The 976,674-nt window shown below is 34.3% G+C and overlaps 64 protein-coding genes and 3 long non-coding RNA genes across 126 annotated transcripts; 40 read left to right on the top strand and 27 right to left on the bottom strand.

Annotated features, from left to right (window-relative positions):
* Positions 1-207: 207 nt before the first annotated feature.
* On the bottom strand, positions 208-14,527 carry stai (stathmin). Of its 2 annotated transcripts, none has more exons than XM_065345828.1 (7): positions 14,330-14,527; positions 13,919-13,974; positions 5,352-5,518; positions 2,943-3,134; positions 999-1,139; positions 755-895; positions 208-653 (listed from the first exon to the last, which is right to left on the bottom strand). In XM_065345828.1, exons 2-7 carry the CDS (start codon positions 13,932-13,934, stop codon positions 579-581), a joined length of 732 nt encoding a protein of 243 aa, XP_065201900.1. In that variant the 5' UTR covers positions 13,935-13,974; positions 14,330-14,527; the 3' UTR covers positions 208-578. The 2 variants fall into 2 exon arrangements, with proteins under 2 accessions (XP_065201900.1, XP_065201899.1); XM_065345827.1 differs by lacking the exons at positions 13,919-13,974; positions 14,330-14,527 and adding exons at positions 12,353-12,421; positions 12,552-12,739.
* A 2,231-nt stretch (positions 14,528-16,758) lies between these two features.
* On the top strand, positions 16,759-22,898 carry LOC135832530 (peptidyl-prolyl cis-trans isomerase G-like). 3 transcript variants are annotated; one of them, XM_065345829.1, is made up of 17 exons: positions 16,759-17,031; positions 17,830-17,890; positions 17,976-18,149; positions 18,230-18,378; positions 18,450-18,595; positions 18,678-19,047; positions 19,118-19,182; positions 19,258-19,899; positions 20,178-20,256; positions 20,757-20,891; positions 20,965-21,029; positions 21,114-21,232; positions 21,648-21,715; positions 21,787-21,965; positions 22,031-22,258; positions 22,333-22,468; positions 22,560-22,898. In XM_065345829.1, exons 2-17 carry the CDS (start codon positions 17,855-17,857, stop codon positions 22,624-22,626), a joined length of 2,658 nt encoding a protein of 885 aa, XP_065201901.1. In that variant the 5' UTR covers positions 16,759-17,031; positions 17,830-17,854; the 3' UTR covers positions 22,627-22,898. The 3 variants fall into 3 exon arrangements, with proteins under 3 accessions (XP_065201901.1, XP_065201903.1, XP_065201902.1); XM_065345831.1 differs by having other exon boundaries at positions 16,760-17,031; positions 22,043-22,258; XM_065345830.1 differs by lacking the exon at positions 16,759-17,031 and adding an exon at positions 17,038-17,596.
* A 1,773-nt stretch (positions 22,899-24,671) lies between these two features.
* Positions 24,672-27,583, bottom strand: Rab14 (RAS oncogene family member Rab14). 2 transcript variants are annotated; one of them, XM_065345836.1, is made up of 8 exons: positions 27,404-27,583; positions 26,841-26,947; positions 26,643-26,769; positions 26,454-26,571; positions 26,273-26,391; positions 26,117-26,185; positions 25,903-26,010; positions 24,672-25,766 (listed from the first exon to the last, which is right to left on the bottom strand). In XM_065345836.1, the coding sequence occupies exons 2-7, from the start codon at positions 26,944-26,946 to the stop codon at positions 25,908-25,910; spliced, it is 642 nt and encodes a 213-aa protein (XP_065201908.1). In that variant the 5' UTR covers position 26,947; positions 27,404-27,583; the 3' UTR covers positions 24,672-25,766; positions 25,903-25,907. The 2 variants fall into 2 exon arrangements, with proteins under 2 accessions (XP_065201908.1, XP_065201909.1); XM_065345837.1 differs by lacking the exon at positions 27,404-27,583 and adding an exon at positions 27,024-27,082.
* LOC135832531 (transferrin 2-like) lies at positions 27,104-33,589 on the top strand. Its single transcript, XM_065345833.1, has 15 exons — positions 27,104-27,385; positions 28,491-28,570; positions 28,684-28,829; positions 28,934-29,066; positions 29,141-29,283; positions 29,348-29,465; positions 29,574-29,753; positions 29,838-30,166; positions 30,255-30,419; positions 30,504-30,592; positions 30,675-30,841; positions 30,909-31,175; positions 31,251-31,394; positions 31,480-31,651; positions 31,731-33,589. Exons 2-15 carry the CDS (start codon positions 28,498-28,500, stop codon positions 31,891-31,893), a joined length of 2,289 nt encoding a protein of 762 aa, XP_065201905.1. The 5' UTR covers positions 27,104-27,385; positions 28,491-28,497; the 3' UTR covers positions 31,894-33,589.
* Positions 33,590-33,766: 177 nt separating this feature from the next.
* Positions 33,767-82,844, bottom strand: Mct1 (Monocarboxylate transporter 1). The gene is made up of 9 exons (XM_065345834.1): positions 82,526-82,844; positions 49,826-49,945; positions 39,578-39,721; positions 38,757-39,083; positions 38,202-38,466; positions 36,701-36,929; positions 35,324-35,489; positions 35,032-35,232; positions 33,767-34,941 (listed from the first exon to the last, which is right to left on the bottom strand). The coding sequence occupies exons 1-9, from the start codon at positions 82,674-82,676 to the stop codon at positions 34,784-34,786; spliced, it is 1,761 nt and encodes a 586-aa protein (XP_065201906.1). The 5' UTR covers positions 82,677-82,844; the 3' UTR covers positions 33,767-34,783.
* On the bottom strand, positions 52,136-54,175 carry LOC135832533 (uncharacterized). Its single transcript, XM_065345835.1, has 2 exons — positions 53,776-54,175; positions 52,136-53,584 (listed from the first exon to the last, which is right to left on the bottom strand). Exon 2 carries the CDS (start codon positions 53,573-53,575, stop codon positions 52,475-52,477), a length of 1,101 nt encoding a protein of 366 aa, XP_065201907.1. The 5' UTR covers positions 53,576-53,584; positions 53,776-54,175; the 3' UTR covers positions 52,136-52,474.
* A 26,031-nt stretch (positions 82,845-108,875) lies between the features above and the next one.
* Positions 108,876-189,881, top strand: LOC135832537 (mucin-5AC-like). 4 transcript variants are annotated; one of them, XM_065345840.1, is made up of 7 exons: positions 108,876-109,028; positions 164,814-164,943; positions 182,118-182,229; positions 183,971-184,125; positions 184,289-184,431; positions 187,966-188,260; positions 188,340-189,881. In XM_065345840.1, the coding sequence occupies exons 1-7, from the start codon at positions 108,948-108,950 to the stop codon at positions 189,377-189,379; spliced, it is 1,956 nt and encodes a 651-aa protein (XP_065201912.1). In that variant the 5' UTR covers positions 108,876-108,947; the 3' UTR covers positions 189,380-189,881. The 4 variants fall into 4 exon arrangements, with proteins under 4 accessions (XP_065201912.1, XP_065201913.1, XP_065201914.1 ...); XM_065345841.1 differs by having other exon boundaries at positions 188,346-189,881; XM_065345842.1 differs by having other exon boundaries at positions 187,990-188,260.
* Positions 189,882-204,133: 14,252 nt separating this feature from the next.
* LOC135832535 (uncharacterized) lies at positions 204,134-208,720 on the top strand. Of its 2 annotated transcripts, XM_065345839.1 has the most exons (5): positions 204,134-204,191; positions 204,337-204,428; positions 204,517-205,349; positions 205,422-205,703; positions 205,875-208,720. In XM_065345839.1, the coding sequence occupies exons 2-5, from the start codon at positions 204,358-204,360 to the stop codon at positions 208,160-208,162; spliced, it is 3,474 nt and encodes a 1,157-aa protein (XP_065201911.1). In that variant the 5' UTR covers positions 204,134-204,191; positions 204,337-204,357; the 3' UTR covers positions 208,163-208,720. The 2 variants fall into 2 exon arrangements, with proteins under 2 accessions (XP_065201911.1, XP_065201910.1); XM_065345838.1 differs by having other exon boundaries at positions 204,517-205,703.
* A 6,887-nt stretch (positions 208,721-215,607) lies between these two features.
* Kua (Plasmanylethanolamine desaturase 1-like Kua) lies at positions 215,608-228,168 on the top strand. Its single transcript, XM_065345852.1, has 4 exons — positions 215,608-215,976; positions 227,115-227,329; positions 227,396-227,614; positions 227,677-228,168. The coding sequence occupies exons 1-4, from the start codon at positions 215,838-215,840 to the stop codon at positions 228,064-228,066; spliced, it is 963 nt and encodes a 320-aa protein (XP_065201924.1). The 5' UTR covers positions 215,608-215,837; the 3' UTR covers positions 228,067-228,168.
* Positions 222,067-229,637, bottom strand: LOC135832538 (protein PFC0760c-like). 2 transcript variants are annotated; one of them, XM_065345846.1, is made up of 10 exons: positions 229,484-229,637; positions 228,887-229,083; positions 228,639-228,815; positions 228,460-228,561; positions 228,191-228,380; positions 226,256-226,443; positions 225,768-225,941; positions 225,490-225,672; positions 224,464-225,192; positions 222,067-224,124 (listed from the first exon to the last, which is right to left on the bottom strand). In XM_065345846.1, exons 2-10 carry the CDS (start codon positions 229,061-229,063, stop codon positions 223,984-223,986), a joined length of 2,061 nt encoding a protein of 686 aa, XP_065201918.1. In that variant the 5' UTR covers positions 229,064-229,083; positions 229,484-229,637; the 3' UTR covers positions 222,067-223,983. The 2 variants fall into 2 exon arrangements, with proteins under 2 accessions (XP_065201918.1, XP_065201917.1); XM_065345845.1 differs by having other exon boundaries at positions 229,175-229,628.
* A 369-nt stretch (positions 229,638-230,006) lies between these two features.
* Hs2st (Heparan sulfate 2-O-sulfotransferase) lies at positions 230,007-232,352 on the top strand. The gene is made up of 7 exons (XM_065345851.1): positions 230,007-230,427; positions 230,515-230,756; positions 230,828-230,913; positions 231,013-231,148; positions 231,220-231,317; positions 231,417-231,574; positions 231,646-232,352. The coding sequence occupies exons 1-7, from the start codon at positions 230,316-230,318 to the stop codon at positions 231,864-231,866; spliced, it is 1,053 nt and encodes a 350-aa protein (XP_065201923.1). The 5' UTR covers positions 230,007-230,315; the 3' UTR covers positions 231,867-232,352.
* Positions 232,353-233,050: 698 nt separating this feature from the next.
* Positions 233,051-235,029, top strand: LOC135832545 (sugar transporter SWEET1-like). Of its 2 annotated transcripts, none has more exons than XM_065345856.1 (7): positions 233,051-233,392; positions 233,497-233,611; positions 233,689-233,766; positions 233,857-233,980; positions 234,074-234,232; positions 234,333-234,452; positions 234,524-235,029. In XM_065345856.1, exons 2-7 carry the CDS (start codon positions 233,535-233,537, stop codon positions 234,629-234,631), a joined length of 666 nt encoding a protein of 221 aa, XP_065201928.1. In that variant the 5' UTR covers positions 233,051-233,392; positions 233,497-233,534; the 3' UTR covers positions 234,632-235,029. The 2 variants fall into 2 exon arrangements, with proteins under 2 accessions (XP_065201928.1, XP_065201929.1); XM_065345857.1 differs by having other exon boundaries at positions 233,051-233,274.
* A 386-nt stretch (positions 235,030-235,415) lies between these two features.
* Bap60 (Brahma-associated protein 60) lies at positions 235,416-238,162 on the bottom strand. 3 transcript variants are annotated; one of them, XM_065345849.1, is made up of 10 exons: positions 237,970-238,160; positions 237,666-237,742; positions 237,357-237,496; positions 237,111-237,285; positions 236,862-237,038; positions 236,661-236,789; positions 236,416-236,589; positions 236,194-236,339; positions 235,861-236,119; positions 235,416-235,796 (listed from the first exon to the last, which is right to left on the bottom strand). In XM_065345849.1, exons 2-10 carry the CDS (start codon positions 237,720-237,722, stop codon positions 235,641-235,643), a joined length of 1,413 nt encoding a protein of 470 aa, XP_065201921.1. In that variant the 5' UTR covers positions 237,723-237,742; positions 237,970-238,160; the 3' UTR covers positions 235,416-235,640. The 3 variants fall into 3 exon arrangements, with proteins under 3 accessions (XP_065201921.1, XP_065201920.1, XP_065201922.1); XM_065345848.1 differs by having other exon boundaries at positions 236,661-237,038; positions 237,970-238,162; XM_065345850.1 differs by lacking the exon at positions 237,666-237,742 and having other exon boundaries at positions 236,661-237,038; positions 237,970-238,162.
* Positions 238,163-238,446: 284 nt separating this feature from the next.
* On the top strand, positions 238,447-239,949 carry RpL8 (ribosomal protein L8). The gene is made up of 6 exons (XM_065345855.1): positions 238,447-238,602; positions 238,678-238,827; positions 239,011-239,152; positions 239,236-239,454; positions 239,545-239,747; positions 239,825-239,949. Exons 2-6 carry the CDS (start codon positions 238,690-238,692, stop codon positions 239,897-239,899), a joined length of 777 nt encoding a protein of 258 aa, XP_065201927.1. The 5' UTR covers positions 238,447-238,602; positions 238,678-238,689; the 3' UTR covers positions 239,900-239,949.
* A 1,163-nt stretch (positions 239,950-241,112) lies between these two features.
* Rpn8 (regulatory particle non-ATPase 8) lies at positions 241,113-242,725 on the top strand. Its single transcript, XM_065345854.1, has 6 exons — positions 241,113-241,437; positions 241,529-241,621; positions 241,696-241,874; positions 241,944-242,147; positions 242,262-242,393; positions 242,481-242,725. Exons 1-6 carry the CDS (start codon positions 241,263-241,265, stop codon positions 242,637-242,639), a joined length of 942 nt encoding a protein of 313 aa, XP_065201926.1. The 5' UTR covers positions 241,113-241,262; the 3' UTR covers positions 242,640-242,725.
* Positions 242,726-242,999: 274 nt separating this feature from the next.
* Positions 243,000-245,280, top strand: LOC135832539 (DNA primase large subunit-like). The gene is made up of 8 exons (XM_065345847.1): positions 243,000-243,291; positions 243,357-243,469; positions 243,545-243,772; positions 243,850-244,062; positions 244,140-244,277; positions 244,347-244,529; positions 244,609-244,804; positions 244,875-245,280. Exons 1-8 carry the CDS (start codon positions 243,141-243,143, stop codon positions 245,168-245,170), a joined length of 1,518 nt encoding a protein of 505 aa, XP_065201919.1. The 5' UTR covers positions 243,000-243,140; the 3' UTR covers positions 245,171-245,280.
* Positions 245,281-246,535: 1,255 nt separating this feature from the next.
* LOC135832546 (protein artichoke-like) lies at positions 246,536-260,861 on the top strand. Its single transcript, XM_065345858.1, has 14 exons — positions 246,536-246,796; positions 251,809-251,995; positions 252,074-252,430; positions 254,668-255,078; positions 255,180-255,582; positions 256,048-256,296; positions 256,863-256,986; positions 257,079-257,275; positions 257,674-257,810; positions 258,243-258,834; positions 258,922-259,075; positions 259,164-259,370; positions 259,439-260,287; positions 260,379-260,861. The coding sequence occupies exons 2-14, from the start codon at positions 251,832-251,834 to the stop codon at positions 260,783-260,785; spliced, it is 4,251 nt and encodes a 1,416-aa protein (XP_065201930.1). The 5' UTR covers positions 246,536-246,796; positions 251,809-251,831; the 3' UTR covers positions 260,786-260,861.
* Positions 260,862-260,974: 113 nt separating this feature from the next.
* LOC135832549 (uncharacterized) lies at positions 260,975-265,492 on the bottom strand. The gene is made up of 7 exons (XM_065345879.1): positions 265,086-265,492; positions 263,685-264,580; positions 263,299-263,599; positions 263,004-263,229; positions 262,324-262,927; positions 262,118-262,243; positions 260,975-261,775 (listed from the first exon to the last, which is right to left on the bottom strand). The coding sequence occupies exons 1-7, from the start codon at positions 265,139-265,141 to the stop codon at positions 261,549-261,551; spliced, it is 2,436 nt and encodes an 811-aa protein (XP_065201951.1). The 5' UTR covers positions 265,142-265,492; the 3' UTR covers positions 260,975-261,548.
* A 1,270-nt stretch (positions 265,493-266,762) lies between these two features.
* LOC135832555 (apoptosis-inducing factor 3-like) lies at positions 266,763-272,080 on the top strand. 6 transcript variants are annotated; one of them, XM_065345887.1, is made up of 11 exons: positions 267,775-268,015; positions 268,827-268,997; positions 269,386-269,440; positions 269,509-269,687; positions 269,949-270,125; positions 270,199-270,365; positions 270,443-270,567; positions 270,646-270,782; positions 270,852-271,180; positions 271,254-271,470; positions 271,579-272,080. In XM_065345887.1, exons 2-11 carry the CDS (start codon positions 268,907-268,909, stop codon positions 271,803-271,805), a joined length of 1,704 nt encoding a protein of 567 aa, XP_065201959.1. In that variant the 5' UTR covers positions 267,775-268,015; positions 268,827-268,906; the 3' UTR covers positions 271,806-272,080. The 6 variants fall into 6 exon arrangements, with proteins under 6 accessions (XP_065201958.1, XP_065201959.1, XP_065201963.1 ...); XM_065345888.1 differs by lacking the exon at positions 267,775-268,015 and adding an exon at positions 268,285-268,650; XM_065345886.1 differs by lacking the exons at positions 267,775-268,015; positions 268,827-268,997 and adding an exon at positions 266,763-266,999.
* Positions 271,295-274,425, bottom strand: LOC135832578 (uncharacterized). The gene is made up of 2 exons (XR_010556330.1): positions 274,286-274,425; positions 271,295-271,519 (listed from the first exon to the last, which is right to left on the bottom strand). It is a non-coding gene; the product is annotated as an uncharacterized LOC135832578 (long non-coding RNA).
* On the top strand, positions 272,496-275,267 carry Bdp1 (transcription factor TFIIIB component B'' homolog Bdp1). Its single transcript, XM_065345892.1, has 9 exons — positions 272,496-273,567; positions 273,651-273,752; positions 273,833-273,874; positions 273,943-273,987; positions 274,055-274,187; positions 274,306-274,435; positions 274,511-274,705; positions 274,787-274,936; positions 275,021-275,267. Exons 1-9 carry the CDS (start codon positions 272,693-272,695, stop codon positions 275,059-275,061), a joined length of 1,713 nt encoding a protein of 570 aa, XP_065201964.1. The 5' UTR covers positions 272,496-272,692; the 3' UTR covers positions 275,062-275,267.
* A 2,135-nt stretch (positions 275,268-277,402) lies between these two features.
* Positions 277,403-378,844, bottom strand: LOC135832547 (MAP7 domain-containing protein 2-like). Of its 17 annotated transcripts, none has more exons than XM_065345869.1 (19): positions 378,635-378,844; positions 298,561-298,650; positions 298,324-298,368; positions 296,375-296,484; positions 295,935-296,102; positions 295,528-295,655; positions 290,148-290,290; positions 287,873-288,010; positions 284,771-285,274; positions 281,469-281,642; positions 281,222-281,364; positions 280,866-281,112; positions 280,660-280,787; positions 280,436-280,570; positions 280,248-280,354; positions 279,797-279,926; positions 278,433-278,596; positions 278,190-278,341; positions 277,403-278,106 (listed from the first exon to the last, which is right to left on the bottom strand). In XM_065345869.1, exons 1-19 carry the CDS (start codon positions 378,669-378,671, stop codon positions 278,093-278,095), a joined length of 2,757 nt encoding a protein of 918 aa, XP_065201941.1. In that variant the 5' UTR covers positions 378,672-378,844; the 3' UTR covers positions 277,403-278,092. The 17 variants fall into 17 exon arrangements, with proteins under 17 accessions (XP_065201941.1, XP_065201939.1, XP_065201938.1 ...); XM_065345867.1 differs by lacking the exon at positions 378,635-378,844 and adding an exon at positions 378,414-378,595; XM_065345866.1 differs by lacking the exon at positions 378,635-378,844 and adding an exon at positions 367,306-367,388.
* On the bottom strand, positions 299,612-303,875 carry LOC135832566 (uncharacterized). Its single transcript, XM_065345902.1, has 2 exons — positions 302,198-303,875; positions 299,612-301,351 (listed from the first exon to the last, which is right to left on the bottom strand). Exon 2 carries the CDS (start codon positions 301,336-301,338, stop codon positions 300,166-300,168), a length of 1,173 nt encoding a protein of 390 aa, XP_065201974.1. The 5' UTR covers positions 301,339-301,351; positions 302,198-303,875; the 3' UTR covers positions 299,612-300,165.
* Positions 378,845-380,506: 1,662 nt separating the features above from the next.
* Positions 380,507-384,446, top strand: LOC135832565 (acetyl-CoA acetyltransferase, cytosolic-like). Its single transcript, XM_065345901.1, has 9 exons — positions 380,507-380,845; positions 380,931-381,349; positions 381,433-381,554; positions 382,020-382,132; positions 382,206-382,405; positions 382,486-382,715; positions 382,933-383,118; positions 383,924-384,086; positions 384,249-384,446. Exons 2-9 carry the CDS (start codon positions 381,304-381,306, stop codon positions 384,365-384,367), a joined length of 1,179 nt encoding a protein of 392 aa, XP_065201973.1. The 5' UTR covers positions 380,507-380,845; positions 380,931-381,303; the 3' UTR covers positions 384,368-384,446.
* Positions 384,447-384,493: 47 nt separating this feature from the next.
* Positions 384,494-385,866, bottom strand: Nt5a (5' nucleotidase A). Its single transcript, XM_065345899.1, has one exon. The coding sequence runs from the start codon at positions 385,864-385,866 to the stop codon at positions 384,601-384,603; it is 1,266 nt and encodes a 421-aa protein (XP_065201971.1). The 3' UTR covers positions 384,494-384,600.
* Positions 385,867-386,221: 355 nt separating this feature from the next.
* Positions 386,222-387,678, top strand: Lsm10. The gene is made up of 5 exons (XM_065345914.1): positions 386,222-386,361; positions 386,439-386,612; positions 386,819-387,172; positions 387,238-387,355; positions 387,423-387,678. The coding sequence occupies exons 3-5, from the start codon at positions 387,033-387,035 to the stop codon at positions 387,606-387,608; spliced, it is 444 nt and encodes a 147-aa protein (XP_065201986.1). The 5' UTR covers positions 386,222-386,361; positions 386,439-386,612; positions 386,819-387,032; the 3' UTR covers positions 387,609-387,678.
* Positions 387,679-387,722: 44 nt separating this feature from the next.
* On the bottom strand, positions 387,723-401,519 carry unc79 (UNC-79 domain-containing protein). The gene is given in 49 exon segments (XM_065345916.1): positions 387,723-387,965; positions 388,041-388,163; positions 388,245-388,385; positions 388,763-388,991; positions 389,063-389,235; positions 389,305-389,475; positions 389,551-389,667; positions 389,750-389,860; positions 389,929-390,168; positions 390,239-390,333; positions 390,412-390,566; positions 390,647-390,787; positions 390,863-390,979; positions 391,065-391,158; positions 391,239-391,323; positions 391,395-391,498; positions 391,575-391,742; positions 391,820-391,894; positions 391,965-392,098; positions 392,197-392,255; positions 392,335-392,433; positions 392,501-392,588; positions 392,657-392,804; positions 392,994-393,141; positions 393,237-393,468; positions 393,618-393,739; positions 395,226-395,515; positions 395,599-395,787; positions 395,860-396,061; positions 396,136-396,317; positions 396,415-396,572; positions 396,661-396,809; positions 396,880-397,119; positions 397,482-397,589; positions 397,678-397,899; positions 397,975-398,126; positions 398,198-398,342; positions 398,422-398,548; positions 398,625-398,801; positions 398,871-399,012; positions 399,082-399,338; positions 399,423-399,637; positions 399,721-399,953; positions 400,033-400,215; positions 400,301-400,405; positions 400,493-400,663; positions 400,744-400,905; positions 401,028-401,147; positions 401,256-401,519. Coding segments are annotated over 49 exon segments (7,503 nt in total). The 5' UTR covers positions 401,278-401,519; the 3' UTR covers positions 387,723-387,782.
* Positions 394,758-404,609, top strand: LOC135832574 (UPF0235 protein C15orf40 homolog). Of its 3 annotated transcripts, none has more exons than XM_065345912.1 (5): positions 394,758-394,998; positions 395,089-395,166; positions 404,079-404,180; positions 404,247-404,374; positions 404,451-404,609. In XM_065345912.1, the coding sequence occupies exons 1-5, from the start codon at positions 394,968-394,970 to the stop codon at positions 404,544-404,546; spliced, it is 435 nt and encodes a 144-aa protein (XP_065201984.1). In that variant the 5' UTR covers positions 394,758-394,967; the 3' UTR covers positions 404,547-404,609. The 3 variants fall into 3 exon arrangements, with proteins under 3 accessions (XP_065201984.1, XP_065201983.1, XP_065201985.1); XM_065345913.1 differs by lacking the exons at positions 394,758-394,998; positions 395,089-395,166 and adding exons at positions 403,560-403,873; positions 403,951-404,009; XM_065345911.1 differs by lacking the exon at positions 394,758-394,998 and having other exon boundaries at positions 394,999-395,166.
* On the top strand, positions 401,743-403,243 carry Alg2 (alpha-1,3/1,6-mannosyltransferase Alg2). The gene has a single exon (XM_065345900.1). The coding sequence runs from the start codon at positions 401,845-401,847 to the stop codon at positions 403,051-403,053; it is 1,209 nt and encodes a 402-aa protein (XP_065201972.1). The 5' UTR covers positions 401,743-401,844; the 3' UTR covers positions 403,054-403,243.
* Positions 404,610-404,679: 70 nt separating the features above from the next.
* On the bottom strand, positions 404,680-406,484 carry kri (krishah). The gene is made up of 6 exons (XM_065345904.1): positions 405,802-406,484; positions 405,678-405,720; positions 405,437-405,586; positions 405,209-405,353; positions 405,007-405,137; positions 404,680-404,934 (listed from the first exon to the last, which is right to left on the bottom strand). Exons 1-6 carry the CDS (start codon positions 405,945-405,947, stop codon positions 404,860-404,862), a joined length of 690 nt encoding a protein of 229 aa, XP_065201976.1. The 5' UTR covers positions 405,948-406,484; the 3' UTR covers positions 404,680-404,859.
* A 1,702-nt stretch (positions 406,485-408,186) lies between these two features.
* Positions 408,187-410,558, bottom strand: Sh3beta. Of its 3 annotated transcripts, none has more exons than XR_010556329.1 (6): positions 410,305-410,555; positions 409,975-410,157; positions 409,729-409,836; positions 409,600-409,649; positions 409,248-409,412; positions 408,187-409,026 (listed from the first exon to the last, which is right to left on the bottom strand). XR_010556329.1 is itself a non-coding variant. In XM_065345905.1 (6 exons), exons 1-6 carry the CDS (start codon positions 410,347-410,349, stop codon positions 408,949-408,951), a joined length of 579 nt encoding a protein of 192 aa, XP_065201977.1. In that variant the 5' UTR covers positions 410,350-410,558; the 3' UTR covers positions 408,187-408,948. The 3 variants fall into 3 exon arrangements, 2 of the variants coding, with proteins under 2 accessions (XP_065201977.1, XP_065201978.1); XM_065345905.1 differs by having other exon boundaries at positions 409,248-409,362; positions 410,305-410,558; XM_065345906.1 differs by lacking the exon at positions 409,248-409,412 and having other exon boundaries at positions 410,305-410,553.
* A 204-nt stretch (positions 410,559-410,762) lies between these two features.
* Positions 410,763-411,722, top strand: ND-B15 (NADH dehydrogenase (ubiquinone) B15 subunit). The gene is made up of 3 exons (XM_065345910.1): positions 410,763-411,230; positions 411,312-411,455; positions 411,536-411,722. Exons 1-3 carry the CDS (start codon positions 410,952-410,954, stop codon positions 411,605-411,607), a joined length of 495 nt encoding a protein of 164 aa, XP_065201982.1. The 5' UTR covers positions 410,763-410,951; the 3' UTR covers positions 411,608-411,722.
* Positions 411,723-412,379: 657 nt separating this feature from the next.
* ABCB7 (ATP binding cassette subfamily B member 7) lies at positions 412,380-417,931 on the top strand. The gene is made up of 13 exons (XM_065345880.1): positions 412,380-412,599; positions 414,722-415,009; positions 415,129-415,339; positions 415,456-415,622; positions 415,719-415,820; positions 415,889-416,065; positions 416,156-416,330; positions 416,412-416,569; positions 416,665-416,828; positions 416,919-417,048; positions 417,128-417,271; positions 417,357-417,488; positions 417,568-417,931. Exons 1-13 carry the CDS (start codon positions 412,570-412,572, stop codon positions 417,784-417,786), a joined length of 2,097 nt encoding a protein of 698 aa, XP_065201952.1. The 5' UTR covers positions 412,380-412,569; the 3' UTR covers positions 417,787-417,931.
* On the top strand, positions 412,606-414,446 carry LOC135832561 (SET domain-containing protein 4). The gene is made up of 2 exons (XM_065345896.1): positions 412,606-412,897; positions 413,060-414,446. Exon 2 carries the CDS (start codon positions 413,117-413,119, stop codon positions 414,434-414,436), a length of 1,320 nt encoding a protein of 439 aa, XP_065201968.1. The 5' UTR covers positions 412,606-412,897; positions 413,060-413,116; the 3' UTR covers positions 414,437-414,446.
* Positions 417,932-418,450: 519 nt separating the features above from the next.
* Positions 418,451-422,028, top strand: LOC135832554 (lebercilin). Its single transcript, XM_065345884.1, has 9 exons — positions 418,451-418,621; positions 418,766-418,869; positions 418,942-419,102; positions 419,203-419,352; positions 419,797-419,985; positions 420,082-420,219; positions 420,313-420,419; positions 420,547-420,604; positions 420,714-422,028. The coding sequence occupies exons 1-9, from the start codon at positions 418,512-418,514 to the stop codon at positions 421,521-421,523; spliced, it is 1,827 nt and encodes a 608-aa protein (XP_065201956.1). The 5' UTR covers positions 418,451-418,511; the 3' UTR covers positions 421,524-422,028.
* Pdss2 (Decaprenyl diphosphate synthase subunit 2) lies at positions 421,725-424,632 on the bottom strand. The gene is made up of 6 exons (XM_065345897.1): positions 423,547-424,632; positions 423,036-423,164; positions 422,759-422,960; positions 422,391-422,684; positions 422,149-422,313; positions 421,725-422,076 (listed from the first exon to the last, which is right to left on the bottom strand). Exons 1-6 carry the CDS (start codon positions 423,867-423,869, stop codon positions 421,921-421,923), a joined length of 1,269 nt encoding a protein of 422 aa, XP_065201969.1. The 5' UTR covers positions 423,870-424,632; the 3' UTR covers positions 421,725-421,920.
* A 2,629-nt stretch (positions 424,633-427,261) lies between these two features.
* FucT6 (alpha-(1,6)-fucosyltransferase) lies at positions 427,262-432,018 on the bottom strand. The gene is made up of 11 exons (XM_065345893.1): positions 431,482-432,018; positions 431,133-431,206; positions 430,888-431,053; positions 430,657-430,822; positions 430,364-430,550; positions 430,036-430,273; positions 429,771-429,947; positions 429,554-429,704; positions 429,219-429,479; positions 429,038-429,139; positions 427,262-428,671 (listed from the first exon to the last, which is right to left on the bottom strand). The coding sequence occupies exons 1-10, from the start codon at positions 431,700-431,702 to the stop codon at positions 429,068-429,070; spliced, it is 1,713 nt and encodes a 570-aa protein (XP_065201965.1). The 5' UTR covers positions 431,703-432,018; the 3' UTR covers positions 427,262-428,671; positions 429,038-429,067.
* Positions 432,019-432,348: 330 nt separating this feature from the next.
* On the top strand, positions 432,349-437,442 carry LOC135832548 (PAX3- and PAX7-binding protein 1). Its single transcript, XM_065345878.1, has 15 exons — positions 432,349-432,862; positions 432,938-433,137; positions 433,223-433,376; positions 433,528-433,642; positions 433,983-434,125; positions 434,419-434,492; positions 434,953-435,206; positions 435,275-435,464; positions 435,599-435,719; positions 435,790-435,969; positions 436,038-436,240; positions 436,311-436,464; positions 436,545-436,737; positions 436,808-437,137; positions 437,209-437,442. Exons 1-15 carry the CDS (start codon positions 432,673-432,675, stop codon positions 437,249-437,251), a joined length of 2,544 nt encoding a protein of 847 aa, XP_065201950.1. The 5' UTR covers positions 432,349-432,672; the 3' UTR covers positions 437,252-437,442.
* A 224-nt stretch (positions 437,443-437,666) lies between these two features.
* Naa20A (N-alpha-acetyltransferase 20 A) lies at positions 437,667-438,971 on the top strand. The gene is made up of 6 exons (XM_065345907.1): positions 437,667-437,865; positions 437,954-437,978; positions 438,056-438,146; positions 438,213-438,342; positions 438,419-438,555; positions 438,628-438,971. Exons 1-6 carry the CDS (start codon positions 437,813-437,815, stop codon positions 438,711-438,713), a joined length of 522 nt encoding a protein of 173 aa, XP_065201979.1. The 5' UTR covers positions 437,667-437,812; the 3' UTR covers positions 438,714-438,971.
* A 308-nt stretch (positions 438,972-439,279) lies between these two features.
* LOC135832551 (crooked neck-like protein 1) lies at positions 439,280-442,636 on the bottom strand. Its single transcript, XM_065345881.1, has 13 exons — positions 442,421-442,636; positions 442,155-442,244; positions 441,919-442,073; positions 441,645-441,847; positions 441,396-441,564; positions 441,193-441,325; positions 440,962-441,123; positions 440,760-440,888; positions 440,476-440,688; positions 440,261-440,407; positions 439,873-440,067; positions 439,548-439,799; positions 439,280-439,472 (listed from the first exon to the last, which is right to left on the bottom strand). The coding sequence occupies exons 1-13, from the start codon at positions 442,451-442,453 to the stop codon at positions 439,347-439,349; spliced, it is 2,007 nt and encodes a 668-aa protein (XP_065201953.1). The 5' UTR covers positions 442,454-442,636; the 3' UTR covers positions 439,280-439,346.
* A 152-nt stretch (positions 442,637-442,788) lies between these two features.
* On the top strand, positions 442,789-447,072 carry Eaf6 (chromatin modification-related protein EAF6/MEAF6). The gene is made up of 4 exons (XM_065345908.1): positions 442,789-443,149; positions 443,242-443,445; positions 443,537-443,570; positions 444,362-447,072. Exons 1-4 carry the CDS (start codon positions 443,072-443,074, stop codon positions 444,559-444,561), a joined length of 516 nt encoding a protein of 171 aa, XP_065201980.1. The 5' UTR covers positions 442,789-443,071; the 3' UTR covers positions 444,562-447,072.
* LOC135832567 (osteopetrosis-associated transmembrane protein 1) lies at positions 444,943-446,418 on the bottom strand. The gene is made up of 6 exons (XM_065345903.1): positions 446,284-446,418; positions 446,036-446,204; positions 445,820-445,937; positions 445,528-445,739; positions 445,285-445,453; positions 444,943-445,213 (listed from the first exon to the last, which is right to left on the bottom strand). Exons 1-6 carry the CDS (start codon positions 446,400-446,402, stop codon positions 445,155-445,157), a joined length of 846 nt encoding a protein of 281 aa, XP_065201975.1. The 5' UTR covers positions 446,403-446,418; the 3' UTR covers positions 444,943-445,154.
* pix (ATP-binding cassette sub-family E member 1 pix) lies at positions 446,941-450,867 on the top strand. Of its 2 annotated transcripts, XM_065345883.1 has the most exons (12): positions 446,941-447,071; positions 447,287-447,306; positions 447,395-447,607; positions 447,681-447,896; positions 447,972-448,179; positions 448,280-448,466; positions 448,537-448,658; positions 448,720-449,004; positions 449,080-449,195; positions 449,987-450,183; positions 450,256-450,490; positions 450,577-450,867. In XM_065345883.1, exons 3-12 carry the CDS (start codon positions 447,395-447,397, stop codon positions 450,622-450,624), a joined length of 1,827 nt encoding a protein of 608 aa, XP_065201955.1. In that variant the 5' UTR covers positions 446,941-447,071; positions 447,287-447,306; the 3' UTR covers positions 450,625-450,867. The 2 variants fall into 2 exon arrangements, with proteins under 2 accessions (XP_065201955.1, XP_065201954.1); XM_065345882.1 differs by lacking the exon at positions 446,941-447,071 and having other exon boundaries at positions 447,165-447,306.
* Positions 450,868-451,932: 1,065 nt separating this feature from the next.
* Positions 451,933-455,147, top strand: LOC135832559 (uncharacterized). 2 transcript variants are annotated; one of them, XM_065345894.1, is made up of 9 exons: positions 452,577-453,098; positions 453,166-453,263; positions 453,371-453,567; positions 453,647-453,784; positions 453,866-453,942; positions 454,017-454,111; positions 454,200-454,398; positions 454,531-454,708; positions 454,795-455,147. In XM_065345894.1, exons 1-9 carry the CDS (start codon positions 452,742-452,744, stop codon positions 454,899-454,901), a joined length of 1,446 nt encoding a protein of 481 aa, XP_065201966.1. In that variant the 5' UTR covers positions 452,577-452,741; the 3' UTR covers positions 454,902-455,147. The 2 variants fall into 2 exon arrangements, with proteins under 2 accessions (XP_065201967.1, XP_065201966.1); XM_065345895.1 differs by lacking the exons at positions 454,531-454,708; positions 454,795-455,147 and having other exon boundaries at positions 451,933-453,098; positions 454,017-454,053; positions 454,200-454,392.
* On the bottom strand, positions 454,745-456,443 carry EMC6 (ER membrane protein complex subunit 6). Its single transcript, XM_065345915.1, has 5 exons — positions 456,276-456,443; positions 455,996-456,156; positions 455,821-455,913; positions 455,716-455,735; positions 454,745-455,147 (listed from the first exon to the last, which is right to left on the bottom strand). The coding sequence occupies exons 1-5, from the start codon at positions 456,304-456,306 to the stop codon at positions 455,117-455,119; spliced, it is 336 nt and encodes a 111-aa protein (XP_065201987.1). The 5' UTR covers positions 456,307-456,443; the 3' UTR covers positions 454,745-455,116.
* Positions 456,444-456,694: 251 nt separating this feature from the next.
* On the top strand, positions 456,695-458,451 carry mgr (merry-go-round). Of its 2 annotated transcripts, XM_065345922.1 has the most exons (6): positions 456,695-456,848; positions 456,926-457,029; positions 457,242-457,369; positions 457,437-457,608; positions 457,711-457,823; positions 458,257-458,451. In XM_065345922.1, the coding sequence occupies exons 2-6, from the start codon at positions 456,973-456,975 to the stop codon at positions 458,342-458,344; spliced, it is 558 nt and encodes a 185-aa protein (XP_065201994.1). In that variant the 5' UTR covers positions 456,695-456,848; positions 456,926-456,972; the 3' UTR covers positions 458,345-458,451. The 2 variants fall into 2 exon arrangements, with proteins under 2 accessions (XP_065201994.1, XP_065201993.1); XM_065345921.1 differs by having other exon boundaries at positions 456,804-457,029.
* Positions 458,452-458,921: 470 nt separating this feature from the next.
* l(3)05822 (lethal (3) 05822) lies at positions 458,922-462,872 on the top strand. Its single transcript, XM_065345918.1, has 8 exons — positions 458,922-459,147; positions 459,610-459,727; positions 459,799-459,946; positions 460,023-460,189; positions 460,267-460,741; positions 460,844-460,927; positions 461,006-461,212; positions 462,147-462,872. The coding sequence occupies exons 1-8, from the start codon at positions 459,126-459,128 to the stop codon at positions 462,261-462,263; spliced, it is 1,338 nt and encodes a 445-aa protein (XP_065201990.1). The 5' UTR covers positions 458,922-459,125; the 3' UTR covers positions 462,264-462,872.
* A 40-nt stretch (positions 462,873-462,912) lies between these two features.
* Positions 462,913-466,015, bottom strand: LOC135832582 (cysteine-rich hydrophobic domain-containing protein 2). 3 transcript variants are annotated; one of them, XM_065345925.1, is made up of 5 exons: positions 465,881-466,015; positions 464,393-464,557; positions 463,945-464,155; positions 463,741-463,857; positions 462,913-463,666 (listed from the first exon to the last, which is right to left on the bottom strand). In XM_065345925.1, the coding sequence occupies exons 2-5, from the start codon at positions 464,509-464,511 to the stop codon at positions 463,616-463,618; spliced, it is 498 nt and encodes a 165-aa protein (XP_065201997.1). In that variant the 5' UTR covers positions 464,512-464,557; positions 465,881-466,015; the 3' UTR covers positions 462,913-463,615. The 3 variants fall into 3 exon arrangements, with proteins under 3 accessions (XP_065201997.1, XP_065201996.1, XP_065201995.1); XM_065345924.1 differs by lacking the exon at positions 465,881-466,015 and adding an exon at positions 464,660-464,899; XM_065345923.1 differs by lacking the exon at positions 465,881-466,015 and having other exon boundaries at positions 464,393-464,899.
* Positions 465,546-467,225, top strand: LOC135832583 (short coiled-coil protein B). Its single transcript, XM_065345928.1, has 4 exons — positions 465,546-465,904; positions 465,986-466,102; positions 466,182-466,268; positions 466,344-467,225. The coding sequence occupies exons 1-4, from the start codon at positions 465,835-465,837 to the stop codon at positions 466,484-466,486; spliced, it is 417 nt and encodes a 138-aa protein (XP_065202000.1). The 5' UTR covers positions 465,546-465,834; the 3' UTR covers positions 466,487-467,225.
* A 155-nt stretch (positions 467,226-467,380) lies between these two features.
* LOC135832580 (fibroblast growth factor 1-like) lies at positions 467,381-469,794 on the bottom strand. 2 transcript variants are annotated; one of them, XM_065345920.1, is made up of 4 exons: positions 469,646-469,794; positions 469,310-469,563; positions 469,097-469,200; positions 467,381-468,982 (listed from the first exon to the last, which is right to left on the bottom strand). In XM_065345920.1, the coding sequence occupies exons 1-4, from the start codon at positions 469,681-469,683 to the stop codon at positions 468,785-468,787; spliced, it is 594 nt and encodes a 197-aa protein (XP_065201992.1). In that variant the 5' UTR covers positions 469,684-469,794; the 3' UTR covers positions 467,381-468,784. The 2 variants fall into 2 exon arrangements, with proteins under 2 accessions (XP_065201992.1, XP_065201991.1); XM_065345919.1 differs by having other exon boundaries at positions 469,085-469,200.
* A 219-nt stretch (positions 469,795-470,013) lies between these two features.
* On the bottom strand, positions 470,014-595,923 carry smash (smallish). Of its 4 annotated transcripts, XM_065345930.1 has the most exons (19): positions 595,581-595,922; positions 531,048-531,134; positions 499,063-499,269; positions 482,018-482,260; positions 477,564-477,761; positions 477,331-477,473; positions 476,751-476,874; positions 474,971-476,419; positions 474,279-474,440; positions 472,939-473,091; positions 472,729-472,840; positions 472,450-472,652; positions 472,112-472,372; positions 471,713-472,026; positions 471,480-471,627; positions 471,065-471,378; positions 470,767-470,855; positions 470,508-470,672; positions 470,014-470,401 (listed from the first exon to the last, which is right to left on the bottom strand). In XM_065345930.1, the coding sequence occupies exons 4-19, from the start codon at positions 482,186-482,188 to the stop codon at positions 470,379-470,381; spliced, it is 4,029 nt and encodes a 1,342-aa protein (XP_065202002.1). In that variant the 5' UTR covers positions 482,189-482,260; positions 499,063-499,269; positions 531,048-531,134; positions 595,581-595,922; the 3' UTR covers positions 470,014-470,378. The 4 variants fall into 4 exon arrangements, with proteins under 4 accessions (XP_065202002.1, XP_065202004.1, XP_065202001.1 ...); XM_065345932.1 differs by lacking the exon at positions 499,063-499,269 and having other exon boundaries at positions 470,014-470,429; positions 595,581-595,923; XM_065345929.1 differs by lacking the exon at positions 499,063-499,269.
* Positions 595,924-601,842: 5,919 nt separating this feature from the next.
* On the bottom strand, positions 601,843-604,150 carry LOC135832586 (uncharacterized). Of its 3 annotated transcripts, none has more exons than XM_065345937.1 (6): positions 603,887-604,150; positions 603,547-603,798; positions 603,404-603,484; positions 603,238-603,270; positions 603,004-603,069; positions 601,843-602,431 (listed from the first exon to the last, which is right to left on the bottom strand). In XM_065345937.1, exons 1-6 carry the CDS (start codon positions 604,046-604,048, stop codon positions 602,015-602,017), a joined length of 1,011 nt encoding a protein of 336 aa, XP_065202009.1. In that variant the 5' UTR covers positions 604,049-604,150; the 3' UTR covers positions 601,843-602,014. The 3 variants fall into 3 exon arrangements, with proteins under 3 accessions (XP_065202009.1, XP_065202007.1, XP_065202010.1); XM_065345935.1 differs by having other exon boundaries at positions 603,238-603,276; XM_065345938.1 differs by lacking the exon at positions 603,238-603,270.
* A 197-nt stretch (positions 604,151-604,347) lies between these two features.
* On the top strand, positions 604,348-608,112 carry LOC135832585 (uncharacterized). Of its 2 annotated transcripts, none has more exons than XM_065345933.1 (6): positions 604,348-605,660; positions 605,732-605,920; positions 606,005-606,145; positions 606,224-606,543; positions 606,637-606,894; positions 606,979-608,112. In XM_065345933.1, exons 1-6 carry the CDS (start codon positions 605,396-605,398, stop codon positions 607,981-607,983), a joined length of 2,178 nt encoding a protein of 725 aa, XP_065202005.1. In that variant the 5' UTR covers positions 604,348-605,395; the 3' UTR covers positions 607,984-608,112. The 2 variants fall into 2 exon arrangements, with proteins under 2 accessions (XP_065202005.1, XP_065202006.1); XM_065345934.1 differs by having other exon boundaries at positions 605,741-605,920.
* A 5,316-nt stretch (positions 608,113-613,428) lies between these two features.
* cv-c (crossveinless c) lies at positions 613,429-794,020 on the bottom strand. 2 transcript variants are annotated; one of them, XM_065345939.1, is made up of 21 exons: positions 793,610-794,018; positions 777,954-778,048; positions 764,584-764,723; positions 719,364-720,023; positions 717,952-718,228; positions 714,832-715,229; positions 710,434-710,473; positions 648,555-648,626; positions 629,031-629,173; positions 623,535-623,655; positions 622,291-622,514; positions 621,968-622,177; positions 621,216-621,321; positions 620,296-620,356; positions 616,853-617,082; positions 616,450-616,761; positions 616,033-616,376; positions 615,801-615,952; positions 615,454-615,729; positions 615,191-615,370; positions 613,429-614,585 (listed from the first exon to the last, which is right to left on the bottom strand). In XM_065345939.1, the coding sequence occupies exons 3-21, from the start codon at positions 764,701-764,703 to the stop codon at positions 614,471-614,473; spliced, it is 4,041 nt and encodes a 1,346-aa protein (XP_065202011.1). In that variant the 5' UTR covers positions 764,704-764,723; positions 777,954-778,048; positions 793,610-794,018; the 3' UTR covers positions 613,429-614,470. The 2 variants fall into 2 exon arrangements, with proteins under 2 accessions (XP_065202011.1, XP_065202012.1); XM_065345940.1 differs by lacking the exon at positions 648,555-648,626 and having other exon boundaries at positions 793,610-794,020.
* Positions 733,689-735,136, top strand: LOC135832589 (gamma-glutamyl hydrolase-like). Its single transcript, XM_065345942.1, has 4 exons — positions 733,689-734,032; positions 734,122-734,233; positions 734,322-734,551; positions 734,668-735,136. The coding sequence occupies exons 1-4, from the start codon at positions 733,803-733,805 to the stop codon at positions 735,038-735,040; spliced, it is 945 nt and encodes a 314-aa protein (XP_065202014.1). The 5' UTR covers positions 733,689-733,802; the 3' UTR covers positions 735,041-735,136.
* On the top strand, positions 735,199-748,934 carry LOC135832588 (gamma-glutamyl hydrolase-like). Of its 4 annotated transcripts, XR_010556333.1 has the most exons (9): positions 735,199-735,356; positions 735,437-735,757; positions 735,851-735,962; positions 736,061-736,290; positions 736,393-737,338; positions 737,560-737,719; positions 738,090-738,201; positions 738,286-738,515; positions 748,489-748,934. XR_010556333.1 is itself a non-coding variant. In XM_065345941.1 (4 exons), exons 1-4 carry the CDS (start codon positions 737,490-737,492, stop codon positions 748,868-748,870), a joined length of 954 nt encoding a protein of 317 aa, XP_065202013.1. In that variant the 5' UTR covers positions 736,768-737,489; the 3' UTR covers positions 748,871-748,934. The 4 variants fall into 4 exon arrangements, 1 of the variants encoding a protein (XP_065202013.1); XR_010556331.1 differs by having other exon boundaries at positions 736,393-737,719; XR_010556332.1 differs by having other exon boundaries at positions 735,468-735,757; positions 736,393-737,719.
* Positions 794,021-797,129: 3,109 nt separating the features above from the next.
* On the top strand, positions 797,130-799,824 carry LOC135832592 (carboxylic ester hydrolase-like). Its single transcript, XM_065345947.1, has 10 exons — positions 797,130-797,530; positions 797,645-797,779; positions 797,848-797,995; positions 798,081-798,266; positions 798,355-798,560; positions 798,643-798,799; positions 798,897-799,057; positions 799,146-799,305; positions 799,388-799,508; positions 799,598-799,824. Exons 1-10 carry the CDS (start codon positions 797,396-797,398, stop codon positions 799,755-799,757), a joined length of 1,569 nt encoding a protein of 522 aa, XP_065202019.1. The 5' UTR covers positions 797,130-797,395; the 3' UTR covers positions 799,758-799,824.
* A 1,446-nt stretch (positions 799,825-801,270) lies between these two features.
* Positions 801,271-804,834, top strand: LOC135832591 (esterase FE4-like). Its single transcript, XM_065345946.1, has 11 exons — positions 801,271-801,651; positions 801,803-801,940; positions 802,007-802,154; positions 802,232-802,417; positions 802,964-803,169; positions 803,314-803,470; positions 803,609-803,769; positions 803,913-804,075; positions 804,190-804,310; positions 804,388-804,580; positions 804,659-804,834. Exons 1-10 carry the CDS (start codon positions 801,514-801,516, stop codon positions 804,545-804,547), a joined length of 1,578 nt encoding a protein of 525 aa, XP_065202018.1. The 5' UTR covers positions 801,271-801,513; the 3' UTR covers positions 804,548-804,580; positions 804,659-804,834.
* Cad96Cb (protocadherin Fat 4-like Cad96Ca) lies at positions 804,775-845,447 on the bottom strand. Of its 2 annotated transcripts, none has more exons than XM_065345945.1 (19): positions 844,985-845,447; positions 834,131-834,227; positions 810,004-810,084; positions 809,780-809,910; positions 809,625-809,690; positions 809,434-809,526; positions 808,536-808,643; positions 808,347-808,448; positions 807,964-808,089; positions 807,779-807,869; positions 807,565-807,674; positions 807,295-807,471; positions 807,058-807,195; positions 806,774-806,973; positions 806,164-806,278; positions 805,903-806,063; positions 805,648-805,817; positions 805,264-805,535; positions 804,775-805,157 (listed from the first exon to the last, which is right to left on the bottom strand). In XM_065345945.1, the coding sequence occupies exons 2-19, from the start codon at positions 834,195-834,197 to the stop codon at positions 805,068-805,070; spliced, it is 2,298 nt and encodes a 765-aa protein (XP_065202017.1). In that variant the 5' UTR covers positions 834,198-834,227; positions 844,985-845,447; the 3' UTR covers positions 804,775-805,067. The 2 variants fall into 2 exon arrangements, with proteins under 2 accessions (XP_065202017.1, XP_065202015.1); XM_065345943.1 differs by having other exon boundaries at positions 805,264-805,553; positions 844,985-845,446.
* A 1,484-nt stretch (positions 845,448-846,931) lies between these two features.
* LOC135832593 (C-type lectin domain family 2 member L-like) lies at positions 846,932-848,976 on the bottom strand. The gene is made up of 5 exons (XM_065345948.1): positions 848,541-848,976; positions 848,172-848,335; positions 847,914-848,049; positions 847,451-847,633; positions 846,932-847,345 (listed from the first exon to the last, which is right to left on the bottom strand). Exons 1-5 carry the CDS (start codon positions 848,608-848,610, stop codon positions 847,071-847,073), a joined length of 828 nt encoding a protein of 275 aa, XP_065202020.1. The 5' UTR covers positions 848,611-848,976; the 3' UTR covers positions 846,932-847,070.
* A 213-nt stretch (positions 848,977-849,189) lies between these two features.
* Positions 849,190-855,867, bottom strand: DNApol-alpha180 (DNA polymerase alpha catalytic subunit). The gene is made up of 24 exons (XM_065345949.1): positions 855,353-855,867; positions 855,100-855,284; positions 854,681-855,031; positions 854,278-854,616; positions 854,052-854,213; positions 853,790-853,981; positions 853,541-853,717; positions 853,267-853,474; positions 852,917-853,191; positions 852,735-852,851; positions 852,585-852,649; positions 852,391-852,509; positions 852,191-852,315; positions 851,895-852,113; positions 851,682-851,828; positions 851,498-851,606; positions 851,282-851,421; positions 850,904-851,106; positions 850,565-850,829; positions 850,215-850,489; positions 850,069-850,132; positions 849,833-849,964; positions 849,649-849,768; positions 849,190-849,565 (listed from the first exon to the last, which is right to left on the bottom strand). Exons 1-24 carry the CDS (start codon positions 855,549-855,551, stop codon positions 849,341-849,343), a joined length of 4,413 nt encoding a protein of 1,470 aa, XP_065202021.1. The 5' UTR covers positions 855,552-855,867; the 3' UTR covers positions 849,190-849,340.
* A 384-nt stretch (positions 855,868-856,251) lies between these two features.
* On the top strand, positions 856,252-859,132 carry Cortactin (cortactin). Its single transcript, XM_065345950.1, has 12 exons — positions 856,252-856,427; positions 856,581-856,738; positions 856,810-856,929; positions 857,015-857,135; positions 857,210-857,375; positions 857,452-857,573; positions 857,672-857,786; positions 857,864-858,048; positions 858,123-858,194; positions 858,275-858,662; positions 858,747-858,802; positions 858,881-859,132. Exons 2-12 carry the CDS (start codon positions 856,581-856,583, stop codon positions 858,959-858,961), a joined length of 1,584 nt encoding a protein of 527 aa, XP_065202022.1. The 5' UTR covers positions 856,252-856,427; the 3' UTR covers positions 858,962-859,132.
* A 1,029-nt stretch (positions 859,133-860,161) lies between these two features.
* Positions 860,162-918,496, top strand: kst (spectrin beta chain, non-erythrocytic 5 kst). 6 transcript variants are annotated; one of them, XM_065345953.1, is made up of 62 exons: positions 860,162-860,662; positions 882,581-882,750; positions 889,166-889,333; positions 898,751-898,867; positions 898,993-899,101; positions 899,250-899,414; positions 900,010-900,122; positions 900,200-900,387; positions 900,469-900,694; positions 900,789-900,920; positions 901,016-901,446; positions 901,530-901,707; positions 902,353-902,553; positions 902,626-902,838; positions 902,915-903,118; positions 903,214-903,439; positions 903,506-903,600; positions 903,674-903,823; positions 903,904-904,094; positions 904,169-904,886; positions 904,955-905,094; positions 905,165-905,435; positions 905,510-905,773; positions 906,436-906,566; positions 906,636-906,921; positions 906,985-907,203; positions 907,273-907,466; positions 907,545-907,647; positions 907,744-908,121; positions 908,195-908,368; positions 908,437-908,637; positions 908,728-908,905; positions 908,979-909,244; positions 909,313-909,475; positions 909,552-909,739; positions 909,822-910,015; positions 910,086-910,314; positions 910,386-910,670; positions 910,743-910,988; positions 911,077-911,625; positions 911,694-911,950; positions 912,121-912,307; positions 912,391-912,591; positions 912,671-912,901; positions 912,992-913,186; positions 913,396-913,575; positions 913,654-913,836; positions 913,910-914,100; positions 914,185-914,473; positions 914,560-914,742; positions 914,823-914,945; positions 915,022-915,110; positions 915,321-915,416; positions 915,857-915,936; positions 916,429-916,653; positions 916,738-916,876; positions 916,966-917,104; positions 917,182-917,431; positions 917,507-917,632; positions 917,711-917,800; positions 917,904-917,941; positions 918,022-918,496. In XM_065345953.1, the coding sequence occupies exons 1-62, from the start codon at positions 860,656-860,658 to the stop codon at positions 918,235-918,237; spliced, it is 12,369 nt and encodes a 4,122-aa protein (XP_065202025.1). In that variant the 5' UTR covers positions 860,162-860,655; the 3' UTR covers positions 918,238-918,496. The 6 variants fall into 6 exon arrangements, with proteins under 6 accessions (XP_065202025.1, XP_065202027.1, XP_065202028.1 ...); XM_065345955.1 differs by having other exon boundaries at positions 860,162-860,571; XM_065345956.1 differs by lacking the exon at positions 860,162-860,662 and adding an exon at positions 870,256-870,404.
* A 297-nt stretch (positions 918,497-918,793) lies between these two features.
* On the top strand, positions 918,794-920,465 carry LOC135832597 (uncharacterized). The gene is made up of 2 exons (XR_010556334.1): positions 918,794-920,017; positions 920,113-920,465. It is a non-coding gene; the product is annotated as an uncharacterized LOC135832597 (long non-coding RNA).
* Positions 920,466-921,027: 562 nt separating this feature from the next.
* LOC135842275 (uncharacterized) lies at positions 921,028-922,167 on the top strand. Its single transcript, XM_065359655.1, has 2 exons — positions 921,028-921,280; positions 921,652-922,167. Exons 1-2 carry the CDS (start codon positions 921,124-921,126, stop codon positions 922,092-922,094), a joined length of 600 nt encoding a protein of 199 aa, XP_065215727.1. The 5' UTR covers positions 921,028-921,123; the 3' UTR covers positions 922,095-922,167.
* Positions 922,168-924,476: 2,309 nt separating this feature from the next.
* On the top strand, positions 924,477-925,540 carry LOC135832598 (uncharacterized). The gene is made up of 2 exons (XR_010556335.1): positions 924,477-924,831; positions 925,014-925,540. It is a non-coding gene; the product is annotated as an uncharacterized LOC135832598 (long non-coding RNA).
* Positions 925,541-954,545: 29,005 nt separating this feature from the next.
* Positions 954,546-970,220, top strand: LOC135832599 (prisilkin-39-like). Its single transcript, XM_065345958.1, has 4 exons — positions 954,546-954,730; positions 955,823-955,895; positions 967,661-968,716; positions 969,925-970,220. The coding sequence occupies exons 1-4, from the start codon at positions 954,722-954,724 to the stop codon at positions 969,930-969,932; spliced, it is 1,146 nt and encodes a 381-aa protein (XP_065202030.1). The 5' UTR covers positions 954,546-954,721; the 3' UTR covers positions 969,933-970,220.
* Positions 970,221-976,674: the final 6,454 nt, after the last annotated feature.

The following is a 976,674-nucleotide window of genomic DNA, read 5'->3' on the forward strand; positions in this document are numbered from 1 at the left end:
CTATCTCGATTTCTCATTTCTACTTGTTCGAGTATTCTTAACCAACGGTATCGTAGCATTCAGAACTAACACGTGAGTCGTGATTATTCATCTTTGGCCACTTGGCCAGTAGGTAGGTATTTTAGAATTCTAGAAAAGAAACATCTAAAATCTGAAAATATTCACACACAGGGCCGCTTCATAAACAAACAAACAAAAACATAATGCTTCAACAGATAATTTACGAGACTTTATTACAATATGGCTTCAAATAAATTTTTTCAAGCGACATCAGTGCAAAAACACAGCGAAATCAAATTATTTTTCAAAAATTAAACGTTAGTAATATAATAAAATTTAAAAATACAGTTGTTTTATAAACTCGGCCTTTAAAAATAATTCATATTAAGTACTTACATCTAAAAAAAAATAAAAATTAAATAATCAAAAATTGACGGAAAAAAATCAATTTTCAAGTCATTCGAATCATGATTACACTTAAATGACTGTTAATAAAAAATACAAAATAAAGCAAACATTTATAATTATGAAATTTAATCGGCGGAAAGCGTGGTACGAATGATTTTATCATTCTAAATTCAATCGACGATACTTTTATCGTTTTCGCTCGGAGATTTGCATTTCTTCTGGCGAACCTGTTCCACTTTTTGATCCTGTGAAAAAACCAATAACACATTAATATCGCATATCACGAATTATTTATCCAAATAAAACAGAGAAAATTGAAATCTTATCATGAAGACATAAGACATACGTGTTCCTTCAATTTTAATTTCCTTTCGATAACGACTTTTTCGTGTCTTATGCCAGCAGCGGTGACTTTTTGTTCAACTTGATTCATCAATTCTTCTTTCTTCGTTTCGATAGATTTACGCAACATTTTACCGTGTTCATCCTAAAGGTGCATGAAGCAAGCAAAGAAAAAGCAAGTGCGAGCGTGTATTTTCAACTCGCTCCCATATGGGACATCGATACGTCGAGATCTAATAAATACTCACGTGCTTTTTAAGACGATCTAACATTATAGAAATGTTTTCTTGACGTTGATCAGCAGCTGCCTTCAATTTCTGAGACATTTGTTCCCTTGTTTTTTGTTCTTGATTTTCAAGCGATAAGCGAGCAGATTCTACAGCGTTCAGCTACACGATATGCAAAGGCGATAAATATTTAAATAATAAGCAAATTTGCGATAAATGAAACAAAAAAATAAGTACGTAAACAAGTAAGTAGGCAGATGTAAAATAAAGCTTTGCAAAAGTCAAGTTGAATGATCTCATAATTTGAAATAACACATATTTTCTATCGATAAATTGAAAGCAGCTCATATGACTAGGAGTCAAAGTGAAATAAAAGTATGTTTTGGATTTGAATGTAACTCAATACCCTACCTAATTACCTACATTCAATTTCGCAAAAATTTAGCCCACTCGAACCTTTTCAAATTATACCAAGCAGTGTATGAATATGTGTTATTTGTTCCATTAAGAATTCGGTTTTTAAAGATACCTACTTCAATAAGTAAATAGGTACGCAATTTTTCTCGCATTTTGTTTCCGTAAGAAGTGAAATTTATTGTTCGAACAATTTCGAAAAGGTTGAAACCACAATCAAGAATGTTCACAAGATCAGAAAACAAAATTTGAACTTCTTTCATCTCATTTTGAATTATCTATATCACCAAAAATTGCATACATAGTACCTACAACATAACTAAATACCTATACAGCAGATTTCTTTTGATTTCAAAAAACACGAAGTACTTTTTCACTGTTTGTTTCCTACTACATTTTATACGACAACAATTTTTCGAATTCATCTCTCCCCCGCACTTGCGGATTTTGGCACACCACTCGACCGAAATTACGAACTTTGAGCATACTAATCAGAGAACTTTGTACACTCGAAAACTGGCACAGAATACTAAGACAATAACGTTCCCATTGCTGCCTTCTGTTTTCTGAGGAGCATGCAGAAAATTTACGGTTCCGGTCAAGTGATGTGCTGAAATTCGTAAATGAGCCAGTATCTGCATTTCACATTTTCTATCAAAGAAAACAAAAAACTGTAAAAAAATCATAATAGAAAAACTGCTTTTTTAAAAAAATGAACATGATCGTGAATTACAAATTAATATTTTTTTACTACTTTTTATTGCAATTTCAATTAAATCCACTGTTTTTGCTATCTGTTAGATAGCTTGAATTGAATATTTATTTCTCTCTCTCTGTTGTCTACGAAATACGAGAAACTACCTAATTATGAGAAAAATGCAAGACTCAAAAAATTAACTTTTCCAATATTTGTTCATTTTTTATTAGCTCATAAAAATGATTTTCTCCCGAAATTTCAACTAAACGCCTAGCTAAGTAAGTAAGTACCTATCCAAAAAACCCGAAACAGAATAGAAAACTGAAGTGTTGAAAAATAATTAAGTAGATATATCTACTACTTAAATAGTTTTATAGCAATTACTTCATATAAGGTAAAACAGAACAAACGCAATTCATTTTTAAACGATAATTTTTTTCAATTTCATAAGTTAAAGTTTCATAATATGTACATTTTGGTTTTAGGAAGTGAATTTGATGATTTTTCTACCATATTTATGACAGATGGACAATTCTGTATTGTCTTCTTCAGAACTCATCCATTTCATGATCATGATCGCGGCCGTAAAAATGATTTCCAAGCTACGAGCTATACACGATAATCCCAAATGAAATTAAACCAATCTCAGTAAAAAAAAACACGATTTATATCGAAAATCCAATATTCAAGTTAAAACCCCTACTCTTCCTCCCTTCTGCACAATGACGCGAAATAAATCCAAGCTCCAAGAACATCATTGTGGCAACACTTGACATAAACAACGTGGCAAAATAAGCTAAAATCAACAATCACAATGGGGCAAAATTCCAACTTTTGTCTCCGTTTACACTTACATGATCTTTCAATTTGGATTTAATTTCATTCAAATACGCTTCGCGTTTTTCGTTATGAATCTCCAATTTCTTATCGAGTTTTTCTTTTTGTTGTTTCGTCCTTTCCAACTCTTCTTCGCCTTTCTTCTTCAACGATAATTCTAATTTTTCGAAACGTAAACTCAACGATGATCGCTTCGAGGCTTCGACGCTCTGTAACCACAAAATATTAGATTAATTACATACAATGGCGATGTGTGCATTAAATGAAAAGGCTACCCTAGCTACTACAACACATCTATACCTAAATACGATTAAATGAAAGACTTCGTTACGAGTTTCGGTCAATTATTAGCTCAGTTTACACTTGACATCCGCTGCTGCGATTGATCTCGGATACGTATAATTATAGGCTCACCGTAAAGCGCCAAAATCAACGAGATAATTCATATTGGCGGTACTTGAACATAGAGGAAGGCCTACAGAGAAGCTGTAATGGAAACATAGAGTACCGAATGATCACCGGAACTAATTCCTTTACCGCTACATACGAACGGTATTTTCACTTTCTTCCAAAATAAGTACAGCTGCACCGTTTAGGTATAATAATTTCCTTCATCATATGTTCAAATCGTCGCATCCAGATATTCATACATTAAAGATAACCATGTAACTCGTACGTGAAGTTTTCCTTTCGTGCGCTGCGATTTGCTAGCGTGAATTTTTCATAATACTTGTGTATATTATTGATTCCTATGGCATGACACTTTTCCAGACCTGACACCTTTATTACGAGTATTTTGCGTACAATTATGAAAAATTGATTCAATCGCAGGTGAAATTTGTCTCACTCTCAGCTGAGGTGAATCCAGTGGTCGATGGCCACTAGCTTCCTCGCCAAGTTTTTTCTATTCTTTCTTCTATTACTTATTTCACAAACTCTATCCGATAAAGATACCGACGACGTAACGTCGGTAATTCCTTTGTTTACTAGGAAGCCTCATTTAATACGACGGCCATCGAGTTCATAGTCCGTGAACTGCAGTAACCTACAAAAACACCGTGTACCTAAAGTACCTACTAGTGTTTTAGAACAAATCCCGAACAGTCATCTTCGTTTCGATAGGGCCATTGCAACAATCTGCGAAGGAAATCACGCTATTGCCGAAGCGAACTTCTCAGAAAGTAATTTTGATGCAGTTAGAATTGTGGGAAATTTCAGATTTGTACTACAAATGAATCAAAACAATCAACAAAAACTTCAAAGCAGATTTTCCTTGAGGGTTCTTGAGCAAATTTTCTCAACTTCTTTCTCCCTTACCTTCACATTTCTCAACATCGAAAAGTTCGAGTACCTATTCAAAAACTGAAACTGACCGATGATTTTATATTTGAAGTGTTTTATGAAAAATGAGAAAATAGGTAGATTATAACTTGATAAACAAATTTTATTTTCACGAAAATAAATTTTTTTATCCAGTTATAATCTACTTACCTATTTTCTCATTTTTCATAAAACACTTCAAATATTGAAATACTTGATATTTTTGATGATTTTTTTAAATGTTATCGTGATGATTTTATAATGAGACTGAAAAAATTAAACATTCTTTTTTCAGAAATTATTTTGGCGTTTTCTAAAAGTGTTGACATTCTATCAAAAAAGACAATAATCTTGATAAAACACGATTATAATCTCCGTCTCACAAATCGAATCAATCAACCTCAATTTTCTCTGTTTTTTTGTTTTTTTTTAAATACGTACGAACAAACCATACACACAGCACAAATAAATTCGATGCAATACTTTCTCACCACGACACAATAGGAAAACGCAGATAAAGAGAGAAGAGCAATAAGGCCCTTTATTTTATTCCAGTTCACCCGCAGCATTCGTACTTGAAATTCGAAAACCAAACATTATAACTCGTATAGATTCGACGTTCGATGCAAATTTCCTTAACGTCTACAACAGCGTACATTTTCAATTATCGTTTTTCTAGGAATGCAATGTTTACAAACAATCTTCAGCAGCAGTTCCCGATGGCTTTTCGTGGCAAAAAAACACCCGATATTTTAAACGCATCGTGTAGTACCGAAAAATCTCGACATTCGACGATTTTTATATGCACAGGCACTTGGGTGAAGTTCGTCGAACCGTAATAAAGCAAGCTGCTACGAAAAAAACTTACGTACGTCGACGTATTGGATTGCGAACGTAAGTTAGGCTAGGTAAAAAGCTACAGCTTCTTCACTATGAAATGAGTTGGCTTATTTATGATGCATATCGTATAGCTTCACCAGTAGAAAGGAGGGCAGGAGAAGGGAACGTTGCTGAACGTATGTACACGTTTATACGCTTCAAATGTGTAGTACGTAGACTTCCATTGCATATAAATGCTGTATAATAGGAAACTTGAAACACCTTACCAGACGTCTTTCTTCGGCGGCTTTTAATTTTTCAAAAATGTCGTCTTCGGATACATTTTTAATCGGCGACGATGGCCGTTTCTGAGGCGGATCTGTGGCGGCTTCAGCCAGGATAACGTCATACTTCAAACCTCCTTTCGCTTCTTCAGTGCATCGAATTTCCGTAGCTGTTTGAACATAATGAAAATTAGGTATAGGTTAAAATCGATAATTTCCGATGCATTACACACAAAAAAAGTTATACACCCGAGGGTAATTATCTTAATTATATTTACAAGTACCATATTTTATACCTAAAAAATTATCTATTCTGTAATGCAGTAGGTAGTTTACTAATAAATTTTAATCTTTAAATGGAGTGTTGAAGATCCTTTTTCCAGGTTGGAGAGGGAGAGGGAGGATCAAAAAATGGTAAAATACATTTTTTTTTAGTTTATGTCAAAAGTGTTTTTAAAGCGCAATGGTCTTCAAAATATGCCCTGGATGAATAATTCTCAAAGGTGTAGTCGTTTAATTATAATTACATATTTTGTTGAAATTTTAGGGTATTTTTTTGAAAAAATTCGGGTCCAAGGATAGATTTTTTCTCACTCATGTTGAAAGTAATTCTCAAAAGTACACCTGAAATAATGATCAAAAAAGAAAAAGTTGTGACTGCTTAATCACACATTTCGATACTTCTTATGCTCACATGAACCAAAATTTTGGCTCCTTAATGTGATAGTGATACGCAGTAGGTAAGCATAATCATAATGAGTATGACTAAAAATATCTTATTTTGAAAATAATTACTTACAAGTCATTCAATTTTTCATAAATAAATTTATTAATTTTTTGCATCATTGTTTCAATTTTTCATCTTAGATTCTTATAATTTTTTGTTTCCACAAGTTGACTTTTTTTTTTTTTTTTTGGAAGTCATCTTGTGGGTCTCCATTACGGTAGGTCATTTTCAAACTTTTTTCGAATTTTGATGGACCCTCGCATAAAGACATCTACCGAAATGACTTCAATGAGATGCAGGAAAAATTTCAAATGGTTTAGTCAACGTTTGACCTTCCTTTGCCAGAAGGAGCTCAAAAAGTTTTCAAAATTTGAAAAATTTTCAATTGTTTCAATTTTTTTTTTTTGATTTTTTTCTCCGTTCTGGTGATCTTTTGACATTTTTAGTATTTGCATATAATCACTTTTAAACCATTTGAAAAGTTCAAAGTTAATTTTTGCCAAACGCAGGAGTTCTCAAAATATTTGTTTTTTCTTTTAAAATAAGTATGATAATTTTGTAATCATCTCCTCAAGATGGTAAAATTAGAATTGAAAAAGTGATTAACATTTAAGGATTATTATTTTTTTTTCCAACACATATTATAGGTAAGTAAGTACCTACAAAATTTTTCAAATTTTCAAAACTGAGCTCGAGCGAGGGGGAGGGTTCACATGTTGACCAAATAATTTGAAATTTTTACTCTGTCTTTGATTTTCTACTAGGATCCATCAAAATTCAAAAAAAGTTGAAAAACCACCCACCATTGCCCCTATGCTCTGGTGAAAAAGTGAGAAAAATCGGTCAGTTTTTTTTTTCAAAATTGAAAGTAGGTTCTTTAAACATGGAATTCCAGAGTTTCTTAAGAAGGCATGATTCTGATTCTAATTTAATAAGCACGCATGCTTCATGAAACATAATCCACTTCTGTGTGAAATTTAACGTAGCTACGTACTTTTATAACATCATAGGTACCTACAATTCTACATCGACTGATTAAAATATGAATGAAAAAAAAATCCAACTGAAACCAGATACCAGCATGTCTGTCTTTGCATACGAATTATGAAGTACCAAGACCAACATAAGTAGACTTACCTACCTACGATACCTTTTACATTTTCAAACACCATCGATCATTTACCATTGATACGGTTTATGTCTTTTGCTCTCAACACCAACGCTCCTATTTTTTCTACCAGCATAAGACACTCGTAGTTACAAACTAAGGCAGAATAAGTCGCAGAGAAGAAAGCGAGGAAGAATTTATAAACAATACAATTGGAAATTAATTGCTGTGCGGGGGCTGCCAAGGCTTTCTTCGTGACATGTTTTCTTTTTGCTTTTTTTTTCAAGAGTACCTTTTTTCGCATCGTGTCATTCATCTACTTTAACATCAACGAGCTTATTGATCATGCCATTTTTATGTGCACGTTAGAATGTTTATTTTTTCAATGTTAAGTAAATGGAATAATATCTTAATAGATGATAATGAAGCATCAGATCGATGACAGAGTAAAAAACCATATTATATCGCAATCTCATCTCATAATCATGATCAGCGGCGGAACTGGCGGTGATTGGAGGGGGGAGGGGGTTGTAATTTTATACCTTTCAAAGAGTTGACATTTGTGTACAAAAATCATACAATCAAATGTCACCTTTCTGACAAATAATGAGAGGAGATTTCACTTCCTATCCTCCTTCCTTTCCTTCTATTCACAAAGGAAAGTATGTAACTCGAGATCAAGGAATTTATGACATTTTGAAAAACATGAATTTTTTAAATTTCGAAAATTTCAACACTAAAAATATTGGAAGTAAATTTTATCAATGTCAACTGAACGAAATACAAAATGTCTTCCATAAATTAGCACGCCCCTACCCTCAACAGTAAAAACGGCTCACTTCCCCTCGCCCAAACTTTTTTTGATGATGAGGAAGAGGGGAATAAAACATAAAATGTCCATTTGAAATAAAAATTTGTTTCACTTCAAAGGCGAAATTCACGAAAAAATATTTCAAATTCATTCCATATCATGAGGAAACATAACAACAAATTATATTTTCACGTAAAACGAATTTTCAAAACCTACTAATATAAAAGAACTAATAAAAAGGACTTTTCTGCGACTTCCATGGTTACAAGTTAATAAGGCAACCGATAGAATGGAATTTCTCAAAATTTAGTCCACAAGGTCTTTGCTTTGACAACGAAAGTCATCTCGCCTTCCCTTTTCACCTCGTTTCGAAAGGCTGCGAAATTGCAAATATCGAGATCAATACGTTATTAACAAAAACATCGAATTACAAACTCCCAACTTTTGGAGCAATAAATAAATTTCGAGTCACGAAACAAAAATCGACCGAACCTACGCTCTTCCATCTCTTTTGTTCCCTTTCACTAACTCATTTCATAGTCTTCTGGTATTGGCATTGGTATAAGAAAGGGAAAAAAATGCAAGCGAAATTTCGATTATTTCCTTAGCTAATTATAACATCGTTGATTTTCCAATACCTTCTTTTTCCCGCTGCTGGCGCTGCTTGGCATGCTCATGTTTTCTTTTCGTTTGCTTCGAAAACCGCCAAATAATACAATGTACCTTATAGCAGGCGCGTCTTCTCGATGAAAAATAATTAATGGTTTTCAATACGAAATGAGACTTTAATTAGAAAACTTCTGTTCCGTTCGTTATTTGTGTACTCGTATCCTACGTGTGTAGGCGACATGCTCGAGCTTTATTTCAAAATTCACAGAGCACAGAATAGGTACGTGTGGCCTGGCATCATCTCATCTATGCCTAGCATATAGGGTATATTCGTATATAATGAAACGAAAGAGGGTTTATCAAACAACTTGCTAATATGAAGCGTGATCCGCATTTCAATTTTTCAACACACAAATACAGTACCTAGGTAAACGTACATAGTATACAACCAACCACCGCAGATACTCTATCACATAACGCCATATCAGTCAACCAGAACTTTCCTGTACCGAATGCGCACAACGGGCAGCATAAAAGAGCAAAAACGAAAAATTTATTCTACTTGCGTTCGTAATCGTTCTCGTCGTAGCATGCTTTGGGTATCAGATACATAAGACAGGCTAGACAGTAGACAGAGACACCACTCACACAGAAATAGATACTAAAATACGATAAAGTATAACCATTACCAGATACCAGAGAGCTGAACAGCTGACTCCGAAATGTTTATCAAACAAATTAAACACGAATTCACCGGGTGCAGTTCACAGCTTCTTCATATGTCGAATCAAACCCGTATGCGTATAGCATAGTTACAGTTACCTACTACGATTTATGTATATCCATCCACTATACGTAGCATACTAGCCATATGTAATAGTTCATGTACATTTATGTGAAGTACCTAAATCTACTCGCATGAACAGATATTTTTATTCTTTCATATTTTGGTACCTAAACTACATGTTTCGTATTTTGCACATGTAAGATTTAGACACGAAAAACACCTTAATAAAGCAACACTCATTCAATTATTTGTTTCTCTCTTCTTCTCTTCCCCTCCTCTCTCAATTAAAAATATTTGGATTAGAAACGAGATTCTGGAATATACTTAAGTATTAAGTACATATTATGCAGGTATCGAAAAAAAAACAACGATACGTACTATTTTACTTTTAGCCTTTAGCCCAATTACCTCTTCCATCCGCCTCTGTTTCTCAGCAGAACTTCGAAACACTGAAGACAGCAGGGAATGAAACCTCATTACGTGATTCACTCAGACTGAAATTTTTTTCAAGCACGAAACCTACCAGTACCACCCATCGTTCAATATTTTGCCTTCGATTTGGCGAAAATTCGCTTTTTTTGCACGATGAGTCACCTGGACGCGGTAACTGGGAGGGTGAGGCGGAGGGTACGAACTACGAAGTACGAACACTAGTTGGCGACATTATCGCGATAAAAATCGCTATATTCGTATTCCTTCAATAAAAAGCGAAAAACTCTCGATATGAATTTTCCAAACACAACTTGGCTTAATTAAATGACCATATCGAGTTATGTTTCCATAGCAGCCATAATAATATTTGACGCTACTCACCCTAATTTTTTTTTGCACCGCTTCGCCGCGCCGTGCCGGTAAATATTTTTTTTTCATATAATACCTACTTATGTAGTTTCATGTTTTTTTTTCAAGTTGCAACAGTTTAGAAAACTTTTTAAAAAAAGTTTTTATGATAGCAGATATGTAGAAAGGTGTAGGTAAGGCACATATAGGTAATTGGGTACATAATACAAATTATATGAGCAAAAGTCACGATCTACTACAAATGCATTGGTCAGTGTTGTCTATAAGCTTACGGGGGAAAAAATGCGTACACAAGGAATGAAGTTTGAACTGAACAATAACTAAAATAATTAAATAGATATATATTTTTTTTTAAAGAAGCAAAAAACTATTTGACTTTTAATAATTACTCCAGAACTCCACCTCATGCAAAAAAATTTTGGTTTTCAATAAGTAAATACCTATAGTAAGTGAAAATCGATTTTTTCCTCTTCTGTAACCTGAATTTTAATCAAATAAGCACCAACTTCCTGTAGATAGGCAGAGGGGACAAGTTTTAAATTGGAATAGGCTTACTGCTGAGTAAAACAGCAATATTTAATTATCTACAGTAAAAAGATACGGCCATTGAATACGGTGTGATTTTGCAAATGAATACACGAATGCAAAAAAAAAAACTCAAAGGATATAAAATGCTTCGATTTCTTCAAGTAGCGATGTTCAATTTTAAGGGCGGGAGGGGACTTTCTCTACATAGACGCACATCGCATACGAGGTCAGATTTGTGAATTGTGAACGGGAGAAATTTCACATTAGACTTCGTAACATTTAAAAATATGAAAAAGTGAAAATTTTTCATACTAAGCTTTGATATACTAAAATAAATTTCTACGTAGGCAAATACAATTATTCTTCTTTCTTCCAAAAAATTTGTTCACGTATCAAGAAAAGTAAAACATGTGTGTGAAGCGAATAAAAAATTTCTCACTCTGCAACTCTGCAAAATCTCGGAAAACATGCTCAATTTTATACCAAAAATTTAAGAGATCAAAAATTGAAATTCTGCCAGTTTTCAACTCGGGGATTTTCTTTTCCATACCTTAGGCAAACCTTTCTCTCATCTTAAAATAAAAATGGATATCTAAAAAAATTCCAGATAAAAATACAGGACTTGCGTAAAATTCTTTCAAAATTTCTACCCGACCATATTTTCCTCCTCCACCTCATTCTCATCTCAAGATTTGGTAATATTTTTAAAATTTAACCTATTTTCTCCCCCGCCCCTTCGCAAACGCACTACAGTCCCACGAAAATGTTTTTCACATAATATGCAAACAAGTAGGTACTTCATTTTCGAACGTTTTCAATAGCTGATGAGCAGCTAGCAGTAATTAGTGGAAGAATAATTTTTTTCAAAAAAGAAAAAAAAACAACCTACATCACTTTTCCTTTCTTTCGTATAAATCATCTTCGCAAGTCACCGTTCAAGTTCATAGAAGAGCAAACTTCACATAATTTCAAAAATCCTCCATCCCTCCCCTCCCAAAAAAGGGCGGAACCCACATAAGCTACCAAAATTGGGATTTGTTTCGTAGCGTGTTCAAATTAATCAGGATTAAAAAGAAAATCAAGTCACAAAATAAAAGGCGAAACATCTTTACAAGCAAACTAACAACAGCCTCTTCAAACCTTGTCCATCGTGCATTGGAACTTTTTCATTTCACATCATTTAATTTAGAAATCGAATTCAATTAGGTACTCGTTCAAATGCATTGAAAAAAATCTTTTCGTATAAAGAAAACTGACATCCATCGTTATAGAAAGTAAAGTACCTCAAAGCTATTAAGAATTTTGATAAACCATTAAAATATACCTATTTAGATGCACAATACGAATGAAAAAAGTACACGGACATGAGTCATCAGACGGTGAAATAATTCATTCGCTAATAAAAGAGGAAATATACGCGTCAATTGGGCCAGAAAGGTACTTCGAGTCGTACACAAGTGCGTGGTTTGAAGTTGATGCAGAAAAAAAAAATCAGTGGGCAGACATTGAACCGGTACAGTGAACCTGATTATAAAATGAAAATCATTGCAATATGGTATCTGGTGGTGACTTTGAAACGAATTCGCGAATCTTTATTATTAAGGTCAATTTCTAAAACGTTAGTTTTACTTACCGAGAAGCATAACTTTTTTGGGAATTTTTTTAGGTTTACATTTTGGTTTTTTCAGCACGTGATAACTACCTAAAAATTATACAGAATTGTTTGAAAGATAATTTACCTACACATAGCAAAATTTCCAAGTAAAATTCTTAAAACAAGAAATTTTCAAAGAAATTCTTTTAAACAATTCGTATAATAAAAAGGGATGAACCTGAGGGCGAATAATACTGCGGTTTTTGGCACGAATGGCACAAACATCGCAATACCGATAGCTTCAATGATTCGATAAACATGCCGACGCGATGTGAAAATTAGATTAAACGTGAAAAAAAAACGTAACTGTCTAGACGAACAATGCGAAGAAAAATAAGTTTAGGTAATACAAATATGAACCTATTGAGTGAAAAGCCGCGACAAACTGGTACGTAACGAGGAATTTCTTTGAACGATACGGGTTCTGAATAGAACGAAGGGCTGAACGCAGGGTCGCCGATTCAGCGTCTTGGGCGTTGGGAGCCAAAACGTCGTCGACGAAAGGGTTCGGTAGCGATTTTTGGCGTCTGTCGGTCTGCCAAAGGGGTAACGAGTCCGTGATGAAAATCGATATTACTGTCTTCGTGTACATACATAAAACGTCGCGTCTGAAATCTAATGTGGACGTTGCGGTTTATACGACCAACGGCGCCAACGGAACAAAATCGCAGGGGCATAAGTTGGCTTCCACAAAAGCTGTTAATTATCCGCACGCGATACCTGCCTGAACTACTCGATCGAGTACAACAATACCTGTTTCAACCCATCACCGACTCTCAGCCGCACTTATAGGCATACGAGTAACATCAATCGTACTCAAATACAATACGATACGTAATTTTTCACGCCATCAAAGTACTTAACCAAGCAACCAAATCAGTTTTTTTTCGTGGCTTCATTTTTCATAAACATACATTACGTATGTACTATGTACAATCTACATCAAATAGGTAAAATATCTTCGAAATAATTCACGATAAATTGTCACGATATTAAAAATTACCCCGAGTTCAACGAACTAAGAATTTTATTTCCGTGTACTACGAGCAGATTTTCTGCGATTTTTTCCAATTTCACATAAACGCGTTAACATTGGTATAAATTGGTGGTTTGTATGCATCGCAACCCTACTTATAGGCACGATATTGTTGAAAAGTAGCCCACCGGTGAGTCAGCCGTCATTCAGCAAAAGGGTCCCTAATGTAACCCTTATTGCGTCTAATTTCATTTTACGACCTAATATACGCATTGTCCGGAATTTGAAAACTGTCTCACTTCTCCTTCAGCTGCTCTCCACCGAAAACTGAATCAATCGATAGGTATTCATCATGAAACGAAAACGTAAAACGTATTTCGAACATTTCAATCAATTTCCCAAGTTAAATCGTTCTAAATAAATAATACAATCATTTATCTACGTATGGGAATGGTCAAGCTGCATTCTGCTCAGTTCGACGAAAAAATTCACGCGTCAACGTGAAAAAAAATGACATGCTAATCGCTGCAAAGAAATCAAAAGGTTATATTAATGCATTTTCAGCTTACCTTCTTCGACACCCATGATCTGTTTTTTGATGTTATTCCAAAACCGAAACCGAGACCTGAAATTAAGAACTAAGGATAGTTTATTCCTTGAATAATAATATATTATCTGCATACATTACGTAAAATAATATATCGTAAAATTCGATCACTGGATACTTCATTTCATTTCATGCATTGTGCTGATGAATAAATCAAATGCATACCTATATAATTGCAAATGAATGATCCTTTGAAAAATTAAAAGATCATTTACCGGTTGGGTACTACCGCAATAATTCTCGCACTTTTTGTACTTCGTTATATCACGATAAGGGCATAAAATTTCAAACAAGTGAGGGATGCTGGATACAATATACTTAACATAACTACATAGCGATCGAAATGACATAATATAATTTAATTAAATCTTACCAGTAAAGTTATCGATAGATGCGAAGAACTGAGGAACGATTCCCTGTGATGAATTTAAAAGCTATCACTAATTAACACGATTAATTTTACCAACTTTTCATCACAGAGGAAGCCGCACTAAAACGAAGACGAAATAACATGAATAAAATGATGAACAAAGAGCCACCAACATCAACAGATGTTTTTCGAGCGCCAGATTCTGAAAAAAGTGGAATAAAAATCACGAAAACCTGTTGGTTGTTCAGATTTTCAATTTTAACCAATTGTAAAGAGTGACCAATTTAATCAAATTGATCAGCCAATGAGAAGAGGCTATATTAGTTCGAAAAACGGTTCGAATAAAAACAGCTGAAATCGAGGATTTTTTCATCTCTGCTGTTGAAAAGTTGAAATCGAAATTATTGATTGAAAATAGACGTGTTTTAATTAATTTTGAGCTTTATTCGTAGGTTTATTACAATACTTTTCAAATACAATTTACAAAAATGTATTTGTATCAGTAAAATAGGAGTTTTTCTGTTTTTCATTTTTGATTTTAATTTTATAAACTCAAAAAACGAATTTTTCGGCAGAAAATTATAGGAGGAATGAGGAGGTATGTTCGGAAATATTTCGGATACGCTCGGAATACGTTCGTTCGAGTTCGACTCCTTTTTATTTTATTAAAAAAATAATTATTGTGAATACAAAATTGTGATTTACGTCCTTCTTCTGTTGGGAATTTACTCAATTTTTACCAAAATATAAAAGCTCTAAAGCACGTTTGCCTCTAAAATAAAAATACCACATTACTAGAAAAAAAATTACGTGAGCGACATCGTTGAATGTTGGAGCTGCTCGCTACTCGCAAGCATGAAATGAAAAGGAAAAAGATAACCTCTTCAAACGGCATAAAATTTTCAATGTCCAGTTGAACTGTTGAAGGTTGAAGTTGAAGTAGAAAAAAAAAAATAGTCAGTGGAATTGGAATAATAGGATGGAAAATCGAAATAGGAAATTGATTTTCATTTTTTTTTTTTTTTTGGTAATGTGAATTCATTCACATCCTCAATATCACAAATATTACGAATTAACGATCATAATGATTATTCTGATTTTAAACTTTAGAAGTCGGTAGGTAGGTAGGTAGCTAGGTACCTTACATATGAAAGACGTTTTTCGAATACCAAGCTACATTTATCAATCAAATTCATATTTTCATAATATACTCGTGCAGTTCTCGTCTACATTTGCATCTGGGCAACAAACAAATTCATTCACCCATCTCAACTTTTTTTAAAAATAACATCGTACCGCACTCGAAGACTCGAGGCAGATGTTTCTGCAAATATCTCTGCTACCTACAAAATTTTTTTGGATTTTCCAAAGTTGGAAAGCAGGAAAAATTAGAAAATGTACGAAGAGAAAGAAATAAAAGTACATACTGCCAAATGCATTAATTTCGGACACCATGCCCTACAATCAAAAGGAAAAATGAACAATTTTCTACCTGAAAATGTATAAAAAATATATTCCAGGATTTCCAGGTTTCATTTTTTTCACTGATTACTTTTTATTAGTTCAAAAGTTGTGTCCGAAATTAGGATGAGGCTTAACAGTAGCTAAGTCGACAGAAAAGAGTGGGGAATGGTATTTTATTTTTCTTTATAAGTTGAATAACGCGAGAGTTAATAAATAAAGTATTCGTACCTGGCGATTTTATTCTAGGTGTACATACCTATATTATAAGATATTAGTAAGACAAAAAATGTGAATACTCGAGTCTCGAACAATTTTCTACTCGAAACAAAATGAGGAGGTTAGTAATCAAAGTGAGAATGTGAGACAAAGGCCACTACTTCCACAAAAATTGAGTAGGTATTGATTCTTATAGGATTTTTAACGCTCTTTTCAAGTTTTCATTGTCAAATTGCATCATGTACACTGTACAGCGGTCTATAGTTCATTTTGAGTCTATCATGAGCGCTCAAAACCCCTAATTTTTACGTTTCCTTTTCTGAAAATTCTGCAGAAGCGTCAATATCAATAGAAAAGAAATAGAAGTCTACAAAAAAGTCAAAGGGAAGTCAGTGTTCTCGAGTTCTCGAGCACATCCGAACATATCCGAACATACCACCTCATTCCTCCCATAATATTTGCTGTTGAGAAAAATTAAAAAATTGATACAGTGTTATCAAAATGAGGACATGAAATGATTTTTTCTCATAGAACACAGCATTTCACAATTTTGATTTTTAATCTTTTTTAGTCCATTATATTTCAATAATTTCATTTAATTAATTATTCGATTAAAATTTTAAAAAATAACCGAAACCAAAAAATTTAATCTATAAAATTAAATTTTCGAGGAATTTTCTCATTAAAAATTCAAAAAATCGACGAATTTTATGCTCGTCTACCTCACACGTTGGTAACATGATCTGTTCCAAACAAAATGGTATGTTAATCAAAAAAAGTACCATTCAAAAAAATGTGAGAAGGTAAATTGCTTTTTGTAAGAAATCAAAGATTAATGTAATTAATTGAAATCGTCGTACTCATTTTAATCGTTAATCGTAGTTCATATGTGCGTTAAAATGTCTGTGATTATTCATACGTTTTAGTCCACCGCGATGGCAAAGCTTTCGTAGATCAATGAATCCGCGTCGAATGTTGATCGTTCGGGTTGTATGATTTATTTAAAAAAGTGTTTAAATAACAAGGTATTTGTTACATTTATAAATTTATTAACGACTTTAAAATGACCATATTGAAATGAATGAAATTTTCATGATTAGTGCTTTAATTTTTTCGAGTCACTTTGTTTATGATACGCTGTGACTATACGTATACGGATTCCATCCATATCGCCGTGCTGCGTCTCGCTCGTACAAAGAGCGAAAGTTTTTTTCCAAGTGTTATAATAATTACAGTACAGCATTTGATCGTTTTTTTCATAAGACGAATTGACATGTTGAAGTGTAACTTGAGAGTGCGCATAGTTTTGACGTTTTTTCTTTTTTCTTTTCAAAAAATGAAATCGGGTTCGCATTTTAAATACTCTAGTTCGCCGCTTATTTAAACTGTGCTTAAAGAAAATGTACCATTATCCTGTCGACTCCTCGAAACATTCTCATTACCGTACGAACCATTTAAGGATAATATGTACGATAAAATCATTACTAAGTGTACTGCCAGTTAATTTCTCTTTATTGAATATTATTAAGTAATTAACTCGTCAATAAATTAGTGAAAATGTTTTTGCGACAATTCAAGATCAAGTTGAAGGTAAATTATGTGTAACTTAATGCATTATTTATTAAAATCATTTGCGCGAACAACGTGATACGTTTTCCATCGCTTTGGAAAATATCGCACTGCTGGTTACTTCATCTCAAATGTATTTGTAAGTCACGAGCACACGATGGTTTGACGACCGAAAATTATTAAATGTCGTATAACAATAATATTGTACGCTTTGCACGATAATGACTTTTGAGTAATTTTTATATATTTTAAAGGTGTTCTAGAGTGGCGTAAATCAGTATGAAAGAGTCGAAAATAAAACGAGAAAATTCCGGTGTAAGTTTATATTGTATCAATGTAATAATTCGTTTTTCGTGCTCAGATGAGATGTGGTAACCTTGAATGCGGTTCTTTTTCTTAGTCCAAGAAGAAAAAGCATGCTAAATCCGTGAATTTGGATTCTTGGGATCAATCGGATTTGGAATTCGCTGACGAAAAAGTACTGGAGAAACGTCTTCATCAGCTCAAATTACAGTTACGATTGGCTCAAGATGATTCTGCAGATTCTGGTCGCTCGAGCAAACACGCTAAAAATGTAATTTTATTTTTTAATTCTCGTTCATTCGCAATCACAGTTTTCGTAACGAATCAACACCGATATATTTTGTTACGTAGAAGAAAAAACCACCGTCTGATGATTCTGGATCCAGCGATTCTGACGATTCGTCGGATTCCGATAGTTCATTTTCAAGTGCCTCTAGTTCCTCGGTTAATAGATGCGATAATAGAAAGTCATCCTCTGGCTCAGATGATAATCGTAAAAAGTAAGTTGTTTCTTGCACGGTTTGAATAATCGTCTAATTAGACGAATAATTAATTTGTTTTTAAATTACAGACGAGCCCGTACCGCTTTAAATAATAAAACTCATGTCAAAGACTACAAGAGCCACAGATCGCCGATTAGAAACGAACGTGAAAATCACAGTAGTAAAAATGATAGGAAACTCTCCGTTCGTCGTAAGATCTCCCCGACACCTCCTAGTACGTAATGTTAACTTACTGTATTTCAGTTGAAAAAAAAAACCATTTGAGACGAAATCTTTAATCTTATTCATTTCAATAGGTAAACATAGCTCCCGAGTTCGCTCCAAACGATCTCCATCTTTAGATAAAAAAGAAGTGTACAGTCGAGGAGACACTAGTCGGTGGCACGATAAAGCCAAAGAAGCGGGTAGAGAACGTAGTAAATACGAAAAGGAGCGTTCGAAATCTAGAGGCAGAGGTCGCCTGGACAGAAGAAGTCCTAGCGTGTCGCGAGATCGAACATTAGCCAGGTCGAAAGACCGTAACGTTAGAAATGTTGTCAGAACTACTTCGGTTTCATCTCGTAGGAAAGAATCGCCGGAACCAAGATCCCGTGTTTACGATTCTGGTCGTCGTGCCGGTGCGTTATTTATGCATAAGAATTCACCAAGAGAAGATAGACTGGGAAGGTAAAAATAATCTGTATGAATTAAACTTTTAAATTCTAGAGTGTTTCTAATTAACAAATTATTCCATTAGTAACAGACACGATGATAAAAGGTTAGACGTAAAAGTGACCGCAAGAAGGAATGATATACGAGCAGGTCGGTTCGATATTAAGTAATTTCATTTTAGACTGGTTTCGTCGATGAAATATCTAATCCGGTATTTTTCTTCAGGAGACATACGCGATTCGAACCTGCGTATAACGAAAGATGTTCGAGGAGATCGCAAAGAGCCGCCGTCGATCAAGATGCGAGAACCATCTCGAGATCGCGAAGCACCTTTGAAACTTCGTCGCGAGTCGCCAATTCATCGAGCTGATCCTAGAGATCGTAATCGAGTCATCGAAGATCGATTGAAAGATCGGGATAAGAAAATACACGATCGACTGGAACCGGATCGTAATAATCGTAATATACGTAATGATAACAGAGATGTACCCGACGATAAATTTCGACGGAATGATCGATCGTCCGATACAGCTAGACCAAATAATCGATACGGCAATGAAAGTGTTTTCGATCGAATGCGAAATCGTTATAACGATAGAAGAAACGCCGAAAACCAGCGATTTGCTAGAACGGAACGTGATCGAGTTGGTAGTGATATGAGAAAGGATAGAATTAATGATAAGGATACCATTAAGAGTCGTATTGTCGAAAGTAACGGCAACGATAGACCATTTCGTGATAGACGTATTGCTCCAATTGTCCGGCCGAGATCACCGTATCGTGATCGGAAAGAACCATTGAGGGTAGATCGCCGATCTCCACTAAACTTTGAAAGAAAGTTTTCCAGTCCAACAGCTACCAGAAAAGGTACATATGTGTGATTGTGTACCTAAATACAAATATTAGAGGTGTTCGAGCGCTCTCCAACAAGTTACAGAAAACGTGAAGGTTTTTTTACAGTTTGCTGTAAAATTGCATTACAGCAGTCTGCAGTCCATTTTGGGTCTGTCATGAGCGCTCAAAAACCCTAATTTTTTTACGTTTTCTATAAATTCTGTAGCGTTTTGTAGAGCTCTCGAACACCCCTATTATGATGAATGATTCATTTTGGACCTGAATAATTTTCTTGAATTTTTGTTTTTTAGCGCGAGATGATAATCGATCTATTCACAATAAACGGAAAAGTTTAGAAAACGACGATCCGCAGTGGAACAAAAGGAAAAGGTAAGCTCAACCCGAAGCATACTTTTTACGGATACCATCGTACATTTGGCAACAGCGTTTTCTCGTGTTGAAAAGTCGTCCATTTTTCGAGTGGAATATTCTATTAGTAAAACTTCCATCGGTGAATGGTACTTTTTTCAATACGTATATTGCTTTTCAAAGCTATTGAAAGTATATCACTTGAAATCTAATTTGAGTAATGAGCGAAAAATAATGGGTTCTAAATTTTTAATCTACTGTAATTGTGCTGTCAATTTTTTCAAGTTTTTCGCCTTTTTTATTAATGAAAAAAATTCGAGTGCCTGCTCGAATGTTACATGATTAATTGATTAGTGTTATTCCCAAAAAATAGTTTACTTCACTACTTCAGGGTTTCCCAAAATGAAAATTTTGTCAAATTTTTCTTCCTCACATAATGCATTTTTTTTTTATATTATAAATTCAATTGATTAATTTTAAAACATATAAAAATAACGCTTTTCTTTTCGTTTTTTTACTAGCCTAAATAAAACCAGATCTCGCTCAAGAAGCAGCGAAAAAAGAAAAAGAAGGAGAAGCAGTCAAGAAGAATGGCGAATAATCGATATGACTAGTCCTGTGTTAGATGACGAGTTATCCGACGAAACTACCAACAAGTAGATAATCATTTAGAAATGAAATTTCTCAACGATCTTGATTATTAATTATTTGCATTGTTTTTTTTTCAAGTGTGGAAAACAATACGCAAAAACTGAAACGACCTACTATCAATAAAATTAGAAATAAGTTTAAAAGTGCGTTATTTATATTCCATTCTGACTTTGCTCGCAGGCCTTTTTTCCGTATGACATTCATCATTTTGGATATTTGTTTTATAGCCGAAGACAGCGACGATAATGACAGTAAAAATAAAACAATTCTTACCGACGAGCTTAGTGATATAAGTGATGAAGATTTCAACGATATTAATACCAATAATTCGATCAAAAATAGAAGAGTGAGTATTTGATCGTCCGACTCCTCTATTTCTATCCCTTCCCATGGAAGAGAATGTTGCTGATCATTCCATTCCATTTCATTCCTTACCAATTCATCGAAATCTTAATGATTATAGAACAGCCACTATTTGAAAAAAAATTCATGTTCAAACATTATTCGTCTAAAAGTGAATGCTTTTAAATCGGAGTACACGTGTACAATGAAAATATTTCTCGGTTGAAAACTATCAAAACTTCATCTCTCGATCCTCATAAATAGGATAAATTGTCTGGGTATTTATCCATCTTCAAGCTGAGAAAAATTGCTAAAAATAAAATCTCTAATCTATATTCATGTTTCGACGGATCGGTATGGACTGGCAAATAATTCGATAACTAAATAAGTAATTCTTTCTTTTTACTTGGGGTTTTCAGGATAATCTCACCAAGGCCGATAGACAATTTAGATTAGATAAAAATAATCGTAAATCGTTTCAACAAAAGTACGTATCTTAAATTCATTTTATCGTGTCATCTTGTTGATACTTGATCTAATTTCGAATTCATTTCACAGGGAAGAATTAGACTTGAATAAATCGCCAGTTGATCAAGACAATAAAAATTCGCCGACGAGGGTATCCGCTCCGAACGACGTTGACGATTTGATAGAAGAACGAGAAAAACTCAGTGATGACGAAACCAGGGTAGATATCGAGAAAACTAACGAGCATTTAGATTCGGAGGAAGATACAGGTAAGTTGGTATCGTCGCGAGGGCCTTCGACATTTACTTCAAATGGCACGAATTCCTGTTAAAAGACTTGTTTACAGTGTCACGCGTGAGCGACGCTATAGGTGTAGACTGGGCCGAACTTGTTGAAGAATCCAAACGAAAAACACCAGCTATCGAAGAGAGCTCTAAATTGATACGGAAGAAATGGAGTGGTGTGAATATGTTCTCGAAAATCGGGATTTCTGAGAAATACGCTGGTAAAGAATTGTTCGAAGAGATTCAGAACGAATTGAATGTTACGGATAATGACGATGGTATGTGATTGAACGGAGTCGAAAATACTACGAGGATTCAATTTACTAATCAGCTTGATTTTTCATTTGTCCAGATAAAAATATCGCTGATAAATTTCATCACAGTATTGCCGGTTTACACGTTTGCTTAAGAGATAAATCGATCAAAAGAAAAACGCTGTTCGAGCCTTATAAAACTGCGATCTCCGCTCGTAAAGATATTAATATGAGGTAAATGTGTGAACAAAGCGAAGAATGATTTTCCAAGTACGCTGATCAATTCATATTATTTCATTTGAAAACATATTTTTTTTTTTTGTAGGAGAAGACTATGCGGCCTACCTGTTAAGAATATCAACTCTCAGCAAATAATCAGCATTTGTAATTGAATAATTGTCTGAGAAAATTATTACCGGTATTTTTCATTAAATTGTCTGAGATAATAATCGAATAATTGTGCAAAATTTATAAGATATTTTTTCTTTCATTTTTGTTTACTTTGTTTGTTACGTTTATTTAAATGTTGGTATTTGTAAATTCGTGTAAAAAATTTTCTCCACTTTTTTTTCTCTTTTTGTACTTAATTGTTGGAACCGTATTATGTTGCAGTTGTGAACGTATGAAATTCAACCAATAATATGATTTTTTTACATGTGTTTAATTTTTTGTAATTATTCGTGTTGTTTGTGGGTACTGTATGTGTTTTGATTATTTGATACGATAATGGCTCTCAAGTTGGATTACCGCATCAAAAAAGTACCTAGTTGAAATATCGTTGATTTCGATGGTTTTATTCATAATACGGTTATTTATGTATATCTGAGCCATCGAGCATCGACAATTTGAGCCACGAGCCTATAAATTCTAAAAAAATTTAAAGTTGAAAAAATTGTCTTATTGTTAGCTTAGGTATCTGTCATAAATTTTCACTTTACGTACATTCCATGACCTCATTTCAGTGGTTTGAAAATTATGACTCCTTGTGAAATTACATCAATCAAAATTAAAAAATATGTAGGTAGGTCGTAAAAAGGTAAATAAAAGACATGATCAGTAGGTATTCCTTTGAGTCGGACAAAAAAAACGTTCTAAAAATTTGAAACTTCATTTCAAAGAACAACTAGATCTGCTAACCTTTTGATCTTTTCACAAGCGTATAAATTGATCAAAAATGTCTCAGCATTGGTTACTCAATTATTACTAGAGCTATTTCTTCGTTCAAATTCACGTTTCTAATATTTCAAAGCCATATTTTAGTTTCTTTTGAAAAACGGGTCGAATATGACCACGAGGCATCATTTTTACATCTTTTTGGTGTTGAATTTTGGAGCCTATTTTTTGCGAATACTTCAGGCACATGAAATGCATTGATTCTTCAAAGGAACTAGGAAGGGTGTCTATGGCTCGGACAGTCTAAACGTGGAATAAAAATTCGTAAACAGAATATCGAGTTCACAAAATTTTAGGATTTTCAAAATGTTGGTAGGAAATACCGAAGCAATAACAGTATCAGGTTGCTTTGAATAATTATCAATTTGTGTTTTTAGTGAGTGAAGTCATCACGATTGTTAAATGTCAACTCACAAGTTTTCCACTTTTCTAGTGAGCGTTCGAATAGGCGTAATTGTATTTTATCTACGTCAGCCTGCAATGTTGTTCTAAATACAATTTTAGCGAAATCTGATTCATCAAAAAATCCGTAGGCGCATGATTGCGGAGGTATACAACTGCGATATGATTACCAGCAAATCGCCCGGAAACATCATAAGATAAGACTAATACATTGATTGCCATGAACAAAATAAGGTCAATATATGTATGTAATTGTGTACAAGGTATTTTGCTTATTTAAAAAAATTGTTCAATAACCACATGAAATTGATCCTTTATAAGTCTTTTGAACATCAAGCGTTCAAATTATTCTATTCCTTTAATGTAAAGATAGGTAGGTAATTAGGTATGTAGTGCACCTAATCACGAGTCAATTGGTTTTCCTAGGATCAATTTGTTACCTCGTTTGAGAGGACATTTATATTCTAAGAATATCAGAAAACAGGTTTTCACATTGTAAATTACCAAACAAAATTGTAGTGTACGTATAAAATTTTCGAACAGCTCAGAGCGAGTAATTTTTCTCCAGGTTATTCTGAAGGAATATTCAAAGAAACTGTTTACAAAACCATTTCATTATTCAGAACTGGTTCTTGTAAAATAATTTCTGAACACATGAAACGATAGTTTAAAATCTCTACTTTCAGATGATGTAAAAACATTCGGTGAAAAAAGTTTCTATAGAGTCGAATTAATTCATAAGATACTAAAAAAAAAAGAAATTTATAAATCCGTTTACAATATTAGTCAATTGCCTACATCGACCTTACATTCTTCAACACAATTTTTCGCCATAGAACCAAAAATAAATTGTAGCGATGCATAAGTGTGTATGTATGTATTTATATTACATAATTATAAAACAATACTTCAATTAAAAAATAATAATAAAGAAAATTAACAGGACAAGTAAAACAAACTCTAAAGCTTACTAATTATACAAATTACATATTTCAACACGTTAAAATGATCTGCATGATAACGATTTTCTATATATAAATAAAATGGTACAATGACAGAGAACAAGGGATATTTCAAAGATAATGTTAGCAAAATTTAATAAGTATGTACATCTGAGAAAAAACATTTCGTGTAGGTTGAACATACAAAAGTAACATTTTTCGATGTTAAAATTAAAATTAATAAAAAAAAGAAACAAATTATACTTAAAACAGTAATATTACATAATGGAATCGATTCGAAAAAAGTAAATTCACGTTTAATTGCGTTTTTATAGACTAGGATATAAAAAGCGGGGTCTAATTCAAACCGCGTTGTAGCTCACTATAGTGCAATTGGCTAATCCAGGGGTGGTAACGTTTCGTATCAACGAATGAAACTTAAGCGATGCAAAAAAAATCGTTGGCAAGTCGAGAATTTCGCTGGGAAATAGAAAATAGAATTAAAAATATCGATAAAACAACCGCATTTAAATTTTTCGTAGAAAAAAAATAAGAGCTAAGAGTGAACACATTAGCACTTTTCCGCATTTCTAGACAAAAAAAAATTGGTAACTAGTTCGATAATATTGAAGAAGACGATAAATTTTAAGCACATCCTAGTTATCATTTTTGTACTTGATAAAAAGCTCAACAAAATTTATCTTAGTTTTAAACTATTCATTATGTTATTTCTCGATTTTATAACAGAAATAAAAATTTAAACATACAGGAATGAAGATAAAAACCATCTTCGAATTTGGAAAAACAACTACTATTGATGAAAAATGGTAATGAACGTCGATATAAAGAATACTCCTCTTTTCCTTTTTTTTTTTAAATAGCTATAAACGATAATTTTCCAAATTACGAATAAACGTGTGTATTTTTAAAAATTATAATTAGGTAGGTACGATAAATGTTTAAAGTAAGTTAAGCAATACCGCATCCTTCTCTGGTACACCGTCTCGACTCCTTACCTGTAAACAGCACGATTTTAGATAACTTTCTGAGAATTATGAATAATTCATACGAATCGGTAGAGTTGATTTTCTAAAGCTGACTAAGAATCTTTCTACCACAAAATATTTTCTTTAAAAAATCAACGGAACTCACGAGTTTTAACACGTGCATGATTTCTTCTGTGATTGATCCGTTAACGAAGTACGATCAGCTTGAGTTGCTTTACGTTGTACACCGGATTCTGTGGCGTTTAGATCCAATCTAGGAAAACGACATGGATTTTTAATAGTTTTCAGAAACAATATACGTACCTAATGTTAATGTAGATACAATAATATTGTTGAAAAGAAAAAAACAATGTACTAACTTTCCTTCTTGAATACATTCGTAAATTTTCTTAGCGGTTTCAACAAAAGCTTCTTCAACGTTATCGCCGCTATAAAAAAAAATGTACAATTAGTTGTAAGCAACTGATATCCAAATAAATCTCTCGTGACAAATTCAAAGAATAAACTGTACTCACGTTTTCGCACTAGCTTCTACGAACATTAAACCATTTTCTTCGGCAAATTTCTTAGCCTCGTCGTGAGGAACATCTCGCTGATCCTTTAAATCTGATTTATTTCCAATAAGAAATATCACCTGTAAAGTTGAAAATTTAAAAACCACACTTTCGAATACATCGAAACGGAGCTGACACTTACAGTACTAGGATTAGTTAAATTTCTCGTATCTGTTAACCAACTGCTTAAATGATTATACGTGCTTCTTCTAGTAGTATCATATACCATTAGGGCTCCCGCAGCACCTCTATAATAGGACCTACAAACACAATACACGTTCAACTAATATATTCAATTATGTATTCAAAGATCTGGTACCGAAAAGGTTACCTCGTTACAGCACGAAATCTTTCCTGTCCAGCGGTATCCCAGATTTGCAATTTAATCTTTTGTCCACAAACTTCAATAATACGTGTTCCAAATTCAACTCCAATGGTATGCGGGCAATCGGACATAACTAATCAGAAGCACAGATTAATACTTAATCTATAGTGAAACTTAATGATAAACGATGGATTCCTTGTTTACATTTTTTCTCCGTAAATTGATGAAGTAAACATGATTTTCCCACGCCCATATCTCCAATGATGATATACTTGAAGATGTAAGAATAACTGTACGGTGGAGCAGACATTCTGCGAACACAAAAACAAAAGCATTAACACAATAATAGTTAACGGTGATTCGCACTATTTGAAGTTTGAAACACACTTGTATTACACTCGATGAAAAATGCTTTATCTACAGGATCGATTTCGTCTGGACTGAATAAATTTAAAAGATTACTAATGATACTTTGATTTTATTAGTTGAAGGCAAATATATCCAATATTTGCAGTAGGAGGTTTTTTACGTATTATAAAATGGCTTATCAGTTCGGAAGCGATAACATAAGGAATGCAGAATAGTGAGGAGTGATCTCGCGAAAATAATTTCTATATATACAGCAACTTGTATTCAGAATGATTTCCAAAGAGTTAAGGTTTCGAAGCGTGATTCATACGTGTTTAATTTGATAATCAGTGGTGAAAAAAGCCAACGCAACTAGTAATTTAACAGAAGGAAACGTAAAAGTAATGTGAATATTTTACCTTGCAGTTGATTTTATAATTTAATTACTACCGAGTTGTATGGAAAATAGGTAAGCTAAACGATAAAGAGAATGAATTACGAACAAAAATTAAAATTAAAATTTTACATACAAGCAAAAAATTTTCACAAATTTTCTATACAAAATTTTATGATGTAGTCAGATGTCAGAGCAAAATAATCAAAACGAGATGCGTTGTTGCTGTTGTTGTTGTTGTTGGTGGTGTTGACAAACTTTGAATCTCGATTGGAAAATTCCCTGTATTCAATAATATTACGAGTTTTTCATTCAAAATTGAACGTTTTTCTTCGCTACATTCAATGTTACTGTGATTTTTTGAAATATTTTTAAATTTTTTGTGATTAGTTATTCGTTTTTTTCGAGATAAATCAATAGAGTGATCGAAAATAAAATTCCATTATTCAAAAATCTCAATGTAACGTTAATTATCAGTGATGTTGTAGTGGTAACACTGCTCATAACTTTGGGGAAAAATTGATGGGTGGGGATAGATAGATGGGAAAGCTCAGAGGTGTAACGATTATAATCGATGCTGCATCGATCATTTCGTCCCAAAATAATCGGACTAATCGGAGGATAATCGATTAATCGGCGATTATTCGGCCGAAAAAATTTGCTGTTCCATGATTGGTTGGAATTGAGTGACGTCAGTCATCGCCATAAATGTTTTCTGAACCATTATCTGAACAATTTTCATTTTCATTTTTTTACTCAAAAAGTAATTGTAATGAAAGGATTAAAGAGAAAATGGAAATATGAAACATCAAATAACAAATTAAAACCAAAAGGAAGACATAAAATCAAGATTTGGATTAATTTAAAAAAATTACCCAAAGGTCCGATTAATCGGCGATTAATCGATTACGGCCGATTATAAATAATCGGCGATTATTAATCGGAGATAATCGATTATAATCGTAATCGTTACACCTCTGGGAAAGCTCGAGTCAAGGGGCGCGCAATTTGTTTTTGTTATTTTTTGATTTCTTTGCGAACTTTTTTAAAGAAATTAATTTTATTATGGATTTGAAGACTGTTTAAGTTATTTTTTATGTTCAATTTTTTAGTACAAAAATGAAGGACTCAATCATAATTGCTGTTTGTATTTTATTTACTTATTGTCAGCGTTGCGCAATTGCAACTGCAAGTAAGTTTGTTCTCAGTTCTCAATCTTTCATGAATTTTTATCTACAGTATAAATAATTTACAATACATTAATGCACCATTGCACCATTAATTGATGCTTTCTCTAATTTGTAGATTTGAACATTAAACGAAATAATATAATTACTTGGTGTACCGTCAGCAATGAAGAATTCTATAAATGTGGAAATTTTTCGGAAGCAGTCCAAATCGACAGGAACTCATTTTCTCCGAAACTATGGCTCCAAGTTGAATGTTTACAGGTATGTATGCATCCAGGCTTTCGTTGATTAATTTCGCAGTACATTGAACTGAACCTGAATTCAGCTGGAATAGGCTGTTTATACATCTGTCATTATTCTTCCAGGCTGCTAATAAGGAAGACTGTATGTCCAAATTGAACGACGAATACGCGGATATAACCACTCTGGAGGCCGGTGATGTGTTTATTGGAGGAAGATATTTTAGTTTGTTACCAATCATGCAGGAATTATACGACAGTAAAATCGATTTTAAAATTTAATTGTATAATGTTGCGGAAATGAAATCATACATATGTCGATATCCTATTCAGATGGACGTTGGTATTATTATTCGGTTGCTGTGATAAAAAAGAACACATTGCCGGATGTTCGGAGCCTGTATGATCTTCGCAACAAGAAAGCATGCTTTGCCAGTGTTGGTAGTGTGGCTAGTTGGGTGATTCCTCTTGAAACAGTAAGGATTTGCAGCTTAAAAGTATTTGATCATGAATTGGATACTAAACTGTTGAATTTTTCAGCTCATGATTGAAGGAGGTCTCGAAGTGATGGATTGCAATAATCATGTTAAATCTGCTATAAAATATTTCGGACCCAGTTGTGCGGTTAATTCGTTGATCGACAAATACAATCCTATCGGTGAGTTTCATTTATTTCTGGGAAATAATTTCTTTATGTACCATTTTATCGAGATTATCAATAATTTGTTCATAAAATGCCATGTTAATAATATAAACTTTCTGTTAGGTGACAATTCTAATAAATTATGCGAATTATGTATTGGAAAAATTCCTGGAGGCCGATGCACATCAGCAGATCCTTACGCCGGTTACGAAGGAGCTTTTCGATGTCTAGTGGAAACGGGTGAAATAGCATTCCTGAAACATACCACTGTAAATGAAATGATTTCTCAAACATCCGATTTTGGTGGGTGTTAAAATAATAACTTTTTGCCTGAATTTATGGAACTCGTTGCTTCGATGGTTGGATTTAAATTGATTTTCATTTTAGTATCCGTTGGTCTTAACGATTTCGAACTTCTATGTAGAGATGGATCTCGACGCCCTGTCACCGAATACGAAAAATGTAATTGGGGCCGTGTTCCATCTGACGCTGTGGTTGTATCGTCTGTTAAATCGAACAACGTGACCAAGATCTATCAGGATTTTCTTCTAAATGCTGTGAAACTGTATTCATCGGCTAATGTCACTAATACATCTGTGAATTCGTTTTCACCATTTACTACCCCAGCTAGTCATTCGCAGTTTCGCAGTAACTCTTCCTTCAATTTTTTCGAATCTGCTCCGAAGTATGGTCATAAACATAATTTGTTCCTACAGGTTGGCATTTTTGAAATTGTACACATTGACCTAGTTGACGAGAAAGATGGAAAGATTTACATATTAACAGCATCAATTCTGGTTTTAGGATCGAACAAAAAACTTGGTATCTTTAGAAGAAAACAAGCAGACGTATACTGCATATTTAGGAGATACTCTGAATTCCACACTACATATAAGGCATTGTCCCATTGAGAAAATGACTCTATGTGTTACTTCCGATTCGGAATACGAAAAATGCATTAAAATGAAGGTATAATAATTGTACGAATTAATTTTACTATCAACTTATCAAGTGCTCTATTTTTGAAGACTAAAGTTGATCGTATACTTTCAGATAGCTTTGAAATCGCAACTTTTGAAACCAGAAATGTTTTGTTATAAAGCACGCAGCCACATTCATTGCATGCAAGCGATAAAGAATCGGTAGGGAATGTAAAAGAAAAGCATCACGAACGAGTTCAGTAATATTAAAATATCGAATAAAAATTCTTTCTATTTAAATCAGCGATGCAGATGTAGCAGTATTTGATGCTGGTGATGTGTATACTGCGGGTTCGTTATATGATCTAATTCCATTCATATCGGAGGTTTATAACTTGGGTGTTCCTGAGTACTACGTCGTAGCTGTGGCTAAAGAAGAAGATCCGTCCACAGAGATGACCTATTTGAAAGGTAATACTTTTTCCTACGTGTATTTGAAGCCTTTCGTTGGAATTGACCGGAATTTCTATTTGTATAGGAAAGTATACGTGTCATCCTGGTGTTCATACCGGAGGAGGGTGGATTATACCGATGGCTTATTTGATATCAAATGGTTGGATTCGTAAATATGGGTGTGATTCGGTACGTGCAGCTGTAGAATATTTCGGTAAAAGTTGTGCTCCGGGAGCCGCGAGTTCAGAATACGTTTCCGGTAAAGGTTATGATAATCTGTGTCATCTGTGTCATGGCACCAGTTATAAATATTGTCAACGTGATGCAAACGAAGATTATTACGGATTCACGGGTGTGTTTAAATTACATGAATTGAAAATTCACACAAAACGCATGTTTTTCTACAAAAATTAATTTTCTGTTGTAGGTGCGTTCAGATGTCTCGTTGAAGGTGGAGGTCATGTAGCTTTTCTGAAACATACCACAGTTTACGAAAATACTGACGGAAAACGTCGTGAATGGTGGGCTCGTAATACTCTCAGTGAAGATTTCCAACTCTTATGTTCCGATGGTAAACTTATATTTCGTCATTCTCAATATCTGATTACGAACTTTTTTTTTATTATTGAATCAATTTCTTTTTTTTTTCTTTTCAGGTACTCGGTCAGCGTTAAATAACTACCAAAAATGCAACATAGGTAAAGTAAAGGCAAATGCTATCGTTACTCGAGGCGGAGACCTGTATAACGAACGAGAATTGAATGCTTTCATCAACTTATTTGTGTACGCGCAACAATTTTTTGGCCGAAAGAACGACGAGGAATTCAGGTATAAATCGCGTTAAAATTTCTACAGAATATAATTATAATTCTTTCTGATATTAGGACGACAATTTCATTTTTTGTAGCATGTTCATGTCACCTTCGCCATACAGTGATCTCATTTTTCAAGACGCTACGCAGCAGCTTCGTGTCATCGAATCGACCTACAGGAGCTATGACAAGTATTTGGGTAGTGATTTTATGCGAGCAAAGCGTATTGTTGATTGTCGCGCTTCGGGGTCTGCGTAATTTATTTTTTTTTCCTGTCAAGAATTATTTTTTTCATTTTTCGGCACACTTTTTTTTTTAAATTCAGGGTATTGAATTTTTATTATGTGTTCTAAATTAATACTCTCGCCATTATGATGGCCAATTGTTTAGTCTTTTTGCTTTCAACTAACAATTCTTTTAACTTTTCCCGATGAATTATTTTCATATGGCAATGTACCTACTAATGTAGTTATTTTTAATCAAGAATTTTTGTGTTCTGGACTGAGCTTGACTACCTTATCAAGTGACTTTGATCCTTAGAAGAATACTTTATCTCTGATTGCTATTATATTTCGATAAATACCCATCTACCCACTTATTCTTCCGTCCTTCGAATCTTCCGTACGTCAATTCAAATCTGAATTCATGTGTTAATATTTTTGAGACATGAAGTATGTGTGTTCGTAGTCAGCATGAGCTCTCTTGTTGCTTTTGTTTTTTGCATTTTTACTTACCCTTTTCATCTTTCAATACATTAAACTACTCAGGGTTGTTGTGATCCGGATCATTACGTGATCCGGATCATGATCCGGATCACATTTGAGTGATCTGTATCCGTGATCCGGATCATTTTCTGCAGTAGGAATCGTGATCCGTGATCCGGATCATTATTCCACAAGGATTCGTGATCTATGATCCGATTCAAAATTTTCCGCAGATCATTTTTTCACGGATCCTTTTTTTTCACCAGTAATGCTGCATTGCTGCATGTTTTTGCTTTGAAAATTCGATTTTATTAAAAATTAATGGAGTTGAACTCAATTTGTTGGATATTGATGTAGGTAAAATCGACGTAATGTCATTGATTTTTCGCTAGGATGCCTAGTTTTTTATTTTTTGGCAAAAAACCGCAAGTAAAGCTTTTTGAAAATTATTTTTTGAAAAATTTGCACACTGTGTTTCATAAAAGTCAATCTGGAGGCGAAAGGAAGCGTCCTACGAAAAAATTACACATGACCAAAATTGTAGAGAATTAAATTTCCAATCGACATGATCTCATTAGTTTTTCTCTAGGATGCTTAGTTTTTGATTTATTGACAAAAAACTAAAATTTTTTGAAATGTAAAAATTTCATTTTTCAATTTCTGCAAATTTTCAAGCTGAGGCTGACTTTTTCCCACCCCTGTAGGTATAATGTGTTATTGCAAATTTTTTGAAAATAAAATGGAGACTATTTCGTTTTTTCACGTTTTTGTTCAATCTTCAATTAATAAAACCAATTTAGTACCTAGTACAATTTCCTTGAAATGATCCGAAAAACGATCCGTGAAATTTGATCCGAATCACTTTTTTCTGGAGTGATTCGTGATTCGTGATCCGGATCACAATTTCCCGGAAGATCTTTGATCCGTGATCCGGATCACAAATTTCTCGATGATTCGTGATCCGTGATTCGGATCAAATTTCCGTGATCCGCAACAACCCTGAAACTACTTATTCGTGGATTTTCTAGTGGTTAATTCTTTAGTGATGTTTTCGTGCCTTATTAACTGATCCAGTATCTCTTAATTATTGCGTTGTGTCATATGTATTTTTCTAGTCTTTCATACTTATTATTTTTATTGTTGAAAAATTCATATTTTATTCTTAACTTTCATTTTTTTGTATTAATTTTATACTACTTAAATGTGATTTTTTTTGTACCTGACAACAAAATACATTAACATACGAACTATTTGGGTGGATATTTATATAATAAAAATAATGAGCAGACTTGGGACGTTGTTGTCAAGATGTTGAACCTGTGGTATTGAATGTTATCTTTTTCCACAGGATTTTGATTTTTGGATTTTGTAGAGAAATCTTGCTTTACTCCTCGTCTTCACAAAAAAGAAGTGGAAAATAAACAAAGCACGAGAAAATAAGCATTTATTTTGATCATTAGAATTACAATGATTTTTTTTTCTTATTTCCGATTTGTGGGTTTTGTGCTGTTGCAGTCAATCATAATTAAATTCAATTTGTGGTAATAATCGAGTTACTTTACACGACTTCTTCACCGAAGAACTTTCATAAGGTAGACTGAATTTACAATTTTTCATTAGAATGGTATCGGAAATGCAATACATAGAACTTTAAAAACTAATCCTTAAAAATATTTTTAAAAATTCACAAAATTTACAAATTTATAGGCCTACATGAACCCAATAAACAAATCAAAATAAAAAAATAATTTAGGGTAAAAATGTATAGGAAAACATGTAACTTGAAAAAAATGATGAAAATCACTTTGAATTTTTACATTATCGTAATAGGTATTAGAATAAAATGAAAAAAAAATCGCTCTCAGTAAATATGAACATATTATTATACTTAGGTACAAGTAGTATAAACAATGGAGAAAAATTGTACTCTAGTCGTGAAAATAGTCAACGCTAGTAGGTAATAATATTTAAAAAAAGAGCAATTTTTCTAATAAGATAAACATACGATGTAAAAATTTACAAATAGGAAGCAAGATCTGTTTAAAATGTAGAAGATTGTCTTACGCTAATAAAATTCTTTTCTTTCAAAAATAACCCTTCCGTTAAGTCAATGAACACAAGAGTTATTAAGTACAAATAAAAAAATAAAGAAAAGAGAAGAAACGAGAAAAAAATTACACGAATAAGGTATAGCAAAATTTGAGCGATTTACCATTAACTCGAGGTAACTTAAAATTATACATTTTCACAGACATTACTTTTTTTTCGCTTATGATAAAATATATACAAATGGTACTGGTATAATTATTTTTACAACGTATAAAACAATAAATATAAATTCATTTTTCAGACTTGAAAATCACATATGTTTAAACCAGGCTTCGGTAAACTGTACCAGACTTTTAGGTAAATAAATTTCTCCGGCGGGGGTTTCACGGTAAATTTCAACAGCTTATCTTATTATCACAAGTTTTTTGTTTCCTTCTTGCCAAGCATCTTTCAATACTTGGAATAAAATACAGCATGATTCCACTGAAGGCAATAGTGACACCAGTGATGTAAAATGCTGGATCATACGAGTCGAAGTAATCACAAAACATACCTAAGTAATAAAAATAGATAAGTTGGCGAAAAGTTAGGTTTAATAGGAGGATACTTAATCAGATCTACTCGTATATGTAGGTGTAATTACCAGCAAAAGGAGGCCCGATAAACGAGGCTACTCCTTGGAAGAGCAGTAACATTCCAAAAGCGTTGGTTAAATTATCCAGACCAAATAAATCGACTGTTATCACAGATGTAAGCCCCACATAGGCTCCTGTGGTGAAACCGTATACCACAGCAAAGGTAATATATCCAAGTTTACCTGTACTGAATATGTTTAAAATACAAGCTGTTGAACAAAAAAAAAATTAGAAATTAATATTTTTTTACCTACTATGTGGTGTTTATCATTATAAAAAATCAAATGAATTTTTATTTACCGATGCCACAAGTTGTGAGACATGTATTGTATACAAGGAGACGATTCACAAACGCCTTATCGGAGAAATACCCCAAAACTATCCTTCCTATCGTGTTACCGATTCCTATAAAGATCAATAAGTAACTCGACCATTCTTCTTCGTAACCCTTTGTTTTGATATAAATCTGTAACCCAAAAAGAAATATTCCAATTAATAATATTTCATATTATAAAATAGGTATCAACTTTACGTAAAGCAATATTAGAAACATGAAAAAAAAAAAAAAAAAATGTCAAGACGTCAGAACTTCGCGCTCTATCTTGTAACAACTGTTTTATTGACATTTTCAATGTTTGACAGCTTTTTTAAAATTTTACTGAAAAACGTGCCAAAAATTATTTGGAAAAAATGAAAACAGAAATTCGAATTTTAAGAATGATTATTTGTTTTTGTTCGAAGCATTCAGGTTCTACAAACCTAACACTAAAAAAAATCAAAAATTTTCAAAACAACAATTATTAGGTACCTACCTACCTATAACGTTTAAAAAAGTTGAACATTGAAAGTTGAAACAACAATATTTCAAAATTCTATAGATAATAAGGTTCAAGTTTTCTACGTTCCAATTAATTTTTCAAAAACTCTTCATATCAAATTAATTTTTTAAAAATTCAAACAAGTGGATACCTATATTATTTACTCTTTTTTTGAGAGCATACCTACTACGTCGAATTCAGATTTACTTAGATGATTTAATTTTCTTTATCAGCTCAAAATTCTGCCCAATATACCACGCACGATTAATTTTCTTTATCCTTACAAATATTCCTACGCAGCGCATAATTTTGATGACATTTAATTCCACATAATTCATCAAAATACTCGGTTTAACTGTCACTGTTATTTAGCTTCGCTTCACCAATAAGCGAACGCGAAGCGACATTTAAAAGCTCTTAAAATTGTAATTCAAACATTGCAATATAGCTCGATTAAAACCTCGGTCGAATCTCGTGATAGACGATATAATATATCGGCATTAGGCAGCAGAAGTCAAATTCGATAATGTAATTTCAAGTACATACGTTCAAACGAGATTGAAAATGAAAAATACGTTGTTCGAGTAGGTACTGCATGCGTCATTTTTGTCACGATATCTCCTTCAAAAGTTTTAGAATAGAATTTCATCACTTTATTCGAGGACTAAATAGGTCTCGTGTACAAGAATTTATTGCATATAAAAATACCGCAATATTTTATACGGTTCTCGAACTCGTTATTATCATTTCTTTGTTCTATTTCTAAGTTGAGTGTAATTTTTGTACAGGTAAGTCACTGTTTTCCATTTTTACAACACCCAAAAAAAAAGATCAATAATTAATAAGTTATTTTACCTACCGGAATAAAAACGTAAGGGATGTTGTATCCGATGCTGGTTAAAAAATTCGATAAAGCGAATAAAACGAAGATTAAGTCTTTCAGTAAAGAAAAATCAGTCATTTCAGCGATGGTATCTTGACATTCGATCGAACAAGGCAAACACGTGTATTTCTTTTTCTCTACTGTCGTCTGGTGGCAGCCGCTGATTTGACGTTGCCTTTGAACGGGTGAAAGGTAACCATTAGATCTGTAAGCATAAAATATTTACGTTTAGGTAAATACATATAAGTAAAACGAATTCGAGCAAGTTTGATTCTAATTTCAAAAGAGTGAATAGTAAGTTGTGAAAAGAAAGCACGACTTTTGTTCATAAACCGAGGAAAATCTTGCAATGAAAAATTTAGCAACCTAATAGTAGATTAAATAGAATTAAGCCTGTAGATCTACGAGGTTTATAACGTATTTTATGAGTCAAAAACTTGTAAATAATTTTCTTAGGTTAGAAACAAGAATAAATGATAGGTATAAAAAAAATCGTAGGTAGGTACCTACCTATTCTTATTCCTATTTGTAACGTACATGTAAAATACATTTTGACGATTTTTACGATATTTTGAAGAAAAAAAATTACCTAATAAATGAGTAAATAAAAATTTAATACCTAATGTGAAGTCTAAGAATAAAGGAAATAAGATTCGACTGTAAAAATTAGTAAAATTAGTCCGCTTAGTGCGCTAAAAAATACCACCATACTGATAATTATAATTTTTCAATCTGTAGATTTAAGCTGAAGAACAAAGAAAGCTCAGCAAATGGTATTCGCGTTATCCGATGAATTTAATTTACAAGATTTTTCTAAATAGTAGCGATTATAAATTGTTAATGCGTTACTGGGGTGGTTTCCAGCGTCAATAAGAAAAAATGTAGAATAAAGAGAAAATTTTTTGTTTCTAAAAACTGTTGCTATAATCTCTTGCACTCAGTTCATTTACCAGAGAGGAGTCAAAAACGTTTGAAATGAACTCTTTTTGAATTTTCAACATGAAATGAACAGTTTGAGACACTAAACTGGTTTTCACATGAAATTTTTGAAGTGGCCGATACCAAGCAAACCCTGGGGTAATATCGACCACTTTCGAATACATAGATCATACATCGAAAAGGATAGACCCCGAGATCAAGTTTGAGTAGGTATGTCAATCTGCAGCTGTAGTTTGAAACCACCTTCATTTCAAGTTTCAACCCCCCCCCCCCCCAGCTCCCTCCTTTGTGGAGAAAAATGAAAAAAAACAACTCCAAAACCTGACCGATATTACTAAACTAGGTACTCGTATGATACAAAAAAAAATACCTAATAAGTATCTACTCACTTTAGTATCTACGTGCATTAAAAATTAAAACGGCTTATCGTAATAATTCGAAGTAAATGAAGGATGTAAAAAAATATTCAAAGTGGATTTTAATTTTTGTACGATCAAAATAGGTATTTTAATAGGTTTTGGCGAATGATCGAACTTACTTAGATATGTCTTTAATGCTTCTTATACTGCTGGTCAGGAACACGTCTTTTTTATACATAATTCCGCTATGATTACTCTTCAAAGATAAGCTGCTTTTGTTTAATTTTAAATCGTTAATAATTAAGGTAGGTTGGCTGACGAACTGCGAAGCCGAAGTTATTGTTTTTAGTTTATCTTTATCCATAGCTAATTCCGAAGATATATCGTGAATGCTGTAACGTCTTCCGCCATTCATAGCGCCATTCTTTAAACCTCCGTTGGGCACTGTAAAATTCATAATTCAATATTATTTCATATTAGGGAAGCTACGTACAGGGTGGCCAGAAATATCGGGTACCCCTAAAAAAGTTTTCTAACTAAATACTTCAGTGAATGATAATAATTATAACTCATGATTGGTTGTTGGACTGGAGAGATAACATTCCACCAATCATATGCATCTATTTCACGTTGCCAACCTATATTTTTAGTGAAAAACTTTCTTAGGGGTACCCGATATTTCTGGCCACCCTGTATAATAGGCAATAGGCATGAACCTTTTGTTTAAATCTTACCATCATCGACCAATGTAACCGTAGTTAAGGGTACATTCTCAGGACTATACAGAGTCTGATGATTATTAGGAGTTTCTTCAACTTGTGCATATGGTACAGGTCTCAATAACAGACCATAAAAAATACACGTCAGTACCATGAAACTAATCACAATCAAAGTACCATCTGTTCCGAAATGTTTTATGCAAACGCTGACCAAAGGAGCAAAAACAATGGTACCGAAGCCAGATCCACATACTCCAATTCCAGTGGCAATTGATCGATATTTTTCGAAATAACACGTAACACTGACAATAGCTGGCAAGTATATTAATCCGAATCCAATACCTGAAACGAGTAATTTTTTTTTACAATAAGGAAAATTTTGAAATTAAAATAGGTACGTAGATATATTTCAGTTCAGGCATAATTTATATCAAGTATCGATGTGTTTTTAATTCAATTATAGATGAGGTAGGTCATTTTTTGTCGATTAAAGCCACTCTCACACCATAATAAACAAACGAAAAAAAAAACGACCGGTTTACTAATTCTATTTGTGTGCTAAAACAAGTCGATGAAAATAATCAACTTCAACACGTTATTCAAATTTGTGTGTGACAAAAAAAATGTGTAGATACGAGAGGATGAATGTCAATTCGATGACAAATTACACGTCTCATCAAGATAGCGCGGGACTAGGTATACATTGATAGTTTTCAATCATTCATGTAGGTAGGTATTCGTTATTTCAAAATATATAATTTGACGAACACTAGAGAAAAACAAAATTTTCGTTGAAAAATTCACAAGAGATAGGTATACTACATATATTTGCTTACCTGTACCGAAACCGATCGTTATTATGAGTACGGTGACACTTTTAGCCCAATAACTAATAAATACACAAAATGCTGATATTATGCTGCCCGCTATAGTCACTGGTCTGCAGCCAAATTTATTCACGAATGCGCTAGCAATTGGACCTAAAATAAAACACAGGTTAAAGTACCTATTGCACCAAACAAGCCACAAAAATTAAAATTATCCAAGTAAACAAGCAATTTATAATGCATATTATAACATCCAGCATTGGCAGGTAAAATGACTTCATGTTACGAGATGTAAATTTAAGTCATTGATTCCATTTCCTAGATTCATAGTTGATACGATTGTACAGCTTCTACGATATTAATTTTTTTGGCACTTACGCACCAAGTGCTCAAATGAGAGGAAGGGCTGGGAAAACTGAATTTTATGAGAAGGTAATTTTAAAAATGAAGTTTAACTATCGAAAACCAACTTGAGAAAATCACCATTTGTTGGTCTCCGGATAGGTAGGTATATGTACTATGTACTCATCTAGGAGAAAGTGAGCGAGATGGAGACGAATACTGGGAATTTTTAACATACCTATTTCAGCAAATCAGACAAAGTATAAGAGAGATAGAACTTTTTTTAAAATTACACATTTGGATATTTTTGAGGTTTTTACGGTCAATGTTGCACTTAGTTATAACCACATGACGACGTATGGCCCATGGATAAAGATACGGGTTACCCAATATGGACAATAATGCACGAATCGAAATAAGTTTGAAAGTTCTGGACGTCATTAAATTTACTTAATACATACAAATAAAAAATTTTGCTCAGTTTTAAAAGGTTGAATTCTGACTGAAAGTTCAACTTCTGAGGGTAAATTCGAAATCAAGGCTATAATTTAAAATTCTGTTTTAAAAATAGGTATCAGTCAATGTCATTTACGTTTATCAAGTCAAAGTTTATTTTTGTAATGGATTTATTTGGTTGATGTGTAGGTGGACACAAAATATAAGTAAGTACCTCAGGTTAGATTATCTGTATTTTAAAACTTGTCAATTTAGAAGAGAGAAAAATCCTTTCGGTTCTCGTTTTCATATTTCGCTCGAATTTTTTTTAAAAAAAGACCTCTTAAAAGGCTTATAACATTTTACATACTTGTACTTCGTTAATATTAGGCAGCTTACATCTGAATTAAATTGAACGAAATATTGATGAAATAAGAACTTATGGTCAAGTATGCATTTAATAATGATTACTATACAATTCAATTTTATAAATTATAATTCAAATATTATTATGGTGATATTTTTAAAAGGCAACACCTGGCTTAACCTTCAACGTAAAATATCACAATTTCATAAGATTTTCAAATATTTCAATAAGTATTGAATTTTTGTAAAAATATTTTTTAAACATTTTTTTTCATCTCTCAGTCTTCCCAATAAGTATTTTGGTTTATTCAAAATCAAAAATTGTTTCATATTTTCACTTTAAAAAAAAAAAATAATTTTCTCAAAAGTACCAATGTTTTTTATTTATTTATTTTTTTTTCATTCAAAGAAAAATGTTACAAATTCTCCACTAAGATTGCAATTTATGATATTCAACATAGAAGACCAGGAGCAATTAAGTTGCTTTCCCGCCCCCTTTCACCTTGTTCACAACTGAAATTATTGTGAGAAAAACCATCGCTGAAATAAAATCAAAAATGTTTAAATTGTATAAAAGGGTAAAAGGAAAAAAGGGAAGGGATAAAGACCAACAATTTTTCTCAGTGGGGGATTAAAAATATTTGACCAAAGATAAAGCACACCGGCAAAAACGATGGACGGTGTACTTTTTAACGTCACGTGACGTGACCCATCTTTACAAAAGAAGAAAAATCACTTGCTGTCGATTTTGAATTTTGCTGGATACGTAGTTATTTTTGTTTAGTCATCAAGTTTACGATACGTATCTTAATACAATAAACGAGTTAATTATAACATGGGAACCCGCATAACTTTTGTTTATTTATTTTTTTTTTTACATTTTTTCATTAAAATACATACCTACCACATGAATTGAAACAATGTACCTTCGTACAACATGATTAATTTTTAAAATACATCTTCAAGTATTTCTTATTGTTTTCCCCCCTAAATTAGACGTTTTACGATAGTAAACAATTTCATGGAGAATGGAATACAAGTAATTTGCAAGGAAGGTAGGTATCTAGGGTACTTGAAAAAAAAACGTATAAAAGGTACCCATCTAGTAGGATGAGTTTCCATATAAAAAGAAAAAATTCCCCAAGAATATACCAGTCTCATCTGCATACCTCCGGGTATACCTATTTTAAATTTCATAGACGAGAAAAATAAATTCGCTGGACATCATGGCTACGTACGCTTAGCTTATATAGATAGCTAAGGTACACGAGTAAACAAAGTTTATTCAAGACAGCCTAAAACGTGAATATCAAACATCAATTTAAAATGAATGACAATCAATGTAATACCTACTTACAGCGAAATTTAAACATTCTGAAAAAAAATGTTTACTTTGCGATACATTTTCAACAAGTTTGAAAAATTTTCAAAGGTACTAAATTTAAATTTCTTATCAATTATCAATGCGGTACGTATGGTGTTTGCGTTCAACGTCTGCTGTCATGTACTTCATTAAATGGGACAAGATTAAGGAAAGTGTACCGAATAATCATTCATAACAATAATAACGATTTTTACTCGTAACGCAAAATTATTCGTTCGTCAGAGACAATAAAGTTTAATATTCGACTATACCTAGAAAAGTGAATTCGTTCTAGAATAACAATCACATGTGGTATTCAGTTTTGCAGATTTATCGTGATTTTATTATTTTTACGATCTTCAATTAAATCACCTCTCCGTGCTAGCTGACAACTAATAACCTTGTCGAGATCTCGATTACAGTAGTAATGACCGATGAATCAATCCGTTACGTAATATGAATAACTCGCACGTTATGTGCTAAAATACAGGAAGCGAAATCGCCGATCGATTAAAATAAAAAAAGACCTCACGCCGTTGCATGACTTTTTAATTCATTGTCGATAAGCAAACATAACATTCAGATTTTAATTTATATTGTTTATACTTAGTACTCCTATAAATCAACGTAAAAGGCAAGGTTAAATTTGATTAATGTCAAGTTTATTGTGAATTCGAAAAAGTATTACTACAGTAATTAAAAAGTAAACGCAGAAATTTTCTCAAATTAAATTACTATTTTAATAGAACTATAATTAGAGCGATAAATATGAGAAATTTCGAAGGTTCTTATAATTCGTCTATACCTACCTACGTTAAAAGAGTGGGTCAATAAATCATTTGCCCACAGAAGTACGTAATTATTTTATTCTCCTTTTAGTGAACAGATAGGTACCACAAAACAATGTCTCAAACGATTTAGGTTTTAAAATGATAGATACCAAATATTTCTATGTATCAAGTAGTTAGGTAGGTAATTAGCGTAATATAAAATTTGAATGTCTAAAAATTTAATAATCAAATCAGAATTGTATTGAGATATCATTATCTTAATCCTGATTAAATCAAATCGAACATCATTTTGTCTGAATACATAGGTAATGATGCTTGGCAAAAAAAGATTCACCTTATCCGTGACCTTTCCAATAAGAAAATGATAACTGTTAATAGGCTAAATGACATAATAGGCATATTAAAGATATTCTTATCTAAATTATCAGAAGTTGTTGATTTAAAAAAAAGTTGAATACTTGATTAATCGTTATGTTACTGTTGGTTAAAGCATTATTTTCCTAAAAAAAATTTATAGTTCACCGTAAGTAGGTAGGTACTTACTCAAAATAAATTCGCAGTTGAAATAAATTATACCTTCAAAGGTTTAAAAATGAATAAGATCTAGAAAAAATGCTTCAGTAAAAAAAAGAGAGAGAGAGAGAGAGAGAGAGAGAGAGAGAGGTTAGAGGTATATTGAAATTGTGCTTTACAAACATGATTAGATATACACCCACCCAACCTAAGCGCACAGCGCAAGGCTGGAGGGATAGGTTTACTATAAATTTAGTACATACGCCGATGCGCTATTGCGCGAGTGACATATGGCTCTCTTTATAAATAAGTTACATAGTAAATTACGCGAAATAAGCTAATATGTATAACAACATAGGCTACTTTTCAAGGGTAACAGACAACACATGAATAAAAAATAAAAAAATTATCAAATTGGACATAATCACAAAGTTATAGCGAGTGAGAATTTCTGAATAATAAACAATGCAAAATAAACTAATGGAAACATGATACATGTAACATCATACACTATGTTTTAAGGGGAATAGAGAACATATAATATAAATAAAGTATAATTCGGACATAAACATAGGCTTAGAACAATGTTATAGCCAACTAGGTGAAGAATTTTGAACAACATTCAATTAATGAGATTTTTACACGATAAACGGAATTCTAAATAATTAATAACCAAGAAACTGTTGAATAACAAACAATCAATCAACAGTAGGTATGAGGGAAATGTAAGCTGCAGACTGAGGGAAAAAAACCAGAACTTTGGAACAGCCTTGGTGCATAGATAACAAATTAGGTGACGAATTCCTACATAGTAAACAACCAGCCAAGTATAAAATACAAGTTGGAGTACCAACTAAATAGTTTCAAAAAGATTCTCCTTCAACCTTTTTCTAAAATTCTCCACCCTGCTTTTGAGGCGAATTTCAAGAGGAACATTGTTGTAGATTACTGGCAGTCTATATGGGGCCTGCATGCGTGTTCTCTCAACTGACCACCTAGGAACCTCAGCCACAAGGTCACGGGCCCTTAAACCAGGTCTTCGAATGTGACCAACATGAAATGATGGCTTTTTTTTGTGTACATAGGAAGCAGCAGCAAGTTGGTATGCTTCTTTTAGCGGCAAAATACCAAGCCTTGAAAACTGACCTTTGGTTGTATCTCTCCTTTGAAGACCCACAATATTCCGTACTGCCCATTTCTGCAAGACCACAAGAGGCTGAATATGACTGTCAGCAGCTCCACCCCAGGCAACCAGCCCATATTTTAGAACTGAATCATAAATTGCAAAATATATTTTTCTGAGATGGTATTCCTGAAAAAACCCAGACAAATAATACAGCAGGTAGTTGAGTCCACGTAATTTGGCCTGCAGGAATTCTGTGTGCCCCTTCCACGTTAATTTAGAATCAAAATTTACCCCCAGATACTTTACAACATGTGTCTGTGCAATTGGGCTACATTGACAACCTTTAGAACAATCTACCCTTTCATGTAAGAAGCACTTCCCTGAGATGTCTGGTATGTCTCTGAGTGCATATGCTATTACTTTTGTCTTTTTAATATTTGGTGTTAGCTTGTGAGCAATAAACCACCTTGTTAATATTTCCAGAGCTGCATTGATAACTTTTAGTAGGAGGTTCACTGCATTAGCGTGAAAAATTATAGAAATATCATCCGCAAATGCAAACAGTACACCATTAGCAGCACTCAGCCTAAAAAGGTCATTTACATAGATGAGAAATAGCAGAGGTCCCAAGACGCTACCCTGAGGTACACCCCATTTAACAGGTCTTCTTCTCCCCAGCACACCTCCCACCTTGACTAACTGTTCTCTACCAATCAGATACGACCTCAGCCAATCATGGATAGTCCCCCTAAACCCACAGTTATAGAGTTTTGTTAAAAGTATCTCAATATCCACTGTATCAAATGCCTTCGATAAATCAATGTATACTGCAGCAACTGATTTTCCAGCTTCCAGCTGGGTTGAAATCTCTAGAATCTGGTCATATAATGCATCATCTGTGGATTTATGTGGTAGAAACCCATATTGTTTATCCGCAAAAAAGTAAAATCTCTGCAAAAATTTCAGCATTCTCTCTTTCATAATTTTTTCGAATATCTTAGAGATCACTGGCAACAGTGAGATTGGCCTATAATTACACATACTTTTAGCATTTCCTGACTTGAAGACTGGTACAATTATAGATTTTTTGAAGCATTTAGGGTAGACACCTTTGTCCAGTGAGAGGTTAAATAAGTCTGTGAGAGGGGGGGCTAATCTTTCAGCATTTTCGCGAAACACACGAGCTGGAACTCCATCATGACCAGAGGTAGGTTTATTTGACAGTTCCATAATATGCCTAAAGGTTTCAGCTTCAGTAATTTCGAAATTTTGAAAACTACCAACAACTTTGGTTTCTGGAAATGAATCAGAGGGACTATTATTTTCGAATTTCTTTGCCAGGTTTTCCACTGTATTCCCAAAATACTCACCAAACATATCAGCAATAAATGCACTATCCTCACCAACAGCATAGTCTCTACCATCAATTTGAATTTTTTCAATATTTTGCTGTTTCTGGCCTTTCACTTTCCTAATATGACTCCAGTAACTCCTTGTGTCACTACCATAACTTTCCAAAAGTCTAGAGTGATACTCTCTACTTTCAAAACGACTCTGTTGGACTACCAGCCTAGAAACTTCTTTGTATTGAGCAAACACCCGAGGATCACTTTTTTTCTTTTTTACCAGATTATAGAGCCTTGCCTTTTCCTGTGATAGATATACTAGTGTGGGGGATGCCCATGGTTTACGGGCCTTCTTAGTCGAAGATGGATTTATGGTAGCTGTGCTCTCCAAGACTAATTTTTGTAATTTCTGCAGAAAGCTCTCCATCTGCATATCCACAGACCCCTCACCATTGACAGTATCCCAATTTTCATTCTTAATTTTTTCCCTCAGTCTGCCATATTGAATATATTTTAACCCTCCATCAGTAGAGACCTTTTTAATTAGTTGTATCTCTATCAAAACTGCCCTATGATCAGCCACATGTGGGTTCTCAACCTTACACCCAACTTCAACCAACACTGAACCTGCATTGAACCTCCCTTTTAAGAAGACATGATCAATACAAGAGTTTAGGTCACGAAAATACCTAGTGGGTTCATTCAATATACATTCATATCCAGAGGACTCTAATAAGTTGAGGTAACTTGCATTTTTCAAATTTCGTTCAAGAATATCAACATTCAGATCACCTGTTAGACAAACAATATCACCCAGTGTACCCAAGAGATCGCCCAACTCAGAGAGGAAAGTACCCTCTGATGCCTTGCAAAATTTATACATCCCTACAATGTCAACTTTAAATTTTGGTAAGTTTAAAACAAGACAGTTGAACGAATTGCTCGAAATTCCCAAAACGCCAACTTCAATAGAGCACTTCACATAGCATACAACACCACCAGCTGATACATTTTTCCTTTCTTCACAATATGCCTTGTATCCAACAATTTCATAATCACCCAATTCACGATTAGTAATCCATACCTCAGTTAGGATAATTATATCAAATTCTCTATCCCTAACATATTTTAAAATTTTTAGAAAATTTGCTCTTAGTGATCTAACATTTAAATTTAGCAACGTAAGGGAATTCTGTGACATACAACACACAAAATTAATATAAAATAAAGATAAAAAATAAAGTAAGTAGAGTTAAAGTATATGACACTAAATGAATAACAAGATAAGTACCACAGAGATTAATCCCTGTTGGTTTGCGTGGAGGCCTTCAACTCTCCAATGTGGCCCAGAGACATGATGTTTATTCTAGGAGATGACTTGTTTTGGACATATACACTACCATTAGCCACCCTGATATAGTCGAACCTGGATTTCAGCTGTTTCTTTGCCTCTCTGTATAGTGTTGCAGTAGCTGGAGCCAAGTGCTCATTGGCATAGATGTCCACTGACTGGGAGCCTCCAAAATGATCAGCCTTTGGTTTTACACGACGAAATTCTTGGATAATATTGCGTTTGAGCTCGCGATTCACAAACTTGACAATAAATGAGGGAGGTTTCCCATCAGCACCTCTCGTAGCTGGTAATCTATGACAATCAACGATGGCATTTCGATCAACATGCACCCCTGCAACTTCGGCCGCCTTTATTGCCACTTCATACGGATCCTCATCCTCGGAATAAGGGATGTTGGTGAAGACTACGTTGTCCTTTCTGGTATAATTTTGTAGAGCAACTACTTGAGTCGCATGGTACCAGGAATTTTGAGTCAATGAAGTAACTTCCTTTTGAAGAGTTTCACATTTAGGGCATCCGTTCGTTTCTAATTTGTGTACTCTTTCATCAATCTTTTTGATTTGCTGAGACTGTGCTGCAATTGAGTTGTTTATTTCTTCGAGCTGGTCTTTGACTGGCTTAAGATGTTCTTCGAATTTTTTGTCTATCATATTTTCCAGCATCTTCAGTAGCTCCGAGTTCCCATTACCCAGTTTACGGATTTTGCTTTGCTTTTCGGATGAACTTTCGTCCTCGGAGCTTATATCGCCATTATTACTGTTGCTATCGCCAGCAAGTGTTCTTTTATTGTCTTGGCCTTTGAGTGGGTGACCTCCGCAACTATGACATTTCCATACTACTTTATTATCAGGAGACTTTTTATACCAGGATGTTGCTGTCACTGTAGCACAACCATCCTCTTTACCGTGAAACGTTTTCGAGCAAGCACAACAAGTAATAATATAATTAGGAGCTGCATCAATTGGCTCGGAACATGTTCCGCAGGTAACTTTCATGATAGGTGATATCTTTACTGCCTATGGTAATAACAACGCAACCAATTTGACACGGAACACGAGCTGTCTTGATAAGCAGCAGCACGACAGTTGAGAGAAACGAAGATCAATAATCAACCTAACGCCATCAACTGGTTGCGGATTTCTTCGAAACTAGTCCGTTCTAACGATAATAACACGGCCTTCCTTGATAACGAATAGGGCCGAATGACTAGTCAAATTTTACGAAAAAATGCCCGAATTATGGCCAATTTAATTTAAAAAACGACATATTTCGAATCACCGAGTACATCATGAAAAGCAGAACCGGCAAAACAACACAAACATTCGAAGTTGTCAGAAAATATATCCACTTATATCACTCTTCGAAAAAGCACCCGTTATCAGTACACTATCCGCTACACTTTGCGAAATTATCGAATTGCTAATTATTTATGCACTAAAAAACGTTGAATAAACTACCGAATAGTGCATCGTCACTTAGTTTAGCTATATACAACAACTTGAGCTAAAAAATCACGTTGTATAGGAAATATACGCGAAATATTACGGAGCCTATGTTACTGCGATGAGAGAGAGAGAGAGAGGTACATAAACCAAAAACGAATAAGACCTGAGCAATATGAAACACTGAGAAAAGTTTTTTCAATCTTACGCTCAAGGAACATGGAATAAAAAATATCATCTAAGAAAATTTCACTTTACATTTACCATGTACCATACTCATTCGAATAATTTAAGAAAAACGCCAAATTTTGAAGAGCATTTGAAACATTTGTGTTAACCTATTCATATGTACTAATACATGAAGCTGTACTTTATTCACTTTCAAAAGAATAAATTAGCTAAGAAAATGATTCGTCGCAACATCAAACTTTATAATTTTTAAAATTAGAAAATAAGCACGTATAACTACACTGTCGACATGAATTTCATTCGAAAAACGTCCTTTATTATCGAACAATGAACTCATGTTCTCATTGTTCCATATATTTATCTTATTAAAACTAACTAACTGCGAGTAATTATTTCATGAAATTTAGATTGTGATTTAAGGATATTCTTTATAGTCGTAAAAAACTTTTTTCTATAGAACTTCAGTTTTGCGACCGAAACTGCCTACGTGCATTTGAAAAACATTCAGCTCAGACGCCAATTTCTCAAGGCTTTCTTTATTAACGCTTGTAAAACTTATAATCAAAAATTATTGAATGTTATTGTTTTTTCAAAATTGTAATTTTTTAATAATTTTTTTGGTATTTCAGCAACACTGGATAGGTAGGTGATCGTCGCTACCAATTTCGTAAATTGACCATCTTTTTGCCAAATTAGGTACGAAAAAAGAAGTCCGCTGAAGCGTGTAATTACCAGATGTTATGGGATAGATACCTATTAAAGAATTATATCGGGGAATGAGATGATATGAGGATAAATTTTCAAAAAGAGTGGGAAGTTGAGTACCTATACCTGCCCAAGTGCCTATATACTTAATCTATCTAATACAGCACATTCTGTGTATTGATTGTGTCTATACACAATCATGTCAGTACATAGTATCGACTATTGAGCTATAACTTGATGTTAAATAGGTACCTAATTACCTATACGTATACAAGTAGAAATTACCTGAGCATAATGTTGTACCGACTAATATCGAAATAATCAACGATGTTACTCCATTTCCAGCGTGATACTGATCTAAGAAACCTTTGAGAAATTCGCCAAATGAATATACAACCCCATCGGCTGAAAACATAAAAAAAATATATAATTAGAAAATACGAATCTTATAGTAGGTACACAGATTTATATTATTATATCTACGAATATTATTTCGTCATCATCGCGAGAAATACGCTAGCCTAATTTATAAAATGGAATTTTGATTCCATAAATTTTCAAAAGGAATTTAATCATAAGATAAAGGAACTTAAAACGACTATATCGTCGAATGAATCGTCTTTCGTTCTCAGAATACTATTATCCAAATTGGTATTCGCAATTTAGATAAAACTACAGATAGATATAACCAACACACAATAGATAGGTACTTGAGAGATAATTTGAATTTGAATTTCACCATTTACTTAGTTCATTTTTAATAACAATTTGTCTATTTACTGAGTACAGAATACAAATCGAACAATGCGCTGGGAAACGCTTACATTATAAAAAGTTTACACGTTTTTGTTCGCTGTGAAAACTTTTTCATGTGAAAAAGGTATCACCATTTAAAATTCAAGCATTACAAAGTTTTCTTAATTATATTTGAGATTTTTTTAAAAGTTTTCTCGCGTTTCATTCAATTTTCAAAAATAAGTTGAACGATGAAGCATGCATATTGTAAATTCTTTTACTTTTATTCCAGAAATCTTTATATGTACCTACTTACGAGTAGTTAGGTACACTTTCAACTATTCCTACTGTAAGCTATTAATTTTCAGCACTTTAACTAGTTACATCCCTTCACTGTCACAAGCAACGCAAGGAAACTTCATTCTTTAGCAAAAAATTCGCTAATTAAGAATTTTTTCAACACAGTACCTATAAACAAAGCGTTTCAAGAAAAAAAAATTATAAATTGAAAAAGGATGAAACAAAAGTACAAATAGCTTATTTAAGCAACAAATACTTCTGAGACATTTGATATAGGTATAGTAAACATTTACAAAATTACTTAATTACTCATTCGATAATACAATCCGTAAAGACAATGACCTGCAAAACTGCAATGTATGAAATATTTTCACAATGAAAATTACTGCGATGTATTGTCGATATTTCACTGAGAAAACTGACACATGAGATGACTAACAAGTCAGAGGCACACGTGCAAATAATGAATAGAAAGGTACCTAGAGGTTTGCCGGCATTGTATTGACAACTGACACGAGGCAAATATAACGTACGTATAGGTAGAGGTAGGTACTTCCCTTTTTCGCAAAGTTATACGAGCTAAGTAAATTTTTCCATTTTCCATCGTGTTGTATTTAATCGATGTGATTGCAAAAGAAGTTTGATTAAGTTCAGTATACTATGAGTTCCTTTTCCAATAAAAAAGTTTTGTACCTTATTGTTAGGTAGGTAATCACTTATTCTAGATCTCTTTATAGTATACAGGAAGATATCGAAATTGAATTTTTTTTCGTATCACCGTATATTATGATAGGTACTACCTATTAGTGCTGCTGGCATTAAATTGATTCGAAAGTAAGTACAAAAAATCTGAGCGAAGTACCTACACAATTTCAGCGCCTAAGCGACATCACAAATTGAATAAATATTTGAAATATTTACATATGTAGGAAAGTACTTTTCCGAAGCTCAAGTATTTTGATTATACATTTTCAAGATTAAGTTTCGCCCGTGCATACCTTCTTATAAGTACAGTACAATTAAGCTAATATTCACAACTATTTAGATTAGGTAAATTGAAAATAGTTTTTTCAACCCTTTCCCTTCTAAACTACAAACGTTGTTTAATAATTACATACAAATACGACTGTTATCAAAAAGTATGTTTCTCTTGTTAAACTATTCGATTACTTATCAAACGTTATATGTAGATTAAGCATGAAACACATTACCGATGTGACACGACAGATTTAACATGATCCAAATCATATATGAGAAAGTAGTGAGAGCGATAAGAACATTTTTGTGTGGTAGGTAGTAGAAACTATGTAGGTGGTAGGTAAGGTATTTTACCCTATGAACCAGGGCATCTCTCCCTGGTGAAAATTGAGGCGAACGTTGTCAATGTTGTCATATTCACTTTATTTTGAAATCAGGTATCGCTCAACCAATCAACTGATGCATACTTGTGTCGTAGTTAACTCCATAAATCATTTCAAGACTTCGTTGGTATAAAACGAGCGAATACGAATAAAAGCTCCTTCTACACTAAAACATAGATAGCAAATGATAAACACGAAACGATCACCAACATTTATATTTTATAATAATCAAGGGCTAATCAACTTTAAACGCATACAATATTTCAACATCAAAAAATAGTGACTTCGCTGAATTAAATTCACAATTTGCGAACAACTCGAAACATTTTTGGTACAAAAATGACAAAAAACTAACAAATTAGTATCTATCTACTATAATCGTTAATCGAATAGCAAAAAAAACATCACAAATTCAAAGAAGAAAAAAACAAACAAAAAACTGATAACTGTGGACTAGTTGCAAAATTACTTAATAACTAACATAGGTACTACATAAATAAACAATAACGAAAATTCAAAAATCAATTAATTTAGAGCATTACTTCTCCGCCTCACTTAAATTTTGGCCAGAGTCGCTTCTGAATTTGATACAATCGTTCGTATGAATAACAGATTCGTTGTCAAGACACATATCGATGTGTTTGATTAACGTTTCACAATCATTTATAGCAAAGATACTCAAAGTGGTCTGCCAATGCCTGGGTAATTTTTCCGTCAGCGATATACGAAAATGTCGGAAATTAACGTTCTGCATATCTCGAACAATATCACACCATTTCTTCACTTCTGCGTTGATCTCTTCGGGTGATAAATGTTTAAAAGAAGCCTTTTCAAATTCCATATAGACTCGCATTTGTTGTTTCTTGGACCACGTCAAGTCTAAAAACGGTTTTTTGAGCCCTTCGAAAGTTTCAATATTGGCAACGTGTTCTCTCCATATGGGATTATCGAGCTGAACTGCGTATATGAATAATAAGCGTTGTAACGCTGGCGTGCTTCTGGTGGTTTTGACGAAAGTTTCAAAATGTTTCAAGAAGCCGGTAGGATAATTCTTGTACGATTCGTCGAATTTCGGCGCCAGTTGCAAAATTGTCGGATCTATTTTATAATTATCGTCGCAAGATTCCATTCCACTGAGAGCCAATTTAATTTCATCCATACCACACTTGAGTATTCTCATCAATTTGTCCTGTTCGGTGTGGAATTTCGCGAAGTCTTCTTTTAGTTCTATTTTGAAATCTTCGAACATTTGTTTATTCGCGAGAAAGCGGTTATTAGCGGCTTCGATATTCAAACCAAGAGTCGTGAACATTCGTCGTTCGATTACACGATTACGGTCGACTAAATTAGTTACTTTTTCTGTAACACAATCTTCAAATTTTTTAAACGCATCGATGAGATTTTTCACGGATAACGTAGGATTTATTGTTGTTTCATCGACGACGTTGCTAAGAGTAGATTTACGATGCGGGCTTTTCGAAGATGAATGGTGATGCTGGACGCTTTGGCAGACTGGTTTCATATTTTGAGAAAAATTTGACACGTTTTGAAACCTCGGCAGCGGGCTCGTTGTTTGTATCAGCGGAGTTGTTATCAATAGAACTGGCCGATTAAAACCATAATTTTGAGAAGGCCACATGTTGCGCTCCTGTAATACAATGTAATTGAGATTACAATTACTAACAATTAGTGAATATTACTCTCATAAAAACATTATACATATGGATGATATGAATATCGTGTTATGGATGTTTTGATTTCATCCTAACGCAATGAGAAAGTAAGTAACTGAGTATCGAATCAGTACAATACCGAATGATATGATATAAGTATACTTACTAGTTATGGCGGAGATATGAAAATTGATTCCAGAAAAAACAACGTGTAGCAATAGATGAGCTTGAAAAGAAGTTGTTTAGCAAATACAAGCACTCAAATTAACTTGATGGCATTAAATATTATTAAACTTTCAACGCTGTCGTCAACATCACGATTTCACGAGATCATAAGACAAAAGAGTACCGAGTACGATTTGATTTTTACCAGGCCAACATTCGACAAAATCTGTCTCTCTTCTGAGTTCTGAACAACGCAAGTTTTGACAAAACGCACTAAATAGTTGAACCTATAGCTGAACAAAATTGAGACGAAAAATCTAGATAGTAGATTAGAAAAATAGATAATGCAAAGAATGCTGAATGCACCACTACCAGATTACCACTTCCACAACAACGCAGTGCACAATACAAAATAAATATGAAATATGACGACGTGACCTGGTGGAGGGGATATAAAAAGAGGGTATATGCGGGTGCGTTTGTTTGAGTCAAAAAATCTCTTCCCCTTTCCCTTCTACACTACATTTTTTTAATTTTTTATATTTTAATGACGAGAGAAAGAATTATGATTTAAGATTCTTTAATAACCTAGATTTAATAATAAATTTTCATTACATTACAATTACATTAGATTATGGGACAGCCTGGAAATTTTTTGTACTCAACTAAAATAGTACAATTTACAATACAATAACTCTAGACAAAAAAGTCAAAAATCCTCAATCTTCAGTTTTCCGCGCAAATTTAAACAATTTTACTTTCAATTAATTGATTTCATGAAGTCGCCAAAATCAAGCGTTATTTTTTGGACCACTACAAGCGCAGTTTTTGGGGAAAAGAAAGTACGATAGTCGATATACCTATTTTATTTAATTGTACATAATATGTAAGTAAGTATTAAAGCGCTATAGTAAGTATACTTAAGTAAGTAGTACCTGCTACCTACTATATACCTATATACAGGGTGCGCAGAAATATCGAATATCCCCCCTCCCTCCCAAGAAAAAAGTTTTTTGCCAAACGTTTCGGTTGATTACAGAGTGAATGATATGTACATAACACATGATCGGCTGTTGGCAGTGTTGGGATATTGAAATTCCACTTTTTCCCACAAGGAAATAAATTGAAAGCAAAGTTTCCCATTTTTTCCCATGCGGAATTTTCCCTTGTATCTCCCATATTTCCCCCTTTTTATATTGGTAATTTTGGTTACCATTGTTACAAATTGCACGAATTTGCTCTCAAATGATGGTGGCGCTTTCGAGGTTGATCGTGGTTTACCAGTTTATGCACTTTCTAAAGAAACAAAACTTTGTCATTTTTGGTCAAATTTGCAAAAATTCCCACATTTTTACCTTTTTAAATGGAATTTTTTAAAATCTCCCATTTTCCCCCTTTTTAAACGACATTTTTCAAAATCTCCCATTTTTTCCCTTTTTCCCACGCGTTTCCCACAGCCAATTTTTTGGCCAAAATCTCCCACGATTTGGGAAATTTCCCACGATATCCCATCACTGGCTGTTGGACTGAGGTGCTTCAAGCTCTTACAGGTGCTAACATTCCACCAATCATATGCATCTACTTATGTATTTTCACATTGCCAACTTACTTATATTTTTAGCTAAAAACTTTCTTTGGAGTACTCGATATTTTTGCGTACCCTGTCCTTCTACATTTGACGGGCTGATATGATGTTGACACAAATATGAAATATGAAAGATGACTCGACTTCCGTAAAAGATATTAAAGTTTTAACACTTTCAACAATTCATAAAATTCTCGCACATCCAGGCACGAGTACCTTTCAACATGAAAGAGTTGCAGTTGCATTTGATGCTTTCAAAGGAGGTATACATATACAACTTTAGGCATAAAAAATGAAACATCACGAAACAAAGAAGTAAAATTTTCAAGTTTTGTTTCCATTGCCTATGTACATATACATACCTATGCTTATAGAATTGTTGCAAAAACAAAGGAACACATACCTATTTGACTTGAATGATATGCTTACAACAAAAATGACTTCATTTTTTCGAGAATGCTTGCGCTGTTACTTGAATATCCAATTGTTTACTCAATGTAATGATTTTTTTTCATAACAAATAAAACTCAGAAGTAATTAACTCTGAAAAAAAAGAAGTTCTTGTACCTACGTAAGAGACAAATTTATTGAAACTACAAGTATTTTTTCAAAAAGTTTATTAGTGTTACAAAAGTTGGTAACACTTTTTTTTACAAATATTTTCAATTTTTCAACGATGATAATCGTTTTCATAAGGTAAATTGTTACGTCTCCAGAACTATCTCCACCACCAATACTACCATTTAGTCTTTTTAACTGGACATTTTTTAAAAATAGGTACATACCTACTTTCTATCGAGTAGATTTGGAAAATGAGTTAAATAAAATCTATACATAATATAAGTATCTAGGTAGAGGTACCAGGGTACCTATTTATGTAGAACTCAAGTTCAACAGAATTATGACAGGAAAGGGAGCCATTATCATTGTTGGTCTAAGGTGATTATTTAAATAGGAAGAATTTTTATCCTCGACATTACCATTAGTCAGTAATTACACATTTTATTCAAGCTAAATGACATACCAACTCGTATTCGTATCATTCTATATGCTCATAATAATAATAAAAAAAACGTTTATACAAACTGATTCTGTTTACTCATAGAGAGAACAGATCGCTGATGGTAATTATAATTCTAATAGATGTGTGTACATTATACATACTTGCACACAACTACATACGCACATGTTTTCAATATGCAATACACTAATCCCCACGTGTAATGAGTTAATATACCAAGGAACAAAAACAGAAGTTCTTTGCCATCTTCTCAAAGTCTTACAGATGAATAGCAAAATTCTATTTTCACTCATCATACGGCAACGTTCATATTCGTATACGTTAATCACAGCTTTGTTGACAAAACAATGCTGATTTAATACCTTCGTGAATGTAGGTAGGTATTTACTAATGCAGTACTCGTGAATCATAAATGCAAGAAAAAAATAAAAATATCACAACAGTTCGGTAGTAAGTGTACCTACCTACCTACTTAATATACGCAGTTCTTGTCATAAAATAGAACTGTACAAAGAGTGATAGTGATAGCACCACTCAAGGACACCAAACGCAAGTTATGTCTCCTGGGTATTCTGAACTTTTGAATCGTCAACTAAACACCCCTTTTTACTATAATAAAATTTTATTAGTATTTTCTCTTCTGAAATACCTAATTCCCTAACCCAACTACGAAGATACTCTAATCAAAAAGTTCACTACCTATATAGGTGTTACATATGTATTTATGTATGTACCTATCTACTATAGCAATTTTTTTCCCTCTTTGCTACTTTTTAGAGTTTCAAATTATCATCAAACCGTTCCCCTACCCCAATACAGTAGGTACAGGTTTGTGTAGAATTTTTTGGTTCTTATATTCGAATAGGTAGGTATAGCCGATATAGGTAGAGGTACCTATGTTCATATCGCAAGCGGTTGATGGCCGGGACACCCTGTATACCAGTAACTACATAGAACAAAAAATGAGATCGCATTTATAGTAAAAAACCATGCAACCATATGAGAATACCAATGAGATTGTCTAGAGTAGAGATCAGAGTTATGTATTTGGAAGCAAATGCTCGTTCTACATATCGCCCTTTTGCAGAGAGATATTAGATCGAGTTGCGAAACGCATTTCTAATGTGAAAAAAAATGTCAAGGTCAAAAGATTAATTTCTGAAAGCGGCGAAGGAAAGGATTACTTCCAATTTCATAATTCCTTTAAGCTGCAGAAAATATGGATAATGAAAATAAAGCAAGTAATCGCATATATGAGTGGAAATTTCCTCGCAGAGTAATGAAATTCTCTATCCGGCTCTTCCTCTCCTTGATGCTTCTTTTGAATTTATTTCGAGCTTTAATGAAATATTTAATAACATTTGAACACGTTCCTTTCTCGAAAATATTTCAATATTTTTTCGAGATTCTGAATAATAAGTTAAACCACATAATCTCAAGAGTCAGCAATAAATTTTGCGATCAACCGCAGACCGATTAGGTATATTTACATTATTGACCATAATAGCGTCAAACAACTCCAGTTAATCTTTTAAATTACCCAAAACAAAGAGAAATTTATTCACCATGAACAAATCCTTTTGATGAGGGTATTTGAAAAACTTTTCAACACCTATAGCTTCATTTTATAACAAGCACTAAGTTCTGTTTCCTTTTTTATTAACCCTACATGTACATTAGCGAAGCTGTTAAGAAAATTGATCTAGGAAAACGGATATGTAACTCAGGGTAGTCAACTAGCCGAAGTAAAAATTCTCTTTCAAGCTATTCAGCCAACCTTAATACAAATATGTACGTTAACTTTCAACACGCAAGTTACCGGCAAAATAATTTAGAAAAAGCTCGAGGATAACTTTAAGGAAAGATTTACGATCATAAATCGGTTTTCTACTCGTAAATTGTAGAAGAGGTTATGTGGGTCGTATAATTATGTAGGTTTAAAAATTTTCTCTGTTATCTCATGAGAAAAACCGCATAAGGTACCTCTACTTATTTGTTTACCTGGGTAAACCTCGTACCAACCTCGTTGAGGTATGATGTTCGAGCTTTTAAATCAAATATCAAGTTTTATAATGCATGTCGTAAAAAAGATTACCTAGGTATTTGCAGTTATACCTGATACGTTTAAAGTTAAAGTCTCATCGCCAACAAGATACACCAAGACACGTGTTTTACATTTGAAGTCAACGTGAGGCTTTTTTTCCTCGACTGAAAAAACACCATTAACTGACAACGAAGATACTCTGGTGTTTTGCGTTTACTCGCAAGAGCAAAATGACATGGAAGGGATTAGGGATTTTTTTTACGCTTTATTTATTCGAGATAAAGAACCGTATTTTTTCGAAAAAAATCGAAATACCAGCAAAGTTTGAGGAAACCAGTAAGAATATACGATGTACTAGATAGTTGTAAATGAGACAAGTTCCAGGCTTATAGTGAAGTTTCCGGAATGGAATTTTTTTGAATAAGTATAACTTATGCAAATATGCATACAGGGTGTCAGGCAAAACGGCTCTGAAACTTCGGTACGAGAAGCGAAAAAGTTTATATGAGGTCTGATATACGACCTGTTTTGAAATTCAAACAAGTTGTGGGTTAGTAACCTATTTGGAAAAAAATGTAGGTCTAATTTTAAATCGTGCTCGAAGCATTTTTTATACAATGAAAAAAAAATATCTACAAAATGGCTAAAACTCACTTTTTTTCAAAAATTATCCAATCTTCAGAAAATTACGCGAGAAAAATTTAAAATCGTCAATTTTGTCCTACTAACATAGTCCAACCATAAAAACTTGCCGAAAACAAACAAATCGAAAACGAACCCTATTTTCTTCTGCGCATAGCCTTTTGACAAAACTCAACAAGTAGATACTTTTAAAATATTGATGAAAAAATGGCTAATACTCTCGTAGTACTACGAATGAACCATATACAGACTGCATAGTTCATATTATACATCTTGGATCAATGCGACAAAGTAAGAGAATGTAGAAACGAAAAATATCAAGCAAACATAGTTTGGATTCCGATAAAGGAAAAAAAGTTACTCGTGACACAATTTTTAGTGATATCCCCATAGAGCACAAACTATGCTGAAAGTCAATACTAAAATTGTTAACGTTTAACAAAAATACTCGTACGAATTTTATCACGTACCATTATCTCGAGATAAAGTTTTTTACGCTGAATTCTCGACAATTTTTCACCGCACCATGCGATGGTTTTTCTAGCAATATGTACCTAGTTTACTTATTCGTAGACAGCAGCGTGCAATCCACACCCTTTTTTTTTATCTTCCTCTTCCTCGGTACATTTAAATAGCTCGTTTCATTTTAATGGCACTATACAATTTTTGGCAGGCTTTTATGTTTAATACTAAAGTAAAAATCGTAGTAATAAATAGCTTGGTTTTTTCCATACCAAAAGTATACATAAATATCTCGGAAGGTTCGTGTTTTTTGCCCCTTTATGTTTTTTTTTAGCCATACTTCACGCAATGTTAGCAAAAAAGTGTAAGTTGTGCGAGTTCTGGGATAGTTCTGGGTATGTGAGGTTAATTAGCACAAAAAAAGAAGCACAGGTTGTTGTTTTGCCCTTTTTTTTCCAATTCAAATACAACTGGACTTTGTCAATGAACTTGTTAAAAATGAATAACATTTGAAATATTGTGCCAATCTTAAAATAAGCTTAGCCCACTACGATAAGGTAAAACTTTTTATAATATTTTACAGTAGGTATACCTATAATAAGATATAGCGAGGTACTTTTCTCGAGCTTACATAAATACGGAAAATTGTGGCGAGGAAAAATTGTATTTACCGTATTGGAAAACACATTCAGGTGAAAAATACATTACCTCTGTCTTACGCTCTAGTTCCTTTTTTTTCATCTTACCGAAGATATTTAAATATAGTTGATATTTCGGTTATACCGACTAGGGTTACCTACTTAAGTATATCATTTTTAAATCTGAAAAAATCACACGAAAAACTTTTTTGATAAAAGAAGACGTATAACTAGTACCTATAAGACGTACCTAACCTACTCTCTAAAGCTGTTTTAACCCATCAAAACCATTGAGAACGATTTTTGCCTCCACTTTGCTCACTTTGCTTTGCTTCGAAAGGATAACAAAAATATAAAAAAAATTGTCTGCTTTTTCTGAAAATCAACTTTATTGAGCCGTTTACTCGTAAAAATCACCGAATCTCATTGATGTTTTCAAATTAGATATATGGATGAATCTTCAAGTTAAATTGTAGGATACCTACTTGAAGGTTTAATAAAAATTCATTAATTTTCCCCATTAATTATTTGAATAGGCCATCGCCACAATAATGCCATAGAATAAAATTAACCAGGAAAAAATCAATATTTTGTAATCAAGTGATAATTTTTTTAATGCATTATACGAGCATCATAATATCATTCAACATGAGTAGATACTCATGTACCAAAAATATTTTTTTGCAAAAAATTTAGCTTCGAGAACATAGAAAGTCAACTTCCATTTCAGGAGACTTAAAACAAATAAAACTACATGGTTTCAGGACATAAATATTAAAAAAGTCAACTCAAATTTTTTAAAAATAATTATAAATATTCAAAAAAATTTAAAGTAGCGAAATTTGACTGGAAAATAAATTAAATTTTCAAGTACCTAAGTAATAAAGAGAAGTAATAATGATTCATCAATTTGAGTCAAAAGTTGATGAGTCAGCAATAAATATTCAGTGTTTACTTTGTTCGTATAAGTACAATAATAAAAAAATAAAAAAACAGCATTTCCGTTAAAATCTTAGACATATCTAGTACTTACTTAGTTGAAAAAATCAATCAGTTGTTGATTTGAAATGAAACAATCGTTTAGTGACGAAAAATAATGTATGTAAACTTTTTTAAAAATTAAACAGTTGATGAATAGTTAGATGCCAGGAACAAGGAACCAAACTAACCAACTTTTGAAAAAAGAAAACTTTTCATTCGCTTCATTCGTTGAAATATTTCAGAAAAGCTAATGAAATTTTTTTAAAAAAATAACATTTATTTAATATGATAAATTTGGTATTACTATGACGACTTGTAAATAAAAATTATAAAAAGGCTGGTTTTGGATTGACTTTTCACCCAAAATTATCCACATAAAAAAAATGTAAAAAAATAAAAATACATGTGAGAGTACCTACTTGATTTATAAATATCGTCAAAAAATAAGAAGAAAAGACTTAATAGACTATAATCCATACACGAAAAAGTGCTCTAGAAGTTGATTTTGTATTTTTTTTTCGGGGACCAAAAAAATGCGCTGCCAAAATGAAGGTACTACCGGCCCCATTTGGAAAAACGCAATTTTGAAATTTTTTCCCCGCACAACGAGGGGGTGGACCCTCAAAATGGTGATTTTGGGGACATGGTCGGGACCGAAAAAACTTGACGGGGTTGTGTTGGGGGACTTCTCCCGATACCAAATATGTAATTTTTTTCCGTGAAACCCTGCACAACTGCATTCTATGGCACTTTGAATGCGATTTTTATGCATTTTTGGCCATTTTTGATGGTAAAATGGCTCTTGTGTCTACGATATGGCTGAGGACCGAACAATTTCTTAGACGTTTGTTAGACGGGGCTATTTGAAGCCCAACTGCGCAAATACGGCGAAAAAATACTTGCACAACGCGATTTTATGAGCACTAATAGGCTTGTTACCACTCCCCCGCCCCCCGAATTAAATAATGCATTGTGAATTCGATAATATCGATGCGACCCATCAAAATGGTATAAAATTTCGCGCCGAACACAAAAATCGCAATCATTTTAAATTCTGACCCCCCCGCGGTGGAGTTTTGCCCCCCAAACTGAATATAACGATGATATTGAACAAACTTTGCACGTTACACGTCGATACTGAGGATTTATGTGTACGCAATCAGAATGAATCTCATATTCGTTGCTTGGGAATATTTTTGCTTCAAAATTTTTCATTTAATCTCCACCCCCTCCCTTCCCCTTTAAAGACTCTTTTTGAACATGGATTTGAAAACTTGAACATGACCTATCAAAATGGTACAAAATTTCGCGCTGAGCTTGGAAATTGCAGTCATTTTTCACTTTGACCCCCTTGGTGGAGTTTTGCCCCCCTCCCTCCATAAAGTCAACTATGAAATTGAACACGTTGCACATTACGTGTCTGTATCTCGTATAAGGATTTATGTAACAATGTGACAATATAAAAAAATATTCAAGGAAAAAAATACAAAAAAAAGGTGAAAAAATGAAATGAAAAAAAAAAAAAAGAAAAACAGAAAAATATACAAAAAAATGGAACAACAATGAATGATTCAAAGAATGCAAATGAAAAAAAATAACAGAAAAATAAGAAAGGGAAAAAATACAAACAGATAAGAAAATTGGAACAGAAATGAAAGATGAAAAAATAATATAAATGAAAAGAAATCAGATGAAATAAGAAATGAAAAAAAACAATAAAAAAATTACAAACAAGAAAAATGGAATAACAATGAAAGATGCAAAAAATGTAAGTAAATGAAAAAAAAAATAAGATGAAATGGGTAAAAACAGAAAAATGAAGAAAACGAGAAAAAAATGAAACAACAATGGAAGATACAAAAAATACGAAATAAACAAGTTGAAATGAAAAAAAGCTGAAAAATAAGAACGAGAAAAAAATACAAAGAAATAAGATAATTGGAACAAAAATAAAATATGAAAAAAATATAAATGAAAGAAAACGCTTTCCCGAGCTCCATCGTTTCCAAACTTCATTCCAGTCATGAGAAAAATAGTCAATCGAATGTGAGGAGCGAGAGAAGGGGATTAAAAAGAAAATTGATTCCAATTTTCGAGCTCAGCGCGAAATTTTATGTCAGTTTGATCGGTCGCGTCCAAGTTTTCAAATCCATGTTCTGACTTTATGGAGGGAGGGGGCAAAACTCCACCAAGGGGGTCAAAGTGAAAAATGACTGCAATTTCCAAGCTCAGCGCGAAATTTTGTACCATTTTGATAGGTCATGTTCAAGTTTTCAAATCCATGTTCAAAAAGAGTCTTTAAAGGGGAAGGGAGGGGGTGGAGATTAAATGAAAAATTTTGAAGCAAAAATATTCCCAAGCAACGAATATGAGATTCATTCTGATTGCGTACACATAAATCCTCAGTATCGACGTGTAACGTGCAAAGTTTGTTCAATATCATCGTTATATTCAGTTTGGGGGGCAAAACTCCACCGCGGGGGGGTCAGAATTTAAAATGATTGCGATTTTTGTGTTCGGCGCGAAATTTTATACCATTTTGATGGGTCGCATCGATATTATCGAATTCACAATGCATTATTTAATTCGGGGGGCGGGGGAGTGGTAACAAGCCTATTAGTGCTCATAAAATCGCGTTGTGCAAGTATTTTTTCGCCGTATTTGCGCAGTTGGGCTTCAAATAGCCCCGTCTAACAAACGTCTAAGAAATTGTTCGGTCCTCAGCCATATCGTAGACACAAGAGCCATTTTACCATCAAAAATGGCCAAAAATGCATAAAAATCGCATTCAAAGTGCCATAGAATGCAGTTGTGCAGGGTTTCACGGAAAAAAATTACATATTTGGTATCGGGAGAAGTCCCCCAACACAACCCCGTCAAGTTTTTTCGGTCCCGACCATGTCCCCAAAATCACCATTTTGAGGGTCCACCCCCTCGTTGTGCGGGGAAAAAATTTCAAAATTGCGTTTTTCCAAATGGGGCAGGTAGTACCTTCATTTTGGCAGCGCATTTTTTTGGTCCCCGAAAAAAAAATACAAAATCAACTTCTAGAGCACTTTTTCGTGTATGGATTATAGTCTATAAGTACCTACATATTAAGCTGCTCGAATAAAAAGAGAAAAATTTGGTCTTTTTCTCGCTGCCACTTAGATGACAATTTAGTCGAACTCGCAAATTATTTTTTTTTTAGATAATTTCATTTTATAAACAAGAAATTCTTGAACAAAAAACGTAGGGATCTATTCTGAAAAAATTTCATAAAATAAAATATAAACCCATTAAGAGCGCTTCTCAGTGGAAAAATTTCACATTCGCGAACCACTTTACAAGTTTTTCTGTAGCGTTACCAAATTAGACTTTGAAAAGTATGCCTAGACCTAGCTAATATTAGTAATATTGAACGACTCGACGGATTCACCTTTTCCCCTAAGCAGCTTATGGCCCTTCGGCACCACACGGCGCGGCGTGGCGCATACAAGGCGCCAATTTATAATTAAGATATAAATTGAAATGAAATCTGCAACTGGATTCTGTGCGGTTATTTTTAAATCTACGTGCAACCGGTTTTATCGATAATAAATTATCGGAATATTCCTATATGGATTAATAGGTTGTATAGGTAGCATACGAGCATAATACGACGACCACTGTCGTTAAAATTATCGCCAAGCGTCCGAGAGTGTGAGCGAGTACTTAAATAATTGGTTCGGGTATAATTTTCAACACGATTAAGCCTAATCGATACGTGAGAATTGGACTTCTTCAACTTTCTGAATCAGCAGGAGGTACATTATGCGATTTTTTTTCACAAACGATTTTTTTGCCTCGTTTCTTCGCGCTTTTTTTTCCTTTTTATCTTTTTCCAGAAATAAATTGTCAAATCAAGGTAATCTTAGACTTATAGAGAAGTCGCGTGACAAGATAAATTATCTGAAACGTTTGCAACATTGAAGAAAAATCTCGAGCTTGGATCGTGTCGTAAAGTTATGTCACGAGTTTGGGAGCGAAGAAAAAAGATTAAAGATTTTTTCCTTGGCAGGTTGCGGAGTTGGACCTTGCCCTACCTTACCTTTAGTAGATGCCCACCCTCCATCATAAAGTTGAAAATGGCAGCCTTGCTACTCGTCATTATAGGATACAGGCTTACAGGCAAAACTTTTACATAACCTTTTTTACCACTGTATCTAACGACGACACCGAATCTTACAAGATGTGGTAATTTAATTTTCCATCTGACGGCTTCGTTAGTACAAAACTAATACGAGACAATGCTCTCCTTTCGTCCCTTCGTTCTACGAAGCTTTCTCTATTAAGGTCTCATAGAACGTTGAACAAATTAAAATTATCGTTCTAATCAGCCTTCTACAGTTTTATTTTCCTCTTTTCACGAGAGAATTTTCAAAGTTGAGTGGTAAGGGTAGGAGGCATGCAGGAGGAAAATAACGATATTTAATCATATTAATCGTGTATATCTATAGGTATGGTATTACTTTTACGTAGGTACCTTACCAGCATATACATACGTACCTACCATTTAAGGTGAAAATTTTCAATATTAACTACGAGATTAAGTAATTATCTCGATAATCACTTTCGCATACATGTGAATACATTCATAATTAAAATATATTATCAATTAACGATAATATTGCTCTTATGGAATACATTTCGTAATATTTTATCTCTCGTCGTCTCGTTATAAAAATATCGTAGTACTTTTTGATGCATATTTTACACCTATACTCGTATCATACTTGAGACCACTTCGCGAAACCATTTTTCCTCATTTATTCAGACGTGTACGTAATAATGACATCATAAACTTTTATCATTCGCTTATAATTCATTTATTTTTGTCAAAAAAAAAACAAAAAAAAACTTATATATAGGTACCTACCCCGGAGAACATTTAGTTAAATACAGCACGAAAACTAACACTGAAGACTGAAGTATCTATAACTTCGAACTCGTAGCAGCTGTATTACTTACAATCAAAGGTCATTAAGGAATTCACTCGTCTTTTTATCTTTTATCTAATTAAAGCAACCGCATATCATCGATAAGTAAACTTGTCATTTATTATACGATATACGATCTGTTTTTGAATATGTACCTACTAGGTATACATATACTTTGCTGCAAGCAGAAGATGCTGATTGATGAAATTATCTTAACTAAATGCTTTTGCTAACGATTGACCCAGGAATATGAAATGCTATGAATAACTAACTTTTTAGCCTAGGTAGGTTGAGTTAGGCAGCCTTTTATATCAGATGTCTCGTTCCAATTCACGCATCAAAGACAAAGTCTGCTCAGTGTTACCATATTACACGCTTAAATAACCGCTTTATACGTTTTGAATCGATTATAAATGTGTTTCGTTTTCGTGGTTGCGGGTAAAAAAAAGCTCGCACAGTTACGAACGAGTTCAAGTTCATTTTTTCAAAAGTAAATTATATCTTTTGTACGGCTGCACGATATTCCTCGCTGTGGCATTGTGCGAGAGGTTGATATTGTTCAATTTTATCCGGGCCTTGAAATTGCGTTTATATAAAGATATCTTCGGTGATGGTGGTGGTGGTGGTGAAAAATGGGGTAATTTATGGCGAAGATATTTATAATAGGTACGGCGATATATCGTGTGGAAATAGAATACCTACAGATAGATGTAAGGAGGAAATTTTTGAAATTTTATGAATTCTTCGTTGTTTAGGCAACTATGCGAGCATGCTGGGTTCTTAAATATGAGAAGTTCATCTTAGTAGAGAATTTTCAAATAAATCTATTTTGATACACAAATGATCACATTTTTCAAACGCTGAGAAATATAATTTCTTTAATTCTTACGTTTTAATTAAAATAGGTACTCAAATTTCAAAGCGCTTCCCGTGAGCAGAGATTGTTTGTCTTAGGAAAAAAGTTTTAAACATGTCTTATAAATTCTGTTTTCGAATACTTACTGATCTTGGCTGGTAAGATTAAACGAACAAAAAAAATTCACGTTTAACTTCTTCAATTTTTTTCATCATGGAACAGCTTCATTTTAAGCCATTTCAATTTTTTCGTTCAACGCTGGTTCGTTAAAAAAAAGAAAATAACGCGTTCGATTCAAAAATTTAATTTCTCATATCTCCATGCTATTTTATCAAAAAAAAAATTCTGTTATTTCTGTTAATGTCTGGGAACCTAGGTAGGTATACTTAAGCTAAAAAGTAAAAAGCTGTCCGAAATCATAGGTCTGTCAAATGTCGAAATAGGTTCTCTGTTCATGCGAAATTTGACAGAATGTTTGTTAGGTTAACAGAACACGTTGAATAAATTGCTCCATGTTGTACTGAAATATTCACTACCTACCTACCTAATTATTTGTCGAGGGTAATGATAGCGTCGCGCCCTTTATAATTTTGTATTCAAGTTACACAGGTTTCGAGAAGGATGAGAGTAAAAAATGTTTTCTTGGGATTAAGTTCAAAAATTTTCAAGTTTAGAAATAAGTTGGAAGGATGTCCGCGTCACTTTCCCATTACAGTTCTCATTATCTATTTATCTTGTTGACAAAAACCTTCAAATAACTATTCTTTCATGTAACACGTGTTCATCTCTCTCTCTCTCGCTCTCTTTCCGTCTCTTTTCAAACTAAATTAAAAATTAGACACGAAAATATTGTCTCCAAAGTCCCATCAAGCAATAAGCTCCACCGATATCACGCCAGACAAATTTTCAAGCATCGTAGTTGAGCCTTTTCAAACAACTCAGCTCGGCTTTATTCCTTGGTAAAAAATAAATGAAATTTTTCACTCAATAATAACTCGTGCAAATGAACAAAAACCTCGCATTCTTCCAACTTTTCACAACAATTTTGAAAATTTACAATCATTTCATTAAAAACAAATAAACAAAATTCTAAAAATAGCCGCTCTACCCTTCGACGAGTAATTCGCGACCATCGCAATATCAAACAAAATCTAACGAAGAAGACGTTCCAATGTGCGAAAAGTTTGCAATAAAAAAAAAATAAATAAGAAATAAAGATCAACCCACGAATTTGAAATTCATTCTTCGGCCAATTTTTCTCGCGTTTATAACCTTCAAAAATTTTAATTTTGAGAAATTCTACGTATTAAATAAACACGCCGATGGCGGGGTATTATACACTGTAAGAGTATAGTATAACGAAGCGTGCGGATTTCGCAGTTTTCTGAATTATTAATTTTTTACTTCATTCGTTTTAACGAATTCGGTCGATGGTGGTACCTACCTGGATACCTACTGTGACATATTGTTGAAAAATCATAATAATTCAAAGAATCCTTTCATTTTAGGTACCTTATTTATTCTTTTATGAATAACGGCAGTTGATTAAATGAGAATGAATTTTATACCCATAATTTTTCAGTAGGTAGGTAAAATATACATAACCGAAATACAATTTGTACCTAACAAATCGCGCTCATTTCTCTTACAACAAAGTTGGCTAATAACTAGGAGTAAAAATACCCAAATTTTCTTTCTAAAATACCGAGCATTTTTTATACCATAGTATTCCGTATACCAACAAATTATTCGAATAAAAATGAAATTTTTTACACGAAAAACTTGGTTAGAACTTTGTTAAATCTACGTTGATTTGTTATACGCCGCGAGCAACCGAACAATTCCAAATTTTCAACCAACAATGAATACAATTTGAATATATACGCAGAGTTTCCTTTTTACTCGGATATTTCGTATTTTCTTTTTAAAAAATAAATTGGTGTACATTTTTTCATCTCGTTCGACAATATTGGGAGGAATTTTTAGAAGCTCAAGAAATAGATAGGCGAGTACCTAGGTATAAAATGAGCGAGTTCCTATATTCGTTAATGTGATTCTTTTTTGATTTGTTCGAAATCAAGTTTCTAAATCATTTTCATAACAAGTTTTTCATTCTTAGAATAAGCACCGTGATAAGAAATTAATGGTGAAAATAATTAATATGATGTGGAAAGGAAATTAACGATAAATGGTACTTGTTTTTAAAATAGTTCACAGTATTGATTTAATTTTTAAATTTTAAATTTGAAATCAATGATTTAAGAATGTGTCATACTTTACGAACGATAAACGAGCAAATTATACGTAATTAGTTTTACTAGGAAATTACCAGTTTTTCCTTAGGATTAAACTTCGATATACGAAAATTGGCTAAATTTACAAATTTAGTTGACGATAAAACGACTCTGTTTTTTAAACAAAACTACGAGTAGATTCGTTTTTAAAATTTTTAATTTTTCAATTGATGATTTGGCACGCGTGATAATACTGACTCTTCCTCTTACATAGAAATAATGAGTAAAGTCCAGTTCTGGGTGTCCTAAAAAAACACAAAAATGTGTTTTTTCTTCTAAAAATTCAAATTAAACATTGGGCCATAGTCAAATTTTTCTATTAATACGTAAAAACGAAGCCAACGAAGGCAATACCAATCATTTTGAATCAGAATTACTCATTCTCCACTTCCGTGTAGAGAAAATCTTTGAACCGAAAAATGGTCAATTTTGAATGCCCTCTGTAATTTTCATTTGAAACTTTTTTCATCTCGTAATTTTTTTCTTTGAAAAATTTGAGCTCAAGACAACAACAAAATTTGAATTCCTACAAAAAAATATGATTTCAGAAAATTGGGGCTCCAATCTCGAAAATAAGCGAGTCCAGCGTTGGGGAAATCGCATATTTAGCAAGAGCTCGTAAGCCTATTTTTCCGTGTAGATAGTCGTTTTTTTGAAGGTTAAAATCTATAGTCTAAAAGTATGAGAAGTAGCTGATAACTTTTCAGATTTACCATATAGACGTACATACACAGGCTGTTCAATCGGATTAGTTCTCACAGGTGAGCTTTCATGACCTCATTTTATCAACCCCTCACTTCCTACCCTCTTGAATCTCACCACATGTACTTATTTTAACCCCGAATCTGAATAATTTAAGCCCATAGAACGGGGCTAATGGGAATTTCAGATCTTCGTATACTAGCTACCTAGCTATTTAGATATTCAAGTCAGATTTAATGATTAGAAACGCGGATAAAATCATCGAACAAGAGACACGACCCGGTGAGAAGGGGGGAACCACGTACCTAGTAATATTTTGGTCGAAATTACCTTATTTATTAGAGACGTTAGTTGACATTATACGAGGTTTCGAACGTGTTTGAAAATTTACACGATGATAATTTCATAATGTACGACGGAAGGGAAGGGAAAGCTCGCAAGGGTGCGATAGTGGAATTGAAAATTCACTCGGCAAACATCATCTAAACCATAGATAGAAACAGAAAGAGAGAGAAAGAGGCAACGAGATATCACAGATAGAGATACACCATAGTGCGGATATGCGGAGAAATATCGACCATTGTGAGAAAGCGGAGCAATAGACGAGAAGGTGCTCGGGGGGCAATAAATAAAATGACCTTTATGGGTTCGCGACGCCCTCGATTGGCGGATAAATTAAAATCGAATTGTTTAAGGAAACCAATTTGCCGGTTGTCAATGCCTATGGTATCGCAGCTGTACTCGTAGTTTCTATTCGTACATATGTGAACTTGGTGGAGTCGTTTTGACCAAGCTTATAGGTGTAAAAAAATTACGATTCGCGAGTAAATCGCATTATTATGTTAATTAACTACGAATACGCTAATCAATATACGATATGCTATTAACCTTGACCAAACTAATAAGAGTTTTTGGTTCGGAATTCATTTTACAAAATGCGAATTTATGTCTGTGTGTGACTTTTTCTACCACGTTTTTCTCGGAAAATCAACATCTCCACGTGGTTAATATACACGTACTTATAGGTATAGGTTTTCGAAGATCAGACTGAGCTACATTTTGTATAATTTATATTAACTCGAGTTGATGACTGGAGCGTTAGGGAAAAAAATCACGCTGAAAAAAAAAACTTGTCCTACATAAGTATCCGAGTATAATAATTATGGTGACATAATTTTCACATCCATGAATACATCACGTGATTATGAGATATTAAAAATTTATACATAGTGAGATACATACATCTAGCTAGATCCACCAGACATGTCACAGAAAGCTAATAATCGCTGCGAATATTTTTGACATGTTTTTTTCATCCATTTCCATTCTCCAATCTCATTCTCATTCAGTTCAATTTCAATTTCAAATTTTCAGATTAATGCTCGGACATTGTGAGATGAATTATAACTACCTATATCGATGAATTTTGCTCTTTATTTTTACCCGGATCGGCGAGTCGTCAATGTAAATAGCTTTTTACTGATAACATAGATGTATGTACTTACATTAAATATCACGTGAAACAGAATGCATAATGTACAGGAACTTAACTACATACGTTGGCATTTGTTGGACAGACATTTTTTTTGAATCGAGGTGACCCCATTTTAAAAGTATTTTTGATGCATGATATTTTTTTCTTAAAGACTTGCTTCGATGCAACGAATCGTGCCATTCTTCGATTATCGAAATTTAGTGTGGTTATACTTATAGGTAGAATTCGATTTTATCATGCTCGGCTTTGGTAATGGTTTCGATTAATTTGCCATTAACGCGATTTTGAATTTTCTCGGAATTACGAAACGTAGGTTCGTGCGAAAATTTAGATGGCATCATTTTTATTTTTGAAATTGTAACTCGAGTAGCCTGTCAGAATTGCTTTCTGCTGAGGGTAATTTTATCACGTATCAATCAGCGACAACGACAAGAGCGTGAGATTAAATGTGACGATTCTTTATACATATATTTTTTTTCAAGCGAGAGAGAAATAAATATCGAGGAAGAGGTTAAAATCACAAAAAACGGGATGAATAAAATACCTATCTTTCCATCATGCACATTCCCTTCAAACTGTGGAAATTTTTTTTAAATGAAGAAAATTTTTGCTTAGGATCATTTTATCTTATAACTTACAAGGGAGGCCGGGGCAAATATTTTTTGTCCTCTTTTTTCACAATAAGAAAATGAAAAACAAATTCTTCTCGCAAATTGTAATGGAAAAATTGCAATATGTAACTCTGTGTATCTACTCGGTCCGATGTTACTTTCTACGTACATAGATATGACAAGAATTCACCGAAAAATTTCAATACATCCATCTAAACAATAAAAGCACAACTATAGGCCGAAAATGAGAATAATTTCGCAGAGTATTTTTTCCATCAGCTAATTTTGCAGTTCGATTTTCTATTCTTCGGTCGAGACAAGGCTCGATTCGTTATTCTTGATAAACGAAAATTGAATTGAACGCGGCCTGCATTTATCACAACCGTATATAGGTAGTTAATTGAATTAAGCTAATGATCTAAACACCGTATTTTTCTTGCCACTATTTATTCGTTGAAAATGAAATAAAACCAGCCTATATCCACGATGCTATAGAAATATTTCCATTCTATTCGTACTTTCAACCACCATATAGCCTTCAGCCTATCTCGTACTAGGTATTTTATAGATATGCTATGCTTATAACAAAAATAAAGCTGAAAGTCGATTTTTTCAACCTTTTTAAATCTCAGATTTTCAAGTGAGAGGCTTACGTACCTACCTACGTATAATGCGATAGAGATCCTCATTTTTACATTATTCAATTTCTTACGCATAAATCGAATTAGTAGAAGGAACATTTTTTTCTCAAAAGTCTTTATTTCAAATATCCATTCCGTAACTCGAAAGGATTATCCATCGGGATTATAATATGGTCATAGCTCTAGTTCGAATAAAGGTTCGCTTTTTTTATGTATTCATTTTTTTTTTTTTTTTTTAGAACTCCTCAAGAGGAAAAGACGAGCAGAGATTTAGGTAGGTATTTTGATTTTTTTAAAAAGTTCGATTTGAAAGTAGGTACTAAGTACCTATACAGTAATTATTCGTATTCTGAGCCAAGTCTAGTTTGCCAGGTCTACTTCCTCATAATTTTTACATTGGGAGAAGTGGAGGGAGGAGGGACTTATTTTAAGAAGGACAAATGTGTACAAAAATTTTTCTATTGATTAATAAACACGAATGATAGGTATTTTATTGCTATACGAGTACGAGGAATGAAAAAAACCTTGATAAAAGGAGCAATGCCTCCTTTGCCTTTTCTACTTCAAACCCTCCTGGTTATTTTATTGATTCGTTTTGTTTCAGTCTTACCGTTCATCTGCCCAATTTATTGAGACGAATTAAGAACCACCCTGAGAGAATATTATAGGTTGTGTTGACATACCTACATGTAGGTATGTACGTACTTGAATGATGATATAATTTTCGATCTTGTTTCAATTTATGATTCATGTTCACTGTTCAGGAGATACTTTTATACACATACACACACGCAAAAAAGTAGGATTTTTTATTACAGTGAAATGAGATAAGTAAATGATGTTAAATTATACAGCATAAACATTCAATAATTTCCCACAGAATCCGAAATTTAGCATTTCAGTTTCTCTCTAAAAGGAAACATAATTCGCTTAGAAAATAAAGGACCTTTGTATATTACTCACCATCCAACGACGAGATAATTGATAGTATTATATTACGTAATATCAAAGTAGAAACAATACGATGATGAAAACAATCAAAACGTTATAGATGATATTTATTCGGAAATAATGACCCAAGTATATCATACCTAACATGGTAATCGAGATTCATAACAGGAAGATATGGACTTATCAAAGCCTGGTACAATTTATATTTTCACTTCAACGATTACAAGTGAATCAGATTCGTCGTAACGAATGCGCAAATTCTTTAAAAAGTATTCATGCCGTTAATCTTGCATGAAAAATAAAAGTAGGCACCTAATGGATGTCCTTCATCTTCAGCTCCCCTCTCCAAAATTCCTATTTTATTGTCAGCACATCACCCATTAAGACTCATAATGCTTCCATATATTGTATACGACAAATAAAATTCTGATACCCATGCCAGACCTCATTTTCAAATTTAAAGGATTTTCGGGATCAAAAATAGTATAAAAACAAAAATAAACTGAAAAATCCAAAACTCATTCGGTTTTTCTAATTACCTATAGCTACTATTATAGGTATGTATTTGATTTTTAAAAATTATCAACTTCAAAAGGATCACATCTTGCCAGGATATGATATCGAATTCGAGCACATGACGATTCCACGTGACAAATACAATCAACGGTGCATATCCTGATCTATATGTTTTGAATACATTGTCAGCCAATTGTTATACATTTTCGCATAATCGTACAGACAATAGGCTAAATTCGACTATGGACGGATTGGTAAAAAGGTTAATTCTATTCAGACCATGTCAACATATCATATCGACTCGATGTATAAAAATATTCACATTCGGCTCTATTACGAGTATAAGTCTAAGTATTCTCAACTGCAGCAACTCAGCAATAAGGAGCAAGGATTAGATATTTACACTCATATAGATAGGTAAGGTACACAATACACATAAATATATATCGTACAACTTGAAACAAATAAAAAAAAAAAGGGAACATAATTACGAAGGAAACTCGTAATATATAGCTACTTTAAAATAAATCAAAGTAAAGGAATTTAAATCGGGTCTAATTTAAACATTTCCCTTTTTCGAAGTAGGTTCTAAGTACCTATTAGATTTATACCTATCTACACACGAATCATCGTCAGAACCTAAAATCGATTTAAAAAGTAAAATATCGCCATGATCTGGTTTCTGTCACGATATGTCAATGAGCGAAGCAAAGGGGGAAGAGAGCAAAAATTATTTTACCACGAGACAAAGTAAATACTTTGTTTAAAGAGACACGTATTTACACAAGCAGATATAATAATACAATTTGCTCTAATCACTGTTTAAAGACCGGCAGATAAGCAGATAACGCCTCGCGATACCCAAAGTGATAATTTAAAACTGAAGACGATAACAGCCAATAAAATAGAAATTGTGATATCTACACGGTGCATAGTTTACGGTAGGCACTCGATAGGCAATATAAGTTTACAAGGAAAGCAGCGAATGAGCGAAACGCACTACAAAATCACGAACTTTAGATAAAATCTCAGTCGGTTGTTGTTGTTGGTTTTTTAAGTTGTAGAATAGTTGTAGATTTAGGGTAGCCTAAAATGTTTACTTATCTAGGTATACCTTTGGAAGCAGGTAATCGAGAGATACTGTGAAAAAGACAGTAGGGGTAGATGTTGACAGTTTTATTAGTAAACGTTTAGCGACTTGGTGTAGTCAACTCGAGTGGACAAATCTCCATTTTTTAACATCTCAACGACCAGTTCCAAGTATCCAACAAAAGACTAAAGGCTACGCATTACACGGGAAGTTAAGTTTTTACCATTCAACTTACTTTTAGTTTCGATATACTACATTTAAGTGATTTAGCATCTTCGTAAGTCGTAATTCGTATGCGAGACTTTTACAAGCGTATCGCTATCGCATATTAAGTACCCATTATTCTTTTCCAAAATCTCTTTCGAATTAGTAACGAGTCGCCAAGTCCAGCTGGTATATTTTTTCTTTTTGTTGGATTAGGATGTAAAAAATTGAAAGAATAAATTTTTTGTGGAATTGAAATACGTACTTAATTTATTCAAGGGTTGAGAAGATATGATAAACCTACTTGTTTGCTTTACGTTCTACGTATATCTATTTCAGTTTTTCGTTCGATTTTAGGAAAAGAGATGTGATTGTTTTCAATGATGACTTTCCTCGAAAGTTTTCAAGTCTTTTTTTTTTTTAGTTTTTGAAAATGTTTTACCGCGAGAGGTAGGTAGCTATTTTTTTCCACCAAACAAAGTAGGTACATACCTACCTAATATGAAATCAAATGAAACTTGCGCAGAAAATGAAAAAAAGTTGTTTTGAAGTTTTGAACAGAATTTTTACAGTTTTTTGATTTCTTTCAAGTTTTGCAAAACATAATTATAGCTTTGGCAAGCAATTGGCACCCTGCTGATATTTTCAGTTTAGGTGCTAAAAGAGGCTGTAAAAAAGCTTAAAATGAAAAAAATAGATATTAATTTTTCAATTTTTAACACTTTTATTTTTTTTGATTTTTTAGAAATCGAAGGATCTGTTATTAAGAGAAAAATAACAAAAAAGAAACTATTCTTTTCGTGAAAATACATCACTTTGGTGATTAAGTATAATCACGAATGAAAAACTTAAAAATAAAAACTACCACGATGAATGAGAAAATTCTTATGCTCGTAGTTCGGTAAATTGCTATCGTACACTGATAAAGGGACAAAATCCGTGAGGTAAAAAGTACTACACCTTCGTACTTGTGGATCAAAAATTTCAGATCCACAAGCACCAAACAGGCTCTAACAAATCGAAGATGCATTTCAACAGCAGTTTTTTTTATTTTATCAACATGCGAATTATTCATGAATTTGATTGTGCTTGAACAAATGCTTACAAAGAATCACTTTTTCAGAAAAAAAGAGCACAATATTTGTACTTTTTTTTGATTTTTTGAAATTTTTCACAAAATTATCAATTATTATTTTTTTGCGTCCAAAAATGTTTTATTGTTGAACTTGTTATTTTTGTGCTGTGCCATGTCATCGATGCCGCAGAAAAAGATATCACTTTTTATTTCCATTTTGGGTCGTGGATCCGTAATTGATTCTTTACATATCGTTTAAAATGAAAACTTGCATTTTTTTTTTGTTGCCTTCTCGAGAAGAAAAATAAAGTTGATTGAAAAATGTTTTCGTGCTCTCATTTTAATTCATTCAATTTCATTACGTTCTTGATTATTTCTTTACGACATGCTAATGCTATAATTATTCAGACCCAAAACTTTCAACTTCTGCTTTTTCTGTCACTTTTTTTTTAGTCAGCATAAAAAATTCCCAAGAAAAGCGAAAGAAGGAGAAAAACTGAAATTTAATTATAATAATTTCAGGAGAAAAAACCAAATAAAGCTCAAAAATGTTTGAGTATTTTTTCACTTTTCTGATGACTGGCGGGGGAGGGGGGTTCATTTAAAACCTGTCGTATGAAATAATAGGCTGGTTCTATCCAAAACGATGTATTCAGTATAATGTACAATATTCAACTGTTAAACTGTCTCAGTACATACTTATGGTCTAGCTGGCTATGTACTAAATTAATAAACGATATAGAATCGTCATGTTTGAGTGTCCTACTTTTCATTCTCTCACTCCTCAACCTATTCCTCGAATTCTGACTCATCCAACTAGCTCACTCTCTGTACACACCTATTACTCATACAACAAAACCCAAACATAATTTTAGCAAATTTAAAAAAAAAATGGAAACGTGCCTAAAATTACATACTTTTTGAAATTTTAAAGCCACATTGCCCATTCGGCTACCATTAAAACCCCCACACTTTTGAATTTCTGAAAAAATGCCTCAGCTTTCGAGGTTCAACAATCGAGAGCCTTGGAGATTCTTTGAAATTTTATTAAAATGTCCATTTCTATCCACAACCCTCAAAATGAAATGAAAAGACAAAATAAAATCGCGAAGAGCACCGCGGCCTAAACAAACCAAACCCTAAAAAAATACGACTACCTACGACTCGAAAAAATCACCTGGATGTTTCCTCTTGAAAATTAAACATTTTGTACATACATACGAACTTGGTAAACAAAAGTTTACAAGGAAGTTCCCATCCCAATTGTGGGAACTGACCTTTGTCAATATAAATATTGACTAATTCGTTGGATCTTCAATACGGGTCAAAAATGCCCAGTTTAAATTACCGTCGTGCAACGTAATATAAATAGCCCACCCATTTTTCTTCTTCGTAACGATAATGTTTTTAGTATTCGTGTGGAAGCTACATAGTATCCTTGAAAATAATGGCGTGATACTAGATCTATTAATTTTGGCGACATCGATAGATAAGTGCTTTAATCGCATTATTAAAAGAAAAAAAAAGTGTAAAAATTTTCTCATCATGGAGTTACATAAGATCGATTACGCAACGATCAAGTGCAAAAACGCAGCTTACTGGTAAGTATCTATATGTACTCGTAAAATTCACAATACAGTTTGAATTTTAAACCATTACAAAGAACTATCGCAGCAGGCATCATTCACTCTCGTATTTGGCACAGAAACAGAAAATGTTAAAAATAACACGAGCTAACGATTCTGTATACTTCATTCGAGTGGAATTTAAATTAAAAATCCATTGTTAAAGGGGTATCCGCAATTTTCATATCATACACCTCCACTCACCTCTTCGCGCCTCGCAAAACGTGACGCGCGGTCATTTACGCCACGAATTCGCAAATTTACCCCCTCCCCGCTTCCCCTTCACTACCCGAACCCATTCCACGAGCTTTATACAAACATATGTTGAACTTTCATCAAGTAAGTAAGTATATAGTGACAAATCTTCGTCATCGTCTTTCTCGTTCGAGTGTAGCGAAAAAATTTCCCATACAATACAAAGGTTTCCCAGAACACGTACGTACCTACCTAGTTATAAATCGAGTCGAAATACGATGCGAGATGTGACGAATTTTACTCCATTAAATTTCAATTTCAATTTCCTACTTCGAATATGCTCGAGAAAATTCCAATTGCGTGGTGTTTGTTGCCTTTTTCAAAAAGCTCTTCTTTGTGATCTATTCTACAATTCAGTTCACACATCACGATTCACGATGGAAAATTTCTCTCCTTCATAAAACGACAAAGAGGGTAATCTATCAACCATCGCGAATAGTAGGTATATACACAGAATATTTTTTATAGGTGTCTAATATTGCGAATTTGATCGAGGGAAATTTCCATCTAATTTTTAAACGCGTTTGAATTGGACTGCGAGTGAAGTTTCGGTTGTGGAAATTTTCAATCTAATACATATTTACAAACCTCCTTCTCTTAAGATGGTGCAAAATTTACAAAAAGGCGTATCTTAAGTGAGGTCACAATGAGGGAAAAAATGCTTATAAAACTGAAACTCTATACAAGTACAGTAGTTAAATTGTTGTTTATGGGAATTTGTATTACAGAGGGTAGCCTTTGGCGTTAATGTAACCTCAATATACAAGGAAACAATGCTGGTATCTACCTATTCTGTTTCCAATTGCATCTCAATTCACATTCAATTTAGCTCAAGGAGTTGAAATTTAATTTGGATTTCGTTTGCACTCAAACAGTTGCAATTGTTTATTTGTTTTAATTAAAGTGTATTTATTATCTCGCGAGAAGTGGCTAATATGGCAAATAAGTAATTTGCCTCTCTTCGTCTGGCTTCTCGCATATCGTACTTCTGAATACAAGCGAGTGAAACGTTCATGTTTGTATAATGTATAGGTAATAAAGTTTTCAGGCTATTGCGATTTCAAATTTTAACCCATAAAGACAACTCTCACACTAACTAATCAGAGCAAAAGCACCGAAGGGATTATTTTTTTTTCAATACGAATACGAAAATGAAATTGGGTACGATATAGTGAAAAAAGATTTTCTCTTTGAACCTGTCAAAAGACAAATTGAGTCTCGAGAGAAAATCAGTCTGTTAAATTTATCCGGAGTTATTTTAAGGTGATTTTTTTGCTCGAAAATTGCCAATGTCGTGCTTTAAAGTAGGTAGGTATATCTTGTAAATCGATTTCAAAATCGAATAATTTTTTTTTCATATTTTATAGATAGGTATCTAGATGTTGAAGTCGTAAGTCTCGAGCAGAAAATGCTATTAATACCTAATATTTTGATGGAGTATCCGATTCGACATTTTTTCATTTATTTCATTTTTTTTTTTTTTTTTTTTTTTGAATATTGCAGACGACGATGTGGATTATTTCCAAGACATAAAATTTTGAGATGATTTGAAAAAATTGAACAAAATTTTCCTGCGGAGGGAGCATTTTTCGATTTTAATTAAATCATTTGCGAACGTTTTTACACGACATATGAATCAACAAATCATAAACATTTTCGACAAAACGTTCGCTGATTCTCTCTATAGATGATTCTCTAATCGTGAGTCATTATTTTTTATTAGAACGAATCTTTCGCGAACGACAAGGTTAGAATCCAGGATAGTCAATTTAGATTTCAGAATATGGCAATTTTCTTCTTTTTTTGATGAAATGGAACGCCATTTTAATGAATAGTTCCCGAATGACTTTCATTTTCCGAATTAATGAATATGATCAATCATCACTATATGTAGTTCGAACGATGAATCTTTTGCGAACGACTACTCAAGAAGTCAAGATTTGTTCAAGAAAAATTGCTCAAAAACGCTCATTTGCTTTTTGTTGGATTTACGTATCAAGTTTATTTGAACTAATTTATAGTTCGCGAATGATTCGTCTCAGAAATGATTTTTTTAAAAATAAGAATGACAATAAACTCAAATATACCGAAATCAATCGTGATGAGAGTGAATTACATTTAGGTACGACCAATGACGAATGGTAAATCAATTTTTGAATGAATTACTCGAGAATGTGAACATATCATTCAGAATTGCGATCGTAATCATCCACTTATTCCAAGTAGGTATCCTTATTTTGTATGATTAATTTCCAAAAATATTTCATTCTCTTAATTTTCATTTTTCGTTAGGAATTAATAGGTAACTAATTGCATTCTCAAATAAATTGGAATCATTTTATAGTTTTGACGAATAAAGAAATAATTATTTATCAAGTGTTTCCTTTCATATTCAAACTAAGCAGTTGAGAATTATTCTATCAAATATTGTTTCAAGTTAGGTAACACTCGAAGTCGAAGCATAAAAAATTTTCCATAATTTATGAGCACTGGGTAGGTACTAGGTACTAGAGAGCAATTGAAAATTTTGAAATCGATTAAAGTCTTTCTTTACCCATTTGTCATTTTCACTATTGCATTTTTTTTAAAACGAAATTAATTCAGCTAATAAATGATACAACTTGTTGCAGAACTCGTTGTATTAAAATTAAATAAAACTCTACGAACCTAACCTAAACGATTAAACCATTAAAATGGCAATAATTTATGTTAATAAATTTATTTTAATTCGTTTGTACAACGCAACTGAAAAATCGCTCAAATTCAAATAGAAACGCTGCTGATAACGTGTGTACGAGTATTGTAGCGTTGTAAATTTTTCTAAACCGTTACAAAGCACGAAAAAAGCTGATACGAGACTCGAATACTAAAACGTGCCCACAAAGTCGAAAATATTAAAAATTTCCCTTTGTTTTAAATTCTCGAAAAATACTAGAATTTTTTACACCGGTGGAATCGCTTTACACTTACCTACCTTACGAGTCGTACAAACAAACGCTCGACGACCTTTTCCCCTCTGCGAGACTTTTTCGTAACAAAATTAAATTTTAATTTGCTATACAAATTCCAGAAAAAAAAACACTGTGTGTGAGTGGGTCATCATCTCATTTCTATGTACATTTAACCTCGAGAGCTGAGAATGATGAATCAATATTTGCAAATTCTCACGATGTAGCGAAATAGGATAAGTAAATTCGTTCCGTATGAATTTTTTACATCTACCTATTTGAGCTTATTCAAGGTTGACTAAATTTTGAAAACGTGTTGGAGATCTCGGGTTAACTTTTAATTAACGTACCAGCGTAGGCTTTTAAAAGTTTTCACTCTGAATTGCGCTGGCAAAAGGTATCGCAGCCGAGTGTACCTACTAAGTTGACTGGTGGTATATATTGATTCTGTAATATTAACGTATTTTTTTTCTCATTCAAATACTCGTACTTCGGGTCGTTAGGGATTATTTAATATTTTATCTTCGTTTTATCACGGCTTCGGTAGGTTGAAGTTATCACAATGTACTAAGTTTTTTTGTTCCATTAAAAAAAAAAAAACACGAGAAGATATACAGCCGATCAAAAAGCTTGAAAAAAAGATTCTCCTTGCAATGTTTCTACTGATTTTCTAAAAAAAAGAACAAAAAAAAAGAGGAACAAAAAAGGTAAACTAAAAAGCAACTTTACTCTTTGAGTGGCACAGACTTCGGCAAGAAGGTTCGTTTTTATGACACGATTAAATTTTTAACAAAAAAACGAGTGTTTTCGTAACTACTTCGATTTTATCTCAATTTCCTGAACAATTTATTGAAAAAAAAAGGCCAAAAGGTTCACTCGCGTTATATACTCGTATTAGAACATGAGTTTCAAGTTGATCGATCACCTATCGATATAATTTGTACCTAGGGTACATCGATCAATCGAAGCAGCAGATTAAACATGTGAAAACACGTTGGTTAGAAACCGGCATAGCACATGGATAGGCATATCGAACGTGATCAACGAAATTTTTCTCAATAAATAATCAGCGTATTTCTCGTGACGAAAAGCATTAAATTGTATAATATTTTCAGTAGTAATATTAAGCACGTTTGAAAAATTTTCCAGGTACTTACTAACGACATGGATCATGAAGGAAGCAAAAACAACCACCCATCCCCAGCCCCCATCAGGAGGTGGTGGTTGTTCGAACGAATCACTTTTTTGGGGGCTCGGAGCGGACTTATTTTCTGCATGATTTCTAGAATTTTTCTCCAATTCTACCATTTTGGATAGTATTCGCTAAATGTGTACACAGTGTATTAGTTACACGCATCCCACTATAACTATAGTGTAAAAAAAATTACAAAAAATACTAGGGATGGTAAAAAAAACGAATAGGGTACGACACTTGTCGAAACACTTTCTGCGAACAGAGAACACTGAAAACGTTAACTCTCGCAATATAAACATTCGTAGGAGCAGCTATCAGGTGTTCCCAGTGTTACCAAAGCGTGTACCCGCGGAGTTCCCTCGAATGTCAGGGTTGCCTAGCTGAGAATGGTTAATATTTTAGTTTGTATCGTCTAATCCAAAGGCCTATCGCAGAAGCTTCGTGCACGTGTTGAATCTTATAATTAATATAGAGAAAAATAATTGTAACCTATTTTTAGAAATTTTTCTACACAATTTTTTTTCCCCTGGCACTGAAGGTGTTTAATGACTCGATGAAAGGTACAATGACATTACCCACCGTGTCGTCGAACGCCGAACCTTAAAAAACGACTATTTTTTATGTTTCCCTCGTTGTTTTTCATTTTTAATTCATTGTCAAGCTATAGATGGAGGTATTACCTTACGTAACTTTCAACTTGGGGAAAAATTGCTCAACTGTAATCATCTTTTATTATTTCTCGGTGAAAGAAAAATTCGTCGCCGAAGAAAATTGAGTCTGATTATAAAACGAGAATTTTCAATGATCCTTACAATAATGTGTACTCGAATAATTTATGCTTTTATTGCCACCCAACGTGAAAGAACTTATGCGATGCATTCGTAGCCGATAACTAAATAATTTTGTAATAAAAATCAAGTACTCTTATCCATTATCACTCATGATGGGTACTGTGACTTTTATGACTCGACGTTCTCTCTACTTTAAAAATGTACCTCGTTTAAAAAAATTAATTGCCAGGAGTATCAAATGAAAAACATATCATGGCATTTTATACTTCCTGAAATTCCAGAAGGAAAAACTAATTTTTGATGAATAGGAGTAGGTACCTAATGTATGTACATATTGATGTTTGAAGCTACCTGAACCACATTGAAGTAAATGTCAGAGAGAGAGAGAGGAGGAATGAAAATACATTCATTAGTTTAAAAATATGATTCTATGCGGTAAATTTTCTAAAAACTAGTTATAAGGTTAATGGAACATAACGATTTCCATAAAAAAATGATATTATCACGCGTAAAGTTTTGGAATCCTTCGTTATTCCAAATTGATTCACTTTTTTGCAGACCTGTTTGTTTAGTCCTCGATTTTAAAATTTTAAACGATGATTTTTTTAAAATCTTGATTGATGGAAAAGCTAATTTTTTGCTTATCAAGACCATTTTTGTATTAAATTGGCTTGTAATTATTTTATTCATGCATTATGAGCAAATTGATGGGCTGCATAACGAAAAAATTTCAAGACATAAATTATTGTATCTTGAACGGAGTGAAGTTGTGAAGAGTACTGCTGACACACTGGCAAAGTCTTTCTGTTTGAAGCTTTTTAATATGTAAGTATACATTTAAAAATAACGTTACTTGAAGTGTGCTCTCAATTTTGAAAAATGTGATATGTTCATTTACCTTAAAAAACTGCCAAATTTTCACGTTTTAATCATTTGCTATTATTTTATCAAAATTCTTTTATTTGAAATTACTGTTGAAAGAATTTTGCATTTTAGCAGGAATTAGTCCAAAAAGAAAGTATGATTTAATTCAGCACATATGTAGTAAGTTGTTTTCGACTTTGAAAATTGAAAGGGAAGAGGGATTGGAGAAAATTTGTTTGGTGACATTTGAAAAATCGTGCGAGAAATGTTTGTTCCATGGTTCGAACACCTATTTTCCTTCCTAGATTTGAAAAATTTAGAGAAATGAAAAAAATGATCAAAAACATTTGGAATAGATAATTGCGATTAAGTATTAAGAGTAAAAATTTCCTCAAAAAAAAAAAATGAAAGCATGAAAAACATCTTCAAATAAATTTGAACTGAATAATATCTACCAAGTAGGTACCTACCAACAGATTGTTTTTAAAGCTCTATACCTACTTAATGTTATGAGCATTGTAGGATAAGCTTTGTTGACTCAAAATACGCATTATATGAGTTCACGTGATAACTGAAATACGTCACTCTCGACTTTTAAAGGCATTGGTCACAAAAATTTAAACATGTGATTTGGACAAGTCACAGGTGTTAACGTATCATATACTTACTCATAATCAATCATATTTTTTCATTCAGTGGTAACCTATTGCAAATTAGACACGTGTCACATGTTAAGTATACTCATATTACGAAACTTGAAACATGTTAGTTCACAAACTGTGAAATTTAATGAGTAATTAAGTGTGATTTTCATACTTACCTGCATCAATGTACACCTATTAATTAAAGATTTTTTAAATTAAAAAAAATAGGTGTATATATTTTGCTTGGTAAAAAAAATTATGGTCAAAGTTTTTGAGAATGTTAATTAGGTACCTATATGTAAGTATAGGTCTCTACGGATAGAAAAATTTACTCATAAAATTTTTTTAACATAACTGATTTTCTAGTAGGTACATAAAATGCACCCTTGTGGAAGTATGAGTGAAATCCCCCCTTTTGAGAAGTCTCACCCTCCTCCCGGGAGGATGCTAAACCACTAGAGCGCAGAAGTTTCAGTTTGTTGTTCAATGGACCATTAGGCACCAATATTCACGAGAAACCGATCATTTTTTTCTCGAGTTAGGTAGGTCAGGAATTTGATGCCGTTTTCGATCATGGTTCTAACGCTTTATCAAAAAACCACGCCCTATGAGCCAATTAAATACCATTTTCAATTTTTATATTCACTGAAGCACTCAAAACGATAAATTACGTAAAGACTCGAAAGAAAGAAGAAATTGAAACTTTTCTTATCTTATAAAACCTCTTATTTCGAAATGGCGAAATCAAGAGCATCAAAAAGAAAAAACAAAGATCAACGAAAGGTTAAAATCTACGGATTCTTTAAAATAATACCGAATATCTCGAACGAACGATTGGGTACAATAGGTATTTGTACTTACTATAATGATAAAACCTTACTTAATTAAAACTCCGCGAAGCGAAAACGCCGCCGCATCGCGTCGGGTAATTATAAAATTAAACTGAAAAAGTGCCTCGCAATGTATTTATACGAAAGCTACTCGTACTCGTAGATAACTGAACCAACATTATTCAAGAAACAAAGAACAACAGCTTCAATGTTGAGAAACTGTACAACTGCGTCAAGTCAAAGAAATCTCAGTAAACGAAACCAGCCAGCTAGAAAATCAGAATTTCAATTTAAACATATTTCTTTGAAAATTACCATTAAGCGAGTAAAAGTAAGCAAACAAACGCCAAGATGTCTACTTTACCTAATTAACTGTATATGGTGCAGAGTTGGCGCTTAGTTATATGTATACACATAGGGTAATTCAGCATAAATCTGGGTCCTTTAAGATAATATGTAGGCAACTCATAAGTCATATTACTCAATTTATAATGCTAAGTGATTGCACGTGTGGTTGGATGAAATTGCAGGGGCTGTTGAATCATCTTTTATTGGAATTTGGCGATGCAAGGTGATTTTGGCACGTGAACTCCATAGCACAAATTGCATAATGATTCGGTGTTTGTAGTTGTGAGATTTTCCAAGAAATAGATAGGTAAGTAATTGGTGTAAAGTACCTAGATAACTTAGTAATAACACATGTGGGCTGCACATCAGTTTCTTCGAGAAAATTTTGATTATTTCTCGATGATCTGAATTATTATTCAGCATAGATATTCCGAGTTAATCAATGATTTTCTGAAGAGAAGAAAAGATTAGTAAGAGAGATGGGAATTTCCAGGGAAAAAAATGAAAAAATATGTATTAATAAGAAGGTACATACCTATCTACAGAGAATGAACAATTTTTGATAAGTTTCGTAGAATATTATTGGTTATCAAAAATACGATTCATAACTATAATTTTCACATTTTGAAATGCCAGAATTTGAGTTCCCTTCAAAATGGAGTCTCCCCTCCCCTTCAGAAATTGGCAGGTCTGGCGAAATCCATTTCTCCCTCGTACGTTTTTGGTCGAAAAAATTAACATAGAAAGTTTTGATATGGTGAGATATGGCCCAACTACGTAAGTAGTTATTAGAAGCACAACTACGTAGGTAGTTATTCGAAGCATAACTAGGTAGCGTGAACGTAAGTGGTGGGAACGTGTTAACTCCGCAAAGGTCGTGACGTAGGCAACGCATCGAGCAACGCATCGATCGCGATGCGTATATAATGCATCGCGAACGCACCAAAATTACTTAGCATAGGTATCTCGAGCTCGCCGGTGCTTCGTCGTAACGCGCATTTCCTCAGATATGAAACTTAGTAGATGTGACAGGCAGGTAAGGTATCCCGTAAGGGTACCTATCCCCTATTTATCCAGGCATTGCCCACTACATATAGTGGTTAAAATGAAATTAAGTCGTGATTCGAATAAGTTAACTATCCGATCGCGATATTATTGGGTATGGAGTAGATCTTCCCGGGCATCACTCCTACTGCTAGTAGAATAGGTACCTCGTGTAATACATTGCTGTCGCCTGGCCTAGTATGAGTGAGCCACCTTGAAAGAGACAGTAGAAGCGGACATTATGTGGACCTTGGTGAGTAACCTCATCATTTATTTAATAAGGTAATTTTTCCCATACTTACGAGTATTGAGAAGTAATCTCTTTCTTCGTAAGTATGTAAAATTAGGGTTTATTATCATCCCTGCTTAATTCATCACCTTCGATTACAATAATACTTTAGCGTATTATAACTTAATTCATTAGCGCGAGACGCATAATATGGACCGGTGTCCATATTAATGATGTAAAATTATGTAAATTCTTTTATATCTTGATTCACCTGACATGATCGAATTATAATAATAAATCAATTAGACACGTTGTATCGTATTGGTGTTATTGTTATTACATCGGATCATAAATGCATATAGTATTTCTGCATGATTTCTGAGCTCTCCGACACCCATAGACTAGCCAGGTATAGGGAAATATTAACTACTTACGTAGTAATATTTAGCCTTCTCCCCTCAGTAATATTTCTAATAATATTCTCTTCCATAGTTATGTCAGAATTAACTATATCATTTTGGCGCCCACCTTCCGCGTAATTCTCCTGAAAATTGCAAAATTTTCAGTCCGACTTACTTAAAAACCCACCCTTAAAATTTTAAATTTTTTCAAAATTTTCAAAATTTTCAATTTTTTCAATTTTTCCGAAACTTGAATTCCAAAAAGCTCTCTTCAAGAGCACAATTCAAGTGAAAAAATTAATCTAATACCTTCAGTAAACTCGCTAAAATACTCGTAAAAAATCCATAAATTTAAAATAATTAATTTCAAAATTTTCAAATTTTTTCAAAATTTTTTTTTTTAACTAAATATGGTGACAAATTCAAATATTAGAACATAGCGAGCCGTACTCAAATGATAGTTCTGTAGGAGATAGATAAATTTCTACTTCTTTTTTGAAAAATTGCAAATAACCTTCTTTTGACTGAGATAGTTGCATTCATGATTTTTCGTAAAAACACCACGAAATGGCAAAGTATGCAATTCATCTGACTCAAAAGATATCTAAATTGCCTCTAAAATTAAAAATAATGACGAGTTAAAGTATACTAATTCGCGATTTTTTTTTTTACTAACATACTAATATTGCATGAAAATTTTCTTAACAACTTCTTCTAAAAAATTTCCGAGTATAACAAATTTCTTTTTACCAAAATCGTATGTCCCATTTACTGCAGAAAATAGACAAATTATTTAACTCGGAAATCACTCAAAAATCATAGTGTTTGCTTCTAAAAGGTCGCAAAGGTCAGAAAAGGGGCAAAAATTATGCAGTCTTTTTAACTAAAAAATTAATAAAATCCATCTAAAATCAACTTTTGAGCAAAATTCATGTAAAAATAGTCAAAATTAGATCCGAAGATAACTTTGAAAATGATTTAATCGAACTATTTCGTGTTAAAAATCTCACTAAATACATGTCTGAAAACTGTAAAAATGAACAAAAATAGTCTATTTTATGCTCTAAATCATAAAATAGTCTCAAAATGTATCTTTTTGTTAGGTTCTTTGTTCATAGCGCAAAGGCTGGCAAAGGTCTCAAAAGTCTCAGATGTTTCAATGTATTTCAAAATACATGATTCGAAACAATCCTAAATCCAATGTAAATCTCTAATATTCCTAACAAGATTTTTTTTGATTTTTGAAAATATGCAAAATCTTAAATACGATCTTCCAAGATAGGTGGCCTGTCTAAATTGACTATTCATGTAGTCTGGCGCCTGACGTGGATTGAACCTCTTTTGGAAAAAGTCATACATGCCACGTATCTTCGAATTTCAGATACTCTGCTATACTTTCAAAACAGAAAAAATACTCCTTTTCCATAAATTCGGAAATATGCAAAATTCTAAAATTCCTGCATATGTCCCAACGTATTTCCGAAAACCATTTTCTGAAAATAAAATTTACCAAAATTCAAAGATATGCAAGTGCTAAATTCATATGTCCCAGCACATCCGTGAAATTTCTAACAGAAAATTCAGATTCAATAAATATAAACCAATTTTTTGACAAAATTCTTAACTTTTTGAAAACTAAAAAATCCGTTTCTAAACCAAAATAAATCACATTTAATAAGCTAAAAATACTCAAAAATGTAATAATAGGAAACTTAAAATGTCTCAAACAGTTTTGATCTAAAATAAAAAACAATTCTAAGTCCGTTTTATGCAAATAAACTAAATAAAAATTACGTTTTCGGATACTAAAAATACGCCATTCCTTGTCTGCTAGAATATATCAGCTGGAATTTTGGTGTTCTATAGTCTCGTATACGATAGCTATACATGCCAAAAAGCCTTTGCAAAGGTACAGGATAGGGGTCAAAGAATGACTATAAAATCATAACTATTTAAATTTACTGAATTTTGGATAAAATTCCCTAATTAAAATTTCTAAAATAACCCTCATTTTTCCATAAAATTCTGAAATAATAATTTTGTTTCGAATAACTAGATCCGTATGCAGGATGTTTAGACCAATAGAAAAATTCAACCTCTTAATTCAGTCTTTTGGAAATATAAAATGAACTAATTTGTCCATTGTTCCTTTGAAGAAATTCAGGGGTTCAGGGGGCAAATGGTTTCAATGTATTGACCGACAATTTGCTAAGTGAATAAAATGGCATTGAAAGTTGAATCAATTCATCACCTACGAATTGCAAAATGACTAGACTATCACATATTTTAGGAGTTTTAATACTCGAAAATATGGAAATCCGGACTCTACCTGTGCTTATACAGACGACACATTTTTCTGTATTTTTCAGACTACGTAATGAGTTTGATTATTTTGAATAAGAAAAAGTGTCAATCTGGAGTGCAACAGAGCCCAGGTTATAGTAAAAATGCCGTAATATTCACTAAGTGAAAAATAGGTCAGCACAAGTATAATTATATTTTCCAAAAATCATGGTTTCTTCTACTCACTGAAACACATTCTAGGATGTGTCCAGTGAAGGGAAAACAAACCATATAAAACTTCCGATCAAATATTTCAAAATTCTCATTTTGAAAATCCCAAAAAGTATTTCATACACTACATAGGATCCTTATACACAATTCTATGTCTCACGAATTCGTTTCCTGTGTACTGGAAAAATGCCAGACAATATTTTGAGGTTTTAAGTGTCGTAAATGAAAAAATATGAAACTTATGCTCGGAGTATTTGCTGGTAAAATTACCCAGTGGACCAGAAAAGAATCTAAAAATCCCCAATAGATCTGAAAAAACCAAATTTCACCTTCTTTTCTAAATCTTTCTAAACCAAAATTTACCCCTATAAAGTTCTTTGTTACATAGATTTCTTCTCGAAAAAATAGTAAAACTCCAAACTATCAGATTATTTCATATACCAACACTCTCGTTTTCGTTTCGAAACACTTTCCTTAGTCACATTCCAAAGACCTTTTTGCCTTTGCAATGAACAAAGAGATGGTCCGTGAGAACCAAGTTATAAAAATCTTTGTCTTCCATGGGAAAATTATTCCAAGCATAAGAAATCAATAAATAATTCTGTCTATTTAAAAACATACACATTATGCACTAATAAGCTATACTGCTTAGGCGCATAATGTGTGTATTAAGTAGACAGAGTAAATTTATGTGATTTCGAAATAATAAAACTGTCACTCAAAGATTTCGTTCTGAATAATTGAAAAAATATTTTGACATTTTTATGATCTGTAGATTTCTATTAAAAATCAGTCTTTTTATACACGCGAGTATATGCTTTGTTTATGCTTATAAAAACGATTTAATCAAAAGCAACCAACCTCCAATTAACAAAAATGCACCTTTTTGGATGACACTAATGTCCAATAAAATATTCAGCTACCGTATTTTTCTCAAAATAAATAAACATAAACTAATCCGAAAATGAGAAACAATAAATGTCATCTAATATGTTCAATGTTTTTTAAACAAACCCATTTAAAAATCACACGTAAAAATACCTTTAATATGCTAATCATATTAAAGGCTCGCGCCAAAAGGTATTAGCCTTAAGTCCAGTAAAATGATTAGGGCCATAAAACTGTCAAACAATCATATAGGTAACGAAAAATTATCACCTATTATCTTGCCGCTTTTATACAGGTGATAAAAACGTCAAGATAAGATTTCGTTTACCTTTTTATCATGGTGATAAAACTGTCATGAGTATTCTAGAATACAAAGACATTTTTATCACCTCAATAGCTTCTTTTTTCCAAATTAAAATACTCGGAGATGCTAAGAAAGAATCAATTTATTATATGCAGATGTACATAATTAATATAAGAACATATAGAGTAATCTAGTCTAAAAACTAATACTACATAGATATCCTATATTTATTTACATTGTACCCAAGCCCATAAATATGTCATCTTTTTCACATCTTAGAGTGTGGGAAAGACTTTCAAAAATCATAATGCATTTTGGCCGGAACCTTAGACAAATAAAAGCTCCGCCACATTACACACAAAAATCATTCGTGTTACAAGTATCAACGTGTGCGGAGCTCTTCTTTCAAGTACTCGGCTACCTATTTGATTTCTTCCTTCACGCATCCAGTTACCTACTCAACTCATCTGTTCGAGAATCCAGCGAACTTCTGCTTACTTAAGGTAATATTGCACAAGTTTTTTTTTGGATTTCGAAAGCAATTCGTTACCCAAAACATTATTTTTCGCGATGGAACCGACTAAAAAACCTGAATCGGAACCCCCAACATCTATTTTTGAACCTAGGATCGAAATATTGACCCCAAAATCGCCTCAATATGATCCAAATTTAGGACCTGCAAAAGTTGTAGTGTTAGAGAATAAAACTGAGGCAGAAATAGATCACATGAAAAACACAGTTTTGGAAAAAGAAACTGAGGAAGAAATAGGAAAAATGTTTGATGAATCTGAACCCTTTTCGATATATGACTTGGATAAGAAAGAAATTGACAAGCCTTCTGATGAAAAACCGCATAAATTGGAAAAATTTGATGCTAATGACGAAAAAACTGATAAATTTGATGAAAATTTGGACAAATATGTCGAAGTGAAAGATCAATCTCAAAGTTTTCAAGAAATCTTGCACCCGGATATACCCATTGAAACTCTCGACGAGAGAATAAGTCGCTATTTGGACTCAAAAGCCAAAAATGAGACCCTATCTTTTGAGGAAAAATTAGCCAAATGCGCAGAAAAAGTGGAAAATTCGGAAAAACTTCCACCATTTGGAGAATCATTCAAAAATGTGGCAACCCAAACCTTTTTGACTTTCAATAATAATTTGGATTCACAAATTCCCTCAACTGAATCAGCTAGTGAAAATATTGAAATGCAGGAAATTCCCTTAACGAAAGAAAATAAAGCTGATTCAATCGATGAAAAAATGGAAATTCAAGAAACTAAACTTGACAAAAACAAAATTTTTGAAATTCCCGTGATTAAAGACGAAATTAAGATAAAAATTGAGTCACCGAAACCTATGGCTGGTCAATTAATCGATGAGGAAACAATCGAGAAAACAATTGCTCAAATTCAGGAATCACCTCAGGAATTAGAATCTCAAGCTACAACTGCTGCTTTGAATTTAATGACCACCGAAATTATGCAAGACTCTGACGACGATGAATCCACGCTTTCGGGAAACGAGTCACACTAGATGCTCCAGGGGCAGCTCCTAGTGAAGAATCAGCCCCAATTGAGGATATTTTTTCAAAATATGTTTGGATAGGCGATGGATTAGCGCATTATATGATGCGAGGCGAGAATGTCTTAGTGACACATTTACCCGAGCACCTCAGAGACCAGATCACTCTAGAGGAATTGCATAACAGGATATCTCAACTCGATATTCCTCAAAATTCAAAAATAATACTCTCGGCTTGCCAAATTGAATTTAATTATTCTCGAAAACCGTACAAAATCATTGAAGATCAATTAATTGACGTACTCGATCTACTTTTTCAAAAGAAAGCAGAAAGTATCATTTTGCTATTCCCACTGCTCAAACCTCGCATATCATCAGAGCCATTAGTCAAAATTTCTAGGTACATTGACTTTAAGGAAATGTTTACCCGCGCTACAGCTGATCCTAGAATTAAATTTGTACAGAGCCCATCTATGCAGTTTCTAGAAACTGAGCTTATTAGCCGTGGTGGAAAACAGTTTCTTAGACCAAAAATAGGACCCCATGGAGAAATTCTGCCCGTACGTCAGAGATTCCATTTCGTCCCAATTTTACGAAGATTTTTTCCATCAATTTCGCAATATAAGGAAACCGAAAAATTAATCGAAGCTGAACTCAAACGAATTGAAAAAGCTGCCTTGTTCAAGACTGATCATCAAGATAGGAATATAGAAGGAGATACGAAACGATTATTTGAACCAAAGACAGCACCCTATATTCACCCTGGGGACAAGGAACCAGAAATCGAGCTTGGAGATAAACCCCCACCACCCATGATGGTATCAACTTCAAACCCCGAGTCAATCACACCGGAAGTTGAACTCATCACGGCTCAAATTCCACCACTCATGTCACTGGCTTCAGAAACACCTTCTCCACCACAAATTTATCAAAACATCCAACTCGACCCATTAACCACAGCAGAACTAACCATGGATAACTCCCTCAGTTCATTAATGGCAGGGAATATTGAGGAACAAATTGAAGAACCCACTACATCAAGGAGTGCTCGCAAACGAAGAAGAAGGCGAGAAAAACGTTCAAAAACCCCAATACCCCCTGCTTCACCTCCTAAACCCTTCCGCCACTTACAAGATCCTGAAAATCTTAAGGAATCTACCATGGCACAGCTCTTACGTCCAGACACAATAGACCCAGCGTGCATAGTAGGAGTGGCAGTTGGCCCAAAGTATATATCCCTACAATTGGACACTGGGGCAATCCTCAGCATAATTTCTCAACCAGTAATCGATATCCTCACAACTTACGCACCCAAAGATCTTTCTTACATAGAATTGAAACAACAAATCTCCTTGACTTTGGCTGATAGCAAGACAATCGCGATAGCAAAGCATTGCATAGAAATACGATTGATGTTGGGAAATCGAGAAATAAATATCCCATTTTATATAATCGATTCCGCGGAAAAAGTATTTATTATGGGTAGACTCTCTATGGATTATTGGAAAATATCGCTCAATTTGCATGAAAGAAAATTAATTTGTAATTTTGATCCCGAACATCCCATGGAAATTTGCTTTATTTCCACAGAAGGGATGTTTAAGCCAACTCTATGTTCAGCTAAAACCAACTTACAGATCGAAAACTGGAATGAAACCATAGCAACAGTTGAGGAAGCCGAACTAAGTATTTTTGAAATGATACAAAGTAGGGAAACAGACCAAGACCTTTTCACTATAAAAAATTTTCAAGAAGGAATATGGGAATTAGATCTACCATCCTCATTTGAAAATATCGATATCGAGCCTAATTGTACGAAAAAATCGGCCAATAATAGCAAAATTTATGAGTTCAAAACTTTCCCCTATCGCTATAATTCATATACTAAAGTACCTAATTACTTACTAGATACTTTTATGAGAAATAAAATTAATAATTGCAAAATAGCGCACGAACAACGTGCGATACGTCGCAAGAATTATTTTTTCAGAAAACAATCGACCATGCAATATTCAGGGGCACGAGCTTCAGTTTTCGACACCCCTCCCACTACTCCTCCCGTTAGTACTACCCTAGGCACCCTAGAACAGTTACATCAACTCGCGGACGCATTAGAAATTTTGAAAATGGAGGCAGAGAGTGGACCGTACACAAAAGAAAAGAAAAACACCAGAAAAAGGCTCCACTCCAGCAACCAATAATACGACCCCAGGATGACAAGTAGTAGTTAATGAAACTTAGGTGTTGGGTATTAATTTTAGTTAATAATTATATCCTTTAGAATTATAATAATTATAGAATTCACGTATCGTTATACCCCCATCATTCCCTGTATAAAAAGATACAGTAAAAAGAAACCGTTCATACCTCGCTTTATTACGCGGTACAAACAAACACTTCCACGCTCACCTTGACACACTACACCGCGGTCGGTCGTTCACCTTTTTATACCTGTGTTGTTATAATAACCCATTCCTATACGATTATTTACCTGCATAGGTAAAAATATAGACCCTCTTCATACGGCTCTCGCATCTCCGTTAAGGTTAAAAAATACGTGGTTCTTTTCTGACTTAATTATTACTCAACAAGTGACAAAATTAGTCCCAAAAATTACAAGAAATGCGATAATAAAGTAACCATACCCTGCAATCATATGCTTCATTCTCCCTCATAAACTAATTCAAAATGCACCCAATAAGTTCTACGACTCATTGGTGGTAAATTTTTCTTTTACTGCATGAAATGTCTCTAAGGAATCCATTTCATTCAGTTCAATCCTACGTAAATTAAAATCCGCTTAGATTCAAATCGCCTCTCATGTGCATTACTATTTTACAAAAAATTACCATAGCATTTGTCCCAAATACCCTATTCGAAAACCACATGAGGGGATATATTGACCAACATTGTTATGAAAAAATCCTCCCCACCTTCATTAGATATCATGACAAAATTAATACAAATTATTCAAAGATCACAACCTAATTCAAGCTTAAATCATTACCATAATTCATTTCACGTAAAACAAAATTAATTATCCTGTTAAAAAATTTCAATTTTCTTCTTTCTTCTTTTTCACGCAAAATTTTCAAAATAGTTGACATTTCTTAGGAGTATTTGCTAAATAAGAAAGTGGTGGCGACTCACAAACTCGCGACCACCACTTTCCTTCAGCAAACACCCTCAAAGGCCCCATAGTAAAAATGGCAGAATAATCGTTGATATTAATCAGGAGTGTGCGTTGAATAAGAAATCAGTAGCGACTTCGTAAAACACGTGGCTACCGTTTTCTTACACAAACACCCCCGATCATTTCATAATAAAACTAATTTGCCTAAAATAATCTAAGAAAATAAATAAAAATACGACACCTTACGGTAGTGATTACAGAGCTTAATAATTAGGATTGCACAAAATTATGAGAATTTCATCTTCTTTTCTCGCCGCAATATTCAGGTCAGAAAACTTCATTTTTCTCAAATCATTCTTGTTCACGATGAAATTCAAATAGTATATTTATCCAAAACTACGAAGGACAGAGAGCACCCACTGACTCAGTGGATCATCTTTGTCCCTCGTTGCTTCAAACAAGCTATAGGTCATTTCGTTGTTCTTTCCCATAATTCCATTTTTATTAGTTCACAAAATTGGTAGGGGAGGAACAGCGGCAGTTTATCGACATAAAACTGGATCTTCTCCTTCTTTGCCACCTGTCGCGATAACCAATTTTCTAAAAATCCGTGATCCCGTTGGTACTTTGATTCCCCCGAAGATTTATTAAAGGGAAGAAAATGCGAGTTGCTTTCAAAACACGCAACTGCCATTTTCTTACCTCCAATACCCCCAACTAATACCTAGACGAAAGCATTTCATAACTTTTCTGATCATTGATTGCGCAAAATAGTGACAAACAGTAAAGAATGCTGTACACACGCAAACATAAGTGTACGTCATTCTTTACCGCTGGACGATATCCGCTGGAATGACCGCAAGTCAGAGAAATAGCACGATAAATCTTCGGAAGTTTCTGATTTTCGGCTAGACAAAATCCACATACCATACTTGGAAGATCCTGAAGGAATATTAGCTACGGATAAGGAGTACTGGATACTCTTTCATCATAGGTAGCCAATACTCCTTACTCATAACCACTACCCCATAATAAAATTAATTTATTAAATTAAAATTATGAGAAACAAGAAAATAAAGTAAGACCCATATTTGGCGAACGTGTGAGGAAATAACAGCTACGGATAATAAACGCTGGATACTTCAAAAATACATGTAGCCTTCGTTTGTTACCCGTCACCATTATCCCAAGCTGTATCACGTCGTGAAATTTGAAATCTTCATTTTCTTCGATTCGAATACATATTTTCCGTGTCCACATTTCTTCAAAAAATTCTTCTCGATCATAATCCAAATTAACAGCGTCTAAATAAATAAATTAATCAACTCTCACCCGATATTGAAGCATGAATCCGGTTGCTAAATTCTTCGGTCCCACGTCGCTCCTTTTGCGCACTCAAAACGATCATATATTTTTTCAAAAAATCTAAGAAGTACCAAAGAATTTTAGTACACAAAAAACTTACTTAAAAATCATTTGAATACTTCTTACCTGTATTAGAAGTAGCATTCAGGAACGATAAAATACACCGCTGCAGCTTTTTATTCTTTTTCACACGATGAATGAAATTGCAAATTAGGATCTAGATCCATCTTCATATCGTTCAAAATTTCGAAATCTAAAATCATTACAAATTAGGAACCATTCGAAATAGATAGGAATAGAATTCACACGTAAAATCCAAATTTATAGCTCACTTGTTTGTTATTCAAGAATTTCCCCCGAGGATGGTTACAAAACACATTCCTAGTCGTCAATTCCATTTCACTTTCCCAAAATTCTAGGATAATGGGAAGCTCCCGTAGCCTCAAATAAATCTTGAAAGTACGATTGATTTAGGTCATTCCTTTTCGCGAGTCGACTTTCAACATCGTACTTGAAATAAGTAAAGAGATTACAAAAATGATCAAAATTAAACAGGAACAATCGTACTATATCGGTAAAAAATTGCAACTCACCTTTCAGTCGTTAATACGGTTTAGAAATCACGAACACGTTCACACCTGTCATCTCGATCCAATCCCGAAAAATTCCAAATTCTAGGATGAGGAATGCCAAAAATCCTTCTCAGGCTTGATCACGATATAGATCGACTAATACATCCAATACCAGTTGAACCTTTTCTTATCGTCTCAATCATTTCTAAACACCCTGTAGAATTGAAAAAATCAATTAAAATGTTCATAATCCATGATAAAATAATACTCAAAATTTACTCACGAAAAAACCGGTTGATCCCACGTCGAAAATGTTGCAATCTATGTCGCCAATATCATCACTGAAAACTTGACCACTGTTTGATGGATGACCATAAATCTTCGACAAGCATTTTTCTTCCCCAAAAATCGAACACCTGCACATTCAAAAAATTACACATTGTTAACTAGGCAGTAATTTGGCGATCGTTAAAACATCGAACAAAGCAATAAAATATTATTGTACCAAAATTACGTCACCCCCGTTTGATCGTCTCCAGCCGAACGGATACGATTCTAGGAAATTCGCGATAAGGACCTATCTTTTGATATTTTATTTTTTTTTCTTTTTTATCAAGCGACTTCTTGTCTCGACTTTGTCGTGATTTTGTGGCCGACTTTGTCTAAACTCAGCTCAGTAGCAGTTGTACATTGGTATAAACTAATTCGTGTTAGAAAGCCTCGCTTATAATTTGCCATTTTTTCGCGTTAATTTTTCTTATTTTCAATTCGAGTTCATAACACCGGTACTAGAACCGACATTAGTCAAATTCGCAATATAGACTGCGGATTTTTTCGTTAACATATACATTCGCGATATAGAGTGCGGATCATTTTCTTTGTAATAAACATTCGCGACAAGTGCGGTTAACGTGATACGAAAAATTTGCCTGCAAGTACTCGACTACACCACACACAACCAGAATGCCGCCACTCGATCCTCTACCACCGAATTTCCTACCGAACGACCAGAACAACTTAGCACAAGATATGGAAGGCGACATTGGAGAAAACGGGATGATCATGGATGTGCACCAAGCCGCGGATTTGCTCCTTAACCTGGCGCACAATAACGTCCAGGTAATCCAACATCAAGAACCTTTACTTGAGGACCCGGAAATGGTAGCCGCCGGTTTGAATAACGACACTCCTCCACTCCTGACGTTTGCAGGCATCGCGGTACAGCGTCTTGCACGAGACGAGCACGTCTTACGCATAAGGTATTACCGTATCCATACCGTCAATGATGGCGTTTTATATGCCACCTGGCAGGAGCGCCAGCACATAATCTCGTTCCTAATCTCGCTGGGGATGCCTCCGGCTGCGGCAGCAAACGTAAGGCCGTACGAACCACCTGTCGAAGCAGAAAATCCGGCACAATAACAATGAAAGCTACCAGTTTCGAAAAGAATGAGAATCGAAAGTGTCGACGTAAAAAACTCATCACACGCATCATATGACTTCCTGTATTTTATCTCGTATTACGAACTTGACGCTGTATATCGATTCAACCATACATTCTGTGTTCATGTTATAGAACTAAGCCATGCCTTTTCTTATATTTTTTTTTTTTTTTTTGTTTCTTGCATTTTGTTTTAGTTTCGTAAATTTTTTTGTATGTAGCCATAGAGCATAAGAAATGAATAACTTTACTTACACATGACATTTTTTCTATTGTTGTTACGTTTGTGTATCTTTCCCTCGTGATACTTGAAAATATAGACGAGATTATCACTGATCTTAGTATTATTTCGTTAACACGTACAAAACTCAAGTATACTGTAACATCTCTGCGTAATATTATTAAAGTTCGTACACAATCATTCATTCGGCTACACGAAAATAAAAAAGTAACAACACTACAAACAGCAAAAATAATACTTTCGGCCATGATTAATGTAAAAAATTCGAATTCGGCATTTTTCCAACCAAAACTAATCAGCTGTTGATGCACAGATACTTGTTGCATGAGCAACTCGTTACGTTACGGTTACGGTTCATAGGACACACGCGCGTACGGATTGGCTATACTGCACAATCCTACCAAACCAAAAAACATAAACAAAATCTCATTTCAAAATTTTTCAAAACACATTCACTGATAACCGTTCTAAAAGAGTGTTCCTTTCGAATTTAGAAGACTTGAATATTGTACGATTTTATAATATTGAATGTAACTCTACGAAAATTACCAGCGTAATATAGCGACAAAAAGAGGTATGAACACTTCAGAGATTTCCCCATTACATAAAAATTACCATATTAATGATGTAAAATAGATACTCTAGAGTACATCACGTTTAAATTTCATTTTCCTTTCTTTTTCATTTTCCGACAAATACAGGTTTTTTCCGGCACTATGGCTGCAGAAAGATGTGACTACTGCCATTTGACAGTAGTACCGTTTAATGAAGAAAACACGACTTACATTTCGCAATGCCAGCACCTCTATCATCACCGCTGCCTAGCAGCTATGATGAGAGGGAGAACGGAAAGAAATAAGCGAAATCAAACAGTGACTCCCTGCGCACATCCCCGCTGCGTTAAGAAGTTGTCCATGAGCGATGTGGCCCAAGTAAGAAGAAGCCCTTCCTCATCCTCGAATCCTAAACTCGAAGACTACGAGACACGCAAGCGAGAAGACGAGATGGCGATTTTCAAACATCGCATGGCATTGTTAGCGGTTGAAAATAAAGAAATTAAGGCACGATATAAATTAGTGCTACAGCATCGAGGTGACGTGACTGAACCTTATCAAGAGCGAAACCCAGCGACACTATACAAACCCCGTTCCAACCTAACAAACGACTTCGTACCTGTAAATGGTAACTATTTTCCGGCACCGCGAAATCCGACGTACTTCCCGATACGCACGGCCTCTACGTTCCACGTTGAATATACGACAGATGGAAGACCATTTATGGTCCAATCAAGCATTTTTCCACCAGCTCCGATCATCACGGATATCGATAATCGTTCTAGAACGATATCGTTTAGGAACCAACATACCGGCAACCCTACGTTCGATCTACGAAATCATATAAACCATCGTCGCTCAGGTGCTATGACCACGAACAACTCAGCTACGTACAACCAACCAAACGTACACCGGTCATCAAGTGAACCGAGATTTCCCAAAAAAGGACCTTCAATCTTAAAACACACTCAAGCCGAAGAACGATCTCTACCGCTTGAACAGCTTAAGGGTACGAGCGCCAACAAAGCGAGTCACCACCGTAGATATTGGCTGAGATGGCATACCAGCTCCAATGAAATCCAGCCCTTTTACCCCCTTAATTCCTACCCCAAGTATTTCACCGCAGCGGGATACGAGCACGAGCCAAAAATTTACCGAAGCGTATACTTCACGTTTGATATATTAATGGTCGGAGACGGGCACGTTGAAGCGTTAGCCAGAATTTTGGAAATTAATCGACCGTTCGCCGGTATACTGGATCGCGACCTATACCGAAGGGACCTGTTGCTCGAGGACCTGATGGAATACTTAGATTCTTGGACAATCCTACCAAGACGTATAATGATAAGCATCGGTCACGCTAATATTTTACAGAGAACGCCGGAGGAGGAATTCAAGGAGACCCTACGATTATTAGGAAGCGTCTTGAACAAATTGAAGGTGCGAGAAGCAATCATCGTCCCTCTCATCCCCCACCCGTCGTTTGATCGAGCAACTTTCCACCGTATTCGTGCTGCTCTTGATCGTCATTGGATAGAAAATTTTAATGGTCTCGTGATCCGAATAGACGATCATTTCTCCGAGCTACACTCACGTCAAGCCCACTTCGATGAGATGGGACCTTACTACGATAATTCAGAATATACCCCAATATTTGGAACCCTAAAGAACCGTTTTATTCCCGAATTAAAAAAGAAGGTGAAAGATACGCCAATGGAAACCCAGGAGCAGACGATTCAAGCGATAGTAGAAGAATTCCGCAATTCACAATCCCAACCCCCATCGTCTAACGAAGAAAAAACCAACGAAACGAGTTCTACGTCTACGGTTTCGTCATCGCAAACATTGTCCGATAAAGATCAAGTATTGAATTCTAAATTTCAACATGGATCTGCAACCGAAGAAACTACTGAAACGCCGAATAATACTTCCCCAATTCCATCATCGTCAGAATCTGTCGAAAATAATCCAAAACCGAGTTCTACGTCTACGGTCACAACAGAGACGATTGAACAGATGATTACCGAACAAAGTCCTACATCGACGAACGATTCCGAACACTCCGAAGCGACAATCAATAATTCAAGCTCTAAGTCTACGACTTCATCGATCGAGGATATGGATACGACGGATAATTTCGAACTTAAAAATACAGAACGTAGTTCTACGTCTACGTCTGACAAAATTAAACGAAGAAACGCTGCAAAATTTTCAAATCAAAAAGCGCATCTACAGCTTACAGAGAAAAAACTGGCTGATAAGCGAAAATCTGAAGAAAAACAAGTTCAAGCGAAGATTGCAAAGTTAGCGATAACGTCACCATCGCACAAAGCCGAATTCCCAGCTCTACAGCCAGAAACACCTTCGACTTCACATACGAACCAACATTCACCCAGCGATACCACAAATCCCTTCCCATACTTCGAAGATATTGCATTTGTAAAATGCGAAAACGTCGATACAGAATCCAATAACGATCGATTTCTCGATGAAGCAGTAAAAGAGGAAGATAAAGAACGATACGCGCAATTTTATGCTGAAACAGCGGTAGAATATGGTTCAGAAAACGAAAAATCCGATGACGAACATCCTGAAGACGCTGGCTACCAGTGAAAAAATGATAACTTATGAAAATCGACGAAAACGAACCCTTCATTTTATGTTTCCCTTTCGTGCTTTCACAATATACTCCCTATGTCGTTTATGATGGAATTTAATACCCTATCCGTATTATTTTTTTTAAATTTCGTATCATCTTTAATTTATTTTCGAAAAAGACATTGTTTGATTATTCTCTCGTATCTAGAAACCATTAGGAATAATTTACTTTAAAATAACTAAGTTATTTTGTGCAAAAATTTAGTATTTTGTACCCCTGTCATTTTTTCTCAATTATTTAATTTTGTACTTATGACGATAATCGTGAATTTTGTAGGATAATTAGTGTTATAATTTATTTATTTATAGACGTTTAGTGATATATTGATTGTCCCCTTAAATATCAACGTATTTACCTTACAGATATCGGCTAATTTATTGATCTTTATTATTTTTTGAAATATTACGTTTTGTTTTGTACTTGTGTTTTTTGACTACAATTATACCATCGCTATACTGCAAGATAATCAAGTCTTTTCTTTTTAGATACAAATTACAGCCAAAACAAGAAATATGCCAGTCCAGAAAAACGGTAATGGTTTTAGTCTCTAGAGACTAAAAGACACTCATCGGAAAAACAAGTAATAAAGCTCCAATAATTACTAAAATCTCTCGATACTTCCTAACCAATCTACCCCAAAAAATCAATCTCTCTAGCGAATTTTATAGTTTGATCAAGTTTGATTTTACATTGAAATCTCAAAAGTTTACTTTTCTCTTCATACATTTAGCATCCAAAACAAACAAAATTAGATTTTTTTTTTGAATAATTTTCTCTTTCCAAAATTATATACCCCAAAAAAGACAAGTATGTAATATGTTAAAATATACAAAACTTACCTTATGTTTTCACTCCCATAGCGCCATGACATTTTGACCAATTGACTGCAATGCTACATGCGACTGAACTGACTCCAGTGAGACGTAGCACAATGATCCATCTACCTCCTCCGATGAAAATTGACACAATGAACCATGTATTTCCTCCAGCGTGAAACATAAAAGCAATAAAGCATTTGAATCAATTATATGCGGACGATCAACATATTCCTATCTATTTTAAAATATAAATACTAATATTAAACTATAAGCTGCAAAACTACTCTATATGAAAAACTGACGTGTCAATTGTACCTTATAAATATAAGATAGGCAACAATGTAAACCTAGCATAAATACTTCTCGCTTTCTTCATCTTTCTCTCATATAATGTCTCTTGACCCTTCTTTATTTTCACTTCTTTTCTCTTTTTCGAATGATTATTATTCTTTCTCTATCTTTCTTTCTCTCTTTCTCAATAATTGAACTATTTACCTCAATATTTTTTTTTTTGAGAACCTTTAACAACCTCTCTCCTTCAAATCAATCTAAATCTTACATATTATTTTTATCTCTATCTTTCTTTTCTTTTCCTCTCTCTATATTAATTCTACTCTAAAGTACCTACTTATTTATTTAGTTGTATTTAGTAATATTAATTATCTCAGTACGAAACTATCTAATTACCTTTCAATAATGGTGAGGAGGCACACTGGTCCAACTGTCCGTTGATTTCGTCCCCTTCGTGCAGGCCACTTTATGAATAGGTCAACAACCTTTGGTCAGTCTGCTGTTTATAAACCAAAATACAATTAGGAGAAAATAGTATAAAATACAGACAGCTACAATTTTGGCATCAAAGTAGGGATAATGAAAAATTTTCCATTCTCTTACCTTTTATGATATCGATGAGCACTGACCCTTGGTATCATTTTCTTTTTCGATTTTCACCATTTTCAACAATTTCTGGAATTCTTCGAATCTGAAACACACATAAAAGAAACATGAATTAATAAGGTTGCAGGAAGCTTCCTATAAAAAATTATACTAAAATTGAAACGCATAGTCTAACAATAAAAGATCCCGGATTTCTGAAAAACCAAAAAACCTGCAACAAAAAGAAAAAACATACAAAAAATTCATTACAATTTTCAAAAAATGACCTACACATCAGTTTCATATGTACTTACCGATGCACCTACCTGCTGTACTCATGTACTTAAAATAGGAGATACCGTGCTAAGTAAGCTCCTCTTTTGACTGACCCCATTTTGAAGTTGTAAAAAACAATACAAATAGTTAGATTCTGTCACAGTATTCTACACTTTAGGTGTCTTCAACAAAATTTTTTTTGAACTTTAAATTCTAAATACACCCCACAACAACACGTTAACACACCACCTCTACTACTCTCTCTAGTGGATATGTTTAGGGTCACTGACCTTTCCAATGTATCCCCTGGATCGATTGCTCGTTTGTGTTCTAAATTTTCGAATTTGCTCACTGACATCAAGTAATCGAGGGGTGCAGGAATCATATGGTGACCCTTGTTCCCACAATGCCTGCCCCCACCCATCTTTCGACCTCTCTTGTCAACTCAAAATAGTCTGCAATCGCAGCAAGTAACGGGGGGCAGGGGTGAGCTATAGCCTCATCAGTCTAGCTTCTGGATAGGAGGGGAAGAGGGGGGAAGTTGAGGCCTATCTCCCATAGCTTTTTTAAGTCATAACCGTGACTTTCCTCGATTGTTACTCAATTGAGTTAACCCCACGGGGGGCATATGATATGGTGAGATATGGCCCAACTACGTAAGTAGTTATTAGAAGCACAACTACGTAGGTAGTTATTCGAAGCATAACTAGGTAGCGTGAACGTAAGTGGTGGGAACGTGTTAACTCCGCAAAGGTCGTGACGTAGGCAACGCATCGAGCAACGCATCGATCGCGATGCGTATATAATGCATCGCGAACGCACCAAAATTACTTAGCATAGGTATCTCGAGCTCGCCGGTGCTTCGTCGTAACGCGCATTTCCTCAGATATGAAACTTAGTAGATGTGACAGGCAGGTAAGGTATCCCGTAAGGGTACCTATCCCCTATTTATCCAGGCATTGCCCACTACATATAGTGGTTAAAATGAAATTAAGTCGTGATTCGAATAAGTTAACTATCCGATCGCGATATTATTGGGTATGGAGTAGATCTTCCCGGGCATCACTCCTACTGCTAGTAGAATAGGTACCTCGTGTAATACATTGCTGTCGCCTGGCCTAGTATGAGTGAGCCACCTTGAAAGAGACAGTAGAAGCGGACATTATGTGGACCTTGGTGAGTAACCTCATCATTTATTTAATAAGGTAATTTTTCCCATACTTACGAGTATTGAGAAGTAATCTCTTTCTTCGTAAGTATGTAAAATTAGGGTTTATTATCATCCCTGCTTAATTCATCACCTTCGATTACAATAATACTTTAGCGTATTATAACTTAATTCATTAGCGCGAGACGCATAATATGGACCGGTGTCCATATTAATGATGTAAAATTATGTAAATTCTTTTATATCTTGATTCACCTGACATGATCGAATTATAATAATAAATCAATTAGACACGTTGTATCGTATTGGTGTTATTGTTATTACATCGGATCATAAATGCATATAGTATTTCTGCATGATTTCTGAGCTCTCCGACACCCATAGACTAGCCAGGTATAGGGAAATATTAACTACTTACGTAGTAATATTTAGCCTTCTCCCCTCAGTAATATTTCTAATAATATTCTCTTCCATAGTTATGTCAGAATTAACTATATCAGTTTTCCTCTTAAAAAAATTTGCTAATTTTATTCCTTTCAAAAAAAGGCAAAAGTTTTTTTCAATGATTCGTCGTCAAGTTCTTTATTGAGTAATTCATTTTTGAAGGTTTTTGATTTTTCTGACTAATTTGTTTGAATGAAGAAATAAAGAACTGATAATTTTACCAAAACATCTTACAAAGAGTATAGACAGTAAAGGGAAGACTTCGCACTCAAAGCGGGACTAAATCAAAACCAGTCGCGTTTCGGACGCCAGGTTTTGAAGAATTTGTAGAGGGCGCCGCGCATGTAACTTCGCGATTCTATAGCGATGCTCTTGAATCTACGTAGTTCGTACATTTCTCGCGCTGTGAATTATAGAGGGCGCTCGCGCATGCAACTTCGCGATTACGAAAACCTTGCGCACGGAAAATGTACATTTTTATAACGATAGTGCGAAGTCTTCCCTTTACTGTCTATAACAAAGAGTCATTCTATAATTATCAGAAAAATTGTTGGACTATAGACAAAAAAGATGGTTTGCGCATCCAAGTTAAACTTTTGTTTACATCACGTTGCTAACCTCCCAAATCAATCAAGTCTCTGGAAAACGCGTTTAGATTTTCAACTTTCCCTCCAGAATTCCGTAAAAAGCCCAAAATTGATGACCTGAACACTTGGATTGATTTTGATCAATTTCGGTGAAAATTTTCAAAAGCCTCTATTAAATTTTTGAATTTTATTCGATTTTAAAAAAATTTGAAGAAAAATATGAATTTCAACCTTTGGAAACAAGTTTTGGAAAAATGTGCCTTATGCCTTATTCGATCAAAAGAGTCTGGAGAATTGTTATTAAAGTACCTAGTTATGTGTTGAATTTCCTCGAGGCTCTTTACGTAAAATACTGTATTTTAAAAACTGATGATTCAAAAATAGAACGACTCTAAATTACTATCAATCGATTAGACGAAATCCTTACTCGTTTCCTTTGGTTCTGTTCTTCTTCAGAAATTTTCTGTATCTATATACTAAAACCAAACCTAATGTTTCCATTGATAAAATAATTCATAACACGCTGAAACTACACATCAAAAGCTTACTCTATAAGTGCACCGGAATCCTGCGGAAGGCAAAAATTAAGTCATTGTAGCCCATTCGATCGTAAAGAATACACAGAAGCTTATAAAAACGAAGCAAAACGATCTCTATCAGTTTGATTTACGCGCGAATGCAATGACTCGTCAAAAATCGAATCGTTTCAGCATCATATGATATGTTCCATTATAATCGACTCTACCTACCCGACTATATTTCAATTTTTCATCCGTTTCGACAATATAAATAACAAAACTTGGGCGCGAATAGGCAAACTGAACCGAGAGAAATCAGCAGGGCAGGGGGCGCGAACGAATAGAAAGTAAAAACGAGAAAACAAATCAATCTAACGTCAAATATATTCGGTTCAAATGAAAAAAAGCAAAGGTAACGAAAGAATTTTTCATCAAAATTCCATTCTGTAATAAGCCTGCTCGCAGATTCTGAACCGATATTTCGACAAAATAGAAATGAAAAAAATTCCTACTACACGAAAAACTTCCAACGACGACGTCGACGTCGACGACGTACGTTTCCAATAAAAATTAACGCCAAAGCCGCCTAAAGCGATGGCAATTTCCGAAAACAATTGGCTTTTCTACAAAGGCTGCTTGGTTAAATAGCTTTAAGGGTAAAATATACGCATATTTTAGCCTAGGTACCTACCACCTAACCTATACAGAGCAGAGCTATTTAAAGTATTAAAACAGTTGTACATTGTAAAATCTATTTGACGAGAATTCTATAGGTAGCTTCCGCTACTGTTCGTCGCCGTAAAGATACTAAATACGTAGGTAAGATTTTAGCGTACAAATTAGCAAAAGCGCAAAGTTTCAATACCGTCGAGAATACAAAATGCTTTTACTCGTGCTCCCCTTCCATCATCACCTTTGTACTTGTAGCTTGTAAAATGAAAATGGATTGAAAAACTCGGCCTGTTTGGGTAGGTACATACTTAGTGTAAAAGACCACCGGGTCGTGTTTTCACGCTATGAAAAAGTCATAAATTTTACACCGTGGTTTACCTTATAAGTTGTTTTTAAAAAGGAGCCAGCTTATGCAAAAAACATACACCAGTGAACTCTTTTCCAAGCTAGCGAAAGAGAAGTTCGAAAAGAGCTTTTTAGATGGCTCCAGGAGTTCCTTTCGATGGAAACGGAGCACCTCGTGCCAAGCCAGTGATGCCATCTATACGAACAAATATCGAATTCACCGCAGCATCTACGGCTTTCATCATGAGTTCAACTTATCCGTACTTTTTGTTTTCAATGCAGTTAAACTTTCGTTGTCGCTGAATTATCATCTTCGATTGCGAATTTTCCCACCATGAAGCTGCTTCTAATTGGCGCCTTTTTTGCGATATTTTCCAACGTTCATGGAAATTCTTCGTACGTCAGGAAATTACCGGTGAGTTTGAATTTTTTTTTTATTTTTCGACTGTTTTATTTTTTGTTTAATTATTTGATAAGGATCGGAATATTTTTAGTTTTGTTTTACGAGTTGAAGGTAATTTTTAAAATTTTAATTAGGAAAAAAAGTATCTAAAAATTCATACGAGAATATTTTATTTAACAATTTAGTAGTTACTTGGTCTTTTTCTATTTACTTTTTCGGCCTCGTGTATTTTTTCAACGAGCCATACTCGCGTTGTTTTGTATTTTAGATACCTTCCCCTTCTGCTTACTTCTCTTTGAAAAATATTTCCAGCTTCCCATTACGGAAATACATTTTTCTTTTCACGTGACAAATCCAGGAAAAAATAAGCAGTATCGTACTTTGTAGGCAATTACGTCTGCCTTATTTTTCACCTCTAAAATTCGTTTCTTTTTGTGTTTTTTCGATAAAATTTTCACATTACTTTACCCGCTCTTGATTAATTTTCCGATCGAAAAAAATATCGACAGTAGATAATCTCATATTATTTCACCATCTACGTCAGATATGCATTTCCAAAAGAGTTTAATTGTGTACCAACGATCACAATGAAGTAGTTAAATGTACCATGTTGTTGTTGTTGTTAGTTTATATTGACTTGGAATGGGCTTCACATCTACTTCATCACGTAATAATTTTTTTCTCTCTCTTCAGAAGAATACAAATACTTACACACACAGAAAAAAAGGCAAAAAAGTTCTTATCCAGTTAAACTCGTACAAAAGGATTTCACTTCCGACATGTACAGCACAGAAAAAAGAAACTACGATTATTTTTATACGAGAAAACAGTGTACTCGTCTAGGTTTTTTTTTCTTTATCAAGAACGGGACGTACGATGTGTATTTTCGTGAATCTGATAGAAGAACTGACTTCAAAGTTTTGACTTCATTTGGATTTTTTTCTTCGTATAACCCTTCGCGGAAATTTTATTTTTAAGAAAATGCTCACCTTTAAAGTCGACTACAGTTATTTTTTCTTAAGCGAAAGATCGCTCCCGAGATGAAAGTTTTTCAAATTAGAATTGATGTAGAAGGGAAAAAAGGCAAAAAGGATGCAAAAGACGTTACGTCCGGACTTTTTGATAGATTAATTCTAAAATTATTCGGAGTTCTTTGAAATTTACAAAGGAGTGAGTTGCTGTGTTTCAAAATAGGTAAATCTTGAAAATATATTTTTTTTTCTGAAAAAAGAGATGTAGGTAATTTTAAAAAAAATAAAACTCAATCAATACCTATAAAATCTAAGTGGTACGAACATTTTTTTTTTTTTTTTGAAAACCTTTAAAAATCGTTTTAAAATATTTATTGCAATTTTTTCAAAACAAACTGTAAGTACAGAAAACAATTGCAAGTTTAGGCAATGGAATTTAAATTGAAAATTTTTTCGAAATGACACTTTAAATGGTCAAAAATTGTAAGAAATTGAGAATACATAAAAAATAGGCGAAAAATTGTTTCAATTAATACCAATAGCCTACTTTTAACTTAGCTAAAAGATATGCGATTGAATGTCTGTGGTGACTTTGTTATAAAATTTAGCCCGCGCTTTTTCCTCTCTTCTTCCTCTCTTCTTCCCTGTTTTCCTTTTCTTATTTTTTCCCCTTCTTACCTACCTTTGTCGGTTCCGAGAAATAAACCTTTCAATATCATTTTTTCTTTCTTTTTTCATCATTTTTATCCATAAAAATATCACTGGATTGGAAAAAACTTTTAATAGGTATTAGATTCAATGATTTGGATTAATTCATACCTTACTTATCTACACGAGATATTTTCTTCAAAACAAAAGATCAAAGAATATCTACCCAATTGTAAAAGAGTTTGAGTACCTAAATGAAAAAATTGTCACTTTTATCAAACAAATTTTTTACAGGTCAATGATCTCTAAGCAACGTGGAAAATTATTTCTGAAATTTTTATTTATTTCGCGTCTACTGCTTTGTAATTTCAAATTTAATAATGTTTTTGAAAACAATAATTTCTACTGAACATTGCACCTTTCAGCTTTATTACAAATTTTTAATGAAGGTCATATAATTATTCTTTGTATGTATAAGGGAACCTGTCACTCGGAGATCCATTTTGCTCATTTTTCTCCAGATTGTGAGGGCCCATACGATAGCATAACAGCTTTTTAAAAAAATTGAGGGTGGTAAAAGGTAGTACTCTAGACAAAATTTCGATCAGGCAGCTTAGGCAGCTATAAATCTGGGAATCTTTCTTCAAACTCATTTTTAATCTAAAAACGTGTGTTGAGAGCCACTTTTGACCAAAATGAAGACGAGAATATTTTTCAACGAAATTTTTTCAGTTCAAAAATCTTGAAATGTGTGATTGGGCAGTTGTACAAGTCTGAGGGACTTTTTTTCAAGTCATATTTCAATACCAAAGTATTTTAAAGATAATTTTTGACTAGAGTGAGAGAAAGTGTAATTCGTTAGCTTTTTTTTCTACCCTAAAATCTCAAGACATAAACATTTCAGCAGGCAAAACAAAGGATCCATCCATAGGGTAGAGGTAACCTAACATTTGCCACGAGCACCATGCCATGATCAACCATGAAATTGCACGATTCGAGTTATTTCAAAAGACTCTTTAAATTATATTTTCTAATAGATTTTATTATTTGTTTTTCTTTTTTTTTTTTTACCTACAAACATATCAAAAAAAAATATAACATGGAAGAAAAGAAATTTCCAACTAAATTTTTCAAATCCAATTTGAATGGACCATTTTTAAAAAAAAAATTTCAACTCGATTTGCATTTCACCGAGTTTACCTAACGAAACAAATACCTCTCCTCTTCTCGCCGCTTTCTCTTTCCATAATAGTACCTCGGCTCGTATTAGGGGTAATGAATTTTTAAAAAATTTCCATTCGCAAACTTCATCTCTCGGTTTATTTTGTAAGGTTTACAAACAGCTGAAAAATTAACCGCAAATAAACGTTGGAAAATAAATTTTTAATGAACATCGCGAACCTGGCAATAAAAACAAAACACAAAATGAAACTTTTCAAGCGAATATTTCTTGCATTATGTGCGGCTCAACTGGTACCGAGTTACCCACCAAACACACTCGCTCGTATTCCAAGTAGGTAGGTACTTCATTTTTGCAAAATACTCAAATCTTTGAGAGCTTGTCCGCCCTTCTCTGGTTGGATGGTTTTCTGTTCTGTGTTCTACACGATCTCGTTTTCGAACACATACGAATAGTTAATATATAAACCAACGAGTTACTTGTGCGAGGAAAAAGCATACACGTATAGTATAAATTAGGGCAAAAAAGAGAGTTACTTTACAACGAAGGGATAGATAACTCTGGAATAGATATTTTCGCAATGACCGGAGAAAAAAAAACTACCACATATATTTGAATAAAGCGCGCGTGTTTATTTACCCATATAAAAAGCGAGAAAAAAAAGTAGGTACCTACATTCTATGTACTACTCGTATCTACAAATGTGTATATGTGTGTATAGGGTGGCGTTGAAAAAAAAAAGGCAGGCAGGCAAGCATTACTAAACGATATGGGCGCCGCGGTGGGTATTGTGGGTGCACAATGCATCACACAGATAAGTACCCAATTAGAATCCGCGTAGACCGATATCAAAATAGCATTATTATGTTTATCTCGTATTTTGAGGAAAAGCGAAGAGTAATACATTTTAACGAAGCGTCGCGGCGCCGACCAGACCGGACCGGGGTCGGGTTCTGGAATGTTTAGGTTTAGCTTTTTATTTGGTATCTCCATTTATTGGTTTATTGGTCCGAAGGGACAAATTTGCCAAGAGGTTTTAGGGTATGCGAAACATGTTAATACTAAACCGCGTATAATCGATTTAATTTCCAATTGCATAATGTGTCATAGCGAGAGGAGGATAGCGATAGCTGCGCAGGGGACGGGTTTTTTCTACCCAGCCCCAGCCCCAGCGCTCGCGAACGGTTTTTCCGCTCTTTCGCCGACATGACGTGAAATTGATGAACTCGATGTTTGATTAGAAGCCGCCAGTTGGCAATTTATTGCGTTCGATTTTTTTCATTAAGTGTCCGCCACACAGTATTGGCGTGTTCGAGGATTACCTGCGAGCTTTTTTGAAGGTTTAATTTCAATCGCGCTGAGAATAATTTATATACTTACTCGCAGTATAAGGTACCTACGCGAATCGGCCAAACTGAATCTTTCTAGAGTATCGTGTCAAGGACGCCACCACCGGCCACCGGGGCTGATTTTCTTACTACTATAACCCTCTTCGTCTGCTCCCTATATGTATCCATATTTTTATCTGTTCGCAGCAAAAACGCCAAAAAGGACCCTTAGCTCGAGACGGGGTGAATTTTTTAGCAACTTGGTTCGCTACATGTGCGAATCTTGCAAGTTTATACCAACTATATACGAGAATATAGACTGGAAACTTGTCGTGAAGAAGAAATTTTTTTTATTTATTTTTACGTAAAATGTAAGTCGTGGGCGGATACTAGACAATTTTCTAGCCATTTTTTCGTACATCGAGCCGACGACGATAAAATGGCTCGTAATTTACGGCTTCAGCTATTCTATACCCTCGCAGCGGAATTCTTATACAGGCTGGACGAAAAATTGCCCATTTCGGAGGTTCTTTTTAGCGAAATAACGAAAAAGATGAGTAAAGGCAACCTATTACAGTAATTTTATTACAATCTTGCCTCGGAAATGAAATACCGGCGCGAGTAGCCTATACCATTTTTTCAAAAATCAACCATTTTAAGGATAAAAGTTTCAATTACACGAGCTTTTATAGGTTTACGTGTACTTGTATCGCGACGTGAAATATTCTCGCCAATTTTTCTACCAACTATAAGTAATTTTATTACACTTTTTTTTTGAAAGTGATTTTCTTGAGAGATGGTCGATTTGTTTTGAAATAGGTTTGATATGGATGGCGTCAGTGAGGAGAGTAAGTACATTTTTTTTTTCAAAAGGAATTTGGTGCAGGATGAAGCTAAATGAGCAGGGGCAGGGATTTACTAGCTTTAAAAGTTATGATTTTCTCAAAAGAGTTGGAAAAAGGTACAGCTTTTTGAGTTTTTGACTTTGAAAAACAATTTCTAAATTTGGCAGCTACGGCGACATACCTGCCTACCTATCATCTATCTATAAGGACTTATTCAAAAATTTTAATTTTTCAAGTTCATCTTTGCCTCTTAGAGATTCAAGAATTATTACCTATTGAAACTTGGACGAATTTTAAATGAAAAAATTTCCCTTCGACTTCAGATCTTTAAAAATGTTTCTCAATGAAATGTTGGAGGGCACAATTTCGAAAGAATCTAAGCCATTAAAAAAAAGAAGAGGCAGAACGTTCTACCCAATAACACGTTTGTCTTCATTTGACAGAGCTGTAAGAAAAAAGGAGAAAGAAACGTCAGATACTATAACATCGGAATGAATTCAAATAAATCAAATGTAACCGATAAAAATGGAAATAAAATTTTCGACTTGATATCTACTTTCAATACAAATACAACAAAGTTTCTTTGAATTTTTTCATTTTTCATTTATTTCTGTGTATCATCTTGTTTGCTACGAGATGGTTTGTTTTCAATTCGTTCCTTTATCAAGAAACAAAAGGCGAGATTTCCGTTCTGCTTCCAACTTTTAGTTATCTACATTTTGGTTTTGTTTTTTCTATAAGGAGAGGGGAGGAGTAGTATCTATATCTACGCGTTGTAGTTCTATTTGCGTATTTTGTTAGACTTTTCTTTATAGGGGGAAGGGTGAGTTTTCCTGAAAGTTTCAATTTCCAGTTTCGTTGGGAGGTTTATTTATTACGCTATTATTTTTAACGCTTTTTATAGTTAATTTTGGTTTGTTTTTTCGTGTTTATAATTTTGTCGAAGTTTCCTGCTGCGAACATGTCATTTATTTTTTGATTCTTCCGAATTTTCCCCCATTTTTCAAAGAAATGTTACGGTGTTTTGAAGTGGGTAAGTATTTTGTACTACGCAAAAAGTAGCAATTTTTTAGAATTTTTATTTTTTTAAATAAAAATTTTAATGTTTTACACCTATTCGAGATTAAATTTATAAGCTTTGATAGGATAAGCGGTCTTGGTTTCACTCTGAAGCCTGGAAGCAAATTGATAAAATCGTGATTCAATACTTTGAAATGGAAATTAATAGACAAGGTTTTGTAATAATCAACTTTTGATTTTTTTATCGAAAGGGATTGGTGGAAAAGAAGGAGGAAAGTCTCTTTTGCAAAGAATGCTTTGAATCAAGAATATGTTTATTGCTTTCAATGATTCTATAATGAAATGCCACCGATAAGAATTCTACGAATATGGAGGCTCTTCAAATTTTCAGTAGACTGACTGAAATATGAGAAAGAGTAACTTTTGAAAGTTTGACATAGGTACCTAACAATTTTTTAATTTTCCCAACAATACCTACCTGTAACTTACCAAAATTTGACTGAAATTTATCAAAAAATTATCAAATTTATCACCAGCAGTTTACCACAAATTACCAAATTAAGCACTAAAAATTTATCAAGAATAAGCTATCAGTAATTTACCACGAAATTATCAGTAATACCAGAGTAATACATTGTAAATTACTGGTAAAATTTACCAAAAATCATAAGTGGTAATTTACGAAAAATTACTGCTAATTTACCAGAAATGACTAAATATTAACGGTAATTTACTACAAAAAAAACTGTAGGCTAAAAATCATATCCAAAAATGAATAAATGTAAATTGCCACAATTATGTAAAAGTTTCAAAAATGGTTTTCTGACATTTTGCCGGATTTTTAAAAACTTGGAAAAACCATGCCGAGTTCCTTAAATTATGTCATACTTACTACATTAACGATTGGAGTGACATTGCCAGTTATATAGACTTGGAGATATGTTCCAACCAATGAGAACATGTTTCTAAATCGAGCAACAAATGATAAAAACATAGGTACCTATTAAAATCCCATGCTAGATAAAATTTTTTAAGAGTTGAATTTCACTTTTTGATTTTTAATGAATTTTCAAATTATTCATTTGTTTTATTTCTCCACAAAAAAGTCAAAAGAGAAATTAAAAGGACTCGAATCTATTGTTGGATATTTCGAACCATTCTTTAAAATTGGAAATCATGCCAAAAATTTGATTGGAGAAGGTGTTACTTGTGAGAGCTTTCAATTGTCGATAGTGACTTTAAACTAAATAAATATAAAAATGAATAAATAAATTTGAGATGTTTGAAAATGGGATTCTTGAAAATCACTATACATGGTATTCACCAAAGAACTCACTAAAACCTATAGAATACCTCAGAATCGTTTAAAATTTTTTAAGAACTGGAAAATCCAAAAATTCATGAAGGTTTAAGGTTTTAGAACAGCTCAAAACTAATACCTATCGATTCGGGAAGTCAAAAATATAGAATAGATGCGTTTGTGAAAGTTGAACTTATACATAGGTATAAATGGATTAAAGATTAAAGGATAAAATTACCAGAATTGATTTTAATGTCTCCATTTATTCTTACCTAGGTACATTCAAAAAAATGTTCGGCTGTTGGGATTTTTGTGGGCGAAAACGTGGAAAAATTGTCTAAAATGATTATGGTGAATGTTAAAAATTGCTGGACTGATGAAATGGAATTGTCCAAAATCCAAACCTCAAATTCTGATCATGCCTTCATGAAATCATTTTACATACAAAAATCATTTTTCACAAATTTTTTGTATTTTTTTAAACAACTGAAAATTGGTGTACAATTTTAGGTAGGTCTATACCTGATACTAGAAGTACCATCTATCTATTCTCTATTATACGGTTTGATGATTTAGAACTAAGTATATAGTTACAAATTTTCAAAAAATCTGGACACAAAAAAAAATTTGATAACAATAATTTAAAAACATATACATAGACATGAGCAAATATTTTTGGTCCCTTCTTTCATATGTATCATACAACAGAATTACACCCCCCCCTTTTCTCTTGTCTCGTAAGAAATCCCATGTCGAACCAGTAAGCAAGAAAAATTTGTTAGATATACCTGCGAACAAAATATGTACTTACGGGTACAATATTCGTATACCTATATCTGTATCTACAATATCTATACCTAATACCGATAGCGCATACTACACACTATACACAGTACACCCAACTCCCAAGACGAAATTTTCGCCCTATCGTAAAGGTAGCAACGCTGAACCAGGATACTAGCAAGCAGAAGCAGGTAGTATAAGTTATGCTTTTATTTATGGAGCAGATATACAGTATAGAGAAAAGCATAGGAAGATTTTATTAAATCCGCAGCCAAATAAGCGTCGTATGAAAGGTGTTGGCGCATTGTACCTTACACTTGTGGCAAGGCAGGTAAAGGTAAAGAGAATACGAGCGAGTATTTTGAACAAAACGATTTCGTTTGGTAGTTGACAACGAGAAATGGCCAACTATAAATTTATATTAACCCCTAAAGTTCGACTTTGGTATTGGTCGTTTGGATGGAGAAAACGCTCGCTCGCTCGTGTATACGAGAACGGAACCGAACACTGTTAAGATGGATAAGGGGACAGGAAAGGGGTGGTAGTTTATGCCATAGCCTGTGCCTGTGCGCTTTCTCGCTGTATAAGATGTAGCTACTGATAATGCATGGTATACCCCCGACCAGCTTCTCGTCCTATGTATTATGACTTTTATAAAAAAATAATAAAAACATTTTACGCGTATATGGTACGACGAAGAGTCGAATTTATCATGAAATTTAACTCCCCTCCGCGACCTTTCACTATTCCTACTCCAAAATTGAAATCGCATATGCGAAACCGGAGCCGGAACGGCATCGGCAGCAGACAATTGTATTCGCATACAGAGGTTCTGGTATGGCAGCGGTCTGTTGCTGCTAGTAGGTAGAGGTACACAAAAGCTCATTTAATCGTTATTTGTGCTCATCGATTATATCCAAAATCGAGCTATATACCTTTTCTCAATAGCCGGCGCGTACGTTTTATTCCGGCACACGAATTTCTATTTTCCAAATAGGTATACCTATATATGTTTCTTTACGACCGCACCATCACACCTTTCTTTATATCCGCAAAATACATACCACGCGCGAGGTCGTGGGTATCAAAAATGAAATTGAAACTTTTATATATAGGTACGTGTCCACTGTCCACTGTATATTGTATATAAGAGAAAAACTACCCCCGGCGTAGTAGATTTTATTACTCTCAATTATACGACTGCTCACTTGAAAGAGAACTGCGAACATTGTATCTACCTGTCCACTTGGTCGAGCTGGCCGGATGGCGGATATTTCTCATATACCTAGGTGAACCTTCGTTTACTTTCTATAATGTATTTCGCCATTCGGTAGGTATACGAGTAAAAGCGAAATTATTATCTAATTTATTGCACTCGTGATAATATAAAAGGGAGAAAAAAATAAAAACCATATCAGCACTTAATTCTGTCAGATATTTCTTTACATAAAAATTTAAACTGCATAGCGAATTGTTTGCCTTACGAGTATTATCTCGTGTGCCAGCTTATCTCTCACATGGCGTCTCGTCTAGTCATCCATGCTCGAATGTTCGAGTTCGACTCGCTGAAAAAATAAAAAGTCGCCCTATTTTTACTACACGTAAGTATACTTACGTTATAGTCAGACCTACGTATAAATTTTTAAACGATTTTCGACGACCGACGAGTAAATTAACTCGGCTTAGTACTAATTCAACTCGCGTTACCCTTTGGCTATTTGGGTTTTCTGTCAGGTACCTGTACCTATTCGTAATACGATACACGCAGTGGTACCTCTGTCTATGGTAGTGAACGTTGAAAACGAATTTATTAAAAATACCTACGAATACGTATATCTACCTAAGCTAATCTTTTCTGTCGTTTACACCCAGAGGTGTTGTTTGGTTTTATCAAAATATTGCCCTCCTGATTACCTCGCCTACGATTTGCTCTAATTAAAAGCGCGCGAATCGTTTAATCATTCGTAACATATGTATCGGTAAAGTATTAGAAATCAGCGTAATATCAACACGTTTCAGGCTACCCGAGATTTACTGTATTTATTTTTAATGCATCTGCCTACGCCCGTCTTTTATCTGGTTCATTTGCAGGCTTCTGGCTTATGGTAATAGATAAATGTATTAACCGAAGGGCGCTTGCGGTGTACTTCTTCATCTCTTCGAATACGCGACTATTTGTTTTTGATAGTTTTAGCAGTTTTAGTGAACATAATCAAGGGTTTAGGGCGACGCAAAGTTATTACCACATTACGAGAAAAGTATGAAAAATGAAATACATTTTCCTTTAAGGGAAAAACTTTCAAGTTATGAATATGTTTGTACGTTTGGAGGAGTTATAAAAAAGATTATATCCACCTATTCGAGAAAAAAAATCAGGCAATCATCATTTTTGCATTTTCAAGTTTTTTTCTTCTAATTAATTGAATTAGGTAGGTATACGAGTCACTAATCAGGATTAAAGGTCCAATTTTAATAGCGGTGTGGAAAATAGATTTTTTGGAGCCCAAGTGCTGGAAGGCTTTCGAAATAGTACAATGGCTTTAGAATTAAAGATTCCTTCAGTTAAAATTAGACTTTTTGCGACAAAAAAGCAATAATTTCTGGAAAGGATCAAGAAAATGTGTTCTTCTGCTATTTTGGTTGAAAATGAGACTTTCGGCAATTTTTACAAACAAGAACTAGATATTTTAGTAATTCTGACAACAAACAGATTTTTTTGGTAATGTTAAGTTTGAAAAGTAGATAAGATTTTTTTTTCAATTTTCGTAAAAAGCAAGACTTCTGAGAGGGGGCCGCAGAGGGAGGGTGACCAAAAAAAATCGTGTCTTTTCTCAAATTTGACAAAAAAACCTGAACTTTTGTCCACTTTTGTGTATTTGAGGATATAGGGATCAGGGAAAGTGGATTCGGGAAACTGGTCATTCGGAAAAATGGCAATTTGTGGTTTTCCATTTGGGAAAGTGTTTTGAGGAAATGTCGAGGAACCCTAAAAAGTGCATAGGTATTTTCTTACTAATGCGGAGAGGGGCCCTCAAAACGCGCTGATGTTTAAAACATGACTCAGAAGTATGATCCATGTAGTGGTGCAGCTGCCCAATTGGAAGGTTCCAAAATATCAGGACATTTTTTTGAAAAAACGGGGCTCTAAAAAATACCAATATTCCCACTTATATCGAAATTTGCCTTTCAAGTGTGATTGTATAACTCAAATGTGATTAGATGCGTTTTTCCAGGATATCTGCTGCTAGTCATTTGATTTTTTCGTTAGGTAATTTAGAAATTTTTTGGACTGATTTGAGAATTTCAAATCCTCCTCAGACCGTTAATTTTTTGTTTGAACGGCTGAATTCTTTTAAGGAAGGGAAAGATCACTTATTACCTATAATTCCCCATGCTCTGGTAAAAAAAATGAATAAAATCGATGACATGAGAGACTGAGAGGTTCCCTTGTCAAATTAGTTTCGTTTGAAGGTGCACACTGCACAGTACATGTTTCACCTAATTGCCAACAATTTTAGAGTTGGGCATCTACATATTTTTTTTAATGTTGACAATAATTTTGAGATTTGTTGAAGAAGCAATGTATCTTTAATCATTAATGATTTTTTTTTTTTGAAATAACTATTCTACTTCTTGTGTCCAAAAAATTAATTTTAGTTTTTCTTGATAAAAGTGAATCCTTTGGCATAAAAATATCCATACTTTAACAACCCTACTTATATACATGCATCCATTTCACTCTTAATTTTTTTCCAAATATTTGTACTTTTCCCTGATTTTTTTCTAGTTGAATGGCATTTAGTTTATGATTAGGTATTATTTTTTTTTTTTTTTTTTGAGGAAATAGAGTTGAAAAAAATATTTTATGATTATTTCTTCGAATAAAAATACTTACCGATTCATACGATTTGAAGCCTTGAGAATCTTGAATATATGAATGTAAGTAATTAGCTTTCTACGTCGCTTTTGGCTCAAGACATTGGATTTCTTGGCCTAGCTCATTGCCTCTTATTCTTGAATTCTGAAATAAAATCGAAAAGTATTAAATATGTACATGTATTGACCTTTTTAAAATTTGTACGTTCTTGTTGTGGATTTATTTTTTGTAATGTAAAAAGACGATTTTCCCAATGAAACGAGAATATAATCAATACAGAACGAGATTTCTCTTCCAACAAATATTTAAATAATTTCTTGAAAATTTTACCTGCATAATTAAAATCTTCAGTTCTATCTTTTTTTTTGCTGCACCATATGACAACATGAAAAAAAAAACAATTCCATGAATTCTTTTCTCAGTAAAATGGTAATGAAGGAAATGGAAAAAAAAACAACAAAAAAGTGGTCTTGAATGCCTGCCTATAATTATTTATCATACATTATAAAATATTAATTATGCAGTGGGCAAGAGAGGAAACATAGCAAAGAACATCCCAATAATTCAATTTAACCAAAAATTTCAAATTAATTTCTAGAATTCAGTCGTTTGGTTTGTTTAATTTCATGAAAATAGGATAAAAATAACGATTGAAATTGAATTATAATTTTCGCCGATGTACCAACATTATTATTCGAATAATTATTCAAATTATATTTTATTTACTCGCTATAAGTTTTTTTCCTGAATTTATTTAGTAGATATATAAATTGAATTTGTATGCAAACTGTTAAAATGTAGGTAGGATAAATAATCTTCCATCTCTTATCATTGTTTCTTTCTTTCGAAGAAAATTTAAATCAAAATCCATAATGTAATGAAGTTGGAATTTTCCATCGTCAAAAATGAAAACTAATAAGTAGTATGTTCCAGGAACAAATTTCCAAGCAAACGCAAAAAAAAAGCCAAATGAGAAATAGCTTTTAGATCAAAATTAGGTATAAAAGCGATAAAATAAAACCAAAATAAAAATAAAATTGATTTGTGATGTTACATAATTGACAAATCGAGGTACCTATCGAATTTCATTGATAATTTTTCACGCGATAGGTGCAAATTTATGCAATTTTCGAGTACTTGAACCTATTGAGGGATTAGCAGATAACGTTATCACAAAAAAAAGATTTATTAACGAGGAAATACACAATTAAACGACGAGAGTTAAATAAAGAAATCAAGATAGTTCTCGATTATTTTTCGTTTTTCCTCTTCACTCGTATAAATATACGTACAAATACGAACACAGAACACACGTGCCATAGAAAGAACTACGTAGGTATCGGTATAGCTGAGATGTAGGTGGTAAAATCGTATCGATGGATTCCTTTTTGTATTCTCGAGCGTATTAATACGAGACACAAAAGACGTATTTGGAATTTAAATTTTATACGTGTTCGAGCTGGTATAATGAAAGATGTTGAAAAATTCATAAAATTCATTTTGCAGCGTGTATTTTTAATCATAGATACTTATTCGTTGATTTTGGCAACAAGGTATACAGATGAAGCTCCGAAGCTCGGTCACGCGGTTTACACGGTGGTAGATAGGTACAAATGTAGGAGCTAGCAGCTAGCAGCTAGATAGGTAAAACTATAAGGTATAATAATTCTTTGTTTAACACGTTGTGGTTAGCTATTTCAAAGCGTTAAATTTATTAAAGTTGGCAAGTTTTATGTACCGTGCGCAGATAGCGCCGGCTTACGGGTAAATCATATTAATGAATTAATTAATTAATTAATTTCAAGTGCGATATCGGCTTGGCTTCGGCGCTAAAAAGACCTGCTGTAAATTAATGGCGAACATTGGGTGAAGTTTGATCAATCGAAAACCAATCCCCGAATCCGCAATTTTCTGCTTCGTATGAATTATTTCTCGTTGACTTTAATAAGCTTGATCGTGTTAATGGAGCAGCGAGTTATTCGAGGAGAAATCTCGTTCATTTAGTTCTCTGCTTTGCAGCCGCATCATTTCTATGCAACATCTTTTATGTATTACGGCTTCGTGGTACGTAAGACAGGAGCGAGGCGTCGAAATTCTGCGTAAAATTTCTTGCCATTTTATCGGCTTCATTTGCTTTATGCAAACGGAATACAAGTAATATGGGTATTCGAAGCGTATACTCGTATTTGGCTGGTTACTTTGCTCGACATTATTATGTACTTACAAGTGGGTATTAAAGTCTCGTAGGGTGTACTACAAAGGCATCTACAGCTAACTCGAGTGAGTATAACGTGAACAATATTAATGAGTCGTGTACAGCTAGTCAGATACCTGTGTAATATGTATCTACATTATCGTGACAATCGAAAGCAATTATCGTTATTTAATTGACACTTAGTGTTTATTTAATACTTTTATCTGTTCAGATTAAAGACGAATTTAACGTACTCGTTATACTTACTTACGTAGCATATGATACTTATGGTTCACTATTCATTTCGCCCACTTTACCATACGCTTTTGAAAAACACTCGAGATGTACCCTACCTACGTACCTACCTGTTCGAGATATCGCATAGATTGTGTAACTTACTAGCGACATTTTCGTCGAATTATGCGTCGATTTGGACATTATCATTCAATGAAATTTCATTTTCGACATAAGGTTATCGAAATATCTTGATATTTCGTGGGTTTTCCTCTACTAAGTACCTAGGTATTAAATATAATATATGAAGATTTGACATCGTAGTCTAAATTTAGCTGGGAAATCTTATGAAACTCCTTCAACTCTAAAAATTACATAAGGTTACATAACTGCGCTATAATATTTGAGAATTGAAAAATATATAGAGAGAAGGAGCCTTTTCTTGTGAAATGTTGAAGATGGAACGACTATCATAAGTTCTACATTTAAAAAAAAAAAAAAAAAAAAAAAAAGGCTTCAAATCATGTTTGGGAAGGTGTCCCAATTGGCAGGAGAAATCTTGGCTAAGGATAGAGAAAAATTGAAAGAATCTTGGGAATGAACCATTGAACTTCCATTAAAAACTTTCAGACGCGACGCTGACATTCATTTTTCAGGTTTTTTTTCAATTTAAAAAAAAATCAAATCTGGCTTATTTCTCGTAAGAAAAAATCAAAATTTGATCAAAAAGGAGATGAAAAAACTGAAATTATGGTTCACCATATTTTCAGTTTTTCAATTTGACTGCACGCAACGTTGTAACAGAGAAATTTAATTTTTCAGAATTTAATTTGCATACTGTAGAAAAATAGAGATTTGAATTGGGCAAAAATAGATTTTGAAAAATTGTTCTTAAATAGATCGAATTTGAGAGAGGTACTACGCCAGTAGAGTATAAATTGCAAGTTTGCAGGAGCTGAATTTCATTAGGGTTTGGGGCTTTGAATTACATTTCTCAAAAATCAGAACATTCAATGAAACTTGCTGTAAACTTTGGGAAAGCTCGGTTTCAAAACTCCCACAAAACTGAATATGTAGTATAAAATTTTGATTGGTAATCATTCACTCTTACTTGTTAAATAACCTCCCATTTTTACATGAATTTCACTTTGAGATTAGAGGGGAGGGAAAGGGATATTATATCAGGAAGAATTCAACAATAGAATCAGAAAAAAGAAAACATCGATGCGTTTGCTGACACGTCGAAGAAACGAGAAAATGTGGAGTACTGGATTATTTCCTAATAACTAAGTATTTTAATAATTAATCACGTGTAACTGTTTGAAAAAAATCAAAAATTAAAAGAAAAATAATGTCAAAAAAATTTTTAAATCCAAATTTTATAATACACCTAGGTACTTATTTAATAAAGTGGGAAACAATGTACTTAGGTACCTAATATGCGCGATCATTACACAGCTCCTACGATTTCGAGGATAGGTAAACGTGCCTCAGTTAACATAAAACCCAGATGGATTGCCCATATTATTGGTGAAAGGAGATTACGGATATAATTTCTTGATTGAATCGTTGAGATTTTCTCATTGTTTACCTATAAATTCTTCGGCAGTTTTTTGAAAATACAGGGAAATGGAAACTTTCTACGAATTTTCCTGTAATAGGTACTCGTGTGATTTTTGACGATTTTTAAAATGATTTTGAGAATATTTTCGCAAGAGATTTCCAAATATTGGGTAGAAAGCTGAAATTTGGTACTTAAGCCTATTTTTAACTTCCCAAATGATTTTTTTTTGTTTTTTTTTGAAAGGGATAAAAATGAGCAAATTTTTTCAAATGGGAAAAGTTTTGATGATAATTTTTGGTCAAAAACTTACAAAGGAGGTGTTTCAACTGACATATAATTTTTGAACCGGACGAACCTAAATCGAAGTGCTGAAGTGCATTTTTCGATTTTATAGTGAATTTTTCAAAATCTTTGGTCCAAAAATGTGAAAAAATCAAAATCTTACCTAATTGTCAGAAATCTGAAAATTTTTCCAAATCGACTGGAAATGGCTTCAAACTGTTTCGAGAAGTTCTTAGGCCGTCCAGCAGATTTTTAAAAGTTGAAATTTCCACAACATTTTTTCCGAATGAAGTTAACTCCGATTTAAAAGAATGCATGAGTCGATTGGAGATTGTTTCAAGCTATTCTGAAGCCTCCAGAGGAAACTCCAGATTTTCAAAAAGTGCCAATAGGTACGTATACCTGGTGCGGGGTACTGAATCATTAATGGTCTTATTTATTTTAGGACTATTCCTTTTTCTCTCGTTGGCAAAACAAAAACTTGATCTCACAGGCTAAGCAACTCTCCTAGCATCAATATTAGGTTTCATTTAATTTCATTCGCATCATTTTAAAGCTTCATCAACGAGGAGGCGGGAAAAATCAATCATAAAAGTTTTAAAAGACTCGTAATTAAGACCTGCTTTCGTTCACGATGCAAAGGAAAACACCTCACATTATGAAAACTGTTTTCAAACTCATTGCCAAGTTTTCATCCTCATTTATAATGTAAAAAAATAAAATGTACACAAAAGTTGATAATTAAAAATTATCAACAACAAGTATAAACAAACTTGAAATTAGAAGTTAATTATATTCAACATTTCAACGTCTTCGCTTTCATTATTTGCTCGCTGTAAGTTTTTATAGACGCGAATATCGAGTCGGAAAAAGAAAAGAAAATTTTTGCGCTGAAAGCGAAAAATATTTTACGCTTTTTCTCAACATTATCAACATCATTCCACTCGGATAAATTATCCTGATCAGTTGTGAAAACATTGATTAGGTATTTCATAATACCTACAAACAATGGGGTACTTGATTAATAGAAAGTATATTATAGCTTCCTCGTGATAATAAAGAGTAGATTTTAGAATATGAATAACAATAAAGCAATGAGGAAAATTCAGGGCAAAGAGGGAGTTAAAAATCTCTCCAATTATTCGATATCCGGCTATATGTACCTAGTACCTACACCTACCTACCTACCTACTCACGCTCTTGATACAATTTCCCATGAAATTATACCCAAACCGTACGAGTTAGTCGAGCAGGATTGTATTAATTACATTTCGAAGTTTCTTTATTACTTCGTACCTACGTGAACGTGTTCTCTCTTTCGTCAGTTTTCATTCTCCAATATTAATACGAAAATTCGCCATTATTCAAATAACAAGAATAATTTAACATTCCGGATTACCGCGTAAATTATATTTTCAACTAAAGTGTAAAGAGAGGCAAGAACTGACGTAACCGCAAATTTAGGTTTCTAAGATACTACAAACTATTATTCGGTGCAAACTATTCTAATTTCACTCGAGCTACCGAAATTTGCTAAAAAAAAATCTGTTGATTTGGGGTAGCTGTCTTCCATTCTTATACGCCCAGATTAACATTTCTCAACAGTACAGATGAAAAGTATAGAACTGAAAAAACCTTGATAATCGAGTTACGTAGGTAAAGTGTCAGCAGACGAATTTAAAATGGCAAAAAGTAACTCAGCTCCGCGTCGAATGGAAGTAAAAAAGAAATTTTCGAGTAAATCCGTGATTTTCTGCAAAAAATTTCACACGTTATTTTCGAATTAAACGTTTAAAAACTGTACTTCGAAATTCTCACGTTTTCTGCTGCCGAAAGAATTCTTATAAATCTTTGAAATTCGACAAAACGCAACGAATAGCGAATAGCGAATTCAGACGATTTTTTGATACCTACGATAAAATAACGTTTAGTCGGCGTTTTTCTTCCTCTCTCCGCAATTACGTAAGAAAGTTTTCCTTTTTGCCTTTGGAACGGCGCGGCGACGCGACGAGCGACGGACTTTATTTCGCTCGCTGTGTCTTTACGGTCCATTAGCAAATTTTCGAGCTGCACTCGTCTTCCCTTAATCTTTTTATTAATCTATGTACGTGATAGAAATATTTATACGATTAGAGACCACCTCTTTTGGCTGGTGAGATTAAATTACTCGCATATAGCATGAGTTCTGCACCAGCTGCGTTTAAAATAAAGCTTTAATTTTCTATTCCGCCAACGTCAAATCCACCAAGCATTTCGTACTTTATAGGTGGAGAAAACCAAAAGCCAGAAATTTTGTTTTAATTTTGATGCGTTAAATGCGTAGGTAGGTAGCTGGTTATCGCATCGTGGCTTTCTCAACAACTTTAACCCGGAAAAATATCTTATTAAAAAGTATTCTAGGTAATGGTAATTACACTTTTATACGTAAAACGAACTGGCACCGGATGTTCTCGAGCTAAAAACCAAGGTACGTAGGCTAATATAAGGATTATCTTGGAAAGAAATTAAGTTTTTTCTCTCGACAAAATTAAAAAAAAAATTTGCTCAAAAATTAATACATGAAACCATGTTCTTATATTTTATGGTATAGAATTACAAATTTAGGCAAATTATCATTTAAATCTGTTTTGTTGGAGGTTTCAAGATTTGGGGAAATAACTGAAGCTTGACAAGTTTTTAATTTTTTGCTTCCTATTGACTTATCTTGAAATAAATAATTTTTGAATTCTGATAATTTTGAGAAAAATTTGTGGATTTTGACATTTTCTAGCTATTTTTGAAAATAATTTCATCCGTGAAAACTTTTTAATAGAGTTGGGTATGATTTATCTTTACGACAAAAAAGGATTGGTCATTTTTTCCAAGTTTTTAAAAGACATATATGAGAGGGGTTTTGCGATAAGGGCCCTTGTGGTGATATTTCGATTTTTTCAGGAGAGAGAAAACATCGAATTGCTTCTATTTTTTCGATTTTTTTTTTTGAATTTCGGGTGCAGTGTTGTCTTGCGCATAGGTTGGATGGGAAATTTTGACGAAATTCGTTCATCATCGCCTGATATCCCTGATTTAGAAAAGGGACCTTGTACGAAGTGTAGATGTCTACAAACCATCTACACCACCATCTACACAATTTTTTCGCTAAAATTGCAATGTTAGCGAAAAAATTGTGATTCTTTTGGTATATTCTCAGGCTAATAAATCCCCTCCATTAAAAATTTTCAAAATTTTCTCTTTTTTTAGTAAACATCGACATGTTACATCCACAGGCCGATGTAAATGTCGATGCTCTACAAATCAATCCACAAAACATCGACTACTTTTTGAAAAAAAAATTCCAGAATTAAATGAGTGAAAAATGACGATGATATGTGGATGTATTTGTTGATGTTGAATTTCACATCGACACCAACATCGACATACCGTCGACATGAAAACGTATTAGTTTAGTACTCGTAGATAAAGTATCGCGCTGTGTCAATATAAGGACAATTTATTTGTCTTGTAATTTGTACAGATCTTCTGTCTGTACCTCACGGAGGTTGGCCTCTGTGTGAATGCTTCTCTCCGCAGGAGCAGTGGCCAACTTCCAGATAATAATTTTTGGGAAAAATTTTCAATTTTGAAACTATAATTTTATATTATTATTATTACATTGCAAAAGGGCGTGCCAATGTCGATCCATTGTAGATGTTTTGTAGATGTTTTGTGGATGATCCACAAAATGATCTACAAGTACATCGACAAAACATCTACAATTACATCTACACTGAAGCATCTAATTGTGACGGATTTCGTTGTGTCTACATTTACATCGAAATCCGCATCGTCGTCATTACACGTGGTGAACAGCCGAATTTACACAACGTTACAGACTACCCCGCAAAAAAATACCGAGAAATTCGGATTCGCCATGAAATTTTACATAGGTAACAACAATAAAATAATTTTTCCATCGACTTTTTTTTTTTCAAATCAAAAACAAACAAAAACTTTGTTTTTCGATTTCCCAAAAATGTGAGTTTTTGAGTATTCATGTTCAAGTAATTTTTAAAACGAGAAGTTGATGAGATAGGCGAAATCTGATTGCACCATTCGATTTCTCGTGAAAAAATAAGTCGGAATCGCCATAAAAAAAAAACATCGAATCACCACAAGGACCCATATCGCGAAACGCCTCTCATATAATGTCAAGATTGTCAAGAAATTCATCTTAATTTTTTCAATTATTCTTCAATCAAAAATCAGATAAAATATTGCAAAATCAGGTATTATATACTTAGGTACTTCTTACCTACTAAATTTTGTCGTTTAAACATACGTGTCGTTTGAATTGTATTTTGTCGTCCAAACATGCAGTTCTGTCGTGAAAGGTTATGGTGATTTATGAAAAGAAATTGTCGTGCTAACCCATCAATTTACGTTCAATAACCCATCGTTCTAACAACCCAACGTGTCGCTCATATACCCCTTTTTTGTCGTTAGAGTGATTGTCGTTGAAACCTCCTTTTTTGCCGTGGGGTTATATATTTTCCATAAAAGTTGAACTGAAAAATATGGCTACTCCTATTCAAATTCTGATGACGTAGGTAACACTACATAACACAAATTTGCTTTCGTATATTATGTATTTGTACGTGTAAATGAACGTATAAGAAAATTTGAACCATAGGGAATAAAAAATACACACCTTTTATTGCCTGCATTTGATCTGTAGGCCCAAATGGCGAACTTTCAAAATAACTGGTAAAACGACAGCAAAAAACATATAGGTACCTACTACCTACTCGAAGAAATTACCTATTTTTTTCCCATCAACTTTCAATTCTACATACTACATATTTCGCATACAGATGAAAAAAGAAACCGTTAAAGTTTCAAACTTCACATACGCCTTTGAAATTGAATTTACACGGTGATATGTACAAGTCTGAACTCTGAAGACTGAACAAAACTGAGTTATTGATTTTTGTTCGATAATCTTGTATTTTGAGTTTATGCAAGTTGCGATTGCAAGTTTACGAAACACCGCGACGATGAAAATTATTTGACGCTGCGAGGAAAAGTTGCTTGCGTATTTTAAAAATTTGCGATCTTGTTTCGTCAACTTGCAATTCGTGTGTGGGAGTGACGACGAGTGACATGGCATTTGGCGTTACAGCGTTGGAGCTTGGTGCATTTTTATCATTTTCGTTGAAACGGTATCGAGTTTGATGCATAACCAAGTGGTACTTGATTAAGTAGGTAAAGAATTTGACGGGGTTTCGGATTCGCAAAACATTTCAAGTGGGTGCTTTATACGAGTAGTAATAGCTTACAAAGATACCTAATAGGTATATAGCGATTCCTTTTTCTTTTTTTTCTGCGATAATGTCGATGTCGAGGGAATAATTTAGGTAGGTACTTATTATGACATTATTAGTGATATTTAATATTCAAAATTATAATCTCAAACACATAGAGTGATTCAGTTAGAATGACGCCAGTTCACCAGGTTAGTTGATTAGCTCTACATATTGAGCTACATGATGTCCGAAGACATCCCTCCTAGTACATATCGAAGTTTAAGAAGCACCAAAAATATACGTTGGGGATAATTTTTTTTGGAATTTTTCAACTGATTTGTTCACAATCACAACTTCAAGGCCTTCAAAAGCAAGAAAATTTTCTATAAAAATTTCTCATGTAATTTCTATTCATTTTGTTATGATTTTGTATGTTTCAATTTCTATATATATAGACGGTAAATTTATACCTGATGCACCGGCTTCGATGGCTGTAAAGTGGATAAATTTTTCTATATCAAATCAAAATTTTCCAGGAGGAACGTTTATGTTTTCGGGGAGGGGGGATGATTTCATGTCGTTTTTCAAATTATTGTTTTGCATCCTGATTTTTTTCAGTTTTTCTTTGAGTGAAAAAATGTTGACATGCTTCACTTGAAACTGAAATATTGCGATGAAATCTTCAAAATTGGGATCTATGGGAGATTCCATACGATTCTTAAAAATTTGTTACTTACGATAGTTCGATAAAAAAAATATATATAATATATATTTTGATCAATTACGTTTTGTACGCGTCCTCACAGCCAGAACGAAGGTATTTCTGAATATGAGAATAGGTATCTATAGTGGATCGAAACCTAAAATTGTCCTCTTTAACGTCAAGTTTTCTTTCTCTTTCTGAGGCATGTTAGTCTGAGTCCTAACCAAAAAAGCATGAGGTGGTATTGTTGGCACAAAATTTGAAACAATTCTGGACTGAGTGTTACTCATGTGTCTTCTTTTTCTAATTTTTTGAATCAAGCCTGAGAGAAATTATTTTCATAAATCATTGTTGTTTGTCATATTTATTTCATTTCAAAATCATCAAAATGATAAAGAAAAAAAATTGAACCTGATCCATGATCCCGAACCAATTTTTAAAAATTCCGATTGTTGCGCTAGATTCTGAACTGTTACTAAATCTGAACCTTGATTTCAAACCCTGAATCCGAACCTCCACTCTTAATACCATGTGCGTTTTTTCTTTCCACTCACGCAAATCTACAAAAAAAAAAAAAAAAAAAAAAAAAAAAAACGTTGAACATTCAGTACTGTAGGAACTTTTTATAATGCAAAAGTAAGGACATTATAATCATGTTAAACACTGTCATTGGAAAATTTTAAATATAAGTAGGTATGGATTCGTTGAAACTATACACATTTTTCGATTCAGTGTTCTAAATCCAAGATAACAGAAAAAATTACAAAATAATCACACTCCGGGCTTTCTAAAACGATAAAGCTTTAAAGCTTTTGGAAAACACAATTTATTTTTTCGAAACGTTGCTGCTAGTCTTTTTCCATCTTTTTAATAAAAACAAAATACGGCAGAAATTGAAATTCCCAAAGAAAATCATTTTTACAATTTCATTTTTGTGTAGCTGAAAAGAGGAAAAAAGAATCAAAGAAAAAAAACGAGCTGCAAGCCCCGTAGCAGATTTCCCCCTTTAAATACGTCAATTTCTTCCATGTTTCAAAACACTGACAAAATAGTAACAAACTCGAAGCTGATTAATTTTTTTAATACGGAGCTGTAAAAGTATCGAGCAAAAAATCACGATAATGTTTGGACCAGGTGACACGTTACATGTATTATGCATATCGAAACGATGGAAAAATAGATGAAAAGTTAGTTTTACCGTAAACTTTATCGTATACAGGCAACTCTATTCGGCTTACTTAATAATTTCATTAGTCGCGAAACAACTTTGGAAAAACGTAAAACACTATACAAAGGGTACTTTGAAAATTTTCATTTTCTGCATGAGAAAATTTTCAACTGGTTAAAAAAAGAAGGAGAGAGAGAAGCTTCGAGTAATATTTAACGTTGATAAAAATAACAAAAATTTTCACCGGATATTATTACTCCCGACAGCTACTTTTTTTTTTATAGTTCCCTATTTGAAGCTTTTTCGTTACTTTTATAAAACGGACAAGTTGCGTCCTTTTGGTTCCTCTTTCCTTTCCTGGCTGTTTACTGACGTTGCTGTTTGATAAACGCCTACTAGAGGGTGTTTATATTTTTCACGCTTCTAAATTATTGGTCTACGAGTTAAATCGCTGGAGAATTTTTCACGCGGACTTGTACATTTTTTGGTCGTTTTTATTTTGAATAGGTACATTGACATAATGGATTAAATAAAACCACGAGAAGATGTAATTTTCGAATTCCCAAAGCTCGAGTTATCTCACAACTGTTTTGGGAGAATCAGAGATGAAAAATGAAGATGACTCGTTTGGATGTTAAAGAACTTGCCTACCTGATTTGCCGTAAATACGTTATACCTATACAACAAATTAATTACCCGTATGAGAAGTTAATAAAATTGCATATCTGAATACGCGAAAGGGGACCTCCGCTCAAAAGTATGCCCAGATTGAAACATGTTCCTTTTAAGGATAAGCTTGGCCTTTTTCTTTTTCAAGAGACTTTTTTTTGCACGAAGATTTTTAAAATTTCAAAAGTTTTTTTTTCGATAAAACTTTGACGCGTATTTTTACGACTCGTTCGTAGATTTTCCATCTTTATTATAATTGTATCTATCTTAAATCTCCATTTATCAAGATTCGCTGCGGTTTTGAAACCCACTTATATTTTCTGCCGAACTCATCAAACTTGACGAAATTGTTATCGAGAAAAGTCACCGGTAGTGAAATTAAATTGGGGGAAAGTTTTCATCTTTCGCTATTTCTTTTTGATTTTTTCCTTTATCATACTCAGTTGTGAAAAAATTCGCCTTATGATGCAAAAAAGGAGAGAAATTTTCGAATACACGAGCAAATAGGTAGGTACTTTTTGTATAAAGCGAATAGAAACAAATACCCATCTAGCAATGCGCAAAAGTTGAAAACAAATCGCAGTGTATGTACATTCACGAGTGTGTGACTTGGGGTTTATCTTTAGTAAGTAAAATTGGGAAGCCGTAAGGGACGTTATTTCGAGTAGGTACACGTTATCTACGTACAAAATGAAGAATACGTTGGGGTACGTTTTTTCTTCTACTCTCTTACCTCTCAACTCGTTCGTGCTTTTTTTGCCACCCCCCACGCCCCTCAATACGCATCTCGTAACCCATTTCTAGTTGCACATATCTTTGAACGCGCCGAGAAGTGACGCCACAATGTTGGCTGAAGCGCCGTTCGCAAGCATGGATTATTTGTACTAATAGCATTTACAGATTTTTTCTCGTCGGTTGTTTACATTGCGAAGTAACTTTGAAATAGTTAACTGATTGTCAAGTTTACCCTTCAGGTATTTTGGAATTTCATTTGCGACGTGAATTTTCTTTGTGAAAGTTTACTCCTACTTGAAGATGTCATGTATTTGTTTCTGCGGTGAAAGTTGACGCAATCGTTTTCCAACACAAAGTTGGTTTTATTTTGAGATACGTCAAGTGTAAGTATGTATAAGGTAGCGAATGTGTACGGTTTCTCGTGCAAAAATTCTCGCGTTTGCCAGTCGACTGACTCTGCCAAGCATAGGCAACATATGCGGAGCTTTGATCTGAGTATTTGCATATTTATAGTGGATAAGGTGAATGGAAAATTTTTCTTCGTTGATATTGTATTGCTTGGAATTCTTTGTAGTCAAACGTAATATGAATTGGTGTTCTTAATAGTCTTGGTCCAACATGTCAGTTGATTTTTTTTCGGGATTTTTCCCCAATTTTACCCTGATCCAAAAAACCGTATTCACTTGGGAATTCCTCACATTGATTTGCATTTTCTCAAAAAATAGTTCAAAAATCATCCTAAAAAAAAATTGTTTTTAAATTGATGAAAATTTCAAAAATTCGCCAAAAATCCAAAAATGAACTCACTAGCCTGATATTTTGACGTATATTTGGGATCTTAAATTCGAAATGTGAATAAAAAAGCAACACAAAATTTACCGAATACTAAGCTTCCTACGCCTAATTTACCTTTCCACTGAAAAAAAGAAGGATAATTGCCTATTCGATTACTGTACTGATTAATAGGAGCTTTTCCGTCGGTGTCGTAAAGTAACGTAAAGCTGCTTTTTAATTCGTCTGCGCGCTTAGAATTTGCAGACTATTCTGTCTTATCTGCGACGAAGAGAATAAAAAGGAAAAAGAGACGGAGAATAACGATTAACGAAAATAAGAAAATGTAGTCGAAGAGTTTTTCACGAATAAATATCAAAAACTCAATTAAAGTACATTTTCGAGCGGATTTTCGCTCGCAGCAGTGTATAGAATTCGTATAAGAATAAAGAGATGGCGGAGAGAAAACGCCGAAGGCTGCGCGCAGACTATGTCCAATCAAAATGAAATTTAATGGATTACTTAATAAATCACGCTGATGTAAACAGATTGCGTTTCGTGTTTTCCCAGGCGTTTTGAACGCGATAAATGTTTAATCGAAAATACTCCACACAAAAATGCCGCACAGATTCGATGAGCTTTGAAGTTTTAATGAGATTATTTTCATCGTGTAGCCGACATTCATAGTATTTTATTTGTCTCTGGTGAGAGCGAGCGACGCGTAGTCAGTTCTTACCTCTTGGTATATAAAAATTCGTTCATCGTTATAAGAGTTATTTTTATTAGCGATGTGGGGTGGGCTGCGTAGGTATTTTTATTAAATTTATGTATGCGTAAATATTTTCCTGTTCCTCTCGTTTAGCTTGCGTTTTTACATTGCTGTAATTAAAGGATGAATGCATTTCAAGTCCAACTTTTAACACTAGATTTTTATAGTTACTATAGATAATACATATACATATAATTCCTGAAAAAGGAGGGGACATATTTTGGAATGCAGTGGTATCAATTTTTTGGTCATTATTTCAGATTCCAAAAAATCGAGAAATGGGTTTTTTGAAAATGTTTCTTCATTTGGGACCCCATATCTCTCCTCAAGGGACACTTCTAGGGCTAACATTTTTTGAAGATGATTTTCAACTTAAAATAAAGGTTTCTACAATATATGTACAGTCTCTATATCACTTTAGTTAAAATCCTGTAACATTTTTTTTCTCGATCGATTCCAACATACATTTTTGGTGAAAATTAGTCCTCAACTAATGCCGAATCGAATTTCACCGTTTTGAAGCTTTCTAGAGCCTCCGAAGTGATTTTAGATTTTTCCAACATTTTTCAATTTCGCCAGAAGGTGCGGAAAATAATTTTTGGAGGTGAAAATTGACATCTTGAGTGTGTTTAAACTAGATTATTATGAAGAAAAAAATTCAAAAATTTGAAGAATCAAAAACAAACTTAAGGTGTCTGCTTTGTAATTGAATTAAATGTAAATAAACTCGTCAAACAGGTCGAGAATAAACCGCAACTCGATTTTTGCCTGTCCAAATTGACTTCTGCGTCTTCCGGAGAAATTCAAAAATTCTGGAGAAATTGAAAATCGTGTTGGGAAGCCCTCGAATGACTTGAGATGATGACATTTGGAGTGCATAAATTACCAAAAACGGTTGATTTTGATTCTCAAAAATTTGTCAAAAATCGAAAAATCAATTTAGACCCCTGAAATTTAAGAATCGCAGTCCTGTTCAAATCTTTACTGAGTTGCTTTCGATTAAATTTCTTCAACTTTTCAACTCTCAAAAGAAATTCTCGAGAAAAAATTAATGAATGGACCTTTTGATAATATTTTTGTCTCACTCGAAAAATTCAAACTCGATTTCCTGATTACAACGTCTACTTTTTCTTTTCTAAATATAACTCGCACTTCCTGTTTATTTTTTATTTTATTTTATTTTTTTCAAAAAACGAATATTTTCACCCAGGTATATGAATTTTCCTACAATTAGGTACCTCTACCTACCTATTTATGATTTGGAAACGTACTATACGCACAAAAAATGCCAACCTAACTGAAAGCACACCGATGCTAACGTCGAAGCAAGGTATCAAAAGTCGAGAAAACTTTTTACAACTACTCGTACATTAACTACATTAATGGAATTTGTAAATCAAAAACGGTCATTTTCTGCAGCTGACAAAATCATTTGACAAAATCCAACACATACACAAGCATCTCGAATTCGAGAGAAAGTATAACGTGCTCACCTAAAAAAGGTAGCTAAATAAGCGATTAATTTATAAATTCGTTGAACATTTTCATTGGCATGCTTGCGAACGAATAACGAAGATTAGAGCTAAACGACGAAATAAATATACTTAATTAAATCAGTGTCGAGTTTAATATGCAGAACAGCGAATCACTTTTCAGTGAAACTTTTATTAATCGTAGCGTCGCACAATGAAGTCGAGTTGGAAAAAAACGCAAAACGCTGTTCGTCGTTGCGAATTCACATTTCGCAACCTAAGGGCCCCGGTTAATTTTAAAAATATTTATAAAAGTTACCTTAGCGGAGCAACCTATTTAGCGTTGATTTTGCCCTGTCGCGTTACAGGGTTTGAATTTTAATCGGAATTCTTGGTAAATTGCGTCGAAAAACGTACTCTGGCATCGAGTAGGTACACTACGGCGCGCATAAGGCGACGATAAACTTTCCATTAGCCATTTTCTCTTCTGCTGTCGTCGTGTCTTTGTTCATTAACTAATTAAATTCTTTCATAGGTTTCAACTTGTACTAATTTTTGAATAACCCGCCTTCGTATACATAAAAAAAAGCAACGAGAAAATATTTCGTCAAAGTTTTTTTTCCCTCTTCTTTTCGCTTGAAAAGAACCAAAAACACGAAGTACCTATTGAAGAGGCAACACAAAAAAAAAAGAAATCCTTTTTGTGATCGTTTTAAAAACTCCAATGAAGCAAATCTTTTTCACTTGTAAACTTGTATAACATTAAAGAAGGAAACTACACCCTAGTTGATGTATTCTTAATCATATTATGAAACGATTTTATACCCGGGGTGAAATTTTAAACGTAACGAAAAACCATTCGGTAAATGGTTAGATGTCAAAAGCAGTCAGGTTGATTTTGCATCAGACTGGCTTTTTATATCTTTTCAAATAACTCTTTAATCATCCACAACTATCGCCAAGCTTGGTTAAACCTTTTCTCCCCTCGTGTTCGTTTCGCGGCTTGCGTGTCCGTGTTGCTTATTTCAATCGAGTTTTTGTTTTCATTTCCATTTTCCGTTTGCTTTCATCGTATTATTTTGGTATTTTAATGTAATTAATTTTCGTTTGAAATTGGCGCTACCTAACCAACTGAATGATCTTTATTTGTGATGGGCGATTTTTATCGCTATCGATGGAATATCAAAAACGAAGCAGTTATTGGTAATAGAAATGTTTTACTTTACCTCTTCATTTCCTTTGTGAAAATTTCGTAATTGAAGTGGGCGATTTGAACAATTATTTCAGGATTTTTAGGTCTAATTATAAAAACATTCGGGGGAAGGGGAAGTACAAAAATAAAATAAATGCAATATACTTTGAGTCCGAATATCAACTTGACTTTTCTATCTAATCCTCAGAAGCTCTATCATAAGCACCTCAATTTTTTTAAAAGATGAAGAGAAATGGTGGAGTTGTGCGAGGGACGTATCGCTTGATAGCTTTTTGTGGATGCCGAGTCCGAATATCTTAAATTCGCTTGGGAGAGAAGATCGACATTTTAACTTACATTCGTTTCTATTAGAACTTTTTCAATTTTGAAAATTTTGCAAAATTGTTAAAATTTTATATTTGAAAAAATTTTCAAACTTGGAAATTCTCTTTTTTCTCATTTTTTTTTTCTTTTCATCGTAGAAAGTAACTTCTAACTGTGTTTTTATTGTAAATTTCGGCAAAAATGTTTTCACATTAAGAATCGTTTAGGTACTTCAGTTTCACGTTGTTCTGAAACAGTGAACAAGTTTCATTACGTGAGAGAAAATAAGGTTCGATATCGGATACCTCTACTCCTTGAAACATCGCAGTAGTCAAACTTATTTACACTTGCGTGGTTGTTGTTACATTGGGCAAGAAAATTTTCCAATTTTCCGCTCAAAACTAACGATAAGTTGCTCTTAGAATAAAATCTGAACTTATGCAAAAATTACACTAAAATCAACATACCCCACTTCATTTGGCAAATAAGCAGATCCATTTTCGTATTCAATCATCCGCAATTTCAGCAACGAAAGATTTAAAACCGATCGTTATTGTAGATATACTATACCTACCTAAGTATAATATCATTACATCACTGTTGAAAAAAAAAGAAGAAAAACAACAAAACAACTCTACTAAAATTGCATTTTATGTAGATACTACAAAGCCCTCCAGCGTAAAGTTTCCGAGAAGAGAAAAAAAATGCTCGAATAGATACACTTACACAATAACGAGAGAAAATTTTCAGCTCGTTTACTGCATTAACAAGCCATTCGTATGTAAACATTTTATAAACACGGTGAATATTGGGAATTTGGAAAATATCTTGGGTGAATCAGTAGGTACCTATCTCTCGATATTGCGAACTGGTATAAAAACATGCCAAACGTGTAAAATAATGAGAAGTCAATAAAACCAACAAACGAGAGAAGTTACACATTGGTAACGATTTATGAACGAATGGTTCACATCAAAGAATTCATTTAGTAGCAGGGTGATTTGTACACTTTTGACTGATTCTGACAGCGCTGACTGAGATATACCTACCTTTGAACGAGTGAAATAGGTTGCGTAGGTAACAATTTCATAATTCATTTTTGTTCACTTTTATGTTTCGCTAGTTCATTAAGTAATTAGAAAAAAATCCCGACGACAAAGCGACTCACTCTACAAAGAAATATTTTGTTATAAAACAGAGCGGTTTATTTGCATCGCTGGGCATTATACCCTACCATCCATCATCTGCACCGAACTCCAGACAGAAAGAGAATAAATGTTAAATTCGTGTGTAAAATGTTGATGAATTTATAGCGCGATAATTTACTTATTCTCGTTAGGTAATGAATTAAATTGGTAATTTGATTGTTTACATAAAACGATTATTACATCCCTCGTGATACATAGACTAATTTAAAAATCTAATTAGGTACTTACGTGTAAGTTCGTTGTGGGCATTTTTGACGTACCTAATACCTACGTACGTCTAGGTAACTGGGTATAAGCCATCACACAGACTAACTAGTAGGTAGGTATATCGACTTTAAATTTAAAATCCCCTCCCCCAGTGTAATTTTACATGCCATAAATAAGTACCAACTTACTTATTGTTCCCTTGATCAAGAAAAATATTGCTAAATTTCTGAAATAGGTTTACATTTGGGGCATAATTTCGAAAAGTTGTCTAAAAAGTGAATTCCGTGATATCTCAACTTCATATAGGTACTTGGTATGTACTTATACCTACCTAACAAAGGTAACCCTTCCGATATATTTTTTTTTTTTTATTGAGATTAGATTCAATTCACCTGGGTATCCTTTCTCGTCTAATCGTCTTTATCGAATTGTATCAGGATTCAAGTCCGAAATAAATTCAAACCAGCTAAATTTTCATTTCTGTCGAGTCGCACTGAAACAAAGTTCAACCAATTTGCATATGAAGCATTCTTATGGATTTGATAGAATAAAAATTTGCAAGCTGTGTTTAAATGTACTTTACATACAGTAAAACGTACCTACTACCTACCTAAATAATATGAAAATATCGAGAAAAAAATCCAATTTATCCAAAATGGTATTATTTTAGGACAGCCTACGATTCTTTTGATGTACGCCCATAAATGTGGATAGTTATCAATCATTATGTGGTTCAGTATTTTTCAATTGGTCTTTGAGTAAGGTCCTATATTCAAAAAACCAAAAATGAGAAAAAAATAAAATTTACCCCAATTGGCCTAAAAAAGCTGAAATGAGAGGGTATACCTACTTTATTTTTGATTCGCCAAATCGATTGGAAACCGTTTCGAATCATTTTGAGTATGGAGCCTCCAGCAAATTTTTGAAATTTGAAATTTTCATAGACTTTCACTTAATGAAATTGGAAAATCAAAATTCACTCTGCACCTCAATTTCAACATGCTGAGTCGACTGGAGCTCGTTGTGAGTCGTTTTGGAGCCTCCCGTGACCTTTTTGGAAATGTCAGTTTTCAAAAAAAAAAAAACGCTTAAAAAATCTGTTCAAGTCAACTAAAGATTTTGTACGAGGTATTTTAATTAAATAACAATTTTTCAAATTTTAAAATGAAAGCTCTCTATTTTTGTACTTATTTATCGTGAAAAATTGAGCTTTCTCCTTGAAATTTTAATTTTGAACTGTTCACTCTGAATTCGAATCTCCCACCTATTTTCTTTCAAAATCGCATGAATAGATTTTCTGCAAGTTCAACCAGTCTTGTTTCGCATAAGATCGAATGGGAAAGTAAACGTCGAAAGAATTGCATAGGTAGAGGTAGAGGTACTCGGTTTGCAGTAAATAATACGCGTTGTATTTACGGCAAACTGAGTATGCAATTCTATTAACACCAATAAATTGTCTTCATGTTATTCGTGAAATATTTCGCAAGGAAATGACTTCGTGAGTACTGAGTACCTACATATTTGATTTTGTAATTTGAGCAATACCGCATCTTCATTCTGTATTTTTTGGTAACTTCTCTTTAGTTGGGAAAAAAAGAAGGAAATACTGTAATCCAAACCAAATTTAGTCATTTATGGAAAAATATGATTATTAGATGCTAGTTCGATGGTGGAAATGCTAAGGATGATTTACGATAGCAAGACAGTACAGGATTTATAGTAAAATATCCGAAACGGAAATTAAAATCTATCTCGTAATTCGGTATATTTAACTTCACCGACGATATTAAATCTGTCTGCTTTTTACCTACTTATTTTACGAGGTGTACATATGTATCATATTTGCTAAATTAAAAAAGGAAAAAAAAACTCGACATAACGCAGATTCATTTTTTCCAGTCCCCAGTCTCCAGTTTCGGTTCTCAAAATGGGAAAAAATTACTGCAGACAGATTTTCTTGAGAATGTGAAGTGTTTCGATAAAACTCAACACGGTATTTTCCTCGCTGAAAGTATGTTTCGGTTACGATTACCGAACTGTGACGGTTTTATTTTAAGAGTTTTCTTCCGAGTTTGGGGTGTAAATTATCCCGTCGAGTTGGTATATTCGGTTATGGGTTTAAAATGCGAAACTCGTAGAGTAAAGTACTTGAGTAATAATCGACGTTAATTTTTCGAAACGTGCTGTATATGGTTGAAATAATCGCACAAGTATAATAAAATTACACTCGGTTTCAGGTTACTATCTTACATTGGTACACACATAGGTAGACAGACACAATAATTGCGTATTTCTAATTAGAAACACATGGTTATTCTAAGGCAGGCATCTAGTCGAATGTTAATAATATTACCAAAAGCCAGTTTGTTTCTTAGAAGCAATTTTTACGCGCATTGTAGGTATCTAATCTACCTACCTACTGAATTTACATAGTAATTAACGAGTATTTTATTTTATAATTCTACCAATTACGAAAGATGGCAGAAAGAAGTGTACTCTTTGAAGTTTTATACTTATACATAGTTCATTATTATGTACAAAAGTATACCTTAACTGCAAGTAGGTAGGTAGGTATATTAGAATATATAGTACAACGAATCTAAAAAGCAAGAATTTAGAACACGATGATGACGAGCATATAGTCGAAAGAGTTTTTTTTTTTTTTTTTAGTGCATTCCGCGTCAAGAGATTAGAAATTCCTACGACAATATTATATATGGCGAGAGTGCAAATGTAACTACCATATAAAAAATAAAAAAAAGAAATGATACCGAAGTGAGAAAAAAATTTACCAAAGCAAATCTCAGCTCGAAAATCTACTGACGGATTAGTCAATATGTATTTGAAACAGCGAAGTAAAAAAAAAAAAGAAGGAAATTTTATTCCAAACACGTTTTCAAACAAGAACTCAATTTATTGGTTGAGCTCGCAGCAAAATATGTGATTTTGGAAAAACCATTCGTCGAAGACTCTCGACGTGTTGGTGTATACAGTGTACACGTACAACTCAATTTTGCCAACTAGCCCGCGTATCTTGATAGCAGTGTGTGTATTTTATCAATTTGGAAATTTTAAACATACCTATCAAAAGAGGACACGTTTTCGATATTTCAACGAACGAACGGCAGGGCTCGACAAAATTATGTATACAAGTTCAATCACAATTCACCAGAGAATTATGATTCTCGCCGCGAGCCTACAGCCAAATCCTTCGTCTTCACGGTGAAAATTCAATTTATAACCTCGACTGTAAAAATCCTACTACGAGTACAACCAAATAATCTCGAAACGTTCCGAAAAGATTGACTATTTTTCTATGCGTCAAATGTGTCTATACTTCTACTTGCTCGTACACGTGTATTTTGCGATTTAATTTTTAGCTCTGTCTTCCTTCCTGGAAGCTGGGTTTTCTCTAACCGAAAGATTTGTTTTGCTTGGCTATCTCGAAGAATCGCCACCGAATAGTCCATTACTTGACCCTTTTGATTATTTTTAGAGTCGAGAAATCAATCTAATTTCGTACTTTGGGTTGCTGTACTGTACAACTAAATAAAATATTCGACACCTGTCCCGAAACACCCATACATTTAATTAGGTATCTAGATAATAAATTTCTATAAAGCTCTTCCTTATTAATCAACTCTAAACTCAGTTTTTTCCTCTGTTTCAGGTGAGTTTTACATCACAGCAATGATATTCCCACGACGATATACGAAGTTGGAGCAGGTAAAAAAAAAACAACAAAGCAAAAAAAATACACGAAAAACACATTTTCACGTTGATATGAAATACTCCCGGAGTGTTTAAGATAAAGAGTTATGCCAACACGAGAGAATCTCGTGTAAGGGTAGCATGTTCCCCCATCACCGGTAATTTATTTATTTTCGAATGAATAAAAATTTCACGCAGCCTTTAGACGACCTCTGAGAGCAAAAGTTCATATTTCAAAGGGGTTGTCGGCCACCTCAGCGTCCTCATCGGCTATGTATATGTACTAAACGTGAAACGCATTTTGAAAAATTCATTCGGTTTTTGGTCGCTAGATAAGGCGCTTTGGTGACCAAAAAGGGGTATCGTAGACCGCGCACGTTTCAACTATACGTAATCATAATACTCTCTGTGGTCAGTCTACACTCCGTATACAAGTGAAAAAATACGATTTATAATAAATTTACAAACGCTCGATATGGTATCCGCGTGCAGAATGTGTCTACCCAGTACCTAACTAATTCCTTTACCAGGGTATTTTACCATCAACAACATTCCTTTGTCATTAAGTAATGTTAACGGCACACGGTCGTATTTTCTCGTTATAATATACACCGAAGCAAGAAAGCAGATTGTGAAATTAACAATTTACGAGTAAACAGCTTAAAGTGTAAACTTGCAGCATCCGAGTGTCTTCTTGCTTAAAGTCAAATTAATTAATAAACTCGAATTTCACGTTTAAAATATTAAAATCTCGTATTTTCTCCCCTGTTCGTTTAAATTTTCTCTAAATTTAGATACCTTACTTACTCCCCTATTTTACCTATAAACGAGGAACTATACGCGACGACGCTGCTGATTTATTCGTTTGAAATAATTAAATATTCGATATCTTGGTCGTGTCTTCGTCGTTTTTGTATATTTACCTAACCGGTAACCCGACGAGAAGCAATTCGCCGCAAAAAATAATAATTTGAAACCCCAACCAGGAAACGAAAATTTCACCAAGGTGTTGCTCATTCTATACGCTTAGCTAGGTAAGTTATTTCCCTATTCCTTGGCACGAATTTTCTCTCGTGTGCAACGACAAACGAAAGCATTTTCAGTTCTCTACATAGGTACCTACCCTCTATAGTAAAGGTGACTGAAGTGAAAAAAAAAACAAAATAGCAAGGCAAACACAAATTTTCATTTCTTTATATATTGTTTATTCGTTGTTTTCAATTTCGCGAATCGCTATATATGTATTTCGCGATAAACAAACGAGTAATATATTATTAAGATTAAAACGGCGAATGGCGTATGATTTTTATTTTGTGTGGCTCCTCACCTTCCCCCGCCCTTGGTTTTAATATACTTATATACACATGTGAAATGCTGTACACTAAAAATATGGAATATTCCAACCGAATTATAAATCCCTCGAGGAAATAAACATGCCGGTTTATTGAAAATTGCGCTCGGTTGTTCGTCGACATAAACACGTTTTACAATCCAGTATAGTTATACGTAATAACGATTATTTAAATTTTCTGAATTTTACTTATACTTATAGGTGATTTACTATCACGATGTTGACTATTCTGTATCGCGAATTGTCGCAGATAAAATTGTTATTAGCAGTTTTACGATTACAATGACAGTAGACTCTTTTTTATATTTTTAGAAATTGTTGTCGAATATTTTCTCAGCCAAAATTTAATGGTTCTTAAGTATTGGTGTTAACTCGAACGCATCCGATCGATCATTTAAGCAAAATAAAATTTCTAATCAAGTTGAAAGCCAGATTAGCTAGAAAAATTCTCAATTTTATTAACGAATGTTGTTTTATTACGCGAATAAGCAATACTTACCTACTTATTTTGCTGGGTATTAAATGAAACGTCTAATTTTAGTATACCTGGTGTCCCATTCAAAATATCTTATACAGCAACCAAAACTACGCGCGTGTAAATTGGTTAGGTGATATTCGAAATTGAAGGGGCGTAGTTATAGAAGGTTGAGAGTTGATTTTTCTAGTTTGTATAACTTTTCAATATATATGTTGAACATGATTCTGAAATGTTGCAGAACATTGAGAGTGATGTATGAAAAGCATATTTAAATTTTTGTCCGCCTCCAAAATTGAAGATGACCTATTTCGTATCGTATTCAAAACATTCTGTAAATACGGTTATACTCGTAAAATATATTCATAACTCTGGGCAACAATTTTGAACTTTTTGCACGATTTCACGCACTTATTATGGCGATGTTTCTGTTTTAACTGGAAACAAAACCAATAGCAAATTCGTAATCTACAGAAAACTCGACTTGTGACTGAAAAATATGATTCCCAAAGTTTCAGCTTTCTGGCTTTGCCAAACCTGATCCTAATTTTCCAGCTTTGTCAAACGTAACCGGATGTTGAAGTCAAATTTAACCTAAACTTTTGAGCTTCGCCAAACGTAACCAAACCTTGAAGTTTTTTCTCGTCCAACTAAACTTTGAACTTTTGATAAATTCATTTTTGAACTCATCTGTCAAACTTGAACTTTTTTTCGTGTCTCGTCGAACCTAGTCAAATTTCCAAGCTTTGCCAAACCTACGTAATTAGATTTTAAAACGTGGCACTCGCCAAATCTATAACTTGACTGTGGAGCTCTATCAAATATAACGCAATTTTGAAATTTTGACAAACCCATTCTAAATTTTTGAGCTTTGCCCAGCCAATCCATTCAAATTAAGAAGTTTTGGCAAATTTGATGTGAATTTTCAATTTTGTCAAAACTTAATCTAAATATCTTGTTTATTTTGCAAACGTAACCGCATTTCCGAACTGTTTCATACTTACCTTCTAAACATCTTGATTTTTCTTTCACCAACCCAAATTGTCAAGTATTCCCAAACCCTTCCTAAATTTCTTTGCCTTGATCAAATTTTCAGAAACCTAGGCAAATTTACAGGTTTCGCCAAACCTATCCACATTTTCAAGTTTCATCAGACCTGATCAAAATTCTTTGTTTTCAGTTTTAACAAACCTTTTCAAATCTTTCCAGTTTCTTAGTTAACCCTATGCGAAGAAATGTGATCTAATCGTCGAAATATTTTGCTCCTTCACTTTCCAAGTTTGGCAACTTCATTTACATCCACGTATGTACTTTGGGTCGCTGTGTCACTTATAAATTATTCCTCGTCTTGAGCAGAACATCAAGTATAGGTACCTACCTATTTCAGGAATAAATTTATTTATTGTACTTACTTCACTTGGAGACAGCATTATTCAACTTTGCACGCAAATATCTGCCTACACTATAAAAAAAATAGGGAAGCTTATAATCAATGCACACCTACATAATATTATTAAGGATGCTTACTGAAATATTTCATTTTTCAACTTTTTTTCCAAATATAAATTCAATCCCATCAAATCGTATCTTTACTATCGAAATTTTAATGCTACACACTACACAGATAAGTGTAACAAAATATGCACCCACGTCATTTTTTCTGAATCAAATAAATTTTTCCTGCCAAGTAAAGGTTCTATAAAAGAAAAACTCACAAGTAAATTCACGCTCGTTGGAGCTAAATTCGTTTGAAAACCTCAGCAACTGCATGGCTGATTGCTCAGCAGAACTGTGAGGATCTTCTAAATAGATTTTACCTACCTAATATAGCTTGGAACCAATTTTATGAATTTGAAATCGAGTGGAGAGGGAGTTAGTTTATGACAAAGGAATGTTGAATGGTATTCCCTAAACTTGGCTAAATTTTTGAAATTTTTACACGTGCTCTAACTACATAGGACACTTGGGAGCATTTGATCAGTTTGGTGTCGGTACTAAATGAATCCAAAATCGACGTATCAAAATCGGCTATCACATTTCAACGAAAAAATTTCCTATAAGATGTCGATCCTGATGTTACCTACGTCCAAATTATCCGGTATTATTGTGTTTTTTATCTCGTTTTTTTCTCTCTTACCCGGTTCGATTATCGAAACGATTTTTTACCCTATTTTTACAAAATGATTATAGTGTTTTTCCCCTTCAACATGAAGCTGTATAAGTGAAAGTAATTTTACGTATTTTTTCATCTTTGAGTAGCGACTTCAGTCACGAAAAGGGTTGGATTTTTTATACCCCATGTATCCGTTTTTTTTTTCCGATAGAGTCTATACGCACGAAATATAATTAAAATATCAATCACCGAAGCGGGATGGATTGACGAATATTGAGATTCGATTGCGATATACTACCAAGTATATAGGTAGGTACGAAGACGATACGATGGTTTATCTTATAATCTTATTTTCGACGTTATCTCGTCGTCTTGGTCGTCTCGATCGTTACACGAGTATTTGGTAAATCTCATTTCTCGTTAAGTTGCGAGTTTTTATTAACAACTCGCTCAGAGTTGCAATTTCGTTGGTGGAAAAACTCGAAGATAAAAATTCTTATGTATAAGGAAAAACGCGAAAACGTTTCGTTTCGAGGATAATACCTTCAGTGTAAAGAATTATCGAAAAAATCTAAAAGAAGAAAAAAAAAAGAAAGATTTTCGTTTCGGACCCCGAACCCGAAACGACTTGAAAGAGCAAATTTCCCAGGGTATTTGCAATTAGAGAAAGAAAACCGGCTCAGGTATAAAGAGAGACGGCTGATTTGTGGAAACCCGGAAAATTCATCGGTCTGTTGCTAAAATAAGCTTTTATTAAGCGTTCTTCGTTTCCTGCAAGATGCATTTGTAATAGTGATTTCCTTTGTAAGACTGTTGAAACCGGCCATGGTCTTTTGATTATCTTATAAGGTAGCCCTTGTTCGTTTTCTTCAATCTCCCTGTCCTGTCTATTTCTTGTTCCTTTTCATATAGACAACAAAGTCCTACGTCCTACCCTACTCGACGAATTTTCTACTTCGAACAAATTACTACGTGCGGCGTGATACGAATTAACTCACTCTCTCTCCCTCCCTCTCCCCTTCACCACTCCGTTCGCGTTCTGTCAAATAATAATACGGCCGAGAGTGACAAAAAAGGAAATTATATTTGTCGTTTTAATACGTAGCAACTCGCGTCATTTGTCATTTTCACGAGAAAAAGTTAACGTTGGAAAAATGTACGCGAAAGGGCGAGTTAATTTATCGTTTTTTAATCATATAGCGATGAAGTTGTAAGTGTGCTCGAAAGCTTAGAAGGATGTGTTTTTCGCCTTTGTCGGCCGTCGCGTCGCGTCGTTCTATTCTCGTATAAAAATGATTTTTTTGTTGTTGTTGTTGTAAAAAAAAGGACTTAAGCGTGACAACGACAAATTTTATGTTAATTAAAGCAAAACATTTTTGATTACATTCTCGTTTCATCTTTTAATTAACAGTTTTAAAACAAATACAACTCGCGCGAATTTCATTAGCTTTATTCGTTCAAGTTTTTCGGAATTCGGCCGTAGTTATTTTTTTATCGCGCGACGCGACGCGACGCTCGAATCTAACTTTTTAAATTACTCGGCTTCGTGATAAAATTTCTCGGCGAGCTTTCGAGCTTTTTGTTTGCTTTCGCGCGAATACTTGTAATTCTTTTTGTTTCGTTGGCTGGTTCGTTCAAAACAGCTCCGAGTATTTCGACCGTGAAATATCCGCACGTTTTGATTTCAGGGTACTCGACTGATTTTAATTGGTGTGAGCTTATCGAAAGTGGTCGCATTCCGTATAAGTTTATTTGACAGCGATTTTTTTCACCCTTCAGATTTCAACGTCGTATATTTATCTTTTAAACGTGTCAAGTTACTCGACGTTGGTGGAAATTGCAACCGAATGACTGATTTATTTCGTAGGTTTTTTAAAATCTCGCGTGTTATGCGATTAGAGTGTCTGAAAAGTTGTGACAAAAAAAAAACATTCGTTTGAAAACTATCGATCGAGTAAGGAATTAAAATCACATACATACTCAGTTATTTAAAAAAAATGTGTCGATTGTACGAAAGTCAAAAGTACGGCAATTCGTTCGGCGGAGAAGACAATAAAATAGCATCGTGAAAGTACACATAAGTAACTCAAGTTGCCTACGCATTTCTCTAAGGAGCCGAGATTTCAGTCGAATCATTCTGTATAGCTGTACGTTTTGTTTTCACGTTTTGTCTTTTTTTCTCTCTTGAAATATATACTACGGTTTCGATAAGCGCATCATTCGTATCTATTTTCTATTTCTCGTCGATGTTTATCTTTTTGTATCAATTTTCGTGTCATTTTGTCAGATGTTTACGAGGCATTATTTGGTCCAAAAGTATTTGACGTATACGTATTACCTGCATCAAGCGCCGTTTGCAACGAAATTTACCTATTGAACTTTCACAGCACGTGCGAATAGGTAAAAAGAATTGAAATTACCTTGAAAAATTTCTCTTCGCCGTCGTCCATCGAAACAACATGGTCGAAGCAGCGGGTTCAAGTCGCTGGTACTCATCACTTAGCGGGTATTTTCTTTGCCATAAATAAAAACGTCACGCACCATCACCGCTAGAATTTCTTTCTCGAGTACAATCTCGAAAAGTTTCGCCTTTATTTCTGCACACAACACCGTACAGCACCGGCAGCTTTAAGATGTTAATTTAATAAATTACCCGAGTACTTCAGCTCAAACGGAAACTTTACTGCGTTGTGTAGGTAAAAATTACACACAAATTGTGCAGCGAAAAGGGTTACTCAAAGTGTGGAATTGAACGAGTCTTTAAAAAAATGCTCTTTTCCCTTTAAATACGAATAAAAAATGTATGTACTGGAAAAAATTACAATAAAAGTGCACTATCATTTATCAATCCATCTTTTCTCCTTTCTATGACTTGAACGTCTTGAACTTGAAAAAAAATGTGTACCTAATTTTCCTGTTTTCAATTTTCTACGGAGACCTTTATTATTTCAACTATAACTTTTTGAAGCTTAGGTATATTCTGACAACTTTTTATATTGTGCTTGCTTCGAGCTGAAACATTATAAATCTTCAATTCTTAGTCTGGAAAATCTCCAAAAAATGGGCTGAACGCCATCATGAATTTTGGAAAGAGTATCACTACCAACAACTCAAATTGATTTTTCAATTTTTTGGCGAATTTTTGAAAATTAAAAAAATTTACCGTCCTTGAACAGAATTTCACAATTTTTGGGAGTGAAAATTTCAAAAATTTCTCAACAAAGAAGAACATTTTAATTTTTTTTTTTAATTAAAAAAAAAGCGCTTTGAGGTTTTTAGCTGTAATCATGCTCCAATGTTGATGAAGGGTATGATTTATCGTTACGACAGAATAGGTGAATCGCACGACAGAAAAGGTGATCTAAACGACAGGCTCGACAAATAGAAGAATTGCCCGACCAGGCGACCAAAGAATAAATTGAACGACAGAAAAAACAATTGAACGACAATTATATATTTGCACGACAGATAAAAAATGTCCACGACAAATAAAAAATTGAACGGCGGATAAATAAATTGAACGAAAATAGTGAAAAAAAAATCACGACAGAAATATCTGTTAACACGTCTATTTTTATTTTTATTTTAATCCATCAACACGCCTATTTTTACCAAAAAAGTTACGTCGAATAAAAAAATGAATAAAAAAAATAGAAATTTTCATAAAATGATAGGTGTGTAATTCTCAAAAAGTGGTAAATTTTGTGTAGGTACACAGCAAATTTCTCAACGGTCTTAGCATGATCTTTTTGTGGTCCATGCAGGCATCACATCCCTCACATTTTACATTTTGGTATTGATATTTTTAGTCCCTCTTTCATTGGTGTACATTCGATTTTATACCCCAAATGTCCTTCGACTTGTATGTCACACTCCATGTTTTTGAAAATGAGTGTCATAAAGTGTCATGAACTTCATTTCTTTTTGGAAAAATTGACACATTCTCATTATCATAGAACACAAAGGTATATTATTGTGCAAATTGCAATCTCAATAAGTCCATAGAAAGCTCACATTTCACATTTGAATATTGTCACTTTGCTAGCTTCCCAAACCAATATTTTATTTATCGCTTTTTCGTGTATTTTCTGATATGAAATTTGTCGTACATTGTTCTGTCGTTTAAAATTTTATTCTGTCGCTTAGACATGATTGTTTGGCGGGAGGAGTTGTCGTGATTCATAATTTAAAATAGTTGTGCTGACTATTTTGTCGTTGAAAACCTGTCGTTGTAAAGACCTAAGTTGTCGCTACCACAGCTTTTATTGTCGTTTGCTGTTGTCGCTCAAACACCCTTTTCTGTCGTGCGATTATATATTTCCCGTTGATAAATCCTTGAAAAAAGTCGAGGATAAGCCACAATTCGATTTTTAGCTGCCCAAATTGATTTCCGTACCATCTAAAAAAATTGTAAAGTTCTAGAGATCTCGGAAATCACGCCGAAGGCTCCAGAATCCCTAGAAATTTCCAAATTCGAATTATTGGGAGGTTGATTTTATATAAGATACAACTATTCGTGAAAATGACCAACATTTTACTTAGTACAAGCAAATAAAGTTTTGACTTTTTTGAATTTTTTTCTCATGAAAATGTTCTGCTACAAAAAACGCACTTGAGATGTCCGCCTGTAAATCCACTCAAATGCGAATAAATCCTTTAAACAGGTCAAGGATAGGGCATAACTCAATTTTTAGCAGTTCAAATTGATTTCAGCGCCTTCTAGTGACATTTTAAAATACTGGGAAAATCGGAAATACCTACGTAGCTTTGGAAGCTCCAAAATGGCCATTAGTTTCAAAATTAATTTACGTCACATTTTGTTTTTTTTTTGTTTTTTTTTTCAAAGCATACCTATTACCTACCTACTTAATTTGTCAAAAATAATCAATTTTAAATATTTCAAAAATTCGCCAAAATTCGAAAAATCAATTCGGGTAGTTGAATTTTCAGTACCCAATGGGAGTATAGAGTAAGCCCAAAATTTGTCAAATTCAAGTATTATATGTACTTAGTTGTTGTGATGAATTTTTTGATTTTTTTCAATAAATTTTTAAACCTTGAACTTTTATCTAATGATTGCAATTTTCGAAAGCACAAAAACTTTTCGTTAGCTCAAGTGTCTTGATGTTTTAACAAAATAATATAAACTTTATTTTATTTTTATTTTTTTATTTTTCAAAGTAAATTTTTAATCTTTTGAGTTTTGGTGTTGTGGGCATCTTAAATAAACATTTAATTTCCTTCAAATTTAATGCTAATGAGGCCCGAGGTTATCATTTACATCCCTTCAACTCCAATTGAACTGAAATTTTACTCACTGAAAAAAAGTTTGTCATCTATGCCTCGAAACAAAATTTTCATCTGCTAAATTGATTTTTCAATTTGCGGAGAATTTTTGAAAATGCTGTGAAAATCTGAAAATCTATAGCTCTAGACGTCATGTCAAATTATTAAAAACTTCTTTGAAAAATTATCACTTTTTGACTTCGAATTACAGAGAAGCAAACTTTTGGATATCAAATCTGACTATTGAGGACTTGAAAAAATTACTAAATTGCTAAAATTATCCTAAGTCTCGAGCAAAAACATATCCATCATTTTAAATTTTCCTTGGAAAGGAGACTTTACCTCCTATTTGTATGGTTATACTCGTAATGACTCTGACCAAAATTTCTACAGGTAAATAAGGCGTAATACTTACATATCTATGTAAGTAAGTAAGTATAGGTGCCTCGCTGTTTTTTTTTTGTAGAAATACAGCCCAAAAAACTACCTTGATGATTTATGATCTGAGTTTTGTAAAAACGACTTTAGCTCCTCCATTAGTCTTTCTGCCGGAATCTTGAATCAGTTGCTGAAAACATACAGTGCAAAAAATATTTTCAACGTTTATAGGTTGTTCAAATTCAGTTATATGTATGAAGCATGAGCAGCAACAAAGGTAGGTATCTATCTACATAAAACAAACAATGTCATACATCCACTTACACATAATGGGGCACGGTTCATGCGAAGAGACGAATTCGACAAAATACCTAAACGTTTTCTCATTATTACAGAAACCAATGTTAAATCATTACGTATTAAAATAATAATCCCTTATAATGTCGCGAAACACAATCTAGCCTGTTTATACGATAACTGTGTTACTGGTGTTTAGATAATAAATTCAATATACCGGCTGCGGCGAATCACATTTGTTGTGTAAGGTAATATTATACCTCGTAATACCTTTCGAATGCCATAAAATCAAACTGTTTTCCAATCATATGCAAACTACTTAATTGCTAAAATAAGCAGCGCGGGTTGTACCTAACCTAGCGAGGAAATCCGATCGTTTAAACGTCTTTATAAATGGTAATTTATCGCCTGAAAACTTGAAACTATATTCGTGAATCAAATTTACGAGTACCTACGTGTGTACGTCATTCTGGAAGGATACGTAGACTATCTCTCATGCTATAATTTTCATAAAAGCGCGTAAAAGGCAAGAAAAAAAGCTATACAAAAGAATCACTTAGGCGAAAAGGTACAAATATTTTTAAAAAATTATTGTCCGAGTGTACGGCGATAGCGATGGCAATGGCAATGGCGCAGCGTATCTAAACGTAACGCTTGAAAGTGCTAATTTGGCGCATTTTATACCATGTAGTATGTAGGTACCTTTGAATTGGATGTACGTATAGGTACATAGCCGGTAGATTTTCACTCTAAAATCAGTACCGCGAAACGGGTTCAGAATTGTTAATCCTTTTGTAATACTGCAGCATTTACGAGGATATAATTTTTATAATAGCATTATTGCGGATAGAGTATTTTTAAACGTGTAAAAAGTTCTCTACTGTATATACCCTATTATGGAACCTTTTAACGCCAGCGCCAACGTGTTCAAATATTTTCATTCTCACGTGTGCACGTATGTACCTACCTTACCTACCTACCAACCCATCTACCTGCCTATCTAACAACGTATTTTGAAAAATAATGTAAAACGTGTGTACGTCTACTTATACGAGAAAAAGCGAATATTGTTGAAAATTTTCGTTTTTCGTGTTTTCCAGTCGTGAAAATATTTCATACTTGTTTTTTTCCCTCGCCCATGGACGAAAAGAAAGAAATGCTCGGGTGCATGGCCGCGGATGATGTATGGGTTTTCTACCCTGTCCCATTGTTTCGTGTTTCCTATTTCCGGGCGGAGAGCTTTTTGTTAGAGGGATACGCTCTTTCAAAAATTTACGCCAACTTGAATAAGCTAATAAGTTAGTAAGATGTTAATGCAGGCAGTTAGGGTGACTTTCGATAATTTTGCGATCTTGCTGCGATATAAAAAAAAAAATCGAGTGAAATACCCCAAAATCTTAATTTTTTTCGATTTTATAAAATTGGCAACCATGGTCAAAAAATTGGCACCACTGCGTTCAAAAATATCTCCCCAGTTTCAGGAATGATAATAATTCTGGGATACATTTTTCATCAAAATTGAAGAAAATGAGGGATTTTTGAAAATTAAAGTTAACAACACTGGATAAATGTACCCATTTCGATATTTTGGCATAATAATGAATGCAAAATATTTGAGAAGAAACATTTTTTTTAATTTGAAAATTTTACTCGAAAATATAAGCGATTTGCAAATTTTTAACCGCTCAGTAGAACCTTAACAGTGGTGTTGGATTTTCATGGAAATGACCTAGGTCGACGTAGAATCTCGAACACTATCTCTTGGAACTGAGCCACTTTCCCCCCGAAAGAAATTAGGAGGAACTGAAGCAATGCCCCCTCTTTGGGAACCTATTTCTCCCCTCCAGGGACATCTTTGGAGCTAAAAAAATTTTCGAGTATTAAGGGTCTTCGCTGAATTTGGGAAATCTTCTGCCATTTTTTTCGCGGGTTACGTTATTATACAAAAGAAAAAAAAATCGAAAAACGAAACCTCTCAATTCAAGAAATAATAAACTTTGGTGTGTAAGTACAGAATGGAATTTTTTTAAATACAAAATCTTGAACTTGTGAAAAAGTAGATATGTACATACATGCACTTGTTGATCAATGTTGAATTCATAACAAGATTGCATCTTCAGTTGCTGAAATAGATTACAGCAACTCCTGAAGTAATTTTAATCCAGGCACAGGAAAAAAGTCCGTTTTTTTCTGGAGTCTTCAGATCAGTTCAAAAAAGGTTGCAATAAATGCAGGGTGGTGGAAGAAAGGTGAAGGCAGTCAACTTCAACGTGAACAATTAGGAAATTCCCTTTCTATGGAATTTAAAGCTTTCGAAAATTTACAATTTAATAAGAACCTCGATAATATCAAAAAGCGAAGGATTTTTTTGAAGTAGGTAACCAAAAAGCCTCATCCCTTCTTGCTTATCTCTTTATAATCACGATGAATCTCGGTATTTAGAAGGCTCGTGACAGGTAGCCTCCGATTGGAAGATTTCTCGTGAACAACCCTCTCAATGTTTTATTCACGACCCAAGACATCGGCGATTTTCAAGGAAAATGCTTCCCCAAAGGTGTCCTACGCTCTATCTACTAATCTATTACAGTGAAATCCCAAAAACAACGCCGCAAGTTAATCCCGACGAATAAAAAAAAACCCTCGGCATTCGTCTTTACAACTGATGGAATACAATGAAAATGAGTCTCGAATGACTTAGACCGTCTCATTTACGTGACAGGATGCGAGATTTAGATAAATAAGACCAGAAAATAAAAAAGGAAACAAAGAAAAAATGCAAATGAAAATAAATGTTTTTGCTCGAGCCATAGAATGTGTTAAAGTTGAAAAATTAAACTTTTCTAAATATTTTCGAAGCATAACTAAGTGAAAAAAATGGGTTAATCTGATGATTTATCTCATCGAGAAGAATAAACATAGAGAAGAAAAATTCCTCGGAGAAAACTTTGCACCGTTAAACGATATTCTCTTTGCATAGCATAAAAATTATCGTGCTTTTCTTTCGTAACAATAATAAACATTTATTTTCGTTTAAACGCGAAAGAAATTAAAACGCAATAATTTTTCTCCAAATAGTACATAGAAAAGTCTCGGTATCCTATCGTCTTGCTATTAATTAAACTCTACTACCTATAAATTTAATGCTCGAGATTTTATATTTTTAGATAAACAATAGGCAGAGGCACCTACAACGTTTTGATGTTATGCATAAAAATGAACACAAAGAGAAGAGACAGTCTCGAAATACCTACGAGTAAAAAAGTATTAATGAATTTCGTTGTCGTTGCAATTAACAAGTCTTTTTCACGATGAAAAAATTTTTATGAAGCTTTTTTCACCGCAATCATTTTTTTTTTTGAGTCATTATCTGTGAAAAATTACCATTGCGCGTACAAATTTGAGCGGGTACTTTAATCCGAGCCTCTTAAGATCGGTGTTTAGTTGAATTTTTCCTAATGGGGCGAATGCGAAAAGCAGAGGGGTGACGCGACGTAATGCTTAATACACGTTCATATTTTACCGTTGTAATAACTTTGTAAAAATTCTCGGCGTAAGTTAGGCAGCTTGAAAATGTATTCTTGGGGACGACGAACGGGTAGTGGGATGGTTTTATATGCCGCAAAATGTACGTAGAGCGTACTACACCGCCTAGTAAGTATTTATTCATTTCAAATAGGCAGTCGACCAAGGTAGCATTTGTCTCAGGAGCGAATCGTGCGAAGAAGATTCATGGGTATTTCATTTAAAAAAGGGTACTGTCACGATACTCTTCATTTATTACGTTCAAAAATGGGTTCAAAATGTTTACGAATAACAACACAGTTTATATACCTACCTACGTACACATGAGTAAGCAGAAGTATCGGTAAGGTAAGGTACCTATAGGTATCGTAAGATGTACGCTTTTATAAGTGTTGGAATTTTTCAAACTCAGCTTTTGCAGCTTTCTCTATGTATGTAGGTACTTATATTGTGAAAATTCGCTTAAATACTGCAGATCCGTTTTAATCATTCAACGCGTTGCTGTCTTTTCCTCTTTGAGACTATTTTTTCAGCATCGGTTTTCATTCCACTCTTCTTCTATATGTAATAGAGTCAATACCCTTTCGAGTGAGAAACTTTTCCAAACTAACGTATACGCGTCATCAGTTTACCTATCTAGTTCCCGGTTCACGCGTGTCAATCCCTTTACCAAACTCATCAACAATTAAATGTTTCCCAACAACTTGCAGCTACCTAATCGACTCGTTAAAGTAATTATATACTTTTCGAAACAATACACCTCAAAATGGAGTTATTATAGAGTTGAAAAATTTGCCGTATAACGTTGTTAAAGGTATCTCGATTTTCGTATAAAAATACACTTTATTATAGGAATTTACGATTGTTAAAACCGTCCTACGCAATGCACAGAGAGGTATAGGTAGATATCACTTGAAGATTTTTTTATGGAAGTCTTACGAGTATGAAAGACTTTGCACTGGTGTAGGTGAACGTTTGTTGGGAATGTATACTCATAAGTTGAAATAATATGCGGACCAAGTTTGATAAAAAAAAAAAAAAAATACCTATACAGTATATGGGTTTTATTTCCTTAAAGGTAAAGTTTTCAATATTTATTATCTTTGCTCGTATTCGCTTTAATGCTCTGCAGATAAAAGCACCGAATTCGTGTCGTTGAACCGAAGCCAAATTTACTGCAAATGTATAGCCTATTTTAAATTTTCAAAATCAGCTTGGTTCGTCAATTCTTCGAGAATTTAATGCCTTTTATATGCGCGGCGGGTTATCCGATGATCGCGAATTCTATTCGTAAATTCCAGCTCCCTTTTACAGGCGTAAATCTCTTCGAATTTATGGCTCGCATTTGTGCGGTAAATAGCTATGGGAAAAATTGGGTTAAAGATGGAGTAGAGAGAATGTTTTATGCAGTTTATCATATAATACCGAGTCACGTTATGTGAAGAAAAAAAAACAGTTGTAATTAATTATGTGCGTTGCAGGGGTGCTTTTACAGTACCTAATACCTATGTTGTACTTCTCGTCAAATTCATTTTTCGAAGGAGGATGAGATTGGGCAGAAACAGAGGGGGGTATTCCAATTCATTCCAAGCATATCTTTTCAAAAGATGTTTCCCAGTTATACGCAAACCGCAAAAGATACGTTAATCGATTTGCCTATCAAGTTTGCCGTAAATACAACAAGATCCTCAATGTGATCTACACTACATCAACTGCAGCCAAAAATAAAGTGGGGTGCTCCTAGTCATTCAACTTTTTTTTACGAGTTCTTTTCGATGGCTCGCCAGAAAAAAGACCAAAATTTTTAATCTGACTCCAAAAGAGTTGGCCGGGAGAGGGGGGAGTCAGGCCTTAAAATTTTTCCGAGTTTGTGACTTCTTGCAAAATTTTTGAACTTTGAAACTTGGGTAGTTAAAATTGAAAACCCATTTATCGAATTCAGCACTTTCATAAATTGTGAATTATCATTTATGTGGCTCTTTCTTGCTCAAATGTTAGGCCATCCTTTGATATTTTTGCGCCAGCTTGATCTCAAAAATTTTTCACGCTCAATGTCCAAATTTCTTTGCTTTTCACGAAGGTTTAAAGTATAACTACATTACATAGGCATAACTTTAATGCACATTGCACCTACCTATGTGAAAAGCTTGGAATAAAAATTAAAATGTAGGATTATCTAGGTAAGTATGATCGTGAAATTTAAATCGATAATTTTCGCGTTAAGCCCAAGCCGATGTTTGTAGTACGTACGAGTACATTCAATCTTTGTTACGCATACTACTCGTACTTTTTCACCCAACACACTCGTATATCTATTTATACGATGTATGAACATTTTGTACATGCATAAACATCAGCACAGTAGTCGGTGATGTAAATCAACACTTCCACTACATTACCTTCGATTCGCTTCGTTTTGGCATCAAATTTCACGTCCGTATCGTACAGGAAACTAAAATTGATGTAGTCGAAATCCCTCCTTTTCTTTGTCGTTTTCAACCTATCAAATATTTACGCGGAATATGCCTATCAAACCAGTTAATACCATATAATACCTACTGTATTGGTAAAAAATGAAAATCAACTTGCAAACAATTCCTAAGTAAAAGTAAAACACCTCTATTAAAATTATTCCAATAGCTTGGAAACTTTTTCTCAACAACTTGCGATTCGATTCTTGACTCAACTTTAAGTCTGAAGTCTTATTTCTCTTCTCCGTGTAAACTTGATTCGTCGTATTACCGCAAAGTGTAGGTATATAGTACTCCAAGGGGTAGGTATAGAATAAAACTTCAAGTAGCATTAAAAATCCGTCAATTGCTGCACACACGTTTGAAACATATACAACGAACGCGAAAAAAATACCTACCTACTCAAGTTAGCAGTAAAACACGCTGCGAAATTTTTTAACGTTTTCGAGCTTATAATTTATTATATTACGCGGAAAATACATCGAAACAATCGTTGAATGTTTCTACTTCCGCAATGCCGTTCTCGTTGACAACGTTTTCCCAGCTAATGCGAAAAAATGCCATACAATAGGAAAACATACATATACAATGTATATTGTATATACTAGGTATAGGTACTGCACAGTCTGTATGCATTTCATTGCAAAAATACCAGTAAAATGACCTTATTTTCTTTTCAGCTTTCTCTCATAGCGAAATAGTACGAACGTTGTCAAATCAAATCGTCCTCCGTTTTCGTTAAGGTTCACCAGGGCGATCACCACAACGTCTCCGACAATACGAGTTTTTTTCTCTTCTTCTTTTTTGTAAATTGAACTCGCAAAAGGATTTGAAAAATCGACTAAACGCGATGCTCCATTAGGGATGCGACTTAATTTTGACAAATATTCGAGACGATTTTACCAATTTAAAATATACTAGTACGTGCATTCGGATTCGTTCTTCGCTTACCCTCGTTTTTTTCCTGCCACTATAGAAAGTAAATATTTGAAAAATTTATTTCACCCCGTTTCCACGTTTATTTGTTTAGAATTATATTTGATAAATGGATTCGAAAAGATTAACCAAAGAAATTTTTGCTTTTCGGGAAACAAAATTTTTAATAAGTATTGAAAAATAATATCTATGCCTACTCGTACTTGTCAGGAATGTTTTTGTGTTGTTTTTTGTAGGATTTCCAATCTTCTTCTTTTTCTTTAAAAAGTAAATTCTAATAAAAAATTTTAGTGCGAAGTGTCCTCTGCTAGGAAAGTTTTAAATGTTTTTTGTTCAAAACTTGACAATGGAATTCTAATAATAGCAATGCCAGAAAGTCTTTTTTGAAAAATTGACACTGCAATTTAAATTTTACCAAAGATGGTTCACAAAAAAATCCACTAATTTATCGAATTTCAAATTTCAACTTGATTTTGGCCATTGATTGACTTTTTTTTCACGCTTGTAAAAGTCATTCTTGATACCTAGGTAGTCAAAATTCTGCTTCAATATGGCTCAAAATGCTGAATTTGGTCATTTTTTTTCAAAGGTTATAAAAGTCTGGCTAAATATCAATTCCTAATTTTATTCATCCAAATATTTCGATCAAATTCTTAACACTCATAGATTTTATCAAGTACATTGTCAACCCGGTAAACACATAGTACGCGATACGCCAGCGAATAGAAGACGATCATCGTATTGGCAATCGCCGGCGGGAATCGCGTTCGAATCGCCGGCGAAAATGTCCGCTTTTTCCGCAGCGAAATCTGAAGGCGATACGCCGGCGGGAATCGCAGCGATATCGCTGTTGAAATAGAACGCGATTCGAAGGCGATTCGTCGGCGGAAATCGCAGCGATATCAGAACGCGATTCCAAGGCGATTCCAAGGTGATAATCGCAATGATGTTTTGCTTTGGTTTTTTCCTAGTTTTTTCTCCCACATTAGAATCAGAACGTATTCTTCAATTAATTTTACGAGTAATTTACTTGTTTACATAATTAAAAATCAAGAAAACAAAATAAATAACGAGTAAATTAAGTGAAGAATGCTTTCTGATTCTGATGTAGGAAGACAAACTAGGAAATAACAAAAGAAAAAACGATGAAGTACCTATACTTGGGTAAATCACTTCACACAAGAATGCAACAACATCAATTGTAATTTATTAAAATAACCAAAAACACAAAAATTGAATTATGGAGATTTAGAATAACATATTCTAAGTCACCATACAAAATCCATTTGAAATCATCAAAAATTTATCAGAATTCATCACTAAAAAACAGTTCAAAATCACCATGAAAAATTCCAAGCTGAATAAAAAAAATTAAATTTGAATCAATACAGTGAAAAATTTATTTTAAAAATCACAAAAAAGCGTCAAAAATTGCTAAAAAAAAATTCATTAGAAATAATCACAAAAAATTCCAATCTGACTCATCGCCGAAAAATTTATTCTATGTACACACCACGAAAAAAAATTGTTCGTTATCACTCCAAAAAAATTAATCAAAATTCAACACCAGAAAACCAATTTGAAATAAACACGAACGAAAAGATAAAAAAAACACAACATTCTGCTCGTTATTGCATGCTTGCGTAAGAACATCTGAATGCTCACTCGATTGAACGCGAAACAAATGTGAAAATCGCATGAAAAATATTGTAAAAGAACTCTACTAAATTCGCCTTCTATTCGCCGACGAATAGACCGCGGAAATCGCGCTGAAAAAAATGAAAAAGATCGTTGCGAAATTCGTAGGCGTATCGCCGGCGGATTCAGCAGTGTTTTTTTCAAATTTTTTCAGCGCGATTGTCGCGTTCGATTCGCCGGCGGATAGAACGCGAGTATCGCGTTGAAAATATCACTGCTGAATCCGCCGGCGATACGCCTACGATTTTCGCAACGAGTTTTTTCATTTTTTTCACTGCGATTTCTGCCTTCTATTCGCCGGCGAATCGAACGCGATTTTCGCGACCGCGATTTCCGCCGGCGATTCGTGTTCGGCGTGTTTACCGGGAAGTTACCAGTAAGCAATTTACGCGCAGTCAGCAGTAAAGTACCTACCTAAATTACATAAAGTCTCCAGTAATTTACCAAAAATGTCCAACAATTTACCAAAAACTGTCAGTAATTTACCAAAAATTATCAGTAATTTACCAAAAATTACCTGTAATTTACCAAAAATTACCTGTAATTTACCAAAAATTACCTGTAATTTACCAAAAATTACCTGTAATTTACCAAAAATTACCTGTAATTTACCAAAAATTACCTGTAATTTACCAAAAATTACCTGTAATTTACCAAAAATTACCTGTAATTTACCAAAAATTACCTGTAATTTACCAAAAATTACCTGTAATTTACCAAAAATTACCTGTAATTTACCAAAAATTACTTGTAATTTCCAAAAATTACCCGTAATTTACCAAAAACTACCCGTAATTCACCAAAAATTACCAGTTATTTATTTACTATCAATTATCAGTAATTTACCAAAAATAATTATCTGTGATTTACCGAGAATTACTGCTCGTTTTCTAAGAATCGCCAATATGTACCTAGGCACCTAGAAATTAAACATAAGAAACTTCTAACTTAGTGTTGATGTATGTACAGGATGCCCAGAAATATCGAGTGCCCGTAAAAAAGTTGTCTACTAAATAGGTACTTTGGTTGGTCACAGTGAATGATAATAATGATAGCACATGATTGGTTGTTGGACTGGAGAGATAACATTCCACCAATCATAGGTATGTACATATCTATTTCACGTTGCCAACCTATATTTTTAATGAAAAACTTTTTTAGGGGTACTCGATATTTCTGGGTACCCTGTAGGTAGGTAGATAGGTACTAAGTACAGGGTGGACAGAAATATCGGGTACCCCTAAGAAAGTTTTTCATTGAAAATATAGGTTGGCAACGTGAAATAGATGCATATGATTGGTGAAATGTTATCTCTCCAGTCTAACAACCAATCATGTGCTACCATTATTATCATTCACTGTGACCAACCGAAGTATTTAGCAGAAAACTTTTTTAGGGGTACCCGATATTTCTGTCCACCCTGTAGATAGGCAGGTATGGTAAGGTAGTAGGTGTAGGTACCTTTAATTTACACCACGGGCTAAATACGAGTATTTTACAGCTTGAAAACGTGATTAAGATATTCGATGATAATTTCCAAACTTTTTCTTGTCTTCCGCATTGTGTGGTCAACTTGTCCACCTATATAAAAACCAACCTGGAGGAAATGAAACCGCAAAATTAGGCTATATTTCAACTGATTACCTACCTCAAGGTATACCTGCTTGGAATTTAATCAACTTCTGATACACCCACTTCACGTGTGTACGCATTATCTTAATTTTCTTGGAAAAGAAACTTCCATTGCTACCCAAAAGTAAAAAAGGAATAAGAGAGCTTTCAAGAAAATGCACTAGACACAATTAGGTAAACGCGGTAATGAAGTTGAGTAGGTAGCGAGACTTCAACACCTTATCACGGATAGATTGGCAAAGAAACGTGAAATTACTCGTTAGCACTTGAACGTCGGCGAATTCCGAAACACCAACACCGAACACGAACCCATACCGCCGCATAACATTAGCAACTCTCGAGGCCTTTATCCGAATTACAAACAGCGAGTTCATTAAGCCAAGTACTAATTACAATGACTGTAATATAGTATATTTCGCGTTTAAGCCGTGTTACGTCGAGATACATGGTATAAAGCGTTAAACGTAAACGCGCCGAGCCAAGTCGAGCCGTACACCTGTATCAGATTTTGTAAATGAATCGTTAAATTTTAATATTTAACGAAGCTACAGCGAACGTGCTAGCAGGATTAAGTGAAATTTGAAATGAAACGAGTAGACAGCAGGCGCAGATGAAATGGAATATAGAATTTCAACCAATCCTTTGGTGAACTTGAATTTGTGAGATTGAAATGTAAAATTTATATCTAATGGGTATACCTGTACCCACATTTGTAGGTACATAAAAAAATGAAAGTGAACTTTTGCAAAATGACCATTCTTTAATTTGCGAAGGTAGTTCTGAACCGATCTAAATTTTAGACTGATCAAATTTTCTATATTTGAACCAGCTTATTATGAAATTTTTGAAAATTCGTCTTTTGAATTAGTTTCGAGGCCTCCGAAGGTTAGTGTTATTGAGACATGTTTGCAAACATCATTTTAATACTGTGTTTTCAACCTACAGGCTAATTATTAGGTATCACATTTCAAACGTCTAGACTAATAAGCTAGGTAAGTGGAATTTCCACCAAAACTCGAGCAACCGATTGCATATACGAGTATGTCGAAACAAAATAATTATAAAATACGTTTAATTTAATCGACACACGTTCGCGTGCGTATTTTTACGCGACACGAGACGTCATAAAGTTAGAAACTTCGACGCGGGTATGTTTTTGACGTCTCATAGAATTAATTACGAAATTAATTTTGCATTTCAGTTCAACATCACTGGTAAATGGTATTTGCCGAATTCCAATTCGCCGGTGTTTTATTTACATTTCCGGGATCGTATTTCTTGGATTGAAGCGGATGCCGTATGCCAGTTCCATCATTCGGAGCTTGTCACCGGTGAGTAATCGCAACTATTTTATAAGTACAGTACAATCCTATAATAAAACATAAATCAGCGTCTTGATGTTTGCCAAGCTGCAGGCAGCTCATCGTGGTAGGAATAAAACAATTTTTCATTTTTCCATGTGCTCCTAAATTCTACATTTACGAAGTTTCATACGTATGTACACTTACGCGAGTATCCATTTCCAACGATGTACGAAAATTAGATGAGGAAATACAAAAATATGTATATTTAAAAAAAACTACTGTCAAGTGAAATTCTTCACCCCTTCGTTTCAGATTTTACAGTTAATCCCATAAAGCATCTCTTGAATTGAGCATTTTTTCATATTTAAGTAAAGAAAAAACATATCGGCGGGTTGTGCGCCAGGCGCCGAGTGAACCTGAACAGAAAAGCAAAGCATGGCGATAATGACGGAGTTGAAAATTCAGACACGTTTTTAATTCAATTTTGATCACTTTTTAAGTTTGGTCTCTTACTCCCAGATACCCAGTATGGAACTAAATATTATTTTTTCCACCGTTGCATGTTGATGATTTTGAAGTTTACATGCTAGGTAGTTTTTGATATAAACCTACTACGTATTTGGTACCTGTTTTCTAATTCTTCTGGCTCTGGCAGACTGGCACTTCATCATTTGAAATGAACGGTTTCTCGTCTCGTATGCTACAATTATTCCTCCACTATTTCTACATTCCTCTCCCTCTCTTCTAGAAAGTTTCTCCCAAACACATGGCGTAATTTTATATCCCTACGTTATAGCTCTTTACACACAAAAAAAATATGGTCATACGTGAAAACAAACGCGCATGTATGTACCATCGTTTAATTACACATAAAACACATCGTAAAAATAATACGTAACTCAATTTATGCGTTTCTATACGGCCACGGCTTTAATCCAGTCAGTAAAAAAATACTACTGCAGAAGGGGAAAAAATTCCTAAGTATGTAACGAAATCGCTCATAAATTACAGTAGCTCGTCGGGAACTTTTTTTTTGACATCTCGGCGGCGATAATTTTCGCACACGGCGTAAAATCTACAATTAAACGGTATAGCGAGAGGAAAACTAGCGAAAAAAATCTTTAATACGTTCATCACTTTATGGGTGATGATAACGTCGGGAGTAGAATGCTTTTTATATTAAAAATATAAAATAAAAGCTTCAACGTCGGCCACAGAAACCATAAAATTAAAACTTTTGTACGAAACTTTACTCGAAAATGCATTCCGCATTTGAAAAATATTATTCGAGTTTTGCGTAATTATAGAAGTTGGCGTAAAAGTTTAACGAGACATTAAATTTTCAAAGTTTCGTGGAATGTTTTAAGCAGTTTTAAATATTCGAACCGAATTGTTCACCTGGGTTTCATCTCTCGTCGGTGTCATCGTCACCGCCGCGCCGATGCAATTTTTCTAGTCCGAAATTAACCTTTGGGTAATTGATGCTTTTACATTAGATGGGTAGGTACTTGATATGTCAGCACAGCATCAAGGCGCATTAAAAGTACTTAAGTATTAGCAGGTACTACATTCGTTGTCGTTTGGGTATTCTTGGTGGACACCTACCTTGACCTTAGAACGATCGTAATTTGGTTAGGTACATTGGAATGATTGTCAAAGTTTGTCTTGTATAAGTCCTCATTCAATATTGGATAAAATAGGTAACTATAGGTATCTTTTTTTTCGAATGGAGGAGAGGACTGAAGAGGAGAGAAGATGATCGGACACTCTTTTGGGACAGTTTTTAAAGTAACTTTTTGCAAAAGTTTTTTATCATTTTTTTTACGCCTTCGATACGGTGATCTGAAAAGCTTATTGAAAACCTCAGCCAACATAGCCCAAACATTGTATAAATGTATGAAGAAACCCACGTGACCAGTTCTGTTAACGAGTACAATCGAGTTTCGAAGCTTGGTTTTGATGCAAATGAAGAAAATTGGAATTTTTTGAGGACCGCGATTATTTTTACAAACCCTCCAATTGGACAGCTACAACTCTTAGAATAAGAAATTCAGCTGTCCGTCTTACTTTTTCGATTTTAAAAGTCCAAAATTGACCCTTTTCGGAGTAAAATGCCTTTCGTGTTTTTCTTTTGTTTTTTTTTACATTTTATTTTTTGAAACTATAATGTCAACTCTCGGCTTTTTGATTGAGCGGCTGATTTTTTTGGTAGCTAACCAATCATGAAAATCATTGAGAGCTCCTTTTAAACCCCACTAACGACAACAACAAAAGCAAACATGGAACTTTTTCTCTCAAATTTCAATCTTGCAACTTTGATCGTTGCATGAATTACAAAGACGTTCGATGCAAAATGATGTTTAGGTGTATTTGTAGATACCTACATAATATCAAGTACCTACTTATTCAACTTACACCCATTCTTAAAGAATAAAACGTGTCACAGAAATACCTACTGCTCTTGCTCGAAAGCAATTCCGTATCGTTATCCGTATGAAAGGCATTAAAAATTTTAAACTTTCAATATTCAAATTAGTTGAAAACTTGGCATGTTTTAGGATGATACAAGAAAATAAGCGAAAGGGTGCTGTGTAACAGGAAAGAAAAAAGAGCGCGAGACGTTATGTACCTTCGTTCGTATTTTCTGCTTTATACTCTCTTTTTTGCATTTTTGCACCTTTACATAAGAACAAAGGTTCTGCGCTCATAAAAATGTAAAAAAATGCAAATTTACATTAATTCTCGCGAATTATTCTCGAATTAACTGGTACTTAAAAATTTTACCTTATATTTTAAATTTTAATTTGATCTTGTCTCCTTCGAAATATTCCTCGGATGCTTCGAGATGGTTGGTTATGTTGGAATAACGCGTTAATTGTACCAGGCATGCCGCAAAGTAAATTTAAGGCGAAATATGCGCAGGGAAAAAATTACGTAAATGTAACTTATATACGTCTTGTTTATTCTGAGTAATAAAATTTATTATTCCACTGTTTAGTACGTATGAATAAATCTTCATTTCTCCGGTATACGTATGTACATTATACCTGCTACGAGCCTTTATGATTTACGTAGGTATGTAGGTAACTCTCTCCGTAAAGTCTATAGGTTCTTACAGGGTGTTTCAAAACGATATTATCAACAATATGGGAACCTGCGGAGATTACGATTACTCCTTTGAGAGCCTCAATGCGAAGCATAGGTCTACCATTTGGGTTTCTTAATTTGTGGAACGAAAATCGACTCAAATTCAGATTTTATTGGGGTAGGTAAGGAATATTTGGGTAGCTCTCGAGGATTATAAAGCATTTATTATTAAAAACGCCAAAGTAGGATACGGGCGATCTTTTGATACTCTCAATTAAGTTGGCTAGTGCAACGAAATGAGTTTAAAAATTTTTTGTAATAGGTACATAATTTATATTAAGTAGGTACCTACACCGAATGTTTGTTATTAAAAAGTAAAATTAATTTTGTTTTTTCATTATTGTATTTGTACTCGTATTATGAAAGTAGGTATGGTACCGTTTTATAATTATTTTTTTGCGGTACTCCCATCTACGATGAGATAAAAATAATGTTGTTTTTTTTTTGTCGTAATACATGCACGCGAGTTTTCCTTATTCTGACATTAGAATTTGTTGACGTGTTTCGTGGGGTTCATTTTTTTAATCGAAACGTAGACTACTCCATTGTATTATAATTAATACAACTTTTTATCAAAATCATTACATAACACGGTGAAAATTTTTCAGAAATTCTATTCCCTTGAAAAATCTCAATCTTTGCAACAAAGTTTCTAGATGAAATAAAATCCAAACGAGTGTGTCTAATTAAAAACACAATGCCTGTGAAAATCAGCCGAGTTTCTTTTTGCCACGTACCTAAAGTGAAATGGTAAAATTTTAATTAAGTCTACAAGTAGGCTGGCTCGAATTAGAACATATATGCTCTTAATTGTATGCTAATTGCAAAACACTAAGCTGCAGCGTCTCTATTCTCTATACGAGTATAGGAATAACCCTCATAAAAAGGTATCTAGCGTTTTACATGGTTTCAAAAATCACGTTATACAGGGGCGTCTCGGTTAGGTTGAGGAAAAGATTCGGGATGTTGGGGTTCGGGTAGGAGAATATGGTCATATAATATACACATAATCGACCTTTTTTTTCCTTCCTCTTTGCAACTCACTCATCCTAACACTTTGGAAAATCCTTAACCCGTAATTCTGTTTTTAGTCGAAATTATAAGAGGGTGTGTCCTTCTATTATTCCAAACGTATATAGCAGTTTCGTGGCTCTTATTTGTACGGAAAAGCTGAACAATCATTAATTTGAAAGATGTGTTGTCGAGCGGAGTACATTGAAATGCTCGTAAAATACGACTTTGAACCGCGCGTCTTTACCAAATGTAATGTTAAATTTGCACAGAGCCGAGTGGATTTCCGTATTCTTCTCTTCGTACGTATTACGTCTACGTAATATACGTGCTGAAGATTTGAACAGTTTCCAATCGAATGACATAAGTTAATTCTATAATGAAACTAGTACCAGTCAATTTATTAGCGTAAAACGTTTCGAAATTTCCATTTTAACCGACGATAATTTATATGTTGCCGAGTGTTTTTGGTCTTTTACTGGTATACTTGCGTACGTGACGTGACGTGAGACGTGAGGTATGCTGCGGATACGAGCATACCTACCTTATATTAGTACGATTGTGTGTGGTCGTGGAATCAGTACACGTACTTACCTACTTGTACAGATACCTACTTAACATTTTCGTGGAGCTAAAGGCAAACATCATTCGTGTAACGCATAAACCAACTGGTGTGCGAAAACGTAATGGTAATGCGGGAAATGCTTTCGTATTTTACTGAGTAATTTTTTAAATTTTTTCTCCGTCTTTGGAATGAGCTAGAGCTAAAGTTTTATGCACAGGTACGTAAGTATTTGTGAATTGTAGTATATTTTGAGCTCTGTAAGCTAGACGAGCTTTCGAGTATAAATTAGCAAGTTTTTGCTGTTGGATCGTTGGTAATTTCTGGTAGATGTTCTGCAGGAATTATTGATAAGATTCGTCCTAATGTACTTGTACCTGTCTTCCAACACTGTAGAAGAGTTCTGCGCCAGAAGTGAATATTTTAATTTTTTTTTGAAATTTAAATGATATGGAAAATATAAATTTTGCGCCTAAACCTTAAAATGACGAGGTGAAGATTTCACACTTCCTCCCCTCCACAATCACTATCAAAATTATATCTAAATAATAAATATTGATATTGAAGTTGATTTTTGGATCACTGGCGAATTTTTGTAAATTTGGAAAATACGAAACGAACCACTGTAAATAATTATCTATGTACTTTACTATACTACTCGTATATTTTAACCCTCCAACTTGAAAACAGCCAATAATGAGCTTCGAGCTTCCTGTCCTCTAAAAGAATTCTAAATCACTCGAAGAGGACCAACAGTGGTCATTTGTCATTTTTGAGGACCAGGGTGACGAATAAACTCAAAGAGAGACATTCTAAATGAAGAAGCTGCCTTAATACGTCGTTTTTTGAAAATTCGACTTTGCATATTTGTTCAAGAATTTAGAGTGACCTACCGGTTGAGTCAAAAATTTAATTTTTACTGAAAGACCTGAAGTTTTGCAATAACGTCTCAAGATTGTCAAAATGGTCCCTAATAAGCCGAAGCACCACTCAAAGTTTTGTGATATGGTACAGAACTTGACTTATATGACCCTTCTCAAAGCTATTTGGAATCTCTTAAGGAAAATTGAAAATGTTATGCGGGCCAGTTATGGACTCTCCAGAACAGCCGAATGTGCATGGTTGTTTTATGTATTTTTTCAATTTTTAAAAATTCATCAAAGATCCAAAAATGACAATGTAAAATTTTCGTTCTGGGTGTTTTGAAACATATTTTTTTCAATCTAGCTTGGTTTCAAATCGAATGGCTTCCCACGAATCCATTACAATTTTAAAGAGAGATTTTTCATTTTAAAATTTTGAAAAATTCTTGAAAATTTTGTAGAAATTTTCTTCAAAAAATGTTCTTTTGGTGTTTTAGGTACGTAAGGTATATTGGTAAAAACAAAACACCAAAGATTTGAAATTTGTGTGAAACTTCAAAACTTAAAACGTTTTGGTCTTGGCTAAAAGTAATTTTTTCTTATTTTTGCTGCTAATTATAAGAATTATCCAAAATTAAGGAATAAACAAATAAAAATCATAAAACAATTAAATTTTTAGCCCTCTGCACCGGAACTGAATAATTAAATTACAGAACTTATGCTGATGGATGGAAAAAACATACTTTGGATTTTCAGTTTACATGAGGTAGAAAATGTCCCATAAAAACTTTGAAACGCTTATGTCGATTCGAGAAGCTTAGGGATCCAAAAATGCGTATTTATCGATGATTAAGACAGATTTTTCGTTTGCAATTTCATTCCATACACCTTCATATACCTAGGAGATGAAATGACTCGAGTCTCTGCTTTCCCTAATGGAAAGATGAGATTAAAATTCGACGATCTTTCAAGTTTTGGGGCAGGAAGCATGCCTTAAAAAGTTTTAGATCTTCAAAAATCAACATTTTTCTGGTTTAAAAAAATACTCAATTATGGTGTTTCCAGACTTGTATTCAACGAGTCATGTATACTCATTAAGCGATCATTTTGCGTTTCCATAGTTTGAGGTCTATTTTTGAAATGCTTTTTTTTCTGATTTTAATGATGAATTGAAAAGTATTTTTTTTTAAATTCAACTGTATTTTAAAATAATGGCATACATTAACATACAGCAATTCAATCTATGCAATTTTTGGACTGGGTCGATTTTGGAAAATTTAAACCACTGTAAGACTTTCAATATTTAGATTCTGCATGCTGAAATTTTAAAATAATTTTCTCAACGTTTTTATAAAAATGTCTTCAAATTCAAGGTTCTTCAATATTTATGTAAAATTTAACTGCAGTCATGATTTCAATTTTCCTGCTATATCTTCTCTGACTCTGTGCATTACCTAAAATCTTGAACAAAAGAACAAAAATGTCAGAACTTGAGTTTAAAATCTACTCTCTACTCCCTATAAAAATTCAGCATCTGTTTTCAGTAATGATGCTATCAGCCATCAAATATGTAATATGTACATAATTTTTTTTCCTCGAACCAATTTCCAATTTTTTGCTAGCAAAGTACCTACCTAATACGTCGTCAAAAGAAATAAGTGTGCTGATGCGAAGAAAAATTACAATACATGGGATGTACGTATTGTGTATAGGGACTATATGGACTATACGAAGGCATATACTAGGAATAAATGGAATTTTTATGACCGGTCGCGTACGTGTAGGCTCCATAAAAGCGATGGAAGGCGCCACAGTACTCAATGTTTTTACATCGTTTTACGATAATTAATGTTTGTCAGTATGACAGGCGCAGTGCTTCCGCGTAGTAGAGAGGAGCAAGGGCAAGAAAATCTGCGATGAAATTGCCGGTTGATATTAATTATGAAAAGTTCGCACCGTTTCGCGATAAAGAAAGCTCGCTTTGAAGGCAGCAGAAGCTAGCTAGAAGACGGTGGTAACGTTTTAATTCGGAAGTATGTCAGCAAATTAATGTAGGTTACATTGTGAAGACAGAGAGGCTGCGGGTAATTGAGGAACACCCTCTCGCTCATAATAGAAGTCGTTAAGTTTTCAGACCAACGGTGTACTGTATATTGTACACTATCGCTATAGAGAAATTGTTTTTCTTTTTTTTTTTTTTTTTTTGTTTTTTTCTTTTCCTCTTTAACAATACCGTGACGTTTTAACCTCTCGTCGAAAAGTTTTGAATCTTTTAACACAAAAGCTCTAGCATCTCTGCAACGATACTGGAGACTAAGTGTATCTTGAAACGCGATCTGTACTATGTACACGATGAAATTTTATTTCGAAATAATTAAATCGTATTTCTCATTTATAATGTTTATCCTGTTGGCCGCGCTATTCGTTGTTGTTATTGATCTTCGGCGATAAAATTAAACGCTTTAGCTCGTATTTTTCAAACAAAGTTTAACCACTGGAAAAATAATGTTTTTTCCCAAAGTAAATAAGGTTTAAAAACGAGTTCGCATGAAAGCAAAACTTCATCGGACTGTTTGCCCTCCACCTTCTCGTTTCCTTTTGCTCACGTATTAGATACCTGCTATAGGTAGGTAGGTATGTGCTTATACTGCAAAAAAACTAAAAGAGAAGAAAATACTCTTATAGGTACATACGAAATTGAGGCGATTCTGCATCGCCCCTTTTAATTTTCTTGACCATCCGGAGAAAAAACATTGATGGATGTTTGGCTAAGTGTAAGTACTATAAGCGTTGTGGAAAAGTTCACGTGCAAGATTTAAATGTGTTGCACGAGTTTCGCAGCAATAAAACGTACAACCAACGCCAGAATTGTGTACACGAGTTTCGAAAGAAATGTAAAAATTTTTTTTCATTCTTTGTTTCGTACTCTGGATGATATATTTTTTTTCTCTGAAACATCTCGCAGCTGGAGCTGGCAAGCTGTTTGAATAAACTTATCCGCCGGAGAAATAAAACCATTTAGAATGTCTTCCGAGGAGGTAGTTTTTTCGAGGGTGTTCTTTCATGTACTGACAAAGAGAGAAAGAAAAATACATTAAAAAATTTGTGCGTAATTTATAAAAGAGGTTAATTCTGAATAGGGAATTTGATTAGGTATATTGAAATACTCTTTCTTTACCGGCGAATTTTCAAAATGCTTCAAAGCTCTCCTGCGGGGTTACTTGCTTGAAAATGTAGAAACCAAGGTGGCCGACTAGGCAATTTTTACCATTTTTTTTTTCTTATTCCCTGATTAATATTGCTGGGTTCCATTCGGTTCATTATTTTGAATGTCCGAATATAATCACATTTTCGAAATCTTTTCCTGTCACGTTTTAGTTACAATCACATTTTTAGATCCAATTTCAGGAACCCTAATTTTTTTAAACCCGTGTTTAAGTGCCGAAGTGGCCTTCAAAACACGATGAGGGTGAGAAAATTACGAAGATGACGGATTTCCAGAAGTCCAATTGCACATTTTCAGATTTGGCACATTTATCAAGTTGAAAAGTTCAAATCCAAAAAAAAAAAAAAAACACCTTTTCACTCATTTTGAGAATGGCTCTCAAAAAGTGACGATAGAATATATGACATAGGAAGAAGGGTTTCAAAAAGTTGTAGCTGCCTTATCGCATTATTTGAGAGAAAATTTAGGTCAGAAAAATACACTTTTCTACTCTAAATACGATCAACCGAAAATTTGCATGATTGGACAGTGATTTTTCTATCATTTTGCATGTCGGTAATGGCCATCAAGCGATGCCGAATGACGCAAACCGGAGGTTCTCGCGATTGTTTTTATGGCAGGAGGGGTATTTGGAAAAATCCAAAATGAAAACCAATTAAAAATTTAAAATTTTTATAATGAAGGTTCTCATATTAAATTGAAAATTTGAACTTTTTTTCAGTTCGTTGATTGTTCTGCAATCAAATGATGATTTCTGTACAATGCTGAAATCAGTGTTACCACTCTTGATCATGCAAAAAATCGGGTTGAAAACTTGTAATTAAAAAAATATAAAACCATGAGCTAAAATTCAACAAAAATTCTCAGTAATAACCCTTTTTAGCAAGAACAAAATATTACAAAAGTGCGGTGATGTTATTGATAATTTTGAAAAAAAAAGAAATGATTTTATCATAATATTATCGTAAGTAATAAGTTTGAAATTGGATTTAAAAAATTATAATGCCGAGATATACTTATCAAGTAAATAGTTACTTAGACCTGCTTAGAACACTTCTAACCTATCAGTTACTCGTTAGCAATAATATAGGATTACGTGTTAAGCGTGTTTTTGAACTCGCTCAAGTACGACGATTCGACGAAGATCCTCGCGCATTAAATTCGTCGCCCAACCGGGTACATCTCGCGAACAAACGACAGATCCGCTATCGAGATAATTTTGCTGAAAAACCGTTCTCGCGGCTGCTTCCGGATCGTGACATTTTCGCGAAAACGAAACAACACTGCTGGCAAAAGAGGAAAGATACAGGCGCGAGGATAATCACAAAGCTGAAAACTTTCGGACATGAAAAGATAATTTATTATCTGCTGCGGTTAGACAAGCTTTACAGCGAGATCGCGATTCGATTCGATTTGAAACATTTTTACTCTATATACTATAGTTCACGGTAAGTATACGAGTCGATAAAAACAAAATGTTTTCTTATAATTCAATTTTTTCTCCATCGTCGACTTCTTACACGCTCCCTCTTTGTTATCTTTATACATACTTATTTGTAATTCGGTTGGAAATTATAATGAGACGGATCGAGGGCGGGTTGCCATGTTTCATTAAGATGGTATTTTTCAGTTACATTAAGAAACTTCACCGTAATACGAGATTTCTGGTGGAAAATTTCATTAGTTCGAAAGCCATTTTGAATCGTATAAGAGAAATCGCTTCTCGAACGAAAGGGTAAAATAGAAAATTGCGAACGAATCAACAAACGCGATACAGAACATATACACAGATATGAATCTCCTTTCGCAAATCGTTTATACGCGTCTCGATTGCGGTAAAATCGCTTATATATACTCGAGTTGGCTTCTTAAAACTATTACAGTTTTACTCTAGATGTATGTAGTATGTACTCGTATGTGTAAGTATAGGTATAAGGCGAAAACTAGGTGCCAAATTCACACAATGCGCCTTTTGCTAAGAGCATTGACATGAATAATAAATGTTTCAATAAGAAAAGATACATGCGTTGTGAACTAGGCCATCCGACCGAGCAATACAAACGTTTACCTCGAAATACTTACTATGTACCTACTTAACCATCCATCTATCTATTTACCTATCTAACATCCAATACATATTGTATTAACCAGAAGAAAATCCATTTCAAATGGATGTACGAGTACGTGTTCATATTTGAGTTTGCCTGATTTAATTTTTTTGAATCATAATATAGGCGGTCACAAATTCCCGAAATAATCTGAAAATTGAATCTCCATGTTTGTAGGGTTCTAACGAAACTGGATTTAAAAAATTCGAATTCAGCATAAGACTCTCAAAAGCTCAAAAGTGAACTTTCTGAGCCAAAGTTCGTCATTTAGAAATTTGAAAACAAAATTATAACAAAGGCTGTCTTTCAAATTTCTTTCAAGAAACTAATTTTCAAAATGGAATTCTAATGCCAAAAAGGATGACATGAATGCCTTCAATTTCGATCAAAATTGAAATCAATTTAAAAATGGAGTAGCTTGACGATTATTATTAGTTCGAAGGCACTGAGTTCAAAATATATTGGCTTATTTTCTTTCTAAACTACATTTCAGTACCCCCTCCCACTCTCTCCTTCGCTATTTTGAAAGCCAAATAATTGTGGTTTTCTAGACACATAATTTTTACAGGAATTTGATTTTTTTTTTCAACTCTAAAATTGAAAAAGTATTTGAAGCTCAACAATTTTTTGATAAAAATTTTATTTTTACAATTTTCGAGCTCCAAAAACTTTTTTCAAGAGTAAGTAAGTAAGGAAAATAATGATCATCACAAAATTTGTTTATTTTTTGACGTACGTAGTACCTATTCATTTTCCGCATTCATTTTTTTCATCGCAATTCTTTGAAATTAAAAATCATATTTTGTAGACTTTTCAATTTGCGAGTTTGGCAAAAAGTCATAATAGGTCTGTTCATTTTTCAGAGAACTACCGACCCCCACCCACGGTCAAAATTGGATTTTGGCTCTTAGATTTTGAAAACATATTTTGCCCCTTCAATTTTCAAAATAGGCAACTCGTTTATTTTGCGTTTTTAAATTTTTTTACTCATACCCGGTTACATCCAAATTTGAAGTTTGTACTACCACTTCCCGGACACCCTGTATAACAAACTGCGAGCTATTCACTTATTCACGAGTGAAAAATTCTACGTAGAATGTCTCGAATGCTGTGTTCAATTATCACCAATCAAGTTGGCATTTTGTTAGCGAGAAAAAAAAACGAGGATGCAGATCGAAACATTTCGAGCAGTAAGTGTACTATAAAGTCTTGTACGGAGTAGTACGAGTAGAAGTACATCAAGTTAACACCAATGGCTAAAGTTTTGGCGCACATCTTAGAAGTACTCGGCCACGACAATGACAAAAACGAAAACCCCAACTCAACGACAAAATTATAAACCCGGCGATAATTAATACAATTGGCACGACTTGACGGCATTCTAGTAGTACAACACGAGTACTGCAAGTTGTATTTTCAAAGCATAAAACCATCTGGTACTGGTTGCAGAGTGTGAGAGAGAGAGGAGAGCGAATACAACACTATACGGTATATTACACCATACAATGCAGTAATTGCTAAAAGCGAACTAAAATGAAATTTCCTTTATGCTTTGTTTACGCGTAAATTATACCATCGTATAAAAGTTTTCCAACATCGTGTAACCATTCACCTAAACACACAAATGGATAAGAGAACCCTATCGGGCATTAATTTCGCAAGCGTTTTCCATTCGCATGCTACTGTGCGAGTTGTATAGGATAGGAGCAAGAGAGTAGGAGTACTTAGCCTACTCCAACTCCATATTGTAATTGTTTAAATATTAAGATACGCGCGTTAAAGGCGAAATTTTTTACATCATTTGTTATACCTCCGAGGCAACTATAAATTTAAATTATTAAAAAACTTTCGATTTCTTGAAAAAAAAATGTCCAACCTTCCTCTTTCTCTTTTTCCCTCCCTAGTATGGTATAGTCACTTTTCCGGTAACATAACGCGTATATGATTAATGAGAATGCTTTTTTTCCTACTCCCAAAGTATGATTACAGAGAGTTTGAAAATTAAAAAGAAAGCAAAAAAAAAAAGGTTTTTACCAAGTTTTTTTCCTGCTCTTTTTCCACAGTAAAGTTTTTTGTTTTAGCAACGCGGTATAATACTTCACTTTTTTCCTTTGGCGTTTATTTTAAACATGTAAGACATTTACAACGCGTTGGTACTTTTTTCTTATTTTTTTTCACGACAGTCAAATTTTGTAACGAATTAACAAAAAATAGAACGTACTCGTACTCACTCGTTTGTATGTACGTGTACTTCAAGCTGATCTCTTCATCATTTTAAAAAACTCCTTCGGGTGTGATTTTTCCAGAAGAAAGGAATCAAATGAACCAATAGCATTACAAGATGGTGAAGTAAGCGAGGAAGTAAAAGACTGGTAGATAAGGCAACGATATCGTAATGCCAATCTAATTGAAAAAGTAGTTGGCGTATAAGGTTAATACTTTCGTTTGATGAGAAGCATTCGAGTTAAGATATTTTGTAAACATTGTCGACAACAGCGGTTGCAAGAGAGTCAATCGAATCGAAAATATCATTGTCGTCAACAACGTTGCTAGCGATAATCGCTAATATAAAGCTCTAATGATTATGTTAACATTTGGAAAATCTGCGCAGGCGGATAGATTGGTAGGTTTAGGTAGAGTACTATAAGTTGGTACATTTTTCCTTGTCAGACATTCTGAACGACCAAAATTTCCACCAAGAATGAAAAACAAAATTCTCTGTATCAATTTTCTTCTCGTCTCGTCTCGTCTCGTCTCGAGTCGTCGTATCGACTGTAGTAAAGAATGATAGGCCTAGTACCATATATATGTATGTACTTACGTACGAGTAGAGGTCTGCGCCGACGGAAAAACAGGGGCGGCGGCGTAATGGCTAAAATTGGTCGGCGGCGGCGGCGTGAATCGGCGCGCCGGCGTGGCCCACTACGCCGATGAAACAAGCCTCAAAGTATGCTGAAAAATGAAAACACTGAATTTTCTTCATTTATTGTTATGTGAGCACTAAAAAGTGAATTTTTTGAGGATAAGAAATCTTTTTCTAAAAACATTGATTTCTAATTTTTCTATAAAATACAGAAAAGTGACTAAAATCAATGAAAAAGACTAAAATTAACGAAAAAAGAGCCCAACGCCGACTCACGCCGCCGGAAAATCGTCGGCGGCGGCGGCCGGCGGCGCGCCATCATGAATTCTTTTCGGCGGCGGCGAGTCAGTCCCTCAGAAATTCATCGGCGGCGGCGGCGTGAGTCGGCGGCGCAGACCTCTACGTACGAGTATATGGAATTCAAATACCTACCTAACGAAATTCGTCTACCGAAATATTAATCAAATATGCGTAACATCATTTTTTAAACATTATTCCAGCTAAATTCTTTCGGCGAAATTCCTACGATGCTCGTTTCAGTAATAAATGTTCTCTTTTTTTTCTTTTCGCTCAGACGACGATGTTCATACAGTATATAGAATGGTTTTTACTGAGAGCGTCGTTTCATATCATTTTGAATGACGTTTCAAAGGTATAATTCGAAATTTAAAATGACATTCGTTTTTCAATTGCCTTATAACATTGACGGTACGAATACGTATCTACCCACCTAAATATTTTACTCATGTTGTAGTGGGTACTAGAGAAGAAATGTACCCACTACCTACCCACCTACTTTACTAATAAATTTCGCAACTTTCGAGTACCTAATAAGTAGATAATATTTTGTCCAAGAAAAACCAATTTCAAGATTTAAGCGTTTTTTGGGATTTATCCGACACCCTGCATCAAATAATGGTGCTCCAGGTTGTCTATTATTGATTAGTTTTTTTTTTTTTTTTTTTTTTTTCAAGAGAGAGAATGTTAAGTAGATAGGTATACCTACCTAAATTATAAAATTTGAACATACAAGAACAAGGATGTCTGGAGTACAAAGGTAAAAGGTTGCACTCAAGAAAGTTCTTTCTTGCTGTAAAGTCGATTTACATTTTTACGTTTTAGTGGGCATAAAAGATCGTCAACTTTTTACCGGGAACAGGGGTGGAGATTAACAATTGATCTGAAAATTTGAGATTTCTCTCCACATTTTCTTGAGGTTTCTGGTCAAAATTTCTTTACAGGCACAATGAAATTTAAAAAAAAAAGTTGAAAAGAAAGGAACTTGTTGAGAAAAAGAAGAAACTAATATTCATTATTCGAAATCAGAATTCGGATTCTGATTTGAATTTAAATTCTATGAGGTACCTATTTTGAAAAAAAAAAGACATTTTACTTAAATATACCTAATATGTACCTACTCGTACTAATCCATCGTTATACGTCCACAAGATCAAGCAGTTTCAAAATAATTATTAAGGAAGCAAGTAAACTATTTGAAGAAAAAAACGTAAAGAAGAAAATTTGGCACAAAAATAATATTGTTTCTACCTCTCCCCCTACCAAAATGCTGGAAAATGAACAAAGTGTTTAAGAAAAATTGAATTAAGGTTTTTACCAGGAAACCTTGAACATCCAAACGTAACTTACACCATCAGCCATCAATAAGTCAACGCTCAAGTGTGAAATTTCATTTTTGGAGATTCAAATGACGTATTTTCCATCAAAAAAACTTTATGGATTTTTGATCTCCTAAATCGGCTAATTGTGGTTTGAGTCATTCTGGAAATTCCTACCTACTGATTTTTAGATTTTCCATTTCTGGAAAATGAAATTCAGCATATTTTCATCACAGGAAAACGGAATATGTATTTGCTGATGCATTCTTTGAATAAATCTTGGTTGGATTTGAGGGGACGAAGATTAGACTTTTATAAACTGAACATTAACTTTCTACTTATCTCAATGTCATCAAATTTTTGATTTTCCCGTGAAAATTGGACTAAATAATTTCATAAAATTCAGAAAAAACTCAAAAGTGAAATTCAGCCTTTAAAATTTAATTAATTTATTGATTGTGTATTTTTGTATGAATTCTTTAGATTTTATCAAAAAAATGCTGCTGATTGGGATATCTGTTCTGTTGTGTGAAAAGAAGTAGGGGTAAAAATATGTTTTCCTTTGAGCAGATAATACTAATGACGACCCTAAGGAGGGCACCCAGGATTACGGGTACCATTGGCGCCACAAGCGTTACTATAGGACAGTCAGAACATGAGTACCATTAGCCCTCAAAAGCACTTCGTGTGGCTACCACGTGTCCTTCAAGTGTTGAAAATTAAACTCTTGTCAGAGACTTTGAAACGTCTGAACAAGATTTAATTTGTTTTACCTTCATTGAACATTCTATGGGGTTGAATTATTGAAAAATTGCCAAAAATTATTATCTACATATACATATACTCAAACTCAAGTATTTCAGGAGGTAAATACCTACTTGAATTTTTATTCTTACAGCGAAATATTATCCTCTTTTAAAACATTATACAACATCGTACATACTACATAGGTTCTTTCGCTGACTGGCAGCTGTAGCTTTGGCCTTAGGGAACTGTTTTTATCAGAAGTAAAATAGGTCTCTACTTTTCCTTCCATTTTCAGTTTAAAAAAATCCACGAATTTGTACTTAGGTAATTATCCAGTGTTTTTGAAAAATCTGCGTTTATTCGAATTACATTTAGGATAATTTAACAAAAATAAACGTAACGAATTGTGAAAAAATACACACTCGTTGGTCGAGACACGTAGTATCAGAACACACATTTCTCCGAGGCAATTTCGAAATTACGAGGGAAAAAATACACAAACACGGTCTAAACGTCGGTTTTCTATTTATTTTACATTTATTCGAGTGTTACCCTTGTATCATCTCGGTAAATAATACTTAAACGTATACTAGAGGTATAGAAGCTTTCATTCAATTATTTCGTATACTGTACGTCTACGAATGGGTAGGTAGGTACATATATACGATGCGCTAAATTGCTGCTTCTTCGTTCTCCAGCATATCACAGGCGGTATAGATATCTACGGGTTGTAGGTACCTACGTATAAAATGATTTGTATGCGTACTCGACAATGAATAACACTACTTGGAGAAAAAGTTCAATACTTTACATGTTGTACATACGAATGTCGCTGACGAAGCGTGCACCGACATCCGATGTAATTTTTTTCCCAACGTATTTATTTGCCAACTCGGTGCAAGATAAAGTACACTTCATAAAATTTCATTCGACGCGACTTGACAATTTGATAAATTTTTGTTTCAATATTTCTATAATTTCATTATTCTAAAGCTCGTATAATTTATTCATTAAATGGAAAATACATAGGTATGTTGTTTTTTGTTTTTTTTTTTCAGTCGATAAGCCAAATCAGTTTGAAGATGTGAAAGCGTATCTTAAACAACTCGGATACGATAAACCAGTATGGATTGGTTTGCAGAGACTGTACAACGAATCCATGGAATGGAGGTATGGTGAACATTTCTTCTCATAATAAGAATGGTAATTGTTGGTGATACCTTCCTCCCTTCTTCCCTCTCACTCATAAAAAAGTTCGATGAGATTAAGATAGCGAAAATAACCGATAAAGAAAAGAAAGATAGCTCTAGGAAAAGGGTGAGGGAAAAAAAGTAAAATAACGAAAGAAAGATAGGTACATATCTACATACTTGAACAAGAGTCAGAGGAAGAGAATCAAGAAAATAATTGAGCTGGTAAAATAAGACACCATGCCTAATTGCCTCCTATACTCGATGATGGCTACCTACTAAATGTTTTAAAAATGTAAGTTGTTTCAAAAGTAAAATATCATTTTGTGATTAGAAACGACAACGGGGAAAAAATGGACACGAATTCGAATTTACTAGACCGTAAATTTTTCATTTTTTCCTCACTCCATCGAGAAAACAAATTCTCGTTCCAATTTTTCAACCCATTTTACAGTCTGACGATTTCGTAATCTTAATGAAGATTTGGCATTTTTTTTCGCCAAACGAAAGAAAATTTTCTCATGTTGAAAAATTCAGTCTAGCTAGTTATGTTTCAACCTTGTTTCAACGCCATCCTCGAATCGTCAGTTTTTCTATAAATAAACTACCATACCTAATCAAAGTCTTGAAAAAAAAAAATGTTTCGTCAAAATTTGGAAAAAAAATTTAAAATTGAAAATATAACCTAAATAACATGTCAAACGGATATAAAAAGGGATAAAATGCTTGAAAGTTTTTCTTGAAAAAAAATTATTGACTTTACGAGAATTTTATTTTTAAATTTCTTGTTTTAAAATCCCGAAGGTTTATCGAGGAAATCCGCACGGCTATTCAGTATACCCTCCAAAATGCAAATGAAGACGAAAATATCGAGTCTCCTTATTTCGTATTTGCTTACGAAAGTTTCATAAATTTCTTATGCTCCAACTCGACAATTTTTGTGAGTTAATCAAAAAGTGAGAAAAATAATCGTAGTGCCTTTCTAAGTAAAAATGAATTTTATAAAATATGCAACTTTTTTGGAGAAGAGATTCTCTCAATTTTACAAGTTGTCTTCAAAAACTTTCAAATGGAAAATTTTCACGCTGAAAGATACTTGTTTGTATCTTCTATTTTTTTAAAAGACAATTTAATACTAAAAAATTTATGTTTTTATGACGAAAAAGCAAATTAAAATTGAAATTATTTTAAAAACACTTATGATTTTTTATTGAAATAATTATTTAAAAAAAAGAATCAAATTATTTTATTTTAATTTAAATTAATTTTGAAATTACATTACTAACTTAAATTTATAAACAAAAAATGAATAGTTTTATATGTAAGTACGTAGGTACCTGGGAGTTTGAAAGGATTTTTTTCACATATGTATCTAATGTACTTGCGTAGGTACCTACTCACAATTCAGGCCTTTTCATCTCTCTAAAAATATGATAATTTCAATTTCTAAAATTCTGAAAGCCAACTTTTTCAGACTTTTTGTGATCATTAATAGACGAAAGACGAAAGAACATCTCCTCCTCATCCCCGATCATGTTGCCAGCATAGGTACAGTCTCTTTCATTTACGTAGCGCATTAATTTAAATTTAAACGCTTTCAAAGAAACCGCACTCAATCGACAACATAGCATAGGAAAAGGCTGTTCTCAAAAAAAGAACCCATAAATGAAACACTCCGTGCAAGTGGCAAGTAATTTAGAATTTCCGCGTAATTTTTTCAGAGATGGAAGTATTCTTTCAACGGACGAATACTGGAAACAAGCTCCAGACACGAATCGTTCGGTGTGCGTTATGTCCTCCCCCGCCGATAATTACCGCTGGATTGCTAACCCGTGCAATGGACCTGGAACAGCTTCTTTCATCTGCGAAATGCCGAGTAAGAAGAGTAAATTTTTCCTCAATAAAACGTGGGCCCTCCCTGCACCGCCGCAATCACCCATTTCTTTAATAATACGACTTCAAAATACAGTAACTCTATAGAGCTTTTAGCGAGGGATATGTCTACGATACGAAATATTATCTCTATTATATAATTACAGTACCGAAATGGGTGAAAAAATCTGCCTGTTTGGAAGCCGTTAATCCGTCAATTATTGTGACGTTTCATCCGGAGAAAACCATGATAAAAGCTGGCACTGTTTGTCAAAATTCCGATGTCAAATATATCGAATGCCACGATCCAGTAAGTTAAATTCAATTATACTATACCTACTATACCTATATAAAGACGTATACCTACCTAGTACCTACCTATCTATACATAAACAATACCTACGCCTGTATCGACGAAGCTTCGAGGGGGAGAGAGAGAGTTGGACAAAAAAAATAACAAAAACAATAAATCTCTATTCGCTTTTGTATGTAGTATAACAAATGAATTCACTGGGAATGAAAGTTTTCGCGAAATTTCAATCATCGAGTATCTACTCCACCGTTGCGTCGCTTCTGGTCTTTTCGCCCTTTCTGTCCCTTCGAGTCCGGCCACTAATTAATTTAATTTAGACTTTTCGCGAGTCAATTCTACAGCAGAAAAATACACCAGCAGGAGACGTATAGGCCTAGTTGTAGAGATGCCTATTTTGATACAAAACTGTAGGTAGGTATAGTGTTCCATACACAGTTCGAGCTTAAGCCTATATTCTTCGTATAGCGATTGCGACAACAATCGGATTACATTTTTAAACTTTAAAGATGAGCTTTGCCCCGAACATAATACAATCATAAATAATTTATTTTCGCTTTCGTCTTAGCATTCTGCATAAAACTTTCATTTTATACATTAAACTTACCGTCTGTTTTTCTCTCTCGTATTAACAATGTAGTATTTCGCGAGCGTAGTATAGATATACCGCCCAGCAAAAACCTACTTCTCATCCTACCTTTCTCGTTGTCCATTCGGCAGGAAACTCTTCATCTCAATGGCAACCGAGAGGCAATACTCGAAAAAACTTTCACAAACTTGCGAATATTCTTAATCTTTAGGCAACGTCGGCAAATTACGAATTAAAAACGAGAAATTTCCTAAAAGATGGGAATCTTTTCGCTGGGCTTTTTTCTTATTCCATTTATCTGAACTTGTTCTCACTCTCGCTCTCATCTTGATGAATTTTCAAAGCGTGTTTTCTTTATCCCTGCTACGTACTAATTCAAAGGTTGAACAAGTTTTATCAAAAATAACGCGTCAAGGTTAAACTGAACTCTTTTAACTTTGCGAACGAATAAAACTTTCGTGCTTTTATACGCATTCTCGTCTTTTGAAGCGCGGCAAAAAAGTTAACTGAGCTTTTCCGGTGACAAATAGGTGAGATTTCTTAATGAACTTTTTTGTCGTACCTACCTATGGAAATAGGATTCGAGTATTTCTGAAAATTAACACGTGCAGGGTGCCCAAAAATATCGAGTACCTATCCCCAAATTAAAAGTTTTCCACAAAATGTTTCGGTTGGTCACAGTGAATGATAATAATGATAGCAGATGATTGGTCGTTGAATTGAGGTGATGACATTCCACTAATCATATGCATCTATTTCACCATGCCCAGCCTATATTTTTAACAAAAAACTTTCTTTGGGGTACTCGATATTTCTGCGCAGCAGTACTTCTCTGGACAGAATTAGGCTCTCAAGGATTGGAAAAGGTCGAAGATCTGTTATAATTCTTTCGATACAACAGATGGACCAAGTTATCTTCATACTGATGAAAAACGCTATGAGAGTAGGAATTTTTCGATGATTACAGCGCCTCTTGTAAGGCAAGTAGATATGCAACACTTCGAGCACGAAGTAATAGTATATTATGCAACTAGGGAGATAAAGTGCGTGATTACAAACGAGTGCTAAATACAACACGAGGCGTAGCCGAGTGTTGTATCTCACTCGTTTATGATCGCGTACTCTATCTTCCTAATTGAATAATATATTTTACATATAACATACATATGATACTTATCAGTACAACGTTGTTGTGAGGTGCAAAAATGACTGCCGCCTGCCGCAGATTGTGGGAATACCTACTAATACATACGTTTTGTTTTGAATTCAACTAAATTTTAATGAACATGTGAAGATAATTTTCAAAAGAGGTTTCATTTACCTAAACATTTATCGTGAATGTACATACGATTTATTTACTATCAAAACTCAACAATTCTAAAGTGAAATGTATTTTGTGACGGTATCGTTCACCATTGTTAATCGAATATTCATTTTAAGTAATTCACGCACGTCAAAATTCACTAGTTAAATCACAATTATTTACTACAATGGTCTGAAGTTCGATTCACCGAACACCGATTCAGTTTGCAACCTCAAACCTGTAACATGTGGCTGTACCTAGTTGTTAAGCTGAACGGCCGACGCGACGTACGTACGAAAGTAACGCGTTACCTACTCGCAGATAAATTATGTAGCCGAAATTATATAAGGAATACAAACGGAAGGGCGAGGCGGAAGGGGGAGGAGGATGGTTCTCCATTTTTGCTGATTTTTTTTTGGGGTGTTGGGGCAACGCGTTATTTCGTAGCAGTTTAATGTAAACATAGCAGTGTTGCCAAATCGCAAAATTTTAGATTATCTCCCTAGGGAGTATCCAAAATTTAGATTACCTCCCGGATAGAGATTCATTCCTCTTCTTATTTACTCGCTCAGAATGTTCCAGTTTTTGCATCGAATAACAACGTTGTAATGATACGTATTATATGTATGTTATATGTAAAATGCATTCGTCACATCATCAGTAGGTAACGTTTCTAATTTTGAAGTTGGAACACTTTTTTTGAAAAAAAATCTCTCATTTTTTAAATACAAATTCAAACCAAAAAAATTACCCTCAAAATGTATTTCATATTTATCTAATAGGTGAATCCTTTCATTTTGAAAAAAAAACAATCGATAGGTAAGTATGATAGACGAGAATTAGAAGACCACTCAAAAATACATAAATAAAAAATTTTCAGAGGCTGAATTTAAATTTTTTATTTTTTTGTTGAAAATTTAGAAGTGACTCCATTTCTCATGAGAAATCTGAATCAATTTATCAAATTGAGATCGGAAATGGTCACTACGAGTACCTATGTAACTTTTTTAGTCCATGTGCAGATTGTACGTATCTATTCTTCAGTCTGGTCCATCGAGTGTAGTATTATTTTCTTGCCAAATATTTTTGAAAAATTATAAAATTTACCAACGAAAGGGATAAAATTGACTGAAAGAAAATTTAAAAAAGGGAAATACAATAGGTGGGTATTTAGCCCGCCTGCCGAAGTTTCGTCATCTATTCGCTATTCATATTGATGATGGATAGGATACTTCTGACTAATTCCTCGCAAGTAAGTATGGTATTCGCGAATAAGATGTAGGCGTAGGTTAAGGAGAAAAAATTACAATAAAATTCTGGGTCATGATATCTTTTGGTGTAGTAAAAGAAATCGTAAAATGAAGCAAAGTTGAATAGGTGCAGTTGAAATTCAAAAAAGAAGACTAAAATAAGTTGAATTTGGTCATTCCCTGTGAGAATCACGTAATAGATAAATAGGTACCTACCTGCATAATAATTTTTTGTTGGGGGGGGTCCAGCTTTAAAAGCTGCCCCAGACAGATTACGAGTATATTTTTTAAAAAATGATCTCTTCTTCGACCAAAAATCTAAAACTTTGCATCATTTTACGGTTTCAATATTTTCAAAACTCGTATAAGTACCTTTTTAACTTCCGAACAAGTCGACAAATATGCGTTTTTTCCAGCAGGGAGTAAATGAGAAAGTAGAAGAGAACAAGAAGATGATGCGAGAACACCTAATTTGCTCTTCGCAGTCAAACGAAACGCCATTATCTCAAATTAACACCACTGCAACCAGCACCAGTAAGGTAACCAACATATTATCTACCACTACGAGTACCACTTCTCAAACGCCGATCGTTTTACCGGTGAAAGCCACCAACATTCCATTGACACCTTCGACAGCACCTACACCAATTACGAAGCTCACCTCTAAAGCTGAACTCAAATCTACCGGTAAGAAAACTCGCTTCCCCCTTTCCTAAAGTACCATCCACTCTATACCTATTTTGATTAAAACTTGATTTTCGTCTAGTTACAGAAATTCCGTTCAAAAGTTCACCTCCTCTGAACATCGGCTCGGAATCGTCGACTATTTCTCTACCTCAAGAAATGTCATTCGCCGAAGAACCAATTCGAGCTTCGAAACCGTTCGTCGAAAAAGAACCAACCGAATACCCCGAAGCAAAACCCAGTCTCGTTGCGAATACCACCGAAAGTTCCCATCATAAGAACGTTAACTCAATAAAACTCGGTCTCAATCTAATCCCTACTTCGCAACCAGTTAAAACCAAACCGGAAAAAAGCACCTCTTCGGCAACCGAATTGCCCAAAGAGAATTCCAGCATATTAAGCTACATCGTTCCCGGTACGACGGAAGTGTCTTCCAACGTTACACCTGTTGAGGAATCTCACGAAATCTACAATAACGACAAAGAACGTGAAATCTTTCAAGACTCTGTGTCGACACCGGTGAAAAAAGTAGTAAAATTAGAAGTCGTCGAAAACGTAGGTAATTCGTTGAAAAACATCGTTTCCAAATCTAGCGAAAGTGAAGAAGATCAAGGCGATCGAACGTACAATATCGAGGGTACTTTCGACTCGAATGATTTCACCAACGTCGACTCCATCAACGTGTATAAGAAAATCGACCTGAATCCGGCCGAAACAAACGTCAATCCGTCTTTCGAAAGTACGCAAAAACCAGCGGACGTAGAGTTCGAGAAATCCACTCCGGGATACCTTCCAAGTAGTAAAAAATTGCAGGACCCGAAATCGTTTTCGGTTTCTTTTACTTCGGCTTCGTCTCCCGAACCATCCTCAAATAAAGCCACCTCTAGCCCTAATGCCACTCCAAACACTACCGAAAATGCCAGCACAACGACGCCGATTCAAAACTTGATAATCCTCGAACCTAGAAATGAAACGATGTCAGAAGAAGAAGCCAAAAAGAGATCAGCCTTGCTGAGCGGATCCGAAGAAACCGACGAGAATTATCCGAATAGGAAACGTCGTATAATTAATTCAAAACGTCATTCCTTTTATCCTTATTTCTTGGGACGCATTTGGGGTTGAAATTTCACACCATTTTAGTGTTTCTCGCTTCGAATAGATGAATATTTACTTTTCCTTTGTTTCGTCGTTTTGTTTGTTATTGTTTTCCTTTTTCCTTTTTCTTTTTTCTTTTTTTTTTTTCTATCAAAATTATAAAATAGATGTGTGTGATAGTAGCGTATTTATTTTCGAATTTTATTATTTATTTAAATGTGTAATGGATCTCGCGGTTTTAATTTAATTTTTATTCGTTTACAAAAATATTGGCCACCTTTTTTTTTTCTTTTTTACACTGAGAATATATTTTTTTATGTTTTTTACATTCGACTCGAAAGAATCGAATACGAAAATGATTATGCTACGAGAGTAATTTTGCCAACAACGAATGAAAAAGAAATTCAATTTGCGGAGCAGAATCTCAACAAATACTTCTTTTTATTATTATTAATTTAAAATTCTAAGCGTGGCGTTTTATGTATTCCGGTACATTCCATCGAATCTAATAAAATTTATAAAGCTTTCCTTTCCTTTTATCGGAAATTTTGGCTGTGCTATCGTGCACTCGCATAATGGTGCAGTTGTTGCTCTGCATTCAAGTCCACTTCAAACTGATTACGTCGGTGAATTGGGATTACAAATTCATAGGGAATTGTCATTTTTTTTGGAATCGAATTTAATTATGCATGTGCAAAATCATATGTGCGATGCTCGAGTATCATGATTTTAAAATCTTTGTGGTTACAGGCTAATTTTTTTTAAAAAGTGAAAGTATCTTATGTATGAAGAGAGTTTTGAAATTGAAATTGAAACTACATATATGCATCTACAAATTGTGCAAGAATTTGCCAATTATAAATATGTACTTTGTATGAAGAAATTATAGTGTTAACAGTACCTACGTACCTATCTTTTGTTTTTTTTCCTCGTAAATATTGATAAATATGGATTTCTTTATACCTATACTGTTTCTGTTCATGACAAGAATTAGGTACCTATCCAATAAAATTGTTCACGTGTCTGTATTTTATAAAGATAATTTATATCGATCAAGTACCCATCTATCTGAGTTTTATCGAGACCTTGAACTCACTCGAACATCTTCCACTCGAAACGAAATAAAAATAAGGAAAAAAATACTTCGCGAAGACTTGCCATATAATCCGTGAAAGCAAACCTGACATCGATTATAAAATCTAATGCGATACAGAGTCCTTAAGATATCCTCAGTTTAAATGAATTTTTCTTAAGCAGAATTTATGTATATCATTCCTACCCATGCCTTATTATTTCATTTTTTCAAATTGGCTTTTGGCCAAGAAACCAGGGCAGATTACTTTCGAAAACTTCAAAAATGCTAACCCTTCGGTTCCCAAACTAAGCACTTGGGGGTAAAGCTTCGCGTTCCAAATTAGATCTGATAATTACTTACCATGGAAGAAAAATTACATCCTACCTATGATGGAAAATATTCGACAGGAAGGTATAATGAATAATGATTCTTTTTTTCGAAATAATGGAAAGAAAGAACTGCTTACCTATCAACTTCTGGAGTTGGTAAAATCATATAATTTTTGTTGGAAAATCGTGATTCAGAATATTTTTTGATTTTCTCTAGTACCTACAACTTCAACAATAATTTTCTTATTGTTTTATTCCTGCTCTCCAAATTCATATTCTCGATCTATTCCCCTTTTATTTCCCTATTCTACAATACACATCGACTCATTCAATCTGTACCTAGACTTACTTATTACTCCAAAGAATTTTGTTACTTTTAAGTTTAAGGCTCCAAGTCGTTATTTTTATTGTTACGAAATGAGGTTACAAAATTAAGAGAAATTTTACATCGAAGATTGTACTTTAATTAATTAAGTTAAGAATAATTTTTTTGTGATTTCAATACCTACGGTTTAGAATCGAAACAACAAAGAATTTAGTATTACACCTCAAAGGTATTCCCGCAGTACGGCATGAAAAAACACAAATTAAAATTACAAGGTACATTTGATTTAATTTCAAAAAAAAAAAAAATCATCACGATGTTGTACAGATTCTAAACCGTTAGTTTAAAAGTAATTTTAGAATAGTAAATTTTCGTTAAGTATAAATTTCGAATTAATTTAAATTTTATTTGATTTTTGCACAATTACTTTTACATTTGTATTAGACTCGAGTGTTTAAGGCTTTGAAAGAAAAAAACAAAACAAAATTATAAATAAAATAGTGCTACAAAAAAAGTCGCGTTTTATTTTTCTAAAAGAAAAACCTTCGAGTAGGTAGGTATTTTTTGATGGGGAGGGGGACTGGGGGAGTAAGAATTACTACAGTTGCGCGGACAGACAAGAAACAAGAATACCTACGATTTTATACGAAGCAAAAACTGAAAGTAGGTAAGTACATATAAGTATAAGCTATACAATATAGGTAGGTAGTAGGTACATGATATTCGTAGTCGTATAGTCTTAGGTAGACTAATGTCAAATTTCTCGCAACGCGCCAAATCCTGTTAATACGGTTAAGCCGATACGACTCTCGAGGGAGGCAGATAATAGGTCTTGGTTAAATTTGTATTTGCCCGCCTTTTACTGTACTATGGCATTTTTAAGATTCTGTGGTCTTTCGGTGTAAAATCGATTTAGTATTGGAAAATGAGAAAGACGGAGAAAAAGCTTAAAGAATCTGTAGTATCATAAAAACTTTTAAGTCCTTTTCGGCTTCGCAACAAACTTTTTTGTTTTAGTTTCTTGATTGTGTTTTATTTGGAAATTTTCCGCTCGTTAAGAGCAAAAAAGCTAAAGTAAATATTTATAATAGTATTTTATTCGATTATCGTCGTCGTACCTACTGTAAAATTGTATCCAGGAAATCAATAGTATTTAGAAGGATTAGGATTTTGATGAACAATGACGATTAAATTTTGTGAAATGATAAAAATACGAGATATCTACTTATTCATGTAGAGATGATGCGTAAGAAAAAGAAAAAATTGAATTGTGTAGAGGGTACTTGGGACTCCATGTTACCACTCTACAGTGGTAATTTGATGCCCAGGCAGGCGGCAACACTGCAACCGGTACAGCGCCATCTGGTGTACTGGTTCAGTGGAGACGACGGCCGAGATTGCCGTAGCGAGCCGCCTTGCAGTTTCCTTTTATCTTCTTATGAGTAGTAATGAGCTTTTAACGCTGGCTCATGCCATCTCTGTATAGGAAACGCCTCTTTAAACAGCAGAATCTTGCAAGTTATTGCACTGTATTAGTATTAGTCGTAGCAACGCTAGTGCATTTGTACATCAAATAAGAGACACGAATATATCCGTTTATCTGTATGTGAGTGTTGATTATTGATTTACGACCAGAGTTGGCGCGATTCCTGGATTGGTCAGAATCGGATTCCTGAATTACGATTCTCGTACATGGGAGAATCGCGATTCTCTAGTCTCGATTCTTTCACAAAGCGAATCCGGTTCTGAATCCGATTCTTTAGCAGTTCTCGATTCCCTCCGATTCCGATTCCCAAATGGGCAAATACTAATTTTTTTCAACTTCGGGACTTGACAAATGAATTTGAAATGAAATTAGTAATTTCCCCAACTAGGTATATGATCATTTTGCATGTTCTATTCTTTCATTTATTGCTGTAAGCACGGAATCGCAGGAAATCGCGAAGGCGCGATTCTCCATTAAAGAGGATCCGATTCTTTCATTACGCGATTCTTTCACTGCATAGAATCACTGATTCGCAATATTTTCACACAACAGCCAACCTTTAAAAAAATGTCATCAGTCCCGAACTACAAAATGCAAATGCATCAGTAAAATCCATTAAAAACAGTACATTTTACTGTTTTAACACCTGCAAGGAATCGCAGGGAATCGAGAAGGTGCGATTCTCTATAAAAGGGAATCGGATTCCTGCATTTCCCGATTCTTTTGACTTGGGGAACCGCGATTCGAATCCGATTCGAATCGTGAGAATCGGATTCTTTCTCGATTCTTTCACGCGATTCGAATCGCGCCAACTCTGTTTACGACGAGTTGTGGAGAGTAGTAGTTGGGTAGACTGAGATAGGTATTTATACCTTGTGGGTTCAGTGTTCTATACGAACTGGGTTGTTTTAGGGTTAAGGTACCAGGTGGCATAAGTAAGACTTTTCCCCTGAACCATAAGAACCCCCTGTTTTACCCTAACATTGGCGCCATAAACGTGGTGTTTCTTTCTGAGAAGTTCTGAGCAGGTTGAGAAGTGAAAGTTTGCATAACTGTGCAAAGTGGAACGAAGTTGCTCGGATACGGATCGGACAAACCCATGTGTAACCAGGTTAGTGGTGAATGTTTTATTATTTCGTTAAGTTATTCGTTTATTCGCGATCGTTCGTAATGCGCGAAGTGTTTTTTGTAGTGAAAAAGTGAAAATTTGCACTTTTGTGCAAGATTGTACTAACCTGGTCAAGTCCATTCCTGCTTGATTTGTATGCAGTTCTGTCCTGCAACAAAGAAAGTAGACGTTGTTTAGCCGGATTTTTCTTGCGTAAACGGAAGTTTACCTACCTAATTTGAGTATTATTTACCTGATTTTTGAGTAAAATGAGTTCCAACAGAGGTGGACGTGGCTCCTCTAATTCTTTGAGCAGATCGAATTCTGGAAATAATTTAGAATCATTAGAGGATTATCGTCGTAATATAGGCTCTAACGTTAATGGCAATCGTGTAGCTACTCCTAGTGCTTCCCAAATCCCTCAAAGACAACCGAGAGATGCGGCAGTAGCCTGTACTCAAAGAATTCATGAAACTTTTCCGAGAAGAAGAAATGAGAATAATGCAGGCTCGGAGGCACCTAGAAAGCAAGCGAGGCTTGAAGGTGAGAGTAGTGAGACGAGTAGAGACGAGGCAGAGGCGCAAGCAGAATTGAACATGCATCAAGCAATGTCCAATTTGGCAAATTCGAGCAGGAACGAACCTGCTCCAAATGTGCAAAATAATGCTGAGTCTGAACCTGTCGTGAGTAGACCTGAGCCTAACCCAATGCAAAGCCTGTTGGACAGTCTCGATGCTGATGTACAGCAAGTTTTAAACCAAGACAATGTCGATTCAGCTGCAGGTCAAAACCTGCAAGCTGAAGATTTACTGAATAGGACAATTAATCCGAGGCGATCGAGTTCTAGGGAGTCTATACGAACAGTGACTGTCTCAGACAACCCCGAATCGCGTCGTGAATCCAGTGGTAGTCAAGGTGCGGTGCAAAGGCCCGTTGCGAGGCGCATCAGCCCCCTACCACCCCCTCGAAGTGTAAGAGCGAGCAGCGAACCTGTCGCTAGAGTGACGATCGAAGATGTCACTATGAGCATTGAGGAAGAAGCGCAAGCGCAAATGGCGAGTAGATTTAGGGAGCTGAGCCTAAATAACGTAAGAGCTAGGCCCCAAGAGATGTTGTTTGGTGGTTTTTTACCATCCGAGAATAGACCTAGGGATCCGAGTGCACCTCCCCCCTACTCTGCTGTAGACCCCCTCGTAAATGTTCAGCCACCGGTAGGCACTAGAGACGAGTCGCGACGAGCTCAAAATAATTTTCAACAAGAAGTTGAAACAATGACTAGACCAGCAGTTACACGCGCATGTCCGAGCGTGAATGTAGCTATTCGAAGATTCGATTTTAGGCCGGTGAATTTAGGCGTTGAGCATCAGCTAATCCAAGTAGAAAATAGACGACCGGAGACCGCTACCGATGCGTACGTTAATGCGCAAATACCGAATTTGCGCGATAATTGCGAAATCTTAGACCACAGAGCCGAAGGTATTGAGACTGAATTATCGCGCACTCGCGTTGATTTGGAAACAATATACCGCGAAATTCAAAATAATATAACCGACAGAGACACAGCGAGTACCGCTCGAATGCGCCAAATGGCGCAGGCATGGGGTACCAATCACTCTAGGCTTATAAATCGTATCGGTGATGAAATCAATAATGAAGGTCTGAGAATGACGCAAACGATGGACGCGGTTGCGGTGCTGGCCGATGAGATTTGTGTTGAAAGACAAGCGAGACAGCGAGACGCTGGTCTAATTCGATTATTGACGCAAAGAGTCGTTGAGTTGGAAAATGAGCGTCAGGCTGAGGCGTCGCAAGGCGGGAGGCCACTCTCACAAGCTCAAACCGGCCCTAACATTCCTCAAAGTGACCCTGTACCACCCGATGGCCGAAGATTCGGGTTTGACAACCACTTTCAGTGGCAGGACATTCCTGCAAGATGGCAGCAGGGTCCCCAAATGAGACCGCAACAAGCTTCGCAGCAAGATGTGAGATTTGAGTTGAATAATGCGCAAACGAACAATGCGCAATCGAACAGTGCGCAATCGAGACCTGAGGGTCGAGGAGATTCGTTCGGAAGCTTGAGTAACAATGCGCAACCTCAGAGAAGCGAAGCTGAATTGATAAGATCCATGCAATGCAATGCCTTAGGGCTGAGAATTGCATACTAGCCGTTAAACGAGAATATCAATTACGGTGCGGGAAATTGTGCAGCAAAGTTAGGCACGCTGCAAGTTTTGAAAATTATTTACGATGAAAGTAATGAGTTTGAGCCGCATCTCTTCGTGCGCCAATTTGAGGAGGCAATGGAGAGTATGTATGCGAATGAGACGATGTATATTAGTATGTTTAGGCAACTAGTAACACACCCGAAAGCGGCTACCTGGAAAGCGAACACCGGTACCAAAAAATCATACAAAGCGTTGAGACAATCGTTCTTGCAAGCAATGTGGAGCCAGCAGCGTCAGGAAGATGCAATGAGTCACGTTAGAGCAGTAGTACTTCCTGCTACACGTTCTACTGATATGGCAACAGTTGCGCTGCGCTGGTTGCGAGTAGTCTCGAATGTGCAAACCACCGAATGGCAAATGATAAATGCCGTCTATCCGCGAATCAATCCAATATTGAGAACCAGAATAACGAATGAGGAGCGTAACGATATTGTTCTGTTTGCAAGACGTCTCATAGAAATGACTCAAAACGAGGAGTTCATTGAAGGAGTACCGAACTTGCAGCTCAGAGTTCAAGATAATGCTCAACCTCAAGTCAATCGTAGAAATCGTAAGAATGATAACTGGCAGAGAGGCGTTGGTAACAACAATGGCGCTAGAGCAAATTCAGTGGATACGAGACGCAACAATACTGGTGGTAATTATAGGTCAAACGACAACAATGGCCGTAGAGATGATAGAGCTAGATCAGATAACCGAGACGCTCGAAATACGCGTGACAATCGAGACTCACGTGACAACCGCGATACACGTGATAACCGCGACTCACGGGATAACCGTGACAACCGAACGCGCAATCGCGATGATACTCGCAACTCCCGAGATAGCCGCGATAACAGAGAAGATTCGCGAAGACGTACTAACGACTCCGGAGCCGCAGCTTCTGGCTCAAATTCGAAAAGAGATGAGAACAAAGGTGGCACTGGACGTGATCGTAGAACGAGAGACGGTGGTACCACCAACGAGGCTGATGCAGGTTATTCTGAGATGAATCCGGATGATCCACCTTACTCTGAGGATGAGGTGTCGGATGATGGTTATCAGACGTCGTCTTTAAACGACGACGTGACGCAGGCTTAAAAAAGAAAAAAGCCACAGCCCCCCCCCCCCCGAGCCCGATCTCCCCTACGAAGAGTTTGACTTAGTTGGCGACGCATTCGCGCAATTATTAATTGAAATCACGAAAGCTAGAGCTAAAAACAACGGTAGCGGAGACAATGCTAAGAAAGAAAGCAAGAGTAGCGTTGAAAAAATTTCTGAGAACTGTACGATGGCAACCGTGCGTGAACATGTCAAAAAAAGAGAATTTACTAAAAAAAAGAGTAATTTTGTCATTGGGCACGTATGAAATAAATAAAGGAAGTATTTGAGATAGCCATATGAGACGCATACTTCGAGAAGTAGTTTTCACTCTGAAGGAGAAAGGCATTGAAGATATTAAGTTGCTTTTTCCCATGATTTTTCCAGCTGGAAAAAACAATCGAGGAGTGACGGCGAAACGTTATTATGCTTGGAGGAGAATCTTTGAGGAAGTTTGTGACAATGAAACCGTCACATTGTGGTGGTCGCCGGCAGCAGTGTTCATTAGACTGAACAAGCTTGAAGATGGCAGGTTGAAGTTTCAACCTGACAAAGATGGCAAGATTATTCCGCGAGATAACAGACTTCAAAAGAAAGGGAGTAGATACATGCCTAACGAAACTGGCGAGAAAGACCTATTATTCGAGTTGAAAAAGTGCTACAATTACAAGTTTAAGCCAAAAAAGTCAGTTTTTAATTCAGAGAATTTATGTGTCGAAACAAGCACGAACTTGTCTGCGGAAGTTGTTACTGAGCCGGATGGTGATTACTTGGTAACCACTAGAGAGTCGGTTGAGAAAACAAAAGCAAAAATGCCAGAGAGTAGCCGGCCATTGGCGCAAATCATTGAAGACCTCACCAAGATGGAAGTTAAGCTGTCACCTGATTGGCAGAAGAAAGTGAAAATGGTGTGTAAAGCCTGGAAGAACAAAAAAGGCGAAGCCATCGAAGAAAGTTCTGGAGAAGAAGAATCAACGCAATCGGATGGGGCAAGAGTCAATCAAGAAGCAGTTACGGTCAATCAGGCGGATGCAGTTCAGAGCAGCCCGCTGGAAAATGACGTAATTGATGAGAAGCGTACGGATCCAAGTACTGTCGAGCCACTGGTGAGAAGCCAGATCGAGAACTTTGAAGAAGCGAAGTCTTGTGTGGTGCCATTGTGGTTTGCTGATTTAAAATTATATGTACAATTGGATTCCGGTGCTACACCTAACATAATGTCTGAGTCATGTGCAAATATGTTAATAAATAATTATAAAGATAAAATCGAGTTTATTCATTTGAAAAGAGTATTGCAATGCAGACTAGCGAACAATCAAACGGTGAGAACTTGGAAGAAAGCGATAGTAGTGCCTCTAAAGTTCGGTAAGCACAAAATTAAGGTGCCATTTTTTGTGATGCCTGGTGACAATAAGTTGTTACTGATTGGTTCCAAATCACTCGAGAAGCTCGAAATAACTACAAACATGAAAACAGGTACTGCTAAATGTAAGCCCCCAGGTACGAACAGAGCAGAAGAAGTAGCTTTTGTAAAGAGAAGTGAGTACAGGGAGGAGGATGTTTCTGCAAACCAAATTCAGATTGTAGACGAGTACGAACCTGAGTCCATTGAGATTGTATCTCGAGCAGACCTACATAGTTTTTTTAGAAGAGACGGTAGGCCTAAGGATGATGGTCCAGATATCTTTGAGAGAAATCTTAAGAGGTATTTGGGTGAGGCGGTACGAGAAGGAAGAATCACGAAAGCTGAGTCGGACGAGGCGCTGGAGGAGCTACTCCAATTTAAAGATATTTTTAGCCGTTTTCCTGGAAAATACACTGGGGCAATGGTCAAATTAAAGTTCGTTGACCCCAACAAAATTCCGAACTTCGTAGGCCCAAAGTATACACCTTCAAACAAGCAGTTAGACAAGATCAGGCGTGCCTTAGCTGATATGATCGAGCAGGAGGTAGCCGAGGCGTCTGACACAACTTACATTAACCCTTTGGTGCCTAACGAGAAGAAGGACGGTAGCGTTAGGCTATGTTTGAATCCAGTAGAGTTAAATCCTATGTTACAGATTAATTACAATGAGGCGGGCCTCTTAGATAGAATTATTACCTCAGAAGGAGACGCTCGTTTTTTCACAACGTTGGATTTTACTACAGCCTTTTGGCAGCTTGTGTTGCACCCAGAGTCGCGCAAATATTGTGGTTTCAAGGTCGATGGCCGAGTATATCAAATGATTAGGTTGCCATACGGTCTGAAAATATCGTCTGCGGAATTTGTAAAAGTTATTAATTTAATTATACCGGATATGGAGGGAGTGACAAAATACGTAGATGATTTGCTATTGAGGTCACTTACCTTCCGCGAGATGCTGAAGTTGATGATTTATATATTTGGCATCTTGCGTGATAACGGATTGAGACTGAATGCCAACAAATGTAAGTTCTTCGCAAGCTCCACTGACCACCTTGGCTTCAACATTTCAACTAGAAGTATAAAGAAACAGAGTAAAAAAATCGAAGGTTACATGGAGTATCTGAAAAAGAAGACAAACGTTAGAACTGGTAAAGTAAAGTTAGCCAATGTACGAGACGTGTTGGCTTTGATTGGCCTAACCAGTATCTATAGTCGCTTCATTCCTAATTACCAAGACATAGTGAGGCCTCTTTATGATTTAACTCGAAAAGGTGTACCATTTATATGGGGCACCGCTCAAGAAGAGGCGGTAGACAAATTAACTGAGGAGTTTACCAAAGAATTTGAGCTTATGTCACCGGTAGATGGAGAAGACATGTATTTGGACACAGTCTCCACTGAGCATTCGATCAATGGTGTTTTGTACCAAAACATCAAAGGAGAAGATAAAATTGTAATGTTTGTGAGTAGCGCGTTTAAACAACATCAACAAAATTACACGTTAATTGAGCGCGAAATGTATGCTTTGGTTCGAGTAATAAATAAGCTGCAGTTGTGGCTTCATGGGAGACGCATCCATGTGAGAGGAGACCTCCAGTCAGTCGTGCACAAGTTTACAACTCTGGCTAAGGTGCATAGAAAAGCGGCTGGCTGGATAACAGAGTTGAATTGTTACGATCTCACGTACAATTTGAAACACAAAGTACGTGGTCAATGGTATGGAATTCAGGCGCCTGAGTTGACAATTTACGATACAAATTGGTCCAACATGATACCGTTAAACGTATCATTTGTAGAGTTGGTCAAAGATGAGATCTTGGATCACTTGAGACGCTTGGACATCTTCCAGAGTCGTGATAGGATGTGTACAAAGATTGTGCGCAAACTGAACGCTCTTGAGCTTGATATGACTGCAAAGCAGTTAGAGTCTAAGAGAAGAATTCAGGCGAAGTATGCAGTGATCAAAGAGAAAGACAAAGAGTTGCTCTACAGAAAGTTCAAAGATGGCTCGAGAATTCCAGTAATGCCTGATGAGTTATTCAGGGATACCATTGTATACCTGCATGAGATGTATGGTCATATTGGAGCTCACAAATTGGAGGCAGTATTTAAGAGACTTTATTACTCGCCGAATATTGTAAAAACTACACGGATTATCACAAGTGAGTGTATTACTTGTCGAAAAACCAAAGGCTATAGCGAGAAGAAGCGCTTGCAATTTTCTCAAATTGAGGCGTTCAACATAGCGGATGTCATTTCGGCAGACCTATGTGGACCAATCGCGAATGAGCAAGGAGAACCAAAATACATGTTTGTAGCTAAGTGCGTTTTTACTGGGAAAGTTTGGATAATTCCATTGGAGTCGATTCCAGCTGAGACAGTTGTGCACGCTATGGAGTTAGTACTAGAAGATATCGAGAAGCTCGGTCATAAAGTTCGTAAAGTGATCACGGACAATGGCACTCAGTTTAGAAGCGAAAGCTGGAATGAGATGCTCAAAGCTAATGGCGTAAAAGTAGGCCATACGACGACGTACAATCCGCAGTCATCACTGGTTGAGCGCATGATGCGCATAATTGGTGATAGACTGCGAGCAAAATTGAACAATGAGCCGGAGAATGATGAGTATACTCACCATGGTTGGCACGTGCATGTCAAGAAAATTGAGTCGGAGATAAACAATACCCCTACTGAGTATGGCATAAAACCGAATGTGGTATGGGGCATCGAAGATGAGTTTTCTGCCAACATGCCAACCAAATTGGCTAAGTTAAATTCGAAGTACCTGCTCAAGAAGCTGCAGCAGGATATGTTAGAAAAAAATCCTAAATCTGTGAGTAGCGAGACGCTCATGGAGAAACCCATTGAGCTCTCAAACCTGATAAGAGACGAAGATGGTTATTATTGGGCTGCTGTCGATGGAGCTTGCTCTAATAATGGCTCCAGTGATGCCATCGCAGGTATAGGGGTGGCTTGGACTCCTAATGGAGAGTTCAACATTTCTGAGAGGATCGACCACCCTAGGTACCGAAATACCAACAATTTAGCTGAGGCGGTAGCTCTGAGTAAAGCCATGAAGGTGTTGCTTAAGTTAGGTGCGAGACGCGCGAAAATTTTTTCTGATTCGTGCTATTTAACAACCGCGATAAATTATAACGTTGAGAAGTGGAAAATCAACAGCTGGAAGAATGCGAGTCGAAAACCAGTTGTGCACCGCGAAATTTTTCAAGAAATTTTAGAATTGAAAGAAAAATTTGAGAAGTTTGAATTAAAGCACACCCCCGCGAGAAGCTTTGATCGTAATAACCATGCAGCTGATAAGCTTGCACGTAAGGCAGTGTATACCCAAGAATTAGTAGACCTACGAGTTGATGAAATGACTGAGCAGCAGGCGTTAATTTCGTACATTAGGGAGAGAAGGAAGCTACAGAGATCTAGAGACGAAGTAGCATTTTACAAACTTAAGGGTGACCCCATTTGTTACGAGGAGGGGGAACTAGTTATGCTCACAGAGCACCGGCAGAGCTCCTACGACAAAGGGGTCTCGAAAAAGCTGTTTCCCAAGCGTTTTGGACCATACATGGTCATGAAACACGTTGGCGATAACGCGTACCGAGTGAGAAGCATCGCTAATGAGTCTGATGAGCAAATTGTAAATGCCAGACAAATGACGATCTATCTGAGTTTAGAACAACAAGAGAAGCTCAAAAATGACCCTAAGTTACAGTCAAAAACCGATACTAGACCCCTAATTGAGAAAATAAGAGAGAAAGTAACGCCGAAAGAAATTGAGAAGTCAGAAATTGAGGAAGAGGTCGAAGAAGAGGTCACTGACCTTAAAATACATGATCAAATCGCGGAAAGAGCAGCCAGCCTACTGGCTAGAGAAATGCGTAAGAAAGAACTCGAAGAAGTTGAGAAAAATAAAAGTAAGAAACTACAGGAATTTCAGAGACTCAAAAAACACGCGAGACGCAAGTTGGATGATAAAGAGAATGAAAAAATCGAAAACTGTATAAAAAAAGCTGTAAATTTGAGTAAAAAAGCTGGAGAAATTATTGAAAATGCGAAAAAGAAAGATAAAGAGAGAAAACGTACAAAAATTTTAAAGCCAGGTGAGACGCCACCAGGATCAGCTGATCCTGACTACGTACCTCCAACGAGTATGAAAAGGCGAAAAAAGAAAACAGCCAATTTTATTGCGTTAGAGAAGTTGGAATCTCACCATAGAATAAATTTCGTCGAGTTGTACTTAAATTACGATGATATTGCGAGGTAGAGTCGTTGATTGAGTAGCTGGAGTTCCAGACATTGCTCTGCAGTGTCAAAATCTGTAAATTTTTTTTTTACCTGTAAATAATTTATTTTATTCAAAAAATTACTCGTGGAAATATTTTGATCGGTTTTATTATATGAGAATTGGGCTAACGAAAGCGAGAGTGTTTTTACCCGAGCAGCCTACGAGCTATAGGAAAAGAGTACTGTAAGCGAGTAGGCGGGGGGTGGTTAGACACGCAATACAACGAGAACGAAGCGAGAACGGCTCTCTGCACCGCGTGGTTACGAGCAGCAGACATTTATGTGTACTAGCGAGTAGGCGCTGGGTAGAGGTAAACCGAACGCAACGAGAACGAAAAGGAACAGCTCCCCTCGTACCATTGCAACGAAGCAAAGAGTCGTTTTGCGTGTAAGCGAGTAGGCGGGGAGTGGTTACGAGCCGAATACAACGAGCCGGTTGCATTGTAACAGGCAACCAACTGATAAGAAAAATATTTCGATCGAATGAAAAGGCAGATGGTTTGGCTATTGTGTTTTGCGTTGAGTTGTGAAATATGTCGAAATATGCTTGATTGTTGAAATGTGAATTTTTTTCGTGATTTTTTGGCAATTATTACGGTAAATTGCGATCGGTGGTGAATAAAAAGTAATTTTTCGTGTTCGTGATCGTATTTGAGGTTCGATTAAGGTAAGAAATTTTGAATTACGGTGATTTTTCGCGAAATGAGCAGCTTCGTGCATGTTTGGTGTTGGAAAATTTTGTAGCAGAAATATTCTTGCCGAATTCTGAGTAAGTTCAATTTAAAATAATATTAATACGCGATTTTCTATGTTCATAGCCGAGAAGTATTGTGTTTCGTACATCTGGAGTGCGTAGTTAGCCGAAAAACGTGGAAATTTCAAAAATCGAGAAGCTCTCGTCGCGTGTGCATGGTAGGTTGAAATAACGTAACCACGTGTGTAAATAATAAGCTCGGTGCTCGTGAATTGTAATGTAATGTATTTTTTGCGTAGCTAAAAGAACAAAACGAGCAGCAACGTGGTGAAAGCTGAGGTTGGAAATTCCTTTGAGTTGCTAGAAAGCTTTTCTCGACTAGTAATTGCGATTTTGATTGGACGAAGCTTTTATTGGAAAGGTAAGAGAAGTGATTGAGTAGCTTTTTAACAATAATACGTTACCATAAATGTGCATGTTGAGTAGCGAGGTGTAATACGAGAGAGATTGGTGTTAATTTCATTTGGTCACCTGTTTCAGCTGATTATTGGACGGAGTGTTATTTTTTGATCGTTTGATGAGAATTATTGACGCTGAAAAAAAAAGGTGAGTAGAACTTAGCATAAGCCAATGTGTTTCGTGGCACGTCGAGTAGCTTTTTGAGTAAATTACGCTACCTTTTGTGTACTCATGTTGAAAGTAAACTGCTCAGGTAGTAACTTGTCTCGATTGCCTGTTTCAGCTGAAGTATTCGACGTTGTAATTGAAGTTGATTCGTGTGACGAAGATTTTTTTTTTGACGCTGAAAAATAGGTGAGTTGAGTTGGAATATTACGAGCACGATACTTGGAATTATGAGTAGCGTAGTAGATGTATACATGTGCTAATTTTCGAGTAGCTAACTTGATGTATTTTTTGTGAGAAGAAAACTTACCTGTACTTGTTCAATTGTTCGCAGCTATATTTTTGACTTGAGAAGATGGCAACAAAGGACGATAAAACTGAGCAGCCTAATTGGGATGATAGCGACGAAAGTACCGATTCTGGAAGGTAAAAATCTTGAATAGCTGTAAAATGAAGTAAAATTACACGAGTAAGAATTGAGTAGTAAAAATCGAACATTTTGCGTTATGTTTAGCGGGTCGGAGTCGGAGGCCACTCACTATAGAATTTTCCGATGCCAGTTGTGTGGCAAGCCTATAGGTGAGGGACCTAAGAAGAAGAAGACCAGCACGACGGCGTATGCGGCTACCTGTGGCCACCAAGTTCATAAAAAATGTGTCGAGAAGAAGAATACGCCAGTGCCAGGTGATTGCGTCGTGGCTGGATGTCGGAAAAAAGGAAAGTTAGATCCAGAGACGTGGAGGAAGCTACGCGGAGGAACGACTGAGATCTCGAAATGGGACGCAGAAGAAAAAGATTCGTTGCGAGAGAAGTTGGTCAACGAGATACGGCAAAATACGTCGCTGATTGAAAGAAACGAAGAGCTGCTGCGTTCATTAAGCGAGTCACCGCGCGCGGAAGCCGAACAAATCAGAACCGAGCTAAATTGCGCGAAAACTGAGATCGAGCAGCTCAGGTTGGAACTTGCTGAAGTACAGCAGAGAGCCGCGACGTTAGAACAGAATGCCGCTCTGTTACTCGCGAATGAAGGTCCCAGGGTGTGGTCAGTCGAAGAACTCTCCGAGGAAGCTTTTGCAGCCGAAGTTGAAAGACGGGGTTTCGAGACGTCATTAGTTAGAATAAACCGAGAAGAACGCGACCGGCGCTACCGGCAATTTACGGAAAAAATCGAAGAAAATAACATGAACTTCGACGAGGCGCTGCAAGCGATAGACCGACAAAGAGTATTCACGCAGGTCGACAGTGCACGGATGATGGTTTTGATCGACATCGATAGAGAGGCGCTGGATAGAGAAGTGAGATTATCCGAAGTATTGGATGGTATCAGCGTTTTACCGTCGTTAGCAGGTACGAATTTGAGTAACGCTGAATCGCAAATAGTGAGTAGCCGGTATGTGACGCTGGGGATTTCTTTTTTAGGTATCGAGTATCCGACGATGCAAAGGATGATTGAACTCAACAGACGTCTCGAGCAGCTCGAGATAAGTTACGACGACGTGTTCGACGTGGTCAACGACGAAGCTGAGCGAGCGCATCTGGAAGCCAGAAAGTCGCTGAAAAAGAAAGAAACTACGAAACCGGCGGCGAAAGCGGTAGTCGAGAAGCCTCAAAAGACCGAAGAGAAACCATCGATGTCGAAAGAGAAGCGGTCTTCGGTCCCGAACACACCAGACGTAAACCTGGACGGAATCGAGACGGACGGTAAGAGTAACGACGGTGAAAGCCCTCAATTTGACGATGAGCGTGCGAAAAGAGAGTCACGTAAAAGAACGAGTACAGAGTCGTCTAAAGAGAGCTCTTCGCCAAAAAGCCCTAAGCTAGAGGATGTTATACCGGATTCGGTTATTTATGCTTCGCTAAAAATTTGTTTAGAAAGAGCAGCGCGAGGTGACCTTGAAGAAAGAATTCAGAGGATACTCGACTCGCGTAGCGAAACAGCAGCGGTAAAGACTGAGACGGCCCAGGATTCCGAAAACGTAGTCAAAAAATCGGTACTCGAGGCGCGGGTGAAAGATCAAGAGTGCACGCCAAATACGACGCAGCAACCACAGCCGCGGTACGCCACGCCGAATACACCTGCGTCCGATTCAGCGAGTCGATCACAGCGTAGTACAAGTGAGTCACGGAGGCGCGATACGAGCACGGGTGATTCCTCGTCCAAAAAGACAGATGTATCGAGTAGCTCGCGTGGATCAAGAGTAAGCGGCGTCGAGTCGATCGAAAAGAAGCGGTCGTCGTCGAGTAGCTCGTCCAGCGATTCGGACTCAGGTTCGTCCGAGTCAACACCGCCGAAGAAGTCTAAAAAATCGAAATTGTCAAGAAAGCGAGCAGCGACAAAACGCAAGTCAACATCGAAGAGTAAAGCGCCACCGAAGAAGAAAAAAGTTACGGCGACAAAAAAGAAACCGGCGACGAAACATAAACCGGCGACGACGAAACCGGCGGTCAAGCGTAAACTACCAGTAGCGAAAGACGAGAAGCCGGAAATGCCGCCTGAAGGAGTGAAAACTCGTAGCCAGACGCGAAGCGAGTCGAAATTGGTGGAGGAAGGTGAAGTTACCCAGTCGAGTCAAGAGACGCTCGAGCTTGCAGCAAATGCGAGTGAGTTTGAGGAGCAGCCTGAATCGAGACCACCACTACCGAACGTACCGGCACCTGAGCAGCCGCCGCCCCCGAGCCCAGAGCGAGTTCTCCAAGACCAGCAGCCTGGTCTAGCGCAGTTAACACCATGCGAACGGGCGCAGCGCGCCTTTCAAGAACGAGAGCGCGAGTTTAGACGAAACATGGAAATAGCGTTGCGACATCACGATCGAGAAGCCGCTAGAGTACGTGAAGGAAGAATGGATCTCGGACCGATAGAAGATTATTTCGAGCCGCTGGAAAATTGCCCGCCGCCACCAGCGCCAGTATGGCTGATGGCCGAGTTTCGGTACGAGCCGCGCGGCGAGAGATACGTTCGAGGTATGTTTTTCCCGGTCACGCGCGACACGATTCAACAGTCGATGCAGAGCCGAGGAATTTTGATCAACAATGATTTAACCGTACGAGACGACTTGTATTATCAGAGAGACGGCGGTGCTTGGATTTTGGGTCGCGTATACCGTGGAGGCGCTACGTATTACGTAATAAACTCGTTCGTCGTCATCGGAGACGCTCTCGCGCATGCGGTGGTAAGTGAGGTGATCTACCAAAACGTAGCGGCGAGAAGAGCTTGGAGCGTACATCCGCTTGCGGGCTCGCGAATCCCGACTACCACCATGTGCAGAAACTTACGGAGTTTGATCCAACGGGCACCGCAGCGAGTAGTCATGTCAGCAGGACAGTTTTGTATGGAGTCGCAAACGTTCGAAATCGTAACCGAGAGAATCCTCGAATTGTGGCGCGCGCTGCATCGGCGGGGCACGCGACACATCTTGATGGTGCCTCCGCTGACGTGGCCGCACTGTCCGGAAATACGTGTCCGGTTGCGGGATTTCCTACGGCAGGGACCGACGAGAGCGGAGTTCGATGGCAGATACGTATATATGGAGGCATTAGAAGAAACGATCGAGAGATGTCCTCCAGCGACGTTCCGGGGTGAGACGCCGTATCTAAACGAGCACCAAGCGTCGGAGGCCTTAGTGAGGATATTTGAATATGCAACGGTCGAGCGGAGATGGGGATACGGTCAGTTTCCGCGGGAGCAGGCTCCGCCGCGTCCGGTGGAGCAGCTCCAAGCAAACCAACTTCAACGAATCGAGGAGATGTTGAGGCAAGACCGTGCAGCCTTGGCAGAATACGAAAGAAGGAACGTACGCGAAAGGCTGGAGAGAGAGGTGCACGAACGAGAGCTTATCGAAAGAGTGCAGCGCCAGATGAGACATCTTCCTGGCATCGATCGTCAGTTACTGCCCGAGCGAGCCGCGCAGTTGGTCAACGAGGCGAATCGACAGATGCCTGAGCCGCCGAAGCAGCCGCAAGCTGGACCGAGTCGCCAGCAGCCGGCGCAAGAAGGAAGACAGTTACAGGTGGCTATACCACGAGCACCTGGATTGGCCGGATTTGGACGAGGTCGCAGCAGGCTGGCGGAGAGACGCGAGCGAATGCGGTTGGAGGCGCAGGAAGAAAGACAAAACCCTCAGAACGAACAGAACCAGAATGATGGCAGAGAAGCACGCTAAAATGCGGTGAAAATTTTTCGAAGAGTCGCCTCTGTCTATTTAGTTTTGTTTTCTCGATGTAAAATTTGTCTCACGCGTGATTCGTCGCAGTATTACGAGTAGTGAACGAAAGTAGTTCCAAAAATTGTAAATTTTTTTTCCTCTGATGTTGTATTTTTATTTTTCTCGATCGTGGTCTCAATTTTTTTTATTGTTGTTTATTTTCTGATGTAATTTGTTACGAGTAAGCTCCTCGAGGAAAAGAGAATTTTTCGAGTAGAGCAGTTTTGTTTGTATTTTTTTTATATACTATTGTTTTGTTGTTTTTTTTTGTTTTTACCATTTGCCAAATTAAAAGATGAAGTTTTGTTTATTGAATTTTGAGGCGTGCTAATAAGTAGAGTATGCCGAAATGTAAATAAGTGTGAATTTTTGTGTGGATTTGTGCAGGCAAATGAGTAGCAATGTTTTTGTGAATTGTTTTTTGGAATTAATTAAGATCATTGAGTAGCCAAATATACGAGGCGAAATTAGTTACTTTATGTGATAAAAAAAAAAAAAAATAAAAATAAAAGCTTACGTGTTGAGGTGAACTGTTTTTATTTCGCGAATATACCACTTGAGAACTTGAGTATTGAAGTACGAATCTTGAGTAGCTCAGAACAGCTGAGAGATACCTATGAAAAGAAAAACGAAATTACAAAGTACAAAGTTTTTCTCTAATTTGAGTAAAAAAGAGTAAAAAAGTCGTAGCAGTCTGCCGCTACGTAAGAGCCGCATTTTTGTGCCAGAAACATTGAGGGCTCTTGAACTACTCGCACCCTCGCTTCGCTCCTGTGCTTCGCCTGTATTTGGGGGGGACGTTGTCCCCCCCTACACCCCCCTTGGGCTTCGCCCAATTACCTCCTGCTGATGTCTTTTTCTCGTGTTCTGCGCTTCGCTTGAACTACTCGCACCTTCGCTTCGCTCATGTGCTTCACCTGTGTTTGGGGGGACTTCATCTCCCCTGCAGCCCCTTGGGCTTTGCCCAATTACGTCCTACAAACATCTTATTTTCATGTTCTGCGCTTCTCTTGAGCTACTCGCACCCTCGCTTCGCTCCTGTGCTTCGCCTACCTTTGGGGGGACATTGTCCCCCCTGCACCCCCATGGGCTTTGCCCAAATTACTCCTTTCGCAATTTCTTTCTTATGTCAGCGGGGGGACTCTGTCCCCCCTGCACCCCCCTTGGGCTTCGCCCAACTCCCTCCTTCCACGATTTCTTTCTTATGTTAGCGGGGGGACTCTGTCCCCCCTGCACCCCCCTTGGGCTTCGCCCAACTCCCTCCTTCCGCGATTTCTTTCTTATGTTAGCGGGGGGACTCTGTCACCCCTGCACCCCCCTTGGGCTTCGCCCAACTCCCTCCTTCCGCGATTTCTTTCTTATGTTAGCGGGGGGACTCTGCCCCCCTGCACCCCCCTTGGGCTTCGCCCAACTCCCTCCTTCCGCTGTTCCCTTCCTATATTCGCGGGGGGACTCCGTCCCCCCTGCACCCCCCTCGGGCTTCGCCCAACTCTCTTCTTCCTCCTTCAAAAAGTGTGGTGACAAACCTGTCTTGACCCTGAAACAGGTCAAATGGGGGTGGAAGGTTGAAACTGGCAAAAGGCACTTCGGGTACACCCTCCAACTGTACTGTGAAAATTTGAGCCCTCTAGGTCAATTTGGTGGGGCTATAGGCTTTCCTAAACGTCAAAAAAACATGTTTGACCCTAGAAAGAGGTCAAATAAGGTTGGAAGGTTGAAATCTGCAAAAGGCACTTCCGATACATCCCCCCAATGTACTGTGAAAATTTGGACCCTCTAGGTCAATTTGGAGGGACTGTAGGTTTGGCTAAATGTCGAAATTTTCAAAAAACACGTAAAATGGATGCAAAAATCCACTTTTTTGACCCTGGAGAGGGGTTAAATGGGGTTGGAAAGTTGAAACCTGCAAAAGGCACTTCGGGTACACCCTCCCAATATACTGTGAAAATTTGGACCCTCTAGGTCAATTTGGAGGGGCTGTAGGTCTGGCTAAACGACAAAAAACACGCAAAAATCCACTTTTTTGACCCTGGAGAGGGGTCAAATGGGGTTGGAAGGTTGAAACCTGCAAAAGGCACTTCGGGTACACCCTCCCAATGTACTGTGAAAATTTGGACCCTGTAGGTGAATTTGGAGGGGCTGTAGGCTTGGCTAAATGTCAAAATTTTCAAAAAACACGTAAAATCGATGAAAAAATCCACTTTTTTGACCCTGGAGAGGGGTCAAATGGGGTTGGAAGGTTGAAACCTGCAAAAGGCACTTCGGGTACACCCTCCCAATGTACTGTGGAAATTTGGACCCTCTAGGTCAATTTGGAGGGGCTGTAGGTCTGGCTAAACGTAAAAAAACACGCAAAAATCCACTTTTTTGGCCTTGGAGAGGGGTCAAATGAGGTTGGTAGGTTGAATCCTGCAAAAAGCATTCAAGGGGCATCCTCTTATTGTATGCTGAAAATTTGGACCCCCTAGCTCAATTTTAGGGGTGAGGGGGTCAAAAATAGGGGTAAAATGTGGTTTTTCCCAACCAAAATGGGGTGGGGATGACCTAGGAAGCTGAAATTTGGATATGTTGATCACAATGGAAGTACTGACCTATGGTATGATTTTGGACCTTTTTCGTTCATTTGGGGCCTTTTTATGCCCCTCCAAAAAAATGACCTTTCTGTAATTTTCAACTTTGACCCTTGAAACTTCGGGGGTCAATTCTAGGTCCTAAATGAACCCCATTTCCCAAGTTTGACCTTATTTGATCAATTAGAACAGGTTCCAGGTCATAAAATGTAAAAATTCAAGTTTCGGTGAAACTTATATCTATATAAATATATATCTATATATATATATAAAAACTGACACACCGGGAATCGTCTAGTTTGAGCTCAAAACGTCGAGAACTATCAAAATTTTTGACCCCCGACCTTTTTATCCAAAGTTGGGCCTACCGCAATAGCCATCATTTTTTACAAAAATTTGGCTAAAAATATTACGTCCCGTGATAGGTATCGATGAGCAGCTTCAAGTAATCGTATGAGTAACTGGAAGTAATCACGTGAGTAGCTGGAATTGAGACGTTTAAACTGGTCCAGACGTGTTGAGTGCCAGCACCTGTGAAAAGAATGAAGAGTTAGCATTCTGAGGTAAATTATGAGTAGAAATATGAGTAGTTACCTGAGTCTGGTTCCAGTGAGAGGAATTCCAGCGAGAATCTGAAACATAAAGAACAAAAGAGCAAGATTAGTGAGAAGCTCACCTGAGTAGTAACACAGGTTCCAGTTCAGATCAGTGAAGCGCTCCAGGGCTCCAGTCAAGATCCAGTCCAAGGATGATGGTAAAATTAAGATTAGCATAGTAATGTAATTAGATTATGATTTCATGTAAACATGTGTAGATATGTTAATCTTAAGTTCGCGTATTGTTACAAGATTCTGCACGAGTAGCCGGATAGGGTCTGATAGGGTCTTAGGACGAGTAGGCCACATCTGTACTACGAGGCGGGGCAGGGGGAGCCCAAGTACTCTACGAGACGCTGAGTAGGCCTCTTTAGGCTGCGTATCCAGACGGGCCCCCGAGCTATACCCAGCCGGGGCATTATGTAGAGGGTACTTGGGACTCCATGTTACCACTCTACAGTGGTAATTTGATGCCCAGGCAGGCGGCAACACTGCAACCGGTACAGCGCCATCTGGTGTACTGGTTCAGTGGAGACGACGGCCGAGATTGCCGTAGCGAGCCGCCTTGCAGTTTCCTTTTATCTTCTTATGAGTAGTAATGAGCTTTTAACGCTGGCTCATGCCATCTCTGTATAGGAAACGCCTCTTTAAACAGCAGAATCTTGCAAGTTATTGCACTGTATTAGTATTAGTCGTAGCAACGCTAGTGCATTTGTACATCAAATAAGAGACACGAATATATCCGTTTATCTGTATGTGAGTGTTGATTATTGATTTACGACGAGTTGTGGAGAGTAGTAGTTGGGTAGACTGAGATAGGTATTTATACCTTGTGGGTTCAGTGTTCTATACGAACTGGGTTGTTTTAGGGTTAAGGTACCAGGTGGCATAAGTAAGACTTTTCCCCTGAACCATAAGAACCCCCTGTTTTACCCTAACAATTGTTATAGACAAGCAATTTTATGACCCTTTAAAAAAGGAAGCAAAAGCAATAATTAGGTTAAGAACAGCTTATGTTTATCTCACTGAATTAAAGTGAGTGTGTCACCCCTCCCCTCCCCTCCCCATCACCCTAGAAAAATTGACGAAAGACTTTTTTGGAATTTTTTCAAAAATGTAATATTACCTGCCTTTGGAAAAGTAGGTAGGTGCATTCATTGAATGAACATTTAGGCCTAAATATTCAATCAATTTTTTTTTATAATGAATTGTGTTTTCTATTTTTAACAAGGGACAATCAGCAAATTTTTATATCCAACAAATCCAAATCGAAAGAGAATGCAAAAAAACCCCCATCAACCAAAATTTCAGGTGCTGAAGTTCATTTTTGAAAATTGAGAAAATTTTTAAACACTGAATTAGATCAAAAAAGACGAAAAAATTCGACATTTTACTGAAGCGTAAACTTTGAATTTGGTGATTATCCTATTTTATCCCACATCCAAGTTCCCTCACTTTAAATTGGTTATAAGAATAGTTTTAAGCCGTTTTTAAAAGTTTTGGAGCCCCCAGCGACATATTGGAAATTCATTTCTCAAAAAATTTTTCCAAAAAATTGTCTTGGTGCAATTTTAATTTTTTTCACCTTTTTGGCTGAAATTATGAATTGATTTTTAAAAATTTCCCAAAGTTCCAAAAATTAACTTTTCCGCTTGAAATTTTGGCTATACTAGGTAGGTACTTCATTGGAAATTTTCGAATGGTCTTTCCATAAAGCTTTGTCCAGTCCAAAAATTTCCTGCTACTTGGGATGTACCTACTACCTACCTACCTACCTACCTACCTACCTACCTTCTTCTTAAGGAGTAGAGTGTATCAAATAAAATGGAAGAACGCTTCTGTATTTAAATTTTTCAGCAAAACAAAAATAAGCATCGAATTAGAACACTAGAAAATTTTATGGCGTTTTTTTTTTCGAAAAATCATTAGATAAGGGTAAAACTTTAAAAAATGTTGAAAAAGTACCCAAGCATTTTTAAAAATTAAAAAGTTGATGAAAACTGTTTCGTACTTGATAAAATACAAATAGGTACAATTACCTACATATAAGTAGGTACAGACTATTTCAAGGTAGAAAATGGAACTTTCCACATAGAAGCTATGCAACACTCACTTAAATACGAGTACTATACGTCGGTATGTTTGCCTAATCTTTAGTTCACAGGGGCAAATTTTCTGTTCATTCTAAAAAATGTTATTTCTAGTTTTCACCCAATTTCTAATCTTGAATTGTTGAAATTATTTCCAGAATTTGGGTGGAGCATGATCACATTGTTGGGTGAACAAGGATTTCTGTAGCAAGTCAATTGGAAAACTTTCTACAAAAAAGCTCTCTTGTAAAATTTCTCTAAATGTCATAATTTTGGACTTCTAGAAAATTCGCTTTCGGAAAAAATGGCGCACCAGCATACCCCCTGTTATAGTGCCCTAATAAAAACTGGCTGTTCTATAACAGCTTCGAGTAATTTCAGCTAGTAATACCGCAACCCAAACTACATCGAAGTTGATTGATTTGTCGACGCTAGCAGAATTCTGAAGTATTCAAAGTTTATTAAATTTTATTATAGATAGGTAACGCTAAAGTAGAGCTAGAAAATAGCACATAAAAACGTCTTCTTTATAGTTCCAGCATAATTTCAAAATTAAAGGAGCTATGATCAGTTGAAATTTTCCAAGTGCTCTGGTGACTTCAATTTCGGAAATTAGCAATATTAGAATAGGAATTCCAAAGTCTAATAAATTTGGTTATGCGCATGTTTTTTTTTTGTAAAGTAGTAAAATTGAAGACGCAATAGCACTTTAAACATTTCCATTCATGATTGTTCTTAATTTTAAAGTAGCAAAAGACCCTTTTGGTTCTTTTATTTCTAAACTTTCATAAGATGACGTACCTAGGTAATCAAATCACACTTAACTTAACCCGTTTGCAATATCTATTCAAATTCACGCAAAAAATTCCACGACTTTGGCCCTTCAACTTGCACGATCGGAAAAGCCAATTCACATCACACTAGCGTAGTTTGGGTTGCTTGCTGCCTTACCAAGTGAATAATTCGACACCTGTTAAATTACAGAACATCCGGTAATTAGGACACCGAGAACTTTTTTTTGTATCTTATTTGTCTCGCATGATTATATGTACATAAAATATAAAGCTACCTACTTAATGTTGTAGGTAGCTTTTGAAATTGCCCTCATATTTCACATTTTCATCGTCATGAAGAGCAGCTATAGTTCGAGGTAAAGAAGTTTCACTGTACATGAAAATCTCGCCTTTTATGCTGACCCTAAAATCTGCCCTTCGAGGTTAAAATGTACCTCCTTGTTTCCTTGAGAATAAAATACACGTAAACCGTCAGGAAAAAGTTGGCAAACTTTTGAACAACTCGTAGTATTGCGTACCCTACCCAAACCCATCTACACTATAGGTAGTCTAGGTAGGTAAAGATGTTCTAAAACCCATATCCTTACCCTTACAGCTACTCGACGTACCCTTAAACTGAAACTTATGAAGGTAATCCACCGACACCGACACCGACAAACAAACGATCAATTATTAATGGCTCGACCAATAATCACATCATACCATCAACAAGTTACCTTTGGCGTAAAAACAACCCCTCTTGCCATTAAATAAAAAGACCAATCAAACAATCAAGGTGACGTTAACGATATCGTCATTAGCTTTTAAAACTTATCATCGGACGATCGAGTATTTTGTATTGGAAATTACTACCCATTGCTCCGACGATATAAGTCGAGACTAATACAAAATTCATAAGACCACGTCGGTCACTCCTCATTCGTTAGTTGGTTTTGAAAAGATTCGATCAAAAAGAATCACGTTCCTATTCATACGAACGAGTACCTAGCTAGGTATACTAATCCCTTCAGCACGATCCATCAACCCTTGAAATTTGCCTCGCTAGCGAAGTAGGAATAGGAATAAAAGCAACAAGTAGCAAAACTTCTTCAACCGTAACTTGGTTTTAAAAAAATTCCGAATTTCGGTATAATTTCAACTATGCGAGCAATTATAAACCAAATAATATACCCCAAGTAAACACAATAAACCCTGCTGTCCTCCTCCGGCGTACCCATTCGGACGATTTTTCATCGAATATTGTCGCATTTAGAATTTTTCTTCTTTATTGACTCGAAAACGCGATATTCAAACTAACGTCTGTGTTTCGGTCACGCAACTTATAACACGGATTAATTATACATGACGTATCACCATCGTAGAGGTTGGTTTTTTTTTTAAACGTCAGATCGTCGTCGTGTTCGCCGCAGTACTCTGCACATATATACACAAAATTGTAAAGTTAAACTTGGTTAAATAACGTTTGTTACGATGTGAAAAGTGCGCGTCGCGAACGCGTGTTCGACAGCTTCGTTCATCGGCTCGGCCCTGCTCCGACTCCGACTCCGGCTCCGGCTCCGACATCGCAGTTTGGAAAAGAAGTTATGAAAGTATACGACGATGAGAATGATTTCAATGAGAATATATTCACCGTCGAAAAATCAGACTACGAGTTAGATCCCGACTACGGTTGGGGTCCTTGTCACGAGGGTGCACGTGAACTCGCGCAACTTTATGATAAAAGTAAGACCATAACTCGGTAATTACGAATTGGTATCTGCACTTTTCATCAAGGTCGTTTTTGCTTTCAATACCTAAAGAAAGAAAAAAATTAAAAGTAGTCAAAATCATAATTTTAACAAAAAAAAAAAAAACAAAAAAATGCGTGATCTATTTAAAAAAAAAAAAAAAAATGTCACCAAGCATCACAGTTTATCTTTTTACAAACGCACGCTTCGCACTTTTTTCCATCACCTTCGGGAAAAAACGCTGCTTCGTGCAAACAACGATGAGTATTTCTCTCGCTAATTTTATCGATTTTTTTCGTAAATAAAAAAATAATAACGATAAAAAAAAACTAAAACACCGTTACGAATAAGAATAAATTTGAATCGTCCTGAATCGTCGTCCTACGTAGTCGTTGGAATAAAATATAGGTAGGTAATATAGTAAAATTATCGAGTATATTGACAGAGAGTCGGGTAAAAGCTCTTATTTTTTTTAAGAAGTCGCTAAAGAAAAAAATCTAGCCAATTTTGAATGTTTTTATCCCTCCAAGTGTCCGAACGTCTTTCAAAAATTATGCAAGTGCACGTTTCGCAGAATAAACGAGTTGATACCGTTAAAGAAAATAAAAAGAATAAAAGTGATCAATTCGGATGAATTTTTCCTCAATACTTCAACAAGTTTTCAATTAGGTACTTGTCTTTATTTACATATCTGCTGGTATAGCTGTACCTCATTAGTCATTAGATAATCGTTATTTATCGAAAAAAGTTGGATATACCTGCGTCCTGCATGCAATAATTTATTTTCATTAAACATGAATCTATTCTGCTTAATCAGAGAAACCTATAAAAATGATCGCATTCGGAGCAAAAACACCCACCCTTAATCATAGATTCATCGCATTGTTTTGATCCTTTCGAACATGCAAGTTTGTTTTCAAACAATTGTTACTTATAGGTACCTACGTCACATTACTCAATTTTTGGTAAAATTATTATAGCGGCATTTATTATTAGGTATGCAATTATTACTTCAAGCATCAAGTTTTTAAACAATACGAAATAGCCCTTGAGAAAAATTTTGAAATTTTTTCTGCGACCCCCCCCCCATCTCCTATCCCACAATGTTTCCATTTCAAGAGAAAACAATGCGTATTCACTCAACGCTTATCGGTCATATTTGCAAACTGAGCCAAGCGCGTGCAAAAACAATGCTTTCTACGACGTTCCCGAGGAATATTACTTCAATCATTCGCGGTCTGCACCACACATTGATGCATTGTTGTTTTTAATTTGGATGTTAGATGTTTATTCTCGTTTTTGTTCGGGGAAGGTACAAACAAGTTTCCTAAAATTTTTCCAATAAAAAAAATTGATGAGAATTTTTTACAAATTTTAAACTCAAGTTGGACTGTTTCATTAGAAAATTCTAGTGAGCAATATTGTGATTGTGCATACCTATAGTTCGTATCTTTGCCAATCATAACTTTCTGGACCTATAGACAGAATCTTTTAGCTCAAAATATGTATGCTATAGAAATATTTTAGGCGTTCCAAAAGTATAAGTATTAAATGAATTTCGATTTTCCTCAATTTTCAGCATATTTCAAAATTTTAATCAAAACTACTTCAATATCTTTTTAAGTACTTAAAGAAAGACAAATTTGAAAAATCTCAGAGAATTAAAACAAAAAAAAAATCAAATAATTTTCGCTCATTTTTGAAAGCTATTTTCATGTTTTGGGTTTTCACAAATTTGAATTTTTAATTGAGAATTTCAGAAAATAAGTTTATTAGCACGTTGCTGTAGTTAAAAAATGATTTTCAGAATTTTTTAACGTTACTTACGGTAAATATAAGTACCTAGTTATTTAAACGAAAAAAATGAATTGAGTGATGAACTGAGGAATAGAGAAAGGATGGGGTAGGAAAATCCGACACTGAGCCAGCTCGAGAGATTTTAATCCAGTTTTTAAATAGGATGAAAAATTAAAAGAAAAAAATAAATCGGGATGTTTCGGTGTAAAAAGTGGATGGGTATTTTTCAAATACTTCGACGATTTGAAACATAATTTTTTGAATAAAAATCCAATAAATTTACAGATTTCTCTTTTTTTTTTTTTTTTTTTAAAATGAAAACTTGTTTAATTTACATAATTTTCAACATAGGTAGGTATTTTGTTTAGAAACAGCAACTCTGAAGTTGACGAAGTCTCTATCAAGATACCTAACCTTATCTATCTAAGTATTTGGTATCTATTCAATATTTTAGAAGAATTTTCAAATACTTATTTATGAATTATGAAATATGTACTTACAGGGTACGAATAAGTAGGTGCCTATAATTAAATTGAATTATGTATTAAGGTGGCCTTCGTTTTCGAAATATGTTTTTTTCGAATTCTCTAAATAGGTGTATAATTTCGTATCCTAGCACCGCAGATCCTACTTATCCCTCAAAATAATTACCAATTCAAAAAAATTGAATACTTTTTTGAAACGTTAAAGAAAAATAGAGCACGTTTTTTTGGTAGGAATAGGTATAATACATATAAATTATACAAGATTTTTCGTTTTTTTTTGTGCGTTTCTTTTTTTTCAGCAAAAAACACAACAACATTATTTTCAATTGAGTCATTTTTTTAAGCATCAAAATACTGGCCATTGGTTGGTAGGTATAGCGGGGCTGATTCAAAAATTCATTTTTCCCTTAATAATCAGGTAAAAAATTTCAAAAAAATGCATTTTTCTTTTTTGAAAAAAAAAACATTGTAGGTAGAGGTACCTACCTATAATCCGATTCAATGAACTTTTTCCCCATCAATTTTCCATTCTTTTGACCCCCCACCCCCCCCCCCCAAAGAAGAAAAAAAACAACGTGAATTTCGATTATGAGGTTGTTTGGAAACTTTGAGGCACTTTGGACTAAAAATTGTAGAAAATCAAATTTATAATGATTTACATTTGATTAGTTTTTTTCTTGAGAACTTTATTTTCAGGATGTTTACAAAAAACAGAAAATTCTAAAATTTGTAACAGAAGATCCGAAACTTCTGAGGGTTTTTGATTACAACTAAAGTGGCTTAAAATCGAGCTTCACTAATTTTACCACAAAAACTCGAGCCTCGGGGTATTATTTAAGCTCAGCAACAGTAAGAAGTGTGTCAAATCTTGTTTCTTTTTTCTCGCCTCTTTAATAAAATTCAAATGCGTTCGTGACAAATAGCCCCGTCTCCGAGCATTTTTTTTTCGCTTTAAAAATTGAATAACTGTAGATAAAAAACTGAGAAATCACACGGATAAAATTAAAAACTTCAGCATCTGTGCCAAAAAGTGAAAAATTTTGGTTTAAAATTGAAAGTTCTGCAGCTGTTTCAGCATTGTTATTTACCTACCTAATTTTGAGAAATTTATTTTGTTTTCAGGCTCTGTAAATTTGATTATCTACCATAAGTGTATAGTATATTCCACAATTGCCACTAGCCCTAAATTTCATAAAAATTTCAGTTTTTATTTGAAAAAAAAAAAAATCATTGATACGTATAATAACTTCAAAGTTTCAAAAACCATTTATAGAACTCCAATTAGGCACATATCAATTCAAAAGAAAGAAACCACATAGTACATAGCATGCTGAGAATAATTAGGACAATTAAGTAATAAGTAACAGAATTTAAAAATACACCAAACGTTGTATGGATAAAAAAACTCTGCATCGAGGAACCTTGCCTATATAATGTAGCAGTCAATACCGCGAAAGAATGTTAGCGGATAAGAGGTAAAAGTTTAAGAACCATTTAAAATTACACGCTATTGTTGAAAAGTCAATACTTGCACCGAGTATGATACGAATGAATACCTAAGAAAGGTGTAATTTCAGGTGTTTATTTATACAATTATACGTAAACTTGTAGGTACCTATAAGGTGTAAGTATACGTGTTGATTTATGTGGCTGATAAGCTTTAATCGGAGAAATATTACGATGTAGGACGCAAGTAGGTAATGTAAGACATCGTCTACCTAGTCTACCTGAACATAAAATTTGACAAGTGTACACGTTCGTATACATGCATAACAAACAAAAAGTACCAACATTTTTTATCACCACGTGCGATAAATTCGAATAAACTGTATTTGGAGAGAAAAAATACAAAATAAAATCAAATAATACGGGTCGTTTTCAGCGTGCTTAAACTACTTATACCTAGATATATAAAACACACGACTCATATCCAGGAAGTGAACATCCTTTTCAAAAACGTAACATTTTTAAGATCCAGTTTTCGCCAGTTTATTACTTTCTAATATCCGAGTTCTTCAACGTCAATTTGTACCGAAAAGAATTATAGAAGATGCAGAGGGAGACGGAGAGAGAGGCGCCAATTGGTACTTGAGGGTTTTTTTTAAAAAAATCTACGAGTAATTTCACATACACACACAGTCCATATAGCACCATAGTCCACATGCAACAATACCTACCGCCTACCGGTACACTCGAGAGTCGAGATAACGATATTAAGCTCTTGGTTTTTTTTTCAACTTTGGAATGTTTTCGCTTTTTAAACTTTCTTCTCAAGCTCGAATTCATTTCGCCCTGACACGGGAATTGGTGCGATAAGCTCGAGTGGTAGTCTAATTTCAAAACGTGTATCAAATACAAAATGTATTCATGGCACGCAGAACGTGAAACCATAATAAAAGAATAATGGCTTAGAAATTACACGTAAAATATGAAAATATACGCCGACTAAAAGAAAATTATTTTTTTATAGCGCTTTTTTTATTATTATTATTTATTTATTCGAAATTTACGCTTTTCGTAGAATATTATCGATCGATTCTCGTTGAAAGCAACACGATTAAAAAAATATATCGTCATGATTTTCATCACTGTAATTTTCTCGTTTTGTTTAAATTTTTAAATTTAAAATACACGAATCAAATGTTGGTACTCGTCAGAAAACTAATCATTTTTTTCAATTGCAACTTGAATTTGACATATGTAATTGTTTTTTTGTGTCGAGATATTATTTCCAAGTATAACAATAACACTCTGTTTAAACTAATGTAATCGATGGGTGGGAAGAGAAGACAATAACGAAATGCATTCTGATTATCTATCTACACGTCCCTAATTAGGTACCTACTGAAGTAGTCACATTCATCGATTGGCGTTCACGTTTCAAGAAGAAAATAACTTGATAAAAAAAATTGGTATATATGTACCTATTATAAAAAAGTTTCAAAAATTATACTGCACTGAATAAAACGATGAAGGATAGTCCAAAAATTAATTTTCACATCCCATTCCAATTAGAAATTATAAAAGCTGCATAATTAATAATTTATTCTAAAGGCAAATACTTATTTTTTTCAAAATGAACCATTCAGTTTAAAAACTGATGTTTGAGGCAACCTGTATTGTATTATAAATCCTTGAAGTAGTCACTTTCGAAACAAAAACGTAATTTTTTCCTATTTTGTGTGTAGCAGCGCAATTCCCCCTTCCCCTCCGAATGATCCGAACTTCTACATCCCCTTGAAATAACAAAATTTATATTCCGGAATGGTGGTTTCTAAATTATACCAAAAGTTTGAATATTTTACCGCTGTAGATTGAATGATTCAAAAATCTTGGAACATTTACGTTTGATGATGATGAATTAGGTGAGTGCATTTGAGGGAATTTTTTTAAAACATTCGTGCGCAATTTCTCTATTTTTCAAAATTTTGTACAAATTAAATGCAGAAAAGGAAGGTGGTGAACATGGTTGATTTTGTTTCAAAATTTGATTATACTCTCACTCTCAAGTAAGTACAACATATTTTTTTGAGCCTAAAAATTAGTGGAACCAAACTCTATACAAAGCACCATTTTTTGTTTAAATTTTCAAAAATTTTAAATGTCAAAATTTCATTTTAAAATTCAAGTTAGTTGCTTCGACTTCAATAATTATCATGAAAATGGTTCACAGTGTGAAAGAAAACTTCACTTTTCGACTCATAAATTTACACCAGATACCATTGGGAAATTTCATTTTCGCTAATCACCTACAGCATAGGGGAAAAACATTCATCAAACATTGAAAAAAATAAATCACCTACTGAAAAACAATTCATCTTTATTATTTTATACTTTACATTCTTTACTGATAACGTAAAAATAATGCGAATAATACTACGTACTAAGACGTAAATCTTACACAAACGTAAACGAGAAATTTAAAAAAAAAATAAACTTCATAAAAAAAGGGGGGAGGAAAGTACACGTAAAATAAATATTAACGAATGTAAAAGAAAACAACATTCCACTGAGTTTGAGGATATTCTATCCGTTCTATTTGTCTCACACCAATAATTTGTACACTTCTTCTTGGTAAACAAAATGATACGAAGTGATGCTAATATTGCCAGTCTACCAACGTCAATTAACTCTTTTCATCAAACACATACTAACAACATAAACCCTAAATTTCAAATCAAATACCCATTTAACCTTTCGAGTAAGTAGTAGATATTTTCCGAAAGTAAAATGAAAGAAACATACATGAACGTTAGATACTTCAATAATATGAATTTATAAATGCTGATAATGTATAAATAAATCACAACATAGTACATATTTAGAAAAATCACTATCAATAATTTAAACATAACATAGAAAATTATTACCGCCTATAAAAAAATCACATTCAATGTTCACTTAACGAGAAAGAAAAAAAAAGACAAACAAATAGTAATCTTTTTCCCAACAACAGTTGAGAATACAAGAGAAGAGTAACCAGGTAAAATAACACGATACAAATATGTAATGTGGTGCGATTACTGTGGCAAGGGATACAGAAAGAAAGACTCGAGAAACAAAAAAGGTACAAAAAAAAAGGGAAATACAGTTCACAGAACTGTAAAATAAAGACCACCTATTTTTGTTCCAATAATTTAAAAAAAAAAAAATCTGAAAGATGACGAAGAAAAAGGTCATTTTTATATCACATAACCCTTAAGTTATTAACAAATTTGGGATGACTTCGTCGATCAATAAGGGTCACTGACCGCGTGTTTGATGAGTTGGATCTCGCAACCATAATAATTCGGCATTCGTGATTACGATCTGGTCGTATTCTATTACAAATATCTATATAAGAGGGGAGGAGATGACAAAAAAATTTGTCCAATGAAAAAAATACAACTTTGAACGATAAAAGGGGTCAGAGGTAGGTACTCGGTACATGCTTAACACAAATACATCTATACATATCCACGTACGTAGACCTTGGAGAAATCGATATGTTTAAAACATTAAAATCAACAATACGTCTGGGTAATCGTCTTACTCGTACGTCGGTAACGATACAGTTGGAAAACTATCCACCAAGTAAAAACAATATTAATAATGAACAATAATTCGACAAACCATGTAACATCTACTGATCGACGAGCCCATCAAAAATGATTTTCTATCGAGTAGAAAACGTTAGAGAATATTCGATTTAATTCGTATCTAGTCAAGGACGTTAATAAAATTTTGGTTCATCTCGACGATGATTCATGTGAAAATTATCTCAACTGTATCATGATTCATCGCCAATTAAGTTACACTCATCCAACGAAAAAACAATGAGAACGAAACAAGAACAGAGAGTAGAAAGGAACATACCGCAAAACGAACGAACAACTATTGTGATGCAGAAGAGTAAAATAGAAAAACAACACAGATCATAAATATTATAAATAATTAACACAGTAATGGTAAAAAATACTTACTAAAAATCATGGGAGAAAAATAAATTACACAAACTTAAACGTTAGTGAAAAAAATGAAGCGTTTCGAATCTGCAGAGAAAAAAACCCGCATCAAAGTGGCGTTACCCAGTCGTTCACCTAAAAAAAATACATGCGAGATTGACTCGCAAATATAAACCTTATATAACGATGAAAGAATTCCATATCACAGGTACTATAAAATATCCTTATACATAGAAGAAAATTTGTTAAAATCCACCAAAAATTGGACGACCAGTATCAGCTACCGTTCAAGTCGACAGAGCTACTGCGTGGTTCCAGTTTAGGTATCGAGGGTTGTTGCATCGTCAACGATTTCATAAGACCGATACAATAATCCAGTAAACTTTTCAAAAATTCCGTTTCGCTGATTTCCAAAGCCTATAAAAGTACATCAAAGGGTGAGAGAACAATCGGAATTGAGGCTTAAGCATACCTAGTTCAGAATTCCAAATAAAAAGGGGAAAAATTGGACATTTTCATTGTTTCAAGATTTTCACTTCATTAAAGAGAAAAGATGGAAGATCGAGTGAGACATCTGACTTTTTACAACGTCATTTTAGACGTGTTTTCAACTCTTTGTACTCGCAACAATTTTTCAAAAACTAAACTAAAATTGAAGTTGGGTCCTCTGATAACGCTTGAATTCTTCATAACCATCCAAAATTAAATAACTTCGAAAATACTATAATTGACATAATATTATATCATTTCCCTTACCTTCAGCACATGCTCGTAAAGCTTTTGGTATCGTTCCTGGACCAGATTCTTATCACTTTCGAGTGCTTTTTTTTGTTTACTCAGCTCAGCCATATATTCTCGTATATCTTGATCTAAATCGTCGTCTTCGTCATCATCATCATCCTCAACAACTTCCTTCGATTTATCACCACCATCCGCATCCTCTACTTCTTCTTCACTCCACTCGATCAAAGAAGAATCATCAATTCTAGAATTTTTTTCCGTGTGATTACTTTGGCTAGAGCGATCTAGATCCGGTTTGTTTTCACGATTATCACATTCGTCATCGGCGTCGGCGTCGTCATTGTCATCGTCATCGTCTATCGTGACGATCTCGTTGGGATTCGGTGCTTTTCCACTGTTTTGATAATGAGCGTTGTTGTTTTTTTGCATGGTATAATCGACGCTGGATTCGTAGTCGACAAAATCGTTCATTTTACTTTCGCCGCAACGACTACCGTCGACGCTGACGCTCGATTCGAAGTCGACAAAATCGTTTAATTTATTTTCACTGGTTCGACTACCGTCTACGCTAACACTCGATTCGAAATCCATTTGTTCGTTAGATTTTTGCGTATTATTCTTGGTCCAGTATTTGTTCAGCATAGCGAGCTCGTTTACAATATCCATATGGCAAAGTTGAAAATCTATATTACTATCCATACCGCTTCTGGTTAAACCGTTGTTGTGATGTCTAGACTTGATCACCTATAAAATATTGAAATCAATTTAAATTTTGAGTATTATGACAAGAGAAAGAAATGATGTATGTATTCTCAACGTTCGTTTTTTTTTCTATAATTCATGCGAATGCCAATAAAGGTGGCTATCGAAGGGGAATAGTAAAAAGTCGCCTTTCACTGTAATACTTTCATCGATTCTTTTTGTTCTTTCGGCCAATTAACATTTTACTCGCACAGTAGGTAGTACATATTACGAAAAAAAAAATCCATATTTGCGCAACATTACGTAATATACATTCGAAACAAAACATGCATCACTTACTCCAAAAACATGGTCGTACAATTCGTCGTATTTTTGTTCAAATTTCTGTTTTTTGAAATCTAATTCTTCGTAATCGTCTTCTAATTTTCTTTTAAGTAATTTAGTCTCTTCCGAACTATCGTTCATATTACTGTCGATATCGCTGAAATCGAATTCTTCGTTACGATGTCGCTCTGCTAAAGCCTACGCAACAGGTGGAAAAACAATCGTTAACATGGCAATCAGCCGTACGACGGCGAATGATGCACTCAGAACTTTTCTTCATGTATTTTACTTACATTCATCACATAAGCGTAAAATTGATTGTAACGATCTTCCATGACGGCTAGTTTCACTTTAAGAGCACTCTGAATACTGCACAATTTTTCTTTCTCGACTTTAATTTGTTGCAATTCAGTGGCTAGATTTTTTATATGGGCAACGCGACGTTTGCGACAGTTTTGTGCGTACAGCTGCAAAAAATAATAAGATGATTAAACATGTATCATTTACGAACTTTTATCTATTTCTATGCTCTAAAAAATCATTATTTTTCTACAATGTTGCGACAAAATGATTTTAAAAAATTAATCAAGATGAGAAAAACAAATGTTCATCTTTGTTACGTAAGTGATCACCCTATTAATCTGTCGTTCAAAATAATTCCTTATCATATAATCTCCTCGTAACTGTCATAATACGTATCTTCCTTATCTCAATCGATCAGCACATGGTTTTAGAAAAATAAATATATCTAAATTGAAAAACCAGCAGCCCAGCAACTTACTCTATTTTTAACTTGTCTTCTAACTTTCCTTATCACGGATAATTGAGCTTTCGACAGATTATAAGCAGTTAAGAATTTAGACACTTGAGAAAACGGAACGTTGATCGTGGCGTAGACGATTGATAATAAAATTGAATCTGATTTATCGTTTCTATCCTCCGAATCTCCGTCCATATCCCCTGTCACATCTGAAAATAAACACACGAAACACAAATTAATTTCACATAAATACTTGGCTATTGACAAGAATACTGAACGCACTAAAAACAACGTAAATCAAAATATGAACTTGAAAATTGATTTTTTTCAAAAATGAAAACATCCAAAATTATGCTCATCGGATACATCAAATTCAATCGTAAATTTATATATTTTGGTAATAAAAAAAAAAATAATTCAAAATTCATAATATTTTAGAAGTAAATTATTCGATGGAATTTGAGAAATTGGCACGCCGGCGTGATTTTTACTTTAAACGTAAGTAATTCTTTCCATATCATTAATACTTCAACAAATACGAATAAAGATAATCGTATAATTGATATTTTCTCCTTATTTTATGGTTTTTCAAGAGTGATAAGTACGAGCAGATAATTCAAAATAACATCAATTCATTTCTACAAACGAATGCAATCATAATTTTATGTAAAAATTCCTATCGTAGATAAATCACCTCACCGATAAAATTAAACATGAGAGAAAAAAGTTGAACGTAAAATCACTGAAATCACCAATTTTCTAATTAAATAACATATGAGTAATATTCGTCATTATATAATTACTCTATTTGAATAAAAATTTCAGCAAACACTTAATGAATGTGATTTCCTATTTTTTTTTTTTTTTTTTTTTTTTTCAGATAAGAGAATTTTCGATTGCATAAGCGTATTCTTGAGCTTTATACTTCTGTTCATCAATGGAATCTACGTAGTAAAATTTTTTATAAAATTTGGAACCTTGACGTATAGCGTTCTGTGTGGATTATGCGGTATCCTAACAGCTGATTTTCTATCCGGCGTTGTACATTGGGTAGCCGATACTTGGGGATCGACAGATTTACCAATAATTGGCAAAGTAAGATTCGAAAGAAAAAATATTCATTATTCTCAAGGTGATCAACTCAACTTTGAACTTTTACAGAATTTCTTACGACCATTTCGAGAACATCATATCGATCCGACTTCGATAACCAGACATGATTTCGTCGAAACAAATTCATACAATTTCTTGGTGCTGATTCCTGTCTCCGTCTATATGCTTTGGAACTTCGTAACTAAATCTCAGGAGGAAATACGATCCGAGTACAATTGGTCGCTGTACTTATATTTACTGGGAATATTCGTCGCATACACCAATCAAGTAAGTTATCCACAAATTCGAGAAAATTTTGTCAATTTGTGTAACTTTTTTTATTCTTTCAGATTCACAAATGGTCTCATACGTATTTCGATCTTCCAAAATATGTAGTATTTTTACAAAAATATCATATAGTATTACCCCAAAGACAACATCGGTATCACCACATTGCACCGCATGAAACCTACTATTGTATAACGACCGGCTGGCTGAATTATCCTTTGGAGTGCATTAATTTTTGGAGCACACTGGAACGACTGATAACAAACATTACCGGATATGTGCCACGATCTGACGATATGCGTTGGGCTCAAAAAGGCGTGCGGAAAAAATTCAAAGAAAAGCTAATAAACGCGGATACCCAAACAAAAGAAATGACCATTCTCAAAAATCGTGGAGATATGCTAGTTAATGGCAGGGTACCGATTAAAAAACAGCAAGAAGATCTAAACTAATCATGTTAAAATTCTAACCATAAATCATTGTTTGTTTCATTGTTCACACTTTGTAATTTTAAATCAAAAATTGTGTAAAGTAAAAATTCTGTGTAAATTGTATTAATTTGTGAATTTATCATACCATCTTCCATCGAATCATTGCTACCCATTTGGCCGCCCATTTGAAAGTTAACCATGGTAGGGTCGAAGTAATCCGTATTGAAACATGTTCGATAGGGAATGCCGGCCGGAGAAATATTCGATGACAATTTACCATTGACTTTGGAGTAATTCAACGGAGTAGCATCATCACTCATGCCATTTACATGATTCTACAAAATAAAAATAAAAAAAAAGTCATAAATCTATTTGTATTATAATACGTAATGAAATGTTGAAAAACGACGTCACCATTTCTGAATGCTCAACTGATTCATCATCGGAATCATACTCTTCTTCCTCGATATCATCTTCGTATTTAATTTCTACTCGACTTCTAACTGGATCATCATCCTACAAAATTCAACACAGCGCATTAGCTAAAAGGAAATTATAAAATTTGAAGATAACGAAAAATATATAATCTTTACCCTAGAAGAATCTCCGGAATCGTTACTATTTTCTTCCTTAACCATGACAGAAAACATAGGTAAACCTGGATTCTCTACTTCTTCATCATCGTCATCATCTTCCACAATTTCCGTAGCAAAGACTTCATCTCTCATACTTTCGGAACCTTCGTCGTTACTCATCGGCTCATCGTCTCTCTGGTAAAATATATTAGTAAATTAACATACAGTTATAGCTGATGAAACAGACACGAAAAAATCTATCTTACGCTATCATTCAATGTTAAGTCCGTAACGTAGTCACTATTTTTACAATTTTCTTTATCGAGTTCATCATTGGGTTCGATTTTTATCACATCACGTACAGATCCTGATTGCAGCATATTAGAAGAATTTTTTGCACCACATCGTTTTTTAAGATTTAATACGTCCATTCTTCCTTTCATTTCTCACAAAATTTGGATTGCTGAAATTCAAAATCACGAGTTGAACAAACATAAGTACACGCACCAAAGTATGAGTAATCACTAGCAGAGGAAATGAAAGAAAAAAATCACCGTGATTGAAAATCAATCCATCATAACGAAAAGTACGGGTATATGCAGATTAAAAATTTCAAATCGTAAATAAAACAACCATGTACGCAATTTTTAACAATAACAAACAATCAATTTCAATATACTTGCAAAAATTCAAAGACCGAATTTTAAAAAACACACACACAGCATTTCACAATCATTGAGTTTTACGATTACATCAGCACTAATTAAACGGTCGAAATTAGCGCGCTAAAATTCACATGGCGGTGTAAGACGACGAATTATTAGATAGAAATTTGAAAATTGAATTGAAAACATAGCGCTTACTCATATCGATGATATAATTAATTAAAACCGAGTATCCTGCATGATGCACGCTTTGTCCATCTACTCAGCACATCGCATTCGCATAAAACGTAAAAAATGATGAGAACTGAGAAGATTCAATCCTATCTATTGTTAACTATTGTTTCCCAAAATCAAAATGGAGTTTCGTAAATAAATCTAGGGGTCAACAAACTTTTTTTGTATAGGTCGGCACTTTTGAAACCTATTTTGGACTTGTGAACTTCAAAAATGCAGCCAGATCTTTCACACTCTGGGCAAATTTTTTTCAATTTTTTCGCTTAAATTCTGGGCTAAATAATTATTTAGAAATATTTTGAAAAATTTGTGACAATAAAATAATGATTTTCAACATTTTTATTCAAAAATTTCCGATTAAATCAAAAGATAAACCAGTTGAAAAAAAATGCTGATTAATCAGCATTTTTTTATGATGAAATTTACTCCGAGATGCTCCGAAGGTATTTTTTAGATTTTATTCGAAATTCGAAAAGTTCTCAAATTTTATCACTGATAAGAAAAATTGTCAAAACAAGAAAAAAACACTCCTCACACAAAATTTTGATCTTTCATCGACTAATTTTTAAAACATTTTTAATAATAATTCATTTTCAGACATTTGAAAAAAAGGAGAGTTCATGTTCACTGAAAGTGATGCGAATTTATGCTATGTTCGGTTCATCCGTTGTTTCGCTTGCTTTTTACGCCTATGAAGGTAGCAGAGTTACATGTTATTGATCGCTTCTGCCGATATTGAAAAATGGATATAGATGGTATTGCTTCACTATTAATGAAGAAGTATTGACCATCTGCAATGTTTAAAAGATGCGGTGTGATCAAAAAGCCATGGTTTCTAGTATGTTTCTTCTTCTGCGTTGTAGTTGTATTTATTTTGGAACTGCGAGTATCGAATTTCCCTAAAAATGGTGAGTTGAATTGAAGCCTAACTATCCGCCGATAATTACGACACTTAATGCCCATTATTTGATTAATAAATTTGTTTGAATCGGCAGACAATATTCTGGAGCAAATATACAAGAAAGACGTTTCGGGATATCATCTACCGAGCAAAGAATCTACATCATTAGGAACATGGGGCTCCAGAAAAGACTTGATCGTAATTTACAACAGAATTCCCAAAACCGGCTCGACTAGTTTTATCAACGTTGCCTATGATATATGCAAGAAGAATTCATTCAATGTAATCCATTTAAACATCACAAAAAATTCGCACATTTTGTCTCTTGCAGATCAAGTAAGTTCATTCTTGATCAAAATTTATAATCCTTTGTTTACTGTATGAATCATCTTGTTAATTAATTTTAGGCACGATTCATTCATAACGTTACCAATTGGAATGCTAAGAAACCGGCTCTTTACCATGGTCACGTTGGTTTTATTGACTTTCAAAAGTAAATTTGTAGAAGAGTTTCTGTCGATGATTATATCGAGTAAAAAATATGAAAAATTATTTCGATGTATTCTAATTCAACTTTTTCTAATGATTTCAGGTTTGGAGTGCAACCTCCAATTTACATAAATATTTTAAGAAAACCTTTGAGTCGTTTGATATCGTACTATTACTTTTTAAGATATGGTGATAATTATCGACCTCATTTAATTAGAAAAAAACACGGAAACAAAGTTGTGAGTTGTAATTGATGGATAATCTAATTGTTTAACTCAAGTACATATTATATTTGATTGTTTCATTTCAGACTTTCGACGAATGTGTTAAATTGAAAAACCCTGATTGCCATCCAGACAATATGTGGTTACAGGTGCCATTTTTGTGTGGACAAAATGCCTTTTGTTGGTGAGCAACATTAACTTTTTCCATTAGTGTGTTTCTATATGTCCTGCTCCTGCGCCTAATAATGAATACGTGCTTGGAAAATTATTTTTTATTTCACAGGATCCCGGGTAATGAATGGGCTTTACAAGAAGCTAAAAGGAACTTAGTGAGGGAATATCTTTTAGTAGGTGTTACAGAAGACATTCCTAACTTTATTTCAATTCTAGAATTCGCGTTGCCAGAATTTTTCAAGGGGGCTTCTGAACATTTTGCATCTAGTAAGTTTTTTACACACCAGGTTAAAGCAATTTTCGAAGTTGTATGTGCTCAATTTTTCTCTTTTTTACAGGTCTGAGAAAATACTTACGTAAAACTAATAAAAAAATCGAACCTTCCGAAGAAACCGTTAGAGAAATAAAGAAGTCAAAAATTTGGCAAATGGAAAATGATTTGTATGAATTTGCTTTGCAGCAATTCAAATTTGTAAAAAATCACATGAAGACTTCCGAAAATGGTACCGTAATGGATAAAGGAATTCAGTTCAAGTTTGAAAAAATATACCCGAAATGATATCTACCATAAAATTTTTAATTCGTCGGTAGCATCTCATTCTATCAAGTAGAAGTTACCAGTATTTACTTAAATCTTAAGATGAACTCAAGTATTTTCTACGTATATTCACTCTATTACGAAAACACACACTCAAGTATTATTATTTTTAGCTCAATTCAGTATCTTCAATTTTTGACATTGTGAGTGTTTTTCTCATTATTATAAATTTAGTGACATGAGTGTGATTGATAATTTCTAACATTCAACCCATATAATTTATTTGCTATTACTGGTACTGTGTTAGTGATTAGTAAGCGTATTGCAATCGTTATTTTTGTACTAGAATTTTTATTGCTGAATTTCCTATTGATTTAATTATTGTTTGTATCGATGTTCAATTTTATTACTTTGTAAAATGATATCGAACTGGGTCAAATGGCTTTATGAAATTTTCTATTCGTGTTGGTCATTCAATTGAATAAATCATAACTTTTTTTGTATAAATTCTTGTACATATATCGATAATTAGAATTTCGCTGGGTGAATTTTCATCTCTAGATCAAAAATAATCTTCTTATTTTTGGCGACTTGCCGCAGATTTCTGCGGCTAGGATAACAGATAATTCCATAACATGAAAGTCCATTCTAAAATTGGAAGAACTATGCAGCCAAACCTTTACGCACCATCAGTCTCAACTTTCTGATAGCGATGGGCACTTGCCATACTTGCCATACACCTGTCTTTTAGTCAAGACGTTTAGTCAATTTCCAAGAAGAGGCCACTTCACGAGAAGACATTTTCCCCTTCAAATTGAAATTTTCTTTAAAATTTGATAAAATAGTTTTGTACTACGTCGGAATATTAATTTGTGTTTTTGAATTGAAATTTAATCTAGCCTCGCCCCTGCCTCTTGCCACCTACATGTACAATCTCAAAAAGATAGGTGTTGGTCAGTCATAATCACTTCACTTCACGAAAAAAACATCAAAATCTGAGTCAGCATTTCATTCCGTTTTCAGAAATTGAAAGAATGATATGGTAGGTGTTTTATTCCTGTAAGATTTCACTTTCTCAAATAATTTCCAAATTGAAATTTCCATGACTCGAAAGTCGAAATCAGCAACAAGTGCAGTACTGCTCGTCCAGATGTAGGTTGGGTTGTTTGATGAGGGGGGTGAAGGAAACGGAGAATCGTTTTACTACTATCATAATTTTATTATCAGTTCAGTTGCTTTGCTGTTACTGCGTTCTAATTTCTTTTTTCTTTCAGCTCTTAAAAGGCTCTCGGTTGAAGAAAAATGTTTAATTAAATTTTCATTCCTTTCGTAATTACTTTAGGCACAACCTTGATACATCCATATGTGAATGATTTCAGTTACATCGTCAATCATCAATTCTTCGTCATAAAATGACGACTGCGTTCAAGTAAACAAAATTAGTGTTTCATGTTCCTTTAGTTACGTGTAAATTTATATTATTGAAGCGAAATAGCTACGTGTGAATAATTTTTATTGAAAATTGCAGATTAATTTATTATTTAAATGTAATTATTAATTTTCCATCCTATACGGTGGTCCTTTTTTTTGACAGCATTTTTTTACTTGTATGTATGATCTAATCGGAGTACCATTCATTCGTTTCATTTAGATATTTGGAGTGAACGGACGCTCACAGTGAAATGAAGTATGTCACTCATACGGTATCAATATTTTGTTTCGAAATCAGCATTTTGTGCCACTATGTGCCAGCTTTTTTCAGGATGGTAAGACTCATATCTGCTCTTGTAAATGAATCAGTATCAGCGCTACACTACTAATATTAACCATCACGGATTTACAGTTTGCTTTGCAGAAAGTACATCAAGCAAGGGAGCACCAAAAATGATTCTTCGTTTCCCTACGTCGTTGGACTGATATCGTAAGTATTTTATTATAAATTCACAAGCTCCTAATGTAAGTAACAGGTGCCGTTCGATATTAGTTGCTTGGATGTTTGTTTTTTTTCCAGATCATCAATGTGGATGTATTATGGTATTCTAACAAACAACGATACTTTGGTATACATAAACGTAATCGGATGCACTTTATTCATCTCCTACATCACTATATTTTACTTATATACACCATTCAAAGTATGAACCTTAATTGAATGTCTGTGGAACATCTCTATACTCACTTATTCATTTTTTAACTACAATGTTTTTTCTTGTTTCTTTTTGTATTAGCATATTATTCGACGGCAGCTTCTCTTCATTGTTCTCGTACTTACATTGATAGCAACATATTCGCAATACGAAGAAGATAGAAATTTATTAAAATCTCGCATCGGTTTTCTATGCTGTCTAGTCGGAGTAAGCTTTTGCGCAGCTCCTTTGAGTAACGTGGTAAGTTTCAATGGAATTTTATAGAATCGATTTGAATTTAATTTCTTCATGCAAGAATACAAATTATAATCACCTAAAAAATGCGTCTTATTCTTGACAGATTCACGTAATTAAAACAAAGGATGCTGAATCTTTGCCAGTTCCTATGATTACTATGACAGCCATAGTAACGTTTTTATGGTACCTCTATGGAGTTTGTCTAAATGATACATTTATAATGGTGAGAGACTTAGCCTAACCGATGAATCTTTGTTTTGTTGATTTATTAAATTCTTTATATTCCTTTTGCAGTATCCAAACTTGATAGGATTTTCCTTGAGTGCGTTCCAGTTGATGTTATATCTAGCGTTTTTGAAACGAGAAAAACCAGTTGTCTATTCAAAAATGACGGTTGCTTAATTTTATTTACACCTGGTGTTGGTTTGAATGATTTTCCTCTTTAAATTGTAGTTCTAAGGTTTAACTGCAATTTACTTTTTAAGATGTGAGAGTTGTTACACAAAATTATTTACATAGGTCACTAATTATTACCATTTTCCTTTCCTACGATGTCATTGAAGTATTTTTGCAAGAGTACTGGCTTACTAAACGGTAATTTTCTAAAATAAAAATGCCAGAATACTTTTGTTATAGTTGATCTCGCATTAAATGCATTTAAGTACCAATTATTTCAACTCTAAAAAATAATCATTCGCATTTCTTCCATGATCTATCAATTTGATGTTAATTCTTCATGTTCTTTCGTTCATTTGTTATTATTGATTTTGTGACATTGAAATAAATGTTTTTGATAATTTTTTCGACTACATATTCAATACATAATATTTTACTTATTATTTTTATTTACGATGTATTTGCGGGTACATTTAAATTTTTGATAAAATATTGAAAAGGCAAAAAAATGTGAACTTCTGTTTTCGAGTACATAAATATCTTAACAGACGCCTAGTTCATCATAATCGAAGTGCTTTGAATTTACTTCTGGAAAGAGCGCCGATCGAAAAATAAAAGATCGAACCATACAAGTAAGATTCTCCAACTTGAAAGAAAGTTCAATAACAATTCGTAAAAATAACGAGAGCGACTAACATGTCATCTTAAGACCTAATGTGCCGTGTGACGATGTACAATTATCATATTTCATCGACATCAGCCAATGAAAACATACAAAAATAATAACACCTTTAAAAGCATGATTTCTTTTTCTCAATTTACAAATTATCATAATGCAAAACTGAATCTCGAATTCTAAAATAATTATTTATGATACATGGTTCACATAGTGTTGTCGAAAGTAGATGATTCAAACAAGTCTCACGGAATATTTACAATCTAGCATAGTTCATCATTTTTTGAAATATTATTCCAACAATTAAACCAATCTTGAAACATAATTATAAAAAGTTTTTCAGGCATTTCGAATGTTGAGAGCTTGCTCCAATTCTGCTCGTTTCTGCTGCACTTTGGTATAGAAATACCGACAGACTGCTTCTTGGGACCAAGGCTGATAATAAAATTCGGCTCTCCTTTCTTCTTCTGGATTTCCAACGACATCGGTCATCGTCTAAAAAAATGAAATAATTATCGTATGTTCGTCTTTTTGATGACCTATCATTGCGTTTGATTACCTTTAAATCTCTGGTTTGAGAAATAATCCATTTATTAATGAATTGTTGGGGATCTTTGGCAAAGCTTAAGAAAAATTCACGATTTGTTTTCAACTGATTAATCGTCTCAACCGTTTCGTGTATTTTATTATCGAGGCTTTGAATTTCTTGCTGACTAGTCGTCGATAGTAAGAAATTATTCATTTGAGCTTTCAACGTATCGTCAACTTCTACATCTATATCATAACAAGCTGTTTGTTTTTGTTCAACTCCTTCAACACTATGAATAAAAATGTTTCAGTAAATATACATAGATCGTAATGGAAACATGTAAACGTGAAACAGTATTTGTACCTAATAACGTGGTTGATAACTATAGGATCGGGTGGATGTAACAGAGGGTTTAATCGTTGCGGTATTTCGGCGAATTTCATTCTAGAGCACTGGAATATTCGTTCCAAAAATTCATCGCAGTTGATGAACTCTCTTTCTTGTGAATCCTATGAAAAATGCATTCAAATTAGTTGAAAAGTTTACAATAACATCGCAAAAAAAAGTAAGTCAGAAATTACGTACTTGTAATTTATGAGTTTTAATATATTGCCATAAAGCGCTGATTATAACCGGTCTTGTTTGCGTATGTACTCCTAGCAACCTGGCTAGTCTAGGATCTAGCTTGAACTGAAGAGGCTGATAATCCAATAATAACAGAATCGTACATCTCACGTTTTTATCACCGGGTCTTTTAACCTGTACATCATACGTACTGTTTCAGCATGAATAATTCAGTTAGTAGTCTAAATATCTATAAATCAATTTACCTGAAATCCATCTGTTTCTTGCGTGGTAGCAGTTCTATGCCATTCAACAAGGTGATTATCAGGTCCATATAAATCTTTATCCAATTCGATGACGAGTGATTTGAAAAACGAAGAAAATTTACGTTTTACCTGTAACAAATTGCAGAATGAAATACGAATAATGTTTACTGAAAATGTACCAAACTTGAACAATCGACGTACCTTATTGGGATCGTTTTTAGTGTCTTCTAATAAACGACCTTCCACTCTCAATTCCCACGATGCAACACTGCCCTCTTCTTGACCACCTTCTTCACCGGGTTCCTTAGCGGGATAGAATGTATTGGAGATAAAAATGCGTAATTTACGTTTCTGTTTCATTGGTCGTTTCAAAGCCTCCTAAGTAAAATAAATTCAAATGGTGAATACATATTCGCAATACGTCATCTTACAACAGCGCAAACATCTCACCTGAATGTCTAATCTTTTCCTCATGATGGTCGAATCTAACTTTCTTTCAAAAGCTAACAAATCCATATATGCTTGAGATTCAGGTACTAAATCACGAACTTTCTGAGGCACTATTTTATCGGCTAACTTCTTCTTTTTCTTACTGATTCCGCTGCTTCCAGAATGCCCGAAATCACTACGAGGTTATTACTTCATGTTAGTTGATCAGTATACGGAACAAAATAGAAAATATCGTACAAAGCAAACCTTTTATTGGATGGAACGGAAGGAGGACCTCTGTTATCGACATTGGAACGTTTGTATGAGGGCTGGGGCCCCCGAGGAATCATATTAGGCCCCGGTCCGATTGTATTCTGAGGAGAATATCCTCCCGGTCTCTGCTGAACCTGAAAAATTGAATCACAGTAATGATTCTAATGTGTTCCTAACTGATGATAACAATGAGAAAGAAAGAGGCGTAAAAAATGGAAGGCTGCAAACTAATCTAATGAAAATTAAGTTGAATGTGGGAAAGAGAAGAAACACGGATTATTACATTCTTGCTGTTGAACTTACCGGATAATTTGGACCTCCATACTGTCTTAAAGGAGGTCTGGGGAATTGCTGAGCCATTAATAATCAAAACTACTTTTCTAAAACAACGTAAAACAAAACACAAAAATAAACACTAATGCTTATGCGTAATGTTCGCTGATTAATTTTCCTACAAAAGCTAGTAAGAATGCCAGTATATCTGCTTACTAGCAAGGTTAAATTAATATTTAAAAAAAGAAATAAAATTATAAAACTGATACATGCCCAATAGTAAAAAATATTAGTTAGTTCAAAAAAATTTTGATAGCATCGGTGCCCCACTAACCTGTAGTACTAGATTTGCGACCTATTCGATTGTTTAAGTTTTCTTACTTCAATTGTTCCCAACTCACTACTATATATTTTTTTAATGAATATTCTATGCTAATAAAGTTTATTTTAATTAATATACAAAACGAAATTCGCAATTCGATAAAAGGCAAAAGCCGACGATAAAAGCGATTTTTAGCCCTCCATGTTTTTGTTTTCATTTCATACTCAAATTTCAAAGGTCATGAAAAATAAAATTCAAGATAATTCTATCAAAGTCGAAGCGTTATACAGACGGAGGCATGAAATTTGAAAACTCAACTTGAACAAAATTCAAATTTTTAAAAAATACGAGCTTGTAGGGCAGTTTTCAAGCAAAAATTGGTTACATTTTTCAATTTTTCTGCATTTTGTTGCAAACATTTTCCAAAATTCGAAAAATGAATAGAAAAAAATGAAAGAGAAAATAGGCCGAAAAATGACGAGTTTGTTTGCTGGTTACAATACTGTCGTGGATCTTAATTCTTCGTTTTTTAATGCCGGCCCGGAAGCCTAAAAATATCTACGAAATTTTTGAGTTGATGGCGTGCCGTAAATCGTGGACGGTTCAGTTTAACTTTATTTAAATTACAATCTTTATCCTTCAAAGGTGAGTAATTAATTAATTTCAAGTGTAAATCTCTTCTTTAAATGTTAGTTCATTTGTGCGGTGTGTTTATTTCAGGATACAAAAAAAATGGGTCGTGTAATTCGTGCTCAGAGGAAAGGAGCTGGAAGTGTGTTCAAGTCACACACCAAACATCGTAAAGGTGCTCCAAGATTGAGAACTTTAGATTACGCCGAAAAACATGGTTATATCAAAGGAGTCGTCAAGGTAAATTAATTTCCATTTCTTACCATAGATATTTGAAGATTTACCAATGATGCTTAAGACATTTGAAACCTGATTATTGTATTGATGTCAAAATTTCACTGAGGTTCTCTACAGTGCATTTCAGTTGTAAAACGACATGTGTGATTTAGAAAAGTTACTGACGATGAGTTTTATGTGTTCTAGGATATTCTCCACGACCCAGGTAGAGGTGCACCTTTGGCTATTGTGCACTTCAAAGATCCCTACCGTTACAAGACTCGTAAAGAATTATTCATCGCTCCTGAGGGAATGTACACCGGCCAATTCTTATACTGCGGCAAAAAAGGTAATTTTCGCACCCTTTTCAAATATCGAATTGACCTATTGAATCATCTTATAATCTGAATGTGGGTACGTTTTGTTTTTCAGCTACCCTTCAAATCGGTAATGTTATGCCCGTTGGTACCATGCCCGAAGGTTCCATTATCTGTAATTTAGAAGAAAAAACAGGAGACCGAGGCCGTCTAGCCAGAGCTTCCGGTAACTATGCTACCGTCATCGCTCATAACCCAGATTCCAAACGTACCAGAGTTAAATTACCTTCCGGAGCTAAAAAAGTTATCCCTTCGAATAATCGTGCTATGGTTGGTAAGTATCCAGCTTCAACCCTAACCTATTCATTACTGTTGCTTTATTTTCAATATGGGTTCGTTCTAAAGAGTTGATTTTGTCTTACAGGTATCGTAGCTGGCGGTGGTCGTATTGACAAACCTATTTTAAAAGCTGGACGCGCTTATTATAAATACAAAGCTAAACGTAATAGCTGGCCTAAAGTTCGTGGTGTTGCTATGAACCCAGTCGAGCATCCTCACGGTGGTGGTAACCATCAACACATCGGTAAAGCTTCTACTGTCAAAAGAGGAACGCCAGCCGGTAGAAAGGTAATCATTCATTTTCTTATCAAAGAAATAAAGTTCACGTTTTCAAGAATCTCATTTACTAATTGTTGTTTCTCCAGGTCGGTCTTATTGCTGCTAGAAGAACTGGTAGAATACGTGGTGGTAAAACAGATACCAAAAAGGGCGACGATTAAGTTAATCGAATTTTTTATGTTTTTAAATAATAAAACAACTGGTTTACAGATATGTACTCTTATTTTTCCAGTGTCGTCGTTCGGTTTTACGTATCTCATCTATTTTCATTTCAGGAGTGAGAAATTACGTAGTTTTTATCATGTTCAGAATTCACGTTGTGTTTCTAACACGATGGTACTAGTTTTATGATCTGGACTGGCAACGATGAAAAACGCAATTCTGAACTGAATTCGGTCTGAAATACGTTCGCCAGGTTATTAATTGGTACAAGTCAATCAATTTATTCAGTTAATTCTCGCAACCTTCTATAGATTATTATAACATCTTCGACTCCGTGAAAGTGTTTCAAGTATTTTGAATCGTATAATATTCATCGAAAAAGAAAAATTGATTGTACTGTTACAAATTTGAGCTCGTGTGCATTTTGTCGTATATAGAAATATGTCTGAACGAGGAGAAGATATTATTAATTCCCGGTCGCCGAGGATGATATATTGAACAAAACCGTGAATTTATATACCATATTTTTGCTTTGAAATTTCATGCATTTTCAGCTTCGTCAAGCTTTTGCAGTCTATTTTCGAAAAATTCATAAACTACCTGTCAACGATGTTTCAGAGAAATGTCATACCGCTCTAGAAATTTTACAGAATGAATTGATTATTGTGAAATGTGAAGGATATTTCGTTGAAGAAATCATGAACAGAACATGTATTGTTATTAGTACTTTTTAAAAAAAATTCTTTCGTTTAATTTTTGAGATCGAAATTCGAAAATTCGAAATGCTTAACGCTGATGGTGATTTAAAAGATCTAATTGAAACTGAAATAACGAAAACGAAATCTTGAGATTCGAATTCGAAGGATCAAGTTGGAATGGGACGGAGTATGAGATGAGCCCGCGAGGTGACATCTGTTTGGTTTGATCTGTTGACATCATTTCGTTAAAAAATTTGCTTAAAGCTCTTTTCAAAGTGCATTTTTTACGGCAAAGTAAAATTAATTTTACTTTTCCCTTTTCCGCTGAAATACTAGTAATTTGTAATTTTTCTATTTTCTACTTTGAAATATTTTTTCATTTTTGTACCAATTTTCACCACATCATTAAAATCTTGCTCAAAATGGTTAAAAACAGACAACCGCTGCTGGTGAAAATCGAAAAAAAAGAAATCCAAAAACATCGACGGAACATTTTTTTTAAAAATCAAAATCCAAACAAGTGAAGTGACTAACCAAAATTTGATTCTGGTTTGATCCATTTTTTGCAATCAAATTTCAATCATCTCTTTTCAGTGCTATAAATAATAATTATAATCCCAATATTAATTCGAATTTACGTAGTTTTAAAACCTTTCGATCTAAAATGCCTGTTCAAGAAATCATCGCCACCAAGGTAATTGTGCATCCTTTGGTATTGCTCAGTGTAGTAGACCATTATAATCGTATGGGCAAAACCGGGAATCAGAAAAGAGTTGTTGGTGTTTTATTGGGTAGCTGGAAAGGCAAAGGTGTCTTAGATGTGTCGAACAGCTTTGCAGGTACGTTTCTTTATTGAATCACTTGTTCCGGCTCTGGTGACACGAATTGCTTTGTTTGATACATGATCTTATCATTTGATTTTGTGTTTAGTTCCCTTTGATGAAGACGATAAGGATAAATCGGTTTGGTTTTTGGATCACGACTACCTGGAAAATATGTATGGAATGTTCAAAAAAGTTAATGGTAAGTTTCCTATAGTAAGTAAGTGTTCATGTGATTTTGTGCATTTCCTGATATGTTGTAAATTTGCTTCTCAGCTCGAGAAAAGATTGTCGGCTGGTATCACACAGGACCGAAATTACAACAGAATGATATCGCTATCAATGAATTGATCAGACGTTATACTCCTAATTCGATATTAGTCATTATCGACGCCAAACCCAAAGATCTCGGCTTACCTACCGAAGCATATAGAGCTGTTGAAGAAATTCACGATGTATGTCTTTTCTCCATAGTTTTTATGCATGAATATCTGTTCCAAGGTACTAATTTAATAATATTCTAGGATGGTAGCCCGACAGGAAAAACTTTCGCTCATGTGCCTAGTGAAATCGGTGCAGAGGAAGCTGAAGAAGTTGGAGTCGAGCACTTACTTCGTGATATCAAAGATACTACAGTTGGTTCATTAAGTCAACGACTGACGCGTCAGCTTAATGGTTTGAAAGGGTTAGAAGAAAAAATAGTTGAGATTAAGAATTATCTAATTGAGGTAATGATTGTTTGTTGTGTATTGTGTACCCCATATACCTATGTGCTACACAATGTTCAATTATTGAAGTTCTCAAGTGACCCGACTCATCCTATCAAATCGCGTTGTTTTCAGGTTGAAGAAGATGCTATGCCAATGAATCATCAAATTTTCTATCAGCTTCAAGATATTTTCAATCTATTGCCAGATATTAGTAAACAAAATTTTGTCGAATCATTGCATGTTAAGACAAACGATCAGATGTTGGTGAGTGGTTCTTCATCATTTTTCTTCGACGAAGTTATAATTGAATATTACAGAATGTTGTTCATTTTTGTGAATTCTTATCCACAGGTTGTGTATGTAACATCTTTAATTAGAACGATCATAGCTCTGCACAATCTTATCAATAATAAATTAACGAATCGAGATGCTGAGAAGAAAGATATTAAAAAACCCGAAGAGAAAAAAGAAGAAGTTAAGGAAGAAAAAAAAGAAGTCAAAGTTAAATAAAAATATTTTATGTTGGATTTCTAAAATAATTTTTTTTTTCATATTGTATGTATTTTGTAATAATTTTCAATAAAAGTAATATTGTATATTGTTCGTATTTCCCATCTTTTGAATCGCTTGATGGTTTCATTTGTATTAAAGTCATTTCACATGTAATGTTACCTACACTATTATATTTCAAAAGTGATTTCAGTTTCACGAAATGTCAGAAATGCCTTGAAACGTCGGTACACCTCATCATCAAAAGTTGTAGCAAACTTGAAAAAATAGTGCCATTCGAATCGGTGTGATCGGTGCCGCCAGAGTGGTCATAATACAAAATGTTAAAAAAAACTCCCGCCAAATTGAAAAAAAAACTTGCTGATAAGATAAAAGAAAATTTTTAATTTTTCGGAAAGATGGAATTTAAAATTAGTATGTGTTCGAAGTAAATTAGTGAAATTAATTTTGAGTGTTCTTGTCTTTGATTTCATACCATTATTCCGATTTGATAGCGTAAACATGAATATTATAAAAACGAGGAAATCTTATATCACGGTAGAAAGTTCATTGAAAGAGCAATACCCCTGTCGTATGCAATTGTACAATGATCCTCCTATGGTGCAAATTAGTTTACAAGAATTCGAGCTGTACGCGATCGAAAGATTGAAAGGTAATCAGTGTTTCATGTTGTCTCGGTAAAGAATGCATCAATTCAAAATATTCATTTCCTTCCAGTGTTACGTGTATTGGAAATGATCAGCTTGAAAGGAGCTGCTAAGAATTCAAACGAATATAAATCAGAAGCGGAGAAAGAAATTAGAAAAACTTCGCTGAGATTCTATCATTTGGTTGGTACATGATTCAGTTCATCTGAGCGATTCCTATTGTAGTAATAAATTTAATTAGCTAATTTCTTTCTCTAGATTTTTACCAGCAAGTATACTAAAGAAGAAGATGAAATTAAAGATTACGAAGCTCGTAAAATAGATCATATTTCACATTACATTTTACGATTCGCATACTGCCATAGTGAAGAGCACAGGCGATGGTTTATAGCGCGAGAATACGAATTGTTCAAACTCAGGTGGTCACATCTACTTAGTGATGAAACGAACAAATTCATCGCCGTTAATCACCTGAATTATCAAATTGTATGTATTTTCATATTCCTGCTCTTGGGAATGTACTTAAATTCTAAGTAATTTATCACACCTGTTTCATTTTACAGCTGGACGAGATTACTTGTAAACAAAAGAGCGTGAATAGTGGAGGTTTAATTAAACCCGAGAATACTTATTACTGTGTCAAGTGGACCAATGTTTTGGATTTGGTTCGTGGTAGAAGAGTATATCTGGAACGTGGAATCGCTTACGTTACGTCCACCGATTTAATATCAGTCTTGGGATCTGTTTTTCGATCTAATCTATCTCACCATCTAGCGGTAACTGATTTTTACTTTTGCCTACTCCTGTGTCAAATGTTCAATCAATAATAATCAATTGAGACCTTATGTTACAGATCATGTCTCATAAAGTATCAGCAATCCAATCAGACGAAAGATTTAAACGTTTGAAAAATTTACATAATACTTACACCGGCAAGACGTACGTCAGAAATGATAACGATCGACAAGTATCTTTGGAAAATTTGGATTCCGTGAGTACAATTTTCCGAATTTTTCGTAGATGGTGGATATTTTTATCTTATTCGTTGATTCTTTTGCAGCTTTCCAAAACATCTTTTCCATTATGTATGAAACAACTTCATGCCGCGCTGAAAACTCATCATCATTTACGTCATTTCGGTCGACAACAATTTTCTCTGTTTCTCAAGGGCGTTGGATTATCTTTAGAAGATGCTTTAATTTTTTGGAGATCTGAATTTACCAAGAAAATGGATTCTGATCAGGTACGTATTACCATTTGTGAGTTGCATGGATTTCGTCAGTGCTTTCTAACATTTCTGTATTTATCATGTTTGAATTTAGTTTGATAAGAAATACGCCTATAATTTCCGTCACAATTATGGTAAAGAAGGTAAAAGAGCTAATTATACTCCATATAGCTGTGGTAAAATCATAGCTAGTAGTGCTGGCCCTGGTGAATATCATGGGTGCCCTTTCAAACACAACGATGTCGCAAGTTTGAAACAGACATTCGCTTCCCTTCATATCGGCACTGCTGGTAAGATCCTGGTATTTTATTCAATTATTTTTCAAATAACTAGTATTATATTGTATCATTTCATTTTCAGGATCCGAAGAGGTGCTACAATACGTAAACATGGGTCAATACCAGCTTGCCTGTGCGAAATTCTTCGAAGTCACGCATAACGCTCCCATTTTAACCGGTGTGAATCATCCGAATCAATATTTTGAAGAAAGTCAGAAATTATTAGCTTCAGGAATACCGAATACTCCTGGTCCTGCTCCAAAACGTAAATCAACTCAGCCAACTCCAACAACTGCGAAAAAATCCATGGAAGACTGTCTCGACGATTCGGCATTCGACAAGATTAATTTAGATCAATTGGATGGCATTACTGTTTGAAAAGGTAACTTTGTTAACACATATTTTATTTTTTTTACAAACGCTTTATAATTTTATTGTGTACATTTTTTAAATTGTAAATAAATATCCGGACTGTTTCTCAAACTCGATTCATTGTCTTACCTGTCGCGTTTGGACATCTTAATTATAATCTATCTAACAAAAATTCCTTGATCGTTGAACAATCAAACAAATAAAAACAACTGTTTCTAGAACCGTACACATAGTTGAATATTTCGCCTAGTTAATCTCATTAAATAATGAAGAAGAAAAAATGTAAGAACTAAAGACACAATGGCTTTCCACTGGTTTGCGTAGAATAATTATCAAAAAAACAACTGGTACCTATTCGAGGCGTATGTGACACATTTAGAAACGACGAATTTAATTACGTTAAAAAGATAGAATCGCGGAACAAAAAAAAAAGAAACTTCGTTTATAGTTTAAAAAATCTTTTCGCTGTGATTAATAATTCATAATCAACAATTTTTTTAAAAAGTCACCGCCGTAACATTGATTCAATTTGATAACTAGAGAAATTGTTGATGTCGCTAGATTTGTATTTTCCTCTAGTATTAATGTACTAATTAAGATTTCTTTGCGTAGTAACAAAACAGCTAGGAAATTTCCATAAAAAGGATGTGCCTTTCCTGGATATCTATACAGAGTCCTTTTTTTGTTACATCCGAGGTATGATTTTTCGATTTTTGCCCCAAGATTGTTTCTTTTTCAATGGTAAAAAATGGATCTTATTTCCAGAAGAGTTGTGATGGAAATTCATTCATTTCCAAGTCTTCAAACATTCGTGTTCCAAATAAGCTACTTACTGTAAATAATTTGAGATGTTTCAGACAACTGCCCGTACTTATGAAATCTAATTTTTCAATCATCATTAGAACAAAAAGCAGACACTCGAGTTTTTTGTGAATGCTAAGATGATCATAGACGAAATTCAAGTTCTATTTCAAGATTACTGATTAACCCTTTTATTATCTCCAGTTCTCCATTTACATTAAATACCCGAAGAGGGTATTCGAATTGTCAACTACTTAACCACGAAATTTTTCAAATTTTCACTCTTATTGAAACCCAGAACATGTTGATGATGGCTGCGAGCTACTTTCCTATAACTTGAATCCTGATTTTATTTCTTATGCAAAAAATTTTTTACCTCGGTGCATCAAAACCTGAAGGACGTTGCATGCGCATAATTTTGCACAGGTACTTAGGTAATATCTTTTCATAGGTACCTTTAGTTCTTACGTCCAGCGTTATACGTTCATCTTTAAAAACGACTCGCGGCACGGCGCGCGGCGTCAAACTCTGTAGTATGTGGCGCGTGCCGCATATGGTTCCGCTCCGATGAAGCAAACAATCGAGTCTCCCAGAATCTCCCTTTAATTTTATTCAAAATCTTTTTTACCGTAACTGTTTACTTTCAGTTTATGTCTGGCGGATTCCGCGAAATGTGAAATTGTGAACGCGTTCGTCGAGTTCGAAATATGATTTTTTTTCGAGCGCGAAGTGACCAAAACTGATATTCGCGAGTGTTTGTGGTGGATTATTATTCAGCTTGCAATTTATTGAGTATAGGAAACAGTAAAAGCTGTTCAGTCAGCCACTGAGGTAAGAGAAAATTTACGAATTGAGTAATTCCCTCAAACTAATTGGACGTCGCGTCGCGATGATGATGTTACTTTCCTATCTATTTTTACACTCGTATTGATATAATTTTTATAGAATTCAGGTGTTTTTTTCGTCGTCGATGAGTGTAGGTCATACATTACAGTAGAATCAGTGCGATCTAAAAGAACATCGGAACTGAAACATTTCATAATATTGCAATTAACTTTGTCAAACTTTTGTAAACTTAAAAAAAAAATCGTTGAAGAAAAATTAATTAGATCTTGAAATAGGTATTTTGTCTGACTTTTGAGAACTTGAGAAAAATCGCGATACTAGAAGTATCTTGACATGTCAAATTTTTTTTTAATTTCATAATTATATACCGATCATCTGCAGTGCTTACCTATCTTTCAAGCAAAAAGCATAAGCTGAAACTTCATTTCCATAAACTTTTGAAGTTCACATTCCTAATAACCTAATTTATGCGATTCACTGATTTTTTTCATAAGTTCTTAAAAGTCAAATGTGATCTAAAAATCCATTGACAATGCAACACGAAGTGTTGGAAATTTCAAAACTCTGGCATTAAGTAGGTAAAGGTATTGTATGTCAAGAATTCATGATTCGTGGTAGGTTTTTCCGAATTCTCGGACAAAAATATAATTTTAGACATAACCCTCCGCACAATAAACATAATTTGCCGATTTTCTACCCCCTCCCCCTTCCTACCACCCTCCTGTACAGCATTATTGGATCATACTTATAGGTAGTACCTAGATACTCAAAATTATAATTTCTGAGTAACCTTCAACTGTTGATGCGAAAATATTTGAGTCAGTTTTGTTTTCTCGGTTTTTTCAAATCTCTTATGAAATGATATGATGTAAATGAGCAGTGGGGTCGATAGCTTTCAGGACGATGAAGGCCGGATTTTCCACATGGACCCCAACGTTTGAGGTACTCTCCTCATTATTGATATTTTTAAATTGATATAATACTTGTCTCGAGAAATTATTTCGAATCAAAATCTTTCTAACGTCTTTTATGTTTATTAAAAATACCTATGTAAACTTCATAACAAAAATGGAACTCATTCATTCTAAGGATACCTACTATGCACAGAAATGTATTTTTTTGAAGGGCCTCTTACCTCGTCTGCATTAAAAACAAATAATTTTTTAGAAATAAATCAAATATGTACTTATTTGAAATGTCTTCAAAAAATTTAGGGTGACTACTGTGGGTTCCCGTAAAAATATTTTCCAGGTCCCAAAAACTTACCTATCACCCCTGATCTGTAACAAATAGCTCTCTTCATTTTGGTCCAATTTTTGAAGAATTCTAAAAAGTTGCATTTTATGACGATTGAAATCTGGCTGAATTGTAAATAACTTGAACCGGGTCAAAATGCTTAAACACGGATTTGGAGAATCCATAAAAATACATGTCAAACAAACTAACCAGGGAACCTCTCGAGGTATCCGCCTCCATTTTGAACGAGACCACGATTTTTGGAGAAAGCACGGTCTGAGATCACCTCCATAATCAAAATTTCGTATGCTCAAATTGATTTTACGATTTTTGATTAATTTTTGAAAAGGCAAAATTAACTGAAGAGTCCAGGGAAAGAACCAGGTAAGTCACTTTTTCAAACTTCTGAGTTACGGCGTTTTGAAGTATCAGAAGGCTCCAATTTTGTAGCGAATTTGAATTTCATCAAGGTAATGACTGGAAATACATCACACAACATCCCACAAACACAACTTGAGGCATTGTAGGAAAAAAATGAAGAGATGAGCCAGTCACGACTTGAAAAGTCACTGTTTTCGTGAAAAAATCAAGCAAAAAATCGAAAAATCAGTGTTTTGCAACAACTTGAATTCGATGAAAATCGATTATTATGATGACATAATGAAAAATTTTTGTATTCTAAATAGTTGACGATGTTGAAATTTTTTTCCTGTCGCTTCACATTTGGTCTCGGCTCATTTTTCTCTTCTCCTCTTTTTTTTAAAGGCCATTTTAACCACGAAAAATCGATTTTTTTCAAAATGTAAATGGACTACATTTTTCTACTCCTCAGTGTGAATTTAATTCAACCCTAAACTCATTTTTGAAAAAAAGTGACTTACCTGGTTCTTTCCGTGGACTCTTCAACTATTCTCGCCTTTCGGCGATTTGTGTTTTTTTTTAAATGTAGGAGGCCTACTTTTACTCTGTAAAAATTATGAAAATTGGGTGTTCTTGAAACTAATATCAACTCCTTCGAACCGAATTTCACCATTGTTGGTCATTTTTGAGCCTTCAACACGATTTTTGATTTCTCCGGAATTTTAAAATTTCCTTTGTGCTTTTTTTGACAAGAATATTTTGAAATTTGTGAAATTTCACCATTTCTAGACATTCTGAAGCCTATAGCGCGATTTCCGTTTTCTCCAGGAAAACGTGGAAATTAATTTGGGCCGCTGAAATTCGAGTTGTGGCTTATTTTCGACCTCATAAGAAGTCTCGCTTTTTCCCTAGAATTGCTAAAAAAAAAAGCCTTGTCTTTTTCCGAAATTGTCATGATCTCGCGTTCAGCCAAAAATATTTAAAAGATTTTGTCATCTGTCAACATCGCCATAAAGTTTCGTTTTTCTCTGAAAATGTTTGCAAAAAATTCCAAAAAGTTTGACTTTTTTCCCAAAATTGTCACAATATCTCGTTTTTTTGCAGGAAATTACCGAAAATTATCACGTTTTGGCGATAAGTTTTGTTTTTTTGTGATTTTTCTGCTTTAATATTTCTTGCTTAGGTTTTGTAAGCTTTAGTAAATTTTTCAAACTTTTTTGGTTCGCAAAAATTACTTTCTTGGAGAAAAATTTTAAATTACGAGTAATTTTTGAAATCATTTCTGTTATTTTCTTATTTTTGAATTCAGCGTGGATTCCATTCACACAAAAGCAGTACCTGTATCAAGTTTAAGTTGTACAATGTACATACCTCCAAAGTAGGGATATGCATGTCTCTGGAGTACGAAGAAAGGGCTAGAATTTCTGATGTAGTCCTAGCTACGAATGATTTGTTCATCAACTAGGCCTATACATTCGCAATTTTTATATAATTATCAAAACCTAACTATCTTTAGATTAAAAATATTGTTTAAAAAATTTCAACCCTCGAAAGCTCTTTCCAAGCAAAGGTATTTGTACTTGAAAAAGTCCCATTAGTTCTTGAAGATCTCATTTTCTCAAAATTCCAGCCTCGTTCTGCTTGATTAGGTAAAGGATTATGTAAACGTTACAGTAGAACCATGCTTTGAAAAAAAGTCGTACGAAAAATCAGTTGGTTAGATAACCAAAAAAATAGGTCATAAAAACCAGGACTAACCGAAGGAAAATACTTGGGACGACATAAAATTGGAAATTTTATGCCTGTCAAATGCAAACAGAAATTTTCCAACTGGAAATTAATTTCGCCCACAAAAGATTGTAGGTACCTCTACCTACCTATTTTTATAATTTTTTTTTCTTTTCAAAATTAAATTTTTGACAATTTTTAAAGTTTTGGGCAATACTTTCCATAAGAATTAAGTATTTCTCTGGAAAAATAGCATCTAGGTATAAAATTCTTCGATTGAAACTCGAGTTTTTCAACTTGGAATTAATTTTTCATAGGTAATGCCCTTTCTACCTACTCAATCTGGTCCCATTTATAAATTTTTCAAAATTGAAAATTCATCTTTGCTAACATGTAGCTGTAAGATGATGAAGGAAATTATGCTCTCCGCTTTCCTCCGCCACCTTACCAATGAAAAAGTGAATTTTCTGTGGAAAAAAAGGCGCTTAGAAGCTAAGCTCATTGTTTACTTTTCAGAATCAATTAAATACATATCTTATTGGAGTACTTAATTATAACCGTAAACGATAGATACCTACCAAGGAAATACTCATGTCAAACGTAGGCATTACACTTGTTATGCTTATGTGAACAGTTAATTCTTGGTGAACGTGCCAAAGTTATGAATGTTCAATTGACGTGACGGCAGAATGCATGCTCTATAATGAATTATGAAGTTATAAGATCAAACAGGGGAGAAAGGTATACAGCTTTCTCCATGTGCCTAGGTACTTTATACTTACTAACTAGAAGTACGTTATCAGTGGTATAATACCACGAATAAACACTCTACCAAGAATCTTCAGCATAGTTATGATTATCGAGTACCAATAGGCGGAAGTTCTCCTGGAGAAAGTGCTCGGCACTGTAAGAAAATGCAACCCCGACGAAAATCAACCCTCCAAAATTAGAAATTTGTCAATGGTCATTAAAAGTAGGTACCTCTCATCAACCTGTGGATCAAGTCACACCTGAATTATCGCCACTCGCGAGATCATCTCACTGCAGAAAATTACCATTTTCCTGTCTTGAAAAAAGATTAAATCATCAATACGAATTTCATCAGCTGACCCGACCAATCCAAAAATATCTTTAACGACTTGATAATGAAACATTTAAAAATGCTCGTTATAATATTCGTCAAACTCAAGGCTGCGACGATGGAAAAGAAATACCTGCGTGAAAAATAAAAACAAACGTTGAATTTAGGGAAAGTGATAATGTGATTTCTAGGCGTGATTCCGTCCCTGGTATCATCACCGAGTCGCGCCGTATACGAAGCTTGGCAGAAAAAAAAATCATTCTTATGGTTTAGAAATCTTTCGAACTTCCTTTCAATAATGATTTAACCAGAGCCTCCTCATCTTATGTAATTATAAAACGAAGAAGAAAACGCGAAAAACAATAAAATTATTCTCGGCTATCTTCTCCATCTACTTACTATGCAATTTCCGAACATGTTAAACCTTTCGATACCTATAATACACTCGTTTGCAACCTTGTAACATATTTCCATAATGCAGAAATTATATTACACTGCGACGATAACCATCGTCAGCTTTTAATACGAATAAGTATAATGATTTCGTTGTGAAAAATTATCCACCTAATCAGCGTTTTAATGTACATTGTAGGCGTTGACAAGGAGCATGGTGCAATGCGAAGCGTACTTCGGCTGTACGCCGTCTTAAAGACACTTTTCGCTGCACTACTTCTGTTTGTGCTGAAATTCGAGCTTATGCATACGGCATCACTATGCCCGCAAGATACCATCATACAACCTTGCAAATGTTCCGAGCGGTCGAATGAAGTGCAAATATGGTCCGTTCGCATTTTATTGGACTTTTTTCAAAAAAAAAATTGTTTCATCGCAGACCTTTAAAAATGTGTATTTTACAGGTGCAGCTATGGTGACTTGAATTCGATATCTAATGCTTTAAGATCCATAAGCCAATTCGTCTCCAAAGAAATAGACGAATTAATTTTGGAAAATAACTTGTTACCTTCGTTACCTGGTCAAATGTTCTCTTCTATTAAAGTACTTAGATTAATGCTGCGTGAAAACGGATTACAAAGAGTTTCCTCGAATTGGTTAGCCGGACTGGAGAATAGTTTGCAAGAAATCTACCTCGTTGAACCCGAGCTTAAGAGTTTTCCCGACGACAGTCTTATTACATTACCAAAATTAGAAGCGCTTACATTAAGCGCTAGTTCTATTACAAAAATGCCTGCCATATTTGGTTTATCTAGATTAAGGTAAATGTTCATTAATCGTATCGTATTTGTAAAGGCATCGATTCGTTTAAGCATTATGAATTTTTGTACTTTACTGTTTGGTTCCCTCAAACAAAAAACAAAAAAATGCGTTAAAATTCCTCAAACGTGCTGCAGCTCCTTCGATAAATAGTATAGGCAATTTAATTAACCTAAATATGTACTACACATAGGTGGAGTAGGGTGGAGTCTGTTGTGTACGAATGTTACTATCATTCATTCATATTCCTGGTACCTCTACCTACCTAGGTTCCATCGACAAATCAGCATGTTAGCAATAAATAAATAAGTGAATTTTGAAAATATGGTACGCATCTCAACAAACAGTGCCAATATAAATTTGAAGGGGTGGTGATTTTAAAGAGAGGAAAAATTGAAATGGTAGACTAAAAATTGTTCAATACCTACTTTGATTATCCTTTCAAATTTTCCTCGAAAAATGAAATAATCATATACTATCATGTTTACTGAGCTTCAGTTTTTCCAATATGAGAATATGATTTTTAAAAAAACCGAAAGAAAAGCTTTATTGATTTGAAATTTAAAAAAAAACACGAATAAAATCAGATAAAAGAAAACCAAAAAAGAGTCGTAAAAAATTACATAACGACACGTAGCCTGTTTAAAATTTTAAGGAAAAATCATTTTGAAAGATGAAAAAAAAAACAACAAGAATAAGATTAAAACTTGAAAAAAAAATTGATAAAACATAAAAAAATAGATAACTTTTTAGTACCTCTATGCAAACTTTTCCGTTTTTTCAATTTTTTTTTTTTAATTCTATAGTTAAAACATTATTTAGGTATTTTATTTAATTTATTAGCAAAATAATTATTTATTACATGAACCATCAATTTTTTCCCCGAATTTTCAAACGTAACTCTAATCTATAAAAAAGTTGTCATTAATATGTAGTGTTCTCAATCTCAAAATTACATGTAAACTTTTTTTTGGAAGAATTCAAAATTAAAAGTGCAGGGAAAGAACGTCGCAAGTGGTTTTTTGTAAATTTTACAAAACGTTTCAAAGATTGAAATGTTGTTCAACTTGAAAGTACATATGTACATATAATCATTATTTGGCTTGTGTTTTGTTTCAAATGTATTTCAAAAGTCTACTAGAGCAATTCTGAGTATGAAAACATTACTCAGAAGAGAAAGGAATGGCTCAAGAGCCTATTTAAGCAAACATGCGAGCAACATTTTGCTCCGAAAGTCACTTGTGACGTCTTTCTTTCCCTGTATTTGAGTTTAATGCAATTTTCAAGTCGTTATTCTCAGTGAAATATGGCAAATGTGCATTGTTTTCAAAATCTGAAAATCAAAATTCAATTTTGACTATGGGGGGGGGGGGTCGATAGTACATACTTTGAAAAATAAACAAAATTACCTATCATGACTTTTTGCATAACTTGCAAATTGAAGAGGCTACAAATGATTTTTAATTTCAAAAAATCGCGATGAAAAAAATACTTAAATACGGAAATGAAATACTACATATTACGTCAAAAAATAAACAAATTTTGTTATAATTTTTTTCTTACTCTATAATTTTGAAAGTTTTTGAAGCTCAAGAATTGTAAATTTAATGAAATTTTTAGCAAATTGAAAATTGTTGAGCTTCAAAACCTTTTTAAATTTTAGGGTAAGAAAAAAAATGATCATAACAAAATTTGTTTATTTTTTGACGTTGTACATATTTATTTCCGCATTTAGTTATCTACCTATTTTTTTCATCGTGATTTTTTGAAGATGGGTAAACTCGCTTGGTTCATTGTATTGTAGGTCTCCATCTCTCCATAAACGTATTTCTTTTCTTCTTTTGGGAGATATATGGACTGGTCTTACATGCAATTCATTTTTGTTCAATCTGCTCATAGAATCTAATTATGAAAATATTCAAAAATTTGAATTAGAAAAATATTTTAAGCATTCTCTAGAAAATGATGGAAACTTTTAAAAAAATTGTCGCACAATAATCCAGAAAAGCTATCAAAAAAGTCATGAAAAAATGATAAATTTTAACAAAACAAGCAAATACAAAGTACTCGTAGGTAAATAGTTTAACAGCTGACAGCAAAGTCCTATATTATTTTTCATTCATTCATTTCATATAATGGGTACAGATAATAAAAAAAGAACGATGCCTTTACATTTATCGAATACATTATTGCATTGTACAAATGTGTTTAAATTTTCTACATAGAAAATCCTTCCTAGGTACATACAAATAGAAGCTTCTTCTTTGACTGACGTATACCCGAATAATTTTCAAGGTTTACCGTTACTCGAACAATTGCATATAACATCATCGCCAAAGATTAAACGTCTAAATGAAGACTTCATACACGACTTGCCACGATTATCGATATTAAACTTCACGCAATGCGGATTATCATACATACATCCGAGAGCTTTTACTAGATTACCAGCTCTAACGGAACTTTCATTTACTGGGAATAAATTCACTGATGCTCGATTGGTAGGTATGGCCGTTCGAGATCTGCAAAATCTAGCCACATTGAGATTAGATAGAAACTCTATAAATCGTCTAGAAGAAGCTACTTTTGTAGATATTCCGTCCTTGAGGAATGTGTATTTGAATGATAACAAGATTGGTATAATCTTCAGGTAATGAATAATTATATACATCGAGTGACAATATAGTTACATTTTTATAGAATACCTATATGCTAATTTTTTAAACATACGCTCGCATATTAATTTTACAGAGCAGCGTTTCATAGATTGCCTCGCTTAAGATCGTTGGATTTGAGTAACAATGAAATCCATATGATTCATCCGGAGAGTTTCTTACCAGCTCGAGAAAACTCTGTAGAAGAACTTTGGCTCAATAATAATCAAATCGAGCACGCTTTTACCCTACGTTTGTTGTTGGATTCATTGCCTAATTTACGTCTTCTCGATATGAGCAACAATTACATGGAAGAATTGAGTTACGGTATAGTTCAAGGTCATTCTCAATTGGAAATGTTGATATTGGAAAACAACAGGATAAAGAGAATTGGTCGAGAATCATTTATTAATTTACCATCTCTGAGGGAATTAAAGTTGAGGAATAATTCCATTTCTTATCAGATCGGCACACCGTATTGGAATTTGCCAGCGCTGAAAGTGAGTTTCGTTCTTTGTTACCTACTTCCGAATAATATAATGCTAAATGCTAATAGGTAGTTAGGTACCTACCTTACCTGCAATATGTATATACAGGGTGCCCAGAAATATCGAGTACCCCTAAAAAAGTTTTCTACTAAAATACTTCAGTTGGTCACAGTGAATGATAATAATGATAGCATTGATAGCACATGATTGGTTGTTGAACTGGAGAGATAACATTCCACCAATCATATGCATATATTTCACGTTGCCAACCTATATTTTTAATGAAAAACTTTCTTAGGGGTACTCGATATTTCTGGGCACCCTGTAGTATAGTATACCTACTAAATATATAGGTGATATGGATATTGGATAAAGCAGTGATGAACTACCTACAAATGTTTTTTTCCAATATGACTTCGTGCCTGTATTTTTGTTTTAAATTAATTTCATTTTGTTTACATTCGTAATGTTTTACAGGGTTTAGATTTATCAATGAACAGTTTCGAGCACGTAGATCGTTTCCTGTTGAATGGTTTGCCCTCTTTGAGACGATTCGACATGAGTCAAAACTCATTAAAAGCTGTGGAACCTGCATCATTCGTCGGCAATCCATATTTAGAACATATAAACGTATCAAAAAACGATCTCGGTACCTTGAGTCCTTTGACATTTGGTCATCTACAAAGACTATTCGACTTAGATGTCAGCTATAACAATCTATCCCAAGTGAGTACATAATTTTACTCGATGCCTATTTTCTCTTCAATTATACATTTTACTCGGAGTGAAACGCGAATAAAAAAAGTCGTCTCAGTCACTCCTGACTGACACATCGATGCGTAGAACAGGACAAGTAGAGTGCTAAACGAGCCAACACTTGAGGGAAATACTTTTTTTCTTTCAGTGAGGAACCTACCAAGACTAACCTAACATAATTTCTGCTCTATTTATTACTGTCCAGTCTCATCGCGAACCGGTTGTACGTTTGATAAAATCGTACGGCACATGCACTCGTACGTATGGCACACGACATAGGTTGTTAGGTACTTTGTTCGAGTTGAGGATGTTTTTTAAATTCCTCTTCGGCTGAGAGTCTTTGTTTATACACAGATCGTTCTCAAATTCGAATGTCAATTGTATAAAAAGACAATATAATAGCGTGACGGAAAACATACTTAGTTAAAACACCTTATTTTCATTTTCGTCATTAGCGAACGAGTTGTACACTGTAGAAAGACGTTAACGTACATATTTAGGCCGATGGTTTTGATCAGATAAATTTTTATGCGTAGGTCGTATCTGGAATACCGAAAAATATCGAATACTTGTACGTAGCCGGAAATAACATCATGGTGATACCTACATCAGTAATGCACGAGTTTCAGTTATCAGCTTTGAAGCTTTTGGATTTATCCGGTATCGAGATTTTGAAATTCGTTACTGAAAATAAAGCTTTATGCAAATTACGAAAATTTGCTAATAACGATTAATAACTTCTCGATGTTTAGGTAACAAGATCCATAAAGTTCCCGCTACGAGTTTCAGTTCTTTGTGTACTTTGAGGACGTTGCTGTTGAATGACAATTCTTTACAAATCATCGATCAATCGACGTTTGAAAATTTACCTCAGCTCAGAGTGTTGAACTTGGCACATAATAAAATTCTCACTGTTAATAAGGACGCGTTCAAGAAACTTAAACATTTGGTGAGTTGATCGAGTGATTAGGTTTACCTATTTACTTAAAGAGCAAATTACCTGGAGCTATCTGGTTGAATGATGGTTACATTTTTGCAAAAGCAGAACTTCAGCGACCTAAATTGATTTTTTCGGTTGTTGGCAAATTTTCAAAAATCTAAAATTGCTGAGGTATTTTTTTTAAAATTAAAAATAGCCATAAGCGAAAATATATTATTTTGAAAACGAAGCATTTTGATGAAATGTTTCCAAACCCTCAAAAATTTGATCGATTTCGGTCCTTAATAAATAGGTACCTACTTCCTTTGTAGTTAGAATTTGTGAATAAATTGAATGCAGATTTCAGCTTCTCGATGCACACATTTTCTGTGGGTAGGTATTAATCATTTTTTTCCTTTTTTTTTTAGAGTGAATTAAATTTAAGAAAAAATCGTTTGGAAATTTTCGAGCCATCATTACTTTCTCAAAATTCAGAATTGAAGAAGTTCGATATTAGTGGAAATATTTTAACGGATGTTCCAGCCAATGCTTTCGCTGCTAACAAGTAAGTGTAAGACAGAGATTCAGATTATTTAGTTTTAATACGTTTAGCAGGTTAAAACAAACCATTTCTTCCTTTTTTTTTCTTTTTTTTTCAAGAAAATAACCAATTTTGATAAGGTGAGATGGGGAAAAAATTATACCAACTCTTGAATCAGAAATATTTTCAATTTTGTATAAGTAAATTACACAAGCTTGTCGCCCTCAACTGAGTGTTTATGCAATTCAACTTATTCAAATGTGAATGGATTTGCCTAATCCAAAAGTTTAAGGGTAATAGATAGTTTTCAAATAGATGATGTTTAAGTTGCTCACCTAATACCTAAATTGAAGGGGTAGTAGGCATTGCAACAAGCTGTTGAGAATTCATTTACATTAAATGCCTATCAGTGCCTAACTTATAGTAATTATTACCTATATGGTTTTTACGTTACAGAAAAATCGAAGAATTGAATATGTCAGAAAACTCACTGACAGAATTCCCATCAGCAATATCGGCAATTCCATCGCTACAAATGTTGGACTTGAGCCGCAATCAAATGAGAACGTTACCATCGAACGTTCTTCCATCGTTGCCATCCCTTCGAGAAATTCATCTATCGGGCAATAAATTACAATCTGTAAATCAAGGAGTTTTTAATAAACTTCAAAACCTGTCGATATTGGATTTAGAGAATAACGAAATTGAGCAAATCAGTCCACACGCTTTAAACAACTTACCTAGTTTAGTTATGGCGAAAATGTCGAAGAATCGAATATCTTCAATTGCCAGCTCAGCGTTTGCTGATTTGCCAGCATTACAAAGCGTTGATTTGCAACAGAATCAATTGATCGATGTAGCCAACGATGCTTTCACTGCTTGTCCGAATTTATTGATGTTAAATTTAAGTAATAATTTATTAACGAGTATGGATAAAGCTGGACTTAATGGCATTAAGACTTTAGAAGCTTTGGATTTAAGTAATAATAAGATATCGCATTTATCTGTCGATAATGTCAGAGATCTGAGTTTTCTCGTATTGTTAAAAGTGAGTTTTAAAACATTGATCAATCTTTTGATTGGTTTTCTTATTTCCATTTCATTTTAATTTGGTTTGTTCTGTTTTTCTATGCAGATGGATAATAATAGATTATGTAATATTGAGGGTACTCCGTTCGAGAAGATGTCTAGATTGCGAATGTTGAGCTTGAGGGATAACAAGATGACCACTCTTCCGGAATCTACGTTTAGTAAATTACGTTCTTCCATTTTGTATTTTGATATCGAAGGTATAAAATTATTGAATTCTGTTGATAAGTACCAAGGCATATTTTTACTACCTATATATCGAATATTTTATTTTTATTAAAACTATAGGAAACCCGGTAAAATGTTCGTGTAACATGTTGTGGCTGCACTCTTGGTTACAACAAGACGATCAGCATCATCCTGGTCCAAGATGCTCGGATGGTGTTTTATTACGAGAACACAGAATGTCGAGACATAACTGCGAAGATGTAACAGAATTTGTCCCAGGATGTGAGTCTAGTTCGCCAATTCGTCCAACTGAAGACACTGTGCACGGTAATTGTCTAAGCGAATATTCTACTCGTTTTAGTTTCCATCATTTCCATCTTTTTTCAACTTTCCAGTTCTAGTACCCACCATAACGGTTTCTCCTACAAACGCTTCGGCTTCAGCCGCCGCTCAAGTAGTACCTAGCACGAAACCCAACAGTTATTTGAAACCTTTACCCGAGGAAACGGACTACTTCGACCCTAAATTTATCGATTACCACGAAAATAATTCCAAAACGGTGCCTCAGAATAACTCGATCCCTCCGGCAGTGCTTTCTCATTTCATACCCGGAGATACTCCTACAATTTACGCCGGTGGAAGGAAAAAATCGAATGCAACTCAATCGCCGACCATGAACCCCAACCAAGAAACAGCGTTTACATTTTTCGGCATGCCTATACCATCGTTAAACCTGGACAATTTTTGGAACTCTGGTAAATCTATGGAGAAACAGAAAAAGGACGGTAGACGCGAACAATGGCCACTTTCTGAACCCGAAATACAAAAGGATGGTTTTGTTCCAATTCTGCCTGGTGAAGGAGGATTTGTACCTATGAATATTACTACGACGCCGAAAAACCATAGCTCTTTTAGTCATCATGTATCAGGACACGCCACCATTTCGAAAGTATCTTTACCTACGAGTACTCAACGAGGTGACTCTATTGAAGACGATTCGTTCGAAATTGAACCTCCTTCCAGGATACATCGGAACGTCACTCATAGAGATCCGTTACTGGAAACCATTCCTAAACCAGGATTTCTACCTGTATCTCCAACCAACGCTACACGTATAGAAAACCGAAGGTATTCTACGACAGAAATTCCGAGAACTACCTTCATAAGCGAACCTATATTTTCCGGGGAGATTCACGATGATTCGTTCAATGATCGGATTGGGGATGTGACAACGAAACCATCAGGTAATTCAATAAAATTAGGATTTAAATACCTACTAAAAACAAAGGACAACTAGCAATATTTGATTGAACTAATTAATTACATTAATTTCAGACTTGAATGACACAGTTCTTCGTGAAAAATCAGATAATTTTCGACCATCCCCGTTATCAGAATTTTTGGTGCCAGGAGGCCAACTATCGCCCGATTCACATCAACCGACTGGGAAGTCGACTGTGAGTAAAATACAACTAGTATCGGGTCCTTCACCTCAACACGAAGATGTCCACACATCACATTTACGATTAGCTAAGAGTTCTTTGCAATCAACTACGACGACTAGTACGGATATTAATGTGAATAAAAACCAATCGATGAGCTGGTATTACTCTAATTATAATCGATCCAATCTAGAACCTTACGTCGGTCGGTTACCTATCAAGTATTCGTCGTCACATCAAAATCATATAACGTTACCATTATTCTTAATCAACGGATTTTTATTATTTTTTATATTTTAATACTTATCGTTTGTAAATATTTTATATAATTTCACAATAAATTCAAAATGTTTATGTTTGTTTATTAAAAAGATAACATTTTTGTCGTTTCATTATCAATTTCATCAACTTGTTTTAAATGATTTTCTCGTATTAGGTACTCACGAATGGAACTTCGTAGTTTGTTCAATAAAAATTACAACGCTTCCGTAAGTAGTACAAGTATACTGTTTATTTTGACATGAAAAATACATATAAACTCATTCATATTTAATACAAATTTGAAAAAAAAAACTTCTACGACGTGAAAATCTTCGCAACGTTAATACTACATAGTATACAACAAAGGCGCAAACATACAAGAAGAAAAGACGTAATTTTCAGGTCAAAATGTTAAACAATGCACACAATAAATAATTGAACTCGTTGCAAAAATTTTGACTTAGCTGATAGGAATATTAACTTCTAATAAAAATGGCAAACTTAACAACAAACACTGTTACACCCTTAGAATAATTTCTACGTAGCGTTTTCACTTGAAAAAAAAGAGGAAAATGGAGGAAAAGAAAAAGAAAAAAGAATATACAATCCTTCAACCACATTAACATAACACAGTGTTCGAAGTTCTACATATTACCTTCAATTGAGAAAAAAAAGACGACTTTCTATGTTAAATAATAGGTAAATAAAAATACATACAAAAAAATGATATAAAAGCGTATTAACAATTATTAGAATTAAACCACGTTACATTAAAATGAGTCAATTAACGATAACGGATATGTTAGGACTGAGATTGACTGCAATTTTCCGGCGTTAGATTGCTAAACCTAGATTCTACGTTTTCAGCTAATGTGTTTCCGTCAAAATTATCCGAGTAACTGGCGTACGACGTTGGTTCGATATCTTCTAATAAAAGAGAAGGATCAATGAGCGGGCACTTTCGTACATCCATTTCTTCTATGACTCTTTCCAAGGCTTGAGTTTCACCCCAATGCGAATCGCTTTTATCTGAAAATCCCATTTGAAAATATTAATACAGAGAGCTTACACGAAAATATTCTATTCACATTGACGATATATCTAATTTTTCGACCCTGTAGGTTACTGCAACAATGTATTAATTACAGCATGTAGACAAAAAATTGATTTCTGAAATTCGATACCGCAGCAAATCAAATAACACCCCGCTTCGCTAGCATGTCTCAAGGACCCTTCGTCATTGAATTCAACAACAGACAAGTATTAATTCAACTCGTTAACGTTATCAAACATGAACATAACGAGTCAACCAACGATTACATAGATAACACGTATCAGCAACAACACTTCATCATACCACAGAAAACGTACCAGAAAATAATTCATTGAACGCTTCAGGAGGTAACTGTTTCAAAACAGCGTTTAAATCTTCACTATGTACTAATTCTGGACCATTTAATTCGCCTTCGTCGGTGATTTCGACTTCCTCTATCATTTCTGAAACATCATATAATACAGGTGAATGAGAAAAATCAACACTCGTTTGTTTATGGTACCATTGAAACAATTAAACTAACCTTCGACCTGAATGTAATTAGGTATTTCGTGGGTACCCATCAACATTTCAGTTGATAGGGTCGACTCGGAATTGATGATATCTTGAATTTGACTCTGTATAGTTGACGAATTAATATCGAACCCATTGACGAACTCATTTTGTAAGGTGTTCTCCAAGGTTTTAGCATCGACTAACTGATTGTCCGATAAATTGACCCAATCTCTCAACAAATTTTGATTTTCAGCAGGTACCGTTTGGTTAGGTTTAGGCTCCTCTTTACGTAATATCTCATTACTTGCGATTACACTCGGCTTCCGTTCTAATTCACCGTTCTTCGTGTACTTGACGTCCGGTTTTTCGAATTTCTTTTCAATTTTTTCCACCTTGTCGGGCACACAGGGAGTAACTCTGACAGTAGAATTAGTTTTACTGCCAGAAGCTACGGTGTGGTTTTTCTTTTTAATTGCATCCAATTTGGAAGACGTTACAACAGACGGTTTCGTTAAAGTGGCGTTTGCATTGGTAAAGTCGAAGTCTATTTTATAAATATCTGATGACGATGAGGTATTTTTGTTTCGTACGTCTTCATATAGGATATCTTCTCGCGAAAAATCAGGTAACGTCTGAAGCAAAAACCAACTCATTAATACAACATGTTTACTTTTCTAGTTAATTATGATAGAAAGCAGAAAATCTTACAAAATTTGACTTCGAATGCAGAGAGCAAACTGGATAATTGTATCTAATATTTAAAACAGGTTTATCGCACTGGACATCGTTCGATTCGCGTACACGACATTGCTCGAATAAGGTTTGCTTCTCGCAATACAGAATATGACGAACGCAAGTAGGCATACATGGTAAGCTGACGTTTTTACAGTTTTCTAAAGCACATTTCTTCTTCGCCAGGATTACAGGCTCGGCCCTAAGAAAACAATATACATTAATATTAATACAAATTTTCAATCGGTAGGAAATGGTAACAAAATCTTACATCGATGTTTGAAGTCGCTCTTGTTCTTCTAAACAACGTATCGCATCTAATGGACGAGTTCGCGCTGCATCTACGAGAGATTTCATGAACTTTTCCGTATATATGGGTGCATCGGATTTATTTTGTTTTATTTGACACCACTGACGACGTAGCTCGCTATATAACTGGTTTAATCGAAAGCTTCGTTTCATATCATCAAATTCGATTCCCGCCATGCTGTGGAACCAATTGTTTTGAAAAGTACTGTTGCATTCTTCCGAGGAATCACTGTCAGACTTTTCGAATATAGTTTCACCTATATCTGCATTAAAAATAAAACAGACATCAGATTCGCACATCAGTCGCTTCATACATTTATAAGTACTTGTAAACATTCGAATACTTACTTAAAGGAAAGAGATCATTTTGTAAATTTTCGTGTAATTCTATTGACGTTCGTATCCTTTGCAAAGCTTCATGACGAGTACCGCTATCCATTTGCCATTTACTTCGATTCTGTTTTCTCTTTTTAGCGCGCAGGAACAATTTATTTTCGTAAACATTATTGCTATTGAAATCAGCAATTTTTTTGTCGGGTTCTTTATCGATTTTATTTCTATCGATGAATCTACCATCAAGCTTTTCATCGAATTGATTATTCGGCATGATACTCTTAACAGGTACCAATTCTGGCGAATAAAGAGGTGATTCTTCATCTTTCTTCCTCAATTCAACCAATTTAGTTTTACTCGGAGTGATCGGGCTGTTGAATTTAGGAGTAAAATTATTTACATGGTTGGTTTTCAATTTCAGTTCACTTTCGGTAGTAAAAGGAGTGAAATTTTTGGTACATATGATTCCGCTAGTTGTAGCTTCGGAACTTCTCGAATGATTATTTTCAACATATTTCAAAGGATTTGCTAATCGTACCCGATTGCCGGAGTTGGAGTTCAAATCGTTACTGAAAGACGATAGAATACTACTGATCGACTCGACGGAATTAACATTGCTTGATTCATAGCTCTTGGTGAAATTGTTCGAATTATTACTACGGTATTTGTCTGATGGTGAATTGAATTCTTTTTGGTTTGGTAATACATTATTTACAGTGCTGAAGCCATTTACGATCACCGAATCTCGGCCTTTGCCGACGCAACTTTTCAGACGTGGTTTACGTTTGACAATGGTTTTACCAGACGATGTCACCATATCAAGTCCAGCATGCTTCTTTGGTTTTGGAGATGACTTTTTGGCTTTGATAGTATACTTATCATCGGTATTCGGTAATACGAACCCATTGTACCTATGCAACAAACGAATTAAATCATAAATCATTAATATCTGCTCAAAAACACACATACTCAGCGCAAAACAGCTAGTGCAACTTAAACCATCCAGTTTTGTACTTTCGAACGCAAACACCCATTATCAGTAATATCAATTTCTCGCATTTTCTCGGGGTGCGTCACATCATTTGAACCAAAACACACAGTTTACCAAACATTGTGCTCTTAACATTTCTTAGCATCTCTTATAGCTGATCTAAGAAACGAATTCATGTAATAATTATGTTCATTCATGTTAACGCCAAACATCATTATCAACATTGAAGTATAATAGATGATAACGCATTGTTAACCATCTATTCTGATGATTTCGGCAGGTGTTGACGAACCCCGAATTCGCAATGATGCGACGAAACATCGACATTCATTCCAACGAAAATACAAAATAGGATAGTTTAAGTGTTGTGCTGTTTATTCTACGCTTAGAATAATGAATTGAAAAGTGACATTTGAATCACTTACCGATGATTAGGCAGTTCACTTATATTAAATACGCGTTGTAAATCTTCATTCTGCATTCCTTATCAGCAGTCGACATCAATATCTTGCTTTTTAAAAGAACCATAAACTAGTCGAAATGAGCTGCTTTAATCAATGCAAAGCATTATTCGTACCATAAAACGGAAAAATAGTGTAAAATACATTCAACAACAACATTTCATAATCGGTCAACTGATAAGATTTCAACACCGAATAACTAAAATATTTTATACATTTAACCTTTACGAATGATTCTGTAATGTTTAATTGATAGTAATGCTTGAAATTACATTAAAAACAATACATTATACAAGGAATTAAACTTTCGTGCGTAAAATAATGCTTAGCTTAGCGACAAAAAAGAAGAATAGGCACTGTAGATATTGAAGTACCCAGCACACCAACCTTCGTTGCCAGGCATGTACAGGAGGAGAAGTGGTTTCGATTAGTTTCGATCCAGATCGTAGAGAACGCTGATTAAAATTCTTGAAAAAAAAAGTAAAAAACTAGCGCTCTGTGAGGTTTTTTTGTACTACCTACTACCTCCATCATTATCACCATCTTTCGAGTTCGACCTCTCTGCAATATTTTGATATTGAAACTTTTCGAGTTGAAGAAATTTACGTTTTAATTCAACTTCAAGTTAATAATTATTGAATATAAAATAATTACATTTTGAAAAGTGTCAACATGAGTTTACTAAGAAGTGGAATTAACAAATTGAGGATTGCTGGTCCTTTGATGCAATCGCAGAAGCGTAACTTCGCTTATGGTTTCAATCACGTAATTGCTGGACCGCCGCTAGTTCGAGTTCCTTTCGCTGTTCGTATATATATATCTTTCTTATAAAATATTCTCTTTTCCTAACCTAGAATATTGCTTTGTAGTTTGTACCTTTTATAATCAAAGATTTGTACTACATATAAAGATTTTTCTAAATCTGTATCATTTACAGGAAAAAATGTTCATGGGAACTTTATTCTGCGCTGGAATGTTGTCTTATCCGCTGTACGTTGTATATATGATGCCAATTTGGGATGAGATGGATGGAAATGCTCCTGGAGCATGATAAGTTCGCGTATTTTGTAAGATGTATGTTTAGTAGCTCTATTGTACCGCTGTTTTGTATAAATTGTTGTTCGCTTCGTATGTGAAAATTCAAAAGTAATAAATTTCATTATTCTATCATGTTGATACTCGAAATTCTCATTGTCGCCGATGTGTTTTTGGGACGTGAATTCCTATTTTGATTACTTCATCATTGATATTTTTTAGAGTACTTTTATTGTAAATATGTAGGTATACATATTGTGATCTTCCTTATTAGTTGTTATTGAGGTGATGGGTGACGAATAATGATATTGTGAAGTAGTCTTGAAAATTTTTCAATTGAGAATTTGAGATTTTGGCTCGATCATCCAGCGAAGTAGATTCTCGTTTCGAATTTGAAGAAAGTTCCTAAATATTTTAGTCTCAATTTGCTCATAATCGTCGAAATGTGTTCGCTTGTAAATACTAAATTTCTCTGCCAGACTGTATTCAACTATTCAACAGCATTCCTTACCGAAATAATTACCCTACATTTTTATCGAGTACATTGAGTATGAGATTAATTTTATATGATCATCAAGATGATAACTTTAAGGCCTACGTTTAGAACTTGTCTCGCAGTAATAATGCACCTCATCGCGAAATAATGTTATGGGGATACTGATTGAAATGTCTCCCTGAATTCTGTGTGGTTTTTTTTGAAAATGACTTCTAAAATTCTATTGATATCGCTCATTTTGAAGTCAACATTGGATGAAACATTGCCTGGTATTGATGGAGCACCATCATCAGTAAAACCGGAAGATTTATGCTGTCCATGTCCATGCCCATGTGATAAAAATTCAGGTAGGTCTAGGCATAATGACCTACAGTGCTTGCTATGACATAAATATTACTCAATAGAACATCTAACATTACTTATTTTATTCGTTTATGAATTTACGTTCATACCTACCTAGATTTGAACGGTTTTGCCATTGTTTCTGGTACAGGAAATTGAGATATTTAAAAATCAACCGTAATTTTCAGTAACTTGCAATTTTATTAATTACTTAGGCTATCTTAATATTCATGAACGTAATTTCTCGCTGAAAAATGTTGGTGAGTAGCCTAATACACAATTTTGAAATAAGCAATATCAGCATACGTACTCTTGTTTTTTCATCCTATTCCTATATTGTACTTATATTGTTTTTTTATGGATTCTTCTATCGTGATTTTGCCATAAAATGCGTAAGCCTAGGTATTAGGTCCTCTAATCAGGTTCATTTTGATGAGCTTGAGAGTTTAAAAAATTATTAGTACTTACCATAGTACTTAATTATAGAACATGGCTATAAGCGCAGTTTTATACTGCTACTCCTCCTCTTATAGGTAATGTGCCAGAGTTCATTTTCTGAAAATATCCTTACGCAGAATGTACAAAGAAAATTAGATCACTGGAAGTAGATAGGTATTCTAATGGCAGTAGTATCAAACTATCATTAAGTGGCAAAATTCCACTTCACATGCCTAACCGTGAGACGTTTAAAACTGCAACATATCAATACCACCTCTTGAACATATGCTCTTACTATATATATATTTTTTTTAAAAGTAATTGCGTATTTGGGTTGGTTTTAGAATTAGAATGGCAATGTTATCTTCGCCGTCCTTGCGTACATATAGTATGAGTAATATTACTGGGTTTTCCTTTCTCTAAAGAACTCGAGAATTATTTTATAGTGCAATGGTGGGAATGTGCATCAAACATCGGCTTTAAATTGTGCTTGCGTTAATTAAACATTGTTTCGGTTCTTCATTTTAATTAATTATAGTTATATTATAATCCGACAAAGAAATGGGCGGTAAGCCAAGCAAGAGTAAGCTAATAAATTTCTTTAATATACATATTATTTCTTTTAAATCTCCGGTGTTTTTTAGAAATAGCCTACTGATAGAGTGATAGGTACCAAATAAGCAAGTTGTACTGAAGATGAAAATTTTCTGAATTTAGAAATTACAGAATAATTTTTTTATTTAAAATTTTCGTTGTTCCTGTCATCAGTCGTGTCTCATAACTCTTATCATTAATTTCACTTTTTGTTATCTAACGTCTAGACTGCAAATGATAACGAAATATTGAAGTTTCATTTTCAACGAGTAATTATTCAATTAATTTTCAATTTGAATCTTTGAATACCAAATTCAAAATGCGCGCTAAAAGAGTTTGAAAACTAGGCAGACGAAAGACGAAACCACGGAGAGTCGGAAACCAGTTCACCAGTGGTTATTCTCAATTTCATAAAAAATTCTTTGTTATCAAATAATCAAAAATCAAAACAACGACATGAACAACCCAACGATATCGATTTTATAATTACAGACTTTCACTTTTCATGGTTGTGGTTGTGTTCTTGTCGAATAAGTTTAGAATAAGCTGAAACAATAAAGTTCTCATAAAAGTTTTCAATAATAAGTAAAAAAAATTTGTAAGTTACAAAAACATCCATGGATCGTGAGTATTCTCCATTCAGTAGATAACATTTCACTTGTACGTCTACCTTACATCAAAATTTTCATTTATTCGTAATAATTGTTCAATCAGTAAACGTGAATTTGACATATTTATAACTTGATAAGAATATTTTTAGAAGTGCAGAATGTAGTTTGTAATTTGTAATCGGTTTTTAGTGTAGATGGTTCATATTGAGGAAAACAAAATTATGTGTGAGCATTCATAGTACCTAGATATAATAATACGCGCAAACGTCATGTTGAAGTTATTTGCCTCTTGTAATTTACTCTCCACTCAGAGGATATTTCGAAATTTAGGAATCACAGCTGTTAGAACAGTGGCCAACGGTGCGTTTGTGTGTTTTATTCATCTATAAATTCATCATCGAACCATGGTCATTGAATTCGATTTCACTTTGATGTACATACATTGGAACCTGGATAATTCGAATTCGAAAATCCCATACAAACCGATGCTTGTTTCTTCTGAACTCGCCATAGTATAGGTAACCCTTCGCAAAATTTCCTTTTATTTCAAAAACAATAAAATTGAAGTATTGGTTTGAAAAGAGAACACACCTCTTCCAGCTGAACATTTTCTCAGAAAATTTCGATTATTCTTGTGCAAAAGCTTGACTTGAAACAAAATCTATATCTTCTCTATTTCAAGTTATCCAGGTTCTATCATGTGCTATGCTTGACAAATCCATTTAATGTTTTTTTTTTCGAATTACAGGGCAAGAAACAATAGAGGCTGTGGTGTGTAAAGACTCCGACGTGCCTGATAATGGGTAAAAATTCGAAATTCTGTACAGCATTTACACAAAGATTGAAAATACTAATTGTAATCTTTTTACAGCATGAAAGAATTTCCATTTGGCCCGGATGGCGATAAAATTTTATTAGTGAAACAACAAGGAAAATTGTACGGACTTGGTACAAAATGTTCCCATTATGGAGTTCCTCTCGTGAACGGAGCTTTAGGAAAAGGACGAATCCGATGTCCGGCTCATGGAGCGTGTTTCAACGTATCTACAGGTAGCACACCATGAATTCTTTCTGAATGTTTTCGTTTTGTCCAAATTGTGTCAATTAGTTGGTTACATTTATATTCATCGTGTATTTATAAATTGTAACAAAAATATCCCTTCAACTACTCGAACTCTAACGAGTGAAATATTGACCCAATTTTGATAGAATAGTCGTTTATTGATTAACCGTCTTATTAAGCATAATTATATTGGAATTATTAATGAATCGTTCTAGAATTTTTTCATTTATTAAAGTTATTTTAAACAGGTGATATTGAAGAAGCCCCTGGCCTGGATGGAATCCCTTGTTTTCAGGTTCAAACTTTGGCAAATGGTGATGTAGTCGTATGTGCTGCCAAATCAGCTTTAAAAACACCGAAAAAAGTAAAACCGATGGTGCGCAAGAGTTGTAATTTGAAACAAACTTACGTAGTTGTTGGAGCAGGTAAGGATAAGGAAAAAATCGTGTGAAAGATGTAAAATGGCGAGCCGAAAATAACAAAAAATATTATCCGTAGGTGCTGCTGGATCTTCGTGCGCTGAAGTGTTAAGACAAGAAGGCTTCAAAGGAAGAATCGTTGTCATCGGAGAAGAGAAACATTTACCTTATGATCGTGTAAAAAGCAATAAGGCAATGGATATGGATGTCAATAAGATTATTCTCAGAGAGAAAGAATTTTATGATGTGGGTTTTTTTTTGTTTTTTTGAATGAATTTAATTCCCCTATAAGTCTGAATATTCGTGCACGTCATATTTTTCAGTCGAACGATATCGAAATGATGAATGGCGAAAGAGTTACCAAGTTAGACACTAATAGTAAAATAGTTTCTACCGACTCCGGTAAAGAGTTTCCTTACGATAAAGTATTCATTGGTGTCGGAGTTAAGTAAGTCCTCGAATGGCGCATGCAGTAATAATATTCTCGTATGTTCATCTCGATTAATAATTTCAAATTATGTTTTAGACCTCGCCGACCAACGTTCATACCAAATCACGAATTGGAAAATATTTTCACAATTCGAAACATCGATGACGGTAACCTAGTCGATTCCAAATTGGGACCATTAGTCAAAGTTGTTATAATCGGATCATCTTTCATTGGTAAACTGAATCTATCAATTGACAATTTGAAGATTCGAACATAATTGTAAAATGAATATTTTTTTAAAGCCATGGAATCGGCAGCCTATTGCGCCCCCAAAGTAGCCAGAGTTACAGTAATCGGTAGGAGCTCCGTACCATTTTCGGACACTCTCGGAGAAGAAGTAGGCGATCGATTCAAGAGATACTTTGAATCAAGAGGAGTTTCCTATAGAAATAACTCAAATGTTGTCCGATTTGAAGGAGAAAATGACAAATTAACTCAAGTAGTCTTAAATACTGGCGAGGTGATACCTGCGGATATCTGCATCGTCGGTATCGGATCCGAATACGATACAGGTTTTCTGAAGGACACTGGTGTCACTTTAACTAAGAACGGCGCTATTGAAGTTAACGAAGTGAGTTTCATTTTTATAAGGAAAACTAACTTCGAAAAAATGTGCGAGTTTTTAAATCAATTTATTTTAACAGTATTTACAAACAAACCTCGATGGTGTTTTTGCTGGTGGTGACACGTGTAACGCCCCGGTTCATGGATCGAAAAATGTTAAAGCGAGCATTGGTCATTGGCAGTTGGCTCAACATCATGGCAGAATCGCTGCTCTGAATATGCTAGGAAAACAAGAACCGATAAGATCTGTACCATTCTTCTTTTCGGCTATGTTTTCTTTCAACTTGCGATACTCGGGTAATTCTGCTAAACGTTATATTTTTTCGTTTTGGGACTGCCTAATATGCTGCAAACACAAGACAAGCGGTTGCTTCAATTGTGATTTTAAAATGGATTGTTTTTCAGGTTATGGGCATGGTTTTACCGAAGCTATTACTGTTGGTGACCTAGAAAATTTCAAATTCGTAACGTATTATTTAAAAGACGACGAAGTGATCGCAGCCACGTCTATTGGAGCTGATCCTATTGTCGCTAAAGTTGCCGAGGTGCTTCATAGCGGCAAAAAAATCGTTAAAGAGGGAGTACATAAAAACCAATGGCTTTCAAAGTACGACTCGAAAGTTTTTTCGTAAACGTTGAAGTGGTGTGATTTATACGTAGATCGTATTCGAAACTATTTAACGTGAATTTCAACGCACGTACCTACAATCAATAATGAGCTTATAATGCTCGAATACTTGATAGCATTTTTTAAAAACTACTGTACTTAAGATACTGTTAATTTCACTCTTACCCCCATTTTTCATATTGTTTTCTATTATTAGTATTGAATTGTTCGAAGATTGTTGTTTTAATTTTTTCGTACTTAATTATAATATTATACTGATTAAAGCAAGTTTCACGCAAATGAGTGTTTTATTTATCGCTATAATGATGTAAAAGTTTGAAAATTGTAACATTGGAAGGTAATTGTATTTAAAGATGTTCGAAAAAAATCCAATTGGTTTCAATTAGCAAAATTCACTCCCAATTCTCAGCCATTGATCATCTCCAGTGTTATTCGGTATAGGTAAGGTATAACCTTGGAAATGGATTTTTGAATGAAAACTATGCGTTGGCATTATGATTTTTCTCAAATATTTAATTGAAACTCGATGCAAAAAATTACCCTCTCTTCAATTTTCATCATAAAAAATTAAAAAATGGGTTTTTATTTTGTATTTGCTTGGTTCCGCATCCCCTCGCGCACCGTGGCTCACGACGAAGACGCCGAAGATGAACAACGACACATTTTGGTAACCCCTTACCATGACGTCATTACAAAACTAGAATTTTTTGATGCTCGAAGCTACGGCGTGATAACAATTTGCACGATGTTGTTCCTTGTTTTGTTCGGTTTCCGGTGATATAAGTAATGCAAATTTTGTAATTGTGAGTACAGCTAACTGCCTTTTTCAGTAATGGATCTATAAGGAATGTTTTCAAACATATTATTTGGCGTAACTTGAACATTATCGTTATGAGTAGTACTGATTTAATCGAGCATGTTATTGAGTGGGATGATTCTAGTCAAAGTCAATGCCTGGACGAAATACCGCATATGGATGAAAACGTCGATATTGTCCACTCAGACGATAGTAATATCGTAATCGAAGTTATCTCACCTGATACTGCTCCCATTGAAAACTCCACTTCAAACACCGAAGGTTCTACACAGCCAGAAATCGAAGTAGTCACCTTCGACTCCGTACATGATGAAACTCCATCTGAACTTACTGAAGAATCTGAAGAAACACCTTCTGGATCATCTTCTCCAGAACAGCCAGACAAGGCCAAGAAATCGCGTGGTAAAAAACAATCAACTAAAGCTAAGTGTGTGAAGCCAAAACGTAAACCAACGAAGAAGAAAAACACTAAAACCAGCGACGATGATAAACCTAAACCGAAAGAATTACCTAGTGTTTATTCGAGAAATCAAATTGCTCGTCATGCTAAAAGAATTAATAAATTGAAAGAACTAGAACAAAACGATGAAAGTGATAGCGAGGCAAGTAACGAAGATGTAGACGAAACTTCAGATCGCGATATTGATATTAATCTACGTATATTCGAAGGATCTACCGAATCAGTTGACAATGTAGTGATCGGCGAAATTCAATGTAATATATTAGACGATAATTCTTCCACGAAAGAAGCAAATAATTCAAACAAGAATGCCTCGAATGTGTTTAAATTGTCTGTAAATACGAATTTCGTCGATGTCTGTGATACTAACGATTCTCTTGCAAGCACCGTCGCGGATATGCATGACGAAGAAGCTGATGTAGACGATCCTCTTGATTTCTCCGATAACGATTCCGATTTGGAAATTTTAGTTTCCAAACCAATTGTGAGGTATGATTTCATTTAGATAATTACTAGGGATCCCATTAGTGATTACTTGATTATTTTTATGCAATACAGCTGTTTGTTTTCAGAAAAAGGGCAACTCAACCAGTAAAAAAGGAGAAGCCCACCGAAAAAAAGCAAAAATTAACGATGTACGATTTAATTCACGATAAAATCTGTTTTTCTTCCGAGTGAGTTTTTTTTTTCGAAAAATTTGAATCTTGTTTTTGTAAGATATTGTGAAATTCTTATATCGTATTTTTTTCTTTAGCTCAAAAACAGATGAAAGTGAAACTGAACAAAAAGATCCCAAGTATGTATTCAATTTTTGAAATATTTTCGAATTTATAGGTTTTTATTATATCTCTTGACTATTTTCAGAACAAAGGAATCCAAAAAATCTAAAACCAACAATAAGAAATCGAAGTAAGATTTAAACTTTTTTATTGTTTCATTATAATTATTTGGTCATTAATTTTGGCTCAATTTTAAGGATGAAAAAAGAGGAACCTACAGAAGACTTGAAACCAACAACGGAGTCGAAAGAAGAAAAAAATCAAAATTTACCCGTTCCTAAATTGAAAGTAGGCGCAGATGGAGAAGTGATCATTGATATGGATAGTTTGGTAAACACTTTTTTACTGTCATCTTGTACTTTATATATTGTGTCTAGGCACATCGTATAAAAAACATAAATACGTATATTGCATCTACTTGTACTTACCGATGTTTTTTCTTATCAAGGTTATCGAACAAACTGGTGTATCTGAGGCCAGAAACGCACTAGCCAATTCTGAAGTTGTTGAAGAATGCGCCTTGAGTTATACTTCGTACAATAAAAGAAATAGTTTTCGCAAGCAGTGGAGCCCTCATGGTATTTAATGATATCTATATCAATTAATTAATAAAATTCGTCTTTTTCCTATCGAAAATATATTTCATTTTACAGAGACGTTGAAATTTTATAAAGTGTTGAGCACAGTCGGTACGGATTTCACATTAATGGCAACTTTATTCCCTGGCCGAACCAGAAAATGTATGAAACGTAAATTCAAAAAAGAAGAAAAAACCAGTCCCGAGTTAATTTTGAAAGCCTTATCATGCAAACAAAATTTCAATATAGATTTACTCGAGAAAGAATTACGTAAGTTGAGTTTATCTTAAGGTAATGATTATGTTTCGTTTATGCGATTCATACCCAACTACTTTGTAAATTATGTTTCAGAACTAAAAGACGAAAAAGTCAATCAGTTCAAAGAAAATTCAAGGAAACAAAAAATTGCACAAAAGAAAGCTATGAAAGATGCCAATAAAAAAGAAAAAGAGAAAGAAAAAGAAAAAATTACGAGTAAAGGAAGCAAAATCAAACGAAAAAGTAACTGCTCTAATAATGCCTAAATTATTAATACATATTTCCTTGAACAGAAAAGATTTAATGCGAAAATTAATCCTGTTTCAGGTTTTTTTGAAACCAGCATTTCACATTTCCAAGATAGGTGAAGATTTGTTGTAATGTTTGTTGCGTAAATTTTATCATTATTTTCATGTAGAATTGTATCACAGGTCTGAAATTATTATTTTGTATTTTGTACAAATTGGTTTTATCGAATCGACTTCATCTTCTCCCTTGTTGGATATTGAATGTCAAAATTAATCTTTGTAAGATTTTGTTGTTCATTTTAACCGATAAATATTAATTTATACTTTTTAGAATTTTTTTCTGTGCATTATAATAACCGTATTGAACTGTTGGTACTGTGGTTGTGAGCCGATACCACGGCAGATTTGGATACCTGTCAGTGTACCATAAAAAAAGCTGCCTATCTCAGAATTTGATTAAAACGTACATATTTTGGAAATTTTTTTAAATCCGAAATCGTATCAAAGACATTCTTGGGAGGCTCAAGAATATATTTTGATACCTTACATGGGCTTTGAACACATTTTCAGATCCTCCCCTCTCACTAAGAAAACCTGTTTGGTGTTAGCGTCGAAATAATATCAAATTCGTGCTTCGAAAAATTCAAACAAATATAATTCTGTGCTCTGCCCTGCATTGGAAATTAGGATCATTAGCAAATTTTTTCTACCTCGCCTCGAAATCGCTATCGGTTCAAAATATTTTGTATTTCTCCGTATGACATTTAGGTCCTCTTTCCCTCGCTCCTGCATTGTAATGTTCGATGTGTGAAAACGTTCTAAAAACACAATGAAACAAAGGAAGTTTCTCCTTTTGATTTTCATAAAATCTAAACGTAATATTATACGTTTTTTTGGAGCCAGTAAGCCTTGAAATCCATCTATTTGATACTAATTTGCAGGGGCGGATGGGCCATAAGAGGGAACCGGGAAAAATCCCGGTAAAAATTGGATTTCGGCGCCAATTTTTACGCTGATTTTGACTCGAATTCGGCGCCGCAGCAGCGCAGAAAAAGTAGCTCTTATAAAAGAAAACCATTATTTTTTACTTCTTGAAACGCAAATTTTCGAAAGCTTTTGCCCTCGCTTCGCTCGGGCTTGTTTTATTTTCTTTTTCAGAATCCAGATGAAAATTTCTAAAAAAAATTAGGTTTTAAAGCCAAAAAATAAACTCTTCATTCTCACATTAAAAAAACGTCGTTTTTATGCCTCTCCTCGAAATACAAATTTGCAAGAGCTTTCGCCCTCACTCGAGCTTGTTCTCTTTTTTTTTCAAAATTATTACCTTCCTAAAAAAATATCATTCTAATTCTAAAATTTAAAAAACTAAAAAACAAACTTCTTGCATTTGAAAAACCTCGTTTTTAGGCATCTCGAAATGAAAATTTTCAAAAGCTTTCGCCCTCGCTTTGCTCGGGCCAATGTGTTTTGTTTTTTTTTTTTGAAAATGTGACCCAAGATGATATCAGCTCCAAAGTTTGCACGTTCAGTAGTGAAAATAACTTTTTTTTACACCCTTTAAGTTTGGATTTTCCAAAATTTTCGCCCTGATTGTTCCACTCTGGCAAAATGTTAACCGTTTCATACCTATTTTATCTAACTTAATTGGCTCAATTTAGTGTAGTTGTAAGTATATTATTTTTTAGTCATAAAACTCTGAATTTTTCAAAATTTTGTTTATATTTTTACGAATACGTACTTAGGTTGACTTTAGTAATTCATCATCAAAATTCTAATTTGATTCAGTAAATAAATCTAATACTTACACTAATTTCAATTTCGTCAAATTGTTCAATTTTTTAAAAAAATCAGCAACTTTTTGCCTTTTTTCTCCCTCTAAAAGCTGACGGATTTGTAATTTTTGTACCCCCCTCAAAATGTCAACATTGGCGAAAATATTCAAGGTAAAAAAATTCAAAAAAAGTACACATGAATCACATGATCTTATTCCTTCGTCACCCCCCCCCCTTAAATCATCGCCCCAAAAATAGCTGGCGTCGCATCAGCACCGGCGCCAAATCCCGGTAACTTTAACGTGCCCCATCCGCCCCTGCTAATTTGCTCCTATATTTTGACCAATTTGATTTTCAATTCTGTCATCAACTCCTTGGAGATCTTGATGATACGACTGGTTCTGTAAATTGCATGTCTATAACCGATCGGCTACCAAAGGGTTTTCGATTACATTGAAAAGTTTCCTTTCACTTTTGCTTTATTTTAGATCATCATTTTTTTGAAATCCAAACAAAAAATGAAACAAGGAGCTAGGTTTTTCCACCACTACAGACATTGTAAAAGACAATCTCGATATCTCTAATATACTAATTTTTCATTCGAAGAACACGTTTTCTGTATCACAACAAATCATTCGAGTGGTACATTCGTAATTTATCTTACACATGTGCTGAAAACAAAAACGTCGTCTGTATAAAAAAATAAATATATTCATTCTAATATCCGTAGTTAAAACAAGTTTAATGATTATAGCATTTTAAGCGCGATCAATCATGTTAAAAATATTACAATAACAATAATGCAATTTTTATACACGTTCTTGCAGTATTTATTAGTACACATACCTACCAAAAAAATTTTCTATGAAAATATAAATAAATTAATTAAAAGTTTTAAAACACAATCATTCTACATAAAACCGCTTTTAAAGATTAAGTTATCAGTCAAAACTATAGAAACATTTCAAAGCGCGTACGCGATATGTGACTCTAGACGAAAGAAAAAAAAAGAGAAGAAAAAAATACTCGTAGAATCAACTGTAAAATGAATTATACATTTATATACTTACACAACATCAACTGCAAAACAGTATGTCAAATACACAAATAAAATAACGGTGTAAAAAGCGTTGATTTAAAAAAAAAATAATCGCCGATCAATGAAAAAAAATTTACGAACAAGCGTTGAATAATAAAAATAGTACACATAACTTTGGATTTCGGCGATGAGCAATATTGATTACGAGTGCATACCGGCGCCACGCCGAATTCATACGTTCGGATTTTTATTTTTTTCTCATTCTCGAGATACGCGCATCAAATTCGCGTACATTTGATTTTCATTCGATAACCGCACAAATATTTTTCTAAACGATAATTTACGATAGTAAATCTGTAATGAGAAATAACAAAGTATTAGAATACGAACGTTGTTTTTCAGGGTATTTGATTTTTAAAAGCATATGGAAATCTAACCCGAAATATCTTGTTTATTTGAATTATAATTATCTTTTCCCACTGGTATATCTATTATTTGAGAGGAAACCGTCGCTCCAGATATCATATTCGTATTTATGACGTCGAAATCTGACAAATCTAGTAAATTACTGGTTACGTTTGAGGGCGTTCTGCAAAGAAAATGAAAGCAAGAGTTGAAGTCATTCTACCGAATTACATCGACATAATCGATGAGATTCACTACAAAAGAAATATACGTACACAGAATGAACACCGTTTTGTTTTGAATTTAGATTATTCGAGGAACCGTTTTCGCCTCGTTCTGATATAAGGAATTGCTCATTCGAGTTATTATTAGTGTTATCAAAGATCTCCTTGTTATTAACACCATTCAAATTTTCTTCATTATTCTCACTATTGTTATCCTGTAAATTAATAAAAAATAAATAAATAAAAATAAACCAGGAAAAATAATCAGGTTTGATTCTATCGAATCACAAAAAAATCAAACAATCAATAATTACAACATTCATACTGAAGAAATTACCAAAAAAAAATCAAGAACAAATTTCTTTTAATAGATCAGGGATGGCTATCTTAATTTTTCCATTCCATATGCGTATGCCGGAAAGCACGAAAAATTGGCAACATTTTTTATGCTAGATTACTAAACCTATCTTTGCTAGTCTACGACTAGGTATCTGATACAAAAAATTGATATGTTTTTTTGTTCATTAAAATTATGTCAAAATTGTCATAGAATTACATTCATAGTCATTCTAGAAAATTTATGCCATGTTTTGATGTTGTCCTCAGAATTCATATTCGAGTACAGGGAAGTTTGGAACTTTCTAGTGAAATAATGTATTAAAACTGGTTCAAACACTCTTCAAACAATAAGTTAAGAAATAATAATTTTAGATTAATTTTCAACAAAATATACACCTAGGGCCTAGCTAGCGTTTTTATGATGGATTGAAAGCCAAACACATACTTGGTAATGAAAACGAATTAAAAGCATCGAAAATCGACCAAATCAATTAAATCAGTGACATTTCGACAAAAAAAATCACAATTTTTTCGATGTCTACCACACCAAAACTTTTATATTTCAGCCAAAAATTTGAATCAGGTACGAGTATTTCCGACCTTTTTTTTGAAAAAAATTGAAACAAAAGAACCTTTTGAATATTTTGATTACAATCGAGCAAAAATGTACTCAAAAACCTTTTGCATCCCTTCTTGATTTCTATACTTTTGACAATTTTTGAAAATTGAAAACTCGACGTTTCAAAAATACTTGAGATGCGAAAATGTTGAGTACCGTATACAACTCCTGAAAGTGGAATTGAGTAAGAAAACTGTTCATTTTCATTAATTTCGGTGTTGGATAGCATCAAAATTTGAATTGAATTAGAAAAAATAAATTGTGAATTTTCAAACACCGAGCTCAAGTTAACGATCAAACGATTTAGAATTGATGGAATTTACATTCTCGTATGATAACAGGCTCTTAGGATCCGACTTGGAGAATTTTATCGAGTCAAAAGTATACAATTACGCCTGTCTTTTGTTTAAATTGCTAAAATTTAAGAACATGATGGTTAGTTGAACTTCCAATTTACCTTAGTTGGTGTAGCTTTAGGAGTGCTTCTGTTGGCACGCGTTCTTGACATGATATCTTCAACGCGTTTCTTTCTAACTAGTCTGGCTTCTTCTTCTTTTTTTTGTCTTTCTTCTTTTTCTATTCTTTGTCTACGAGAAAAAAAATCGAATTACTACTTGGTTCATATTGAAATTAATCGTTTTTCTTTCAAACGTGAAAAAAAACTAAAATTAGTCCTTCAGTTATGAAAATACAAAGCGTAGTTAGAGAACAGTTAATTCCATATCCATACCCTAGAAATGTAACTCTACTTGTGTACAGTAATAATGGTGAAAAATGTGAAATTGATTAAAATTGTTCCATAAAGTTCTAAATTAGGTAAAAAAATACGAAGATTTTCTTTTTTGCGTTCATTTTTTCCATAATATTTTTAATGTCGTAACATCTTAGATATGAATAAATATTCGTACCTTTCTGCTTCTTCTTTAGCCTTTCGTTCCGCTTCTTCTTTTTCCAATTTCGATTTTAGTTCAGCTTCCTTGCGTTGACGTTCTTCTTCTTCGCGTTTCTTAGCTTCCTGTATTGGACACCGCAATAAAAGTCAAGATTAGAAAAAGTTTCAAATTTTAAAACACCTTTGAAATGATGTTATTTATACCTCTATAGCCTGACGTAATCTTTCTTCTTCGGATTTTTTAGCCTCTTCTAATAATCTCAGTTGTTCTTCTTCCATTCGTCTTTGTTCTTCTTCTTCTCTTCTAAGACGTTCCTCTTCGGCTAATCGTTCAGCTTCCTGTAACACAAACATCGAGTATTAGACGATCACAGGATTCAAATTGTAAAAAAAAAATACAGTAGACATAATTGAGCTTGGAAACGTACTAATCGTTGTTGCTCTAATTTAGCTTCTCTTTCAGCTTGCTCTCTGGCAAGTCTTCGACGTTCGGCTAACGCCGCTTTGGCTTCTTCTTCGGTAGTAATTCTTCTAATTTGAGACGATGTCATCGAACCTAATGATGAAAAAAAAACATCAGTACTGCGAGGGCATGAAACATAAGATGAAGAAATGTAAAATCGGCGATCATTACCGGTCATATCACATTCGGTTGAATCACAAACGCCTTCAGTATCGTCTGATTTCTGTTCGACGACTGTTTCACTGACCACGTGATGTCCGAGTTTATCGGACGAGCTAGTTACACTGATGGTTGTTTCGGTTTTAACGGTGGTCTGAATACGATCGCCGGATTCCGATTCCGAGAAAGAATTTTCCGTTGATAATTCTACTGTTGGTGAGTGTATCGGCGTTTCTTTTGGTGTAGTACTCGTAGAACTCTGTTCGAAATGCAAATATTTGTTTTATTAATATTTTTCAAGTTGTAAATAATATATTGGTGATATCAACGGGAGAGATACGATTCGTAATAGATATACTCGTACTAACCTTCGATGACTTGGGTTTATCTGATGAAATTTTACGACCAGCGGCAGCATCTCCTTTGGACGAATATTTTTTGGTAACGTGCACCTTAGGTACCGGGGGACGATTTTCACTCAGAGGTGATTTACCACCACCACCACTTCCACCTGCGAATACGAGTATAGATATTTCAACTCATTACTCGATCCATTACACGAGGGTAATTTTTCATCACCAATTTAAAAATACGAATAGGAGATGATTTACGCACTCTGTTTGACAGAATCAGCAATAGAGGTAACACCAGTAACTGCAATGCTATTCGGTCTTGCTTTACGTGACGGCGCAGTCATTGGACGAGGTCTAACTGGCCCTACACCACTGCTACCACTGTGCTGACTAAGTGCACTTTGAGGTCGTGGAGTCGTTTCTCCGGAACGAGAACCTATTCCAGAAAAAAAAGATAACAACAACAATTAGTTAAAGCATCCTGAAATTGTTCCTATCACCTTAGCCCTTTGAAGAGGATCATATCAAGCTGTATTACAGGTTAACTATACGTATGCCAACGATCCACTTACCAAACTACACCATACTATCGTTATATAAGGAGATACAAGGAGCTAATTCTCTACCAATGTAGGTAAAGGTATCAGACCCGCCACCTCAGCGCTACGCCAATACTCTTGTACCGAAGCAATAAGTACGCCAAATTACCGGATTCATTCCCTCGTGTTCCATTCTATTGGGAAATATTAATACTACCACAACCAGAGTGCTCGATAGTTTGCTGATTTTTCTTTTCCTATCTTTAAAATACAAGGTGCATATTGAAAATAAAATGTGCAACATGCGAAAGAGTGTTCTGGTGTATTTTTAGAGAATACTTGTACAGGTTTTAAAAAGATCGAATATAGAAATTGAATTGAATAGTTTTATCTATTCATAAGTAGAACTGAGGAAATGTAATCCACATTTATGGAGTTTAGCAACAAATTGTTGTGGAACGATTTCAAAATTATGTGGTCATACGATTTGAGTTTTTTTGGTCATTACATATTTCAATTTCACTTTTAAAAATTTACACAAAGTTTTTAAAATGTTTATTTTATCACCAAATTTTGCAACCATCTCATTAAAAAAATAAAGGGCTACTTGAATTATTTCGATTTATTTTTGTGTCTGAGTAACATCATTTTTGCAAAAAGAAGAAGTACCTATAATTTTTTACACGAATTCATCTTCATAATTCTCGGAATGATCCAAAAGTGGAACATTTTATTCAGTTTCCTGTCCCGACGACTCTTCTTTTTTTCAAAAAAATGAACGTGATGGGAAAAAATTTAAAGAAAAAATAATAATTCAAAATTACGCAATAATTAGATACGAATCAACGACCAACCGACCATAAATTCATCGAATTCTAGAGGCACGAAATAGTTACATACGAGTAAGAGTTAAATCAAGAGTGGCCCGATTCCTTAAAATGGGTAAGTACGCAACCAAAGTTGATCATATTATGTTGGTTGCATTTTAGCCAAACCGCAGGGGAACGCATGATGAAATACATACAAGTTACAGTTTTTCCAAAACTTACTTTTTCTAGAAAATTGTTCGTCACGACGAACATGTTGTAACTTTGGTTGCATACTCATCTGTTTGAAGAAACCACACCACTGAAGATTTACCCTGCTACATAAAAATAAATGAATGACATCTTTCTCAATTTCCAATTTCCGAAAAATGTATCAGACAAATTTTCAACTGATCGAAAACATCGGAAAAGAAACTGAACATAAACGAGTCAACGGAATAGTGAAATAAATTTTTTAATAATAATCATTCGAAAAAACCAAATTACATAAATTCATACAGAATATAAATTTCCAGCAAAATTTGATCACGGAATGGAAAAACGTGAAAAGCATCAAAAATCTATTTTTAAAGTCGGAAAGTTGAACTTTTTAGATAACGTAAACAAAGACTGTGAAATTCATGAACTCGTAAGATTAAAAAATGCAAGTTTTACTTCAACGTGAAACAAGCACTGAACGGTGAAATTTTTGTCGAAATGAGACTGCAACCGTATACCTAATTTTCTTGATAATAATAAGCGAGAACAATCATTAAGGTGACAAAATTACAAAGCGGTCTGGTGAGTGAAAGTAAAGCCCACAAAATTTAATATCACCGGGTAATTACAAATTTCGAGTGAAAATTTGCTTTTAGGGAAAATTTGCAATCAGGTAAAAATCTTCGAATAAAATAGAGCATTCCAATTTTTCCTCGAAATATCTCATAAAGAAATCCTCCCAGAAAACCATTTGTCATACTCCTCGTGTAGCATTTTATTCATCTTATTTTTTTTTGGGGGGGGGAGGGGGCAGGAGGTAATGGAACCCACAAATTCATTCCAAAAATCAATTTTTGAACTTTACTAAATAAAGGGCGAAAATGTGAAATTTTTCTTCACAAAACAGGCTCAATAAAAACTCGGTTTTCAAACATTTTCAAACTTCTACCCCTTCGATTTTCAAAATGCAACGTTAAAATATCATCACCCAATTTCCCACAAATTAGAAAGTGATGGTACCATCTTACAGAACCTTAAAAGACAAACAAAATAGGGTCTTTTTCAATTTCAGTTCAACACAAAATTGAAGGAGCTATAATCGATTGGAATCTTCGGGGTGCTCAAGCGTCTTCAATTTTCAACAAGGACGAAGTATGAATACCAACTTGTAATTCACATTTCATTCATCTTCAGAGGCTCTACAAAAAAAGTTTTGAAGGCCCTGAAGCACTTCAAATCAGCATAGCTACTTCAGTCTTAATCTTGGACTCAAATTGAAAAAGGTCTTCTTGTGTGTCTGTCGAAATTTTGCAATATTGAGATAATATATGAAATCTGAAAAAATCAACTTTGAATTTCCATTACTTCGCCCCTTGTAATTTCTAAGGTCGACAAACCAATTTACACTTGAATATCTCAGATTGATGTACATATTGCTAGGTGAATTATTCGCCACGTTTAACACACCAAGCATAAGTCATCACTTCGAATAGAAAAACACAGGTAAAGAATCATCTGAATCAACGATAACTTTTGATCATTAATCTCACTTTAGTAATAGTGATACCCGAGAATATGCAAATCTCTAGCTTAAATTACATTCCCTCACCAAACACTTTGTTACGTTATGAAATAGCAACCAGGACACCACTACATGATGATATGTACTACTTCCCCTCGAGTAATGAGCTTTTACACTACACACTAAAGTTGGACGACTAAGTATGTAAAATCTACAGGACAGGATGCACCATAGGAACCATAAATAACTGAAACTTATCGATATAAATGATTTTCCCTCACGAAAAAGAGACCTTCGCCAATCACCAAAATTAGTTCAACGTTCCGTAGGTAGGCATTCCTACCTACCTGCAGAACGAAGCGAAGAAAAAAAAAATAGAGAAAGATAAACAGAGAGAATATGTTAATCGAGAGAGTATGACCACAAGATACTCGGACAAGGCCATTAATCCATTAATGAAATAAGATTTTCATCTTACCTGGCGGACTAGTAGCTTGTCGTTTCGCTGAGGTGGGGGCGGAGGAGGAATTTCCTTCGCGGGCTAATTTGCGAAGACGTTCCGCACGCGTCATACGTGGCGGACCTAAATGCACCATACTTTTAGAAGTGGCACATCGTTTGAGTGATTGTGATTTTTCACCGGCATCGGCACCGCTGCCGCCGCTGCCACCGCCGCTACTGCGGCCGGCCAAATGCGTCATGCTTTTCGACATGTCGGTATTCGCCTCACTCAGGCCTTTTTGCTCCGTTAATATGGTTTTGGGCTTACGAGGCTGCGACAGCTGATCCAAGCGTGTCATCGAAAATGCCCTACCTGGTGAACGACGGGAAGAGCAAACGGAGCTATTTCTTGAAACGCACGAGGATTGCGTCGCGTCTCTTGAAGGAACTGTAGGCATTAAATCGGTTTTGCGTCTGGCTGCCGAACGTTGCGTCAAAAGCGTCGCTCCGACTTCCGATGCGTTGTTTTCTTTACCTTCACCTAAAGCCAAAGCTTTGAAAATCAAGCTGCTCGTAGCAATAGTTTTTTTCTTAAATATGTATTTCTCTTCATTCTCAATATTACTTTCGACTTTTTCTTTTTTCACTTTTTTTTTCTTTTTTTTCAAACTCGCAGATTAAAATTATAAAGTTTTTACATACATTCAAGGTAACGATAATAATAGGTAATATAATATAATCGTGAAAACGAATAAAAGCGTAAAAAACCATGATATGTATAGTGATATGAACGTGTGAATTGATGTATGTATCTCTCGTTACATTTCTACTCAAATAATCGCTACTTCCATACGAGGAATATTATCACTTTTTTTTTTGTAATCGGTACGGTAATACCTATCTTTACAGTATCATTTTTTAAAAAACAAAATCAACATTCGAATCGTTACTTTAAATGATTAATTGAAAAAAAATAATACTTTAGAGGCATAAAATATACAGCATTCGAGGCAAACAGATCGACAAGAGGAAGACATTACCATTTACAGCTTACAAGGTACATACATAAAATTAAACGCAGAATAGCAAAAGGCTTGTTTTTAAAAAATTTTAAAACATGCAATTTTTACATTATCCTGACCGAGACAATTTCGCAATAATCTGGTTTTCATTTTTTATAATAATAGGTAAAAATGAGAAAATTTAATGAAGAATTCAAGTATGTACTCAAATAAAATAGTAAACGAAAGAGATTTTATGTTAGGAAAAAGTGTACGCCAGAAGAGAAAATCCATCTCCCTTTAATTAGTTGGTTGACACATTTAATGAAAAATGTTTTTCGCGATCGCGAGGTTAAAAATGAAGTATTTTCTGTAAAAGCGTGAAACTTGTTGAAAGTAGGTACCGAGCACGTCTCAAAAATTACAGTGATAAGTGATCTCGTATCAAGCTTCTCTCCCTCCTGCCTCGAAAATATAATCATTTTTATCCATTTGAGCACTTTGCATTTTTCCCAACATCAAAGATTAGAGGCTGCTGTAAGGATCACATCAAAAATTGAAAAGAAATCTCGGACTCCCCTAACTCCTCCATCCCCACCCCAAAATGATACAAGCCGGAATCGTTCACTTCTAAAAAAAATTGGCAATATTTAGCCTCACTCTTCTCTTCCCACGAATCGTAACAGAGCGACGGGGAAGGGGATTCGTGATTTTCAATTAATGAGACTTGCAACTGGTTCCCCTCCCTGCCTTCTTAGTTTTTCTACGACTTTTAAAAATATATTTCTGAGCGACCTATGATATTATTAAAAAGTCAAGAAATTCGTAGGACAAAAACTGTGGGACTTTTTTGAAGGTCCTTCACCTCTCCGTGACCTTTCAACTGGTTTGTAGTTGGTACCAAATACTGTCTATAGAGCCAAAACAAATAATCGAAAAAAATTAAGTTGAATTTCAAGAACCAAATTGCATAATATGTTTTTGTCAAAGAGTCGGCGGAAAGAGGAGGGATCAAACGAGACCAAATGGCACTAGTTTTGAGACGTACTTAATATGCCCCAATGGTTGGATGGAACCGTCAATGGAGGATTTTTTTTAGGTAAATATGTTTCTGAGACGGATCGTTTTCATTAATTTTTCAGGTTGGATGAAAGTTGGTTAGTAATTCGTGTTCAAACTTTATGGAAATGTACAGAAAGACAGAAAGCCGAAATTGATACTGTATCCTCTTCACAGCAATTGTCAGCAAATAATATTCCATTTTTTGCCTCCCTTTTTTCGCAAAAGAATTTGAAAAAAATTCTCAAAAAATTGCTCCATTATTTCTCAACTTGAAGAAATATTGAAAAGCAACATTTTTATGCCTTTCCCGATAAAAATAAATCAAGAAGTAGGTCCTATTTACGCAAAGTTAATTTTCAAGCGATTTTTTAAAACTTTTCTGCCTTCAAAATTGAAAATAAAATCAACATTTCAAATGCTAAATTTTTTGCTTGAATTTTTTTTTTGTCAAAAAAATTATTGTGAGAAAAATTGAATTATTCGGTAATTTTCGAAGTTTCTGAATTATTGGATAAAGACGAAAAATTTACACCAATGTTCTTTTCGAATAAGAATATAATTTTTCGAAAAAATTCGGATACATTTTCTATTTTAAAAAGCTTTGGAGGACTTTTAAAAATTTCCAGAAAAAATTGAACATCGTTGAAGATGAAAATTAAGTAAACACATCTGATCTGAAGTAAGTTGTTTTCAATTTTTTTTTAAATTTTGAAATCGCAGAGGTCCCAATGGCAGTCAATTGGAATCGAGTAAACATGTCGAGGTCGAGGCTTCCAAATTAAAAAAAAAAAAATACTACCCAATCATTTCTGATAATTGGTGAAAAAAAACGATCCATATCACTAACAAATTGAATTTTTTTTAATTAAAAAAAAAAAAAGATGTAGATATAATCAAAATTTCATAAATTGACGACTTTTTCCAACCATGGGGAAAATTTCAAGTTTCACTTTCACCAAAACCTCTTACAATGTCATATCACTACACACAATAATGTTAGTGTTAGTTGCGGATAAAAAATGATTAAAAAAATGGGGGTTAGTTATAGAAGTCTCAATCTTGGCAAACCCACTCACCAAAGATTACAGGATAATTTGAGATACCGCAAATCGAGGAATTATTTACATTCGTTATCAAAGATGTAGTAGTGGAATTGAAAGGATAATTGTTGTCCCAACATAGGACTTCGTAAATCGAATCCAAAGGTTTTCGATCTGAAAAATGCATGTAGGTTCAAGCAATTATGCATAATTTTGCTCAAGAAAACATCCTCATGTCGTCTTAGTTGGTTTAATATGTATTATATATTCTCATTAAGTATTTGGCCATCTTGAAGCTCAAAATATACTAGGATTACGTTCTCGCTCATTGAAAATCCTACAAATAAGATCATCTTTCTTAGGATTAAGTCTTTTCTTGTAGCCTAACTAGTTACAAAACTTTGTAATCCGGTGTACTTGCACTCGCACAGCGCACACCCATAACGTAGAAAAAAAACACTCCAAGAAATAGGTAAACGCAACCAAACCCATATCTAGTATCCACAAAAATAATTGGGTACGTTTTTCAAACAGACAGGGGAAAAAACATACAATATTCCGATTACAATCCAAAAAAAAAGTCTCCTATATCCGCATTCTCATTAAAGTGTGATAAATGTCTCACACATGCCATACATACAACTTACAACATTAGCATTTTTTTGTTGAACCAGTCGCCACGTTGCATTGCGGCAACCACAACGCTGGTAAAAAATTGAATAGCCGGGAACGACATTTACGCCTACATTGTTTCAAAACGAGTATACTCGTACATTATACACATGTACGATCGATTAGCTAACCGTACCGTATATAACACTTTACGTGAAAATTCTTCAAATTCTTGCCCTGTTAATTAATATGCGAAACGAGATTTCCACATTTAACCCACACACAATGACAGCCGATTTTTTCGCCTCGTTCTCCATCTCCACTCAAATCTTTAGGTACACGAGGCCTTGAATAATCGCGAAGTCAAACAGCGAAATTCGAACAGGTGACTGTATCTCGTACATCTACGATGTGCTGTTAGGAGAAGAGATAATCCCAGAGTTTTTAAAGTTATTTGCTATTCGCTATCGCAAGAAATGCATTAGACGAGAAGAACAGGTTTACGTAAATGTAAATGTTGTTATCGCGTGCAAAGTACGAAGACGACAGAACTTAACGAATGCATGTAGCTTATTTCGCCATATGATACAAAAATGTATAAATTAATTGAAAAAAATTCGCTACGTATCTAAAAATAAAACACATACAGCGACATGGTAAACGCTAAATGAATACAGAGAAGATGAACCATTTTGATTAAAGCGTTCGCTCCGGTTTTTTTACTTTTTTAACATGAAAACACTGGTCACGAGCACAAGTTACATGAAAGTTCATAATGTAAGGCATGCTTCGATTTTCTAAGTTATTTTTTGGATTCAGAATTTTGAAACTACAATCCCCTCTCCTTCGAACGAAATTTTTCAAAGAGCCTCGGCTCAATTTTTGATCGAAGTATCAATTACACATTTTTCAGCTAATTAAGTACAATTTGGTACAAAAAACGATCATTTTAAAATTATTGACAGGGGACTATTTTTGAATAATCTGTAGGATTAGTCGATAATTACAATTCTTTGGAATTTTTGAACAGTCGCAAATGTTTCGTTATCAACAGAGCATGTTTTAATTTTCCGACGAAATTTAGGGTCATTAACCCATCACCACAACAAACATAAACTTCGCCAACACCGCCAACACCAATTCAAAATTAAAACAAAAAAATCTTAAAATAAACGAATATACGATAAAAAAAATACTCAAAATTATTTTTTAAAAAAAAACATGAAAACAATAAAAAGATACTTTAGCTACATTTCATCGACAGAAATCAAATCGATCAGATAGAGATGTTCGCAAAGCATTTTGCGACAATGTCGTCGATTTGACAAATTACGAATAAAAATTTTTTACTTTTTTTTCGTCAAAATAAGAGGGAAAAAAATCGCACAAAATCCTACATACACATACGACGACGCAAGCATTCAAAATAACAAGGAACTACATAGTACAAACAAGATGAGAAGATATCGACCACGGGTAATTTTTTTGCAAAAAGTTGCTCGGCACAGAAGTGGCACAATGCAAAAAGCAAAAAAAGTGCAAATTACCCTTAGGTCAGATATCAGGCGAATGAAAATGCAACATCAAAACACACATACGACGTAATCGTAATACAGAAAATTGAAAAGGGATGCTAATGACATGACAGATAATATCGAAAAAGTTATACAATAATCGCCATTTACGGGCTCGTACTCACCGTCGCCTTTTCTATCCAGTAATCCGCCGGCGGAAGTGGCTCTTTTCTTATTACCATTAGCTAATTCTCGTTCGGAAGATCGGCGCGTTAATGGCCCCGGACAAGCAACACTCATACTCATCACATTCGTAGTAGACGTTGCTCTGTGAACATGATACGAAAAATTAGCTATTTTATCGAGTGAAATATTATACTCGAAGACATACGTAATAAAACAGTAATTGGCAGAATATGACGATTTGATATAAATCGACCAGAAGTAGAAGTAACACCCCGGAAGGTGGGTAGTGGGTAGTGGATACATAGCCATACTCGTACATAATGTATAATACCTGGAGTAAGATTCTAGGTATACATTTTTCACGTAGATAGAAGACGTAATTTTGACAAATCTCTGTAAATATGGAAGGCCGTTTTACACGGATTGCTTTCACGTAATACGATAACGTAACCTTGAACTGGCCTGAGTACGAGTCGAATATTAGAGAAAAAGCTTAACGACGTTATGGCAAGCTGTCAAAATTTATCCGCCGGAAACCTATCTATACATAAATATTGTAATGTATACAACATTCGCTACTTATTTTGTATATTTGTTGAAACGTTTTATTTATTTTATTTCGCTAGTTAATCTAGCGTTAAAGTGTGAATAATTTGTGGCAATTTAATGGAACTTTTACTTTTCGAACTTGGCATCGTTACCGTAAGTATAAAGTATTTAATTTGTTTTCAATTTTTTAGTAGACATGCCGTTATTTGAAAATTACGCAGAAAGCTGGGAGTAATTTGGAAGGAATATTGAAAAAAAAATTAGCTGTCACATTCATTATTCGATCATTTATTTTAGTTAACTACGAAGATTTTTTCAACTCTGAATTTCTGTGGTTGCTAGACTTTGTTTAAGAACGATGAAGGGGGCGAGGGGAAAAGAGGAGAGGACGACGAATAAACAATTCCTGACTGTAGATGATGAAACACATTAGAGGACAAGTCACTAGTTTTTTTTAAAATAAATCGTTTTAATTTTTTACTTGCGGTAATTCAAAAAATGAAAAAAAAAAAACGAAAAGTACCTACATAAATTTAAGAATTTTTTAAAATAAAGAACTGCTTACAAATTTTTAAAGCATATTCAAAACTGAAACAAAAAATACTTCATTTCAGTTTTGATCACTGTCACTTTTGAATCAATTTTTCAAATCATTTCCTCATCAAAATTCAATTTTTTCACGATTTGAAGTTGGATCAAAATTTTGATCTTTAAATCCACTGGACTAGTAGAAAAAGATCGCACACATTTCCCCCTTTTTTTTCATTTCATTTTTTTAAAAGCAGAGCCTGAAAATAGAATAACTTGTTACGTAGGTAACAAAGCGATCGTCAATTCGAGATTCAAGTTTTTTTTTCTTATACTTTTTCTATACTGAATTCATTTTTCACTTTTTTTGAAAATAAACAACGCTTTTGGGGGAAAATGATGTTAGAATGATCTCAAAAAGACACGATAATTTTTTTTTTAGATTTTCGAGCCAATATTCAACACTTTTCTCCTTTGTTGCACAATTTTCAAGTTACGAAATTTTAAATTTAAAAAAAAATCTTCCTTGGTATGAAATTTCCATTTTTTTTTACAGTCTCAATAATACAGATATTTTTACCAACAAAAAAACACGCAGTTTCAGGTGGCCAACACCGTCACTTTTGGGAAGTTGAAAGTACAAAAAATTAAGCTAAGATAATTAACATGATATGAGCGAAAACAAGAATACTAAAATCACAATTTTTCTTTCAAAAATTGAAAATAAAATTAACTAGACAGCTAAGCATTGCTTAGCTGCAAAGTGTGCGTAGCTAGCTGATTTTTCTACAGCTATAACCGTTATTACATCTAGGTAGTGCATAAGTGAATCAACCATGTCACAGTACCTAATGAGAATTTTTGAAACTCTCACTGCTTCAAAATAATAATTGTTTTTCAGTGTTTTCATATTTTCCAAATTACAATAGGTATTTCAGAATAATTTATAAGCTTGTATTGCTTCTAAATTAAAAATTTTCTAGTTGTTTTTCATAGTTTGCATTGTTTTAAAATTTACAAAATTTCAAATCAATTTCCCGAATTCCCCATTGCTACAATTTCATAAAGTTTTCAATAAATTTTCAGAATTTTGCATTGCTGCTGAGTTAGGAAATTTGCAATCAATTTTTAGAATTCACATTGCCTCTAAATAGTCAAATTTTAAATAATTTTTCAGAATTCTTATTGTCTTTAAATTAAAAAATTTCAAATTCAATTTTCAAGTTCATATTGTCCACAAATTGTAAAACGTTTACTCAATTTTTGGAATTCACATTGCCTCCAATTTTTCAGAATTCTCATCTTCTTCATAAATATTACAATATTTATTTCATATAATTTTCAAGTTCACATTATCTGCAACTTACAGAACTTTTAATCAATTTTTGGAATTCTCAGCGTCTCTAAATACAAATTTTCATATTATTTTTTTTAGAATTTCTATTGTCTTCAAATTTATAAATTTTCAAACCAATTTTCAGAACTTGCTTTTTATTCTAAATTAAGAATTAAATCTTATAAAATATGTTAAGAATTTGCATTGCCTCTAAATTACACAAAAAAAATATGGGTACCTAATTTTTACAAAAAAATTTAACGAAATACTGGTATTTAGCACAATTAAGTACCAGATCCCATTCAATTTTTTACTGTAATCGTATAGTAAAAATTATCATTTTAATAAATTTTGCTATAGGTACCAATAGTAAAAATCATTTTGTTTTAATAATTTTTACTAAATCATGATAATAAAAATTACAAATGTTTCAATTGTACAAAAATTAGTTTAATTACTCATTTTGAAGTAATTTTTAAATTATAAGTAAAAAGTTACAAATTATTCATGTCAAGGTAATTCTTACTATACTTATGGCTATAGGTAGACAAAAAATTAATGAAATTAATTTTAGAATTTTTAGTTAGCAAATATATCATAATTCATAACTCAATTTCAGCATTATTTTAACCCCATTATCATGTACTTACTACATATGTAACTCCAAAGCATTTACCTATCCAATTTTCCTACGAAAAATCTGTCACCTACCTACTTACCTCACGGGGATTCGAACCTGGGTCCCTAAATTTCCTATTCCTACCTACATGCCCTAACCATTCGACTACGAGTTCACATGGTGGATTAGAGCATTAAAATAATATATTTGTTTGGTAAACGCCCCACCAAACCACTCCCACTTGGAATTTACAGCTAACAGACGGGGGGTGTAACAGGGTACAATGAAACACAGCTGGTGATGGAATAGACTGGGGGTATAGCAGGGTACAATGAGCGGCAGGTGTTCTACAAGTCCCCTTTTCCCTTTTTTAGGATTTAATGCATTAAAATAATGAACTAAAATTGCAATTACTCAGCAATTACCCACCCGAATTGAATGAAAATTAATCTATTCCCTCCGCCTTAATGATTCTCAAATGGTGTCCAATAGGTACAAAAAACGGTTGGATAGCTTAAGAGAACATTCAGTTCCAATAAAATTTCATTTCTCAAAGCGAAACCAATAGTGTGCTACGCACACTAAAAACTTGAACCTTTTTTGAAAATAAATAAATACATGAAAAATAAAAAATAAAATAAAATATTGTCTAGGCGGATTTAAATTTTCAACACGTTTTTCTAAGGTGATTTCATAACAATTTCTGGATGAATATTATCATATTTCAGAAAAATTGAAAATCAACTCTTTTTATTTTCCCCAAGACGATTTTGTAAAATAAAAAATTGTGCTGCTACATATTATGTGATTTTTTGTTATTCAAATTCGAGTTTATAGAAAAAAGCGAGCTTCTGATATCTGAAAATTCCTTTTCTCCGTCTAATTATATTTTATTTAGAAAAATTGCTCCACTGTACTAGGCACTTAGTGAAAGATGAATCAATTAAGAATCAAATTTGAATACAATTTCCAAAGTAAGTACATTTGTTTTAAATTTTGATAAAATATGCATCCCCCTCCACCTATCATGAAGAAGGAAGCCTAGAAATTGAAAGAAAAACAAAAAATGAACTCATAAGCATTAAATTGACTTTTCAAACTTGTAATTCTGAAATCAGGCAAAAAAGAGCATAAATAACTGGATTTTTACTCAAAAAACCGCAGGGAACCTAATTTTGGATAATTGATACATTTTTTCAGGGCATTGAACAGCACATATTATTAGCATCAATTTCTCAGAAACGGTTTTCGATCGAATTAACTTTACAAAGCAAGGTAATCACAGCGAAGAACTGGTACATAGTTCTTCTAAATCATAATGTTTTTATTCTGAAAGTGTAAAAGGGAGAAGCAAAACATGAAATTTCAGAAAAAATTTAGCCCGAATTTTTATTTAAAATAATTATAAAGTATACAGAGAAACATTTTTCAAATCAAAATTGTTTCCTCTTCAACGAATAACTCTTGTTTTCCAAATTAATTATATAAAGTCAAATAAAGATAAAATTCATGAAAAATTGAAATAAAACCAAAACATAGACGAAATACGAGTATTCAGCAATTTGGCAAACAATGCGTTTGACTGAGAGAGAGAGTCATATTTTCACTTGCAATTTTTTCTCTCAAATTTTTCAAAGTCACTGTTTTTATATTGCTATAGGTAAGTAGCTGATACCGATAGGTAACTCATTCGAGAAGAAAAAACCTCTGCAAAACTGGCCTGCTACTGTAGAAAATTTATCCTCCAACGTGTCTTATTCGATTAATAAATTAGCGATATTAGAACAGCTTTTCTTGTCACGAGCGTTCGTGGTTCGTATATGAACTTGACTCATATCCCCAAGTGCTCGACACTTGTTTTGAATTAGCTCGGAGATTATTATTCTATTGCTAACGAAGTACGTAGAATGTAGAATGGTTATAAAATACGTAGGACTAAATTGACCAGATAATAAACACGAAGTAGAATGCTTTACGCAGAGCTTTTAACGCGTATGCAATCATTTTTTAAACTTAGTATCAGTACCAAAATATAATACAGCACTTTTCCGCGGGTGTTTGAATTCTTTTCAAAAATGTTCCAATGAAAATCTTATAAAAAAGAGAAAAAAAATGAAAACCGTGTTTCATCGTTTAAAAATATATTGATACCTTTATCAAATTAACTTCAAACTATTTCAAGGATAACGAGAATCGATATACGACAAACGAGGACGTATTCGTACATACAAATAAGAGTATGTCGAACACTTACGTATATCCTTTGATATGTGGAGTATTTTTTATACCTACTTTTCTCATTAAGCTACTCTATAAAAAACCAAAATACATTATAGGAGAAACGTACCTGCGACTAGCCCAATAAGTACTACCACTATCGGTTGGTTCTAACATACGAGGGGTTGAACTACCAAATGCAAAAACTATCGAACTGCGTTCCATTTTCTTTTTACTTTCGATTCGAGCTTCTCTTTCCTGCAAAATAAATATAATAAAAATACTTGTATACGTACAGTCGTACACTAGGAACACATAAGACTAGGAAGAACGCTTAAATCACAAATTTGACAATCACACGATGTACTGACGTTCGGTGGTTTTCGTATAACGAGTACATACGTTACGTATCAAAAATATTATCTTCTCTAATTAAATGATTGCAAAATAAGAATCTAGGTATTTCCGAGAATAACGCATTCTATTCGAAAAACCCCTCTGGTAGCTAGAAATTTGATTGAAAAAAAAAAAACTCACCATATTTCGTCTAAGTATCGCTTCTCTTCTATCTTTTTCCGCTTCCATAATTAGCCTTTTTCTTTCTTCGACTTGATGTCTTCTATCATTTTCACGATTGCGGAGATCTTCTATACGTCGTCTTCGTTCTTCTTCTGTTCTCTCGCGAAACTTTTGAGCTGCTAAAGCCTGCAACGTAATTCTCAATTAAGATGCATCTCGTATAAATATTTCCATAAATACTAAGCGCGTTTATACGCATAAATACTCGCTAATCTCGCATATATCGCCGCTTAAGTAATTAAAAACGTTTCTAGTCTCGACCTTAGAACATATTTTCAATTTAGGCATCGTTTTATTATCCGTACAAGCTAATTGATTTTCGATTACGAGAACGAGCAGTCTGAATATCGGTTCGAGATAAAGAGTACCTATGGTAAAAAAATATTACGATGGCTTACTTGTTGTTTAAGTTCTTCTAATTTCCTTTGCCTTTCTTCATTTTGTTTTTCTTTAATTATTCTAAGTCTTTCGTCTCTGTCGATTTGTTGTTGCGACGCGCTGTCTTTTGCTGCAATCAAAAAATTTTTCCGTTAGAATGGAGCTGATTTTTTTGCCCTCGATCTAAGTACTTTTAAAGTGTGCGCATATTTCCACGAATTAAACATGCTTTTTGGAGGAAATTTTTTCGACAGCTGTTAAAATTTGTGTTTTTTTTTCATTAGACATGCTACATAGAAAGCTATGTGATTTTTATTTGTATTCGAAATTTTTTTACGGTAAGTTAAGCCATTCAATTATTACATAATCACGTAAATATTCAACTACATCGGTATAAACAGGCAGGATCAAAACTAAATACAGTATTGTTCAAAAATGAATCAACTAGCAATTTTTTTTATTCATTTTCTTAGGTTCCATTCACGATGAGCGTGGGCCGACGTAAAAACAACAAATAACAAAATGAATAAGAAGCACTACCTATGATAATATAATTTTCATGAAAATACGTAGGTAAATAAATCAATACGATGTTCATCGAAAATGAGAAAAAATAAATATGTATATGAAAATAAGAAAAAAAAATCAATTCAATTTTTTTTTTTTAAATTAGAACTTGACGAAATTTCCATTTCTGCAGATGCAGAATCTAAAATGAGAAAGTAATTTTTCGCATACTTCGTCAGTGAGTTTGTCTCATCATCTATGAGAGAGTGAATAATCATGTGGTTTTTTTTTGAAGGAGTGGGGAGGTAGGTTGAAAACCCAAATTTTTTTCTTGTAATGAACGATGAGAAAGAAGTAAGTTTGAGACAGTTGATTTGAATTATTTTCGTGTTTTTTGGCTAAATTCAATTTTAAGGAGGAAGTTCATAAGGATTTCAATTTTTGTCAAGAAATTTATACATATCTAGTTTAATTTTTATTTGGGAAAATAAGAAGTAGGTACCCGGTACAGATAGCTTAAAATGCTTTTCTTGATTTTATTAAGAGATTTGCAATAAAAAACTGCAAAATATGTAATAAAAAAATGTCTTGTACGTAAAATCAGAAAAATATACAAAAATGAAACAAGCCTCATACAAATTTTCGACTTCGGAAAAATGTCTCTAAAAATCTGAAATTTTTGAAAATCGACATTTTTCTATCTTATTTTATCTCACACTGAAAAAAAAACATTTTGAAAGAAACAGGTAAAAAATAGGTTTTATAAATTCATGTAATTTTTATTCTCAAAATTCTGAAACGAAATTGAGTTTTTGCTTCCTCGTTTGAGTAAACGTTTGAATTGAAACTTCTTTTTGAGCAATTTTTGCATTTTTGCAAACTAAAAATAAATTCAACAACGAAAGTAGCAAATTTCGTGATTCGTCATCGCGGAATTCGTTCTGCTAGGGTATTAACCGTTAAAAAACAATAACACTCGAAAAGTGTTAATTTAGATAACAAAACAACTACCTAACTGGACAAGTTAATCATTTTTTAAGAGTAGATAGGTATATACAAACAAGTAATTCAACTTGGCCATTAACAAACACATTACTTCTACTCGGTTTAAGAACCTTTCTCACCGAGCTGAAGTGATTACGTAGAAAAATATTCCGTGTATTCGTTTCAACAACGTCCCAAATTAAAAAATTTTGTATGATAAAATATCTACCTCGTTACTTACATTACGTTACTCATTTTAGAGCTACTAATTTGTAAAAAATGGTAATCCTTCGCAGTTTACACTTTTAAAAAATTTAAAAATCACAACGCTACCTTAATCAATGAACAGGTACAATCGCATACGAGTAGATAGGTTTACATACGTACGAATATTACAACGAAAAACAAACAATATGTTAATAGAACTATAAAATCACGTTAGTCGCATTCTACATACACAAACGTCAATTCAATTTACCTTCGTAATCTACATCACCACCTTGAGCGAACCAATAAAAATCCGCTGTAATATATATACACAAAATTAGCACTCTCCGTCGTGATTGATGGCATTTAACGCTGAAACTTTTTTAATTACTACTGTATCCCTTCAAAGATACCCTCACCCTAATTTCAATGTAATTTCGTTCAAAACAACTCGAATTAAAGTTTGTTTTTTGTTTTGAAAAAAAAAAAAAAAACGCACGAAACTTACTTCTAGGTGGTTGTGCTTTGGCATTTTGCGAACTAGAATTCTGAGTAGACGATAATTGCCCATTTACTTCGTGATTACTTCCGCCGCCAGCTGTAAAAACACGTAGTAAATTAATACATCTGGAATATTAACCAAAGTCCATACCTAGTGCTTTAATAATATGTATATGTGGGAGATAATCTTTTCACTAATTGATACCAAATTTCTGTTATCGAATCACAATTGTTCGTAAATCTATAGCGAAATAGTACAGGTACGCGTTTATATGCTAAGTGAGCCATAAGCATCACTGCGCATTTGTATGAAATGGTAATCGACTCGGTACAATATTTACTTTATCATTTGCACATTTGCCTGCTATGCAATCTACGCGTATAAATCATTAGCCAGAAATTCAACTTATTAGAGCTTAAAATTAACCGCGTTGCAACTGAAACCTGTAATTATCGTGCTGCTAAAAAGTAAGTCAACTGCGAATTCGATACCCAAATATGTTTCAGTAACGTTGATTCGAGTCCAATGGATGTTTAGACGAAAACTACTATTAATCATTACGTACTACCTAAACCTACCGAACTGTATAGCTCATCATAGAAGAGTAGGTAGGTAATGAATTTAACGTCGGTTTATGAGCTCGCAATCGCGTAAAATAGTTGAGAAAAAATCGACAAATTAATGAAGTGACGAGAAAAATGAACAAGACTTCAAATACTTGAAGAAATTGGTGTTTTACCAGTTTGCAAGAGTTATTTAATGAAAAACTTGTATACATCATCAAATTTGACGTATTTTTCGAAGAAATATCGATTTGAAGAATCGACGAAAACCTGCATACAAAAGGCTGCCGGGATTTTTGACGAATCAACTCGCCAATACTGGAGATGTTTAAACGCTTAATTTTTTTTTCAAAATCTTATCAAGTAGGTGCTATGAGAGAGAACGTCAACCTTTTCATATCTTTATCAATTTTTAATCCGAGTACCCAGTACATACAATAATATCAACTTTATTGTTAATGTGGATGAACCATCAATTAGAAAATACAAATGACTTGAAATGAAAGATCGTATATTTTCACCTAAATTATAGGTCTTGAAATATACAAAAAGGTATTAGCATAACACTAAAAATTAAATTAAAATGCAAGTATATGCGTCTAAAAATAACAAATTGATTTGTTTTCATAGCTAATCCAGCATACAGAACTACGATCAACATAGATTAAAATGAATTTTAAACAATCATACAATAAATACATTCACATAAAACACAAATTAAGCGATCACTACATTTCTCAATCCACACATGAAAACAAAACAGCAAAAAAAGTGCATACAATCATGAATACTGATCAATCAGCAATGAATTCACATAGTTCAAAATTTAAAACTCAATTTTAAAACCAGCAGATAAAAGCTCAACAAAAAAATAAATAAATAAAATTAAAATAATCACAAATTAAAATGTATAATCAATACATTAAAAATAAACGAAACAGTGCAATACAATGCAGTTCCAGTCAATGGAAATGATGAGAAAAATGAGTAGAAATTTCTTTCATAATCACATATTTGTACAAGAGTAAAAATTACACTGTCATTTTGATTAAAATTTAATCAAATACTTCACGCATTCATTTCGCTTAAATTCTTCGAGAAATTCGTCGATGGCATCGGATAGAATCCTATGCACCAGTCTATCATCACGCTCTTCAAAAGTATTCATATCGCGTTCCAGTACCATACAAATATCATAAATACAACGACCTGATTCGTACTGAAAAGCGTGTGATTTCATTTCATCAGATGAATCGTCCCATATATCCATCAGCAAACTTGTGGTCAAACGTACGTCTTCTATTTCCTTGTTGACTTTACGTCTGAGGAACTCCAATAATGTTGCAAAATCATCTTCGGTAATACAATCTTTGATAATAATCCACAACCGATAAATGTATTTCGTGTACGATCGATAATTCGTGCAAATTTCCAATATTTCGTGGAAATTTTTCATCAATACTTGACGTAGATCAGTTTTACTCAAATTTCGTAACCAAGATGTTAATACTTTGGGGCACGTGCAGTATTGAACGCTATGTAACTGTTCGTTCAAGGCGAGCTTACTCCAAAAATATCCTACAGCGACAAATTCGTGTTTGCAAAGCTCGCGTAATTTTGTCGCAGCCAAGTGCGGATGATGTTTTTCAAAATTATCTCTAGGAATATTCGTCAGGTAATGTTCTTTAATCGAATCCCAGTAAGATCCTAGACGAGAATCGCCAAATTCGGTCGTGGATCGGAATTCGGTATCGTGATTATCCCAAAAATGTTGAAGCTCTGCTTCCAAACAGTATTTACACATCAGAACGTATTTTTGACGAAGGCTTAGATTCGGATTAGTCAATAATTTTGCGGCTGTTTGTTGATAATCGATAAAACCATCCGAGTGCCATACGACACTAGGTAGGATATGTGTGAAATCTCTTTGGTAATGCGAATCGCAAATACATTGCTCGAAATGTAAAATCCAGGTATTCGTTTCCTTCCAGACTAATCTAATTTGTTGTTTGATAGGTGCGATGAAACTCTGTGGAATGTGCACTTTTTGCTCAACGAAGTCGCACGCCTCTTCGCAAATACTCTCCCGCGATAAAGCCGAATAATAAATTGTATCTGGAGCGTCCCTGTTTGCAGGTTTCACGGATTGGAGAAACAATCCTTGGGCCAATTTGAATGACGACATCTCTTGTAAAGATGGAAATAGCCAGTTTTTTTCCATTTCGAAACTGAATCTGAAATTCGAAAAAAACATTATCTAATTCAGTCGAGCTGGTTAGTAATTATAATACGAATTTAATATTTCACGAATTTAAATCGAGATACAACTCATAAAAACTTGAGAATTATCCAAATTAGTAGGCACCAATTCAAAATGAAACCAATAATAGTCGATGGTTTCTCTATCAACAATAGACGCGGTTTTTTATCACAACTTTCCGGCTGTTGAGCTAGAGTTGCTTTTTTGTCCAACAAAAATTATGTAACGATCAAAGCAAAAGCCAATCGTAACACAAATCCAATAGTTTGGAGAACAGTTTCAAACAGTGCGCGACAAAAAAAACTCATCGCAGCACACCTGATGAAGTAGGTGAGGTGACTAGTTTTATAGAAAACTGAAATGAAAGAAAAAATGCTAAAAATTTGAAACATGGTAAACGTACAATAATGAGAATAGGAAAACGTGAACTTCAACTATTCAATCAATTTCCCTTGGTTTGAAATATGAAAATATGAAGTACCTAATAAACAGAACAAACGATCAAATCTGCGTTTAAAAAAAAATACACTAAATGATTCGTATTCGTGATTCGAATCATTTTTTTTAGCTGCGATTCTAATACAGCTAATAATCATTAGATACGTTCATCTGCTATATCTTGTATCAATCACGAAGTCATACTAAACATATGTATTTGTATGTACCTATTTTTTCTTCATCGCATTACATCCACTAATCTAACTATCGCGCACGTTGTTATAGAATTGACTAAACTTTAAAATTCAACTACATAAGGATAAATAATGGAAAATTTAAAAAAGGCAAGAAAAAGAAAACATAATCAAATAAATAAACTTACCAGCTGACAGAAAAAAATTAAACGCGTCAAAAATTAACCAGCAATTCAGCAACAAACTTCAACGATAAACTGAATTGTAAACTAACAAGGTACTGTTTACTTTAGTAAGTTTAGGATGCTGCATTAAAACCAGTTCTAAGGCCACAATAAGAACAAAGAACCACATCTGAAAGTCCAAACTCCAAAGGAATAGAAGAACCTGTTGATTACTTCCTTATAACCACTAGCGCTCAATGAGTAAAATGGAGTCAACAGTGCTGTAAAATAACTGGATGATTTCAGTACTGGAATATCGTGGGAAATTCCCGATATGGTGGGAGATTTCTAGGTGAAAAATGGAAGCGTGAGAAAAGGAGGAAAATGGAAAATTCGGTCAAAAATGCAAAATACGGGGAAAATTTGGGAAATATGAAAATCCATTCAGAAAAAATTTTAATTTCATGTTTTCCTTACATTTTCATTTTTTTGATTCTTTGTTCGTTGTCCTCTAGCTAATGGTCTGTAATCCGTGTGTTGTGTTCTTGTCCTTGTCTTGACCATATTTTCCCAGGGATGGAAGAAACTTTTGACTTTAGATTTTAGTCTTGTTTGTTTAATAATTTTTTTTTAATATTTGAAAAGTTTCGTTTCATCGTTTCATTTTAAGAGGATTTATAAACATTTTTTCAAAAAACGTGGGAAAAAGAGGAAATTGAAAAGTGGGAAAAAATGGGAAATTACGAGTTCCAGAACGGGAAACTCCGTTTCTGCAATATCCCAACACTGGGTGATTTGAATGTTGAAATCCAATTATTCCATTAGATTCTTACAACACTATTGGACAACCAAATATTATTCATTATGAACGATTCCATGCTGTTATTACACTACACAGTTTCATGGATTTAGTCAGAAGTGCCAAAAAATTGAAAAATTAAAAAATTACACCAAGACAAGACTGTGATCAATTTCATTTTTCAATAATAACCTGAAACTATAGCTCACGAGCCTGAGCAGCTCTAGCGAGAAGATACCATATTTTATGAACTTTTACTGCCGAAAAAATAAACTGTTTTTTAATTACATAGCTTGGCTAGCTTTTAGCTTCCAAAAATTCGTAAAAATGGTCAACTTTCAAATTATGTCTCGCTTTACACTCCACGATCTTAACAGATCAAAGTGACTTATTTAAAAAATATCAGCAAGATGATTCGAGCAGATTTTGTATAGGATTCGATCGTCAGAAATATTCATCGCCGATCCGAACGATACTTTGCCAATGTAGTGTAGAGAGGGTACCCAATACCCGATCACCCAAAGCGTGCCTATTTTGGAGATTGCAAAGGCGGGTATAGGTACTTACAATTTTCAACCAAGTTTTTACTTTTTAGTGTAATCTAAAAAAGTTCTCCAACAAAAAAGCCCACCTCTGAAATAAAATTGCAGGATTTATAAGCGATTACATTTTTGGAAAATAGTAAATTTTTCCGCAAGTACCTATACGTCAAAATTTTTGAAAGTTGAAATTTGCTGACTTTGAAGAAACGAATAAAATTCTGAGCAAAATATTTCATTCTGCGGAAATTTTTTTTGATCGATGATAAATTAAAAACGCGCTCCTAACACATCCGTATCACATTTTACCAAAAAAAAAGTGCTAGCAATTTTACTCTGTAAGAATTAGACAGGAAAAAATGATCAATTTCTAATCATACTTTCATCTTGGCGCGATTCGTCGTAATAACGTCGAAGAGCACAGGTAATAGCACGACGTAAAGTTTCTCGACACAATTCCGAGAACATACTCCGTCATGGAAAATTGTAATCATTTTGAATGGAAGCGATTAGCTGCACAACGGACACTACGATAAGTTCACATTTCACTGCGGTGTGAAATTTTCATCGTCAAAAATTAACGATGAATTTCAGCCCGAATTCGAACGAGTATCAAAACAACGGTTACGTTTTGAATTCGCGAACAAACTCGAAGCTTGGCCAAAATCTTCACCGCAACTTTTTGTGCCGCGCGTGAAAAACCTTGGCTCATCGATCACGGCGCAGCAGCGCATTACATTTCAACCTTTGAATTTTTATTTTTCTTTCGCGTTATATTCTAATTAGAATGTTGGTTTTAATTGCACGTAATACAAACGTTCAAGTCAAGAGATCGTGTTAATTTTCAACTAGAGCAAATATTGCACGTACTTAAAAATAAAACCATATCGCTATAATACATATTATAGGTACCTACACCGTACACCTACGTAAACTACGAAACATCGAAGCAGGAGCCTGGAAACGAAATTCGCTTAAATCTACGACAAAATATTCGCCAAAAAAAGGTACCTACCTAATTATGTAAAAGAAAATCGTACGCGATTTAAATTTCGTTTTCTTTTCTATTTTGAGCAAAATTTTTGGTATCTGGCTTTCCAGTCGAATAAATTGGTTATTTATGTGATTGCGGCGCGTTAACAGCATAACGTTCTCGCTAGTATATGTAGTAGGATGCTTTCAGGCTTTCACCAGAAAATTTTACTTTTGCCCTTTACAAATCGCCTCTTCTTTCGTTCGGACTAATAAGAAAAAATTACGCTCTTTTCAGTTTTCTCCATTATAACATGAAAGGAGGAGGCCGCCGTCGACCATATCTTCAATGCTCAGCGGCAACGACCTGCTCGTAAAGTATTCCGCTAAAAAAAAAACCGCTCATCGTTTTTCCATCGTAGTATAACCTTCGGCTCATTAACGCTCGATTAATTAAAAACGCTAAATCGTCATCCATTCGTGCCAATTGTTCGACAAGCCGAAACATCGTTAATCGTATTTTAATCGAACAATAACGAAATAAATGGTTTCTTCCTTTTTTATCCGCCCCCTTGTTTTCCTACTCCCAACCCGAGAGTATTTTTCACCACCATTTATGGATATCTGTTTCTGTACGTAAGCTCGGTGGCAACTATACGGCTCTCCTCATATTTATACGAAATTCCAATTTATTCCTCCGGCTATGAGGTCAAAAACAGTTACATTGTAGCCACGAACCGCGTAAAAAATGCATTCTGCGAAACGTACACCTCACGAAAGCTAGAACGATCATAATTACCCACACTTTAACTAATTAGATCTGTCGCTACGGTTCAACTGCAGCATATAAGTTATTACAAAAAAAAACTAACAAATTGTACACAGCCACGCGTCAATTTTTTCTTACACGGACATCCGGACAATAGAATTTCCGCTTTTTTTACACCATGCCCAGTTCCGGACTAACTCGAGTTACACGAAATCATCTTTTACTGACGCGGTTGTTTGTACGGTATTTTTTAAGCCAAATTTTCAATTTCTTCACATCTAGTTATGAATCCTGTTACAATATCTTACTATTTCCCCGCTAAATTTATTTGAAAGAATTCACATTCCATAATGCACTACGAATGAAAGATAGAAGTTTTCTACTCGCTGCTCAGAAAAGTACCATTGTCGTTTAGTTGTTGACCAAGTGACAATGTATGTACTCTTAAGAAAGTATTTTCACATTTCAAAATTATCTCAACTTCTTGCTCTCGCGATTGCGCAAATCAGAATGTCAACGTCAACCCAAGATCCAGCAATTGCGCAGGTCGCAACGTCAGCTTCAATTCCTGATCCAGCGATTGCGCAAGTTGGAGCGTCAAGGTCAACCCCTCCACACTGCGCCAACAAATGCGCAAACGCAAGTCACAGTGTTGACTGACATGAAGTCTTGTTCCTGGAGTCTGGAGGTAGCGTCAAGGCCAACCCAAGATCCTGCAACTGCGCAAGTAACATTTATTTTTTGACATCAAATTATATTACTGGGGCTAGTATCAACATCAAATTATTTCATTACCTCAGTCTCCGAAGTCATTATTTTATATAATTATTGTGCGACTAGTCTTGTCCCAACTGAGCACATAAAAAAATAGGTACATACATTCTATTCCAATTTTCTAGTTCATTAAAAACTTGAAACAATTTCAAGAGTGATAACATTAGATAACATGAAAGAATATTAATTCGCCGAAAAAGGGACTATTTTTATTACAAAGAAGACAGAATTTGAAAATGTAATAAAATTCGAGTTGTATTTCCATTTCATTTTTCAAAAAATCTCTATTGCACGAATCCTATAAATTCGTCAAATTCGGGATGAACTTTTTTATTAAATGACTTTCCAACAGTACCTAACATACAAAAGATGAAATTTCATCACTGTAATTTTGGCAGCATCTAAACTTGACCTGATTTTCGTTTACGATACCAATATCAAATAATTCTAGTTTGGGTATTTTTTATGACAAACCACCCTAGCCATCGAATCCCATTTAAAACAAAAGCACTCGTCGTGTGCCAAAGTACCCGTTGCTGTTCTATACGCATATAACTATGGCATAGTACGACATAACCGCGAGCGTATAAAAAAACCTCGAATCGAGCTTTTGGTATTCTTGCAAATGACATGATAAACGACACTTAACAAACTATTAACACGACTCTTTTATTCTACAAAGTGGAAAAAATTTATCGAGAAAATTTTCCACCTATCGTCGCGTCGGTCGTTTTGTCGTAAACGTTTTTATTGCACTTTTCGTTTTCGTACACTACACAGATGCTTTAGAAATCTACCCAAAATTATCATTTCGTCGACACGGTTCTTATTTCGTTATTACAAAACTAAACGCGTAAAATGAGAAGTATAATTTGCATAAACAAATAACACGTTCGCGTAAAAGTGAAACCGCCTACAACTTATATTAAATTTTAATCATATCGTTTTAAACTTCTTTGCAAGTAAAGACCTTTTTGCGAATTTTGGCAGAGCGGGTAAATCTCAAAAACAAATAAGCCGAATTTAAATTCCTCCAGCAAAGTAGCATATTTCGATGTTTAATTACATATTTTTAATTGCAAAGATGCCCTTTTTGGGGCTGATTTTCTTTCATTACTCGACATTAAAACTGTGTTTGGCCAAAAATTCAAAACTGACATCAAACATGCAAATACAGTACATCATCATTTTTGCTGATTCGAATTTGCCTTCTTTCCAGAAAAATGTCATCAAAGGTCAGTGACAACCCCACATAGGTACCTACCTACCTACTTCTGAACTATTTGCCCTTAAATATGAAATATTGTATACTTGTCTTTTAACTTCAAATTTCGCCCCCTACTCACTTCAAAATATCCATAACTTTCGAAACCAAAGTTCAATCAGTAAATAAAACCTAAAATAATTTGTTCCGCTGCAGTTTTTAATCAAATTAGCAAAGATTTATCAGAAAATCCCATATTCCGAAATTTTTTTTGTTTGGTGAAAAAGCGATTAGAACATTAGAGAAAAAAATGCTACACCGCTATAAATTTGAATGAAAAAATGTTCAATGTGTTAATTTAGAAAATCCAGGCAGGAAAAATAATCTCATGAATTATAGCAACTAATAAAAAACACGATGTAAATTTCTTTCAATACGGATGCTGAAGAGAAATTTTTTCAATTTACAAGGGAATATGCTAACACTACTATACGTTGTTATCTTCACTATAACCATAACGTTGAATACATAAGCAGTGTAGTCCATTAACGTGATATAGCTAATAAATGAAAACTCAAAATTTTATTTTATTTGTTTCAGTTTCATGAGCTGAAATTTTGAAATACATACAAAACAGCTTCAACTCATTTCGAAAGAAAATTATCAGAACTTATAAAAAACGACCTCAGTAATCAAAATATCTATAAAAAAAAGTACGACTGATTGACTGCAGTATGAGGTGACGTCACTCGCCATACAATTTTCCATTATTCTTCTTCCTCTCACATTGACATACGCGCATCAGGGATTTTTCATGATTTATTAGAAGTTTGAGTTTGTGTCATATCCGGTTATATTCAAGTGCAATAAAAATTATTAAGTTGAAAAAAAATTATACGTTCAGAGTGTGTCCCACCAAATGACTAATATACATTTACACAACATCTTAAGCATGAGCATATAGTTACATGCGCGAGAAAGTACATCAACGATAATTCTCAATGAACCATATCCGTTTCAATTTCCCACATATTCTAGGAATTCAATGGACTACTTTTTTTTTTATTATTTATTTACTCGTTATACACGCCAAAAAAAAAAGTATTAGATCGATGAAGTATTAAAACGTAATTAATACTTCATTCTAACTCATGTTCTCGACGACGACGTGTAATAAAAATACCACATATTATTTGCTGCATGTGACCATCTTATCAGCAGTTTTTTTTTTTCATTATACATCGTAAAATAAACTACATAGGTATTATTGAAGTTTAATTTGTTTTAGTTGCTCGCAGAGAGGAGTTTTTGAATTTTGTTACCGTAATTACTTAAGCTTTGTGGAAAAAAATTCACGCTTATGGTGGTAATTTAACAGGCGAAGATATCGACTATGGTAGCTGGGTAAACTGCAGATGCGGCAAATATCAAACTTAGTGAAACTTCCTTTGTAATGGGATATGATGTTGGAAAATTATGCCATCGTCGCTATGCAACTTATAACGATATATCGTTAATGAAATTGACGACATACTTCATGTTATGTGTAGTCGGAGAATGATACATAAAAAGGAGTAATCAACCGGTATCTTATTCACAAGCATAATATCTTGTGTATAGTAAGCAGTAAATGAAGTAAGTACATTACATACCAATATCTCTATTCCCTATTCCACGTGCATCTGAAGTCTAAACCAACGAACATTTCGTAAAAATATTTAACCACCAAGTATTCAACATTTTTTCAATTTGCGACAAAATATCCAAAAATAGTTGATTACAGAAATTTGTTTCATTTCATGAAAGACGAGCTTGAAAGGAGGAATGGGCCATACTGAATACTAAAAATAAAAGAAAAACTTCTAGGAGCAGATAAGACTAAGGGGGGTGTGGGAGAATTTTCTCCTGGATCGAGGTATGCTGCATAGCCCTGAAGAACTGTCAAAATTTAGGTTCCCAGACTTCCAAGACCAGAAATGCAGTCCTAGGACTTTTTGAAAACTAGTAAAAATTACTCTCAAACAGGGAAAAGCAGCATTAAATACCACATTTTTTTTGTTGGAAATTTCAATATGTATGTAATAGGATTTTTAGAGTCTAAACCAGAACGTAAAATGTTTTATTGGATTGAAAATTGACAAAATCATGATTATCAGATAATTAAAAATTTCAAAATTTTGCAGTAGTTTTTCTTCAAACAGGTACGTTCTTAGAAAAATTATACCTATCTAATTTTTTCAGACAACTTTTTTTTTGTTTTCTGAAAAATCAACATTTACTTTTGTCAGAAAAAATGAAGAAAATCAAATCGTAGACCGCAAAGATGACATTTTGCTTCAAGACGTAAAATTACGTCGGAAATCGAACCAAAATATGACATAAAATGTTGTCGAAATTGGAAGTTTTTTGGTGGAAGTACGAGTACGTAAGAAACGTTTTTGCATTGAAACGAGTTATGTGCAAAGAACCTTCCTTGAATTTGAAAAAAAATATATCATTTTACCACTAAATCACATGTTGGAATATGAAGATGAGCACAGAGAAAAGTAGTAAACAAAAACACAAATCCACAGCAAGAAACAAGTTACCGGAATGACCGACTGATCTCGCCTCGCAGATGGATTTGTGTTTATGTTTACTATTTCTCTCTACGTTTATTTATCTTTTTATTCCGACATCTGATTCAGTTGTAAAATAATTCTTTTTTTTTTACAAAATGAAGAAAAATAATCCTCTGCACATCACCAGCTTTGAAGCAAAAACTTTTCATTTATTAGTTACCCTTATTATGTACAACGCTTTCAATTTCACCAAAAATTACTCAATATCCATGGCAAAATGCTCCACTGTTTTTTCAACAAATAAAGTGGCAAATTCGGCCATTTATTTTGGAATCAATTACTTATTCCTGAAGATAATTCGAAACTTTCTTCTTTTTCTCACTGTGTGAGGTGCTGAAAGTTTGTAGATTGGTAGATGCCTATTTAGATAGAATTCAAAAAAAAAAATAATTTGGAACTAGATTTTACTTTTCTTTTGAGCAATCAATCAAGTTCTCAACATATCGGAGGTTCATCATTCCCGTGTTATAAGGTTGAAAGCCTTACTTTGGAACTGAACCTTACAATATGAAAAGAAAACAAACAGTCTTATAAGTGATAATTTTAAAATTGATTTCAAGAAGTTCTTTTCGTTTTTGCTCGACAACATGGTGAAAAATATCTCACTCTCCCTATCCATCCCCCTTCCCCCGTCCATCCATCCATCCAACAGTTTACTGCCAAATTATTGCATGACGACGAAACATGGTGGAATTGGAAAATACGTCAAAACACAATCGAAGAACATGGCAACAAAAGTGCAACTTGTAAACCCCCATTTGATCAATCGTGTCCATTACGGGGTACTATGAGTCTACCTACGTATACGTACGTAATACGTATATAATGTCAGGTGTACACGCACACTTTTCCAATTGCAGCCGATCGAATTTTTTTCAAGGTGTGAGCTAGCCTCGAAAAAATTTCAATTAAATCCCACATCAATGACCAGCATCCAGTTCAACAAACAACAAAGCACTCGACTCGATAAGTAGGAAAAATGAACGTGAAACATTGTGCAAATTGAACTGCGCTCGTATCCAAATTTAGTCATGACTCGATTATCGTTCAACTAACTAAGTTTACCTTGTCCTACAGCAGAGCGTATAATAATACGAACGAATAAATCCGGATAATTTTCTTTAAATGCCACGAACATGAACATTTGATCGTGAATGAAGCCAAGTCGATGTAAAATAAGAAGGAAAAAAGACACTATCGTGCTAGTTTCTATCGTAAATCCACGATATTTTTATACGTAAACGTATAGTGCATGCGCGTAATGCGTATACCCTATCGTAGAGATACTTTAGAATACTCTAATTATCGTTATTAGCGTACGATTATTTACCAAAAAAATTATTATCCGATGGCATTCGTTGGCACTCTTTAAAGGTAACTTTACGTCTAGAATGTGTACTATAAGAAGTAGCGGCGTTGGCAAAAGTAGGCGAGTTTTCACGTGACAACGACGATATCAGAATACCTCTGAGGGTATTTAGCGTAGCAGGGGATAGACCCCTTTCTTCGTCTAAATCGTTAACAATACTGGATCCCATGTCAATAACACTTCACCTCACATACGGCACATAATCGCGAATTGATCGGGTCGATCTATCGAACGGCACAGCATCAGATATGAAATGATTTCGCGATCGCGAAGCGCGATATTGTACTACATGCACTTCACAGAGAGCTACATACTCGCATAGACATCAAAACATAAAACACGCCAATAACATTCTGTACGACGACCGACATCGACATCGCATCGCCTCGTCGAGGTGGGAATAATTAATAAGACAACCGGTTACAACACATACGCGAGTACGCGAATACGAGCCACGAGATATACGCGAATCGTTTAAAAAATAAAGTTATATCGTCGTACATACTACATACACATAGAGAGTCCTACGCACGGCCGCGGCCACCGCGAATCATCGCATCTCCGGCTTCCCTGCCCAATCGATTATACGTACGATAGTACGAGTGATATTCAGGTGTGCCTCGAACGACTTCGAGTTCGAGGTTAAGAAAATCATTCGTCGAATGTGCATTACATCACAAATCACTACCTAGTAAATGATGAATCATAATGTAACATCGTAACAATCATAACAACAAGTAACAGCCCACTATACAGCCAGACACTGAAATACACTTGTTTGCCGAACAATTTCGATACACCATTCGATTTTAAATTACCAATCACCAATAGCTCGTAAATTTTTTCCACTTTCGTCAACGATAATGACCACGATACGCGTATAAAAAAACTAACAAACAAACGTCGGTACAGGTAGGTAGGTAGGTAGGTAGGTATATATTTCAGGTAGCCGAAAAAAAAGAATTAACAAGTAAACGCGAGCTGACGAGTGCTTTTTGGTCACCTCCAAGTGGACATGTATAGAATAGCTGTTCGTCGACTCTATACTATAATCATTACTAATTCTGCGGCTACTCACGCAAACTGTCCGTTATTATTTTCGTAATGGGTTTACGTTATTTGTATACGATGTAAACGTACTTAAGTACTTACGTAAAAATCGTCATAAGACACTTATGGGTACCATAAATCGCATACACCAACGATCTCTATGGAAATACCAAGCCAACAACTCGAGTTCGTGCATTCGCCGAAAGACCGCGTGCTTATTCGTTTTCGCAGCTAATTTACTCGTATGTACTTTACTTACTAATCAACAACAGTAATCAACGTAGCCGAATGAACGACTCGATTACGATGGTCAGCGAGTGTTGGTAATTGGTTTCAAAATCTCATTTCAAGCGAAACTTAACTCGTTACCATAGAATTTTAAATGAAGAAAAATGAATTTTTTCTAAAAATACGTAGGCAAAATAGGGTGTTTACTTTTCAAAAGGAAATGATTTAGTATCTCAGACTTTTCCGGGATTTCCACGGACAATTTTTAAAAAATTTTCTAAACAACTAGAGAGAGTTGGACAACTTTTTCTAAGCCACGAGTAGAAAATGTTTCAAGAAATCCGCAAACCTTTTTGATGGGTGTTTTTATGAACCTATGATTCGAAGGGGAGAGTAGAGGAACATCTTTAATGGAAACTTATAGTTAAAATTGATGATTTTCAATTACGCGATTTTAAATTTGAAAAACTCAAAAACCAATTTTCAATTAAATAAAAAATCCAACTAAGCATGAGAAAAAATCAGGACGGCTACCTTTGCAAAATTGAATTTCTTGAATTTTTTTAATTTATTTTTTCAAATTTCTAGACCGTATCGTCGAAAAAATTACTACGTAGGGTAATCTAAGTTGGAAAGTCGAACTTTTATTCAAAATTTTCATTTTAAAAATTCTGACAAGGGAATCTTTTACGAGGTGTTGGTACGCTTCTGATTTGAACACGGTCGCAATTTATCAAAAAAGCATAGTCTGAGACCTTCATAGTCAAAATTTTAGTTGCCTAAATTAATTTTTCGAATTGTGGTGAATTTTTTATAGTCCAAAATTGAGCATTTTCACCGGTTTTTTCCTTGTTTTTTTTTCAAATAATTATAGGTATTCATTCGCAGCAAAAATTATACAAAAATTAATCCTGAAAAAAATAAATTTCTCGAACCGAATTTCAACGTTTCGAGCCATTCAGGAGCTTCCCTGACGCGATTTTCAATTTCTGCAGAATTTTTTATCTTCTCCAGAAGGCGCAGAAATCAATTTGAGCAGCTGAAAGTCAAGTTGTATGACTTGTTTGCTGTGTGTTTAACGAATTTTCCAGTCAAGCACTCCGCTAGTGCTTTTGACCAGCATATATTTTTACAAGGAAAAAAAATTTTAATGTAAAAAAACACTCTGAGTATCCGCCTAGAAATTACGTCAAATGCGGATAAACTCGTTAAACACTCTAAAAGTCAAGAGTGAGTCCAAACTCGGTTTTTAGCTCTCCGTAAATTCCATGCCTTATGGAGAAATGATTCGGTTGGGGGCGGGGGGGGGAGTCATAATACTTTCAGTTTTAGAACAACAAAACTCAATTTTTTTTTCAAATGCTCAAATCGCCGAAAATGGTCTATTTTGGATTTTCAAAAAAAAAAAAAATCAATTCGGGAACTGAAATTTTGATTATGAACATATCAGACCATGCTCTTCCCAAAATCGCGGCAGATATGTCTCATTTTCTACCACATTATACTTTTCGATACAAAATTTTAAAATTAATTCGATTTGAAATTCAGTCAACTTTCAAGCAATTTATGATAATTTTAAGGTTTTTATTCATAACTTCAATACATTTCGATAGGTAGTTGTTAAAAATAATTTCCCACTTTTTTTCCATAACTGAGCATTATTTTTGCGATATTTTGCTTCATCTGCACTATTTCATTCATCGATTTCGAACCACTTTCAACCATTTTTATGGAATTTCAGCAAATTTTCAAACAATTTTTGCACTTTGTTAAATTAATAATTTTTTATCAATTTATGATAACTTTCAGTACCATAATTCAACAATCATTTTTGTGATATTTTCTACATTTTTGACAAATTATCATTCAATTTTGAGAATATTTTATTAATTTTTTGTAACTGCGTTTAGCATGAAAAACGTTTTAGGTTTTGGATCAAAATTAGCATAGGTAGGTAGCTAGGTACATAATTCATAATCATGCCAAATTTTCAGGGCTAATAACTGATTTTTCTTTTTAAAATCTCATGCAAGTAGAGGTAGGTAATCAAATAATTCAAAAGATGACAAATCCGAGGTCTCTGTGATTTTTTGATCAATTTATCAAGGTTTTTCGAGATTTTTCCAGCAATTTCGTAAAATCAAAAAATTGAAAATGTTGCGAAGTTGACTGAAAACGTACGTACATACTCCATTAAAATTCATCAAGATTTCAGAAATTCTCTCCTGCCCATCTTCTAAACTCTAATATTTACTTCCTGACAACAAGAAAACCGTGATATTTCACCCTTGAACTCTATTTCTTGAAAGCACGCGCGTCTCCGCATTCATAATACCCATAGTACATACATATAATCACGTTTACAAACAAACGTTGGCAATCGATTTGAACCAAATTAGGGGGGTGCAACTTCACGCACCACCTCGGACAAAAGTAAGTTCAAAGGTGAACGTCCACATTCAATATGGATTTCATATATACAGGTACAATATAGGCGACGCGACGTGTACGACACATACACTGTTATTATCACAATCACTCGCAAAGCCTATACGCATAAAAAAAAAGAAAAAACCAATCCTCGCACGCTTCCATTTTAAATTTTATTCGCTGCTCATAGTCTCATACCATAATCGTACTGTATGAAAATTAGGGCATCGTAATACCTTTTCGAATTCTAGTCATACAGTACGTGTCGTGTGAGTGTGAGCCTAGGTACGAAGCTCTCTATACGCACAGAAACCGCAAATCCATAGTATAGCTGTACAGTCAAAGAATACTCTTCAATTGTGACATGGTGCAAATTGTAAAAAAAAAGACCACGACAATCATTTTTAAAGAGGCAAATACTCATACCACGAAGGTTCAAGTACTCATTCAAATCGAGCAAAAACCTTCCAGCCATCGGCAGAGGCGTCTGCTCGTATTTCAATCAGAGTACCTACGTAATTATAGGTACGCTTATCCAGAACACACTGGGCGATAATTTTTCGATTAATCTTTTAATTAAAAAAATTAAATGAGATATTGTCTCGATCATGAGGTCTAGAAGAACGTATTTCAGAACACCTCGACGTTCGTTTATCATTATTGCAATCATTCTAACAGAATGATACGTATGACTTCGTATGAAGGTTTCAAGTCATAATTCTAAATTTTAACGCTCCTCAGACTACAATTTTTAGGAAATCGAACAAAAAATTAGAGGTTATGCTCATGTTTATCGCCTCACCCTCCTTCTCCCCTCTCATCACCTAGAAAAAAATACATAAATGCTCAGATTTCAAATTCTGTATCTCTGTATCAATCCTGAAAATACAGGCAATTCAAAACGTTCAAAAGTCTCTTACAACGAAAATACAGTAAGCAAAACAATCACACCACAGAATATATCTCAAAAATCAAAATTCAGATTTTTCGCAGAACTTCGAGCGCAATGTTTCTCAAATTTTACCCCTTACCTTCTCAAAAAATGTAGTCTTACGATTTGGGAGTACATTTTCAAGTTCGACCACCCAAATTGATGGCCACTGTTACCGAGCCGATCTAGAGCTTCCAACAAAAATTATTTTGAGGCTCACTTTTCAACACGAGTGAGAAAAATATACTTCAAAGGCGAAGATCTTAATCTTCCTCCCCCATAAATAATAATAGCATGTAAGTATTCAGAAACATTATAGACAAACCTACTGAATGCAACTTTGTTTCATTTTGAAAAAATAGAAAAAGTTACTTTTGACAAATTTGGAGTGATGGGGTGTCGAGAATTTAAAATAATATGTAGTTCATAGAACCAAACTATAACACAGGAACTATAGTTCTGCTTATTCTCAATCGTTCGATGATTCCTATGCGATTCGGATACCTACTCTGTCTATTGCCCTGCTGTTCTCAATTTTATTTCAGCGAAAAAATACCACCGTACGCATACATCACGTTCATAAACGGAAAGGCTCCGTTAACTAGAAACGATTCTAATAAGGAAGAGGACACTCCTACATGTAAGATGATTAAGAAGTTCAACTTATCAATGAAATATATAGCATACATGTACATTGTTCATACTCGTATATAAGAAACCCATTTGGTCGTAGATTCTCGTTGAACTATTAATAATAAAAAAAATATATGTTACGAAGAAGTATTTTTTCTTTTAATTTTTTCGTCGCATTCATATTTTCGCATAATACACTTCAAAGAAACCAACACACCAAGTAGGTATAATATATGGTCATCTTGTTGACAATACACATCGTCAAACGTGCTTCACCTGTTCCTCAGCAGTACAATACGAATTTCTTTCTCATTTTGTTTACCCTCCTATCCCCCGCAACCATCACTGGCTGAACCTAATGCACTATGCGGTGAATACCAATTACTGGTATAAACAGTATTGTTGCACATATTTTTATGTACATAAAATAGGTCGACGGCGGCTCGAAGGACCAACGTGGCTCGCTGAATGAATTTACCACGTGCATACCTAGGTATTTTATACAGATTTTATTATTTCCTTCCCTTCGTCGGGTAAAACTACGGTTATACGGCGTACACAGACTGAATAATACCAAGGTATCAAAACAAATGCATCATTTCAGCAGAGCTCTTTTTCAAAACTTTCTAAAACTTTTCATTTTAGCAATTTCAGAAGATTTAAAACGACCGTCAAGAAATATAAGGAAATACGGTCGTAAAATGAATGAAAATACGTCGCGTATTATCCGATATTTATAACGGGTTGTCATACTCTGGTAATAACACATATGTACTTAGTTACCTGCCTAGCTACATGTCAAATTACATACAATTAGTCTCCTGCTATTTCACAGTGCTGAGCACCGAGCACCCGCTAGTTACCGGCGACAAAATCCGTTCACAGCGGTACTTTCTAATTAATAAAACCATGTTAATACGTAAATTACAATTATTTTTATTGACCAATGCCCATTTACTTATGCATACGTCCGAAATGAACACGAATGCTGAAGGTTTATCGAGTACACTTGATATATGTAATTATATAAATTGTTGCAGAAGTCGTTTATTTTCAATTCATTAATGTGACGAAATTTCCAAAATCGTGTATACCTATAATTTTGTTTTTAAAAACATATCTCGATCGATTTTCTCACGCTATCGAGTATTAAGTATTTTTCGTGACAAAAATTTCACCAAAATTTGGATCACTGAGAAAAATTCAGTGGCAAGTACTGTTCCATTTTATTACAGCACCACGTGCGAAACTTCCTGGTAGAACCAATTTTCATACGTACGATATAATTACCGTGTAATAGTACAAGGGCGAATAGCTCGTCTGAAAAATCTTGACCTAACCGACAGAACACCATCTTGACCCGATGGCTGCATTACCTTTCACCGTTGAAAGGGTAAAATCGAGAGTGTCATACGATACTTGATATCATTTGTAAAGCCCCAAGGTAAGCGTTCAAATAACGCCTTCGGTCATTAGCACGTCAACAGGCATACAGCCAAAACGGTAATTTTCAAGTGTTATGAAATAATCAGCAAATCACGACGGGTTGTTTTTACTTTCAATCGCGGAACTAATATTTTTTTCATTTGATCGTTCGCAAAAATATTATTTTAACCGGTTGGCAAAAATATACGAAATTCACAGCTCGATATACGACGAGTGCTACTTTTCAACTGGCATCGCAGCTCGAAGGGAAATATGTACATAAATATTCGATTGCAAATATGTATTTACAGAAATCTGATGACACGGCGAAATCGCTTTTTTTTATGTAGTTAAAAGATCCATCCTGTGATAAGAAATTTCATACTTTTTTCACCTCTTCCTCGTACGATGATTTCGAATTTGTTAAAATGGCGCAGTTTCTTCAATTTATCAATTTCTTACTGTTAATTTTTTCGCAAAAGAGCCCATGAACCATGAACTCCTATATACAGGAATCATCTCGAGAAAAAGCAAATTGAATTTTTTGAAAATCCCATTTTTCAATAGTTTCCCTCATCGTATCGATGAAATGAAACATCAAAATGATCTCGATCAGTTTCTCACTGCAGCATTCCTTGCTCGTCTCCATCAGTAAGTTCGTAATCTCTTCATAAATCATAACATGACTTACCTACTTATTCTCACAGATTCGTACATATTCTATGCAAAATTTCGTACTCACCTGAAACAGAAAACAAAATGACAAAAAATATGGGTTAGTCAATTTTAATGATTCGGTAAATTACAAATTAAGCTACAGTTGGATTGGATCATTAGCCATACTCTATCCTATCGAATAGACTCCGAACATGAGGATTTTCTCAGAACGCACATGAGCCAATGAATTTTTTCAAAATTTTTCGCTAGGTGTAGGTACCTTTCTGGGTGATCCTTTAAGATACAAGACATCTGACTGTAAGATCCGAATATTTCTTAAAAATTTAATTTTGGGAAAATTATTCAATTTTTTTATTATTGCATAATGTTTCGCTTTCAAACTTTACCACTGTTCAGATTGTTAATCGAATTTTACAACTCGTTCAACTTTCACTCAATTTTCACAACTTTCACCACTTACAACTTTTCTTCAAATTTCAAAACTCAATTTCGGCGAGGATGGAAGAGGCATTTGGGTTATCCGTTTTTATCTTCTTTTAAGGAAAATTTGAGGTGCATCTAGAACAAATTTTGTGGAGGTTATAGCGATAGAAAAAGATCGGAAGAACAATATTTTACGTTTCCGAACGAGCATTTCCCAACCAAGGTTCAAGATTTTGACATTTTCAAAGAAAATCGAGAAAGATCACGAATAAAGTTTGCAATTTTCCATAATTTTTTTGATGAGTTATCCAAAACTCATTCAATTTCAAATTTTTACCCATTAAACGAAGGGATATGCTCGAAATAAGATGTTAGGGAAAAATAGAATAGATTAGCTGAATAGCTTGAAAATTATTCAGCTGAACATAGTTTCGATCTTTTAACAAGACGTTTAGAAAAACACTGAAAATATCTAACATACCATCACGATTTTACCGTCGACATGGAATTTCCTGTACATCGCAGTAACATTTCAGTATTTCAAAAAAAAAAAAAAAGAAAGAAAAAAAAGACGAAGATATAACTCGTAAGCTATGAAATAATAAACAAATTTGGCCATTCAAAAGTACAGACTTGGGATCAGTTTCAACAGAAAAATAAAAAGATAAACTCGTTCTTTAGGAAGAGAGAAGGGCGTATTTTTTTCCATCTTCATTCAGATGCACACTGGAGAACAAAACGCCAACGCGAGTTTAAAATAACATCTCGAATTCGCGATTTTCTCGCTATAGCATTCGAATGATCAAATATTTCATGACCGTTTGAAGGACCCGCGTGTTCGGCTGAATTAACCCACAGAACCTCCAGGCTTTCCGCACCTAATCGTTAATTCTACAAAGACGGAAAACGTACGAGGGGTAATTTTCGTATAGCTCCGTTTAGTTATCCTTGGAAAACAGCGTCAATTACGCAGATCTGATTTGAAATCTTTTGTTTAGCCGCCATCAAACACGAGCTTGGTATTCGCACGCGTTAAACACCGATTTCATTATTAAAAATCGCACACCATGAAAAACCATAAAAATACAAATCACACTCATTAAAAAATTTTTATTCGCAACAATTGCTGCCGTCGATGTCGGTCGAGAGTTCTTTTCTTTTTCTTTTTCCTCCATAACGCTGCACATATTTCCAATTTTTTCCGCTTCTGTACTTTCAATGTAAATAATACTCGCACTCGATAAAGAAATCAGCAGCCTTATGCGTTTTTCCTTTCCTATATGATAATAATCGTAAATACATAGATACGAGTGCACTATGTTCGCCTATAAGTGTTACGTGTTGACATTCCATAAATACATACATGCAGCATGCACGGTGTATTTTTACAACTATACGAATAAATACTTAATTGGCTGGTTCTGTAAAGACCATCGCAAAGATCAATTTAATTAACCGTTCAACTTTTAACATTCTCGTCCTGGTTTGTGGTTGTTGTTCGTCTCGTCGCGACAATGCGAATTATTCAGATACACTTTTTCTACGCCATATCATATACACATCTTCTAAACTTGACTCTTTTCCCTTCGCGTCCACCCTTACCGATGGCCATCGCAACCTACGTGCATAAAAGTATACTTAGGGCACGTACTACATATCCGGAATTTTTCTACATATCTACTTGTATTTTTCACCATACCATACAGTATGTCCCAGAAGTGCTTAAACGCTGTACCAAAGGCTCTTTCAACGACAATGCAAAAATTCTTTGCCATTAAATGGACTTTCAGGGCATACTGTGTAATTCACTTCAGTCAAATTGCAGCATTTGAGACGTCACAATTGCATACATTTCCCTCTGCTATCTTTGATACGTACAATAATATTTCTCGCAAGATGCCGACCCATAGATCATCTTTGGATACGTGACGGTGAAAAAATACCAACTGACACAATTTTCCATCACGACTTGAACATTTTGTTCGCCGAATGAGCAGGTACGAGGCTACGAGCCAACGAGCCCCGAAAACAATCACCACCAAAATTACCGGATATTCACAACTACCGGCTTCTTAACAACGAGCTTAATTACCTCATATTCAATAAAACACCGAACACAGTTCGATATCAATATTGCGATCGTGATTTGCTATTTCATGTTTTACCTGAATAAACAAGTACGCTTCGCTGCGAAATCTAAACAAAAAAAAAAGAGAAAAAAACACAACGAAATAACGGCGCATTACGCTGCTATATCGAGGAGTTTATTAACCTATGTAAACAAATACCGAAATTTTATATCATACTCTCCGTATATGGGTAAAAATCTTCCCCATAGTTCCAATATATCCCAACAATAATCAGTTTCGTAAGACGTAATAGGTCTTGATAGCCACTCTTATCCTTTAATTTAGATTCTTTTATACGCCATCACGTATTTTATTTGAAAAATTCAACCAAACACGGTACATTGTGGCTACCATAACTAATCGAACGGTCCAAATATTTGGCCATATTATAGCGAATGAGAAAGAGCGCACCACTTGGATATCAACCTCCACCCTTCCATCGTTCTGAATCGTACTTATTGAAAAATCTTTACTTCGCCCAATCTTACGTGTGCTTCTTAAAGTAGTTAAAATGCCCAGGGATATCGTCGTGTCGTCGCATAACACGCGTGTTCGAGTTCATTTCGCAAATTTTTTACACCGAGAACCGATACCCGCCTTCGGGGTTATTGTACTTATGTGCACTGTGCAGCCATTCAGGCGTTGTAGTACCTCGGATTACCTTACCTATGTAGGGCCAACTCATTGCGAGAGATTTTTCTATACTGTAAATCTTGTCTACATCTATGGGTAAGACGACGAGATAATTAAAAATTCAAATGGTATATGTATTAGTCATTCCTCCTCGTCCTTCTCTTGCGTGTTACTATAGTTAGGATCCGGTAGCAAACCTAAAAATTAACACCTAAGGGCACGATTAGTCCCTCCTCTGACTGAACAAATGGTCGCAAGTCGAAATTTTCCTACTTCAAAAAGTTGTAACATCAAGAAAATCTAATCTCACATGAAACAATTCACCTGAGAAGGATGGTATCCCAATTGACAGTCAAATTTTTGGGCTGAAAAGAGAAAAAAAATTGAAAGAGCCTCCAAAAATACACCAACAAACCGAATATTACGTGCTGAATTCTATTTTAGATTTTTGGCGAATTTTGAAAAATTCAAAGGCTCCGACTATTTTTAATCGCAGGGCGTCCACTATCTACTTTTACAGAGAAACCATTTTCCCCAACTTTTCAGCGATTTCCGAACCATTTTTTCCAAATTTCCAAATCTCAGTCAACTGTATACTATCCACAAACTTTTGCTAGATATTTATGAATATAGGATCAGGAGAGAACGGCAGTAAGATAGTTCTTGTTTTGTAAGTTCGAATTTTGGCTGAAAACTTTTAGGCACATTCGGGGTTTCAGGAGCTTAAGATGAACTGGAGAGGTTGAATGTCTTAAAAATTTTGAATATTAGTACGATATTTCTGTCATTTTTGCACTGACTTTTTAAAATCTAAAACACAAAAATAAACGAAAAGAGCAGACTTTGTAAATGATTTTCTAACCTTTAACAGTTCATTTGAGGCGAGATCTATGCTTATCAACATGTTTGAACACAGCGAAAATTTGTTTGATCCAACAACTTTTTAAATTAAAAAATCTAAATGGATGATCTGAGCTAAGTGAACCACCTTGAGGTCAATTTTTTCAAAATCTTTGCGGCAATGAATGATGATTTTAGGTCCATCATTGTAATATTCTACCATCTTGCACAGGAGGTGTGACCTTAAACTACAATATTTTCATAATTTAACATCATATTGGGCATTTTTTGGTCAATTATGACGAAACGTGGTGTCACTTTTTTAAACTTGATATCTGCAATTTTTCATGAAAATAATTTAGTAAAAAAACGAAAGTAAGAAAAAAATCATATCACGAAAAATTGAGAAAAATGATTGCGAAAAGAGAACGCTGCATGGACAATTTGATCCCTACGGTTGCTTTATTTTCTCGATTCAGGATTCTGCTCAAATCATCGGAATTTGATTTTTTTGACTATATTTTAGTAATCTAATTTAAGGAAATTTTTATCCTCAATTACTCACTCACGTGTCAAAAAATTGTAATCTAATCACGATCAAAATATGGCCAGTCAAGGGTTTTAGTTCTAGGGAGGAAGAGAAGAAGGAGATCGAAAAATATCGATAAAACGAAAGAAGTCCTAGAATAATCTCTGTAGCGTTGAAATTGCCCAACATTTTTTTTTAAAAAAAACATCATTTTCATATTAATTTTCACAAACATTTGCTCGCCTAGAAAAATGAAACTTGTCAAAATCTCAAAACTGTACCAGTGTACCTATACTATTTTAACGATGGAATGAAAATACACTCTCTCAATTTTAATTTCCCAAAAAATCAGTTACACAAACAATTTTCAGCTCATCTGATGGTAAAAAAAATTGAAAACTAAGCAGTTTTGGTCTTTCGCTCCTGTGAACCTGCTATAATGGGTAAAAGAAGTATCCCAACTGGTGGGAAAATTTTTGAACCAGACAAATTAGAAAAGAAAAAACTCTCCTTATTTTTAAGCTTTATATTGCAAAGATCTTTTCAAAAAGTACAACTTTTCATCATCAAGCAAGAGCGCTCTTGCCTGAGAAAAGTTGTACTTTTTGAAAAGATCTTTGCAATATAAAGCTTAAAAATAAGGAGAGAGTTTTTTCTTTTCCAATTATTGGACTCCTTAGTTTTGGTTCATCCTTTACCTAACCAGACAGAGAAACATTGAAAGAGCACCCGAAAATAGACCATCAAAGTGAATTTCAGAAGCTGAACATTACTTAAAATTTTTGTCAAATTGAAAAAAAAATCAAAATTTGATCAAATCAAGCTAGAAAACGGAAAATTTTCTACTATAATACTCGTATTTTTGGCCTTCCAACTCGATTGAAGATGTTTTCTACTTGTTCTAAAGCTTTCTTTGGATTTTAGGATTCTCTAATTTTGGAAAATTTGAGATAAAAAGTGCGAAAATGAAATTTAGTATCAATATGATTCGATTCAGGCATGAATTTTCAAAGTCTGTCTTGAAACGGGTTAAAGATGTATTCAGAACTTGAGATGGAGCTCGAAAATTAAGAATACGCACACTTGAGACTTTCTCATTCTGTGAAGTTCAATTCCCTAATAGCGAAAATAAATAATTTTGGTGAAAATGCATAATATTCAGTATACAAATTTATGTTAAGGTATACAAAATAGCATACCTTACAAGTTACAAGTTAAGTATCTCTACCTATACATCGACAGCATCAAATTTATGGTGACTCATAACCGAACGCCCTCTTGTACAGGATTCGATAAGTCTAAATCATTTGCTCACAACTATCAAAGCAGGTAAGTCTAGGTACCTGCACCCGTCAGCCGATAATATTTTGCATCTAGAACCTCCTCTATAGAAAGTATCATCCAAGTAAAATGATGGTAGATACATGCGATGAAAATAATTCTCAGAAAAGTCATCGGCAGCATTCAGCCTCAGCAAACTGGATAATCGGTTTATATCACATTCGGAACTGGTTTCACGCACAAGTGCCAAAACTTAACAGGCAAAAATGTATCAGTCGATGGACGAATAATGTTGCAAAATTTTCGATTATGGTGAGTTCTGATTTGGCGTGATTTTTTGATCACAAGGGTATTATCGACGTATACACGAGTGAAAAAAATTAATTCGATCTTTGCCAAGTTATAAGGAAGCCATGTTCTTTTTATAACAATCTTCTTACGTAATAATGTAATTAACGTAGAACGCGCGTGACACTTCTACTTTACATATACGATACGTTTACAAGTGGTTGAAGAATGAAAGAAAAAATTGTATAAAACACATTTTTTTTATATACAGTAATAATATGCATTCGTGGTAAACGTGCTTGCACCTATGACTATGTATCGTTTAAAATTGATTTCATGCTAAAACAAACTTTTGTCCTCATAGAGTTCAAATTTCCTTAGTCGAATCATCTTTGGCCAGCGGCGGTGTGATGGCGACGGCGGCGGCGACGACGACGGTGAAACATGCGAGAAAAACTTGATCTATAAATCTCATCCTTTTTTTCACTCATCCACATCTCGGTAGTACTATAGGTACATATATACGAGAACGATGAATTACGATTTTACTCGAACAAATGGTCGAGCTATTTAACCAGGCGAAGTGCCCAACAAAATCGTGTTCGAGTTTTTATTCGCCAATCACGAACGCTCAAATGGAAATACTCGTTTATCAAATTAATTAGTGTTACGAGCCGAGGAAATTAACGCTACGAGATGAAATTTTTTTTCCTAAAGACGTGCCAAGTTAATGAAATTTTCTTCTATTCGACTAATCGCGAAAAAATTTCGAAGTGGAGAAATCACCAACACCTGACACGTGACCTAAAACATTAGCCAGCCATTTAACCAGTTCGCAAATATTGTAACGTCGTTATACGAGTACGAATAACGATCGTTCGGATGAAAATTCGCTCATCAAAATGGAGGTCTCTATTGTACCCAGGCAAAAAAAAATTGAATAATCGACGAACTCGTGTCAAAAATGATGCAAGTTTTACAGACAGCGTGAGCCTTGAAGGTTGTACAGATGGTTGTCAAAAGAGAAGAAAAATAATATGTACGAAAGGACCAGCTAATATGCTGGGATTATTTTTGACATGTTGACGAGCGCCTAGGGAGTTGGTCGGTGATAAGGTTACTAAAATATTTAATCGGGTACGAGTATCTGGAAATTATTTGTAATTATATCATCATCTAAAGGTGTCACGTGAGGTTATACTCGTATTAATCGTGACCGATTAAAAAATTGTAATTCTTCGTGAATGATACGAGATATAATATTTTGTTATTTCATAAATGACGTCTCTTCTAGACCTCGATCATTAATTCATTATGCACATATTATTCTAGGCTATTAAACTTTTGAAAAATCGAGAAATATTTCTATTGATTTGGACCCCTTCGGCCGTTCCACTTCGTACCGGCCAACTATACCACCAACCAAGAGAACCAAGAAAAGTGATAATTTCTCTTCTGCAACTTCCTCGTTTCCATATCGTACACGACGGATTATTAAGAAGCCACAAGGTCACCTGAATTTTGGCATTTTAAAAATTACACCGATATGGCACAGATCTATTCAACATGCTTCACTGATTTCAAATACAAATCTAAATCTTTGCATCAAACCACAAAACAATTTTCGGGTTTCTTTTCCGTCACACACCAGAAAATGTCCGGCTAATTATTACTAACGCATTTTCCGGTATACGCATTTCTACGATGTTATTCGATTTGGAGAATCGAAATCGATCACGTAATACGAAATTACAACTACGAGTACGTACGTATCAGGAATGAGGATTGCAGTTCATCATTTCGGACAAATTTAGTTTTCGTAAATACGAAGATCAGATCAAATTATTTCCGTTCAACGTTTTTAGATGGGTTTCTAAGGTAACACAGCGAAAATTTGACACATTGATTGTTTACTTGTTTTCACAGAGCTGCCTCAAATCACGAGTTCAGCACTCAGTTGAAAAGAACAATTATGTATAAAAAACAAATTACAAACATAAAATCGTAAAAAAAAAACGTGACCTACGCCAATGTAAAAGAATTTGTCATAAAGTTTATCTCTGATTTTGAGTGAATAGGCGGACTTTCTCTATTAATAATTTAATCGCGATGCTCCTATAACTTTCACAAAATCGGCTTCTTAAAACTGACCTTCAACTTTACCTTGCCCCCGTCTTCGGATATTTATTAGCGACCGAAGGCTTCATCTATTAATGGAACGTCAGCGATGTTCCAGAAGCAAGAAATTTCGGATATCAGATGATTATATCCATTACGAAGCTACATATATGAACGTTTCGCTCATTTATTTACGGTACCTCTACCTATTTCATCGACGAAAGACGAATAAAGTATGGATATAAATGTCAACGTTGGAGTGCATTTTTTTATTACGATGGAAGGTTTAATCTGAACTGCATATTTTCAACTACTGAAATATGTTTCGGTTTCGTTGCTATCGTTTGTAGGTATGCCTTTCATAAGTGAATACAGAGTATAGTAAGTATATTTATCAATGAAGTTGAAAATACCGAAGATGAAATCTTAATCTACAATCCCATTGAAAATACTGGTACAAAATTCGACAAAAAAAGTTCCTAACTTCCCCCTTCGACGACACAAAACACAAGTTCACATTATTGAAATTATTGATTCATAATTCGATTGAAACGAGTGATTCGAATTAATTTTTTCAAATTAAAAGTTGAAAATGATGTAAGTACTCGTATTTTCGTAACACCAAGTTTTTTTCTTAGTTTTCTGCATTTTTTTCTCAATTTTTAATCGAAGTTCAGAAGTTGAGTCTCTGTCTACTGTGCTGTTGCAAATCTCTCGAAAACTGAATTCCAGGTAAAAAACTATCTAACAGGACCCTGCTGGTGGGAAATTTCCCCAACAACTATTATGTCCCAATTCATTTTTTTCGAAATAATCTTTGTTCGCTTAAAAAAATTGTTTGTATCTTTCTCACTTTTTCACAATAAAAACCTATGTTCAGCAAAAAATAAGTTTCTTGGGCAAGCAACAAAGCATTTTACGAAAAAATAAAAAAATCGTAGCGTGTGAAATTTTCTACCAGAAAAATTCTATTAGTTTTTTCCACGGAACGTTAATTTTTGAGATAATATATTTGCGACAGAGCATGAAAGGCAAACTTCAGAACTTGAAGCAAAAATATTTCGAAAAAGAAGTCAACAGAATCACGTATTAGAATTCAATCCGTATTTTCAGCTCAGTTTGGGAAAAATGGACACACAACTTTGACCTCAAATTCATGGAAAACCCCGTTTCAGCGAATTTTCAAAAGCATTTTGTCAAAACTTAGATTTCCTAGCTAATCCTTTTTTTTCGTACGATTCAATTTGCAACAACTTGGAATTTCCCCCCTCTCTCTCTCTTGAATAGCAGTTGACGCTGCTTTCTGTCATCCTACGACCACTAAATTTCAAGTTTGCGAAATATACACTCTCTCGATAAATAACATCTACGAATCTCATGCAGTAGGTAACTTCCCCACTAATTATCATCGATGGAGGCGACGAATTAGCATATTTATAATTTTCATATTTACACTGGAAACAAGACATCAACAGTGAAAGTACGAAATATGCAAAAAATTGAACACGTCTTAGAACAACCTGACCTTTTAAATAAAACCCGCATAGAATTTTTTTTCGCTAATAAAAAATCTATCAAGATATCGCATACGAGCTTACAATCTTACACACGTAAAACTGACAAAACGAGACTTCGTGCAAAAATTGGACACTTGTACATAACACATTTCATTTTGAAACTAGGTTATACGAATTTTCCTCTACAATTGTCTAATGACGAAACCATTTGAGCCATTTCAACTCGTCTTTTTTTCTCTTTCGTGGACTTCGATCATCAACCGAGCACGCGGTAATTAACCTCGCATCTTAGGGCATCGATGTAAACAATACCTCTTCCAAATTACTTAAACTAGTATCGAGAGCTCTGGTCATCATCGTGGTCGTTTCTAAAACAGCAAAACAATACTACTGCATGAACGAACAATGTACCAATTATGTCCCACCATAAATACGCGTATAAATCTCGGGAACATCACAGTATCACTCAAATTCATTGGTTCTCATAATTTTCCAACAGGTTTCCACCTAGTGTAGCCCTATCAGGTACGTGTTAAAATACTCAAACTACTGATTACGTTCATCGACGCGAGCTTTAAATACCGCAGGGGTAAAGCAGAAGGGAAAAGATCCGCGTAATGTTCTCCGGTTATAGGATTAGGAAACACTCTTCACTCGCGCCCTGTAACGCGATAATAATCGCGCGTCAAAAAACCGATTCACATCAAAGCAGAAAATTTATTCAACTAAAATTAATACGTTGGTTCGGTTTCGGTCACACCTATAGTCGTCAAAATGAAACACGACGTAAAAAAAAAGTCGACTAAATTATTCTAATCTAACATCTGATTTGAATTGTAATGCTGATCGATTCCTCGTACACATACTATACATAACGATGCTCTATTGTAGGACCCAGAGAATCCATTATACAGGCTCATTTAAGGATCATGATTCACAGTCACACGTATTGCTGTAATGGTACATATAAGTACAAACGAATACGAACAAGCCAGGCCAGGGTATACTCGAATACAAAGGTCATTAATACCATTTAACTCCGTGAAGAATTTCTAAAGCTTTCTTATCATAATGTCACTTGAGTATAGAGTATAAAATAAAGTACTAGTACATCGGGACAATATCGTGTGTTATGAGACGTCACTCGCACGATAATATGTAGAAATACGTCACTTGACTTACACGACCGGAAATTCGAAAAGGAATAATCACTAATCAGAAAAAAAAAGTACCACGTAAGTAAGTATGTATAGGATAATAATTTTGCAAAATGACTGAAAAGTGAGCAGTAATTATTCGCTATAGTAGATACTCGTAGGTAAAAAAAACACCGTAGATATGATTCAAATAGGTATAAAGTTCACACCAAGCAGAGCAATGATTTTTTTTCAAACAAATTTTCCGATTAGACCAATGAGTAACTTACCTATTTGGCAACGATACCATACTTCATACTATGCATTCGTGGATTTATTGTGTACTTATCATTTGTACGTGCGCGTAATGCATTTTTTAGTTACTTTCGAAAGAAAATAGATCATGTAGATATTTGGTAACATTCCGAGTAACTTGGGACTACATGGAGATAATTCTTTTTTAAAGATGATGTGCAAAACGCAAAAAACGTTCCACGTGCCTTCTCAAGATGATAGGAATCAGGAACCTAAAGGAAAAAATTAATTCTTCATTGTCCACTTGATGCATTCAAAGAATTTACATTTTTAAACGAATTTTTCCCGGGCGAACTTCGGGGAACTGGAGAAGAGAGGAAGCAGATCGCTGTTACAATACCGCATAATCATTATGGTTCGAGTTGGAAAGATGTTTTCAAGTATAGCAACACTTTTTCAAAAAATGAATACTTTTTTCGGAAAAATACGCAATAATTGCACACATTTGAAAAAATGGAAAACATTTTGTTTATAAGCCGAAAAAAACGGAATTTTTCTTAGAAAAATCGACATTTGTTACAGGCAATTTTCTCGTATGTATTTGTCCCTTCAATAATTCTTCCACGATCCGTCTATCAAAGCCAAATTCAAGTACATGACTCAAGCCACTGCAAATAATTACAAATGACCTAACAGGAATTTTCCAATTTTTAAACACATGAAATTATTTTTGAACATGGCTGTAATTATTCAATCTAAATACATAGTTAATTGGTTAACATGCTATCTAACTATTAATACACAAAAGTTGGAGCGTTTGTCTCCCTTTTGCGCCGATTGTACAGTCGTTTTTGGTTTTTGCGAATTAATTTTGACATACTAAAACTTCAGTCGCTGTGCGAATGCCCTTCACTAATTTTGAAAATTTACATTTTTCGAAAAAATTGTATTTTAAAATTTGATAGAAATCACCAGGGGTTGAAACTGTTAAAAACCCCAAAACCAAAAATGAAGGAAAAACCAAATATAAATCTGTTTTGTGCAAAACTCAAAACCAAAAATAAAAAATATTTGATCAAAACTACTTGACCAAAAACCAAAAATAAAAATATTTGATCAAAACCACTTAACCAAAAACCAAATATAAAAAATTTGAAATTTAAATCATCAGAAATGTCAAAATATGTGTAATGTTTTGACATTTTATGCATTAATTGACTAGTAGAAATGAATACAATAATTAATAATACTAATACTACCTAGAATTAGGCGGCATAATGCAATAATTGGCAGGAAAAAAAACTTGAAAACTGAAACCAAAAACCCAATACCAAATAAAAGTAGCAAAAAACTGTAACCAAAAACCAAAAAACCAAATACAGGTAGCAAACAACTGAAACCAAAAACCAAAAAACCAATTATCAAAAGGTGAAAATTGAAACCAAACCAAAAACCAAAAATCAATTTTCAATCAGTTTCAACCCCTGGAAATCACAACTCCAGGGACTGGTAATGTCAACTCACAAGGATCACGAAAATAGATCCGGAGTACCTCTATCATTTTAAAACCTTGGAAACATCAAAACATCAACCTTGATTGATATTTGCCTAACGTCATATACGAAGGCATTTTAATTTTTTTCGTTTTTGAAAAGATGAGATTTTGTTGAATTTGAATGAGACTTCTATTAATAGGAGTAATTGAATTTAATTTTTCTAATTTTCGTCAATTTGTCATACATTAATCAAAACAATATACATCGTCATCATTTCTTGAAATAATGGTGATTGGAGATTGGAGAAAGATGTTGAAAAAAAAATGAACACATAAAGTAGTAAAGTACCGCAAATAGGTACATAAAATAAAATAAAATCGCAAAATTTCCGGCTTAGGTGTTATTTAACAAATTAAAATATACAGATTTTTCAACAGAAAAGAAAACAACTGATCTGAAACGTTATATAATGTGTAAAGACTGTAAAGACTAAAGAGGCAATGTTTCCAGATCCAGAAGCATCACTTCATAGATTTTGATAAGAATATCATTTTTTACACGACCTTTGACTTTGAACTCACTGTATGACTTTTGAAGTTTTGAACTATTTTTTGCGAATTTCACAACAACCGCTTCAGGTACATAACTTTTTTTGCTGGGCTTTACATGACCTGAAGATGACCTTTTTTTGGAGGAGGGCGATGTTTTAGAAAATGGGTAGAAAATATAAATAAATAGTGAGTAAATAAATTGATTGAATTTAATTTTGTTTGCACCCTTGGTTCAGCTTGCAGAAAATGAAAAATTCATCATTTTTTTTCGTGCATTTTTTTTATTTAGGTAATTGATTATTTGATTCAAAAAAATTTTTAAATGAAAAACCAACGAATTCATGAGAGAAACCCCTGATTAAAAAAATACCAATGGTTTCAAAATACTATAGAAATACCCTATGATATTTTCATTTGAAACCAACAAACCATTGTGTTTTTTTACTAGGGAATAGGAATAACTTCTCTGTAACTGGATAACTGGAAAGAATTGACGATTGACCCATTTAGGCTCAGGTTAAGGGTTCTGCTTCAGATTTTTTTTGGATAACAATTTTTTCTACAATTACGAAAATTTTTGGGCCAACTCAGATTATGGTTAAGGCTAAAATTCTGATCTGACTCACATCCTTGGTAAATGTGTAATTATCAACGGAAAGATAATTCATTTTTTTGTTATGACATGAAAAAGTTATGAAGTGCTGGAGATGGATTTTGAGAAAAACTCAAATCGATTTCTCAGTGCACATCGCGGTCCACCCAGGTCCATCTCACTGGCCACCTTTTTTTCCTAAGCAGTTTTCAGCACAAAGTTCTTTTTTTAAAAGAAGGATAGTATTTGCAGATCTTTAAAAAAATTATTTGTATCAATGGAAAGAAGATGAAATTCCCTTAATTATGGTACAAAAAAATTGAAAAAATTATGGTGTCCAGCTATAGGTAGATGGATGTTGAGTGAAAAAAACAAACTTCTGCAATTCTTCACTTGGAAATTTTTATCCATTATTCTCCTGCACCTGCATAATAGCCAAGTTCAAGAGTATTTTGTTTAAATTACTGAAATTAATTTCTAAAAAATAATGGAGAATTGATTGACACAAAATTCATTATTTTTTACAATGACGTCATGTCATGTCATTTTATGTAGAATTTGTTGCGGAATTCTCCGCAACTGGTCGACTTGTTTTGAAAAATTCTACTGTTTTTTACTGATTAGTCGAGTGATATATACGGAAGTGAATTCTATGAATTTAGCCCTGAATGATGTCTGCTAAAGCAATTCCAATTTTATTCAATCCAAACAGAATTCCACATCAAACCGAAATCGAACATGACACATTTAAATTTCAGAATAAAAGAATAATTGTCAAACGATAATAGACTACAAATTAATCAATAAAAAAAATTGCGATTTTATCAAGAATCCTGCGCTTATTTGAGGCACAATTTTTCAAAATCCGTTTTCACCGGTTCAAATCCATTTTTCAATAGATAGCTAAGAACTCTAAAGTCTGGTGGAGGCTACAAATGAGCTCAAAGTCACCATTAATTGGTTTGGGAGTTCAAAAATGAAATATAAATCAAATTGCAGTAATCTTTCTAAAACGTGATCAAATTCTGATTTTTTTAACTTGAAAGATGGCTCAAATTTGAATAGACAAAAATTAGTCCAAAATCTAGAAGTAAAATTCAGCATCAGAAAAACTGTACAGAAGAAAACCAAGACGAGCCCACTGCAAATGTCAATTTTTCAATTCGCTCTCCTCATTCTCCGGTCTTCTAGAAAATCGGAGCAGAGGGGACTAAGTTGTCTCTTAGCCTCCTTCTGAACGGTTCCGACGCAAATGCTAGAAGATGTATTTTTGAAAGCTCTTGCAATATTTTTCAGACCGGTTCGAGAATTATTTCGTCGGCTTGGGTACTTCTCTTGTAAGACTAGTTTTAGAATACAACCCCAGGACAAACTTCAACAATCAAGGGCACCTCAAAATTCATCTGGACAACACCGAAAGCTACGAATTCGTACTTAAACTCAACCTAGTGATTAAAGCATCGTGACAGCAGACAGCTGTTTTCGTTGTTCAGGATGCTCAAAGCATACATTCTGTAGTGCTAGTTTGATGATTTTACAGATATTTTTAGATTTCTCCAATAAAATTAGAAAAAGTGAGGTAGTTTCCAAAATTATCTGACTAAATATTGTTGTATGTACAAACATGTATTTTATTGTTTTGTTTTTGTTTTTTGTTTTTTTTTTTTAAATAAAAAAGGTAACATGTTGGAAGCCAATTCATCGATGAATTCGCAATCAATTAAAAAGCAATGCAAACGAATTAATTTTTAAAATGCCTAGATTTTCATTTCATCGATAAACAGAACAATATTTTTTCGGAATGTGCAAATGTTCCAAAGATAAAAATCTCCATCTAATTCTGGTATTTTTACGGCGTTGAATTCAAGTCATTAAAAAATCTCGATAAAAATTTTAAAACGCAGCGATATGTTATGCATTTTATTACTCGTATCACGTCATACGCTATACACACGGTGTTGTGTAGATCTAGATAAGACAAAGTACCCTGCGAACCACACCATATGCAGACAAGACAATATTCATTCATCGATCAAAAATCTATATCGAAATAACACTCAGAAAGATTCAAAATCAACCACGAAAATTAAATTAAAAACGTAAAATTATCAGACTGTAACAACCGCGCTTACTCGAATGCTCAAAACCAAGGACTAAATCGTTCCGTAAACGGCAATCGTTGGACGATTTTGAAAACTAATAATTACATCATTTACACGGTTTATGTACAGTGTACTCGGCGCATAATATACGTATTACTTACACACCGGCAATCAGGTACACAAAACTATAAATTCCTCGTAATAATAATATGTACACCGAGATGAATTCGTCATCTTGGAAGAAAATTTCCTGAAACTCGTAGGAGTAAGTCGTCGATTCAGTCAAGTTTAAAAAATGCAGGATGTTGCCAAGGCTGGCGTGAGCTTTCGTTTCATCTATAAGTATAACTATACGAGATAAGTTTACACACGGATGTACATATTACTTACACAGCCAAACATTTCCGCTCGGAGCAGACTGTAAAAGCTGTACTTTGAAATCCAATGCTGCCAAATCCTTTCTTAGCTGCACGCCATCCATGCCGAGAACCCGTTCTGGTAACAAGAACAGATGATCTATACCCTCCTCAGGTCCTGGACTATTTGTCGATGAACAAATGGTGGTTATGGTTCTTATCATCATTTTTCAACCACACCGACACATATGTAGCAAATTCGGATCACTAGTTCCGGCGGCAACGATCACGTTCGAAAACTCGAAATACATTTTAATCTAAAATTTGAAAACCCGCATCGCGATAATCGATCGCACTTTAATGAACCAACACCACACAGCACACGCACAATCGCACATAGATCACTCCAATAATATGACAAAAAATTATGGGAAAAAAACCACACAACCGGCGCGCTGCAGCGTCTTCTGATAATACAAACTCGCGATTCGGCAAAGCTGAAAAAATACTCGTACTTCGTGGCGCGATTTTACTAATAAAACCTATCACACAACTCCATCGCAATAATAATTGTAAATAACGGGCACGCTGAAAGAGAGACCGGCAACGCACAAGTTGTTGCAGCTATTAAAACGACCGAACCAGAGGCGTACCCTTGTACCCCCTTCTTTAACGACGACGACAACAACACCGACACCGACGTCCAAGTCCAAGCGATACGGCGATATAGGCTAAATACTTACTACTAAAACGCTAATACGTCTACCACACTATAGCACTCGTACCCGGCGTCTTTCTCCGACAAGTCAAAAAGAAATACCATTTATCGTCTGGCTCTGGCCTCCGGTCGCGGCTACTTTTTTCACTTCGCTTTTCGTAGCAGTCACCGCGAACCGCCGCCATTGCTCCTCCAAGTGCCCGAATTAGTCGTGTTTTTCCTACCGGGGGCCAAACTAACCGATCTCCGTCTGTCGAACCTACCTAATACCTATGTCTGCGGAGACTGCTATACTTTTATACGATTAATCAATCGTTCGACACCGACAAATGATTCATTTTGCCTCTGCTATTTCATCGCAAGCAACTCGCAATTTTAAAAATAAATACGTACACTCTCTCGATAAATCGATCGTTTGATTTCTTTGATGGCAACACAACGCACGTGATGGTGTACGTAATTAAAGAGATGGCAATTCAACTAATTCAAGCAATTGACCCCTTTTCCGTTTTGGGGGGTTATCCAGAAAGCGAAATCTTGGTCTGTTCTGTTGAGGGTGTTTCAGCACCGACAATGAGGAGTGCAGAGTGCAGATATCCGGAGATTTCATCGCCGGAAAATTCAAAGGGTATACTAAAGTATTCAAGTGCATAGATAGATTTTCTGGAAGTGAAAAGTTTACTCACAGGGGAACCTTTACAACCCTACAATACAACTCCACTTGAGGCGAACTTTGGCTCATTGAAAGAGTTCGAGCCTCTAGCGAAAGTTGAATTTTTCCCGGTAACTTCTAACCCCTCTAGAAGACGTTTGTAACATAGACAGCTGAAAAATCCTGTCATAAGTTCGAGTTCGAAATTCCGAATCGATTATGGTAGGTGAACCGCGAATCCGTGGAGAGGGATCAAAAGTGGTAGAATCGCGTAAAAATTGATTCGAATCACGAACACGAATCGTTGAAATTTTCGAATCACGAATCATCACCTAGAAGAGGTTTCCAGCAATTTATCGTAAAAATTGACGATTTTGGAATTTTTTTGAAATTTGAAATCATCAACTTGCAATTATTTGTTTGCCCTGATCAATTCAGAATGTTGAACTAGGGACAAGATTGAATTTTCAGCTTCCCAAGTTGATTACAACGATTTCTGGAGTGGTTAGAGGTTGCTGGAGAAAAGTCAACTTATGCTGAAGGCTCCAGATTGGCTCGAAAACGGTGGCAATCGATTGGGGAGCGAACAAGTATTCTTATTACAAGTTAAAGTAAACCCATAAACCGCATAAAAATTCCAACAAAACTTGGTGGAACATTCCAATACTTAACTGCATCGACACGATGCAATGCCAGAAAATAAACTCGTAATTATACACACGTATCGAGAATCGAGATTTCAATCTTTTTTACACTGAAGTATAGATCGGTCTATAAGAGATAGTATCGCCAATAACAGGTACCCTAGACCTATACCTACAAACTACAAACACAAACCAATACGCGCATCGGTAACTTTCAAATGCACACATGTTAAAAATCCAAAATGAGATTTTTACCTTAAATACTCGCATTATCGTACATAAATCCGCGTACCTACGCTAGAATTTTCTCACATGCCTGCAATTAATTAGTTAATTAGAAATAGCATTATTATTCGTGACGAAACGACACGAAAAATATATATTTTTTCGAGAAAAAAACCATCCTGTATTCCTTTACAGTATTTCAGCACTACAAAACACATGTACCTACTATACCTACTACGTACAGTATAGATGGAATCTCTTCACCCTCTCGATGCATTTACGAACAGAAAGCTGGAAAGTTGTTATTTGTCACGATTTGTACGTATATCTGATACCTATGTACTGAACTTGTAACCACGATATGCCCTTCTGTGTGCTGTATCGTCTCGAACCCATGCCCCATGCATACGAGTTATTTTTGATTTTATGGCGCTTAAAAAAGAAACAAGCGAAAGCGATGCGGAAATGCACTTTCGTGCAGTACCAAATCTAACTACATGGAATTTGTATAATTGTGCAACCGAATTGTAAAATACATAAGAGAAAATATTTGCTTCTTCGTCTGTCTTCTTTCTTTTGTCCTCGTTCCTGCCGTTTTAGTTGCATTCGGTTGGCATATTGCATCGTAAATGTTTCATTACTTGGTAAAGTGGTCTGTTTACGACCACTTCAGTCTCCTAACTTACTCGTGGTGTAAATGTAATTGTTTGTACATAAAGACGCAATGTACCAAGTAGCAGGAATTGTTTTGTAACATTTGGAAAAACAGAGGCTATCGAAGCGACAGTTTTGCTGAGAATATTTCCTCAACACGAGGTATATAAATGAATAAAACTCGATAACGAAATTGATAACAAGATCATGAAACACGAAGAAAGCCCACAGGAAAGCAACATGTGCAGTTCAAATTCCAAGTCTAGGCATCCAGAGAAATGATTTGAAAATTGTAGGTATAATATTAAATTATGTTTACAAAAACAATAGATTTTTGTTTACTTAATAGAGGGGGGGATTTCCACAATAATTACGTAAATTAAACAATTCAGTATAGGTACATATGTATCACTTTTAACTTTTGATTTCAAGAGACCAACATATCAACAGGTTCGATCAAATCGAATCAATGGCATGTTGAGGCATACGCATACGTATATTATGATGGAAAATCAAAGACCATCAAAAGAGAAATGGGTGAGCATGAGTACTGAGGATGGGTCGATGAAATGTGGATTACATTTACTAAATGATTCAAACCCCATAGATAGTACTTGATTCACATTATTCAGACATTTAGAGCAATCAAGGGTCTATTCATCATTGATTTCTACACAGTGGACATGACATTTTCAGCATTTGAATTTCAATCACGTTCATTTTCTTACAGATATAGAACTAGTGCTTCTGGAAACCATACAATACATGTACTATGCGGTGAATATGTGTAAACGATGTAGGTATTTCACCTTTTTTTCTCCTTTTTTTGCTTCTTACTAAACAAACTAATAAATACCTCCGAGTATATGACCAGATAAAACGTAAAGGGTATAGTTTAAACACTGAAGATGATCTGAGTACGTATTCGTTTTGTTTGTGAATTCGCTACCGACGATGGTATATAATCGTTTAATGTGTACGAAGAATTTTTTGTATCCACGATGAAAACCAGATGCAGTCAAAGGAGCCTCTCATAAACAAACATTTGTTGTTGTATTTTTTTTTTTCTAAATACTGAAATAGCAGATGAATGCACGTGTCAGACCAAACCAGCTACTGTATTTTGATGCAGTGAACTTGAAAATTATGAGGTTTTAATTGAAACATTATTCATCGCATCGTGTCAGTTTTAAATTAATATTAACGTGAGGTTTCCTCCAACGCGAATTCCAACATTTTTCCAAGATTTATTAACCGAAGTTTCCTTCGAAAGAAATCAAATATCGGGCATAATGGGCAGCTAAAATTTTAAGTCACGTCATCTTTCAAATTACAATCACAGCAATTTCGTCAAGTAAAGGATGAAATTTCTTAAATAATTCATGATGAAAAAAAGTCTCAAAGGCTTCAACATTTTATGTATCAAAAGTATTTTTTTAAACATTGCTTTTCATTGTGGACTTTGAAAAGCGAAATCCACGTTTTACAATAACTTCGAATTTTAAAATTTGAACGTCGGAGATTCAAAATGTTTTTGAGGCGGGGACATTTCCCGTCTCTTATTAAGATTGAGATGCCTCATATTTTTGGGGGAGATCAATTGAGCCGGAAAAAAATCCCGACCCAGTTTCTCAATAACACTCTCTCATTATTACAATTATCTCAAATTCAAGTCAAAATTTCAAAACGGTTCGACAATATTGAAGTTTTTATTCAATTTTTCTGGAATCAATCTTCTAGATTTCGGGAAGTGAAAAACATGTGACTTTTCTGAAATTCGTCCTTCCTCCTCCCCTCTAACTGATCAACTAAAAAATTTCATTTAGGTGGGACCAGAAATTCCGATATTTATTCGTGAGATATACACACAGGATCACTAAAATTATCCGATAAAAAATCTGTCGATTGGTCAAATAATTTCTCAAAAATCAACAATTCGCGAAAAAAACTACACGGAAATAATTTTCTTACAATTCTATGTTGGTATCTATTTTAGTACGCTGATTTCTTTATACCTATACCTCTTCAAATAATGATTTTCTGATAGCTTCACTTTCACTGGAAAATGTTCAATACAATTTCCATCCGTTCAATTCACCACACCGACAACTATCTGCATAGTTATACACTATACTTGGGCGGAGAGGGAGGGGAGGGAGAATATCAGCCAGATCCAACGAAAAAGAAACGATAAAACCATTCTGAATCTAGTTAAAGAGCAAATTTCATCGATAAATCTCAACTAGGTAAATAGTGAAAAAAACCATACACAGTGAAACCGACCTATATAACGTTGTTTTTTTTCTAAACAAAACACCTTCGAATTCTCTTCACGTGTGAGAAAAGTCGTCAAAAAAATACAATTTTCGTCATACTAATTACTTCTGGTAATTACGTAAGTACGTCTATTACACGCGAATTAACATCTCAAAAACGTCTCGCGCGTACTGGTAAATCATCAGTTTGTCATCCCCCCCTTCACTCGCTCCTTCATACACTTCATCCATAGACCTTCGGTTCACTTCATAGTTCACACACACGTATAGTACATATTTTTGAGATAAATCACGAAACATACGAACAATACCGATACTGGAAATGACCGGAATGGCAATAACGACGACATAGCGTAACATACATACAAGACGTAAATCGAACTTTTTACTCGCCATCCTAAACGTAAAAATCAATTACGACGCGAGTCCTGAAAATGGAATTGGTACGTCGAACGTTCATCGACTTGACACGCGTTTCATTCATTTTATTTCTTAATCTGGCCAATTTTACACACCGCCTCTGACCTAATAACCATCGTAATTACCATCGCGAAAAATGGGGAAAACTCCCGAATCGTAAAAATCTCGCATACGAGCTCTGAAAAGTCAACGCGGTACGGTGCGGAGGCGGTGGCATTCGCACGTCTCCAGCTCGACACCTCCACCGCATGCGACAAGCGTCGCCGTCGACTATAAATGCAATTATTAAAGAAAAAGCGTATCTTATGATACAAAATCAACCGTGGACAACTCAGCCATAACGGCTTCGTCATAGTAAAACAGATATACCCACAGGGTGTTCAATAAAGTCCGTTTCTAGTCGATGAAATAATTCGTCGAAAAAAAAAGGTAAATGAGTGAGAATATTTTAAACGTCGTGTAGCATAATGTCGTTATTGCAACAATATCTACCTCCATCGTTAATTAAAAATTTACTTACCTATTAACATCACAGTCGTCGTCGCATGCAAATAAAAAGACTCGCAGGCAAAAGTACGTAACGTAACTCATTCTATTCGCTTGTATTAGAGATGACGACGAGTGCAGTCGTACTCGTAAATTTTGCCAAGATCATACGTCACCTGCATCGTGCTTTAACCCGCCCCATTTGCTGGCGTTCTTCGAGTGACCTTGTAGAGTATGCAATTGTTATCGTGAATCATATTTTTTGCACATTGCACCAAAAGGGGTCATTTGCGAACCTTACTGATATGTATTATCCAGAAGTTCGTATATCGTACTAATAGTGTCCCTTATTTTTACCGGAGTGAATAAAACCAAAATTTTTCAATTTTATTCTAAAATAAATTTAAAATGGGGCAACCCAGTCGAAGCATGTTCACTTATGTCTCATCTGAGATGACTGACCAGGGGGAGGAAAAGCACCCAGTACATTTTGAGCTTTCTAGTTGTGAAAGAGATGGAGCAGAAACCTGCATACTTCATTTCTTTCTTTGCACCACCAGTTTTGCCCCAGTCAAAATAGGTACTTCAAAGTAGGTAAGATTTGCTCTTGCAAAATCTAAAACCATCGGAGAAGGCCTACTTTGACGACTCCAAAGCAAATGCCACCCTTTTCCATCTGAATAAAAATTAACTCGTGGAAACGTCATCGAATTATTATTATTTTTATTCTATTTTTTCGTTTTAAAAAATTCAATGCGAAATTTTTCAATGAATTTCAAAAGTGTAACATTTGTACGATTGATAAGTCGTTATTTGCCTATTATCCTTATTCCTTAACTTCCCGGAGCTTCGAGAAAATTGGGTAACGAGACATTTTGTCACGCCCTTTCAACGGCTCTGACTATAGTGTTGCAGAAGTTCTCAGCAAGACTACCGCATGTTTGGGATTTGCTGACCCCCCCCTCCTTTCCCATTTCTAAATCAATAGGGTAGTTTACATTGGCTTTGATTTTCACTCAGGACGATTCCGCGAGCCTAAGACTGGATACTGGTTCAAATGAAGTTCCTACCCTGATGTGACAGTAGAACAGCACGAGGAAGCAAACCATTAGTGAAGTTCTATGATTAACTTTTCCCTCAATCTCGTTGACACGAGTAGCGAACAGGTCGACGAAAATTGCCACGCGAGTAATCGACGACATTACGAGGTTCCGCGTTTACAGCATCGCGTAATATTCTCGACTATTGTAAATGGTCCTCCATCAACCGCCCAAAAGTCATGGAGAGAAAGCGTTCGTTTTTTACGGATACGGTTGCCAACGAGCATGCAATTCAACATTGGCGAGGAAAATTTCAACACGTTGTATCGAAATAAAGCTACAGCTAGGTGTACGTCAACGTAGTACGTAGTCGTACACTATTACAAGGCACAATGAGTCGAATACCAATCGCAATCTATTATGCGTTTCCGCGAAAATAACGAAAATCCTTTCCATCAGTAGCAGCCGAGTCGAGATTGTACGACCAGGATGCACGCATTTGGTACCTCAAGGCGGCTGCTGCTGGCGCGACCATCTTTCTCATCGACTGAGACGACAATAGGACAAAGACAGAAATTCCTATCGAGACATCGCCTTCGTCTTTACGATGAGAATAGTTCGATTACAGAGTGTTTTCATCAACTTGGCCCATACCATAGAGCTTATAAGCAAATATTCAACGTAGCATACGGACGTAAATAAATTCTTCAAAGAGTTTACATTGCATTACTGGTACATTACGTATGACTGTAGTTCACGGTCCCATCTCGTCTCGTCGTCGTTTACTCTAAATATGGCGTTGAAAAATAGACCATGGAATTTTCAGTCAATTGGTATATACGAAAGTGAAATACCTATCATTCCTATTTAGGGCAACAAATTTGTTCTATCGAATGAAAACAGATGTTTGGGTTTTCACGAATCAAAATACGAATCTTTAAACCAATGAACTGATAAAAATTGAAACCAAATATTTCTGGCTAACATTTTTTCATAATATATAAATTGTATGTACTGTATTTTAGTAAGTTCGAAACGAAAAATAATATCACCCTTTTTCAATTATCATGAAGTGAGCAAAGAAACACATTTGAACACATAAATAGGCCACGCAGATTTTTACGAAAGAAGTTTTATCAGATCATATGTAGGTCCTGCAGATTCAAATTATCTGAATCATAAATACTTAAGTAGAACAGGACATCATAATGAGGAGGGCAGGGGTGATAGATATGGGCTAGGTCATATGTAGAAAACAAATTGTCCCTAGCCTTGAAAAATGAGAGGCTTGAAGTGAAATCATTATGAATTATCAATCGTACAAGTGTTAAACTTTCAAAATTCATTTCAAATTTTCATTCAATATTTTTTTTACATACGATTGATTGAAAAAAAAGTACTTTCAAGGGTGAGACGGCAAAATTATTTTTTCTCGTATTCCCTTTTGGCTGTGAACGGCTCTGGAAAAAAATTATAATTTTTCTAACAAACTTATCAAATTTTTTCCGAGTTGAATACAGAAATTTTCGTGCGCAAATTGACTTCACTGGATGACCTTTTAACCACATTTTTATGTAGGTATTAACGTTTTTTGTGCAAAAAATCATGAAAATTCATCTCCAAATTGGACCACTTGTTTTATGTAAAAACTAAAATGCTATTTTGAGAAGTAGAAAACAATAAAAAAAATTTTCAAACGAGGTGAGAGGATTTGGGGGTTATAATGTGAACGAGATTTGTTGGTATTTATAAATAAATAAGGTATCTATACTCGTAATTTTTACAGCGAAAATACCTGCTAAATTTCAGCCTGGTCATTAAATGTACGAGTATATAGTAGAACACCAGTTCATCCAGTCTTTCTCTTAATTTACTACCTTGATGTAAGTATTACGATTTACGAGGAAGAAATGAGTAAATAAGGTTTGTTGTTTCCTTCTCGTAATATTTTTTTTGCTCTTAATAGCAATCTTTGGTTCGAAATTCTTAATTAGGATATGATTGCAAATTAGAAATGAAGTGAAAGCGATAATGCGCTATTCGTGGATTTTTTGTATTTTTTCCCCGCTAAATCACCATCAAGTCGATGCAAGTATAAAAACAATTAAAAAAACGTCAAAATATTACACTGTCGATGGTTTTAAACGAATTACTCAAGTGGAAAAGTTTTTCAAAAGTAATTTCTCTTTTTGCGAGTTCGCCGTATGGTATTTTTTTCTTTATTTCATTTTTTAATTTTATTTCAATGGAAGTTACTTTCCTAATACGAAGTATATCACTTCATCAAAGATACCTTTCATGAGCTTGCTGAGGAGCATAATAGTACTACATGATACTACTCTCGTGGATGTTATACGATGAGTTCCTTAAATGGAGTTTATTGCGGGCATTTTTGAAAAATAATATAGTCGTAAAGGCGTAAAATTGCGCAGTTGTGGATTGATTTATGTCTAGTGCTTTTTTTCTGTATCTTGCTTCGATCTGAAGTGCTAGAAATGCGTAGACTTTCGAAATGCAACTGTGAATCTTTGATTCGTCTAATAGCTTTTCACTGATGGTTCGACTTACGTAAGGGAATTCATCTGTGAGCCTGGTTTTACACGAAGTAAGTATACATACGAGTAATTAGATAAGACGATGATTCTTCTGAGCGTTTTGAGGCATTTTTTTCATACATTCCCAAGACAATTTCAGGTGTTTGTAATCTATCTAAATAAAGCAGTATTTGACTGAATTATTATTTTCAGAATTTCAAGGTAAGTATTCTAATAAAATTTTTTTAAATTAATAAAAACGGATAAAAAAATTTCAATTTCAAAAGAGGGCACTTCAATTCAATTTTTCCACGAAACAGTAATGAATAGGTAAATTTTTCATCATTTTGTCGTAATAAAACCTGAAAAAATCAAATGTAAATTTTCATCATGTAGTGCGAGAAAAAGTAAACTTTTATTTCCTCTAAGGGGGAAGAAAAGTAACTTCTTTTAGAATTTAGAGCAGTGCACCTACCTAACAGACCGCGTACCTATCCGCTACGGCATGTATAGGGACGTTGTTAGGTAGGGATTCGTTAGCTATGATTATGGCTAACGACGCGATGGCTCTACGTGTCAAAATTCAGTCTATGTACTTCGCTTACGAGTGCAAGTACATAGCTCATAGGGTTACCTATCCGCTAGCTACGGAATAGGGAATCCGACCTTGTACCTACACCTTTTGGGTAGGTATGGAGTGAGGGTGCTCCTGTCTCTCGGATGCTTTCGTGCCCGGTACCGAGGGGTATAGGACTGGTAGGGTAGCGCTGGGATAATCCCATTCATTGTTAACTATTTTTGTTTGCTTTTTGTTCCTTATTTTTTGCCTTTTTGTTCCTTTGTTTTAACCCATATATTGTCTCGTTTTATTCCTGAAATATATGGGATTTACCAGTGCTTAAAAAGTGCTTACGTTTTTTTATTTCACCGAAAAGCGAATGGCGAGGCGGTAATTCGCCAGACATTCGCGAAGCTACTAGATAGCTAGGTCTTCCCTTGGGATTGTCTTTAGTCAACCTAAGGGTTGTTTTAAATGCGTGTGAGAGATGGTATATTAGGTCTGTTTAGGACAAAAGATTTAATTTATTTTTTCTTGCACGTCATTTTTGGTGCCGAAACCCGGGAACGTCCTTTAGATATACTAGTGATCTAAAAGTGCGTTATATTTAACATCACACCTCGCCTAAAGAGCTACGGTTAGTTTTTTTTGCTTTTTCTTTCCTTTGTTTTGCCTAAGTCGAATGTTTCACTCATTCGCAAGCGTTCTCTATTTTTCGCGCTATATGTAACACATATTAGCAAATAGGATACTGATTCAGCTCACGCAGATCAAACGTACTGATCAGATAGACCAGATCAACCTTTTTTTTAAAGTGTGTTCTATATTACATAGCGAAAGGTAGTCACTGATAGTCATTGCGCCTATTATACGATTAGTAGCCCCAGTAATTAGACATACATAAGTGTTTGTGTTTGGGTATCCAGTTCTGTGAAGAACACCTCAAGTCACTGGTAGGTTCGCCTATACATACGAGTAGGTAGTAACAGATTCTAGATACAATTGTGTCTTTTGTGTTTCATATGGAGAAATCCTATCACCATGTAGTGCGATTTACGAACGCAAAGTTAAAACAAATTTTATCTTGAAGCCTATTATAGGTAATTTAGCTCAATTTACGAATTGATTTTCTGTACCTATTATAGGTATTTCTTCCTAGTGAAATATTTACTGAGCAAGTTATTATGCGAACGTGTCTATTTTCATGGGTATAGGTATGCATCGGCCAATGTGTAGCTGTCCTAAGGGATTATGACGTTGCTTTAAATGTGCAAATATCTGTAAAGTTCTTCATTTTGCGAATTTTCGTGTATAATTCATGTCAAAAATTATATACGTTGTAGGTTGAAAATAAGTAGTAAAAACCCTGTTATCTGATGCAGACTACCTATCATAGGTACTGTCGTGGGAAAATTTCTACAGAGATAAAATTTTGTGCACCAAAATCAATCAAGTAACTAGAATCTATTATTCTGTTACTAAAAATACTGACGTTCCTACCTAGACGTTAGCGTTGCGGTTTTTTTTTATCAACCGAATAAATTAAAAAGTGTCTGGCCTATTGTAATACTAAATGCTAGAAAAACCCAAGGGTTTTTTATCCACCACAATATTAACCAGCAACGAAAAGATAACGATAATTACATTCGAAAATTGGCAAATATCACATCCGTTATCTTACCAATTAAATAGGTAGAAAATTTCCTTGCAGTCGGACCTACGTGCCGAGCAGTGGGAGATAAGCCCTATCCATTGTTATAGATTCAACCCTTCCATTAATCGGTACTTGGTGTCGTCTGCAAGCCTTGTAAATTTAATCAAGAAGAAACATTATAATTTTTTACTTCATTGTGTTCAGTTCGCGTATCCTTTATGGTGCTTATGCCGTCGTTAAAGTCATACGTGATCGAATTATTCGTGGTTTTGTTCCTACTGTTATGCTGTTATAGTAAAGAATTATTTTTTCGAATCGTGTTAATTGTGCTTCGCGTTATTATTCGTGCCTTTGAATTTTCGTTTCGTTTTATTGAAGAAATTCAAAACGTGTTTCGTACTTAGTGTATGAGCAATTTACGAATCAGATCAACGGTTTCGAATAATTCCTGCATAGTAGCTAGTGATTTGAAATCACATTCCAACGCGAGTTCGCCATATCCTTCAAGACAAAATTCGTTATCGAGCTTTTGCTCCGAAGATAGCGTATTCATGTCTCAAACACCTACTAATAGTCCGGATGTGCAAGGGGGACAACCAGCTCCCCAAGGCGCTCCAAACCGTGCAATAACTCGCAATTTAGCGCAAATGAGGAATTTAAGAATTCCCGATGATCCAATTCTAACCAGTGATTTGCCAATTAATTTTGAGCAAATTCGGAAAGAATTAATTGAACGAGGTATAATGGACGGTTCACCGGAAGCCTCCACTTCTGGGACAAATGTTCAATTCTCAGACCCACCAACTCAGGTTACACCGAGGGTACTATTCCAACCTACAGATGTGTCAAAAGTACCCTTGATTCCTGAGGTTTTACCCGAAACAGTAATTGGTTCACCAGTTACAACCGTGGAAAATGTCGCCAGTTCGACGGTGCGTCAATCAACAGCTCCGTCGACTGAACGTCCTGAGATCTCACCTATTCCCAGTGCAACTCGACGTGACATGACGATGCCATTATTTAACGCTCGATCTCTATCATGGGATAATTCTGATTTACATTTTACATCATCATCAGCTGCTCGTCATCGTCGATACTCGAGTATATTTTTTCCCCCGCCTACCACCATAGCTGCTGTACCGACTACAACTTTGGTAACCACTGCTTCAAGTACAACTGGTGCTGCGACCGTAGCTCCAACTATTACGGTAAATAGTACCAATACAATTTTTTCAACGCAAGCTGGTGCTAGCGGAAATGGTGCGGCCAGTGCTTCTAATAATACTGTCAGTTTGGAAGCACGAGTACCTACTGCCGAAAATCATGACAATAACGATAATGTCAGCGAATTCGATTTTGATCCACTTAATTCTGATGAAACATTCGATACGGAAGATCCTCCAATCGATCTCCAACTTGCTCATGTGCAAATAGTCACTCAAGATAATTATAATAAATTGCTTGATTGGCTCGCTATCCATTATCGTATGCAAGATGATGGAGCCCGTAAACGAATTAAGAGACTCGAAAAATCGTTATCCAAAACACGCCGTGACGTTAATCAAATATACGTCGATAGTGTAAACGATATTAACACACATTTCGGTAAAGTCCAACAGTTCCTTAAGAAGAACATGGAACAAATGGATCATAAGTGGCGTGAGGTACTCGGCGCTGAATTAGACGAAACTGATCGCGTAATAAAGCTTGCTAATTCGAAAGCCGAGCAAACTTTTAAACTCAACAATACTGGTTTGCTATGCACGATGGGTATTGGTGATCAGCTGATGAGGTTAAAAACATGGTCTAATAATACACGTCAATTTATGCACGAAGATCGTGAGTTCATATTACGAGAACTTCAGACGATTAGAGATGGCTATACTCAATTAGCTGTAGCGTTGAATGAGACTCGTCAGCAGCAGGGTTCAACTAGTGCTGTCTCAACAACGATACCTTCGTCATCCTCTGGTGGAGCTGACCATAGTGGTGATGGAGATGGCGGTGCTGATGAAACACCTATTCGTACCAATCGCTCAGGTGGTGGTAAAAAGTTATCAAAGAAAGTAACTAAAACTCCTGAATCTACCGACGACGACGACGATGACGACGGAGAATCCTCTGATTCCGTTGAGGAAGGCGAAGGTAATGCTTTTAGACGTCGTCGTAAACTCAACCGAAAAATTAAGTTTGGTAAAGGTAAAAAAGACGTTAAAACCAAACACATCATTAGTAATGGTGTCATTTTCGATGATAGTCGTCGATACGAGGTGGTAGACTTCATTTTTGAATTCGAAGAGTTCATGGATGAATACGACGCTACCGAGAAAAAATGGATCCGTTTATTTCGAGCAGCCATTCAGACCACCGATGCAAAATTCTGGAGAGATAACACAAAACCAATTAAATCGTATAAAGAATTAAGAAAATCTTTCTATGAGCATTTTTGGAATGGCGAGCAACATACCGAGGCGCGTAAAACGTTTCTGCGACTACGAATTAATCACAGTTCATCCAAAAAGATCTGTGCTGAACTTCGTAAATGGCTTCATATCTTGGCTGAAACTGACGTTCCTGATCATATGTTGATTGAGACCGTATACGAACGCATTCCAAAAGATCTAAAAGTAAAGTTTAATAGCCGTGCACGTCGAGACTACCATTTATTTGATAAAAAGTTAGGTGAACTTACCAAGACCGAAGAATATAACGATTGCCCATACGAAATAACACCAAACACGAGTTCTCATTCTGAAACTCCGAAGAAAAATCATGGTTTTCGCAAATCTAGGAATAATTTCGATAATTCCAATAGTGGTGGCCAATCTAACTCCAACAATAGTTCAAAATCTTCGAACTCTGGGGCATCCGGGTACAAACCTCCCATTCATTCAACCGGTACTCCTGATCCAAATCCACCGCAGCTTGAGGACGTGTTGGCTAAAATTAACAACAAATCATCTAACAACGAAGAGCCTCCAAAAAACGAGGTAGCGAACTCCGAGTCCTCGAGCGAGGGGGAGTCGGAGGAGTAGGACCATTACCAACTCACTCAATTATTGCTACTGGAGCTCCACCGTTAAAAGACTACGAGGTAATTGGAGATTCGCTAGCATATTTTATTTCTTCATTGGTTGACGTTACTGCACGTCGCCGTAAACCATTTCGTCGAGAAAGTATTCATATTGACGACTTAATTACTGCAATTAAACAAGTTAAATTTACGAAACCACATGCAGTTCTATCATGCCTACAATCTGAATTAAATCGTGACAATAATAATACGAACTTCAATTGGATACGATCTAAACTCGATGAAATATTAATAATAATAACCAATAAAGGCTTTAAAGATATCATCGTGTTGTTTCCACTTGTAAAACCTGCAGTCTCCGGTGAAAAAGTTCCAAGTGCAAAATGGTATTCGTTTCGACGAATTTTTAGTGAAGTCTGCTCGCTACGGGGAGTAAGATTTTTACTTGAACCTGCGTTATTATTTATCGAAGCCACTGGTCATGCTCGTACTACTGATCAAATCGTGCCAGCATTAGATGCAGACCAAAATGTAAGCCCAATTGTGTCCAAATTCTATCTATCAAAAGAAGGTACGAATTATTATCCACACGTAAGTACTAAGCGAGAGATCGCTGGTATTGTAACACATTTTTCTGAATTACCCGATCGACGTACCACCCCTCGCGATAAAATTTCTGTCGGTAAGCTAATGTGTGAACCACCTATCAACGAACGCCCTGGTCAAGATTCGTATGAGAAGCTGAGAGTTCATCAAGTGAAAGCGTCGAAACAGGTTTATAATAAAGAACACGTTGATCCATTAGTTCAAAATCAATTAACGTATCCACCAGAAGAAATAATTACTTGTGTTGTTTCACTCGGTCTAGGTGAATCATTTTATCCAACCCAGTTAGATTCAGGTGCGGTACCAAATGTAATTTCTGAAGAAACAGCTAATCTCCTGCGGAAAAAACACGCAGATGAAATAGATTATATCAATTTGGACAATCCGGTCCATTGTACATTAGCTGATGATAAAGAAATACAAACCGCTGATTACGTAATCGTTCCAAAATTGAAATTTGGAAAACACGAACTGAAAATCCCATTTTACGTTTTACCCGGTTGTAATCAAACGTTTATTATTGGTACTCGAACTATGGATCTATTAAAAATCAAACCTGAAATTAGTGAGCGCGTGGCATATTGTCAACCTACGTCAGAACACTCTAAGGAGATGTTAAGGTATTTAAAACCACACGAATACGAAGACTCGCTAATAATTAATAAAATTAGACTCGATATCTCACTTGAGCCTGAAGTTGCAAAAATTCTCAATCGTGCAAATTTAGCTCGTAAATACCGACGACTACCCGAAGGTATTGAAGATGATGGTCCAACTGTTTTCATCCGACGATTACAGGAAGATCTCAAACTCGCCGTTGAAAAGAAGCAAATTACTCAAGCTGAGTGTGATTATGCATTTGCTGTACTTTCTCAATTCAAAGATATATTTAGTCGTTTCCCAGGCCGTTACGTTGGAGAAAAGGTGAAGTTTGAATTTAATATTCCTCTTGAGGAAATTGAATACCGTGGTGCAAAATACAATCCTGCAAAATCATTAATGGATCGTATTAGACAAAAATTATTAATCATGTTAGCACTTGGCATAATCGAACCTTCAAACTCACGTTATATAAATCCAATCGTTGCGAACTTGAAGAAAACCGGTGAACTTCGAATCTGCATTAATCCCGTAGATTTGAATCCCATCTTAGAAGTGAATTACAACGAAGCAGGTCTCTTAGACCGAATAATCACCGACGATCCTGACGCGAGATTTTTCAGTTCCTTGGACTTTGTTTCAGGGTTCTGGCAACTCGTGTTGGATGAAAGTTGTCGAAAGTATTGTGCTTTCCAAGTAGATGGTCGCGTTTATCACTTTACACGCTTACCGTACGGCTTGAAAATCTCGTCAGCCGAATTTGTTAATCTTGTAAATAAAGTCATCCCCGATGACGATGGAATTAGCAAATACGTGGATGATATTCTTCTTCGATCTAAAACATTCAAAGAAATGCTTGCATTAATTGAGAAAATATTCAAACTATTGAGAAAATATGGTTTGAAACTCAATGCACATAAAACTACGTTCTTTCGATACTCTACAAATCATCTTGGTTTTGTTCTAAAACATCGTGAAATATGCGGAGACTCGAAGAAATTAGACAAATTCCTGGCTTACAAGTTATCTCACATTCGTAATGGTAAATTTGAGCTTCGTAACGACAAAGAAATTCTTCAAGTTATTGGCTTAACTGTCTTGTACCGACGTTTTATCGAGAACTATCAGCAAATTTTAGCACCACTTTACGAACTGGTGAATAAAAAGGGTCCTGACTTCGTTTGGGGTCCTCGCCAAGATGAAGCCCTTGCATTACTGGAGCAAGAATATACCAAAGAATTTACCTTACAACCAGCTTTAAACGGTCTAGATTTGTATTTAGACACGTACACATCACACGATGCTAGCAACGGTGTACTTTACCAAATCGTTGATGGCAAAGAACAAATTGTTATGTTCGCAAGCCATTGTTTTAAAGAACATCAAAAAGAATACACCATTGTTGAAAAAGAAATGTATACGTTAACTAAGCTTTTACGAAAGCTCAAACTTTGGCTAATTGGACGAAAAATTCATGTTCGTCGCGATTTGGAAGCTATCGTTGAGAAATTTAGAATTCTATCTGAAATCAACCGTAAAGCTGCTTGGTGGATTGTTGAAATTAAAGGTTATGACCTTATTTTCGACATCAAAACGAAACACAAATCGTGGTTTGGTTTGCAAGCCCCTGAATTAACTATCAACCATCTGTATTTTGTACATTTCGTATCTGAACCGAGTGATTTTATTTCTCGCGTAAAAGATAGGTTAATTGAAAGTTTGAATCGTATTGAAGTTTATCAGAAACGTGATTCTCATTGTCGTTCGAAGATGAGAAAAATACTATCCCCTGATCATCTCCTGAACAAAACTGAACTCGAAGCCAAGAAAAATATTCTTAATAAGTATACTATTGAACATTTACAAGGTCGTAAAACACTGATGCACCGAAATAATGATGGTTCATTAGTACCTGTAATTCCTGATTCGCTGTTTAGGGATACTATGCTCTATATTCATGAAGTATTCGGTCACGTAGGTTCTAAAAAACTTGCTGTGATTTTCCATCGTATATATTATTCGCCGAACATTGAACATTACGCGAGATTCATCACTGGGGCATGTATTCAGTGTAAAGCTAACAAGTCCTACAGTGAGAAGAAACCATTAGAATTTGCAACAATAGAGTCGTATACGTTAGGAGACATTTTATCGGTAGACATACTTGGTCCAATCGCTAATGAGTCAGATGAGGCGAGATATCTGTTAGTGGCCAAAGATATGTTTTCCGGTAGAGTTTGGCTTCGTCCAATGGAAAATATTCTCCAAGAAACTGTATGCGAATCAATGGAATTCGTTCTGAAACAGATAAATGAACACAAAGTACCTGTTCGTCGTATTCTAACCGATAATGCTACACAATTTACCAACCAAATGTGGAAAGATTTATTAAAGAAATATAAAACGAACCTGAATCATTCCACGGCATATAATCCTCAATCGAATCCGGTCGAGCGTATGATGCGAACCATTGGTGAAAAACTCAGAGTACGTTTGAATCTCGATTCAAATGGAGCTTATACTCACCATGGTTGGCACAAACACGTTGATATCATCGAAAAACAAATTAACAGTTGTCCAAATGATGTCGATATCGTACCTTACGAGCTGTGGGGCATAAAAGCCCTTGACACTGATTTACCAGTTCCAAATACAGCAGTCATCGCGAAAGAAAGTTTAAGAGCTTTACGAGAAGCCATTAAAGAGAATGATACACCTTCAGTAACCTCAACGGAGTTATATAAAATTCGTCTTAATCTCCTTGAAGATGTGTACCATGGCACTGACAATTTCGCTTGGGCATGGATCGATGGCGCTTGCGCTAATAACGGTTCCGACGACGCTGTTGCTGGGATTGGCATATCTTGGCATCCCGAAGGCTCGAAAAATGTATCTGAAACAATAAAACACGATAAATATCGAACTACTAATAACCTCGCTGAAGTGATGGCACTAAAAATAGCCATGGAGGTTATGATCGATCATAAGGTTCCAAAGTTCAAGGTCTTTTCAGATTCACGGTACCTCACAGAGGCAATAAATTCATCGGTCCAGCGATGGAAGGAAAATAAATGGAAAAATGCATCGAGAAAAGAGGTAGTTCACAAAGATCTCTTTGAAGAAATCATCAGCTTGAAAGCTCAGTTTGATGAATTCGAACTTCAGCACACGTATGCACGTCAAACTGATGCTGGAAATTTTGCAGCTGATCGTTTAGCTCGAAAAGCTGTGTACACAGATGATTTCGAAAAGACGCGAATTGAAGATATGACTGATCATCAAGCTTTGATGAACTTGGTTCGTGAACGAAGATATCGCAAAGTTCAACTGGAAGAGCAAAAGTTTAACGAGAAACATGGAGATCCTAGAATCTTCGAAAAAGGTGAATTGATCTTGATCACTGATCACCGTTTATCATCATATGATCGTGGTACCTCGAAAAAGCTCTATCCAAAACGTTATGGACCGTACATTATTAAAGCTAAAGCAAAACCGAACTGCTACGAAGTCCAACACGTAGCTGACAAAAGAGATAAACGCTTAATAAATGTACGACAAATAATTACTTACTTGAATTTACATCAAATTGAACAGCTTCGACGGGATCCAAAGTTGAGGTCGAAATTTGATAAGCGAACTTTGAAACAACAGCTCAAAGAATTCGCTAAACACCGAGACGTACTCGAAGATTTCTTTGAAGAACTACCGGAATCTCATAACGATGAGATGATGAAAAATAACGATCTTCCATCTCAAATTGAATTACCGGAAGCTGTAAAAGAGTATCGTAAGATAAGAAAAAACACTCGTAGAAAGCTCACGAAGGAAACACAAACACAGTTTGAAAAATCACTTGAAAAGGCTATAGCTAATGATGCTGAGTTTGCTGAACTTAGAAAGAAATCCGAACACCAATATTATACTCGAAATAAGAAACGATACGTTAATTTAGTTAAAAATGGTCGAGAGATTCGTATTAAAAAATGCAAACGCACTAAAAATATCAATCAGCTCTTGTTGAACAACGTAGGGATCGAGTACAGTACACTTTTCGTAGATCTGTACAGATCCTATGGTTCTTGGCCAATCAGCGACGAGGATACTAAACCCCTTGCCGCTGACTCCGTCTAACTGGTTGCTTTTAGATTCGAAGCAGATGTTTTTAGCGATAACCGATACAATACGCATTACAAAGCGAATATTGAATTAGATGTAATTTTCATCACTTTATTCGAATATGTTTAATGGCTGTCTTTTGACTAAATGTGTTATCTAATTGTAAATGCGTATTAATGTGATTTTTCTACGTCTAAATATTTGTTTTCTATTAAGATTGACCGTAGTGACTGTTAGCAGGTATGCACGACTGGTTCAATAGTATAATTAGCAAAATACACGTGTTTTGAATAAAATTCAAGACAAAACACCATGTCACGTGTTGGCCATTTTCCCTTGTAGAGGAAAGAGTGTAATAGTTTTCGATTTCTAATACGTTATGTATTTTCAGAGTACCGAAGAGTGATCTTTACGGTGTAGATTTGGCGTAGTGTCTGTCGATACTGCATACGTTAGACGTACCAAGGTATGTATTTTATTCAGATAATAGTGCATTTCTCTATACTAGATTCCATTACGATGGATGTTGATATTTGTTTCTGTTAGGTGAAGTGTATTTGAACGCTATATACGAAGAGAAAATCTACGGCGAAAACTAATCCGTATCGTTATTGTTCGTGTGTCAGAGTTAATCTCGGAAGGTACATTTACTGTCTCAATATTAGATCTCATTACGATGGATAATTACATCAATTGTCTGTGTGTTAAATAGATTTAGCGTCATCAACGGACATATGATCGAACGAAGCTCTGTTATCGCTACGATTGATTTAGAATAGTTCTACGTTAAAGAGGTGAGCATTTTATACGTTAGGTACCATTACGATGGTGTATTGTGTATTAACGACAGCACGTTATTCTTGTTCGTAGAATTTGGCTTGTTTACGTAAGAATCTCGGTACGTTTTCCGGCAGAGTATATTTAGTTATCTACTAATCTCGTTTCTACATAACTCCCGATCGTGTCAATACTGGTGAGTACTTAGTCAGTACTAAATTGTGTGAACGATTTTTTCTTTCGTACTGACCATTTATTCAATAGATTCCAGTTACGACTGAAGAACGGAATTTACCATTCATTTACGACAAGTTTTGCGTTATTTTTCTCGATCCTCCGTGTTTATTACGACGAAAAGTAAGAATTTTTCAACATTAGACCTACATACGTGTATGGTATTGCTATCTTTCGTGTAGTTAACAAATCTTTTCGTCGTATAGATGGCTGAAAGACCGGCTTGTTGTGGCGGTTGCAAAGAGAGCTTGGGAGTCGTCGCTAACGATGTATGCTCGCATTATTTACATCAGCGTTGTTTTAATGAATACGCACACTGCCAGACTCCTAGTGGAGCTCCTGTATCTGCTCTCTGTCCCGTGGAAAACTGCAGAAAACCGATCGGTATTGCCTTACCACTGCCTGGCAACTGTCTTGATACCGTTCCGATCATCGGCGAAAATAATCTACTAAAACAACTGATGCAGGAGAAAGACGTCCGCATTACTACTCTCGAACACGAAACACGACGGCTAATTGAACTCTCGATTACGACGAAAGCGGAACATGAAACTGAGTTGGCGGCTCTTAATGAAGAAATAGACGATCTAAAACAACAATTAGCCAACTACAAACATCGTAGCGCAGCTCCAGCGAACCCAGGTCCGAAAAACGAGCCCAATGATGATGACGGTCGCGGCAGTGACGGTGGTTCCTCGCTACGTCCAAAAAATCCCGGACATTATTATCGATCTGGTGGAAATAATAGCCAAAACCAACGTAAGCGTCCCTATTACGATAATAATCGCAAAAATCAAGGCGGTTGTTCATCGTATTCGCAGCGTACTGCCGAGAATAGGACAAATTCGACAGAGGAGCCGTTTGCAGCGCCAAAAAGGTCATCGACATATGATCAGAATTCGGACGTCCGCCCACGATCGAAACTGGAGGAAACCGCAGCTTTTGAAGACTTTTTCAAACGAATGGCGTCGAATGGTCTCTCAATTCTGAATCATCTACCCTCGAGAGTGTCCCAGCATTACGGTTGTAAAGAGGTGGTCAAATACGTAACCGTCACCGAATACAAGAAGACCTCCAAATCAGCACCGCTTCGTATATTTTTCATCAACGGATACGCATTCTACGGTGACGGGGCGTCATTCTCGATTTTAAAGACGGCGCTGAACAATGAAGAAAGCTATTTGGCTTCTTTACATTCGTCTATGTTAACCGGTCCGAATCGTCAAGCAAATGACATCGCTGAATGTCTTAATTACATGGGAAAGACGATGTCACCATATGTAGTGTTATCGTGCGGTTTTTACGAGATGAAAAACATATCCGGTCAAGAGGAAAACTATAAAAGAATTCGAAACCTTTTAGCGGTACTCATCCAAAATGGAGTGAAAAAATTAATACTCATCCCAACCGTCTTGGGAGATGACGAGAACCATTTGCAACGCAGGCGAAAATTCAGGCAGTTCCTCCAGGGTGAAGCGCGAGAAATTAATACTCAGTACCCCGATGTCGTCGTAAAATATCTCAGCTGCCTAGAACCTATCTTCGACAGAAGCCCTTTCGGTACGGATGGCAATGGAAATCCGTTTATTGGATTTAAGACATCGCTTGAAGCAATTCTGCATATCATGCCGTTGTTGAACTCTCGGTATACTAATCGCGGAGGATAAATCGTAGATGTTCGTTCAGACGAGGTCGTAGAATTGTACAGTTTTTTTTTATTTTCTAAGTTTCGTTTCGAAAAATACTCGCGATTTCGTTATTGTCAGTAATTATATTTTTAGTTAAGTTTTATCGTACTCAAGATTATGACCTCGGTACTCATACCATTTAATCATTGATTCGTTTTTTTTATTTTTTTTTTGCATGACTATGGTATTCATAGTACAAGTTTTTTTGTTTTTGTACTCAATAGAGATAATTGTTATTTCTCGTGGTCTATTACCTAAAAATTTGTTAACGAACAAAGCGAGATATGTTGAAGATTTTTTTTACTTTTTTATTAAGTTCGAGTCATTTTTTTTTTGTAGCTACTTGTTAAGACAAGTTATAGTTAATTTTCGCGACGATCTTGTTTTTTTTTATTTACGTTATGTGGTCCATTACCCGTAAAAATAAACGAGTGTTCGTTCTTTGAATTAGTTACTATGTTTTTTTACCATTTACCTTACTCTGTTTTTGTTCTACTGGTACTCAGAGTTTGATCATTTGTGTTATTTGATATCATTTTTATTATTAATCAAAGGTCTTTTCCTTTCGTTTTCCTGCTTTTTTGGTTGACTTGGACTGTAGCTCGAATTAAGATTCGATAATTTGATTTTGCATCAATTTAAAAAGAAGTTTTTTGTGAGTTAATTTGTATTCTTAATCGTATTGCATTTTTCGTGTTTTTGTTTTTTGTTCTTACGCTTGATTTAAAATACATTGAATTAAGATGCATTTTCAATGTCAGAAAATAAATATATCTCGAAAGCGTTTCTTGTCGTCTTATTTTTAGGAAAAACCCATAGGCGTAACTACGAAGAACTATAGTTAACACTCAACGTTGATGGTGGTGGAAGAATTCAGAACGAAATACCCCCCACTACTAAAAGATAAATTCAACAACTAGCGTAGAAGACAGACATACCACATCACATTACTGATCTAGAATTACTTACGAGTAATTGTGCTGAACATTAGCCTGGTTAGACAACACAAGTGTTGAGTATTTTCATTGCGAATAAACCTAATATTCTCGATTATTTAATATGTCAGTAATGACCATAGATGAATACACGGCTGGACCGTTTGTTCACCTCAACGATTATTCAACTGTGCGCAATGAAAACGACGACCTAAAAGCAGAAATTCAGTATTTACAACGAAAACTGAAACACGTTCGTCGACACAATGCCAACTTGCAAAGATCCATCGCTACCAATGATCGAGTGATCATTAAACAACGAGATGAAAATCTAGAGCTTAAAGCCGAGCTCAATCAAATTAAAAAGGAAAAAGCGATAGTTTTTAAAGCCCTCCAAACCCAAATTTGTTATCACCACCACCATGGTCATTCTGATTCACGCTCTGAGCAAGACTCTCATTCGAATAATGATCAGAGTGGAATCGAGTCTGATAGAAGTGACATTGCTTCAGACAGAAGTAATAATGGCAGCGTCATAAATTGGTGGTAGGAATTTTTGTAAAAGTCTCGTGGTATATCTCTGTCTTTTAACAGCAACAGTAACTTTATTCTTCTAACGCTAGCGACACCAAGGTGTTTTAATATGGCTGAAAATTCTGTTCCATCTTTAAATAACATTATCGATGAAATGAGTACAGGTATTAACTACTCATCTGTAACGTTTTTAGACAGTAGGTCAAATTTCACTTCAATAAATCTTGAACGACCTCCTCGCTTAAATATGGGCATCTCGAACCTGTATTTTTTCAAAAAACCATCTTACGAGCACTCATTTCGAATTTTTAGGCCTAAGTTGTGTCAATACGAAGAAAAATTCAACCTAGAGAAAAATTTCGCATATCGTTCACAAAGACAGAGAGTCCTACGGGATTTATGCATTAAAATCTACGAATAATTCAAAACTTTTCTTCTCAGAAGATATTTTAATTTTTAACTTTATTTTTTTATTATATTACATATTATATACGTTCCAATTGAAATTACTAAAATTTTATTTTTACAATCTAATTATCAAAGTATTCGGTTTCGTCGCTGTAGTCATGGAACATTGGTAGTTCAACGGCAGGTATCTTAAAAAGGCTCGCCTCTCCTACTCTTGACGTAGCTCGAACGTCCTGAAACAGATAAACAAAACATTAACGGTCGGTGCATTTACGGTACATACATTTACGCTATGCAAGTACAAAGGGTGGGGTCGAGATAAGGCAAAAGCTGTAGGCATTTCTACGGAAAGCATCACTAATCACTACCATATATGGTAACGGCCCATCTTGATCATTCCTATCCCCACTTCTCTTCGAATATTGTACAGCTGACTTCAAACCTCCAACCAGTTGAGAAATCATTACGTGGTTTTTAGTTCAACAAGCAACACCTCTTGCTTACAACCCAGTCTCTCTTGTTAATGGTTAGTGTGCTTTACGAAGCACTATTGGTATTATTCTCATAGCATATCTTAGGAGATATTTGTTCGCATTTCTATTAGACAACATACGTGTTGTAACAGGTAAATAAATACGCCTTTTAGGTTTTACATTCCACTGTAAGCGAACATTTATTTCAACGCTCCTATTTCGAATTCATTTCTGCTGTTTACAGGATGGATTCAATTCGATTGAAGATAGCCACTTGTGTAAAATGCAATCAGTCTTTGGCTGGTAATTTCCAGGGAATTTATGCCAAAATTGGAATCGTAGCCGCAGTAAAATGCGGTCATACGTATCATCGTAGATGCTACGATGAACATATCGAGCTAGTTTCATTTAAGAATACCGCTCCTTGTGCATATCGATCGTGCATTCAAAGACTTAATCGGAGTTCATTCGTAGTTATAGATACCGCTATTGAGTCTCACCTAGTTTATACAGCAGCTGCTAGGAAAGAAATAGAGAATGTATTCCATCAGCTCAATCAAGAGCTCGCCGAAGTAAAATCTAAAAATGCAGAACTCGATCGTAAGGCTGAGGCGCAGCGCGAACATATCCATGATGTACATATCGCTCTACGTGACCTTCGGCTTAAATTTCCACGTTTGAACGGTGCCATCGACGAATTGCTGGCTATGATTGACGACTCCTCTTCTATAATCTCGATCGATGGTGAACAAGTTTGGAATACTCTACAGGCGTATGTTGATACCGCGAAAAGCGATAAAATCAACCAAATGATCCACGATCTTGAGCATCCGACAAACGATGGTGACATCATCGACATCGTAAACGAAGCAGCTATGCAGGAGGACGATGATTTTCCGGTGCCTGCTGAACCATACGCCAGTTTTCTACCGCCGTTTTCATCAACACCGAACCAGGCTGAAAAAATCGAGAACCAATTAGTTTTATGGAAACCAATCGATACCGAAAATAACGTAGGAACCCCCCTTCGAGACGAGCCGACTTACCGCAATGATTCTCCAATGAAATCCGATGTCAATGAACCTTTGGATCTCATGACGTCTCCTAACATCGAGTTTAATTCAGACTCAAATAATTCTGACGTTTGGAAACGCCATGTTGCGCAACAGAACTCGAGGCAACCCCGCATTACGATCAATAGCATTTCCAAAGTATCACGGTCAACTGCTAAGGTGACTCCGTTCAAACCTAAGTCATCCCCACCGGCGGGCGTAAAACAGGCTGGAAATTCTGATTCAAACCATCAACAAACTGTACCTTCTGGTGGAAAATCTCCTCGTGCAGGTCCTTCGGGTATACAGTTTCCATCGCGAGATGTAGCCAACGGTAGAATTGAAAAACCATATCGGTTGCGACCAATATCGCCTCCTATAAATCGCAGCGAACGTTGTAAGCAGCGATTAGAACAACTAGCTAACCGAAGGCTTCAAAATAGCGCAAATTTTAAAGTGCCATCGTCGAGAAATCCGCGCCGAGAGTACGCCACCCGACATGACGCACGAGTCATGTTCAATAATAATATCGTCGATTTGCCGGTTAATATTTCGAATTTCCAGTCAATAGTAAGGAATAGTGGCTTCAACCTTGTAGAGACCATTCCTCCTTACATCCATCGTCCTGAGCTGGTGATGCAGCGTTTTCATTATTACTTGGCAGAAGCCCGCGTTCAATTAAAGCGCCGCGCCGACGAATACCTTTACTATCTGCAGCAGTATTTACTGCTGGGTGATGGGGTCGTTTTTACCATGATATTGGACTGTATTGGAAACAAGCCAGATCGAAGAATGGCTTTATATGAGTCTTCGTTCAACGGCGAAATGATCAGTGCGGAGTTACTCGGAAAGAACATTGAAAATCATCTTATCACCGTACCTTCATTCATTCTCCTCTGCATAGGGGAGCATGAGATTCAAAACATTCCAGAGAATCTTATGTGGGTTGGAATTAAACAGTTGATTGAATTCTTGTTGCAACGCAACGCGCTAAGAATCGTGATAATTCCACCGATCTTGTATGGGGTGCACCCACTCAAGAGAAGATCTCTCCGAAAGTGGTTGCGAGAAGAGGCAACAAAGTTGGCCGCCCCCGGCGTGGTAATGTACCTGGAGTTCGTAGAAGATTCATTGGATCGTACTGGTCCAATGTACGATATCACCTCGGATATTCCGCGACTTTTAAATCAGATCATTTTAGAGATCATCACGAGAATCTTACCGATCGTTTCTCACGCTAAATAAAATATTCGATCATCATCTGCGTGTTTCTCGGCGTTTTTAACGATTTCAACTCGAAAAATTATTCACAAATTCGAAGAACCAACTCAAATTCGATTTATTATCACCTTCGATCTCGATTTCTTATCACCGACAAACGTTCCACGGCACCAATGTTGCCAACCGATTGACCAACGCGACGAAAAAACCGAAGACAGCAGGGCTGCCAATAATATACGAATTGATTTTTTTATTTTTTTTTTTTCTTTTCTTTCGTATACAAACCTAATTAAGATTAGATTGTGATCAATTTCGAGTATTTTCAATTGGAAATTTATTATTGTTTTACCCAAATACTTTAGTATTTTAGTTTTAATATCTTATATAAATACCCATAGGTATACTATGATTTTTGAAAACAATAAGTTGTATATAATTTTTCTATTTTTACTTCCATATACTCAATGTCTAGATAGACAATTTTTTATTATTTCGTAATTTGATTTGTCTTCCGGCCTCGGCCATTTTATCATTTTTCGTATTTTTTCTAACATTAAGATGTCTTTTATAAATATTAGCCATTCTAATATTCCTTAGAAGTATTAATTCTGTTTAATTCTAATTCGTGACATATCGTCTTGTCTTTACTAGTATTTTGTCTTTTCAAGTGTGTTTTTTATTTTCTTGAGTTTCATTGCTCTAAGATGACTAGTTACAAACATTTAATGTCTACTTAGAAGTATTATTTTATTTGGTTATTTACTGATAACGTTACGATACGTCTATATAAATACTTCGTAACATTTTTTCTTTTTTGAAAAGTCTAAGACTGACTAGTTTTTTAGTTTCTTCTGTTTAGTTATTGTTTTTTTTTTTTTACAAAATATTTTTGTTATTCTATACCTTTTGTTACCGGTGCCTTCTTTAAAAAATAAATCGGGGCATTCCTCATAGACCACCCATGGGTGTGTAGGTTTCAGGGTAATTTTTTTTCAAAATTTCACTTTTTCCGTATTTCGTGTCGAAGATTTATCTTATAAAGAATGCTTGCATTTTTTGTAAAATAAATCGGGGCAATGTAGTGCGAGAAAAAGTAAACTTTTATTTCCTCTAAGGGGGAAGAAAAGTAACTTCTTTTAGAATTTAGAGCAGTGCACCTACCTAACAGACCGCGTACCTATCCGCTACGGCATGTATAGGGACGTTGTTAGGTAGGGATTCGTTAGCTATGATTATGGCTAACGACGCGATGGCTCTACGTGTCAAAATTCAGTCTATGTACTTCGCTTACGAGTGCAAGTACATAGCTCATAGGGTTACCTATCCGCTAGCTACGGAATAGGGAATCCGACCTTGTACCTACACCTTTTGGGTAGGTATGGAGTGAGGGTGCTCCTGTCTCTCGGATGCTTTCGTGCCCGGTACCGAGGGGTATAGGACTGGTAGGGTAGCGCTGGGATAATCCCATTCATTGTTAACTATTTTTGTTTGCTTTTTGTTCCTTATTTTTTGCCTTTTTGTTCCTTTGTTTTAACCCATATATTGTCTCGTTTTATTCCTGAAATATATGGGATTTACCAGTGCTTAAAAAGTGCTTACGTTTTTTTATTTCACCGAAAAGCGAATGGCGAGGCGGTAATTCGCCAGACATTCGCGAAGCTACTAGATAGCTAGGTCTTCCCTTGGGATTGTCTTTAGTCAACCTAAGGGTTGTTTTAAATGCGTGTGAGAGATGGTATATTAGGTCTGTTTAGGACAAAAGATTTAATTTATTTTTTCTTGCACGTCAATCAAATAGTTAAAGGAAGGAGAAAAATTAAAATGAAATTTTAAAACAAATTTTAAATAAAGAATCGATCTTACGTGGATAAAGTTTCGTGTAACAGTTGAGTAAAATTCATAAATTCAATTTTTCATTAATTAAATAAGTTGACAATAGCAGAGGTTAACAACCCTGTTAAAATTGCTTAAAATTGTTTCGAGACACCTTGAAAAGAAATATATAAGAATTAATTTCAAAATTTATTAGGTTTACTTTTGAGATTGGAATAGCTGTAAAAATTCATTAGGTGTATCTACATTAAAATTCATCCAACCCAGTATGAATCAAAACAAATACATACTTAATTACATTCTTCGTTACGCCGGAAATAATTTTTTAATTTCGATACCTACTGTAATAGTGAATTTTACTTCAAATCAGCAACCATTTTCGTCGTAATTTTTCTCATCAACTTTTCCACCTAATATCTCCCTCTTTCTCTAGCTCTTTTTTAATTAAACTGCGAAATGAACTCGCACTAATTTAATTGGTACTTGTGCTACGAAACAGGTACTTTTTAACTACATATTGAAGTTATCATAAGGTATAAATTTCTGCCATAAACGAAGCAGCAAGCGACATCTGTAGCTAACACGAAACATCACTTTAATACACGGTTAATAATCCAGAGGGCATTAGTTGTTCTGTAGACAGAACGTCGAAAGAGACCAGTCTATGACAGAGTAGCAGACTGCAGACGTGGTTATGGTCGAGGAAAATTCCATCATGAAACGTATTAGACGCCGAAGTAATAATAACACGTGAAATTTTACGCTTTTTACGTAATTTACCATACGATATGACACTTCAGAACATACTATACGTGTTGATTAAACGAAAGATAATTTTACAAAACTACTGATACAAATCTGTTGCAAATGAAATAAAGATTCGAAGGCAAAATTGAAAAAATTCGATCCGTTTCCAAAAAACGAAATTCGTTACTTCAGTCGCTGCACAACGCACACTAAAATTAACAATGAGAAATTTCTACCATTTCTTCAGACAAAGAAATCAGAAATCACATAGTGGAATCTCCCTTTGTCTACTCCCAACTTCACGGACAAGGTCACCACACAAAAATCATCAAACCAAAGACCCTCATCATTTCCTCAATTCATCCACAACCGAATGCGAGTAATTCGACGTACACATAGGTAAAAATCGGCCTGAAAATACTACGTCGGTCGAGCAAACAATTCGAAATAAGTCGTCCGACTGTAATAATAATGATACGTCTCTGAGCCATAACTGAAACAACAATCGACCGAATTTTCATCCGTAATGTACTCGAGGACACGAGTACTACTCGTAGCTGATCAAAGATAATTTGGCCACAATAGAAGGTCTCTCACATACACAGAGTTAAGGTCCAGTATCTGATTTAATTTTAGATATCGGTCGAATTTTTTTCCGGTATTATGCAACCACCACGGTGAAAAAATAAAGAGGGGATAAACACGCAAAAAAACCTCTAAAAGTTTCGACTTTTTCGTTTATAGGCTATGCATCGCAGTATCGCATACCTTACGAGTACTACGTACAGTAAGATTTGTTTTTGTCATTAGTATCCATTTGTAATACACCTCCAATCAAGTAGAATTCTCTCAATACACTTACTAACTTATAACTTACAATGCAGTATACGCGATAATTAAAAAAGCTGAATGAAAATTTACATAAATCGTCATTCATCTGTCAACATATCATATGTTCATTTTTCTTCTTTTATAAATAAGCGTATCGAGTTCTCACACGGAGCTGACAGCTCTGAGCTCTCACAGTAGCTATATTTCTGCTCATCTCTACAGTATTAAATTTAAAATAAAGGCTTAGTCACGATATAAGACCTTACGTAATAGTCAATTTAGTCGCTGTATTGTGTTACCGTGACCCATAAAAATCCCATACTTCCTCAGCGTGCTTTTCGATACGTTTACGTACTACAAATACACACAGACACACAATACACCGAAATGGAAAATATATGAAAAATAATACCAAACAGATTATTTCTCCGTAATAACACGCATACGTAATTATTTACATTTGTTCTACTGTACCAACGCGACATGAGACATTGGAATTGAAACATTCTTTCATCGGTTATCAATTCCACTTTTACGACTATTTGCAGTCTAATTAAAAAGATAAGATAAAAACACCTTCGCCAGGAATCTCAACATTTCCGAAACCTCTTCAGATAAAACACCACACCGCGGTCTTTCCTCAAGGCAATGAAATGCATCATAGGATAAATATTCCATTAGTACATGCATACCTTTACCAAGCAACGTGAGTTAGCGAAACACCCCTCCACTCTTCCTCCACTCGCACCAAATTGAAAACAATTCGATTCTCCAGCGTTAAATAAGTTGCCTATCGGCGCCTTCAATAATGAATCACGAGGCAACACGACGGAATTCTCAAGACACTTTTCATAACTCGATTCATATTGGTAGCATTTTTACCAAAACCCTGTTCACCTCCCCTCACACCATTCACTTTTCGAAACTTTTAACCAATCATAGTACGTACATATTTTAGCACCTATTTAATTTGAAGCAGTCAAAGCATCCTCACATTTGTAACTTACCTACGAGTATGGCTGTTTTTGCCAATGTCAGACTCAAGTTTTTTCAAGTACAAGAGGTTTTATCAACTCTTCGCAATCAACCTTAGTTGTATATTACAGGCTTTTAAAATACTCCGTACTCCGATATCTACTCGCCAAATGAAAAGCATTTCCTTATTTATGTAGCTGTCAATTAACCAAACCAAAGAACTTTCCCTTAAAAAGTACAGTTTCGTGTTAAGGCAAAAATTGACACCTCAATAATCACCTACCTACCCACCCACCTACCAATTTTTTCCAGTCATCGAGATGAATAGAAGTGCTACAAGTAAAAGAATCGAAATATCAAGGTCGCATGTCCATCGTACCCAAATACGATGATTTAATTAAAAAATTAACTCGTAATAAATCATCATTTTAGACATTCTCCATTATTTAGAAAATGTATTAAATACGAAACGATGTGATAAAAAGGCAATAAAATTTCACCATCATTAGTGTACAACTTTTGTGAAAGTATAACTTACCAATTATAGAATAAATAGGCGCAATGTGCACGATAACAGTCACGGAGTAATGATTGCGATACATAACTTAAACAACAACATACCTGAAACAGAAAATATATTTTGGATTAAAAGTCGTGTAATAGGAAACTTCCAGCGCTGAATATACCTAAAATATCATTTTCGAAATGAGCTCTGAATTTGATTGCCTAATCACGATAATGGACAATTATTCCTGTAGGGATTAAAAGTACGAGTACAAATACGTGTATATTGGAACTTCTCTCAATATGCAAAAGGATCATCAGTAAAATAAATTATTCAGTTCTTGTTGTTTTCCACGAAGGATAAGGTTTCTCGTATTTCGATTCTCAGCTTCAACATCGGAGGTATCTTAACAGGAGGAAATTTTTTTGAATGAAATATTCGCAGACAAATTCTAAGCGTAGAATCTCATTTAATCAATTTTTGGCGGATTTTGAAACTTCAGCGGTTTACTTGATTTTATTGTACACAAAAAAATATAAAAATTTGACCTACTATACGAAGGAAATTCGGAAAAGCATTCAAAAATACGCCACCGAATCCTATTTTTTTTGGCGAATTTTTGAAAATCACAATTGCCCAATATTCCTCATTAAAAAAATGAAATTTGATGAAACTGAATTACTGGGTGTCTTGACAAATTTTCAAAACCCAGGTCCGAGATGCATGACCTTTTCTCCAAATAAAACGTATTTGACAACCCCCCCCCCCCCCCTCCTTTCATAAAAACTGTAATTTTTTGTTTTTGAATTTCAAAAAAAAAATGTGAACAGATTTTCAATAAAATTGTCTATAGGTACATTATTCAATTTATAAAAGAAGATGCGATATGTCGGGGGGGGGGGGGGAGATTGAATTTTCTCGCTTTTTACGCCAGATTTTTCCAAATAATCATTGAATGCGGTTCAAATAATTTTTTGGGAGGGAGGAGTTGGAAACAAAAAAAGCCGAATACAAAAATACCTACAAGAAATGCCGTTTCATCATATTTTTGAGGTTTTTTGAATTTTTTTTGGCGAATGCATGACTTTTCCAGTCTGTTATACACCCCGAGTTAGTAAGCTTAAATTTGGTTTAAACTTCATTTTCAACGTCCAAGTCCTCAAGTTATTGGTATAGTGATCTGATCAAGACAATTTAGATTTCTTACCTAATTCCAGAAAAATTGTCAAGAAAAAGAGCAAAATGAAATTAAGCATCGAATAATCTCAGATTAATGGTTTCTGCAATCTTAAAGATGTGTCCCAAATAGTATTAGTCACCAAATGCTCCAGCGGCGAGAGCTGAATTTGTTGTCTGAAGCTTTGGGATCACGATGGTGTATTCAGTTTTTTTGTGTATTTTCTGATCAAAAAATGAAAAGTTGTCGGTGGCACTGGATTCCGGAACAAGTTTTCGAAAACCATACCGACCGGTTCAAATCCAGAATTCCTCCGTGAATTTTTGAAAAAAGATCAACAAATAAGAACGAATGAGAAATTGATTGTTCACAAACATGAACGCTTCAACCAAAAGCTGGAATTTAATTTGTTCCAAATTTTCGATCTTCAAAATTTATTCGTCGTCGTTTCGAGCTATTCTGGAGCCTCCAGCGAATTTTTTATTCGTGATCAAGCATAAGACCGTACCTACATATTTTTTTTCTAATAAAATGTTTTAAAACTAAAAAATTCAAAAAACCGCTGGAAGCTTTAAAATTCCTAGAAACCATCATCAATGTACTCGAGAAGTCAAAAAAAGGTTAATCGAATTTCAGCATCTGAACTCAAACGAGTATTTTATGAAGTTTCGATTTTTTTTTGCAGAAAATACGTAGTTGGCCAAAATTTAAACATCAAGAATTCTCAAACATGACACAATCGAAAAATTGCATCCAATTCTTAAAATTTTGCCTTGTGAGTGACGCACTTTTGGTCACGTTATGGTATTCTGTAAATTTTTAAACTTTGTAACAACTGCTGGACCTTGTTTGAAAATGTCGACCACCTTTTTCGATCTTGTAGACACTCAAAAATCATAATTATTTGAAAAAATGCAATAATTTCCCGCTGCAGAGGGTTAAATCCAAATTCAAAGCGCTGTCATTCACTGGCATTTGACGGAACAGCCTATTAATTTTAGTAATTCGGTTTCTAAATTTGAATATTCCTCATCTATTGCACCTTTGGTTTCTTTCAAAGACCCTAGACAGTTTCTTGACCTCGATCGACACTCACTCTACGCGTCAAGTACATATAGGTACCTCTCTCGACGCACAATCTACCTATAAACATCATGTATAAGATCATTTATACAAACTGCTGCACAGTACAGGCCTACAGGGTCTATACGTAAAGGATTGCACACACGTACAGGAAACAAGGAACGTGTCGTGAGACCAAAAATAAAACGTAGCGTCGTAAGGGAAGTCGTATGTGCATCTACATTCGGTCTTTGGTCGTTTCTCAATACATATGTACTGTAGTGTACCTATAGTATGTATACGATAAAAATAGACAATTAAAGCGACTTCTGAGTCGATATATTTTTAATCTATGGCGACGACGTCGCGTTAAGAAAATCACTTTCAAAGCGTCGAATTCTCTCATGCTGGTGCTGGTGCTGGTGCACAAAAACATGCATCGCCATCTCCGGTCTACTATGCATTATTTACGGTAAATCATTTCTATACTATACGAAATGCGCGTATGTACTATGTAGGTGTAGGTGTATTGCGTGCGTGCGTACGTGTGTGGCCTTCGCGTAGGTGTGAGAATTATTCAATTACAAGTATTTAAGCCAAAAATGTCAACCACCTTTTCGCAAACTTACAAGTTTTCTTTGCCAAGCGCCACAAAATCGTTTTAATCTTAATAGCTGCGTATTTATTTGATAATTTTTCACTTTCTCTGTAGAGCACTCAAAATACGATGAATAATCGGCGTGGCTGGAACTGCAGACGAGCTACTTTTAGATGCTCGTCTAAGCAATATAATTAAATACCGGTGCTCGCCATTCTTTTTCTTTTTCTTTTGAAACGCGTGTATTATTTCAATCGTTTAAATACCATGTAAGTACATTATAATATGTATGTACTACTCCTTGTACAAATGCACACGCGTCACACGAACACATTCGCCTTATACGCGCTATTATTTACCCGTTATTTACATATAGGTATAGTACATCTACATACGTTTACAACTCGACAACACGTTTTATATTTCAAATTACTTCAAATTTATAACGCCTTGAACGAACACGAAGCGCAGAAAGAAAAAGCAAAATCACACTAATTACAAAATTCAAATTCCCAAACATGAAACAAAAACAAACGATGAACACAACGTGGCAGATACAACGATGAACACCTATTACAATACGTACAGTGCCTATATACTTATTAAAGCCAGACGACATCGTTTGTGCTTTATTTCTAGCGGACAGGAAACAATGCCATTTTAAAAAACCAATGAATAGAGGATAATTCCGGTCCACTATTTTATAAAGTACGAGTACAGTACAGCACAGAGAAGAGACAGACATAGCGAGCGTGTACCGCGTCAATTTAGACGCATCCACGTCCACGAGACCTAGCGCATCGCATACATACAATTTAATTGTACAAATACCTAACAAAATGCTATCGTATCAACACCTCGTCGAATAGTAGGATAAAACGCCTGCTACGTTTACTTTTGAACCGGATCAAGAATTAATAAATCCTCTGCAAATTTCCAAGTGAAAATTACCATGTAAAGTGTTCAGCTCGCATTATGATACCGCCCAAGTCCAACGAACAAGTAAATTTGGCAAACAAGGTGCTTCCCACATACTCGTAATGCACATTTCACCACAAAATTAACCTAACTAGTATACGATTCGCAATAATAATGGAATTAAATTGCAGCCGACCAATATACGTCATACTGTAGGTATTTCTTGGTGTAGCTGAAAGTTGAATAACACTGTATACTTATAAGTACATAGATGGTTTGTTTTAAATATTTAAAATAATATGTATAAGCGCGCCTCTGGAATATTCATTCGTGATGGCAGAGCTGGGTGCTGCTGTACAATTATATGCAATTTTCATTAATTTATTGTTCGGTTCGTAAACTTCTATACAATACAGAGTACAAATACACTGGACAGAGCGGGACAAAGAAAACTGGGATTTTTTTCGCATTGTTTAGCCATAATCGCCACACCAACGCTCGAACTATGAGACGAATATGTATGATTTTCGGGATTTTCGCGTTCAAGCCCCACCAGAATGGGGAAAAGATGGTATGATCCCCCTAGGTCCGGCTGCTTTTTTCTAAGGGCCGAGTGAGGGCGTTTGGAAAAACCAAAAACAAAAAAATAAAAACTCAAAAAATTGTACAATACGTTTGCGTTTGTTAGTACCTACTACCTAACAAAGATGCGACGTGATCGGGGTCTGGGCAAAAATACACGGAATTTAATATGCAATGAAGGTTGCAAGGAACGAATGACAGAAGCGCAAGATAAGCTGACGAGTTTTCATTTCATTTTTAGAATCAAGTTATCTTTAAACCCAGTTTTAGTACGTACACTTGAAAAAAAAAGGGATTCGAAAGGACGAGATTTGCACCTAAAAAAACCCAGTCAAGTGTACTGTCTAAACAATATAATACCCAATCTTCAAATAAAAATGCAAAAATTTCGCCAATGTTGTACCTACAACCTTTGCAGAATTTCAACAAAATTTTGAACACAAAGTTTCCCACTCACAAAAAATGCTTTCGATATTTCGAAGTGTTTTTTCAAGATTTTCTTCCCTATCTCCCATTCAGCATTTCTCAAAGAGTAGTTTCCAGTAGGTTTTTTGATTGTAACTGTAAAGTGTGAACTGGCCAAGTCAAGCCGAGCTTTTTTGCAGCTGGTCGACAAAAAAATACATTTGAAAAAAAAATAAATGATATTGTTACCTCAGGTAACAAAATAATTCAATATTATTCTCTATTTGAAAAAAAAACGACGTCGGAATCACCAAAAGTTGAGAACAATTTAAAAAATGAAAAAAAATCCTATTCGCATAAAAAATTCCACATTTCTGCACCAGGTTTTTTAAATAGTGACCCCCCCCCCTTCCCGGGTTTTCCAAGTTACGTTGGTCCATTTATCTCTGTTAGGATTGTTTTAAGTAGCCCTTCTTCAAGAAAAACTCTGAGCTTTGTGATGGCTAGCTCAACTCATCAAATTTTAAGGTTAATAACCGTGGTTTAGTATTATTGATCTTCCAGTTTTTCCAACAATTTTTCAAAAAAGGGGGCAAGTTCGAGTTTTTTATTATTACCAGTCCAAATCAAAAATTGAAAAAAAAAACTTCCTAAGAACGGGTTTTAATACAACTTCGTAAGATACTTATTTACATAAAAAAGCACTTTGAAGAAAGCCTATATTTTTGAAATTGAAAGGGTCATATACATATGAACGAATTTTCAAGACTCAGAATCGATCTTACACTACAGTGCAGGCAGAGGGAAATCTGTCCTCAGTTCAGTAGTCAGCGTAGCTCTAACTTTCTTTGCCAAATCATACTTACACAGAAAGGAAAATTTCACATAGTTTCAAACTTCTATTTTCGTACTACCTGGACTTACAGTGTTCTTTTAATGCCACGTTGTATCCTAGTTCAGTATCCATATACCTGTGAGATGAAAAAATGTTTTTTCAGCTGACTATTTTTCATCAAAGTAATTCCAGGTCACATATGTACGTAGTATTTTCTATTTCTACACCTTGAATGAAACGATGGAAAACGTACAGAGAAGATAATTCCAAAAATGATTCACTGCTATGAAGATTGTAGGGAGGAGGCAACGTTTGTAAAGATATTCATTCATTGACCTCTGACCTACGAATGTTTTTTGCACAACAAAAAACGTTCAAAAATAGGACAAGTCTAAATTATTGAACTTCGACAGTTTCCTCATTATCGATATTTTCAAAGTGACTTATTTTGAAAGCACACGCATCGCACATTAAAATTCACAACTATACCTACTCGTAGACAGTGAGGTCAGTCAGCACTCAACAATATAATATTCTCGATCATAAAGCAGATGGAAAATTTCACGGGAAAAAAGACGCTACGTATCGACGGAAAAAAAATGCGAATTATTTCGTAGAGACTAGTCAAACTAAACCATTCAACAGCCTTTTCAAAGTGAACCAACGCCAAGGATACAAAAGTCTGAGTTGTCCTTTTACATTCAATACAAATTGAAATTCACTGAAAAGAAACTTTCTCTCATCAGGTTTTCTTTTGTTTTCAACTTCGATAACTTTAGTATGTACTTCGAACTTATCCGACAAACGATTTAATAGAAAAATCTTTTTTACGTTATTTTTTCTTTTCCGAGACTTATTAATTTGCTTTCTTTCTTTTAAAATGAAGTTAACGACACGATCGTCCACTAAAATCGATTTAGGTACTCAATTAATTCTTTCTACATAAAACTCTGTTCAATTTAGTAAGTTCAAAATAATGTGGGCAAAGCTATCAAATTTTTCAAAAAATGAAAAACAAACGTTCGATGAAGGAAAAAGACGAAACTGAGCACAGAAATTATGAAAATATAGTGTTGAAAATGATCGAGTTACATACTACATATTTTTCTCTCTAATTAATTAGTTAATGGGAAAGGAAAACAGGTGGAGCGTTATAAAATGAAAATCTTAATTTTAAAAGATACAATTTGACTGAAAAGCAAAAAACTTCACGTAAACATGTATTTAATTCCAAAATTTTAAATAGTAGAGGTTTTATCGTTTTAGACAGACTTTTTAAACTTATTCTTCCTCTTTTTTCAGAAACGGTGAATAACTCCCTTCAACAAGTTCGCTATCTGTGGAAAGACATCTTCGCTCTCTCTTCATAGCCTTTGCAGAAACATTACTAATAACTACGTTATCGTATTATCGATTGGATTGATTCGAAGAATCTTTCGTTTTGCGGTATAATTATGTATTTTCTGGCGAATAAAATCGACCCATCGACCAATCCTCGAATAAATTTTCAATCGAAACACACGCCATAGTTTTTCTAACATTACGAAACGTAAAACATTTCGCAACTTATCAAAACGACTAGAACTCTGACGAAAATTTCGGCGAGAAAATAACGTAATCAGACCACCAAATGTCAGGTGCACCATTTAAGGTCATTAGTGTTCCGTAAACTCTTCAAAGGTCATGGAAAACAAACCAGCCTCTTTTTCAAGGTACAGCGAGTAATTTCCAATAGCGAATTTCCGACCGACTTCAAAAGCTTAATACCATTAAAACGCGGAGAGTAAAAAAATTACTCGGTAAAATCGCGTGTATAATATCAATAAAAAAAAAAGCATACCGAGAAATCTGACACGTGATGCGTAAACCATAATGAAAACCGGGCAAATGGCATTTATTTGCCATTCGTGTATTAAAATGAAAAAAATTTGGATGCACGAGGGTCAGGATAGGATAACGAATAGATAAACGAAATTTCGGAAAGATCAGACAATTTGGCACACGGCGGAATTTTTTTCTTCGTGATATAAGCAGGTTGATCCTTTCTGAGATAATTACGTTCACGTTCTCATTGATATGAAGTACTCTTCACAGCTCGGCGCTGATTATGAAGGTAGAGGTACTTCTATGTATAACAAATGAAACGTCCGTCGTCGGCTGTATGCTTCCATAATATTATAACAAGTAGTATCAAGTTCATTACCAATGTTTTTACTCGTGATAAAGCCGACTGGCGTGTTTTGGATATAGGATACTAATTTCAATTACCGCCACTTGTCTCTTTCCGCTTGAATTCTCGCGTTAATCGTAGGCTATTTCGAAAAATTGGCGTATTTTTCGTCTGTACGGGCCCACCACAGGACTAATACGCAATTCATTTGTCGCCTTCTTCTTCTTTTGGGCAATCGTAATCGTACGACGCGACGTACATTTACGTCTTGGGATTTGAATGGAAACTAAAATACCTACGAGATACGAGTGCACCTTACGCGAAAGTCACGATTTCGCAATTTCATTCATGAAACAACACCGGCTAAGGAAAAAATATTAAAATATCTAGTCGTCGGAAAGTACCTATACGGTAGCTAAAAGCGTAACAATAAAGCCTAAGAACATCCGGTGCTGTACGTTTTATTTCTGTCATGGCGTATGATTTTAGAATTAATCATACATTTATATACAACTTTATCGCTGCTAACCATTTCAACTAGATTTTTTTTCGCTTTTTATGGAACAACAACGTTGCGAGCTTTTTCTTCTCGTCTGTAGTCTCGTTCTAAAGAATAAATTCATTCACGAATCATAACGGTATAAAGTTTACCTAGAAACTGATACACGATTAGAACAGATAAAGTTCGTTCTTAACCATATGTTTCGTATGCAAAGGGGAAAAAAATCATTCGCGCTACGTAATAAATTCTACGTTGTGGGACTTCTTCAATCAGTCAATCGAAAATTATAGTATTCGGAATCTACAGGGTGACCACACAAAGATGACCATATTTCTTTTTGTAATGGCGTCGGTGGTAACACTGCTACAATGTCGAACGCGCGCGCTATTGAAAGTACAGGTTAGCCAAATTCGTTTTGACATGCTATCGTTCACCGTGGATTGCTTTATTGTTAAAGAATTATGCATTTTGCTTAGAAGTGTATTTTCGCGATATAAATAGGGGTGGACAAAAGCTCGAATCGCTCCTGGAGGCGAACGAAGCGTCCTAAAAAAAGTTACACCTGACTAAAATGGCAGAGAATTAAATTTCGAATCGTTTGAACATCATTAGTTTTTTCTAGGATGCTTCGTTTTTAATTTTTTTTTACAAAAAATCAAAAACTTTTTGAAATGAGCTTTTGAAAGCTTTTGAAAACTTTGCAAACTTTGTTTCATAAAAGTCAGTCTGGAGGCGGAACGAAGCACTCTACAGAAAAATGACGTCGAGGAAAATTGTAGAAAATTAAATTTCCAATCGACATAATGTCGTTAGTTTTTCGCTAGGACGCTTTGTTTCGCCTCCAGATCGATTTTTATGCAAATTTTTCAAAGTTCATTTAAGAAAATTTTAGTTTTTTGTCAAAAAAAATCAAGAACTAAGCATCCTAAAACAAACTAATGACATTCTAACGATTCGAAATTTAATTCTCTACAATCTTGGTCAGGTGTAATTTTTTGTAGGGTATGCTTCGTTTGCCTCCAGGAGCGATAAACTGATGCATTCGCGATTTTTCCGGATGCAAGCTGACTTTCATAAAACTTACACTTCTAAGCAAAATGCTTGTGCTTTGTCAATAAAGTGATCCATGGTAAATGACAACATATCAGAACGAATTTGGCTAACCTGTACTTTCAATAGCGCGCGCGTTCGACACTGTAGCAGTATTACTACCGATGCCATTACAAAAAGAAATATGGTCATCTTTGTGTGGTCACCCTGTAGATCAGTATTACAATCAAAGTTCTCTTCGTTGATCTATCCAATCGGTGTTTTTTTGTTAGTCCTCACCGCTGCTCTGCCAAAAATTCATAACTGACCTATGAACCACCCCGGTAGCGGTGACTCACAGAGACAATAACAAAAGCATACATCACCAAGAAAATAAAGACGAATCATCACAGATAGAGAGAACACTACTCAGTACTCAATTACGTGTACCTTCTTGTATGAGGGTATGGACGATTTCAACAAGGAATAGAATTGTACAAGCAGTATAGTAAATTTAAAACATTTCGAAAACGCGACTTTTTGTTTTGTTCGAGCTCTATGTAATATAATGAAGGTACACCACACCCGTTGATTCAACAACAACCACATACTACGTAGTAGTTACATTAATTGAAGCCAGCATGAATCAGCCATTACTACAATTAAATTATGCACCCAGTAGTCACGGAATATATAAAAAAAAATAGTACAACCAAATACGAAAATTGATACGATTTGCGCAAAATCTCTGGTATCTATCTAAAATCGTCGAATATTTATTTTGAATGAAGAAAACAGACAGTTCAAAATCATCACAGTATCTGGTCGGATCTCAGCCCTTTCTTTCACTAACATAAGGTTCAAGTACATAAACATGTGCTACTGGAGTACCACATGTTTGTACTGGAAACTCGTGTAGTTTTTTTTTTTTTTCTAATAAGTAATTAGTTTAAACGTGGACTACTTTATTTCCGTACGAGATCGTGTACCTCCACCTAATGAGTCACGTATCTCGGTTCGAAACGTCAATTGAATAATCTTGCCAATCATTGACCTAAAGACTGAATTACATAATTATTATTGGGAGCGACGGACGTAAACATGTATAGGCATAAGGTATCGATGTTGAAGTTTCTGCAATTAGAATTTACACGATTATTAAAAAATATTTTTAACCGTTCGACGCAATTATCGGCATTATCTTTAATGCCGAACGAACTGTTACCTGTGAATAAGTACCTTATATTAAAATCTGGTAGTTTATGGGGTGGAAACTTGAAAATACCAACCAGCTACGTAACTAGAAGAGCAATTACGAGAAAACTCGTATTTCTTTCGAAAATATACAATAAAAGAATACCTACAATATCAAATACTTGCTCAAGAAAAAAAAAAGGTTCTTTCGCGAACAAAAAGTAAATAAAATGAATTACGTAGGTATTTTGCAAGTTAAAGAAACACAGAAACGATTGGATTGCTTTCAGCGATAGGTGGGGCAAAATCAATATTGCGCGAGATGGATTTTGTTCGATAAATTTAAATTGGTTATATGTATGTAATTCGAATACAATCAATTTTATACGATCTTCAATGCGAATTTTTTAAACCAAAATTTCGGTGCAGTAATTACGTTTTTGATAGAAGCGCGTAGAAGTAGAAAATTATTGGAACTGAACCGCAGGAAGGATGTGATCTTGAATATTGATTATGGTATCTCTAATCGCTAAATATTAAAACGATTCGCTACAGCGTATGAACCTAATCACTCGAAACATTAGAAATACATAAGTATTATCTATAATTACTGTTGCTGCTATTAGAGATACGTAAGCTGTTACGGCGGATTAGAGTAAATGTACGCACCTGATAAATGATTGTTGGTAGTGTACTTATCGGCATCAGACATATTTTCACTAATAAAAATAATACACGCCGATCACATAACATTTAATTTATAAATTTAAATCATTTCGGAATGTTCAGGATTAAGGATTATCACCCAGATTCGAATAAATTCGTACGGAGAACTACACACAGCTGAAAAAAATTGCAACCAGTAAACCACAATAAAATTATCAATTTACCTGCCTCGCCTGAACAATAAATACCAAACATGACCATGCGCTTTATGATGTTGAAAAACCGTTGAAAGTGGTAGACGAACTCGCTAAAATTTCACGAATCACTCCGAATTTACGAGGTTTTATAGCCTAAATCAATTTATACGCGATAATATCGACGTTTTAAAATATACGAAAGTTGTTTTTTACCAATCGGCCATGGATTTGATTTGATTCGACAAAAAAAATAATAACAATTCCATGTTTTTAAAAAAAATTGTTATCAATCTCAAATTTTTTCGAGGTCGGTGGCCACTAGGTCGGATCAGGTAATTTTATTTTTTGAAAAAATATGTAGGAGCGCTAATTGAGATCTTGATATATTTCATTCCGCCTTCGGAGTAAATTTACGGTAAGGAACCGTATTTACCAATCGATCGTATTTTTGGAAATATTGATAAAAATTTGATAAGGAAAAAAGGGTTTCGATGAATTTTTATAGTTTTTGCGCAAGCGAAAAAACTATATTATTGTTTTCACTTTTTCTTCCGAGTTTTAACTTTTTTGGCTTAATGCTTTCTCATTTTCCATTCTTCCAACTTTTTTGGCTTTTTCAAGATTGAGCGACGCGACCAGTTCGTAGCGGAGTATTTGGTAGGTCGTCAACTCGTCAACTTGTCACACAGTTGAGTTACATGGTTGTAGGTGGGTATGCTGGACCGCCATTGTCTTCCTTCCCAGAACGAAAACAAACGAAACGCCGTAAGTACGCATACAATTTTTCGTGTAATAAACGCAATTTTTTCGAATGTTCGCGAGTTCGGGTGAACTTCTATGTGGTCTCAAATTAAAGACAATGAAATTCCCTATCGATTGATGTTAAATTTTTGTCATTTCGAGTAAAATTAACGATTTTATGAAGACTTCTATCTTACGGATTTTTGCATACTACGTACGTCATCTTTAAACTAAAAATTCTCGAAATTTTCAGTGAACACATGCATGTTTTAAAGTACCAAAATGTTCGGAATCTCATCCTCTTTAAAATGAGCTATTAGCGAAAGCTCTAGATGCAACCGTTTGAAAATTCTCGAAGTTTAAAGTTGCGAAAACAAGCTGCAAGCGGTAAGTATTGAACTTCTAACTAAAATTACTCAAAATTTCGAGTGGACACGTAGGTATTTTAATACATCAAAATGTTCGTAAATTTATCCTCTTTAAAATGTTTCTTTACCGAAAGCTCTACCTTTAACCGTTAAAAAGTTTTCGAAGATTAAAGTTGCGGAAAGTGGTCAAATTGTGTTATCTCTGTTATCAGTGAGTGATGTTTTGATCAGTAACCACTTTCCGCAACTTTAATCTTCGAAAACTTTTGAACGGTTAAAGGTAGAGCTTTCGGTAAAGAAACATTTTAAAGAGGATAAATTTACGAACATTAAAATTTTGATATATTAAAATACCTACGTGTCCACTCGAAATTTTGAGTAATTTTAGTTAGAAGTTCAATACTTACCGCTTGCAGCTTGTTTTCGCAACTTTAAACTTCGAGAATTTTCAAACGGTTGCATCTAGAGCTTTCGCTAATAGCTCATTTTAAAGAGGATGAGATTCCGAACATTTTGGTACTTTAAAACATGCATGTGTTCACTGAAAATTTCGAGAATTTTTAGTTTAAAGATGACGTACGTAGTATGCAAAAATCCGTAAGATAGAAGTCTTCATAAAATCGTTATTTTTACGCGAAATGATGAAATTTTAACATTAATTGATAGAGAATTTCATTATCTTTAATTTGAGACTACACAACAGATCACCCGAACTCGCGAACGATCGAAAAAATTGCATTTTTCACACGAAAAATTGTATGCGTTCTTACGGAGTTTCTATGCTAAGTAGGATAGTCTCGCAAGAAAATGGCTGACCAGCATACCCCCTCCAATTCAAATCAAACAGCCAAAAAATAAATCGCAAAAACTATCTTAGAGCAGCGGGTACGCTGGTCTCTTGTTAATTATTTAAACGAGTTAATATCATTTCGAATTGATTGAAAATTATTCTACAAGTATTCATCTTAACGATCAGCGTTCATTTCGAGACCGCAAGATTGAAGAAATATTGTAATTAACAAGGAAAAACATCAAGCAACGCCCGTAAACTTTAATCTTTCTTCTCAGCTGTGTTGTCAATTAATTTCTAACAGGTTTTTTGAAATAAATCTGTGATCAACTGATTACGGTAATGAGCTACTGTTCAAATAGTCGATGCAAATCTATATTTAAAGCTATGTATTTCAATTGATCCGGTGTGAATATTTTTTTAGCTACGATTCATCATCGCAATATCCACTGACAATACTGACACCATGTCACTTGTCAACGATGAATTCGCGATTGTCTCATCATTTCTCACGTATCAGCAGTTTACTTCTTACGTCGTCGGGGAGACGAAATCTGTAGAATGACCTCGCTATGCCGCGTTTCGTGTTGTCTTCAGTCGGTGATCAACTATCAGTTGGACGATTTCCTATGAGGAATTCGGATCCGACGGTCTAACTTTCTCTTTTCAAGCCGTCTACCACCACCGAATCTACATTCCGTTCGAAGTTTCGGCAGAAATATTTCTAGTGATGAAGAAGTTGTATGTATGTTAGAATTTTTTTCGTTCAATTTCTCCAATAGACAAAAATTTCAAAAATGAGTAACGATATAGTAATCGTGTCTGCTGCTAGAACGCCGATAGGTATGATGAAATTATTTTATAAATTTTATAATAGATATTATTCGAGATTTAATAGAAAATTTTTTCATTGATTTTCGTGATAGGTGATTTTAGAGGTGGTCTCTCAGAACTGAGAGCTCATGAATTGGGTGCTGTAGTAATAAAAGAAGTCCTAAACCGAGCCAATATCAAGTCTGAAGATGTTTCTGAAGTAATTTTAGGACAGGTAAAAAATATTGAATTTTATTTTCAAAATATGAAGAGTGATATTCCAAAACTCGCTTTGTCCATTTTAATCAAAGTTGGGTTTTCAGTGGTACCTGGTAGATGAAGTATTAACTCACATTCCTACATCATCAACCTACCAAAATGAGGTGTTAAACTCACCTAAATAGCCAATTCACTAAAAATTTAAAAAAAAATAATGTTCCAAAACGCGTTTTGTCCATTTTTATTGAAATTTTTTTCAGCAGTATTTAGTGGATGAAATGTATACCTACACTCCTACATCATAAATCCACCCAAATAAAGTGCTAAACTCGCCTAAAAAGCCAATTTACTCGTTTAAAGGGAAACTGTTTTTCCTCTCTCCTGAAAAGTTGTTAAAATGGACAAAGCGAGTTTTGGAATATCACTCTTCATATACACTAAAATTTAAAAAAATATTATTCGATGAATTCTATATTTTTAGGTGCTAACTGCGGGCCAGGGTCAAAATCCTGCTCGGCAAGCAGCCATCCAAGCCGGCCTTCCTGACTCAGTTCCAGCATACTGCATAAATTTACTATGTGGATCCGGATTACAGTGAGTTCAATTTTTATAAAATTGAAAAATTATATATTGATTTTCGAACTTACGAATGTGAATATGTTTGCAGGGCTGTGACCGATGGATATCTACACGTTTTAGGAGGAGTTTCTAAAATCGTCGTTTGTGGTGGTCAAGAAAGTATGAGTCAAGCTCAACATGCAGCTTATCTCAGGCCGGGAACGAAATTGGGAGAATTTCGGTTAGCAGATACTATGATTTGCGATGGTCTGACAGACGCGTTCCACAATTGCCATATGGGAGATACCGGTTATTATAGTTCTAATACAGTTTATTTTACAAATAATTACGAAAATTCTATTTTTTTGAATATTTTTTTTCTCTTTTAGCTGAACACATTGCCGAAAAGTACAACGTATCGCGAGACGAACAAGATGAATTTGCTCTAGAATCGCAGCGCAAAGCTGAAAGTGCCATAAAAAATGAAAAATTCAAAAAAGAAATTGTTCCCGTTGTGATCAAAAGAAGGAAAGAGCAAGTCGTTATAACCACCGATGAGTATCCTAAATTGGGTTGTACTATAAGTACATTGCAAAAATTGAGACCAGCTTTTAAACAAGTAATTCATCATTTTTGAATAACGTAGCTTAGAAAAATATTAATGCTCGCTTGAAAACATCAATCACGCTTTACATGTTGATTATGAATTGAAATAATGTTTTCTCACGTTCGAACCTACCGTACATACATACGTATGTAACCTTATGCATTAAATTTCATTTTCACTCGTGATTACGCATAGAAAAATCTAATTAGTGAATTTTCTTTCTGTTCAGAATGGCACCGTTACCGCCGGTAACGCCTCCGGTATAAATGACGGAGCTGCCGCTGTCGTCTTGATGAAAAAATCCGAAGCTGATCGTCGGAGTTTACCGTCTTTAGCTAGGATTGTAGCTGTTACCAGAGTTGGGGTGCCGCCGCTTCTTATGGGATTATCTCCAATTCAAGCCATTCAATCTTTGGTAAGTTTGAGATGACCAATTCAAAACTCACATCAGAATATTAAAAAGAAGAAAAAAATCGAAAATTGATGGAGTGCCAGCAGTGATTTTTTTGCCAATTGCTTATAGGAGCAGATGTTATATTGATTCGTTAAACTGATGATTCAGAGAAGATAACATTTTTGATTCATTTATGGTTAAACTTTAGCACTTCGGTTTTCTTATATGTATTCATGAAAAAATAACCAAGTCCATATTTCTTCAGACTGATTTCGTAGTTTGTTAACTGGTTTCGAATGTGAAAATGGAATGTCAAGGTGATTTGTAATGAGGTGTGAAGTGTCATCTTTCATCTCGTCGATAAAATTTTATAGCACTTGAGGTTTATCTTTTCAAGTTACAAAGTCTCATAAATTCTGAAATTATTGGAAAAAATTCGTATTTTATTTTGTACAACTGAAAACTGTTAATTGTTTTCGACTCGAATTTTATTAAGGGTAACTGTACAATTTTCATGATATTTGAATTTATTATCTTCCCTTGAAATCTTATCAATGATATATCGTGTATTATTCAACTGTGTAATACTTCAAAAATAAAAAGTGGCTTCTCACAATGAATTAAATTCACTTCAATTCATTCAAAAGAAAATATTATCATTTACATGATACTTGAGGGTTACAGTTCACACAAATTATCATATTCTTTGAAAAGCAACCTCGCACAATTAATTTTCGTTGACGACATATTCATTCCACCAATTGAACAATAAACTTAATTTTTTGATTAAAAATTTTTTTAATTATTTTTTTTTGTTTTGTTTTAGTTAACGGAAACAGGATGGAGTAAAAATGAAGTAGACGTTTACGAAATTAATGAAGCATTTGCTGCACAAGCAATCGTCGTTTTGAAAGAACTCGACCTTAATCCGGACAAAGTCAACATAAACGGCGGAGCTGTGGCACTCGGTCATCCGATAGGCGCCTCAGGTAATTTAAATTCAAGATAAAATCCATTTTTAAAATGTATTATGCAACACAGAAGATGCTAAGTTGAGTCACATCTTTGTTAAACTGTACACAATATATTATTCACTTTTTATTCCTCTACGCAATACTTCTTACGTGTTGAAAATTATAATTTTTTTTCAGGCGCACGTGTCTTGGTTACGCTTCTGAGTGCATTAGAACAAACAGGTGGTAAAAAAGGTATTGCTGCATTATGCATTGGAGGTGGACAAGGAATCGCTATGGCTATTGAAAAATTGTGATTAACTTTTTACAGTTTTGAACTGATTGTTTTTTTATTTGTTTGCTTGTAAGTTTAATTAAATTTTAACTATTTCAGTGCTTCTTTCGTTTTGTTTTGTTTTTTTTTCAACAAAGAAAACAACAAATTAATGGAAAAATAAACAAACGAATCTTTTTATTGGATAAAATATCACAAAAAATTAAACTTGGCAACTGGAAGTTTGATAAAAAAAGATAACTTGATTATAAATGATTAAAGAAAACATTCTGGAATAAATTCTTGGAAACCTTGAAGGTTACGCAAATTATCCTTTTCGTCACACGGTTGAAATTCAGGGTACTGTGTATCGAAAGGTTTATTGGAAAACCAAGTTAAATCGGGAACACAAATTTTCGCATGTTTACGTATTACAGTTCCCCAAATGGTGAACTTTTCATCTTGTTTACTGTAAAAAAACGATCCCCATCTTTTAGAAACGAATAATTCATCTTTATTATCACATTCGGCAGCTAATTCTTTGACCACAGCAACAGTATCGCAGTCTTTGAATAATGACGGAGTGTACACGTCTTGAATGAGGTTATCGCCAACGTACACGCATTTTGGATCGTTTTTCCCGGTGGTTTTGGCTAAAAGATCGAATAAGTCTGACCAATTTCCTTGACTGTAACTGCCCGGACATTTTAGATCCGAGATCGGTATTTCATTATCTTCACTATCAGACGCACAAAATGGACGTTTTTGAACGAAGAAGCCTGGTTTACGAGCGAAATAAATGATTATATCAAAATATTTCTCCCAGTCCTGCCCCAAGGCAGATTCAGCGACAAATGCACCGTATTGCGAGTTCGATCCGGTGATCAGAAATGTGACTTTACCGGCATTTTTCATTTGTTTGAGCCACTCGATTAATTTAGACGAACATTTTCTGATGTATTTATCAGGATTGTATTTGAGCGCCGGATAGTATTCGCCTTTATCCTCTGGGAAATGTTCTTTAAGGAACATATAAAATAATCCGCTAAGTATATCCGGCCACACGTTGTAACTTTCTCGAGAGTTTTCTTTTTTGTCCAAAGAGTCGATGACACGGCCGAACAATAACGGTACAGCCACGTCAAAATAATCAATACTTGACCTTATCTTCTCCGACAGTTCTCCATTCCACGTAGCCAGAAAATTTTTGCAATGGTGCGACGCTAAATTCCACTGCTTATTTTCTCCGTAAATTGATACGATTTCGGTATCTGTTAGAGGTTTGGTGCCGTGGCAAGCTGTAAGAATTGTTCCGTCATCGCCGAGATCTAAAATGTTACCTTTTTCCAGATCTAACGTCAGTCCTTTGCGGAGGAAATCTACATCCAATGGACGGATTATTTCGGGGTCGTAGTTTTTGACAGTAACCAAATAATTCGATAAAATATCGTACACCAATTGAATCAATTCCGGTTCTTTGTACTCGCAAACTGTATTGTCGAGATCGAATCCAATACAGTCGTAATCGTTGAAGTTGAACATTTTAAGTAGAAATAACTTCACTTACTCCAATTTAGAAAAAACGATAACTTAATTCGACGGAGTTTGTAAGTGTTGAAATATCTATCAATTAATATCACATTCGAAGCAAAATTATTCAAGTCAGAACACCAACACCATCAGCAATGAAATGAAACTAAACTTGACATTCCTGACAACAATACGAACTATCACAGCAATAAGCGAAAAAAAATTATTAGGTGCCAAATTTTACATAACATTAGAAATTGAGCAACGCGACGCGATAAAAATCTATCAACAACTGATAAGAATGTATGTGTATGGGTATTGGCTTGAGTAAGAAATGAAAGAATTCAAATTACGTAATTTCAATGCGACTTTATCTGCATTCTAGCAACGAAGAAAATTTAACGCAGTATAGTATAGCTATCGCGGTTTTAGCAGATAGCCTTTCAAAGTCAAGGAGGAATTCAAGTTGGACGACAGCTTGACTAGTTACTAAAGAGAGGTGAACAGGTAAGTAACGTATCGTTCAAGTTTCAAGTTTTATCACCACGTGCGTCGAGTTTTTTCACGGCACCGTCATTTTACAGATTCGATTGGTTCTACGAAGGAGAAGTTGCGCGAATTCTTGCTTGCTCAACACTCACTACTCAGTCGACAGCTGAAAATCATGTGGTTTGTGGTTACCGGTCACTTTTCGCTCTATAGTTCAATTTCAAGCCACTAGAATTGAGAATGAAATTGCTTCTCGGCTTCCCAGTAAAGTAAGGATGAACTTTCTAATGTGTTTTTGATGCTAAATTATGTATGTAAATTTTCCATTTTTAATGAGGCGAATCATGGCCATAGGCAAGCCAAACTTGTTTTCTATTCTACAGTTTTCCAGCTAAAAGCAATGAATTTTATTAGTTATAAAATTAGGGAGAACAACCATAGCTGTAACCATCTAATAGGAGATTGAATTTTTCAGATACATTTTTCATTCATCATCAACAAGCGACGAAGTGACGAAGGCGTAAGGTTGTTGCGAGTACCGACTTGTTTTGCGGTGATGGGTTTACCGTATGTTTGCCGGTTAATAAAATTGATAAGAAGACATTCCTTATCAGCAATTCCTTGATTAGCACTGATAAATCTCAACTTACTAGAATACTAGAAAACACATTAAATTGAAATTTTACGAAATGGAATACGGATCAAAACAAGAAAAATCGGTCGCTATAAACGGATTAGCGTGTCTTGTTCAAGCTCTTAGAAATATCCGCATCAGAATCGATTTACAAAACGAATCATCCGTTTCTGGAATCGCCAAAGAAATTGATGGGTAAGCCAATTTTTCTAACATCTGGTTTTCACGAATACGCTTTGAATTACTCGGTTATATTTCAGATATATGAATATTTTACTAGAAGAGGTCATTTACGAAGACTGCGAAGAAAACAGCTACAATTACGAAACCCTTTACGTAAAAGGAAGGAACATCCGGTATATTCACATCCCAAAACATGTAAGTTTCCCAATATCTTAGTAATTAGTGAATTTCCATATACTTACAACTTTTTTTTTCAAATTAGTTGTTGGTTAGGGAGACCATATTGAAATATCTCAGTAAAGTACAAGGTAAAGCAGGCCCTAGAAAAACAACAGCTGTAGAAAGGTTTAAACAAAGCAAATTGATGCAGAGACAGCGCGAAACAGTATTATTAGTGGAAAAAATTAAAAAGGAGAGACAGGAAGCCGCCACTTCGAAAGATGAGTAACTAAAACGTGGATTTACTTCTTGACTGTGATAAATAATATCGTGTATGTAATATACATAATTATTCAGTATTCAACTATTCCATAATTAATTTCTGAATCAAATCACTCGATCATTCCATAACATCATAATATATTTTAATAACTTCTAACATTCGAATATGTTAATTCAACAACTAGACTGCATAAAACTGGGTCGGTTGGGAAGCTTGTAGTTCTATAAGACCCATTCTAAATTGAACACGCTGTAACCACTTTAATAAAACTGAGCTTGACACGTGTGTATGTGCGATGGTAACACTCGAGGGAGGTGGATTATTTTGGCAATGTTGTAAACGCATCAGTAAATTTCCAGGGATCTGAAAATGATCAAAAATGAATATTTCTCGCAAGAAGATCCCTACGTATATAGTAATTCGTATTCAAAACTTTACCTGAGTATTATCTTCATTAAGAATAGGTCGCCAAATCGGTAGCAATTTATTTAACGACGGTGAACGACATTCCAATAGGGCTTCGATGACACTCACAAAATGCGAATTGACTTTTTCTGACATCTAAAAATTAAGTAATGAATAATTCGCTTCGTTGTATAAATCTGTAAGATGTTAATTGGTACTGAGAATGTTTGTACTAACGAATTTCGAGTGCGAAATCAATTTTAATATAGCCGGAGTCACTTTTCCCCAGAAATCAAATAGAATACTTTGAGTCAACGTATATGGCTCTGAGTTCGGTTTATGGCAAAATGAAACGTGTTCTAAATAGATAGTCCATAACTGTTTTGAAAAAATTAAATTAAAATTAAATTAAACACAGTTCAAGTGACATTTTTCTACGATTTTAGCGTACATTTTGCTAATAAAAAAAAGCATTATGCAGAAAACTAAAAAACTTATATGCTTTACCTGCTGTTCTTTATTGATACATTCGTAAAAAATTGCTTCAATTGATGAACAACAGATATCGAATTATTCGAAATAATATACGTAGTAAAGCACTACAGCGCTACATTTGAATAAACATGGCTTTTAAAAATGCGAATCCTTTAACAGTTTTAAAAGCTTTTATATGCTACACAGTACACACCTATTTTATTTTTTATGCAAAAAATTATAAATTGAGCTTTTTAAAAAATGAAAAGAAACTCGCTCACTTCACATAATACGAAACAATGAACCAACGCAGAATTATGAACCACACTAGTCTTGGCATGGTCCGGATATCCATTGAGCACAACTTGAACATGATCAGCGATATAACAAGAGACTTCTTGAGGAACTGACTGGCATAGTGATCCAGATGTGCAGTTATTAGTCAGAGTACCAATTAATAACCACGATAGTAATCGAATATGTCCCATACATTCGGCAAATTCTCTAATTCTGTAATTCGATTTCAATCTCAGTAGCCCATTTAGTTCTTTAAATAAATTTTTCATGTGCACTTGACTTACGTTTGTTGGGAAGCTGGTGTATTACACAGCCAAGGGAAATATCTAGCCAAAACCCTGTTATCTCTACTGGTTCCACGGGTCAGTTCTAAGGCTATATACTGCGAAATACCAGCTTTCAAAGTACCTCCTAGAGTATCTTCATTCAAACTGACCAAATTGCACTTGTAATTTGTCTGTTGAATGAAAAACGAGTCAAAACAGAGCTCATAATTCGCCTTAATTTACTTATGTGAAAAAATTACTTTTATTTTCGTCAAAGAATGGAAATCAAAGACAAAATCCAACGCATCGGTGAAATTTTGTCGCATCACTTCTGCTGCTCCTGTATTTAGGACCGGACCACATAAGTCGATCGTTTCGCCCATTAAAATCCCTTCTGCCGAGGTCGGCGCTGGAAGCATTCCTCCAATATCCTGAAATTTTATTTTGTTATTTAAAACACGTCGTCATTTGTCGTCGATCGAATCAAGAATTTGAAGAATACTTACTTGAAGTACGAAACTAATCAATGTTAAAATATTCGACTCCAATAAAACTGTTTTTGCCTTTAAAGCCTGCATAAGCTCAAATACGACAACTCGAGTCAACATTAGCTTATCGCGTTCCTGAATAAAATGTATACCAACATTATTTCTGTTTCCTGATGTCGTTATTATGAATGATCAACTTACATGTATTTGTACTTACTCTAGTGAACGCTCGATTACAATGAAAACATACTTCCAATAACATACGATAATTCAGTTTGAAATTTTCTATTCCGTAGCTCAATATTTTCGAAAATGGATCGAGTATACTCTAAAAAGAAAAATTATTTGATCGTCATTTTTTTGGTTTTTTGTTTTAAAAAGGAAATATTTTCTTACCTTGAACAGCACAATTCCAGGTATTCTCAAAACACACAAAATATTTTTGAAAAAGAATGAAAATCCTTCGAAATTGCTCATTATTAGTGACACCCGCCGGAAAAATATTTCCGCTTGAGTGATGAATGGTCCCCAGGCAACTGATATATTTTCCATGATTATGCATTCGATGTAACTCGCGACGTTATTTAAAATAATCGGAAGTCTGTCTAGAGGAAGAGTTTTCTTATTGTTCATGACCTGTCGAAAAAATTATTTTTTAATTTATTGATCCTCGAAATAGTATCATGTGCGGTAGAAAGAAGATTACTTCAAATAACATCATAAGTGGTGTAATTGGGCACAATTCTTTAAAATCAATTAAAGCTTGGACCACGTTTTTGAAAAAGTTTACTCCAGAACACTCTGTAATGAAATTAAGTCGTCAATTTTTTCAACATGATTTTTTGAAATATCCAATAAAAATAATCCAAATCAGATCACCTCGAACAGGAGTACGAAACATCTGAATAAAAACTCCATTAGGGATCAACTGTTGGAAAATAACTTTAAGAAATTGTCTGGCAACTCGACCAGAACTCCCGGGAAGATTAATACTGCTTTCAACCTGCCACGAATACATAGGAATCGCGCTCAATCTACACAAAACATCCGTTGTAATTATATGTAGTTCAAAAGCTCAGATGATTAAGTACTTTTTGAAAAAAATGGGTTTTACTTTGCAATGATTGAGAGTATTTGGTCTAATATAGGCGCAGCTAAGGCAGGTTCTCGATGCACAAATGTCCCAATTACTATTATACATAAGCCGATTTCGTCGTCATTGTACTCTTCTTTTATCATACCGCATTCGCTACATCTGAAAATACGAACAATTTAATGCAGGTAGGTAACTCGATTTTTAGCAATAAAAAAAGTCAGTCAAGTGATTAACCTTTCAGATGTACAATCTTCCCCAACTCTATACAAACTCTGCTTTAAACTAGCTGAGGCGTGACAAGCTTGCTCCAATCCTGGTTCGATTACACTTCCTCTTTGTAAAGATCCACTCCTGAAATTGAAAAGTTGTCAAGTTGATAGTGCATTTTGAAAAATATCAAAAACAATTAATCATTTAAAACTTGGCGACACGATACCAAAATCCATGATGCTGCATGTATTCCAATAATGCGTGAGGAGTGGTTGGAATGTTGGCGAATTTTTTCTTAGGGGGAATATCTTCGACTTTGACTGTAGGAGAAAAAGTATGAGTTTTATGCATTTTGTATTATATGTATTAGTACATAATTGAATTATACAAAAATTATTACGCATTATTTTCGTAAACACGTCATCCGAGGGAGATTCAAGAGCCACTTGTTTGATTAAATGCCTCGGGCTTATACTTCGACTTCTCTGTATTGAAGACAAAAAAAGTAAAAACCAAAATACAATTGATTTTTGGCACTAAATAAATTGAACTTTACCCCAGTTCCCTCCAGTTTGTCTAAGGTTGGAAATCTAGAAGTAGAAGTCGGATCAACATCGGAATCGGATTTTGCACGTTTATCTTCACCTTTTTTATCCTTGACTGTTGAAGATTTTTTATAAGTAAATCATAAATCGATCTTTATATGTAAGTACATACATATTTACAACTAGGTTACCTTGCAATGATAAAATAGGCATATTGACTAAATTTAATTCATCGCAAACTCTTGGAGAGGATTTTCCAACAGGTAGTAATCTTTCCGGTACTGGTAGTGACAATTCTTTGGAGTTCATTAGTTCAAGAGTACTAGCTGTCCATCTTCTGTAACCGCTGTATTCCTTTTCTGTGAGGTACATATTTTCAAATTTTGAAAATTGAAAATTATGACGATTTTTAAAACAAATTTATGTGTATAAGTACCTTCGGAATGGATGTCCATTTTAGAGAGGGGAGATTCGGGAGAACCGTATATACTTTTTGTGTCCCTCGGATCGCCTGAATTGAAAAAATATTTGTATCAACTTTGATCCGAAATGAGCGAAAGTTCAAATCATTTTTTCATTACCATTGCTTTGCCTATCGCTGTCAGAAGTTTTCGGCGATGTACAACTAGGAGGTGAGATTACTTCCTTTCTAGATTTTTCAACGTTGTATTCGCAATGCGCATTATAGGTAACTGCTCCTTCTTCTGAATCAGATCTATCAATAAAATTCATTTTCAATCGGTAAAAAATAAAGAAGACTTTTATATTATAGAACTATATATCGTCGAAAAGAATGCCTGAAAGGAAACTTACTTTTGCAAAGATTTTAGAACTGTCATTGAAATAGACTGAGACGTTGTTGGCTTCACATCCTATAATGAAAATGCAGGATTAAAAATTCTACCAATTAATCAATTACTACTATAGCAATTTTTTCTTTGTCTCACATACTTGATTATCTTCGCTGCCAAGATACCAAATTGGCTTCTTGAAATGACTATTTCTGAAGATATTATCCGACGTGGTAGCACCAGCTTCTTCAAAGGAACCCTAAAAACCATACTTACTGTTAATTCAATGTACAATTTTTTTTTACCAAAATCGCTGAAGCAATTACCTGCGTACTATCAGGAGCCGTACTATCGGACTTATAACGCTCAGTTACGTGTGGATAATTAATTCCTGTATCTTCGACTTCCAATGAACTACAAAATAGTGATATTGTCACATCGAGGAAATGAACATCTCCATAAAGAATATACTTAATAATTACCCTGTAAGTCCATTTTTCCCGCATACTGGCGTCTCTTCTTCCCAATGCGTTTCCATGCTGGTTGCAGATTTTTTGCCTCGAAAAGTATGCGTTAAATTTCCAGGAGACTGTGGAGGAGTTTCTCCGCCAATTGAGCGCTGACTTAGATCTGGAATGTAAGTAATCGATGAGTATAAACTTTTTCCAACTTGAAAATAAGTTGCACAAATGCACATCACAGGTTACACTTTACCTGGGTACCATTTGTTTCGCCGCGGCGAAACGTCCGCGGCGAAACGTCCGCGGCGAAACGTCCGCGGCGAAACGTCCGCGGCGAAACAAACAGTTCCCACTTTACCTCTGGAATGAGAAGGTTGTGAGGGCGCCGACATGATTACCGTTGGAGGAATCCTGTGACATACATGGTACTGGGCGTTCAGAGTATTTAAGACAATTTTAATGAGATTCATTACTTGATTACTCAGCGGCGCTTTTTTGTAATTATACTGAAAGATAGATAGGTAAGGTACCGAGCTTTTGAGATTTTCAATTGCTTTGTAAATGCCTAAATGGAATTTCAAACAAAGATTGAGTAACCTACTTTATACAAGAAGACAAAAACAGCCATGATCCAGCACCGCCTAATATGAGGTTCTAAATTCCATAACGAATACGTCGGCTGACTTTGCAAATCCAACATTGCACTGTGAGGTGAACTAGGACAGTATTGAAGGAGTAATAGAGTCGTTGGAACTATCATTTCTCCTATTTTGAAATTTTGATCCAACAACTGAGGAAGATTTGATAGAAATGCGTTGAATACGGCGGAGCTCCTATAAATTAAATGATACGGATTTATTTCAACGATAAATTCAAGATAAATTTAATCATTTCAATGTTTTTAAAAGTAGTTTTAAAAATTTCAGAATTATTCCGAAATTTTCAATAGGGCGGGTTTATTTTTTTTTTGAATTTTTCTTACCTCAAAACTTGAGGTGCGACATGAAAACTTCTTTCGCTGGAGTTATATCCTAACAGTAGATATAAATGTCTTAATACAATATTTTGAATTCGAGAGAGGTATTTTTCGTCACTAGGTGCAACCTGAAACAAATTTTTGAAAGAAGTGAAAAAAATCAAACAGTAATAGGTAGGTAATCGATAATGGAGGAGGGGCGTGTGGAAGGGCGAAACGAGAAATAACAGCTAATGAAACAAAATTATCACTATTTTGAGTGAAAATTAAGTACTGAATTAGAAATCATTTTTCGGAATATATGTACATGGTATATTCTAATTTATCGATCAGCAACTCAAATTTTGGAGCTTGCTTGGCCTCTGCACTATAAACGACTGAATCAATTTTTGGAGCTAGCAATAGGATGACCTCTAAATCACGAAAATTCAAATCAATTTTTGGAGTTTGCATGGCCATGGCCTCCAAATTGCAAGATTTCAATTTAAATTTTGGAGCTTTTGGAAGCCAGACAAGCAGACAGACGAGACAATACAGACGACCTTGGGAAGCCAGACAGGCACGCAGACAGCTTTCAGATACCAGACGTGTGGGTCAATGAACTTGAGGGACACTGGGACAGATAGTCTTGTCAGACAGATACGCAGAAAACCTTGAGAGGCCGCTCAGGGAGACGGACGAACTTGATCGGATCTGGTTTCTCAAGGTCATCGACTAACCCGTTTGGCCTCTCAAGGTCGTGTGTTTTGATTTTTGGAGCTTTCATGCATGGCCTTCACACCATGAAAAAGCAAATCAATTTTAGGAGTTTGGATTCCCTTCAAAACTCAAGTTACAGAATTCAAAATCGATTTTTGGGGTTTGCATGGCTCCAAGTTACGAAATTTTAATGTCTAGGTACATATTTTTAATATGTACATTCGAGTGTCTTCGTTCCCAGATTTGTCAAAATGATGAAAATAGGTAACTGGTAGTCGATACTCATTTTTATTTATATGCAGGTACATACAATCATATGTGTATTAATTTCAATGGCGTTCAACAAAACTTATCAATACATCTTGATAGGTTTCCTCTTCGTAAATTGAAATGCAATAAAAGTGATGAGATCTAGCTGATAACTAAGAATACTGTATATCATCATCACTTCTATCGATTTCTATAGCTGATCCCGTGCCAACTGTTGAAATGAAATTCTTCGCATGTAGTAGGTCTAGGTACCGTATATTCTTTTTTAACCGCAATTTTTAGAAATGTTTTTTACCTCAAATGGATCATTAAATTGATTGAAGAAAAAATTAAATTTACAAGATTATAAGTACGCAGTTCATAAAAAGTGTTTTGAAAAACACTCAGATGAATTTCAGATTATTTTACATATTTCTAGGTCAGTATTATCAAGTTATGTACGAGCCTAAAGTCATTGTATTGTATCGAAGATGCCTTTTAAAAAAAATCATTTCGTGTTATTTTGAAGGACTGAATTTTCTCTTAGAAACGACAGTGATTACCTGTAAGAAGTTTAACCCCCCGAAGCCTTCGAAAATACCCTCTGGTAAGTGAGAAATTATATTTAAACGTTTTGTTAAGAGCAAGTACTAATTTATTCGATACCTGATCCGATCTCGAAAGAAACTGCATAAATAAGAAAACCAGTAGGTGGGTCGTTTCACGGTCACTTTCTTCTAAAGCAATAATTCTATGCAAAGTTGCGTAGACGTTGCTTTCTTCATTATTCGCATATTGCTGATTATATGCCTCTGCAAAATCAAATACAGCGATAAAATCACATTTATATCCAAACTCCGCTGATATTTTTTAAAAATACCCACCTAACCCGAATCGGGAACTTTTTCTTTTTAAAACTGGAGCAGAAAACTGACGATTATAAACTTTATCTTTTTCTGCAATAAAAATAAATTTTCAAAGTTGCAAAAGTTACAATGTAAGTACCTACATACACTCTAGTAATTCAATTTTTCACTACCTAACTTGCTATCCTGTCTGGATAGCATGGATGCTGGTGCTGACATCGTTCTTTTATACGGCCATTTTGTGCCAAAACTTGCACTAAGCGTTTTGACCAAGCTTGAATCCGACGTTTGAGACAGTGCCTCTTGAGCTCTTTGTAATTTTTTCACAAATGATTCATTTGTTTGATCGCAGTCTTTTAAATCTGTTGAGTATGTCACGTTCTTTGTTAATTATAGACTTTTTCAAATAAAATTAGAAAATGAATGTTTCCAACCTTTAAAATGCGGAATATCTCCAGTTTTTTCCAAATGCAGCTGAGCTTCTATGAATAAGGTATCGAAACGATTCAAGAAAAATTCCCAACTAAGAATTTTTCGATCACTTAAGGAATTATGTAATTGATAAAGCGACTGTAGAACCATAGGTCTATCAACTATGACACAATCAAATTGTGTTTCTAGGCACAGACACAATGACTGGAAATAGAAAAATTATTCGAATCAATACCTTGTATAAAAAGTGTCCTTTTACATTAATTTCACTTACTTACCTTCATAGCGTAATCGTGTATAGTGCCCAAATAAATAGTGGCGCGTTGGGCGACTAATTCATTATAATCATCCATGCTCGATATTAAATAACAAAATGCATTCGTCAGCACTGCTTGAAGATGATAATTATTCCTCAACGGAGTAGTCTCCATAAATCTTGCCATGACTGTTACTCTTTCCACTGAATTAAAAACATACGCGAGTAATTTAGAAATTTCTTATTAATGAGAGATTCTTACGAAGTACGTATACGTATAGGTAGGTAGCTAGGAACCTACCCGCAACAAAACGAACTCGCCAATCTGAGCTGTGAAATTCTTCTTGTAAAATTTTCCAAAACACATCTGATCCTGAGGGCAATGTGACACAATGCAGCAAAATCGGCACGCATACTTCGCAAATATGTGAATTTTCGGCATTGCATAATTCCCACATACTGAAACAGTCGCGGATACATAATTAACCATGTTATCGATTTTGGCTCTTTTTCTCATTTTTTTAAAAGACAGTTGAATATGGATTACTTTTTAATGATTAAATTTTCCTGGCACCATATAATAAAACGCTCATTATCTTTCACAGATTTTGTTAAAATATCGCCGTGTAAAATGAATAAGTAAAGAGATCGTAAAACGAAGTACAATATATTGGGATTTTCAACCCTGGCAGATTCCTATACAAAAAGAAAAAATAATTTGAAACCTGTGTTTCACAATGAAAAATTAACATTTCAATTTTGGTACCTTCAGCAAAAAATGTAGATATTGCAGTTGAGGGGGTAAATCTTCCAGAGAAAAACGAAATTTTTCTACAGAATCAATTTCATGGTAGATACTCGGACGTGAAACTCTCGAAGAACCGCCTATTTCCGAATCTGGTAATGTAACAGCTCGAGCCATATTGGGAACTTTTTCAGTTAGCATGATAGGAGCTAAGTCAAGCTGTTCTACAACCGTTTCAACTGTCGCCGTCATTATTTGCAACTATTTGATGAAAAAAAAAACATAATTATCACAAGAAAAATCGAGTAGGTACCTACTTATTCTTTTCTAATAAGAAATTTTAAATCAGGCATATGTTTTTTTTTGTTTGGAAATACGTGCAAATAATAAACGAGAAGTATGAAATTTAAAAAAATCTTTCATAATATCAAGAATCTATCGCAATTTTTTCAAGCTATTGAAAGTCAAACACGATATTGTAAAAGTATATCAATGTTGTTTAAGATATTAATGAGAGTCGTGTAAATTTCGGACAGGCCTCGAATCCAAAAAAACATAGGCCTAATATCCATGTCAAAAATTCACATGAACGTATAAGCAAAATTTTAACACTGAAAACGTACAGTATTTATTTCCATAAATGGTGAATTGAGCGAATCTCCTTTTTGTTCTTTTTTATCGCTATCTGGTGGACTATTTTTCGATTCATCTGATGATTCTTCTAAAGGAGGCTAAAAATAACGAATAGACAACGTGCAAATTATACTCGTACTTATACATTCAAAAAATTCTCAAATTTGAAATGAACATTCAACTTACATCAGGAGGATGCGCCAGAGTCTCCGGACAAACGTACTCTACTAGACATAAAGCCAGCTGGTGCCAAACGATGCAACATTCGCACAATATGCAATCTTGTTGCGGTGTACATTCATGATTCATGAACCACGACGCTGAAGACGTTTTAAGCAACAATCTCGCAATATCTTGAGCCATCACAGAGTGTACTCCGATGAAACGTTCAATATTATGCAACTCCATCTGAAAGTTGGGATGATACGATAGAAAGATACTGAGGAGAGAGTATTTTGAAAAGTTCTCGAAAAGAATACGGACTTGTTTTAATACAACATCCAACATTAGCACGCAGCATTGTAATTTTAATTCGTTCTCGTTGTAAAAATCGCTACAAACGTTTCTCCTGGGTTTTTTTCCTTCATCATCAGAAAGACCCACTGCTATTTCTTCGTAAAAATCGACAACAGGTGCTGAAAATATATTTTTTTAATACAAAATTTTTAAAATCAGATTAATTTTTAAAAATTACAAAATCTCTCACATATGCTATTTCTTGGTTGAAAATTCACAGGGGCCAAAAATTCATTATATTCATGAGCGTCTGCTTCCGTTAGACTATTGATACCTTCTTCAAAAAAAGAAAATAACATGTGTATCGGTAATGTTATGTCGAGCAGAGTTAGAATCTGAAATATTGAATTTATTAAAACTTGAATTTATTTAAACTTGAATTCATTTGATAGTGGCATTTTTTTTCAAAATTACTTGTAACCAAGACAACGCTTGAGCTTGAACTTTATCAGATGTCTTTTTGAATCTCACTGATATAAAATGGTACATTTTTTTTGCATCAAGATTTGTGATTGTGCATTGGTTAATATCCAACATTTTACTGAAAAATAATATCCATATCCACTAAATGCTTATTCATAATTAGTTTGAAATGGTGAAAATTTTACGATACCTACCTAATGGCCATTTTCAATTCGCTCAATTCTTTTTCAGAAACATCGTGAACAATTGCTTCCAGCCAATGAGGCATTATTAAATCCCAAACTTCTTGAGTGATTAAATTATATTGCGTCAAACAATATATTTTATTGAGTCCATTTTTCAAATGAGCCGTTCGTGGTACCATCATTTCCCTGAAAATGAACATAAAATTGTCACGCTCGCGCTGGTTCAAATAAAAACTTGAAAATTTCAATACCTACCAATGTCCCCCAACTCTCGCATAATTCGGAGGATGCGGTAAGAGACACGAAACGTAGGTGGAGAAATGCATATTATGAATTTCCAACAATTTTTTACTAATCGTAAATTTTTTCAAATTTTCCAACGAATATTCTTCTTGATCTGCAATAAAAGACGTCAACATTATAATTCATAAAATATAAATAAACCAAACGAAAACAAATTACGTACTGTCAAATGTATACGCCGTAATTCGAAACCAATTGAACAAAATGGATAGTATTCGACCAACAACTTCTGGAGGGGACTCTTGAGTAGGCATACACAATCCTACCAAAAGTAAAGCACCGAATCTGCCCATTAATTGTCTTTCTTCTGGAAGTATAGAACTTGATTCACTGATGACATTGAACGCAGCAGCTTTCGCCTGAATATCCGTCATATCTCGGGGAATTTCTGGAGTAACTGGACGAGCTTCTTTTAAAAGACTGTAAAAGTACAAATGAGAATGTCAAATTTTCAGGTGTCAATGTATACCTACATACAAAAATGCTCAGTATTTCTACTCTTACCTCACAGCCGCATCTATCAAATATGTTCGCATGACTGGATCCATATCCCAAGCCTGGCACAGCTTTGTATGAAAAATATGGTCGTAACCCCGAAGATTATTATGTCGTGAATTATGACACGATTGGCAATATCTAATCGGACGATTTTGATTATAACTTGCGCATTCCATTGAGAAACAAATAGAGACGACGCTCTTTTCGACCCCTCTGCAATTCTGAACAAAAAACACCATTTAAGTAAGTAGGTATCAAAATCATACACTCAACCAACGTAAAATGGGCAATTCAAATTATTTACTTTATAATCGCAAGAATTGGAAGCTTGGTGAACAGGTAGTAGCACATCGTGAAAATCTTGATTCGGGTGCTCCCGATGAATTTCATTTGCGCATTCAACGCATAGATAAAGTGGAGGAGGGGTACCATTCGAATATTTAATGGTGAGTAAGATATTGTTGCAAATTTTTGATACATTATTAGTTCCACCGCTGGGGCAATTCTTACACTGGCATGCGTATGTGATCATTTCAGCTACGAATTAATTTATATTGGTGAAAAAGTGTCTTTTCTAATATATAAACTTGACGATAGGTATTGGTAGACAGTTTACTTATTTCTGCTGGAGCGGCTCTTCTTTCGAATAAAGCTGTATTAAAAGAGGGCCAATAATAAAATAGAAGTTTGCTGGCAGAAACTTTCGTATAGGAGGGTCCATAAGCGATTATATTCAAAATATCTTTCGCAACATTTGATTTTAAAGCCATCAGGGATTCCAATAAATGACAATGATGAGCTATTGAACAAAAAACAGTACATCAACAGTAAAACAGGAAAACTTTTTTGATATGATAGTTACTTGTTTTTTGAAAACTTTTTACCATTGACGTTGGAACTTTGACAAAGTTCTTCTGAATATTGTAAAACTGCCATTAAAATCGAAGGAACTGACAACGCGATACAGCTATCTTCACTACTTTTGGACGCTGCAATATGTAGTTACCGTAAACTTTAGGTCGACAAAAAAATCACAAAGAAACTGAAGGCTGGTTAAAGTAGGTTAAAGTACTTACGGACTGTAAATGGAAGAATATGATAAATTAAGTAGTTCATAATATCCTTATGCATTTCGACAGGGAATGCCGTGAGCGAAGACGCAGCTAAATAGGGCAGTAAACTCAAAAGGTCTCGTTCCAAGAATGGTATCAGGAATATTAATGTACAAAACACCGACTGAGCGAATTCTATCATTTTAAATTTGAAAAAGATTACGTCTTTGTACGTATGTATTTGTATCTTGTCTAAAAATTCACCAAGTGGTTACCTTGTAATCCAGTGTGAATTATAGCACCGTCATCGATCAGTAGAACAAGAGCGTTGTATAAACCTTTATAATCCATAGCCGGGAAGAGGGAAAGTCTTGAAGTATCTTTTTCTAGGTGCTTTGTCATCTCTAATACGTCGGTAGGCATATCCTTGAGAACAACTGTAATTCACATAAAAGTTAGGTACTTATCCATCTACATTATGGTTATGGATACCTATTCGTGATTTACTCATATTATCCTCCACGTAGCATATAAATTCAATATTCAAAAGAATAAATACCTTGGAGAGATTGTTTCAAAGAAGACAGAGTATTCACAATGTCATAGCCAGTCGGTAATGGGACAGTCCCATTTAGTAAACGAGAATGGTACTCTTGAAGAGTTTTTATTTTTGCAGCAACTGAAACATATGCCAATTCATGAAACATTTGAAAAATAGGAGTTAAACAACATGCAATTACACTCTTGAACACCCTTTTTTTTTACAGAAAAAAATAAGAAAACTTACATGTAGCTGCTGTGGTATACATTTTTGAATAATGTAAAAATCAATGTCGATCTGTCGTTTTCCTTCTCTCTATTGGCATAATTTTCCAGTCACGGAAAACTTTCCGTTCAATCACATTTTAGCTTTCACCTACCTCCTGAATGAAAAACTCAAGAATAAACTCACTACATTATGAAAAGATGTGTAATGTGTATTGTGTATCTAGTAATCAATTTCCGATTCGGTTCACAATATTTCGCATTTATTTTCGAATGAACTTTCGCGCTTGTTCAATATTTCCATCAGTTTTCTCACTTGAACTGCTCAAAATTAAAAAAATTTCGAATTCAACATTTTGGCTGCATTGAATTAACACATCATTGAATATGCGGCACCTACAGGTGAATTTAAACACTAATGAACTGACGGGACTTGTTTAATCAGTTTAATCCAGATCCAGGCTAGATATGCTAACCTTGGTTGGTCATTGATTGCTGATAAGAAAAATCAGAAAAATTAGACTCGGTAAAAGGTCTTGTGTTTTGTATATTTTGAATATCTCCTACGTTTTATTGTATAAAAAATAATTTATGCAATTGTGTAATGAGTGATGGTGTGTATTACCTTCATACATCCAGATTTAGGCATCGGCGGTGCGGAACGATTAATTGTTGATGCTGCTGTCGCATTGAAGAAGAATCGTCATGATGTTCATATCATCACAGCTCATCATGACTCGTCTCATTGCTTTCCAGAAACTACAAATGGATTTCTACCGGTAACTGTGGTCGGAGACTGGCTCCCTAGAAGTGTATTCGGTAGATTTTGTGCTTTATGCGCATATATCCGTATGTTATATGCAGCTCTATATTTGATATTCTTCAGCGATATAAAGACTGACATCGCAATCTGTGATCAAGTATCGGCATGTATTCCAGTGCTTCATTTCAAGATTAAAACTGTGATATTTTATTGCCATTTTCCGGATTTACTCCAAAGTAAACCTGGATCTTCGTTGAAAACGTTATATCGGGCTCCGTTGAATTGGATTGAAGAGGTCACTACTGGACTTTCTGATGTTATCTTGGTAAATAGTGAATTTACCAGATCAACGTTCAAAAACACGTTCAAGACCATCCAAACGATACCGAAAATTTTATACCCATCAGTCAACACAAAATTTCTCGATGAAATAGATAATAATTCCGTCGTTGATTTATCTGAATTAGGGATTATCAAATCTGAGTACTTTTTGTCGATTAATCGATATGAACGGAAGAAAAATCTGAATCTAGCGATAGAAGCATTCGCTCAGTTGAAACATAAGGTTTCTTCGGAGCAGTGGTCAAATTTTAAACTAGTCGTCACTGGAGGATATGACGTGTTGGTTCAAGAAAACATCGAGTACTTTGATGAACTGCGTAATTTGGCAGAAGAACTTGAAATTAGTCAAAAAGTTGTGTTTTTGAAATCTTCTTCAGATGCTGAGAAAATTATGCTGCTGAAAAACTGTAGAACTGTATTATATACTCCTTCCAACGAACATTTTGGGATTGTGCCTCTAGAAGCAATGTATTTTGGAAAACCCATCATCGCAGTTTGTAGTGGAGGTCCTCTAGAAACTGTGTTGAATAAAACTACTGGATTTTTATGCGCACCAAATGCTGAATCATTTGCAGACGCGATGCAGAAATATGTAATTGACGAAGAACTTGCTAATCAGATGGGACATGCTGCTAAAAAAAGATTTGAGGAAAATTTTTCTTTTGATAGTTTTTCGAATAAATTGAATGAAATAATTTTAGATCACATTTCTTGAAGCGAAACCAACTGAGTATGGTGAAATACCAACCTTTTCTTTTTCTCAATAAACGCGATCGCCGAGCTTAAAGGAAAACAACTGGATCGCTTAGAGGCTTGAGCAAATATTTTTAATTTCAATTTCTTTTATATTGAACCAATTCTTGTTTATTAAATTTTTTAAAATAATGAGTAATTTTTCAAATGTATTGTATTATTTATTTCATGTTTAATATTACAGTACAGTGTGCCATGTCTCTTGTCGATACTCCGAGTTTCAATTTTATGTTCCATTGAATTTCCGAGCGAAACGAAAAGAAAAATTGTTTTGAAATTTCTCAGTCAGTTTTAGCGAAATTCGAATTGATTTCTGCATCTTGCAAAGTTGCATGAAGTTTCAAAATTAATGAAATGAAATGACGCTTTCACTTCAATCGTCTTGAAGTGGATTCATCAGTACCGCTTATCATTGAAGATGTAATCTAATCGTCTATGAATCTATGATGAATTAATTATTTTGAAAATTGAGTTCAATACAATATTGCTGGGAATTGTTACTACCGGTACCGGTACACCAAAGCCATAAATAGAATTTCAATTTTCATGCAAAATGCAATGCTCAAATGGAGTTGAAAATTCCATTGTTATTTGCGTTCGATTTGATCTAAAATGTAAACAATAATAATCCCTTATCAGCGTCAGCGAGTATTTTTTTGATATTTTCGATTATTCACCGGAAAATGCAAAGCAAAATGTTTGAAAAAGTAAAAATATGACAAATAAGTAATACATTTGATGAATCGTATTGTTTTGAAGTACTCAATGCTGAGACGACTGAGGTATTTAATTTGCCATTATGGTAGCTAAGAATAGTAACACAGTGCGTTTTAAATCATGTACCTTATTCCTACTCTAGTACTTCATTAGTTATGCCTAAGAAGTCGTCAAGTAGTAAAAATATAAACGCGAAAACCGGTGAGTCTGAATTTTATGTGAATAATTGTGCCGCATTTTTATTCATACTTTCATGACTTTTGCTTACAGAACCAGAAACGAAACAGACTGGTTGCGTTTATAATGACAAGAAAGGCAATGTGATGATTCGGGTTATGGCAAAACCTGGCGCGAAAACTAATCAAATAACAGGTAAAATAATCCAGAGGTTTTATACTTTCAGTGTGTTTGCCATATTAACATTTGATTACCTCTCAGGACTCACGGAAGAAGGAGTAGGTGTGCAAATAAACGCACCGCCAGTTGATGGAGAAGCAAATTCTGAGTTGGTCAAGTTCATGTCAGGGATTTTGGATGTTCGTAAAAGCGCCGTCAGTTTGGATAAGGTACTTACTTAATCAATGAAATATTTCACATCGTACCTTGATAGTACCTTTTTCATATTATCATTTTTTTTGGTAGGGTGCAAAGTCACGACAGAAAACACTTCAAGTAACTTCCGGGGTGATTAGCGTCGATGAAGTAATGGAAAAATTGAAGAAAAGCTCCGATAAGTGATCTTATTTTGTTGAAATGTAAAAGGATTTTGTGCAATTAATAAAGTTGTGATATTGTGTCATATACGAATTCTTTTCAGTCATCAGTATAGTGGTGCTATGGAATATGTAATTTCACAGAGTAAAATAAACGATTTACATAATCTTTCTTTAATATATATAAAAGTATCACATATACAACACATATTTTATGCAAGTAAAAAAATACACAATTAAATGCACCACACAATATGAGCATATTAGAAAATAATCAGTAAGAAAATAAAATTCAATCAAATATCTCGTGTATAATTCTGCTAACTGAAATGACCAACCTAATCTGTACCGAAATACTTCTGTCCAAAATGATTGGGCGCGACAGCATGCAGTTCAGAAGTTAAAATAGTCAACTAAAATTCAAAACACCGAGAATTAATTTTCAAGAATCTAAAACTGAATTTACTCGAGATGGGTTTCCTTACTTTGGGATATACTGTTAAAAGACTCCGTACCGACGCTGGGGTGGAGAAAATATTCGACAAAATTATGTTATCTTCTTGAACGTTGTGTTCTTTCAAAACTGAGACCGCTGTCTTGGCTGTATTGCCAGTGCCTAGAAATATTTTCAGAAAGATACAGGAAATTGATATCGCCGAAGCCGGTGCAATGTTTTGATCTACGTACTCATAATGGGATACATGAGGAGGACTTTCCTTTCAGCTATATCAGGTGGGAATTTGGCATAAACCACCTTCGCTTCGTGCGTTTCAGCATCAGATTCTATCAATATTTTACCAATTCTAATCGATCTGCAACAATCCCGTAATCCCTAAACAAGTAAACAAATTCAAGATTTACATTAACAAGCTTCATTCATTTTCCATAGATAATTTCTGAAAATTTCAGCCTTACTTGTTCCATTACTTCTCCACTGCGAACAATACTGACACCGCAATTACCTCTCTGATATTTTAATCCGCTGTATATTTTACCAGTAGGAGTTGTGACAATTGATTCGGTAAATGGTAGTTGATTCAAGCTTTCTTCAATAACTAAACGGATCTGCAAACAGTGAAACGTAACAGAATTTTAAAGACCGTCATTATTGAATACATATACGAAGTTCAGTATGATCATCAGTGTATTATCTCACCAGTCTATCAGCATAAAATTTGAAATCACTTCTAGAGGTATTTCTGGAACATGAAAAAAACACAATGTTATATCTATCTATGTCAGCTCTACAGACGGACGGTAAATACATTCGAAACACTTACTTATCTCTCAAAATCGTCTGCAATTCTTTAACCTGATCATTCGTTGGCAATAACTTTAAATTAGGTCCATATTCATCAACATGTGTTTCGCACTTCTGCTTGATTAATTTGGGAGAACATCCGTTAATATTCGCCGTACTACCCATATGGTTGACTAGTGAAGTAATCAATCACACTAAAAAATTTCTTTTGATAAGTCACACTCTGAATATTAAAAATACCGAAAATCTAATCACGGCCACGCACGTTTGTCAAAGCGGTATTAAGAATTACAAAAGCACAATCGCAAGAACGAAATATTATTCAAAGATTACTTCTCATGAAAAGGTGTGTAACTTATTTTTACTTCAACACGAAACAGTGCTTTATGCCGTCACACACAACGTGATTAACTTAACTGAATGAGAGAGAAAGAGAAAAGAGAACGACGATGTGAGGTCATCGTGAATATTCTATACGCGCTTCCTTCTTCAACGTATCACGTAAATACGTTTGGAAAACAAAATAAAGCAAACTTTTCCAAAAAGCTTAGTGCGCAATTACACTTTTAGGTGTTGGCCGCTGGAAAAGTAAACGAAATTAAAATGCCACTACACTGTACGCATTTCAAATCAATATCTGTAGCGTCTCTGTAAACACGAAACGAGTAGTACAGAAAACAGAAAATATCGAAACATATACGTGGACCATGGAAAATTCAAAATTGTTTCATTTGTTGTATGATCACTTCGTCAACTTCGTGGCAGCTAACCCTGACTACGAGCTTTCAAAGTTTTAGAAAGGAAATTCTATAATGTAGGTATAGCATCAATTTCTACAAAAAATTGTTGACCAAAAACCAGAACAATTCTAGGCCCGAAATTGACAGGTATAGGTAGAGTCGGTAGAGGCAAGAGGTACAGAAGAAGAAAAACAAGTTTCAACATATTTTTTAATTTCAACTCCTGATTAGATTTAAGAGATAGGTAACAAGAGAAATTTGCTTCCGGGCTCGAGGCAGAAATATGTTGAGCGCACATTAGAAAAAATATACATCTAGAAAAAACATTTTCCAAGTGGCTCTGAAAAAAATGAAAATGAAAGGATGAATTATACCTAACAAAGAAAGATATTTTCCAAATGCTTTCAAAAAGCATTGTAGACTAATATTCACGAAAGTTTTCAAATTTTGCCTTTTGTCTTTGCCAGCTCTTTTCAGAGACGTTTATTTTCTCTCTTGTCCGGTCGGCAATATGTACTATCTAAATAAATTCCCTTCCCGTCCCAATACTTCAGGAACTTCATCCCCTCGTCGTCATCAATCGTCATCAATGTAGTGTGTATTTTTACATAATTTCCTGAGATAATTCACTGAAAGTGAAGTATGTGTAGTTGCTGTGGCACTTCTTTCTGAAAAACGATTTAAGTGTAGGCATGGTTTTACGTAATGATTATAGGGCTACAATATTCTTTACATATCGGAAAGTTTCCTTTACCTTCTTTCAGTCATCTTCCTTTTTTTTTTTTTTAGCGATTTAACCACGGAAAAGAAAAGAATCCATTTCAATTGTTTCGTTCAACAACGACTTCATCTAATGGTTAGGCTTAATTCAGATAACTGAAGTTATTTCAGGTTTAAAACCCTTTTCCTTTATTTTTATCCTTAATAATTGTTAATACCTAGGTATTATCTTTTTGTGATAAAGTTGTAAAAACTAAACCAAATAAATAAAAATTGATTGATTGAAAAAATTTGATTTTTGTACGCTTTCAGGGGCCGGAAAAAATTCGTTGATCGACGATGAAAAATTCCTTGATTTTAAAATATATGAAAGTTATTGTTATCAAACGTCACTCGCATATCATAAATACCAGTGTAAATGAAACAATGCATTATTTGAAGCAATATATTTCAATATACTCTCTAAATAAATACACAACTACAAAACAGAAGCAGTGCAACGTATAAAAATGAATTTAAAAAACTATGATCAATTAAAAAAGCATATTTAATGCGTACACTAAACGGTAAAAAATTGTAAATAAATAAGAATAAAGATGAAATGAAAGCATAAAGAAATTATTAGTAAATATAAAATGAAGCAAAGAGAGAGCAATATCTCTTAAATTTCATATAAGTATTATCACATTCAAGTTTACTAAACAATACATGGGTATAAGCACGTCTACGCATCAAAACAAGAAGAGTGAGTTTGCTTATTATAAAATAAATGCAATAACACGCTTATTTGGCAAAATTATTATTAAACGGAAATTCTTAAAGGTATGAAGCACACAAACGTGTAATAAAACACCGTATCAATGAAAAACCTACCTCAATGTATCTCATTTTGAAATGCATTGTGACAAGTACGTTATAATTTTAATAGGTCAGTTCTGTTCCCGTCACAAAAGTTATTTCTTTTGAACGAGTCATGAGTAATTTTGATTTCGATTTTAATGATGAATTATGATGACCAATGCATAAATATTCAGAATGGTTCAGTACCTTAATATGGCAACAAGTTAATGACCTAGAACTTTTTCTTGGTAAAACAATAAATTGGAACTTTGATAGTTTGTGAAATGTTTTCATCCCTGATCTCAATTACATACACACGAATAAAACATGTTCTTTACCATTTAAATTGCTTTGAAACATTATACTACAATACATTATTTTATTTTTTGTAATTATTTCAACACTTTTTAAAATATTATTAGCATTTAAAACGCAGAAGAAAAAACAACAATGAACTGAGTAAATAATTAACTATTTCATAACATGAAACTTTTTGTGCTATTTAAATTCGAATCTCCGTGCATTCCCTTTGCTTGTGAGAAACTATTCGATTCACGAACTGCAGCATTTAATGCCAAGAAATAATTTTAAAATAATTATACATAATTTTACAACCTGCAACTTGTATGAGAATCTTCAACATACAGTTGACAATGAAAACATAACACTGTGGAAGACAAAATTAGCGACATTAATTTAATTTGAAAATTATGATTCGAATTGGGTAGTTTTCAGGTAGTTTTGGTTTTCTTTTTGGTAAATGTTCTTGAAGCGAGCCAAGTTTCAAACTAACGTGATCATTATTTTTTAAGTACACAATAACGTAATCTTCATAAAAGTAAGTGAAACGGGGAATAATTCATTTTTCATTCTTCCGTAGAGATGTCTTCTTTAGGATCTTCTGTCTCATCTTTCATATCATTTTCATTCTTTATACTTTCATGCTAAGAACCAAAAAGTAAAGTATCAGTATTTGTTCTTGAACTTATCAGATAAGTCAAGACATATCACACTGAATATTAATAGGTAAATAACATTAATTTCAAACGGAATAGCAGATTAGCAGTTATTATTATCATTTTTTTAAAGAAGTTAATTGCACCCTGAAATAACACAAGTTAAACTTCAACACAATTTTTTTCTTAAAAAGTCTATTACGTTTCACCTCATCTAATATTTCATCAGATTCAACAAGAGGGGACTCCTCGATTTCATCAATGTTGTCTAACGACACTGCTTCTGCATTGCTATCATTCACAACATCTAAATTTTCTTCCGTACTATAATAAACAACGGTGGTAAGCAAAGCACAGAGTCGTAAAAGTTATTCCTGTAAGAAGCACTTAAATTTGATTTTCTATAACATGTTCGGGGGAAAGAAAACTCGGAATGGATCAAGGATTCGTGGGTAGGAATCGTGTCGCCTATTTACACCAGGTTGGGTTTAATCAAGTGCTTCATTTAGAATGAAAAACAATTATTGAATTAATACCGAAAAAACTACTCAATGCACTCACCTCTCGCGTATATCTTCTTTCACGTTGAATGATTCCGGTTTTTCAAATTCCTGAAAAAATTAATTGATATTATTTACATTTCACAACTTTTTCAGACAATCATCAAGTGATCTTAATTCTTAACGTTACCGAAGATCCGTTGACAACTCCATTTTCTCCGGTGTTCGAATTGTTTGAAGAATTTAAAAATTTCTCCAATTCGTCTAATTCGTTGGCCATATCAAATTCTTCATAATCCTGTTTTAAAATAGAACCGTTAACTTCACCAATACATGACGTACTCATAGTTGAGTTGGAATTGCGAAATATAATATGAGAAAAATATTAAATGGAATACGAAAAAATATTTGATGAACGTTAGCAGTACACACGTACCCCACAGTAGTGATCGTCATTGAAAATTTGAGGAGGTAATGGGTACTTTGAATCCCTTGTTTTGCTGTTTTCTTGCATGAATTCTTTCTCATGTTCTTTACCTGGTTCAGTGATATCAATCAAATTATACTTAATGTTTTTGCTATCTAATATCATGGTGACTCTTTGCTGACGTTTCTTCACCTAAAAACAGATTGATTGAAAGCAACAATTTACGACGTGGCTCAACTTTTGATGAGGATAAATCAGAAAAGATTGAACTTTGTTTTAAAAGTTAGAGATACAGAATTAGGACTTTTGATATACTTTACAATACAGATAAGAATTTACCTCCTTATTGCCGGAAATCCCCGAAATATATACTCGAACAACCATTTTAGATTTTTACAAATTGACAACCATTAATACACAAAATTACTAGGTTTAAAATGTTCAATCAAATTCCAATATATCTGAATTATTGTATTAATTAGCGAAGGCGATACTCATCAGAATCATTCATATCACATCACCAATTCACCATAGAGATTTTTGAGGACCTGAATTTTTTCTTCCACTCCACTTCTCTCCTCCCTCTTTCAGCTCAATTTTCTTCTGTTCCACTTCTTCCCTCTCGCAACAATTTCGATAACAAAAATTCGAAAATTGACTTTCAAAAAATGATTTTAACGTTAACTTTGTTTATTTGACAACACTGTAATTTGTAATGGCAACATTAAAAAACAAGGTTCACAAAGAAAATTACAAGGTTTCCATTGCCGAATTGGATTGGAATTTTAACCTATTTTGTTTTTTTATGTACTTTGGTAGATGAGGTGAAGGTGAACATCGACCATCGTTATCAACTTTTTCTGTTTTTCATTCAATTGGTCTTGATCTGAAATATAAAAATAATTCTATTTTTCGTATTTCATTATTACGGAGGAATCGTGTAGATTATACAGTGAAGTTGAATGTGATACTTTTGTTTATGAGAAATGCCGGAGAGAAATTCATTGTATGAACATGCCTGGAAAGTTTATGAGCAACCGAACAGTGGTGAACCCGTTGCCGAAGATGGATACGTACCTCGTAATAGATATGCGAAACCCAATTTGTATGGTATCATGCCAGACATTACTGACACCAATTACAAAGTTTTAAATGATCCAATCTTGATTAAAAAGAAGCAAGAATTGCGAGCTGCTCTGAAGGAAGAATATAAGAAAAATGCTTATAATCCGTATAGGCAAGCAGCTGCCGCTGGCGGAGTTCCGGTAATTATTAAAAGTTCATCGTAATACGGTTTCATGAGTAGTCTTTGCAAGAGACAGTAATATTGCTGTTTAATGTTGCAGTTTGATTCCAATGTGCATCGTTATATCACCATGTTGAGAACACAGACGAGTTTTTTCCGCCCTACAGTCAGAACTACATTTCTTGGCGGAATGATGTATTTCGGGTGCCCGATGTTGCTATATTACTGGATTAAAACTGCTAAGGTGATTTGGATGTCTGTTTGATTTCCTTACCTCTCAATGGATGTGTTTTATTAATCAATGATTGTACTATTTGTTTTTAGGAAAAGGATGAAAAAGTGTACCGTTCTGGAGCAGTTGCTTATGCGGATAGACCATACAAATTTATGATTTAATTGTCTTCGAATTGATGGATAGTCTGTTAAATTGTATGAAATTACTTATCGTTAGTGTCCTGTGCAAATGTTAACTCTACTTTAAAAATGTTTATAAAACTGTTTTGATTTCTGATGGGTTTTCTTCATGTTGCGCTTGTTTTTCATTATCTTTGAAATTCAAGTGCCAGAAATCTGAGAAATCCAGAATTCTTACCATTAGTAATCTCATGTGTTTGTGAATCATAATTTCATGATATTCCGTTCAAGATTCTAGGATGCCAGTAGTTAGTGAACGACTCAATATTCCCAATAAACTATATAGGTATTTTTTTGCTTGACATTGAAATTCGCAGTTTTCGTGGAAATTGAGTTGTCCAACCTACATTTTATGGCGTTTTTCCCGACAAGTGTGATCTTACGCATGATTACGGACCAGCTTGAAGTAGATGAAAAAAAACCTGTGTATCTGTATAAATACATACTTAATTATCTAAATTCTGAAATGCATTGGAAGACGAGAGCTTCTCATTGGCAATGCAAAAAAAACTAATCAATTACAATAATCATCAACCATGGACTGCAGAAGCAGAATATTTCAGAATGAATGAAAAGTACAATAAGTACAGGGTGACCACTGCTCGTACATTCTAAAGTTCTGTACATTCCAATTCCAAATTGCATTTTTCGATCTATATTTGGGAGTTGAGAATTGAACCAATAACCGAATCTTCAGCGAAACAACGAAAGTTTGCCCCTTCTCCTCAGCGATATGTCCTCCACCCTCTTCATCACTTTATCAATCACGCTTCTGTGTGTTATCATTCATCGAAACAGTAATCAAGTCAAGTAATGAGTGCGTTTTTGTGCTTTTTTAGTGCTTTTATTACTGTTGGAGTCGTGTGTTCGAGTATATTGCGAAAATAACTTTAGTAGATGTGACTTCTGAGATTTTAAATTCACTTGTTTTCAATATTTCATCGATGCAAAAGTTTAGGAGATACTTCAATGAGGTAAACTTGATGAAGTTATTTGATGTAACAAAATAGTTTTATCATTGTCTTTGGGATACTACTGAATGTTGATTTAGAATTTTGTGAGAACTTTTTTTCACCGTTTGGTATTTAATTTTCGAAAAAATCTTTCGCAAATTAATAAAAATAAAAAGGTCCCACAAACTTTCGCGATTTCGTCAGTTTTTGGTAATTGTGTTTCCGCTTCAATGTGTTACAAAAATTTCAGTGTTCAATTTCATTGTGATCAGTGTTTTACTTTCTTCAGTTATTCCCACGTAAACGCATAGTGTCAAAGGTAATATTATTTACTTGCTGCCGTTTATCACAGTTATCTACTGCATAACGAAATCTTTGTTGAATTACGTCCATTATAAAAATTGATCGCAGATGTACATTTTTTCTAGAATTGTACGTTAGTTGTTATGTTTAATTGTAATCAGCATTAATTTGTTTTCAGATTACGAATTATGTTACTTAGAGCAGATATGCGAATAATTGTAATCCCTCATTGACGATGGGAAGAGCATTAAGAATTAGAAAACGTAAAAACAAAAACAAAAAAAATGAGACCGCATCTTTCAGTCGAGATGTAGAATATCTAGAGCTAATTCAGTGGATGAAAGAACATGGTTGGAAGCCTTCTTGTAAATTGGTCTCATCTCACTTTACTAAAACCGGAAGAGGACTGATGGCTAAAGAAAGGATATTTGCTGGCACCGCAATCGCAAAAATTCCATATAAATTGTTGATCACCGTAAAAACTGTTTTGCAATCAGATATCAAGTGGATATTCACCAATAAGAATGCTTTCATCACTCAGCAAGTTCTGTCTGCATTCCTTGTGTGGGAACATCATCTTGGAGAATTATCTGTCTGGAAGAAATACATGAACTGCCTACCAAAAACGTTTTCGTGTCCTGTGTTTTGCAGTGATATTGATTGGCTCCCTAAAACAATTCGGGAGAAAGTTCTGGATATGAAAGATAAAGTTATGAAAACATTCAATTCCATTCTAAATTGTATAGGATTTCATAAATGTATCCATTGCGGTATCAATTTGAGCGATATTTTCATTTATGACGTATATTTATGGGCATGGTGCGTAGTGAGTACTCGCGCTGTGTACCTCAGTCCTAAAATTAATTCGCAAAATTCCATTCTTCTAACGGATGAAAATAATTTGGCATTAGCTCCATATGTTGATTTATTCAATCATAGCTATGATTCGGAAGTGAAAGCTTATGCTGTTGAATCTGAAGGTATATATCAAATAGAAACACTCATACCGTTTCTGAAAAACGAGCAGATTTTTATTAACTATGGGCCATTATCCAATGATAGACTATTTATCGATTATGGGTTCATAATTCCATCAAATATCCAAGATGATGTTGCATTTTCTTATGAAAATGTGCTCTCTGCCACCAATCAGCTGTTCCCTTCTAATAAACCTATTAATGAATTTCGTTTGAAATTTTTGAAACAAAGAAATTTATTCAGTAAGATTTGCTGTTACGCTGGTGGTATATCTTGGGATTGTCAAGCTCTAATTTATGTGTTCATATGTTCACCTGAAGTAAACATTGAAGAAATTAAACTAAATATTTTCTCTGATAGATTCAAATTATTGTGTTCAGCTAATATAGCTCGTGTAGCTGAATTATTACTTGCCACAAAATATGAAGACTATAAACACGAATTGAATGTTTTAAAACAACATCATTCAAATCCAGCAATTAGAGAAGATTGTTTTTCAGCAGCTTGTATGTTGTATGAAGAACACTTAAGTTTATTAAATAAATGTAAAACAAGTTTAAAAGATAATAAAGAATAAAGTTTTCGCATTTGCGTTGTTTATTTATATTTGTCTTGGATTAAGTACGTCAAGTCTTTACTTTTATAAAAGTATACGGTACTTATGGCGATATCAAAACATGTCTGTACCTACCAAATGTACCGAAGTGCTTGAGAATAGTTCAATTTCGTTATTAATATTTTTATCATGACATGAACTCAACCGAATAAATTTAATTGAAATATTAATGTAATGTAATGCAACTTATTCAACCTTTTTCAAAATTAAGTGGTTTTTTGTAATGATTTTATTTTTATTTTTCAGGCTCCCTTGATTATCTATACTCTTAGAAGTAAAGGAATATGTCGTAATCAAATTCTCGATGCAATACCTGTGGGATGTTTATATTGCTCCTTCCCGCTGAGATTCAAATCAACGTCCCCAATACAGTCTCGTAAAAACAATCCGTTGTTGAGCGTTCTTTCAAAAAGGAATTGTTTTCATCCTGGTGTATCATCAATTGGCCATAATGCTGCGTTCAAAGAAGATGGTTCTAAACAGATCACCAGTAAAGATATGCTCAAAGCAATGTTATCTTATATTTGGCCGAAAGTAAGTTTACACAAATCACATGTACTTGTACAATACGACTACAGTAGCCGTAAAATGTGTACCAATTTTATTTTTAAAAAGGTGCCTATGCAATTATTTTATGAAACGAATTTTTTCAGGATGATAAATCTATTAGAAATCGGGTGAGCGTAGCATTAGGATTACTTGTTGGAGCCAAAGTGTTGAATGTAGCCGTACCATTTTTATTAAAATTCGCAGTCGACGACCTGAATGCTTACCATGCAGCCAAGAACGGAGGCGAAGCATTGGTCAGTCTATCTTCAGCTCCAGACACGATTTTAGCGGTTGCCACTTCCCTATTGATTGGATGTATGTGAAATTATTAGTGTATATGAGTTTTAACCTATCTGCTGAATACTTATAGGCCATCAACTATAGGTAATGATTGACTGGGCAAATTTTAATTGAATGATTATTTTTTGTAGACGGTGTTGCTAGAGCTGGTGCTGCTGGTTTTAACGAATTGAGAAATGCCGTATTTGCAAAGGTTGCTCAACATTCTATACGACGAATAGCCAAAAACGTTTTTTTACATCTTCACAAACTAGATTTAAGTTTTCATCTCAGCAGACAAACCGGAGCGCTTTCAAAAGTTTGTACTTCTGCCGAATTGTTAACCATTCAAATAATTAAGATTGCTATTTATGGATACTCAAATGTGAAACACGTGTACCTATATTTTTTTCAGACAATTGACAGAGGAAGTCGAGGTATTAATTTTGTCTTAACAGCGATGGTATTCAATATTGTACCTACTATATTCGAACTTGCCTTAGTCAGCAGTATTCTGGTATGAATTCATGGCTTTGTTATGTTTGTTTTTTATTCAAGTTTTAATTTATTCTATTGATGATTTAGGGCTTAAAATGTGGAGGCTCATTTGCAATACTTTCTGTTAGCTGCGTTGGTGTTTACGCAATTTTTACTTTAGCAATTACACAATGGAGGACAAAATTCCGGGTTTTTATGAATCGTGCAGAAAACGAAGCAGGCAGTAAAGCAGTCGATTCTTTAATCAATTATGAAACTGTCAAGGTAAAGAATGATTTTTTTAAAACCATCAATGGATGTTTGTAGGTATTTATAATTCAACTACTACAACTTCAATGTGCATTAAATTTTTAGTATTTTAATAATGAACTATACGAAGCGGAGAGATACGATAAAGCTTTAAAAAAATATGAAGAAGCTTCGCTTAAAACGAGTACTAGTTTAGCATTGTTGAACTTTGGTCAAAATGCTATTTTCAGCAGTGCCATTAGTATTGCTATGATATTGGCAGCGCAGCAAATTGGCGCAGGTTGGGTGGAATTTTATTTAGTTCGTTCTTATGCGATAATTCTTAATCTTTATCGTAACATGACTCAATTTCTGGTTTTAGGTGCGTTAACTGTGGGAGATTTAGTGATGATCAACGGATTACTTTTTCAGTTATCGGTTCCCTTGGGATTTTTAGGGTCCGTTTATAGAGAAGTTCGGCAAGCTTTAATCGATATGCAGACTATGTTTACATTAATGACTAGGGATCCTATAATAAAAGTATGACTTCGCACTTACTACCTAATTAAAGATGTCAGTGATTTGATCCACTTATTCACTTCAGTGATTCCCTGTTTTCTTTTCATTTATTTCAGAGTCCGCCAACTGCTGAAAAAATACTTTTAAATAGTCAAAATGCAGAAATAGAATTTAAAAACGTTGGTTTCAGTTATGTTCCTGGAAAGAAAGTTTTTCAAGAGCTCTCTTTTACTGTACCAGCGGGCAAAAAAGTTGCCATAGTTGGAGGATCAGGAACGGGGTAGGCTACGATATACTATGAATTTTTTAAATATGTTACGTAAAATCTGTACTTATTCGATTTATGGTATTCTCAATTGTAAATTTTCAGTAAATCTTCAATTGTTCGATTGCTATATCGATTTTTTGAACCAGATTGCGGTGAGATTTTGATAGCCGGGAAAAATATCAAAGATTTGAATTTAGAAAATCTACGAAGCGCTATATCTGTAGTTCCGCAAGTATGGTTTAGGTTTTATTCAGAAGTAGATTTGAATTAGTATGCGCTTCAATTTTAAAACGCCATTACTTATCTTATAGGATTCTGTGCTGTTTCACGATACAATAATTTATAATTTACAATATGGAAACCTCAAGAAATCAGAAGAAGATGTATACAACGCTGCTAGATTAGCCAACTTACACGATTCAATTCTTCAATGGCCTGCTGGTTACCAAACGCAAGTGTGTGAAATGGCGTGCTTTGAAAATAGAATAGCAATGACCTACGTTCTTCAAAATGTTTAATTTTTGATTTGTAACACTTCAGGTTGGCGAAAGGGGCCTAAAATTATCAGGAGGTGAAAAACAACGAGTTGCTATAGCACGAGCTGTTCTGAAAGATTCGCCAATTTTAATATTTGATGAAGCCACCTCATCTTTAGATTCTCTTACAGAAATGGTCAGTATTACCTCTATTCTTACTCGGGTATTGAATTTTGATTTTTTTTTTTCTCGGCTAATATCGAGCATTTTCACAGAATATTTTAGATGCATTGAGACGAGCAACTCAAGGCAAGACTAGCATCTGTATTGCGCATCGTTTATCTACCGTCATGGATGCTGACGAGATTTTAGTTTTGAGTGGAGGTAGATTAGCAGAAAAAGGAACGCATAAAGAATTTCTGCAGAATCCTAAGAGTATTTATTATCAAATGTGGCGTATACAACACGACGTTCATTCGAATGGAGGGTCGTGAATCATACAATCAAAATTGACTTTATTTAGCTATGAGTTTATGCCTACCGATTTTTAAAGTTATTGTAAAAATTCTGTATCACCCTCACACTACTTATTTTGTTTTTTTTGTTTTCGATAAAAATTATAACCTACTCGTATGTTGAGCGAATGTTCTATTTTGTTTTGAACATTTAATTAAATTCGCTTTTCGTTACCACTATTCTTTAAGTTGAATTAAATGTTCATCATCTTCAAATTTTTTTGAAATTTTTTGTTTAAAAAATTAAGTATCTACATACCGGTATATTGCATTTTTTGTATGATATGGTAATTTATTCTTTCAAGCGTAACTCAACAATAATGACTACCAATGCAGTAATTCTTCTATGTGTACCAGTTGTTATGACTACCATTGAAGAATATTGATTGTTTAATTTTTTGAACGGCAGTACGATTTTGTTACACAGTTATTTGTTTACTGAGATACGTATAAGTATAATTTGAAAATACATACATATAAATACTTGAATAGAAGCATTACAAATGGTGATAATTTTTTAAAACTATAGGCGTCAATGGTATTTTCACTACCAAGAAGTGAAAACTAGTGATGAGTAATATCCTGTCACCTGTGACTTGAATTTTTTACATTGTGAACTTTACATGTGTGATATATTCGATTCGATTGAATTCAAAATTTACCGAGTAAATTCGACGAATATGTGATTATACACTTTTTTAATTATGGCTCATACGTTAGAGACAAAAATTTCGTCTCCAAGCACTATCATTAAAATCATAACTGATGTATCGTCGGGTTCAGAAAGAAATAGTCACGACGTCAACGACACTTCGTAAGTAAAAATTATTTAGAAAATATTGAAGGATGGGTGTGGGTAATTACATCTTTCTAGTACCTAGACCTACGTATTGATAATACGTACATGCTTACAGATAACTTTTTTCTAATATTTTAAACCGGTTAATTGTATATCTAGCAAAGAACTTGAAAAAGGTGATCGTGAACATAAAGAATCCAGTTCAACCCAAACCAGTTCTTCCTCCAGTCTATTACATAAAAAAAAATCACATTGTTATTATGGTAAAATTTTCACGTTTACATAATTATAAAATTTTATCCATCCAACTAAATATTTCACTATGCCTATTTCAGTTCCTAATAGGATTTATAAACCTCCAAATAATTACGCTTACGCATTGCTCAATCGACCAAAAAGAAATTCCAATACAACTACCCAAAAAATTATATCTGCCAAATTTCTTAGGGTAAAACAATTACAAAATGAAATTACCGAAGCTCAAAAAAAAATTTCAGTAAGTTTGTAATATAGTCAAAAAGAAATTCTTCTGTTGTGAAGGAATAATATACCTATACGTATGGGCCAATTATCTGATGCACATATTGACGTTTTAGGATTTACAAGAAGAAAATCGAACTCTAAGAAATATTCAAATAAGACAAGATTCAGCTCTGAGAAAATATCAATCCCAAGAATCGCATTTACCTCAATTAATGAAATCTCACGAAGAAGAACTACGTGTGCTCACTATAAAACATAAAAAAGTAAGTTATTGCTCCGGAGGAAAGATTTGAAAACGATCGTTCACACGATACATACACTGAAACATACCTACCTCACCTATTATTTACTGATGCATCGATCATGTAACTTTTTGATCTTCACGACCTTGGGCTCAATAATGACGTTAATCACGAAAATTACTGCAATCGGTAAAACTAAAAAAATTCATCTTCTATGCATTAAAATCGTCGAAGCCTCTTAAATAACACATTTGACGTTAGATGCCTACCTAGTACCTACCGTAGGAAGTAAATCTTGAAAATTCCAGCTTTACGTTTTTCTTTTCTTGATGACTGCAGGTGACGGGTTTTTTCGCACGAATATACAGGTATATTTTTTTCGGAATTGCAGGGATGTCATTATTTTTTTCACATTGATTTTTTCGTACCCTTGCAAAGTTACACAAAGTAATCATTTCTCATTAGTTACGAAGCGCTTATAATGAACTGGAATCACGCCACAATAAGCAGTGTACAGAGTTAATGAATATGAAAGATCGTCATAAACATTTGCTTCAAATTTCTCAAGACAAGCATTTACTTCAAAGAGAACAACTGGCGAAACAAATTGAGGAAATGAAAACTGTGATGAACGATTTGAAGAATAAAATTAAGGTAGGTAGATTATGCCAGTTACATCAATTGTAAAGTCAACATATTTTTCTTATGAATTATTTTCGTTTCTAATTCAACTTATTGTGGGGAGTTTAGCTGCAGTCGCGTCGACTCGACTTGGAAGCAAAAAATTTCAGATATCAACTTTCTCTTGAGGCTGGTAAACAGAAAACTTTGCGGGAACAATTAAAACAGACTCAAGATACAGTACAAAAGTTACAAGTAGAAATTAAAGTCAGTTGAAATTTTTGACACCTTATTTCCTACCTGATACATGATCTAGCCTAGTGTGGCTATAGGTTTCTTCATTTTTTTCTCCCCTCCTAGGATAAAGAAAGGTACATGGCCAATTGTAAAATTAATCAACAAATTTTAAATAAAATGAATCAATTACGACTGAAAATGCCTGCGAACAGTGGAAAAACAATCTCCAGGTACCTACCTATATTATATTTTTTACTTGGAAGGCTGAGCTAAACAGAGAAGGGCAGTGGTATAGAGGAATGTAAACTATATTTATTAAATAAACTTGAAACATGATACCTACTAATTCACTTACAGAATTTGCTCAACTTTTGGAGAAAATCGAAGTAACGGAGTTTCATCTAGCGATGATAAAGTACGTATTTTACCTACATCCGTGAGTGATTTCAACTAATGAAGTATAGGTAAAGTATATAAAATTTTCCCTATTTAAAAATTATCTATTTTTTTTTTTTCGTTCTCAGCACCTGAACGAGAATTTTTCAAGCGACAGTGCTCATAAAGAATCAACATTCAAGACATCTGATGATTCAGATGATGATTTAGTATCGAAACCAAATTTCATCGACAAATTAAATGACGAAAAAGAAAGAAAACCTTACAGTTTTGAAAGTGGCAGCTTACCTTCCATAAATCAGAGTAATTTTTATTCAGCAGACACTAAATCAAATTTATCAGAAACTGCTGTAAAAAGTCCGTTCAGTTCGTACTTCGATTTGGATTATTTACCTAAATCAAATCAAAATTTTAAGAACGTAGAAATTCCGATTAAAAATAATTCCGATGATAACAACAACGTTAAACTTCGCCTTTCATTTGACAACGGAACACCAAGTAGACTGGAGCAGAGAAGGAAACTAAGCAGTGCCGAAAATAACTTTCCGAATGAATTTCAAAAAGAAGATAATTTTGAGCTGTATGACGCTAGTACCGAAAAAAGCGATGAACTTAAAGATTTGGATGAAACGGTGTCCTGGTTGGAGTTTCATGAAAAATTTAATCATGAAAACGAATATGTTGAAACGAAAGTAGAGTTGCGAAAAAAAAGCGTCAATAAGGAAATCAAAGTAATTAACGATGATAATCTACCTTACGATAAAAAATCAGCTTTGTTATCGGCGCTTCGAGAAATTGATTTGGAAAATAATGACAAAATTTTGAATACACTGACATCACCTAGAAATGTAAGTAAATCCGAGGAAAAACCTGATCAAAAAATTACCAAAAATGATAAATTTAAGTCTAATTCAATGTCGTTAAAAAATTCTATTTAATTTTCTTTTTTTTTCTTTTTTTCTATTTTTGTAAGGATATTATTATTTCGTAATTTATACCCATTTCTAAATTTGCATTCATGTGATCAACATTTTTAAAACAAATAAATACCTACCTATAATAAAATGTGTAACCTATAGTATAAAACTTGTTATTTTCCATGAGAAAACGAATAGTTTGAAATTCTAATGGTAAATGAATGAAATTTAAATAAAAACATGTATTATTTGAAAACTTAGTAAAATTCGATAGCGTACAATTAACATATAAAAAGATATTGTGGTAACATACATCTTTATATTACAAAAATTACATTTGGAAGTCATTTTTGAAAAATTTAGAAGTTGTTCTTGGATAACTTTCAAACACGACAAGTTCGATCTTCGATCAAACGTATTAAATTTCTCCCATCGCTACGATAATATTAGACAAAGCGGTTCTCGCGTCGCTCTCTTGAAATACTTCTAATACTTCCATAGCTCGTTGAGAATGTTCTTTTTGTAATTGTTTGGTTAAAATTAAACCCGGACCGCGGGAAACTTGCTCGTGTATCTATAACAAATAACACGTATTAGAAATGGTATTGAATAAAATATACAATAGAAATCAAGTGTTTGCGTTTACTTTGCCATAATCGACATTCTGAACGGATTCGCGGCCTTTTTCAATTTCTTCATATAATGCTGGAACGTGTTCCAAATGTAACATCACAGGAGCTGACGTTAAATTGAAAATTTCCCCTGGCGAGTATCTTGAACCGGTAGTAAAAGGCTCCAAGTCTAAGCAAGCCTAAATTTAACCAAAAAACAAAAAATTTAATTGATGTTCGAAAAATAACTCACTCGCCAAGTTATTTAAATTTCTACCTGGGAAGCCAACGCGAGATGTTTTCCAAATTCATAAGCATGTTTTTGAAGTTCTGAATTTTGCCCCGCTAATATCAGAGTTCCTTTGCATGAGTTTCCTAATAAGCTCGCTGCAGATAAGATATTCCGATGGCGCCAATCTTTTATGGCTGAAGATTGAGATAAATGTAGTGGGGATAAAGGAGACGATAATGCTGGGAATCTAGATGGTAAGGGGTTATTTTGTAGATCTCTGGGGCCGATGAATTCACCTTCGGTGAGATCTCTTATAGCACCACTCATTATTTCAATTAACTGCGCAAAAAAAAAAGGTCCGTCATTAAATAAGCTCAGACGGAGAGGAAGAGATAAATATGAAAAAAAATTACATTTTGATTTCGTAAAGCTGCTAATTCAGCGCAACAATTTCCTAATAAATAATCTCCTCCAAGAAGAGCGATTTTGTTACCAAACATCATGTCACTGAGAATTACAGGTTCTGGATATAGACCCGGATAAATATTTACGAGGCCTTTGTGCACCAAATGGCTGGTCCTAATCATTTCGGTAACTTCCGCCAATGCTCTTTGGCTATAATAGGAAACACACACGATAACGGTTAGGTACAAGAAATTAACCAGTTTCAACGCATCATGAAAATCATACCTATGAAGAACGCCAGCAGATTTATCTTCTTCCATTTCGTCGACGTTTAAATGGCCTGCGGCTTTCGATATTAATAATACGATTAAGCCCCATGCTTGCATATTATTCCTACCGCTGTATAATAGGCTTCTGCAAAAGGTGAAATCATGTATCAGTTATACACTCGGATGTACGATACGCACGCAACATTAATAATAAAAAAAGTTGAGGTCAATATAATTTGCCTCTATATTAGTAATCACTGATAGATTGCAAGTCGAGTGCAGTCGCAAAAGCAGTTCCCAATTATAAAATATGGCATGTGCAAATTATATAATACAACTGGTTATACACATGCATGGACCGCTTTTTTTTCTCCAACGGAACTGGAATCGATTACGTTATGAATTTTTAAATCAGACTTCCGGATTACTCATCTCGGCATAATCGCAATCGGAAATTTTTTTACGCATAATATGTAGATAATAATATAAGTAGGTACGAATAACTTGATAGTTAGAGATAAACTTACTTGGCAGTTTTGAGCAAAGGATGATTAGAACCAACTAATTTTCTTAAGTGTAGAGCTACATTGGCAATTTCATCGCTTAACAACCACCTTAAGCTCAGAAAAGAAGTAGGATATCCGACAATTTTTTCAGCTTCTGAAACAGCTCTATTCCAGTCTGGTTTCTGAGTGCTGGATAATTTTTCACTAACATTATTCGTCCTGTAGTCACGTTTCACACACACCGATAATGCAAATTTACACTTTACATATTCATTTTTTGATAAGGATGCAGCACGGTTTAAGCGTTTACCGAGAATACAAGAACTTCGAAACGAATTCATCATTTAGGTAACAAAGTGAACGAATTAAAAGGTTTTTTTTTTATAAACGATAGATACACTCGATCACATTCTTTACAAAAACATTTAATAAATTAATTAAAATCACGTTTGTACGGCTAGAAACAGTAAAATAGAAAGTAAAATTATGAAGTAAGAAACCGTGAACGAAATTACTGTGACAGAAAATGAATTCTTCAATAACAACCGACTAAAACGAATAACATTCTTAATCTTACTACTTCTTTCCGTTTCCAGCTTCAATCGCTGGTACGTAAACGTTCACTACTCCACGACTTAAAAGTTGCCCCTTCTTACTAAGTAAGTGAAAGTAAAATACCAGTCGGCCGGCGAACGACAATTATTACTAAATACCTCGCATCAGTATCGTTGATCACAAATAAACCCATGAAAATACATAGAACGTCTTGCACTTGGCTACTCAACGAAATTCATTTACAATTTACGGCGAGTGTTCGAAGAATATGCAGTCAATGAATTTGAATTTTACGATTAGACATTTTCGTTACCATATTTATTTTCCGAATGCAACTGCGGAAGAGAGATGATGGTGACAGCTTGCGATTGGAGATTGTTGCATAAAAATATTGAAATTTCAAAGTTGTGAACTTGAAATTTGTAAATTTCAATAAAACATTGTCCTCTCCTTGCTTTTACTGAATATAAATGTTCAATTTAACACAATTTTTCCAACGATTTCGCTGCGTAACCTCAATTTTGAAAATCACTATCAAAAATGAAAAAAAAACAACTGACGGACGTTTGATAACGTTATCATTTTTCATGTTTTCATTTTGCATCCTTTTTTCGCAGTCTTTACGGCGACACTGATTGCGCCTTTCAAATTCTGATTTTTTTATTGGTCAGAATTTAAAATGCGGATGCTTGCGTTGCAAAAATGAATCATTTCAAAAGTTCATCCATTCATTCAATGATTTTCATTTTATTTTTACGAAAGAAATAAATGGATTAAATGAAATTTTATTAATTTTTAAAGGAATTTTAATGAAGCAGTTTTATGAATCGTGTCATGGTTATTCTTGTTTTGTTTTTAACAACGGCGGAAAGCATCCGTCGTCTCTCGTCCGTCGTTGATTTTTTTGCCATCGTAAATTTTCATCAAAGTGCCAAATGCATGGTTTAATGAGGATAATATTTCTCTTGATTTACTATTTACCAAATTGAGTTTCAGTTTTTTATTTTTTCTAAATTAGGTCAATGTTAATACGACAAGACGACACAGCGCTTTCCGCTTTGCAATCTTGAAAAGTATGATAAAAATTGGCTGTAATAAAATAACAACGATCTTCGTTTTCATTCATTTTCTTTCACAAATTTTCTACATCTGCGCACCAATTTTTTTTTTTTTTTGGCGTCGAGAAATTAGAGATAAGATAATTTATTTACCTTGATGTAAAAGTAAGGTACCTACCTATCTATAAAATCGGCATAAAACTCCAAATCGCCACCTCGTCTTGAGTATACCTCTACCTATACCTACACAAGAAAAGGAGCGAATGTATCTATGCATTTCTTCCCATCATTATCAGAATCGTTCTCATGTATGCATTATTAGCTGTAATATTGTAAATGAAACGAAAACCACTACTTACGGAAATTATGATTTTAAATGTACCTATAAATGCTAGCGACAGAATTGCGGTTATGATAAATGATGACGTAGTGTCATTTTATACCTTTTCATAGGCATTACAACTATAGATAAAATTTAAAAATTTATGTGGTCAATTCACTATTTCAAAGACAATACCTATAATATCTCTTAATTGAGAATTTGCGTCATCGCGTTGTCGGTACTTGAATCTGAAGAATCAGTACCTATTCGATGGCATCATAGATTAATGTCGTATGCTTTATGTGAGCAAAGCCGGTATTGGCAACGTACCAAAATTATCAAATCCCGAAAGGAATTTTATAAGTTTCGTTTCATGTCGTCGTAATTGTTAATTGAATGATACCTACCTACCTGCTTAAAACACTCAGTTAAAAAGACCGCATTTCTATGCATACCTACCTGCGAGAATTGGAAAAACAAACAAATTTGTGATATTTTTAGATTAGGTAGAAGATGCCTATCACATATTTTTTTTATAAGCATTTTAATCGCACGTAAGGGTATTTTAGTAGGGTACCTATCCAAAGCACCGAAGGTACCAAAAAATAATAAATTCAACAATCATGAAATAAGATGTATACAAGCGATCGTAATTTAAATCGTATTTGTGTACCTACGCATCAAAGAACATCAAAAATTTCATGTAGGTACATTAATACATAACACTGCAATTTTATATCTACCGGACCTTGTTGTTTATTCAAGGACCAACACGGCGATACATGACAATTGTTTCCTTGCATATCATAATGTATAAAAATGAAAATAATTAAGATGAATTTTCACGGCTGAAATAAATTTTGATGTTTTACACGATGTTTAGATTAACAACAGCCAAGAAACCACGTCAGGAATTACAGCGGTCATTCATTGTTGAAAAAATCACCGTGAACTTTTATCTTGTTCGAGTACAAATATATTAAATCTAACGCGTAACAAATTCCATCTCCATCGAACACAAAGGTATTGACCTATAAACATTCAACTTATAAGATGATTTCGTAATTTGAAAAAAAAAATAAACAACAACAACAACAGAAATTACAAAAATGTTCTACAAAAACAATCCAAACGTCTATTCTAACAATACCATACAGAAGAGACAGGTACCTAGATGGAATATTTTTAGCGGATGAATTCGATTTGTTTTAAATTTTCACCAAATTCGTAACAATGCTAAATATATTATTATGTATTACGTAACATAAATTATCAAATTTCTAGTAATATTTGTTGTAGTATTGGCTCGTACGCATTCTCGGCGTAGAAAACGAGTTAGAATGTAGATGTTGAGCAATTCTTGAAGGCCATTATTAATTATGCTGCACACACACTTGGATATAAGAAAGTGTAAGTAAATATACGTTATTTGAATTTTTTAGTTTCTCTTTCCCCACTGTAACCATAACTTCAAGCGAACCGGTTGCTATCCATAGAACAGGTGTTCTAAGAATCTCGTAGCTACGATGAAATTTTAGTGCTTTTTGGATGCGAAAAAAACCTCATGCGAGTACGACCGCATGTCACTATTTTGGTTAAATGGTTGCAACGTGTTTGTAAAGGCGATAGATTCTAACTTCGAAGCGACTTGTCACGACGGTCGCTACAAAAATCTGCTGGATGGTACATATACTAACCTTGAGATTTCTTTGTACAATGACGAGCAAAATTCGTCTACCGTCTGATTTACATCCTGAATGGAATTACTTTTGAAAAATCTGATAGTAAAATAAACACGGAATCGTATAAAACATTTATTCAGAAACATTAACAAAAATTGCAATAATAAAGACAAATGATTACGAACATATTTTGATAACATTCACGTAACTGAATTTTTAAGCAGTGGTCAGAATTGGTTGCTTGAAAAAACAACCCATCAAGAAGAATTTTACGTACAAAATTTATCACATTACTTTAACTGAACACAAAAAAAACCTGGTACTCGGGTGTAAATGTAACCGATTTAAAGTCAATATGCACGTTTCATATTCAAAATGTTCGTGTACTGCTATATTTTAAAAAAGAAATTTTCTCATTGTGAATGTTTCTTTTATTAGAAAACATAAAATCATATGTACCTCTACCTTTACCTATATACAATTTGAAAACAATTGATTTTGAATTCTAAAACATAAACACACAATATTTTATAGCATATAAACATACGAGTAGGTAACTAAACAGCACATTTAAGTAGATAATAGACAGCTAGTTTAACCAAAAACAAAAACTCAAAAATAAATAATTCTGTTATCGCCTCATAATTTGGTTCAATTGAGTATTTTTATGAAAATAAGTTAACAATTCTTTTTAATAAATTAAGTAGGTAGCCGAATAAATACAAATGTTGATATTATTTCAAATAATATGGCAAGCATATCTCCACTGAAAAAATTCATCAAGACGTTCATTCGCTCAGTGCTAAAAAATAACGAGCGAATGAAAAAATTCACTTGAGATCTGAGTTGCACAAAATAACTTGTCATAAACGAATCGAAGATGTACGATCAATTTTTTGTTCAAAAATCAGTATTAAAAAATCACAGCAAGAAAGTAATATGTTTTTGTGAACATATCGCAAGTATCATTTAAAGAATTAACAAATGCAAATATGTGATGAGCTTAGGTAGACCACACGTTTTGCTACTAACAAAAAAACTTTGAATTTCATTTAATTAATACCTATGAATTTCACTAAAAATTCAAAATTGTGTAATTTTTTACACCTCAAGAACTGAAAGTAGGTAGTCAAATTTGATCGATTTGAACTGTCATTATAGTACAACTTAACGTCTATTTTTTGCTCTTCTGTGAAAAAAATCCAACTTCGGCAAAATGTGTGGTTCACAAAAGCGTATCACATATTCTTTAAAACACACGCTCATTTAAGCGCAATATTGCACAAACATGAAAAGCTTTTTGAAAGCTTAGTTATTACTTGACACCATGAGATCGTTTCAGGATCGCATATAGTTGATATTTGAAATAGACGAGTAAGAATAATAAATGCAATGCATGACACGTAATGCACATCATGAAATCGGGCGCATCTTATGGTCTTGAAAATAATTATTCTCGTGTCGTACGAATAACACAGGAAGACTTATGAGTACATAGAGTGCATCCATTTTCGAACACGGTGCCAATCCTGAAAAATTAACGAACACGGTGAACAAAAAGCGGAAAATATTCCAACGTTTCTCTTTAGCGATGCGAAAAGATGAAATCAAATTGAACACACGAGTAAGGTCAATGACGTCATCGTGACTATTAAAATTTGTTTAATTTGATTCAACGATGTTATAATTGGATGGATACGTGGTTAACTATGGTTGATCTTGTAATAAGTGGATACGCTTTAGTGATCAAACACTGTCACAGTGCGTGAAAATAAAGTAATCATACATTTTATTTTATAGGGAATATTTAAAACGCTATCAAAAATTGATATTTCATCTCTTCGAACATTGCTGATCAAGGAATAAAAGTAGGTATGATAAAATTCATACATTACCATGACGTTAAATAAACTTGGTAACAAAAACTACAATTCGTTAGGCTCAATAGGAACCTGGGGATATGTAGGAAATGAAGCAGTCTCCACTTTGGGAATAACCTAAACAGAAATACGATTTTAATCGATTAATTTATTTTAAACTGAAATAATTTTCACGTCATTTTCTTATGAATATTACCTTAAACGTAGGATATAATCCAGTTTTGAATGTCCTTGTATTCGTTCCTTTTGAATAACCATCCCAATGGTTACCAGCTACCGTCAAAATATCACCAACTTTTAAGTCTATTTCTTCTGGACGAGTGGCCCGGTGAGGTATCACTACCACCTGACATCTGGCTTTTTGACCACCGTAATAATAAATATCATCCAGAGAACGATACCTTTGAGCTGCATCGAAATGTATATTATTCATTATTTCATAGGCTACTCGACACACCTAAAACAGATTTGTTAATTCAGAGTCTTTAAAATTAAACACGATTATTTTTCAACGTTGCAAATAAGACATACTTGTGACGAAAATGTGCAAACTAAATAATCAGTCAGGGATAGTAAATGGATGTCAGTGATGATACCACTCAATGAGTTTTCAGAATACCTATTGTTTACCGCAGCAGATTTTGATATTTTCGCGTCGCCGATGATTTCGTAATCAGTGTACCTTGTTGAAATTTAGAAAATTAATCATTTACTCTCAGCGAGTGATAAACGAAAAATGATGAACTACTTTAATTTAGCTTCTTCGAAAACTTTTGGGTCATCTGTAGCAATGTAGACTCTTTTCACAGAAACTGATTGGGTCATTTGCAAGGATCTGTAGTATTCTTCAACCTCAGTCATGTACTCGTCAAGAGCGTGAAAGGCAGCTTCAGTGCCTACTTTATCCGTTCTTCGAATGTGAACTCTAAAACACGTTAGGTATATATATACCATGTAAATACAATGGCATGTTTTGAAAGAAAATTGTTTTGTCTTCGAAGAACTATTCTTACCCAACAATAGGCTTTTTGAAACCCAATTTTTCTTCATATTCGCTCAACATTCGTTTGATATTTGATTGCGGCCGCAATAAATATTTCAAGAACTGACCAACCCACCATACAATGGGGTCTCCATGAATACGAATAATTCTAGCGGATAAATCTTCCGGAATGCTCAATGGTAAATACGGTGGTCTAGGAGATAATGAGTCGATAATTGGCAATGATACGACTTGCGTGTTTGGATGGCCTAATATTTAATAAGATATGATTAGAACAATACTAAGCAATCGTTCTTTAAACGATCGTCGTTTCGTCGATCATGAGAAAATTTTCGTACCAGGCCAGGCGGAATGAGTGACACCGTCAGCAGTTGTACAGGTGTTACTCACGGGAAGAAATACTTTTTCCCAACCGGGCGGAGAATATCGCCAGCCGCGTGATTTCACAATTAAAGTTCGTTCGGTACCATAAGCAACAATGAAACAGTAAACTAAGTGATGCAATTGACAGCCATAACCGCAGCCCTAAAAATAATTTTCGGTTGATAAGTATTTTTGACTACAACTTGAAGCTACTTTTTTTCAGGTTGCAGGGTAGGTGAATAAGATGAAGCATTGGGATATATCTCACCTTGTTTAGATCACAGACCAATTTTTTCGCTGTTTTACAGTCTTTAGGATTTTGTAAATAATGTAGTCTTCTTTGAACCAAGTTGCTTAGTTCTTCGTTTTCGTTCAGCCTCCACTCTTTATATCCATCTACTTCTTCCAAGTCGTTAATATCTTTGACAATCGACCTGTAGAATATTTTACATCACGCATTGGCCAAACATAGAGAAATGAACGTTGAAATATGATTTACCGTTTGAATTCGCCTATCATATTCATAAACGATGTTAATCGTTTCTTCGATGGAGATTTTTTCAATTCTTTGGTGAACTGTGAAGTCTGGAAATTGATGTAATACCATAATTCGTGGACATTATGATACAAGCGTCGTCTTAAAGTTTCATATTTTAAAAACGGTTCTGAAAAGATTCCATTTTCTTAAAATAAGCAATAATCATCATACGAGTATCTGCATCAATAATTATTAAAATAATCAACCTGATTGAATGTTGTGATTTTTTGAAATATGATTCAAACGTTTCAGAAATTTATCTCGATCGTTTTCTTGCAATCTGCAAAATATTCTCAATTTAATTCATTTCCTGTACTCAGGTGCGAATCCGTTGACGGTATACATAAAATACCGAAGAAACTGAAAGGTTCAAGTGTTAGGTGTTGTTGGCTAACCGCGACTTCTTTCAAATAGAACTACTCCATTGAAATTTCATAATATTGAAAAATATTCAGTCGACTGGCTGTTAAACTTTTCAGATTCTTCATGTGTTATGTTTTGTACGCTACTTTTATGATCTGAAACGTGGAAATTAATTATAAGATTTGTATTTACCCGTGACTGAACTCTGTCAGTAAGTTCATCATTTCCGACTCTCTCCTTTGCAACAAATTCAATTTCCTCATCGCTTCGGATATACGATCAGATGTATTGATATCCGGCTCATGTCGTAAAAAGCTTATAAATATTAAAGCAAAAATGAACCAAATAATTGATAAAAGGAATAAGTAACGGCACCATCCTATTTGTCGAAACACCTTCATCGTTTCTGTCATGGGAGTCAGGAACTTCACTGTAGCAGGAATCTCATATTTTATTTAAATGGATACTTGTTCGATATTTAAGTAGATTAAATTAAACGTAGACTAGAACTTAAATAGCTTTACATCCGAAAGAGAGAACTACTCCGATTTTTTTAGATCATACTTCACTTCATTTATGATGAATTAATGTAAGTGAAGAACCAAATTATAACTTAATCTCGAAAAGTAACTTATAAGCTATCACAAAGATAACTTGATTAATTGAGGCTTAGAGAGACACGTAAAGTTTAAAAGTTGCAGCTTTGTTGGAACCGCTAGAAAAAAAAATAAATACGGAAGTTCCCTGCTGCAGCTGATTAGTTTATCTCTGATATCTGCAAGGTTGCCACTTATCATTGAAGCACGAATTAATTCATCTGCAGAAAATGAGTTGGATTCATTTTACACTTTTTTTGAATAGCGCTTTTTAATTGATACCAAAATTTCAATACAGCAACTAACATAATTTTACAAACTAAATTATAATCACTTTAAACAGTTTAAACTAGCTAAAAAAGCTTTCAAAAAATGAATTTTAAAAAATCGTTGTTAGACTTTTCCAGTGTTACCAATAGTTAAAAAACTATTTTTATTTTTTTTGTTTTGGAGAGGAAAATGAAAACTAGTGGTAGCGGAAACGGGAAAAGTCGTGGAAAGCGAATCGAATTTTCAATTTTGTTGCTGTGAGGTATTTTTTTATCATAATTTACCTCAACTTTCTGTCAATCAGTGGTCAATTGGTCATGAACTATTTCAAATTACTATTTATGTATTTCTATTATTTTTGTGAATTATTCAACACTCGAGTCTGCGTGTTTCCTTCGCTATACGGCATTTCTCGAAATCGAATCATTTCTCATTTCTCTTCATAAGTTCATCAACTCTTGTGATTTATGTATCTTATATTGTGCTGAGTGTTGGTGTATGGTGTTCTTGACCTAATATGTCTCTTTTCAAAAAACCAAATCGAAATATTCGAAGAAGAGAAATCGAAGTACAGGATGACGAAGTTGATACCAAAGAAACTGAAATTATCAAATCCAAAACTAAAAGTGGTGGCAGTCAGAATGGGGACCCAGCTTCCAAGTCCATCAAACAAACGTTGCTCAGTTTTGGACAAGAATTTGATGAAGGTAAATTGGTATTCATTTTGTGAGTTGAAACAATAACATTCTTTTGTAACAAATCGTATTCTGTTTAATTTGTAGGAGATGACGGCGAAGTATTCAAGATAAAGCGTTCATATCAAAGTAAAAAAATTCGTAAACAAATTGATAGAGAAAAAGAAGAAAAACGTCGGAAAGACTCTCCAAAAACCGAAACATCTGAAGATGGCAAAGCAGGGAGAAAGAGAGACAAAATTATCACAACCGATGATCAAGTTACCATTAAAATTAAAAACCCAATCGTGAGTGAAGCAATTTCCAATAGTGAAAAGCAGATGTTGAGAAAGTTCCTCTGGTCTTTAATTTTATAATTTGTTTTAATTTTAGGCAGGACCGGTGGTGGTACAAGAGCGAATTCTGAGTGGATTAAGTGCAGAAATGGCAGACTATAAAAGTGATTCGGGCGATGAAGATGAGAAGGATTCCAATTTAACTCATCATAAATTTTCTCAGCCCGACCATGTTAAAATGCTGTTAAAAAGTGAGGCGTTGAAATTACTCTGTCCTTGCGTAGTGTATGCATAGAAAAATGCTGGTTATTTAGATTTAATAGTAAATCACGTTTCTAAGCTTTTATTTCGCTTTGAAATATTATCGTTAATCTTCATCTTCTAAAACATGTACTCTGTTAGGCGGTCGTATTCCTGATGCAGCTTTAATTCATGCCGCTCGAAAACGTAGACAACAAGCTAGAGAAATGGGAGGAGCGAATTATATTTCAATCGAAGATGAAAATGCAAAATTAGAGTAAGTCGTCGATATTTTGTTCTGTTTTTTTCCACAATGCTTCAGGAGACAAAAGTGATGCAAGTTCATTTCATTCAATCAAAGAGTTCTCTTTGTTTAAAAAAGATCAAGTATAGCATTTTGATTTCAACGATGACTGCATTGCTATTCGAGATGAACTTACGTTACACATTCATTCTGCTGAATTTTGTGTGTATAATTTGAAGATTTGTTAAGTTACAGAAAAATGGATGACACCCATAGTTTTACGGTTGTAGTTACAAAAAATAATGTTTTTCGAGGAGATTAATTTGATCTCCACATAATTTGGCCAATTTATTAATATTTCATGCGCTTCTAGGTCCGAAAGTAAATCACGTTTAGTGAGAGAGGATGATAACGACGGAAGCGACGAAGAAGAGAGAATTACCATGTCTGGAATAGTAAGTGTTGCTGCTGATAGGGAAAAACGTAAAGAAGGTTTAGATACATATATTGCTTCAGGTATTCTATTTGATATTTTTGGCTGGCTCCATTACATATCAATTTTATTAATTTTTTATTCATATATTTTACGTATTGTAGATAGTAACAATAACTTAATTATGTACCTACTACCTATAAAAAAAATTATGAGAACTTTCCGATAGAATATTAATTCATTATTTTTCAATAATATGCGCTTATTGAAAATGATGATAAGAAATAAAAAAACTAAATATTTATTTATTATTGATTTTTAAAGAATGTTTCCAGTTTTATAAATCGTGATTTTAGCACGTATTGTTATTTTTCAGATGGGGAGGATGAAACAGTTGAAGACGATGAATGGGAAAATCAGCAAATCCGTAAAGCTGTTACTGGTGCTCAGGTAAGTGACTTAATAAAAATTTCGCTCCGTTCTTTCACTAGAAAACATTACACCAATTACTTATATTTTAACTTTAACATGGATATGATTTTTGCGCCTAGGTCTTTCCAAACGTCGCGCTGACTTTTGAAAACGAAAAAAAAATCAGTTGATTTTCTGACATAATGTCAGACTTTTGATAACGACATTTTTTGTATATATTTTCAATAAGCTTTATACCTAGGTGATTGTTCTTAAAATATGTCAGACCGCGGAGGGGGGGGGGGGTGGGGAATAAATGACTACTAGAATTAGATATACCTATCAAACTTTCAAAAATGACTTCCTGACTGGTATTTTGTCATAGGTACTTTTTTTTTAATTTTTTGGAGTTGTAAGCATTGAGCCGACTCGAATAAAAAGCATATCCATGTTTTGAAATTTTCCTTGGAGTGGAAACTTTACACCCATTTTCTTGTAGTTGGCAGCAGCGCAGCAAGAATCGTATTATTATCAATATATGAATAATGCGGCGGCAGCAGTTGCTTCTACGATACCTGGTATGCCTATCTCATTAAACCCCCAGATAACCGGCGCTACTGGTATTCTGTCTCCTGAATCAGCAATGTCGAATGTTGGTGTCCCGCCAAATTCCACAGCGTTTGCATCATTTCTCACAGAAGGTTCTGCTGAATCAGCAGATCCTGAGATCATCGCCAAGAAATTACGAGAAAGGTAGGAAATATTTTTCGCTTATATTCGAGTCGAGTGTAAAAAGTAATATTTGAATTTATGTTTCGTAGACTTGAAAACCTCGAAGAGATGTACAAACGCCGAGAAAATGATATAGATAACATTAATCATGAAATAATTACATTACAGTCAGATTTTGAAAAACGTAAGATCAATGTCCCCGAACTAGCTGAACGGTTTCAGTTTTATCAAGATTTACGCGGGTACGTCACTGATCTGGTAGAGTGTCTTGATGAAAAGGTGGGTTTTATTAAGTCCATTGGTGTGCGCGTCTAGCGCCACAATAATTTATTTTACTGTCTTCGTACAGGACATTGAATGGCTTTTAAGCTGAATGTGAATCGTGAGTTACATACTCGAATGTTTATTTGTAGATTCCAGTTATCAACTCTTTGGAACAGAGGTTAATTACTATGTATCAGAAACAAACCAACGAATTGGTATCAAGACGACGACTCGATGTTAAAGATCAAATGGAAGATCTGACTCCGACGAGTGAGTAATACTCATCAATCTCTTGTTCTCTCTTTCAACATGGGTTTTAATATTCTCTTCTTGTATGTAGAAAATTTAATCGGCGTTAAAAAAGACGAAGAAAAAATAAGACGCACCGCTGAAAGAGAAGGTCGTAGAATACGTAGATTAAAAAGTAGGAATATCGGCACCATCGGATCTCACATCGAAGGAATGTCTAGCGACGATGAAATAACTGAAATGGCTGCCACTACCTATCGAAATCAGAAAGGTAAACTACAATTTGAGTCATTTTCGTCTTTTTTAAATATACGTTATTTATTTTAAATATGTTTTCAGAAATAATCGAATCTGATGCTCGCCGAGTTTTTGACGATGTTGTTGAAGAATTCGTATCCATCAATGACATCCTGAAAAGATTTTCAGGTTGGAGAAAATTAGACAAAACTGCATACGTTGAAGCATATGCGAATTTGTGTCTCCCTAAAGTCTTGGGACCAATAATTCGTATGAACATGTTGATGTGGAATCCATTGAATAAAGTATGATGATTATGCATTTTTAAAATTAATGTGCGGTTAATGGGTTTACTCGTGTTATTTTATTTTTTAGGAAGAGCAAGACAGCTTAGAAAATTTATATTGGATGAACAGTATTTTATTATATTCCGCTGAAAAAACTGATACAGAAGAGTCTCTTCGTAAAGATCCTGATCTACAGCTTTTGCCTAATTTAATCGATAAAATTGTGGTTTCTAAGTTAGAACGTAAGTAACCAATATATTTTTTGTTCCATTCATTAATTGGTTTTCATTGTACTACTTAGCTCCTTGTTTTATTTTTTCAGAAATAGTTAAAGCTCAGTGGGATCCATTATCTACCAAGGAAACTCAACAATTAGTTGCAGTTGTTCGCAGTATCATTGATTACCCATTTATCGCGCCTAAAAGCAAACTGTTCACGCAGTTAATGAACACAATTATAGATAAAATGAAACAAGCCGTAGAGAATGATGTTTTCATTCCTATGTTCCCTAAGCAGTGAGTAAAAAAGTTTACTTGAACTTCGCAAAAGATAATTTCTTGTTTCTCATACGCAAAATGTTTGCAGATTATTAGATAGTGGAAAATTGAATGTGTTTTTCCAAAAGCAATTCGCGAGTAGTGTCAAGTTATTTGGTAATCTATTAAAGTGGCATGAAATCATAAACGAAACGATTTTAATCGATATTGCCAACTGTTCTTTGCTGAATCGGTATTTGTTAATGGCCATTCGAACACTGCAGCCTTTAGAAGCAGCCGCTAAATGCCATACCGTAGCCAGTCTCTTTCCTAGAACGTGGCTTAAGGAGAAATCAGAAGCTGAATCTCAGCTAACGCAATTTTTTTCATTCGTAAAGTTACTTATTACTCAAATCGATGGCACTAATCCTCATGGAAGGTTGGTATCCTGAATAATTTTTACTTACGGGTGTATTGAAATGTATATTCATTTGGAATGACTTTTTACAGGGAGGCGATAGAAAAATTAGCAGAAATTATTCGATACGTGTGATGCAATATTGCCAAAGTACTCGTATGTTGAACATTATCAGGGTGAAGAAGTACATTGAAATGCAATTGAAATTGTTCGAAGAATTATTCGCAGAAATAATGCAATCATTGTAAACTACGAATTATAATTATCTAAAGAATGAAGGTGTTGAATGGTGTACAAAATTGATCAATAAATTTACATTCATTTTCTTTGAGTCTTCATCATTTCTTTATTTTCTTTAAGGAAATCCATGGTCCGCGGGGTGTATAATATGAAGTATCTCTACTTCGAAATTTGAAGTGTTCCAATTTAGGGAAATGATTTTTAAATGCGGTTTCTGGGAAAAGTAAAAATTTTTGAACGAAAATAAAACTTCGCAGATTTTTTTCTTTCCAAATAGATACCGCAACGCAGTCCGTTAGACAAAGTATCTCAAATGGATCATTGATAACAACAGATTAGAAATTCCTAAAAATCGTAATTTTTTAAATTTTTGCGTTTTTGCAATAATTCTAAATAAAACGTGACAAGGCTAGTGCTCGCTTTGAAATATAACAAATTCGCAAATAATTCACCGTCATGACCACTTTGCGGCCTTTCACTTGCGATGATTTACTGAAGTACAATAATGTGTAAGTGCAATGCCATTGTGTTCCTCAAAGCATAAGTAATGATTTTATGCGATAAATTTTCATTATATATTATTTTGTTTTTCAACAGTAATTTGGATCCTCTAACAGAAACTGTATCCTTTTTATTTAATAATGTTGTTTAAGTATCTAAGATCTTTACATTGCACGTACTTCCTTAATATGGTATTAGTACGGTATAAACTTCTATATGCAATATTTAGCCCGATGGCCGGAATACTTTCAAGTTGCTGAAGCCCCTAATGGAGAAATAATGGGATACAGTAAGTATAGTATGTAAGATGCTCACGCAGTTAGTAACAGAGAAGTAAGTATTTCATTTATTACAGTCATGGGAAAAGCCGAAGGCCATGGGACGAATTGGCACGGTCATGTTACTGCATTAACTGTTGCACCTTGCTACAGAAGATTGGGAGTTGCTGCTTTGCTCATGAATTGGCTGGAAGATGTATCCGAAAAGTGATTATCTTTGAAATGAATACGTTGCGATTTGGCTGATCAAGTATTCACATAAGTACATGTGTTTTAATTTCAGGAAACACGCATACTTCGTAGATTTATTTGTACGTGTTAGTAACAAAGTAGCGATTTCAATGTATCAAGCAATGGGCTATATTGTGTATCGAACCGTGTTGGAGTATTACTCGGGAAATCCTGATGAAGACGCTTATGGTAAGAGAATTCTCAAATTTTTCAATTTAATTACTGCAATATTAGTCTAACAAATTTGTCGTTTGTTTTTAGATATGAGAAAAGCTTTATCCAGAGATGTAGACAAAGAATCGGTGGTACCCTTAGATCACCCTGTACGACCCGAAGAAGTGGAATAACGATGGTGATTAATTTTGTGAAATTTTTGGGTGGATTACTTCATTCATGTTAAGAATATTGAATTGTTGACACATGACATCGTCTTAAAGTTATGTTTGTATAAATTTTCTGTGAAAAATGTCCAATGTATTACTTAGCTAACGCCGATGTATTGTATCTATTGCTTGTTTTTTGAAATGTTTTTAAATGTAAATTCTCATGTTTTAAATACGTAAATTCAGTTGTGAGGCTCAAGAGTAAATTTTCAAAACTAAAAATTCTGTGTGATTGTATAAGAACATTAATACTTAATTCATTTTGTGATAATTGAAATCGATGAGAAGCAAAGAAGCGTTTTGTATCTTGGTCTGATATGTACGAAAATTTACAATAACGATGAAATAGAGTGGTAAACAAGTTCCAAACCCTTGAACACCTTTGTCTTAGAATCAAAATAATCTAGAAATTATAAACGCTAGAAAAAAATAATGCCAAATTCCAACGTTCAATCTATTTTTATGAACATAGTTAACTATTTCATATAATTGATATAATGATACAAGTCAATAACGAATATACATACAAGTACAAAAAAAATGATTTATTTTACATATTATACAAAAGAGACAGAAGTTACTTTGAAAAAATTAATCTTAAAAATCAAAATCGTCGACTTGTTTCGCCCATGACTTGGACTGTGCCAATATTTTCATATTTTGTTTCGAGGTTTCATCTTCAGGGAAGACGAAAACAAGTTTTTCTTCCCAACCTTCTTCCTTCTGAAATTTGAATAGAATTAATATGTTGCACAAAATCATTCGAAAATGATTTAGATAAAAAGGAAAATATCTTACTCCGTCATCAGATACGAAATGCACACGTTTTTTGACCCTCTTCGGCATAATTTTATTTACTCTTTCGAGAGTTTCTTCGTCTCCGTGTTCCTTTTCGAATAATTTCCACGCCTGCAATAATTTCGCTCTTTCTTCTTTTTCGCCAACGTTTTTCAAAGAATTATTAGCTCTTTCAAATACTTTGCGAGCTAATTCTTTCGAATCACCTTCGCTGCTGTTAGTGATTTCAAATTGAATATAGCTCATCCACACCTAGAATAGAAGTTTTTTATAATTTAATGAATTTCGTAGAGAATAGATAAGTGATAGTTTCAACGAAAATTACCTTAAAATGAGCAGTCTTCTCAAGTAATCTTTCGTATAATCTTCTTGCATTTTCTAATTCATTTTGACTGATTTCAAAATCAATGAATGATTTCCATAGCAGATCGGGCATATCCAGTTGCGATTGTTTCACTGCTTCTTCATAAATTACTCTGGCGCGGTCAATTTCGTCCAAGTAGGTTTCAAGTTCGGCAAACTGAAATAAATAGAAATACCTAACAGTTAACAGAAATCTTCGAAATGCAATGGCAACTTGAAAGTACATATAGTAGCACGAATAGGACTATCTAATCACTAACTGAATTTCTAATCGTAATGAACGGATACTGTTTAAGCTTTCAATTTAGGAATACATATGAACGTTTATTTATCCATAACAAAATATTTACCTGAACCCAAGTGGAACAATTTTCTGGATTAAATTCCAAAAATTTCTCGTACAGCTTCCTGCATCTGTTTACTGCTTGTAATTGCAATTCTAATTCGATGTATCCTTTGAATAACTTATCTTTCGGGCACATTCCAATAGCTTTGCCCTAAAAATGAAAGCAAATTGAAATGTACTCGTTCACTTATAATAAAATTTAAATAACGCTATGCTTACCAATGCTTTTCTTGCAGCTGGTAACTTCTTTTGACGAATTTCGAAGGTTGCGTAGTAAAGCCACATTTTAGCGAAAGTGAATTTTTTGTGTGGAATTATTTCTAGACAAGCTAAATACACTTGTCGAGTTCTCTCTACATCTTTTGCAGTCAGTTCCTCAAAAATGGCGTAGTTGATCCATAAATAAATATACCTTCTCCAAAACTGTTTCTCCTGAAATACGGAAATCCGATTAGAAATAGTCCACTTGAACAGAAAATAATTCATATAACATGATTTCTTACCTTCACCGGAGGCACATTTGCTATTGCTCTTTCATAACTATCACGAATTACTTCAAAATTACTTTCACTTTCTACTATTTCCAGGTAGTCAAACCAAGCATCATAATTCATAGGATTTGCTTGAATTTCCTAAAACGTAAAGTCATTTTAGTACACGAAATTTATAGCATTATGTTTATATGTAGTTGGTTCTTCAATTTACTTGTTCATATTGGAATTTTCTTTTCCCACTAATGACGTTTTCGATTGTACGTTTATCGCCAAATTTCTTTTCATATATAGAATAAGCGTTGTACAAATTTTGAGCCTTTTCTTTAGGTATACGGTCTAACGCGTATTTATAAATAACACGAGCTCTTTCATACTAAACGAAAAAAAAAAAAACGAGTTTAAAATTGAATAATTTGAATAGTTAATCAAATCTTTTGCATACCTCTTTATGCCGTTCTTCAAATTTAGCAAACGCTATGTAAAATTCTTCGTCCATGTGATCTTCACCAAAAAACTGATACGCCCGATCGTAAACCTCTCTAGCTCCTCTGATAAAGCCATGATTTTCCTCAAACCTGAATAATGTGAAGGAAATAATGAACTTTCAAGTCAAATTTCGTTGTAATACTTGATGAATATACAGACCTTGCATATTTAATCCAGTTTTTAACCGCCGGATGAATGACAACAAAGGTATTATATATTTCTCGAGCTCTATCTATCTCCTTATATCGTAATTCAAAATTCACGTATGTCATCCAAGCTTGCTCATCAGGTCTCCACTGCATCCACCGGTCAAAAACTTGACGTGCTCCTAAAAATTCACGACATATTGTAATATACTAATGAAACATATACTTTTTTTTTAAAAGAAAAAGTTGCTTGTGTATTTACCAGCTATATTTCCGAGAATCTCTTCCATGTACGTATACTTGTACCATATTTGATTAGCTCTGGGTAAGATAGTTACAGCGCGATCGTATATATTTCTCGCATGGTTTACTTGACGATTGTTCATTTCCATTTCGGAATATTTGAACCATAAATTTATGTTTCGATGGTCTACATCTAAAGCTCGTTCGTAAATAGATCTTGCCCTGGAATAACAACATGTATTAGGTATTTATACACAGTCAGATATTCTTACAGCTATGTATGCTCAACATACCTTTGAATTTCTTTCTGACTTTCTTCCCATTTTGCGTATTTTAACCAGTTACTTATATTTCCTCTATTCTTTCTGATATTGTCTTCAAATGTTCGGCGCTTTCTTCTTTGATAATCAGCTAATTCTTCGGGGTCAGAGATTTTTTGTTTGGGTGGCTTGAAGAAAAAACATGTATTATATTTGTGATCAACTTATTAGAATGAAAAATTGTCAAAAAATTGAAATAATACACTCACCGGAGGAACAATTTCTAAATCACGTTCTTTCGCTTCACGGAGAAGTTGCTCAGCAGTGATTTGAATTTCTGCCGGTGCTTTATTTTTTACCTATAAAAGAGTAAAATACATGATTAGTGAAGTGTTAGAAAAGAATTCTAGAATCAGAATACAGTGAAAGACGATTCTAATCGTAGATTTGAAAAACGTATATAAAATTCTATCAATTTCAAGCGTAATATTCTCGTACTGATGAAATAAGTAACGCAACATTTTCAAATACTTACTTTAGCAACTTTGGGGATTTTTTTCTTCTCCATTTTCAAGATTTCACAGGAGCAGACGGTCAAAGTATGAAATTTCTAGTAGTCTCTATTTTAGCAGAAAAATATAACTCTTGAAATAATTATCTTAAGACGAAGAAACAAATTATTCTTGCCTTTTTTCGACAGTCGACACGGTCAACAAAAAAAATAATTTGAAAAAAATATTTTTTATCAAACGACATGATACAGATGGCTACAACAGTTTTGTTTACAAGGCCTGGTATATTTTTTGAAATTTTCCCTTGATTTTCCACACAAATTATGTAGCGCGCTCTAACCGTATTTTCTGCAATTTTGAATTTTCTGAAACTTTCCCATGACGGATGACGGGATGACGGCCATTTTCTATTTCTTGTTTTTCCTTCTTATCAAAAATAATAAAAATTCTTCAAATGATTGAATTTTTCAGATCAAAAAGTTTTTATTTTCTCTTCGTTTCGTTCTGAATTTGAACTTGGGCAACTTGAAAGTTGAAAAGTGAAACGTTCGTGGAAAGTTTTAAAAAATCTGATAGAGTTGTTTATTTCGCAAGTCCTGTGTAAAATCTCTCATTATTCTGAAAAGTGTGGTTGATGTTTTCGTTGAATTTGCATATCCGAAGTTTTTATAGAAATGTCCAGCAAAGGAAATAATTCTATAAATATAAGAAACGATCTCGCCGAACTTGTGAAAAGGAAAGCGGAAATTTCGGTAATAGACTACGAATCCTCCTACAACATTCTTACTGACTGAAATGATTAATGTTTTGTGACCAAAAAAATGTTACTTTGTATTTGTTTCAGGAAACATTAGCTAATTTAGAACGCCAAATTTATGCATTTGAAGGTAGTTATCTAGAAGACACACATTTGTACGGCAATATAATCAGAGGATGGGATAGGTACTTGACTAGTAATAAAAGTGCCAATGGAAAAACAGATAAGAGGAACCGTAAATTCAAAGAACAGGAAAGATTGTTCTCCAAATCATCTATCACATCGATGGCGGTAAGTTTTGTGATTTTGTTTCCATTGATGAAACAGTGTACGAGAATGATACCTATTACCTACTCAATTCAACTATTGTGTTTTGTTTCAGGCTGTCAGTGGTCTCGTAGAAATGCCTGACAAATGTTAGTAAATTTGACGTTTGATTTTTTTTTAATGGTTTTGTTACATTCGATTACTATGGCTGTTTTTTATCTTGCTCGTTACGCTGTCGGGTCGGGGGGAACATTTTGTACTCGCTTTCTTTTTTTACTTTGGCATAACATGTATACTTTTCTTTCTTTTCTATGCTTTAAAACTATTCAAAGTTCAAGTTTATGCGTAATTTAAGTATTTTTTAGTATATCGTTAGTTCTGTTCTTTTAGTTTTACTAAAATGGAAATATAGCAAAGATTTATTTTCATTCGTTCGTTAAATATTGTTATTTATACAATGCTTGCTTTTTTAAATTCTTCAATCATATCCGTTGCAAATAAGGTTGTTGAAAAGATTCGCTTTTTACAGGGTACCAAGTGGCCAATACCATTTACAACGTGTATTAATATGTGACGTAGTTCCTGTTTTAGTCTTGTTTTTGTTTCTGTATGCAATTGAATGAATTTTGCTACAATCGTATAATTTCCCCTACGCTTGACGAGTTTATGCTGAGTTTGCACATCACAAGAGTTGCCGGTTCTTTTCTTTTTTTATATCATTCGCATGGCAGGATCTCCATTGTGATACAAATGCCAACGTATTTCCAACAATATTACAGAAAAAACACCGTTCAACGCTTTTAGTTAATGCATGCTTGTTGATCTAAATTCGAAAACGATTAACACAATGGTGAAAAGTAGTTCTTCGAATTGATGCTTACGCTCGCAACTTAATTCTACCTGAATTGAAATTAATCGGTTGTTCGTGTGATTATTTCAGTGGATCAAAACAGTGAAAGTGAATCTCAAGGATATAGCGGGAGTGAGGATACGATATCCAAAGAAACGGGAAAAGTTAACAGTACGAAATTTAATTCAACATCTCTAAATACAGATTCTAGTAGCATAGCATCCCTAAAAACATCCTCTCAGAAAACCCAGCAAGCTAAGAAATCGTCTAAAAAATTTAGATACCGATAAGGCAGTCTATACCTTATTCATTCGAGTTTTTCAAATAAGATCTCATATTTATTGCTGCATCACTGACGTTTGAAATTGCGATTTCAAGATTTCAAACAAAAAATTACGTATTAATATTTTTGTAAGCTACAGAGTGATACTTGACTCGACGTAAGGAAATGTAATTACTCGTATAATGATTTTATCAGTATTAATACCGCTTTAAGTGAATCTTGTGACGTTTACGTATAACAAGATGAATTTCTATCAGATTAATAGACGTATTTATGGATGTACTTGAAGTGCATAACATGACTATTTAAAACAATAAATAAATAAAAGACTTACAGTAAAATAATATGACGGAAATGAGAACTGGAGTTTTAAACATTGAAGACTATAGAAATCAAGATAATTTATTAAAAAAGGAATATATAATTTTCGCTATAATGACTAGCAATATAAAATTATTTCAGTAGGTACACAAAAATATAAAATTCACAAATAAAAATTCTTTCCAACTATTTTGTGGTAAAATGCGAAGAAATTAGACAATTTCATCCCAGGAGATGTCAAACTCAATTCTGACAAAAAACATACTTAAGCGACAGAGATTATCGCGAATCTTCTGGACTACTGCTCAGTCTAGTGAACCTCCCATTCCACCGGTTTTCTGAAATTTAAAAGCAAAATTATGGAGGCGCACTCTTGCAAACAAAAAAAATTAAACCCAATTCTACTTACGAGTTGAAATTTCTGGAAAACTAAAAGTAGAAAACAGCCATATCAAAAAATAAAAAATTATTGGTAACATGCAAACAATCGCAGAAGATGCGAGAAATATAATATCTTGTTTTTCACGAATGGCGGAACAATTATATTTTTTACTCCATTCGTACCGCGTGTTGTTCATCTGAAATGAAAAAGTATCATGTGGGTAATCGTCCAATCGAATACTCAAAAACTGAAGAACAAAAAAAAACGAACCATGTCTATAACATCCATACAAAATTCTCGATGAGACCCATGCTCACTGTAGAAATCATTCAAGTGACAATAAATACTTTTACAATCATTGCACAGTGTGGATGAGTTATGTTCATTGGAATTGAAACAAGCCTCTGTTTCGTTGTGGATTTTAAAAATACCCATCGTGTTAGCATTTATTTTGGAAGAATTTCTATCCAATGTGAAACATTCTGAAAGATTGCGAAGGTAAAAATTCACTTATAGGTACTCAGTTTTAGAACATATTAATAAATTGAGTGTCTCTACCTACTTTGACAAGCTGCTTTTTTCCATTGTTCATTCACAAACTGAAAACTATTTTCAATTAAATCCAATCGGTCCACATTGAGTAATTCTTTTTGACAGGCTTCACCCGAGTCTTCTTGAAGCTACGGGAAGAAAATGAAAATGAAAATTATGCGACAAAGAAAATAAAGGTAGGAGAGTAAAAATTTAAACATCAAAATTATGCGATGAAGAAAATAACCTTCAGTATATCATTATGACTTTTCACGACATCATAAAATTCGTTGACACAATCTTGGCAGATCATTATGGGCCGAGCATGCCGAATAACACATCTTGTAAAATTTGCTGTAATAGTAGCGAAGTGCTCCAACAGCTGTATACAATTCTCTCCAATATTCAACCGGAGTCTGAAAATGATAACTCAAAATTATAGGGGGTAATTCTTTGTCATAAAAATAATGTAATGAACAAAATGTACTTAATTACAATGTATCATTCATAATTTGAGAATCTGTATTCTGGATATGGTTTGTGAATACTGCGCTCGTCAAATACCAATAAAAACATATCCGCAATTTGAAAACTCCAGAAAATAACGACATCATAAATAATAATATAACAGAAGCGAACAATTGAAATGTTGCATTACGTCTGATAGGTTTAGTTGGCGATTGTTTTTGCTGCGGATGATTCGTCAATTTAATATAATATAAATAGACATGTAGTGAAGTGATACACAATAGAGGAACAAAGTTCAAAATGTATCCCAAGTAATTGATACAATTTTAAGCACGAAAAGAGAAGTTGAAAGTGAAACACTTGGGTTAAAAAGAACTACGTAATTTCATTAGTTACATTTATCAGAAAATAGACACAGAATAATGAGTAATTAATGCGTTTTTTGCACTATTTCTGACTAAAAATCTGGAATTCGTTGATTTTTTTGACGACGAAATGACGAAAAAATCAACTAAAATTGATAAAAAAATTTTGAATTTTGATAATGAATGAGTCATAACTCATAGACCGTCATAGTTTTGTTTAATACCAGGTGTTTTGTAGTTAGTTAGAGGACAACTTTTTTTATATTAGTATTTTTTTGAAGTAGCACCAGAGAGCGCGCATAACAAAACAACACAACTCCGAGGAAATGGAATTTTGGAAACAACCTGGCAATAAAAAATTAGTGACATCTGTCATATCACAACGTGTTATGTTGTAAATGTTGTATTGTCCGAAGGCGAAGTGGAACCGTAATCCGGTACTTGCGTAAGGTGCACAAATGCATTATTTCGTACTAATTATTAAATATTTTAGGTGTGATATTGTTACTAATTTGTAGAAAACAAGTAACTTCTTCTTAGTTAAAATCATTTTTTACCCGTTTATATTTAAATGTACAATATACATTAAGTATTTTCTCGTTTTCGAGTTACTTTTTTTACTATCGTTGAATCTTTGTAAAACACTTTTATCTTTACATATTTAGGAAAAAATAAAACTTACAAGGTATGTATACGGTTTAATAAATGGAATTATCCCTTATGGAATGCTTGAAAACACATTTCAACTTTCTAATTTATACATTGTTGTGCAGATGCCGCGTAATCGAGCTGCAGAGGAAACTGATAAGTTAATTCGTATTGCCATCGTGAATTCTGATAAATGTAAACCCAAACGATGCCGACAAGAATGCAAAAAGTATTGTCCCGTTGTCAGGATGGGGAAATTATGTATTGAAGTGTCTCCAACTGTAAAAATAGCTGCGATTTCAGAAGAGTTATGTATCGGTTGTGGTATTTGTGTCAAGGTACGTCATCAGCTTTATACGAGTCGAACCCTTTTCCACTACATCCAGTTTTAATTTCTTATTGTGTTTGTAGAAATGCCCATTTGAAGCTATTACCATAATTAATCTACCTAGTAATTTAGAAAAGGATACTACTCATCGGTACTCGAAGAATTCTTTCAAATTACACAGATTACCTATTCCTAGACCAGGAGAAGTACTGGGACTTGTAGGTACCAACGGTATAGGTAAATCTACGGCGTTGAAAATTTTAGCTGGTAAACAGAAACCTAATCTAGGACGTTTTACTGTAAGTTATTCTTTACGCGTTGAATTGTCAGCAAAATATATTTGCCCAATTGCTTAAAATTGTGTAATGATTTAGAATCCTCCTGATTGGACCGAAATATTGAATCATTTTCGAGGATCCGAGTTACAAAATTATTTCACCAAAATATTAGAAGATGATTTGAAGGCTTTGATAAAACCGCAATACGTCGATCAAATTCCCAAAGCTGTAAAAGGCACTGTGAGACAATTATTAGAAAAGAAAAACGAAAAAGATAATGTTGCTGATATATGTCGAATGTTAGGTAAATATGAAATTTCATTTTCATGATGTCATTATCATTTTTTCATATCAAACTGTAATCATATTTTTTCTTTCTTTTTTTTTTATTATTTGTTTTATAGAGTTAGAAAAAATTCTAGACCGATCGATAGAAGATCTATCTGGAGGAGAATTACAGAGATTTGCGTGTGCTATGGTATGTATTCAAAATGGAGATATTTTCATGTTTGATGAACCCTCAAGTTATCTGGATGTTAAACAACGTCTGAAAGCGGCCGTTACTATTCGTTCTCTTATTCAAGCTGATAAGTAAGCGTATATTTTCTCATGGACTTTTCATCTCTAGGCAGTAGATGTGTAAGCTATGTTGTGTTTACAGATTCGTTATTGTTGTGGAACACGATCTTTCAGTATTAGATTATCTATCCGATTTCATATGCTGTTTATATGGTGTACCTGGCGCATACGGCGTCGTAACTATGCCGTTTTCCGTGCGAGAAGGTAAAGCAATTCATGAAAACTTCCTAGATTTCAGAATAGTGAAACTTACATTACTTTTCAGGAATTAATATATTTTTGGATGGATTCGTACCAACGGAAAATTTACGTTTTCGTGAAGAAAGTTTGGTTTTCAAAGTTGCTGAAAGTGCTACTGAAGAAGAAGTCAAACGAATGACTCATTACGAATATCCCTCTATGACAAAAACCTTGGCTGATTTCAAATTGACTGTTCGTAAGGGACAGTTCACAGATTCTGAAATTTTAGTTTTGTTGGGAGAGAATGGTACCGGAAAAACAACTTTCATCAAACTTTTAGCAGGAAATTTACAAGCCGATGATGGATCAGGTGAATATTGACCTCAGTAAAAATAATAAATTTTCAAGAAAAAAGAATGTTTTTGTCCATTTTCCTGTGTTGCAGGCGAATTACCGAGATTGAATATCAGTTATAAACCGCAAAAAATCAGTCCCAAATCTCAATGTCAAGTTAGGAATTTACTAGCTGAAAAGATAAGAGATGCTTATCTTCATCCTCAGGTAAATAACACTAGGCAACAATTTTTGACCTTTTTTTTGTGTTCGGGTTGAAAATGGGCTTAATCGATAGTTTAGACCCTAAAACAAAAAACAGAGTGGGGTTTTTCAATTTGAGTTGTTTTTGTAGTCAGGAGAGATGATCAAAGTTGCAAAAATGGCCGTTTTTGCCCTATTTCACGAGTTTCTGGAGACATCAGTATCATGTTTCAAAAAAAACCAAGGTCATATTCGGATTCTACGCACTTTTTTAAGTAAACAATTTCACCGGATTTTTCATTTTCGAAGTTTCAAGCGCATACGGAAGATTTTTGTTTGTAACATATTTTAAAACTCGGAGCGCGCGACGCTGGCGTTACTCCACCACGTAATCGTGGCTCGGAACCGTGTTCGCGCGGGCGAGGCTCTCGCTCCAAGTTTTAAAATATGTTACAAACAAAAATCTTCCGTATGCGCTTGAAACTTCGAAAATGAAAAATCCGGTGAAATTGTTTACTTAAAAAAGTGCGTAGAATCCGAATATGACCTTGGTTTTTTTTGAAACATATTACTGATGTCTCCAGAAACTCGTGAAATATGGCAAAAACGGCCATTTTTGCAACTTTGATCATCTCTCCTGACTACAAAAACAACTCAAATTGAAAAACCCCACTCTGTTTTTTGTTTTAGGGTCTAAACTATCGATTAAGCCCATTTTCAACCCGAACACAAATATGCCGTTGCCTAGTGTAATTGAATTTAAAGTGACGAAACTCTTTAATATTCCGATAATTAATTTCATTATTTCAACGCAGTTCAATACTGATGTGATAAAACCACTGAAAATTGATGAGATCATGGATCAAGAAATTCAGAACTTATCCGGTGGTGAGCTTCAACGAGTGGCGTTGACTTTATGCCTGGGGAAACCTGCGGATGTTTATCTCATTGATGAACCTTCCGCGTATTTAGATTCTGAACAACGTATCGTAGCTGCTAAAGTTATTAAACGGTATGATTTTTCTCGAACGGCAATCATTCGTCCATCGTGTTGTATGATTAATGTGGTCATTTCTGTTGTTAGATTCATTTTACATGCTAAGAAAACTGGATTTGTTGTCGAGCACGATTTTATCATGGCTACTTATCTAGCGGACAGAGTTATTGTTTTTGAAGGTGAACCTTCGGTGGAATCTGTGGCTAATACTCCCCAGACCTTACTAGCTGGTATGAACAGGTTTTTAGAACTCTTGGGAATTACTTTCAGAAGAGATCCGAATAATTTCAGACCAAGGATTAATAAGTCAAATTCCGTCAAGGTAAATTCTCTGGTTCTTTACGTTAGAAAATTGTTTACTCGTTCTCCATCCCAATACTCTGTTTTATTTTATTTTTCGATTCATAGGACGTCGATCAAAAAAGAGCCGGCCAATATTTCTTCTTGGAAGATTAAGTCGATAACTACACAGTGCGCTATTTTCGAACGAAACCCTGCATCGTTTTTATTTTAAACATTTTTCCTGCTGGACTCGGACAGTCTTGCATTCATTTCATCAAATATTCGTTAAATTAAACTGATAACGGTCTTCTTACCGATGGTGTCCATTAATGGCGCTAGTTGAAAAATTGCCACTAAATATGAAGCAATCGCCATGGTCAGCTGAAAGCAGTTGAAATAAATGTTATGAATGATGAAGTATAGAGGTTTTTTCTCCTTGGGTATATGCCATACTGTACCGATCCTAGTAGTTTTTGATCCACTATAAAGAATCCTGATGCGTTTACGTATACTGGACATGAACGAAGTTGTTGTATGAAACCGTACCACTGGAAAACAATTTTTATTCTAAATCTAAAAATATAAATTTGGGTAATACTCGAATAATCGAAGTACTCACTTGTGCTATGAATCTTTCAGGTGCTTGAGTGCTTTGTAGTTTTAACATCATTGGAACAATATTCATCTGTAAGTTATCACATTTTTGGTATGTAACTATCAATGGATGTAGTTGAGCTTTTAAAATTCGTGTATGTATGATAATATGTACAACTCACCGAATGATATAAACGTTGAGTGCTCAAAGTGACCAAAAAAATTACTGACAAGTAAAATGGCAATAAAAATATTACTACTGGTAATCCAGTACAAATCATGTAAAAGTATAGTAATATTAAATAAAATGACTGTGCAAAAATAATCACTAAGCGAGAACCAAAACACGAATTCATCGACTCCACTATATCTATCAAGTGAACATATAAGTGTTTTATATCGTTCATGTCTGTGATCATCTGAATGTGTTTGCTAGCGTTGTCAATTTTAGATTCGATGTTTAACCTCCACAGATCTTGCAATACTTGGAATCGTCTTTGGACGCTATACAACAGATACAAATATCCTGTTAGAAATAATGCCATCACACTTCTCTGTATTGCTCTAGAAATGGCTGTTATGGAGGAATAGGTAATATTCCCTCGCAAGTAGAGCACGCAGTAAAACATATTGAAGTAATCCATGATGAATAATAGAAATGCCAAGATAACCGTTTTATTCTTGAAACAGGGTTTCTGAGCAAATTCCGCTTTGGTGATTTTTTTGAAGGAGTCGTCAAACACGTCGAATAATTTGTACGTAATTATCAATCTGGAGTTGTTTCGTATAAACAACACTATCCATATTAATGTAAAAATAAAATCTACCGCTACCAATATCCATCCAAAATAATTATATTTTGATTTAAATCTACTGAAATATATCTCGTTTCCGAGGTACAAAAGTGCACAACGGAAGGTGTCAATTAAATGGTAACGATTCCGAGTGATCTGTCGCGCTTTATTTCGATATGAAAAAAATCCCAAAATTTGACAGGTATAAGTCCAAACTTTCAAATTTTTATAAATTATGGAATTTTTAGACATTTTAAAACTTGAGCGGATTCACAACCACTAGGCTACGCGTTGAAAACAATATTTTTTATTCCATGTTCTATGGGACCACTTTTAATATCCTAAATGGATGTTTTATTTTTTATTCAAGCTGGTGAATTTGATTAATGCGATTGATAATGTTGGGATTTTGATGACTACGTGATTGAATATCGATAGGTATCTAAACTATACCCTAGACCTACATAGTACGTACATATGTAGTGTAGGCCTGTTTGAGTAAGTACAATGAAAAATTAGGTATAAGAGAAGGGAACGTGAAGAAAAAGAATTTCACCAAAGGAGAGCTTCGTAATGAGAAGGTAGGTTGAGATACATGAGTCTTTCAAAGTTTCGAAACATCCTTCCCGGAAAATCCTGATTTCATTTTACCTAGATATAGTTTTCAAAAACGCAGGATAGTCCTCAACGAACTTCACTGGGCCGATCCTCAAGTTGTAGGTTTGTATGATTTGTTTCATTCATCAGAAATCAGAATGTTCATAAGTACCTAAACCTATACATTATGTGCTACATACGTACAACTTAATTTCGAAATTTGCCTTTTCTGGGCGATTTGCAGAAACAGAATCCTGTAAAAATTTTAATCATGATTTTCCCGAATTTTTCCAAGATGAGATGTAGATGACTGTGAAGGTAGATTCATGCAGCGAATCAGCGAATTGCATATTTTTATGGAAATTATCCCCATCCCCTCCTAGACTGTTACTTTCCAACGCAACCGCACCCGCACCGGCCTACCTACTGCCCTGTCGTGTTTTATTTTTCTCGCTATCATCTTATCACTACTTTGTGATCGTGAAGCTGTCAGAAACCGTTAAAAATTATAAAATTTTGCTACGAATATCAATAAATAAATTAATCTGCTTTCCTCATGAAATAACCCTTTATTTTGACGTGATGGAAAGTTTGGAAGAACTTCGTAGTGATCATCCGATCATGGAATCAACTAAATCGGAAGAAGAAACTGTTAATTTGGAGGTGATTGTATACAACTTTTTTCATTGAAATTTTTACTTCCGATTTTTATTAACGTTTCAATTTTCAGTATTTTGGGAGATACCTAACTAATGAATACGAGATTTTGGAAAGAACTCTTTCTTATTTGAATATCAATGACTTGATAAGTGCTTCACACGTTACAAGGTATGTTTTAGATGTTTTTCAGCAAGTTTCAACCTTAGAGATGTGAATTTATGTCAATTATTAAGTATTTCAAAAATGCTAATGAAAGTTTTTTGTGTTTCTTACAGTTCCTGGAAACAAGTTTGCGAACGTTTACTGGAGAAAAGAAAAAATTTACGATGGCACATTCGTTGTAAATGCGGCGCGTTTCGGGGCCATAACTTCAAGAATAAAATCAACTTCAAGTCATCGTTAGCTTTAGGATTTCAGTTAACCAACTCAAAAGATGAGATTTTGAACGATTTAATGGAGAATGAGTCTTATTGTAATTCATGCACACTTGCCGAGATAACCATTATTATCGTGACTTAATTACTATCTTCATTTGTAATTTTTTCCCCCAGTGTGTCGTAGTTCAATAGCTGATGATCTTGCCAAAGGATCGAATATTCCGGGTGTGCAAGACGCGAATATGTTCATTATTAAAAGTTGCAAATTGGAAGTTCCTTATTACACTGAGAAAAATGAACTTAAGTTTCTTGGTAGGTACTAGGTATAGAGAACGACTTGCAATTTTTTTCCCAACAAAATCTAATTTAATACTTACTTGGATATTTTTACAGATAATGCTGAGGCGTGTCTACTTTTTCCTGAGTTAGAAGGTTTTCAAGTTCATGTTGAAACTTATTCCCCCAGCGAAGTTAGTTTCTTCTATTAAAATTTGGATAGAATAAAAAAATTCATTTTGAAATTTCAAATGAAATATTTTTATAGGAATGTGATAAGCTGTTTTCGTATCCATCCATAAAAGGTATTTTAGTCCTCAGTAGTGACGGTGATCTTGACTCATTTGAAGAATCTTTCAATGAGTATATATCCAATTTATTTGAAACGTAATGTTCCAACCCTGAGAAATCTTTTATATTCATGTAAAATAAATTTTTGGCATTGTTTCAGCTTACTCAGCCGTTCAACAACCTCTGTTGCTATGGCGGGTGGCATTTTTGAAATGGTAACAAAGTTTTCTAAGAAAAGACGAATATGGAAACTGGAAGACAACCTTGTGAATGTGTTCTTCTGCGGTGAAAATATTACTTGCTATTCAAATATCCTGATTCAAAAAGATAAAAAATACGTGGAAAATTTCATGAAAAATGTAAGTCACTGATGATTACTTGCTGACTCAGACCATACAACTATATGCTCGCTAAGCTTGCTGAGCATTTGTCCAATAGGTAGTATGTACGTATAAAGATATTTTTTAAAAAAAATATGTATTACATTTTAGATGAAGACAGAGGTTGGCCCTTTCGATTCGAAAAAACAACGACGGATTGCGATTGTATCCAGATGTATTGCTAGACCCAATACCAAGTACGAAAAATCAATTTTCAAACAATACTTTCCTGACGTCCCATCATTTACGTTATTAGCAAATGGAGAATGCGGTTATCATTCATTTACAAGTAAAAGTTATTTTATAAAATATTGAACCTCGTAGGAAACGCAATAAAAAATGAAATTTATTTAACCATAACATTTTTTTTTCTAGCTACAACGCATGAAAATTCTATCAAGAGAAAGAAACATGGAAATGTATCAATTACATACAGCTATAGCGTTGTGTATTTTTTTGTAACCCTGAATTTATCGGGTTAGTTGTTATTCCGAAAGTCACTATAATTCCTACAAAAAAATCGTAAAAATATTTACAAAGTAGTTAAATGTACATAATGTGAAATAAATGTTTTCCAATTCATAAGATTTCTTCTTCTTATTGTGATTAGGGATTGTTCAACACAACTGGAATGCAAGCTTAACCACTTTTTTGATAATGTTTCTTTGTCTTGGGTAACTCCATCTTGGAAACCACCTCAGTAAACATGGACCATCCCAAATAAAAATCTAGACATTAATTAAGGAAATTATGAGAATATTCCAATGGTAGTATGGAGCTCACGGTTTTCAATTTATATTATAAGTGCTTGGAGAAGTTTTCAATTGCAGCTACTTCTTAATTGTGGCACTGACAGCTAAAATATACCAAAAAACAGATTATATCGTAGCAAAAGTAATTCTTTTTAGAAACTTGTATGCTCATTCAAGTCTTTAAAAACTTAGCGTATAGATAATATTAGATTATATTAGGATCTTGAAATTATTTTTTGCGAATTATTAATTTAAAATTCTTTCGTTTAAAAACCAAAATCAATTCAGAAACGAAATGAACAGAATTGAAAAACTTGCTCTTAATACATTAGGCCTCCACACTTCGTAATAAGTCGTTGTTGCCTATAAAGCAATCAGTTCTTCTAAGGACCTTTCATATCAATTTATGCACGATACTTGAGATCAAGTCAATTCAGAATGATGTTTCAGAAAAAGTCTTTTCAAAGCAACATTTAAAAGCGCATAAAATACCAAGAATAACGTATAAAATAAGAAATAATCGTGTAAAGATCATAAAGGATACGTCCAAAATAGCACGTACGTCTGTAAGAATGCTGTCAAGGAAAATATCTGGGTTGTTTACGCAGCAATAATAACATTATGCATAGTAATAAAAATGAAAGGATACAAATAAACCGCCAAAAAATCCATTAGTTAGTAAATGCATTCTATTTACAAAATATTTTTCCCAGCTTGGTCCAGCTTTCAACAATAACAAACACTGTTGGCAATAATAATGTTAGAACTGAAAAGTGAAAGGATTACATTGAATACGTGAGGTATAATAAAAGATAAAAAAATACCCATAATCCGAGGACTGCACAGAAATAAAAAGCGAATCCGTGTAAACCTGTGAGACCCATTATTCCTGCTGTACATCCCGAAAGTGCACACGCTGATGTTCGACAGTACTCAATCATGGCATTGTTATTCCTAAAGGCTACTTCACTGTAAGCAGTGATTTCTGAAATTCAGTTAAATTGTCAGGAATTACAACAAATGAAAAGAAATTTGGAATAAAAATTAAAGCTACTTCGATCTGGACATGGAAAAAATTCAATGAATAAGACAATGAAAGCTTACCGCCAGTTTTAGATACTTTGGTTTTTACCATTTTAGAACTATTTTTGTGTGTTGTTTTTCAAAATACAACCATAAACGAAAGAAATTCTGATTTATTTAAATTTGAAAAATTTATGCAGAGTACATACAAAATTTTTTTGACGATGAAACTTTTGAGAAGAATGAACTAGATAAAAAAAAGTGATAATAAAAACAATGTTACCGTTTCACAAGTGAAAAAGTCACTTGTTTGAGAAATTGAAGGTATTCTTCATTCGATTTTATTTTGAAAAATTGCCCAAAAAATTAAATAAGTTTACAATAATGCGCAATTAAAACAATAATGTTATCAATTTGGCGCAATTTTTGTACTGTTTTGGCGTTTTTTTAGAAAATAGAAGAAAAAACGAAGATATGAATATTTTAAAATTTCAATGAAGAAAATCAAAAGAGAATTTTACGGAATGTTCAGATAAGGTGGCAACTTTAAATTTACGACTTCAAAAAATTCTCAAATCCAAACTCAAAAAAATTGTGTCTGAAAATTGAAATCGAAAACTTTGAAGTTGAAGTTTTTGAAGGCAATAAGTAAAGGTAAAGTTGAATTGAAGTTATTGAAAGTGCGACTGAAAAAAAGTGACCGTAATGTTGTAATTGTTGTATCTTTCCAGATTACTCATAGTATAATTTATGATAAATTCATCAAATAGTTTTTACAATGGGAGATGAGGAAAAGAAATCTTCAGGTGCAGGAATACCGCAAGCCATCTTCGTGGTAAGATATTATCTTTTTGTGCTATGTTACATTTTTTGGAGCCTGTTTTATTTTCAGAAGCTAGTTTGTGTGAAGATCCGCGTGTAATGAGTATTTTCCATTGATCTCCGTTAGAAAAGAAAAACTGGGAAATTCTTCAAAGAAGCTCAACATACTTGAGATGATTTTTCAGATGTCTAGCTATTAAAATTGATTTTTTTTTCATTTTTCAGGAAGATGTTGACAGTTTTATGGCTCAGCCTGAAAATGGAGGTAATGCCGAAAAGGTTCTCCGGAAATTGGACGAGCAACACAATAAATATAAATTTATGGAACTTAATTTACTAGCAAAGAAGAAACGGTACGTATCGATTTTTTGAAATGAAATTAGTAATTCACATATTTTAATTGATTTTATCAATTTTCAGCTTAAAAAATCAAATGCCAGATTTAGAAAAATCTCTTGATATGATTCATCTTCTGAAAAAGCGTAAAGCTGAAGCGAGTGAAGAAAAAATCATGACTGAATTTCTTCTATCCGAACAGTTGTATTCAAAGGCTGTTATCAAACCGTCAGATACTGTGTATTTATGGCTCGGAGTAAGTTTATCGATTAGTTTTTATTTCGTTCTTATATCACTTCAAATTTTGATTGGAGTCAAGTCGTCATTGATCAGTTTATTTATTCACTTCTTATTTTAGGCAAACGTTATGTTGGAGTATAGTTTAGATGATGCTGCTGAATTACTTACTAAAAATATAGAAACTGCAAAAAAGCAAGAAGCCAGCGTAGAGCAAGATCTCGATTTTTTGAGGTAAATATGCAAGGGGTCTTATTCTTTCAAACTTGGAGGAAAAGAATTTCAACTACTCGCTATACAACACAGCATGTCATATAAATGTTTATCAAACGTAGACTTACTGATCGTTAGATGTAGTTCTATGCTCAATAACCTTTCTTAAACAGCTTCCGTAGCCTTGCCCTGCAACGTTTAAATAACGTCACCGAGAAAGTTTAATTAATAGAATTTGATCAGCGAGCTTCATCTCTTTCCGGGTTTTCTTCTGACCTAAAGCTTGGGCTGATACACTTATCACATTGATTCATTTATTGTGCGATTTATTTTTACAAATTGAATCACCTTTAAGTTGAATCTTTCCTCTGTACAAATTTTTCGAAGATGCTTATTTTATCGTGTTCTCAAAATAATGTATTCCTATTGAAAGATTCATTAAATTTGATTATAGGGATCAATTTACTACTACTGAAGTGAATATGGCTCGAGTATACAATTGGGATGTTAAACGAAGACAAGCAGAAAGTGGAAGCACCTAACAACAATTCAAATAATATTCACCCTTAACCCACAGGTTTTTTTACTTACACTTTAAGGAAATGTAACGCGATGCTGTTCTTTTGTAATTAATATATGTTTTCTTGTCGCTTATTGTACAATCATTGATCAATAACTACAAACTGAAACTGCAAAGGAAGTACAGATAATGATGTACATAGAATGAGGAGATGAGATTGATTATATTAATTTTATGACTATGGAGTACGATTTTAAAAATAAAATAAAATCGGGAATCTTGCCATGAGGTGGATCCAAACATGTATGGAGCATTGGAGCTTGAATGATGATTATAGGTTCAGTTCAGGCATCGGAAAGTTTTTTCAAAAAAATTTATTTCACCATCGTTTTGGTTGGTCTTTCTTGGTTCAATGGTCCTTTTGTGGCATCGTGGCTTTCGTTCGTCCATGTCCATACCATACCTACTTTATGAGCCGCAGTCAACCAATGAAAAGTTACATAAGTTTTTGAAGTAGGATAGGTTCATGAATGTGACGTCATTCACGTCATGGTGAAGTATGGGTGAAGTGAAGAACGAAGAGGCTTCCTCCTTCCAATCTCAATCGTCATTTCATTGAATTTATTTTGATTAGCAAAATGATTACGTTTTGTGCAGCAGAGACAATCATGTAAAAGTTCTTCTAATTTTCTAAATAATTACGTTTATTATGTGATAATATTGCTGTAGGAATACATTCGTATTTAGTCTGAAAGAAAGTGCAGTCATTTTTTGAAATTGTTCGAAAAATAATAAATCTGTAAATGACTTCCGATGTCTCTGAAGGTAATTTACTAATCAAGCTTAATCACTAATTACTTTCTATTTTTGTAAGTTGATGTTTTTACATAGTGGAACATCATGAAAAATATCGAGTCGCTTCGTTATTTTACCCATTTTTTGCTTTCGCTAGCAGAAGTTTGCTGCAATCTTTGTTTGTATGTAACTTGTCACTGATTATGATTACATACATACGTTGAAAAAATATAATGTATATGGCTTACCGATTCCTATACTTGAATAATTTCATTTTTCACCAATTGATTCAGTTTTTTGAGGAAACGAACGCATTGCCCTTGTTTCAAAGGACTTTTTTTGTAGATTTGAAACCTTATCAATTTCATCACATCCCAAATTCGAGAGCGGCGTATATGTTATACGTCACACTTATTTTAGTCTGACAAGGACGGATAGCGTTTCATAACTTGGCATTTCCAGCAGATAGTAATCTTTTTTTTTCTAATTTAGGTTTGAAAATACCCACCCGTCCGGCGCCTCCGCCTCCGAAGGTTGATGGTACGAACGGCCATCTCAAAAAAAGTACTACTTTTGCTTTGGCACCAAGTAAAGCTCAAAATGAGAGAAAGTGAGTATTTCAACTTGTTATCGAAATTACATTATCTACAGTATTTTGCTGATAAGTCGTATTTTTTTTAGAAGCGACAAATACATTTATCAGTCAGTACCACGTTCACGTTCTACATCAGATATATTTGGAGGAAGAAAAAAACCTCCTCCACCGCGACCACCTCCACCCAAAATTCCTCCTATGACAAATGTTGCTAATTCCCAACAGAAACCACAAGTAAATAACGTCATTACTAGCGTATCTAGTATTTGTTACTGATAACTCTCTATAATAACATTTTAATCGATTGTAGAGCATTAAAATAAAGCTTCCAGGGTTTAAATCCCGAAAAAAACATCATAGCTCGAAACCTCACGTTCACGTATCTAGCTGGCGAGCGACACCAAACAAATCGCATCCTTTGGTCGGATCATTGATCGATTTACAGTCACCTGCACAATCACCGGGTTTCAACAATGAGTTAGTTTTTCACTTATATTGTATGTATGTACTGAGATAAAAGATAAACTTTCATGACAAATGCTTCAATTTCACAGTTCAAGTAGCGACGATTCCAGCGTCGATAGTTTCGATAGCGATGATCCTTCTTCAAATGAAAATCAAAACGATTACAACAACGGGTGGAATAGTTCTCAAGTTGAGAGCGGATTCGAGGACGATTTTGATCGTTTAAGTACACCGAGTAGTTCTGATCCGTGGTCAGATAGCAGATCCGATCCGTTTTCACCACAGCGCAGATCTGCGCCATTACCAGCAAATCAATTTGATATTAGTAATGATGATCCTAAAACTAGAAAATTGGTAAATTTCTCCTCCTCTTCTAATTTCAAGCCGACGGTAATACGACCGGCGATTCCAATCAAAAGTAGAAAACCACCTCCATCCCCGAGCAACGATTTCGCTAGCGGATCTCCTCCAATGCCTTCCATCCCGCCACCTCCTCCTCCTCCTGAAGCGTTTGATTTATTAGCTAATGGTCCACCAATACCACCACGTCCAACGAAATCTTTCGTAAGTATGAGAATTAATACTTATTCGATAGAATATTGTTTGATGAGGTTATGTGTTAACGAAAATTTTTTAAATTATGCGTTGTAATAATGTCTTTAATAGAAAGCTCCGGACAAATCACAAATTCCCCATTGTATCGCGTTATTCGATTATACCGGTGACCACGTCGAAGATTTATCATTCAAAGTAATTTATTATTTACGATTGTTTTTTGATATTCATTAATGAATACCGAATCGTCATTAAACGCTTCCTATTTTACAGGAAAACGATAAGATAATATTAAAACGATTTGTCAACGAAGAATGGCTCGAAGGAGACATTGATGGAAAGAGTGGTATTTTTCCAGTATGTTTTGTCAAAGTAATCATTTCTCCGCCTAAAGAAGGCGAAATCAGTTACGGCGGCGATACCAAAATGATAACACTGTTCAATTATCATGCTCAGTCGTGGGATGATTTGGACTTGAAAGTGAGTTAACCTGATATTTCGTATCAGTAATTCAGTATTTTTCATTGATATTTGTCAGATCATCGTGATACAAATTTTTTGTTCGAAATCCATGTTTTATTTTTCGTTCCTTTATTTCATTGTGTTTCATTTGTTCATAAAAAATATCAAAGGTTGAGTAATTCAAATGTTTCTTCGGTCGTGTTGTTCGTACATTTCCAACAATCAATTATCGAATCAAAACTAATCGAATAGAATGGAAAATTTCCAACATTGTAAAATATTTGCAGAATAAAATATTCCTTATTCAATAGTAAATTTGCATTATATGTAAAAATGCTATTAATTCTGAAAATAACGTCAAAATATACCTTGTTTCTTTTTATAAGTGAACTTGACCTGAATAAAAAAGGATCGAGGTAGGCCTGGAAAATGGTTTTCGTAAATTCAACTGAAGTTGTGCTTTAAAGATAATTTACCAATGTTACCAACGGCAATATTAACATTTTCATTAAAAAATTTGAGACCTTGAATCGTTTTTCAAAATAACTAGTGTGTTTAACAAACATCAGAATTATTTCCCTTGGGTAAATTATTATATAATTCGATTTTTTCTCACTTTATCGATTAGGTAGCTATTATTTTTCTGGAAGGTAGAATTTTGAAGATGAATAATTTTTTGATGCTATTTGCCATTAAATACTCGAGTATGCGAGGTCATTTTTCTGAAAAGTCGAATTTGAAGATGAATTATTCTGATACTCTTTACCATTAAATACTGAAATATGCAAACATTACAGATTGTTCTCTCAAATAGGTATCTGTTTTGTATCTTGTTCACAATTTTACATGTACATATTTGAAGTTTCTAAATTTTCGTATAAAATAGGGTTCATGTTTTTTGAAACTGTTTATTCTCAGCTAACAAAGGTGTTTTTGTTCTTCGTTGCTGCAGGAAGGTGATTTAATACGAGTAATTGGAAAGGTCGATGAGAATTGGTTGTATGGCGAATGCAATGGTAAGCAGGGCCAGTTCCCAGTAACATATGCCGCTGAATATTTGTTGGATTAATGATGCAAAAGTGGAATTACCTTTACCAAAAGTAGACCTAATTTACCCTAGATTTAAGACCCTCAGTGTGTACTATTCATCGAAATTGTATTTTAGCTATTTTTTTTCACTCGTGTATACGAATCTTTTTTCAATTTTGATTTGTAATAATTTATACGTTGACCTTTGAAAGTGAACAACTATACGTTTTAACATATCATATCTACGGGTCGTATTCAGCAGTGTATTTCACCGTTGAAATCGCTGTGTTTTACTTTGATCCTGCAGATTTACTCAGAGTGAAAGTTTCCGCACCCACGGTGATAATTAAGTTTAATTTTTACACATTTAGCCATTTAAAGCGTGTATTCAATATGCGCGACAATGTGTGATGTATTTTTTAATCTTTCATTATACATTTTCTATATTTTTATCTTTTTTCTAAATATCGAACTATCTGCATAAAAGCCGCCGTAATCTCATTACGAGCAGCTTACGTTTACGTATTTTACAGGGTTTGATCAACTTGTGATATTGATTTATTTATTATCAAGTTCTACCTTTTAAATTTGTATTTTTATTCTTCATTCATGTACTATTTCTTTACAAAATAAATTATTTTTCACATCAGAGGTCTTGAGATTCGTAAATAAATTAATAAATAAACTCGTTAGAAATTTTGCTCACATTTAATTGTAATATTATCGCAGCAATGAGATAATTATTAAAAACTATACACACATACAAAGCTACAAAGTAGAATAATTAAGTACTTTCTATTTTTATATCACAATATGCTTTAACAGGAATAAAATTAACAAATTCAATGGACGTTGTACGATTTTTTTCTTCTGTTTCGCGATATCGTATTAACAGCATTTAAAAAGATCAGAGTAGGTTAGTTTCCAGGAGAAAAAACATTTAATAAGACTGCATACGACATAATTATCTCAAAAAAAAAAAAATTAACGAATACAAATTACATCCAAAATTAAAAATACGTTTCATCGAATCATATTGCAGCAATACGATTATTTACACGAGGTATTATAAGGCTCATCAATAGCCTTAATTTTATACATACAACACATGTTTCAAACATCAAGTACTATGTTATTTACACGTTAAAAAAAGAACAACAATTCAAAGTGAAGAAATTGATATGGAGACTACGTATACAGTGAAATTTTTCCTTCAAAAGCATCCAAAATAAACAAGAAGCACATAGTTACACATTTAAAGTCAGACTAAAAATATAAAAATGGCAAGTCACTTATCATAATTATTCGTAAATTTGAGCTGTATTTTAAATACATATTCCAGTACCATTTCATAACACTAGAATATAATCTAATAAATTTTTCACATTTCGACTAATCTGGTCGGTAAATGGGAATTTTCGGGATGAACTCGACTAATAAAACCTGAAAACGAATATTAGAGGTTATAGAACGTTTCAATTTAATGAGTTTGATTAATCATTTTATAAATTACTCACATATTCCATCATGGAAGACGAATCACAACGCTGTTTAGCCAATCTCCAGTGTAATCCTAGCTTATGATATAAATGACTATTTTCCCAGTCTAAAAGTTTATTCAGCGAATGCTGCGTCTGCAAAAATGAAATATCATAACAATTGAAGGTTATATCGTTTACGTGCGCTCAACTTGATACTTTTAAAAGTGTCATCGTATTTACCCTTTTGCTCAAACATACTACAGGCCATAAAGAACATCCAAGAGTACAACAACAGCACACACATCCGCAAAATAACCATTTAGCGTTAACTGGTAGGGTTTTCTTGAGTACTGAATTTATTCGTCCTATCGTTGCCGAATACTCCTCAGGAGCTACACGAGATACGAGACCATTGGGAAATTCAGTGTCAAATCGATTGCTCAATCCAAATCTGTTGACATGATTTATCGTAATCACTCGAGTAATATGTAAATTAACAATTCAGATATGAACGATTTGATTGGTTTATCAGTGGATAAAGTCAAGACGATTGACAAGTATTTATATCAGCCAGAGCCAACAGAAACGGACGAGTTTTGAGGAATAAGAATTGTAGAAAAATATGATAGCGTGAATCACGAATATAAATAAGTTCTACGTTTATGTATTTAACTACGCAGCAACTTACACTGTCATGTTTCCTGCTCCTCTGACAACTATAGGATCTGGTGTCATTATCATAAAAGACTCCTCTGGAGGCATTTCGTTTTCAAGCTCTTCTTCATAAATAGCATCGAAGTCCGCCATCGTATCGATGAATTTATCAACATTAGCATTAAAACGATACTTCAATCTTGAATGAGAATTAAATACGTTACTCTAATGATAGAACTCCGTGTTGATGAATAACAGAGAAATTGCACAAACACATTTTCCCAAAAAACACTTTACATACTGATTTTAAACACTTGAATGAACGTACAAGATTGCAAAACATGCAATCGCGAATTAGAAATCATTGATTGTAACAATTCATTAGTGCACTTTCCTATGTTCTTCAACTTGTTATAACTTTATCCTATCCTCAAAAACAAACAACAAAGAAAACGAAGAATAAAACGCAGTAGAAGAAGAGTGCAAGGGAGGATTAGCTGATTTCTAATCCATTTGACCAAGAGCAAGAAGAACAAGAATAAAAGATATCAAAACACAGAGAAGAACTTGCATTGTTTGATATCATTTTTTTGAGCTCATACTATAGACAGTAAAGGGAAGACTACGCACTCAAAGCGGGACTAATCAAAACCAGTCGCGTTTCGGACGCCAGGTTTTGAAGAATTTGTAGAGAGCGCCGCGCATGTAACTTCGCGATTCTATAGCGATGCTCTTGAATCTACGTAGTTCGTACATTTCTCGCGCTGTGAATTATAGAGAGCGCTCGCGCATGCAACTTCGCGATTACGAAAACCTTGCGCACGGAAAATGTACATTTTTATAACGCTAGTGCGAAGTCTTCCCTTTACTGTCTATAGCTCATACCAATGTGAACCAATTAGAGTAATGTTTCTTTACAGCGATACGGTTTTGAAAATATTTGCGTTTATTGACACTTTTATGGAATCAAAGTTGAAGAAAAATGTGAAAACAATTTAAATTTTTTAGAAAATATTCACAATGAGAGATAAAAGCAAAGCAAAATTTGGAATTCAAGAAAAAAAAACAAATAAATTCTTGATTCATTATCGTATTGAATTATATTCGTACAATTCATAGAGATCAATAGAGTTGAAAAAACTTTCAAGCTTCAACTTTCGCATTATTTTGTAAACAAAAGTTTATCAATTTTTTTTATCACTTTCGTCTAAAATGTTGACATTTTGTTCAGTTAGTTGACGTCAACTGGAAAATTTCGTAGTTATGTTTAAAAATGTTGATTTTCATAATTGAAAAGAAGTGAAAAGTGCAGTAATTATATAGAATTGTTCGCTGTCTCAGAAAATTCCATTCATGTGCACTTGTAAACAGTGGAAAAATACCCCTTCGAATTTGATTCTAGGCTAAGCACATCGGTGATTTTGTAAAAAGTTACTTTCTTATCTAGGTAATTAGTTTACTTCAGTAGCTAACAACATGGATACCTCTAAAACAATTACTCAAGAAGAAATGAACAGCATACCTCTCGTAGATGATGACCCACAACGTGAGTATTTCGTATCTCAATTTGCCAATTTCAGTTGATCGTCTCTGTATGTATAATGATATTGTTTTTTCTTTGAATTAGTTGTAGTGCAAGATGATAACGATATTTCTCAAAGCTCCGATATCTTGCAAAGAAATCACAGCATAGATTCCATACCGTCAACTTTCACTAACGAAAGTAGCAGTCCGAGTCGTAACAGTGAGATAATCTATCATAATTGATCCTGTTATGCATAATTTGAAACGCGGTATTAAAATTGTTGGTAATTTTCGTTTAGATTTCGATTCCGATATTAGCCCAGATGAACTCGAAGAAAAAGCACGTTTAATAACGCAAGTATTGGAATTACAAAACACATTAGACGGTAATTATTTAAGTTTCTACTTCAGAGGAAATCATTCGTTATGCTGTGTTTTATCACATGATTACTTGTTCACAGATTTATCACACAGGGTTGATAGTGTTAAAGATGAAACCCTGAAATTACGGTCAGAAAATCAAGTGCTTGGACAATACATTGAAAATTTAATGTCAGCGTCCAGTGTTTTCCAGTCTACTTCTCCTAAACCGAAGAAGAAATGAAGTTGATGAATTGCCATAGTTTACTTAAATGCTTGAATCGAGTTTTAATCTCGTTAGAATAAGCGTCGCCATATATTAGTACACTGTACATTGAAACTTCAACACCTCAGTATCACTATTTACTTCATAATCTATGTATTATGATTTCGCAACTTTCTTTTAAAATCCGTGTATTTTTTACTTCTTACGTGCCTTCACTTTGATGAAATGGAAGTTCAACCCGTAGGCTTCCTACAACGAGAAAGCAGTAATCAAAATCTACGTGTAGAATGATTCAAGTGAATTTCTAGTCTCTGTTATTTATATTGTTGCACAAAATGTTATGTTCCAATGCTTTCATAAACTCGCATTTTATAGAACTGATGATTATTTTGTAAATGTCTTCAACATTTATACGCCTCAGAGGTTACAATTACTATATTGTATAATCTAATGTAATGTAGCTTTTGTATTCACGTTTGTTTATTTTATTTATTTTTACGCCGAATTATTTATACTTACTTACTATCGATTAATTTGGTTCGAATGATGCGAAAGTAATTTCAAATTGTATCACATTATAGGTAATTTGATTGCAATTTTGATGTACTAGAAAGGTGCCTATTATTCGATTTATGTACGATGCGTGTTGGGCTACTTTTTGTGCAGGATGTTTTTATCATCTTGTAAAATTGTTGTAATATTGAAAATATAGATACCTATTTATTTTGTAAACTATTAAATTTTTTTCTCAACGTGATGAAGTTTTTTTTTTCAGTTAAGCGGATATTTCAATCTTTGCGCACAAAATAGATTTCTACCCGTGAAAATTAATGCAACTTGTGTAATTACTTATTATGTACTTACTCATAATAGCGTTCATTTTTAAACTTGTGTAAACACGTGCGAAGAATACACAATACAAAGAATAACTTTATTGAGAAATCATAAAACCGCAAACTTCAATGAACTTTCATTTAAATGCACATCAAAATGTAAAATCAGCGTATCTAATACCTATCTAAATCTATGTTATGCGTAACTCATTGAAAAACAGGGTAGAAAATTATGCATAAATTAAAAAAATAAACGTTTTCTTATTCCAAAGTGAAAGTTTTAATGGTTTTACCAAAAGGAACAAAAAAAGCTCATATCCTGTGTCTCACGATCAGAGTTTGCACTAGTGGATTGACACCGGACTTTGCGGGGATGTCAAATATTTCGGCGGAAAATACTGCTCGAGCTACATTAATGCGAAGTGATTTGCCAATGGTGAAAATTGAAGGGGCCAAGCTACAATTTTTATGTTGATTTTTCAAGTTACATATGTAACTTCCCGAATGTTGCAGATTAATTGAAAGTGATTTTTCCATCTTGCAGTAGACATACTTACTTACCTAGTTAAAACAGATTGCAAAAAATGTATTTTTAACTTTAGCCTGACTAGCCTGACTTCAGATTTTCAAAGCATTTTAACGTCTTTAATTTTGATAGAAATTCGCTATCAAATTTTATCACATGAAAACTTTCCAAATTCCTTCTACTAAATTTGAAAATTTTGAAAATTTGTAGAAAATAGTTTTGTAATTTGGAGAGGAAAATGATATCTACGTATACGTCTTGTGCGTCTCAGGTCTACGTAAATGTGAAAATTCAAAAATTATCAAATTTTCAAAACCGAGTTCCAATAATAAATTCTTAAAGCAATCAATTTAATTTGAATTCATGCAATTTTCCACGGAACTCCAGTAGTCTTCCAAAATGAAAATTTTATCTATTAGAGAATTTTGGTGTTACATAGAAACGATAATGAGGTAGGTATAAATTTTTATACTTCAGCCACAATTTCAAAAATTTAAAAATCAAAAACATCACGATGTTTGACCCGGTTTTATTGCAATTTTGTCGTAATGTGATCGTTTTTCCTTGCGAGATCTCGAAGATGTCAAAAAAATTACTTAAATGCTGTGTTTTGGGACGATAAATATTCCTTTGGGGGAATACTTTGAGCTTTTTTAGAGCATTGAAAGGTTAAATAGTGTTTCACTAGGTACCTACTGGACATAAGTAGGTAATTTGATTTTATTTCCCAATTCGAACTGTTGTTTTGATGATGCTTTGGGGTTTCATAACTTAAGTACAAGGTGCAGTGGTATTGGTGAAAAGTTTTAAAAATATAAAAATTGAGACTAAAGACTTTGCCAACTTGTGTGCTAAGCCTTTTTTGTTCCTCTGGAATACGAAAACCGACAAATTGAGTTTGGTAATGTTTACAGATACTTATAGGACTATATTATGTTATTACCTACCTACTGGAAATTAATTTTTAATCTCGTCTCGAAGCGGTAAAAATTGAATGGCTTTTTGGCCCCATTGCGTTAATGGTCCTCGTTTAATGATTCCATTTTTCTTGATACCCACATACCATCCGTTATGGGCATATTTTTGAGATAAATAAGTGTTATATTGGCCATATATACCTTCAACAAATACGGTTGCGTAATCACGAGGATTTTCCTACGAAAAAAACACTCGATTGTTATCATTGATTTACACATAAGTAGGTATATATTGAAGCAGTAGTTTAGTGAAAAACATTGAAGAAAAATAGGTATGTACAGGGGTAATTACTTCACCGTATAAATTGCCATTTTCATTCATAGCTAAGTACAAATTAGCTTGGACACCTCTAATTCGTACTTCACCGATACCAGCCGAACTGAACTCGAGCACGCCTATAAAGATCATAAAAATTTATTTTAAAAAATCTGACCACCTATGATCTTCTATCGGCCATAATTTTGCAATCAAAACAAAAACCCAACACAATATAGGCCTAGATACCTGCTTGATTATTAGCGTATTGATCTGTCGTAACGATACCATTAGGTAATATAACCAAGCTATATCCAGTTCGACAATGTAATCGCACCCTAGGACCGTAATGTTTGAACCCCTTGTAAACAGGTCCAGTTAACTTGAGAGCAGCAGGTGCCGCAGATGACGATGCCGCTTCATCAGGATGAACGCTTCTAGGAGACACGCTATGACTAACGGTTTCTGAATATTCTTCACGTGTTGTACGCACGTAAACCGTACTATTTACGTTAAGGTAGATTATTTAATAAGAAGTAGCGAATGTTAAATAAATAAAATGATCGTAATTTAAACCAATCTAACCTGCAATCCGACTGATCATCTTCTTCGCAACGTTCCATTTCACATAACTAAACCCTTTCACTACATTGTATCAACTCGGAAACATTTTTTTTTAAAATAACGTTTCCATATTTCATATCGTCATTCGTACACATTCTGTAGGCGTTTGGTATGGTCTAGACGTGGGCAAATAGCCAAACGTCTTATGGTGGTAATTACGCTTCCTACAGCAAAAAAAAATAAAAGAGCAGCCATCATCGGTAAACGTTTTCTCTTTTATCTAGAAATAGAGATGGTAGTGTTTTTTCTACAAATAGGCCAATATACATAACTTGCACGTTATTAGCTCGCAAGGCGTCAGATTAATTGATCATAAACATAAATCACTGTACGTTAGAACGAGAAACAATTTATTTCACAAAATTTTTTTAATGACATAATATAAAGGTGTAATAAGGCACACGCGATAATAAAATAATACATACGCTGTTTTCAATAATAAAAATAATACAACAACAGTTTTTTTCAAAAACAATCATATAGAATAAAATACAAAACAATATACATAGTTATATTTAATACTGCGAAAAATTCATTTTTCTTAATTCACTTCTTTTTTTATACAAATGTAGGTAGATTTATACAACTATCTAATTTGAGGAGAAAAAAACGATAAAATAATTTATTAACAAAACATTTTTAAAAAAAACATATACATTTATGCGACGATTTTTGCAGCTCACTGAGTAGGTATTTATACACAGCTAAACTTCAGTCCTGCAAACAAAACGGTATTTTCAAGTATCTGTAGGTAATGGGTATTTTTATTTCGTAATGTAGAAAATAAGGGTATTTTTTTATTAGAAAGAGCATAGCTTATTACCTTCGTCGTTTGAGTAACAACTATGGCAATGGAGTTTATCGTTCCTTACTCGAACATCGGTACCCATTAAACCATCTCCAAGTTGAACGCAGCAGACGCAACATTTAAAACAATCGATATGATAAAACAGCCTTAAACTTTCAATTATCATAGCAGCTCCTCTTCCTAATGATAAATACACATTCAATTCCATTTATTGTATCGACTTAAGTCTCATAAGCCAACAAAAATTAAATCTGTTGAATAAGAGAACACCTACCTAATTCATCGCCACAATGAGAACATTTCTTCTTCCCACTAACGCTCAGCATTTTTTCTTGCTGATTACTACTAACAAAATTATCACGTCTGCAAAAAACAGATTGTTCAAATTAAAATCTATAATGCGGAGTATAATAATTATGAGATGGGACGATCTGGTTCCAAAAAAAAAGCCCAAGATGAATTTCGGTACCTCGTTTAGGGCTCAATTGCAATATTTACCGAGAAATTTTTTTTTGGAACAAAACGCTGCTTTTATTTTTATTTGTCAGTTCTTGTACATATTGTATTCTTACCTTCTTGGTTTATTGCCATCAGCGATGGCAAAGCGATTTTGTACTCTTTGAGTGAGCGTCTGAATGACCGAGTCTGGTAATGGTTTGTTATTTTGAGGCTTATTGTAATTTTTATCGTGATATTGATCGACATTACGATACGGTAACATTTGCGGATGAGCATATAACGAACGATTTTGGTGAGAGCGATTGTCGCCATTCGAAATGGCATTTTGTTCAACGTAATCGCAATGGGTATTTACATAATTGCTGTGTACAGGGTTATCATTCCGGTGCCTTTGCTGGTATTCGGTAATTCTTCTATGCTCCGCTTCCTAGAAAGACAACAACAACAAAAAAGTTTGATAATTTGTCAAGTTTGTTAATCTCGTCATAACCGTATTAGTTCACCGAATAATTCGAGAGGAATATTCACCTGAATGAGCCAATGCTGGTAATTGTACGCTTCTTGTCTGGGTTTCTTTTTTGAGAGTACCCAAGAATCAGTAGCTACTATCTTGGAACGTGGCACAGCGCTTAAAGCTTGTAAAGTTTGTTTGGACATTTGTTGAGGACTCGACGCCCTGCAGAATTGACAAAAAAAGATAAGTTGGCATATTTGAATTTCGGTTTGAAAATTCAACTACGTTATGAAACGTGAAGACTCACTTGCTGACGACAGCAGGTTCTCTGAAATGGGCACTCGGTTTATTGGGCGGAATCGGCGGTGGAACTCTATGATAATGATTCGAGACCGTCAATTCTTGTTGAATATTCGGCATCGAGTTCCTGTAAGCGACGCGAGGTTTGGTATACTCGACGTTAACGGAAGGAGTTATTTCCGGTTGTTGAGTAATATCCTGTAGAGATCTTCTAGCCCATTGCTGTTGCAGCAAAGCTGAGTCGTTTGGTTCGATCACCTCGTGTTGTACTACGTTTTCTGTACCGTTGTATTGTACTTTTTCATTGTTCATTGGCGGTTCCTACGGGTAAAAAAAATCCGAAAATGATTTACATGGGCTCAGAAATCTACCATACACTGAAAACATTTTCATTTTAAGATAGTACCTCGTATTTTATGTAATTTTGTTGATTCGCGAGATTACGTTGATTGTTCAAAAGTTCTTGTTCACGACTCCAACAAGGTTCGGTTTTTTGACGTTCCAATTCTTGCAATCTTTGCACGAGCTTTTCCCCTAAATTATTATACTCGTTCTTCGATTCAGTCTCATAGTGTCTTTGTTCCTCCAGCTCGAGTATTTCGAGTATTTCACGCTCTTTTTTGATAATTTCGTCTTCTTCCGAAGTCGTACTCGTATTCGCATAAGTCTACGAAACAGAAACAATGTAATTATAAATATAATTTGGCATGGCTTTAGAGGAGGAGGGGGGGTTCCTTCACTTACTTCGCTATCTTGCCTATTATGCGTATTTTCAGGCATCCAAGAGTTTTCGTCAATTTGATTCTTATCCAGTTCAACTCCAGAATCGCGAGATTCGCCTTGAGTCGAATCGCTTTCGGAGCAGATACTTTGACGATACAGTAATTTCTCTAGTCTTCTTTCTTCTTGCAGAAATGTTGTCATATCTGGTGGTGGTTTAACTGATTCTGTAATTTAAAACGCGACATTAGACTCATTACCGCTTCATTTAGTTGCGTTATTGGATTAGGTGTGTATGCTTACCGGGTTCGAGGTAACTATCATCGTCAAACCCTTCGATGCCAAGAAAAGAAGATCGTTTTTGGCGCAACTCTTTCTTAATTCGTTTTGTCGAGTCCATTCTACGTAAACAGCTCTGAAAAAAAAAGGTCATACCATACATATAAAATATATCATGTTGATGGATTTGCAGAAATAGTTCCTTGATGTAGGTTCCAAATTCCAATAACCTACCTTATTTTCATTTACGTCCAATTCATCGTCGTTAATATCCAAAGGTGGAGGCGGTGGAGGTTTTTCTTTCGGCGGTTCGACTGCAGTGGATGACTCGAAAGCAAATAAAGCCGGTTCTTGCGTGACTGATTCGTTCGGAAACCCTCCGAGATACTGAAACATGATAACATAATTACTAGATAAGTATCATTTTTGCAAACTGGACGAAAAAATCAAAAGATGCTGTAGAACACTAAAGTCGAATTCAAAATTTGAAGAACCCATCAAAGAGTCAAAATTGATATCATTGATCACATCAGCCTGAACTCGTAAGTGTATGACTGCATGATTTTTTTTGTTCAAAACATGTGCTTATTAAATGAATGAATCTGAATTGTCTGATTTCAACCCCCCCCCTCTTCAAAATATGCACCTGATTTTTTAAAATCCTGAATAAACCTCAAGAATAGTTAGAAAAATATTCATATGTACAAACAATACAAACATCATTGATATTTTTCAAATTTCCTTTAAAATCTGATCCAATCAAGGTATAAAACTGATGTTTGAATTAGCGCATATGTGTACAGATATTTCAAAAGGGCCCATTTGGTCGGTGCCGAGAAGGGTGTAGATTTTATTTTTCAAAAATCAAAATAAACTTCCAACGTTCTCCGCTGGATCCCAACAGTGTTTTAGTGTGAAGCTGTCCATGAAAGCTTTACGTTCCCACGCCGTTTAGATCAATTGGAAAACGTTGGAAGATTGTACCGATTTTTGAATAATAAAATCTATACCCTTCTCGGCACCGACCGAATGAGCCCTTTTGAAATATCTGTACACATATCATTTTGCACCTTCCGAACCGATTGAATGTAGGTTTAAGCTACCTTGGAGCATCCAACGGATTTTGAAATAATTTATACGTAGTTTAGAATTTCTTCAAAATGGCCTAAGTGAAGTTTAAGGCACCTCTACAAACCAAATTAATTTTACTTGCAACCTTTAAAACAATTGGAGAACAATTCTCTAAAATTCATGAATATTTTTCTCCGACAATTAACTTTGAAAAAATAAAAAAAAAAAAAAAAAAAAAGTGTCCTGATTCAAGCAGGCAGAAATGGCTTTTTTGGAAAATTGTACCAAAATCAATTTATTTAGAAGCGGTCACGATTCTTCATCAAGGGCGCTTTTTTGAATGCAAATATTAAAATTTTTTATTAGTTTTTATTTTTTTCAAAATAAGCTTAAAAATCGCCGCCTCCTAAAATCTGCTGCCCTAAACCTACACTGCCTATACGTATAAATCCACCTCTGCTCCTCTCCGTACTAAGATCACCAGAAACAAATTTTCAACTCACTTGATTATTTTTCAAGTATAAATAATCGATACGTTGTTCGGCTGGATTTGCAGAAAAATCGGAAGCATATTCGCTGCTATCAGTTTCATAGCAATTTTGATTGCGCGTGGTATTGTTCACAAAATCATTGTTCGGTTCTTCCTCTTCTTTATAAGAATTGTTCTGTGGAAAAAATAACGCATTTGAAAATTGCAGCTTAAAGGAAATTGATACGGTTATTTATAAGTCATGCTTTCTTCCAAAAAAATTATTTTTCTCATTTTCTGGAAACCTTATAATGGTATCTGTTATTTAATGGGCGCAGAGGGGGGAAGGGATTTTCATCTCAATTTTAAAAATATTTCGCCAAGTTTGGGATATTTTGATTGGTAAAATCAAGGTAAATTATCACCAAAAAAATTTTTAAAAATCGAATACGCTCATTCGGTCAAATAGTTTTTTTCTCCAATTTTCGGATTTAATACTGAAAAAAAAATCATTAGCGCTATTAAATAATTGATAATTTCGTAAAATTGATTTTGGCTCCTAAAGTTGAGGATTAGGCAACCATGTATACAAACTCAAACATGATACATATGTTGCCTAATCAAGACGTCGAAGGAGTAATATAGGCAATAATGACACCCCTGAACAATAAAATTTAAATTAATCACAATCAGATTCAGACCACCTACTTAGTACTTAGTACTTACCACATTGTATTGATCATCACACTCAATCTGTTTGGTAACTTCGGACAAGGTCGAGTCAACGGCAGCTTGTTCGCAATGGGATTCACGTTTACTGAAAACCTCCTCTTGGACGGTTTCAAGTGCAGACGAATCACATTTAGCATCATCGTTATTCTCATCGACCAACGTTTTTTCATTAAGATCGCTATTATTTTGATTTTTATCGTCGTCGAAAACATCGACTTGAATTTGGTTAGACTCGACGAACGATTCTCGCTCGGGTTCTGTTCTTTCAACGGTTACCTCGACCAAATCGACTAAATCGTATTCTACGGCGGCTATCGATTGATCGTTGGCAGTTGAATCATTTTGGGTATTTTGATTTGCACCATTAATATTATCATTATTACTACCTTCCGAATTAGACGTATCGGTAGATTCCAATACGTTATCGTTTTGACTAACGAAATTAAAATCATTATGACTAGATTTATCAGCTTTGTTCTCCTCGATAGTAGGAGGTATCTGTTTGACGTCGACGTCCATCGACGTATCGGCGTGCAAATCGAAATCATCGGCTTGGCTGACAGAGCTCGATACATCGGCCGTATGGATACCGCTATCTTCACGATCCGTATCTCCACTGAGTACCGAAGCCGGGTAATTACTACAGCAATCGATACATTCCAAGCTTTGCACTCTTTCGAAGCAGAATCCATTAGGCGAATCGTGTCCTTGCAGGCTATCCAACGATCGATGATGGAAATGGTTCATTTGCACGTGTTCGTAATCCTCCGAACTGGACGATCGACCCGATGAATATTCTCGATTAGGTTGCAAAGTTTCGTCTTGCGGTTTGCTACGATCGAAATTCTGGTAAGATGTCGTCTCGTCTTTGGCCGCTTCTTTATTCGAAGGCGTTCGTTCGCTAGGCGGGCATTTTTCAACGGATGTCGAATTTTGGCGCATTTTTTCGTTTATATGGGACAGCCGGTCTTTAACCGAGATCTCGGTTAGCGGTACGTTTTTCGCCTTATTCGTCGTGTTCTCTTCGACTTGCTTCTCCAACGAGTGTAATCTTTCTTTGATACTACGTACCGGAGGAAGCTCGTCTTTCAGTTTATTTTTCGACGATTCTTCGGCGCTCATTTTCTCAAACATTTCTTTCCTTTGGAAAATATTCACTTTCGGTATACTGATCTGCTTTTTATTGTTTTCCGTTAAATCGGTAGTGCTGACGGAGCGATTCTTGATCTTTTCCAATTCCGATAGTTTTTCTTCGATTTTTGCCGCGGAGCCTCGTCTCGTATTATATTTACGAACTGGCACTTTACCGTTTGATATAGATTTCATACGATTTTCGTAACTTTGTATGGCGCTATCGTACGTATCCGTTTTGCTATTTATATCGTCGCCGTTTTGTTCGCATTTGTCTTGTTCACCATTTTGCGCACTTTCGAATTTAGCTTCCTGTAAAAAAAAAAGAACGAAATTAATCCGAGTTGAAAACGAAAAATACTATTAGGTCTACGAAGTCGCACGTTTGCTCGCGAAGTTTAGCGTTATTCTCGAGGGCGTTTTTACGAGATTGCGTAGGCGTGGTAGATTTTCAGAGTAAACTACACCATTATATTGGTCGTGAAACGCGAACGGTTCTTTTTTTAAATCGAAACAAACTCGATTTTACCAAAATTAAACTCTGCCATGAATTAAGATGGTTAACGCGTAGACCTATCTACGTATAGCTACTTCCTCCTTAATACGAATAGATACGTATTGGGTATTGGGTACTTCTACTTACGTTTTCTTCTGGTATCGTTGGTGATTTGATTGCGTTTTTGCTTGAACTTATGCCAAGATCGGAAAGGTCATCGGATTCGTCTTCCAGATACAATGGTAAACTTAGTTTTCGACCTTTTGAAGTCCTATTAAACATTAATCGAGATATTATTATCGAATGTTCCGTTATTGCCTACTTTCGTTGGTATTGGTTAATTAAACAGATTGAACTGATAATACGTAAATGAGAATGATCGGATGCAAATAAATGTGAAACAGAATTAGCTGACTTTTTCAAAATGGATGCTTTTTTGAGAAAGAAAGGGATAGAGCGAGATAGAAAAAATGGTAGGTACCTAATAGACATTTTGAAATTGTGCAGGTAGTGTCAATAAAACAGAAATTGAGTTGATAGGTGTTTTAGTCTTTACTATTTAAAATTTTGAAATTTTTTTGAGAAGAAAAATAAAATAAAAAAAATTAATAATTTAATTTTAAGGATGTTTACATTTTGTAGTTGAGCCAATACTGCTCTTCCTTCCCTCTCCAGAAAAACATTTGGTTCCTTTCGAGAGAAAAAAAAGCTCTGTAAGAATACCAACCTTTCTTCCATCATTTCGCTAAAGGTTTTTGTTCTTCTCTTGTTTCGATCGTGTTCTTCCAATTCTAATTTCTTCACTTCGACAACTCTCTCGATGATATGCTCTTGTTGTTTCCTTCGATTGCATTTCCAGCTATCAAGATTCTACGCAAATACAAAATAAAATTACAATCCGAATGTGTATATACCTTAGCCTGGACTCGATTGTGCTACAGCCAATTTAGCTCAACTTACCGATTGCCAATCTTCCATTTCATCTTTGACTTCCTTCTTTGGCTTCTTAACCTCGCTAACCTTCTGCAACTGTTGCTGAGCCGAACGATACAGATCGCATGGGCCAATTTTCACAAACTGCAAAGGATTGGCTGCCGGTTTCGGTACGGATGTTTTTATTGTTCTGGTGGGAATTATCTCGACGGGTTCGTGTCCATTCTGTAATATTAAACAAATAATCAATAATTATACGCGCTGTCTCGGTATAAATAAGACGTAGGTACAGGTTAGGTACTAGATATTGTAGGTACTTGAAAATCAAACAGAAGAGTAAGAAAATTAAAGGAAAAAACTCAGCAACAACGACGAACTCATTATAAAATATATATAAGAGCACGTTGCTCGCATCGAGACTCCTCTATATCCACGGCTAATATGACTACATTCAAAGCTAACTACCTATATAAAATCAACGATGAACGAACAACAGCTCTTTTAATAAAGTGAAATTAAACTTTTTTTCAACATAAAAATACCGCAGAAGCGGCCGCCGCACCGCATCGATATTATCAACGAGAGCGATTTCTATCGGTCGTTTTAACGCGAGCAGAGGTGCATTAACGGTGTAAGTAAACGTGCGTAAGTATAAGTACCTATACGTAAGGATACTCGTACCTATAGCTTTACGTAAATACGTATCCGAGAATCTGTTTTTATTATACACCAATGTAATACATATAGAGGTATTCATCGTACCAAACCGTATCAATGACGGTGAAAAGAAAAGTACCTATTAAATCTTAATTTGTTCGATCGTTTAGTTCAAATAAAAACATCGATGAGCGTTTCGCGTGATTATATTGTTCGGCCAAACTGCTCTCTCGGCTCTTACACCGTTCTTACATATAATCCAAGTAGGCAAACAGACAGACAGGTAGATACACAGACACACCGCAGCTTTAAATTTAAAAACTCGTTAAATCTTCTATCGTGGTAGCGTAATTACTCGATCACCGCCACCGCCACCCTTCTCAATTCTTCGAACCGTAATGTAATTCGAATTTATCGACTATAATTTGCAAAATTCGTTTGTTTATTTTTATTTTTCACGCCACCGCGTCGTAACGAGCGATATAATGGTGAGAAGTGGATTCGCATTCGTACTGCTGTATTGCGAGTGGACGATGCAGTAAAGCGAACGGGTGTTCGGTTCTTGCGGAGTTGAAGCGATGGAGTAGGCGTTTGAAGGACGCGATAATTGCTTTCCAAGAGATCTCGTAATTCGTTGATAAACAGTGGTTAATGTTTTGGACAAAGGAGCTGCAGTTTCATGATTTGATCTTATTGTTAGAGGGTGAGTGATAAGTGTGTTCATTAGGAATGAACCAATGATACTCGTAAATTACAACTTTTTCGGCAGCTCATCCGATTACAGTATTAAATTTAAATTTTGGTAAAAATTGACTGCGTTTGGCGAGTCAAAAAGAAATTTCAGAAGAACTCACAGGACGATTTCGACTTTCCACTCAAAAATACTCAATTCCTGCAGACCTCAATTATTATTGATTTTGTTCAGAAATCATAATTGGTAGGGAGGGGGAGGAAGGGTAAAACTTTAATTCCCTTTGGCATTTTGAATTTTGTTTTTTTTTTCGATTTCGAATTGCCCCCTTCAGAAATTTTTTATGTGGCTGAAAAGTAAAATTTATAAGTTATTCAGATTAAAATACCTAACGTTTGAGAGCCCAATTCCAACATACTCGTAGTTGCAGAAAATACTTAGTACTTTGGGGGACACAAAATTTTTCAAAACGTGGAGAAATGTCGAAAAATACACTTTTTTACACTCAAGTCGATAGTGGTCCTCAAAGTCAAAACAAATTGGTAGTGTAGTAGGTACATGGAATATGACCTGGAAGAAAGCTTTCGAGAGTGGGTATAGTAACTGCCCAATCGCACATTTTAAGATTTTTAGATACTTATTCTTGTACTTAATGAAAAAAAAAAAAAAAAAAAAAAAAATGGGCCCTCAAAAATACACGTTTTTTCACTCATGTCGTCGAAAGTTGTCCCAAAACGCGTAGGTGCCTATTAGATGGAATATGAGAAAGAGGATTCTTGGAGTTATGGCTTCCAAATTACAAATTTCGAGTCTTGGACATTTTTTGAAAAAATGAGCTCCTAAATGTATAAATTCCTAATTATCGTACGTAAACATTTTTGGCCTTCCAAATGTAAATGAAAATTAAATGTGACCAAAATTATCATGTTTTTCTGCGATGATGGATCATTGTCTACCATTTTTTTCAACAATTTATGCAGTTTTTGGATTAGGTACCTTGAAAAATTCAAATCCTCGTACGAGAATTTTTCTAGGAGTTGCCCATGACTTTTCATGATATAGTAGAAAAATTACCAAATAAGCGACTGAAGTGATCGAAAGCTTCTTGGTTAAGGTTGGCGGTCGGTAGTACTCGTACGTTGAAAAATGAACACAATTATCTATTATGACTTTTTGCCAAACTTGCAGCAAATTGAAGGGACTACAAATAATTTCCAATTTCAAAAAATCGCGATGAAAAAAATGAACGCGGAAATGAATACTACGTCAAAAAATAACAAACTTTATAATCGTCATTTTTTTACTTACTCTCTAAAATTCAAAAAGTTTTTGAAGCTCAACAATTTTCGATTTGCTAAAAAAATGTCAATGAAGGAGGAGTCCCGATAAGGCCACTTTTTGGGCCCCGCACAGTTATCGACTCGACCACTCTTGAAATGTTGTAATAAATGTCCCAAATACGAATCCGTGGTTAGCTAACTCAAAATGACCAGGTTTTTGGGCTCCAGGGGTTCCCAAAGTTGTAAATAAAAAAAGAATTTTAGGAATCACCGAGTATTATTTTCAAAAACTTTTTTAGCGAAAAATATCTGTTTGAACCCAATAAACGTTATGCGAGGTGATTAGCCCAATTTTGAAAGTTAAAGGAAAAATCATATGAAAAATTATTGAGCACTTGATGGTGTGTTTCAAATGTAAATTCTTCAATTTATTTGAAAAAATATGCTCTAACGCCTTTCTTAGGGGTGCCTAAAGTGGGGGGCTCCAAAAAAAGGGTTCAAAATTACGAATATACAGAGAGTTTTATTCAACTTTTTCATCTAGATTATTGAATATAAGTATACCTCAAAACGTTACGTTTGGGCAAATTGCAGGTTTTCATTTTTTCAGGGGTTAACAAAACATCGAAATTACGATAAATCGGGAAATTGGATTTTTGAGTACCAGCGCAAAATTTTATTGAGATCAAAAATTGGTAGGGGTGGAGGTCATTCAGATGACTAATGAACTGTAAGCAGCTTTTTAGCGGGGCTCAAAGGGGTAGGTCCGAAATGCTGGTTCCAAAATTTTCCAAAAATCAAAACCCCCCAATTTCTGCTCTCGAGGGTCGAGAATAGAAAAATCATCTCGCGTAACGTTTATCTGGTTCAAACAGATATCTTACGGTGAAAAAGTTTTTAAAAATAATACTCAATGGTTCCTAAAATTATTTTTTTATTTGCAACTTTGGGAACCCCTGGAGCCCAAAAAATGGTCATTTTGGGTTAACTAACCACAGATTCGTATTTGGGACATTTATTACAACATTTTAGGAGTGTTCGAGTCGATAACTGTGCGGGGCCCAAAAAATGGCCTTATCAGGACTCCTCCTTTACAATTTTTGAGCTTCAAAAACTTTTTAAATTTTACAGTAAGATCACCATTTTTTTGAAAATTTGAAAATCGTTTGTAGTTCCTTCAATTTACAAGATGGGCAAAAAGTCATAATAGGAATTTTGTTCATTTTTCAAAGTACTGCCGAGTGCCGACCCCCATGGTCAAAATTGGATTTTGGCTCTTAGATTTTGAAATCGTATTTTGCCCCTTCAATTTTCACAATAGGCAACTTGTTTATCTTACGTGTTTTTTACTCATATCCGGTTATATCCAAATCTGAAGTTTGTACCACCGCTCCCCGGACACCCTGTATAGGAGGAGAAAATTTTTTTTATCATCCCAGAATACCACCAGCCGAGTAGGTAAGTTTCAATATTATTTTTATTTCGATTCGAAATTTTCAAGCGTAGTACTTCGAAAACGGACAAAAACCGAATTTCGGTCTACCAAATCAATGCACATTTTTTTGGTAGGTAGGTTGAAAAATTGCTGAAGAAAATTACGCAAAATCTTGATTCCGTTTTGAGACGCTACTAAATAATAGAGCGCTAAAAAATATGCACTCAATTCATTTTCACGTTTAAAAAATTACCATTTTTACCAAAATGGATTATTTTTTTTAAATCAAAAAAATGGATTTGGACAGTTCTAATTTTGATGAAGAGGAGGACAATTTTCAAGTACCTAGTAAGTACATGCCATAAAACTATACAAATATTAAAGTCTAATACTCTCAAAATAAGTACAAAGTGCATACTTGTTTAAATCCATTTGATTCGTCAAACGATCCAGAACTTTCGGACCTATTCATTTCGCCGCTGAACGACGAATCACGACTCGAATCATCGACAGATTCCGGACAGTAATCAGATTTGTACTCTTTCTGCGACACCACGGTGCATGATGGCACTTTAACTTCTTCGGGCATCCTTCTTCCTTTTTTTGTTCAGCGATCACGAACTGGGTAAAAATGATTCGCACGATTTCATCGTGAATTTATCTGAAATCATAAAACAGGTAGCTCGGTTAAAATCTCCGCAAAGCGTGTATTGCGGTCGTTTACAATTAATATCCAAAGGTTAATGGAAACCTCTCGACTATCGCGAGTATGTACAGAGTACGGAGTATTCGTACAAGTGGAAAGACATTTTTGTGGCGAAGTCGTAAGTATATTGTATTCTTTAGTGTAGGGTGTATCACATAAGACATGCACGACGATACCTAATTATTTTTTAAATAGGTAAGGTTTCACATACTTGGACGCTCACACGTAGACAAGACATACACACTTAATCGAAAATGCAAACACAAATTCAAAAATTTTTCAACCCACTGCACGTGTAGGTAAAAGTATACCATAGGTACGTCTACGTATACTGCAGCTAAATCTCTTACACCAGCCATCGAATCGATGGGGTAAAAAAAAAACCACCGAAATAGACGTCCCTCGGATAGGTTACCCTATTATTTGACTAAATCATTTCAAAACATTATTAAAAAGAAGATGAACCGCAACCAACAACCTTGCGCAAGGTCGTCTCTTACTACATTGAACAATAGGTAACAATCGGTTCAAAAACCGTACACATTTGTTGAACCTCCTTTCCTCTCGCTCTAAGCAGAGGTTCAATATACGTGCGATTGAAAGAAAAATAATACATAAAATAGTACATACATTACAATACATATATACCAGTTATTCCAAATGTTCAACATTAAAATTACTTACATACAAATATGTTTTAAGCTTCTGCATTCTTTTAAATCATAAGTGTTACGTGAAACAGAAACCTGAACCTATCTTACGCATAATATCCACTAGTACAAATCGAAATTACCTATTAACGTTTAATTAAAATAATCTCCGTCTCCCAATCTGAACGCGCAGGTATAAAGATAAATCAGCCTCAATCTCGAAATACATACGCTTTATTGAATCGCGTTACCTTTCACAGTTCCTATATTTCTTTTAAATCGAACTCACGAAAAAAACCCACTCCATCAGCAGGGTTGAACGTGCGCGGTGGTAGTTTAGGGAACCGGTTGACCTTTAGGGACGGATACTGTGAACGACCTTGGTAATAGGTATTTTATCCAGAACGCTGCGTTAATAATTTACTCACTCCGCCTATTTTATATTTATTTATTTTTTTACTATAATTTTCACTATTAATTCCACATTATATTCTATCTTACTACGATTCTCGTACCAAGATGGTAACCCAGAACCTCGTTCGCGCTCTACCACAGAAAAAGAAAGATGTCTTTTTAATACGCTGTCGCGTCGTCTTTTTTTTACGACGTTGGCGGTGAATTTTTCTCCCAATATAAAATATATTGAAAATGACATTTACGATTGCTAATTACCATTTTTTCAAAATTTTAGTGAGAATACGATTCTTTTAAAGTGGAATAAAACATAAATTGGTTTTATTTTCGCGCTCAATTTTTAATGAAAGAGCCTATACGAGAGGTACAGTCTTCACAAATAGCATTGAACAGCAAATTTATCGATGATAAAATGTTGAAAAAATTCAAAATTCTAGTAAGGCTAGAGCCAAGGTGAGGTTAACTATAGAGAACTTGTGAATTTAAAAACTTCTAAAGCAAAGTTTTCAGCATGCTGCAGTTGATTTTTCGATTCTTTACGAATTTTTGACTATTTTGAACTTAAAATTTGAAAAGTTTTGTGATGGAAAAATGAGGGTTTAGCTGATATTTTGTACACCGTACCTCATAAGCCAAGTTTTTGATCATCTTTTCGATTTTTTGAAATTGACAATAATGACCGAGAAATTGGCATTATTAGGTACATTCCAAAATATTTATACCCACTTTCAGAAATGATATCTTTCGATATTTTAGCTAAATTAATACGAAATATTTGAGGAGAAACTATTTTCAAAACACGAATTTCACCAAAAATAAACAATTTGCAGAGATTTTCAACTTCATCGTGAAATTCTGATATTATGTCAGGACACATTCTATTTGAGACTTTCCAAATTTTGTCAATGCTTTCAAAAACATAAAAAGTTAATTTTCCGAGGGATTCTTAAAATTATGCCAGACTATTAGAAACTTCGAAAAAAATGATCGGAGTTTCTAGTCTTTTGTCTGACTTTCAAGAATTTGGAAAAAATCCAGATGAATTCTCAAAATTATGTCAAAATGTCAGTCTAAAAACTAGAAAAAAATTACAATTATCTACCCAAGTCTTGACACGAAGCAACAAACATATCCGTGATTTAAAATTTTCCCTGCAGAGGAGACTTCACCCCCATTTCCTGAGAGACTTTCAACTTAAAATGAAACTCTCCCCTGTATTTGGTCAAAATCCTTCAACGCTGAAAAATAATACGTTCGGAGCGCACGAGTACGATTTCTCACGGTACCAGTTCCTAGAAAAATTTTCAGTTTTCCGAACGAAAAATTGAAGGTAGCCAAGCATACGTATTGTACCTATTATGAGATGTTGAATATTCCAAAATTGTTCAAAAATTTCATATTGATGGAAAAAATCGAATAACCAGTCTCATCTTCGACCACATTTGAATTGCAAACATGGTCAGAGGCCCATTTTTTAAATAAGTGGGAAAACCGTGTATTTTGGGGGGAAGGGGATGCCCAAATTTGTTTTAAAAAAACGGAATAATCCTTTTTTCCCACCAGGGCCAAAAGAGTGCACATTTTGGAGATTTTATGGTAAATTTTTTTTTCAAACAAATATTGTTCCCCTTTCCGACTTGAAAAAAAAAAAACGTTCGAAAGCGACTCTAATCTTGATCATCAGGCTGCAGATTATTCAATATTTCTTTACTTAAATCGTCATTAAATCGATTTTCAACCTTGATATCCTCCAAGCAATTATTTTTCCGCATACATTTATTTTTCAGAAGCTAAATTTACGTTGAAATTTCTTTACCTATGGCGATAGTTGAATACCGAAATGAGGAATACACACCATATATCACTCAATATAAAGCTACACGGCCGGCTCTTTCGAACCAAGATTGTAGCTCGATTCAAATTGAAAAAATAATTTTGTCTATTTTATTCAAATGCAACCACATAGTTGATATATACTCGCGGAAAAAAGAATAAAAAAAACAGCACGAAGCGATTAGTGGCCGTGAAATTTCGTAATCGCGTAAATCGAGCGGTATTTCAGCACGGAATACGAGTAGGTATATATAACTGGACATCGTCTCGAAATAGGTTTCAGAAGGTTATCTCGTTATCAAAAATAGCGGCTCCTTAAATGACCACTCGTTAAGATCTTAGTCCAAAGATAGTAAAGCTACCTAGTAGGTGATTTTTTTCCCTTCCAAAACGTAGTAATAGGAGATATATGCGCGATACACCTAATCGGTATTATTCGAATTAATTTTCTGTATATCTACGCAATATCCAAATGTAAGTTTTTTAGTTTTAATAGAGGAGAGAAAAAAACGGCACATTTACGAGGAAGAATAAAAGGTATAAAAATAATAAAATACACTCAGCAGTAGGTGAATTTTAAACGTAGGTACGTTTGACTATAGATCGCCACCTATTGAAATCGAAACTTGAGACTGCGAGACAGCTCGATGATAATAGTCATTTTTTATGGTAAATGCGCCGCAAGCCCCCCGAGGAGTTCGAAATTTGGACTCAATTTACACCAGTAGATAAGTAATGGAGACCTGTTCGAATCCCGAATCGTAATTCTAAATCTCTCGGTATCGTATTTACTAGGTTTCTTTGCTACTGGAAGTCTTTCGTGAGGTGCAAGTGTAATCGATGAATTATTAGAAATTGAAATCAAAGTCGACGGATTCGATTTGACACAACCAGATTTGATAAAACGTGGTTAAATCAAAGCCTTGATCGAATCGAATCGATTCGGACCCAATCACATCCAATAAGAATAAGGGAGACTTGATTGGATCTGATCAAATCAGATCTGACCAGATCGGGATTCTGTTGAATGGTTCAGGGATCGAGGTGATGTATTACTTTATCTCATTTCCATTCAAATTAAGCCATCTTCTTCAACCACCGAAGGCTACCCGATATTATAATTTTTTAAACATTTTGCAACTTTAAAATAATGACGAACAGCAAAATATAAAATAAGTACATAAAAGCGAGATCATTAATCCTTTTTCTTCGCTTCAAAAATAAATCGAAACGCAGAAACATTTTAGCAACAAATATTATGCCAACGATGACCCGTGGCCATTACACGTGAATAATGCTACAACGTATCCATAAGCAATGACCTATGCTATAACAAGGTTGCAATATCGTTTAATATATATTATATATCTTATATGTAAATTTTTTTCCCTCAATTTTCGAAATTAGTACCACCTACACCATACACGCGCAACGATTCTCATTTAAACGATTACTACGTGCGCTAATTTGATGCTGGAAAATGAAAAGAAGAGACTTAAGCCTCGAAGGGAAAACTAGTACAAGCCGGAATTCCTTAACCCGAATAATTTATACGATTTAATCAAAAAAGTGATTCGGATAGAATAAGGTAAACATAGTAGACGATAGTCAGCCTGAGGTCTTTAATGATTTGGATCGTTGGCGGCCGGTGCGATGCGATCTAATGCGAATCACATCTCAAGTAGGTACTAGGTAATAGGTATATTCAATTGAACGTGCGGCCGTAATTATGTAATCGTGATTTTAGAAATAGATTGTATCTCGACGCTTTGTTTTTATACACAAACTCCTTACTTAAAGCTATAATGTAAAGGAAGATGGCTGATTACGAGACTTTTATTCCTCACACTACTCCTACGATATAATTGAATGAACTTTTCTTTCGTGGCCGAGATACTCGTTCGAAAGAGAATTTTCGAATTTGTGGGTGGATTTTGGTGATAATTTGAAAATACGCGCGTAATACGTGCAATCGTAATGTTTTCATATCTATACGAGTAGAAATGGTAAGTTAATTGTCAAAGAGACTTAGTTAGCAATATCGATAGGTAAAAAGTGAAAAAAAATCGTTAACTAAGAAATCTTAACGTGAGTGAAAATTACCCTTCTTCGTATACCTATGTTTCATAAGCTCATATCAGCTCGCGAATGTGCAGTTATAGCAGCACTATACCTATACGAGATACGACAAGAGTTCATGAGGTTGCTGTAGTACTACAACGAACTGGTACTTTTTTATGGCATCACGTTTGTAAAGTACATATAAATATACGAGAGCCAAGTTACAGATACGTACGTATATATCTATACGAGACGAGGCCATGAAAAATGTGAAAAATACACCACAAACGGCCACTAGTTTTTACGCAAAAGTATCTCACGTACTTCGTGAACTCCCTGGTGGAAATCTTAACCGATCTTCAGAGAAAATGGTACAACCTACGACGACTAATGCGTCGATACGTTCGATTTTCTTTTGTTGATACTTCAGCTGCGTGAAGTAGGTAGGCATCTTACTTCGTATAGTTAGCTACAAATGTACCTAGACCTACGTACCTACTCATATCAGTTAGATGGTCTAAAAATTGTTAGTCGGGAACAATGAAAAAAGGAGTTGAAATACCGTAGGAAAAATTTTGGGTCTTGGAATGCATTCAGAACTATTTTCCCTTCGAAATGAATACTACTACACAATCACTTATCATCAAAAAATATTTTGTTATAAAGTTTCATTCTGTGTTCATTTTTCAAAAATGGCCTCGTTTCGAAATACCTTGTACCTACATTTTTGCATCCATATCAACGCTGACTGTCGGTTATCCAGAAATCCAGTTCTTCGTATGTGGTATAGTGATTTCTTGGAAAATCGTAGTACCTAGTTTCGCAGTTGTAAACGGATATGTGATATACGTACAGGCATTTAGACAACTCAACGACCTGTTCCTAGGTTCTCGTGTTGTGCCCCTGATTGATCAGTGTACGTACAGGACCATCATGACCATGAACGATATGTGGGGTGTTCGAAATGTATTCGAAAAATGCCATTCGAAGAATGCGATCTTCTGTAGTTTGCGACCTCGTACGTTTTGCGATTTCAATTACTGCAGAATACCGATCGCTAAGACAAAGAGGGAAGGGGAAGATCAGATTCCACAAGACATAGGTTGATCAATCACAAATAAGTTAGGTACCTATGTTTTTCAACGTTCAGAATATTCGTAGTTTTCTCACAACAAGCCTGAAAATTTTGCACCATGAGGCTCATGAGTAGTTGAAAAATATGGAAAATTGAAAGAAAAATATTTGCTCAAAGTGTGTAGCAAAAATTTTATTTTATTTTCAACTCTAACATTATTTAATTTAAAGTCTTTCTTACAATTCTCAAAAATCAAACAAAAATTTAGATTTTGTGGTTTTTGGTGATTATCTCTCAATTTGCTGAAATTTTGTCTCAAGGTAATTTGAAAATTGTCTGAATCCGCTGGAATCAAAAATTTGAACATTTTTCATTACCTTGAGAGATTTGCACTAGGAAAGTTACAATTGGATGAAAAAATTGAAAAAGTACCTACACAAAATTACACCGCCTATGACCAAATTTCAAGAGTTGAATTTCATTCTTCAATTTCAAATTTTCAAAGACTATCTATCTACAATTCTACATATTTTCAATCAAAAATATATAAATTGAATTTGTACCTCACCCTACTTTGACCTCTGTTTTTAATAATTCTGGAGCTTCCCGTGGGTTTCCAGTTTTTTCAGAATTGAAAAACTTTCCTAAAAAAAAGTTTCACACTGACATTCAGCACAAACTCAGGATTTATCAACCTCGTGAGCTCTCAAATTTATTTAAGCGCATATTTTAAAAATCTTTCGAACAAACCCGCTCAATCCAAATTCTTTTTCGAAAACTGAATCATTCGTAAACAGTTTTTAGAAGCTAAAATTTCATTTGGGTCATTTTTTCAGAACTGGAAAATCTGAATCTCTGCTGGAGGTTCCAGAATGGCTCTGAACCATTGCAAATCGATTAAGGAATAGAAAAATGGGCAATGAACCAAGTATCAGTTTTCAACTTCAAATTGATCAAATTTTGATTTTTTTATTTCGTGGAGAGAAAATGAATCAAAATTGAAACTGCGAAATCCAAAAATCCGCACAAAACTTCAGAATACCTCGAAATCATCACCAATTGATTTTGGGAGGAGAAAAATAGGAAACAAACCAAATTTCTGCTTTTTACTTCAAATTAATCAGATTTTGAAATTTATTTTCGTGAAATTTTATGCAGAGAAAATGAGTCAAAATTGAACCATCGAACTCCAAAAATCCATTGTCAACTTCAAAAACGCTTAAAGTCATCACCAATAGATTTTGGGCGAAGGAAAATACGGAATAAAACAAATTTCAACTTTTAATTTCAATCAATCAAATTTTAATTTTTTCATGAAATTTGACATTAGAAAGAAAATGGTCAAAATTGAACCATCGAACTCCAAAAATACACTGTTAACTTCAAAAGGGCCTAAAATCATCGCCGATTGATTTCGAGAGGAGGAAAATTGGGAACAAAACCAACATTTTAGCTTGAACCTGCGAAATCTGAAAATCTACTGGGAACTTCGGAAGACCTTAAATCACCAATTGATTTTGTGAGATGGAAAATAGGAAATTAACCAAATTTCAGTGTTCAATTCAAGCAAGAACCCAGTGTATCTTTCAACAAATATTTGTAAAACATAACCCACTCGTGACTTTTTTGAAGCACATTTTAACAAGTTTTATTTCTATGTTAGGCTCTTTGAACAATTTTGAAGTTGTTTTCACAATTTTTATGACGTTATAAGCGATTTCTACGTTTGTAAAAATGCTTCTTTCACAATGACTTCCTGGCTTCAGATCCCAGCAAGTAAACGGAAGAACGTAGTAAAATTTTTTACAAGAAGGAGAATACGAATAAACTTTCGTTAAGGTCAAGTCCGAGTCAATGGTCATTTGACAGTAGGGCATACTTACTTGATTACGTAGGAGGTGCTACGTAAAGTACTACCATCTACTCAACACGTCTCGATCGTATTTCAGTAATTCGTAGTAATTATCAATTTTACAACCTATATTTCCCGTGTACGAGTTATGATTTCTTTTACCAAAACCTTAACCCCCCGATACCAGCATTAAAATACCATACCTCCTACACCACCATCCCATCTACAAAGGGTACCAGCTACCTAACTATTACCTACTTATCCTACTGCGTACCAGTGAAAGTAAAAATTTCTGCGGTAGGTACTTTCTACAATCGATCGCATTTTTCCAAACTGCACAGAAAATTTTTTTCATCTCGTAAAATGAAAAAAAGTAAAAAAAAAACTCGTTCAACATAGATGAAATTTTTTTCTCTTTCGTACGATTTGTTTGTAAATGTACATAAAAGAAAGTAATACTTAAAATCCAAACCATAATCTAACGCAGGCAAACCGGATTACCAAGTGTCATTTTCAAGGTTATAAACGTTTGTCGCTAGGAAGATTAGACTTCTTTTGTTTCATTTCAGACTACTTTATAGGTATATTATAAACGGACGCGTGCGTTTTGAGTAGTCTTCGGGAAACAGACTATGTAGATAGAGGTATAGAATACGGCTCGATATGGTAAAAAATGACGTTCGCATCTTACCTATACAGCACAAAGAATGAAATTATACCAACAACTTCAAACTTGGGAGAACGACCAGTAATATACGATAGTCGATGACCGGTAGCGAAATTCAAATATTTCGAAAGTATGTCGATGAAAATGGAAGGTTTGGAGAGAGAAAAAAGTACCTACGGTATCCCATTAAGAGATCGTACAAAACAACACCGAAAATTGAACCCATAAGTTGTACTGTGTTTACCCAAATACTTGAGATATTACGCTTTCGTTCTCGTCCAGTAAGAAATTTTCACTAATAAAAAAATTCTCCCATCTTCAATACAGACGACACGACTGCAGTTCACGCATATCTCGACCTTGCTGTAGGTATATTAGCTGCGTGTACATCTACATAGCTGTCGTCTTCGTCAATTACACCAACTTTTTTCATCTTTATAATTAGCATGGTTAAGAAGTCGAGAACGCTGCTTCGCGAGCATTCAATTCATACCCGCGTGTAATTACACGTGTGATTTATAATACCCTCCTTTTCTTCGCCTTATCCTCATCCCATATGTATCAAACAAATGTGCGCAAACCGAGTCACCCACATCATTGCCTTACTTCCAATCCTGTTTACTCTAACTATACTCGTACACAAACGAGACCGATACCGAAAAAAAAAAGAGGAAGAAAATCAACGCTTTTCTCGATCCCGTCTATAGCGATCACCATAATTATCCTATACTTGCCTTGCCATGTACTACAAATACTCCACCACCTTTCCCCCTGCACCCTTATACATTTATATTTATAATTTGTAACCGCATTTTTATACTCTTAAATGTATGCGCTATCGTATAAATAATCCGAGCCAGTATCGTATACAACAAATAGAATAGACGTTTATGTAGGTACACGTAATTTAAAGCATTGAAAATCTAGTTTACATTTAACCATGCTATCTGTACAGTGTACACTGTCCCCTTGACCACTTCATCTTCTCAGCTGTGCCGGACAACTTTATCAATCGAATTGGTGAGTCAGAATTGCCCATTATTATTTCTCTTCGTCTCTCCCGTTGACTCGACTCTTTGCTTTAACAAATGTACGAGTACATCTCGGATACGATATCTGTTTTGGTCCATCGAACATGGTCATTACAGTCGTGTTTGCGAACATCTTTTTTAAATGCGATCTAAATTGCAGTTGTTCAAGCAGAATGTATTAAGAATAATTTGGCAAGTTTCCGAACAAATCTTGAAACATTATATTGTTTTATTTTAACAATATATTTACACGTGAATTTTTTGTAAGCAGGCCTACTTCTTTTCCAGTAAATTACTTCCAAATAAATCAAGTTAAGTGGTTGGAAATCTTTCAAAAAAAAACAGAAACAATAACACGATATGATGAGGAAAAAGGCTCCAATGATAAAAGCAACGTCTCTATCTGCAGTAGTTTTTCATTAGGTAGATATTCAATCCAGAGAAAAAGTTTCCTTTCAAGAAACATTAATAATCACTGATCAGTATGTAGAAAGGACATTTTTTTGAGATCTGACCATTAACGTGAAAAAATGTCAGACAAAATTTGCAATCAAGGAGTCAGTCATCAGGTTAAAATTGCTCGAAAAAATTTTAAACAAAAACTTTTAAGAACTTTTGCGAGAAATTCAAATATTTCCACGAAAATGTTTTTACTTAAGAGTTAAAGTGAGAGATGATTTTTTTGATTTTTGAAAAATGTCACGCGACCTATCAAAATAGATTATTATTTTGCGAAAAATTCAAATATTTCGACGAAAATGATTTTGAGCTTTTTCAAAGAATTTTGAGCACAAAATTGCTCACGATAATCGAAGAGTTTTGAGCATTAAATTGGCTAATGATTTTTTAGTAGGTAATATTTTGCAAAAAATTTAAATATTTTCGGCGAATTTTTTTTTGCATTTTTGAAGAATTTTAAGCTTGACATTGGCCGTGATTTTCGTGGGTTTGAAAAAGCTGTCACACGACCCATATCAAGATGGGTTAAAATTTTTACAGAAAATCAAAAATCCCTATCAAATGTTTTTTTGAGCAGTTTTGAAGAAATCTGGGCTCGAAATCGCTCATAGTTTTTGGGATTTTGAAAAAGCAGTCAAACTATCGAAATAATTTATTATAGTTAAATTTTTTATGGAAAATCAAAAATTTTCATTAGAATTTTTTTTGAGCATTTTGAAGAATTTTCCCTCCGAAATTGCATGGTCATGATTTTAGAGATTTTTGAAAAAATTACCGTCCGAATTATCAAAATGGGGTTGAAATTTTCGCAGAAAATTAAAATTTGCCATCAAAATAGTAAGTATGTACTTGATTCAATTTTTCGATTTCTGGCGAATTTGTGAAAACTTATATTACTCGGGTACCTACGTTCCATTACAAGAATCAAATTGCATAAAATCGAGGAAAAATCGTAAAATTTAGCCAATACTCCACTCTTGACCTATAATAAATCGATTGGTGATGGTCTTGAGCCCTAGAATTTTAAATTGTCTAGTTTTATAAAAAAAAAAATATCAAAGGTCAAAATGAGATTCCACATCTCAACACAAGAAAGTCCAAAAATCAGCCGGAGCCTCTGAACACACTCGAAATCGTCATCAATTTATTCAAGAAGTCAAAAATGAGGTACATCAAATAACTACTCAATAATTCAATTTTACCAAAATTTTGATTTTTCCAGGAAAATTTTCGCCAAATCTAAATTTTAAAAAATTACCACAATTACAAAAATGAAATTCAGTACCTACTCGAAAATTGGCTTAGAGGTACTATGTATTTTTGTATTCACTTTCAAGTTTCAATTTTGTTTACAGTGAAAAATACGTCTTAAACATGGCTCATTAGCTTGTAGCTTGGTCTCAACCAACACCTTTGGCTTAATTGGCTCACAACGGAACCTTGTCAGTTTACTACCTGTAATTTAACTGAAATTTGAGTCTCGTGGTTTACGATTTTTATGAAAACCTCATACCAGCGAATACGTTGCTTCGGTCATTTTCAAAAATTCGCCAAAAATTGAAAAATCAACTTCGGTTTTTGAAAATTTGATTCCGAAATGTGGGTGACATGAGCTTTCAGTGAGCCAAAATCCAGCCAAATCAAAGATAACACTTTGCCAGCATTCTTGAAAAAAAAACAACAACTTTGAATTGCATTTTTAATATACGATAAATTTTTAAAAATTTGAATGCAATTTGAAAACATATTTTTTTCGTATAGGTAGACCATACTTCACACCCTGGACATCGGATCAATTTACGTAGGTAACTAGGTATCGACTAAATCACTCGATGACAATGTACGAGTACCTAGACCTACTCCATGACCTGGAAAAGAAAAGAGACGCAGAAAAACCTCTTCGGCGCGCAAGAGCAGTTATATTGGAAAACGTGTTGTCGTGCTTCGCAGAACTAGCTTCCTCTAGCTGACTGGCATAGGTATATTTTTCCTGAACGCGGCCAATAGTGCTACCGATAATTAAATCTTATATCGATAATAAATACTTATACCCGGTCGAGCACTGCGAACAAGTACTCGTACAATAATTATCTGGCCGTACAAATGAATTTCTTAAGGCATATTGAATAATGTCGGACAACTTCTTGGTATGTAATGTTATTAACCCAATAATCCTGCCACGGTATAAATCAAGCCCAAGACGGCCATTCCGTCTTATGCATATACGAGTACATCGTACCTCCAACTACCAATACCTTACCTATGCCTGGTACGAGTATAAGTAGTAGTATGCCTATGCTACAAACAACTCTGCTCTGTTGTCTATATACTTACATACTAGTAACTTGTATAGGTGTATTGTGTACGTACTACGTAGACGTACGAGTACATATAAATTCGATCCGTCGTCGTCTGGTTCGTACGGGTTACTGTATCATCTACTCGAGTCCATCTGTACTTCAGACTTTACTATGTAGTATGTAGTGTTCTACTTCTTCCAATGCTCCATCGTGTCAGTTGGACTCTTAGGTCTACCAGCTCTTTCGATTCGATGCTCAAATTCAAGTCAAAGTTTACAAAGAACATTATGAAAGAGCTAATTATGCCTACCTAATAAAATGCAGACTTCCTAAATTTGAAAAGTTTTTACTAGATACGAGTATTTCTCTATTTCAACTCGGGCAAAAATTCAGAACTGGAAAAAACAATGACAAACTTGACATTCTCTTTGGACCTCCTGATTGTATGACTGTACATATCCAAATTGGTAGTAATTTTTCACTGGATCATTTGATCACCCCAAAATGAGACTTTCGATTCGAATACGATGAAATCTAGTTTTCAAGTGTTTTTACAAAGACAAATTCTACACTTATAAATTGACTCGTAATTTGGATTTTAATTATACCTTACTAGTGAAAAAGCAGCGGGTAGTTCCGAAAGTTGAGAAATGCTCCGTCGTGTGCGCTTCTTCGCGGCGCGGCTTAATTTATTTGATCGCTTACGTTTCCAATACTATAACATATTCCAAATGAATTATTTCTTTTCACACACTGCACCGCACGTTCCAATCCGATCGCCATCACTGTTTATGTCTCTGTTTTTTCTATCTCTTATGGCGAGTAATATATTCGTTTAAACGAGATAATAACTCGGAAAAATTTTAATCTTTCACCTTTGCGGGTTAACCGACGGCTGTATTCACGAGATCATGACCGTTAAAGGTCACACAATTACCGTCAATTTATACGCGTAAATCATTCGTTAACTCTTTTCACTCCTACTTTGTTCATCGGGCAACTCCAACTCGTGTCGAGCAACGCTGCGCCAGTCAGCATCTTTTTCTAGTATGACATCTCCGAGTCAAACTGGCGATAATCACTGAACCAGTTGATGTAGGTAAAGTACAAGTACACGCGAATACGCTGCTTGCTCCGCTCATCGCCTTGTAAATAGGCTCGTTGACTCGATCTGCGTAATCTACGCGATAATTTCGCTCCTTAAATTTCACCATCGACTAAAACGCCACCGTGTGCCGATGAATCGACAAAATTCTACATTCGTATAACTAGTAACTACCTACCTACAGAAATCGCTTGTTTAAACCAGTGACAAAAACATGACCAAATCTACGCTAAGTCACTGCGAGGCCTACTACGTCACAAAATATAGCCGTTTTAAGAATAAACAAACCTAGTGCCAACGACCCTTTGCTCGCTAAATGCGAACACGACTTATTCTAAATAAAGATATCCATTACATACTCGGAATAGAAAAGTCACGGATTCTTCATCGTACATCGTATCCCATCATTCGTACACTCGGCACTCGGCACTCGTACCTCTACCAACTCGACAGTCGACAGAGCAAAATAATCGACATGTTTCACGTCACTTGTACTCGAATTGACACCGTTTATAATTACCCACCTCTACTCGTCCAAGTAACGAAATATTTGCCGTTTTTTTATATCATCACACGTTATCAAACTGATCGTAATTTATAAAAAAAAATTCCCTCCAAGACGAATATAACGAATAATTAAATCGAACAAAAGTTATATTGTTATGCAAAAATGAAGAAAAAGTACTCGTACAATGACAACATTACACCGCCATCCCACATCGCATCGGTACCACGTCCGTTCTATATTATTCCTTTCGTCATCGTATCGTATTCTTACGGTTATACGAAGAGGATATACAAAATATAGGTGCGAAATTATTATCTACAGGTTTTTTGAGTGCGGGGGGGGGAGTTCCGTAAATATGTGATAATCGAGCCGAACTCGGAATATTTTTCGGTTTGTTTAATAAATTTCATTTTTTGATCAATTTTATAATTAGGTAATTAGGTAGATATTTTGTTCGATATCTGTTGGCTGAAAAATGATGTTTTCAACACGTTGCGAGTTGCGATACAATAATTAGTAGCTTATGAGACAAACCATTCCGTTACTTTCGTGGCTCTTGAGACAATCAAAGGTAGATACACCGCGACCAATTTTATTCATTATAGTACTATGGGTTAGTACCATACAGTTTATTCAAAAAAAATCTTCACATCGAAATGTGACAATGTGACCCATTAATTAAATTTCAAGTTTTTCTGAGAAATTTTTTCCAGGACCTTCTGCGAAATATTTTTCACCTCCTGCTCACCACAATCTCTCTCAGAAATATTCCCAACAAAAAATTGAAACAGTATTGAAGTTCAGAAGATTTATCATTTCTGAAACGGGGGAAATATTTTGGAACACAATGCTGCCAATTTCTCGTTCATTACTGCCAATTGAAAAAAAAAACAAAAAAAAACAGAAAAAATTTAATAAGTTTTTGGCTACTTTTCTTGACTTTTTTTTTGGTTGAAATTGACACGAATTTGCCCAAAAATGAGCGTTTTGCGAATTTTTATACCGCTCAGTGGAACCCTGAAAATGGTTTTGGATTTTGCCAGCAATGTCCTGGTCAGCACAGAATTTCAAATTGGAACTGGGTAATTTTTCCAAACACAGGTTGAGTAAGGAATAAAGCGAAAAAACGACGATTTTTTTAAAAATATTCCCTCCGCGAGGACTTGTAATGTCCTCTCCAGGGGCATCTTCGGAGCTAAAATTTTCTATGAAAAACTTTCACCTCAGAATGAAGGTTTTCATTAAATGTGGTCAAAATCCTTCAACATTTTTTTTTTTTTTGCGATCCACTCTAATATCTCTTCACTTCATTAAACATAAAATAACAAAATCAGAACTTTGTAAAATGAAAGTAACATCCATTCATTCTGATGTTTTTTGCTATGAAAAGCAAACAAAACGTTCAAGAATTCTGCTTAATTAGAACTAAGGAAAGTTCGCGGTCGGCCAAGTAATCTTTATTCTATGTATAATGAAAATATCAAAAAGCAATTCAATTTTAACATTTTTTCCCTATTCAGAATTTTTTTTTATTTATTAATATGCAATAAATTTTCAATGTTGTGGCTTTTTTTCTCACAAGCAAGGGAACTACATACTTTTAGATCGAACGAAGAAAAATTAAAATAGTCTTCACAAGTACACCACTAAATCAAATTTCAAGAATTGAAAGTCATTATTTGATTTTTGGTGCATTTTTTTGAAAATTCAAAAAGTCTATTTTTATGATGACAAAAAAATAAAAATTTGATAAAATTGCGTTAGAATGCTGAAATTGGGTTCATGTCTGATTTTTGATTTTTCAAATCGGTTGATGATATTTTTAAGCCGTTCTGGAGCCACCAGCGGACTATTTGATCTTCCAGTTTTGCAAAAATTGCCATAAAAAAGGTCAAAATGAAAAATTCAATATTTTTCACAACTAGAAAGTCTAAAAATCCACTGAAGGGTTTAAAAAGTCAAAACCATCACCAGTCAATTTGAGCCTTTTTCATGAACGGAGCAGTTGAAAACAGTTAGCTCAGAACTTGAGTTGTTTGTAGTTCTGAGAGCTATATTTCTAAAATTCTAGAAGTTTTGAAAAAAAAACAACCCGAAGAGCTCATAAATGGAAACTTGTTCAGCAATGTCTGAGAATAAAATAATCAATTCTATCCTAATAGTGATGAGTTATCATAATAAACTCGCATATCAATTTTGAAAGTTTTTGTTGAATTTTGTTTTCAATTTTATGAAAAAATAACAACAAAACCGCATTAAACATCAGCTGCGCACGCGGAATCCGCATCACATTTGCACACATAAATTATTATGGAATACCTACGACAACTCTGCATAAGTAATTCATCTTCGTATACGGTATCTTACATAATAAAGGTCATATCGCCATGTCCAAACAATTACGCGATATGAAGAAAAACACAACACAGATACAAATATCATTCAATAGGAAGTATATGTCTCTTAACTGTAACTTCCAACATTCTTTACTCGACGATAAGAAAGAAAAAACTGCACACATTGTGCAACACTTCGTATAGGTATCTCTCACTTCTCGACTCTCGTGCTCTATTTTTACTCGACTTTTTGCTTCCAAGTTTACATCTCGTACTTCTTTTTTACAACTTAGAACGAACGTACCACGTAGGACGTACTTGTATGTACATATGGTAACACCTGTCGTTCAATCATAAAAACCCTTTTTTTCAATACACATCCTCCAAAGAAACCAACACCATCATCGACTCGAACATGATGAAAAAATACAATACATACGTTTGACCCGAAGCTAAAACTACGTACGTGTAATTTTCATCTCCTAAAAAAACACAACCGAGTTGTTTTTTTCCATCATTATATTTCGCCAGTTGGAAATTATTCGACGCTGCTGCCTCACTCGGTTGGAATTAAGTTCGCTCCAAATTCCACGCGCAACTTGCTAACAATCGTTTGCTCGTTTCCTCGCCTTATATAAATCCCAACGACATAATATTGTTTATAATGCCCTACCTGTAACATATAAAAAAACACACATTCGCGGTTAATTACACAATAATTATCATTACAATGAAGCGCAACAAAAAAAATACACCAGAATACAGATATACCTATAGGTACAGATTGCATCAGCAAACCATATAACGTAATACACATGGGTAGGACAAATTGACGTAGTGAACTATTTCCTCATACGGCAATACCGGACATGGACGATGGACATTGCGCTGAATTTCACCAAATTCACCTCAAAAAGGGTATATCTTATGGGTGTACCAAATGGCAACAGAAGGAAGCAAAATCATGCACATGCCATGTTTGGATCGAGGTGGAAAAAAAAAATAAATACCGTACGTAAATAAGGTATACGCGAGCTTTATATACGAAACAACGTCAAAATAATACGAACACGCGAATTTATGGGATGATCTTATGTCTCCGAAGCATTCAACTTTCCGCATACGGGCAAATAGCTTGGTATAAGGACTAATTTGTAGGTACAGGATTTACGAGCGTAACATATTCGAGCTACACGAGCATTATTGTACCTTGTAGCTTGTATTATGGGTAGTTGGGTACCTACGATTTACTTACTCGTACGCTCGTATACCGTACAGATATACATACGTAGAAGAGACGTACTTTACTTACGTACACGCCAAAGCCAAAACCGTAGGTCGATTTATGCACCGGTCGTTGTCATGTACCCACCTACTAATACGGCCGATAAATGCAGGTTACAAGGCTTTTTCACCTTCGAACTTGGATCTAACAAGTGCATAGCTGGAGCGAACGCTCTCATATATCAAAATGCTAACTAGCTCTCTCGACGGACGCAGCAAACCCCCAATAGTGCTTTCTTCGCCGGGCAATTACGGTCGTAAACAAGCCGTACAGCTTCTGCCAACTTTACACAGTTTTATTTCTTTCCCCCTTCGGTTTCTTGTGGTACTTCTACCTATCCTATTCATCCTATAGGCACACTCTGGACCGCGAATAATTTACCTATAGCCTATTTAACTCGGTCACTTCCGCTATAGGCTATATTCTCGATACTACGAGAATTAACGCAGAACACAGCTCGAGCCTCATGCTCGAGCTCATTGCCATCTCGATCGTAATTTATATGGCAATCTACGTAATCGGCCTTTAAGTTTACACCGTTGTACACGCAGCTGGGAACCTAAACCGAGGCGCGAGATTCTATAAAATCGTACTTTTATCTGCGCAAAACTGGTTCGAAAAACTTTAGATTTTATCGATTCATTTCAATTCCAATATTGCGCGCACATGGCATCGCATAGCTAGATAGGGAATGCCGAGGAACGCAGCATGTGAGCGTATAAAACACTAGGTTATCTAACTAACTCTAAGAAGAACTCCTATATCGCGTAATTTTTCATCATTAGTTACACTACATATGATACAAGAACAAGAGGGTGTCCTATTGAGAGACTCTACCATATGTTGGATTTGGGTAAAATTTAGGAACGAAAAACCTCGCGTGATTTGAGTTCCAATCACGAAAAAGCATAGCTAGGTAAGAGAAGAGGAAAGCTTTCAGCTAGAATTTCAAACGAACAAAGTAACTTGGACTAACACACAAACATTTTTGAACCGGACAAAGTTAGATGGAAGGAGCATGTATAAATATATCAGCAGCCAAAATTTTAGATGCTGAAGTGCATTTTCTAATTTTTGGTGAATGGTGTCGATGGTGAATTAAAAAAAATCAAAGAGCCAAAAATGAGTAAAAAATCAGAACTTCACCAAGTTGACTTAGAAGAAGCTGAAATTCGGAATATACTCTATTTATTCGACCTGCCAAATCGATTGGAAACGGTTTCAATCATTTTAAGCAGTTCTGAAGCCTTCAGAAGATTTTTGAAACTTACAATTTCTACAAAATTTCATCCAAATGAAATTGGAAAGCCAAAATTCACTTTGGGCCTTAATTTTAACAGGCTGCGTCAACCGGAGGAAATCATTTTAATGCCTCTGGAACTTTTTAGAACTGCTGAAAGAACGGTTTCAAACCGTTTTCAATCGATTTGGCGGGTTACGAATGGAGTATATTCCGAATTTCAGTTTTCTATGTAGGTCAATTGGGTGAAATTTGATTTTCAAAAATTCATCAAAAATCAAAAAATGAATCTAAGCACCTGAAATTAATAATAAATGTTATGCCTACATAATATGTATTGATCAGCATGGAAAGTTGTATTTGAGGTGATTTTTCCAATATTTTTGAGCACGAATGCGATGAAGATATACTTCTTATTCTTGAACTCATTCAGCTAATTTTTGGTGCATAAAAAACTGGCGACACTGATTTTCACCATATTTCCAAAAAGTACTTCTATGGGCCCTCGAATTAGAAAAGTTTCAAAATTTGGAATAATTTTAGTTTTTTAGTCATCCACGATCGAAATTTACATAAAAATCCTCGAAATTATAAGCTCCGATACCTTATACTTCCAACTGCACTCAGAGAACTGCAATTTATCCCATTCGTCATTTCTCATTAAAGTCTCAGTATTCGCATAGAAAATATTGAAAAAATCACCCAACTACAAAAAGCTCGGAAGTTTCAACGTGGAATGACCATTTAGCCTTTTGCAAAGAATTCACTTTCAACATTTTGAACGCTGTTGTTGAAGTCGAAAAAATTCGACAGAATTCAGGGTTATTGCCTTCAGGATCAGGCTTATAACATTTGAAAATTCTAGTCATTCAGTTTTCAAAAACACGTGCGTTTCAAAGGATGTACAATGGGGAATTAGGGAGGATGAGGGGTGAAAATCTCCAGTAAAAATTTGAAATGACTAAACTTGCAAATTCAGAAATACATAGGCACCCTCTCCGCATGAAGTTTTATAATTTCCCTACATCTCAAGTAGGTACATAATCATGAGAAACCCCTAATAGAAACACCCTGTATATGTATAAGGAAAAACACTACCGCACATTACCAGCAAAATCCTTCACGGCTCACGCTGCCAAAAGAGTTCAAAAACCCTCCGAAAAAAAATTCAACAAATAGCTTCTCGCATCTACGAATACAATACATAATAAGTGTAGGTAGTATTTTTTCTAGTTTTACAATGCTCTTCATTCGATATAATACGTAATTTTAATTAGCTATTTAAGCGGAGCACGATTACACGGATGAATTATCTACTCGCTGAGTTCTTATAATTAAATTACTCACGCAACCTTGAACATTTATTAACGCGTGTCCATTCATCAAATTGAACAAAAAAAAAGAACATAACCGAAGACAACGCCATCCACGCCGTAGATCAAGATCGAGGCAACTCTTCGAAGAGTCATACGTAGGCACCTATATGTACTACAAAAAGGTGCCAACGTAATCACCCACCAAAGTCAAAATACAATCTTTTTTGCTATTCAGTTACCTACGTCACTCTTGAGTTTTTAAAATCATTTTCAAGCGTTCTATAGGATCTCAACGCCGGATTATTTTGAGTATATAACTGAGTATTAATAAAAGAACATCTTCCTTAATATTCTATTTCCTTCTTTTGTCATATGTAAATGGAAAAACTTATTTCAAAAAATATTTTTCGCTCGCAATCAAAATACGAAGCAAATGAAAAATTGAGCGAGAAAACACTCCTCCCCCGCGCCCTCGACCATACTGCGTACTTACACGGTTAAAAACATTCTTCAACGTAGCCTTTTCGATACCGCGCTCAAAACAAGGAAAAAAGTACACACCGTGTACCTTACCTACCTATAACTATGTTTCTACGAATCAGCGAAAACCGGTTATTAATCACGTGGTATTAAGATCGCGACATGTACTTAAAAACTTTTCACCTACTTTTAAATGGCTTTGGATGGGGCGGGACGACGAGCGGTGGCGCTGCAGTGCATCGCCATCGACGACGATCTTGTTCGATACGTGTTCATTAAGTTGCATACCACAGCGCCGCAAATACGCATTCGATCATTACTCCTCGTAAGTTAACATAGTTTTGCAATGTAGGTACATTGTTTCCAGCATGTGCCGGTATGTTTACTATGATTTGTATGTACGTACTGCGTACGATACATACTCGCATGTGCATTGTGTACAGTACGAGTCCACGTACCTCCCTCTTTCCATCATGTTACCCCAAGTTCCATCTATGCAAAAGTTGGCACTCGGCAGTCGGCACGCAAGCTGATTGTCAACTGACAATGATTTCACTTTTATTGGCGATTTTTGATGATAAATCGACTTAATTGGTGACGGCAATATCTTGTAGGTAATATGTGAAATGCATATTTTATGCTACGTGTTTTCTAATTCGAATGGAAAAAATGGAAGTTATTCTTACACGTAGGGTACCTTGTTTTTCCAGCTTGTATACTCGTAAATGTTATGTTCTCTAATTTATAATTGACTGAAAAAATAAAAATAAAATAACCAGCAGAAAGTTTACCTTACACCGACATTGACATGCAAAATTCTGATTAGAGAGCGTAAGTCTACATAAATAGTTAGGGCAAGAGCATAAATGATACGTTATTTTAATAAGAACTTCGAAAAAATAGGTAAGTATGTACATACAACAATTTACAGAGAAAAAGTACAGTCTAGACACGTGGAAAATTGCACAGAAATTTTTTGCCCAAGTACAATTACCCATTACCTACATCGCAAAAAATTTGTTGCCTTTTGAAGAAGCTGAAAAAATTCAGTATAAAACGGTTAGGTATAGAATATAGATGGAGAAGGGGAAAAGTGGAATGTATCATTAATAATAAACTGATACGGCAAAATGGGAGCCCCATGCAAGCTGACGAATGCAAAACCGACATTTGAATGAAAATGACGAAGATTGAATATCTTTTCTGGTTTTGATTTAAAACATAAATTTGTGATTTAAAAAAAGTTGTAATCTCAAAAAAATCTTCCACATGATGGAAGATCAAGTCTTCGTCCAAAAACTTCATCCCCGAGTCTACTGAATTTTTTTAAATTCATCATCGACTTTGTATCGTGGATTTTCAAAGATGCTGAATAAATTTTTGTCATTATTTCGAGGTCGAAACGTGAAAGAGAGGAAGGAGGGGGAGGGAAAAATTCCAAATTAATTTATCAATCGTGTTGGGCTGTATTCCGTACTATGTATTTCCATTGGTGTTGAAATTTGGGATTTTCGAAGGTGCTGGATGAATTTTTGATAGTTTTTTGAGTCAAAATATTAATAAAGAAAAGAAAAGAAATGAGAGAAATTTACAATGCAGGGAGGAAACAGACTACCGAATCATAGATCCCATGAGCTCATCTCTGTCCCAAATCAAGCATCCCAAAGTAGGAGGCTCGTGGAAAGGAAAAAAATCAAATTTTTTAAATTAGAGATGTTATAACTTCCTCTGAATCAATCTCTGCCATCATCTTCAATCTGAACTAATCGAAAGTCAAAGGACCTGTAGGTACATACGAGTACCCAACTACCCATACCTATCCTTTCTTGTAATTCCCAAATACATATTTATTTAATACACACCAAAATAATGTACATAATATGCAAGAAAATCACCTGCTATTTGAAAAATTAAATTACCAATAATCAACTCGTCTCTCACACTTGAATTCCTGTTCCTGTACCTCGAGCCATTTAAAACGAAAATTACGTAAAATGAATTATCAACCTAACGTACTTCCAACCAAGTTTGTTTGTTTTTTTTTTTTTTACAAAATAATCGGTTTCCGAAACCAAGCGAAAGTAAACATCAAAACTCGACACGATTCCAAACCAAAATATTCGGTAGCTGTATTCAAAATCTGGCACCACCGCCCACTAATTCCCTCAATTTAGAAAGTTCAAACGAAACACATCTCAACGCAACGTGTCTTAATTCATATATTCTCGTCGAAACTAGGTAGCACTTCAAGTCATCACATTTTAATCTCACATTCACGTTATCCACGAGCTATAGAATCACTTACTCTACTAAATAACCCAATTAGTTTTATAAAGGAAAAATAAACCACTCCACTTTCTCGGTAAACTAATTATTAATCTTCCTAAACGACACTTTTTTTAAACGTAGCAGCACAAAACAGTGGTCAATGAATAACCCAATTTAGTAGATCGACAAATAGATTACTCAATTCGGTGAAACCATTTCAATATGTTTTTTTTTTTTTTTTTTTTTCATTCAACGTTTTCAAACATCTGAATCTTTTCTAATTAGTTAATAACCTCGATAAGCGTTTCTGAAATGAAAATTACTCGTTTTTTCCCTTCATCTCCTCCAGAAAGGTACTGGTACACGAATTATAGTATGTATACGAGTAATTGTTTAGAAATGCGAAGGAGAAACATTCGCTTTAAATCATTTTAACATATTCCGGCTTATTTGTTCGTTACGTTCCATTAATTTTTCCCCACAAAGGTTATGATTTCATAAACGCAAAGACACTTATATATGGTACCTACTGTGTTCTCATACGTCTGCTACACCTTCTAAAGCGGTCAATCAACTGTAGGTACGTCGATATATGGAGAAAAATTACGAAAAAAACCACATTATAAAGTCGATGTTACGTTACGAAAAAATAAAAAAAATAAATGTAAAAAAAGGCACCAACGTTTACAAGTTCTCGTAATGATTTGGATTTTGTAAACCAGTTATAGGTAATTAATTACGATAAACGTTTAATCGGTGGGTGTTACCCTGAGGAGGTTATCGCGGTGTAAATAGAAATACATATGCACGAAATTATAGCGAGCTTTATTTACCTGCGTTCTGTTATTTTAAATATAACAACCGCAAATTATCTACAATGAATTTCATCGTGTATCATTACCAATCACGCAGATGGTAAAATAGCCGATTTTAATTAATAACTAATTCACGGCAAGAACCGAGAACCACCGCGATCGGTGGATCGCCGATTGGTGGGTTAATGCCTTCGTCGCGTCGTCAGTTGGCTCCGATCTTTCGCAATAATTTCTTACACATTATTATATAGGGAAAAAAAAGATCCATTCGGTGTAATTATTTCCCAGATATGAGAAAAAGTTTTCATAAACGCATCAACAAGTTCACACAGAACCCTTTTAATAGCTATACTGTGAAGCTATCGCGATAGATACGTAACCTATTGGAAAAATGACCGACGCCAACGATAATTAACTCATAAAGTATTACACATTACAGGATACTTCGTAAAGGGTCGAAATTTGAATACTTTTTTCTTCTAAATTCAGCCCTCCTTCAAAAAATGACAAGTGCATACAAGGCTATATACATGACGTAAACGGTTTTTTTTTTTGAAGATGAAAGGACACAACATTGTAATGATTTGATGGATGGAGATGGAATCAAACAATGAATGGCGATTAGAGACCGTATTCATAGACCCTACATAAGAATCACTTAACTAAGTGGTGAATTTTGATTAAATTTTTCTCGTAAACGAATAAAAATTACATATTTTTTAAGTAATGAATCGATACTTTGGAGTCCGATCTCTCAATTTAATAGTAAAAAAATTTTCAAAAATTCAATCACACCTGGAAATTTTTTTTCAAAATTCACCACACGGCTCTTAATCATATCTTGTTAATCACTTGAAAATCCTTTCCAAAGTAGGTAAGTTTTGGAAAAACCGAAATGTGACTTACAAGTTTCTTCTTTCAGCACCAAGGACATAAATAATTTATGGGTATCAAAAAATCCAAAGAATAACAGAAAAATACACCTCTATCATTTTTAAATTTATGGCCAATTTTTCAGGCTGAAATCTGTTTTTATTCGTATACTTAAGTTTTGTTTATATCACATTTTTGACGATTCGAATCGATTGGTGGTGGTTTCGAGCCATTTTGGAACCTCTTTTAGGATCTTCAATTTGTAAGAAAATTTTCATAAAAAAGATTAAAATATTCGTCGCCTTCGTGGCCATTCCGGTAAATTTAGGAACAAATTTTTAAAATCTGTTTCATGGGTAATTCTCAGAAAAAGGTAAAAATCGTGTACATGGCAAATTTCTCAAAGGTTTTAGCATGAATTTTTTTTTTTTTTCTTGGTCCATTCAAGGATCATCCCCCACACATTTCACATATGGTATTGAAATTTTTAGCCCCTCCTTTCATTGGTGTACATTCGATTTTATACCCCAAATGTCCTTCGACTTGGCTGTCACACACCATGTTTTTGAAAATGAATGTTATAAAGTGTCATGAACTTCATTTTTTTGGGGAAAAATTGGCACGTTCTCATTATCATAGAACACGAAGGTCCATTATTGTGCAAATTGCAATTGGAATAAGTCCATAGGAAGCTGACATTTCACAATTGAAAACTGTCACACACTTTTTGCGCAAATTTTAGAGCAATTTTCAATTATTTTTGGTAGCTTCCCAATCCAATATTTTTTTCTGGTGAGTGGCTGCACTGGTTCACTGTCTTCATAAAAATGTTACCCCGCAATGTTATTCTCATAACCTACGCAATGGCTCGTTCTGATCGTACTTGTCTCTGAAAATATGATATTTCGCAAAATTGGTGTCCTTCGGCTTGCCTTTTTATTTACCCTGATGAACCCGCCAAAAACGATAATTGAGAAAGGGAAGTTATTCTACATGATAAGTACACATTTATTACGTGTTAAAAATCGAATAATGTCCAGTAGGTAAGGCTAGAAACGAAAAAACGTTGAGATTGTCCTTCGGCTTGTCCAGCGCCCATTTGTCCTTCGACTTGGCCAAATTTCAGACAGCTGTACTTTTACCGCGCTAGTCGACATATTACACGATAAAACAAGCAAAATTTGACATTTTCTCCCTCCCCACACCTCACCACTACCCCTACCATAAAAATAAGTCCAGATTCGAACTTTGCGGCCTGAAAAACATAAATTGACATATTACACGATAATATAAGCAAAATTTGACATTTTCCCCCTCTCCACGCCTCCCCCTCCACCTCTACATAAAAAATAACTCCAGATTCGAATTCTACGACCTCGAAAACATATCAATCGACATATTACACATCGATGATGGTCGAATCCTAATTATCGCTGTTTTAGGGGGGCCGGGGTCCACAGTGGGGGGGATTGAATTGAGGCCAACACTAGAACAGGGATCTGGGACACCTATACAAATGATTCCCACTTGAAATTTTCCAAAAAAATAATTTTTATTTTTCACAATTATGCACATCAAAATTGACCTTTTTTCTGAGAATTACCCTCAAATATGTACTTAGTTCAAGACCAAAAATTTTTCCAGCTGCGACTATTTTCGGAAGGAAAATTGAAAAGTCCTCATTTCTCATTTACAAACGCATCAACTAAAAATACTTTTTTTTGTCTCCAAAATAGATTTATGTTTTTTAAAATTGTTTTGTAGTCTCCAACTGATTTTTAATCCTTCAGTGCTCGACCAAAGAATTTTGGGATTTTTCAGTTTTGCACAAATTGCCATTAAAAAAAGGACAAAAATGGAATTCTGACCCTATAAACTCGAATTATTCGTTTCTGTGGCAAATGATTCTTTCAGCTAATATTATTAGTTTCCATTCTGATTTTTCAAACAAAAAATAAACCAAGTTTTAATTTCTAAAGTTCCACCAGAAATCGAAAAATGGAATTCAGTCCCTGAAATTTGACCTAGTGGTATATTAGTTTTTAGTGTGCGTAGCACACTATTGGCTTCGCTTTGAGAAATGAAATTTTATTGGAACTGAATGTTCTCTTAAGCTATCCAACCGTTATTTGTACCTATTGGACACCATTTGAGAATCATTAAGGCGGAGAGAATAGATTAATTTTCATTCAATTCGGATGGGTAATTGCTGAGTAATTGCAATTTTAGTTCATTATTTTAATGCATTAAATTCTAAAAAAGGGAAAAGGGGACTTGTAGAACACCTGCCGTTCATTATACCCTGCTATACCCCCACTCTATTCCATCACCAGCTGTGTTTCATTGTACCCTGTTACACCCCCAGTCTGTTAGCTGTAAATTCCAAGTGGGCGTGGTTTGGTGGGGCGTTTACCAAACAAATATATTATTTGTAGAGGGTATTCGAGGACCACAATTACTCGCCATAGCAGGGAACTTTATGCCCTCGGTCGGAGGCAGCACTGCTTAGCAGCGCGCTCTGGTCGGACTAGTTCCGCCAGAGCAGACAACGGCCGAAACGGACGGCTATATCCGCCTCGCAGTTTTCTGATGGTCGCTTTAGGCAGAAGTTATAAGTTCATTGTTGTTCTTGTACAAAGTTGTAATCGAGTATTGTGCAATAAACCTCTGAAAGGAATATTGTGTTGACTTGTTTACTTTTAGTTAGTGGTGAATCCTTGTCTAAGTGTATACTAGGTAAGTTGGACGTGAGCTTACTCCAACCCATTTGTGGGAGAGTAAGTCTAAGTCAGTGTTTACCACTACATATTTTAATGCCCTAACCCTTGTAGCAAAGTTGTGGCTGAGTGGGTTAGGGCATGTAGGTAGGAATAGGAAATTTAGGGACCCAGGTTCGAATCCCCGTGAGGTAAGTAGGTAGGTGACGGATTTTTCGTAGGAAAATTGGATAGGTAAATGCTTTGGAGTTACTATGTAGTACATGGTAATGGGGCAAAAATAATGCTGAAACTGAGTTATGAATTATGATATCATTTGCTAACTAAAAATTCATTTCATTAATTTTTTGTCTACCTATAACTATAAGTATAAAGTAAGAATTACTTGACATGAATAATTTTTAACTTTTTACTTATAATTTAAAAATTACTTCAAAATGAGAAATTAAACTAATTTTTGTACAATTGAAACATGTAATTTTTATTATCATGATTTAGTAAAAATTATTAAAACAAAATGATTTTTACTATTGGTACCTATAGCAAAATTTATTAAAATGATAAGTTTTACTATACGATTACAGTAAAAATTATTGAATGGGATCTGGTACTTAATTGTGAGTATTTAGTTAAATTTTTTTGTAAAAATTACCCATGTTTTTTTCGTGTAATAGGCAATGCAAATTCTTAACATAGGTATTTTATAAGATTTAATTCTTAATTTAGAATAAAAAGCAACTTCTGAAAATTGGTTTGAAAATTTATAAATTTGAAGACAATGGAAATTCTAAAAAAAATAATATGAAAATTTGTATTTAGAGATGCTGAGAATTCCAAAAATTGATTAAAAGTTCTGTAAGTTGCAGATAATGTGAACTTGAAAATTATATGAAATAAGTATTGTAATATTTATGAAGAAGATGAGAATTCTGAAAAATTGGAGGCAATGTGAATTCCAAAAATTGAGTAAACGTTTTACAATTTGTGGACAATATGAACTTGAAAATTGAATTTGAAATTTTTTAATTTAAAGACAATAAGAATTCTGAAAAATTATTCAAAATTTGACTATTTAGAGGCAATGTGAATTCTAAAAATTGATTGCAAATTTCCTAACTCAGCAGCAATGCAAAATTCTGAAAATTTATTGAAAACTTTATGAAATTGTAGCGATGGGGAATTCGGGAAATCGATTTGAAATTTTGTAAATTTTAAAACAATGCAAACTATGAAAAACAACTAGAAATTTCTTAATTTAGAAGCAATACAAGCTTATAAATTATTCTGAAATACCTATTGTAATTTGGAAAATATGAAAACACTGAAAAACAATTATTATTTTGAAGCAGTGAGAGTTTCAAAAATTCTCATCACTGTGACATGGTTGATTCACTTATGCACTACCTAGATGTAATAACGGTTATAGCTGTAGAAAAGGCAGCTAGCTACGCACACTTTGCAGCTAAGCTTTGCTTAGCTGTCTAGTTTTGATTTGTTTTTTGTTCGATCCAGAAAATTTTCTGCCTGTTGATAAAATATTTTTTTTTCTGAAAGCTAGTGTGATCAATTATCAACTTGAATGGCTTAAGTAGACCTTTTTTTTTCTTCTTCTTATTAATACCTAACAATCATTTTTGGCCAATTTTTCAAAAACCTGATGAGAACCAAAATAGGGTGAAAAAAGAGTAGAAACGTTCTTGTTTTGATCCTCCAGTAAACTAAAAATTTCTGTTCGCAGTTTTTTCTCTTTGTTTCTCAACAGAAATGTATTTAGCACTCTCTCAATTGCTCTTTATGTAGTTCTCATAAAATTTGATCGTTCTTTTGCTTTTTTTGATTTCCATTCTCATTCTGTTCTTCAAATCCATGATCATCGAGCATCAAATTTTGACACTGTGTTACTAAGAGGTTGCATTATGTGTCACATTTTTACATTGATGTCACATAAAGGCCCGCTAGCAATAAGTTTGAATACAGAGTTAATGAAGGACGAAATCACTCACTTATTCTCGTTCATAAAAGTAGATATGTAAGTATTTCAACTAGCATTATATCGGTAATTTGTACTCACCTGAAACAAACAGAAATAAAACAATGGATTAGTTTTTTCAATAAATTATTCCACAATTCAACTATTATTTATAGTTCATCTACTGTACTTATTCAAGTCAGAACTATAATCCTGACAACATGAAAAATAAAAAAAATGGGAGAAATTGACTAAAATTTTTCAACTAATAGGTAATACAATTTTCTCCACTTTTTCTATCTCATTTATGAGAGCCTCTAGATGTACTCTATATTTCTAGAGATTTGATTTAGTATCAGAATAGGAACAGCCCAAACATGCATCTTTCTGATAGAATGAGTTCATCAAACTCATTCATTCAATCGTTCATAGCCATCTCAGCAGCGTCAGAAAATCCGCCCGTCAGACCTTAAATTTCTACGATCGATAACAAAAATTCTGTATTATTGATTAAAAAAAAGGACCATACAATGTGTTTATATATCGAAAATTTCCATCATCTCCTCTTCTTCTGGGTCATCATTGCATAAATAAAGAGTACGATCATCGAGCACTTGATTATCGAGAAGTCCTCTCAATCCCATCATCCATTTTAGCTGTGATTTCTCTCAGGACACCTTGTACATTGGTAGTAAGCTATCTGGGTACTGGATAGTAGGTGCATACCTACCCATTTAATAGTTGCAGCTTAAACGATGCGATTTATTTCGACGCACATAGCGTGTATTACGATTATTATTAGTAGGTGTATTACACAGAACGTTACACCTTATTACGAGAGACCAAGACCAAGAAGCCTTAGGCGTGACGCCGCCGTCCTCGCAACCAAATAACGCTTCCGGCAATCACGAAAAAAAAAACACCAAACATGATCTTTTATTTACCCGATTCGCCATTTACTACCACGTACTCGGTCATCGAACAGTTATACAGGATTTAGCTTATAATGATCGATATCTTTATATGAAGCTGTACGAAGATTAGGCACCTCTCGCATCTCTGCTGAGTGCTGATAAATCGCGGTCGGCCGTGGCCGCCGTCATCGTCGATGCCAATTTCTTATATTTTTTTCCATTATTACTCGGTGTAAAAGATAATAGCTATATTTAGATATTTATTATGAATTTATAGTATCCACGATACACATTGATGCGTACCCAGTACCTACTTTTAGGTTAGGTACACTCATCGTCTCGTGTACACGAACAACATTTCGATTCTTAACCTAACCTGTTCCAAATAAGTGCGACTTTTATATAGGTACATACTTGTACCTACCTATCCTCTTCCGTACACAGACAATCTGTCAAATTCCTTTCTTTCTCTTCCTACTCGGAGTCGGATATAGCTGCGATATTGTATCGAGAATTTAATTGCTATATAATGGACATAGTTACAGCGAGAGGTGACGGGCTGTTGAAAATCATCTTTAAATTTTTCGATGTCACGATTAATACACTTTATCGGCCATTTTCAAATTATACTTACCTACTATTATACATCGTGATAGAACTATATAGGTACTAGGTAAGTATACGCAGCACTCTCCTCCAAACTATTCAATAAACCATCGTATATCGTCATTTATGGTTCGGCTATAGCTTATAATGCGGAAGTCAATCGCCAGCATACACATACGAACGAATTTATGGATTTATTATTATTTAACGCGCCTTTTTCTCTTTATTGACTGCCCTTAGATGTACCGTAAGTATTCCAAACGTTTACTCTTCGAGTGCTAATAGAATAATCGATGCTGCGATTATATCATTCTACACAGTAATATACTTACAGACCTACTGGGACAAATACGAGTATCACCACGCATACACAACCTCGTACTACTCTTTCGAATATCATTCGAGAGATTCGATTGTATTCATTTTTAATGAAGTATCTCTAAAGTTGCCACAGGCGGACCAAACGCGTTAAGTAATGCTTACGGTGGGATTCTGTTTTTCTTTCTTCTTTTTTTCTCCGCTTTTTATCTATCTTTCAATGGTCGCCTAATACAAGTATGTAAGGAATAGGTACCGTATAAGCTTTGGAGATATTAGACATTAGTGTTGAAGAAAGTGACGTATCTAATTAGAAAAATCCTACAAATAGCCGCCAGTATATGTACAGGATAGATATACTATAGGTACGAACAGCATACATATGATGGTATAGGACTAATGATGTCGAAAGTAATTCCATAAGCGACATTTCAAGGGCTACACATCTCGTAATATGTCCCGCGTGTGTAATGTCAAACCATTTACGTAAACGTATACAGATACGATAATCTTTTTGAAAAATTCGTAACTCTTCCTCTTCATCGTCGTCTTCCTAAAGATAAGAAAAGTTGTGATTTTAAAATCAGACAAAGATGAGCACATTATGTCCTCGCAATCAGAAATTCTTCTTTGACAGATTATTATCTGTTCGGCTATACCGAGTGAGGCGAGTTCAAATACCCAGACTTGGTCACAAACCACAGTAATATTTACTGTAGGGCCTACCTATCTAGGCATTTTAAACAATGCCGCATTATTATTATTTTTTTTTGAAGTACCTACTCATACATGCAAGAAGAGCATCGAGTACCTACTACTCTGATCAAAATTTAGGATCCTCGTGGGGAAGTATCAAAATGTTGTGATTACATTTCACTGTTTTCAAATTATTGAGGAAGGGGGTTCAAAAATCCCAACAAAAAAATGGTTTTGAAGGCATTTTTATCTTATGGTCCTCATGAGACCGATGCAATCAAGACAAAAACATTTTCTTGAATTTTTCTCGCTTTGATTTTAGGACCCCTATCCCCAAATTTGTCCTTGAAATCAAAATTGACCCTTTTTTCTGTAAAGTGCCTACTTGCGCTGAGAGCTTTCGATTAAAAGAAAAATCAGCTTTCAAACGGTAATAGAGGCAGAATGAAAATTCGAAAAATTTTCGTCTTCACTCATGTAATGTAATATCTTTTTTCCTCTTTTGGAGGGAGGGGGAAGGATCAAATTTTTTAAAAAAATGTCACATTTCTTTTCGCTTGAAAACAACTCGAGGTAACGTAAATCCCATGAAAAACATATTTTGGGAGGTCCTGCCATCCCTCGGAGTGCAACTGACTGAAAATTTGCCCATGAGCTCAAAAATCATCATTCGATACAATGTTGAACGAGAATCTGGTTCAAAGGTCAAATCACCATGCTCACAGTACCAGGGCCTTTCGAGATTTCTGGCATTCTCTTGAAAAAATTTGGGCTTAAAAATACAATTTTTGGTCATCTATGTCGAAAGAGGTTCTCAAAACTTGTTAGTGGTTAGAATATACGACCCACGTAGAAAAAATATTCTCAGAATTTTAGCTATCCAATCGTACATTTTTTAGATTGAATGACTTTATTTTTCCAACAATTTCGGCCCAAAAATTCACCTTTTCTCAATTTCTGTGTCATATTGTAACTATAGTTACAATATGACATAGAAATAAGATTTTCAGAGTCGTGCCCAATCATCTATTTTGGGATTTAGAGATATTTTGTGTTTTTAAAAAATAGACCTCGTAAACTACTGTCGTCTCCTCCTCTCCTCGTCATACTTGAATGCCAAAATTGGACCTTTGAATGTAATGACAATTCAAATGTGACCAGAAATATGATTTTCTGCAATTCTTAAGGAAAAATTCAAATTCTTGCAGGATCTTCAATTTTTTGTTTGAGCAGCAAAGATTTTTTGGGTCGCTGTCTTATACGTATGATCAGTGTTTTTTGGTTACAAAGTGAACAAAATGAGTAAATAATACGTCAGTCAGTTCTGTAGTAAGCAAATAATATTCGATGAATGAGCCTTGTTTTCGTTTATTATTCAAATGATATACTTCTCGTCAATAACGAAACATATTCATAAAAATCGACAACCACAACGAATGTTTTGTAACGATTTCTACACCGAAGTGGTGCAAATAATATCATATTACTTGTCAGTTGTTGTATGCAAATTAATACCTTAGCTATCACGTGTTGAAAACACTCATTCGGACGTGTTTCCGTTCTTCAATAACCGAATGAGTTTTTATTTATCGTATTCAGCAATTTTATTATTTTTAAAATGCTTCTTTATTCACAGACCTACGCAAATAAAATGTGTTCAGATACATAACATACCTACTATAAGTATGCAGTTTAATTAAAATCTCTTCGCCTCCCGAACACCATAAAGTGTCAGAAAAAAATTCAAGCTCAAGTAAGGAAAGATGGTATTTGATAAAAATGGTAGAATCTTATCGAATTAATCTACTACACACGCCATTTTAAAAAGAATTTTTATTTATACAAATAAATTAACTAAAACGTAGGCTGTAGAACCATAGGGTTCAGGGAAGGTGTTATTATGGACTATGGTGGTACCAGCAAAGATCCGGAAGCATTGGCTAAATACGTAGCTCGCGCTGCTGATCGACGAGTTTTCCTCCGCCTCGCCTACCCCTTCTAACCTACTGACGGATGGTGCGTTTGGTTTGCCTTTGCTTCAAGCTTCAACTCTAAACTGAAACTGCCGTTCCCGTTGGCAAAATTTAGATATTTTTACGATTACGTACGTATAGGTACGTAACTTGAGCTTGTCTTGAAAAGATGCAACAAACGATTGAACTTGACAGTCGATGTGATTGACTTTTACTTTAAGGTCATCGTCGTGTCCAGCATGGCCAAGCTTCAAGAGGACGTGGACGGTTCGCTCGAAGGTGAATTTTGAAAGGTTCGTCGTACCGTTTACGCGTCCGCGTCCCGTCGGTCGCCGCGCCGCGCCGCCGCCGTCGCGTTCGTATTAAAAATGCAAGAATTCGTGGCGAACGGAAGTCAAGAGATGCAGTGTGTTATTCGGTTATAAGGAGATATTAAGTGTAGGTATAGTTTCAGGCAGCGATAAAGTAGGAATTTTTTTCCTCGTTGCCGTAGAATACTCGTATGTCTAAAAAAACACCTCCAAAGAGTCTAACGAACTATACAACTTATGATGTTTTGTGTTTACGTTTACTTGGTTGACAAAATATCAGACTTGTTGACTGTTGAGCGTATAATTAGACCGTAAAATGGTCGTAACAGGATGTATTTTGATGTTGGTTGTTGCGCATTGTTCTTCTATTGTTTTTATACGAAGTATAACGTAAGTATTTTATTTTCTGCTGGCGATTTACGGAATTTTTCCACACACAGAGGAAGGGTTTTACAAAACGAGGAATTTCGTGGAATTCGTGTCAAGAGAGATGATCGATTTCATCGACGAGATGAATTAATCCACCAAATTTAGGCAAGAACTGAGAAGACGAAAATTAGATTTCGGTTATAATTATACGAACTCGTAGACGTATATGGCCGGTGAAGGTATCGCGGTCGGTCGCAGCTAAATATACCTACCATAGGGGGAATTTCTCTCGAATGTGCATTTTGGATGTACCTACTCGCGTAGGTCTAGGTAAAGGTATATAATTCACACGCACGCCGTCGATCATCGTTGAAGCAGAAAACTTGTTAAAAAAACACATGTGCACGCATGAAAGGCGACCAATCGTTCCTGGCTGGCGATTCTTATATACGCTAGTTACAGGCTTATAGATATACCTACGAGTAACTAACGTGTGTAAAGCATAAATTTGAACTTTGAACCAGCGTCGGCAAATTACGATGTATTGATCGTGTTTCCACGTATTACGACCATAATCAGAAGGTAAATTATGCTCATGACCCGTTTAAGGGAAAATTCTACACTCAACTTGAGTAATATTGGCTGGCTGTGAGATCTTGTCAACGCCCAACTTGTCGATATGTCTTGGGATTTTCACACTAGCACGGCTAGCTGAGACTTAAGCTGTTGTATCTGGGCGTTTGCCGAAGCAATTTGTTGGGGGAGGTGTGTTTTGAAATTTATAACTCATTTTTTTTGACATTGATGGGTATAACAAGGAAGATACATATTTAAATCGTCAAAAAAATCTCAGGTCGGGTAAAAATAAAAACAATCGAAACATTATCCGAAAAGTCGCCACTCAAATTTCAAATGCTGAATTTCGTTTCTGGATTTTTGGCAAATTTTTGAAAAGTCAGAGGCTCATTTATTCAATCAAATTCAAGTAAATAGCTGAAATCTGTATGGCGCTATTTTTGACCTCTGGAATCGATTGGTGGTGGTTTCGTACTGTTTTGGAACCATCGTCAGGAAATTTTCGAGATTTCCAGTTTTAAAACAATTAAAAATTTCCATAAAATGAGACAATAAGCAAAATAATTTCAAAGGAACAAATTTTGTAGGTACGAATATGTTTTTCTTTCAATTTTTTACCACACAAAAGAAATGAAAAAAAATCCAAACTCTAAAAGAAGAAAAAAAAAGACTTTTTGGCAATTCCTGCAAGAAAACAGTTCGGTTAAACATTCTGCTCCAAAAGTTTGAAATCCAAAAATTCTCTGGAGACTCCAGAACATCTCGCTCGAAACCACCACCAATCGATCTGATTAAATTTTGATTTTCTTGGAAAAAGAGCTGACTTGAATTCGAATTTTCAAAAATTCGGCAGAAATTGAAAAATGAAATCCAGTTTCTGAAATTTGGCTTAATGGTAAATTTTTGAACGCTCCTTTGATTTTTCTATTTTTGTTGCTCAAAAATTCTTCTGCTGGTCAGCATATAAACAGTTCTAATTTTCTGATTCTTTTTGAAGATTTTTCTCAATTTTCAAGCTGATGGGAAACTAAAACAAAGCCATGTCTGAGATAAAGTTGAATCCAGGCTAACAGAGACCAAATTAAAGCTGAATTTAGGTTAAGGCTCGGTTAGATCTGAGCTGAGGTTGAGGATTGGTCGAGTTGAGGCTCAACAAAGATGTTTTAACAATAACTAACAAATACTATAGCAATATTACATTGAATTTTTTAGTAAAAAAAAACTGTACCTTATACAAGGAAAGTGTAACGTCAAAGTGTTACAAATTTGCATCACCATTCGACTACTTATTCAAAAATGCAATACTAAAAGAATACAGACTGAATGTTGCAATCACCTTCTTACATCAAATTACCAAAATAAGTTCTTGAAAAATATGTACAAATAATATTACAAGTTTACCATTATTTTCGCGAGTCGATAAAATACGAAGAAGGATACCGTATAATCTGCAGCTGCTGCCGATCGATGTACATAAGAAAAATTCCTATTCTAAATTCGCCCTTGGCCCTTAAATTAAACTAGAATAACGCGTAAAAGAACTCGAAACTTGACTGCATAATGCACTCGAACCGCACCCAAGTCATGTTCTAAACGTAGTACAACCTACATGATGTTTACAACTTAATACGAGTATCTATAGATACATGTGATCGAGATCATACCCCCTTTCTGTCCGCCACGCCATAACCATTTGATTGGCACTTAATTTCGCGTAAATTCACTTAATACCGCACCTAATGGATATGCTTCATCGATACATCGCAGCAGACGATATTCGTATACGTGGACATGCAGGACGATGTAAATGTGAAGAGCCGAAGAAGCACCTTACAGTACATATTATACGCGTATGTACCTACTTAGTAGGCTAAAAACAAAATCATCGCGAGAAGAGAGAGAAGTGGGAAAAGACCACCTGATCTCCGAAGGACACCTTCGATTTATTACGTGTATACAAACCATGTTGAAAAACCGACACCGTATAAAACAATAAAAACCGACACACGATGACTGAACGAATTATGTACATAGTCGTGGTGTTGCATATGTATTTACAATAATACCATAATATACATCCGTTATTATAGTAATATTGCGCCCGGTAAACAGCCGCATAACAATCAAGGACGTGTTTTTAAAGATGCCTCTTCCTTTTAAAAATACCAACATAAACGCTCCTAAAATCGAAATCAACCTTTGAAGATGAGAAAACGGTAAACGACGCGAGTAGCGACGCGACGATTCGACGATAAACCAGCGTCCGCGAGCGCCTCGTACAATTGGAAAATTATTACGCTTCTGTGAGGCGAGTTGCCTCATCACAGTGGTAAGTTACCTTACCTTACGCACAATGTACCGTATAGGAAAGTTTAAACCTTGACTGATTTTTTTTGTTTGTAATCATTACCCTATATGGAAATGATAAATCGGCTAAAAATATTGCCCGAGTGCCATTTTATTACACATAAAGGCTCGTTGATTGAATTAGCATTGAGATAATTCGACGTGAAAATTAATAATAACCCGACCAATCGAGACGAAATGAAAATTAAAAATCTCATAGGTGATTTGCCTATAGCTCCATCGTCATCATGATCATCATTGGCATCGTCGAGAGGACTATAACGAATTCACTCTTGGAATAATTTTTTTCTCATCGTGTTCTCCAACGTCATCGTCACCTTAAGATGTTTTGTGAAGATTTATGGTGCCTATCTACGTCAATGTGTACAGTGTAAGTAGTAAAAAAAAAAAAAAACTAACATTAAAAAAGCATACGTATTTGTGAACAAAGGAATGCAGTGCGATTATATTTTCATAAGAAAACAACGCGATTAGCACTGATAGGGTATCTTGAAAATATGTACTGTAAGTAATGAACAACCTTGTCAAGTACATACACACTCGAATCTTCTCTTTTAAATAAATCAACGTTTAATACTGTACATGCGAATAGATACGAATTTACCTACGTATGTTTGCAAAAATCATGCACGAGGAGCACGGTCACAAAATTAAATTGGCTCCGATCAAAAAGTGAAAATAGGTACGAATAATTCGAAATACACAAAATTTCTTTTCTTTCCATCCCAACAACATATGTACCTTAAAGAATTGTCATCTTTGTACTCACTTCGAACTTATCAACTCAAAAATTTTTCAACTGCGAGTATTTTGAGTCAGGTACCATGAAAGTTGTGATTTGGGCACGATTGGGTGCCATTAAGATTGAAAAAAAGAAAAAAAACATAAAATAAACAAAAAGCCCACATTAAAAATTAAAGGGACAAATAAATTTGTACGAGTACAATATCTTGAGACAAAATTCGTTCTATTTTCAAAACTCTATTCACCGCCATTCTTCTTTTTTAACCACTTATCCATATGAAAAAATTTCAAAATTCTGGAAAGTTTTTTTGATGAATATTTTTTTGGAAATTATGGCCTATTCGGACCTTTATTTTCCTTTCATTCCATTTTTCATGTACGGGGAAGGGATGCTAAAAGTTCTGGAACAGAATTCGTTTGAATGAGGGTTGCCTTTTTAAAAGAAGTAGTTTTTCACTGCAAAACAGTAGAAAATCTACTGAGTTGGTCAGTAAAAAATCATTTTGACTGATCAAATCAGTAGATTTTCTACTGTCTTTGCAATAAAAAACTACTGCTTTTAAAAAGACAAAATGTCGTGACTGCTAAGCAGTGAAATTTGACTGCTTCAAATTTGGAGAGTAGTAAGGAGTAGGGTAAGGCAAACATTTTCAATCCATCAATTTTAAAAATTATTTTTGCTGGTTTGATTTTTTCACTTTTTTTTGCTCATTTTGTTGAAATTTTCACGATAAAATTAATATTAAAATCACCTGTAAACTGATTCATAATGCAGTTTAAATCTCTCGTTAAGTGAACAATTTTTGCGTTTTCATACCACCTGATTTGTTCCTTTAAAAGTTGAAGACTCACTGTATAAAAAGTAATGCAGGCAAAATATTTTTCTATTTTTAAAATTTTAAATATTCGACATTGAAAAGCACAAAAAATTTCCATAAATGGTGTAATATTTTCCCTCGAATGAGTCACTATTTTTTAGTGTTGATTTTGTATAATTTTAAGGCAATTGAATGTACGTTTAGGTAGGTAAATAGGCACGGGGAAAATTTTTATCAAATTATAGCTACGTTTATACAAATATGCTAAACACTCGAAATAATTATCTAACTAAAATGTAAACTACAATAGATTGCGGTTGCTCGTCAATTGGGGTAATATTTTCAAAGCCATTAAAGATAAGTAAGTAATCGAGATTAATTTTCTACTAAAATTTATTATACACTATGTTGCAGCTGAAAAAATTGATATTTTTACTTTTCAAAGGGCGATGATCGATAAGGTTTGGACATTTCCAGAATTTTTAGGCTTGACATTTTCAAAACTTTCATATGAGAGGGGTTTTGCGATAAGGGTCCTTGTGGTGATATTTCGATTTTTTCAGGAGAGAGAAAACATCGAATTGCTTCGATTTTTTCGATTTTTTTTTTTTATTATTTTTGGGTGCAGTGTTGTCTTGCGCATAGGTTGGATGGGAAATTTTGACGAAATTCGTTCATCATCGCCTGATATCCGTGATTTAGAAAAGGGACCTTGTGGTGAAAAGGCGAATTTACACAATGTTACAGACTACCCCGCAAAAAAATACCGAGAAATTCGGATTCGCCATGAAATTTTACATAGGTAACAACAATAAAATAATTTTTCCATCGACCTTTTAAAAAAAAAAAAAAAAATCAAAAACAAACAAAAACTTTGTTTTTCGATTTCCCAAAAATGTGAGTTTTTGAGTATTCATGTTCAAGTAATTTTTAAACGAGAAGTTGATGAGATAGGCGAAATCTGATTGCACCATTCGATTTCTCGTGAAAAAATAAGTCGGAATCGCCAATAAAAAAAAAACATCGAATCACCACAAGGACCCATATCGCGAAACGCCTCTCATATATTTTACTAAAAGTATTTAATCGAGTATGTGACAAACAATTTAGAAGAGCTATCGAGCATCAAAGATACGAGTACAACTTCAATATTCGGTTTTGGCGTATATTGAAACGCTCAGCTGATGGTTGTTCTAATAGGAAGACCGCCTCGAATGATTCCGAGTCCGAGTCAGATTCGATGCGCCTTCGATGTAATCGTACACTTCTGTATATTAAATGTTCGTGATGCATAATGCATGAGATCTCACAACTTTGCCCATCTACATTGGCGAAAATTTCGCCAATTAATAAGTCAGTAGGTCTTTGATCTGTCTACGTTCTCCATTAAATGAATGTATTAGGGCAAATATCCCACAGTTTAATCTGTCATTCTTTAATCAATTCGACAAATGCAACCAGTCTGTATCTCACTTACAATTAATTGGTCCGAACTCCGAAGCATGATGCGTCGAAAATTCGAAATTCAGATTCGTTATCGTGTAATCCAACCTATGTACGAGTAGATTAACTGGTCTAGTAGTACACGACTATACGACTATGTACCCGTATTACTAATGAAACGAATTAATCCCTGAATAAATATAAGCACATTGCATTTAACATTAAACATTTAAACAGAGTATTTTAGTACCTCTCTATCTCTATCTTGTATGTACCTACCTATGTTTGAAAATTTGTCTATTCAACCGGTTCACAGAGTCGCATCTCGGTATCAGATTTCGACTGCGAAATAATTTACGATCTTTTTACTTTTCATAATCACGTAAACGAAATTAAAACTTTTTTTTCAAACATTTAAACCGCGTCAACTAGTTTTACTTTTTATTATTTTAGTCGTAATTTTTTTTCTTATAGAATTTCGAATCAAATCTTCAAGATTTCTTCGGTTTGTACGTATATAACCTCTAAATGTCATCACAGTGCGTGAAAGGTAGGTAAATAAATGTAATTTGTTAAATTACCTATATAGGTTTGTGTAATGTAAGTAATGCTAAAAATAGGTGTACCTTCCATATGGAAGAAAAAATCGATTACATATTTCAAGTTATATCCTTTTTTTACATCATCACTTTGTGCATCGTAAATTATTAGGTACCTACACTTGTTAATTTATTCGGCTTCATAATCTAATATGGGAGTTACATCTCTTAAAATGAGAGGCAAAAAAATCACAGTTATGAAATTGAAGACATTCGTACTAAAAAAAAAAAAAGATGTAAGAACGAACCAAGGAGTGTTTACGACTTGATAATAAAAATCTATAAAAATTCATCTTCGTAAGTTGGGTTTACAGGTGTAAAATATTCAAAGGGGATAAGAGGGATACTGGATCTTCTGTAGTTTAGAGTTATATCTCGGTTGATTTTAACCTCTAGAATAATCGACTGATGAAAACTGAAATCAAAATCAAAATAGTTACAACATAACTAAAGGTCTAGTCTTTTATTTTCACTTGTTTACAAATTTAGAACTAAAATTCAAAGTATTTATGTACCCTATGTGGCTGGTTAATCGTACACTTTAGTTTCAATGGGAATTTATTAAATTGAAGAGAGAAGCAGATAACTGACTCAAGAGTACCTACCTACCTATTTTTATTTTCATATGATCACACACACTAGGAAATATAATGAAAAAATCCTATAGTTACATCATGAATTCATGTAAGGGAGCCTGTTGAATTATGAAATAGGAATTCTACAAAATAAAACTTATTACGTACAAAACGTAACACAGTTGAAATCGAAATTAAGCCTTTACGAACAAATCGATCTTGAAAAATTCCATCATGCAATGACACGAAAGGTTTTGTTCTTACAGCATGAATTATAGTAGATATTATCATGGCACAATTTCAAATGGAATTTTAACCCTTTCCACCTTTGAACACAAGTAATGAATGAAACTTACAACTTTTTTATTACCTATCTTGACTCTTGAAATATGTAATGAATGCCACTTTCCACAAGAGCAAAAAAAGTAATTTTTTGAAAAATTTAGGTCTTCAAAAATGCTGTTTTTTCCCCCACTTGTGTCAAAACGGAACATAACAACTAATCGTGATTTGTAATTTAAATGCGACTAAAATTGAGGGCTTCCTTGTTAACAGCTAGTCATTTGATTTTTTCATCAGGTTTCGCAATTTTGAACTAGGTATTTTGGAAAATTTAAAACCCTATACAATCTTTAAATTTTTCTGAGCGCTATTTTATGAATCCTCAATGTTCTGGTATGAAAAAAAATGAGAAAAATCGGTAACTCAGTAAATAACCGAGTAAATTACTTTGTTCTAAAAATATGCTAACTTTGAATTGTCATCGGTCAATTGGTTAGTTGGCTCACCATCCGAAGGGGTAATGATTATAGGGTTTGAATTGTTCGTCATCAACTTATCATCCATCGAAAAAATAATCCTAAAGCTCAAACTGAAGCTGAGCACGATTTGATTCGATTCGAACACGCTCGGAATGAGTTCGACTATTCGCCATCAGCTTTCCGCCAAACCGGAAATGATCGAGTTCGAAAAAAAAATATCGAGCAATGCTCTCGATTTCGCGCTTGCTATTCGAAGAATCTGGCTACGATGGCGGCGTGGCGGGCACATCGGCTTTTATTAAACAGCCGCTAATATTTTACTTTCTTACAGCAATCGTATAATATAGTTAATGTTATGGTACAAAAGACTCTATTTGATTTCCTTTATTGTTTATATTCGAATACATACAAGTCGAGTAAGTACACACATAACCACCATAATGAAGAAACGCTAAAGTACTTAGGTATAGCTATAGATATCTAGTTCTATGTAGATGAACTATCACTCACGCGGCTTGGCAATGAATGAAAAAAAAATTGATCGTGTGTACTGTGTACGCTATTTGATACCGTAATTTACTCGTAAATGTAACATGATTCGGTTAATTATTACATCGTAATTACTCGCAGTAATTTACCCGGTGCGCCTTCTGCGTGAAATTCAAATCCGCCCGACGAAATAAAATATTTATTAGCGTATTTTAAGGAAACGCCTTCCGGCGTGCTTTTTTTCCTCTACTCTTTTTCAGAGACTTACCTCGTATACCTCTTAACCTACTCGTATTTTACATCATTCGATAGAATAGGTAACTGAAACAATTACGCAATAAATTCTTCTGCTATCATGGCATAATTACTCGACGTAGGTACGATTTTTTTTCTACTTTTCACCGTTAGGTACCTATATTTTTGCGGCGTGAGATTTTTATTATCATTGTCAGCGGTATTGAATAAGTTCGATTGCTTTTTCAGAATCAAGGTGCCGGAAGTGCCCCGAAACCGAAACAGTCATATTGTAAGTATACGTAGAAATAAAAACTACCATTTTGTTGCTACTATTTTTGTAATTTTTTCGTGTCAAATTCTGGATTTGTTTGAGTATACCTTAACAATGTGAGATCATGATCATCACTTCAAACCAAGGCTGCTCTAAAATTTTCCATGTTTAGTTGTGTTTCCATAGCGCCTTCAATTTCAAAGGTGGACAATTTAACGAAATGACCATTTTTAGCTCGTTTTGAGAAGTTGCACAAAAATTTACTTCAATTTTTTGAAATTTTTGAGGAACCTAATTATATTTTTTTTAAAATCATTTTATTCTCAAAATATAATTATTATCTAATAGCTTACAGCTCAACAGCTCCTCAAGTTTTAGAGAGAAACAATTTTGTAAAACAATATTTTTATTCTTAAAAAAATTATGCCAAAATCCATGATTCATAGAATTTTTAAATTATGCGAATTTGAATACTTGTCCCTTCAATTTTCAGGTTAGGCACGTGCAGATTAACTCCTTCCCAGCACACTACCTAGGCAACGTTTTGTTTTGATGGGAAATTAGGTACCAGTCTCGACCGTTTCCTAGTCAGTCCAATTCGCCAAAAAAAAGAGGGTATTATATGACTACTAATTGGATACTATTTTTCTCCTGCGTCCCTATATCCTAACGTATGATCATCAACTTTGGTTCAACAGTCCTAATCAGTAGTTTGGAACCTCATCACAAGTCAAGACCTTGAAATCTCAAAAAATGATCACACGATTAGTTGTTGATCATGTAACAATAATTTTTCCTAAAATCTTAAAAAAGTGGATTTTGAAAAGATTACTCAATTACAAATCTTTGATTCTTGATTTTGATTTTTCATAAACAGTGGAAATTGTATGGACATAGCGGGTCTTTTTGAGACAATCGAGGCAAAGTATAGGTAATCAACCTTTGAACAGACGATTTTTTGCGTTCTATAGATCGATTCATAATAATTGATTTTAAAGTTTTTATTCGCGAATTCATTACTTATCGTGGTTCAATGTGAAAATACATAATGAGTATTGTTGGGATTACTAAGTATGCTGAATTGTTTTCAAAAATATCTAAGGAGGCATTGTAAGCAAAATTTCAGAGTGAATTCAGCTCTTTCAGAAGAATTGAAAAAACGATCAGTGACTCCGCTTAATGCAACGATTTGAAATTCGAATTGAATTTTCAATTATTCGTTCCATTCTTGTCCTTCAACTCATGGACATTTTTTTCTTACGTTTTGCGAAAAAATTGCTAAGATTTAAGCGAATGTACTCGCATAAAATTAATTATGTTATGAATTATGCATAGATGGGCAGGTACAGAAACTCCTCGACACGATCATCGGCGAGATCGCATCTTCCGAGCACTTTTTGGTACTCTCGCCTATGAGCAATTTTATGCCCTGATCCATAATGGAGAGGTTAGCTCAAGTGTTTTTAGAAAATGGAAATGATACTTGTACGGATCAGAAAATCATAATCATAAAGAATTGATAATTTTTATGATTTGTCAACTAGCTCAGTGCGCTCAAGTTTCACTTTATGGGCATATACAATTTGGGCACATTCTCACTCCTGGCATACAAACTGGGCACACTGCTAGAAATCGCCCTCTAATGACACCTACAAATTGGGCACACTAGAAAATAAACCGTGATGCAAGCATCACAAAACTTTCCGAACGTTGGGAAGCACTTGGCACAAAAACTTAGCCCTTTATGCACACTTATTCGTTGTATCATGAAAAAGGTTCACCTTTTTCTTAACATCTGGAGCGCGCCTTCGCGTTCACTGCGCTAAGGATAACAACTGGTTTTCTGTGACGTCACTGACGTACCATTGAATAGGGAACGCCATGAGTTTTCGCGTCAAAATGCTCGTAATTTTTTTCTGATTTTACATACGAAGCTGAAAAGCTTATTATGACATCCTTCAATGGGACCTATCATTAGGTGCAAGTTTTAACTTAGTATCTCAATTAGGGCGTCTGCAATCGTGTTCACAAACTTTTGTGCACATACATATGCACATACATACATACACACACACACACACACACACACACACACGGAACATCACGCTCAAAATAGTCTCAAAAGTCTTTTTGGACCTTAAAACGTGTAATTCCGTAAAAAAACTCGAAATCGAAAAACCGGTCGATTACAATACTTCCCTTACATCGCTGCGCGCTGATCGGAAAGTAAAAAGAACGAAAAGAGCACATACAAACTGGGCACACAGGAAAGAATGAACCTCGCATTTAAAACTTTTATTTAAAAACTTGAATTTTAAAAAATTTGTCACACCTAACCTGCGCATAAATACGCAAGTAGGTACCTATTTTAGGTACAGTACTCTAATACGGATAATAGGGATGGATGTAAGTTTAATTTTATGTACCTAACAAGGGAGGTGCCCCAGGTGACATTCACCGATTTCAAAGATTCTTGCACCATTAGATAGAGGACATCAAATTTAGCCTAACCACAATTAATTTTCAGGTGCTGAAGTTGATATTACGATTTTTGAGAGCGATTTTTCGATTTTTAACATCTCGTAAGTATAAATCCGAGTAGCAATTTTGAAAAATTGATCAAAAATAGCCGGCGCAGGTCGCATATCGAAAACTTCCACATTATTTGGGAATTTTAATACATATGATGACACTAACCCACAGTGAAATTTGTTGCTGCTGAAGTTGATATTTTGGCCGTGCAGGGCGATTTTTCGATTTTCACATTGCATATTTTGAAATAAAAATTGGTCAAAAAATATCAACTTCAGCAGCTGAAAATTTCACCACGGGCTAGTCTCATGATATGTATTAAAATGCCCAAATAATACGAGAGGATTTGGTATGCGACCTGGGCCGACGATTTCTGGGCAATTTTTCAAAATTGCCATGTGAAAATCGAAAAATCCCCTGGGATTACTGAAATATCTACTTCAGCAGCTGAAAATTTGGGGTTAGGCTATGTCCGATGTCCTCTATTCAATGGTGCAAAAATCGTTGAAATCGGTGAATGTCACCAGGGGCACCTTCCTTGTAAGTATTGTAAGTACATGAATTGGCAGAGTAGGTACTAGGTACCTACTTTGTTGATGAGTACCTACACCTACATATGTACAATTGTACATCTTGGATGAAATCTATTGAGAACATATGTGTGGATACATGTCCTATCTATTTTACCTATTTGATTATTTTCTAGTGTGTCGAAATAGTATGGCTTCTTTTCGATTTCGTTCATTTTTTCTAATGTGCCCAATTTGTATGTGTTCCTTTCGTTCTTTTTTTCTTATGTGCCCAGTTTGTATGTGTCATTACTGACCCCCTGGTGTGCTTGCTTATCTTGTGCCCAAATTGTATATGCCCCACTTTATAGTCTTCTCTTTTTCACCAGCTCAAAGGCATCCTTTAGGATATCACTACAGCATCAAACTTTTTTTGAATCATAGTATACTCTACATTGCTTCACACAGAACAGAACCACGTGAAACAGTTAATAAAAACGTTTTATGGTAATTGAAATAAACCTGTTCGACAATAGAGTCACAACGGCAGCGTTTTTTCACTCTGATGAACGTTACCGTTGTTTTTTTCTTTCGGCACAGAGAGAAAAAATATATAATACGATGTTACCATCGCAATCAATCGATTCAGCGGACCGAAAGAAATGTAATTTATTATCATTACACGATGTCGTCGTCAATACAGCTACCTACCATCGAAATCTGACGTGTTCAACTCGTATATACATGATAGGTAGTACTAACGTAAGACAAGGTCTGCAGTACATCAAGTAAGTACTGCATGTGTACATACTTATACCACACTGTAAGTGGAAATTCGTTAATTTATCCCGGTAATTTGTATATATTTATAATTCTGGTACCTGTACAAAACATCTTCCGTTATCTATATTACAACGCAACACATATACACTCAAATATACCGGCACGCTCGCTCACCTCATTTGGGCCAAGTGCAGTAGAACGTACGGTTTCTTTGTCGGTCGAGAATTTTTTTTTCGTAATTTTCATTCAGTCGTGTTTTATACTTGTACACTTACTTACACATACACCAGTTTATGCGTAAATATTGTAATATATATAGGCGCTGTATTGTAAGTAGACGTACCTAGACCTACACGTTATAATTATTCTAACGCGGTTATTTGGCCTAAGTCGATTTAAAAGGCTGGTGCACTGCACACCGCCCGTGCTAAATTATCCCACAACTATCGCGCCATTTACTTTACTCTAAATCCCACCATTTGGCGAATGGCGAATAATTCCTTCAGGACATTATCGTCGCACAAGTCCGACCCTATCAGCCATTACAATCCTAACCGGGCGCGAAACGCATGAAAAAAAAAGTTAATCTCGAGTTACACCTAGCGTAGAATTTGCCAAGCGCAGGAAAGCTAATCTACAAATTTAAAAAACTAATCTACGTTGAAGGTTTTTCGAGTCTCAGCAGCGACGTTTCCATTCATTTTCCATCTGGTCTGATTGGGAAAACAGGGTCAAGATCGGCAGGCAGAATTTTTTTTCAAGACGACAATAAAGGATACGGCGAGGTATAAAACTTTCGATAGTCTATCTCGTATGTCGTCTCTCATATGTGAACACGAAGAATTTCACTCCAAATCGATACACTCTCTTGGTTTTCCTATTTATATACTACACCATGTCTACAAACAAACGCGGCTTTTCTCAGAATACCGCATATTTCATGCTGTAACGCGACAATGCAACCCGAATAACAATGGCAATATTTATTTTGACGCCGAGTCAAGTCGCCGATTTAATACCATTGTCATGCGAATCATTAATATTAAAAAGACACGAAAGAGGGTCCTCGATTTATATTATAAATTTAGTTCATAATCGAAAGTACCCATCAGTGAATTTTTTTTTGCATCATCTCTCTTTCTCTGTACCTATTGATTCGTCGCCGATGCATTGTTTTAGGACCCGACCGCGACCATCTTCCGATACAAACGATTCCGCTGTTCTATTTCTAGCATGTAATTAACGAGCGAGGTGCCCCGGGAGAAAGCATCGCGATGATGCTTTAACGAGGTATGCCAACGAGAGAGCATCGGTCGTAAATATTTTCATATACTTTGATGAAACTTTGGTTAGTTACATTTAATCAAAGTAGGCAAAATTTGCTACAAATTAAGAGCAATTGAACGAACTAACTCCCTGAACAGGAAAAGAAATCAATTGATAAAAAAATGCGAAGGAGTGTGTACATGAATTTTTAAATTATTTTGATTTCTGTACAGTTTTTCTTTGGTTTCAGTTTACAATTGGAAAATTTCATTTTTCTTCCCTTCTTCCCTCTAACCCTAAATCATTTTTTAAATATGAGTAGATTACGTACCTATAATAGAATGATTCATATAAATGCGATCTTCGCTTCTTCGCTATGCAGTTGTTATATGTACAGCAACAATTCGATATTGCTCACCTGAAACAGAAAAAAAAATTGTTCGTTAGTTTACGTAAAGGCGACCTCGTTCAAGCACTAACAAATGTGTATAACTGAATATTAACTACAGCATGATCTGTCTGAAAAACTGAAAGTCGAACTTTCAATGATACATTTCAAAATAGAAAGCATCTATGCTGCACTCATATTGCTCACTGACTGCATAAAATTTTGACAATAATTAAAAATACAGAAAGTAAAATTTTGCTTGATTGAAGGGGGGAGGGAGGGGAGTAAATAAATATTGGCTCGAATTCTTGATAAATATTTTCTACATATATTACGCAGCGAAAAGTTTTTCCCAAACTCCACCAGAAAAACATTCAGAAAAATATCACGAGACTGAGCATTACTAATCAGTACTCCAAGCACGTACATTTGGGTAATTCTCAGAAAAAGGGTCGATTTTGATATGCATAATTTTGAAAAACGAAAATCATTTTTTTGGAAAATTTCAAGTGGGAATCATTTGTATATGTGTCCCAGATCCCTTTTCTAGTGTTGGCCTCAATTCAATCCCCCCCCCACTGTGGACCCCGGCCCCCCTAAAACGGCGATAATTAGAATTCGACCCTCATCGATGTGTAATATGTCGATTGACATGTTTTCAAGGTCGTAGAATTCGAATCTGGAGTTATTTTTTTTGTAGAGGTGGAGGGTGAGGCGTGGGGAGGGGGAAAATGTCAAATTTTGCTTATATTATCGTGTAATATGTCGATTTATGTTTTTCAGGCCGCAGAGTTCGAATCTGGACTTATTTTTTTGGTAGGGGTAGAGGTGAAGTGTGGGGAGGGAGAAAATGTAAAATTTTGCTTGTATTATCGTGTAATATGCCGACTAGCGCGATAAAAGTACAGCTGTCTGAAATTTGGCCAAGTCGAAGGACAAATGGGCGCTGGACAAGCCGAAGGACAATCTCAACGTTTTTTCGTTTCTAGCGTTACCTACTGGACATTATTCGATTTTTAACACGTAATGAATGTGTACTTATCATGTAGAATAACTTCCCTTTCTCAATTATCGTTTTTGGCGGGTTCATCAGGGTAAATAAAAAGGCAAGCCGAAGGACACCGATTTTGCGAAATATCATATTTTCAGAGACAAGTACGATCAGAACGAGCTATTGCGTAGGTTTTGAAAAAAACATTGCGGGGTAACATTTTTATGAGGACAGTGAACCAGTGCAGCCACTCGCCAGAAAAAAATGTTGGATTGGGAAGCTACCAAAAATAATTGAAAATTGCTCGAAAATTTGCGCAAAAAGTGTGTGACAGTTTTCAAATGTGAATTGTGAGCTTCCTATAGACTTATTGCAATTGCAATTTGCACAATAAGAGACCTTCATGTTCTATGATAATGAGAATGTGTCAATTTTTCCAAAAAAAAATGAAGTTCATGACACTTTATAACATTCATTTTCAAAAACATGATGTGTGACAGCCAAGTCGAAGGACATTTGGGGTATAAAATCAAATGTACACCAATGAAAGGAGGGTCTAAAAACCTCAATACCATGTGTGAAATGTGTGCGGGGTCATTCTTGAATGGACCAAAAAAAAAAAAAAAAAAAATCATGTTAAAACCGTTGAGAAATTTGCCATGTACACGAATTTTACCTTTTTCTGAGAATTACCCATTTACATATTTTGAGTTACCTATCAGGAATCAGAATTTTGAGACGAAATAAGAGGTGAAAAGGAGACGGATAAGGGTGACCCATATGGAAACGTTTGGTTTTCTATGCTTCCATTCCATGAAATCGCTGGATTTCAAGAGTGAAAAATTCCTATTTCGACATGGATTTATTCGTGTTTTTTTTTGTTGAGTTCATGATATTTTGACCAATTAATGTTTGTGAATAATCTGGTGATAGCAGAGACATTTGATACCCATAGTGAGTTGGGAGATGAGAAGACGACAGGGAGAAGGGATTTGAAATGTTTCGAAATTTGAAAGTCGATACTTTAATACTTCATTCATTTATAACCATTTTGTTGCTGCGTTGAAAACCAAAACAGTACTTGGAAGCAGATTTAGCGTTTCTAGACTTCCAGGGGCCCTGGCAACGCCAAAATTGCATTGCCACAACCCCCCCCCTAATTTTTTCTCAAAAAAGTAAGAAAAAAATCAATGAAAATTACTAACTTTTTTCGAATCTTGAATTAATGTACCTGATAGCGAAGCCTAGAATTGGCACCAGATGGTCAAATTGGTTGAAAACGTAAAATATTTCAACATTTTTCTAAAAAATAGTGAGGGGAGTAGTAAAGAAACATTCTCAAGCAAAATTTCAGAGGATGTACTTCACTTTTTTTTACATTATCAACATTTTTTCATCAAAATTTGATGCTGACCAGATTATTTTTTCAACTACCTACATGAAAGCGTAATAGTTAGAATTGAGTACTATTCATAACGTTTTAGTAGATTTTGCAAACAGTGAATCTACACAACTCACAAAAATCAAATTGAACAGATCCATTTGTATATTTAGAACATCTAGATAGGTAATGGATATAAAATTGTACGTTTGTACGATAAATTCTCAAATATCCGCCTCTGTATTCTGTACATCCACACGGGAAACGAAAATGTTAATGAAAATTCACTCTAATTCGCGATATAGTGAAAAACCATTTATAAAATTATAGGTACCAAAATCTTCACCACACGCCATCCCATTAACTTGCACGTTGTTGTATCAAATCGATAAATACAAGTATGTATCTACATCAAAACCCTATCATCATATCTACCGACGCATCATAGCCTCTCCTTTCGATGCATGAAAATTTTTCCAAATTTTCCAAGAACTAGTCCATAATACGTACAACATCTATGATCAACAATACAACCGAGAATCGATCATTCAGCATCCAGCATCCAACATCCAGCGTACACCTACGTCCAACACGTCTTTCACACAATTTATACGACGTCTTGGCCGAGTGTCAGACCTCAGTCCTGGCCGGTCGATCGTTATCTAGGCTGGCAATTTTTTTTCTCATTTGCCCGTTTCCATTTGTATTTACAAGTACCTAGTACTTACTATATCGATGCCATACAAACCACAACCACATTCACATAGGACGCGGGCACGCGTAAGTAGTACCGTCAACTCATCGTACATGTTTAGAATAACCTATAATATACCGAGAATCTATAACGGTAAAAAAAATAGTTGAAATTGATTTTCATTCTTTGACCAACCATCCACATACGATTGCGAATAAATAAACCATTTTATTAAGTTACAATTCGTGTTTCTTTTCTCTTCTCTTCCTTCATACAGCTACTTCATCGTCATCCATGTACAATACTGGTACACAGTAAGACTTACACTAGTACCACGTGTGTTTGAAAAAAAAAGAACCACGTTTTAATCGTGTATGCGATTGTTTATTTTCTTAATATCGATATTTTTCATCTATAAAGGTCATTTCGAAGGGCGAACTGCAACTTACTCGTATATGCAATACTTTCCACCTTCGATGCTCCCGATATATATATACTTTTTTGCAATGTACTTACAGCTGCATATGCGTAATATTTTTGCTACGTTTTTTTTCTTTTTCTTTTGCTTTTAATATTCATTTATACACATTTCCATTTCCTACAGAATGTACCTCTACGTATTAACAGCACGTAGCACAGAAGACATAGGGTATCATTTACAAGGGTTTTACATCTGCTTTCTCTGGCTCTCGAGTATACTTACTAATGTATTTCTAGTACACCCTGCTACGGTATTTAGCATCGTAATCCATCAACGGGAAGTTCAACGTCATCGTTAAAGTATACGAGTACTTTACCGTTCTGTGTAAGACTCTTTTCATTTTTTTTTTTATTCTTTTAAATATGTCGTAGCGTTAAAAACAAAATAACACGACAAGAAACTTCAAACCAGGAGAGAAACGTCGATATTGCATAGAAGCTGAAGTATGTACCATGTTTTTTTTCCATCGTGTAAACGGTATCAAGTTCACAGGTTACGAAAGTCTACGTGTTTATAACAAAGATATTATCGCGTCAATATCGATAAAATTTTTCTACACATTTTCCTAGCCAAGTTTTTCGCGAACGATAAATATTATTCGTTTGCGAACAAGCACACGTTGACTATAAAAAAAAAAAAAATGGTAAATTTTTAGGTCATTATTATACTTTCAAGACCAGAACGTTGGGCTACGAAATTATATCCAAGTATACGAGTACAACGGTATTATATGAGATGTATTTGTAAGGAATACAAGAAAGAAAAACATGTTTTCAAATCGTATTTAACCAACAAAAAAAACAACTAAAATAAAAGGCGTAAACGCCGTTTCAAATGTACAAGGTAGGTTTGTAAGAAACCATTACACAATCGATGTAATTTTCTCATTCCAGTGTCAATTTTAATTTCCTAATCGTTGCTGTTTTTCTCATCATCATAGTTAACATTGTTTCATGCTAGGTACCTTACATTATTCGGATATCCAGCTATATATTTTGGTTTACCGCATGGCGCATATTGAATTAATTCTAGTTGAGTACGAATACTTCTGCGGTTTTTTTCTTTTCATGCGAAGTTGTTGATGAGTCCTCCTCCTCCTGTACAGGTGTCTTATAAATTTTACCGAACTCGATGAAGAAAATGAAATGATTCCGAACGGTGTTGTATTTCTTACGATGGTGATACGTTTTTGAAACTTGTTTAGAAACTCGCATCAGCTTCCAGTTATTTTATTGAAAATGAAGCTTATGGATTAAAGAGTTTAAAATTTTCTCATCTTCTCATTTTTCAACATATTGAAATGTTATTTAATATTGATTTACATCAAAAAATTGAAACATTGGCTAATTTTAAAAAAATGAAGTCACAAGGAACAGCTCTACAACCCAAGTTAGAGAAACTCGAGTTTATTTTTGACTCTTCTGAAATTATTTGAAATTCCAGTGGAAAATTGAAAACATGCTGAACTCTCTCGAATGATCCAAAAGTGATTGTTTCCCTGTTGAAAAGATTACAAGGAAATGACTTTTAGCACTAGTTCATTTCATTTAAGGAAAAGAAATAAGTAACAAAGATTTTCAAAATTAGACATGGGTAATTAAAGCCACGCCATACCTAATAAAAGTTATTTTTGATTTCCAAATTCAAAAATTCGTCAAAAATCCAAAACTGAACTTCTGCACGTAAAGTTTTGGTTAAGGGGGGTTTCAGACAAGCTCTTCAGATCTACTCGTAGCGTGTGCAGGATTTTTTGAAGAACTTTTCTAATTTTTCAGAAATTGCCTTCAATTTTAAGAAATTTTTCCAAAAGCTGTAAACCCAATTACTCCTGAGGTGGAATCTGCTCCAAAACATCCTGCTATCTAAAAGTTACAACGACGTTGCTCTTGGCTCTTACATACTCCTTATATCTACACGCTGCACGGTTGCGCACGATCCAGACCAAAGAGACACATATTAAAAATTTTCCTCTCGACACAAAAGAGATGCTGTTGGACATTTCAGTAACGCACATTAGTCACAGATACGGTACACGGATAATTCGCTCCAATCATGGAACAAGGTCTTTCCACCTAACATACTCGTTGTCTCTTCTCTGATATATTTACGAATTTTCCAGATTGGTTTTTCTCTCCTTTCAAGTGCATAGACGTCGTGGTCGTCTCTCGTCTCTACTTCTCCTTTTCTCTGTATCGTCCATCCTCATACGAAACCATTCGGACAACGGTTATCCAACATCGTATGTACATCGTATAGTATACATAGGTATATTTCTCCAGTAGCTGGCAGCTAGGTTGATAGATAGGTACAGTGGTACACATTGAACAGATGTACATATAGATATCTATGGTGCTTTTCTGCGGCCAAGTATAGCGGTTACACCTTATATACTGCAGATCTTATGGTATAGATGGATACGCTGCTATGTCAATGACATCTCTACCTCTAGTTTAACGTTCATACGCGCAGATATCTGTAGAAAATTTTTTCCATTCGTCAATTATGGTCGCGTATCAAAAAGAACCGTATGATAAATCCATCTGCAAAAGAAGAACAGTTCTTGGTCTTTTTTTTTCGGCGGCCTTCCACGTACCACTACGAAAGATTTCACACACCGAAAAGAAAAAAAAACCTGGAGAACGGATAACGACTTTTTAACTCAAATGGACGTTTTTCGTGATTGTGATTGACATGGACACTATGCCCAAGCCGAATGCACTCGTATATGTGTAACTGGAAACCACGTACCACACAGATATTCGATTCTGTATTTTTTTTTTATTGTTTTTGCTTATTGACCGATTTATCTTCGGACAACTCGTTCGTGGTTCTGGTTCTGGAGTTCGTTATGGGCGCATATAGTACTTTGTACAATTCTAGAGGCACCTAGTTGTACCTAACCTACTGAAGATACTCGTACACACGTGTTGAGATTTTTTTCGCCATCCTATAAGAAGTAAGTAGTGAAAGAAATTAGAGGATTTTTACGCGTAGGTCTAGCACCTCAGCGTAGGTACATACATATGTACATGCGCAGATGTGATTTGAAAATATTACGCATTATGATTTTTCGGCAACGATGTGACATTGATGAATCGGCCATCGTTTAATAGATTTCCTTCCGTTGTCGTATACACCTTGTTACCATAGGTTAAATTCAACGCCCGGATGTCATCGTAGGACAATACAAACGTAATAACGTCAATCGATCGTAAATGAGCGATGCTTTCAAAAGCATTCGCAGCGTCGGTGGCACAGGCACAGGCACCATGGCCGAGCCTGTCGTACCATGTAACGTAGGTATTCGAATTTGAATAACGAATAGTCGTTATCAATTCGTAAATTATATCAACAAATTAACCCAACAACCTATTCCACCCATTCTTCGAGTAGATAATCGAGTAATGTAATCAAATTGCCCATTAGGTACCAAACGCGTTTGTTAAATGGGAGAAATTTCATTCTACAGTGTCTATAGGTAGGTATTCGTCGTTTGAGGATGAATTTTCGAGCGAGGTGTTCGCAGGTGTTGGATCAGAATTAATGAGATTCAAAAGCTATTCTCGTTCAGATTGATGAAATTTTGATGCTAAGGTAGGGAGCAAATCTACGCCTGAGTTTTCTGGTCATCTCCAGCTTTTCTGAAAATGATTTCAACCCCCCCCCCACCACGATGATTCCTCAAAGCACGAGAGAATTCCATGTTCAACCAAAAATGTCTCAAAAATCATTTACTCCACGCTCCAAAAACATAATCCTGTCTCAAGATTTACATTTTGAACCGATAAGAGAAGGTAAATCGTAAACTCAAGATAAGTATAGTTGAAAAGTGTTTTCATTTTACGAATTTTAAATCTTGTAAGTATTCAAAGAAATCTAGAATCTTCTAACTGGGAGAAAATCACTGGAGATGTGCTCTTATCTTCCAAAATAATTCCTTCTGAATTGATTTCTATAAGTTTAACATTGAACTAGGGCTCCGGCTCCCAGTAAAAGCAAAGTTGATTGCATCTAGGGCAATTGAAGCATTCTGCAGCTGAAGAAAAGTAAAGTCTGATGCTAGCTTCATAAAATTTGGAAAAATGTTGCAATCAATTGGGGCGGGGGGAGGAGTCGAATTTAAAACAAAACTTGTTCTGTCATTTTTAAAAATTTTCCAAAAATTAAAAAATCAACTTCCCCTTTTGCCAGGTCAAATTTGGTTATGAGACTTACAGGAGATAAGAGTAACAAGCTCTTTCAGTACGCTCTAGGTAAGCTGTCCGTTCACTTTTGGATGCCAATTTTGCAAAAGACAATCTTCAATGAAATGAGACCTAACACTACTTGAACAATCTGCAGAAATGCTAGACTTTTCACAAAAAAAAAAACACATCGATAATTTTTTACTTCCTAATTCCTAACTCGACTGTAAATACTCATACACCGAAGAAAAAAAACAGATTTCAATTCGATTCAACTCAGTTCATAAACCTCTTATCAAAGCTGAAAACACTACGCAGTACTTTACTTTTTTTGGCTAGAAACTTATCAAATCGTCGATAAAAAAATAAAAATATTATTGTTTCAATGGAGAAATTTACGCCAGTCGAGTTATCAGTTCAAATATCAAAACATTAACACTGAGACTGACTGATGCAGAAAAAATGCATTGTTGATGCACATTGTACAGCTAATCAAAACATCGAACATTACCGATAAATGAAAATATTTTCGAACACTTCGTTCGTATACAAGTACAACATGACGGAGTCGGAAGTTTTCGACACAAAGTTTATAACCATACCTACCAGTACTTCTACCTACCCGTTGCTCTCATGCTCTATGTAATAGTATCGTATCGTATCATATCCAGCGCAATGACTAGACACGCGAATAATTTCGTCGGTTTCAAAATAAAAAATTTTCAACACTATTCAAAATTACCCTAGGGACAAAACCGAATTACATAATTCGACTTTTTTTCACTTTTTCTTATCTACGCGAAAATAAAGTAATAAAATTCGTGATCGGTTCAAGGACCAAGTTGGGATTATTTTCACAATCCATCGATACTTCCTCATATATGTATATGTGGGTATTTTTTATGTTATGATTTATTATTCAGTAATATATCGATCACCACGACAATGATTTACGATATTAAGTACGAACATATGTGTATATGTATGAAAAGTACGAGAGTAATTCGAGTCATATAATCCGGATAATCTAGCAATAAAATAAAAAATTGAAGAAAAAAGCTGAGTAGGTATAAATTACCTCAGCGTAGAGAGCATTATTTCACAACTTATATAGGTATAAATACATATGTACCTTGTAGCCACTACTTTATTTCAGCGACCTCATCGTGAAAGGAAAAAAAAGCTAACAAGGGACCCTTCACCGAGCCCAAAGAGTATAGGTATATTTTACTCGATATTTCTCACACACTCGGGTACATTGTAGATTAATTAGGATACTGCGTATCTATATGCAGTGTTTTCATCGGAGTATTCTTATGTACTTGTTAGGTATACTCTTAGGTTCGCGTCTTTTTCTCTACACAAATTACAAGATCTTAGAACCCAATTAACCAGCATCTTTGCGTGTAATAGTTCGAAGAGTAGGTAAGTAATGGGTAGAAGGAGACGAGGAAAAATATCTAGAAAGGCGTCTACCTGTATACCTGCTAACACCGGTTCTCACTCTGGTATTATAATTTCAAAAACAATTTACGATAGCAATTCACAATCAATGAAAAATCGAACCCTTTTTTTGTTAGTTAGCCTATTGGTATCTACCTGTACAGCGTCATAAGTAATAAATTGTTATTGAATTTTAAAATTCTCACTTTATTACAATATGATAGTAAAATTATAATTCTAGTCGAGTGGTGTTTATAGTGATGCTCCTCCATGACTGTGTTATGTGTCTGCATCACCAATACACGTCGGTCATGTTTCAGAAGTGTGTATAAAATAGGGCAGCAGGTTACCTTTGGCCGCAATTATTACCTTAACACGCGGCCAATGTATTTAGGAATGCAGTTTGATGCAAGTTTGACTGACCTGTGATGAGTACACTTTACGTAGGTACACAGCGCAGACATCCTAGGTATATTGGGGTGAGATAAATATTATTTAAAACATCCTGGAATATTTTAATCTCATAAGTTTGAATGTTGAGGTCATTTAGAGAAGATTTCTCAAAACTGGAGACATCTTTCATCCTTAATGTTGAAATGATCATTTTGAACAATTTTTCGTCGACTATTTTAGAATTTTAAGATGGTGTCCTGCAGACAATGATTGTCAAAATTTAAAAAAAAAATACTCTCAAAACAATATGAATACATTAAACGAAAAGATGTCATTAGTTAATTTATCATAAAAATTCATCTATGAAAAAAGTCAGATTTTTTGTATTTTCAAGTCGAAGAATTATTTCCAGGAGATTTACTTTCAAACGGATTTTCAATTACTGGTTTCTCAATAATCTCATCCAAATTTTGGGGTTTCAAATTAATCATTAATAAATTTTCCAATTTTTTTTTTTTTTTTTTACTTGAGTCTCACAAACAGGAAAATAATTTTATACGAGGTTTGAAAATATATCTTTCCGGATGATTTTTCCTATTAAAAATTTCAGATACTCAGCATAAATTGTCTCTTAATTATTCATCATGATATGTAACATTTCGAAAAATTTTCAGGTCAGAAGAGGGTGTCCGATACAGGTATCGAAGCAATGATTTTCCCTGACTTTTCCCGATTTTCCATACCAATTTTTCCAATTTTCAGGGTTTTCCAAATAATAACATGTACTGTACAAAATAGGGGTGAAGGGGAAGAAGGTTGCATTTTTTCAAAGTTCATCAGCAATGAATTATATCAATTTGTGCACTTTGCCAGATGTTTATGAAGGACGAAATTAGAGTCGAGGAAGAAACGTTTCGGAAGGTCCTCTGATTTTGCTCAACATTTTTTCGTATGTTCCTCACATTCAGAAAGTAGGACAATCACGATCATCAGCCTTCCAACCCCTTCCGTCCCTACTTGTCTCTGGAATGGTATGTCCAACTTTGGAGTTCAATGCAACTTGCAGGAAATCTATTTGCTACGTTTGAAAGGAACATAATTGAGAGAAGTTTCAAAAGTACATAGGTACCTACTCGCCAAAAATTTCAAAGGTTCAAATTTGAGATTTTTTGAAAACTCAATTTGTAAAAGTTTGCCAAATTTTGAATCCATAATTTGATTGCAATTTAAAAATCCAGGAAAAGTGCATTTTTATAAGATTTAGAACTATAAGTATAAACTTCTCGTGATGAGATTTTCAAAACTACGTATCAGGGGGACGGAGCACCACGAATGTTGATCAAAATATTTTAAAAATGCCAAATGAGGCGTGACATATCGTTTTATACGTTTTCGAGTGCGCTAAATACGAATATCGCCTTGTTTTTTTGTTTTAGCCCCTCCAATGTCCCCATGACTCTCAAAATTTGCTAAAAATTGAGTAAATCGTATTACACGCATGATAAACAAAATGATCTGAAAGTTTTTGGAAAGAATTCGATGAAATTGCATGAAAATATGTACTTGTGTAGTAGGTAGGTACCATCAACACAAAAATATACGTATCTACCTGACTTATATTTAGGAAATTCCCTGATTTTTGAGTAAAAATCGCAAAATCCCCTGATATTTCGCTGACTTTTTCAGAAAATCGTTTATGATTATTGATTAATTTCATTAAAAACGTTCGTTTTCGTAATTTAATAATTTCCTCCTTTCAACCCGGTTGTAACCCGATTAAGCACTCCATGACCTCTCTGATTGACGCTTCAGGCCTCCGTCTCCCTCTCTATAATAGATGAACTTATCTAGAATATAATTAAGCATATAAAAATTAGAAAACACAAACCGTTCTTACGTTATTGATTGAAATAATTAACCGCACATAACACGTGTCCACGGTAATCAATACATTACTCAGTGTAAACATATTATGACGAAAAAAAAGAGGCAAGGCGAGCAGGGTAATGAAGTATCAAGCTAATTCAAATTGATTTTGTTCGTGTATAGTTCGAAATGAAGTGAAATCTCATCTTGATGATGCTACAATATACCGTTAAGCGTTATAGGTACATACATTGAATGAAATGAAATCGCCTATGAAGTAAATGAAACTGACCGGCTTTCAAAATAAATTCGACAAATTTCATAAAATTCTTCAGACTAACTTACATCAAAATATACCAATCTTATAATTTAGTAGGTACTCGCCAAATTCATTCTTTCGAGTATAGGTTAGGCAGATACAACTTACACAATTGTGATTTTTCTAACAAGGCGATATAGCCGGTAGCATTTCAATTTAAAAAGACGAGAGCTTGTTTAATGGACATCCATCGAACAAATGTAACGCTTTTTAATTTGCAACAATGTAGTACCAAGTACCTACGCCTGTATGCGAAGGTATATAACAGTCTAGCAGCTCTTTCGACAATAAAAAAAAAAATGAAAAAAAAACCTCTAGAGATACCATACGCACAGTGCAACCAACGGGTAAAAAGAATGTTAAACAGCATCGAACAACGAGTAGCAGATCGGTATATCGATATGGCGAGCAGCAATTTAAACAATCATTGTATGTCATTATCCAAGATGGCGTCATCTTCATCATTGTCGGCGACGTTTACTAACATATACGTGCATATCTTTAATCTTACAGCTTACAAAGGCTTCTAACTCCATCTCTTTCTACAATATGTAACAAGAGAGAATGTACGCAGAACGACAATTCACTTTATATATCGCGTGCCCCTTGTCCATCTCATTCTCTTCTCTTTTTTTTCCTTCACTATCGATCGACGCTCTTAACTCTTCTTTTCAAAGGTAATACACTCGACAATACGATACAATTACGTTTTCTTCTTCTTATATACTTGATCTTGTACCATGCTTCACAAATTCTTACATCATTGGATCACGTTCTGTACTTATTTTTTAGATCGAGTTCTGCACTATCAAGTTTGATTAACGGTAATTTTCTTTATGGACAAATTGGCTATAATGTCCCTTCGAGGTCTCGTCAACTCAGCATCACCATCACCAGAAATTTCTCATAATCTGCTAAGCACATCAAATAGGGCACTAAACTGATGATTACAAAATCTGGCCTCAAATTATTAAAATCTTCAACAGACACGTAGGTACAAATTGTTTCCAGTGAAACGCATCTCACACATATCGAAAGCAACAGGAACCAAAAAACAAAACTTGCGGCTTTATTTACTTTGGCTCTAAATGATCCAGCAATGCCAATATCACACAAAAAAAACACCAGCTTTACTCGAAAACGCACTTTTCACTGACTAGTGAGGAAGGTGAAAATTAATTACAATAAATGTAAACATCGAGCGTAACTGCCTCTAACACGTTATGGTCCAATGGCATAGAGGTCACTTTTAACGTATCCGTTGAACTTTTACTATTCCAAAAAGGAAGCTACACTTGTACGCTTCAAGAATCTCCACTATACTATACAGTACCTATACATAACGATATCCCCCTGTTGGTAATGTGACCGCGAAGAAATTTGCCATTAATAAAAAAACATCTCTTCTTGGCGATGTTACTGCGGTGTCATTTCACGGAATTCTCGCCATCGCACGTCGTTGTCATTTAAAATCGTGCTTTATAAATGTGAAAAAAACACGCCTCGTCTCTTCTTTCGAGAGTAAGTATTTAAGATTTTCGAATACTATATCAAGTAAGTAAATACATACGAGTAAGCATGTATATATGAATAATTGATACCTATACTTCTCTCGTCTCGCAGACGAATCAAATGAGCTTAATCAATTTTGATCATCTTTAATTACCTGCGTTATTAATTTTTTAATTAGGTAAATATAATAGTAGAAATGTGTTACATGCATAATTGCATACTTATACTGTGTCTGATTTCCTGTTACACAAGATGCAAATTTAGTAGGATCGAAGATGGAAAAAACCATTGGTTGGTATATTAATGATGCATTGAAGAATGGAAAAGTAAACTCGATGAATTTCTAAAGGGTTCGTTTAATAATCTTCGCAAATTTTGATGTGAAGGAACTCTTATTAACTTTTCACACTACCTCCAATTCCTCTTCATCTCCTAAGCTAAATGCTTGAAAAAAGTTCAGTCATTTTTTTTTTTTTTTTTTTGAAATTACTGATTCGAAATTCGGGAACCGGTTTCAAAAACGTGACTCGTTTAAACCATCCTGAAAATTGTAATACTTTTTGATTCGAGTGCGATCATCTCGCCATTGCAACCCATTAAACAGTTGATAGAAGTTTTCAGAACTTTTGCAACATACTGTAGGTGGTGTGGGTGCGTATCATTGGAAACTCTTATCTATACTACATATAGTAGTGGGTATTATTCTACTAGAATCTGGATAATGAACGAGTCTTGATTTACCAATGCCTTTTGTTCAGCGATCAAAACAACACTGCCACTGGATAATATACACTATACAGTACGATGATAAACAAGTCGGCTAATTTAAGTGGTCAAGTGCGAACATTACTCATAGATGTGAAAATAACACCGCCTTGTATGTTATGTGGGTATACTCGTACTCGAACACGTATAGAGACTCTTGTAGTCTTGTATGTATTACCGAGAGCGGCTCGAAGAAATACTACACAGTATAAAAAAGAGAGAAGAAGAATTTTCAACATATAAGTAAGTACTTACGCGAGTAGGTATCTTGCTATACTATACAGTACCTAAGTACTGGCGTAATTAACAGCGTGAAAAAATGTCTCTATATGGAACAATACCGGCGCACCGCAACGATTGTTCGAATTTATTGGTATAATAGGTACATATAATACTGGTAACAAAAGAAGTTCAAGCGTCGGTTAATTTTGCCAGCCTACTGGAAAAGTTGAAAGAGGTTTTTTTCTTTAAATTACGCGTGCAAGTGTATCGCGGAGACGGCCGGGCCGCTTTCAAACGAACACATATGGAATTCCTGTTAATTAATGCGACGTGACGGTACCGACCAAGATGCAACAAGTTGAATATTCTTCGCGTGAATTGTCGCTACCGTAGAGACGCATACCCCGCGCCCGCACTCCCAATGTCGAGGATGCTTTTTCGAATTTATTGCCAGAAGTTCGCGGTTTTTGACAACTCGCAGAGAAAAAGTGGATTTTACATCTTACCTCAATAATAAAATTCATCTTTGGAGTAGGTAATCAAATTAATCAGGTGAAAAATGTCACCTGCATTCGAGAATCAAATTTTGAGCTAGGTACTCGAGTCGATTTTTCAATTTTTGGCTAATTTTTGAAAGTCTATTAAATAATATTTGTTCCAAAAAAAAGTAAAGGAGGAGTTGCGATAGACCATTTTTCGGGCCCAGACAGTTATCTACCCGACCATCTCTTAGAATGTTGTAATAAATTTAGCAAATACGAATCCGCGGTTAGTTAATAACCCAAAATGACCATTTTTGGGCTTCAGGGATTCCCAAAGTTGTGAATAAAAAAATAATTTTAGGAACCACTGAGCTGGAGTTATTTTCAAAAACTTTTTTAGCGTGAAATATCTGTTTGAACCCGATAAACATTATGCAAGGTGATTTTCCTATTTTCGACAATCGCGAGCAGAAATTGGGGTGTTTTAATTTTTGGATAATTTTGGAACCACTATTTTTATTTGAACCAACCCTTTGAACTCCGCTAAAAAGCTTTTTACAGTTTATTAGTACCTGAAAGACCTCCGTTGTACCAAATTTTGAGCTCAATAAAAATTTTCGCTGGTACTCAGAAATCCAATTTTGCAATTTTTTGTAATTTCGATATTTTGGGAACCCCTGGAAAACTAGAAACCTGGGATTTGCGTCAAACATAACGTTGTTAGGTATATGTATATTAGATTATTTAGATGAAAAAGTTAAATCAAGCTACCTATATATTCGTAATTTAATTTTGAACCTTTTTTAAGAGCACCCCATTTTAGGCACCCCTAAAAAGGCGTTTGTGCATATTTTTTCAAATAAATTGAAGAATTTACATTTGAAACACACTAGCAAGTGCTCGATAATTTTTCATATGATTTTCCTGTAACTTTCAAAATCGAGCTATTTTGGGTCAAATTCTGAGATTTTTACTATGTTTTTTTTTTTTTTTGACATTTTTTTATACTGGGCGTGTATAATTTCCAGGATTTTTACGCCCAATTTCGAGAGGTTAGTCTAGATTTGGTTTGAAAGACTGATTTCTTTGATGTATTTAAGAATGTTTACCATCTGCTTGATGTTGTCAGGAATTGTAGGGTTGAGGTCTGAAATGTTTAAGGATTGACGTTTTGTTTTGAGGGAGGGACAGTAGAATAGAAGGTGTTGAGTGGAGATTATTTCTGAATTACAGAATTCACAGGTGGGTTTAGGAGCTTTGGTGTACAAATGGCTGTGTTGAAAACGTGATTTTAACGTATTTTCGAAGAGTTAAATCTCAGAATTTGACCCAAAATAGCTCAATTTTGAAAGTTACGAGGAAAATCATTCGAAAAATTATCGAGCACTTGCTAGTGTGTTTCAAATGTAAATTCTTCAATTTATTTGAAAAAATATGCATAAACGCCTTTTTTAAGGGGTGTCTAAAATGGGGGCTATAAAAAAAGGGTTCAAAATTACAAATTTACAGGGAGCTTAGTTCAACTTTTTCATCTAGATTATTGAATATATACCTCAAAACGTTACATTTGGCGCAAATCGCAGGTTTCTAGTTTTCTAGGGATTCCCAAAATATCGAAATTACGAAAAATTGGAAAATTGGGTTTTTGAGCCTCAGCGCAAATTTTATTGAGCTCAAAATTTGGTAGGATGGAAGTCTTTCAGATACTAATGAACTATAAAAAGCTTTTTAGCGGGGCTCGAAGGGGTAGGTTCAAAATGGTGGTTTCAAAATTTTCCGAAAATTAAAACACCCCCAATTTCTGCCCCCGGAGGTCGAAAGTGAAAAAATCTCCTCGCATAACGCTTATCGGATTCAAACAGATATTTTACGCCAATTTTTTTTTGAAATTTACTCCCAGTGGTTCCTAAAATTCTTCTTTCATTCACAACTTTGGGAACCCCTGCAGCTCCAAAAATGGTAATTTTGGGTTAACTAACCACGTATTCGTATTTGGGACATTTATTACAACATTTTAAGAGTGGTTGAGTCGATAATTAGTTGGTGCCAAAAAATGGCCTTATCGCAACTCATCCTTTTTCAAAATTTTGATATTTTGGGAACCCCTGGAAAGCTAGAAACCTGCGATTTGCGGTAAACGTCACGTTTTGAGATATATATTCGATTATCTACGAGTAGATGGAAAAGTTTGATTAAGCTCCCTGTATATTCGTAATTTTGAAACTTTTTTTCGGAGCCCCCCACTTTAGGTACCCCTAAAAATTGCGTTTATGCATATTTTTTCACATAAATTGAAGAATTTACATTTGGTACACACTAGCAAGTGCTCGATAATTTTTCATTTGATTTTTCCAGTAACTTTCATGATTGAACTTTTTTGGGTCAAATTCTGAGATTTACTTACTTCGTTGAAATCGTTGAAACGTGATTTTAACGTTTTTTCGAAGAGTAAAATCTCAGAATTTGGCCCAAAGAACCTCAATTATGACGCCGTCAATTTTTTACTCTGCCGCTGAAACTATCGGCGTGAACCAAATGGGAAAAAACACAAGAGTAGCGTATCTTACCTACATTCGCAGATCATTTGATTTTCTTGCGAGATTTACCACGTTGTAAATAGGGTAAAAGTTGAAAAGTAATTTTATTTATCTTTGATCGATGAACGTACTTATAAGTTATAACGTGTTACAAAGCCAAGGAATTTAATTAGGATTCGATTAAAAATATAAGAGGAGAAAGAGAAGCATCCACAGACGCTAGTTCGAATGAAGTACTAACAAAAATCATGTAATCTACGATTTCATTGAACATCCTAGTTTATAGATAAGTAATTACGAGTACGTTTCGGAGCAGATTAACGACATGGGCTGCATTCTCCAAGCAAACGTGGTACCTCTGCTTGGGCCTAACTTGAGCCTATTTCTCTTCGCACACTGTACAGTGAACAGTACACTATGCAGGGTACTTCATGTCATGTAACCGCGATATTTGCGCGCACGATTCGACGCAAACGATGGCCAAAGGTAATTATTTGGTCGAGTTATATAACGCAAACGGTGGTAATTTTCTATCGACCTCGAAGCCGATGTTTTCGTCAATTAGAAGAAAAAAAATTCAAGCTGTGATTGGTCGTGTGTACGAGTGTAATGAGACATAATCTAATATTATGTCCTTTCGATAATCAGACCGGGTTACTTTGGTTACATATTTTTCCTTTTTTTTCGTTCCTCATCAGAGGTACTAATACTTGGGTTCATATGTATAAATATAAATTTGACACGCACTAAATCGAATCATTCGCGTTAATGATGTACCTATAGTAATAGTACACATTCCTCGTCAATCTTTTGCCATACCAGTCAGGAAATCAACTTTTATAGACATTAACCTCGATAAAATAAAAAAAAAGTGTTTGATATGCGGTTTTTTGTACACGTTGAACGCGTGTACGCGTATTCGTTCGGATTAAAAAAAAAAGAAAAGAGAAAAAAAGATACACATATGCAAGATGAATATTATAGGAAGTGCCGGAGAGTACTAGTTCAACGTGGTCACGATTTATCGAAACTTTTAAGCTGGAGAAATAATAATAATAACGGGTCAGTTGTGTACAGATAGAGCGGTTTAGCCTTTCGCCTTATTTGTCCGACCAATGAATCATTTGCGAATTATTCCTCAAGTGTTTGTTCGCTTCGACTTGTATTTCGCGGCCGAACGATAGATTCAAACTTGAAAATATAGGTTGATCGAGTGTTTGTTCAGGTTGTGCACCCGGTTTGTTTAAGGATTCAAAAGTATGGGTACCTACAACATATGTATTGAGATTGTGAAGCACGATGACCATGTTGCGTTTAGCTTAAGTACGTAAATTAACTGTCACGAATAGAAACGTAAGAGGTTATCAAATGTTTAATATTGGACGGTGTGCGAGTATTTGTATTGGCGCCGAATTAGGTAAAGGAAAATTTGATTCATCGACCTTTTTTCAAGGCCGGTAGCGTGATTCTGGGAGGATTCATCGCGTGATAGGGTTCCACATAAATAATCACTAGCTTTCTGGAATAAAAATTGAAAATTTCACAGATACTTTTATTAAAAATCCCCACCCTCGCCTCATCTTACGTCATCGCTCGTAAAACACCACTGATCACAACAAACGAACAAAAAATCATTTTCCATGCTAAAACTTCAACTGCAAAGTGCAACTAGATAGTCTCAAATACAAAATAACACCACGTTTTTATAACCTTCGTTACATAACAAACATTCCTTATTTCAAAAACAAGAAATTTAAAACACTGAAAAATTTTTAATTCGATATGTGCATTATACGATAGCTATGCACGAGGTTTCGCCATTGCATTACATTCCAAGTCCGACTAACTACAAATACAACGTAATATCCTATAATTCGATACTTGAAATTCGTCCAATTTGAGTGAAAAAAATGTTAATTATGTAGAAAAAATCTCTTTTCACCCGAACCTTCGAGAATTTTAAACCACTTACGGTTTGAACTGGTACAATATTTGTATACTTAATATACTCGTACATACGATTTAGCACGACTGTTTTATCAATTTGGTTAACGAGAATTGTCAAAATTTGCCAAGGACTAGCAAATGTACGTAAGTGTATATGAGAATTATTTTACAATATTTGCACAATGATACGAATGGTAATTCGCCAACACCGTAGAATAAGATAACACACACGAGTATTTTTATTACTTACACGTACTTTCTTCAAAATAAACAACAAAAAGCCACCAACCTGTAACAGATAAAGAAAAATGCATACAATTAGTAATACGGTAAGTCGCGAATATTGACAAAGGTGGAAAAAAAAATTTTGCATACGTAAAAACTAGGTTAAAAACCTTATGCAACCAGTAGGAGGTATAGGTAACATCGTTCATTCCAATTTCAATCGTTAATTAACATTTCTGACCCGAACACAAAGCAAAATGCATACTGAATTAATGATCTTATATAATTCATTTCTCCCAACTCTTTCATACAGAAAAAGAAGAAAAAAACGCGTAAAATATTTTAACGCCGCGAGATTCACACGGATCGCGTAAAACTATTTCATTATGTAGGTAGGTAAAGGTAATACGTACTACGTAGACGTACATCGAGTTCGCTAGCCTTTTGGTATAAAAACCTACTAAAATATACGTTTTCTCTCGACAATACGGCAGAGGGGAAAAAATACTTGACCACGAATGCATCTCAGACATTGCACAGAAGCCTCCTGTGAACGTAATTTTCAAATTATACATTACCTCTATCAAAAATTCGTGTTTTGTTAAACGGAACTCGACGTGCCTATACCTAATAGTCGAAGGGTATTATTAATCGAAAGAAAAAAATGGCAACCTGCAGTTAAATCGCCGATCTCTTCGCTAAACGAATAAATTACCGGTAAACACAGCCGTACCGTAGTTTGTCTTTCTTGTGTAAAATTGGTACTTTCGATTTGAGTTTTGATCACAAAGGAAGCCCTTCATTTTTGATTGATTTTATTGCAATCTCAGAGAAATTGAAAATCTTTGATTTTTTTTAATTCATTTTCGTCAAAATCAGTTTTTTATCAATTTGGAAAAATGCACGCAATATACATGATGTACTTATTTCGAGTTGATATTAGTCTATCTATACTTAGGCATAAATTTTAGAAAATCCTGCAATTTGATTTTTATAGTAAACATTATTGAACATGGAAAAATAGGCAACTTGAGTCCAAATTCGAGTTGATGATGTAGCTTAGTTGGGCGCCTTCAATTACAGGCAACATACTCGTAATACTTCGAGAAAAAAAAATCGGCCAAAATTGACCACTCTAGACTGAAAAAAAAGGTGAAAAATCCGTTTTTTTGCATTTTTGAAGGTTTTTCACCTAGTTACGTATGTAAAAAATTCTGAAAAAATATCCATGTTGTACATCCAGGTGAAATACACAATATACATTGTTTTAATAATTTCACGTTTGAAAAAACTAAAAGCTAAAAATGCATGTTTTGTCCACAAGATATTCTTGAAAAAATTTCAAAAAATTTCCATGAATAGGTAACCCTTAATTGTAACATCCCTGTAAGTTTGAAAAAATTTGGTTGACATCTGTGCAACTTGTAAATTTTCAACTGGAATTGCAATTTCGCCCGTTTTGAAAGGGTTAAAATCACAAGGGTTTTGGGCCATAAGAAACAACTTCCACTGGTTAGTTTCGAAATCCGAAGACGAGGTTAAATCGCCTATTTCACTTGTCTGTGCGCTTTGGATCATTATGACTCATTAGGGAGCAGGAACTAAGGAACTAAATACCAGGTATGGAAATACGCCATCTTTGGATATAGATTTCGTAGTTTTGACGGTGATGTGATTTTTTCATTTCAGTCATATAAAGAAATGAAATCAAAAAAATGGTGGGAAAATGTTTATTTTGTGTATTAAAATGAATATGAAGTAAAAAAATAATGTAAATTGGCGGTATTATTAATAAATTGAGTCCTTAAAATTTTTTTTCTATATCCAAAGATGGCGTATTTCCATACCTGGTATTTAGTTCCTTACAGGAACTAGTTCAATGTGGGGGGGGGGGCGAGTGCAAATGAAAAGCAGCTGAAATTCTGGTACTTGTGTTGCTATATATAGCACCTTTTTCTTTCAAATTTTCCAACTGTGGCTCGAGTTTTCTTGCGATAAGTAAGTTTTCGCCAAAAAAAGTTTTCTGCGTCTCGCCCACTCCGCTCTTGACACAATCGAAACCAAATTCAACATTAATTTCGCCCTTGTCATTTCTCGGACCCTCCAAGAAATCGAGTTGTGAGAAAAATGGGCCATTTTGGCACCCTCCTCTAATAAAACATTCCAGTTCTGCTCATTTACAAATTGTGGCTGAGATAAAACTACTTTCAGTATTTTGTCATGAAAATGAATATCTATATCTTTGTACGGAAAAGATGGAGAGAAACAGGGGGGGATATAAAATTTGAAAAAGATTATCATTAACACTTACGTCTTATGTACGTACATACTACACAAGGAACCAGACCGTAACAAACAAACCCCTAACGGCTGTATCTGCACGACCTCTTGTACCTATACATACCTACAACTTTATTAACCTGCACACCAAACTCCAATTAAGTTGTCAATTCGGTAACTCTTTTGAAAGACCGACTACGTAAACTAAAAAGATCTCTGAACCCTTGGTAAGTTCCGACTTCATCGTTAAATCATCTCGATCACGCGATATTTACAAACAAAATCGATCCAGTCAAATGTTAATTATCCTTTTGCTTCGCGTTTCCAGATTCTAATAGAAAATTAAATTTCCAACCGAATCGTTTAATCACGAATTGCCCGATAAATTAGCAATTAAACGTCCATTTTTCGAGCCCACGCCGTTGTTGTGGCTGTTCGGTGTTTACGGCGACATTATGTAAGATGAACCGAAATCGCGCGATCTCGTAAAAATGTACTAAATTATAGTTATTTACCTTAGCCATCGTATCGTCTTCACCAAACTGGGAAATAAAAAAGGCTACGACGATGCGATAGTTAAAATTGCGCAATCGGAGGCTCTACGAGTCTTCGAGTACACATTTTGCTCCTTCATGTCACATGCATCCAAGTAACATTGGGTAGAAAGGTAGCTATAGGTACATGATCATGATGCTGCAAGAGCAAAAACTATATACAATCGTCACGACGACGGCGTTGTTTTCAATGCCAAACATAACGGCCAAAAATAACCGTACTTTCATTTTGTATACGTTTATATTTTCGTATTTCCGATACTTTACTCTTTGGTTGGAGAATAGAGCATAACTTATGTGAGTAGGTAGTTGTTCTTACGACTGTATACGAACAATCCCCCAACACGTCGCTCCAGCTCCGGCCGAACTTTAGACAGTTTATAGTTTCCATAACTAAGACATTAACGAATTACAGACGTTTCAAATGCACACGTAGATATCTTTAGTATCCCCCTATACACATAATGTAAAGTAAACTTGACTCCGATTATTGCTAACTGATTCGTTTCGTCTGTCTGCACATAAAAGTAAAAATTTTGCCAAGAGAAAAGATCACATAAATGAGTAGCGATCGATATATTTAGATAGGTAAGGTACCAAAGTAGATAGAGTAGAGATATCAAGTAGGTAGACGAGTAATAGTGAGTAGGCACATCTACGTAAACGTATTCTTTCTCTTTCGCATGCTAACAAAATAATACGACTATCGTTCAACAAACAGAAACAGAACCCATCGCGAACGTTCGAAAGAACCTTGAAAATAGCACACACGTTTATTCGTACTGTTTTACTTTGCATTTTACTCTATACAATTTATAGTATAGAAATAATATAGAGGTAGGTAAACGTACACGTTCGAGTACAATACCACACCCACGTTATGTAAGGTACCACAGTCAAAATATTCCACCAAGTTGTCATAATTACGAATCGTAGGTTGATTCAGATGACTACCAGCTCACTATGCTGAATAATATACATACAGGGTGTCCTTTGACACACTGTCGTGAGACGGTCCAAGGCAGAATTTATGGATCATCAAAGCATACATAGTCTACGTACTAAAATTCAAATAATAGACGCCTAATAATTTATACAGTCGTTCAGCTGCAATTTATGGCGTTATTTTACGTTCATTATTTGCAACAAATTTTACTACACACAATTTTATGCCATTTTTCGAACATGTCGAAGAGCTACGAGGTTTTAGAATGAAATTTACTCGTAATCTGCCTCATAAATTATGAAATACACATTACGTATAGTTGAAGTTAACAATGACACGAGAGTGCATGCACTATGATGAAACGAGCATTGGTCCTTTGTTTGGGCGATTCAATAAATGCCAAGATCAAATGAGCGTTTATCGTTTAAAAAAGAAAAAAAGGAAGATACTTTGTCTCGTAGGACTCTTCTACGTATTTTTAATAGTTGTCTGACGTATGATTATCTACAGCTACCAGACAACTTTTCGTCTCATAACTGTGAAGAACAGAGCCTTACCTTCATAGTGAAGAAAATGTTGAACTTACAGCGAATTTTGAAAAATGAAGAATCGTCAAATTTGAAAAAATATGCTGAAAACCTCAAAGTTTCTTCAAAGACTTTGAAATTAGGGCAACGAATCCCCGAACTGAAATACATTGAGTGGGTTAAGCAACATCAAAACAATCTACTCCATGGTTATCGATAAAATATGATACTGAAACATGTTCACATGTTCTGAGGGGCAGCATTGATTCGTAGAAGCACCTTGTATAACATCATTTATGGGCATTATTTTATTACCTTACATCACCAAAAAATGTATTTGCTCGATTAACGCGTCATTTCCTCTGTTTTTCCATATCAAAGTAAACTCGTTCAGCAGCGCTCACCCAATATGGAAACTAGTTAAACCAGACTTAGTCAAAATTCTACTAACGTGCAATTTAGGCGGGCGTCAGCGCCTTTTTTTCCTTCAAAAATTCACCATCGTGACGCCGCCACACCGATTCCGTTGCAAATAACTAGTTTCCACTTTTTTTTATTCAACTCTTCATAAACCGTCTAATATTTATTTAGTTGTTTTGATGCAAGTACATATTAACTACATACATAAAAAAAAATTAAAATAATTCTCATATCGTGTGAACATTTCTACCTCACGTTGATAAAATTCACTCATTAATTGGCCACTGGTTCGGTAACTGCGACTATCTCGATTCAGACGTTCGACGACTCCTCTCAAGTGACTCGATGATGCTTCATTTATCAAAGATTTACAGTAATATCTTTTCGTCGTCGAGTGCCAGGTTTTCTTCATGGGTAGTGTAATACTTTACTACGAGTAGTAGGTACTAGGTATACCTATGGTTGGGGTTCGGTAGAAGTACATACGCGATAATCATACTCCTATATTGTGTGATTGTAAGCGTACCTCTACCTATAGAACGGCGACGATGGCAGAAAATCTCATTCGAAATTAACCGGTTTATTAGAGACGTATGCTTTTGCGGTTGATTTGACGCATCTTATTAGTGGATTTCAAGTATACACGTACGAATGTAATCCTGTTCAAGTACGTTTACGTACGCACCAACTCACGTACTACCTTTCTTCTCTATCTCTTTCTCTCTGTCTCTCTATTACACCTAATAATAAGGTACAATGAACCGGGCACCGTATCAACATTGGATGAAGCCGTATCGAGTACTTTGGTAAATAATTTCAAATTCGTAAACCACGATTTTCGCATTGGTTCAATATAAGAAAAAACTTACAGCCTGTTTTTGAAAGAAAGAAATTTACAAATTTCCACTGAATCACAATTTTTACAATTTTGATTGCTGAATCTTTAATAAGAGATTGAGAGTAGTACAAACCATTTTCTGGTCCACAGTTGGCAAACAGGAATTTAGCACAGACAACTGAAGAATCAGTGAGACTTATCGTAGTACTCTAAATATAAATAGTTTATTGATCAATTGACGGAAACCTCTCGAGGATCCGCGCCTCCAATTTGAAAAGAGTTGCAATTTTTGGAAAGAGTGCGGTCCGAAATCCCCATTACCAAAATTTCAACTGGCTAAATTGATTTTTCAATTTTTGTCGAATTTTCAAAAATTAAAAACTAACTCAGAGAAAAAAAGCGAAGTAAAAAAATTATGAAAATTAGTCCTGAAATTAATGTCAACTCGTCCAAACTGAATTTCACCATTTCGGGTCATTCTAGAACCTCCAGTTCGATTTTCGATTAATCTGAAATTTTGAAATTTTTCCAGAATGCGTGGAAATTAATCTGAACATCTGAAAATCGAGTTGTAGCTTATTCTCGGCCAAGTGAGCACCTCAAGAGCGTTTTTGTGACCACGATTTTTACCTATTACTTGGTACGGAAATTGTTTTTTTTTTTAATCAAAATTTTGAAATTTATCCTGCCCAAACCAAATCTCCGAGTTCAAATTTCACCATTTCGAACTATTCTGGAACCTCCACAGCAATTTTCATTTTTTCCAGCAGGCGTGAAAATTAATTTGGTGGTCAAAAAAATACACTCAGGGAGTTCATCTGAAAATCGGCCTAAACTGGCCCAAACGTGGATAAACTCGTTGAGTACGTCGAGCATAAGCCACAGCTCAATTTTTAGCAGACCTAATCAATTTTAAGACTTCTGGAGAAATTTTGAAATTCTGAAAAAATCGAAAAACGCACTGGTGGTTTCAGAATGGCTCGGAACGGTGAAATTCGGATTCGAGAGGGTTGGTTATAGTCGTACGCTAGTCAAAAAAATGCACTCGAGGAGTCTGCCTGGAAATCGGCTCAAATGGATAACCCTTAAAACAGGCCGAGAATACGCTACAATTCAATTCTTAGCTGCTCAAATAGGTGGTAAGTATTTTAAAAACGTTTACGACGTTGACTCATTAGAAAGTTGGATGATATCTCGATATTTTCAAAAAATACGATTCATTCGTACTCCAACAATTTTTGTTTATCATACTCTTATTTGCTTCAAATTTTACATCGCTGACTCTAACATTAATACAAAAATAAGCTCGTGCAAAGATCAAATTAAACTCGCGATAAAATCTCTACAAAAAACCAAGTGTGCCATCTTCAAGAAACCCAGAAAATCCAGCATTTCTCACCAAACGCACGAAAAGTAATTAAATAATCGAGGAAGTTTGTTCTAGTATCTAGAAGACCTACTACCTACAGTACCTGTAGATACGTCTGACCGGACCAAGAAATTCCGATCATTGCCTAATTACATCGGTGGATCCTGATAAGAGTACGCGGATAACAATAAGAAAATTATAACGTTTCACAATCGTTATTATAACAATTCTATCTCATGGGGCAAACTAAACAAGAACACAATGCGTCTCGGATAAATAAAAGCTTTCATGACCGTAAGATATTATTCCGACGCGACGCAGTATTTATATTGAAGAAAAAAAAATCACGAATTATTAGTACTACGACTCTATACGGCTAATTCATCTTTAGAAAAAATAAATCTTGATACAATAAAAATGGCACAAACATTCGAACAGGTTGTTAGCTTGCCCATTGACATCGGTAAAAATATTACATAATCGTCGAATATAGTCTTCAAAAACGAATCAAATTATAACGATGAAGGCGCGGGCGGTCATGCAGAGGCGTCCATTAGTCAACTATCGTTCACATCCAAAAAAAATCATCCGAGCATGATCGGTTCATCGTTTGGCTGGGTTAAATGGTGTACCAGGCTCACGTATATCGATACATCTATAAAACTTGTCATATTTTCTAAAAATAAAATTAATGTAGCTCTATTAAAAAAGTGCGCAAAAGGCTATCAGTCAATTTGCTGCACCATCGCCTTATAATGCATTACATATACGTAGTTCGAAAGCTGATCAGTCGTTTTATGATCGCGCTATTTTTGGGTTACCTGCTTATACGTATGTATGTAGATGTACCTACTCGCAGTAGTAGGTAAGGTACCGTGTTCGCGGTGTTCCTTGAGCTTTTTATCAATTTTGCGTAATTTCACGCTTTGAGACTTTCACTTTTTTTGATTGTAAAATTGACGACGACGCGGCAAGCTAAAGGTGACATAGTATCGTATAAATGTATCCCGATACCTCATACAAAATAACCTCCTTTTTATTTGATTTGGTATCGAAGATAAAATAAATAAATTGACCATCTAGATATAAGGTAGTTAAATATACATTGAACTACGATTATATTAAAATGAAAATGATCCTTTTGCCTACATTCAATAGGTAACCGTAACGAAAAGTTGCTGTTCTTACAAGATAGGTACCGGTACGATTCAATGATTGATACAAAAATGGTGAGATCGATTAGATTCGACAATGTTTTGGATGGATCATTTTAAAATAAATTTGCAAGCAAAACGTAACCTGAAGGTCGAGGTGTGCTCATCTTATAGTTATACTCCTATCAACACAATTTTATGATTAATTTCTTCAATAACAAACTCGAAATAAATCATACCTACATTGAAATTTCAGAAAAATTCAAAATCTTCCATTTTTCTTTTACTCATTTTCATCGAGGGAAAGTAAAGTTTTCTTCAATTTGGAAAAATGTAACCTACCCGACACAATTCCTGTGAAATTGCAATATATCAAATATCCCGACTTGATATTATGGTCTAGTCTTGAATTTTGGTTAGGTGTGTCGCCCAGAAGGGGGTTCAAGCGTTCCCAAAATAGCGCAAAACATGATTAATTTGACAAATTTGGTTCAATTGAGCAAGTTATATGACAAATTGTGAGAAAACATTTTTTTCGTCACATTGACCAATTTGGGCTGTAAAATCTATTGCTGATACTATTCTATGTCTCTTCAACCATCATCGGCTAAAAAAAAAAAAGACTAAAAAACCAATCATCGTTCATTCTCCCGCACAAAAAATTACTAACCGATTCCCCCCGCCATCACTGGTCATCAACGCCTATTAACGCACGTCTACGTACTCGAGTCGCGATCTAAGAAGGAAAAAACGACCAATATTTGCGGTTTTCTAAACCTCGTTCTCCGGACGACACCTTTAATAATCGCGGAATGCGGTCCTGCAGTAAAAAAAAAAAAATAATGATAACCAACGCTGGGCGAACGTATGTAACTTCCGGTCGAGAAAATATAGAGAAGCTGATAAACGTTATATCACTGAATTTCAAAAGAGGTGAATTCCTGCAAGTAGGTCAATCGAACCGGTCATCGGATGTCAAGAGTTTATGAATCATCAACATTTACCACCAACCAGCTCTTGTATCGGAAGCAGAATTAAAGGCAGGGGCGAGGGACGATCTTTTTCGTCATTCATTAAACCATCATCTCTTACGCGTCAAAACAAACAATACGCGAAGCTTTTTAAAAAGTCATGCTGTATACTGTGAGATGTGTTGCCGCCATACCGAGTCTCTATAATACGTACAAATTCAATACAGCAATCTTACCAAATTGGCTACGATTAAATTTGGTAAAGAGATCCGCGCTCGACTAACTCCTCCAGTCCTCATTCACGAGCTGGACATAATAAGTGAAAATAGTAAACCGAAAGCTGAACAACAATAGAAAGAATCGTGTCCTTATATATATCGAGAGAGAGAGAGAGAAAAAAAAGTAGGTACATATACCAAGCCTGTGCCTCTGCCTGGGCTTGCCTATGCATACATCCTCGTGCATAGATACGCCATCCCATAAAAATTAATACGGGGATAAAATTACTATTGCGTTAATGGTGTCAGAGTATTTTTCCAATCATTGTACAGCTTAAGTGCGGAATCAAATCGATCGAAGAGGAATATATATACTCGATATTTCGTATAAAATGATTGTTAAGCCCCGAGAACATTTCATTAATTCTTAAGATGGACTAAATTGGGTTAAAATTGAATGCAGATCTATTATTTGCTCAAATAAAAACTGGATCTTGATTTTTCAAAATTTGGTCATGTTTCATGGACCTAGTAGATTTGGCACTTGACAGCAGAAAAAAACGTGTTTTTCCGAATCTCAAACTAAGTTCCAAGAAAAGAAAAAAATCATACGACCCTGAAGAACCATTAATGGAAAAACATAGACATCTATAGATACCTATGGCACATACAAAATACTCCATCAATAACCCATCTTCTCAACTCCACAAATCGAGAAAAATGATATTTTCAGACAAGATCAATACAACAGCGTAAACTGCATTGAGAAAAATATATCCGAATGATTGATTGATTTTTCAAACTTGGATGTACATTACATTCACACAAGGCATGCTTACGTTGCACCAACAAAGCCTCACTTGGACTTTTAAGGCAAAACCGATAATTCACTTCGTTAATCACTTTTTAGTTTACGAAGGTATTATCTGGAATCATTTGAAATTGAAACATTCCATCGGTCGAATTACACTTTACGAAATAGCGTTCGCCGTAATTAAGATACAACCATCAATCACAATGCACCTATGAATTTTAACATCGTCTCATTCGTCGTTCGTCGTTCAAATTCGCTGATTACAAAATATTGGCCTTTTTTAATTAACCATCTCGACAGACTCGATTCCCTAATCGAAGTAAATAATTTTTTTCTTTTCGCAATTGCGTAATTAAAATACTTGTACCGAAATTGCACACGATGGCCACGGCTCCTACCTCGATGCGTCTTACGCCTGTAATAAAACTACTCCATCGAGCCATTTTTCTAGGTCATTAGAAGCCAGCTGTCTATATGTACTGGATACATCGCGTCTAGAGAGCTACAGCCAGCGGTATATTACTTATTCGTATAAAAATAATGATTAAGAGAAGAAAAAAAGGTGAAGAAAACCAGAAGTAGCAGATTCTTTGAGCATATGAAATGTGCGAGCGCGAGATAATCTCATTAAAATACGTGGAAGGTATATATATTTTTTGAAATGGCTTCTTTTATACATTTTTGCCTCGCTCAGTGAACACATCAACAGTCTGGCCTTTCTTCGATCAACACATTTCACACCGAAAATTATACGGTTTCTTGACTTTCTATGCAGCGTTTTCGACATTGTACCTACGTACGTGTGGTTATCGTGGTACCTTGGTACCTTGGTATACACAGAGGTACTTATTTTTCCACTGCTTCATGTACCTATAGATATATGTTTTAAAATTACTTTTGTTTGACATTTGATCTCAAATTACAGAGGTCGGCTTTGTAGAAATTTTTTGGACCTTTTTGTATCAGTTTTTTTGGTCGATTGGATGTTATTGTAGGATGTATATAAACAAGGCTACTGAGCGGAAATGATTTTAGTGAGATGTTACGAGATGAAGTCACAGGGAGCCAGAATCAGCTCAAAACAGATGTCTTTTTGGTTCTTTTTCCATCTTCAAAGGTGAACTTGAAGAAACATTTTTTAATCGATATTTTCAGCTGAAAATTTCAATATTTGGTAGTTCACAATAGATTTTTTCAAACTAAAAATCACTGATTTTTTTACTCATTTTCGTCAAAGTATTTTTTCAATTCTGGAAAATGCACGTGAATTTTCAATTTTTTTTCAATATCGATTCACTGAACAAAATTTTAAATTTGAACTACATAGCACATGAAGATTTTGAAAATAAGTGGTTAAATCGGTCAGAAGGTCACAAAGGTGCTGAATTTCACTTTCACCTTACATGAAGCATTTTTACTAAAATTGGAGAATCCAAAACCACAACGGTTCGAAACTATCACCAATCGACTTGGAAGGTTCAAAATGGAATACAAACCAAATTTCAGCCTTTTATATCAATTTGATGAAATTTTAATTTTTTTTCACGAGGAATGAGTCAACAATTTGAATATTTAAAAATTGGTCAGAAAATCGAAAAATGAATTTCAGCCACCTATTGATATTTTTTCTGCTGGTGTATTTTGGGAATCTCTTTAGATTACCTTTTGTCTGGTTTGAAATATTTTTTATTCTTTCCCTTGTAGGTGAAATGTATAATAGCCTACTTTCATAATTGCACTTGAAAAAAGGAATTGATCGAAAATACCGTTTAAAAAAGAAAAATACACAAACACATTTTGCCAAGAAGAGGTTTGAAAAAATATCCAAAAACTTCCGTAAATAACCTTTGGCAATATCTAAGTATAACATACCTATTACCTACCTGCAAGTTCAAACCTACGATAAAAATTTTAAATTGAAATCGCAATTTCAATCCTTATGGAGGAGTAAGGGGTGGGATAGCCATCTAAACATTTTATTTAGGGGGTTTTATATACTCAAAGGAAAACCCTTCACTGATTAGTTTCAATGTTTCAAAATTTGAAGATGAGTCATTTCACCAATTTCACTTGGCTAGGTTTTTTTCTTTTCAAAATCAAAAAAAGTTTAACTTGTGTTTCAATTTCCAAAAAATTGTATAAAAACACAATAAAAAAAACTTTTTTTCTTTAATTGTTATTAATTTGTTATATTTTTTCCTTTACCATTGTTATGTAATTTCTTTCTGTATATGTTGGTGATTTTGTTGATTAGTTTAAAAATTTAAATCTGTGTATACTAATGTATGTAATTTACTGCAGACGCTAAAAGCCTAGATGTTGGGCGTCTTTAAATAAACATTTTTTTTCAGTTCAGTTCAATATTGAATTTTCAAGAAAGAATTAGGTAAGTTTACACTTCACATCTTACATTTTACACCTCGCTAATAATTTCCTTTCGAATTCTTCCAGATAATAAATCATAATTGCACAAATGAACCACATCAAACACTCCGTAACTCTAAATGATACCTCCCAATCGCAATTGCACTCATTCCGCTACACACTTAACAAGAAAAACCAGAAAAAAAAATCACCGCGAGTTATCGCGCAAAACAACCCACGATTCTTACACCATTTTGTGATACAGGAAGTCTGCGGCTCAGCTGGCACTCTGGCAGTGCATCTTGCAAACTCATAAATACATCTCACCATGGGCATATATCTCACAGAGACGTACGCTGCATACATACGAAGTATGAAATCACATCAACCAAAATCTCACGTCATAAGTTAGATCGAATCGTTACTACCTGCTGACATTAACAAGCTCCCCGTCGGTATTTTTACCAGGCAGCAGTCTATTATACGTCTAACAATGAGCACGTCTCGCAATCTAAGCCAAACATGTAAATACATGTATATACAATATATCAATTAAACCAGCCAATATTCGCTATTAACCTCACAACCTGAGCAACAAAAGTGAAATCTAATCGCTACTTTGTATACCAATAAGATCAACTTTGAATACTCATCTTATTATAGACAGCGACTTCATATTATACCTAATACAGATTATCGTAGAGTATGGTAATGCATCTTGAATCGACCAAGTTACACTCGATTACCCATCTGGGAAACTTGAAAAATCACAGAATGCAAAATACAATGATGGCTCAGCTGGCTATTGAGATTGACCTAAACATGAAATGAATATACCATACACATAACTATGTACAATCTCTTCGTACACATTATACGAGTAATACCTTTCCTAATACTTGGAAGTTGAATAGCGAGAGCAAAATTCATAAAAAATCATCACCCGAGTGAAATACATACATACGTATGTACGAGTATTTCCACTTGATAGGTAAAGAAGGAAAAAAATCCATCATAATTCGTACGTGTGAATGTGAACCCAAGAGTAGGTACATTCGTGCAATCGTGAAAGCCAATAAACCAGTCAACAATGCATCTCGAAAAGCTCTTAAATTACCAAGTAATTAACGTCGAATGCAAATCATACTCGTACGTCTGTTTGCATTGATCGGTAATAATCGATACAAAAAATCAAACCCCATCAACTCTCACTATGCAGGTTTCACACCATTACTACCCAATTAGAATACTAATTAACGACATCAGCATTGAAATCCGATCTAGCTGATTTTCGTCCAGAAAAAAATCATCTTCAAGGTTAACCTTTTTCCCCCAATTTCTCTGAAAAAAAAATCGAGACGTGGAATAACAACAAAAAATACATTTCGAATAGAAATCACGAAGGTCAAGTATATTTTTTTCCATCACTGGTGCTTTTCTTCTCTTTCTAAAACGATGACAAAACCGGTTACACTCATTTAACTTCGATTAATAATAGACTTAATGTTTCATGAGCCATAAAATTTCGGTCAAACGTCGTCGAATCCAACTGAAGATTGGCACCTTTATACTTTATAGTGACACATTCGTACTTCTTCGCTGGTCAACACAGTTGGCATGCTGCAGTTCCCAGATGTACCAGACCAGAGGGTCTTTTTTTCATATATTTTATTTATTTATTCGCCTATATATTTTATAGGTTTATGGATCCGTTAACGGTAATATTTAGAGCTTCGATTAATTGAAGTTACAACAACCACAATGAGACGATGTGTCGTTAGGTATACCGACCATATGTACTTACGTTAGACGTACGTATGCACTATGCAATGCATCTATAGGCGCAATTTTATAACAAGTACGTGGTCGTTAGCTATCGGTCGTCTTTATATGTATTTACAATCTAATAAACGTGTTTTGTTTTCTTCTTCTTGCAGCATTCGTACGAGTATATATCATTGAGATAAAGACCGATGAATCTCGTACATAGGTATACCTTACCTCACCTGGTATATTTCAAATGTAAATAATGCACTTAGATATGTCATTAACACACCTTCTATCATTGCCCCTATCTTGTATCTCCATCCATTGACTAGCGGGTAATTTTTTATACCCATGGTTGGGCATTTTACGCCTGTAGCGCCACATTTATTGTAGCTATTATTATTATTATGTTTACACTATGTATTCTCGTACACCGCAAACCCCCTCATTTTGCGGTTTAAGCTTTTGTCATGCGTTATATTCGTAAAAAAAAAAACTTTCGATTAAATTGCTCACTCGGTTCAAATCATGTCAAAGTGTACTACGATTTCGCTTTTTTCAAAACCCATTTTGTAAACGCCATGCAATGGCATACAGAGTCAACTCGAAGGTAACACCGAGCCTGAGGCTCGAGGAAAAATACCAAGACAAAAACCAAGTTCGCCAAAGTCAACTCTTATAAGATATCTATATTTAGCTACGTGCCCGTATACCTATATACATCTTGTACCATACTCTTGGATGATTTTTCATCTTTTTAAAATCAGCTCCTATATACTTACACACACGCGAGACGCGGTAACAATTTATGAGAAAATATTACCAGCACTTAGTGCCCCGCCCTGCCTCGAGTGTTCGTTACCCATTAAAGATTCAACTCGACACATATCAAAATATACGCTAGGTATGTATGTACCTACTCTAGAGTAGACCTACTCAAAGACTCGTCCACGCTATGCCACGCGTATTGTTTCAGACTACCGATAATAGAAGAAAAGCGACGAGAAAAAAAATGATTTGAATTTATAATTAAACGTGGCAGTAGGTCAGAGTGTGTACTTTAATGTATGCGTAATAATATAATAATAAAATTATACTTAAATAATTAAAATGAGAACGCGACATTTATTCTGCATATAAATGAAATTTCACGTCTCGGCTAAGTCGTCGACGTTGTCGTTCAGTTTTAAAATCAAAAATAATTCTCGAGTTTATTCGTCCTGTATAACGAGTACTCGTATTTCTTTTTATTTGCTACACGTACGAGTATAATATAATTTTAGACCTTCTAGCGAAATATGTAGAATAGAGAACATGGCATACCCACTAGGTACCTACCTACTTTCGTATAGGTACATATATTTTAATCGAATACGAAATAATTATATCACGGTGTATTTACCATACCGCGAGATACGAGTTATGCAAAATAAATCACAAATTCGTACATTCTAATCAGATTTCCTTCCCATTTTATCAAGACGACGACGTGTTTGAATTAATTCAATTTTTCCACGAAATTTTTCATCATTCGTCTCAGTTCTCACTACTCAATGTCTACCTACGTTAAGAAAAGTAGCAATAAAAAATTCCAAAAAAGGATTTTGGTCTCATTATGTACGACTATAAATGATAAGTTATGATGGCTCAAGTTCAAAAATGAACTCCTGCTTTAAAAAAATACGTAACATCTTTAAAGACTAAATTTAAATACCCGTAAACAATCTGGGGACAAATTGTATGTATAGTTAAATGCTGAACTGATCAAGGTTAATAGGACAATTAGCGTAAAGAATAATGTTCAACATAAGAATGAACACATGCACATACATCGTAATACTGTGAAAAATATTTGCATATTAATAATTACATATAACTACTTATAGGTACTGATGTAAGTTAAAGGGTTTGGATCTTACAAAAGGTGATCCAAAAATTCCAATGTACCGATACATAAAATTAAAAATGACCAAAAAACGGAACATTCTGGTTTCAATTTCTGAAAGTTGTACATTTTGCAATTTTTCGGTAATTTTTCCAGCAACAAAGTAAAAATTTTGGTAAAAAGCGAGACTTTTGGACAATTTTTTCAAAAAAATGATACTTTTCAGAATTTTCTGCAGAAAAAAAACTACAATTTTCAGCAATTTTTGCTAAAAATGCAACACTGACAATTTCAGCAATAAACAAGATTTTTTGAGAATAGTTAAAATTTTTAAGAAAGACTGATCAAGTGATCATTTTTGGCAATTTCGGGCAAAAAAAGCGACACTTTCGGATAAATCTGAAAAAAAACGAGAACGTTTTCTTTATCAATTTTTGTCAAAAAAACGATATTTTTTCCAACTTTTTGTTTTGGTAAAAAAAAAAAAATTTGAGAAATTCTTGGAAAAAGAAGTGAAACAAAGAATTATCAATCTTCTGTAAAAATCACAAAAATTGATAGAAAAATTGCTAAAAAATTATTTTGAAAAATTGAAAAACTATCAGTAAAATAAGTTTAAGAGAATAAAAATATTAATAAAAATCAAGTTGGGTGTTTACAAAAAGTAAGTACTTACAATCATTCTAATGTCATTCTTTTCCAGTTCCAGCCAATACTTCCAAAAACATGAAATTGGAAAAATACTTAAATTTTTCATGAAAATATCATTATTATTTTGTAGTCCAGTGATGAATTCTCATTTTCTCATTTTTTGTAGGTACGTGATGAAAAAATCTTTCATTAGGTAATTTTTTTCAGATTGTTTTTTTTCAAAATCTCAAGTTTTCTATCATTTTCAATTTTTTTGCAGTCTACATAATTATTTTTGAATAAGTTGGTAGTAGAATTTTTTCACTTTTTTTCAACATTTCATCAAAAACCACTAGGTATTTTTTCTAGTAAAATTGTTTTTTGCTGTCATTGTTAAAAAAATCATGCTGTTTACCTACTTGGTTTTCTTTTGTTCTTTTTTCCTTTATAAAAATAGGTGTGCACAGTATGGAAAAAATGTTGTTTTCCATCTCAATAAATGTGTACTTTTTACACGGGTTCTGGCAGGTTTAGAGTCCATGAGAGACTGCTAGGGTAGTAGCATTTGAAAAAGGATTTCGGATTTTATTTACAAAAGAGAAGACTTTTAAAGTTTTGAAAAATGGTGAATAGTGAATGGAATCCAAAAAGTGTTGAAGATTTATAAAAACATCTGATCCAAAATCAAAATTCTGAAAAATCTGCCAAAATCCGTATAAAAAGAACACACCTATTGTAACTTTACAAGTCTGTTAGATGCAATTTTCCTCAGCGGTTCCTTTTTTCATGAACATCAAAAATCTTCGTGTGTTACATCAGGCTAGGGATTTTCAAGCTACAATTTATTGATATGCTTACTTACTCTCTTCCGCCCTTCCCCTCCTCATTTTGATTTTTCCTATGAATAATTTTTTTTCAATAAAATGTATAAAAAATCGACAAAAATTTTAAGCACCGGCGGCCCGCAGGAAATTTAGCTCAAAAATTTGTGAATATTTTGAGTAATTATAATAAAAAATATTCAGGGTATCTAACGGATTTTTTGTTGAAAAAATCACTACTTTTTCACTACTTTTTTCACTACCTTTTTTCAACCAAATTTTCCGAAAGTCATCCACTCGACCCCCCCCTCCCTTCACACAAAAAAATAAAGTCAAATTTTTTCACATGAAAATTTTTTCAAAAATTGAAACTGGAAAGAAATTTGTAATTTCAATCAAAATTATTGAAAAAAACAATACAAATAAATGAGCTTATTACATTCGTTATAAGACAAGGTGTCAATACAAAATTTCAAAATAAAAAATCAGGACTTTAGCAGGACATTTTTCAAACACTGAAGATTTTATTAAAAAAAAGGAGCCGGGGGAGGGGGGGCAAAATTTAACATTAGAATTTTTCGCTTTTAGTTTTCCAATGTCTTCAACATCCCAAGATTTTTTTTCAAGCAGCGGATGTCAAAAATATAATTTTATCAATTTATCATTTCAATTTTTGATTTTTTTTTCACGTTGAAGGTTCTTGCTCATGTAATGAAATTGGGCGAATAAAAAACTTTTTTTTAACAAACCAAATTTTCAATTTCGAGAGAGACGCACATGTATGTAAAAAACGATGATTTTTAGTGTGATGAATTGGATAATTATGTATAAGAAGCTTATTACTTTGCTTCCATAATTTTGAAATTCAAATGATTTTTTTGTTGATTAAAATTGAAAAAAAAGCAAACGAGCCCGAGCAAAGCGAGGGCAGAAGCTTTCAAAAATTCATGTTTCAAGAGGTGAAAAAAAAATTTCTTCATGCAGGGAGGAGTTCATTTTTTTAATTCAAACTTTGAACATTTCTTGAATTTGAACAATAGTTTCCTATGGGGAAAAATAGTAAACAGCCCGAGCGCAGCGAGGGCAAAAGCTCTCAAAAATATGTAATTCAAGTTCTAAAAAAGTCGAACAATGAGCTCTTTTCTACGGAATAAAGATCGAGAAAAAGGAACGAATTTGAATTTTTTTCATTTTTTCACTACCTTTTTAACAAAATTCACTACTTTTTCACTACTTTCACTACCCAATTTAAAAATCACTACTTTTTCACTACTTTCACTACTTGCACTACCTGTTAGATACCCTGATATTTCCAAAATCGCTAGTGTAAAATATGAGAGCCATCCCTCATTTCCAATTTATTCATCCATTACACTTATCATCTACAGCTTTAAATCTTGACATATTTTCAAACATCACAACACCATACCTATAACTCCATACTAAAACTACCGTAGGGTCAAGCCACTAGGCCATTAATAGGTACTCAAAACGTATATCTGACCATTACTACATAAATACCTATTTCTCGTTGATAATTTCGTTCATCAACCTAACACATTATTGCAAATAATCACCTCGCATGGTATTCATTCCGAACCCATACCAGATATTATACATATGCGAAGTACCTTTCTCAAAGTATAGGAAGTATCCTCCCACTTGACCATATAAGTTGGTATTAATTTCGCACAAGACACGTACCATACAGGCATACACGTCCAACCTAAAATCTATCAACATCCAAAGTAGCTCGTTCATCAAAAAACACGCAAATTAACAAGACAGCGAGCAAAAAAAAAACTCAGAAAATCAATTACGAAAAAAACCACCTCGTGTGTCGAAACTCCCTGGACATCGTTGGAATGGTGGGCTATCTCGTACCTATACTATTTGGAGCACGACTAGGTGAAAACTCACGATTTTTTTCTACTGGCTGCCGGTTATATTAGATACAATTTGAGATAAGCGTGCTGTATCATCAAAACGAGTCCTTTACGAGTAAAAAAAAAAGAGAAAAAAAAACTCCATTTACCTATTTCTAATAAATATATTATAACGAAAAGGAACTGAAGCCATCGTCTTGAGTATTAAGCACGTACTCCTTATATGAATAAAAACAATGTACTATACAAGACAGTAGACAGTAGACACCCGGTAGAAAGGTCGTAGGTACATATAAAATATGCACCGTGATGTCTCGACTCGTACATTACACAATAACCATAACGACAAATTATATAATTACCCCGCCGGTGCAGTGCGCCGGTGGCAGTAGCGGTGGTGATCCGAATCCGTATACATATGTACTTGTATTTATGGCCGCGATGCTGACTACTCAGCGGGTGGAAATTCGCTCATGATCTAGCGAAATTACCAATCTACTTATTACGCGTGTGGCATAGCGCGACCATCCGTGCGCATTCACCAATCTTCGTCCAACTGCAACGACCATATAGCAACTACATCCATCGCATCGTAGGTAGACGTACCTAGTGGCAACTCTAATTAATTCTCAATTTGCGAAATTTCCTCCTTGTAACAGCCGCAGATCGGTTAATTAAAACGTAAAATTCGTGTCCGGCTGCTTCAAGTCGAGTGTGCAATTAAGGTGCTCCTTGACTGAGATTCGACGTTGCTCTATGTAAAGTAAAAGTCATCCGGAGTTTATTTACAATACACACGCGGTCGCTCAGCGACTACGAGTACATACAAATTACGAAGCATCATTGTCCAACAACAGATAGAGTAGGTAGACGAGCAGGGTGTACATCGTTCTTCTAATATACTAACCAGACCATAGGTTTTTTCCCTTCGATATCAATTAAGCGATGAGGTAGCTCAACGAAGTATGTATTTTTTGCTACCTACATTTTTTCGATTACATTATATGTACCTAGCTAGCTAGCTATATTTATGTATTTGTAATGAGAAAAAAAAGGAGACTCTTTTGTAACACAGGTTTCTCGTTAGTCGTTGTCGAATTCTTAAAACAATGAATAATCAAAATTTCCCATCCGTTGTGTCGTCGTTGTCGTCTTCGCAATAATCTTCTCATCCTTCATCGTGTTATAGCTCGTTCGTGCGACACGTGGTGCCAGTGCCATCGCCATCGCCATCATTATCATCATCAACATGATCGTCGTTGTCATCATCTACCTATCTTGTACATAATATCAATTTCTGCTGCGTGGCTGAAACGAATTTTCAATCCAGCTTCTCCGTTAGATAGGCACATTTTATTGCATAAAATTTTTCAATATTGTTGAAAATATCATCTGGAATCCGTTAGACCGAGGTCGAGATACGTTACTCGGGTAAGCATTATCATCTGCCATACTTTGTCGAGAGCTGCAAGAGCTTTTGCTCTCTACACTATGGATTCCATAGCTGTACTCGAGGCAGATACACGACACTACTTTCCTCTGGCACATTCCTCTCGACTTTCTTATTTTTCCACTCGACCGTACGAAGGAAGACGAGTACATTGTCGCGCAATCGTAATCGAAACTCAATACTTGGACCGTTATTGAAACAATATTACTTGTTGAGTAATTGTATATGGTACACTATGCATCTCGTATGTACTTAGTATAGGATGGCAAAAAGGGGAAGGTCATCTTCGACGCATGGTACCTACAATGTATTGTTGGCGATTGTATTTTGGCACGATCCTCTTCGCACAGAGCGCTAGGTCGACAATTAAAAACGCATTCCAAAAGATGCTCTTCTCTCGCTACAGTTTCAGGTAGGTATTATAATGTTAGTCAGTCGTATTACATTCGCTTATAATAAGACGTTAAACTGAGAATAATTTCAAAGATGGACCATTGTAAATGAACTCCGCGGCCGCTCGGCTGCTTTCACTTTCGTCAAATTATTTCGAAACTGCCGACATTTCCTATTCTTGGCTCGCGATTTGTATCGTTTTTTTATTTTGTTTTTTCAATTATTAAGCAAATAAGACCGGCTACAGCGAGCCGAACACGGACTGGTGAGTTTTTGCATTGAAATTCCATAAGCACTGTTTGGACGATCTGTGCACTATTTCCGAATCAGACGATTAATCGCGTAGGTATATTTTTCTGGTATAGGATCTTATAATATTTAATCGATAGACAAATCTTCATTATTACTTATATACCTTGTCTTATCTGAGGAAAATCTACATCCGACTTTTTCTATTAGCCGGTGTTGTTTTTCGTATACATTTCATAACGGTTTGATGCAGTTGGCTGTATAGATTTCACTGTAGATGAAGGTATATGTATAGTAATGGTAAATGTATGAAGTGTAGTGTACATGTACATAAGTACATATACTATGTGCCCAGTGTACGTCTACGTAGTAATTATACGCCAGCGTTGTTATCGTAGTTCGACAACTAATTAAAATTCAATAGGATTTTTTTGCATTTGTATTCGACTTCTTCGTATTCATATCCGCGATACGGTTCGCCACCGGTGCCAGAATTTTCACCATTTCACGACTTGAGACTCGGAACGTCGCGTCGCGTCACAAGAAATGAAATCGGTTCGATTAAATTTCTCGTTTAACCCTTTCATTGTCCAGCAGAAATGTACTGTATGATTGGAAATTACCATTACGCTTTGCAAGTTCGATGAAATGTCAAACTCACTTAGACCTACTTCAAATTTTCTAAATTGATGAAATTATACGTGGTTGAAAAAAGATTTTCAAAACAAACATTATTAGAAAACAATTTGTAGTAAACTTATCCATCCCCTTACAGAAATTTTTCACTATTTTTTAAAAATTTGTAATAAAATCTCCAGTTTTTTGAAAAATGATTATCCAAATTGTACATTGCAGAATTTTTAGATTGAAAGATACTTAATATGAGTTCTCAAATAAGAATTTCGGAAAATATCAGGGGAAAAAGTAAATATTTCACTACTGTACAAATTTTTCATCTTCAAGTTAAAGGATTCCTCCGGTTTTTTTTTCATTTTTCATTTTCAGAAAATATCACATAAGAACAAAAGAAACAAGAAGTTGAAGGTAGCTTACCTATTTAATTTTCTAAATAAGATCATTTTTCAATAAATAAAAATGGCCTCGTGCCTAATTTCAATTATTGAACCGCGATGAAACAAAAGTTCAAAATATTTTTGTCAGACCTTTCATTAGCACGAAAGGATTAAAACAAGTACATAAAATCGATAAAATGATAATCAGGTACCAGGTACCTAAGTACTACTGCAGTTTAAATCGAGTAGAAACGATATTAGTCAATTTGGTGGTATTAAACAAAAACGTGATCTTTGGACTAGAGGTGATTGTGTGGTAAAAATGCCCATTTTTCATGTGTAGCTTTCAGTTAATCATCTTGGTAATGAAAGTTTTCATAATTACATTTAAATTTGCAGATTTAAACAATAAAATACATACATCACATTTTTCATCGTCTTATGAGCACATATTTTCAAAAATTGATGCACTTGATTTTTTTTGAGAAAATAGTTTATTCTGGTGTAGTCCTATTTGTAACTGTCATTTAAAAAATAGAGAAATTTTTTAAACAGAAGTAAATTATATCTTTAGATTACCATTTTCAATAATTTTTCTGATTGTGAGGAATAAGTATTATTCCAAAGAATTCGGGGCAGTATGAAATGAAATTACTTAATCTGAAATTTTTCTGTTGAATGGAGAGGAAGAAGTAGAAAACATACTGAGCATACTGAGTCTCTGAATCAAAGATGTAGCTTCACTTACTTAGTATTTTTTCACTTGGTAGTCTCTTACTTGATCGTATTTTATGTATTTAAGAATTTGCTTGGACACTCACCTGCAACAAAAAATAAAATAACTATCGATTAGTCTATGCAACAGAAACTTCCACAGTAAAACATCAAAAAAATTTAACATAAATGAAAGAATAAATGAAATGAATACATAAGTAAATAGTAGGTAGTGAAACCATTTTTGAAAATTATACAAAAAATCAACAAATAAAAAATGTTTCTGAAAAATCGTCAAAAATTCTGCCGAAAATTTGAAGAAAAAAAATTAAAAAACAAAAAAGTGGCTTAGAAAAAAGATTCAAAGTTTGTTTGTAAGGAACATAGTTGGATATTTTAGCATCTGAAAACTTGGCCTTACCCCCAGTTGACCACATGCTAGCAAAAAGCTAGCGTTTTATTCGCGTTTTGATAAGTTGCTAGCAATTTACTCGCTTTTTGTGGCCAGCAATAATTGTCTCGCTAAAAGTAAGCGATTTTCTTGCAGTTTTTCACTAGCAAATTCAATTCTAGCAATTTTCGAGCTGTTTTCCAGCGACTCTCAGCTAGCTTTTACTTCACTTTAACTTGCTCGCCTTATGCTAGCGTATTACTGACGGATTCTTGCTCGCAATTCTATGCTAGGACAGTTTAAGCAATATTCTCGCATATCTCAGCTAGCTTTTACTTCACTTCATACATGCTCGCCTGATGCTAGCGTATCACTGATGGATACTTGCTTGCAATTCTATGCCAAGAAAGTTCAAGCAATATTCTCGCATATCTCAGCTAGCTTTTGCCTCACTCTATACCTGCTCGCTTAATGCCAGCGTATCACTGACTAATATGTACCTGCTCACAGTTTTATGATAGGAAACTTCAGGTAATATTCTTGCATCTCTGAGCTAGCATTTACTTAGCCATCTGGCTCTAGAAAAATGTAAGCATATCTCTAGTTTCTGCATCTGGTGATTTGGCGTTTTCTTTGTACATAGTCAAATGATAGGAACGTGCTACCAGATCTTACGCATTTCTCACCAATAAACCTTTTTCTGCGTTACTTATAATTGTAGCAAAATGCGAGCAAGTATCTTTTCCATCCCTCAGCATGCATACAAAAATCATTAAAAATATTCCTGCATATGACAATAGGAGTAATTGCACCACCCCCCCCCCGGATGATCTTCCGGGGCAACTTTTTTCTTAAAGGGGACAGCAAAATTTCATCAAATGGACATGGAAAGCTGTAATTTACTCTACACTCCAATTTTAACACCTTCTGAAGACGACTTCAGGTGGGTTCAAGTCATTTTAGAGCCTCCAGTAGGCTTTTGAAACTTGAAATTCCCACAACATTAATTTATCAATTGGAGTTGGCAAGCTGAAATTTACTTCGCAGGTTTCAAATGGTTTTGAAGCTTCCAGCTACTTTTAGGAAATTCCAATTTTCCAAAAAACGCCATACAACCTTCGAAAAGTCGCTGGAGGCTCCAAAACGACTTGAAATCCACAAGCAGTCGACTTCGTAGCGTATTAAAATTAGTTTGCAGAATAAATTTCGACTCTCCATCTCATTGTCAGTTTGATAAAATTTTGTGAAAATTTAAAGTTTCAAAAATCTGCTGGCGGCTTCAGGAATTTTCAAAGAGTCGCTGGAGGCTCCAAAACGACTTGAAATTCACCTGCAGTACTTCGTAGCGTATTGAAATTAGTTTTCAGAATAAATTTGAGCTTTACAACTTCAATTTGAGTTTCAAAAATCTGCTGGAGGCTCCAGAACTGCTCAAAATAAGTTGAAACCGTTTCCCATCGATTTGGCATGTCGAAAATAGGGTATATCCCAAATTTCAGGTTTCTTGGTCAATTTGGTAAAATTTTGATTTTTTCTCACATTTTGGCCAAAATTTGATTTTTGAAAATTCACCAAAAATCGAAAAAGGTACTTTACCACTTGAAATTTTGACAGGTGATGAATTTTTGCATGATCTTTCGATCTACGTTTGTAAGGTTTGAAAAATTTCGTGCACGTCCTATGTTGAAACGCAAAATCTGCGATTTCGGCTGACCTTTCAATCAAAATGGCCGCCATTTTGTAAGTAAGGCCAATTTTTTTCAGCAAGTTTGCTTTAAAATGTTCCTTAGGATGTCCCCTTTAAGGAAAAAGTTGTCCCGGAGAATCGGCAGGGGGTGCAATTACTCCCATTGCCGTGGACTAAAATGTTGTTCAAATGTTTTTGAAATTTTTCATTTTCATGGTTTGTTTGATACTTTATTTTCAAATTTTAAATTTTGACAATTTTTCTATTTAAAAAAAAAAAAACTTCATTTTTTATTTAATAAAGAGATTTTTCAACCTAAACGCTAGCATAATGCTAGCGAATTGCTAGCGTCGATCTCTCTCATGGTATAGTTTGCTACTCTTAGATAAAGTGTGTCATCAAGTTGAATATAAGCTCAAGGTGGTATCTTGTTGAAAAGTAAGAAGAGTGACATCACTCTTCTTATACTATCCCAAGATGCTAGCGTTATGCTAGCTCTGAGCTGGGACAGTCGCCTAATTTTTGGAATTTCCTGGAAAACTACCACCTGTTAAAGGTAAACACCCAGAATTTTTAAAAATTAACTAATAGTAATTACTTTACTGATCAAAGTTTTTCTACGCTAGCAAAATGCTAGCTTCTTGCTAGCATAATTTGCGCTAGCGTAAATGGTGCCGGAATATGAGACACTTTTTGCAAAAATTGCTAGCAAATCAGTCGCGATTTAGTCGCATGTACCTAGCAGAATGCAGAGCAAAGTGCCAACAAAATGCTAGCTTTTTGCTAGCTTTGTGCCGGCTACGTGCTAGCTATTTGTGCGCAATTCTGCTACTCTAATGCGACCTAATCGCAACTGATTTGCTAGCATTTTTTTAAAAAAGTGTCTCAAATTCCGGCACCATTTACGCTAGCACAAAATTTGCTAGCATTTGGTCAACTGGGCCCCTCCGCCCATCAGGCTCGATTTTAAAATGTTCGCAATTTCAAAATACGTCAATTTTTTAGAAAATTTTTCAAGCTCGTACATAAAACACTAATAAAATTGTACAAAATTGAAAATCGATTCGATGTTGAAGTAGAGAGGTTTTTTACAACCAGATTGACACCTTTGTATTTTTTCTCGACCACTCCATTCTACATCATTTTTCAACATCTAGGGCGTAGAAGAGCCTAAAAAGATCTTGAATTTATCGTCTACCCTCTTTTCAGCCCAATAGCAGGTGTCTTTCCTCTCAATTTTTTTTTTGCTTGACTAAAAATTTAGTACTGATTTTCAAAATTTTGTCAGTAAAATTGATAACATTTTAGCACCGATCGCCAAAATTCCAACTGGTATCAGGCAAAAAACAATTTCGAAAGCAGCATCTGAGTTTTTAAGCTAGTTTCCAAAGAATTCCATCCTAAAAATGATATCAAAAAAATTGAAATCCCCATAGTAAAAAAATGTTCTTGACACCTCCTCTTCTCTCTTCCTCATTGTCAGATCTAGTTCTGGAAACTGAGAAGTTCCCAGATCAATTCATTTCGACACCATCACCAGTTCATCACCAATTCGAAAATTACAAGAACTAATTAAAACGATTACCACGTACAGCATAACATCAGAAAAATTCTAACCCTGCAGGTTATCACTTTCAAAAATTCTCCATAGAACTCAATTTATTCAAATTTTTCCAACCATTGAAAGGTCTTCGAATCCCACCTCCTCCTCTCCCCCCGACACCTAACAACACGATATTCTGAACATCTGAACCAGTTTCAACGAAAGCCATTAATATTGGCCCATATTACTCGTAGTTACCATCTCGAGATTCAAACTGACGAAACCAACCCTCTTGTCTTTTAAAATTATTACGTTCGTCGAATGATCACATATAGCTGCGTCTATCTACCTAAAAAGCACGGAAACCTTGCACTTGAACGCTGGAAAGATATAGATCATTCGAACGAAGGGTAAAAAAAATCTAGAAATATTCTCCAATACGCGAGTATTATAGGTAGGTACGAGTACGAGTACGAGTACGAGTACTTCGGCCGCGGTCAATAATAACAACAACACACCGCTACGAAAACGTATAGCTACCGGGTTCAAACACCTGCTTTACTAGATCAACGGTACAGATAAAGAAGATGTGACCGGTTCGTGTATAAATATCTTTAATATGTACTTTCGTATTCGTACGTCTACAACACCACGAGTGCACCACAGATGGCACACAAATCCTATTACAAAAGGTGTAGGCAGGTATAGACGTATTTCGCACATACCACGACCAACTGATGTAAAAAGGTATGGTAGAGGTACCTCTTTAAGCACCCTAACCCCGAACCGATATCGTCGCTAGAAAAGAATACCACCAAATACCGAATACCGTTGAACTCGACACGTCAAAATATTTCACATCAACTCTTTGCTCTTTAGGTTTGGGAAATCGCTGATCGGCTTTCTAAATGGAAAAAAAAAAGGTGAAATAAAATCGAACCATCGGTTCGTCTTTGGGAATAAGGTATTTTTGACTTGAAAATTGAGCGTCGAACGTGGATTTCACGATGTTCGACATGCGAGTACGGTACACAGGCATAGTGGCAGGCTTATAATTGGGCACGCAATTCCATCATCCGTTCGTTGGCTGGTTCGGATATCATTTCCGTAGCTTGTCTAATCTCTCCGATCCGCTATCCGCGTAACGAATACAAACAACGAGCAGCGAAAATCATCACGACAGAAGCGTACCCACAGCTTCAGCATCAATCTGATACAAAAACAAACGAACACGACCCATACACCAATATTGCTACGTTTCCGGATATATCGCAGCTTCAGCGAGCAAAGCTCTCCTATATGCTCCATACTACGATAAATATCACAAAAAACAACAACAACAACAATACACTTTCATTTTCCATACGCTCGTGTTTATGTGCACCGTATGCTGCATGCCATGCCATAGCATACATCTCTCATATTGTCAACACGACTCGAACGATGGTCGAGACTGCAGATGTAAACGACAAAAACAAAAAATTACACATATTTCGTAAATATATCCTCCAGAGTCCGAAGATGCACATATCGGTATGAGGGAGGATGGCATAGCGATGGCTGGCGGTGTGTGTCGCCGCATCACGTCGAGATATTTCGGATATCTGAACTAATTACCGATTATACCGTTAAAGAACTCGTACCGTTATATGGCGAAAGAAATGATTAATTATTCGCCGCGCCAACAGACCGTCGTCTTGGCGTTGCTGGCGTTCCGAAAAATAATTAACTTGTCAGCGAAATCGACGCCCGCCCGATCGCACTCACACCAGAGTACCAGAGATCATGAGCAAGAAGACGACGATGGCAAAAAAAAAGTAACACCAACAATAAAATGCAATAGCGCAACGTTTATGCGAAAAAATTTAAATTAAAAATTCACCGTTGCGTCCTCCTGCTCTGAAAAATCAATTAACCGTCTTCCAACGGCCGAGATACCGATCTTTAAATCAAATCATTATGTCTTAAGAGCATATCTATACATGCATCTGTCAGAAGCCATCCATCCAGCGAATTAGTACATAACCGAGGCGATTGTTCTCGCACTCGCAGGCAAATTTTACGCCATATGTCGAGAAAATTATTCCATTTACCCACAGAGAGCTGATAGTGTACTCGTATTTGCAAAGCTATACCTAAACACAGTAACTATTGTTACGTAAAACTTTACAACAATGATATTATTCACATGCAGTTCTCTTCCAATAATTTCTATTTATATACCGAAGGCGTTTAGAAAACTTTTAACATGCGCCTTTTCTTCTATATCTTTATCCTCTCTGTAAGAATCTTCCTGTTTACTTCATCACGTATTCGTACCTAATACTTAGATTAGACCTACTAACTGATAACTTACGCTCCTATATACCTAACCTACCATAATCGTACTACCCGAATATAAAAATACACCAGAAAAATAGCCCCACAATAATTCTTTCATCTCGAAAGTCAATTCATTACTAAAATATACGGTCGCCTTTCGCGTTTTTTTGCCCAACCAAGTGATCCAGTTTAAAGAATGTGGCGTGGCGTAAGTATAAAATTATTCTAATAAAAAGCTCCAAGCGTTACCTCCAACGAACGTGTAACTATTGCGCCCATTTCAAAGAGCAGTCCAGTTCAAAATGTATAGGTACCTACTCATCGTAAATGCTTATCGAATAATCTAGCTTTCACTTTATTTTTGGGGTACGGATCAGAATCAAAAATCGGTTTTGAAATACTTTATCGGTTATCTTCTGGGCAACCAGTTCGGAAGCAGTTTAAAAAAGAAAATTTTCATTTTATTTTTGTTACCCGCGAGCAGTGTGGGCGAACAGTAGCCGCAGAAGTGAGACAGCATAGCTAAACTACATTATAAGAAAGGAACCTGTGTGGGTCACTCAGGCAGTGATTTTGTTCATTTTTTTTTTCACCAAAGCATAAGAACGTACCTATTTTAGCGTCTCAAATGAGAAATTGAGGATCCTGACATGTTTTCAATTTTTTCTAAACAGTCCAAAAATAGCTTAGGTATGTAAATTGATGAAAAAAGCAAACAGTCCGTTATTCATCCAGAAAGCTTTCATTTCTATTGTCACATTTTTGAATTACAATCCCCCACTTTTGCAGACAAAATTTTGATATAAATGAAAAAGTTAGTAGCAAGCACGTATTATTTAATAATATGGAACTAACGAGAAGACATCCAGAATTATTGTAGCTGTCCAATCACACTTTCAGAGATTTCAATACATTTTTTTGTGAAAAATATGGGCCCGCAAAAATACATTTTTTCACACTCATATCAAAAAAAGATGAAAATTCAAAGTTGACAAAAACAGGAAAAGCTGGAAAAATAAAAATCTTGTTTTGCTTCAAAATATCAATTTTGAAATAAAAACCGAAATTTTTTCATTTACGTATCATCATTTTATCATTGATATCGTCACCAACGTTCCAAGTTCTTAAACGCCAGAAATTTTACTTTTCAACTTTTTTTTAAGCGATTAGTCGACTATCCAATTCACGATTTCGCTAACGGATAGCAATTATAAATTTCAAATTCATCTCCCTTCATTTGTACCACAATGTTGATGACGGTTAATTCCTTCATCCTATTTTCGTTCGATTCGATTCCACAGCCTATGACAGTACACGCGTCGTACGTGAAATTCTGCGTGTTATTACGAGGGTTGAATTTGAAAATTTGATTTTTTATCGATTGAGCATTCTGTAGGCAAGCTACTTTGACGATATAATTCACGAAGTCTAGTTCGTGCTCGTAAAATGCCGAATGGGCTGTCTTGTTTTTTCGATAAAAATCTTTTTCAAATGCGGCTTTGTCCGACATCGTGTTTCTTATGATGTGTCCTCTTTTGGTGATATGTTTTTCTTCACGTACATCAAAATCCGCATTTAAGCAACCAGCTGCTTTCAACTTGTGTATTAATGTTGTTTCCGAATACATAATCTTGACCATTATTAATTTATTATTGTTTTTATTTCTTTTACCTTATTTATTGATTTATTTTATCGCGTTTAGATACCCTTTTAAGCGAGTTATTTATTGAAAAATAATATTTTTCCTATCTAGGGGTGAAAAGTACTACTTTTCCAACCTCGCGAGAATCGCTCGGATGTAAAAATAAGTACTTTCCACCCTCGTTCAGGAAAAATTACTTCACTAAACTCGGAGAAAAAGTGATTTTGAACTCGTGTGAGTTGTTCCCCTCACTTCGTTCGGGTCACAAACCTCACCCTCGTCAAAAATCACTTTTTCGGCCCTCGTTGTGTAATATACTATTGAACACAATTTTTCCCCCTTATATTTTGTAAACTAATGATTTTTATTTCTTGCAACTTGTTACCTTACTTCTTAAGCGAGTTCTTTATTGAAAAATATTTTTCAAGTCGGTTATTTTTTTTTACGAAGTTTTGACTGTCCAAGACGTTTAAACGTTCTTGGTTGATTGACTTGATGAACTACAGCGACTCCTATTTATAGTCATTCGATAAGACAACTGGCGCGCTCTAGGAAATTGTAGTCAAAAACGCCGAAACTAACGAAAGGTCCGGTTGTTATCAGCAATTTTGACAACAATTACATACCCCGGGACTACGTACCCGGGACCTTTCATCAGCCAATCAGAAACAAGGCGACGCTAGCGCTGCATATTATACATTTTTATTTCTGCAATTCTTGAAATGGTTTAATACTCTTTGTACACAATTTTCCCATGATTTTCCCCCTTACATGTATTTGTAAACAAATAATTTTTATTTCTTTCAACTTGTTACTTTATTTTATCGTGTCTAAATAATTATATTCTTCTTGAACGAGAAATTTATTGAAAAATATTGTTCAAATCAAAACGCACAAAAATTCTTTTGACAATTTTACGGCTGCATATTATATTTTCATTTCTGCGATTCTTGAAATGATTTAATATTCTTCATACACAATTTTTTTCAAATCAGTAATTTATTTTTTCGTGTTTAGATAAATTCCTTTCAAGTGAGTAATTTACTGAAAAATATTTTTCAAAACAAAACGCACAAAAATTCATTCTACTATTTTACGGCTGCACATTATATTTTCATTTCAGTGATTTGTAAAATGATTCAATACATATTTTTCACATACTATTTCCCCCCCTATTTTTTTGAATAAAATCATTGTGTCATTTCTACACCCCTATTTCATCCAAAGAACCGCCCCGTTGCTGAAATTGCCCTTTCTCTCTTTTGCCATAAACAGTGTCACCGTAAAGTGTTCCTACGATTCTGATGAAGACGAAAATCCACAAGAAATTTTATTTCAATGTTGTGGTCAAAAATTGCTGCAGTGAAGTCATAGCTTTGTACCTTCCAGATCACGCAATTTTTTAGAAACTTGAGGGATTTGGGTGAAATTGAAGAAATACCGATTGAATAAAATGGATTAGTATTTTGATGCAGCCCAATAATAGCCAAAAAATCTCAGAATCCAAAACAAATTGCAAAGTATAAAAAATATTTTTGGTTTATTTAGGTAGAAGAAGGTCTGCTTTATCATATCATATACACTCAAAAACGCACCCCATCTGCCCCATAAGTCACTTTTTTAGGCTCTAGTCCCCCACAAATTTAAAAGGAAAATAACCTTTATAAAAGTTGATCCACATCTGGCTGATTGGTCAAAATTATAAGGTCGGAACTCTCCGAAAAATGAACTCAAAATTTCAAAAAATTCGTTGTGTTTAGTCTCATTAGAACGGAAATTTAAAGAGCTTTTCAACGGTGTATTGGAAAACTGGTTTGCACTTACGTCGTCTCAAATCTCACTTTTTACGTAATGCATCCAGTTGCTGAAATAGTAGCACTGAAGATATCATTTTTCGAACAATTTTTTAAAAATCCTATTTTTCGTTAAAATTGCAAAAAAAATCATACTTTTTTATCAAAATTGCCAATGGGCTGCAGCTTTTTGTCAAAATTGTGAGAAAAATCAAATTTTTATCAACATTTTCTAAAAAAAACTTTTTTTGTCAAAATTGCAAAAAATTCTATTTTTGGTAAAAATTGTAAAAAAGACTCATGTTTGGTCAAAATTTCGGGGGATTGTCCCAAAACCCTGATGACCTTCGTTTAGCGCATTCGCATTCTAATTTTTAAAACGAAAGTGCTAAAACGTGCAATGTATTCGTGATATTGCACTTCTTCTAATTACTGGAAGTATTCCAAAACAGAAGGAATTTTTACTGAAATTTACCAACCTGTTTCCGCCACATCGATATATTACTGTCGAGAAAGCTTCTTGCAGTACGTTACCATACTAAATACACAAGTACTGATATATTATAAAGACAAGATGACAGATCGGATGCATATTCTCACGGATATCCAACCAAATATGATGCATTCAGAACATAAGAGCATATAAATTATATTGACTACGTTTACGCATAGAATCATACAAAAGTAATTTTTTGGCACAAAAATACGCGAAAAATTTCTCATTTATACAAGCACATATCATCTGTGAAATATGAAATAACGTTTTGTGTTACAAGGTACGAAAGAGTAGGTACTACAGTGTAACGTGTAAATCACGCGATGCAACGAATCCGTGAAAAATTACGACTTCCTCGGACGAATCAGCGAATACACAAGATGTCATATCTGACACAAACGAGAGAAGAGAAAAGAGAACGGTTTACAAAGAAACCCAAATACAAATTTCATTCATGCCGAGAAGAAGATCCATTAAATGACCGGATAAATGGTAAAAAAATAAGTTTTTACATTTCGTGTGGGATTGGCGGATAATTTTTTTGCTCGAGTTCTGGTTATGGTTAATGTGAAAAAATTTCGACAAGGTCGGTCAACAAGGCGGAATTTAGGTAAAGATGGGATAAAAAATTACCCTTTGTTCGTGAATTGAAAAATTACAGCTATTAGTACGCAGACAGAGCCAGTCCCATGTGGACGTGAGATGACAAGGAAGAGTAATTTTATAGCTTATTATTTGGTAAATCTATCATCGCTATCATTTCTGTCGTACATCTATTTAATTTCGATAGGTAATCGCGTAAAAATAATACCGCGAGATTATCTGCGAACTACGATTTATCATTTTTTTAACGTGATGCCAGATGTGTTCGAGAAACTTATTTATCCACCTTCTTGTATCGTATCGAGGACGTTTATAGCCTTAGAAATATACACGAACGACGGTAATTGATTTTTTTTCTCATTTCGATTTAATCTCGATTTATTATTGAATGAAAAAAAGAATCACATGTACTCGCAGATTGAAGACTTGCGATAGTAAATCCCTATAAAAATATGTGCATAAGTACGCCGCCGATAGCGTAGGCGATGGCTCACACAGCACACACCCGCCATTCAGCTCTCCTCCTGTACTAAATTTTGTTAATGAAATTTATTGGCGGCCGCGAATCTCTGTAGTAAATTTCGGTATTGTACTGGATTAAAAGAAGCGATCTTTCTCGCTGTTTCACCAGTTTGAGTATTTATTATATTATAGATATTATACTTAGGAGTCCAGGATGACCTTTAACGGATAACGAAATTTGTGTGAAACGACGTATTGTGATGCAAATTTACCTTCGTATAGTTTCACCGCATTGTGTTGTCAAACTAATCGTGAAAAAAGAGGAGGATTTTGCGAATATCGATAAATGGCCGGCCATCTGAACTTATGGCCGAAACATTCGTTCGGAATTATTTTCAAACCAATGTCCTCATTTGATATTTCTCCTCTTGTTCTGGCAGTTAGATTTTTTGTCGCTGTCGCTGATCTAGATACTATACTATGACAGTTCCACGTCGTCTGGAACTCATTCGGTTGTAATTTAATCCATTGTTTGCCATATTGGGTTCCGAGATGCAAAATGTTGTGATTCCTACTGGTCGGAGACAATTCGCCATTTTAAAGGATGTTTCCGAAAATTTTCAAGATGATCTTAAGTTGACCTTTAAAATCAGTATCCTCTTCGAGGTAAAATAATCCTGATCTCGAACATTAAAGGCAAAATGTCGCCATTGAAATTTTTTCTCCAGCTCGCATGTATGGAATAATACATAAATCTCATTCCAAGTACCACCATACGCGAGTTTTTATTTTTACGCGTTTATTACCACCGCCGACCGAACATCTTATTCCATGTTGGTGATAACTCGATTCGCAGCATTCTAGACGATTTCCATGAAATTCCAATTTTATCCGCGCAGAATTCCCACAATCACTTTTTCTACCTACCATACATACGAGTACATATAGTACATATAACATACCTCGACATATGTATTCGCTGGTAATGACGAATTCGTACATAAAGGCAAAACTAGGCAAGCTTTCCCTTTTCCATGCGTTATTTCGTATTTTAACTCTTGGTCTTGGTGTTTTCAAAACCAGTATCACATCACTAACATACTTTAGATTTGCGAGAATATGCATATTATACCTATGCCTGTACATTTACAGGCGTAAGTAAGCATTAAGCGTACAAACGCATTAATATACTTACATATGTGCTGTCGATGCTGTGAAAACCAGAAGAACCACGATTGCCAATGTTTATGTACATCATTTTAAACGCGAGGTACATTGACCTATCGACTTTTTTTTCACCATGAATTATAGACTTTTGCTTTTAGTCCGATGACAGGAGACGAGAAAAATGCTCAATTTCGCTACGTTCTTCGAGATAACTTGGACTTACGTAATACGATAAAGAAACATATAGTACGATAATCTCCACCTACATAATATTATTCATTGTTAGTATTTTTAACCATTTCCGTACGAATGTTTTTAAATTAAAACTTATTTCAATGCAATTTATTCGAATGACGGGGATTCAATTTAACGAGTTTCCTACGTAATTTATCAGTTGACGTTTTAGGCATCGAATGTATTCTGGTTTCTAAAGTAGGCAAGGCGTCTCTTGTCTCATTGAGCACTTACACACTCTATTCATTGATACATAGCTACCCTCATTCAGCTCAGGTATAAAAAAAAGCTTCAACAAAAATTCTAAATTTTGACGAAAATTGCCGAGGAAGTTTAATTTGGGTTTGGAGAATACCTAGAAAAATTTTGAACCCTTAAAATGAAAAAAAATCTTGATTTTTGCTACTTTTGGGTAGTACAACCCCTGATGTTTCTCGGTTATCCCCTCCCGCTAAAAATGTGCGATTTGAGTTTCTGAAACTTCCTGACTCATTTTAATCCATATTTCAATGCCTTTTTTTAGTCCACAATCCAACACTTGGAAGATTGAAGAATCGAGAACATTACAATTTCACATCAACTTCATAACACTTTTCCACCATTAAAAATTCCTTTTAAAAAGACTACCCAATGCTGAAAAAATGACTCTACTTTGAGGATCCCTGGTTCAGCTCCTTGAACGGATAGAGACCTCAACATTTTTCTGTGTAGTCTTCCAATCAAGGTAAACTTCTTCACCAATTTTCGTCAAAATCCAGAAAATAGTTTTTTTCTTCGATCCATCCTAATGAACAGATATTTTTTGCAAAGCCAGGGATCTGAAGCGCTTAAATTTATGGAGGTAGCAGAATGCACTAGAATTTTAGAGCCTCGAGCCCTCGAGGTTTAAAGCTATAGGACCGGGTATTAAAAGAATTTTGAAGAAAAACCTTGATAGAATTTGCCAGCCTCTTCTACAGGACCGATTTCAACGATTTAAAAAAAAATGCGTCTTCTGACGTGCAAGTACAAAGATTTATGTAATCAAGAAAAAAATCTGAAATTATTGAAATTAAGGGTCGAAAAAAAAGTTTTAAAATCGAAATCTCCTAAAACTACACTGAAGGCTCAATTTTGATTTCAAGAGCCCTAAATTTAAAGAAAAGAGACCTTAAAATATCCACATAGTTTTTTCGAGAATTTTTTTTCTCTTATTAAATTGCAGTTTAAACTTTAATCCGAAATTTGAATCGATTTGATACCATAGAGACCGAGATACGCCCCAAAAACAGAATTTTAAGGTATCAATCTAATGCTTTTTGGCACTTTTATTGTTTGCTGAAAAAAATTTCCAGAACGTTTTGAAAATTTGATGGGAAATGAGGGAAGGTAGGAAAGGGTCAATATAAGAAGATGTTTAAAAAAACGCAATGCAAAAAAACAAAGAAATCATCTTGAAAATATTTTTGAATTATTTTTTCTTAAATTAATGATCTTTTTTGTCTATGCGCTCCAATACATCAAAAACAAAGCTTCATAGAGAATTCGCACTTTCTTTACTGATGGAACATTTTATGCTGTACAATTTTGCTTTTTTTCATTTTTCTGGAGCAAACACCTTTTTTCCCAAAAAAATTGATTTTTTTGAGCAAAATGAGAGATCCTACGAAAAAAATGAAGAGAAACGAAACTCTAGGTATAGCATTAAATTTCCAATTAGTAGAATATTATTACTTGAAAAAAAAATTGGAGGATTATTTTGACCGAAAATAACCTTTCGACTCTAGGAAAAAATTGAAGAAAAAAAAAAACAAAACAAACAAAATTGTGGAACATGAAATTTCCTACCAAGTACATAGTAGAATGATGGTTTTTTTTAAGGAGACCTCACTTTTAAAATATTTTGATTGTAAACGTGTCACAAAAAATGGCATCGCGAGAGATCTGTTTCTCAAATGCATAATCATTTGAAAATTGAAAACATTGAAATTTCATCCACCAAGCTATCCTCAGATTCCAAATAATCGGACAGAATTTGGTATAACCGACTTTTGACAGTACACCATGTATACGAGTAAGTGCAGAATCGAATCCCGTCTGCTATCTGAGACCAGGTTATTGAACCGAACCGAACTCATCAAATGGACAATTCTACACACATCACACACATTGCATTAGATACAGGTATAGTTTTGGTAGAAGAGGCACGTAAGAAAGCGCGGGAGGTAATTAATAAACTAATGATATAATTCGCCATAACAAGGAATCCTGCTGAGTCTTGGTTCTCGTTCATTCGCTATTCTTGAGGCAACATTGGCGTAGTACTCTGACATAATCGTCCCATCACCACTACCTATATTTTTATTATTATTTTCTCTCCAAACGTAACTTACAGCGTTTGTATGTCTACTGTCATTAAAAATACACTTACACCATCGACAATTCATCTCTCTTTGTTTGATTTTCAAACGTTAATTAGGCTGTAAAATGTCGAATGCATAAGGGAAACGATAATTAAAATTTTTCCATTGCATTGTGCGCTGGGATTTGTGTATACGTTGCATTAGTACATTTATACTTAGGCTAATATAATCCGATCTTTAATTTCCACTCGTCTATAAAACCATCTTTTTTCTCTCATTTTTACGTAAACAAATCCGCATACAAAATAGAATTACCAAATGTACCTTCTCGTACTACAAAAGATACTCCATACGAAGGTATATGTACACACTTTCCAAGTTACGATTATCGTTCGATTTCAAAAGATGCGCCTCAGTTACCAAAGAGAAACCGTTCTCGAATTGATTTATCAAGAAACAAGGCCGAACTGGCAGTATTACCGAAAAATTCATTTGTATGCTAATTAAATTAGGCAAAATCAATTTTTTTTCTTTACTCTTAACGCCACACCGGCCACGCCATGCCACTGCCATTGATATTGCTACTACGTAATTTAATTCAAACTGTTCTTTGTAGGTATAGTAAAAAGAATTCAACCAATCTGATAACGTTCAGGTGAAAATAAAATGATTTAACGTGACTAGATAAAATCTCACGAGTAGTTTTGCTCTAGTTTTTTCCCCTTTGATTGGGATATTTTACCTTCAACTGTACGGTTGTTTTTTTCTTTTTTTATTGTCACCTAGAAGACATATTTGTCATTTTTTTTTCAAGGTAAAAAGAAGGGCGAGAGAAAAGAGAAAGAGAGAGGCCAAGCGTTAGTGATTGGGACAAATGTGATCTGAAGTAATCGATTTATATTAATCTCAGTAAAAATCAAATAAAAAGAGAAGTGTGGTTTTTATTATTGAATAATTTCCTCAAACCATATTTTATGGGTTACAAATTGTGTTCTAATGGTATCTTTTCTGGAAAAGATCGTCGTTAAAAAATTTCTGAAGCTGAAGGGCCATCTTTTCTGCCTTCATTCTATATCATGTCCTTGCTTAAAATTGAAATGAAAATATCCTTTCAGCATTCTAAAAAGCTTAACCAAGGTACACAAGGTCGAAAGAGGGCCAGGCATAAAAATTTTCAACATTGACTCCTCAAAATCTCAATGAATGAAGAAAAACGCCAATTCAGTAGTAATTCAAACAAAAAAAAAAAAAAAAATCATTCATATTATTCCTGGAGTATGTACTCTCAAGTGCCGAGGAAATGACAGAAGGATTAATTTTGTTCCTCTTTCGACTTACTCAATACCGCGGTTATGCTCTATTAATCCCCATCACAGTCGAAATACATACAAACAAACTTGATCAAAAATTATAGGAAATCCTCGTTCAAATAGACGATCAGCGTCTCGGATACCATATCATCGTTCATCATAAAAATCATTCTTACGCGAGATTTTAAATTCTCGACGAATATTTACACACAACAACGACAAGGTAACAGTAAAATATTTTCAATTAAACTTTTTCACGTCACAATACCGCCTTAGATTATTATAAAACCACGCTTAACGACCTCAACACTCCAGCTAATCGCGTAGGTACGCCTTTAGTGGAAATAACGGCGTCTGAAGCGACACATTCGCACAATAGAAATATATTTCCATAAAATAAATACGGCTTTTCAGTCGCAAAAAGACTCCTCGAGGTAAATAATTAACCAAAACGGAAGAAATATTATCCGAGCATTAGCCGTTCGCGGAATTACGAATATCATCACGATTTTTTTCCGTTAACTTACACGCGCAATCGTAAGATCGCAACACATTTTATCATCCGCGAGTATTCTTGAGGAGTTGAGAACGAAATACAACAAAACCTTTTCCAATGTTCATCTCGATGAACGCAACACATACAGATAGGTAGGTCTAGGTAAGTACAATAAAAAATAGAACCTAAAAATATATTCACGTACCTGAAAAAAATAATTTTACAAACAATACAACGAAGTCCTTGATCTGTAATTATACGCCGTAACGATATACCCGAATTTTATGTCTTTATAAAAAAAAGAGAGAAATAAAAACGTTCTATCGAAGGTAATTACTAATTACCTACTAGAGTATTTTTGATTCGCACTATTCTTATGATATTAGGTAATGTTGTTATACTCAAGTAAAAATAATACTTATATAAATAAAATAAAACTGATCAGAGCCAACAAGAGTAAAAACAGATCTTCTCTTCCCAATTATGTATTAAATTGCACATTTGAGAGAGTTTTCTGGATTGTTTGCTCATCTTGAAAAAACTCAAATCAGTCAACAAATCTGAAGAAGTTCTGAAAATTCGGCAAATTTTGAATTTAGATTAGCCATGTAAGCCATTAGGAATTCCGCAAATTAATTTTTTCAAAAACTACAATATGTGGGAGGATATGAATCGAAAAATTCTGAATTTATTTGGAAAAAAAGAACAAAAATAGGACTTTTTGATAAAAATCAGGACCTGAAAGATTAGGAGGACGGTTGGACAACCTGTATTAGTGATTTCAATATTCAAAATCGATTAAATTGACTTCAAAACATCAATGAAGCTCCGATTTCTTTAGAATTGATTTGTATTTCTATGAGAATCGATTATTATTTATTTCGGAATCTTAATTCGGTAAAAGGCCACTTCCAAAGGTTCCTAAAAAATTGTATAAAATTAAAAATTGATGGGAAAACTCATCAAAATTACGTAAAATTGTAAAAACCGCCACCCACATCAATTTTCACGTCTTGGACAAAAATTACCCAAGTATAAAAATCAGAGAAGAAATTTAAAATTTCGTTGGAGACTTGGGCATCTAATAAAACACATCTCCCTCCATTCCTTCTCCCCAACAATCGGACATATTTTTGGGACATTTTATCCACCAAAAAAAAAAAAACCATTAAATGGTCATAATCAAATTCGAAGTAATTATTTTATTTTATTATAATAAACATAGACCGAACTGGATAAAAGTCTTCATCAAAATAACATACGTTCGGAATCTTTCACGAACGAATAAAATACATAAAATCAGTCGGACGATTTGTTTACACCAAAAAAAAAAACTTACATTTCCACTCATTCAATTTCTAAGCCGAATGCAGCCCCGAGGATCTTGAAATTTCTTCCCGAAATGGTAAAGTAAAGTTAAACATAGAATGATGGTCATTTCAATTTCACTGCCGTAAAAAGTTGCTAGGTAAACCGGATTAATTGAGTCGGGTCATTGGTCATTCATCAGTCATTCACCACTACAAACACTGGTTTGCCATTCAATACGAGTTTAATCAGTAGGTAGTTGGTTTCATTTCAGACTATAAGTAGGTAATATTCGTACTACAGTACAACCGGACAAATTTATCAAGGACGTTTGCAAACAACAACTAGGTTTAATCATCAAACTTTTCAAATAGCCACCCACTTCATACAATGTCCTCATATAAGTCTTTATTATAGCCTACAATAGAATTTATGGTATACGTTTAACCTGCCATACAGTTCGATGTGTTAACAGTTCCAGTAGGTAGGTAGGTACCTTATAGCTATACATAAGTACATAGTGATATGTTCAAATGATAAACATTTTTTCGGATAGGTAAGGTACATAATGCACTGTATGCTTCTATATGCGATTGAATAGATATTACGTGTGTGAACGAAGGTATACAAGGTACACCATAACGAATACTTTTAATTTCTGGCTATCTAACGAGATGAAAAAATATCGAATTCTTCAACCCCCTCGCCAGATCGAATTTAATTCGATGGTTCGTTTTCGACTACAATATCATACTCTATACTTCTTTCATGAAAAGAAAAAAATCATAGCCTTTACAGTGTGCTGTAGCAATTATAACCGACGACGTATCTTGACATGTACAATCTTTTAATAGAAGTCTATGCGAGTTTATCTTGTTTTATTCACTATTCACCTCAATAACTTAGCAACGTGTAATGAAAATAAGCCCACAGTAAACATACGATAAGGATTCACGCTTAAATTCTGATACTAGATAGGGTAGGTAGGTACTAGGTAGAGATACAAGGTACACAGAGACAGACACAGGTAGGTAGATATATAATAGTACATGCGATATATAATTTGTAAAATTCTCCAAGTTTTCTTCCTTAGTGCACATTCTCTACAATCACAACATCTTAAGACAAGCTTTCAGGTTTTTTTTTTTTACAAACAAGACTGTTTTTCTTTTTGAAAAATGGTTAAACACGCTATACGTTTATTTAATTGTTAAGAAGTAACAACACAATATAAAGCTAGTTATCATTTTTCATAAACATTATCAGATCGCGTGTACTTGGGACTGAAATTTATAAAAACGAGTTTGTATGTATAATAGAAATATTCTCGAAAACTTATCTTCTGGTAGTTTTATCTCCTTATCCTTTAAAGATTTGAATAATAAACTGAAAAACTAATTTAGCAGACGTATGGTGACAAGTCACCGAAGGGATCTGAACAAAACGATGTAGGGATGTACAAATCGTATAATGAAACATATGGTTGAAGTCTGAAGAGAACTAACGTCGAGAGTAAACATAGAATCAACGTTTAAATAGATAGGTATGTTTAGAAACAAAGAAGATCCTTCCGTTTTCTGGTAATCTAAAATTACCAACGGGCGGAAAGAATTACACCCAAACTGTATAGTAGGTAACTGAAGAAAGATACAAAATTACAGCGTATCACACCAAAGAATATCCAAGGATTTTCGATGAACCAGAATCCTATCAACTCTTCTTTTAATACATATTTATAATTTGATGGACTGAACTAAAACGAAAAAGCTGTCTGATTAACTGGATTGTGCAATGTGCACCATAATGCGGTGAAAATGGATACATGAGAGTATAATATGGCAACAGTAAGAGCAATATAATTGATATGACGACGTTATTTTTCAATTAAAAAAATGACATAAGATACTAATTTTAGCGATGTTTAATTCAGTGCTCTCAGAACGGAAAAAAGGAGGAAGTGATGAGCGATTTGCATATTTTTTGCAGTAGGAAAAACGTATGATAATGGTGATTGCTGTAATGTTGTTATACAATCACGGGAGTGTTTAAGGTCTACTTTCAAATGACTGTTTTGATCCATTTTCTATAATTCCAGGAGACAGGAATTTTTAGCTCAATTTCCTCAAGGCAATAAGGATCATTTTACACACAAAGGAAATCGGTGCATAAGTACCTGCAGAGTTTCATCTCTTTCCATCCAGATAAAATGGACTTCCTTCATTTCATTCTTTTAGTTTTCAAACGTCGCTATGAGCCAGAATCATCCTATTCTTGAATTTCTTCAAAGCTCAAAAATGATAATTGAGACTTAAAATCAACAAAGTGATAAAATCTATACGTAAGGTGAAGGTGATTCATCAATAATTGCTCAAATTTGCGCAAAAATAATTTACGAATGTTCCACATCACGCCGGCAATTAACTCGATCCTTATATCTGGTGAAAAGAGGAGAGGAAAGGGCGCTGTGGAAGTGTGGACTGTGGGTATGTGGATGATGAATAAAGATGGCAGAAAGTTCATCACTGATAAGCTACTAAATACATTTTAATTTCTCCATAATGTGATATGATATAAATACATATAAACGAAAATTTATGATTTTTTGAAACTGTTTTTGGCACAAGAAGGGAAGCTAAAAATCGTTCATTTGTTATGAATGTTTGATAGGATTCTCCGACTCACAGCACGTTTTCAAAATATAAATTATCACAAATTTGCTATTTCTGGAGTGCAATTAAAGCACTGTACGTCAGCACTCACATCAATATCATCTCTCATTATACCGATACGTATCAAGTCAAACTGATATCATGACAATTTTCTGAAATTAAAACAGGAAATGAATCTTCGTTACATGACAAATCACCATTATTTCATTTAAAATTTGTAACGTGGCTTTCCCCTTTGAAATGATAGCTTTGGTCTGCTATCGAACATCGACATGAGATTTTTTGCAATCTATACAAAGCCAGTGAAGAACATTTTTCCTCTGCTTCACCAGGGAATCAATCACACAATCAGACATCATTCTTGATATGTTAATACAAAGGTCAGATAATTCTTTTTAAAATACCTAAGCATAAAACCAACATGTTTCTTTCAGTTTTCTTCCTGTTCTTTTTGTTTATAAAATGTATTTCGTCCCTTCAAGTTGAATTCCAAGGTGTATTCATCAACGTTCACCCTCGGTTGTGAACCATCAATTTTAAATATGTATGTATATTTTGTTTCCAAGGCAAGGCTTTTCTCATCTTCCTCCATAGGTACATTACATACTCCATTTTTCAGAAAGTTATCAAAGAGGGATCAAATTTCAATTTTACGAGCACCTTGCAAGAGTAAATGAGTAAATTTTGACGCATTTTTGATCAAATAGAGATTAATGAAATCGTAATTTGGATCTTGTCTTGTGAACACTTGAATAGGTAATCAAATGATCAATGGATGAGTCATGCTCAAAATATTTCAAATTAACGAATATAAACTGTCGAGGAGTAATGTATGCAAATGATGAAATTTTAGTTTTTCAAAAATCATAGCGTTCACAAAGATTCGTTCATTCCTTTCGCAATAAAAGAACGTTGATAGGTAGGTAAGGTAGTAATAAGGCATAAATACAGGGTGCGCAAAAATATCGAGTACCTGCCCCAAATAAAGTTTTTCTATTAAAAATAGTTGGCAACGTGAAATAGATGCATATGATTGGGTGATATGTTATCACCGTAGTTCAACAACCAATCAAGTGCTATAATTATTATCATTCACTGTGACCAGCCGAAACGTGTAGCAAAAAACTTTTTTGAGGGTACACGGTACACGATATTTATGCACACCCTGTATGTACTGATGAGATAGGTACCTAGTACCTGCATCGTAACATCTACCTATCTACATAAATATAGAAAATAATCATTACACGCCATTTTCTAAACAACGAAAAAAAAAATGAGAACAACTAGCAAGCAAGTTAATTACCTCATTTGAAGAATCCGGTGATCTGAATGCGCACAAAACACACACAAACCAAGTTTATATTTTCAGAACCAGAACGCACAATAGTAACAACACGTAAATCAATACTCGATAAAGAATTACCCGGTGAAAAGTTTGAAAAAAGCACTTCTAAAATTGAAAAACTTTACGATAAACTGTACTCGAAAAACGTTCACGAAAACGAAAATATAAACTAAGAATTCAAACGCTTCGCATAAAAACGTTAATATTACCGACACCAAACAAACGATACGAACGCACAGACAAGAATACCTCGATCTCTACACGAATACGATGCACAACAGACCGTAGCAGACATTCCAACACCACATCGCCCTTTCCACCTGCAATCGTATGTTGTTGCAGCGTGGTTTTGCCCCCACTTCTTTTATTTCAACGTACACGGCGTGTAGGGCTTTTAACAGTTGTGCAAATTGCATAATTTGTTCCTAATTTGAGTGAATTTTTATCTGATCACTGATGACAATTTTTTATCACGAATTGAATTGTGTAAACTGCAAATTGTGGAATTTTATGTGATGAGTTTTTATTAATACTTAGGTATTATGTATTTGATGTTCTGTTTATTTGAGGAAAAATGAGTCTCTGACTCAGTCCTTGTAAATTTCTGGGCTCAAAATTAATATTATGCACCACAATGGTTAGAAAATGCGATTGCTTTTCAGAGATGGTGTGAGGGCCTCCCCTTCGGCAGTTCGATATCATATTTTGTGAAATTCGAAAAAACTTTCAACATCAAAAATCATTTCCTTTGACTTCTAGTTCTAGAATATTATAAATTTTCCTTTTCGAAGGCTTTTTTATCTGAGTTGATCAAAACTCGTCCTTGCTATGTGCAAATTTTTAAACGTTTTGGAATATGAAGAAATCAAATTGAAAATTTTCAGAAAATAAATGAAATCAATTGAAACTGAAAACTTTTCATTCTAAAATTTTCGGGATTTTTGAATTATTTTGTCTCTCCCCCTACAACGAACAATTTCTTCCGCTTTGACCATGAGAAACCATTTTATTTTATTTTATTTTATTCTATTTTACAAATTTAGGGTCCTCTCAATAGCATTTGTCAATTATAGAGAGGACCATTAAAATAATAATATCAATCTAAAAGAGAGAAACAACAAGGAAAAGAGTACCTACTACCTAATACAAAAATGGAAAAAAATAAAAATATGAAAAAAAGTGAACAAATGGGGAAATCTGGCACTAAAAGTTTTCGTTTTCAATTTTCAATTTTTTTAGTTTAAGTTTGAATTTTAGTTTTTTCCTTTTTTCGGATTCAGTTTTAGTTTTGCTATATTTTTTGTTGTGTTGAAAAGAAAAGTAAAACTGTGTATAAGTAACATCATTTTTTGATTTTTATTCTTCTTCATCTTCTTTGTACTCATAATAAAGAAAAATTAAACAAAAAATCGTATTGCGTTACCGATGCCATGCCACTGCCAGTATTGTCAATTTGACATTTGATTGGGTGCCTATGTTGTATTTGCGCTTTGAAAGTTGAAGGAATGGAAAAGGGAAGTTCAAGTCTGAACTTGAAGAATAAACTAGCAAAAAAAAAAAAATGACTAAAAGAGAATGAAGACTGAAGAAGATTAATTAGTTTCGGTTTTCAGTTTTTGCAGTTTAGTTTCACCTTCAGTTTTTGGTATTTCACTTTCAGTTTCAGTTTTCTAACCCTTCTGTGTAGAGGGAGAGAGAGTGTAGGAAAAAGGACAAGTTCGTCGAAGGCTGATGAACTGCTCAAAATCATCACCAATCGATTTGAGAAGTTCAAAATAAAGTAGGTACCTACATATAAACCGAACTCGAGAATTTTACCAAAATTTTTATGTTTTTAGTTGTTTTTGTTTAGCATGGTTTAGCCTATAATAAATGGGCCACATTTTAATGCTCAAAAATTCTCCAAAATTATATAAGTTAAATGAAGTTTGGTATTTGAAATTTGGCTCAGTGCTACCTATTATTGGTTATTCTTTGGACTGATCATCGTTCGGTTCAGAATTTCTCCTGCCGATTGGGATACTCTTCATGATGGAGGTGGTGGAAATATAGCTATCTAGGCGTCGGGTAACTCCATTCGAACCCTTGCTCATGATCACTAGTATTTTACGTGGGTAATTCGAAAAATGGAGATAGGTACTTCAGTAGGTATTTTCATGACTTTTCACCTTGATGAGTATTCACATTCCAACGGTTTCTTAAACAAACAAAACAGAAAGAATAAGACGAGTGTGTTATTTAATTGATTCATTCATAATATTACGACATGACACTACCATAAGCTTCATGAAAGATGAACCTATTTACTATTTTAGAACGATACAATCAAGAAAGTTGGGTAATTTGTTTACTTTTCTGATGAGATTTCCTTTTACGTTGAGAAATTTATAAATATGCAAATCAACATTAACCTAAACCTCATTACGTTAAACTTTTAAGGAATTGTAATTTTTATTAAAATTGAAATTAGTCTCGTGTAAAAGTCTAGACAAATAATCACAAAAAAAAAATGAAGCATCGTTGTGTTAGAATTATTGCAGAATTGATTAAATAATAAATTTTTCATTTCGAGGGAACGTTCATCATGATGGACCACTATAAACAGTAAACTGAACGCGCAAAATATACAGAAACGTGACTACCAAACTGATAACATCGAGAGTTACCACGGATGAAATATTCGAATAAATAAAAAATTAATGTATTTAAGAAAATCGCTAGGTAGGCTTGTTGTATTATGTTCGCGAATGACAAATTGATAATTCATTGAAATAAATCGATGCACGAGTTCATGTGGGGGACGTGGGGAATATAAAGATAAATTGAAAATATCAACAGAACCGCCTCGACGCCTAAATTATACAATATAGGTAGAGGTACTTTCAAACTGCTCTAAAATATATTATACCTACAGTAGGTAGAAGTACACGAAATGTCGTCGTTAAATTGCTGCAAAAAAGACTCATTATCTAACGAAGTTGTGAAATACGAGGTCGATGAAATTTGTCACCGTTCCAAAATTCAAATTCTACGTGATTCATCGATGAACCAGTTTTGAAAAAAAATTTTCTCTCGATATACCTACCTATTCTAATTCCACGCTTCGCAACATATTGATTTCAGTTTTTCTTGGCGAATGTGAGTCATTAGTACAGGTAAACGACTAGATAGGCAGCTACTAACAGTACTAACATAAATTTATAATATATTCCATACGAATACGAATGCTCGCCAAAGAGACCAGGAGCTGAAGCCGGGAATTGAAGAAGAGAATTCAAAAAAGCTGATATCAATTCACGGACATCGAGTTCCTTCTATCTCATTAATATAATTAACGGGTGACAGTTGTTTCCGCGACTAACGTAGGAGAAAGTGTTTTTTGTAATACCATGACAGACAGATATCATCGAAATGTAAATAAACAGAATAACTATGTTCTTCACCTTACCTACGTGTAAATGTGACATTGAACTCGAAGATCATGATAGACTTGTAATGTTTTTATTGTCAAGCAGAGCTACACGAATGATAGGTAGGTAGTAGGTTAGGTACTCATCACATTCAAAAATCGTGGTTAATTTTTTCCTTCGCTCGTTTAAAAAAGGTAATTGGAAAGTGGCCTCATGACGATTGATGAAATTGTGTAACATTCCCCCTTCCCTCCACTTTTTCCATTTGGAATTTTGAAAGTAGGTATCTACTGGGCTTACGATAGCTGGAAATTGCTATAAATTTTCTGAGTGTCGAAAGAATACGGATATCTTTATCGGGTCTTATTTATGTGATGTAAATTTAGATATTGGTATAAAGTACATACGTATGTCCTTTTCATTCGTGGAGTGTTAAACTACACCATTTGAATATATACAGGCATGTTGTTTTAAAATATATAGGCCTACATCAAAAATTAATTTGCATTTTTGCTGTAAGTATAGGTAGGTAAATTAATTTTGTTAATTTTATTATTGTTTTCTTTAATATTCACTCGGCTATGTTATCAATGTTATCATTCATCTAACGAATATAATTTTATTTTCTCTTCATTTTGTTTTTATTTTTCCTCGATTTTATTTTACTCATCTATTTTATTCCTCTCCTCATTGTAATATTTAATAATTTTATTGAATTTAATTTAATTTATTCTCTTATTCTGTCATCTAATTATAATTTTTTTATTTAATTTTATGCAATCTTATTTTCTTGTTAATTTTATTTTATTTCAGAATGTTTTTAAAAATTCATTTTTTAAGGTTATTTCATTTTTATCAAATTTTAGTCTTTATATATTTTTTCGTCCAATTAAATACCATTTTCTCTTCAATTTTTATTTCCTCCATACCTATTTTAATCTGTTGTGTTGTATTTAATTTAATTTTTTCCTTAATATAATCAACATTTTTCCTTATTTTAGAACCTTCAATAATTTCTAGCAAGTTCACTGATTTTTCAGAAACTTTGGGAAAAGTTTTAAATCAATTGATACCCTTTCCAAAATATTCCGACAACTTTCTTAAAAAATTTTCAAATATTTCTACGCACATTTCTCGTGCTTATTTTCTTGGTGTTATAATTTCCTGGAAATTTTATTCACATTTTGCGTAATTTTTACAATATTTTTACACAAACTTTTTACAGTTCAACAAAACTGCAAAAATTGCACCAAAAAAACTCAATACTTACGCATGACGACTAAAAGAGAATTTGAATTTATTCTGGCAAGTCTTTGAAACAGATTGTGAGAGTTAATAAAAGCGTTTTAAAGAACGTATAGGCAACCTAATCTACACAATAAGTAGGTACCAAAAATTAAAATTACGTAGGTACATATACATAAGCTAGAGCCTGAAGAGTTTCAATCTTTCATATAATTTGAATAAAAAATAAATAATAAAAATGAGGAAGGTGGAAATATACAAATAACTTCATCTAAGTTCTAGTTTTTATTCAAACAAATAAAACAAAAAATACTATCAAATAACGAACAATGGGTATAGGTAACTATAGGTATAAAGCTCATCATCTTCTGATCTTTCCACTTCTTAAAACGAGGAATAAAAGCAGCCAGTGAAATCATATCTACGCACCTGTACCTATACCAATCAAATTTTAAAAGTGCAAAAATCTTGTATTTTGAAGAGTAAAAGTTCGAAATCTTCTAATGTGCGATCTTTATTTTGCAGATTTCACTTTTACTCAGCTTTGGCCAAATCTTATAGCTATACAGAATGCGTTAAACTTTCATTGAGCAATACCAATAAAATACCTACCTTTCTCACTTGTAGAGTCAACTTGATGAATTCTTATCGTAATATTGTACTGCAATAATTCGCATTTGCAAAGTACAGTAAGTATATAGGCACAACAATTAAAAACCGTTTCATGTGACGAACGCTGGTACAACTTTCTACTTCATTGATAGTGATGAAATTCAACGTAACGATTATAATAATATCGAGCATCATCGTTGTCGCCTTCTCGAACTAGCCTACATTTGCACTCGTATTTTTAATTTTCAAACATGATGATCGTCCATATAACATGCGTAAATTTATGAAAATTGGAAAGCGATTCTTCAAATTGAATAGTACTACACACGATGACTACCTATAAAGAATACCAATAGGTTTTTTACGTTTGTCAACGAAATAACGGTTAACCATTTACCCAGATTGAATTAAATCAGAACACTTGGAATGTTTACACCTCAGTAAGCACATACATAGTACACTATATTTAAACATGTGTTACCTATCACAAATTACCTATCGCAAAACCGCTTCATCACATATCATTGCACGATTCAACACATCGATAGCGGGCAAATATTGAAACAAGATATTCGCACTATTTATATTCAATGGTGTTATTATTATTGTATGTTCTCACTTTGCTTGTTGAAATTCACACTATTTTGCGTCAGTGTCATCTTGGACACTATTTACAACGGTGTAAATTGAAAGCATATCATGGTATGCTATTTCCTGCGACAATCTCTTAGGTTTCGACTTTCGGTCAGGTCGCATTCGAAGAAATTATTCGAACCGCAATGTTATAAGATAGGTAGGTGTAGGTATAAGTAAGCATTCAACATCGCGAAGTAATCAGATGAACTACTTTTGAAAATTTTCAACGAAGAATTAATGAACTGACAGTGAGAGAAAAATTTAGCTAGGTAGGTTCCTAATGGTTCATAATTTGTTTTGAAAACTGAAGACCGTAAGACGTGAAAAACAGTATTTATTTTATAAAGGATTAATAACATGATTCATAATGTCGCGTATTTCCTTTAATTACGTAAATTTTTTCAGAAAAATATTTGCTCTTTCGAGTTTGAGAATAAAACTTCCACTTTTAAAAAGAAAAATTCGCGATATACAAATTCGTAAACTAATTCACTCGAACGTGCCATGTTTAAAATCGTATTTTTCAATAAGTATATCCAATACTTTATTAACGTTCAAATCCTCGGTTAAATGATAATTTTTAAATTTGTTTACACGTCCACCCAACGCGATTGTTTTAATCGAAACTGACAATTGGTGATACGCCTCTGCCATGATTGTGGCTATTTGTTCGACGGTATACTTTTGGTTTAGTAACTTGGAATAAAATTCTTCGTTCTTCTGTATTTCTTTCACATTTCCAATGTGAAGCCAACGTTGGACACGGATTTCTTTCGCTTTGTCAACCGGATCCTTGAGAATATCAATTTTTTTCCAATTCAGTCTTACTCCGAGACCGTACTTGGTCTCCAGACGATCGAGTTCTGCACGCGCCGTACACTGATATCTCAAAAGCAAAGCGGTGTCCTGAAATCAAAAAAATCATTCAATATCTAACAAAATATACCCGTTCACGAATCAGTTTTTTCACGTTTCGCGCCCGATCTCTCGACCGGGCGGTTTTAGACAAATCGTCAAAGGGATTCGCGATTTGTTCACGAATTTTCAAGTTCGTTCTTGATGAAATACGAAACACCTCGAATTTGCACTCTACACACTATTCGTATTTCGTCGATATGCCGGTTCCAGACTATGCGCAGTTCGCGTTTCGTGGTTCGCATTTTGAGATTCGTGAAGGATTCGCGATAAAAATGATGAAATACGAAACACCTCGAATTTGCACTCTACACACTATTCATATTTCGTCGATATGTACAGTTTGACAAGAACGAACTTGAAAATTCGTGAACGAATCGCGAATCCCTTTGACGATTCGTCTAAAAACCGCCCGGTCGAGAGATCGGACGCGAAACGTGAAAAAACTGATTCGTGATGATTGCGAAAAATTACAAACTGAATTTGAAAAACGAATGGACATGAATGTCCGCTTGTAAACATAAAAGATAAAAATCATTCTGTAGGATAAGACGAATACTAACCAAGTGTGATTGTAGTTTACCGATATGAACCAGGGCAGCTGCATGGCTGCGTTCCCACGATGGAATCTGAAAATAAGAAGTTATTTTTTGAGTATCGACGAGTAGAGGTATATCAAGCAAGACAGGTGAAGCCGAAAGAGTTACGTAGAACTTCATGCAAAATTAGTAAGGTTACAAGAAAGAGATAGGTGCTGTACTTGTACATATCTCTTTCTTTTCTGTTGTTTTTCTCACCTTGACACGTGCGGAACATTCAAAATATTCGACCTGCACCTTCGACAAAACCGAACATTTAAATACATGCAACACGAAAATTTAACAGAATCGGAGAAAAAACGACATAGAAGGAACAAATTTGATTTGTAAAAACAAAATGTACGTAATATGTGCTTACGTTTACCTGTGTATTACACTCGACGCCGTTAATCACATCATCATGCATACCATTCTTGGCTGTATTAGGCTCGTTTTCAGTATTCGCCTATCAATAAAATTTATTATAGTAAAAATGAATAAACTTCAGTTAAATACATGAATATTTACCTCTGTATCAGTCGGTTTCGTGCAATATAATCTATAGGTGAAATAATTAACGCACTGCTTTGAATCCGCGCGAAAACGACGGGCTGTTGAGAAGGGACTAAACGAATTTAATGAATGAAACATCAACGATGAGGAGCCAGCATGCAAAATAGAATTACTATTTACGAGTATCTTCAAGAAATCTCCTACACCGGAAAACAAAGGAGCGTCTTTTTCAGTATATTTATTAGAACGCGTAAAACGCTCTTCATTCTGAAATGATATAATTGTTAAGACTGAAATAAGTAAATGAAAAAACATAATTTAAATAAAAACTGAAACAATAGAACGTATTACTGACTTGCAAAACTCCATATCTATAACCAGTATCAGGACGTGTAACTCGAAGTATTTCATAGCTTTTATCTAATAAGCGTACTTCGGTATTAATGATCCGACTGCTTAACGTAGTTCCGAAACCATTTTTGTACAGATTTACTCCATATAATTTAACTAAATTCATGGCAAACAATTAACGGATTAAAGAACCACACGATATTTATTACACACTAGTGAACTTCCAATTTCCATTGAACTTCTCTCTTGTTTTCAATGTTTTCATCGAAGACGTGACAGGGACAGCCAAATAAAAATCACATCACTTTGAACCTGGCTTAAAACTTGAACACTGAATGTAGTTAGCGCTCTCTTGTGGTTTGAAAATGTACTGAACTTGATGAATTAAAAATTGATCGTAAGCTGAACCAGGTTTCAATGGATACTCTGGGACTTCATTCGTTTGTTATCACATTATCACATCACCAAACAAACAGGAGTCCATCTTGACCGGAATCGGAGCACATTATTGATGACGTCATAGCTCAACTTCTCGATGTTTATTTTCATGTTTTCATTAAAAGTTTTCATTTATTTATGTGGAAAAGGTCTCTTTTTCTACTTTTTTAGTATAAATAACGAAATACCGAATTATATAAATTTTGATGAGGACTTTTCTGAAGTAAAATTGAATTTCTCATCGAATGGTGTGAACAATTTTTGTTTTCGTGTAGAAATAAAAGACTTTATGAAGGTATTTTCATTCACGGATTATGAGCACATGAGTGTTTCAAAATGTTCAGAATTTTATTCTGTTCGAAATGTTTTTTTTTTTACCCAAAGGCTCACTCAGCGTTTATTGTTCAAAATTCATTAAAGCTCCAAGTTGTGAAAACCAGAGATGCGGAGTAAAAATCGAACGTTGAGCTTTAATGAATTCATTGAATTCTGAAAGATAAACACTAAACAGTAGCAGCTTTGGATAAAAAACTATTTTGAACTGGATAAAAATAAAATTCTGAACATTTTTGATTTTGGTATTTTAAAACACTAGTGTTTTCATTGAAAATTTCGAGAAATTTCAATTCAATATATCTACTTACATAATAATTTATCCATGAATGAAAATACTATATTATAATATAAAGTCGTTGTTTCTGTAATTCTGCTGGAAAGCAAACCATTCGACGAAAAATGTCATTTTAATTAAGAAAAGTCATCATCGAAATTTACGCAAATTCACTTTATTCCTACCAATAATGATTAATAAAGTCGAAAAACTGAATTTCTCCCATACAATTACCTGTGAAAACTCGGAAAATGATAAATAAACATCGAGAAGTTGAGCTATGACGTCATCAATAAGGTGCTCCGATTCCGGTCAGGATGGACTCCTCAAACAAACGAACCCTCTTGTCAATTTTTCTTCGAATTTCTAAATAATAATAATATCATATGGAATTCCAAGAGTTCCGAGCGTCGACTTCGAGCTAATAATGAATGTTCTTCTGAATTCTAATTGTACCAATTCATAATGGATTTCGTTTGCAACGTTTGTAATACACCTTTTTCCAGGAAACATGACTTATTAAAGCATACTGAACGAAATAAATGTTCAACCAAGAAAAGGAACTGTGGAGATTTCGTTTGTGAGCATTGTGGTTCTAGGTTTGTAAGAAAATCTGACGTTACTCGGCACATTAAGAAAAATGTATGTTTTTCTAAAAAGCAATCCATCAAAGTCAGAAAAAGAAAAACCGATATAAACACCACAATTTTACAGTTTGAAAGCAATGCAGGTAAATAATATTCTTATCGATCATATCATGTATCTATAATAATCACATCAGTAAGAACTGTATCATTCTAGACTTTCTAGCGTGGAAAGATTGCGAGGAACAGAGAACGCTCTCGAAATATTCCCAATCGTGTGGAACATGGACAACAAAAACTGGTAAAAAATGTCGGTACCGTTGTCACCGTTCTGGATTTGTACGTACGCGTTTAAAAGAGCCTTTCCGAAAAAGAAGTTATAAATTAAAAGGATCTTGCAAAATCAGTAAGTTATGGCGTATTCAAGCATTATTATGTACTCTTCACTTTAAAATTGTTGTCGTTGATTTACATGATGAATCATTACCAGATGGCTCTTGTACCGCGTATATGCTATATGAAGAAAGTCTTGATGGAAAAGTCGTAGTGAAGTATAATCCAGTTCATAGCAATCATGATCTTGAAATAAAACATGTTCCTATCTCCAACATTGTTAAAGAAAACATCGCTGGTTTGTACTTGTTCGTGGAAACATCCTGAATTCAGTGTGTTGATAAAATACATAGTTAATAATCTTTTTTGTTTTTAGAGAAGATCAAATCAGGTGCTACATTAGATGAAGTATTGGCTGATATTCGAGACACGACAGAGGACACTGGTTTTACTAGAACGCAGCTTATCACAAAACACGAACTGCATAACATCATTAGAGAAAAAAAGATTGCGTATCGTAGCGAAAACCCTGAAAAATCTGTCGATGCAGAGAGTGTCGAATCAATAATTGAAGATTATCACGCAAAGTTTGGAAAAGAATCACCGTTTAAATATTATAAAGAACAAGGCGAAATAAAAGATCAGCTCGAAGAAGATGATTTCTTATTGGTCATTATGAATGCAGTGCAGATCGATGTGAGTTTCTGGTTTACGTACCTATATAATATGTAATTTCAATGGTTTGATGATCTGCTTGACGTTCGTGTTTATTTTGTACTTTTTTAATAGTTGATGAAACAATTCGGCCGTGATAAAATATGCGTAGCCAGCATTCAGGCATCGAACGACTACGATTTTCATTTAAACTCTGTTTTGGTGGTCAATGAACTAAATGTAGCTGTTCCTGTAGCCCATGCCATTTCCAATAAAGAGAGCTTTCAGATTATGAATAAATTTTTCGAAATTATCATGCAAGAGTGTGGTGTTATCTGCACTAATACGTTCATATCTGACGACTTTGCCTCTTATATAAACGCATGGATGATGGTAATTTTATTTTTGTGATATAACGTACTTTTTTGTACATATTGTTATGTATGATGCATATTTACGTATATTTTATATCAACAGGTGATGGAAGAACCTAAAAATATTTTATTAAGTCATTGGCACGTAGACAAAACCTGGAGGAAAAGTTTAAACCTCGTAAACGGTTCGAAAGATTTGAAAGATGAAGTTTACAGAGTGGTTCGAAGTCTGATGGATGAGAAAAACGAAGCTTTATTTCCAAATATAGTGACATCAGTAATCGATAACTTTTTTTCTGATCCAAATACAATCGAGTTTGGAAAATTTTTCGAAATGGAATACAGCAATCGCTACGAAATGTGGTCATTTGCCTTCCGCAAGGATATTGGAATGAACACGATGATGGAAATTGAAGCTATGCACAAAGAGCTGAAATTCATATACTGTCGTGCGTTGAAAAACAAAAGGCTAGATATGCTGGTCTCTAAATTACTCAGAATGAGTCGCAGTAAAGCTACACAACGAGTGAGTCAATTGCTCATGGAGTCAGACTCTCGTGCATTGAAAAAAATCAGAGACCAGCACCAAAACGGTCAAAGAATTATTCCAGAAGATGTTTCGATTACCGACTGCGGTATTGGACATGTAAGATCTCAAAGCAATCGGTCATCTTATTACGTAGTTAAAAGAATTGCAGACGAATGTGATTGCAGATTTCGTTGTATCGACTGTGGAGAAATTTGCGCTCATATGTACGAATGTACCTGTGATGATTATGTACGAGGATATTTTATTTGTAAACATATTCACGCGTTCGTTCTTAGGATACCAGTTGTAGAAGTACCATTAGAATTTATCGATGATGGAAAGGAAAACGATGCGGAAGCTGGAAACTTGATAGAAGTAATAGATATGCAATCCCTGCCCGAAATTCGTGTACCAAGTGTTAGAGAGTCTGTGAAGGAAGTACTCAGACAAATTTTAGAAAATATTGAACGTTGTAAACACATCGAAGAGGACGAAGATGACATAAAAGCGTTGAATACATTGAAGCAAATTAATAAAATGTATGAAATGAAATCGAAGCGGAATCGAATTTCTACGTGAAATAATTTTACTTATTTATTTTAGCGCCAATGTGTGATTTTTTGTGTTCTCAATTTTTTAAACGTTTCAATGTCTAATGGTAAAGAGTTTTTGTTCAATTATTTTTTAAATAAACTTTATAATTCGTTAGTTCTCTGCCATAAAAGTTAATTTCAACTCGTATTAAAGTTTAAAGCAATTCAAATTTTACGACAGGCCGAAAAACCCATAGTCTCTACCCTTGCAACAACGAATCGAGTTAGCGAGAGCCGAATTAAAAACAATTTTTGTGAACCTAGAAAACCCAGGACCGAAATAATTCAGGTTGCGAGTGATATTGGATTTTGGTTTCAATTTTAATTTCGGGTTTTATTAAATTTCAACTGGGTAATACGTATTGATGTAACTTCGAGTTTTAATTTGAATCGGGTATGAAGCCGTTTATTTAAATTACACGAGAAATGAAAAAAATGTCAGAAGTACGGGTATGCGACAACAATTTGAATGATTCTCATCGGACAAGGACATTCAACATCAGTAAACGTATCTAAAGAATTTTTTTTACAATGTGCAAGATTTGATTTCAAAATCCCTCCCATCGTGCAAAAGGCTCCACGAAATACGCGTTACGTGGTAGTAGAATGGATGAGATTCGTGGAGCTGAAAATGGTAGTGAAGTGGAAAATTTTAGCCAATCAGAGAGCAGGCCAAACCTCCACCAACTATTTTGTGTTGGCAATGAATTGGCGCTAAAATGCCACAGGTTGGCGGTAATGAGGCACTGGAATGGATTCGAAGTGATCATACTTTGGCATTATCATGGCGCGTTATTGGTAGTGTAATGACATGTTATTGGAAATGAAATGGGACAGTGACGACACTACACTAGCACACGAATCCCAGTTGGTTGGTAATGTAATGGCGCTCTAGCGATACCTCATTGGCACTGTGGCGCTCTCATGGCGCGTCCATGGCGCATCCGTGGTGCGTTCGTGGTGCGTTTGTGGCACTTCTGTGGCGCGTTCGTGGCACTTCCGTGGTGCGTTTGTGGCGCCTTTGTGGCACTTCTGTGACGCATCTGTGACGCTAATACGTCCGTGGTACTAAAATGGCACCAAAATGACATTTCAAAAACTTTTTTTTGAGCCAATTTAGTTAGTTAGAATTACTGCTTATTTTACGATTACGAATTACAATTTGGAATAGTAATCTGTCCCTTTTTTCATATTGTGTACGTAGGTACATAATGTACTATATTTACGAACTCGTATTTTTTCTCATCATACATTATTGCATGTCATTTTCCCTCAATTGCAACACATCGTTCTCTGCCTACCTCACACACACCATCACTGCATTTACCGCTGAACGAGAACCGGTCACCCATCCAAGTTCCAACCAACCTTGATGCTGCTTAACCTGAACGATCCGTGTAAAAGTAGTACCTGTAACATGCTATTAGAGCTATAGTGACTCGTAGTTGGTTTCAAACTGTATTAGTTATTCTGATGTGAGATCACAAATATGGGACAGTTCTGTGTAGAAGTTGGCTGGTCGTTTATTGGTATTGAAATGGCGGTATTAGAGGCCATGGCAGTGTGTTGGCACCAATGTGGCACATTGGTGGACATAGTTGGAAATGTTAGAATGTGCATATTCGCGTATTTGCATGCAAATTCCACCAATGGATGTTATTAAAATAGGACAAATCTCATATTTTTTTTTTTCAATGAAGGGGAAGGGTTCGATCTGGTTTGATATTATTGCAATCAATATTTTTCTGTACTTCGGTAAACAATTTTTTTTCAATTCAAAATTTCCATATGTTTAGACCTTAGATCTTTTATTCTTTTTCCTCAAATTTATCATCACTGAGTGAAAATTTTTAGAAATCAAAATTCAAAATTTCCAAAATACGGGGAGAATAAGTGAAAAATTCAAAAATTTTGATTCAAAATATTAATAGCAAGCCATTTTTCCAAAAATACTTTTGATATTTTTCAGGGAGTCCCCAAATTTATGTTCCATGGTTAAAAAGTAGATAGTAAGAAATGACAGAAGTATGTAGCTGACAATTTTTCAAAGGGTATTCCCGGATAAGATAGGTGAAATGCACCTGTCCTCGGATTTTTGAAATTTTGATGAAACATTGTTGGGTGCCTATAAAAAAAAAATGTTGGAGCCAAAAAAATTTCCTCCACCCCACCCCCCTTGTCCCCTAAGGCCAAAAAACGCTTTTTTGGGGGGAAAAAAATCATACTTCAACGAGTTTTGAATAAAAAATTTTGAATTCACCCAAAATGTGTACAGGAAACATGGGCCTATCCACATGAATTTTTTCGAAATTTTTCGGCCCCCGGGGAGGGAGATATTGACAAAAGAAAATTTGAAATCGCCGTATCTCCGAACCTAATTCTTGCACACAAAATTTTTTTTCTTTCAAAAATATATCTGCATGAGTACTATAATTGGTATTTTTTTCAAATTTTTTCTCCAGGTGAGTCATCTTCAAAAATTTAAAAAACACTCGAAAATGCATTTTTTGTGTCACGGAACCACCAAAAAAAGCGATATTTCCAGTGATATAATTCTGAAATTTTGCATGCGGACCTCCAAAAACAATATAAAACCAACCAACTTCTTGAAAACTTAATTTTGGGGCCATAGGCACCCCTCCCCCAATTTTGGAGCGAAAGAAGATCGACAATATGGGTATCGTTTTCATATGAATCGAACTTGATGAACACGAATATGAAGTTAGATTTGCAGTTGGACCCTCCTAAGGGTCACATTGGGGCAGGGGGTTGCCCAAAAATTCGGTTTTTCGTGAAAACTTGTTTCAAAACAAAATGTGGATTTTTACCAAATTCAGCAGAAATTGTCATTTTGAGTTGAAAGGTATCCTAAAAAGAAGATATGGGCCCTTAAGGATGGGGCCTTTTCGAAAAAATCGTATTTTTCCTCTTCAGCCCCTAGGTACCCAATTTGATTTGAAAAGAATAGCCCAGTCCCAAATGAAAGCATTTGAGATTCTGCGTTGATCTATGCTATTGCCGTCAAAATCCAAGACTACTTTTAGCGTTCTTTTGAGCGATTGAAAATTTGCAAACCATTTATTTTTGGCGTCAGTTGATCTTTTGAAAATTTTTTATTTGCAAATGTTTCGCATTAATTACGAAAATCTAACTTCATATTCGTGTTCATCAAGTTCGATTCATATGAAAACGATACCCATATTGTCGATCTTCTTTCGCTCCAAAATTGGGGGAGGGGTGCCTATGGCCCCAAAATTAAGTTTTCAAGAAGTTGGTTGGTTTTATATTGTTTTTGGAGGTCCGCATGCAAAATTTCAGAATTATATCACTGGAAATATCGCTTTTTTTGGTGGTTCCGTGACACAAAAAATGCATTTTCGAGTGTTTTTTAAATTTTTGAAGATGACTCACCTGGAGAAAAAATTTGAAAAAAATACCAATTATAGTACTCATGCAGATATATTTTTGAAAGAAAAAAAATTTTGTGTGCAAGAATTAGGTTCGGAGATACGGCGATTTCAAATTTTCTTTTGTCAATATCTCCCTCCCCGGGGGCCGAAAAATTTCGAAAAAATTCATGTGGATAGGCCCATGTTTCCTGTACACATTTTGGGTGAATTCAAAATTTTTTATTCAAAACTCGTTGAAGTATGATTTTTTTCCCCCCAAAAAAGCGTTTTTTGGCCTTAGGGGACAAGGGGGGTGGGGTGGAGGAAATTTTTTTGGCTCCAACATTTTTTTTTTATAGGCACCCAACAATGTTTCATCAAAATTTCAAAAATCCGAGGACAGAAGCATTTCACCTATCTTATCCGAGAATACCCTTTCAGGGGAGAGAGGTTCAATATTATTTTTATCAATTTTTGCACTTCCTAAAATTTCTCATCAGGTAGGTAGAAAACATTTAGAAATTTATATTTTCAAAAAAAATTAAGAAAGAATAAATAGGTACCTAATATAAAAATTTTCATTTATACTCATAATATGTAAAAACAAGCCATCACAAACATGTTATTCTACAAAAATCCGGGACCTCTGAAGAACTGCCTTTATGGCAATAATACTCTACCTACATACAAAACAATGAATTCCACTGCTGTGCCACTTTAGTACCAAACCATCGCCATTGGTGCTAATATCGTCATTTCACTGGTACCCTTACATCAACCCACCTCTGCCAGAATACAGCCATTACAGTGACAGAAATCTGCAAGGCTACCAATCCCACCATTGTGCCACATTAGTGCCAACATACTGCCACTGCTTTTATAGCGCCATTTCAATGCCAATATCCTACCACTACACCTCCGCCATGGTCATTATGACAGAATAGCGCCACATTGTCAACGCCACAATCTCGTCATGTCAGTGCCACATCCCTGCCACTTATTTTAATAGCTCCATTTCCTCGCCAATATTCTCCCAGCAAACCTTCGCCATAACACTTTCATCACAACGTCATAATTGCGCCAGATTATTACTGCCACAATCGTTCCATTTCACCGCCAATATATTGCCAGCAAACCTTTTCCACAACAGTGCCATCACAACGTCATAATTGAGCCAGATTATTACTGCCACAATCGTTCCATTTCACCGCCAATATATTGCCAGCAAACCTTTTCCACAACAGTGCCATCACAACGTCATAATTGCGCCAGATTGTTACTGCCACAATCGTTCCATTTCAGTGCCACATCACTGTCACTGCTTTTATAGCGCCATTTCACCGCCAATATACTACCAGCACACCTTTTCCACAACAGTGCCATCACAACAACAGAATAGCGCCAGATTGTCAACGCCACAATCTCGCCATGTCAGGGCCACATCACCACCACTGATTTTAATAGCTCCATTTCCTCGTCAATATTCTCCCAGCAAACCTTCGCCATAACACCTCCATCACAACGTCACAATTGCACCAGAATATTACTGCCACAATCGTTCCATTTCTGTGTCACATCACTACCACTGCTTTTATAGCTCCATTTCCTCGCCGATATCCTTCCAGCACCCCTTCACCAAAAGACTTCCAGTTCTGTGCCACGATTTTGCCAGCGGAAAAATTCCATTTCTGTACCAAACCTGCGCCAGGAATGCGCCATCAAAGTGGTGGTAGTGATTTGGCGATTACTGTGGCGCTGAAATGACAGTACAACTTGAAGAGTAAAGAAAGTAGGCGTGCCTTACTGTGCTCTGATTGGTTAAAATGTTGTTGGCGCGGATATGGTAGTTTTCGAGGTTCCACGTGGTACTTCCGTGGAGAGTTTTGCACAACGGGCTACTATATAGTGTGATTCTCATCGAATCTCTGATCATTTAAATTTTAAATCTTGCAACTGATCAGAAAATTCGTCGCCTCTTCTCTAGCTGCCATGTAAGTTCATTTCAACTCTTTGTAAAAAAAAAAAAATCATCCGAACCGCAATGTTATTAAAATCATTTTATTTAAAACATCAAATTGGTATACACATACATAGAATAAAAATTAAAAAAAGAAGAAGAAGAAGTGATGTAGGTACCTCGTACAAATGCTTAAAAACAAATACACATTTTTGTATAATATTTTATCTAACAAAACATATAATATAATACAGCGGTAACTGAAACACGCGTAAGTGATGTACACATTTTCTCATCAACTGTACAATAAATACACAATATTAAATAACAAGTAAAAAACCATTCAATTACAAAAAAGAAAAAAAAACAAATCATATTAAATAAACATTTAATTGAAAAAACATATACTCCGTGGAATATAAAACAGGAACGTTGAATGGAAATGTAATTCGTTAAAACTGATATGAAGATAAACCGCGTTTCTTTATCTTTGGTAAATTAATATATATTTTTTCAAATTGCGAATAAATTTCTCATATCGTATTATACGAATAAGATTCACCAATGCAAAAGATAGTATCGTAATATTAAGACTAGAATACATAATATATTTTCGTTGTTTTACACGCAATATATATTTGACTGTATTTCAAATACCTACTATAGAAATGCTAATGAACGAGAAATCAGAATTTTTCTTTAAAAAACCTGATCGCTTGTTTTGATTTTCAATTCGATAGATTTGTGACTAGTTTCTACATTTAAAAAGTGGGGAGGGGAAATTGCATAGCCTGGATGAAATATATCTACCTACAATGTCGGATTAAATGCAGAATTTTCAAACAAAAAAAATCATAGGGATAGGGGGAATTAAGTCTTTTACGTCAAATGATAAAAATGAAAGAAAATTCGGTACAGGTCGCATTTAAAATAATGGTAGCAATGAAATGGGTATTTATAATCATCGACAATATTTGAAAAGTACTTATAAGCACATTAAATCATTTCTATACATAATACAAATATCACAAATTAAATTAACATCAATTACATTGAATCGTTGAAAACGAGAGAAACAAAAATACAATCATCAATACAAAATAAAAATAGTCAACACGTTAAAAAAATTACACTTTACTTTCTGGTCCTTCGGTCATTCTTTGGAATGAATTACGTATTTTTAGTAAATATTGAGCGCACATATGACCGTAACATTTGTTGTACCATTCTGAGCTACGACCTCTGAAAATGACAACAGTTTCATACTATTAAAATACACGATACAAAGCTTGTTTTCAGTCAATTTTTTTCAGAAACTAGCGGGAAAGTGATGTAAAAAAATGCTTTACAACAGTATAAAATTTCTTCCAAGGAAATCGATCTTGAGAAACTTCTAAAATTTTCAATTTTAAAAAAAAAGATAGTAAATTTGTATTTTTTTTAATTCAAGTATTTTTTTTTTATATTTCACTTATTTCTTAATTTTATCCAAAAAATTGTAGGGAAACATTTGTTTTGAAATAACTACTTTCAATTTCTCCCTAGAAAAAATCCAGCGGTGCAAAAAAAAGTCATTCCGAATGGTCTTGTTGAGTAGAAATGTACAAAATATGACTTTTTTGACAAAAATTTGAAGTTTTCTATATTTTTTAACAACTTGCTGATTTATAAAAAATTATTAATAATAATTATTTTTAGAGAGAGTTATTCAATGAAACTAGATCTGGATTTTTCACTGAGAAAAAAAAAGAAAAAAACGATGAGTAACAAACCATCTCCTTTCCTGCCCTCTTTCACCGCAAAATGAAAACTTTCTTAAATTCACGAAGTTTAAGAGTTAAGCTCACTTTATGTCGACTCTGGATAAATGCAGAATACGAGATTTTCCTGACCCACATGGTTCTATGAGATATCTAGACGCAAGAACGATTCCTCGAACGCCACCGGGTATGAGTTCAGCATCGCTGTGCTCAACTGAAGTCTCAACAATCATACATCCGCCTTTGGATAAATCGGTTTTCCACGACCTGTGATAAATAAAATTCGAAATTAATTTTTCCTTTCTTATTTTATAACCTAATCGAAATATACGAGGTATTTTCAATCATACCTAACGACGCAAAAATCTTTCGGAGGCAGAGGATCGATAGTTTTGGTAACATACTGAAACAATTCCGCGCAAGGTTCCAGTTTCTGGACGATTTTCGACCTTAGTAAATTAATGTCCCAGACGTGCCTTTCACGTAAGACCCTGAATAGTAATTCCTTCGGTGGAGCTTCCACTTCGGTACAAACTCTCCACAATCTAAGCGGATGACCGTCTCGGACTTTTTTATACGCGATTTCAACATCTTCCCATGTCGTAGAAATAACCCAGCCACGATTTCTAAAAAAAAAGAATACTTTTTTTTTACATTTGAAAGATCAATTTTTTCATAGATTGGAAACTGTAATTACTTTTCTTTGATTTCTTTCGCTAAAGCATTCCTGCACATGTTCAGATATCCTCGCCAATCTTGCTGCAATTCTTCACCCAGTTCTTCCAACGATACTGGCACACTTTCGTCCATGTAACTAAAATGACACTGGCCCATGATTTCTTCGGTTACCTGAAACGAAAAAAGTGAAAAAAATAATTACTCGCGAATTCCAATACAAACGATATGTAGGTCTAAGGAAGTATAATTACCATAAACAAATCTTGGTGATTTTCAATCAGAAAATACAAGCATTCGTGGGCAGCGATATTTTGTCCTAGTTCTTTGACGTCAGGGAACGCGTTACTTTTTTGTAATCTTTTCGGAGACATAGACGAGGATCTTCGAATATGCGAATTATTCGACGTATGCGTCCAATAGAATAACGAAGGAGCCAAGCAAATGGCTAGATTACTGGCACTCATTTGATTCGCGTAACTGTGCTGAGAGACTAGATACAAGAAGTCGAGCAATATTAACAACGCTTCTCGATGTTCATCGGGTAAAAGTATCAGCGCACATTGAACCGCTTCTGTTCGTAGGTTTTCAGGAATATCTGAACAAAAAATAATAAATTAGAAACCAACGATACAATTTGAGAGGTAGAAGAAAGGAATCGTCCATCTTACATTGAAAAATAGCCACAAAAGTTTCCGAAAGCTTATTCGTCAGTAACGCGTCGGGTAACTCTCTAAAATACTGTTTCACCATGTCGGCTACATCGTGAGGCTGTTGATTATCAAAGTTCATCTTAGCTGATCTACTTTCAGCCATCATTTTCAACTTGTGTATTCTAGAACGTCCACCAGATTTGCGGAAGATGCCGACCTGTTCCAGGGCGTTCATTCGTAACCATTCTAAAGCCTCGATGATGAATTCGGGTAGTACGTTGCCGTTTTGTTGAACGTTTGCCAAAAGCGGTACACCAAAAACGGATTTATCTACGAGCAAATACCATCGTTGAAATTATTCATCGTAAGTAAACTACCACGTTACCTATTACAAACAAAAGCTGTAGGTATTTCCACATACCTTTATAATCTGGTGTTTTAGCTTTACGGATGAACTTGGGTAATTCCCAATTCCAACCGGTGGTACGATGACTTGGGCAGTATCTTTCCATAATAGCGGTGAGTTTAAGTAACGATAATTTCCTTAATACTAAAATCTGGCCGACTGTTAACGAATTAATCGATTGTCCGCGTAATGAACTCGGTCTGACCGAATTTCTTTGAAAGCTGTGCCATCTTGCCACCGTCGCTCTGCAAATTTCAATTATGTATTAAGGTTACATTTAAATTAACAAACAATTCAACGTCGCTCGTCGAGTATTAAATTTAATATATAAGTAATTGAAACGCGAACTCGGATCGTTTTCAAAAGAGTTATGAGTTATGATGAAGGTGTACGAATGAAGTCTTGTCTTTCACGTCATTTTTACTAGATTAAATTACTGTTTTAATTTTAAAAACAAAACTTCTCATCGTTTCTATTTCTTATTTCTTTGTCGCTGTATAATTTGAACGCAGGTAAGAAGGTATACGTAGGAACTAGGAAGGTACTGTATCTATACCTTTTCTGAGCTCATACAAAACTCTCGCAATTTGCGAGTTTATTCAACTAATTAAAATCATTTTTAAGACGGTTTGAGAATTATATCAAATATTTCGTGTATTTCTATTTATTCATCTTTGCTTTCAAACGAACGTTTTCGTTTTTTTTTTTTTTTTTTTTTTGTAGGATGAGAGAAAGGATGTGTCTTTTTGCACGAGTATTCGTTAAAGTAGCGAGGAGAAAAAGTGAATCAAACGTTGTCCCATTCTCGAATTTCATCCACCAGGTGCTTTCTTATTGTTTTTTTCAGATTTTTGTAGAAATACCAGCAAAAGCGTCTGTTCTTTGATATTCCAACAGAAAATCACTAGGTACTAAGTAGTGGGAGATATACGTTAAATATCATTCTGTCTTCTCATTAATTTATTTTTCAACATAGACAATTATTACAACTAAACTTTAAAAAAATATCAAATTTTCTCCCAACTCTTCGACTTTTTTAAACAAAATTGAAATATTATTTCGTCTAACTAAGACTCAACTTTTAATTTGCATTATTTTTAATTTAATTAAATTTTTCATAGTGTATTATCCTAATTTTTTAAAACTATAGGTAGGCAATAGTTTTTACTAAAACGTTGAAAATACACATTATTTTTTTTAAAAATGAGTTGATTTTTTTAGAATTTTTTTCAATGCTCAAAAACAAATTTCAATTTAATATTCTAGAAAAATATCTTTGAACACTTATCACGATTTTTTCAAATGTGACTTTTTCAAATTTCTATTGATCTGTGAATTAAAAAAAAATCAAAATATCAAAATTTTAGTAGCCTACGTCAAAAATCATTTTTCGGACTGTACACATAAATCAATCCCGAAGTCCAAAAGCAATTTTTGAACCAACCCCTTCATCTCCAAGAATGTCATTCAACTGGAAACAAATCATCTTGAAAATTTCAATTTCATCCCAAATCTCTCTCTCATTATTAACCTTAAAATTATTTGTAATGATTATGTATGTACCACTCATCTTCTTGCACAACAGTCGAGTAAAAAAAAAAAAAAAGAAAAACTAAGTACTTTTACTCCATAATGGATCACGTTTTAAGACATTATTGGTCCATTTTGATGCGAATGAAGAAGTTGAACGCGCTTTTTTTGCTGCTTTTAGGTGTAACTGCTTTAAAATGGTTATTCTTGCCCAAAAGACTGAAATTTTACTTATTTTGTGCTTTTTTCATTGCAAGCGATTATTTTTTAGTAATAACCAAGAATTTATCAAAATTTTTGCACATTTTTGAAAAAAAAAAATATTTCAAAAAAACAGGGACGGGAAAACTGAAAAATGAAAATCCCAGTTTTTATTTTTCAATTGTCTTATCAAAAAACTTTTTCAAAAATTTGTTCAGTTTCTCAAACACCCCAAATCAAATGTGCATGGGCAGGAGCTCCATGTAGGAAATTTAATTTTTTACCAAAAGGTCCTTTCAGGACTCGGTAGGTACTCAATTTTTTCCAAAAAAAAAAGGAGTAATTTCAGTAATCAAAGAAGCTCGAAAAGTAAGTAACTCAAAAAGTGACAAAACGTGAATAAAACATTTAAATGTAAAGAAGAATTACCAAAAAAAAACATGGTTTTTAATTTTAAAAAGCTGGAACGGTCTTGCAACTTTTTGATGAAAAAGCTAAGATTTAAAAAAAAATTGCAACAAAGTGAGAATTTTTACGATTTTTGGCAGAAAAACCCCATTGTTTGCTCATTTAATCGACTTTTTATCGCGTCATTTTTTGAACTATGTATTTCGAATTCCGTCCACCAGAAGATAGGCAAAAGACGTGATAACGAACTTTTTTGAATTTTTGGTGTAAATGAAATTTTCGAAAAATATACTTACATTTCATTTTTTTTATCATCCCAAATTCAACCCAGTAACGTCGACTTGGAAAATAGGAAGAAAGAAAATTTTTTTTGAACCGAACTAAAAAGTGAAAATTCTCTCCAGAACCAGATTGAAAAAGTATCATTCATAGCATTGATGTTGATGCAATGCATTCAAAACGCTAAGCAGATGTAGACAATGTTGCCACTGGTACACTTCGCAGGAAAACTTCTTGCTCTCTCGACAAATCACATGGCATTACGTAGCAATGTTTCATTCCACACTCGACATTATTCTTGATGCGCAGACTAATGAAACAACGAAAACGGAAATTTGGCTTGTCAATAAACAAACCTACATCTGTAATGTTTTCCTATTTGTGTAACATTCCCAAACGGAAAAATTCTGTCGCATACACCAACACACATGTTGTAGACATTTAGACAAACAGGCAGGTACTTCCATCCTACCTATTTGTATCTTCATTATAACAAGAAGTCTCATAAACCCCATACATACATGCTTCGTGATTCGTAAACACTTTCAAAATACCTACATCACAACACACCTCACCTCTATTAACAAACAAAATGAAATAATACATTGATCAAAATTATTCAAATCTTTCGCCAACCATTCGTGCTCATCTTTAAAAAAAAAAAAAATCATCTCTGAAATTTACAGATCTTCTCACAACAGTGAAAATTGTCTATCGAAATAACGCCGTATATCTGTTCACTCTCGTCTCTCATCATAATGAAGTTATCGACTCGAAGACATTATCAAAACTGTAATCTCAATACCGAGCTATCCAATTAATTACATCACATTGTACGATGTACGCAACATGGGTACTGCATTTTACATTCGACATACAGTATCTGAACATAACATTTCATTCAATTACCATATAAGACTTCATCGTACACAACTCTACATAACTCGATTCATCGGTTCAATGTCAATAACATATCAATACGAGCGAATAGCAGCAGCGGTGTCTGTGATTTAGCCGTGTTTCAATCGAGTTCTACTTACTTTTGTCTTAACGTCGTATCGCCGCCTTCAGTTATCGCAAATGCATCCGGACTTTCATTTTCTGTAACAAAATAATGACATTGGTAAGTCAATCAGTAAATAGGTTCGGTATAATACAATACAATATACAATACAACATATAATATAGGTACCTACACCTAGGTAGGTACACAAATATATCAGTCATCATACTCAATCAACACAGTGTACACACATAGACGATTGCGATACGTGCACATTAGAATAGAGCATACGTATGCGTTTTCTTTTACTATAGGTTATACGGTCGTGTACAATTAAATTGGCGTAATCGTCGCACGTACGTGTTCATTTTCATAATACATATAAAGAATGAATAAAAAAATTTTCACTTCGACCTTTCTATACGCGCTATCGAGACTAATTACGAGCTATAATATGTACGATACGTATGTACTCGTATTGTACATATGTATAAATTACACGAGTATTTATACGTAGGTATAAGTAGGCACTTGGCTCGGATATATCACACAGAGACAAAATACCACTCGTACGGAGTCATTTTATAGCCATTATTTCGAATACGTATAATATCTACTTCCATCATTTTACGAATATCGAATCGAACCTATACATCTACGTACAATATAAACGCGTATTAATAACCCTAGATATGCTTTTAATAACTTTGGCGCAGTGAAATTTAACGAAATAAAGTTCATCGCTTTCATTTGTCATTTCATTTTGACGTCATCCTATAAATGTACAGAGATACGTATCATTAGCGCTCTCTGTCTAGCGTCAATACGGATATTTTCCTTTAATCGCATATCCGCCAATTCAGTATAATATTTATATATTAACAAAAACGCGTTTGACCGTCACCGGATGTATAAATTTCAACTTTTACTCGGGTATTTTGAAAAAAAAGTGCTCACTTTTGCGGATTGGCGAGACCAAAGCGAATGTTTGACTATCTTGGCTACCACTACGTGAAGAGCATTGACTTTGTTTACTCGATACGTCCGATACATCTAGCAGCATCTGGAAAATAATGAAAATAATTTTATTTAACCAAGTTTAAAAACAATATAATATCGAGATGATGGAAAATTTTATTCATCTGCAACGTTCTAGAGACTTTACACAAGTAATTATCGCCCTCCTACTGTAATAGATTTATTTTGATCAAAAAGTAATACTATTCTGGTTTCATTTTAATAGATTAATATCAACTCAGCTCGAAAGGTGGCATCATTTTAAAAAATATCAGTCGAGCATGCGAGAGTACAGCTTCCCACGACTGCCTGGTGAAAACGTGACACTTCCGCTCGGGATCGGATCAACGTAACGTTATATGAAAATTTCAACTACATGCAGCGCCGATAAACTTTTGATATTTTATTTGAATTTATGAAAATCCTCAAGAAGCCTTCAAATCGAAAAATTATGATCCTACAATTAAATTAGGAACAGAATGTGGAGGATTCATCAGAAGTCTTCGGCTCAAATTTGAACGAAATTTTGATTTTCAGAAACAGTAGGTACATATACAACCTATACCTATCTAAACGTTTCTATTCTCAACTTCAATAGTCCTTATTGACTAATCAAGTTTTGAAAATTGAAAAATCGTTGCAATTCATTTTCTATGCGAGTAGATTTTATTTCAATATAATTTTCAACTTACTTTAGGAGAATTATTATTCCCATTATCATGAAAAGACTGTCTGACAGTAATTTCGGAATCAGAAAAAGCAGCAAAATCACTTTCCGGTTTCGACAAATACCTTCTGACCGGCTTATGGGTTTCATCGGGAGTAAACGGAGATTCGGGCGGAGTAACATCTACGCAGTTCAATTCTTTAATTTTAGCCTCCATTGATGACACATCGACAACCTGGAAAAAATACCAACGTAAGTCACACCGTGTGGATGAGAATTCCATTCGTTATTAATTGGTAGACAAATGAGCGTCATTTCTTAAAACTTTTTTCATTGTGCTTTGTTTACCTGAGGTCCGCTGATTATCACACCTTCGCGATTTTTCTGCTTACGTCGTTTCGATTTCAAACTTTCAACTCTTCTGAGAAAAGCTTTGGCTCCATCACGTAATCTTTCGCTACCGGAACGACGAAACCTTGACACTGTGATGTCGCCTTCAGGCTGTTGCATTGCGAATGGAGGAAGACTACTGTTTCTTAACACTACTGTAACGTTATCGTTGCTTTCATCGGCTGAAATTTCAATAAAATCCAACATAAATATCTTTTCGTATAAGTTTAAGTACGAGTACATAAGACCTGTTGCAATAATGGTTCATAATTATGTTGTTTTTAGGGATGGAGGGGGGGGGCTTGATAACCGAAAAACGTGTGCAAATTTTTCATTTCGAAATTTGATTTTTTCAAGGGGGAGGTGTGAGAAAGTTTAACCTCACAAAATTGAAAAATTCCCTCAAATAAAAATGTAGAAAATGCCATATGAATTATTAAAAAAAACTACATACTTATCATATTTTGCTCATATAAATTGATATTGACTCGAAAATACCTAATTTTTTCATCAACTTTTTAAGTAGATAAGTAAGCGAAAAAATCAAAAAAAATCATCCCCTATGATTCAAAAAAACGTTCATTTAAATAAAAAAATACATTATCAAGATGTGAAATTTTTTTGAAAAATATTCTGCAAATGAAGCTCTTTTGTCACGAAAATCCATCAAAAGTGGATCATAAAAATGCAAAAGTTCCAATGCAACAGGAAAAAAGTTTCGACCCGGGTTTAAAATTATAAATGTCTGTGCTTTTGAAAAAAAATTGGTAAACACATTTTTTTGTTGAAAATTTTCAATATGTATTTATATTTTTTTAAAAGTTTATTCTAAAAAAATTCGAAATTTCTTGGAAGAAAACTCTCAATTGATGAGTAAGTATTTCAAAATTGAAATTAAAATTATTCAATCTGTTTTCATAAGAAAATTTCAATTGAAGAAGAATCTTTTGAAAGCTTCAAGAATACCATAAGGTCGAATTTCCACCAAAAATAATGAAATTTTGGAATGAACTTTCGTACACTCTTCATCTGCATCATCAAAGGCCTTTTTAAATCAATTTTTGGTGTTTACCCCCCCCCCCCTCCTCCTCCCCATCGTCCCATTACCTCTAATCCATACATCATTAAATACTTAATCGAATAAATTAAGAATTACTTTTTTTTTTTAAAAAAGGCTTTTAACTATGTATTGTATTACGTACTTGTACTTGTCGGTAAGGTAATATGATGTACATCACAGATTCTAGACCAACGCCTCGATTCAGGTTGAAATAACCAGTTTTCACTGAGCGCGCATTCCGTATCGGAATCCGATTCGTCCTCCTGCGTTAATGAAAATGTTAATTAGACTCGCGTACACGATGACAAATTCATCTACAATTACTCTAGTCATCACTTTCGATAACTAATTACACGCTTGTTCGTTACAAATTACCGCGTGTTCGCTTAAAAATAACCTTCTTCGGGTACTTTCTGCATTAAATGCCATAGAAAGTGCTACGCATACCGCCGTCTTTAGTCGCCTATCGTCTGTCGCCCATCATATTATCTACATATATAGATGTTTCACTATACGCGTACCTCTTCTATATGTGCCTAGGTAATACCTTAAGTACATCCAAAACGAGAGTTCGAAAAAGGCAAAACCCAAAGCGAGAGCATTTCTTTTCAACTCGCGAGAGTTTCGAACCCTTCAATTATAGTTATTTCACATTTCAGAACGAACCCATTCATACAAAATGTTCAATACCATAAACAAAAACAAATACTACACAGACACACGTTAGTACTTAGACACTACCTATTCTATTCATTGTCTATGAGTGATTCGCGTCATTAGACATAGATTGGAGGTACGTAGACTCAAGTCTGATGCGGTGGAGGCGATGGCGTCTCCATAGGCATCACACTCTCGCCTCTTTCATGGCACTTCACCTCATATTTCGTATTTATAAACTAATAAAACCAACACTAGGAATTATTGTTCTTCGAGATGAATATGCTAACCTGGTAACCCAAATGCAGCCGCATCCGATATCATACTCTTCTCAGTTCAAGTTTCTTTGATTATTATTATCATACTGCATCGCACACGTTATCATCATCATCGCAGTAATCAAAAGAAAGAAAAAATACCTACAAATGCGAATCTAGGTACCCATAATACTTGATAACGTTCGTGCGCATCAAAAATAATACACCTTCATTGCACTTTTACATAGCCATACAGCTGTACCTACCTATATCCATTGAGCAGAGAAAGCCCATCTTTATACATAATTATGATCGTTAAGAAGCACACAAAACTACGTATTTATAACAATTCGCGAGCGTACGAGTATATTTTCAATACTCTGCCATATTAATCATTATTTCCCACGTTTTCGCACATCTTCCTTCCGCCTGAGCTGCGCCACTCTTTACCAAGTCTCTCTAGACGTGCCCAGGTCGTTTCATTTCCTCGACATTAAAACTCGCAGCAGTCGCAGCGATAAAAAAAAAGTACGTTACGTGAATCTTATATAAATTATATAAAACGAGTAATTAAAGGAGGCGTGTTACTCGTTTGTGCGTTTAAAAAAGTATACGTACGAATACACGAGCATCATTTTTGATCTGTACGCACGATTGTCGAAAATGATATCTTAACAAAGCTACGCATATCGTCCCATTTTTAACGGTTTTATGCATGATATAAGATCCTTGGGAGATTCTTCAGGTGTACATTGTAATGTATCTCAGTAACCTGTCTGCTATCCCTCTAAATGTCTACACAAGCAAGATGAAGATGATGACATCTGTATGTATATTTTTTGCCCTACCCCACACAACAATGTTTGTCCTGTTTTATCAAGTTACGTAACTAATTCTAATTTTATAATTATATGTTTCACGTTTCAAATAAGTAGGTATCTGTAGGTTCATTTAAAAGGCATAAAGGTCCTGTGATACATATTAAACTGCAAGTTTCAGATGTAGCCCGAGAAGTAATCCTAATCAAATTTACATGTAACTCAATCTCATAAAATTTCTAGATTTTTTGGTGAATTTTTTGATTGGAAAAATTTTCCTACTTACTTATTAAAGATTCGCAATCGCAAATTTAAAAAAAAATAGAAAACTTTGGAATGCAATATTTAAAATTTTTTAAAAAGGTAACTTCAGCAACCACAAAAATGACGAAACGTGAGCAAAAAAAAAATCACCAAAAAAACCGAACGTTACAAAATGAAATGTTTGGATTTTCAATTTTAATTTAAACTAAGTATTCTGCAAACGCTTTTATTAAATTGCGAGACTTTGACATCTTCGGCAAAAGAAAGCGGTTTTCGGCAATTTCTGTCAAAGAAACGTGACTTTTGTACAATTTTTGAAAAACAGTGAAACTTTTTGGAATTATCAACAATTTTGCAAAAAAGCAAGAATAGTTGAGAACTTCTGACAATTTTAGTCAATAGCAAGCCTTTTTAGCAATAATTATTGCCAAAAAAGTGATACATTTTGGCTATTTCTGGCAAAAAAGCGAGACTTTTGGGTAATTTTTTGAAAAAAAAAAAAGGTGAGACTAGCAATATTGTTAAAAATCAGGAATTTTCGTCAATAAGCAAGACTTTGACAATTTTAGCAAAAAGCAGGTCATTTGGCAATTATTGGCAAATAAATGATACTTTTTGACAATTTTTAGAAATAAGCGAAATTTTTAGTCAATTTTTGAAAAATGTAAGATGGAAATTTTTTGCAAAAAAATCAACAACAAATTTTTGCCAATTTTTGAAGAAGCGAGAATTTTTGTCAAAACGCAAGACTGGCAATTTCAGCAAAAAGTACGACTTTTTTGGGACATACTGGCAAAAAAAGGTACTCTTTGATAACTTCTGTCAAAACAGCGAAACTTTTGCGTAATTTTTAGAACAAAGTGAGACTCCAGGGTGTCTAACAAAATTTCAAAATGAAAACGTGGGACTTAAGTAGGACTTTTAGCAGGTCATTTTTCGAGCACTTGTGAAATTTTTTCAGGTGGGGAGGGGTGTCAAAATTTACATTCAAGTTTCCAGCCAAATTTTTGTAAAAAATTATGTCTTCAAACACGTTATGATTTTATTTAAACAAGTAGACGCCAAAAATATAACGTTTCACTTCAATTTTTAGTTTTATTTTCTCCTTATCAATTTTAAAAATTGATGAATTTCACATTATGTTCGCTTAAAATCCAATTTAACTCGAATTCTTCAATTTCGATTATCAATAATTATTTTATATTGAAAATGGAAAAAGAAAATCAAATGGGCGAGAGCAAAAGCTCTCGAGACGAAAATTAGTACTCCGGGAAGCATAAAAACGATAGAATTCAAATGATTTTTTTTTGGAAAATTCAAAATTAATTACTTAGTAAAAAATCCGCAATTTTTGTCAAGAAGTAAAACTTTTACAATTCATGCAAAAAGCAAGACTTTTTGGAAATTATCGGAAAAAAAATTTTTTTCGCAATTTTTGCAAGACTTCAAGGCTTTTGAGTAATTTTTGACAAAAATAAAAAAAAATTTTAAAGCAATTCAACTAAAAAGCAAAATTTTTGTAGACGAAAAAGCCAATTTTTTTTTCTAATTTCTGCATGAAATACCGGGGCTTCTTGGAATTTTTCGACAAAAAAGCGAGACTTTTGAATTACCTTTGAAAAAAAATTAGAACTTGGAATTTTTCGTGAAAAACTGAAGAATGTTAGGGCAATTTTGACAAAAATCGAGATTTTTTTCTATTTTTGGCAGAAAACGAGACTTTGACAATTTTAGCTGAAGGCAGGGTTTCATTTCTTCCAACAAACTTTTTTTCAGCAGTCATTTTCCCTTAAATTTCACAACTAGGCAACACGTTCATCAAACCTTTTTTCAAGCAATTTCCCATTTATTTACTAAACGTACACTGTACAGTTATTTCAACATAAATAGTTCCTTCCTACAACTACATTGTTCCTGTATTTTTACTCGATGATTCATTCGGAAACAAATTTAAATTCTATCCTCCGGTGAGATAATAAATAAAAACTAAACGTCGACATCGAGTTTAACACCAAAAAGGTGCGGTGAGGTAGTCGACGACATCGTTCGCGATTCCAGCGCAACGTTGTCTACGTACAGTACGCGCCTTCAGTTTATGACACCGAGAGCATATGGTTCACCATTCACGAAAACGAAATCGACGTATAATAGGTATTTATAAATTCACGCCGACGATGTCGTTAGTCTCGTTTTAAAAAAAGAATAAATCATCTTTAATTAAAAGTCATTTTTCAAAAAAACCAAACGCCACAATTCCATTTTTACCCAATTCGGATAACCGCGAGTTTATCACAGTCTTCCTCTAGGAAATACTGCTTCGAGTTTTGTGTTGATTTTTAAAACGGAGTGTTTGAATGAGCTTTTTATTGAAGTTCAAGTTTTCATCAACAATTCTTTTTCAGTCCTCAAAAGGTCGTGTCTTCTCAAGAGTCCAGATTCTCTATTTTAATGAACCAAAAATGTTGTAAAGAATTGACCAGACAACAGTGAACACTGAACAGTTGTTTTACGTAACTCAAATTGGTTTCCGAGAAGTACAATACAATTTACTAGTTTATTCTCATAAATCATCAATCCAGATAAGTTGAAAATATCAAGCAGGAACTTGGAAATCTGGATAGAAGCTTTTTTCAATTTCTCAATAATTTTTATATTCAGGCATATTGCACAAAAACATGTTCAACAGTACCTACAACGGTAAACTTGAATGCTTTAGAATATTTGTAAAAAGGTTAGGTACATTTTCTTTTTCGCGAGTTTCCTTGAAAAAAAAAAAGATGAAAATAGGTAATATATGATAAATCTAAATCCTTCGAATATCCTACTGTAATATCTGTACAAGTTCCCACAGTAGTGAGATATCAATCTTTTAAAAAAGGAAAAAAACTCGGACTAAAACTGGCGAGCAGACAGGTACATTTTTATTTGATAATTTCACGAAAGAGTAGGGAAAAAAATCAAGTAAATAAATACTCGAAAATAAACACGCAAACATCACAAAACTGCGATTTAAAACAGGGCAATAAAAGGGTCGTATCATTTCGAGCAATTACATACTATCCTCGCATCAAAAAAGTCTCATTTTTGATCCTTCACAAACACTCCTCTAAATATTTTAACTCGACAATTTCATCAAACGAGAAGAATAAAGGCGTAAAGAGGATGGGCGACGACGGTGACAGGCTGATACCTATGCTACAGATTTACATTTGGCTGCTAAATTTAAATACATTTTCGAGTATTTAAGGTTTTGACAAACACGTTTTTTCTCTTCTATAACTACGCATTTTCTCTTTCTCTGCTTAAAGAAAAGACTCTCTTTATTTTTCGGCGAAGCTATGTATTTTCATATTTAAGTAACTATGTATTAGGTATCTGGTAATAGGCATATCGGTAGAGCGCAGTATACAGGTAGGCATTTAGGCAGGTACACGTCTGTTCATTTTCTTATAAGTAAAGAAGCTTACGTTAGATACTTTTGAGATCCGATTATACGCATCGTACGATACAGTTTTGAATCTCAACGAACAGAAGATTTGTTTCGTTATTTTCTTTTCTTAAGAAATTATTACGTATCGTTCGGGTGTTTGAGAAAAGTTTTTCTTTTTTTAAATCGAACAGAAATTTGATAGAATAACTTACTTTATTAGTCGGCATAAATTCAACTTTCATGTTGGCGCACTTATTTAAAGCTTGTAGCCTCCGGAACAAAGATTGTAAAGCATCTGGTTCTAAGAATTGATGGTCTTTTTGAACAGAGTTCACGTCTATGGGAAACTGCATATCTGTAAGAATAAATAACACAATATTTGTTATTGAGATGTGAATTCAATAGACCGGCATATTGTACAATAAATGCAAAAATATTATTTCAATATAGCCTAAAACTTTTTACAGAAAATATCTTCATGATACTCAAGCCAAGTTGAGAAGAAAAAGAAAAGTAGGTACCTCAACTCGAATTAAAATTAAATGCAGTGTCTTTAATGCCAACACAGCAAAAAAATTCGTATCTCCGAACACCGATGAACAAAGCAATTATATACAGGAAATTCACTAAAAATTCTTAAAAGACTTGTAAACAATTTCACACACCGAAAATTTTGCAAATAAATTAATTTCAGAAATCAAAGTAAAATCAAGCATCCCAATTTTGCATTACAACGCGAAAGGAAATGCGCTATAGCGCAACGGTAAACAGAAAAGAGACAATAATCGAAAGGAGTGTCATTTGCTAAGAAGAGCAATGAAGATTTTTCACTCGACTTATCCAAATGTTCTTGACGCCAAAAAGGATATAGGACAAAGTTGGCTTCAAAGTTCAGATGCCTTCTGGGTACGAGTGATGTTCTTTATCTTGGTACATAACGTTTGAAGTGAACCAAATGTGCGATAAATTAAAAAACTTGATGTTGTTCGTTAAACGATTCAACTTTTCATTGTGTTTGGAAAACTCGTGTTCGCGTTGAGTTTCATAAGCTCGCATTTAAATACCTAAAGCGATGAAAACAAATCGAAATATAAAAAATGTTTTTGATTATTTGCGCTATGTACAAAAAAACTGAGATTTTTCGTGTGGAATAATTTCGAAACGCACATTTAACAAATAACAAGGGAAAATAAAGAGCATAGGTAATGAAAAATCCATCGAGTGAATACTCTCTAGACAGTGGGATTAATTTTTTGAACTATGGAAAAATTTTCAATACATTTTTATTTGATAGGTAGCCTATATAATGATTAGCTCTAATGAACGAAATGCCCAGACTAATTTTTTTTAGAAAGGAGTTACTTTTTTTGGGGGTAGTAGTTACAAAGGTACCATAGACCATAGTTTACAGAAAGTGCGCATGTGTGATGTGACACTCCAGATCAAATAAGAAGGAGCGAGGAAAGGAAGGATTGTGCACTGCGCCTGCGCAACGTCGAACTGCTGCTGAATGATGCGCACTTCGCTAATGCGACGCTGTTGGGGCACTTCATTTAGGAAGGAGCGGGGAAAGCGCCTGTGCAACGTTCAGTAGCTGTTGAATGATGCGCAATTGAGTTGCGCACTTCACTAACGCCACCACTTCTTCAAAATTGGAGAACTTTATGACTTTTCATGAATGAATAACTAAGGCGTTGTGGATACTTGGAGCATTATTTTGCACTCAACTTTCAGATTTTCTGATTGATACGAATTTAATACGAGTATGGGAATTGAAAGAGCAATGGGTACATGAATTTTTAAAAATCCAATTTTTTACCATGGTTTCTAATTACAACATTTCAAATCAAGCAAAAAAAGATTATCTTACAAAGTAACCTCTGAAACTTTTCAAAATTCTGGGGAAAATGATTAACAACAAACTTTCTGATCGAGGTAACCTACTGAAACTGAAACATATCACTTTGATTTTTCCTCAAAATATCCTCTACAAGTACACACTACACGTACACAGTTATTTCATTTTTAGATTCCTTTAAATTCCAGATTATCATAATATTGCACTCTATAAGGAGTTACTTATACGTTCATAATAAGAGCTTTTCCTCCCATACCTTCAAAAACACACCCCATTTCTCCCAACTTTTTATTTTTACGGCGCATAAAAAGGAAAGCAAGCAACACGTAGGTAATGTACACGAACACGCGAGGTAAACGAACCGAATTATTAAAAGTTGTAAGTTGTAAGTATACACATTTTTGATTTTACAAACACATTTTGCCTTGATATACATCTTTGCATTTTCACACCAACCATGCACCACAACAACAAACCTCAACCCAGCACCACATACCACGTAACCGCGTATCACGTACCATCGTTCTTCGTGTCCCCAAAGTAGGTACATATGATACATTTAATTGAATTTATAACTACCCCTTTAATAAGAACCTTACAAATAAAATTCATGGTAAAATCCTCCTTCATCGTTTTCGTTTCGCATCTTCGCGTTTGAGGTTTTTTCTCGAAACAATAAAGGATAAACGACGTTAACAGCAGTATCATCGGTGCAAAAACTCTTCTTTGGGAATTTTTTTCCACGTAGACGACTTAAACCCTCGTTTATAAAACTGTACGGGATTCAGCTACGTGATAAATTCCCTTCACTTTTACGCCAAACAATAACATTACGGTCGTTTACATCGTTACATTCGCAACGAGAGAACTTTTTCATTGTTGTAACGCATACATCTAAAGTAGATGCCCCGCTTGTATGTGAGGTAGCTGGGGCTGTCATATTGAGAAAAATCGTCGGTATTTTTTTCTTATAAAAGGGTACTCTTACACTTGCAAGAAAAGTACCTATACTTGGTTCAACAGCGACTGCAGATTTACTGAAAATTCTAATCCATGAGTAAAATATTACTTCGAATGTTTCATCGGTCGTTTTCAACTGCACACATTTTTGCCCTTTTTCAAAATTTAAAACATATCTGGACGAAAAAGTCTCTCTTCAGATGTCTTAGCTGAAATCGTGGAATTTCAAACAGAAACCACGGTATCTATTCGAAGAAAACATAGAACCATTCGAATTCTGTTTATACTTTTTAAATTAAATGAACCCAGGCAGCAAAAAACCGTATCTTATTCATTATTCCAATTAGAGCATTCTTAATAAAAACAATCAAACGTTAACAAGAAATCTCGTCATCTTTTACTAACAAACAACACACAAACTTTTCCCTCCTACCCTCCTACCCTCCTCCTTCATTCAACACGCAATCTAGATCACCTAGAAAAAGAAAAAGGGACACGGTGACGTACGTAGACGTACACCGGACACTTTACCGAAAAAGAAATGCAAAAAACGAAGAAACAGAACCTCTTCATCATCTTTGTTGTCCCCAAAACATCATATAACTTTCATCAGCGTCATTCATCTTTGACACGTCCCTGGCAAAACCTAGTATTTCATCGCTTTCGAGAGAAAAAAAAAAACAAAACAAAAAAACACACGAGTAACCATAAGAATGCATCAGTCAACAAAACACATTACATACATTCACTGGAGTAGGTAAGAGTATGTATAGGTTCGGGTACTGAGACTGCATTCGACATGAACCGATAATTCATTCAAGCGTGAAGAACAGTTATGCCTGAATTCTTGTTATCACGTCGAGTCGGACAAATCACGCCATATAAACTCTTGAAGCACGTCCTTGAATCTCTGACTGTATTCTACTCACACACAGAATACTTACACATAAACCATAGCTCCAACATACAAAAATCTACGAGCTTTCTTCAACTCTTATCCCACATTTATTAAGATAATCCAGCGATTAGAATACTTCAAGGTCGTACCTCTACCTACGAGAATAATAAAAAATCTATTCTTGTAACCGCGTGAAAAAAACACTTCGTAAAAAAATAGATGACTCGTTTATCAATCAGTATCCACCAATCCACCATCCATCTATAAGCTATCCCAGACAATGCGTCTCTTTTCCTACACACACGTGCTATGAAGACGAACAACCACGCGATCTTTCTTCAACATAAGGAGGAGAAAAAAACTAACCATCATTATTAAATCGTAGCTAGTTACCTTAATTACGTAAACCGGTCGATTTGTTTACATTTTAAACCGCGCTAATTATTCCTCTTTAGGTGCAATAACCTCTTTAAAAGATTATCAAAAGAAAGTAGGAGTATGATGGGTGATTATCTCTATCTTTCTCTCGCTCGTTTTCGTCTTAAGAGTTCATTTATGGATACAACGCATTGAAATGAAAATTGTGGGCCTACAAATATTAAAATCGTCGTCCACATCGTCCGTCCTACTTATAAAAAACTGCGTCCGTTTTTTTTTTTTACCCGATTCTTTCATTGTTGATGAGTACGTACTATGTAGGTATATGTAATATGCGTATACTTTAGAATCATATTAAGTACATACGATGCGGTTTTAATGGTGGTAATTTGCATTAAATTGTACGAGTTAACTCGATCATTAAACACTTAATAAGCATTATACTCGTAGGTCATTTGTATCCGCATAATACTACATCGATATATCACACACATTAAAGCTCGTACGATGAGTGGATGTCAATCCTCGAGATTTGCATAATATACTCGTGAATCACAACAAAAAAAGTTGAATAAGCAAGTATCCCATTTGTCAAATTAGAGGGGAAAATGACAATGGAAAACAGAAAATTTCCACAGAAAGGAAAAATTTTGGAATCACGAATATAATATGTTTCGGTGACTTTGAATTGGAAAAAAATTATCAGCTGTTCTAAGAAAAAATCAGGAACTTGACTTTAAATCAATTTTTTTAATTCTTTTGGTTTATTTTGAATGAAAAAATAAATGAAAAATGATGATGACTTTTCAAGTCCAAAACGTAATTTCTGCTCATTTTTCGACCCTCAATACATGGACAGATTGGTGATAGATCCTAAAACCTGTGACGCATTTTTGGATTCTCCGATCTACAAAACATGTTATACAGAGGCTCAAGTGAAATTCAGCGTTAGCAAATTCAGATTAATTGTTCTCGCGACCCTTTGATTAGATTTTGATACTACAATTTTTCAAAATCGGTTTTCGTCTGACCAAAACCTTTTTCTCCAGGGATTGATTTTTTTCAAATGATTATAATTCGAAAAAATTTGTTGAATGCTATTGCTCCAGAATGGCTTGAAGTTACAATCATTATTCCAGATGTCAAATATGGGATATAAACCAAATTCCAGCATTCCTAGACACAAAATTTCCAAAACTATGCTTTTGGATGCTCTTTTGATTTCGTCGAGTCAGGTCCAAAAGCATTTCTGCCCATCAGGATGGGCTACACTTGCCTCCTTGTATAAGAATATTCGCTCTCAATAACGGTCAAGTTATATTCATTTTAGGCTTTCAAATCAACGTCTAGCGAAATGTTAACCATTCCTATTCTATTTCAGTGGCAGATATCACTCAATTTTGAGACTTGTCATACCCTCACCAGTCACCACTCAGTTACTCACATTCATACTAAGTAATAAATGCACGCAACATGCTCAAGTCGTTTCATAACTGGTATTTTCTCACTGTAACGATCACGCCAAGGCCTAAGCAATTACCGACAACAACGACGATCCTTTATAGTCTTTGACACTGCGAAAGTTGAGGGACAAAACGCGAAGAGAAAAGCTTTCTTTTAAATATATCACGAGACGATGCGATGGCGGCCAAAGTAAACAAGGGCGATAATTTTGCAACGGCTTAAAAGCCCGCATAACGTTATGGAATGGACTTTGGTAAAGGATTTATACACACAATCTACGAGTAGGTATACCATAACATAACGATGAAAAAATAAATACGCGCGGCCGCAACAGTAATCGAAACGGAAACAAACCGCGTACGTGTGGTTTTAACGTGAAATCTATCACGAAAACGTAAAAATACACAAAACCACGCCGATATTACACCGTTCGTTTATAGAGCGTGATGAAAACCTAATAAACGCACGTTTCGTTTAGATATAGGTAGAGGTACCTAATATACAAAAACTCGCAGAGTTTATTTTACCTCCAAAACTGTGTAATATTTTCTAAACATGAATTCGTCGAAAACTCTATAAATTGTACCTACCTACCTATCTATACCTCTGATGCATAAACTACGCTTCACCCTAAAGAACTAATCAACTATCGAATTTGATAACTTACTATATTAGTAATCTTTGTAACAACCATGAAGACGTAATCTTTAACTAGAGCTATAAAATGCACAGATTGATTACATATCTAGCATAGGTACCTACAGCTCAAGTCTACATCCTGTCCATAACGATGACAAGTCATAATATTATTAGTAGGTATTAGGTATGCCTGCAAAATCACCACCAATTTATCAAATTGTAATTTCTACTGTAACTTGATATCCTATGTCAAGTCTAAATTGAGTCTTATCATTTTCCAACACCTAACACCTACATATACTTTCAAAATTCTCAAAATACATACGAGCAGATCAGATATCCTATATGATCCTTGAAATTGAAAAATTCAGATCTTTACCCATAAGCTTAATTTTCAATCATTTTCAAAAAAATTTATAAATACAAATGAAACAAAAACTCACAATTTACCAACACTTTAGATAAATCAATTCTGATTTAAGAAGCCATTAAGTCATAATAAATAATTCAATAAATCATTCTAAATGACGAATTTCCCCATTTTTCATAATAAAACTCATAAAAACATGAATTTATTGGCCATTCATCTCATTCTTGTTTGTAGAAATCTCAAAATCTCGTAAAAAGTCACTAAATTATACATACGAGTATAAGTATAGTAATCCATTTCATCGTTTCTCTCGCACATTAAAAAAACGTTTGCGCGAGTGCAGTGAAAACATGGCAAAATTTTATTTCTTCAGCGACCACTCAAGAATTTGAAAAAACATTACAAAATAAATAGAAAGAAACGTTTTGAGATCTATGAAAATTTATTGGAAATTAGAAAAGCCTCCACAAAATTGAAGATGAAAATCAAATTCACTTCCTACGCTGAGAACTGTGTGGTTGAAATAAGTAGAGAAATGCCACTTTGACTGCAATTTAAAGCATGTTTGAGATCAGAAATTTTCAAACCAACTCAAGGAAAAACTGACAGTTTTACACAAAATTTCCACAATCATTCCGATTGAAAATTCAAGAGCGAGCTATATAATTCAAAATCATCATGAAAATTATCATACTAGATAATTATGATTTTTAATGCTAATTTAAAATATACCAGTAATTTTCAAAATAGGGGGGGGGGGTCAAAATTTTTTTTAAAAATGGAGTAGAGGCTAGAGTAGAGCACTAAAAAAAATTCACGGGAATTTTGGACAAATTCAGCGGAGACATTCAAACCCAGGAAAATTTTTGGCTCAGGAGGTGTTTCCAAAGAGGAGACTTTTCGAAAAAATCACGAGTTTTTTGCTCTTTCTTTAACCAAACCCGTTTTGGAAAAAGTTGTCCACTTCCAAAATATATTTGTAGCAATTATGATTCTGCGTCGATCTAGGCTATTGCCATCTAATTGCAAGATCACTTTTAGGGTTCTATTGAGAGCAATTGAAAATTTGCAAATCGTTCATTTTTGGGTAAATTCGTATTTTGAAAAATATTTTATTCTAAAACATTAGGTATGTACCTACTTAATTTTATACCAAATCATCGAAAGAAATCATTTCTGAAACTGGAGGAATATTTTGGAATGCAGTGGTACCAATTTTTAATCATAACTGTAAATTTTTAAAAATTAAAAATTTTTCTTAAAATTTTTGACAATTTTTCTAAATTTTTTGAAATTGTCAACAGCTGTCAAAACAATACCATGTATAGGTGGGTAGATCTCTAGCCTCCCTCCCGCAGCTCTTTGAAAAAGAATTTTTGCATCAAAGTCAATTTTTTCTGAAAAATTTGCACTCGTCTTCCCCGTCATTATTTATTGGTGTTTCGCGTTGTGTTTCATGGAAACTACAAAAAAAATAAAAAAATTGTTTCGAAAACAATCGAAAAATCGAGGAAAATCATTATACTTCGGTACTTGAAGAATATTTTAGTGTATAGAAAATAGTTCAAAATTATGAAAAATCTTCAGTCTTAGGTATTTTATAAAATTATAATAATAATATGTACATAGTAAAATCCTACAATTTTTCGTTTCAAATGTTCAAATTGTGTAGGTACCTATATGAGAAGGAAGCTGAGCCTTTACGACCATCCCTAGACACAGAACAGCTGTTATTGCTGCTGATGAAAAACAAAAACTTAAGGTAAAATAACACCCAGACATAGGTTTAAAACTAGACCTACGCAATATATGTTCTGTTTTTTTCCTTATCTGCGGAAACAACGCGCAACTCAATCGACATAAGACTAATAGGTGTACTAATATAAGTAATATTTCCAGAAGCACTTAGAGAGCGACGAAGACGATAAAAAAACAGATCTTTTTCCCGATGAAAAACACCCCGAGTTATTTGACGTCAACATAACGCTTATATCATCGTGGCAGGCAGCTTGAAGCTCGAACACAAAACACCACACGAGACCAAGCCTCTAAATGCGTCGAAATACTTACATAAGAGTACCCATATACATCTACTTTCCCGCAAAAATAAAATAAAATAAAGGTAATAATATGAGTAAAGTATAACCTACACAATTACGACGATTATCGGCGCCGATCTCGATCACGTAAAAGCATACAGACACAGACGACGCGTTATCGCACCTACACATTAATAACCTACTCACTTCCGAGATGAAGTTCGCGATTAGGTCTAACTACACCTGTGTTACAATTTGTACGTAAAAACCACTTACAATTTCAATTCGAGTAAAAGTCATTCGTTAAAATGTTACCGCGCGATGGCAGAAAAAAAAGCACACAAATCTAAGTTAGATATACGAGTAAGCACGCGAACACCGAGTTTGCTACTATGCACAAATCACAATCATCACATGCACATCTCGAGACAAACGTTCTGCTTCATTGGATTCAAAAGACGACGACGACGACGACGACGATTCGTAGATTGGTAAATGCTTTTAGCGCGCTAGACAAAAATAAATTCACATAATATACTTTCTCTTCCGTCGTCATTTCTAAATTTAATATCAAAGACCAAAAACACAACGACTACATCGTAATTAAATTACACGCCGATGTTTTAATCCGTCCTCCTAAGCTCCGACCGTCCCATCTGCCTAGTTCAGCGGTCGCCAGTAGACGACATATTGAAAGTTTTCCATCGTCCTATAGTCCCCTCGACATGCCTCCGATGCACCGAAAGCTTTTTCACAGCCAGCATGTCGCCTCGCATAGATTGTTAATCGTGCCAAAAGACAGTTCCATCGTCATTATTTTTTTTTTCTATACCAACCAACATGCATATTAAACATATAACACTCGCCACTCACTCACTCACTCATTTGTACAATACGAATGACCGCAGTACATCTACATACGTAGTTTTACGTATTTGCAACCTCCCCCGCCTCCTTGCCCCTTGGTCTGGGTACCATTACACGAACTACCTATACATAATTCGAGAAACATACTCAGTCGAACTCAGACCTATACGTGCAATCAACAGGTTTTTTAATGGCTTCCGCTGATAATGAAATTTATCACCGCGTAATCATAAGCAGCCGAGCAATCAACCTGGTACCTCGAGTCATTGCGAACTTCTCGTCAAATCGAAAGTAAACCGATCAGATCCGCAAATTTCAACCTCTTAACCATGCTAACAAATCGAAAGCAATTTTTCATCGTTCTTTCGATAATGTATCGTATCTGCTCGTACATAGACATATGACTGCGCCAATATCTACGTATATGCTATAGCTAAAGAGCACGAGCATAACTATACGTATGATTGAACGAATACGGAAATGGTTCGAGTTCGATCTCTCACGTCTTCACGTATTATTGGAACGTTACCAAAGGACTAGAAATCTTAACATGAACAAGTAGATACGGGTATAGATACATAATTACTGCAAACCTATACGAGTAGTCCATATCTACGAGTTGAATATTTTACCTACGAATCCACTAATGTAACTTCCCAACTCTCATCAACAATTTACCTACATATGTGCTATAATAAAACCCCTGGTTCAGTTGAATTTCCCATACTCGTAGTTTCACCTTTGAAAGCAAAGAATTTCGCAGGCGTATGCTTTTGTTTGATCATCGGAATTTGCAACAAAATACACGAGCTGAAATTAATTTCTTCATTTTCAACTAAGAATTTGAATTTACTTCTTTTTCCATTAAAAAGTCAGAATTTCATCAACTTGATGCAGAAAGCTAAAATTTGGTTCATGCTCTTCGACTATTTTTGGCCTCCCAAATCGATTGGCGATAATTTCAAGTCATTCGGAAGCCTCAGGCAAATTTTTGAATATTTCAAAATTCAGAGCCTATCAACTCACATTATACTACATATAAATAAGCGGTCTTTATGACCTTTGTAAACGATTTTGGCACAAATTAAGAACTGTTCCTCAGCGATTTTAATTTTTGAAAGAAATAACGAACGCGTCAACGTAAAAAACTGAAATTTGGTTGCTATCCTATTTCTGCATTCCAAAATCGATTAATGGAGGTTTTAAATCATTCTGACACCAGGCCACCAGCAGATTTTTTGGGTTTTCCTGTTTTGGTAAAATTGCCAAATTAAGTTCAGTAGTCACTTATAAACTCAGATTTATCATTTTCATGACTTTGTCGATCAATTTAGGTACAAATTATCAAAATTCCTTCTTGCGAATTCACATTATTACGTTTCAATAATTTTTTTTTTTTGGAAACTGAAAAATTCCAAAAAAAAAAAAAAATGTCTCAGACTAAAACTAAAGCAAAAAATAAATAAATTTCTAAAAATGCATTCACACGACTCATTTCATCACCTTCTCGAACTAAAAATGAAGTCAAACCAGATTTTTACTTTGTTCCCAAAACTGAAATGTTCTGCTTTCAAAAATGGTAATTTTTGTGAGTTTGATGAAATATTCTGTATAGCTCTGCAAATTCACTCCAACAATGTAATTTTTGGTTTAAAAAAAATTTTGTTCGTCAGTTTTTTAGATTTCAACAAAAACTATCCTTGCAATAACCTATCAAACTGAATGCAATAAACACGTAAATAAAAAAACAACAACAAACTTTATCAAGATCCATTTTACGCGTACTTTTCACCTCGCGAGATATTCAATTTTTGGTTGACAATGGTTAATTTCGTTTCGTAAAATACAGAACTAATTTTAGTAATTTTTCGTTGTTTTTTACAGTTTTTCAAAAAATTCCAAAAAATAGTTTTCATCCTACTTCCAAAAACGATAGGTAAAAAATACCTGAAAAAAATCATCAAAATTTGGATCAATTTTCATACAAAGTTATATTCGTACTTATATGTACATAATTTGTTTCTCTAGAATTTTAGGATGAATTTCGAATCACACCCCATGTACGAACATGAAATCAATCTAAAAGCCGATGTTAATTTTCACAAAAAGCAATACACTTACCCACAATTGCAATTGAAAGTCGATCAGCTCTCGTTTATCTCGCTTCTCGAAAAAAATACTCGAATCTCCATTTTACTCGTACAACGATGAAAATTTAAAATTACAATTTTCAGTCTCCTGCAGTCTTTTGAATTTCATTCGAGAACTCGTCGGCGCCGAAACACGAGAAACGTAATCTTACATTACTTTGAAAGTAGGTACCTATACTTCGCGCGATGCAAAAAAAATTGTTACACTTTGCTAGGTACGCTTCTACATCCTCGACAATTTTTTTTTTCGACTTGAAAATAAAAGCACAACACGACGCTCGAGTGAATTTACCTAATGAAAGTGATCCGCGAATAAACTTTCGACGATGCCGAGTTGGAGTTCATCAAATAAAACCGACGTTTACGAATTATTCGATTTCAACGCGTCAAGATAGCTATGTTGGTATTTGCATCGACGGCCGAGTAAAAATAGCGATACTATTTCATAATCCGATCCTAATAATAGATCTATTTTTCTGGGTTATTAGTTTCATAAATTCTCAACTATAAGCGTATATAGTATACCCACGCAAATTACTTAGCGCCATGCATCGTTCTCGTTCCTCTAAAATTCCTCTTTTTTCGGCTATCATTTCAACAAGTGGACTTTTTTCATTCTTCCAAAAGACGTGACGTGTGTCCTTTTCAACTGATATTTATGTCACGGTTACACTTTTCTTCTTTTGGATAGGAGGTAGCAGCGTTATACTTAATCTTTGTGAACGTTTTGTTACCATTGCTTTTATTACCTACAAGTACGAGTACATACGAGTAGAATAGGTAAGTACCAACATTATCCAAGGTGAATTGATTAATTTGTTTTATAATGATATGGTCAAGGAGCTGATTGTGCTGATCAAACAGTATCAAGACTATAGAGCTATATTATACCAAAAACTGATGGTAACTAGAGAGTATAAGGTTATCTATGCAGTCTCTTCGAAGCTTGAAAACTCACGAAATCAGCATTTAAAAAATTAAGATTATCCGAAGTAGGTACACGAAAAAATTCGAAATTTTGTAAATAGGTACAAACTATTACCCGATTTTTTTTTTATACTTGTACTCTCTTATACAATTTCAGGCACCTGGGTTCCTTTAAATAAATTTATTATCATTCACTGTGACCAACCAAAGTATTTTAGTAGAAAACTTTCTTAGGGGTGCTCGATTTCAAAATTTTATGGAACTTGCATATTTGAGTGAAAAGTTATAATCAAACGAATCGAAAAATATGTATGGTAAAAATTTGAGCTTTCTTCAAATTAAAATTTTGAAATTTTGAACTCTTCGCGTTAGAGGAAGTTCAGAAAACGTCACAAATCTCCGAGAAGAAAATTCAAGGGAGAAAAATGTCAACCTTTTTGTAGTCCTCGAACATCGTGGAGCCACTTTAAAAAATACTGGTTATTTAAGACACATTACATTACATTACATTACATTAGGTACCTAGAAGTATACGAGTACATATAACAGCTTATGTATATACACTTGAAAGCACTTCTTACGATGGAATACGTACTCATACACGCGCATAATATTGTCTAGGTAAGTATTATCTTATTTATACATCTGTCTTCCCACCATTACATGCCACTGTTTATAAACTGTTAATGTCTAACGTGTTTTACAATTGTTCGATTACCTATTCGCTTTATTGTTGGAATGCATTCGAAGATATCATCAATAGTCGTGTTTTAAACGCTGCAACGTGTAGGTACCGTTTTTATATGTTTTATAATTGAATATCGAATAGAATCTGAGCACTAGTTGCATGTGATTTTTCCATGCAAAAGTAGTACCCATCTTTATCTCGTACTTTTGGTCTTATTGACTTGAGAACAAAGTCGATTTTGATTTCCGGTTTGGAAAGCGACGAAATCACAACAATCGACGGACTTTATGACATTTTTGAGTGTTGGATATTTCAGTTTAAAGTAAATGAAAGAGAATATATCCGCTTAATTTTCAGATACTACCACTCAGTGCCCCCTCTTCTTCTCCTACTTTGAAAAAAAACGCAAAAAATATCATAAAAAGTGATGTGACATGTCGATTTTTGGGAAAAGAAGCACGAAAATTTGAAAAAAATTTATTGCATGAAAACGCATTTCAATAACTAAGTACATATATTAAATTTTTTCTTTTTCCATGGCATACGAGTGTCTATTCTCAAATTTTGACAAATAAAATTCATCTCAAATTTCCTTATTTCAGAAATTCCAACACGAGAGGAATTCCTTAGACTCCAATTTATTGAAAATGAAGGTAATCAAATTTAGAAGTACTTACGTAAATCACGATATCGGCTCATGCAACATCAAAGAGGGGTTCTGCGCGAAACACGCTTAAACCGTGAGTTCTTCGTCGTGTCATTTTAAAGAAAGCAGAAGTGGAAGAGGGTGCGACGCGAACTCGTCACTTGATAGTTAAACGACACGTCGTCGATGCGACGCTTTGAATTTTTTCAACAATTAGGTTCGTAGCGACAGAATGAAAAAAAAAGGGAGACGAATCGATAGAGGAATTTTCGATACAATGTTGAAAATTCTTTTGCCGATGAGGTTTTTGAAAGAAGATTAATCGTATTTGAAGTAGTTGGATGGAATTAATTATTTATAAAATTTCCAGTTGACATTTTCGCTACGATTGGATTTTTGAGAAATACGAGTATTTCCGTTTAATTACGAGAATTTTTTCACTCTTTCGAGAATTCTATATTTAGAAAGTCTACGAAGTTTTTTTTCGAGGAATTTTTCACCAAAGAAGCAGACGATTGATTTAAAAGTTTCTGCAATGGTTTTTGCAAAGTTTTTTTTTGTACTTCGCTTCTTTTTTTCCTAATATGTAAATTAGCATTTCAGTAACAACGGACGAGAAGACGCATTAATATAAAAGATTTTTCAAAAGCTCGAGTTATTATTCCTCGAAAACTTGAAAATACATTTTTCTACGCAATTTTCAGTATCGAAGACGAAGAACGATTCTGTAACGAAAATTACGCTTGTTTCAGGATACTAATACTTACATAAGAATTATTGTGTATTATTAAAACTCGCAATAAGTATTTTCAAAACTCGAATATAAAATTTTAAAAATTCCATTCTATATAAAAAAAAGATGGTTTACGCTTTTGCAATAAATGTAATTTCACTTCGGATTCCATCGTTTTTAGCTTTGATAAAAAAGTAACTTTTCTGTAATGTTTATAGCGTCATTTTTATAACACATATACGTAACATTATTTATGAGAAAATCTAACGCAGGCAGAATCATGGAAAAGAGAAGGAAGAACCAAGATGGATTATCGAATAGCACATTTATTTCATACCGACAAAATATATTTTCAAAACAGTGGGCGAAAAGCTTCACTTCTTGTATAGTTCATTCACCTAAAAAGTTTCAAAGTCTTTATTGGCTCGCAGGTATTTTTACCAAACAACGAGAAAAAAATTCTCAATGATTATGATGATGATAGCTCAAAATATAACATCGAAATGTCCCTTATACAAGGGGATGTAGTCTTCACCACCTACGTAAAATACTACTTGAACGAGGAAAAATGATCAGTAGGGGGGGGGGGTAAAAATGAACCAACGCCAATATTCTTGTTAATAATTCCCGAGAGGATTCTCCGACAAAACACTGTTATCGATAATTGTCTACTCGATGTATGAAAAAAGGTACCAGATTACCATCTCACTTGGTGCACGATTTTACGAGTCAAATGAGATGTTTCGGGCTCACAAGTCGAGCTTCGAGGTAATATGTACCAGACCCAAACGAATGGTTTCAATACAACATCTGACGTGTAGGTGGATAAATATTTTGTCTAGGTACCTATATAATACGAATTGTACAGGATAAGATTAAGTTTCCCGAGGGTTACTGTTTTCATTTGTGACATTTTTTTCTTTACTCGTGTATCTAACTACCTCGTGATTGTTCTTTTTCATTGCTCGTAGAACGAACGGTACTTACCCAATTCAACAAAGCGACGGATAAAAATCTCGCGACTTTTCAATTCGATAAAAATTTCAGAGCTCAATTGACTCGTGTAGCTATATTTAAATGTTTCGTCATCGGGTCATTGGAAACAATTGAAAGATAAGTACACAGACACAGTGAAATTCCAAGCATCGAGAATTTAGAAGAGAATTACGAACTATTGACATTGATTCGCATATCGCGGTGCGATTTTCCTCCCTTCCACGTCAAATTTGAACTCGACAATTTTCATAGAATTTATGCTCCAAATTTTTCGCCGTGGTTAATTGTGATAAAAATACACTACCTAGAACTAATGTGGATTTTAATTTACAAATCGAGTTATCGAAATATGATTGATTTGTTTTTCAATTTTTCTGTTTATCGCGATAGCTTCAAACCCGAAAACACGTTCGTAGCTTACCTATTTGGATTTGATTTCAAAGAAACGAGCCAGGGGTGCTAATTCGATGGTGTTACTGTTTCACTTGTTATGATAATATGCATTTCCAAGAACTTTTTTGAAAACAAAACGTCTTTCTCAAGAAGTAAATCAGTTTGTACAGAGAGAGTAATTGCAAAACTTTTCGTCATACGTAGAAGTTGAAAGTATTTACTCACGAAGTTTGATAAAAATTAATTAGAAAAAGCAGAAGTGAAATAATTAGATGAAAGCTGCTTCCGAAGTTAATGAAAATGTAATTTGAAAGAAAACATCAAACCATTTCAACGAGTATTTTTTTTAAATTCTGTTTTTCAATTTTATTAAACGACTCAAATATTGATTTCGTAATCGCAATTTTCAAAAGGTGAAAAACAATCAATTGGGTGTTTCAAGCTCGTTTTAAGAAATACAAACTTATATATTTTTATTTTCGTATGCGGCGACTACCCTGAAAAAATGCCGAAAAAATACCGAACTTGCGAGCCTTCCTATAGCGTATTGAAAGGTTTCAAAAATCAGAAGAAAAAAAGCACGTGATAAATTCGAGTCATTCTTCGACACAACATAAAAAGTCTTCTAAAGCATTATAGGAGCTGAAGGAAGGTAAATTTCGTCCTTTTATTACACCTCACTCAATACAGAGTAACATCAAAAGGCAATAATTCATAACGACTTTCACTTTTGAACATCGAGGTATAAATTCTCCGTTTAATTACCGTAACATATACGTATGGTACGTATTTAAACGACCGTTTGAGCTAACTGTAGGACTCCTACAATGCGTTTGCGTACCTTACCAATGCCAACCTACAGCAGATAACCAAGCACACGTATAATTAATCCAGTAGCGGTATCAATATCTTATAGCTACAGCATCAGAGTTGGACCCATCGCATCGTCGTCATCGTCGTCGTCTTCGACGTCGAGCATTAATACATACAATATAACACATCTCAGTTACACGCAATAAAAAGTAATCAACCTTATCTAAGCGTTTCATTATTCTACGTAACAAGAAAGCAAAATGTATATAATATAAGATACCCAGCAACAACAACACCAGGGAAAAAAGAAAAGAGAAAGATAAAAGATCCATCAAGTTTTTCAACATTAGTAGGTAGTAACGACGATGAGAAAACTGACAGCAGCGGTGGATATGTTTTTTTATTTCGAATCTTCTCTCTTTTTTCATTAATGACACTCGTAATTTTAATAGTGTCCTCGTCGTACCACCACCTCGTACAGCGTACGTGCCATAAATCGTAGGCTTATGCGTATTATTTTGGTAGGATTAGGTAGTAAAACAGTACAACGGTATCGAAACAAAAAAAACAAATAAATCTTTATGTACCAGTTGCTTTTTTGGTTTAACGTAGAGGAAGATATATATACCTATAGTATTGAATACGTTAGTGAAACTTTCGATACTGGAAAACATCGTAATAAAGTTTCTCATAATTTGAAACATTTCAAATTTCACCAATTTTATGACAATTTAAAACAGCAGGAATTATCAAAAAGTAAGACTTGAATTTGAAAAAAGTAACATGGGTATTAGGAGGCTCTGGCGTTCCCAAATTAGCAGGAGTTGATCAAGAAGAAAGGGGCTCAAACCGAAAGAAATTTGGAAAAAATGTTATTACTTCTCCCCTCTTTTATCTTGAGGCAGAATCATGAGATATGATAATCTATTTCAAAAAAAAATGTCAAAATGTCAAAAAATTGAAAAAAAACCATTTAATTTTTTTAAGGCAAAAAAATCAAAAATCGGAAAAATCACCCTTGAAAAGTCAAAAAACTATTGGCTTTAAAAAGTTTAAAAAATAAAATATTAATTTGGTACAAGTTGTACAGGTCGTGGAAAAATTTTTCAAAAACCCACAAAATCTGAAAATCTGTTTGAAAAAATATTCGAAAAGTGAAAAACGTGATGTTTCATCAGGAATGAAATCAAAAACTGAAAAATATAATAAAAAAATAGGTCTTAAAAATGGAATTCAACATTTTATTGAAATATAAAAAAATTTAAAAATCTGGAAAATCACATTCAAAAAATTTTTGAAACACTAAAAGTTGTTTTAAAAAGTTTTAAAACAGAAAATTTGTTTTTAAAAAAAGCTTTTAAAAATAAGAAACTGTTTTCTAAAAAAAATTTGAAATTTAAGAAAGAAATTAAAATTTTATCAAATATTAAAAATAGAATCAAAAAAATTCAAAAATTAATGATTTGTAGAAAACAAAGTTTTAAAAATTGTGAATAAATATCTGTGACGAATTGAAAATTGGACTGGAAAAAAATTTTAAATTAAGTAATTGCTCTCAAAAAACATAAAAAACTTCCATAAGAAAATTTTAAAAATTTTAAAATTGCATTTAAGAAATTTCAATATTGTTTCAAATAGATTATGTGAAGCTAAAACTGAAAAACTATGTTAAAAAAATTACATTATTAAGAAATTGTGCAATTTTTTTTTTTTTTTTGAAAGTTGGAAAATTGCTCGTTAACATTTATGTAATCACAGAAACTTGTTTGTGAAATTTTAAAAATTGAAAAGAAAATTCCAAAGAAGTCGAATGAAAGTCACACACAGTAATGAAAGAGCTCAAAAATAGTTTGAAAAATTCAAAAACTGACTAAACGCCGGTAAAATTAACCGTTTTTTTTTGTTATACCTACTTTATCACAGTTTTATTGTTCATTTCCATTTACCTACTATGATAATACATATTTCATTTTTGAACTAAATAAATTGTACCCTAAGTCAGAACATCATTTTTCCAATTTTTTCTTAAGACTGAAAAAAGAAATAATGAACAAAAAAAAACTATACAAATCCTTGAAACATCTCTTCAGAGAAAAGATTCATTTTTTTCGATATTGATTAAATTCTAAAGCCATTTTCCATTTTGTTTGTCCAAGTTTTCAATTTTTAAGCTTGTTCATCAAAATTGCAAAAATTTCTCGATTTTCATTCGGGCATTCTTTCTTTCCAATTTTTCAATTTTCAATCCACCGCCTCCCACATCCTCCCCCAAAAATATATGATAATTCACCCCCTCAAATATAATTTTTCATTTTATTCAATTCCATTTTATGGTCAAGTAACTATTGTAATCGATCGATACCCTGCCTATTCGGATCCTAAAATAAGCTCGATGCTTCTAATAAACAAAAAACATGCATTTTACTATTTTTATACTGAGTGGAAGAAGGATCGTCTTTCAAAGGTGAACCTGAAATTTTATATTTCTATTCATTTGATAAAAACAACCCATAATTTAAAATGTAATGGTGAAAAATTAACATTCTGAAGATGAGAGCCACCCTGAGATCCGATCTGAACTCTTTCCCAAATACATTGGGAAAATTTCGAATTTTCTTTCTCCTTCTTTCGAGTGATATTGCTTTTCGGTGCAATCGCAATATTTTCCAAATTTTATCCAAACTCTCACGTTATTTAGCTAAGGGTATAACTCAAATACACGTAGCCTTTTTAAAGTATTGCACTTTAGGTAGGTACTCTAACCGCATACAAACTTGAGATATACCGAGTCATACCCGACATCTCAGTAAGTATTAATATTTTCCATGCATACGAGTAAGACACGTTTTACGTATACAAACGCTGAAACGATTTTAGGTGCGTTAAATATAAGAAAAAGATCATTCGGGATACTAACCTTCGTACATTTGTGCATATTGAGGGAAACCAGCTGCTCTAAGCCATTTACACGCTTCGGTTGCTTCTATTTCTGAAACAACAAATTATATAACATGGTTAGGTACAATCGACGCATTAACAAAGTCGTGTACTTATCTGCATACAGAGAGAAAAATCTACACAAAAATAACATTACACTCGTATGTTTAATACACGATAAATCGATACCACAATTTCCACTGTAAAGAAACCTGTTTAGTGTTTGTTTTTTAGGATGAAAAAAAAATTCTCTCCGGTTGACCACTGTACTGTCTTAAATGTATACAAGATTGAGAAAGGCCAATATAATTAATCCGTGTTCTAGTCTATTTACAAGTACTAATACATCTTCCAAATATCTCCTATACGAGACAGGAAACAAAGATAAAATGACTCGTTAGTAAAAAGGGTAAGTACAGGTAGAGGGTATGCTAACGGAAACCGTCGCTATCTTCGATATCAATTCGGTACAGCTTTGGTCCTCTTCTATATAGGCTATACGACTAGTTTAGATCGTACATCCCAATAAATATCCACAAGTTGGGCCAATGTCGGAGCAACACGAGCTATGTACCAAGCCACAGGCATCAAACATGCATCTTTTATCCCAAAACAAACGAATCGACTTCATTATAAAAATAAACGAGACCACCCGGCAGAAAAGAACTATTTTTGAATTTTTATTAATAACCGAGAAATTATCCACGAATCGGGTTAAACGCTGACCGAATTATCAGTTTTTTTCTCTCTAAACCATTCCATCGGTCGGTTCTTTTTTTAGATCGATAGGTACATATAGATGTATACAGTATGTCTCTTAGGTCGTACGTATACCACGTGGTCGTAGTGTTTGTATTTTTTTGACACAAGCTTTGGCCGAGGTGTTGAGAAAAATTCAACGTGTAAACTTACACCATATATCAACTTCAGCGTGTAAATATTTCAGCATCGATGACTGATACATGTAAATTTTCGTTTTTTAATAATTATTTAGGTCATATCAACATTAGAATACCCACAGTGCACATATGTGCCCTGTATACGTATACCTATCTATGATGAGCATTGAACACTAGATCTTTGAAACTTCATTTATAGCATTTTTTTTTTTTTTTTTTACACGAAAATAACTACCAGGTACTTAGTTAGTAGGTTATCCCGTAAAAACACGTACGCGATTATTTAACACCCAGCTGCGAGTATCATACCCAACCCATACGTTTACGTATCTAGCTCTTTACGCCAGCCAACCAAATGGTAAATATAAATTAAAAATTCAACGAATCCGCGTTCGAAGACTAACGAACGTTTCGTCGCACGTGTCGTAACATCGACCGTGTAGAATTTGTAAATAAAAAATTTCGAAAATCGTTTCCATCGTGTTTAAGAAAAAAAATTTACGAAAATTATCGATGAAGTAATATGTATTTACCAAGACTTACGATATCGATACAGCATTTCCAAAGGAGGATGTCATTAATGGAAAAAATTTCATAAGTTACTTCACTACGTACGAGTATTTTTGAAGAAAAAGTTATAGAAGTAGGCATCGAAAAGTTCGCAAAGGGTAGTTTTATACCTAATGCTAATTGAATCGTACCAGTAATGTTTTGGACATCATCAATGAATCGAAGCGGCAACGAAGAAAATAATTTTGAAAAATGAATATGAAGAAAAAGTTGACTGCATCATTCAAAAAACTACCAACTGAAATTTCATAAAAATAACGAAACGAAATATACTAAATTCTTATAACAAATTCTAATCAATTTTCGCCTCTTTGATAGGTAGGGTTCAAGAATTATGGAAAAATATTGAAATCTCCTTGTTAGCTCCGGCTCGAATAGGAATGGTAAAATTTAGATGGAGGGGGGGGGGAGGCTCGATGTCAGATTGGAAAAAAAGTTTCACAACGTGAAAATAATGATCATGTTCTTAAAAATTTCTGAAAAATGGAAAGATTTTCAGCAGCTGGAATTTTCAACTAAAAGTGGAAAGAGTTGTGAAAAGATTTCTAAATAATGGTAAAAATTTGAAAAATGTTCCGAATTTTGTTCAAATATACCAAAAAAATGTGTAAAACTCTCTAAAGAGCTTGAAAATTTCACCTTCATATCATTGTGAAGTGAATCGACTGCACACGAAAAATGACTCTCGAATAACCTTACAAAATTTCATTTCAATTTCCTCGATTACAAATTAGCTATTTTTAAAAACTTATCTCAAACATACTGCTTGAAATTTGCCAACGTAAAAAAAGACATGATTAGTTGGCTGTTTGGAGATAAATTCGAAAAACGTGTCACCGTATTAAGCTGTTGCCTCTTATGTTAGGGTGTAAAGATTTTGCCAAAATTGGGTACCACTATGACGTCGCAAAAAGCTGCCGAGAATAGAGAATTAAAAGTCGATACGTTAATTCAAATATTATGTATCACATGTTACAAGTACACGTATTTGTATAATAAAATACTCGCGAATACATAATTCGCTAGAGCTCGAAAGTTGAAAGTACCGCGCCATCCCCAGTCTCACGGCCATACCGCCAAAAAAACATTCTCGGTGTAATGGGTCTGCTCCTCTTTTGCTGTTCCATAGCGTAATGTGTGTTTCGCCGTGCTAACATTGCTTTTTATATTTAATGGCCCGTTATATTATTGTGTCGAGTATTAGTCAAAACGGTACTCGATGCTTGTATTTAATAGAAGCTGATAGCTTTCCGACGATAAATGTTTCGTGAGCGTGAAAAATTTTAATGCTTCGAATTTTTGAGGTTTTTCATCCTCTCATTTCTTTCCATAGGTGTGTGTAAAATGATCTCATTTTTGTGACGTGAATCACACACTCTACGTTGGAAAAATGGGCAATTCCTGGTACCTATAGACTTGATGTAGACCTACGCGAATAAATTCGTTGAGCGAAGTCAAAATGTCGCAAAAGTAAGGGAAAATTGCTTATGTTGATTCTCAGAAAAAAGAATTCCATCGTACGGCGATTTCTGCCAATTATTACTACGACTGTACCGTGCCAAATATTCGATTGTACGAGTAGTTCATCATTTAAAACATTATCATTTGTCATTCTAGTAATCTAGATTAGCAATTATAGTACGTTGCTTTGTAACTGAAATTTATTGTTTCTGATGTTTTTGCCCCGGCAAATTACACTTTTTAGCATAGTTAGTTATAGTTACTAGCAAAAAATTTCTTGGAATGTACGAAAAATTCTTTGTTCGTGACTGCCCAATGTCCATTCGCTCTTTAACCAATGGTAATCATTTTTGAGCCATTCTGGAACCTCCAGCATACTTTCAATTTTCTACAAGAATTTCAAATTAATCTGGAAACGCTAAAAAAGGTTCCAGATCAATTTGAAATCTTTCAAGAAAATTGAAAAAAACATGTTGGAGGCTCCAGAATAGACTAAAATGGTTGTTCTCAAAAGGTTCTTGTTTTTTTTTTTTTTTTTTTTGAAAAAATTGCATCATACTTATTTATTTATTTTTAAAAACAAAAAATTTTTTTTGTGACTTCTTCACATTTTCAGAGATTTTGCAACATATTTTACAAGATGACCAAAATTATAAAAAAGGGAGACATTTTCAAAAACTGGATTTTTTTTCTATTTTTATAAAATTTGAAATTTAAATCTTCGGTAGATAAATAGGACATCGCATTTGCAGTCAGAGGTCTACAACATCCCACTTTCTTTTGATTTTCGCCCTTGATTTTCTTTTTTCAATTCCTCCCCCTTCCCAATTTTAAAAATAATCCAAGACGACCAAGTCGGACCAACGCTATCAATCCCATCTCCTCACCTTGGCCCATTTTTGAAAACTAACAGGTGCAAAAAATGAATTCTCGATTGTAATTTTCAAGGAGTGACAAAAATTGTTTAATTATTCGACTTTCTTGATCTCCAGTTAGCTAGACATGATCAATGGTGTTTAACGTAACATTTAAAGGTATCTTCAACTGCAACAATTACAGTCTCAGACTCAACCTAAGCTAACCTAGCCTAACCCATCATCATAAAAACCGAATCCTCAAACGAGATAACGAAATCACTATAGACATTAAATGATTTATTTATTCTGCTTGATATATGTAATGCAGTCAGTGTTAAATACCTACAGGTCTGACTTCAAGGTTTATTTGGTTAGGTTATACCATTTGAATCTTCACGCTGCATTCTGCCTCTGCATTACATACCTCTTCGCACCCCCTTTCGTCAACGAACACCTAACACCCCTAAAAACTCGTCGTCTAAATTATTGACATTTCTTCCAGCCATTTGAAGTGTTATTAAGTTTAGAATCTTGGCATACTCTCAGTCGTCTCTCGTCTTTTAAAATGAAATACAATCTCTTAACGACCGTTTGTTGATGAAGAATGGCTGTAAAAAAATATTCAGTGATTCTTAACTCTTCTCCGAAGTCACCAAGTCGTCGTGTCACGTTGATTTTAAAAATACACGTACGTAGGCTAAGATAAGTTTACCTACAAGCAATCCATTCCATGAATGAACGAATATATATGCCAAATACGTTGCGTAAGTCGTTAATAGTGTACACGTTATTAACAAACGTACGTATAAATAAGTTCACAGTTCTTATAATTCGTGTCCCATTATTTACAAGTTTCATTAACATCACTTTCAACCGTGTATTGACTTTTTTTCTTATTTTCTTTAAATGACCAGAGCCAAGGTAGGTACGTGCGTCCGCAATAATAAAGCTCTCGTACGACCATAGCCAATACACACCTAGCACAAGGTTACTCCACCATTCAATCTCACAGTGAACCGCGATATCTCGAGAGTATAATTCTATTTTTCATCTCCGTTTCACTCTGAAAATAGCGCAAGAAGGGAAAAAACCGAGCACGAAACACTTTGAAAATCACTGCCACGCCACCGTTGGTATACGTATATTTATGCTTCAGAACGCTCCAAACGATGCTAGACTGCTTGACGATGATGACGGCGACGCACGTTTCACATTCCATCGATGTTTTTTCCCTTTTTTTTTCTGCTACACCAAACAAAACAGCTAATAAATACAGATGCAGCGAACGAGTAAGTCGATCAAATTCTATTTTAATCGTTGTTTTTCTTCGTATCCATATCCATAACGATTATAGGTAGCGAAGAAAACGTTAAAAATTCAATAGTCATTGTTTTATCGTACAGCATACTCTCAATCATCGAGTATTTACGTGCTTGCGCTTTACCTACGAGTACATATATCGCACGAGAGCGTTACAAATTGAATATTCATTTGTTTTTCTACCCTATACTTTATTATTTTTTCGTTTTCTCGTCTAAATGTAGTAATCATACTCAAGAAGTAATGCAGATGTCGAATTCGAAAAAGAGAAAAATATTGGAAAAAGAATTGAAATTACATTTAAAAATATCGACTGACAATGAGTAATAATTCACGAAGATGTGCAGGTAAGGTATTATACGTATTCGATGAAGGTTTATTTTTCCAACTTTTCTATAAACTTTCGACATTTAACGCTAAGAACTGTACAAAAATCATATAGTAAAGCGTTAACATTTTCTCGATTTTTTCCCCCACAGTTTACAGTTCTTTTTTCTACGTCGCATATTTATTTCTATTTGAAAACAAAAAAAAACTTCACCTAATAAATTACTTTTTCAAATAAACAACTACAAAGGAGCAAATAAGGCGACTTGTTGAAAAAAATTCAAATTTGTATAAGATTTGCAGAACATAGGTACCTATACATTTTACAACGTGAATGATATTTTTGCGAAACAAAAATATAAATGGATTACTAAAATCGACGCTGATATTGAAACAGTAAAAGAAAAAGATCAGGGAAAGTTTTTCGCGAGAACAAAAAAAACGACTAGAAAAGAGAGAGAAAGAAATTACTCTCTAGAGCTATGAAAATCAAGAAATTAAAAAGAAAAACTCTTTGAAGTGTGCGATAAAAAATAGACAAGGAGGGAGAAGAAGAAGAAAAGACCACTCGAAGGAATATCAAAGCATACAAGTAACCAGGGAAAAACGAAGAAAAGAATACAAAAATTCTTTCGAATTGAAAAACAATCTTAGCCCTATTAGAAAGATGACCGAGATAAGGAAAAAACCTTGAGAATCTAACACATTTCCAAAAACACACACAATAAAAATTCCCTATCAAACTTTTTTATAACAATGTTGGAAAAATAAAGGATAAGTCAATTTTTACTATTTTGAATTGGGAAGCTTAAGGGTAAAATTAAGTATTCATTTTCGTCGTAACATCGTCCGTCGCCTAATTAAATTTAAGTATCAGTGATTCATTCATTCACGAGCAAGTTATTTTCAATTCTCCAATAAATGGATTTGAAAAGGTCAATTTAGCCACATAATACCCACTCTTTCACTAGATTTGATTTCGGTAACTGTAAAGCCAGATTGTTACTTGTTTTTGAATAATTCTCGATTCTGAGCAAATCGTTCGCGAACGAATTGAGTCCAATTTTCGATGACACGATAAAAACTCCGAAGTTCAGTCATTTAGGTAATTCTGTTTTATAATTTAATTTAATTTTTCAGCGATTCGTTCGCGAATAAATCATTCATAATTTTTATTAATACATAGATTAAAAAATACTTAATTTTGTCTAGATCAGGAAGAGGTTCACAGGGTCCTAAAAATTTTGGGCAAAATTGAAAAATAATAATAGGTGGTATCGTTCGATATGTTTTTGGTAACGTCAAGTTCGAATATCAACTTACTCTCGAAATGAAACCTCGCCTCCCTCTATTATGACCCCTTTCCCCTCAATTACTACGAAAATTCCATTCAATTTTAAGATACATGCGCATCTTAATCTTTGTCCCTTCAAATTTTGAAATAGCCAACCAATTCGTCTTTGAATTTTTTGTAATCTAAAAAAATTAGAATGACCATCCGCTGACTAAGGCTCTGCTAATCTAAATAAGAACACGTTGGATAATTATCGCTGCGAATAATGGATACAACAATAATCCAAATGATTATGCTTTGTAGAGGCATGTTGATAAAATTTCTGAATTTATTTACTCTCATACGATTGGCCACAAACACTGAGAATGAAAACACATTTAAAGCTGTTTAAGTGTTTATGATACAATCTTTGCCAATTTCATGCAGTTCGACACCCTACATAGTGCATGGTTTAGTTTGTAATTCGTACGTACATGGGAAATTTCCATCATTCAAACTAAATTCGCTGAATCATCCGCCCCCATCCAAAAAATCAATTACGTAACATTTTGAACGATTTGAAACGAGATATTATTATAATGGGTATTCGTCTGCGTACCTATTATTAAAAACGACGAAGACGACGTAAAAAGGCGAATCGTCCGCTACCGCGCTCGTGTCTTTTAGAAAAATAATAAAGCTCACGTTAGTATTAGATTTTCGCGTTGATTTGGGAACATACAAGTTATACCAGAGCCCCCGAGCTGCAGGTATTTTCCACCTTGAAAATTTTCACATGATTGAATAAGAAAAGAATCTTTTGTAGGAGGGAAAGAAAACTTATTTCCTACACATTGACTCGTTTTGTATATAATTGAACATTGATCGTCCCGAGAGATGGAGATTGAGAAACGTGACGGGACAATACGGGGGAGGGAAAGGGGGAAATTTTTCCAAAACATATTCCATATAATGTGAAAATATCGACGTCGACGTCGACATCGTCGTCTGTCGTCTCATACTCGTATACTGGTTATTACGAATACATATAAGACGAACTGGAGCGAAAGCAGATACGATTTACTCAAAAGTTAATACCTGTATAATTGGCGAACGAACCAACGTCGTTTTTCCGCGTGTATTATTTTTATTCCACTTCCTGAAATACCTTTCGCACGCTGCACTGTTTTCGTATTGTTTTGGCGCGTTTATTTTTCTTCTTGCTTATGCTTTTGGAGACCATATGGAGCAGGGGCATAGGCGGGGGTTAAAAATTACTCGTGTTCGATGCGAGGCCCGATTTCGGCCGCGTGTCGCGATTCTAATTGCATGCAAAATTAGAAAGTTACATTTACGCAATAATTAATGTTTCGCTGCGAAAACAAAAGTAACTTAATTGAGAGTCTAGTACGGCATCGATGTCGTACACCGTATATCGCTTCGAGGGTATGTAATTTTGCATTCAGCCGAGTTTTGTTTTTTCTTCTCTTTTTTTTTGCCATAATCATCGGTAAAGAAAGAGACGCAGCGGTGTAATTTCATTAATGAAGTATCGTATATCTGCGATGTGTACTCGTACTTGTACCTACAGCTACCTACATAGTCATATACTCGTATAATGCTGAGTTATGAGTTGTAAAGTCGAGAATGCAATTTTTGTCCACCAAGGTGTGAAATGAATACGTAAAAATGGCACACGAGTATTGCAAATTCAAGATGGTTGCGCTGTATGGAAATGACATAGCGAAAAGATACTTATAACCTTTCATTAACCTTAAACAATATGCAAACATGATAGAGAAAATTTCCAGTTAGTATGTTCCTTCGGTAATGCACTGTGTGTACTAATGTAGTATATTTGTTTCTAGCGCTACATATACGTAGTATGTCTACGAACATGCTACAAAAAAAAAAAAAAAAAAAAAATGAACCATTGGTACGTACAAGCAACGTTTTAGTATTGTTTTGCGCTATTTAAATAATTATCGCGGGGTCGTCCTACCATTATGTAGAATCTTTATTACATCATTGTATGCTAATGAACCGAAACTGGCGTGTTTGGTTTTCTTGGGACATAAAACGGAAAAATGAACACGCTACATTTATAATATAATCGTATATTATATCTGTTGGTACAAACTTTCCTTTTTTTGAAATTTACTCGCAGCATCCGCCTCAAGTTTTGGGAATACCGAGTCAGCCGTTTGTCGCTATACGGGGTTGAACTTGACTGAATTTGAACTGACTTATTACAATACGTGCGTATCATTTGGTAACGAGTGCATTTAAATAATTTCCGGCCAGCTCGTGCCAGCCTATTCTTTTCCATTTCGACTACTTACCAGACGATATGGTGCTTAACGATGTACATGTACGTACATGAAAGAAACAAAAGAAAGAGGAAAGACAGTAAGGGTGTTCGTGTGTTTTTCTTTGATTCCGAAGAACATGAATTGGGATGGATGAATTTCAAGTTATTAGTGGATTGAATTTTATTTGTACAAAAAAAATGTAAGTCGCGACGAAAATTGTTTTTGAGTACTATCTCCTCCCCTATTGAGATGCAGATAAATGACTCACTGAGGAATACTACGAAATGTTCTCGACCACTGGAGATATGCAGAAAAATATTGCAAATCAAAAAAAATTGGAAAAACGTATGAGGATATTCAATCGAGATCAATAATACGACTAAACTGAACTATTCATATCGAATATGTAATCAAACGCGAATAATAAATAGAAAATACCTACTTGAAAATAAACAAAAAATTCAGAAAAAAAGATCAGATAAAAAAAGCTCAATTTTTTTAACAAAAAAATCAGTTTTTCTAATTAGGAAGAAGCGATGAAAATTTAAAGCTGACGAGTAATACAAAACTATGCATTAAAAGTCAAAATAAGAAAGATATCCAAAAACAAACTGGGTTCGTTTCATTAAGAATTTCGTGATTCTACGTCGAGAGAAATCAACAGAAAACTACACCAACACACAAAAATCACATCCCTGAATTTCTCGATTTTTGAAAAATTTGAGTAAGGTAGAGTGGGGGTAATTGCAAAGCACTTTTTGATTAGTGACACTTTGAGAGGGCGCTGTGAGAAGACTATTGCACGGATGAAGCTGAAATTTGTACCACTTATACTTCAGGGGGTTCTCTATCAATGGTAAAATTTTTGTACAATTTGGTCCACAAATCGCGGAGAAAATTGCAAATTGCAAATTTGAAAATCGACTTTTGCATTTACCTACCCCGTGTTAGGGTAAATGCAAAAGTGGGCAATATTTTTTTTTTATTATTTTTTTGCATTTTCAACACACTCACTGTATTCTACGTGTCATTTGCTAACTTTTGATGTATTCGTGGTCTTGATTCGGAAAATCGATAACTTTTCCACTTCCCAAAAAAATTTTTAGGGGAGTGCAAAAATCTTGAAAAATTATTTTTTTTAAAACTCGCTAAAACGAACAAAAAATCAACTATTGATCATTTTTGATGTTTTTTATGTAAAAAACTCGTCATAGAAATACATTTTTCGCCAAATATATTTGTAAAACATTAAAAATGAGCAATACTTTTAAAATTCAGTAAAACTGGTAATCATTTCTCTAACGTGTAACTCATAATGTGACCGTGGAAGTTTATTTGTTTTGTAATTTCGAACCATTTTCAAGTTATTTAGGGCAAAAAAATATTTGTGGTAAGTGCAAAAATGAAAAAAAAAAATCGTTTTTGCAATTACCCCGAGTCGATTTTTTCTGGGGTAATTGCAAAAACGCAATTTACGGCCGAAATAAAAAAAAATTTCAAATTGCGATATCTCACCTTAAACTTTGATCCTTCATGACCCTAAATCGTGAAAATTCCAGATAAATCGACAGTTTTTTCTGTTTCACATGCATTTTTTAAAAAAACACCTCTAACTTTACTTATGAGTGGTTTCAACATGCTTTGATAAAAGTGTTCGCTACGGAGCGACAAGTTGAACCCCGCGAGTTGTGACCAGGTGAATATGTCGGTAAAGGTTGTTGCTTCGATCCCCTCTAGTTGGCACAACCAGAAAATTGATATTTTTTTGCATGAGGTCACACTTTTGCAATTACCCCATTTTTGCAATTACCCCACTCCACCTTATTATATTTCTAATAGTCATTTTTGCTTCGGAAATGGAGAATTCCTCAAAACGTTAATGTGGATTATGGATTTTCCAATTTCAAAACTAAATTTCAAAACCACGATCAAAACGCAAATAGAAACAATAAAAGGTAAAATTGATAAACATTTGCTATAATACCTATTTCATCATTGAAATTTTTCGATTTTTCCTTTTTTAGTTGTTTTGTGGGACTCACAAAGAAAAAATTTGACGTCCAAAACACGGTATTTAATTTTTTTTCTCCTCACAAGCATGGTAGTCGAAGCTATCGGAAAAAAGGAATAAATATAGTAAATACTATGTTTACATTTATTTTTTTGGGGGGGGGGGGCAAAAATTGAGGAGAAAGGAATTGGGAAAAGTTTTCAGGTGATTAAATTTTTAAGGCGATCAACTGTCAACTTGGTCTTTCCCGCCCTTATGCCTACTTTAAATTTCACTTCGGAAATCAACGTGATCGTTTAAAAAAAATTGAAGGAATCTTTAATCATTTTCAAAATGAGTGAATGATCACTTGAATTCAATTTTTTTCTTTAAATGTACCTATCACATCCTAATTTTTCAGTCCAACTACTCATGTGAAATTTTTTTAAATCCATCCGCTGAATAATCTGGTTATTCCAAGAATTATTATCTGAGTGCATTGTGCCCTAACCGGGTGCTTCTTGAGTCTTTGATCATCTCTGGGAGACAGTGAATTAAACATTTCTTATATTTTATTAGCTTCAAAGAAAGAAACCCTCTGGCTGTCTGGCGAAACGAAAAAACAGGGGAACAGCTGAATCGCGCCACCAGTAACACGTGGGAAATCGTAACGTTTAGGAATGAACCAGCGGTCTTCCTTTGACTCGTTAAAGCTACAATTTGATAGACACCTTTTCTGCACTACGAAGACCGGGACGTATCTAATTCTGACTACGAATTTTCCCAACAAGTCGACAAAAGTCCACTTTCATCAGTTAATCCAACCCGTGGGGACGTCCATTTTCTGAATTACCTCATATGTGACTGATGCATTTCAATCGAAGATTGTATTAATCATTTTCGTTCTCAAACTTGGTTTTCTCATATTTTTCTAGAATTTTCAGTAGTTGACCCATAATCAACTGGAAATTATGAATTGTTTGAATATCTCAGATCTGGCATTATATGTAATTGGTAATGATCAATCTCCAAAAATTAAGGTGAATACGCAATAGGTTCGAATTACTTAATAATGGTTTCTCCCATAAATAATATGCAGTTAACTCACTTACTACGCATCATGTTCTCTTACTCTTACGACAAAAATTTGTACTCACCTGAAACAAAAAAACAGAATCGTTGATTAGCGAACTGAAAATTAATTCACAGCGCACGTATAATAGCTAATTTAATCATTTCGTATAGGCAAAGTACTAAGGAGTAATCTCAAAGTTACAAGATGAAATTTGAAAATTTGTTTTCCCGAAGTCAAACATCATTTTTCGACATTTTTATTTCAATTTTGAGTTTGCTTACTCATTAAAAAGTACCTAATTGAAAAATATGACATCGTCAAGTATTTCGAAGTTGCTAAAAAAAAAATACAGTGAAACAAAAATTAAAATAATCAATTTGTACTTTATCCCTCAGATTTCTCTTCAGATACTGAAGGGTTAAAAAACTGAATAAGTAGTGCTTTCGACACGGCTAAACTCTTCACTCGACATGATTTCTAAACTCATATAGGTTAGCTCTTTCGCAGCAGATAATTGTCGCAACATTCCTCAAATTAAAAAGCCTATGCAAAGCCTTTTTGTAGTAAGGGAAATATCGGTCACATCGCTATAATTCGAGCTTTCAAAAGTTTCAACCCGAGTTCATTTAATTAAAAATCTCGTCGGCGTATCGATACCTCGACAGCGACGACGAAAAATAGTAAACTAAGCGTATTCTTTTCAAGCATCATCATCATCATCATCATCATCATCGTGATTTCAAGCAAACCTAGTTCCACGTTCGTGTCAAGTTGAAAAAAACCCAAACCAAACCCCCTTTGAATATTACCACGTTCAACGCTCGATCGTCGTAAAATATGGCTGCGCTACGCCAAACGCGCGGACACGCGTGTAAACATATTTAAAACCATAGAAGACACGACCGAGCGCGCGATTAATTTATTTACCGCTAATTACAGCCTATTACTGAATCACGTTTTTCATCAAAACTTCTAATATACCGGAGCGACGACGTCGCTCACAGTACCCAGCCCCAGCCTTACAACGTTTAGGTATATCACACACGCGTTACAATATTTTCATTCGTAACACGGTTATCCATTCGACGGTGTAGTCTTCTTCTAAAAACGTGTATAAATCTGTCAAAACATTATATATTCGTTGTTTTGGCAAACCATATGGACGTCCGACTATTTTCCGGGAATTAAAAAATACCACTAATATCGTAACTCGTTTTAATAATATAATACATACGAGGAAGAAGATGAGAAAAAAGGTACCTAATATCCGAATCTCTAGAATACATGCAGACGCAGAGGTACATATCATGCATATCGTGGTACCTCTACCTCTTGTGCTGATCTATGGACTTCCTACGCGTTACTTTGGGTCATTCGGCGAATTCAAACGAGTTATTATTTATTTCCTAATTTCCAATAGGCATATATCCGAAAGTACTCGTATATTACGTACTAGTATTTCGCGCATTATTTTTATTTTTTTCGAATTTATTTCCGCCTAAATTTCACGATCGTGTTGCGCTGTCGAATACTTAAACCTAAGCATTTGACACGAACTCGATAAAGTTCCCATGAGGTTAGATGTTTCGTTATAACTTTGGGCGTTTTTAAGTCGCATTTGTACTGTATCTAGCTATGGAATTTTCAAAATCCATTACTACAATCAGAATTCAAAAATTTCAATTTGGAGACTATTTTTTGAAAAAAATTATTTTTTCTGAGCTGCAAACCCCATTGGATTTCATCGGGTTTCCAAAAATCAAAAATCTAAATGTAGAACAGACTTCAGCAATGATAAGGAATGGGAACCTGTCCGACCCGAAGGATCAAAATGGTCAATATTTCAAAGCTTCATCATAAGAGGTACAACAGATTTCCGCAATGATAAGAAATGTGAATTCTGTCTGCCCCGAAGGACCACATGGTCAACATTTCATCAAAGCTTCAAAAGGAGAAGAGACTTCATTGATGATGAGAAAATAAAATCCGTCCGGCTCGAAGGACCAAAAATTGTGAATATTTTAGAGCTTCAAGAGATGTAAAGAACACAATTAGAGATGATAAGAAATTGAAACCTGTCCAGACCGAAGGGCCAAAATTGGAAACATTTCAAAGTTTCAAGTGAACTGCAGTGCTATAATAACGTTTCATTGAACTGAATTTGATTAGCATTACTTAAACATTCAAGACTCTGAGAGGATAGTTAGCGATGCCGAGTTGAAATCATTGAATACCTACGAGTAATGTGAATAGGGCATTCGCTCAATTCATGTTTTTGCTTTATTTCAGTTTCACGATTGGAATACAAATTTAGTGATGACAGATCTAAACAAAATTTTAAGCCATTTTTTATGAGATGATTTTAATTTTAATTTTTCAAAACTTTTATAGGTACAGAAATTCGGTTTTTTGAAGCACATATTAATGGTTTGAAATAGCAAATTCATACAGTACCTACTACCTACCCAGCTCTTTTTCAATGTTTTAAAACCTAAGAAATTTCTCATTTATGTATTCCCCAAATTACTTTGAACAAGTCAACGAAAAGAGATTTCAATGACTCGTTTCATGCCTTTTTAAAAAAAAAATCAGTCCTCATTTTTTTTCTACTGATCTTCAAAAAAAAAATTAACAAGTCTGCTTCAAAATTCAAATTACATGTATTTGATGGAAGAAAAACCTTTCATAAAATGAATGACTCATTTATTCCAAAAACAAACAACACTCTGACTTTTAGCACCAAATTCATCTATAGCCAGACACCAACATTCATCGTGTTTCGTCGCCAAGATATTCAACATTAACAAAGCCGAACGAAAAATATATGTACGTATAAGAATCGCCACACCAGTTCAAACTGAAACCACAAATACCTACTCCTAAAGAGCGATGAGTCAACATCAATTTGAGAGAACTGCGACGCAGCCAAACCAGTACCAATAAGACCAAAGATTCAATCTACATATGATATGCGTTGTTTAAACATGAATTTACTCCTGAAGAAATGAGATAGCTAGAGGTACCTCGCCTACTTTAAAATTATGACAATCAGAGGTGACTAGAAATTTTCCACGATATAACCTTCAAAGTGCCTATACCTAAGTAAGAAAATAGGTATGAAAACGTCGGTTTATTTTTCATTTCAAAAAAAGTCACTAAAATGTATCCATTTGATTGATGTATGATGAATTGTCCATTAGACACCCTCAATGACTTATATATGCCTTTATATGTATCATGCAGATGCCTTTTGATGAATTTTTAATTAGCAATAATTTGCCATCCGGTAACCGGTTCTGTTTACGAATTTTGGGAAACACACCGCCACGAGCAAACAATTCTTTAATTTCTACCCACTTCCCACGACATGAAATAGGTAAACAGGAGACTACATCGATAACAATCAAACGATTTGCAACATCCCTCTACTCCTCCCATCCCAAAGCACAAAACAATCGATCCAAGCCACAATAACACATTAAAAAGACAAATATTGGATCGAGATTCATGTGACTGCTAAACCGACATTAAGTAAAGAAATCCGGAGACGAAGAACCACAACGTTTCACTTTTTTATATAATATCTAATAAAGCGAAATATTTCGCCTGTTATCAATACAGGAAAAAAATTCATGTATTCGTGAAAGTATACTTGAGCCTAGCACCGCAAAAAAAAACAAACAGACAAGAAAAAAAGGTGAAAGTTGACGAAAATTTTTATTTTTCTCGTTTAATCTGTATGATCTCGTAAGTTTTTTTTTTTTCATTTTGCAACCCACGTAATGCAGGTAGGTTAGGTACCTATTCGCAAATGAGCATTTGCATAGAAAAGACGCGGCTGTAGCAAAGCAAGTATTTTGAAGATTTTGATGATGTGACTCGACCAGTCCTATAACGTCACCTTTAGCACCACTACCGTCATCTCTATCACCATCGCCGCAGCTGTACGTACGTAGCCTATGAGAGTAATCTTGTTGACTAATACTATCCAAGGCTAACTTCGCCATTAAACGATATTTCACCCAACACTTCGACAAACGCGAACCCGATATAGGAAAATAAACAATAAGATGTGGATGTCGAATGAATATTACAATGAGCAGATTACGAAACGAACTTAGCACATGTGCGTAAGACAATACACAATTTATATTTGATACGATAACGTGATTTTCTGATGTTGAGCTTTCCTCCATGTGTCTGTTTTGTTTCTCCTTCCTATACCACACTTATATCTATAGCGTGCTCAAAAGACATTTATTTCGATAAATTTCGACCGTGACTTGTGAACTTGAAATTATTCCAGGCGTTTGTTTCATAACTCTTACGATACGAGAATGTTTCCTCGATTGTACGTAGACAGACATACCTATAGGAATAGTACATTTGTGTATAATATTATCAATACAGTAGGTGTGGGATGGAACTATAGGAGCGAGCGTGTGAATATTTAATTAAAAACTAACGTACCTACAGAACGTATACACATATCTTGTCAGCTTTTTCCGACGCAAGCTGTGAGTAATTTTTCATCACTACGTGAGATTCTGATAGACTTGGATTTTGCCTACGTCGACTCACTTTCTTTTTTCAAGACAGTCACCTCAGTCAAAAGTGTAGTAAAACGTAATTGCAGTCTATACGCCGAGTGAAAAAAGGCTCTACAGAAAAGGAATTGTGCGAGCCTTTTCGGTTGCAGAAAATTTGTGCAGGATTTCGATGTATCTGGGTCGCGAAAAAGGGCATAGATGATAATTTTTTCAAATTCCAGGTTATATGTACTTGCAATAGGAAGGAGGAGCCGAGAAGACTGGCCCATCAAAAATAGGTAAGGTGACAATTTCTAGCCATAGAACTGGAATTCTTAGCTTCAAAAATGGTATACTTTTTTTTGTGCAAATTTTCTCAATTTGAAATGGATTAAAATCTCATGCTGAAACCATAAATCACAATGGTTTTTAACTTTGGACCCAAAACATAGACTTTTGACACTAAATTGACTAAGACTATATTTTTCGTTAATTTTCGCAATCGCGAAAAAACATCACCTCTCAACGTATCGAATCAGTTAATTAAGTTTCAACTTCAATTAGTATTTACAGTGCGGGATGCTTAATAGCTTAATGACTTCTTATTAAAATCTATTCACAAAAATAAACAAAAAAACGCGTTAAGTATTACGACATGTATCTACCTACCTAATCTAAGTAATGGATTTTCTTACTTATGAAAAGTAATTATTCTAAACAGATAATTTTTTTTGTTTTGCTTTTACGCTGAAATCCCTATCATTTTTTAACATAATATAACGAAAAACATATCCGTGATTTAAAAGCTTTTTCCTTTAAGGAAAACTTGCTTCATTTTTATTAAATTTCGACAATGGAGATAAACTCCTGTAAACGTATATAAAGGCCTCGTAAATGTACGCAGACTCGTAAATACTCTCGTAAATGGAACGTGAAAACGTATAGTAAAATTTAATCAAACCATCATCGGTTGATAAATGCTACATTAAAACGTATCATTTTTAATCACATTTTTCTAATAGTCGAAATTTTTTCAGTTTCTTTACTTCAAATTCAAATTATTCAAGTTTATTTATGAGCCGGTTCCTCAACTTGTTCATTAAGTAGTTAAAGTTCCGTTGGTAACTCGAATCGCCAATCTACTGGTCCAGTTGAAGCTAAAATTTGGCACAAGTGGAGTTATCAAGGGAACCCCAATAAACACAGGGTTCTGAACTATCACTATCTTGATTTCAATCATCAAGTTTATAACCTTAACAAACGATTCGACGCGACCTTTCAGAGGCTAACTATAGTTTTTAAGTCGTTATTGAACTTTGATCTGTCAAGTCAATGATAAAATGCAAATTTTAACACGTTACACGACCTTTCAAAATATAAACAAACTGGATGAAAAATAGATCATTTTTTCCGTTTCAAACAACATGTGCTTACTTAAGTTTTCGAGTTATACGCTCGAAGTTCGGAAAACTGAATTTTCAAAATTTCAAATCGAAATCGCAAAAAATTTTAAATCAGCAGATGGGTTTTTAAGACACGAATAAAAACCTAATTTTCATCCTCTACAACCTTGTTTTTGTTCCAAAGCTCTAAATCGCAACCCAATCAAAAATTATAAAAGAAATAGGTACGGGGGGGGACACTGTTTTTACTTGTGACGTCAGCTGTAAATGCTTAACACAGTCGCTTCTATATGTAGGATACAGATACGAGTGAGAAGAACCGAAAAAATATTCAATTAACTGGTTCACGTTATAATAATATTTTCGTTTTTATCGATATTAGTTACTCGTGCTTATAAAAAGTCAGAAAAGAAACAAAATAACACGGTCACACAGCACAAATGCTATAAGAACGCGTTCGACATTTCTAATGAAGCAAATTATATCGATGACTCAATTACAACGATAGTTGACAAGTTCAAAGGACCATTGCTATTTTGAAAACTGTTCAATTAAATTTCATTTTAGAAAATTTCGAACCAATTAAAAGCGAATTACTTTTCGATACTTGTTAACTTAATTTCACCGCTAGTTATCGGTTTTCGTATTGTACGAGTACCTACTCGTAAGGTAAGCATAGCACTTGATTACTTACGTAAAACCTCTTACCGTAGATAAAAACAGCAACGAAAAACATGGGATCGTTACGAAAAGCCGAAAAAATACTCATTGTTTAACAGTTGGAAAATTTTGGGAAATTACAAACATAAATACAGATGGGCTAATACCTTCGGTGTACAGCACACGATTGGCCTTTACGATATCTATATAGCAGGCTATACGCAATATACGCAAAGAAAAAATACTTATCATTAACATTGAAATCGCTAACGAATAATCAATTCGAGAGCATGTACGAATAAATGTACGAGTAATACAGATGCTACGTGACTACACGAGCAAATACCATCCCGAGAGAATGTGAACAAGTTCAAGAGTATACTGTACCTATACTTGAAAAATCATTCGACATGATATTTTCGTACCAATACCTAATATGCATAAAGCTCTAAACCATCATCAAATTCCAACATTTACCATTCCCAGCAGAGTAAATACGAGGGTATTTGGAATCAAAGGAACATACGAGTAGCCCAACCAGTGTGATTATTTACTATTTTGGTCGTCGTCATCGTCATTGATAATCCATTTAAATTTTATATCCAGTGATTCGAATGGTCTTCCTTTCAGGTGCAGGATATTCTACTCTAATACAACCTCTCTCGTATTCACCTATATGTACCTAACTACCTATTTGCCAAAATGCAAACGTGAAAATAGCAACGCAAGAAAAACACACTCGTCGTATCCCTGCCGATTTGTGCAGCTCTTTTTAATCTGTCAGCCATTAGCTTCATCATGAAAGTTTCATTAGGAGCTAATTTAAAACCACACATAGAGTAAACCCTGCGCACACGTACTCTATTTACATTTATCGCGCGTTTTATACGAGAATACAACGATTAGGTACCTAGCAACCTAAATCCACAGTTTTCTCGAAGCAAAAACATTTTTCACCGAATGTCGAGGAGCACGTCATTACCCCAAAAAAAACACACCTTACCATCACAAGGGCGTTTTTTCTGTTTTTAGCCCCAAGACTAATTATATCACGTTGTGGAATAATCCAACGTAGAGCTAGGATAATTAGGCGTCGAAATTCAATTACTCAAAATACCTTTTTACACGTAGAAAGAGAAGCGACCATGTTTCATAGATGAAAAAAAAAAAAAAACATCCAAACCCATTCGACTGTCTTATAAACGGATACAACTCCGGCGTGTAATTTTCTTTTGTCGAGCGAGTTTTTCATGAAATTGTTAATTAAAAAAAAAAACAATTTCTACTTTCACTTTTTCGTAATCAACCCTAATAAAGAGTCTTTAAAAGACAAATAACAAGAGGCAGTTTTGATTCGGGTGTTAATTATACATACGTGTGCGCATGTTCTTTATACCTACCATGCAAAGAAAAAGAATAAAAACGAATAATAATCGACTCGCGCTGAGTCGACTATACATCATTTTGACGTGCCTGACTTCTTTTGTCATGTCTGATGTTTCAGTTCAAATGAGTCTTAATCTGTTTCTAGTGCCATGCCATGGTACTCGTACTTAGACTTTTATACTACTTCCGACGTTCAAGAGATTTCTCGTATGCCGCCACTGCCACCGTACGCAGCTCCGGTGCACGACCGCTATTCTGCACCAAGCTGCGGTAGCTTTGCCAGACACGTACAATGCGAAAATCAAAACGTATCCGGAGGCCATCAACCATTTAATGCGTAAATCAACATCAGTTGCGTCAGTTTAAAAAACAGACCGATGCGATTACCGAATGTATTACATATAGCCTATGTAACGTGTCGCACTTTAGCGCAAGCTGAAATGCTTTTTAAACGGCAAAACTGTTCGTTCCAAAGAAAGCAAAATACCAGAAATTGAAGCGAAATAAACTAGAAAAGCGTCTCATCAAATATAACGTATAATTTGGATTTCCTGGACCGTTGGTACGATCAAATATCCATTAGAAACAAAAAATTTAATATAGGAATAAAATTCTAAAAAAAAAACATGGCACTCAATTAAAATTTAAGAGACAGCGAAAATTGTTAATTTCCAACACGATGTACCAATTTTACTCCAGAACAGAAAAGCTACGAAGAAATTTACGCTATCCGGCCCGAAGGACCACATTTATAACCGTTAGTTCTGCACTATACTATATCGAACTAAAAGCACTATTAATCCATAAACTGAACCACTCATCATCAGCAAAGAGCGGAAATCAGACCAACGTTCACGCTATCCGGCTCGAAGGACCATATTCACTTCTCAATTATTTCACACATCACCTAAAAATGAGAATTTTGCAGACCCTTCTCCTTCATTCCTCGTAAATCAAGAAAACACCCCACAGCTTGATTTTTTCCCGAAGAAAATTTGGTTGAAAATACCAATACATATAGCCATCATTCATGAGTCAAATGAAAATTAACTAGTAGGCTACAGCAATATCAAGCATAATATAATAACCGTAGGTACTAAAACTCAGTTTGCAACACCACAGGGAAATCACAGCATACCTCACGAATACATTCTGACAGTCCTGAGTAAAGCTAAAAATCCAAAGAGGCAACGGAAACGTAAAAAAGTTCTTACACACGATGAAAAATTTATCAACATGTCAATTCGACTACGTACTCGTATGTACTCGTATACTTGTTGCGCGGAAGGAAACATTCTTATTATAAATGCAGTAAATGGGACGACGATGACGAACCTTTTTTTTCTTCTTATTTCTCTCAAATCTCAAAGCCAAGCTTCGAACACTTGCAAGTGTTTCTCGGGCCAAGTTTTTTTCTTTTTTAATTATTTGCGCCATGCACATGGCTCTCGGTTAAGATAAAATAAAAATTAATTTATGACGTCAAAAGCACCGCTCAGATACGTTCAATTCCTTCTCCAGCGTCTTCGTCTTGGGTTTCCTCGCTTCCCTGGTTCTACTATAATACATACACATATACACACAAACTTTACCCGCGATAATGCCATTTTAATAATAAACGCGAGCTCTACATGTATAAAGTCAATTAACATGTGTTTAACTTTTCACTATATACCACATAGCCGTCAGTATTATAAAAATCTCACGTGATACGATGCGTGTGAATCTGTGTATTTTTTTATTATCGTACATACGTAATACGTAGACGTACATTACGCGATGTCGAAAACATATGTACGAGTATGCGACTATGATTAAAGAGAAAAATCAACCCACACTTGAATTATAATTTCATTATTTTGTACAACTTTCGATGTTCTAGTTTTGATTGAACACATTGTATCGTACGTGTACATCTGTACCTATGTTTTTTTTCTATAATGTAGAGGTTTTACTATGTATAGGTGCTAGCAATAAAAAGAATGGATTTTAGAAAAAGTTTCCAAGTAAGCATGCTAAAGAAATCTGGATACCCACATCATATATTGAGAAAATATGAAAGCTCTACCCACGATTTGATTTTCTTTAGAAATAAGTATCTAACAAATTTCCTTTCATATTCAACAACTGTCTTGTATAGTGTGGAAAAACAACTCTTGCTTCTCAGATATCTACATATAATTTATTAGAAGTAAAGCTTTTAAAACACCAAGTGTGCATCATCAGGCTGATGATGAATACTTGGTGTTTAAAAAGCTTTGCTACTAATACATAGTTATATCTGACGTGAGAAGCAAGAGTTCTTCTTCCACATCAACTATACTTCTCGCTACAAGGTTCTTTATTCACCGTAACAGTCTTCGTTTCATTTTCAATGCAAAATTATTAATCTATTAGAAGCAGAAAAGTGTTGTTCGCAAAAAATTCTCTGATCCTGGCAGTAAGAAATTGTGCCGAAATTATTTGACCTCACCTCGAATTTTCCAAAATCACAAGGGAGGCAGTATTCCCAATTAGAAGAAAAACTGTTCCAACCAAATAAAAAAAAATGCAAAGTTTCGAAAAATTAAATCGAGTATTTGAAATTTTGCATGCGCTTTCAATTTTTTTCGGCCTCTTTCAAAAAAATGACAACTTATTGGAATCCCTTTATCCTGTAAGAGGAGCGCATGATCTAGACGAAAATAATGTACTCATTTTAAAAAACGACAATTTTTAGAGATGAGGCGAGAAAAATTGGAAAAAAAATCACTCATGATACAAATGACTTTCGACTCTTTATGGAAAAAAAACCACACCATCAAACCAGAAGCACATAATATCTATTGTCACACGACATGACACATCGTTTTAAGAATGATTTAAAACATAAGCGAAGGAAATGGAGTGATTGTTTATCACGTGTGATATCTGGCGGCGTTTTTTTTTCTCAACCGATGCATCAAGTAGGTATACTTCAAGCGTAACGCATTCGTTCACACGATGTACTATACGAACTTCATTTAAATTATTTTTATTCGCCGTTGATAAAAAAAAGCCAAAGAAAGGGTTACTCTAGCGTGTTATGGGGTGAATTTATGCGGTAAAATAAACAATGTCGATTTCGCGCCATTTAGCTAAGAAATAGGTTTTTGACATGGATATGTTTTTTGCGCGGGGTATCGTTCCAAAATTTTTGTCTCGCTGATTTTTGAAAACGTGAAAAAAATCAGTAGATTTTTATTTATTTATTTATTCATTTTTATTTATTTATTTACAATTTAGGTCTCTCCAACAGCGTAAGCCAATTACAGGAGAGACCGTTTATAGCTAAGAGATAAAACTAAAAAAAAAACTGGAAAACTATAACTTACAAAAACAAGAAAAAGAAAAAAAAAATACCATAAAAAAAACCAGTAAGAAACAAAAGAAACATTAGTACATTATCAATATATATGTAGTTCTTCTCATTGAAAAAAAAGTAAGATAAGCAAAAAAAGAAAATAAAAAGTACAAAATCAAATAGAAGAAAAACAAAAGAGTGAGGGCAAAAACCCAAACTTAAGGCTGATAAAGGGGGGGGGGGAATAGAAAAAAAAGAGAGAAAAAAAATCTGGGATATGAAATGGCTCATAAACAGCTCCCACTGCATCCACGCTCCTTTTCCCATGCCTTCTCCACCACACGCCTAAAAGCAGACCTACCCATACTATTTAAGTCACCCGTATAAAAACTGCTAACCCACGTGACGTTGACTCAGAACTTGGGGGAAAAAATTATGATTTTCCAAAATTATGTCAAACTTCATAATATTTATCTAGAGCTTTGACTTAGGTACATTTCATTGCAGAAATTTTTCCAATCTTGAATTCGACTTTCCACAAAATGCGGAATTGATTGAAATCTTAAACATTCCAGGTAATTATTAAAAGATGTGTGAAGCAGAAAACATATCCGTGATTTAAACCTTCCCTGGCAGAGGAGAGTTTACACCCATTTTTGTTTCGTTATCAAATGACATTTCTATACACCTTTTGCATGATACCCTCTCCCTTTTAACGTACTTTTATCTACCTACACCCACAGTCCACACTATACAGATAGTGTTATGACAAGGATACCGTCAAGGTGATGGAAGCACCGCAGGAGGAAGCATATTTTTTTCCAAATCTTACGTTAGGGACGATTCTGAGGTAGCCGTTAGGAGCGATATTAATCAATATTTTTGACAAGGGTGGTCGCCCAAGATGTATAAAATTTGTATAGGTATGTACTTGGTACTGCCTTCTGTCGGTTGTTTTCGAGTAGAATGTTTTCAAGAAGAATTATCGTTTTTCTGCTACCCCCTATTCATCTTGTACTCAAAAACGGATTTTAAAAGGTACCAATAAGTCTGTTGAAAGGTAAGTAGGTATATTTGAGGAAAATAGCGATAATTAAAAATGCCATGGTTACAAAAAGAATGTAGATATGTACCTTATGTGAAAATTTTGCTAAACTTGTGAACTACGTGTACATTACTTGAAAACCTCAGAATCAGGTGGAGTCAAAATAATGCAGATATTTCAAGTACTTAGGCCCTATGTTTGTCGTTGAAAATTTTTGTAACTTGAATTGTTGTACTGGAGTTTGAGCTCCAAAAATATGATTAGCTTCATCAAATTACAAAAAAATGAAAAAAGACCCTTCCACCTTAGTCTAAAAAACCCTTACACTTCAACTCTAGAACAGGATTGAGTAGGTACATGTGTAAAATTACTCACTTACGTTCAAATATTCTTTAAAAGTCTTAATGTGAAAATCTGATACTCACCTAAAACAGAAAAACAAATTGAAACATTCATTAGTAGAGCTCGGATTTTTATGATTTGTCATATTTTCATTCATCGCAGAAGATCGTGCATATCCTATGGATATTTGCGAATCATACAATTCTGAGTAAAATGAGCCCAACTTGTTGGTGCATATTTTGCATATTTTTGGTATAAATGCATATTTTAGACATTTTTAGCGCATATTCGTCATATTTTGGCCATTTTTTCCATTTTTCAGTCATATTTTGGACATTTTTGTTTTTTGGTAGCATTTTTCGCTAAAAATCGAAAAACTCTGGAAAAAAAATTGAAAAAAATGATTTTTAAATTTTTTTTACCACGTTGAGGCGATTTGTATGTTGACCTAAAATTGATTATTCAAAGTTAAATTGAAGACTTAAACCGATTTTTTTTTTAAATTTCTCAATTTTCTAGCCTTCTCTTCACCTTTAAAATGAAAAATCCTTTCTATAGATACCCATATTGATATTTCATAAAAGTGCATATTTTGATGAATAAGGGCATATTTTGTCATAATTTGATCAAAATAAATGCATATTTTATGCGCATAAAATGATTTTTTAAGCGCATAAAAATCCGAGCTCTATTCATTAGTATATTGATAATCATCACGTGCGTATGCACTTTCAACTAAACTTACAAAAAATAAATTATTTTTTCAGATAAAATGCTCAGCATTATAAGTATATCTTTCTACAATTACGCAGAGCGAAAAGAACATCCTCTGTTTAAAAAAGAGGTAAAATTACGAGTACACAGTCCGAACCAGAATGGTCTATAAAAATCGAAAACCGGAAGCAGACTTGTGGTTCAAAAAAATACCTACTCAGCATTACGAAGGAATAAACTGGACATTTTAGAAAACGGATACCTACTCAAGATTTCATTTTTGTGATGTTGAATTGAATGAGAAAAGAGGGCTTGTAAAATCTTTAGATGGTAATCATGCGACCAATCAAAATACTTTGAAATTTCGTAAGAAAAACGAAAACGCTAACGAATTTTATTTTTGAAGACTTCCTGAAAATTTGGAGTCAAAATTCGAATGATATTGAAAATTTTTCAAAAATCCATCTTCCAACCTATCAAAATAGGTAAAAATTTCGCGAAAAAGAAAAAAATACCAATGATTTTTGTCTTCGAGTCATTCCAACTCTTTGCAATGGTATCATTTGATTAGCATACGCGTTGAATAATCGCACCATTTTATTCCATAACGCGAAAACTTTACACCGAAGTTGGAAATTTTTTCATTCAGTTTCAACTTATTCGTTGATGGTATTCTTTATCGAACAAATGACCCAATTTTTTTCTTTGTAAGTATACGTATTATTCGTGTAAGTTGAGTTTTTTCTTCTCGAGGATTAGCGAATTTTTACGATAGCTCGAGTTGTACAGTCGACTTAGAATGTCAGCACAGTAGCGTGATATGTCTCGAGCAAATTATACAGCCCCGTAGCAAGTAAGTACGAGTAGAATAAGCGAACTGAAAAAGTTGAAATTTTGCGATCCGCGAAGCATTAATTTCCCAAAAGATTTTAACTATAACGGTTATAACATAACGAACGTAAACCTCATCTGTGCTAAAAAATTCGTGCAGCTTTTCTGCCCGCGATACATACGCTTTTGAAAACACTAAAATATAGCTCACGCAGATGAAAGCGAAACCGAAACAAACGTAAATATCGCCCAACTTTACACGCGTATACTTACGTATATTAAAATACGAATTCGCTAATAAAATTCGCCTTAATGAACAAAACAAGCCGAAATATCCAACTAAATGTACCTATAATAACGCTCGTACTCGTATATTCCATTGACTTAGACCTTAACTTGGTAAACTTTTTAGCTCGTACACATAAAAAACGACGCTTTTGGGATAATACCAACGTACCCGCCAAGTACGAGTTAAACTTTCGGCGAGTTCTTTTGCGAAAATCTCGCCAATCACGACCTCATTTGTCTTACTTCTGTCTTAAGCTAGGTACCTAAAAGTTGATTAATTGGAGTACTTATTTAAAAAATCACCGTAACCTTGAAAGTATTACCGCTGAATCTCGGGTGCGCACAGAGACTCAGGCGTGCAAGGTTATGAAAAAAAAAGTATACACTCACGAACGTCGATCGCAAATACTAAGCACAAAGTAAACTGCAGAGAGTACAGAGGTAAGTAGGTAAATGTGTGAAAAGAATCGAAGTCTTGGATCTCACGTCAGAGTTACCTTTTCAAAACGTCCAAGCGTCGGCTTTGTCTCTTCCACGTTGCACCTGGTAAAATGACGATGACTAATGAAAACAATGCTCACGATTTCGCCAATAACACCACATCTGCTCGTCAGCACGAGTCTGCTACTAGTTTTCCTACAGTCTATAGTAAATCGAAACTCTTTGGTTGTTTTTCACTTCTTTTTGCGAGATCAAACAGAGTGGAGACCACTCAAGCAGTTATGCCGACGACCTTACGACTTCTCTGTCACTTTGCAAAAGTGTTTTACGCAAGATCGTTATCGTTGTCGTCTTCGTAAGCGATGTAAAGCAACTCCGACTCGACGCGTGTTTTTTCGCTCGTTGGCGTAAAAACATCACAGTAATTTTGCCGATAGTCGTTAATTAATTGTAATTGATAAATGTACACACAGACGACGTGTAATTGACCTACGAAGCGCGAAATCATCTTTGCTTAATGGTGTTCCGTAACAACTACGGGTATACATATACGAATACGATTCAATAATCACGCATTCTTCCTATAATTAATACGCGCCTTCTGCGTTTCTGAGAATTGTTTTGGGGAACGCCCAAGTTGATAGATTTGCGCAAAAATACCCCACTGAATGGGAGACAAGGGTTATCAGTTCGCAATTGGAAACTCGATATTCGATGACGTTTGGTGTCTTGAAAATCATTTCGTTTATTAGAAACTGAAAGAATAGAAGTTGTTTTGGTCTGTGACAGCTCCATCACCTCACCTATCTCTGAGCTTTGACTCCTTTTGACTCTTGTTTGCAAAATGTAGGTATTTACACGAGTACTTACTCATAACAGGAACCACTCAAGGTGCCTGATCTGAAACGCGAACAACCAAAATTTCAACTCGCCAAATTGATTTTTCAATTTTTGTAGAATTTTTGAAAAAATTTTGAAAATCTGAAATGATTTATTTTTGGCGATTTTATGATAAATAAGGGTATTGAGGGTGGCTGAAAATCGAGTTGTGACCTCATCAAAAATTACCTACAGGTTAAAAAAAAACACTCGAGGTGTCTACCTCGAAATCCGCTCAAACGCGACGAGGACACTATTTTTAGCAGCTCAACTTTATTTTCGCGTCTTCTTGAGAAATTTAAAAAATCCGCAGAAATCTAAAATCGCACTGGAGGTTTTGAAATAAGCCGAAATTGTGAAATTGCGATCTTTGAGGTTTCATAAAAGATTGAACCATATGAGCAAATTTTGAAAATTTCCCCACAAAAAATAAATTTTTGATTTTAAACTCAAAATTTACACCTGGAAATCGACTCAAATGTGGATAAATGCATTGAAAAAGTAGAAGCCACGACTCGATAAAAAATAATATTTTTTTTAAAATACGCATCGCTAAAAAAAATGGTAAATTTTGGGAGAAGGGGCTTTGAATTTTACCATCTGATATCAATTTCGATTTTCAGAAGTTGCATGGCAAATATACAGTAGAACACCTCTTTAAAAAACTATCTGGACATTTTTTTTCTTGAAATATTCAAAAAACTAAATAGGCCAAACATTTGGAGATTTTAGACACTTTGTCGGAACATACAACTTTTTCAAATAGAAAACATAGAAACTACGCGTAAAAAATATTTTCACTATTTGTATCATTTCTCAAACGCATTTTACTGTTGTTACGCGATTATTTTGGCGAGATATTTGAAAAGAGAATATTTTTTCTTTTCAAATACATATAACAATCGAATGAAAGTTTCAGCGTTACAAAATAGTATATATGGAATATTTTCCATCAATAAAGAAAGAAAAAGTGAGTCAATTGTAACGAAATCGGACGCCGAAGACGAAGCAATCCGCGGCATTTTTATTTTTACATGAAATTCTTTTATCGAGGGGTTTCTTATGCATTTACAATTTACATTGACGTCATCAATGTAGCTATTTAATAGCAGCCTGTATCGTGAAAAATGTAATTGAATACACGATGATTATCCTCGTATAAAACTACATTATCTTCTGTACATTGACAAAGTTTTAAAACCAGCATTGTTCGCTCTTTGATAAAATTCAAAACGAATCCTGTCCAATGATAAGAATCATTTCGAAATCGAATATATATCGCAGCGAAATTATTGACTAATATTACTCGTAACAAGTTCGTCACTTGAGAGACGAACGAATTGATATGTTAGGTTTGGCGATCAAATCACGTTCTTGAGAGATTGTTTTATTGACGATGACGGTAAATTTATTGTGTAAAATCATAAGCGACAAGCCCTTCTGTGTATCTGTTCTGAACTCTGTAGATTCGAATTGGACAAGTTTATTACAATGTTTTCTAACAATACGATTTGTTAACGTTTTACAATAAATCAACGAATCGTTCGAATTCGTATGCATGTATGTATATTTTAATTAACGCATTGTTTTATTTATTTATTTATTTTTTCATCAGCAAAACATGACTAAATGTATGAATTATGAAATAATGAAGGTTAACGACCCAAACGACCCAGCTGATTTATACAAATTACCAAAACATCTCGATAAGAAAGTTTTTCTTACAATATTTCTAACACAAAAGAGTCCTATATAGGCAATAGGCATGGCAGGCAATAGGCATTATAGGAAACTACGCAAAATGAAAATACTTCGGCGAGCATATGAAGGATGTGGGTCGTTTTTGTTTTTGTAATTTATATTTGTACTAGGATAGCCGAAAAGTGACAACATACTCGTAGAAAGTTGTCATTCGATGGGTAAGGTCTAACTGTAAGTAAGTATGGTTGAAAACTTGTTATGAATTTGTATTTGTATTTTGTTACATTTTGTAGTCGTGTCATTCGTCAAAAAGTTTCAGTTTTAGAATATATCTCACCCGAGATTTCAGCTTTAAGGTATAGGATGCGGTTTCGTGCGACGAATTTCGTGGTTAAAAAATTTTCCAAGTGCTGCCGAGTTCGTGTTTTGTTGTATCGATTTGAGGTTTACTTTTGACAGCTGAGAAATTTTAAAATGATGTGCCCGGGGGGAAAACGACTTGAAATTTGCTCTTTTATTCCGCCACCGTTTCTTCGCGAGACATCTTTAATTAGCTTTTCTCAATGTTTAACTACACAGATATTCATGTCGCTAACTTTTTCTCTTGCTGATAAATAGGATGTGCTCATTTTTTTGTTTTCGTGTACGAATGAGTAGGTACATCGTAACATTTTTCATTATCTGCCAAAGCAAAGATTTGTCGGTCAAAAATTATCTCGATTATGTCTATGTTTAATCTTCAATTTTTCAACATTTCATCAAAATACCAGGAGAAATTTTTACTTTTTTCCATTCGAATTACGAAAAATGTCCCACTTACTCGCCAGAAAATTGCCTATTTACATATAAAATTAGAGAGGGAGGGTATTGCAAATCTACATTAGAGTGGATGGGGAAAACATACCTCGGATTTTGATAAAAATTGATACGAAAATTTACTTCGAGTGGCAGATTACCCAGAAAAATTTTGAGCTTCCTATAGCAATATAAGAAGCTGAGGCAAGTGTCATCAAAGCAAGGTCATTTTTGAAAAAAAAAAGTTTTCTCCAGTTTTGAATAGTTTTACTAATGCGGTACCTCAGTCAACTCCTCTCTCAAAACATTAATTGCGAGTTTTTGAGTCGCTCTAATGAGAGGTACTAAATCGCAAACATTACAATTCACAGATTTTATGGCATTTTAAAGCCATAAAACCGTATTTACTTCCTCTCAAATTTCAGTCGTAGGCAAGTTTGTTGAATCTGAGTATTCTCAACGTCGTAATACCAATCAAAACTAATCACTAATTACGCACATGCTATACTAGTACAGGTAACAAGGTCAATAGATCACAAAAAAAAATCCATGAAATCTATCGTAAAATTTTACAACTGTAATAGATAATCAATGTTAGCAAAGTCAAACAAATTATCCCATAAAATGACGAACGTTTTACCCTAAAGCCACAAACGCGACAAAACGTTTCCTCGATAAATTTTCATCACATCGAAACCAATAATAACTGAATAGGTAGGTAAATTTGATGAATGGAAAACTACCACGTCACTCGTAAGACGACAACTCAAAAATGAAAAAAAAATCATACACGCAGTCATTCGTACCAACAACAAATATTTCTTTAATACGAAACATTCCACTCTTGAAGATTAGAAAACCCCTATGATCGAAAATTTATCGCTTCCTATCATATTATTCCATCCCCCCTTATACCGCGAAAAATTCTCTTTCAACTTTCGAGTCGGTTGCGACGACGCGACGTAAGGAAACAAAGTTGAAATTTTTAATCCATTACACTACTAAACAAATATTTTTCACTTTTTCATTATTTTATTTCCTACACTCACACTCGCACGCATTCACTTCACATATCGAAAGTTATTTGCTTTTTGATAAAAACGAATAAAAACTTTACCCATAGACCTATTCAAGTTGCCAGAGAGCAGAGATAACGTGTATTTGATAACATAATTTTCAATTGCGGTTTATCCATTTAGAACGAGCGACAACCTTTTCTTCTTTTTTTCCCTTTTTGAATTCGGCCTGGCTTGAAGCGTGAACATTACTTTCCTTGGTAAGCGAGGGTAGTCGTCTAAAAAATCGTCGAGGAAGACGTAAACGTTACAATAATTGTTTCGTTATTACCCTATTAAACCTTTTCCTAGGACTAGTACAATCTTTCCATCGTAATTTATCACAAATGTAAAGTACCTTAGCCTTAAGGCTTTCTTAATTCATGTAGGTAAGTGAAGTGAACTAAAAGGTATAATGTCGTTCAACTTTGTATAGGTATCAGGTAGCTGAGTATCAGATAGAGAGATACATCGGGTAGGATAATTCACTTACCTACACCAACGTTGATCAGTACAGAAAGACAACTTCGTAGCAATAAAAAATACTCAACTCTGAGAAGAATTTAATTAGCTAAAACGAATTTAATCACCGAAGGTAAGTAATAAGTTTAGTAAGCGTGTATAACCAGAAACCTCTCACCTAAATACCTTTCTAAATACGTACACTTGTAATTTCATCGCACCCTGCACGAGGTTTTTTCACACCAAGCAATAATCCCTTGTGCATTTTGCAGAAAATGCAAACGAAGAGTTTCAAATTTCAAACAAGTCGCTCTCATTACACCATTTTTCTCATCATATCGTACGAATAAAACAGTCAAGATTTTCCTTCTCTAGGGCAATAAACTGCATAGTATACGAAAGAAGATTACACCAAGGAGACCTACTACAATCCACGTATGCATCTACTATCTACATACACAACATGTCGAGAATCAATACCATAAAAAGCCACTATACCGTTTGTATTCGACTACTCGCTTATACTTACTCGTATTACTGAGAGCATTACGAATTTTTGAAATTCTATTAACCAAACCAAGGTGGTAAGTTCATTTACCCAAGTTTTTAACGCGTTAACATTAACTACATATAAATGGATTATTGCTCCTCTAAACGATTCTCTAATAGAAGCCGGTTTCAAGTTCCTGGGTCAAGCTCTTATTGTTATTATGTTACGCAATGGTTTCTTTGCTTCTTTTTTTTCCGATTGTAATGAGAACTTTACCATTCGAATGATTGACATATGATAACGGGCGAGAGTTGTCCGTATAAATTCTCATTGTATTGTCATCGAGGTCAGCCTTATACCATTGCTGGATACGTATTACGTACCAGTATTTTCAATTTTTTTCCAAGTAAGTTTGTTAGTTTACTTCAACTATTGAGTACCTACCTACTTTTTTTTTTAATTTTTTACTCAAAAATTGTATTTAACTCGAAAACACAATCAATAAAATATACCTTGCTAAAAATGAAGTGACACTTTGTATTAATTTTCACCTCTTATAATATTAATGGGTAGTTTTTTTTGATCACTCTACAACCAATCACTTGGAAAAGTAAACGTGTCCAAAAGAAACAGACTTCGAGTTTCAAAAAAAAAAAATATGGCAGCTGTTTTTTAAACTAAAATTTGGCCAAAAAGAAAGATGAATATTGTATTGAAACGAGGGCAATTAACGTAAGACATTAAAAAGAGCAGATTTGCCTTCACCATATCTTCCACAGAAACATTAATAATACAAAATAAGCCCTAATTCTTCAACGTATTTCGTCATTTTTTCAAGCCTGATGAATCTTTTCACCCTGAAAATACAAATTAGCATGCATTTACATATTTTACGTTAATTTGCGAGACTTTTTTTCCTTTCTAAGAATTTTTACTAAAAAACTTCCAAATGGAGTCGAGAATTTGAAAATTTGCAAACTTGGGTCAAAATTCACAAACATTATTATACAAACCGTCTCATAAAATGCATTTCGGGTAGAATTTGTTTTTTAAAAATTCAAAACCGACGACTTTTTATTTCAAAAAAATAAAAATAATCGCACATTTTGAGAAAAAAGAACAAAATTCCGTTTCGATAAGGGGAAAAAAAGGAATTCCCATTTTTGGCGGGAAAATGAACGTTCGTAGAAAGTAACTTTTGCCAGTCAACCTTTCTCTCCGTCTCAATGAAAAGAAAAATGGACGAAAAAATCAGCAAAAATCACAAAATTGTATCATCAACCAATCTTAAATATAAATGGCGCCCCACCTCTCTTAATATACCCTATCCAGAGATAAAATGATGGAATTATTGGCATTTTGGCTACTGTGATTTTTGAGCCACACAGTGCTAGGTTTTTCGCAACAAATGCCTACATCTGGGAACATAAGTATTATATAAACTTGAAAAAAAAATTCAAAACTTGGAAAGAAAATTTCACGCTGGCGAAATCTTAAAAATTCATAACTCTGCTTCTAATGTCCTAATGGATATTTTCTCGTGATTTTACAGGATGATTCTTTCAAAAGTATACATCCTTTCTACAGACGAAAATTAATATTTTATCGAAATTCAGCTGCAAGGTAAGTTTTGGAAATTGGTATTGAACGTTTAAAACAATCGATGTAGATTTTGATGAAAAATTGACAAATTTCCAACATGTAAAAAATGGACCTTTGTCCTCCTGTTTCCTCTCTTCAAATATATACATTTTTCATTTCTTACATGCTTTTGGTAGAGCGGGGGAAGGGATGAAAAAATAATTTCAAGTAGAAAACGATTTGCGAATTGCTGAATTTTCTTTTTGCGATCCACACGTGAATCCCCCCTCCCCCTAAAAGTAAGTACAATCAAGTTGGGCTTTCAATTTTCACTCAAAATTTTTCACACAAAAAAATCTTTCAGAAGAACTAATCATGTATTCTACAGTGAGGAATCTGTTTGGCTGAGATGAGACACGACCTTTTGACAAAATTACGTACACACGTATACCGAAAGTGTGTTATTGCAGCCCAAAGGTCAAACCTTGCACATACATTTATAATGAAAAATAGATTAAATTTGCAAGTGTCGAAATACCTAGTACATGTATAGACGACACTAGAGTATTCGCATGACTTGATTTTCAATATTGGTAGGTAATTGCAATGTACTAAACTTACAGCTCAAAGGTACAAAACATCCATCGGCTTAATTTCATACAAGATAGAAACATCACCCAATCATGGGAGAGTTCAACTCAGTAACCAATTATTTACGTGTTATCGCGATCGTGCTCTAATAAGTTTTCATCTCGTTACAAAGTAGATAAAATCAATACATATACAATATACATACAGCCCAAAATGTACCTAAATTAATCAAGGGGATTAACTTTTCAAGAAATGCATTCGCATCCCTAACATGAAGAAAAACAACATTATCTAATCTCAAAACAAATCATCGAACATTTTTGGGAAAAGCAACAGGTACCATCTCAATTATAATAGTACTGTATGAACGCAACATACGTAATTATGAGCCATGAAATTGGGGCAGTGTAACAAAAATAATAACAAATATTGGTCGATTTTCAAGAAACGAAATGAATAATCGGTTACTGAAAAAAATTGAGTAAAATTTTGCAATAATAATACGGTACAGTACATACATTGAAAATTTTGCGATTTTTAGTCCAAAAAATTTGGTTCAACACGTGCTTTTATTTTTCAACCATCCAACAGTTATTCCATCTTAAACCAACTCAACAGTCAGAACCAAAAAAATTGTTAATTTTCATTTCAACAAACTAACGCCTGCTACATGGAGCAGGAGCACCGAAGCACGATGAGAAAATTACTTCCCATACTTTTATCGACATTCCAACCTCATTAAAGTTTTCCCATCAACGGGCGTCGGGCAAATGGCAACTGTCGAATGACCCCCGAAATATCTTATGTTAGTTATCGGCCAAGTACCGCTAATTGGTAAATAAATTTTTCAAATAAAATCGTACAACTTACATACAAGTAGGTAACAACCACAAACGATACTCACAGTATTCACGATGAAGACGTAATAATCCATCAAAATGGCATTACCTACACTCGCGATAGCAAAAAGTTTTCAATCCGAATTAGCACCAAAACCACATCGTATAATTACAAGCGGAAAACACACGTAACCGTAATTTTTGACAATTACAAACACGCGTTTTATCGAACAACAACAACAACACCTCAAAACATCGAACTCGAACAACCACATAAACGCTCCTAACTCCTAATCGATTATGCTGTTCTTGTTAGCAACCACATTTATGCGAGCATCTCCCGAGCACGCCAGTTGCTGGCACACGGTGGGGACTAGGGAATGGATCGTTGATCGTAGTGGGAGAGTCGTATGGTAAATTTAAACGATTCGCGACCAGCGTACATGCTGATGCACCGCACGTATTGTACGAGTAATATGAATCATTAATCCGCGATGACGTACTCATCAACAATACGGAAAGCGCCTCACTTTTCAAGTCCCCTAGCTTTGGTTATAATTAAATATTCGTACGTTGAAATTATTTAGCGAACCAGTTTCGAAGAAACGCCTCGGCATTTCATGGAATGATCAGGGTAAAACTAAATGTTCCTCGAGATATGTAATAAAACTAATACAGAAAGTGGCGCCAAAATCTGCTCACAAATGATTGATGCAGGAAAATCCCATTTCGTAGAATTACAATTTGCATTAAAATTTCATTCTTGTACTATTAGACAACGTGGCGAGTGAGAAGTGAGATCGAGAAATTCAAAGCATCCAAATTTCTTGGATGATGCGTAGTTTATTATTTTTATAAAATTACTGAAAATTTTCATTAAAAAGGATATACCTAAAGAAATACAGCTCATGAGAACCCAATTTGACGATAGGACTTTGAATTGATTCAAGAACTATCTTTTCAAAAATTCGTTTCTGCAAGTTTAAGAAATTTCAGAAAAAATGTTAAAAACATCAATTTTTGAACGCGTTTTTTCGGATATTTTGTTGTGCATGGCCCTCTCTGATCAACTACGACAATGATTGTCCACATTCCACATGGGAAAATTCTAGACAAAATTTGCTATTCAGTAGCACAAAGTACAAGTCTTCACCCATCATGGTTTCTGACTTTCACAAAATTGAAATTTACAACCAACATAAAAAAAAAAAATTTTCAGGCGAGCATAAGTTTGCTCCTTCAATTCAAAAGGTAAGCAAACATACATATTGTGATCAGCATGAGTTGCCTACTTATCCGGTGGAAGGAGGTAGGTCACCTACGAAACACTCTGTATAGGATCCTTAATCTGGTGAAATGAAATGTTCTCTCAATCTTCATTTCGTTCCTATGATATCTAATAAACAAATTGGAAGCTCTCGACAAGTAGGTATGTACTTGCTTCAAAACATACGTCAAAGGTATTTTAACCTTGGATCCAAAATTTGAAACGATTTACAAATTCTTTGGATTTTCGAATCCCCTCCCCCAAAAATCTGTAAAAAAAAAAGGGATATAATATGCTTTATCAATAATTCCTCAATGTTTCTATAATAGTTCGTCAAACGAACACTCGTCAGTTTTTTTAAATTATTGGAGAGAAGGAGACACTTTGAGGTTTGAGTAGTCCACGTACCTATTTCTCCCTTTACAAATCTCAAGTTCCTTATTTTCATGGACAGAAATTTTTGTTCGTCTCATTCAAGTCCACCAACATAATGAAATTTATCAGTAGAGTACCTCTGTAAACAAAAGCCAAGCATCTTTTATCCATTTTGAACCGAAAATCCTTTAAATCCGTCCATTATAAAGATCGTTGCGAGCTTGAAATTAATCCCCTCTCGTAAATAATACTTTAGTTTTAGTTTTATGAAGACGAAACGAGCATTTGAATAATTTCAAAATTGATTTGCAAAGTTTATCGCGATAAAATGCATAAAATTTTCGACACCTTATCTCGCTCTTATATCCCATTAACGCTAAAAGTGTAAACAAAGATGAGATAAAAATCACGATGAATACTTTTTATTTTACTTTGCACGTTTTTATGAAAGTTTCCAAAACGAGTTAAAAACGATGGTTTTATCAAGTTATTAAGTACAAAAACGTCAAAAAATATTTCCAAATATTTACCACCTTGTCTCGTCGTAAACTTATATGAATAGAAGACTATGTTCATTAGAACACGTGCCTTCGTAATGTGGTTGGGTACCTACGAGTATAACGCTATTTCTATAAAATGGTCTCCCGTATCGAAAGACCTACAAAGGTTAAAATTTGACGAGTATGTATCGTAGTTGCAGAAATTCTATTTTATTGAAAATTAATACTTATAAACTCGTTTTAATCGTAGGTACGTTTTTCAATTTCAACTTACATTCGATCAAAAGTCTTCATAAATGCTCGTAAATCCAAACTCGAGTTGAATCGCCAACTTCATTAGAAACTATAAGCTATAGATAGACTATTACGAGATAGGTACGCAAAATACAAAACGAAACCAGTTCTTTTTTTCCTTTTTTAAACAAGTTCGAGCCGCGTTACGAAAATATGAATATAATATCGAATCCTTAACGAGTTTAATTTAGAAATTAATTTCAACTGGCTGCTTTTGGACATTTTATATGCGCGGTGCATTCTGTGTATTAAAGCTAAAAGCAATCGGATGCCGCCAGGCTCAATCATTATCCAAGTTTTATGGCGTTTAAAAAAATAGTAAATAATTTTTTTCGATTATTATTTTAAACGCGACTTAATTTACGAACGTGTTATTTATAGACATTGAAGAATATCTAAGCTCATTTTGTTGAGCATAATTTTCCAATATTTTATTATTTATCGTAATTTGAGAATAAATTGAGTCAATTTCCACAAAAAATGCGAAAAATTTAATTTGAAATTTTCAGAGCAGAGCTGAGAGCTGGTTGTTTCAATAACCTTTGTTTTTAAAGTGAAAAAAAGCTCGCGCGTTCGAGCTGCACAGTGAAAAGCGAACACAAATTCAAATTTCATTATCTAAGATTCTCCAGGTCCTCTTCTAATCCTATTTTCTAGCTCACGGAATAAAATTGTTCATAAAATTTACTCGCACTACAGAAAAAAACATATCAACTCCTTGGCAGCATTAAAAATTCACTCATTTGAAAATTTTTGACTTCTACAAGCACTGTATACTTTTAAAACTTATACAAACTAATTGAATTTGCTCTGTGAAAGAAATTAACCAACCCATCCCTTTTTCTCTGCCAAAAAAAAAGCTCCATAAGTAACAACGCAGAATATCTATCTAATTGGAAAATCTCACCTCGGTCGACATTTCTGATTAATTTATTAGACCAGTTAAGCTAAAATAATTACGAAAGTATAAATTTCTATGACTAGCTCAATTTGCACGTCTGTATAAGGTTGCTTTTTAATTTCTCTTAATGGTCTTTTTTTTAACCACCTCGAGGTCGCTTTTTTAGTTAAAAGATACGACTCGGTTTTTATGATTTATACCTTATAATAATTTTTTTTCGAAAAAAGTGAGAGCGTTGAAACATTATAAAGTTTAATAACATGGCGTGTTTGGAAACACTAACCGAGTTTATACTTACAATGTGCCAAAAAAATTTGAAAAATTTAACCATCGTTGGCGGAAATACGAAGAAGAGAAGTATCTCTTTTTGTCGTAGTTTTTCTTTTACGTATTTTTCATTTACATATGCCCTCGAGTTATAATATGAAATGAGCAAGAAGGAAACTTTAGAATGAAAAATTGAAAAATGAAATTTTCCGTTTCAAGTTGAGGTGAAAATTTATGTACATTGGTGCATATAAATCATAAGGTAGCATTTAATTTATGTTTCGATGAAAAACAATATTATGTACCATGCTTATTACAATTTTATACATATAAAAAACAGCTTTGTAAACACCAAAATATTCCTTCTTATAGTGTACCTAGTAAATACTCAATTTACATGTTAAAAGTGGAAATAAAATACTGTTTCAAAGATCAGCGTATTCAACATTTATGGCTCTGGCTCCACTTTCTCGACTGTAATTTTACGTAAATTAAATACTTAATCAAATATCGACACTTAATCGGTAGACCTAAACAAATAATTTCCGAAAATGAAGAATGAATTTTAGAGCACTTCTGGGTGAATCATCAATACCTACATCCTACATCTATAATTATGGTTCTTCTTCTACAAATAGGTATACACTATACAGGGTATCCCATCAAATATCTGCGACGTTTTGGAGCCAGAATACCAACAATATAAAACTTAGTACAAAATATATCTATGTATAATTTGAAATTATTCTCGAAAAGACAGGTAGTTCACGGACTTCAGGAGACCAGTCAGAAGAGTCAATGACCTCAAGAGGCAAGACATACGACCTTGAGCGGCCACACCGACGAGTCAATGACCTTAGGAAAACAGACAGACGACCTTGGAAAGCTAAACAAACAGGTTAGCAACCCTGAGAGTCCACACAGACGGGTCAATGACCTTAAGAAGTCAGACAAGCAGGCAGGCAGAGGTTTTTGGGAAGTTAGACAGGTAGGTCACGAACTTTGAGAGTCCATACAGACCAATCAATGACCTCAAGTCAAGACAGAGGCTAGATACTCTTTCACATTCAGATCTAAAAATAAGGTGAGAAGCGCTACAGACCTCTGATAGGACACCCTGTATACCGAATAATAGATGATTCCAGGCACGAGGTTAATTTTCAGGTACTGAAGGAATAAACTCTGAATACTTGAAATAGTCCTAAAAATATTTACTTGTCAGTGCGTAACTGCGTATATCTCAAAAAGAACTTCCGCACAACTAAATTTTAAAAAAAAGTAAGCATTCATTATTTGAAATTATTTCTTTTTTTTTCAATGCAGAGTACACTGGATTTTCTTATTTTCCGCACAACACCGCGCATGTTACCGAGTTTTTTTTAACCCTAATAAAAAGTTAATCAAAAACCTAACATCGTCGTGGGTCCCTGATAAACAGGAGGAAAAATTAGGTAAATTTACGACTCTGTTATCAAATCTTCTCTCAACTGGAAATTCGTTATATTCGCATAATTCACGACTCAAGATTCGAGAATCTAAACCTTTTCATATTTAATTTCTGAAAAACCAGAGCGGAAAAAGTGAAAAAATTCACCAAACATACTGCCTACCTACTCTGCAAATATTTAATAACTTTTAGAAACAAAAATCTTACAACTGTCAAATTGAAAGAAGAGAAAAAAATCGTGAAAAAATAAGGTTCATTTCTACGCGTCTTTTCAAACCGAAGAAAAACTCGGTCGACAGCGCTGAAATATTTATAATTATTATGAAAAGCGTTAACGATACGATGTCGGAAAACTACGTAAGTATTTTTCAATCAATAAATCACGTTTTTATGTAGAATTTCTCTCAGATCTCCCTGTTCAATTGAAATATTAATTTTGAATCTTCCTCGACACATACGGATAGGAACATCGGATCGGGGTTGTGGAGGAGGGGTTGCAGCTTTCTTTGTAGCAAAACGAATTCCACCTCTTGTAAGAGTATAGCTCGCTATTTTAAACGCTAGGGGTACCTTAACTATCTATTTCAACATTTACATTTATACAGGAACGAGACTCGACGTATATTCTAAAATTTATATACCTGCTGTTTGAAGAATAATCTCACTACGTGTTCCCTTCCACTCGGATGAATTTCTGATAATGTCACCATTTTTGAAACGTTATGCATTCGTCGTCTCGTTTTTTCCTCATTCTCATTTCTTCCTAAAAAAAAAATGATCTACAAGTTCTTTTTCCCTATAACCACACTTTTAACTAAATTATGTGCCAGCTGTGTTCGTGCCCAGTTGTACACATATTCGAAGAATCGCCTCTGTGTTTAGGGAAATTACAACTCGTAGATAATAAATACTCGTAAATGCTCATACGTAGGTAAAAGTTTGTGATTTAAAAAAAAAAAATTAGTTTTGAGCTCGTTTACGCAGCGATAGGTAATGCGTAAGTATTTCGACTACGAGATGACTTTTATTGCCGACAAAAATAAACGACTCTCAGAATTTAATGTCGATTAAGCGAAGCTTTTTCCGCGGACCTTCGACCTTACCGCGTACACTTGGCCAAAATAAAAATACCAGCACGGTCCCATCCTAAACGATCGTAAAAATTTTTCCATTGTATCTTGTCTTATTTCTGGAAGCAAACGATGCGTTATAGTTTATTTCTACAAAGAACACTGGTAACTCACACGTTCGGGTCTAGACCTCGACCTTGTTTGCGTAAATTTAAGTTTAATTGGTTTTTAGGCGAAATAGTGGAAGATGGTCAAGTTATGTTTTTTCAACCGATGCTAAAATTAATGTTTTGTTTACTTTGAAGTTTTTCTGTACAAAGTCTATGGGAAGTACCGCAAAAATTGTAGACAAAATTGGTACAAAATTTATGAAATATGTACTGAAAAAACACCAAATATCTCAAAATTTGAGTGAGATTTCACATAAATCACTTTCAAAGATCACGATACTTTTGGAGTATTCCTGGAGAATATTAAAAAGTTGCAGGAGGCTCTAAAATGGTCCAAAAGTGGTGGTATTGAGTCTCAAGGTTGAAATTAAGTAATTTGAAAAAAGTGTATAATTTTCATCTCCCTCCTCTCCTCCCCTCTCCCCACCATTCGTTTCCAACCCATCACTCATTGAATTTATATGGGGATCAAAATATAAAATGAAAAATTCAGGGGTATCCTCGTACTGAAAACTTTGATACGTCAATGCTCAGTCAACTCATAACCATTCGACTTGAGGAATTTTGCTGATCAAGCAACTCTTCTATTGGTTCTATTCCAAGACTAACTCGAATGAACTCAATAAATTCATTGAAATGTAAAACATCAATGAATTATACAATACGTTTCTAAACCTAATTAGATCAGATTTTGGTATTTTTCAGGGCCCAAATTTAAATTTCCAAAATTTTACTAAAATTGAAAACACAAAATTGAACTTTCGCATGGTGGCGTATTTTTAAATTTTCTTTTAATTCACTTGCCAATTGATGAAATTTTTCTGAGCGAAAAAGCAAATAATACCTCACTGAAATACCTACTTGGTTTGGAATTGAATGGCTCGATAATCGATCATTGCTTTCGTGCTCGCATTTAATTACACCTAATACATCTTTTGTGTAGATACGAGAAATTCGGCTTCCACATTATCGATAAATTTAACGATAATCCATTACTCAACATTTGTTACAAGACAATTTAATACGATAGAGAGATGGGTAGCTGTACGTGCACCATGTACCTGTGTAGTTACCACAACTACACCTTTACAGTCGATGTTCCATTCTACCATTATATATACGAGTAGCTTCTTCGAGAGCTTTCAAACAAGAGGAAAAAAATCTTCATCTGCGATTGTATAGTGACATGTTTCGGTACACACGACGAATTCACGTCGTTGGTAGATTGTAATTAAATTAATGGCGATGTAATTCAGCCGATGGTGTTGTCACTCGAGCTCATACTATTAATTGCTAACACCCTCTCGATGGATCAAGCGAGCGAAATAACCACAGCAGAAAAAGGAGATGTAAATTAAACGGCGACGACGCTGTGCGGCAAATTTAGTGATTTACGAGCATGTAGACGAACGAGGTGTATTAAATGTAGATTACGAGGTTGAGTTCAAAATTAACATTTACTTTTAACGCTGAAAGGTATACGAAGGAAGTCGCCATAGGGTTTGCTTTTACTAAATAATTTTATTGTGAGGTTACGCAGTGTGAAAATAATATCGTAGCTTTTCATTAACCGAGAGAAAAAAATTAACTAAATAATTTTACAGTTTCGACGTCGTCGACCTAGCCTCGAGTAACACTTTCTTTGAAAGTTTTGCCAGCCAAAAAACCACTGCGTAGAGCTAACCTATCCGTACCTACCGTCGTCGCAACTTTGTAGGTAGTAGAGGTACCTACCTATACACAAGATGATAATTTTACGCAACTGTTGTCGTTTACTTACTCGAACCATATTTTTAAAGGGTATGAAATTTTACCCTAATATTCTCACCTACAGCTATATTTTCGCTTGGGAAAAGGTTAAGTACGTTATAAGAGTTAAGCTATGTACCATGCTCTTGCAAAGTTCGTTTCGTATCTTTGTTACTTTTTATGCAACACAGACAAATCAACATCAAAGTACATCTTTGAAAAGTTTCAATTCTATATTTATTTTTCAACTTACGTATTCAGAAATCGATTTGAAGAAACCGTTGACTATTTTTTTCTTTTGGAAACCAATGATCTCGACATGATACTTACATTCAATCTGTTAGTGAATAATTAATGTTTATGACTAATGTCGCAAAGGTGTCCAGGTGGTTGACACCAGCTACTTATATAGTAAATTCTTACTATAAATACGCACCTGACAAGAGGTAATTTATCGTTCGAGTTGGTATTTTTGGGAAAATGAACGTAAACTTGAATCTTCTTATAGTATAAAAGATGCTTGTGTATAAGTTACACGAAGAGCTTCTTCTCGAACAAAATATTACAGGTAATTTTAATTGCAGGCTCAACTCGATGATGATTGAGAGAGAAAGAAAGTATAGCGAGAATTATACTACGATAGTTAAGTACATTTTCACAATTTCAAACCTAAGGAGTTGAGCAGCATTAGCCTTTGAATTTATAATCGTCTTGAAATAACACTGCTTACGTTCTTGCTTTTACTAACCCTACTCAACGTATGGTTCCTTTTTGACGGAATTTTACCAACAGCTTGTTGCTCCACCCCGTCTGTGTTTTTTTTTTTTTGCCTTTACCCTTCATGCATTATCTTTCTAGGATAAGTTCAGTCAACTTTGGTAGCTCATTAGCGAGAAAAGTTTCTACATGCAGTATGTAGTGTACGTGCAGCACATTTCGAAAGTCCAAAAGAGGTCTCACGAAATTATCTGACCAGGAGTGGATCAAAAAGCTCATTTTATATAATGATGGAAAAACTTTCTGACCAGCGTACAGGATGCCCAAAAAACTCAAAACATAATTTTTTGAAAAATAAAAAAGGCTAATAATTGCCCAAGAAATGTCAAGCTTTCAGATGGAATTTCATAATCAATCTCTTACTACGTGTTCAACTAGTTCCGACAGAAAAAATGTATTTTGGAAAGCGGTTTTACGTGATGGTTTCAAACCGATTAAGTTTCATGGAATTCCCCATGTTTTCCAAACGATTATTAACAACTGGTCCAAGACTGAGAAATTTGATTTCAAAATTAAAACTTCGTTTGAACTTCTTCAATATCAAAAATTTTGTTCGTCGAATTGAAAAACAGGGGTCCAAAAAGCCTTGGAATTTGAATCACCTCGAAATTATCATTTCGTCAATCATTCAAAGGGGAACAAAACATTTGGGACTTCTGGCACACATTGTGTGAGACATTGAACCAAATCTCCTTCCGTTTAAGGGATCATTTCTGTTTCAAGATACAGTCATTTATTCATGAATTTTTCAAATTTACTCGCCCTTCCACCGAAATATGGTAAGTATTTATTAAATAAAAAAAGAACTTGTCACCCTGTTTTGATGACGAGCTTTCAAACTAGAAAACAGAGGAAACTGCACGATAAAATATTAAATTTCAATTGTACCGCAATATCCAATGCAATTGGTTTCGTTTCAAAGCATTCGGTGGTTGAACTTTACGTACATAAAAGTATACTTCAGTATTTACAAAAGGAATTTATGACGATCTATGTAGCATATGGCAATTTACATAAATTCCACGTTTTCCAGCGGGTGGAAAGAGAAATAGCATGAAAAATTATGAAGGTAGGTGTAGGTCCAGGTACCTACCTAAACGTCATTAATATTTCTTCAAGAAACCATATATTTTCACAGATCACAGTCAGCAAATTACCAACAGGTGGATTTTTGATTGTAATTAATTGGAAGGTGGGAGTTATTTGAAAAGGTGGCATAAAATTTCTTTTAAAGAGAAGAGTATGTATCATGCCTAGATAACCTATACATAGCAGCATTTTATTTAGCCTAATAAATTAATGTATGTATCGAATTAAATCGAACACAATTCAAATAAACAATTGACTCACTTATTACAATTTAAAATGTGACTCCACTTTTATAACAAAAAATTGGTACTCACCTGAAACAAAAAAACAAAATAAATTGTCGATTAGTGCTATTGAAAATTATCCTACGACTACGAGTAGGACTACTTTTAATTAAAGAAATCATCAAGGGTCATTTTCACAAGTCTTCGTAGAGGCGGGACAAAAAACATCACTTTTAGGTTTGAAATACATTATAAATCAATCCATTTGATCACGAAGCTTGAAAATTTCATTTTCATCATGGATCATTATTTTCATGAAAATTTACCACAAGTTCTCTTTCCTACTCAAACCATTAACCCATTTCCACTCCTCAAGCGCACAACAGTACGAAGATTTCATCAAATTAGCGAACAACCCGAACCAACATTTAACTAATAATTAAAGAACTTCACCTAACAAATAATGCGGTTAGGTACCTACGAGTACAAACCGAATTCTCGTAACACTAATGTTTCACGTAGGTAACTAATTAGATGATGAATTTAAGCATTTTGAAATATTAGTGGCTGCTTCCACCGCTGCGAGCTGCAAATGAAGAACGAACCATATCGAAATACACAAACAGCCTCAATTTTAACTCAATAAATCGTATAAAGCGTATGGACACATACGTAGCAAAATACGATACACACTTAACATTCTCAACGGTACCTTTTGCGGTGTGTATTATGCTCGCTTCGAAATGTAAACCTGGCCATTGCTGGTCTCTAAATTTGGCCAAAGAGTTCAAACATTACGTAATACGTATATTTACTCCCGGATTCAAATAACAATTTAAATCTCCCGAGTCGTTATAACTTATTATAACGTCGTTCGATTAACTCTCTCGAATATACTGGTAGCGTATATGTAGTTGAAAACCCGTAAAGTTTTTAGGTAAAGGAACCCTAAAAAGACCCCGATATAGGTATTAGGTACCTTACTTATTGGACGCGGTTCATTTGTAAAAACAGATAAAGAATGGTGGCGACCTTGCGAAGGCCATCTAACCCCGTAGAAACATTTACGTGGCAGACTTTTGACACCGGATGTCTTATAAAATGTCATCATTTATCTTTCGAATCGCATTCCAACGACAACAAAGGTCCTACATTCTTCTACCCTTAACTATCCCGCTGCTTAGATTACTTTTTTCTTTACCGTTTGGAACTGGTTTCAGCGAGTTCATATGTAATCTTACGCCATCGACATCGCCATCGCCATTTCAAAACCTACCATAGCCCATAGAATACAAACAACCCAATCCGAATCGCAAAAAACAACTCGCATTTTTTGTAACTTCAGTTTCGAAAATATTGCGCGAATATCCCACATGTTTTTTATACGTACTCGTACAAAAGAAAAAATCCAGCAAAATAGCCTTTTTTCGGCCAAATAAAAATAATTAGATTTCATAGTTTTCGGGCGAAAATCCCACACAAAAATTCTTTCTACGAATATAACACATTTTTACGAAGGTAAAAAAACTACGTAGGCTAGAAATATTCGCCAATTCGCACTTTCTCAACAACGTTTTATTCTTTCACAAAGGCTCGATGATGAGAGCCGAAATTACGAGACAAACTGTTCGCACACACGTCAGACTGTACCTGCTTTGAATAAACAATACTTTCTAAAATGGTCACAAAAAAAGCATTTTTTACCTGTCCCCTTTGCCGGTTAATTGAATTTTGTTGTAAAATCTCGAGCTGGAACTAATAGCAGTAGGCGCCAGTAGACTTTTTCTGCTCACGAAGGACGTAATGTTCATTCAGATAAGCCTAAATTTCAAACCTTTAGACTAAAAATAGCCGCAGACTGTTTCTTGTCTTTTTCATCGCAACCTGCTGTTTCGTCGGAGGCATCTTTTCATAACCGGACGAGAATTTGAATACGTTCATCTACACGCAGCACGCACCTTTTTTTTGTGTATTTCATCTTCCGTTCGTCGACTTTATTTTTATAATGTTTTGACGTCATTTTACAAAATAAATAGATTTAATTAAGTACGTGTAGGAAAAAAACCAGCGTGAACAGTCGAATACCAGGAAATGATTCGCCAATTTCACTGCGTTCTGTTCTCGAGAGTATAAAGGAAAATCACGCCAACTGTGGGGCTTAACTCGTCAAATAAATTATAAAAATTACACAACCGTTAAAAAATAAGTCAAATTTAACTCATCAAAGTCGATCTTTTCGATAAGAAGTTTTTCAATTAGCTGCCAATATCGTGTCAAAGTATATCTTCGTAATTACGCTTTATATTTCGAAAATTATTACGTTATGTTCGCCTCATTTCTTTGTACGAGTATTCAAATCGAGTAACTTCCTCGTTTGAACTCGTGTTCTTCAAAATTCAAAAGTTAAAATCACGTTGATTTGTTTATATTTATTTAAGTATAACACTATGCTATATTGCTATAAGTTCGTTGTTCGGCTCGTAGCCTTCGACAAAATCATTTAAACTGTCGAAATTACGTAATTTAGCATCACACATTGCGTTGTTTATTCTCACCCCCTTCTGCTCGCTGGTATTAAATAAAAGGGATGTTGCAAAATATTATAGTAACCTTGACCGTGTCTTATGTCTTAATCTTGACGTTGAAAAAAAAAAAGTCGTCTGACAGCATCTAATCGCTGCGTTAAAAACATTTCACGGATTAACGTACAGATTGGTCACCAAAAAAACACATTTCCCGAATGTTTTCTCGTCTTAAGTGGAGATTAGGTACTATCTTTTTATCCAACGCGACGAAAAGCTTTTTGCTTTTTACATCCTCGACCTTGGCAAAAATATCGAAATTCGCTCGAATGACAACGAGCGATTTTGAGATTCATGTATCTACGTGCAAAATCGCTTGTCAAATATGTCACGTGAAAAACGACGTGGCGCTGAATAAATCAGATTATGAGATTTCAACGGTCACGACACGACTTAAGCGCCACCAAAGTTCATCACTGTTTATAAACGTCGTAATATTGGCTAAAATAATTATTCAGATTATAGTACTTCTATTTTTAGTATAAGCAAGAACAATTTGAGCAAAATAAGTTTCACATTCGCATGGGTCATTTTTCAATTTTTTTTTTTTTTTTTTTTTGAGGTGGAGGAATTTGAAGAACTTACTGAAAAATAATGGCCGAATGACTGCCATAAGACGTAGGAAAAATTTCAACTTTATTGGTCATTGCCCAACCTCCCTTGTGAGAGCTCATATGTTCGAACATTTTTCTCACGTTTCGAAAAAAAATCAATTATTTTTGGCTAACGATGATCTTTTGATATCCATTATAGAGAAATTTAATACCTATTCACTTGAAAAAAAAATAATAATACATATTAAGTATTTCTTCAGTAAAAAAGATGAAAATCAATCCTGAAGCAAGCCCCCCTCCCACGCATCCAATCAATTTCCATTGCTTCGGCTCATTCTGAAGCTTCCAGCGCAATTTTCCAATTCTCCAGAAGGCGAGAAAATTAATTTAAGCAGCAAAAAATCGAGCTATGGTTCACTCTCAATCTGTCCAACGAGCTCTGACACGTTTGAGCCTATTTTCTGGCGGACATCCAGTACGTTTTTTTCAACCAGCATACGTATTCAGAAAAGCAAAAAATTTTAAAAATCAAAAGTTTTCTGCTCGCGTGGAAATTTTTAAAATTTGTAGTGGAAATTTTTAAAATTTGTACGAGTGGCTATATCAAGTCTATAAAATCAATCACAAGACCCTAATTCAACTATTTCGAGTAATACAGCCTCCGGTGCAATTTTCAATTTCCCCACATTTTTGAATTTCTCCAGAAGGAGGGGAAATTGAATCAGGAAGCTAAAAAATCGAGCTATGGTTCATTCTCGACCTGATCAACGAGTTCATCCACATTTGGGCTGATTTCCAGACAGACTCCTCAAATGTACTCTTTTCTCCAGCATGAAAAATTTTTGAAATCTGCACGACTGCTCGAATTTCGTCTAAAACCAATCTTCCGAATCCGAATCATTACATGCCATTTTGGAGACTTCAGCGCAATTTTTAGAAAATTTATTTTTGGCAGCTATTTTGGAAACTTATGAAACGAAGAAATCTCTATTTTTTTCTCAAAGACTCTCTTCATTTTTTCAGGGGCCCAGTTGAAAATGGGTAATGCATCATCAACACCACTCGCGGATTCGACCATTAAAACAGGAACGATGTTATGCTCATTAAAGTGATATCAAATTGACGTCTTATCCTGATTAATCGTGTACCTAAATTTGAATATATCATAATAATTTTGCAAGTCAAAAACGTGTTAATTCTACGAGAAAAAAACCGCGAACATTTACACAAATAAGTAAACTTCGACGTAGTTTTCTGGAAAACTCGAGTCAAATAATCATTTCCACAAAAGAAACCTTTTCGCCAAGTTTTACTCGGGCTCCTGTTTGAAAAACGTGAGAATTAATACTTTATCATCGTACGTACGTTAATTAATTTAAAACGAGCGTATTAAAATTTTGCATAACAAAGGCATAAAACTTATTATTCATTTTCGTATATATTATCTATTGTACAACGCATAAAATGAATAGAAAGATTTATCAAAATATTGCTAACGAGACGCCGCGCCTCACTTCTTCACCTGCCCTAACGTAACGCAAAACGTACGCATTTCATCAACTCGTAGTTCGATTTACCAGAAACACTACGCCTGTGGAATGCGTGCATATGCAACCTATACAACCTCGACATTTTATAACAAAACGTTTGCGTACCTACGAGTATATTCTGTTCCTTTTGATTTTTCGAAATTTCGCAACGAATTAGTCGAGGATCTCGAGGTCGTGAAATAATTCCATAATACTTACGTATTTAACCAAATCATTTAGCGACCGAGATGACAAGATATAGTTATAACATGCGGAGATGAGCGAACCAAATAAAGATAGCGAAGCGAGGATATATTGTTTAAATCTTGGTCGGCTATCACTTTTGTCATAGGAGAACAATTATATTAGTATATTTATTATGTCCAGTATACGCTTTAGCAGACTGCAACCTAATTAATAAATCTTATTCATTGGCATTGAAACCGGTTTATTGCAAATAACCGACTGGAAGAACATAGCGAATCGATATTACACAGGTTTCTTCTAGGTGCTTATTGTAATTTACCTTTGTGCCGGTATCAACGCGTAATAGTAGATAAATTTTCAGACGCGTGTAATTTGTATAATAATAATACATATAAAGTTACCGGTATCATTCTTCGAATTGCAACAACCACCGATAGCTAACACGTTGACATCAATTCTCGACGACATTTTTATTTCAGCTTCGGTATTGATGTTGAATTAAGCAACGTTTATAAATTACGATAGCGATATGATTAAAATTATATTCGATCTTCGTTATTTTAATATGTATTTCATACTGTCGTCATCTTGAAGACATCATTGTTGATGATGAGTAAGTATTACGCGTCTTATTATCATACAGGGTGTCGTGTCCCATAAAATATCTGCCGGCGGCATTTACGAGTATTTAAATCTGATCCCTCCGCGTGGCTTTTAAGTAGAATGAAGGGTAGATACTAAATACGGTTAGAGTCAAGAGGAAGAGGAACGCTCAAAAATTGTTCTGAGTTCCAGACACAATGTCACCAACTCTTTTTCAGAACTATCTTACCAACCTGCCTCCCATATAAGGAGGGAAATTTTTTTTTGAATCGTATAAAAAAAGTCGAAAAAATCATCACACTTTTCAAACGTTAAATTTTACTCTACGAGAATAATTTTTGACAAATTTTTTCCATTGGATTATTCGAGGATACGTCATTCCTAAAACTTTGTCAAATTCCTTGCACTTTTTTCCCCCTTAAAGAAAATTACCACGAAATGGCGCTGGTGCTGTTTTCATGAAAATTTCATTTAAAAAAATTTCATTCACACGTAAATTAGATAGGTAGTGCGGATAATGTGATGTAAATATTTAGCTGGCAAATGCAATTCCATGAATTGTTATTCAGCTTTAAACCAGCGAGCTTTTAAGATAAGCATAAGTAATTTCATAGTTTTTACTTGGAATCATTGATAATTTTTCATCGTAAAATTTACCAAGTTGTTCAACAACACTTTTAGTTAATTTTACAAATCAATGTGCAGTTGTGCATTACCGCAAGTAACTTGACTGCGATATTTGTCAAATTCGAATTTTTTACCTAAAACAGTGGTGCAATGAAGTTTCATGTGATACTTTCCTTTGCTTTGACTTTGATCTTTATGTTGGTGCAGGATTCAAGATCAAAACAATGTTTTCCTAACCTTGAATGTTTCAGAGATTCGCAATGCTGTGAAATTCAGAAATGTGAACAAGGTATATGTGTATACACTTCTTAATCAATCAAAAACAGCTCCTATCTTACCCTTAAAACAGTGAATTAATTTTTTAAAATGTCAAATTTTAATTTAAGTACCCCACACATGTAATCTTTGTAAGTTCAATTTTGCAGTTATTAATTTTTAATTAAAGACGTGGTTAATTTTTTGCATAAAAAAATGAAATAAAATGAACGAAGTTTGTTGGTTTTTTATTCTTGTGATGTGAGATACCCAAAATGAAAAAAACAGAGGACAAGGCAATTGGCACTACCCGTATGTATGTAATGTACACTACCTAATGATGATACACGTAGATAGGTATGTTGAAATTCATACGCGGAACGTTACTTTTCACATTTTTGACGAGTTTTTGAAAATTCAACAATTTATTTTCTAGAGAAAAAAAATCAAAATTTAATGAAATTAAGGTAGAAGCTGAATTGCTCGATGGTGGTAACGAATCGTTTTGGAGCCTCCAACAGATTTTAGGATTTTTCAATTTTAGGAAAATTGCCATAAGTGCTAAAATGAAATTTAGAAACCATAAGCTTGGATAACTTTCTCTCATGATATTTTCCGTTCCAACCCAAGCACAATTTTTCAAAATTCATTGCTATTTGCTGTAATCAAGTCCATAAAATATGCATTCTCCAGCTGTTACTATTTCTGAATTTTTTTCCCCCGTTAGGATTTGAATAATTATATCCCTAAAAAACAATTAGGTAATCCAAGTTTATAGGAATTAAAGTCTATTGTGACTTTTTTTTATGACAATATTTTCAAAATTAGAAAATCCAATGACCGTCATTTATACATAATGAACTCAAGGTAGGTACCAGGTAGCTCTAGCTACTTAGCTAGATATAATACGTATTCAGTTAAAATTTACAGTACCTACGACAAAAAAAATCACACAGTCATTTCTCATCGAGTTTATACCACCCACGAATACTCGACTCTCATCATTTCACCAATAAATCAAAATAACAATTCTTCCGTTTAATTTCCCTTTCTCGAATTTATGTTGGCGACCGACAACTCAATACCTACAAATTTCGAACAATGCATCGAATAAACCAGTTAGGTAGCTCGTAATGTGTAATTTTAAAATAGACAGTAGTTATTCACAAACGTATAAATGGCCATAAAATTCAAGACGAAGTAAAACCATATGTAATAAAAAAAATTTCACTGCACGCAAAATACAACGCAAACAAAGTATAAATTTTACATCGACGTTGTTGGTTCGTCACCCTAAAATCATACAGCAACATATTGCGATCATAATACAACGTAAAAGTATTCCTATATTTTCTCGAAAAACCAGCGTTGTTCTTTTTTTTCAAGAATATTAAATCTCATCATAATAAAGATTGAAGATGCTGAACAGCAGTCTACAAAAAACACCGACCAACAAAGATCATTTGTCTACGGTACATCTTACATGTTGAAAATATCGCAACAAATTCGTTAATTCGTTAATGACAACCTCGACAATTAAGTTGATTGAACTTGTTTATTTTATTTAAAACAGTAAACACGCCAAAAATATAATTAATCTTACTAAACGATTCGACTCGACCGACATGAAAAACTGCTCGTTAGAAACGAAAAAAATTCAACTTTTATAATACGAATAATCTCGCGCATTGCGTCTTGAAAAAATAGAAAAAGAGAAAGAAAGAAAAGAAAAAATATAATTTCACCATTTTTTAAAACTTTTTGTTAGATGCTAAAGCGCAATTAAAAACCAACCGAATACAGAGTGCATTTTCAAATTGAATACCTTACACTTTTATAATAATGCTTTGGGAAAAAATTTCAAACGTATTTGTGTACCTAATATCTTAATTGAATACAAACTTCAACCTTCTTAGAAAGAATTATTTAATTTTTCACATTCAAATTACAATTTCAAATGTTTTTATTTGCAAGAAAAATTTTCGACCTTTTCATATTGAAACCTGAACATAACATTAAAAAATGGCAATAAGATGATCATTTATTAAAATGTCAAGTATCAGTGTTCATTTTTCGATAATTAGTGTTTTTTTCGGAAAATTAATAGGTAAAGTAAAATCCTTATAAGTACCTAAGTACGTAGATAGTTAGTAGGAAATTTGAAAAAATATTCATAATAAATTTCCATTTATTCGAGAATGGGTAATTGGCAAAAATTAGGCATTTTTCAGGTGAAATGCATGGCCCCAATCAACATGAGTATAATTTTATTATACGAGTTACAATTCGACCCACGGCCATCTCATATAAGGAACGAGGAGGATGAATCTTATTGGGGCTCAACTTCGAGAAAATTCAACGCTGTTAATATGAATACTTCATCCAAACTGACTCATTCGAAAACGGGACTTCAATTCAAAAACTTTCTTTAGAATTTTCAAAAATTGAAAGTTCAACTTTCAAAGTTAGATTTCAAAGATCAAATGTCATTTTGACACTTAATAGTAGAGAAGGTACCTCATACGAGATCAGCTTCGGATGATTTCTAAATACTCGTTAAATGAGTGCACTTTAAATAATATTTCTCATTGCCTGACGAATATATCGGTCTAAAATGTACAAAAAATGATTCAAAGCGTACACTCTTTATTATGCAGCATGTAGCACAACGAAAGCTTTTTACTCCATTAATAATTTCATTCAACATATGAAAGCAATTACTTTTGCGTTGTACATAGTAAATGCACTAGAAATTAACTCTCTCGTGATTACACGATTGGAGCAAGGTACCTACACGCAGGATTTTTCAATTCAATTAAGTATGTACCAACAAAGAGTGTACATCATATGTGCATTCATTACGAGACTTTAACTACTTTCATGTGACTCTAATATAACTCGTGTCCATAAAAAAATTATTTATAGTTACTGAAATAGCTAAAAGAAAAAACTAAAAACGTAAACTACACTAGAAAAACATTTGAAAAATAAAAACACCGAAGCCCGCCAGAGTATACTCCATTAATCAAATCTGAATACGAGCAATATATTTTCCAAAAAAAAAGAGAGGAAAGGGAAAAAAGAGAAAATTTAAAAAAGCTACATCTCGGAGTATCAATAATACACTATACCAATAAAGTGCATTTTATTTTAGTATAACGAAAAATTTCTCAGTTTCTCGTCTCTATTTTACTGAAATTGATATATTTTTGTGAAAAATCCCTAACAAATGTTTTTATTTCGCGAGTATCGATCGGGTAAGAATATTTTACGTCAATTTATGCTTATTTCATTTTTCTCCGTGAACACAGCATACAGTACGTACGTACATACATACATTCTAAAATCAACTAAAGTGTGCATATAATATTTCTCGTATAGCAGGCGAGATATTAAGAAAGGAAGAGATGATATGGAGTGTTGTAAAAAATATTATACTTGTATTTCGACAGAACTTGGCTTACATCCAGTACAACAATGAGAAATGAGCTCCTTCAAAGTATCACGGAGAATAAATCTGGACGAGAACGTTGACAGGGCCAAAATATGGATCCACGTCATATTGACAATTAGCACTTAATTGTAACTCGATACGTTTCGAATTGATTTATTTATAAAACGTCATAATGACGATGACGGCGACCGACGCGTAGCGAGTACCAACTCTATCGAGGGGAGTAATTTTTTACAATACATTAAATTTAGAAATATTTCAAAGTGATCGAAACGCGTGTAGCGTATTTCAAAGAGACGAAATTATTCTCCACTACGAGTTCAAAGAGCCATAAGTTTGAAAATTTTTCAACTTTTTCACTTTGTCTCGTGACGTCATAGCATAGCATCGCGTCGATAACTTTTATACTTATATTTTTCGCCAGTTGAGAAATTAATATAAGTCTAGGAAGGCTCTCCATTTCGTCGGTGGAATAATTAACTTCATCAGATAAATCGACCCTTCTCTACGTACCACATCAGGCTTTAAAATATCATCGACTTGGTCGTCACGTTTTCAATACAGAATTACTTATCTTTGTCTTGGTAAAAATGTTTTCTCTTCAATCGTTTTCAGAGCTGGTTTGGGTGAGGGACCAGAGGAAACAGCTTCCTTCATAATTAGTAAAATTGATTTTCAAGTTTAAAGTATTCGAAAGCTATGAATTTTTTTAATTCAACTTGAAAGGAAACGAATATCGATAATATGTTCATAGAAACTTTTTCAGCGTGTGATTTCGATTCAAAAAATCTTCTGAAAGCAGTTTTTGAAGTTGAATTTTGAATTTTTCAACGTTCAAAATTCCAAAAAATGAGAAGGATGCTCACAGATGTGGTATTTTCTCCTGAACTCTTGAGGTAGATAGGTACCAGCCTTTCAAGACCAGAAATCTTGTAGTTTTTTCGTATTAATTAGGTACTTCAATATTTTAAAATTTTATACCTACATTTTAATCTTCCATTTTTCAATATTTTATGAAGAACGAGAAAAAAGAAGGGATATAAAAATAAAATTTTGATTTATTCAGCATTTTTTCTACTATTTATTTTCACATAATGAGTGGGTCCCAAAAACATCGGCTATCCCACTAATCATTTCTTTTAGAAATCGAAAGTCTCACAAAATGTCAAGAATTTGAAACTTTTGCAAGTTTTTAACAATCAGGCAAATATTGTAAAATCAGATAAAGGGATGCACTCTGAATATTAAAATTGATCAAATTTATTCTAGTTTTCAAAATTCAGCGAAACACAGATCTGCAGGGTCTTGAAAGTTTTGGACAGGCCCTTTAAAGCGCAAAAACACGTCTATGTCAATGAGCACTGAGCAGGTCTGTTAAACACCCAGAAAAGAAATTTTCCATCAATAGGTAGGTCAAACTGTATTCTCATTTCCAAAAATTAGATTATTTTCCACTCGGTTGGAACAACTAGTTTGGTGAAATTTCGTCTGATAGCATTACAGCATTCAAAGGTAAACTCCGCAACTCCATGATTCGGATTATGGTACATTTATATACCACACATATCACATTAATATAAAATACTCGTATTATACGCTATACGTCGAAATCGAGAATATGAAACCACATTTTCCGATTCTACGAGCATGATTATTATGGTTTTCCATTATTTCGACGAATATTCGTTCTTTGAAAACCACCGGCACCGTTTACAATGACCGCAAAACGATCAAACTTCAAATTGTTTGTTTTATTAATTCACCATCTGCGAGTACGACTATGTGAAAACATTACATAAAATGGGTACAAAAAAATAACTCCGTACTTGGTATGTATCATAGGATTGTGGATACATTTTATCGTCGAATAAATAAGCAATTTTTTCCCACATTTAAAGATTTAATTACCTACGCAGCAACGTTCAAGAAAATAGCGAAGTTAACTATAGGGGTACCTACCTACTCCCAGCCACCATCCAGGTCGTAATTTCAAATATCCGTCGATATAAACAGTGACGACGACGTTAATTTAAAACTTTATTATCTCTTTTGAAAAAAAAAGAAAACTTGCATTTGAAACAATGTTTCTAACTTTATAATAACGACAATTTCACCAAATGAAAAAAAAAACCATTAGGAAAAAAAATCACAATAAACTGACAATATTGAAAGAATTTATATACCATCGAATATGCTCTGACATCGAGGCGAAAAATTTTTTAATTAAACTTTCCCCTCGATGATCACCATATCGATATGCAAACACGTAGCAAAAAGACAGTCAACGTAACTTTGATTTGGAATTTTTCCATAGTATACGTATAATTTCACTTGCAAATTTTTAATAAAATTAAAATTACACGACAATCCCTCTGACGATGGAGTAAAAAAAAACACCCTTTTATTAACTAAATTACGATAAAAATGGCCGTTAATGTTCAGCCAACTGTTGCTGCCTCGTTGAATAAATTTTAACCATTCAAAAAAAAAAAAAGAAAATCTAACAATCGACGCTAATTAAAAAAAAATTTTCTCTCGAGCGTAAAATTTACCCCCAATCTTTTTCAGTCGGTCGTTGCAATATCATCGTCGTTGAATCGGCCTTAAAAATAACACTCGTTTCAAAAGCCGCACACATGCCAGTTTTCGAAAGGGTTCATCAGTTCATCACTCTTTATCCTATTATCGCGAACTAGTCAGAAGTTGGTTTATTCGATTTCGAATTCAACGACGATAATTCATTCGAATATAATTTCTCCAATCGTATTTAATTTTCGTCTAAATGAATGAAAACATCTTACCGGCGATTCGCCTTTCGCGCAATTTTCTCCAAAAGTATTCGGCTCTTCGAAGCGGCCATCGATACTCGATTTTGGCGCTAAAGCTTCGAAAAAATTTGTATTCTTTTTCGTGGGACATATTCGCACGTTGGTATAAGTATAGTTTAAGATGTTGGTGTATCGTTACATCGTCGATGAGATGGCAAAAAATTGACTTCTGTTCGGACGTCACATCTTACTCGGCATACATATCCAGAGTGAGAATTACATTGGGGAAAAAACATCCGATAAATGCATCATTTGGTCAGTTCGTTCAACTGGTTCAATTTGGTCCGCATTTTGTGACTGTGATAATATGAACATATCCACTTTCATTCGAAAATTAAACAACAATCACGTGTAGGTAGTGTGGGTCGATCGTAATATTCAAAATTTACTCAAACACACACGAATCGAGAGCGACTTTCAATTACGATTATTATTATTCATTTTGTAAACACGATGCATCTCAATTTTCGTCGGCAATATCTACTGCTTAGAAAACCGGTTCGTAAATAAATCGCATTACTTCACGATGCACTCGAATTTCACAATGAAATTTCATCTGTCATTCTCGACACCGGATTGAAAAAAAATTTCAACGATAAAAATTCAAAATTAATCAGCAAAATAAATCGCACCATAGACGTTACAATTTACACAAAAAATACGTATTTTTCATCAACATTTACGTACGTTTTTCTCTCACTTCAGACACGAAAGTGCGAGAATTGCGAATTTTCAAAACCCTCTACGCCTGGAGAAAACATTACGAATGCTGTTGATCAAAATGTTCAACTTTGAACAGCTACGTACTCTAGTAAGATACTCGCGTCTGCGCTTTTTGCGCGCTGGAATACTTAAACACGAACGAATATTCTCTATGAGCTGTATTCCTTCGACACACGACCAATATTTTCGAACTTTTACCCACCCCCAACGATACTGTATATTTGTGTACAACGCCTCGTGTAATTATTTATCGTTTTAAATAATTTACAAACCAACTTCATCGTGTACGATTATTCGTCGTACAACGATTTACCTAGCTATTCGCAAGAATACGAGAACATAGAAGAACGTATTTGTAAATTGCTGACATAAGTGAAAATAATCTTTCCCATAAAATATCACGTCGTCTCAGATAATACAAGTACTACGTTCTATCCTCGTCCCTCAACCCTCCTAGCACCAATCTCACGCACTATACAAAAACGTCTAATCTGTCAAAAATGTCATACTAATGTTTCCTCTCGTATATTTTTTTCTCTTCTAGATAGAATGGAACTTGAAAAATTCATCTCGAGAAAAGAAAATTTTTACCAGATTGCTATAATACCTACACGTTGAAAATATAAACACGCTAGAAAACTTTCATTGAATGAAAATATTAAAAATTTTTACCCTTTTTTTCACTTTCGCGTATTTTTAAGGAGAAAAAAATCGTCAACTCGTAACCTCGAAAATAGAACTGAATGAGAACGAAGTACATAGGTAAGCTACGAATGAAGAAAAGGAAGAGGAAAACAAGACGAGTATAAAAGATTTTGTGGTACATTTTTTTATGCAATAAAACAGCAGAAAACATGATGTACAGAAAAAAGACCATGAATTTGTGCATAAGTAAGAGTGGTAAATTTTTTCAGGCAAAATTTGAGTGTCCACCCTCAACTTTTTTTAGAACCTTCAAAGGAAATTACCCTGGAATTCTGGTAATGAAATCATCACGTCAAAAACATTTTTAATTTCATTCAAGTAATTTTTTTATTCAAAAAGGTTTTTTTGGTTTTCAAAAATTTTAGCCTTTAGCCAAGTTTTTTCCAAATCTTGAATTCCAAGACGAAATTTTTTAAAAATCTGAAGTTTCCGCAACATCTTTGCCAGTTTTATTTCAATTTAAATTCATTTCTTGAAAACTGTCAAATAATCGAAACTTTTAAAAAGAGGGATGAAATATGCTGTTTTTTGGGGCATTAAATTTTTCCTTTGAGAGTCCTAAAGAAATTGAATAGTAAGGAATTGAAACAATTTTCAGACAATTAAATTTCATCACCAATTTTCACCTGCTTGACTTCTTAAAAGCTTCGAAAATCCAAATAATCGTTTAGAAGGAATCCTTAATATTTAAGCCAGTGATAAACTCAAAGTCTCAAATTCAAATTTTTTCAGATATCAATATTCACTTTTTAAGCCTAATTTTCACATTAAAATCGAAAAAGTTTTTAAATCCACCTAATGAGCCATTCCTGCTTGTTGAATGATTAAAATCACTTCTCGAATTGCGGCAGGCCACATTTTATTTCAAATTTTATCTCCCTTTCTCTACCAGAGTTTCAGCATGCCAGATCACTCCTACCCAATTCAAAGCGAAGAAAACTCATTTTTGAGCCCCAATCACCCCAAAGTAATCAAGGTAGTCAAAATTTGGCACAATCAGTAATAAGGTGCCACAAAATGTGCCTTTTATAATTTTATATCCAGAGTTGAAAATGGCTCGAGCTCCCTTTCAGGGGCACGAGAGGAGCAATAATTTCAAACGAAATCAAATTGATCATCATCTAAGAGTAATATTGTGTTTCATTTATGACGAAAACTTGACCCGCACAAACATTTCCAACAATTGTAAGCTCCCCTCTCCCTCTTCTTTCGAAGGTTGAGAGAGTACGAACGACGTTGAGTCTCAAGAATTTTAGTTTTGATCCAAAATTCATCATAAAAAAACTCACACTTCTTTCATAAAGTGCATTTTTTTGGTTCATGTCTTCACCACTTGGCATAAAATCCAGTTCACTGACTTTCCAATTTTCCAGCGGTTCAAAATCTATAAAGTTGGAGAAATAAAAAAACTAAAAAGTAACCAATGCATTTTCGTTACATAGTTGACCGAAAAAAAGCTGACAACCTCACGTGCCCATTAAAATTTATACCCCCATAATTGGATTTTCTCATCTATCGAACCCGTATTCGCTAGATAAGTTGCCTAATCAAGGTCACAAGGCATTTCGACGAACCCTGCGACATACCTACCTACTCTCGACGTCTCGACACAGCACAGCACAGTCAGACGAGAATTCTCCCACGATACTTTTTGGCTCGTCGCAAATCATTCAACTTTCTCGCTTAATCATATTAGTAGTTCAATTTATACACGCGTTCGAAAAACAATCAAATTTCGAAAACTAAATAACAGCGAGCAACAGACTACATACGTCTACTTACCCTACCTACACATACACATACACGTGAGCTGCACACGTCTTGTACAGCGTCAAAAAAACAGAAAAAAGAAGAAAACCAACCACATAGTACCTACTCAAAAACGTTAACAATGAATCATTTGGAAACTAAAGACCTTGATAACAAAAGGTTAAAATTTTCTCGAATACGCATTGCCAAAGTCACGTCACAACAAATAACCAAATGTTTGATTTCCAAACGCCATCCATCGGTATTTGATTATCGACGAACACGAAAAAATACACATGTTACCAAACGTACAATGGCTTCAAACTCGAAAGAGTTTATCTTCCAAAATCGTGTACGCGGTTCGTTTCTCATCTACACTTATGTATAGTACATCAGATATACTCGTATAATGCTTTTCATCCTATAAATATTTGCACTAATGTGCATTATAAGCATTAAACTAGCGCAAACTTACCAACTAGTAGTTTTTCCGAATGGAATCGAGACTGTTTCATCTGCAAATAGAAAAGAAAAAAAACACAAAAACATTAATAAATCTTTCGCTCGACGATTCTCTTATTTTCTCGACAAAAGTCTATACGATTTCTTAAAAGTGCAAACTATCATTGATAAAAAAGTATGTACCCACTACTTATTTACGAGCGAGGGTATTAAATTAGAAAATTTCTCCGGAGCCTATACGTATAGTAGGTAGGTAGTGGGTTTAGGTACATAATATTTTCATATTTAAAAAAGAAAACTTACGAGTAATCTTCTTTCCCTGCTTTCCTCAATTAAAAGAATGGCTTCTTACACAACGTAATTCCAGTGGGTGCAAAATTCGATATAAGCTTTCATTAAGTTAATTATTTTCAAAATTACGTTAGCACGATTCTGAAAATCTCTATTAAAAAAATATCCAAGCAACCATACTATAACATTGTTTTTGAATAGGAAAGGAAAAAACCACCTTCTCGTTTATTTCGCATACTTAATCACCAAAAAAATATAGGTACATATATGTTTTTTTTTCTAGAAAAGCAATTTTTTAAATGGCATTTTTCCGTTGAAAATGTTTTAATGATTGAATGAGAATTACATTTATACAATATTTATAAGCACAAACATACATTTCAAAGGGCTTAGAATTTTTTTCCAGAAAAGAAAACGAATAATAAAAACAAAAGCGGCCGGTGTAAATTGAAAAATTTTCGACGGCGAATTTCATTTGTGGAACAATTTTTCTCTTTGAAGGGCATTTTATTACGAGTATTCTCGAGCATATAAAAAAATTGTTCTATGCATAGGAGTTTTGAAAAAAAAAAATGAAAGTATTATCTCTACCAGATGCCTCGAAATGGATTAAACGTCATTTCAACGATTTGATGAGAGCCAGGGGGAGAAGATCATACATTCAATGACATCGATAAAGAAAATATCTCACAGGAAGAAAGATTTGAGATCGAAAAAAAAAAATTGAAAGAGTATCGAAAAACACACGCAATTTAGTCACTCACAAATTTTTCAAAACTTTTAAGCATTCTAACGTGGTTAATGAAAAATTACGTAAAAAAGTCGATCAAATGTAAAAAGAGAACAGAAATTTTGTTCGGCCTCAAATGAAATACAAACCACCATAAATTGATTTAGAAGGTTGTAAATAGCACATACTACAGGCAGTCAGACACAGAATAGAAGAAGTTTAATTTTCACCAAATAAATCTTCTTTCGTGGTGTGGGAAACTTGTGCGTAGCGGCTATTTATTATCGCAAATGTACATATTTCGTTTCATTATAGGTGAGTGAGAATTTTTTTTTTCAATCCTCATCTTTGAAAATTAATCTAAAATTCAGAAAAAATAAATTTCTGAACAATTTTTCAGACGAAACTTTTTAAGAGGCATAAAAAATGTTCTATTACAAAATAGTTATCGCTAAAATTGGATGGCGGTAAGGGCTAATGAAGTTTCACACTTCTTCCAGCTCCTTCAATTTCAAAGATAAGTAATTTCACAAAACGACTATTTTTGATAGTCCAGAAAAATTACACTACAATACGTCTTCAAAGCCTACAAAATTTATATTTTTGCTGACCATGAGGTTTCTAAAAAATTCCAAGATTTTCGAAAACATATATTTGCTCATAACTGCTTCGATTTTAAAGAGAGACCATATTATGAGAGAACCTTTTTTGTTAATTGTTCTTCTCATAACCTTATGTCAGAAACAATTGTTAGAATTTCACAAGTTTCAATTCACATACCTATACTATTTTTCAACAAAGTAAAATTTTCAAGTCTTGTAAAATTTTTGAAAATTGATAGTTGAGGAGCCCTCCAAGGAACACCAACAAAGTTTTGAGCATAAAAAGTTCATTTTTGGCCCTCTCAGAAAAATTCAAAATTAGCGAAGAATATATCTCATCAAGTGAAGGCACAAGTTCAACTTATTTTTAAATACTGAAAACGGTTCGATAAATCATGTAGGTAAGCTGTTCTTTATAATTTTCAAACACCATGCAATTATACGTTTCCGATGGGAGAAATTTGCAAAAAATTAAAAAATGCAATCTCCTATCGACTCGATACTCGAAAAGCACCCATTTAATTTTCAAATTGCGTTCAACTCGAACAGGAATAATCTCTCGATAGTATAGAAAAATCTTGGCTATGCGATTCTCTCATTTTTTAAACAACCTCTCAAGTACCTACGTAAATCTGAAAAATTTTACGCCAATGTAACGACTTTTGCAAACTGTAAAAAAAACGTCGTAATATTCGAACATCTCGAGCACTCGGTCGCCTCTTTTTTTCCCTAATTAAATTTCACTAGGTACGGTGTACGGTCTACATATTCAAAAAACTCAACGACATCGTGTACCACCACCTACACCGAAACAATGAAAAAACAGCCTACAAAATTCGCCAAGTTTTTCGCATTACGTCGAGAAAAATCTTATCACTTGTTATTTTTTATAGGCCGAAAACTTTTACGATTTCGTATGACGGATTTTTTCAATACAACTCCCCGAGGACAACGCCTCTATCGGCTTCGGCTTCGACATCGACTAATTTTAAATTTCGATACGCGCAATGAGACAAAACAAAAATTCAACGTTATTATTTTCCCCGCGTCCCGGCGCGGCTTGCGCCTTCGGAGATTATTTTTAGCCCATTCGCGCCAATCAAATATCCATAGCCAATAAATTATTCTAAAAGATGTAAACAAATCACCAAAGAGGTGGCCAACGCCACACATACGCGGATATAGTCGCGAATCGTAGATAGATTGATTTTTATCGGTCACAAAGGTATCGGCGCGGCGGCGTCCAACGACGCTAATTATTATTTTTGTTTGTCGAACAATGAGCAATGGCCACAGCCTGAAGAAATGTACAGCTAAAACGCGAAATAATAGAATAATTCGGTTGCGCGCTATCGCACAATTACGCTTTCTTATTATACTACATACTACGATATAATCTCGCCGCTTCTCTCGCGCCGCCGAGGCTTTGTTTTCTTCGTAATTCAATTGTACTATTGAAACAATACGCTAAAAAAAAAACCGGCATCGTTTTTATGTCGCGTACACCGCATCGAAGTGTTTCTGATGTGTTTATATCGCCGCCTGCGCCTTACACTAAAGGTGCCTGCCTACGTTTGGACTAGGTGTTTTACGTTAGAGATACTCGTACTACGAAGAGAGGCAATTACTGCTAAATTTATGGCCGATAGATGAACCCACCACCGACCAAGACCACAGCGCATACAGCTTCCCAATGAATAACCAAACTCTACGATAAGTTTTACGTTTTTACGATAAATGGTACTACCTACTAGTCATTGAGAAATTTTTCCCGTACAAGTATTAGGTATTTTTATTTACGAGTAGGGTTGCTTATCGTAATTCAAACTAATTTACATACAAATTTTTTCTCCTCACATGGAGCAGCTCGACTTATTTACTTTAATCCTTTCATGCTCACAGAAGACTTGACGAAAAGAATTCGTTTTGATAAAAAATTGTGGGTAATTTAAATCTATTCGTAACCCTTTCAATGTTCCACTCAGACTTGATCTTTTGCTCACATTTTGATGCAATAAGTACCTATTCGAGAGGAAGGAGCGTTTTTCATTTTTTTTTTTTTTTTTTTTTTTTAATAAAATTCATGACTTAACTTAACAAAACGTGAAAAAACAAGTTTTTAGTCCAATGTTCATCTCCCCGGGGAGAGATTAAAGTTCAAATATTTTTTTTAATTTTTAGATGTTCCAAATTTTTTTGCCCATCTTTTTTGCTCAAGTTACTTGATCTTTTGATGTCTTCCTTAGTATGTACTTCCATGCCGATCATTACGTTAAAAAATCACCGGAACAAAAATTGAAAAAAATGTTTCCGAAGCGTTGTGAACTTTCGAAGGAAGAGTTGAGTATTGACCAAAATTTGACATTTTTCCCACGTCTTGTTGAGATTATTCGGTCATGATTTTTTTGGTCAAACTTCATCAATTAATTATTATATTAAAAAAAAAAAAAAAAAAAAAAAAATGAAAAACAACGCATTTTAATAGCTATATAGCTAATTCCCATCCAAATTTCAAAAAAATAGGTATATGTAATTTCAATTTAAGCGATAAAAAATCAATAACAAAAGGTCTCGGTATAGCTACCTCACCAAGCTCAACAATCCTCGGAAAAACAAATTTTCAACAGGGGTACGATTGCACGATGAAAAACGAGTTGTACGAATTAAATAACAGCAATGAAAAATCTATTCAAGTCAATTTCTCCAGAGAAATTGGTTCGAACATAGGTAGGTAGGTCTAGGTAATAGGTATCTCATTCGTACTATAAATGAAAGATTAATACATTACCTTTTTTTTAGCGCTGGGAACGGCAGACGAAGCGCTGCCGGCGTGTTTCAGTAGTAAAGGAGCTGATGAAGATTTGCCGCTTAATTCGTGCGCCAGTTCTGATGGCTCCATGTGGAGTTTCAACGACGTAGCCGAAGGTGACGGTAAGGTTTCTCGCGAGCTTTCAGGGCTCAGCGAAGAGGCAAACGGTAAACATGTCGGTCGTTCGGTTCGGAACACCGTTAAATCTGGATCACTGGACGATTCGACCGATATCGACGGATTTCTGAAACTGCTTCGCCGAACGTGCGATTCACCAGGAGATACGTTATTATTCGATAAATTGATTTTAGGATTGTTTTGTCGTTTACGTAACTTTTCCCAAACTTCTTTACGGCGGTATTTTTGTACTCCGGAAGCTGTTAAACAAAAAGCAATAGGTACATTCGTTAGATTGATACTGGTGTTATTTTGAGAAACCCTAATCCGCTATTCTACTCGTATCGTTTCGAGAATTTCCGAAATTTTTACCGAACTGGCTATTTTGCAAGAAAAATCATCGGCTATGCTAAGTTATTTGAAATTTCCATAAATTTTGCGTAAACTTTCCAACGAAGTTCGAAAATTTCAATCGAAGCCAGACATCTTAGCAAATAGAAAACCGCCTTTTTCAAGAAGAATTTCGTCCAAAATCAATTTTTTCCCTAAATCACCAAATTGCCAACGTCGACTGCAATCTGGTCTCGAATACAAGCTGAAAGAGTACACGAGATTAACTTTTCTATGTGAGTAGATTTATAAAAAAGAAAAACAGATAGCAGACGACGGAACACCGATGATTCTGTGCGGTTGGTTAATGGTTCATTAGGTTTACACGATTAACCTCCTCGCAAACAGACTTTTTACATACAGTTGATCATCGATTGTCTCCCAAAGCTGCCCTTTGACTATTTCAATTCACACGCAGACTACGATAACGCCGCTAAAAATACTCTATAGCATTAATTCGTGATTCCATAGAAAAATGAAATTATCATTAGTTGTGGAAATAAACCGGAAATTTTAATAACTATCCAGACTCGAGTACCTACACGGGCTACAACTTTCAAATTACGAATCACGTTTGAAAAATTTCTTCCCAACTTTGAAATAATTTCCAGATCCGTTCTTTTATCACGAATTATACACTTATCGTCTTTCGAATTATCAAAATTATAATCCCACGGATGTTGGAAATGAATACGCCAACGACCTACGAAATCCCACCACCGCTAATTAAGGCGTCAAAATTAATTTTTCCTCGTTTTCGCCACGTAATTTCAATTCACAACCTATCAGAAGAATATACTCGCACTTCGCAGTAACATTAGACACGTTGCGTTGCGTTGTAACCAACGCGTCTAATTACAAATACCTCGCAATCGCAAAGTTGATACTATTCGCCTTCGGAACGACAGAATGCTACACATACGACAGATATTCCGGTTAGGTATTTACTTTAGCGGCGGATCTTGAGAATGCGTGGGCTAATTTTCATATTCGCGATATTGGTATCTTTATCTTACTTGTACCTCTGCCTATCTCATATAGTCATATAGTACCTACCCTACACATATTTACAATTCATTGGATCTAGTTCAGATACAAAAATTCCAACACCCTTAGAACAAAGTCGCGTGCAAATGTGTGGGTCTGGCGAATTTTCCATTTGCTCGAGGTATTTCGAGTTTTTATGAAATTTTAAATTGAATTTCATCTCGTTCGAATATCGAATATCTACCGACATTTATTTCCCAATATTTCTCAATATACAGATTCGAAGAATGCTGGTTTCGTTCGAGTTAGATTGCGAAGACGCATTCTTCCACCTATATGTATTTTAAAACTTTCGGATTGATATTTACTTATTATAAATATACCTATCGCTGGTCAGTGAATTTTTGGCGGGCGAAAAAGAAGAAGAAAAACGAGTGGGTATGCTCAAAAATTTTCAATTTGTTCTTGATACTTTCATTGAAATTTTGAAAAGAGAAAAGGACAATTTTATGAACCAGGGTCAGCCATTGACCTTTCAATGCAACACAAGATGCCGGACGCTTAGTGAAAAAATTTCATTATAGAAGCTACTCCAGTCATTTTTCTTGATTTTTTTTTTTTACCAAGATGCTATTTTTACGAGTTATGAATTTATCATATAGGTACCGAAGAAGAAAAAAATGAACGTCGCAAAAATGTCGGCACGAAGTATTTTACAAAAAAAAAAAAAAGAAAGAAAAAAGACAAAAAAATTGATAAAGTATTTTTTCCATTCGATGTAAGTATGTAATCATCTACATAGTATGTTTCGAATTTGAGCCTGTTCTAAATGAAAATTGCTTTTATTCGGTATTGAGGACATCGCCAGAATTTCTCGATAGAGGGAGAGGTTCATTCGTAGGTATAAAAAACGCTAAAATTTTAAAAAATGATCCAAAAAAATAGACTTTTAACAAATCTATCGCAAAAAAATGAAATCAAAAGATTGTAAGAGGCAGCGCTTTTTTCGGTACTAAAATACCGAATCGATTGAGATTAATTTTGGCACATAGGAATTTCCAAATCCGTCAATTTTCATAGTGAAGGTATTTTCTGAGTGAATTCCGACAGCAAGATTATCAATCATATGAAATGAGAGTATCAATTTACATAATAAAAAAACCATCAAAAATCTAGATACTTACATCCAAATTTTCAAAAATTATTTAAAAATATGGAAATATTTTTCATTTGAAATTTCGCAACAGAACGTTCTAAATAAAATTCCCCCATGCAAACTTATCTGCACCTAGGAAGGTAGGTACGAGTAAGTCTAGGTATACTTATCATTCAAACCATAGATACAGCTCGAGTAATTAAAAACAACTATCATCGAGTCATTGTCCTTGTTCATATTGTACACGAGTAGTGGACATGTAAGTACGCTGACTGGACTACGATAAGGATGACGAATTGTAAAAACGATAGTACTTAGGTATAGGTACCGTTAAATGAATAGCTTAGGTATCTTTTCGGTATGATTATTCGGAAACCCCCATTTCGTACAATAACAACTTGACTTATCTATCCTACTGGCTACTTATCAATATCGTCAGTCGTACTCACGTTTATTATATCTACAATGGCGAGGCGGTGAAGCAGTTCCAATACCCGATTCGGGCTCATCCTTCACCGGAGTAGAATCACCCGAGCTATCGCCTAATCGACGAGAATCCTCTGTCGAAGATGTCGTCGACGAATGGTCATCCTCCGAGCAATCAGAAATCCACGTGAAACTGGACGATCTTGATTCAGCGGGCGAAGTTTGGGTTCCGGTTTCAGTTACTTGTTGTTTAGATCGACTTTCCAGCTGATTTATGCAGCATTCGTACGGGGAGTACGCCTACAACAGAAGTCCTTATTCAAATACATACACGACGCAAACGCATTTATTGAATCAAAGTTCACCATCGTAAGTTTCTCGTGAGATGAAAAAAACTAATAGATAATTTTTCACAACTTACAAGGTGTCCCATAAAACGACTATCATCTTTAGATTCACACGTGTCTAATCATCTACCTCTACACCTACTTATGACAGGCGACAGTTGTCAGAAAACACCACAAGAAGGCTGCACAGATTGCCTCCGGTGAAACCTGAAGGGGTGAACTTACTCATTTTTGTCAAAGTACTGAACATTTTTTCAATATGAAAAAAATGCACGCAGTCTCATCGCAGGTAAAAAAAATCGAAGATATCACTACTTTCTCTGAAATTGAATTATTAAGCATGCTTTGGAGTTGATATCAGTCTGGGTAGGAAAAATCGTGAAAAATCTGATTTATATGTACAATTTTGAAGGTGAAACACCCACATAAAAAATCCCCAAAAATATACATATGTTGTACACCTATAGATGAGATACACAAGAATACATTTTTTTGTAATGGTGTCTCAAAAGAAAGGAAATCATCAAAAATGCGTTCGAAAAAATTTCAAAAAAATTCCATGAATTACTTCTCAGTACCTTAGAGTCTAGCATTTTTGCAAGCTTGAAAAATCCAGTTGAAAACTACTAACGATGAAAATTTCAATCAGAAATGTCATTTTCACCCTTTTTGGAAGGGTTAAGAGGTGATCTGTCATTCATAAAATTTTGTCACGAGGGTTTGGACTAAAAGGATCAACTTTAATTTTTTTGAAAAGAGTCCCTAAAAAATGCATCTGGGCGATAAAAAATTACAAATTTTCTTTAATTCCGCAAATTAAAAATTTTTGCTCTTGAAAAAATTGTTGAATTTGATCAGAGGCAATTTGTTTCTTCCTCCTCCCCTTCTTTATAGGCCCATCAGGATCCAAGCAATAAAATTTTCACAAACATTTCAAGATACCATCGCCTTCTTCACTGTTTTTTTTTCTATTTTTCTTTAGGGTGAACATCTCGAACATGCAAACCCACATACCTATTGGTTGAAGGCTGATGTTTGATGGGACACCCTGTATGTTTAGATCTTTAGGTAAGGTAGGGTTCACTCACGTGATGATGACCATTGTGAAATGCATAATCAGATCCTCGAAGCTGCGGTAACCTGGCTTGCTCGGTAGGGTATATTTTAACATTGACTAAAACCGGATCGTGTTTATTATGAATGGAGGCAATTTGCGAACGTTGTTTGTTCTTGATCATACGCGAAATATACGGCGGCGTTCGCCTATTACCGTTACCGGAACTTTCGGACGAATGCTCGGACGTAGACGGCGAAACGGTGGGCGACGCACGATAATCGTCGTGGTGCTTGTTGATCGTATACTTCATCCTCATCAGTGTACAATCTTCGTCCGACGAATCGGCGGCTACTTCGTCGTAATCGTCATCGGCGCTTTCCGCATTATCCGAAGATATATCGTGGTCATCTTGAATTATAGTATTAAACTCGGCTAAAAGGCTTTTCGACCACGCATCCAAGTACTTCTCGTAATTCCTACTCTCGCGTCGAATCGGTAAAGAATACGATTTAAATAAATTCAAATCTTGCCCGAAATTATCGTTCTCCGGCGGATATTTTTTGCTATGATATTCATTTAGGACCGGAGGCGGCGGCAACGATGGCGTTGGTTCCTCTTTACTCTTCCATTTCACCGGTTCTTGGACTCGAGAATTGGCACCCCATTTATCAAACACTTCTCCGATCTCTTCCTGTAAAGTCAAAAAAAAAACTTTAATTAAAATCTCGACGTTACAATTAAGCAGCGAAATTGAGTAAAAAAACACACACACACACACACAAGCAATCCACTGCAACGAAAATGCATCTAATTAACCACCAAATAAACTTGGATACAATTCAACGGGGGAAAATATTCAAATTACTGGCAATCAACAAGCGCAACTCACAAACCTACATCATTGGCACAGTGTACATTAACTATAAGGCCTCAATTATTATACCTCTTTAGATACATTAACACGCGTATAAATACACCAGCGGCCACATTATTACCTCAACTGTTAAACTTTACATGTACCTTGGATTTTTATCCATTTACGGAATTTTTTTTTCTGAGGTAATTTTCATCTTAAATGGTAATTAGTAAATTTAATGTAGGTAAAGGTATAAGGTAAAAGCAACAACTCAGCTCATCTCAACTCTCAAAGAGTCGTAATGAAAACGAAACCAGTTTACTTTTTATTTTTTTTTCTACTTCTTATTACATACGACAGCCTTGTTTGAATCTTCATTACGCATTATAATTTTTCAAAGGACCCTATCAATCCTTCACTGCAGCCGAACACCCAATAGCTCCAAACCTACGGTGATATTTCATTCAATGTTTCAACATTGGTTCTACTTTGTGATGAATTACTAATATATTCTCAAAAACTAAAACCGGTTTCGAGATCTCGCTCGTGTATTGTATAATTTCGGTGATAATTCCACCGACACAGAGAGTACTCCGTACTCGGTTAGTTTATATACTTACTTACACTGTACGTATATTTTTGTACTGTGGTGTAGGTACCTAAACAATTAGCGTTAATTTCGCTAATGTATTGGAATTGAAGATGGGGTTTCTTTTTTCAGTCGGAACGTGCCGCGTATATTATACGAGCACCAATTGCAAACAAATTAAAGACGAGATCTTATTGAAAAACGATACCGCGAACCTCCCAATACTACATAAAATTTTACACTAAGCAAGTAATGGGTTATAAACTGTCCATTACGTAATGCTAAAATCGTCAAATAAATCTGCGCGATCATTATTCACGTAGTATAAAACGTGGAAATTTATTTGATAATCAATTAGAGATAGCGAAGAAAAGATACAAATGATGGATCGAGTAAAATTCCCCAATTCCGAACAAAACGATCGTAAAATGTTACCAGTGGTCGTTACTGATTAAATTTCTATTTTGTAATTCATCAAATTCAATATCATTATCATGAAGTTTGAAAATTTCAATTGTTAAAAATTTATCACAACAGTAGGTAAGTGATGAGATTACTTCATCAGAAGCTAGATGTGTAGTCAATTTTTCAACCCTCGAATCAATAGTTTTTCTATACAAAATTAAATAAGACGGGAGGATTGGAAGAGTCACACTTGAAGCTGATAGATTAAAACAGCTTGCATGCAAAAGTGAAAAGCTAGCCCAAAAATATTAGGAATGAATTTCAGTTTTAAAAAAACACTCACGCATTTAGCGTGAGAAGACCGACTTTTCTTTGATTAAAATTTTTTTAGGAACGAATTGATTCACTTTTTTTGAAACATTTTTACAGCAATTGATCTGTTTACAATCGAATCAAATCATTTACGAACAATTGGCAATTTAGTAAATAAATTGATTGATTTCTTGGTGAATCATTCGATTGATTTGTAGGTGAATCATTCGCGAACGAGTCAATCAATAGTTACTAAATTATTCGTGAACAAATTGATTCGTATAAGTGACTCGTTCGCGAACGAATCGATTTGTACAAGTGACTCGTTCACGAACGAATCGATTCGTGTAAGTGACTCGTTCGCGAACGAATCGATTCGTGTAAGTGACTCGTTCGCGAACGAATCAATTGGTACGAGTGACTCGTTCGCGAACGAATCGATTCATTTACTCAATTTTTGATGAATCATTCGCGAACGAATTGATTCGTATTAATGAATCATTCGCGAGCGAATCGATTCGTATAAGCGACTCATTCGCGAACAGATTGAACTTTTCATTTAAGTAGGTAATTATTTTTCGTGAATCATTCGCAAACGACTCGATTCATTTAATTAATTTTTGGTTAATTTTTCGCAAATATTATATCGAGTAATTATCGAGTCCAAAATTGATCTGCATAATAAGAAAATCGATAAATTCCAATATTTTCTGTCAAAAATCATCTTGCAAAAATTAAAAATCATTTGAAATAAGAAAATCGATAAATTTCAACATTTTCTGTCAAAAATACTGTTAATTAATTTTTGGTTAATTATTCGTGAATAATTCGAGTAATTATTGAGTATAAAATTGATCCGCGTACATTCGAAATAAGAAAATCGATAAATCCAACATTTTCTGTCAAAAATCGTTTAAAAAATTTTTCAAAAATTTGTGCTAGGGGTACGCTTTGAACCTTGTACCTCTCGTTTAGGAAGCTATTTCCTTCGCCACAGGGCTACCGATGTACTTTTCCAAAATGTATTTTTAAAAGGTATACATGTTGACTATTTGAAATTAGAAAATCGATAAATTTTAATTTTAATTTTCGTGAAATTGATCGATAAACGTATCGTTTAAACGTCCATCGTATCATTAAAAATATCCTCGAATTTTTGTCGAACTCGAATTTCAAAAATTCATCCGCGAATATTCGAATTTCGAAATAATTACAAAAATCAGAAAATCGATAAATTTTCATTTTCGTGAAATTGATCGATAAATGTATCGTTTAAACGTCCATCATATCACCAAAAATATCCTCGAATTTTTGTCGAACTCAAATTTCAAAAATTCATCCGCGAATATTCGAATTTTGAAATAATTACGAAAATCGATAAATTTCATGTGGTAAAATGGCATATGAAAAAAATTATTAAATTCAAAAATTAATTTCTCAAGAACGGCTTAACCGATTTTGATGAAATTTAAAATTTCACCCCTTTGATCCTTGCCTAACATTTTGTCATCATCATCATGTTTCAAAAGTTCCCAGCTTCAGAGTTCATCGAGCGACAAAATTTGCAGGGTGACTTTGCACAAAATTCATTAAAAATGAAATTTCTCAGGAACGGCTGAACCGATTTTGATCAAATTTAATATCATACAACTAGGTTACGAGCCCGATTTTTTGACATAACCATCATGTTCCAAAATTTCAAAGTTTTCGAGGTTATTGAACTTTAAACTTTTTTTTCAAAATTTTTCAAAATTCAATATCTAGAAAACGGCTGAACCAATTTTGATGAAACTTTGCATATAACTAGACCTTTACCGTCCCTACAAACCAAAATTATCACCACGATCCAAAAGTTTACAGCTTTTGAGTTATATCGAAAAAACCAAAAAAAAACTTATATATATATATAAACCTTATATAAGGAAACCTGAATTTTCGGGAATAGTCGTATCGTGATCCCAGACCCTCAAAACGTAAAGAAAAGTCACTCCCTGACCCAACTTCCACCATCGCAACAAATACAGTACTCCACTTTTCTTAAGAAAAGTCGGTAAAACACATTTTCATAATAAAAATCATAGTTCTGAATCAAAGGCCGTAAAAAATCATCGTTCTCTCAAAATCGCTACTGAACATCTGAACAAAAATGCTTAATGTAAGTATCTGATTTCAGTGACTTTTCAATTTATTGAATTTGGTACTGATTCAATTCAATTTTTAGAATTTGTTTGCAAAACTTAACGGTTTTTTTTGCTTAAAACTGCCGAAATTACTCTCAGTCATCGATGAGGGAGGAAGAGGAAATTGTGGCGTTGTCTTGAAAGGTGTAGATCAGAAGCAAGCATCAAAGCATTTCTTTCGTAAAACTGAAAGAACATTTATAAGACGACCAAATTCAAATGATTTAACTTCTTTTTTCAAGTTTTGAGGAGCTACTGAATTTCAACTTGGCACATTTTCCATGGAGGAGGGGAGGATTTGGACATCCAACTGCCTTAAAAAAAATGGCATTGCGTGATAATTTCAATAAGATAGTTAGAACTATATACTCGATATAAAAATTGAGGATAGTAATGCTCAAGGATAACTTGGAATTTCACTATTCAATTAATCAAAAATTATGCTGCATAAGTATAACAAAAAGATGAAGCTTTCCTTTTTAAAAAATAAACAAATTCGTACGAATAAAACCAACTCGAAAACAAAAGTTAACAAAATAAGACCACCTAGTTTAGCTTCTTCGAGGAAATACTCGCAGATTAAAATTCGTGGAATGGCCTGTAGCAACGACGAAAGTTTAATTGGGAAATAAATCAAAAAGGAATTTCAAAACTCCTAACAATCTTATGAAAACGCGAAAACAGGAAAAAAGAAAAAACAATACGACGCATAAGCATAACGATAATTTCCTTTCAACTCGGAAGTAGACGTATGTGTATAAGTAAGAGTACACAGGCATATAGAAGCGAAAATTGTTAAACATTTACTTTTTGTACATATTTGGACTAATTAAACCATTAGATTTGAGCTATATTATTCCCTAAACATCTATAACTGCGAACTTGTTAAGCGAAAAGGCCAAAGTTTAATGAAAGCAGCACGAATCGAACTAAATTCTTTAACAACAATATTGTTTCGATGGTGAACAATTTAAAATCAAGATTTATTTAATTTTAAATCAGTTCGGAATTAAATTTGTTTTTATACGTTTCATGAAAATGCTGCCATGCAGTATTAAGCATGGGCTACCTACCTGAAGAAAATTCATTCATGACATATATGAAGTTTTCAAACGACTCGTTATTTTTTTAATATGCCAAGATTTTGATCGTTTAATCGGTTCGAAATTTCTAAACGAAACCGGTTTTAAAAATGCAAAAAACATTTATACCTATACGGGTATGGGTTCTTACAGTAAATATTTTTTCGTTTCTTTCGAGTTTGATTTACAAATAAACGGAGCAGGAGTCCTTCAAAGGTGAAATATAAGCTATCCGATGTAATATACGTACCTATTATACGTATAGTTAATATGATCAATAGTAGTTTGCCATTTTCCCTCCGAAATTTTTACAATTTATAGCTCGTGCTGAGAGAGGTTTCATATCGCAAAACCGGTTCACAAACTAAAGTTTAAAAATGAATTTAGCGTTTTCTCGCCTTGTAAAAACGCATTCGGTATATCTATAAATTTCACAGCTTCCAAATTCAAACTTGAGCTCCGCAGCTCTATTTTAACATAGGCTGCTGTAAATGTACGTAAGTATACACTCGGGCTTATAAATTGTAATATAAATTTCATCCCCATTTACAGACCGTCTAGCACTTTCAATGAAGCATAATTTCATTACTTTTACCCTTTGCCAAAAACAAAAAGAGATACGTCTATCGTCAATTTAGGCTACTAACTCATCTTTGATCATATAAATTCCAATTTAACCCTAGCCGATTCTCATTATCTGCAACAAACGAATTGGGCATTCGAGAAAACTACGTATCTATCAAAATGAGTTAATTTATTCAGCCTTATCGAAAAAAATTCGATACAAATTTTTTTCTCGTCGCGTAATAAATTCTCCGAACTACGCACAACGCTTCGAGACTCTATCAATTCATTCATTATCTTATTAGTCTATATTCTATGAGCCAAAAAGTGATCAAAAAAAATTTTCGGTCTGGGGACTGAAAAGTTTTATATTTTATGGGTATTCACAACCACCCTCGTTCCAAAAATGCAATGTTCCCACCCCTAAGTCTGTGGGCTCCCCCCTGGGGGGGCTCCTGAAAGTCGCCTGTAAATACTTTTCGGGGACTATGGGAACATTATATTTTTGAAAAGGGCATATACCACTGATTGAAAAAATAAAATGTTCCCACCCCTCCGACCATGGGCTGAGGTACCACCCCCCTAGAGGGGGTGTGAAAATCCGTCTTGTGGTATGTATTTTCGTAATTTTTGAGTTGAATATGTATTGTTGTATTGTTATAGTTGAAAAACAATCAATACCCCTTCCTCCCCCACCCTTGAAAAGGGTCCACCCCCCTAAAAATTTGAAATGCGTATATTTCCTGATGTAATGCACTTATCTGAGGGCAATTTTTTTTGTCAGGTAGCAATTAATGCCTAGAATTTGAGAAGCATTTTTTCCACTCACCCTCACCTCGCACTCACGTCTCAGCTCTTTACTCAAATAATTGAGAACACACAACTTTACCTGTAATTCAGTTATTTTCACGCGGTTTTCACTGTTAACCTTCAAGTTGAACTTGGAATACAAAAAAAACCACTCACCTCATCCTTTGTACTCATGTTTCATCCTCTTCCCTCCATCACTTCAAAATTAGGTACCCATTTTACTCAAATAATTGGGAACACACAACTTTGGCTGTAATTCAGTTATTTTCACGTGGTTTTCACTGTTAACCTTCAAGTTGAACTTGGAATGCAAAAAAAAAACCACTCACCTCATCCTTTGTACTCCTGTTTAATCCTCTCCCCTCTATGTATCACTTCAAAATTAGGTACCCATTTTTGTTGATATTTTCAATGGTTTTAACTTTCTTCTATACTGAAATTTTTCATAGTAAGATACTTGTAGTTATGAAATAATGATCACTAATATCACTATACTTGGTCTACACTTCACAGTTTGACCCCAAAGCTTCCTCCTGCTTCCCTCCTTCCCTCTTCATAAAATTGATGTAAATTTTTTAAAAAACGAGTTTTGTTATTTCTCGCAACATTATTAGCAGTATGTCTATGTATGAAGCAAGTGAAATATATGAGAAGGTAGGAAGGTACCTAACTGCCTACATCTCAGCTATATTATAGTACTTCAATAATGTTGGAAATACGCTTTTACGAGGGTCGATTACCTACAAATTATTTGCCATATCTTCTGTAGGTATAGAAATATACGCGATTTTCAGTTATATATTTTGTAATGTTGACGGTGATGTTATTTTTTCATTTCAGTCTTAATAATGAAATGGAATCAAAAAAATGTTGCGAAAAATGCCTGTTTTGCTTATTACATAAAATAAGTATGAGGTAGAAAAATAAGGTAAATTGGTGGTATTATCAATAAAATTGAGTCCTATAAAATTTCTTCCTATAACCAAAAATGGTGTATTTCTATACCTTTTCTGTTATCATCGACTCTGCTTGGAGTATCAGTTTTTTAAAGAAATCTTTCAAACGTCTGCATTCTCAATAATCTTATCGCTTGCATTTTTTGATAGTAATGGGTCTACAAATCATTTCTAAAATGGTTTTATTCATGTAGAAGTGTTCTTGATGAAGTGTTCAAATTCGTTTAAGGTTCTTTGAGTGATTTGTCAATTTATGTTTTAAAGCAGCTTTCATATTCTACATATGTAATTTTTAGTTTTAAAAGGAAGACTTGCGTTGCATCGTACATATGACTAACAGCAAGGAACCGCTTATTAAAACTACTTCAACAACTTGGTATCAAATTAGTGCATATGCGACTAAATGGATAATATGAACTCTTCCATAGAAAAAAATGCAGCTAGGTACCTACTGATTGAATATTACTTTAAATCAAATTTCTAACTACATATCTACGTTTTTGCAATTTTTTTTTTTTTGAAAGAAACAGTCCAGTTTGGTCTGAGGGGTGCTAAGGGACAAAATTCCTCTCAGATGGCTTTTCTCAGAGCCCCCAAGTGACTACATTTTGGGAATAAAAATAGCGAATTTCTTGCTTGTATGTAAGAATTTGAATTGAAAATTGAGCCTTTTTGCAGACACCAGACAACATCACAAACTCACAAAGTAATCCATTTAAATTTTTTTTTCTTGTATGAATTTAAATACATATTGAAGAAAATTCAACTAATTCCTATACTCCCTTTTTCTGAATGAAACAAGAATGATTATTTTTATCCATTTGGATCAGAAAACTTCCTAAATCATGTTTTATATTAAGGGAGCAAAGAGTTAACTCCTTTTTTGGTTCAACTAGGTAATATTTTTTGTTATATCAAGTCTCCTTCCCTCCTTCGTGCGAAAAACGAGCTTTAGAGTGTTCTGTTTTTCAATTTTTTTCTTCTTTTTTGAAATTCTAGTAATTTCATGAAGCCTTGCTAACAATTATGGTAAGATGACATTACCAGGACGTAGGAATAATTTCAAATTTTTAGGTGAATGACTAAGCTCCCCTCCTACTTGCGAGAGCTCAAAAAATTGAAGAATTAGAAAATTTTGATGCCCACTGTAGCATATTATAATTCTACATCAATTGTTTAATTATATGTACCATCTTTGGAAGAAAATTGCAAAATTATCATGTTTTCAAGAAAGCATTTATTATTTTGAGAGCTCATAATTTTGACAAAAATGAACTTTGAATTTTTAAACGAGTATACAATGGTTTAAATAAAAAAATGTCAAGAGATCTACTTCACTATGTTTCATACATACTGCTAATAATGTTGCGAGAAATAACAAAACTCGTTTTTTAAAAAATTTACATCAATTTTATGAAGAGGGAAGGAGGGAAGCAGGAGGAAGCTTTGGGGTCAAACTGTGAAGTGTAGACCAAGTATAGTGATATTAGTGATCATTATTTCATAACTACAAGTATCTTACTATGAAAAATTTCAGTATAGAAGAAAGTTAAAACCATTGAAATTATCAACAAAAATGGGTACCTAATTTTGAAGTGATACATAGAGGGGAGAGGATTAAACAGGAGTACAAAGGATGAGGTGAGTGGTTTTTTTTTTGCATTCCAAGTTCAACTTGAAGGTTAACAGTGAAAACCACGTGAAAATAACTGAATTACAGCCAAAATTGTGTGTTCCCAATTATTTGAGTAAAATGGGTACCTAATTTTGAAGTGATGGAGGGAAGAGGATGAAACATGAGTACAAAGGATGAGGTGAGTGGTTTTTTTTGTATTCCAAGTTCAACTTGAAGGTTAACAGTGAAAACCGCGTGAAAATAACTGAATTACAGGTAAAGTTGTGTGTTCTCAATTATTTGAGTAAAGAGCTGAGACGTGAGTGCGAGGTGAGGGTGAGTGGAAAAAATGCTTCTCAAATTCTAGGCATTAATTGCTACCTGACAAAAAAAATTGCCCTCAGATAAGTGCATTACATCAGGAAATATACGCATTTCAAATTTTTAGGGGGGTGGACCCTTTTCAAGGGTGGGGGAGGAAGGGGTATTGATTGTTTTTCAACTATAACAATACAACAATACATATTCAACTCAAAAATTACGAAAATACATACCACAAGACGGATTTTCACACCCCCTCTAGGGGGGTGGTACCTCAGCCCATGGTCGGAGGGGTGGGAACATTTTATTTTTTCAATCAGTGGTATATGCCCTTTTCAAAAATATAATGTTCCCATAGTCCCCGAAAAGTATTTACAGGCGACTTTCAGGAGCCCCCCAAGGGGGGAGCCCACAGACTTAGGGGTGGGAACATTGCATTTTTGGAACGAGGGTGGTTGTGAATACCCATAAAATATAAAACTTTTCAGTCCCCAAGAGGTTTAAAAAAAAGTCGATTTCTAGAGCACTTTTTAGGGTATAGAATATAGACTATATATCGAATGAGCACCTCTAAAAAGAATTTATTTTTGCGATGTATCATGTCGTTTCGAATTCTGCTAGTCTTTCAATCTACTGCTCAAAGTGTTTAGTAGACACATTCTTTTTAGCTTATTCTACACCAATATGCGGAGTCATATCGTCTGAAGAGCGAAGATTGCAACGTATTTCCCTCTCGTGTGTTTAATTCGAGAAAACACATGACTCGACAATTTCATATCTATACACTTTCCATATTCTCTTCTTTGTTAGCGAATGTGAAAAAACAATTTGTACGAGTGTTCTATGAGTAATCTGAAAGGTTTCAGATTTCCATACAATAAAATATAAAAATGCACACCTAATGCATAAGATATCAGATTTGAAAATCGGGTATTATATTCGTGTAATTTGGTAGGTAGAGGTTCTCAGCTGCGATAGGTATATTAGAAGAGTCAGATCAAAAAATCAAGTTGCGATACTTGTATTTCAGTTCCTTCAAAAACTTGATCAACAATACGTCACACAACATACTCGTATGTGTACCTTTTTTACTTAACTGTTGAAAAGCAAACGATCCCTTCAACTTAGAAAACACATTTGCTGAAAAAGTGGGTTAATAGCGGATTTTTGCCTACTTTTGTACTGTTTTGTCTGTTTTTGGTGAAGATGAGCCTCGAAGGGGCGAACGATCTTAAAGTGAAGCGAGGAGAAACTACTATAATAAAGAAACCCATTTCGGATGCAAATCATCTAAATAAAGCGAGGGGCGTTGAAGATGAAAAAATCAGGCTTGAAAAGCATCGGAGGAAATTGTTTGAACGATAGGTATAACTTGTCTACGTAAATAAGAAAATTATACCGATTTAAACTACGCACGTGGAAATTGGAAAAGAAGTATTCGGAAGAAAAAAATGCAAAAAATTACCAACGATATCTTGGCTAAATCCGGCAAATCCACTATATTCGTCAAATCTCCTCTGAACAATAAACGAAATAAATTCGAAAATTACGTTCGGCACATGTGCCAAACTGAAACCCACCTCGAACACTGGTCTGGATTCGAGATTAAAAGGGCAAAGACGTATAGGGGACAATTTCATTTTCAATTTGAATTTCATAATAATACGTCCTTGGATGGAAATTTTCACATATAAATGTACAAATACAGTAGGTTTCTAAAAAGGAAAAATGCGTGGATTGTTAATACCTGACGTGCTATTGTTTTAGTAAATCCAGACGTCTGTGCAGAGCTTACGGTTACAATAATTTATTAGCTGAAATAATGTTGTTATCTACTTTAACCGCAGTCCACAGCGCGTATTTAAATTGAACTTTATTAAAAGCAATTCGCTTCCATCATAGATTAATACCGCAAATATGTCATTGTATTTTTGACGAAGGGAACCAATTGAGGAAAGGAGCACAAAAAGAACGCGAACCGCGTGTTACAAGAGATTTTAACCGTCGAATGAAAAAAAAAGAACCACTTGAAAATCAACCGTGTACTCAAAGCTCGCACATCTTTTATTTTAATCCTTAAGTGGGTACGTTTTAATTCGAACTGATGAGAAAAGCGATTCTTAAAAACAGCTCGTGCTTCAACCATGTACCTACATTTGCGTACTCTTTTGTAATTAATCAATGAAAAATCAACACTTGGCGAACGTCTAAGGCATTTGCATTGTTCACACACGCTCGACTCGCTAGATAATTTGTCATTAATTAGGATGAGGACGCGTGATGACATGACGATGAGTAACGAGGTCTCACCGGTTCCAAGTTATTAACCTTTTAATACAAGAATACCAGCCGGCATCCGATTCAACTCGCTAATAAACGATGAAAAATTATTTTTCGAATATGCCACGCTGAAGCTGTGGCTACAAACTCGCGCGCGTTTTAAAAACTGTTCATCTACTTCTTCCAACACCAAAATACGTAAGTATACAAGGTGTCCTATTGAAGGAATTCATTTTCTGATCGATCCGAACCGAAGTTCAAGTAACCAGAGAAAACGTTACCAGTTCCGAAACTTCTGAACCAGTTACGAAAAACTGGAGAAAATGACTACGTCGTTGGAGGCTCTAGACCAGTCCTGAAATATACTCCAGGAAGTTGGGATAAGTCAGAAATCGGTTTTTAATCATTTCCAGCAAAAAAGTAATTTTGAGAAATCGAGTGTTTACAGGAGGCAGGGAAAGGTAAAATAGCAATACAACCTTCCGAAGTCATTTTGATTTAATTTTTTCTTCAAAATTTCAACCAAAAAAAGAAGGTATAAAATCGACCCATCCACATAATTTATCTTGTTCTCATTCTCGCCATAACGGTCATCTAATGGGACACCCTGTATAGGTCGCACAGTCGCGTGTTACTCGCTCACAAAAATGCCGTTTTTCTTTCCAAAGCTCGTTCTGATTTTCACATTTCATCGCTTAAATTATTCCTCCTATAATAAGCACTTTTCTCATCCAAAATAAAGGCGGCATTGTCAATGTTAATGCATATAAGTCTCGCCAATCATCGACGTAATTATTAAATATTACGCACGTGGTGTTCTAACACGTCTTTGCTGTGCGGTTTTTACACCGTTAAGAGAAAAAAAAAAGGAAAACTAATAAGAAACAACAGGTTACAATATATACTTTTTGGAATGCCTAATTGTGGGTTGTCGTATTCAATTCCATATCGTACTAATGAAAACGATAAATTAATTTTTAAATGCAATTAAACGTTTGCCTAGAAGCTCTGATGAAAGGTACTGTCATCGCGATGTGCTCTCTCTTTTATCCGATGTGCGTACACTATAATATCAATCGAAAGAATTTTAATTGCCATAAGCGTATACCTTAAGCTTTTGCGATCCATTATATTGTATCAACGCTAAGATTAATTGTGGAACTCGGCAGTAATTCAAATCGAGGGGTATGGGAAGAGTCGTTTAAATCAAAATTCACGCTTAAGCGAACGATATACGTAAATTAAAATCGCATATCTCTTCTCTAAAAGCTTTGGTAGATAATGAAAATGGAGTCTATAAATGACGTTTTTAATTTTGCGAATGCTAACCTTGATTTTAATCGAAAATAATCTGCATTGATTTTAAAAAAATAAATCGGGCTGATCAGAGACTTCATGATCTAATGATCGCCAAACATTTCGATAGTTAATTAGTTTATTTTTTTGATTCTTTTATAATCAAACCATACAGCAATGCGGCGATTACGCAAACCACACAAGAAACAGGAACAGAGCATCCTTTTTTCCCAAAATTAATCATGAATAGCTCATGCTGGTGGATACCTAATTTTTCTTTTAAATCAACAACGAAAAACTACCAAGTATAAAGCACATTCAAACAGACTAAAAAATTTGAGGTTTTCACAAAATAAGACATGGATCCTCGAAGTAAAATCACATATTTTCGCAAATGTATTTTTAAACTACTTTTTAAAAAAATTTCCAGAATAGTATTTTTTATTAAATATCTATAGGTACGTAGGTAGGTAGAAGTACATACATACGTACGTCCTTACAGTAATTTTTTTTTGAAATTTTTTCCAATTTTTCTGCAAAAGTTTTGCCTAAGATTTCCCTTACTTTTGTGGTACTTAAATACATACTTCATCACTTTTCAACAAACCATCATTATTCCTCTCCATAAATCATTATTTTCGAATCTTTCAAACATGAATTCTCAATTCTTGTTTTACTTAGCTTATGAAATTTATGGAGAAAGAAATTATTTTTGGCACAACGAGGAAGGTAATAATCGCAAAAAAGTCACAATATCATCTCAAAAAGTTCATTTAAAGCGGGGGTTTCATTGTCCTTTTTTTTTCAAGTGATGCAAAATAATTGCTTTTTTAGTGTTCAACACAAACATTTGTTCTTTATCAAAAGTTTCAAATTATCTCAATAATACGAGTAGGTATATTATGCAGAGCCCATCAAAAAACCAATAATCACGAGTAGATAAACACGTAATATTCATAATAGGTCTACATATCTCATTTAAATTACAAGGGTAAAATAAAAACTTTAATTAAGTAACGATTAAAATCTAGAAAAAAAATTGAATGGAAATTTATTAACAGATAATTTTTGAAATGGACTCATTAATATCGTTAGAACACTTCACTTTGAAGCGTACTAATTAATTACATTTAACCATTTGCTCGCGTTTGAATGATTTGAAAACATATACCTACTTTGAGTTGATTCATAAAAAAAAAAAATCATGAAAGAAGTGATAACGACGCTTTTGTTTTGTTTTTCGGTTTATGTGAATTCTGTTGAATTGAACGATGAACCTATTATTGGGGTACTATCTCAAGAAATTCCCCCTCATTATTTACCTTTTTTCCCAGCCCATACAAGTTTCATCGCGACATCATATGTAAAAGCTACCGAAAGTGCTGGAGCCAGAGTAGTCCCAATTGTCACTGGTAAACCAGAATCTTATTACAGGTGAAAAATTTTGTTAATACGGAATTTGAAACTTACTTTCAAATTTTGTAGAGAAAACTATTTCAAACATTTTTTACGATTTTTTTCAGAAATCTTTTGAAATCAGTAAACGGTCTCGTACTACCGGGTGGAGGTGCAAAGCACGGCAGAGGTAACCCATACTACGAATCAGTAAGAACAGTATACAGATTAGCCAAAGAGGTACGGAATATCATTCATGAACTAGTGATACCTAAAATTTTTCAATTCACCAAAGGGAACGTAAATCAAATTTTATTTTTATGTATAGATCAATGACAATGGAACTGTGTTCCCAATACTCGGAGTTTGCTTAGGATTCGAATTTTTGGTAGTTGCTGCAAACAACGATTCCAATTTCCTCCGCCAATGTGACGTGTATTACGACAATTATCCGATCAATTTTACTCAAGATCCGTCAATGACCGCACTTTTCTCCCGACTAACCCCAGAACAACATCATACTCTGGCGACACATAATAGCACCATGAACTGGCACGTGTGAGTATGAGTACCCATCACCTGAATTTCCTATCCAAAAAAATACTCCATGTCGTTATAATTCTGCCCTCGACTGGCATACCTAATACATTGTTGTGATGTAAATTTCTTTGCAGATGGTGTGCATATGTGGAAGACTTCAAAAGCACCAGTTTACCAGACAACTGGATCGTAACATCCACTAGCACCAGCTCCAAAGGTATCGAATTTATTGCCAGTGTTGAACACAAACGATACCCATTCTATGGAGTTCAATTCCACCCCGAAAAACCAGCTTACGAATGGAAACCCGGTCAAAATATACCTCGTGGAGAAAAAATTGTAACTGCAAATAGATACTTTTATGATCACCTTGTGTATGTAGCTAAATCTAACTATCACACATTCGCCACTGCAAAAGAAGAAACCGATTCCTTGATTTATAACTACCCAGCTCGTTTCGATCCTGATATCAATGGCACTACGAATACTCAAATGTATCTATTCTAAGATTATATAATAATTAATTAATTAATAAGGTAACATGTAAATACCATTTATAACTAATCAATTTCATACGCTGTTCATTATATATTTTATATCAATGGTACTGATTAATTTTTTCGATCATGATCTAATCAAGATAGCTGCAAGATCAAAGAATTAGCTAGTAGGTACTAAGTACTCGTGAAGAGAAGAAACAAAAAACATTCAAAAGGAAAAAAACAATTTCTAAAGAAGTGAAGGTAAATTCTAGATTTGGACTAATTTTCAACATATTTACTCGGAATAATGTTGTTGTAAATTAGATGATCGTTTCTCTCAAGTAAGTAGGCACAGTTTAAGATCATAATTATAATCATCATTCATCACCCAGATAATCAATTGAAAAATACCTTATAACAGTGTGTTACGGTATTTTTGGGTACAATTATAGAAAACATCAAGTTTCGTAATTTCAATCTTCCCATCCAAAATCAGACACATAAACGCCATGAAAGCTTTGATTTTCATATTTTGGTTTTCCTTATTATCATCATATGCATCATGTTTTGAATTGAATTATGAACCAATCATCGGAATCCTTTCCATAGAAATCACCCCAAATCATTTACCAAGCTTTCCAGCATACAGTAGTTTAATTTCAGCATCAAATGTGAAAGCTATAGAAAGCTCAGGAGCTAGAGTTGTGCCGGTAGTTATCAATAAACCAAAATCTTATTACGAGTGAGTGAGTCACATACTCTTTTAAAACCAGCTAGAGGAAAACTAAAATTGATAATTGAAGGAGGTCCACAATTTTCACTATTAACATTTCAGGAATATTATGAAATCAGTAAATGGATTGTTACTGCCAGGAGGAGGAGCAAAAATTGGTAGAGGTAACCCATACTACGAATCAATCAGATTAGTATATGATTTAGCTAAAGAGGTAATTTTACATGAATTGCCAACTACATTTGTAAGGGGGCACCAAATTCAACACTATACCTACTAATAAGACAACTCACGTTGTTCTTGTTTCCTTAGATAAACGACAATGGAACTGTCTTCCCTATACTAGGAATTTGCTTGGGATTCGAGTTCATGATAACAGCAGCAAACAAAGATGTCAATTTTCAACGTAACTGTAGCATATTTTACGAAAACTATCCAATCAATTTTGCCAAAAATCCCTCTATGACAGCACTTTTTCCTCGCCTTACGTCAGATCAACGAAACACATTGGAGAATTATAACAGCACAATGAATTGGCACACGTAACATAGACTACACCTATTTACTTATGATGAACAAAAACCAATGGATATCTCGCTTCTCGGTTTACAATGTTTACATACAGATAATTTTAATTTTTGCAGATGGTGCGCTTACGTTGATGACTTCAAAAACTCATCGTTGAACGAAGATTGGGTAATCACATCTACTAGTACGAGCTCTAAAGGTATTGAATTCATAGCCAGCGTCGAACACAAGAAATATCCATTCTATGGAATACAATTTCATCCGGAAAAACCTGCCTACGAATGGAAGAGCCCAAATGTTCCGCGAGGCGAGAAAATTCTACTAGCTAATAGATATTTTTTCGATCAATTGGTTCATGTAGCAAAATTCAATAATCAAACTTTCGCCACTAAAAAAGAGGAGAGTGATGCATTAATTTATAACTACCCTGCTCGTTATGATCCACAACCAAGAAAGGTGGGAACATCGTATGTACAGTTGTATTTGTTTTGAAGAGGTTTAAGGGTACATGTACATCGTAGTTTTTATATGTCAGTAATTACATACTGTAATTTTTCAACATAATTTAATTACCTACTTACGTATTATTTTTTCAGTATTACTGAGCTTTCAAAGAAAAATCATTTTGGAAAATGAAACTTTTTAAAAACCTCAAATCTTTCATTTCTAACAAAATACATAAATGAATATAAGTTGGAAATTTTTTTCAAAAATAATTCAACAACATAAGTAAAACACATTAGTCAAAAGCACTCTTTGAGAATGTATTTATCGAGTCATGAAATCTTTTCGTAAATTCGACTGAAATATGACACAAAAAAATCATTTTGCAAATTTAATTCTTTAATTCTGATCACTTCACTATACTATAATTTCATTTCTAACAATGATTTTTTCGAGCAACTGATAATTACATAATGCGTTTTAATATCGTTTTTGTACTTTATTTAGATACGGTAGAGATACCAAACAATTGGAGGTTAATTAGGTAGCAATATGTGCCAGAAAATGGCCCACGAATTTATCACGAATTGATAAATGAATATATCTCTCATTACAAAGGTGAAAATAAATGTACTTGTAACTACATATGAAAAGAATCATACTGCCTATCTAACGTACTTTTAGTCAAAATCGAGTATATGATCATTACAGACGACTATTTATAAACACAGTGTTAAATTTGTATACTCAAAATCTTACATCTGACGCCATGAAAGTTTTAATTTTAATGTTTTTGTTTCGTTTTTTAACATACTCGTCGTCTTATGAACTGAATAAAGAGCCGATAATTGGAATTCTTTCCATTGAAATATCGCCTGATACTTCCCCAAGTTTTCCAGCTTACAGCAGTTTAATTCCTGCATCATACGTGAAAGCTGTAGAAAGCTCAGGAGCAAGAGTTGTACCAGTCGTCATCAATAAACCGAAATCCTACTATGAGTAAGTGAATAGATTCCACCTATTATTGTGATAATTTTCGTGTTTTTCTTCTATATTCATTTTAAAATTATTTTTATGACACTTGAATGAAGCTATAAAGAAAAGTAAAGCTTCACTAGAAAATAATAACATGAAACCAAAGCCTCGATTTTTTTCGACCTTTCAAACCTTCTCATTTTCTCATTCTAAAAATAACATCCTGTTACTCATTTCAAAACTTCCACAATTGAGCAAAAAATATTTAAAAACATGATTGTTAACAGCTAAAAATTGGAAAATTTTTAATCATACCTCATTCTATCAATACCTTTTACTGCTACAACAACAGAACACTCTCCTTATCAATTAACAATACGCGATGTGTTCCCAGGAATATCGTGAAATCAGTAAATGGATTGGTCTTGCCTGGAGGAGGGGCGAAAAATGGTAGAGGCAACCCATACTACGAATCAGTTCGAACAGTGTACAATTTGGCCAAAGAAGTAAATTTGCATACATTCGTCATATGTTGGTTCGGTATTTGGCAAAAATGTAAACTAATCAAATTATTCCTTTTTTCCCCACAGCTAAATGAAAACGGAACTGTCTTTCCTATACTGGGAGTCTGTTTAGGATACGAGTTCCTAATCACTGCAGCGAACGACGATGTCAATCTTCTACACAACTGTAGCATATTTTACGAAAATTACCCGATTAACTTCATCAAAAGTCCATCGTATGCAGCACTTTATTCCCGTCTGACTTCAGAACAACGAGATACCTTGGAAAATTATAACAGTACCATGAACTGGCACATGTAAGTATAACCACCAGAGACCCACAATAGAAAATTTGTTGAAAATGGACCACTTTTCATAAATCAATTCGAATTTTTCCGGATGGTAGAGAGGAGACATGGAGAAGAGGAGGGTAAATGCTGATCAAAAACTCTGAAATTTCGAATATTATATTCTTTTTAGTGTGCGTAGCACACTATTAGTTTCGATCTGAAAGTGGAAAAATTCTTTGGAACGAATGTTCTCTTAGATGGATGGGCGGATTTTTTTGAAATGTTCACACGTAGATGTGGTCTAACGTGAAGCATGGAACGCCGTAATTATAATTGCAATTACTCAATTAGCTTCTTGAGTAATTGCAATCAATTACGAAAATTTGTACCAAAAAAAGAATAAAAAGGGGAAAAGGGCCATATCAAAAGCGAAGCCGACAAAAGCAAAGCCGACGTCAGATAAATTTTGAAATTCATGTAACACCACAGGGGTTCTAAAATCTTTTCTATTGTTCAATTTTAGAATTTATTTTTCAAAATTGAATAATGGAAAAGATTTTATCAAAAGCGAAGCCGACATCTGTTTTAAAATGTAACACCGCAGGTGTCCTAAAATATTCTTATCTACAGTGTTATCTTTCCCATTGTTCAATTTTAAACATTTCTCTATTGTTCAATTTTGAGAAAGGCTTTTAGAACACCTGCAGGTGTTTCATTTACACACATTCAGTACCTAGAAGCAGGTGGTTACCCTTTCGGAACCGAAAGCAGGTGGTTACCCTTTCAGAACTGAAAGCAGGTGGTTACCCTTTTGGAATCAAAACCCACCAGTCATTTGTGATTTTGCTGTGCTCCCAAGAGGTTCTCTCAGTACCTAGTGCTTTTGGAGTCGCATATGCTTTCAACTCTGGAGCTTTTAGAATAGCATAGTGTACTTATTCGGAATCGCTTTGTGCTTTTTATTTCAAAATTACGTTGTGCTTTTTTGAAATTTGCGTTCTTTTTTTTCAAAATCGCGTTGTGTTTTTTTCTTCAAATTCGCGATGTGCTTTTTTTCAAATTTGCGTTGTGCTTTTTTTTCAAATTCAAGTGGTGCTTTTTTTTCTAAATCGCGTTGTGCTTTTTTTCAAATTCGTGTTGTGCTTTTTTTTCAAATTCGCGATGTGTTTTTTTTTCAAATTCACGTTGTGCTTTTTTTCAAATTCGCCTGTGCTTTTTTTTCAAATTCGCGTCGTGCTTTTTTTCAGAATCGTCTGTGCTTTTTTACAAATTTGTGTTGTTTTTTTTTCAAAATCGCGTTGTGCTTTTTTTTTCTAAATTGCGTTGCGCTTTTTTTTTCAAAATTGCGTTGTGCTTTTTTTTAAATCGCGTTGTGCTTCTTTTTCCAAATCGCGTTGTGGTTTTTTTCAAATTCATGTTGGGTTTTTTTTTCAAATTCGCGTTGTGCTTTTTTTCAAATTTGCGTTGTGTTTTTTTTTCTAAATCGCGTTGTGCTTTTTTTCAAAATTGCTTGTGCGTTTTTTTAAAATTTGCGTTGTGCTTTTTTTTAAATTTGCGTTGTGCTTTTTTTACTAAATCGTTTGTGCTTTTTTTTTCAAAATCGCGTTGTGCTTTTTTTTCTAAATCGTGATGTGCTTTTGTTTCAAATTCGCGTTGTGCTTTTTTTTCTAAATCGCGTTGTGCTTTTTTTCAAAATTGCTTGTGCTTTTTTTTCAAATTCGCGTTGTGCTTTTTTTTAAATTCGCGATGTGCTTTTTTTCAAAATCCTCTGTGCTTTTTTTCAAATTTGCGTTGTGCTTTTTTAACTAAATTGCTTGAGCATTTTTTCGAAAACGCGTTGTGCTTTTTTTTCTAAATCACAATGTTCTTTTTTTCAAAATCGCGTTGTGCTTTTTTTTCTAAATCGCGATGTGCCTTTATTTTCAAAATTGCGTTGTGCTTTTTTTTCAAAATCGCGTTGTGCTTTTTTTACAAAATTGCGTTGTGCTTTTTTGCTTTTTTTTTCGAAATCACATTGAGCTTTTTTTTAACTGAAATCGCGTTGTGCTTTTTTTTCTGTAATCGCGTTGTGCTTTTTTTTCAAAATCGCGTTGTGCTTCATTTTGCTTTTTTTACCAAAATCGCGTTGTGCTTTTTTCCCCAAAATCGCGTTGTGCTTTATTTTGCTTTTTTTTGAAATTGCATTGTGCTTTTTTTTTGAGATCACATCATTTTTTTTTCAAATTCGCGTTGTGCTTTTTTTTTTTACTGAAATCGCGTTGTGCTTTTTTTTCAAAATTGCATTGTGCTTTATTTTGTTTATTTTCGAAATCGCGTTGTGCTTTATTTTGTTTTTTTCAAAATCACGTTGTGCTTTTTTTGCTTTTTTTTTGTTTTTTTTCAAAATCACATTCAGCTTTTTTTTTTACTGAAATCGCGTTGTGCTTTTTTCCCCAAAATCGCGTTGTGCTTTATTTTGCTTTTTTTTGAAATCGCATTGTGCTTTTTTTTTGAGATCACATCATTTTTTTTTCGAATTCGTGTTGTGCTTTTTTTTTTACTGAAATCGCGTTGTGCTTTTTTTCAAAATTGCATTGTGCTTTATTTTGTTTATTTTCGAAATCGCGTTGTGCTTTATTTTGTTTTTTTCAAAATCACGTTGTGTTTTTTTTTGCTTTTTTTCAAAATCACATTGAGCTTTTTTTTACTGAAATCGCGTTGTGCTTTTTTTTGAAATCGCGTTGTGCTTCATTTTGCTTTTTTACCAAAATCGTGTTGTGCTTTTTCCCCCAAAATCGCGTTGTGCTTTATTTTGTTTTTTTTTGAAATCGCATTGTGCTTTTTTTTTGAAATCACGTTGTGCTTTTTTTTTTGAAATCACGTTGTGCTTTTTTTTTCAAAATCGCGTTGTGCTTTTTTTCCGAAATTGCGTAGTGCTTTTTTTTTACTGAAATCTCGTTGGGCTTTATTTTGCTTTTTTTTCAAAATTGTCTGTGCTTTTTTTCAAATTTGCGTTGTGCTTTTTTTACTAAATCGTTTGTGCTTTTTTTTCAAAATCGCGTTGTGCTTTTTTTTCTAAATCGTGATGTGCTTTTGTTTCAAATTCGCGTTGTGCTTTTTTTTCTAAATCGCGTTGTGCTTTTTTTCAAAATTGCTTGTGCTTTTTTTTCAAATTCGCGTTGTGCTTTTTTTTAAATTCGCGATGTGCTTTTTTTCAAAATCGTGTGTGCTTTTTTTCAAATTTGCGTTGTGCTTTTTTAACTAAATCGCTTGTGCATTTTTTCGAAAACGCGTTGTGCTTTTTTTTCTAAATCACAATGTTCTTTTTTTCAAAATCGCGTTGTGCTTTTTTTTCTAAATCGCGATGTGCCTTTATTTTCAAAATCGCGTTGTGTTTTTTTTACAAAATTGCGTTGTGCTTTTTTTGCTTTTTTTTTCGAAATCACATTGAGCTTTTTTTTAACTGAAATCGCGTTGTGCTTTTTTTTCTGTAATCGCGTTGTGCTTTTTTTTCAAAATCGCGTTGTGCTTCATTTTGCTTTTTTTACCGAAATCGCGTTGTGCTTTATTTTGCTTTTTTTTGAAATCGCATTGTGCTTTTTTTTTTACTGAAATCACATTGTGCTTTTTTTTCTGTAATCGCGTTGTGCTTTTTTTTTGAAATCGCGTTGTGCTTCATTTTGCTTTTTTACCAAAATCGTGTTGTGCTTTTTTCCCCAAAATCGCGTTGTGCTTTATTTTGCTTTTTTTTGAAATCGCGTTGTGCTTTTTTTTTCAAAATCGCGTTGTGCTTTTTTTGTTGAAATTGCGTAGTGCTTCTTTTTTTTACTGAAATCGCGTTGGGCTTTATTTTGCTTTTTTTTCAAAATCGCGTTGTGCTTTATTTTGCTTTTTTACCGAAATCGCGTTGTGCTTTTCCCCCCAAAATCACGTTGTGCTTTATTTTGCTTTTTTTTGAAATTGCGTTGTGCTTTTTTTCGAAATCACGTTGTGCTTTTTTTTTGAAATCGCGTTGTGCTTTTTTAACCAAAACTGCGTTGTGCTTTTTTTTTTAAACGAAATCGCGTTGTGCTTCATTTTGCTTTTTTTACCAAAATCGCGTTGTGCTTTTTTCCCCAAAATCGCGTTGTGCTTTATTTTGCTTTTTTTTGAAATTGCATTGTGCTTTTTTTTTGAGATCACATCATTTTTTTTTCAAATTCGCGTTGTGCTTTTTTTTTTTACTGAAATCGCGTTGTGCTTTTTTTTCAAAATTGCATTGTGCTTTATTTTGTTTATTTTCGAAATCGCGTTGTGCTTTATTTTGTTTTTTTCAAAATCACGTTGTGCTTTTTTTGCTTTTTTTTTGTTTTTTTTCAAAATCACATTCAGCTTTTTTTTTTACTGAAATCGCGTTGTGCTTTTTTCCCCAAAATCGCGTTGTGCTTTATTTTGCTTTTTTTTGAAATCGCATTGTGCTTTTTTTTTGAGATCACATCATTTTTTTTTCTAAATCGCGTTGTGCTTTTTTTCAAATTCGTGTTGTGCTTTTTTTTCAAATTCGCGATGTGTTTTTTTTTCAAATTCACGTTGTGCTTTTTTTCAAATTCGCCTGTGCTTTTTTTTCAAATTCGCGTCGTGCTTTTTTTCAGAATCGTCTGTGCTTTTTTACAAATTTGTGTTGTTTTTTTTTCAAAATCGCGTTGTGCTTTTTTTTTCTAAATTGCGTTGCGCTTTTTTTTTCAAAATTGCGTTGTGCTTTTTTTTAAATCGCGTTGTGCTTCTTTTTCCAAATCGCGTTGTGGTTTTTTTCAAATTCATGTTGGGTTTTTTTTTCAAATTCGCGTTGTGCTTTTTTTCAAATTTGCGTTGTGTTTTTTTTTCTAAATCGCGTTGTGCTTTTTTTCAAAATTGCTTGTGCGTTTTTTTAAAATTTGCGTTGTGCTTTTTTTTAAATTTGCGTTGTGCTTTTTTTACTAAATCGTTTGTGCTTTTTTTTTCAAAATCGCGTTGTGCTTTTTTTTCTAAATCGTGATGTGCTTTTGTTTCAAATTCGCGTTGTGCTTTTTTTTCTAAATCGCGTTGTGCTTTTTTTCAAAATTGCTTGTGCTTTTTTTTCAAATTCGCGTTGTGCTTTTTTTTAAATTCGCGATGTGCTTTTTTTCAAAATCCTCTGTGCTTTTTTTCAAATTTGCGTTGTGCTTTTTTAACTAAATTGCTTGAGCATTTTTTCGAAAACGCGTTGTGCTTTTTTTTCTAAATCACAATGTTCTTTTTTTCAAAATCGCGTTGTGCTTTTTTTTCTAAATCGCGATGTGCCTTTATTTTCAAAATTGCGTTGTGCTTTTTTTTCAAAATCGCGTTGTGCTTTTTTTACAAAATTGCGTTGTGCTTTTTTGCTTTTTTTTTCGAAATCACATTGAGCTTTTTTTTAACTGAAATCGCGTTGTGCTTTTTTTTCTGTAATCGCGTTGTGCTTTTTTTTCAAAATCGCGTTGTGCTTCATTTTGCTTTTTTTACCAAAATCGCGTTGTGCTTTTTTCCCCAAAATCGCGTTGTGCTTTATTTTGCTTTTTTTTGAAATTGCATTGTGCTTTTTTTTTGAGATCACATCATTTTTTTTTCAAATTCGCGTTGTGCTTTTTTTTTTTACTGAAATCGCGTTGTGCTTTTTTTTCAAAATTGCATTGTGCTTTATTTTGTTTATTTTCGAAATCGCGTTGTGCTTTATTTTGTTTTTTTCAAAATCACGTTGTGCTTTTTTTGCTTTTTTTTTGTTTTTTTTCAAAATCACATTCAGCTTTTTTTTTTACTGAAATCGCGTTGTGCTTTTTTCCCCAAAATCGCGTTGTGCTTTATTTTGCTTTTTTTTGAAATCGCATTGTGCTTTTTTTTTGAGATCACATCATTTTTTTTTCGAATTCGTGTTGTGCTTTTTTTTTTACTGAAATCGCGTTGTGCTTTTTTTCAAAATTGCATTGTGCTTTATTTTGTTTATTTTCGAAATCGCGTTGTGCTTTATTTTGTTTTTTTCAAAATCACGTTGTGTTTTTTTTTGCTTTTTTTCAAAATCACATTGAGCTTTTTTTTACTGAAATCGCGTTGTGCTTTTTTTTGAAATCGCGTTGTGCTTCATTTTGCTTTTTTACCAAAATCGTGTTGTGCTTTTTCCCCCAAAATCGCGTTGTGCTTTATTTTGTTTTTTTTTGAAATCGCATTGTGCTTTTTTTTTGAAATCACGTTGTGCTTTTTTTTTTGAAATCACGTTGTGCTTTTTTTTTCAAAATCGCGTTGTGCTTTTTTTCCGAAATTGCGTAGTGCTTTTTTTTTACTGAAATCTCGTTGGGCTTTATTTTGCTTTTTTTTCAAAATTGTCTGTGCTTTTTTTCAAATTTGCGTTGTGCTTTTTTTACTAAATCGTTTGTGCTTTTTTTTCAAAATCGCGTTGTGCTTTTTTTTCTAAATCGTGATGTGCTTTTGTTTCAAATTCGCGTTGTGCTTTTTTTTCTAAATCGCGTTGTGCTTTTTTTCAAAATTGCTTGTGCTTTTTTTTCAAATTCGCGTTGTGCTTTTTTTTAAATTCGCGATGTGCTTTTTTTCAAAATCGTGTGTGCTTTTTTTCAAATTTGCGTTGTGCTTTTTTAACTAAATCGCTTGTGCATTTTTTCGAAAACGCGTTGTGCTTTTTTTTCTAAATCACAATGTTCTTTTTTTCAAAATCGCGTTGTGCTTTTTTTTCTAAATCGCGATGTGCCTTTATTTTCAAAATCGCGTTGTGTTTTTTTTACAAAATTGCGTTGTGCTTTTTTTGCTTTTTTTTTCGAAATCACATTGAGCTTTTTTTTAACTGAAATCGCGTTGTGCTTTTTTTTCTGTAATCGCGTTGTGCTTTTTTTTCAAAATCGCGTTGTGCTTCATTTTGCTTTTTTTACCGAAATCGCGTTGTGCTTTATTTTGCTTTTTTTTGAAATCGCATTGTGCTTTTTTTTTTACTGAAATCACATTGTGCTTTTTTTTCTGTAATCGCGTTGTGCTTTTTTTTTGAAATCGCGTTGTGCTTCATTTTGCTTTTTTACCAAAATCGTGTTGTGCTTTTTTCCCCAAAATCGCGTTGTGCTTTATTTTGCTTTTTTTTGAAATCGCGTTGTGCTTTTTTTTTCAAAATCGCGTTGTGCTTTTTTTGTTGAAATTGCGTAGTGCTTCTTTTTTTTACTGAAATCGCGTTGGGCTTTATTTTGCTTTTTTTTCAAAATCGCGTTGTGCTTTATTTTGCTTTTTTACCGAAATCGCGTTGTGCTTTTCCCCCCAAAATCACGTTGTGCTTTATTTTGCTTTTTTTTGAAATTGCGTTGTGCTTTTTTTCGAAATCACGTTGTGCTTTTTTTTTGAAATCGCGTTGTGCTTTTTTAACCAAAACTGCGTTGTGCTTTTTTTTTTAAACGAAATCGCGTTGTGCTTCATTTTGCTTTTTTTACCAAAATCGCGTTGTGCTTTTTTCCCCAAAATCGCGTTGTGCTTTATTTTGCTTTTTTTTGAAATTGCATTGTGCTTTTTTTTTGAGATCACATCATTTTTTTTTCAAATTCGCGTTGTGCTTTTTTTTTTTACTGAAATCGCGTTGTGCTTTTTTTTCAAAATTGCATTGTGCTTTATTTTGTTTATTTTCGAAATCGCGTTGTGCTTTATTTTGTTTTTTTCAAAATCACGTTGTGCTTTTTTTGCTTTTTTTTTGTTTTTTTTCAAAATCACATTCAGCTTTTTTTTTTACTGAAATCGCGTTGTGCTTTTTTCCCCAAAATCGCGTTGTGCTTTATTTTGCTTTTTTTTGAAATCGCATTGTGCTTTTTTTTTGAGATCACATCATTTTTTTTTCGAATTCGTGTTGTGCTTTTTTTTTTACTGAAATCGCGTTGTGCTTTTTTTCAAAATTGCATTGTGCTTTATTTTGTTTATTTTCGAAATCGCGTTGTGCTTTATTTTGTTTTTTTCAAAATCACGTTGTGTTTTTTTTTGCTTTTTTTCAAAATCACATTGAGCTTTTTTTTACTGAAATCGCGTTGTGCTTTTTTTTGAAATCGCGTTGTGCTTCATTTTGCTTTTTTACCAAAATCGTGTTGTGCTTTTTCCCCCAAAATCGCGTTGTGCTTTATTTTGTTTTTTTTTGAAATCGCATTGTGCTTTTTTTTTGAAATCACGTTGTGCTTTTTTTTTTGAAATCACATTGTGCTTTTTTTTTCAAAATCGCGTTGTGCTTTTTTTCCGAAATTGCGTAGTGCTTTTTTTTTACTGAAATCTCGTTGGGCTTTATTTTGCTTTTTTTTCAAAATTGTCTGTGCTTTTTTTCAAATTTGCGTTGTGCTTTTTTTACTAAATCGTTTGTGCTTTTTTTTCAAAATCGCGTTGTGCTTTTTTTTCTAAATCGTGATGTGCTTTTGTTTCAAATTCGCGTTGTGCTTTTTTTTCTAAATCGCGTTGTGCTTTTTTTCAAAATTGCTTGTGCTTTTTTTTCAAATTCGCGTTGTGCTTTTTTTTAAATTCGCGATGTGCTTTTTTTCAAAATCGTGTGTGCTTTTTTTCAAATTTGCGTTGTGCTTTTTTAACTAAATCGCTTGTGCATTTTTTCGAAAACGCGTTGTGCTTTTTTTTCTAAATCACAATGTTCTTTTTTTCAAAATCGCGTTGTGCTTTTTTTTCTAAATCGCGATGTGCCTTTATTTTCAAAATCGCGTTGTGTTTTTTTTACAAAATTGCGTTGTGCTTTTTTTGCTTTTTTTTTCGAAATCACATTGAGCTTTTTTTTAACTGAAATCGCGTTGTGCTTTTTTTTCTGTAATCGCGTTGTGCTTTTTTTTCAAAATCGCGTTGTGCTTCATTTTGCTTTTTTTACCGAAATCGCGTTGTGCTTTATTTTGCTTTTTTTTGAAATCGCATTGTGCTTTTTTTTTTACTGAAATCACATTGTGCTTTTTTTTCTGTAATCGCGTTGTGCTTTTTTTTTGAAATCGCGTTGTGCTTCATTTTGCTTTTTTACCAAAATCGTGTTGTGCTTTTTTCCCCAAAATCGCGTTGTGCTTTATTTTGCTTTTTTTTGAAATCGCGTTGTGCTTTTTTTTTCAAAATCGCGTTGTGCTTTTTTTGTTGAAATTGCGTAGTGCTTCTTTTTTTTACTGAAATCGCGTTGGGCTTTATTTTGCTTTTTTTTCAAAATCGCGTTGTGCTTTATTTTGCTTTTTTACCGAAATCGCGTTGTGCTTTTCCCCCCAAAATCACGTTGTGCTTTATTTTGCTTTTTTTTGAAATTGCGTTGTGCTTTTTTTCGAAATCACGTTGTGCTTTTTTTTTGAAATCGCGTTGTGCTTTTTTAACCAAAACTGCGTTGTGCTTTTTTTTTTAAACGAAATCGCGTTGTGCTATATTTTGCTTTTTTTTGTAATCGCGTTGTGCTATTTTTTACCAAAATCACGTTGTGCTGTTTTTTGAAATCGCGTCGTGCTTTTTTTTTACTGAAATCGCGTTGTGCTTTTTTTCTGTAATCGCGTTGTGATTTTTTTCCAAAATCGTGTTGTGCTTATTTTTTCAAAATTACATTTTTATTTTCGAAATTGCTTTGTTTTTTTTTTTTGAAATTGTGCTGTGTGTTCTTTTTTAAAAAATCTTGTTGTGCTTCTTTTTTCAAAATCGTGTTGTGCTTTGTTTGGAAGTTGTGTTTTTTTAAAAATTGCATTGTGCTTTCAAAATCAAAATCGTGTTCTGCTTTTGAAATCCCAATTGCATTTTTTCAAAACCGAGTTGTGCTTGGTTTTTCAAATTCGCGTTGTGCTTTCAAAATCAAAATTGCGTTGTTCTTTTTGAAATCGGGTTTTACTTTTGTAACAAAATAAGCTACGCACACTGTTACAGCTGCGCTTAGCGCAGCTGTCTAGTTTTGAAATAATTTCAGAATAGTAGAAATTCAAAATTGACCAATTCTGGAATTTTTACCTGTATTTGTACATATGTACTTTTTCAACAAATCTTTCACCTAAAAATTTCATCATTGCAGATGGTGCGCTTACGTCGAAGACTTCAGAAACTCCGTGTTATTAAACAACGATTGGGTAATCACATCCACCAGCACGAGCACCAAAGGTGTAGAATTCATAGCCAGCGCGGAACACAAAAAATATCCATTTTATGGCATACAATTTCATCCGGAAAAAGTTGCTTTCGAATGGAAGAGTCCAAATCTACCTCGAGGCGAGAAAATTCTACTAGCGAATAGATATTTCTACGATCAGCTAGTTTTCGTAGCTAAGTCTAATAATCAGACATTTAGTAGTAAGAAAGAGGAGAGAGATGCCTTAATTTATAACTATCCTACTCGTTTTGATACTAACCTAAAAGGAGCAGGCGGGACATCCTACACACAATTGTATTTGTTTTAAGACGGAGGTATGTTGAATAGTAAGTTTGTTTCAAGTTCAATAATAAAATCGTTAAAAACTTTAACAGGTATTCTAACATGAGAAGCTTCTCAGAGCCTCAGAATGTCCCTTTGAAAAAAATCAAGTCTCGAGGGATCAGTGGGAGAAATAAGGGCGAGGGTGAAGTCTCATCTATACACCATCTATCGAACAATTACAATTACAAGCTCGCAGTTTAATGTTTACCATCGAGAAATATCCACCATTAGAGGAAACCAATGATCTGGAAAAACAATTATTATATTTCTCTCAATTACATCGTGGCAATATTCCCTCAACCTGTAAGCTTAAACTCTATCTCTTGTTACGAAGAAAAAGCTAACATAATTATACGAAAGCGTCGCGTCGCAATAAATCGTTTAATTAAATCCGATATAATAAATATTAAAGCAAACGTAAGCTGAGAGCTTCGTCTTCGTCAAATAATAAAAACCCCGATATCTTCATCGTCGGGTCGTCGAGCGAGGATTTACGACAAAACGCTTCCGGCGGCGGAGTACGCGTCTTGTTTATTTTTCGACGAACTGTGCCAAATAACAAAGTAACCGCTATTCTTTCATACGCAGTAAGTAAACTTTGCGCCACACGATAAAAGGTGTGACATGGAAAGTAATCGCGCGAGTATTCAATATAGGTATAGGAAAAAAAAGAGGAAAAGATGAATGGCGTAAGAATAGCCCGACACACGCAGTCAAAAGAAAGGTAGGAAAAAACCTCGACAGATTTACTTAATGAATGCGATCGCGTGCTTTACGATTTACGAATAATCCGGCCTCGCGCACCTTTGCTCATTGGGTACCAGTATTCACGTGTAAATTACCGTCACTCTTCTATATTTAACACTTTTCGCATCTCTCGTTCACGATTTCGCGATTTCTCAAGACTGCGTAGAGCAGAAACACTCAGAAAAAAATATGCGCGATTATCGATTGTTCGTCGCGACGGCCACAACGACGACCATTCGTGCCAACCAAGGTAAATTTTGTCATAAATGCGTTTCGCCTTTCATCTGCATAAGGTGTAAAGTGACAATACACAGGATGATTCGACATAGTACATATTAGAACCAGGATAGAACTGGCCTAAAGAAACAAACGAGGGTGGTACCTCCACCCATGAAAAGAAATCGGAGTCAAGTCAGAATTGAATAGACCACGATCAGAACGAAACTTAATGGCATGTAATGTAAAGTACCAACTCGATCCCTCTCCTTTCTCCTATCACCTCTCACTCTTGCAGCTAAGAAAAGTTCAAGCTAATATTTAAATCTAAATTCACTTCAAACAGTAGACGAAAATACGTACAGTATTAACAAACTTAAGCAAGTACATTCGTATCTAGACCTACTTAATTAGGTACCAAGATAGACAACATGATTATTTTTGTTTGAAAAATTTCGTGTAAATGTTGAATAGATTTTGCTTTTACGATTAGGAAGTAATTCGAAATGATGGAAAGAGGCATACTTTCATAAATCACGATTTAATAAATAACTCAATTCCAAATTCAGAATGAGAGACTAATCAGTAGTTTGAGATGAAGCGATAAGAAAGATTGTTATTGATTTTCCATTTTATAACTTTTTTCCATCGAAGTGTCAAGGTAATAAGCTAATAACAAACAGGAATCGCGCAATAATTATCTATAACGTATTATTCGAGTTGTATTATTGGCTTTTTATCGGAATGTTGGATTTTGAGTGTGAAATCGATGGAAAAATTGTGTCAATTTCTTTTATCAAATTGAAAATCTTAACATAGGAATTCGTCATTCATGATTTAAAATCGTTTCCTTGTAAGGGAAAACTTGCGATACTTCATTCTCGTCTTTGAATTATTGTCTTTTTTATTAGCCTTGATTTTAATAAAGTTTTCAGAAATTCCGGATCTTGGAATCTTTCATGATATTTGTAAGTAGGAGATACGTGCGTTGATCGTCCAAAATACGAAAGAAACATTCGACTGCGGGTATTATCTCACCTAATAAATAGCCTCGTTAATAAATTAGGATGTTTTTATTCGAGAAATCGTCTCGTTAACTTTGGTAATTGCTCAGCGGTGCGAAGTGTTGTGAATTAAACAGCCCAGCTTATCACAACTTCATCGAAAAAAAAAGTCCAGATTATGGTAGTTGCATCGTATATCTACTTACACATTACTACTCGTATATGCACTGTAGGCATCCTAAAACGGTTTAATTTGATTTTAAAACATAATAAATAAATAAAAACAGTCCGAGGTATATGCACTGTGTACAAGATTACGAAATAGTTGAAATTGAATACCCTGCAGCCCGCCGCGCCACCGTCACCGCCACTGCAAGTGCAGAGCATCGTGGCGTGCTGTAGAACGTTTCGGGCGGACGAGATTATTACGACACGCAATACGCATACACGTAGACGTACGGTCGAAAGCGTCCTGTTAATACGTCTGGTCCATGGTCAATGTCGACATTAGCTAGGTACTACTTAAGTGTGTTGTCCGAATCACACAAGATGAGCTTGAGCGCATTATTCACGCTAAACGATCAACATTAACGAGCGCAATTGTACATTTGACAGATACATGGTTTACGTACACCTCTACCTACCTTAGCTACTCGAATAGGTAGTAAGTATTCGACGATATGGGCGTAAACCTACCAATACATAAGATCATAATACAACTGAACACAGGTACATACTTCAAGTTTGAACCTTGGATCAAAAATGTGTATAGAAAATGAATCGAAAATCAAAATCGCATTGTACTCGTGTACTCGTATGATCAAGATTTTCACTCGTAACTCGGTGCCCCAAAAGGTGAAAATTGGAAATTTTATAGCATAAAAAGTTTCACAGAGGAAAGTGATGACGATTGTATCGTGATGAAGTCTCATTGATCATCGAACTGAGACTGAGTGAGAGCTGAGGAGAAGCGTTTGAAAAAGTAAAATTTACTCGCTAATGATGCTTTGTAAATAATGCGAATGTTCCTACGTTTATTTTATTCGTTTGTATACGAACAAGTATACGTGCAAATGAAATGATCCGCCTTCGCGATATCATTATGTAGATTCATGGTGTTTGAAAAATGACAATACACTAACCGATTCGTATTTGTTATTGTTGGAATAACCCATACTCTACCTTATATACCTACCTCAACATGAATGCAAAAAATAATGCTGTATTTATTCATACGTGGTATTTACAATCGGACGATTTATGTTCACTCAGCACAATCGTCTCTTGTCTGTCTCTATATGTGTACTTAATATTGTATTTGTTTAAATGTAGTGGTTACTTATATGTAGAATTTATGCCATATAGATAGGTTATACCCCAACGAATTTGTACACATACAATACATACAGGGTAATCCAGCAAGTTTTCTGCAAATACGTACTTAGACTGGATACACATTTGGAATTCAATTCACCTGTCCCTGTATACCTAGAAATTGGGGTATTTTAACTATTATAGCAAGTCAGGAATGTTTAGAAACTGAAATCGTAACTTTTGAGAGGGGTGATCGAGGGGTTGCACAAGTTGTAATATCTAAAAAACGCAAATCACTACGTTTTTTTGTGTTTTTTTTAATGATCCTACTTAGAAGACCCCTGGTTCAATCCCCTGAATGGCTAGGGGGCTCAAAATTTTTCTGGGTAGTCTCCCACTCAAAGTAAACATACTCACTAATTTTCGAACAAATCCAAGATAAATATTTTTTTTTGCTCCACCCTAATAAACACTTCTTCTTTTTCCTACTGCAAAAATGTAATAGGTACCAAAATCAATGCGTACCTATGTACCTACCACCTACTCAACGTTAAACAAACCGTTTCTCTCAAACAAAAAAAATCCCTTTAAAAATACATAAGTTCAATAAAAATCAAATTAAAAGAAATCGCTCCGGCTTATTACATTTACCCGAGGTATACATAAAGATTCTACGTCACAACCGAACCATTCGAATCTACTTATTAGTGCCCGTCTTGACTCCAGGGTCCAGTTTCGCAATAACAAACGCCCATTATAGAACCACCACTAACCCTACGAGTATATACGCTGCGCCATTCCAACCAAAGAGAGAATCCTCAAAGGCGGGATTTTTCCAATAAACTTGGAAGATGACACACAAATTCGAATGTATCATTTGGGACCATCTCGGACTTACTTAACCTTCACCTCGACTCGAGAGCTCAAGCTCGTCGATGTTATCAACGTTGAATTTGTTTTCTCGCGTTTAGTTTCCTGGAAATCTCTCGATACCATATGCACAACCACAATACCTACAGGTATTTTATGCATAAAAACTAGCGAGTGGACATATTTGCATTTTAATTGACACATTGGCACGCGCATTACCCAGATAAATTCCACTATAGAATTACCATAAATCTCGATTTTCGAAGCTGGGCAGGGTAATTTTTCTACCATTTTATAGAATTTAAGGAATTTTATTCAAACTGGTCATATTTATCCGTATGGGTTGTAAGTATATTGGAAATATTTGTTCATAATAATCACCTTCAAAACTATATCGTAAAGTATTCCATTTTTTTTCACCTAGTAGCCTATTAGAATGACGTCACACAGCTTATAACCATACAGTGGCAGAATGTTTACCATTATAGTGAACGAAAGATTGTTCTAACATGTTTACTAATTTACAGCATACGAAAAATATGCCACGAAAAACGCATACAGTAAGGTAGTTTAACATCGTGCAAGTGTATTAGCCAACATGAGCGGCCCTATAAGACCTTGATATTGCGAAAATTACTTATAAATATTTGATCGTGATTTTGGGATCGGTCGAACGCCATCCAAACGGCGAGAATTTTTTACAAACATCATCGTCGTAATTATTACGATTATTGGATGCAGGCAATTCGAATAAATATGGACTTTATTCACGTTGATTAAAGGTTATAGGTGTCATCCACTGGCCAAAAACCCCTAATTTCCGATCATTTCAAAACATTATCGCTTCCTTTACACCAATACGCACTGTTCATCAACTGATAATGATAAGCTGGTCTTCTTATACAATAATTTTATTAAGTACACGTGTCATCGTTGAATTTAAAACGTGAAAATGTTATCTTTTTTCAAAAATCCACTCGTTCCAAATCGATGGAAAATTTCGCCGTCATAATCACGTTATTATCGTTTGATTAAACATTAATAATAATCACAAAAGAGAGAAAATTAGCTTAACTCTTACCTATTATTTAGAACCATCCTTTAGCAGATGAAAAATCACACCAGACAACCGAAAATTGCCACTTTTTCGACACAATTGAGCTGGTATAAATGGACGATACAAGTGATAATTGCAAAATGCAACACATGCATCAAGAAGACTACACCTGTTTACAAACACCCCTGTATCCGCGCACTATCACCATTCTAATCAAATTGCGCACGTTTAACGGATTCGATACCAAGAAACACATCGATGGAGACGATTTTCGCGAATTTTCACACAACACGGTCGCTTGAAAAGCGTCAAAAGCGTCATAAACCAAAAAATTGTACCATCGGTTTCGATCGAGGCACGTTATTATTTTGTGTAGGTTCGCCGAAGACACGACACACGCCATCTACTATATCTGAAACATGGCAAGTGGGAGACTTAGTTCCAGCAGACTACGTACTTGCTAATGTAATATAGGAGGATAGTTGTCCATTTCCTTTTCTGTCACATAATGATATATCAGTGGTTCCAACCTTCAGTCGGCTACAGGACGAATGTAATTTTTAAATGATCGTAAACAAATAGTCCGGGCTATTGTATGGTGTGTTTCTTAACCGTGCACCGTTTAAATTATTAGCCATTTCAAGGTGGGATCGAATGAAAAAAAATTCCCAAATAAAAGACGCCTTTGCTGGGCCAATAAATTAACCAAGAATACTGTGCCTGATAAATTGGCCCGCACTATACGTAACATCCACCCAATACCTGAAGGCGAAGGGTATGCAATTTTTCGCCTCGATTTGCGTAATCTGAGATAAATACATCTATGTACCTAATACCTATATACAGGATGTCCCTTAGAACGTATTTCAAGAGGTGTTCTTTGGGGGTGATCGTTTTGCACATCTTTATCTTTTTGAGAGTTGGACGGAAAAAGGTTCGCAAACTTGAGTACTGCCAAACTAGGAAAATCGACGAACCCTTCTATCAACCCCCTTCCACGAAATTTGAGACAGGAGTTTTCATTGCTTTTTCACCATCATTCATTTTTCAAGGGTACATGAAATTATCACTCGTGATCCGTGATCCGAAAAATCGGATCATTTTCGGATCAATTTTCGGATCATTTTCAATTTTTATTTTTTAACCATTAGGGTCACTGAATATGAAAATTGAAAAAAAAGATACTTTTCTTCCACTTTGATACAAAAACAAATGATTTTTCACATTCTACGTTTTGATCTCGCTACTTTTGGCAAATCAAACTTCTCATTTTTGATCTTTCAATTATTAATTTAATTTAAATAACGTTAAAATCTTTTTTATTTGAAATTTTTTTAGATTTTTCTCCTTTTTTAATTACATGAAAAATTTTAAACCAACTAAAAGGGTGAAAAGTGAGGAAAAAATGAAAAAAGTAAAAAAAAAGATGATATTTTTGGTGATCCGTTGAATGATCCGAAAATGAGTGATCCGGATCACGGATCACTACGACTGGCTGTGATCCGGATCACGGATCAAGATCAAATTTTTGAAAATGATTCGGATCATGATCCGGATCATAAAAAAAGTGATCCGGATCATGCCGAACCCTGAATCTAGGATGAATTTTTTTTCAAAAATTAGAAAAGTACAAAAGCAAATTTGGCGAAAAAAAAGATCAACGACTAGCGACTGTGATTTTCCATCTATCCCATCATTATATTATCTCTATGGGTTGAATGTTGAATTCATTTTTCTTCATTTCAAAGATCCAGGAAGTTTTAGAAAAATGACACCATTAATTGTTTCAAATAGAAATTATTTTTATTTTTAAAATAGAGCCCCAACAATGGATCTGAAGTGAATAATAGACAAATAATTTTCTATAAAATATTTTCAAATACATTTCTTGACAAATTTTTCATACTTAATGATTAGGTACACATCAAAACAGCCAAAATTTTAAGGGCTAATAAGGTACAGTTTAGAAGAATTCTTGGAAATCAAATTTGGGTAATTTTACGTGATTAGAATTGTGATTTGGTAGGTATGCATCTTTTTTTGTATTTTCAACCTCTCCCCCTCCCATGATTAGAAAGTGTTTCGTAGCGTTTTGAGTAGTTCTGAAGCCTCCAGAAGAGTACATACCAAATTTAAACTCTCCTACCTCAATTTGGTAAAATTTTCATTTTTTTTGCATTTTTACTTTGATTTTCAAAAATTTTCCAAAAATCAAAAATGCATTTTAGCACTTGAAATTTTGACTGGTAATGTACATATTTTTCGATGCTCTTTCAACATGACTTCTTGTCTTCGCTCAAAAAAATGTCTGCCAGTTGGGATAGGTAAGTATACCTCCTTTATTAGAATATACTCTGGATGCCAGCTCCATTAATTTTTTTTGTTTTTTAAATAGTCGAATTATACCGAAATTCAATCCGAAATACAAGTAGACGTTTGATGGGACCAGGGCACCTTGTATATCTATAACACACGTCGTATGACAATGGATGATGTTGCCGTTATTTAATCATCTAAAATATAATCGAAACAATTAGAAGGTTTCTTGAATGAATTTCACCATACTGTAATTGACTCTCGTAAAACGATACATAATCGTTCAGCTGTCATATTTTTAACAGCATCTGGATAGCGCGAAAGATGGCTCTTTGGCCACACAAATTACTTCACCTACATGAACCAAATGGATACACGAGCACGAGACAAAAATTATCATCCAAATGCCCTCTACTGTTACAAGATACACATTGTATATTATAGGAAATAGTAGGCCGATGATTTTAATTGAAAATCCCGAAAGAGATACTTCGGTAGGATAATTATTTGCCAGAAAAGGGAAATGCGCATCGGTTGTTTGTATTCATTTACAGCAACTACGAGTATTTTACAACCTTTTGCGACTTTTACGGGCCGCAAGGAAGATGATGAGCTCGAATCAGTAGGTAATAAAAAATCCAACGATTGAATATTTTTTTCGCACTTCCTTCCTGCGAAGGTGTAAATGGAAGAAGAGATATAGAAAACTGAATTATACGAGTATGAAAGTGAAGAGTGAATTAAATTCCATTCATCCATTGAGTAAACATAAATAAATAAAAAACTCGATAATTTAATGAGTTTATCCTAAGTATATTAGGTAGATAAGTGCGTGCGTATCTGAGTACAAACCATTTTGTGGGATGTTACATACGAGTATATTATAAACTTGAGTAGCAGTGACAGAATGTACACATCCTATGAAGAGGGTGAAAGACAGAACTTTCTATAAAATAATCCAGGTAACTAAATTCATTGATGATGGGAAGGTGCGAGAGGGTGAGTAAACCTTTAAATTACATTTTCAATAAACGCGCGAATTTGTCGATAAAACAAACGCAAAAAAGCACCAAGAAAATTTTTACAATTTTATGAATTTGTTTGCTAAACCGACCCACTAACGTGAAAGAAAACCCGCACCACCTCCCTCATCTTCCTCGCTTGCTGGTGACTGCAGACTACTTCAAATCTAACCAATTCGCACGAATAACTTGAAATTGTTATTGCTCCTTCAATATACATAAACGCAACTATTCGTGTCATCAGATATTTTAAATTTCACGTAAGTAAACAGATTTCGATTTTTATTTTCGTAAAAATATTATAAATAATTCGATCTCGTTTTTTTCAACACTTACGTGGTATCGTTGAATGTTTTTTCTTCACATAGGTCATTTGATTCGAAAAGAATGAAATCCTGTAGAAAAATTGACGCCAATATATAGGCAATACGGTACATTTTTCAGCGTTTACACCACTAATATTTCAAATAACACCTCCCAATTTTAGCCATTTTTTGAAAACTGATCTCATACACGAGGAAAACTCCCCCACACACAATTTTCAATACGTTTGAGAATCACTGGAAAAACCAGCGAGGATAATCCCGATTCAGGGCTAGCTTCTACACGGTTGAAGAACTAGTATCAGTTGTATGCATTTGTATTGTATGTAGGTATAGGTTACATAGACACACATTCGCCGCCTGCTGTATAATAATAAGATTCAACTACAATGACCCTGGTGGACGGTACTGTCGCGTCGTCGTATGGGTCGAATTATATAGAGAAAAAATTATTGTTAACCCGTTACATGTCGGACAACCTTTGAATTAAAATATGAATGCGGTCGATTCGATATAAAGAATGAAAAATATGTTAACTTGTAACACGTTGTCGTATACCTCGTTGATCATTTCTTCAATGAAGGAGATAAGAAATCAAGAATAAAAGAAAAAAATCTCACAAAAAAATCAATCATACTCGCTGTCAAACCGGTTATCGATAATTAAACGTTCTCATTTTCGAGAATAATTAACAACGTGCTAAAAACTACACTCCATGAATTGGAACACCGAATGAATTTTCATTTTCCAGCGAACACTTTATCCTTTTTATTCTCCGCGAATATGATCCAGGCAGGGACATTTTCAACAACCAGGTCTCTCGAGTAGATGAACGGATACCGGCAGACTCGCACATCTTAATTACTTACGTGGAAAAAAAACTCCATGAGTAACGGTTAGTTATGACATGTAAATGGAAATTTTAAACGATACGGATACATTCGTAAAGAAAACTAACAACGATGGAGCAATAGGTATACTTTCTCCTATTAGTCATTTATTTATCATTTACACATAGGTAGGTACGTTATTGTAAAACAATTTGTTATTTTTTTCTATTGTCGACCTGCACTTTTCTAATATGTTCAACAAGTAAAAACACTTTTAAAAATCATGTAAACTTGGGTCACTTTCTTTGGTGGGCTCTTTTCACGGCGCGCAATGCTAATTTCAATGGTTTTTTTTTAAACTTGCCGAAAATTACCATATTTTGACCTCTCGTAACTAGTTAACCTCTTGTTTTTTTGCAGTTTCGCTGATTTAAAAATCAAAATTATTAATTATTGAGATTTCACCATTCACCTTCCAGCAAACTGTATCGGACAGGCGAGAAAACTTCATTTCACACCTTACTCGGCTGTCAACAAAAACTACACCCATATTACTCCTCCATTTATGAATTTTTTCCGCAATTTCAGAAAAGAAAAAAAATACTCGTACATCTTATTTGTATAGCTCGTGCGGAGCGTTACAATCACAACTCATTAATTCTCACAAACTTGAACCAGATCTAGACGAGTTGTTATTTTGACATTTGAATGTAATGTAAATCCTTGAAAATAAATTCTAACTCGATGCGGCACCACGTAGATAGATACCCGTATATCGTATCATTTAGTAACTTTTTCTCGGTATACGGCGACGACGACGACGCTTCTAAAGGATAAAATTAATTCCAACGATAATTTGTATAAATTAATTTCAATTCCTAGCGAAGAAAAGAACCACCCGCAACAACCCTGAACAAGCCACAATGTACTTAATAATGTTTTCGAAATTGTACATTATACGAGTGATTGCCATTGAACCAAACCATCATCGGGGATAATTAACCCTTCGACCCGTTTGATGCATAGAATTTAAAATTTGAGGAAAATTTCTTTCTCAAATCAGACAGTTTTATTTTGATAAAAAAAAATCATGGAAAAAGGGACTTCACCCTATCCAAAAGAATCACAAACTTGAATCGTACACGAAAAAATATCAAAATATATAACACTCAAACAACAAAGTACAAACACGTTTCGTACTCTCATAAATAAATCAACCTGTCGTCTACCATTACCAAAAACCGCTTTCCACGTTTTCATTCGAATCGTATTCGTACCGAGAAAATTGAAAAAAAAACTATACACACCCGAAACAGCGTTATTATATTATTCGCGCCTCTCATAAATCTTACGAGAAAGCGTGACAATGGCAATATCGAAATATGCTAATCATACATATCCATCGGGTAACTCTGACGTAATAAATGTCCTTAGCCTAATGATGAACTTGAGCGATGAAAAAACTAATGTTGAACACTATTTAATCTGCATTTTGCACGGCTATAATTCTGCCAAATTACTACCGAAAAGCCGCTATTAAATTATTCGGCAAAACCCCTAAAGGTACCTAGTGATAGAATCATCCGAGAAAACCGCATCACTCTCGTGTGTTTATAACGTGTAATTAATTAGACGATCAAACGTATTTTCTAAATGAAATATTGGTTTGGATAGCGAGGGCCAAGTGTTTGCTCTCGCTATCTTGACCATAAATTGATGAATTTTGCAATACAATATTATGTTGATATGCTTTTTATTTTTTCAAGAAATGTATGAAATAAGTAGGTACCTACTACAAAGCTCATGACGCAGAATGAAATTGAAAAAATTCTAATTCGCACCAACAATTTTCACAAAAAATACCTCAAAAGAACTAATGAAATACATAGAGATATTTATACATCGTAGTTATTTTCATTATAAATAATAAAAATGATCGAACACATAAAAAAAATTGAACGTTCTGATGCAAGAATAATCAAAAACCGTCTATAGGTACCTACTGTGCTACCCATTATCACAAAAAGTAAATAAAAAACAATACAAGAAAACTGGCCATCAAAAATTTCATTGGAAAAGTCCTAAAATTAAAAAAAGTAAGTAGGTAGGTACATTTTTTCATTTTTCTAAAAATGAATTTTTGAAAATCTTTGGTCCAAAAATTCGAAAAAAAATTCACCAAACTGGCTTGAAAATTGAAAAATTTACAATACTTACCCGTGCCGTTTGACGAAAAATTTGAAATTCAGTTCATGCCTTATTGTGAGGCATCGTAGCAAAATTTTTCTTAAAAAAAGTGACTTTAGTGACTTTCAGCAGTGAAAAAAGTAGGCCTAACCAAAAAAGTGACCAATTTTTTTTTTCATTCCAGCGATCAGGAGAGCAAAAAATCGAAAAACAAAAGTAAAAAACGTTCAATAAGAAATCGGTACTGTATTCAATTAAATGACGAACCGACATAATACATATCTGACTTAAAAACCTTATACGTACTTTCTTCTCCGAGCCCCACAAGAAAATCCATTTTTTTTTTTTCAAGTGAGAACGAGTAGTTCGTTTTTTTACTTTTAAAATTTTAGATTTTGAATGATGTTTTTTTGAAGGAAGTTGATTTTGAAAATGAAAACAGAACAGGCCTCAGCGAGGATGAAAGTTCTCAAAAATTTGCATTTCAAGAGGCATAAAAACGATATTTTTTTATAAGTTTATTCTTTGGCTTTGAAACTTGATTTTTTTAAAAATAAATTTCCATCCTGATTTTGAAAAAGAAAGCTTTCGAAATGTTTCGAAAAGTGAAAATTTGTGTTTTTTTATAAAATTCTGAAATTGTTTAATGAAGATAATTCGCATAAAATTCTTTGAAAATGAGTAAAAAAAAGATAATTTGGATGAAAAATGATGAAAAGTGACTTTTTTGGAAGAAAAGTAACCAATAGAGACCTTTTGATGAAAAAAGTAACCAAAAGTGACTTTTCGTGAAAAAAGTGACTAAGTCACTTTAAATTGACCCGCTACGATGTTTGCTTATTGTTGACATGCCAAGTTGACTGGTGATAGCTCTAAGCTGTTTTGTAGCCTCTACGAACTTTTTTGAAAATTCCAATTTTCGATGCACTAAAATCTGTCTGATTCAACTGGACATTTTTTGAGATTTTTTGAGAATCTGTACTTTCCAAAATATGGAGGAGGCTCAAGAAGGGCGTAAAACTCCCTCCAAATTGATTCAGCATGATGAAATTGGGGTATATCTACCTTTACCTATACAGTCATTTTAGCTTTCCAACTTCATTGGGTACTTCATAATTTACAAAAATTTATCGAAAGCTCCAGAACCACTCAGCCACTTTCAATCGACGGAAGGGATCGTTTTGAGAATGTACCTATCACACAAGAATGACTGAAATACTGATTTTCATAATTTTCTTCGCCACCAACATATTTTTCAAACAACATTAAGAAATCTAATCTTACATACATCTACACACATCGATGAGAAGAGCATCATCATCATGATTCATTTTTCGACACCAACGATGCAACACACCTAGACCTACATGTCATTTCAATATGAAAATAAACAAGCCACGTAATATAAATTTTATGAAAAAATTTCTCATTCGTACACAACACAATGCAGATACCACACCGCACTGCATAAAACACACGAGGAAAACAAGCAGCGCTGGAACATAAACAACGATACGCAGGTGTTCCCTTCGAAGAAAACAGAATAAGAAAACTTACGAGTACATAACCATTAAGAATAAAATTACAAGTTAATACTCTCCATGAGTGTACAAATCACCCGAAGAAGAACTCAATAGAATACCATGTTCCTACCATAAAAACTACTTTACATATTAGCCTACAGATACGAGTACGCACCATTCGAATAAAGGCAACAAAAATTGATCATTTCTGAATCAATAATAATAGTACCTAATCGAAGAAACTATTACACCACCAAGACTGAGGTACAATATTCCATCACGAACAATTGACACGCCCGCAATTATAAGTGTGTCAAAAAGATCTCCCTCGCGAGATGGCACACTCTGGCAACAGTAGACTAAGTAGTAAGTACAAGTAGTGAATACTTCTAATCATAATCAGTTTCACTGCATCTCACCCACACGATCCTTCCGAGTAATGCATATAATTGCATTCATTATGAAAAATCTTGCGCATATATAATTTTCAATATAGTCGATGTTTACATTCCCCAATGGGAATCTGTGACATGACGTTATCTCACGAAGTTCCATACCGAACATCCGTCTCTTGAATTTTTTTCTTTCCTTTATTTCAACGATCTCGTACATGCACATAGTTGCTGTAGTCAGTGGTAGATACCTACTATAGGTACCTCGGTAGGTAGGTAGGTATAACATGCATTGGAAAAACAAACGTACGTATAATTTAAATTTAAAGCCTTAGCCACGTCTTGTGTGCAAATTTCTTTATGTGTTAGTACCATAACGCCCTTTCCGCAGTAGAAAAGAAAACTTTTCCGTTCTCAGGAGCATGCGAATAAATACGTATAGTACACCGTTAGTATAGTGTAGTGAAGTTGTAGGTACTAGATAGGTATATGAAAAAGCTATTTCCCCAACTTTTGCTATGGCGAACTAAAATTTTCATCCAAATAAACTTCACCATATAATATGTAGTATATAAGTATACGAACACGAAGAAGTTTTCCCTAATGAAAACATGTTTGTTTCGCATTTTTAGTTCATCTGTTGCCTCGTCGCGTCGACTCGTCGTGTACCTGTACCATATCGAGTATTATATGTGTACTGTGGGTTTTAGCTATCCTATAGCTTTAGCTACCTACGTTTTCTATCAGTTGATAGCAATTTACAAGAATACGAGAACTACTCGAGCGAAAGGTCGAAATTTACAAGTTCAAGTTTCATCTAATGGGATATTTTTTCAAGCTATACATGTGTAATGTACTCGTACCATTAGGCGCATACATTCTATAGATAGATGTCTTCTTCTTCGCTGAATCTAGCCACTGATCCCGACAACACGATACGTTTAATTATTCGGTAGTCATTTTAATAATCGATGATCCGTGATCTGGTAGAAAAAGCTGCGTTCGGCGCGAGAATTAAAGTGAATCAAGAATTGACCAACATTTCGAGATTGATAACGTTCGTGATTCGAGTCATGACTTAGGATTTAATCTGTACTCAGCTCGTGACTTAAATATGAATCTAATGGTGAAAAGTATTCCAATTATATAGTTTTTCTTCGACACGAGTTGCATAATATTAGGGGCTACGATTTTTACGGTCATTACAGCTATACATAGAACATTTTAGCACGTAAGGCAAAATTACCCACTAGTTCAATCCCAAAAACTACCCTGGTCACAGACGAAATGAATTCGACCGGGTTATTGGTGAAAAGGAAAAGAGGTGAAAAAGTAAAAAATGCCAATTGATTTTCAATGTTGCTGTTTTTGAAAAGTGATCGAAGAAATTATTCATTCGTAGCTTCTTCAATTTTCAAATTGAGTAAAAATTCGTAGGTACCCTAATTCATTTTCAGAAGCTAATTCTGCCACCTGCAGACTGAAAAGTCATTGAGACACGACATCTTTTTCCATACATACGATTCTATAACCCAACTTTTGAAATTCTGCCTCGTTATCATTCAACCCTCTCAAACCAATACCACACACAGACACATCCGTCGACTTCGAAATACAAAATGGTACACCATACGAGAATAATAACCGCTCCTCTTGTATACGTACTATCAAAATTTCAAAAAGGAAGTCGCTATGGATGCGTTATTATACGTCACACGTCGTGCCAAATATCATTCATCTTGCACTAGTTTACATATTTTACTCCCCCGCTATTGAAAGAAATATCCTGATTTTTATCTCGTCGACTGGATATCAATAATCAACAAAATGCTCTCTCACATCAGTACGAGCTTATTCTATGTAAAACATACGAATAAATATGAAAACAAACTCACGTTGACTTTTTCGAGATATAATTCCAATTCTCGATAAGGATCCGATCCAGAAATAACACCGGCAGCCCTTTCGTCCGAACACGTGTTGATCATACCGAAACGTTCCTCCAGGGATGTCATCGTCCAATCAAAAGGTATAACTAAAACAAAACCAAAATGCACCTTATGTTAGTAACGTTCAAGTATTTTTCAACTAAAGGTTATATGCTATCTATAGTGTATACGTAATAGATGTATGTAGAGAATACGGCCAAGTTCCGTCTTTTTCTTTTGTAGTACATTGCGATCATCTCTCACATGTTTTTTTCCCGCCTCCTTTTCTGTTTCTTTTCTTCCTTATGAACCATATGATGCACAAGTAAGAATACATACATTTGTGTAACTGCTTGTAGTATGTATAAACATGAGGGTTAGTTCTTCACAGCTTACACAGTTAATTTTTATGTTCGTTTATACGATTCTCGATGCTGTAGCCGTTAAGCTTAAAATATATGCACACGTACCTAGACCAACTAACTACCTAGGAGTAGGATCTACATGAATCCTTCGAATACATGTTAACTATACCTCTAATTTCATTACCAATTGAGGGAGCGCACCAGTTAATCGGATAAAAAGGTCGAGGATTTGTAATGAATAAATTTATGAAGATTTCATTTAAAATTTTTATACCACATGAATAATACGAATTAATCTCCTCTTTAAAAAATACATAAGTAAGTACCTACTTGAAATATTATCAATTTTACATTTTTTGAAAAATCTCACGAGTATGAAAAGATATAAATTAGCAGTTTGAAAAAAAGAATGAAAGAAATGCACCAACGTTTATAAAAAATTGTCGTCAAAAAATATTGCATTTCTGATTTATTACGGCCTTGAGTAATCTTGATATCGCGTAACTGCAGCTATACCGCATATCAATTTACATACTAGAAAAAAATACTTCACGGGTAGTTGGCTATTAATAAAAATGAAATAAACGTGGAAAAATGGCGGTAAACAAATTAATCGAACACGGGCGGGATTTTCCATACAGTTAATTCATTTGCAGTTCAAAATTTCAAAATTTTCATAATTTTTCAATTCGAACACTGATAGGTAATTACTGGGGGAAAAAAATGCAATTTTGAAATATTGTCCAATGTCGACCATTTTCACCGAAATTTCAAATCGCGATAACTTGAGTAAAAAAGAAGCAATTTTAAAATGCACCTGACAAAATTTTAGTTTCGCCTTGAAGCATAATGTATGTACTACTTAGTAGGGTATGTTTCAAATTTGAAGTATTTTCGTCCAATTCGTTTCTTCAAATTGTTCATTTGAAATTTTTGCATTTTCATGCAACTATGTGGGCAATCGTGTATCCAGAATATCCCTCAAAAATTTCCATTTAATGTCATCTTTTGAAAATGTGAGTTTAAAAAAAATTCTCAGGCGATATAATTGAGACAAAAATATTGATTGGTTTCTTCAGTACTTGAAAAAAATCTGAAGAAATGCTGAACTTGGGTTTACCTCCAAAGTTCAAGGAAATGGTCCTACTTTTGTCTTGTTTTTCAAACTGTTCCGCTGGTAAAAAAACCTTGGATTTTATAAAAATACATGATGCATCAAGTCACAAAAAGCTTTTTTTTTTTGCAAAATTTAAATTTTTTGACAAGCACTCGAGGCACTTAAAACTTAAAATGAACAAATGTGATATAACATATAACATGCAGATTCTTACTAATTCTTTTCATAGATCCTAAAGTTGAAGGAATATTCTATTCATTAATCTGATTTTTTTCATAATAAAGGGAAAATAAATCCGTTTTGGGAGTCCAGGAGTACATTTACATCAATTCTTCGCATGCATTGCTATCGCATAGACAGTGCTACTCCAGCCATGCTCTTCTGCCACATTTAAAAATTTTGGAAAAATTATGGAAATGCGGTGCCATAATTTCTTATGTTTTTCTCCAAATTCAATCACACCCAGTACTCATAAAAAATGTCAAATTATAGGACTACTTTTTCGGGATCCTATTAAATTAATTTCGTTACCGGTATAAAACCAATCACATGAAAATCTACAAAGCATGATGAAAAAAAATCAATTTTCATGCTTTAGAATTCTCAACAAGAGGAAGGGGAGGAGAGGAAGTAAATATCATCTCCCTTCAAACGTCAACGGGAATCCTGCACTCAGCAAAATGTCACATCCGATTCACTTCCTGACCGCGCCATGGAAGAAGAAATTCGAGCACAAAATTTACACCTTTAAATTAATCGTAATCACGCATGGTTCGCAACGTCATCAAAATAACATACCAACTTAACGCAAAACGAGGCACTTGAATGAAATAAAAAAAAAAAAAAAAACATTAAATTATCTTGGTAGGTAGAGGTACTAGGTAGGTAATTTGCGCAAACGAAACCAGTACACTACACACAGTAAAGTTCAACCAACTCGTACACGATCTCGTTATTCGTTAATCTTATCATGTTTCCTGTCGTTTTGTAAAATTGCATTAATAAATTCCGCGCGTCTTGATACGCAGAGGACGCGACCGACGCTGCCCTGATCGCGAATTGCTCGTACTACATTACATCAACGCAACCAAGAGAGTTTGAAAATTGGGGCCAATTTTTTTTTTTTACAAATTTCGCAAATTGAAAACAAATAAAACAATGACTACTAAACGCGGTCATATTCGAGTATAAGAACAAAATACATTAATCGACGCATACCATTTGATTATTCGCCGCGTTAACTCGCACTAATAATTACACAATAAGAATACGAAAATAATGAGTTTTTAAATAGCTCTCGGACACTTCGCGGGACCGCCATATACGAAAAGCACAGCCACAAACGCTTATGCAGAGTGTTCCAAATGGAAAAACACAAAGGTCTCGTTTACTATAAACATTCATTATGGTTTATATAATTCATCGTTTGTTTGAACACAGGGCTCGTCCACCAATTGATCCGTTAATGATATATATTAAAAGTAGGACATTAATTTCATACAGTAAACCACTGTCGCATTCTATACCACCAATTCCCACGACAATATTATTACAATCATCGCCATCATCATCATCATCATCAAGTAATACATGGAATCTTCATAAACGACGACGAACACTTTACACACCATCGTCAGTCGTCACACAGAGCGTACCCGAACTATTAACATTATTATAAATTACAGCTTCTTACCAAATCGTAATCACAATTCGAGTTTTATTTCACTATTCTATTTCATCACGCGTGGTGGTATTTGTCGGCGTGACTCTTTCATTATCATCACTCTAAAAATTATCCGAATATCGAACTAAATCAATCACACGAAAAGTGTAACCCTGAATGAAAGATGTTTCCAAAAAAAGAAAAAAATCACACTTAAACGTGGGTGATGCGATTTTTAAAAATATTAACGTCTGTATAGTGTTTGGCGAGGTACAAATACAAAATATTTAGAAATGTACTCGTGTCGTGTCTAAATGCGCGCGCTTCTTGGTTACCTATTTACTAACTCTCTAAACGTCTACTATAATGCAAAAATTTACTACGAGAGAAAAAAATTACTAGTTTATTCAACGGCCAAGTTACACCGTAAAGCACATATCTTACGGTTAATTACAACCGCGACCTTGTTCAAGGTCAAGCGGATATATTTTCGACACTGGTAACACGACGGCGGCGGCGGCGTCAACTCTTCCTCGTAGAGCTTTTGTTTTTAAACCACACTCGACGAGAGCTGCGGATTAATTAATAAGCCGCAAACACAACATGTTGAATCATATGCAGATAGAAATCGTAGAGTGCCTGCTTATGTGTGGTGTTTCCAAAACGAAATTTTGCGTTACCCCTCCCCTCGCCCCTGTATTGGAAAATGCGCCATTATTTAAATGAATTTGTTGAGTAACCATCCTCCTGTCGTTTACGGTTTAAGACACCCTTCAGTTTGTAAGGTTGTATAAGGGTGATTGGAAAAAATCAGAAAATCGTTTACTCAGAGAGCTTCGAGTTGATAAAACTTCCTTCGAAATACGTGCAAGTACGATTTCAGTGGATTTTTCGAATACGAGCGTTTGAATCTAAAGTTCAATTTTTTTATCCTTATATAAAGATAGTTATTCTTTATATTTCAAAAAAGAAAAGCTATTTCACCTACAATTTATTTATCCATCTTCACTGATTGACTTACGTATACGTATATTTACGATATTTATTTTCCATTCCCCTCTGCCGTTCATAAACGAGCTGCGGAGAGTAACAATGTAGAATGTAGTACCATAAAATACGAACATGTATCCCTGTTATACTCGTATTATTGTTACGTATAAATTTAATAACGGTAAGGTTGGATTAGAAAATAGTTAGGTAGCAATTGTGTCAACATAGCTGGAGGATACAGTTTACACGCTTTAATAGCGCGCGATACAATTACACATTACCAATTTCACGTTGCATCTTACTTGCATTGTTTGTAAATTTACGCTGTTATAAGAGTAGAGAATTCTCGGTTGCAATCGGTGCGGTAATTTGGCGCGAAGCGGTGCTCTATCGAGTTGTACGATACACGAGTACATTTAATAAACCGAGTTGTTTATTCTGTACTCGTGAAGTTTGCTTTTACCTCTCGATGACGAGATAATTGTATCGGGACACGAGAAAAGTTTCCGAAGACTTGCGAGATCGATTTAAACGAGAAACGTAGTTGGAATTTCATTTTGAAAATATGACATTTTTAAAAAATTGAAGAAATCACCACAGGAAAATGATTGGATATGATCGGATCCGGGCATTCTATGGATCTAATTTGACCGAGAATTTAATGATTTCTGCCCTCTAGAAATAGTTCATCTTCGCTACGTCTCTGATTAGATCTCACCAGATCAGAGTTATAGTTCAGACCTGATCAGATTCAATCGTTTTCCTCCGAGCAAACTAAGACATCTTGAAAATCAAATATTTGACAGAAAAATAATTTTTAACATCAGAATAGGTATTTTGGAAAAAAAAAATCCTTATAAAATATCATTTACATAGGTATCAAGATTACCTATAATATTGTACACACACTGACTTGACTTCGGATTGATTTTTTTACGAGACTGAGAATTCAATTTGAATTGATCCAATCATTGTTTCAGTGATCAGTGATCCTTTTGTCCAAACTGAGGAATTCGAAAAAATGAAAGTGGCTCAAAGTGGACAGATCTATTATTTTATTAATTCATATTGACCTGATTAAAACAAAAACACCATTTTCAAGGTTAAAAAGTCGATTTTGAAGAAAAAATAAAAATTTCGATCATTTTTGAGCTCACAGCAGAATAAAAAATTCCAATTTTTTTTGATAGGTCAAAATAATTTAAAGAACATTTTTTTATTGAGTTCGATGAATCCTTATACGAGTACATTTTTTTTTGACAAAATTTGTCTAAGTCAAGAAGTGTTGATTTTTACAAAAGTTGACAAAAAGTGCCAATTGTCAAAAAACGTCAATAATTGGAAAAATAGTAAAGAAATGTACATTTTTGGCACAATTGTGAAGAAGAGTTTATTTTTGTAAATTGTCAAAAAAGGGCTAATTTTTACCAAAATTTCCGGACAGTCCTGTTCTTACCAAGATTAGGTTGTACTCAAAAAATTTTGTTTTCACCAAAATTGTAAGAAATTTCCGTTTTTTGTCAAAATAACGAGAAGTTGTATTAGGGCTAATGTTTTTTCGTCAAAATTCTCAGGAAATAATTTTTCTGATAAAATAAGCAAATGGTTGTAATTTTTGCCAAAATTGCTTAGAAATTTATTGTGCTTTTTTTTGCCAAAACGTCCAAAAAGCATTGATTTTTGCTTTGTCGGCTTAAAAAGTCTAGCTTATTTTATTTTGTTTCGAAGTTTGCCAAACAAGTCTTGTTTTTTTATAAAATCGCTTAAAAGCTTCTTTTTTCGCCAAACTTCATTTTCCTCCCAAATTCTCTCATTTTTTCAGTTTGTTGGCAATTTTTTGTTATTTTTGAAATGTCCTTCGGAGGCTCTTTAGAGGCGCTGCGTGCCCTCGCGTGACCCCACAAAAAAGGCCCTGAATATAAGTATCCCAACACTTGAATAATTTCAGCGTTTTCATAATCTCCTCGTTCCCCAACTCGAAATTTGAATTACTTAATCGAACACGAAGAAATTTACCTTACACTTTCTACGTACCCAGCATGCCCACGTATGTATTATTAACGTAGGTCCACTGTTCTTGTTCAATCAATCACATCACAGTCATGAAGAAAAACTTCTACGTTCAACAACTCATACTTACACTACGTACCTATATACATTTTTACCCGAAGCTTTGCTATAGTAAATATCAGCAGCGTCATATCAAACCCTGAAACGAAATAAATTTCTAATGAATTTAACTCACCAAACCCGTCATACCTTTCTACTTCAACAAAGATCTTTGACTCTTTGAAACCGAAACATTTTGAAATTCAACGTCGCTGCATCGAGCACAGATGATGGCAGAATAATGGCCAATTCTTTCACTTTGCGAATGCAAAAATGAAATCGGCGTAGTCGAGTGCAGATTATCTTAATTATAATTGTGTTTTCTCGCTTGATATGTTGTTAACCTTCCAGCATATATCATAAGTGTTCGGTTAACTCCGATACACCAGCTGTACTCGAATTTCCAATTGATCTACGAGTGTAACAATAATACAGGTAAAATGACTAAGCAATAGTGATCCAGAATATGGTACTCGATTCGCACTACACCTCAAGGTATCAACACTTTTCAGTGCAATAATATTTTTATTGATGTCATTATCCTATTTATTAGAAGGTGGGTCCGGATTGATATAAATTATGTACCTACGAACGTTTCCAGAACAAAAATTTATTTTAGATTGAATTTTCAAAAAATATATTCTTTTCGCATTTTGAACAATTCAACTAAAACAGGTAAGGAAGAAGAAACAAGAACGACGCTTTTCCAAGTTGTCTTATTTTATTTTTATCCATATAATTTATCGAAAATTATGGGCGTTTATTTTTCAGTCTAGTTTCGCAAGACACCCAAATATCTGAGAATAAATCATACCTTATTATCATTTGAAATATGGTGAAAACGTCTAAGTATAAGAACGACGACACAACGGGGTGCTGAAAAAGTATCGCACACTATGCACAAAATACTTCAACAACGAACACGACATCATTAAATGGTAAAATTATTTGTAAATTTGTTAGTGAAAATAAATTTCGCCGAAAAAGTAAATTTCAAGTTGAGATGACATTTACATTAGCATAACAAATAGATATAGGAATAGGTTTTTGTGTATATCTGTTGAGCCCTTTGAAAGATTCAACGTTTAATTTCCATTTTTGTACGTTTATCGTGACGGTTTTTATTTTCGTTTTGTTTTTCGTCGCTTTCATTTAAACAATACGTACATACCTACAAAGAAAATGTCGTATTTGAGATTTTTCTAAACGAGTGATTTTTGATTTAGAAGTCATTCGCCTTCGGGTACCTTACCTAGTACCGTCTCGGTCGTATATATTCGTTGGTTCGAGGTGTATTATTGGGTACGTGACGACGATGACGACGTTGAAAACCTGTAATTTTGGGTTTCACGCTTTACTTTTCACCACCATATGGTTGTTCTGGTATAATACGCGAGCATTTTTTCCCCGTCGGATCCCCTCGATTCAACAAAACTTTCCATTTCTTTTTCATTTTAATATTTATTTCATTCGTGTGTATATGTATGACTTCTAATAACGCCTTAAATGCCGTCAAACATGTCAATTTGTTGATTGTAAATGAGCTCGGATAATATAAGATGCCAGACAAGTTTCCATAGGTAACGGCACAATTCGCGGCCCGTTTTAACCATAAACGCGTAAACAATTCGAAAAACGTAACAACCTCAGAATGGCCGGGACAACCTACCGTTTTAGTCGCACAGATACATAGCGTAGAATCTCTTTCCATCATTCTCTGTGATGAGCCAAGCTCTCCATTCTTCTAGGTTATAAATTTTCACTTTTGAGCGAAAAATTTTTCAACGCAAAAAAGAATTGAAAAGTTCCCGCGTGAACATCGATTTACTCGTACCAACTAAAAATGTAATTTTTTGATTTTTCTAATCCAAAATGAACTTTTTTGTCCAATTTTTTCGTTTTGAAGGCGATTTTTTCCACTCGAAAATAATTGGATGAAAAAATATTTCAAAAATCGAAGAAGCATCGTAATTCGTAACAGAGAGGGAGGCTGTTTCCTGCTCGTTCGGTCCTTGAAGTATTTATTACTCGAGTTTAATTAATTTTATTAAGATTTTCATCAGATCTTGAACACATTATACTGCGAATACGAATTTATCATCGAATGGTTCTTCACGATGAAAGATCAAGATTCATATACGCGAATAAAATTATAATTAACAAATACTCGTTTAATGTCGTCAAGTTTGGTAATTTCGACATGCGTAGTTAATCATTGTTAATTATATTTACGTGATGAATCGTTAATTTTTCTCATTCTTTTTCTTTCTTTTTACTGCCGAATATTCGACCAACCGAGTACAATTATTATCGAGTACTTACCTACAAATCGCGGTACATTCGTTCGAATAAGACACGATTTCAAATAATTTTTATTTTATTACAACAATAAGATAGGTAGAAATAATCATAGGGGTATTTTTGATTTGTTCGCCGTGCGCAACAAGTATCTCGCGCCTTGTCTATGAGAACACGACTATTTTTGTTCACGCTTTTCCCATTGACAACGTGTAATTTTATCGTTTTTTTTTTGTTTTGTTTCGTTTTGTTATAAAGCCGATACGAGAACATTGCAAACAAACTATTTTGTGTGTACTCGAAATAAGTTGTAAGTAAAGTGTATCTCACCAGAGTCCTCATCGTACTTCATGCACAATTTTCACTTTCGTAATAATCGTTCTAACTGTTCTAAGGGTCCTAATCGAGGTATAAAGTACCTACCGCATGATAGGTATACTAGTAGAGGTACCTACTTTACATTTTGAAAAGATAGGTATCTAAAGTTATTAGATTATTTTTACAACGACAGATGTGGGATTTCCATATTATGCCCAGACAGACATTATACACGTGCTGTTTTCCCTTCTTTAATATATTTATAGGTTACCTACGTAAATGGCAACAAAGGTAGGTACATTGCATGCTCCTTTGAACATATCAAATTGAATTTGAAAAAATTGGATTGAAATGAGACAGGTATTTCAAATTACATAATAAGGCTTCAGTAGGTTGTTTACCAACTGATTGATATTTTTATAAAATCAAAAATGAGTAACTTACAATAGGGTGAATCACGAAAAAAAGTATAGAAAGATAGATCATTTTGAGTTAGAAGTTATTCAGAAACTATTTTAGCTCGGGAGGTGCTCCTGGAACTGAAATAGAGCTCTAAAAAAAAATCAAAAACTCATCAATTTTTTTCGTTTTTTTGAAATCGACAATAATGGTCAAAAAATTGGCACCACTACGTTCCAAAATTTTTACCCAGTTTCAGAAATGACACCTTTTAATGTTTTACATAATTAATGCAAAACGTTCAAAATACGAATTCACCCGAAAATGACGACTTTCTTGAAAAAGAAACAACAAAATATTCGGTTCCCAAGTTGGAAAAATTTGACGGTTTTTGAATGATATTGACACGGAGTGACCAAAATTGATCCATCCAGACCATACAAGATGTACTATGTACAAACGTGACTGCTTGAAATTTTTTTCGAGGAAAAAATGCTCGGTGATTTGCATCATTTGGCAGATTTTTAATTTCCCGGAACGAAATAAAAAAATAAAATAATAGGATACTCGATTTGAAATTGACTACCTACGTAGCACTTTACCTATTCAACTACATAAAGCAGTAATAATTTTATGAACTGGAACCAAACTGAAAAGAAATTTAATGTAAAAACGTAGTTATTCCATGGATGCAAATCACTGATTAAAAATTTTCAATCCATACTTTTTGAGTTTTTTTTTCATTTTTTAAAGAATATTTGGAGGATGGAAGGGGAACTGGGACATTTTCCCTCGACTACCATTTTCCAAACGTTTCATGAAATTGTTCTCAAAAATTCAATTTTTCAATGTGTACAGGACAGGGGTACATTTCTATTTTTTTCAGTTTCATACTCGAAACATTTTGTTAGACATTCGCTCTCATAACTTCTAAAGATCAAAATATACACACGAAGTTCGAATTAGGTATCACTTGAGTTCAATGAAACTACGTCGGAATGAAATTTTTCGCATGAGTGGTCGTTCAAAAGTATAATAAACTCAAACATATAATATATAGTAACTTCTTTTCAAAAATACCGCTAATGTTATCATTATCAATAATTTCAAATATGGTACCCACTAACAAAAAATTCCAATCACTTAATGTGTAACATTTAGGTATGCAATGATTATTCGCCAGCTCATTTGTAAAGCGTCACATTCATCCATGTTCAATCAAATGCCAACAGCCTTTTTGTGCGCAAATGAACTGGAGAACATCGAGACGGAAAATTCTTAATTGCGAAATTGAAAATCTTCATTAAATTAGGTAAAACTTCTCGTATAAAATTGTCAAATCATTCTTAAAAATTATTTGGACCAGAAAGAGGGTTTTCAGAAGTTGACAAAAAATACATTACTATTATTATATTTTTCCAAAAAAGTATTCATGGCTTTTGTGCCCAATATTTCTCGGTTCACTCGCACATCCTATATACCTATACCTGTCAAAATAAAAAGAGTAATTCTTGTGCTTAGAATTCCGTCAATTTCCCAATAATGAGTCATTATTACCATCAGATACGATTTTCCTCATATCACTCTAGGTATTACATAAACCTTGATATATTAAACCTTAATACCTCTCGCTTAACTTACACATGGACATACATATCTATGTACAACTGAACACAAAACGAGTGTAATTAGTCTTACTGAAATTACCATTATGCCCAAGGACTTGTTTGCTTTATTAGTAAACATTTAACCAATAAAGTAATTTATTATACGATTCGACTCTCATTACATGTACCTACTCTCGTTCCTCTTTTTTTCCCACCCAAACACCGCACAACATCCTTTTCCCAAAAATATCTACACATACCTCACGAATCGATCAATTTACTTGCTATAGCATATTAATGTGTACGTATACGTAATAAAATCACACAACTAGACTTGTTAATACACGTGAGCTAAAAATATTTTCATTACACCTCACTGCGCTTCATGAGTTCCATAATTTTTTTCTCTCTCTCATCGAATATAAAACTGCAATGCAACGTATGGCTCATTCATGATGGGGTAAAATAAAAAACTGCGTTGTAATACAATGGAAACGTATTTCACAATTAGTATTCGTGTATTATAGGTAAAGTTACGAGTAGGTAGCCTCTTATCCGCGTAAATAAGTTCAAAATAATGAAAAATTATGATCGAGATTGTGCGTTCAAAAACTTTACGTTAATACCTACATTATTTGAATAATGGAATAAAAATTAGAGAACATAGCAGATTAGATAAAATGTTTAGTAATTATGATAGAAACTTTTTTTTTAAAGAGATATTTTAAACTCAACTCATTTTGATAACACTTTGCGTATGTAGAATAATTAAACATCTTGGTTTAGAATTACCCAGTAGGTTTATCTAAGTATTCATAATGAAAGAAAAATTACTTATCTAATGAGCAGTTGAAATATCAACTTTTGTTTTCTGTACATGTTCTAGATGATTTTTGTACAACGCAAATTCTAAATTTATGGAGATTTATAGGTATAGTTGCACGATGATTTTTAACGCCATAAACGAAGATAATTACCAAAAAATTATGTCGTTTTCGATTCAATTTTAAACAGAGAAAAGAGAAAAGTTGAAGAATTATGGTTCAATATAAAACATTTTATCTAAAATTCATAAAAAGGAAATAAAAATAATAAAAAAATTAAAACTAAGAAATTCATGATTTTGTAAATATTCAATTTATCAACTATTTAAAGATGAAAGCTCGCCGAGCACTAGAATAAACCTACTCTTTTAGGTGCACAAAAACATTTTTGATTAGAAGGACAATTGGCGATAGATGTAAACAACAACTTTAGAATGTTAAATAGGGAATGCAAATGAGCCTGACTGCCTGTGAAGTTACCAAGAACTACTTGGGTTCAGCTCCCTTATCCCGATTCCCAATAATGTCCATTTTCACTACGTTCTTTTCACGTAGGTAATTTTGGAACTTCTTCTCCTCCCCTTTCCTCTTTCCTTCAGAATTTCCAAAAACCCCAACCACGACCCATTTCATTCATAAGCCATTCCAAAAAACGAGTTTCATTCATAATACACAGAAAATCATTTGCTTCGTTTTTCGACGTACTCATTTTTTACCAAACTTATTACAGGTCATTTATAATAAACTAATTTAAAACATGGTAGAGAAGAAATAGCGAAAAAAAAACATTCAACATCTACCTACATAAATCTCATAAACACATTTTACTACTGGGCGAAATTTCTCAAACAAAAGACACTTTATTTGTTGAAAAGAACTAAAGAGTAATCCTACGCGTTACCGTTATCATGACTGACTTTTATGCCCAAATTATTCCGGAAATCTCTTACTTGCTCGTATGTGAGATATCGTCTGCAGTCATATCGAGACCACTATCAATTGATTTTTTTCCCGTAATGAGTCATATACCTACTTATATCTACGCATCCCACTATCATCCATTTTGATGACCCTGTTTCGCACCAAATCCGTAATAACTTACAAATATTTTTTTATACAACGAAAAACTCGCGCACAGATTAAAATCTACCCTGTAAACGCATTACCAAGAAAAATATTGAAAAGAAAACAAACACGAGAAAAATTAATCTCTCGTGATTAAAAAATGGTGAAAATGGAAAAATCCTCATCGCACGTGAGACTACCATTTACGTGGAATTCCTTTTTTCGTTCATTAACTTTACCAAATTGAAAATTATTCGCAAATGGTGCCTCGTTAATAATGGTATTCATCCGCGAAAATTTGTTTTAATCATTTATTATCAATTTTGACAGGAAATATGTGGAATAAGTCACGTAGATTGTGCATTTTGCCGTAAGTATCTGTATAAAGATCGGGCAAGTACACTCAACGCCCTTCAACTACTACCAATCTGTAGGTATGTACAACGAATAGGGTGAAATTAAATACATTTTTAATCATCAGTAGGCTAATTAAAAACCCGATAAATAGGCAACTAGTTACATTCACGAAAAAATGTATCAAATTGCATATGGAAATCAGACGAAACACGTGACGAAAGTTACCTGTTCAGTTCGGTTTTCCTTTTTCCCTGATGTTCTCCAACCTGAGGACGATCGTTTCGCAACACTGCTTCATAGTGTTGGAAATTTTTTCGATACTGAAAAATAAAAATAACAAATGGCGTTAGATAAACGACATTATTATCAAAACACTAGAGAAAAAGAGAGGCCAAAATCACATTCGGAAATCGTATCTAGATAAAACAGACTAAGGTAAAGTGGGGTAATTCCGATGGCAAAATTCAAAATTTTAGCAATTTCTCATTTTTTGGATTTCCTGTACATTTTGGGGCAAAAATTATGTAACAACTTTATTCCTACATCCTTCAGCTACACATTGACTATATTGAAGAGTGATTTGTGTAAAGGCTTCATACATATAATTGAAAAAACATTTTGGAAGGTTGAGTTATCAGAATTACCCTAAAAATGGGGTAATTCCGATAACGAGTTTTATAAGGAAAGGAATTCTCCCAGGGTAATTCTGAGCCAGTAATGTTGAAATATACCATTTATTGAATATTTAGGTTTTTATTTCATGTAAATTGAATCATTAGAATAAAAATAAAAATTTTTTTACAAATAGGCATTTTTGAGGCATAATTTTTTAAAACTAGACCAACTAGAGAAAAATGCCCTGTTTTGAGGATTTTCTTTGATAATTTCGACCCCCTAAAACTATAATACATCAAAACAGAGAAAAAACATTGCAAGACAATTTTGCTGGGGCTATCGGAATTACCCCGCGGCATGAAAAATGATCTACATGTTTAATAATTCAATGCCACCAAACAAATAATTATAAAAGCAAATCAAAAGAGGTACTGACACTTTAACACGTATTCATCAAATATCAGCTTCTAAACAGAATTTTTCAACAAGTTTTGAACGGTAAAAACGAGTTTCAAACGTGCACTGTTTTTTGCAGCAAAGGATTTGGGCATTCAGATTTTGAACACTGCACAGACTTGACAAAACAGAGCAGATGAACCATCTGATCATTAATGGGTGTAGGTTAGCACTAAAACTACCTACTTTCTTCATCATTTGTGCCAAAATGTGTTTTGCAACAAAGCTAGGGCTTGCTATCGGAATTACCCCATATCGGAATTACCCCACTTTACCTTATATAAAATACAAATTATTTTACAACTTCACTTGAAACGCGACCGACTTGCGTAAATAAAAAACGCGGGAAAACAAATAAATTTTTTTAATCCAGTACCTATATTAGCGGATGAGTAAACTTTGGAAGTTTTTCAAGTAATAAAAAGAATTACTCAACGTATCAATAAGGAAGTACAAAGTGGTTCCTTTGCTTTGATCGTCTCTTTATTAAGATCAATGTTCACTTCGAGAGAGTGTGCATTTAAAAAATCATTTATTTGTACAAAATAAACCAATATTCGATTCGATATATTTATTTGGTGAGCGAATATCGAATGTAAATCGAGTCGATATAATTCCATATTTATTTTAAAATTTCATCAGATAAATTCTGTACGAAATCAAAATGACATCCCATGTGAAAAAATACCATTGGTTTTTCCAATGGTTCTAAACCATATAGTATTTTCGGACACATTACCAATCGTACTTTACCAATGGTACTTTACCAGTGGTACAAAACCATTCCTTTTAAAAACTGGAGTTTTATTCATTTCTATGTACCAAAATAGTCAAAAAGTGCTAAAATGCACTTTCCCATTAAAATAAAGCCCTAAAATTCCATTTTGAAAATTTTCCAAATTAAAAAAATTTGTGCCCTAGGTGGGGTTTGAACCCATATCTCCTGCATACTACCCACTTACCAATCGTTTTTGCCGTCATCTCTACCTACTCGGCCACCTCGTTCCATGATGAATAAGGGCAATTTTTGAATTTACATGCCTGTTAAAATTGAACTTAGAAATTTTTTTGTATAAAACTTTATCACGAATTTAAATTTATTTATTTACTCAGCACAAATTTAAGAATTTTGGAGAACGTAAAACAATCGCTACAGAATAATTTCATTCTAATAATACCATTTTGATAATTTTTTTGTAATTTTAAAAGAAATTTTTACATTATTTTAGGCTTTTTTTGAGAGAATTTTTCTCAAATTAGGTATTTTCTTCTCCAACTTTGATCATTTTGAAATGTTGTCGTGGTATTTTAAGCAATTGTTTGTAAAATTTTTCAATTATCAAATCATAAACTTGTGTTTTTTTAAAGGAGGGGGATGAGAAATAGAAATTGTGCATAATTTTACGAAAAATTGCAGCTCAAAATACCACGACAATATAGTTCAATGATCAAAACTTGTGAAAAAATACAAAATTTGTGAAAAATTCTCTCAAAAAATGCCTAAAATAATATGAATTAATACTCAAACAGGTATCGCTTTTCTTAAGCATAAGTTTATCCCATTTTCCCTGCATAAATGAAGAATTTCCAGAAAATTACTTGAAATTTTGCTTTTTTTACACTTGAAAATCTTGTTTTGCCCTCCTTTTTGAGAAAACTTCAGTTTTCCAAAATAAAACTAATGGTTTTCAAGAAACCATTGAGTTTATACCAATGGTTAATTAGAAACCTATGGTGAACCATTAGTTGAAGTTTTGAATGAATGGTTTTTACTTATGGTAAATTGATTAACCATTGGTGATTAACAAACCATTAGTTTTTACTGTATGGTGAATGTAGGAACCATTGGTAATTTAAAAACCATTGAGTAAATACTAATGGTCAGCTTATAAACTTATGGTAAACCATAAGTAGTACGAAAAAACCTATGGTATTTTTAAAAACCAATGGTTTTTTTTCACGTGGGATGCCAGATCCTACGATAGGTAGAATGTGGATACTTCATTTTTACCGACTTTGTTTTTTTTTGCGTATTTTATTCGTCGTACGCAGAGTGAAGCGAGCAATAAAGTCAAATCTTTTTGTATGCGACAACACGAGAAGAAAATTCCGTTTGTAAACATTGTATGCGTAAATGAACCACAAGTGCGTGAAATGTTGACACATTTTGCTAATTCATTAACAAAAATTTCTGGCGCGTAGAATATTTCACTTCTTTCGACCAGAATAATTTAATACGAGTATGAAAACAGTTCAAGGCGAGATCGTAAATTGCCTTTTAAGCGTCTAATGACTCAGGAATGAAATGATTCCACTACGCGTACGTTCTTTTTCCAAAAAAATGCGTTTGTTTAGCCTCGACTAAGACGCAAAAAATATCTCCTAGTGATGAAAAACTTGAAATCAACGAAGTGAAATATAAAATCGTTGGTTTTTGTGAGTCATACCTAAATACAGCCCAAGAAAAAAAAAACTGAAGTTTGAATACAACTTCATTGGATGAAATGAACGAAAAAAAGCAAAATTAATACGCAGAGGCTATACGTACTTATTAATGAAATGGGAAATAGTTCATTCAAGTTTCTACATCATTGCTTTCGGAGGCTATCGGAACATTAACTATTAAGTAGATACCTAATACTTATTGTACATAGATTCGAATAGTAGGTATAGGTATTAGTTTTATAAATTACGATACCTATGGTACTCACGAGAACCAAGTTCATTAAATTTTACCAATATATTCTTTTAATCGTAAAACTTTGTTCTGGGTTTGAGAAAAATTCAAAATTAGGTAAATAACCCCACGCCAGCAGCTCAGTAATGGAACTTGGAGGGTGAGTCACTGGGTTCTGCCCATCCACAGAATCAGAGAGCCAGAAATAAGCTTTGAATGGTTGTAGCAGCACAACAACTGGTGAAACACAACTTTATTCTACTGCACTCAATTTTTCCGATTTTGTAAAATTCTCAAAAATTTCAACTTTCAAGTCTCGATTCGAATAATCCTACATGTACTTTTTATCACCACCTTATTTCGTAACCTCTTCAACCCACCTTTGAATTCATACCGCTCACTAAGTTCAAGGTGGTAGGTAATTTTTGGTGTTGAATCCGTCTAGACAAAACATCAAAACAGAAGGGGGACATGGACACTCTGAAAAAAATTATTCTTGTAAAACGTTTCAAGAATTATTGAATCACGGCAGTCGACTCTCTCTGGAGAAATAACAATGCAAACCGCCCACACTCAAGTTCCACTCTGGTGTCGTAGTCGTTCAATTATTTCAATACATAAATTATTATCGAAATCGACTTAATAAAAAATACGTTGAACTGTCGTTAATTTATAAACGACTTCGACTTCCGATTTTTACACTATGCGTTTTGAACCCTCTCCAATTTGTTCAGCCGTGATTTACTATGACTGCAAAGATCAAACAGGACGGGACTGTTGCATGTGTTTTTAAAAAAAATTACCTACTCGCGCAATGATATAGTATAGTAATGTTCAAGTGACACTTTTCGTTTTTAGCATCGCTGAGGTAAAGCATACCTAGACCTACACATGTTACACGCACATGTTTTTGTATACTTATGAGTTTTTTTTTTATCGTATCGTACACCAGATTTACCTAGCTAGAGCAACGTACAAATACGTTTGTCGTTTACATTATTTCTTCCATTATAGGTACTACTTCGTGATTCAAAATTGAAATATAATTTTATTTTAGATACCTAATAAGTAATTACTATAGCGGTTGTTTGACAAATGTCATCCGTTTTTGTTTCATGTGTACATCTACGAGATCCACTCAAAAATCTACTTATCCAAATGACACGTGTATCCGTTTCATAAATGGCGAATAGTTCTGGGCAAAGTACGTACGTATAACGTTGTGGTACACAAATTAGATGTACAAACAAACGCGTTCTCTGAAAGTTACTCGTATGAGAAAATGCGTGTAATTTTTAATACTACAAAATGAGGTTTTTAGTTTTACTGCGTACTCTATGTACATATAAATACCCTTGAGGCTGGTAAAGGTACCCTTTCGAGAGGTTATACAATAATATAGGTACACGCGTTTTGCTTGCAAAAAGAGAAGAAACATCTTTAATCGTTTGTTTCAAACATTTTGTAAGTATTTCTAAATTCTCTCATTGTTGCAAATGTGAATAATCCGACATTTTAAGCAGACATGAAATCCATTTTCAAAACTTCGGAACCGTGATCTAAAGAAACTTTATAGGTACCTAATCGGTTTATAAATTAATATTCAAGTCATTCGAACAAAATTATTTAAAAAAATAGAACCGGTATAAAAAAATCAACAGACCATTAATCCAGATTCATGACGGCAGAATTTTTCACCACAAATGCTTCAAAAACTTATTTTCTCGCTCTCATTCTCAAAATAACAACAACAACAAAAACATCCTTCAAGTTTGGTGCTCTTTGAATTTTGAGACCGATGAATCAAGAACCACAAATCACATCTAAAATATGATACGAATCTCATCGAAAAATGATTTGATAGTCAAATCACGACACATTTTATATTCGAATCGTGATTCGAATCATCTACAATCCTCCTACAAGAATTAAAATATGGCTTTAAAAAAATACAATTTTTGGTGCTGTAAGTTTTTTTCTAAAAACTTTGAAGCGTTCAAAAATAATTCTTTGAACTTTTATATGCCCCTTGGTTTTTAAAAAAAGGTTCAAAACTCAATTATGACCCCACATACGGTTCCACTTGCTAGATGTGAAATTTCACTGCGTTTCTGGGAAAAGAAAAGAGGAACTGAAAAGTCCAAGTTCCATAAGCTAAATTTTAGACACTCGAAGTCCATTCTTAGAATGTTGATAAATTCCTCGAAATCAAAATGAGGCTAAATACGGAGACGAAAACTATTTTTGCAGGCTCTTTCAATTTAGCTTTATTTGGACTAGAAATTTTTGGCGGTTCGAATAGGTATACTTACCTCAAAATCATCTGAAATTTGAACGCGATTTCGATTTTCGTGGGTCAATTTTACTTCTACTTTTTTAAAAATTTGCACATAAATCAACTCTGATTCCTGAATTTGAGTTCGAGTGGAAGGGCTCTGAAGTGAGCTCTTCTCGTTCCTCCCTTTCTCTCACACATATGTGAGGGCGCATACGGAAAGGGTCCATTCGACCAAAAAAAAAAAAAAAAAAAAGTTCTCTGAAATTGCTGTAGGAACTCTGTAAAGGGTTCCTACGACAATTTCAGAGAACTTTTTTTTTTTTTTTTTTTTGGTCATAAGGACCCTTTCCGTATGCGCCCTCACATATAAATAATTGTAACATTCCAATTTCAAGTATCCTTCTTCACACGATGATAAAACTGAAGATAGATCCAAAAAATTTGCTCCACCACACCTGCACTCATCACACAAACACACGTATAGTAAATTGCATAATAAAATAATTCTCGACCGCAAACTTCTTGATTAAGGTTCAAATTTTTGAAAAAAGTTATACCTAGCCAGTGATCTTTAACGAAGTGAAAAAAATTGACTCCTTAACGAATCATTAAAATCCAAACCAATTAACTTCAACAGCAACTTTTAAGAATTAAAAATGCAGGATTTTCCCCTTATCAGAAATCCATTTCACGAATCAACGCTTAATTCAAATTTATAGAGATAAGACAGTGAGAAAATTACGTACCCCTATTCTTTCTCCGCGTTGATTCCTCAATTACCATTCGGCCATTTACCTACCACAGGGGACGACCCTAATATAAGACCAATTTAATACATAAAACGTATTTCGCTACCGAAGATTACTAAAATTGAACGCGATGCGGTGGTATGAATACATTAATAAAACTAATTAATCGATATTAATATTACATCGAGACGAGCTCGTATCGATAAATTAACCTTTATCAACACAGCTTTCTCCTAATAACTGTCATGAAAAAAATCACAAGTCGCGCCGACATGTATCGTACATCGAAATATCATTTGGTTTGGTTGAAAACCCCAAGTGGAAACTACGGCGAGTCGCGGCTCTTAGATGAAAAGAGACAATTCATTTCCATTTATTTAATCAAAACCGTATAACTTCGCGTCCTTTTATCCGACACCAGCACCAGAAGAGTCTGTATAACCTCCGCAATACACACACACGTGTTTACATTCTTTTAATGGAATTACCGCCCATAGAGTGTATTGAAAAAAATTACCATATCGAGAACAACTTCTTCAAAACGCGTCATTTTTTCCCTAAGAAATTTCACCGCCGTTGTCGACGAGCTATACGGTTTTAATGTAAATATTTGACGGTAATGAAGTGTTTATAAATGTATTAAATAACATTTCGTCGATTTTAATAAAACGTACGTCGCGTAAGTAAGTACACTATGGGTCTAAATCGAAATTTTTTCTACGTCTTTTCGGATTTAGGATAAAACAGTTAGGTAGAGGTACTCAATTCCTCAGCATCATCTGTGGCGCAGGATATTTGGCCGCTTCTAATGCCTACACACACAGCAAGAGAGCCGTTTTTAAAAGCCAACGGCGACACTTGAGTTAAATTTCTCTCTCGTTCTCAGTTTCGTATAATGATTGAAATTTAAACACAACCCTCTTATGTATACAATCGATATTGTACAACCTCTACCGTACGCCTAGATTATATAAAATCTCTAGGGTAAGTACTATTTAAACGCTCCATATAGACGTTATTGCACGTTGTGCAATTTAAAAGCCATTGTTAACTGTAACGTTCGATTCAAAAACTAAAATAATCAACGATTTCGAAATGCTTTGAAATTACATACTGCTGCCGAATCAAGACATGTTACAATTTTCGTTTGCAAACTCGCCGGGGTAGATGAAAGGGTTAATACGTGATTCGACAACATGCAAAAAGTCTCGTTGACAATACAAATAAGACGTAAATGACAACTTTTAAACCAATCACCTTATTTTTCAACGATTCTTTATTGTTGAGAAATTATGTTTATGGTATTTGGAGACTTAATACTGAGGATATATACCTATTACCTACCTACCTACACATGCAATCGCAGGTCGGTGGAAAAATGAGGAAGTGCCATATTTGCTCCATGGAACATCACATTGCAGTCACAATATTCTACAGATACTCATCTGCAGGGTGTGTTTTCTCGACCAATTTAGTTGGAGCCATTATATTCCAACAGGACTGACACTACTGTGGAAACAAACCCAGAGGTTTCCACAGTAGTGTCAGTATCAGTGTAATTCTTTAATGGATACTGACACCACTGTGGATGTGGAAACCTCTGGGTGGAAGTTAGTTAATGGATACTGACACCTGTGGAATTCCACAGAGTGGTGTCAGTTTGAACATATGTATTGTCAGTCCTCTTGGGACAAATATACGTATATTTTTTTTCAAGCATCTTATTTTTCTCAAAATATCACAAAAACAAAGCCCCGTAAAAAAACAGACTTTTATAGTGTTTCACAAAATTTTGTTATTTCATCCCCCCCCCCCCAAGAACCCTATATTATACTTGTATGTAGTCCCTCTCAAAAACTTAAAACTGATTTTTTGTGATGATAAAACAGAAAAAATTCAATTTTCACCCGAAACAATCAGAGTGAACTTTTAAAATTCCTGCTTGAAATACCTCAAAAACCAAGTCTTTGAGAGAAATTGAATAAAACTCACTCCACATAGAATCCAAGTTTTCCCAAAAATCAATTTTTTGTGATTGAAGAAATGGAGAAGGATATTTTTTTAATATTCTTCCATTTTTATTTATTTTTTTCTGTAGGATCCTTATCCCCCCCCCTCCCCAAACAATTTTTCTTGAGATGAACCATTTCTTCAACATTTCAAATTTTTCATCAACGGATACCGATTTTTGAAAAACCTCAAATATTCTTCCCCTCCCCCTCAAAAAAACAAAAATAAAAAAGTGATCGTAATACTCAATTTGTCAAAACGTACGTAGTTAGCATCTGTTTGCCAGAAATCATGAGACTTTGTAAACAGAAACGAGTACTTTTCATTTTTTCAAGGACGAGCGAGTCTGTGTAAGCTTGAATGAATATCGAACAAGAAAACTCGTTCAATTTTTCGGTGACTACCAAATAAACACTATGACTCCTTCATAGCTGAATATTTCAGTGGTCATTTTTTGTTTGAAATTATAATCTTTACCACAATTTGTACGACTTTCTACAGAAATAATGATTACATAAATTATTTTCCCATTGAAACGAACTCAGGTCGTTTGGACGGGATGGAGGAGGGGGGAAGAAACTGCTCCAATATCTAATCATCACGTTCTGATTCCTCGAAAACCTAATTTTTGATTAGATATTTCGCCGCAATCGATCGAATGAGTATTACTACGGATACCATCACAGACATCCACAAGCGAGTCGACTCGACGCACATTTCTAGTGAAACCAAAAGAAGACGACGAAGACAACGGCGACTACCAGATGCTAAGTAACCGCGTGTTCTCAGTCATAATCCGACACTTGCACATTAATCATTAGTATATGATAATAGTGGACTTGGGTGAATATTTCTTCTCGTCGTATACCTATACCAACAGTAATACAGTAATAATCCAACAAAGTTAAACCGGTTATTCTAACAAATAAATTACCAAACGAGGAGAAAAAATTACTTCCAAGCTAAAATAATACTCGATTCGGAAGTCAACTCGGCGAATAATTCTTCACGGTTTGGCGATTTTACAGCATTTTTTAATTTAAATGTGCAATGTAGAATGTGGATACTCTGGTACAATGCTACCAACGGCGCACAGGCTACGCATAGGCTATAAGTATTGCCTCAACAATCGCGTGTGCGTCAATTCATCTGCGGAAAGACCTGAGCGACTGAGCGTTATGCTTCAGACAGTGGAGTAAAATAAAGCGTGAGTCATCGAATTTTATACCTTCATCTCAACCGCATATTATACGCAAGATTTATTCAAATTTACACTGCATTTATGCTATGTTCATCTTACACTGCTAATGATACTAAAGATAGGCAATTCTCTCATGCACATTCGAAAAATGAAAAATTTTCATATTATACGGGTAATTTAGGTGTGTCAATGCGTTACATAAACATAGACAGAGACACCACATACTGAAAATTTCATCGTCATTTTAATCCACCCGAAGAGGGGCGTCAATTACAGACAAACGGGCACAGATTACTGAACATCAAAAAAAAAAAAAAAATAATATTGTATACGCTTACAACATATTCGATCCATGTGTGGTTGTTTTTCGTGCATGAAACAGTCATTAATTGATAGATGGAAGTAATCTAGAGGGAATGTAACCGTTGAAAAAACCCTCTGCATGGGGTAATATAGTTCGAGAAAATTATAATCTAGCAGACATGTTGATAAAGTCGCTTGTTCATGTGTTTCTTTTTCATTTTTCAATTCAATGTTCTTATAAAATACAGTAACAACTGTACAGTATTATGACTGTGTAGTCGACTACGATAATTTTCAAATAACTATCACCTCATCCACAGAACATCGATGGGAATACATGTTTCGAATTAAGAATTTTTTGAATTATGTAGCCTTAAAATATTTCAATAAAAATGGTCGAGCAGAATTCATGATAAATTGCTCTCCTTTTCGACACGTAATTTTAAAATCAACCATCGGAAGTTGGTTCAAAACTCGATAGTAAAATATCAGACCCCTTCATCCATCTGATCTCCTCGACAATTTCAAAAATTGTGATGTTTAATCCAATGGAATGGAAAAAAGCATGTGAAAATTTCTCTAACACAAAATTTGAGAAGAATTCCAGAGAAACTTCAAACTAAGAATCATATTTGGTGTGACAGTGAGAAACCTGAAGGAGTGAGGCATGTGAATATTTTTTATCATCGATCCAGTTTGATTTCAAGATGATTAGTTTCATAATACTTTGATCTGTGGCCTATCGACACTTCTCTCACTCCAGTAAAAAATAATTCTTTGGACCTTTTCCACAATTTTGGGTTATCTTTTCCACATATTATCTCAATAGTACAAATGTCCAAGTTTTCAAGAATACCTATGTAATAGAGTAGATACCTACTAGATACCTTATCACAAATGAACCAACTGGCTAGGTCCAGTCTAGCAAGATAAGTGATATCATTTAACAAGGTCGTCAGCGAGAATATAAATATCCGATGATCTTGGCTTTTTCCTAATAATTTAACGATCAAATAATCAGCTTATATGTGTTTATTAAAGGATTAAAATCTAAACTGAAAATCTTAACACGCCGATCGTTTTCCAGTACACAGAACTCACGTTCAATTTATTCATCGTATCGCTTCTCCCAGCATCACATAAAAACGAAGATGGATTTTAAAATACCAGATATCGCGTTCGAAATTACACGTGAAATGGTCGGGCTAACGAAAAATGACTATTTTATTTTATATAAATACGTCTAATTCGTAAGCTTAAGTTGTTACGAATAATGAGGTCAACCGAATTCCATCGTTATTCTATTATCGAGATTATTTCATATAATACCGAGAATTATACGCACCAATAAAATTAATATCTATATCGTAGGTAGTAGGTACTCGTATACAACAGTTAACTCGTAAACGTACGTATTTTTCGAAGAAATCAACCAAATACCACAGATGGAGATATTCGAGATTCTGTACAGGTATAATTAAAATACTACAATAGCAGATTTTTTAAATAAAAACATTGCCTGTTCATTCACTATCAACACATCATCTCAACTCAACATCTTTCAAGTAGGTGCCTAAATTTTTACGAGTAAATAATCAAGTAACAACTCAGACAAGTCGATGAGTCAATGATGCTAGAATTTGCAATAAGTCATTTCTCCGCACATATCGTCAGTAATAATAAAACGTTGGTAACATTCCAAGAAACACACAAACGATGAGTTACCTTTCTTCAACTCCTTAGTGTAGGTATACCTGTCAAAGCTGTATGGAAAATTTGTACACGAGCGTACAAGCATCATATAATAATGATGGAAGACGTTCGAATATGTTCGAGTATTTTTAAATATTTTATCACTTCGTTCATATTTATACAAAAGCATCTCCTCGGGTCAATTTTTTTCTACCTCAACCTTGAATTTTTTCGTAGAATGTCACAGATTGGTTACCTTCGGAAATTAATTAAAAAATCGCGTTAATTATCAAAACGTCTGTTTTAAGTACTCAATTCGAGAACTTCTGCGATGATTTCTATTTTACTGTCATTTGTAAATATTTACAGCGCTGAGAACTTATTCTCTCCGTATGTAGGTACTGCTAGGTAGGTAGGTAGAGGTACGTTAGTATATAGTATGTCTATGTACATTTGACGAGTTCTTCAGCAAGCTTTAAATCTTCGGTATTTTTATCTTTATTTAGAAATCCCATTCGTAAGGTATCAACAAGAGAAACACCTAAGAAAACTTGACGTTTAAAAAACTATTTAAAAAAAACAAGTCAGCGAGCCAGTTCGAATAATACATTATTTCAATGACAGCTCAGCATTGGCCAGGGTGATCTCCGAGAGATTAAAATCACATAGGATTCCGACTTAATAGGAGGAGTACCTATAAGTACATGAAGATGCGACCGGTAGTATAGCATAGTGGTAAATGATAGAGAAAAAAATATGGGAGTAGAAAACACAAGATACTATTTGAAAATAAGTCACAATCGGATTTAATACCGGTACTGCGAGTTACTAGTAATTAAATTTGGTAATATAGATTAAAATTTACCAACCTAACCTAACATGCATGTACAAAAAAAATATTAAAAAAATAATGAATCATTAGTCATGGTGCAAATGAAAATTTCAAACGAGTTTCAATCGAATGGGCACTCGATCTTGAATAGGTATTTTTCAAGAACTACCAAAGTAAGAAATCTTTTTTTTTTAAACTAAACTGCTAGGTACTGAACAGAATGCAATTTTTATCATGTTTTTGCTAAAGATGAATCAAAGGAAGTAGAAGTTGAAAGTTAATAACGCAACGCAAATAATATCAATCACTAGTTCTGATGAGTTTTTTTTTTTCTGAAGAAGACTCGAAAACGCACGCAAAGTGACTGACATCCGGCTGATTTTCTTCCAAAGTTGCTAAAAAGGGGATACTGTGCAAATTGCGATAAAGATAAAAACGCAATATTATTCTTTATTGTGAATATTTTTCAACTCAAATTTTCAACTCAATGATTCGAATTTCCGTGATTGAAAAAATTTATGGTGCTAGAACTCATATGCAAACGTATTTTCTACAAAAATGAGAAAACAGTACATCGGCAAAAAAAAATCGTTCGATGTCTTTCCGAATTATTAATTTTTGCGTTGTGCATTGTAATCGATTGGTCAATGCACTCGCAGTATCCTCTTTTCAGACAAATGCAACAGCCATACATAACTCTATTCTATGCGATTCAAATCAAAATGCCCAACAAAATTTATAATCGAAATGAAAGACTTTTACAAGGATTTTTCAAAACTTCTACATGATCTTCGGCGCATTTTCCACATTTTTCTCTCTCCCCCCTCTCCGCCATCCAAAAAATTATTAGTTCAATAAAAATGAATGAAATCAAGGAAATGTTCAATTAATTTATGAAATAAAACTGAATAACACTAACTGAACCTTTCAGACTTTCTAAAAATGCTTCTGTTTTCAAAAAAAAAGTAAGAAGAAGAAAATGAAGATTGAAGGTCTATCTCAACTTCCGACCCAAAAAAAGTCATCTTTCTCAGAAAACAGTGAACGCCCCATCAACGATTCTCCAATCTGCAATGAGCTTTCTTCCTCTAGAGGATTTTTGGGCTGTTCAGTTTCGGAAAAAATTGCAGAAAGAACCGAAATTAAATTCTGCATCTTTTCAACGCAGAAATGCATAAAAATCTTCTGAAGGCTCTAAAAGGCCTCGAAACCACTATCAATTGATTTTGGAAATTTAAAAATGAGGGATGAACCAAATTTCTTGTTTCCTTGGTTTTACCAAATTTTGATTTTTCCATGAAAGTTTAGGTAAGTAATTTCAAAATTTTTAAAATTTAACTATCAAAAACAGTTGAACGTTGTGGGGGGAGGGGAGAGGTGATAGTGAGAAACAGATTTGTTCAGAGCGAAAAAGCAAGCTGCAAGAAGTTCATCCTGATTCCTGAGTAATTTTACATATAAGCAACAATGAAAGTGAAACGAAAAGGAACCAAAAATGAAACGAAATTACGCAATAACGAAAAAATAAAATGAAAATGATGTAAAAATAACGTAATGATTGTTTTTTTTTTTTTTTGATAAAAATGACGAAAAAATAAGAAAATAACGACACTAAAAAATTTAATCACTTCAGAAACGAAACAAAATAACGTAATAAAAAAAAATTGCAATGACATCACTGCCTGAAACCGGGTTTCATCAATCTCATATTTCAATCAATAATCAGCAAGAATGCATAAGCATAACAGGGACAAGTGCAACATGGAAACTTGAATAATCAGCTGATCTAGATGGTTGGGAAAATCCCATCCGAACGTTCACAATAACGATTGTAAAATCGTTTTAAAAATAAGTAAATTTGAATTGGAAATGTTGATAATTGCTTTTCATTTTCAATGAAGCAGTTTAATCAGTAGATAATAATTGAAATCTCTGCGATTTTTCATTAAACTACACACTGATCCGAAAACTGTGGGATACAAAAGTCACTGTAAGCAAGAGTATTATTCAACATCATGATTTTTCATGCATTAGTGTTTCATAATCCAATCTAACATTACTGGTAGTTGGTAGTTTGATTAAAAGTATCAATGATAGTTCAGGATCATCACATCTTTACCCGCTAATATAATAATTATTTCATTTTATAACTAAGCACAACATAGTAGATTATCTCCCTAGTTCTATGTACCTACATATAACATATTTTACGAAAAAAAAGTAAGAAGCACAGTAGAGAATTGAATTTTCAACTGTATGGGTGTTTTAGTTTATATTGCTAGGGTGCTCTGGGTGCTTTGTTTTGAAAACGGCGCTTATTGGTAAAACCCTGAAACGTTGAATTTGTCGATTTTGACGTCACTTATGCTTATGCAGGCTCTACTTTATTCAGTCTTATTTCGACTTTAATTCAATCCAAACTCAAAACTGAATTAAAGTATCTTCAATACAAACAGTGTTCTTGCTCTAAACACTTGTTTTTTCAAGAATTACAAACGTTAGGTACTACACTACGTATTATTCACATATTATTCTCAGTTAATTTTCATGTTGCCAAGTTTCACTCAATTCGCAAGGAAATGAACATCAAAAATGTGATGACATTTTACCGGAAATGCACAGTAGGTGTCAATGTACAATGTACATCTACATACGAGAGCACCGGCACCGGCAAAAAAGGCAAATTTTTCTTGTTCAAGGCAGTAAATTGAACATCCATGTAATGCAACAGTTGCCATCACCCGCACAGTAATTTTCGATGCGCTTATCACCGAACGGAAGCAACAGCAGCCGGTCTTTTTATCTGTCAAAATATCCTTTCTCATTTCGAGATGTATAGACTCACGTCAGTATATGGGTAGGTAATAAGGTGTACCTACCTCTGCGTAACATAAAGTATCATTCGAAATAAATATTTCGAGTAAGTAAATTTACACCCTAAAGTTCGTCTACATAGAATTAAACAGATATCAACTTTCGACGTTACTTTTCGCCGGTCATTTATCTCGAGAGGATGAAAAGCTTCACTCGAAGGAAAACAAATACGAAAAAAAAACTCGATTACTTACATGTGATTAATAAGTACTACGTGAATTCAAATTGGCACCTTAAAACAACCGCACATTCATTTCGAACTCACGATAACGCACTCGAGAATGATTAAACACGTAAGAAATTTCGCGCGCGAACAAACAAATCGTAAAATCGAAATCGACGATAGACGCGAAAAGAACTGCGAAAAAAAATCGATACACGTTATTAAAGCTGCAAGCTCAAACAAATTTAACCGAACTGCACAAACGCACTTTACAAGTATCAGCACATAAACTAAAAACTAAATTATCGAGAATAATAATATCATTAAAACAGTAACGAAGCGTCGTAAACGGTGCTACAAATAGCGATAAGAAGCATGAACCAAAACCGAATACATCGTGTCGACCGCGGCAGCCGAAGTGAAGCATGTGGCCCCACCGCCGCCCCCACCATAGTGACAGAAAAACCGTTTCGAACGCAATGCGTGTGTATGTGTACATATATATTCATTTACTATCACCACTGACATAATGTCATCATCTCTGAAACACGCACGTGACTTTTTTTCCTGACGTAACGCTTCAACATTCTTTCCATTCCCGCGCAGAAAATACTCGTTTCTCGGCAATCGCCGTCAACTAGTTAAGAGAATATACAGAATTGAGAATAGGTACACTAAATCAAATATTTATGTAGTGTTTGCAACTTACGACAAGTGTATGACATTGAATTTTTATTTGTGGTTTACCAAAATTACTTATTATTTTTGATATTCATATGAACTTACACCATGTTTCGTATTGTCTACTCTGTCGAAGTGTCGATGATTCGTTGTTTCGATGACACGACATGTGTAACTTGTGTGTGAGGTGTAATTTACATTTACCTCAACGTCATTTTATTGCTCATTCATCGCTGTCGCTCGTCGTTGTATTTGAACTTGCAGTTTGCAGTCTCAAGTATTTGCGATTTGTTGCTTTTATTGAAATACGTTTTATTTGACTCCGGATACAATGTACTTGAAGATAAAACACAGTATCTCAGAAGTTAGAACTTATGCGAAATAAAAGCTGTCTCGCGCACGTACGAAACACAATCGTAGGTACTCGGAAAATGCAACTTAAAAAAAAAATGTCATTAGTTTCCAGCGAAAAAGTTGAGGTAGGCAGCTCATTTCAAACGCAACAGGTCAAAGTTGCCTACAGTAAAACAATCAGGAGTCGATGCGAACGATAGAATTCGTGGCCATTAACATTACTCGGTGTGACCTTTCATTACGCGTAGCCAATGCGACTCCGAAGTCTAAAAATAATCACATTACTCCTAAAAGATATTCATAGATGAAAAAATAGATGTGAAAACATCAATGTAACGACATAATATTTTAAAAATAATCCTACTGAAAAAAATATGAAGCTATTACGAAATCCAAGCTCAATGCACCGATTCTCAATCCCAAGTAACATTATATACCGAAAGAATTTCTTCTGGAATATAATATACGAATTTTCTCAACCATGTTCTCAACAGTAACACATCGTGACATTATCTGTAATGAAAAAAAATTACATACAATGAGATCAAGGTTTACCATAAACACTCGAGAGAGAGGAAAATTATACGAAAAAATTTCGACAATGGTTGTCTGTTGTCTTCTTTATCTCGCAAAGTTTCAACCGAGTAATATACCACTAAATACACGCGTTAATAACTTGTAATTTATGATGAATCTCTCATAATGCGACAAAACAAAGCACCCTCAGGCCCTGAAAGATATCCATCTAACAAAAATTATCACCGGGTTAACGCCTTTTTTGGCTCGACTTAAATATGCAATTTAAAAAACGCATTATAAAATTCATCAACGAACAATAGAAAAATAAAACGCTAAAAATTGCACTACATGATATCTACAAATAATACGGCGAATGCTGCGATCATAAACAAAAAAGTTTGCCTATTGAACGGGATCAACGGTTCGTAGCACTTGGACTTGCCATTAATAAAACTGTTTTCTAGAAGACTACCGCAATTTGTTTCATTGTACTGTATAATTACATAATTGTTACCGTTATGTGTTTCATCAAAAGTGAACATGGAACAAACGTTACAAGTTTTTTGATCTCTAAACGACGCGTTAAGTTTTAGTCAACTAAACAGCTAATTAACTCAGCTGAGTAGAGGTACCTCTACCTACATAGGGACACACTGTACATAGGTTTTAATATAAAGCTTGAATATAATCAACTGCTATGCACGGTATACGGAAAGGTAAGGATAGGTAAAAGTAAACGGCAGTATATGCTTAACAAAGAAAAACAATAATTGGACTTTTATCAGCATTAAGTAGAATCTTTTCATTCTTTTGTAAGCTGGGTTAACTTCTTGGTTTAGGCTTTGTTACTAGAATTGACTTCTCGGTGATAGATGATTCCGGTATAGAACATGTATATGTGCTATGAAAACCTCCCAATACTCTATTGTTATGATGTTAACGTTTCGACGACAGGTGTGCTTGTTGATATCGTCTACGTCTACTCCTTTATGTGCTCATTGTTGTCGTTTAGATAACTCTTAGGTAATATACTAATACGCGTAAAACGAAACCCTTACTTTAGACTTCTTATTTCGCTGTGTTCTACCGATCGTCCAACACCTCAAAATATAACCTCTATGGTGACTTTACAAGAAAGTCTTCGAAACTTTAATAAAAATGAATGTAATTTTATTATAAGTATCCTAGTACCTTGCTGAACTGAAAGAACGTCTGAAACGAACAAAAATGCAGGTTATCGGGTGTTTTTTTTAGTGGCTGACCTCCTTTCACCAAGTAAATAGGCTATTCTTGCTGAGCAGAAGTGAGTATATTTGCCTACCTTTTGGATTGAAGAGACTGAGTTACGACTGCGTAGTAAAATATTGAAATATGAAGCGACCTCACTAATTTTATAAGTATGTACATATGCAATTGGATGTAAATTGTAAAAAGTTTCTTAGAAAAAATTCAAATTTTTAAAATTGTAAATCTATAGTGACGATCTTGACCGAAAATTGAAAAATAATAAATTAGCAGATGCAATTGAAATGATTTAATTATTTTTGTTGAAAGCAGCTTTGAATTTGGAAGAAAGGAGATAAGAGTTTTAGTTTTCAGTTGTGACGTGAAATTTGTGGGAAAAATGGGAGAAGTTTTGATATGACTTGTGGGAGAAAAATCGGAAATTTCGAGCTGAGGTGTGGAAAAAAACCATTTCAATATCCCATCAATGAGGACGATATTTTTTCTATTGCTATCTCTTTTGAATTGTAAAAAATTAAAATTTTTATTTTTATTTTAGGTTTAGATCAAACTATTTGGTTGGCCATGGCCAACTTACTTCAATTTTCAAATTCGTGAAAATGTTTTGTCAGTAGGTAGATATTTGAAGCAAAATGTAGGGAAAACATTACTTTTACCTTCATGTACTTATCTGTAAAACTCAATCCACGCCTGTTTTCTGATATCTATGGCTACATGCATTGTAACATTTTGTAAATAACACACGCAGGAAAGTTTTCATATTCTATCGCTCATATGTACTACAAAACCATAAGAAAAATGAAAACAATTACAAAAATGCCTTGTACACATTTTTGAATGTTCTATAACTTAAAACTAAATCCGTTTTTTTTTCACTTTTTTTTAATGAGTTGTGAGTCATTGACTTACATTACAGTGTTGCGTTACCTATGTATTCCAAGGACCTCAAAACTTCTGTTAGTATATTTCTGATTATCTACAGGTCATTTAAAAATTTTTGTGAACGTGTTTTTATGCAATGACGTCGAATACAATAAAATTTAAAGATTCAGAAATTCAAGGAAGAGAGGATATTTCTTGGCACGGAAAAAAATATTACTCGTTTTTAGGAATCCCATATGCTGAGCCACCAATTGGAGACTTGCGATTTTTGGTGAGTACGTCTACGTACTACATAGTTAAGCAGTGAAATTTCTGCACTTGGTACGTATTTAGGTAAGAGGACATTAGACCAATATTTATTCGCAATTTTGTAATTCTATAATAGCCACCAAAACCAGTGAAAAATTACCCCAAACATATTGACGCAACTGGATTTAAAAATTGTTGTATTCAGTACTACGGACCAAAACTGATCGTTGGTAGTGAAGACTGTTTATATCTGAATATCTTCATTCCAAAGGTGTGATTATATTTTTTACGTGACTATTGAAATTAATGTTTAATGAATCGAGTGTAATCTGATTTCAGCGTCCTTCTCCCAACACCTTACTACCTGTTAACTTTTTCATACATGGCGGCAGTCATAGAACATTTTCTTCTAATACCATCATGCCTCTTTTATTAATTGAGTACGATTTTATAACCGTAACTTTTAATTATAGACTGCATGCTCTAGGTAAGTGAAAATCACTCATTTATGATTAGGTACCCAAATATCTATTATTCACGGTTTCCATATCTAATCATTTTTCATTTTATAGGTTTCTTAAATTTAGGTGTGCCTGACTGTCCTGGAAACGTTGGTTTAAAAGATCAATTGTGCGCTTTACAATGGGTTAAAGATAATATTAAATATTTCGGGGGTGACTCTGAAAATATTACGTTATGTGGGATGAGTTCAGGAGCTTCGTCAGCTCATATGATGGTCATGTCTCCATTGTTTAAGAGTAAGTAAATCATTACAGGCTTATTGAAATTTGTATGCTTCTCCAAGTAGGTAACCTACAAATCACAGTGTTTGTATTTTAAATTTAGATCTATCAAAAAAATTAATTTTATGCGGCGGGCATGCTCTAAGTGCTTGGAATTTGAACCCATCTCCGTTAAAATTAGCTTTCAAATTGGGTCGTAAGTTTGGATACGATGGCAACAATAAGGAAAAACTTTTGAATTTACTAAAATCCTTATCAGCGGAGAAGTTACTGGAAGCCATAAGAATGATTGGTAATGAAAACTTGGAGGTAAAAATTGAAATGCACCAGAATTAAGCATTTTATTATTAAAATTTTTTTTAAAGCACCCATTGACAACATTTTTTAATAGATGCCAAGCTGTCATTCGTTTCAACCATCAATCGAATGCATCAAAGAAGGAGCTTTTCTACCAGACCATCCAAAAAATTTATGGAAAAATGTAAATTCTATATCAATAATTAATGGCATAAACGAAAATGAAGGAATATATTTCTTGAGGAATTTAGGTAGGTACCTACTTGGCTAATGAATGACTATTCCGAGATCAATTTTCGATAGTAACTCGTGCATTTCGTTTTTAATTGATTTTCAAATTCTATCCAGAATTTTACAGACTTGCATCTCACTTTGAAACACTGAAAGTTATAATTGCAGACTTGACCTCTGTAAGAAAAGAGTTCTTAGAAAATATGTTCGAAGAAATAATTTCATTTTATAAAATAACTGAATCAGACGATCAAGAAAATTTCGATGCTAAACTAAGAGTAAAAATTATTAGCTCTTTTCTATGCTGTTCGTCTCAAGATTTTACTTGGTTGATGAATGTACTTACATGAATTTTTTCCAACACAGCTTTTCACTGATTTAATTCTCAAAGACTACTATACTACATTTGATTTTTTGCATAAATCTTCCCATTCGTATTCAATTTTCAACTATAGATTTACATACTGCGGAGAAAATAATAAAATGATGAATATATGGCGACGTCAATTGAAGTGGAATATCGAAGGTATTGTACCTATATTGCCTACCTAGTGAACAAAAAATGTGATTTTTATTCGTCGAAAAAATGCACATCTTGACGTTTACAGGGACTTATCATGTGGATGAGTATGGTTATGCAGTAATAAACAAAGACTTCCACTTGTCCGGAAAAGATATGGAAGTAGCACACAACATTTGCACGTTATGGGGTAATTTCATCAAATACGGGTACACGCCTCATTTTTGTTTTCTCCACCTATTTATCAATACAAGAAATTAATTTCATTCAATTTTTTTTTTCAAAATTAAACCTATAGGAATCCAAACAGAGAAATTCTCAATAATCTATGGCTTCCGTCAACTGAAGAAATGCCCTGTTATTTGGAAATTGGTGAAAATTTACACTTGAGAAATGGATACACCAATCCAGAACAAGCGGCATTTTGGAAATATTTGTCATCGAAATATAATTTATGAAATATGTACCTACTTACTTCTATGTAATATGTAGAGAAATTAGCCTCATGAAACATGCAATTTAAATCACAAAAATACATGTTTGTTTTTATAAATGTTCTTTTATAAGTACTGCATTATTCAGACAATGCCTATCATATCAGTCAGAGGCGAAACTAAAGGCTATTTTTTAGGGGGATGTGGAGTAAAAATTTGCCGACTAGCATTAAGGAAAAAATACTAAATTTGCCGAATAGAATGACAATTTTTTTGCAGTGAAATAGATAAGATAAGTGATAAAAAATTATAATTTTTTCGATTGATATAGGATTAGGTATTAAGGAACCTATTCTATTACTGAATGAATTTCTGTCAAATTCAGATTTTTAAATTCAATTAACTATGTGATTACCTTTTCGGATGTGTAAGTATGTATGTACGTACCATCATGGGCTGTAAGCTTGCGTATCCTTCTTGGCTTCTTCACTAGGGAACTTTATGAAGTAAGTAAGTATCCCAGGGATTTGGATAGGAAGTGGTCTCAGTGGTAGCCCTTGGCCCAAGTGCCACGCCATTTAAATTTTTGCTACCAGTTTTGAGTTTTGCTCCTACAGTAAAATTTTGAATTTTCAAATTTTCAAAAATCGCTACCCCGACGCTCAGGTTTTTTCCACTGTGTTATCGTGGAAGCTAAACTCAAAACTGGCAGCTAAAATTTTAATAGCGTGATACTTGGGCTAAAGGCTACCACTGAGACCACTTCCCATTCAAATCCCCGGGGGACACTTCATAGGGTTCCCTAGCAGTGAGCGTGCTGTGTTTGACGAAGTGTGAATTCCGGTAAGTATACCTAATTACAAATTTTGCAACGAGTGTCGATCTTTGATTCGTTAATTTATTGATTTAATCGGTAATGTGCGATCCTTTATCTGACCCATTTGATTAATTAATCCTACGATTATTCCAGTAACAGCTCCACCTTGTACTAGTTTCTCTCTCAGAGGTACAGTAAGTACGTATTGTGCGTAGCTTAACACGTTTAAACAATTTTTCAAATTAATTTTGGCAAAATGTCGTCAAAATTATAAGATTTGCCGATTTTTGTGGTCAATAATTCTTCAAATTTTCAAAAAATCTCACACACCGCAAGGGTGTAGGTATAATAAAGTTTACCAATTTTGAAGGAAATGTGATCATTAAAAAAAAAATTTGCATTATTGACGAATTTTCAGGAGGGGGAGGTAGACCCCCTCACACTACCAGTAGTTTCGTCTCTGATACCAGTTGACTGATTCAAATTTTTTCTCCACAAACAATACAAATATAATGAATAGTTTTGGAATGAAAAGTTCATTTTTTTAAAGGGTAAAATTTCGCAGGAAGAAGAATTGATAGGCAACTTATGTTAGATATAAATACTTAAATGAACTGGTGATTAAATGCTAGTAAAACCCTGCAGATAAATTAAATGGGACTCAACGTTATTATGAAAATTGAAGAAGAAGAAAAAGGGATTTGGCATACGTATAGGCATAGGAGTGCTCCATATTCGTGTACCTAGCTACCTACCTATTCCTCATATCTATGCATTTGATATTTTTTTTCTGATAATGTTCACGAGCTCTACATTGACACCGTAAATTGTATGGTTTTCGTAGAATTTTTTCCACGTAAGGTACAAACGTGGTGTTTTTTACATCGTAGTTTTCAAAACACTGTAGTTCAGTAGGTACTACATACCAATCAATGTCCGTTCTGTACAGTGAAATTCTGTTCGATGGCTTCGTACGTTACTATTCCATTCAAGGATTCAGAAATTCGAGGTATTGAGAAAACTTCTTTAAACGAGAAAATATATTATGCGTTTTTAGGCATTCCTTATGCTGAGCCTCCGATAGGAGATCTAAGATTCAAGGTAAGTAGAAGTACATAGGTACATATGTATAATCTAGTATAATGCATATTTTTCTTTTCATTCCTATACTCACCCATTCACCGGTGCATGGTGCATACTGCACACTTATTATTCAACTTATGTAGAATTTTTTGATTTTACTTCTCTCTAGGCTCCTCAACCTTTAAAAAATTTCCCAAAATATCTCGATGCTACTAAATTCAAAAGTAGCTGTATCCAATACAATGAGCTACACAAATTGGACATGGGCAGTGAAGATTGTTTGCATGTGAACATTTTTATTCCAAAAGTGTGAAATCATTTTCTTCTTCGCGCAAATATTATCCTGAGGTATGCTAACTTCGAAAATTTTCAGCTTCCTACAACTGATTCGCTATCACCAGTGATGTTATATTTTCATGGAGGGTCGTATTTATGTCTAACTGCCAACTCAATGACCCCTCATTTACTCATTGAGCACGACATTGTCATCGTATCGTTTAATTTCAGATTGCACGCTTTAGGTATAGGTATTACATGTACTTAATTTAATAAATAAGAGCTAATTTTACCCGCATAACTCACCTTAGCATTCCTACAGGATTTCTTGATTTGGGTATACCAGACTGTCCTGGAAATGTTGGCTTAAAAGATCAAGTGCTTGCTTTACAATGGGTTAAAGAAAATATCAAATATTTTGGCGGTGATCCGGATAACATAACATTGTTTGGAATGAGTTCAGGAGCTGCATCTGCTCACATGTTGATCATGTCACCAATGCACCAAAGTATTTTTAATTTTTACATACATCTAAATATATACTTAAAAAAGGCTACAGCAGTTGCGTTTCGCTCAAATTTCAATGAACGTTGAATTTTCAGGAAAACTAAAACTGCTTATTCTATGAAATATCTGCAACCCAAATGTCAGAATCATTCACTTAATTTTTCATACCTATTTAGGAAACTTTTCTACGCTTAAAAACTTGCCTTTTTTTCATCCAAATCAAAAATGAACTAGTTTCGTCTCATAACTCATGACCCCTCACAATTAAATTTCATCATCTCCGGCCAATCTATAATCTCTCACAAAATTCCAATTTTCTTTTATGGGGAATTTCGGGGACGCATGTGAAGTGTAATTTTTTCGCACACGCGAAATTTTTAAAAAATCCAAAACACTGTACGACCAAATTGAAAGTTTGTCGAAAAGTCCAAATCAACTCCTTTGAGATTGAAATCTGGCACCTCAACTCAGTAGTTCTCTTGTTAGATGACCTCTAAAGTACATATGTAGGTAGTGTTTGACATGAATTCCATTCTCTGTCCGGCAGATTTAGCGAATAAATTAATCCTAATCGGAAGTAACGCTTTAAATACATGGCACGTGAACCCCGAACCATTGAAAATTGCTTTTGAATTGGGTCGAAAATTTGGATACGAAGGCGATGATAAGGAAGCGCTTTTGAAGTTGTTAAAATCTGTTTCCGCTGAAGAAATATTAAAAGCTGTACTGACGATTTATAAAGAAAATATCAAGGTGAACGATTTTAATATTTTTGGCTTTCAATTTTACAGGTGCACCAAGGCTGAAAAACTATATCTTTAGGTGCACACATATTTCACAGTAGGTACTATGTAGGTGGTAATTAAAAATATTGACCAAACTCAACCCCCTTTTCAGCTGCCGAGAAGTTACTCGTTTCGACCTACTGTGGAATGCATCAAAGAAGGAGCATTTTTACCAGACTTGCCCCAAAAATTATGGAGAGAAGTAAATAACATAACCGTAATTAATGGGATAAATGAAAATGAAGGAACAGTCATTCTGAGAAATCCAGGTATCTACTACTTGACAAATGTTTTTTCATTTTCAGATTGCAACATAATTATATGTAGGTACATTACTTAAGCGTTTGTAAATTAGGTACGAGTACCTATCAAATATTCGATAATTTCAATTTAAATGTTTTTTCAAGAGTTTGCTCAACTAATCGTTCAACATGATGCTCTGAAAAATGTCATATTTGATATGACGTCTGTTAAAGAAGATTTTCTAGAAAGTATGTTCCAAGAGATAATTTCTTTCTACGGAATAGCTGAAAAGGATAACCCAGAAAATTACGTAGCGAGGGTGAATGTGAGTAGGTACATGGGGCACACCACATATATGTAGCTCAACATGGATTTATTTACCTACACGACTACGAATACTATATGTACCTAATTGAAATACATAAAGCAAAAATTAGATGCCTAGATTGCTAAAAATACTTCCAACAGCTTCTTACAGATTTATTGCTAAGACACGTTTATACAATACCTGAATTTTTACCCTCAATTTCAAGTACATGTTCACTTTATAACTATCAATTTGCGTATCGTGGAACCCGTAACATAATGACAAATGCATGGAAAGAACGTATACCGCAAAATATAATAGAAGGTTTGATATTGAAGATTAAAAAATATGAAATTAATAGGTACACTGGTACAGGTTACCTATGTGTATTCCATTGAGATTGTGCGTACGAAAATTTGCTTTTTCAATTTTTCAAAGGTACTTTTCACGCTGATGATGTCGGTTACCTGGTTATTCAGAAGAAATGGAACACGCCAGAAAGTGATAGAAAAGTGGCACAAACAGTTTGCACTCTGTGGACAAATTTTGTAAAATACGGGTAAACACTTCACAAATTTGACTTTTTTCAAATGAAATTTTTGTGATGTAAATTTTTATTTTACGCGATTGTTTTAGAAATCCTAACGGCGAAATTTTCAATAATTTATGGGTTCCTTCATCCAAAGAAAATCCGTGCTACTTACAAATAGATGAAAACTTGACTATGAAAAATGAAGATTTTAATTTGGAGAGAGCCAATTTTTGGAAACATTTGACAGAAAAATATTCTTTATGAAGTTCCTAAAGTCACTCAGCTATGTACAAATAGGTATCTATCGAGTATAATAATCTCAATTTTCTTTTCAATTCAACAATATTTGATATCTTGCACATTTACTATTTAAAGGCAAAGACGGAGAACAGTGAATTGAATACACAAAAAATTCGATCTACTTATATCGTATAGCGTATAAGTATTTTAGGGACACTTGCGCAAATACCTATTTGAAAGAAAATATAAAATTTTATTAATAATTTATTTTAAAAATATTTGAATTCAACACATAAACTGCACATACGTAACTTTATTTATTTTAATTTTAAAGTAGGTACGAAGTACAAAAACAGTTTGAATAATTCAATAGAAAAAATATTAGTTTACAAAAACATAAGTAGGTAGATATATTTACCTACCTATTATATCGAAGAAAAAAACAACACAGTTTTTTCATTGGTATAAAACATCAAAGTTAGGTTTATTAACATTAACAACATTTTTACATTTTTTATTTACAAAACAAAATTTGTTCGTTGCCTTAAAAATACACGGTCAAGTTCATATGCTCCGAACTTTTGCACTCGTTTACCAAAGGTGTCACACTAACGTCAGGATTCAATTTCATCGTCTGTAATGAAAATTAACGAATGAATTAGCTACAAGAATACATAGTACATTTTTTTTTTCAAAATCCAAATGCATGGAAATAACATAATCAGAACCCTCAAACTTACCCCTTTTTGAAAACAGTCAGCTTCGTCATCCCAACTAAGCTTTTTCACTCGTCTTGGAATTGATCCAATAGACCACAAGTCATTTCCACATTTATTACTTTGAGGACTAGGAGTTGGTGTTCTCGACGACACAGATGTCTGCTGAGGAGTCGGAGTTCGTGATAAATTAGGAACTTGAGGAGGCGCGGGTGCTATTTTATGATGCCGCTGGGGTACAGGGGGAGAAGTCCTTTGGACACCATTTCTTGCCAGACCGTTTCTACTAGATGTTCCTAGAAAATAGTCTTTTTCTAGGAAATTGGGCAAAAAACCATCATTTACAATTGTATTTACAAAATTTACACAATTATTTACAATTTTTTTTCTCTTCAAAACTACGCTTACTTTTAACAGTAGCTGTATATAAAGGACTTGTGGATGTGGTAGTGTTTCGGAAATCTGTCGTTCCATTAAAAACTGGGTTTTCGACTTTACCAAAAGGAGGTAGACGTTTTGGAGGCGATGTGGTGAAGAAACTGTCCAGTTTGTTTCCATTCACGTTTTTTGGCTTTTTACTGTAAAATTGATACGAGTTGAAATGTCAGAAACGAAAATTGCATATTAAATGAAAATAATGATTCGATTAAATTTTAAACGTACTGTTTTTGTATGTATAAAATAAGTAATACTATGATCAAAGCGAGAACTCCTAAGATACTGATGAACGACACTAATATGGCAAAACTAGTGTTTTGAGGCACCCACTGACTAGCCGACGAAACAACAGCTTCCGGTAAATGCACAATAACAGGGACCGATGCCTAAAAATACATTTACCAAACACAATTAATCACTTTTCACAATGAAACAGGTAAGCAAAAATAGGTGCCTAATATGCGATTCATAAAAAATGCAACCAACCTGTCTTGGAGGTATTCCAGAATCTGTAGCAACAGCAACAAGATGCACAGTCGAGCTATTCACTTTGCTCAAATCACTGACAGATATTTCTCCAGAATCATCAATTGAAAATAATCTAAAAAATATAAATGTACGTAAAAATGGTGAGAATTTTCATGATTTAAATTTATTTTTCTTGAAAAAAAAAAAAATAGGTAAGTAAGTATGTAGATTGTAGATTGTAGGTCTAAACTATACTTCCAAGTTGATAAAAAAATTTTAAAAACTGAAATAATTTTTTGACAACGAGAATGAGTGAAAATAATTGTACAATGGACATTTCAAAAAAAAAAAAAAAGAAAGAAAAAAAGTGAAATAATTTTTTGAATGAGAGTAAATAAAAATACTCGTACAATGGGCATTTCAAAAAAAAACAAAAAAAAACAAGAAAATTGTCAAACTTTAAGCCTGATTAGCAGATAGGCAACTTGAAAATTGAATCAGAAAAATGAAATTTTCAAAAAGTTATACTTATTACAGTCTGGACAATCATTTAAAAAAAAACGTTCACTATCTCCCCCCCCCCTCCAATAAACACTATTAATTATTTTTAAAAACCTAAACCACAAACCTGGAATATGGTCCTCTCAAAGAAAGAGTAACGTGATCACCTCGATCACCATCTGCAGCCTCAACTTTTCCAATAACAGTTCCAGGCGTTAATTGATTAGGTGCTACGTCTGGGATGAAGAATTCATACTGAGGGTATCGAAATCTGGGATCCCAGTCGTTCACATTAAGAACTGAAATATTCACCGAAGCGCTGGTATTCTGAGAATAAAAAATCACATCGAATTTAGACCATAAAATCAGTATCTAATCAAAGTATGAGAAAATGAGAAAAATCTCTCTTACCACGTAACCATCAGTGGCGTAAACTAAAAATCCGTAGTTATCGACAGTTTCATAGTCAACAGGTCTTTTTAGAATTATATCGCCATTTGGAGTCACGTTAAAAGTATCCGTATAACTACTTAACCAATATTTCAGTCTCTGTAACAATTAGCCAATATTTTCTCGTGTTGTACATATTTCAAACATACAGCTTTTAAAATAAATTTAATATGTATTGATCCTTTTCCATCTGCTTACTTTGTCACGAGGCTTATTTGTTATCACTGTTAATAATACACTGTTGACCGGAACATTTTCTAATATGGCAGCAAAATAGTGATTGTGCAAAAATTGCAAATCGTGCAAAGATGTTCCAGGTCTACTGATGGTCAGTGTCGCCAAAGCGTACCTATCAGCATTATCAAATTGGGTCGCCTGTGAACAAAATAATTATATTTACAAATTACTCACTACCTGCAGAGTGAAATCTAAATAAGTGATTCCAAAAAAATCATTTGAGCCACCTACCCTAACTACTAGAACCGCTGGTTGGATAAAATCATCGTCAGGAATATTCCTCTTGACGAAAATACTTCCAGTATCTCTATTAATATCAAAGTATCGATAATCCGATCCTTCTGCAATTGAAAAAAAAATATCCTCCAATGAATACCCATTACACAGCATACACTCGAATACCTATTCATAAAACCAGAATCCCAAAACTCGATAGTCAAGTTACCTGAATTAAAACTATAATAAATCGGCGACTTTATGCCCAGATCTTGATCATAAGCTGATATTTCTCTGGGAGAAATGCGTAATCTGGTGCCCTAAGAATCACATCAGGTTATGATTAATACACTGAAAACCGTTAAGTTGCCTATTGTGTCATATTAAGGAGAATCTATGTACTGGTATTATTACCTGCGTCGCATGATCAGGCAACGTAGCCACGTATCTATCATCGGCGAATTTAGGATTTTGATCATCGGCATCGATCACATTCACATACACAATTGCATCCGAGTATTGAGGTGGATTCCCTTGATCCTAAAATGAACACGATGTTAATTATTAGCGAATAATTACAGTCAATTGTGTAAGTAGGCAGATGGGTGGAGGTACATGTAGCACATGCAGGGAAACCACACAAGTGTCATTAGCCGGCTTAATCAACGATCTATGAAATAATTGATGTTCGCCAGCTCAATACATAAGTAAACAAACATCGTGTAAGAATTGTTTGCTATACGAGATGCTTCGGAATTATAAATAGGTAAATGTACTTTTTTTTCTGCGGTACCAACCTGAGCTCTAATGGTAATTGTAAAGTTTGGTAATGACTCATAATCTAATGGTTTCCTCAACACCAGCGTACCTTCGAGACCATTTACGAATGAGAAATACTCCTGTAGTCGAAAGAACATCAAAGAACTCGATTAATTGAAATACTCGATAGAAAAATTATTAAAAATTAAGAGTTTCCTTGTCCTCACCGAATACAATCCTGGAAGCACCGAATACTGGACTGTAGAAAATGGACCTTGTTGATCAGCATCAACGGCTCGTATACCTTGTAACACTCTGGTGCCCACAACAGTCACCTAAAGGAAATGAAAACATTTTATTGACGAATTGAATAGAATAGTAAGATGGTTTCATGTAAAGATAAAACTTTTAAATTTATAGCCATTGATGAATTTAAAACGATAGTAAAACTTCGTACGTTTTGTTTCATGAATTCCGCAACGAACACCGTTAGAGTTATAGATGAAAAACAGAGAGATAAAAAAAAGAAAAAAAACCCTAAGCAATAAAATAGGACAATTAAATTTTTATATTTTAAACAGATTTTAGAAACAGTGTCATCCGATATATTTTTTTGTTTTCATGAATAAATGTGGGAATGAACGAATCGAGTAGGTACTGATGCATAGTGCAATTTTTGATTTTCTCGCATAGGTAGGCAATATTTTATTTAACTATTTACCGAGTTCGTTGCTTTTCATTTCTGATCATTATAGAAAAACTTTTTTTTTTAGTAACATTGAAATGTTTTTTGCTTTACTAAATTTATGAGGTCGATCATGACAGAAGAATGCATTCCATAGCATTTTGTTCACCTATTTTCAACAGATGCAATAGCTTCCCAATGCCTACTCGACAAATAAATTTCTATGCCTCGTAAAATGTTGGGTACCATCTCGCTTATACGCTCGAGTATTCCACCAATATGTCACCATACGCCGAAATAACATATTGTCAACATAATTCAGCTTTCAATTAAGACATGGCGTAAAATAAATCCATTTTTAATAGCTAGGTAGGTAAGTACTCGTATTTTAAAGAAATTGCGGTTAAGGTGATAAAACGCAAGCTATATATTATCCTTACTTCGGAAACATTTAATAAATAAGGAGCGTTGATGAATTGCGGAGCATTATCGTTCACATCTGTCACTCGAATATTCACCGGGATTATGAAACTCTGAAATGAACCAATGTATAGTTATTATTAACATCACAATCGACTTGGCACATGATTAGGCTCAAAATGAAAAATCTAAACGTAGAAATCAGCCATACCGGGTCTAAGGTTCTCTTCCTGTCGCATATTACGTTTATAAATACCGAAGCTGGTCCTTCGATGCCCTGTAAAAAGCAATAAATATCCGATTATTGGCCATAGTCAATTTAAAGTCGATCTCTAAGTGTATATAACTCGGTTGTAAAACCATTACCTCTTTATCTAATTGTTTAACGAGAGATAAATTCTTTGTGAATGGTGCTATTGATACGGGACTATCGGTTTCTTTTAGATGTAATTCTATGTTACCAAATTCTCCTGCATCTCCGATGATTTTTAGAGATCCTAAAGAATATTAAGCGAATACATAATAGTGAAAATACAGGAAAAAAATTTACTTACTCACGAAGAATAATTTTCATTAAAGTCTATATTTACCCAGGAATGATCCAACCGAGAGATCTTCGCTGACAAAAAAGCTCTCCGCTGATCCTCCATTCTCCAAGTAACATCTGTTATCTGTAAAATAAGCAAAAATGCAAATTTTAAAATGATTTATATTTTAATTGACTATAAATACCTAAACTAGTTTTTAAAAAATTTTACTCTTGGTGCATAGACATATTAGGTAGGTATGTATTTGAATTATCTGGACAAGTAGGTACATATGTGCCATGTGCTATAAGGTCAAGATTGGGGATCAACATAAATTTAGAATTCTTCAGACCTTCCAATCAACAAAACCAACAATAAAATTTTAAAAGAAATCGTCTCTCACACCACAACAACCCCAATATCAACAAAGTTCAGCATGACTATCAACTCGATGAAACCAGATGTTACAATGAAACTACCGGACCGTTGAAATACCTAGACAGCTCAAGTTTTACACAGAGGAAACCGAAGACTGAAAATAATAACCGGAAAAAGCGACAAACAGGTGTTGCCTCGATGATTTACAAATTTATTCTTCAAAGACTTCGAGTAAAAATACCATTTGCGAGCATATTTTCGAGTCCAATTTACATTCGATTCATCTGCAGGTACATAGGTTACTACCTCTAAGTAACTATTCGAACAACTAATAAATTTCATGCTCTTAATTACCGTATTAGTTCAGCTTTTGCTTTAGCAAAATTTCCTCAAAACAGTCAACATCGTCGGTTCAGTGTACTCGTAAGAATGACGGAAGGAGTGGATGAAAATTCACAAGGGTACATAGGTGGTTGTACCAAACGTATTAGTACCGAAGTACTAATGTGAATGTGATGTTTGAAATCAGACAGGTAATTAAAATGGTTTATTCTCACAAAATCGAGCCATTTTATTCCAGTACCTGGATGTAGGTAGGTACGTTTTTACTTTGTGCTCTGATAGAAAACGTGTTTTATTTCTACTTATTCATAGGTACTTATATCCTTTTTTCAGTCATGTTACCTTGGATACAAATAGTGTATTACACACGTGCTAGAATGATAAACCAATCGCGTGACAACGAAACGTAAATTTCATCTCAAAATGAGGAATATCACAGAGGGTTATTTAAATCAAACATCAAACCCTATTACAACATTGTCTAAATACATAAACTTAACTTATCCAGATTTAATCAAGATGATCACTCGAATGTATATTTCACCATTTGTCATGAAAAAGGGTAAAAAGGTGTATGTATGGTAGGTACCTATAATATTGTATAATATGAGGTGCCTAAATGGAAAACTTGTTAAGTTATAAATCATACATGAAGAAATCAAGTGAAATCGCTGCCAACGTTGTCCTAATTAAGTATATATTACGAGAAAATTCCTGTGGAAGTACTTCCTCGAGATGATATCGAATGATGGACTTTCATTAAGACAATAAGTACCTATGTACATATATACTTATTCAGACACGTTACAAATACGTAGGTATAATTTAGGTGCATCGATTCACTTTCAAAATGTTTACATTACTTTTATTAACCCTTAAATGAGAGTGAGACACATCCGGGTGAATTTCACCCGCAAAATCAGAACAATTTTTCAACATGAAAAAAATAAATAACCTTGTCTCAATTACCTATAATGAGTGATATTTCTTTCTCAAAATCTTGCGCACAAAATGAATCATTTGGATTCCGTGGAGCACGTTTCCTCTGGTAATAAAATTTGAAAATTTGCAAGAAAACCAACTCTTAAAAATTTATTGAAAAGTAAAAATTTTCATAAAATTTGGAAACATACAAAAAGATTCAACAACCATCAAAAAAAAGAAAATTTTTATAAAAATCGAATACATTTCAACAAAACATTCAAAAAACTTTCAAAAATTTACTTAAAAGTTGTCAAAAAATTCAAAAATGTATAGGTAAAGTCAAAATATTACGAAAAGATTCAAAAATCAACTAAGTAAATTTCAAAAAAATGTTAGCCCATCGGCTCTACAATGACCTAAATCCACTTTGAAAAGTTCCAATTTCGCAAGAGGATTCGAATTGGGAAATGATCAAAAATCAAAAATAAATGACAGGAGTCAGGAATCCGCTATCATTTTGCTTAAAAACCAGTTTTAAAACGCATTTTTCGCCAACTTATTGCTCTCATTATACGTACAAAACATCTAGAAAAATCTCAGCTACCCTATTCGTAAATTGAGGACTCTAGGCAGGCACTTGAATTTTCCAAGATAGCTCAAAATAGATGAAGAAATTAAACATTGTGATGTTATTTTTGGTCAAATAGATAGCGCGAGAAATGTAATTGCAATAAAAATGTAATGAATTTAAATGGCACGAAGTTTGAAATTTGCACATTTTGGAGGGGGGGGGGAGGATAAATTTATTTACAGGTAAGATAGACATGTTTCTTCTATCAATTTCAATATTTTTAAAATTAAAAACGAATCGATTTTTATGAGGGAAGGGGAACGTAAAATGAAGAAAGAAGTAACACAAATGAAAAATGTTTGGATCTGATCAGTGATCAGCCACAAAAAATCGGCTAAAAGAAATGCTGGATTGCTGGCGTTGCTGGCATTCTGTTAAATAAGTTTGATAACCTTTTAACCGAGTTAAACAAGCGACAAAACGTCGATAATTAAGGAATTACTCACACTCAAACGATATACGAATTATATAGCACAATTACTCGTAGTGCATAGAGTGTAGCAATACACGACTCATTGATATCGTCGTAATTGAAGGTGAGACAAAAAATGTACATCGGTACCTGCTACTTCTTTCATGAAGTTATTATATCGCGCATCGTAATACTTTATTTATCACTGGTTGACATTCTTTTTCATTCTTTCTTTCTTTTTACGGAAACAAAAAACGATGTCATCTGTAAATCGTGATTTGCTTGTCGTGTTCTACTCGCTAGACTATAATCGAGATTTATTATTTGCTCGCAAATGACACCCGCACTCGCATTTTACCAGCATCCAAAGAGGCCTGAGACTACTGAGAGATTTTCTATTTTTTTTTTTTCACGTTGAAGGTATATCTTTTAACTCATCGTCGTACACCAAACGTGACCGTAAACGAAAATTAATTAGCGCACGTATCAAAGCCCGCCGAAAATGCGTTAATTGTTTACCTACGCCAATTTAACGACAATCCAGACATATACTCCATCTATGACGAGTGTACTTTCACGAGACACGCAAGCAGTAAATACATTTAAGTGTTTTTTCGGCCGACAAATTTGCGCAGTTTTAATTGGTCGTACATTCGTACACAGATTGAACGTCTCGGCCTAAATATTGAATTCGAGATGACCGTAAGCACCTCATCCTACAGATTTCCCATGGAAAGTTACACCAAGGTGGAGAAGTTTCTGAAATTTGGAGATTGTGTGACTGATTGGAAACGTTTAAGGTAATTTGGGAAATAGATGAAGATCGCTGACCGCACAAAAACGTTTGTTTTCAAATTACTCTCGGTTTCATGCAGCTTGACCAGTATTCTTGTAGCACATACTTAGAACCGACTCGTTTATTTTATGAATGAAAATTTAAAAGGTTCCCATAGTTGAGTAAATAATAAAGGAAAATATGTTACCTACATTACATAATTAAACGCACTCCATTCGCAACTAGATAATTGGTAGGTACAGTGTAGTGTATTAAGTTTAAGACTATAAAAATATATAAAATTTACGAATAAAGAATGATAAAGAGAGGAACAGATAACGCCGTTCAAATACCAAAATTTGAGTATTTTCAATTTTTAGAGGCAGCTGCGACTACTGAGAAGAAAGTTTTATTGGTAGGACACCAAAACTGATAGGTAATCAGAAAGATGGAAAATTTTCAACATTTAATTTTTAAAAATCTTGAAAAAAATGACTAAAAACAACCATTAAAATCTTTTTTTCTTTCTTTTTTTTAATTGAATAAAATGAACGCAATAAAACAAAAAGAACATTCAAATTTTTAAAATTTCCGAATTGAGGAGATAAATTATACCTGGCATTTTGATATTTTCATGTAGAGACGAAAAACTAAACAAGTTTCTGAAATAGGTCCCAAAAAATCAATTACCTTACTTGATATTATTTTTCCAAAAAACAAAAAATGGAGCTAATTAGATCCAATCGATTCCCCCCGGGTGTTTGAAACACAAATTAAAAAAAAAATTAAGTAAGTAAAACCTTAAAAAAAGTTCCAACACTTACTTACAAAAAAATCATTTTGTATGAAATGAAAATTATTAAAATATTAAAACACTGGAACATTTTTCTTTTAAAATAAAAATGAAATATGAACAAAAAAAAAACGAAAAATACAGAATGCGTAATAGACTAATAAGTAATGTGCAAAGACAAATAGATACGATTATTTAAAAAAAGAAGGAAATAGAGACCAGATGCAGAAAATTTAAAAACAAAAGTACTGGCATGAAAAGTTTTTAAAAATTGTGCAGGTACCTACTTAAATGGCAATTAGAATGTTTTAAAAATTTAAAAAAACCGAAGCAAAAGAGAATCTGTTTTTAATTCAAAAAAATATGAAGATATACAGCACACATTTTCAAAAATAAGAATTGAAAAAAATGAAAGATAATTTTTCAAAATAAACTTCACAAAGAGACAGATAAAAATAGAAACTGAAAAACAGAAATGACTTGAAAATTCTCAAATTGTAGAAAAATGAAAAAAATATATACATTTTATCCAGATTATTCAAATCTTGTTGAAACTTGAAAGGGCAAAAAAAATTAAGAATTTTCGTAGATACCTAATATTCAAACAATCATAAATTTTGAATAGAAAAAAAATTTAATGGAAAAGGTTGAAAAATAATTTTTTATAAAAATTGGTTAAATGTAGGTCTAGGTGTTTAAACTTAACCTAACCCTAATTAATTCCATAAAGTGAAAACATATTAATACTTTACCTATTTTGCTGAAGACGTTTTGATAATTTTGAAAAATTTGTTTCTTAAATATCATTTTCTGCAAATTCAATTACTTTTGAAGATTATTTTTTTATATTTTGATTCTTTGCACGGAATTATTATAATTTTAATTTTCGCTTGAATGGATATTGTCATTTTTAGTTGAGTTGAAATGTTCCTTTTTATTTTTCAGATGATACTCTGGTACGATATTTACGATTGAAAGCTTTGTCTTTGATAACTTTCAGCGCAATGAAGCCCTTCAAAAGGGAATGAAAGTGATGTTGCCAGTTTCTTAAAACATAAAACTCGTAATAAATTGGAAGGATTATGTGACCTTTCTGCAAATCTGTCTATATTCACTCAATTAGCAGTCGATCTAGGCCCAAAAAGTTTTTATTAATTAAAATTGAATTTCATATAGATCTTGAAAAATTCCTCAAAATTCACTCTTATTCTCATCTAAAAATTTTCTAGTCCAATTTTCAAATCTCCGATCATAACCAAATTATAATGTAAATTTTCCAACACGTCAACATGTCTGTTCACCTAATGGAAAAAAACACACCTCGTACCCATTTTCATCCAGCATATTACCAATTTAAAAACAACAACAATAAAAACTGCGAATCGAACCAAATTTTCGCAAAAATACGAACAATACCTCTAATAAAGCGTTATTCGCGAATTGTAAGAGTATAACAAGAAGAAGAGAGGAACAACTTGAAAATAATTTCCGGTGCATTTCTCGTCTCGCGAAATATGACCGACTTCGCGAGTTCAAGGTGTTACACGTTATAAGGTTTTAATTACCAGCGAATCAAGTAGGCATTCGAGATTGGTGTGAAAAAAAAAACTAAGACAAACTCGATGATATCGATTTTATTGTATCAATTCATAACGATTACTTCATTTTCTGTCTGGGTAACCTTGTTTTCATCCATGGCTGAGATCTCGCGATACAGGAAACACGATAATCTTTTAATTTTTTTCAAAATTATATTCATAAGCTGCCTATCGATTTTTCCACGAATTTGCATATTTACAATACAAATTAGGTATTGTAATTCTTTGGCAATATTTCGAACATCACGATCTTCATCGACCAATTGCAAATGTCGCAATAGAAAAGCAATTAGCGTCGAAGGCAAAAAAATGGAATCCGTGGGAGAGACAATAAATATGTAGTAGGTTGAGGCACAGCGCAACAGAAGGCAGAAGCGCCAAGAATATACATAAGTACGACTACGAGAGTATTATTGTAGTAACATCTTCGCAGATGTTCTCGTTGCAATCAAAACATAACGGGGGACGGAAAACGTATTCTACAAGAAAAATTTCAATTTAATGCTTATTCCGGCGTTTAACACGTTTTTCTTTTTTCATAGTGCTAGTTTTTTTCTACTTTATTTGCACGAATGACCATTGTAACTGTTCATACAGCTCGTACACTAGGTATGTATGTACTAGGTAGGTACTATTTTCTTCTTCAAAAGAAATTATCCAGCGTCATATTAAATATCCATAATTCTCTCATGACACGGTAGTCTTCATGCAGTACTTCTCGTATTAAGATACGACCATGATCGAAGACGGAGACGAAGGCGCGAGCAATTATGTTGTAATTTTTTCCAACAAAGAGTTTTGTGACTTGTGACTTTGCAAGTCCACAGGCGTCCGCGTGTTTATGCGGATATCTTTCCGAAAGGTCGCAATAATATCCATAAATTGTCCAGACTTCGCACATCGCACTTGAATCTCATAATCATATTTTTCGTGTTCCATTTATATGTTCTCTCGCGGCTCGTAAAACCACGTTTGAACTTTTTTTTTGGGAGCTTCTAACTGTAAATCCATTAATTAAAAAAATCTTTCAATGTAAATGAACCACAACACATCGCAAATAAGCCGTAACATCGACGAAACGCCATAACGGTTATACAATAATTAGCGATGATCGCATATACCACCTATACAAAAGTATACTGTAACCAAACTTGTTAATAATGTAGGTATCATCTCGAAATTATTTCTTTATTTTTTTTTACTATGTATAATTCTTTATTTTGAACAATTAGGTATTTCGTCTCGTGAAGTACTCGTCAGTCGTCATACGTAACAATCTGACAGACGTTATAATTTTAAGATCCGTTGCTCTATTGCCAGTCCGGGTAATGCTCCGATCATTATATAAATTAGCATAATTTTTTATCTGCGACATTAATCAAATCTCTGGACGCGTTTGGTGTTGTATGGTATGTACTCGTAGCAGCCTATACCACACGTACCAATACTACCTATCTATGTAATAAGTGTAACTCCAAGTACCCTACCTACATAATTTTTATCTCATTATTTGCGACTACGACTACGAGCGAGTTTCACAGCTCTTCTGATGATTATCACGCGTGAAAAGTTGTTGAGTAATCTGTTTTCCTACGTGTAGGAAGTTTTTACTTTTCTTTTTTCTGAGCAGATGCGTAAATGGGCGTTTGATATCATCGCCAGAACCTCGTTTGATAGGAAATTTCGACACAATTTGCTATGATGATTATGATTTTTGAAGCGAAGGGATTGAAAAATTAACTGATCGAAAATGAAATCGGTGTAAAAAAATTTCATGGACTCAAAATTTTTCGAGTGCTCAAGAAAAAGTGTTGATTAAAAATTTTGAATTTCTTCCAAAATTTTAATACGTTTTGATAAGTCATCTGACACGTTTCATAACTGGCTGGGTATCCCAAAATTGACTCAATTTTTGTCTCAAAATTCTTCAAAAATAATGAAAACCTGCGTTACTCGTACCTAATAACATTTTTGGATTTTCTCCCAAAAGTTTAATCCAATTCGATAGACGATAGCTCGCATGATATTTCTTCAAAAATTCCGAAAATCATGGCCTAATTTTGGGCTCAAAATTCTTCAGAAATGTTCAAAAAACATTTTCGTTGAAATATTATAATTTATGTCGACATTTAAAATAATTTTGATAGATCGCAAAGCACTTTTACAAAAATCCCGAAAATCATGATCTAATTTTAAGCACAAAATTCTTCAAAAACAGACTACCCGTACTTGATATCATCTACTCAAAAAAAATGTTGGTCGAAATAATTGAATTCATCTAAAAATTTTAATCCATTCTAATAGGACAGCATTAGGTACATGAGGCTTTTTAAATATTTCAAAAATTAGGTACAAACCAATTTTTGCTCAAAATTTTTTAGAACGCTCAAAAAACGTTTTAGTTGAAATATTAAAATTTCTCGTGAAATTTTGAACAATTTAATGGGTTGCAAGATCACTTTTGAATAATTATATAACTGTTCATTTTTACTCGAAATGAAATCAGAGAGTTCCCTTTAATTCGTATTTATCGAAGTTTTGCTTAAAATCGAAATAACGAGATCCAAAGATCCACTCGTTAAATGCAAAAATTCCAACATATGCATAAATCTCAACATAACCATAATTCCAATCAACTCCACCACAGCCTGACTCAGGCAACTTGTAAGCTGTATCACGTGGAATTCATAACAGATGACGGCGCGTATAATGCCGGAACCAAATGAAAGAAATAACGTATCAAAATATATTCACAATTACACCTTCTAATCCCTAATTGAATTCAATTTGAAAGAACGTCCGGTTTTCAAAATCATCTTCTGACTCCTACGTGTTGATGAGAAAATTAGGCCGCGCCGAGTAGATACCTACCTATATAAAAACAGCTTTGAAAAAAAGTCATGTAGGTGACAAATACATTTAATAAAGTACTAAGTACTCGGTGTAAAGGTATTATAACGTTCTCTCTAATGTGTCACATTCACCGTGTAGGTACGTGTATTTTATTAAATCCTCCTAGCTCATTGTTTATATAATTGGCGAAGATAGGTTATACTCGTACATAGTATACGGGACGATGAGACATGTAAGAGACAACAGAACACGGATGGGCAAAAATTATCTCTATCGTTGCATCGTCGATAGACTCGCATCAACGCATCTGTCAACCGCACGTTGATTAGAAGCGCGAAAAAACCAGTTGAAAATTCCAAATGGAAAAATGATCAATTACACGGATATTTTATCATAAAAATCGTATTTTTTTCGCAACTTTCGTCGTCCGCGCAGTACACGACATTCTACATTAATCAATCATTTAGCCAGCATTCGTGACTTATTCGTAATTCGAGCCGATGAAAGTGAAATTCCGGTATAATTTTCGGCACTTGGAGTTGCTATAGGTATGCGTTAGCTGAGTAGGTATCAAATGTCTTTAAGAAAAAAAAGAGTACCAATTGCGGTTAAATGTGCGAAACTTTCTTAGTCCTAACTTGGCCATAGCATTGTTACTAGAATTTGATTCGTATCTTTGCAGATTCGTCGAACGGAACGTGTATAATTTTGATCATTGCAAAGTAATATACCATTCGATAAGAAATTTCTCGATTACGACATGATTTTACGTGGATCCTTTTATAAAATAATTGATGTCATCTAAATAGACATTAATAATGCATAAAGACCATCTTCAAAACCTCTGCTGGTAAGTATATGGTTAGATTAAGAAATAAAATAACAAAGGTAGGTAGAGGTACATACGCCAGTAGAAAGGCAGGAAATTAACGCATGGCCACCCTTCGGGAACGTACTCGTACTTTTCAAAACGCTCTGAATATCGAATATAGGCACACTATGTATACTTTAGCTAGCTAAGCAGTTAGGTATACGTAGACGTACTTACTGCACACACATCTTTCTTTAAATAGTGAAAAGTAAAATCGAATTGTTTGGCTAGCATATTATACTGCAAACATTCTTTGCCTAAACTAATTAATAAATAAAATGAGAAATTTTCTTCTTATTTTACTACCCATGAAGATGAAGTATACTCGTATTTTCCTTTTTCTACCTATGAATAAAAATTGGGTTAAAATGTCGATACCACTCGAGGTTATTAATTACCAACCACCGCAGTTGTCTAATTGGTCACCTATTTAAATTATTAGCAAAAGAAATTGACCACAACAAACGTAAACGCGCAACGAATCAACATGCAGAACTGTTCAATTCGTTATATTATCGTGGAAAAGCAAAAATACCCGTTGAAAAGTAAAAATGGAAATTTTCTTCAAACATAAACACATCGTCGTCTAACAAAGAAAACCTCTAAAGACACAGGATATACGAGTATTTATCAAGCGAAAATCCGGTGGTGGAAGGCGGAGTTGGAATTGGAGTTATTACAGCAGCGTGGACCTCAGAGAGGTTGTGTTAAGTTAGGCTAGGTACTCGTAATGTATGATTATATTAAATATTATTCACCGAAGCATTTAGTTCTTTAACCGTCTAGGTACATTGTGAAATAATAACATTAACCACTGGCTGGTGAGTCACATAGAATCACCACAAAATCGTGGTCGAGTTTCCAAATACGAGTCTATACTGGAGCATACATTTAAATTCCACGTGTTTTTTTCTTCTTTTTAGTTTATTTTCACGAAATTATCGCGTTATACTTTTTTTGTTCGTGGATGAAGAATATGGGAATTCAATTTATTGGTTTTATAGTAGGTTGCCATATGCTTAATGGGAAGATAATGGAGAAGGGAAAAGAGGGGATTGCGAATCATTTACGTATCTGGCTTGTTGTTGAATAAGTTTATGTAGGTTCTTTGCAGAAAATTCAGAGATAGATAAAGTAATAGATACATTTTTAATAAGGAGCTTTTGAATTCCTAAAGGGTGAATTTGGCAACGCTATATAAATGTGGACGTCCTTCATCCTGATTTCGTAGTACCTATTACTTAGGTATCTACTTCAATAACTTGAAAAGTTGAGTGAGCAAACGGATGTTTGAGACGTAGAAAAACATCTACATTTCACGGTCTATAATGACCCCTTTTTTTCAAGAACCCCCAGTAGGTACGAGTATACCTACTAATTAATCAAAAGTTATGAAAATTCGAAGCTCAAATAATATAATAAAAGCCCAGATTTGAGCTTTTTGCGATTCTGATTACACATAATTGGCGTTTTTCATGTACCTAGTACCTACCTTTATAGTTCAGTGTAAAAGTTTCTTGTTTGTGATTTTCAGCATTGATCTTTTATAAGTTTTGATTGATTAGTGCTAGAGTTTTATAGAAAAACGATATTGTACACGCTATAAAAAATAAAAATTCAGATCAAAAATTAATCACGATTGAAAATTGATTCATGTACATATTTGCAATTTTTAATCCCATGTGATCAATCATGTTCGAAATAAAAAAAAATTGAAAAATAATTTTAGTCTCATAATAGACTTTTGGATCAAAAATCGATTAACTTAATCGAATCTTGAAAATCGATTCCTAATGTGATATTCGATGGATTGAAAATCGACCATGATCAAAAATTGTTTAATCAAACTCCAAAAAATCGATTTTTGCACGGTTTTCGACCCAATGTCATCATAAACTTGATCAGAATGAAAAATGGATTCTGAGAAGCATCAAAAATCGATCATGATCAAAAATCGATTAATTGAATCCGAAAATCGATTCTTTTGCAATTTTCAATCTGATATGATTCGAATAAGTATGTATGAAATGAGAAATCAGCTTTAGCTTCAAAAAAGAACCAAACATCGACTCGCGTGCGACTTTCGATTCATAAGATCGAACAATATGTTCAAAATTAAAAATCAATCTTATAGCCTCAAAAATATGCACTTCTATCAGAGATTGATCAATCAAATCCAAAAAATCGTTTCATTTGCGACTTTTGATCCTATATACTATCGAACACGTTCAAAATAAAAAAATTGATTTTATAGCTTCAAAAATAAACTTTCAGATTGAAAATCAATTGAGTGAGTATCAATTCCATTCCATTGGCCATGTTTGAAAATTAGGTACAATCACCTTGTTTGTAGATAGATACCTCTACTTACTTCTTGTTCTATTCCATCTTCGACAAAAATTACGGTTTTCATCTCAATTTAGGATATTTTAAATAATCGATTTTTTGACTTTCGTATATCGATATTGTTCATAAATGATCCACATCTTCGAATTCGTATTACCTACCTATTGTTTTTGTTGGACAAAAATGTCCAAGACTAATTTTTTTCAAAAATCAACATTATTTTCAATCGTTCTATTTTTTATTTTCAAGTCGTGATCAGTATTTTCAATGATGATCAACATGTTGAACATTGGTGAATATGGGAGATTTCCGCCATTTTCAAAAATTCACCAAAAAACAAAAAGTCAACTTCGGAAGTTCATTTGGTAGTGATTTGTAAATTATACGTACTACATGTTCTTTCAGTAAGCCAATTTTTAACTTGGTCAGAGCTGAAGGATGGTAAAAGTTTCTTAGCGAGTATACCTACATAAGCTGTAGATACCTATTTAAAATTATCGATGTACCCACAACAAAAACTTCTCATGTTTGCTGATTGGCCTTCTCAAAATGCTATCTGCTGACTGGCTAGACTGACTACTAAAAATAATCATTCAAATTTTGAAACTGGTAGCAAAAAAATACAACGTCGTTGTATTTAAGTAGAGCTATAGTCTTATGGATGCCTTTCAGATGATGATTCAGCAATATAGCAAGCATAAATCTCAAAAATTTCTTCGCTGCTGGGTATATTCAGTTGGTATACACATACCTATAGGTATTTAAAATAATACTAGGTAGGTTATTATGCAATAAGTACAGTCCAAATTGAGTAGGTACTCGCAAATACCCAGCATATCACATTTAAAAAATTATTTCTTTAATTAGTTTTTTTTTCGATTCCTAAAACGAAGTCGCACTCCGTAAAGAAATAAGTAGTAACTGGTAGTAGTAGGTAGATGTATGATTTTTTTTTTCATCTAAACCTATGCACCTGGATAAAATATTACCAAAAATTCTAATTTAAAAATGTAAATCATCGTACACGAGGAACGAAGCCTTTAAATTAATTAGCAACAGCGTGGTTCTTTTTTGTTACGCTAGCTATAAGTGTCATAACCTTTTCGTCTGGCTCATTAACAGAACATAAACATGAAAAACATATCGCGATATGGTATCATCGATAACGTACCATTTCACGCTGAGCATACGGCAGTCTTCTTACGATTTTAAAATATTAAAAGTTATTAATAAATAAAGTTACATGTGGGATTCTTATTCGATAATCATCTTTTTTTTTGGGGGGGGGGGGAGGATTAAAAAAGTAACAAGGATTTTTTTGACGAAACACAAACTCTTTTTTTAAATGGTACCTCGTTTGAAAATCGCTTCCGGGCAAATTACGCAAAATTCAGTTACCTTCTCACTACCTACATTGAACGAGAAAATTGGAGTCAAATTCTAAACTTCGATTACCATACTTTCGATTGATTGAACCAAGTCTCAAGTTTGTTTGCAAATTATACCTGTGTACCTAAAGACCTATCTACTGTCTATCAACCGACAAGATAGACATAATCACGATGCATATTTTAAAAGTAAAAGTTGGTACATGAAGCTTCGACATAATCACCCCGTTCGACATAATTGCTACTAATAATTTGTTTCGATTTGTTTAACCCCGAGTACCTACCAGTGCACGATTGGTCACTTCTTTGCGACTTGCGAGACACCACTTGTCAGAAATTTGCTCTATGTAGGCGGATTTCTTTTTATTAAATGCGCATGCAGAGGACGTGATTTTTTCACAAACAGGAAGTTTATCACGAACTTCTCTCAAATACGAGTAAGTGAAACATTTCACGCGTGGTCTATGGTTAAGACGAAATTATTACACGAAGATGAGACTTTCTGTTTCGTATAAATAATATGCGTACGGTACCTTATTATTATGATTATTCGAAGGTTTAAACCGTCACAATAATGTTAGATAATTTTATTTGAATTTTAAGTACCTAGGTGCCTATAGTTACTGTACTTTGTTTCACGTTAGTTGCATCGAGCAGGTTGCACGAAGTTGTAGGATTTAGGTATAACTTTGTTTTTAGATTTTTACCGTTGGATTAAGAAGGTAAGAAGGGGAATGAGGGACTTGCGTATAAGTACGTTTTGCTGAAAGGTAGCTCCTCAAGCGATCTGAGTGGAATTTATGTGGAAATAGTTCAACTCAAAATATTGGAAAATTCCTATTTTATTGTCAAAGAGTATTTCTTTGACCTCTATAGAATTGTTTTCTGGGAGTTCAATCCATACCTACTTACTTAATCAGTTCAGTTTTGAGTTCTAGTACGTATTCCAATTTTGCCCTGATTTTTTTTGTAGATTGTTATAAGTATATTTCCCAAACACAAACAGAGCGTACCTATAGAAATTTCAAATTGATTCTTGAGCAATTTAAAAAAAAAATTAATGAACTTTCTTACTTGGCAAAGTCAAACATTTCTGAAGAAAATCAAGTTGTTGATTTTCAATAGGTATATATATCTATTTTAAATTATACAAGAGGCTTGACTATTACCAGTTAATATTCCAATAAAATAGCACGCTCCATGCCAAAAATAAATTAAAATTAAAATTAAAAATAAAACAATGAGCAATAAGTAAATCCATTTTGCAATCAACAACAACACCAACTGATACATAGATCGTTTTCTAATTACCTACCTATACCTACTATATAAATAAACAGTTCATCTCACGATGATGTACTAATCAAAGGAAACGATCACATCGAAAGAAAACTCGCAATACTCAAGACGAGAGGACTTACCGTTGAACACTTTCGCTATTAGGTGATAATTGAACTGATAACGATTTTATGGAGTTTATAAAATAAGTAATTATATAATTTTGACAATATTTTAATAGATATTGTAACGCTCAGTTCAACATTGGTCGATTGATTGAATCCGACTTGAACGCGGGTCCGGGGTTAATGGCGAATTTCACGATAACGATAATTGATTTCTGTTAAAAAAGGCAGCTTATAAAGATGACTTTTTGAGATGAGCATTCGAGACGAGTAATATGATACAGTTATGAAATCAATAAATCTTACGTAATGAACCGGTTCAACCAACAGTTTTATCGCCAAAGAAAACAATGGAAATTAATTTGTCTTTGTGTACTATGCGTGCCTAAGTTTTACTTCGTTATTAATTTTTCGAACAATTACGTGTATGTACCTATAGTAGGCGTTTGGGTGTTTTAACGGACCATCTCGTCGTCGTAGAAATTTAAAAAGAAATTCAACGATTAATACAAGTATCTGGATCTCCGTTATAAATGATTTCTCTCTTCAGTTCCGATATAGGTAGGTACCTCTATACCAGTGGACATGAAGATAAAGTAGCTATCGAAAGGTACCAGAGTAATTTTACGTGTAGTTTTCATATGAGCAGAGGGGTGGCGAGGAGGGACGGAATGGTAAATGTTTTCAATGAAAAGTGTAACTGTTTTGCAATCATTTATCGAGTTTCATAATCGATTCCCATTTTCGTTATTGACGATGTTATCAGTTTTTGTTTATGCCTACTGTATAAGTAAAGTACACAGAAAAATCTCTAGAATGATACCTACCTACCTACCTATTATTTTAAAGATTGAGATCGGAATCTTAATATATGTTTGGGAAATAAGTCAAGGGAGAAATCACCTTGAGATGGTCATCGTAATGTAGATAAAATAAGTCCAAGTTCGATCTATAATATATTTTTTAAAATTCAACATCAGATGAACGTAACCTAAGTCGAGGGGGAAGAAGAAAAATATAAAAATTTCAAAAATGAAGCTTCAAGTCTAAAATTAATTTGATACGTTGAAGATCAAAGGATCGAAATGTACTCGTACTAACTATGTATACCTACTTATTTGGATCTAAGAACCAACAAAAATGATATTAATGTTTTTTTCGTTCTACGTTACTTTTTTATGGTCGTATAGCATCATATCATAGGTTACAATGACCTGACGTCATAACAGAATCTCTCAAGCACCTCATCAGAGCGCGGATAGTTCTAAAGTATATCATAATACGCGTAATTACGAGACACTTTCGTAGTTATAAAATAGGTAGGTATAATATTTATACGCGAAATTAAAATTAATTTCCAACGGTCAGATTTGACCAACGAACTTGAGAAAACCCTCCGCAATTAATTACAGAATTACTTACATAGAAAGCAAGCTATCCATCTAAATTTCGATTTCGTTATTTAATAACGAAAAAATCCGCGTATTGTCTCGCATTTGGTTGGACATAATTACCATACATAAGTTTCTCCTACACTTGCCATTTTAGTTTACCTACTAGAAGCACTCGGAGGTAGCCGTTTTAATAAAAATCACGCTTGAATTTACGGTTTTATGAATTCTTAGCTCGCAATTATAACTTTTACCAGCTTACATCATGAAAAATTCCACCTCAATAACGAAAAATTATACCACTGGTAGCTCACAATGTGTACATAGTAGGTATAACTTTTTTGTCGATATGGAAAGAAAAATAAAGGTAAATATACCCGAGAGGCTTTTCGTGTCAAAAGGTGAATTCGTGGACGCGATTTGGCGCGGTGGCGGTGGTTCTTAACAGCGGCAGCACGGCGATTCGGATAGACTACCTAGTTTGGTTTAGAATTTTGTTTGATGAATAATTATACCATAGAACGTTAATCGTGTTTCGCGGTAAAACCCTTTCATTTCATTTCACCGTTTTCTAAAATACTGTACGAAAATTTGCCGCAAAATAAACTTGAGCATGGGTTTTACATAGATAAAATATTTCATTTTATCGTGTACCTACTACAGTTTCTCTATTAATTGGAAATGGAAATCGTCATTTTTTGTAAGAAGTCATTGAAATACATACGCTGAAATTGAAAAGGCACCTGTGGTCAAAGTTCAGGGTCAGCTTTACATCTGTCAATTTTTGAGAGAAAACACCCAAACAAGACTATAGCATGAAAGTGATCTGCCATAACCTAGGAAATCACCACACATGCACGGTATAGGTACCCTACCTACATATCTATCTACATATGAGACTTCGTCAATGTCTAATATGTATGAGGATGAGCCGGTTCAAACGAAACATTTACAGCCAAGCAACATACATTCATGGATCATGGAGGAGGGAGAGGCAAGAAGCAGGGATTCTACACTTGCTCGCCAAACGTAATAATATGCAGGCAAGTAATGAAAAAAAAATAATCAAAAATGGATTAGGGAGAGTTTTTATTAGGAAAAAAATCATAAATGACTACATATTGAAAATTCATCTCAATGTAGGTACCTAACTGAAAAAAGAGAAAAAATTGCTGCTCATCAAGAAAATCAAAAAAATAATTTAATGTAGTGATTTTTTTTTTTAAATTGAAACTTTGTTTTTTGAACAACTTTTGAAGGGGAAAAAGATATTATTTTCGCACTCTTTTTAAGAGTCAGCGAAATTTCATTCAAAATCCAAAGATTCTGAGAATTTAAAAAAATGTGCCTTATATATTTGAGCTAATCTGTATAGGTAGACATCTCGAGTGCATTTTGATGCCGAGCATATGTATTTCAAGAATAAAATTCAAAAAATCAAAATTTTCTGTTCGTGGACATTTTTTTTGAAATTTACGTGAATGGCTGTAAGAACTTATCTCGTCTTGAATTGTTTAAAGCCATTCTGGAGCTTCCAATGCGATTTTGAATTCTCCATAATTTGAAAATTTCTCCACAAAGTGTGGAAATTATTTTAGGGAGCCAGCTAAAAATTGAGGCATAGTTTATTCTTGACCTATAATGACAAGTTTCAAAGCAAACAAATCAAAAATCTTCTGTTTGTCAACAAATTTTTAAAGTTGGCTCGATCAATTTCTAGCTGTCCAAATCAATTTCTGCATGTTCTGGAAAAATTCAAAATTTCGGGAACCATCAAAAATAGCATTGGAAGCTCCAAAATGCTTGAAAATGGTGAAATTCGATTCAAGAGAGTTGATATGTATTTGTTTCAGGACAAGTTTTAATTATTTTCACATAAATACCTATTAAATTGCCGAAAATGGTCGATTTTGGATTTTCAAAAATTCGTCAAAAATCGAAAAACGAATTTGAGAAGCTGAAATTTTAGTTATGGGGTTTTAGATCATTATTTTTCCAAAAATCACAATTCCGCTTAAATCAGAGACGGTTCTCTTGTGAGAGTCTTCACTTACACGCAAAATTTCTTACCTACTATTTGATCAAAAAATGTTCAAATTGAAGCAAAAAACTGTAAAAATCTTACTTTTGAGCTCTCATTCTCCTATAGTCTATAGATCCTTCGTCCCTTTTTTACAATCATACCTATTACCATCGTTCCTATTTTACAATTTAAAATTACCTACGTCTCATGGACACAATCGAACAAATGAAAATGACCATTTAAGAATTCGATATTTCTCGAAATCGATATGAAAGATAAAACAAAGACGAAGTGAATTCGACGCAATAACATAGAGTAATCGAATTTAAATTAGTGGAACTAATCGATTAGAACGGATTCAAATTGTTGCCGGTATAGCTGCGGATAAAAAAAAAAAAGGAAAAAAACTTAAACGTTCTGTGGCCCAGTTGCTGAATGACCGAACGCGATGCGTTGCCGGTAAATGATGAGCTATGTCGATGTTGCTGGACCATAATGTTTGTACCTGATAATAACCTACTTAGAAAAAAATTAACTGGATCGTCTTTCGATACCTATAATTACAAATTGAACTGCTCCGGAAAAATAAAAATAAATTAAAATATATTCGCGCTTTATATTTATATACTTATATGCGTGCATCTTTTTAATTAACAACTTTTCGGGAAATCAGGATATTGATAACGACCTATTCGCAAGCGTGTTATTTACTCCCATAAACCAGTTTACTTTCAGCATTGTTTACAATTCGAGTGAAAAAAAAAACACGAGTAATCCGTATACTTAAACCCGCGTATAATTCCTGATTAAATATACTCGATATCGATACCTATTTCTTAGCAGTACCTATAGGTGCAGGTACGCAATTATCCTCAAATTAACCAAGAATTTTTATTCAGAAAATGGAACATTCATCTTTTGAACATCAAACTTATCCATCTCTAGCACCTTTTTTTGACAAAGTCAGTCGTTCAGCTATCGAGAATCAAGATTAAGTATACGTTTAATGCCAAAAGCGATCGATACACTTTTATCATCGCAGATCCGCCTACTATTTAAATGTAAACGATCGACGAGTCGTTTCGTTTAAAATATACGATGTTAGCCCGCAGTTAAGGTAGTAAATCTGAGCACGTTGAAAGTTATATTATGACAAGAAAACTTGTCAAGTTTGGTTGATGGCTCAATCGTGGCGGTTTTTCTTATTTATAGACAAACGCCACAGATTTTTTCACCTTTAAGGGTTTCATAGCTGGGCATGATACTTATAAAGATTTTTAAAATATTTTTGTAGACTAATGGGCCGATATGTACCTCTACCTATACTTTGATCGAACTCGTACCTATAGTAAGTTATATTCTGATAACGTGGATCTCGGATCGGTAAAATTTGGAGTAACTAACTAAATGGCGCAAGAAAAATTGAAATATGAATGAAACGTGACTTTTTTTGACCCTCGTCATGTCCTACGTGATCGAATTCTGCTTCGACCAACCGAATCTGATCAAAACGTGGTTTGTGTTATTTCATATAGAGGAAGGTTACGGGCATATTTCGTGGATTGCAGTATCTTCTAGCTTTGCCCGCAGCTGATATGAGTTTGGTAAAATTTTACACAAAATGCAACGTCATGAGCTCATGATATCTTCAGACATGCTGCCTTTCAAGTCATGAAGTCAACGTATTACAGGTCAAGAAAAAATTAGTTCATTTTCTATAATCCAACTCTGTAATCCCCCCTCCTCTCTTAACATTTGGAAGAATTTAATTTATGTAGTGGCCACTGTGTAAAAATATTTGTAATATTTGAACACTTACTATCGAGTTTTACTTTTAGTTTTTTTTAATACCGAATTTTTCAAAACTTTTCAATAATATCAACATAATTTTTAGCTTATTTCCTCTACCCTCTCATCAACAGATCATTGTCTCTAGAAAAGCATACCTATCCATCAAGCAGAATATCAGATGCAATAGTTATCGAATATAAGTAGAAGTACCTATACCTACGTATGTCTATGTACATTATTCTCTCTCTGCTTACCTTATTCGGTTATTCCAAAATCACAACAAAGAAGCTAAAAGCAACTCCCAAAGAGGATATGATGACAAACTTATTTACTTTTGTATCTAAATCAAACAATACGTAGATTCGTAGGTAAGTATACGAGTACATAACAAATCGACGAGTCGAAATACTTTATAACAAGATGGTACATGCGAATATTAATCAAGTATTATTTTCTGGTTCTACGAAGCATAACGTTAATCTTTACTTAAATCGGTACTTTTTGGCGAGTACGTTAACATCAGCACGCTTCACGGTTTAGTGTAATCTCCGCTGACCGGTTGTGCATTTGACGTTTTATGGTGGTAATTTCCTGATCCCATACAGGCGCAATTTCATAATAGCTTCAGCTACCTTTTATTTGGACAATAGGCGTCTGCACTTTTCTGTTCAAAACTCATAGAATACCTCCAAAAATGTTTATGCAAATAGACTTTAAAATTTAGGCGCGGCATATACTTATGGTCGATTGAAAACCGATTTCATTCTGCATCATTGATTAGGTAACAAGCTGTACCGCTCGATATGATGGAAAATCACTCGATGAAAGTATAGGTAGGTGGCAAGATACCTATCGAGTAATTAACGAAATATACGACGAGGAATGATTAATAAACGATGATCAGAAATGCTTCTAGGTAGGACTAGGAACTAATAGGGTACATCCTTTTCCATAACTAATGGACCATTTTATGAATCACGCCTCACGCCAAGACAATTGGTAAATACACGATCGACTCGATCTATAGACATTATGGTAATCGATGTCCTACCTATGCCCTACGCTCGAGTATTGTCCATTGTACCTAATACACAGTCAGCATAGACATGTTAAATTAATACACATAACGTTTCTATCTATAAATTAACCTTTTCGAGTGGCAGATTCTCTTTGGTCGGTACATCAATCAGGAAAAGGTAAAATTAGGTGTTTTCAAAGCACTCGGTACGGCGGCCGCGGCGGTGTTTTGGTCGTTTCGCATCTTCGATAATGGAAAACGTGTAACGTTCATTTATAAAAAAGGAGGTCGTCTCGCTCACGCGTCATCGATCACCGTTGCTCTTCGCGAGTAAAATATAGCATTGATTATTTGAATTCTTAATACAAGCGCCTTTTATGGAATCAAAATTGATTCCATCTCGGACTATATAGGTGCTTCCGATTGCCAAGTATTATGCGCGAATCTCTGAATCTGCACTAGAAATGATTGATAGAGTAGTAGAGGGTTTCCGTGAGGATCAATATCAATATTGTGAGCCAGCCAGCTGAGCCGAGTCAGCCCTTTTCCAAAAATCAGACCGAACGATTATTCGACTGATAAAAAAAATTGTATTCCTTGTTTTCTGAGACGGGGATTGCCCAAAATTATCAAGAAGGTAATCCACGGACGCTGGTCCGAAAGACGCTAGTTCGCGTGACAGACGCTGATTTTGAAAACTTGAGGGAAAAACGTTCAACTTCTCACATTACATCAGATTTTTAAAAACGTTGGAAAAATTTATTGTTGATCAATTTTCTGATGTTTGTAATGCTTAGGTATCTACGTACTACGTATAATCTGCTTTTACAATATTTTGTTTTTTGACTCTTACAAATTTGGAAAAAATTTCGATTGATTCTTTGAAAAAGTTATGATCAATTTTCAAAGAGTAGACTTTTGAAAACTTGAAAAAAAATCGTTTAATTGTTTTGTCTGATTTAAAATCTTGAAAAAAATGTCAATAAGTTCTTAAAATGTCGACAAAATGAGAAAAAAACGACCTATCTCGGATATTTCAATATACCTACCCAATGTCAGAATCCCAAAAACTTTGGAAAAAAATGTGACCAATTTAAAACAATCCAATTTCACTATACATATTTTGTCTGATTTTCAAAAACTCGGAGAAAATAAGTCTGACTTTCAAGAATTTGGAAAAAAATCAATGAATTTCCGAAGTTATGTCAAATTAAGTGATTAAGCAAAAAGTGCACCAATGATTAGAAAAAATTTTTGGCGAGGAGACTTCACCCCTCATTTTTGTAGTAGATAAATAATTAAATTAATTAGGTATAGCCAGTTATCCATGATTTCCCAGTAATTTTGTTCCAAATACCTCTCAATTTTCAGATTTCTTACCTTTTTCGTTTTTTTTTAAAAGTGTTTTTTCACCAATTTACATGTAATTTTTAAACCAATTTTCTAAGGATTCTTTTCCGATGTACGAGTATTCATTTTTTTCATGAAATTTTCTGGCGATTTCTCCTTGATTTTATGGCTAATTTTCAAGCAAGTATACTCTGAGTAGTGTTCCTTCAATCGTGTTGTAATTACTTTCATCAATTTTTTAATGATCTAAATATCAAGAGATTACCCCCAAATTTTCTAGTTGGGTACATATTTGTAATTACATATTATACTCGTATTTCATCACCAAACTCTCATAATTCCTCAATCATTTCTCAAATATTTTTTTCTGGTGATTTTAGGGTGAAAACAATTTTCTAGTTATTTTGCAAGCTAACTTTCTATCGTTATTTTCCTCGTATTATTTAGTATACATAGGTAGGTACTTAAATTTTTTCAATCTTCTATGTAGTACTTATAATTATTCTTGTTTTTGCAGTATTTTTTCAAAATATTAATTTTGTAGCAATGTTGTCACTACTTAGTACTTATTGATTTTCGAATCATTTTCAAAGTAATTTTCTGGAAATTCTCAAAGCAAATGTTATTACGAGTTGGTGGAAGGGGGTACTTTTTCGCGTAGAGAATGTAACGAAACTGTGGAACTCTCTGATTTTAAATTTAAAATGTACGAAACTTGGATTTCTGAAAAAATATGCAAAAATACTCATTGTCAGTGTAATTTTTAGCTGTTTAATATGTAGATATTTGATTTTTTTTCCTTTTTTGATGAATTTTTTTGAAATGTCAAATTCCTACAGCCTACTTCAAAAATCCTAAAAATGAGTTTCAACAAACTTGATACCTAAGTAAACATTTTTTTACTGCGTAAGCCGATAAAAATTGACTTGCTGCCTTATGTCATAATGATTTCGAGAGTTCTAAGTGGCTCCAACTACATTGGTTTTCTCCAGTTTCTGGATTCTTGTGCCAGAATCGATGGAACCCAATCCTTCAACTAAAATCTTCAAACTGTGATATCGAACCCTGATCCCCTGATCACATATCATTCGGGATTTTTCTGGTTCAGAGTTGAATATCAGAATATTCAGAACAGTCACAGCTTATTTTAGGTAAGATAGCTGGGTATAGGTAATTCGTGTCTATATTTATAGGGAATCACTGATTGATAATGATGCTGGTTGTTTGCTTAAAAAATTATCCCTGCTGAAAATTGATGAAAATATTTCAAAAAAATAGTACGTACTAGGTACATATTATATCCATGAAGTTTAGAAGTTCATAACTTTTTAAATTTTAATCCTGTATACTTATTACTTATATGGGAAAAAATGACATTGAACGAAATCGTTCATTTTTTGACATATCTAATATCTATATAGGTACCTTATCTACTATTTTTTTTTGAAATTTGGCTATATGTATTTGTAGATACCTACATACTTTTTCAAAAACTATTGATTATTGATTGCCTCTTCAATTTGCATGTTGGCTGGGCAAAAGGTGATAGAGAAAATTTGTTGGTGTTTTGATGTACCTGCTGCTCATCTTCAAGGTCAAACAGGAACTTTAACTCAATTTTCCAAGAACAGCACAATTCACCCATACTCAAATCATAACTTTTTTCTCGGCTGTTTCAGTAGGTACCAAAGTTACATATTAGTACTCGTTGGTACCAGAAGCATTACCACCCAAATTTTCCACCAAATTGGTACCTATGTATAAGTAATGTTTTTCAAAAAGTCGACAAATTTTTCATTCTCCTTCTCCTTTACCATTTTTTGAGAAAATTTTGGCACATCATGTATCTACCCCTGATACAAAAAGAAAAAAAAACGGTTCAAAGTCCAATTCTGGAACTTACCTTGCGGTTGCACATAAGGAAACAACAGCACTATAATTTCTAGGAGTATTGTTTTCACTCCCAGCATTGTCTTTTTCTCGGAATCATGGCGCTAATCCTGAAACAACGAGTAAAAATCTCAATTAATAAAGCTTAATTTAAAATTCCGTGATATATGGTAGTATAGGTAGTACGTATAGGTAGCTATGTACGTATATGTTTTCAACGATACGGTCAGTATCACAATATGGGAGATTTGTTGACGACGACACGAATATACTGTACGATAAAAGTAATGAGAGCATGTAGTGAAACTCAAGTACCTGAAATTTATACACATACGAAACACCATTGGAGCATTAAGTAAATATATTTTTGCGTTTATACACATAAATGTTCACATGCACGTATATTAACCACATGTACCGACAATGTTAACTAGGAAAAGTAGGTGAATCTTCATAATCATCATCATCGTGGTCGTCGTCGTCATAATGTCACTTTGTTTTAAAAACATCGCCTCAAACAGAGGGATAATCAAAAGAAAAACACTCGCACTATAAATACCTACTAAATGCTCTCAGAGGTTAGGAGAGATAGGTATCCTATGAGAAACAGATTTTTACGCCATAGACTTAAACATCTTTATGCAAAACGGTGTGTGGCTTTGTAATAGGTTTCGATAGTGAACAAAATAACCACCGCACGTGATTGTAACTGATACTATAAGCTTATGGCATTTCACGATGCAATGTCCGAGTTCGAACACAATGAAACTACGCTTTTAATCCATTTTCGCATCTCTGATGCAAAGATCAGCTCGCATTAATTACAATTCTTCAAAAATCAGGTTAGCATATTGCTCACGCGTGGCACGCGCATTCCAACATTTAACAACACTGAACAGTGAACACTGCGCTTTCTAAGCGAAGGTAATTATTATAATTTGTTTTTACCAGTAACACAGACACAGGGGCTCATTTATATCTATCAATCTGATGAAGAAAAAAACCGCCGCTATTTACCATCGTATAGGTACTCGTAGGTACCTATATAGGTAAAAACGCGAACGTTACTATTCTTTAATAAAATTGCCATCACCCTACCATGCCCTGCCCTGGCTGGAGGCGTTAAACGTTCTGCTGCAGTGCGGTAAATCGTGGCGGTGGGTTTGTGGATTGGAAATGCCAATTGCCAGCGGAAGTTGGTACTTCTTGTTCTTGGTGAATTATTATTACTATTGGTATTTAAAATTCGCTAATTAGATCACGTTGTTTTGTGGAATGATTTTGATTGTTTTGGTCGAGTAGTGATCCTGGAACGTTGCGTCATCTCGAGTTCCTAAGAAGAAAAAAAACACTCATTTGGGTAACAATACCTATCTCATCTTTTAAATTAAGGTCACTGGAAAAACTCTTTCCTCATCAGGCTGGTGTGTTGTTCAAACATTAGCAAGTTTAATGACATTCTTGGGCCGAGTAAAAATCTTGTACGAGTACTCTCGATGTCTGTAAGACGTAAGAGAGATGCTGACGCGATGAGACATCGTCAACGACGACGACGTCTCGCAACATTGAACTTCGCACATCGAAATGTTGATTTAAGAAATTTCACCTCGACTTGAAACACAAAAGCGAAGCGATACCGGATAAAAATTGCATAAAGAGATCACTAAGTATAATATAAGAATGTACGCGAACCCTTTGGCAATTTGGATTTCATATTTCATTTTTATAAACGTTCGTTAAGCCTTTCCTTTGTCGTGAATCATAGAAGGTATATTCGAGTCAAGCACATACAAAGAAATAGATCCATCAGCGTTATATAAATCACTCCAAATATTGATACATCAAAACGCGACCAGAAGATAATTACACTTAGGTACCTATACATATAGGTAACCAGATTTCCCAACTGAATCGATTCAATACTTTTTTTTTTCATCATTACCAGCAACAATACCACGTAAAGGAAAGCCATTACAATCCGGACATAGCCATTTGGTCAAATATAAATTGATAATAAACCTGGTGGCTTCTCTCTCACATGTGTGTATAGGTAGTACCTATTTGCAGCGATATCTTTGTTGTCCTCCATACATTTGTATACGTAAACGTATGTGCGGTATAATGATGTAATGTATTTTGCATACATGGTCATTGTAACCCAATAAATTAAATAAGAATCGATCTTCGCTGTCTCATGTCATGTGTGTGGCGCAAAAATACGAGCGATTTTATCGAGTCTGCCTACGTACTCGTACGAGTACATTGCGTTTTGACTCGTGGGATTACACCAAATGCATCTCCAAGTCGGAATCGTCGCTTGTCGCAGACGAACAACTCTTTAATTATTTGAAAAATCACGAGTATGCAATCGCGCAATGAAGATGTGAATTCGCGACGAAACGATGATATGATACGTATGTCGTTGCTTTCGATCTCACTACGAATGTTTGAAGAATGAAGATAAATAAATTCTTGGCTAGTCGGTTCGTCTGGCGGCCGCGCCGTCTTCAACGAGATTTCAAAATGTGGTTTTACCAACTTTTCCATTCGAGCGTAAAATCACGAGTATTAAATCTGTTGTCTGTGGTGGGAGGGAGAGAATTAAAAAAAAAAGATGACGATTTTTATGATCAATTTTCAAATCAAATTTTACGAAGAAAAAATGATAGTGATCATCGTGTCGACGACGTGAAGGAGGGCAAGGGTGACAATTCGTCTTGACTCGATTTTTTGAGGACCTCGAGAAACGAAAAGAATAAAGGATTACGTTTTCAAAATTCATTGAAATATAATCATACTGAAAGAGGCCCTGAACATTGCCTACGATTTGAAAGTAACACAAACATTTTTGATCCCCCCCACCCCTACAGCATTTTCTTGGATTTATTGGATCATTCGGTTAACGATTTCCCTCATTCTTATGAGAATCTCACGAGTGATTTTTTAAAAAAATTGACTCTCCAATTGGAAAAGTTAAAGGTCCTACCGGGATTTAAATTTGCCAAAATAATTCAAAAATTGCATAGATGTCTCTGGAAAAGACATATGAGCCCTCAAAGAGAGCACATTTTTGAAGAAATTGTGAGGTTTTCATATTCTTAAAAATATAGTTATCTTTAATAAGGGAGATATCTCAACTTGCAGAAAACTACCCAAACACACCAACTTATTTTGACCTCTCAAATTTCAAAAGCTGGATTTATTTATCTTTCGATTTTTGGCAAATTTTTGAAAGTTAAATTTGGCTTATTTACTCATCTTCAGAAAAATCAAAATTTGATGAAATTGAGCTCAAAACCTGCAAAAATATGTTTTCTCACTTATTTTCGACCTTTCAAAATGATTAGTGGTAGTTAAGAGTAATTCTGAAGCCCTCATCAAATTTTCGAGTTTTGGAAAAATTACCATAAAATGGGATAAAATTAAACTCTCTGCAGTAGTCAGCGCATATTCACTCGGATTGTGGCCATTTTTGATCGATTTAATTTCCGAAAATCATAAGAATGAAATGGTATCAGTTTTTTGACCATTGTTGTCCAACTTCGAAAATTCAAAAAAATGTCAAATTTTTATAAGCTACATTTTATTTATTGATTCTTTGGAATTTTTTAAAGCTTTTTTGACCACTGAAATTGATTTTGAAATTTTGAAAATGATTCCTAGCTTGGAAATGATACATCTTTCATTTCTAGCCAAGTTTGTAACTGTGTACCTATGACTTTATGAGTTGGAAAACATTTCAGTTTTTGCAAATATTTCTCAATACATATATGTATATTATGTATTTATCAAACATTCGATCAATTTTCATGATCTTCCAAAAGGTTAAACTATAACCTGAAAGATAAAAAAAAAAACATTGTTTTGACAGCATTTTTTGTATGTACTAAGAACATCCCTTTTCTGTTGATTTTTTTTCTCGCCATGGTCCGATCCAAATGAGAGACACATTACCTCAATGTTGAATATTTTTGCGATGACTTGGCAAAATTTTGAACAACTCGCCCCCCACCCCCAAAAATCTGAAAATTTTTCATAAAAAATCTTGTTATGTACTTATTGAGCGGGTTTCATTAAATTTCACCAAATTTTGCTTTTTGAAATTAAGTTTTTCAATTTTTAAAAACATTTTTACAGGCGTTTTAACCAATTTAAAGTATATAGGTACTTCTTATGCAATTTCCGTTCAATTTTTCTAAATGTTGAAAATTTTTTAACGATTTTAATGATATTTTTGTGTTTTTCTAAAATTAACCAAGTTTTTAACCATGTTTCATGCAATTTTTGTAAAATTTTGCCAAATTTTACGGAAATTTCATCAACTTTTGGTACTTTAAAATGGTTTAAATAATTTTGAAAATTTTTCATGTCATTTTAATTAAGTTTTTATGATGTTTTATACAATTTTCACTAAATTTCGCCAACTTTTTTGGAATTTAATCATGTTTTATATGTACTTAGTTTAAATTGTATTTACGTGTTCAATTATTAATTAGTTATTCATAAAAATACTAATGCTCATGTTGCAAAGCTTTACAAAAATATTCAAGCACTCTAAGAATAGAATGCTTGAAATCTATTTATCTTGGCAAAAAGATTTGCCTGCAACGCTCCAAGGTCCAAAGTGACAGAAATTTCAAAACTTTTGGTCATATTATTGGCGATTTTTATGTGAAAATTATGATAGAAAACCAACAAATTTTTTTGGAATCTAAAATTTATAGGTATGTACTTATCTTACTCATTAATTTGGTGAATTTACTTTACTTTTAGACTTTGACAACAATTCTACCTGCACTACCTTTTATTTCGCGCTTTGAAGGAAAAACTAAAAACTGATTGGTTGAATGCGGTTGAACGATCCGTGCTGACAAAATACCCGAATAAAGAAGGCTCATCTTCAATCGAATGATTCTGATAATAAGTGGAAGCAAAACAGCAAGTAGATAGGTTGAGGTACTTGGAAGTCAAGACATGTTGTTTTTTCCTCATTCGAAATAAATCCAGCAAGAAAAAAATAGGAAAAGGAAACGAAAGACGACCTCTGGAGGAAATCACGCTTTATGTATGAAAAACACATAACGGCTTTACGAGTAAGTATACGTATAACCTTGCAAAGACAAAACATATTTCGGGATATCGTCACCAAGGAGAGCAATTTGCTCGTCGTAGCGATGAAAATCTGCATGGAAAACCTATCCTATGCGCAACGAATAGAAGCCAACAGGAAAACGTAGTAACGGATTCGTCTAACAAAAAATTGTTTTTGCACTTGATTAACTGTATCTTTTGTGGGTATAACAAATGATTAACATCTTGTAATTGTACCGCTTGAGTACAATTACTATAAGAAGTCGCTTGCAAGATGTTATAAGAGAAGATGCAAGTACCTCCTAACTAACAGCAACGCGTCCGTAGATTAAGATACCGAGTCGTAAGTGTCACCTGTCTTCGTGTGACGAATTGGTACGAGTTCGTCTTCTTTTTTTTTCAATAAATACGTCAAGTTTTTAATGAAAAATTTTATACAGCACGTTCACCGCCTTCAAAGCAAAGACAGATGTCTTTGGAATCGAATCATACGTCAAATTATTTCACTAAAGTCACAAGTTCATTTGGGAAAATTGTTTTCGACGATTTACTCGTGTAAACGTAGGTGTATGTGTATACCTACCTACTATAACTGTTTCATCTCCAGAAAACAAAAAAAAAAAAAACATTGCCCCGGTCCGGTATAAATTTATTGCTTCGATTTTATTTAATGATTGCTCATCGACAAAAGGCATCATTTTCAAGAATTAGCGATGATAAGCGATTTGTAAAATAGGTAGGTAATTTTTTTTTTACCAATTTTAATCATCATAAAAATAAAACTCATAATCATAATAAAACAAGTTGAGGAATGAATAATGCTTTTTACACGTTCCAATTGTATACTTGTACCTACATAAAAATATAACACAGATGGTAGACTTATAAGGTTAAGGTAGGTACACTTAGGTAGGCATATTATTTTGATACTCGACGATTTGAAATTTTTATTGTACGACGGTCATACCATTTACATGAAAGATGAAAGAAAAAGTAACCGCGACATTGATCCACAAGTCAAATGGTTGTGTAGCTTTGTTGTGATGAAGACGACATCCGCGAAAGTATGCCAGAATTTATTCATAATTTCGAACAACGAGAAAGTAAAGAATTAAAACGATTACAAAGTTTGAGTATATAAGAAGGGAAAAAAAAGAAGACGAACGGAAACGTAAAACATGGAAAATCATCTCACCAAGGCCATGCGACAATCGTAAGAAAGCAGAGAGACTTGGAGTACCTACGTATAATTCAGTCCAATAATTCGAAAGATGAAAATGCATTTTACTGGTAATCTGGATAATCGACGAAGACGGCGAAGATGCGATGCGATGGTACGAGGACGAGTGGATGGGACGATGGAGTTACTCGAATGTAAGGCTCGGATGATCAGCGCCATTCGCAAGTAAAGCACGACCAAGTATTTCCCATTTCGTTCCAATTTGCCGCTTTGATTAATTTAGTAATTTAGTTCATTTCAATTATATACTTTCGGTAAGTGATTATAAACTAGTCTACGGAACCAGTTGTTTATCTTCGACTTCGCGGAGTTTTTTTTTCTTCTTCTTAAGGTACTGTATTTTCTTCTTTCCGATGTTAATTTAATAACCATAGGTTATACTTAGTTTTGTTTTATATAATTATTTTCCAATTTACACGAACTTGAACTGAAATAAGCGCGGATTTAGATTTCTAATGCGATCCATCCATAGATCCAACGATAGGTTGAAAGATGCGAACCCATAGAAGGCACTCAAAAGGTGCGCAATGCGAACCATAAAAAGATCTGATTCAGGAAATGAAACGTGATAATATGTGTTCATGAAATTATACTACATGTACCTACTCGTTGAACAGATTGCAATCCATATATCTAAGCTACATACATAAAACTATTTATTCTAATTAAACACGATTAGAGATATGGGTACTCAACTACTCATTCATTTTAGAAACATAAGTAGGTAGGTAGTAGGTACCATCTACATACAAGAATCCATGGGAAACAGGAATTAATACCAATGAAAATTAGGGAAGATGCTGTTAAAAAAATTTTGAATTTTTCAAGAACCTGACTGTTGGTTTCATATCGCAACAAAACAATGTTTAAAAAAATTCGACCCAATTGACGCACAGAACAGATCCGTATTTTCCATTCAGAATTTCAGTGCCAGAAATATGAACCGAGGGCATGCAAGCAAAATGCTTCTCACGAGAACGCCCTGGAAAATATTGTATAAGTAGACCCAATTCAATGATAAAGCCACTTTTACTGCAAAATTCCAAGTCATAATCAGTTTTCCTTTGGTTTCTAAAATCATACTCTGAAAGTAATTTGAAGCAGAAATATAGAATTTTTGAAAAGTTCACGGAAATCCCCCACCCCCAACAGGGAACATTATATGCAAAAATTTCAAAAATTATTGCATGAATGCAGAAGTTGAGATTTATGGTACCACTGATTTTGATTTTGATCCTCGATCGTTTTGCTGTTCATCTCAAATTTAATCATCAAAACCTAGATTTTTGTACTAACCTCATTGTTTCAGTTTCAGTTTCTGAAATTTTGAATTTCTTCATGCTCATTCTCCTAACCTCGCTGCAGTATAAATATTTGGTCATCCGCGTTCTGCTCAAAGAAGCTGACTAAGATCTCTTCAACTTCTCATTCGATTTCTTTTTTTTGACCATCAATCGCAAAAAGGTTTATATAATATTTTCCTGAATGAAAAATTGGTTTAAAAATTAACTAAGCCCCTGGAAAGATCAATAGAAAGTAATTTCAAAATATGGTTTGAGACTGAGTTCTTTTATTTCATTTTTTTAAACGATCGTTTAGTAATACTCCACATTCTCTCCTCTCCCCTCCCCTCTTCCCTCATGTTGGTGCTTAAAATGGCAAATTTCAAAAAAAAATTAATATGTAGATACGTTTTCTAAAGAGTTTTCATAAATGTCCTCACATTATTTTTACTTTAGTGGCGTAGCCTTGGAGGAGGCGAAACGAATAACTGTTCTCTGATTTCAGATGAAAATTTAATATCGGTAAAACATTCAAAAAGCATTTTTAAGCTTTTGAGCCAATTTTTTCAACAAATTCTTGTGGAGAAAATTTTTTGAAAATTCAAGTCAAGTTCAGGTAACTTGAATCGACCAAAAAAAATTTAAGTGATGAAAATTTTTCCCGAAAATAATTGAAATGTTTCGAGAGAAAATTAGACATTTTACATGATTTAATAGCATCTATCGAAAAAGTAATAATCTCGTTAAATGAATAAGTAAATGAATAATTTTCGAGAAAAAAACATTTATAGGTCATTTAAGATCGGGTAGTTCAATTTCGGAACATTTTAGAGGGCATTCAATAAAATATCAAAAACCAAAAAGCAGCAGGTAGTTCTTATTGTGGCATATCAAAGGTGGTTTTTTCAAAATCCCCCCCCCCAAATAAAAATTGAAAAATTCAACACCTTGACAAAATTATTTAGATATGTACATACCTACCTACTTCCAGTGAAACCTGAGATTTTGGTAAATTGAAAGGGTGTTTCAGATTCCTCAAAGCCAAATTTTTAGCTGCTAACTGTATGGCTTAAGTACATACTTTTGACGTTACCTACATAAATTTTTGAATTTCTTGAATTTTTAACTAGAAACCCCAAAGGTAAGATACGTTTTCAGCTGATACCTCGCCGACCATTGATCGAATTGATTTTAGATTTAAAAGTATCTATGTATAGATGACATACATCAGGGATCAGAGATTTTATTATTCATTTTTCAATAAGGAGAACATGAAAAGGGGTAGTCAGTCAAGAATGATGATTTGGTACTGTAGATAAATAAGAATTTGGCGTCCAAATCGCATAAAAAAAGACTATTTGGTAATATGTAGTTGAAAAAAAAATAGCACCGATAATGACAGTTATATCAGGTTAGAAAATAAATCGGTAAATATCTACCTACTTTGAAAATTTAGAAATTTTTTCCCAACAATTCTCAAAATATAGGTACTTAGGTACAGAAAAAAAAACTTCAAAAAAAGAAAAAATTTCACTGAAAAGTGAAAACCTCTTTTTCTATAGTCAAGTGATAAGATGCCCAGCTGCCTAGCTAAAAATCGAACCTTTCACGAAATAATTATATTATCAGGTAATATCGAGATCATTAACCTTTCACCCTGTAGATTATTTTTCTTCATAAATGTTCACAGGCGTATTTAGATATTATTTACTTATGTGAAAAATAAATTGAGAATTCCTCCAACTCAAGTTTACAAAAGATAATGAATTTGACCCCAGTGGAATGTCAAATAAAATTATTCCTAATTTTCAGGGATTCTAAATGATTTTCGAGAATCGAAGCTGAACACAGCAATTCTACTTTTAAAACTTGATACCTACATAATACATAAATAAATTCTACTGAATTTTCGAAATGAAGAAAAAAAAATAGATAAATAAAAAACACTTTGCGCCCTCATATAAATTCCTACAGCTATACCTATCCTGTAGTAAAGTAACACAATTTATCATAGTTAGATACCTATTAATTGCCAACACCTATAATAATACGAAGACATTGCAACAAGAAAAGATAAGATATCTACTACAAGAATAGGTACAACTTGAGCAATTTCCTTCGATCGTCACGCTAATCGCATTTCTACCGAGGTAAAATTTAAATATTAATATGACATTATTATAAAACAAGAGTCTGCAGACTCGACACAAGCAACCATAACGCGCAGGAAGTAAATAAATTGGCAATCGACTACCCATTTTTATCGAAACAATCTGCTCTCAGTCGAGAGTAGGTAGGTAATATAATTCGCGAATTATTCATTAATTTTTCATCAACTCGTACTCGATAACACAAAACAATAATACGTATAGATACGAATAGAAAAGCTTTGAGGTTAAACGACAGGAAACCAAAAACACCTGAAAATACACACCCAGCCGCAACACTCCCTGTATTAATAAAGAATTTATTTCAGTTTTCTAGCCATGAGTCACAACCCTTCATTTCCTGCCGAAGGTACAAGTATATAGGTACCTACTATTTTATTTAGGATACAGTGCTTAAAAAAGCGTATCGAAAGAATACGAAATAACAAACACCGGTAAATGAACCAGTTTTAAATCTTCTCTCCAATTAAATTCCCTATCGCAACGCGCATTTATAATTACTTATGATACCAGATTGTGTGTGCATTATCGCCATATTGCGGTGCCAGTGCCATGTTTTCATTAAATCATTTCAAAATGAGCTCTTAATGAGTCGTTTTAGCAGGAGTACTGAACTTTGATGATGGGTTTTTATACCTCTGTATATACCTGCCGTCTGAGCAGGATGTTTTATAAAGTCGTGTATTGTTTCCGAATTGTTCGAAAATCGTTATTACGTAAAAAATAAACGAATGAGGAACAAAAAAAAAAAATACCTGGAAATTTACACACACTGTAGTAAAAAAATTAAAAGTAAAAATTCGTGATGATATTTTGAGACGCGAATGATGAAATGTAAGAGGCGGAGGGAGTGGGGGGGGGGGAAATGTAAATATCAAGTATGCAAAAGGATTTGATCCTAGAAAAATTTTGATTTTTTAAATCACCATCATTTTTTATCATAACCTCTTCCATAAGCTCCCAAGCACAATAACAGACAAACAAAAAAATACCAAATTTACGCATTTCTCAATAAAATGAGTAGATATCAAATTCCTGAAAGTAATACAAATAGGTACATAAAAATTAAATTTTGAGTCACTTACTCCTAATATTGAAAGATCAAGACCCGTTTTGCTCCTTGACCCCGAAATAGAAACAATCCAACATATTCAGCGAACAATCCAATAAATTAAACGAGTTCGGAAAAATATTAAACAGTGATTAGAAAACACACAACACAAACACAACTACAAACAACGGTCGCTGTTATTTTTTAAAAATTCACCAACAAAAACACGAAGTAGCTTATCACAATTTCACCTCAAAAATAGATACCTAGGTAGGTATAGTTGCTAAAACGATGGAAATTTGAACAAAAAGTTTTTAAAAAAAACTGGAGAAATTTCGGTAGCAAGAGAAAGAGTTATCAAGTTACGATAAACTACGTATATTAAAAACACGAATCGACGAACGTAACAAACAGATCAGAACATCACGTGCATGTGTACGAAAACGCAACAAACAAATCCTCCAGTTTTACCATTGGATTGGATCCTCCTGGGCAATTCTCAGCGTATCCTCCTACTACATCACACGAGGGTGATCGTTGTACCATAACCGTCGCGGCGTTGCGCGTCCACCATCGCATACGTTACGTACACAGACGTACTACTACGTTTCATTTTTTTGATGGTTCTCGCGATATTTTCGTGTACCTGGGCATTGCTACTTCAACGAGGTGAGTCAAGTTAAGTAGGTATTGTGCGGAGGAAAAATTACGGTTCATGAGATCAAACGAAATAATTTTCTTTTGAGAGAGAAATTTTTCAAAGTTGAGAATCATCCACTGGGTTTTTGAAGCTGAATGTGTCAAAAGTGGAGAAACCTTACATACGTTAGTAAGCAGTAGGAAAAATCATATTGGAAATCATCTCAAAGAGAAAACTTGATTAATAAAGCTCCAAATCTTCAGAAGGTATTTTTCATTTAAAAAAAAAAATTGAAAGAAATCAAGAATTTCTTAAAGTTGGAGTGAAAGAAAGAAAAGAGAATCATCCTTGCAACATTGCAAACAAGCATTACGTACACTATAGCGCACCCGTCGCGTCGGCGGGCTATCGGGGCTGTTGCCTCCTAGACGGGCTACCAAAAAATTTTCAGCGTAATATTTCACATCCCAAGTCTGTGGCGTAACTCACGGAGACGATAGGGCTCCGGCTTGCCCTCCTCTTGAGGCCTCTTGAAGATGAAAATTTAAAATAAAACATACAAAATTAGATGAATTTTTATTTTTTGAACCATTTCGTTTCCGAAAAATTATCGCTTTTGTTTCGCTCTCGAGCAGAAATTTTTTCTTCATTGTAAAAGGTTTCCACTTTCCAGAAAATCACCTTATTATACTATTTTGCTTAAATTTTGAGTCGTAAAAATTGAATCTCGCAATCATTACTTCGTGGGAACTACCAAGCATTTGAGAAACCCACCACCCCCTCATCAATTCAGAAGTCTCAAATTTAAAAAAAAAATACGCGCAAGTAACAAATGACAGTTTTGTTGCCAACTACAACTTGTTAAGGTTACCTATTTAAAATTAAAAAAAAAAAAAAAAAAACTTGGAAAACGTATTTTTATGATTAATTTTAAATTTTTTACTACCTAAATTGAATAATTTTTCTTAGGTAGGTAGGTAGGTAGGTAGATATTTATAATTTTTTCTTTATTTATGTATTTGACAATTTTCTTTAATTTATTCTCCATATTTTCATTTTCCAATCTCTGAAGCCTTCTTTTCATGTTATCAGACAGGACCTTTGGACCTTGTTTGTTAAGCTTAGATGTACCTACCGTTAAAAAAATACAATTTATTGCACTTTGCGGTACCAAGTATTGCCTATAATGAGCTAATGAAGGATCATAATTATCATATGTAAGAAGGGTATGTGAGATTATTAACCTCGCTATCAGTAATAGCTTTCAAATGTTGAAGTACTTTATTGAAATGAATCCATTAATTAATTATAATAAATTCGTAAAAACTCAACCAAGGTATCTTTGCTGTACATGACGTTTATTTATTCATACAAATAGTTGGCGTACTTATATGTCTTAACTATAAAAATGCAATGTTGCTTACGTATTGATTAAAATAAATAAATTACTCGAATATATAATTATCAGGTTTATCTAAAATCAATATTCAATTTTCAATGACTTATGAATCCTATTTAAAGCTCGATCAGTCAAATTTTCCTCATGTTCGCAGATGAATCTGAAACGAATCGAACATTCTGCTCCGCTGTAAGAATATATCTTGTTTGATCCTGTATACCCTAATTTTAAACATCTTCCTGTTCCAGCTATGTTATCTTCCGGTAATGTCGAATTCTTCGGTACTACTGGTCTAGCACTGTTTGACCAAATCCACAATAAACCTGGATTCAATCCGCCAGTCCAATAATCATGACCTGCAATATTCGTTAGATATGTCAAATTGTTAGAAAAGCTCGAAAATTAAAATGTAGGAAGGTGAGTACTCGTTTCATAAAATAGTTTGATGCATAATTAAATACCTCGGATTGTTGGTTCTGATAAAATATAGGTGATCATTTCCACAAATTCCTCTTTGCTTTCAAGTTCAACCAAATTTCCACCTAAGCTTTTACACATTGAACTAGCTGATTTCCAGTTGTACTGCCGTTCATTGAAGTAGTAACAATTGCGAGCCACTCTCGTGAAATTAGCAGGACACGGATCTACACAGAAATAGATACAAAATAACACAATATGAAGGAGAATTTCAACGCCTTAAAGTAATGCTGTATGCAATTCTACAAACGAATAGTATGATAAATTGCATAAGTATTAAGTACACATTCTTAATGAAATACTGTAGGTAAGTAATGAAAATGGTTCGACAACACGACGGTGATTTTCATGTATTAGGCGTTATTACTCGTATTTAAAATTTTTATGCTTAGTTGAATATATTATAATTTTCATAGACTGAGTGGAAATACTTTATCTTGATTTTACCTTGTCTTTTGATATTACTTCCTTCCATGACATGTTGGATTAACTCTTCGGCTCGTCTTAATCGTTGGTCCATTAAATCCAATCTGTAAACGAGTTTTTCGATGGCACCCAACAGATATAAATCCGTTTCCGAAACCTATGCAATATATTATTTGATGATGTTGGAATGGCATTTTCATTTTAAGCAGCAAACAAAGCAGTGTAACTATTTATCCGTATAATCAAATTATATGTATAGATAGCTGTAGGTATACCTACTTCTTTTAAAACTTCTGAACTTGATCCACTGTTATTATTTGGTGATGTAATACGATTAGGCGGTCGATTTAATACATGAGGAGTCGGGACCGGTAAATGCATAACTTTTTCCTCTCTGAAAACCAAATCCTCGAGCGAGAAATTTTTCCAGTTGACATTTTCCACTAAAAATGTGTCGATAAAATAATTTCATTGGTTGAATTAAATCAAGACTCATGCCTATAGGTACCTACCTAACTCTACACGTAAAATATTAAATCTAAAGAAAAGCCGTAAAAATTATTCAAAATAAAAAATTGGCGATATACATATTATGGCTCTAAAAGCACTTTTCGAAGTTTTAAAATACGAAAGTAAAAAATTACTTACAAGATAACTGGTGACCCGAGACGAACGAAAAAATACACAATGTGATAACTAAATTTTCGATTTTACTCATTTTTTTCAAATTACATTTTTCAAATAACTTGCAAGTTGCCAAAAAGTAGGTAATTATTTTTTACCAATTCGCATAATACAATTTACACAAAATTCATCACCGTAAAAAAAAATCACATCCGTGATAAAAATTTTACACTGTATGAAGCTATAAAGATACAGTGTCAAATATCACTTTCCAATGTCTGAATGAATAGACTAGGGTCTACGCGGCGTTGAAGGTAGGAGCATCTGTGAAAGTGTACTATCAAATGTAATAAATACAATACCGCTAAATCTAACGCATTTAACGGTACGAGTACGAGGACCCTGTTAACATGTTTAATTCGAATCGGGACTAATGAACGTTCATGTGACGTACCTATACCTACCGGATCTCAAATAGATTCAATAATCGTCATCTTCGATAAATAGTGTATTCCACGTTAAATAATGATTTTTTTGGTCTTGACCTATTTTATGTAAGAGTTAAAACCACCATAGGCCCGTATATGCTTCAGTTTCACGTATGTTACGTCATTCGATAAACATCAGTATGAATAATAGGAAAAACCACAAAAAAGAAAGTATCCAGTTGTAATTTAAAAATAAACGATACTTTTATTACGATTTTTGAAAAATAAATATCGAAATGAAAAAAATAAGAAAACATATACAATCTATATTCCGTAAAAATAATATTAAAACAAACATAAAACACTGAAATCACCTTCGGTTTAGAATAAAAATCACTACTTCATTAACATCTGTTTGCAAATTTCGCCAAGATCGATTATATTATAGGCATTATACTGTAAAAACTCATCAACTCGATTTTTAAGTCTTATACAGTTCTGGTAAAAAGCATTTGACGCGGTACATCTCTCATCTTTTTTCTCCAACTTACTCCTAATGTATTCGATATCAAAAAGATGTTGGAAATAGCTCAGTTGATTGTATAATTGGGATTCATCATACTGTTAATGAGAAAAAAAAAAGAAATTGAGAATAAAGGATGAAAAAATGTTCATACGATTAAAAACAACACAACAAAACTTACTTCTCTCAGCAGAGTATTTTTTGAAGCGCATGAAGGACATAAAGGTTCGAACCGTTTAGTCAAATTAGTGATCATTCTAGTACGATAACCACACGTAGGTTCTTCGCAACGCATCCAATCCTGTAATTTACTTTTTAGAGAAAAATTCACCAATGCGGACACTAAACGTGAAAAAAAAACTCACTTGGTAATATTTATGGATGAAAGATCGTACTGTTAGAAGTAATTTATTCAGCAAAAATAAACCATCCTGTACTATTGGCTGTCGATCACAACCAAGGCACCGATCAAGAGTACTATTATATTTGCCATCACTCTGCGAACAAAGAACAAACACAAAAAGAAAATCATTAAAATCCATATTTCATTATGAAAAATAAGAATTGAATGATTAAAAAAAAAAAAAAAAAAATACTTTACCCCTTTTTCGACAGGAGATTCTATCACATTAAGTTCATTACATCCCGGGCAGTTGAATTCGAACCTAAAAAGAAAAATCGTCGTCAATTTTCACATCGCAAATTACCTCAGCACGTCAAAAATTTACGTGTTTCAAAAATGATTACTTTTCGCAATTTTTGAACTTATCACTTTCATCGACAAGCATTTCTTCGCTTTCTTCGATTATCGTATCAATTCTTTTGACATAAGATGACGAGTCGAGGCCTAAAGATTCGGCTATCTGTGCAGCATCAATTCCTTCGATAGGTTCGCATAAACGAGTAATAACAGGATGAACTTGCTGCGAAAGATAATATTTTACGTCGATTTTCAAATCCGAATTGCTTTTCAGCTCATCTACGTGGTACGCTCGTTGAGTAGCTGCGTTAGTGGTGCCATCCTGTAGGAATGAAAATTTCATTTTAATTGATTGGAAATTTTGAATAAATTTGACGAAGGATCGTAATCTGATCACCTCGCATACGACGTAGAAAATTGTATCTCCTTGTTTGAATTTTTTCGTTAAATGTTGATTCATTCGCAAAGCGACTTGTACATGAGGTAAACTTTTCTTATCCGGATAATCTTCGGGATTTTTGGTCAGCTGTTTAGTAATAGCGAGATCACCGATTGGAACCGCGTTCTGTTCGAGATCGTTCTTAATATTGAGCAGTTTCGAGTGAATATTAGCCAATTTGTCTTCAATATTTTGATCACAGAGTAATTGATTCAATACGTATCTGAAACATATTTAAATTACTTATTCATTGAATTAAAGAATTTAAGAGAATTGAAATATTTTATGAAATCGTACCTTCCAGCGTTGGCTGATAAAGGAGACCAATCTCTTCTTACGACGTCTAAACCTTTAATTTCTTGTTTATTCACTAATTTATCATTAATTTTGCTAATCGTGACTGCGGCGTATTTCTTCTTTTTTAATAGCAACATGTATTTAAAAACGCCATCGATATCAAGTTCAATTTGTCTGTACAGCTTGTTTACTTCTGCTTTGATCTGTAAAAAAAAATCAGTTCACTAGATTTTTACAACTTTTTTTTCATTATAATCTTATTTTTGAAACGTTTTCAACTTTTCTAGTTGAATTTTTTTTTTTTTTTTTGAATGACAGAACAAGCCCATGAAAAAAAATTGAAGCAACATTTCCTTATGTAAACACGACGACACTTACTTTGTAACCAATTTGAAAAACTTCGTCGAAATTAGTAGAATTCGTATTTATCATCAAAGAATCCGTATCTCCATAAATCACATCAAAATTCAGTTTCTGCACCAAGTCCTTCGTATTTACTAAAATATCTCTGCCTTTAGCTACAAAACAAGAAGAGAGATTAAAATCAAAAGAGCGTTTTAACATCTTTAAATTTATATAATTCAAAAATCATACCAGTAACCATAGCAGCTAATGGCTTAGCATAAAATCTGGAATTCGGGAATCCCAAACAACCGTACATACTATTGGCAGTTAATTTCAAAGCCAGCTGCCGAATATCGTACTTCATGTAACAGAGAATTATTTTAGTAAATAGATGTACAGGAAAACGGGCCCTGAATTAATTATGAATACCAACTTGATGCTTAAGATCCGCTGAAATATCAGGTCTCGCCATTAAAGTTTTTACAGCTCGTCGAGATTCTACTAGTTTACGAATTTCAGTGGGTAGAATTCCCGGTTTGGTGGCAGAAGGAAGATGATTCATCAATACTTCAATATCTCCCTACGAATACACACCTTATTGAATTTTCTTCAGTTTTAATTTTAGAAAATTGCGCGGATGATTTACCTCGTCTATATTCATTCCTCGAACACAGACCGTCGTGAAACATATGTTAAATTCTTGAATAATGCTCGGATATAGGGAATTGAAATCCATCAACAGAATATATTTATCGTAGAATCCTTTCTTAGGTTCAAGTACTAGACCACCTTCATATTGAGGCTTACGCTTTCCTTTACCAACGACTGGTTCGGCAGTATTATCCGGTAAATTCGCTTGATCACCCTGAATAAGAATTTTAGATTTAATGACGCATACTTCAAAAATTCACGAGCGATTAGAATACAAAAAAATCTACATACTTTTACATTCTTTTTGGCATACGATTTATCGGGTACGATATAATTTTGATCATTGAAAGCGTGCAACAACAGGTATTCGTTTCGTTCTGCTCGTCCTCCCATCAGAGTACGAGATAGTATATTACCTAAGAAAAAGAGATTCCAAAAATTAATACACCACCAAGCTATACTGTCTTTTTTCAATTTTAAAATTAAATTACCAGCGATATTTGTAATTTGCAGCGATAACGGAATAACGTTCAATTTGTACATAATGCGTAAAATATAAGAAGCGTCCAACATGGTCAGTTCAATCAATTTCAAAAGGGAGGATGATGTTCTGTAAGCATGAGAATAAATTCCATTATATGTATCAAAGAAATTTCTCAATTTGTATAAAAAAAGAGACACATACTGGTACATCGATCTGATTTCTTCAGAGTTGAGATCCTTCCTAGATCCTTCTGGAATACTGAGCACCTAAAAATCGAAAAGAAATCAACATTATACTTATTGAAAAATTCCTATATGGCTGAATACTTAAGTAGTATGTATTTTATTTTACCTGTTGACATAAAGTATCCAAGTCATAACTCCTAGCTCTAATAAGTTCTTTGGCGGAAATCGTCACGTCACACAGTAAACGGCCGCATAATATATTTTTTTCAGCGAAATTACGACCCTAAAAAAACTTGGAAATGAATATCTCAACTTTTAATCTCACAATGAATCAATTATCGTGTTTACTTTTCCCAAATTCGGTGCAGTTGATCGACGTAATCTTCCCAATCGAGACCAATTCATCACTTTATTTTGCACTAGCCTATGGACCAATGTACCTATATCGAAACCGCAAATATCATGTCCAACTATTAAATCTGGATCTATCTTGTGAAATTTGGCCAAAAATAATCCAAGTAAGCCGCGCTCGGAAGTGACTTTATCCAATTTCGTAGCTTTGTAGTTGTCAAAAAATTCTTTATTGTCGTAAGGCCAAGTAGTTTTTTCTGGTTTGGTGAATGCTATCGGAAACAACATAGTTTTAATACAAGGGAAATTTCAGAATTTGAAATATTCAATCCAATAGATTTAATTACCGCAAAAATGGTGTTCAAATGGTTTACTAGGAGCTTCTCTATCAGTATGATATTTAGTCTGCACCAAACAACTTATCATGGTGATCTGATTATCCACAGATTTTGGCGGAATCGGAGTTATCCGCATGTTTAGCGCAACGACAACCAACGGAGGTGGAGGTCCACCGTCTTTGATGACGGAAATATTGCTCACATTATCACATGTAACCTATAATGAGAAAAAATTGTTTGGAAACAATGTCACATGAACTGAAATGAAAAAGTTTTCGCTTACTTCGAATTTACACCAACTGGCTAGTGGATTAGACGGAACAGGGTCGACAATTTCTAACCAACAAGGTCCTTTGATTTTTCTTTCAATGAGAAATATTTCCAGAAATGACGTATTTGTACCAAAAACACGACTGAATGTTTCACCAACACAGTCCGATGGTACAGCACTAAACTCGGGCTGGAAAATTAATGACATGATTGACCGTTGCTTTGATACACAAATAGATTAAAGAAAAAATAGTAATTTTACTTTATATCTTATTTCGAGATAATCGCTGGTATCCGGGACGTCCGAAAAATTAAATGCGTAGTTTTTACTGACTTCTTTACTTCTAAATGATGAGATTCGATACTTCGCAGTCATTCGATCATTCCATTCATCATAAACATCCCTTATGCAAACAAGCTCATCAGTTTCTTCTTTCGTTTTCAAATCCATTTTCTGAAATGAAAAAGTATTAAAAGAAAATAACAAATCAAGTCAGATGAACAGTACGAAAAATGAAGCTAACTTTTTCTCGAGGCAATAAATATATCTTCCTTTCCACATCTTTAACGGTGATGCAACAGCTGGCATATTCCGAACCTTCTACACAAACTTTGCCAAACAGATAAATTGTTCCCGGTTTGGTAAATAAGTCTTCATAAGCATCCCAATAGAAAAATCTGAATACCTGAAAATATTCCATATGTTAAAAACGTACTTGTACGCAACAATTCGTAAATTTAAAGACTTACTTTGGTACCATCTTCTTTCTCGAATAATGGCAATTTGGAACAATCAATATTAACAGATGGAATACTATCGCTGACGCAGGGACTCCACGAGGCTAATGAATCTGGTAAACTAGATTTCGAAGGTGTTTTTTTGACAACCACTTCTGAGCTGGAGCCTTTCATACCATCTTTTTCAACCACCGGCGAATTTGGAGTTTCGAATTTGACTCTGGGAACACTTCCATTCACACGACTGGAGCTACCGTTCAAAGCAATTTCTGAGTTGGAAGAATTTGAACACGAGTTTGATGGAATTTCAAGGTTCACAGGGTCGAAATCATCCTCGGGAAATTCGATAATCTGAAATATAATAATTTGTAAAACAACCGTGCCTTATCTCGAGTAAATAAACAACAAAATTTACCTCCGATTCGACTTTTTTTTCAAACACTGGTGGTGTTACGCTCCTGACTACTGTTTTAGGAATATTTTCCATTTTCGATGACGCGGAAGAACCGGAATTATCCTTTAGATCTCTTTTCGAAGGAGTTTTAGCATTGATACAATCGAAGTCATCATTTGACTGGGCTTTCACAAATGTATTGACAAAGTTGTCATCAGAAGAAGGTTGCATACGTCTATAATCATCATTCAGCGGAGTTTTCGGAGGTCTAGAGCTATATGTTCTAACGGGAAGAGGTCTTGGGCCTTTTGAACCGTATTCTTCGTCCAAATTTCCCATTAGTTCATTGAGAATATCATCGTTTTCCGTTGTCTGTAAGTTGAAACATGAAGTGAAAATACTCTACAATTTCGAATACACATTAATGAATTAAAACTCACAACTTTTTTTTTCTTGACGGGCATGTTGGCAAGCATTTTCTGTATATTGCCTTTCGGAGGTTCTACTTTCTTATGAGCACCAGTATAATCTCTTTTTTTACTTTTACGATCTTTCTGTATACTTGCTTCGTCTAGATCATCGTCAAAGATTTCGCGGCCGTCTTCAACGTAGCCTTCAGTTCCAACTGAAACAGCAAAATAACCATTAGTACAGCTCCAAGGAAGTACAATTTATACACATAATTTTCATTACAATCATCAACAATCCAATCATCTTGCTGCCGTTTCAAGACGTTTTCAGTATATTCTTCTTCGGTTACTTCTTCATAAACATTTTCCATTGGGCCGACGTCGACTTTATGTTTGCCACCGCCGCTTTTCAACTGCTTCAATCTCTCAAATGCCATCATTTTGCCGGCAGATCCGGTCTTTTGCCGTTTCGGACGCTCCATTGAGAATTATTCTTAAGAAAAATCGATGTTGAACAAACGCAGTTAAGATACAGATATAACTTGGAATTGAAAGCAGGGTCGATGAGGTATTACTCTTCCGTCGGGATTCTAAAAATCAACTTCACACTTCCAACAAATCAATCACTTTTGAAACGTTTGCACATATGAAACTATAGAACAACACCATTACATTGATGAAATAAATTATTACACTGATCAAAAACCATAGTTTTGTCTCGATAAAAAGCATTTTCTAATAGAAAAACATCAGCTGAAGATTGATTTTGCTGCTTTCTTATCCATTTTATTTTTTTACAAGTGGCGGGAAAGAAATTTTTCGAAATGTTGTTTTGACGTTTGGGTTTGCAATTGCAAGTTTCGTGCGACTCTTTTGACAACAAAGTGACCAAATAATTCAAATCTAAAGCTAATTGTTTTTTATTTTTACTACAGTTTTCATCCTTTTTGTAAGAAAAATGTCAGTTATTTCTATATATTGAGATAAAAAATTGATTAATTTATCCTCAATCGCTCAAAATAATCAAAAAACAATTAACAAAGAGAAAAGGTTGGAGTTTTAATTTTTGCGTTGTTCAAACGCGATCTTAGCACTCCTTCAGTCCACCATGAAAGATATAAGCTCGCAACATTTTTGCGTGTGGTGGGGCGGGATAGGCCAATGACTCACGGATGACTCTCCCATGTATTGTTTTCGTTATCAGTTCAATATTTTTTCATTCGAAAGTTCGAAAGTTTTTCTTCGAAAAGTGAATGATGTGATACCTAAAACTTTGCTCATCTTTCTTTTTTCCTTGTTCATTCAGTATTTAAATCTCTGAGTTACTGTCGTTTTAGTGTTTTGTATTCTTGTTCAACGTAAGTGTTATTTCCTTGAGAAAATTGTAATCGTATAGCCATAATAATCGTAAACACCTGTGGTCTTTCTACTCTTCCAACAATGATGATGTCATAATATTATTGCTGTGCGATAGAGGAATATTTAATTTTCTTCTGTTTAAACTTTTACAGATGTGGAAATCCACCATAGGCGCCAAATTAGATATTTCTTCAAACGCTGATGATGACTGGGAAACAGATCCGGACTTTGTCAACGATGTCACCGAAGAAGAACAACGCTGGGGTTCAAAAACTATCCCAGGATCTGGTCGTATGGGAGATGCAATCGAGTGCGTTCTTTGTTTTATACTCATGATTTGTTACATTATTCTATTCTTATTTCTATAAATGTATTTTGCAGTATGATTAAGCTACGTGATGAAGTAGCACAAGCTGACGCCCAGAAGAAAAAAAAAGACAATGAAAATGGGCCTAAAGCCGCCTACGGTTATGGTGGGAAATTTGGAGTGCAGTCAGATCGGTAAATTTGCTATTCATTATTATTTTGATTCTTTTCACTTAATTTATAAACTTGTAATCAATTCAATTGAACATATTTACTGTAGAATGGATCGTAGTGCTGTTGGGCACGATTACGTCGCTAATGTGGAAAAACACGCCTCTCAGGTCGACTATCGAACTGGCTTCGGTGGTAAATTTGGAGTGCAATCAGATAGAGTTGATAAAGTAAGATGCAAATAATGAGAACTATGTTTGTTTGCTAGAATGCTATTACTCAAACAGAGGCGATCTGTTTTCAGTGTGCTGCAAATTATGATAGTGTAGAAAAACTTCAAAAACACCCTTCCCAACAAGATTATGCTGCTGGTTTTGGTGGCAAATACGGTATTCAAAAAGACAGACAAGATAAATGTGCCGTTGGTTGGGATCATAAAGAAAAGATTGAAAAACACGAGTCACAAAAAGGTATGTACCAATACTCGAAAATTTAACGAACATTAGTTACAGAATTTTATTACATCGGCAAATTTTTGTTGGATAGATTACGCTGTTGGTTTCGGCGGTAAATTTGGTGTTCAGAAAGATCGACAGGACAAATCAGCGGTTGGTTACGATCACGCTGAGAATATTTCTCAGCATCATAGTCAAATTGACCATAAAAAAGTAATGTTCTCAACATTTGTGTTTTATTATGTTTTCTTCGCCTCTATTCGTAAAACGCGAATACTTATAATACCTATGTGCATTATTTCGTGTTGCAGGGCTTCGGAGGGCAGTTTGGTGTTGAAAGCGACAGAGTTGATAAATCTGCTCATGATTTCAATGATCAGGCCGAACAAGTTGGCACGAAATATGAAAAAGAAAAGCCATTGATTGGTACGTGTAGCATTTCAACTGATTTAATTTGTATCATAGATAAAATGATATTGAAATAACCCTTGCTGTTTTTGTAGGCAGTGTAAAACCTTCGAGCCTTCGGCAGAAATTTGAAAATTTAGCGAAGCAATCTGAAGCAGAAATTCAAAAGAAGAAAGTAGAAGAGCAAGAAAGACGGCGCTCGAGAGATTTAGTGGAAAAAAAAGAAGCCAAAGAAAGAGAAGAAGCAAGACTTAAAATGCTCAACGAAAAAGAAAAAGAAGTAAAGCGATCTTATGTTTTTATTTTGTCAGCTAATTCGTACGGTAATATTGATCTTTATTTCTCTCATTTCAGGAACAGCGAAAATTGAGCGATTCTCAGACTAAAAAAGACGATGTTGCTGTGAAAAATGAATCTAGTATTAAAGTTAGTAATACGATTTCTCAATCGAAATTGTTTTCATTTTCTAAAGCATTTTATATCTAACTGTACGAAATTACTTTCAGGATAATATTTTCCTTAAAAAAGACGTTACTTCCAAACACGAAGAACCACCTAAAACAATTTCAACCCAACCGAAAGTAGAATCTAAACGACTCAACGAAACAGAAAAAAATTTAATGAATAGCATGATGAATTCTCCATTATTGAGTAACGATGTCGACGATGACAAACATGAGTCTTCCAGCGACTTTGATGATGGAGAACCAACTCCTCAGATACCTGAAAAACAAGTCCAAACTAACCAGTTGAATAATACCATCGATGAAACTCAGAACCATGTCGAAGAGTCTAAACCAGATGAAACTAATGAAAAAGAAGACGGACAGGTTTCCGAAATTGATATCATCGATACTGGTTTTAAAGCTGTAGCTCTTTATGATTACCAGGCGTGTAAGTAGTCGTTCTTGTTGCTTAAATTTGAATGATGCCGAAATCTAAGAAATCACTTACCATCTGTTTGCATGAATTTTTCAGCGGCTGAAGATGAAATTTCATTCGATCCTGATGATACAATCACTCATATTGATATGGTGAGTGTTTTTTTCTCTCTTTTTTTTTTTATTTTCACTGTTTTATAATGACTAATGCGATGTGTTTAATGATTACAGATCGATGAAGGATGGTGGCGTGGCTACTGCAAAGGACAGTATGGCTTGTTTCCAGCGAATTATGTTTCCCTTCAACAATGATGTGGCATTTCTTTTTCATTTTAATCATTTTTAAAATAATTTTTACGTTTTATATCTTGCTATTTTATCATATTATTGTTGAAACTAGTGCAATATCCATAATATCGTTTTCCAATTTTTATAAAATCAAAAAAATAAGTTAGTAAAAATTCGATATCTTTGTTCTTACAATTTGTTTTTACTTTCGTAATATTATTGCCATTATAGTTGAAATTATTTCATATGTGAAATTTTTCTCCTCAGTTTGAATGAAAACGACGAGCTTCAGTTGCAGTTTGAAAATGTGTTGAACTTCGATGAAAGTGAAATACGTACCGTACCTCCTAAAGGCGAGTAATAGTCTGTGAAGGGCTTAATTTTTCAAAAAATTTTCTAGGGCAACTCAATTTTATAAATTCAAGGATATCAAAATTTGATAAAATGCATTTTAGCAGATTTTTTCCTGTCAAGGTTCACCATCATCTTTATGACGTATCATGTTATAGCCTTGGAAAGAAGTGATCTCCGTGGACAGAGAGAAGAAAGAAAAGTACCCTTACGAAATTTCAGAAGTGAGAGATACGTCGATCAACGTTTTTGGAGCTGGGGTACTACTTTCACCTCTGGATCTTTTTTTTTGATTTATTTTGAAAAAATATATTCTTTTCACGCAAGTAACGTTTATTTGCATTGGTTAGAAATTAGTCCCGTTACTAGCCCTTCCCATTGGTGTTACCAATATTTTGGCTTATTGGCTTTGATTTTTTTGAATCGATTTGAACAGAAGCAATCAAACACTTCTACGACGTTACTATTGAGTTTGGATTCCAAGTACGAGTATTGCATGAAGTGGAAGTGTAGGTGGAGTATGCAGGCATACGACATCAAAGAATAACCATCAACCTTGTTACTTGGTATGAGAAGTATCAAAGCATCTATCTGACATTCAAACGTTATTCAATGAGTGAAATTTTGGCAATTTGTCTTATTTTTTATCGCAGACCGGCGAAGTGGATGTCGAGCGCATAATTTTCAGCATGCTCGACACCGGATCATCATAATGATATTAAAGAATGAAAAAAAAAACGTTGAAGAGTAAAACATCGAATGGCATAACCCTACTATTTATTCATTCAGTGCACCTGATCAGATACACCGTTGAAAAACACGCCACTACTACCGCCATGAAATACGAACTGTTCGACAATGAATGCCTGAGTGCCTGTAGTAGTTTCAGTAGTACCTGTGCCTGACTGCCATGCTCGCCGCGTTCGTTTAGTTCGTTTACGTTTGTCATCTACTACTATGTGCCTTCCAGTATGTGGCGTACGTTAGATGCTTGTTTATGCGTACTTATTCGTTCCCGGTATTTAAACACATGTTGAATTGTTTGTATTTTAGCTTTATTTTTACCCAATTTTAATATCATTTTGTGCGAATTTCGTTTATCGTGGGTGTGCGGTCTGTGTGTATTGTTTTAACTATTGTGATTAGTGAGATAAGTCGTATATTGTTGTGCACTGTGCAGTGTTCGCGAAAATAGTAGTGATTTTTCAAGTGCTAAACTTACATAATTACTCCATTATCATGGATTAAGACGTTGATAAAGAGATCATTTTAAACCGTGGATTGTAAGTTTTAATTGGTTATAATTATTTGCTTGGTGTTGTACAATTTCTTCCAGTCCTTCATTTGTTGTGGAAAATCCGTAGCTTATGCCAAGTATGTTTCATGTGTATTTGCTGATATAGGTATATTGTATCTTGTAGTGTTATTATGCTTATTGCGTGTGACTGTGTGAGATGAGCAGTCTTCCAGAGCGTTTTGGAAACATTCAACATGTGGTTGAATTTTCATTCGTGTGGCTATCTCAGCTTCCTATTTTGCTAATTGTTGTTTGTTCGGAGCGAATCGAAGGCGCGAAAAATTCATTATCGATTAAAAACTCGATGACAAAATCATTTTACAGCATAGTATTTTCCAAAAAACTGCAATGGTCCAGCCTCTAAGGTTTTTTGAGGCTTGAAATTCAGTGATAAGTCTTGGGTTACGCTTCAACTGTTGATCTTTTTCAGAAATACTTACTCTTCTAACTGTTTACAAAGACGTTGTTTCACTATTTTTGAATCGCTTGGCTGTATTTGGTGGCAGCTTATTCGAAAACTTAGCTGTGGATCGTAAATGGCTACATTTCATCAGTTGCTATTCAAGTGGTAAAAGGGTAAAACTTCACAACTTTTGATATCAAATTTTGATTTTGAACGACGAAAAACACTAATTTAAAGTTTAATCTTACAATCCTGGATTTTGCTCTGCGGTGAGAGGGGTGAGAGCTGCCAGTGTCTGGGGTACCAATTTTTTCTCTCGTAGTTCATGTGAAACTTAAGTTTCAGATCTCAAAAATTGATTGATCATTATCATTAATGTAGGTACCTACTTCTTTTTCACCTTCATTTTCTCAGCCATATCAATAAATATTGCACATCATTTATAAACAATTTTGAATAATTTTCAAAAATTGCTTCAAAGTTGAAGTAAACTCGATGGCAACCGGTTTCGTGCTCTCAGGATGGGTAGTTGGGTACTTATTTAATGATCATTTTTGGGAAGCCGTATAACGTCGTGATTGTTCAATTTCCTTGTAATATTCGATGACAATTTCCGTAAATAAAAGTAAAATTGAAGTTTTATGGCCATCGATAATGTTCATGATTCCTAGTATTTATCATTCTGTGCCAGCGATTGTTATCAATTTCTGATTTGGCTGCGAAGTGTGCGAGTCTATCGAAGAGGAAGAGGTGCAATTTCCTCGATGGAAACGATCAGTTGGATACTGGAATCTTTAATTAATTAATTAAAACGTAGCATATTATAAGAACTCGAATCAAAACGGAAGTCGAGAATTCAGTCAACTTTTTATTCGCAAATACTACTCAGTGAATGGGCCACTGAACTATTCAAATTATTAAAAAACAATTAAAGATAAACAACTCCGTAAGAATATGAAAAGAAAGTAAATCGAAACAAAAAAAATGTATATTTGTAAAATCTATAACAGCTCGGCGAATAATTACACTTTCTACATTATAAATTGAAAATAATAAATTAAAAGCGGATTGGGAAGCATAATGGTAAAGGTATGAGTGATTGTGTGCGTATATACGTCTATACATTAGTTCCCAGCATTGAATGAAAAGAAGCTATTTCAGAAGTTGCGGCACATTGACCTCAATAATTCAACTAATTATGGAAAGTTGTTTACGAACGACGAATAAAATTATATAGGAAAGTGTCCCGTTAATGGAATAGGAAATTTAGATTCGCCATGGCCCTGAAAAATCCGCATAGACAACTCGTCGACGTGTGCGGATTGTTTAAGGGTATACGAGTTATCTTTTCAGCATGAAGAAGATCCAAAAATCCTTCGAGAGAATTTGTTCAACTTCGAGAGATGAAATTCTAATTGGGATAAAAAACGCGGGAACATAGATACATCAGTTGGGAATTGTTGTGAATCGGCGGATGTTCCAAATGGCTCACAATCAGTATGGTCGTGTCGTAGTAGAGGTTGTAATTCGATAGTAACGTTTTGAGGGATTCTGTTGTCGGAGACGAAGGGCAGTTGTTCTACGAGTAAGAACCAGTTTAAAGAACTGTATAGGTGGTCACTCCTGGTAAGGGGAGTAGGATAATTAAGAGCCTTAGGCTAGTCAGCATTCCACTACACTATACGTTAAACTCCCTGTTTGCCCATCTCGCTTTTTCATTTGTTTTTATAACAAGTTCGCCGTATTTTCTCAAATAACGCCCTGAACCGATCACAATCTCAAAAATAGATTTACGATTTTACTCGTTAGAAAAATTACTCATTTGGTTTCGATAGTCGCTAGCGAGTATACATGCACGTGATTAGGTAATCGTGTTACTTATTTATTTTTGTTTCGGTGTTTGCTTGGATGTGATTATCGTTTTTGAAAACTAAGAGAAAGTGTCGAGGGCTTTTGGATTTTTTTTTCAATTTTTGCAAAAGTTCCTTCTCAACAATGGTTTATTGATCTGGAATTGTTTATATACGAAGGCGACTTTACGGGATAATTAATGGGTGCTATATGCGGGTGGCTTTTGAACAATGTTCGTGCTTGATAGAAGTTTATTAAACTATTGTGAATATCGTTTAGTGTACGTAAAACATAAATATACTTCCGGCGGACTTCTTGAATGTCAATTATACTTGGTCGTTTGTTGATTATGCAGCTCATTGAAATTTCCAGTGATGCAGTATAATTGATGTCTTCGGAGCCGACTCCTAGATTGATGTCAGAGTAATATCTACGTATTTGTCGGTTTTTCTCGTCAATTTTATGCTTTGTGATAAATTTTATGTTCTTTATCCTCAGATGATGATAAGAGTACCTACTTTCATTTTTATCATGAAAAATGTTGACATAATTTCATGCTGTGTCATTTTGTCGTTCATCTTCGAAAATTGAGTAAGGGATGAGAATGCTTCTTACGAGATCCATTGTAAACTAGACCCCCCGGCCCCCTTCCATCACCTGAATCTTCAAAACTTCCTTGCGTAAGGTGAGTAATGTTTCACAAAGGTTTTTCAGATGGATCTTCCCTCCTATTTCTACTGAACATCACTGAAACTTCCAGCCTTACTACTCTAAAGTGGACCATTTTCTAAAATAATTCCAGCAAGCTGGAGAGCTGGAAAAAGGCCAACCTTTGCTGGAAGTTTTTGATTTTATCGACCAGTCCTGAATTGAATTAAAGATTGACATTAGTACCACTCTACATAAACCTACGTTGCGTCAGTCATTCAATTATTTTAATAGCAGAACAGTCGCATTACAATAAGAATAATAGAGGGAACTCAATAACTCTAAATTAATCTGGAAAGCTAAAATTTGGTATGCATCTTATTATCGACCCTTCGAATCGATTGAAAACGGAATCGAACCGTTTTGAGCAGTTCTGGAGCCTCCAGCAAATTTTTGAAAGTTGAAATTTGCATTGAAACCTAATTTCAACATGCTAAGTCGATTAAAGGTAATTTCAAGGCGTTTTGGGACTTCCAAAAAAAAGCTGTGCGTTCTAGAACGGCTTGAAACCACATTCAAGCGACTCAGCCTGTTGAAATCAGGGGTTTAAATAAATTTCAGCTTTATTTCCAACTTCATTTGACATAATTTCATGTAATTTCTAAAAATATGATTCGGAACCGTTTTTAATTGATTCGGAAGATTGAAAATAGGGTGTACGAGTACGTATGCCAAATTCCAGTTTTCTAGACTAATTTGGAAAAATTTTGATCCCCCTCCCCATTTTTGACCCAAATTTGATTTTCCAAAATTCACGAAAAACAAAAAATGCATTTCAGTGCATGAAATTTCAGCTCGTAAACCAAGTATTTTTGCGTGCGATTTCGATTTTTTTTGTCCAGTTCGAAAATTTTTCTGCCAATCGAGATGCCTGTACCTATCCCTCTTGTGGAAGGTCAGTGGTGAGGCGGAAGTCGATCTTTATCCTCAATATTTCAAGGAAAAGCCGTAGTATGGCGATGGAATTATAAGACAAATATCGAAAAAATTCACTATACAAACAATTTTGTGATGTTTCGTCTGTTGATCAATTTTTCTCTTTGAAAGTCGAGTATAGGTACCTGGCTGAATACTTTGACTAGTCGTATTTTTTTAAAACGTATACTGACTACTTGAAAATTATGCCCTCTGCTTTATCTGCAGTTAATGTATGTATTCCTAAATAAACATGACAGTTTGAGATAAATTGTGAAAAAATTGTGTAATCAATGCTCATTGTTGACACTTCACGACTTTATTCTGCATATTGTAGATCTGTCTCTATGGTGATGTACGTAGTAGAGACATTACAACATTATCCTATATTTACACGTTACATGAAGGTAAATTTTATTGTTATTAGCAACATTTAACGTAAGTTATACATACTACATTGTTGACTAATTACAGCTGAAACACAGAAAGTACAGGTGTATAGGTGACAAACATAGGTTATTTTACGTTCGATTAAATTAAAATTTAATTATTTCCGTTAAAGGCTCGAAATGTTTTATTTTTTATAAGGTTATCATTTCTTCATTTTGGTGCTATAGTTGAAGTGTAGAATTAGATGCCTCAGTTCCTTATGTAATGTTAGGATTGAATATGTACTTCGATATGGTAATTACCATAATTAATCGGTTATATTGATCGATAATGCTGCTTTAAATTATAAACTGTTGCGGTGGTTCTGATTTGATGGCGCGTCATGATATTGAATCGATTTGAATTTCAATTGATAAAGTTAAACCCGATGATTTCTTCGTCGATGAGTAGGTACGTAGGTTTGTATATTCGTCAGAGGTGTTCAATATTCAATAGGAAATGGGCGAAGGGAGACGACAGCGGAAAAATGAAAGATTTAAATCAGTGGAACCTGCATAGCTGTAAAATGTTACGCGAATAAAAATGCAAGTTGATGTACCAGCTGTATGCACGATGTGCAAAATACCCGCGGTTAGAACTGTAGAAGTCGGTCGATGGGTAGGTAAATTGATATACATATGCGCGATGATAGGTACGCGAATAAATACGAATCGAGAGATTAAGGCGAATATATACATGTTTGATCACAAGTTGAAATACAGGATAGCTAAAAACATACTACTATACATCGTGTAAATATACATTTCAGTCACAGACTACTCGGATTCCGTTATATCAACTAGTTGGCGGTTCTGGCGAGCGCCAAGTTCGGAAATGATTATGTGTATGGATGCCTATAGAGTGCCCACTACCCACGTTTCTCCAGTTAGTTGTCCAGTTCACGAGGAATTTCATCGACTGTTTTTGGTCGTTAGAAGTTTACCATCGCGTTCATTCTACGTGATATATGCGAATGAATTGTAAGATTAAAAGGTTTATTATGGCTTCGCATATTATCGCGTAATTCCTATTGGTTTGTTCAACTTTTAACATTTGTTAGCCAATATGACCTGGTCACATTATATGGAATTTTTTCATATTATAGCCGAGTCATTGTTTTTTATTTGCTACCATTTTTACGTACTAAGGAAAAATATTGAAAGTAGGAAAAAATGCGTTCGAGATATTTTGTTGCTTTGTTCGACTAATGGAAGGAAATATTTTGTAGTGGATTAAGGCTAATTTCCTTGACATTTTTTAAAAGTTACATGTTGAAAAATTTAAAGATACTTATTGAGAATTTCTTTGAAAATGAAACGTTTAAGTGAGCTATACGTAGGTACCTTTGTGCACGAAAAAACTAGAGATCTCAAGAAGCTTTAGGTATGCTTTTAATAGTTTTTTTTAAAAATTGAAAGTGACAAATTTTGAAAAGTAAAGTTAGCTGTTCAATTTCTGCGAGAAGTTGGGAGATGGGTATTTTTTATACCAAAAAGTCATATTGCGATTCTGCGAAAGTAGGTATTGCTATTAAATTTTGAGAGGTGAGGCATTTTGAAAATTATGTTCAAAAAAGTTTATTATGAAGCAAAATTTTTGATCAACTCAAATTTTGACTGCCGAAGTTGATTTTTCGATTTTTGGCGAATTTTTAAAAATGGCGGAAATAGTCTCGTAGTGCATTTATTTCCTACAAAAAGAGTAAATATTGAGATAAAAAATCAATAGTTCAGTTTATATTCTAAAATCAACCCCCCCCCCTCCACAAATCGATTGCCACTATTTCGAGTCGATCTGGAGCCTCCAGAAAAAATTCATATTTTTTCTCAGAAATTTTAAACCACGTCAGAACACGTTGTAAACAACTTTAGCTGCTGAACATTCAGTTTTGTGATAATTTCGACATCGCGAATCGATTAAGTCAAATAAGAAGCAAATCCGAAGCGACTAGTTGGAAGTATATTTTTTCACAATGCAAAAATCTCAAATCGGAAAAAATTTAAAACCGTCACTTTTTTGTACAAATTACCCATATTTTTTTCAAATTTCTGAAGTCGAATTCCCGAATCAATTGCCATCATTTTTCAAATGGTCCGACGAAGCCTCCACTTCCAGCAAAAATTGACGTTATGATGCGTCGCCAACTTTTTTTTTTCAAAATTACAGTCATATTTTATTTAAAATTTCAGAGAATTCGAATTCTGTTGAAGAAAAGTGGGAAATGAATTCTTTTTGTCCAGTAACTAATCAAATTGCATGAGATCTTTGATTAAGATAGTTTGTGGGAGACGATGAATGGAACCTTCTATTTTTTGCATTATAATGAGAATGAAGGTAAATGTGAGATGAGGATTTGGTTTAGTCATCTTTTAGGGTTTTGATTCAATTTCAAAAAAAAAACAAAACAAATATCAATTGAATTTTATCGACCCTGTTTCATAACCTTCCTCAATCCTCACTGTGGTAATTTCCGAAAATCTCCACGAACAAACTAATTTATTCCTTTCAGTATGGACTTTGTTTACTTCATTCGCATATATTCGCCCAAAAAATTCGAACTTCCTGTCACTGTTAATTTCCCAGCCAAATGAACAATACGTATGTATGCATATTATGACGTTAATACGTTGACACGTACACTTCAACGACGAAAACAACCTCATCTGCAGGTTAATTTCGCATCACGAAGCCGGCGAATTTTTCAAACAATCATACGAATTTTTAAAAAAAGAGAGACCGCATATTTTCGAGTGTACAGGTACTTGGATTCGTATTTTTATACGTAGTACGTCTACGTACGTATCAAACACTCGAAATATTTTATCTCACAGAGTCGAGTCGAGTCGTTTAAAGGGAAATAAAAACGAAGACCGGAGAGGAGACCGCTAAATCACAACCAGTTAAAAGAGTAAGCAAACGAAAATATTTCGAGATATATTACCGTTAGTCTGAAGAGAATGGTACCTGCATAGGTATTAGGTGGAGGTACCTGTACACTGCACAGGTACTCGGCATATATTCGTATATAAACGTATGTAGCATAAATCGATTCCAGTGACATGAACGGTGGAGGGCGTTATTCAATAAATCGGCAACGGCTCATTATTGTACGCATGGACATTGCATGCTTATTTCTTGGTGACCATGTATATTATGCTATGATAATTTACCTACTGTGGCTGTATCCTTGTATAGTAAAATGTACAATAGAGAGTAAACTACTGGTTGTGGCGTAGCTGAATATACTCGCGAGTCTGTCTGCCTCTGTACTTCACATGTATACTGTTTAGATGAGTTATTTACCTATACCTATTACCTACATGTTCATCATTCATATTGACACGACACGATGTAGCCGTTAGCTCATAAAATGTACGCCGCATAACGTCCTGTGAATTTTTCCTCATTTTTTTTCGAAAATATCGTGAGAAAGATTTGATAGAGAAGTAATGACAACGCGTAATGATCATGTGGTCATCAACACGAAAAGATCGTATAGTTCATATAGGTGCTCGTAGTGCTTCAACCTGAGTAGGTAGGTACTTACTTCTTTCACGATTCGCTCTTTTTAAAGAAGAGTTTTAATTTGCTAAGCTGCGTGATCGCGTGAAAAAATTAGGATTTAAATCATGTACCAGGTACCTATAGCAGTGAATTCATTTTGTGATCGGTGACCCAATTAAAATCATCAGTGGTATCTTAATCTTTTATCGTAGTTATAAAATCATTAAGACTTTATTGTAGGTATCTACGTGTTATAAATTATGTGTTTACGTTATTGCAACGTCAAAGTATCTATCAATAGGTAAATATACGAGGTGTCCTAGTTTGGATCAACGACTCATCACTCGTCAAATACATATCAATAGGATTTGTTGAGACGATAAATAGATTTTTCATTCGGTTTAAATTTTAATAGTTCATGGAGAGGAGCTATCTAGAAATATATCCAACTTGCAGAAGAATTTTCGGCTTGAATGGAGAAAAATTGAAAGAGTGTGCGAAAACCCCCCTCCCTTCCAACAAACCCCTTCCCACCGGTTGGAAAATTTTTAAAGTGGATACAAAGAAATTGAGACTTGAGAGCATCCAAAAATATGGTACCTGACTTTCTCGATTTTTAAAACTTTCTTTGACTCAGTTTTCTTAAAAAATAAATTTCTTAAAATTTGGTTAAAAAGCTGAAATTTGATGTGTATTACCCCTACATTCGATGTCCTGAATCAATTAGTAGTAATTTCGAGCCGTTCCGGAGCGTTGGATTTTTCAGGTTTCAAAAAAACTCATAAGAATCGTCCAAATGAGATTAAACACCTGCAAAATCGGATATTATTTTTTAGTTTTTTTTTCAAAGAGGCCTTGGAGAAACATGAGGTATGGATTTGAACGAGAAAAAAAATATATTTTAAAAATTTGTGTCTGGATGGATCGAAATAAGTAATTGCCAAAACTGACAATTGAAACTTCCTGCTCTATATATGTATTAGGTATAAATAGGTACACAAATTTTATCAATGTTTTTCTATAATGATGGATTTCTAGAAAATTGTCTCAAATTTCGATTTTTTGCCTAAAAATCTTATTTTACCCTTCTTTTGAACAAATCTCGGCCATGTCACTGTACTGGAGAAGTTTTCGAATTTCACTGCCATAACCTTATCAATCAAAATGGGACACCCGATGTGTTGAATGTGTACAAACACGTAGGTATCCATGCCTTGTGCAAACAAGGTACCTATAGGTAAATAAATACATATTTCTTCTCTGGAATACCTACTTTCAATTTACCACGGTGTGAATCCTCATGTCAGTATCAGGGTATCATAAATATTCAATAATTGACCCGAATTGTTATTTTATCTCGTTACTAAGTCAACCATAAATATTGATTCGCCGGTACTGATAAGACGCTTATCAATGATCATGTCGGTCTGAAGCTGAACTTCCGCAAGAAGTGTTAACTTGAGGCTTTCTCTTGCATAATACATTATTCCCGTCTTCGTCTTCGCAGATAATGCCCGCGTCATTAAGCAAATCTAATGCACGACTGGTTATTCAAATTCGTTATGAATTAAAAATTAAATCTTTTTACTCGATTTACGAAATTCCTATATCTACTTACTCGTGTTCGAGATAATGGTTATTATATTTCGTATCATTCTCGTGCCATGCTTAAGTCATTGTGATGCTTATCATTTTTCTGTAATTCAAAGTAAATAGAATTATCATGTTTTGTTTCTTTTCTTCATAGACATTATTTGCGTTGAGTTTCTTATCTTTTAAAGTGTACCTAATGTGTAATTATTTCACGCCTATGTGCTTCCAAATGAATTTTCTAAACGTTATTTTTTCGAATTAGTGCGTTGATGGTTTATTGAAGCAGTTTTATCTTCAAATTACGTACGTATTTTGATTGTTGCGAAGTGATTGGTGATCGTGTCTCAAATTTTTGGATGAAAATATTTTATTTTTGGAGCTGATGAGGTGCTTGTGAGATCTGATTTGATGTAGAGGTAAATGTTATTTTTGTTGTTTTGAACTAAAAAAATCAATTTTCCATTTGAATTTTTGAATTTTATACAATAAGCTTACCTGGAGTCTAATCTACGAGTACTAGAACCAGAATAGAAACGGCGGCATTGATAAGGAGAAATGAATATGTCTGCCTAGTCATGAAAGTCATAAAAAAGAAAAAAAATACGATGAATATTTTCGATGTTGAAATTGTTGAAATACATAATAATTCTTTATTATTTACGAAGATAGCAGTGAGACTGTTGTTGATCGTCCATTTGAGTGATCTAACCTCGCTTTACCTCTCCATACTTGACTTGTGTCCAGTGGACAACATTTTTAGACGAGTTGTAGCATAGAGTGAGAATGCATCAATTCATGCGAATTTTTCAATTCCATCTTCCATAACAAAAAAGAAGGAGAAAGCAACGGGGAGAGTGAAATTAACGTATGGGAAAGCTATTTTGACTTCAGGTATTTATAAAAGAGAAGTGAAGAAAGGGTGTTAAACCTCCTCATCTCACCGCCCCCTCCCATAAAAAAATCAAAAATTAATCACACCTCACTGATGGAAAATTAATTTTATGCTCTCCAGTTTGATTTCTCTTCATTTTTTTCGTAGAACCCTTAGTTGTTTCTGTTTTTTTTCATGAATTTTTTATTATGGAAAAATTGAAAAAAAATGTCAATTTTTTATGACAGGAAATGATAAAAACAAAAGATGCCATGAAATTTAATTGTAAAGAATGAAATTTCCCATAAATAAAATATGATTTTTTCCCCTAAGAAACTATATTTCAAGTTCAAACTAAATCATTTATTTTTGATGAAGCTTTTGACTTTTTCAATTTCTTCATCACAAAACATCAAGTTTTGAGAATAACTTATGGTTCTCAAAAAATGAAGAGAAACTAGGAGAAACAAATTTAGAGCATACAATTTTTCATCTGAAAAGTGTTTTGTCATTTTCAAGGAGGTTTTTGTTTTTAGCGTACTTCGAGCAAAAATTAGAAAGCTCGATTTTGATGAACGATTTTCCAATTGGAATTTGTTCACCTCAAAAAATCTCGTTCTTGGCAAATTCTTTCATTTCTACAAAATGATTTTTCTTCCAGTGTGAATTAAAAGTAACCTGTGGATCCCCCCCCCCTCGAATGCATCATTGCTCCAAACTATCAAAAATTTTGTTTTTCTCATTCTTTTTCAATTGATTTTGCAATCGAAGTAAACAAGAAATTCCGTGAAATTTCAAGATCATTTATGAAGTAGGTACGCAGAACGCATGTCTCCAACAATGCGTCTTACTTATGTTCATTTCAGGATGGAAAAAATAAATAAATAAAAAAGTATATGAAACCATCTGCATTTTGTAGCACGCGTGCAATGAACTACATTTGTTTTCGATCATAAACACAGCAGTTTGTTTGGTTTTGAGGGGTGATTTATTTTTTGTGCGACGTCTTTGCCGCACGTGATGAATAACTGATGGACGAAGGGGGTGCACAGTACAGTACTAGTTCGTTCATTCGATTCGATGTTATTTCGAAGCGAGTAAACAATTAACATTTGATGTTTTCTTACATAAGAACGAAATGAATCGAGGTACGAGTGAAAGAATGAAAATTTATGTGAATGGGTTCGTAGACGATGAGCTATTCTTATGGTTTATGAAAGCCTGGTAATGAGGAAACAAAAACAAAAACTCTTAAGATGTAATTTCCGTGTTATGAATCGGTTTAAATTTGAAGAGGAGGTATTATAAATCACGAAAAAAGGACCAAGGGGTGATCTAGTGAAGATAACCAACATGATCGTGCAAAAATTACCAAATATTTTTCCAAATTGAATAGAGTCCTATATTTAATTCGAGCGACGTTTAAATTGCGACGAGTAGCACCGATTAGTGATTTTATCGATGAAACAAATCTGGCAAATTATGCTTTTATCGTGCTGTGAAAATTGACTTCAATTTATTAATGAATTTTAGAATCTCGGCCGTTATTTTTGAAAATATATAATTGAATCGCTAAGACGAACGTGAACGTTTTATGCTGTTGCGAATCGATGTATCCTTCAGCATCTTTCTAATCTTAGAACATAAAATTACCTCTTACTCTTTAGCTCCCGTGTGTTACCCATTGAACGGGCTCTTTTAAGACTCTATTTCAGTGCGTACGTTTCCATCGTCGTAGACTTAAAATCGAAAGCGTCGAATTTAAAAATTCATAATACGTATTTTGCACATTTTGCGGTAGTGTTAATTTTTTTTTTTTTTTTTTTTTTGCTATCGATAATATCGTGTTTGATTAATATTGTTCCTACGATACGTTATCGTCTGCGGAGTATTTCGTTAATCGCGAATATTTAAAATTAATTTTACGTAGCGAATTTATCGTTGAATTTTTACCTGATACGACAATTTGTGTTGGAATTGTACCGCGTCTCGTCTTGAGAAATTCCCGCAGAGTAATGACTTTTGTTCGCCGACGACGATTGGAATTCTTATGCATGACACAAGAGGGTAGTGAACGAGAAAAATTCATGTCTCGGGCGTATAAGCAGAGGCACCTTATGATTACGAGCTTTGAACAGGAGTACTCAGATTACGGCCTGTGAAGCCCTGCAAGTGCTATGGCCTTTTTACGTATTACACGACTTTTCTTCTCATGCAGTGAATTTGTTTACATAGTACATACTACATACATACAACAAGAATACGCAGTTGTGATTTGAAAATTTTGACTTGTATTAAAATTGTCGCGTGATTCATAGTTCGACCAAGATGTTCTAATGGGTTTTGTGTAAATTATGTCTACGTGATTAAGTGTTGGCGCTTCGATAAACATGTTTTTCGCCGCAAACGATAATATTAAAAGACATTACGAAAGATTAGTCGAGTTCGGTAAGAAATTTACAATTTTTTTAGATGAAAAATTAATCATTTTACGCTTTTTTTGTCCATGTAGGTACGTATCAGCTAATTTGCGTATCTTCGTAGGGTTTCCTGACTATTCGATGTGGCTGTAAAGTGTGTAGTGTGTATTGATTAGGTACATTATAATGTATAGGTGTTTAATTATTTATGAATAAATGGTGGCTATTATTGTTAACGTTTTAACCTGCCCTGCTGTTGCATAAGATAAACTTGTGTTAGATGAGCACGATTTCGTGTTGGTCACTTTTGACCAGCATCGAAGAATCTCAACAATAAATCTAACAAGTGGTGAAATCAGGTTTTATTATTAATCGAAATTATATATTCGGATGTAAAATGAGTTTTTGTTTATGAGGATGTGCTGAAAGACGTGGGATGGTGGAGGAAGAGTTCTAGCTGATTGAAGATGTTTCGTGATGAAAATAAGAGTGGTTCGAATGTTGCGTTGTGGTTTTTGCTATTCAAATTTTTTAAATTTTTTTCTTGGATTTTGAATGATCAATTAGGTATTTCAATTTTTTTTCAGTATTCCATGTAGGTATATTATAAATTACGAGTAGCAAAAAATGCTGGTGATGAGCATATTAAAAGAAATGTTTCATTGTTTCTTTGAAAGAGATTTTATGGGAGGCCAAATTCATATTTTCGAAACTGATATGTGAAGCAATTTGAAAGTTATATAGGAAAATTTAGAGAAAGATTTGTTTTTGATCAAATTTCCCAATTATTTTAAAATTCATTTGCTTTTGGAAGATTTATCACGAGGGTGACTATAAAATTTTCAGAAAATTTGAAAAAAGAGCTTCAGAAAACGCGAGAATTCAGACTCTGTAAGTAAAAAAATTCAGTGAAATCTCATTTGAGCTCCTGAAAGTGTAAGTGGTCAAATCTAAGTTCTCACTTTATTCAAACACTTTGGTTGCTTGAAAGAAATATTTCATGCTGATCTCAAAAAGTGTTACTTATTTTTTTCCCCATAACCTTACCATTGATTCACTTGGGAATTTTTGTCCATCTCCCCCTCCCTTCGCCATGGTCAGAAGTTCTTACAGAATGTTCAATTGCTTACTCGTCAGGGAAAAGAAAAATGCAATTTGTAATTTTCAGCTTGAAAAAATCAAAAATTTTATTCACAATGTTACGAAGGAAGTTGAGAATTTTTATTCAATAAAAAAACATTAAAAATTATAATGCAACGAAGAAACACACCATTTTTTCAATTTTTAAAAGTCTTAGATCTTCAGGATGTTTCACGCATTTTACTGACTCGTATCTTTTTTCTTCATTTCTTTATTTTCTGCTTTACAGTTTGAAACTGAACATCTGTTTGTGGCACTTGAAACTTAAAGTGAAAAGTTTCAAATATTTCCACCAGTAATTTTTTCCATTCATCAAAGTGCCAATTTTCTGAAACTTTTACCTTCGTTTCACTCGTCTGGTCAAATTGGAACTAATTAGTCTAATTACCATGTCATAGTGGTAACAGCTGTTTTTTTTTTGTCAAACTGAAGAGTAGATTTTGGATTTAATTTGAAGTGTTCGCAATTTTTCAAATCTGTTATCTACTCTTTCTCCCTCTCTTAAGAGTCCTACTCAAATCACCACGTGTCGTAAAAAGAACAATTTTATTTTTCTGACTTTACAAACAACGTAATTTGAATTTTTATAAATTTCAAAATGGCCCCATCGTGAGGAGATCTTCCCGATTTTTCAAATAGATGCATGAAGAGATCCTACGAAAACCCTGCATTTTTATTTGATAACTTTCGAAGTACGGTATATAAATTTTTCGTCAATTTTGATTTTTTCTCGTTGCCTGCGCCAAAAAATAATAAATTAAATCTTCAGCTTTAAAATTCTACCACGCCTTTTTCACTTTCTTCGGTCACTTTCTAATTTTTTTCACTCGTACTTAAATTATTTTCATTTCCTCGACACATATCTGTGTATAGTTCCTCCAGCTATTTTAAAGAATATCGTAGTTAAACTCTGCGTATATAAATTGCCTGCTTGTGCATCCCAAAATACTCGAATATGTACCATAATTCGGCAATAAAGTAAATTCTTTATATTCTTACCTACATATTTTATTTCAGTACAATATTAACGTGGTTCTCTATTCTCACCAATGAACTTTTCATTTGCCTGAGGCAGCTATGTGTTATCTTCAAAGCTGGGAGAGGTCACATGTGTCAAAACATACTATTACGTACATAGATGTACGTTTATTTACCTACTTCGTGATTAAGTATACTATATCTAAATACGATGGATTTATAAAAATGAACTTTGATTAAAGAAAAGAAAAAATACGCAAGTAATTGTAAAAGGATAATAGGACATCTAATATGAACAATTGAGTGATTGAAAGAGAGAGGGTGGAATCGAATCACGATTCGGTTGAAAAATGTAAATACTCGTATTTTAAAAATTCATAAAATATATTTCCACATTTTTGATCGAATCCCAATCATGCTTTGCAAATTCCTCTCGTGATCACATTTTGTGTGAAAGAATCAGCTCGATTTCTAACCAGAAAATGCATCCATATGGTAAACCGCTCAGAGTGATCACAAAGTAACCAATTGTCGTAATAACGGAGCATCAGGTACCTGAGACTTCATTTATGTGTATAAAATTAAACGTAACGCATAAAAATCAATTAGATGCTCGTACTGTACGGTTTAATTAAGATGGCAATAATGACTTCATCGCCTTGAAAGCAACACGTTAAAATGAAATAATTGGCTAACTTTTTTCACTTAACGATCTTTTAATTTAAGAAGATTTTAACGCATTATCAGTCTCGTTCGTTTCAATGATTCATTCGTGTTTTTCATTGCACATGCACATCACATAAGCAAATATGTATTCACTCTGTCGGAGTTTTTCCTGATTTTGACAGACTGTTTGTAATATATCGATTACCATTTTCCCCCTTGACTCGTTATGCTATTATCATTTAATTTGTTTTGGTTTTCGTCTGCGGAGACCAGCGTTTAGTTGGTAATTGGAGCATCTAATGATCTATGACGAATTTAGCGGGTTACCTTCGTGCTAATCGAGCTCTACTGTCACTTTTGATATACTATTTCGTGGGTTTCAACGAAAATGAAGGTGTTTAGATGATGAAGATTAATTTGTTTAGTGCTTACCTTGGTTTCCCTTTTTATTTGTCTGCGATTCTTATGAAACAGATGAATAAGAGAAACCTCGAACTTGTTGCATGCAATTCTAACGACTGATTGTTAAAATTACCATATGAGCATTACTACTGCATTGGTGGGTTTATTTCATATGATGCAGCGAAAGAAATTGTCGAAATGGGTACCGGCTTTTAATTTACATAGTTGCGATTGAGAGTTTTAAAACTAGTGAATCGAGCAGTACGTAGACGTACATAATTATTTGAATTTGGATGATGAAAATATTTCGATGACACCTGTTGTAATTCTACGTGGGTATCAGATTCAAATTTTTTGACTCCATTAAGTCTAACCAAGCCCAAAGACCAAAGTCATTTTAGAAAATGAAAATATACCTATGGTCATCATGATGATGAATTTGATTTTCGATTAGAATACATAGTGTAGCTCGGATATTTTTAATGAGTGTGATCAGGCAACTTTTCTAGACGATCAAAGTAGCCTGTCCAGGATTTTTTTATTGATATGATGGAGGGAGAGGGGGGGGGTTCAAGGCTCGTTCTTTGGAGTCACTGAAGTTCTTTGAAATAAAGTTCAATAATTTATGCTCACGACCAGACCAGTCCACCTCTTTCTCCAAATTCTTTTTCGTCTAGAGACCCAAAAGTGACCGTAGAAATTTCACAAATGTCCCATCGAGAGAACACCCATAACAATAATTCAACGCTATTTTAACGGCGACAAACGTAAGATAATGCATAATTGTGCAGGTAAATCTTAAAGTTGATACTTTGAATGTCCAAATTTAGTACATTTTTTTCGCATGATCGTAAAAACTCATTTAAATAACAAGAGCGCAGCGGTATAAGGCAGCGAGGCTACCAAGGTCGCTGAAATAATTCTCTCAGACGTATAGTTCGGTGTAGGAAAATTTCATTTTTCAAGGCTCGAGTGCGTATATGTATTACACAGCCGTACGTTCACTGGTAAATACGAAAATCTGTGCGATAATTTATCGTTCACAGAGCTCTTGAAATTCAGCTTAAACTCTTCGAGTTCGTGATAAAAACGAGTAATAAAATATAAAAATCTATCGTGAACTCTCTAGCGTAATTCATCCGACAAACGAACAAATTACAACCTAGCATGCAGGAGGAGTAAAAAAATTAATTTTTGTTTCGGTAAATTGTTATAATATGAAATTATATATGTACCTGCTTAATTTTTTTACTCCTATCTCGCATGCTGCTTACATTTTATCAAGGTGCACGATGTATTGGTTTTTTTTTCGCATCGTGTATAATAACTAGTTTAACGCACTCGATATCAATCGCGTAAAAGCGGAGATCATTAAACTCATTTTTTTCTCAACAAGTGAGCATTTTTATGGGATTTGTTTTGATACTGTCACATAATACCGGAAATGCAATGAAAACCGAAGAATGTGACTAGGAATGAGGGAAAATTACTCCAGCGAGTATAAGAAGCCGCCGCCTCTCAATTAGGGTAAAGGTAAATGATACGAATCATACGCATGATTAACTACTGGCTTGAATTCTTTCTGATGGAATAGGTATTTCGATTATACACTAGTTTTATCCTCGCACGAACGGGTAACTGTATACTTCAGGTTGGTTTTTTAAAATTAACTTATTCGGAAATTTACGAGTAAAAATTAGCGTAAAGACACCTTAAAAGTTAGACGATTTCCGTGAAAAAAATAATTACCTTTTTTGTTTTTTATTTTTTTCAGTTTGAGTGACAGCTCGTTCGAATGAGTATGTTTCATGGTCATCTATGTCGTCATTTTTTTTAGCGTTATTTTTCCATTATTTTGGCCAATTCAATGCATTTTTGCTATAAATACAAATTTACCTACGATGGGAATAGGAAATTATTTTTCGAAAATTTTTCATTCTTTTATAAATTTGTATAGATATGTACCTATGTGTAGATTATACGTACGTATAGGTATACGAATTTCAATGAAAATTATTCTGATGTTTTGTATCATTAATGGTGGAAAAATTCGTTTTGAAATGAGTCATTTGGAAACCTAGGATTTTGTAAATTAACCATTTTTGATTTAATTATGTTTTTACGTAGAATGCGGAACCAGTTCCTCAACCGGTAGTCCATTTATAGATCTTTTTACATCATTATAATGGATTCCGTTCTTCGAATGTTATATCATTTTTCATAGGCGATGTTCCGAAAAAAAAACTTATTATCTAATGTGCTCTTGTACGGAAATATTTCCTTTAACCCCAATACTGCATACGAGTATTATAATCTCTTCTAGTCTTGACTCATCTTTAAAAATAACTCCAAAATGAGCTTCCCTTTCTGCATTGCTTTCTATAGAACTATCATCTATCGCTAATTGTGGTGTTATCTCCTGTGTGTCTTGTTCCGGTAACGAGAAATGTGAGCTCTTTTGATGATTTCATTGTGAATTTTGAGTTTTTTCTGAACTGTTCTGATGAATGAAAAACGATCAGAAAATGTGTATTTGAAATTACATTCCTAATCGTAGGCTTTTTACCGAAAAAAGTTGCAGTTTGTGCAAAAACAAAAAAACAGAAAAAAACAACGAGAAGAACAATGGTGGCAATAAAATACAGGACCTTCAATTTTTCTCAAATTTTTGTGGGGGAATTTCATTATTTAAAGTTTTATGACAGAAGAGAAAATTTAGGGAATGGAACAATGAACATCTAATGTACTTATCAAATTTTCACCCCTCCCCCTCTCACTTTTCTAAAATGACTTGAGTATGGTATTTGTGTCTTACGTGAAATTTGATTGTGTGGTTGTTTTTGTAATCATTTTTGCTGTATTTTTTTTTTTTTTTAAATGCTTGTGTATCTTACGTAATTGCTACTTCGATTCGTACGTGTGAAAAATCTGATGAAAATGAAATTTTTAGTTCAGTCGTCGTCATTTTTCCCGACGTAGAATTCAGTTGTATGTACCTACTTATTTTCGTACTCGTATTTTTTTTGTGAATTTTTCAAAATAGGTACATACATATTGTCAAATTAACACAACAAATGTAACTGGTGGTTTTTTGAGAATTTTAAACCACACTTTCTTTTTTTGCGCTTCGACAGCGTTATCATGAATCTTGAAATAGTGTAAATACATTTTTCGAGGAGGAGAGACGAGGGAATCAAGTTTGGTTTCAAGTACCTACAGCTCAAAATACAAAATTTTGACCTTGCCGTTTCGCTTCAACAGTCTTGAAATACATTTTTCGATTTTTGACGAATGTTAAAAATTTTATTTATCATGAAAAAAAATTAAAATTTGGTCAAATCAACATAAATGACTGAAATTTGGTTTATACGCGATTTTTAACCCCTTGAGTAGGTTGGTAATGGTTTCGAACCGTTCTTGAGCCTCCAGCAAATTTTCTGATTCTCCAGTTTTTGAGAAATATCATAAGGTCAAAATGAAATCCAGGTTTTATCAACTCGGATTTATGATTAGGAGAGTTGAAAATAAGGTACAACAAATTTCAGCTTTTGGATTTGAACTGGTGCCTACGAATTTTGAAAATTATGTGACTATAAATTGATTAGAAGGGTAAAAAAGTCAGTAATTCTGATTTTATACGTGCTGAATTTCTTTCTCACTCAATCTATAACCTTTTTTTGAAAAACTGGAAGATTTGAAAATCTACTGGAGACTCCAGAACTTGGAACTTGGAGCCCTTCCTTTATTTCTCAGTTGTCCCGTGAAAACATTTGTTGGGAATACAAAAACTTGCATCTTCTTATGAGCAGCAATATTCGTGCAATTTCATTTTTCAAAAAAGTTTTTGGTAGTTTTCAAAAAAGTTTTTGGTAATTTTCAAAAAAGTTTTTGGTAATTTTCAAAAAATTTGTCATTTTTTAGAACTGCCAATTTTTTAAAAACCACGCAATCATTTTTGGAAATTAAGTACACAATATATTCGCAGTTACCTTAAATGTTAAATGAGGTTCTAGTTGGTTATCTTTTGAAATTCTCATGTCAGAATCCTTCAGTTCAAGAATTTAGATTCTATGACTTCAAAGTGTACCAGTAGTTCTTTGAATGAGAGAATTTAGAATTTGGTTTCAATATTTGTGATCTGTCACGAGAAAACCAGGTTAGTGTCCAAAACGTAAATTTTACAGGAGGGTCATTTGAAGTTTGAATCAATGTGTTCGGGGATCTATGATTCGTAGGTCCGTGAAACTTGGACCACTTTTGGCCACAAGGGGTGCCAACATAACCTGACATTTTTTTTCAAAATCAGGGTTGCCAAAGGCCGATAATCGAAATTTCCCCAAATCGATTTTTTTGTTTTTTGTCAATTTCACGCCAAAAATTTCGCGAAAACTACTAAGAATGAATTATTAATATAAAATAAAGTTATTTATTGAGTTTTTAAATTTTTTCAAAAATTTTGTTCAAGGTGAAAAGAGTTGATTTTTCCAGCTTAAGCCTCATTCAAATTTCAATAAAATGGCACTAATCCTCCAAATGTGGGCTGATTGCCCCAAAAATTTGCATATTGACTCCCCAGAACATCCTTTTCAAGAAAATCACAAAAAAAATTTTTTTTCAAATTTTTGTGTAGTTGCTCTATTTTTTCAACCTTGAATTTAGGGTCAAAAGAATCGTTCGCGAACGTTTTAACCACCACAGGCGGATTCTGCACACTGAGTACTACCAATATCCATAAAAACAAACAAATCGATTTTTTGGACACTAACCTGGTTTTCTCGTGACAGATCACATTTGACTCATTCGGCCTTTCTCAAAAATTAAACTTTCAAAAGTTGCGAGTCGATAATCCAACTTCGTATTTTTTTGATTTATTGTTTTTAAAGTCAACTGTTTTGTGAATTATCTAATCATGTGAAATATGTACTCGAGTGAATGCAATTTGAAATAATTCCTTACTTAATGTACCTACGAGTACTTTGCTGAGGTATTTTCAAATCGTAATAATTCTACCTTTTTTTTTCATTTCATGCGAAAATTTCGATGTTTTTTTCCTGTAAGTTTTGTTTTTCCGCGCAAATATTCGCCACGACGACATTCACCTTGAAAATAAAAATTTAGCATGAAATTTCGCGTGCATAATTCGTCTTAATTATGTGTAATATTTTAAAACCCAATTTTAATATTGTATTCGACATTGCATTAATACAAATTGAGAGGAAAAAAGACCAGCGTAACGAAATTCATGAATGAACATACATATATGTACGCTGCGTATTGAGAGTATATAAAAAAGGAAGAAGAAATGAACCTTGATCTTGACAGTTGACCTTAAGATTGAATCTAGGAATTTACTACGTAAGAGCTGCGCCGAGAGAACCCGTTGAAGTGAATTTTTAACCGGTATTTATCACGGTATGTGTGACACGCGTATGTTGTGGCGAGTTTTTGTGGAAACCAGAGAGAGAAAGAAAGATAATGAAGACTTGAGCATTTGTGTCGTGTATCTTATTGAAAGACTGGATGCTGCAGAGAGATACAAAACAGAAGACGTGTCGCGGTTAGGTACATTTATATACTTACATATGTTCAAACGAATGTAGATCTCTTGTATTCTTTACACAAAATATGCTCTGTATCTTGTATGTAGGTACTTATTCATATAGGATTATTAGGTCGCGCCAAGTGGCTATAAAAAATTATAAAATAGTGGCGTTCGTCGTTCGTTTCTCATACAATATTAATCCGGTTATCGTTTATTAGTGAAAATGCTACGTATTTGAAAATGTTTTAAGAGTGAAACTCGTTTCGATTTGAAAAAATGGCGTTGATGGTTGGTGCCATGTTAAAAAACATTTGAAATATTTCAGTCTCAAGTGGCATAAAATGTCGATTGTTTGGGTTAATCCGAATAAAAATATACGATAATGTTGTAAACTAGAGTTGTAAACACGGTGAATTTTCGCATCGATGTGTGAACCAATCTTACGTGTACTATACTGTGCCTACTTTTACGTTATAGGTCATCAGGATAGAAATTACTGTGTGTCGATACGCACGTGGTAGATGATAATTTTAATTATAAATAATAATGAAGAATTTTTCTGTATGATTTCAGAGTTGCAGTATGAGCAGCGAGGAGGCTACTTGGAAGGACCCCCGGACGAGATGACCCAGCGGGAAGACGTATTGAAGTTCGAACAGGGCCGTATCCGAGCTCTGCAGGAGGAACGGTTACATATACAGAAGAAAACATTTACAAAATGGATGAACTCCTTCCTGCAGAAGGTAAACCCATTGTTTTACGTATGTACCTAATTCAATTTACAGGTGCGGTAATCTGACAGTTCTAAAAATAAATTTTTACACGATAAGGTGACTGAAAATTATCTTTCTACATACGTGTGCTGATTTGTTGTTACATGCAGAGATACGCTGATTTGGTTCAATGTTCCCTTCAGTCTTTTGCACCTTCCGAAATGCAGGCTAAGGATCGACGCGTCTCATATCATTTCCAATTTTTAGATCTTTAGACTAATCTCAAGGGCACTTGTGATGAGAGGAGGACTTAGAGGGGTTTGTTTGAAAAAACAAGTCAATATTCGAACTCAGCGTCTTCGAATTAGTAACAGTCAATATGCCGCTTTACTTTTACAATTTCTTAAATTTCAATCAAATTTCGGGAGCTCTGTCCCCTCCACTTCTTCTCTGTAATGATTGAAGTTTTTTCAATTTGAAAAATTGTCGATTATGAAAGGGTAATAGGTGTAGGACGCATGGTCGTGTTGACCAATCATTTAATTGGTAACATTTTACCACCGAATGTGAGCGATGTGCGCAACTTACATTGATTCTACCATGTACTAGCCGAATGTAGACATCAAACTGGTACGTTGACCTTTCGGGAATGGCCACATTTTAATGGCAGAGCTTTAGGAATGTGGCGAAAATAAATTGGTAACCGTTAATAATTTTACTCTATTACTCGTAGTTTTCAAAATGAAAAACGAAAATTTCATCATTGAAGAAAAATTGATAATGATTAATAAATCTGAATGTAAGTATATTTTGCGTTCCATCCGTTTTTAAAATGTCTCTATTTCTATGTTTTATCTTGCGAATCAAAAATTTAAACAGAAAAATATTCGTATAATTCGTAAATAATTCAAGTCGAGCCTATTACGAAGAATTTCTCCGGTCACCTTATTTGTCTTTATTAATTTTTAAGGAGCTCTCGTACTCTTTAGCCGCATAAAAATAGTAACGAAAAATAAAACTCGCGTGTAAACTTGGTTGATTTGTTGATCGTTAAAATTAATGATTTACCATTAATTATCCGCGACCATAAAGATCAAACAAATTGTTTTTCCCAACGCAAATTAATAGATAAGTTAGTGAAACTCTAATCTGACTTGTCAAGTTATGCGATTCAGTCGGCTTTCCTTATTGAAAGCTGATCGCATCGTGGAGTAAATGTTTAACTTGATGAAGGTTATACGCAAAAGGTGTGAAACTTGAGGTGATTTTATGTCGATAGGTCCCCCAACCTCCGAGTATAATTAGTAATCATGTTGAGGAATGATGTTAGTTTATAGTTTTGAAAGCAACCGCTGATGACATTGCCATATTGACGTTAGCATGTTACGAGTATTTGCATTCGCTTTTGTTTTTGTTTAGAAAGTGAACTTCGTAAGGAATAACTATGGTACCTATTTATGGGCTTTTGAAGTTGGTACTGGTGTGTTTTTTGACGCGTGTTGTGCAATTCCAATTAGTGTGTGTCGAAGTCTCGAGGATGTCTCAAATTGAACAACTACGAGAAGTGTACCTAATTGTAAAACTGAAAACTGTCGTGTGGACGAATTTGTTTTTAAAAGAGATTTTGGCAACATTGATTTGAGAGAGTACTTACCAGAAAGGTAACAAACCGACTGAAAAATTGGACTGGATAAAGCTAGATCGAAAGAACATGCAAAAATATCGCAACCACCAAAATTTCAAGCCGTAAAATTAATTTTTGGAACTTTGAAGAATTTCCAAGAGTTTGGTGCCTCAGACAGCGAACAACTCAAAATAGTACGAGTATGTACCTAAGTGACCTATAGAAAGTTGAAATTTTGCAAGTACCCTATATTTTCGCCCGCACTCCCCCCCCCACTCGATTAGAAACGGTTTTAGATCATTTTGAGCAGTTCTGCAGCCTCCTACTAATTCCATACTACTTTTCTCAATTAAGTTAGAAAGTTGCAATGTAGGTACTTTACACCATATTTTCGAAATGCTGAATCGACTGGAGATGTTTTCAAGTTACTCGTATTCTGGAGCTTTCAGAAACATTTTGAAGAAATTCCAGTTTTCCAAAAAAAATATTTAAAATCTACGTATCTTAAGAACTTGAACACTTCCAAACGCCTTGAGTCGAATTATCATGCCGAAATTCTCAACATTTTTTCAGAAAAATAATAATTATTTAAAATCACAAGGAAAAATAATAGGTAATACTAAGGAATGAAACACGAAAATGCAAAGCGCAACATTTTATTTTATAAAATTAATGAAAATGGAACAAAAAAACAAAAATGTCTCTAAAAAGATGAATACCAAACAACAGCACAAGTAAATTTTGTAAAAAAAAATAAAATGAAAAATCATTCAATTATTGTACAAAAATTTAAAGTTAAGTAAAATGCATATTCTAGAAAAAAAAAAAAAGAAAAAACGTCGAGAGCTCTCTGAAAACGATAAATGTTCCCAAAAAAAATTCATTTTCTTGCTATTATCGGTAATAATGCGAAGTAAATCGCTGAAAAATTGAGCTTATTCTACTGAAAATTTTATAAATTGTGGAGATATGTAATTGAAAAATTTATTCGTATTCCCTGTGCAGGCATGATGCAAAAAACATGTTTGAACAGGAAAATCCTAGCCCTGATAATTATCATCATTATGTTGGATGATCTTTTTCAACATGATTCGTTGATGTGGGATGTATGTAGGTAGGTGGGAGGGTGTGAAAGTGTTTAATTCAAAAAACTAAAAAGTGAAATAACGATGATGCCATCGTAACGTTGTGTTTGCAGCTTATTGAAATGTTTCTTTCTGTTTTGCCACTAATAAGATAAAGCACCAAAAGTACATACCTACATAGCTCCTTTCGCTTTGGAAAAATTGATGATAATACATGCAGACATTTTATTACTTATTGTCGAGTGTAAATTGTGTGAAAGCATTGATTCATCTCGATTTAGAAATTATTTTTATGTACGTACGATTTACATATTTTAAATATCGATTCTTTTTCATTCTTGGAAAAACAAATTATTCGTAATTTTACATCAATTTCTGTGTATCTTCAAAAACAAAGAATAAATTAGCGAAAAATGTACGTCAAATGAATCTTAACTCGACTGCCAGCAGCTGCCAATCATTCGGTATATTTTTCAAGATAAAAGAAAGGTCTGAAAAATCTCTAAACTGAACGCTTCCGGCTTCTAATAAACCAGAAGCCGGTACGAGGCGAAGAAACGTATGATTTTTACTCGGTTAATTAATGATACCCTGCTTAGTAAGGGGTCATCTCGGCGTTTCCGGCATTGCATTTGGTTCGTTTCGTGGAATTTTCATGTACGTTGCATAGCATCTCCTCACATTACACACATCTAGTTGGTTATGCCCGCTAAACGGCATTTATCTTTGCACCATGTGCATTCTACTTGCGATTCTTTTTTATATGGGAGGAATAATTTCTTGAAGGTTTTATATGGCTCGACAGGTCGCTTTTGAACGAAATCCCAATAATGAACTCGTGCCGGGTATACATGCACATTGTATGTACCTCTACCTATGTACAATCTACAATAATGTATTCAAAGTGTCAAGTCAAGAGACTTGACACTATGTGTACATATACAAGTTCATTCATTTGTAAGTCCAACCACGCTGTATGGGCATTTCTGTCTCTTTCAAAGCGGCGCCTTTTGTTTCAAAGGCTATTCGCATGTGTTTTTCATCCTCCAATGAAGACAGACCATATCTAATAGGATAATTTTTTTGCCAGATTTTCACATGTACGGTATCGATTCGTGAATAGGTTACACGGTGGTTATGAATTACTGCAATTTATTGTGTTGCATATTCCATACAGAAGTGTACTGTATACTTTTGTAGGTAGTACTTGGGTTCTCACCGTGAGCGTAATTCTGTGTCCATCGCTGCAGACTTCGTCCGTAGATTGTCTGTAGGTTGATATTTGAGTAATTTGATTTACGTGGTTGGGTGAAAATTTTTCACCGGTACATGAGAATCTGGCCGAAATCGTGCATCAGTCCGAACGCTCGAATGATTTCGTATTGCAGAGTAATTATGTATGTGCATCATGTAGGATGATCGAAAGAGTTATTGTGGGCGCTGATGATTCTTCTCTCGAAGGAGTATTACGAGTTTCGTAGAAATTGACACAATATCTTCTTCGAAATGTAGGAGTTATGAAGTTGCCAAATGGTGAAGGAGTGATTATCTTCCTCTTGTGTGTACTGTGTACACTCAACACTGTACGCCAGAATGAGAGACGACTGACTATAGTGTCTATAAACGTTCTGCGAGTAACAAAACGTGCGTGATTCATGAAAATAGTACATATAAGTTACGTTTTTTGTGAATTTTCTTGGCACAGTGAAATTATAGGAAATGTATAGCATATATATACCTCTAGCTGTAGCTTATCTACGTGCGTAGTTATTGTATAATATTTCCCGTCGAATACATGATTAATGATCTTGAATATACTGGAAGAGATCTAGTTCTCGATCATTTCGAAACAATACCTTTTCAAGGTTACGTTCGAAGAGCCACTGGCGCCATGTCATGATTGGTTAATTGATGTGGTAATTTTTTTGTTTCCAGCCGAATTTATCGTTACGGATTTACGACAGGACGTATTGTATTGTAGGATGCGTGTCTTTTTCGAATTTTATATTCGTTGATTAAAACGGTGCCCTCTTGCAGGGTGAGAGGAGCAATGGCTGATGAGTTTGTTTTATGACTGAATATTTTATCGAAGAATTAAAAGGGCTGTGATGAAGTGTGGAGTGGTTCACGAAAGAACCGGTAGCTCGGATAAGTATCGAAATGTGATAGGAAGTTGTCAGATGGACGGTTTTCATGTTTGAAGATGTTCAGTGTGTCCTAAACTAATTGTAAAAGATTATTGTTGTAGGATTCTACATAAATGTCAATGATGGCCAAATGAGCTTAAATAAATTGCTGAAAATTTCAAACATCCGAGCAGCATCTTTGCAAAAAGAAATGTAGGTCATTAATGACATTTTTTCAATTTTTTTTTCAGTCACTCGGAATTTAGTTTGGTTTCAGTTTTTAAGCTATTTTCATTGGTTTGGAGGGTGGGTTTTATTCCTTTTTAATCCAAACATAATTTTTCAAAGAATCAAAAAAAAAAAAAAAATTTGAAGGATTTGCATTATTTTTTTGAAATTTTGAAGTAGTGGTTCTTAATTCCTGAAATTTTCATTTTGTTCATTTGAGCATACTATTTGGTCACTATTGAGACCTTCTTGATGGTCTCAATTTGGCCATGAAAATTTGGTTTTCGAACCTCATGTCTTTCTGTTTCGCTCAAATATTTTTCACAAATTCCAACCATTCAGCAAGTCTGTCCGAAACATTTCAGAAGGGAAACAAGATTTCGTTATTTCAGTCTGGTATAATGATTGTCGATTTCAGTTAGTTTGACAAATTTCTAAGAGTTGAAAGTTGGAAATAAAATTGATGAGTGCTGAACACAAAAATGACCTCATTTTTTCGATGCCACCTTTTCCACGTATCCAGTGCTCCCTTTGTTAGGGTCAAAACTGACTTTTAGATCTAAAAATGAACTAGAGAAATCTAGAAATTGTAAAATCAGTTGAGGAGCGTTATAGAAAATTATTGAATGAACCACAAAGTGGCATGATTACATTTAAGAATTTCCAACCCATATTTTAAGAACGTATCACCCGCGTTGAGATTTTGACCTTCAGTTCTGAGTCTGTATCATCGACTGCATCAATACAGCATTTTGTTCATGCACTTATTTGCGAACAGTCAAAACACTCTACGTAAAATTAATGAAAACTTCGCGAATAATATCTCGACGTATGAATTTTATTCTTAATGAGAGTTCGTGCTTCCGAAACAAAACTCCGGACGTTATTTAAACCAACGTAATTAATTTCTAAACGACGTGGCGTGATTAAACGGCGTATTAAATGTTGATATTTCAGCACCTTTAAACCAGCCATTGTTTTTATTAGAAATAGCACGTGTGCTTTGATGAAGGAGAAAGAAAAGAAAAAAAAACCACCGACAGTTGTTTTTAATTAAGCGTCACTCGGTTATAATAAATGATGAGTTTTCTTGGCTACGTATGCATATGTTCAGGGTGTCTTGGTCTTTTTTTTCTTCTTCTTTAAACATTGTAGTGTATACTGTATATGTTAAAAAATTCTTTCTCATCGACGATTAAGTTAGACATCGTTTGAAAACGCGCGTTTCACGACTCATTGGTTGTGATTAATCAACCAATGAACCGTACAATTACGTTGTTGGATTTTAATGGAAAACTTCGCATATAATTCAACATAAAAATCCAGCTTCCAGCTTCCTACTTGATGTAATATTATATACGATGTGTATTTGATATGTGCAGGTCCGGATGGAAGTGGACGACTTGTTCATGGACTTGGCCGATGGAAAAAAGTTACTCAAATTGTTGGAAATCATCTCCGGAGAAAAACTAGGCAAACCAAACAATGGCAAAATGAGAGTGCACAAGGTGGAAAACGTCAACAAGAGCTTAGCTTTTTTACGTACCAAGGTTTGTAACAATAAATTTACCATCACGATGTACGTTCTGTGTATATTTTAAGTCAAATTCTGTTATTTTTTTCGCCTTCCGAATTGACAGCTTATTGGATGATGAAAATCGAATTTTTAACGGAAAAAAATATGCTTACCTAATGTGTGTGTTGAGAAAAGACGACAGATCTTTCCATTAATGTCGCGATATTTTCTCATTTTGATGTCAACATGTTATTAGATCTGTATATTTTTGGATTCTTAAGTATCTTATTTTAACATCGGATTTTTTCATTGACTCGAGGTTATGGCTATAGCTCTTCTTCTTTATCACGTGTATCTAATGAAAGATTGACGAGAATTGTGTGTTGATTTCTGAGAATTAGGTACTCAAGCAATGGAATGAAAAGAATATAAGATAGACTCGTAGACGATGATTTTTTTTTACCGAAGTACTGAATTTAAAAATTCCTCTCAGATTTTTTACCCCAGAAAATTTTATAAAATGAAACGATTTTACGACTGGCAGTGATAGAATACAAACCGTCAAAATAAAAGAGCCATCGTAACCCCTCTCCTCCGACTCTAGCTTCATAAACATCCGGCAGACGTTTGTAAATTGAGTAAAGAAATTCGCTGTTGATGATGTTTGAAACTCCCAACCCACTCTTCCTATTATTTTGTGTATAGTTGATAATCTAAAACGGGGAAAAGTCGGGAAAAATCGTTTCTTTGTGATAGACTAGACCTCAGAAGTTCAGGGTTGATGATCATTTTTGAATAAATAATGTATCTACCCCTCCCACTCCTCTGAGTAGGAAAATGAAAACTAAATCCTGAGGCATTACACAAAGGCTACAACTGGGTAAGAAAATTGAATCGACCTGCGTAAATTTTTTCATTTTTTTCTGCAAAAGTTACCAGCACAAATGTTTTTAAATTTTGCAGCTTTTTCGGCTTCCGGAATTGATTTTAAAATTGAAAAAACAGTGATTCAAACATGCTCACTCTTCGAAAATGTTTCGTACCAAATTTTATCAACCATTTTGTTTCTCAAATCGAGAACAACCCTCGTGGAAGAAGGGGAGGAACAAAATTCAGATTTAAAAAATTCTGATATTAGATTTTGTAGAGAGGGAGAGATGAGACTGAAATAAATTTTTACCTGAGATTTCCCCCTCCCTCCCCCTCAGATTTTTCCATCCAATTGATGGTGACCAGATGTGGTTCGAACAAATTTTGAAAGGAGAGTTGAAAACAAAAATGTTGAATGATTTTAAATTTTGAAAAATGAGTATTTGATACAAAAAATTCGAATTTTTCCATTGATTTGGTTATGTTTCCGAAATTTTTCAAGTTAATTTTACTATTCTTGAAAATGTTTGAAAAATTATACACTGCAGAATGAATGTTTTCTCGAACCAAGTGAGGGCAAAAGCTTTTGAAAATTAATGATTCTTCAAAAGTAAAACAAACGTTATTTTTGATGCAAGAAGTCAATTATTTTTCTGCCCTCCAATACTTTGGGCAAAGAAAGGAGGAAAAAATGATGTTGCCCGAGCAAAGCGAGAGCGAAAGCTGTGAAAAATGAATAATTCAAAACGCAAAACGGCATCATTCTTAATGCAAAAAGTTGATTTTCATGGCTTCAACATTTTTAGTTTTCAAGAAATTATAACGTTTTCAAAAATAGGAGTAAGGCTGAGCGAAGCGAAGGCAAACACTTTTAAAAAATCACAATTCTTCAATTTTTCAGGACAAAATTTTTATGTTTTCAAAAAGTACCTACCAATTTTAGCAAAAATTAGAAATTTTTTATGAATTGGAACTTTTGTCAGTTTTGACTGCAATGAAGAGACCTTATTTTGGGAAGTTTCAAGTAAAACAATATTATTTTTGATGTGAGAAGTCAATTTTTCTACTCGTCAACTTTGGTCAGAGAATTGAAAAGGAAAAGAATTTGGCTCAAGCGAAGTGGGGGTGATAGCTTTTGAAAATCTATAATTGAAGAAGTAGAAACCTACGGTTTTTGGCAATTCCTTTATTTTTCCGACTTACACAAATTTTTCCCAAGTTCCCCACGTTTTGTAACTCATCCAATTAATCCCAAAAATTCTCAACTTTTTTCCTGCATTTTCGGTGCATGGTAAGGGGTGTGAGCCCCCCTCCCAGTTCGGTACGCCTTTGTGGAAGGTGCGAAGTTCTCGACCAGTGTCATCGCTTCGCTGTACTGCTGGTATCTTCTGTAGGAACGAGATCACTGACATGAGAAGTACTCGTATCTATACGATAATGAGAAAATAAAAATAACATTTCATCGAATGGCAAAATGCACGTGTACGATATCTCGAAAAAGAAAAGGTAAATACAGTCCGCGTATGAGTATGTCGTTGAAACGGTGTAACGACCTGTACCTACGGATGAAACTCTTTGGCAGTTTGGCTGATGGTGGTACTCTATACGCGTACAATTGTTCATAGAACACGACGTATAGGTTTTCGATTAAAAGCCGACAATTATTATTCATTAAGAACGCGTCTGCAACGAGCGAGCCATCGAAGAATGCCTCGGTTGGACCAGAGCATAATCGATATCACTTGGGAATATCGAATCGATTAAAAGAGGCATAAGAGCAAGAGCAACGGATGGTAACCGGTTGAGCAGCATGCAAATCTGTGTGAAGTAACATGTCCTCAGGGCTGCTGGCTGCTAGGCTCACAATCAGTGACTGGAGGTGCTCGACGTCGTCGACGCACTCGTATTATTAGAGTCGGTCATAATAGCTAGCGGAATGTAAAACACTTTTTCTTGGTCCTTTGCACGCCGGCTCGGCTCGGCTCGTGGCCCGCGGGGCCGTGTGGTTCGTCGTACTATACTCCGGATCAGGTTGACAATACAATGACATATTGTAAAGATAGTTGTGCTCCATCTAGGCAAGGTCAAAAAGGAGAGGCCGTAATGGGATCTGACCGCTTGGCTGTTAGCTGTTACTAAAAGCGCCGCGCCGCGGCCGCGCAGATCCAACAACCATCAGCGGCCATCCCGATCCGCCGCACGGCCGCACCGTGGCCGCCGATCGTCTGCGCGAATAAAAACAAGGCGTGGTGTGTGCAACCTTGATCATCGGACCGTATTATTACGCGCTCATCAGCGGCCACATACTCGTATATCCCGCCGGTTAGCCACTCGCCAGCCAGCAAAATGTGCCTACTTCGTTAACCGGTCGAAGACCATATTACGGAAATAATTTAGCACAGTTTAACCACCGCAATCTCTGCGATGCTCCTTCTGCCTGCTTCATCTTCTTCATCATCAACTCCAGCAAGTACCCAATATACCGGTGTAGCTCACGTATTTGATACGCGTACGTGCACCACTAGGTACTATACGGTCATCAACATCGCCAGCCATCGCCACAGTACCTACTCGTACACCGAGAAAGAGAAAGAGGAAAAGTTTCCATACTCCATAGCCGATGAAAATTCACTGGTATTATCCGAGCATTACGAAATACGAGTAAGTATACGTATGTACGTCTACGTTGGTCTTATGGTACTATTCGTACTCCAAGGATATAGTCGTAGCATAGGTATAAAATACGAGTACCAATACCTGTACCTGTATCGGTACCAATACCTCTAGGTACTTGTACCTAGTATATCGCCTAGTTGAATAGTTAAAATTCTTTCAAAAGAAGTACTACTAACGTTTGTCTGTGTTTTATTAAAACGCGAACGTGCAACAATGCAAGGCAAACAACTCTCTTTGACTATGAAATCGAAAATAAGCGCAAATACGTATAGTACGTATACTAAAATCCTAACGTACCTATTCTACCGACAACGACGACCTTCTATCGTATTAAAATGCAACAGCATTTTACAAAAGGAAGTACTCCACTACTCATCGCACAGCACATAAAGCATAAAGCTACGTACATCTCAAGACTGATATCTGCTGTTGGACTTGCGAAAAATGCTTCTTATTACGTACAGCTTACTGACTTACGTACTACGTACGTATTACGACAAGTAATTATCATTTGTTTGTACACAACTCGTGGTCGCTCGTTATCTTGTTCTCTTCATACTCAATGACGTTACTTGTTATACTCTTCTTCAAATGCATAATTCTCACAAGAAATATTATTACCTTCGTTTATCTTCTCCACCTGTTTATATGGGTTAGGGAGACGTTAGTCATCCGTTCATTAATCGTTTCGTTTTCCAGACTGCACTTTTTTCATCTCGTTTAGCAACAATGTTATTAATCAAAACACTCGTCGGAGCGTCCTCGATTTCATTTTCATTTGCAATACAACAACGTAGTACCTCTAGGTACAGGTAGTGATGGTTTATTCGAGATATAATCGTTTGTGCATCTACTTCTACTACTTGTAATAGCTTCCTTCGTATAATTGCGAATTTCGATTCAGTTTTTTCGTTTTTATATTCAGTAGCTTTTATCTGGTGTCATTTAAGGTGCCAAAAATCATGTGAAAGTCTGAAAGTGTTTCATATATCGAGTCCAATTTTTCACCGATTCAACTTTCAAAACATAGCTCATCCTGAAGTCAATAACCTGCGCATTATTTAAACATGGGTAATCGAAATTCGAACTTCGGAAGGCTTTTTTTAATGTATGAAAAAGTGATGGAAAATGACCACCCAGTAAAATCAGTTTAACTACAGAAATTTCTATTTTTCACTAACTAGGAAATGGTCAGAAATGATAACAGGTAGCTAATTAGAACGAGACTCAGATTTTGTGTGGTCAACTTTATAGGAGCAACATGCACCTAATATTGGCTTTCCTAACTTGAATCAAAATGACAAGGGTGTATAAAATTTTGAAGATTCAATTTTTGACCTTAGTTTCTTGTGCAACTTGTCAGGTCAAAAAAGAAGTTTCCCGTACAAAATAGCCTGCCTCCAAAATTGACAACCCTATGGTCGCGTGAATTTTCGAGGGTTCCCTCAAAATTTTCTTTAAATTACTGCCCATTAGTTGCTTCAATTTTCTAAGGTAGGCATTCATTGATATTTTTTACTCGTTTTGAGAAGTTACTCAATCGTTTACGTTTTAAATTGACAAAAAGTTCAACTTGAAAATTCAGAAGCACTTATTTAAAAAAAAAAAATTTTTAGTCAGTAATTGAGATAGATCATTTTGTAAGAGAACTTTTCTTGTTCATCTCAAAAACTTATGCCAGAGTGTATGACCAAGACATTTGAATTATGTGAATTTGGGCACTTGTTCCTGGACGTGTCAGATAGATTGAATATCAGGTGCATGTTTACCCTGCCCCCACTCTCTTGATTTTGGTACATAGGCAAAGCCTTCGAAAAAAATTGAATGAATCTATTTTTCCGGGAAAAAATAAGCAGTATTGAAATTATAAATCAAATTCGTGAATTAATATAATTGATGGGAAAATGTTGCTTTCTTACGAAATATTCACTTCAGAAATCTACGTAATTTTACCATTTTCAATAATCTGGTTTTTTATTTTTCTAAACTTGAGAAGGGACTAAAAATTGTTTCGAGATGCTCAACTAGAAATTTCTGAAACGGTGGATTTTCGAGTTGAATATTATGAAAATCTAATTAATAAATTAAAACATAATGTAGAAAGCTCCAGTTTGACTAAAAATTGAATCACGAGATAGAAAAAAATCAACAATGGTATCCTAATACGTAGTTGTAAGAACTTGCATTTAGATTGTATGTGCAAAAAAAGAAAGGCAAAAACATCCACCTTAAGCTCAATTTTTATCATCAGTCCAATAAAAAAGAAACAATTTGATCAAAAAAATAAAATATGTTTCCAACTCATTTTTTTCTCAATTTCAGAAGTGAATGTAAAAAATATATTTCAATTGAAAATTTTACGTTTTTTTGTTCATTTTCGGTATAGTAATTTGTTAATTTCACCCAACAATGATATTTATGGTTATTTGAAATGTCAGAGAATTGCTCTTTTTGACATTTCAACTAAAATGTTATAATTAGCTCAAACCTCATCACATACCATATACGACTTGACGATATTTTGTTGAAATGTCATGTCATTTCCCTTGATAAATTTTGGTAGGCAATTCCTATTACCTACTTGTGCGGTGCGTATATTCAAAACGCAAGAGGGAATCTTCAGAATTGATTTTAGTATGTTGAAAAGTTTACCTAGATTTCATATGATCTTCATCAAGTTCTCAGTTTTATATGTTCATACAATAAATATAATTTAGATAGAAGAATACGATAAAAATTATTCTATCTCAATACCTAGCTTCAGACTAGGTATTAACGATCGCCTCATATTCTCGAATTCGTAGATATGTAAATAAAAACCTCATCAATTGAAGGAATGGGAGCGACGAGGTGGAAAGAGTTAACGGTTACAGGCGCAAGTTGTATTATAAAAAGGATGTTGCCTTTTTTTTTTTTTTTTCGTATTTAGATCTTACATATAGACTTAATAAGAAATGTTTTTTCTTATTTTTATTTCTATTTCAATGCGTACAACGTAGTAGACACACCCTTTAAAACACATCCTGAATTCTTGCCCAATATAACTTAAGTTACCCTAAAAAAAATTATGGTTGTCAAATCGATACATTAATTTGAATATATTGGATTACCGGCGTGTAGCATAGTAACTTGGAAGTTGGAAGTACCTTATACATTAAGTCGGCTACCTTTTTATCTCTTCTGCTTCATTGTGGGTGTGAATTTCCTCGTTAATTCGAAAATACTTTTATAACGAACTTACCTATCCTTGTAACAGATGCTCGGTCTTGATCGATATAGGTATAAAGGTACGATAATACCACGCAATATAAGCTACCTACCTATAGGAATCCTGCACATTCGAGATTATATTGACGAAGTATTTCGTGTTTTTTTCCTCTTTTTTTTTTCATCGTCTTGGATTTGAAATGTTCACGCACCAGAGATATGCTTACGATTGGTATTGCGCTCTTGAATGGTACTTTGCGTGTATTCTTCGCTTGTGCATTGTACATGCAGGAATGCGCGCATTTACTAATAAGCATTATGTTTTGCTGTTGGGTCGTTTCACTCTGACGTGAGATGCGATGTACGAGTATATCGTCAATATATTGGTGGAATTGTTCAGCTTACCTTAAACTTCCTCCCGCATGAAATTCCTTCGAACAGACATTTCGAAGGTTAATTTATCGATGATAAATTGGTCAATTTGACTTCAAAATGCTCAACTAGGTAACTCAGAACTTTTTGTTCAATTTCCTCTTAAAATAAAAATTTCATTATGAATTCATTTGAATTTAAAGAAATAAGTATGTAAGTAACTTCATCCTTGTTTTCTTTCGTTCAAAAATAACCTTGATCATTTAATAATTTTCAAGAAAGGTATTTTTGGATCAGAATCAAAAATTCGAACATGTAATACTTACTTACAAAAAATTTTCCGTTATCTGTACCTATTAGAATTATAGAATTCATTTGAAACTAGTTTTAAATTTAAATATAGACAGGCGGTGTGAGAGCCCCGAATGCCCAAGTAGCTTCATACCTATTCTTTCTTCAATTAGATAGTCCTCTCATTATTTTTCTCGATAAAGCAGTTATACATATAGCTGACGAGTGGCAGTGGTATAATCTGAGAAAAAATTAGTTTTCTGAATCTTTGAACTGAGATGAATTTGTTCTTCTATAAAGCAGATTTTACGACATCTTGTATTGTCACTGTCGCCCAACTGAAGCACCTTCATCTCATTCTTTTTCAAAATCAAAACGTAATTGTTGGAAATAGAACTGTTGCCAATTTTTCTCTATCGAACATTTATTAGGTACTTACTTTACGAGTATACTTTACTTCTCAATAATCATTTTGGAATAATTTCTGTGCTTTGTATATAATTACTTAATAATTTAGAATCGATCTTCCTACGTTATTTCAATACGATTGTGTAACGGAATCTCTCTCTCTGTTACTTTATGTTTCTTACAGAGAAAATTTGAACATAGAAATTATACTTATTTATTCCAAGTCCTAAAAAAAAAAGAAACATCTCACCCAGAATCCCTATCCAATTGTATGTTGGTCTCGCTGAAGCAACCTTGAATTGCGATTTTCTACGAGCGATTTTAATTTGTTTCTGGTTATTCAAACAAACCTAGATAATTACCGTCGTCGTGATGCGTCTTTTCGAAATTCAGTTTACGAGTATATCTTCATTGTTTGACGTCATTTCAGCATGATTAGGTTCTGCAAACAGACATCTGAGAAAATACTATGTAGGTAAAAACAAAGAGTCCCGAATCGCACGATGAAATTTACCTGACTAGTGAGAAAAAAAACGAGAAACGAGGTGTTAATTTAACCTTAGTATTCAAGCAAGTAGGTATATTTCAACGTGCTTACCTGTACAATCGAGGTGCATCGTATTACACAACGTTGCATATTATGTCATTTTGACGAAGCGATGGGCGATGGGTAATTTGCGTCTGAAAGTAAAATCCTGTAAAGTCTTCGTTTTCAAATAAATCGCAATATTCGCGTAATTGGAAACAATAGACAGAAATTGAGTGCTTGGCGAAATCTAAAATAGGTAGGTAAGATGTGGATAATTGGATACCTGGTGTAATATAATGAATGCTTGTGACAAAAATTGAAAATTCGCACGATTGTTGGCACGTTGATCAATTGGGTGATCAATGAAGAAATGGTCAAATCGTGTAATGATAATGAAACTTTGCCAAATCGACGTAATCTACTCGTCGAGGCAACGTACTTGAATTTTCTAACCAAAATTGATAGCTTATGTGCCTCTCGGGACTGTTAAATTCCATTTTGAAAATCAGTGTGCTTGTAGATGGTCAAAAAAGCCTTCTCTGAGATTTTTTTTACAAATGATACTTTTTAAATTTAAATTACCAATTTTGAATAACTCATCTTCTCGTCCTTAAAATCTCGTATACAGGATTGCATCAAGTTCAGCCCGTCCAAAGGTATGAGCCTTGGAGTTTGAAAGCTTCTTGAAAAATGGCTCTTGAAGATTACCCTGTTGCCTATAAGTAATATGAATGTTGGTAAAAAAAAAAGTCCGCTAGTTGATGATTTCCACAGCTGAAGGATTAATTTACGCCAAACGTTGTGAAAGTGGTCAACGCGTACTTATTTAAACCTTATGGGTTGATTTTAATTACCTCGCCGAATTTATAAATATGATTAGAGGGCATAGTTTTCGAGCTCGTTACATATTAAAACGAATTAATTTCATCTTCAAACCTTGAGCTGCGTAACGATTCGGATGGCGAAAATAATTACTCTACGAAGATTAATTTTAAAATGTTGCTAATTTGTACGACAAGGTTCGGAGATAGAAGAGAAAGATTGATGGTAAAGATAAGAAAATTACACCGTGTGTTTGTTTCTTTTTTTGTGTTTCAGGTGCGCTTAGAAAGTATCGGTGCCGAAGACATAGTCGATGGTAATCCACGTCTGATTTTGGGTTTAATTTGGACTATAATTTTAAGATTTCAAATTCAAGAAATCGAAATCGACGTTGTGAGTATAATACAAAATATAATAATAGGTGCCTGGTTACCTACCTTGGTGTAGAAAGAAGACAGCATCGTGAACACGGTGTAGAATTTCCTGCCATATCAATGATAACTCTTCGTATGTTTTAGGACGAAGAAAATGAGAGTAGCGAAAAAAAATCGGCAAAAGATGCTCTATTGTTGTGGTGCCAACGTAAAACCGCCGGTTATTCTGGCGTTAGCATACAAGACTTCACGGGTAAGTTCGTTGACCCGTTAAATAAATATTTTCATGTATTGGGAGCCAAAATGCCGGTGTCTCAATGACTGGGATATTTTATAAATATTTGTCATGTACGAGTAATTTTTAAAAAAAATGTTTATATATCTTTTTTTTGCCTTGGTAGGTTCGTGGAGAAGTGGACTTGGTTTTAATGCTCTCATTCATGCCCATAGACCGGAACTTATTAACTTCAATCTACTAAATCCGACTAAACACATTGATAATTTAAATAATGCATTTGACGTTGCCCACAACGAATTAGGAATACCCAGACTGCTCGATGCCGAAGGTAAAGATCAAAACTGTAATTGTTCAAATGACATCGTAGGTACCTACCTATCGTAGCCAAAAATAGACTTGACAATTGACATGTGTTCGAGATGATGTATGATAGGGTTTTCTTTCTTCGTTGGCGTGAAATTGATTGGTATTATTTCCGATACTCGATAACACCACTCCGAAAGGTTTCGAACGGGAAACAATAAACGAAATTTCATTTGGAATAAATTACCTAGAGCACGAAGACTCGTGATTTATTGTAATTTTTACCGTTTACCGCATATTGTACTTTCTCCAATTTGCAAAAATAGGGAGGTGTGCTCGAAGAACACCTTTACGTTCGGCTTAACGAATCATTTCCTATTTATTTTTCGTAAGGGTCAAGGTAAACGTTGTCCTAGTTTGTTGAAGGTGCCGACTACCGATTGATGTTTCGCCTCCGTATTTCGTTGGTCATTGCACCGGTGGTATTGAGATGGTGCCAGTTTTGATAGTATCTGAGAGAGTGTTGTCGAGCACATGCATCAATATTACCACCGCAAACGTATCTTCTTTTCTTTTTCAACGGGAAAATAATATTCAATATTTTTCACGTGTTTATGCAGATGTGGATACGAACAGACCAGATGAGAAATCGATTATGACCTACGTGGCTTCTTATTACCATACGTTTGCTAGGATGAAAAATGAACAGAAAAGCGGAAGAAGAATAGCCAATGTAAATATTGATACCTACACAAAAATGGTAGATCATTGACTAGAATTGACGTTTTAAACATTATTTTATTTTCTAAGATTGTCGGTCAAATGATGGATGCTGATAAGAAAAAAATAATTTACGAAAAACTCACTTCGGATTTACTCAATTGGATCAAACGTAAAATCAAAGAACTCGAAGACAGAAATTTCCCCAACTCATTGGAAGGTATTCAGAAGGAATTGCTACGTTTTAAACAATATCGAACTGTCGAAAAACCACCGAAGTAAGCTATTCCGCCGAATAAAATAGAATTTACCTCGAGAAAAAAATAGCTCATTTGACTTTTTTCTCCCTCGATTTACAGATATAAAGAACGAAGCGAAATCGAAGCTTTATACTTTCACATAAATACTCAGCTAAAATCGTTAAACCAGCCAGCATTTACGCCTCAAGACGGACAACTCATTCATGATCTCGAACGAAGTTGGGAAGAGTTGGAAAGAGCCGAACATACCAGAGAAGTTGCCTTAAGGCAAGAGCTACTCAGGCAGGAGCGCTTAGAACAATTGAATTATAAATTCGAAAAGAAGGTAGGTGTCAAACGTGCTCTGAGATGTGCGAGTATTTGCGGGTTTCCTTTCTTCGAACACGCGGTTACAAGAATTTTATGGTTTTATTTTATAGAGCGTTTTACGAGAAGGTTACCTTAAAGAAATGATACATATATTGACAGATCCTATATATGGTAGTAATCTGTCCCAAGTAGATGCTACGGTTAAAAAACACGAAGCTATTAGCGTCGATATTATGGCCAGAGTAAGTTTTCTCATTTTTATTCGTTAATTTTCACCTGATAGTCCAACTATGTATACGTTTCTATATTTATTCCACGTTCTCGTATTTTGTAACAGGAAGAAAGATTCAACGATTTGAATAACATGAGCGAAGAACTAGTCCGCGAACGATATCACGGCGCTGAAAGGGTGAAAAAACGAGTATCCGAAGTTACCCAAAAATGGCAAGATCTTTTGAAGTTGCTGGAGAAACATAGAGCCAATTTGAACATGCTGTGTACGTTGATGTCGATGTTACGTGAAATTGATACCGTTCTTTCTACCATTACCGAGCTTGAAGGTGCTTTCAAATCCGAGGATGTCGGGCCTCATTTGTTAGCCGTTGAAGATTTATTGCAAAAGCATAGCTTGATGGAAATGCAAACCACGGCGTTGGGTGAAAACGTACGTAAATTGGCCAGACAAGCTCAGCAGTACATTTCTGCTGGCCACAAAGAAGCACCCTTGTTGCAGAATAAAGTCGAACAATTGCATAACGCTTATAATAGGTAACTGAAATTTTCAAATCAATTTACTTTTCAGGTTATTAGCGTATTATTAATATTTTTTATTTTTTGGAAATTTTCCACAGATTATTAGATAGTAGTAAGGATCGTCGAGTACGTTTAGAAGATGCGAGAAATTTCTCTCAATTTATTCAAGATCACGAAGATGAAGAAGCTTGGTTGGTTGAAAAACAATTCATCTGTAAAGCTGGAATTTTTGCCAAAGATTTACGAGCAGTATTAAGCCTTCAGCAGAAGCATAAGGTAATCCAAATTTCAATTTTTTGGTTTTTTGGTTGACCATTAATTTTACCTCCAAAAAAAATTTGGTAGGTACTTGATTGTAGAATTTTATCTTAAGGTGGATCATTTTTTTCATTTTCTCGTATCTTTTCCATGGATTTGAAGTGAAAAATATTTTTAGCAATCCCGTGAGGAAATTGTTTTGATCATCTGACCTCAAAACTTGAGTACGAAATTCAGAAAATATTGTTTTCAAAAAAAAGAAAGAAAATTGACACAAATTTTAAAAAATATGGAATATTTGAAAATCGGTGTTTTTTGGAGGAGGTGAAGGTGGTTTAGTAGGATATCTCACGAATTTCATTTTCCGAAAGCTGATGGACACCTTGAGATTTTTTCTAGAGGGAGCCGGGAAGGGGTGGGGATCTGAAAAGCAGAATTTTAAAAGTCCTGCATGCATTTTATTGGACACACTGTTAAACGATCAAATATCATTCGAAACGATTAAAATGAGCCGGAAAACAATTTTTAAAATTAGTTTTATTCAAAAAAGTCGAAACTTGAAATTCTGGTTTTGGGCATTTTCAAACAGGATAGTTTCACAGGGTTTTGCTGGCCAGGACTTTCTTGTTACGCTGTTTAATAATTCAATTTCCATTTATTTAGACTTTAATCGATGAAATGAAAGCTCGAGAAGCCAAATCTGAATTATTACGCTCTGGAGGCGAACAATTGATAACTGCAAAACACCCTTCATCCGACGATATTCAATCTCGGATTAAAAGTTTACAACAACACTGGAAAGTACTCCGCGAGCTAGCTGACAACAGACGTAAACAGCTCGAAGAAGCAATGGAAGCTTATCAGGTACTTAGTCTTCTAAACATGACAAATTCCGTGTATTTGTGGATGTGAAATAATTTTTGAAAAAATTTACAGTTTTATGCGGATGCCAATGAAGCTGAATCTTGGCTCAATGAACGTTTAACGTTAGTCAACTCGAAAGATTACGGCGAAGACGAACCCACCGCTCAATCTCTTCTGCAAAGACACCGTGATCTTTTCGGCGAACTCAAAGCTTACCAAGGAGATGTTCAATCATTGAACTCTCAAGCCGAACGACTGATGACTCTCGGCATATCTAGTCTTCAAGTATATACTTGTATTCGCGCTAAAGAACCAAATTTGCTAGTGCGAATTTCATTTTCAACGTATTTTCTTTCCGCAGCTAACCGGTGAATCAGCAGTACCTGAAAACTTGGAACCTGTCGAAGAATGGGTGAACGAAACGCAACTAGTACCGCAACAAGTCTGGGAAGAAGAACCGGTCGAACGGATCGAATATAGGACTGTAATGGAAGAAAGACAAGTACCACAAGTCAAAAGTTTATATCCATTTAGCGGCCAAGGAATGCTCATGGTTAAAGGAGAAGTAAGTGTATCTCGTGATAATCTGTCATCCAACGACGATACCTATTACCTACCTACCTTTCATAGACACGTATTATACTAATGCCATTCGTGCAGGTGATGTTTCTCTTGAACAAAACTAATCAAGACTGGTGGAGCGTACGAAAGGCCAATGGTCAAGATGGATTTGTTCCCGCCAATTACGTGCGCGAAATTGAACCCAAAGTTATGCAAGTAGCTGTCCGCAAACCTGAGCATATTACTACCACGAAACGTGTACTTAAAACTAAACTTGTCAAACAAGTTGTGCCCGTTAAGAAAACTATCACTAGGAAATCGAACAGTATGCGAATTTATTATTATTTCGTTCGATAAATTTGCACCTGGTAATAAACACAATTTTTTATAGATAAAAAAAAGCCCGTTGTCGATGACAGCTTGAACGTTGACAAGAGAATTAAAAAAATCAATGCTACTTATACTCAGTTGTTGGATTTAGCCCAAGTAAGTTTCTGTCCTGCTGCAGTTTTATTCTGTTTGCTGCAGTTCGTGAAATCAATTTTTCTTTTGCTTTTAGAAAAGACATACTCTACTAGAAGACTCGATTCGTTTATTCGGATTTTATCGCGAATGCGAAGATTTCGAAAAATGGATTAAAGATAAAGAAAAATTATTACGATCAGAGGATAAAAATGATTCGGTTGAAACAGCCAAACGAAAATACGAAGTACGAATAATTTTGGCCCATATTCTTACAATTAGGCATTTCAGAAAAACTAATCATCGTTTTTGGGATATTTTCCGTAGAAATTTCTTACAGATTTATCGGCTAGTAACAAACGTATCGAAGCGCTGGACGCAGCCGTTGATGATTTTTCAAAAAGAGGTCACAGTCAGTTAGAAAAAGTGAAAGCTAGACAGAAACAAATTCATCAAATGTGGGATCATCTGAACTGGATGAAGGCTCAAAAAGAACGTAATTTAGAAGGCGCCTCGAGGTAAGCTTTGTGCTGCAAATGGGTCTAAAAAATTGAAAAAAATTCTATTTACCAATTTTTTGATTTGTTTTCAGCGTCGAATTCTTCCACCGAACTTGCGACGAAGCTAAAGACTGGATGATCGAAAAAATGAACCAGCTCGACATCGCCGAATTAGGAGCAGACCTGAAAACCGTGCAAGCTCTACAGCGTCGACATCAAAACCTAGAACGAGAACTAGCTCCCGTCGAGGAAAAAGTCAATCGAGTTAATTTGCTAGCCAATTCCGTCAAATCCTCGTACCCGAATGAAAAAGGCAACGTGAACGCCAGACTGAAGGAAATACAGGACTTGTGGGATAAGGTGAAAACCAAAGCGGTCGAACGTCGGTCCCGTTTAGAAAACGCTGTGGGCCATCAGATATTTATGAACAGTTCGAAAAACTTATTGAATTGGGTATCGATCGTGAAAGACGCTCTGAACGCTGACGAAACCGCCAGAGACGTAGTGACGGCGGAATCGTTGCTGAAAAAACATCAAGAATTGTACGACGATATTAACGCTCATCAAGATGAATTCACCGAAGTGGAAAAATTGGGAGCTCAGTTAATACAAAGAAATCCTGCCTTGAAAGATGTCAAAGAAAGGATCGCTTGGTTAAATGCTGAACAACAGGCCGTGATGAGAGGATGGAATGAAAAAGGAGATTGGTTGAAGCAATGCTTGGATTTACAAATACTTAATAAGGAAGCTGACCATATTGATGCGACTACCTCGAGTCACGAGGCGTTCTTAGAGTTCACTGATTTAGGTGTAAGTAGAAAGTTCTAAGCACGAATGAGAAAAATAAGATCGCAGCATTAACTCGAATGTATTTTTAGGGATCTATCGATGATGTCGAAACATTACTTAAGAGACACGAAGATTTTGAGAACACTCTGTACGCTCAAGACGAGAGATTGAAATTATTCAGCGAGATGGCTGATAAATTGATTTCCGCCGGACATTACGATAGTAAAGGGTAAGTGGAAGATGTTAAAATGTTGATAAATATTTATATTATGATATTAATTTGTTTTGTATTTCTGCAGTATCGATGAAAGAAGACTGAACGTTTTAAATCGACGAAAAGCAGTCAAAGAATCAGCAGCGAAAAGACGAGTAGCCTTGATTGCTTCTCGTAATTTCCAATGCTTCAGAGCTGACGTAGACGACTTGAATTGCTGGCTCGCTGACAAACTGAAAACTGCCGGAGACGAATCGTACAGAGATTTAAGCAACATCGAAAGAAAACTTCAAAAACACGAGGCTTTTGAAAGAGAACTTCGAGCTAATGAAGGGCAACTTCGATCAATTAATAAAGTATGAATATTCAGACCGACATTTTTCTGCATTTATCGGAGATGAGTTATTTAAAAACGTTCTATTTATTTCAGGCTGGTCAAACCTTGGTATCGGAAGGAAATTACAGAAAAGCCGAAGTAAAAGAAATATTGAACGATTTGAACAAAACTTGGAGCAAATTGGTGGACTTGTGCACGGAAAAAGGTCGCAGATTGAGACAAGCTTCTGCTCAGCATACTTATAATCGCACTCTGGAAGATGCTAAATTGAAATTGGACGAATTTGAGAAAAATTTACAATCGACTCAAGTCGGAACCGACCTAAGACATTGTAAACAGCTACTCAAGAAACATCAAGTAAGAGATAAACATTTTTTTACATCATGAAACTTACAAAACAAGCTTCTTGAGATGTTCGGCGTAGATTTCAGCCAAAGTTCAATTTTTAGAGAGGGTATGTTCCAAACACTCCATGACAAAAATTTTAACGGTCCAACTCGATTTTGCGATTTTGATAATTTTTTGAAAATTCACAAATCGTTATTCTTGGCGAATTTATTTTTCAACTAATCCTGCAAAAGCTCTTAAACACACCGAACTGATTTTATCATTTTCGGTTAATCTGAAGCCTTTAAACAAAATTTAGAGTTTCTCCATGAATTTTTCAAAAAAAAAAAAAAAAAAATGATGCCTAATAAAGATCATATCAATTTCTACATTTCTGGTAAAATTTTGAAAATTCGTAATGAAATCTAAAATATTGTGAGAGGTTTTAATTCTTGTCAAAGAAGTATGGTACCTATATTTTTCATCAAAAAGTAATTTTTGAATTTTTTTTCAATACACCAAATCTCGAGAAATCAATTCGAGCACCCGAAATTTTGGCTCCATGGAATTTTGAAACATGCTCTTTCTAAGTATCCACTTTTTATTTAATCAGAGCCTGCCACTTCCAGTGATTTCCTTGTCAGGTATTCTAAAATGTAATCAGTATTTTAAAAATTTCCAAAAATTTCCAGGTCACCGAAGCTGAAATAAAACAATGGCAGCAAAAAGTCGACGATCTGGTCACAGTCGGTCAAGAAATGGCTCAAGAAGGTCATTTTGACGCTAATAACATCTTGAAAGCCAGTGAAGAATGCCAAGACAAGTATGAACGTTTTTAAAAACATTCAATTGCATAATTTCAAATTTGTTATTGTGAAAATTTTTTATGCAGATTCACCACTCTGAAAGAACCGTTGAAATTACGTCAAGAAGCTCTTCAAGAAGCTTTACGTTTCCATAAATTCGGTTTCGAATTAGAAACGGAGCTCGGTTGGATTAGGGAACATTTACCATTAGCTTCTTCCGAGGTTCTCGGTAACAATTTGTACCAAGCACAGTCATTGCATAAGAAGCATAAAAAATTGGAAGCAGAGATTCGTGGTCATCAACAAATGATTGATAAAACACTCGCTTCTGGAGAAGCTTTAATTCATCAAAAACATCCGGAAACCAAACAAGTAAGTAGATTGAGAACTCTTATTTTAACCCATCAATTTGGTACTGATCGATTTTTTTTAAAGGTCACATCGCTGTGTACTGGGTTACAAGATGCTTGGCAAGACTTGAAAATGAAAGCAGCAGAACGTAGTCGTAAATTGGATTTATCTCTGAAAGCTCAACAGTTTTTCTTCGAAGCTAATGAAGTCGAAAGTTGGCTTACGGAGAAAAACGATATTTTGAAGTCGACCGATTATGGTCGTGATCGCGATGCCGCTTCCAAGCTACTAACCAAGCACAAGGTAATAAATATTCATGGGTGTAAAATCCTCGAATGTGCAAAATAAAGTTACTTGAGAGTAATTTTTCAGGCTTTGGAACTTGAACTGGATACATATTCTGGAATTATCAACGAAATGGGCCATGTAGCGGGCGCCATGATAAACTCGAAGCATCCAGATTGGAAAGCGATCGCTAGTAAACAACAAGCGATTACTCAACAATTGAAAAATTTACAGAAATTGGCGGGCACCCGGCAACAAAATTTGATGGATAGTATTTGCAGGTAAAAATCGTTTCATTTTCCTCCCCGCCAACCAAAAATAATTTTTTATTCAAAATTGAAATTTTGAAAAATTTTTAGGCACGAATACATGAGCGAAAGTGATGAACTAGAGCAATGGATTAAAGAAAATATGCAAGTTGCCGCTTCCGAAGATTATGGACAGGATTACGAACATCTTCAGGTATTTCTTTGTACCATTTAAATTGAAATACATGAATTATTCATTCGACTGAATGCTGGTACTAAAAGTACTTAATTCACGAACATTATTTTTCAGCTGTTACAAAATAAATTTGACGATTTGAAACATCGTGTCGAAGCCGGTGCAGATAGATTTAACCAGTGCGAAGAACTGGCCAAGAAATTAATCGCCAGTGAATCGCCGCATACTGCAATTATAGAAAAAAGACAGGAACAACTGAGAGAGTCGTGGAAACAGTTATTGCATATGCTCGAAAGTCGCGAACAGAGGTTGAACGCCGCCGGAGAAATCCACAGATTCCATCGAGATGTCGCCGATGCCCTATCTAGAACTCACGATAAAGATGCCGCTATCTCAGACGACTTGGGTCGAGATCTGAATTCCGTTTTGACTCTAATCCGTAAACACGAAGGGTTCGAGAACGATTTGGTCGCTTTGGAAGCTCAGCTTCAGGTAATAAGAGTCTTTAAAACAGTTCTCTAGAAAATGTCACCGGGAACCGTACCTAACGTGAGGAATATTTTAGATATTGGTCGAAGATGCGGTACGACTTCAATCATTATATCCTGGCAACAATGCCAGTCATATCGCCAATCAACAGAATATCGTGGTGAGCAGTTGGACAGCTTTACAAGAACGATCAGCTCATAGAAGAGAAGCATTACAAGCTAGTTGTGATTTACATAGATTTTTAGCTCAAGTATGCGATTGTTTAATTGTATGAAATGGGATTTCATCGCAGATATTATATGTTCAAGATTTTTTCAGGTACGAGATTTGACCAACTGGGCTAGTGGTCTGAGAGCTGCCATGATGACTGAAGAGAAAGTTCGTGACGCTGCCAGTGCTCAAATACTCAAAGCTGAACACGAAGCAACCAAGGCTGAAATCGAAGCACGTGAGAATAGTTTCAAATCAGTAATCGAGCTGGGAGAAGCTTTGATTCAAGGTGGACATTATGCTGCTCCTGTGAGTATTAATTTCCCATAACAAAAACGCATATTCATAATATCCATTTCATTCGATATTATTTATTGGAAATTATTTTTATACTTGAAGGAAATACAAGAAAAATTCAATCATCTATTGGAAGAAAGGCAATCTTTGCATACCGCCTGGCAGCATAAGAAAGTCCATTTAGATCAATTAATCGATTTACACTTTTTCCTTCGAGATGCCAAACAAATCGATACCCTTTGCGGAGCACAAGAAGCTGCCTTATCGTCCAGTGAATTTGGTAGTTAACATTTTAAATCAATTTTTCTTCGTGAAAATTCAACAATTTTTTAATGATAATTTCTGTCCTCCAGGTACTTCGGTCGATGAAGTATCAGTGTTGGTGAAAAAGCATAACGATTTCGAAAAACTAATGGCAACTCAGGAAGAAAAAGTGGTTCAGTTACAAGAACACGGAGATAAGTTACTGGCGCAAAATCACTTCGAAAGTCCTCTCATTGCGAAGCGAATGTCGGAAGTGATCGCTCGTCGGGAACATGTCAAAGAATTGTGCCATCTTAGGAAAATAAGACTGGAAGATTCTCTATTGCACGCTCAATTCACTAGAGATGTTGCTGAGGTAACTATCAATTTCAGTCATCTAAAAAGCTGTTTTTCGATTCATTAAAAAATACCAACTTTTTTCAGGCTGTGTCATGGATAGACGAAAAAAGCAAAAAATTAGAAAAAGAAGTTGGTAAAACCGAAGTTACCAGTTTAGAAGATAAAATTAAAAAATTACAAAAACACCAAGCCTTCCAAGCTGAATTAGTCGCTCATGAAGGAAAAATCAAAAGTATTCAACAAAACGGTAGGATATTTGTTCATCTTTGGTTTCCTATTTCGTGAAGATAGAAATGTGAGATTTTTATTCAACTTTTTTTTAGGTGAAGTATTATTGGCTAAAAAGCACAAAGCTTCTCGAGAAATAAAATCCCAACTGGATCATCTATTAACCTTATGGAGAAACCTATTGCAAGAATCTAATAATAGAGGACGTGGATTAGAAGAGGCTCAAGATATATTAGAATTCAATAATCAAGTCGATAAAATTGAATCTTGGATGAGAGATAAGGTAGGCTCATATTTTCTCTTTAAAATGTCATTCATGTCTATAACTTTTTTCCCATTCTCATGGTTTCTTGTTTTGTTTTCAGGAGGTAATGGTCCAAGCTGGAGATATGGGCCGTGATTACGAGCACTGTCTGGCTCTTCAGAAAAAATTAGACGACGTAGATCGTGTCGATGACTCGAGAATCAAAGCAATAAACGCATTAGCTGATAAATTAATTAGGCAAGGAAGAAGTGACTCTCGCAGTATCCATCAACGTAGAGAAAATTTCAATACAAAGTATAAAATTGTTGTTCAACTTGTCATCTAACTAAATCTCGAATTATTAATAAACCATTATATTTTGCAGATGGCGAGCTTTACAAGGAGCTTTGAGCGAATATAAGGAACACTTGGCCGGAGCACTGGAAATACACGCGTTTAATCGTGATATCGACGATACAGCTCAACGAGTTGGCGAAAAAGCTAATGTCATGTCTTCCGAAGATACTGGACGAGATTTGGCTGCAGTTGAATCTTTGCAGAGGAAACAAGAAGCTCTCGAAAGAGATATGACTGCAATTGAAGGAAAATTAAAGGTACGAAAAATTCATTTCGTCAATTTGCAAATTTCCAAAATTCCTTGATCTTATTCCCTCAATAATTGTAGGAACATGATTTGGAGTGTCGAAAATTAGTCCAGAAGTATCCAGATATGTCGTCTCCTATCAGAGCTAAATTATCAGAATTACAAGACGCTTGGAGAAATCTGCTGACATTATCACGTAGTCGAAAAGATGCTTTAAATATGGCTCATACTAATCATAAATTTATCGCCGATTTGAAAGAATTGGAAATTTGGGTCGCTGATACCATTAAGAAAATGGATTCTTCCGAACTACCTACCAATATTCCCGAAGCTAAGGCTGCTTTGGAGTTGCATCATGAACGTAAAGTGAGTTGAAATTAGAATATTTGTATAATTCGTTGGAAAATGGAATTGTTACTTACTGTTTGATCTTATTAGGCTGAAATTGACGGTCGCCAAGAATCCTTCAAAATCTTGAAAGAAGCTGGTCTCAAGTTGACTCCGGTCCGAAAAGACGAACTCAATCATTTAGAAGAACTGCGACGAACCTTAAATTCAGCTTGGGAAGAACGTAAAACAAAACTAAACCAGGCTTTGCAATGGCAGCTATTCAAAGAGCAGGCCGAACAAGCGGAAAGTTGGCTCGCTAGTAAAGAGGCTTTCTTAAATAATGACGATCTTGGTGTAAGTATTCCTAATTAGCACCTATTTATGTCAATTACCATTTCCTGCAAAGATTTCACATTAAAATCAAATTCCACGATCATTACAGGAATCTTTATCCGGCGTCGAAATTCTGCTCAGAAAACACGAAACTTTCGAAAAAACCGTCACCGCTCAACTAAGCAGAATCGACGACTTGGAAAAATTTGCCATGGAAATATTAGCCGATCACCACTACAACAGCTCCGGTATTCAGAATAAACTACAGAGTGTCTGCAGCCGACGAGATAAACTCAAGGAAAGCAGCGCTGCTCGTCGTAAACGCCTCAACGATTCCAAACAATTGCAGCTTTTCCTTCGAAACATGTACGAAGTCGAGGGCTGGCTCTTACAAAAACAACAAATCGCTTGCGATGAGAGCTATCGCGATCCTACCAATTTACAAAGTAAAATTCAAAAGCACGCGGCTTTCGAGTCTGAACTGATCGCCAATCGTAACAGATTAAATGCAGTTACCGCCGAAGGTGAAAGTTTAATCAGCGCTGGTCATTTTGCCGGACCGGAAATTCGCGCTAGGTTGGATAAATTGGAAACCGAATGGAGAAAATTGCAAGAAGCCAGTGCTTTGAAAAGAGAAAGGCTCAATGATGCTTATCAAGTAGGTATTGTTGCGTTTAAATGGATAGTTCAGGCGATCGGAGGTTTATTTTTTAATTTTTTTTTCAGGCGATGGTATTTAGTCGGACATTGGAGGATCTTGAAGCGTGGATTGAAGAAGTCGAAGCTCAACTGCAGTCTGAAGATCATGGCAAAGATTTAGCCAGCGTTGCTAATTTATTGAAAAGGCATTCGTTATTGGAAAATGACGTGCATAGTCATGGCGAAGCTTGCCAGCAACTGAAAGATACAGCTACAACGTTCCAAACCTCCAACCATTTTATGAAAGATGAAATCCAAGAACGAGCGAATTCTGTCATTCAGAGGTACGAAACTTTGAATTTTTTAAATAATTTTTTCCGACGTGGATTCAAAAATTGATTTGAGATGCAATAAAGTATAATATGTTTCCAAGATTGTACAATTTATTAAAATGGCTGAAAGCTTTTTTCTTTGTTCGTTTTTGCTTATTTAAAATTTCCGAATCTCTATTCAGGTATCATTCTCTCCAAGAACCAATGCAAATCCGCAGGGATAATTTAGAGGACGCTCTTCTCTTATATCAATTCTCTCGTGACATCGAGGATGAATTACAATGGCTGTTTGAAAAGGAGCCATTTGCTGCATCTTCAGATTACGGAACCAGTTTGAATACAGTTCAAAAATTGCAGAAAAAGCAACAAGTAACCTCAATCTTAATTTATGCTCAGTCTTGCGTTGTAGTTTTTATTTCATGGTTTTATTACGATATTGATTTGTTATTCAGGCTTTGGAGGCAGAATTACTTTCACATGAACCGGTCATAAACGCATTATCTAGTCGAGCTCAGCAAATGATTCGAAGTGGTCATTTCGCTTCTCAAAGAATTGACGCATTGTTGAGTGATGTAATGGAAAAATTTGCCCATATTAAAGAATTAACCAATACAAGAAAACTCAAATTACTCGATGCTTTGGAATCACAAATGGTATTTTTTAATTATATTACCTATTATTGGTAAAAATATTCGTTGATTGTCTTTTTCTAATCCTATGTTGAACACATAGTTCTTTGACGAAGCAAACGAAGCCAGAGTATGGTTAAAGGAAAAAAGACCAATCGTCACGTCGTTGGATTATGGAAAAGATGAAGATTCTGTGCAATCTTTGATTAAAAAATTGGAAGCCGTTGAAAGGGAATTGAGTGCTTTTCAGCATACAGTCGGGCGTTTGTCTAGTTTGAGTCAATCGTTAATTGATAGGTCTCATTTTGACAGTAAAAATATAACTAAAATGCAGGTAAGAAGTTTTGTGATTAAATCTTGGATATGTTCCTATTAAATGACTGGGAAACTGTATCAATTTCATGTTTTGTTTTGTTTTTTTTAGTCTGAGATTGAAAAAGAATTGAACGAGTTACAAGGGCTGTGTAAATTACGAGAAGCCAGATTACTAGAGAGCAGGAAGTTGTACAGATTTTTGAGAGAAGCTGAAGAAGTTGCTGAATGGATTAATGATCAAACTGCAGTGGCTGCTTCTGAAGATTATGGACGAGATGTCGAACATGTCGAACTTCTGATACAAGTATGCATATTTCTCATTGCAATATATTTTTTCGTTTGAGTAAACCCTTATCCTTTTTCAAATGGACTTGAAATTCGATTTAGTTGAAAAAAAATAAGATTTTTCTACTCTATTTCTTTAGGACTTTCAAATAAATAAAATATTGACCTATAAATAATTACTTTCCCTCCATGTAAAATTTAGAACCTAAATGATCCAATTTGTTTTAGGCATTTGATAATTTCTTGGCTGGCCTCAGCGGAAGCGAAGGTCGAGTACTCAGTTGTCTGGAAACGGGCAAAGTCCTGGTAACAGAAGGTAACCGTGAAAAAGAAAAAATCACAATGAAACTGGAAGAAATCCAACAATTGTGGGATGATTTGAAAGAACTCTCACATGCTCGTCAGGAAGTAAGTAGCTTTTTTATTGTCATTTCACGAACCATTAAATTAGTTTGATTATACTTTACGCCTTTATGAAATTTTTAGGCTTTAGCCGGAGCCAAACAAGTACACGTGTTCGATAGAACAGCAGACGAAACCATCAGCTGGATTCAAGAAAAAGATGCATTGTTAATGGCCGAAGACTATGACAATAATTTGGAAACCATTCAAGGCTTGGTCAGAAAACACGAAGGTTTCCAAGCGGATTTGGCTGCTGTTAAAGAACAAGTAATTAATTGAAAATTTAATAGAGTCATATTCAGTGATGCGCATGATTAATTAATGTTGCTGCCAATAATAGGTCGAAGCTGTGGTAGAAGAAGCCGGCCGTTTATCTGGTTTGTTCCCAGATGCTAGAGATCATATCGAAGTTAAACACGAAGAAACTCTGGAAGCTTGGACGCAGCTTCTCGAACGATCAGAACAACGAAAAGATAAACTTCACCAAACAGAGAAATTACAAGCATACTTCGACGAATACACCGAATTAATGTTAGTATCTCGGATTCGCTTTAAATATACCCGAATTATATTATGTACTTATGATGTAATTGATCATTCGTCGTCTCATTTTAGGGCTTGGATTAACGAAGTAATGGCCAAAATAACCTCAGCTGAGTTAGCTCAGGATGTAGACGGAGCTGAAAAGTTGTTACAAAGACACGAAGAACACCGAGCTGAAATCACTAGTCGACAAGATGCTTTTAATAGGTTTTACGCGACTGGAAACGACCTTATTAGGAAAGGTCACTTTTTAGGCAATGATATCCAAGAAAAAATTAAAACTCTGGAGTTACGTTACCATTTACTAAACGAGACTTGGAAAAGTAGGAGAGTTTTGTATGAACAGAATTTAGATACTCAGGTGATTTTTTCTTTTGGTGGTTCGTTTCAGAATTTATTTTGTTGAATTTTTTGAAATTATTGCTAATTTTTTATTATGATTTTTAGATATTTAAAAGAGAGGCTGAACAGCTTGAAAATTGGGTTTTGTCGCGTGAACCAATGTTGCATGATGAAAAATTAGGCGATTCTATTCATCAGGTCGAAGAATTGATCCGAAAACACGAAGATTTCGAGAAAACCATCGAAGCTCAAGAAGAAAAATGCAACGCTTTGAAACGAATCACTCTGGTAACTTCAAGGAGTAGAATCAATAAACGCCTTGTAACGTTTTTATTTCAATTTTACCAATTTTTTGATGTGTTTTTTAGCTTGAAAAAGCATTCGTCAAACAAAAAGAAATTGAAAAAGTTGCTCGAATTGCTGAAAAAGATCGTCTAGAAAAAGAAAAATTAGAAGCTCGTAAACGAAGAGAAGTTCAACGTATTACAGACGTACGTTTATTGTTCTTATTAAAATTTATAATCAATTTGTTCGAAAAATAATTTTTGCTACGATATGTTTGTATAGGAGAGACGTCGTGAAGATAGAAGAAGAGTCGATCCTCGTTCACTGAAAGAAGACATGAACGGCGAAGATGAATTTGACTCCGATATCAGGTACGTACTTTGTGATATTCGAGGCTTTGCCAAGGTTTTGGAGTGAACATGACTAACTCACACATAAGCAATATGCACGTTTAACATAATTTTATCGATAATTTTCAGCTCATACAATTTTAATTAATGGCTGAAATTTTTTAATATTTTTGCATGATTTTGTAATACATGCTTAATTTACAAATAACGCATTTGCATGATGGAATTCAGTGGTGAAGATTCGTCCAAACATTCTTTAGTGTCGTTTCCATCATTTCGATCCGTAGATAGTGAAACGATTAACCTAGATGATGTTGGTAGTGAGAGGTAATTACGTAGTTAGTTTTCTTCTTACTGTCGCATTTCTTTCATTTTATTTTAAATATATTTTTCAGCAGAGCATAAATTTTTTATACTTATTCTTAGGAGACGTTCTGTAACGTTTATTGTTTACCTAATGTTAACATCGCGGACAAGATGTCCTTTTTGGAGCACAGCTCGTTTGTAAAATTTTAAAGAAGAATTACAGTTTATTTTTATGACTAAATTCGCTTTTCAAAAAAATCTGGAAATTCTTATACTAAACCTTAATATATTTGAATGATTTTCCTCCTTCACTTTATTGCTTATTATTCTCTGCTGAATTACGCTTTTACGTGTTCTATTTTATAATCGTTGGTTTTTTACTTTTCAATTAGTATCTGATTCTAAATTTGAATATTATTTCTTTCATTATAATTAATTTTTGAACTGTTTTGCTGCTGCAGACTTAATTCATCAGCTTCTCCAGTTGCATACCATAAAGGTGGAGCTATTTCTTCCTTATTTGGAGACAGGATAAGAAAAGGTACGTAATTCATAAAAAGTTGACTTTTTGTTCTCATGTAATATTCGATTCATTATTTTTACCACGAGTAGTTTTACTTAAATTCACTTTAGTTTAATGTCGTAGAAATCGAATGAGCTTTCTTTCCCAACAGACACCTAATTGGATTAACTGGCAGAAAAATTTTTAAATCTGACGCTGAGTTGATAAATAATTCAAAAATACATCATTTCTGGCAAAATTTCAAATGCAAAAGTGCTTTTTTCCATTTTTGATGAATAATTTAAAAAAATCAAATTCAGCCCAAAAATGAAAAAAAAAATACCAAATTGACTCGAAAAGCTGAAATTGAATATGTGTTCAATTCTCAAGCACCCGGGAACGATTACATCCGTCCCGTCGTACTTTCTGATCTAAATGACATCAATCTTGAGTTCTTTTTTTTGAACCCCTACAATCGATATTTCCATAAAAAAAATATTTCTCTTATTTTTCATTCTCAAATTTTTTCAGATATCAAAAGAGCAGAAAGCATGAAAGCCGATTACAGCAAGAAACCCCGCCGAACGCCCAGCTTCACTACGCGAAGACGAACGCAAAGCTTCAGGAAATTGCAAAAATTAGAACAATTAGATCAGTTACCTCCTGTTGAAATTCAAGGTCTACTCGACAGAAAACACGAACTACAAAGTGGTGGCAAAAAAGCCCCCGTCAGATCTTGGAAAACTCTATATACAGGTAATAGTTTCTTCCAAAATGACAATTGTACCTGTGTAATTTAAATGAGTAGGTAGATAAACTTACCGTTGTTCATTTTCGTAGTCCTGTGTGGGCAGCTATTATGTTTCTTCAAAGATCAAGATGATTTCTTGAGCAGTAAAGCAGCCACACCTCCTATCAGTATTTATAAAGCTCAATGTAAAAAAGCTGAAGATTATACTAAACGAAAACATGTGTTCAGGTGGGTACTCGACAACTATCTGTGTTCAAATTCTCTACTTTTTTTTTGAAAAAAAATTACGAAAAATGAGATGATTTTTTGTGTTATAGATTATGCTGCGAAGACGGTTCAGAATTCTTATTCTTAGCCAACAGCGAAAAAGAAATGGAAGACTGGGTTAATAAAATACAATTCCACGCTCAGCTTCCTCCTAGTTTGCAGTTGCTTAGTTACGATGATACCCAAAAGGTCAGCCATTGTGCCGATTTTCAAATTGGAATCAGTAGGTAATATTTTTGCTTTATTAAAATTCAATTTTTGTGCAGGAATTACAATCTAACGCCGAATCGTCTCCTGCTGTCGCTCACGATACGTCGAGTTCAAGTCGCGAGTCGACTCCCGAAGTGCAGCGTCGTAAGAGCGGTCCAAACGTGAGTCGAAATAGTATCAACTCCAACGATACGTACCATAATAAAACGGCCATAACTGCTCCTCGATCAGCTCCTCCTCCTGTGCCAGCTAGAACCTCGTCGGCTGAGTGTCTCCCGGTGACGTTGCGAAATAAACAAAATAATGGTATGAGCTAGACACCATTTTTTGTAAGAATTTATTCAAGGAATGGTATTTTGAATGACATTTTTAATCGAATAGATGTAATGGAGCCGTCAGCCAGACCACATTCTTATCAAATACAACAATCCAGAGTGATTCAAAATGGTAATTCGGATTGGAGAAGGAGTAGTGAGAACACTTATGATCTATCTCCAACTAATCATGGTACATATCTAACACATATCTACTAACTACATACATTAAAAACAATAATTTCTTGAAAAATGTATTTATAAATTTTAGAACCCCCACCTCTTCCAACGACAGCACCGCCGTTGAGAAATGTACATAATGCCAAAGACGCCTGGCAAAATGATTATAGGCACAATTCAGGTAAATATTGTTTTTTTCTACATATTGTTAGGTATTCATTACAAAATTGTGTACCTGTTTGAGTTGGAAAAGATCTAGAATAATAAATTGAATTTTTCTGCAGCTTACAATGTCGGTGTTATCCCTTCGAAACAAGCAATGGTAAGTTCAAAGTCTCTCATTCGTTAAAATTTTTCCGACCTAGTATTTCATTAATGAAATTCTGATTTTTTTCTCCGTAGAATAATTCAAATAGCGGCAATAATCGCGCTTCTACGTTACCGCCATATATCAGTCCTCCTGTAGGAGCAAATATTTATCAAAACGTAGACCCTATTCAAAGACCACCGAGCGAAAGTTCCAGCGAAAGCGAACATCCAGCATCGATTACTCGTAAAGATAAACGATCTAGTGTTTTAACCAGTCTTTTTAGGAAAAAGAAGGCTACTCATTTGTAATATACTCGAAATTTGTGTCATGTTTTCGTTTCCATTTTATTCGTTTATATTAATTATTATTTTTTACTATACAAATGGCAAATACGTCAGTTGTATTTGTAATGTGAATTACGACTTAAGTTGCAGGTTAATTTTTTCTTTATTTTTTTTTCTTTTTTCTTTCTTTTTTTTATAGTTACATATTTATTTTTCCGTACGACCGTATGTATTATTTGATTGTTGTTATTTAAACGTATTGAAAAATAAAACGTTTTGTATACGTTCGATTTTTTTGATTTTTGGAAATTCATCCTTTTCCACTGTGTCCACCTGGGCGAAACGACTGCAATCCTTTTACTCACCCATGATTATGAAGTAGAAGAAACAATATGTTACCTAAACTTACTATTTTTGTTTCGAAATTGAACAATAAATTAGGTACCTATGAACGTAAATCCGAAAATTATTGTTGTCAATATTATGTCAGCAGGTGATTGAATGTTATCGAGTTTTGGGAACTTTTGTGTCGTTTAATCATATGGAAATGTGTACTTTTCTCAGAATTGTTTACCAATAGCTCGATTGTTCGTGGTGTTGATAGCTAACCTGTCACCAAACATCAAAATTCAAACCAGTCTGTTATTCATATTTTGTTTGAGTAGGTATACTAACTGTAGAATATTTACTCCTGAGCTCCTAATTTAATTGTTGAAAACATTAGGTTTTGATATGTGCAGCATACCAATTTAATAGTCTCAAAATTCAGCGTTTCATTGATCAAGTTGGTACCATACTGAAAACAAAATGGAAAAGTTGACTGTTTTATTTGTTGGTGTGGTGGTGATGACGGTTTTTTTGCAACTGATTACAACGAATGCCCTTCCTATTCCTGAAAGAGATGGTAATTGGAGTCCTTACTGATCATTCTGAACAGTGAAATCGTGGAAATGATGTTAATAGTACCTATATACCTACGTACCTATACTTAAATAAGAATTAAGAACTGAAGTTTTGCAAGTTCTGAGCAGAAGTACCTATTTTTGTTTCAGAGATGATTTGCAGGTAAATAAATTGTAAACTCATGGTAAGTTTGATTTTTATTTGACGTTCAGCTTTGTAAAAATATTGTAAAACAATTAAAACAAACGCTAACTAAGAAGAATTCTTCGAGCCAATATTATTTTAACTTATTTTCTCGTCAGGCTGAAGTTCTTGAGCTTCAACAAATTTTTTAAATGAACATTTTGTAAAAAACCTTACAAATGAACTACAGAGGTAGCAGGTAAGTAGGTACATATTTATAGGATTTCTCACCTGAAATTTTTTAGAGATAGGTACCGAGGATAATTTCCTATTACAAACCCACTTATTCCAGTTTTTTAAAAAAAATTGGAAAATTTTTTGTAAGGAAAGTTTCTAAAAACCATTTGCATTTGGAAAGTGTTTGAGACAACTGACCTAAATACCACACCTACCTACAGAAGATTTTCTGTTTTAAAAACAATCTATTGCATTTTTTTGTTTTGTTTTTATCAATCCCACAAAAGTATTGAGCATTGTAACTGAAAGATAATGAACGACGTATCGGATTATTCATTTTGAGGTTAAAATGAACATTTTAAAATTACCTTGACTAACGCGTAGGTACAAAATATTATCATAATTTGCTACAAATATTCAAGCATGATAGGTACCTACTATTTTTCACCTTCGTTTTTAGTTGCTAGTTGCTACACGAGTACCCAGCACTTACTTACCTATAAGTATACGAATATAATTTCAGCCCGTGAGAATAAACTCGGTAGGTCTATAGGTTCGTAGGTATTTTACTACCTACCTTGATATTTTCCATTTTATGAATATTATTGTTAATGTTATTCGTTTGCTCATTTTAAGCGTTGCAAGAAAACATGAAATCACATTTGTTTTCATTTTTGTTTGCTATACTGTGGGTTGTTCTTTTACAACTAATGGCAATGTCAGAATCTACCGACTCACCTGAAGAATGTTTACAGCATACAAGGGAAGGAAAAATCTGTTCATGTGCTGGTGGTAGATAATTTATCTGATGGTAAAAAATAATTCAACGACGAGGGTATACCTTGTATGTATTAACGCTCACTTGCTAAAAATCTGGTATTTTATTTTATTATGAATTTTTCAATAATAATAATGAGATATACACCTATAAATGCTAATAAAGTTAACTTTATGTTTATGAAATAATAAAAAATTTAAAAACACTTCAATTCTGCATTTTTTCATCTTCCCAAAATTCAAGCAGCTTATGTAATTTTTAAGTTTAAGCAAAATGAAAACTACTCAACTTTTTAATTTTTTTTCTAAAATGATGAACTAACATGTATGGTTGATTAAGTAGGTACTCATATAGGAAATGAGTCTCAAAAGATTAGCAGAACAAAAGTACACTTATTTACATCAATAGGTAACAAATTGCATAATTATAGAGAACATTTTATACTCCAAATTGAATTGATTTTTTTCCCCCAAATCAACATGAAGTCTTTATGGGCATGATTTTGGAAATTTTAAAAATTTTCAGGATTATGAATTGCGTACTGGGCATTTAAAATTTTTACTGCAGATACCCTAGGTATATGTAGATTCTTTCTGACTTATGGCAAACTCGTGAAATTAGAGCATGATTTGTACTCGTATACTTACCTATAGGTACCTCTACCTACCTACATATAAGTATGTACTATGGCGTAGTAACATATCTAACGAGCTTTAAAAAATTAGAAACACGAACATCTGTTAAACATCACCAGTTCGCTTTTTTTTCTCTGGGTCATTAAAAATCCCCACACCTGCTGTAAAAAAGCTCAATATAAGAAGTTTTCAAAGCCCATTTTTTTGACACAGTTTCAAAAACTTATCAACAACATGAAATTCCTATTCCACGTTCTTTTTATTTCGCTCATCTCGATGTACTGTTGTAGCGCTAAGTGCAAGTTTGGTGAAATCAATTATAAAGAAGAAAATGATGAAGAGGTTGTGTTGAAGCATTACTTATCTCATAAACTATCATTTAGTAATGTTTGTAAGTACGATTATACCTTTGTATGTAAACAATTAAGATATTACCTACACATAGACGCCTACGGGGTGCCCAGAAATATCGAGTACCCCCCAAAAAGTTTTCTACTAAAATACTTTGGTTGGTCACATTGAATGATAATAATGATAGTACATGATTGGTTGTTGGACTGGAGAGATAACATTCCACTGGTCAATCATATGCATCTATTTCACATTGCCAACCTATATTTTTAATGAAAAACTTTCTTAGGGGTACTCGATATTTCTGGGCACCCTGTACATATACCTACTGACTTTTCTTATACTCGTGCCATTCTCGTAATAATGATCATTTTTAATCGATGTATTTTTCAAAATGATCTCTTTTTTTAGGGAATAACATCTTACGAGGCAGATTCATCGATCCCGTCACAAATTTATTAACCTCGGATAAACAAAGCCTATGTGAATGCGTATACGAAAAAGCATACGGAGGTGAAGCCGAACCACACACCTTGGACGAGCAGAAAGCTCAACTTTCACAACGTAAACTTCGACAGATATTCAAAAAAGATGGCACAGCGACTCAAAAACTTGAACTGGTGGTGAAATGTGAAGTAGACAAAAAGACATTCTTTTTGTCGCAAGGATACCAGTCCTACGAAGATCGCAATGTTCACGATGTCTACGCTTACGAACTGAACGATAAAAATCAGATGCAGTTCAAAGGAATGGTTGAAAAATTAAATTTTTCTGATATCGATAAGCATCCTTTGTATAATAAGTTCGTCTATCATTTCATGAACGCTAATTTAGCCGATAAGCATGAATCGTAAGATAGAAATAAATTTCATTTTTTTAAAAATTGATTTTATCTAAGTGAGTAAAATAATAGAATTTGAACGTATATTGATTGTTTTCTTCATTTCTTTAAATGTTGGTTTTTTTACGAAACATTAAAATCAGGGACTTGTCACAAAAGTTCTCAACGTCAATATTTTCAAAGTGGGAGTTAAATAGAGTAGAAAAAACGTCTTCTAAATGAATTCAATACCTACTTGAAGAGCAAAATAAAGGCTCTATCAGAAATACCTCCAAATCTCTAAAAATTCAAAAAACTATAGACCACACGAATTTTTATTTAATTTTATTTTTGAATCGGAAACTTATGGAGGGGCTTAGAGAACTCGTAACTATACGTATGAAAATTAAGGTGAAATTTTTAAAACCAAAATTCGAACAAGACTTGTAGTAGTTGTGGTATGGGATAACACATCCCTTCAGGGTAAGAATTGAATAAATTTAAATAGTGAACATTGAACGTATCTACCTATCTACATGCTTTTTTCCAAATAGCTCCCTGATTTGGCATCTTCAGTTTAAAAATCGAGCTTTTCCAAAAAATCCATCTTTGAACTTCTAAAATTTTTGAAGTATGATTTTGAATTCCATTTCGATGTTCTTCAACACTATATTTAATCTGAACTTACGATTTCATCATTGTGAGTTTCAATTTTCGATATTGAAACAAAAAATTGTAACAGTGAAAAATTTTGAGATTCCTTCTTCAACCCTTAAAAGAAATGGAATCAAGAGTAGAAAAAAAAACAAAAAGCATCCTATACACCGTCGCGTCCTGCCAAATTTCACGTGCTGAATTTTATTTCTCGTTTTTAAATGAATTTTTAAAAATTCAAATTTGACACATTCTTTGCGAAAAACTCAAAATTTGAAAAAATTACAATAAAAAGGTGAAATTTAGATTGTTTAGGGGTTTCGACCTTCCGAATTCATTGGTCGTGGTTTCGAGCTGCTCTGGAGCATAGCTCCATCAACTTTTGAATTTTCGAAGTTTGAAAAAGTTGCTATAAAAAGACCCAAAATGAAATTCAGTGATGAAATCAGCACACCTGTAAACGCAGTGTGACCTTTTCGATCTATTTGGGCACAAATTTTCAAAATCTGTTCGAATTAAAATTTTTCTTCGATAACTGAAAGATTAAAAAATCCACTGGAGGCTCCAGAATGGTTCGAAGAAACCAGCTACGAATTTTTAGATAAAAAAATAGAGTAAATACCTACTACCTAGGAATGGTACAAACCAAAATTCAATACGCGTTTTTACAAGGTAAAAAACTCAAATTGTTTAAAAAATCCATAATCGTATATTTTTACAGAAAAGTACCTAAAATCCCCCCTCTATCTCTTAAATTCAATCCCCTATATCCATTGTAAACACTTTTGAGTTAACTTGGACTCTCCAGCAGAAGTTTATCTAGTCCTCTCTAGCCATTTCAAACCGCTATAGAAGACGTTATATTAAATCTATTCTTCGGTAGCTCAAATTGATGAAAATTAAATCCTGTCCTGTCGTAAGTTTGACTATCTGTATCGATATTACAGCAAGTCAATCGCAAATCTGAGATGAAGGGTTGAAAGTTGAGGAAACCCCCAGTTCTAAAAAATTCCAATCTCCTATATTTTCCTTGATGAGTCCACTTTCCAATACGTTTATAAGAATCGCCAACATTTTGCTGGAGACCCAATAAATCGGGTTCGGTTCGAAAACGGATGTACAGTACTTAAGTATCTAGGTACTCGTAATTGATCAAAAGGGCCCACTTTTACGAGTTTGGAGAAGTTTTAAAACATTTTAAACTCGTAAAAAAATGCTTACACATTTTCAAACCAACTTTTTTTTGAAGAATATGATGTAGTTATACACACCTTGGGCCATTTCCGTTATTTTCGAAAATTCGCCAAAAAAAATTGAAAAATCGTGCATTTTGCGGTTCAAAATTTGGTTCTGGGGCATGAGTAACGTTTTTTTTTTCAATATTTCAATCAGAAAAATTCAGCTCCATTGGAATTGACTGGCTATGAAGTGAAGGTTCCCTTTGTAATGTTTTTTTTTTCTGGAGCTTTATATTGAAGATTTTAATGCTCAATGAAATGAGACGTCTGTTCTCCTATCTTTTAACTTTTTCATTCCATTTTCTTTGCGTAGCAAGGAAGTACTTACTACTTACCTACCTACCTATATGTATTATCCCCCAGACCCATCCTTTCAGGGTACGTTTAGAATCTCGCATGCGCGTTTCAAGTCAGTGAATTTTCATGTGCAGCTCATTTCGTTTCAACACATGCGAAGTAGGTAAGTCAGAGGTGAATAAATGACTAGGTATAACGGATAATTTACACCAACAAATGAGGCCGCACATGTTTCTATTTCACACAAAAAAACGAATTTTCAATCAGCTAGAGTTAAATTCTGTTTGCTGATGAAATTCAGTTTACCTTCACATCGCGAAAAGGTGAACCTAAGGACAAAGTAGAAAAAATTCTGCCGAGTATTTGAAAAAAGTAGATTATCGTGGTTGAGTCGTAATAACATGGTAAAAAAAACTATCGTCATGGCAAAAAACACCCTGCTAATCATCGCATTCTTGATAATTTTTATTGTTTCATATACTCGGGCCGATTGTAAAGCTACATTTTCTGTAACTAAAGAAGATAATGAAAAATCAGTCATGGACGGATATCTTAATAGTAGGAATTCTATATATGACAGATGTAAGTACACGTACTGCCTATCTATGTACCTATCATCTATTTCTAAGATGTATTTTGCTCAACATCTAATCACGTGAGATGTGGGCAAATCACACTACATCGTCGCTTTGCCCAGGTACATATATGTAGGTAAAGGTATAGTGGGCGATGAAAAATTTTAATCCCTAAAAATTAATTTCCAGTTAAAAACATAATGAAAGGAAGACTGGTAGATCCAATCTGCACCGCCAAAGAAGAAGTGCTGTCAGCTTTGTGCGAATGCATCACAAAAAAGAAACCCGACAACGCTAAGAAATCAAATAAAGGAAAAGATGGGAAAGAAGAATCAAAAAGTACGTGCACTTGGACTGTTTTATCGAAACCAAATGGAACCAGTTTGTACAAATATGCCAATTTGTATTCCTGCGGTGATGTGTACATAACGCAAGGATATGGAGCTTATGATGGAAATCTCCACGATGTTTATGTAGTAGAAGTAAAGAAAAACGGAGAAGCATCGTCCTTTATTATCAAAGAAGTCGCAAATGGTATCGATTTCAATGTTTTCAAGGAAGAGAATCATTCGTTTTGGAATCAGCTGTATCTTCAAGGGATGTCATGGCTTTTCAATTTGGATAAGCATCTTTTTTAAAATCTTGTCGTGTAAAAATTTACTTTATTGGAGACTAGGTGAATGAAAATATACATTATTGCAGGCTAAAGTTTTCAAGGGGTAGTTGCGGTAAATTACAAATACTTACCTAACTTCTTATTTTTACAAAAGATGTACCTATTCCAACTGACAGAAAAAGTGTTTAACCAGACACCGCCAAATTAATAGAGCACACTCAAAAAGACATCACCAGCCAACATTTTTGGTGACTTTTTAAAAATAAAATTTGCGTCAAAAATGTGGAAAAACCAAAATTTTGCAAAATTGACCTAAAGGCTGAAATTTGGTACGTACCTGTCCTATTTTCGAACTCCCAAATCGATTGGAAACAATTTAAAATGATTTTGAGCATCCTGGAGCTTCCAGCAGGACTAGCAGGAGAAAAAAAAATCTGATGCTACGCATCACAAACTTTCCGAACATTCTTCTGTTAAGAACTAAGCGAAATAATTGTAAAAATGTAAAATCGTAATATCGTAAAAATGAGAAACACCCGCCATCTCCATGGCGATGCGGCGTATTCATAAAATAATCACTTTAAAATAAAGCGTAACTAATTCGGACCGCGCCGCGCCTTATGCGTTTCTACTGTAGGTGAACTAAAAGGAGACAAAACGTGTGTGATGTTTATTAGTTATTACGTAAAGACTAAGCCTTAACAAATGTTGGAGTTGCCTATACGTTCCTTTTTTCGCATTTAAAGGCTCATAAAATTTTTTCTATGGCACTTACGAACTCCAAATTCTTACTGTGTCGTCTTTACCATACTTCCGACCATCTCTGCAAATTTCAATGAGATATCATCATTAGGTCGCTTTTTATCGCGTTTACAGACATTTTTTGACACATACATACATACATACATACATACATACATACATACATACATACATACACACGCACACACATCATTACCGACGAACTCTACCAAGATGGGACCCTAATTTCTCACATGCGTTGTTCGGACCCCTATTTTTTTTAATATTGAAGGATGGTATAGGTTTATGTACATCTTTTCAATACCTTTAGAATTGGTTCTAAAAATAGAACAGGGTGGTTGTTGTAAATTTCCTTCAACTCTATTTTTTAAAAGTACGCATTTCACATGCGATGACGAGACCCTAAGTGTAAGTTATATACACCTTTGTTTCAAACTTCACAGTACATGATCGGACTTCTATATGAATGCAAGTATGAAATTTTGTATACGTTGTTGGGACATTATACACAAATAGTTATGAATTTTCGCATACATTCTTCGGACCTAATTTGCAATGTTGCCACCTATCTTAGTCACACAAACAGAGTGTCTTATGAGCGATGCTCGGACCTATGAATACAAGTTACATTCGTCAAATTTCTAACATTATGATCCAAGATTGGACTTCCATGTGTATGTAAGTATGAAATTTTATATACGTTGGTTGGACTTGTATAATGACTTCCATGTGTTTTCAATTTTTTTTTGTTCAACATTTTGATGTATTGCACCTTTGAAGACATTGGCCTACTTTTAAAATTTTTTGGAGTCCATTTAATCAGGTTTTTTCTTTTGATTTGGAATAAAATAACATTTGCATATATGTAGCAGTTGTTCAGCGACCTTTGCGAAAATTCTAGTGTTTTTCCCCAACCATATTGAGCTTTTGAATGCGATAACCTACTTTTGAATTTATGCAGGTCAATTTTTATCAAACTTTCGCATTTCTTACGACAAGGGGACGCTAATGGCAGATGTGAAAAGGTTTTCCGACGACTTTTGCGAATATTTATGGGAAAAGCATTTCCATCTCAAATTAAATGCGCAAGCTCGATTTAAAGGGGTCTGAAAAATTCAAATCACTCGCAAAGATCGTCTAATTACCTTTTCACACCTGCCAGAGCGTTTCTATCTCAATTCAAATGCAAAAGTCTGATACAAACTCCCACAAAATTACTCGATTAACCAAAGATGGGACCATTCGAATCGCGGATCAATTTTGAATCGCATTCAGAATTGAAATTTTACTGGAACTGGAAGACCAAAGTTTACTCTGTACTCCACTATCAACAAGCTGTAAAATCCACTGCAGATGGGTTCAAGTCAATTTGGAGCCTCCTGCCACTTTTTGAAAATTTTTAGAACCTTCAGCACATTTGTGAAATTTGAAATTTCAACAAAATTTCATAAAATGGAGTTAGAGAACCAAAATTTTATCAGTTCAACTTTGGAAATATTTTTTTTAGTCAAAGTAAAATTTTCTAACGCTTTGATTTGATTTTAATTAGCTGTGTTGCTTCGATTTCGGAAATTGCTTTCTGAAATCGAAGCAACACAGCTAAATAAAATCACATCAAAGCGTTAGAAAATTTTACTACGACTAAAAAAAATTTGATAATTCCTGGAGCCTCCAGTAGATTTTCGAAACTCGAAATTTCCCCAAAATTTCATTGAATGGAGATGGAAAGCCAAAATTTACTGTGCACCGACTTCAGGTGGGTTCAAGTCATTTTGGAGCCTCCAGTGAATTTTTTTAAATTACTGGAGTCTTCACCAGATTTTTAGTGTGCGTAGCACACTATTGGTTTCGCTTTGAGAAATGAAATTTTATTGGAACTGAATGTTCTCTTAAGCTATCCAACCGTTTTTTGTACCTATTGGACACCATTTGAGAATCATTAAGGCGGAGGGAATAGATTAATTTTCATTCAATTCGGATGGGTAATTGCTGAGTAATTGCAATTTTAGTTCATTATTTTAATGCATTAAATCCTAAAAAAGGGAAAAGGGGACTTGTAGAACACCTGCCGCTCATTGTACCCTGCTATACCCCCAGTCTATTCCATCACCAGCTGTGTTTCATTGTACCCTGTTACACCCCCAGTCTGTTAGCTGTAAATTCCAAGTGGGAGTGGTTTGGTGGGGCGTTTACCAAACAAATATATTATTTTAATGCCCTAACCCTCGTAGCAAAGTTCTGGCTGAGTGGTTAGGGCATGTAGGTAGGAATAGGAAATTTAGGGACCCAGGTTCGAATCCCCGTGAGGTAAGTAGGTAGGTGACGGATTTTTCGTAGGAAAATTGGATAGGTAAATGCTTTGGAGTTACTATGTAGTACATGGTAATGGGGCAAAAACAATGCTGAAACTGAGTTATGAATTATGATATCATTTGCTAACTAAAAATTCATTTCATTAATTTTTTGTCTACCTATAACCATAGGTATAAAGTAAGAATTACTTGACATGAATAATTTTTAACTTTTTACTTATAATTTAAAAATTACTTCAAAATGAGAAATTAAACTAATTTTTGTACAATTGAAACATGTAATTTTTATTATCATGATTTAGTAAAAATTATTAAAACAAAATGATTTTTACTATTGGTACCTATAGCAAAATTTATTAAAATGATAAGTTTTACTATACGATTACAGTAAAAATTATTGAATGGGATCTGGTCCTTAATTGTGAGTATTTAGTTAAATTTTTTTGTAAAAATTACCCATATTTTTTTCGTGTAATAGGCAATGCAAATTCTTAACATAGGTATTTTATAAGATTTTTAATTCTTAATTTAGAATAAAAAGCAAGTTCTGAAAATTGGTTTGAAAATTTATAAATTTGAAGACAATGGAAATTCTAAAAAAAATTATATGAAAATTTGTATTTAGAGACGCTGAGAATTCCAAAAATTGATTAAAAGTTCTGTAAGTTGCAGATAATGTGAACTTGAAAATTATATGAAATAAGTATTGTAATATTTATGAAGAAGATGAGAATTCTGAAAAATTGGAAGCAATGTGAATTCCAAAAATTGAGTAAACGTTTTACAATTTGTGGACAATATGAACTTGAAAATTGAATTTGAAATTTTTTAATTTAAAGACAATAAGAATTCTGAAAAATTATTCAAAATTTGACTATTTAGAGGCAATGTGAATTCTAAAAATTGATTGCAAATTTCCTAACTTAGCAGCAATGGAAAATTCTGAAAATTTATTGAAAACTTTATGAAATTGTAGCGATGGGGAATTCGGGAAATCGATTTGAAATTTTGTAAATTTTAAAACAATGCAAACTATGAAAAACAACTAGAAATTTCTTAATTTAGAAGCAATACAAGCTTATAAATTATTCTGAAATACCTATTGTAATTTGGAAAATATGAAAACACTGAAAAACAATTATTATTTTGAAGCAGTGAGAGTTTCAAAAATTCTCATCACTGTGACATGGTTGATTCACTTATGCACTACCTAGATGTAATAACGGTTATAGCTGTAGAAAAGGCAGCTAGCTACGCACACTTTGCAGCTAAGCTTTGCTTAGCTGTCTAGTTAAAACTTGAACTTTCACGAAATTTCATCAAATGGAGTTAGAAAGCCGAACTCATTCCGCAAACTAATTTCAGGTACGCTACGAAGCCGACTGCAGGTAAATTTCAAGTAGTTTTGTAGCTTCCAGTGACTTTTTGAAAATTACTGAAGCCTCCAGTACATGTTTGACACTTGAAAATTTTCACAAAAACACATCAAATGTAGATGGAAAGTCGAAGAGTTCGAGTGATTTTGGAGCCTTCAGCGATTTTTTTAAAACTTGAAATTTTCACATAGGTACCTAATTTTATCAAATGTTTTCACATACTTTTATCAAATGGAGTTTGATAGCCGAAATTTTCAATACGATATGAAGTGGACTGCAGTGGTTTCAAGTGGTTTAAAAGCTATCAGCTATTTTTTGGAAATTTCAAAGTGGTTGCTTGTTAATAACCTTGACCGATAGAGTACTTGGGTACCCGTTATTTTTTTTTTAAATCGGCATCGCGTATCTTGAATAAAACGTATTATTTTTGAGAACCAATTTATTCGATTTCTCACTTCTTCGAAAATTTAAAAAATTCACTCTTCCTCTTTGGTTTGAGGTAAAAAGATACAATTCAGTTGACATCCTATTTTTGCATTTCTCCAAAGTAGATTGCTGGTAGTTTCAATCCATTTTGGAGCCTTCTGCGCCTTTTTAAAAACTTTAGTTCTTTAAAAAATGCCACAAAATCTGCCTGAATTGATAATGCGTACTGCGCAGAGTGAATTTCGGCTAAGTTTCAAAAATCTCCCGGAGGCTACAGTAATTTCTAAAAAGTCGCCGGAAGCTCCAAACGATCTTAAATCCACCTGCGGTCGACGTCTGGCGTATTGAAATCAGTTCGCAGGATGGTGTTTGGTTGTGATGAAATTTCATGGAAGTTCAAGTTTCAAAAATCTGCTGGAGGCTCCAGAGCTAGTCAAAACTGTTTGAAACATTTTCCAATCGATTTGGCAGGTCGAAAATAGGGTGTATCCTAAATTTCAGTTTTCTACATCAATTTGATTTTCTCACTCATTTGTGACCTGAATTCGATTTTCAAAAATTCACCAAAAATCGAAAAGGGCACGAGCACTTGAAATTTTTGACAGGTGTTAAATTTTTGCCTGCTCATTTGATCTACCATTGTACGGTTTATAAAATTATGTGCAAGTCCGCTGTTAGAACGCAAAATTTGCAATTTTGGCTGATCTGTCAATCAAAATGGCCGCCATTGTGTACGCATGGCCACTTTTTTGAGGACAAGGGCTAGAAATGTTCCTTAGAATTCCTCCTTTAAGAAAAAAATTGCCTGGGAGGATTGGCAGGGGTGCTGAATAGATCGTTATGCGGGCCCTCCAACTATTAGGAAGCTTCAACTTTTGGAAATTTCTTTCGACAGTCTGGACAGTTATTAATAACTTACAACAAATTAATTTTTAAAAAAAAGTTGTCTGTAGGATTTCGAAAAATTTGTTAGAACTGATTGGCATTTGAAAATTGTCTTTCCTTCTCGTAATATAATTTCTATGATTTTTGAGTGAAATTTTCAAAACGTGTGTTCAATATACGTAGTACATACTTATTTTTAAATCCAAAATCTTTTTTTAAAAAAGTTTCCAAAAATAACGAAAAATCAGTTTCAGAAGCTGTAACTTTGGAAATTGTGTCATTTCTTTGCCATACAACAATTTCCCAAGTGCATTAGTATGATTTTTTGTTTGTGCGATCTCGTGTTATTTTTGTGCTCAAAATTTTCCGAAAAATCGCCAAAAAATGTTGAAAGAAAAGAATTGTACTGCTTCACCTTTGGACTTGAGAATTTGTTTAGTTTGGAAATCGTCTCAAATAATCTGATGTTTTCTCATCAAATTTTTCGTCAGTTATGGATTTGGGGTATTTTTGGAAAATTTCGGACCTGAGAAATATAAATATTCAGCAGAATCGTCTGAAAGGTTTCAAAAAATTCAATTGCGCAGCTCTGAATCTTGCGTTTCTTGGACGATTTCCAAAGTTCAAACTTTTCAATCAAATTCTTTTGCAGATTTTGCATGATTTTTTGAAAGTTTGGACTCAAAAATTATTATTATGAATGCACGTCTGGGAAATCGTACCACAACGCTAGGAAAATTATAATAAGTTAACCAAAGGGCGATTTTCAAATTTAAAGGTTCCCAAGTTACATATTTGAAAACGTTTTTGAAAACTTAAAAAAAAATCATATTTTAAGTTGAAGCTGTTCAATATAGAACAACACTGGTTACCATCTCATACCAAAAGCTATACGCGACGGTGTCTGGACTTGGTTATGACATGTTGTGTGTTTGCCGTTGATTTCAGCGGCAACGTTGCAATACGAGTCCGAACATGGTATGCAGGGTTAGACAAAAATAAGGTCCGAACAACGTATAAGTAAATTCATATTACTTACACCCGCTGCAGTGGTTCCATGTGTATATTAAGTTGGGTGTATCAGCTAAAAAAACATCATGTGTTCTATACGTTCCAAGGACTTTTTACATGAACCACTTTTGATAATTTTGCCATGGCTAAAATTACTCGTAGATCACGAAAAAATGGTTAAAACGTTGTTCGGACCTACCTAAAGTCCGAACAACGTTTTGGGTCCGAACAACGCACGTGAAATTTCAAGGGTGTGGCCGAACAACGTATAGTTTGTAAACCCATACATACACACATCATCTCAAAATTGCTCAAAACAAACTTGTGTGAAGTCGAAATTCAAATCCGAGTGTAAATTCCAAAGTTCATTTTCCGGCCGAAAACAATACTTTCCTATACATCGCTTCGCGCTGTTCGGAAAGTAAAAACAGCAACGAAGGTAATCACACGAATAGGTACATGTCATGCAACATACGATACATTGCAAGCATGAAGTTTTGCCTACCTTTTGTTTTCAAGGAGTTGAAATCAAAAATGCGAAAATACAATAAATAATATGCTTAAAAGACAATTTTTCGATGAAAAAGAAAACATTTTTAGTAGGTTGCATTAAATTTTGAAGGTTTAACATCGGCACGATTTTGTAAGATTTGACTTCTACACGTTCTAACTGCTGCATTATGATATTAACAAAGAAAAAAATGTATTGTTTAGGTACCTATGGGAATGGACTAGTCAAAATTAAAATACTCTTAATATTTCAATATTTCGTTGAAATATGTATCAAAGAATTGGAACGGTACCGGAGCTTGATTTTTCGGTGTCTTAAAATGATAGTACATAAAAAAATGCTCAGATACCTACCTTCATTAAAAAAAAAAACTCAAATTTGAAAGTTAGAAACACTTGATTGGTAATAGAAGTGAAATTTTGATTTTTTTTAATAGCAAATTCAACAAGTATTTACATAGGTACCTACCCATTAAAAATTGTTTAAAGCATAAAAATAAGGTATAGGTAACTCAAAATAATTTTATGAAATAAAAAATAAAGAATCGGAAAGTCTTACAGTTTGAAAAATGATGTTATAGTTTGACATGAAGATGGCAAATTGCTCTTGTAATGAAAATTTAAACATTATCGGGTATTGGGAAATTACAAAAATGTCGAAACGATTGAAAGTAGATATCTACTTTTGAAAAAATGAAAAAATTGAAACAAAATTATTTTATTTTATGATGAGAAATGAATGTTGATAACTACATGTATTTTTATTATGTATCTACGGGGAGAAAATCAAAAAAGGTTAACAAAAGTTGAAGTAGAAAAATTGTTCTATTCGACAAAATAATGCATATTTTCATGCTGTAGAAATTTCAAGAAATTGAACAGTTTTTTAGCTTTAAAAAAACCTTTTGACCTTTTCGCCAAATTTGGGAGGGGGGGGGGTGTCTGTTCAAATATGAATTTTCCCGCCGAAACTAAAATATTGTCAATCAATCAAAAATTATCCCTGGATCTTCAATCAGAACCAATCAAAGTTCACTTTTGCTCCTTCAAGAGTAATTTGAAATTCCTAGAGAAAATATAAAATTTATTTCCAAGGTATTTCATACTTTGAAGTACGTAAGTATCGCTTTTTGTTTTATTTTTTTTTGAAAAAACCAAAAAGAATAAAAATATGAAAATAATTCTTCATTTTGTGCTGCAAGTCCTTCTACCTCAAGTTGGAAAAAATAAAAAAATTACCTACTTATCTAATGAATAAATTTTTATTCAGATCGCTCGATTTCCGTGACAAAACTCATCCGAATCTTTTTCAAGAAAACCCCTCCCTCAAGCTAATTTTCCCTCTAAACGAATGAAATTGAAAATAAACCAAAAACAATTGCTCAACATTAGTAGTAAAGGCGTGAACTCGCACCCAGCTTTTTTGGTACCTCTGCACCCAGTACCTATAAACCCAGTTAGTATAGGGTTATATGGAACGTGTTTCGCGAGACGGGATGTGGGGAGGAGGGATGGTCCGCGTACAGGTAGTTTGCAGGTATGCGATGCGTGTTATCTGTTCTACCCCTCTCACCACTAACACCACCGGCAAGGGGTATTTCCTATACGTGGAGTGCGTCCGATACATTCCCTGCCCTGTACCTTGGAACCCCCTACCTATACACTCGTTGCGTTCGTTTTCTACACTAGGTGTGTATGTATTCGATCGTTGAAAATCAGTTTTTTGGGTAGGTACGTACGTGTTATAAATAGGTAGGTACCTATACTTTTTTTTCCCTCGGACGTGGGTATGAACAACACAGTGAGTTTAAATTTTGCTTTGGGAAGTAAAATTGAAACTTTTGCATTACCTTAACCTATAAAGGGTGGAGGGTACTGGAACACAAGTGGAAGGCCCTGTAACCCCCCCCCCCCCCCCCGTAATTATTATTAGGCACAGTGCGTAATTTTTTACATACACTTGGGTATATTTTTTCGAGTACCTACTTACTTACCTATATGGGTCTATTTGCTCAAGTACAAACTGTACATTTTCTTTCATTCGAGAATGTTTTTTTATATATTTTTTTAAAATATGCAATCACGTATGTACTCGTAATTATACGTATATACCTACAGTTGTGTATCTACACAGATTTAATAAGTATCTTCATATTTTTTTCCGAGATTCGGTTTAAGGACCAAAAGTTAGTTTAACAGAAGCGAGTGTAACTACCAATATCCGTACCCCTCGCCCCCCCCACCCTATTTGTGAGAAATATGAGAAATCACACGAAAATATACTTTTACCTACAAATACAATACATTTGAGAGGACCAATTAGTAGAAAAAAAGAAGTCTCCACTGACCACACACACACACATATACATTAGGTACATTAAGGAATGTATACTAGGTAAGCCAGTAGAAAATAAGTACCTATTATAATATGTATAAAATGACCAATCATTAGCAAGCTTAGTTGAAAAAATGAAACAAAATAGATTCATCTAGAAAACTGTCAATTGCCAAATAATCTGAAAAAATCAACAAACCATTATATGTACATAGGTACTTATCTAGATCTTTTTTTTTTTTTTTTTTCTAAATGGCCATATAGCTCAACTGTAGAATGTAGGTATTTAGGTAGGTATGGTGAAGTGTCCTTTTTTTCTTCTTTTTTTTTGCAGGTAATGGAATTTTGCGTGAGAAATACTAAGAGATAATTACTATAATGAACTAATGACCACCAGTAATGCTTTAATCTTATTCATTATCAATATATAGGAATTTGTGAGAAAGAGAACTCCAATAATTAACTGTGAAATGTTTCTTTTTCTGGAATATTCTTTTTTTTTCTTAAAGAGAAAGCTAATTAGAAATGATCTTTTAAGGGTAATAATTATGTAGAAAATAGCCTAGATCTTTCTACTGGCCACCATGAAGTTTCTAGAGAAGGATCACAGGATTGCAGGGTATAAAATAAACCAGAGATTGATTTTAAAAATCAGTTGTTTTCCCAAGTTTGAAAGAGTCTAGAGCTCTTGAGTATCCAAGTACATATGTTCTTACTTCGTGATTTTAGCAGTGTTTATTAGTGTGTTATTTTTTTGTGGACCTATTTTTCGCGAATTGTTTTCATAGTTTTCAAACTTACTTCATTTTTTTTCATTTTTTTTTTTTTTAAATTTCTTTTGCAAACTATTTTTTTTTCATTTCTTTTTTTTGTCATTTTGTTTTTCTCAAAAAAATTGTCTCGTGTTTTTGAGATCAGTACACATTTTGTGTTTTGTGAATTACGTGAATACTTTGAAGAATAAAAATGAAATCTCCCAAGAGTTTATACACTCAAGCTGTGGGCAGAGTTGTTGTATTTTTCAAAAATCCAGAAACCTTTGCCTGGATATACAATTTAAATCCTAAAATGCTTCCAAAAACCATAGCCGAAGATATTCAGGAGAATTTTTATTTTTATTTTGCGGAGGCCATTGATCGGTATGTTACAACTTATTATTTGAATGAAAATTTGGTTTCAAACACATACAAGAAGTTTGTCAGTGTTGAAGAGATTATCAGTTTATTCAAGCCAAATAAAGCTGTAATTTTGGATCCTCAAAAATTGTTTCAAATAGTTGCTGGTGCAAAGAAGCATTTGAAACACCCAAATCCTTTGGGTGAAAATTTTTGTGTTTATTTTGATAGGTATGTGGTAACTTCAAATCTACCTAATGATATAGTGCTCCCAACAGAAAATTGTTGTTCTCGTTGTTACCAACATTTTATAAAACTTGATACAATACCTAGAATGGTAGACCTATTAGTCCATAAAACTTTTGTTAGATGTATTACATTAAGAAATATACTTGAGAAAATAGTTGATCATGAACTTACTTGTTCATTTTGTTATGTTGTTCCCACTGTATCCATATATCCATTTTATGAATTTATAAACATTTTAGATCGAAATCCTCATCATAAAAGAGATATAGAACAACAAAATATCAGCTATGAATTATGTCAATTTATAGTTAGTGATAATATAAACCCATTTGATTACTACTCTACATACCCTGTAAGAAGAATTTGTCCATAGTACATAGGTATGTGTATCAATCCAAATCAACTTTATTTTTTTTACTTTATATTTACGATGTATTTTAAATCATTATTATTATGGTCAAGATTAAAAACTATGCCAATTTTTTTTTCAATACACTACTGTCCCTCTTTTTTTTTTAAATGCTCTGTATTTTTATTAGGCATAGTAACTATTACGTAGTTCAGAAGTACTCTTACCTTATACTTACTTTTTTTTTTTCTTTCTATTAATCTATACATACTCGTACTTTGTATTATAGCTATTATTATTTTATCTTTTTCTTCTTTTTCTGTGGTAATATAGAAAAATATATGTTCTTTTTAACAAATGAAATCATTTTTTTCTTGAATTGGTGCAGGTAATAACAAAATATTCAAGAAATTGTACACTGACAGAGAGAAATATGTATTGAATTGAAATCTTATAAAAGTATATACATCTTACATTAGGAAATTACTGAATAACTATAAAATATCTTATATTACTAGAGTAAGTATAATTATCCTAAACTAAGGGAAAAAAACTTACCAAGATACTTACAGAATAATAATAATAACAATACATAAACTACAGCTGAATAACTAATATTTACATGAATTGGCTCCCATGTGAAGAGCCATATGCAAATTTCAAAGCAAAGTTGAGTTCATTTACAATTTTTTCTCGACATTGAGTATAAACCTCAACATAAATTTTTTCAGAGAGAATGTTAGATAGTAATGTGAGTTGTTGTACTTCTTCAGAGTTAAACTTGACAAAAGTACCATAAACATCCTTAACAATAGACTCTATAATATCTAGATTATTAAAGTTAATTTTTTGATGACAAGCAGCATGAGCCTTTTGGAAGATGTGGTTATACACAGCTGAACACCCAATTTTATACAGATCCAAAGTCTTTATAGTTAAAACTACACAGTTAGACAATTCAAGTAGTTTACACCAAGTCTTTTCTTGAATTATAAATACATCAGGTATTACATTTTCATATATCAAGGCATCAGAAATTATAATAGATTTTTGATTATAAAATTGGCGGAATTGTACTTTAATATAACTATTAATTTCTAAAGTATGTGGTTTGAAATTCTCAGTTGAAGAGAAGTATCGGTTTATAATTTCAATATTTCCAGGTGACATGAGTGTCTGATAGCTTTCCAGATCCAAATAAACACCAGAGCTACTTGTAGGAACATGTTTTGTGAAGTAGATAGTTGGCTGGAAGTCTTTATCAATGTCTGCCCCAATAAGAATTTGTTTTGTACCACTCCAGTTTAATGTGTAAAGATGAGCCAAAATTAAATTTCTGCGATACTTGCGATGTTTTTGTACCACAGATTTTACTTTAGGTTCAGGGTTAACTGTGTCTATGGTTACCTGGTTCTGAGATGTTTCAATATTATCAATCAATTCACTCAAGTTTCTACGTTTCTTGCTGTTTGTGTTTCCCATAACAGGGGTGCTCTCTAATACAGACATTGAGGATTCAAGATTTTCACACAAAGATACCATTTTAATAGATTTATGTAGCACAATAAACACAAGTTTTAACAAAATAGCGTGTAACAGAAAAAATATCACACAAGTTATACTCAAGATATACACTTGACCAAACAAGAGACTAAACGCAAACAGAGACTAAACTGGTAATAAAAATTCACATTGCTGAGTTGTGTATATATTAGTAGCATTAGAGAGATAGTCACCTCCCTCCATAGAGAAATTTGGGTGGGAATAAGAAAATCATCCAATGAGAATCAAGTTTTGTAATCGACAATTGTCTGGTTTTTCTAGATGTTTTAAGAAACCTTTAATAATAGGTAGAATTTCTGGTGTAGACAAAAGAACCTTTACTAATGTGCATTTGCTGTTTTTCCCTAAGAATATTCTAGAATACAAGTACTTAATGAGTAAATCATTGGTGGTCCTATTATTAGAAAACAACCCTAAGAAATCTCTTAAGGTATAATGACGAGTTTTAAAATACAAATAAACAATACAATACTGGCCACACACAGTAGAGAAATAACCTTGAAGACCTTGGGTATTGTAAGTCCATACTTTGGAATTCTTTTGCATGAATGTGACAAATTCCTGCTTTAGAGGCGGAAATCCGTAACTGTCGAAATATTCTGCTTTCTCTCTAACATCAATATGAATGCATACCCAATGACTGCCTTTTTGTCTACTATTATCCAAGTTAACAATGACAGAACAAGGTAATGATACTTTTGATACAGGTAAGCAATCTGCTGCATATACATTCTCATGAGCAGCGAGAATATGCGAAAGTAAATGTTGTTTCAGTTGTAATGTGTTCATTTCTTCTTGTCATTTACTTTTATTGTTTCAATTATTAAGGGATGAATTTTTGTACAGTTTTTCAAATACTTGAGATACCAAGATTTATACTTGAAAGTAGCCACAACCGAACAAATATAGATACTATTAAAATTACTATCATGTCGACAGTACATGCATTTATTAAATACATTGTCCAATGGAAGGTTTTTAAAAGTAGGACAACCAATTTCATCCAAATCAAGCACTTGCTTCTTTGTAATTTTCTCTAGATATTTTGATCTTTCTATACCTTTAGACAAGATTAAACTTGCATTTTGTGTAACATCTTGCAACAGTTGTATAGCATCTTCAAGATACATGTAACCATCATTCCACTTCAGGCCGTGATAATTTTCTTCCAGCCATCTAACCTCTCTTTGTTTCTTAAAAGATAACTCGCGTACATGAAATGGAGGCTTAACAATACAATGAGTAAAAATGTGAGAACGAACCGACACCACACATATTTCTTTCAATATAAACTTGTTACAATCATCTTTGAAACCTTGAACATCCACGATGAACACGCACATATTTCCTCACGACTGCACAAATACTCATCAACTGGACAAAAAAAAGGTGTAAGCCCTGTACTTTTATAACTATTTAACTCTATCTCACTCAGAACTACCATACTTAGCTACCAAAATCGATAGAAACATTTCTCCTTTTATCAATTTCAACAATGTTATCATATTCTGCATACATAATTACATTCACACCATCTTCTAATGCCGATGAAAATCCTAAGTCTACACGAACACTTCCATGACGTATAAGACTCCAATGTGTTGGAAGATGGGCGGATAAATCTTGAGTAAGGTCATAACAATATAGTGTGTAGCCTCCTTTAAAGTCTTCATATGAGATATTGTGAGTATGATTTGAGTAATGTATACCTGTACCTTTGAAAAGTGTATTGTATGCCTCAGCATAAAGAGAATTACTATAATCAGGTTGAAGTGCTTTGGAGGGAACTTGATGTCCGTCAACATATAGGCATAGGTAATTGAGATTATAATGATGAAAATTAAAAGGATTGGTTTTAAAATCTCCATTTGCTGATTTATTACTAACCAAAGCCAAAATCACTCGTTTTGGGAGCTGTCCGTTGATGAGGTTATCAATTGTATAACTACGAAGACCGCTTGCCAAAGTAGTAGTTTTAACATCTACTCTTGTTATAGGATATTTTGCTGTGCATTTATCTAAGGCCTTTGAATGAGCAATTAGAATGCTAGGATTTAATTTCATCTTCCGAATGTTCAATGCTGCATCCAAAAATTGTACTTTATATTCATTATTAGTACTAGTTATGAGTGAGAAAGATGGTCGTGAAATAATTAAACGTAATCGAAGTTCAACACCATTTAGTAAGGCACGATCATGATTAAATAAATCACTATGTAAATGACCAAGCATTTCAACAGCTTTGCTACCAGCAATAATAGCCTGACGTTTTTTAAACCCTTCATTTGTGGCATACTCATTCATTTTACCACCCTCATCAGCATAAAACAAAACATTTTTTAAATGGGTATCCTTTGAGTCGGAATTGTAGTTGAGAATGTTTTCAATGTAGGCTCTGTAGGCATAATTACCAGTAGGTGTAGATACTAGACGCTGGTTCAAATAAATATCAACTTGTGAAAATAAGGAGTGCATCCAATTGTTGACAGGAGCAACAACATCATCATTTCCCAAAGCAGTACCATCACTTTTTGTAACTTTCACTTTCAAGTATAACATAGTATGTGATAAATCCATGTACTCTTCACCTATACCTGGAACTGTGAATTCGATTTGAGATGTCTCACTGAGAGCAGAAATTGGCTTGTATTCCACCCATTCTCCACGTTCTATAGCAACTTGGGTTGGTGGTAAAGCGAATAAGTCCAATTCGGATTTTGTACACTCACAGGAATCAATGTGTAGGAAAGACATTATAGTGTTATGAAAATATATCTTGCGTCACAACGGAGTATTTATTTCTATTTGCTTTTGAGGTTTGACGACGTTTTACTACTTTCTTGCTTGGCTTTGCACTTTTCTTTGTAGTTTTCTTTTGTTTCACAGTTTTATTACTTTTCTTATTAGAACGCGACGTTTTCTTCGTCTTCGCGCCACCAGTTTTACGTTTTGACTGAGTAGATTTCTTACAACGTTTAGTTTTATACCCATTACCTTTCATGTTTCCAAATACAGCATCCATAGCTTTCCGTTTGAGATTCTTGACAGCTTCACCAGTGCGGGTATTGACTGAATCTTTCAACGTTGCCTCAGGTAGATCATCAAGAACATTAATACCACACTGTAATAATTCTTTTCCAACAGCTCTTGCACCAGATTTAAGCAATGGTAAAGCGCCTCTAAAAAGTCCGCCAAGAAAACTACCAATGCCATGCCCCCTTTGATAAGGAGAGCCTTGAAAGTATGCCATACCATTGCCACCAGCTTGTAACTTGTAATACTCATCAAAAACATTAGTTGGATTTCTGTGATAACGAGCCATTTCGTCTAAAATGCAGCCGCACGTTCAACTTCCCACACAAGAATGGAACAAGTTCGCCACTGTCCTTCCTTATATTTACTTCAACTGTTTCAAAATCTCGCTTCAATACTGGTATATAGTAAGGTTCTGTGAATGTGTGACTAATATTTTTCCCAACTTCTCCAGTTTTGACAATCCTTAGCAAAGGCGCCAAAGTATCACCAATAAAGTTAGGTGCTACAACATCACTGTAAATGTACATATGTGGAGGAACATCAAACAGTAAGCTAGGAGGGAAAGGGGATTGTACTGCAAGTGATGAGGTTCTAGAGTCTGCTAAACTCTCTTCAATCTGGTCATGTAAAATTGCACTGGAACTCATTTCCTTAACTAAAACTGTGTATAATGTGAATGTGACTGAATTTTCCAATTCCTCTGGTAATGCAAAACCTAAAACTATTGCCAGAAGGGGGCTAAGAAGAATGGAATGAATTTCTGTCAATCTTGCTGCTGAAATCTCTAATTTTACTCTGTTTGTTATGCTGAAGTAATCAAATTCAAAACCCATAGATGGTGGACCTTTCAATTTTTCATTTAAAAGTAGTAGAAGACTTTCAATGTTGTCATAAATACCATCAGCAACATTGATCGCTGTAGTAGAGGAATCATCTTTTACTTCATGTTCAATTTTCATCCAAATATCTTTACTTTTAATATTAGTGAACACGGCAGGGTATTGAATCTCTACCAATGCTACTTCCCAGTCATCTTCTTTCAACGTAATTCTGTTTGCAAGTTTGTTGGTGTAAGATGCCAAAGTATTTTCAGGATACAGTTTCATCGAAGCATTGCTCGGTAAGGTAATGTAAAAAGAACTGTTAAACATTTTAAAATATTTTCAACTTCAAACATCTACCAAATCTTTTTCATAAATCCAAGAATTGAACGAGTCCGGATAACCTCTCCACTTGACAAACAATTGTTTACTGGTCCCTTTACCTTTTGTGCGCAATATTTTATCTATTTTAAAATCAGCATTCAGATCAAAATTAATTTTTTGCAACTCTGGTTCGTAAAATTTACCTTCAAGCACTTCCCCATTTAAATCTTCAACTTCATACACGGGTAATACATGTCCTATCACTCTCTTTACTTTGAAAACTTCTTCAGTAAAATTAGTTTCATATCCTTTTTCAAATGTTCCTTTTTCTTTGCGTAATCTTACATAGTCATTTACTTGAAGTTTTGGCTTCTTATAAATAAACGTATCCAGTAAATCCATGTTACCATAGGTATTTTTGTAAACTTGTAAAATATTATTCTCACTTACACTATTTGGTGACATACGGATGGTGCGATGATAGGAATTATTGTAACCATTTACCAAGTCTTGCAATATATCAATGTAACGTTGGGTGTTCATATAGTGTAAATACCGCCACATCTTTGTTTTCAGGGTTCTGTTGAAGCGTTCAATTACTGCTGCTTTTACATCTGGGTTTTGTGTAGTGTAATGGTTGACGTTGTTATCCTTGAAAAATTTTTGTACATTTTGGGCAATGAATTCACTACCTTTATCTGTTTGTAAATCACGGGGTTTTTGAGAACTGATAATTTTTCCAAATGCTGAAATGATATCTGTTGATGATTTAGTTTTCAATGGCTCCACATAAGCTTTTTTACTGAACACATCGATCACTGTCAACAGGTACTTCATACCATCATTATTTTTACTTAAATTTTGTAAATCAACCAGATCGGCTTGCCAAAGATCATTAATATTATTAGTTATGTAGCAATTCCTTTTAAATGTTCTTAGTGCTGGCTTGAATAATGTATATGTGTCTTGTCCTCTTAGCCAATCATTTACTCTTTGAGAATGTATTTCATTTTTTACACGTTTCACCAAAGGAGCTGCTCCAGAAAAGGATGTTGCTTCAGCTTTGTTATAATACAAGTTTTCTAAGATTTTTAGATTTTTATCTTCATTTATGCTGTCCATGTTTACTTAAAAGTTAACCAAGAATGTCTTTTCTTCATTAAACGATTACTTTCTAATATTGCCTGTTGTTTACTGGCACGAGTCATAGGTTTTAAAAGTGGTGAATTTTTATCAACTAGCTCCACACCTTCAAAGTCTTCTTCTTCATAAATGGGTGCAACTTGTGATAAAGCTTTCCACCTAAATGTGTTTCCTATAAAGTCTCTAGGTACATTCAAATTTTTCAACGCATGTCCAAAAGCATACCATCCGTTAGCAGGTCCAACTGTTGTTCTATTGCGCATAAAATCACTCACCAGGTCTGCAATGTTAGATCTAGGTATTTTTTCTCCATGAACATACACGGTACCAGCATCATCCCATGTTATTACATTAGTATCCCTTATCCAGTTAAGAAATCTTATAGCCTTCTGTCTAAATGTTTTGGGTAATGGTGCCAAAATATGATGTTCAGATAAACTTCTTGTGCCATCTTGTAATGATTTCTCAAAGTCAGGGTGTTGGCGGGATGGTATAATTGCTCTGGATATATTTGCCTTTTCAACATCTGCACGGTCCACAATTGGTAAAACCAAAGGTTTTCTAACATTATTAGTCCTATGGAAATATTTTTGAAGAGTCTGATAGTACATATTCCACTTATCTCGATCATCTAGCTGGTTATCACTCAATACTCTGGACATTTCTTTTTCCAACTCATGAATAGTGAGTTTAGCTGGGCCGGCTATTACAGGATTGTTTGTATAAGTAGGTACAGTATGGATAGGAGGAGGAGGAGCTGGTGGTACATGATTAATTAAACGCTCGGCATTCCAAGCATCCGCTGGTACCAACATCATTTTCTTGATTTTAGAATCCATTTTAATGTGATGTAATATAATTCAATAAAGTGTTCAAGGCTGCTCCAAGAAGGATTGGTAAGAATACCCCTTTCCCAGTTTGAACTAATTGCTTTCTCTTATGTTTCCACGATGCTCTTCTTTGAACAAGCGTACGCAATAACCGCTTATAACGAGCTAAATTCTTCTTCTGATGTGAACTTAATGGTACTGTTCCTTTTAAAGTATTCAAGGCACACTCACAAATGGCATTAATTAATTTTACATCCGCATTTTTTAATATATTCACACGTTGCGTACTATTTACTTTGGGTAGAGCCTTAAGGAGCTCAATGTTGTTCTTCACATTAAGAGACATTTTGCAAAACTGACTTTTTTATTAAGAAAACAAAAGTATTTATTCATTTCCTGCGAACATAAGCATAGCAGCCTTTATCAGATGGGAAAATGTTGGTACGATACCGAATTTCATCTGGGGTACTTTGTTTCAAATCAAGTAACAGATATCCATGAGGTTGAGATGTGGCATCATTATAGGCTTCTTGTAAAAATCTTGGGTCCTCTGGACTTATTTGCCTAGCTAGATGTCGGATCTGTGCCTTATCTCTAGGATTCTTAAAGTATACAATGTAGTGAGCATTGAGAGAAATATCACGTTGTCCTTTACCCTGATGAAAAAGGTTCTGTGTTATGTAAAATACACTTATATTCTTATGGTGACATCCTTTTGTGAACAAATCGACCACTTTGTTATCCGCTTCACGCATTAAATCATCAATAATTACTAAACGAGGTTTATTATCTGGAAACGCAGCATTTGGTAAACCTTCTTCAAAATGAATCTCAGGATGTTCCGAATACCAAGGTTGCCACTCAGCATAACACCATATAATTTCATGAAATTTTGTATCACATATTACATCTAAGTACTTTAAAAATTTTATTACAAACTGAGTTTTACCACACCCAGAAGGTCCTGCTACTATTGCAGAAAAGGGATGTTTCCATTCAATATCCATAACTCAGTTTTGAAAAAAACAACTTCACCAAACAATACACTTCTTATCAATGATAGAAAATTTTCACTGCATTCTTTTTTATAGGTAGGTACCTACTTATATTATGTTCCAATACTAATGTATACGGGAAGTAAAATTGAAACTCCCTGTGTTGTTCCTACCCAGGTCCGAGGAAAAAAAGTATAGGTACCTACCTATTTATATACACGCACGTACCTACCCAAAAAAAATTTGTGCATAAGCCAAACATACTGATTTTCAACGCTCGAATACATACACACATAGTGTAGAAAACGAACGCAACGAGTGTATAGGTATTGGGTTCCAAGGTACAGGGCAGTGAATGCATCGGACGCACTCCACGTACATATGTATACAAAATACCCATTGCCGGTGGTGGTAGTGGTGGGAGGGGTAGAACAGATAACACGCATCGTATACCTGCAAACTACCTGTACGCGGACCATCCCTCCTCCCCGCATCCCGCCTCGCGAAACACGTTCCATATAACCCTATACTAACTGGGTTTATAGGTACTGGGTGCAGAGGTACCAAAAAAGCTGGGTGCGAGTTCACGCCTTTACTACTAACATTCTCTAGTTCTGTGTCACAATTCCTGCAATATGACCTCTTTTATAAGAAAAAAAGCTTCCCTCGGTACCCCAAGCAATGTTACCTTCCTCTTCAATGCAGAGTACTCCAAAACCTCAAAAATTAAAAATAAGTAAATAAATAAATAAGTTTAAAAGAAAAATCGATCAACATTTTCCAAAAATTTTTAATTTCTGCGTCAGAATTTCTCTAAACAACTCTTTTCAGGTAATAACCTTCCCTGCGCCTCCGAGTTTTTCGTTTTTAAATTTTTTTAAAAACATGCGGGAGATTTGTACAGGAAAAGAATTTAGTAGGTCATTTGGAGCAATAAATTCTAACCAGCAGTTAAAATAAAATCGTTTATTTATTTAATTTGCTGGATTTTTTTTCAAGCAAGAGACTCTGTACTGAGAAAAAATTACTTGAGTTTCATAAAAATGGAAAAATTCGGGAGAATTTTGAAGCAGAAATTTTAAATTTTTGAAAAATGTCACTGGCATTTCTTTATTTTACAAATAGGCTATTTTTGATTTTTTTTTCAATTTTGAAAGGCTCTGTACAAGGGGTAACAAAGCTTGATGGTAAAGTGTTTTTTTTTTTTTTTTTAATATATATATAAGGGAGAAAGAATTCTGACGCATACTTTTAAAATTTTTAATTTAAAAAATTTATTTCTTTTTTCGTATTTTTCCCAAATTTGACAGGTAGGGCTTCCGACACCTTTCAAATTTTTAGTTGTTATGATAGATACAATTTTCAGAGACTTTTAAAAATAAAAATCAAAAAATTTAAAGGAAAATCGTATCTACGAGTGGATACTTGCAAAATCATGAAAAAGTTCAAAAGTGCCTTGAAAACAGCTTTTTATTTTTGTTCGAATTTTATTTAGAAAAAAATAAAAATAAAAAAAAACTTTGGAATGGGTAATTAAAAGTATTGTGGAACTCATGATAGCCAATATTCCTTCAAATTTGTTGAATCATTTGATGTACTTATTTTAAACAAAATAACGGACACATCTAGACAGAGACATAGGTTTCTCGTCCCTCCTCTTGTGTCTGCCAAATTGTGGCATTCTTCCGATGAGAGTAATGACACGTCTTTGTGTAAGAAAATGCAATACTCCTTTTGCTATTTTATTGAAAGTAGCAACATTTTTTTTTTTTGACTTCTTATAAGCATAATTTCTTGGGGAAAAGAAAATTCCAAAGTTCAACAAAGAGAACAATTCTTTCGCTACAAATTTTAAAATTTTAGCATTTCTTTTATCAACGACATAAATTTATTTGTTTCGGGCCTTCGGGGCAGGGCTTATGCACAAATTACATAATACTTAGCTGGCGAATACAACGCAGTAACGGTCAGCGTCACTTCATAATACCCATACGTTTTCTCAATAAACACTAAAAACAAAATGACAACTATGAAATTGACCTAAAAGAAATTCATATAGCGTTTTATAAACCTATACATGTAACTAAATAGGTTACTTGAACATAAGAGCGATTTTTAATTTCATCGTTTTATTCAAAAGTACACATTGTTTTTTCGCACAGCTCGCCTCATACACATAGGTTCAGTTTAGGTAGGTACGTATTTTATTGTTAATTAGTTACACGTATATGTATATTATTTCATCTTTCGTTTCTCGGCGAAATGTAAACGTCTGCGTCAATGACTGGCATTAATGCTTTGAATAAAGGTTAGATACGTAGGTAGTAAGTAGAGGTACATATTTTATGGTCGCTGAACTAATCGTTTTAAATGTCATCAATATGTGTGTTTAGAGATCGGCAGATTTGAATAAACATACTTACTATTTTATTCATCTAATATACGTTTGTTTAGATATACCATAAGTATTGTATTGCATAAATATTCTATAATACTATTTGTTGGTGCTTTTTTCCCATAGATATACCTGGGCACCTTTGTATATATTTGAATGCTTATTGCTTATTATTATGTAGCTATTATATAGTTGGAAATATTATAAATATATTTGCACTTTGTTCGGATACAGATCAGATACCTATTTATTCTGCAAGGTCAATTTATAGGTACCTACACCATAATACGTACCTATGCAGAATGATACTTAAACAATGATCACTCGACGAAAAGAAAAGGAATTTATTCTCGAATATTAAATTTTTATATTTTTAATTCGTCCGAATCATAAAAATTAAGTCTACATAGGTTAATTATTCAGCATCCGAGTGAAAATTTGACTCGTGAGAATAAAAATATACGATTTTTTTATTCGCTAATTCAACGCGCATGCATCTTACAAATGCAAAAGTTTTGATAAATATTAAATCGAGTAATTTTTTTCCGTCCAGCGTCCAACTACCGCATAAGAACCGGATACGTAGAAATTGCATTCACCTCACTGCGTTTTTTTTTTTTTTTTTTTTTTTCATTAGGTACTTATACCTACACATATCATGCAATATGCCTTTGACGTTGGTATATGTGCGGGTATAATTTTTCGCAACCAAACGTACACAGCAGCAGACAGTAAATTCATTACATTAACGGTCCATAATTTAAAATCTTTACTACCTACCTTAAGTACATAACAAATGAAAACGTCGACATGGTCTGCCAAACGAACGAAAAAAGCGTGAAATGATGAAACGTGATACAAAAGTACATATATCCAGACACTGTTGTTGTTTTATCACCAAAAAGGAAATACCCATAAAAAAGCGACGAGTCTGATATAAAAATTTTTTTCAAGTTGAATGGGCGCCTATCCATGAGCCTTCGGGCGATTTTAATTACACAACTGGGAAATTTTGTAGGCGTAATTTCTCTCTTAAGGAAAAAGGAACCTATATGGACGGGTTCCTCGTCGAGTTCATTTTACTCGTATGCGTTTTTATTAATCGTGTACGGTACCGAGGTGTTGCGCATATTACGAGATGCATTTCTATTGTTCGCGGCGTAAAAATAGTAAATTTTTTTTTTAATACTTTCCAAAGCCTTAGGCCATAATCTGTATCGTGTTCCGGACACGTATGTAGGTGTATAGCGATAGAAGAGAATAAGAATTCCGAATTTATATCTATGCACCTATATATGCCTATCTAAGAGTATCTCTATTTAGATAGGTACTCGTAGGTCTGGGTGTATACTCGTGCATTGCATAGTGTAGATCATGTGGTATCTGCGGGGAATAATCTCAAGTTTCCGAGTTCCTGGACCTCATCTCTGTAACAATATTAGAAAGCTTAGAGCGAATGGGGAAGTTGAAAAAAAAACGGAAGTAACACTTAGGTCACCCAGACGTCGTCGTATTGTAAATTTCAGTTACAAAACTATCGTACGAGTATAGAGGTAGGTAGAGGTACTTGAAGTGTTCGACATCTACATCGACAGCAGAGCAGTTCACTTACTCGTATGCCGCACTGGTTGTAGATAATGGTAATCGCATCGTGTGATGCGGTAATTAATGCATTTGTACATGCGTTATATCGTTAAATGTCAAAACAACGATTATAAATCTTTTGCCAATAATTATATTCTATCTATCATTAGCATAAACTATTTCCTGTACGTATGAGCATCGTGTAGTAGGTACTCGATACGAGTATTATAGTCGACCAGAAATTGAAAGTAGATTAGCGTTTTTACCAACTCATATCAAACCGGTAATTCGATCCAGAATATTTTTCACGCTTTGCAGGGAAAATGCTCGAAAGTACGAGTACCTACGAATGTTGCGCATCAAGAATGTCTAGATATTTTCATTGGCCGTGCACTGACCAAGGGTAAATGGCCACAGAAAGCCGTCAACTTGAAACGTCTGGTCTAGCTGTGTGTCTGCTCTGTGCAGAATCGATCGTATCATCTGGAATATGTATACATCGCCTTCCTACGTCTGTATAATATAACTGTACGAGTACATTTTTTGTACGTTTTTTAATGAGCGTCGTAATGACTAATTAATGACTTTAATTTGAAAAATTTCATCATACAGTACGTAAGATTTAATAGGACTGGCTTTTATTTGTATAGGTGCCTATTCTGAAAGATGATACGTTTCAATAGCTTCGAATTGTACGTAGTAGTAATAGACTACAGCACAGTATTCTTGCTCCAGATTGACAAATTCTATTCAGCCGCCAATAATAACGAACCATTTTCATCTAATTCTTTTCAACCAATCCAACATTGGACATCATTTTGAAATATACAAATTAAAAAATAAAAAAAATTGTGGAATAATATAATTATAGTTGATATTTACATACACGTACTTACATCGCTACCTACATAAAAATATGGACTCCGCTCCTTATTGTCAGAGTGTCAGAGAAAATAATACATAGGTATATCAGAATGATATCTATTACTTATACGTAGACTGGGACTGGGCAGTGGACACTGGACACAATAAAAAAGAAAAATTTTGGGAAACATCCAATATCCATCAATGATTTTGAAACATACAAAAGGAAAATAAATCATACCACTTCTATAACCATAACCACAACCACATGGGAAAGTTTTTCTTCGAAAAATCACAATAGGTACCAACTTAATTTATTTCTCTTAAAATGACTTTTGAAGCAACGTTTAAAAAACACCGAAATTGGTTGGGTCTGCAAAATTCCAAAAATTTGGATTACGAATTAGATTTGGTGAGATTGAAAAAGTTAATTCTTGGGTACCTAGTAATTTTTGTAATTTTCAAAATTTGAATTTTCATTGTGAGGAATAAACTTACAACTGATGGTAAATCAAGGGTACCTAGTTCCTACGTAGCAGTAGATACCTACCATAATTGAGACGTGAAACCACTTTTCAACTACCAGTACCTACCTGTTTATTTGGTTAGGATCTTCAGTCAAAGGGACTAAAAATTTTGATAAGTTTGGCAAAGCTCGAAAATTTGGTTACGATCTTGCAAAAAAATAGGTTTTGCAAAACTTGAAAATTTGATCGAGTTTGGCGAAACTGAAAAGTTTGGATAAGTCCAGCAAAGCTAAAATATTTAAATTACCCAAGTTTAGCAAAGCTGAAAAATTTGAATAAGTTTACCTACCTAAGTTTAGATTTACTGGTTTAGCAAAATGCAAAAATTTGCGTAGATTTGGCAAAGCTAGAAAAATTGGTCAGATTCTTGCAGCACACAAAAATTTGGTTGGGTTTGGCAACACTCAAAAACTCTGAGTTTTGCAAAAAAATTAAAATTTGAATGGACTTTATTACTCTAAATTTTTTTTTTAAGTTTGGAGGAATTAAAAATAGGTTTCGTTCGGTTTGACGAAACTTGAAAGAAATTTATTCAATTTTGACAAAGCTCGAAGTTAGGTTTAGTGAAACTTGGAAATTTTATTAGATTCTGCAAAACCCGAAAATTTTAATTAGGTTTTCTAAAAATTGAAAAATTGAATACATTTGATTAAGTACCCTACGGTAGGCAACGGCAAATTTGTGTTTGGGTAGAAAATGGGCTTAATCGATACTTTAGCCACTAAAAAAAAAAAAAAAAAAAAAAAAAAAAACAGAGTAGGGTTTTTCAATTAGAGTTGTTTTGTGGTCGGTGGTCAAAGTTGCAAAAATTTCTGTTTTTGCCCTACTACTTCAAGGAGTTTGTAGAGACATTTTGTATTGTTTTGCGAAAAGAACCAAGGTCATTTTTGGATTCTACGCACTTTTTTAAGTAAACTACTTTCTCAGATTTTTGATTTTTGAAGTTTCAAGCGCATTCGGAAGATTTTTATTTGTATAATATTATTTAAAACTCAGAGCGCGCGACGCTGGCGTTACTCCACCACGTAATCGTGGCGCGGAACTGCGTTCACCCGAAGTTCAAATTGAATTGTTCGTATTTAGAAAAATTAGTCTTACGCGCTTGAAACTTCGAAAATCAAAAATCGGGGAAAGTAGTTTACTTAAAAAAGTTCTTGGAATCCGAAAATGGCCTTGGTTTTTTTTTCGCAACACAATACGAATGTCGCTACGAACTCTTGAAGTAGGGCAAAAACGGCCACTTTCGCAACTTTGACAGTTTCTCGTCTTGACCACAAAAACAACTCAAATTTAAAAAACTCACTTTGTTTTTTTTAGGGTATAAACTATTGATTATGCCCATTTTCAGCCCAAACACAAAAAAAGTTCAAAATCGTTGCCTAGTGTTATGCTGACAAAGCTTGAAGATGTTGCTTTGGTTTAACAAAAACTCAAAATTTTGAATAGGTTTCACTTTGCTCCAAAACTTGGACAGATCTGAGGAAATCAAAAAATTTTGATATGTTTGACAAAGCTCAAAAATTTGGTCAGAATTGGCAAAACTTGTAAATAATTTGGTGTGTGGTTTGGCGAAACTAAAAAAATTTGGTTGTGTTTGGCAATAACTTGAAAATTTGAAGTGAAATGGCAAAGCTCAACTTTTTTGATTGGCTTTGATGAAACTTGAATTTATGAATACGTCTGCAAAGCTCAGAAATTTAGGGTGATACTTACTCTGTTTTGTACCTATGTCGAAAAATTACTCAATCCACTTTTTAGATGATTAAGTAGATAGGTACATTACATAGGTACCTACGCCAATATAAATATTATCATAAGGCAATTTTTGGTTAACTTAGTTTTTTTTTTTTTAAAATACAATGTACTTATAGGTTACTTACTAGGTGAATTATGTTTAAAAAAAAAAATAAAAAAAACTGTAACAGTATCCAGAAATACACCACAAAGCAAATTTAATTATGCACCCATTTTTAAATTTTTTATCAAATTCTTAAACATTTTCAAAACGACCCATTTTCCAAAAAAAAAAAAATTAAAATTTGATATCTAATTACCTAAGGTATAAAACCGAAATTTGATTTGCTCTTTATTTTCAATCTCTCAAATCGATTAACGGTGATTGTGCAACTTTTTGGGGCCTCCAGATCATTTTCCACTAGGTATTGAGTTTTGAAAAATCTAGGATATTTTCAAAAGAGGAAAATCTACAAATCTGCTGGAAGCTTCAAAAGAGCTCAAAACTCATATTAAGTATCAATCGATTTTTAAACCCTGCCCTAGGTAAATTAAAACCGGTAAACTAAACAGCTTTCCATGCCATTTAAGTTGAATTTGTCAAATTTTTGTGTTTCGATTGAAATTAGGCTAAATTTGGATTTTTTAAATCTCATCAAAAATTTAAAAATGAAATTCAGCCCTTGAAAGTTGACCTGGATCTGGTAGTGTAATTTTGGATGGTATTTTCGTCGTTCAATTTTTTTTTGTTTGGTTTGACCTGAGCACTTTTTTTGCTGGATGGATGGAACCCTTTGGGAGGGGGGGGGGAGTGGAATTTAAACACCTCCTTGGAAATTATTACAGATATTACAGTTTTATGATGAATCTCTTGAGTAATGTGGGGATTGGGAACTTCTCAGAAGATTTTACCTAAGTATCAATTTTGAAAATCGAAATTTAGAAATTAACTAAAAAAACTCGAAATATTGCAAATTGAAGAAAATTTACGCGATCGTAACGATAACGGGACATTTTCAATCTCGATATAATTGATCTACGTTTAAACATTATCTGTATCAGCTGTCAATGCTACGATTACCTATTTCAGATTTTACTAGCAATTTGACCTTAAATTATCGAATCAGTAACGGGCAATTATTTTTTTAAATAAATAATAAAAATGATATCTAACAATTGTGTGTGAATTGTATTAGAGGACAGATAGATCATACGTAGGTACATTGTATCTACGTACGTGAACTGGACACACATATAGTAGAATGCATATTCGAAATCAATTGATTTCGGCAATTTTCTAAAGAATGAAATTCAACACAACCTTTGATGTAGGCGGTCAAATTATTCACCTTGATCTCATACATGCCTCTTATCAACTCCAGTCATGAATGTTCAATCATATCTGGCCATAAATGTTTCTCGGGGTTAAATATGTAAAAATATTATTAAATGTAGCAAAACGAATTATTTTATGCGGATAGTGAGTAAAATAGGCAGTACTTATAAAATTAAAGGTGAATGAACGATTTGAGCACAAATTTTTTCCCAAAAACTCGATTTTCAAGTCAAAATTACACCTGATAGGTAAGCCAAGTATGTAAACAAATCACTGGAAAATTACATTCGTGTAAAGTAAACATGCATTTAAAACCTCGTCTGCACATGCATTTTTACCAAGCAGATCACGTAGACCACTATCATAAAACTAGCATCGAACACAAGACAAAATATCTATCTATAGGTAGAGGTACAGATATAGATACCGCAATATTGACACCAAGACGTAATCAACGAATTGGCAGATGATGACCTAGAGTAGAACAGAAGTAGAACTTGAGCGCGGGGACTATTCTTTTTTAACTTTCCCTGGAATTAGAAATGAGTTGATTTCTGGAAGTATACATGTAACAAATTGGTGGTAGGAGTCCCCGGGTAGTTCGCCATATAAACAAGGCTCTGTTCAAAGCCGTGAAGGTCGATATAAAAAGCAGACCGCCGTCGGGGGATTCATTCAATCCAACCCAGTAAAACCGACAGCAACGAACTCGCAACAGTTTTGTTTATATATTTAAGTACATTTTTTTCGTTTTTATTTCTAGTTACAGGTGTAGTTTTTTTATTAATTTATTCACATAATGTATCCGGTGAGTGTTGATTTTTTATTCATTTTTATTAATTTAATTTTTTTTTCAATATTTCAAGTTTAGTTAATCGAGTAGTTTTTCGCGATTATTTTTTGTTTTTTTATTTTAATTTTTCATGTTGTGTTTTCGAGTGGTTTATAGGATTCTTTATTGAAGAAAACTCGCTAATTTATTTATTTTTTTTCAATTTTTATGTTTTGTTTTTATTTTATTACGACGCAAGTGGGTACATTCGACTAAGCTTTTTGGTGTTATTTTTATGAATACTTATGTTTTCGATTACATTTTCAATGGTAAAGTATGCCTAGGTCGCAATGTTTAATCATACATTTCAAAATCATTTCGAAATGTGGCTTAAAATTGAAAAATTCAAGAGTAAAATTCATCCAAAATCTTCGTATAACTGCGTCAATTTTTTATACGAGTATTTACCTATCTTTCATTTCGACATACCTGCGCTTTCAATTGAATAGTATTCGCTAAAAAGAATAACCATAAGAGATTATCCAATAAAAAATTAAAACTTTGGTACCCACGTGTTGATCGTAAAATGATAACAAAGTGCACAAATTACATCAACTAGTTAATGTAGATAGGTAGGTAATTGGTATGAAATCACTCATCGGAAAAATGAGATTAACTACATAGATACCTATCTCTAAATCATAATCGCCTTGTTGACGATTTTAATGACTCTTCAATGCGCGTGAGTGCCAGTTTTTCAATTCAGATTAAGAATAATTTCATCAAAAAGACAGTTATTATAAACATATTGCGAAAATTTGACATAATTATTGTTGGTTTATTTGATTCAAGCGTGCAAAATTGATTTTAAATGCGAGTCTATTCTTGAATAAGCATGTACTCTATTATAAAAAGTGTAAATAATTAGGTGTTACCGAATACCTATATTGTTGAGAAAGGAGCGTACCTACATATTATAGATGCATAGAGAAATTTTTTCCATTGAAAAAATATGAAGAGTTTTGAAATTAATTTACAATTATAGGTATATTGGGTATGGTATTTTATAGATTGTTTTCAATATTGAGTGGTTCTTTTTATCACTGATTTTTGTCTTTTGTTTTGCAGATTACGTTTTTAACGAGTTATTTACTATTAGTATTTTGCCATTTTGGAGCCACCGAACCTCCGCCATCTCATGGTGAGTACTTGAATTCTGAATTGATAGGATGGCAAAGTGAGAAATTTTTTGGAATTGTAATTAAATATGAAATAAGTATGTGATGAATATTGAACAGAAATTTCATCATTTGATTGGTTCAAAATTGGATTTAAAATTGAAAAATCATAAAAAATTACACTTTCTTAAATATTTTGGTAAGAGAAAAATTGAGATCAAATCGCAAACAAACATAACAAAAATTGCAGCGAATTAAGGGTGTAGTTTAGTAGGTAAATGAGTAGGTAAAATATGACGAATTCTATTTTCCAAATTACACAAAAACGGATGAATGGATTTGCCTCATTTTTGGATATGTTGTTTAGAAAGGTTATATCTCGGCGAGTACAAAGCTGTTTTTTTAAAATTTGCTTTAGAATAAAAATAAATTGGATTTAAACTTACGTAATTTAGGGTCATTTTCATGCGAGCATTATTCATTTATGAGACAATATTTCAAAAAACCGAGCTTGTACTCGCCGAGATATAACCTTTCTAAATAACATATCCAAAAATGAACAGTATTTGATCATTTTTGAGCGTGAAAAATGGAAAATACGAACACTATTTGTATGGATTAAAGACATCGAAAAGTCGTCATGAAAGTAAACAAATTTGCGTTATCGATGGTTTGTTTACATATTTTAGTTGAAGCATTTTCAAGAAAGAGAGCGTTTGTGCAGTTTTTGCAATTTTTGCATTTTGAGAATGGTATTTTTCGTTCTTTTCATTATAAACCCTTCTGGCTACATTTATTTTAACTCAAAATCAAAAACAATTTCGTGAAGTTATCAATTATCACTTCGAAGTAAAAACAAATTGCATTTATTCTTGATATAATTATTCATTTTCATCAAAGTATTCCAAAATAAATTTCACGCCGTTTCAACAACCAATAAACCATGTACCTTACCTAATACCTGCTTGCTTACATTTTATTCACTCAAGTTTATATGTGGGGTGCTTATCGACTTTCATTTATTCAGTCAGATTCAAAGTAAGTGAAAAAATTTAGCAACTTTGAACAAACTGAAAATCTCAAAATTATACCTCTCATTATTTCATTTCAAAAATTTTCTATCTTGTGAATTTTCCCAAAATGTTAACATCTCATGAGTGTACTTCATTTCTCAAAGTTCAAAGTTTGATCTCTCGAAACCAAGATGACAATAATGGGCAAAAAAACACAATTCAATACAGGTTTGGTTTTCAGTTACAGTTGAACGTCTTCTCAATAGGCGAAGTTTTATTTGATTTTGTTTGTACTTTTTATAATTTTACTGAAATTTCATCCACTTTTGATGATTTTCATTTCTCACTGATTGATGACTGGGTAATTTTAATGCTTTTTTGAGTGTTTTTACACACATCTTCAACAGTTCAACACTTCTTCATGAATTTTAGGCGAATGTCGTTGAATATTCAGAATTTTTTTTTGTGATTTTCATGTTGTTAGGTGATAGAATTTACTTCATTTTTTGAAAGTACACAGTGTTTTTAGAGCTATTACTTATGGTTGAAGAATTTTCAACAATTTTTTTTGCTATTCTTGTTCAACTTTGATAAGGACAAAACTGTTTTTTTGAGCATTTTCGAAGAATTGGGCCTGAAATTGGGTTTGAATTTGGGGGATTATTAAAAAAGTTTGCGGGGAATTCAAATTCCAACGAAAATATTTTTTTGATCATTTTTGGATGACTATCTTATCTGACAAGGGAAGCCCCCACATGATAATCTCCGATTTGAATGAAACTTGGACTGTTGGAAAGAGGACCTCAAAAAACACCCAACCCCCAATTTTCAGCTGCTCAAGTTGATTTTTTGATTCTTGGCGAGAGAATTTCTTACTGTTTTTTTTTCTTATTTTCGGTGAAATCGAAAAATGACCGTTTCTCCCACCACATGAACTTGAGCAGCTGAAATTTTGGCCAAAGGGTCTGTGCTTGATACCTAATTGACTAGAACTACCGTCCACCGGATCTGGAATTATCATCAGAAATCATATTTTTGGCCCAAACAGTTTTACATACACATTATTGAAAAAATTGAAAAACCAGTCAAACCAGCTCACTTAATGCATTTCCAGTGCTCAAATTTTTGTCAAACAGTCTGTACTAGATACCTAATCGACCCATACCATCATTGGCCGGATCCGGCCTTCTGGTCAGAAAACAGGATTTTTTACTTTTTTTTCATATTTTTGGAGAATTTTGAAAAATGGCATTTCCTCCCCACCACATCAACTTGAGCAGCTGTAATTTTGGCCAAAGAGTCTATGCTTGATACCTAATCGACCAATACTATCGTCGGCCGGATCTGAAATTATCATCAGAAATCAAATTTTCTGTCCATTTGGTGGTTTATAAGTTTTTGGAAAATTTGAAAAATTCGTAAGAACAGTTCTTGTATAATGCATTTTAGGAGCTCAAATTTTGATTGGAACTTGGAAGGTCTGTGCTATTACCAAATCAATCGATACGATCATTGGCCGGATCCGACCGTCCGTTCAGAAAACAAAAATTTTTATTGCTTTTTCTCATGTTATGTGAAAAAATTTGTTTTCTGATGATAATTCTACATCCGGCTGACAGTAGTATTAGTCAATTAGGTATCAAGCATAGATCCTTTGGCCAAAATTTCAGCTGCTCAAGTTCATGTGGTGGGGAGAAAATGCCATTTTTCAAATTCTCCAAAAATGTGAAAAAATCTCCTGTTTTTTGAACGGAAGGCCGGATCCGGCCAATGATGGTATGGGTCGATTAGGTATCTAGTACAGACTGTTTGACCAAAATTTGAGCACTGGAAATGCATTACGTGAGCTGGTTTGACTGGTTTTTCAATTTTTTCAATAACATGTATAAAAAACTAGTTGGGCCAACAAGGTTCTATAGTTTTGTTGCCAAATTTGCCCAAGTTGAAAAGTGTCGTTTTTTTGAAAAAGTTGTCAAAAAGCGTCGATTTTTGCCATTTTTGGCTAAAATACTCAAAAAGTATCCATTTTAGTCAAAATTGTCAAAAAGTGATCATCTTGGTAAAATTCTCAAAAAGGGTCAATTTTTGCCAAAATTGTCAAACATTCCTGTTCTTGTCAAGGTTGGCTGAAAACCCCTGTTTTCGCCAAAATTGTCAAAAGATTCTCGTTTTTTGACAAAATTGTCAGAGAGTGTCAATTTTTGGCGAATTGATGAAAATTTGAAATGTTCTTCCATCAAAATTCTCAGGAAGTAGTTTTTTTGATAAAGTAGTCAAATGGTCGTAATTCGTAATTTTTGTCGAAATTGCTAAGAGACTTGTATTTGTTTGCCAAAACATCCAAAAATCAATACTTTTTGTCTTTCCAACCTAAAAATTCCTCTTTTTATAATTAACAAGCCCTGTATTTTACAAAATTGCTTGAAAGCTTATTTTGTAAAATTTCATTTCCCCCTCCACCCGTCCCATATTTCATTTCTATAAATTTTTATGACCAATTTTTGATATTTTTGAAATTTACTTCGGAGGCACTGCGTGCCCCCACGAAAAAAAACTTTTTTTAAGAAATTTGTCAGAACATCAAATTTTAAAAAATTGAAAAAAATCATTAGGAAAATTAAAGAAATCCTCCATTTATTAAAAAATACTTTGTGAATGCATCCATCCAATATTATGGCACATTAGAACTGGCATTGCATGAAAATGAAAATGAATTCTCCGGCCGAGCGCGTTGGTTACACTTTTCCACGACAACGTCGTGGAGAAAAAGTGGTGACGCGCTTGGCCTCGCTTCGCAAGAGAAATTATTTTCTTCGTGACTATCAAAAGTCGGAATTATTTTTGTAATTTTTCGAAATGAAACGAAAAATTCGATTTGGCAACGCTTCATACGTATGAATAAATAACAAAGTGTAGGAGTGTGAGTGCAACAAATGGCAACAGTTAATGAAAAAATGCGCACGCACAATTTTCAATAATTCGTTTGAAATAAAATTCATAAATTCTCAATAATTATTCAATTTTTCGTTCGCGAACAAATCAGTTATTTGTCTACTGATAAAATTAAAAAGTGAAATTTTCAACTCTCGATTTGGCAGCCAAATATTTTTCAATAAAAATTTCCCATTACCTATTTTCTCGGATTTTTAGAAGCTAAACTACACCCTTAACCTAGCTCATACCTCCCTCTTCCAGTATAAGCTTTAAGCTATACACTCTGAAACATTTCTCACTTGAAACTAATCTAACCAGTGTAATTATCGATAGATACGTCGAGTAGATACTTTGATTATTTTTATAACAAGTTATAATTTAAAATAAGAACTACGTAGGTACTTACTTAGGTTATATTTATATTTGATGCTACATATCTAAGTGAAATAGGTTTCAGGAGTGAATACGGCATTCCCTCTTCTCTTCGATTGTTTTACGGTAAACACGTTCTAAAAAAACTATACCCAATAATTACAAATAACTTGTATTGGAGTAATCATTGAGTAGTTATATGTACTTATAACTCCGGATATTCCGCAGGGAGTTTCCATCGATGGTACTTTCTTCTCTTCACCTTAGCCAGTCATGTCACTCAAAATTTGATAAAAAGTGATCAAATTTCCAATTAAACATGAGATGCATGTATCTTCTGTCGAAAAAAACAAAGCACGATTCAATTATTATTATCTATCATTTTTTCATTAAAAAATGTTTCTTTATTTTTCACCCCTTATTTAACAATACCTACCATAGAAACAAGAAAACAGAACTTTTTGCGATTTGCTCTTCTCCTTTTCTATTTAAAATCACTTATGTCCACATGAAGCAACATGGCACGGGCTCTAAAAACATTTTTCTGGTAGCAACATGCATTTTTTTTTTTTTTTTTTTTTTTTTTTGGGCACAGATTTCAACTCGTATTGGCAAATTTGCGGGTGAACCTACCTACCTACTTATTGTTCACATGTGCAGAAAGAGATGAATTTCACTACGTATTCAAATTTTCTGAAATTTGATTTGAGTTGAATGGACAATGAAATTGATGTACAAATATTCAAAAAAGGAAATTTCAATAATTATGAATTATCAAACTTGAAAAATTCTATTAATAACGATAAATGAGTGCTTACAAATTAAACTTGGAGCAGCTGTAAGTTAATTTTCCAAATAAGCCAAAATTTTCAGTAACTTTGATGATGAGTTTTTTTTCAATTTCGAAGTTGAGCCATTTTGTTACTTGTAGAACTTTTTTTGACTAGTTGTCAAAAAATACCAGGAAAAAATTCAATTAAAATTTTGTATTGAAAACTTTTGAAATTTTCTAAAAGCATCACTTTATCTAACGTTCAATCATTTAAAGCTCTTTCGGTTTCGAAAGTAAATACCGTAGGTACGCAAGTCATTTTTCCATACACGTTTTTTTATTTGTCATCAAAAGTTATCTCAGAACTAGAGTTCAAAACCAAAAAACATTCCGAACCTTTGAATTAAAAAAAAATATCATGTTTTCAAATTTTAAAATAATTTTAAGCCATCTGAAACTTTTGATTTTGAATTTTAAAATAGGACATTTTGTTATAGAATTCTTTTTATTCGTTAACAAAAGTTACCCCAAAATAAATATTCAAAAAAAAAAAAAATATATTCAATTCAAAATTTTTTGTGAAAATTTTCAAGAATTTTTAAGAATAATTTTAAATTACCCCAACCCCTTCCATTTTAAAGACGGATTACCATAGTTAATCACCTGTTTACTTGGTCTTCAGAAATTGTTGAATTTTTCACATCATGTTGAAACTTGAAAAAAAATGATGATTTCTTAACATTATGCAGACTTTTAGAAGCTAAACTAAAAGATCTTCCAATAATATGTATTTTGTCAGACTTTCTAAAACTTGAGAATTAAAAAAAAATTCCAATGTTTTGTCTGACTTTTGAGAACGTGGAAAAAATTGTGGCAAATTCATACGTAATATTATGTCACACTTTTAAAAAAAAATTGAAAACCAATTTTTGAAATATCAATTCAAATTGAAGCAGTTATCTAGGCTTTTGCATATAGAAATAGATGGGGGAGGGGTGATTAATGAATTAGGTACCTATTATAATTATGCCAAACTTTCAAAAATGATTTAATGATACTTTGTCAGACTTTTTTTTCCATTTGAAATTCAGAGTATTGGATTAACTTAAGCAAACAACTTATCCATGATTCAAAATTTTCCTTGAAGAGGAGACTTCACATCCATTTTTTTCAATGCTTTTAAACATCTTATTGGATCATGAGCTTTTTCCTTGATAAAAAAATTTTCATCTTGTGCCATTCATTTGGCCACTTACGCGATTTTTCTAAATGCTTGCATATTCAAGTCCCGTAAAAAAGTTACTTACTCGTATGTTTTAGAACCTAATGTACCTAGGTACCTACTAATTTGGAAATTTCACTGAAAATCCTTTCAGTTTGTTTTTCATGCTTGAAATTCCGTAATTTTCAAAAGTTCATCGCTCCTTATTTTTATTTTTCAAAAATTCGTCAGTTTGTTAAAGATGTTGCTTCTTTTACATAATTGTTCTTTTTATGCCTAATTGTGAGCAGTCTTGAGGCATAAATAATGAATCTTGCTGGTGTCAAACTTCCTCAATTCACTCATGAAAACATTTTCATAAAAAAAATTAAAATATAAATACCCAATTAAAAAAATCGATCTCAATTGTTGATAATTTTCAATACTTATTTTGGGTCTGCGTTACTTTTTTCTGGTCCATCGCAGCATCAATACAATAATCCAATGTCAACGAACGATGAATGCGTATAATGATGTTGCACGAAGAATAGTCTAAGTCACAATGTAAGGCACACTGCTAGAATTATATTTCCGGTTAAAGATACCATCTAATAATCTCTTCCGGTATACGGAAATATCCCGCAGGGTGTTAAATAGCAAGACACGTTGGTAAAACCTAACCTAATCATGTAACTGGGTATATATTTCAACAAGTACACCTCGTGTATGCTCTTATTACTTTCTATCAATTAACCGATGTAGGTAGATAAATGTGTGCAGTTCTGCACCTTGCAATTTAAACGCAGATGGGTACCTAATTAAAGATGCATCCTAGGAAATTTTCTCAAGTCGAAGCGAAAAGTTGGGTGGAATTAGCCAATGCATCCGGTTTTTCTTGCTTTTCGCGATCCGCGTGACTTGGAATTTACATAGATATTCAGCATACCTATACCTACATGCGGCACCTATCCAGTTGCACTTGCAGTTTCGACTAAGTAGCTAGGCGAATATAAGCAGAAAAATCGGCTTACTCGGATGTCGACTAGAAACAAATGTTGTTGCGACGAAAAAAAATGATGTATTTTTACTTTCTAAATGTTTAATTATATGATGGAAGCGTTGAGAACCAGGAGTAATTCTGACATTACACTTTATATTTACTTATTTAAAAGAGGTTTTTTTTTAATCTCAGGGCTCAGACACGTCGGCGGCGTGGCGCGTCTTCGTCTTCGGTCGTCGGTAATTTACGTGAAATTGAGGTATAGGCCTTGGATGAGACGACCATACATACAAATGAAAGTTACCGTCGGTTCGCAGCTCTATTCGTTCACCTATATATAGGGTTCTGCTTTGTTACAGCCATTTCTCGGGCTCGGCCGCGCCGCGCCGCTCAGACATATTCATATATTAATAACATCGCGTCGTGACGGACAAACGAACGCGAGAGTGTTTGGTTTACTCTTGCTCTTTTGCCCGCCGATAATAAAATTCGATATCGTGTGATAACGACGATATGTGAAAGTAAACACGTTTTTTTCTTCATCTTTTATAGCAGCATCGATGGGTTGCACACGATGCCTGCGTCCGATGATGCATGTAACCTCGTGTCAATGCTTCCAGCCGACAACGAGGAAGTTTCGGAAATTCACTCGCCCTTTTTGATCTACGAGTATCTATGGTCTCTGTAGTCCTCTGTAGCTATACATACAATGACTTTACAATATATCAGTTCAGTTCGCTCTTTTTTATTATTCTTCGTACACACACGTGTTGAAATTATCTTCCATTAAGATTTAATAAGAGCATGACGGTGATTGTCTGCACTTTCGAGACGTCACGTTGCGATTGACCTATGCTCTTGACTCTCAGCTTGGTACTCGTGGAAAAATTTTCAAATCGAACCGGATAATCATCGACGATCGCCGACGAGACGAGTGTTTATCCGGAAATTGCTGGAGTCAGTTTGGAATATACGCGAAGGGTGTCCTAGTTCGGTCCAATAAGGTGAAAAAGCATAATGGTTGGTCTCATCACGGAAACCAGAATTAAAATTTTCATTAAGACTCGCTTTATCTTTGAAAGTAAAAAGGGGCTGTTGGAAGAGGTTGATTTCCCAAAAAAAGATCATCGTCGAAAGAAAATCAAAGGAGTCGATGACAATTTTGTAAAAATCTTTCAACAGTCTAAATTTCTTTGACATGGTATTTTATCATCTTTTGATGCATTTTCCAAAATTCCTCAACTTTGGTGAAATCTTACGAAGGTGAAATCCCAAGTCCCAACCGACGAGAGCTTTTATTGCGCTCGATAAAGGAAACTTAAAGCTGCAGGTAGAACTACACCAGCAGACTAAATTTCGGATAGGTACAAAATTTCATTTTCCAATTTTTGACGAATTTTTGCAAATTCATCAGCTTATGCATTTTCCATTGAAAATCAAAATTTGGTCAAATTGAAATAAAAAGCTGAAATCAATTGTCTAAAATCTCCAGAACGACTCAAAACCACCACCAATTAATTAAAAATGTCAAAATGGGGCTTAACCCAAATTTTGGATTTTACTTCAATTTGAACAATTATGAATCTATGATTTTTTAAAAAGGGAACGTGTAGACCTTTGAATTTTCAAAAATCCACCAAAAATCGTTTGCTTTTTAGTGTCCTATTTAGGGATTTTTTCCCAATCAGACTGCCTTTTCTGAAAGATATTGCTGCCTCATATTTTCTCCCCTACTGATAAAGAACTGAAGAAAATGACTTGATCATTTGTAGCTTTGAAAAAATCAACTTTGACTTGGCAGGAAAATTTTCCAAAGAAGGCTGTATTAGTAAGAGCTTGTTGTAAAATCTCCATGACCATAATTTCAGAATGTTCATCTGAATGATTTTTCATGACGAAATTCTGACAATTAAATTGTGATTTTTTTAATCAAAAATTATAATTTTTTCAAAAGGGAGATTTTCATAGTAAAAACTTCACAGAAGTTTGCTTCCGACCTCATATCTATCTACTAACACCAATTTTTATAAATTTGTATTTTTTTGGAGCCTATACTTACAGGAAGATTTTGCTTTTCTCTATCAATTTCTCATATTCCTTCCGAAAGAAAATCTAGTTTTGGTTTGTTTATTGAAGGGCTTAAGTTCGACACAAAAATTCCATCCTTCCGGTTTTCAGGTCCATACTCTAAGTATCACTTTGAAAATCAAAAAAATAATGCATAATATGTAGGTATGGCTACTTATTAGGATTTTTAGATCTTCAGTCGTCGTTTCGTTGGTAAACGAGAATTCAGCCATCTTCCAAACAACTACGTACCTACCTACATGGTTATTGTTAGACCATTTCCAAAACTTTGTTGTTTGATTTTTTCCCAAAATTTTAAATTTTGGTTGAAAAAGTACACTTGAAGTGTTCAAATCACATTCACCGAAGCAGTGGATTTTCAAGCTATGCAGCTCAGAAGTCATGTTTCCTGCTACTCCAATCAATTTCGACGCTTTAAAAAAAATTCAAAATTTCATTGGAAAGCTTTTAACTGGCAGAAAATGGTAAAAGACGGATTTGGTCAGTTACTAAATGAGGGGAGGGTTTTTTTTCAATAATTTGAATTTATTGATACTTTTTATAAAGCTTATAGCAATAATGAAATCAATAGAGATTGTGAATTTCCAGCTAAAACACCTAAAAATTGATCAAAAAAATCAAACTGTCGCCAGCTTTATTTCTATACTTTTTTTTTTTTTACCAAGCTTTACAATTAATTTTAAAGTGATGCAGAAAATCAAAATCTCAGTGAAGGCTACAGATTGACTGAAATTTATGAAATTAGATTTTTGCAAAACAGCCATTTTTAATAAAAATTCACAATTCCTAAATTTTCAAAAATGGGTGAAAAAACAAAAAATTAATCATAGTGGCTTTTAAGCTTCAGTTGAAAATTTTAAAAAAAATAGGCGAGTGTTCTTTTCAATAACACTAGGCAACAATTTTTGACATTTTTTTTGTGTTCGGGTTGAAAATGGGCTTAATCGATAGTTTAGACCCTAAAACAAAAAACAGAGTGGGGATTTTCAATTTGAGTTGTTTTTGTAGTCAGGAGAGATGATCAAAGTTGCAAAAATGACCGTTTTTGCCCTATTTCACGAGTTTGTGGAGACATCAGTATTATGTTTCAAAAAAAACCAAGGTCATATTCGGATTCTACGCACTTTTTTAAGTAAACAATTTCACCGGATTTTTGATTTTCGAAGTTTCAAGCGCATACGGAAGATTTTTGTTTGAAACATATTTTAAAACTCGGAGCGCGCGACGCTGGCGTTACTCCACCACGTAATCGTGGCTCGGAACCGTGTTCGCGCGGGCGAGGCTGTTAATTAGAAAAAAAATTAATCGAGATTAAAAAACAGTGCGGCATCTCTCCCATAACCACCTTATATAGCGTAAATAGTGGAATTTTCCTATCACCAAATTGATTTATTCACAGAATCGAGTTTTCAATTCACTCTAAGGTACTTTTTATTCCAAGCTGCAGCTGGTGTCATGTTTTCCCTTTCTTGATTTTTTTCCCACATTGATACATTAGTCTGATGAAAGTACCTTTCGTGCACATTTTTTTGTGAAAACGAAAAAAAAATAAAAGAAGTAGGTAAATTACTATACCGTCATCGAGGGCAATATTTTCACTCCATCACGTGCTCAGTGAAAAAAAAATATCAAGTTGTATGAAACAATAAAACTGCGAAATATAATTTATAAGTATTTTTAATTACCTACGCTGGACTGGTTGAATGGCCATGTCATTATCGTCGAATTTCCCTTTAAAAGTTACTTTCGTTGGAATATTTTAATTAACAATTATATAATTTTCGTTTTAAGATGCTCTCTCATAACATATGCGACAACGTGGATTCTCATTAGAGCGGTAAAATTTTCGGTAAAATTGTAACTTCCGTCTTGTATTAATGAAAGAATTCATGTAAGGAAGATTACCACTTTCTTTAACGCGATCATCTTATATACCTACCTATGTATTACCTAGGTACGGTTTTTTTGGGTAATGATTATCATTAGAGCGTAATAAGAACTCAGTACCTACATTGTAGGTACATAGGTATACGATGTTCATCGGGCATAGAACTACATTTGAAGAGCTCTATTCCAAAGTGGGTTAAGTCATTTTTTCCCCCAAAAAATTCGATTAAAATTTTTGATGCTGAAATTTGTTCTGGTTCCAAAGGTCGGTGCACCTTTCCTTTCTTTGGACATAGAACAATTGCTTGCAGAAAAATTTATTTTGAAAAATCGATCACTTGACCCACTTTTGAAGTAAAAATCTCCGTAAAACGTGCTTTTTTTGAAAGTGACTTAACCCACTTTGGAATAGGGCTCTTCATTTGAAGACATCATATAGATAGATAGATTGTATGTACTTATAGGTATCGTAGCCTAAATACCGAACAAATAACATCGTAATAATCGCACGTATTTTACAGGATATGGTCCTCCATCTCCAGTCGAATTCGGAAGCAACGAAATCGGATCGCATGAACAATACAGCGCTCCGGCTGATTTCGGAAGTTACAACAGCTTCGGCTCAGGATCTCCTTCAAGCTACAGCGCACCAAGCTCAGCTTATAAATCAGGACCACCGAGTTTCCCGTCTCATTACAGCAGCGGTGGCGGCGGCGGCGGCGGCCCAAAATACAGCAGTGGTTTGGGCGGCAAAGGAGGCGTCAGTTCTAGCTACATTAGCATAGTTCACGGTGCTGGAAGCGCCAATGGTCCAGGAAAATTGCGCCCTTCGGCTTACTCTGCTCCAGGCAAAGGACCAGCTTCGGTCATCAACTCGTACAACCCACCTAGCTTCGGCAACGCTGCTTCTACTTTCACCGATGTAAAATCTTACGGCGGAGCTAGCCCATACTCGGGTGGAGCTAGCGCCTACTCCGGCGGCGCCAGCCCTTACTCTAGTGGCGAAGCTTTCGGCAGCAGCGGCTACACTAAATTCGGCGGCGGCAATCCTGCCGCTTATAGCGCCGGAAGTTACGAATCGTTCTCGCCCGGATCTTCAGCCGATTACAACAAAGGCTACGAAAGCGGCGGCGTCAGCGACGAGGTCGCTAGTTACTCCAGCGGTGGACCGAGCTACGCTACGTTCACAGGCAGCTCTAAACTTTCCTATACTCCAAGCTTCAGTCAGGGATCTCGCGGTAATGCTTTCAGCACTTCTAATGTTAACGTATTCGGCGGCGGCAAAAGCGGCGGTCACGGTAGCTTCCACGCACCTTCGTACACCGCAGGCAGCGTGAAACCCAGCAACGGAGCCAAAGTTTACAGCAGATACAGCGGTCCCAGTAGTTTCGGTCCAAGTTCCAGCAGCTATAGTTCGCCTTCGTTGTCCAGCGGCGAAAGCGGATATAATAGCAGAGCTTTGAAAGCCGGATACGGTATCGAAAACAGCGAAGATTTCGCCAGCAGCGAAGATTCCAATGTTTTCAACGGCGCCTTCGGTGACGGAGCTGGATTCAAAGTTCAAAGCAGTTACTCAAGTAATTTTCTAACAATATCTTCTTAATTTACCTATTATCGGTTGATTCGTATACTTTTCGACGCGTAGGTATACCTAAATGTAAATAATTTTCGCGAGCAGGTTGACTTGCAATTGGTACGGTACTATTTACCCCCTCCCTTATCCCCTTACCTCATATTCTGTACATTTTTATCGTTTAAGTCGTGTTCGAATTGTGAGTAAGTATTTTATTCAAAAGTGTAAGTTTTCTTTTTTTTTTAAACCCAATTATTTATTCTAAGTTAGTGAAAAGTTTCGAGTACACTCAAGTTTGGCCAGATTTTCTCACGAGTTATTCTATACCTTTTTTATCGATGAAATAGAAATGTTTTGAAAGGCAAGAGGGGGAGGGGGTTGGCGGTCAAATTTGTGCCAAAAATACAAAAATTGACATAATAAAAATAAGAATACAAACTTGAGTAAGATCCGATCAAAAAAATTCTAATATCATTAATTTATTCGCCAACAGATGTCGGAAGAGGGAAAGAGGGAAAGTCATCCTCACCACGTTGGAAAAATTGAGTCCATCACTGGGAAAATTCAGAAATGATATCCTAAAGTAAATTTTGAAACATTCGTTGTGATTTAAAAATTTTAAAGTAGGTACACAAAATTGGAAAAAATTGAGTAAAAATGAAATCTTTACCTTATTTTGTTGAAAAATTGAAATTTTTGGTCGTCAGTTTTTGGAGTTAGAGATCAACCCTTTATTCTTATTCTTACGCTAATTTTGGATTGGACACATCTACTTAATCAAAGCTATCGAGAATCTAAAAGAGACCAAAGAAAATTTCAATTTAACCCTTCTCCTTTTTTTTTTGAAAAATTTGAGTTGTGGAAAAATTGATTTGTTTGTTAACTGTTTATTCTAAAAAAAACGATGAAATTGAATTTTAAAAATTAATTTTGAATAATTTTGCGTCTAGATGATTGTTTATTACCTGCCTAATATTTATTATTCATCTCAGGCCTTATTGAAAATTGGATGTCAGGGTAAATTTTCCCCCTGTAGATTCGTGTTGAATTTATTGTTGAGATTTTTTAGGTCTATGAAAGAAACCCACTAGCGAAATAAACATAAAAATTGATAGAAATGGTCGAATTTGAGTGTACACGCCTATTTTTTAATTACCTCACCTACCTGTGGTTTAATTAATTCATTATAAAATTATTTTATTTCTGTTTCAGCTGGTTAATAAGTTAATGGAAAGTAGAATGCAGTGAAGGCTGTGAATAACCAAAAACGAAAATTGAACGTCGATGGTTTTATTTTTCTCATCATTCTCGGAAGAATACTATGTAAAGTAGATAGATATTGGAATATTGCAAGGCGCCTATCCTGAGCTGAAGCCACTCGGAAAATCGGAATGTATCATTTTGTCTCGCATGGAATAGATTTTAAATAATTTGAAATCCTACCCACGTTTTTTTGTACAGTTGTATGTTTATATTGTTGAATAAATTTTTTTGTTATGGTTTCATAATTATTTTTTTTTATTGATTCTCATCGATAAAATCTTTTACAAAGGCTATCAATGAAATTTTCTTATCCATCAAGTTATTGATCAAAAATATACCTCGATAGGTACCATACTAACATACCAAGATGGTCAGTAATTTGGATTCTATCGGAATTATCAGCGAACAACTTATTGATGCGAATGTGAGAACATTTATACTTTTCGTAATTATAAATTGTAGCGCTCTTGATTCTAATAACAATTCGTTCATTGTAATGTACGAGTATCCAGCTACGCGGATTCAGACAAAAAAAAAACACCACACGATTCCGCATGCATTTCTCTCAGCAATCAGATCTACTTTCAACCGATCTTATTCGAAATCTATTTCTGTTCAAAGATTAGGTACCTACCTTGTTCCTATATCGAAAATTCATTCCAAGTTATAAATTAATGACCTAGAAATTGATTGCGAGAGAGAGACCGACAGAAAGAAAGGTAATCATAAAGCACATACAGATCTACTTCTGCACACAGCAGTGGCACCCAGAGACCAGACTTGCAGACTATGTCACCAAACAAGGTCAGCATTAGCGCACCAATCCCAAACACGGGTAATTTAAAATCTATATCTTTCGAAGAATGAAACATGGTGAAAAAAAAATCAATGTACCAATAAAAGTAGCCACTTGAAATGAGGTCGTTACATTCTCGAAAATGTACGAGTATGTATTCAACTTCTTGCCGAATATACTTAGGTACACACGACCAAACTGCATATCAAATAGTGAACCGAAAGTAAAACCGGATAGAATGCGATGCTCATCCCGGAAGATTAATGTTTTTAAGTTCAAGGTTACCAGATTGCACTCTTACCTGATTATAATATTGGCATAAGATATCGCGAGATCAACAATATCAACATTTATCAAAATAAATTTACATGTCACGATTTGCCAGCATTTTTCGTAAAATCAAAACTGCAACGTCAGGTTTCCATTCTATTCCCGCTTTCTCCCAGTTAAAAAACTGGGAGAAAATTGGTTCTCCTGAAGAGACAATTTTTTAAAGAGGAAGAGAGGGGAGGATTACAGAAATTTGAAGCTTTTAAATGTAGCACAGTCGAATGGATTGTGAATTTTTTTCGATTTTTGATAGGTACTCGTATTTCGATGGCTGAGGCGATTTTCGATGAAAAGCTGAGATTTTCAGATTTTTTAGTGGACATGAGGTCAAATGTTTAAAAAAATCGAAAGATTCAAGTGGGGGAGGGGATAATCTCCTTATCGTCTCAGCAGATTTTTTCACAAAATAAAATCAAGTTTGTGCAAAACTAAGGGAGGGGAAATATTTCAAACATTTTATTTATTTTTTAGAAATATGTAGTTCTTAAACATTATATTGTGTATATCTAGATAATATGCATACCTAATTTGAATTGAAACTTGTACAATTTACATTTTTCTTTTTGATTCTTTCTTTAATTTTTTAGTTCATCGCAAATCTTCCCTAATTTAGAAATCTGTGATGTTGGCCACGTATAGGTATTTGACTCCTTTGTCTGTTGTTTTTTTTGTTCTGTTCCTTGATTTATTAAAATAAAATAAGTATTGGTTGGAAATACAACAGAACTTTTAAAAAATGTAAAAAAAAGTCGTAGCAGTCTGCCGCTACGTAAGAGCCAAATTTTTGTACAAGGAACTTTGTTCGCTTTTTAAACACAATGGCGAAACATTCAAATAAAATGGTGACATGGTGAGTGTTTTCAAATATATGAAATTATACAGCTCTGCTGCAATGCTTTCCTACTGTTTGGGGTTTTCTTCACTAGCAAAATGTTATTTTAGCATGTTCGCGGGGAGATTTTCGTGGAGAGGCGAAAAAAAATCAGGGTTTTCCCACCTTAAATGAGGTGGGAATGACCTAGGAAGCTGAAATTTGGATATGTTGTTTACAATGGCGTTACTCACCAACGGTATGAATTTGGACTATTTTTATCAATTTGGGGCCAAATTATGCTTCTCCAAAAAAATGACCTTTCTGTAATTTTCAACATTGACCCTCCAAACTACAGGAGTCAATTTTAGGTCCCGAAAGAACCCCATTCCTCAAGTTTGACTTTATTTGATCGATTAGAACCGGTTCCAGGTCATAAAATGTAAAAATCACCATCGTGCTGAAACTTATAAATTAAAATGGTCTACTGCAAATAGCCCATTTTTTACAAAAATTTGGCTAAAAACGAAAAAAAATTCTTGTCATTCATCTTCTTATGATGAGGAAAACAAAATCTTTGGATGCCATGTTTTACACTCCAATTTATTTTAAATTGAACTTGAAAAATTAAGATATCTATTTTTAGGGTAAGCATTAGGCACTTGTTCTGAATTCTGAAATAAAACTATCTCAATCAACATTTCTGATAGTCAGCTTCATTTTTTGAATTTTTGAAAATTTAAAGAAAAAAAAAACAAACAACCAGAACCATCAAAAGTCGAAGGTGAAAATCCTTTTCGACAAAACGCAAAAAAAAACTTTATTTCAGCTATTTTTCAAACACAATTTTCATATGCACATCGGAGTCTTTTGGCAAACATTTTTTTTGTTGAAAGTTTTCTCGATAATGCCGTTAGTTAAGAAGAGGTAAGGTTGTATTTTTATTATTGATGGTGGGCTGCTGAAAAAAATTCATTCTGGTTAAATTTTTGTGTGTAAATGTTGAGAATGAAAATCGATCATAAAATTTCTTTACTAATTAAAATCTTGAGTTCAGGGGGTGTTAATTCTATTGGAATTGGTTTAAATTATAAGTTCTTCTGAGAAAATATGAAATACTTTTTGGGCACCATCCGTGAAAAACAAAAAATAATCCTCGGTTGGCTCGGTTGACAGATATAGGTACATGAAAAAATCGATCGCCAACGTTATTAATAGAAGCTATAAAAAATTCCCCTTCTCTTCCCCTCAACACCCATATCAGCAATGTTGACAGGAGCAAATCGGCAACTTATCCTACTTCAACTCGTTTATATGAATGATGCAAGGAAATACGAGTAAATGCCTCATTATGAAGGCGGTGTTATGCAATGCAACCAAAAACAAACACCTGTTGACGCGAATGAAGACAATTTGGATAAAATTGTCGGTATGGTATTAAGAATACGTATGTTCATTGTGAGTAAAAATGTGGATTTCTATCGGTTACGTGTGCCAAAGACAGGTAGGTAATAAATTATTTAATTAAGGTGACAGGAAGCGAAATATCTTTATTGTGCCGATGTGATCGTAACAATGACGACAATAACGTTAATCACTCGAGTCATATTGTTTAATGAGAATTGAGATGGATGCGGTGTGGATATCGTATTACAAAGTAAATGCAAGGTAGCGATACCCATCGACACGTTAATGAAATTTGAATCTTCATCGCATCAAATTAGGAATAATATTAATATAATTATAAAAATGTATACAGAGTATGTAATGGAATTATCTATGAATGACATTAGTGAGGATAAGGAAGAACTTTCATTGGCAGTTGGCACTAAGTCTCATTACATCCTTAAAATTATTATCAAACAAGTCATTTGTACGAGATATGCCATTTCATATACGAGCACATTGTTAACTGCAGGTACAATTGATGAGTAAATGAAGCTGTTATATTATTTATTATTGGCATTAGTCGATTATTTCCGGTAACGTGAACTATAACAAAGTTTAAAATATTAATGAGAATCGATCTGAAAAAGGCTAATGTCGAATATTACGCGGAAGTAAAACGTGCAAAAAAAGAAAAAAAAAGAAAGATAAGTCATAATAATTCATGTAAGACTCGAGGCGTAAAACTTATTGTTCAAATGACATAATACTCGCGTATCTTCAACGTATGCGTGATCAAAGTGAAATTATACATGCTGCATGGTACCTCTATATCCATGAGGGAAAGAATAGGTAGGTACTTTACTTATGAAAGAAAAACGATTTTTAAATATTTTAAAAATGAAAGTGAAATTTCAAAACGATGTAAATATCGTACAAAGCTTATATAGGTGGTACAGGTAGGTACAATATAATATTGCTCTTGTTGTAGCTGCAATTTTAATCGTATAATATGCATTCGATTGAATAATAAATGAAACTGAATTATTATTCTTAACGGGAAAGTATTTACCAATATAAATTTTGCGAATTTGTCTATCTCGAAGCTCTTCATTACGCTCATGTCAATTTTCTTTTCGTATGTCGAGATCACGACTTGTGATTTCATCGCGAGTATTTGTTTCTCACACTTACTCGTTGCTGTTTAAACATTAATCAAGCATAAATTTGTCATCCCTATTGACAAAATGAGATGCGTTTCCGCATGCCCGTTGCGTTTTTTGAATCGGTAAACCACACTAGGTATACAGATAGCTTGCGTTTCACTACCCAAAATTTGTGAAGTTGCCGCCAGCCTTTTCAAACAAACCATTTTGCTAGCAGAAAGCTTGCGTTTTATTTGGTGCTGATCAGTAACTACTGAAACGCATAGCATATCCGCATTCTAAATTGGCTTACAAAACGCAAGTGCTAATCAGTACCTAAAACTCGCAAGCCGAAAGCATGCGTTTCAGTTTGTTTCAAAAAGCATACAATATGCCAACTGTTATAGTATGCATTTATGCTTGCAAAAGGCATACGGTTTTTACAAAACTGAAACGCATGCAGATGGGGGCTGCATTTATGCTAGCAAAGCGTATGCATTTTTTGTAATGCGGAATAGTATCCAATTTTTCAGTAGAAAACGCAAGCTTTCAGCATACCACACTGCAGCAAGTAGATGAACGCTTACAGATACTGTAACTTGAGGTATGCGTAAGGCTTGCCGAATGCTGGTGTAATGCACTCACTGAAAAATCAAATTTGATTGGTCCCTGCTAAAAACCGTTAACTAAAAAATCAAATTTCATTGGTCTTTGCTAAAAACCGTTAAAAGTTCAATTTATTTTCACAGTTTAACAATTTAACATGCATTTGTTATCACAAGATGGCTGATAACAGACGTGTACGTATTCTAAGTTGAAAAAAACTGTGAATTTGAAGGTTTAAGTCAAATTTTAATGAATTTTTGGGTGATATGAGTGATAGAACAGTGAATATGTGACTTGTTTTTATATTTTAAATTTAATTTACATGTAATTACGAGAAAGTGTGGACAATTTTGTGTTGTGAATGTGACTGTGGCTCTTAGTGCTCCAAATTTCCGAAGTTTCTTCGTGGTTGAAATGTAAGGTAATCGTTCACATTAAATTAAATTATGATACCTACATTTTAGTATAGATTGCAATTTATCTAATAAGGAAGCTACTCAAGGTGTCTGCCTCAGATTCGAACAGGACTGCGATTCTTGGAAAGACAGAGGCATCCATTCCCCTCCCTTAAAATTACCGAAAAATCCCGCTTTTTTGCCTAAAAAGGTCAATGATATAAAAATATCTCCAATTTTCAACAAAGATTGCGAAAAAGTAAGCATCATTTTTTTGACCAATAATCGTCAAAAATTCGTGCCTATTCCCCAATAATAGTCAGTCAAGCTTTTCGCTTAAAATTGTCAAAATTCTCGGTTTTTTTGCGAAAAATTCTAAAAAGTTAAATTTTTCTACAAAAAATGTCCAAATGTCTTCCCTATTGCTTGCTGTTCGCTGTTGAAAAATCACGGTTTTTTACACAAAATTGCCATTTTTACCCAGATTATCAAATTTTTGCTTTAAAACTTCTTTTTTTCAAAATTATCTAAAAGCCAGGCTTAGGTATTAGTCAGAAATTTCCAAAATATTTCTTTTCTGCTAATAATTCTCACAAAATTTTTCTTTTTGCTAAAATTGTCAAAATGCTGTTGGCCAAAAATTGTACAAAAATCCTCTCTTTTTAACAAAATTTCTGAAAATAACCAGTCGTTTTTTCAAAAAATTTCAAATGTTTACTTTTTATAAAAAAAATTGTCCAAATGTCTCGGTTTTTCACCAGAAACTGTCAGAAAATCATTCCTTTGGTTAAAATTGTCGGTCTCGTTTTATTTTTCCAAGAATTATCTTTCTTATAAAAAATTGCCAAAATCCTTGCTTTTCTGTCAAAAAAGTAACAAATGTCTCGATTTTTTATCAAAAGGTTTCGAAATGGTTCATTTTTTCAAAATTAAATACACATTAAATTCGTAATACCTATTCTGGATTTTTTTAATCAATTTTTTTTCTGTATTAAAACGTTTTGCTCGCATTTTGTCACTTTTTTGGCTACTTTTCAATCACTTTTTGGTTACTTTTTCGAGTTTTTTTAGTTACAAAATGATTACTTTTTTGGGGGAAAAATTGAGTACGAGCCCTGCATTCGCTTCACTCCGGTTTGTTTACTTTTCATTTTCAAAATTAAAATTTTTAAAAACTTATCATTCAGCGCGATTTTAAATTTCTCTAGAATTTTGAATTTGCTTCGAAAT

Source organism: Planococcus citri, chromosome 1 (genome assembly GCF_950023065.1).
Source record: "Planococcus citri chromosome 1, ihPlaCitr1.1, whole genome shotgun sequence".
In the NCBI taxonomy this organism is placed as follows: Eukaryota; Metazoa; Arthropoda; class Insecta; order Hemiptera; family Pseudococcidae; genus Planococcus; species Planococcus citri.

What these genes read in the sequence shown, in the direction of transcription:
- LOC135842275 (XM_065359655.1), top strand. Translation starts at nt 921,124, where the DNA reads ATGAAATTCCTATTCCACGTTCTTTTTATTTCGCTCATCTCGATGTAC. An exon ending in ACTATCATTTAGTAATGTTT is followed by an intron (nt 921,281 to 921,651) that starts GTAAGTACGATT and finishes CTCTTTTTTTAG; the next exon opens with GGAATAACATCTTACGAGGC.
- kri (XM_065345904.1), bottom strand. Translation starts at nt 405,947, where the DNA reads ATGGGTAGTACGGCGAATATTAACGGATGTTCTCCCAAATTAATCAAG. An exon ending in AATTTTATGCTGATAGACTG is followed by an intron (nt 405,587 to 405,677) that starts GTGAGATAATAC and finishes CACTGTTTGCAG; the next exon opens with ATCCGTTTAGTTATTGAAGA. An exon ending in TTTTAACAGTATATCCCAAA is followed by an intron (nt 404,935 to 405,006) that starts GTAAGGAAACCC and finishes TTTGAATTTTAG; the next exon opens with TTGACTATTTTAACTTCTGA.
- cv-c (XM_065345939.1), bottom strand. Translation starts at nt 764,703, where the DNA reads ATGACATCCCTGGAGGAACGTTTCGGTATGATCAACACGTGTTCGGAC. An exon ending in TTCGGAAAAACTACTAGTTG is followed by an intron (nt 648,627 to 710,433) that starts GTAAGTTTGCGC and finishes TTGTTGTTTCAG; the next exon opens with AAATAGAAGCAACCGAAGCG. An exon ending in TTATCCAGAGTCGACATAAA is followed by an intron (nt 614,586 to 615,190) that starts GTGAGCTTAACT and finishes TGTCATTTTCAG; the next exon opens with AGGTCGTAGCTCAGAATGGT.
- LOC135832599 (XM_065345958.1), top strand. An exon ending in CGAACCTCCGCCATCTCATG is followed by an intron (nt 955,896 to 967,660) that starts GTGAGTACTTGA and finishes CGTATTTTACAG; the next exon opens with GATATGGTCCTCCATCTCCA.
- ABCB7 (XM_065345880.1), top strand. Translation starts at nt 412,570, where the DNA reads ATGCAAAAGTTTAGGAGATACTTCAATGAG. An exon ending in TATCTTATATTTGGCCGAAA is followed by an intron (nt 415,010 to 415,128) that starts GTAAGTTTACAC and finishes GAATTTTTTCAG; the next exon opens with GATGATAAATCTATTAGAAA. An exon ending in CTGCTGGTTACCAAACGCAA is followed by an intron (nt 417,272 to 417,356) that starts GTGTGTGAAATG and finishes GTAACACTTCAG; the next exon opens with GTTGGCGAAAGGGGCCTAAA.
- LOC135832551 (XM_065345881.1), bottom strand. Translation starts at nt 442,453, where the DNA reads ATGGAGAAGAAAAAAATCCCCAAAGTTGCTAAA. An exon ending in AAATCCCCAAAGTTGCTAAA is followed by an intron (nt 442,245 to 442,420) that starts GTAAGTATTTGA and finishes ACTCTTTTATAG; the next exon opens with GTAAAAAATAAAGCACCGGC. An exon ending in ATTGTTCCACTTGGGTTCAG is followed by an intron (nt 440,068 to 440,260) that starts GTAAATATTTTG and finishes TATTTATTTCAG; the next exon opens with TTTGCCGAACTTGAAACCTA.
- Hs2st (XM_065345851.1), top strand. Translation starts at nt 230,316, where the DNA reads ATGTTTAAAAGATGCGGTGTGATCAAAAAGCCATGGTTTCTAGTATGT. An exon ending in TTTTGTCTCTTGCAGATCAA is followed by an intron (nt 230,757 to 230,827) that starts GTAAGTTCATTC and finishes AATTAATTTTAG; the next exon opens with GCACGATTCATTCATAACGT. An exon ending in AAAAACACGGAAACAAAGTT is followed by an intron (nt 231,149 to 231,219) that starts GTGAGTTGTAAT and finishes GTTTCATTTCAG; the next exon opens with ACTTTCGACGAATGTGTTAA.
- LOC135832565 (XM_065345901.1), top strand. Translation starts at nt 381,304, where the DNA reads ATGAGTAACGATATAGTAATCGTGTCTGCTGCTAGAACGCCGATAG. An exon ending in TGCTGCTAGAACGCCGATAG is followed by an intron (nt 381,350 to 381,432) that starts GTATGATGAAAT and finishes TTTTCGTGATAG; the next exon opens with GTGATTTTAGAGGTGGTCTC. An exon ending in CTATGTGGATCCGGATTACA is followed by an intron (nt 382,133 to 382,205) that starts GTGAGTTCAATT and finishes ATATGTTTGCAG; the next exon opens with GGCTGTGACCGATGGATATC.
- LOC135832583 (XM_065345928.1), top strand. Translation starts at nt 465,835, where the DNA reads ATGGATACCTCTAAAACAATTACTCAAGAAGAAATGAACAGCATACCT. An exon ending in CGTAGATGATGACCCACAAC is followed by an intron (nt 465,905 to 465,985) that starts GTGAGTATTTCG and finishes TCTTTGAATTAG; the next exon opens with TTGTAGTGCAAGATGATAAC. An exon ending in TAGCAGTCCGAGTCGTAACA is followed by an intron (nt 466,103 to 466,181) that starts GTGAGATAATCT and finishes ATTTTCGTTTAG; the next exon opens with ATTTCGATTCCGATATTAGC.
- LOC135832548 (XM_065345878.1), top strand. Translation starts at nt 432,673, where the DNA reads ATGTCTCTTTTCAAAAAACCAAATCGAAATATTCGAAGAAGAGAAATC. An exon ending in TTAAAATTAAAAACCCAATC is followed by an intron (nt 433,138 to 433,222) that starts GTGAGTGAAGCA and finishes TTTTAATTTTAG; the next exon opens with GCAGGACCGGTGGTGGTACA. An exon ending in TGTGGTTTCTAAGTTAGAAC is followed by an intron (nt 436,465 to 436,544) that starts GTAAGTAACCAA and finishes TTATTTTTTCAG; the next exon opens with AAATAGTTAAAGCTCAGTGG.
- LOC135832549 (XM_065345879.1), bottom strand. Translation starts at nt 265,141, where the DNA reads ATGCAGAATGAAGATTTACAACGCGTATTTAATATAAGTGAACTGCCT. An exon ending in AAATGATCTCTTTCCTTTAA is followed by an intron (nt 263,600 to 263,684) that starts GTAAGTATTCGA and finishes TTTTTAATGCAG; the next exon opens with ATATAGGTGAAACTATATTC. An exon ending in TGCATTCGAAGTCAAATTTT is followed by an intron (nt 262,928 to 263,003) that starts GTAAGATTTTCT and finishes TTTTTGCTTCAG; the next exon opens with ACGTTACCTGATTTTTCGCG.
- Alg2 (XM_065345900.1), top strand. Translation starts at nt 401,845, where the DNA reads ATGGTGTGTATTACCTTCATACATCCAGATTTAGGCATCGGCGGTGCG.
- LOC135832535 (XM_065345838.1), top strand. Translation starts at nt 204,358, where the DNA reads ATGGCAACAAAGGACGATAAAACTGAGCAGCCTAATTGGGATGATAGC. An exon ending in GAAAGTACCGATTCTGGAAG is followed by an intron (nt 204,429 to 204,516) that starts GTAAAAATCTTG and finishes CGTTATGTTTAG; the next exon opens with CGGGTCGGAGTCGGAGGCCA. An exon ending in GGACGGAATCGAGACGGACG is followed by an intron (nt 205,704 to 205,874) that starts GTAAGAGTAACG and finishes AAATTTGTTTAG; the next exon opens with AAAGAGCAGCGCGAGGTGAC.
- Rpn8 (XM_065345854.1), top strand. Translation starts at nt 241,263, where the DNA reads ATGCCTGTTCAAGAAATCATCGCCACCAAGGTAATTGTGCATCCTTTG. An exon ending in TGTGTCGAACAGCTTTGCAG is followed by an intron (nt 241,438 to 241,528) that starts GTACGTTTCTTT and finishes TTTTGTGTTTAG; the next exon opens with TTCCCTTTGATGAAGACGAT. An exon ending in AATGTTCAAAAAAGTTAATG is followed by an intron (nt 241,622 to 241,695) that starts GTAAGTTTCCTA and finishes TTTGCTTCTCAG; the next exon opens with CTCGAGAAAAGATTGTCGGC.
- LOC135832567 (XM_065345903.1), bottom strand. Translation starts at nt 446,402, where the DNA reads ATGATGTCGTTATTTTCTGGAGTTTTCAAATTGCGGATATGTTTTTAT. An exon ending in GAAAAAAGCAGCTTGTCAAA is followed by an intron (nt 445,740 to 445,819) that starts GTAGGTAGAGAC and finishes GCAATCTTTCAG; the next exon opens with AATGTTTCACATTGGATAGA. An exon ending in GTATGGATGTTATAGACATG is followed by an intron (nt 445,454 to 445,527) that starts GTTCGTTTTTTT and finishes TTTTCATTTCAG; the next exon opens with ATGAACAACACGCGGTACGA.
- Pdss2 (XM_065345897.1), bottom strand. Translation starts at nt 423,869, where the DNA reads ATGATGAATTCGTTTCGAAGTTCTTGTATTCTCGGTAAACGCTTAAAC. An exon ending in TCTGCTGGCGTTCTTCATAG is followed by an intron (nt 422,961 to 423,035) that starts GTATGATTTTCA and finishes TTCCTATTATAG; the next exon opens with CCAAAGAGCATTGGCGGAAG. An exon ending in AGAATGTCGATTATGGCAAA is followed by an intron (nt 422,077 to 422,148) that starts GTAAACGCAAAC and finishes TATTTGTTATAG; the next exon opens with ATACACGAGCAAGTTTCCCG.
- LOC135832546 (XM_065345858.1), top strand. Translation starts at nt 251,832, where the DNA reads ATGCGAAGCGTACTTCGGCTGTACGCCGTCTTAAAGACACTTTTCGCT. An exon ending in GAAGCTTTTGGATTTATCCG is followed by an intron (nt 256,987 to 257,078) that starts GTATCGAGATTT and finishes CTCGATGTTTAG; the next exon opens with GTAACAAGATCCATAAAGTT. An exon ending in AACTGAAGACACTGTGCACG is followed by an intron (nt 259,371 to 259,438) that starts GTAATTGTCTAA and finishes TCAACTTTCCAG; the next exon opens with TTCTAGTACCCACCATAACG.
- Nt5a (XM_065345899.1), bottom strand. Translation starts at nt 385,866, where the DNA reads ATGTTCAACTTCAACGATTACGACTGTATTGGATTCGATCTCGACAAT.
- LOC135832545 (XM_065345856.1), top strand. Translation starts at nt 233,535, where the DNA reads ATGTCACTCATACGGTATCAATATTTTGTTTCGAAATCAGCATTTTGT. An exon ending in TACGTCGTTGGACTGATATC is followed by an intron (nt 233,767 to 233,856) that starts GTAAGTATTTTA and finishes TTTTTTTTCCAG; the next exon opens with ATCATCAATGTGGATGTATT. An exon ending in CAGCTCCTTTGAGTAACGTG is followed by an intron (nt 234,233 to 234,332) that starts GTAAGTTTCAAT and finishes TATTCTTGACAG; the next exon opens with ATTCACGTAATTAAAACAAA.
- stai (XM_065345827.1), bottom strand. Translation starts at nt 12,633, where the DNA reads ATGTTTATCGAATCATTGAAGCTATCGGTATTGCGATGTTTGTGCCAT. An exon ending in CAAAAAAGTTATGCTTCTCG is followed by an intron (nt 5,519 to 12,352) that starts GTAAGTAAAACT and finishes ATGTTCAAACAG; the next exon opens with CTACGGAAATTCGATGCACT. An exon ending in CCGCCGAAGAAAGACGTCTG is followed by an intron (nt 3,135 to 5,351) that starts GTAAGGTGTTTC and finishes TTGTGGTTACAG; the next exon opens with AGCGTCGAAGCCTCGAAGCG.
- LOC135832593 (XM_065345948.1), bottom strand. Translation starts at nt 848,610, where the DNA reads ATGAGTAAAATCGAAAATTTAGTTATCACATTGTGTATTTTTTCGTTC. An exon ending in CTCGGGTCACCAGTTATCTT is followed by an intron (nt 848,336 to 848,540) that starts GTAAGTAATTTT and finishes ACACATTTTTAG; the next exon opens with TGGAAAATGTCAACTGGAAA. An exon ending in GTTCAGAAGTTTTAAAAGAA is followed by an intron (nt 848,050 to 848,171) that starts GTAGGTATACCT and finishes TATATTGCATAG; the next exon opens with GTTTCGGAAACGGATTTATA.
- DNApol-alpha180 (XM_065345949.1), bottom strand. Translation starts at nt 855,551, where the DNA reads ATGGAGCGTCCGAAACGGCAAAAGACCGGATCTGCCGGCAAAATGATG. An exon ending in GAAATCAGATCGATGTACCA is followed by an intron (nt 852,510 to 852,584) that starts GTATGTGTCTCT and finishes TCATGCTTACAG; the next exon opens with AACATCATCCTCCCTTTTGA. An exon ending in GCAAATTACAAATATCGCTG is followed by an intron (nt 852,316 to 852,390) that starts GTAATTTAATTT and finishes TCTTTTTCTTAG; the next exon opens with GTAATATACTATCTCGTACT.
- Lsm10 (XM_065345914.1), top strand. Translation starts at nt 387,033, where the DNA reads ATGGAATACGGATCAAAACAAGAAAAATCGGTCGCTATAAACGGATTA. An exon ending in ATCGCCAAAGAAATTGATGG is followed by an intron (nt 387,173 to 387,237) that starts GTAAGCCAATTT and finishes GTTATATTTCAG; the next exon opens with ATATATGAATATTTTACTAG. An exon ending in ATATTCACATCCCAAAACAT is followed by an intron (nt 387,356 to 387,422) that starts GTAAGTTTCCCA and finishes TTTTCAAATTAG; the next exon opens with TTGTTGGTTAGGGAGACCAT.
- ND-B15 (XM_065345910.1), top strand. Translation starts at nt 410,952, where the DNA reads ATGCCGGAGAGAAATTCATTGTATGAACATGCCTGGAAAGTTTATGAG. An exon ending in CTGCCGCTGGCGGAGTTCCG is followed by an intron (nt 411,231 to 411,311) that starts GTAATTATTAAA and finishes TTAATGTTGCAG; the next exon opens with TTTGATTCCAATGTGCATCG. An exon ending in ACTGGATTAAAACTGCTAAG is followed by an intron (nt 411,456 to 411,535) that starts GTGATTTGGATG and finishes ATTTGTTTTTAG; the next exon opens with GAAAAGGATGAAAAAGTGTA.
- LOC135832530 (XM_065345829.1), top strand. Translation starts at nt 17,855, where the DNA reads ATGAAAGAGTCGAAAATAAAACGAGAAAATTCCGGT. An exon ending in GATCTCCCCGACACCTCCTA is followed by an intron (nt 18,596 to 18,677) that starts GTACGTAATGTT and finishes TCATTTCAATAG; the next exon opens with GTAAACATAGCTCCCGAGTT. An exon ending in AGAGAAGATAGACTGGGAAG is followed by an intron (nt 19,048 to 19,117) that starts GTAAAAATAATC and finishes TTATTCCATTAG; the next exon opens with TAACAGACACGATGATAAAA.
- Naa20A (XM_065345907.1), top strand. Translation starts at nt 437,813, where the DNA reads ATGACCACTTTGCGGCCTTTCACTTGCGATGATTTACTGAAGTACAAT. An exon ending in TGGATCCTCTAACAGAAACT is followed by an intron (nt 437,979 to 438,055) that starts GTATCCTTTTTA and finishes ATATGGTATTAG; the next exon opens with TACGGTATAAACTTCTATAT. An exon ending in TCCTGATGAAGACGCTTATG is followed by an intron (nt 438,556 to 438,627) that starts GTAAGAGAATTC and finishes GTTTGTTTTTAG; the next exon opens with ATATGAGAAAAGCTTTATCC.
- LOC135832591 (XM_065345946.1), top strand. Translation starts at nt 801,514, where the DNA reads ATGGCTTCGTACGTTACTATTCCATTCAAGGATTCAGAAATTCGAGGT. An exon ending in AGTCATTCTGAGAAATCCAG is followed by an intron (nt 803,471 to 803,608) that starts GTATCTACTACT and finishes TGTTTTTTCAAG; the next exon opens with AGTTTGCTCAACTAATCGTT. An exon ending in ACAAATTTTGTAAAATACGG is followed by an intron (nt 804,311 to 804,387) that starts GTAAACACTTCA and finishes CGATTGTTTTAG; the next exon opens with AAATCCTAACGGCGAAATTT.
- LOC135832580 (XM_065345919.1), bottom strand. Translation starts at nt 469,683, where the DNA reads ATGGAACGTTGCGAAGAAGATGATCAGTCGGATTGCAG. An exon ending in ATACGCTAATAATCAAGCAG is followed by an intron (nt 469,201 to 469,309) that starts GTATCTAGGCCT and finishes TGATCTTTATAG; the next exon opens with GCGTGCTCGAGTTCAGTTCG. An exon ending in ACGGTGAAGTAATTACCCCT is followed by an intron (nt 468,983 to 469,084) that starts GTACATACCTAT and finishes TTTTTTTCGTAG; the next exon opens with GAAAATCCTCGTGATTACGC.
- Cad96Cb (XM_065345943.1), bottom strand. Translation starts at nt 834,197, where the DNA reads ATGCTGGGAGTGAAAACAATACTCCTAGAAATTATAGTGCTGTTGTTT. An exon ending in GGAAGAGAACCTTAGACCCG is followed by an intron (nt 809,527 to 809,624) that starts GTATGGCTGATT and finishes GGTTCATTTCAG; the next exon opens with AGTTTCATAATCCCGGTGAA. An exon ending in CTGACTGTTTTCAAAAAGGG is followed by an intron (nt 805,158 to 805,263) that starts GTAAGTTTGAGG and finishes TTTTCATTACAG; the next exon opens with ACGATGAAATTGAATCCTGA.
- LOC135832586 (XM_065345935.1), bottom strand. Translation starts at nt 604,048, where the DNA reads ATGAATTTAGTTAAATTATATGGAGTAAATCTGTACAAAAATGGTTTC. An exon ending in GCGTCGAGTGTAATACACAG is followed by an intron (nt 603,277 to 603,403) that starts GTAAACGTAAGC and finishes GTTTTGTCGAAG; the next exon opens with GTGCAGGTCGAATATTTTGA. An exon ending in AATGTTCCGCACGTGTCAAG is followed by an intron (nt 603,070 to 603,237) that starts GTGAGAAAAACA and finishes TCTTATTTTCAG; the next exon opens with ATTCCATCGTGGGAACGCAG.
- LOC135832588 (XM_065345941.1), top strand. Translation starts at nt 737,490, where the DNA reads ATGAAAGTTTTAATTTTAATGTTTTTGTTTCGTTTTTTAACATACTCG. An exon ending in TGTACAATTTGGCCAAAGAA is followed by an intron (nt 738,202 to 738,285) that starts GTAAATTTGCAT and finishes TTTTCCCCACAG; the next exon opens with CTAAATGAAAACGGAACTGT. An exon ending in AGTACCATGAACTGGCACAT is followed by an intron (nt 738,516 to 748,488) that starts GTAAGTATAACC and finishes TCATCATTGCAG; the next exon opens with ATGGTGCGCTTACGTCGAAG.
- Mct1 (XM_065345834.1), bottom strand. Translation starts at nt 82,676, where the DNA reads ATGGTAGAATTGGAGAAAAATTCTAGAAATCATGCAGAAAATAAGTCC. An exon ending in CTTCATGATCCATGTCGTTA is followed by an intron (nt 49,946 to 82,525) that starts GTAAGTACCTGG and finishes TTATGTTTTCAG; the next exon opens with CCGATGGGGTTGTATATTCA. An exon ending in TCCCTTACGTTTTTATTCCG is followed by an intron (nt 35,490 to 36,700) that starts GTAGGTAAAATA and finishes TTTGGGTTACAG; the next exon opens with ATTTATATCAAAACAAAGGG.
- Eaf6 (XM_065345908.1), top strand. Translation starts at nt 443,072, where the DNA reads ATGTCCAGCAAAGGAAATAATTCTATAAATATAAGAAACGATCTCGCC. An exon ending in AAAGGAAAGCGGAAATTTCG is followed by an intron (nt 443,150 to 443,241) that starts GTAATAGACTAC and finishes TATTTGTTTCAG; the next exon opens with GAAACATTAGCTAATTTAGA. An exon ending in CATCTATCACATCGATGGCG is followed by an intron (nt 443,446 to 443,536) that starts GTAAGTTTTGTG and finishes GTTTTGTTTCAG; the next exon opens with GCTGTCAGTGGTCTCGTAGA.
- Bdp1 (XM_065345892.1), top strand. Translation starts at nt 272,693, where the DNA reads ATGAGTAGTACTGATTTAATCGAGCATGTTATTGAGTGGGATGATTCT. An exon ending in ACCAACAATAAGAAATCGAA is followed by an intron (nt 273,988 to 274,054) that starts GTAAGATTTAAA and finishes CTCAATTTTAAG; the next exon opens with GATGAAAAAAGAGGAACCTA. An exon ending in CAAGCAGTGGAGCCCTCATG is followed by an intron (nt 274,436 to 274,510) that starts GTATTTAATGAT and finishes TTCATTTTACAG; the next exon opens with AGACGTTGAAATTTTATAAA.
- Kua (XM_065345852.1), top strand. Translation starts at nt 215,838, where the DNA reads ATGAAAGTATACGACGATGAGAATGATTTCAATGAGAATATATTCACC. An exon ending in CGCGCAACTTTATGATAAAA is followed by an intron (nt 215,977 to 227,114) that starts GTAAGACCATAA and finishes TTTTTTTTTCAG; the next exon opens with ATAAGAGAATTTTCGATTGC. An exon ending in ATTTACCAATAATTGGCAAA is followed by an intron (nt 227,330 to 227,395) that starts GTAAGATTCGAA and finishes GAACTTTTACAG; the next exon opens with AATTTCTTACGACCATTTCG.
- LOC135832547 (XM_065345859.1), bottom strand. Translation starts at nt 311,389, where the DNA reads ATGGGATCCAGTATTGTTAACGATTTAGACGAAGAAAGGGGTCTATCC. An exon ending in GCTAAAGAAGAAGCAGAAAG is followed by an intron (nt 279,927 to 280,247) that starts GTACGAATATTT and finishes TTTTTCTCGTAG; the next exon opens with ACAAAGAATAGAAAAAGAAG. An exon ending in CTAAAGCTACACCAACTAAG is followed by an intron (nt 278,597 to 279,796) that starts GTAAATTGGAAG and finishes ATTAATTTACAG; the next exon opens with GATAACAATAGTGAGAATAA.
- LOC135832566 (XM_065345902.1), bottom strand. Translation starts at nt 301,338, where the DNA reads ATGGAAAAAAACTGGCTATTTCCATCTTTACAAGAGATGTCGTCATTC.
- Rab14 (XM_065345836.1), bottom strand. Translation starts at nt 26,946, where the DNA reads ATGTCTGCTCCACCGTACAGTTATTCTTACATCTTCAAGTATATCATC. An exon ending in TCAATTTACGGAGAAAAAAT is followed by an intron (nt 26,770 to 26,840) that starts GTAAACAAGGAA and finishes GCTTCTGATTAG; the next exon opens with TTATGTCCGATTGCCCGCAT. An exon ending in GTAGAAGCTAGTGCGAAAAC is followed by an intron (nt 26,186 to 26,272) that starts GTGAGTACAGTT and finishes TTTTTTTTATAG; the next exon opens with CGGCGATAACGTTGAAGAAG.
- LOC135832539 (XM_065345847.1), top strand. Translation starts at nt 243,141, where the DNA reads ATGAATATTATAAAAACGAGGAAATCTTATATCACGGTAGAAAGTTCA. An exon ending in ATCACCTGAATTATCAAATT is followed by an intron (nt 243,773 to 243,849) that starts GTATGTATTTTC and finishes TTCATTTTACAG; the next exon opens with CTGGACGAGATTACTTGTAA. An exon ending in CTTTGGAAAATTTGGATTCC is followed by an intron (nt 244,278 to 244,346) that starts GTGAGTACAATT and finishes ATTCTTTTGCAG; the next exon opens with CTTTCCAAAACATCTTTTCC.
- LOC135832589 (XM_065345942.1), top strand. Translation starts at nt 733,803, where the DNA reads ATGAAAGAAGTGATAACGACGCTTTTGTTTTGTTTTTCGGTTTATGTG. An exon ending in AAACCAGAATCTTATTACAG is followed by an intron (nt 734,033 to 734,121) that starts GTGAAAAATTTT and finishes GATTTTTTTCAG; the next exon opens with AAATCTTTTGAAATCAGTAA. An exon ending in AGCACCATGAACTGGCACGT is followed by an intron (nt 734,552 to 734,667) that starts GTGAGTATGAGT and finishes ATTTCTTTGCAG; the next exon opens with ATGGTGTGCATATGTGGAAG.
- kst (XM_065345951.1), top strand. Translation starts at nt 873,250, where the DNA reads ATGTTTTTCGCCGCAAACGATAATATTAAAAGACATTACGAAAGATTA. An exon ending in ATGCTTTGGAATCACAAATG is followed by an intron (nt 912,592 to 912,670) that starts GTATTTTTTAAT and finishes TTGAACACATAG; the next exon opens with TTCTTTGACGAAGCAAACGA. An exon ending in TTGGAAAACTCTATATACAG is followed by an intron (nt 916,654 to 916,737) that starts GTAATAGTTTCT and finishes TCATTTTCGTAG; the next exon opens with TCCTGTGTGGGCAGCTATTA.
- LOC135832537 (XM_065345840.1), top strand. Translation starts at nt 108,948, where the DNA reads ATGAAGCTGCTTCTAATTGGCGCCTTTTTTGCGATATTTTCCAACGTT. An exon ending in CGTACGTCAGGAAATTACCG is followed by an intron (nt 109,029 to 164,813) that starts GTGAGTTTGAAT and finishes TTTGCATTTCAG; the next exon opens with TTCAACATCACTGGTAAATG. An exon ending in TCATTCGGAGCTTGTCACCG is followed by an intron (nt 164,944 to 182,117) that starts GTGAGTAATCGC and finishes TTTTTTTTTCAG; the next exon opens with TCGATAAGCCAAATCAGTTT.
- pix (XM_065345883.1), top strand. Translation starts at nt 447,395, where the DNA reads ATGCCGCGTAATCGAGCTGCAGAGGAAACTGATAAGTTAATTCGTATT. An exon ending in TCTCTTATTCAAGCTGATAA is followed by an intron (nt 448,467 to 448,536) that starts GTAAGCGTATAT and finishes TTGTGTTTACAG; the next exon opens with ATTCGTTATTGTTGTGGAAC. An exon ending in GCCGTTTTCCGTGCGAGAAG is followed by an intron (nt 448,659 to 448,719) that starts GTAAAGCAATTC and finishes ATTACTTTTCAG; the next exon opens with GAATTAATATATTTTTGGAT.
- RpL8 (XM_065345855.1), top strand. Translation starts at nt 238,690, where the DNA reads ATGGGTCGTGTAATTCGTGCTCAGAGGAAAGGAGCTGGAAGTGTGTTC. An exon ending in CTTATACTGCGGCAAAAAAG is followed by an intron (nt 239,153 to 239,235) that starts GTAATTTTCGCA and finishes TTTGTTTTTCAG; the next exon opens with CTACCCTTCAAATCGGTAAT. An exon ending in GAACGCCAGCCGGTAGAAAG is followed by an intron (nt 239,748 to 239,824) that starts GTAATCATTCAT and finishes TTGTTTCTCCAG; the next exon opens with GTCGGTCTTATTGCTGCTAG.
- Sh3beta (XM_065345905.1), bottom strand. Translation starts at nt 410,349, where the DNA reads ATGGTTGTTCGAGTATATATTTCGGGGATTTCCGGCAATAAGGAG. An exon ending in AAAGAAGATATACGCGAGAG is followed by an intron (nt 409,363 to 409,599) that starts GTGAGTGCATTG and finishes TGTTTATTATAG; the next exon opens with TACGGAAGAAAATTTAGATG. An exon ending in CTGATGAAATATTAGATGAG is followed by an intron (nt 409,027 to 409,247) that starts GTGAAACGTAAT and finishes TTTGGTTCTTAG; the next exon opens with CATGAAAGTATAAAGAATGA.
- LOC135832559 (XM_065345894.1), top strand. Translation starts at nt 452,742, where the DNA reads ATGACTGTGAAGGTAGATTCATGCAGCGAATCAGCGAATTGCATATTT. An exon ending in AAACTTATTCCCCCAGCGAA is followed by an intron (nt 453,943 to 454,016) that starts GTTAGTTTCTTC and finishes ATATTTTTATAG; the next exon opens with GAATGTGATAAGCTGTTTTC. An exon ending in TGGAAAATTTCATGAAAAAT is followed by an intron (nt 454,399 to 454,530) that starts GTAAGTCACTGA and finishes ATTACATTTTAG; the next exon opens with ATGAAGACAGAGGTTGGCCC.
- LOC135832585 (XM_065345933.1), top strand. Translation starts at nt 605,396, where the DNA reads ATGGATTTCGTTTGCAACGTTTGTAATACACCTTTTTCCAGGAAACAT. An exon ending in ACAGTTTGAAAGCAATGCAG is followed by an intron (nt 605,661 to 605,731) that starts GTAAATAATATT and finishes GTATCATTCTAG; the next exon opens with ACTTTCTAGCGTGGAAAGAT. An exon ending in AAAAGGATCTTGCAAAATCA is followed by an intron (nt 605,921 to 606,004) that starts GTAAGTTATGGC and finishes AATCATTACCAG; the next exon opens with ATGGCTCTTGTACCGCGTAT.
- LOC135832592 (XM_065345947.1), top strand. Translation starts at nt 797,396, where the DNA reads ATGACGTCGAATACAATAAAATTTAAAGATTCAGAAATTCAAGGAAGA. An exon ending in CATGTCTCCATTGTTTAAGA is followed by an intron (nt 798,267 to 798,354) that starts GTAAGTAAATCA and finishes TTTTAAATTTAG; the next exon opens with ATCTATCAAAAAAATTAATT. An exon ending in GGTAATTTCATCAAATACGG is followed by an intron (nt 799,509 to 799,597) that starts GTACACGCCTCA and finishes TTAAACCTATAG; the next exon opens with GAATCCAAACAGAGAAATTC.
- LOC135832531 (XM_065345833.1), top strand. Translation starts at nt 28,498, where the DNA reads ATGAAGGACTCAATCATAATTGCTGTTTGTATTTTATTTACTTATTGT. An exon ending in GGGTGATTCCTCTTGAAACA is followed by an intron (nt 29,284 to 29,347) that starts GTAAGGATTTGC and finishes TGAATTTTTCAG; the next exon opens with CTCATGATTGAAGGAGGTCT. An exon ending in ATGCAAGCGATAAAGAATCG is followed by an intron (nt 30,593 to 30,674) that starts GTAGGGAATGTA and finishes TATTTAAATCAG; the next exon opens with CGATGCAGATGTAGCAGTAT.
- LOC135832538 (XM_065345846.1), bottom strand. Translation starts at nt 229,063, where the DNA reads ATGAAAGGAAGAATGGACGTATTAAATCTTAAAAAACGATGTGGTGCA. An exon ending in ATTCCGGAGATTCTTCTAGG is followed by an intron (nt 228,562 to 228,638) that starts GTAAAGATTATA and finishes TGAATTTTGTAG; the next exon opens with GATGATGATCCAGTTAGAAG. An exon ending in CAGTTGAGCATTCAGAAATG is followed by an intron (nt 228,381 to 228,459) that starts GTGACGTCGTTT and finishes TTTATTTTGTAG; the next exon opens with AATCATGTAAATGGCATGAG.
- FucT6 (XM_065345893.1), bottom strand. Translation starts at nt 431,702, where the DNA reads ATGACAGAAACGATGAAGGTGTTTCGACAAATAGGATGGTGCCGTTAC. An exon ending in CACTCATTCCGCCTGGCCTG is followed by an intron (nt 430,274 to 430,363) that starts GTACGAAAATTT and finishes ATTAAATATTAG; the next exon opens with GCCATCCAAACACGCAAGTC. An exon ending in TTTGCACATTTTCGTCACAA is followed by an intron (nt 429,480 to 429,553) that starts GTATGTCTTATT and finishes AATCTGTTTTAG; the next exon opens with GTGTGTCGAGTAGCCTATGA.
- LOC135832554 (XM_065345884.1), top strand. Translation starts at nt 418,512, where the DNA reads ATGGCTCATACGTTAGAGACAAAAATTTCGTCTCCAAGCACTATCATT. An exon ending in AAAATCACATTGTTATTATG is followed by an intron (nt 418,870 to 418,941) that starts GTAAAATTTTCA and finishes TGCCTATTTCAG; the next exon opens with TTCCTAATAGGATTTATAAA. An exon ending in TTTCATCTAGCGATGATAAA is followed by an intron (nt 420,605 to 420,713) that starts GTACGTATTTTA and finishes TTTCGTTCTCAG; the next exon opens with CACCTGAACGAGAATTTTTC.
- LOC135832574 (XM_065345911.1), top strand. Translation starts at nt 395,016, where the DNA reads ATGTACGAGCCTAAAGTCATTGTATTGTATCGAAGATGCCTTTTAAAA. An exon ending in GAAAACTAATCAAATAACAG is followed by an intron (nt 404,181 to 404,246) that starts GTAAAATAATCC and finishes ATTACCTCTCAG; the next exon opens with GACTCACGGAAGAAGGAGTA. An exon ending in GCGCCGTCAGTTTGGATAAG is followed by an intron (nt 404,375 to 404,450) that starts GTACTTACTTAA and finishes TTTTTTTGGTAG; the next exon opens with GGTGCAAAGTCACGACAGAA.
- LOC135832555 (XM_065345886.1), top strand. Translation starts at nt 266,858, where the DNA reads ATGACTTCTAAAATTCTATTGATATCGCTCATTTTGAAGTCAACATTG. An exon ending in GTGTTTCAACGTATCTACAG is followed by an intron (nt 269,688 to 269,948) that starts GTAGCACACCAT and finishes TATTTTAAACAG; the next exon opens with GTGATATTGAAGAAGCCCCT. An exon ending in TTTCAACTTGCGATACTCGG is followed by an intron (nt 271,471 to 271,578) that starts GTAATTCTGCTA and finishes ATTGTTTTTCAG; the next exon opens with GTTATGGGCATGGTTTTACC.
- LOC135832582 (XM_065345925.1), bottom strand. Translation starts at nt 464,511, where the DNA reads ATGGCGGACTTCGATGCTATTTATGAAGAAGAGCTTGAAAACGAAATG. An exon ending in GGAGCAGGAAACATGACAGT is followed by an intron (nt 464,156 to 464,392) that starts GTAAGTTGCTGC and finishes TCATGTCAACAG; the next exon opens with ATTTGGATTGAGCAATCGAT. An exon ending in CGTCTTCCATGATGGAATAT is followed by an intron (nt 463,667 to 463,740) that starts GTGAGTAATTTA and finishes ATTCGTTTTCAG; the next exon opens with GTTTTATTAGTCGAGTTCAT.
- LOC135832533 (XM_065345835.1), bottom strand. Translation starts at nt 53,575, where the DNA reads ATGTGGCCTTCTCAAAATTATGGTTTTAATCGGCCAGTTCTATTGATA.
- mgr (XM_065345922.1), top strand. Translation starts at nt 456,973, where the DNA reads ATGGGAGATGAGGAAAAGAAATCTTCAGGTGCAGGAATACCGCAAGCC. An exon ending in TTACTAGCAAAGAAGAAACG is followed by an intron (nt 457,370 to 457,436) that starts GTACGTATCGAT and finishes ATCAATTTTCAG; the next exon opens with CTTAAAAAATCAAATGCCAG. An exon ending in CTGTGTATTTATGGCTCGGA is followed by an intron (nt 457,609 to 457,710) that starts GTAAGTTTATCG and finishes TTCTTATTTTAG; the next exon opens with GCAAACGTTATGTTGGAGTA.
- Cortactin (XM_065345950.1), top strand. Translation starts at nt 856,581, where the DNA reads ATGTGGAAATCCACCATAGGCGCCAAATTAGATATTTCTTCAAACGCT. An exon ending in AAAAGAAAAGCCATTGATTG is followed by an intron (nt 857,787 to 857,863) that starts GTACGTGTAGCA and finishes CTGTTTTTGTAG; the next exon opens with GCAGTGTAAAACCTTCGAGC. An exon ending in TCTTTATGATTACCAGGCGT is followed by an intron (nt 858,663 to 858,746) that starts GTAAGTAGTCGT and finishes TGAATTTTTCAG; the next exon opens with CGGCTGAAGATGAAATTTCA.
- smash (XM_065345931.1), bottom strand. Translation starts at nt 482,188, where the DNA reads ATGCCCGAAGAAGTTAAAGTGCCATCATGCACCGTGGTGTCGCAGAAA. An exon ending in TATACTTGAAAAATAATCAA is followed by an intron (nt 473,092 to 474,278) that starts GTGAGTTGAAAA and finishes ATCATGTTTCAG; the next exon opens with TATCTCGGAGGGTTTCCGAA. An exon ending in GATGGCAATAAACCAAGAAG is followed by an intron (nt 470,856 to 471,064) that starts GTAAGAATACAA and finishes TGTTTTTTGCAG; the next exon opens with ACGTGATAATTTTGTTAGTA.
- LOC135832561 (XM_065345896.1), top strand. Translation starts at nt 413,117, where the DNA reads ATGGGAAGAGCATTAAGAATTAGAAAACGTAAAAACAAAAACAAAAAA.
- Bap60 (XM_065345848.1), bottom strand. Translation starts at nt 237,722, where the DNA reads ATGGCTCAGCAATTCCCCAGACCTCCTTTAAGACAGTATGGAGGTCCA. An exon ending in ATGGAGGTCCAAATTATCCG is followed by an intron (nt 237,497 to 237,665) that starts GTAAGTTCAACA and finishes TCAATTTTTCAG; the next exon opens with GTTCAGCAGAGACCGGGAGG. An exon ending in TCCGTTCCATCCAATAAAAG is followed by an intron (nt 237,286 to 237,356) that starts GTTTGCTTTGTA and finishes ATAACCTCGTAG; the next exon opens with TGATTTCGGGCATTCTGGAA.
- EMC6 (XM_065345915.1), bottom strand. Translation starts at nt 456,306, where the DNA reads ATGGTAAAAACCAAAGTATCTAAAACTGGCG. An exon ending in GATTTTTTGGCGGTTTATTT is followed by an intron (nt 455,736 to 455,820) that starts GTATCCTTTCAT and finishes GCATTCTTACAG; the next exon opens with ACGTACGTGCTATTTTGGAC. An exon ending in ACGTACGTGCTATTTTGGAC is followed by an intron (nt 455,148 to 455,715) that starts GTATCCTTTATG and finishes ATTAATGTCTAG; the next exon opens with ATTTTTATTTGGGATGGTCC.